This window comes from Triturus cristatus, chromosome 8 (assembly GCF_964204655.1).
Source record: "Triturus cristatus chromosome 8, aTriCri1.1, whole genome shotgun sequence".
Classification (NCBI taxonomy): Eukaryota; Metazoa; Chordata; class Amphibia; order Caudata; family Salamandridae; genus Triturus; species Triturus cristatus.
In genome coordinates this window covers 1,536,741,672-1,537,895,104 of record NC_140591.1, presented here as the reverse complement: position 1 = coordinate 1,537,895,104, position 1,153,433 = coordinate 1,536,741,672, and the positions used below count along the sequence as shown (strand labels likewise).

The window sequence follows — 1,153,433 nt, the reverse complement described above, 5'->3', positions numbered from 1 at the left end:
CACTTACTTGTGCCTGGTTTCTTTCAGCTTTAGTATTTCGCACAAAGCCAGTTTACGTGTGAAACAAGGCAGTCTTTACATCGCACTACCTTTACAATGCAGTCATTACAACGCAACATCCTTTACATCGCATGTCTTTCCAACGCAGCCAACGCAGGGTGTGAGACGCTGACGCTTCGCGCTAGAGCTGGGAGGCAAAGCAAGGCTGCGAGAGACACTTTCAGGCATTTGGCACTTTAAAAACTTTTCCTTGTTCCTTGTTTTTAAATATATTTATCTGTACCTCTCTCCTTGTGGGTACCAGTGCTGTTCCGACCTGTAGCGGGGACCGTCCTTGCGAGCGGGCCCGTCTTCCGGTGGTCAGCACTCTAGTCTTTTGCCACCAATATAAACAGCGCGCTGGCGCGAGCGCAGCGTGTGAGACGCTGACGCTTCGCGCTAGCGCTGGGAGGCAAAGCAAGGCTGCGAGAGACACTTTCAGGCATTTGGCATTTTTACAACTTTTCCTTGTTCCTTGTTTTTAAATATATTTATCTGTACCTCTCTCCTTGCGGGTATCAGTGCTGTTCCGACCGGTAGCGGGGCCCGTCCGTGCAAGCGGGCCCGTCTTCCGGTGGTCAGCACTCTAGTCTTTTGCCACCAATATAAACAGTGCGCTGGCGCGAGCGCCAAATGTGCGCTAAAGGCAATCCTGTCTGCGCCCGTCAGCGCCCGGATTGTGTCCGTGGCCAGGACCCCTGCTCCAGTGGTATCAGTCCATTATACTCTTCAGGCGCTTTACAAGCTCCGGCCACCACCCTGTGGGGCCGGTGTCATGTTCAACCGCCGGGATGATCCTGGTCTGCGCTGTTGCATTCACTGTACTTATGTACCATTTACCAAGCTTACTACCACTATGCCGAGTTATGCTGACGTCGCATGGCATACCGCGTTCGGCGGTAAGGATGCTCTTCCTTCACCAGTTGCCCCACGCACTGGCACATTACCTGTCTCGAGTGGGACAGCGGAGCAGACCTCATTGAAGACGTTTAAGGGCATTCTTTTAAATGTGCGTTCGGTGGCCAGGCACAAACTTGAGCTTGAAATTTTCTTAAGTGCACACGATCCCGATATGGTTTTTCTAACCGAGACCTGGGCGGAGGCTGCCTCCGCCCCTGATTGGAATGTCGCTCTGCCCCCAGGTTATGCTGTCATGTCATTGGATCACTTGGGCAGTAGAGGTGGAGGTATCGCCATTGTTTATAAGCAAACTCTCACTGTCCAGACCATGAATGCTACAGAGCTTCATGCTGAAGCACTTCATTTTGCCGTCAAGTGGAAGGAGGTTACGATTTTTCAGGGCCTGCTGATTTATCGACCCACTGGCCCCAGGGCTCCCTTCTCTTTGGCTCTTATGACCCACATGGAATCCTGCACGGATTCAGACTCATATTCCATTTTGGGTGATTTTAATTTCCATTTGGAATCTACTACTAGTTCTGATACGAACAGACTCTGTAATGTTATGGCAGCCTTTGGTCTTCATCAGTTAGTGACTGCACCAACACACGAAGGTGGCCATACTCTCGATGGACTGTTCTCTAATCACCCAGATATTAGTTACTGCAGGGCCGATCCGCTTCCTTGGACTAATCATAGAGCAGTCTTTTTTTAGGTCATTGCCAGGTCTGCCAGTATGAGCGCACCTCATAAACCAGTTAAGGTCGTGTTCCGGCTGTGGTCTAAAATCACTAGCACTGATCTAGTGGCTGCCCTTGATCATCTCCCCCCTATTTTAGATGTAGATAATGAGGTGGCCGTGGCACAGTTTAACGACTGGGTCAGGGCAGCAATTAACCTTGTTGCCCCTATACAGACAGCCACTCTCAATAGGCGTCCGGCGGGGGCCCCATGGTATAGCCCTGATCTCAAACTTTTAAAAGTCCAATGCAGACGGTTTGACCGCCGGTGGAGACAGGATTATACCAGGGCCAGTAAAGATCTTTATAACGTCGCCCTCTATAAATATAAAGCGGCCATTTATGCAGCAAAGACATCTTATTTTACGGGGAAAATCTTGGCCGCTGGTAACTCTACTAAAGAACTCTTCAAATCGGCATCTTATTTGGCCAATCCTCAGCAGGGCTCTCTATTTAGCCCTGATCAGGGTTTCTGCGACCAGCTGGCTTCCTTTTTCTATATCAAAGTTCAAACTATATATGAGGAGTTGTCGAATTTTGCAATCCCAGCTCTTGGTCAAGCTCTCTCCCACCAACCTTGCCTGTTACCTGCGACCAGGCATGGTGGTCTTTCTAGCTTCGGCTCCCTGATGGTTGAGGCTGTAATAGATCTGTTGAAGTCTACTAAGTCAGGATCTGTCTCTGACCCCTGTCCCCTGTCAATCTTGCATCCGGTTGCAGATAAGATCAGTCCCATTCTTACGCCTCTAATTAATCAAGTTCTGTTGTCAGGGAACTATCCCATTGCGTGTAAGACGGCGAGTGTCAGACCAATTTTGAAAAAGGCTTCGCTTGATCCTGCTGAGCTCACAAATTATCGACCAATCTCGGGTCTGCCTTTTGTTGCCAAGATCATGGAAAAGCAGATGAATACCACGCTTGCGAAATTTTTAGACCGTAATTCTTTACTTGATCCGGCTCAGCATGGCTTTCATTCCAATCATTCTACCGAGTCTGCTCTGATTGCTGCAGCGGAGGGAATCCGTATGGCAGTCGACGGAGGTGGGAGAGCTATTTTAGTTCTCCTCGATCTGTCGGCTGCCTTTGATACCGTTAACCATACGGTCTTAGTGCAGCGACTAAAGGAGGCAGGCATCAGTCACCGAGCCCTGGTCCTTCTTTCCTCTTTTTTGCAGGACAGACAGCAATCTCTCAGTTGGGAGGGCTTGAAATCAGATGATTTTAATCTGGCCTGTGGCGTTCCGCAAGGTTCTGCTTTATCCCCTACTCTGTTTAATCTCTATGTGAGACCCCTGGCTGCTGTTGTGAGGAAGCATGACTTTTCCTTTGTCTCCTATGTGGGCGACTCGCAACTGGTCATTTCGCTATAACATACTCCAGAGTTAACTGCAGGGCGGTTCCATCTGTGTCTTAAGGACATTATGGCTTGGATGTCGCTGAGCTTTTTAAAAACTAATACAGAGAAAACCGAAGTTATGGAATTCGGGAAGGGACCTCCAATTTGGAAAAACCTCTGGTGGCCACCGGAGGCAGGACTCTGTCCTCTCCCTGTGGGAAAGGTTAGAAACCTTGGCATCATATTTGACACAAAGATGAATATGTCAGCGCAGGTTAATAGCATAACTTCTGCTTGTTTTCTCCTGCTCAAGGCTCTCCATAAGATCTTCCCTTCTATTCCCGCTGCTCTTCAGAAGACGGTGATGGCCGCTCTTTTTATGTCAAGACTTGACTATTGCAACGCTATGTTTTTGGGCATGGACAAGTTTCAGATCAGCAAACTTCAATCTCTTCAGAACGCTGCTGTCCGTGTCCTGTTGCAAACCCCTAAGGGCCACTCCATCTGCTAGGAGATCGTTGCACTGGCTCCCGGTCCAACAGGGAGTTGAGTTTAAGGCATTATGCCTTGTCCATAAGGCACAATATGGGGGTGGTTCTACCTACTGCCATAATCTTTTTAGACCTTATGTTCCCCGTCGTGATCTACGTTCGGCCAATCTTGGCCTTATGTGTATTGCTAGATATAGACGTGCTAGATGGGGTGGCCACGCATTTTCCGTCTGTGCCTCTCAATTATGGAACAGACTTCCAGCCTCTCTTCGCCTGGAGCCAGACCTTCTTTCTTTCAGGAAAGCTTTGAAGTCCATGCTGTTCAATGCCCTCTAGTTCCCCAGTACCTTTGTCTTCATTGCTCCTCTCACACCTCAGCGCCAAGACGCCGTTCAGCATTATACATACATTACATCGCATGTCAGTACAACGCATGTCGATACAACGCATGTCACTACAACGCAGGCATTACATTGCATGTCATTACAACACATACCATCACAACGCATAGTACCCCTACACTATCCAACACTTACCCTACTGTTGCACTCACTGGAGTTAGAATAGTAATTTTTACCCTTACACTATCCAACACTTACCCTACTGTTGCACTCACTGGAGTTAGAATAGTAATTTTTACCCCTACACTATCCAACACTTACCCTACTGTTGCATTCACTGGAGTTAGAATAGTAATTTTTACCCCTACACTATCCAACACTTACCCTACTGTTGCATTCACTGGAGTTAGAATAGTAATTTTTACCCCTACACTATCCAACACTTACCCTACTGTTGCACTCACTGGAGTTAGAATAGTAATTTTTACCCCTACACTATCCAACACTTACCCTACTGTTGCATTCACTGGAGTTAGGATAGTCATTTTTAAACCTACACTATCCAACACTTACCCTACTGTTGCGCTCACTGGAGTTAGAATAGTCATTTTTACCCCTACACTATCCAACACTTACCCTACTGTTGCACTCACTGGAGTTAGAATAGTAATTTTTACCCCTACACTATCCAACACTTACCCTACTGTTGCACTCACTGGAGTTAGAATAGTCATTTTTACCCCTACACTATCCAACACTTACCCTACTGTTGCACTCACTGGAGTTAGAATAGTAATTTTTACCCCTACACTATCCAACACTTACCCTACTGTTGCACTCACTGGAGTTAGAATAGTAATTTTTACCCCTACACTAGCCAACACTTACCCTACTGTTGCATTCACTGGAGTTAGAATAGTAATTTTTACCCTTACACTATCCAACACTTACCCTACTGTTGCATTCACTGGAATTAGAATAGTAATTTTTACCCCTACACTATCCAACACTTACCCTACTGTTGCACTCACTGGAGTTAGAATAGTAATTTTTACCCCTACACTATCCAACACTTACCCTACTGTTGCATTCACTGGAGTTAGGATAGTCATTTTTAAACCTACACTATCCAACACTTACCCTACTGTTTCACTCACTGGAGTTAGAATAGTAATTTTTACCCCTACACTATCCAACACTTACCCTACTGTTGCACTCACTGGAGTTAGAATAGTCATTTTTACCCCTACACTATCCAACACTTACCCTACTGTTGCACTCACTGGAGTTAGAATAGTAATTTTTACCCCTACACTATCCAACACTTACCCTACTGTTGCATTCACTGGAGTTAGGATAGTCATTTTTACCCCTACACTATCCAACACTTACCCTACTGTTGCACTCACTGGAGTTAGAATAGTAATTTTTACCCCCACACTATCCAACACTTACCCTACTGTTGCACTCACTGGAGTTAGAATAGTAATTTTTACCCCTACACTATCCAACACTTACCCTACTGTTGCACTCACTGGAGTTAGAATAGTCATTTTTAACCCTACACTATCCAACACTTACCCTACTGTTGCACTCACTGGAGTTAGAATAGTAATTTTTACCCCTACACTATCCAACACTTACCCTACTGTTGCACTCACTGGAGTTAGAATAGTAATTTTTACCCCTACACTATCCAACACTTACCCTACTGTTGCACTCACTGGAGTTAGAATAGTAATTTTTACCCCTACACTATCCAACACTTACCCTACTGTTGCACTCACTGGAGTTAGAATAGTAATTTTTACCCCTACACTATCCAACACTTACCCTACTGTTGCATTCACTGGAGTTAGAATAGTAATTTTTACCCCTACACTATCCAACACTTACCCTACTGTTGCACTCACTGGAGTTAGAATAGTCATTTTTACCCCTACACTATCCAACACTTACCCTACTGTTGCACTCACTGGAGTTAGAATAGTCATTTTTACCCCTACACTATCCAACACTTACCCTACTGTTGCACTCACTGGAGTTAGAATAGTCATTTTTACCCCTACACTATCCAACACTTACCCTACTGTTGCACTCACTGGAGTTAGAATAGTCATTTTTACCCCTACACTATCCAACACTTACCCTACTGTTGCACTCACTGGAGTTAGAATAGTAATTTTTACCCCTACACTATCCAACACTTACCCTACTGTTGCACTCACTGGAGTTAGAATAGTCATTTTTACCCCTACACTATCCAACACTTACCCTACTGTTGCACTCACTGGAGTTAGAATAGTAATTTTTACCCCCACACTATCCAACACTTACCCTACTGTTGCATTCACTGGAGTTAGAATAGTAATTTTTACCCCTACACTATCCAACACTTACCCTACTGTTGCACTCACTGGAGTTAGAATAGTCATTTTTACCCCTACAATATCCAACACTTACCCTACTGTTGCATTCACTGGAGTTAGGATAGTAATTTTTACCCCTACACTATCCAACACTTACCCTACTGTTGCACTCACTGGAGTTAGAATAGTCATTTTTACCCCTACACTATCCAACACTTACCCTACTGTTGCACTCACTGGAGTTAGAATAGTCATTTTTACCCCTACACTATCCAACACTTACCCTACTGTTGCACTCACTGGAGTTAGAATAGTAATTTTTACCCCTACACTATCCAACACTTACCCTACTGTTGCATTCACTGGAGTTAGAATAGTAATTTTTACCCCTACACTATCCAACACTTACCCTACTGTTGCACTCACTGGAGTTAGAATAGTCATTTTTACCCCTACACTATCCAACACTTACCCTACTGTTGCACTCACTGGAGTTAGAATAGTAATTTTTACCCCTACACTAGCCAACACTTACCCTACTGTTGCATTCACTGGAGTTAGAATAGTAATTTTTACCCTTACACTATCCAACACTTACCCTACTGTTGCATTCACTGGAATTAGAATAGTAATTTTTACCCCTACACTATCCAACACTTACCCTACTGTTGCACTCACTGGAGTTAGAATAGTAATTTTTACCCCTACACTATCCAACACTTACCCTACTGTTGCATTCACTGGAGTTAGGATAGTCATTTTTAAACCTACACTATCCAACACTTACCCTACTGTTGCACTCACTGGAGTTAGAATAGTAATTTTTACCCCTACACTATCCAACACTTACCCTACTGTTGCACTCACTGGAGTTAGAATAGTCATTTTTACCCCTACACTATCCAACACTTACCCTACTGTTGCACTCACTGGAGTTAGAATAGTAATTTTTACCCCTACACTATCCAACACTTACCCTACTGTTGCATTCACTGGAGTTAGGATAGTCATTTTTACCCCTACACTATCCAACACTTACCCTACTGTTGCACTCACTGGAGTTAGAATAGTAATTTTTACCCCCACACTATCCAACACTTACCCTACTGTTGCACTCACTGGAGTTAGAATAGTAATTTTTACCCCTACACTATCCAACACTTACCCTACTGTTGCACTCACTGGAGTTAGAATAGTCATTTTTACCCCTACACTATCCAACACTTACCCTACTGTTGCACTCACTGGAGTTAGAATAGTAATTTTTACCCCTACACTATCCAACACTTACCCTACTGTTGCACTCACTGGAGTTAGAATAGTAATTTTTACCCCTACACTATCCAACACTTACCCTACTGTTGCATTCACTGGAGTTAGAATAGTAATTTTTACCCCTACACTATCCAACACTTACCCTACTGTTGCACTCACTGGAGTTAGAATAGTAATTTTTACCCCTACACTATCCAACACTTACCCTACTGTTGCATTCACTGGAGTTAGAATAGTAATTTTTACCCCTACACTATCCAACACTTACCCTACTGTTGCACTCACTGGAGTTAGAATAGCAATTTTTACCCCTACACTATCCAACACTTACCCTACTGTTGCATTCACTGGAGTTAGGATAGTCATTTTTAAACCTACACTATCCAACACTTACCCTACTGTTGCACTCACTGGAGTTAGAATAGTCATTTTTACCCCTACACTATCCAACACTTACCCTACTGTTGCACTCACTGGAGTTAGAATAGTAATTTTTACCCCTACACTAGCCAACACTTACCCTACTGTTGCATTCACTGGAGTTAGAATAGTAATTTTTACCCTTACACTATCCAACACTTACCCTACTGTTGCATTCACTGGAATTAGAATAGTAATTTTTACCCCTACACTATCCAACACTTACCCTACTGTTGCACTCACTGGAGTTAGAATAGTAATTTTTACCCCTACACTATCCAACACTTACCCTACTGTTGCATTCACTGGAGTTAGGATAGTCATTTTTAAACCTACACTATCCAACACTTACCCTACTGTTGCACTCACTGGAGTTAGAATAGTAATTTTTACCCCTACACTATCCAACACTTACCCTACTGTTGCACTCACTGGAGTTAGAATAGTCATTTTTACCCCTACACTATCCAACACTTACCCTACTGTTGCACTCACTGGAGTTAGAATAGTAATTTTTACCCCTACACTATCCAACACTTACCCTACTGTTGCATTCACTGGAGTTAGGATAGTCATTTTTACCCCTACACTATCCAACACTTACCCTACTGTTGCACTCACTGGAGTTAGAATAGTAATTTTTACCCCCACACTATCCAACACTTACCCTACTGTTGCACTCACTGGAGTTAGAATAGTAATTTTTACCCCTACACTATCCAACACTTACCCTACTGTTGCACTCACTGGAGTTAGAATAGTCATTTTTACCCCTACACTATCCAACACTTACCCTACTGTTGCACTCACTGGAGTTAGAATAGTAATTTTTACCCCTACACTATCCAACACTTACCCTACTGTTGCACTCACTGGAGTTAGAATAGTAATTTTTACCCCTACACTATCCAACACTTACCCTACTGTTGCATTCACTGGAGTTAGAATAGTAATTTTTACCCCTACACTATCCAACACTTACCCTACTGTTGCACTCACTGGAGTTAGAATAGTAATTTTTACCCCTACACTATCCAACACTTACCCTACTGTTGCATTCACTGGAGTTAGAATAGTAATTTTTACCCCTACACTATCCAACACTTACCCTACTGTTGCACTCACTGGAGTTAGAATAGCAATTTTTACCCCTACACTATCCAACACTTACCCTACTGTTGCATTCACTGGAGTTAGGATAGTCATTTTTAAACCTACACAATCCAACACTTACCCTACTGTTGCACTCACTGGAGTTAGAATAGTCATTTTTACCCCTACACTATCCAACACTTACCCTACTGTTGCACTCACTGGAGTTAGAATAGTAATTTTTACCCCTACACTATCCAATACTTACCCTACTGTTGCACTCACTGGAGTTAGAATAGTCATTTTTACCCCTACACTATCCAACACTTACCCTACTGTTGCACTCACTGGAGTTAGAATAGTAATTTTTACCCCTACACTATCCAACACTTACCCTACTGTTGCACTCACTGGAGTTAGAATAGTCATTTTTACCCCTACACTATCCAACACTTACCCTACTGTTGCACTCACTGGAGTTAGAATAGTAATTTTTACCCCCACACTATCCAACACTTACCCTACTGTTGCATTCACTGGAGTTAGAATAGTAATTTTTACCCCTACACTATCCAACACTTACCCTACTGTTGCACTCACTGGAGTTAAAATAGTCATTTTTACCCCTACACTATCCAACACTTACCCTACTGTTGCATTCACTGGAGTTAGGATAGTAATTTTTACCCCTACACTATCCAACACTTACCCTACTGTTGCACTCACTGGAGTTAGAATAGTCATTTTTACCCCTACACTATCCAACACTTACCCTACTGTTGCACTCACTGGAGTTAGAATAGTCATTTTTACCCCTACACTATCCAACACTTACCCTACTGTTGCACTCACTGGAGTTAGAATAGTAATTTTTACCCCTACACTATCCAACACTTACCCTACTGTTGCATTCAATGGAGTTAGAATAGTAATTTTTACCCCTACACTATCCAACACTTACCCTACTGTTGCATTCACTGGAGTTAGAATAGTAATTTTTACCCCTACACTATCCAACACTTACCCTACTGTTGCACTCACTGGAGTTAGAATAGTAATTTTTACCCCTACACTATCCAACACTTACCCTACTGTTGCACTCACTGGAGTTAGAATGGTAATTTTTACCCCTACACTATCCAACACTTACCCTACTGTTGCACTCACTGGAGTTAGAATAGTAATTTTACCCCTACACTATCCAACACTTACCCTACTGTTGCATTCACTGGAGTTAGAATAGTAATTTTTACCCCTACACTATCCAACACTTACCCTACTGTTGCACTCACTGGAGTTAGAATAGCAATTTTTACCCCTACACTATCCAACACTTACCCTTCTGTTGCATTCACTGGAGTTAGGATAGTCATTTTTAAACCTACACTATCCAACTCTTACCCTACTGTTGCACTCACTGGAGTTAGAATAGTCATTTTTACCCCTACACTATCCAACACTTACCCTACTGTTGCACTCACTGGAGTTAGAATAGTCATTTTTACCCCTACACTATCCAACACTTACCCTACTGTTGCACTCACTGGAGTTAGAATAGTCATTTTTACCCCTACACTATCCAACACTTACCCTACTGTTGCACTCACTGGAGTTAGAATAGTAATTTTTACCCCTACACTATCCAACACTTACCCTACTGTTGCACTCACTGGAGTTAGAATAGTCATTTTTACCCCTACACTATCCAACACTTACCCTACTGTTGCACTCACTGGAGTTAGAATAGTAATTTTTACCCCCACACTATCCAACACTTACCCTACTGTTGCACTCACTGGATTTAGAATAGTCATTTTTACCCCTACACTATCCAACACTTACCCTACTGTTGCACTCACTGGAGTTAGAATAGTAATTTTTACCCCCACACTATCCAACACTTACCCTACTGTTGCATTCACTGGAGTTAGAATAGTAATTTTTACCCCTACGCTATCCAACACTTACCCTACTGTTGCATTCACTGGAGTTAGAATAGTAATTTTTACCCTTACACTATCCAACACTTACCCTACTGTTGCACTCACTGGAGTTAGAATAGTCATTTTTACACCTACACTATCCAACACTTACCCTACTGTTGCACTCACTGGAGTTAGAATAGTAATTTTTACCCCTACACTATCCAACACTTACCCTACTGTTGCACTCACTGGAGTTAGAATAGTCATTTTTACCCCTACCCCATCCAACACTTACCTTAAATGCAATGTAATGGTATGTGTTGTAATGGTATAATGCGATGTAATGGAATGCGTTGTAAATATAGTTTCTAAAAATGCGTTGTAATGGCATGCAATGTAAAATAATGCGTTGTAATGGATGCTGCGATGTAAAAACTGCGTTGTAAAGGCATGCGTTGTAAATGTTTGCGTTGTAACGTCATACATTTGTTTACTAACTGAGATCTGGCTTTGTGTGAACACCTATGGTTGCTGCTCTCTTTCCACTGTGTTATGCTCCCTTTGCATAGAAAATGAGGGGGCTTCCGCTCTGCAACGAGAAACTATGTAGGCACAGCGCTTGTGTCCACTTTCAGTGAAAATCAGTTTTTGCACACAGAGGTTGATCACCCAGCCATTTTCATAGCGCAAGTTTATAATACACGTGGGCCTCAGTGTTTCTGTGTCAATAAGTGACCAGATGTAAACAAGCCAAGATGGGGATTGTGTTCTTGAGTGGAATTGAACCCACCCCGGCCAGTTCGGCAAAGCTTGAATCATCACTTCTCCCTGCAGAGGACAGGCATAATCCAGGAGCAATCTTTGACACAGACCGGTCATTTGTGTCACAAGAGAACACAATGGAGCAGAGCATGTTCTGTCACGCGTGGCTGATCCATGAGACCTACTACTAATGCTCCTAGTACAAAAGATTGCACTTGTAATAGTAAAATGCAACACATTTTAGAAAAAATACAGCTTTCATGAAGTTGTAAAATTAGTGAATTTCACAAAACTTTGCATATCCATGATTTTAATGTATCACCCTCCTAATACACCTTTGTATATTTACTCTCATATTATGGAGCTATCATGTAATAACAACGAAGCCGCAACTGTATATTGGCAGGCAGATGAATCTCTGGCTGGTAAAACCTTCAAATAGTTTGGTGAACAGCCTGACTCCTTTCACCAATCCTCCCTTCTCTGTTTCATTCAGTCCTACCTTCCCTTTGCTTTTTAGGTCTGGGGTTTGACCTTGAAAGCGTCAAACAGACCTATTGCTTCCAATATATATAGAGATTGTCATTTAGGCACTCCCGTTCCAAACACTGTTTTTTCTCCACCATCCTCTTTCAGCCATTAGCTGCAGACTTTGTCAATCACATCTTGGCTCCGCCCAGTGGAGTATTCAAATCTCACCATGCAGCATGTCGCAGAAGCTTCAAGAACTCTTATGAATGTTGAAGGGAGAGAACATCTGAAAAGGATGAGGGAAGGAGATTAGCTAGTGGAGAGATGAGGTATAAAAACAGAGGAGCACTTGATGGATGAAAGTCCCTGTTGGTGCAGTCAGCTGTTCCATCCTGGTCCGGGAGCCTCTGAGAGTAAATGTCTTTGTGGGGGCCGGTTTTTGGGCTATGGGTGATGTTACTTGTGCTTTTTTATGTGCCCTTGCTCCTGACAATGAGTAGTCACCTGCTGCCGGCCGTTATGGTTGTAGGCGAATAAGCTGTGTATGGACTTTTGCACGACCGTTAAAATCAATAAAAGTTGGTTAAAAAAAAAATGGGAAGAATCGATTCTAGCTCTTCCGAAGGACGTTGATCATACTTCCCTCGCTCCTAGGCTAAGCCACGTTTCCAAACTTTGAGACGAATCTGCAGGAGCTGGATACGGCTACAAAAAACGTAAGCATTTTTATATGGGAGGGGAACTGCTCAGGAGGCAGAGCATAGAGGAAAACTGTTATGAGGAGAATGAGCATAATGGTAAACTGTTAGCCTAGTCTGTTAACTCTAATACTAATGCCAATTTTGTGAAATCCTTGAATGACCCACCCGCTAAACAGCTTGGATCCGATCCTCCCCTTAGAGGTGTTTGTAAGTTCATTATAGGGGGCTCAATCCCTCAGGCGACGCCAGGGAGACTAGTCAGATTTCTGATTTTCTACTCAAGATTACAATTCCTAAGATGTTAACAACTCAAGGGTTAGATCTTCTGGCCCTGATTCGAGCGCAGGAGATCAAAGATTTGATTGGAGGGCTTTGAGAATGGGGACAGCTGTAGAGAGAGATGGGCTCCCATTAGAGATTCATAAGATCTTCTTCCCTGTGATGCAGGACATGTTGGCTGAACAATTTAATGCAATCTTGGAGTGGGGGGGGGGGGAGTCAGTGTCCCCTCATTAACTGGGGTGATCATTATTAGTATCCTGAAAAAAGATGAGTCAGCTGTCCACCGTGGCTCATATCGCCCGATCAGCCTTCTAAATTCAGACTACAAGCTTTTACTGAAACTTTTAGCTAACAGGGTCATGCTGTTTGCCGCTACGCTGATCCATCCAGATCAGAATGGGTTTCCCATAGGGTTGTAAGCTGTTTCGGACATCTACAGCCACTGTGGTCTTTCAATGGCTGATGCACAAATTGTTCAAAAAACCTATACCATGCATCAACTGAGTAACTATCAGGTGTTGAGGTTAATTCAAGCATTTAATTGATCATATTTTTGTAGACATCAGTGTGATGCCCTATGTGGGCCGGGTATGCCCAGATGTGGGTCCCGTGCACACCGTGCCACTGTCACCAAGGCAAACCCGAGCCCTAACAGGGTGAATCTGTCCGGGGCTGCTTGTGTTTCCATTCAGGGAGGACCTCGCCTTACAGTTTGGGATGGGATGTTCCATTGGAGCAGGAGCAAGACTGCTTTGCCATAGTTGGTCTAAACCGAGGTCGCATAGTGTGCAAACTAACAATGGATTGGGATGCAGCCCTAAGTAATTAGCAGTGGCTGAGATTAATTTAATCATTCCACCCGCCACTTTTTTGCATGCTTCAGTGTGATGCCCTAAGTGGGATAGGTATGCAAAGATGCGATTCCCGTGCACAGTGTGCTACTGGAACCAAGCTATACCCGACTGACAAGCCCTAATAAGGGTGAAGCCAGTCCTTGGTTGCTCGTGTTCCGGTTCAGATAAACCCTGGCTTGGCGGTTCGGGTGGGCTGTTCCATTGGAGCAGCGTCAAGACTGATTTGCAAATAGCTGGATCCAAACTGAGGTGGCATGGTGTGCAAAATAACGATGCATTGGAATGCGGTCATGGGTAAGATTAATTTAAGCATTCAGCCATCAATTATTTTGTATTTCAGTATTTGTATTATAATAATGACAAACCAGATCCATGTTTTCTACAGAAGGGGAGGGAGATCACAATAAATCACCACAAATCGATTGTATATGTGTACTGATTTGGGAGTGCTCTCGGAATTAGGTAAACCGCTCATAATCCTGAATACCGAAAAAACAGAGGTAGTGGAGTTTGGCAAGGGTCAATCCCTCTGGAGTCCAACTTGGTGGCCCAGTGAGGCTGGTGTATGTCCCCATCCAACAGCTAAGGCCAGGAATTTGGGAATGATCTTTGATGATCAGCTTAACTTTGCCGCTCAGATCAACCGTTTAACCTCTTCCTGCTTCTTTGGATTGAAGATCGTACAGAAGATTTTCCCTTTTATTCCTCAGGAACTTAGGAAAACGGCGGTAGTAGCTCTCATTCTCTCGAAATTGGACTACTGCAATGCCCTCTTCATCGGCATTGACAAAGCGCAGAGGACTAAATTACAATCATTGCAAAATGCTGCTGCACGATTGTTATTAAACATTCCCAAAGGCCATTCTACCTCTGTGGGCATAAGGCCATTACATTGGCTCTCTATCCAGCAACGAGTAGAATTCAAGGCCCTATGTTTGGTTCATAAGGCACGATATGGAGGTGGCTCGGACAACATTCAGAAACTGTTTCCATGGTACACTCCTATGAGAAATCTGAGATCCACAAATGCAGGTCTCATTCAGATCTCCAAAATTCGCAGAGTAAGATGGGGAGGTAGGAGTCTATCACACTGCGCAGCCAAACTGTGGAATCAGATGAGACCACAATCCATCAGGCAGCTTTTTAGGAAACTCCTAAAATCCTGGCTGTTTCCCCCTAACTGAGTTTGCAGGATGCAATCGGTACAGACCCTCTTCATACTCTCAGCGCCAAGATGCCGCAGCATTCGAGCGCTTTACAAACTTACCTTTATCTTTATAATCCCCAAGCAAGGTCTGCAATTGGTCTGTTGTCCACCAAATGACTCTTTTACAAATATGTATAGACCACAGGATTGGGGGGTGAGGTACCTGGCTGGTTTCTTTTTCTCTGCAGAGGGATAGCGATAGGCAAAAACATTGGGGTACAGGGAACTCTAACTAACCAAGAGGGCACACAAAAGTAGAAATTAATTGCAGTAAAAGAAATCCTGTTCGCAAGTAAAAGGTCAAACCCCAGGTGGCATGAAGGTTCATCCCAATTTTCCCCAAGGGCAAGGAAAACCAGAAAGGGACATCTTCTAATTCCTGCAGACAGGACAAGTGAAGTCTAGCTACATCTAAATGGTCCTCACAGTTGACTGTAAAGAAGTTGTCTACATTCCATGACCATTTCTCCTCCTTTTAGAGTTAATCTCTGTCCTTATCTTTTCCATTGATTGCATTGTCATATTTGTTCACAAAGGCAATAGTCTGGCCAAATGGCAATGCAAATTGTCAAAAATTAATAAATACAACAGCTATGCGAGGAAGAGCTGGTTTAGAAAGATAAATGGCTACACAGATCGGGGTAAATAGAGGATTAAAAAAGGGGTCTGTGGGCTCAGCACTCCATTTCATGTGCTGCGTTGCGTGTGCGGGAGAGAGCAGAGCTAACTGTGCCATATCTATTTCTGCTGTTCTGCTCTCTCCCTGCGCTGGAGCACATACGGCTGCCACAAACCAAACCAGGCATCCTTGTGCCATGGTGCAAGGGTGTCTACGTTGCAAGCAGCATAGTTTTTGTTCAGCAAGGGGCACCTTCATGCAGTGGCATAATAAAGCTTGAGGGGGCCCCCCTGCAAAGTACATGGAGGAGGCCCACTCCCCAACACCTACCACTTTTGCTGAGGGGGCCCCCTGGAGCTCTGCACCCCCACACTGCGGGGGCTTATGTTACATCACTGCTGAAGAAAGATAATCACTGAAGTATTGCCTAATATACATACAAACATTGCAGAAAAAGAAATAGGGGCACGCACAAATTACTCTGAATGTGTGGATGTGAAGCACGATTGGGTATTTTCAGCACAATGAAAAATGAACATTGCCATATTAACAGAACACCGCTCCTCCAGAGGAAGCATGGGATTGAAGACATTTGGGTCTTGCCTTTTGTCCACTTTCTTAGTTGCCAGCAGACTGTAATGGAGAATGGCTGTTGAAAAACCCATTTGTCAAGTTTTTCATGTGCCGCACCCCATCCGGAGTCACCGGACCCTCCAATAAAGAAGTATCAATAAATCAAATACCCTTGCAGGGCCGCAGGCTGACATCTGCAAAATTTCGTGAAAATAAGGCTTATTTTTAGGATTGGGTGGTAAACTCCGTTCCACTTTCGGAATTTGCGGAATTTGGGTAATTTCGCGTTCCGCGGAGAATGCAGAATTGCCCAAAATCCTGCGTTCTGCGTTTTCGCAGAATTTTTTGCTTGTTCGCGTTTTCAAAATGCGTGTTTGCGAGATATTTCCCCCGAGCACGCAAACAGCGATCGCGAACCGGAAAAAAGCATCGCGAACAAGCAATTCCGCGTGTTCGCGGAATTTCTGCGTGTTCGCGGAGATTTTTTACCATTTTGTGGAGCTTTGCGTAGCGCGACAACGCAAATTCCGCCCACCCCTACTTATTTTATGATGGGTGTAAGGCTCGTGGTGGCTAGCGTCTCCCCAATGGCATGCAAGCAAATCTGGGGCCCAGGTCCCTGAATAAAAGCAGCCCCCAATGCAGAGAATTGAAGAGAGAACATAACTGAACTCAACCAGTGGTCGAAGTGGGGGAAAAAGAGTAGGAAAACTGTGGGCGGAGAATCAGAGGGTGGGGATAACCTGAGGATTGGATCATTGGGCGGAGTCAGAGGTGTGGCCAGAAAGAGAAGGACATCCCAATTTCTAGTATATGTTTAGCATTTCACTCACCAGTTACAGCTTATTACATTATTTCATTCAACCAATGAATGCACATGTTTATTAAAGGTTTAATATGAGTTATTGACATTAAAATACATTCACAAAGTGGGATATATTTCCAATAACAGAATGTCCCGCATATGCTCAAACGTGGAATCACAAGCAATCTGTCTCAAGCCAGGCAGTTTCTGTCATCAGAACTTCTCTTGCCATTTTCCACAAGAGCAGTTCAAACTGTAGCGGCTCCTCGAGGGAGTGTGCGGGGCGGTGGGGTGGGGCAGGGTGGGGGGTAGTAAACTCCGGCATACGGCCGAACGGAGGTAAGTAAATAAATAAATAAATAAAACGAATTACATTGTGCACGCTGCACAAATTACATGGCGATGCAGCGCGTGCAATCTCATTCGTTTTATTCATTTATTTATTTACTTACCTCATCGGCCCTATGCCGGAATTTACTACCCCCTACCCTGACCCTCCCCCGCCTCACCACCCCGCAGCACTCCCTCGAGGAGCCGCTACTGAGTTCAAACATGAATGGCGATATATCCTAGTTTGCCAACGTATTCCACATAATTATGGCTCTGCCATATTTGTGAATATATACAGTAGTAAGTCGTGCGTGCACCGCTAGATTTTTTCCCCATGGGCAAGGAAAACCAGAAAGGGACATCTTCTAATTCCTGCAGACAGGACAAGTGAAGTCTAGCTACATCTAAATGGTCCTCACAGTTGACTGTAAAGAAGTTGCCCACATTCCATGACCATTTCTCCTCCTTTTAGAGTTAATCTCTGTCCTTATCTTTTCCATTGATTGCATTGTCATATTTGTCCACAAAGGCAATAGTCTGGCCAAATGGCAATGCAAATTGTCAAAAATTAATAAATACAACAGCAATGCGAGGAAGAGCTGGTTTAGAAAGATAAATGGCTACACAGATCGGGGTAAATAGAGGATTAAAAAAGGGGTCTGTGGGCTCAGCACTCCATTTCATGTGCTGCGTTGCGTGTGCGGGAGAGAGCAGAGCTAACTGTGCCATATCTATTTCTGCTGTTCTGCTCTCTCCCTGCGCTGGAGCACATACGGCTGCCACAAACCAAACCAGGCATCCTTGTGCCATGGTGCAAGGGTGTCTACGTTGCAAGCAGCATAGTTTTTGTTCAGCAAGGGGCACCTTCATGCAGTGGCATAACAAAACTTGAGGGGGCCCCCCTGCAAAGTACATGGAGGAGGCCCACTCCCCAACACCTACCACTTTTGCTGAGGGGGCCCCCTGGAGCTCTGCACCCCCACACTGCGGGGGCTTATGTTACATCACTGCTGAAGAAAGATAATCACTGAAGTATTGCCTAATATACATACAAACATTGCAGAAAAAAGAAATAGGGGCACGCACAAATTACTCTGAATGTGTGGATGTGAAGCACGATTGGGTATTTTCAGCACAATGAAAAATTAACATTGCCATATTAACAGAACACCGCTCCTCCAGAGGAAGCATGGGATTGAAGACATTTGGGTCTTGCCGTTTGTCCACTTTCTTAGTTGCCAGCAGACTGTAATGGAGAATGGCTGTTGAAAAACCCATTTGTCAAGTTTTTCATGTGCCGCACCCCATCCGGAGTCACCGGACCCTCCAATAAAGAAGTATCAATAAATCAAATACCCTTGCAGGGCCGCAGGCTGACATCTGCAAAATTTCGTGAAAATAAGGCTTATTTTTAGGATTGGGTGGTAAACTCCGTTCCGCTTTTGGAATTTGCGGAATTTGGGTAATTTCGCGTTCCGCGGAGAATGCAGAATTGCCCAAAATCCTGCGTTCTGCGTTTTCGCAGAATTTTTTGCTTGTTCGCGTTTTCAAAATGCGTGTTCGCGAGATATTTCCCCCGAGCACGCAAACAGTGATCGCGAACCGGAAAAAAGCATCGCGAACAAGCAATTCCGCGTGTTCGCGGAATTTCTGCGTGTTCGCGGAGATTTTTTACCGTTTTGTGGAGCTTTGCGTAGCGCGACAACGCAAATCCCGCCCACCCCTACTTATTTTATGATGGGTGTAAGGCTCGTGGTGGCTAGAGTCTCCCCAATGGCATGCAAGCAAATCCGGGGCCCAGGTCCCTGAATAAAATCAGCCCCCAATGCAGAGAATTGAAGAGAGAACATAACTGAACTCAACCAGTGGTCGAAGTGGGGGAAATAGAGTAGGAAAACTGTGGGCGGAGAATCAGAGGGTGGGGATAACCTGAGGATTGGATCATTGGGCGGAGTCAGAGGTGTGGCCAGAAAGAGAAGGACATCCCAATTTCTAGTATATGTTTAGCATTTCACTCACCAGTTACAGCTTATTACATTATTTCATTCAACCAATGAATGCACATGTTTATTAAAGGTTTAATATGAGTTATTGACATTAAAATACATTCACAAAGTGGGATATATTTCCAATAACAGAATGTCCCGCATATGCTCAAACGTGGAATCACAAGCTATCTGTCTCAAGCCAGGCAGTTTCTGTCATCAGAACTTCTCTTGCCCTTTTCCACAAGAGCAGTTCAAACTGTAGCGGCTCCTCGAGGGAGTGTGCGGGGCGGTGGGGTGGGGCAGGGTGGGGGTAGTAAACTCCGGCATACGGCCGAACGGAGGTAAGTAAATAAATAAATAAATAAAACGAATTACATTGTGCACGCTGCACAAATTACATGGCGATGCAGCGCGTGCAATCTCATTCGTTTTATTCATTTATTTATTTACTTACCTCATCGGCCCTATGCCGGAATTTACTACCCCCTACCCTGAACCTCCCCCGCCTCACCACCCCGCAGCACTCCCTCGAGGAGCCGCTACTGAGTTCAAACATGAATGGCGATATATCCTAGTTTGCCAACGTATTCCACATAATTATGGCTCTGCCATATTTGTGAATATATACAGTAGTAAAAAAAAAAAGTGCAAACAACAGGGGTATACCCAATTGACCCTTTATAAACCTGGGTAAGTTACGTAATATCATACAAAGCAAAATGGTCTAAAGGAATTAATACTCAGAGAAAATGTTTGAGTAGAGCACGTTTAATTACTCTCTCTTAGGTAATTACTCTAAAAAGATTCTATCAAAATATTTTTCAAACTACATAGAAAATGACATCTGCTCATGAAGAAGAACATGTATACACAAAGAAAATGTACATACACAATAACATGACATAAATCAAAACATACAGTAAGACATCAATACTAACCCTAAAACCAACTGTTTTCTACTAGTGTCCTCCTTACAATTTCTGAAAGGGCCACTAGGAGGTAGTCTAGATAATACACTGAGGTCTCTTAACTAGTATAGACCATCCTAGTGTACCATTAAACAAAATCAACACAATATTATATTTCCGCGACTCCTCCTTTTGAAGTGTCTACGCAATCGCGTTTCGGCCTTACTCCTTCTTCGGCCTCCTCAGGACAGGGTTAACACATAACTGCTGACATATTCAAATAAAGAAATCCCACCGCCACAATTTGCAAATAAGGCGGTAATTCGAATTACCAGGGTCCTAGGTAGTCTGTAGTACCTCCCTAACTCAAATGACGGCTCACTGCCAGCCCACAGCGCAAAGGGTCGCTATCAGTATTCCTTTCCTTCGCTGGAAGTGAACGCCACAATCACTTGGTAAAGCACGGGTTTGTTCACAATTCCAAAATCCGATGTCCGCCCACAACGCGATTGCGTAGACACTTCAAAAGGAGGAGTCGCGGAAATATAATATTGTGTTAATTAAACGTGCTCTACTCAAAATTTTTCTCTGAGTATTAATTCCTTTAGACCATTTTGCTTTGTATGATATATACAGTAGTAAGTCGTGCGTGCACTGCTAGATTTTTTCCAAAAGTTGCTTAGTATATACGGTAGTCTTTTGTTGCTATCAGTAACTGTTTGTTAGTCCTATTTTTACTTCCAACATCCTCACACCCTGTTTTTAAATGCCTGGCGTTCACTTTCTCTCTAATAAGCCAGAAGCAACTTGCACGTCTCCACAGAGAACGCGCTCAAGGATTCAACTAACACACATCTTGATATCGGAAGTAAGTAATGAAGCAAGCGCGATATTGACATTCGCGAGCAATGTTTCTTAAAAAGAGGCACCCATAAACCACCGTAACGCTAACAACACCCATTATTTTAAAAACACCACGCTAATCACCGCATTAATAATTTCACAAATAAAGCACTGATTTGAACAACCGCACACACCCGGAATAATATTAACAAACACGCTCTCTTCATAAGGCGCCGCACCACTTCTAAGCATGAATAATAACATCGGAACACCGCTTCGAAAGCAACTAATATCGAAGCCACACAAACTAATATTTTGATTTGATTTTAAGTCGGGGGCACAACTAACTCACTAAATACAGCATGGTCAACAAAGCTTACATAAACCAACAGTCACTATTTGACAATCACAACGACAATCTTGTATATTGAGCATAGTTCGTTTATTATTTGTTCTAGATATTCCCCAGATGAAGGCTCAAAAGCCGAAATGCATTGGGATATTTAAAAAGATAACGGTGTAAAACAAATGCATCATGGAAATGCAGATTAATTTCTTGATGAAAAATAAAACAGAAAACAGCCAGTAATGTTTTTGAAACTTTATTGAATTTGATGAGATCTCAGAGCTTGAGATCCATACCAGTGCCCAGGGGACATATCCCATGACATATGGGTATGCAGTTCAAATTATTCTGCCATATTTGTCACATAATACATCATCTGCTGCATAATTTGACGATTATAACTAATTAATTGTAGCTCAAACAGATCAAAGGTTACTAAAAAATGTGACTTGTGTTGCTGCAAAGTGGAGAGCCCTTTGCAAAGGTTGTCTGGTCACCATTCTCACTGCTTCATTTGTATGTTACACTGGTACTAATGAGGCAAAATCTTTGCAAAGACAGTTAGTATGTGTAAAAAGTCAAAATAATAAAGTATCAGAAAATATACTGCATTAGGCTGAGCCGTTTTTTTGCTGCATAATTTAGTAAACACTGCAGCATAATTTTGTCCCCCATAGCTGTATAATTCCAGTGGCCCCAAAACAGGCAGCACATGTTAAAAGTGCTCGTGCATGAAGCAGAGAGACAGTGAAGTTTGCAAACTTAGTTTGGTGTGTGTGCAAATCCTGCATTGGCAATCCCTGGTGAGTTGCACTACTACTGCTGTAACAAGGTCAATGGAGGTACCAATGGGGGAGGCGTATTGGTTTCTAGGGTCCTGTGACCTCAGTGACAGAGTCACTGTTGCTCTAGGGTGTGCTGATTCCTAGGCCTGCCCGCAAGACTGAAGGTGAACTTCAGTATGGATTGTGGTGGACAGGCCTTCAAAGTTAACGCACAGTTGTCAGCACTAGGGTCGACCTGCTCGTGCTATGACACCAGGGCTTCTAAGGTCTTGCGGGCCTTCTAAGGTCTAGCATGGAAATGTGCTCCTTCAGGAGAGTGATCTGGTAGACTGGTCATGAAGTCTGAACCTGGTACCCCAGTGCCAAAATCGGCAGGTGTGGCGATAGTGCCACATCCTCTCCCCCACTGAACACCAGACTGCTCCACTGAGAGAAACTCCACTGCCTTCAGCTAGAACCAAATCATGCCGTGCTATAAACACCTGGATGCGACTCAATTCAAATAATGCACTAGACAAGAGCAATAGGCTGCTTAAAAAAAAGTAACAACATCCTGGAAAAAGCAAACACTCATAGGGAATGCAAGATTAAGAAAAGCATGTGAAATGTAAGCAGGAACAACGTGGTTACCTTTATGCTTTTACCCTCATTATTCAGAAATCAATGAGTTAAGGACATGACTATAGGGCCTAGAAGGGAACCGTGTCAATGTCCATTGCGTATATCCTTACAAAACTTAAGCAGTTTAGTTTATAAAGACCACATCCCTGGATGCAGATAAACTAAAATAAGGAAAACAACTGATAATGAACACATTAAAGGTTTTCCACTCTACACATTAACTAGGTATTGCAGTACCTTCAGGAATGCTGCGCTTCCCCAACTAAGGAAAACAAATCTGTTCACCGAAAGACGAGAAAACAAAAGTAGCGCTTCACTGGTAAACTTTGTAAAGTGGCACTAAAGTGTGTGAGTATGAATAAAACCAATCTGGCCACTTTGCGACCACTATATCTTGCTTTATTTAGCTATTTATTTGTTGTATTTTTAACCTTTTTTTTTCTTTCCATCCCGAGGCTGCACTTTGGAATAGAAAAATGTCAGAAACAGACGTCATTTCCCGCAAGTGTTTTTCTTTTTTGGATCCATTCCACAGGGGAACAAATAAAGGAAAGGAGAGAAAAGAGAGGCTAAAAGCTGTTTGTTGAATTCGTGCTTTTCCGCAAGTAAGGAGGAGCGAGACAGAGACAGAAAAAGAGGGAATAGGAAGAGGGAGAAAGAGAGGAGGGTTAGCTGACAGCGGCAGAGAGAGCAAGAGAAGTGAACACTGCACTTGTCTTCTGTGGGCAAGAAGGAAAGAAAAAAGAGCCTGTTGTCCTTTCCTGCCCGTCCCCAACGGCCATGAATGCCTAGCCTTATATATAGGCCTTGGCTATTTATGGCGTCCTGGGATGCATTGTTTAAATAAAAAAAGTAGGGGAATCATGGCTCGCATTAAATTAAAGAAGTAGGGGCACGCCGTGCCCTGCGGATTCCGCCCACTTCGACCACTGAACTCAACACAATATAGTGAGTGACTGGACTAGTAGTACTGCTACCAGTTGTCTCGTCATCTCACTCTCTCATCGACTCACCTGAGACTTGCAGCTTTGGTGGCAGGCACAGGCTGGCAATTTAAATTTCTACCACTGTGTCTGACTCAGGCCCATCGCCTCCCACGTACAGTTTATACTGACTGCGCATGACAATTCAGTCAGGCCAGCCCTGCCAACCTGATGCCCCACCCTGAGGCTGAAGACCACACAGCTGCGCCGTGCGCAGCATGCACCTTGTAATATATGCGCATTGAGCGACAAGTTAACTTTAAAACTAGGTCGCAGAGTTCAGGCGCCTGTCTGTACAGTGCGCTTAGGGGGCCCCTGGAGATCGGGACCCCTCCCACCCCCCGCTCCGCAGGGGCTGCGGGGGCCTTTGTTACGCCCCTGCCTTCATGCACAAAAAACAAGTTTTAAGGTATTTTCCACTTTGCACGTGTGTTGTAGAATGCAGCATGCATGCAAAGAGGAAACAAGCATTTGCAATGCAATAGGTCTCGCATTTACACAAGTTTGAGCTATTGACATTGCTAATAATAGTGCCTTTTATTTTTGTTTTCAAAACATAAACAAAAGGCATTGGCATTACAATGCCAATAGCTTAAACTCGCGAAAATGAGAGACCTATTGCATTGCAAATGCTTGTTTTAAAAGCTGACGTTCACGTGGGTGGCATTAAAAAGTCATGTAATCAAATCTAATAGAGTTTTCCATGAAATTACCCTCACCAGAAATGTTTCTTGTAAACGTTTTGTAATGAAATCTGCATTTTTTTGTTTTTGCATGACTTTTCGCCTCACTGCTGACACTGTGGAAAGGTAACAAAATGAAGTCGACAATTGTGGTTCCTTTGACAAGTTCACTCATCAGAATTTTTATTGTTTACATCCCTCCTCAGGGCAAGACACTGGCACATTGGTGTGAGAACCGTGAGACTATAACATGCGCTTCAGAATGTATCCAAAGGTCAGCTGACGTCAAAGGTTGAATCTAGTCCTGCAGAGGAGGGGGCTAGGACACCAGGGAGGGCCCCGTTTTGTGGACAGCCAAGCAGTGTCCATTAGAACATGGTATATATAACCGGAAAATGACTCACACCAGCTCAGGGGGACGCTCCTGGGAAGGGCCTGGCCTGCAGCCAGTTTAAGAATATGTCGGAAAGCTGAAAAAGATATTTTGAGCACTTCAGTCTTTCACTTCCTGACTTCTAACTTTGGAAGTTTGTCTACATTTCTGGCATCGGTAACGTTGGAGATGAGGCCAAATGAAACATTGCATTCATTTTATTTTTATTTTTACAAAACTGCTGCTGCAAATATTAACAACGTGAAGCGCTTCATACCGCACTTCTGCCATTTCTAAGCGCTATTTATAACAGGTGGTATTGTCACCCCTTTGAATCCTACTCAATTTTCAGCTCTAAAAAGGGTAGAAAGCTGAGCTGGTTTTGCTCTTATTCAAACTCGCAACCTGTAAACCCCAAAAAGATGTCAGCAGCGAGAGTTTAACTATCTGAGTCATCTTGCCGAACCCGAGGACCGGGGCGAGGTGGCTAATTGAGAAAGCTGTGTAGCCCTTCGAAATGTATAATAAATCATGTGTGGACAGTAAGGGCAAATATTGCCTAAAGAGTTTACAAAATATGAATACAGATGTTTTAGTTAAAATTAACTTTAACTGCTCCAGATGTTCCACATAAGGCTGTGCGGCTCATTTCGGGGACACACAGATTTGACGTTGCACTGCCTGTCCTTTGATTTATTTAGAAATTGCGCCACTGCCCCTTGGGCAGCCCAGGGGATGGCTCCGAATTTTAACTAGATTTTGAAAGTCGCAGAGTAGGGAATCACGGAGTTCTCGCGAGAAGCGTGTTGGTGCCATTAGCAGGCGATCACCTCACGTATGTGCTGGATTCGACCGACTGTACATTACCATGAGGCATCTAAAGTATTAAGCATGTGCGAGGGGATCAAGTGGACAAAGATGCAAGTGCCAATGTCCGTCGCCCGACAACTCTAAGACATCTGTGGGCACCGCAGTGACGTTAGGATGTCTCACAAGGACTCTCACCTCATCTCCTGAGCCCTCGTGAAAACCGAAACGCGTGAAGGTTCAATATCGTGACAGTGAAAGCGGCATCGGATCAGCTCTCCGAGCTATACATCGCAATGCGGGGACGCAACAGAATAGAAACTTATTGATCTCCCGAATTGGCTTATGACTCCACAGTTTGCGGAGTTGAAGAACCCAGAAAATGAATCGTAGCCTTTAGCCACGACCAAGGGACACCTTGGACATAAGTAGACTGACCATTCCCTTTTTACGATTAATGACCGAGTTATATTAAAGTATACCGCTGGTCGTTTAATGTTGCTTCACTGCAGGTTCTTATATTGTGTCCTAGTAGCTCCTGGAAAGGTAAAATGCGCGTCTATAAAGCTGTGTGTGTTTGGGAGGCGGGCGGGTGGTCATCTCTGCTGTAACTGTTCCTTCCCAGGCACCGTGTGTTTATACAATCATTGCTTGAAATGGAAATAAAAAGCGCAGGTACTTACTAACTGCAGGTATCACGGACTACTCAGTATGAAGACGTGTCCATACGGTCCCATTTTAAACATTGCAACTGGTACCTAGGTGCAGTGCTAGCCCTTTCAGACAAAATAAGTGTGTTTGATGAAGCTCACACCCAGTTCCCAGCACACAAAGAGCGGATTATCTGTTCTCTTACAGTCCTGCGCATATTGACTGACTCAATCACTATCTCTGAGAAGGACACAGTAAACTGTAAAGTCAACGGAGACCCAGCACGGCGACAGCCCCCTTCCTGCACAGACACATGCGTGCTAGGGAAAAGGAGCTCGCCGTGGTTTTGATTCAGGCGCCTCTGGGCCTAGTGGCGGAGGCATTGTTTATGTTTCAGTGACCGTGTTATAGTAACACAAAAAACAAGGAGGGAGGGGGAGAAGGGAGTGAGAGCAGGGGGGGGGGTGGAGGAGCATGGAAAGAGTCAACAATCAAACCATTAAAAGCGCGGCGCTGTGAGAGTCGCCATGAGGAAACAATCTCTCGGCATGCTGTGGCGGGGGGGAGCGCATTCCAGGCGGGGGAGCGGACCCTTTGAAGTAGTATGATGCCGAGGCTGTGGCTACACGTGCACGCGCCAGTGGGCTGAAGCGCTTCCCCAAACGGATTGCATGGCGGCACGATTCACGTGATTGTGCGCGTGCTCGCCATGCAATCCACTTTTGGGAGCACTTTGTATTGCCCCTCTTACTAGAGTCTCGCCTAGCGATTGCGTAAACGCAATAGCTAGGCGAGACCTAAAAATGAGGAGGACTCAAACCATTTCTCCTTGTTATGCCTGCCTCGGGGAGGAGCAGGATTTTGGTTCACATCCCTATCTACAATTTTTACACTAGGAATTTGCTTTAAACCCAATGGCTCATTGTATGGAAACACTGATGAATCACCCATGAAAAATGCCCCCTTGATGGAAAGTGAGGAAAGGCAGTGCACTGCGCGGCGTTACTTCGGGTTACAATCCAATGCAAATTGTGACTTGCTTTGCCTTATAAATGCCAGCAGAAGACTTTCCATCAGGTTCCTTAGAAAGGTAATGCAAATCCAATGCAAACTCTTAGTAAATGTGGGCGAACATCTGTAAGACTGTATGAGAGGTCACTGAGGAAACAGGAGATCCATCAAAGGCACAAGGAGGCCAACTCTACTCGGTGCAGGGACTCAGCACTTCTGGTAAGAATGCCTTGAAGCAGCTACTGTAGAGACAAAAGTGCTTGCATTCAACAAGCAGCAATAAAAGGCAAGGATCATTGAACCCAAGAGCAAGAAAGGAAAGCAGCCAGGTGTCTGTGGAAACAGCAAGGTATGTGGCACACTCAGTACATGACCATCATGTGAGCTCGGCGGCAAATACAGTGGTAATGCTATGCAATGATCATAGCATTACCGCAGGGTACTACTGCAGATTTTAGCAGTTTGCTACCAAAAATCAGAAATAACCAACTTGAGCATTTTACTGACCTGGTGGTAATTATTCTGCAAATTATAGAGAGGGGTCATGGTAATTACTGGCAAAGATAAAATGAAGCTAAGCGGGAAAAATGTGTGGTAACCAGACTACCACACTCTTTTACAACTTGCCTTCATTACTGGCATGAGCTAAATGAGGGGCCAGGTTGTTCAGTCTGGCTTAAGGGTATTAGCTGTCTGCCAGACCCAAGTAAATGATAAGGTCTCACTTAGTAAACATACAGCATTCTGAGGCATGTGCTCTAGTATGCAAGTAAGGCCCAAAAGTCCCTCTCACAGGAACATTTTTTACAACAATGGAGTTATGGTGCCTTACATAGTACTTAAACACACACACACCCACACCCACACCATACATATTGGGATACTTGCCATTAAGGGGTTTTGGTGAAATTTACAAGCCACAATGTCGAAGGCTGAGAGTTTCTTTAAATGTCACCTGAGATGGCTCTATAGGAACAAATAACACGTCTCTCATGATGTATTTTTAAAATTACATAATTTAATATTGGTTTTAGTACTCTTAAAGATTTACAGCATTAAAGCATCATCCATTCAGTATTCATTGTTTGCCTGAGACTGCATTTTTTTTTTTCAATATTTTGAAAAATGTATGTTTTTGTTGGGGATAATGATCTATTATTTAAAATGTGTTTTATTCAGCAATGTGTATTATTACAAATCACATCTGAAATGCAGAGGTCATTGTAAGGAAATTAAAACATGCATTCTAAAATGTGCTTTTTTGTAGTACATTGATACTATAGAGTAAGTTTAACAATACATATATCTAAAAAAGAACTTTTTGCTGACTGGTTTTTGTGTTTGCAATGTATATTTTCACACTCATGTAGGATTCATTGGTAGATGCTTGCATCAAGGATGGGCCTGCAAGGGTGGGCTTGTCAGGGTTGACTAATAATATTCTAAAAGCAGCACTGTTATTGTGAAAGCATTTTTTCTAAGCACTAAAAGACGAAATGCTAAGTTTAACTTTTTTATTTGCTTAGGGAAGCTAATAAATCCAGCTATGTGATATAGGGGAAATAATTCAATTTGTCCTCTTCTCTGTGAAATGTAAGCTTTGAAACCACTGGCAAACATTCACTAAGAAGGCTTAACCAAGTAATTAACTAACTAACTAACTCTCTCTCTCTGTTTTTTTTTCTTCATGTATGAGCTCTTTTTTTATCTCATGGACTACTCAATATGTCCATATTGGAAAAAGGAAACGATTGGATCAAATATTTATACCTTATCTGGGTCAGTTCTACAATGGACTGTTTTATAAGAAAGAAACCCTGCTGCCTAATTACTTCTGGGCACATGTAATCGTTTCATTAAAGAAAATATAGTGAGCCATTTGGCTACTTTGCCACCTGTTTAATGTCAGCCTGCAAAACTTATGGAGTGAGATACGTGTTTGTTTTGTGGGAGACATACCCTGTGTCTGAAAGGAGAAACACAGTGGCAACCCCACACTTTGCCAGTGGGAACGTATGACTAGCAATTCACAAAATTAGAACAAAATAATGTGCCTCATATTCTGAAATACATTCACATGGTACTACCTATTTGTAATGAAAACCCAAAATGGGAAACAACAGCCAGGCAACCGAAAGCAGGTAAATCGCCCCTTTGGAGAAATACCAAAATGGCAGAATACCAATTCCATTAAAATCTGATGATTTCCATCGAAAAACAATCCATGGGAATTCTGATTACCATGGTTAAAAAAACCTAAAGTATCAATCAATCATTCAATCAGGGGTTGGTGAAGCGCGCCACTCACCCGCGAAGGTCTCAAGGGGCTGGGGGAGGGGTAGGTCTAGCAGCTCCGATCAGTTGAAAAGCCAGGTCTTGAGTTCCCGTCTGAAGGTGAGTACGGTAGTCGAGTATCTTATTTCAACTGGGAGAGTGTTCCATGCTGTGGCGGCGGTGTAGGAGAAGGTTCTCCCTCCAGCTCTGCTTCGGTGGATGCGGGGGACCTATGCCAAGGCGAGGTCGGAAGAGCGAAGGTTCCTCTTGGGTTTGTGGAAACTCAGTCGGTCGTTGAGGTATTTGGGTCCGATGTTGTTCAGGGATTTGTACGCGTGCTTGAGTAGTTTGTAGGTGACCCTCTTCTCAATGGGGAGCCAGTGGAGCTCTCGTAGGTGCGGCGTCATGTGTTCCCGGCGTGGTAGTCCTAGAACGAGCCTGGCGGTGGCGTTTTGGATGGTTTGACGTTTGCGAAGTAGTGATTTGTTGATTCCGGCATAGAGGGAGTTGCCATAGTCGAGCCTGCTGGTGATGAGTGCGTGTGTGACGGTCTTTTGGCAGTCTGGGGGGATCCATTTGAAAGTCTTTCGTAGGGTGCGGAGGCAGTTGAAACTGGCGGAGGCAATAGCGTTGATTTGGCGGTTCATGGAGAGTGAGGAGTCGAGGATTATGCCGAGGTTCCGAGCGTGGTCTGTTGGGGTCGGAGGGGGGCCGAGGGCGGGAGGCCACCAGGAGTCATCCCAGGCTGAGGGGCTGGGTCCGAAGATGAGAACCTCAGTCTTTTCGGAGTTGAGTTTGAAGCAACTGTCCTTCATCCAGGTGGCTACTCCACTCATTCCCTCCTGGAAGCTCATTCTGGTGTCTTCGGGGTTGCTGGTGAGTGAGAGGATGAGCTGGGTGTCGTCGGCGTAGGATATGATGCTGAGTCCGGGCTGTCTGACGATGGCGGCGATGGGGGCCATGTAGATATTGAAAAGGGTTGGGCTCAGAGAGGATCCCTGGGGGACCCCGCAGATGATGTTGGTGGGTTTGGAGAGGAAAGGGGGGAGCATGACCCTCTGTGTTCTGCTGGGGAGGAAGGATCGGATCCAGTTGAGGGCGTCTCTGCGAATTCCCGTGTTGTGGAGTCTGGTGGTCAGTGTGCGATGTGAGACGGTGTCGAAGGCTGCAGAGAGGTCGAGAAGGATGAGGGCTGCGGTGTGTCCCTGATCGAGCAGCATGCGGATGTCATCGGTGGCCGCGATTAGGGCTGTCTCGGTGCTGTGTTTGCTGCGGAAAACAGATTGGGAGGGGTCCAGTATGTTGTAAAGTACCATTAAAATCCTACGGTTGGTGCATATAAAGAACTTGATAAAAATGTATTACAATTTCTAAATGTTATGAATTGGAATAATTACTTGAAGGACAAAGAAAAGCTGGAGTGACTGTAGTTTGTTTTCCATGTCTACCATAACTCAAAAGGGAAGGAGAAGAAGACAACGAATGCGAGTGCAAGGGAAGGTACGTTTAAAAGAAACAGGTGGGGGAAAGGGATGGGGTTTCCCAGGTAAGGGGACATTAAACAGTTTGAAGAGAGAAAATGTGAATGTACGTTCTTATGACGCATTCTTTTCCCCCGCAGGGAATCACAACGCGGTCGTTACAACGACCGCGTTGTGATTCCGCATACCATTGCTCCGCAAGTCGGAACAACGACTTGTGGAGGGGGGGCGCTGGATGTTGGTATAGTATAATTTACTATTCCAACTCCACTCTGTGCGGACAATAGGGAAGGTGTTGGATTTTAAATCCAACACCTACCCCCCCCCTCCGCAAGTCATTGTTCAGACTTGCGGGGTAATGGTATGCGGAATCACAACGCGGTCGTTGTAACGACCGTGTTGTGATTCCCTGCTGGGAAAAAGATTTGTGGTAAACGTTGTTTACAGAGAAAATGCACCTCACCATCACCTGTAATAGAAAATAGAGGAAATGGGGAACTACCCCTCCCCCACCCCCCGCCCCTGCTGAAATGAAGTAGAAAGGGTGAGTTCGCTGCCATTGTGCATGTTTGTGTTTGTATGAGGCAATATTATAAAACCAGGTCTAATGGCTTGGCCAATGCTTGTTAAAAAATAGGGTGTTAAGACAGTTAATGAAACACTTGTGAAGCATAGCTGCATAATGGATAGAATATGTAGGATTTGTGAAAAGTATATGGCAAGTATAATTCCGGATTGTACATGGTTGAGGTCTAATATATCTTTTGACGTATTAAACTTTAGTTTTAGGCTCAATGGGGCCAATTCACAACAAGTGACTTTGGTCATAAACGTACGTTTACGACTCATTTTACCTAATGTATGCCTGCCAGGAAAACCACACCTGGCAGGCGTAAGGCCACCTCTGCATGCGGATAACTCTGCTACTAACGAGGAGTTCTCCACACCCATAAATCACATGTGTACATAAGGGTTGGGAAGATGGGTATTCCAAGGTGTAGTGTGGGCTTTCACAATCATCTGATTCCTTTTTCCACCTGGAAATTGTAGGATTGTATAACCAGCCAGGGATTGGGAAAAATCCCTCTTTCACAGAGGGATGGGGAATGGATCACTCCAAGATTTAGTGGCAGTGTAGGGAAAGGGGTTTCTCTACATGGAAGAATATTTTACCCACAGAGAAAAATTGTTTACACAGGGGATCTTTTTGCTATGTGCAGAGGTCTATGCTATGAAGACCTCGAGACAGCGGAAATGGGATCCTGATAGGCGGACGAGGAGCAACACCTTAGGCTGAATACGGGACACTCTGCCTCAGACAACTGAACAGAACTGTCTCCTCCCTTCCCCCCATGTGGCAAGTAGTTTGTCTAACTAGGACTGAACAGAAGTGTCTCCTCCCTTCCCCCCATGTGGCAAGTAGTTTGTCTAACTAGGGCTTGACAGTTGGAAGCCATCTAGGTAGTGGAGTGTGGCCCACGCCACACCCGCACAGTGGTATTCTCTTGCTACCAGTTGGTAAGAACAGAGCCCTCTTTTTGTAACTCTAGGTCCTGATGAATGCCCTGGACCCGCTCGGGCCAACAAGGCAGAAACATGTCGACCTTATACTAGACGGCTAGGGGACACCTAAATACCCCACCTGCCGCCACTTTGTTTTTAGTATCATATAGTTACCGATCACATTAAAAATATCTTGGTAACTATAATGATTTTTAACTTCACGTTCTACCCCATGGGCCCCCACTCTTTAGCTTAGAAGTGCATCCCTGTCTCCAGGTGTATGCCCGCCCTCCATCAAACGAAGGTTTTGGAGGGCGAGGACTGGCCGATGATGAAGCATGACACCAGGTGGTGTGTGAGGCCAGTCCGTCACTTTTTGTGAGATGTCCATACTCACAACAACTTTACAACTGTAGTAAGGTCACATCACCCTAGGAGCAGCTTCTTGTGGTCAATAGTATTAACGGAGGCCGCTAGCTCCTAGCACCCCGTGCCTCCCGTTCCCCCCTCCACACTCTGTGGAGTTCTTCTAGTGATTGCTATCCTGATAGGAATATCACATGACATTTCCAGGAATCCAAACGGAAACCTGCACCTGACACAGGTTTGTGTGTACTTTCCAGGGAATTTTTGTGAATCCCAGAAAGTAGTAAGGTCATGTTTAGATCTTGGTGGACGGGTTATTCCTCACAACGGTGACGGATATCCCATCCGCCAAAATATAAATCCCATAGGATATAATGGTATTTAGATGTTACCCATCCGCCGAGATCTACATCAGGCCCCAAATCTTGATTCGGACAGAGGTATAAATACATCTAGAAGTGTCGATTTACTACTTTCTTTTTGGGTTGGCCCACTAGACTGAAGTTTTGTTAGTTCTGTGAAGACTCATCATCACGTTGAACTGAACACCTAAAATTTTTTATTTTATCGGTTTTACTTTTAATGCAAGTGTTTTCACAGATTGTTTCATTGTGAATTGCGTATGAAATAAACTTTGATTTAGCTTGAATCATATGCTACACTTTATCTAATTTACGCGTTAACAAAAATTACGCATAAAGCTTCCATTTGTGCGTTCTGGGCAATGAAACTTCCAGCCTGGAGCATTGTTCTAAAAATAATGTATTTGTTCGTATTTCTATCCATGCGCTGAGCCGAAAGGGCTTAAATAAAGACTGGTAATGTGGCGTCTGTGATACACTTTTGTTTGCTTTTAAATGTTATATATTTTTGGAACCAGGCAGCTGCAATTAACCAAATGTCTTTTTCTTTTGATACATTTCTGTTTATTTATTTAGGTTTTGGCTAGCGACGATGCAGGGGGCCGGAAAGGCAGGTGGAGCGGTGGTCCCGGTGCGTGGGTGGGAGGCAGGAAGGGCAGGCCGATAAAACAGCGCACAGACGATGACTTGTCAAAAAGTGAACCGCACTGGGGAAGAAAGCGCCTTTGTGCAGCGCCTCGCAGCCCTCGGATCTACCCACAGGCATTTCTGCTTCCCAGTCACAGCAACCCTTGTCCACCTGACAAAGAAACACAGAGTCCCCCAGAAACCCGAACAAGCGCTCCTCTCTGCTGGGCGTTCAGGCCTTGATCAAATAACAGGCAGTTCAGCTGGACTCGACAAAACGAAAGATGAGGACGTTAAAACAAGCACCGATAGAACCAATTGGTCTATTTCGAGTAGTTTGTAGTTTATTAACACAGAAGCAACAACATGCAGGAACTCGAGCACGCACCTCCCCACAGAGCAACACAGATAGAGGCATCCAGGCACACAAAAACCAACTAACATACTGATGCACATGCGCACAGAAAAAAACACTTACACGCCCCTAGGCACACAGACAACACATGTATACGCACCCACAGAGAGAACAAGCATTGGCATAGCCAATAGGTCTCGCTTTTGGGACCTTATAAGTATTTGGTTATGCAGCACAATATTCTTGGTGCAACAACATCAACTGTTGCATGACTAAACACTTATAAGGTTCCAAATGGCCATGCATACCGCAAGCAGGTCAGATATGTGTCCTGTCATAGCGCCGCGGTACCGCAAGCAGGTCAGACCTGTGTGCGGTCATAGCGTTGGGGTACCGCAAGCAGGTCAGATCTGTGTCCTGTCGTAGCGCCAAGGTACCGCAAGCAGGTCAGATCTATGTGCTGTCATAGCGCTGCAGTACCAGGCTGGGAGAGGTGTTGACTTCATCCAAGATCACGGGCTGCTAGATGCAGATCTGAGCCCAAGATCACACTGAGTGTCAGTTGCATAGAAATGAGTATAAAAATGGGATTCACAGACACCAAGATCACACACAGCCAGACGAAGATCTCAGCCCAAGATCAGACAGACTGGCAGCTGAATAGAAGTGAGTATATTCAGTGGGAGTCACAGACACTCAAGGTCACACACTGCAAGACCAAGATCAAATGTAGTGTGTTAGCTGCACATACACTAAGGTCACACGCTGTGTCAGCTTCACTTATGAATACTGAAGCTGTACAGATTCCAAGAAACAGAGATGCAAACACCAAGATCACAGTGTTAGAGCAAAACTGACGAATATCACACATAGCGTCAGCTACATAGAAAACACAAGGACATTCAAAGTGAGGTTCACACACGCCAAGATCACCCACTGCTAGATGAAGACCACGTACAGAAACCAAGATCTCAGATACTGTCAACAGGATAGGATCATAGCGTCAGCTGCACAGAACTTAAGATCAGGCACGATATAATGCGCATAGATACCACAAACAGACAGCAACAAACACCAAGATCACACAGTGACAGAGCACACTGTTAGAGATTAGACAGGCGGATTCACAGACACCAGGATCACACACGGTGGCAGAGCCTCATATAGTATCTGCTACACCACTGAGTAAAATTAGGTTCGCTGTGGGGGCTTGCTGGAGGAGACCCTGAATGTTCTCTGAGCGCTGTGCTGGGCTGGGGAGAGGGGCCGTGTTCATCTAAGATCACACACTGTTAGACGAATATCACAGAGTGTCAGCGCCACAGACACCAAGATCACGCATAGGGTCAGCTGCAGTCAACGGTACTGCAACAACTTCCAGAATGATGGTGCTGCCATTAATGTTAGCGATTGTGAAAAATCAGTGTTTTTTCTTAAAGGGGGCATTGAAGCGGGTACTCTGTAAATTATTATTTGCTTGGCGTTTGTGCCAGTATGTCAGCGTTGTTTTTTTCCATTATATTTAAAAAGAATTTATCAAACGTGGTTACATATGCCTCTGGTTTAACAATGTACACCAGGGACAGGGCAGTGACCTCATGAGAAACGCACTCCAGGGAGTGAAGCTGTCCGCAGTACCGGCAGAAGTAGGGCTGCAAAAGCGGCACAAGCAGAGGCTTCTTGCCTTCTACTCTATCGAGTACCCAATCTGAGTTGTAGGTGGAAGGGGAAAGAAAAAACACTGTAGCTGCGACTGAAAACACACAAGTGAGTGGGCGAGGAGAGAGGCTTGTTTAAGTGAAAGTGATAGCGATTGCGCGGGGTGCCCCCGAGCGATGCGCTTAATGAGCCATGACGAGGAAAGCCAGATGGCGGCTGCGCTCGTAACCGTGCGCGTAACCGCAAGCTCTAGGCCACAAGCAAAAGCGTGTGGTGAGTTTTTTGAAGCCCCAATTACTAAAAGTCTCACCAGGGCGGCACATTCAAGACCTAAAAACACAACAGGAAAAGAAAGACCGAAAAACAGTGAGAAAGGGAGAAAGCAGGAATGAAAAGGAACCAGCAGGACTGAGATGAAGGGATGGAGTGTATGGTGGTGGATTAAAGAGGCCTGAGGTGGATTCCACACTACGCAGTGCGGTATGCATCACTCCAACCTTCGATAGAAAACTCCATGGGCTTCTGAGCAAAACATTCGGACCGGCACTTATTCCTTTACAAATTAAGCACTCTCTAAATAACTCGGATCCGTCCTATCTCTTCAAGAGACTTTTTCATCAACAGCCTTCAAGACTCCAGAGATCTACTTTAGTTAACCCCGTTGTTATTCCTCGAGTGCACCGCACCCGTTCCTGCAGACACACTTTCTCTTACTTAGCAACCAATGCCTGGAATGCTCTTCCTTTGGACATTATAAACACTTCCATCCTAATTTCTGTAAAAGAAAATAAAAACCTAGTTTTTCACTACATCTTAATTCCTATTTCTTCTCCTGCATGCTTTAGATCTTCTGCTAGAGCCAGGGCGCCCCCCTCTGTGAAAAAGCTGCACTAACAAAAATAAATTATAAAAATAATAATGATAATAGTATTAATTGTGAGAAATTGGGTTATTGGCTGAGGAGGGTGAAACCCTACTCAAGCATTAACCACAATTCTTATAAGGGTGACACATAAAAAGTCACCAAATTATCCTGTGCTTAACCCTCTGGTAGCTTGGCACAAAGCAGTCAGGCTTAACTTAGAGGCAATATTTATTTATGCAGCACACAAACAGCAATAAAGTGAAAACACAACATAATAAAAATCTCACACCAATTTAGACAAATAGAGTATAATGTAATACATTATTTGACACCAAAACAACACAAATCCAATTAGTAGAACCAGAGTTATACATTCAACAGGGCAAGGCAACCAGTGATGTGCGAGGAGGAGGTGTCAACGTAGGGGAGCACCTGGATGAAATTGTGGTGAAGATTTCCACATTCAGACTCTTAGTCTCTTTTGTGGAAGTCGAAAATCTCCAGTCAGACGAAGCAGCAGAGCTCTACGAGTCTGGATTTTGGTTGCAACCTTTTCTGTCACTGAGCCTCTAATAAGGAGGCCAGCCAACTAGCCCTTGAAGTTACTCTGGAAGTCTTGGGTTCAAGCGGGGAAGTAGGTCTCAAGCAGCAGAGCTGTCTTCTGAGGGAATAGGGCAGGCGTCAGGCAGTAGGGTAGTCCTATTGGTGCAGCATTCTGAGAGTCCTCCACAGGTCCAGAAGTGAACTGTAGAGTGGGTCTGAGGTTCCTAGTTCTATAGCTGGTGCCAGCTCTGAAGTGGAAGACATTTCTGGAGTTTTTCCCCCACAGAAGTGCTTTGAATTTCCCGCCTCCCTGCCCTGGTTCCAAGATCTCTGGAGTGACAAAAGGCTAGTGTGAAGTTCTTTATGTGTGATCTTAGGCAGGGTCTTTGAAGTGCAAGTGGTGTTGTGCAGAGTTCTGTCCCCTCATCCTGTCAGGGCTGCCCATCCTGTCAACACCCTGTACCCCTATTGTGTGGCTGTATGGGAGGAATACACAAAGACCAACTGACAGCTACACCGAGGCACGTGAAGCCAGTAGTAGGCTGCAGACACCAAGTGATTAGGATAAGAAAATGCCAACTTTCTTAAAATAGCCTTTCAGAATTCTGACTTAAAATCCGACTTTGCCATAAAAGGGATTTTAAATTTTAATTCCTTAGACACTAAACATGGCATTTCTACCTGCTCACAAACACAACTTATCATATATTAGAAAATTGGGATATTGGGAGCTCCATTGTAGACAATGGAGTGCTCCATGCTTCTACGGGCCGGTAAAGGCCCGCAGAGCAACATTCCAATGTTTTACAAAGGCCTCTCGGAGCTCGAGGGGATTTAAATCCCCTCGAGCTTCGAGAGGGCTTTGTTTTATTTGTTAGAACATTCTGCCCTCTAGTGGCAGAATGTTCTAATTGCCTTATAGCCCTTCGTAGCAGGGCTATGCCAGCTATTAAAGTCCCGGTCCCTTGTTAAAGACCCTTGCCTTCAGCTCGGGCCTTTAACGCTGGAGCGGGCCTTTAATAGCCAATATAGCCCGGGCTATATTAAATGTATTGAGGTAACCCAGTGTTATCCTATGGGAGAGGCTGGCCTCACAGTAGTGAAAAACGAATTTGTTCGTTTTTCACTACTAGGACTTGTAAAACTTCAAAGTACATGTCCCGCTTTTTAAAATACACTGCACCATACCATTTGGTCTTTGTAGGGCCCACCTTAGGTGTGACATATATGTATTAAAAGGGGTGTTTTAGGCCTGGCAAAGGGTAAATTTACTAGGTCAAAATGGCAGTTTAAAACTGCACACAGGCTGCACTAACAGGCCTGAGATGTTTTAAGCAGTGCTTAATTTGAGCTGGTGCTTTCCGGTGCTCAGCACCGGCACTTAGTTGGTTTCCGGTGCTCGGCACCGGCACCTAATTGTCAACACCAAACTTAGAACAGTCTATCACATGGTGGCGCTGCTCATCTAATTTACAGATAAGCAGAACAAGGGTTGTTTAGGAATACAATATCCTTTAAAAATGCTAATACCTACCTCCCCAGCCATTCCTTTAGCTTCGGGGACCTGGTATAATCTGAACTGTCGCATTTACATGCGAGAGAGATGGTTAATAGTTGCGTTGGCCGTGATGACAGGGCAATGGGTGGTGCAAGTTGCAGTGGGCTCCCGGTCACAGCCCTGGCACTTAATATTTTACAAATTAAGCACTGGTTTTAAGGGCCTACTTAAGTGGGTGATAAAATAAGTGCTGCAGGCCACTAGAATCAGTTAATTTACAGACCCCTGGTACATGTAGTACCATATACATGGGACTTATAATTAATTTTCACTTAGTTTAAAGGCAAGAGCATACACACTTTAGCACTGGTTGGCTTGTCAGTGATAAAGTGCTCAGAGCCCTTACGCCAACAAAAACAGGTTCTGCTACAGAAGGCAAAAATCTGGGGATATTCTGGAGAAAGGGCACATTTTGAACAAGCATGCATTGGGTATCCATCAATGTGGAAAGTCTTTGTTCCAATAGGTTGTGTTCAACTATGAAACAAAGTTGGGGTTAAAAACACTCCTTAGACCCAGTAGATCTGCTGCGCTTCTGGCTTCTGGGCACTCAGATCTTCCTGGGAGACTTCAACTACCACTGGAATTATATGAACGATGTGATTGTCAACAGCCTCAAATCCTTCCTACTTGACCTGAACCTTACCGAATTATGTGACAGCCCTACTCATAACAAAGGAGCCACGCTAGATCTGGTCATTGGTAAGCCCAATTATCTCCTCCTGGAGTCGATCCTTCCATGTGACTGGACGGACAACTACTGCATCATCTTCCTTCATTAAGAGCAAGCAGATCCCAACCTAAGAACCCAAAACAGTTGAAAAGATGGTTAAGGAACATCAACTCGCAAGACTTGACGGTACTCTGTGATAGCATCTTGCCACCCCCTCTGAACATGTCGGATGTCCATGACCTGACGGCCCACTACAACCACGCAATGCTTAATGTTCTTGACTCAGTAGCACCACTTTAGCTTAAACGAGTGTCCTCTAAATGCTCCAAACCGTGGTTCAATGATAATCTTAATGCTGAAAAAAGAAATCTTCGAACTGCGATGACATTGGGTGGTTGGGTTGGAGTTGGAGAGGGCCTTGCTTACTCACACAGAAATATGTGGGGTTTGTACCGTGTCTACTTTATTGCCTAAAACTCAATAAAACAAAGTTAACACAAAAAAAAAAGAAATCTTTGACTTGCAGTATGGAAATGGCGATCGCATCCCTCCCTTGAACATCTTTGTCACTTGAGATCCTTGCAAAGCTCTTATAATAAACGCATCAGATGCTCGAAGGCCACCTTCTTCAGAACTCAACTAGATCAAGCAAAAAAACATCCAAAAAAACTGTTCGAACTCATCAAGTCCCAAGCTAACAATCATCCTAACCTCTCCTCTCCGGGTCAAGGGACACTCCCGAACTGTGAAGCATTCGCTGTTTTCTTCATTGATAAGTCTACTAAGATTGAGATGGAATTAAGCTTGGCCAGTGATCTCCTCCCGAGTGGTCCTCTGAACACCCTACGCCCTTCAGAGTCGACTAGCATTGACCCTTCACAGCCCTTCCTCCCCAAATATAATGCATCTTGGAGTCTGTTCCAAACCTTGGATGAACCCACTATACGCAAAATGCTGTTGACGTTGAAACCTTCCAATCATTACAATGACCCTTTGCCATCGAACTTGTTCCCAGAAGTGAGATCCTCCTTACTAACACTCTGGACAACGATCGTCAATGCTTCTCTTATGCAAGGTGCTATTCCAGATTGCCTTAAATCAGGTCAAGTTACCCCGATCATAAAGAAACCAAATGCTGATCCCTCGGACCTTCTTAACTTTCGCCCAATCACCAACATCCCCACCTTAGCAAAACTCCTGGAGAAATGTGTGCTCGCCCAACTCTGTCATCACATCGACCAATTCCAGCTCCTGGACCAATGCCAATCTGGTTTTCGCCCAGGTCATAGTACGGAGTCTGCGCTAACACACATCGTGGATGATGCACTTAGAATGTTGGATCATAATGAAGCATGCCTATTGATCTTTCTTGACCTCTCGTCAGCATTTGATGCTGTCAAACACGATCACCTAATTGACCTCCTGGAACACAGGATGGGGCTGTCTGGGGCATTCCTTCACGACAGATCCCAAAGCTTCAAGGTGAACCACTCCTTGTCACATTCTGCACCGGTCACCTTGGGGGTTCCCCAAGGTTCAGCACTGTCCCCCACGCTCTTTAACCTGTCCATGGAGCCACTGACAGAAATTCTAAAATTATCCAGCATTCATTATCATATGTACGCGGATGATACCCAACTATACCTGACGATCGCCTCCCCCGAAGACATTCAGTCCTTCAACTCAGTCCTTCTGGAAACACAAAGTTGGCTGACAAGTAATCACCTGAAGTTGAATGCTCTCAAAACGGAATTCTTACTGATCTCATCCCACAACCAATCCCCTGTTATGGAGCAATGGCTGAATCAGCTGACTGCTCTTAACTGCAGACCGCACCTCGTGGACTCGGCATCTTCTCTGGGTGTCATTCTGGACAAAAGCCTGAACATGCAGAAGTACATCAGTTCCCTCACCAAAGGAGCGAACTTCCAACTCAGCCTACTCAGGAAACTCAAACCCTTTCTCCCTGCTCATGACCTAAAGGTTGCAGTACAAGCTTTAGTGATTTCAAAGCTGGGCTATGGTAGCGCAACACTTTGCGGCTTGCCTAGGGTGAGGACGGCTCCTCTTAGGGCTTCCCTAAACTCTACTGCTAGGCTCTTAACTGGCACAAACAATTCCACCACATTTCTCCGGACTTGATGGACCTGATTTGGCTTCCATATGAAGGTCGGATACAGTTAAAAATTGCATGTATGGCTCACAAGGCCATCCACTTCAAGACCCCACTGTACCTTGCTCGGAAACTGGAGCTGTCCTGCGGTTCTAGAGCCTCCAGACGTGCAAGCACCCTTTTGCTAAAACCACAAAAATTCAAGAAAAAAAAAACTATAACCGAACCTTTTCAGGGATGGCTCCAAGGATCTGGAACTCCCTTCCTCCCGAAGTCAGGTGGAACCCCTCCACGGTCTTCTTCAAAAAAGAAGTGAAAGGACTCTTGATGAAATTTCTCCCTTAGCATGGCTCCTTCATTTGGTTCTGGGCCCATACCCGTTGATTCTGGCCCAGCCACCTGGCTCACGAGTTTCTTGGACAATTCTAGATTGTGACCCTGTTACGCTGTCGATTCCTTTGTGTCTGTTTTTCCCTCAGGATAATGTTTGTCAATCAGACTTTGATTTGTTGCCTTGTTTATTCTGTTTTGTTTTGCTTATAACCTTCGTAATGCATAGTCTGTAAAGCGTTCTGATACACTCGGTGGTCATGTTCGCGCTATATAAAACTTTAAAAATAAATAAATAAATGATGCCTCCTATTTCGACAAAAATTTTGGAGAAAGTGATTAGCAAACAATTTACAAAACACCTGAAATCACTTGAAGATGGTGCTGAAAGAAATAAATGGGCATCTACGTTATTGCTGTGAGATCAATTAAAAGGTGTAGCGAGGGTGTGAAAAGCCTCCTATGAGGGTAGAGTGGGGGAGGGGAGTAGTTCATTTTGAGCTCAGCAACAACTCAGCTTATCAACACTGAGTTCGCACCACCACTGGTGAGACTTATGTCTGGATTTGACCAGAGCTCCTCATATCATCAGCATTCTATCACGGTCGAATGTCAGGATATCACTGACATAAATATTTTGTCCTTTTGGGTAAAAATTTTCTTTCACGACCCACTATAAGGAAAGGACATTATGTTACATTATTCTATTTGTAAATGTCCCTGCAGCTACAAAACTAACTGTGGTATATTATTCTATTTGTCCATGTAATTACAAAACGAACTGTATCTATTATAAGTGTGTCAATTTATCTTTTGATGTATTCTGTTGTGTGAATATAGTTTTAGAGAGAAAACATTTTACTAATTTGCATGTTTTAATTGCAAGTACTAGTAGACAAAAAAATGATTTTCTTTCGCAACCCACCATAAAAAAGGACTTTATGGTACATTATTCTATATGCAAATGATGAAGGGAATGAGTTAGGGTTTGGCAGAGAGGGCACTTCATTGCCAAGGCGATGGAGAAGCCTCTCCGCCACTCTGAAGGTTCACCCGCATAATTTAGGGACTGATTTAGAGTTTGGGGACGGTTTATGTACCGTCGCCATGATGAAGTACTTAGTTCTCACCATGGTGAGGGTACTCAGCCTGCCAAATTTAGAGATGCCAGGTGGTCCAGCGGACATGTCTTGCATTTCCAGAAACTGCCATCACAGTGGTTTCTGTATGCATAGAAAGTTTGACAGACAGCTGTATCAACATAATGGAGCTGTACGTCATTTTTGAAAATAAAAAAAAAAACAATGACCTTCTCACCATTGGAGTGTTTTCCCTATTGCGAGGGGGTCATTTTGAAAACTTGCCGTATGTCCACCCCTTCTAAATAGGGTGAGTGGACAAATGGCAAAACCTCCAATGGCCATTACTCTGTTAGGCCGTCAGAGTTGGATGTTGGTGGCGGAGACGGAGTAGTCTCTGCTGTTGCCAAACTGAAGGTCTACATGACTCTAATGGAGGTGGATACACCTTCATTTTGCTGGGAGGATAGCTAGTTGCCACTGCAATAGAGTGCCCACTCCGCCAAACTCTAAATCGGGTCCATAGAGCCAGGTTACCTTTCTGAATGTCGATGGCGGAGATTACTTGGTAAGGGCAGAATCTTAAGAGAATCTCTTGGCAAATTTCCCAGATCCACTGATAGAACTTAGACGAGTATGGAAATTGGATTGAGGAAGTCTAGGTGATGATGAATGGAGGTAAGCTAAAATGGCACCCAGGATATAGCAGCACGTCTTCGCCTCACTCAGTGTAAATGCTTAGATAGATTTTACTCTAGCCCAATCCAACTCTGGCAGATGGCTAAAGCAAGAAACCCGAATTGCCTGAGGTGCAAGTCTGTGCCGGGAGCCAGCTTCCATTCAATATGGGACTGCCCTATAGCTTAGAATTATTGGCGAAACATCAATAGATCCTTGGGTGAGGAAGTGGAGAGATCAGTAGATTTAGACTCTTAGGTGATTCTGCTGGGGATCATGGATGAATTTGGTGGTTCACGTCATAACCCGAATCCTGGTGCTATGCGGTATCCGATTGGAAAGAGAGATCTGGCAAATCACCGGCATGGTCATTGAATGGACAAGGGGTATGGACCACTGTGCAAGACTTGAAGAGCTTGTGTATAAAGCCAGAGGGGTACAGAGGAAGCATGTTAAGATATGGGGCCCATGGTTGAATGATTCTGATGCCTCGTTTCAATAAATGTCACTCAAAGAAACTGTGCTATATAGAAGTAAAATGTTGGGCTAATATTTTGTTTAATCATTTTGTGCTTATCTGGTCCTGTGCATTAGTACTGTGCCTGTAACTGATGTGATGAAGGTAAAAACTATTAAAACATTTTTTTTTAAACGGAAGCATTTTCAGGCAGTTGATATGTAGCCTCAGAAGAGACCGAGAAGAGGAGATGGACCGTGGCAGGGGAGACACGCAGGCCTTTGGGCACATACATGCCAGTGCGGTGGAGAGATGTGGGGCTTTGGAAAAGGGCAAGGAGGATAAAAGACTAAGGTCTTCACAGCGCTATATAGTGTATAGGGCTGAAGAATGGAAACTAATAGCAGTGGGTTACATTCAGAGGTCACAAAAAAGAAACAAAACTCTTCTATATGGGGCACCAGACCTTAAGGTAAGTTATGACTGGTGAAGGGTTTGTCCAGCTGTTGCCATAGGGGACCACGGTGCCTCTTCTATGTGCTTTCTCTGTTTTCTTCTGTGAGCAGTGCAGCGTTAAAGAGTGCAGGGTGGTGCTGGCCTGATGGAGACAACTTGCAGTTGCCAGGCCCTGCTGCCCCTCTTCTGTTTTTTTATATATCTTTATTAACATTTAAAGTAGTTATGATAAGAAATGTTTACATTCTCTGAGTTATACACTAAATGTTGTCATATAATCGTAGACATAACAAACAGTTTAGCCCCAAGGAAGTGAGCCCCATGATAGCAATCCCTTTTTCTATAAAGTTTAATTGCCTGGTCCAATTCTTCATTCCATCCAAAAACATTCCTATATCGGATAACCGCAACTCCTCCCCCACCTACAACTATACCCCCGTCTAGTATGCTTCGCTATGATATAAAATCTGGGTGTCTGCCAGTTATGCCTCTCACCACGTCCCCCAACACATCAAGTATGGATGTTCTCCTCTAGCCCTCAGTTGTCTCTTGGCTCACTACCCGACCGTACGATTCCAGTAGCCTCCACCCGTGGTTCCTCATCCTCTCCCTCACTGTTAAGATCTTTTATCATCGCCCTCCATGCCCTCAGATCATCTTCCAGCTCTTCATCATGTCTGACCTGTTTCATCCGAATCACCTCAGCCGTCGCCCACTCCTTCATATCCCGTTCCCATTGCGTCTTTTGAGGTGGTTTGCAACTTAGCCAAGAAATAGCTATTCCGCGTTTTACCAACACTAGTCCCAGCAGGACAAACTTCCGACTAAGGTTTTTATTTTTGGGTCGGGGTAGTAAACCCAGTAGGACCACCCGTATCTCCCGTGGCAATACCCACTCCGTCGCCTCTTGCAACGCAACCAAGGCACCATCCCAATATATTTGGAGCTCTGGGCAGGACCAAATCATATGAATGAATACAGCCTCTGCTTCCCCACATCTGGGGCATTGCCCTGAGCATTCTGGGTAAAACCTGAGTTGCATCTTTCGGGTATATAATTAAATTGGATCAGCTTGAACCGTGCATTCGAGCTCACCTGCTTAACCCCTTCATGTATCTTAGTCCAGTCCGTCTCCGTTATAGATTCCCCTGTACGTGTCTCCCATCTGTCCTGAATCGGCAGTGCCTGGACCGCCTTGTCGTCACGGATAGCTCGATATAGGTGGGATATCAATCTGCGTCCTTTAGTCATCGTTATCAAGGTCTGTAACACCCTGGACATGGGGGGCTCTTCGGGAAACATAGGCCAGACCTCTCTAGCTACCTGGGCTATCTTCGCATACTGTAGGAACTGCCCTGGGCCCAACGTAAAGGCTTCAACTGCTTGTTCTCGTGAGATGTATTGCCTATTGCCTATAGATATGCTGCTCCTCTTCTTCTCTGTCTCCAGCAAGCCCCAACAATGTCATCAACAGTGCTATCACCAGTAAGATACAAGACTACTACTACAATACCACAACCAGTAAAGAACGAAACATCTATAGCACTAAAGTACAACTACATCAATGCCACTATAAGACCAAAACCATAACAGAACACTAAATCTATATCACTGCATCTTAGGAGGATAAATTGCAACAAAAAACAAAAACACTTCCACCACAACATAGCATTGGCAATTAAAACACTGCAACAACAACTCTTCCCACTGCAACACTACAGCTACAACACTGACTGGGGCTATAACACTGCGACTAGAACACCGTAAGGACCACGTTACTAAATTACAAATAGAACTACTACAATTATAACACTACAGCAAAACAGTACTACATCTAAAAAGTGCAACTGCAAGTCTATAGCTCCAGCACTACAACAACATTTGCATCCTGGTTTCCTTAGTGACTGAATGAAATTCTTCTTGGCCATTGGTTCTCTGTAGCTAGAAACAGGTTGTACAGATGCGAATAGCAGGAGTTATGGCTGTGAGACATTCAAAAAAGGTAACCTAGCACACATAAATTCACAAATGCTCCTGTGTAATCATAAGCCATGAGCCCCTAGAGAGTTCCACAGTCCAACCACACAACAGGCTGCGTGTGGATTTACAGACATTCAGAAACCACTCACTGAGCCTTCCCCCACACTGGAAATGGTCATCAAAGGGATGCAGTGAATCCCATTCCAGGATGGCAGGGTAAATGGAACACCAGAAAGCTTGTTGAGGGTGCAGGGGAAGAGTTTCTCCACGGGGAAAAATGTTTCCTTGTTGAGATAAAAGAAATTTTAAAAAGTGCAATTTCAAATTGAGGTTACATGGTGTTGCATCATGCACGCACTTCCACATTGGGAAACAGTAATGCAAGAAATGTCACATCAGTGTGTCTGGAAACCTGGCATAGCTTTCCAAGGGCACTACTGTTCATCCTTGTGAATAGGAACCAAATGCTAATCTGCACCCTTGCACAGTGGTACACTTATGGGAGAAGATCTATGATTCCCTTTGGAATTTGGGTTTTAGGATTATATCAAAGCCAAATAAAGGCCTTGCTTACCATGTCGCTGCAGCAGCATTTCCCAAAGGGCTTTGCATAGTCAGAGCTCGAGATGGGCACCGACCTTTGACCTGCTCGAGCGATGTCGTACATCTCACCCTCCAATACTGCTCAGATACCACTTTGTGCACAGCAAGAAAATGCAAAATACTGACAAACCAAACACACTGGCAGAAAGACTTTATTTTTTTTAAATTATCTGCACGCGATCTGTGCCTTCTGGGAACCCGTGCAAAGCGCTACGATGAATGACAATGATAAAGATAGCAAAGCAGACGCTCTATCAGATATACTCGCTACGTGCAGACCACTTGTGCTGAGGCTGAGGGCAGGAAGTGGGAAGGAGAAGGGATGGAACTGACTGCAGAACAGTGTTACAAACAGGCCCTGGTTCAGCCAGCAAGAGGCCTGCATGATTGTGCTGTGTGCTGGTGAGTGCATCTTGGACGCCAGCGAGCTGGGGGTGGATGAATCATTTTCTGGCACGCTGTCTGAAAAGAGGGAGGACACTCATGATAGGATACCACTGCAGGGAACTTCCCGAGTTACACAGTACATTTTTAACTAAAAGAAAATTGTATATTGCAACACTGCTGGATACAATTTTCTATTTTATCAAGGGAGAGTGACAGCCACAGAGATACATGCATGTGTGTATTCTGCCAATTTGGAAAAACACAGCAATTAGTACCCTCATCTATCGTACTCTACCATTTGTCTCATCTCTAGGTGCTGCTGAGAGGCATGTAGCGCCAGTGAGCTAGGCAATCATAATTTTATTGACTTCAGAAGGATGAAAGGCTGATGGGGCCTCACAAGATTTGGTCACAAACAATTATCTACAATGGAAGCATCAGTCTGCTTTCTTACCAGCTTTAGGGAAATGCTGGTCATAATTGAAAACAGCAGTTCACATGTTCATGATTTCATTGTTTGTTATTTTCAGTGAAGCTTTGTACAACTGGTACACATTCCATTCAATTATTCCTGTCTTTTCTATGCTTCGATCAGAGTGGGGGCTATCCTGGTGTGACTTTTAATTAGCACATCTGTCACATTGTTTATTAGACATGCTTTTCTATTTTCAATGCAGAAGCCTGATGATGGAATGCAATTAAATTGTTTGAAAATTGAGAGTTGTTTTAAATTAATTTGCATGGATTGAATATTATTTCTTTTCTTTCACAATCACTAATGTTTCTCTTTCCAGCCAAATATTACGGCCTTTTTGTGAGTTTACCTGTACTTTATATTTTGTATTGTTAAAAACATCTGCATTAACTTTTAGATGAATTTGGAAGTCATATTTTATATAAATTCCTAGTTTGAAAAAAAAAACGAGATTTATATATTGATTATATGTTTTAGAGCAAAATACTAAAATGTTCTAGGATTGCATGTACTTGGGTTGGTTTAATAGTAAATACAAACATAAACAGTGTTAGTGAGGTATCAAGCTCAGTCCCACAGCACATGATTGGACCATTAAGTTTTATATAGCGCGAACTTGACCCGAATCATATAGCGCGAACCTGACCCGAATCCGAATCGGGTATCAGAGCGCTTTACATAGCACCAGTTACGTTACATGAGGACACACATTCATTTTTTGTTAGGCACAGGGAGATTAAGTGATTTGCCCAGAATCACAGGATGTTCAGCGTCATTACCGAGACTCAAACCCAGTTCCCCAGGTCCGAGGTCGAGCGCCCTAGCCGTTAGGCCAACTCCTTCTAGGCTTCATGTGAGAAACACGGTCAGTGACAAGCTATGCCTCAGGGTTTCTCCTGCAGGGGCCAGGTTAGTGGCCACTACACCTGTGTGAGTCACGGCATCTATTACAGAAGCAGAGCAAACCACCTACCGCGATGTGTGGGTTTTTGTGCATTTTTTGTTTACATACTGAATAGGAAGCGCAAGCACTATGAGAGCAGAACCGACCACCCAAGGCAAATAGAGACCGACTCATTGGCTGACCAACCCTCTTTACAAACGATCGCACATTTATGGAATCTCTTTCTCTGTACAGGCAGCACATGCGATCATGCTCTCTCTGGTTCTCGTGACCTCCATCACATGAGCAGCACTGTAGGAAATTACCATCGTTTGCATAGTGTACCTCCAGATTTTTGACTATCTGTTTTGCTGGTGGTACAGCTTTATGCACTTTACCCCTGCTACCCAGTAGTAAAGTGCCTGTGCCCCCCTTTTAACATGGGTGAAATGGTACACTCCTAATTGACATATTTAACTTGCCTACAAGTCCCTAATTTATGGCACAAAGTGCACCCAGAGCCTGGAATTTAAATGCCACTACTGGATTGCAGCACCTATTGTGCCAACCGCTGCAGTGGCAGTGCAAATGTGGCTTCAGGCTTGCCATTGTAGCCTGACGGGAGCATTGTACACGCTGCAATTTGACCTGTTAAAAGAAACCTTTTTGACAGGTTTAAACCTTCCTTTTAAAAATTAATATGGCACCTCTAAATAGGCCTAGTAGCCCTGAAGGCAGGGACATGGTATTTAAAAGTAGGACATGTAGAAATGTAATTTTAACGTTCTTAAATGACTAGCACCCAAGCGCAGTTTTCAGAGTACGAAGGCTGGCTGGCCTATGGAGAAACACTGGAATTAATAATATGTCACATGCAGATGCCATATGACACCTGGACAGGCCTCTACTTTTGTTCCCCCAGTCAGGCAAGCACCAATCCTAGTGGCAGAGGAGCTGCCCCCAGAACTGGTTTTGGGTGAGCTTAGAGGATGGACTTGTCATTACCTGGACCACACCTCTGGATGGGCACACACACTGGCGTAGCGAAAGCTGAGGGGGCCCCCTGCAAGGTACACGGAGTGGCCCCCATTCCGGATTTAATCCGGAGCTCTAAGACCCGAGTACTGGGTGGCGGGGGCCCCCTGCAGCTCGGGCCCCCCCCACACTGCGGGGGATGCGGGGGCCTGTGTTACGCCCCTGGGCACACAGGCTCTTCACAAGAGGAAAATAATTTCACTATTTTGGGTTTTAGGAGTGAGGGGCACTGTGTGATTGTTTGCAGTAGGACTGGCACAAGCTGCTGCAAACTTGGGAGGATTATACTTGGTAGCATTTACCCCAGTGACTAGGGAGAGGCCAGGAGTCACTCCACTCACAAGCTAGTGTCAGACACAAATGTGGTGTACCCTGGCACCTTCTTCTGAACACAACTGGACCTGAGGAAGATCAGAAGAGGACTGAACCTACTGCCTGAAACCTGAGAGGAGCCATGAAGGACCAGACCTGCTCCCTCTTGTACCCAAGACCAAGAAGTTGTCACCAAGGGTCATATGACTGACCTCCTGTTCAAGCTAAAGGGATATTACATGCTACAAGAGGCTTTTTCTGCAGTTGCTCAGTTGACCATTTCCAAATGGACCTGCCCTTAGCCCTGCTGTTGGCCTCTTATCTAGTGAGTCCTGACCCCTAAATGCTGCTCCTGAGGTCCTGGCATCCTCGGCTGTGTCAGGCCGGACCTCTCCTACCATCTCTCAAAACCTGGGAGCTAGAAACTTTGTCAACTTCAAGACCTCCGAGCACTGGAACAAATGCACCAAGCTGATCCACCCAAGGTGCGTTGCTGCTGGGCTGAAGATTCAGATTTCTCTGGCCCGGAGCTTCTCCTCCTCAGCAATTACAATTGAGTGGAACATTGCACAGAGGTATCCAGGGTAATGGAGCCCTCTCCGGCTACAACCTGTTGCTTTTCTCTGCTGAAGGATTCCGACTTTCAAAAAAGTGACTCGGAGTGAATGTAGAAATCTTAACTGAATGAACGTGCCAATAGTATCTGGCACGGGAGAGGACTTCCCTGGGCGCAAACTTCAATTTTCTCCACCTCTGAGCGTTTTCTGTCAAAACCAACATTTCCCCACAAACACGTTCTCCCGGACCAAGTCCAATGGCTATCTGACCTCCTGGCACCCTCTTAGGCTAAAGCCTGATGCCTTGCCCCACTGAAGATTCTCCACTTCCATTTTTTAATCTAAATCCCAAGGTAAAACCTCCTACTGGGTCATCCTGGTTTCTATGTCTGACTCGCGCTCCATCTCAGCCGTACTCCTATTGTGCCGCGGTCCTGATCTACAGCGACCAGTTGACAGCAGTTGGTTCCTTTTGCTCTTTGGCTCTATTTTCATTTAAAACTTTAAAAATTCATATCTCCTTTTCCTCTTATTGGATTTGTTGTTTTGGTATCATTTTATTTGTAATTTTCTTTATTAAAATGTACTCTATTTTTCTATTTCAGTTCATGATTTTTATTGTGCTGTATTTTGTTTTTATTAGTCAGTGAGGAGCCGAGATACTAGCCAGGTGGGACGCTGTGTGAAGCACAGAATTTTAGTTTGAATGTTTTGAGCCACACCCATTATTATGTAGGCCACGCCTCTTGGAAATTATTCTTGGTTATGCTTCTTTGACTACACCCTTTTTAAAGACCCCTCACCTTTTTCATCCCATATAAAGCACAAGTTAAACCCCTGTATCGGACAAAAACAAGACCATAGGTGGTTATGGATATGTTGAGCAAGCCTTGATGACACCTGAATCGAAGCAACCGGATTTATTGTAGTCAGTCTGCTTTTATGCCTGTTACACTGTTGTGTAGTTCCTGTATAACCTATACAGGATCTTTACGTTTGGATAACATAAACTGTGGGATTGGTGGCAGACTGATTCCGTGCACCCCCACCGGGTATGTTAGCCTGTCTGTATCAGCTAGCTCACAGTGCTACTAGAATCTCCTCTTATCAGGGAGAGAATAGTTCTTGGAAACCTCAGAACATGACAACCTTGATCCCTCAGAATCGTGGAAACAATGTACTACCTTTCGCTCAGTCACTCATGCTCACTTAGTTTGTCTCAGAGATACACAGAATAAACAGGCTGGGTGTTTGCAATAAGAGTTTATTGAACAGTTGTTATTCTAGTTTAGAATAGATGAGCTGCAACAAGCATTAGACAGTAGCAGAGATATATGATTAGAAGTGCTACGAAAGTAAAGGGATGGTAAAGTTTTACCATCTTGCAATATTCATGATTACATACAAGCATATAAAATACATTTTAAAAAGTGCGTACTCCAACGATGCCTCCCTAACTAGGTGTACCTAAATGTACCTTAATGTACCTAGCATCTGTGTAGGTGTTATGCCAAGAATCCCTCTAGGATCTAGTCAACCCCATTACCTGAGAATGAGGAAATATGGGACCCGTGCTTGTCTCGGGTTGGACACCCCACGAGGGATGTTAGACCACTGCGAGCTGGAGCGCCTGCATGCAGGAAGCACAGTGTCTCTGGTCAGTGTGTCAGCCGGGAAGTCTCGTCTCCTCTGTCCTTTTAAGCAAGATGTGATGTATATATACCCCTACCTATGTCTCCCCAGGGGTCCTACCTCGCTGTGTTACTGTGTCGGCCTACAGGATGACTTTGGGCCTGAACTTTATACATAGATATTATACAGCAGATGGTAGTCCTGTTGTGCTTCCAAGAAACCTCATGCATAATGTATGAGATTCGAACTAAGGAAAAACACGCGTTCTGAATGCAGTGTCGTATCTAGGTAAAAGGTAAGTCCCTAAGAACCGTTATGTATGTAATGTAGGGAAGAATATAGGTGAAAGGTTGAAATGTTACCTGCGCCTGTTACCTATATAGGGTACCTATATGGAATATAACAACACACATTCACTAATACTACACACAGTCTTGTTTACATACAGTCAGGCCTGTTTTATATGTATCATACATTATTATCATAGCAAAGCCCTACCATCTATAATAACATGTTACTTTGTCTTGTTAGTTAGCAATCAGAATTTCCATTTTAGATATAGTTTTTTTGAGTAATACTTTTAGTTTTGTTATTTTACAAATCAGCTCCTGCTTAAAGTATACACTGAGCATGACCAACACCCTACACCTTGTCGTTCAGCGACAGAGTGGCACAGGGCAACACCTAAAGTATATCTGGCCATTGAAGCGTAGTTAGTCGGGTGAGAAATCCGGTCGCCAAATGTCCCTCTAACTCCCTTGCGCACCCAAAGCCTGTACCTTGTAGATGCTGAAAATGGAAAAAAGTGCACGCTGGTATCCCATGCTGCTGCAATGGGCCGGAGACATCATGGTGTCATGAGGTTAGGAGACAGGTGTGTAACAAAGGTCACCCCAGCCCACCCTGAATAAAAACAGCAGTTTAAGAGCTTAAGTTGATGTTGCATCACAAAGCCGAGACAACGTGGATTTGTAGCAGAAACTTACATTTCTAGGCGTCAGGTAGAGGGTGAGCCTCCCTCAAAGTGATTTGTGAAACCCCTAGTGAAAGAGTGAATTAGCCTGGACTCGGCAATGTTCATTCTGCAGTCCTGGAGGGTAGGCCTGGTACGGCTGGGAGAGCAGAGACCTGTTGCAGGGGTGAGGCCAGCTGCCCCACCACCGAAGGTAAAGGGGTGGTGCATACAGTTAGCCTCCCACACTGCTTCCCAGACTAACGACACAGGGACTAAACGGCCAGCAAGACAATAACTGACGATTATGAGTGGTGGGAGGATACACAACCTAGAAATAAGAGGTGATACACAGGGATGGATAGAAAGAAGTGGGACACATACCCAGACATGGAAGAGGGGGTGGTATAGTTAAGGGGGGGGGGGCAGTTCAGTTTAAATAAAACAGGATTTTTGTCGTTTAAAAAGGCATTAGTCAAGGGAAATGTCATGCGGGTGGAGGAGGCAGATGGAGACAATAATACGTGTAATAGTGCTTTATGATGAATAGGACAGTGTATGGAAACATCCTATGTTTGCTTTATTTTTCTCTTTCTCTTGGATAATTGATTTTTCTTGCAGCAAGTGTCAGAAAATGTCTAAATTGTTGTACCCTCTATTCCTGTCTTAAATGCCAATAAAGATATTAAAAAAAAAAGCCTCCCAGCTTTCTCTTTCACTTTACACTCTCCCTGATAGAGATGAGCTCAGTGGGGCACTAGGGTGTGGGGTGGGAGGTGTGCCCCATACCCGAAATGCATTACTTCTCTTCCCATCTCTTGCACCCCTTCAAAATAGCTAACATAATAGGGGCCTCACTGCTCACACGGGCCTCCATCTAATGAGAAAATGGCGTTTTAACATGATGCACAATTCTGCTGAACTGAGAATTCTACATCACATATAGAAAGAGCAAAATCCCTTAGGGGATTGTTCTTGTGCAGGAAGATGCCTGTTCCTGCACAAAACCAATCTCGTACATTGTGTGCCAGCGCTGGGAAAAGACAGGAATGCGACGTATAATGCGCTCCGTGACTATTTGATAAATATGCCCCTCAGTTTCCATGTGAAGAGCTTCAGGAGAGACTATTAGAAGGGGTGGGTTTTTGTGTACAACCTGTCTTTGGACGGACACAGGGAGTGCGACCGGCAGTGAACAATGACCATAGTTCCAGCAACATTGCATCACTAAGGGACCATTTGGCTTTCCATCTTTCTCCAGCTGCCTGCTAAATGGAAGCTATTTTATTTAAATTATAAGGTATGCATGAGGGAGAGTGATAGGCACAACTTTACAAGTTTCACAGCTCTGGTTACTATTATGATATGCATTTGAAAGATTACAAAAAGTAACGCAAAGTATTTCTTAACATGCTAGTAGTGAGCCCTGCGCATTGCTGAGCAATGTTTATGTTAAAGAACATGGAGATTGGATATTCAAGCGTTGTTGTTTGGCTACAAAATAGGCATTATGTAGATTATAAGCCAACTGCATGGCACTTGATGTCACTCTAAGAGCATCTGTGGTCGGTTTTGCAGCTTACCACTTCGGAGGATGATAGTTTTGTATATTTAAGAAATGAAGACGTATATGATGTCTTTAGCCTGGCTTAGCATTTTTGACAGCATTACTTTGAATTCTGGGATTCGTAGTTTTAAATATAAACATTAGCTTATGTTTGGATGGAAAAGTCCTCTGCATGGTAAAAGACGTGCACCCCTGCCCCGAGTTGCCCAACTGTACTGATGTCTGGATCCCTACTGCTGATTTTGTGTCATAGGTGAACACAGATCATGCGTGTGCAATGGCAGAGGGCTGTGTCAAGGATTGCGTACTTGTGGGACCGGAAGGGGTGCCCAAAGTGCTGCCCTCAGAGTGGCGGAAGGCTACCACCTTCACCAGGAGTTAAGCAGCACAAGAGCGGTGGTGGCAGCATACCATGTAGTGATCAGTAGTAGTGAACAGGACGTTTTTACCCTGTGTCACTGGAGTGAGGACTACATGCTCACTCGCCTTTTTAAAAGTTCTGCTGCTCTGTGGTTAACTCACCCTTGGTCTACGTCAGGCAGACGTAGAATGCTGCATGACTAGCAACTCTGCGCTGGTTGTATATGTGCCTGGGAAGGTTACAGTACATGGATAGAGCAGTATTGTGCAGCACATGTGTGGTTAGTGCATGTACTGGGTGTATGTATTCCTGTGAGGATTCCATGACATAAAAGATGTAGTGCTGTGAAGTGTGTGCACTATGAGAGGATGTGCTGGGTGTATGTGTAGTTGTTTGAAGTACAATACATGAAAGGTGAAATATTGTGCAGTGCGGACATGGTGAGTGTGTGCACTGGCAGTGTGTGTGTTTGTAAATTGCACACCCTGGTTAAAGAAAAGTTTCAGTGCTGAACAGTGAAAGCAGACTGAGTGTGTGCACTGAATGTATGTTTACATGTAAGGGTACAATGCGTAGAGGTAACAGTGCTGGACTGAAAGTGTGCTGTGAATGTGCACTAAGTAAGTGTGCCTGCAGTAGTACATTAGATGTAGGACCCTGCATTAGGTGTAGGACCCTGGGGTTTCATTTCAGGAAGCCCAAGCCTGCCTCGTAAAGACATGAGTAGGAGAGGAATCCCCCCAAACCACCCAGACAGATTCTTGTATTGCTGCATTCCTGTGGGCTGGGTGGGACACACACTGGAGGGAATAGGAAGAGACTCCCTTTACAGTGAACCAATTGTTGAGCACCATGCAGGTCTTGTTTAGCCCATACAGCCACGCTCAGGTGGCCCCGTTTGCCAGAGGAGGCCACTGGTAAAGTTGATACCTCAAGGAGTACCAACACTTGTGATCGTCTGGGCCGGGGTATTTGAGCTGGAAGACTTTGCACACGTATAATCAAGTGCTGCAACAACCCCGTATGCCAGGAGGGGCTAGCAGTACCAATGTTCGCAAAGGATTTGGGCTGTCGCCCAAAGGATAGACTGAGGCTATGATCAACCCGTTGGACCCCAACTGTGAGGGGACTGCCCCCAACTCATCATTGAAGACTGCGGAGACGCCATGGACATTGCACCCGCGCTGGCGCCAGTCAGGAGCTGGATAAAGGATTCCACTTCCACTGGGTAAAGCCAACTTACCACGTCTTTGTGAGCTGGGAGCTGCTTTGGCATTTGAGAGACCTCCAGCAGACCCACTCAGGAGAGGGAGCCTGTGCCACCGGGTGCTGCCGTGTGATACACGAGCAGCCTTGCTTCTCTTAGCTGAGCAGTACTCACGGGTGCGTGTTGAGGGCACAAGCCGCACTGCTGAACTCTTCCATGCTGCAAGAGTGGGTAAGACATGAACTGGGTCAATGGAGCCTAGGGGTACTCACTGCTAACGATGCTGCAGCACCATAGACACTTTTGACTAAATCCTGAAGCATCAAAGTGGAACTCTTGAGTACGGCCTAATAGTGAGCATTCCCTGCACACAGGACAGAGATTTGCCGGACAACTACGAGAGCCCTGACATCAAGGGGATTGTGTTGTTGCTAGGGGTGGGTGGAACACGTGGAACTTGACTTTGCAGGGTTCTGCCAAGAGGCAGAAACTGGCACATCGTGCTACTTGCGTTTTGATTTAGTGCTGGGCGCTCGTTCCGCGCTGAAAAATCAGCACGAACAGCGCCACGGGTGCACCAGAGGGCGCAGCTACTTGAGTTGATTTTGCTGCCACTTCAGTAGATTTTCTACTTGAGCTTCAGCCTTCTGACCGTGAACGGTCACGGCTGCCCGTGACCGCTTGCAGTGGAAAAATCTTGCCGGATGTCCACCTACTGACTGAAAATCATGCTAGGAGTAGCCAAATCTTGCTTGCGCTTGCCAATTTACCGCTTTGGCAAATGCATGAAAAAATTCCGCAGTGCATCGATTGGCATAATTTGGCCGAAACTCCGTGTCACAAGAGTACTGTGGAATCGCCAAAATTCCACCAATTACGCCAGCAGAATGGAATATTTCGCCCACCCCTAGCTGTTGCTTTTAAATTTTGTATTCCTTTGCATGTGTAAAGTTAGAAGTGAAATACAACTTATCTTACAAAAGCAAGTATTTGGCTGGGCATTTATTTATTATTCATACTGTTTGCAATTTGAGTTATGAGTCATGTTCAATGATCTGTATCTACATACCCCCGAGGGAGCCCTGACTAGTCGACCACGACTACCAATGAAAGTCAAGTGCAGAAGGGGTTCTTGGCCCAGTTGAGAGGGATCCGCGGTAGGTCGGTAGGTCTGAAAGGGCTGCTGATAGCTTATCATTCTGAGTTTGAAAAGTGCAGTTGGATAAAACAGCCAGGACCTTTTGAAAATGTCAGATAAGGCATGTGGATGCTCAGCATGTTGACACAACCAAGCAATCACTATGTTTCTGATTTGAAGCTGACCATCATGAATCTGTTGTGTGAGGCATGCTCTGTTGCATCTGGTACTGTACCTGTTATGTGTGAGGGAGGCTTGCATTGCTGCGACTCATTCTTCTGTCTTGTGCCTTCCAAGCTTATACAACTCCTGCTCTATCTGCCATGTGAGGGTAGCTAGGACTGATTCCTCACATGCTGTACCTGTGTTTGTAAGCGAGGCTTGCACTCCGACTTCTGCACATTTCATACAGTCTCAGATAAACATGCATTGGAGCTCCATGTGTTGTGTATCATCTCTGTGAAGGAATCTTGTGTTGTTACTAGTGCAGGCCCTGTGAAGTGTGAGGGACTATTTCACTCCTGTGCTGCACCTATGCTGTGTGTTCTTTGCATGTGGGGATCCTGGACTCCTACTTGTGCTGTACCTGGTTTTGAGCGTGAATGATGCTTTCAGTGCTGTGCTGCACCTATGCTGTGTGTTCTTTGCATGTGGGGATCCTGGACTCCTGCTTGTGCTGTACCTGGTTTTGAGCGTGCATGATGCTTTCAGTGCTGTGCTGCACCTATGCTATATGTTCTTTGCATGTGGGGATCCTGGACTCCTGCTTGTGCTGCACCTGGTTTTGAGCGTGCATGATGTTTTCAGTGCTGTGCTGCACCTATGCTATGTGTTCTTTGCATGTGGGGATCCTGGACTCCTGCTTGTGCTGCACCTGGTTTTGAGCGTGCATGATGTTTTCAGTGCTGTGCTGCACCTATGCTATGTGTTCTCTGCATGTGGGGATCCTGGACTCCTGCTTGTGCTGCACCTGGTTTTGAGCGTGCATGATGTTTTCAGTGCTGTGCTGCACCTATGCTATGTGTTCTTTGCATGTGGGGATCCTGGACTCCTGCTTGTGCTGTACCTGGTGTGAGCGTTAGGGGTGGGCGGAATTTGCGGAATTAACCTTCGCAAATTATCGCGAGAATGTTTAAAATTATCGCAAACAAGCAGAAATATCGCAAAGATGCGGAAGTTTTTTTCCGGCATGTTCGCGAGATTTTCTGCATGGTTGCGGGTCGCCAACTTACCCATGTGGTTGCTTGCGGGCGCGGCCATCTTGTTTTGAGTTGTTCTCGCGGTGCATGATCGCGAGAAGAAAGACGTGATCGCGCGACGCATGACGTCACGAACTGTCGCGAGACAGCGCAAATGGCTAAAAACAATACAACATCTCATGGAGAACGCGACCGGATCAAGAAAACTTGTCGGCGAACGCAGGGATTCAGGTAAGGCGATCGCGCGCGCGCGAGAATGTATCATTTTACAGCGCGAGCAAGAAACAAATTATCGCCAAGCTGCGGAAACCGGAATTTTTGACATTTTCGCGCTCTCCGCGGAACGCAAAAATGTCAAATTATCGCAATTTCCGCGAACGGAACGAAATTTTTGCCCAGGCCTAGTGAGCGTGCATGATGTTTTCAGTGCTGTGCTGCACCTATGCTATGTGTTCTTTGCATGTTGGGATCCTGGACTCCTGCTTGTGCTGCACCTGGTTTTGAGCGTGCATGATGCTTTCAGTGCTGTGCTGCACCTATGCTATGTGTTCTTTGCATGTGGGGATCCTGGACTCCTGCTTGTGCTGTACCTGGTGTGAGCGTGCATGATGTTTTCAGTGCTGTGCTGCACCTATGCTATATGTTCTTTGCATGTGGGGATCCTGGACTCCTGCTTGTGCTGCACCTGGTTTTGAGCGTGCATGATGCTTTCAGTGCTGTCCTGCACCTATGCTATGTGTTCTTTGCATGTGGCGATCCTGGACTCCTGCTTGTGCTGCACCTGGTTTTGAGCGTGTATGATGCTTTCAGTGCTGTACCTATGCTATGTGTTCTTTGCATGTGGGCATCCTAGACTCCTGCTTGTGCTGTACATGGTGTGAGCGTGCATGATGTTTTCAGTGCTGTGCTGCACCTATGCTATATGTTCTTTGCATGTGGGGATCCTGGACTCCTGCTTGTGCTGCACCTGGTTTTGAGCGTGCATGATGTTTTCAGTGCTGTGCTGCACCTATGCTATGTGTTCTTTGCATGTGGGGATACTGGACTCCTGCTTGTGCTGTACCTGGTTTTGAGCGTGCATGATGCTTTCAGTGCTGTGCTGCACCTATGCTGTGTGTTCTTTGCATGTGGGGATCCTGGACTCCTGCTTGTGCTGTACCTGGTGTGAGCGTGCATGATGTTTTCAGTGCTGTGCTGCACCTATACTATATGTTCTTTGCATGTGGGATCCTGGACTCCTGCTTGTGCTGCACCTGGTTTTGAGCGTGCATGATGTTTTAATAATAAAGGGGTTTGTAGAGCGCATGGTGACGCCTACCGGCGTATCCCCGCGCTGAGGAATAGAGTCAGAGATCAGAGGAGGGGAAGAGCCTAAAGGGCAAATAGGTGTGTTTTTAGAAGTTTCCTGAAGGTGGCTTCATTTTTTGCTAACCTAATATTGATGGGAAGGGTGTTCCATTTGGTTGCTGCCAGGGAACGAAAAGATCGACCTCCCATTCTGGATTTTTTTATACGGGGGATCATGAGGAGGCCCTTTCCCATCGAGCGAAGTGCTCTGTTAGGCTCGTATGGGACAGCTAGGTCAGACAAGTAGGACGGTGCACTGTGAGAGATAATTCTAAAGCATAAAAGAAGGGCTTTAAAAAGAATTCTCTTCCTGATGGGCAGCCAATGAAGGGTTGCCAAGGTGGATTTAGAAGCAACTCTTCTGGGTAATCTCAATACTAGCCGTGCTGCCGAGTTTTGTAGTACCTGCAGTCTCCTGATGTTCTTTTCCGAAGTACCAAGAAGAAGTACATTGCCATAGTCCATGCGAGAGGTTACTAGGGCCTGAGTCAAGGTACGCCTGGCCTCCAAAGGGAGAAGGTCCAGGGTACGGTTGAGAGTTTTCATGACCCCAAAGCACTTCCCTACAATTTTATTTACATGGCTGTCAAAGGAGAGTTTGGTATCCACCCAGACACCTAAATTCTTTGCTTCTCTGCCGGGAGTAGGCAGAGGCCCCAGACAGGATGGCCACCACTCCTTGGTCCAGCTAGTGTCCTTGTCAGTGCTGTGCTGCACCTATGCTATGTGTTCTTTGCATGTGGGGATACTGGATTCCTGCTTGTGTTGTACCTGGTTTTGAGCGTGCATGATGCTTTCAGTGCTGTGCTGCACCTATGCTATGTGTTCTTTGCATGTGGGGATCCTGGACTCCTGCTTGTGCTGTACATGGTGTGAGCGTGCATGATGTTTTCAGTGCTGTGCTGCACCTATGCTATGTGTTCTTTGCATGTGGGGATCCTGGACTCCTGCTTGTGCTGCACCTGGTTTTGAGCGTGCATGATGCTTTCAGTGCTGTGCTGCACCTATGCTATGTGTTCTTTGCATGTGGGGATCCTGGACTCCTGCTTGTGCTGTACATGGTGTGAGCGTGCATGATGTTTTCAGTGCTGTGCTGCACCTATGCTATATGTTCTTTGCATGTGGGGATCCTGGACTCCTGCTTGTGCTGCACCTGGTTTTGAGCGTGCATGATGTTTTCAGTGCTGTGCTGCACCTATGCTATGTGCTCTTTGCATGTGGGGATACTGGACTCCTGCTTGTGCTGTACCTGGTTTTGAGCGTGCATGATGCTTTCAGTGCTGTGCTGCACCTATGCTATGTGTTCTTTGCATGTGGGGATCCTGGACTCCTGCTTGTGCTGTACATGGTGTGAGCGTGCATGATGTTTTCAGTGCTGTGCTGTACCTATGCTATGTGTTCTTTGCATGTGGGGATCCTGGACTCCTACTTGTGCTGTACCTGGTTTTGAGCGTGCATGATGCTTTCAGTGCTGTGCTGCACCTATGCTATGTGTTCTTTGCATGTGGGGATCCTGGACTCCTGCTTGTGCTGTACCTGGTTTTGAGCGTGCATGATGCTTTCAGTGCTGTGCTGCACCTATGCTATGTGTTCTTTGCATGTGGGGATCCTGGACTCCTGCTTGTGCTGTACATGGTGTGAGCGTGCATGATGTTTTCAGTGCTGTGCTGTACCTATGCTATGTGTTCTTTGCATGTGGGGATCCTGGACTCCTGCTTGTGCTGCACCTGGTTTTGAGCGTGCATGATGCTTTCAGTGCTGTGCTGCACCTATGCTATGTGTTCTTTGCATGTGGGGATCCTGGACTCCTGCTTGTGCTGTACATGGTGTGAGCGTGCATGATGTTTTCAGTGCTGTGCTGCACCTATGCTATGTGTTCTTTGCATGTGGGGATCCTGGACTCCTGCTTGTGCTGTACCTGGTTTTGAGCGTGAATGATGCTTTCAGTGCTGTGCTGCACCTATGCTATGTGTTCTTTGCATGTGGGGATCCTGGACTCCTGCTTGTGCTGCACCTGGTTTTGAGCGTGCATGATGCTTTCAGTGCTGTGCTGCACCTATGCTATGTGTTCTTTGCATGTGGGGATCCTGGACTCCTGCTTGTGCTGTACATGGTGTGAGCGTGCATGATGTTTTCAGTGCTGTGCTGCACCTATGCTATGTGTTCTTTGCATGTGGGGATCCTGGACTCCTGCTTGTGCTGTACCTGGTTTTGAGCGTGAATGATGCTTTCAGTGCTGTGCTGCACCTATGCTATGTGTTCTTTGCATGTGGGGATCCTGGACTCCTGCTTGTGCTGCACCTGGTTTTGAGCGTGCATGATGCTTTCAGTGCTGTGCTGCACCTATGCTATGTGTTCTTTGCATGTGGGGATCCTGGACTCCTGCTTGTGCTGTACATGGTGTGAGCGTGCATGATGTTTTCAGTGCTGTGCTGCACCTATGCTATGTGTTCTTTGCATGTGGGGATCCTGGACTCCTGCTTGTGCTGCACCTGGTTTTGAGCGTGCATGATGCTTTCAGTGCTGTGCTGCACCTATGCTATGTGTTCTTTGCATGTGGGGATCCTGGACTCCTGCTTGTGCTGTACATGGTGTGAGCGTGCATGATGTTTTCAGTGCTGTGCTGCACCTATGCTATATGTTCTTTGCATGTGGGGATCCTGGACTCCTGCTTGTGCTGCACCTGGTTTTGAGCGTGCATGATGTTTTCAGTGCTGTGCTGCACCTATGCTATGTGCTCTTTGCATGTGGGGATACTGGACTCCTGCTTGTGCTGTACCTGGTTTTGAGCGTGCATGATGCTTTCAGTGCTGTGCTGCACCTATGCTATGTGTTCTTTGCATGTGGGGATCCTGGACTCCTGCTTGTGCTGTACATGGTGTGAGCGTGCATGATGTTTTCAGTGCTGTGCTGTACCTATGCTATGTGTTCTTTGCATGTGGGGATCCTGGACTCCTACTTGTGCTGTACCTGGTTTTGAGCGTGCATGATGCTTTCAGTGCTGTGCTGCACCTATGCTATGTGTTCTTTGCATGTGGGGATCCTGGACTCCTGCTTGTGCTGTACCTGGTTTTGAGCGTGCATGATGCTTTCAGTGCTGTGCTGCACCTATGCTATGTGTTCTTTGCATGTGGGGATCCTGGACTCCTGCTTGTGCTGTACATGGTGTGAGCGTGCATGATGTTTTCAGTGCTGTGCTGTACCTATGCTATGTGTTCTTTGCATGTGGGGATCCTGGACTCCTGCTTGTGCTGCACCTGGTTTTGAGCGTGCATGATGCTTTCAGTGCTGTGCTGCACCTATGCTATGTGTTCTTTGCATGTGGGGATCCTGGACTCCTGCTTGTGCTGTACATGGTGTGAGCGTGCATGATGTTTTCAGTGCTGTGCTGCACCTATGCTATGTGTTCTTTGCATGTGGGGATCCTGGACTCCTGCTTGTGCTGTACCTGGTTTTGAGCGTGAATGATGCTTTCAGTGCTGTGCTGCACCTATGCTATGTGTTCTTTGCATGTGGGGATCCTGGACTCCTGCTTGTGCTGCACCTGGTTTTGAGCGTGCATGATGCTTTCAGTGCTGTGCTGCACCTATGCTATGTGTTCTTTGCATGTGGGGATCCTGGACTCCTGCTTGTGCTGTACATGGTGTGAGCGTGCATGATGTTTTCAGTGCTGTGCTGCACCTATGCTATGTGTTCTTTGCATGTGGGGATCCTGGACTCCTGCTTGTGCTGCACCTGGTTTTGAGCGTGCATGATGCTTTCAGTGCTGTGCTGCACCTATGCTATGTGTTCTTTGCATGTGGGGATCCTGGACTCCTGCTTGTGCTGTACATGGTGTGAGCGTGCATGATGTTTTCAGTGCTGTGCTGCACCTATGCTATGTGTTCTTTGCATGTGGGGATCCTGGACTCCTGCTTGTGCTGCACCTGGTTTTGCACGTGCATGATGCTTTCAGTGCTGTGCTGCACCTATGCTATGTGTTCTTTGCATGTGGGGATCCTGAACTCCTGCTTGTGCTGCACCTGGTTTTGCACGTGCATGATGCTTTCAGTGCTGTGCTGCACCTATTCCCTCAGAGGGAGGCTGCTCAGTTATTACTCTTGCCTTTGCTTCCTGTTGCATGCGTTGAAGTGTCCCTTGTGACCCCTGCTCCCCCATGCACACAGCTCGGACCTCAGCACTCTGTTAGAAGGACATAAGTAACCTCGAGGAGAGACTACCTGAAGAGGATTGAGTGGACAAGGGATCAGGGGACTCAACATGTTGAGTGAGTAAAACAACAATGAAAAGGAGTGAGAATGCATAAGCACTAGTGGGAAAAGGAAACAATAAGGGAGGGAATGAAATGAAACGAGCTTCTAAAAGCACTTGAATATCCATAGGCGCCTTGAAGCTGAAAGAAAAACATCCAGTCTATTGTGCTCAGGACAGGAAACTATATCCATCAAAGGACGAATAGTCAAAGTGCTCATGGCTCTTCTGAAATGAGAGATATTCTGAAGATTTAACTTCCAGGGGCATAGAGTTCCAGAGTTGTGGTGTCATGCAATAACCACACTCCATGTTACCGTATTAGCAGAAAAGGCTGTTTATTAGGATAGGGTTGCTAACATTCTATTAAACTTTTATTAACATTAACAATATCTCAACATTATGAATTTTGACATAGAACCGGACAGTTCCTGTCTCCCCACATCATTCAGCCTCACCTGCTTTCAATTCCTCAGATAGTCCATATCCTTTGCTTCATTCTTCCCCCTTTCACACTGTTCTCGTTCCATATACCCCGTTACTCCTTCACTTGTCCTTCAAGCATCCTCCCTTGAAGATCCTTCCCTTGTTCGTCACATCCTTGCACCGCCATCAGTCACCTGTGCTCCCTTCTTCGCCTCTGAGGGGTGAACATGCCCGCAAGTGACTCACCACCCCCCAAAATATCGGCTAAACCCTGCAACCTGCCCTAAACTGGCAACACGCTGTGAGCCAACCACCAACAGTAGCCTCCTACAACATGTAGGGTGGGCTGGAAGACCTAAAAACGGCCTCCCTATCTTGGTGGTGCATGACGTCAGAAAGAAGCAGATACGCCCCTCCTGATGCCTATATAGCACCCTCAACAACCCGCCCTTTCCCTCTTTTCTAACCTACCCCCACCCTGCGCTGAGGCAGGCACTTAGCACCCCGGGAGAAGACTAGTCGGCGACCTTCACTCCCCCCAGGGTCCGACAATCTTAGGGACTACCAGATCTTCCTTGTCAGCTGACCTGAGATGTTGCTTCGGTGGAAAGCAACATGCGTTAAACATGGTCGTTTTCCGCTGTCAAGCCACCACGAAAAAGGTCACATTGAAGAAGCTCTTCCAAATGGCAGAACTTCATTATTTCAACATTCAACTTTTGGAAGAGATTTCATCCAGACACTGACTTCCTGCATACACTTATGAAAGTTGACTGCTGGCGAGTGCACATCTTCCATTATGGTGACTATTATCTGCGTGCCATCTGCGTATGAAATAAGAGTCCAAAAGATTTTATCAAACTTTCCAAAGGGGACATATACAAATTAAAAAAGGGTGGGGCCTTGTGATAAAGGGATGAGGTGAAAAGAGGTTAAACAAGGGAAGAGAAAGAATGAACAGAACAATAAATGGAGTGAGAGAAAAGATAAGTGGGAATGGAAATAATAAGAAGAGGAGAATAAAGAAAGAGAAGAAAATTTAGCAAAACAACAACAATATAATATAATAGTAAATTTTAAATATAATGGTAGGAACATAACTTGTGGGGAGAAAAAGAAATGAAAAAGACTATGGTGAAAAGCCAACAAAATGAAAGGGGAAGAAAGATAGAAGAGGGAATACATATAAATATGTAAAGAAGAAATTACAAAGGAGGAGAACAAAGGAAATTGAAAGAAAATGGAAAAGGAGCCGGAAGGAATGATGGACGGGGTAAGAGAAAGGTGAACAAATAGGACAAAAAGGCACGAGAGGTGGCTCTTGAGAGAGAAACCAACAGAGCAGGAGTCAGACAGAGAAACAGGGTGATGAATAAGGATATTCAGTGCAAAACTGATAAGATAAGATAGTGTGGGCAGAGGCTTAACCGGATGAGTGGAAAAATCGAAGAAGAAAGGGAGATGGCAGAGATAGCGAACATGAAAAGGAGAGGTGTGAGGGAGCTTTTGTGGGCTATATGTACCAGTAGAAGAGAGAAAGGTAAGTGAAAAGGGGCCATATTAGAGTGGAAGAAAGGAAGGCATGAGAGAAACTAGAAGAGCTTGGGTAAAAGAAGGAAAGAGGTGGTGGTAGATGGAGCGAAGAGATAAATGCAAGAAGAATAATGAGGCCAAAATGAAGATGTGAGTGACACTGAGTGACCTTTGAAAGGGTTAAGATTGAGAGATTTTGTTGGTCACAACTACAGATAGGATAAACTAAGATGATAAAATATAGAGAGAAGAGAAATATGGGCGAGATTGGGAGAGGTGGAGAATGACATAGGAGGAAAACACAAAAGTCCCACGTCGCACCCCATAGGACAGAACCAGTCAACCAAAAGAAAGCACTGTGAAAAGAAAGAACAGAGGAGGAGGTAAGTGTGCCTGGTATTTCTAATCCTACAATATATCTTTACTATGTGTTCTTGTATCTACCTGGATAATTCCTTTTTTCCGTGTATTTCTGGTAGCTGGGGTAAGTGAAACAATGTATATATCTAGAAATTTAGGTATGAGTAATTAAGATGTTCTCAGTTAACCCCTTCGCTGCTGCGGACATTCCGCTGCAGCGCTGGGGGGGGCAGGGGGGCAGCGCGGCGGGCCTGTGCTCATGACGGAGCCGCTCCGTCATGAGCCACAGTTGAGCTGTGCTCATGACGGAACGGTTCCGTCATGACTCCGCCCATTTGCGTTGTCGCCCCGCACAGGCGGGGAAACAGCGCCGCGCAGGCGTAGCGGCCGCCGACAGGATTGTCATGACGGAACCGTTCCGTCATGAGCACACGGCAACCGTGGCTCATGACGGAACGGTTCCGTCATGAGCAGGGAAGGGGTTAAAGAGCAAAAGTAAGAAAGAGGGAAGGGAAGCTCTGTGCCAGAACCCACCTAAAGACATGTAACAATCTGACCAGAGTTGTTTCAAATCACTATGATACCCCTTAAAGTGCAGAAAAATATCCACCTTCGCTTCAGGCAAACATAACAGTTTTCCTTATTTTTCAGGAATTTAATATGAAGCGAAATAAATAATAAGCAAGAGCAGATCTCCATAAACTCGGATATCAAATCAGATAAGTGTTAAAGATCACTATATAAACTTAGAAGAGTCAGTGTAAAAGCTCTGTTACTGTGATAGAAGTAATGCAGCTTTTTCAATATTTGTCTTTTTGTATAGACAACAATCCTTCCAAGGGACAGGACCTTACTGCGGTAGTCGCGAGGTGCCAGGGAGGACACACGTAGTTAAGAACAGAAACGCCGGTGCAGGAGATGTCGCCTCGACGATGGACGTTGAAGAGGAGGGGCCAGGAACAGGAACGCCGGTGCAGGAGACGTCGCCTCGACGAAGGACGCCGAAGAGAAGGCCGACGACTCAGAAGAGTATGTGAGTGAACCGGCGATCAGCTAACCAGTACCCGTTAGCGCTGTCCTCGCGCGCTACGTAGCCACGTAGCGTGCGAGGACTAGAGTGTGACACTACATATCTCCCTTCTTTTATATTGCCCAATGAATGTACGGTCCTTACAGTCTTACAGGGTGCTTAGCTCCCCTCTAGATCAAAGTCTCGGAAGCGGCTGGGTCTTACCACCACTCTGCCTGCTCTGGTACACCTTACCGGAGTGGAGGAAGCATCTGGGGTACCATCCTCAGCTGGGCTCCCCACCCTGTCTCGGGGAGTACCTCGTTCTCCTCTCCTCGGGGTACCGCTCTCCTCTTCCTGCAGTTCCTCCGTCTCCGACGTCCCTTGATCTTCCTGCTCCTCGCGGCTCTCTTCCGCCTTCGTGTCTCTTTCTTCGGCTGATTTACTTCCTTCGGTGTCGCTTGGTTTAGGTTCTTGTTGTGTCTTTTCATTCTCTTCCAGGGGCCATCTTAGAATCTTATTGCATTTGGACATGCAATCTTGGGACCACACATTCCCATCGCTGAGCAATGCTGCCCTCTCGTACACTTCCTTCACCTGTAGGGGTGGACTGTACTTGCTGTCTCCCTTCTTTTTCCGTATAGCTAATCTGACTCTCACCCATTCTCCTCTCTCCAGAGGTGTTTCCTTCACTTTTCTCCTCTGATTGTAGTACTCCGTGTATATCCTCTGGGCCTTCTCTAGATTGTGCTGTACCACTGCGGGAGACCATTTACTGGTGATCGTCTTCTCTCTCCATGTCATGTTGTCCTTGGTGAAGGGATGTCTTCCTCTTAAGATTTGGAATGGGCTATACCCCGTGCCCGTGGGGGTGATGCGGTATGCCCAAATCATGTTCTGTACCTCCTTCTCCCAATCCTTTCCCATCATAATGGCTGCTTGAATGGACCCCATAAGCACTCTGTTGAATCGTTCCACCTGTCCATTACTCGACGGGTGATACACTGCGGTGTGTAGTAGTTTGAGTCCGTTCCTCTCGGCGTACTTGTACCACTTTTCCGACGTGAATTGAGGTCCATTGTCACTCAGGATGGTTCTCGGAATACCTTCCCTTAGGAAAACGGCAGTTAGAAACTTAATCACTGTCTCTGCATCCATTACTTCTTGTATGTGTATCTCCGGTCACTTCGAATATTTGTCGACCAGAACACATAGTTATTGGGGCGTTCCATGGTTGTCCAGCACAGGTCCCAGAATGTCCACGGCCACTTCTTCCCACGGGCCACTCAGTAGTGTGAACTTCCCCAAAGCTGGTCGTAGGGGATTCAGTGTTTTGTCCGCTCTTTGGCACCGATCGCATTCTCTCACATGCCTTTCCACTTGAGCGTCCATTCCTGGCCACCAGTACATGTGCTTCGCTATCGCTTTGGTTCTTACTATTCCTAGGTGTCCTTCGTGTAGTAGCGCGACCAGTCGAGAAACTAACGCTGCCGGGGGAATTACTTTATCACCTCTGTACAGGAATATGCCTTTGTCCCCCACTGATAGTTCCTCCCTGACTTCGTAGTATTTCCTGAGTGCCTCACCTAGCCGTTTTTTCTCAGTCCATCCATGTATTATGTTCTCTTTGACTTTGCTAATCTCCCTGTCTTCTTCGTACGCTAGGGTCCAGTCCTGCTTACTTATCACTCTTTCTGGATCTTCCATCACCGCTACCATTTCTTCTTCTTCTATTGTTGTGTTCGGGGCTTCTTCCATGGCTGCCGCTCTACTAAGGTAATCTGCTACTTTGTTTCGTGTCCCCGGTATGTACTCCACATTATACCTGTACTCTAGTAACTTGAGTGTCATTTTTGCGATGCGGAGTGTGGCACTGGCATGCCCACTCGAGGTGAGCACTTTGACTAGTGGCTTATGATCCATTTTGAGTTTGAACCTTGTGCCCCATAGAAATTGGCGGAACTTCCCCATGGCCCACACCACCGCTAGCATCTCCTTCTCGATTACGCTATATTTCTGTTCAGTGGGTGATAGCGTTCTTGATGCGAAACTGAGGGTCTCCGTCGTTCCATCTCTCCTCTCCTGCATGACGACTGCCAGCAGGCCTTTCTCGCTGGCATCCGTCGAGCGGGTCATATCCTTGCAGTGGCACTGCTTGGCTGATGTCTTTCTTCAGGGTTTCAAATTCCTCTTGTGTTTCCTCTGTCCACTTGTATACCGTTTTGTCCCTTGTTAATTGTCGTAGGTGGTGTGTCTTGGTAGCAAAATGTTGCACAAACTTGCTGTAATATTCTGCCATCCCCAGAAAGGATTGCACCTCTTCTTTGTTGGATGGGGCCTTAGCATTGCATATCGCATCCACATTTGCGCGTTTAGGCGTGATGCCTTGTCCTCCTATTTCATGACCCAGGTAGGTGACAGACGTCATTCCCAGTCGGCACTTCTCCCATTCCGCGGTCAGGACGTTGTTTTCTAGCGCACGGAGTACCTTATCCAGCTTCTCATCATGTTTTTTTCTATCTGTCCCCATCACCAGTATGTCATTTTGGAAGTACTGAATGCCCTCGATGTCCTGGAATAGGCGATGCATTAATTTCTGGAACACCGCCGCTGCTGAGGCGAGGTCGAACGACATTCTGCAAAATTGGTAGCATCCAAAGGGTGTTATAAAAGATGTCAGTTTCCGGCTTGTCGGATGTAGGTCTGTCTGGTGATAGGCCGAAGTAAGGTCAATGGTGGAGAACCACTTTACCCCCTTGGTCTTGGACAACATTTCTTCGATTCGAGGTAATGGGAATTTTTCCACGATTAGGCATTTGTTCAGTTCTCGAAGGTCCACACACAGGCGGACTTTCCAATTGGGTTTCATTGCCACTACCAAGGGGGCGAGCCATTCTGAGCTGTCTATAGGCTCTATTATTCCATTTTGCTCCAGTCTACGGAGTTCTATTTGCACTGCTTCTTTTATGGCTAGGGGCACGTTGCGGACTTTGTGGGATACTGGTCTGGAGTTCTCTTTGAGTACAATCTTGTGTGTGAATTTCTCCAGTTTCCCGACCTTCCCTCCAAATACCTTGGGGAATTTGCTCTTCATCTCTTCCAGTCCTGGCCAGCTCCCGGGCGCTGTCATAAGCACTTGTGTGTCTCCTCCTGGGTCCAACTTGATCCCTAGATCACCTTGATCCATCCATCCTAGGACGGATGGGCCCTTCTCCGCTACATATAGTTTGCACTCCGCACTTCTTCCTCTGAATTCGAAGATCAACTTCCTGTATCCCACCATGGGAATCGGTTCACCTGTGTACGATACTGGTCGTATATCTGGTGGTTCTAGCCTTGATCCCAACCTGGGCTCGAATTCTTCCTTCCACACTGCTCTTTGGAAGATGGTGTATGGGGATCCCGAGTCTATTACTATCTTGATTCTCACTCCTCCTATGACCATGTCACATTGCGGTTTGCGGGAGCGCTTTCCGTCAATTCCCAGTACTTGGTCCTCCACGCATAGTACCCCGTCGTCTTCCTCTTGTTCTTCTTCTTCCTCCTGTTGATCTTGCATAACGTACTTCACCATCGGTCTCTTCGTTTTTCATCGACAAACCTTTTCATAGTGTCCCATTATGCCACAGAACATACACTTCGCTCGAAACGCAGGGCAACGTTTGTCTTGGGCTGCATGTGCTTGACTTCCGCACCTGTTGCATGACACGTTGTTGTCTCTATTCTGCTTCCATGTTTGCCCCTGTTTCCCTTTCCATTTAGTTGGTCCTTTACCTTCCGGAGACATGGTTTTGCTCCTTCCCTGTGGTTCGCCGTCGTCAACTTTGTTCACCATGGTCTTCTGGAGCGTCTCCCTTTTTGCTGAATCAGCGCACCTTTTTGTCAATGCCGCCTTTTTTACTATGAAGCACAAAACAATATTCACAAGGAACTCATTTGTAAGCAATAATTCATAGTATGCGACTTCAATCGTCGCTCTGAATTAATCACAACCCTCTACTTCAAATATGACTTTTTGAAGAACAAAATATCAATCATGAATTAGTATTCATAGTAAGCCCACACAAAACCTTTTTCCTTTTGAATATGCCTAACCTCAGCCGAGGTAGGTATTATTTAATCCACGATTTATTATCAAAAGTACATATATATAACATCTAAATTATTTAGTCCTGAAGAGACCCGGTATCTAGAGTGGGTCGAAACGCCGTCGACAACACATAAATGAGACAGCTTTTGACTAAATCATCGTAAAATGTAATAAGTCTGTCCTTGTATAATTTTCCAATGACCTTTTTAATTCTTTTTTCATTTTGTCACATTATTGTAATAGGTTATGGTTTTTTCACTTGGGGTCACAAATCACTATAAATGTTAAGAATAAATTAGATGTTATATATATGTACTTTTGATAATAAATCGTGGATTAAATAATACCTACCTCGGCTGAGGTTAGGCATATTCAAAAGGAAAAAGGTTTTGTGTGGGCTTACTAGGAATACTAATTCATGATTGATATTTTGTTCTTCAAAAAGTCATATTTGAAGTAGAGGGTTGTGATTAATTCAGAGCGACGATTGAAGTCGCATACTATGAATTATTGCTTACAAATGAGTTCCTTGTAAATATTGTTTTGTGCTTTGTACTTACCCGGTTCACAGGGACATAAGGGTTTCTCTTGTTATTTAGAATATAGCCTTTTTTACCATGGCAATTACTTCTTTTAGTGACGCCTCACTGTTTGCCCACAGCTTGTCTTGCACGCTTTTGTTGGTGGTGTGCATGACTATCTGATCTTTTATGAACTCGTCATGCAGCACTCCATACTTGCATGTCACTGCTAACTTTCTCAACGCTGCCACATAATCGTCTATGGATTCACCGGTCTCTTGTTTCCGTTGTTGGAAATTGTATCGGTCAATGGAAACACTCACAGCCGGGCAGTAGTGGGTGTCGAGATCCTCAATGGCGTGCTTAAATACGTCGTCGTCGGCAGCTTGTCTGGGTGTGGGGACCAGGTTCTGAAAAACTCTTATGCCTTCCGGGCCTAAGTTGTGCAGGAGAATCCGTTTCTTCCTCGCGCTGGGGAAAGGTTCTCCGTTTTCGTCTTCTAGAGCTGCGATATAGTTCTTGAAATACTCTCGCCAATCCTCCCACTTCATTTGGGGTTCTCCCGGTCTCGGCAGGAACGGGATTGGCGTCGTCAGCGAAGATTCTTGCGCGCTCATCTCGGCGTGTCTTTCTGGTGCCGCCCCTGGGCCTTTTGGACTGCCTGGCGCATCCGCGCTTCCTTCCTGCGCCTGCTCCTGTTGTGTTTCTTCTGCTCCCCCGTCTCTGCGTGCTGCTGTCTCCGCCAGGTTCCCGATGGGTTGGAGTCTTCTCTGTCCTTATCTTGCCTTCTACCCCCTTGCTGGTTTCTCACCCTGTAGTTGGCTCCTGTCTGTTCTTATTGCCTCTGCCGCGCTCTCCCTCGGTTATGTGCACCTCAAAGATGGTCTTCCTGCTTGCAGTCCCCAGTGGTGGCTTCCAGGCTGGCCTGTGCTTGCAGGAGTGGTGCGTATGGTCTCTCAATTCTGTTCACCACGTTCTTTAAGATCCCTTAACTCGTCGCCACTGTAATGTAGTAGGTCTGCCTGAAAGATGACACTTGGAGACGGTAGTTTTGTAGGGTCAATAACTACTTTATTCCATCTCTGTGAGAGAGCGCCGAGCGCCGGGCAAGACACGACCGCGCGGTCGATTCCCCGACTCGCGCATTCGTGTACCCGTTAGAACTGTCCCCGCGCGCTACCTAGCCACGTAGCATATGAGGACTAGAGCGCGACACTACATATTCTCTGCTATAATAAAGAACTTTCAGGCTTTGCTATAGTAAGAATCAGAATTTCACAGCCAAGTTGCACGAAAGGTACCTTTCCAAGGACAAGTTAACGGTCCCAGACCGAATAACATACGATGAAACATTTCATGTTCTATGTGTAGAAGCTATGAAACACCTGAACCAATGTAGTGGAATGATGAGAGAATTACCAAATGTATTCTGTATTAAATGCTTCTCTCTGCTTGTCCCTCATTGGTCAAAAGCCTGTGAACTGTGTAATAATGTATGAAATCTTTTATCTAAAGTCCTATACATGAGACATATTTCTCCATGTGAGGAGTAGACACTTCCCTCATTCTGTGAAGGCAAAACTATTCCAGATGTGTCATTGCTAGACCCCTACTGACTTCTTTGACTTTTCATTCTTTATTGAAAGTATATGCTTTGATATTACTAATTAAGGGTCCAGATTATGCATTGTTGTAACTATTACAAATTGAGTAAACCTTTTAAAAGTCTGCCCTTTTTTTGTGTCCTTTGAGCAGAATGCTTTACTCTCTCTGTTCGATGTCTTGAGCTCAGAATTACAGAAGTGAGACGGGTCCAGCAGGGAGCACCATAGTCCGAAAGGGACCGCACTGCTCCCAGTGCAAATTCCCAGCACTCTTGGAAGAAAAAAAACAGAGGCGGCTCTCTCTGTTAGACAGTTACCATCTTATTCCCCCCACATTTTTCTGACATCCTCCATCTGGATATCTCACATGCTATCTTGTTCCTTGTTCCCTTTCATCACTGTCTTTTCTTTCTCTTTCTGCCTGTACGTCCTTTCTTCTCCTTGCTTCACCATCTTCTCACACACGCAAACCACTCCTCCACCAATAGGCACTGCTTTTGATTTTTCTTTGATGTCATCAATCTTTTTACAGTAATGTACCCCCAGCACCCCCATTTTGCTTTTCAGTTGGCACCTCTGTGGCCAATGCTCCATGTGCTCTGCAGAGATGCCAACAACTGGATGGGATTGTAGTCTGAACACATTTATAAGCGCCTGGCAGGCACTTTGAGAAACGTGCACAGTCATCAGACTCAGCTCCAGAGCTCTCACTCCTGCCCATTATGAACACCCGTCCACACCCTAAACTCTCTCAGACATCCTGAGGCAGGCCAGGTCACAGCATTCACTGGACAATGGTCAAATATTTCATGAAAAAAGTACAGAAACCCAACATATGGAAACAGCATACACTCTTAAGTACCGCAAGATGAACTAACGTGTGAAATGTAAACAGGGACTGCGTTGCAATTACTTTAAGGGGTTTACAGGTGTTGTTGAGAATGTGATCAGTGTTTTTATCTGTAACGATGAGGACATGACCATAGGGCCCAGTAGGGAGTCGATTCAAAGTAAGTTTTTAATGATTGCCGTGTCTGAGACCCAACAGAACCGGCTCTACTTAAAGCCCTGGACACACAGGTTACCACAGCCCCTGCGGAGCAGGGAGGTCCCAGACTTCGGGTCCTCCATGGATCCTCAGCCGCTTGTCATCTTTGTCCTGAAATGTTGCCTGGGCTTGAGGGAGGTCCATTCACAAACTTTGCAGCAGGCACTTTGGGGGTCATAACACCACTGGTCAAATGCACAGTTTATTCCTCTGAAACTATGAGGTAAGATTGGTTTATTTCCTTCCATGGTTCCGGTGGGTCGCCATTAGGACATTTCAGGACCACGGTTTGGTTTGGGCTCTGATTAGCACTTGGGGTGGAGATGCCTTTTGATGTATTTTTTCACTGCAGAGACTTTCAGTTAAGCCTGTGGTTCCAGCCTGGTGCCTTCATTAGTTTGTCAGACCTACAGATTACCACCTTTAAGTCTTTGGCAGAGATATCACCCACGTTTCTTACATAGACGGATTACTTTTTGATGGTGAATACTTCCACCTGGCACTTGGGTGAGCTGGACCATCATGTGCACGGTCTTTGAGAAAGATAGAAAGAAGAACAAACATTGCCAAAGGTCTGGCTTATAAATGTTGGTGCCTCTTCAATTACTGGTGAGTTTAGGCTCTCAATAGGTCATCATTAATGCACTGTGTCATTCCAACTTGCCCCTGTTGGCACTTTTACCATTTAAGGGCTGAGTACTGGATTGGGAGTATATGTGAGCCCCTTAGGATGAGAGCCCTAGACATCAATCATATAAACCCAGAGAAATCATATAGGAGAATCCAGGCAGGAAAATCCACATGAGACAAGGTTCAAAGGATGAACCATAAAGGTTTATTTAAAATTAAGAATCAGTACAGTAGGCAAAATGTAGTAAATCAATTCAAACTATTCAAGAATGCAAATAAATATAAAAGAATCATTGTCCGTGGGAACTGAACTCTAATTAAATTAAAAGCCAGTACCGGTTGCAGTCTAGCACAAGAGAAATGAGAATTGGGGAGCATTCATCCTAAGAGCTGCTCAGAAGAGGCTGGGGTGAGAAACTGGGAAACAATTCTAAGAGCAGACTGATAAACAGACAAACAAGGAGCCAGCTGCTAGGAGGGTTGGGAAATACCTTGGTTTGTTTCCCAAATGGTGAATTTTTATATATTTTTAGACAGAGGAACTGTACAGTCACTGTGATGTGATGAAAAAAGTTACATTGAGCCATCCAATAGTAAGACAGAAAACACACCACATGGTATAATAACTTGCACTCTACGCCTATTGAATAATCCTGTCTCATGCCCTACAGCAGAAAACAAAAGTACATTCACAAAAATAAACAGCACCTCTGTCCCGCCTAAGGAAGTGGCTTTCTAGTGTATATAGTTGTAAATCTGTCCTCTTCAGGAACATCCTGAACCGAAAGTGGTACATTTTAGAATGTTAAAGTACAAGCAAGAGCATGGAGCAAACTGTATTGTGAACATTAAATAAAAAGCTGAAGGTCAATTTTCTGACTCAGTGCTGGGCTGCACCTCACACGCATTTTAAAATGAAATTCAAAAACATAATAAGGCCCACTGTAGTAAACAGTGCATTTGCAACTTTTTAGTACTAATTTACAGTGCAGAATTATTTACTGTAAAATCTGAGTCCGCACACTTATGCATTTATTCAACCACACACTGTGTCATGCATTCACCCACTTAACCATTCACAATCAAACACACAAACAAACTAAAGAAGCAACTGCAAAATAAATTGAAAGAATAAAAGTACATATAGCAAAACACACCTCTGCCGTATGGCAGCAGGCATTAACTTGAAAAGAAAAAAGAAAATTAAACATAGCAGTGAGTGGTTGTCTTTGTACATAGTGTAGCACTGTTTTAAGGTTCCAAAATGGCTGCCATGTTAAACAGTAAAGTGTTGCCCATCTTGGAACACTAAAATAATGACTCACTGTGCACAACATGATTCCAAGATGGCAGCCCAATACACATCTCACTTGGTGGCCATCTTGGAATGGTTCTGTTCATAGTGTTTAGTTGTGTCGATCCAGGATAGCCGATGTACTGCTTAACAACACAGAGGCAATCTTGGAATTGTAATACAATGATACACGTCAAGATGGCCACCCAGTTTGGACACAGTGGCCACGCAGGATGTGGTACACTGCAAAGAAAAGGAGCGGAAATCATGGAGTTCAGTAGTACTGTTAGAGCAGCTGCTGAACGATCTAAGAAAAAACAAACAAAATAAACAAATGAAAAGGAAAGTAATGAAAGGTAACCTATAAAAGATGAAAATTGTGAACTTTCCCACCAGCTCTGGAGTTGGAGCACATTCAATTTCATACCGATGTTCACATGTGCTCAGGCAAAATGCCATCACCCACATGGCAATAGAGGTATTAGCTGAAATGGCCTGACCCACTAATGCATGCTGCATGCTGTCATAGGCAGAAGCCGAATGTGAGTGACACTCGATCAGATCAATGGCAAAAGAGGACTGACTAAAAATTATTTCTATGTATGTATGTGCATGTGTGTGTAAAGGTATGTATGTACCAATGGCTTTTATTACAAACACCCGGCAGACTACTAAACCTGTCAGGCTATCCTATGAGGTTGCGAGGATGATCACAGTGCAGATCTTCAACCCCAGGGTTTGCCCAAATTGATAACTAACACCAAGCCCCTGTCTACTAAGGTGATCTCTGGAACTACATGTAACAAATTACATGTCTACAGTCTAGCAACAATCCATCATTAAGGGCCTACTGGCTGTAACAGATGTGTTCTACAATAAATAAGTCAGCCCGACTGCCTTTGTTGTAACTTGTCATAATAAACAAATCAGACCTCTAGCATCTGACATATCATTCCCCAATGAGCCATGTAAGCCTACAGCCTTTATCACTGACTTGTCACCATAACAAAGTGGGGCCTGCAGTATTGAGCATAAGATTTCCCACAAGGCAACCATCAGGCATACAGTCATAAAATGTCATAGATTTGGATAGCTACAATTGGCAAAATAATAATAGCCTCTCCTAACAGATTAACAAGGACTATCACAGTGAAAATCATCTGGTCCCAGGGTTTGCTGAGGGGAAGGCGGGATAGTTACTAATAATATGTGAGATTGCATGTGACAAAACACTTGTTTACAACCTTTAACACAATGTAATAACAAGCCACCCTTAAAGGCCTATTGGTTTTAACAGAGGCTTTTCACAATAAATAAGTCAGACCTTTTGCCTTTGTCACACATTTTTATAATACACAGATAATCTCTTGGGCATTCAACATAACATTTCCTAGTGAACCAGTCATGTGTTTAGTTCTTATCATTTTTTTCTCATAACCAACTCAGGCCTAAGGAAAATTAACCTTCCCACAAGGTAACCATCAGACACACCGTAATATAATTATGAATTTACTCAAAATTATAGTTGGCAACAAAATGTAGAAATCACCCTAACAGCGTCTCTTAAACATTTTCATAGTGCAAATCTTCCAACCCCAGGGATTGACAAATGGGGCAATCAACCCCAAAACCCTTGTCTACTACACCTGTCTGTGTCATTCCATCTAACAAAAAACACCTGTCTCCTGCTTTTAACACTATCTAATAACAAGTCACCCTTAAAGGCCTATTGGCTTTAACAAATGTTTTTCACAATAAATAAGTCTGGCATACTGCCCTCATTATACATTTTCATAATAAGCAGATCAGACCTCTGCATCAGACATACGTTTTCCCAATAAATCAATCAAGCCTACGGCTTTTATTACTCATGTATAGCCGTAATTAACTCAGGCCGACTGACAATTGAGCATAAGCTTTCTCCCAAGAAGCAATCAGACATACAAGCATAAATTGCAATTATACACAAAATTACGATAATCTGACAATCCATGTAAGGAAATGCATCTGTAAATGCTTTAAAACTGTGTAACAACAATTGACCCTAAATATCTTTTGGCTTTGACATATAGGGGCATATGTACAAGGACTGGCGATAACTACCACTAACGCTAGTTAGCAGCAGTTTTCTTGCCACTGTGTACCGCTGAAAACTATCGCCTTGTTAGCGACGTATTTACAAGACATCGCTACATGGCGATAGCTTCAGGGATCAACAGTGAAAACTGCCGGTAACATTAGCATGAATGCGACAGTTTTCGCCCGCTAACGCCGGAATTCCTAACGAAAGGCCCATTAGCGGCAAAAAAATGCACGTTAGTCAGCCCAACGTGAGTTTTTTTGCCTCTAGTGGAAAAAACAGCCTATCAGTCAACCTCCAATAGAAAATAGGCCCAAAAAAAATGAAATGCAGAATGGAGCAGTCAGGGTCAAGTGCAGCACACATCAACAACCTCCTCAAGCCACCCAACACCCAGTATGACCAGGATGAGAGCCTGGATGCCTCGCTGGACCTGCGTCTGGAGGCTGGATGCCTCGCTAGATCTGTGTCTGGAGCCTGGATGCCTCGCTGGACCTGCGTCTGGAGCCTGGATGCCTCGCTGGACCTGCGTCTGGAGCTTGGATGCCTCGCTGGACCTGCGTCTGGAGCCTGGAGTGGGATGCGAAGGAGCTCTGGAGTCGATGAGCCGTGGCGGGAGACATTGAGGCACGGCGATCACCCGAACCTGGTGGTGAAGTCTGGCCGGTCGCATAGAGACACGCTGCTGACCTGTGTGAGAAGACCGTCTTGCGCCCCTTGGAGCTGTGAATGGTAGAGGCGCTCCTGTGCGCACCACCGGAAGGGAGGTCTGCTTCACATACTACGATCCACCACTACACAGAGGTGCACGGAGGGGATTACCAACGGTGGGCGGCACCTCTCTGCATCACAGGCCGGATGAGGTTGCACCGGCCGGACGCTGTGGAGGGTGAGGCCCTTGAGCTGCTCCAAATTTGTGTTGCGGGAGCGCTGCAAGTTCATGCCTAAGGGGGCCCTGCTGCATCAACTGCATTGGGAGGTTCACCAGTGGACTTGGCGGCGACTGCTGTACCCAGGCTTGTGCAATCCCACCTGGCTGAGGCTCCTGCTGGCTGAGTCACAGATTTGGAGTGAGTTTAGCGAAAAGTGCCACGGTGTCAATGTCCAGGTAAGGCGAAGGTGGGACACGTAGCGCAGGAGGCCCAGGGATCGAGCTGCCCATGCCTAGCACCTATAGATGACACACACCCAGTGTCAGCTCATCCGCTACGGCTACTATATCACCAGCAGGGACCACCCCGACCGTCCAGGAGGAAGCATTGCCATCACCTACAGAAGCACACTCCAACTGACCACGCACTCTAATGACCCAACAGTGACCATGGAACACCTTAACTTCCAGATCTGGACCAACCCCATCCGCTGCGGCACCCTCATCTGCAGGCCCCCGAGACATGGACACCCATTCTCTGATACCATTGTAGACCTCATTGCAAACCAGGCTCTCCCATCCACCGACGACATCCTATTCGGCGAACTCAAGTTCCACCTGGACAACCCCAGTGACCAGAACCCCACCCCCTACTGGGGCAGCACCCCAACATCAGACTCAAGCAGCTATTCACCGCAGCAAGCCACATAGCAGGACACACATTTCAGCACGTCTCCACCTCCAGCGGGACCTTTAACTACAGCCACACGACCGGACTCTCCTGGACCGACCATCATTGTATATATCACGTCTTCACCATGCCCACCGTACACAACAGCCATCATCGCCCCCCTCGCAGCTGGATCAAGACCACTGAAGTACGTCTCGTCAACTCCCTCAGCACCACCACTCCACCAACGCTTGCAGACGATGACACCGCAGCGCGCAACCGCCACTGATGGATCTCCAACTGCGCCGACACCCGGGCACCCCTTAAGAACGGCATTGCGTCAGTACCTTATGCCTGCATGATGGCAGGCGTAAGGGTGATGCAGTGCCACAGGGATAGGCTGGCCCCATGCATTGCTGGAGTTGCATCATGGTTGTGACACGACTGCAGCAATGCGTGACTTTAACGCAGACTGATAAGTCAGGATTCCAGACGTATCTGTCATTACTTGCGTCATGGAGCGCTGTCCAGTGAATACAGTGCATCCGTGCTGTCGCAAGTATGGGGTAGTGAAAAGTGTTGCAACGCTGTCTTGTCGCAGCGCTGCAACACTTTTCATGAGTGAGGACGAGGAATGCGCACTATCTTTTTGATGGTGCAGTCCTGCCCTGTAGTTTTGTAGGAGGGCAGCGCAGCAACATTGCTTGCAGCGCGGTCCAGCAACAAAGCCGCAAGGGTTATCTCCAATTTTAAGACCAGCTATTTTCTAGTCTTAAAAAACTGCCTCTAACTGCAGTTAGAGGAAGTTTTTTTGGTCCTCCAGACTTAAAGAATACCCTTGTAAATATCGCGAAGTGGGGTTAGCGGCCGTTTTTGCACGGGGACGCCTCCCTTGCATGTCATTATAACTAACAGAAGTGGTGATCTTTATAATGGCGGTTTCACCTGAAATCTGTTGCTAACGGCTGTTAGCGACAGCTTGTGAATACAGCGATAAAAATATCGCCCCATTAGCGGCGGGAAAGTGCCGCTAACGCGTCGTTAACTCCTTGTACATATGCCCCATAATGTTACAATAAATATGTCAGGCCTATTGCATTTGCCATAACGTTTCACAATAAATGTATCAGCCCTCTAACTTTGATTATTGTCACCATAATCAACTTAGTCCTGCTGTACACAAATACTTTCACACAAGGCAAAAAAATGCAATACGCACCATTTTCAACTAAATCACACAAGGTCTGTCCAAACCAATGCTGTGCTAAAGGTAAAAAGAAGCATGTGGGTGAAGCCAAAGCCCCCTCTCTGTAGCACTTCTTAAAGCTCTTTTTCTGTTGATTACATCAGGTGAAGTGACAGCTGTCAAGCCAGACCTTAAAAGGAAAAAGAAATAGCATTTTTCTTCTCTGTGCTAGGCCAGGTCATCCAGCAGTACAAAATAGGTCATGTGTTACAACTTCATCCAGACACAGGAAAGAGTTAGGAAAGCAGGAAATGTTTTTTGTTTCATTCTGTTTAAAAGTGAGCCATCTCCCTGTGGCTGGGAGGACGTAGGAGTGTGCTAATAAGGGACCTGGCAGCTCAGTCTATTCTGAGGCAAGTTATTCAGTCATTGCATTTTACAGGATGTTGCACAATTATAGAAAGCCTGCCATATGTATTATGCAGTCACACATGCCCATACACAACACTGCATGAACTTATGCACACAGACAGCAGACAGAGAGTCACAAATAGGGACCATCCGCATGAATACTACAGCCACGTGTACGTGTAGAGGCAACATTGATATGGGCTGACATATGTTATGTTATTTCATGTTACCTATATTTTTATAGTGCGATGTTATGTTTTTTTTTGTTACCTGTATTTTTATAGCGCACTATCACCCGTAAGGGTATCCTGGCACTTTGGCAGGAGTGGGAGGGTTAACTCAAAGAGTCAAGTCTTCAGCTTCTTGCAGAATTCAAGAAGGGAGGAGATGGCTCTGATGTGTTGTGGGAGGTCATTCAGGCTTTAGGGGCAGTGTGTAAGAATGTACGACCTCCTGAGCTGCTTTTGTGAATGCATGAGGTATGTGCTAGTGAGAGTCCGGCAGGCTGGAGATGCCTGAAGGCGTAGTGGAATTATACGTGGCTGTTCAGGTAGATGGACCTGTGGTGTGAAGTGCTTTGTAATCGTGAGTGAGGAGTTTGAAGTGTGCACGCTTACGTATCGGGAGCCAGTGAAGTTTCCTTAGGTGGGGTGTGATGTGGGCTCGGTGTGGGAGATTGAAGACTAGTCTGGCTAGTGCATTCTGGATGATCTGCATAGAGGGTGTTCCCATAGTGCCTTCTACTGGTGATTAGTGCATGGGTGACCGTTTTCCTGGTTTTGTTCTGTGGCCACTTGACGATCTTCTTGTGCATCTTCAGGGTGTGAAAACAGGGCAATGCAATGGCATTAACTTGAGCGGACATGTCTAGTTTGCAGACTATAATGGTTCTGAGTTTTCTAGCTCGTGTGCTGGTATGGGAGTGGGTCGTACAACAATGTATCTTTCCCGAAGATTTCACTTTGTCTTGTCTGTGTGCAGCTTGAGGCAGTTAGTCTTCAGCCAGGTGGCTACTTCGGTCACGCTAGTGGTGAACTTGTATGACATCTACCAGCAGGGTCATGTATACGTTGAAGTGGGTTGTACTGAGCAAGGAGCCCTGGGGTACGGCACAAATGAGTTCCTGTGCTTCTGAGGGGTATGGCGGCATGCTGATGGTTTGGATTCTTCCAGTGAGAAACATGCAGATCTATTGGAGGGTGCATCCTTGGATGCCCGTGTCATGGAGTCTTCTTATTAGGATTGTCTTGAAATAAATCTTGTCCCATGACAAATCTAGGGACCCCCCTCAGGGAAGCCCTTAAGTACCCTAAGGGTACACGTACCACCATTTTAGTATATGGTTTGGTCTCCCCCTGGTGACCAGTGTGTATTCGTGCTACTTACCTGTTTCTATTGCAAAGTATTGTGTGCATTGTGTATATCTCCGGCTAGGAGATATGTGTTTGTGTTAGTGAGTGTTTTTTAATAAATATATATTTTTTTATAAATACACTGTGTGGTTCTTTTTTACTTAATCCATACCTATAAGATTACGTTCTGGTAAAACAAGCTGCTTTACACTCCTTCTGGACTAAGCCTGAAAGCTGCTCTCCACAGCTACCACTTGGAGAGCTTTCTATGGTTGTCTAAGACCACTAAAATCACCATAAGGGTTGTCTGGAGTGGTGCAGGGTGCCCACTTACATAAGTGTGCATCATATACCAAGCCAGCTTCTCACAATCCGGATGTCATCTGTAGCTGCGATGAGGGTGGTCTTTGTGCTGTGGTTTGGTCTGAAACCTAATTGTGTGGCGTTGAGAAGCTGTTTTTTGGAGAGGTGGTCAGAGAAGTATCTGTTAATGGCTTTCTCCATGACCTTGGCTAGATATGGAAGGAGGAAGATTGGTTGGTTATTGGCGAGTTGGGTTAGGTCGGCTGTGGGCATCTTCAGGAGGACGTTGACAGATGCCTGCTTGCAGGGTTTCGGAAAGGTGACTGTGCTGATGAAGGTGTTTAGGATAGGCATGGGGGAGGGGTCTGACGGGTCCAGGAGTGTACAGACTTCACGAGTGCTGTGGTTTCCTCAGTGCTGATAGTGTCCTATGAGGTTAGTTTGCTGTCTTTGTCCATTTCCGGGATGCCTCTGGCAAGGCTCAAGGGGTCTGGTTGTGGGGCAAAGTTGCTGTATATGGTTGTGATCTTGTTGCAGAAGAAGTATGAGGGGTTGTTGCATAGTTCTTGAGTTGTGTTGATGTTGCTAGGGGCTCCCGTGCATGTGGTGAAATCCTTAATAACAGCAAAGATTTATTTTCTGCTGTTGGAGCTCTCGTCAATGTGTTCAGCTAGAACCTTACTTTGGGTTACCCAGATTTATTGGTGGTACCATCTCAGTGCGGCAGTTAAGTAACAAAACTTGAGGGGGGCCCTCCTGCAAAGTACACAGACTGTGAGAAGTTGGCCTGGTATATGCTGTCCACTAATTGAAGTGGGCACCTTGCACCAGTCCAAACGACCCTCATTGATGATTAGGTTAAAGACAACCTTTATTGAAAGCTATCCTAGTGGTGGCTATGGAGAGCAGCCTTCAGGCTAAGTCTCGAAGGAATGTAAAACAGCTTGGTTTACCAGATTATAACCTCCTGAATGACCAAATGAAAGGAGAACCACACAAGGAATAGATAAAATATATGTATTTATTACTAAACACTCTCTACTAACCTCTTTATTAGATTAGAGAACAAAGCACACAATATTAAAGCACTAGAACGACAGTAAATAGCACAATACACAACGGGCCTCAGGGGGAGACCGAACCATATACTAAGAAAGTGGTATAATAACGATGACTTGACTAGACACAGTGCCTAGAGCACGTAGAATCACTGAGACCCCAAGGAACCACCCAAGGTAGGTACACAGGGGACCCACGGAGGACGGGTGCAGTGTGAGAACACAGACGTGAGCTCCGTACAACTCTATGGGAAAGTCACGGTAGGAATTTTAAAGATTAAGGACACTTAGGAGAGGACTTCAAACAAACCCTTTGGAACATAGAAGGTTCTAAGGCCAACACCCATGAGAGTACCGAGGTACCCGTGTTACCTATCCCAGAGGAGCCAGTTGCATAGGGGTCAAGTGGTGTCGGAAACGCTCGTTGATTTCAATGGCGTGATGCGAAGAAGTGCTGCTACCGGGAAGATGAAAAGTGTCCGGTGTGATCCAAGCCTGGATCGGAGCTGAGAACAAGCTGAAAGCAGAGGGGACAGAGTCTGCGTTACTTCACAGTGACCAGGGGCAGGATAGACGAAGGCCCACCAATGTCAGGTTTTGCAGGTGAGAAGAGGTGAAGCTTGACTCTGCAGCCACGGGGACCAGGAGATGTCGACGATGACCAAAGTCCGGAGGTGAGCTGTCCCACAAACGATGTCGAGTGCTGGGGGGTCAGTGTCTGGATTGAACACCAACAAGCCTTGGCAACAGCAACCCACGTGGTCAGAGGAAAGATGCTTCGGTGAGGACCAGCAAGGTCCTGGGGACTCTCCAAGCTATGGAGAGTCAGGGCACGTCTGTAGCAACCAGGAAAGCTCACGGAAAGTCAAAGTTACCTTCACAGGGACCCACAGGTCAACGGACCAGGGATCGCAAAGGGACCTCGAGCTGAATCACAAAATACCATGCCACGGAACACTTGGAGTGTAGGCCGGACATCTTCTGTGGAAATTCTGCTCGGGGTCCGGACTACAAGTAGCTGAAAGCACAGCATCGGGGGTCACCAAAAAGCATATGCTGCTGCAAATGTACGCGGTTCACAGGGTTTCGGGATGCACGGTCCCCATGAGGAATACGGGCCTCAGAATTGCTGAGAGCACAGATCAACCTCAGAGACTTCGGGAACCCACCTCCTGTGTTCCAGAAATCTTCAAAGTCCTCAGGAGCTTCGGAGATGCAAACCGGTCAGATGCGTTTCAGGTGGCTGCCTTGCAAGGGAGTAACTCCTTTACTCCAAGGGAGATTCTTCAGTCATCCAGCGTCGTGCAGATCGTCAAAGTACTTGGTTTCCGTAGCAGAGTTTAGTCCAGGTAAAATCTAAAGTTCTTTAGTCAGGGGTTCATACTTTATACCCAAGGATGGGGTGGGACAAACTCTGGGGACCCACCTATGGGAGGGTCAGGACAGAGGGGTGGCTACACCCATGTCCTTTGTACAGTTTCGCGCCAGAGCAGGAGCACATTGCTCCTGCAACCGGTTTGAGCTGGACTATGCACAGGGACACCAAATGTGCCGCCAGTGGAGACATCAAAGCACTCTCAGAGTGCACCCACCCAGCCCCAATACACTAAAGCCTGTCTGGGAGGTGGTCACACCTCCCTGTGACAGGAAACATATTGTCAAGCCTTCCCTTGTTGGAGTTTCGTCCAGCAGCAGGAGGGCAGACTCGTGTCTGTGGCTGGCAGCATCCATTTTGTGATGCCAGGGTCGAAAAAGCTGGTACCGGGTGTACCAGTGTGTCGCATATGTCCCTTTAGGAGGGTGGAATCATACCTCCCACACCAGTTACTGGTGTGAAGGTATGATTCCAAGGTGTTTGACACCAAACACGACATGTTTCCATGCAGCCATTTTAAAGTTAGCATTTACCGTGAGGTTATAATGCACTTAAGTATATATGGATGGTTGGCTGCATCACAAACAACCCTGGAATATAGGTTCCGAAGGCTGCAGAGGGGCTCTGCTCATGCAGGAGCACCCTCTCACATAAAACCCAGCACCCTGCCTTCAGGATTGATAAGGCCTGCTATAGGGGTGACTGATAGGTTTATGTGTGCAGTGATATAGGATAGATATAGTGAACCTATATCTAAGTAAGGGGTGCATGCACCACCTTACACAGGCTGCTTTAGCAAACCTGTGGTATCATTTTGAATGGTCTCCCAGGGGTGGCATAATACATGCTGCAGCCCCTGAGACGCCTCTGGGGTACCTATGCCCTGGGTACATAGTATACCATATACTAGGGACTGATAAGGGTACCCCAGAATCCAATCTGGAGTGTACCTAAAGTATATGTAATCAATTTAGAGGAGAAAGCAGCTAGACTGGGGTCCTGGATAGCAGGATCCCAGTCAATCTAAGTCGAAAACTGTGAAATATCAGCAAAACGTGGGGGTAACTATAAGAAGCAGATCCTACTCTCCTACATGGAGGGGCGCTCCTCGGGACTCACTCAGGAGCTCTTAGGCTAGGTTATGGTGCTGACGGGGCCCCCTGGAGCTAGGGCGCCCACCCGCACTGCGGGACCTTTGTTATGCCACTGCAGTGCAGATTTAAAGTGTTTTTTTCCACTTTCACCAGGTTTGCTCTCTTCCTCCTTTCTAGTTGTTTGCAGTGCATTTTAGTCATTCTGAGATCTTCCATGTACCAGCTGGCCTGTGTTCTTGTGCTTGCTATGTGGCTTAATTTGTGGGGTTGCAGGGTGTTGGCATAGGCAGTGATCCATTTTTCGATGTTGTCAATATCACGTGTTAGGTGCTGTGGCAGGTTCTCATGGAAGGTGGAAGCTATGTTGGTACAGTGTTCGTTGCACTTGGCCCGTCATGGAGGTTCTTCTATGGAGGTGGATGTTAATTGTGAAACTGACAAAGGTGTGGTCGATCCAGGTGACAGGCTTGGATTTGTTGTCCGTAATGTTGATGAAGGATGTGAATATGGGGTCCAGGATGGGTGGGCCATGGGTGGGATCTGAGATATATTGGGTTAACCCAAGGGTTCTGAGGCTGCTTAGGAGTGGGGCTGATTTGGGGTCGGTCCGGTCCACTCTATGGGGTGGGTATTTTAGGTCTCCTAGAAGGATGTATGCCCTGGAGTTGTTGACTAAAGTGGTGACAAAGTCAATGAGGTTGGTGGTGAAGTTGGCTCGGGTCCTGGGGGTCCGGTAGTCCAGAGTTCCATCCATGGTTAAGACGGCTGTGATTTGTAGTTTGAAGTCGAAGTGTTCCATGTAGTCAGTTCCGTATTCTGAGGAGGAGGTGCAGCAGAAGGTGTTTTTGAAGATGAGGGCGACTTCTCCCAAGGTCTGTGTTGGCAGCTTTGCCTGATGATCTTGTATCCAGCGTGGATGGCTGCAGTGATGTCAGGTGTCGATGCTGGAGTCAGCCATGTTTTGTGTGAGGAACAGTATGTCTGGTGCAGTGTTGTCCAGCAGGACTCAGATCTCCGTGGTGTTAAGTAGCAAGCATGCTATTGGCGTGAAGGGGAGTGGGTGAGTGGTTGTTCAAGTGAGTGAGTGAGTTGTTTGGCGTTGCTTGTGTGTTTTTTGTCTGTGTTGGAGCTGTGGATGGGGTGGCATGGTGCAGGTGAAGTCTCTGTGTTGTGCGGTGTGGCAGCAGAGCGTTGAGCATCGCCCAGTGGTTGAGGGCATGTAAAAGTAGAGCAGGATAGTGGTGAGTCGGGACGGACCTGGGTTTCTGGTGCTGGCATGACACCGGCAGAGATGTGCTTGACTTTGGCATGCCTTTGGCTCGCCAGGAGTGCATCTGCACTACAGCCAAAATGAAGCAGACCTGGCAGGGAGAAAGAGCACAGGGGGCGGTGGGCAGGGCTAAGGAGGAACGCGGTTGGCAGGAAAAAGGTGAGAGGCGCAGGTAAGGACCGAGGGGAGGGGAAGCGGAAAGGGCAGGAAGTAAGCACAGAAGGTGGCACAGAGGTACAGCGCTACAGGGCAGACACAGTGGCACAAGGGGCAGAATCTGGCAAAACCGAGGCACACAAGTGAAACATGGAAGTAAGACGGGCAATGCTTTAAATGGGCTGGTACTCACCGGTACTGAGTACCGGCACTTCTTAAATTTATCACTGTGAGTACCGGCACTTCTCTGCTGCCTTGGAGAGTACCGGTACTCATGATAAGGTAGGTTTAGTGGCTGTGAGTGCTGGTGAGCAGGAGTGGAACTTGCCTCTGGCAGCAAAGGCGCCGCTTCTGTCTCCCGTCCCCGATCTGAGCCCCAGCTGAGCTATTCAGCAGGGCGCAGTTGAATAATGTTCGGTGCTCACCATCACGCTGTGCTTGACAGAGCAGGTTCGAGATTCATTTTACCTGCTAGTGTGCACGTGTGATCTTCAAAGCACAGCACTTCAGGTAGGGTAAAGTCCGTGCAGGGTAATACTTTAAACATAAACATTTTATCAGGGGCAAGGGCGGATTCTCACACTTCCCGTACTTTCTCTGGATCAGAGGGTTCATGCCCAGGCCCCTGGAGCGCTAATCTAACTGCTTTCTGCAGTGAGGCACCTACCTTCCTAACGCCACATGCCTCAATTACCGGGTCTGTGCATAGAAAGCTTTCTTATGCCAAAGAAGCCGAAGATGCACCTGGCTCCCTTCTTGCTCTGTCACACTGTTGTGGAGGAGCCATGTCCGGTCGGCGCCCAGTCTGTGGCAGGATGTTGCATTTCCTGCCTGCCAGCCGGGGCCCAGGGCACCCAGGAATTCCCCTGCTACATGAAGTTAAAGGAGGAAGCCGCTGTTCCAGAATCGATCACCTGCTCACCTCGTCCTGACCTGGACTGTGCTATTGCTGTGCCCAGCAGAGCCCAACTTCTGCCCCAGACTCACCACGCCAGCACTACCTTTTGTCTAAACTAGCAGTTTTGCTGATTTATTAGTAGTGCCAAGTGTTTAACATCCCTGCTTGACAGTGACACTAGGAAGCAGCAGCCTTTATTTTCTCAGCATAGTTAGACTTGCTAAGTCAGAGATGTCATGTGATTATTGTTCCCACTGGAGAGGGGTCAGGGTTTTCTCTACTGACAGTTTTCACTCTGACCATTAAGTAGCGTAGAGGGTTAATATGCCTCCTTCAAAAAAGCATATTGTATTGTACTGTATTGTATGTGGATAGCTCAGTGGGTTGCTGCTTTTGTCACAGAGAGCCCTTCGTTACATGTGGTTCAGCCGCACCTGAAGCTGAGGTTGGGGTGGAGGGCGCTGATTTTTTTAGAAATTGAATAATAGCTTCAAAAGCACCTGCTGCAGAGTTTGACTTCCTTGTTGCTTAAATGAGTGTGATTTCTGATATTTGTCTATTTCCATTGACTTCGTACCATGATTATGCTCGTCAGAAAGAGCCACTCTAAGTGTTACACATCTAGTTGTTGCCGGACTCTCGTAAATCCACTGAATCTATGAAAATGTCACACATAAGCAATCTGAAACATTAGCAGCTAAACTCAAATGGGTGTCTTCTCTGATATTTATATGATTCCCTCGTCTTCATTGCTTAATTTTGCTAGTGAGAAAGTGTCACTCATAGTCGTTGAAATGTCACTCATAATTACAATGAAAATATGAAAATGTCACAAAGCAGACAAACCTTGGCAGCTATTGGGTCCATTCAGGTCCTGTGCTGTCAAACACATTCACACTATCCTCTGCATTTGCGCAAACACAGCAATCAAGGCAGTCCCCTGGCAGTGGAATTAAAAAAAGCCATGGTGAAGAGTATAACATGGCTTTTAACATACCGGAGTCTTTTGTGTGTCTGCTTATGTTTGTGTGTTTGCCTGCATTTGTATGCCTGTTTTTTGTAAGAAAAATGGATAGCACTTTGTGTGTACATGTCTGCTCGTTGACAAAGGTTAATAAATAACGTAGTAGAGAGGGTTAGTGGGTGTTATGTTATGTTATATTAATTTAATCTTGTATAGCGCATATATACCGACAGGTCTCATAGCGCTCAGACAGAGGAAGAAACATAAACAACGGAACAGGCCAGGTCCTCAGGTACTGGAGGGCTTTGCAACCATGTCGAAAGCTTCTCTGAAAAGGAAGGTTTTTAGTTTTTTTCGGAAAGGTAAAAGTCTGGATTCTTTCCGTAGCTCTCCGGGCAACTGATTCCAGAGTTGTGGCAAAAGGACAGAGAAAGCTCTCCCTCCTTTGGTTGTAGAGTTGAAACGAGGGCATATTAGTCTGCTGGCTTCCGCTGAGCGCAGCACGCGTCCTGGCACGTATTTGAGTACCCGTTCTTTTATGTACTCGGGGGCGTGTCCGTGGAGGGCTTTGTGGGTGATACACAAACCCTTAAACTTAGCTCTTTGTCTAATGGGTAGCCAGTGTAATTCACTCAGCAGGGGGGTGACATGAGTTCTTCTGGGCAATCTAAAAATAAGCCTGGCTGCATCATTCAAAACTATCTGCAATTTATTTGTGAGTTTCTGGGGTAACCCAACATATAGCGCATTACCATAGTCGAGTCTAGAGACTATAGTAGCTGCTACGATTGTCTTCATGGTCGAGACCGAAAGAAGGGGAACCAATTTCCTCAGCTATCGCTTAAGACCGACACAAGTTCCGACCACCGAGTTAACCTGGTTGGTCATAGAGAGCTCTGAGTCGATCTTTATGCCCAGGCTTTTCACCACAGGTACTGGAATGGGGGGGACTCCTAACTCCTGGGGCCAGAATTGATCGCTCCAGGGGTTGTTTTTAATTGAAATAGCAAGAACCTCCGTCTTGTCAGGAGGAAAGGAGTTGGCCGTCATCCAGTTAACTGTGAACCTAAGTATGCTCTGAGCAGACTGTTGGGCGTAGGCCGAATTATCGATCCTTAGGATGAGCTGAGTATCATCCGCGTAGTTGAATACTCTGCAGTCCATTTTGGCTAGCGCAGACACCAAGGGCTGTAGGTATATATTAAAGAGAAGGGGGGGATAGTGCGGATCCTTGAGGGACCCCGCAGGAGATGTTACCCTTGTCCGATACCTGCTCAGCCAATTGGATCCTCTGCGTTCGTCCTGATAAAAAGGATTCTAGCCATTTGTGGACCTGTCCTTGAATGCCCAGGTCAGCCAATCCGGAGAGTAGCTTTGGGTGGCAGACCGTATCGAACGCCGCTGACAGATCTAATAAAATCAGGGCGCTCGATTCTTTATTATCGGCCTTTCGCCTGAGTTCGTCCAGGACTGACAGCATAACCAGCTCCGTAATATGATGGGCTCTGAAGCCTGCCTGATGGGCCTGGAGAATCTCATGTTTCTCCAGAAATACTGAGAGAGTCGTCAGAACATGTTTCTCCAAGACCTTCGCCAGAAAAGGAAGCTGAGAGATGGGCCTAACGTTCTTTAATATAGTCCTATCCGCACCCGTTTTTTTTAGAAGAGGAATAACTCTAGCCTCCTTCATGTTAGCGGGGACCTGACCGGTTGCCATGGAATTATTCAGGAGAGTAAGAATCTGATTCTCCAAGGCAGGTAGTGCCATTCTAAAGATCCGTGGGGGGCAAGGGTCAATAGGAGAGCCTGACTTGGTCCCGTAGGCCAAAGATGTGAGAGTCCTTGAGTCTAGGTGCGGAAAGCTAGTGATGGGACTGCCCTTAAAAGATGGAGGGGTGGGCAGTTCCGAGGGACATGTGGTGATACGTATGTTTTTAATCTCTAAAAGAATGTCAGTAGGGGCGTGGCTAGCGCCCGCGGACGATGGCGGCTTCCTTGTAGCTCTCCCGGGCGGCGCGGAGGATGTGGACCCCGGCGGGACTCCCTGTGGTCTCTCACCCCTTAACAGTCGTGGTCTTTGACTTCGGAACGGGTGGAGAACCGATGGGGTGATTTTGGCTGCCCGACCTAACTTGTGGGTATGTTTTTTCCTTCAGTGACTGAGTGAGGCGCCGACGCTCAATGCAGCGACCGCCATCTTGTATTCATGTTGCTGGAGATACGCTCCTAGCGTCTTCCGACGAACTTAGTTGCTGGCGGTTTTACATGCTAATTCTCCCTGCTGACAGCCTGCTGATTAACTCGCAATGCCATATTAACATCTTTAGATCGATTCAGCTTCTGTTGGAGTGCTTTTTGGGTGATTTATGTTTCCTGTCACCTCTGGCTCTTTTTAACGAGTTATAGTGCTGCTACAGTCTGTCGTCTCCACGCCTCGATGACACGTTTCCATTTATTTTGTGATTATGTGAGGTGTTTACTTCTGTACTCCGGCCGCCATCTTGTTGAAGCTGGTCTTTGAGGTCTTATCCCACTGTGCTCTACGGTGTCAGAAAGATTTCTTACTACACTTTATGCTGACTAGTCCTTCATGTACAGCATAATTGACCTGGCTCTTTGAATTGTAATGTTACAGTGTTGCTTTATCTACGCTTTTGGATGCCACTAACATTTTTCTTCGCAGCCCATTTTCTTCCAACTGCTGCAACCGCATATTTGATTTATGTCAGGTTCAACTTGTTTATGTATCATTTTTTCGTTTCATGTTCTCTATAATGTGTTATCTATTTCTCAATGCACTTACCTGTATGCAATTCAGTTTTCTAGCGCTATTATGATGAATCATTCAATACTTCATAACTGCTAGTGTATGTTGACATATATGTCTCTTCAGATTTCACCCATATTGTAAACCTTTATATTGCTCGTTTACCAATTGTGGTAATTTTTTTTTTTTGTCGCACTTGTCATCTCCTCTATGGGCAGAGTATATAAGGAACTACGCAAGCCTTCTTCAAATCCTCGCAAATTTCTCCTTCACACGAGCTCTAGATATCAGTGCCTAGAGATGGATGTCTACTCTGATCCTGCTAAAAGCTCTTCATCTGCTTCAGCTCCACAAACCAGTGGACTCACCAAAGGTTCAACCAAACGACTAAAAAAAGATCCACCTTCTCCTCTCAAACAAACCTCCTCAGTGACAATGGATGTCCTTTTGGAAGAAATTAGGGCATTACGCCCTTTTATTGAGGAAACTAAATCTACTCTTGAGGAAACCAAGACTACTCTTCAGTTGCTCTCTGACAAATGGTCTACTATTGATGGTCGTGTGACCCTTTTGGAACAATCTGTGGATACTCTTACTTCCTCTGTTGCCAAGGTTGACCCACTATCTCTCCAAGTTTCTGCACTCCACAAGCAGATTGAGAATTTGGAGAACAGAAGTAGGAGGAACAATCTTCGCATTTATCGCCTGGCGGAAAATTCAGAGGGGTCTGATGCCCTTGCTTTTTTCAAGTCTTTTTTGCCGAAGATTCTCCAGTTGCCGGAGTCTACTAGTTTCAACATACAAAGAGCTCACCGTTTAGGTCCTCCTCCTGCTGGTATCTCCACTACTCATGTCAAAAGACCGAGAGGTGTTATCCTCTTTTTTTCTGGAGTATACAGATTTACTTACCGTTTTGTCTGCAGCCAAGGCTCTTCCTCGCCTTACATGGTCTGGCAATCAGCTTTTCTTTGCACAAGATTATGCTAAATCCACTGCTGACCGGCGCAAGGAATTCCTTTCACTTAGACCACAGCTTCGATCTTTGGGAGCGAGATATGGGCTTTTTCATCCCTGCCTTTTCAAGGTGACTTTCAACAACAAGACTACTACTTATGATGATCCGCTGAAACTAAAGAGTTTTCTATATTCTCAAACTGCTATCAAAATGGACATTGCGGCTTCCTCTAGTTCTTCTTAATTGGTGACCACTCACCTATTTCATATTAATGCTTTTATGCCTGGTTCCTTGTTGGTTTTCATGATTGCTCTGATTATACTATTTTCTTGACTGTTTGTTTTCACGTTAAATTTATGTGTTCTTAACATTTAACTTCCATCCTCTCTCCCCTTTTTCACAGATTTCTTCCTTCACATCACCATCCTCCTTCATGTCCTTGGAGTCCGTCGCGGTTGTCCTTCTTCCCTGCCTTCCCCTTGGAGCTCATGACCCGTCATTGTCTCATGTGGCCTTCACCCTCCTCTCCTTTTGTCTGTTCTCAACAATTTGTAAGTTTTTTATTCTCCTTCCTTTGTTCTGTTGCTCTTACATTTCTTTCTCTCTCTTCTTTATGTTCCTTAGCACATTCCTTCTCTTTTAGCTATGCTTTTCCTCAGCTCACTTGTTGTTCTTTTTTCTTGATTCAGTCCTTTCGTCTTCCCTCCCTATTCCTCTTCTTTTTTATTCTCCCTTTTTTTCTTCATCATGTAACTGGCTCTCATTTTGTTGTCTTCTATGAATTTCTCTTTCTTTATTTCTGCTGTCTCTTCTTAATATGCATATATGCTTTTAGTAATTTTATTTCTCATGCTTTTTCCTCAATTGGTACCTTGATATGCTTTTTTAACAATGTTTTATGCCATTGAAAAAAGTTTCTTGGAATGTTAGAGGTTTACATTCGCCAATTAAAAGACAGAGAGTATTATCACATTTGACCAAACTCAATGCAGAAATAGCCTGTTTACAGGAATCCCATCTATCGGCAGATGAGTCTGCCAAATTGAAAAGAGGTTGGGTGGGTGAAGTGTACTTTTCCCCAGGGGATGGTAAACGCAATGGCGTTTTGATTTTATTTAAAAAATCTCTTCCAGTTAAGTCAGTGACGCATTTTGCTGATATTTCAGGTAGATGGGTGTTAGTTAATTTTATTTTAGACAATGTTCCCATTTCCATTTTAAATGTGTATGCTCCAACATGTGGGGACGCCTCTTTTTGGGCCTCTTTAGCTCCATTGATCACTCAACATTATGTTGATAACTTCATTTTAGTGGAGGATTGTAATGAAGTTTTTGACCCCTTTTTGGATAGATGTTCAGCTAGCGCTTACATTCCACACAAATCACAGAAGTCTTTCACTCACCTCATTGCACAATACAAACTTACTGATGCCTGGAGACTATGCAATCCCACCTCGCGAGAATACTCGTTTTTCTCACCCCCTCACCAAACGCAATCTCGGCTAGATTATTTTTTTATCTCACACCACCTTACCCCTCCCTTATTTCTTCTGACATAGGTTCCATTTTAATTTCGGACCATGCTCCAGTTTCTATTACTTTGGATGTATTACAGAAGCCTCTTTCCATTAAAAAATGGCGTTTTAATAACGCTCTCCTTCTTGATACACAATTTGTTTCTTCTTTTACATTTTTTTTCATGATTATTTTTTGCTCAATCATACAGGTGAAGTTCCATTTCCTGTAGTTTGGGATGCTTTCAAAGCCTCAGTCAGGGTCTTTATCATTACCTATGTTTCACGTAAGCGAAAGAAAGCCCAACAAGATACTAATGTTCTACTCTCCAAAATTAAACAATTAGAGCACTTATATTATACTTCTAAATCAAAGGATTGCTTAAACGATCTCATCTCTGCCAAACTTCAGTTTAATAAAGACTCCACATTTAATGCCTCTAATTTTCTCTTAAAGACTAGCGCTAAATTTTATGGTGGGCAGAATAAGGCTGGTAAATTGTTGGCCAATTATTTAAAGGTGAGACAAAACAAAGTCACCATTGAATCTGTTTATGGTCATGATGGGTTATTGAAACATAAAAGCGATGATATCTTACAAGAATTTTTACATTTTTATGAAACATTGTATTCTTCAAAAACACCCTCGTCTGAGCAGTCCATTTCCCAATTTTTGTCAACCATTGCTTCTCCTTTCGATACTCCTCCAGACCTTTCTTCTTTAGAATCCGATCTTACTCACAGCGATCTCCTTCATGCTCTCCATACTCTCAAACATGGGAAAGCTCTGGGGCCGGACGGCTTTACTGTTGAGTTTTTTTCCTGCTTTGCAAATTTGCTAATCCCCAAATTACATCTGCTTCTCTCTACCTTTCTTCAAAATGGTTCCGCTTCTGTATCCTTCTCTGATGCCCTTATTTGTATTATCCCGAAACCGGGTAAGGATCCACAGCACTGTAAAAATTATCGCCCTATTTCTCTAGTAAACATTGATTATAAAAAATTTTCCAAAGCATTAGCTTTGCGTTTGGAGTCTTTCCTACCTGAGCTTTTAGGGAAAGAACAGCCTGGCTTTGTTAAGGGCAGACTGTTGTCGGACAATACTAGATTATTTTTTTATATTATTTCTAAGACTTCACACTATCCCCATTCCCTCGCAGCAATAGCTTTGGATGCGGAAAAAGCTTTTGATCGGGTTGAATGGCCTTATCTGTTTAACACTCTGAAGTGGTTTGGTTTTGGATCAAAAATCTCTACCCTGATTTCCTTCCTTTATTCTTGTCCTAGAGCAGCAATTTCGGCGAATGGAGGCTTATCCTCTTATTTTTTATTAAGGAGAGGGGTTAGACAGGGTTGCCCACTTTCACCCTTTTTGTTTAATCTTGCTTTAGAACCCTTTCTTTTACTAATCCGTCAGAATGATAGTATCCATGGTTTTACCTTTCATAATTCCAACATTAAAATGGCAGCTTATGCCGACGATGTCTTACTATTCGTATCCCAACCAGACACCTCCCTTCCAATATTTTTAGATGAAGTTCATTCTTTTGCCCAGGTATCTGGTTATAAACTAAATAAAGATAAATGCAAAATCCTACCACTTACTAAAATGACTTTTAAAGATGACTTCTCTGCTTCAGGATTTACTTGGAGTCCTAATTCTATTAAATATTTGGGCCTTAATTTTCATTCCTCTCTTTCGGGTACTGTCACTAAGTGTATGGAAGAATGCATACAAAAATTATCTACTCTTACTAATAAATGGCATCCTCTCTACCTATCGTAGTGGGGAAGATTAGACACAATTAAGATGATGCTCTCTCCCATTGTTTTGTTCACTATATCCAACATACCTCTTGCTATTCCCTTGAAATATTTCAAGAAAATCAACTCTATTCTATCTTCCTTTCTGTGGGGACATAAAAAAGCTCGTATGTCTTTATATAAGCTAATGCGCTCTAAAAGAGAAGGTGGGGTGAACTTCCCAAACTTTTCCTTGTATCATAAATCATTCCTACTACATCAAGTCTCTCATTGGATTAAAGACTTCTCACTTTCCTCCCCTCTCTGGTTGACCTTAGAACAGTCTTTCATTTCTCCTTTTTCCTTCAAAAAATACCTTATGTTTTCACGTAGACCTCAGTCTATTTCAACTCCCATTCTTAAACGCACTTTTAAACTTCTTTCCTGTTCACCAGATTCATCTTTTTTTAATCAGCCTATTTGGCATAACACAGCTATTTTGATCAATAATAAGCCAATTTTTTGGAAAACCTGGAGAACTCGTGGCCTTATTTGGGTCCGGCAATTGTTTCAGTCTACTCAGATTATTTCCTTTGATTTAGCTGCCACTTCTTTCAATTTACCCCTCTCTTTTCAAGCCAAATATTTGTTACTGACTCGCGCTGTACAGCAAGCTTACGAGGTTCATCTTGCTGTACCTTCTTTATCAATCCACGCACCTTCTGATGTGTCCTCGTTGAATTCTTTACTACTTAAACATTCTAAAGCTTCAAATATATACGCCCTTCTCCACACTCAGTCCTTCCCTCGCGTTAAAACCATGACAGAGGAAGAGTGGGAAAAAGATTTTACATCCTCTTGGTCCATTCAGTTATGGGACAAACTGTGGTTAAAGATTCGTAGATCTTCTAGAGCCGCCAACACTACCCAAACATTATTTTTTATTTATAATCGTTTATTGCGTTCACCACTCACCCTTAGCAAACACTTCCCAGATGCCTCTGACAAATGTTGGTCCTGCTCCTCACCATGTGCAGGCCTTTTCCATATGCTTTTTGGTTGTCAACATGTTCTTGGTTTCTGGAAGCAGGTTTGGTCTCAAATTAATAGGATTTTTTCCTCCACTCACTCCTTTTCCTTATCTCACATTTTTTAGGAAGTCTTTCTCCTATATGGGATCATTGCACTTGTAGTGTTAAGATTATTGACTTGCTATTAGCTGTAGCATTTCAACAAATAACTAAAAATTGGAAAGATTATACCAAATTATCTTATAAGGCTTGGTGGTATGCTGTTTGCTACAATCACAGATTGGACAGGACTTTTGTTTATCCCTTAACCTTAGCTGGCAAGCGAAGAGATTTGTGGAGCCCAGTTATAGAATTTTTTGACTTAAGTGCTTGTACCTCTCTGTCCTTATCTCCGTTACAACAAGAAGTTTCTAAACCTCCATAACTTCCTGTTATTGTTAAACAAGGTCTTCTTTTTTCGTTCTTTCTTTTTTTTTTTAACTTTCCTTTGCTTATATTGTATATCTCATATCCCTTTTTAGTACTTCATTTCATATCAAGTACCAGTTTTTGCTTCTAATTATTTTGAATCTTTGATGTTTCATATTACAGCCTATGTTATTGCCATTACTTATCCTGATAATTGCTTTTGTTGTTATACTTTTCTTATTTCTATGTCTTATTTTGTAGCATTTGAACATTTTCTTTTAATAAAAATGTTTTGAACTTAAAAAAAAAAAAAAAGAATGTCAGTTACTTTCCGAAGAAAAAAGGCCTGAAGAGCATTGCAGGCAGAAGGTGCTGCTGCAAGGTTGATGTCAGACTTTTTGCTGAGTTCTTTCAAGATCTTAAAGGTCTCCTTTTGTATGTTAGGCGCGCTGGCGATTCGCTCAGCGTAGTACTCAGCTTTTCTAGATATAATGGCCTTTTTGTAAAGTATAAGTAGAGATTTGTAAATTATTAGCTCAGCAGGGTCGTAGACTTTCCGCCATCGTCTTTCGGCTTGGCAAAGGCTTTGTTTCCTTTCCCTCAGTGGTTCATTAAACCAAGGGGCCCCCTTGCCTGTGTGTCGAATTCTTTCATTGCGTTCTGGAGCTACCTGATCAATAGCGGCTTGTATAGTGTTGGTGAGAGTTTCACTTTCTAGATCGATATTGCCCACCTTAGAGTTGGGTGGGGATAACCTCAGTAGTGTAGCCACCTAAGTTCGCAGTCTGAATTTTATTACAGCTCCACACCTTCCTCCATTTGAGAGGAGCTAGTGGAGATGGGCTATCTACAGGCGCCCAGCACGAGATCAGAGAGTGATCTGACCAGGCGCAGGGTCAAATGTACATGAGCCTGTCCCGCCTATCGGAGGACCAGATCAGATCCAAGGTATGCCCTTTAATGTGGGTTGGGCGATCAACCATTTGGAAAAGCCCCATGGAGGACATTGCCATTTCAAGATGTTTGGCGTACGGCTCTCTCGGGGTTATTTCCCAATGGTGATTGAAGTCTCCAACCACCATGAGACGTTGGTATCGTGTATTGAGGTCAGACACGGTCTCAGTGAGATAGTCATAGAGCCTCGGGGTTGCCACCGGAGGGCGGTAGACCACCAGGAGCAGGAGACAAGAAGATTTAAGGGAGATTTTAATTCCTAACAGATCTGTGTTGTCAATGCTCTCTGCTATGATCTTTGTGGCCATGAGCCTGGTGTTAAAGAAAATCGCCCCCCCCCCCCTCTCCTATTGTCCTGCCTGTTGTGCCAAAAGGCATCAAATTCCCCAGGAAGGGCAGCGATAATATCTGGGGCAGAAGTGTCACCCAACCAAGTCTCTGTGAGTGCCTGAATGTCAATGTCCCCCCCCCCCAGGAGAAGCATAAAAATTTCCAGGTAGTGTTTCTGTAGTGATCTTGTGTTTAAGACCACTATTTTTAGGCCGGGAAGGTAATCCGGGCTAATGTAATTCTGAGGTGCTTGCCTCAATAAAGTGTGGCTTCTAGTCCCCTGTTACCTCAGAATGTTTTCACTTCCAAATTTGGCAATGGTGAAGTTATTGAGCCGCTGATGACCTAAGGCCAGATGAAGTAGCTCAGAGGCAGAGTATCTCAGCCTGGGACCAGGGGTTGTGGCCCCTAGCCCCGATCGACCGCGGACGGGCGCAGACGGGCTTGCCTTAGGCGCGCCCGCTGCACGCGTCCGCTGCGTGTTCGCTCCAGCGTCGTAGTTAAGGCTAGCCCCTTCCGTGGAACAGCCAATCAGCTCTGCTGTGCGCAGCTGTGGACCCCCCAACCACTAGACCGCGTTAATACAGCGGAAGTGTACCAACGAAGGGCTGACAGGAAACTCCCCGCGCTGACCCCCAACTAAACAATTTAAGAATGTTTTAAAAACAAAATGTGTTGTCTGAAGAGCGCAATAATCATAGATTGCAGAAATTCTAGGGTCCGATTCAGGTATCAGCAGAACATCACAATTTCCCCCGTTCCCACCAGTGCTTTTCAATTCAATTTCAGACAATTTCAAACAATGATTACAGTTTTAAAAACCGCTAGTATCACTATCCTGAGGGCAGCCCGATTACCGTGGCCTGTCTCACTGTATGAGTGAGTGGATAGATGAGTAAGCAAGGGTGGATGTATGAATGGATGGATGAGTGCATGGATGAGTGAGTGAATGGATGGATGGGTGAAAGAGGGTGGATGATTGGATAAAAGGGCGGATATGGGTGGATAAGTGAAAGATTGGATGGATGAATGAAAGGGAGGGGGGATGAATGAAAAGGTGGATGATGGATGAGTGAAAGGAGGGATTGAGTGAAAGGGTGGATGGAATGAAAGGGTGGATGGTATAAAGGAGTGAAAGGGTTGATGGATAGATGAGAGAAAGGATTGATGGATGAGCGAAAGGGTGGCTAAAGAGATGTATGAGTGAAATTATGAATGGATAGGTCTAAATATGGATGGATAGATTTGGATATGAAGGTTGGACAGACGGAATGGTGAAAAACTGAATGATGGATGAAAAACTGAATAGACAACAGAATGTAAAGAGTAAATGGTGGACATCAGCAGGTAAATGGTAGGATGAAAGGATGAATGGATAGATCGATGGAAGAGACAAGAGATATCTTCTGGGGAGGGTCATGATGATTTGCTTCATTTGCTTGGTGCCATAAGAGCTTTGGTTCGAAGTGGGGTTATTTTCAGTTTCTTCCTACTCACATGCCCAAAAATATATAGTATTGTGCCAAACAACAGCATTTAACAGTATGGCATTAAGAAGGTGCAACTATTGCAAAAAAGGGAAATGTTAACATATTATCGCATTTCTCTTTCATTTTGTGAAATGAGTTAACCTGCTTTGTTTATATTCACACAATTATGTGTTTTGTTGTGTGCTGCAACTATTATAGAAGTCGTTAAGTATCATTTTGTCTTGCCCTTAGCCCCGCCCCTGGCCCCGCCCACTCACTACAACTCTAGCTCATTTTAATGAGTACCTGCACTTATTTTTTCCCATTTAAAGCACTGAAGACGGGCAACACAAAAAGCAAGCAAAAAGCAGGCAAAGCAGGAAAAATAAAAGCATAAAGGTGCAATATGAAAGTAAGATGGGCAGATGCAGGCAAAAAGCGGGCAGAAGCAGACAAAACAGAGGCACGAGAAAGGACAAAAGCAGGCATAAGGATGGGCAAAGAGGCCATATGGAGACAAATGTAGGGGCAAAAATAGAAGCACGGAGTGAAAGGTACAGCAAAGGAAGGAGCGGCAAAGGTCACACGGAGAGAGAGAAGGTGAGAGGGTAAAGTATCGCAAGAGCGAGAGAGAGGGAGAGAGGGAGAAGAGAAAGAGAGAAAAAGAGAGGGAAAGATATATACATATACATATATTACCTACTGGCGGTCGCCAGTAGGTAGTTATAGTTAGGACCCTGCTTCCATAGGAAATCCGCAACATTCTATTTGGAATAACTTTGGCGCCGGTCGACGAATCCTCGCGAAATTTTCAAAACTAATGGGGCGCTACGCTCCGCTCCTACCCTGAAAGTCTCGGGGGGATTCGTCAAGCGGGGGCTGAGAAAAAAGGGGGGTCCCAAAACGCGTTTTCCCCATGCATTTTTCCATAGGACCTTTAGACACAGCTACAGCCCAAACGGCTGAACAGAATTACTTGAAATTTGGCAGAGAGGTAGTCCTCAGGTCAAGGAAGTGCCTTTTGCAGGTCTGGTGTAAATCTGTTCAGTAGGTCCTGAGAAAATAGCATTTAAATCAATATATATATCTGTAAGCGCGCTCCGTGCGCTTACCGTAAGCTTACCGTACGCGTACGGTGCCGTGCGCGAGCTCAATTCTGATTGGTGGTTACATGACTGTAAACATTCGAATCGGTCGAAATCAGGAAGTGTCGGCTGCCATTTTCTGTCTCTCGCACTGAGAAACTAAGGTGGATAACGTGAAAAGGGGGCAACGAAGAGAGTTGCAGACCCCCTAGCGTTTGTCAGGGGGTTCACGAAGGACCAAAAAGTATGAAAAATACATTTAATAATTTTAAAAAAAAATCGCGGGGTGCGCGTACGGTAAGCTTACCGTACGCGTACGGTAAAAAAAAATAAAAACAAAAAAAAAAGAAGTCACAATCACATTTATTAAATAAATTAAAGGACCCACAAGGGAGAAAAAAACAAATGTTACTGTGTAAAAAAAGGCGAGGCGCGCACGGCATGGACTGCGCAACGTGGGCGCTCGGTGCGCGAAGCGCACCGTGCGCGTAGGGTGTGCGCACAGTGAAAAACCAGAAAAAAACCATACAAAATAAATGCATAACTTAGCATTTAAAAAACCGTACAAATTCACTGAAAAAACCATAGGTTTCACACACGTTATAGTTAGGAATTAGCATTTAAAAAACCTTGCAAATTCACTTAAAAAACCATAGGTTTCACACATGTTATAGTTAGCTGTACATTTCACTCGTAAAAAAACCAATGAAATTCCACGTTATAGTTAGATCAGGTAACTATAACTTGCCCGACCGCAATCCACAATGTGTAATTTCAGATGTCATCATTGATGTCATGAGTGATGTCACTGACCATGTCATGAGTGATGTAATATGTGACGTCATCAGCAGTTTATTGTGGGCGCGCGAGTTATAGTTACCTGATCTAACTATAACGTGGAATTTCATTGGTTTTTTACGAGTGAAATGTACAGCTAACTATAACATGTGTGAAACCTATGGTTTTTTAAGTGAATTTGCAAGGTTTTTTAAATGCTAATTCCTAACTATAATGTGTGTGAAACCTATGGTTTTTTCAGTGAATATATATATAGATAGATATAGATATATATAGATATATACAGAGAGAGAGAGAGAGAGAGGAGAAGAAAGGCAGGTGTCTTGAGACGTTCGAGCCCGTCCGCAAGGGTCTTGTCCAGTTGGAGGACTGGTCGGCCTGTGAACCTGCTAAATGCACCCATTCAGGGCAGAACTGCAGCGTGCAGTCTGCTACTTTAAAAACGTGTAAGTACATATGGGTAAATGCCCAAATGTAGATATGCATGGTTTGTATTGATATTTAAATAGGGCACACCCCAGCTAGAGCAACAGAGTGCTGCACATTCATTGGGAACTGCAACAATGCAAGATTATGTACATGAAGTAGAGTTTTAAGGGCCCAATTTAAATCTTGGCGTTCAGGTTGTCCTCCGCCAGGGCGATAGAGAATTTTACTCCGTCACCCTAGCATAGGTCCAGACTGCCAAATTTAGAAAAGTCTTTTTGGCCGACGGACATTTCTAGTATTCACAGAAACCGCCGTCACGGAGGCTTCTCTGAATATATTGTAACTTTGACGTATGGCTCCATTAAACAAGACAGAGTGAGTCGTACAGCAAAGTTACAAAGATTTTGTATTTTCAAAAACAAAACCCCAAAGTTTGTTTATGAAAATAAAAAAAACAATGCCCCCTTCGCCATGAGAGTCATGTCCCATGGCTAGGGGCGCATTTTTAGGTTTTTACAGCCCATTACCACTAGGGTTTTCCCTTGCGGTTACAAGAAGTAAACAAGCATTGGCATAGCCAATAGGTCTCGCTTTTGGTACCTTATAAGTATTTAGTTATGCAGCACAATATCCTTGGTGCAACAACAACTGTTGCATAGCAAAACACTTATAAGGTCCCAAAGGCGAGACCTATTGGCTATGCCAATGCTTGCTGCTGTTTTTGAGGTAATGCAATATATAGGGATGTTATTTGTCACAGTTTACAGTTTGGATTAGATCATTGATGACACTATTGTTCATAGGATCACGATGTCTCCAGTGACAACTTCTTGCTGCCCAGGTCGTGCCGAGGGGTTCCTTTTCCGGTGGTTCTGCTGTCCTGATCGAGCTGAAGGTCCTGCTGCAGTTGTCTCCTCCCTTTGTGTGTGTGGTTGTGTGTGTGGTTGTGTGTGTGTGTGTGTGTGTGTGTGTGGTTGTGTGTGGGTGTGGTTGTGGGTGTGGTTGTGTGTGGTTGTGTGTGTGGTTGTGTGTGTGGTTGTGGTTGGGGTTGTGGTTGTGTGTGTGGTTGTGTGTGTGTGGTTGTATGTGTGGTTGTGTGTGTGTGTTGTGTTTGTGGTTGTGTGTGTGGTTGTGTAAATAATTGTGTCTCGCGCAGCAGTTGCACAGGCGTACACTTGTATGGCCCACTTGTAATGTCCTATTTATGTCTAAGTTAATGGAATCATATAATAAACCAGAGGCACTGAGTAACGTGCCTGGCCTTTCCACCTGCCGGTTTCTGCTGCTCATTTCTTTGCTCACTGCCTGCCTGCTGTCCGAGGACACTGGTGAGTACCCGCTGTCTTCGGCCTATTCGTGCACACAGTAATGCTTGGAAAGATACGTGTCTTGTATGGCGCACAATGCGAACTTTGCGCACGAGAAGTAAATCGCCGCAAAGCGACCCCCAAGGAGCACTCTTTGGAGAAAGCTTTGTGCTGATAAAGTTTCTTAAGCTTTTTTTCCCTTATGCCTCCCGTTATGAACTTACATGTGCATACAACCTAGAAATCATTAAGTGAAATATGCCCTAACCGCGTTGCGCATTACCTATAGTTTAAAAGCAGCTGGTATGGAAAATAGCTGTGTTAAAGCGGACTGCAACCTATTTTTTTTCAGGTTTCTACGGTTTTGCTGAACATTATAAGCTTGACCTGGAGACATTACGAAGCTGATTTCGATATTGTAATTGTATTTACATAGCTCTTACTACCCCTGACGAGGCGTTGAATATTTAATATGTAGGAGCGGTGCACACGCAGAGCTGCGCATGGAAAAACGTAGTCATCCCTCACTCCGGCTGCGCGTATTGGGATAGCAGAAACTGGCTGTAAACAAGGCAGCTGCGAACGGGGTAGCATCGGGTTGCTAGGAGATGAGCGCCGGCGCAGTGTGGTGCCGTCGGCACGGTCGGCAGCCCGAACACAATTCGCCGTCTGAGGCACGAGGGAGCGGGCACTAAAACCATCTGCTCTCTCGGACCTCGCAAAGCCCTCGGAGGGTGTGCCGTCGGCACGGCCGGCAGCCCGAACACAATTCGCCGTCTGAGGTGCGAGGGAGCGGGCACTAAAACCATCTGCTCTCTCGGACCTCGCAAAGCCCTCGGAGGGTGTGCTAGTCGCAGAGACGCGCTCATCTCTTATAATAAGATGCATATTTAGGGCATTAGGCTGGAAATTGGCGGCGCGGGGCATGTCTGTGTTAGTATGTTATGAAAGTACGGTGACCAGGCATCCCGAACGCTTGTAAGCGCAAAGGCGGAATATAGGGGTGGAGGTAGAGAGCAAGCAAGAGGAAAGACAGATGGCACTGAAAGCTGGAGGTTCGCGCGTGCACGCTCGCGTGAACGCAAGCTTGTCGCCATCCAGCAGCACTTTGAAAACTCACCTACTAAAGTCTCTCCGAGCAGCGCATGCACCCTGACTCAGTGAGACCTAAAATACGGCTATATGTCCGCCCATCTAAATTGGGCGGCTAGCCATATAGCCAATTCTGCGACGGCCCTTGCGCCGTCAGGGCATCAGAGAAGTCTGGCCATAGTGCACACAGGTGTGGCCCACTCACTTTACATTAGGCGGGCGGACCATTATGTTTGGCAGGCAGGGCACTCCGTTGCTACAGTGTGCCCACTGTGCCAACATATAAATCAGGCCCTAAGATTTTTTTAAACTTGACCCTCTTCTCACTTCCACATTCAGTTGAGTCCTTCAACACCCACTAGTCGTCCGGTCCACCATCGGTTTCTGATTTTGCATGCTCTCGTAGCACACGGCTCCCTTCCGCTTCCACCTCGTATTGTTCCACCTCGTTATTATACCACCCATATAGACCTTTCGTTTAAAGCCACTTGCGCTTATTTGGCATGTATACAAGCGGACTGTTCACTACTCTTTACCGCTGTTTGCCTACACATTCGCGCACATTCCATATGCATGGCCTTGATACCCCGAACCATTCTCTATTCACCTTCGCGTTGTACCACCGCGCATACCACGTTCAACCCGTGTTCCGTATTAATTCACGCATGCCCACAGAGTCGCATGCACTCGTGGAAACATACTTCCTTTTCTGATTCCACCACTAGCGGTTAGCCAAAAATCTTCCTTGTTATATATTTCCCTTTCTATTTTCTCTACATCTACTGCTTTTTGTTTCCCCACAGGCAATTTCGTTCACAATCAGGCATGTACACATCTAAGTCCTGATGATGATCCTGTTATTCTTCTAAAAAGGATCGAAACGTCATCGACCCCTTTAAATAGCATGCACGTTATCCCATTGTGTTAAGAAAGTGCATCCGCTGTTTTGTAAAAGCTTTTCACACTGAATAATCTAAAAAAGCTCCATTTTTTGTCTTGCCTGAAATGCCTTGTTTGTTTTGTTAATGTCAATGTTTATTCTGGACACAGGACTGTGTCCCACACGTATTGTAAATTGTATATGTATTTTCAATTTGAATAATTAAATCGGTCGTCCGGCTGGACTTCCAGAATATAGTATCGATTCTGAACTATATTTATCTGTACATCATTCTATCCATTTGAGGATCATTGTTGCTTGTATTCTAAGATTTTTTTAAGTCATACAATAAACTTTCACAGGGAGATAAATGAAGTGCTTTGAATGACAGCATTTCCAGACAAGTGCCAAAGCTGGGAATGGAAGACAGGTCACCACTGGCTTTGTTAATGTTGTTCTATTTAGATTGTATGGAGATGTGACTTCCGTGGATATCCTGATATTCTGCCCTTGATCCACCACCCTAGAAATTACAATGGACACCATTCACAAGACCCTACTGCCAGACGTAAATAAGTCTGTGTATTTTTGCTCAAATTAACCTTTCACTAAAGTTTTAGCGACATCCTAGAGACCTTTGGCGTCTTACCAGATTCAAATAGGGTGCTACTTTTCCATTTTGCAGTGAACAAGAATCTGCTCAGTTTGTTTAGTGTAGTAGAGAATAAAAATTATAAAATGTTTGAAAGCATCAAGACAATGCATTTTTCTGTTGAATAATGTTTGTTATTTGACTTCCCCTGTTTAATGGATGGGGCAATGCGTTCCTCACCTCCCTATGTGTCTGCGCATGTCTGTAACAGACAGGATGCTTTCAGTTTCCTGGGTGTTGTAAAATGCGTACTTTGGTGATTGTTGGTGCCTGGTGATGCCTTTGGCCAAGTAGGGAAAAAGAGGAAGTAACTTAACCTTCACCTCAAGGGAGGAGCTTTGGTACAGACCAAAAGGGATGTCCCGGCCATTGAAGCCAATGTCTCATGCCAATGTCTCATGGTAGGTGGGGAGGCATGTGTATGATGCCAGAGCCATGATCATGCATGACCCCGCAAGTCTACTGGGGAACATGGACTTCGTTTTGGAGCATCTGAGAAATTATCTGTACATTTCTGTAGAAAGCGTCGCTGGGATTCGTTCAAACTACATAGCTCAAGCCTTTGTCTATATAATTCATCTTATAGAAATGTATTGTGTACTACGGCGAAACATGAGCTTCTGTGCAAAGAGAACGTTTTATGTCATTGTTAAAAAATGCTGAAATGGCCAACTCAACATGTGACATAGGCAGGCAAAACAAAATACTTATGGTAGAGTAAAATAGCAAACAGTACGTAGGCACTTCTTAAAGTGTCCAATAACTCTAAAGGCAGTGGGATATCCACTAAGAGCATCAAGACAGAGCTAGAGAATGCCTAGGTGGGCCCGGGGAGCACATGCACGAATACTTGTTCTAGGCCAGGTGAGGAGGGGGTTGGCTTGAAGAGTGCCTCGCTGAGCTTGATAGAGTTCATAGCTCCGGGTGGAGGTCTCATCTAGGGAGGGCCTCCCTGCGCTTTAGGGTAAGCACTGCTTACCTGCACTCCTGGAAGCTAGCCCCTCCCCCAGGGGTCCGGCATCAACTAACCTCTTCAAACAGACTGGGGGTTGCCTGGACTCTTCTGGCTCCACAGATACGGAGGGTTATAGTTATCAAAGGGTTGCGTCACTTTTGCAGCACGCATTGTGGAGCAAAAGCGACCCGACCCCCTAAAATACGACTTATCAAGCCTCGCAAGGTCCCTTTCAGGGCTGGACTGGCCGTAGCGGGCACCGGGCAATCCCCCGGTGCGCCGCATAGGTGGGGGCCGGATTTGGGCCCCTGGGGGCCGTTTTTGTTACAGGGCCGTTTTTGCAGCATAGGTGCAAAATCGGCTGTTTCTAAATCGGCCGAAACCAGCCCATGCAAAGAGGTTGGGGCACCCCCACGGCCTGGGGGGGGGGGGGGGCGGCCGAGCACTTTTCCAGGGCCAGTTTTGCTTCCTAGTCTGGCCCTGGTCCCTTTGCGTGGTCCTGAGTGGCTTTATAAATCCAGAGCGCATTGCAAAAACGCTGTGTTGAGTCACTTTGCCCAGATTTACAATTTTCATTCCCAGATTGGCCATTACTGGTAGACCGGGGAATGCACCAACATGCTACGCCTTCCCAAGGCAGGCATAACAAGGAGAAATATGCGTATTTCTCCTGTTGTTTTCCTCTTTCTCATTCTGCAGCACACATAGAATGAGAAATATACTTTAGGGGATTGTTTTTGTGCAGGAAGGTACCCCTTCCTGCACAAATAAATCCTTCTTGCAAGGGTGCCTGCGATGGCGCTAGGCAGCACGTTTCGCGCCAGCACTGGGAAAAGGCAGTAATGTGCCGTATTGTGATAAACAGGGTACATTCCTGCCTTTTCCCTGTAATGCAGCGCAGCGAGTTAACTTGCTGCGCTGCGTTATGTTTTGATAAATATGGCCTGAGAGTTGCAGAAGAGAGCAGTCTATGGGAGGCAGAGGACTAGGGACCATGTGTAACACATCATAGCCCAATGCGTCCTGTTCTAACTGATACTAGCCTATCAGGGTCTAGTCGCAAGGTAATGTGGGTTCGAAACCTCTTATCTGAAGAGCATCCCAGTCAGGAGTTCCACCAGGATAACATTGAGGGATGGAACTTTCAAGTAATCCACAGGTCCACGCTCTGAAGTCCACAAGTTCTCACTCCTTCCTTCGGATGCTCTAGCTTAAGAAGGACTTACATTCCTGCTGAAAGTGGGTGTAAGGCTCTTGCCTGCACCTCCATTAGGGCCCTAATTCTGTCCCCTAATGAACTGTCATTAGAGCAATAATTAATTTTGGAGTGACCCGCTTTGCTCTATCTGTTCATTAGAGTGAGGCACTTTGATGTGCTGTGCTGAAAGTCGAATCCATGTACATGGGCAAAAACAAAATGATCTGCTATCGCGCTGTGGCAGAGGCTTATCCCTGGTGAGTACTTTAAGTAAACAAAGTGCCTTGGATTGTATTTTAGATGGCAAATCTAGCCATTACTGTGTTAAATATAGCCTTAGAGCCCGATGTAGCAGGCTCTACTGGTCATTAAAGGCCCGCTCCAGTTCGGTTCAGGCCTTTAACAAGGGAGTGGGTCTTTAATGTTTGGTAGAGCCTGCTACAGAGGGCTCTAAGGCTATTAGAACATTCCCCCCCTAGAATGCAGAATGTTCTAATTTGTAAAACAAAGGTCTCACGGGTCCCAAGGGGGTTGAAATCCCCTCTGGCTCTGTGAGGCTTTTGTTCACAGCTGTTACAAACATTGGAATGTAGGAGCCCCGCGCCTCTGCTGGCCCCAGAGCACTCCATTGTTTTCAATGGAGCTCCCAACATTCCAATATTCTAATAAAATATATCTTCTTTGTGTTGGTATTTCATTCTGCACTTCTGCCTTTGCTAAACACTAGAAACAACAGGTGTTACTATTGAACAATTTAATGGTACTCAATTTACCGACCTCAGAAGGATAGAACTGTGAATTGGCCTTTCCAGGGTTCCAAAGGTGACCTGTACAGCACCGCATTTCTCAGCAGCGAGCTTTTAAATCATTGGTCTACCCTGCCACCTCAAGGTTATCTGGAAACACTTAATTGACTTGAGAATGAGTGTACGTTCACACACACACAACAGACACTGCAAGACAGACAACTTGATATTTTATTGGGAACCCCTTCTAATCACTGATACAGATGCACTGGCCTCATTTTCTTCCCCGGAATGGATGGGGCTTTGCCCTTCCTTGAGCCCGAATTCACTAAGAGTAGCATCACCCACACCATGGGCATTATAATACAGCCCTTAACATACATATAGTCAAACTGAATTGTGGAGGAATTTACAGGTGTTTGCCTGTTTTTGAGTAAATGTAAGATGCCACAGACATTATTCCTGTTCATGATAACGTAATCTGCCAGATGTGTCCACCTCTGGGTCTCTGAGCCTCAAATGCACTGTGCCCTGGCACTCAAGACGTAAACGTTTGAACCGCAGCCTGCTCAGTCACACCTGTATTCATTCTTGTCACTCCTGAAGGCCATTAGCTCTCTTGAGCACAGCTAGGAACCTGCTTGTTGTGATGGTGAGAACTGAGTCCTGTGATCCATTCTGAAACCGACTGTGTAGCAGTATATATGTTTCAGCTCTGCCTTGTAGCAGGGAGCCCCTCTCCATTTCTGACGTATGCTCCATCGCTGGTGTAAAGGGGGGGTCCCCTTGTCGGTCAGCTCTGACTCACAGACCGTGTTTTCCAAGAAGAACTTACAGGCTCAACGGAACATGTGAGCTTGGGGTTTCCTCAGCAGTTTTGTCGGTGCCCACAAGTTGTACAGCCACATCTGAGCTGGCGGGTGCAGGTGGAGGCACACTCACTCGTTTTTGGGGACCTGGACTTATTTTTGATCATCACACTTTGACCCAGAAAGAGAAACCAGAACAAATACAAAGTAGGAGGAAGAGAAGGTAGAAAAACCGTGACAAAGGAAGCAAACAGAGATGAAACATAACCTGGAAGTGTGAGCTAAAAGAAAGGAAGTGGTGAGAGAGGGAGAAGAAAGAGACGCGAGGCGCAGCTAAAACTTAGAATTAAGTGAACTTGACATTCGACAACATTGACAGCGGGCTCCTAAGAAAACATCAGTGATCTTGCGCTTATTTTTTTGTTTTACAAAATAAGCGGCCAAAAAATTCCAAAGAGCTTGCTGATTGATCCTAGGTCAGTTAAAGTTTTCCACAAATATGCAACAGACTTCGTATCTCTTAGCCCCTGGATCACTCATTCTAAAATGGCAAGCTGTTGGGTGCACACTTAGGAAGGTGATCATTTAGACCATGGATGGATGGATGGATGGATGGATAGATAGATAGATATTATTTAGCACAATTATTGAAAAATCATTGCATTAGAACTTTATCATACACATACATTCATACAGCTTATAAAATATAAAAAAAAGTTCAACCCTAATCGATGGGAAGCAGCAACCATCAGAAGCCCCAAGCAGGAGCTTCAGAGCCTCAAGCGATGTGCATAAAGCCTGCTTCCTTACTGAGGTCTGCCTCTTCTGCATTAAATCATAGCCAATAACTCAGATGTGGTTGGCAAGTCAGAATGAAGCACTCAGCAGGAGAAGAAAAGGGGCGGAATTAATTTGAAAAGTCTGAAAGCAGTATAAAACATTAAAAACGAATTACAAAATAAGATTTGAAACACTGTAAGGTTAAACATGTGCACTTCTGCAAGCCCATTAAATACATAGTTTGTTATAATAGAATTGAGGCCCAATCCACTACTTAATTGACTGAAGGATGTCACTCAGGTAGTAAAGATCAAGGGTTTGAATGCAATACCACAGTAATTTAGATCCTAACTGAATCATTCATAAAGTTGATTACTACCACAAACGCCCAGGATACTTACAGTCATCAGAAATGTCTAGAATCTTGACGTCAGTCGCATGGATTCTTCCTGACGGCACCAACGCCTCGTTACAAGAACGCATGTTGAGGATTCTAAACATCTGCTATAACCAACATTTTCTGTGTGGAGAAGGCTTTTCACAGGTACACACGATGTGGATTACTGATTCTGTAGAATAATTACATAAGCGATAAGCGGGATCCGTAGATCCCTTTGGTCTACCACATCTATAACATTTTAACCAAATTAGGCCAAATCGTGGTCACATCAGCTGGTGTTTCTGCGGCTTCAAAAGAGGCGAAGTTAGGTATGTGGGCAGTCACAGGGGGTCGTAAATGTGAGCACCCAGATACCATGTGCGCATTTTGCCAGCTCCTCCAAATCAGCCAAGGAGGAGATGATTTTTGCCAGCTTGGTGAGGGCCCTCACAGGTAATCTGAGGGGAAGAGAGGCTTTAGAAAGATCTGATGCATCCCGATTGTGTAATGCCTGCTGTAGGCGAGGGTTCCAAGCTGAACCTTCATGTGTTATTTCTCGCCATATAAACCTCTTGAGAGATCTTGTCTCAGGAGATTGAGTTCTAATCCAATCTGAGCTAACCCGATGCATTAAATTAGACGGAAAATGTGTTGATCGCAGTTGCACTGTTCTCTATCCGGCCACGCGGCGAGTTTGTTTGGCGGTGCAATGGCGCCATCTGATAATGGGGGTATTAGTTTGCTGGTCATCGCTCTTCTTACTGCACTCGCATCAGGGCGGCCAGATTCTTATATAAGTCTAGGAAAACTCCAGGTAGTGAACGAGAGATGTTTTTACGGAATTCAGATGGATGAGCTCACACCTTCCCACATCCACCCGTATCCCAAGTATTTGTATGATGGCGATCTCTCTAACTACACATTGTTAAAGGCCATTGAACCCTTTTCAATTCGTTTTCGGCTACAGAGCATCAGCTTGGATTTGTCCAAAAGACCGGTGTCAACGGTGTCTTGTAGCGCCTGAATTTTCTGACCAGGAAATTTAGGTAGAAAGACTGAGACAGAAGCCAGGGCAGCCGCAGGTTTGCTAGGTAGAGATTGAACAATACTGGCACCAGGGCTGGACTTGGAACCCAAAGCAGCTCTGGCAATTTTGTAGGACAGAGCCCCACCCCCAGGGGTGGGGGGGCAGCGTGAATCACTACTACTAAACAAAACCGGCCCCCCTCACTGCTGCTTTTAATATTAAGTGCCTACAATGAATGCAGCTTCACTGCAAAACTGGACTCCCAGTAACAAAACCGGGCCCCACTGCTCCAAAACCGGGCCCCACTGCTCCAAAACCGGCCCCGCCCTTCCAGCCTCTTGGGCAAATGTCCGATGCCCGCTACGGCCAGTCCGGCTCGGACTGGCACGAGGATACAGCCTTGTTTCAAGCCTATGTTGGTTACAATGTTTTTTGAGGTTCCCATGTTGGTGAAACTCTAATGTGCACCCACGTGTCCGTGTAGAGTGATCACCCTGAGAGGTCTGGTGCCAGGCCCCATTTCTATCATTTCTTACATAGGACATCCCACAACACTGTCGAAGGCAGTGGCAAAGCTGGTGAATGCCGCGTACAGTCGCTTCCCTTTTTTCCATTGAGTCTCCAGTCAGTGTTGTGAAGCAAAACAGAGTGTCCTCAATGCTGCAACCTTTTTGAATTGTGGGTGGAAAAAAATCACCCCCATGGAAATATTATTTGCATTGGTTATTGGGTGGGTTTTGGGTAACCAGTCTTTGTATCATGTTTACATGTTTCATTTTTACACCCCGTTTTGTTAAGTGTTTTACTTACTGTGCCCAAATAAGTCTGAATGATTGTTCCAGTGCAATGTACTTATCAGCTTAGACAAAGTCCTCTTTTATCAGATTTGGGGAAGTACTGAAACAAATGAAACAATACCAGTGATTATCCATCACATTTTCACTTCCACACCTCCTGGTAAAGTGTAAAAGAAGCTTGCTGCCTGGCCACCTCCAATTATTAGACTGGTACAAGGAAACACTTCCCTATTTACTAAGACTATAAAAACTTTATGCAAGGTATTTGGCATAGAATTGGTTGCATTGATGGGCTTGGATCCAAATAATTGATTTGAGCCGATGCAAATTACAAATGTATTAGAAAAATGCTTCAAACAATAAACCAAGTGACTCAAGGCTTATTTATGAGAGCAGATATCAGTTCCAAGTGATAACATAGGTGCCATGAAGGCCAGTGGCAGTAAACATCAACAACTAAGATTGCACAGGCTTGGCATACATTCAGGACTTTTAGCAGATTCTCCCCAGCATCCCTCTCTTCTCTTCCATTCATCCTCACTTCTCCTCCGATACCTCACTTGGTTGCCTGTAGGCTACAGGAGCTGAAGCTGTGCAGACAAGCAGTTGTGTGTATTTCTAAATTGCTGGTGTGTGCAAGGAATACTGACAGCCTTGCTGCCTGCGGAGGAGCCAGCTGTGTGTGAGGGAAGCTTGTACTGCAACTACCAGTACTATACTTTTTCTGTGTCTCCAAGGATGCCTGCAGTACTGCTGAGCATGCTGTAGCTGTCTTTGAGCTGTTGCCAGGGCTGTGCCTGTCCTGTGTGTGATGGATGCTTGCACTGTTGCTATCCAGTGCTGTGCCTGTTCTCTGTGAGTTACATCATGTGTGAGGGAAGCTTGCACTATCCAAAACGAACCTATGAAAAGGTGAAATAATAACGTTGGTTGTTATCTTTTATGATGCACTGCATTAAGATGTTTTACAATTATTATTTCTCGCTTCTGCTTCTGAGATCCATGCAAGAAGGTGGTGTCTGGAACCTGAAAGACATCTGTAACATGATGGGCAGCTCTTCTGTCTGTATATTGAGCCCATACCTGCTCTGTAAGTAGAGGGATAGCTTTGCTAGCAGATGTCTGAAACTAACTGCAAACATTAGACACTGTACAGGTCAGTGCAGATGAAGCCAGGGTACTCTTGAATCAGGCATTACACAACACATACAGCACCTCAGCTGAAGATATAGGGACATATTTGCAAGCCCCAATTGCCACCACAAGGTCAATTTTTCAAATGTTGAGGTGGCGATAGGGGCTTCGCCTTATTTACAAGGCAGCGTTAAGCCACTTCAAGTGGCTTAACGCTGCCTTGTAAATAAGGCCCCCCTTCACTCTACACTTAGCGTGAGAGAGGAGGGCAATGGGTGCTGAAGTGGGCGTTCCACCGCAACACTCATTGATTTTGATGCTGACCCCTATTTACAAGGGTGGCGTAAATAGGAGGAAGTGCAGAAATTAAGATCAGGGAAAACCTGGTCTTAAACAGGCGAAACGAGGAGAAATGCTTTATTTCTCTTTGTTTTTGCCGTTTCCATGTGTGCTGCATTGTGCAGCACACATGGAAACAGCAAAATGCCATTGATTGTTTATGCGCAGGAAGGCCCTTCCTGCACATAAACAATGATTGAAAAAAAAATGACGTTTTGCAGCTTTTATATGTGCTGCATTGAGCAGCACACTCAGAGGTTACAGAGCACCATTACTGCTTGTTTATGTGCAGGAAGGGATACCTTCCTGCACATAAACAATCATTCCCCTGCAACGCTGACACCCTTGCACTATGGTGCAAGGGTGCCTGCGTTGGCGCTAGGCAGCCAAATTACTGCCAGCGCAGGGGGAAACGCAAGGCTGCACTGTATTGTTGTAAACACAGTGAAGCCCTGCGTTTCAGAAGTGGCAGAGCGTGGCGTTGAGCTAAGAAGGCTAACACCACGTTCCGCCACTTCTCTCATAAATATGCTCCATAGTGTTTCACTTTCCACCCATTTAATGACAGTATTGTACACTTCACACACACTTGCGGTCAGCTTGGCCCACACGTTGACGGTAAAAATCAAATTTTCCCCAACACAAACAACACCTCACTCAGACATATAGTATTTCATTTTGCACAATTCGGATGCTTGCCTAATCAAAAAGCAACACACACCAGATGTTGGCATAGGCAAAGCCTATGATTTGGCTATCTTCGGTCACTCAACCCTTAACGCATACAGCATCTCACTGGAACCCACACTGTGTCAGCCCTGCCAAGTACCACGCATCAGGGGCTCGACGAACGCATTTTAGTGCCAGTGTCCGCATCACTGCACTAAAATGCATCAGTCCCACTTCCAGGGCTTCTTGCCTCATTGGGTATCAATGAGGCGCACTGGTTCCATTAAAGCAGCCATTGCACAGTGCTTTATTGCACTGCTAAGGTGCTCTGCCTGCAGAGACAAATAACATCCACATGGCATGCTGGCTGGGCCTGGGGGAACTCACTCGTTGCTATGGTGACCCGAGGCCGGCTGGCTGGATTGTATAAGCCTCTGCACAGCAAAGAAAGTTGTCAGGCTCGGGCCCGGACAGTCATATGATGGGGCACTTGATCATCGGCCGCTTTGGAGACAGGGCCGGACTGGGGACCCAAAGTAGCCCCGGTAATTTTCTCAGACCAGCCCCTGGGGAAGCACTGCCTGGCCCTGGGAGGCTGGAATCGTTTGCTTGCTGCTTTTGTTACTGGAGGTCGATATTGCAGCACCACTGCAAAACCAGCCCCCAGTAACAAAACCGAATCCCACCACTGCAAACCCTGCCCCCACCCTTCCAGCCTCCCAGGAAACACACAATGATTTCAGGAAAGGCTGGAGTAGGGAGACTGCAATCCTGAACATCACTGATGACTTACACTGATCTCTTGACAGCGGTAAGGCCTGCCTCCCAATCCTCTTGGACCTCTCAGCGGCCTTTGATACCCTTAACCACAACATTCTCCTCATCACCCTCTCACAATCTGCTGCCATCAACAGGACTGGCCTGCAGTGGTTCACCTCATACCTGAACCAGACATCCCAAGTAATCAAATTAAACAATGCCACCTCATCAGCAGGATTAGTCCTAGAAGGAGTATCCTAAGGCTCAATCTTGTCCCATGCCCTGTTCAGCCTTTACATGGAACCCCTTGCAATGATCCTGAAACAGGCCAGAATTGCTTATCATTTCTATGCTGATGACACCCAACTCTACATAAAAATCTCATCACAACAAAGACATCCAACACCTAAACAACAGTCTCACCTTGGTACAAACCCGATTGGCCAACAACCACTTAAAGCTCAACCCTACCAACACTGGACTCTTCATACAGCCTAAAGGAAAGTCATATATTATCCGTAATTTGCTTGACAATCTAAATGCACTAAACTGTAAACTATCTATCTCTGACTCTGTTAAGTCTCTAGGGATTATTCTTGACAACAACTTGAACATGAAAGACCACAATAATACCTCGGCTAAAAGTCCCTTTTACACGCTGAAATTCCTAAAGAAAATCAAACCCTACATCCCCTTGAAGATCTCAAAACTGTAGTGCAATACCTAGTACTCTCCAAGCTGGACTAGGTCAACGCAACTATCACAGAAACTAAAAAATAACACCTTCTGTATATGAAATCCACACTCAATGCAGCGGCCAGACTTCTCTCTGGGGAGAGGCAATATATCCACATCAATCCCACACTTAAGAAACTCAAATGGCTAACAATCGAAGAGAGAAGCATATTTAAAACTGATTGCATACCACAAAAAGCTCTCTACACAGGATAACCAAGTTACCTAGCTACTATTTCCCCACATATATGTTGCTGTATGTAGGCATTCCATCCTTCTTGTCTATTCCTTGTAAATTCTATCTATACATCTTCCTTGTGTATTTGTTGTAAATGCTGTCTGTGCAAACCTTGTAAAGCACTCTGATGCCTTTAGTTCAAGTCTGCGCTATATATGTTAATGTTAGTAACAGATATATAGCGCATAATTACCATCGGTCTTTTAGAGCTAATCTAAGGGTTAGAAAGCATCTTGCACCAGCTATAATTAGAAAGAGACAGCCATTCAGATTCTACCAAAGGACTGTTCAAAAAGAAAGGTTTTCAATCTCTTACGAAACAAAAGGATATCGCTTTCCCTTCGCAACCCTTCCGGTGATCCATTCCAGATCTGAGGTATCAGAACTGAGAAGGCCCGATCGCCCGAACTCAAATAAATAATTAAATCAAGCTGCATACTTTTTCTAATTAACCATTGCTATTGTATAACTAATTATTTAGTTCACTTGCAGTTTGCATCAGATTACATGTATCTGACAACTTTGGCTAACCCTGCGTTTTACTAGAGTTATTTGAATTTTGCCAGTGCTCTTACCATCTAACCCCCTCCTCGGACATTCCCACGATAATATATGTAAAGGGCTCAAAAGTACCAGCATCTAAAAGGAGCAAGGCTCATGTTATGTAGCCTTGCATAAGATCTCCAGGAGAACTGTCACTGGTTCAATGTCTTTTCTAGACCGCAATATTGTACAAGAGATGGTAATATCTTTAATGTATCACATTACGTGAACGTGACCACTTTGGTCAGCCTGCGATAAAGTGTCACACAAAGTGTCAAACTAGAAGCATTGAAATGTCACACATAACCACCCGGAAAGAGGCAGAAATGTCTCACATAAGCAAACTGAAAACTTGGTAGCTATGCACACTTTGCGGTCCGTAATCACACGTCCCAGATACACTTAACACTTTATTTGGGCATATGATATTTCACTTTGCACCATTTTGATGATCACTTACAAAAAGACGCCCTACGGAAGCAGATGAGACCGCACACACCCTGGTCATCTTCAATCGCACCCAAACATATAAAATTTCACTTGAATATATAATTTTTGAGTCTGCACTAAAAAACTGCGGTGTCCATAAGCAGCAGAATACATATAAACACTCACCCCCAAAAATTGTATATTTCACCAGCCGGGGTTCTACATTTGAACATAGTCTTGCCATGGTCCTTCTGAGAGAGTGCTGACGCAGCCATGACCAGGCCATGGGCCGTCACGCAGCTCGCAGTCTAGTCTTCTCAACCGCGTCCTTTGGTCCAGAGACCACGCTCAAACTGGAAGATCGCGGAGCTCGCGGGTTTGGCGTTCAGGCAAAGTAGGAATAAAAGCTTTGTCTCAAGGCCACCCTTTTGAGTGCTTTTTTTTTTTTTTATTGTCAAAAAGAAGAGACATTGCAATCATACATTCAGATAGAATACAAAAAGAAAGGAAAATAAAAAGAATTAAAATCATATGGCATATCCAAATATAACATCAAATTTACACTCTGGCATTCTTTTCTAAGCTTCTTTGTCAAAGATTAATTATATTTGATTTTGAATAATGTCTTTTTTAATTTTAGTTTCTTTACGTAAGAGCAAGATATCTTAAAACTATTCTATTCCAACATTCCCCAGACAGATCTATGCTTCAGGAGAGCCAATTTCTCACACCCATCTGCCCTATTTTGACACAGCATTTGATATGCCTTACTAATAATTGCTTGTTGACTCTGTCCATAGATAAGTTCCCACATACTAGCCCGGCTAACCGTCCGTATTTCTAACTTCCTAACCAGATGGTCCCTGATCTGTAAATATTTAGAAAAGAAACATTGTGGAATACTAAATGTTACTCCAAGATTCTCAAATGACTTCATACCGATACAATCAAACAATTGTCCCAGAGAATGTACCCCATATTTGGCCCAGAGATGGGCTATACTATCCTGATAAGTGCCGGGAAGCATTGGATTGCCCCACATAGGAAGTTTATCATGCATTAGGGGGAGAGAAAGTCTGGTTTCAATATTTTGCCAAATATCTATAGAGTCGCGTATAGTCTTAAAACGTACACGTTTAAAATAGTTGGGATCATTAATACGATAAAGGAACATCTTGCTCTCAGCACCCAAAACCAACCAATGCCAAGCCTCCGATGATTCAGGATTCAGAAGGCTCCGCAAACGGGTAACAAAAGCTGAAAGAAAATAAAGTTTAAAATCAGGAAGGTCTAACCCCCCCTGATTATATGGAAGTTTCATTAATCCTATCGCCCTTCTTGCCTTCCGATACCCCCAAATAAAACTACTAAGAATGCCATCTAACTTCCTAAAAAAACATTCGGGATACGCAACGGAATAGACCTAAAAAGATAAAGAAATTTAGGGAGAACCTTCATTTTTTTTTTTTTTTTTTTTTTTTTTTTTTTAAAAACCTTTATTCGGATATTTCAGATACACAGCTATTCAGCCGACAACCCGGAGGTTCGGCAGCTCGTCAATCAACATATGTAGTCTTCTACAGCTGTCATGCAGGAGAGAAAAAGGTTTCAATTTTTAAGAAAAACATAACAAGCAAGGCAATATACGTCATGTGTTCGCGCCAGATCCCACCGAAGATGCGGCCCCATATCCACCATCAGATCAGCCCTCAAGTGTGGAGGGGAGGGAGAGGCAGAGGCACTAACTTTCTATCAGATTTCATCCGCAAAACTCAAGTCGGATGTGGGGCTAGGGGGAAAGGTGCTCCTCTGGTGGGTCAGCGGCAGGAGGCAGGCAGATGTACCCCCTATACTGGTTCCACCCCCCCCACACCTTGTGCCATTTCTTGGGCCTCCCCCGTGCACAATACACTGTTTTCTCCCGAAACATGCACCAGTCCATGTTATCCTTCCATGCATCCAGGGTGGGCGGGCTAGGGGATCCCCACAATCGCGCAATATCCCGCTTGGCCACCATATTACCAAGGGTCACCCATTGAGTCTGCGCAGCATCGTAGTCTGTAGGGCCCCACACGTTCAAGAGACAGCGCCTCGCCTCTGAGTGCAACACAATACCCGTGACCTCCTGCATCACAACATGAATCTGCTTCCACAATTCCGCAATCACACCACACTCCCATATAATGTGCAGAAAGGTGCCCACCATCCCGCAGCCCCTCTTACACAGCCCGTCCTCGGAGAAACCCATGTGGACCAACCGGGGACCAGTGACATAGACTCTGTGGAGTATCTTAAGCTGGACCAGCCGCAGCCTGGCGGGGATGGCAACCTCTTTCGGGGAGGAGACAGCGCACTGCCAGTCCTCATCGTCCAGCTCAAGACCGTCTCTAGTCCACTGGTCCCGCACCCCCAGGAGGAGATCGGTACGGACGTTCACCAGCTTCTTGTAAATGAGAGAGATTGTGCTCTCCGGCACATGGCCATCCAAGATCCGGTCCTCCAACGGAGAGGATTCAGGCACCTTCTCCCCCTCAACGAGGACCGACCGCAGCGCATGACGTACCTGCGCGTACCGGAAGTATTCCGTGCCCTCTAGCGCATATTCCGTCTGCAGCTCTGTAAACGACTTAATCCGCCCCTTGGCCAGCATGTCCCCCACCCTGGAGATACCAATCAGGTCCCATTTGTCGAAACCCTTAGAGTTCCAGAGTTTCCCCAGCATGTCCGAGTCAAACAGCGGAGTGGCCAGTGTGAGTCTATCCTTCCACCCCAGGGAGTTCGTGACTGCCTTCCACACGTGCACCGCCACCCCGGTCGGCCCCGTGAGGGATCCAGCCGGGGCCCTTGAATAAAGTGCTCTATAGTAGCCACCACCCCGCAACAACCACCGGTCCATAGCGAAGCCGGGGCTAAGCGCAGGACCGTAGACTCCGTGGTTGACTGCGCTCAGTTGGGAGGCCCAATAGTATCTCCGGATGTCGGGAAGCGCGATACCACCGTCATACCAAGGGAGAGTTAGTTTTGCTATCGCTATACGCGGGCGGCCGTCCCACAGCAGCGAACGCTGTAGACTCTCAACCTCCCGAAAGTAACTGGCCGGGACCAGCTCCTGGGTGTTCTGCAGGGCGTAGAGAAAGCGGGGAAGCGACATCATTTTAAAGAGCGCCGCACGACCGAGGAGGGAAAGCGGCAGCCGCCTCCAGCCTGCCACGTCCCGCCGCAGGCGCGCCAACGGAGGGAGCAGGTTTCGCTCATACCGTACCGTGGGGTCGGCTGAAATATAGATCCCAAGATACTGAAAGCCCTCCCGGGCGATCTGGATCGGGCAATTCCGCGGGGGAACCGGAGCGTCTCCACACAGGGCGTACAGATATGACTTACCCCAGTTGATGGTGAGCCCCGAGTTCCTCCCGAAGGAAGTCAAGATGTCGCAGACAACTATAAGGGACTTCCGGGGTGAGGTAAGATAGAGCAGAATGTCGTCGGCATAGAGGGAAATGCGGTCCTCGTGGTCGGGGGACCAGCGAATCCCCCTCACGTCTGGGTGCCACCGTATCCATGCCGCTAGCGGCTCAAGGGCGAGAGCGAACAACAGCGGCGAGAGGGGACAACCCTGCCTGGTACCCCTTCCCAAGTCGAAGGGATTGGAGGCCCTCCCGTTAACCGCAACTTTGGCGAGAGGTCCTGCGTATAAAAGCCTCACCCAACCCACAAATCCGGGCCCGAAGCCGAACTTCGCGAGCGCGGCCCACAAATATGCCCACTCAACCGTGTCGAATGCCATCGTTGCGTCGAGCGCCGCCACCACGGCCGGTTCCCGCATCGTCCCGACCCTTGCGATCACACCATGAATGCGCCTAAGATTCAACGCAGTATTCCGATGTGGGATGAATCCAGATTGGTCGGGGTGGATCAGGTCACCGATCACCCTGACTAGCCGGTTTGCGAGGATTTTAGCAAGGATCTTAGGCTCAGCGTTAAGGAGCGAGATCGGCCGGTATGAACTGCACCTGTCTCTAGGCTTGCCATCTTTATGGATGACCACGATCGTTGCCAGGCGCTGGTCGAGCGGGAGGGAACCCGTCGCCCGCGCCTCCACAAACATGGCTCGTAGATGCGGAGCGATCTTGTCCGGCTGGAGTTTGTAGAGCTCAATGGGCAGGCCATTCGGACCCGAGGCCTTGCCCGGACGCAAAGAACGGATCGCCCCCGCGATCTCATCGACCGTGATGTCGCCATCAAGGTCGTCCCTGTCCACGTCGGAGAGGCATGGCAGGGCGAGATCGCGCAGGAGTGCACATGAGTCCTCCACAGGCCTGTCCGACACGGATGTATAGACTGTGCGGAAGTAATCCGTAAAGCACTGGACTATGTCCTCCGGCTCCGTGACCAGGACGCCAGCCTCCGTCACTAGGTCCGGCACCACTCGATTGACCCTCTCCTTCTTGTCCAGCCACGCGATCAATTTACCGGCCTTGTCCCCGACGTCGTACAGACGGCCCCGCTGTTCCCTACTCAGAGCCTTGGCTGCGTCAGTCACGAGGGCCCTGTACTCCGATTGCTTAAGGCTCAATTCGTGCAGCGCCTCCTCCGTGACCTCACCCTCCAGGGCCAGCCCTAGGTCTGCGATCTCCGCCTCAAGCTGGGCGACCTCCGCGTCCCTCCGACGCTTGGCCGCTGTAATCAAGGAGAGGGCCTCACCCCGAATCACGGTTTTGAATGCTTCCCACAAGGACACCGCCGACGTGACCGAACCGAGGTTTTCTTGAAAATAACGGTCGATCGCCTTAAGTACCGCACTACGAGTCACAGGGTCTCTGAGATGCCACGGGTTAATTGGGGCCACCCTACCACCCACTCCTCTGGCAACATCCATACAGATCCACACCGGAGAATGGTCAGAAATGCCTCGTGCCATGTGCCTGGCCTCAGAGACACTAGAAGCGTGCGCGGCCAAAGTAAGGACATAATCAATTCTGGAGAGACTGCCATGCGCACCTGAGTGGAAAGTGTACTGCCGTTGTGTGGGATGCAACATTCTCCAACAATCAACCAGCCCTAGGGTGTCTATGAAATCAGGAAGCCACTTCTGAGCCCCCCCCGAAATCCTCTGCGGGTGCCTGTCAAGCAGGCCTGAGCCGACCGCATTAAAGTCACCACCCACCACCAACACGCCCTCTGGGAGACCCAGTAATGTTCTCTCTAAGTCCGCTAGGGTAGTGGGCTGCAATGCAGGGGGGACATAAACCGACACCAGAACCAGCGTCCTGCCCTCCCACCGTCCCGCTACTGCCGCGAAGCGCCCCCTATCGTCTACAGTAGTAGAGTCAACCTCAAATGGGAGAGAGGACCTGACTAGTATTCCCGCCCCTCTGGAACCCGAGGTGAATCCGGAATGCGCAACAAACTTATAGCCTTTACGATTGAGTGCATGGCACGTGTTGCCAATCAAGTGCGTTTCTTGCAAGAGGACAATATCAGGGGCACATCTCTTCAGAAATTGCAGTACAATCCCACGCTTAATACGATCCCCCAGGCCATTCACATTCCAACTGAGTATTTTGAGGCCCCTACCCCCCATCCCAGCATGTAAGGAGACCACCACCACCCACGTGGAACCCGACCCGAACCACAGGAGCTTGCATCATGACGCCTTGCAGAACCAAAAACAACAACAACCCCAACAACAAACCCCACCCACCCCCCACCCTGCACCCCTGCGTAAGCTCTAAAGTGCCCCCCAACTTGCAGTGTGCCTGTCGCCCCTTATAAAACTAGTCTACGGAAAGAACCCCAGAGGAGGAAAAGCTCCCCTACCGCCCCCGCCACCCCCCGGACTGTCAACCTCCCGGAGGGATCGGAGTCGTGGTACTTAAGTCCCGGGTCAATGTTCGTCACCAGCACCATCAGCGCCACCAGAGCGTTCCACGCCATGCCGCCCTTGGGGCAGAGTGTCCAACCAGTCTCCGACCATGTCGGGTGCCTCAAAAAAGAAAGTTCGCTCTTCGAACACCACCCGCAACCTTGCAGGAAAGAGCATGGCATATTTTAGTCCCATCTCACGCAGTCTTCTCTTGACCGCCATGAAGCCTTGCCGCTGCTTTTGCACCATCTGAGTGAAGTCCGGATAAAAGCTTACAGTAGTGTTCTGGAATGGCAGCGGGCCGGCCATCCGCGATGCTTGTAATATGGCATCTCGATCCCTGAAATTAAAGATCCGGGCAACAATCGGCCTTGGTGGGGCCCCCACCTTGGGCCTCCCGCCAGGAACTCTATGGGCCCGTTCGACGGTGAAGAACTTGCTAAGGCCTTTGGGTGCCAGATGGTTCACCACCAGGTCCTCCACGAACAGGTCCACCGACTGCTCCTCCGAATTTTCCGGGACCCCAATGATGCGGACGTTGTTGCGCCTAGCACGGCCTTCGAAGTCCTCCAACCGGCGGGCGAAGTGATCATTTGCTGCCCGGAGAGTACGGACTTCCTGCTGGAGGCCGGAGACATCGCCCAGGAGGCCGGCAGTCTTGAGGTCCAAGGACTGAACCCGCTCATTAGTTTTGCCGAGGTCGGCCGAACCAGGTTGACATCTATCGATATGGCATCTACTTTTTGTGCCAGGGTCTCAAATTGCTGCCCAATCGAGGACTTCATCCCTTCGATGGCCCCCATGATATCCTGCAGGGTTAATTCTGTGGAGGGGGACGCCGCGTCCTTCGAGGCCTCCGACGTCGGGCCCGATTCGCCCGGGGACCCCCTCTGATGGGCATAGCGGTCCATGGTATTAGTCTGGGTGGAGGTGCCCCGCCTGGTGTTCTTGGGCTTCAGCTTTTCGGCGTCCGACCTGGTCGACATCTCAATCTGCCGTGTAGACAATCTCCTGGCCCGTACAGGGTAAATGGGCATGCAACCAGTGGCTGGCGCCGCGCACGCCCCGTCCCGGGCGCCCTGGAGACTGGAAGGCGAAATCGAAAGTGAAAGTGAAGTCCCCTCCACCTCCGACGACTCCTCCCCGACCAGGCCGCTGTTGTTCAATTAGGGCACGGGCACTGTGCCAACGCAAGTCCCGGGCACCGCGCGGGGATTAGGCCCCAAACTTCCAGGCAGTATAACTTCGGTCTCCGGTGGGCGATTTCGACCCGGACAACGGTTCCCGCCTCAGCAGCAGATCCTCTCCAATAGTCCGGGCATCAAGTACAGGATAATAGACAGGATAGATGCCGGAGGGAGCGAGGGTCTCGGGAGCTCTAGGCTCACGCGGCCATCTTGATCACGCGCTAAGCTCCTCCCGAGAACCTTCATTTTAATGACATTACATCTACCCAAAATACTCAGCGGAAGTTTATGCCACAACTTCAATTGTTTTTTAACTTTATTCAATAAAAAAACATAGTTTAGAGAATATATTAGCTCAATTTTGGAAGACATTTGTACCCCCAAGTAAATAGCCTTCTCACACGTCCCTTCAACTACATCCTCTGGTTGGAAATTTAACAAAACTTGAGTTTTATTCCGATTTAGCTTGTATCCGGAGAAGCGCCCAAACTGTTTTGCCTCCTTATCTATATGTTCTATAGCATCCTTTGGTTTTTCCGTAAACATAGCTATATCATCGGCATATGCCGTTAGCTTAAGAGAGCGATGTTCAATATTCAGTGGTAGGATCGCGTTGTTAGCCAAACATGTTCGAATAAATGGCTCGATATATAGAGCAAATAAGAGCGGAGAGAGGGGACAGCCCTGCCTCGTACTGCGCCTAATAGGAAAAGGAATGGTTTGGATATTAGAATATAGTAGCTTGGCCTTCGGATCCCTGTACATAGCTGCTACTAGCTTTCAAAATTTTTCTTTAATTCCAAATGCTGTAAGTGTTGCCCAAAGATAGTCCCAGGCCACCCGGTCAAATGCTTTTTCTGCATCCAATAATACCATGGCCAGTTGTATTTTCAATTTCCCCGCAGCATCAAAGGCGGCTATTGCCGTATTAATATGGGCAGTTGTATCTCTCCCAGAAATGAACCCATGCTGCTGGGGGGAAACCAGCTTGGCCATCATCGGTGCTAACCGGGTGGCCAAAATCTTGGCAAACACTTTTGCATCTGCATTGATTAAAGAAATTGGGTGGTACGAAGCACGTTCTTCCGGATCTTTATCCTTCTTTAAAAAGAAAATTATATTAGTGATATTCCATGAATCAGGTACCTGTCCTGTCCTCCCAATTTGAGAGATAACATCTCGCAATACCGGAGCCAGAAGATTTTTAAAATGCTTATAGAACTCTGCCAGAAGTGCATCATCACCTGCAGCTTTCCCCAGTGAAAACCCCCCTATTGCCTCTAAAACCTCCTCTACTGTAACCTCCTGCTCTAAAAAAAGGGAGTCCTCCTCCGTCAAAGTCGGTAAATTACTCTGATGCAGATAATTCATCATAGCAGCCGTATCCTGCCCTGCCTCCGGAGAGTATAATTCTTGATAAAAAATAGAAAATTGATTGGCTATCTCGCTAGGTTCCCTAAAAAGGGTGCCACCCTCGCCCTTTATGGCCTTGATTTTAGTTTTAAGCTGGCTATCTCTAAGTTGATGAGCCAAGACTTTCCCAATTCTATCGCCAAATTCATATTGTAGTGTCTTATGTTTAACAAAACAGGCTGCTACTTTTTCCGTTAAGACACTATTTATAACAGCCCTCTGCTCCAGAAGCATTCGATACAAATGGTCTAGTTCTATCCGCTGATATTGGACTGCATCAGCGTGTTGTAATTCGCATATTATAAGTTTTTGATAAGCATCTTTAACTTGGCCATTCATTCCCTATTCTGTTGGTAAATAAATTGCTGAATGGCTCCCCTTATATATGCTTTCATAGCATCCCATACAGTCAAAAGCAAAGTTGAGCCTGTATTGTCTATAAGATAATCAGAGATTTGTTTGCCAATAAAGATCCCAAATTCCACACTTGTTATCAAGTGCCTAGGAAACGTAAATAGTCGAGCACTTTTAGTGGACGCTTTTGTTTGAAACGAAAAAATAATGGGGTTATGGTCAGACGTGATCTTGGGGCAAATCTCCATGTCTGCTTGTGGCAATAAAGTATCTGAAACCCAGGCCATATCGATTCTTGAATACTGACGATGTGGTGTTGAGTAATACGTATAGCCTGGTTTGTTTAGATATAGGGTCCGCCATGCATCCTGCAGAGAGTATAATCTCACCAGTTCCAGAATGGAAGCTCTCACCTTCAACATTCTTGGAACCAGCGGTTTACTAGTGGAGTCTACCCCATAAGAGATAACACAATTAAAATCCCCCCTCAATACCATTTCCCCCTGCCATCCCGCTAGCTCTAAACAAATATTATCAAATATAGTTGGATCATATATATTTGGCCCGTATAAAACACAGAAAACATACCTAGCACAGTTGATTTCTATTTGAGCAATAGCCCATCTACTCCTCTGATCTGCTAAAGTTTTATGAACTTGACACCCAAACGTTTTTGATACTAAAATAGCGGCCCCCCTAATCGATGTATTTTGAGAAGGACATACCACTACTTCAAGCCCAAGCTGATCCAGAAGACGCCGATCCTTATAGGCCAAATGTGTTTCTGACAAAAAGACTAACTGGGGTTTATATACCTTAAGCTCTTCTCTAACTAATTGTCTTTTAGATCTTCCATTTAATCCGGCTACATTCCAAGCTAAACACCTAATTAATGCCATATTTATTTAATAATATCCACCAAAACATAATAACAGCGTAGCAATCACTATTGTTCTCCCCAGCCTTAAATTTAACAGCCCCTCTTCTTTTTGTCTTTTTCCCCCACCTTTTTAATACCCCAACCCCTCTTACAACACCCTCACCTGCCTTCTCCAAGGCCATCCTCCAGTTTCCAACAGGAGGAATCACCCCCCCACCAAACAGCTGCCGCTGGCGAAGGCAGCTAATATCTCGACGTCCCCAGGCCCACCCCCCCCCCCCCAAACCCTCCTCCAACAAGCATCAAGGTATTTTATAGGCTTACCCCTAAAAAAAAAAAAGGGGGGGGGAAGAAGGGAAGAAACCAAACAAAAATCACCCATAATTCAATACTCATAGTATCCTATGCAGCACCCAGCCACCCATTGACCCATTATGTAGAAACATAACAGCAGATACAACCTATAGATATTCATTATCCAATTATACAGTCTGCCACTTTGTAAGCATCAGTTTAGCCTCTACGTCCGAAAAAAAAAAAGTGGTTTCCCATCTTTCAATTTAGCCGGTTCTTGGAGAAACGCCTGGGCCCCAGCAGCTTTAAATGGATCAATTAATTGCCTCAGCTTCCATCTACGTTCCATAGTTGACCGGCTTAGATCTGACCGAAAAAATATTGATAATGAATCCACATCCACCGGGGCATTAGGGCGCGCCTTAAAGGACAGTGCCTGTCTCAACAGAAAATTCCCTAAAAAAACAAAATAGGACAAGGATATCGGGCATTGTCTCTTTGTATGGTAAGAGGGAGTCCATGTGCTCTTTGGACTTGACAATCCCAATCCCAGTCTGACAAATCAGGAAAAGCTTTCTGTAGAAGACGAACAACATAACCTCGGGGGTCCGAATCTTCTTTTCCCTCTGGTACCCCAAACAGCCTTAGGTTGTTACGCCTCTGCCTGTTTTCCAAATTCTCGATCTTAGCTAGGCAGGTATGAATTTGTTGTTGATGTGACTGAGCAGTCTGCGCCACTGTTGTTACTGTCTCCTCTACTTCAGCGACTTTACCCTGCAGCTCCATAACATCCTTAGAAATATTAGCGACTATATTTGTAACCTCGTCAAGTGACTCCTTTATACTTAGATAGTCCACTCTAACCTGTGCATGATGTAGTTGTGCCTCTCCGCGTTGCTCCTGTAATACTGGCAGTATTACAGCTAACGAGGGCTCCCTCCCCGTACCCAGATCACCACTTGACTCTATTCACTCTGTGCCTGAAGTTATCTGTGCATTGCTAGTCTCCTCCACACATAACTCTGCTGAATGGGGTAAGATGTCTTGACCCCCGCTGGGCGCTCTAACTGCCCTGTTTTTGGCAGTTATCGTGCTTGCCACGTCTTGGGGCTTTATTAAACCAGTAGCAGACAGCCGTGAGATCATAGCTCTAACATCCCCCTTGGCTTGTACCCATTTCCTTAATTGCCTATTTTCCATTCCCCGCCGGGAGCCCCCACTAACATGTGCAGCCCCCCCTGACAACCAGAGGAGTATCTCCTACGACTGTCAGTGTTTTTAGTAGCCCTGCCTTTTCTCTTTTGGCTAGAAGTCGATATATTTAGCGTATTATGTGACTCCGGTTGCTTCTCCGTTATTGATGTTGGCTCCCTTTCTGAACAAAAAGTTTTAGCGCTTATCTGGTGTTTATCGGCTGTCCTCTGGAGTCGCTCAGAAACACTAGCCAGATTTCCCTGGTCTGCTAGATCGATTTGATTAATATTACTGGGCTGATCTGACTGGTTATTTTCAGGGGTAAAAACCACACAGAATTGAATTATATCCTGAGGGGTAGCACAGTTGTTCTCACTATTGCTCACATTGTTACTGCCCCGGTTATCACCAGAAACTAATTGCTCTCCATCATTAATATGCGCTTCACCATTTTGTAATTCCAGACCCGCCTTCTGCGCTGAGTTAGAATAAAGCTCTTATTCTACCAGGGAGCCTTTAGATAGTATTCTGCCTTCGCCATTAATTTCACTTTCAGTCCTTGCTTCGGGGCTACTAAGTAGCGCTGCAAGAGCTATAGTGTCCGCCGTCGCAGCACGAAGCTCGCCCTCCTCTAATAGCTCCGCCGCCTTACCTCCTTCCAAAAGTCATATTGCCGTACTTTAGATTCTTAGACAGTGAAGTTTTTACCCTGCATTCCGTATTAACCTCAGACTGCAAAGAAGATTGTGTCCCAGCCAGGCGGGCAGCCCGAATGCCTTTCGTTGCACCTTTCGGTGGCGACATATCCAGACGTGACCAATAGATTCCAGACACCCAGGAGCAAGAATCCGAGCCGTCACTGCAGGAGCACAGGACCAAGCCTCTCCAGCAGGCTCTCCTCGCAGCCCGCCAAAGCCTGCCGCTCCAGATGAGCATCTACAGCCCCAATCCAGCAACCAACAAAGCAAGCAGGCGAGAGCAGAAATGATGCGAGGCTGCCAAAATCCGCTTCGTAGATGTAGATGCCCCCCCCCCCCCTGGGTAAGCATCTATTCCGTTATTTCGGCATCGGCATAGGCAAGCTCCATTGCGAGTCGGTAAAGAGCTGAAAGGGGCGAGCGGGGACGCGAGATGCTATGAGTGCCATATGGAAAACTAACTTGTTCTTACTGGCCATGCTGATATATGTCTGTTAAAATTCTGTCTTCTCGTCTGTTGTCTCACTGTCAGCCTAACTCGGGCCCTGGTGCTTGCTAGTTTTCAATACCTCATAGTCTCCTGCCTCTTAGGGAGCCCTGGTTCTTGCACATTTGTTCATCGGCATCATCGCTCTGCAGATGGACCTTGGGGACCTGCAATAGAAAGTAAAACACTTACCAACAGTGGACTGTTGCTACTAATTGGTAAGGTGCAATGTACAAATGTGATATGAAGAAGGACTTAGAGTAATGGATATCTGTTCTTGAGCATCATCACTTCTGATGTTTTGTTAAAGTTCCTGAAACTAGAAGGGCGCACTTTATGAGAAAGAGAAAAGTGCCTTTTTGCAAGACTGTTGTTCTAAAGATTCTTTTTTGGGACATTTGGAGCTCTAATGAAATTTCCAATACTATTTCACTATTGGGAGTACATAGGGAATTATGGTATAATTCCCTGGATCCTTCGCACGGTTTAAGGCCATTCCTCTGTGGTTAAAGAGTTAATAGAAGGATTCCAATAAGGGAAGTCACTAATGTTACTGCATTTTCACAGAGTTACCCAGTGACGGTATTGTTTGTTTTTTCAAGGGATCATCATAAGTATATACTGTTTTCCTAAACACCTAAGTCTTAAGTGGGAAAGAGTCTATGGTGAGCTGAATTCAGGGGAGGTAAACAGGATTGTTTTTTAGACTTGTCTCAGAAGCACCTTCTACTTATCCATTTCTTTTCGATTTGTTAGACACACACAGACATATTGAATGTCCGTAGCGACCAGAGAAGGAACTATTGTGAAGTACGTATGCTCGGAAGAATTCGAGTAGGAGAGGACATTGTCTCTTCTTTTATCCACTTCCCCTTTCCCCTGAGTACTGGCACAGGTTGAGTCTTCTGTCAGGATTCAGATGGAGTCAGGTAGGGTATCACTGGGACAAGCTTCTAGGATCACATGCCGAATTATAGGGTTGGTATATAATCGTATGGTGAATCTTTAGAACTATGACATGAACCTGTGTTCTTTGTTGAATTGTAAGATTTCTATATGATGGTGTATGGCTAGAGCTATGACATGAATGTGTATTCATTACTGAATTATAAGAATTGTATATACACTGGTGTATGCATAGAACTATAATATTAATATGAATTATTTTCTAAATTATAAGGTTTGTGGGTTATTATGGTGTCATGTTGGTGTCTACTTAAAGTTTTTTTGCTATTTGTTTTAAGTAATATTGTTTTATGAGGTATGAGGATTTTTTTTATTTGTGTTTGATATTTTTGGGAGTGTATACGGGAGTGAAATCTAAGGTTGAGTTAGTAGGCCGGGCTAGGTAGTTTAGAAGGTGGTAGAACCTTAACTTGTAATTTCTCAGTTTTCTTTAGTTTGGAAAGCTCTGCTCTAAATAATTGTTGTGGGGCAGTGATGAGTTTTGGAGTGACTTATTTTCCTCTACTTGTACGTTAGTGTGAGGCACTTGGATGTACTCAGCTAAGTCCCTGTACATGGGACTAACAAAACGATCTGCTATCATGTTGTGACAGAGGTTTATACCTGGTGATTACTTTCATACTACACATGTGCCTTTTCTAAGCACGGTAAACAACAGATGTTACTATTGACAAATGTAATGGCTCTTAACTTAACCAACCTCATAAGGTTGGAAAGGTGAATTGGACTTAGGATTCCAGAGGTGACGTTTAGAGCACCGCATTTCTCAGCAGCGAGCTTTTATATATAAGTCCACACAAACACTCCCACACACCAACAGTGAGACACACAATCAGATATTGTATTGGGAGCCCCTTTCTATTTACTGAGCCAGATGCAATGTCTTAATTGTCTTCCTTGGAACTGAAAGGGACAGTGCCTTTACTTGTGGCTTGTCACTGGGGGCATGTAGGAGGGTGGGCTACATCATTGACATTATAGACCAGCCCTAAACATTTCGCACTGAATTGTGGAGGAATTTAAGGGCATTCGCCTGTTTTAGTGTAAGTGTTAGATGCACTGTGTCCTGCCACCTAAGACGTAAAAGTTTGAAAACTAGCCTGCTCAGCCAATACTGTATGTTTTTGTGTTACTCGTGAAGGATTTCCACTCTCTTGAGCACAGGTAGCCACCTGCTTGTTTTCTTGATGAACATTTTGTCCTGTGATCAATACTGAAACTGACTGTGTAGTAGGATATATATCAAAGCTCTGAATTTTATCAGAAGCCCTGCTGCATTTCTGACGTACTATGCTCTATTGCTGATGGATGGGGGATCCCATTGTCGGTGAGCTCTGTTTTTTCCAAAAAGACGTTTCAGACTGAACTGAAAGTGTGAAACACGGTTGTGTCAGTGGACATGTGTTGTATAGCCACAGCTTTGCCGGCGGGTGCAGGTTGTGGGCACAGGAACTCGTTTTTGGGGTCTGGGACTTATTTTTCATAATCACACTTTTGACCCAGGGCAGAAAGGCGGGGGAAGGAGAAGGAAGACGGAAGAGAAACGTAGGAAAACCATGGCAAAGGGAAATTACTTGGATGAAAAAGAACCTGCATGTGAAAGCTAAAAGAAAGGAGGGAGTGGGGGAGGAACAGGCACAAGGTGCAACTAAAATTTGGAATTTAGTGACCCTGACATTTGGCAACATTGGCAGCGAGCTCCTAAGAAAAGCTTTGGCTCTTACACTTACTTATTTTTATTTTGCCAAATAATCATGCAGTGCTAAATTTGAGCTAGGGGTTTCCGGTGCTCGCCACCAGCACTTAATTCCCAACACCAACTCTTATGATGGGCTGCCACTTGGTAGCAGTGTTTATTCAATTTAGAGACGAGCACAACAACAGTTATTTGTATGGCGAGGTACTCCCTACACCCCCTCCTCCCCACAATGAAAACCCGTGACAGGGAAGAAGTCTTTGGAGGCAGGGGGCGTGACACCCCCCAGCCGTATTTATTATACAAAATTAATAAACATTAAAAATTAATTTTAAAAACACATAGCAGGGGGGCGTGGCCAAGCCGTTCATGGAGTAAGACGTGGGCTGTTGGAGCTCCGGGCTGCCGCTGGGTAAACGAGCTTCCCACAGCGATTTGGCGGCCGGTACACGGTCTCCTTTGGGGGCGAGAGGCCAGGGGAACGGATAGGTCTGCCGCTGGAGGTCGTGGTGAGCCCGGAGAGTGCAGCTGGAAGCACCGGAGGCCGGACAGGGGAGAGACCCCGGGCGCAGAGGAGGCGGCCGCCATCTTGGGCATCCCGCATCGGAGGGCGGCGGAGGGTTCCCGCGGGCTGCCTGGGTGCCCGAACCCGCCGGAGGCGCTGCCTGGTCATTTTGGGGGAGATCGGAGGCGTCTGGGAGCGGGGGCCGAGGCTCCCTGGAACTGGCTGGAGGAGGAGGCGCTGGAGGGGCTGCTCCGGTGGCGAGTCCGCCATTTTGTGCCCCTGGGCCTCCGACGCTGCGGCCCCTGCAGTCGAGAGCTGGAGACGAGGACGACTTAACCTGAGGTGAGGAGGTCGGCGGGCGGCATCGGCCCGAGTAGCAGCTCGCTCGGACGCCTGCGGGGGAGGATTGACTGCGGTGGCGTGCGGCGCCCTGGCGGAGGTGGGCCCGACCTCTGGAGAACCCCTGAGAGTGCTGTCTGCGAGGGGGCGGCGACTACTGTGGAGGCGCCCGGAGACCCAGTGCGGGGGCTCTCCCTGCGGCCCTGAACTGGAGCCCCGGACCAGGGGCGGCCTGGCTGGCTGATTCTCTTGGGTAGTGGCCGTGTGCCCGAACGTCAGACTGGTGGCTGCTGACCCCTGACCGCGTTCCGGGCCTGTCTGACGGGGCGTGCCTTCGCCCGGAGTTGGGGGAGACCCGGGGGTTCCGCTGGGCACTGGTGGTGTCCCCGGCTGCTGGATCACCTCCCCTGCTGGACGCTAGTGAGGAGTGGGGCTGAACTGTGTGGCGTTAGCGGGGCCTGGGACAGCGGGACTTCTTGGCCGTTGGGCCCCCCCTGCGTGGACATACTGCTTGCCCCTGCCTATTGAACGGTCTGTGTTGGCGCATTGTGGGGGTACATTGGAACTCCCTGGAGGCGCGGAAGGGCCGCTGCGGAGACGGCGCGCCCCCATGTCCTGCTGAAACTGTGCCGTTCGCTGCCTGCGAGGGCGGGGGAGGCCCCGGGTCGGACCCTGGTGGGCCTGGGGACTGGAAGCGTCCGGGCCCCGAGGGCGGGCTGTGTCGGTGTGGACCTCGGTGCCCTGGTCCACCGCTGCCCCCGGAACGCCTACACTGCGGCGCTGTGACCAGGGCGTGCAGCCTGGAGTGTGGGGCAGCCTTACGTTGGACACTACGCAGACTGGCTTGTGCGCCCTTGGACGCTGGCTGACCCCCCGGGTGGTGGCCCTGAGTTGACTGCCCGATCTGCGGCTGGGGTCCTCCTGTGGAGGCGACGTGGGACTGCACAATGACGCGCACCAAGCCGGAAAAAGAATCATCGGCGCCCACGAAAGACGCCACGGTGAAGGACCTTTGGAATAAGCCTGGAGGGGCGCCGACGGGCTCGCAGGCGCTGGGGGCTGGAGCGTCGGCGGAGCCGGTGACGCAGTCCTTTATGGCGCTCTTCATGCAGGACCTCAAGTCTGAAATAGGCTCGCTGCGCACAGAGGTCCAGGCCTGCGTCAAGGAGCTCCGGAGAGACGTGGGAGAGCTCGGGGACAGGGTAGACGATATGGAGAAGACCCTGGACGCTCGCACGGAGGACCAGGAGCGCCTTTGGCAGCGAATAGCGGCCCTGGAGGAGCAGAATGTCGAGCTGCAGATCAGGCAGGAGGACCTGGAAAATAGGGGGCGCCGCAACAACATCCGCATTCGAGGCGTCCCGATTGGAGCGGAGAGGGCGGATATTATGACATTTGTGGCGGACCTTCTTCATGAACTCCGGGGGGATGATGATGCCTCTCCGCCGGCATTGGATAGGGCCCACCGAGTCTCTGGTCCGCCTGGGAGACCAGGCCTAGTTCCCGACATCCTGACGCGGGTCCACTTCTTTGTCGAGAAGGAGGCTATTATCAAGGCGACCAGGGATAGGACAGATATCAAGTACAAGGGAGCTACGATCCAACTGTTCCAGGACCTGGCCCCCACGACCCTCCAGCGTCGGAGGGCCTTCCGGCCGGTAACGGACAAGCTGCGAGACCTCAACATTCGCTATCAATGGGGACATCCCTTCGCCCTCATCTTCCACTGGGAGTCCAGACGGCGGGTACTGCGGTCCTACAGGGAGGCCGCGCAGCTGCTTCAGATCCCAGACTCCCCTCCGGCCAGTCCGGTGCGCGGTGCCGCGGGGCCTCGCGCCTCGCTCAAGCCTAGTTGGTCCAGGGTGCGCCGGGCGGGGCGATCTCCCTCTCCTGCGGCTAGTCGATCATCGAGGGACAAGCAGGACATCATACGCCACATTCGGTCCCTGGAGGACGGCTCGTCGCAGGTGGGATCACAGGAGCCCGCTCCCAAGTGAACTTCCATGCTTGCAACCCTGGCTCCCCTTTTGAGAATGCGAGGTGGCTCTCTATGGGACTACCAGCCGCCTTTTGGGGAGAGAGAGTGCGGCCTACTCACTGAGGTCGCTGCTGCAGCTCCAGATGTAGGGCGGCGGCCCGGGGCTCCTCCTGACTTGGTGAATGGCGGCAGTGCCGACGGACCCCCACCTCTATTCCTGGGAGAGTGACATCTCCGGGATAGCCTGTGCCACAGTGCCTGGCCACTCCCTAGACTGGAATAGGCCTTGTTGGCCATGTTGGCCGTTTTGTGGTTTTGGTTCTTTTGTTTGCTCCTACTTTATTTCCTTTCTCCCTCTCTACTTCCTAACCCTCTGGCGGGGGGGCTTTGTGGATGGGTTGGGGGCAGCGGGGGGGACAACTGCGCTCGTTGATCCATGTCTATGACTACAGTACCCTCCTGGAAGGTCGTCTCTTTGAATGTGAAGGGGCTCAACTCACCTAGCAAACGACATCAGATCTGGAGATATTTGCTCCAACAGGGCGCCGACATAGTATTCCTGCAGGAGACGCACCTCCTACGGGCCGATGTAGGTCGAATGGCTCATCCGCGCTTTCCCCATAGGTTCTGGGCATCGGCGGCCACTAAGACAGCGGGGGTCGCAATTTTTTGTCGGGCGGGATTCTTCCATGGGGACACACAGGTGCGTAGAGACACTGCGGGCCGGGTCCTGAGGGTTGAGCTAACGCGGGGACACCGTAGGCTCACGCTTTGTAATCTTTACGCTCCCAACCAGGGTCAGGACGTCTTCCTGCGCGGGGCCATCCGGGAGTATCTTGATCCGGTGAGCTCGGACCTCATAGTGGGGGGTGACTTCAATCTGGTTTGGGACGCGGAGCTGGATCGTTGTGGGGGAGGCTTTCATGGAGTGGGGGCCCTGTCGGCCACAGTGAAAAAATCCCTTACTGCTTTGAACTTGGTGGATGTTTGGCGTTACCACTCCCCGGGGCTGAAAGACTACACCTTTTACTCACATGCACACCGCTCTTACTCTCGCATCGACATGCTCTTTGTCTCCCACTCCCTGCTCACGGACACTATGTCGGCATCGCACTCGAGCATTTCGGTCTCCGACCATGCCCACGTGGAGGTGATACTCCATGAGCGCCTCACTCGCGCATTAGGTCCCCGCCGTTGGCGGTTCCCGGATCACGCCCTACGGGACCCGGTAGACAGGGAGGAAATAAAGACGGCCATACTGGAATACTTTGAGCACAACGAGTTGCCGGAGACCCCTCTTATGGGATGCCTTCAAGGCCACGATACGGGGCACCCTCACGGCTATAGCTGCCGCCCGGACGCGGGAAGCCAAACTGTACGAAACCAGACTTGCCCGCGAACTCAAGACGCTGGAAAAGATGGATCAGGCCCGCCCGTTGGCGGCTCATAAGAGGCGTCTGGCGGTCCTTAGGGGACAGCTACGGGCACATAGGACGAATAAGGCGGAACGGGCGCTCCTTGCGCTCCGACAGCGCTTTTACATCGGAGGAGACAAGGTGGGCACAGTACTAGCGCGGCGGTTGCGTACGAGGGCGGCCAAGGCCCATATCGCGAAGCTACAGGGGGCAGGGGGAACCTGGGCGACCACGGAAGCTGCGAAGCGCCAGGCGTTTCATGACTACTATTCCTCCCTGTACATAAGAGACCCGCCGGACCCTGCATTGATCGCGGAGACCCTGGGAGAATGCGAATTGGAGCCGCTGAGTAAACACCACTCCGAGCTCTTAGAGGAGCCCATTACACTGGAAGAAATAGCGGGCGCCCTGGGAGATCTCCCGCTAGGCAAGACACCTGGGCCAGATGGGCTCCCGGTGGCATTCTTCCGTACCTTTCTGCCGCAGCTGCAACCTTACCTCCTTCGGCTCTTTAATTCATTCGCGGATTCGGGAGGGCCCTCTCCGGACATGGCGATGGCTGAGATCGCCCTCATCCCAAAGCCGGGGAAGGACCACGCCCTCTGCTCGTCCTATCGACCCATAGCCCTGTTGAATACAGATCTTAAACTGTATACCAAAATTCTCGCCAAACGACTCAGTGCACACCTCCCTCGCCTCGTAGACCCGGATCAGGTGGGGTTCATACACCAACGCCAAGGTGCGGACAATGTACGTCGCATCGCCCACATTGTGGGTAAGGCCAGGCATTGGGAAATCCCGGCTTGCCTGTTGTCCCTAGACGCTGAAAAAGCATTCGACCGGGTAGATTGGGCGTTCCTTCGAGCGGTTTTACGGAAAATAGGCCTTGGGCCTAAAATGGAAGCGCGCATCATGGCCCCATACGCTGCCCCTGCAGCCCGGGTGCGAGTAAATGGCCAGCTTACACAGCCATTCCCCATCTGCAGGGGCACGCGGCAGGGTTGCCCCCTGTCGCCCCTGCTCTTCGCCCTGGTAGTGGAGCCCCTGGCTATTCTCATTCGCCAGTCGCCGGATGTCAAGGGCATTTCCCTTCGGGGACGCGACCACAAGATTGCGCTCTTTGCCGACGATCTCCTTCTTACGCTGTCTGCGCCCTCAACCTCGCTCCCGGCCGCGCAATCGTTGCTCCACGCCTATGAGCGTGCCTCCGGGCTAAAAATTAATCACACTAAGTCCTGGGTGCTTAATCTCACGATTCCGGAGGCGGAGGTGGCGGCGCTGCAGACATGCACCCCATATCAATGGGCGAGTGGCTCAGTGAGATACCTTGGCCTTAACTTGACACCGGACCTAGCTACCTGGACGCAGGCCAATTGGCCGGAGTGCAGGCGCTCGGTCCTAGCTGACCTGCGCACCTGGAAGGCACTGCCGCTTTCCTGGCTTGGTCGCCTCAATGCAATTAAGATGTCCGTGCTGCCAAAGATCCTCTACCTGTTTCAGACTCTGCCGACTCCCATACCGGAACATTATATCCAAGGGTTACAGCGGGACTTGATCTCCTTTATTTGGGGAGGTAAGAAACCGCGATTCTCTAACAAAATATTAAAGCTCCCTCGGGATAGAGGTGGTCTTGCCTGTCCCAATTTAATGGACTACTACTGGGCGTCGCACCTCCGATATGTTCTGGAGTGGGGGGCGTGGGAAAGCGAAAAAATTTGGTTCCACACGGACAGGGCAGTTACCTGTCGCCCGATCTGGGATCACGCTTGGCTGCCCCGGGCGGCGCGCCACCGTAGTGCGTACATGGCGGTCCCCACTAGGACGGTCTTGGAGATCTGGGACAGGGTGGCGGTCCGCAGGGGCCTCACCACTTTCCCCTCGCCACACACCCCCATAGCTCGCAACCCACAGTTTCCGCCGGCCTGCCGCTTGCCATACTTTGAGAACTGGACGGAAAGCGGCTGTCGGACGATCCGAGATCTCTTTGTGGGGGGGGACTTCAAATCCTTCCAGCAATGCCAACGGGAATTTGGGCTGACGGACAGGGACAAGTTCCAATACGTACAGCTTCGGCACTGGGTGCAGGGCTCCTCGCTGGTGCAGGCGGCCACGCGGCCTCTCACCCCGTTTGAGCACTTAGCGCGCACGTTTGGCACATATAGGGGCCTCGTCTCCCGCGTCTATAAAGTGCTCCAGCATTCCCAGCGTCCAGGCCTACATCCGTACCAAGTACGATGGCAGAACCTCTCGGGCTCCGGGATCACCTTCGCGCAGTGGGCAAGGCTCTGGAGCGATATCCCCAAAACCTTCCGTAGCATCCCCCAGCAGGAATCGGCCTACAAGGTGATGACCCAGTGGTACTACACCCCTGTCCGACTCCAGAAGATGTTCCCTAAGGTGTCCCCGCTGTGCTGGCGCTGCGCCCAGGCGCCGGGGGACTTTATCCATGTTTGGTGGACGTGTCCGAGTTTGACTACCTATTGGAAGGAAGTCCTCAGCCACATCAAAAGGGTACTAGGCTACCCCCTGCCGGAGGACCCGCTCACGATTATTTTGGGCCTCCGACCAACATCGCGGCGGGCAATGACAGGCCGAGACTGGCACCTGAGCCTTCACATGCTAGGCGCAGCAAAACAAACAGTGGCGGTATACTGGAAGAAGGCGGAGCCGCCCTCCATCAACGTGTGGTTTGCCCGCCTCTGGCAGGTCTTGGCGATGGAGCTGCTTACAGCCCGTCTCCAGTTCCGGGAAACTAGGTTCAAGACCCTCTGGACTCCCTTGGTGGAACACTTGGGCAGGATAGAGCATGCACGATTGCAACCGCCGAGACTGCGGGCCCTAAAGCTGTTCGGCGACGAGATTAATCTGATGCGCTCCGAGATTCTCGCGCGGCCTGTGGAGCTGACACCCTCATCATTGGAGGGTCCCTAGAGTCGGATCTTCCCACCACACAGGCATACATTACCACAGGGGTACCAGGGACGTCAGGGGACCGCCGGCCCAGCTTAAGCGAGACTAGTTGAATCCACCGGATTTTCCCCCTTTCCCCCACTATGGCACTTGGCGTTCTGCTTCCCCTCCCCCGCCGCCCTCCCCCGCCACTTTCCCCCGTTCCTTGTTTGTTTGGTTTGTCCTGTCTTCAGGACTTATAGAGGTTAAGCGATGTGATAGTGCCTTGGCGACAAAGCACGGTGGCGCTACGCCACTCCGTCCAATCCCTTCAAAGACTGCGAGTTTGCCGGGGAACACTGTACTGCACTACATGAGCTGTCCGGGGCATGGCATATGAACTTAGCATAGACCTGGCGTAGAGAATAACAAATACTTGTCCTGGGCAGGGTTAAGACACTCACTAGCTTTGGGCCTGGGCCCTGTTGGCCTCCTACCGCGGGACCCACGTTAGAAACTAGACTACACCACCAGTTGCATCTGCCCTGTCTGACCCCTCCACTGGTGCGAACATGGCTTTAGACAGGATGTGGGGCGACGGGCACGTTGGGTGGGATGCGTTGGGTAGGGGAGCGGCAGAGGGGATAAGGCTACAGGGCTTTTCAAGGAGAGTGACTGCTGGGACAATAGAGAGGCGTGGGGTCCGGGGGGGGAGGGGAGGACCCAGGGCATGGAGGATACAGCAGGGAACTGGAGGGGAGGTACATGAGTTATGCTATGCTTTACTGCTTCTGTATGATGGAATTAGATTTTGTTCGCTGCCGGCCAGGATGGTTGTAGGCGCACAGCTGTGTACTTTGGCTAACCTCATCTTTCAATAAATACAAAGTTGGTAATTAAAAACACATAGCAGAAAATATACTTTACACAGATTACAAATGATAAGTTTACAGATATCAAGTGGCTAACCATAACATAACTCTAATACAAAGGTTTCCTATCCATATCTAAACATATCATGATCAATCTTTACAAATTTTATTTTCTGCATTACTAAAAAATGGGCCTACGGCAAGGTCACTAACTGGTGTCAGAGCCTTATCAAATTGTAACCACGCCCTCCAGCCAGAGTGCGCATGCGCAGAGGGCCCATTCACCGTGAGGGTACTTCCCCCCCCCCGGTTACCCCCGTATGCTCTATACCTGATCTCCATACAGGGGCCCTTGCAGCCGCTGTGCACGTGCGGGATGGCCCATCAGCCTAGAGAAAGCGTGACTCCCTCCTCCCCCGCACCCAACTGCCCCTGGAGTTCTAGGAGAGACCACTTGTCCCTCCCACTTGGGCGACACCATTCGGGAATGGAGCCGCCCTCTAAGGACCTTAAATTTACTGCTCACCAATCATGACCTTACCGCCTGACCAAAATACATCATAAATACGACGATAGCTGACCTGTGGAAAAACCAAATTAGCATTACAGACACTGTTTTTTCACAATTATCCAGATAATTCCAAGCACCAACCTAACCTTTCCAACCTATTAGCTTCTAGGGGATGGTGGGTGGGAAAACAAATATTACCGCCTCCTAGCGAGGCGTGGGGGGCAAGCTGGGGAGCCAGGAACCAAGAGGAGGCTTCCTGGGCTCCCCAGCCCTTTATTCCACTGTGATGCTGTTCGCCCGTCTCGCGACCCGGAAGCGATTCGCATCACTTCCGGGTCACGCCCAATGTCCGAGACCAATGGGGGGAGGGGGGCGGCCACCGCGTCGCAAACACACGCGACAGGCACGCCCCCCCCCTCACCATCGTCACGGAGGGGGCCGGCTCGACCGCCATACCTTGTGGCGTGGCCGATGCCGGCCCCGCCGTTCTATATGGCCAGGTACTCCCTACACCCCCTCCTCCCCACAATGAACACCCGTGACAGGGAAGAAGTCTTTGGAGGCAGGGGGCGTGACACCCCCCGGCCGTATTTATTGTACAAAATTAATAAACATTAAAAATTAATTTTAAAAACACATAGCAGAAAATATACTTTACACAGATTACAAATGATAAGTTTACAGATATCAAGTGGCTAACCTTAACATAACTCTAATACAAAGGTTTCCTATCCATATCTAAACATATCATGATCAATCTTTACAAATTTTATTTTCTGCATTACTAAAAAATGGGCCTACGGCAAGGTCACTAACTGGTGTCAGATCCTTATCAAATTGTAAGGACCCCCTTTCCTTAACATGCCCAGAACGATATCCCGGAACCGATCAAAACACAGCCCCCCTTTTCCATGGCACGCTATCTCAAACCCTGCCTGCCGCGCTCTTTCCCTGTAATCTCCTGTGGAAAAAAGGTGAGACAGACGCCTTACATATGAATGGCCTATGATCCACACTGTCTGAACAGTTCGCCTTTGTGGTGATGGTCTCCGCTCCGCCGATTGTTGTTGGTGTGGTGTCATGAGTTTCTCCCCTGAGTGACAGGCTTGAGAAACTGTAAAGAAAGCAGAAAAACCATGTATCAGCGTTGTGTGCCTCCCTTAGTCACAACATGTGTAGGCGCACATAACGTTTGTAACAATTGGACACCCATCTCCCTATCTTCTATACGTCGCCGGTCGATAGGCCCCTGGCCCTTGCCTCAGTGGCAGCCCCTATCCTAAAGGAGTGGGTGCCGAAACACTGTGGATTCTGACCTACCTTCAGAATTGCCATGTCCAATACCCTTTTAAATTGGAAGCGTGTCAATGGGACCCCATCATCATGGATCAAGAAAGGCCCCCCTACGTTAAATGGTCTAACCTGCAAGTAGCTCTCAACGTGAGCTACCGGACAGCATGGGTTTCCCTGAGCCCGGTGGAGAACCACCCCATCACCCCGGGCCTCCTGATCAGTCTTGGACTTCCTGATTGATATTAATAGGGCATCGGCCCTGAATTTAAGGCATTCAAACTGCAGGCCGCCTTGCATGTCCAGTTTGTTTGAGGCCACCAGCTCCCCAATCCGGAAAGTGCCATAAAAAGCTAGTGCAAAGGCAGCAGTGAACAACCTGACCTCGCTTGTGGTGTTGCAAAGTGCTGGGAGGGCTGTTAGTATTGACGTGAGAAGCTGCACCCCAATTGGCAGCCTCGTGTCAGGGGCCGAACCCTGGAGGCGTTGCAACCCTTTCAGAGCTTTCCTTACTGTGAAACTGTTAGTGGGGTCACCCCTGTCCCTGGTCTGAGCGAAGAATGAAATCGCCGCCACTTGTTTCCTAGCTGCGGCCGCCGAGCGTCCATTGACCCTCAGCCAACCCAAATATGAAATGAGTGCCCCCGTGTCTTGCCAACGCTCCACCCACCCCTCACCCAGGAAAGAACAATACTGCCAGAACGCCCCTTCGTATGCTTTCCTGGTCCTGGGTGCTAGACTCGCTGCCACGAGATCTGGTAAGCGGGGGCACCAATCTGCCAAAGTCGTTCTGGGAAGAGGGTTGCCTGCTCTGCCGCTGTTGGGAGATGAGCCCTGAAAACCTGCATCTTAAAGCGAGAAAGCGCATCAGCCGCATGATCAAGTACACCAGACACGTGTTTTGCTCTAAATTGTACATTCAATTTCATACATGTGAGAACCATCTCCTTCAAGAGGCGGAGAATCATCTTACATCGGGCTGCCTGCTGATTGATGCACTCAACAACTGTCATATTATCAGACCAGAAAATCACTGACTGATTACACAATTGTTCCGGCCATACAATCAATGCCACCCAAATGGGGAATAGCTCAAGGAAGCCAATGTTCCCTGTTAAACCACTCTCCACCCACCACGCTGGCCAACGTTGAGCCACCCACTCGGTGCCGAGTATGGCGCCAAATCCCTCACTGCCCGCGGCGTCAGTCATTAAACCCAACTTCGCGGATGCAATGGGTGGACCCGGCCACACTACCCTGCCATTAAAATCCTGCAGGAATGTCATCCAAATCCGCATGTCCTGCCGGACCTCAGCTGACAGCCTTGTGTGGTGGTGTTTTTCTTTGAGGCCAGTCATGGCTTGGGAGATGGATCTGGAGAAAGGTCTGGCCATTGGAATGACCCACAGGGCGAAATTGAGTTGCCCTACCGTCTGCTGCAACTGATGTAATGTGACCTTCTGCTTGCTCAAGCATAGCTGCAAACATGCCCTGAATTTGTTGACCTTGTCTAAGGGTAACCTAAAACACTCCTGGACAGAATCCAACTCAATGCCCAGGAACTCAATAGTAGATGCAGGGCCAACCGTCTTCCCCAGGGCCAAAGGAACCCCCAGAGCCTGCATAAGCCCGCAAAATTCCTGCAGCGCCCACCCACATTCCGGGGAGCCCCGTGACCCAAGGATAAGAAAGTCATCAAGGTAATGCATGACCGACTGGTGCCCTGACTTCTGCCTGAAAACCCATTCCAAGAATGAGCTGAACTTCTCAAAGTATGCACATGACACAGAGCATCCCATAGGCATGCACATATCCATGTAAAAATTACCCTGAAATTTAAAACCAAGAAGATGATAATCGTCTGGCTGCACCGGGAGTAACTGAAAGGCCGATTCAATGTCAGATTTCGCCATCAGCGCTCCAGGGCCCAACCCTCTGAGAATCTCCACTGCTTGATCAAATGAAGCATATTTTACACTGCAGAACTCATTGTTAATAGCATCATTCAGAGATTTACCCCTGGGAGCGGATAAGTTGTGTATGAGTCTGAATTCCCCCTCTACCTTTTTGGGGACTACACCCAAAGGGGAGCACACAAAGTTCTTAACTGGCACAGACTTGAAAGGGCCGGCCACCCTACCCAGGCGCAGCTCCTTGGCAATCTTTGCGGAGACTATGTCTGGATTGGTCCGGGCAGAGAGTTGGTTCGGACAATCAGATGCCCCCACATAATTTGGAGCTGGTATCCTAAACCCATCCCTGAAACCCTCCAACAAAACTCTGGCTGTCAGATGACATGGATACTTGTTGAGCCATTGAGTCAGTGCCGTGACGTCGATGGGTGAGCGCGCTTTAAGCGCGAAACCCACCTCACTCCTGCTTCTTCCTGCCCTTATCTTTTGATCTTTTAAGACATTTGGACTCCGGGTGGGATGGATTGGCACAAATGGAGCACGCGTGCTTGAACCTGCACTGGCCCTGTGGTCTGGTGCAGGTCCGCCTGTTGAAATCCCAGCACGTCCCTTTCCTGCCACTGTTATTGCTCGAATTCGTGGTGTAGTTTGCGTTACCCTGTACCCGAAAGGGCTGTAAAGGCTGGGCTGGCTGAAAGGACTGGCTCTTTAGACCACCATGGCCCTCATCCCCGAATAGATCTAACCATGATACCGTGTAAATTCGATCCCATGACAGGGTTGGGTCAGACGCCTTAGCCACCCTGAAATTCCTGTCGTAAACCAACCACCCTCCACCCGCGAATTTATCGTGGGCCAACACTATTCTGTTCTGGTAACAAGCCATCTGCGCCTGTAAGTTTGGGAAACGCTCCGCAGTGACTGCCATGAATATGGAAAAGGCCCTGATCCAATTGAGTAAATTCTCTTCTACCCTAAATTTTTGCATCTCACTAGCCCATTCCCTTGGGAGCATGTAATCCTTGTTCTTTCTTGACTCCTCCCTTGCACTCTCGCAGATCAGCAGCGAAAACATGTTAATATATTCTCCAGCCCAAATTCGATTTTTCAACTCCTGTGACACATGCCTGCCCAAGAACTCGCGCTCAGAGCTGATCTCGCCCACACCCAACATTGGCAATGGAGGCAGTTTACCTGTTACCGATGTCCCCGGCGCCTCCGGTGGAATCCCCATTGTTGTACCGGCGACCGACACCCCTTTGTTCTCCAGAGCGGCAGTACCCCCCCCTGAAATGATAGGTAACGAAGGAACAGGACCAGCAACCCCCTGGTCCTTGCGCCCTGCATTGAACTCACCCACAATTCTCATTGCTTCCGCTAGCGCATCGGTACCCACCTCCTTCACTCCCACTGCAGGGGCAAAAATGCCTGCCTTCCCCAACCAAGGCAGAATTGTCGCCAGGTGCAACACAACATCCTGAGGGACCTCCCCCCCCACCAGTGGCGCACCGCCCAAAGGTGTTGTTACCGGGACGGGACCCGGTATCGGCGGAACTGGCACCCCCAGGGGACCGGGTTGTGGCACTGGGCCTACCGGAATCGCTGGTGGCCCGGTATGCAGAGGTGTGGGAAGTGGCTCAACCGGTGCTGCAGGTACCGGTGGTGATGTTGCTGGCACTGGGCCCGCCGGACCCACTGGGCATGGAGCTGGTACAGGGGCGGGTGGTACCAGGTCAGCGCCCCCAGGGGTCTGGGGGATGGACGGGGATATCCCAGATGGCGCGCGCTTCTTGGTTCTCACTCTTTTAGGAATTGCTGGAAAAGCCGCCTTGGGGGCACATTCGCGCGTCTAGGCCTCACCCCCTCCTGTCCTTCAACCTTCTCCTTAAGGTTAGCAAGATCCTGCCCCATCTCTGTCACTTTATGCATCATCTCCTCCATCAGCCTCTCCATACGGGAGCCCTGTTCCCCTCGCTTTGCCTTCCCTGCCATAACGCCAAATCAACCACAAAGCCACCCAACACCTATACTTAGTTTAAGTTGAGCTTACTGTAATTGCTCCAGTGCTTACGCAGGCCCTGGCAGATTGCTTAGGAACCCGGGTCAAATTACTTATGCTAATGTCCAATGAGATAGCAGTTGCATAAACAGTTAGACAGAGCCAATAATTATAAACCCCAAAACACAATTAATATAGTCCTTTGTAGCCCCCACAAAAGAAACCCCACATCCAGCTCTGTATTATTGTGCACACGGAGCCAATCAAATACAATCCCCCGAGGTAAACGAGATCTACTGAACAGAAACAATGGGAATTGAACCTGTAACCTGGAAAGTAGGAGTCTCAAGCTTAACCATTAGGCTTCAAAAGCAATGCCCGATACGCTTATACTTTTCTTCAAACAACTAGGAGATGTCCGGATTGCAAAGTAAACACGCGGAAGAGCGAGATGCAAGATTATGCCAAAAAACGCGTAACCGCTAAGGCAGACCCTCCCGGTGCACCCGAAATGCGCGCGCGAAGCCGTGCGCTCCAAACGGGACCACAACAAAGGAATACAGCGTCCTAAACAAAACCGGAGGGGTGAGTGCCTTGCGCAAACCCCCACCGGGTACCTGCAACAGGATGTTCCCGCCTCGACCCCCGCACGACGATGCGCTCCGGCCGGTCTCACGACGCTCTTTCCTCGGATCCAGGCACAAGACGCTTCGCTGCGCAGCCGATCGACTGGATACTCCTTCCTTGGCCTCAGGTTGATGATAGCACTCGACGGCGATTTCTCCCGGCTTCCGCAGCGCCACACCTCTCCTGACGATGCCCGGAACTGCTGCTTCCCCCATTCTTCGATGTACGGTGATCCGAAGCCGACCTGAAAAACAAATGAAAACAAATATTACCGCCTCCTAGCGAGGCGTGGGGGGCAAGCTGGGGAGCCAGGAACCAAGAGGAGGCTTCCTGGGCTCCCCAGCCCTTTATACCCCTGTGATTCTGTTCGCCCGTATCGCGACCCGGAAGCGATTCGCATCGCTTCCGGGTCACGCCCAATGTCCGAGACCAATGGGGGGGAGGGGGGCGGACGCCACGTCGCAAACGCACGTGACAGGCACGCCCCCCCCCACCATCGTCGCGGAGGGGGCCGGCTCGACCGCCATACCTTGTGGCGTGGCCGATGTCGGCCCCGTCGTTCTATCAATTCAGTATACCTTAAAAATGACTAATACCTGCCCCCAAACCATTCTTGTAACTTTGGGGGGCTGGAATAATCTGATTTGCCGCTCTTGGAGCAGTGTAATAGTAGTTGTGTCGGCAGCGCTGACAGGGGCAATGGGCGGTGCAAACTGCAGTCGAGTCCTGACAAGGTCCGATACTTATGTTTTTCTTTTACAAATTAAGCACTGTAAGCACCCAATATATCCCAAAGGGCTTCATGATTAATCCTAGGTCAGGTTACATTTTCAACAAACATGCAGCAGCCTTGATGTCTCCTAGCCCCTGGATCACTCTTTTTAAAGTGGCACACCTGCTGGGTGGGCACTGCCCCTTCGAACACCTGGGGGAGGAGGTCATTCAGACCGCAGTGGAACTTGTGGGTGAAAAACTCACCCCTTGGAAACGTGTGCTGGTTAGAGGGGGTTATTGAGGGTTTTGTGGAAGCAGCATTTGTGCCATTTTTGTCACGTTTTAGTTTTATGTTTCATTTTTCCTCTGCATTCTGTTCTTTTTGCAGTGGGTGTTGCCACCAGGGGGAATCTAGTGATAACAGGGCAAAGAAACCCGTTTTGGGGGGATTCTTCCACTGTATAATTTTCATATCAACAGTGTGTGCAGAATGCAGGCACACTCAGTTTGCACTTACTTAACAATTAACAGGCAGCAGCACAAAAATGGGTCAAATACATTTGTGCCGACACGAGTCTAAATGACCCTGTTAATTACAACCACAACAAAACCACAAAGTTTGACTCGTGAACTCGAACCCTTTTGTTTGCGCTTCTTAAATGTCACGAGGTTACTCTTGGGTCACTCGCCGGAGATGACACTTTCTTCTTTTAGGAGTTCCCGTCGTGCTCGGTTCTTTCTGACTTCAGTGGCTGCTTTCGTTGCCTTATTGGACCATTAATGAACCATAGAACTATTAAAAAAAAAATAAGATGTCCTAACCGGCTGCTGCGTCCAACAAACTGCTGTTTTCGGATGTATTAAAAGAGATCAAAATTCTGTGAAAGAAAACAAATGGTGAACTTTCATTCTTTATGGAATGAAATATCAGTATTTGTAAAGCGCACAGCTACCTCGGAACTGGTGTCCTGGCGCTGGGGGCCGTCGGGAAGATTAAGCGCGCTATTGCCCAGAGTCACAAGGTGCTGGGCTAACCCGCCACCGGTGCTGGGGATCGAACCGTGAACCCCATAGTCCGAGGTCAGGTGCTGGGGGCCGTCGGGAAGATTAAGCGCGCTATTGCCCAGAGTCACATGGTGCTGGGCTGACCTGCCGCCGGCGCCGGGGATCGAACCATGAACCCCATAGTCCGAGGTCAGGTGCTGGGGGCCGTCGGGAAGATTAAGCGAGCTATTGCCCAGAGTCACATGGTGCTGGGCTAACCCGCCACCGGAGCCGGGAATCGAACCGTGAACCCATAGTCCGGAGTCAGGCACCCTGGCTGCTGCGCCACACCTCTTTTATGTCCCATTGTTTCCTTTATTGATTATTTTCTATCAACTATTCCAACATTCTACATTCAGCTTGTTGAAAGCATTTTCATAGAGAGTTTTGTGAAGATTTGTCAAGAGCGGCAAAAAAGCCGGAGGGGATTGATGCCAAAAGTGTTTTCTCGGAGTAAATTCCCATAGGAAACCCCCCACTGCAACTAGAGTAAAAACACCTGTTTGGAGTTTCACAAGCCGAGGATGAGGCGAAGCGGCCTGGTCCAACATTCAGTCCATTTGTGCTTTGTGGAAACCCGTGCATCAGTTTTTGCACAAGAAAAGACATAGTGGTCAATTAAGATTAAACAATGTGGAGATATCTTGGCAATTTTAATTGTGGTTCTGAAATTTCGATTTCTGTCAATCACAGTGGAATTTCTGAGTATCTTTCAATGTGCTTCACCCTCTTCTCACAATTCACCAATCCTTCCCTGCTCCCTCTCTGCGTCACAGATCCTATAGACCTGTGGTCACCGCGCGACAAATTCGCACAAGTGTTGCTCATCGGAAGCGTCATCGACTGAAGTCACAGCCAGAGTGAATGGTGATTCACAGCAAATAAATGTGCACTGCTCAATCGATTCTTGCACAGGGAGCCTAGTGCAATGCACGATGCACCTTAGACAAATTCCTCTTTCATTAGATTTGGGGAAGCACTCGAACAATGTCCGTCATTATCCATCACATCTACACTTCCACATATCCTGATAAAGGAGCAGCGAAGCTTGACCTCCGATTGTCTCCAATTATCTGTTTAGTACAAGGAAATAGTTCCCTGTTTACTAAGACTAAACAAAACTGGACACATCTTATTTGGTACAGAATGAGTTGCACTGATGGGCTTGGAACTGCTTGATGATTCAAGCCTGTGGAAATGACACATGTATCCAGAGGCGTAGCTAGAGCTTGTGGCGCCCGGGGTTATCCCTCAGAGTGCCGCCCCTGGGGGGAGGGGTGCTAGGGAAAAAGGACGGCAAGCACTTAAAAGCGGACCGAGAGACACGTAGTATCGCCGCTAATAGTTACCTCGATCATGCAAGTTACATGCACATACATGACACGGTCCAAGGCTGCACAGTTGAATACAGCGTGACTGGCAGTACAAAAGAGAACACACAGACTGCATGATCTATCTGGGGACTCAGAAAAACCGCATGTGACATCCATCAGAGAGCTGCATGAACAATTACCTGGTAATCCCCTCAGCACACTGCAAATATGCACATACATGACACTGTTCAGGGATCCATCATCTACAGCTGACCTTAAATGACCATTCATCATGGTCCCCCCATTAAATCAGTGCACTTTGTGATCTGCAAGGTACATGTTCTATGCAGCAGGCACATTAACCCTCTGTGCTACCTTTCCAGGAGTCAACCCTTCCACTAGACAAAACTCGGATGTCTCTCTAGGAAGAACATAAATCACCAAAGTTATCATGAAATTTTTATTGTTTCTGAAAATTGCTGGAGGCCAGGAAGGAGGCAGCAAGTTTTTTTTAAACCATAATATACTTGCAAACAATACGCATCCACCCGAAATAGGTACCCAGTGCGGTCACACCGTTCGCACCGCCCTAACCTGCTCAAGGTTCATGTGACCTCAGTGACAGAGTCACAGTGACCAGATCACTGTTGCTCTAGGGTGTGCTGCTTCGTAGGCCTGCCCGCAAGACTGGAGATGAACTTCAGTATGGATTGTGGTGGACAGGCCTTCATGGTTAACCCACAATTGACACCACTAGGGTACACCTGCTTGTGCGAAGACATCAAGCCTTCTAAGGTCTAGCTGGGCCTTCTAAGGTCTAGCATGGGAATATGCTCCCTCAGTAGAGTGGTCTGGTGGACTGGTCATGAAGGCTGAACCCAGTTCTCCAGTTCCAAATTCGACAGCTCTGGCCATAGTGCCACATCCTCTCCCCCACTAAATACCATACTGCCCCACTGAGAGAAACTCGCACTGCCTTCAGCTACAACCTAATTGTGCCCGCTATAAACACTTGGATGTGGCTCAATTCAAATTATGCACTTGATAAGAGTAATATGCTGCCCAAAAAAAAAAGTTAAAGCAAACACTCATAGGGAATGCAAGATTAAGTAAAGCATGGGAAATGTAAGCAGAAACAACATGGTTACCTTAACGATCTCTCACTCACTATACAGAAATCAGCGAGTGGTTTTACCTGAAAAGTTAAGGACATGACTACAGGGCCCTGAAGGGAACCGTTTCAATGTCCATTGCTTCTGTTGCCGGGCAGACGGGCCCCCCAGTCGCTGGGAGTGATCCGCTGGGAAGGTAGCTGCCTGCGATATTTGGGGGTTAGTATCTACCACACCCAGCCTGATTTGCTGGAGGGGAATGTTGGCAGAGCCATTCGCGGCTTGCGTGGCAGCATGAGTTTCTGGAGTACGCTCCCACTTTCGTGTGCCGGGAGGGTAGGGCTGTTGAAGATGGTGGCGTTGCCACGCCTCCTCTACTTCTTTCACACCCTGCCTATATGGATACCTGCATCGTATTTCGCATGGCTCCGAGTACTGTCTACGGGCTTCATTTGGGGCTCGGGGAGGAGGCGGGTGGCTTTGACCACACTGCGGCGGCCGAGAGCGGAGGGGGGCCTGGCAGTCCCGGATTTTGAATGGTACTATCTGGCAGCCCAACTCCAATGGCTTACGCAGGCGGTGGCCAGGGAGTATAGAGGCCCAGAGGGCCCACAGGGCAGGTTGATTCCACGGCATGTGCTCGCCTTCATAGTCTTGCAGCAGCGGTTGGATCTTGCCCAGCTTACTCTGGAGGAGCGTACCCTCCGGCTGTGCTGGAACATGTGCCAGAGGAGGGCCGCGATAACTCGCCCCTATGCCCCGGAGATCCCTTTGGGAATGTGTACGGCGTTCCCGCATGGGGGTGATTGGTCTGGGTTGGCCGTTTGGGAGGAGCTGGGCGTGCAGATGGTGGGCGATTTATACAGAGAGGGGGTGCTGCTGCCCTTCCAGGACTTGCAGGACTCTTACGGGCTTCCACGGGGGGATTTTTTACTCCACGCGGCCCTTGTAGCGAGCCTCCAGAGACATTGGAATATGGGGCTCTCGGAGCCGCCGATCGCTGCAGGTTGCCAATATGTAGTGATGGCGGCGGGGACGACCAAGGCCATTACTTGTCTCTACCGCAGACTATCGACGGAAGGCCTGCAGCCCCTTGCCACCTTGAGGGGTAAGTGGGAATTGGACCTTGAGAAATCGATCCCCGAGACTACATGGACCACGCTGGTGCGGCGGGCCTGGAAGGGAACGCGCAATGCCCGGTTTCAGCTGGTTCAGTTTTTTACGTTGCACAGGGCGTATCTGACGCCGGTTAAGATATTGCAATATTTTGGGGGTGTGCACTCTCAATGCCCGCGGTGCGGGGGAGAGGGGGCTGATTTTCGTCACATGTTTTGGTCCTGCGCCCAGTTGGGTGACTATTGGGCAGAGGTTATGGATTGCCTGAATCAGGTGACGGACCGCACTATTGCCCCAGAACTGGGGGCCTGCTTGTTACTTTGGTTTCCCCACACCCGCCGGACGAAGGTTACTAGCAAGTTTTACGATTTAGGGTTGATTATGGCCAAGAGGGAACTGACTATGCACTGGAAGTCCCGAGCGGGGCCTAGCTTCTTGCGGTGGAGGGCGGCGTTTGCGCGATGGTCGGGGGCAGAGGGTACGCTCCGGTTGCAATTAGCCCTTCGGAGGGATGATGAGAAGGCGCTGGCGACGGCCCGAGCGTGGGAGGCGCTGGTGGTGGAACTTCAGGGGCTGATGTCTGACACCGGGGGAGCGGGGGACACATCTGACAGGCAGGAGGAGGCATTGAACGGGGAGTAGGAGGGGAGCAGTGGCAAGCACTGGAAGCATGAACGTTGCTAGGCATGAGGGAAAGCCTTGGTTCCCTAGAAGAGGTTGGGCACCCGTGCATGATTTATTGTAGGGGAGGGGCACATCAGGAGAGGGGAAGGCAGAGGGGGGCACACTGACATGGGGTGAGGAGGGAGGGGGGGGGACCCGCATGTGATGGATGACTATTCTCCTGGATACTGGATGGCAACGACGTATGTAAAGTATCCCTTTTGAAGGGGGAAGGTAGCGGGGATTGTATTGAGTTGATGCTATGAAAACAATAAAAAAATGTTTAAAAAAAAAAAAAAAATTCAATGTCCATTGCTTATATCCTTACAAAACGTAAGCAGTATGGTTTAGAAAGACCACGTCCATAAACACAGAGCCATGGTACACATTTTGTTTTCCAATCCACCCATCAACCAGGTATTACAGTACCTCCAGGAATGGTGCACTTCCCCACCTGGGGACAACAATGCTGTTCAAAGAAAGACTAGAAAACAAAAGTAGCGCTTCACTGGCAAATTCTGTAAAGTGAGGCTGATGTATTTGGATGTGGATAAAACCAACCTGGCCACTTTGCAACCACTCTGTCTTGCTTTATTTAGTTATGTATTTATTTTTCATATTTAAAACCTTCTATTTCTCTCCATCCCGCTGCACTTTGGAATAGAAAAATGTCAGAAAAAGGGCATTTCCCGCAAGAGTGTTTTTCTTATTTGGATCCATTTCACAGGTAGGCAACTAAATGAAAGAAGGAAAGAGAAGTTGTGAACCGTTTCTTCAAGTTACGGTTTTCAGTAAGTGATGAGCAAGACAGAAAGAGAGGGAATAATAGGAGGAGAGGGGGGGACAGCTGCCAGCACAAAAAAGAAGAGGACATTGCCCGAGTCCTATTCCTTCTCGGCCCGTCCCCGAACGTCCACGAAAGCAAGCCGAGCGGCCGAGCTTTATCTGAATGCCTTTGTCCACCACCAAAATAGTGCCGTCTGGGGTGGACCGCCCCCACCGACCCCCCTAGCTAAGCCACTGCATGTATCAGTAAATGCTTCAAACAATAAACCAAGGTACTCCAGCCTTATGAGAGCAGATAGCAGCTCCAAGTGAGAACACGGGTGACCTGAAGGCCAGTGCCAGTACACATAAAAAACTAACATCACACAGGCTTTGCATAGATGAGGGACTTTTATTAGATTGATTCTCCCAATGTCCCCTCTTTTCTCTCCAATTCATCCTCTGTTCCCCTCCACTATCACCCTTGGTTGCCTGTAGGCTGCAGGCTCATTGCAGGGATTGGCGCTGTGCAGACAAGCAGCTATTTAGACTTCAAAGCTGTCGGTGTGTGCAGAGAATGCTTGCACCTTGCTGCCTGTGGGCCAGATTTACAAAGGTAAATTTACACTTTTGTGTAACTTTACGTTTATTTTGGAATTCACAAAACTGCATTTTAATAGTAAGTTTACGAGTGTGTAGACTCCACAGTCGGGGCGAGAAGTCTGCACATAAAAATATACAACATGCCTATCTTTTTGCGCGCAGAGTTCTTCACCGTGGCTGCGGAGACTCTGCATTCGTAAACTTATCACTAAAATGCAGTTTTGTGAATTCCAAAACAAACGTAGACTTCCACAGAGGTGTACGTTTACCTTTGTGAATCAGGCCCTGCGTGAGGAACCTTCTGTGTGTGAGGGAAGCTTGTACTCCAACTACCAGCACTGCACTTTTTCTGTGTCTCTAGGGATGCTGGCAGTGTTGCTAAATATGTTGCTGTATATGAGTTAGACTAGCACCTGTAGGGTTGTCTGCTTCGTGTGTAATGGAAGTTACTTTTTGCTGCATGTTTGATGTTTGAGTTGCACTGCTGCCGCCATTTACGGTCCTTGTTCTATGACAGAAGCTTGCACAAGTGCTGCCTGTATTGTCTGTTTTGTTTGTGCTGCTCCTCTCTATGCTGTATCTGTAGTATGTGAGCAAAGCTAGAACTGATGATCCTTCTTCAGTGTGCATGGAAAACGAGCACAGCTGTTGCCTGGGCTGTGCCTGTCCTTTATCTGAGGGATGCTTGCACTGTTGCTATCCAGTGCTGTGACTGTTCTCTATGAGTTAAACTTGCATGCCTATTTTCTGTACTCTGCCTGTTTCATATGTGAGGGAAACTTGCACTATTGAAAACTAATCTATGAAAAGTTGAAATAACATCTTTAGGATTTATCTTTTTCTTTTAACAACTTTATTTAACATTTTCAGTCCCCAGATACAGATTTCTTTGAAAAGAAAGAAAAGAAAAACAGTACATCATTAACGCCATGCAAACAGCATTTTCAGGATAACCATTCCTGTCTCTGCTATCGCCTGGCAGGATGTCAGGATGTCCTAGAACATGTTTGCACCACATCTCTACACTGTGAACAGATTCTAAACACATCCCCTCACCTTGTAATCTTCAGGGTCCATGCTTATGGTACGCTTCCCCATCACATTTACCAGCTCAGGAGTATGAGGAATCCCTCAAGCGCGTTTGATGTAAGAGTGGAAAGGGCTCATATTGCGTCATGGTGTCCCGCACTTGGACTGTCAACCTTTCCATTGCATGGACATTGCAAACCTTTGACCACCACATGTCTAGGGTCAGCAGAGACAATGAGTGCCAGTGGTGAGCTACCACATGGCTTGCAGCCAAGAGGAGTGAGCTAGGCAGTCGGGCTCCAGAAGAGGCCAGTGGGGAGAACCCCTCATCATCCACTATCCCCATCAAGGCAAAACCAGGTTGCATGGGGAGTTTTTCTTTTGGGATGTCCCTAGTCAATTAATAAATCCGGATTTATAGAGCACAGCTAATCACACATGAGGGTATCCAGGGGCTGAGTGAACCATACTGCTGCCGTGTGTTCATTTGAACATCCCGGTCTTGAATCCTTTCCTGAATTCCAGAAGGGAGGGTGAGGTTCGGAGATGGAGGTTGATCCAAGACTTTGTGGTGAGGTAGGAGAAAGAGCATCCTCCAGTGTTGCTACGACAGATGTGGGGGTGGGTGCTGAGGAGGCGGAGCACAGGTGTCTGGAGGGCTGGTGGCATTTCAGGCAGTGGTTGATGTATGCTGGACCTTGATTGTGAAGGGCATTGTAGGTGTGGATCAGATTCTTGAATTGACACCTCATCTGAATGGGTAGCCAGTGGAGCTTCTTGAGGTAGTCCAGGTGGCTAGTTACGAGGGCTTGTGTGACAGTACGTCTGGTGTTAAAGGGTAGCCATTTGAAGATCTTGCAGAGCATGCGAAGAGTGAGGAAGCGGACAGAGGAGACTGCGTTGATCTGACTTTTCATGGTGAGCTTGCTGTCCAGGATGATGTCAAGGTTTCAGGCGTGGTCTGTCGGAGTGGGTGAGGGTCCTCGCCCGAGAGGCCACCAGGAGTCATTGCATGGGGAAGTGTTGTTCCGGAATATCAGTACTTCTGTTTTGTCTGTGTTGAGCTGTAGGCAGTTGTCTTGTATCCAGTCGACGATGATCGACATGCACATGCGGAAGTTGACCATCATGGTGGAGGGGTCTTCTGATAGCGAGAGGATGAGCTGGGTGTCGTCAGCCTAGGATATGATGAGCCTTGATGGACGCCACAGATTCCCATGTGATGAAGCTTCTTGATGAGGGTGTGGTGGGATACCATGTTGAACGCTGCTGTGACATCGAGGAGGATCAGGGTTGCTGTCTCTCCCCGGTTTAGGAGGGTTGTGATGTCTATGGTGGCAGCGATTAGGGTGGTTTTGTTGCTATGGTTGGTGCAGAATCCGGATAGGGAGGTGTCCAGAAGATTGTTTTTCTTTAGGTGTTCCATAAGTTGGCGGTTGATGACCTTTTCAAGGACTTTGGCGGGAAAAGTGAGCAGAGAGTAGTTCTTGGGTTTGTTGGGGTCAGCAGGTGGTGTTGAAGGTGGTGAGTTTGTTGCTGATCATCTTGCTCCTGAGGTTGACAATGTGGTGTTGACCGGGGTCTGTGGGTTCTCCTGAGTGGAATGAGTTCATGACGGCTGAGGTGTCTTGAGTGGTGAGCTGGTCTCAGGTGGTGAGCAGGGGGTCCTGGGTTTGGGTCTGTGGGAGCGGGAGCAGGAAGGCTGAGTATGTCAGCGGCGGTAGGTTGAGGTTTGAAGGTTTTGTAGTGGATGGAGATCTTGTTGTGGAAGAAGTCCACCAAGGTGTAGCAGAGTTCCTCTGAAGGGTGATGATGTTTTTGGTGGCAGATGGGTTGGAGAATTCAGAGGCGTAGCTAGAGCTTGTGGCACCCGGGGCTATCCCACAGAGTGACGCCACACCTGGGGGGGGGGGGGGGGGTTTGCTGGGGAAAAAGGATGGCAAGCACTTGAAAGAGAACCGAAAGACACGTAGTATCGCCGCTAATAGTTACCTCGATCATGCAAGTTACATGCACATACATGACACGGTCCAAGGCTACACAGTTGAATACACCGGTGACTGGCAGTGACTGGCAGTACAAAAGAGAACACACAGACTGCATGATCTATCTTGGGACTCAGAAAAACCGCATGTGACATCCATCAGAGAGCTGCGTGAACAATTACCTGGTAATCCCCTCAGCACAATGCAAACATGCACATATATGACACTGTTCAGGGATCCATCATCTACAGCTGACATTAAATGACCATTCATCATGGTCCCCCCCATTAAAGCAGTGCACTTTGTGATCTGCATGGTACATGTTCTTTGCAGCAGGCATATTAACCCTCTGTGCTACCTTTCCAGGAGTCAACCCTTCCACTAGACAAAACTTGGAGCTCTCTCTAGGAAGAACATTAATCATCGAAGTTATCATGACATTTTTATTGTTTCTGAAAATTGCTGGAGGCCAGGAAGGTGGCCGCATGTTTTTTTAAAACAATAATATACTTCAAACACTACGCACCCACCCGAAATAGGTACCCAGTGCGGTCACACCGTTTGCACCGCCCTATCCTGCTCAAGGTTCATGTGACCTCAGTGACAGAGTCACAGTGACTGGATCACTGTCGCTATAGGGTGTGCTGCTTCGTAGGCCTGCCCGCAAGACTGGAGATGAACTTCAGTATGGATTGTGGTGGACAGGCCTTCAAGGTTAACTCACAATTGACACCACTAGGGTACACCTGCTTGTGCTAAGACATCAAGCCTTTTAAGGTCTAGTGGGGCCTTGTAAGGTCTAGCATGGGAATATGCTCCCTCTGTAGAGTGGTCTGGTGGACTGGTCATGAAGGCTGAACCAAGTTCCCCAGTTCCAAATTCGAAAGCTCTGGCCATAGTGCCACATCCTCTCCCCCACTGAACACCATACTTCCCCACTGAGAGAAACTCGCACTGCCTTCAGCTACAACCTAATTGTGCCCGCTATAAACACTTGGATGTGGCGCAATTCAAATTATGCACTTGATAAGAGTAATATGCTGCCTAAAAAAAAAAGTAAAAGCAAACACTCATAGGGAATGCAAGATTAAGTAAAGCATGTGAAATGTAAGCAGAAACAACATGGTTACCTTAACGATCTCTCACTCACTATTCAGAAATCAGCGAGTAGTTTTTCCTGAAAAGTTAAGGACATGACTACAGGGCCCTGAAGGGAACCGATTCAATGTCCATTGCTTATATCCTTACAAAACGTAAGCAGTATGGTTTAAAAAGACCACATCCATAAACAGAGCCATGGTACACATTTTGTTTTCCAATCCATCCATCAACCAGGTATTGCAGTCCCTCCAGGAATGGTGCACTTCCCCACCTGGGGACAACAATGCTGTTCAAAGAAAGACGAGAAAACAAAAGTAGCGCTTCACTGCAAAGTCTGTAAAGTGAGGCTGATGTGTTTGAATGTGAATAAAACCAATCTGGCCACTTTGCAACCACTCTGTCTTGCTTTATTTAGTTATGTATTTATTTTTCATATTTAAAACCTTCTATTTCTCTCCATCCCGCTGCACTTTGGAATAGAAAAATGTCAGAAAAAGGGCATTTCCTGCAAGAGTGTTTTTCTTATTTGGATTCATTTCACAGGGAAGCAACTAAATGAAAGAAGGAAAGAGGTTGTGAACCGTTTCTTCAAGTTACGGTTTTCAGTAAGTGAGGAGCAAGAGAGAAAGAGAGGGAATAATAGGAAGAGAGGGGTGGACAGCTGCCAGCACAAAAAAACAGAAGAGGACATTGCCCGAGTCCTATTCCTTCTCTGCCAGTCCCCGAACGTCCACGAAAGCAAGCCGAGCCTTATCTGAATGCCTCCCCCAAAATAGTGCCGCCTGGGGTGGACCGCCCCCACCGTCCCCCCCTAGCTACGCCACTGGGAGAACTCTAATGATGTTGAAGAGCTCCTTTCTGTGGTTGGAACTGGCTTCAATGAGGTCTGCAAGAGCACTCCTTTTCGCATCTTTCAGGAGTTGGTGGTATTGGTTGAGGGATGTCTTGAAGGTGGCACATTCTGTAGGCTCCTTGTTGATGCACCATGTCCTCTCTAGCTGTTTGCAGTTGCGTTTTGTCATTCTTAGTTGAGTGGTGTATCAGCTGGTCTGTATGGAGGATCTCTTGAGTCTGGGGGGCTTGATGGAGGCAATTCTGTTGGTGCACTCAGTGATCCAGGCAAAGAAGCTCTTGGCAGCCTATTCTAGGTTGGTTTGGGTGTCCTTTGGGAGATTATGAGTGCGTCTGTCCACTGCCTCTTAAAAACTTTGTCTCAGCTGCAGAACAACTCTGGAAAAGTCCTCCAAAATGGCCTCAGCATGCGATTGATGAATTTGACGAGCAAAGAAAACTAGCTCCAAATCCTCAGCCGCATAGCACCCTACGAGAGTCCCAGTGTCTCCTTTGGTCACATGAAACTTGGTAAGTCCTAACTTTTCTTCACTTTCAACTAACACCTCAATCACTCCTCTCAGGGGAATGGAATTGTGCCCTCATATGTGTAAATCTTCACCTTGGTCGGTACCAGGTGGGGGCTTGCTGTTAGCTTCCAAAACTGCGTGTTGTCCATCACATTCACGACACCCCAGTGTTGATCTGCATGGGAATCCGGACACCTTCAATAGTGGTATGGCACAGAGGGGGGCGGTCTTTTCCACTGCTTTTCCTGCCCACTAGGGTGACTGTGAATATGTCTTCATCCTCGTCATCTACCACACAGCCCTTCTCAAGGGACTTGTGCTCCGACTGAGTGTTAGCATGCTCATCGTTCTCCTCCACAGCCAGGCGTCTGAGAGTGGACCAACCGAGAGCACGAAGGCCTGACCCAGTTGTGCAACTACCACTGCGACATACTCATGCAATATGGTTGAGCCAGCCACACTTGAGACATGATTTCCCCTGCGCTGGGCAACCACTTGCAGACTTGTGCATGGCTCCACAGGACCCACAGGCCTTGGCCGGTCTGCATTGAATGATCCCAACCTTCTCTTCCTTGACTTTTGTCATTCTTGGAGTTGACAACCCTGTCGCTCCTCTTGACAGAGCCGCTCCCGGGTTGGCACATTATCATCTTTCTCAAATTCGAAGATCTGCACCCTTGTATAATTTGCGCCCTGATTTCATCCAGCCGATCTATAGTTGTACAAGTGCTGGTGAGCATTGTAAAGGCCTGCGTGGAAAACATCAACTGATTCCTCCTCCTGCTGCCGTGCCTGCCTTAACTTAAACCTTTCATAATCAGAGTTTAATTGTGGGTCAAAGTACCCATTGAGTGCAGCCGCCGCTGCATCAAAATCAGTGTTACTCCCAGTATACGGAGGGTTTTCAAACAAATGATAGAGTTCATGTGAAGCATCATATAGCGCTTTACGGCATTGGCAGTCTCTTGTGTTGCTCGAAAATAATTGTCCAACCTTCCCAACCACTGCAGCCAATGGGAAGCAGCCATCACAGGGTCTGCCAATTGACTGAAAGGTAGTATTACTGCTACTGGCGTGTGTGCACTGTTTGCATGCATGGGAGGGGAATTCGCCTTGTGCAAAGAGCCAGCACTCTCATTGGATCATGTCGACATGGCACCCTCTCTAAACCACGCAGTGTTCCAATGCTGAATCCACTGGTAATGCTGGGGGCGCCTTCCTCTATTCTAGGCATTCAACTCCAGCCCAATGATTTGGCCTCTTGCTCCTCGGCGTCCTGCACTGTCCTTTCACCACTTGCACTGGAACACAGGCTTATCGAACACTTCTCACCTCTGATACTCGTTTGGCAACTTGCATGCAGAATCCCCACTGTCTGCTTTCACTGGGAGTACTGCAGCGGCCACACCCATGTAGGCCACCCCGGGGACCGCTAATGCTGCTGGCCCAGGAACCGCCAAAACACACGTAGCATCAAGGCCTAGCCTGCCATGCTGCGCTCCGCACCAAGAGGTGGGCACTCTCGCATGCAGAGGGAACTTCGACCTCGTTACCAGTGTAAAGAGCCCAAGTCAACCCTTGGTGTGTGCCATCTGGGCCTAGCACAACCAATCTTCACAGAACTGCACACAGACACTTGGTACCAGTCTCGCCAAAGAACCACAAGCGATCCTCTGCCCTTTATTTATACCATTCAGCTTAGCCCGGCCTCCTGGGTGAATGTGCGATACATTGTATAGTAGAGGCAGATGGCACTCTACATTATCAGTGTCATATGGCAGAACAACATAAGAAATAATGCAAGAATACAAGTGCAAATATCACCTTCATGCCTTACTTCACATTATTTTTGCGCATACATTAAAACACACCCAATATCCAATGCAAATGTTACTTGCACTAGAATATTTGTACACCCTTTATTGCTGTTTAAGTCTAAACGGCCATACAGGTTTTCACATAGGGGGCCCACATTATGCCTTTGCGCCAGACCCACAAATAACCTTAAAATTAAAATGGCATAACCGTCTGGTGCTCTTACTCCAATAGTCCGTGGGAGTTAGATGTCTGATGGTGTGAGTCTGCAGGCAGCGGTCACAGTGGACCTGTTGTAGGAAGCTGGCTCTGTATGTACTATACCAAAGTGAGGTATAGTGTGCACAGAGTCCAGTGGAACCCCAAAGGTAGGCAGAGGTGAAGTTAGATAGCACCTCACTCTCTATTTGTGGTAGTGTGGTCAAGCAACCAGAGAACCGTGTTAATCATTTGTTGTGCACACTCGGTCAGCAAATGAATTCACACACTCAAAGACTGAACTTCAGACAAATTTGTTTTTGTATAAAAATATTCTTTTAGTTATTTTATTTTCTAGAACCAAGCAAGCCTGGCACAGGTAAGCAATAAATACTTTACAATAGTAATTCCGTTTGTAAACAGTTTGAATTGTATTTGTATATGCACTTTGTTTTGACTTGTATGGTTGCAGAGAAATGCAAGACTTTGTAAATACAGTACCTTGGGCCCTATTCACAGAACTAACTTAAGACAAAATCCTAAACTTACTACCATTTTCGTATTCACAGAAGGCACTTACTCATTTTGTTATTCACAGAAGACACTTACTCACTTCGGTATTCACAGAAGTTAGGAGTCCTAACTTTAGGACTCCAAAATGCCTTCTGTGAATACCGAAAGTCTTAAAATTAGGATTTTTCTCAGTTTAGGAGTCCTAAAGTTAGGACTCCTAACTTTACTACTACTAAACTGAGAAAAATCCTAATTTTAAGGCTTTCGGTATTCACAGAAGGCATTTAGGAGTCCTAAAGTTAGGAGTCCTAACTTTACTACTACTAAATTGAGAAAAATCCTAATTTTAAGACTTTTGGGGCCTCATGTAGGTAAATAAATTTTACCGGTTCTTAAATACCGAGCCGTACCGAATCGGTAAATTAGAATCGGTAAGTTATATGTAGGTAAAAATTCGGTAACAGTTACCGATTCGGTAACATTCGGTAAATACGAATCGGAATTCACCGATTCGGTAAATACCGAGGTGATAATTACCGATTCGGAAAATACCGAGGTGGTATCTACCGAATCGGAAAATACCGAGGTGGTATCTACCGAATCGGAAAATACCGAATCGGTATGTACGGATTCGGTAAATAACATCACATGACTTGACGAAACAGCTAATCCTGTGCAACGACAGCCCACCCAACCAGGAACTGCCCACACCCAGGCAGGTGTACACAATTAGCCGAAGTGGCCACACCCAGGCAGGTGTACATAATTAGCCGACCCTGGAGAGGCTTGGAGTGCAGAGGAGAGGCAGGGAGCAGTTGCATGTGCGAGCGGGAAACGAACAGCATGTCCAGCCAGAGAACACAGAAAGACGGAGGGGAAAGGAGGAGGAAGCTCAAATTCAGCCCCAAGGAACTCCAGGTGCTGGTGGAGGAGGTGGTGAAGCAGCACCAGAAGCTGTTTGGGAGGCAATCCCTGCAAGTGCCTGAGGCCGAAAAGCGCAACATATGGCTGGCCATCCAGGCGCAGGTCAATGCTGTGGGAGTGACCCACAGGGACATTGAGGTCCTCAAAAAGCGCTGGTATGACCTGAGGATTGTGACCAAGAGGAAGATGGGCGACATCCAGAAGGAGGCCAGCCAGACCGGAGGTGGAACCAACAGGGCACCTGCCCTCACCGAACTGGAGGAGCTGGTGGCGGCCACACTCGAGCAAGAGAGCGTCGTGGGTCTTGGGGACGCCGACAGCTCTGCCAGAGCCGCAACACACCAAGGTAAGACGAAAGCACAGCAATGTAGCCTCCCCTACCCCTATCCCACATCCCCCATTGTGAAACGAGAATCACACTGCAGTCCACACGTGTCAGTGCAGACAGGCAATGCATTCCGGGAGATGTAGTCAGGGCAACACTAACCATGACGTAAATGTTACAGGGCAACAAGGCATGTCACGCACTCGAGGCACAAGGAGACAGAGGACAGATTGGAATGTGAAATGATTTATTGTGACGCTTGCAATGCAGCCCTTCGGGGACACTGAGCCAATGTTGTTTTTCTGTCCACAGATGTGACATCATGCAGTACAGGGCATGCTGCAGGGGAGACGGCACACCGGCCACAAAAATCACCTCTAGCCAGCACGAGTTCAGACCAGGGAGCAGGCCCACTTGCAGCCGCACCACCAACACAGCCAGCCTCGCCGCACACAGAGCCAGCATCACCTCACCGAGAGCCAGCATCACCTCACCGAGAGCCAGCATCACCACAACCACAGCCAGCATCGCCACTCATGTTCGAATCACCGGCCACATCTCCGCTTGCAGGTGTGAGAATGAGGAGGCGTCCAGCAGCCAGGCTACGAGCCTTCGACACCTCGTCAGACGACAGCATGGGCCCAGAAGACCGCACCGGGCCCCAGGAAGGGAGCCATCCCACTGTGCCCCACACCTCACAGGCAGCACAGACGGGAGCAAGAGGGCGCCGCAGGTCGCGTGTCCAGAGTCCACCAGCACCCACTGACGGCCATGGTGTCTTCTTGGGGCTCGAGGGCCAAATGTTGAAGCAACAGCGCCTGCAATCAAAGGCAGTTATGTCAGTCCAGAGGCACATGCGGGTGATGAAGACAAGCTTAGTCAACATGGACACAAACATTGGCGGCATGGCTGCGGGCATTCGGGACATGTCCCAGTCAATCCAGCAGTTGTGCAGCAAATTAGATGCTGACATCGAAGCACGGCGCCGGGAACGCCAGAGAAGGGACACTACCAGCAGGGCACTCAACCGTCTGGCAACTGCGACTTCCCTACTTTGCCGGCGCTCTGTGACGATGCAGGAGGGCCTAACACAGTGCTGCAGCGACCTGTCTCGGGGGATGGTGCAGGTGACAAGTGCACTAGGGGTGCTATTGACTAGTCAGGCGTCGACAACTGCTGCAGGGGATGCTGCGGAGAGCATCGACACCAGCAGCAGCATCACACCCCCCGTCCCCGAAGCACGCAGGAGCAGCAGGCGGCTTGGGGTTGGCTCTAGTGAGGATGCACAGGCCGTGCAATCCACCACTGCAGCGCGTATGCGCAAACATTGATGTGGCCCTGCTTAGCCACTTCCCATTGGGTGACGTAACCCTGGACATACTCCTTGTATAGATGGTATATTGCCAGATTGGCCTGTTCATGTGTTCATGGCGTGGTGCCACATTAAACTACGTCATGACTTCTCACAACTCGCTGTGTCCCCTCACTTACTCAGAAATAGTTGCATGTGATCTCTGCCCGTCTCTCTCTCCCATCGATTGCAGTTGGCACTCTAGCTGCGCTGCCCTCTGGCTGGCCTGACTCATCCTCGTTGTCCTCAAAATATGTTAGTTCCACATCTGTACCTTTTTTCGTGGCAAGGTTGTGCAGCATTGCACAAGTGGCAATAATCTTGCAGCAGGTGATGGGTTTGTACTGGCGTGCGCCTCCGCTCTTGTGGAGGCAGCGGAACCTGCTCTTCAGTAGTCCAAACGTGCGCTCCACCACATTGCGTGTTGTTTTGTGGGCCACGTTGTATCGTCTCTCACTCTGGGTTGCTGGGTGTAGGTAGGGAGTGAGGATGAATGAACGGCATGCATATGCACTGTCGCCTGGATGAGTAAAAGGGAACCATCAGTTACATGCCTCTATACACTCTGATTTGCAGGTTTCAAGGGGCGTCACTGTTACTTACCCAGCAGGTATCCCTCTCCGAATTCGCCGGCACTCAGTCGTGTGTAGATCCCACTATTCTGGAAGATGTAAGAGTCGTGGGTGCTCCCAGGAAACTTTGCAACAATATCTGTGATGATGTTCCCTGCATCACAGATCACCTGCACATTGATGGAGTGGGTGGACTTCCTGTTCCTGTAGATGTGCTCTGTATCAGCTGGTGGACAGATTGGGATGTGTGTACCATCAATACAGCCGATGACATGGGGGAACTGTGCCATGTGATAAAAGTCTGTTTTTGTTTTCTGCAGTGCAGCCTGTGTGTTTGGGAAGCTTATGTAGTGGTGCATTCTCTGCATCATGGCATCCAGGAACTTCCTGAAGAAACGGGACAGGCAACTCTGGGATACACCACCCACCGCAGCTGTCACCACCTGATAACTGCCGGATGCCAGGAGATGTAGGCTGCAGAGCACCTGCACATGTGGTGGTATGGTGTGCGCCCTTCTTGTTGGCTGGTCCAGGAGTGGGTGCAGGTCCCTTATCAGGTCCATGATGGTTTCGGGGTGTAGCCTGTACCTCTCATGTATCTCTGCATCAGTCAGCTGGAATAGTGTGATGCGCTGTCTGTAGATTTGTTCCTCCCGTCGCCACACCCTCAGTCCTGCTGCCTGTAGACGTAGGCGCCTTGCAATGACGTACATGGCGGCCATGTTGTCCACGCTGTTGCATTTTGGGATTGCTTATGTGCATTGTTGATGGTTACCACCTGCTTTCAATCCGTGTTAATTACCGACTCTTATTTACCGATTTTCCTGGATTTCTTAATTACCGACTGCTCCTACATGTCATTTTAAATTTTTACCACTTCATATTTACCACTTCATATTTACCGATTCGTTAATTATGTATTCGGTAAATATGAATCGGTATTTTAGAATTCGGTAACTATGAATCGGTATTTACCGCCTCATATTTACCGAAAAGTGGTTTTTGGACTCCTACATCTCACTTGTCTGAATACCGGTCGGTAACGGCATATTTACCGAAAATCGTCCGTTACCGACCGGTATTTCGCTACCTACATGAGGCCCTAGGTATTCACAGAAGGCATTTAGGGGTCCTAAAGTTAGGAGTCCTAACCATACTACTACTAAACTGAGAAAAATCCTAATTTTAAGATTTTCGGTATTCACAGAAGGCATTTAGGAGTCCTAAAGTTAGGACTCCTAACTTCTGTGAATTCCGAAATGAGTAAGTGCCTTCTGTGAATACCAAAATGGTAGTAAGTTTAGGATTTTGTCTTAAGTTAGTTCTGTGAATCGGGCCCATAGACTTGAATGGGCTTTTCAGTCAAATACCAGGTAAGTTACTTTTTAGATTACTTTTCTTACACAGAGTAGTATTCTTGGATACTATTCTGGAACATTTACTGTAAACAGGTAAGTAAAACCGTTTTTGTTAAATAGTACAATTTTAAAGAATTTCTTTAGGTTTTAAAACTCCACACTTTGAAACTTTTCCAAGAAAAACTGTCAATGTTATCCTATGGAGGAAAATAGTGTTATCGATTTTACAGTAAGTATTTGGAAGTGGGAGTTGAGGTTCTGGGTGTAGACTTAGGGGTCCCCCAGGGTCATGGATGCACTCTTGTTACACCCTCAGCGGCACTAGAGCGGCCGGGTGCAGAGTGCTCAGGCCCAATGTTATCCAATGAGGGATAAGGGGCATCCTGTTCGTGGTTGCAGACGAGCAGGCCACTTGGTTGTGGAAGCAAAGCTCCTGATGTTAGCTCAGGGCAAATGGGGAAACAAAGTAGCACCAAAGGGGCACCCTCAGCAGCACTAGGGCGGCCGGTTGCAGGATGCTGTTTCGACGTAGGGAGCCCAGTTGTTTGTAATGAGGAACCTCCGGTTTGCAAAGGCACTGCAGGCATGGGGACGAAGGTCTTCTGGGTGCGGACACCACTTCGAGGGGTAAATTGGGAAATTGAGGGTTGGTTAGGCACCGTCGGTTTGGCCACTCAAGGCGTGGAGCGTTGGGTGCAGGGGTGCCTTTTAGGGTCGGATCTTCTTACCAGCTCCTGGTTGTGGTTGGAGGGACCTTCTGTATTTCGGCTGCAGGCATCGGCTGGAGGTTTGAGGCCGGTCAGGGGTCGCCGGTTCTAGGGTTAGGATCGCCAGCGCGACCTCCACATGGTGTTTGCCCACTTGAGCTCGGGCCGTGGATGGCGGGTGCAGAGTGGTGCGGATTCGCGGTGTCTGGCCCGAGCCAGAGGTTGCAGATGAACAAATCCAGAGTTCACGGGAGACACAGTCTTTGTGGTTGAAGGCAGGCAGGTCCTCTGGGGTTTTCGAGGTTGCTGGCTGCAGGACACACCGGGATTTCGCAGGAGCAGGTTCGAGGTGGAGAAAGGGCGGTAGGGCTGGGGCCAAGTCAGTGGGTGTCTTTCTCTTGTTAGCATCGGCATGGCTGTTCGGTCCTTCTTCTTCTTTTCTTGTTGCAGATTCAGGTCTGCCTTCCTGGTTGAAGACTGCCCCCTAAATACTGTATTTTAAGGGTCTTGAGGTCGATAGCCAATGGGCTACTGACCTTAGGGTGACTACATCCTTGGTGTGCCCACCCCTCGTGGGGGAGTGAGCACAATCCCTAATTCGGATTGGGGAGTGCCTGCCATTTGCAAGATGGCGGGCACTGAAGAGTGGGCTTCACCTCGCCTCCCCCACCTGAGGGGTGGAGTTGGCAGAGGTGGGCACACTTTCTGGCTGACTATTTTTTCCCGCCTGTCTACCCGCCAAAAAGGAGAAGAGACAGGAAGGGAGCTGGCTCCTGATAGCAGGAGAGGCTGGGGGTCGCATTACAAAGGCTGCCAGGCCTTTGAAGCGCCCCTGCCACAGATGGCTCTTCCTGGCCTGGGGAGGTGTGAACACCTCCGTCCAGGAAAGGTTTTGTTTCTGGGCTCAGGGAGCAAAGGCTCCCACCCTAGGGGTCCAGAAACATGTCTCGTGGTGGCAGACTGGTGTGTACCAGTCAGGGAACCCACCAGAGGCTGGTCATTTTTCAGGAGGCATCTCTAAGATGCCCTCTGAGTGCATGTTTCATTAAATCCCACTCTGGCATCAGTGGGGGTTTAATGTGCTGAGAAGTTTGATACCAAACTTCCCAGTTTTCAGTGTAGCCGTTATGGTGCTGTGGAGTTCGCAATGACAAACTCCCAGCACCATATACTTTTAATGGCAGCACTGCACTTACAATGTCTAAGAATGGACTTAGACACTGTAGGGGTACAGGTCACATGCACCTGTACCCTCACCACTGGCATAGTGCATCCAGATAGAGGGATGACTGATCTATGCCAGGGCAGTGGGTTGTAGGCATGGCACACAGTGATGTGTGTCTTGTCGACTCTTCACTTAGTTCTGCAGCAAGACATACAGCCTGCAAAGGCAGTGCGTGTGTGTGTAAAGGTACAGGGCCTCTAAGGGTGGCACAATAAGTGCTGCAGCCCTTAGAGGTCTTCCCTGGTCACAGTGCCCTAGGTACCTGTGGTACCATTTACCAGGGGCTGGCCTGTGGCCAGAGATGCCAATTGGGTTTGGGTTTGTTTTGGGGAGAGAACACAGGCGCTGGGAACCTGATTGGCAGGGACCCAGGGCACATCAAGTCAGAAGTGCATCAGTAGTCTGGCAAAAAGTGGGGTGGGGGGGGGTTACTGCAACAGAATCCCAGCTTTTCACGCCTGTGTCAGACCAGTCTGGAATATTTGGGGTTGGTTTCTGGTCCAGTGTCACTGGCTGAAGAGGGGGAGATTTTGGTCTTGTTGCTTGGAGCCGGGATGGGATCCTATGATGCTGAGAGCCTGGATGTTGCAGGTGGTAGTCACCTGGGGCGTTTTGGTGGAATGCTCGGCTATCTCAGAGGGGCTAGAGGCTGGAGCCGTTTCATTAGAAGAAGGCTGGGCTAATGTGAGAGATAGTGCGGTTGTCTGTAGTACCACACATGCGACCACACCTGTGACCTCTGTTACTTTGAGAGATGACTCTAGTGGGTAAAAATAAAGCCCCTCACAGTCACGTGACAGATTGCTCTGCTTAGCGAGACCTACATCTTTGGACCTTCATGAAACCTGGCATAAGTGTCTGCTGTCTGTCTGTGAGACCTGTATAACAGAGATCTATGTTTTGTACGGCCAGTGTCTGCAAAATTCATGTAACCCGATAGTTTTTCTGAGTGTGGCCTGTGGTTATAGGTGTTATGCTCCCAGAAACAGGGCTAGAGCTTGTGGCGGACAGCCCTGTTGCATTATCTCCCGAGGGATGCCTTTGAGGCACAGGGCCAGAAACCATTGGACTGTGTCATTTTAGGGACAGCTCTGTGCAGATCACTGCGGCTTCAGTCATGGCCCTCCTGAATGAGTCCTGAAGGGCTCGATCGGGTGGCTAAGGACCAGAGAGCAGCAAAATCCATATGGACAACATGCTGGTATGACCTCTAACACCACACTAAAGAAAAAGTTGAAGCCAACATACATGCAGTTAGTGGTTCAGGTGGAGGGAGACCCTTTCCAGCAAGTCCCCCTAGCACCTACCCAGATCTTGGGGGAGGAAATCCTGGTACCAGAGGATATACAAGGAGCACCTGACATGGACACCCCCCCAGTGAACCTGTGGAGGGCACATATGGCTCAAACGGTAAATGTGCAACTAATGGGTTCAATATCGACAGCACTGACTGGCACCCACAAACATAATCAGTAAAGTGTTCTCCTGAATGCATGTCATATGTAAAGTAGGGCCCGTGCCTGGTTGATATACCATCAAAGCAATGCATGCTGGTACATGCAGTCCAACTCAACACAACACTGCGTGCATTCACATGACATTGATGCCTTAATCACTATGACCCAGTATCTGCATTGTACACATAGAAGCAGAGCACGACGTGTTGAGTCATGTAGAGTGTCAAGCAAAAATGACACTTCAATTCCTGTTTCCTCTGAGCCCTTGTTGCATAAGAGTCAGCAGGAGGATGAGGCCGAAGGCGACCCAGCTACGAGAGAACATCACAGCACCTATTTCTCACCCACGCAGAGTCAGCCGGCAGTGTCATCCTAAAGTTGTGCAGCCCACACAGCCACTCACCGTGACTCAGGCAAAGCGTCACAGTCCATACCCACCACCCAAGCCATGAGGCCACAGGCGCAGCACATGATCCTCAACCAATCTGTGCTTTTGAAAGGAAGGCGGATGCTGCATGTTCATTGGCTGCAGCAACAACAAGGTGATGGATGAAATGCTTGAATTAATCTCAGTCATTGGCAACGGCTCGGGCCGCATCCCAGTCCATCGCTAATTTAACACATCATGACACCTCAGTTTGGACCTAGCCATATGCAAATCAGTCTTGACCCTTCCCCAGTGGGATCAGTCCAGCCCTAACTGCCAGGCCAGGTCCTCCCGGAACCGGAACACATGCAACCTAGGGCCAGTTTCACCCTGATTAGTGCTCAACAGCCAGGTATAGCTTGGTTCCAGTGACACACTGAGCATGGGACCCACATCTGGACATACCCGTCGCACTTAGGGTGTCAACGACAACAATAACAAGGGTATGGATTTGCATATGACTGAGACCATCAATGGATTGGGATGCAATTGCCAGTGGCTGAGATTAATTCAAGCATTCCACCCATCACCTTGTTGTTGGTGCAGCATGTGCAGTCGCACCAGATATGTGCACTACACAACATTGTCGGTGTACAAGTGGCTCGACAACTGCCTTCAATGAAGCATGTAGCTATCTAGAGGCCAAAATGCATGGCGTATTTCTTTCATCACAGAATTTTAATAAATGCGTTTAGAGACTCAACTGGAAATAGAATCCTTACATATTAGTTGACAGGGGCAAGCCAAGAGAGTGACGTGTGGCCAACTGAACATCGACATAGAAGGCAGGAATGACAGTCAACATACACTAACATTCCATTACTGTCAATCTTTATTTTTTCATTTGGAACATACTTTCATTTGTTGATGTGCATTCCTTTCATGATTTATGCTGCCAAGTGCAGTGGGATTGCTTTTCAGTTTTCCTGACACTGCATTTTAAAGAAGTAATTACACGGTGTTTGGGCCTATCTTGCATACATCACCAGATTTATTTGCATATGTACCAAAGTGAAAACGCGGATCTGTGTTATTTGTTAAGTCCAAATTGCTTCATGGCCTGCCTTTAAAAAGGAGATATACATCAGCTTTAAAATGAATTAACATTCCGAAGCCGCCATCAATTTTATCTCAACCTGTTTGTTGCACATATCTACCCTGTACTTTGTTTCCAATACTTTTCTAAAACTTTTCCTACTTATGAATATAATCTGTACACCAGTAAAACTGCAGCTGTAGTGTTCTGGGCAATATAAGACAGTAATAATGCTTCACATAGGGGATGCCATAGAAAGAAAGTCTTCGTTTTTTGGTATGGGAAGAAATAAAGTGACAGAGTTAAAAAAGAAATCTGCCTGTTTGGTCTGTTGAATGGACACTACTTGAAAATTACTTGAATTTACTTTCTAAGTGCATATGTTGAAAACACTGAAACAAAATACACAAGGGCAAGCCAGCCTTTCAGTTCTCTGTTTATATGTAATTTCCAGAACCTAAAGCAAGTCTATTTTGTGGACAGGTATTAATACCAGCACTCGTCACTGGAGTAGAAATGAGGAAGTGTGAGGGCTGAGGAGTGAGCAGTGAATATTGCAGGATGAAAATATCCTAAAATGGACATGGCAGCAGACTAACGTCGCCGATAGTCCACGTCACTCATCCTCATGACGCGAGGAGGAGATGTGAGCCTCGAAGGGGGAGTAATGAGGATAGAGAAGTGATGGGCAATGCATCGAGTGTGAGTATGAGGCATGAGAAGTGAGTACCGATGAGTGAGAGATGAGGAATGATGGGTGAGGGATGAGGAGGGAGTGAAAGGTAAAGAGTGAGGTGAGAGGGATGAGGAGTGAAGTGTGAGGAGTGAGGCATGAGGACAGGAATGAGGGTGAGGATTGAGGGCTAAGGGATGAAGAGTCAGGATCAGAGATGAGGAGTGAGAAATCATGGCTGAGGTGAAAGTGATAAGTGTGGTCTGAAGAACAGAGGATGAGGAATGAAGGATGAGGAGTATGAGACTTGGGAGGGAGGGATGAAGACTCAGAAACAATAGAGACTGAGGGTTGATGAGTGAGGACTGAGAAGTGAGTGAAGGATGAAGTGTGAGCGAGGAGGAATTAGGACGGGGACTGAGGTTTGATGAGCAAGGATTGACAAGTGAGAGGTGAAGACCGAGGATTGATGAGTGGGGACTGGAGCAGCGTCATTTAGGCTCCACCTTTACACATCACAAATACACAATATATACACGCACTCAGCACACGCACTCTGTGTGTCCTAATGTTATTAATGTAAAGTATTGTACTTTGACGTATTACTGAAGTTCATTCATTGTAGAATTAGGCATTTATATACACTGTGTGTCTTAATCTTGTTCAAAATGAATTGTAGTCTAAGGTCTCCGATAAAACCATCATCACACAATTAATATGTGTTTACTTCAGAAACTAAAAAGATTTATGTAATGCATGCACAAATGTTTTCATATTTACATTTAGAATGTATTTCTTAGTCACATTTATACACATGTACTTAAAGTTATTTCACATTTATGAAATTGTAACATGAATCAAATGTATTGACATTCTTTGTTTATTTGTGGTTGACCGTGCACACGCATGTTAATTGTGCACCGTTGAGCTAATATATTAAGTTACCATGACTAGGCCCATGTTTCTTTTCTTCATGAGATGCTATTTTCCATTTTCTGCTTCTGTGTCTTTTCCTTGCAGGTGCATTCACATGGTTTGTTAGTTTGAGAATAGATGTAAGACTGTATTAGTGGTAGAAAGAGAGCCTGAGAAAGGGACCTTGGCAAAGAACATGGATGGCCAGAGCGTCGACTGACAGTCTCTATTCACTAATGTTGCGAGGTGTTGCAGGTATCCAAAGACAATGTCTCTCCCAGCTTAGGCCTGGAGAGTCTGCTGTTCCCAACATGATAATGGAGGGAACAATGAAGCCCCTGATGATGTGGACATGGGGTGCCACTTTGAAGATTTGGAAGGTATTAACTAATGTTCCCACAGTTAAGTGTAGGGCTGCTACCCTTTGGACTTTGAGCGGTTCAGACCTCTATGCTTTCCCCTTGGCTTACTCTGCTGAAGTGTGGTTAAAGCTAACACTTGTTCCCATGTCCCTAGGAGACTCTTGTCTGAGCATCTGCAAAGCTGACACCTCCCCGCATTTCCTCATTTTCTGCATTTATTCCCACTTCTGAGATCCTGTAGATTCCCAAGCCTTTATTGGTTCAGATCCTAAATTAGATGACTTTAGATTTTACTCATGTTAAGACAAAAGCATCATAGACTCTTCTCTGAGCACCAACTCCCTTTATTATATCTTCTGGATTGCTGTGACTGAACTACTTTTTTTTAAATTTATTTTGTTAAACAAAATTTTAATTGTTTTGTAATATATAATTGTACAGGCATTTCCGAAGTATACATGCAACAATATGCGTCTATAATGCAAAATTAGAAGAGTAGCGAATACAATGCAGGTGACATAATTGATATATATATATACGCATTTGTTTCACTATTTGCAGCAAAGGAATCATATAAAAGAGGAATAATCATAGAGCGTGTAAGTTATTGGCATCCAATGTTCTAATAAAACCCTATTCTCCTGAAATATCTAATCAAATCTCCCTTCCCTCCCATCTCTCCCACCCCCCTCGGCGAGCCACCTAGAGTATTAAGCGTGCCATTAGCTAACATTACTACAGGTGAGGTCTCCAAGACTAGACAGTGCTTAGTATAGGGAAATCTCTCCATGTCAAGCGTAGGGTGAACTCGCAGGTTCAGCGGTCTTGTTCATCATATTTCATAGTAGAAAGGGGGTTAAGTATCAGTTCAGTTCAGCAGGAGCATCCACCATGGGGTCCTCAACTACCTCGGTGTCTGTGATTTTCAAAAGCACCACCAATGTTTCCCAAGCCCTTGCTGCCTCCATTGCTTTCTTGTTATTCGCGTGTGTGGATAGTTGCAGCCTAACATGCCTTCGCATTCCGCCCATTTTTGACTGAACTGCTTGTTACCCTTATAGAAGATTGGATTATCCTGTACTAAATCTGTATCTTTACAGTATGGTTCTAAATTTCATCTACCCTAACTTGACTGCTAAATTGTAATAAAACCTTTTAACTTTATTCATTGATTCCTGGTCCTTATTGTGTAGCCAAATGGGTTATACTGTAAATTGAATTTGTTTAATGAATGCTAACTCCTTTCACCTCTCAGTCGACAAAAAAGGTTAATCGGATACCCACTGGTAGGAGGCCTGGCCCAGCGCTGGATCAGGACTGATGATGAGAAATGAATGAAAATAAAAGGAGAATGTTGAAGTGTGAGGGATGAAGAATGAGGGATGGGAACGAAAGGCTAAGGGGTTAGTGTAGTATGATGATGAGGTCATCTGTGCTTAAAGGTCTGAACTGTTCTCTGAGTCCTGTAACCCCTGCTTGTGACGAGGTCTGCCTTGCCCTCCGAGGCTTGTATTTCCATCAGCTGATAATGAAATAAAGTTTCAAACCATACAACAAATTAGTTTATATTTGTTTAACCAGTCCTACTTCTCTTCTTTCAGAGACCTCAGGTTTTCCTTCCTTTATCCTGGTTTTTCTTGATCAGATGACCACCCTGATCGCTGATATGAAATCAGAGTTTCCTCTTGAGACACGCCCTGTTGACGTATGAAGCTTCTCTCTCTCCCTCTCTCTCATCGCTGGTGACCTCCCATGTATGTCGCATGGTAAACCTGCACTTCGTTCAAGCTGCATCAGCCCTAAGTTGAATGCTGCCACAGTGAACCCACTGGGTAAGAAACCCTGAGTAGGCCCCACCTTACGTCTCCTGGCTAAGCAAGTCCAAGGTTTCTATCAAGTTTCAGGATTTTTACTAACTTTCAAATTGTTTAGATGGTTTCCAGTCAGGATTCCATACCCACATAGATAAAGCAAGCCTCAATGTTGGTCTCTGTGAGGGACCTAGGCTGACAATGACATGGTCACGGCCCGGGTGCTTTTCAACATCTCCTTGGCTTTTGACACTGTAGACCAGTTGGTCCCCTCCAGATGTAAGAGTGATGGGTTTGGCACTTCCCGATCTTACAGTGTTGCTCTCCTGTTTAAACTTAATTTGTCCGGGCATTGTATATGATTTGCTCCAGGTATCTCACTTGTCAGCCAGCCAACTCAGTTACTATCCAGACCTTCTACTTCACCTTATGCAACACAATGCTTTCCACTTTTATATACATTCTCATGACAACTGTTCACTCCTGAAACCATAAGGGCATCTGTGGCACAAGTCTCTGTAGCACTCTACACCGCAGTGCATGGCCTGAGCATTCCAACAGTGAATATTGGAAATCAGGGTTTGAATGACTGAACTGCAACACTAAAAAGCTAAAATTGAACCGTACTGACGAGGCTATCATTGACCTTGTTGTTTGCTGTAAACCGCAACACTGGAAAATTGCGATCATGCCGGTGGGAGGCACAGATTACAGATTTGCTGTTTTGTCTTCTGACAGCTCCCACAGCCCAAGAGTTGGGGTTTCTGGCTAACACTGATCTCTCTCTATATTGTAGATGAAGGTGGTATCTTCACAAAACAACTTCTAACTCCAGGTTCTGAGAAGGACCATTCCCTGCTTGAAGCAGTTGTTACATGTATGTGTAAAACCCCACAGAATTAAGAATTCAGTGCGGGATTATGACTGGAGGAAACTTCACATGAAGTATTTGCCCATTATCGTACAGTACTGGGGTGGATTTAAAACACGCTAATGGTAAATTTGCATGCCAAGGTATTGTGTCTCCAGTGTCGTGCAACTTGAATGAGGGCCTGTGTGCCGTACGGACAGTATCCTTGACACGCCTTTTTGCAGCCCACAATAGTACTACCCTGTAAGAGGGTGTGTACGTTTCCTGATTCTCTCATTCTCAGAGACAGTGAAAGTTTCACCAGTTTCAGGTATCTGGCTGGCAGTATACATCCAGCCCAGGATCTGCAGAGCAAGTACAACCGAGAAACCTGTTTTTTCATGCCACGTGCAGAACAGGCTTTGGTAGCCTTCAGGTGGCTTTGGCGTTGCAATTAACATCCCAATGATCATTCACCAAGAAAAACACTCGCCAAGATGCTCCCTGCTGTGGTTGGCTTGGGAGTTTGATAATAAAGGTGGCTCGTCTTCTGGTTGGGCCCGAGCTTCCCAGCTGTGCCCTTAGTTTCAGATATTGTTTACTAGTTTTAGACTCAGCTGAGAGACAACATATAAGGAACAAAGGTCTTTTGCTGTTCCCCTTAAGGGTGGTTTTAAACCTATGATCATAATACCACATAAGGCTGATGCCCTCAGCTTGGAAGATGCAGGGCTGGACTCTGCTCAGAGGAAAAATAGGAAATGAATTTCCCTGGCAGACAGCAGACTGACCCAAGACCCATCTCACTGAGACCTCCACGGAGAAGGTCCAACTTCAGAAGACAGCTTACCCAGCAGACATGAATAAAGCATCCCAGGTTGCCTTCACTGAAGTATCCAAACATCAGGGCATCAAGAAAGAGCTGAGGATGTGGGCAGGAGACACCAGGGAACTGGACCTTTGCATAGGTCTTGCCCTAGAGCCGAATATTGTGCCATGTAAGCCTTGGGACATAAGACATCTCCCTTCATCTTATTTATGCATCACCTAATATCTTACCATTTATTCTTTCAGTAAATGCGGTAAGATGTTGCTAAAGGTCTGCAGCTCGCAAATTTCCATATACTAATTTAACCAGTGTACTATAGTATACGTATGTAAAATCCCTAACAAACCACAGTAAACTGATGCTAGTTACAGTGCAATTTCTACAAAACACTGACATTCTCCATTTATGGTAAGCCGTACAAACCATAACTCGTGGACCACTATGCACTGTTCATGACATCACACATGGCATCACTGATGCAGTTGGGTAAGGATCTCAAAACTTTGGAGCAGGTGCAGAAGGCTTTTGGCAGGTCAGGTCCTCTACCAAGCACTGTCACATCCAAATCAGATGAGCATGTCTTCATTTTTGGTCTGCAGACACAGGAAGCAGGGCCTTTCATCCTGCTCCTGTCCCACCCAAACCAGATATGTACATCGATAAGGTGTGTACGGCAGGGGCTGCACACCTGGATCAGTCTGCGGCAAGGCATTATACTTAGCACCATCCCGCCCATCCATGGCCTGTGGTGGTGTGCACGTGGCCTCTTAGGCCACGTGCAGTGGTCTCACCATCCCAGCCACAGAAGCTGCGTGCAGCATCCTCTAGGTATGGCAGCAACCTCTGGGCAAAGGCGGCCATGCACCCATCCCTGTCTGTCTAAAGCCAGCTGTGCACGGATTTCGAACATATGCAGCACACTCCACCATCCCACCCAAACCACCTGAAGACAGCCTTCGGCCGCCCATAGCTTCATTTGGGCATAGTGCCTGCCCTATAGGCAGGCCAAGTGCCCAACTCCCAACTCCATCAAACCAGCTGTAGATGGTGTTCACCAAGGTGCCATAGACTTGGTCCTCAGGCCCTTCTCCCACTGCCATCAAAGCCAGCTACATGGGCTGTCAGCCCCTCACAGCTGCCCCAGGGAGCAGGGCCTGGCCCGTCACAAAGGTAAAGAGGAGACACAAAAGAGAGGCCATGTGCTAATAAAGGCCATAGTTTGTTGAATATGCATGTAATTAGAAAGAAATGTGAAGTTTGCACTCATTTGTGGCATCTCGGGTTTCATGCTTTGATGGCTGTGCATGAAACTCAGATGCCAGCACTGGGCTTTAACTGCCAAGTTTCACAGCTTTGTCAAAAAGCCCCAGAAGTATTAGCAAGCAAACACATGTTAACCCACCCCCATTAACACTTCCCTCACTGGACAGATCTGCACGAAACTTTACATGGGCAGATTCTTCAAATTGTGCTAATGTTATAATCACATTAAAGAACACGCTCTTTTTTTTCACTGTAAAGTGCAATTTTTCCACAGTTTTTGCATATTTGATAAATTTGTGAATTTATTCTCCGAAGATCACAGTTTTCCATGGTAAAAGACAACTTTGTTCACCCTTCTTGGATCTATCCTCTTTCCATTTGCACTCTAATAATACTTATCATGCCACAATTGAGCTACAATATTTTTTTCAACAATGCTGAATTTGCAAATTATGCCCGAATGAGCAAATTTAATATTGCAAATAAAAAAAAATAAGTTAAAGATTTTCCCCAAATAAACCTTTCAAAACTATTCTAATTTGATTCAATTTGAAAATTCGTTCTTGCAAATGTAACTATCCAGATATCCATAGATGTAACCCCGCGAACTCTGCCTGACACCTTTTTGATACCCAAAGATCTCAAAAACTAATGAATGGTAGCAACAAATCACAAAAATCCATTTATTCTGAGTGAAGCTCTACTTTTCTGCCAAGTTTGTCCTGATTCCGTTCTTCAGTTTTTGCGGTAACAGGGAGCAAAAACTCCTATGGGACCTAAAATAGAAAACTGTCTTTTTCAATCCGTCCATCAGGATGGATCAGCACAAAAACTCAGATAGTAAAACTTTTCAGACTATATTACTTGTAGGTCATATTCCATACAGATTTGTCAAACGTCGCTATAAGCAGCCAAAATACGGGGGTGAATTGGGTGAATCTCCGAGAATGCATGAGGAATTGACAGAGTATTTGGGGGAGGAATCACTGATTCCCTAGTACTTTCTAACTTTTGAGGGTACTTTCAAGGAACACATCATAACCATAAATAATTCCACCAGAAAATTGTGAGCAGCTTTCAAAGGGATGCTGGGTACGGAGAAGCAGAACAGCTAGGCTGCAAACAGAGCAGTGGGGCAGCAATTGCCTACTCGCCTGTGGCCGGCTAAATGCTGCTATTGATGTGACCTCCACTTCAAGAGCCGTCGTTGCAGGTGCTGTTGACGTGGAGGACACGTCCAAAGGACTCAAAGGGATTCTCTTTTTTCATTTCAGGTCGGGCCGCTGGGCAAGAGTGTCCTCAGCAGCCTGATGCTGTTTGTCTTTTCAATGACGATCAGCGTGCATGCCGTTATCTTGAAAGTGAACTGATCAAACCAGGGACCATGCCAAGTCAATATGGTCTTCCCATGGGCCCCGGTTTTATGTGTTCCTGTTGCGGGTGCTAGGACCAGCCACACAAGTGGAATACTGTTTTGTATCAGGAGAAGTGAAGGAACGCTGTGGGGTAGGAATTTTGTGGATCCACACAAATTCCAGAACTTCTCTCTCAGAAATGCGAGGAAAATGTGTGTTTTGGCCAAAGTTTGAGGTTTGAAGGGCATTGGGAGTAAGCAACGGTAAGGGAATCCATGCAAGCCAGACAACCCTGGACTCCCCTGAGTATCTGCTTTTCAGAAATGGCTTGGTAGGTTTTCCTTGGTGGCTGCTGAGCCCAGGCGCAGGCCCAAAATCCGCAGCTCCGCTCATTACAAAGTAGATTTGTTTTGAGTGGTAAAATTTGATCTGTCCATGTTATGTTTTGGGGCCTCTCCTGTCACAGTGGCGGGCCCACTGGGCTCTTACCTGTTTCCACCACAAATTGCAAGTAGTTGGAAACTGCAAAAAGTAGAAATATATAGTTCCAGTTGGAAAAATACAAAAACAGTGCTAACAAATTGGTTTGCTTTTGCAAATCTGCTTGTTCTTAACACAACTGGTCACATCTTAGCACAGCAAACCTTTTTTTGTTTTCATTTTTGGGTAAAAACATATGCTTTTCTGCCATAGTTTGGCCATTTTATCGATTCCCTCCAAAAATTTACATATCCTGGGAACCTTTAGAATCCCCCAGATGTGGGGGAAAAAAGGACACAAATTTGGCCTGGATATCAGTTGTGGGGAAAAAATTTACGAAAGATTAGGCATCAATGATTACTGAATAAACTTCAGGTCTTTCAAAATGCAGCGGCACGTCTTCTGCTGAAGATTCCTAAATTTAACTCTGTTTCTAAAGCCATTGTCGAATTACACTGGTTAACAGTCAGGAAGCGAGTTGCCTTCAAAGCCCTTTGTGCAGCTCACAAAGCTCTTCATGTTTCCGGCAGGGAATATCTAGGGAGGAAATTTCAATGGTATGCACCTAAGAGAATGCTTCAGTCCACATCCGCCCGAAACGTGGTGCTCCCTAAATCCATGGGGTGGCCGAAGTTTCATTTCATCCATTTGTAAAATTTGAAATAGTTTACCTCTACACCTCAAATATCAATCCAATCCTATGCAATTTAGGAAGTTGCATAAAATCTAGCTGTTCACAAGTACATAGTTCCAGTAAGTCCACTTGGTTCAATTGCAGGTGCTGGTGCCGAGGCGCCCTCTAAAAACCATTCATCCATTCATTCAACTGCCCCAAGCACTGAAGAAGGGCTCAGTACTGTTTGATGGAAGCCGCAGCAGACAAGTGGTTAAACAGAATGGATGATTTATTCTTTGCTTCTTTCTATGAAAATGCTGATTACAAAAAGGTTTTAATGTGAGAACTTCTTCAAGAACACACCATGAGTTAATAAAAGTCCTAAATATTTTGTATATCTTTATAAAGATTTTCGTTTAGGGCCTCCTAATGAGTGGCTTACATAATAAGGGCCTCATTTATTGGATTTTGGCGTAGGGCAGCGCAGCAAGACATCTTGCTGCGCTGCCCTACTTGCTGCGCTGCCCTACTTGCTGCGCTGCCCTACTTGCTGCGCTGCCCCACGCCAACGTGATAGGGAAGGAATGAACCATATTTAAGCAATTCGCTGCAATCTTGTCCTTTCTCCCAGCGCTGGCACCAATTCAGCAGCCTAGTGCCAAAGTAGGCACCCTTGTACCATGGTGCAAGGGTGCCTCCGTTGCATGCTTCATTGTCTTTGTGCAGGAAGGGGCACCTTACTGCACAAAAACAGTCCTATGGGGTTTTCTCCTCTTTCTATGCATGATGCAGAATGGAGCACACATGGAAAGAGGAATAAAAGAGGAGAAATAAATATATTTCTCCTTGTTACGCCCCACCTCGGGAGGCGTACGTATTTGGCGCTTCCCCAGGTTTACATCACTTTGTAAATCTGGGGCAGTGTCAAATTCCATGGGTGCAGCGTGGTAAAAACCAACCGCAACTCCCATTGAACGCCTCCTGTGCCCAGAGTAAGGCGGTGCAGCGATTTGCGCTGCGTCGCCTCACTCATGATTTTATGAGGCCACTCAAAGCCACGCAGGATGGCTTTGAGTGTCTGCATAAATCGAAATGAGAGCCCTGCGTGCCGCATATACTCCTTTACGTGGTGCAAACGTGACACTGGGCTCTCGTAAATAAGACCCTAAGTGTGCAATGCCAAATGCATTCCTGCAGGGTTGCTTCATGTTGGAAAGAAACATTTCCAGTTACCAAAAATGTAAACCTAGTATAAACTGCAAACTAGGCCCCATAATAAACAAGATCCCCTTTTTATCACAAGAAGTGGACACGTCTGGGATTATTTGTGGCGGCGTCCAATTGTGCACATATTTTACACAACTATTCTCTTCTGGCAGGTATAAATGATAGTCTTAATGAACCTGTGTGCCTATGGTTCTACTAAAAAGCATTAATATCTGTGAAATAATGTAGGGAATAGGTTCTCATGAACGTGTAAAGTATCTTAAGGAAGCTCTGAATTTTCTGATCCAGTTTACACCATTTCCTATATGCGTTAACATTTTAAAATAAGTCAATGTTATTATCACAGAATAGAATCTGCTGTAAAATGTGCCTTTAATTATGTGAACTGCTCTACAGTTTGCCCTTCCGTCATGCATAAAAAGTCAATCCTGGCTTCTCCCTAATTTGCCCTCCATTGTTATATAATGCCTCATGGGGCAGTCACTAGTTTGTTAGTATATCGATGTGTAACACAGAAGCACACTAGGGTGGCAATTGAAACACATAACTCTAGTGTCACTGCTGAGGCCTGCCTCAAAGACCCTCACAGGTAAGCTTGAGGAAGTGTTAGAGAGTGGAGCACATTTAGGGAAAAGTATTAATAGAATTGTGAATGCAACGTTTAACTTAACTTCCACTTAAACAAATTGTTTTCTGAACCTAATATACTAGCTGAATAAGTGAAGGAGAGAACGTGCATTCATGGGCAAAGGTTGGATTTAAAAAATAAAAAAAAAAAGGAGTTCACCCTTTTTTCTGTGCCACAATAGCACAGCTGTTTGTAAGAGAAGTGTTGCGATCTAACTTTACTGAGTTATTATATATTTTTCTTCATGTTATTCCTCTGATTGGCAAAAGGAGCCGACTTCCGTTTTCAGCCATAGACATAGACAAAAGACTATCCCCAGGCTTCCCTGAAAATATTCAGGAATAGGGATTGTGGAGCTGGTGTGTGATGTCAATCTCAAAAGTCCTCCTTTATAAATATAGAAAATGTTAAAATGAACCTGTTCCAAGATAAGCGAGGGGGTAGGGAGCAAAGCAGAAGATTGGGTCTGTATTCAGCAGGAGCTTTTGCTCACAAGGATGGATGGGGTAACTTATGCAGGCCGTAATACTGTAAAGATACTGTAACATCAGAATAATCCTCTAGTGAACCACTAACCCCCCCCCCCCTCTGTATTTTAATCAAACAGTTCTTTGAATCTTAAATGCTTCTCCAAAGGTACTGATGCCAACGTGTTCAGCGGTGCCCAGGATACAACTCTCAAGCAGGGGAGACGAACAACAGAACATTGTAGCACACAGACGCAAGCGAGATAACAGTGTAAAGGGCAGTAGCGGCTGGTATGCCATCGAGTGGAGGGGTGGGGTGTGGGGGAGGTGGGCAGAGGAGAGGGGGCAAAGAAATCATTAAAATAAATTTAAAAAAAAAAGAACTTACCTGCCGCATCGCACCTGCAGAAATGCCGCTCTTCTGTTTCTTCTTCGCTTCAGACAGAGGCTCCCAGCCTCCCCTGCAGCCAATCCTAATGCTGCTCTCATGCATGAGAAAAAACCAAAGGAAATGATGGACGGAGTGTTGAACATTGCAAGCACTCACCCCCAGTCAAACGATCTGGGTTTAATCCATCACCGTTCTTTAGCCCACTCTGCCACCCCAGTTCAGACATGGCCATATGCAAATCAGTCTGACCCTGTGCCTCATGGGAACAGTCCAGCCCGAACTGCCAAGCCATGTCTTCCCTGGACCGGAAACAAGCATCCTAGGACCGGTTTCTGGCATTTCAGCTCTCATGCATGAGATCAGCAACTGGATTGGCCTGAGCGCTGAGAATTTGCGCTCCCAGGGAGACTGGGAGCCTCTACCTGCTCTCTCCAACCCAGCAATGCAGCTGGGTTGGAAACAGCTTCACTGCGCATGTGGGTCTGGCCGTCCTGAGACGGCCGGCCAAACCCACATATACACTGAAGGCAGTGTTCACCACTCCCCCTCCTGACTTACCCCGCAATGGACCCGCCCCCAAGCCTCATTAAATGAAAGAAAAACAAAACAATAATAAACATGTTTTATTATCGTTTAATTTTTCAAAATTTGGGGCTGGCCGGGGGAGCGACACTCCTCCGCCGTAGCGGAAGGAGCCGCCACGGGTAAAGGGAAACAACTAATGAATCTGGATTCCAGCGGAACTGGGGTAATGAACAAACCAAATATGAATGACGAATTAAGCGGAGTGTGAAATGGTACGTACAAATGGGACTCGTACAACTAGGGAGGAACTACTATGCAAGTTGTCTTGTGCGGACTCTGGCTATATTCCCATGGAACTTTCACATGCTCTCTGCTCCTTGATGTGGTTCTCCTGTTTCCTGCCCTATTCAATGCCCCTGACGCGACAGGCCCGCTCTCCTCCTTAGACCTATCGCAGTTCTATTTTTCAACCTGATGCATGTCACTGGTGACTCTTTTCTTTGTCTCTCGGAAGAAGGTAACTAAATCTGAAAGAAAGCATGGCGCCATGATTTGACAGGAGAGCTAGTGGCTGTACTGTATTGTGTTTTATAGAGCACGTGACCACTATGGTCCCTAACGGACTACGTAGTCTAGTGACATAAGTGATTGGGTGTTGTTAATAAAATACACAATGAAGTACATTTCAGTTAGTAGTTACAATATGAGAAACAAAGATGTGTAATACCGTGCTCCATGTGTGGCATAATTCATTTACATGCTGCAGGGTTGGGAAGACCGCTACAGTGGCCTTCAAAAACCTTGCACCATAAGTTTTTGCTCCTCTTCCATAGCCTTTGCTCAGAAGGGATTTTTATAAATAAATGGCAAGTTTTTAAAACACTTGCATTTTATAAGTGGGTGTGTCTTTCGGTGGATATTGATTTAAAGACTCATCCGAGGGAGCACAGGAGTACAAAGCATACAATCCTGATTATCCCTGCCAAGTACCTCGGTCTTCATTTCTAGTAGTTTGTGGTTCAGATAATTCTGTTCCCTGCACAAACCTATGTTTGCACAACGATAAGAATTCCATGAGAGGTGACATTTATCGCATCTAGCAATCACTGGTTCAGATATCCTGTTGAAATTAGGCAGGTGAAACCTGGCAGAACTTAACACTGCAGAAATGCCCGATAATTAAAGGGACATGTGGACTTTCGGGCGCAAAGCAGCAAAATTGGCATGTGATGGACTAGCCTCTCCTTTAAGACTTCTCTCTCAGATGATGGGTGTGCATAGTAGGGTGTACAGAGAGACTTGCCTCTCCTTCCACACCTCACTCTCAGATGATGGGTGACCATAGTAGGGTGTACAGAGAGACTTGCCTCTCCTTCCACACCTCACTCTCAGATGATGGGTGGCCATAGTAGGGTGTACAGAGAGACTTGCCTCTCCTTCCACACCTCCCTCTCAGATGATGAGTGGCCATAGTAGGGTGTACAGAGAGACTTGCCTCTCCTTCCACACCTCACTCTCAGATGATGGGTGACCATAGTAGGGTGTATGGATAGACTCTGCTTTCAGATTTCAGTCTCACATAACGGGTTACGTAGTAGTGTGTGTGGAGGGACTGTCCTCTCCTTCCAGACCTCTTTCTCAGATGACAGGTATACTTAGTAGGGTGGGAGAAGAGAGACTGTCCTCTCCACTGAAACCTCTTTCTCAGATGATGGGTGTGCATAGTAGGGAGTGGAGCCCTTTCCTGTCAGACCTCTCTCTGTCAGATTACGGGTGTGCGTAGAAGGGTGTATACATGAACTGTCCTCGCCTGTCAGACCTCTCTCTCAGATGACGTTTCTGTTAATATAACATTTCTAACTTATTTTGGAGAGTTAATTATATAGTGTGTTACATTTAGTGTTCGAAAATTATTTTAGATTGGGCTAGGTAATGTGATCACTTTAGTGCCCCATATGCTAGTACATGTAAATCACCCTATTAAGGCACTGATCACTAAAGAAATTGGTACGCTGCCAGACCACTCACTGTGCATGTCCAAGGACACAGACAATAGATTTGTGCCAAGCCAAGGGTACCCTTCTGGCACCCCTCAATGACCTCAAAGCCAGGCTCCGGCCACAATGTCATTTTCAGTCCTAGGCCCGAAGAGTGCACACAGGGTTTTGTGTGAGCTGAGGCTAAAATAAAGTCAGGATACCTGATGCACTTGCAGTTGGGCCACTCTGCCGTGGCGTAGCTAGGCCTTTTGCCGCCTGTGGCAGTGCCGCCGCCCCCAAAACACGTGCTGCCCAGTGCGGACCATACCACCCACCCACCCACCTTGCTACGTTACTGCCACTCCGGGCAGGGGTACACATATTTTACTATGCCAGGGGACACTTCCCTCTCTATATCTGAGGTCTGTGGATCTGCTCTTCAGGCGTTCCTGAATTGAAGACTTTTCCCCCTGTTTCTCCCATAGTGATATCTCCTGGTGGCCCCATTTACCAGCAGAGATGCCCTCCCCCGTGGCTCATTAGCACAAGTGCCAGTAACTTACTGTTACTGAGGCCTGGCCAGAGATTGATGTCCTTTTAAGCAGAGAGTGGACAAGCTCCAGCAACTCCTTGGGTACCTCATTAACTGGTGCCTTTGACCAGATCTACCAGCTTTTGCAGATTTGCAAATTTACGGCGATGTTATGTGCAATGTTTACAATCCCACTGCAAAAAAAGAGAACACGCTTCTCCCAGTGGGGTTTGTATTCTAACCTGCCATCCCTGGGACAGAGCAGCATTTCTAAAGGACAAGTTCAGAAAACAAGTACCAGGCCGGGAGATCATTCTTTCTAGGTGCCAGGGATCTTCCCTTATCTGATCAGTAGAGCACATATTGTGTCCATCCTCCCACATCTTCACTTTCAAGCTGTGAGACCACTTTGCTGGCATGGGGGAAGAGCAGAACACCGTGCATGTGCACCTTTTTAAAACTGTGCAGCATCTCTGACTTGGGATAAACCCAGGGCCGGACTGGTAACAGAAACAGTACTGGCAGATTGCTGCTCAACCGACCCTGGGGGCTTGGCTAGCAAGAAGCACCGCCTTCGCTTTTGTTACGGGGGTGGACCCAAGTGACAAAACCGCCCCCCCCCCCCCTTCTCTGACCCACCGGGAAATGCCCAGTGCCTGCTACTGCCAGTCCGGCCCTGGATAAACCTTGTTCACAGATAATAAGCATGGATCCGTTTTTCTTATTCACAGAAGAAATGCCTTCAAATGCCTTTAAATCATCTGTGTGTCTTGCAAACAGGTAAATGTTATGGAAATTTGTTATAATTTGCTAAGTCACAGCTCTAGGTGCTGCAATACGCCAAGACAATGCTTTACAGCTGAACCTTAGCTGCTTTGTAGAGCTCAACATTTACTGCACCCTTCACATGCTAACATTAGCCTTCCATGGAAAAAATGAAACTTCTAAGGTAGAGATTTTGTTTCCTCAGACTCTATATGAAGGAAGTGTTTGAATCCCACCTGGAGCGCTACTTGTGTCACAGCAGCATTGTAGAATATGGCTGCCTGTCTGAGGCACCAGGAACAGTAGCGGCTAGAGGAAGACGAGCCACTTGAAGCTAGGTGTGTGCTAAATTTGCTTTTGCGTAATTACATGTAATTTCCATTAAATTATATTGACAGCACATCCATCATTTAGTGATATACTTTAGTGTGAAATGCACCCTGGTGTCAATTACTGATGCAAAAACGCATTTTGCACTAAAAAGTGCAAAAACAAAAGCATTATGAACCTTCTGTTGTTCTCATGCCTTTGCAGTATTTTTTTTAAGTGAATGGCGCATTTGCTGTACATTTTTACTATGAACGGCACGCAAAGTTGCATAATGTCATCATTTCAGGAAATTTGTGAAACAAAAAATTCCCCAAATTACTTGAATTCTGCTGGTGTCATTTACATTTCGCCAAGGCCTTCTAACAGCTTGAGCCAGGCTCAAGGCTGATGTCTGGCTCTCGCTCAGCTTGAGGTTCTCTTGGACCCTCACGCACAAAATGAGCTCAATTTGTGATGTGGATTCTACCTTCACCTTGTGCGATAAGAATTAAAACCACAGCAGTGACATTTTTGATGAAAAATGGGCAAGAGATAGAGTTCCCCAATTTGTGGCTAAATTGCACAATGTGAAACCAGAAAATCTAGGTCCATCCTGACTTCCCCGCTTGACCAAACTTTATGATCCTGGGCGAATATTTTATTTCACAAAACCTCCTTTTTAGGTCTCGCCTGACCCAGCGCATGCGCTGGTCTGGCGAGACTTATTGAGAGGGCTCCAAAAAGTGCTAACAGGCCAGCCTAGAGCTACAGTGCATGTGCGCGGGCGCGCGCGCCTCGCTTTACCCCAATTACTTTCACTTTCGCGGCCGCTTTTCATAGCCAATAGGTATCGCTTTTGGGACCTTATAAGTATTTAGTTATGCAACTGTTGCATGGCTAAACACTTATAAGGTCCCAAAGGCGAGACCTATTGGCTATGCCAATGCTTGTTCTTTATTATCACATATGAAAGCACCTCCAAATATGTGAGTTCAGGATACGGGCTGTCCAAAAACTTCTTGTGCCTGATTTAACAGATTGTAATGTTGCTTCATCTGTAATTGTAAACTACGCCACACATAGGGTACACATGACAACTCATTTGCCTCTTAGTTCTCTAGCGGTGATGTCAACAGGGTGGTGGCATGAACGTTTACAAGTTCATGTTTAAAAACTATTAAATTTCATAAAATTCTCTCAGTGCATTGATATAATGTGAGGTACTAAGGTGAATCGCTTACACATATAAAAGAAATACATTTTTTCTTTTTATAATTTTAGAGGGACTTTATGATAGTTTTACTTGGTGTTTATTGCATGATGCTCTTTGAGTCAAGCCAGACCATTGGCTCTGCTCTGGCTCAGCTCTCCCTGTTACTTTGTCGGCAATCCCACCTCTAATGGCATCCAGCAACATTTTGAACAAGTGCATCACCTAGGCTGGGATTGTACTTTTCCTGGTGAGGACATATCCAAACCTTTTTCTTAACAACAGTCTCTGAGTGACAGCAGCAGGAATTTCAGAATCAGTGGCGGCTCCTCCTCGCAGTGGGAGAAGCAAAAACATAAAATGGTAATAAATTTTAGTTATTACCATTTTATGTCTCACATGGGGGCAGGCAGGTGGGCGGGATGGCGGGCTGCTCTGCTAACGGAGCAGGGCAGGGGAGAAATGGTTTTCCCACTCCTAATTGCGCAATGACTGTTTGGTCAGCCCTCTTGGGCCGCCCAAACCAGTCATGCGCACTTTCGTCTTCTGCATGTAGGCTGCATTACAGCCTGCATGGAGAATATGCCCACCCCTCCAGCCCCTGGCTGAGTGCCGTGTCACAGCGCTCAGACCAATCACAATGCTGCATTGCAGCGTTGTGATTGGCCTAGGGGAGGGAGCTTGGCTCTCAGTTTCCTATTCTTGAAGTTGGAAACCGGAGAGCAGGAGCAGAGATGCGGGACCCAGCCAAACGGTACGTTTTTAAATATTTTTTATTATGCTCTCTCCTGCGCAACCCTCCCCCTCCCGCATGACTCTCCCCCTCCTGCGACCCTCCCCTCCAGCGACCCTCCCTCTCCCGCGACCCTCCCCCTCCCGCATGACTCTCCCCCTCCTGCGACCCTCCCCTTCCTGTGACCCTCCCTCTCCCGCGACCCTCCCCCTCCCGCGACCCTCCTCACCCTCCCACGAGCCATGCCGGCCGCAACTGTTCAAAATTCGGATGATGAATATCAGCTAAGAGAGAATGGTGTCACAACTAACATATTCACTCAATCGTACACCAATGTGTTCCTTTCAGTGAGTTAAGCCCTAACTCCATACAGTTGTCTGTAACCCACATGTCACTCATTCCTTCACTGCATGTTCTGTAAGTGATGAAAGTTTGTACCAGCACACCCTGCGGAACTTTTTCTGTGGGAATCAAAGATTGCACTTGCTGCCTCATATGAGAGAGGAGCTTGCTTTTCTACTTCTGTACTGCATCTGTTTCGTGAGGAAGCCAAGCTTTGACTGCTGCTGCCTAATTAGCATATGTCTTGAACAAAGAGTTCACTGTACCTGTCCTCTGAAGGAGGGAGGCTTACACTGCTTCTGCCTACGCTGTACCTCTTTTACGAAGAAGAGGTGTTTCCACTACTGTTGCCCCATCTTATATGGGACACATTTGCATAAAACAACCTATGAACCACTGACTGTTTCACAATATTTGAAGTGAGACACCAAGACCCATCGTCCCCCGTCCTGTGGGGACAACAAACGAGCGCCGAAACATGTCGACAGAAAAAAAAAGCAGGGTCTGTTGTTCAGTGCTTCTGTTATAAAACTTGTGGCTTGTAGGCACCAGTATAAATGTTGACATAAGGGACACAACCTCATCGCAAACTAGGGAATCCTTACCTAGTACAGCCAGTAAACAGATGCTCTCTGATGCTACCCAGTGCTAATTCTGAAACCCACTGATGGAAAATTGGAAAATACTGTACTAGGTAGGTGAAAGTGCATTACACTACGCAAGTACATGAACGTATGGCAATTCCATAGGAGGGTTGGCTGTGTCTTTAAACAGTGTTGTACTTCTTGTATGTTTCTTTGCTAACAGAGAGGGAATAACAGTTCTTCTCACTCTCTCTTTAGTGTATTACCTGTGTTGTACCTGTTCTGTATGTGTGAGAGATTCAGATTATGTTGCTCCTGCTACTGCCACCTATCCTCCTTTATGTATTCTTTGTGTTAGAGAGGGTTGCACTGAGGCTATACATTTTGCACTGTACTACTTCTTAACTTAAATCACAAGACAAAACATGGGAAACAGAATGATTGTCAAGAAAATAATGCCGCACAAATGCTGCAACATTTTCAATAATTTGCCACACAATTTCCCTTTTTGTACCACAATATTCTTAAATCCATGCCACAATATGTTTAAGGGGTAAAGGGGATGGGTGAGGTCTGAATTGACAAAAACCTGCCATCTCATGGCAGCATTTAGAAATCTATAAAGTAAGTTGGGTATTTTATATTGGTTATTCAGTGTAGCCCAAGACAATTTCCTCATGTAAAGCTATAGTGGGTACTGACTGAGGAAGCTCTAAACTCATTTAAATTAAATTATTTTTCTACCTGCAGGGGCAAAATAAAAATATTACATTATACCTTTTTAAAGCACTCTACATCACGGTGCAGTAAGTGTCCAATTCTGCTCCCAGAACCCAGCTACCTCTTGTATCACTCGTGGACTGTATGCTTGCTGTTGACCCTATAGAGAGCTCCACTGCCATTCGGCTAGGTTCATGCTTTACAAATACCACATGTATACATACATATCATTCCAAGTGCCAGAGCAACACAAAGCAATTGCACTGCTCTTAGCCTTGTGTATTTGCAACATAGAATCAATGCATTTACTTTCATTTATTGAGGGTTTTTATATGGCGCGAACAAGACCCTTTCAGATAACAACGCATTTTACAAGAATAGCATCATAAGGTAAGTTACAAAACATTAGGCAATTTATAAAAGTGCAGTATAAGTTACATAAGCAAGTGGTGAGAAAACAAAACAAACATCAGCACATAGTGATATGGAAAGAGTCCTTCTGATGATAGAACGTGTGTAGATTTGCGGAAAAGCACAGGAGAAACAACTTGGAACAGAGTTGTATGTGCAAGGGTGTGGCAGAAGCAGCAATGCACAATGAGGAAAGGGGTTTACTTGTAAACTGGATCCCTATTTGCGAGAATGGGTTTCAACTTCAGATCAAATTCAAACTCCACTCACAAATAGGTGGAAGTTTTAACAGAATCCAGCTCAGTTCAAACCATATACATTAAATCAGAGAAATCATCTCACGTGATCAGCGAGCACAAGATGCTTAGTTGTTACTCAGAGTCAAATGGTGATCTACAAAGACACACAGGAGATCCCTTGCCATCATCTACGTGCAAAATTAAACACACTTGAAGTCACCCCCCCTAGCTTTCCTGCATATCTTTCTGATACCACTGTTCCCTTTGCCACTCATCTTCTTAAACACATCAGGGAAAATGGAAAATGGTCAATCATCACCTTCTTAAGGCTAAAGGCAGGCTATAAGGGACAGGCCGCTCATCATGGCAGACCGGCTCCTGAGTACAAAGGAGGGGTGGGGTGGCTGTCAACTAAGTCTCTCTGTCTTCCAGGAGCTCTTCCTGCGTTTCCCCCTAGATTTGTGGGTCCCACTTCCTTTTTGAGGTTTGTAGGTCAATCCACTGTGCATCTTGATCTACGAGATGGAAGATACATCCAGTATTCCATGTGTTCCGTATTAAACTGGCCGCAGATAAGCGAGGAATATGACCACCTTCTGTACTGTTTGATGGCACGCAAGAGGATGAGGTAGAAGCCATCCGCACCCTATTATTTAACATAATTGAAAGGACAAGATGCCTCAAGACATCCTGAGAGCCAACTCAAGAAGCAGGAAAGACAGAAAGTCTGTCCGACCAGGAGGGTGCCTACCAGCCAACTGTCCCCAAGGTTCTGTTCTGTCCTCGAACCCCCCCACCCCGCATGCAGGAACCCTGCATGCAAGCAAGAAATCCTGCGCGCAGACATACAACACCAGCTTCTTTAGCGTTTGTCCCTAGAATAGTGTTGCAATCCCATCAAGATTACCCAGAGAACCCAGGCCCCAGCATCCAGGGGGCAGGCTACTCTGGGGACAGGAGGAGACAGATTACTGCCAGGAACATTAGGCAAGATCAGGCAATACTAGTACCTTTTCCATGGCATGGTGGGTTTAGACTTTCTTTTAAGGTTGGAAGTGGTCACACATTAAAAGTATGGAGATTGGGAATGTGGAAGCTAGGTAAGCAATGCCGGGTTGAGTGTGGGACTTCTGGGTCCATCTGGGAAGACAATATTTAAGACTCCCACAGGCACTAAGAGCCTGCCAACATCTCTCAGTTGTTTAGTCTCTCTTCACTTTTGAACAGTCTGTCACTTGGTTTCCATGTCCCCGCTCTTGGTTGGTATTTTGTTCCCTTTTTGGATCCTTACCCCTTTTGACTTTTATTGCCAAGTCACCCTCTCTTCTTCCTCTAGTTTCCTGGGTTCCTCATACATACACTCTGACAGACTCTGTGCTACCTAACCTGCTTGTTGCTCCATTCCTATGTGCTGTCAGTGTACTGCCTCTCCATCTTGGCAGTACTACCGTGCAGTCAGTGTGTACCAGCATGCTACCACCGCAACAACACTGCCACATCGGTGTGCCACCTACACCCCCACTTGGTAGCTCTGAATCCTCCCCTCTGCAGCTCCGGCTCCAGACCTGATTCCTGGTGGACTGGAGCTAGTCACTGCACCTGCCTGCTGAGTGAGAGATAAGCGATTACGCCACAGGTGTGAGACACTGTGGACCTGATTACGAGTGTGGTGGTGCGGCACCGGGTCCGACCCGCGGCCACACCGCCAAACCCGTGGTCAGGCTGCCTGCCACATTACGAGTTATTCTTGTGTCTGGCATGCTTTTATTTTGATGTCCCCATGGCGATAGCATGAAAATGAGCACCGCAATGGGAATGCCAAAAACAGTTCCTGCACATAATGGACCCTAAAGTCCATGCCGTGCAGGAACTATGGTGCGTGCACACAGGGGGGAACATGTCGTGCCCCCCTGCAAGCACCCCAGGGCACAGAGGCACAATAGGGCCCTGTAGGGCCCCCTTTGTTTCCTCTCTGCCACGTTTTTCATGGCAGTGGAACCGCCATAAAAACCGTGGCTCTGGGGGTCCCACCAAATACATTACTGCCTTTACACCGCCGCAACATCACCAGGGAACGGCGGTTCCCTGGTGGCTGCTGTGGGGCTGGGGCGGTCCGACCACCCAAATCGGAATAAGGCGCTCAGAAGACTGCCACCGCCGCGAGTCTGGTGATCCGTGGTCCACCAGACTAGTAAGCAAGCCCAGTGCTTTTATTTCAGATATACCACTATCATATTGTTCTTTTAGCTTTCTCTGTTTTAAGATTACCAAGCAGTGGTTCTGAAACAATCCTAGGCTGTGAGTGGCACCATTCCAAACAAGTGGCTCAGGTGTTTTTTACTCTTCTCCCATTTCTTACGGAGATCCTAACTGACATATCACTATTTAGCTCCTTGGTTGTTATAGGTGGACCATTGTGATTGTCGGCTGCTTCCTTCGGGGACCTTTTCCCTTAATCTCAGATACTAGCACTGACCTGCCGGGACAGGTGGCTTAGTGCGTCCACTGTAGGGGCCTGTGTTCAACCTCATGGTCACAGGTTCAAATCCTGGCAGGCCCACTCAGTCTTTCTTCCTTCTGAGGTCGATAAAATGCATACCATTGAGTTGGGTAACAATATGTTATTCAGCACCAAGATACCCTTGGAGGAATGTGCATCCAGCACCATCTGTGGTTGCGCTCGCCTCCACCTCCCGCTTCCCAAAAGGGCTCTGGGTGATCTTCCCCTACACCTGGTGGTAGCAAATCATCCCATCCAACCTTCCTCAACATCCATAGGGCATCTCTCAACCTCTTCTCCCCAGCCGCAGATCCTGCCACGCTACCTTACTTAAACTCCTTATACTTATCCCCCACAACTCTCAACTCCCGGGCTCCTCCAACAGCCACCTGAAACCTCAAAACTTAGTCCAGTCCTGTTTTTTTTGTCTTAGAATTCTGGGACTTGTAGTCCTGTATTTATATTGGGTAAAATAAGACTACAAGTCCCAGAATTCTAAGAAAAAAACAAGACTGGCCTAAAGTAGTCAAGGGTGGACCTAGTAAACTTGACAGCTACGCGATTACAAACCCATCACTATATACATACATGAGGCACTGAACCTAATCAGCTATCATAAGCACGCTGTCTAAAACAAAATAAATCAGTAAAACAAATACACCGGCTTACAAACTGTTAAAACAAGCATTTACAATACAACGGTCTCGGCATTGTTAAAGTTAGAGCTATTGGCATTGCTCATGACATTATTTTTGTTTATGTTTTTGTTTTTAAAACATTTAAAGAAACAGCATTGTTATTTACAATGTCAATAGCTTAATCACTCTCAAATGCGAGACCTATTGCATTTTCACCCACACACACATAGCCACCCACACACACAGAGCCACCCACAGAGCCACTCACACAGAGCAACCCACACACAAATAGAGCCACCTACACACACACACGCAGTAGCCCACTGACCTATTTACATTATGTGCACTTTGTGATCTGCATGGTACATGTTCTTTGCTGCAGGCACATTAACCCTATGTGCTACCTTTCCAGGAGTCAAAACTTCCACTAGACAAAACTCCGATCTCTCTCTAGGAAGAACATTAAACACCAGAGTCATCATGACATTTTTATTGTTGCTGAAAATTGCTGGAGGCCAGGAAGGAGGCAGCAAGCGCTTTTAAAACCTTAATTTACTTGCAAACATAATGTCTCCACCCAAAGTCAGCGCCCGGTCTCAACGGTTGCACTGCCCTAGAGCTGGCCCTTCTCAAGGGTCCTGTGACCTAAGTGACAGAGTCACTGTTGTTCTTGGCTGTGCTGCTTCATAGGCCTGCTAGCAAGACTGGAGGTGAACGTCAGTAAGAGAAGAACTGCTAGACAGAAAGAAAGGGAGGAATGAAAGAGGGGGGGGGGCAGCTGAAGCGGCAGAGCAGAAGCAGACACTGTATTTTTCTTCTCTAAGTAAGAAGGAAAAGACAGAGTCCTGTTACTTCTCTGCCACCCGTGAAACATGTGAAATGCAAGCAGGAACAACATTGTTACCTTAACGCTTTTACACTCACTATTCAGAAATCAGTGAGTGCTTTTGCCTGAAAGGGGCCTTGAATGGTCCCATTTCAATGTCCATTGCTGATATCCTTACAAAACTTTAGCAGCTGGACGCAGAGCCGCAGTACACATTTTGTTTTCCAATCCACACCTTGCAGTACCTCCAGGATTGGTGCACTAGTTGCAAGCCCCGGGAAAACAAAGACACATTGCAGTTGAAAAATGGTACAACTCAGGAAGGGCTGATGTCTGTTTTTGTGCAGTGATAACAAACGGAGAGGACACACTACAGACAGCACTAAATGACTGTTTCATTGGGACAAAACGCAACAACAATAATGTGATTTAATCCTCCGTTAAACTGAAAGGTCAGTGCTGTGAGGAAAACAAACAACTAAGCCGGAGAGAGGCGAGCATGGCGCGCAGAGAGTGAAAAGCAATGAAGGCGACAGCCGTGGCTCAATCATAACGATCGACAGAAACACGTTGAGTTACGGCCATTTTACTGTCAGGCAGAAAGTCACAGCTCTGTGCAATTCTGGTTCTGGCCTGACTTAAGGATGGCCGCCGCCAAGACACAGCCACGCCTCGCGTTTACTGTTTGGGAAGAAGCTTTGCTTACTGCAAATATGGCCGGAAATGTACCCTCTGAGAAAACGCACGCGTACAGACCTCAAAATCTCCGCTACCGCGCAAGTACCAATGTTGTAGGCGCTCCAAAGTTAGATCTAAAGGGGGGGAGGCCGCTACGTTCTGTGGTCGCCGCATGGCCCCGAATTCCATAAGGAGGCCTTCCAAGATCTCAGCACGCGATGCGCTACCAGGTTAAAAGTCTGTACGCACCACGTATTTCGGACACGGACGCCGCGTACATAAGAAGGGTTCTTGCCCATCCCCCATGCCGCTGAAATGCGCTCTAGCAATATTCTGTGGGGTGTGAGAGGGAGAGGGCGGGGGATTGATGTCTACGGAAAGTCACATGAGCAGCAAAGGCAGCAGGGAGTAGGACAAAATGTAGAGAGGGCGCAAGAGACGGCAGGCGGAGGGCGATTAAAAGTGATTAATGCTCACCGACATCTGTGCTTAGCAAAAACACGTCAACAAATTAGTGCCCAAAATCATCAGCCTGGCCAGGATGTGGCACCTGGGATTCGGTCTTGCCTTTCTAAAGCTCTTCAGACTGCAATGTCCCAACTCGGTGTCTGTTGCCTTACCTGGCGAGAGCCATGAACACCGCCGCCTTTCTCCGAGGTCAAGCAGAAATGCCTCGGAGAAACGCAGCAGTATTTTCAGATTCGGGACATGTTTTTCTTTCTCTCCTCTTGCCATTGGCTGGAATGTTTACATTCCAGAGGAGAGAAAGAAAGTAAAAAACACGCCCCGAATCCGAAAAAGACGGGGCTTGTTTGGAGAGACAAAGCTCTTCTCCAATGGCTGACCACAGTGCTTTAAGTGGGAAAAAAAAACTGGGGGTGCTCTAAAAGGGGCGTGGTTAATGTCTTGAAGGGGCGTGGCCTATCCGGGTAGGGGCGTGGTCTAAATCAAAATAACTAGCACTGTGTGCTTAAGAAAATCATGAGTACCGGCACTTCTCCGTGTTCTCCCATTGAGTACTGGGACTTCTCCTTGTGTTAAGAGAGTACCGGTACTCCTAGTGGCATGCTGTGGTCAGTCTCTAGGTTATGGGTGCTTGACAGTTAATGTCGAGTGGATTCCGGCGCTAGGTTGCGGCTGCAGCCCTACACTCCGAGCCGGCATTTGATAAGATAGCGCATTAGGCGGAGAGAAATTTGGCGCCCTTGCTAATAGAGACTGAAATGCGTCAGCAGGGGGTCCTTTTTGAGTTGAGCTAAGCAGTGACTGCCCCCTGAACCCAAACGCCTCGGGACCTCCCCAGCTCACCTAAATCACCGATAGTTTTGCTGCCTCACGGTGATGGGTCTGTTGGTGTGTGTATCAGCAGGGGTGAGACGGTGAAAGGAGCGCGAAGAAAGGGACAATGAGGTGTTAAAACAGGCCGGCCCTGCTCACACCCTGACAGCGCAACAGGACAGGAAGACACCTGTGTTTTTCTAAGCTAGAGGTCTCGACATTGGAACTGTCGCGCTGTGAGTTATAGGGAAAGTTTGCAGATCCGTTGTCTGTCAGAGTGCCTTGAAAAAAAAAAAAAGTCTGCTTTCGCGTAAAACTTCTGCTTCTCATGTTAATGCCCTCGGGCTAAGTTCACGCTATATATAGTTACAACAAACGCTAATTACACCCTGCAGCTATGGGCAGAACTTGGCCAAAGGCACTTTGAACATTGAAGAAGAAAATGCTGATAGTGTACAAGGCTGCCTTGAAGCCACGCCCCCAGTCACGCACCTCCCAGGCTCACCCCTATCAATTTGGTGAGTACCGGCACTTCTCTTTTTCCATTTAAAGCACTGCCTAACAGTGCAGCAACAGTGGGCGGAGTCTGAGCACCGGCAGTTTTTTTTTGGGCCCTCAAAACGGGTCCAAAAAAAAAAAAAATAAAGAACGGACTACCTTTAGTAGCCACGAGAATAGAGCCCGATAGAGACCCGTTTCGAGGGCCCCAAAAAAAAACTGCTGGTGCTCAGACCTGGACAGACCCGGCCCACTTAAAGCCCTGGCTGACCAGCATTTAAGAGGTCAGCCAATGGAGAAGAGGGGAGAAGAGGGGCGGGTTCAAGCCCCTCTTCTGAAAAACGTTAAATCTCGCGAGCGAGACTGCACAAGCGCAGCCTTCGCTAGCCGAGACCTAAAAATGACCCTTTAGGAGAATTAAAATGTGGTTTAGAACTAAGTAGCACACTGATAAACAGGTTCATTTAAGGATGTTAATAATTAAGGAACACTTGGTTCTGAAACTAACTTGATAACTTTGTCCTCTCTCCCCAGGCCCCACATGATGCTGTCAGCTACTTTACTAAAATGCACACCACACCCTAGAACACAATGTTTATAAACTGTACAACTTTTGACAGGCTCCTCCTATTAAAGCGCAACAAACAAACATGGTAAACTGTGACAAGTGCGCCCCCCCCCCCCCCCCCCCTTGTTGCTCATACGGGTCCCTTTAAAAATTAGCCTATCGGGTTGGTTTGCTGCAGAGCTGTCAGACAAAGTGCCAGGGACCGGGCAGAGCTCATTAGCTTTCAAGTAGGAAGCTGCAAAAAAAAATGATTGTTATTTTCGCTCAAAGCCATAAAACGGAAAACGTCTGACACTAAATACCACAAGCTACCTTCTACATGCACCACACACGCCCCTGATTAGCAGCACTATGAAATACTGAAATCCCAAACTTTAAATCTTCTCAACTTCCTTCTCCTCCCACCCCTCTACCCTGCGTGCTTTTGGTTTAGTCCGTTACTATGGTCACAAGGGAAAAGGTCAGTCTGCTGATCCGCTGCTTAGGTCAGTAATGCACATTTTCAGTGTTAAAATAAATACAAGTTTAGTTGTGAATGTTTTTTGGGGGGTGTAAGGCAGATTGTCAGAGAAGGGTGGGGGAGGTACAATATCGTAAACTTGTGGGTGGGTGATTGTGGGAGGTGGGGGGTTTGTTATCATGGTACGTGCTGCTCTACTTTAGTGGTCTGGGAAAGGAAGTTTCGCCCACGCTGACAACTGATGTTTGTTGGCACTGGCAGACAAGTTCAAATATTGTCTTTTAAAACAAGAAACGTGAGTTTTTTCCCCTTGTAGTCCGTCGGCAGCGATACACCGTTTGTCCTCGACTGTTTGCTTTTTGTTTTGAATTGTTGCAGATTTTGTGTCGCGCATAATATTTTAGAAATGCCTTGCCCCATTACATGTATAGTGTTTTGTGCCTCATTGGTTTTGGAGTGTTTTTTTCTTCTTCTTCTCAGAACTGCCTTATTGTGCTAGGTTCCCGTTATTACATGCTGAGCTTTGTCGAGCAGGCACAGATTTTGGTGACAGGTGTTTCACAGGCATCTCTGAAGCTTTCCTACCTCAGACGCATATTGAGCATACATTTTATTTATTCATATTATTTTTGCCATTTAAAGTGAATGACTGTAAAGCACAGGTCCTTTTTAAAAAAAATCTTATTCGTAACAGAGAATGTAGTCTACATGTCTCCCTGCACTTAGAGTCTCTGCCACACCGTGCGCTTTTTCCTCTGGTCCTGTTGACACAAGGGATATTTGCGAGTGAGCTGCCACCACGGGTCTGCTTCAGAAGCTTTTTTTAACCGGATACATTACAGAAAGAAGAGTCCCCAAAAGAGATTACGAAGTGCCCTAAGCATGACACTTTCTCCCAGCTTTTACCATCAATGTCCCCAGTAATAGAAATGGATAAGCTTATGCATAACTTACAGTGTAGTTAATAAAAAACAACGCAGTTTAAATAACGTAACAGTTATTAGGACATACAGATAATTATTAACGATAAACAGTGTTAAAAACAGAACAAACGCAAGTATTCGTAATTAAAAATGTAACAAAAATGAAACCTCTCACTCAATCGGTCCTATTAACAGAAGCCCAAACAGGGTAAATTGCGGTGTTGCGAGTTCCATCATACACACCGACAGGTCATGTCTCAAAATATTTTGTGTTTCAACAAACTCCACAGTCCAAAGGCTCCCACTGGCATGGTAGTAGGGCAAGCACACATGTATTCTGTGCATACTTCATAAATGGGACAATCTCGGGTTGTAATTGTTCGTCACTCCAATTACAGTGGATCCCGATTGCTTCTTTGCAGTGTCTAATTTTAAGTCTCCGAAAAGACATTTTAACAGGCATTGGAAAAGCCAATCTATTGTGCCTTTAAAAAACGAATGCTAATGCCTGTCTCCTTTGGCAGAGGCCAGTGTCTTTTGTAAATCTTGCTCAACAGTCTTGGAGCAGTAAACTAAAAAAAGAAAAAAAGTACATGAAAGCACCTTTGCAAAAAGAAGCGACCGGTAGCAAATTGCAGCTGCGGCACCCTCCGACAAAGTGAAAATAAATAAAAAATAGAACAGAGACGACAAGAGAAGCAACGGATGAGTGGCGATTGGTGGGATAAATTACACTTTGGTGATGAACCTTTTACTTAACAATAATCTTCATTACCCCGATTAAGCGTCCTCCTAGTCCCAGTCCTCAAGTATGAGGCGTCCCTTCCTCCAAGACAGCCCATCAAACATAAAAACCGATAGAAAAGTCCATGTCTATCAACATCTTATAAATAGCTCCTCTCCCATCCTTCTCCAGTCACCCTTACAAGTAAGGAAACAATGGAGGTGCAACATAGGGAGGGAGGGAGTGAAGCTGACTGGAACACGGAGAACTCCTATTCGGGGTACTGAAGATTACTGTAAGCAAAAGGTTCATTACCTCTCACAGAGTCCTCCTCGTCTCAGTCCTAAAGTATGAGGCTCTCACAAGAAAACCACTTGCACCGACCACTGAATGACAAAAACACTTTTATCCCCTCCACAATTACATCATTGATGAGGACAGAACTGCAGAACCAAGGTTATCAAGAAAAGAGTTTGACCAATCCAAACCATAAGGTTTAGACGTGGCATCTTTTGGCGTGTTTCCCCTGAGTTTTTGCTTTCTAACCTCCCGGTTTTGACTCTGTTTGTGCTGGCTTAGTGTTTCTGCACACTTTTCTCACTGTTGATCAGTGGTAAAGTGCAAGTGCTCCTGTGGTAAAATGTGTTGTGGATTGGTGTTTCCATGATTGACCTGTTTGATTTATTGTCAGTCCCTAGTAAAGTGCACTGCGTGTGCCAGGGCATGTAAATCAAATGCTGTTGGCGGGCTGCAGCACTGCATTGTGCCACCCACCCAAACAGCCCGTAAATGTGATAGGTGACAGCGCGCCACCCGACAAGGTCACCAGTGTTTACTTAGCCTGTATTTACTTATGTGCTGCCATGTGTTTTTAGCTCTGTTTTTTACGGACAGTATTTTACAGTTTCACTTTTAAAAAACGAACCTTACTTGCGCATTTGCACTCATTTTCCCGCCACTCCCCGTTCCACAGCAGCGTGTGCTGTTTGTGTTGAGGGACGTAGCTCTGCCCTTTCTGCCTTAATTTCTGCTACCGAGGGCACTACATAAATAGCAGGGGTGCCCAGCCGCGCAGCGGTAGGTGACAGCGTGCTACCCGGCAAGGTCACCAGTGTTTACTTAGCCTGTATTTACTTATGTGCTGCTATGTGTTTTTAGCTGTATTTTTTACAGAGAGTATTTTACAGTTTCACTTTTAAAAAAACGAAGCTTACTTGCGCATTTGCACTCCTTTTCCCGCCGGTCCCCGTTCCACCGCAGCGTGTGCTGTTTGTGTGGAGGGACGTGGCTTTGCCCTTTCTGCCTTCATTTCCCTAATGGGGGCACTACATAAACAGCATGGGTGCTGGGCCGCACAGCGGACCGAAGGCGCACCAAAGGCAAGCCCGTCTGCACCCGTCCACGTCAGTTCATCACCATGACGTGCTGCCAACTTTGATAAAATGGGGTACACCTACGCCCGGAATGAGTTGCTAACAATCAGGATGCGGGTGGGCAGGTGCAAATAATCTGGCCTGGGTGGCTTAGAGGGTCCTTTCGGCTGTAAATGCTGTGGCTTCATGTCTGTCATCCCGGCAGTTACGCGCAGCTGCCACCCCCCTGCCCCCCTAGTAAAAACACAACCATTTTCCACCTAAATTGCCGCTCCCTAGCCAAACACGTTTTCTCACAGAGACCTGGCTCTCGGGGGACACAGTCACTGAGCCAGGGCTCGCACTCCCGGAGGGCTATAACATACACACCCTCAATAGGGAAACGGGAGGCGGGGTTATTGTGGTTATTTTTAAAACCGGCTACCTTTGCACCTTCATAAAGCAACCCGCAGCTGGTTGCGAATGTGCGCGTTTTAAAATCACCCTTAATCCTAATTACATTATGACAGGCTTATTAGTTTATCGACCTCCGGGTCCATCAAAAGTCTTCAGGGAAGCTCTTATTGAGACAGTCAGTGCCCTGGCGGTTAATGCCTCGAATTTTACAGTCACAGGAGATCTTAACCTGTATCTGGATAATCACTCAGACTCCGATGTGGCTAATTTTGTGGCTGATCTTGCAGCTTGTCAGCTCGATCATTGGATCTCAGGACCAACACATTCGGCTGGCCACCTGTTGGACCCAGTTTTCACAAATATACCTTCCCTTACTGTCCGACCCCCTGTCCCGATGGGCTGGTCTGATCATTATCTGGTCCCCATGTCCATTCAGGGCATCGTGCCAGCGCGTAATTTAGACAAAACGCTCTCCCTCAAACGCCCGTGGCATAAACTGAATTGGGCCCAATTCCTAGCCCACCTCTCCGCCACCACCCCAGTTTTACCGGCTGACCCTAATTAGGCTAACTCAGTCTTTACCGACTGGATTAGCCAGCCGGTGGATAGCCTGATTCCAGCTAAGTTGTCTATGAACTGCAAATCAAAATCCAACCCATGGTAAAACACTAAATTAGCGGAACTGCGCAAAATCTGTAAAAGGCTGGAGAGAATCTGGATAAGGGATTTTGACCCGACCTCTAAGGATTTCTACCTAGTAGCTGTAAGGAGTTATCATAGGGCCATTCAAGTAGAACGCGCAGCATTCTATGCTCAGCAAATCAGCAAGAGTACCAACCCGGCTACGAGTATCTTTTCGATAGTCTCATGCCTTAAAGCTCAGAAAGGCGCCGCAGGTCCACTGATCACCTATGATCAGCAGTGTGAAGAACTCGCCTCCTTCTCTGTTAGGAAGGTAGAAGACATTTATAAATGCTTCCCCACGGACCAATCGGGCCCTCCTGAGGTATCTTGCAACCATACTAATGTCACACTAGAGGCTTTTCCTCCTATCCCTCCGGAACAATTGCTTGCCCTATGCTCCAAAATCAAGTCAGGCTCTCTGGCCGATCCACTGAAGCCTGACCAATTTCGGAAAATTCTATCCACCATCTCCCTTCCCTTAGGACAAGTGATCAATGGGTCTCTCAGTACAGTGGTCGTGCCTACAGCTTGGAAGCAGGCCAGGGTGATACCGCTGCTTAAAAAACCCTCTTTAGACCCAAAAATGCCTGAAAACCTTCGGCCAATTTCCCTGCTACCTTGAGCCGCAAAGATCACGGAGGCTTATATCAACTCTCTCTTCACGGTCCACCTGAACTCCAACAACAGATTAGGCTCTTCCCAAAATGGCTTTCGTCCTGGCCACAGAGTCGGCGCTCCTGGCTGTGACGGAACATCTTTGGACAGCTTTGGATGCAGGGCAGACGTCGGCACTGATCCTTCTGGATCTCAGTGCCGCGTTTGACACAGTGTCCCACGCCATTCTATTGCGCCGCCTGGAGGAGGCTGGAATTGTAGGCTCAGCCCTGAAGTGGCTGGCCTCATTCCTTGCCAATAGGATGTTTCCGGTGATAGCCCCCCCTTCACCTCTGGCATCTTTCCCATCAAGCAAGGGGTGCCACAGGGCTCTCCCCTGAGCCCTCTGCTTTCCAACCTATATGTACAACCTCTGGCTGTAGTAGCCAAGAGCAGAGGGCTGACCATGGTCTCCTACGCCGACGACACACAACTGGTTGTGTCTCTCTCGAGCGACTCTAACCAGGACGCTCTTAAATTTCAAAGTGATCTTACGGTATTCTCCGAGTGGATGACCGCCAGCTGTCTCCAACTTAATGCTAACAAGTCGGAGGTGTTGTTGGTGGGAAAGGACCATGGTCTATGGAATGAGCTCTGGTGGCCCAAGAGCCTAGGCATTGCCCCCTCCCCCAAGCAGGCAGTGAAAAACTTTGGGAATTGGATGGATGCTTCCCTCAACTTCCAGACTCAAACAAAAAAGGTGGCGGGAACCTGCTTTGGGTTGTTGCAAGGACTCAAACCCATCTTGGCCTTTTTTGATGCCCTACTAGGCAGATTATAATTCAGACCTTGATTTTGGCTAGACTCGATTACGCCAGCTCACTGTATCTGGGAGCAAACAAGACAGAAATACACAAGCTACAGAGAGTTCAGAATGTGGCCGTAAGATCTCTCCTCGGTCTGCACAGAGGCTGCTCGGTTACTAACGCTATTCGCTGTCTCCACTGGCTGCCTGTGGCCAGTCCTGACATTTTCCTCTCCTGGTATTCTGACTGACCTGTTTCTGCCCTATGTTCCCTCCCGCCAGCTCCGTTCCATGGGACAACACCTGGTGGTTGTTCCCCGGGTTAGGAGGGTTCGTGCCAGAGGTCATTCTTTCCGGAACAGAGCGGCCATCCTCTGGAACACGTTGTGGGCTCAACAATTACCTAGAATTCAGGAAAGCCGTGTAAACCTTTCTCTTTCCCACTCTGTAGGCCTCTCCGGGGCCCTCCCTGATCCTGTCCCCCCTCATTGCTGTCAGCGCCAGGATGCCTCTTTGCTGGGGCAGCTGTTGCGCTTTATAAAACCCACTAACATAACATAACATAACATGTAACTCCAGCCTGCCATTGCAGAGCCTGTGTGCAGTCTGGTACTGCCATGTCGACTTGGCAAGTGCATCTACTTGCCAGGCCCTAACCTTCCCTTTTCTTATATGTCAGTCACCCCTAAGATAGACCCAAGGTACCCCTGGGGGCAGGGTGCAGTGTATGTGAAAGGTAGGACATGCCCTGGTGTGTGTGGTATGTCCTGAAAGTGAATTACTGCCAATTTCATTTTTCATTATTGCAAGGCTACCTGTCCCCCATAGGACAAAATGGGGAGTTTGTTTATATCATCTTATAAACATAACTGGCCCTGGGAACTAGGTAGGAAAATGAAGTTTAGTATGTTTTAACTCAGAGTCTAAAGATGCATCTTTTAGTGAAGGGGATTTTTACATTCTGTTTTTGAAAATACCATTTTTAGAAAGTAGGTATTTTCTTGCCTATCCATCCAGTGTGCCTCTGCTGGGTTTGTGGATTGACAGTCTGGGTTTTGGATGACAGGGGCTCGGGAGCAGGAGTGGCTCCGGATAGTCTAGGTGGATCAGGAAAGGTCTGAATAGACCTGGGCTGCATTTAGAGTAGGGGGAAGAGATTTCCTTGCACCTGAATGGGCCTGGTCTGCCTCTGACAATGCCGTCTCCACCTCCTGCCAGGAAGCCACACCAGAGAAGGCAGAACTGGTTCTGGCTGGGCACAGACACTCTCTGCCTAAGAGATCAAAGGATTTCGGGATATAAATATTGGGGCCCAGACCCCTGAACTTTAGAACTCTTTTGGACTAAGAAGACTGCCAAGCAGAAGAGCTGGAAAAGCTGTGAGGAGGAACTACCACATTGCTGTGTGCTTTGGTGTGTTGAACAAAGCGGTACAAAAGGGGGTGGTGATGGACGGAGCATCAGAACCAATCAAACACTCACACCCAGTCAACAGATCTGGGTTTGATCCATCACCATTCTTTAGCCCACTCTGCCACCCCAGTTCAGACATGGCCATATGCAAATCAGTCTGGCCCTGTGCCTCATGGGAACAGTCCAGCCCGAACTGCCAAGCCATGCCTTCCCTGGACCGGAAACAAGCTTCCTAGGACCGGTTTCTGGCATTTCAGCCATCTTCAGCAAGGCTTGCTTGCATCCAGTGGCAAAGTGAGCAAGGGACTCACGTCTGAGCATACCCTGCCAACTAATGGCGAACAAAGCGGTACAAAAGGGGGTGGTGATGGACGGAGCATCACAACCAATCAAACACTCACACCCAGTCAACAGATCTGGGTTTGATCCATCACCATTCTTTAGCCCACTCTGCCACCCCAGTTCAGACATGGCCATATGCAAATCAGTCTGACCCTGTGCCTCATGGGAACAGTCCAGCCCGATCTGCCAAGCCATGCCTTCCCTGGACCGGAAACAAGCTTCCTAGGACCGGTTTCTGGCATTATCAGCCGTCTTCAGCCAGGCTTGCTTGAATCCAGTAGCAAAGTGAGCAAGGGGCTCACGTCTGAGCATACCCTGCCAACTAATGGCGAACAAAGCCGTACAAAAGGGGGTGGTGATGGACGGAGCATCAGAACCAATCAAACACTCACACCCAGTCAACAGATCTGGGTTTGATCCATCACCATTCTTTAGCCCACTCTGCCACCCCAGTTCAGACATGGCCATATGCAAATCAGTCTGACCCTGTGCCTCATGGGAACAGTCCAGCCCGAACTGCCAAGCCATGCCTTCCCTGGACCGGAAACAATCTTCCTAGGACCGGTTTCTGGCATTTCAGCCGTCTTCAGCCAGGCTTGCTTGAATCCAGTGGCAAAGTGAGCAAGGGACTCACGTCTGAGCATACCCTGCCAACTAATGGCGAACAAAGCGGTACAAATGGGGGTGGTGATGGACGGAGCATCAGAACCAATCAAACACTCACACCCAGTCAACAGATCTGGGTTTGATCCATCACCATTCTTTAGCCCACTCTGCCACCCCAGTTCAGACATTGCAATATGCAAATCAGTCTGACCCTGTGCCTCATGGGAACAGTCCAGCCCGAACTGCCAAGCCATGCCTTCCCTGGACCGGAAACAAGCTTCCTAGGACCGGTTTCTGGCATTATCAGCCGTCTTCAGCCAGGCTTGCTTGAATCCAGTGGCAAAGTGAGCAAGGGACTCACGTCTGAGCATACCCTGCCAACTAATGGCGAAAAAAGCGGTACAAAAGGGGGTGGTGATGGACGGAGCATCAGAACCAATCAAACACTCACACCCAGTCAACAGATCTGAGTTTGATCCATCACTATTCTTTAGCCCACTCTGCCACCCCAGTTCAGACTAAGCCCGGGCAAAGCACTACGCTACGCTCGCGTAGTTTGCAAAGTTCGCGCTACTTCGCACTACGCGAATTGCACGTAGCACAGTGCGAACACGCGTAGCGTAGTGTTGCGTAGTGCTGCGGTCATTTTTTGCTTGATCGCGGTCCTCAACATCAAGTTGGCGACCGCGAGCAAGCAAAATGACATCCCGGCGAGACTTTTTCCTTGTTCGCGATCAGCAACATCAAGTTGGCGATCGCGAGCATGGAAAATAAACCTCCCGGCGAGATTCCCAACGCGAGGAGGTCAGGTTTCTCATTGCGAGTGGTCGCGTATGCTCATGACCGCTCGCGATGAGAAACTACCAGTTCGCGTTGAGAAAGCTGCCGCTCGAGTAAAAATCTACTCGAGCAGCAGAAAACTACAGCTCGCACTGTGCAAGATGCCATTTTCAATGATTGCACAGTGCCGGTTGCTTGTCCGCACTTTGCAATCATTGAAAACGACATCTGGCACAGTGCGAACAAGGTACTACGCAGTTCGCGAAGTGCTACGCGTAGCTCGCGTAGTGCGAACTGCACTTTGCGTAGCTTCGCGAATTGCTACTTCGCGAACTATGTCCAGGGTTAGTTCAGACATGGCCATGTGCAAATCAGTCTGACCCTGTGCCTCATGGGAACAGTCCAGCCCGAACTGCCAAGCCATGCCTTCCCTGGACCGGAAACAATCTTCCTACTACCGGTTTCTGGCATTTCAGCCGTCTTCAGCCAGGCTTGCTTGAATCCAGTGGCAAAGTGAGCAAGGGACTCACGTCTGAGCATACCCTGCCAACTAATGGCGAACAAAGCGGTACAAAAGAGAGTGGTGATGGACGGAGCATCAGAACCAATCAAACACTCACACCCAGTCAACAGATCTGGGTTTGATCCATCACCATTCTTTAGCCCACTCTGCCACCCCAGTTCAGACATGGCCATATGCAAATCAGTCTGACCCTGTGCCTCATGGGAACAGTCCAGCCCGAACTGCCAAGCCATGCCTTCCCTGGACCGGAAACAAGCTTCCTTGGACCGGTTTCTGGCATTTCAGCCGTCTTCAGCCAGGCTTGCTTGGATCCAGTGGCAAAGTGAGCAAGGGACTTACGTCTGAGCATACCCTGCCAACTAATGGCGAACAAAGCGGTACAAACGTGGGTGGTGATGGACGGAGCATCAGAACCAATCAAACACTCACACCCAGTCAACAGATCTGAGTTTGATCCATCACTATTCTTTAGCCCACTCCGCCACCCCAGTTCAGACTAAGCCTGGGCAAAGCAATACGCTACGCTCGCGTAGTTTGCGAAGTTCGCGCTACTTTGCACTACGCGAATTGCACGTAGCACAGTGCGAACACGCGTAGCGTAGTGTTGCATAGTGCTGCGGTCATTTTTTGCTTGCTCGCGGTCCGCAACATCAAGTTGGCGACCGCGAGCAAGCAAAATGACATCCCGGCGAGACTTTTTCCTTGTTCGCGATCAGCAACATCAAGTTGGCGATCGCGAGCATGGAAAATAAACCTCCCGGCGAGATTCCCAACGCGAGGAGGTCAGGTTTCCCATTGCGAGTGGTCGCGTATGCTCATGACCGCTCGCGATGAGAAACTACCAGTTCGCGTTGAGAAAGCTGCCGCTCGAGTAAAAATCTACTCGAGCAGCAGAAAACTACAGCTCGCACTGTGCAAGATGCCATTTTCAATGATTGCACAGTGCCGGTTGCTTGTCCGCACTGTGCAATCATTGAAAACGACATCTGGCACATTGCGAACAAGGTACTACGCAGTTCGCGAAGTGCTACGCGTAGCTCGCGTAGTGCGAACTGCACTTTGGGTAGCTTCGCGAAGTGCTACTTCGCGAACTACGTCCAGGGTTAGTTCAGACATGGCCATGTGCAAATCAGTCTGACCCTGTGCCTCATGGGAACAGTCCAGCCCGAACTGCCAAGCCATGCCTTCCCTGGACCGGAAACAAGCTTCCTAGGACCGGTTTCTGGCATTATCAGCCGTCTTCAGCCAGGCTTGCTTGCATCCAGTGGCAAAGTGAGCAAGGGACTCACGTCTGAGCATACCCTGCCAACTAATGGCGAACAAAGCGGTACAAAAGGGTGTGGAGATGGACGGAGCATCAGAACCAATCAAACACTCACACCCAGTCAACAGATCTGGGTTTGATCCATCACCATTCTTTAGCCCACTCTGCCACCCCAGTTCAGACATGGCCATGTGCAAATCAGTCTGACCCTGTGCCTCATGGGAACAGTCCAGCCCGAACTGCCAAGCCATGCCTTCCCTGGACCGGAAACAAGCTTCCTAGGACCGTTTTCTAGCATTTCAGCCGTCTTCAGCCAGGCTTGCTTGAATCCAGTGGCAAAGTGAGCAAGGGACTCACGTCTGAGCATACCCTGCCAACTAATGGCGAACAAAGCCGTACAAAGGAGGTGGTGATGGACGGAGCATCAGAACCAATCAAACACTCACCCCCAGTCAACAGATCTGGGTTTGATCCATCACCATTCTTTAGCCCACTCTGCCACCCCAGTTCAGACATGGCCATATGCAAATCAGTCTGACCCTGTGCCTCATGGGAACAGTCCAGCCCGAACTGCCAAGCCATGCCTTCCCTGGACCGGAAACAATCTTCCTAGGACCGGCTTCTGGCATTTCAGCCGTTTTCAGCCAGGCTTGCTTGAATCCAGTGGCAAAGTGAGCAAGGGACTCACGTCTGAGCATACCCTGCCAACTAATGGCGAAAAAAGCGGTACAAAAGGGGGTGGTGATGGACGGAGCATCAGAACCAATCAAAAACTCACACCCAGTCAACAGATCTGAGTTTGATCCATCACTATTCTTTAGCCCACTCTGCCACCCCAGTTCAGACATGGCCATATGCAAATCAGTCTGGCCCTGTGCCTCATGGGAACAGTCCAGCCCGAACTGCCAAGCCATGCCTTCCCTGGACCGGAAACAAGCTTCCTAGGACCGGTTTCTGGCATTTCAGCCATCTTCAGCAAGGCTTGCTTGCATCCAGTGGCAAAGTGAGCAAGGGACTCACGTCTGAGCATACCCTGCCAACTAATGGCGAACAAAGTGGTACAAAAGGGGGTGGTGATGGACGGAGCATCACAACCAATCAAACACTCACACCCAGTCAACAGATCTGGGTTTGATCCATCACCATTCTTTAGCCCACTCTGCCACCCCAGTTCAGACATGGCCATATGCAAATCAGTCTGACCCTGTGCCTCATGGGAACAGTCCAGCCCGATCTGCCAAGCCATGCCTTCCCTGGACCGGAAACAAGCTTCCTAGGACCGGTTTCTGGCATTATCAGCCGTCTTCAGCCAGGCTTGCTTGAATCCAGTAGCAAAGTGAGCAAGGGGCTCACGTCTGAGCATACCCTGCCAACTAATGGCGAACAAAGCCGTACAAAAGGGGGTGGTGATGGACGGAGCATCAGAACCAATCAAACACTCACACCCAGTCAACAGATCTGGGTTTGATCCATCACCATTCTTTAGCCCACTCTGCCACCCCAGTTCAGACATGGCCATATGCAAATCAGTCTGACCCTGTGCCTCATGGGAACAGTCCAGCCCGAACTGCCAAGCCATGCCTTCCCTGGACCGGAAACAATCTTCCTAGGACCGGTTTCTGGCATTTCAGCTGTCTTCAGCCAGGCTTGCTTGAATCCAGTGGCAAAGTGAGCAAGGGACTCACGTCTGAGCATACCCTGCCAACTAATGGCGAACAAAGCGGTACAAATGGGGGTGGTGATGGACGGAGCATCAGAACCAATCAAACACTCACACCCAGTCAACAGATCTGGGTTTGATCCATCACCATTCTTTAGCCCACTCTGCCACCCCAGTTCAGACATTGCAATATGCAAATCAGTCTGACCCTGTGCCTCATGGGAACAGTCCAGCCCGAACTGCCAAGCCATGCCTTCCCTGGACCGGAAACAAGCTTCCTAGGACCGGTTTCTGGCATTATCAGCCGTCTTCAGCCAGGCTTGCTTGAATCCAGTGGCAAAGTGAGCAAGGGACTCACGTCTGAGCATACCCTGCCAACTAATGGCGAAAAAAGCGGTACAAAAGGGGGTGGTGATGGACGGAGCATCAGAACCAATCAAACACTCACACCCAGTCAACAGATCTGAGTTTGATCCATCACTATTCTTTAGCCCACTCTGCCACCCCAGTTCAGACTAAGCCTGGGCAAAGCACTACGCTACGCTCGCGTAGTTTGCAAAGTTCGCGCTACTTCGCACTACGCGAATTGCACGTAGCACAGTGCGAACACGCGTAGCGTAGTGTTGCGTAGTGCTGCGGTCATTTTTTGCTTGATCGCGGTCCTCAACATCAAGTTGGCGACCGCGAGCAAGCAAAATGACATCCCGGCGAGACTTTTTCCTTGTTCGCGATCAGCAACATCAAGTTGGCGATCGCGAGCATGGAAAATAAACCTCCCGGCGAGATTCCCAACGCGAGGAGGTCAGGTTTCTCATTGCGAGTGGTCGCGTATGCTCATGACCGCTCGCGATGAGAAACTACCAGTTCGCGTTGAGAAAGCTGCCGCTCGAGTAAAAATCTACTCGAGCAGCAGAAAACTACAGCTCGCACTGTGCAAGATGCCATTTTCAATGATTGCACAGTGCCGGTTGCTTGTCCGCACTGTGCAATCATTGAAAACGACATCTGGCACAGTGCGAACAAGGTACTACGCAGTTCGCGAAGTGCTACGCGTAGCTCGCGTAGTGCGAACTGCACTTTGCGTAGCTTCGCGAATTGCTACTTCGCGAACTATGTCCAGGGTTAGTTCAGACATGGCCATGTGCAAATCAGTCTGACCCTGTGCCTCATGGGAACAGTCCAGCCCGAACTGCCAAGCCATGCCTTCCCTGGACCGGAAACAATCTTCCTACTACCGGTTTCTGGCATTTCAGCCGTCTTCAGCCAGGCTTGCTTGAATCCAGTGGCAAAGTGAGCAAGGGACTCACGTCTGAGCATACCCTGCCAACTAATGGCGAACAAAGCGGTACAAAAGAGAGTGGTGATGGACGGAGCATCAGAACCAATCAAACACTCACACCCAGTCAACAGATCTGGGTTTGATCCATCACCATTCTTTAGCCCACTCTGCCACCCCAGTTCAGACATGGCCATATGCAAATCAGTCTGACCCTGTGCCTCATGGGAACAGTCCAGCCCGAACTGCCAAGCCATGCCTTCCCTGGACCGGAAACAAGCTTCCTTGGACCGGTTTCTGGCATTTCAGCCGTCTTCAGCCAGGCTTGCTTGGATCCAGTGGCAAAGTGAGCAAGGGACTTACGTCTGAGCATACCCTGCCAACTAATGGCGAACAAAGCGGTACAAACGTGGGTGGTGATGGACGGAGCATCAGAACCAATCAAACACTCACACCCAGTCAACAGATCTGAGTTTGATCCATCACTATTCTTTAGCCCACTCCGCCACCCCAGTTCAGACTAAGCCTGGGCAAAGCACTACGCTACGCTCGCGTAGTTTGCGAAGTTCGCGCTACTTTGCACTACGCGAATTGCACGTAGCACAGTGCGAACACGCGTAGCGTAGTGTTGCATAGTGCTGCGGTCATTTTTTGCTTGCTCGCGGTCCGCAACATCAAGTTGGCGACCGCGAGCAAGCAAAATGACATCCCGGCGAGACTTTTTCCTTGTTCGCGATCAGCAACATCAAGTTGGCGATCGCGAGCATGGAAAATAAACCTCCCGGCGAGATTCCCAACGCGAGGAGGTCAGGTTTCCCATTGCGAGTGGTCGCGTATGCTCATGACCGCTCGCGATGAGAAACTACCAGTTCGCGTTGAGAAAGCTGCCGCTCGAGTAAAAATCTACTCGAGCAGCAGAAAACTACAGCTCGCACTGTGCAAGATGCCATTTTCAATGATGGCACAGTGCCGGTTGCTTGTCCGCACTGTGCAATCATTGAAAACGACATCTGGCACAGTGCGAACAAGGTACTACGCAGTTCGCGAAGTGCTACGCGTAGCTCGCGTAGTGCGAACTGCACTTTGCGTAGCTTCGCGAAGTGCTACTTCGCGAACTACGTCCAGGGTTAGTTCAGACATGGCCATGTGCAAATCAGTCTGACCCTGTGCCTCATGGGAACAGTCCAGCCCGAACTGCCAAGCCATGCCTTCCCTGGACCGGAAACAAGCTTCCTAGGACCGGTTTCTGGCATTATCAGCCGTCTTCAGCCAGGCTTGCTTGCATCCAGTGGCAAAGTGAGCAAGGGACTCACGTCTGAGCATACCCTGCCAACTAATGGCGAACAAAGCGGTACAAAAGGGTGTGGAGATGGACGGAGCATCAGAACCAATCAAACACTCACACCCAGTCAACAGATCTGGGTTTGATCCATCACCATTCTTTAGCCCACTCTGCCACCCCAGTTCAGACATGGCCATATGCAAATCAGTCTGACCCTGTGCCTCATGGGAACAGTCCAGCCCGAACTGCCAAGCCATGCCTTCCCTGGACCGGAAACAAGCTTCCTTGGACCGGTTTCTGGCATTTCAGCCGTCTTCAGCCAGGCTTGCTTGGATCCAGTGGCAAAGTGAGCAAGGGACTTACGTCTGAGCATACCCTGCCAACTAATGGCGAACAAAGCGGTACAAACGTGGGTGGTGATGGACGGAGCATCAGAACCAATCAAACACTCACACCCAGTCAACAGATCTGAGTTTGATCCATCACTATTCTTTAGCCCACTCCGCCACCCCAGTTCAGACTAAGCCTGGGCAAAGCACTACGCTACGCTCGCGTAGTTTGCGAAGTTCGCGCTACTTTGCACTACGCGAATTGCACGTAGCACAGTGCGAACACGCGTAGCGTAGTGTTGCATAGTGCTGCGGTCATTTTTTGCTTGCTCGCGGTCCGCAACATCAAGTTGGCGACCGCGAGCAAGCAAAATGACATCCCGGCGAGACTTTTTCCTTGTTCGCGATCAGCAACATCAAGTTGGCGATCGCGAGCATGGAAAATAAACCTCCCGGCGAGATTCCCAACGCGAGGAGGTCAGGTTTCCCATTGCGAGTGGTCGCGTATGCTCATGACCGCTCGCGATGAGAAACTACCAGTTCGCGTTGAGAAAGCTGCCGCTCGAGTAAAAATCTACTCGAGCAGCAGAAAACTACAGCTCGCACTGTGCAAGATGCCATTTTCAATGATTGCACAGTGCCGGTTGCTTGTCCGCACTGTGCAATCATTGAAAACGACATCTGGCACATTGCGAACAAGGTACTACGCAGTTCGCGAAGTGCTACGCGTAGCTCGCGTAGTGCGAACTGCACTTTGGGTAGCTTCGCGAAGTGCTACTTCGCGAACTACGTCCAGGCTTAGTTCAGACATGGCCATGTGCAAATCAGTCTGACCCTGTGCCTCATGGGAACAGTCCAGCCCGAACTGCCAAGCCATGCCTTCCCTGGACCGGAAACAAGCTTCCTAGGACCGGTTTCTGGCATTATCAGCCGTCTTCAGCCAGGCTTGCTTGCATCCAGTGGCAAAGTGAGCAAGGGACTCACGTCTGAGCATACCCTGCCAACTAATGGCGAACAAAGCGGTACAAAAGGGTGTGGAGATGGACGGAGCATCAGAACCAATCAAACACTCACACCCAGTCAACAGATCTGGGTTTGATCCATCACCATTCTTTAGCCCACTCTGCCACCCCAGTTCAGACATGGCCATGTGCAAATCAGTCTGACCCTGTGCCTCATGGGAACAGTCCAGCCCGAACTGCCAAGCCATGCCTTCCCTGGACCGGAAACAAGCTTCCTAGGACCGTTTTCTAGCATTTCAGCCGTCTTCAGCCAGGCTTGCTTGAATCCAGTGGCAAAGTGAGCAAGGGACTCACGTCTGAGCATACCCTGCCAACTAATGGCGAACAAAGCCGTACAAAGGAGGTGGTGATGGACGGAGCATCAGAACCAATCAAACACTCACCCCCAGTCAACAGATCTGGGTTTGATCCATCACCATTCTTTAGCCCACTCTGCCACCCCAGTTCAGACATGGCCATATGCAAATCAGTCTGACCCTGTGCCTCATGGGAACAGTCCAGCCCGAACTGCCAAGCCATGCCTTCCCTGGACCGGAAACAATCTTCCTAGGACCGGTTTCTGGCATTTCAGCCGTTTTCAGCCAGGCTTGCTTGAATCCAGTGGCAAAGTGAGCAAGGGACTCACGTCTGAGCATACCCTGCCAACTAATGGCGAAAAAAGCGGTACAAAAGGGGGTGGTGATGGACGGAGCATCAGAACCAATCAAACACTCACACCCAGTCAACAGATCTGGGTTTGATCCATCACCATTCTTTAGCCCACTCTGCCACCCCAGTTCAGACATTGCAATATGCAAATCAGTCTGACCCTGTGCCTCATGGGAACAGTCCAGCCCGAACTGCCAAGCCATGCCTTCCCTGGACCGGAAACAAGCTTCCTAGGACCGGTTTCTGGCATTATCAGCCGTCTTCAGCCAGGCTTGCTTGAATCCAGTGGCAAAGTGAGCAAGGGACTCACGTCTGAGCATACCCTGCCAACTAATGGCGAAAAAAGCGGTACAAAAGGGGGTGGTGATGGACGGAGCATCAGAACCAATCAAACACTCACACCCAGTCAACAGATCTGAGTTTGATCCATCACTATTCTTTAGCCCACTCTGCCACCCCAGTTCAGACTAAGCCTGGGCAAAGCACTACGCTACGCTCGCGTAGTTTGCAAAGTTCGCGCTACTTCGCACTACGCGAATTGCACGTAGCACAGTGCGAACACGCGTAGCGTAGTGTTGCGTAGTGCTGCGGTCATTTTTTGCTTGATCGCGGTCCTCAACATCAAGTTGGCGACCGCGAGCAAGCAAAATGACATCCCGGCGAGACTTTTTCCTTGTTCGCGATCAGCAACATCAAGTTGGCGATCGCGAGCATGGAAAATAAACCTCCCGGCGAGATTCCCAACGCGAGGAGGTCAGGTTTCTCATTGCGAGTGGTCGCGTATGCTCATGACCGCTCGCGATGAGAAACTACCAGTTCGCGTTGAGAAAGCTGCCGCTCGAGTAAAAATCTACTCGAGCAGCAGAAAACTACAGCTCGCACTGTGCAAGATGCCATTTTCAATGATTGCACAGTGCCGGTTGCTTGTCCGCACTGTGCAATCATTGAAAACGACATCTGGCACAGTGCGAACAAGGTACTACGCAGTTCGCGAAGTGCTACGCGTAGCTCGCGTAGTGCGAACTGCACTTTGCGTAGCTTCGCGAATTGCTACTTCGCGAACTATGTCCAGGGTTAGTTCAGACATGGCCATGTGCAAATCAGTCTGACCCTGTGCCTCATGGGAACAGTCCAGCCCGAACTGCCAAGCCATGCCTTCCCTGGACCGGAAACAATCTTCCTACTACCGGTTTCTGGCATTTCAGCCGTCTTCAGCCAGGCTTGCTTGAATCCAGTGGCAAAGTGAGCAAGGGACTCACGTCTGAGCATACCCTGCCAACTAATGGCGAACAAAGCGGTACAAAAGAGAGTGGTGATGGACGGAGCATCAGAACCAATCAAACACTCACACCCAGTCAACAGATCTGGGTTTGATCCATCACCATTCTTTAGCCCACTCTGCCACCCCAGTTCAGACATGGCCATATGCAAATCAGTCTGACCCTGTGCCTCATGGGAACAGTCCAGCCCGAACTGCCAAGCCATGCCTTCCCTGGACCGGAAACAAGCTTCCTTGGACCGGTTTCTGGCATTTCAGCCGTCTTCAGCCAGGCTTGCTTGGATCCAGTGGCAAAGTGAGCAAGGGACTTACGTCTGAGCATACCCTGCCAACTAATGGCGAACAAAGCGGTACAAACGTGGGTGGTGATGGACGGAGCATCAGAACCAATCAAACACTCACACCCAGTCAACAGATCTGAGTTTGATCCATCACTATTCTTTAGCCCACTCCGCCACCCCAGTTCAGACTAAGCCTGGGCAAAGCACTACGCTACGCTCGCGTAGTTTGCGAAGTTCGCGCTACTTTGCACTACGCGAATTGCACGTAGCACAGTGCGAACACGCGTAGCGTAGTGTTGCATAGTGCTGCGGTCATTTTTTGCTTGCTCGCGGTCCGCAACATCAAGTTGGCGACCGCGAGCAAGCAAAATGACATCCCGGCGAGACTTTTTCCTTGTTCGCGATCAGCAACATCAAGTTGGCGATCGCGAGCATGGAAAATAAACCTCCCGGCGAGATTCCCAACGCGAGGAGGTCAGGTTTCCCATTGCGAGTGGTCGCGTATGCTCATGACCGCTCGCGATGAGAAACTACCAGTTCGCGTTGAGAAAGCTGCCGCTCGAGTAAAAATCTACTCGAGCAGCAGAAAACTACAGCTCGCACTGTGCAAGATGCCATTTTCAATGATGGCACAGTGCCGGTTGCTTGTCCGCACTGTGCAATCATTGAAAACGACATCTGGCACAGTGCGAACAAGGTACTACGCAGTTCGCGAAGTGCTACGCGTAGCTCGCGTAGTGCGAACTGCACTTTGCGTAGCTTCGCGAAGTGCTACTTCGCGAACTACGTCCAGGGTTAGTTCAGACATGGCCATGTGCAAATCAGTCTGACCCTGTGCCTCATGGGAACAGTCCAGCCCGAACTGCCAAGCCATGCCTTCCCTGGACCGGAAACAAGCTTCCTAGGACCGGTTTCTGGCATTATCAGCCGTCTTCAGCCAGGCTTGCTTGCATCCAGTGGCAAAGTGAGCAAGGGACTCACGTCTGAGCATACCCTGCCAACTAATGGCGAACAAAGCGGTACAAAAGGGTGTGGAGATGGACGGAGCATCAGAACCAATCAAACACTCACACCCAGTCAACAGATCTGGGTTTGATCCATCACCATTCTTTAGCCCACTCTGCCACCCCAGTTCAGACATGGCCATATGCAAATCAGTCTGACCCTGTGCCTCATGGGAACAGTCCAGCCCGAACTGCCAAGCCATGCCTTCCCTGGACCGGAAACAAGCTTCCTTGGACCGGTTTCTGGCATTTCAGCCGTCTTCAGCCAGGCTTGCTTGGATCCAGTGGCAAAGTGAGCAAGGGACTTACGTCTGAGCATACCCTGCCAACTAATGGCGAACAAAGCGGTACAAACGTGGGTGGTGATGGACGGAGCATCAGAACCAATCAAACACTCACACCCAGTCAACAGATCTGAGTTTGATCCATCACTATTCTTTAGCCCACTCCGCCACCCCAGTTCAGACTAAGCCTGGGCAAAGCACTACGCTACGCTCGCGTAGTTTGCGAAGTTCGCGCTACTTTGCACTACGCGAATTGCACGTAGCACAGTGCGAACACGCGTAGCGTAGTGTTGCATAGTGCTGCGGTCATTTTTTGCTTGCTCGCGGTCCGCAACATCAAGTTGGCGACCGCGAGCAAGCAAAATGACATCCCGGCGAGACTTTTTCCTTGTTCGCGATCAGCAACATCAAGTTGGCGATCGCGAGCATGGAAAATAAACCTCCCGGCGAGATTCCCAACGCGAGGAGGTCAGGTTTCCCATTGCGAGTGGTCGCGTATGCTCATGACCGCTCGCGATGAGAAACTACCAGTTCGCGTTGAGAAAGCTGCCGCTCGAGTAAAAATCTACTCGAGCAGCAGAAAACTACAGCTCGCACTGTGCAAGATGCCATTTTCAATGATTGCACAGTGCCGGTTGCTTGTCCGCACTGTGCAATCATTGAAAACGACATCTGGCACATTGCGAACAAGGTACTACGCAGTTCGCGAAGTGCTACGCGTAGCTCGCGTAGTGCGAACTGCACTTTGGGTAGCTTCGCGAAGTGCTACTTCGCGAACTACGTCCAGGCTTAGTTCAGACATGGCCATGTGCAAATCAGTCTGACCCTGTGCCTCATGGGAACAGTCCAGCCCGAACTGCCAAGCCATGCCTTCCCTGGACCGGAAACAAGCTTCCTAGGACCGGTTTCTGGCATTATCAGCCGTCTTCAGCCAGGCTTGCTTGCATCCAGTGGCAAAGTGAGCAAGGGACTCACGTCTGAGCATACCCTGCCAACTAATGGCGAACAAAGCGGTACAAAAGGGTGTGGAGATGGACGGAGCATCAGAACCAATCAAACACTCACACCCAGTCAACAGATCTGGGTTTGATCCATCACCATTCTTTAGCCCACTCTGCCACCCCAGTTCAGACATGGCCATGTGCAAATCAGTCTGACCCTGTGCCTCATGGGAACAGTCCAGCCCGAACTGCCAAGCCATGCCTTCCCTGGACCGGAAACAAGCTTCCTAGGACCGTTTTCTAGCATTTCAGCCGTCTTCAGCCAGGCTTGCTTGAATCCAGTGGCAAAGTGAGCAAGGGACTCACGTCTGAGCATACCCTGCCAACTAATGGCGAACAAAGCCGTACAAAGGAGGTGGTGATGGACGGAGCATCAGAACCAATCAAACACTCACCCCCAGTCAACAGATCTGGGTTTGATCCATCACCATTCTTTAGCCCACTCTGCCACCCCAGTTCAGACATGGCCATATGCAAATCAGTCTGACCCTGTGCCTCATGGGAACAGTCCAGCCCGAACTGCCAAGCCATGCCTTCCCTGGACCGGAAACAATCTTCCTAGGACCGGTTTCTGGCATTTCAGCCGTTTTCAGCCAGGCTTGCTTGAATCCAGTGGCAAAGTGAGCAAGGGACTCACGTCTGAGCATACCCTGCCAACTAATGGCGAAAAAAGCGGTACAAAAGGGGGTGGTGATGGACGGAGCATCAGAACCAATCAAACACTCACACCCAGTCAACAGATCTGAGTTTGATCCATCACTATTCTTTAGCCCACTCTGCCACCCCAGTTCAGACATGGCCATATGCAAATCAGTCTGGCCCTGTGCCTCATGGGAACAGTCCAGCCCGAACTGCCAAGCCATGCCTTCCCTGGACCGGAAACAAGCTTCCTAGGACCGGTTTCTGTCATTTCAGCCATCTTCAGCAAGGCTTGCTTGCATCCAGTGGCAAAGTGAGCAAGGGACTCACGTCTGAGCATACCCTGCCAACTAATGGCGAACAAAGCGGTACAAAAGGGGGTGGTGATGGACGGAGCATCACAACCAATCAAACACTCACACCCAGTCAACAGATCTGGGTTTGATCCATCACCATTCTTTAGCCCACTCTGCCACCCCAGTTCAGACATGGCCATATGCAAATCAGTCTGACCCTGTGCCTCATGGGAACAGTCCAGCCCGATCTGCCAAGCCATGCCTTCCCTGGACCGGAAACAAGCTTCCTAGGACCGGTTTCTGGCATTATCAGCCGTCTTCAGCCAGGCTTGCTTGAATCCAGTAGCAAAGTGAGCAAGGGGCTCACGTCTGAGCATACCCTGCCAACTAATGGCGAACAAAGCCGTACAAAAGGGGGTGGTGATGGACGGAGCATCAGAACCAATCAAACACTCACACCCAGTCAACAGATCTGGGTTTGATCCATCACCATTCTTTAGCCCACTCTGCCACCCCAGTTCAGACATGGCCATATGCAAATCAGTCTGACCCTGTGCCTCATGGGAACAGTCCAGCCCGAACTGCCAAGCCATGCCTTCCCTGGACCGGAAACAATCTTCCTAGGACCGGTTTCTGGCATTTCAGCCGTCTTCAGCCAGGCTTGCTTGAATCCAGTGGCAAAGTGAGCAAGGGACTCACGTCTGAGCATACCCTGCCAACTAATGGCGAACAAAGCGGTACAAATGGGGGTGGTGATGGACGGAGCATCAGAACCAATCAAACACTCACACCCAGTCAACAGATCTGGGTTTGATCCATCACCATTCTTTAGCCCACTCTGCCACCCCAGTTCAGACATTGCAATATGCAAATCAGTCTGACCCTGTGCCTCATGGGAACAGTCCAGCCCGAACTGCCAAGCCATGCCTTCCCTGGACCGGAAACAAGCTTCCTAGGACCGGTTTCTGGCATTATCAGCCGTCTTCAGCCAGGCTTGCTTGAATCCAGTGGCAAAGTGAGCAAGGGACTCACGTCTGAGCATACCCTGCCAACTAATGGCGAAAAAAGCGGTACAAAAGGGGGTGGTGATGGACGGAGCATCAGAACCAATCAAACACTCACACCCAGTCAACAGATCTGAGTTTGATCCATCACTATTCTTTAGCCCACTCTGCCACCCCAGTTCAGACTAAGCCTGGGCAAAGCACTACGCTACGCTCGCGTAGTTTGCAAAGTTCGCGCTACTTCGCACTACGCGAATTGCACGTAGCACAGTGCGAACACGCGTAGCGTAGTGTTGCGTAGTGCTGCGGTCATTTTTTGCTTGATCGCGGTCCTCAACATCAAGTTGGCGACCGCGAGCAAGCAAAATGACATCCCGGCGAGACTTTTTCCTTGTTCGCGATCAGCAACATCAAGTTGGCGATCGCGAGCATGGAAAATAAACCTCCCGGCGAGATTTCCAACGCGAGGAGGTCAGGTTTCTCATTGCGAGTGGTCGCGTATGCTCATGACCGCTCGCGATGAGAAACTACCAGTTCGCGTTGAGAAAGCTGCCGCTCGAGTAAAAATCTACTCGAGCAGCAGAAAACTACAGCTCGCACTGTGCAAGATGCCATTTTCAATGATTGCACAGTGCCGGTTGCTTGTCCGCACTGTGCAATCATTGAAAACGACATCTGGCACAGTGCGAACAAGGTACTACGCAGTTCGCGAAGTGCTACGCGTAGCTCGCGTAGTGCGAACTGCACTTTGCGTAGCTTCGCGAATTGCTACTTCGCGAACTATGTCCAGGGTTAGTTCAGACATGGCCATGTGCAAATCAGTCTGACCCTGTGCCTCATGGGAACAGTCCAGCCCGAACTGCCAAGCCATGCCTTCCCTGGACCGGAAACAATCTTCCTACTACCGGTTTCTGGCATTTCAGCCGTCTTCAGCCAGGCTTGGTTGAATCCAGTGGCAAAGTGAGCAAGGGACTCACGTCTGAGCATACCCTGCCAACTAATGGCGAACAAAGCGGTACAAAAGAGAGTGGTGATGGACGGAGCATCAGAACCAATCAAACACTCACACCCAGTCAACAGATCTGGGTTTGATCCATCACCATTCTTTAGCCCACTCTGCCACCCCAGTTCAGACATGGCCATATGCAAATCAGTCTGACCCTGTGCCTCATGGGAACAGTCCAGCCCGAACTGCCAAGCCATGCCTTCCCTGGACCGGAAACAAGCTTCCTTGGACCGGTTTCTGGCATTTCAGCCGTCTTCAGCCAGGCTTGCTTGGATCCAGTGGCAAAGTGAGCAAGGGACTTACGTCTGAGCATACCCTGCCAACTAATGGCGAACAAAGCGGTACAAACGTGGGTGGTGATGGACGGAGCATCAGAACCAATCAAACACTCACACCCAGTCAACAGATCTGAGTTTGATCCATCACTATTCTTTAGCCCACTCCGCCACCCCAGTTCAGACTAAGCCTGGGCAAAGCACTACGCTACGCTCGCGTAGTTTGCGAAGTTCGCGCTACTTTGCACTACGCGAATTGCACGTAGCACAGTGCGAACACGCGTAGCGTAGTGTTGCATAGTGCTGCGGTCATTTTTTGCTTGCTCGCGGTCCGCAACATCAAGTTGGCGACCGCGAGCAAGCAAAATGACATCCCGGCGAGACTTTTTCCTTGTTCGCGATCAGCAACATCAAGTTGGCGATCGCGAGCATGGAAAATAAACCTCCCGGCGAGATTCCCAACGCGAGGAGGTCAGGTTTCCCATTGCGAGTGGTCGCGTATGCTCATGACCGCTCGCGATGAGAAACTACCAGTTCGCGTTGAGAAAGCTGCCGCTCGAGTAAAAATCTACTCGAGCAGCAGAAAACTACAGCTCGCACTGTGCAAGATGCCATTTTCAATGATGGCACAGTGCCGGTTGCTTGTCCGCACTGTGCAATCATTGAAAACGACATCTGGCACAGTGCGAACAAGGTACTACGCAGTTCGCGAAGTGCTACGCGTAGCTCGCGTAGTGCGAACTGCACTTTGCGTAGCTTCGCGAAGTGCTACTTCGCGAACTACGTCCAGGGTTAGTTCAGACATGGCCATGTGCAAATCAGTCTGACCCTGTGCCTCATGGGAACAGTCCAGCCCGAACTGCCAAGCCATGCCTTCCCTGGACCGGAAACAAGCTTCCTAGGACCGGTTTCTGGCATTATCAGCCGTCTTCAGCCAGGCTTGCTTGCATCCAGTGGCAAAGTGAGCAAGGGACTCACGTCTGAGCATACCCTGCCAACTAATGGCGAACAAAGCGGTACAAAAGGGTGTGGAGATGGACGGAGCATCAGAACCAATCAAACACTCACACCCAGTCAACAGATCTGGGTTTGATCCATCACCATTCTTTAGCCCACTCTGCCACCCCAGTTCAGACATGGCCATGTGCAAATCAGTCTGACCCTGTGCCTCATGGGAACAGTCCAGCCCGAACTGCCAAGCCATGCCTTCCCTGGACCGGAAACAAGCTTCCTAGGACCGTTTTCTAGCATTTCAGCCGTCTTCAGCCAGGCTTGCTTGAATCCAGTGGCAAAGTGAGCAAGGGACTCACGTCTGAGCATACCCTGCCAACTAATGGCGAACAAAGCCGTACAAAGGAGGTGGTGATGGACGGAGCATCAGAACCAATCAAACACTCACCCCCAGTCAACAGATCTGGGTTTGATCCATCACCATTCTTTAGCCCACTCTGCCACCCCAGTTCAGACATGGCCATATGCAAATCAGTCTGACCCTGTGCCTCATGGGAACAGTCCAGCCCGAACTGCCAAGCCATGCCTTCCCTGGACCGGAAACAATCTTCCTAGGACCGGTTTCTGGCATTTCAGCCGTTTTCAGCCAGGCTTGCTTGAATCCAGTGGCAAAGTGAGCAAGGGACTCACGTCTGAGCATACCCTGCCAACTAATGGCGAAAAAAGCGGTACAAAAGGGGGTGGTGATGGACGGAGCATCAGAACCAATCAAACACTCACACCCAGTCAACAGATCTGAGTTTGATCCATCACTATTCTTTAGCCCACTCTGCCACCCCAGTTCAGACTAAGCCTGGGCAAAGCACTACGCTACGCTCGCGTAGTTTGCGAAGTTCGCGCTACTTCGCACTACGCGAATTGCACGTAGCACAGTGCGAACACGCGTTGCGTAGTGCTGCGGTCATTTTTTGCTTGCTCGTGGTCCTCAACATCAAGTTGGCGGCTGCGAGCAAGCAAAATGACATCCCGGCGAGACTTTTTCCTTGTTCGCGATCAGCAACATCAAGTTGGCGATCGCGAGCATGGAAAATAAACCTCCCGGCGAGATTCCCAACGCGAGGAGGTCAGGTTTCTCATTGCGAGTGGTCGCGTATGCTCATGACCGCTCGCGATGAGAAACTACCAGTTCGCGTTGAGAAAGCTGCCGCTCGAGTAAAAATCTACTCGAGCAGCAGAAAACTACAGCTCGCACTGTGCAAGATGCCATTTTCAATGATTGCACAGTGCCGGTTGCTTGTCCGCACTGTGCAATCATTGAAAACGACATCTGGCACAGTGCGAACAAGGTACTACGCAGTTTGCGAAGTGCTACGCGTAGCTCGCGTAGTGCGAACTGCACTTTGCGTAGCTTCGCGAAGTGCTACTTCGCGAACTATGTCCAGGCTTAGTTCAGACATGGCCATGTGCAAATCAGTCTGACCCTGTGCCTCATGGGAACAGTCCAGCCCGAACTGCCAAGCCATGCCTTCCCTAGACCGGAAACAAGCTTCCTAGGACCGGTTTCTGGCATTATCAGCCGTCTTCAGCCAGGCTTGCTTGAATCCAGTGGCAAAGTGAGCAAGGGACTCACGTCTGAGCATACCCTGCCAACTAATGGCGAACAAAGCGGTACAAAAGGGGGTGGTAATGGACGGAGCATCAGAACCAATCAAACACTCACACCCAGTCGACAGATTTGGGTTTGATCCATCACCATTCTTTAGCCCACTCTGCCACCCCAGTTCAGACATGGCCATATGCAAATCAGTCTGACCATGTGCCTCATGGGAACAGTCCAGCCCGAACTGCCAAGCCATGCCTTCCCTGGACCGGAAACAAGCTTCCTAGGACCGGTTTCTTTCATTTCAGCCATCTTCAGCCAGGCTTGCTTGCATCCAGTGGCAAAGTGAGCAAGGGACTCACGTCTGAGCATACACTGCCAACTAATGGCGAACAAAGCGGTACAAAAGGGTGTGGTGATGGACGGAGCATCAGAACCAATCAAACACTCACACCCAGTCAACAGATCTGGGTTTGATCCATCACCATTCTTTAGCCCACTCTGCCACCCCAGTTCAGACATGGCCATGTGCAAATCAGTCTGACCCTGTGCCTCATGGGAACAGTCCAGCCCGAACTGCCAAGCCATGCCTTCCCTGGACCGGAAACAAGCTTCCTAGGACCGGTTTCTGGCATTATCAGCCGTCTTCAGCCAGGCTTGCTTGAATCCAGTGGCAAAGTGAGCAAGGGACTCACGTCTGAGCATACCCTGCCAACTAATGGCGAACAAAGCGGTACAAAAGGGGGTGGTGATGGACGGAGCATCAGAACCAATCAAACACTCACACCCAGTCAACAGATCTGGGTTTGATCCATCACCATTCTTTAGCCCACTCTGCCACCCCAGTTCAGACATGGCCATGTGCAAATCAGTCTGACCCTGGGCCTCATGTGAACAGTCCAGCCCGAACTGCCAAGCCATGCCTTCCCTGGACCGGGAACAAGCTTCCTAGGACCGGTTTCTGGCATTTCAGCCGTCTTCAGCCAGGCTTGCTTGAATCCAGTGGCAAAGTGAGCAAGGGACTCACGTCTGAGCATACCCTGCCATCTAATGGCGAACAAAGCCGTACAAAGGGGGTGGTGATGGACGGAGCATCAGAACCAATCAAACACTCACACCCAGTCAACAGATCTGGGTTTGATCCATCACCATTCTTTAGGTGATGGATTAAACCCAGATCAGTTGACTGGGGGTGAGTGCTTGCAATGTTCAACACTCCTTCCATCATTTCCTTTGGTTTTTGCTTTGTTTGCCATAAGTTGGCAGAGTATGCTCAGACGTGAGTCCCTTGCTCACTTTGCCACTGGATTCAAGCAAGCCTGGCTGAAGACGGCTGAAATGCTAGAAACCGGTTCTAGGAAGCTTGTTTCCGGTCCAGGGAAGACATGGCTTGGCAGTTCGGGCTGGACTGTTCCCATGAGGCACAGGGTCAGACTGATTTGCATATGGCCATGTCTGAACTGGGGTGGCAGAGTGGGCTAAAGAACGGTGATGGATTGAACCCAGATCAGTTGACTGGGGGTGAGTGCTTGCAATGTTCAACACTCCGTCCATAATTACCTTTGGTTTTTGCTTTGTTCGCCATAAGTTGGCAGAGTATGCTCAGACGTGAGTCCCTTGCTCACTTTGCCACTGGATTCAAGCAAGCCTGGCTGAAGACGGCTGAAATGCCAGAAACCGGTCCTAGGAAGCTTGTTTCCGGTCCAGGGAAGACATGGCTTGGCAGTTCGGGCTGGACTGTTCCCATGAGGCACAGGGTCAGACTGATTTGCATATGGCCATGTCTGAACTGGGGTGGCAGAGTGGGCTAAAGAACAGTGATGGATTAAACCCAGATCTGCAATATGTAAAGTATTTTTGCAGCTTACTAACAGCAATAAAGTGAAAACACAACACAGGAAAAATCCCAAACCAATTTAGAACGGTAGAGTAAATTTTAATAAATTATTTGTTACCAACACGACAAAAATTCAATCAATAGAAACGGAGTTATGAATTTTTAACGTTTTAAGTGAAATCTAGCACCTAAAAGATCAAATCGTCAACCGTGGACATTCTGTCACCAAAGACTGGGACAAAGTCGAAAGTTAAGGCCCACCGCCATGGAGCACGGTTCAGATACAATAAGTGGATTGCGTTCGGTCAGCGCTAACCTTCGGGCTTAGAAAAATTCTTGAAGAAAAACCTCTGAGAAGGTGAAGTTCAGCGGGACAGAGCTGCGGGCAGTGTCCGAGGATGGAACGTCATCGTCAGATGGCCTCGGGTCGAAGCTGCGGTGAAGATTTCTACATTCAGACTTAGTCCCTGAAATGGAAGTTGAAAAACTCCAGCAGGCCAAAGCAGAAGGCTGTAGCTGAAGACAGATTCACAAGGTCTCATACCCCTTTGGCAAAAGACCACTGCAATGGATTTTCTGCTGCGGAGAAGAACTTAGCGGGAGAGGCTGCAAAGTCAATCCGACCGGTGATGCACCTCCAGCAGATAGGAGAGCAAGTTGGTCCTGGTCTCCTGGTTCTCAAGAGCACTTTTTGGCCAAATTTTGTCTAAGTCCTCAGTTTTGGATATTGGCCATCTGGGCACCTTTAGCACCATACTCAAGCATCCAGAACTGGTGGCACACCTCTTAGGGATTCAGGACTCACTCAGACTGGGCCCAGGTACGGGTACAAGATGGTGGGAGCCTCTTACGTCCCAGGGGCTCTGAATAGGAGGCCAGCAAACTAGCCCTTTGAGCCACTACTGGTAGTCCTGCCTGCAGATAAAGAATCCGCGATCAACAACAGGGCTGGCCTCTGTGGGTTCAAGGCAGGATCCAGGCAGCAAAGCAGTCCTAGGTACAGCAGCAGTCTGGCAGAGTGCACAGCAGCAGGCAGCCTCTGGGAGTCCTTCTGCAGGTCCAGTAGTGAACTAAAGAGTGGGTCTGAAGGTCCTATTTTTATACCCTGGTGCCCTTCTTCTGGAAGGTCGGAGAAGCTTCTAGAAAGGTTCTTTGAAGTGCATGGAATTTCCTAACTCCCTTGCCCTGGCTCCAAGCTGCCTGCAGTGACAATACATGGTTATTAGGCCCTTAGGGTGAAGGCAGAGCACAGGCTATTCAGGTGTAAGTGGGACTGTGCTAAGCTCCTCCCCATCCTGCCAGCAGAGGGCCCATTGAGGCACACCTAATCCCTCTAATATGTTACTGTCTGGGAGGAATTCACAAAGTCTAAATGTCAGCTACATCCAGTCTTGTACCAAAGACCGGCTGCATACACAAAGGGCTAAGGGTAGGAAAGTGTCAACTTTCTAAAAGTTGAATTTTCAAAATTATAATGAAAAATCCGACTTTACCAAGAGGGTTCATCATTACAATTCCATGGGTACCAAACATGACATATCTACTGGCTCCCAATTAGGAATTACAGCTGGCACATTTAATTTACAGGCCCTGGGTATAAAGTATACTACTCTACAAGGAACTTATAAGTAAATGAAATATGCCAATCAGGTATATGCCAATCAAACCATGTTTAGGGGAGTGAGCACAAGCACTTTAGCACTGGTTAGAAGTGGTAAATTGCAGAGTCCTAAGGCCAACTAAAACGAAATCTAGCAAAAATTGGACGTAAGTAGGTTTGGTGGAAGACCACCCTAAGGCTGACAGTTCTATCACCCTTCCACAGAATCCACCTACTCAGAGTATTTTATTTATTTATTTATTTATTTATTTATTTATTTTAAGGGTTTTATATAGCGCTGGCTGGACCCTGAGGTATCAGAACGCTTTACAAACTCAAGGGAAAGGTAATCATTAAAGGTACAAGAATTGCATAAAATAAAAACATGGAAACAATTTTACAGAGGAGCATGCAATAAAGTAGAAATCGAAACAAATGTAAAGTCATTAAGGATGAGAATAACTGAAATGTGGTCCAGTAAAAAACAAATGGGGGCAAAGGGGGGGGGTACATCATATGCAACAAAAAAAAGGGTGAACATAGAGAATGAATAACAAAGCAACAGAGGTATGAACTGAACATGTGAACCTAGTTGAACCAGATTCAGTTTGATTCAAGAGCTCCAGTATTTGTTGAGGAGATTTCAGGTCTTTTTTGAAGCCAGGGAAGGAGGGGTTGCAGCAAAGCTCCCTAGGGAGGGAGTTCCAAATGCTGAAAAAGAGCGAGTCTGGGTAATTTTAGTTTTTAGTTTTGGGGGCACGAGAAGAAGAGCGGTGGAGCATCTCAAAGGTCTGGACATTCCAGCTTTAGTGAGTTTATTGTCTAAATAGTCGGGGAATGAGAATGAAGTGCTTTGTGGGTGATGCAGGCGGCCTTGTAGATGCATCTTCCTTCGATGGGAAGCCAGTTTAAGGACTTGAGGGCCGGTGTGATGTGGACATATCGCTTGAGGTCTGAGATAAGCCGAGCCGCCATGTTAGGAACTGATCTGAGGGGGGTGAGGTGAGTTTTCGGGGTCCCGGTGAGGACAGCATTCCCGTAATCAAGTTTAGAGAGGACTAGAGATTGCACGACCCCATTGAAATCGTTCGATGGAATGAAAGGTTAAAAAGCGCTCCTTTGGCTGAGTTACTGATATGATCCTTCGGTGACAAATTTTTGTCCAGGTGAAGCCTAAGGACTTTGCCGAGTTAGATAGAGTGAGTGGACAGTCTAGGGCCTTCAGGTCACTGATCCAGTTTTGGATTGGAAGGTGGTTACTTTTGGGGGAGAATGGAATTACTTCTGTTTTGTTGGGGTTTAATTTTAAATGGTTGGAGTAAAGCCAGGATTGAATCTTGCTCAAAGTAGTGTTGAGATGTAGGATGTCTCTGTGTGATTTAATGTTATAGAAGAGTTGCGTGTCATCTGCATTGAGGTGATATTTGATTCTTGCTTGTTTTGGGATGATGGTAAGGGGTTCCATAAAGAGGATAAAAAGAGAGGGGGAAAGTATTGAGCCCAGGGGGACACCAAAAGAGACAGGTGAGGGTTTTGAGAGGCAAGAATTGATTTTGATGTGTTGTGTTTCATGTTGGAGGTAATAAGAGAACCATTTTAAAACTGTGCCATTGAAACCGGAGCATAACTTCAGCGATTCCAATAAAGATGCGTGGTTGACTGTATTGAAAGAGTAGACTTCAGCACTGCCTTACCCTTGGCTATAGAGCAATGAGCCACAAAGTCAGATTTTAAATCTTGAAATGAACTGGTACGCTCCAGATATATACTCAAACCATGTTTAACATCTGGAGAGGATGGAATGGAACTGGCAGAAGTATCCTAAAAAACAGCAAGGATGACTTCTTGAGAAAAATAAAATGGAGTTGCCACCTTAGGAATGAATTTAAGGTCTAAACGCAAAACCCCCCCTGTTAGGAAAAAAAACATAGGTAAGGGTGAGAAATAGTTTGTGCCCTAAACTCGCCCAAACAGCGACCCGAAATATTTGCAACCAGAAAATGACTTTTAGCATAGTCATGTAAAAGAGGCTGACTGGCTAGCTCAAGAGGTCCAAAAGGATCTTTTTGCAAACCTCTGAGAACAACTGATAAATCCCAAGATGGGAAGTGGTTATAAAAAGTTGGCTTCTGAAACTGAAAACACTCTTTATTAGCTTCGAGACCCAAGGAGCTACTTGATAAAGATCTGCTGAAAATTGATGGAAAGCTATAATTGCAGCCCACTGGGTATTCAATGTGGAAGAAGCTAAGCCTTTAAGAAAGCCATCCCTAAGAAGATTGAAGATTTTACAGGGGTCAATATTCATAGGAGTGGCAGACTTTTCTGCTCACTGCTTAGAAAACACATTCCAATGATTCTCATATGAACCAAGAGTAGAAGCTCTTCTGGAAGTCTAAAAGTCCCTATCCACTTGTTCAGAACATCCTAAACTCTGTAACACTTGTTGTTCCACAACCAAGAAAGCTCAATGGATGAACCGTTAGGAGAGAAAACTGCAACAGAGGTGGAGCCAATGGGAGATGAAAAAAACGCACCCTTAACTGGTTGAATAGAATCAAAAACCAAGGGCACAGTGGCCAGAATGGGGCCACTAGCATCACTCTGATGCCCTCCCCCCTGATCTTCTGTAACACCCTTGGAAGGAAAGGAATCAGAGGGAATGCACAGAGAAACCCCTGAGGCCAGGTGTTGGACATGGCATCCACTGCCAATGCCTGAGGAGAGAGGTCTCCGTACAAACTGTAGACACATTGTATTGGTCTGAAAGGCACACAGGTCCAACCTCGGGGTGCCGAACCTGAGAGGTATCTGAGGGAACTGGTGAGTGGACAGGTGAAAGTTGATTTAAGATGGTAAATTACGACTCTGTTCCCCCAATAGTTCAAATCCCTCTTGATGTACACTGCTTTCAATGCTATGACCCACTGTTCCACCCAAGCAACAATCGGTGCTGATAGTTGGTTGAGAGGCCCTACCTTCGTCCCCCCTTGATGGTTCAGGTAGCACCTCAGTACTTAATTGTTTATTCTGACTAAGACATTCTTGGTCATCAGTGGAATTAGAAAGAATAAAAGAGCTTGCAGAATTGCACACAACTCCTGCCAATTGAACAACTGTGTCTTCTCCCAGGGAGACCACGGGGCATTTTGTACTTGACCCTCCAGAACTGCTCCCCAACTCCAAAGACTGGCAACTGTGGTCAATATCACTGAAGATGGACATTGAAAGAGCATCCTTTTCTTAAGATGAGCTTCCTTCAACGACCATGAGCAATCTCAGACTCCAACGGGCGGTAACTGGAATCCACTGCTCGTAATTGGCTGAGCCCAGAGACCAATGATCCAAGATACGATTGAATACAGGTGTTAAGTGGAAATGAACCCATGGAACTACTGCTGTAGATGTTGCTATGAGACCCTGAACCTGAAAGCCAAGTCATCGCAGTTCCTTGTAACTGCTCAGGAGAGGTTGCGGACATTGGATACAATGGATGTCCTTCTGTCGTCCGGTAGAAACACCGCACCCACAGTAGTGTCGAACTGCGCTCCGATAAGTTGCCTGATCTGTGATAGCACCTTGTTGAGATTTCCGAAGGTTCAACAAGAATCTCAGCTCCTGGACTGACGTGGTCCCCTTTGTCCCAGCTTCCTCCACCTTGGAAAAAGAGGAAAACAGAAAATAACCTATCATCAAGATATGGAAAAATAGTAACACCTTTAAGTTATGAAGAAGCCTCCATCAGTGCCAATACCTTTGTGAAGACACGCACAAAAATCGCTAAATCATACAAGAGAGCTTGAAAATGGATGGAAATGAGACCCTCCCAGTGCAAACGTGAGGAACTGTTGTCTCTCCAAATGCATTAGACCATGAAAATATGCATCCTGAAGATGTAATGTCATGAGAAAGCCCTCCTTTGAAATGAGAGGTATGAGAGATTAAAGAGTCACTATCCTGAAGGGTTACATGGACACAAAGTCATTCAGAGCTTTGAGGTCTAACACTTGACAAAAGCTGCCGTCCGACTTTGGGACTAAAATTAGAATGGAGTAGAATTCTGTAAGTCTCTGACTCGCAGGTAATGGAATATTTTTTCTCAGCTGCTTTTTGCGCCAAGTCATCCAAGTCAGGGCCAAAAAGTGTGTGTACGAGAAAAGGCAATTTATAGAGCAATGGATGGACTCCAATTTCCAAAATTGAAGCCACAGAGACCTTCGACCTGTAACCGCTGAACCAGCCACCGATGAATAAGCCCACAAACAATCAAAGGTAGTATCTGAAAGAAATGGAGTCAACAATTTCATCGTGGCCAATAAACCTGTCGGATCCTCATTGGCTTGCAAGCACTCAGAAACTGCATAAAAATTCTTCAGTAAAACCTGAGCTACATAAGCCGCATAAGTATTGACTCTGGAAGCAAACTTAGCTGCTTCATAACACGGTTTAAGTGAGGCTTCCACCTTTTTATCCACTGGACCAGGCAATGTAGAATCCTCCAAAGCCAAAGGAGAAGCCGATTCCATAGATGCCAGGTTGGTGTTTGCCTTTGTGATTTGTAGGGGTGGGCAGAATTTGCATAGTTGCGCTACGCAGAGCTCCGTGAAACGGTAAAAAATCTCCGCGAGCATGCAGAAATTCCACGAACATGTGGAATTGCTTGTTCGCTATGCTTTTTTCCTGTTCGCGAATGCTGTTTGCGTGCTCGGGGGGAGATATCTTGCGAACACGCATTTTGAGAACGCGAACAAGCAAAAATCTCCGCGAAGCCGCTGAACGCAGAATTTTGGGCAATTCCGCATTCTCCGTGGAACACGAAATTACCCAAATTCCGCAAATTCCGTGAGCGGAACGGAATTTACTGGCCAGGCCTAGTGATTTGTGGAAAAGTGTCTTCAAAGTTCTCCAACAAATATTTCCTGCTAAGAAATCTAGCAATGGAAGCCTTGTCCCCCTCTTTCCATTCCTTCAGTAACATAGACTCTATCAGATGTCCCAAGCCTTTTCTTCTAGACGAAGTCTATATCTGATACGCTTCAGAATTCCTCCCATGGCAGTGTGCTTGGATAGAATGACCTCTAGGATCCTCGGCCAATTCGTCCCCATTATCAGAGTAAGTCCTTGTAGAATGTGTCATTGTGACAAAGAAGAATCCACTGCTTCTTTGATCAAAGCCTGTAAATCCGACCGGTTCATGACGAGAGACGGCGAAGGAGCTTTTTATAAGATGTTAATAGACATGAAGTAGGATTTCTCTATCTGCTTCTGTTTTTAAAAATGTTTTTACATTTGACAGGCAGTCGTGGAGGCAGGGAGGCCTCATACTTCAGGACTGGGTCGAGGAGGACTCCATGAGGGGGTAATGGTGAGCGGGGAATGACAGGGGAGCAAATGGAGAGTGAGTGGAACGTGTTAAGCGTAGAGACCATATTCAGTGTAAGAGTTTCACACTATGCTGGACTCTATCCTGCTATAGAAGCTGCTGTAACCAGAAGCAAACTATATCTGTTCAACCACTTCCTTAATGACCTGCTTCAATAGACTACAAGATAGGCCCAAGTCACAGTGCTGCATCATTTCCATTTATCTCCAAAAGCAACCTCCAAGGGCAACTTGGACTGCCACCCACTCACCATGAACTGCCACAAAACCCAATGTTTAACCTGTTGCCAGGCTACCTGAAACTGACCATTATTGCATGTGGTTTGCTCTTCCAGGCAGCAATGTGGTCTGCCATTTCCAATAACAGAGTATTTCCTGATCTTAATAATGCCACCAGTTGCAACAAATATTAGCATATCATGCAGTAGTTAAATTATTGTCACACAGGTTTGCCCTGCACCATAATATTTAGATCTCACCTGAAATAGTGCATGTGCTCTTTGCTTGCAAGATCTTTTAGCATAAAAAATTAAAAAGAGTTAAGAGCCTGCCCATTACTGAGCATTGGTTGGCTTCACTGTCACTGTCATTCCCTTGCTTCTCATTGGTGAGGGTGCACCGATTTCAATTTCTCATGTTTTTGTCCCTCTGATGGTGCATGGACCAAGTACTGAATATTTGCATTATTAATGTCCTTCCGCTGCTCATGGTTGGATTCAGGTACTTTTTTTTCTTCTTGCTTCTATTGCTCCTTCTTCTGCTGCACTCTGCGTCTCTCTCACCATCACCGTCCACCACCAACTGACCGCATAGTGCAATCAATCTCTGTTTGCATGACTGAAACAAATAATGTCAATGTTTTATTGTGTATTTCTTTTGTATATTATTCAGGTTCCGTTTGTGCATTCCAGCAGGAATGAAAGTATAAAAAAAGCGTTAAAGTCACGACCTGCGTTGACTGCTTCATACCGCTTTTTTTCCAGCCATGTTGCACAGCAGTCTCGTTTGCATACATCATAGCTAAAAATTAATGAACGCCTGTAGATCTCACATAGGCGATACCTATTGGTTTTATCAGTGCTTGTTTAGTTAGTGGCACAGAGTAGCACTTAAGTACGACACAATATTTCCATCTGTACAAAGAATATGCACATGCCACAAAGTATTGTCATCTGTGTTAAAGGCACCTAACATGCCACACAGGATTGTCTCAATTTCTGCTTAATTAGCACTTTACACACAATTACCATGTGATGTTGCCAGGGAAGTCACTCAGTAATATGGATTCTCATTAGCTCACAGGAGGGACCCAGGCCAATCAACGTCGTTGTCTTAGTCGTTGGATATGTCCATGCCACACAAACCTGCTGTCATTGCCACCAGCAGTGAATGCCAGATGGTAGCGCCATGCCACACAGGAATGCTTTCATGCCTCTGGATATGACGTTGCCAGACAGGCACACTGGAAAAACACACTTCAGCGGTCTCAGCCTTTTCCATGTAAAGTTGCTGCACTTAGCACTTATTTCACCATCTGCTGCTTAATTTGCAGATTTGAACAAAAACAGGTCAAACAGAGCAACTCTGACACGGTACAGTTCCCGGGTTACCTTTAAGCTGCTCCTTGCTTTGTTTGGGTATTTAAAGAGGGGACAGTTTTGTTCAGACTGTGTAAACATACCCAAAAATCAGGCTGGTGGTTAGGCACAGCTCTGTGACAGGAAATAGAAACATAAGGCACTTTAATGTAGCTCAAACATGGGGAAAGGCCGATTCATTCTTTTTCTCGAAAATGAGCTGCTCTACCTTTCATAGAAATTCATTTTTTTGTCACACTTTTCTCAAAAAAGCAGTTAGAAGTATCCCTTATATGTTTCATCTCTTTTTAAGGTCCGTCATCCATGAAGTGCCTGCTAGTAGGGCAGATAAATATATATATGTATATATATATATATATATATATATATATATATATATATATATATATATATATATATATATATATATATATATATATATATATTCACTTAAAAAACCATAGGTTTCACACAGGTTATAGTTAGGTGGACATTTCACTCATAAAAAAACCAATGAAATTCCCCCGTTGTAGTTAGTTCAGATAACTATAACTTGCGCGCCCGCAATCCACTGCTCATAACGTCACATAATACATCACTCATGACATGGTCAGTGGCATCACTCATGACATCACGGATGATATCATCCTTGTGATAGAGTGGCGGTCGCGCGAGTTATAGTTATCTGAACCAACTACAACGGGGGAATTTCATTGGTTTTTTACGAGTGAAATGTCCACCTAACTATAACCTGTGTGAAACCTATGGTTTTTTAAGTGAATTTGCAAGGTTTTTTAAATGCTAATTCCTAACTATAACGTGTGTGAAACCTATGGTTTTTTAAGTGAATTTTTGTACGGTTTTTTAAATGCTAAGTTATGTATTTATTAATATATTGGTTTTTTTTTAAGGTTTTTCACCGTGCGCACACCCCGCGATTTTTATAAAAAAAAAAATGTTTATTTCACCCGTGGGGGTCCTTCTGTGACCCCCTGACAAAGGCTAGGGGGTCAGGAACTCTCTTCCCTGCCCCCTTTTCACGTTTTCCACCTTTTTTCCCCCTTTCCTTTTCAGTGCGAGAGACAAAATGGCGGCCGACACTTCCTGATTTCGACCGATTCGAATGTTGACTGACATCTAACAACCAATCAGAATTTCGCTTGCGCACGGCACAGTGCGCTCACGTGTGCGCACCGTGCTGGCACGGTGCGCGCGTATAGATATTTATATGCTTTTAAATGCTATTTTCTCAGGAAATACTGAACAGATTGACACCAGACCTGCAAAAGGCACTTCCCTGACCTGAGGACTACCTCTCTGCCAAATTTCAAGTAATTCTGTTCAGCCGTTCGGGCTGTAGCTTGGACTAAAGGTCCTATGGAAAAATGCATGGGGAAAACGTGTTTTGGGACCCCCCTTTTTTCTCGGCCCCCGCTTGACGAATCACCCCGAGACTTTCAGGGTAGGAGCTGAGCGGAGCGCCCCATTAGTTTTGAAAATTTCGCGAAGATTCGTCAACCGGCGCCAAAGTTATTCAAAATAGAATTTTGAGATTTCCTATGGAAACACGGTCCTAACTATAACTATCTACTGGCGACCGCCAGTAGATATTATATATACATATATATATATATATATATATATATATATATATATATATATATATATATATATATTACCTACTGGCGGTCGCCAGTAGGTAGTTATAGTTAGGACCCCTTTTCCATAGGAAATCCGCAACATTCTATTTTGAATAACTTTGGCGCAGGTTGACGAATCCTCGCGAATTTTTCAAAATAGGTGGGGCGCTACGCTCCGCTCCTACCCTGAAAGTCTCGGGGGGATTCGTCAAGCGGGGGCTGAGATAAAAGGGGGGTCCCAAAACGCGTTTTCCCCATGCATTTTTCCATAGGACCTTTAGAACGAGCTACAGCCCGAACGGCTGAACAGAATTACTCAAAATTTGGCAGAGATGTAGTCCCTAGGTCAAGGAAGTGCCTTTTGTAGGTTTGGTGTAAATCTGTTCAGTAGATTCTGAGAAAATAGCCTTTAAATCAATTTATATATCTGAGCCCGCTTACGGTACGCTTACCGTACGCTTACGGTAAGCTTACGGTACGCGTACGGTGGCGTGCGCGAGCGCGATTCTGATTGGCTCTTAGATCTTAGTAAACATTCGAATCGGTCGAAACCAGGAAGCGGCGGCCGCCATTTTGTGTATTTCACTCTGAAAAAAAAGAGTGAAAACAAGGAAAGGGGGCAATGAGGAGAGTTACAGACCCCCTAACATTTGTAAGGGGGTCAAAGAAGGACAGAAAAGTACAAAGAAAACATTTATTGATTTTAAAAAAAATCACGGGGTACGCGTACGGTAAGCTTACGGTAAGCGTACGGTAAAAAAAAATAAAAATAAATAAAAGAAAAGCAGATTTAAGAGTTTAGATATTAGGGAGCTCTAAAAAGAGCTGTTGTGTTTATGAAGTCATTTTTTTAGTGGTACCTACAAGTAAGTACCGATGCAGAGTCTAAGGTTCAAGAGGAAGACTCTGTTCCCTTCATCATTGAAGTGCACACCATCTCCTCTATAAATGTCTTGCATGTCATAACGCAAGTTGTTGTGGTAAATGGCACCCATACCATAGTCACGGAGGAAAGCAGAAACAGATTTGTTGACGTGCTTTCTTGCTTTGTCAATCTGTGGACAGAAATGATTGGACCAGTTCCATTTTTGCCTTTGGCATATGTTGGAAAACACAAAGGCAGTTTTAGGGAAAAGTGTAAACAGTTGTGCAAAGGTGTCCTTCATAAGCATTTCCAGACCTACCCCAGTCAAAGTGCCTAGGTCATTGCCACCACAGTGCACTATTATGAGGTCAGGGTGTTGGATTTGAATGAAGGATTTCACCAATGGCATCAATTGGTGCCACTTTAACCCTCTCTGACCAATCCATTTAATGTCTACATTTGGCAAAGCAAGGTCTCTCACCATACCTGTTTTCTCTGCAAACTTTTCACTCCAGAAGACATAGCTGTGCCCTACAATCCACACTGTGAACATCTTCAAAGGAGAACTGGATGCACTCAGGAGGTGTCTTTCAGTAGAATGGCAATATGAAAAGAAAGACAGTTTGGAAATGGAGGCATACATATTTTTTTCAAAACAAAAAGAACTGATTGGCTGTTTCATACCATTCTAGAATAAAAACTAGGCTGTATGTGTAAATTAATAGAAGCATGTTTTTTATTGGTAAAAAAAAATGTGTAACCAAAGAACAGTACTATGGATTTGCTGTTAGGCTTGAAAAGTCAAGCACTCTTGCTCTGTGGAATTGAAACATTGTTTGGCGAACTTCTGACCTAACTCAACACAGCAGTGTTCCATGAGCTGTTGCTATGGTAGCAGGCAGAAGTCAAGTTGGGGGAAGGGTACTAGGCAGAAGTCAAGTTGGGGGAAGGGTACTTTTGGAAAAGGGTTGGTTTTAAACCAATAGAAATGTGTGATTACATTTGAAAAAAAGGGGGAAGCACTGAGATTTGAAACTTACAAGTATATGTGTGGAAAAATAGAGGGAAAGTTTGCCATTATCTGGTTCTGCTGAGAGGAGAGAGGTGAACACAACAGAGATCCTGGCTCTGATAATCTGCTGTTTGAGTGTCACATTTCTTTCACAACTAACTAATTTTAAAGGTGAGTTTACAGTTTGAGAGGGGATGTATGTGGTAACTTAAAAATGAATAATAGAAATGGAAATTGTTTTTGTTGTAGTTACACATGGTGGTTTCATAATGTGTCAGCCTGTAAAAGTGATTTTCACTTGCCCCGAAAAAAAAAAGAGCAGTAAGTGTGCTTTCAAATTGGCAAAGAAATTTCGTTTTGGGACTAATGTGAAAACATGACTCTGTGTGCAGAGAGGAATTATAGGCAGAGATTTATTGCGTCTTGCTCTGGTGATTTCAAAGTTGCATTAGATGGAAAGGGGGAGCGAATTTTTGGGGGAAGAAGCAGAGTCTTAGCACACACCCATGTGCTTGCCATGTATAGTCATGCACAGTATTTACAAGCGAGTGGGGTTTTCAGGTTTCAGTCTGTAATGCAAATACATTCAGCATCAATAAGGCTGGTTGCCCTTGCTGGACTGTAGGCAGTCACCGAGAATACACATGGTGGTGGTCTGAAAAAACAGTTTGGACATGTGCATTTAAATAAATCAAAAAAAGTGGTTTCATAATGTGTCAGTCTGTAAAAGTGATTTTCACTTGTAAAAAGTGATTTTCACTTGCCCCGAAAAAAAAAAGAGCAGTAAGTGTGCTTTCAAATTGGCAAAGAAATTTAGTTTTGGGACTAATGTGAAAACATGACTCTGTGTGCAGAGAGGAATTATAGGCAGAGATTTATTGCGTATTGCTCTGGTGATTTCACAGTTACATTAGATGGAAAGGGGGAGCGAATTTTTTGGGGAAGAAGCAGAGTCTTAGCACACACCCATGTGCTTGCCATGTATAGTCATGCACAGTATTTACAAGCGAGTGGGGTTTTCAGGTTTCAGTCTGTAATGCAAATACATTCAGCATCACTAAGGCTGGTTGCCCTTGCTGGAGTGTAGGCAGTCACCGAGAATACACATGGTGGTGGTCTGAAAAAACAGTTTGGACATGTGCATTTAAATAAATCAAAAAAAGTGGTTTCATAATGTGTTAGTCTGTAAAAGTGATTTTCACTTGCCCCGAAAAAAAAAAGAGCAGTAAGTGTGCTTTCAAATTGGCAAAGAAATTTCGTTTTGGGACTAATGTGAAAACATGACTCTGTGTGCAGAGAGGAATTATAGGCAGAGATTTAAAGCGTATTGCTCTGGTGATTTCACAGTTGCATTAGATGGAAAGGGGGAGCGAATTTTTGGGGGAAGAAGTAGAGTCTTAGCACACACCCATGTGCTTGCCATGTATAGTCATGCACAGTATTTACAAGCGAGTGGGGTTTTCAGGTTTCAGTCTGTAATGCAAATACATTCAGCATCACTAAGGCTGGTTGCCCTTGCTGGAGTGTAGGCAGTCACCGAGAATACACATGGTGGTGGTCTGAAAAAACAGTTTGGACATGTGCATTTAAATAAATCAAAAAAAGTGGTTTCATAATGTGTTAGTCTGTAAAAGTGATTTTCACTTGCCCCGAAAAAAAAAAGAGCAGTAAGTGTGCTTTCAAATTGGCAAAGAAATTTCGTTTTGGGACTAATGTGAAAACATGACTGTGTGCAGAGAGGAATTATAGGCAGAGATTTAAAGCGTATTGCTCTGGTGATTTCACAGTTGCATTAGATGGAAAGGGGGAGCGAATTTTTGGGGGAAGAAGTAGAGTCTTAGCACACACCCATGTGCTTGCCATGTATAGTCATGCACAGTATTTACAAGCGAGTGGGGTTTTCAGGTTTCAGTCTGTAATGCAAATACATTCAGCATCACTAAGGCTGGTTGCCCTTGCTGGAGTGTAGGCAGTCACCGAGAATACACATGGTGGTGGTCTGAAAAAACAGTTTGGACATGTGCATTTAAATAAATCAAAAAAAGTGGTTTCATAATGTGTCAGTCTGTAAAAGTGATTTTCACTTGCCCCGAAAAAAAAAAGAGCAGTAAGTGTGCTTTCAAATTGGCAAAGAAATTTCGTTTTGGGACTAATGTGAAAACATGACTCTGTGTGCAGAGAGGAATTATAGGCAGAGATTTATTGCGTCTTGCTCTGGTGATTTCACAGTTGCATTAGATGGAAAGGGGGAGCGAATTTTTGGGGGAAGAAGCAGAGTCTTAGCACACACCCATGTGCTTGCCATGTATAGTCATGCACAGTATTTACAAGCGAGTGGGGTTTTCAGGTTTCAGTCTGTAATGCAAATACATTCAGCATCACTAAGGCTGGTTGCCCTTGCTGGAGTGTAGGCAGTCACCGAGAATACACATGGTGGTGGTCTGAAAAAACAGTTTGGACATGTGCATTTAAATAAATCAAAAAAAGTGGTTTCATAATGTGTCAGCCTGTAAAAGTGATTTTCACTTGCCCCGAAAAAAAAAGAGCAGTAAGTGTGCTTTCAAATTGGCAAAGAAATTTCGTTTTGGGACTAATGTGAAAACATGACTCTGTGTGCAGAGAGGAATTATAGGCAGAGATTTAAAGCGTCTTGCTCTGGTGATTTCACAGTTGCATTAGATGGAAAGGGGGAGCGAATTTTTGGGGGAAGAAGCAGAGTCTTAGCACACACCCATGTGCTTGCCATGTATAGTCATGCACAGTATTTACAAGCGAGTGGGGTTTTCAGGTTTCAGTCTGTAATGCAAATACATTCAGCATCACTAAGGCTGGTTGCCCTTGCTGGAGTGTAGGCAGTCACCGAGAATACACATGGTGGTGGTCTGAAAAAACAGTTTGGACATGTGCATTTAAATAAATCAAAAAAAGTGGTTTCATAATGTGTCAGTCTGTAAAAGTGATTTTCACTTGTAAAAAGTGATTTTCACTTGCCCCGAAAAAAAAAAGAGCAGTAAGTGTGCTTTCAAATTGGCAAAGAAATTTAGTTTTGGGACTAATGTGAAAACATGACTCTGTGTGCAGAGAGGAATTATAGGCAGAGATTTATTGCGTATTGCTCTGGTGATTTCACAGTTACATTAGATGGAAAGGGGGAGCGAATTTTTGGGGGAAGAAGCAGAGTCTTAGCACACACCCATGTGCTTGCCATGTATAGTCATGCACAGTATTTACAAGCGAGTGGGGTTTTCAGGTTTCAGTCTGTAATGCAAATACATTCAGCATCACTAAGGCTGGTTGCCCTTGCTGGAGTGTAGCACTCTGGACATGGGCTTTTTAAAAAATCTGAAAAGTGGTTTCATAATGTGACAGTTTGTAAAAGTGATTTTCACTTGCCCAAAAAAAAGAGCAGTTTGTGTGCATTCAAAATTGGCAAAGAAATTTCGTTTTGTGACTATTGTGAAAAGAAATGTAGTAATATATTTAAATACAATAAAGGATTTTTTTTTTAGTTTTTTTCAGGTATTGCTGAAGAGCAGTGAACAAAATTTAAGATGCCTACAAAATCCAGAGTTCAAAAAACGCTAAAAAAAAAACTATATTTGAAGACAACTGGAGGACCAAAGTTAGTAGAAGATGCTCATGTTGGGAAAAAGAAAAAATCTTCTGGTAAGCAGAAAAAACAATTTCTTAAAAATATATTCAAAACAAAGAAAAATGTACAAAATGTCTGTACTGGAAAGAATGTTACAAAAGGAAGAGAACAGGAAAAAATTGAGAATTTAGTTAATGCAAATATACCTTCTGCAACTGAAAAGATTTACATAAACAGAAAAACAGCGTTTAAAGAGATACGTAGAAAAATGTTTCAGAGAAGAGTTATGTCCAATTTGATAAAGGATGTGAAGAAATATAAGCAAAAGGCAAAATATTACAAGAGAAAAAAAGAAATTGAAGCCATTGCAGCAAAGGCATTAGAATTAAAAAGGAAACTATTCATATTAATTTTGAATAGGATGCGTACATTAGACAAAATGGTTAATGTACTGAAATCACATAGCAAAAGGAAAAGAGTAGTGAACAGAACAACCTTTTGTAAAGTGTTTTTAGGAAAGTGGATGCATAGTTCAAGTAGTGAACCTTTTTTTAATGAAGAGAGCTATTTTCAAAGTAATAGTTTGCTGCATGCAGTTGACACCAGAGGTCGTTCATACGAAGTAATAAATGGTTGCATAATGGAGAAGGAGATAATGGTTCCAAGAGATGAGGTACAAGTGATGGCAGATGAGGCAATGGGGAGACGTCCTAAAGCCCCAGTGTACACTTGGAATTGTAGTAGTATTTGCACTGTGCGTCAGGAATCTATTGACAAATTTCGAGAGTTTCTAAGAGAATATAGTAAAAAAAGTGTAAAACAGAAGATTAAGGTGCTTCAAAGTCTGGATCCATGCAGAGTGAGAGAGAATACTGGTTTGCAGGGTCATTCTCTGGCTTGTCTATCTAGAAAAGTGTGCAATAGTGTTTTCCATCATTTTAGGATGCTGGCTGTTCATCATACTGGAATGAGAAAGTTTGTGAGACGGTTGTATTTTGCCAAAAGTCCAGCAATAAAGTTAAATGAATTGAATAGGGCTCTGTTCCGAGGAACGGTATCAGATGTAGAGAAGGTTGTTGATGAAATTCAGTTTTGTTACTTTGGTCCTGAACAAAACAGTGCAGAGAAGGACACAGTAAATGAGGAAGAAGTGGAAGAGAATGTAGAACCTTCTGTAAGTAAGACATTTAATGATCACATAACAAAATTTGCAATAGTCTCTAATGAAAGACCAAATGTTACTTGTATTTGTTGCCGCAGAACTCATTATAGAAAACAAACTAGGAATGTTGATCTCTACAGAAAGAGTGAAAATGAAGATAATTATAAGTGGAAGGATTTTGCCACATATATATTTCTAGAAAATTGTTTTGAATTGGGTGAAGATCAGCGTATTTGTAAATACTGTTACAACAAGTTAGAGGAAAATAGAATGCCGACCAGAGCTGTACATAATAATTTAGAATTGGATGCTATTCCTGCTGAACTTTCTGAATTAAATACATATGAGTCTATACTCATTCAATGTGTTCATCCGTTCCAGACCATTGTACGTATGGAGCCCAAAACTGGTAAATTACCTCCTTCAGATTTACTGAGAGGTTTAAAAGGTAGAGTGGTGTATTTGCCCTTGGATTTGAAAAAAAATATGGAAACTATTGATGCGGATACTTTGGAAACTGAACCATTAATTATTCTGGTTAATGGTGTACCTACAAAGAATAAGAAGATTTGGCAGGAGCTGGTAGATGTGCGGAAAGTACAAAGAGCAAATTTGTATTTGAAAAAAAATAACAAATGGTATGAATCAATTTATATAGAAGAAGAAGAAGAAGAAGAAGATTTTCAAGAAGACACAGAAACACCAACTGGACAAATTGAAAAAGTGGACAAGTCAAAGGAAGAAGAAATTTATGAACATTTTAGCATACATCCTCTTCTTTCGAAAGAAGTTATGAGAGACAATATTGATCTCTTTCAGATGAAGAAAGCAAAAGGAACTCCTGTGAGTGTATGGGAGGAGAGCTTGGAAGCTCGATGTTTTCCTCAGCTGTTTCCTAAAGGAAAAGGAGGACGATACGATGAACGTCCAGAACAGATTCCAGCTTCAGAGTATCGGACTACAAGACTATATGCTGAAGATCCCAGATTTCGACAAAGTATTCCTTATTTGTTCCATCTTTTATTTGAAAGCGACTTGTCTGCACTGTCTTATGCAGTAAATCACATTTTAAAAAGTGGAGTACATTTACAAAATGTGTCTGCTAAGGATTTTATGGAGAAAGTGCAGCACCGAGATGATCATTTGGAAACACAACTGATCAATCTGATGGCTTGTCAGCGTGGGACAAATGAATATTGGTACCGACGCCATGGTGAACTAAAATGCATGTTACGGAATTTAGGAACACCAACATGGTTCCTTACCCTAAGCTGTGCCGAGTACGCTTGGGATGATTTACTGGATTTTCTACGAGAGGCCAATACAAACATTAAAAACATTGAATACAAGACAGCAGGAGAACTGTGCTCATTGGATCCGGTTAATGTTTGCAGATATTTCAATCATAGATTTGAGGCTATGATGTCCTTCATCTGCAATAAAAAAAATCCACCCCTTGGAGAAGTAGTGGATTTCTTTTGGAGAAAAGAGTACCAGGCAAGAGGTGCTCCTCATATTCATATGCTGTTGTGGATCAAGGATGCCCCAAAGTTTGGAACAGATGCTGATGAAGCAGTGTTATCTTACATTCAAGAATATGCAACATGTGCTATACCAAAAAGCACAGAAGAGAACAAGTTAAAGGAGCAAGTTTTACGTTTCCAAAGTCATCGGTGTGGAAAATACTGTCGACGGAAATACAAGAGCAAAGAAAAATACTACACTAAATGTCGATTTGGATTTCCTAGACCTGTTCTTTCAAATGGAAGAGTCAACAGTTTTATGTCAGCTGTGAGACATACTATCACAAGAAAATCACCTAAGAATACCTACAACCTTAAAAGAAAAGAAGAATCAAAAAATATAAATGACTACAACCCAGTCATTTTATCCATGTGGAATGCTAACATGGATATACAGTATGTAGCTGACAATTCCATTGCTGTGGCACGATATGTAACGTCTTACATTACGAAATCAGAAAAAACAGAATTGAAGGAAATGTGGGAAGAGATTTCTCACGAGAAGACTGTCAGTAAGAAGCTGTACAGTTTCAGTTTGAAGATGTTATCGCATCGAGAAATTGGATCCTACGAATGTTCAGATAGGTTATCTTCTGCAAGTCTCTACTCGAAGTCAAGAAGAATAATTTGGGCAAGTTTAGGCCTTGCAGCAATGAGAAATCGGGTACTGAAATCTGTAGGAGAAATTGAATATTTGGTCGAGAATGACCCAGAAAGTACAGATATATTGAAAACAAACATGTTGGACACATATTATCCCAAGAGAAGTCATCATCTGGAGAACATGTGTCTCTATGAAGTGCTGCAGAACTACATTTATTCAAGGAAAGCCGCAGAAGACATCAATAATGGAAAATATAAAGTCGTTGGTGAAGAAGGATGTTTGGTGAAGCAAACAAAAGGAAGTTTGATAAATCACCGGAAGCTGAGTTGCGACACTACTGACAAGAAAGAATTTTACTACTTGGCTCTTTTACAGTTGTTTAAACCATGGCGTACAGAGGATGAACTACTGGGAGAATTTCAAAGCTATGAAGATTCATTTAATGGTTGCAAAGACAGCATACAATGCAATACATTCACAACTTATCTGCAAATGTTAAATGAAGAAATTGAACAGGAAACTACAATTGCAGCAGAAATAGCTAGAGACAGTTCTCAGGACAGCCAAAGTTCAGGAACACACAGTCAAGATCCCCTAGGACAACCAATCATTGAAAATGAAGCATCAATAGCCATGAATGAAGTGGAAACGGCTATGAATCAAGCTCAAGAAGAATTTATAGACTTAGAAAATTTGGAAAGACAACTGAATCAAGAGCAGCAACAAATTTATGAAGAGATCAAAAACAAAATTGATCACGGATTTCTACATGTAAAAAAAGAGTGCTCATGCACATCATTTCATCCAATCAGGATGTATGTAAGCGGACAAGCTGGAACTGGAAAAAGTTTCCTAATAAAAGTCATCAGAAGCTACCTACAGCAAAAAACGGATTCTACTTTGTCTTGTGTGGTTACTGCTCCAACTGGGTTAGCAGCATATAACATAAAAGGAATCACCTTACATCGTTTGCTAATGTTACCAGTGGAGCATGAGAACAAAATACAATTCAACAAGCTAACTGGAGAAGCATCCTTGGAAGTTTCAAGAGTATTGAAGAAGATGCAAGTTCTCATTATTGATGAGGTGAGCATGGTATCAAACCTAATGCTTGCCTTTGTGCATTTAAGAATGCAGCAAATTTTGAAGACAGACTATGACATGTTATTTGGTGGAAAACACGTCATAGTTTTTGGAGATCTTTTGCAACTTACTCCAGTTAAAGGACAACCAGTGTTTAATACTGTGACACATGAAGACACGAAGAAGTCATTGGGAAGCATCGGAAATACAAATATTTGGTCCTTCTTTGAGTACAAGGAACTTACTACTAATATGAGGCAAGCAAACGATGAAGAATATGGAAGTATTCTGAAAGATATCAGGATTGGACTACTGACAGAAGTTGGCAAAAAAGCATTACAGAGTCGGCTGCTACATAATTTATTTCCAAAGGAAGAAATAGTTGCAGAGAAGATATACAAGAACATTGCAGAAAACAAAAGTGTCATCTGCTTAATGCCAACTCTACGTGAATGCTCAATATTCAATGAGGAGCTTTTGAAATTGGAAAAGGAAGAGATCAGGAAATTGGAAGCAGTGGACAAAATTGAGGATGGAAGAATTACTGTCACAGTAACAGGCAAACTGAAAAATAAATTGGACTCACTAGAGAAGAACATCTCCAAAACAGCTGGATTAGAAAAAAATCTATATGTTTGCATGAACTGTAGAGTGTTTTTAAGGAGAAATTTGGATGTTGAGAAAGGTTTAGTTAATGGAGCGATGGGAAGAGTTGTGGGTTTTATTAATTACCAGAAAAAAGAAGGAGTTGAATGTTTAAAAATAAAATTTGATCAGATAGATGAAGTTAAAGATATTTGTCGTTGTACAGTTCGTTTTATGCTTGTGAAAGACTTATATGTACGTAGGAAGCAGTTTCCGTTTTCTCTAGCATATGCTGTAACTATTCACAAGTCTCAAGGATTGACTGTAGATTGTGCATTTGTGAACATTGGTTCAACTGTGTTCAAAGAAGGTATGGCATATGTTGCTTTGTCACGAGTCAAAACATTATCAGGTTTATTCATGATAGACTTTGATGAGTCAAAAGTTAGTGCTGATACAAACTGTGTAAAAGAGTATAATAGATTAAGAAGAAGCTATGCTCCTCATTTAGGTCAGTATCCTGTGTTGGATAAACGTGTAGTTTCTCGTAAAAGAAAAAATGAGAATATCTGTAGTGAAGATGTAGAGAAGAGGAAAAAAAAGAGGAGTGATGTAATTGCAAGCAAAAAGAAAAAGGAAAATGAAGAACAGGTTGTAGGATGTCATTTTGAAAATAGCTCTGGTGTCAACTGCTACGCAAATGTAGTGCTGAATGTTGCATTTTATCTGGAAAGTTTGCAAGAGCAGATAATAGTAAATCAGGGAAAAAGATTCTGTTCAGAGCTGAGTCTCCTTTTTCAAAAGCTGAGTAAAGATAAAACTCAAATAGAAAGTGCTACTGACATTAGAAAACTTTTAGATGTATGTTCAGGACGAACACAGTTTTCTCAAAATGAACAGCAAGATGCACATGAATTTTTGATGTATTTTCTTCAGGTAGTGGAAGAAGAAGGAGTTCCCATTGACATTTTTTTTGGTCTCTCTTATAAATGGGAACATAGTTGTGATAATTGTTATAATATATGTGGCTCTATTGTTGATAATGAAAGGTTTATTTATTTGACATTGCCAGAGAGTAAAACAGTCACTTTTGCAAAATTAGTTAAAGATGCTAATCATAGCATGAAATGTGGTGAGTGTAATTCTGACATGTTTTCAACATTAATTTTAAAGGAATACGGACAGTATGTAATTTTAATGATGCAACGATGTAGAGCTGATGGTTCAAAATTGGATACTTTAATAAAGAAGTTTACAGGACAGCAATTATCAATTTCAGGAAAAACTTTTTTAACTGTTGCAATAATTTTCCATGATGGACCTACTGTTACTTCTGGACATTACACAGTTTATCTTAAATGTGAAAAAGGCTGGACACTGTGTAATGATTCCCAATTGATTTTCAAACAACGTTTGCCTTTTGATTTAGCAAATTCCTATCTAATCTTCCTGAAACCTAAATTTTAGAGAGACTTGGCAAGATCTGGACAAAACAATTTTACCATTTTACTGGATTACCATTGCAATTTTGTAAAAAAAACATTTTTTAAATTATCATTTGGCCTAATGGAAAGATAACCAATTGTAATGTGGACTTTTTTAATTTTTAATGAAACTTTGAAAAACCAATAATTTAGAGATTATCGGTAACTTCTGCACATTTTAAATTTTGGAATATTATTGGACTGCCATTGGAAATTTTTTCAAAAATGTTTTAAAAAATTACTATTTGGCCATGTGGAAAAGTAACCAATTCTATTGTGGACTTAATAAAATATTCAAAAAATTTTCGTGAACCAAAATGTTACAGAGAATCGGTGAGATCTGGACAAATTAAACTTTAGGATTTTATTGGATTACCGTTGGAAATTTATTCCAAAAAAAAATTTAAAATTACTATTTGGTCTAAAGGAAATGAAATCAGATGTATTTTGGAGTTATTTGAGATATAATATTGTGATTATACTTCTGAAACAAACATATCAGACGGTATTTTAAAGAAATAACTATTGGTATTAGATGATATTTTTTTAGAATATTATGCTTTTCTATAATGTTAAGTTTAAGTAAAAAGAGATTCTGGGCTTTTTTATTACAATCTTTGTGATTGTTATTTTTTTTTGCCCGCTGTAAAATGATGAATGCAATTGCTTTCACAATTTAAAGTGAAATGCAATATATTCTGAAAACAGCAAAAATAAGGCGAAAATATTTTTTGGAAAAAAATGTAAATGTGTGTACTGTATTATAAAATGTTTTTAAAATATTAATACTTTTTTCTTTTTTTCCAGATAGATATAGAAAATTTTCGAAAACTACAAACATTTTTAAAACTATTTTTTAAAAAAACAAATGAATAAATATTTTTTCAGTGAGTATGGTAAGTCAATAATAATAATTGTAGTCTCTCAAGGACAATGTAATGTGATAAATGATTTTTAGTGTTTTTAAAAAAAAAAAAAAAAAGTACGCGCACCGTACGCGTACGGTAAAACAAAAAAAAAAAAAAGTTTTTAAAAACATATGTAAAAAAAAGATGAAAGATAAGGTTGGGTCTTAAAAGAACCGTTGTGTTCATGCAGGGACAGAGGAAAGGAAGCATGGGAAAATTATTCAAAGCGACAAATGTGCTGATCTATTTTGTTGTTCACTAGGGAAACACTGGTCTCCCTATGGCAAATTAGATCTTTACAAAATGTGCAATGAATATCAACCTTCCGAAATCGAGGGTTCATTTCCAGAGGGCCAGCAAAAGGAGATTCTCCCCCCACAGATGAAGGGCTCACCTGACCTGCAGAAGAAGGAGTCAGCCCTGCAGATGATGGTTCAGGCTGAGCTACTGTGGATGTACTGGCTCGTCTTTCTGAAGAGTTACCTCCAAAAAGATGACCATGTGTCCTTCTGTGTACATCCTGGAGGTGTCTCTTCATGGTGTGATTCCCAAAGGAATACTTCCTGTTAGGATTACCTCTAGAAAGTACACGCTGACACAGCTTACAAGTCACTAAGGGTGCATTTACCTTTTGCTGGCCTTCAGGAAAAGTAAAATAATCCCATACATAAGAGGGCTTTTGTTTCCTCGATCTCTGCCTCAAGACAGTGCTGCTAGTGCTAGCCTCACTCTCAGAAGAGCTCTGCTGTTCTGCCATCGTATCCCAAAGACAAACCAGCTCCTTCTCCCAAGGGATCACAAGCAGAAATGAGGGGAATGGGTGTGGTGTAGGAGAGTTCTAGAACTGAAAGTAGTTTCAACCAATCAAAAGTTGTGTTTCATGATCACATGACCTACCGTACGCTTACGGTACGCTTACGGTACGCTTACGGCAAAAGTGCGCATGCGCGTAAAAAAGACACGCGCTTGCGCGCATGCGCATAACAGTCACTACCCGACACTTCCGCGTAACGTGCGCGTGTGGCGTAAGCGCGCACGCGTCCCACGCGCAGTACGCGCGGCAACGCAAAGTGCGTAACTATACGCAAGCAGCGTAGATAGATTACGGACGTTGCGTAAACCGTACGCTTACCGTGAGCTTACGGTACGCGTACTAAAAAAAATATTTTTTTTTTTAAAAAAAGTACTGCAAATAAATTTTACATGTTTATTTTTAAAAATATATTTAAAAAAACATATTAAAGAATTTTAAAAATTTAATCATAGTCTTTATAAAAGGTAAGATAATTAAATTAAAAATATGTTAGAAAAAAAAAAAAAAAAATTAGCATTTAAAAAACCTTGCAAATTCACTGAAAAAACCATGGGTTTCACACACGTTATAGTTAGGAATTAGCATTTAAAAAACCTTAGAAATTCAGTGAAAAAACCATAGGTTTCACACACGTTATAGTTAGGAATTAGCATTTAAAAAACCTTAGAAATTCAGTGAAAAAACCATAGGTTTCACACATGTTATAGTTAGCTGGACATTTTACTCGTAAAAAACCAATGAAATTGCCCCGTTATAGTTAGTTCAGCTAACTATAACTCGCGCTCCCGCAATGCACTGCTGATGACGTCACATATTACATCACTCATGACATGGTCAGTGACATCACTCATGACATCACTGATGACATCTCAAATGACATCACTGATGACATCACTGATGACATCATCCAGTGAATGTATGTTTAACATATGTAGTTACTCATAAAGACACTATTGAGACAGTCATTCACTCACTAACACACCCATACACACACTCCTCCACCCATACAGTCCTGCAAACATTCTGTCTTCAACACATACAAACAGTGAGTCACTCATTCATGCACTTATGCACTACGTAATACCCCCCACCGAACCATGCAGACACTCAGACTGATACTCAAAAAACCAACTAATAACCTATATAGACACCCATGTAGCTACTCACCAACCCATGCAGCCACTTATACACAAAGTGAGAGACTGATACAGATATTTACATATTTAAACATTACTCACTAAGCCATGTATTCACTATGATACACTTAATCAGTCAGTTACACAATCAATTTTTCAAAAACAAATCATCCATTTAGACACTTATATACCCATTTATTCTTCCATCGACCTTGAGATATACATATATAAAAAATATTTAATTTTCAGAAAAACATACATTCACTGGATGATGTCATCAGTGATGTCATCAGTGATGTCATTTGAGATGTCATCAGTGATGTCATGAGTGATGTCACTGACCATGTCATGAGTGATGTAATATGTGACGTCATCAGCAGTGCATTGCGGGCGCGCGAGTTATAGTTAGCTGAACTAACTATAACGGGGCAATTTCATTGGTTTTTTACGAGTAAAATGTCCAGCTAACTATAACATGTGTGAAACCTATGGTTTTTTCACTGAATTTCTAAGGTTTTTTAAATGCTAATTCCTAACTATAACGTGTGTGAAACCTATGGTTTTTTCACTGAATATATATATATATATATATATATATATATATATATATATATATATATATATATATATATATATATATATATATATATATATATACTATACAGTTCTACAGGGCTTTCTTAATGGAATAATGCCCTTCTGTAGAGTCCCCGGAGGTGGGGGGCGGAGGTGAAAGGAAGGTGAACCCGAAATTGAAAACTAGTAATAGAATATAGCTGGGTAAACAAGGCACAACCCTTATAACAAAAAGTGAGTTCACGTAGGACGGTTTTCTGCTGAGCGCAATATTCAGGGCCGGCTTTAGGGCAGTGCGACCGGTGCCACCGCACCGGGTGCTGGCTTCCTGGGGGCGCCGTGTTTGAAAGTTTATTATGCTTTTAAAGCACCTGCTGCAGCGTTTCGTTCCCCCGGCAATCACCAGGCCTCACATAAATGTCAAGATAACTTGTGTGATTAATTATCTTCCTGGAGAGAGATCAGCATTTTGTATAGTTGAGGTTTTGACTTAGGTGAAGTTAGTGCAGAGGGTTGATATGCCTGCTGCAAAGAACGTGTACCAAGTAGATTACAGAGTGCATATGATGTAAACAGATCAGCAGATTACTGCTTTCAAAAGAGGCATCCTTTTGTTACTTGCAATTTATAACTTAAAGTCCTATTATAGAATAGTGAGCTATTAACTTTCATCCTAGAACTGCATACACACTGCAAAGTATACATTATTAGAACATTGATTAATGTTGCAAAAAGGGTTAATTTGGCTAGAAATCGATTCTTATTATTAAAGAAAACTCCCAACTATGGGCCAGATGCATCAAAGGGTTTTGCCCATTCTGTGTCTATGGGAAAATGTGTTCATGCATATGGCCCTATGCTGTTTTTTTTTCGACTCTGAGTTTGTGCTTCTCATGACCAAGCACTCTTAAACTATACTGCCTACCAGTATGGATGACGTGACTCCTACACTTTTAGTCCTTTGGCTTATGTAACATTTCCTATACACTGATTTACACATATGATTGATGTCTCTGTGTAATGTGCGTGTGATGCAAAGTGCTCGGACACCCTACACTGGTATGAGTGGCGCTATATAACTAATTCAATGCATCTGAGAGAGTGTGGTTATGGGGACTTGGTCACTGCTAAAGGGTGCTAGTGAGAGAATCCGTGGTGGAGGTGGTCATTGGGGGGGCGCCAACAAACATTGTTGCACAGGGCGCCACCACCACTAAAGCCGGCCCTGGCAATATTTAATACTTTTTAAACAATGTATTTCACTACGGGAAGCAAAAACGACAATGCTAATAAAAGTATTTCTATGTCTCGATGCAAACCAAAATCATGAATTGTGGGCGAATATCTTTTTGGATAGGGTATGCAGAAAGTGCATAGCTTAATTACTTAAGTAATGTTTATTTTAATGCATTGGAATGCCTCTGGTATGTATCTATGTGTGTGACAATAGCAACATAACAATGCCACAGACGGTGTCCAAACAAATTACCTTTGTTCACATGCGACTCATAACTTGCGCCTTTTCTCACAGCATACATTTTCTTTTTTCCCTGCATAATGTAGCCAGTTCTTTCTGTTAATGCGGTCCTCCATTGTGTAATTCCAGTGCCCTCATCTTCAATATTAGCAGCGCTGTTATATTGTAATTCGCACTATGACTCGGAGGGTATCTGGGCGCTGGGGAGGTGTGGCAGTGGTCTTGTCTAAGGTGGGGCTAGCTCATTAAAGAGCCAAGGATTCCCCCATACAGGGACGATGACCCTGGTAAGAGAACTACTTAAGAGCAACGGAAGGTCACACTTCAACACCTAAAAAAACACAAGTCATGGCAAAGCCAAAAGCTCTGGCGTCGCAAGCTGATACAATGGTTATTTATGTTTTATTGCAAGCATTTGCTGCAAAAAGAAAAATATCTGCACCTAAACATGGTGTCCACTTGCTTCCAATAAATTTTTTTTTTTAGATTAGCCATCAAATCTTATTGTAATAAAACTGTGCATTGCACAGTACAAACTGTACAATGGGCAGGTGCACTTCGAGCATGTATAGAAAACCATTTTAGTTTTAATGTAAATCATAAGACAGTATGATTGTTATTGGTGCAAAGGGAAGGTACTATCAGCCCTGAATTACTGTAGCGTCAACGGGCTTGATTTAGAGTTTGGTGGATGGGATACTCTGTCACAAACACGACGGTTAGCCCTTCGGCCGTACTGCAAGTGCACGGTAGCCTATGGCAGTTGTAATACGGCGGACGGGACTTCCGTCATGTTTGTGACCGAGTATCCCATCTGTCAAACTCGTAATCAGGCCCATAGTTTAAACACAAAAAGTGTGACTGGAAAATAAAAAATGATGCAGAATAAAAACAATAGAGCATTGACAAATGTACAATTTGGCTCATTACTCCTGTGCAGCAGGAAACCCCAATTACAATGCGGTCATTACCAAACACTACCTTTGCCACGCATCCATTACCACGCATATGCCTTTACCATGTATGTCTTTACAACACAATTTTTTACCACGCATATATCTTAATATATATAGTTAGGGTAAGGGCATTATTTAGGGTTTAGGGGTGAGTGATGGTATTGGATGGCTAAGATATTTTTAAAGTTTAGGGTGGTTGAGGATATTTGGGTGGGAAGGGAATTTTTAAGGTTTCGGGTGGATTAGGGTTTTTGGTTGGCAAGGGTATGTTTAGGGTAGGTAAGGATATTTGGGTAGCAAGAGTGTTTTTAGGGTTTAGGGTGGATAAGAGCATTTGGATGGCAAAGGTATTTCTAGGTTTTAGGGTGGGTAAAGGCATTTGGCTGACAACGGTATTTGTAAGGTTTAGGGTGGGTAAGGGTATTTGGGTGGCAAGGGTATTTTTAGGGTTTACGGCAGGTAAGGGCATTTGGGTGGCAAAGGTATTTTTAGGGTTTAGGGTGGTTAAGGGTATTTGTGTAATACTTAATTTTTTGTTGCAATGGCATGCGTTGTAAAGGAAATGTGTGGGTAAAGGCATTTGCGTTGTAATAGTTGTGTTGTAAAGGCATGCGTGGTTCCGACATATAACCCTGCCACAGATGTGCACTTCTTTTTAGGTGGATGTGCATAGGTGTTCAGGGAGATTGCCGTCAATCACAGTTCAGTGTAGCCAATCGCTGAAGTGGGACGATCCATTCCACCAAGCGATATGCTGTGCTGGGAGGAAGCAAATTGTAAATGACACCTGAACAGACCAATGGATGAAGAGAGCTGACACAAAACCCTTCTATGAATGTATATAAGTATGTCTTTTTAAATTAGGATTTTATTTTTTATTACATGTGGATCGCTGCCACCAATGTTAGAAATGGGGGGTCTTTAGTTGGCAATGGTTTGTACCTTTGTCCAAGAAGGGACCCTAGCTTCTAGTCAGGGTAAGGGAGTTATGCCCTAAGATAACCCCTGCTCATCCCCTTGGAAGCTAGACACGAGCAGTCAGGCTTATCTCAGAGGCAATGTGTAAAGCATTTGTGCACAGATACAGTAGCACAGTGAAAACACTACAAATGGACACCACACCAGGTTAGAAAATAGGAAATCTTTATCTAAACCAAAACAAAACCAAACAACAAAAATTCGCCATACATATGTAAAGACATTTTCAAAAATAGGTTATTGACAAAAATAAATCTTGTAACAACTAATAGTTCCACCTGGGGCTATTACAACGTCGTGACAGATAAAAATCCTAGAATACAGCGCCGACCGGGTGGTGCACAGGACAGGCAGGGAGTAACAGGACCTTGGCAAACGATGAAAACAAAGACGGTGCACGGTGTCTGGGAGGTGATGCATCGTTGGCACCTGGCGGCGTTGGACCTTACGACCACAGGGGAGGTGAAGCGTCGGTTCCTTATGACCACAGGGAAGTGAGACATTGGTTCCTTACTGTGAGGCAGCGGAGGTGAGGCATTGGTTCCTTACTGTTGCTGGGGCGGTGAGGCGTTGGTTCCTTACTGTTGCCGGGGAGGTAACGTCGTGCTGGCGGCGAGGTGTCTGTTTCTTATGACGGTGCATGCTCGATGTATTCGGGAGGTCACCCATGTCAGTTATTGGCTCCGCAATGATGATGATGAGGCACCAGCAATGGTCAAGTCGGGGCTCTGATGTGAGTCGGCACGGTGCGTCTTGAGTGTCACGAGCGGTGCCCTTGGCTCCGGTGCAGGCAGCGTCCTTGGTGACGGCATCATAGCTGATACAATGCGGTTGTCGACCGGCGCCGGGCTGCGGTGTAAGTCAGGGCGGTGTGTGTGTGCAGGTTGCAGCGTCGCTCATGGCGTCAGTGTTGCTTTTTCCTTCTGTGGCAGCTGAAACAGCAGTTCCAGGTGCAGGAGGACAGAGGAAACAAAGTATTTGTGTCCCTGAGACTTCAGAACAGGAGGCAAGCTCTACACCAATCCCTTGGAGATCTTCAAGCAGGATACACAGCACTGTTCACTCTTGGTCCTCTTCTTGGCAGAAGTAGCCACTGTAGGTCAAACCAGCAAAGTATTCACATAGCAATGGGGCAGTACTCCTCCTTCCAGCTTCTCCAGCTCTTCTCCCTGGCACAGGTTCCTCTTGAGTGCAGAAGTATTCTAATGTTCTGGACCCCATTATTTATACAACAACATGGACGGACCCATAGGTTTATCCTTACAAACTAGTAATGATTTATTTATAGGGCCTTAGGACACATTAAAACCAAGGTGAGATATTATGAAGATAAAAATGATCTCCTATATCTCCTAAAAATAGGTCGACATGTTTCAGCCTCTGTGTTTATTCAATGAGGCTTTCTTCAGGACCGTAATAGTGTGAACAGTGCTGTGGCTAAAAAAAATGTTTATCTTCATAATATGTCACCTTGGTTTTAATGTGTCCTAAGTCCCTATAAATAAATATTTAATAGTTTGGGCACCTTAGAGGCATTTGTAATTACACTGTTGTTCTGAATATAATTTTCACATTCACAACCTGCACAAAATCCCGCTCCGCGTTAATCAAGCATTGTAGCACAGCTGGGTTGCATTCGGCAGCCCAGCTGGGATCCCTATGATGAAGCATGCCACCAACCAGGTTGGTGGGAGAGGGTTCTTTTAACAACCTTAATGGTCTTCTGCGCTCTAATATTTCATACTAAATCGGAAGTTTGTAAGGATAAACCTACGGGTCTGTCCATGTTGTTGTATTCACTCTTACTGAGGGGAAGAGGACGTACTCTCTTATCTTCCTTGCTTTCTCTTTTGTTCATAGCCCATTATTTATACCACATTTTCCTTTGTTCTCTTGTGGCAGAAAGTCTCTCAGCTCAGTCCAAACCAGTTCTGACCTCTCTGGTCCAGCGTCTTGGCAGGAGGTGGAGACAGAATTGTGCAAAGGAGACAGGGTCTATTCAGGTGCAAGTTAAACTCCTCCCACTACTCTAAATGCACCCCAGCTCAGCTCAGCTCTGAGTCACCCAGGAAAGGAAGGACACACCTCAACCCCCCAACCCAATGGCTGTCTACAGCGAATGCACATCCCCAGCCCCTGTTACTTCAAACATGACAGTCAATATGCAAGCCAGCAGAGGCACATAGGATGGTTAAGCAAGAAAATGTCCACTTTCTAAAAGTGGCATTCTCAAACACGCAATTTAAAAACCATCTTTACTAAAAGATGTGTTATTAAATTCTGAGTTCATAGAGCCTAAACTCCATTCTTTTATCTTGTCCGAATGGAAAGTTTTACTTGTAAGATGTTACAACTAAGCTCTCATGCTAGCCTATGGGACAGATAACCTTTCAATGGTGAAAAACAAAATACACAGTATTTCACTATCAGGACATGTCACACACACCAGTACATGTCCTACCATTCACATACACTGCACTCTGCCTTTGGGGGTACCTTGGCCCTACCTTAGGGGTGCCTTACATGTAAGAAAAGGGATGGTTAGGGCCTGACAATTGACTTGCCAGGTCGACATGGCAGTTTAAAACTGCACACGCAGACACTGCATTGGTAGGTCTGAGACATCTTTACAGGGCTAAACATGTGGGTGGCACAAAGAGTGCTGCAAGCCCACTAGAAGCATTTAATTTACAGGCCCTGGTAACTTTAGTGAGCTTTATTAGGGACTTACCAGTAAACCAAATACGCCAATCATGGATAATCAATTATAATAATAATTTACTCAGACAGCATATACACATTAGCACTGATCAGAAGTGGGAACGTGCCCAGAGTCCTATAGTCAACAAAAACAGGTCAGGGAAAATAGGAGGAAGAAGCAAAATGTTGCCATTTTCAACAGCATATGTGTTTTGGGAGATTGCTGTCAATCACCGTGCAGTGTAGCCAATCGCTGAAGTGGTCCAATCCATTGTGCCAAGCAATATGCTGTACTAGGAGGAAGCAAAGTGTAAATGACAGCTGAACAGACCAATGGATGAAGAGGGCTCTTAATTAGGATTTTATTTTTTATTACATGTGGCTGACAAGAAAGCTAAAGTTGTCTGTAGTACAGACCTAAAAAAGTCTATAAAGTTGTTAATGTGTTGCTTTGAATATATCATAGCACTACTCATGGACCTCAAATAAACTTGAATAATGGTTAGTGTCATATCTTGTGTTGTGATGTACGGAGACTTTTCGTGATAATTATTTAAGTGTTCAAATAGTACTATTATATGTTATTATTTTTAAAAGCATCTTCACTGAATTATTTCAGTACTTTAAATTGATCCTTTTCATGTCACTTACTCTACCCCTATCTTCTGTTAAAAATATTGGAGTGAGTGAATGACAGTGTCTGAATAAATAGTTATGTTCTATGCAGTACAGAGCTGTATTCTTGTTTAGGTTTGTATGTAATATTATATTGTTCCTGAAGAATAAGCTAATAAAGGTGCTTTTATGATATGCCCACTTTGTCCTTGTTCAGTTGACTCCTGTGCATATGATGCTCTGGGTATAGTGTCCCTTTCTGTAAATGTACATTCATTGATCCCTGTCAGCTTGGATCATTTAATTGCAGCCAGATAGTAACTGAGTGTAATAGTCATAACAGTAATAGTATTACTGAGTGTAATAGGCATCGGCAACTACTTTGTGGAGTACTAACTCTTAATATTTTTTTGATACTCAATGTGCACAGTATAAATAAGTCTTCAGCATGTATGGTATTTTCTGAAGGCCATGTGGCAATTGTCAATTTTTTTTAAATGTACTCGTGGCCGGAGTGCATGTTCCATTTGGTGAATATTGGTGCATACAGTTTTGTGAGATTATTTGTAATAAATGTGTCTTTGTGTGTTTTCAATGACGAATAAATAGAATAATGCATTATGGTCCCATAACCGCATATATATGATCTAGTGACATTATCATAACCTATGAAGCTGAGTGATTTGTACATTTCACTAGCACCCTGTAATATTTTACCTGCTATGTATTTCTTTATATTACATGTTTTTAAAAGCGGGAAATTGTAGTAAAAGTAGTACTAGAGGAAGCTGCTGTACTGTACAGCATGCTATATTCATTGTTAGCCTTGGCATTAGTTGACAGTCGAAATTGAAAGCTAATAATGTTATTTCCCTGAATTATGGAAAATAAATAATTTATGGGTATGACATCATTACCATGAAATACTTTTTTTGTGATCATTGGTATTTGTATGGTTCTGCCCTGTTGGCCTGTGCCCTGTACCCCTGTCTATATTATACAGTGAGCAAGGGTGTGACAAGCAGGGACTGGGCCTGAGCTGGAGCCTAGTATGCCTTGGTGCTTTGATAAGGTTTTAAAAAAGTGTTAGTCGGGTTCGAATTTCCTAGAACAACAAAAGACTAGAGCTGTTTGGCAAAACAGGAACAATTTGTTTAATTAAACAGTGCAGCCGGGAGAACAGTTACAGGCACATGTTCTGAGGACTGTCTCAATTTACTTTGGGTTTGCGTGCATCTTATATACAATATTGCAACAAGCAATAAATGTTTCCGACACACCATATATGGTGAGGAATGTTGGTTACTGCCCTAGAGTCCTAAATTAATGGTGAAATGGTCACTACAGGTGGGTCTTGACCTTGCGTGGACACAGTGTAGCCAGTGGTGAATGTGTCCAGATGTCTCGCATGGGTAGCACGTGAACACTATATGTGCTAGGTCCTGATTAACTATGTGTTTCTAACGCGCGTGGCATCTGATTTTCTGGAGTTTTTCGAAGCATGCGTACCCTCCTCGGGCCATGTGTGCTTTACTGGGGGCAATCTCCCCTCACTACTGTGATCTCGCTGCGCCTGTCTGTGGGATTGATCAAGAGTGTTCTGTCCATGTGTTTGTCTGCCAGCTATGCACCCTTTCACCTGTGTCCCATTAATCAGTAATCCCGGGCCTAGGTCGAAGGGCCTGCCTGATTACATACTTGTGTGTCGAGATAGATGTGGAGTTCAGAACGGGTGCTTCTGGTAATAAGGATGATAGTTCATTTTTATTGATAAACGCATCGATATCCATGTTAACATTCCCCCCTCTGGTTGATTCTTCAACTACACTATCTAACTCATGCATTTGTACCATTACATTATTAGGCTCCTGCTGTTCCCTTTGCTTGTATTTGACTACGACAGCCTTTCTAGTTACCTGCATTCTCCCTAATTTGAGGACTGCATTTTTACAGCAGGGGATCCCCAAATGTACAACCCTGCAAACCAAAAGGAACACAATAATAACTGGCAAAAGTGATTTACACAGACTGGATATCCATCGTGGGAGCCAGGAGAACCATTTTAAAAACCACTTTAAAAGCCCCTCCTTCACTCATACTTATTTGTAGATTATGCAGGGCTTGGCTGACAAGTGTCAAAGTCTCCCCTTGTCCTTGTCATTGACGGGGATTAAAGTGCAGCAGGCAGTGCCGATCTTGGCGCAGATCCATCCCTCCATTGCAGACATTTAGTCAAACACATATTGATGCTTCAGTACCATGAGGCAGATGGCTCGCATTTCTTCCGAATTGAGGCTGGGCTCAGTGCTGTTCATCATCTTGAGCATTTCCCACCGAGTAATTTGAAGCCTGCGGGCGTTAGCTTTTGTCTGCTGGTTGAAGAAAGGTATCGACCCTCCCACCCTGTGCCTTTGTGAGCAGTCTGAATTCTTCTGGGATGTCCTTGAACTGAGCCTAGTCAAAATAGTTCGCCACTCTCTTTTCGCTAGCTTAGTGCAGGAAGGTGGTCTTTTTCTTTAACGGGTGCTGGCACAACTCTGTTAGTTCTTCTCTGGGAATGACCACAGTCGGGGTGTGCACGGTCACCAGGGAGCACAGCCCCTTCCAACCGGGAACCAGTTGGATGTAGGCATCTTCGCTGCACTGCCAGTAGAAATCCAAAAGGGTGGACGTGCCCCATTGCATATCTGGAATGTGCAATATTGCTCGGCAGTTATCCTTGGTGCCCATTGGAAGCGTTCCTTTTCCTCTAAAACATAAGGAATACAGTGAAAGTTTCCATACAATCAGGGGCTGGCCTTTCCCTTCTAGCCAAGTGTATCCACCCACCTCATTATCCCAGATTACGTGACATGGGTTAGCCATACTTTCATTGAACCCTCCCCCGTGCCTCTCATTTCCTTTTTTATCCCTGAGCTGGACAACCCTACACAGGAATTCCATGTCCGGAGACCACTTGTTAAAGAAGACTGCCCCAGATATGCTTAGGGCCACCGTCGGTCCACAGATGGATGCAGAAGTAGACGTGTTTGTGCACTGAGTTGGGGGCTTTTGCTACCTCCAAGAATCTCTTCTCTGGGAAGTCGTGGGACCAAACAGTATCTTCTATGGTGCCCTTTCTACACTTGCTGTCCAGCTCGGTTTGGATATCATTGGGTTCAGTGAAGAGATATAATGCTGTTGGGTTGATGTCGTATCGGGTTAGGTTTACTACTACCCTGTGAGGCTCTATCCTGTTGGGATGGATCTTGGCTCTTATCCTACATATGTAAAGGTGGATAAGGCACTTTGCATTTTCGGGAGCTACCTTTTTTTTTTTTTTTTTTGAAAATTTTATTGAACAATAAATCAATTACAAGCGTGGGCCTACAACCACCAGGGCCGGCCGCTAGATTCAGACAGGATCATACAGATGTTAAGGCAGTAGTCGACTCCCGGGGCCCAGCCCCGTACATGGCTCCGGATAGTCCTAGGGAAGCAGGATACATAGGTTTAACATAAATAACAAATAAAAACAAAAGGCGAGGCGTAAGGGCAAAAGATGTGGGTCAGGCTACATCCGGGGGACTCTACTTCAGACCTTCAAATAGCTATCAGGAGAAAGGAGTACTGATAGGTCGGGGGGGGGGGTCACGGGAGAGGAACGTCTATATTCGGTTATTCCAAAAGTCGCAAGGAACCATCAAGGGTCAGGGGGACAAAGCAATATCGGTGTCCACTAGGGGGGGAATACAGATACCCCCACGATACGCGTTCCATTGCCCCCAGATTCTACCCCATGCCCCCGGTTTACCACGAGCCACATACACAGTCTTCTCCCTGAACATGCACCAGTCCATGTTCTCCTTCCATACGGACACGGTGGGAGGCCGCTGGGAACCCCAAAGCTGCGCTATATCTCTCTTGGCAATCATGTTCCCCAGGGCCGCCCACCGAGTCTGAGCCGCGTTATAATCATTGGGCTCCCACACATTCAGGACACAGCGACGCACCTCCGGCAGCAGCACAACCCCGGTGACTTGTCCCATGACCACGTGAACCCGGCGCCAGTATTCCGCCACCTCGCGACACTCCCAAAGGATATGGAGAAAGGTGGCTCTGAGTCCACATCCCCGCTTACAGAGCCCGTCTTCAGAAAATCCCATCGAGACCAAACGGGGACCCGTCACATACACCCGGTGGAGAATCTTGAGTTGGACCAGGCGGAGACGGGCTGGAATGGCCACTTCCTTGGGGGACGACAGTGCGGACTGCCAGTCCTCGTCGTCCAGTTCCACCCCATCCCCCGTCCACGCCTCCCGGAGGCGCACCAAGAGGTCAGCCCGATTATTGATACGGGAGCTACCTCTTGAGACAGTTAAAGCTCATCTGTGTCTACCACATGTGGGATCAGCATACAGACATATCATGACCTGGTGGATGCTTGGGAGCAAACTGAGGTCATGTGTCGGTACCAAGTGTTATGTAAGAGGGCGATATGTAGTGGGTGCAGGTGGTATTGTTTGCTTTAGTGTGATTGTAGGTGACATACGAGAGGTCCCTAGCTGGTGCTGTAGTTCCCCATGTGTGAATCCCTTTTGACCCGGCAGTTCCTCAATGGTAAGTAAGTGTGGTATTACCCATAGTAGACAGAGGGTACATCTGCACAGAGTTATACATAACGTTTGTCATGATATTGTAGCTCGAGGTGTGAGTCCCTTTGGGGCTGTCTGTGCACCTCCAGCGGCTGTGTTTCTTCTGACCAGTTTGAAAATGTCCACGGTATTTAGTTTATGGGTGTCATCGCCATGGAAGGGCTTGACTACACGAAGGAATGGTGCACCCACTCAGGTGTTAATCATGTCATGGGTTTTTCCTCCTTCCATTGGCATAAATTCAGAAATTGACCTTTTACTCTTTCTTTTTTGGTGTTGACAAAATGTTGCATTGGTGCACTTTTGTTGTCTCTTCTGTTACCTGGTTTTGAAAGAACGTGTCCTAGGTCCTGATTTTCTATATTTTCTCGTGTGGCATCTGACTGTATGGTGTGTTTTGAAGCGCTCGTAGCCCCCTCAGGTCATATCTGCTTTATTGGGGGCAATCTCCCTTGACCATTGTGATGTCGCTGCACCTATCTGTGGGATTGATCAAGAATTTCCTACACTTGTGTTTACCTGCCAGCTATCCACCCTCCGACTTGTGTCCCATTAATCAGTAATCCCGGTCCTAGGATGCAGGGCCTGCCTGACTACATTCTTGCATGTCGAGGTAGATGTGGAGTCCGGAACGGGTTCTTCTGTTAATAAGGACAATAGTTCATTTTTAATAATAAACGCATTGATATCCATATTAACAAAAGTACATGGTCGCCACTCTTTTAACAGGTAAGGAGCCTGAGGAGTAAAGACAGTATTCATCTGAAAAACATTACCAAAGCCCTTACTTCCTCTCCCGGTGTGACACTCTCGGAGTCCGAAAAGTGCTCTCTAAAACATATTTGTTATTGCATCCATTGCTCAAAGGCTATCCTCCCTCCTTCCTCTGAATATGTTCAGCGTACTATGTGGTAAATGGTTTAGTGAAAAACATGAGAGGTTCCGAATAAATTAAGGGTTGTTCTGAACTTCTTGGAGTTCCTAGAAGTCCAGTAGGAGTTAAGAGGTTCACTGAGTGCATTCTCCTGGTCTGGGACACCTCACATGTCCCTGTGCTCCTTTCTTCCTCAGTAAGTCCATCCTCAGTGTTGGCTACCCTCTCTTCGCCCCATGACTGGTCGAAATGGCTACCACCACTGACTTACAGAGGTTTTGGCGGCACAGCATGGCTGTTATGTGTTGGCCTTCTATTTGCAACTGGGTGGGTTCTGGGTACTGGAATAGACAGCGAATGAAGAGTGTGGCCAATCCCAGCATCACTGTCGGAATCATTAGGCTTTTAATTAATTAAGGAAACGTGTGTGGCGTTTAATGTGTCTGATATTACAGGAGCAGGTGCCAGAAGCAGGCACCTTGGACAGAGAAGGGCTCTCCAGCCTGCAACCCTTCTGAAGTGAAGGAGGGCTAGAGTTGTCCTGTAGTGGCAATGTCCCAAAGTCCTAGATGGATACTTACTTGAAGAGGATTCCCTACTGTCCTGTAGGCCAAGGAAGGGATTGAGAAACCTGTTGTCTGCTCCCCACAAGAGTTGGCATCTGCGACATGGTGGTCAGAGAGTACCCGTCAGACAAGATGAAGGGTCCAGGTAAATGGAGCGACAGACTCTGCCATAAAGGCCAAGACGCCACCTGCATTCACAACTGAAGGCCAATGCGAGCAAGTCAGAAATAGAAATATATCCTTCGGGGGTTCTAACTAGAATAACCGGTTTGAGCCAGTCTAGGACCAGAGGCAGCTTGTAATCAGCCTGTTTTTCTGGCTACTTCCTTCACCGCCAGTAAAGAATATTTAATAAAAGGTCATATATCAGAAACACAGAAAAACAGTAGGTGACAATGGAAACTACCTTTTGGTTGAAACGTACCCTGTAAGAGATGCAGCTGAGATGAATATTAAGACCCATTATTGTACTGCTCACAACCTTATAATATGTATCATAAAAAAATACCAGACTTAACAATACAACATCATTAAATAGCAACACATATCTGAACAAAAATGAGATTGTACCCATAGACATGTAAATGATGGTGTCAGTGGTATGGTGATCTGTAATATCACCTGCTGTGTCATCCATGGGCCATCATGTATGAGGTCATAGGCAGTCCATTTAGGAGCGACTTATAGTTTGTGTCGCTATCCGTAACTGGCTAGTTTTTATTTTTGTGGGGTTTTATTTCATAAGCGTAATTTCTCTTTTCTTCGTATTTTGAAGGGTGTTTCTGAGTTTTTTTTAAACATATGTTAAAGTGTTAATGATTTAAAGAAGACTTCGCTAACGCTAGTAATGTATTTCAGTGACCCTTTGGGCTTGATGATATACTACATCGACATTATATGCAACCGATCCCTATGGGCACAGTGGGGGGTGGCGGCAGTGTCTGGCCCTTGACCAGGCCGTGTTCCCCACCTCTTGCCCATCCAGCCCCAACTGCCCATGGTCTCTGCCATACGCAGGCAGAGTTGGCTGCAGCCTACATCCAACCGCCTGTGCATCTATCCTCCAAGCCCTGTAGTAAGTCCTTCGGCGATGTGCATCTGGAGTAAGATGAATGGCCCAGCCCCAAATCTCTGCACGCCCAACCCCATGTGCAGTGGTGCTTGGACACGGGGCTTTCCCTGTGGCAAGCCCCAGCACCCAACCTCTCGTACATCCAACGCCTGGTGTGCCTAGCCTTTGGGCCATGCTTAGCTGGGGTTGAGCGCACTCCCAACCGTGAGATGCACCCAGTCTCCCGCAGACCCAAAATTCCTGTACATTCAGCCACCTCTGTGTGTGGTCTTTTGCCATGTGCGTCTGGGCTTGGACACAGAGCCTGGCCACCACCTCCCATGTGTCTAACCATACATCCTTTGGAGATGCATATCATGTGCTGGATGCAAACCATGCTGCAGCCGCGTGCCATTGAACTAGCAGCAAACTGCCTTCAGCAGTGTACAATGGCCTCTAGGCACAAGGCTGGGTCTGCAACCAGGTCTAAAGCCAGCCCCTTTGCACGCCCCTGTGCAACGGAAACCGCTGCATGGGGCCTTTGGCCGTCCTCAGCGGTCTCTGGGTAGAGGTTGACGGCCCCCAGGACCGCAATGCGCTTTAATCATGGCCTTTGCCATGCATAGTTACATGCTTCGAGTCCCCCATCCCACTTACTTTCTGCACAGGGTCAGGGATGTTCCTCCTTAAATGCTCTCCGTCACACCTGTGAAGATGCCTGCTTTGATTCTTTTCATTCCTGCTGCACCACATCTAAGATCCAAGATTTCTCCTAACATCCAACGTCCAGTGTTATCTCTACCAATGGGATTGGTTTCATTTTTCAAAATGTTTTTTTTTCCTGAGGAGCTGAATCCACGCACAACCCATGAATTAAAAGGCAAGTGATAGAGAAGTTCTTGACTGATTATCCATTCGATGCCCATCCACCACCACCTTCCCATTTTGCAAATTATCCAGAACCTACTGAACTGATCTACATCAAGCACTCAAAGGCAGGATTTGGAGGAAAGTTCTAGTTTCATGCCCAGAGTGATGTAATTCCTTTGCACAGTTTTTGCTGTAGCTGTGAGCAAGTGTTCATTTGGGAACTAATATGGAAAACACAACTATTGTTCTGCCCCCATACATTTCCACCCCCTCTCCTGCACTGATTAAAACAAAAGGTGACCTGCCAGACTTTAGTTGGGCAGGATGGACAAAACAAGTGTCAAATTTCATACAGAATTAACTTCCACTTTTACTGACTTTGTAATACATATATAGATTATCAATCTCATGTTTCTGTTCTATTATTGTACAAAATGCAGTGGTATAAGAACACATATTTCATGGAGAACCCTGAAGTATTTGCAGTCAGGCCTCGTTGCCACCTCTGGCCTGCTAGAAGTAGATTCAGAAGTCTCTCACTTTTAGACCAACACTAACTCAAATAGATATGACGTCACTTCAAGAAACATCTACACCTGTACTGTGAACAGTTGTATAAAAAATACAAAGAGTAAATTACGTTATATATTCCTTGACACTCATGGTTCTTGACTTTCGCCTTATGGTTTATTATGTCACCAGTTAGTCAGTCAAAAATTAGTTTATTAATCAATTAAAGCCACAAACATAGTTTTAATATATAATGAGCATTACAGTCAATAAAAACCAATGTACAGACACACAATAATAATAGTAACGTAATATACATGGCCTACTCCGCTTGCCCAGAGTGCCTCCACTGTTGTGAGCCCAAAGTGCCTACCGTGCATAAGTGCTCAGTCAGCTGCCTCCCTTCGCAGGGCTCCCTGGTGGTTACCCCAATGTGTCAAAAGGCGCATAAAGTGCCAAATGCTTAAATGTAAGTAGTATCTTGACCAGGTTCACCAGTCAAGTAAACCAATAAAAATGCTTGATAGATCTTTTAATATAACTGAAACCTGCTCAAAGCAGTGGGGTTTGTAGCACCCTGGTAACACATAAACAGTGGCGGTTCCTCTGCTAAGGCGGAGAAACGTTGCCTCGCTGCTTTTTAGCAGTGAAATAAAGAGAAAATAAAATGATAATAACTTGCGTACTATCATTTTATATTGTCCTACTTCTGGCAGCTTTGCGTGACGGGGCGGGGTTGCTCTGCTCACAGAGCAGGGCAGGGAAGGAGTGGTATCACCCTCCCAAGTGCGCAGTGAATGTTTGGCCGGCCGTCTCGGGCCGTACAAACATTCATGCGCACTTCGCATGTTCTCCATGCTGTCTGCATTACAGCCTGCGCCCAGGCTCCCAGTCGGCGACTGAGCATCGAACCATGGCGCTCAGACCAATCATAGCCACGCAGCATTGTGATTGGCCGACTGGGAGCCTGGGTGTGCCTCCTGTTCAGGCCGAGCGAGGGACTACGGAGGAGAGACGCGGCGAGGAAGCAGCATGAAGATAAGTTTTTTTCTTTTTCGTTTATTTTTGTATACCCGCTTCCTCCACCCCTCCTGCACTCACCCCCCTACCTCCGATCCGTGCCGGCCGCCACTGCACATAAAGGGCCGGGTGCAAACTGTAAACTTTCTATTGAGTAGGCTAACTGATGAAGTGAACGTGTAAAGTGCCAACATGCTTTTATGGTGTCTAAGATGTAATTGGTGCTCACATAATGTGCCTCCCACTGATTCCTGTTCATTGGTGCAGTTATCTCTTCCCCTAGAAAAACCTAACTGGTTACAATCCCCAGGATATAAACCCACTGGAGCCAAATGCCTGTAAAAGTTAAGCTTTGACATGTGCCTTTGAAGCAGAAAGGCGGGATAGGGACTCGGTGAAGCCTCTGTCTCCCTGGCAGCCCGCCCTTTATGTGAGCCCTTTGGAGCGCCTATCTGAACATGTCTATGACGTCAGCAGAACTTCTTGAAGCCTGTATAGGATATTACAAATGTTCTCATTGTGTATCTTCTGCATACCCAGGCTTTAAGTGGGTCGGGTATCGCCGGTGCTGAGCACCGGCAGTTTTTTAAAGGGGGCCTCGAAACAGGTCTCTATCGGGCTCTGTTTTGTGCCCTGGCACAGGCGGTCTGTTTTTTTCTGGACTGCAGTGACAGCAGGCACATCGATGTGCGCATGCTCACTTCTCACTAGTGGAGAAGTTACGTCATGCCAGGTGAGCGTTGTAGGGGAAGGGAAGTCCTTTAAAGAGAGTCCTTTTGTCTCTGGATTTCCCTTCTATTTTTTAAACTCCGGAGCAGCAACATCGTTGTGCAGGGCTCGAGTCGGGGTACCACGCGGGTGGATGGCGTCCCTCCACTTATTTTACCAGATGGATGCCGTCCCCCCCCTGCCGGTCGCGTTAAGAAGTGCAGCCTTGTGAGCGGGTTGTAGTAATCAAGAAGTAACCGATGCGGTTAATGTTAAAGGTCGCACAGCTGTAGTTATATGGTTTACAGAGCCTCTTTTATGCGACTGCCATTCCGAGACTCAACAGTTTCATGTGGAGAAATCTAGAATGCCATTGAAAACAAAATTGTCCTAAATGCATTGCAGTGGAAGCGTCCATAGGAGATTAAATGAGGAACCAAACAGCCAATAAATAACACGTGACGAGAGAGGTATGCTCCTCTGAGCAGAGCCAAAGCCTACTCTGTGTAAATTGTAATGAAATTGATAAAAACAGGGTTGCCTTGTCAAGCCAGAGCTACCCCCCCCCCCAAAAAAACGCAGGGTATTCAAATCTTGTAATGGATACCAAAGTGCCCGGCAGTGAAAGCCCTTACTTTCGGTGCCGTACAGATGGTAACCATGCTGCTTAAAGAGTGTGGAGAACAAAAATACAATATGGGTAGGTACACATGCACTCAATTTTCGTATCTTTCAATGTTTTAACAGCTTGAAGACTTGACTAGGAATGCCTATCAGGACATAGTTCAACCCCTCTGTAAATTGCAAAATTCTGATAGAATGATGCATGCTGCTCTTGTGTATGTGTTGCCTGTATTGCAGTGGCCTCCCAAGTGAAGCGGTCTGCCTGTAATAAGAGGAGACTACCTTTCGTGACATTACTTCATGTCGTGACTTCACTTCCTGTGACACCACCTAACTTGGAGCGTCCCCCCCACTTCTTTTTTTTTAGGTCTCGCCTGGCGTGGGCTGCGCGCATGCGCAGTCTCGCTGGCGAGATTTAATGATTAGGGGTATTTTCTGTAAAGGGCATTAAGCCCCGCCCCTCTTTTCCATTGGCCGGCGTCACCGTTTATGCTAAACGGTGGCCAGCCATTGAAAAAGAGGTGTTGGTGACGTTTTAGTTCGGCTTTCTGATCCGTCCCATTTGGACGGGCTCGTCTGCCTTCCTTCTGCCGTGAAAGATTTCTTATCTTTACGGGGCCATGTGTTTCAAAACACATGGCCCCATAAAGACAAGAAAGCTTTCACGACGGACGAAAGTGAAAGCGGACCGTGCTTGTTTAGGACTTGTGCCCTGTCGTTGTGGTATCAACAGGGCTTTAAGTGGAAGCTTTTTCAATATTATGTACAAGCAGTGGTCGAAATGGGCGGGATCGGCATGGCACTGCGTACCCCTGCTTCTTTAATTTCATAGAGTCCGTTCCCCTACTGTCTTATTATAAACATTTCTCCTGGACGGCAGAAATCGCCATGGCCGATAGGTAAAGCTCGGCTTTTGAGGACGGGCGGAACGAGCAGAGAAGGAAAAGGACTCTGTCTTTTCCTTCGTGCCCAGAGAAGACAAGGACAGTGCTCAGTTCTCCTGCTGCTGGCAGCTGCCCCCCCCTCTTTGTTCCCCCTCTTCCCTCTCTTTCTGTCTTGCTCCTCCTCAATTAGTGAAAACCGAGACTTCAAGAAACAGGTATTACCTTCTCTTTCCTCATTTCGTTTATTTGCTTCCCTGTGAAATGGATCCGAAAAAGAAAAACACTTTTGCTGGAAACGTCGTCTTTTTGTGCAGCCTTGGAGTGGAGAGAAATAAAACATTCAAAATATGAAAAATAACTAACTGAACAACATTGTTTTCCCTGAGTGGGAAAGTGCACTATTCCTGAAGGTACTGAAATACCTGCTTGATGGGTGAATTGGAAAACAAAATGTGTACCGCGCCTGTGTATTCACGAATGCGGTATTTTTAAACCATACTGTTTACGTTTTGTAAGGATATAGCAATAGGCATAGAAACAGGTCCCTTCTGGGCCCTGTAGCCATGGCCTCAACTTTTCAGGCAAAAGCACTCACTAATTTCTGAATAATGAGTGTAAAAGGAAAAAGGTAACCAGGTTGTTCCTGCTTACATTTCACATGCTTTACTTAATCTTGCATTCCCTCTGAATGTTTGCTTTTTCTAGGATGTTGTTAATTTGCGTAATTTGAATTGAGTCACATCCAGGTGTTTTTAGCGGGTCAGTGCAGTGCAAGTTTCTCTCAGTGGGGCAGTATGGTGTTCATTGGGGGAGAGGATGTGGCACTATGGTCAGAGCTGCTGAATTTGGAACTGGGGTTGAGCCTTCATGACCAGTCCACCAGACCACTCCCACTGAGGAGCACATTCCCATGCTAGACCTTAGAAGGCCCCGCAAGATCTTAAAAGCCCTGGTGTCTTAGCACCAGCAGGTGGACCCTAGCAGTGGCAAGTGCGGGTTAACCTTGAAGGCCTGTCCGCCACAATTCATTCTGAAGTTCACCTCCAACCTTGCAGGCAGTCCTATGAAGCAGCACACCATAGAGTGACAGTGACTCTGTCACTGAGGTCACAGGACCCTTGAGCAGAGTGGCTCTAGGGCAGTGCGACCACACCAGGCGCTGACCAGCCGCAGTCCGTGCAGGTAATAGCGGTGGGGCAGAGGGTCTGGGTAAGGGGGGATTTCGAGGGACAATGTTGAGGGAAAATTAAATAAATAATTAATTTTCCCTCTGCATCATCCCTCGAAATCCCACCTTACCCAGCCCCTCTGCCCCACCGCAGTTACCTGCACGGACCGTGGCTGGCGCTGACTTAAGGTGGGGGCGTCGTGTTTGCAAGTATAATATGGTTTTGAAAGCACTTGCTGCCTCCTTCCTTGCCTCCAACAATTTTCGGCAACAATAAAAATGACATGATAACGCCAGTGATTAATGTTCTTACTAGTATAGAGAGGTTTTGTCTAGTGGACGTTTTGACTCGTGGAAAGGAAGTGCAGAGGGTTAAATGTGCCTGCAGCAAAGAACATGTACCATGCAGATCACAAAGTGCACATAATATAAATAGGTCAGTGGGTTACTGGTTTTGTCAGAGAGACCCTATTGTTACTTGCAGTTAATAAGTTAAAATCCTAACATAGAACAATGAGCTATTCACTGTCGTGTAAGAGCTGCATGCAAACTGCAAGATATAAATTTCAGCGTTATGGTTTTTCCCAAGTCTTTGATGTTGCAAAAAAGAGTTCATTTGGGTAGAAATCAATTCTGATTATTAAAGAGAATCCCTAACCATGGTATTACGTTTTTAATTCTGAGTTTGTGTTTCTGCAGACCAATCACTATTAAACTATGCTGCCTACAAGTTTGGTTGTCATGTGACTTCCTACACCTTGTAGTCCTTTATCTTATGTAACATTTCCTACACAGTGATTTGCACACATATGAATGATTGTTTCCGTGTAATATGTGTGATGTAAAGTGCTCTGATACCCTACACTGGTATTAGTAGTGCTGTAAATTTTCTGATACTTTATTATTTTTACATTTTTACACATGCTAACAGTCTCTGCAAATATTTTTCCTTATTAGTACTAGTGGAACATGCAACTGCAGCAGTGAGAAAAGTGACCAGTCAACCTTTGCAAAGGGCCCTCCACTTCACAGCAGCACAAGTCACATTTTTAATAACTTGTTATCCGTTTGAGCTATAAACAATTTATTTGTTAAAATCGTCAGATTATGCAGTAGATGATGTTTTATGTGGCAAATATGGCAGAGCCATAATTATGTGAAAAACATTTGCAAACTAGGATATTTTGCCATTCATGTTTGAACTGCTCTTGTGGAAAAAAGGGAGGAGAAGTGCTGATGACAGAATCTCCATGGCTGGGAGACAAATGGCTTGCGATTACACTTTCAAGGATATTTGGGACATTCTGTGATTGGAAATGTATCCCACTCTGTGAATGTACTTTAATGTCAATAACTCATATTAAACCACAAATAAACATGTGTATCTATTGGTTAAATTAAACAACGTAATAAGCTGTAACCGGTTAGTGAAATGGGAAACAAATACTAAAAATTGGGATATTTTGCTCTTTCTGCCACATCTCTGACTCCACCCACTGACCCATCCACGGGTTATTCCCGCCCTCTGATTCTCTGCCCACAGTTCCCCTACTTTATTCTCCCACTGTGTACAAGCCATAGTTGCTGCTTATTTATCTTATGCAACTAACAACCAGTGATAGAAGTGAGCGGGATCGGATGGGCACGGCGTTCCCCTACTTTTTAAATGTAACACAGTCCGTTCCCCTACTTCGTTACTTTAAAGATGCGTCCCAGGAACGCAATAATAGTCCGAATTTAAACAATATTGCGTGATCGCCCAGCCCTGTGAGTTGCACATTAAGGCGTCGTGCACCGCAGTTGCCACGACCTCCTCCCCCTTCCCCTCTGTGTCTGGGGGCAGGGGCCTGCAAAGCAACACTGTAGGAGCAATCAATCAGCAGCGAGAGTGCGATTCACACCTCATTTAGTGAGGAGGCCCCCTGCCTGCCCCCACTGTGACCAATACAATAGTCACAACAGGATGAATTTTAGGCACCACCCTTGACCTCATCTGCCCTTTATTTTCGGCTCACACAGACTGACTCCACCAAAAGGAAAGGAAAAGCACTCCGTTGTAGAACTCCTGGCAGACTTTGCCCAAACCATGGCACTTTAAAAAACAAGAATTTACAATGCAATAGGTATTTTTAAAACTTTGACCTATTGCTATTGTAAATGACAAAATCTTTTATTATTGCAGGTTTTTTAAACATATATAAAAGGCATTGTCATTTACAATACCAATAGCTCAAAATCTCGCAAATGCGAGACCTATTGCATTGTAAATGCTAGTTGAAGGTGGTCATGGTGCAGAATAGAAATGAAGTGCCAGTGCTGACATTTCTACCAGCCAAAACTGATGCACTCTGGGATGGAAACCTCAGACCATTTGGAAAGCCATCTGTGGCCACCAAAGCTCTACATTGCCATATCAGTGACAGATAGCATAGGCAGCCACAGTGTTACCGGTTCCATCTATATTTGCTCTGTACCCCCACATGCCACACTGGGACTATATGCCCAAATGATGCCCTCGTTGGAAGGTATGTTAAGGTCTCTCTCATAAGGTGTGTTCCCAGGAATTTCATGTAGATGCTTGTAACATTGCCCAAATAAGGTGTGCCAGTGTGTGCGTCTCCCATCGCATATTATGCTTTGTCTTTTGTTTCCCCCAAACCACTTATTTTGGTCTTTCAGCCTGCTTGAGCCCCTTTTGTGGAGCTCTCGCCTTGCCAACCTGTGGGTATTCATCCCTCTAACTTCATTCTTCAGGCCTGAAAACTCACCTACTGACAACCGATAACTTGGGAATCCCTCTCTTCCCTCTTACCAAACTGTGCGTCAGCAGGAGCAACCTGTAAATATGTCATTTACCCTAACGGCATGTTTCCCATGTTCGCCTCTCACTCACCACTTATATAATGTCTTCGCATGCGTGCAACTGATAAATTTAGTAAAAACCCAATTCGGCACTCTGGCATGCATTGCCCCAGGGAACCAACAAATATGAATCCAAATACAGAGCAAAGTTATAGGAGCTGGCATTATATGCACAAGTACATCCATGAAGATAATCACGTATAACATATGAGGTATGTCTACCACTTCAAAAACAATAGTTTTGTAAGTTTAAAATAACATGAAAAAACTGCCGGTCAACTCGAGAGGGCCATCATAATAGACATAGTTTATGAAAGGTTTAAGGAGGCGTGGGGAGACTGATATTAAGTGAGGGCGTGCAAATGGGCCACACATTGAAATTATTTGCGGACATTTTGGGTTGATTGCTCTTTATTCAAAGGTTCATATGCATAGTATTCCACGGATCCCATTAAGGTTGTAATCTGTGATTTTCCTGCTTGACCCACAACCGTCATGTGATCTGTCTGCCCATTTGCAGCTGTTAGGATCTGGGCATAGATCACAGCTACTTTGTGTCCATAGATTGTTGGGCCCCGACTTGGGTTGTGTGGAGTAAAATTCCCTTTAACGTGGGTGTTTATCTGCTAATTACAAACCAGGTAAAAATTTACAGATCTGTATATGGGACTGTGTTCATTCACCGTGGGATATAGACAGGACCACTGGAATTATGTGACAATGATGAACCAAATTATGCAACTGGGTTGACTAATTTATGCAACAAGAAAAGGCACGTTACGTTATGTGGTGTAAAACGGCACATATACATTATTATGTCTTTTTGTGCATGTTAATACTTGGAAAAGGTTCCAACTCCTTCCTAACAGTGTAGCACTCAAACACTGAAATAGACAATTAAAAGGTGACCAGTCAACTTTTGCGAAGCCCCCCCACGTACGCCAACACGTCGCGTGTTTTTTTAGTAAATTGTGATGCGTTCCCGATAGAAACAGAATTTTGTTTTGATAAAATCTGCAAGTTATGGATGATGTGGCTAATCCATAATTATGCGGAAAAAACACCCCCACAGAATTGCATAGTTCAACCTGCCCGGGATATAAAGTTGAGGTCAACTACATTACTACTCAATCCAGTTCATTTTTGCTGGCTACTGGAAGTATGTGATTGTGCTGCTGAGGAGATTTCCCTCATAAATATGAATATGCTGCACTTGCATAATAATTGACCTTCTCAGGCATAATATACAGCTGTGACCCAAACAATTTTGTTTCTAGCTCGAGCCGATGTGAGATTCGTAAGAGAAAGCGCCCAATGTGGTGTCGTTAAGTGTAAGACATCTTGGAAAGCTTAACCAATCAACTATAGTTACTGATTGCAGCATTCGGATTATATTACACTGGTACTAACTTGGTGAAATTTACACCCTGGCAGAATTCATTAGTGTTAAAATAACAGCATGGGAAACTAATAATGTCACAGGATGCACTGTGTTATACCGCATAATTTCTAATTTTAATTTAGACAAGCATGCTTTATAACCCGTAACTCCTTCGCCCTTTTAGGCTGCTGTATCACCATAAATCAGATGAGTGACATCTTCTGCTGTCCTTCTGGGACACGCACTGCTTTCCTAATGCATCTTGGCCGCGGTTTGCGACACTTATTGTCACCCTCACTTGCTTAGGGAGACCAGCAGTTGCCTGTAATCAAATATATTTAAAGGTAGGCCCACCGGCAAATAATGGTAACTAGTCCAGCTGCATTAGTATAAACAATAAGTGGATTCTAGGATCTGTAGTGCTAGCATTAGCACTGCAAATTGGGTCTGCTTGTAAGTTCGTAGCGCATTGTGTCTAAGCTTAAATATGGTCGGTGGAATTTCGGTGCCGTTTTACCTGAAACTCACTATTATTTATCATCATAAAATTATATTGGTCAAATCAATGTTATCTTCCTCGGCCCAGCTGTGAAACAGGAATACATCGAAGCCAAAAAACCTTGCACGGAGTGCAATTTGCAAAATGCGCAGATCGAGTAATGCGTAACATTGTAGCATTTATATAGCGCTTTTACCACTGTGTGTGGGGGGGGGTGCTGCAGCACTTGCCTGCAGGCACGCCTGGCAGGCTGTGTAGCTGATAGAGTGTGATCTCTGTTTTGATCCCACGTGGGAAGTGCTTCCTTGTCATGCGTGATGACCTTGGAGGAGCGGTTACCCAGTTATGGGACGCAGGATTTAGCAGTGTGTCTAATGGATGGACAGTGAGAGAAAAGTAGCTTAGCCAGTGCCTGTTTTTATTCTGATGTTAAGAGTTTTGTTGTCATGAGTCAAATTCCTGCAAGTACACCAAACTAAGGGGCATATTTACGAGGACCTTGCATCCTGTTTGCACCACGGAACGCGGTAAATGCACAACGCAAATCTCCAAGTCATATTTATGAAGCTACTCATAGCCACTTTGCATGGCTTTGAATGGTTTCAAAAGTATGATTAATGCGACACAGTGCACATCGCCGCTTTTCCTTCCTCTGCACAAGGGACGTGTTGTGGTGGGTGATCCCATGCAACTCCTGTGGATTTTGAGGCTTTCCTAGATTTACAATGACTTGTAAACCTGGGAATATATCAAAATCTAACGCCTCCCCAATGGAGGCACAACAAGGAGAAATATCTTTATTTCTCCCAGTTGTTCTCTCTTTCTGTATGTGCAGCACACATAGAAAGAGGAAAAAGCCTCTCAGGATTGTTTTTGTGCAGGAAGGTGACCCTTCCTGCACATAAAAAATCATGCATGCAACCGGGTGCCTGCATTGGCGCTAGGCTGATGAAACGGCGCCAGCACAGGGGGAAAAGACAGAAATGGACAGTATTGGATAAATACGGGGCATTCCTGCCCTTTCCCTGTGACACAGGGCAGCATAGCAAAATAACTGCTGTGCTGCCCTGTGCCACCATTCCTGTATATATACCTCTAAGTTTGCAAACTTCACAGTCTCTCTGCTTCATGCACAAGCAATTTTAACATGTGCTGCCTGCTTTGGGGCCACTGCAATTATGCAGCAATGGAGGACAAAATTAGGTTGCAGTGTTGGCTAAATTATGAAGCAAAGAAAGGCTGCTGCGTGATCTGTGGTACATTTTCTGATACTTTATAATTTTGACTTTTTTTACACATACTAACAGTCTCTGTAAATCTTTTGCCTCATTAACACCAGGTTAACATACAAGTGCAGCAGTGAGAACGGTGACCAGTCAACCTTTGTAAAGGGCCTTCTACTTCACAGCAACACAAGTCGTGTGTGTTTTTATCTGTTTGTTGTTGGGGAGAGGAGTTGGCCTAACGGCTAGGGTGGTCGACCTTGAATCTGGGGAACCGGGTTCGAGTCTCGGCAATGACGATTCACTTAATCTCCCCATGCCTAACAAAAATGAATGTGTACTCATGTAATGCAACTGTGGTGCTGTTTAAAGTGCTCTGATACCCGATTTGGGTCAAGTTTGTGCTATATAAAGCTCTGTACAAAAAAAAATGTTTTAGTTAAAACCATCAGATTATGCGGCCGATGATGATTTATGTGGAAAATATGACTGAGATATTATTATGTGGAAAACATTTGCAAACTAGGATATTTCGCAATTCATGTTTGAACTTCCTCATGCAGTCTATGTTGGGTGGTATTTCTAGACATCTACAGTGCTCGCGGTTAGACAAAGGATCAAGATGTCTAATAGTGATTGCAGAGGATGGTAGTCAGAAGGGGAGAAAATAACTGACTGAGATAATCCGAGGACCACTGGCTATTTCTGACTCTTGCAATGTTTGAGTCTAATAATTTCAGAATTGATGCACTTGCATTTCTCATTGCTAACTAACTTGAATAATAATTACACAAACTACTAATATAATAATTGTATCTCATTCATCTGATATTGCTAAAAGCATCTGCAAAATCAACAGGCCTAGGTTGCTTTAAGTGTATATTTTCATTTTTGAGTGCTATTTCTAGATACAATAACAGGAAACCAGGAGGCATCTAATGCAGGCTTCATGACATGTTGCATGAAGCACAAAAAACGTACGACTACAATTTTGCATGGACCGAGGGGCTCAGAATGATGTACTCAACAGTGCTTCCCAACACGTGGGGCCTCCTGTCATAACATTTAAACCCACATTTTATGTTCAGAAATGGTTAGAAAAAGGGAGAAGTGCTGATGAAAGAACCCTCATGAGTTGGAGACAAATGGCACCTGGTTCCACTTATAAGCGTATTTGGGACATTCTGTGATTGAAAACGAATCCCACATTGTAAATGTATTTTAATGTCATAAGCTAATATATTAAACCTCAAATAAACGTGTATCCAATGGTTGTATTAACTAACGTTATAAGCTGTAACTGGTCAGTGAAGAGCCAAACATACTAAAAATTGGTATGTTTTGCTATTTTTAGCCACACCTCTGACTCCGCCCACTTACCCAATCCTCTGGTTATTCCCGCCTCCTGATGCTCCACCCACAGTTCCCCTACTTTTTTTCCCCCACTTCGACCACTGCTAACAACCCTTGACAAACCCAATAGTCTTGACTTGTTGTAGGTATGATGTTAGTTGTATCATATATCTGGATGCAATGACAGAAACAGCAAAATACAAGTCGGGTGGCACACTGTGCTAAGCACAGATTCTTAGCTTGGGTGTTTTTAAGCCATACACTTAATTACATTGGCCACGCCCCTTTGCGAGACCCCCAGTTTTTTTCATCCCACTCAAAGCCCTGTGCATACAGATATGTAGATATATGAATGCCCTGAATCCCCCGATAGTGAATCGAAACGTGGCCCAGTAACACGCTATTTAAAGCGTACAAACACCCATTCACATATTTATTATTACAGCGTAAAGGTCAAGTGTGAGTTTATTAGCACCGCACAGCAAAACTGCGAGGTGAAAAACCCGTTTTACTGCCTCACAGATTGCATGTCACACTTACCGTACGTGTAACTTCTAATCCTGAGGCCTACTCAGTGTGGCTTTAACTCGCCGCACAAATGTAACCACTGGCAACCAAGTTTTGGTTAATTGCTGTTTGTTATAAGAAGCGAGAAAAATTGGCATTGCAGGAACTATATCTGCAGAGTGTAATATGCTGTTTATTACCAGTGCTGGGAGTAGGGGGAGGGGCGTCATGACTCACTCGAGGCCTCCCCTCTCGTGAGTCATGCCCCTCCCCCTCCCCCTCACTCAGTACTGGTTATAAATAGCATATTCCAGTTTTGTTCCTCTGCACATATTATGTACATGAGTAATAATGCACAAAAATAAAGAATGTATTTCTTGAAAAGGGACTGTCCGCATAAAATAGAAGACACAACTCGATTCCAAGAACTTGTGCCAGGATTAAACTGGCAGGAACAGAGAGTCAGCCACCCTTGCAGTTCATTATAAGTCCAAAACCCTTATCCTGCCAACTGGATCCCGTGGAAACTAGACGTCACTGGTCATCAGGTATGTAATTCATTGCCAGTTGTATACCACAGCAAAGGAACAGAAAGGCGACGGATTGCCAAGGAAAACTGAATTTGGTCGAGTACCTGGACCAAGGGTCAGCTTTTCAACTTCGAAAAAAAGGCATTTAGTGCCAGAATGCCAGTGCTCCATGAAAACCTCTGTAGGCAACTGCCTTAGGGTGCCACCTCAAATGGCAACTAGGGTGCGCCAGACTGCAATAACGAAGTTTTAAAATGGCCCTGCGTCTTTGGAAGAGTGAGCGCCCAAGTGGTAAACTAAAAACATTTGGCCGGCAGCTCTGGAAATGCTTGCACCGTGTGGACTAGATAGCACGTGCCAGGGCCCATTTTACGACGCCTGCAGGCACGGTTGTGCACTGAGATTGTATCTGAAGGCGTTCGTGTGTAATGCACTTTTAGCAGCGCTGTCTGTGAACTCCCCGCCACCCTGGCTTCTTTATTCACATTTTCTGCTTGCAGACTGGAGCAGGTGCCTGTGCGCCTCGCAGTGCAGGCGCGCAGCACGCGCGCCAAGAGGCCGGCGCTTCGGGCTTTGAGGCGCGCTCGCCTGCCGGCACAGACACCATGGGAGCTGCAGGCAGCTCTGCTGTGTGTGCGAGTTCCTCTTCGGGTGCTTTGCCAATCAGGAAGTTGTGAGCAGAGCTGACAGGCCAGAGTGAAATGAAGTTCAGCAGCTGAGCGGGAGAGGAGGAGGCGCCCGGGCTGGACGGAGTCGGGCGCGGAGCTGGCCCCCGGCTACAGGCACTGAACCCCGCTTCCACACCGCAGGTACTTGCTGACCACGGACCCCTCCGTGGCCTCGGGTAAGGCGGCGCATTTTTGGTGTGTTTTGTCCAGTTCGGGGCGCGTCCCGTTACCTCTGACAAATCGTGAGCCACTGTATTGATTCCAGCGCTTTATATAGCGCAGCACCCTGAATTAAAGTGCCTCCAGGCGGCTAGCGCCTCGAAACCCGGAGCGGTGGCCTGTTCTTCGTGCCAGTTTTAAATGCTATTGTGTTTTTTTCTCTTTTAAAATGGCCAGTCCGCTTCTGACCTCTCTGCCATTTCCGCAGCTTCCTCTTCTTTTAAAAAATGAAAACATGCAGCTGCTTTGGTGTTATTCTGGTTTGTTGTTTGCTAAGATAGCTCAGTGGGTTGATGGCCATCCCTGCGTGTTTTTTTGCGGGTGATAGGTTGAAATTGTTGTAATGTTGCTTGGTACACCTTTGATGGTTTCTCTAGTGTCTTAAGCCAGATTATTTCAATAAACTGCTGTGCACACACCTGCCCTTTCAGAGGACTGCAAGTAAGATGTCGTGTTGTTATCCATCTCATTGATATTCATTTAATCGACCTTGGAAGGATGTCTGCAAACTGAGAGGGTTCAAACATGCGACCCATGCCTATTGTGTAAACTTCTAGCCACCTGCTTCCAAGGGTTTCTCCCAGGTGCCCGCCGCTGGCACTGCCAAGTGCTCGTCCTGCCAAAACCCATGGCCGCAGAGTTCCCCTCTCCCCCCCCCCCCCCTTACACTTCCTGCCTCTTTATCTCGCTCCTGCCGGTTCTTTTTATCCGTTTTATCACAGCTTTACGTTTTTTTCTAATTCTCCTTCCTCTTTTGTGCTTTTGCCGCTTTTGTCTTTCTTGTTTTAGGTCAAAGGGCAATGAAAGATACAGTTCAGTCCTCAACAGTTATTGCCGGTGCCCAGTGCCTGTAGCAACGGGCATATAGTAAACGCTGCACGTCGCCTGCAGGCAGCAGATGTTTTCAGTGACTGACGCTTAGTTCACCAGGCTTCCCCAGTCACTCACTCCGTCCCTCACTCTGCGGTGTTCATGTTTAAGTCAGAGTCCATCATGCCCGGGAAGCTTCACTTGAGCTCTGCCGGGTGAAACTTCACAGAGAGCCCTTCCCCACCATCCACAGATCGGAGGCTGCTTCGCAAATTGTGACTTGTATGCAAGGTCACTGGAATTATGTGGCAAAGGAGGACCACATTATGCAACAGATTTGACAAAATTATGCAGCAACAAATAACACAATACGCAGCATTACGTGGCAAGTGCTTTGTCAGTATTGTTGCACCAAATATAGAAAAAAATCTCCCAAGCGCAACAACTCATAATACTTACCGTCACAAAATGCAAACATACACCCACCTTTCAAACTACACAAACGAACAAACTCCAATGCCAAGCCTTCTCTCTTCCACCACACCTAACACACATACAGCAACACAGCAACTCTATTCCAACCGCCTCTCATCCATTGGACAATTTAGAACCTTTCTACATGACCCACATGCTGCACGACCACCCCTCACTCATACACCTTCCGCCCTAAACACACACAAACAATATAAGCAACATGCCACACCTCACAAGTTCGCTTCTCCATGCCTACTGCACATCAATGTTACACCACAAAAACAACACAGCGTACCAACTCACTCTCAAATACCGTCTCCACCACTTACACATGCAGACCCATCAAAATGCCCTCTTAGCCTGCTGGACGACGACCACATTACAGAACAGCTACACGATTGCTATCCTAATACAGCTAATGCCAGCACTAAAAACACACCTGCTACAAACCCAAACAATATTGATCACTCTTCTACAAAACAAAGTCTCACTCACCAAAGCACATTCTCTAAACTGTCTACTTATAAATGCTTGATCGCTCTCTAAAAACAAACATCACATCTACGACCTTCTCAGTGACGCAAAACCGGACATACTATTCATAACTGAATCATGGTTGGGAGATGATATGGCTCCAGTCCTGCATGAAGCCGTTCCTTTAGGCTATCAATCGATCGCCCAAAATCGTATAGGCAAAAAAGGAGGTGGCCTAGCTGTTGTGTTCAGGCAAACATTACATATCACTAACGTTGACGACATCTCCACAAAGAATTGGGAGGATATTCTCACCAGATGCAATCCTACACCATCTTACTCCTGTAACTTCCTGCTCCTTTACAGACCTACACCTAGCAAGGCGACATTCCCTGACGCACTTCTAGACAGTTCCAAACCTGATAACAATGCACTCCAATCTATGCGTTCTGGGTGACCTCAGCATTTGGTTTGACAAACCCAATATGCCCCATTCGAAAACAATAATCACTGGCCAAGGCGCACTGAACCTGCATCAGATCATTCACAAACCCACACACATCACTGGACACATCCTAGATGTCATTTTTGCTAATACCGAACTAGTTAACTTGCAAACTATAACTCCAGTCACATGGTCAGACCACCATTTGCTTGCTTTCCAACATAAAACAACACTAAGCGACTCACCTAAAACTACCTTGCATGCATCCACTTATCGACCGTGGAACAAACTCAATTTGGAACACTTAGAAACACCACTAACATCCAGTACAGATCTGGAAACAATACATTCTGTTAAACAAGCATTGAAAATGCAATAGGTCTCGCCTTTGATTAAGTTAAAGCCATTTGCTTTGCTTATGGTATTGTATCACAAAGCAAATAGCTTTAACTTAATCAAAGGCGAGACCTATTGCTGAGAGAGCTTTGAGAAGTCTCCATACTGGTATAGTTGTGCACAGTGAAGAAAGTGGACTGCTTGAGTACTACAAATATCTAAGTATATCTGCGAGTGCCTCAGGACTGGGAAATCAGTGAATACTGCAGGTTAGGACAGAGGTGCATTATGAGAACTCGATGGGTGCTTCGCACAAGAAAGGCGGGTATAGAGGGGCATAGCATGAACTCTGCTGATGTTTCAGTAGACTCTTGTAACCACTCTAGAAACGCCCAGCCTATGACCCTTATCTAGTTCTCTGCAACAATTAAACACCGCCCTCATTAAAGGCATGCTCAAGACATTGGTGCCCTTCAATTTAAAAAGCGTTACAGCCTTGCTTCAGAAGATTCTAGGCACTACATGCGCAACCAACTGAAGGGCGCGACCAAAGTACAGCTAATGGACTGTTTCAGTTGCGGCCAGAAAACACCTGTATGGCTGTGTATCGCTCTGAGTCTCCCCGCCCCTCAACATGATGTTCGAGAACATTATTTATTAATTCACAAACAGACATTTCCTATTATCGACCAACCCCTGTCCCCTTTTCAACCAACATAAAATGAATAATATTCAAAACACGAGTAAAGCGGCATACGAAATTGCACTCATTGCACGGCTCACTCAAAGGACATGCCCCAAACTCTTTCAAACCCACCATTATTATTTTATTTTTAAAATAAACAATTTGAGAGAATCTTTTAGCCGTAAGCTGTAATGTAGCCTTTAAGCGCTATACTACCACCTAACTCAGTAAATCTGGACACTACCCGAACGAGGGACTAGAGGCAAGTATTCGGGTAAGATTGGTGGGTGAGAACAGGAAGCCCTGGAATTGCCACGTCTGTGGCTTGAACACCACATAATTGCACAACAGAGCAGTCGTCTCTACCAATAAGGGCATCATATAACTTTATGGACATCTTACATGTGACCTTGGTTAGGATCTTCTGGTGGACTGGTGCCCTGGGCATAAATATCTGCTGGTTTGCGAAGAGTCTACAGCTCAAACGGAAGAGATTCAATTCACCCACACACTTCACCGGTTGACTTTTAAACCACGGGTTCGCACCTGTCAACTCCTTGACTCCAGCCCACCCCAAATAAAGCAGTCACTGAATATGCTTTTTAACGTGGTGATATTTGAGGGTGGACGAAAAGTGATATAATCTATACATTAATAAAGAAAATATAGCTACGGTGTGATTAGCGTCCCTTTAGAAAGCGCTTCATTGTCCCCATGCACCTCCAAGCGTTTGAGGGGAAGGGTTTGCTCAGAGCCACGCGCACGTGTACTCCTTCCTGTGCCTCACACCCCATTGTTGTTGTGGAATCGGCATGGAGGGGGCTGTGAGGCAAGCTTTGGCTGCCCTTGAGGAGAGTGAGGTCCTAGTGTGTGTTTTAAGGACTCCTCCTCCAGCTGTGGTGAGGGACCAGTCGCACCCCCTTGCTTACGCAAATAAAAGTAAGGTGCGCGGACGCTATTCTAAAAGCATGCTGCGCCGCAAACATAAATAAATAAAAAAATATATCTTTTTTTGGGGGGTAATTTAAGTTTAATGATGGTGCAAGTCGGGCGAGCTGCGCATTTTTAAAAAGACGCTTGGGCACCATTGCTAACCTCGCATTTTAAAAAGAAGAAACGCAGGCACCATTACCGTCGTGCCATTAAAAAAACCATACAATGTTTCAAAAATAGAGTTGGGCGAGACGCGCACAACATAGAAAAGTCACACGCCCACCATTGTTAAAGTGCAAGCATGCATGCGACATTGCAAAAAAATAAATCATTACACACAGCGAGAAGGTGAGGAGGCTGCGAGTCGCTCTGTGCGTCTGCGGAGGCAGAAAAGGGGGCGCGGCCTGAGGGAGGTGCCGCATGTGAGGAGCAGTGTCTCAGGAGTGCGTGTGAGGCAAGCACAAGTTCTACGCCGCACGTTTGTAGGTAACTCCGGCAAGCTGCATACCCGAAGCGGCCGCTTAGTTGCCGTTACAATAGAAAGCTATTGGCACAAGATGGCGTCGGACTGTCCACTGTCCGTACGTGCGTGTGCATGTTTAGCTGTGGATGAATGGCGAGAGCAGCCATCTTTGTCCATCCGTACGCGTGCATGTAAAGCTTTGGAAGAATCGATCGCAAAAGGTATTCGCATGGCGAGGGCAGCGCATGCGCGCTGCTAACCCCAGGCGAGACCTAAAAAACGATATGAGTGGCTACAGGAAGCTTTTGACAACCTAATACCACTCAAAACCACACAACAGAACAAAAGAAAAAAAGCACCTTGGAGAATATAGAGATAAAAGACATAAAACAACAAATTAGAAAGCTGCAACGTACCTGGCTCAAAACAAACGCCAAACAAGACAAACTTCACCTACAGAAAATTAACAGATTATACAAGTCAGCTATCAAAAAAGCTAAGAAAAGGTACTATTCAGACAGAATTCAAAATGCTAAATGTGAAAATAAAGAATTCTATAAAATACTCAATGAATTTCGACCATCAAATTGCCTAGAAGGAACTCATCCTGTTACTCAAGATTTCACAGACAAACTGGCAAATCATTACAGAGACAAAGCAGACACGTCGGAATCATACTTAAAACAGACATAAAGCACCAGCACTAACCCTTTTACACAGTGCTTAATATGTAAAATATTAAGTACAGGTGCTCAAATGTTTTTAGAATGCCACACCCACTTCCCCCGGTTCCACCCACTTCCTCCACTGCCACTCCAGGCAAAATTCACGTTCAGGTAGTCTTATTTTTCTGCCATCAGCTGTGTACCAGTGTTCGGTGCTGTATTTGTCTACAAAGCATTGAAATGGCTCTTTATGCTAGATAACGTTTTATAGTGTGGGGCCCACGGCTGCAGTTCTTCGTCCACTCCTGCTGGCTTTTAACTTTAAAGAAAGATTTATTTTTCCACAAAAGTTAAAAGCCAGCAGCAGTGGTGGAAGAACTGTAGCCGTGGGCCCCACACTATAAAACGTTATTTAGCATGAAGAGCCATTTCAATACTTTGTAGACAAATACAGCGCTGAACACTGGTACAAACCACTGGTTAGCATAATTTTTCAAAGTCATTACTTACCGGGACTGCGGGACATTATTTTTAGTTTCAAATAATCTGCAAGGGATGACTGCTGCAAGATTACTGGTTGCTTCCATCGTCTGATGATTAATTAATGTTGTAGCTGTAGTATGCTTGGCGGGCCGCGGACGAAAACACTGCTGATTGGTCTGACTCTTGCCACACACTTGACGATTCACCGAGGGACCAGACTAGACTAATGTTATATTTTGCAATTGTTCATTGGTAGTGCTCTAGGCTTGTGCACCACCAATGAACGATTGCAAAATGAGATGCAACGTGACCTATGCTACGCTGAGGCAGGGACCACCCATGCAGTTTCACTTTCTGGTGGCAATGAGTGGCACACAATAAGGCGGGCAGCCAGGCTGCCAACATACCATTTGAAATATTTTATGCGCAGGCAGTCAAGTGGAACAGTACAATATTAGCTCTTCACAGGGGAGACTGGGACCTCACTCTCAACGTAGTGAGCAGCACAAAGCCAGTTATTACATTACCAATATTGTGTGAAGAGTCTAGTGTACTCTACACGCAATATTGGTAATGTAATAACTGGCTGTGTGCTGCTCAGCGTGAGAGTGTAAACCCGACCCTGAGAAATAAGTGCCGGTGCTTAGCACCGGCACAAATTATGCACTGCTTTTACAAAACAACAATCCAAGAATACTCTAATCTAGCCTCTCGTTCCTTCCAACACATCTCACACAATGAATTTATGGACCGGGTCAAAGCAAGCAGGCCTGCCGGCAGCCCTTTCTGACCCGTGTCCACCGTAAACTTTCAAGACAATTCTTTTAACAACCTCTGTTGCCACTTCAGTAAGAAGAATCATAAACGATTCCTTAACTACTGGAATATTCCCAGAAGAACTCAAAAAGTCATACATACGCCCTTTACTGAAGAAAACAAACTTGGGCCAGCTGAACCCTGGCAACTACAGACCTGTTACAAATGGACCTTTCCTGGGAAAACTGATAGAAAGAGCAGTGTCATTGAAGAGAATACCATACTTTCAGACTTCCAAACAGGATTCCATCTGGGAAGAGGCACATAATCTGCCCTCCTTGTCATCTGGGATGACCTGAAGAACATAGGTGACCACAACGGGGTTGCTGCTCTCCTCTCTTGGACCTCTCGGCTGCCTTTGACACGGTTTACCATGACACTCTGATACAAAGACTCTACGAAGCCGGCATAGAGGGGACTGCTCTAGACTGGATCGCGTCCTACCTTCAAAACAGAACTAATGTCATCCATACCCCACCTTTCTTGTCCAAACCATACTCCACAAAAGCAGGGGTCCCTCAAGGCTCTATCATCTCACCCATGCTTTTCAACATCTACATGAAGTCATTACTGGTACTGATCAATCAATTTCACCTCACATGCTATAACTGCGCAGATGACACACAAATACTCCTTCAACTGGAATGCCCCAAAGACATTGGAAACTCGCCAATTTTCAGTTCTCTCAGAGCCGTGGATCAGTGCATGAGTTGGAGCCATCTCAAATTGAATGCTTCCAAAACGGAAATACTAATTTGTGACGATTGGAAACATTATGACCCACTTGCTGCCTGGCCTGATGAACTGGGCTCACCTAAAGTATCGAAAGAAGTAAGAAACCTCAGAATGACCATGGACTCCAAGCTATCGATGAATGCCCAAGTGGACAAACTAGAAAGATCAAGATTTGTCACAATAAAAACTCTGCAACAAATCTTCCCCATTTGGGATTTCCACACAAGGTCCAAGCTACCATCTCCCTTGTTCTCTCCAAACTCGATTACGGCAATAGCCTCGACCATGGATCACCTTTAATGACCATGAAAAGACTACAACGGATTCAGAACTCGGCTGCCAGACTACTCTTGCATATCAAACTGCGAGATTACATCTCACCTGCCTTGAAAGCCCTGCATTGGTTAACGGTTGCCAGAAGATCCACGTTCAGGCTGCTTTGTATCACTCACAAAGTGATACATGGAATCGGATCGCTTGTCATCAGGAATAAAATCACCAAACACATTTGAAAAAGGAACCTCCGCTCTAGAGTGGCACCTCGCCTCAAAATCCCAAGATACAAGAAAAAAACATGGGCGGCACATCCTTCTGTGTTCAAGCAGACAAACTATTGAACTCTTTACCCCACAACATAAGATCCACCGACAACCACCTTATCTTCAGAAAACGACTCAAGAATTGGCTCTTCCCCACATAAGCACCAAACGCAAACAGAAATATACAGCATATCCCTTTGTATATAAGCATTTATTTGTACTATAGCTATGTACCTATCTTTGTGTATTGCATTTTATAAACATTTAGAATAATTATGTTGTTAAAAAATAAATACCTTTTTAAGTACAACAACACTTGAAAACCAGAGTTTATATAATGCATCTTTGATCTGCATCTATATACCTTCCATGTACTTGGATCTATATATTTATTACTTTTCTCCTAAAAAGCATATTCATTGCACTACATTATTTCTCATCCTGTACCTCTATCAATATCTTTAATCTGCATATACCTACCTCCTTTATGCATCTATATACTTTCTATGTACTTATGGATCTATATATTTATCACTTTCTTCTAATTCAGCATATCCAATACACTACCCTATTTCTCAGCGTATACTTCTCTCAGTATATCTTCTACCCCAACTTTCTGACTCATCTCAAACTTCTTTGTACTTCTCTTTCCAATGCACTACCCTATCTCTCACCCTATACATCTATCAATATATCCTCTACATCCACTCTCTCATTTATTCCAAACCCCATACCACTACTATGATCCCCAAAATAACCCTTAATAGACTCTCACCTACTCTAGCCCTCCTTGCAGCATCTGAAACCTCTTTTACAATACCGATCCCCCAAAACAAACCTTTCTAAACTCTTCCCTCTGACTCTTTTCCTTCTCATCCCTTTTTAATCATCCCAAGCCTCCTACTGCTATGACCTCCAAACCAAAAAAAAGTCTAAATCCTTCACTCTTCTATCCCTCCACTGCCCTTTTCAATCAAAATAACAGAATAACATGTGCACTTATCAAATTTCATATTTCACTGTATTAATTCACCACTAAACCTTTATGGGTTCCAGAGTAGCTTGATACTCGCCAAAAAGCACTTCAACACCTCATCAGGGGTAGCAAGCACTATATAAATGCAAACCTTTTTCCCTCTTCTATCCCTCCACTACCCTTCTCTATCCAAATAACTGAATAACATATACACCACTCAAATTACTTTCATATTTCACTATACTAATTTTCGACACTAATCCTTTAAGGGTTCCGGAGGAGCGTGCTATAGTATCCTGGTTCTAATGTGGTTTATGCTATGCTAGTGGAATTCTCCCTGAATGATGTAATATGGAATGTTGGGAGAGAGAGGCTACAGTTGAGGAGGGCTGAGCAGCATGCTGGCTGCCCCTGGTGGGGCTGAACTACTGGAATTGTAACTACTACAATAAATACTCCTGAAATACTACAACCAGCCTGGGGTCAGTTACTACATTTTTATGGCGACGATTTTACCTCTACCCAAGGCGCGTTCTCTGGGTTGCTTTTCCCCATTGTTACGGTGCACATTATTTTCACCTACACATTAGGTGCATTGCATGGGGTCCTAGTCCCATTGTTACTGTGCACAATGTCTTTACATGAGGTGTGTTGCACGGGTTCCAGTCCCATTGCAACAGCGCATGATATTGTTACCTCCACAGAGGTGTGACGCAAGGGTTTTAGTCCCTTTGCTACGGTGCACGACTTGTTACCTCCACTCGAGGTGCTTCCACACAGCCTTATGTCCTCATACTTAGTTCACGTTTACGTTTTACAGTGTGGGTGTTATCTGATTGTAACAGTGCACTATGTCTTACCTCCACTCGAGGTCACTCCTGCACAAGCGATTTGTTACCCTTAATGGGTGTATGGTTTGGGTAGCAGTCCCATTACCATAGTACATGGTTTATGTTACACTGGGCGTTTGTTTTTACTCTTAATGTTACACTTTGTTTCGTTAACACTATAGCCCAGTGCTGCTCTCTATTTATTATTCAGTCTTCATTACATGATGGAGAAGTGTAAGTAATCTATTGTATTTCTCTTCTTCTCTGTCTCCTTGTTTCCTCCTGCTCTGACTTGCCTCCTCGCACACCTGTCTGGCCAGTAGGTGTGCAGGTGGTAGTCATTGGTGGATTCTCCTTCCCATTCTTCATTTGTCTCTTTTTCTGTTTCATTCTTCTCTTTGTTTATATATCGAAAGGAGGATGGGTAATGGTTTATGTTTTTCTGTTTTATCACATTTTTATTTTCTCTCTCACTGCCCTTCTTGTCTCTTTTTGGTTCTCTTTCGTTCATCTAGCTTCTGCATTTTGTTTCTGCTCTTTTGGGTTCTCTCTTTCGTTCATCTAGCTTCTCCATCTTGTTTCTGCTTTTCTCCTTTTCTCTTCACCTGTTACAGTGTTCTTTTCTGTTTTTCTTTGGTAGGAAGGAGGATATGTAGTATCCTGGTTCTAATGTAGTTCATGCTATGCTAGTGCAATTCTCCCTTAATGATGTAATATGGAATGTTGGGAGTGAGAGGCTACAGTTGAGGAGGGCTGAGCAGCATGCTGGCTGCTCCTGGTGGGGCTGAACTACTGGAATTGTAACTACTACAATAAATACTCCTGAAATACTACAACCAGCCTGGAGTCCGTTACTACACGTGCTACTCGCCAAAAAAGCGCTTCAAAACCCCATCAGAGGTAACAAGCACTCTATAAATACAAAACCCTTTCCCCTCTTTTATCCCTCCCCTACACTTCTCAATCCAAATAACTGACTAATATATCCACCACTCAAATTACTTTCATATTTCACTATACTAATTCAACACTAATTCTTTATGGGTTCCAGAGTAGCGTGCTACTCACCAAAAAAGAACTTCCATACCCATCAGGGGTAACAAGCGCTATGTAAATACAAACCTTTTTTTCCCTCTTCTATCCTTCCGCATCCAAATATCTGACTAACCTATCCACCAAGCAAATTACTTTTATATGTCACTATACTAATTAAACACTAATCCTTTATGGGTTCCGGAGTGGCGTGCTACTTGCCGAAAAAGCGCTTCGACACCTCGTCAGGGGTAGTAAGCGCTATATAAATACAATTACAAATTACAATTAAAATATAGATCTTATCTTTTAAGCAACCTTTGACCCCTTTAAGCTAGAAACAAATCATTGCTGTTGAAATCTGCAAATTATGCAGCAGGTGATGACTTGTGTGGCAAGTGTGGTGAATCCACATTTATGCGGAAAACTGCATAACCCCAGTAGCCCTGCCCTCTTGTCAGTCACTGCAGTGGTGTAACGTAAGGCCCCGCAGCCCCCGCGGTGCTGGAGGGGGCCCTGAGCTCCCAGTCATGTGGGGGCCCCTCAGAGTGAGTGCTGCTATAGTTTAGAACAATAATTTGTCCATGGTTCCTAAGGGGTCCCCTCCTCTTACTGTCTTTGTCCGTCTGCCGCTGCGCCAGTAAATAAGAATAAAACATTTATTATAGGCACTTGGAGCAGAATCTTATCGAACTGAAAGCAAGGTTCCTCCTGCCTCAGTACCCGGGTGTCTCCTTTTGTTCACGGCAGGGCATGGAGGGTCGTGTTATCGTCATGCGCAGTGTAAACTGCACATGAGGCCATTCACAAGGCGCGAGTCAAAGCAAGCCATTACAGAGAGGACCATACTATATTCATCATTATGGAATATTATCCTTGTGCTTTGCTGTATTTGCTTTATTGTGGTGCGGGCACGGCCCCATCGTATTGGCTCTTCTCCTGACCCCGCCCCCTTTGCATAGGCTCTTCTCCTTTCCTTCTCTTCTGGGCCCCACAAGTGTGAGCGGGTGCCGGGGTGGAAGTCAAAATCCACAAGAGGCCCAGGTGTTTCTTTCTTAGAACATGACACACAGAATCGCTTCACCTTAGTGCATAAGGTGAAGTTATATTACACGTGTCATGTTTAAAGAAAGAAATAATAGCCTTTGCATCTTGACAACTCCTGGATGGGTTCCTATGGGAAGCCGGCGTGAACTAGCCAGCACTAGCATCCACGTAGGGGCTGGTCGTGGGTCAAAATGCAAAAAGGGTATTTCTTTCTTTTAACATGCCATGTAGTATAGTTTCGAGTGATGCCCTAAATTGAAGTGATTCCGCGTACCATGTTTAAAGAAATAAATACCTTTTTTGCATTTCGACGACTGCTCGTTGACAGCTGTCAGGTTTGATAATATCTGTGTAGCATCCATAGAGGGTCCTCAAAATGCAAAAAGAGCATTCCTTCTGTAGTGCTGTAATCGCCATGAAGCTACATTCCGAGGAAGGGTCTTGCGGAGGCCATGTAGGTGAGAAGAGAATGTATCAGAATTAAATTACTTCCTTGGTCTTCTTGAAGCCATTTGAATTCACTTCAAGAAATGCTGCCCGTTTACTTGCATTTCTAATTTCTGTGTCTCGGAGTATCCCCGCTGAGGCTTTGGCAGTGACTATAGTTCTTTTAAATGAAGTGTGCCTTAGTTGTCAATACTTCAACATCATTTCAGAGTGAAGCACATGGGCAGGGGTCAGGTAGGCAACGTCCAAATGCTGGTCAATGTTCTTTGCTGAAAGTTGAGGTCAATGGATTTTCCTGTTTGTTTAGACCCCATGAGGCTAAAAATGTTTTCTCAATGTCATGTGGTGAAGACCAATTGACAGCAGACTGTTGGGTTTATATTTTCAAGTTTTCGGATAGTAAAAATGTATAGCCCTCCAAGATCCATGCAATGTGCAGTCGGGGCTGTGACTCAATCCAGGCTTACGTTTCTTTCACTATCCTTTAAGTAAAAAGCCACGTGAACCTGCATCAAGGGAGTGGTGGCAGACCAGAGTGACTTGTATGAATGAGACCATGTCCAGAGATGTGTTAAATAGCCAGACAGATGGCTCAGTGGGTTACACTGCTTCTGTGACTCATGACTTTCAGCCCTACCAAAATCAGCAACTTCTCATACTACCGAGGGCCATGAATTGGATGGAATTGGTTTGGATACCACCAACACCTGTGCTGTGCTTGGAAACATCAGATATGAACTGTTAAATAAAAAAACAAATCACTATGAACGTGATCTCCTTAAAGCTAGTCGATGTGGAGCACTTCAGAATGTATGTCTGGCATGTTAGTGTTTATTTGTATGCAAGAGGGATAAGGTACAGGAAGATTTACTTTCCGCGGCCTTCTAAAGACACCTACGAGGTTGTTAATATCAACCTGCAATAATGTTGCATCCATTATAGAAACCTACCACTGCATTGTAAAGTAATTATACATTTGCTGTTCCAATCTACACCCATACTTACATAAACATAAGAGGAATTATGAATAGTTAGTATATATATCCTCACAGTGTAGTGGTTGTAAAACTATTCACATGCAATATACCACATCTGTTATAGTGACCCACCACTGGCCTATCTCTTAACCATGTGCCATAAACTAAAAACAGCAAGTTCCTTGGGTGTGCATGAGTGTCAGAGGGGTGCAAGCAATCCAGTGTACGTGAATCACCTGTCTTTGCTTTGCCTAGCTATAAAAAGTGTTATGAGCCAATTTGATGCGCAATATTGAAATTGCTTCATTCAGTTTGTCTGTTTTAAATGTGTAAAACATATTGCCAGGTGACTATGTTGCACTACCATTTATGCTCAGTAAGGGTGTGAGGTGTATCCTTCTGTCCTCAGCTGGGGGTTAAGGTGTTTGTCCTCAGGGGGGGGCAGGTGTCTCTCAGTACCTCACCAAATTACAGAATTCCTGCCAAAATTCTGAAAGAATGCAGCGATTCCATAAGTTATATTGGTATCTAAGCTCAGGCAGAATGTCGCAGACAATGAACTGGAACGTTCGTTTGGGCCTCCCTCAATCCCTGGGGGTGGGCCATTCATAGTCACGCACAGTGTAACTGCACAGGAAATCATTCACAAGGCACAAGCCACAGCCCAACCCACTGCAAGTCTGAGTACTGTAGACACAATTGTCTCCTTCTTTTACTTTAGTATCTATCTATCTATCTATCTATCTATCTATCTATCTATCTATCTATCTATCTATCTATCTATCTATCTATCTATCTATCTATCTATCTATCTATCTATCTATCTATCTTGGACACGGATGTCATTTAAGGGTTACCAGGGGTTGCAGCAGTGACCCCTGGCTTGCTCTTTGTGATCCGTGGCCTCAGAGATGTCAAAATCAGTGCCAGGAACTCAGGAGCTTCTTGTCCTTACGGCATCCGTTGGGGCTTCACTCTCCTGTTTTTCTACCAATTTATTTGTTACACTAATAGTGAATAACATTACATTATTCACTATTAGTGTAATAAAAAATGGAGTACAATTAGCTGGAATGGGACCTTCTCCGCAGGTAAGGTAGGTAAAAATGTTTTTACATGTATGTTGTGTGACTGCTTGTGGGTGAGAGTGTATTTGTGTGAGAGAGAGGGTGTGTGTGTACCTGTGTGTGTAATCATTAATGTGAGAGTGAATGAGAGTGGGAGTCAATGACAGGTAGTGTGTGACAATATGTGAGTTTGAGTGTCAGTGAGTATGAGTGAGTCAGACTGAGCGAGACTGAGTTAGAGTGACTGCAAGGGAGAGAATGATTCAGTGAGGGAGAGCTAGAGAGTGTGAGAATCAATGTGAGTGAGAATGAGGGAGAGAGATAATGAGTGAGTGGGTGTGAAAAAAACGATTTAGAATGCCTGAGTGAAAGTATGACTCAATCATACAGAGAAAGTGAAATTTGAGTGGCTGTGAATGTGTGAGTCATAGTGAGTGAAAGTGAATGAGATTTAGGAAGTAAGAGTAAGAGTGTGTGTAAGATAGTGAGTGACAATGAATGAGTGAGTAAAATTTGGTAAAACTTAGTGAGTGTGAGTAAGCAAAAAGTGAGTAAGTAAAGATAAATGAGCATGAGTGAGATTGTGATAATATGCTTGTAAGTCCGCTGTTTGCCATGGCATACCGAAGGTAATTGCTGACGGAGGCACCCATGGCAAAATGCTGGCGCTAGCATACTTCTTAGCATGACAGGCATCTGTGACAAAGTAGTGGCATACCGGAGGTAGTTGTTGGCATAACAGTGTAATGCTGGCATTGACACGCTAGAGGTAATTGGTTCTGAAGGTAGTTCTTGACATAATGATAAAATACTGGCACTGGCATTTGAGAGGTCGTTGGTGGCATATAGGGCACTTGTGGAAAAATGCTGTAGCTGACATAATTCAGGAGATTCTTGGCATGGGAGAATCTGTGCCAAAATGCTGTCACTGTCACTTTGGAGGTAATTATTGTCATGAGTGAGTGCATGAAAGGAGGAACCATCACCAAATGCTGGCACTGACATGCTGACGGAATTGTTGATGGAAGAGTCACTCATTGTATATGAATGGCATTAATAGCAAAAATTCTGGCTCTGATATATTGTTTGTAATTGTTGGCCTACGAGGGCATCCATGACAAAATGCTGGCCCCGGCACAATGGAGGTATTCTTTGATATGTGGGGCCACCCATCACACATTTTGAAAAAATGGTGTCAACTCCTGGGGGGTGTCTGGCTTTATTGGCTTGACACAACATTTGAGGACTTGAATGTTTAAAGTGTCCTTTCAGAGACTATGGCTTTGTAGCAAAGTTATGTGAAAGTTATCCTTTAAAATGCACTATTTGACCCCTATTGTTTAAAAAGATTTTCAGGAGCAGGTCCCCCGAACCCTCCTAGGAGAGGTCTGTCTCACTTGCTTCACTCGGTCACTACAATTCAGTGCTAATACTATGCCCCATAACTTTCAAAGATCATACCCCCACCCTAATATATGTGGTATCTAAAATAGATGTGTATGTGTTGCATTGTTTTATAATCATGCAGCAATAATGGAACCTCAGTAATGTCACTTATTGTGATGTCACCAGGGCTAAGGTCATGTGACATAATCTCGTGCGAGTCACAGGTCAAATGATGTCACTACCGGTGATTTCATTAAGGCCAACGGGCGCTTCTAATCATGTAGGGTGACAGAGCGCTTACATCACACACATATTTTACAAAGACAATAAAACATCCAGGTTTGCACAATCAACATGAAGGAAATGCTACTTAAGACAACCAGGGCTAAAAGATGTAAGAGTCAGTCACTTGTTTGTCATCGATACTAATAGATATCATATGTTGAGAGTCCTTGGTCTAGAGAAACACAAAATCCGGCATTAAAACTCAGGATTAAAAACATAACACGGTGGCTGGTGAAGTCTATACTAATGAGAATTTCTAGACTACTTTTAGAGAGTAAGGAAAGATTGACGAAAAAAACAGAACATTTCTGAGCCCGTGCATTCAGTTTTCAAATGCCTACTTCTTGCCACTTCATAGCTCCGCCAGCCCTGAGTGGGGGGGGGGGGGGCCTCCATGTTCTTTGCAGGGGGGCCTCATCAGGTTTTGTTACGCCCCTGAGCCACCGTGCTGAGAGGACAGGCCGTGGGCAGGGCCAGTGGTCGCTGTCACACTATACTGAGGCCTAGATTAGTAAATGTGTGAGAGGAAAGCAGAAAAGGGAAGTGAGCCCTAGGGTGACAGGGCGGTTTTGTGAAACTGAGTCTTTGTCTTTAACACTCGCTTCACCAGAAGTCGTTCCATATCGTTCACTAGAAAGTTGAAGTTGTTCCATATCGTATGTTAGCACGAGAATTTATTTTGCCTGTTTTATGGTGGTGATGTTTCTCAGTATTTACACATAAGTTCAGTGGTGTAACTCTTCATGTTTATAAAAGCAGAACTACAAGTGTCAGAATGCAATGTTATAAGATGTAAAATACCAGTGCAGGTAGATGATTGACATTCATGACAATTGGCTAGGTGCTAGCTAGCTAAACTTTTGTAATTTTATTTTTCTCATCGTATATTAATGATACAAAAAAAGACATGTTGACTATAAATGAATGGATGGACAATAATTTCCCCTCCCTCAACCCCAACAAAACAGAAAAGCTGAGGTTGTATGAACAGCCTATTAACAATCCATTCAGAAGGCCAGCAACCTACACCGCCTCCTGCACTGGTCACAGCAGCTTGAAATCTAGGAGCAGTCTTTGCTTCAGACCTAGCCTTCCTCAAGGAGCCTCAAAGAAGCCCCACAAATACTCACTACCACCTCTGTAATACACTGAAAGCCTGGCCCTCGTCTGGCGTCCTCCGAGCAAACCTCCTCATCCAGGCAGCTGTTCTACATCCAGTTTCTAATGCCCCAGAACCTTTGTCCACACTCCATCCAAGAAATGTTTTCAGCTGAAACTGGTGCATAGCAGTCCTCTAAAAGCACACAACCACATCTCTGCTTATCGATGCTTCTCCAATGAGCTGCTCGCGAGCTACTGGTGGCTCACCAGATACCTCTAAGTAATTGTAATTTCATTTATATAGCGCTCACTACACCTGACAATGTGTCAAAGCTATTTTTAGGCAAGTAGCATGCTACTCCGGAACACAAAGAGGATTAGTGGTTAATTAGTATAGGGACATATGACATTAATTTAAGCGGTGGATATGTGAGTTTGTTATTTGGATTGAAAAAGGATAGAAGAGGGAAAGGTTTGCTATGTGGACATTATAAAAATGTCTAGCAACTGGATAGTTAAAATCATGATTGGTTATAGCTCTTAAGTGCTCTAAAACACGTTTTTTCACAGGCAGCTTCGTGCTGCCTATGTACCGAAGGCCACATGGGCATTCCAGGGGGTTGATGACAAAATCCGTCGTGCAGGTGATGAATTTGGATATAGATCTCTCTTTACGATTAGATGTCATGAAGGTTTTACAACTCTGGTTACTGGTGCACGCCTTACAGGCATTGCACTTAAAAACTCCTTTACTGCTTTTAAGCCAGGTTGGTGGGACCTCCGTTTGATAATAACTGTTGACCAATTTGTCCCTAAGGGAGGGTGCTCTTTTATATGTTATCGTAGGAGAATGACCAACTGCATGACCAATTATGGGTTCTGATTGTATTAAGCCCCACTGATTTCTCATGATAGATTTCAATTTATTTGAGCTAGCATTATACATAGTGATCATTCTCGGGATGGTGGAAGATTTTCCCTTATCCATGATTGCTTTAGATTTAAATAGGACATCTTCCTGTTTGGTATCTTTCAATTTTAAAGCTGGCTGTGTCAAAACCTTTTCTGGGTAACCTCTGGCCTTAAATCTACGTAGCATTAGATTTTGTTTATTATTGAAACTAGTGTCTGTGCTGCAGTTTCTGCGTACTCGCAGTAACTCCCCATATGGTATGCTATTAAGCAAGGACTTGGGGTGATGACTGCAGGCATGTACCGTACTGTTACCGGCTGTTTCTTTTCTAAAAAGATTAGTCACCAACCTATTATTCTGGTCAGCTACGTGAACATCAAGAAAATCACATGCAGTTTCACTGATCACATGAGTGAAAGTAAGGTTAAAATCATTACATGATAAAATTTGTATAAATCTTAAGGCTAGCTCCTTGCTACTGATCCAGATGATAAAAAGGTCGTCAATATAGCGTAGCCATAATGGCACATGGCTGGTGAATGATTCATTGATGTCAGTCCATACCACCTGCGCCTCCCACCAGCCCAGGAACAAATTCGCTAGGCTGGGGGCGAAGCAGGTTCCCATTGCTGTACCAGACTTCTGGCGCTACAATCTCTTATCAAAGAGAAACATATTCTCATTGAGGCAGTACAGCATCATAAGTTTTAGTATTACAGTATGTCCGTATAAATCAATAGATCTGAGTTGTAAATAATATACAGACATGCTTCTACCCCTTTGTCCTGATTGATGCAGGTGTAAAGTGAGCATACATCTAAAGAGATAAGTAGGAAACCCTTGTCCAATTTGATATCATGTATTCTCTTCAGAAAGTTAGTGCTATCCCTACAATACGACCTCAAATCCTTGACAAAGGGGGCCAAAAAGTGATCCAGATAGATTGATGTATTTTCCAAGAGTCCACCATTAGAGGAGACAATGGGCCTCCCTAGAGGTCTAGTGACATGCTTGTGTACCTTAGGTAATAGGTACAAACTAGGGATGCGGGGATTGTCGTTTCTGAGAAATTTCAGTTTGTCATCATCAATGAGGCGAGCTTGCCACCAATTCTGTAGCATTTCATAATACCTTTTGATAGTGTTCTCATATATACCCCAGGAGATTTCCTCATAGCAAATAGAGTCATTGAGTTGCCTCATAGCCTCCGCTTTATAGGAAATGGTGTCCATCGCTACGACATTACACCCTTTGTCAGAGGGTTTGATCAATAGCGTCGGGTCAGTTAGTAGATCCTCCAGTGATTTTCTTTGATCTTGAGTTAGATTATCCTTAATACAATATTTTTCATCATTCCTCATTATCCTCAGTTCATGCGTCATTACTGAGTGGAAGTCTTCGACATTTTCATACGGGACATTGGGGTTGTATTTAGATTTAATTTTTAAACCACTTTTGCCACAAGAGTCACTTATAAAGCCCAGAGTACTGAGTGTATCTCCCACAAATTTTCTCTGTGGAGCTTTCTCAGTTAGTATCCAAATCATTTATATCCTTCAAGTACATTACCATGATTGAGTGATGTGTGTATATAGTTGTATATATATTACATATATTCCGTGCATTTATTTCTATTGATTGTGTTTATCAAACTCGGATGAAGTTACGAGTATGATTTTGGTCATGTGATATGATGACCGAAAAATGCTGGATTTACGCATTCTCCCGTAATCGTTGCCAATTTGTCATCTATGATTATAATCATGTATTCTTTTGTATTTTACTAATGATTGATTGAATTATTTATATAAGATGTGAGAATCGAACCAGTATGTTTTCAGTGTCTATTGTTGACGTAGAGCGCATTTAACAGTGATGCTGATTCATGACCTTTGAACTTGACGAAGGCCGACATGCAGACACGCGTCGTTCTTTTTCTGCACATTAAAACCTTCCGGTTATGATATTGGTGTGCCGCCTTCTTTTCTCATCGAAAGGATTGTTTTGAATTTTGTGGTTTTTGCTGCCACGGCAGGCACCGGCAGTTACAGGCAGGCGTATGGCGTTGGGCAAAATCCTTTGAACGCATATATAGATATATATACAATAAATATATACACACATACATATACTTGTTATTTTAGTATATTTAAAAAGATTTGACAATAATAATATCAATATAAATTAATATTTTTATTAGTTTTACTATATATATATATAAACATACACACATACGTGTGTGTGTTTGTTTATATAAGTATATATTTATATATTGTTTTAAATGTTATTTTAAAATATTTAATTTAAATTATATTAATTTTAAAATATTATATGTATATATATGACATTTTTGTGTATATTTATTAGATATTAGTGGAAAACCATATATTTTTTTCAGATATTATTGTACTTAACTTTGTAATTGTAGGGAGACTATATTTTTAGCATCAACATTTAGGACTCAATATTTCTATAGGTTGAAATTTGTGGTTTCGCTATTATGTCATACATGCGATGTGTTAGGGAAAGCCTTGGAAGAAGAGTTGTGTTTGTGAGATTTTATTAAGTTACCAGTGATCCGCCATCAGACACAATTACCAGAGACGAAAACGTAGTCTTAGACAATTCACAAGCTTAGAGATAGTGAAGAAACTATATGTGTAATCAAAAAGCAAACTCAAACTAGGAGAACCCTGAAGAAGATGTGCAGGTTGGCATCACTGTCATGCCAAAGACTTTAAAATTCACACCACTGAACAACCACCCTTTCAGTAAACACAAAATCTATGCCGCTCTGGAGCATACCATCACCAGATAGTTCCATAATAAAGCATTGGAGGCAAATATTCTTTTTCAGCTGTATCAAAAACTATATATATGTTTATTTACATCTTCAAAAAAGTCAGGCATTACTGAAAGTTCCCTGCCAACATGTTTCAAGCCTTCCAAGCAGCTCTTCCTCAGGAACTCGCGGGACTGCCATTTCACATGAAATAGGATCTAACATTCTTGTGGACTGATTCAGTATAAAGAATTGGTGGTACTGAAAACTGCTCTAAGATTTGTAAGGAGGTATCCGAGAATAAAGGCAGGCAGCGGAGCTGATGGGCCTTCAAGGCACTTGAGGAACAGTTTCCAGATGAAATAAGACCATCTAAGCCAAATATGTAAGCAGAAGGTGCCAGATCTGGTCATTGCAGGGATTGTGTCAGAGATGGAAGCAGTGTGCATGCAAACTCTTGATAGTGAAGCTTATAGCTAAACACCCTCCCACATCTTGCATATTCTGACCGCGTTGAAGCAGGTGAATGTTGACACCTTCTTAAAGAGTCTTGACTCAGTCTATTATAGGTGTTATAAGCAAGCCCAAATCTTCCTATAAATAATTCTGCCCAATTTTTGGTCTCATGTGTTGGCAATGTGTCTGAACCACAGCACTGATCAGGGAGGACCTTTGTGTCATGAGCCCAGGACTCCCAGGTTCTTAGCTTTGGATTCAGACCTGGTGTCTTAACCTGAAGACGCTGGGAGTGAAGGTCTCTTACATTTGTATCCAGCTGAAGTAACAGAACAAACAGCGATTGCTTTCGGTATTAAATGCATCTGTGAGCTCAAGGATTTAAATGTGTGATGATTTGTTGTACTTTTGAAATTAAAATAGTCCCTCTTGATTTGCAATTCAAGCACTGCATCCGAGGACGAATAATACACCAAACAACCAGTGGCGTGTGGCGCAAGAGTATTAGTCCTCTAGGTCAGCGGTTCTTTTTTTTAATTTTTTTTTTATTAGAAACCGTTATTACACGATAAAATACAGACAAGGGCCTACAACCACCAACGCCGGCCGCTATAGAGCCCGAGGGCCCGCAATGTGACGCCACACATTCAAATGAATCAGAGGCAAAGCTCCCGGCAGTTCGGAAGCACATATAACAGGCCGTGGCCATAGGCCAGGAGCAATCGGAAAAAACAGTTTCATTTTCTATTAAATACAAAACACACTCAAGGCAATGAGAGTCCGAAATAGCAGCGTGCTCTTCCCAGGACGGGGAACAACGTACAGTGTCCAAAGCAGTTCTTGTCTGGAAGCGGTAGTAGGGGGCAACGGGAAGACAAAACATGGAACACACCTCACACAATCCCGCAGAATGTGTGGCTAGGGGGACAAAGCAATATCGACCTCTAATGGCAGAGGCGGGGTGCAGATACGTCCACGATATAAATTCCATGGACCCCATACCTTAGTCCATTTCCCTGGCTTGCCTCTCGCCACATACACCATCTTTTCCCTAAACATACACCAGTCCATATTCTCCTTCCATACCTCGATCGTGGGCGGCCTCGGGGAGCTCCATAGCTGTGCAATGTTACGCTTGGCCACCATGTACCCCAGAGTCACCCACTGCGTCTGTGCCGCATTATAATCATTCGGTTCCCAGACATTCAACAAACACCTCCTAGCCTCTGGCAACAGAGCGACGTGCGTGACCTCCTCCATTACGGTGTGGATACCATTCCAGAATCGCACAACCTCCGAACACTCCCATAAGATATGAAGAAAGGTACCCGGCAGGCCACATCCACGCTTACACAGTCCATCCATCGAGTAACCCATACGCAGCAAACCGGGCCCCGTGACATACACTCTATGAAGGATCTTCAGCTGTACGAATCGTAAGAGGGCCGGGATCGCCACCTCTTTCGGGGAGGCCACCGCCGATACCCAGTCCTCATCGTCAAGTTCCAAGCCATCGCCCGTCCATGCCTCCCTCAGACGGAGCAGCAAGTCCGCGCGATCATTAATGAGTTTCTTATAAATCAGAGAAATAGTGCTGTCGGGCACGTAGCCATCCAACACTCTATCCTCCAGTGGGCAATACTCGGGGATAGCAGCAACGTCCGGAAAAACCGAACACAGCGCATGGTAGACTTGCGCATACCGGAAGTACTCTCTATCGTTTAATTTATATTCAGTTTTAAGCATTTCAAATGTTTTGAAAGACCCCTTCGCCCAAAGATCACCCACCTTACATATACCAATCATATCCCATTTCTCAAAGCCTTTCGATCTCCACAAACAACCCAGCCGCCCGGAGGCATACAACGGCGTCGCCCGAGTCAAGCGATCCCTCCACCCCACTGCAGCATTCGCCGCGTGCCACACACGTACCGCAACCTGCATGGGTCCTGTCAACCGCGTGCCCGGGGTCACCGAGTACAGCGCCCTATTATAATCCCCACCCGGGAGCAGAAATTTATCCATCTCGAAGGCCGGATTCAAGGCAGGACCGTATATCCCGTGGTTCACCGCCGCCAACTGAGACGCCCAATAGTATCGTTTAATATCGGGGAGGGCGACCCCCCCATTGTACCAAGGAAGCGTCAACTTGGCGAGAGCAATCCGCGGCCGCCCGTCCCAAAACAGTTGGCGCTGAAGACCCTCCACCTCCCGGAAATAACGGGCCGGCACGACATCTAGAGTATTTTGCAAAGCATACAAGAAGCGAGGTAGCGACATCATTTTAAACAATGCCGCCCGTCCGAGCGGCGAGAGCGGAAGTCGTCGCCACCTCGCGACGTCGGCCTTTAATCGCTGGAGGGGAGGGAGAAAGTTTCGCTCATAGCGGACCGCGGGATCCAGAGAGATAAAGATTCCCAAATATTTGAACCCCAGTGTAGCAATCTGGATGGGGCAATCCCGTGGCAGGGGGGGGGCCTCGCCCGAGAGGACGTAAACACAGGACTTGGCCCAGTTGATGACCAGGCCAGAGTTGCGACCAAAGGAATTCAGTACGTCCACCAATACAATTAGCGACTGTCGGGGAGAGGTGAGATACAGAAGGATGTCATCCGCGTAAAGGGAGACACGGTCTTCAAACTCCGGCGTCCATCTAATGCCTCGCAGCGACGGCTCCCAACGCAACCAGGCGGCGAGAGGCTCCAAAGAAAGTGCAAAGAGAAGGGGTGACAACGGACATCCCTGCCGCGTACCTCTCCCCAGTGCGAAGGGAGCCGACACCCTACCATTCACCACCACCTGAGCCAGTGGGTCAGCATATAGTAATTTTACCCAACCAATAAACTCAGGGCCGAACCCAAATTTCGCCAACACGGCCCAAATATACGGCCACTCCAAGGTGTCAAACGCCATAGTAGCATCTAAAGATGCCAAGATGGCCGGCTCACGTATAAACTCCGCTCTAGAAAGCACGCCGTGCAACTGCCTCAAATTCAGAGCGGTATTCCGATGGGGTATGAAACCAGACTGATCCTGATGAATCAAGTCACCCACGACCCGAACCAGTCGATCAGCCAGTACCTTAGCCAGAATTTTGGGTTCTGCGTTCAACAGCGAAATGGGCCTATAGGAGGCGCAGCGATCTCGCGGCTTCCCCTCTTTGTGTATCACAACTATGTTGGCGAGGCGTTGGTCAGGGGGGAGGAAGCCCGCCGCACGTGCCGCGAAAAACATGTCCCGAAGATACGGTGCTATCGTATCGGGACGCAACTTATATAGTTCGATGGAAAGACCATTAGGACCCACAGCCTTACCCGATGCGATCGAGCGAATGGCCAGGGCGATCTCATCTGACGACAACTTCGCCTCCATCAACACTGCATCAGCCTCCGATAGGGTTGGCAATGCAATGTCTCTAAGCAACAGATGAGAGTCCTCCTCCGAACGCACAGAAACCGGAGAGTATACCCCGCGGAAATAATCCGCGAAGCAGTCGACGATCTCCACCGGGTCAGTCACACGCACTCCATCCATTCTCTCCACAACGGGCACCACCCTGCTCGCTCTCTCCTTCTTATCCAACCAAGCAATCAACTTTCCACCCTTATCCCCCACATCATACAGTCGTCCTTGCTGCTCTCTACTCATCCCTTTAGCGGCTTCCGTGACTAGCGCTCTATAATCTGATTGTTTGAGGCTGAAAACGTGCAATTTCTCATCAGTAACTCCCCGCCCCAAGTCCTCCTCCATTTCAGCTATTTCAGTTTCCAGGCGAACCACCTCTGCTCTCTCGCACCTCTTAGCATGGGAGATAAGGGACAAGGCCTGCCCCCTGATCACCACTTTATAAGCCTCCCATAGGGAGATGGCCGACGACACCGACCCCACGTTATCATTGAAGTAGTGATCAGTGGACTTGACCAGTTCCGCGCGGATCTTAGGGTTAGGTATATACCAGGGGCTAATGGGTGCCACTCTCCCCTCTGCCCAGGGACAACCTTCAATTGCAACCATATAGGGGAATGGTCAGAAATACCTCGGGCCAAATGACGCACCTCCCCAATCATACCAGCTTGGATCGCCGGCATAAGCATGTAATCAAGTCTCGAGAGACTCCCATGGGCCCCCGAGTGAAAGGTATATTGCGCCTGTCCCGGGTGCATCAATCTCCAGCAATCTACAAGTCCCAAAGGGTCCAAAAAGCCACCCAACGAGGCCTGAGCCCTAGGGAGATCCCTGGGGGGGTGGTGGTCCTCCAACCCGGAGACAACAGCGTTAAAGTCACCCCCCAACACCAGAACCCCCCCACGGAGTCCCAGGACCAAACGCCCCAAATCAGCAAATGTAGCCGTCTGTAACCCCGGAGGCACATACGCAGCAACAAGCGAAACAGTCCTACCCTCCCATCTCCCCACCAGTGCCACATAGCGCCCCCTATCATCGTGGAGCACCTCGTCCACCTCCAAGGGGAGAGAGGCCCTAACCAAAATGCCCACTCCCCTAGAGCCAGAAGTGAAACCAGAGTGAGCGGCAAGGCGATAGCCCCTCCTATTTAGGGCATGGAAGGAGTTCCCAATCAAATGTGTCTCCTGCAGGAAAACAATGTCGGGCGAGATCCGTTTCAAAAACTGCAACACCACCCCGCGCTTGATCCTGTCCCCCAGTCCATTCACATTCCACGAAAGGATTCTCAATCCCCTACCCCCCATCCCACTCCCATGCATGATACCCACATCCCAGAAAGCACAAACCGGATAAGTCAGCAGAGAACTTCACATTGCCTTGCGAAACAAACAAACAATCCCCAACAACCCCCCTCCCCCACAATCCCCAAACCACAACTCCCCCCTCCCTGCACCCCTGCATGAGCCCAAACAGCCCCCCCAACTCGCAGTGTGCCTGTCGCCCTAACATATACCACAAAAAGAACCCCAGAAGGAGGAAAGGGCCCCAATAAGCTCCCCACATCCCCCGGGCATTTGGAGGGCATATTGTGCCAAACTAGGGTCCAGTTGAGCCAAGGTACAAAACGTCACCAGTCCAGTCCATCACCAGGAACCAAGTTCTAGTCCTGCTCCACCAAATCCCGTCCGCTCTCCGTCGTCCGACTGTCTCGATCTTGTCCCCGAGGCAGGGCATCCAACCAGTCTCCAACCGCCTCCGGCCGGTCGAAAAAGTGTGAGCGACCCCGGAACTCAACCCGCAGCCTAGCCGGGAATAACATCGCATATTTCAGCTCCATGTCCCTCAAGCGCCGTTTGACGCCCAGAAATCCCAGCCGTTGTTTTTGGACCGCTTGCGTGAAGTCCGGGTAAAAGCTGACATTAGAGTTCTCAAACTTCAGCGGCCCAGCCACCCTCGACGCCTGAAGGATAGCATCCCTATCCCGAAAGTTAAAGAGCCGGGCGATTATAGGCCGCGGGGGAGCACCCACTTTGGGCGCACCACCCGGAATCCTGTGGGCCCGCTCCACCGCAAAGAACTTGCTCAGTCCCTTGGGCGCGAGACGATTGGTCACCAGGTCCTCCACAAAAAGATCCGCAGCAGATTCCTCCGATCTTTCCGACACTCCAATGATACGAACGTTGTTCCGTCTAGCCCTGCTTTCGGAGTCCTCAAGTCACCGGTCCGTCAGGTCACTGGCTAGCCGCAACCTACGGACCTCCGTCTGCAGGGCGGCCACGTCCACAGTTAAGCTCGACGCCGCTTGACTCAAGGAGTCGACCCGCTCGTTAGTCTTGGACAGGTCTGCCCTGACCAAATTCACATCGATCAGGACCGCATCCAATTTATGAGCCAGGGTATCAAACTGCTGACCCACAGCGGTCTTCATCTCCTCAATGGCGCCCATGACGTCCAGCAAAGTCAATTCTGATGATGGGTCTGAGACCTCTTTAGACCTCTCAGGCGATTTATGCGAGCCACTAGGTGATCCCTTTGCCTGCGCATATCGATCCATATTATTGACCTGGGTATAGGCACCCCTCCGGGTTGACTTGGGTTTCGACTTGTCTCCGTCTAGTCTCGCCGCCATCGTCCGGAGGCCACCTAGGTTGGCACCCGCCCGCACCAGGAAAAAGGGAACCAGGTGGCTAATTCAATTAAACACAGCCGTCGCCGACAGTAAGCCCATGTAGAGTCCGAGAGTCAGGCCAGACACTCCGCCGTCCGCACCCCTCTGAAACACCAAAGTCTCTCAGCCGATATCAGAAAACAAGCTTGAAAACGAAAGTGAAAGTGCGGGGTCCGTGACAGGTCAAGCCCAGCCAGCCGCTGTTGTTCACTTCGTACCCGGGCACTTCACCAGCTCGAGATCGGGACCAAGGCAAGAGCAGGCCGCAAACTTCGGAGTGCAACCATTCCGGCTCCCGGCATCCGATCTGAATTTGGAAAACGGGTGGCACCTCAGCGCAAGTTCATCTGCAAAAGCCCGTCAAATAAACCAGGATTAAGTCTGGATAGACGTGGGAGGTTGCGGAGGCCCTCGAGAGCCGTAAGCCTACGCGGCCATCTTGGTTGCGCGCTAGGCTCCTGCATAGGTCAGCGGTTCTTAACCTATTGACTTCTGTGGACCCCCATTGAGTCATTATCGGAAACCGGGGAACCTGTTCTAAACAAATTCTATGATTTGAACCTCAAAACAATGCACAAAAATACAAAAACTAGTATACAACAAAGAAATGCTCAAGTATCACAATTAAATACAGAAAAAGTTTTCACATTTTTAATTTTGCTTCTTTATTTGTATAAGCTATATTAATTTAAATGTATTAATTTCAATATTATTTAAATTTGTAAACCAGTCGCAGCCCCCCTGAGTAGGTCTCGCGGACCCCCAGAGGTCCTAGGACCACATGTTGAGAACCACTGCTCCAGGTGGAATGAAAGCTCCCTCTGTGTATATTTCAAAGAACTGGTACCAATATGTCTGGCAGACAGCTGTTTTTGTCAAACAAAACCTAAAAACTGATTCTAGTGCTGTCACATGGTGATTCCGGGTCACTTAATAGTTAACAGAGGGAATATTTGGATTTTGTGTTCCTCACTGGGCTGGTGTGAGCTGCCTGGTCAAGGATTGCTGAACTCAGTGGCAGCAATCTCAATTTTTCAATATTTTGAATTTGAAGCAATGCCTGAAATTGAACATATGTTTTACTGGGTCATTTTGTGTCTGGGAGTTTATTGGCAATAATAAAGATCCAAGAATGACTTAAGCCAGAATGAGGGACTGACAACCCTACATAGTAGGTTCTACCATGAGGGCTATTATTCTCATGGTGCCTGCTATTGACAATTTGGTGTGTTATTCTGCTGTCCAGGAAATTCTTCCATTGGAATTATTGAGGGACTATTTTATATTTAAAAAAACACATTCATATTCACAATCACATTCAATCATCTCTCTGTTTGTCACGTTCAAGTTTTTATCTTCCATATGCAGAAATCCGTCATTTTTAGTTTTACTACTTTTTCCCAGCATTGGAAAAAAACTAATAAAGCAGACTTTAATGTAATAAATAGTCTTTGTGCATGCAACACATGTAATAAAAATCACTTGTGAAAGCCTTTATTTACATGCGTTGCCACATTATTTATTTATTCATTTAAGGGATTTGTAAGGCGCATGGCTGCCCAAGGGCTTCCCAGCGCTAAAGGAGAATTCTACCAGTGAAGTGCCGAGCCACCGCATAATTAGCGGGTAAATAGCCAGGTTTTCAGCTCTTTTCTGAAAGAGGTTTCGTTAGATGCAGCTCAGATTTCAAGCGGGAGGGCACACCACAACTTGGGTGCCAGATGGACGAAAGATCTGCCGCCCCCATCTAGCTCGTTTCATTCTGGTTGTCTTAAGGAACTGTTGTTGGGAGGATCTGAGGTGTCTAGTCGGGGTGTACCTAGATATCAGTTTCCTCAGTTTTTCTGCCCCAGTGTTATTAATGGCTCTGGGAGCTATGCAGAGGGTTTTAAACTTAACTCCGGCTTCGATAGGCAGCCAGTGCAGCTGTTTAAGTGGTTCCTTTGCAGAAACGCGATGGGGGATTTTTAGCAGGAGTCTAGCTGCCGTGTTCTGTACCACTTGGAGTCTCTTTATAACATACTTTGGTGATCCCAGCTACAGCGAGTTGCCATAGTCCAGTTGTGAGATAAGGAGGAATTGAATCACTGTTTTCTTCAGGTGCTCAGGAATCACATCAATGATTTCCCTTAGCATCTTAAGAAGGGCGAAACAGGTCCCTGAAAGCTTCTTGGATTGGCAATCCAGTGTGAGGGTATCCTCCAGTCAGATTCCGAGGTTTTTTATGGCTGGTTTGGGGATATGTGGATCTCCCATACAGTTGGGCCAGTGTGTCAGGGGTGAGTTGATGTCTAGGTTTCCCAGCAGCGTAAGCTCTGTTTTCCCACCATTCAGCTTCAGACAGCTGTTGGACATCCAGTTGACCACTTTCTCCAGACAAGTGGGCAGCTGATAATTGCTTGGGTTGGAGCTGTTGGTAAAAGACACCACTAGCTGGAGGTCGTCAGCATATGACACCACTGATATTCCAAATTCCTGCACCAACTCGGCCAGCTGTCGTATATAGATATTAAATAAGGTCGGGCTAAGGGACGAACCCTGCGGGACACCACATGTGATAGGGAGGTGTTCTGAGACACAGTCCCTTTCCCTCACCTGGAAAGTTCTGTTCTCCAGGAAGGAGGCAAGCCAATCCAAGGTTTTGCCCTGAATGCCAACTTCCCCTAATCTCCATTTTAGGATGGTGATCTACGGTGTCGAAGGCGGCAGGAGGATGGCGGCTGATCCACCCTCATCGAGTATCGACTTTAGCTCCTCAGTGACCGTCAGTAGTGCCGACTCAGTGCTGTGTGTGGCTCGAAAACCCATCTGGATGGAATGGAGGATGCCATTGGTCTCCAAGAAATTGGTCAGTGAATGATTCACGTGTTTCTCCAAAAGTTTACCAAGGTACGGTAAGAGGGAGATGGGACGGAGGTTATTATAAATGGTAGTTCGAGATTGGATTTCTTTTGTAGAGGCTTATTGATTGCGTGCTTCCACGATTTGGGGACTATGGCTGAATCTAGGGAGAGATTGAGTAGTTCAGTCACCGATTGTAAAAGGATCTCCAGTTCGTCTGCTAGGTGACGAGGGGGTGCTGGGTCCATCGAAGAGCCGGATTTGGTAGTCGTGATTAAATGTCGGACATTTTGTTCCTCCAAACTGGGGAAATGAACTAATGAAGAAATTAAGGGTATCTTACTTGTTTTAGCTGTGGCATGTTCCCTGTTTCTCTGGAACTGATTGTATATTGCTGTCACCCTTTTAGAGAAAAAGGCTGTTATGTCGTTGCATCTCTTAACAGATGTAGGGGGTGATGGTATTTTCATGAGGGTTGCTCAGAGTTTTGACTACTTTAAATAGCTCTTTGGGGGAGTTTGCTGCCCAAGCAATTTTGCCTTCATAATATTTAGCTTGAGCTGTCTTCATTTCATTGTGATAAGTTCTGATTGACAACTTGTAATCAGACTGGAGGGAAGGATCATCATTTTTCCTCCAGCGTCTCTCTAATTTCTTGCATTGTTTTTTCAGTGCGGAGAGTAGTTCATTGTACTGGTAATTTTGAGGTGAGCATTATTGTGAAGAGTTCTCTTGGGAGCACAGATGCCGGCTGATTGGGTGATCCAGTTTTCCCACTGCTGGTATTTCTCATCTATATTTCCGGAAAAGATAGGGGAATTGTCCTTCAGGACTGCCTGCCATGTTTAAGGGTCCAGTTTGGAACAGCTCCTAGTGGTGATGGTTTATACTGAGGTTTTTTCTGGTTGCAGAGTTTTTGGTAAACTGAACATGATTAAAGCCAGACGTTTTTGCTATGCCAATGGTTGCTTATTTTGGTTTATTTTAAGCACGCTCTGTAGCTTCCCAGACATTTCTCCCCTTGCCACTCATTTAATCTGCAGTGAGCTGTAGACCATGCAGCCACTGCTCCTAAACAAATTGGCCAACATGAAACTGTATTGTCCATCGCGTGTCATGATTTTACCTTTTCAAGATATCCGCCACATTTAGACACAACATGCAGCAATCGAGGATTGCTGTAACATTTTAGATGGCTGCTCTCCATAGCGTTTAATTGTTTTACCATTCCAAGGTGGCAGCATGATGCTATTTCTATTTTTGTTACTTTAAAAAAAAAAAAATCTATTGCAAGCATAGTCCAGAAATGTTTTGGTAGCATTATTTTTTCTTTGTTTCTACTTTTATTTCAACTTATCTTTTATGTACTTGTTGAGTTTGTGTGTGTTTTTGTTTGTGACTGGGGAGAATGCAAGAATGAGTCAAAAGGGTGAATACATGAGTGCACGGATGAATGATAGAGTGCATGTATGTTGAGGTATTGAGTGCCTAAACTCACCAGTTACTGAAGAGGCACTAATAGTTATAAACTATACCTGTTGTCATTGCCAGTGCTTGTTTTCCCTGAGTTTGTCCTATTTATGCACTATGGTCACTGTAGTTTGAAGCAGGGCATTGCATATTCAGAACAAAACCTATCAAGTAAAATCATTCCCAGCTTGCTCTTTTCTGTGCATAGTTTGTGTGCTGCTGGTTTGCTTTATTGGAGGGCTGGGAGGAGGGTAGAGAGTTGCTGGCTGTTGCTGTATCCAAGGAACCTTTTCTGCTAGCCTTAGCTTTGGAGGATTTGCATGTTGACCTGCTGATCACATGGCGTGCAGTAGATGTACTGCTGTATTAGGTGCTTGTACACTTCCTTGTTGATAAGGGTTACTGTCCCCTTTAATGAGGCCAGTATGTCTCTGCCCATACATGGACCTTGATTTGTTTTTTATAACTATGGAAACATGAGTCACTGCATGGACCTTCACCCCAATCTCCAGCATTTCAGGGAATCTCACAGGGTCCATACGAATAAGCCAGAGGTGTCAAACATTGGTCCAGGTGGGCCAGTTTTCAGCATATTCTCTGAAAATATATAATATATTTACATGCTATTAATCTAATGGGAACTTCTTTACATAATCAGTGGCTTTCCACAAATATGGCTTGGATCTGACCCTCATGGACCTACATTGGACATCGTTGTCTAACCTTTTTGTATGAGGCGGACTGTGGGCAATACTTCGTTCTCACCCTTGAGTAAATGCTTGTGGGTCCTAGTATCAATTTCTGTTGGGTATGAGGAGGATTTGCGTAACTGTGTTTCAAAGTGTACCCAGTTGACAGTTTTTTAGGCCTCGCCTAACACGTCTGTTGCAAGAGACATTTTTTAAAAATATATATTTTTATCATCATTTTAAATGGTTCACAACATAGAGCAATCTCATCTTACACCCATAAAGCTCTCCGTCCAGCACATCTCAATGTACCCCACAGATATTACTTCTGTAACTATTCCAAGCTCCCTCTGATTTTTCCCCATTTTCTGTAACATTCTCGGTCCTCATAAACGACCCTTTCTGGAATCATGCACCAGTCCATGTCCTTTTTCCATTGGTCCTTGTTCCCCACCCCATAACTTAGCAATGATGCGTTTTGCTATGGACAGGCCTAGTGTTACCCTCAGTTGACTCATACAGTTAGGAGACACCATTTCGCCATTGGGGCGAGGGATGACCCCCACACCTCATTCAAGGACTCAATCATTGCTTCTCAGAAGACCTCCAGCTTCGAACAATCCCAAAGTACATGGTAGAAGGTGTCATGACTCTGTCCATTTTGAACAGTGTGGTTGGGGAGTAGTAGGAGCGGTGTAATATTTTCAATTGCACAAAATGGAAGCCAGACCTAATGTTGGCCTCTTGACCGGAGGCCATGAACTCTGTCCAGCAAGGGACATTGTTAGCTTGCAGTAAGCTTTGGCCTGCCTATTGCTTACAGTCGGATGGCTGCATTGTCACCCTCGTTTGTTGCTTCTTATTTGTCAGTTTCTGTAGGTTTTTCTCACTCTTTTTGTTTTGTCCTTCTCTTGGAGCATGGACCCATTACTTGTGCACTTCCACTGCTCCCTTTTCAGGCACAACTTTTTTCTTTTTGGTTAAGCACGTTCTGAGAGTGCTTGTGTTTTCCAGCTGTCTCCCTAAATACCGTTCCTCTTTTTCGTCATCCTTGAGTTGCCATTCTTGCTTCCTCTCCGCCCCCCTTGCTGTTCGTTCCTTCCCTCCACTCCTTGTCAGTTTGCTCCTCCTGCCTACTCTCTGTTGTCCATTTGCCTCCCCAACTTATTATGCCCTCATCTATTGTCCGTGTGCTTCCCCATCTCCGCCCGCCCTCCATTGTTCCTGTGTTCTCCAGCGCCTGCCACTTACCATCCGTTGGCAATGTGCTTCTCGAGCCGAATCTGCCCATTACTGTCCATGTGTTTTCTAGCCCCTGATTGTCAGCTTACTACCCTAGCTCCTGCCATTCACCCTTCATCGTCCGCATGCTGCCCCAGCCCCTCCCACCTATAGAGAGCCACCTGGGCTCTCTCCCACAATGTAGCAAGTTTCACACATGCATACACCCCTCGGGGCGGGCTCGACCCGAGGAGATAAACGGCAGGAGACCGCTCGGGGTCTTCCAGCCAAGAGAGTGAAAGTGCTGTGTCGCGTCTCTTAATTCCAGCGCTGCTGCGGCCTAGCTTGCATGTGGCCCCGCCGCGCTACATTGGCGACGAGGCCGGGCGCACCCCACGCGTTTTTTGCCGCCTGCACGGGTACCTGCGGTGAGCTCGCAGAGCCCACCTGCATCGCTCTGCTCCATCTGATGCCCTAAGCCGCTCTACGATCTGCACCGAGCTCGCGAAGCCCAACCGCACTGCTCTGACCTGTCAGCCGTCTGGAGCTCCCCAGTGTCTCTGTGGGCCCTTGCGACGTCTGCGCCCCGCATCGCCTGCCTGCTGGAGGAGCCACTGTGCCTGCGCCCGCCCACGCGTCTCCCTGTCAAATGGGAGTGCGTTCAGCTGGCGGCGCTCGCTGTGGCTGTGTTTGCCTGTGGTGAGTGCCCACCGCGTGAGAGCTGTCCCGCTGTGTGCCTTGCTGTGACAGGGGCGCCCCCTCCTACTCTCGGCGATGAGCACGCCTGCCCGAAGTCTGGTGCTCTTACCTCCTGCATCTCTGATGCCGCATTCCAGCGTTTGGACCCGTCTGCCATGCCCCAGCTCCCTCACTGACCCAACTTGCTGCGAGGCCTCTGACAGTCCTGCCCCGCCGACTGCCTGCTCACACCTGCAGAAAAGGGGGAAGTAAGAGGAGCGATCCCCCCCCTGGCATCTGAAGGACAGAGGAAAGAGTGGAGGGCACACTGGGATAAGAAGCAAAGTTGTGTAAGACATACAGAGGCCTGGTGCACACGTTTGACCCACCCTGCCAGTCTGCGCTAAGGAGCAAGATACCTCCCGCACACCATCAAAGCCACAGAACAGTACGGTGCACATGGCCACGCATTAGCACGCACGCCCACCCACGAGCTTCCAGCACCTAAGTCACACCCTTGCATCTGCGCACGGACGCACGGTCACGATGAGCAACACATCGACGGCTGGCGCTGTCAAACAGCAAGCCAGAGGAAGAAATCCAGATAGGGGTGCCAATGCACCACCCCCAGGGCACAACCACACGATTGTCGCACCTCTACCTCCTTTCAGTGAATCCTCAGACCCTGCCACAGCTGCACCAAGATGGAAAGCGTGGGTTGGACGGCTCAATCACTACTTCAAAGGGACAAGAGAAACTGATGGCACCGTGAAACGGTCGCTTCTCATCTAATACGGAGGCTCGTAAATCTATGACCTCTTCGGAACGCTCCCCAACACAGGCAACGAAGACTACGAGGCAGCGGTCGCTGCGCTCAACAGGCACGTTGTCCCCCAACTCAACCCCGACTTCGAGAAGTTCAAGCTCCGGAGAGCGTCGCAGATAGACTCAGAGTCTGTCGACATGTTTTACGCACGGCTGCGCCCGCTGGCCAGCACGTGCACCTTCACGGACCTCCGGGAGGAGATACGCGACCAAATCATCTTGGGATGCCGCTCAAAGCTCCTGCGGAAGCTGATCTTTCATCAGCCTGGAATCTCGCTGGACGAGATCCTTGTCCTGGCCCGCTCCCACGAGCAATCGGACGTCCGAGCTGAGGAAATGGAGGCTGCCTTACACACGTGGGTTGCCGCCTCACATGCGAACAGGCACCCGCCGATCAAAGAAGAGAGGGTTGAGGCAATCCAAAGACGCCCCGACACAGCTCGTCAAGCACCAAGGCCACCACCGGGAGGGCCGTGCGGATACTGTGGAGAAGACCACTCAGCGACAGCTGTCTGTGGGGCGAAGGGGAAGACATGCTCCCGCTGCAGTAGGCTCAATCACTACGCCAAAGTGTGCCGCGGCGGACGGTTCAGACAAACTCCATCGAAGCCAAGAGGCATATCACGAATCGTTCGTCAGATCTCTCTCGACGATTCACCGTCGACAACAGAGGCTCAGCAGCAGAAACGATGTCTTGCATTTGAAGATGATGACGATGAGGTGTTTGTGGTGTCGTATGTCAGCAGGACGGACCGTCACTGAAGGCCACATCCAATGTGCTCCATCTCAGTGGAAGGCACGTCTGTGCAAGCCCTCATCGACACTGGCGCCTCTGTCAACGTGATGAACTCTGAGCAATACGACCGCCTGTCACCTCGACCCCCGCTTGCGCCCTCCAGGGACCGGATCTACCTGTACAGAGGGACCGATCCACTTCCTCTCCGAGGAGTCATCCAGGCCAAGGTCGCCAGCTGAAAGTACACCAGGGAAACCAGGTTCCACATCACAGAGGGAAGAAACGGGACACTGCTCAGTTGCCACACACCTGAAGACCTGGGACTCGTCTTTTTTGCCAACCAGATCCATGACTCACACGCCGAAGTCATCTTGAAGGAGTTCCCGGCTCTATTCAGAGGACTAGGGAAACTCAAGGGCAAGAGATTCAAGCTCCACATGACCCCTCTATGAGACCAGTCGCCCTAAGGCATCGGAGGGTGCCGTTCAATCTTCACCCGCAGGTGGAAGAAGAGCTGAGAAAACTCGAAGACCTTGACGGGATTGAGAGTCACAGGCCCAACCCCATGGGTGTCCCCACTGGTCGTGGCTCCCAAACTCAAGGAGCCAGGAGCCATACGGCTGTGTGTGGACATGAGGCTACCAAACACGGCCGTCAAAAGAGAAGGTCACATTACTCCAACCATGGACGACATAGTGACTGACCTGAACGGAGCCAAATGATACTGTAAGCTGGACTTGAATGCCGGCTATCATCAGCTGGTACTCGAATCTAAGAGCAGGTATATCACCACCTTCTCGACGCACGTTGGCCTCCGAAGATACAAGAGGCTCAGCTTTGGGGTGTCGTCGGCAGCCGAAGTCTTCCAAACTGCCATCAGAGAAGCACTGTCCGGGCTGCAGGGCATGATTAACCTCAGTGATGACATACTGGTATTCTCGGATCATCACAATCATCTCCGAGCCACCCTGAAAAGACTAGAAGACTGTGGGTTAACCCTCCACAAGTCCAAGTGCTCGTTTTACCAAGAAACTGTTGATTTCTTTGGCTATACCTTCACCCGGGAGGGACTCCGAGTGGACCCCAAGAAGGCCGCGGCCATCCGAGCAGCCAGCACGCCGAAGAACCCCACAGAAGTAAGAAGCTTCCTCGGCTTGGCCACTTATTGTGGGCGCTTCACTCCAAACCTTGCTGCCATGTCGGAGCTGCTCCGGGCTCTCACCCGCAATGATCAAAAGTGGGAGTGGACTGGGGTCGCCAACAAAGCATTCAATTACATCAAGGCAGGACTGCTGAACAAGACGGTGATGGCCTACTTCCATCCAGGGCGACACACTGAACTAATCATTGACGCCAGCCCAGTGGGTCTGGGAGCGGTCCTTCTTCAGGAACACAGCCCCGAGGTCTGGAGGCCAGTAGCCTATGCAAGCAAGGCCCTCACCGACACAGAGACAAGATATGCCCAAATTGAGAGGGAAGCGTTGGCCATTAAGTGGGCGTGCCAACATTTTCACCTCTACCTGTGCAGCCAAGAATTCGGTGTCGTGACCGACCACAAGTCTCTACTCCCGCTCTTCGTGGGCTCATCCAGGCTGGCGCCTCTGAGAATTGAACGGTGGGTGATACAGCTGCAGTCATACAACTTCAAGGTCGTGTACCGTCCCGGGGCCCACAACCCGGCCGACTACCTATCATGCCACCCGGAGTCTACTTCGTCCCCAGATCCTTCAACGGATGCGTGCAATGCTGACGCATTCGTGAACATGGTGTCGCAAGGGACGTGCCCCACGGCAATGACGCTCAAGGAAATTGTCTGTGCCACCAAAGAAGACGAGACATTGTCCCGAGTGAAAGCTGCACTAGAGAACAATGGATGGGCACACTTCTTGGATGGAACCCGCCCTCTCTGGACAGAGATCAGCCATGCACGACAAAAGCTCTGGCAAGTATGCCACAAACTCAGTGTAGGGGAGCAAAGGGTCATTCTGAGAGGACACCTGATTGTGGTTCCAGAAAGATTGCAAAAGAGGATTCTCACACTGGCACATGTTGGCCACCAAGGGATGGCGAAGACGAAGGCCAGGCTGCGAAATAAGGTCTGGTTCCCCGCAATGGACTCCATGGTGGAAGAGATGGTGAGACTGCCATGCCTGCACGATCACGGGGGAGATCCAGTGCCAGTAATTACCGAAGAACCTAGCGAGACCCCCTGGGCAAACGTCAGCCTAGACTTCGGAAGCTTCCCAGATGGCTGTCACATGCTGGTCATGGTTGACTCCTTTTCGAAATTCCCCCTTGTGGAGGTGGTGGCGTCGACTGCGTTCCCTCAGGTGAAGAGAGTTCTAGACAAGACCTTTGCAATGATGGGGCTGCCCGAAGAAGTAAAGTCCGACAATGGACCTCCGTTCCAGGGCTGATAATTCAAGGAGTACCTTGAGAGCAAGGCGATTCGCCACCGGAAGATCACCCCGCTATGGCCTCAAGCCAACGGGGAGATGGAACGTCTGATGTGGACACTCATACAAGCACTGCGCATCGCCATGGACCAAGGGGAAGACACCGAGACAGCTCTGGACCAATTCTTTGGTGTCTATCGACAGACGCCTCACAGCACCACCAAGTGTGCGCCGTCTCACCTGCTGTTCAAGCGGCCCCTGTGAGACAGTATCCCGTCAGACCTGACGTGGGTGCCCTCGGAGCGAGACAATGAAGTGGTTCAGGCAAGGAGAGAGACGACGAACCGCAAGGCCAGCGAAACCCGTCGGGCATAGGAGCCCCAGCTAAGAGTGGGAGACCGGGTAGTGATCAAAGACCGACACCCCGCTGGAAGTTCCGGACGCCCTACGAGCCGGAGGTGTGGACCGTCGTGGGGATTCAAGGGACCATGGTCACTGCTCAGAAGGGACAGCACTCTGTCACGAGAAATGTGTCCAGTTTCAAGAAGACGGGCGAGAATGAGCCTGGCCACGAAGTGTCCGACTATCCAGATACAAGCCCGAGTTTCTTCCCACCTGCCTCGCCCGGAATGGGGAGCACGTCAATGGAGGCATCCGTACGGGTGAGCCAAGGTACTGCCCCCGTGGCTGGGTCAGCCCATCCTGATGAAGCACCTGATTCGTCCGGGGATTTTCCTCCTGCGCCAAGTCAAAGACTGAAAGACTTTGTATATACGTCTCCATGAACTGGGAGGACCCGATGGTCTGGTGCCGAAAGAAAGGAGGGATGTAGAGAGCCACTCGGGCTCTCTCCAACAATGTAGCAAGTTTCACACACGCATACTCCCCTCGGGCGGGCTCGACCCAAGGGGATAAATAAACGGCGGGAGACCGCTCGGGGTCTACCGGCTAAGAGAGTGAAAGTGCAGTGTCGCGTCTCTTAATTCCAGCGCTGCTGCGGCCTAGCTTGCACGTGGTCCCGCTGCGCTACACCACCCACCTTTCCTTGTCAGGTTGCTCCACTACCCTCTCCCGCCCTCCCACCCTCCACTGTTGGTGTGATCAATGAATGAAAATAAATTTGTAAAGAGCAAACAGCTGCTTCCCAAGGAAGCGTCCCGGTGCTGAGGCATGTGGATAATCTAAAACTATGGTAATTTCACTGTCCTGAAAACAATGTCTACCCTTCCCTGAATAAATAGGTTTCTAGATTTGATTTAAAACAGTTTCAGAAGCTATACCTCGAAGCTGCTCGGGCAAGGAGTTCCAAAGAGTAGCTGCCAAAAAGGCAAAAGACTTCCCACCTGCTCTCGCCTTATGTGTCCTGGGGAAACACAGCATATTTTGGTTTGAGTGCAGTGTTCTTAACGGTGCATATTTGATTATTTTCTTCTGAATATACAATGGCCTTTTTTGTATAAGCCTCTGTAGGTAATCATTAGAACCTTACATTTATTTCTTTGCCTGACCGGTAACCAATGCAAATCCGTCTGGGAGAACTTTTAATGTCTTTCTTAATGATTTTAATAGGGCAAAGCAGACTGCTGCGGTTGCCTGTACCTGTTGTTGAAATGTTGGATTTGTGTCCAGTTTCCCCGCTAGATTCTTTGCCACCGGAGTTGGAGTCGATGACTCCCTTAGCTCTACTGGCCATAATCTCTGCATGTCTCGTGGGGATACTTTGCCAAAGACTGGGATCTCTGATTTGTCTGAGTTCAACTGTGGGCAACTACTGCACATCCAATGAGCTTTTGCTGAAAGACAACCCTGGAAGTTAGCAATTGTAGTATTGTCTAGCTGCTGGAAAGCTAGCATCGACTGGCTGTCCTCTGCATAGGAGGCAAAATTAAAGCCCTGCGGCTCCACTTCGAAGGCCAGTGGAGTCATCTACATATTAAACAAGGTTGGGCTAAGGGCCGATCCCTGTGGGACTCCACATCCTATTTCTCTAAAGCAGGAGGTGTATGATGGTAAAGACACTACTTGTTGCCTGTTAAAAAAAACATTTTATCCGCTGCCGGGCTTTTTCCAGGATGCCCACTTTTTCCAATCTTTGTAATAGGATGTTTTGGGACACCGTCTCAAAAGATGCTGATAGATGGCGGAGAACAACCCCCATTTTAGTCTAAATCACTGTATCTTTGAGTAGTGCTTATTCGGTACTGAAACAAGCCCGAAAACCAGGTTGGGACGTGTGGAGAACATCATTTTTTAGGTCTCGCCTAAGACAGCGCTTTAGCGCTGCTCTCGCGAGAGCTTTTGTAAATGGGGGATCTAGAAGTGCAAACAAGTGCTTTCAGGCCTCCAAATACAGTGCATGTGCGCCGGCCGGGCGCGCGCACCATTTGGAGGCCTGAAAGCACTCGTTTGCTTTCACTTTCGCGGGCCGCACGGCAGTAAAGATCGGCAGTAAAGATTGCAATCTCTTTGTTCCCAGCATCAGTGAGATGCAAATGAACAAACAGCGTGAGGCCAAAGGCCTTATTTTTTTAAAAACAAACCAGGTCACTGCTACAGTGAAAGGAACAACAAGCATTTACAATGCAATAGGTCTCGCATTTACGCGAGTTTGAGCTATTCACATTGCAAATAACAATGCCTTTTATTTGTGTTTTCGTTTTTCAAACATAAATAAAAGGCATCGTCATTTACAATGCCAATAGCTTAAACTCGCGTAAATGCGAGACCTATTGCATTGCAAATGCTTGTTCTATGTACCTGGCAATATGAGTATTCACTGGAGTTTCTAGCATTTTTTTCTGTTTTTTGCTGTGCAGCATGGCTAAAAGCATAGCCCAAGGTTATACCTCTCATAGGTGAGGCCTGTTGTCTTTACCAATGCTTGCTTGATGTAAGGTGCTCCTGGCTCTATCGCACTACAGTCTATACCAGAGATGCCGAGATAGTTTATTGGGTCAAAGTACCTATGACAGACCTGTGTATGTTTTTGGATTTGTATAGTTGTTAAAGTCAAAGTGTGTCCAAGAGCTTGGGCCTGATTCACAAAGGTAAACTTAGACCAAAAGTCTACGTTTACCACTTTCAGTATTCACAAAGGTAAACTTAGACCAAAAGTCTAGGTTTACCACTTTCAGTATTCACAAAGGTAAACTTAGACCAAAAGTCTAGGTTTACCACTTTCAGTATTCACAAAGGTGGGTTACGAGTAATATCTTTACGTCCGCAGTCGGGGCGGGGTGCGGAGATTCCTCTATCCACCCGCCATGTACTCTTCAAATGCAGAGATTACGCGCCGGGTGCGGAGTGGAATCTGCACTCGAGACGGAGATTCCGCCCCGACTGCGGACGTAAAGATACTACTACTCATTACTTATCTTTGTAAATACCGCAAGTCGTCAAGTTACATTTTTGGTCTAAATTTACCTTTGTGAATGCCGAAAGTCGTACACTTAGACTTTTGGCCTAAGTTTACCTTTGTGAATCGGGCCCCTTGTGCTCTGTAGGTCTGTGTTTTGATGGCAGGAGCTTCAAACGTTTTCTCTGTCGCCGTTTTTCCTCACTAATTCGTTTAGGAGCAGGTTTTAGTAGGTAAATACACTGGATATAGTTTTTTCTTGTCCTCAAAACTCGGTGTAATTATATTCAAAAGCTTCAACTGAGAAGAGGGAGCAGGGTTTAAGAAGTTAAAGGAGACTGTGACATCAAAGAACGAGCCCAACAAATGAAGGATAGGTAACAATGAAACAACAGCCGAGTGGGCGTATGTCTGGGCAGAACACAATGGAGTACAGAGTTGCATGTGGTCAGTTCAGTGCCAGAGAGGAAGCATCTGGGGTAATAATCATATCCGCAGCAAAAATGAAATCCTTGCTGGTGGGGAGATGGTGGCGGATGAGCAAAGAAGAGATCTTTATGGGATTATATTTACCATATGTAGAAATGGCATGCTTGTTATTGAAAGATGTGTTTATGGGGTAGGGAGTTCACAGAGACCTTTCATGGGGCACCTCACTGCTGATGTCACTTTTGTGTGCCTGTAACCCTGAGTCCTATCTGTCGCTCCTTATCATTTTTCTGCTGGGTTTATATGGAACATAATAGTCCAGTGTGTCGTTTATCTGGTGAGTTGGATGGGTTAGGACACAGTAATGCTTTAAATACACAGATCTAGGGCTGATGCGTCTTCTGAAAACATGAAAACATAATCCACCCTCTCTGTTTTATAATTTTCATATTAGAACAACTGGTTTTAGTTCAAACAGATCGAAAGGTACCCGAAAAGGCACCACATCTAGTGACGTTTTAGTTGTCGATTACTCTATTTAGGTGTTAAGGTAATACCAACAAGATAGGAATGTTTAACTATGCTGATGACCTCCAACTGGTGTTCGACATCAATTCATCAGTATCCTCAGTAGCCTCCTTTCAGGCCACCATGATCTTTATAAGTGACTGGCTGAACAATAACCAACTTAAACTGAATCCTGATAAGACTGAGCTGATGCTCACGGGTGGCTCAACCAACCCGTGGCGCTCCAACTTCTGGCCTTCTTCATTGGGCAATTCCCCATCGCCAGTAAGTTCTGCCCAAAGTTTAGGCATAGTGATCTCTAACGACTTGTCTTTGAATGCTCAGGTCAGCTCTGTGGTTTCTGCCAGTTTTTTCCAATTGCGGAGAATTAGGAAAATCAGCAGATTTGTGTCCAGGGAAGCTCTGACCTTGGTCATCTTAGCCTTGGTTATCTCCCGACTGGACTATGCTAATTCATTGTATGTTGGCATCCCCGCCTATCAACTGAAACGTCTTCAGCTGGTCCAGAACCAGGCTGCAAGACTTATTTTCCATCTACCTAAGTGGCAGCACGTTAGTCCTCTTATGAAAAAGCTACTCTGGCTACCGGTGGCCAAGAGGTTTGCTTTTAAGCTGGGATGTACTATCTTTAAAGCCCTTCACGGCAACAGCCCAGCATTCATTTCTTCCCGGATTCACCGTTACATCCCCTCGCGTGACTTGCGTTCCTCCCACTTAGACCTGTTAGTCATCCCTTCTTTTAAACGCAAGAAGCATGGTGGCACAAGATTCGCTGTCCTGGCCCCACAATTTTGGAACTCTCTCCCAGTGGAGATGAGGTCGACAATCTTCTATGTACAGTTCAGAAAACTGCTTGAGACCTGGCTGTTTGTTCAAGCAAATGGCGATTAAATCTAGTTTCCTGCTGCCTCCTCTTCGCCCCCTCAGCTCCATGAGACCGCTTGGTGTACGTGCGCTATATAAGTGATTTTTAAGAAGATGAAACTTTTGCTTAGTGTGATTTAAAAATGCCGAAATAGCAAAGTAATGCAGACAGAGAAAGCGATGCAGTGTGCCACATAATTTGCATGTGGTTGCCACATGATTTAGTAAACCCGGGCACATCAGTTCATCCTCTACTGACGAACAAATAGTACAGTACATGTATTGACACCATGTTTTTTACATGTAATATATCACGGTATGTGCAACTTCTTGTACAGGGAGATAAAGTGGTTTTCACAGAAGCTCACAGTATCTGGTCAAGTGCTAAAGCTGGAATACGTACACAGTTCTGAGGGCAGCAAGTTCGCCACTAGTCTACATCTCCGTTAAAAGGGTGCCTTCCACTTACGCCACCCCCTATTACTTCAAATGATGACGTCACGGGCAAGCAGTATTGGAGGTAATGTCTTCTGCACTGTGGTGCAGCGAAGGCGGCAAGGTCCAAGCGACAGGACGTGTAATGGTGGCGTCAGCACACTGATGAAACGGTAGTGCATGGTTGGCAAAGGCGCAAAAGCTATGTTAATATTGCCACACCCTGCTTCTCTTCTGCTTCCTGTTCAGACCTGAGCAAGAGGAAATACTGCAGTTGATTCATCACTGAGCCACTATAGGCTGTCCAGTGAAGATTAGCTGCCAGTGTACGACTGCAGCACGCCTAGAGTGAGAACTGGTTCCTGACAGTGGACATGCATGGAAATGTCTCATTTCCTGTTTTGAAGCATCTAAATGCGTACGCCCCCATCACCATACATTTGGCGACCCGGCCACACCGCCTGGGCAGATACAAAGCCCTGCTCCTGAGGCTTTTTACAGAAGGCACTTTCTCCCTGTCAGTGTAGCCCTCAGGGGCCACAGCAGTGCTTAATTTGTAAAAAGGTAAGCGCCAAGGCCTTTCTCTGGAGGCCACTGCAGCCTGCACCACCCACTGCCCCTTTTAGTTCTTCCAATCACAGTATCAACACAACTACTAACCATCACACTCCTGCAAGTGTGACAATCCAGCCAATTCTAGACCGTCCAAAGCTATAATAACGGCACGAATGGCAGGTGTGTTGTGCTCATCTAGAAAATAAACAGACAGCGCCACCATGTGGTGGAAGCATTAGAGCCAGGGTTGACAATTAAGAACCGATTCCGACTCCCGGAACCACGGCTCAAATTAAGAACTGGGCCACCGCCTACTCTGCTAATGCTATGTTCTGAACAAGGCCACTAACAAGCCGGTCACTCTCTGGTAGAGCTTTTTCAGCATTGGGCTTAAGATGTTAGAACTCCTTTCTCTTTGGTCTGCACCTAAATCTAGGTCATCTCACTGTTAGCAAAGGTCTGGAAACGGTGACCCAGACCTGGTCTCAAAGTTTGCGAACCGCAATAATTTTTCTGCCTTTTCCTGTCTACAGACAGCCTAGCGTTTGGTGTCTAGAAGGCCTCATGCCATGAATTAATTACACAATTACAATTAGAAGTACAGAGAGCGTGAGTCTTTTGATTAGCTCCTTGCAGTCATTAGTTTCATGCGTCTTTCGTGGTTTTCCAGTGCTTGGATGGGCTGTCCATTAAGGCAACCGCATTTCATGGATGTTTACAATATGTCATTTGAGTTCTCTTTAGGTTTTGCTGATATTACATCAAGTAGTAATGTTTAGGTCGAGCCTAGGCAGTGTGCATGCGCTGTCAGCAAGACCTGTTGTTATCTCCTCTGTCGGCTTTTGGCATGCCCATGAATTGCCATTTGTTCGTTGTTGTGCCATTTAGAAATACTGGGTTTTTATTGGTGCATTGGGTCTGATTCACCCCCCTTTGTGTGCTTGGGTCACGCCCAGGCGATTTCACTCATTGTTTGCTTGAGTTGGCCATCCCAATATGTCCGTCCGTGTTTCCTCCGGGTCATCCTGATCTGCCTTTTTATTTTGTAGCCTATCAAAATCGTTTTCGGCTTTCAGGCCATTTCACGGAGCAATGCTCTGTTCGGCACCTGCAAAGTGGCAATTTCTGTCCGGTAGCTGTTGAGCTATGCCAATAGCTCTAACTCAAAAAAATGCGAGACCTACTACTTTCTAATGCTTGGTCTAAGACTGCAGATGGAGCATGTGCCAGTGTGTGCTCTTTGATTTATTTTTTTACTGGGACTACAAAATGTTATTTGCTGATTTATAACCGTTTTGTTTATGAAATGACTGCTGTTTGAATGCCCTAACATGTCATTGAGACAGTAATCACCCTTTCATGTTTATTTATTAGGTGTGGCTTGACAACACAGTTGTCTGCACACAGGCCTGGACTGCCCATTTTTTCGACGGGGCATTTCCCTTATGGTCTGGAGCCTTTGGAGGACATTTTTAAGGCGGGGGGGAGGGGACTGTTGTCGCCGTCACTTTCTCTGGCTTCCCCAGGCACAACCGGCACGGGTGGTGCTTCAGAATAAAGCTAGAGGGAGATGAGAGAGCAAGGAGGAAGGAAGCAGGGCTGGTATGAACATTTTTGCCAGAGCTACTTTTTGTCAGTCTGGCCCTATTTATATGATGTATATTTTTCAGTTTTTAAAGTATAAATGTAGAGTGAGTGGGCTTTGGCTGCACCCTGAGCTGTATTACTCTCCCACCTCATGCTGGTAGCTATTTGTGTACCATTCCACCTTGCATAAACTGCCTGCCTTGTAACGCATGAGAGACTATTTTACATCTGAAAAGTACACTCTGTTCATAACATGAAGTTCTTTATTCCCAATCTACAGTCTATACAGAAATCAATCATTTTTGCAACTTTTCCCCCATCATTTGTAAAACATGCAGGCAAGGTTTTACTGTGAGAAAGAAAATGTGTGCATGAAACATGGGTGAGCAGCATATGTGAATTTCTGTTTACATGTATCTGAACGTTAAAGCCAGACCAGTTGGCATGGCCAATGCATGTTTTACTGTTGTTGGAGTTACCGTATTTTTGTTCACAAAGTAAGGCAATGCACAAATATGCTTGTTAAAGAAGCCACAAAAACAGTGCCCATTTTTGTATGTTCCATTGTTATTAAATAAGCCCTACCAATCTCTTGCTACCAAACACTTCTAAATGCTAATGACTGAAAGCCTCTCTGGCTTACCCAATTTGCTTTGCCTACACCATGTACTTTCCACTAACATTAACCTTTTTTAAACAACCCAAGCACCCATTTTACCTCAATTCTTTCATACAAAAATATTCTACTAACATGAACACACTTGAAGTACTACTTTTTACATACTTAATACAAACCAATTGGAGACTGTACAAAATTCCTCTTGTACTGATTTACGTACACATCTGCATTTTTGCCTTATTGAATAATAGTGCTATATCTAAGCACCCTATTTCATTCTCTGTTCGGGCTGCCAAATATTCTTCATCCAATGTTTAATTAACATTAAAAGTCCCTGCCATTCCTTGTACAAATGATCTCAGATGAGTTCTCATTGGATGGCAGTTCGAACAAAAGTCTCTACTGTGCTGTATTTTGTGTATATGTGTTTTACGTTCACCACTTAGAACCCAAACTTCAGCTTCCGAGTCCTTTTCAGAGCACTCTTCTGTGAGGGCACAGCTTATGAAAATGCCGTCCGTTCAACAAAAGGGCGTTACTCTCAGCTTGCATATTGTTGTAGTCCAAGCTGTTACTTTATTGTGGAATTTTCTTTCTCAGACAGCTTGGGCACGACACTTACTATTTCCAACTACTCCCCTAGCAAAAAGCCAGTCCTATATGCTTTGGCAATACTTGCTGTGCATCGAAATCCCTTGCGTAGATAGTAATATATCACAAAATATAAAAAATCAAATCCCTCTGATATTTCCCTACCCTTTGCATTCTCTTCCGTATGCAGTGTTAGTGTGCAGCCGGATTGCTTTATACAAGAGTTGGACTGTTGCTGAATCCAGGAGGTATCTTTCACCAGTTTGGCTATTGTTGGACCCAAGAGGTATCTTCCACTATTTGGACTGTTGCTGGATCCAGGCGGTATCTTCCACCAGTTGGACTGTTGCTGGATCCAGGAGGTATATTCCACCAGTTTTTCTGTTGCTGGATCTAGGAGAGATCTCTCACAAATTGCGCTGTTGCTGAACCAAGCGGTATCTTCCACTAGTTGGACTGTTGATGGATCCAGGTGGTATCTTCCCCCAGTTGGCCTTTTGCTGGATCTAGGAGAGATCTCTCACAAATTGCGCTGTTGCTGAACCAAGCGGTATCTTCCACTAGTTGGACTGTTGGTTGAGCCAGGAGGTATCTTCCACTAGTTGAACTGTTGCTGGACCCAAGAGGTATCTTCCACTGGTTGTATTGTTGCTGGACCCAAGAGGTATCTTTCACTAATTATACTGTTGCTGGATCCAAGAGGTATCTTCCACCGGATGGACTGTTGCTGGATCCAATAGGTATCTTCCACTAGTTGGACTGTTGCTGGACTCAAGAGGTATCTTCCACTAGTTGGACTGTTGCTGGACCCAAGAGGCATCTTCCACTAGTTGGACTGTTGAACCCAAGAGATATCTTCACCTGGTGGGCTGTTGCTGAACCAAAGAGATATCTTCCACCGGTTGGACTGTTGCTGGATGCAAGAGGGATCGTTCACTAGTTAGATTCTTGCTAGACCTAAGAGGTATCTTTCACTAGTTGGGCTGTTGCTGGTTCCAGGAGATATCTTTCAACAGTTGGGCTGTTGCTGGTTCCAGGAGGTATCTTTCACCAGTTTGGCTATTGCTGGACCCAAGATGTATCTTCAACTAGTTGGACTGTTGCTGGATCCAGGAGGTATCTTCCACCAGTTGGACTGTTGCTGGATCCAGGAGATATCCTTCACCAGTTGGACTGTTGATGGATCCAGAAGGCATCTTCCACCAGTTGGACTGTTGTTGGACCCAAGAGGTATCTTCCACCAGTTGGACTGTTGCTGGATCTAGGAGGTATCTTTCACAAAATGGGCTGTTGCTGAACCCAAGAGGTATCTTCCACTAGTTGGGCTGTTGATGGATCCAAGAGGTATTGTTCACTGGTTAGACTCTTGCTGGACCCAAGAGGTATCTTTCATTTACTATGCTGTTGCTGTATCCAAGAGGTATCTTCCACCAGTTGGACTGTTGTTGGATCCAGGAGGTCTCTTCTACCAGTTGGACTGTTGATGGATCCAAGAGGTATCTTTTACCGGTTGAACTGTTGCTGGATCCAGGAGGTATCTTCCACCAGTTGCACTGTTGCTGGAACCACTATGTATCTTCACCAGTTGAGCTGTTGCTGATCCAGGAGGTATCTTTCACCACTGGTACTGTTGCTGGATCCAAGAGATATCTTCCACTAGCCTTGACAAATTTCAGACACCAAGAGGATTTGCTTCTTGACCTGTGGATTCCATGGAGTGCAGAGCACTTCCTTGTAGATACGACTTTGCTTGTTTTTTTATTTATTACCACTTTATGTGATCTGTACACCTAGGTTGGCATTGATTTGTTTCTTGCAACAAAGGAAACTCCAGTTATTAAAAGGACCTTTACCACAAATTGCGGCATTCCAGATACGTGAGGATGATCTCAGCTTCGTACACCCTCTGTTCTGTGCACCACATATGATGAGATGGTGTTTTCATAACTGAATGGATGCTCTCAGACTATGTATAGAATGTGTGTCTGAAGGCTATGAAAGTTACATGCCCTGATATTTGCAAAAAACTGTTATCACAGTTTGAATAGCTTTGCACCACCCTTTCTCTTTGACATTGTGCCTCTGATCTCATTCCCCAGACATGACTCCGTGGTAGGTGGAAGTACAAAATGCCTAGAAGGACCTGGGGCTACATTCTCAAAGGTCCCCCGGAGGCCCTTTATCATTACAGAAGGGGATTTTTGCACCACCGTGGCACTTTGGTATCACAGAAGGGACCGCAGACACTTGTGCAGACTCTTCTGTAATGCAGATCTCGTGACATGATCACATGGGGATGTCCCCTCATTTGCCTGGCAACATGGACCGTGTAAAAGAAGGAATCCTTTTTCTCTGGGCTCATGCCATATTACAGTCTCCAGCATACAGGGGCGTAACACACGCCCCGCATCTCCCGCAGTGCGGGGGCCCCCATGCTCCAGGGGGCCCCCTCAGCACTGCACTTCGGCCGGAGAGCTCCTGCTAGAGTCCGGAGGGGCCCCTCTACGTACCTTGCAGGGAGGCCCCCTCAATTATCGTTACGCCACTGCCAGCATAGAGACAAAGAGTCCATCCAGGGGCGCACTGACTGTATGCGACATTAAGGTGGCACACAGTCAGTGCTCTCCCCAAGTAATCCTCTTGAAAGAGGGAAAGTTGGTTAAAGGGACCCACCAGCAGTAGCAGCTGATGTAAGATAAATGTGGTGGGGCGGGTAGGCAGCACGGAGGGGGGGAGCGCAGGGGTAGGAGGCAGCCCGAGGGAGCTAAAATTATTATTTATTTTAATGAAAACTTACGTACCCGTCTTCCGCTCCCCGTGCTGCTCCCTGGGCTTCTCCTCATGGAACAGGCTGAAGCTCACAGATTCTCCAGCGACCAATCCCGATGCTGCTCTCACCATGAGTACCGCGTAGGGATTGGGCGGAGTGTACTGGTTTTGCGCTCTATCGAGAGCTTGGAGCCTGTGCGTGTTGATCTCTCCACCCCGCAATGCAGCTGGGTTGGAGAGATGTCAGTGCGCATGACAGCAGGGCCCACCATTTCTCCTCCCCTGGCTGAGGTGCTGTGTACCCACCCCCCCAAGACTCAGCCGCAGGACGAAAAATAAAATGATCTGCATTTAGATAATTTTATTTTTTGTTTGCCTCTGCGGGTGGTGGGGCGACACTCCTCTGCCCACCAGCCTTCGCTCTGCAGGGGCATCTCTGCCCCTCTTGCAAATGCAGGCTATGGTACAGCCTGCTCAATGAAAGGATGACTGACTGCTTCAAACAACCTGTTTGTCTTCACTAATGCACTGGAATATCACATCTGATGTCATACGGTGCACTCTCCTGCCTGGCTCCCGGTGCGGTGGTCAGGGTCGGACTGGCTGGGGGGCCGAGGGGTGTGGGCCGGTTTTGTGCCTGTGGGGGCCAGTTTAGTCACTGGGGGGCGGTTTTGCAGCACTGCTGTAGTATCGGACCCTGTAACAAAAGTGGGAGTGGTCCTCATTACTAGCCCTGCGCCCCCTCCTTCCCCGGCCGGTTGGCCGCAATCTGCCAGGACTGGCTGCTATTCCCAGTCCGGCCCTGGCGGTGGCGCAGAGTCGGACAGTGTACAGTATGTGTAATATGGCTTCAAGGCAAGGATTGTCTCAGTGCCTGGCAGAAGCAGGGAGGGGGAGGCAGGAGTTGGAGCAGTGGGGCCTGTGTAACCCACGTTTAATCAGTAACATTGATGAACACTTTGTAGGATTTAAAACTACTGTACGGGGGAAGGAAGGACGGAGTTTTCCACCAAGGATTTTGCAGGAAATTGTAAATTTTGTGGCACATGTTCACTTCTAAGCACTTTTAACCCGTGATGATGTTCTCAGCTTTGAAATATTACATAAGGAGTTAGGGTTTTTTCCAAACTTCCCTTGCACGTGATGTATTTATTTTCTTTTTCTACAGAGGCAAATTACGTTGTTTCTGGATGGAATACAACAAGTTTAAAATACAACAACTCTTACCCTTAACAAAAATATGTGCAGCACAACAAATAAAATGATTTTCCTGGTGATACATGCGAGTTAAAAGAACATGGGAAAATATACGAACACACATGATGTGTAGGACAGATGAGACCAGACCTAATAAACATCATTCGCCACAAAGGGCAAGTAGCCACCATTTCATCATGTGTACACATTATTGAACTGTACCTAGCATGAGCAGATGTGTCTAACCTTTTAGGGCAGCAGACGTGAAATGTGTTTTTTCACTTGCTGGGCTGACCAGCAAACTATAGAAAGCCAAGCCATTAAAATTTAATTTACTATAACACAGAATATAAATGGGAAAATTCTTCATAAGAATAAACTTTGGCAGTAGACCGTGGTGCCAGTCAGTGCCATGAATCGAAGGCCATGCTTTCATAGATTTCACTTAGACTATGGCTGGACATGTTGACTCGAAAATGACACAGGGCCATGCCCTGCACATACTCTTATTAAGTTATTTCTATTTTGGATGGCAGGTTGTTGCATGTTTAGCCCACCCTAAACTCTCCTTGCAGAATGCACAACATTATTCATAATTAGCTCTCTGCCCACTTTTAAATGAATGGAGAGATTTACACTCACACACACCAAGCCGCCACCGCCCTCCACCACGTGTACAAAAATATATGCATTCTTTGTAATTTAGGTATTAAGTCCACAAAATGCTTTGGCCCTTGATGAGATGTTTGGAGCCACAGGGGGCCACACTATCTCCTGTAGGTAAGGTTCCATCACCTAACTTCTTTCTGATCATGATCAGCACCAGGTTCTTCTCAAGTGATATGGAATGTCTGCCCCACCAGCGGTCCCTCATGGCACCCACCACTTCCAATTCAGCTGGCAGGTCTAGCTGTCCAATTGAGACATTGCCTCCCAGTGAAAGAGTGTGGCAGGTGGGTGAAAGGGGGCTCAGAGCTAGCAGTACCGCCTCTTGTCCCCGTCTTTGGGCCACAAGTAGTCCTGGGAGTGGAATGCCTCGCAGTCTGCCAATTCGGACAGAACTTTAGGACTTATAGAGCCCCAGATGGAGAGGCAGAACAGTGTTAGCTAGGCAGCCAGAGGACCTGGGTATCCTTTGAAGGACCCTTCCATGGATGGACACACAACCCGCCTGGGCATGAGGTTTACCACATGACGGCGGTGTGGCATGTACCCATGGTTGGGTAAAGTCCCTCATATTTGTCCGCAATCCATGCAATAATGGGGCGGCCTTCCCAATGTGGAGGCTGCTTGCCCGATGCTCTGCTGAGCATCCCTCACACACTACCATCGGGTAAATGTCATCCGTTGCCCCATCACACTTTCAGTGCGGCCCAACCACGCCATCATTTGGGGGGGGAAAACTGCCGGTGACGGTGGTGTTATGCCCAAATGAGGTCTTTGTGACTTCCAGCTGCGGACATTCAGTCGCTCGTATCTGTCGCCTTACGTGAGTTCTTGTCATCCTGCAGGAAGCCTCAAGTCATTCTCTTGCTCTCTCAGGTCTTCCTTCCCCAGTCACTGCTGTAGTTACCGCACTAATTCTCGTTCTTTCCCTTGACATCTTTCTCTTGTACACATTTCTGCCTTTCGGTCAACTGTGCTTTGTTTTTTCTCGTCTTAGGTGAGTTCCTGTGGCTTCCCGTGACAGGGCAACATGTGCCCCCGGTCATTCCATAAGATCTTTCTTGTCCTGCACACTCAGCCAGAGCCTGGCTGGACGTACACTGGGCATCAGCTCAGCGGCTCCGAGGTTCTTGCAAAGCACCACTTGCCTCTTATTTTCTGCCACTGGTCGTATCTCTTCTCTCTTTGGCTACATCTCCACTTTGCCTCTCACCCCTCATTTTGACATTCACTTTTCCCGACTATTCCTTCCTCTCTACCATGACCCTCGCTCCACCCCTCTCTCTCTTTCTCTTTCTTGCTCGCTCTCTCTTTCTCTCTCTTCTTGAGGATCTCATTCAAGCCTTGTCTCCCTCAATTTCTTTCTCTCTCAGGCTCGCTCTTCAGTTTCCCATGTCTTGCATTCTCCCTGTGCCAGGTCGCCCTCTCTCTCATCCTTCTTTCAATCTCTCTTTTCTCACCTACTCTGTCTCAAACTCTATCTCTGCCTCGGTCATTTTCTTGGTCCCTCAGGTCTCTCTTGCTCTCTCACTGCCGTAGTTACCCCCTCTAATTCTCTTTCTCTCGCTTGAGATCTTTCTCTCACTTACGATCTCTGTCTCTTTAAGACTCTCTCCAATGAATTTTCAATAGTTTCCTTAACTTTCTCTCTCTAAGACTGGTTCTCTCCCCTCAGTCACTTCATTGTCTTCCCAAGTGTCTCTCTTTCCAGCCCTTTACCTCTTTATCTTAGTCTTTCTCTCTCCCGAAATCACTCTCTTAGCAGTGGCAGCTGGTACAGAACAGGACTGGTGGGTGGAAGGGGAATATATAACACTTACCTTTGCATGGCCGCCGTCTCTCCTCCATCGCCTCTCTTCCTCTTCACTTCTAACTCCCAAAAGCAGGAAGCACACAGGCTCCCCTAAGCCAATCATGACGCTGCTGTCACCAGCATGACAGCAGCATCGGGATTGGTCTGAGCGGCCTGGTTCGGCACTCAGACAGGGAGTGGGAGCGTGTGCATGTTCTCCACCCAGACTGTGCAATACAGCCGGGTGGAGAACATGCTAAGTGCGCATGACTTTTTGGCCGGCCAAAGACATCCGGTCAAACCGTCATGCGTACTTAAGTGCACATATTTCCTCCGCACCCTTCTCTGACAGCCCAGTCCCGCCGTAACCTGGCTTGCACGGAAAAATATAATGATAATAACATTGCCGTGCTGAAAAGCAGTGGGGCGACACTTGTCCACCTTAGCAGAGTAGCCGCTGCTGTCTCTTAAGTGGCTCTCTCTTTTATCTCCTGGCTTGCTGCATGCCTCTCTATTTCCCTATATTTAAGCATAATAACCTGCTGCCATGTGCCCGAATTATAGACCTGAGCTGCAGTCAAGGACCTACAACAAGGTGAGGGCCTTTAACAACTGTATAGCCTTAGGCAAAACGACTATAATACTATTTGAACATTCCGTACACAGGGGATTAAATGCTTTACATTAAAAAAAAGGGAGAAGCCGAAGACAAACATTGGAATGTTGGATCAGGTCTGTGCCAGTCATTATAGGCCTTGAGTCTCTTCCCGGTCTTCCAAGTAGGAAACTGCACTAACAACGCAGTCGGAACTATACGTGTGCCGTAAGAATGTAGGCGTTAGCACGCTTACCTTTACCACGCATATACCTTTACCACGCATGCCTTTACAACAATTTTCGTTGTAAAGGCATATGCGTGGTTAAGAGAGTCAGCGCTCTAGATGTGGAGCAAATGGGTGGGGGGAGGGAGGTGTTGTAAATTTCCAGCCCTGACTTCCTGTTTCCTTCCTTCCTGCGGCTTGTTGAGTAGTGTTTGGGCAGAGCTGGGGTCGGGTAGTTTTCAGGGATGGAGGCTAAGTTTTGGGGCTCAGGGCGGGATGGCGGGGGGCTGGGTAGTTTTTAGGGCAGAGGGGCAGTTTTAGGGCTCAGGGCGGGTGATCGGATGTTTTAAGGGCTGGGGTCAGGGATGTTTTGATGGCTGGGGGCAAGTTTTTGGGCTCTGAGTGGGGGAAGTGGAGTCAGGGTAGCTTTAAGGGCTAGGGCTGGGTTTTAGGACTCGGGGCAGGGGGCGGTTATGTAACCTTTACCACTTATTTACCTTTACCAATCATGCCTTTACTATAAAAATTAGTTGTAATTTGGCATGTGTAGTAAAGATGAGGTTGTGGTAAAGATCACGTTGTTAAGGCATGTGAGATAATCACGTGCATTGCTCCATCATACAACCCTTCAAAGAAACTCGGAACATTCCAATGTTCTAATAGTTCTTAATGTTGTATGCTCCTTCTCTCACTGTTCCATTTCCTGCTTGCCCTCTCTTTTGTTCTATCCTTCCTTCTTCAGCTCCTTCTATTTAGCTGACCTTTTCTCGCTCAGGGAGAGTCTTTCAATGAAGGAATCTCACATTTAAACCTATTCCTTTTCTTACTTAACCTGCGTGTGAGCGTTCTCGGTTGCATTGTTCCTGATAAATGAACACAAGGTCCCTCCATTGTTTGAAGTGGGTATTCCACATCTATATGGCCCCTGTTGCAGCCATCGTCAGGAAACACGGACTCATCATAGTCTCCTATGCCAACGACACCCAGCTGATTCTCTCCCTCACCAACGAACCAACATTCACCAATAACAACTTCCCCGACAGGATGAAGGCTGTTGCCGCCTGGATGAAGAACAGCTGCCTCAAGCTCAACTCAGAGTAGACCGAAGTCTTCATCATGGACTCCACCCCCTCTGCCTGGGACGGCTCCTGGTGGCCCGCATCACTTGGAATCTCCCCCGCACCCACAGACCACGCGCGGAACCTCCGCATCATCTTTGACTCCTCGCTCACCGTGAGCTGCCTGATCAACGCCGTCTCATCATCCTGCTTCCACACGCTATGCCTGCTCCGAAAGATCTTAAAATGAATTCCCACTGAATCCAGAAAGATGGTCACCCACACACTCGTCAGCAGCTGAATCGACTATGGCAATGCACTCTACACCGGCATCACCCAGAAACTCCTCAAGAAACTACAGAATATCCAGTACCCCACTGCCAGACTCATCCTCAACATCCCGCGCCGCACCCACATCACCAGCCACTTAAGAGACCTCCACTGGCTCCCAGTCAACAAAAGAATCACCTTCAAGCTCCTCACACACGCCTACAAAGCCCTACATGACGTGGGACCTGCCTACCTCAACCACCGCCTCACATTCCACGTACCCACCAGAGATCTCCGCTCTGCCCAACTAGCACTGGCTACCATCCCACGCATCCGCAAGACCACAGCGAGACGAAGATCCTTCTTCTACCTCGCAGCAAAGATCTGAAACATCCTGCCTCTCCACCTCCGGCGCTCACTGCTTCAATTCAGGAAGTACCTCAAGACCTGGCTCTTCAGCTGAACCACAGCGCCTCGACGGACTTGCCGCTCCCCCCCCCCCCCGCCCATGCCTTCAGACCCTTACGGGTGAGTAGTCATGCTCTACAAGACACTGATTGATTGATTGATTAATTCACAGTAGTGCCCTCCATCTTGGAGGATGTTACGATTTGTTGTACACCTAAGTGAGTAACAGTAGCATACGTGTACACCAAACGTGTTCAATTTTTCAATGTGTTTGTTGTCTTGGGTGTTTTCCAATCAGCATGTTATTTTCTTTTGTTCTCCACTCAAAACCCTACTCATAGGCGCTAACTTCAATAAACAAAGCCTTTACTGTGTCAGACTTCTGTCCAACTGCTCTGCATACTTGTTTTTTCCAAGATCTCTCCCTCACTGCCAGGTCTTCCCTTTATTACCTGTTCTCTCTCTCTTTCTTGTACATTTCCTAGTTTCATGGTGGTGCTCTTTTGTGTTGTTTGGGGTTTGGCTATTTAATTTGCATTCCTTTTAGTTTCAATACATTTTTATTGTTTTCACATACAACAACAAGGTGGGCATTCTCACCATGGGAACCAGACCAGTACTAAAACTCATGCTTGTATTCCTTTTAATGGCAAGTCCCCTTCTGGATATGTCGCTCGAAGAGTTGTTCACCAGGGTGACAGCTTAGCTATTATATTTGTTCTTTATTTGGCATTCTTGTTAGTGCAGTAGAAAGTGACCCCAATTCTCGCCTCATTCTTAGGCCTGGCGTTAGCCAAGACTATTTGTATGTACTAAAATTATGTGTATGATATACTTTCTTATAGGGGCTTTCAGCCAACCCTCTTCATCCACTAGTCTGTAGTTGTGTCATTCACATTTTCTTCCCCCACTCCTGCACACAGCATGAGGTAATTGTCCCACCCATTTCAGCCATTGGCTGACTTCACTATGAATGGCATTCTGCTCATTCACAAGCAGCACATCTGCACAGTGCCAGGGACTACTATAGCAATATGGGCTTTTTAAGACCCACATTTTGTTTTGCTTTTAGGCCGTGTTTTTTGTCATTGGTGATTGCCCCCCCCCCCCCCTTTGTTGTGATTGGTGATTGCCTGGCAGCTCCCCCAACAAATAGAGTTTTACAAAAACCGTGACAAAACAAACATTGGCAAAGCCAAAAGACTGGCAACCTAAACCAGCCTATCTGCTTTGTTAATTCTGTTTCCTTTGTTATTGATTCGCTCGGCACTCTTTAATGAGGAATTCCTTCGGTCTGTCAAAATTCAGTTCCTACCTGATTTCAAACAGGGCTGGACGTTGTTCACTGGCGTGAATTCGGGATGCATTTTAGAACTGGTTTCTAATGCCATTAATGGCTGTTTACTGATGCCTCGTGACATGTGCCTAGTTAATGTAATTGCATTTATATAGCGCTTACTACACCTGATGAGGCGTCTAAGCACGCTACTCCGGAACCCATAAATGATTAGTAGTGAATTAGTATAGCGAAAATATGAAAGTAATTTGAGCGGTGGAAATGTTAGTCAGTTATTTGAATTGAGAAGGATAGAATTATGCAAAATGTTGTCATATTTTTTTTTTTGCTCTGGCAGTCGTCGTTCAACCACCTCATAAGCAGCTTTAAAAAAAATCCATACAATCCAACAGGGTACAGAAGAAACCCTTTGATGACAGGACCACTGAATATTCAGTACACAACTACATGTGATACTAAAGAAGGGAAAACAATCGTAAAAATACCAATTAAGGTATTTCTTCTAAAAACACATTTCTTGACAGTAAATGAGGTGAAGTGGTGAACAGAATCCATTGAACCAGATCAACGTATTTCATGATGTATAAGCTCCTGAGGAAGGCTGTGGTGAAGAAACATGTCTTTGCTGGCAGTGCATAGCATCTCTCATTAATAGCTTAGAGCTCATTAAAAAAATATATTGATTCAACTTTAAATCAACTAATTCATAATACTTTTTTCCAGGCTGAGGTGAGGCTCCTGCTATTAATGTATGCATGTTCAAATTACGCGTGAGTCCCCATAAAGACTAGACAAGTAACCCAATTTACACCCGCTCCTTAGGCATGGAACGCCCCGACACCACATTAGAGCTCCTGATCGCTTCTCGAGTTCCGCAAGTAGGGAAGACCTGGCTCTTTGCGTAAGGCCCACGGGGACTGCCAGGGTAGGCGCTATAAAAATCCACATAACACACCATCCAACTTAAGCAGGCATGCGTTGTGCACAAAATGCAGTTGGGTATACCAACCATTGCAATATCAAGAAATATTTGTAGGGAGGTGTCTTGTCTGCGATTCTTTGCGAAGAAAATTACTATAATTTTACACTTGGTGCATTTTCCTGAGCACAAATTTTCGTGGTTGCCATAAATTGATATGAGTAATTTATACATACATGTACATGAAGCAGCAAAAATTGAAAATGTATGCGTAGTTTAGCCATGCAGATAATCAGAGAGTTTTCACTTTCGTGAATCGACTCTAAAATGTTTACTGTTTTAAACATAAAGGTTCATCATTGAAAATACTTTATTCGATGAACAAATGTAATCATAAAAGCACATATTACATAAAATCGTCAAACATTAAAAATATTTCACAAATGCACAGATTTTCGACAACGAACAATACTTTTTGTAAAGCAAGTGACGGCGAAACAGGTCTCTGGATCCTCGAGAGTCTGCAGAAAATAAGAGCAGGTTCACATAGTCTGAGATCATGGCTTCCACAATTGGCAAGGAAAATATCCTGGAGTACACAACATAACACTTACAGGAAAAGGTAAAGTGCATTAGTTTGTTTGGAAACAAGATCCCAGGGGCAAGCATAGTGGCTGGCCTTCCCAAAACATCCCAGGGGACAAGTAAAGGCTGCTAAGAACATGTGCCTGCCTTTGGGTTGGTGCCTGTACTTGTAGTGTTTGCAGGTGTTTACCGTGTCCGCGGCATGCATAGGTTAAGACGTGCAGCTGAACTGGTTTTTCCACAGGTCTTTGAGTGCAGTCATTCAATCCTGCTCTCCCTTGTCACTCACTCCTCTGGCCTCTCAGTCTGTTATTTAAAGCCCCACTGTGGGAAAGAATGTGGCCCGGCGGCTTCAGGGAGGGAAGGGACAGCGTAGTGTGTCTCTGCTCCAGGAGAGCTGCATTATGTGTGTCTCAATGGGGTGTGTTTATTAAATGAGCTTCTGGCCAACCCCTAGGATTGTGTGTCGCTCCCTTGTAATGGCAGGTGTGCATTGTGTCTGCAGAAGTGTATTATATCCGCTGGGAAGCTGATCCGACCCTATTAGCAGCTGTAGTGTGTTCATTTACAAAGACCTGGGCGGTGTTTTACAAGAGTCTGTGCCTCCACGTATTTAAATATAGAAAATCACTTGACTGTGTTCAGGAGAGGTCAGATCCTATGGCCCATCACTTAACATTCACATTAAGAACTATGTATAGGTGGCTAGCAGAAATCACATATCCATTCACACTAAGTGCTATGTTAAGGTGGCAATCAGAAGTTATGATCCATCACTTATTAATTCTAAGCGCTATGTTAAGGCGGCAATCAGAAGTTATGGCCCATCACTTATCATTCACGCTAAGCACTGTGTAAGGGTGTCTGGCACACTTTATGGTCCAGCATGTGCCATTCACGCTAAGCACTATCTTAAGGTGGCAATAAGAAGTTGGGGGAATAAGAAACCAAATGAACCTGGGTTTACATATTTTTCCCATCCATTTAATAAATATACTAAATTAGATTATTTTTTGATTTCTAGCTCTGAAATTAAGAATGTTATAAATGAGAAGCTTCCAAAAATTGTCGGACCATAGCCCGTTAATTCTGGAGATTCCGGTAGATAGCCCGAATAGGAAACAAACAAAATGGACATTTGAGAGGAAGCTTCTAGCTAATCCCAGTTTTGTTGAACATATAAGGAAGTGGACCCAGGAGTATTTTAATATGAATCGCTATAGTGCATCCCGAAACACTGTTTGGGATGCATTTAAGGCAGCTCTTAGAGGGGAAACAATAAGCTTTTCAGCTAAAGGGAAGAAAGAAGACCGTGAGAATAATAACAGATTAATGGGTCAGTTAGCTGAAGCAGAGGAGCAACATAGTAAATATATTAGCCAGGGGGGTGAGATCTCGGGGATTAAGCAGAAGATTATATGTATTAAAGCAGAAATACTTAAAGGGATAGCACAAAAATCTGCTGATGAATACCAGACCCAGAGGGGTAAGCTCTATGAGACGGGAGAACAGGCAGGAAAATTGTTAGCCCTACGGATCAGACAGGAAAATATAAAGAATAAAATAACTAATATAGCAGAGGGGGAAAGGTCTTATACTGAACCAGAAGATATAATAAATGTGTTTAAATGCTTCTATCAGCATTTATATAAGGAAGTGAACCTGTCAGATGATGACAGTCATGAATTTTTAGACTTAGGTCCACGTCTAGGTAGTCAAGATTTAGCAGTACTGGAGAAAGATTTTGAAAAAGGGGAGGTTGCAGATGCAATACAAGATTTACGTACTGGGAAGGCTGCTGGGCCCGATAGCATTCCGCTAGAGGTATACAAATGTATACAGAATGAGATCGTTATTATACTACTGGATTTATTTAACGGTATAATGAGCTCCGGGGTAATCCCGGATTCATGGAAAGAAACCAACATAATAGTCTTTCATAAAAAAGGGAAGCCCCAGAGAACCCGGCTTCATATCGCCCAATATCCCTCATTAATAGTGACACTAAGAGCTACGCAAAGGTTGTGGCCAAAAGGCTCGGAAGGATCATAGGCGGATCCGTCTCCCCGTGGCAGCATGGGTTTATTCCGGGTCGTGGGACCACAGAACATATCAGGCGGGTTATTTCACTCTTTGATATGCAGGCTGCCACGGGTGGACAGATGGCCTTGATCCTTCTCGATGCAGAAAAGGCCTTTGATTGTGTCACATGGAAATATCTTTGGGGGATATTGGAATATAGAGGCTTTGGGCCTAAAATAATAAGCTCTATTAAGGCCATGTACTCTGAACCGACGGCCAGAATCCAATTAATGGGCATAAGTTCGGAAAGAATATTTATATCCAGGGGGACACGTCAGGGATGCCCCTGTTCACCTATTCTTTTCACTCTATATATAGACCCATTAATTCAAAGATTGATAGGATGTGATAATATTAGACCAATAGTTAGTAATGGATTTGAGACCAAACTATTGGCCTATGCTGATGATCTTGCAATATTAACCCCCGAACCAGGCCGGGCTATGAATAGTATAAAAGAGATCGCTAATGAATTTGGACGAGGCTCCGGATATTTGTTAAATGATAGTAAGACACAGATAGTGTGTACGAGTAATATTATAATGAACGACGAAAGACGAATTGATTCTGCAGTATATTTGGGGGTCAGAGTGAGCCCGGTACCGGAAGCAATTATTAAAGATAATTTTGACCCGTTATTAGCAAATATGACGGTGGATTTAAAAAGAATAGACGCTTTACATTTGACAATAATAGGTAGAGTCAATGTATTGAAGATGACTATGCTCCCAAAATTACTCTATCTCTTTCGATCTATTCCCTATATGATTGATGAAGGATTAATGAAATTAATAGAGGCAACATTTATGAACTTTATCTGGCAGTACGGCAAAATAAGACGATCTATGAAATATCTCTCGCAGCCGCAGGAAAAGGGGGGACTCGCTATGCCTAACATCAGATTCTACCATTATTCTTGTCTAATTAGCCAAATTGCAACACTATTTGAACCGGCCAAACATCATACAGATAACCTATATGGTAGCTCAGAATTGCCATCTATATATGAACTAATGTTGGGCAGGGAAGCCATAGGATTCCTGTTACGGAGAACGGATAAAAGATATTATAAAAAATCACGATATAAATTGATGGATAGTGCCTGGAAGGTCTGGAATCGGTTTTATAGTTTAATAGGAATGCCTAAAATAAACTATTATACCCCCCCTTTGGAATTCAAGGCCTTTTCCTCAACTTAGCTATGATAGAATGGGGAAAGTCTGGGAACAACAAGGAGTTACAAGAATAGGGGATATCTGGGAAGGGGGGCAAATGTTAGACTTCGGTACTATTCAACAGAAATTTGGTATACAAGATAATCAAGGCTTTAAATATTTACAAATACGTAATACTTAATGGGTATCAGACCAAGGATATGTCCAGGTGGTAGAATCAAGGAGTTTGACTATATTTTAGGTGGGGGGACTAAAATTAAAGTGGTATATAACACCTTGTTATTAAGCCTACAAGATGACATTGAAAAGGTTGAGGCTTCCTGGATGCAGAAACTAGGTGATCCGGATGTCGATGTGGACAAAGCATTGCAAATGGCAGGGAAAATCTTTCGCTCCACAAATTTAAAGTCACAACATTACAAAACCATATTTAACTTATATTATACACCCTCCAAACTATATGAGTGGAATAAAAGGGAAGATGATAAATGCCCAAGGTGTGTGGAGGGGCCCGCCAATCTGATCCATATGTTTTATCAATGTAATAAATTGAGTATAATTTGTGAAGAGATTGAAAAGTTTTTGGAGGGGCTGCTAGGTAGAAAGATCAACCTATCCCCAACCCTAATGATAACGGGTATCGACAGCAACCTGGGGCTGAAGACGGAGGAGGAAGCCTTTGTGTTTTTATGTCTAGCTGTCTTGCGTCTAATGTTAGCAGGAAGTTGGAAAGACGCTTTGGCCCCTACGTTTCAACTGTGGCAATCTAGATTACTTGGGATACATAATATTGAATCTGCTTTATACAGTTGTAGGGGAAGGAAGATGAGGGAGTTGGGGTTAGAAATATGGGCTCCTCTGAAGAGGTGGAGGAACTCCCAATGGTAGGGCAGAGCTACATACAGATTGTATTTAGATTTCTCTAAATGTTAGTTTAATATTTATGAACTAACTGCCTTCTTAATATATATATTCTTGTATTTTATATTTAATGGAATCATGAAACACCTTATGTATTATGTATTATTTATGACCATCAATGTAAAAATCAAGCTATGTCAGATTGTCTATTATATAAATGTATATATTGTTATCAAACCAGGTATGTAATAATAAAAATAAAAAAATAAAAATAAAAAAAGAAGTTATGATCTATCACTTATTAATTCTCAGCGCTATGTTAAGGCGGCAATCAGAAGTTATAGCCCATAACTTATCATTCACGCTAAGCACTGTGTAAGGGTGTCTGGCACACTTTATGGTCCAGCACGTGCCATTCACGCTAAGCACAATGTTAAGGTGGCAATAAGAAGTTATGATCCACCACTTATTAATTGTAAGCACTATGTTAAGGTGGCAATAAGAAGTTATGATCCACCACTTATTAATTCTAAGCGCTATGTTAAGGTGGCAATCAGAAGTTAAGGTACATCACTTATCATTCACGCTAAGCACTGTGTAAGGGTGGCAATAAGAAGTTCTGATCCATCCCTTATTAATTCTAAGCGCTATGTTAAGGTGGCAATCAGAAGTTCTGGTCCATCATGTGTCATGGCCAGTAAGCACAGCATCAAGGTGGTATTGAGAAGTCATGGTTCATCACGTATCATTCACGGTAACCTGGATGACCTACATCTGAGGAGTAAGGACTTGATTTACACTTAGGTGCAGGCACAGCCTCCACCCTCGTGTCTCGTCTTCATTGTGCTGTCCCAGAACCCGGTGGACAATCCTCTATCTTGCGGAACCTCTCAGTGGGAGTTGACCCCATGGGGCTTCCTTAGCAGGCAATGGCAGCCATCTGTCTAAAGTAGGGGAATATCGGGGAGTCTCCCTTTTAATATGAACGTGCATAGAGTTAGTGTCTGAGTATCACCGACGCTGGAAGCTCGGGTAATGCTGGGGCTCTCTGAACAGCTACGACAATGCCCCTCACTATCGGTCTCCCGAAGACAGCTGAAAACATGGCGGTTCTGAGTTGCTGGTTCTGTCGGTCCCTTGCCTGGCGTTTAGGGCTCTGAAACCCCTAGGGGTAGCTGTGCGCTTTATAAACTTTTAAATAAATATAATAAATAAGGCGCTTTGTGTAGGAGAACTGAGCTGCAGTCTGCATTTGAGAGGCTGTGCACAGTTGAGGTTGGCCATCACCAGAAGAATACCATGGTCCCCAAACCTACTTAAGGCGAAGACGTGTGCTGGCCCCCGACCTGTTTAATGTGGCTGAGGTACTGACTCTTTTAAGAATTAATGATATGGTGCTTTTGACATGCACTAATATTTGCTGATAATGTGATCATTAGGGAAAAAACTGGCTAAGAAGAATACTAGAGCTCTATTATTGGGGCAATGACGTAGGACAGAAAACTAGAACTGACTTCACTTGAGTACAGAAATCGTAATTTTTATGGTATAAATTCCACTCCTGTGTTGCAGTTTGCGACCCATGTGCCTGCTACGCGACCAGTCTGCTCCTTACCCTGTGTAAAAGTGAGTTTGCCTTTACACTTTGCAAGTTTTCGTGGCTGCCCATAAACAACCATGATTTATGAACATGAGGCAGTCTCAAATATACAGTGTTGGTTTAAGGGATTGTTTGAAAACTAGACAGTGACCTTCCTTAACAGTGAAACGTTGTCATGTTCTGTTCTTTTATGTCATCAAGATCAAATGTCAAGGGGCGGCACTTTTAAGTACTTGTGTCATTTTATTGACTAAAGGAATTTATCTGTCAGGCCATATTCAGAAACTACATAGTCCTAGCATGTGAAGTCACAGGAAGTCACCTCTTTTGCTCAAACATAAATAGGAAAAAACACTTCCCTGTACCCCCTATCTTGCATTTGTTTGTTTAGGTAAAACTTTAGGATTTGTGAAGACCTCTTCTGTGGGTTTACTTTATGATACTTCACGTTGAGATTAGGAGAAAGATCAAAGTGGCAGCAGGACACCACATCAGAAGGGTTTCATTTTTTTTAATGATTTGTATTTAGACATCCACGTTTGCTTTATTTAAAAACTGTTTGAATAACGTAATAATAGACAAAAATATATTATTAATAGTAGGCCTCAGAAAAAGGAGACTCATGAATATAAAAAGGCAATCACTTAACCTAGAGATACATATTTAAAGGACAACAATAATAAATTATTTAGATAAAAATAATGAACTGGATTAATGATTGCCTCAGTATACCTATATATGTCATAAAATATTACAAATATGTCGGGTTTACGAGTACATACATTGACTGGTATTCAAATGGGGGAAAACATGATTGGGTGTACAGTTAAAAATATTCTATGGTGGGTTCCCAAAAATGAGAGTTACATGGTAGTACGTCATTGTAAAAAAAAAAGAAAACGAATTAACAAAATAAAAAGATATATATTATTTCTAGTTGCTAATACAGAAGGCCTTTAATACGTGCAAGACAAATACATGTGTACGAGTTGCTTTCTCTGTAAAGTAGAAAAATATTGTGAATTAGTTTTAAACTGCTAGCTGGCTGGCCTGTTGTGTCTGTCTTTAGCTAACAAGATGTATTATTACAGGGTCGAAAGTCTGCATCACATTTTGGCAAATGTTCTTAAGATCTCAGATCAACACAATCGTTCCAGCATGATGTACGTGTAGAATTTCCATATTAACTGCAATTTGAATCAAATAAAAAGGAAGGTAAAAAAAAAAAAACTAGATATTGGTTTATGTAGGCGAATGATTAAGGGTGCAAGGATTGTAAAGGAAAGCATCAAAAGGTAGGCCAAAGTATTGGTACTGTGCTTCTCAAAAATCTGTAATGAGGAGAAAGAATGAATTTGGCGAGAATACCTCAAAAAATGGTTTTTGAAAAAGGGTTGGATGATCGAAAAGCAAAGAAAACAAGCATTTGCAATGCAATAGGTCTCACATAACTGAAAGTTTGAGGTATTGGCGTTGAAATTATTATTAGCAACGCCAATAACTCAAACCTTCAGTAATGCAAGATCTATTGCATTGTAAATGCTTGCGTTGCAGTATTATTTACAACGCTGATTGTTACAAGGTGTGCCTGTGGAGGCACCGAATAGCCTGCCCTTTGTTCAACATTCATATAAATGAACAAAAAACAAAACTTAGAAAACATTCTGGGACACAGGTCTGTTGCTGAATAATTTTTACTGTATGCATACAACCTGGTTATCTTAGAATCCACCAAAGAAGGGCACCAAATGCAACACCTAAAAATACAAAAATTGTAGCACTTCCTAAAAATACAAGCAATGTAAACAATCTTCTTTTATGGCACATAATGCATATCGTGAGGGTCAGAAGGAGCTCATATGTCACCGAATGTTACCAGAAGAAACAAAGCATAGAAGAAAACACTAGTTTCAAAAATGGCATTTCACAGGGGAAAACCCTGTAACGGCACGGTTCAAATTTGTCATTTTTGGAATTCTTTTACTAAAGGTATTCACTTTAGCAAATATTGTAATTATAATTCTTGCGTGTTAAGCAAACAATTATTTACATAGAATGTTAGCATTGTCTAACAAAGTGCAGTGCCACACGTTGTTACTAGAGGTCCCTGTGAAGTTAAAGAATGACGTGGGGCGTGCCAGAAACTATCTCAACATGTCATATCAGGCAACTCGCTTTCTGGGCACTACTAACATACAGGTATTGTCACAGATTGTACAGCACAATTTAATTTTTACTTTGTGCTGTACATGGTTATTCAGTTCCTCTATGGAAGTATTTGCACCAAGACCCGAAGACCGAAGCACCTGCACTGCATATAGCTCGGTGCAGTACAGCAAGATGCTACTAGAGGTCCCTAGTGAGACAGGCACCAGCACTGCTTGTTTCAGTACAGTACTGAAAACTGCTCCCTAGTGAGTCAGCCACCAGCACTGCATGTCTCTGTGCAGTACCGCAAGCTGCTCCTAAAGGTCGCTAGTAAGCTAGGAACCAGCACTACATGTTTTGGTGCAGTGCCGCTAGCTGCTCCTAGAGGTCCCTAGCGAGCCAGGAACCAGCACTACATCTCTCTGTGCAGTACCACAAGCTGCTCCTAGAGGTCCCTAGTGAGCCAGGACCCAGCACTAAATGTCTCTGTGCAGTACAGCAAGCTGCTCTTAGGGGTCCCTAGTGAGCCAGGAACCAGCACTACATGTCTCTGTGCAGTACCGCAAGCTGCTCCTAGAGGTCCCTAGTGAGCCAGGAACCAGCACTGCATGTTTCGGTGCAGTACAGCAAGCTGCTCTTAGGGGTCCCTAGTGAGCCAGGAACCAGCACTACATGTCTCCGTGCAGTACCGCAAGCTGCTCCTAGAGGTCCCTAGTGAGCCAGGCACCAGCACTACATGTCTCTGTGCAGTACCGCAAGCTGCTCCTAGAGGTCCCTAGTGAGCCAAGAACCAGCACTGCATGTTTCGGTGCAGTACAGCAAGCTGCTCTTAGGGGTCCCTAGTGAGCCAGGAACCAGCACTACATGTCTCCGTGCAGTACCGCAAGCTGCTCCTAGAGGTCCCTAGTGAGCCAGGCACCAGCACTGCATGTTTCGGTGCAGTACCGCAAGCTGCTCCTAGAGGTCCCTACTGAGACAGGAATCAGCACTTCGCGGTGCAGTACAGCAAGCAGGGATATTATAAGTTGTTTGTAAGCAGCGCAGCATGCCGCCTGTGCCCCGCTATGATAAAAAGAAGTAGCATAGTTAAAAGTTATAGCGCGACTTCCATAAAGCAGGCGCTGTGCTGAGTTAGTAAAAGATGATGGGAGGGAGCGGCAAAGAGTTTGGCAAGCTGCGCATATCGGCGTGATCGCGCTGGTTAAAATTAGTGCAGTACAGCAAGCTGCTATGTTATACGTTATTTGTAAGCAGTGCAGCACGCCTCCTATGCTGCACTTTCATAAAAAGAACCAGAATATTTTAATCCACCATTTAAATGGAATCCTAGATTCTGCGACTCCAAATTAATCGGATTGAAAGTTGAGGATCACCATCGAACACTGAGTACAAATGCTGCCAACTTTGAAATGGGCGACATGGGGGAGGGAGGGGGAACAATGGCACATGGAGGAAGCTTCTGCAGATTTCAACGCGGCAGCCGATTTACAAACCATGAAGCGTGGCGTCTGTGCATGGGGAGGGTGGGAAGCATATTTAAAAGTTATATCACGACATCCATAAAGTGGGCGCCGCACTGAGTTAGTAAAAGACGACGGAAGGGAGCGGCAAAGAGTTTGCCAAACTGCGCATACCTGTGCTGGTTACAAAAACAAAAAAGCAATGGTCCAGCAGGCAGGACAAAGTGATTTAACAAAATAGTGCTCACAGGCTATAATTAACAATTATAGCGTGATAACACATGTAACAGGGGTAGTCCTCATGGGAGGTTACAATAAGAGAAAAGGTGATACTAAGGAGGGACTACTAAGCCTATTAACCAATGAAAAGCCAGCATTTACAAAGGATAGTAACAGGAGCCAATAAAAATGATGGGCGGAAAGTGGACGGAGCTTAATGCCCATATCCTGAATACAGCATGCCTCGAAGAGACAGCGCGGCAGCGCTGCCTAGGCGAGACCTAAAATGGTGGATACAGGTATGGGGGAACAGGTGTAAGGGAAAATGTATGCAAAGGGACAAGGGATGTAAGGGGGAGAATAAGGAAGAAGGGTAAAAGGAAAAATGAGCCACACCAAGCTGCTAAAAAAATGAAAACAAATAGTGGGTAAGCCCCTGTCTTCCTCCAGTTAAAACAAGCATTCTCAAAGCCTGTAGATTTGGCTTTGGCTTCGAACAGTTTGGCTTTGTGAACACCTGTGTTGCTTTGTCATGTTTTTGCAAAGTTATTGTTGGGGAAGGTGCTTTTCCCTTGTCAATCTGAAAAAAAATATTGGCTGAAAACAAAAATATTTTTGGGTCTTAGAAAACACTCATTGTCATTGTCGTCCCTGGCACTTAAGGGAACTACTTTGTGTTTGGTTGTGCTCCTTGACAAAGAGCAGACTGCTGTCACTCACAGTGAAGTAAGCCAATGGCAGAAGTGTGCTTACCCACTGCCTAACTTTGTATCCTGTAGTGGGAGGAAGCAAAATGTGAATGACACAACAACAGACCAATGGATGAAGAGGACTAGCTAAAAACCCCTGTAGATACATTATACACATATCTTGGCTAATGCCATATCTAAAAAAAAAGAGCTTTCACTGGGTTATTCTTGTTAGCCAAGTTGAAAAAGTTAGATAAAACAGTTTACATGGAAAATGTTAGATGCGCGGGGTTAGAAGCAGTACACATATTCAAGGCCACCAAGAATTAACATAAATTAGATTCACATTCTTCAAGTGGCAGTAGTCCCTTTGATTGAAATAGAAATCATACAATCATAAAATTTTATTTCCAATTATTTAAAAGGTGATTGCAACACTAAAGACATGCTGGTGAGTCGTTTGTATCATAAAAAGTAAAAGCTCACTATCTAGAGAACCTTTTTATTTACAGTACCAACACAAGAGTGAGTCCAGCAAGTTATCTTTAACAATGTGAAGGACTCTAAAAGCAATTACGAAGAACACATTTATTTGTTTGCTATAAATACTTGTGATTACGTGTGATAGAAAGGCAGGCAGCCAACCAGAGCTATTAAATTACCAGTTTATTCTTCAAGCCACTATAATAAAAATTCATTTAAAGGTTCATTTAAAAGTTAATATTCCAGGAATCTCGCGATGGATTAGGGGATTTGTTATGGTGGCTACTCAGATTGAACCTTAAGTTCAGGAGAGATCTACTTCTGACCAACATAGGTGACAGTGGAAATGGGGAGAACCATGTTACTGATTCTATTAATATAAAGCCATAACATCCGTATTTGTAAAGCGCAAACTACTCACCCTTACGGGCCTCAAGGCGCTGGGGGCCGTTGTGGAAATTAAGTAAGCTATTGCCCAGAGTCACAAGGTGCTGAGCTGAGCTGCCGCCGGGGGGATCGAACCGTGAGACCTGTGCTCTGAAGTCAGCTGCTCTGGCCGCTGCACCACACCTCTTCACTGTGGATCTTTGTCTCAATAGGAAGGCTGGTGCTCCCAAATCCTGAGACGTTTGTAGCTCTTGCACATATATTCTTGGCATTTTATCATTCCAATTAAATTGTGACATTATAGCATCTGTGTTTTAAAATTGATGTGTGGAAAGCTGAGACGATAACATGCCAACAGGTACAAGAAGAATGTTAGCAATAATGGGAGATAAACAAGCATTTTCGTAATGTTATTAATAAGTCAGCATAACCCAAAATTCCCAAAAGACACCAAATTAAACTTAGAAATAGAGCATCCAAAATTTTCCTTTTCTAATAAAAAAGGAGAATATGTGGAATGGGTCAACCCTCTCAGTGCCCTCTGAAGATGCCTAATTAAATGAAAAGATGTGGATATTGTTGGTGAATAACCTCGCTAGTGGTTGTACCATCTTTAAAAAGCGATCACACAAAATAGGCTTTAACCGCCTGAAAGAAAAGAAAATGACTTTGTGAAATACTTTTTTACCTTCATATGCCAATCTTAGCCTGTGATGCCTAGAATTATCCACCAAGAATTTATCCTCTTAAATCAAATCCTAACTATCTAATGGTACCAATAACCTTGGAAAGGTTAAAGGTAGTACCGCTGCTCAAATCTTTTGAAATTGGGTTATAATTACCGCCTTTGGTGGAAAATACACTCCAGGAACGGAATTCCATAAAAATAATTTACTACTGAGTTGCAGTTGTGTAAAAAAAATTTTAGAATATTTTATAGATAGTTCTTGAGGGTCAAGGCCTCTTCCAGATTCCTAGCAATTATTGGAATTCTGATAATCATTGATACTAAATTGTATTCAGTTCATTGTGGGGAATTTGGGAAACTTTTGAAAGACTGCAAAATTTCACAATTTCAGCCCCAACCCCTCCTTTATGACCGCGAGCAAACAGAGACCTTACCTGTAGTGCGAGCCCGGGAGCCGTGAGGGGAATGGCCGGGTGCTCCTTGACGAACTACATTACCCAGCAGCCCCGGGTAACCAACGCGCACCCGTGACGCATAAGCCTGCGCCAGGAGGCGCTAGAAATTGCCTGACAGTTTGCGGCTGTGCGGGACCGCGAGCAAACAGAGACCTTACCTGTAGTGCGAGCCCGGGAGCCGTGAGGGGAACGGCCGGGTGCTCCTTGACGAACTACATTACCCAGCAGCCCCGGGGAACCAACGCGCACCCGTGACGCATAAGCCTGCGCCAGGAGGCGCTAGAAATTGCCTGATAGTTTACCGCCGCGCGGGACGCACGCGGGCGGCGCCCAGGCGAAGCCAGGGCCAAGGGCGGGCCGGCTGTCTGTGGCCTTTGGAGGCAGGGCTGGGCCCCCCCTCTAACAATTGGCACCCCATCTGGAACCGAAATACGCCTATATCAAGGGAAGGTACAGTACATAAATAGACCTGTGTACACCTCGAACTACGAGGGAACAGAGACATAGCTTACCACCCATGGTTCTCTTCCATTATTTGGAACTTGTTATTTTTACTCAGACATTTTCTTTGCCGCTCCCATTGCTGCTACTTTTTGGACTATTTTTGTATGTTTGATATAGTGGGATTTTAAACATTTTAAACATTTGTGTGATATCATTGTATCATAGTACTGTGTCTCTTTCTAGCATGTGTCACTTTATTTTAGGTCTATTTACTCTGCATTTGCACTTTACAATCAATAGGTTGCCTAATGTTTAATACCCCAAGTTCACGCCCAATGAGTACAAAGTGGTAGACTATTCTATTTGTATTGTGTAATATGTGTCGTTTTAGGCATTTGCACAGTTTTCCCCGTAGTAAGATTATGGCAAGGAGGAAAACTGTGAAGCCCCCTATTGAGCGATCATGTACCACGATCGACTCGTTTTTGGTTAAAGCGGTTAAAGTCCTTTCAGAAGAAATTAATCGAACCGAGAGACGTCTTTCTATGGGTCCAAGCTTTATGGGGGCTGACCAGGGAAATGAGGCCAGTGCTTTGCCCGGCCCCCCTGGTGAGATTGAGATCAATATATCGACTAATAACTCATTGGTTATTGGGGAGTTGGTCCCGGACACCATTGGTACGGGAGGAAATAGTGGGGATTGTACTCGAATATCACTGACCCCTAACTTGATTCCCCCTGAGAGCCCCCTGCCATTGGGAAAAACTAGGGGATGTAGAAAGAACATTTTAGAACGGGGGAACTCCAATCCTAACCCCAAGCCAAAAAAGGCATTTAAGAGCACTCGTGTTGCGAAACCAGGTTTGCCAGTCGATCAGCCGAATAGAACAGATCTTATATCCCAACATTTAACATTGGCTACTATATCTGATACAATGATAGAGCTACTAAGGCCATTATATGATAAATTAGATACTCTGGCCAGAGAAATCCATAAAATTATTGGAGCGCTGGATAAAGTTAACGATAAACTTATAAAGGAGTCAAGTAGAACCCAACAGAAAGATGTTACTATAGGCCCAACTAATTTGATTACTGTTCAGGATAGGGAACCTATTGATAATTCGAAGGAGCGGACTATTGCCTCAGAAGTGAAGAATAGGGGAAATGAAAGAATTTTAGTATCAGGTAATTCAGTTAATAACTATGGATTTAAACCACCTCAGAAGGAAAGAACAGTGACTAAGCCGGATAAACTTATTACACCCAATTCTGCTAAACCAGATGGTTTAAGAGTGTCAGCCCATGAGGACAGGAAGATGACCTCGGTTACAAACCTGCCTCCTGAATGCAGTGCATATGTCGCAATTCTGGCCAACGTACCTAAACTCGAATTTGGTCTGGTAGAAGATCACGAGTCTCTCATAAATAAAGTAGTGTTTTGGTTAGCTAATAATTGTAATTACCCAATGGAAGGGATAAACCAGATCCTGACAACACATAGAGTAGGTTGGATCGGACCTTTAAAAAAATGTTTTGTCGGTGATTGCATAATTATTAATTTTAGGTCCCCGAGGTGGGCGTTTAATACACTCAAAAACGCGCCATTACCCTAATCTCAGGAATTTAACACTACTCTTCGCCCCTAGGGTACTTTTATAGACATTTAATGGGAACACTCGAAAACGGAAATGAAGGTCGACCTAGAAATGGACCTCCTTCAATCCCTTTTTTGTACTCCCCCGTATCCAATTTTACTGTCCCAGTAACTAATAAATATCAGGTGTAAGGTAATTTGGACAGCAATGATTGACGTGAGGGACCGTTATGGATTAGCCAGGTAATAAGGGAAAGACATGTATCCAAAAGTCCCAAAACAGGGAATTTAAATGTTAAGAATACAACTAGAAAGGCCGATCTATGGATGTTGGAGCAGGGTGGGATTTTAACTAAAAATGCAATATGTCAATCCATTGCCTCTAGTGAACTATAATGTATCTTACCAGAAGTAATTATCACTAGAAAAGGGGTGGGACACGGAGAACCTCTTCAGCAACTTGATGTAACGAATACGGTCATAGGGTATCAGGATACTACTTGGAATATTGCTGGTTTTAATAGCAAAAAAGGTACTCCATCATGGTTAGATTTCATATCGGCTCAACACGATATTATTTGTCTACAGGAGACGTGGTGTACTGATCCAATTTATGTAGAGGGCTTCACCTCCCATTGGCTTCCAGATCAGGCTTCGCCCTTCGGTAGAGCCAAGGGAGGTCTTTTGATTCTGATCTCCATCAGTTAAAACAAATGTAAAATTAAAAGTTGTACTAATGTGGGTATTTATGCTCAGATTATGTGGCTGGTTTCCCCTGTAGGTAAAGATGTCATTTTGATAAATTTTTACAACAATGTGTTTAGCTCCTCACGTGGCCTAATTATTATCGATTTGGAAAGAGTACTTGAGAAGCTGACCAGTACTATTAGGAAGTCAATTGTTATCCTTTGGGTGGGTGATTTTAATGTTCAAATATGTCCATTATATTTAACCAAAGTTTGTGGCCCTAGGAGGGGGGAATATGATGATGATTGCCATATGCATTTTCCCCACTGCGAATATGGTGCGGCCCTAAATGGTGCTATGGCTAAATGGGACTTAGAACTGTTACATTGCGCTACTGACAAACACAATATGAAATGCCCCACATAAACAGGTAGAAATGCAATGTCTATTATTGATCACATCATCATTTCCTGTAACAGTGCACGTTTATTTTCCCCACCCTGGATAATGGATCAACCTACTAGTGATCATAACAGCATTTCTGTGTATTTACTATGTTGGGGACCAAAACATATTTTCAGCGCACCCCAAAGCTCATGCATTGTCCCCACTAGACCAAATGGTGTCCGGATAAAATGGGCTGGTGTGGACCCATCTAAGATCTTGCACGATGTTGTTACCCAATGTCAGAATGAAATTGAAGTTTGTCTAGGGGATGAGGTCGATTCTGCATTGATGCTAGAGAATTTCACCAAGATAAATAACACTGTGGAGAATCCTTTGATGAAACCAGTCTGCAAAAATACAAAACCTAAGGCGGGCTGGTTCGATACCAGATGCACGACGGCCCTGAGTAATCTCAAACAAGCTTTGAGATGTAACCCCAGAAATTCGGATATAATCAAGGCCTTGCGTGCAGAATATGCTAGAGCTCTAAAAATTAGGAAAACGGAACTCCAAGAAATAGCCTGGAATGATTTAAGCCTGGCAGCCGACACAATAAATAGCAAATTGTTCTGGGATACTGTAAATAGCACCTTCTTGAAGGATGACCATATTCCCGAAATTAACTCCTATATCAACTGTAACGCTTAGGTAACCCATTTTTCTAATATTTTTAACCCTATTAATACAGTTGTATTGCCCATCCAATCCAACCAGTACTCCAATGAATGGCCAATTATTCCCTTATCAATTAGCATAGAAGAAGTTACTGATGGTATAATTAGCAGTAAGGGGGGTAAGGCACCAGGACCCGATGGGGTTCCCATAGAATTTTATAAGAATGAAATTACTCTATGGTCCCCTTTTTTAACAAGAGTTTTTAATGCCGCCGTTGAGACCCAATTCCCTTTGTCGTGGGGTCAATCCATCATAGTACCCATACATAAGAAAGGAGTTAAAACCGATGTTTGTAATTACCGCCCAATATCTCTACTTGACTCGTCTATTTAGATCATGAGTAGGGTCATGTTATCGAGATTAGAAGCTTGGGTCCAAGAGAAGGTAGTTCTTACTCCAGTACAATATGGATTTAGAAAGGGAGTTGGCACACTAGAGCAGTGTGCCAATTTGGACCTCTTGATTGGAAAGTATACCCTAGCTAGGGAAGGAAATTTATATTTATGTTTTGCTGACCTTAGCAGCGCCTTTGATTTGGTAGACCATTCAATTTTATGGCCAATATTGCTAGATATGGGTGCCCCTGAGGAGATAATCTATTTCCTAGCAAGATTATATGGAAATCTGTCAAGCAAGGTGCGGTATAGTCTTTTAGGCGAATATACTCCATCTTTTAAAGTTAAAAGAGGCATCCGACCGGGCTGCGTTCTGGCTCCATTGCTTTTTTCTTTGTTTATTAACGAAGCAGACGCAGCACTGAAATTGTTCGAGTCGGGTGCCCCAAGGGTTGATTGTATGCCCGTCCCAATTCTTTTATATGCGGACGACGCGGTTTTACTCTCCCGTACTCCCATTGGTTTACAGCGTCTTATGGATAATTTTACTGCTTTTATTGCTAAAAGGAAACTTTTAATTAACAAATCGAAAACTTTTGTAATGGCTTGTGGCAGGAACCCTATAACATCCAGCACTTATCACATTGAAGGCTCCAAGGTTCAGACAGTTAAAACATTCAGTTATTTAGGCATCACGTTTGCAGGAAATAGGTCATGGGTCCAGGAACAGGATAACGCCTGTTCTAAGATGTTGAGAAACATTAATGGTATTTTTAGATTTGCTGCCAAACTAGGCAATCGATGCATCAGAGACATGTTGACAATTTACGAGATACGATGTGTCACTGCAGCGCTTTACGGGGCAGGAGTTTGGGGCCGCTGCCAAGGTAATAAATTACAACAAATTGAAAATTTTTAAAATGCCTACTGTGTGCCCCTTTATCTGCCTCTACTGAATTGATCCATAGGGAGGTGGGCATTAAATATATTTCAGACTTGGCTCCAATACGCCCTCTCCTATTATGGAAATCTATATGGTCAAAAAGAGGAGACATTGTTTACTCAATCTATAATACGGGACTGCCTTAATTTGGAAAACTGTTTAAAAATACCCTGGCTTAATTATAATATCCATTGGTTTAAGTTTTTATTCAACTGTGATATCCGATTAGATCCAGAGTGTTCAGTTTCTGTTGCTAGAACTGAGATAAAAACAGTTATGCTGGCTAACAAAATAGAGGCTAGATCCCATGCTATCAAGACTCAACCAACTCTCGTTTTTTATCTGTAAATGGATCTCAAACAGGGTTTTCAAAGTTACTTGTCAGTCGTGACCAGAGCATCACATCGTTTCGCGTTGACACGTTTAAGACTGGCTACTATACATCATCTTGTCAATATATATCTGCAATATGCTCCCTCTGATGCATTTGCAGAAAAAGAAATCTCTAGACAGTGACAGGATTTAACAATTTCCAGAGGGACACTGCCAAAATGCCAACTGTATGTCTCAGTTGGCTGACAGCCCCTGGTGTGAAACTTCATAATCTTACTTTTGTTTATGTTGACTTTCAAATAATGAGTCTCGTCATACGTTTATAATAAGTTCATTTGTTTCTGCAATCCTTTTGGTGTCAACTCTTGTAAGACAATATCATCCATGTAGAATAATGTTCCCATAAGGTAGAACCTCACCCCTGGGCATCACCACCAACACAAGTGATCAACTCTGACAGATCGGCAATGCATAGGAAAAAAAAACAGGGGCACCAGTAAGCACCCTTGTTTTAGACCATTCTTGGTTTTAGTTGTGGCGTGAGGCTGTGATTACCATCGGGCATCACATGGCACCATGTTGAAGTAGGCAAAGCTATGATCAACTTTAGTAAACTTCTTGGATACCCAGGACACTAAATTTCCTCCACAAGGTATGCCTGTCCATGTCAAAGGCGGTAGAAACGTCAATATAGACCGCAAATACAGACATACGCTTCTGGACATACTTTTCCACAATTAGATTCAACACCGACATATTATTCAAAGTGGAGCACTTGGGTTTAAAACCCGCCTGCTCAAGGAGTAAGATTTTCTTTTCTTGTGCCCAGTCCTGTAGCTGTAGTAGGGTACACTTTGCGAAGATTTTCCCAGAGGCATCAAGCAGAGTGATTTGCCCATAGTTACTTGGGACCTTGATGGGTCCTTTTTTATTTAGTGTAAGTAAATAAGTAAATTTATTTATTGCATAAGTTAATTAAAACCATTGCATAACAGTAAAATCATTAAAAGAACACAACAAAGATCATAAACATTTAAACCTCGAGATAAGTGCATTGACTATGTCCTAACGTTTATCTCTGGGCTCCCTCACGTATGTGGCTGGTCCCGTATGAGAGTAACAGCCACCTCACTCCTCGCATCCGCTGGGATTCTTTTGTTACCGTGCCCATGCGTCTTTTAAAAATAGTCCAGTATCAACATTTGAATCTTGCGAGGATTAGAATGAGGGGCAGCTCGTGGGTGAATACCGTCTCTGATCAATTGGACAAATCTTCCACAACGGGCCAGGATATAAGGTTCTTTTTGGGCGAAGCATACTGCCGAGTCCTCATGACAGGTCGCTTTTTCTCTCAGGCATATTTCTTTCAGAAGAAGCCACCTTACCGTGGCTAAAGACGGACAGCAGCACAAAAGATGAAGCCAAGATTTGTGATTAAAATCACACAGTTGGCACGCTCCTTCTGTGTTTTGGCTTGCCCCGGCCCTCTCAAAGTACATAATTGGTAGTGCCAGCAGTCGCATACACATGATCTCTCTCCTGGCTTTGGAGTTGAGCGGGACAGTAAGGTAGGACTGAGGTTTGTTTATTATATATGAATCATTTAACGGAATAAGAAAAGATAATTTAGTGTGGCCTGATCTTGCTGGAAGGAGACTAGCTGGATTTGTTTATTAATGCGCGATTTCTAGATGGCCTTTGAAATACAGGGAAGGTCAAGTGCTAGTTTGTTAATTTCCAATGAGGTCATGGCTCATTATTCCATGGCGATCCAGTTTTTTCAAATATGTCTCTAAGGCGGCTCTTTAAGGAATCCCTCGGCAATTTTAAGATTCGGATGTAATATTTTAGAAAATCGGCCTCAAGAGTTACAGATTGTTTGACTAATCCGAGCTCCAACCCGAGTCTCGCCCTAGATAGATGTTTTGGAAGTTGAAAAATCTTTTTGTAGGCCACACTTTGCACCCGCTATAGAGTTTCCGAGCAGGCTCCAGGAAATGCTTGATGCCCGTACGAAAGTACTGGGAGAAGAGAAGCTTGTGTGACCTTTCTGATGCCCACGGCTGAGGGGCTTTTTAGCGTGTTATTCAATTTTATCAGCCCATATATTATGGCAGTTGATTTATTAGTCAATTCCTTTTTATGGGCGGAGGGTCTTGCTGTTTCTGTAAACCAGACCCCCAGGCACTTATATGTCTGCACTGAATTATTACACCTGAGGCCTAAATTACATGTGATCTGTTTTTTTATGCTTTTGCCTCCCTATTGTTGTGATCTTGGTCTTTTCTAGATTGATGGTAAAAAAGTTCGCTGTGCTGTATTCATATAAGCTGGTCAAGGCTCGTTGAAGGCCCACTTTGGTATGGTCCATGATGACAATGTCATCTGCATACTGCAGAATGTGTATGGGACGGTTGCCTAGTCGAGGGGGGGGGGGGCCAGGCTGCTGTGGGCGAGAGCTATTCCCATATCTCCAGTGTAAAAGTTAAAAAGGAGGGGAGCCAATACACAACCTAGTTTCAGACCTCCGGTCGTACTGATTTTAGCAGAGAGAGATGTGGGGCCTGTTTTCACCTGAACCCAAGTTTCCGAATATAGGGAGATTATGGCTGTTAGTAGTGAGGATGAAATACCCCAATCTGCTAATTTTTTCCATAACCATTGTTGATCGACCCTGTCAAAAGCTGCTGTTAGGTCGACAAACCAGCAGAAGAGCGGAGGTTGATCTGGCTGAGTAGCTTGGTGACTAACGGCCGAAAAAGCAATTATGTTGTCAGTTGTGGCAGCTCTGCCTCGGAAGCCAGTTTGAAAAAAGGGGAGCAGCTCGTTTTCTTCTACCCAATTTTCCAGTTTTTCCAGAAGAATGCGTGTGTATGCTTTAGCTTCCAGGTCTAACAAGGCTATTAGACGATAGTTGGCTGGATTTAAACGGTCACCTTTTTTATAGATTGGACAAAGTATCGAACCCCTCCAATTTTCAGGTGTTTTACCATTTGTATATGCACTATTGAATAATGGGGTTAATAGCATAGACCAGCCCTCTATTGCAGATTGGAAAGTTCCCGCAGGGAGCCCATTTTGGCCTGGCGCCCCACTCGTCTTCATTGATTTTATTAGTTTGGCAATTTCCTTCGGTTGGATCTGGATTTGATGTTCTTCTCCATTCTGAGCAGCTATGGTCGTGGTAGCTGGGTGGTTTTGTGCCAGAAACTGGGTCTGGGACCGCATTTGATCTTGAGGGGCCGAGAGATTTTAAGGTATTCACATGCTGCCAGAATCGAGCTTGTTTCGAGGCCCAAATGATTTTTTGTGGTCATTCCATGCTTCCTTGACTGCCAGAAGATTATCGTGTGTTGGATTGAATTTAAACAAGCGGGATTTCTTCCTTAAGTTCTTACGCGTGGAGTTGATTCTCCGTGCAGGCAAGAGTTTGTTTGTATTTCTTGAGAGTTGTTGGAGTCGATTTGGGGAGCCCCTGTGGCCCTGAAGTAATGCGCCCAGTTCTATGGCCAGCAGATCCCAGTTTAATAGGAGAGTATTCCCTGGGAGGTCCTATAGTCGAGATTTGACGTTGTCAAGCCACACCTCCACCAAGGGAGAGTGTAGCGGTTTCCACTTGATTCTCCTTACCATGTTCAAAGGTTCATCTTCTATAGGATAGCCTAGCTCCTGGCCTGGGTCGGCTATCTGATGTTTTAAGTTCAGAGTAATTACCAGTGGGTTATGATCGCTTTCTGTGCGATATTTGACATCGAAGTTCTGAAGATGGTTAATTAAGCCGCTGGACAAGAAGTTGTAATCGATTGTGGAACTTTTCTTGAAAGTAGGGCGGGCGTTCGTAGGGGACCGATCTGCCGATTTTAATTCAAATGTGTAAAGTAGGTTATTCAATTGATCATGTTCATTGTTCCTCTGTCCAACATTATGGCAGTGTCCCAGGAATTCGATGTTAAAGTCTTCTACTAATACTATTTCGTGTGTAGGATGGGAATCAATATTTGACTCAATGGTTGAGCATAAGGTCCCCATAGTTTGTACTTTTGATATTTTGCGGGTATTCAAGTAACAGTTTATAACAATCAATGTGAAAGTCTCCATGTTACTTTTCAAACCTTTGATGGATAAGGCTTGGACGTTCTTATCTGTCTGTCTAGGTAGGGATATCGCAACTGTGAGAGATTGTTTTAAAAAGATTGAAAGGCCGCCTGAAGGCCGCCCAAATATACTTGTTCGAGTAGCCGGTTGAAAGATTTCATAAAATCTGTGGATTGTAGTGGGACTCAGTGACCATGTTTCCTGGAGACATATGACGTCTAGGCTGTTTAAAAATGTGCGCCCTGATTTGGAATGGAGTGTTGAAATCAGCCCCGCCACGTTCCATGAGGCAATGGTGAGTTGGTAATTTACTGCCAATTTCCTGGCCTTAGTGGACACTATTACCGGCCTGGGCAGGGGTTCCCTTATGTTAGGTGGCGTAAGAGGGGATAATACCCCCAATAGCTGGGTATCTTGGTGTCCCCTCGTAGTTCAGGGTTGCAGCTTGCCGGCTAATAATCCGTTTATTTTCACCACAGTGGATCGTTAATGGATTGGTTGCCAGTGACGTACTCACTAGCCAATCATGGGTGGCATCCCAAGCTTTCTTCAATATGCACCCTCTAGGAGGAGAGCTGTTGTCCTCTAGTAGAACGTGAGGATATTTCCTTGGTCGAATAAGCTTGAGTTCTATGCCCCATTCGTCAAAAGTAACGGCCTCTTCAAGTATTGCATCTCTGGTGGCTATTGAATCCCAATATGTGATTGTTGATTCAGAAGCCCTTGTCCCAGGTATATGAATGAATTCTACTGACTGCAGCTCCGCTGAAGTTAGGTGCACGAGGGATGGAATGTGTTGAAATAGTTTTATCAAATTCCCTCGGTTCAGAATGCCCGCCAACCCACTGGATACATAGTGAGGACTACATGAAAGACCAGCTGAGAGGTTATCTACCTTTGTTTGCCTGGCCCCTTTAATACAGGGGGATGGAGGTTCTCCTGGATGGCCTGTTTCCCTGTGTTCCCTTAGTGCTAGGGTACTGTACTCATGAGATTTGCCATTCCCACCATGAGCGTAATGTGGGGTGTTCCGACTTTGCCACAAAGTGGCCTTTTTTTCCATAGTTGATTTCGTATGTTGGAGTAAACTTAAATTTCTTTTGGGGGCCTGATAGTTTAAGATCCCCCTACACAGATTATTCTGTGCCTGTTCCTTGTCCCTCATCAATTCGACCGTCGTGTGCATGGAAATTCCTTTAGGTGGGTCGGTTTGACTTAACGTTGACTTTGAGCTAGTTGAAAGGGGAGGCAGAATGGAAGTAGGCTGGTCATCATTATATGCGGTTGATGTTTCTGCACTGGGCAGAGGGCCAAGGGTCGTGGTTTGAGCTACAGATCGGCTCAGGTTGTTGTGGTCTCTGTTGTGTTTTGTTTGTTTATCTTGGCTGGTCTGGTGCATCGATGGTATATCTGCCGGGGATCCCAGGGTGGCCATTGTTTGTGATGGAATCAATATCGGGTCACATTGATCTCCGTCTTTGCTAAGAATTCTTTGAGTGCAAGGAGATGTTTGTAGTATAGGAGGCTGTTCCTTTACCTGTGTGCTGGCCACTATATCCTTGACTCCAGTATTATTGGGGTTCGAGCTGATGCATTCTTGGGATCTCTTATTAATGATGGTAAAAAAATTGGCCGGCTTTCCTTGTTGGAAGGTTGCTCCTGTTCTTGTACCTGTGCCTGAGGTCATCTGGAGCCTATTCTGTAAGCGATGTTTTTTTGACCGTTTTTTCAGCTTCTTTTTTGCTCTTCTAGATAGAATAGGCTTCCCTGAGACGTGAACTTTGGGAGCCTGCTGAGGGCTAAGAAAGGGTTCTTCTATCGAGAGAACATTGGGAACCGGGTGGCTAATGCTCGCTGTTAGATGGAAATCTATGTCGGGGCTCGAGGTCCCATGAGAAATGTCATTTACTTCCATGCGTTCCTTGCCGCAGGGGGATACCGGCTGATGTACTAAGTCCCCTATGAACAATGGGGTGCAGACTGCTGCCATTCCGTTGTCCCTTTGAATGTCCACCGATTGACAGTTCTTCTTGACATTATCTAATATAGCTCTCAGAATTTCCGGTAGCAAGGTCAATTTGTCCATTAGTTGGCTGCAGGAGCAGGGTTGGCCCACTTCCGCCTGCTCAAGTTTAAGTTTGATCACAGTTAACCTGTTAACTGCGCCCATTATGCTTGTTGCTATTGACTGGATAAGGTCGATCTGGCGCTCCATTTTCTGTGCCTGCCAGAGCAAGGCCTTAGCTATTGTGTCTTGTTTATAAAAGGAGAAATCATCCCGATCCTGATTATGACCTGCTGGGCTTCCCAGATTCACTTGCTCGTAGCTCTCTTGGTCCAGATGTAGTGGCGAGAAGCTGCTAGTAGTTGAAACCCGAATTGTGGCCGGCCTTGGAGTTTGAGATAAAGATGCTTCCATTTGTGCATCTATTTGAGCTTCTAATGTTGACAGGAATTCCTGTGTTAGGATCCCCTGAGCAAGTTCAGGTGTTTACTGGTGATTCTGCTCCCCTTGTAGAGCTTGTTTCACTTGAAAGCTGGGGAGACTGACAAACTTATTTAAGAGACCGGTCCCTGTACTGAAGGTCCGACGTGGACTTGCGCTATTGTAGTTTGTAAATTTCCCTCAGACAGTCTTTTGGGCTCACAGAATTGGTGGAGCGTGAGGAGGGAGTTCGATCTCCTTGGGCCACCCCCTTTAAGTCTGGCCGCCTCCGGGCTGATTGAAGCAGCCCTATTTGAAGGTTGGGATCTCCTAGTTAATTCCTTCGGGCCCCCGTCAAAATGATGATCACATTTAGAATTATGTTCAAGATTACCCGTGGGGGATGCAAGGTGGATAGTTTTTTTTAAAAATAGTTTTGAATTTTCCCCTTTAGCGGAGGACACGGGGACGTAGCGGGGAGACCTATCTTGGGTAGGCACGTCTTCAGGGCTTGGTCGTTATCAGATTCCATTTTGGGTTCCGTAGTAATTGGTATTGTTTTTTTTTTTTTTTTTTTAAAGAACCCTTTATTATACAATAAAATACAGACAAGGGCCTACAACCACCAAGGCCGGCCGCTACAGAGCCCGAGGGCCCGCAATGCAACGCCACACATTCAAATGAACCAGAGGCAAAGCTCCCGGCAGTTCGTGAGCACATGCAACAGGCCGTGGCCATAGGCCGAGAGCAATCGGAAAGAACAGTTTCATTTTCTATTAAATACAAAACACACTCAAGGAAATGAGAGTCCGAAATAGCAGCGTGCGCTTCCCAGGACGGGGGACAAGTTACAGTGTCCGAAGCAGTTCTTGGCAGGAAGTGGTAGCGGGGGGCAACGGGAAGACAAAGCATGGAACACACCTCACACAATCCCGCAGAATGTGTGGCTAGGGGGATAAAGCAATATCGGCCTCTAACGGCAGAGGCGGGGTGCAGATATGTCCACGATATAAATTCCATGGACCCCATACCTTAGTCCATTTCCCAGGCTTGCCTCTCGCCACATACACCGTCTTTTCCCTAAACATACACCAGTCCATATTCTCCTTCCATACCGCGATCGTGGGCGGCCTCGGGGAGCCCCACAGCTGTGCAATGTTACGCTTAGCCACCATGTACTCCAAAGTCACCCACTGCGTCTGTGCCACATTATAGTCATTCGGTTCCCAGGCATTCAACAAACACCTCCTAGCCTCTGGCAACAGAGCAACATGCGTGACCTCCTCCATTACGGCGTGGATATCGTTCCAAAATCGCACAACCTCCAAACATTCCCATAGGATATAAAGAAAGGTACTCGACAGGCCACATCCACGCTTACACAATCCGTCCCTCGAGTAACCCATACGTAGCAAACCGGGCCCCGTGACATACACTCTGTGGAGGATCTTCAGCTGTACGAATCGTAAGCGGGCCGGGATCGCCACCTCTTTCGGGGAGGCCACCGCCGTTACCCAGTCCTCATCGTCCAGTTCCAAGCCGTCGCCCGTCCATGCCTCCCGCAGACGGATCAGCAAGTCCAACCCTCTATCCTCCAGCGGGGAATATTCGGGGATAGCAGCAACGTCCGGAAAGACCGAACAGAGCGCATGGTGGACTTGCGCTACCGGAAGTACTCTCTATCATTCAATTTGTATTCGGTTTTAAGCATTTCAAACGTTTTAAAAGACCCCTTCGCCCAAAGATCACCCACCTTACATATACCAATCATATCCCATTTCTCAAAGCCTTTCGTTTTCCACAAACAACCCAGCCGCTCGGAGGCATACAACGGCGTCGCCCGAGTCAAGCGACCCCTCCACCCCATTGCAGCACTCGCCGCATGCCACACACGTACCGCAACCTGCGTGGGTCCTGTCAACCGTGCATCCGGGGTCACCGAATACAGCGCCCTATTATAATCCCCACCCGGGAGCAGTAATTTATCCATCTCGAAGGCTGGATTCAAGGCAGGACCGTATATCCCGTGGTTCACCGCCGCCAATTGAGACGCCCAATAGTATCATTTAATATCGGGGAGGGCGACCCCCCCATCGTACCAGGGGAGCGTCAACTTGGCGAGAGCGATCCGCGGCCGCCCGTCCCAAAACAGTTGGCGCTGAAGACCCTCCACCTCACGAAAATAACGGGCTGGCACGACATCTAGAGTATTTTGCAAAGCGTACAAGAAGCGAGGTAGCGACATCATTTTAAACAATGCCGCCCGTCCGAGCGGCGAGAGCGGAAGTCGTCGCCACCTCGCGACGTCGGCCTTCAATCGCTGGAGGGGAGGGAGAAGGTTTCGCTCATAGCGGGCCGCGGGATCCAGAGAGATAAAGATTCCCAAATATTTGAACCCCAGTGTGGCAATCTGGAAAGGGCAATCTCGCGGCAAAAGGGGGCCTCGCCTGAGAGGACGTAAACACATGACTTGGCCCAGTTGATGACCAGGCCAGAGTTGCGACCAAAGGAATTCAATACGTCCACCAATACAATTAGCGATTGTCGGGGAGAGGTGAGATACAGAAGGATGTCATCCGCGTAAAGGGAGACACGGTCCTCAAACTCCGGCGTCCATCTAATGCCCCGCAGCGACGGCTCCCAACGCAACCAGGCGGCGAGAGGCTCCAAAGAAAGTGCAAAGAGAAGGGGTGATAACGGACAACCCTGCCGCGTACCTTTCCCCAGTACGAGGGGAGCCGACACCCTACCATTCACCACAACCTGAGCCAGTGGGTCAGCATATAGTAATTTTACCCAACCAATAAACTCAGGGCCGAACCCGAATTTCGCCAACACTGCCCAAATATACGGCCACTCCAAAGTGTCGAATGCCATAGTAGCATCTAAAGATGCCAAGATGGCCGGCTCACGTATAAACTCCGCTCTAGCAAGCATGCCATGCAACCGCCTCAAATTCAGGGCGGTATTCCGATGGGGTATAAAACCGGACTGATCCTGATGAATCAAGTCGCCCACAACCCGGACCAGCCGATTAGCCAATACCTTAGCCAGAATTTTGGGTTCTGCGTTCAACAGCGAGATGGGCCTATAGGAGGCGCAGCGATCTCGCGACTTCCCCTCTTTGTGTATCACAACTATGGTGGCGAGACGTTGGTCAGGGGGGAGGGAGCCCACCGCACGTGCCGCGAAAAACATGTCCCGGAGATACGGCGCTATCTTATCGGGACGCAACTTATATAGTTCAATGGGAAGTCCATTAGGACCCACAGCCTTACCAGACGCGATCGAGCGAGTGGCCAAAGCGATCTCATCTGACGACAACTTCGCCTCCATCAATATTGCATCAGCCTCCGATAGGGTTGGCAATGCAATGTCTCTAAGCAACAGATGAGAATCCTCCTCCGAACGCACAGAAACCGGAGAGTATACCCCGCGGAAATAATCCGCGAAGCAGTCAACAATCTCCACAGGGTCAGTCACACGTACTCCATCCATTCTCTCCACAACGGGCACCACCCTGCTCGCTCTCTCCTTCTTATCCAACCACGCAATCAACTTCCGGCCTTATCCCCCACATCATACAGTCGTCCTTGCTGCTCTCTACTCATCTCTTTAGCGGCATCCGTGACTAGCGCTCTATAATCTGATTGTTTGAGGTTGAGAACGTGCAATTCCTCATCAGTAACACCCCGCTCCAAGTCCTCCTCCATTTCAGCTATTTCAGTTTCCAGGCGAACCACCTCTGCTCTCCCGCACCTCTTAGCATGGGAGATAAGTGACAAGGCCTGCCCCCTGATCACCACTTTATACCCCTCCCATAGGGAGACAGCTGACGACACCGACCCCACATTATCATTGAAGTAGTGATCGGTGGACTTGACCAGTTCCGCGCGGATCTTAGGGTTACGTAAATACCAGGGGTTGATGGGCGCTACTCTCCCCTCCGCCCCAGGGACAACCCTCAGTTGCAACCATACAGGGGAATGGTCAGAAATACCTCGGGCCAAATGACGCACCTCCCCAATCATCCCAGCTTGGATCGCCGGCATAAGCATGTAATCAAGTCTCGAGAGACTCCCATGGGCCCCGGAGTGAAAGGTGTATTGCGCCTGTCCCGGGTGCATCAATCTCCAGCAATCTACAAGTCCCAAAGTGTCCATAAAGCCACCCAACCAGGCCTGAGCCCTAGGGAGATCCCTGGGGGGGCGGCGATCCTCCAACCCGGATACAACAGCGTTAAAGTCACCCCCCAACACCAGAACCCCCCCAGGGAGTCCCAGGACCAGACGCCCCAAATCAGCAAATGTATCCGTCTGTAACCCCGGAGGCACATAAACAGCAACAAGCGAAACAGTCCTACCCTCCCATCTCCCCACCAGTGCCACATAGCGCCCCCTATCATCGTGAAGCACCTCGTCCACCTCCAATGGGAGAGAGGCCCTAACCAAAATGCCCACTCCCCTTGAGCCAGAAGTGAAACCAGAGTGAGCGGCAAGGCGATAGCCCCTCCTATTTAGGGCATGGAAGGAGTTCCCAATCAAATGTGTCTCCTGCAGGAAAACAATGTCGGGCGAAATCCGTTTCAGAAACTGCAACACCACCCCGTGCTTGATCCTGTCCCCCAATCCATTCACATTCCACGAAAGGATTCTCAATCCCCTACCCCCACCCCACTCCCGTGCATGATACCCACATCCCGGAAAGCACAACCCGGACAAGTCAGCAGAGAACTTCACATTGCCTTGCGAAACAAACAAACAGTCCCCAACACCCCCCCTCCCCCATAATCCCCCAACCACAACTCCCCCCTCCCTGCACCCCTGCTTGAGCCCAAACAGCCCCCCCCAACTCGCAGTGTGCCTGTCGCCCTAACATATACCACAAAAAGAACCCCAGAAGGAGGAAAGGGCCCCGATAAGCTCCCCACCACCTCCAAGCATTTGAAGGGCATAGTGTCCCAAACTAGAGTCCAGTTGAGCCAAGGTACAAGACGTCACCAGTCTAGTCCATCCCCAGGAACCAAGTTCTAGTCCTGCTGCACCAAACCCTCTCCGCTCTCCGCCATCCGACCGTCCCGATCCTGTCCCCGAGGCAGGGCATCCAACCAGTCTCCAACCGCCTCCGGCCGGTCGAAGAAGTGTGAGCGACCCCGGAACTCAACCCGCAGCCTAGCCGGGAATAACATCGCATATTTCAGCTCCATGTCCCTCAAGCGCCGTTTGACGCCCAAAAATCCCAGCCGTTGTTTTTGAACCGCTTGCGTGAAGTCCGGGTAAAAACTGACATTAGAGTTCTCAAACTTCAGCGGCCCGGCCACCCTCGACGCCTGAAGGATAGCATCCCTATCCCGAAAGTTAAAGAGTCGGGCGATTATAGGCCGCGGGGGAGCACCCACTTTGGGCGCACCACCCGGTATCCTGTGGGCCCGCTCCACTGCGAAGAACTTGCTCAGTCCCTTGGGCGCGAGACGATTGATCACCAGATCCTCCACTAAAAGGTCAGCAGCAGAGTCCTCCGATCTTTCCGGCACTCCAATGATACGAACATTATTCCGTCTAGCCCTGCTTTCGGAGTCCTCAAGTCGACGGTCCGCCAGGTCACTGGATAGCCGCAACCTACGGACCTCCGTCTGCAGGGCAGCCACGTCCACAGTTAGCCTCGACGCAGCTTGAGCCAAGGAATCGACCCGCTCGTTAGTTTTGGACAGGACTGCCCTGACCAAATTCACATCGATCAGGACCGCGTCCAATTTACGAGCCAGGGTATCAAACTGCTGACCCACAGCAGCCTTCATCTCCTCGATGGCGCCCATAACATCCAGCAAGGTCAATTCTGACGATGGGCCCGAGACCTCCTTGGACCTCTCAGGCGATTTATGCGAGCCACTAGGGGATCCCTTTGTCTGCGCATAACGATCCATATTATTGACCTGAGTATAGGCTCCCCTCCGGGTTGACTTGGGTTTCGACTTGTCTCCGTCTAGTCTCGCCGCCATCGTCCGGAGGCCACCAAGGTTGGCATCCGCCAGCACCAGGAACAAGGACCAGGTAGCTACTGCAATTGAACACAGCCGTCGCAGACAGGAAGCCCGAGTATGGTCCGAGAGTCAGGCCAGACACTCCGCCATCCGCGCCCCTCTGAAACACCAAAGTCCCTCAGCCGATATCTTGAAAACGAAAGTGAAAGTGCGGGGTACGTGGCAGGTCGAGCCCAGCATGCCGCTTTTGTTCACTTCGTACCCGGGCACCTCACCAACTCGAGATCGGGACCAAGGCAAGAGCAGGCCGCAAACTTCGGAGCGCAACCATTCCGGTTCCCGGCGTCCGATCTGAATTTGGAAAACGGGTGGCACCTCAGCGCAAGTTCATCAGCAAAAGCCCGTCAAATAAATCAGGATTAAGTCAGGATAGACGTGGGAGGTTGCGGAGGCCCTCGAGAGCCGTAAGCCTACGCGGCCATCTTGGTTGCGCGCTAGGCTCCTCCTAGTAATTGGTATTGTTGATTCGGTTTATAGGTGTGTGTAGGACCTGGGGTCTCCAGGCCCTATGGGGCGGTAACGTGACACGAGCGGTCGGGCCACCAGAGGACTGTGTGTAAAGCAACCATACAACACGCACCTCACATGGGACAAGGAACACACACAATAAGGGACGCCACACGGTAGGAGTTAAGAAAATACTCAAGTTTATCCAAGTAGATCACGTTAGATGCAGTTCATGAGGTAGCAGTACATTTCATAAGCTGATAACACAATAGCTAGCGATGTACATATCAGTCAGGAGATATAAAGGCTGTTCATACCACATATGCAATTCATGGAATAACAGTACTGCCTGGGGCACAACTACCACTCACGTAGCTGTACACGCGCGTTGGGTGCGCTAACTGGTGACGACCTCAGAACGGGGCACCTAGCATGGAGAACTACTCGTAATCTCTGGCACATAGCACTGTAATAGGGAATATAAATAACAGAGCGCTACTCGTAATCAATAGCGTTCAACACTTCAATATGGCACATGAATAATAGCGCGCTACTCGGAATCAATAGCACGTAACACTTCAACATGGCATATGAATCACAGAGCGCTATTCGGAATCAATCGCACGTAAGACTTTAAAGCAGGGCATGTAAAAACAAAGCGCCACTCGTAATCAATGACTCTCAGTACTTTGGAGCGGAGCGTATAACACAAGGCGCCACTCGTACTCAATGACTCTCAGTACTTTGAGACTGAGCATATAACCTAAAGCGCCACTCGTAATCAATGCCTCTCAGTACTTTGGAGCGGAGCATATAACACAAAGCGCCACTCGTAATCAATGACTCTCAGTACTTTGGAGCGGAGCTTCCAGCGGGGAGCGCCACGGGACTTGAGGAGCAAGTCTCTGGGCTCAGGTGCAGTTCGTCGGGCACCGCGCTTCAGTACCGCTCGAGGGGGCACACGGAAAGGATCCCTCGGCGGGGTCTCTTCCGTCGCGAAGTCAGGGGGGGGGAAATCCCACGGAGAGGAAACCCGGCTAAGGGTGCGGTGTGGCTCCCAACCCGCAGGGGGCGCACCGGGGGCGATCTCAGCCTCCGGGCTTACCTCGATCTCGGCGTCAGCAGGCGTCCGCTCCCACGATGATGGGGGAACTCGGCCCCGGCCTCGCACACCTCCTCCCGCAGCTGCGACAGCAGCGACGGGGCCCCGGGCTTCTACGCGGGCCTCGTGACACGGCAGGGCACTTCTCCAGGCCTCCAGGCCATGGCGGTGAGCGCGCTGGCTTCGTCGTCACCGGGGGGGGGGCTCAAATTAAGGATGGGGTTCTGTGCTCTGCGGAGCACGCTGCCGGGGGTCCCAGACCAGGGCAGGGAGCGCAGGGGTCACAGCGCTAATACCTGGTCGATCCCCGGTGGTTCTCCAGTCAGCTTTGCATCAGGGTTCAGGGGTCAGTCTGGACACGCAGTCTCAGTGCTTGGTGGATAGGTTTTAGAGTTCAGTCTGGACACGCAGTCTCAGTGCTTGGTGAATAAGTCTCTGTTCTCAGATGTTAGATGAAGTCTTGTTGGCGCAGATGTATCTGGCGCCCTTATAGGGGTTCTGTTACAGGGGGGTAGGGATGGAGAAGGCGACTAGGTCCTTCCTAGTCAGGCTGGGCAGAGGTTCTCTGGGTCCTCCTACTGCTGGGCAAGATCAGTGGGTTTCACAGGGTCCCTCACTCACTTAAGAGGCAGCACCTAAATCCTGTCACTCTCAGAGGCATAAGTCCCTGGCTAGGCCCTACCGCCTACACTCCTGGTGGATTCTTCCAGCTCTGCTTCACCCCACTGGCCAACTCACCACAAAAAGTTCCCTCCCTCACTTAAGTAGCCCTAGGTCAGGTGACCTCTGGCCAAGGCGGCAAAAGAAAAACCACACCTCCCTTCTAGAAGGTTCCAGCACATTCCAGGAGCTTCCCCACTCTACCTATGGGACAAAAAGGCGGGCTGGAGTCGCAACATTGTTGTGGGGTTCCAGCCAGCTCCTGGCAGCTAGGGTGCTACTATGAAAGACCACTCTGCAGTAGCAGGGGCCTGTGGCAGCCATCTTGGGAGAAGGGAGCACCTGCACCTTAACACTGATTGGCAATGAAAAGGCGCCCGGAGACCTAGTCCAACATAAAAATGAGGGTGGAAAAAATGAGGCACGATACAAAAATAGAAGGGGAGACCACCCTAGGGCTGACAGGTCCAACAGTGTGTGATTCTAGTGCCCGCGGGAGCTGGTGAAGGGCTCCCTTGCCCCCCGTCTGCTGTAACTGAGCACTCACATGCGTGAACTGTTAGCCCCTTTCTGGCCATGCTTCTGCTCGGACACCTCTTTTTGACCATCTTTATCTACGATCCTTTTCTTTGATTTTTACTGCAGTTTCTCGATGCCTTGTGCCGCTTTTTTGCTTTATTCTCCGGATAACTTTTCCCAGGATAACTGTATTACAAAGGGCGGTGCTATACCGGCACTGTGCCTTTCAGGTTGCCGACTAAGTCCAACTGCTATACCGGATCCTCCCCTGACAGCTGGCAATAGGGGGGGCCAAACGATAACAAGCTGCCACCGCCAGGCAGCCAGGTTTTTCCAGACTTTTTCCCAGACTGCCAAGCTTGCCCACGATTAACAGCGGATGAAGAGGCCGGACAAGTAGGAGAGAAACAGACAACTCAGAAGCCTCAAAACTCTCCTCCCCCGCTCCGCTACCCGGCCTGCGGGCTGACCTGCTCACCCGCTCACCTGGGCTTCAGAGTTTCAACGCCACCAGGTGAAGTGAGGTGGATTGAGGTGGGGGGCTGCTGCGATCCATCTCCTGGTTTGGCCGTCAAGCTGCTGACAAGCTAGGCGGGCGGCTATAATGGGGCAGTTTTAAAGTGGGACAGCTTTGAAATGAAGTGAAATGAAGACGACGTCGTCTGGCGTCGGTTGGCATGACCCAAAGGCAAGCGGGTCCCTCCAGGCAGGATCGCAGGCTGCACCCGATCTAATCGGGCTGCCGGGGACTCTCACTCACTGCGGCCGACCATCTAAGTGGTCGCCAAGCTTGCCAGTGATACGGTCACCAAAGCTGCAGCCGTTAAGAGGCTGTTGTAAGCCTTTGCAGCGGTAATGCAATTTGTCAGCGTACAGCGTGGCAATGGAGTAGCCCTGCTCCTCGGGTCCTCAGCTCCGCTGCGCTGTGCTGTGCTGTGCTGCGCTGTGCTGCTGTCAACGTCAACCGGATTTAATGGAAGTATGATACTGCTTCTCCAATCCCCTGTAAGGAAGCAGTATCTAAACAACGCTGCCAGATAGACAGCCCATAAATCAGCCTCTAACTTTATATAATAGTAATAGGCAGCTGAACAGGGCCTCTAGCCCCCTTATTCCTGGCACTAAGAAGATCATCTTTCACTTGTGTCCTAGACGGACAAGAGAGATAGTACTTTCCATATCTGCAGGCTTAGAATTAGGCAAACAGCCACTAATAAAATTGGTCTCCAAATGATGTGGGGCATACAGAGAGGAAATGTAGCTATGCCATTCGATACTAGTGATGTTATTAATTTTAGGCTTACAAGTGCTGCAGCTACATTCCCCTATAATCTTCCAAAAGGGTCTAAGATGTTTTTGTTTTACGGCTTCCGTAATTTCCAACCACATTCTATTTGATTTTCTTCTTTTTTTGTGCCAGTAGGACCTAGCTGTCCTTTTTTCAAGAGCTGTATAAACTTTCTATGTTCTTTCGAGTAGTAAATAAATTGTCACCTTTGTAATTTATTAATCATCGTATTAAGAGTAAAAAAATAACTATTTGGATGTCTCACAAGCTACCTGATTTTATTACTAGAGACCTCTCAGGAATTCGAATTTCTCCTAGCAAATGTTCCTTGAAACCCACTAGGAATCACAACCATCTCAGAGATGAGGGTCTGCTGAGTTCAGCAGACCACCACGTCTGGGATTGCTTTTAAATAAAGCATTGTTTAATGCAACTTGTTTTTCTTTAAAGAAAATGGGATGCATTTGAAAAAGGCAGAAAATAGTAAGTTTCGTTTTTCAAGAGTAAGCAGTGGTCCAAGAGACCTACTCTTAAAAAATATTTTTGTCAACGTTCACAAATGGGAAGGGGGGCCCCTTCCTGCTTGAGAATGGCTTACCACCTCCTTTAAGGAAATGGTAAAAGTATAATGCTTAATGACTGGATTCTATAGTTCGGGCAGTTTGTGAGCACAAAAAGGCTACATTTATCTGGCCATAGTTCCTTAACCCCCAGCTCTAGTCCTCCTGGTGCTTAAAAGTCTCCTTGACTGACCTTGCTGATCGACCTAGTGAAAGTTCATCTCCTTGTCCTCTATTACCATCCACAGTCTGCCAGGAAGGAGGAAAGATGTTGCTACATTCATATTTCAAAGCCTTTTTCCTCAGTTCCTGCGTCTTCAGCTTCCTAGCAACATCCAGTTCATCGAGCTCAGGAAGACCCGAGTGGACTTTCTCTGGCTGTGGACGACCTTGTTATTGCTGTGGTTTGCCTCACACTTTGGTAGGGATTCTCCTGACCTTTACTACTTTCAAGGGGTGGTCATCTGCATCGTAGAACGTTCCTGACTAAAACACCTCTAGCGCTGCTTTCAAATTAGATTCATTATTAGTAACAGTAGCAAATATCATTGGCGCTTCCCCGTGGTTGCGTGTGCCAATGCATCCTAACACGTTCATGCACCCGTGCTATTGGTAAGGTGTAGCGCATTAAAGCTTTGCTGGCTTTTGTTTGTGGAAATTGCAATATACAAGGGCAGATTCTCACCACTCTTGATCCTGTGATTGAGGAATGAAAATTGACGTTTGTAGGCCATCTGCAACAAGCCAACTCTAGGGCATGCAGGGCCTCTGTGGCAGGTTGGACGCAGGATAATTACTTGAAACGTAACTGGCAAGCCGGAGGTCCTGGTGCATGAGGTATCTTCGGCAAGCAAGGTCCGCTGCTACAATGAGTGGTGGCCATCAGAGTTGGGCACATGCCCCACTTCTATGGAGAGTGTACGCAGGGCTGGCTTTAGGGCAGTGCGACTGGTGCGGCCGCACTGGGCGCTGACCTGTGGAGAGGGCCCTGACCTGGGGGGTGGGCGGGCGCTGTGTTTGCAATAGCTTATGATAGGAGAGATGAGGGGCACTTCTACTCGGTGGTAGTGAGAGAATCCGAAGAGGCGGTCATGGAGTGCTGGGGCGCCAAAGATGGTTTCGCACCGGGCGCCACTAGCACTAGAGCCGGCCCTGGGTGGACGCAAGCTTGGATTCATTATTGACAAGTTAGATTGGCGCTGCACAAATAGCCGAACTGTCCTCGAGCTGGTGTTTCCAGCTGGAGGGCTCGCGTGCCTCCCGGATTCTGCTTCACGGTGGTACGTGCCAGAGTGGGCTCTCCTTGGGGTCACTTCAGTGCGCTGTATTTAGGTACAGACGACAGAAAGTCCACTTAGTACAAACCAGGCTGCTAGAACCCTCTTAGGACTGCATAGGTGGACACCCATCTCTGCCCCCCTGAGAAGGCCACCCCGGCTGCCTGTTGAGAAAGGAGACGCATGTAAACGTCTCTGCATGTGTCCAGTTCATGCACAGGACAGTTGCTCCGTGTAATCCTCGACGCACCTTAGCTTCAGAATCGAGGGGACTTCTTTCCGGTTCCTAAAATTGCTAACTCCAGAAGCGCTTCTCTTTCTCTCGTGTGTGCGGTCGCTCTGCTCGGAAGTGCGCTTCCCCAACCCCACTGCCGCTGTGAGAACCCCTGCGGCTCAGGAAGGCGCCGAGGCTCGGCTCTTCCGCAACTAGTTATCTTCGTAGTAACCTCTGTGTAGTTTCTGCTCAGCGCCTGGAGGACGTTCTGGGTAGCAGAGCGCTTTCAATACTATTAAATAAAGTCATGTAAACAAAAGCATTTGCACAAGTGAGTGAAAGTTGTAGTGATACCTTGACTCTCTTCTTATTGTCCCTTCTGACTGTCCGTTTACGCAGCCCAGGTTGGAGGACTGGCCTTCAGGCGCAGGGAGTAGATTGTTGGCGCTGTGCCTTTAGAGCGGTGCAAACTCACAAGGAGCTGTGCGGTTTATTGGCACTATATTTACCCAGTCGTGTAAAACCGGTTTTATAATCTGGTTTTGTTTACACTTTAATAAGTATTGTTTGGAAAGGTGTTTAACGGATTGTAACGATATCTCGGTTTTCACATAGAAACTACACATCACTACTACACCCCCCGTTATAATCTATCTAACGCCCCCCCCCCCCCTTCCGCACGCCTGTCTGCACACACATCAACACTTGCTCTCTGCAGTAAACTCTAATTCCATTGTAGATGAATTTAGCGTCTTGAGAAGCAATAGAAGGGGTGTCAAGGTCCACTCTTCCTCGTTGAACTTTGACACCATCACGAGCCTGACGTCATTGCCCAACTGTGGTTTGTCACTAGTCACGCTAGGATGGCAGGGACGGAGTCACGCAGTCCCAGGACAGGTTAGGTTTACTTCCTTCAGAGACGGTGCAGAAATAAATGCCTCTGTCTTCTGCGCTGGATATGTTGATATCTGAGATATTTGATATAGCATGGGCATAGCTCCGAGAAGCAGGCGAGCGCTTTACCGGGACGGTTCTTTTACTGTGGTGGTAATCTCCCGAACATGAACCATCTCTTGACCCACATGCCTCGTCCGTGTACAAATTAAATGAAAATAATTTATAAAGCGCGCTAATCCCCAAGGGCTTCTTGGCGCTAAGGAGTTACAGGTCACGATAGAAGTCAGAACAAAGCGGGACACTTGGAACCTGAAGCAAGCTCACAGTTATAGGACAGTTAGGGACTGAGGTAGAAGTGCGGGGCGTGCTGCAGCGCCCCCAAAGTGAACATGCCGAAGATCAGAAGGTGAATGAGCAATAAAGATACCTTTCATTTCTGTCTTTATCTTGTCACATTTGCTGTGCCTCCAAAGACCAAGGTCAAAAGTCAGGCCATGTCTTGTGAGACATTGCTGCTTATGCTCTTAATTTGGGATTGGTGTTTACTTTTCTTTAACTGCAAAATTGGAGCATTTTGTGAAGTGAACTATCTGACAATCTCGCTGGGATACAGGGAGTGTGAACGTAAAGGCTGCAGGATCAGGAGCGGAGCACAGGCCCCTGCCTCCCTGGCAGGGTGGCCCCAAACCTTCGGGGGCCCGCAAATTCTTCGCCACCCCAATATGCCCAAGGCAATTAATATTTGTGAGGTATGGGAGACTCTTTGGATTCCACGGGGAGACCCATCATTTTACCTTACGCCACTGAGTAGGATGTCCGTTTTTTGGTAACACAGCATTTAAATACCTGGAAATGAACTGTACAGATATTTTTGTTAAAATGTTAGCAGTTAGGAAAGCACAAATAAAACACTTTTTTGCAATCCTGAAATGTGGTGGAAACAAAGATTTTAACAGAAACAAAGCAAATCAAGACATGTTACTTGGTGAGGTGCCACTGATAAAGATTTGCTGAAACTGCATAGCCACACATTATCCTTTGTGCGCCATATAGTTTTATCCGTAAAATTGCATGTCAGTGCGAATTTGTTGCAGTTTTAATGGGAAAAGTACCCTCTGTAAGTGGCAGTGCGCTGCCTCACCATGCTTCAGTGATATACTTGTGACAGTGTGTTCCAAAATTCACCACTGGCTACATACCGCACCCTTACCACTCTCCTGCAGAACAGGCGCGGCTCGTTTGCAACACTTGTTCTTTGTGTGAGGCTCGGATTTTACACAATCCTTATGAGCTCAGTGATGTAACATTGTTGGCCGCACGCCACACCCTGTGGCCTCCATCGCTTCACAGAAGAGGCGGAGCTCCGTGAATGGAACACGTATGACATCACAGGCCCTGCGCCGGCTGTCACAAGGCCCACGTTCTATTGAGCCTGCAAAGGGGAGTTCCCCGACAACAACATGAGCAAGACCGATAGAGATGGGGAGCACAGGGCCGTCTTCAGGTGCACAACTGGATACATTTTAATTACGTCATAAGTAACCTCATCAAGAGATTGGCTGGCTCCCTCTCTGGTCTGGACGCACATTGTTGATGTATTAATGGCTTGCGAACGAGTCCCCATTGTGACATAGCCTGTGTATAAAAGGCTGGTAGCCAGGGAGCGGCCGCAGTGGACACCAGGGCACTCGTCGGTAGGACCCTTGCATGTAGCTGGACATAGAGAGCCCAGAAGCCTCATTGCCTGAACAGACCCCGCAAAGGAGGACAGAAGGGGTGGGTGCAGGGGTCAAAGGTGAGTGATTAAACAAAATGAAAATAAACCCGAAAATCAAATTGAAAACTGATATGAAAACCAAACTGACTTGAAAATCCACGTCTGCCCCGCGTGTTAAAATATATTCCCTACCTACCACTCTGAACAGTGGGGCGGGGTGCTGCAGCCCCCACAGAAATAGCTATGCCGGAGTTCGGTCTGTGAATGAGCTATAACTGTGCATTCTAAGACAGAGGCAAATGTCAGGCGCAGTCTTCCCAAAAAATGCTGCCTATTTGTTTAACATGGAGATTGGTGTTTATTTTTCTGAATACAAAGTGAGAGACGTTTATAAAGTAATGTATGTGACAATCTTGCTGTGTTACAGGGAGAACACATTCAGAACACGGCGGCCAGAACTCTGGTCGGTCTCCCACGTAGATGCTCAGCCAGAGCCACCATCCGCAAACTGCACTGGCTGCCCGTAGAACAGAGAGTGAAATTCAAAGCTCTTATCACGATCTTCAAGATCGTCAAAAAGGGAAATCCCCCTCTGCTGCGAAAGCTGGCACGACCATATGTCCCTGGCCGTGACCTTCGCTCCTCTAATCAACTTCTTCTGACAGTTCCCAGAGTCAGACTCAGTCGCATTGGCGGCCGTTCCTTTAGCGTCCTAGGGCCCAAACTATGGAACGATCTCCCACCCAGCATCCGCTCCATAGACTGTCTCCCAGTCTTTCGCAAAGCTATAAAGACCCACCTCTTCCCCGCTTTCTAGGGTTCTTGGCCTTTCCCTCCACCGCTTTTTAGGAGTTTGCTTGTTGCTAGCGCCGGGACACCCCATTGCTGGGGTAGCTGTTGCGCTCTACCAAATCTAGAAAATAGAAAATAGAAAATAGAGGGAAAGGACATTCTGTAGGATGTCATTTTTATTTCTCTAAAAGAACAATATTTAAATACCTGCAAACAAACTGTACACATATTTCAAAATATATCAGCAGTTAAGCACAAATGAAGCCCTTTTTTGTAATTCTGAAGTTCGAAACAAACATTTTGATGGGATTAAAGCAAAACAAGACACTTTACCTAGTGATGTGCAAATTAAAATTAGCTGAAACCGGATTTCCACACATTGTCATTTCTGCAATATTTATATTTAGCATCAAATTTAGGGCCCATTTCAATGAAAAATGTGCTTTCTGTAAATGACAGTGCGCTGCCACACAGTGCTTTAGTTTATATTTGTGACACTGTGCTCCAAAATGCACACCAGGGGCCTTATACAGTGCAGCACATTTTCTTTGTTAGCGCTGGGCGCACCTTTCAAAAGGCGCGCTCCGTGCTCGCAAGGAGAGGGCCTCCTCTTAGACACCTCTTAGGTGCTTCACTGTCAGCGCACCTCCCGACAGCTTCTCCACCTTTGCCCCTACGCGCGAACGCAGAGGCAAAGCGATTCCCTCATTTGCATGGGGCCACGCCCCCATGCTAATGAGGGAAGGCTGTCTGATGATAGCGCTGTCGCTATTTGTGCGCCCAAACTATCTGTATTACAGAAGGGGCTGCACACGCATCTTTGACCCCTTCTGTAATACCAAAGTGCCCCAAGGGCGAGCAAAGCGGCGCCAATGCCCGTTGTGCCCCTGGGGCACTTTGTATAATACAGCCCAGCTGGCTACATACCACACCCATACCACTCTCCTGCTTGGGTGGTGACAGCAGCCCTACTCTGAAAATAGTTCCAGCACTGTTTCTAAAGATAACTGCCCTCCCCTTTTTAACCCCCTCATCGGCTGGACCCCCGTACCCCACTCCTGTACTTCGATATGGCATTGATTCCTTATGCTCCCCAGTACTGTACAGCGCCTTGTTGCACTGGCGCTGTGCTGTGGTATGCAAGCTCCCTACATCCATGCATGAGGTGGGGCGTGGAGACGCCATCAGTGAAACCAGCATGTGGTGGAGAGGGGCAGGGGAAGCATGTTTTGTGGACATGCACTGCACAGCTGTTTCGGCTTTTACGTATTTACATGACAATTACAAACTTATACACATGTTGAGGCGCAGGGAGATGCACTGAGGTGCTCAGACTGACATTCAGACAGCGGTTTAAGCTGGGCTGAGATCTAAGGTGTCTGGGTCCGGGGTGTGCAAGGTGCCTGCTGGCTCTTAGTGCCCCCCCCCCCCCCCCCTAATGATGGTTGTGCTCGACTTTAGTTCCCAGCTCTTAATCGACGAAGAGGCCAGAAGAGGTGACTGGGACCCCAATGGTAGCAGGAACAGTACCTCGAGCGTGGGTCCGCATTTTGGCATCCGCGAGACATTTCAAAGCCCCTCAAGCAACAGGTGGCCGGAGCCTGCAGGCGGCGCCGTGTTACTGACAGCCGCCCCCTGCTGCCTGTTGTGGAAGGGGGTAACTGGCCAGTCCATGCAGTGCTTCCATGCACAGGGACATCGGGACGATTTCCGGGGCCCTGCGCTGAGGGGCCCCTGTCCAGAACACCTTTGGATTTCGGATCCAGTTTCAGCTCTTGCCTGCCCTCTTTGGTAGGTCACCGACAGTGCACAGGCACACTGGTAAACATTTCTAAATGTGTTTACAGCTAATATTAGGGGATAGTGACGTGTGTTTTCAATATCATACTACAGTAGCAGCTCACTAATATTATTGTAAATAATCTCTGTGACCCCCACTCCTATTTCTCGTAGGTGAGATCCTGTTTTGATCCAAAATAAGCTTTTTAAGGATGATGCTGGGGGTTGTGAAACAAACATTTATCTGCAAAATGTCAGTAGTAGACTCCCTTACACCACCCACCCAAAAGATGAATGAAAGGAAAGCTGTATTTCAAACAACCTGTTTCGGAATTAGTCAACATCTTTGCAGAGCAGAGCTGGCTCTTCCAGGGAGCCCCCTGACAGTCAAGGGCCCTCGGCCCATGCCCTAAAACGTCTCGGTTGATGCATAATTTGCACTTCACAGTGGTTTCTTTCACATAACTTCACGGTCTTACATGTGTGCTTTTCCTGCAGCTGTCACACGGCAGCATGCTTCAGGTCAAGTCAAGAACTACAATATTCCGAAGATGCTTGGTTTACATACCAGGGGCTGTATTATCTTCCGGTTCACTGTCGGTGCACTTCCGTTGCACGGTCTGCTCCAAGGGGCACCTTGAACTGGTGCTCCGGAAGCAGGCTGGGACAGGGCATCTCTCCGCAGGGCAGGCACACACTCTGACAGGTCACTGCTGTAGGGGATAATGCCTGGGCAGCAAAGCCTACGTCAGAGAAGAATCAAAAAAGTAAAGACAATATCAGGGGTACACCAGGAGCAGTGGAATTCTGCAAAGGATGTGCATGCTTTTGAACCCCAAAATATGCAATATTTGTGAAGACTGCCCAGTGTTGTGCCTGTTAATGTGTCAAAGCAGCCGGTATTATGTGCAATCTGCCAAGAACATTTGCCGTAGTGTCACAAAATATTCTCACCGCTGTGCCAAAGATTGTGTGTCCTCGAACCAGGGAATGCAGTAACAAACTACAGGTTACCCGTAAACCCGGTAGAGCCAGGGTAAATAGCATGTGACAGTATCTCAAAGGGTTTTGTTTGGTAGACCATTTACAAGGGAGAACAACCAATTGCCGTCAGCAAAGGGGAGCAGGGAGACCAGGAACCAGCAGACACATGGTTGAGGAGAATAACTTGACATATATCTATTTATATGGTCAAAAGGAACAATCATAAATGCACTGTGTTACATTAAATGTCATGTAACCTGTATTATGCTGTGCACAAGTGCTCGTGAGAAGGTGAACTGCGCTGGTGACACGTGAAGCGGTAAGAAGGGCGCAAACAAAACAAATCCTGTATACAGTGCTCTTATTCCAGGCTCTTCCTCTCAATATTTCTATCCCTGAGGAAGTACATTTGGTTTTGTTGCAGGAAGCCAGACTTGCTACTAGTAATGGCACTGCTAGAGTCACTGTTGGTACTGTTGTACCCTTTCGATAAGATACTCGGCACATTTCTTGTATTGATTTATTTTAAATGCTGTTCAGCAGATGGCTGGGGAGCTCGCCTCATCGGAGTGCTGTCAGTCCATGCCAAGAGGAAGTACTTTGGTATCCTCAGGCCTATGTTTATTCTTATCAGGAAGCCTTATCTGCCTCGAGATTTGAGTTGTTTTTGCTAAACTAACAACTCCTCCTCTTGAACATTTACTGCTCTGCTAGTTAACTTTCCTTCCTTCGGAGACGCTCTTCTTGAAGACCAATACTTGTGCATGAAAGTTAGAAAACTCCACAGACTGCCTCCGAATCATACACCCCTTTCTTTTCGGTATGTTTATCATTCAGGCCAATTATTGCTAAGACTATTTCCAATTGTTCAGATGTGTGCATCATACAGAAAGAGTTCCCCTCTTATTTCTTCTAAGCAGTGGCGGCCGGCATGACTCGCGGTTGGTGCAGCGGGGGGAGGTTGGGGAGTGAGGGGTGGTGCAGGGAAGGCACAGGGACGCGAGATTGAACAATGTAAAAAAAAAGTATTATACACTTACCTTGCCGCTGGCGTCGGGCCCGCGTCTCTGCTCCTTGCTTCTGCTCTCCTCGTGGGACAGGAGGCACCCAGGCTCCCCTGATCAATCACAACGTTGCTTTGCAGCGTTGTGATTGGTTTTGAGCATCCTAGTTTGATGCTCAACCAGCAAAAGGGGGCCTGGGCTTGTTCTCCACACAGGCTGTAATGTAGCCTGCATGGAGAACGGGGAAAGTGCGCATGACTGGTTTGGGCGGCCCGAGAGGGCCGACCAAACAGTCGTTGCGCACTTAGGAGTGGGCAAACCACTCCTCCCCTGCCCTGCTCCGAGAGCAGAGCAGCCCCGCCCACCTGCCTGCCCGCAAAGAAAACATAAAATGATAATAACTCAGTTATTATCATTTTATATTTCCTTTCCTTTACACTGCTCAAAAGCAGTGGGGCAACGCTCCTCTGCCATAGCAGAGCAGCCGCCACTGCTTCTAAGACCTCCAGTGGTGAGACGATGCTTCACACAGAGTACACAAGGGACGGAGTTACTGGCCACATCGAGGTTACCGGTTCACAACAATATGTGGATTGTGAGTGCTCCACCCAGGCCCTGCTGAACGTTGGTGGGATGTCTGTGAAATGTAGGGTGAATTGGGAAGTAATTGCAGGGATAAAGATTGTTATTCCTGATCCCCTGATAACCCCCCATTTGTAAGGGGACCCTCAGGGTCGAACCCTTAATCCCCGAGCCCCAGAATGATGTATGCCCCTTGTGGGAAGTAGAGAGTAGCAGTTTCCTGCCAAATTGTAATGGGTCCCCTAGTCCATTGCAAAAGAAAGAGAGCTCCGTTATGAGCTTACAGTGGTTTTACAGCCCCGCCCATTGCTTACCATCAGTTGGCCTTCTTGTCACTCTCATTTACTTGCGTCTTATTCTATAGCTTTCAATCCTCTTCTCATATCTACCCGTCCTGCCGAATATGTGACGTTACAACGTTCAACACTCCGTCCATCATTTCCTTTGGTTTTTGCTTTGTTCGCCATAAGTTGGCAGGGAATGCTCAGACGTGAGTCCCTTGCTCACTTTGCCACTGGGTTCAAGCAAGCCTGGCTGAAGACGGTCAAATGCCAGAAACCGGTCCTAGGAAACTTGTTTCCGGTCCAGGGAAGGCATGGCTTGGCAGCTCGGGCTGGACTGTTCCCATGAGGCACAGGGTCAGACTGATTTGCATATGGCCATGTCTGAACTGGGGTGGCAGAGTGGGCTAAAGAACGGTGATGGATCAAACCCAGATCAGTTGACTGGGGGCGAGTGCTTGCAATGTTCAACACTCCGTCCATCATTTCCTTTGGTTTTTGCGTTTCAACGCATGCCATTACATCGCTTGCCGTCGCAACGCCAACCTTTACCCTGACTTTCTGTCAGGGTAGCGCTGGAAGTTGGAATAGATACATTTTTTTATTCCAACTCCAGTGTGTCCAGTAGGGAAGATGTTGGAGTTAAATCCAACACCATCTACCCACTGCGGCACACCTTTTTCGTTGCAACGGCATGCGATGTAACGGTTCATAGTAAAGACTGTTTCTGATCCCCACCCCCTCCCAGAGCATAGCCTCTTTATGATCTTTTTGATTGGCTGACTTGTATCCTTCCACTGCTTACATTTAAGCAATTTGTCATATTCATTCAGCACTCTATTATAACGCAGGTGTTTGCATCCCCTCTCCCTCATGAGCTGCTTCACCCCTCAAAAACCCTTTCCCTTCGCAATGTGTTGCTCCCCATCCCTCCCAGCTGGTCTGTAAATGCACAGCAACAAGAACATTTTAATGCGGTGGAGTTGAAAAGAAGACTTAAAGGTTTGTTTTTGTTTCATTGCCAGCATTCCACGTATTGTGTGAAAGTACAAGCTTTGGCACACGGAGGCTTTCCCGGTGATGGGGCTGGGGTCATCTGCTGCTCTTACCCAGGTAGCTCCTGAGGCATAAAGTGTACTTAGCATAATACTTCTCTTGAAGACTCATAAATCTGCTCCCTGGGCTATTGCACAGGAGCAAATGGCTGAATCCTGTTAAAAGGAAATTAGGCCTTGGGGAGGGCTTTCCTTTAGCTCTAACACTTAATTATGCTTTTTAAATCCTGTTCAGGGTTGAGAGTGAAAGGTATTTGAAAAATAAACCATGTCATTTATAAAGATTGAATTCAATGAACATTTTTGAGATACCATAAGTAGGCCCACTGGAATTATGCAATTTTGCGGCAGCAGCGTTTTTTTGCATAGTTATGGATCCGCCGCATTTTCCACATAGTCCATCATCTGCTGTATAGTGTGCAGATTTGAACCACAAAACAATGTTGTTTGTCACTCAAACGGTTCATAAGTTACTAAAATCACAGCGACACGTATTGTAGCTCAGTCGAAGGTCCTTTGCAAAGGTTGACTTCTCACCTTTCTATTGCTTAGTGCTATATTTGAGTGTTGAACTGAGGTGCAACCTTTTACCAGACCGTGCTAACAAGTGCAACAAGCATTTGCAAGGCAATAGGTCTCGCATTTGCGCGAGTTTAAGCTATTGGCATTGTAAATGGCAATGCCTTTGTTTTAGGTTTTAAAAACCCAATCATGAAAAAGGCATTGTCATTTACAATGCCAATAGCTCAAACGTGCGTAAATGCGAGACCTATTGCATTGCAAATGCTTGTTTATTTCAAAGATGCTGGCCAGTGTCTCCCGATCCCGAACAGTCCAGCAGAATGAACTGCCAAAGCTAATAGGCCCCAAAGGCGAGACCCATTGGGATTGTCAATGCTTGTTTATGAGGAAGCAAAGTCAGACCTTATCTGCCAACTCAATCCCTGAACTCCGGTCAGGTGGGTCTGTTGCTGTTGCCTAAAGTGAACAAGCATTGACAAAGCCAATAAGTGAAAGCTTTGTGGCCGCCGATTAGTGCCTTTGCTTGTGCCAGATGCTTTTAAAATGTTCCGTCATTGGCAAATTCAACAAAGGAGACCAGCTGTGCTAAAAGTATAAAACACATTGTTTCTAGTCTTACAAGTTGTCCAACAGATCTCCTATTGCACAGCGGCAACACACCATGGCGGCTGTCTGGAACGCATCAAAAACACTGTTTTCTGGACTTTCTTCTGTATTCTCAAGAAGGGCGCTACATTGGGGGATGTAGTGTGATGACGCTTGTTATAATGTTGCCTGATGCAACGTGGCAGACATATTTGGAGCATAGAAATGACAGAAAACCGCATTTCTGACACTTTTCTGATGGCCACTGTGTTACTTTATAACGTTGCATCAAGGAACGTGGTGGAGGTCTTAAAAGAATACTTTTAGCTTGGCCGGTCGCCGCTATAGACCAGGGCATTGTAAAAGCATCCAGCATTGTAATGCAGCAGAGGAAGGAGTGATGACGAAAACAGGATGCCACGTGGGGAGGGGTTTGAAGCAACAGAGGAACAGGGGAGTAGATATTAAATAGATAAAAAGCGGAGTAGGATGTAGATAAGTGGAAAAACAACAGATGATGTGGGGGGGTTGGAGAACAAAAGACGTGCAGGCTGCAGCAGTAGGCGCGCGCGTGCTTGGGACAGCAGGCTTCACTTTTTCAAGCACTGCACTCGTGCTTGTGGCGCGCCGCTGCGCGCTCTCGCTAGGTGGATGCCGCCACAAACACGAGTGCAGTGCTTGAAAAAGTGAAGATCAACGGCTAAAGGCCCTCCTAAGCAGCGCATGGGTGCTGCGTAGGCGAGACCTAAAAATGACTAATAATATCAGACAATGTGCTCATGGAAGCCGCATAATTTGGCTCTTCTTGCTGTATAGTTTAGACAGCCTTGCCGCTTAATTGGGCCTCTCTTGCAGCATAATTCCAGTGGCCATGATTATAAGATACGCGTTTGTGCTTCTTTCAGTATTTTGAAATAAACGTTTTGTTCTTTTATTAAACAAGGCTTTATAGACAAACTTTGCACTCGCATTATTAAAGCAAGGCCTGTTGACTTTGTCAGTGTTTGTTTTTCTAAGTACTCGTGCTAGAAGTGTGATTAAGATGAGGGAGATGTATGTGAAAAGGGTGAAAATAGGATGCAGCGTTATAAATATTATATTCCTTTATTGTAGGGTTTTCTTCTTTTAAATTTGTGTTTTATTTTTGCAAACAACGTAACATAAAAACATTATCAATGCTGTTATCAATTAAGGAGCAGATGAAGTGTAAAAAAAAATGACATGAATAAATACAAGAGAATAATAGAGCAAAAGAGAGAAAATGGGCTCTGCATCTGTTCCTGATACAAGCATGTCACTGCAGCTTTATGAATGCATGGTCCGCCTCCATTGTTAGCTCAACCTACTCCACTGTCCTACTGTAGTAGGCCTGGGCGTCCCATCCTTTCAGATGTTTGCGAGGACAGCTACTTGCGTCATAAATCGCTTTTTCCAGTATTATGGATTCATTAAGGTTGTTCTTCCATTTTGCAGTAGTCAAGATTTGTAGCATCTAAGCATTACCAAAAGCTTTTTGTGGGTTTTCTGATGCACCGCCATGTGGTTTACTCTGGTTCAGAGTACACTTGCCGGAGTCTGAGATACATCCTCGTTTTGACCTATTTTTTTGACCTACTTTGCTCAGTGATGTAAATTAGCTTCAGGATCCATGATGTCTTCTTGGAAAACATGTACCTAAAACTTTGTTCTGGATTAAGAGGGGGCTTCAACGGCATAGATTTTGTCCCCAGATTCTGGAGCCTATTGCCTGGTGTAATCGGGCAGAAGTCTTACGCCGATATAGGCGATGGGCAGTTGCACTCTGCTTCTTAAGTAGCATGGACCTCTGTTCCACAGTGCTATGTTAATCAGATGTGGAACCTTGAATTGAGCGTGGTTGTCCAGTAGGGGTGCGTGAATTCGCAAGACTGTGCTTCCACATACTTCATGAACTCGATTAATAATCCAATAAAAGTTCTGAAGAACTTTTTAAAAACATTTGCAAAAGAAATATTCTGCAAAAGTAGGTTTTTCAGGTGAACAGACCCACAAATTTATATATGGCAGATTTTCTTTCAAGACGTAAAATTAGATGAAACAAAATAATTTAGCAATTTTGTGAAATGTCGTAATATGAATGTTGCCAGTGAGGCTGGAAAGATTTTGCACACCTTTACTCCTCCTTGGTATCTGATAAAGTGCTCTCCAAGCAGGCAAAATGTGGTCCAACATCTTATATGAAAGTCCACCCCGGCAGCGTTTTGTTGAATGGTCCGAAGTTCTTCATTACACGTGACAGAATCTATAGTTGCTTATATATATGTGCCCTCTATACAGCTCTTGAATTATCGCAAACTAGATCCATCAGAGAGGCAGAGGTCATTGAAAGGAAAGGAAGCGGCCAAGAATGGGATAACCTGAACTTATAGGCAGAAACTAAATTCCGAAAGTAAAGACGTTGGTGTAATTTGTATCCAGCTTATCTTCCAAGTTTGGGAACTCAAGGGACATTTTTTTTTAAAGAGTGGCAAGTATCAAAATGTGCTTCATACATTCAATGTTGTTCTTTGTGTCTCGAGCTCTGACCATGGACCCTCTGATGCTTGTGATTGGTTTTTCTCTATCTAGAGTTCATGGAAGGGGTTGTATCTTGAATTAACATTTTAAGTGAGGTGACTACCAATCCGTGGCTTTCTTGTACAGAATCCATACAAAGATGTGGGCGGTGTTGCTCCTCTGTGCTTAACTCCTAGCTTGGAACACTTGCAGTCTTCTTCCACAGCTTTGGGGTGGGGGTCTACTGGTATGTTGGCCACACCCAGCTAGTCAGCAGCCTGAAAGAAAAGACTAGGCCAAAACTAAGATATCCATGTTGCTGTTGGTGCCTCTTGTTTAGTTGATGTCAGTCTTTCTTGATACTCAACTCACCCAAATGTGGACACCGGGATCTTCATAGTGAAGTCCTTCTCCGAGACCTTCCTGTATGTGTCCAGTGCTCACACATATAGTCTGGGGGAGATTGGTCGACTTTGAGCTAACATCGCCACTGTGTATTTACCCATCTCTGAATTATTTCTTTCCAGGTCGTGCACCTTGACACAGGTTCTTTCTTTTCTATAGTTCACTAATCAAGTGGCAGCCGTACATGTCTTCATATCCTCTTGCTTGGATTATGATACTGTGGTCTATCTGGATTCCCCTGTTGTCGGACTGCAGCAAAGATATTGCTCAAACTAAAGAAGTTTGACCATATCTCAGCTGGTCATCACCCCGTCTGCTGGCCGCCTCTTCGGAAGTGCGTCAAGTACAAACCCCGATGCCTTGCACCACAGGCTTGCCACAACCCGGCCAGGCTTATGCTACAATCCAGGGGCATATCTTCACAGGCCCGTGCTGTGCTCTTCATCCAACAGTCTCTCTGTTGTTCTTGCATCTCTTTCTCCACAATTGAAGGAGGAAGTTTTTGTTTTCAAGTTGAACTTTCTGGAATTTCTTTTCTGGTTCCCTGTGCTGTGATCCGGGCACAAGAACATGAAGACTAGGCTTTTACAGAACAGAAGCTATGTTACTTGGGACATTCAGTATTTCAGTACCTCATTACTGCCAATACTTGGGGAGAAGATGTGGTCTTACGGCTAGACTGCCGACTTTGGAGCTGGGAAACCAAGGTTCGAGCCTCGGGGTCGACTCCACATCCTGTGGTTCTGGGCAAATCTCTTAATCTCTCCCTGCCTACCAAAAAACATAAATATTTCCTTGTGTAACGTAACTGGTGCTCATGTAAAGCGCTCCAGTACCTTCAGGTCGAGTCCGTGCCAAATAAATCTACAAAAAAAAATACAAAAATATATTAGCATAAACATAATTCTCAATTTTTGAAGCAGGAAGCGTTCTATTGTTGACAAGATGAAACACTTTAATAAGTAATGCAAAAGGTTAGATGGTTTCTAAGGACGAAGCCTTGAGCAGATGTAGTTTTCCAAAGGCTACCCTGACAATGAAACACTTGCATGGAATTTATAAACAATTAATAAACAATTTACAGTATAATTGTATGCGTATTAGCCTTGTTTATTGTGAGGATCGCCTTTAATTTCTTTGCAGAAATACTGCCCATGCATCTTCAAAATAGCCACCATCAGCAGCTAACAGGAGCTTTGAGTAAGTGGCTTGCAGGTAAGGCGGCAATCCTGCAATAGGAGATTGGACTTGGAGGGCCTCAATGAGGTTGGTTACCATGGTCACACATGGTACCAATAGCAACGACAACTCAAAGCTCTCCTGAGAATCAAGGATGCTGCCAGAAAGACAGTAAGGTGAACCAAGTGACAGGGTTTAGGGATCTAGTCCAAGGTAGAGGCCATCTCATGCGATACCAGCCACTCCAATGGTGCTTAGTGGGCTCTGGCTGGCGCTGCAGGAGGAAGCCATGCTCAGCAGTGGCATGCCTTCCCTGGTCAGTGATGCTGCATGAGTGAGATTGGGGCTCTCATAGACACACCAGGGCCTCTACAGTACAAATAATAGGGCCCTCAGATGAGATCTGTTCTAGAGAGTGCCAATGATAACGTATTTCTGGGATCGCATGTGAAGTCCCCCCCCAAAGCTACACCATTAGTGAATGGGGGCACAGAGACCAGGATCACAGTTTGTGCTCCAACACGAGAATGTTGCAGGACCTTAAAATAAGGATTAATGCTACTACTTCTGTGACATAGCCTGGCGCTGTCTCCCCATCCACTGACATTGATCATATGACTATCGATAATTATGTTTTTGCAAATTTGTAGAGTGCAGTTTTACCCAAGAGGGTAGACCATAAGCCTAAAGGGACTACTCGAAAAGCCAAGTCTTCAGATTCTTGTGGAATTCAAGAATTGAGGAGGAGGCTCTTGTGTATAGTGCAGGTCCTTCCATGCTTTAGTAGCGATATATGAGAAAGCTCGAATGCCAGATCTGGTTTTCCATATTCGTAGAATACGTGCGAGTAGGACTCCTTACGAAGTGGATGTGTCTGGAAGGTTTGCAAAAGCAGATGTGATTGTTGAGGTATGCTGGGCCAGTGTTATGTAGTGCCTTGAAAGTGTGGGTGAGGAGTTTGAATGTTGCTCGTTTGGGTGAGCAGTCTAAATATCGAGTTTTAAATTTCGAACTACAAGTATATCGAGTTGTAAATATCGTAGGTAAAGAATATCGAAGTCAAGAATATCGATGGACAGAATATCGACCCCAAGGTAAGTATTATCTAAGTTAATAATATCGAAGTCATTAATATAGATGTAAGTAATATCGTAATCAAAAATTTCGATGTCAAGAATATCGATATTTTATTAGTGTAATGTATTTTAATATGTATTTTATTTGTATGTTAAAGACTATTGTAATGGATTTTAATACATTTAAAAATAAATGTTTAGAGATTAATAATTATGTAAAATATAATTTAGCGTTTTAGTATCAGAGCGGGTTGTGGGTTTATAGGGGAATAGGGTGGGAAGTAATTTAATTATAATTAATAATTAATATGTATTGTTTAATTGGTATTTATGATTAATTAATTGTTAATTACTAATTGTTAATGAAATATATTAATTGATTAATTAATTGTTAATTAATTATTAATTGTAAATTAATTTTATTAATTGGTTAATTATATAAGTTATAATTAGTTTAATATTAATATTTCTTTATTGGTATTGTTAATTAATTAATTGTTAATTACTAATTAATTGGTGATTTAATTTTATTAAGTGATTAATTGATGATTAAATTAATTATGTGAATTTGTATGTGTAGTGGGTTGTGGGTTTATAGGGGAATAGGGTGGGATGCAATTAAATTCAAATAATTAATGATAATTTTTATTTATTTGTTATTAATAATAATTAATTGTTAATTAATTATTAATTGGTATTTAATTGTTATTAGTACGTTAAATATAGTAAATATAAATAATTTATTATTCCATGTTATTTGTTGTTATTGCTAATTAATGTATTGTTAATTAATAATTAATTTGTGAATAATTGTAATTTGGTAGTTAATATGTATACATTTGTAAATAATAAGCATATTAATTATAAAGAATGTATTATTAATTCTAAATAATAGATAAACTGATATTTAAATGTATTGTGTATTTTGTATGTGTAGTGTGTTGTGTGTTAAAGGGGGAATAGTGTGGGATGTAATTTAAAGTTATTTATATAAATATTTATTTTAAATAATTGGTATTTAATAATACATAGTTTGTAAATTAATTATTAATATGCTATTTTTTTATAACTAATTATTTAATTGGTTATTATGTTTGTAGAATCCCTATGCTATCCAGTGATTTCCCAACTGTTTTACTATCTGGAGTTGGAATAGTAATTTTTAACCCTACGCTATCCAGCGCTTTCCCTACTGTTTCACTTACTGGAGTGGGAATAGTAATTTGTACCCCGACGCTATCCAGCGTTTTCACTACTGTTGCACTCTCTGGAGTGGGAATAGTAATTTTTACTCCTACGCTATCCAACGCTTTCCCTTCTGTTGGACTCACTGGAGTGGGAATAGTAATTTTTACCCTTACGCTATCCAACGCTTTCCCTACTATTGCACTCTCTGGAGTTGGAATAGTAATTTTTACCCCTACGCTATCCAACGCTTTCCCTACTGTTGCACTTACTGGAGTGGGAATAGTAATTTGTACCCCTACGCTATCCAACGCTTTCCCTACTGTTGCACTCTCTGGAGTTGGAATAGTAATTTTTACCCCTACGCTATCCAGCGCTTTTCCTACTGTTGCACTCTCTGGAGTTGGAATAGTAATTTTTACCCCTACGCTATCCAGCGCTTTCCCTACTGTTTCACTTACTGGAGTGGGAATAGTAATTTTTACCCCTACGCTATCCAGCGCTTTTCCTACTGTTTCACTTACTGGAGTGGGAATAGTAATTTGTACCCCTACGCTATCCAGCGTTTTCACTACTGTTGCACTCTCTGGAGTGGGAATAGTAATTTTTACCCCTACGCTATCCAACGCTTTCCCTACTGTTGGACTCACTGGAGTGGGAATAGTAATATTTACTCCTACGCTATCCAACGTTTTCCCTACTATTGCACTCTCTGGAGTTGGAATAGTAATTCTTTTCCCTACGCTATCCAACACTTTCCCTACTGTTGCACTCTCTGGAGTGGGAATAGTAAGTTTTACCCTTACGCTATTCAACGCTTTCCCTACTATTGCACTCTCTGGAGTTGGAATAGTAATTTTTACCCCTACGCTATCCAACGCTTTCCCTACTGTTGCACTCTTTGGAGTTGGAATAGTAATTTTTACCCCTACGCTATCCAGCGCTTTCCCTACTGTTTCACTTACTGGAGTGGGAATAGTAATTTGTACCCCTACGCTATCCAACGCTTTCCCTACTGTTGCACTCTCTGGAGTTGGAATAGTAATTTTTACCCCTACGCTATCCAACACTTTCCCTACTGTTGCACTCTTTGGAGTTGGAATAGTAATTTTTACCCCTACGCTATCCAACGCTTTCCCTACTGTTGCACTCTTTGGAGTTGGAATAGTAATTTTTACCCCTACGCTATCCAGCGCTTTACCTACTGTTTCACTTACTGGAGTGGGAATAGTAATTTGTACCCCTACGCTATCCAACGCTTTCCCTACTGTTGCACTCTCTGGAGTTGGAATAGTAATTTTTACCCCTACGCTATCCAGCGCTTTTCCTACTGTTGCACTCTCTGGAGTTGGAATAGTAATTCTTTTCCCTACGCTATCCAACACTTTCCCTACTGTTGCACTCTCTGGAGTGGGAATAGTAATTTTTACCCTTACGCTATCCAACGCTTTCCCTACTATTGCACTCTCTGGAGTTGGAATAGTAATTTTTACCCCTACGCTATCCAACGCTTTCCCTACTGTTGCACTCTTTGGAGTTGGAATAGTAATTTTTACCCCTACGCTATCCAGCGCTTTCCCTACTGTTTCACTTACTGGAGTGGGAATAGTAATTTGTACCCCTACGCTATCCAACGCTTTCCCTACTGTTGCACTCTCTGGAGTTGGAATAGTAATTTTTACCCCTACGCTATCCAACGCTTTCCCTACTGTTGCACTCTTTGTAGTTTGAATAGTAATTTTTACCCCTACGCTATCCAACGCTTTCCCTACTGTTGCACTCTTTGGAGTTGGAATAGTAATTTTTACCCCTACGCTATCCAGCGCTTTACCTACTGTTTCACTTACTGGAGTGGGAATAGTAATTTGTACCCCTACGCTATCCAACGCTTTCCCTACTGTTTCACTTACTGGAGTTGGAATAGTAATTTGTACCCCTACGCTATCCAACGCTTTCCCTACTGTTGCACTCTCTGGAGTGGGAATAGTAATTTTTACCCCTACGCTATCCTGCGCTTTTCCTACTGTTGCACTCTCTGGAGTTGGAATAGTAATTTTTACCTTTACGCTATCCAACGCTTTCCCTACTATTGCACTCTCTGGAGTTAGAATAGTAATTTTAACCCTACGCTATCCAACGCTTTCCCTACTGTTGCACTCTTTGGAGTTGGAATAGTAATTTTTACCCCTACGCTATCCAGCGCTTTTCCTACTGTTGCACTCTCTGGAGTTGGAATAGTAATTTTTACCTTTACGCTATCCAACGCTTTCCTTACTATTGCACTCTCTGGAGTTGGAATAGTAATTTTAACCCTACGCTATCCAACGCTTTCCCTACTGTTGCACTCTTTGGAGTTGGAATAGTAATTTTTACCCCTACGGTATCCAACATTTTACTTTCTGTTGTTTTTGTTGGAGTTGGACTAGTAGTTTTATTGTGTCTGATATTTCATATGTTTTGTATTATTTTGGCTATTGTAATATATCATTAATAATAAAAATTATTCACATTAAAAATATTGATTATTATTTGCTATATGTAATTATTAAATATTTATTAATGTTATTATTTTATGTGTATAGATGTATTGGTAATTTTTAAAAACATGTAATAATTTATACGTTACAGAAATTATTAGTAAAATTAATTATTAAGTAAGTATATATATTATATATTATATGTATATGTTTAATTCGTTTTATTAAATTATATATATTAATTATACATTTTAAATATTATACAATATATTTAATTATGTTTATTTAATTTCTAAGTATAATTTGGTTTATTTTACATATATTTTTAAAGTAAAAAAAAAACGATATTTTTAATAACGATATTTTTGACATCGATATTTAATTTTCGATATTTTTGTACTTACCATGTTGTAGATAGGATGTCGATATTCTTGCCATCGATATTTTTGTTGCGATATATTTGTAGGTCGATTTTCTGTCTGTCGAAATTATGTCATACAACCGCTCGTTTGTGTATGGCGATCAAGTGGAGCTCCTTTAGGCGTAGTGTGGTGTGAGTACGGCGTGGGAAATTGAGAGTGATTCTGGCTGTCGAGTTCTGAATGGTTTGCAGCCTACTGGTGAGTTTTTTGTTTATTTTGGCATAGAAGGTGTTCCTGTAGTCAGCTTGCTTGTGACAAGGGCATGCGTTACTGTTTTCCAGGTGCTGCTTGGGAGCCCTTTGAAAATCTTCCTTACCATCTTCAGCGTATGGAAGCATTCAGCGGTGACGGCGTCGACTTAAATGATCATTTTGAGTTTGCTGTCGATGAGGATCACAAGTTTCTTAACGGTGGGAGTGGCCGTCGGTCCTAGCTCTGTTGGCCATCAGGTGGAGCCCCATGGTGAAGTACTCATTCAAAAGATCACAATTGTGGTCTTGTTGAGGTTCATCTTTAGACATTTTGTCTTCATCCAGTCATGTAGACATTGAACTTGATCTAGGGTACTGGGCGTCTTGTCCTTGAGGGAGAGAATGAGTGGTGTGTCGTCGGAGTAAGAGAGCATGTTGATGTCGTGAGAGCAGATAATACTGGTTAGAGGAATCCCGTATGCATTGAAGAGAGTTAAACTTACAGAGGATCCTTGTGGAATTCCTCACATGAGGTAGCAGGCGTCTTAGGTGTGTGGATCCAGGCTGATTGTGTCCTTCGAGTCAGGAAGGAGCAGATCCATCGCAGTGCATGTCTTTGGATTCCGATGCTGTGTAGGCGTTGGATGAGGAGGGGGTGAGAGACCACGTCAAATGCTGTAGGGACGTCCGTGAGGGCCACTGTGTCTCCTCTGTCCATAGTCAAGTAGATATCATCTGTGGCGGCGACGAGGGCAGTTTTGATGCTGTGGTTGAGTCTGAAGCTAGGCTGAGAGTTGTCGAGGAGTTGGTGGCTGTTGAGGTATTCGTTGACGCGTCTGGTGATGCTTTTCTCTAAGACCTTGGCCAGGAATGGTAGCAGGGAGAGCGGTCTGTAGTTAGTGAGCATTGAAAGGTCTGCGGAGGGTTTCAAACCATAAACCTGCCTGGTAATGAACATACACCACTGTCCTACTCCTCCTCCTCATCATGTTTGGAAGCAGCTTGACGTTGTGCTGGGCCATAACACATGTTGCCTGAAAGACTACCACGGTCATAGAAAAGTATTGCTCTCCATCTCCAGAAGCAACCTACATCATTCTTCAGCACTATCTAGAATGCGCTGATGTCTGTGGGAGCTTCGGAGATCACTCATCAGGTCACACCGCAAAGGCAAATGGCAAGCCGGAGATGATACTCGAGGACTTGCCATTCGACACATCTGGCAGAACTGGAGAAATGTGTTCCAAATGTAATCTCTTTAAAATCAAAGGAAGAGCACTTGTCATGTTATTCAGATTAGTGCAGAGAGAATATAAAATATTCTTAAATAATCTGGGATGCGGGTTGATAGTGCATGCAGAATTCCTCTTACTATCGAAGTTGCTTCTGTAATGAAAGGCCCATATGTGCCACTCAGACTCTGCCACAAGGTTGTTGATCGTACACACATTTTTTGATACCCTAGGAACTTTCTATGCTTGTGCCTATTCTTTTCTTCTAATGTAAAGAGATGGCACTCTTCAACTGAAAGATTGAAAGTGTGACAATGTTCAGGAAACCCCCTGGCTGATGTCATCTGTTTACAGGAAACGCATACTGACCACTGACATCAGACGGTTTAGGACCAGACTGTACCCACTAGTTTTTACAGAACGTTAGTGCCCAAATCTCTGTGGGGCTTACTGTGTTTATAAGAAAAAACCCTTGGCAGTCAGTGACGGACAGAAGACGTGAAAGGGCAGGCATCTCATAATGACAGAGACTATAGGGGCTGGGGTTAAAGATCCTGATGTATGGAGTCTATGGCCCTAACTCTCCACAAGAACACTTCCTGAGCTCAAACCTTACAGGCACTGGCTGAATTGATGGATAGATCTGAAGGCAAAGTGGCCATCATAGGTGCAGTGTCTAAAACTCTGAAATGCATGGAGGGAGGTCAACTCAAGGTTTGGAGAGTTTTTATTTTTTCCCACTACTGCGCATACATAGAGTATTTGTTCCTGATTGTTTCACTCTAAAGGCCTGATTCTGATGCGGTTAGGAAATCTTACCGATCGAATCGGTTTGTAAATAGTTTCCGACCAGCTCGGATCGGGAGAGTCCGACCCACTGAGAATGATGCATCCGGATGCTTCCAGATACGATTTGGTTGGACTCTCATTGACTTCAATGAGAGCCTGTGTTCCTAACCGCATAATAATCTGGCCTTCGGTCGGGAAGACACGTCCTCGGTGAGATTCGGAAGGAGCAAATGCCATTAGGAGGCCTTCCTAACCGCATCCGAATCAGGCCCTAGGGGGGAATGCTTTCCTAACCGCATCGGAATCGGACCCTAAGTGTAGCACCACTGAGACAACTGACATCCTTACCCATTGTCAGAATTAAACTTCTCCAGTCTGGCGCCCGATCCCGCCGTGCCACTGTGACTAGTCTGTGTATGTGTGAATGTGTTGGTGTGAAGGCATATGTAGCAGAAACCTAGCTGTGTTGAAAGGGAGTGCGGCACATCAGAGAGGGGATGGGGGAATTTGTATACATAAAGTAGGGTTTTTGCAAATTTGCATCGCCCAACTTTAAATTAAACAAGTAGATTACTTAATTTTTTCATCACCTCAACTCATCGCAAGAGTTGAACCGGGATTCTTATTTAGCAGCTAAGTTCAGAGGTATTTGGTACTGTTTCTCACCATGTCTTATTCTCAGTACACACCCGCTCTTGACGTATCTGTTTTGTAACTCAACTCATTCTCCGTATTTGTATGTATTTGTGTTCACAGAGCTCAAATCATACTGTGAGTTAACAGAGAACTGTGCGGCAGGAGGAATCGAAGAGTGGGCGCGAGTAGGGCTATAGGTGGCAGGGTCGATCTTTGTATGCCAGTCGTGCTGCAGGAGGGGCGGCTGCAAATACTTGGGGAGTTCGTTGTTTCTCAATGATCTTCCACATTAAATCCCTGTGTAACTGGACGAGAGATGGATCTTGAAGGATATTTGTCGGGAAGGTATTCCAGACCCTCATTCTGGATCACTTGCACTTCTCTTCCAGATATTTCCCTATCTTCTGGTGCTCCTGTTACTCTGCACTATCTGCCCTGACTTTTTGGGACATCATTTCCTTACTCATCTTTTCCTACCACATGTTCACTGACATTTTTCATTTGTTTTCTTCCTTTGCTTTACTCCACCTTTAGATCAACATGTTGAATGACCTAATGGCATTGTGCCTGCATTTTCATTCATTCCCTAATTCTGAACTCTTCTATGACTGAACTACACTGCTTTTGTGTTCAAGGATCACTCCCTCAACCCTTGCCATCCAGCCAGTAGCTCCTCAGGCCCAACAACACAACCTGCTGGGCTCCATCTTCTGCTCTCCATCATGTGCGTGTTACTTTTGCCTTGCTGTGGACAGAGTTCTGTTTCTTCCCAGGATGATTTGTGCGTATAATTGCATACGTACATTACACACATACACCGTCTCCGAAACCATAGTCGTTCCATCTGACACTTTCCTGCCATTGCCTTCAATTGGAAATGTTGCCACCGGCAAATCTTAATCTTACCCGACAGCCACAGTTTCATGGTACTTTATGTTGAAGATATGAAAGATCCACTTGCAAATGGCCCAGATCATCCTGTAATACTGAACAAAACGATATCTTACATCAGTCTTCAAAGGATCCTTTGCTATGGTCATTTGCACCCATTGGTGTCTCTTTAAACACCTTCCTTTATCGCTGTAGTTTGACCTGCACTATGCAATACAGGAACTAGGTTGGGTGACTGTGCTGAAAATGGGCGTAATACAAACTACTGACCCATACCTTCGAGGCAGTTCTTGAAAACTCCAAATAATTTAATACAACTCGATTAACATGATTGTGCCATCCTCTTAGAATTTGGATTTGAATCACTAGATAGAAGTCAAGTTCACTAACTTTAAACTGGCAAAACTGGCATTTATTAATGTTCCAATTAATGGAAGATATTTCACTAAAGAAGTGTCTTAGTGGGGCCACCACGCCATAGTAACATTACATTTGTCTCCTAAACAGATAATAGCAGTATCTTGAGTTGACTTTGGCAGGGTTCCATCTGGCACAAACTCTTTCACACGCTTCTTTATCTAAGCATCTTGTTTTGCCTGCTCTCCTTTCTACTAGATCGTCTCTGGTACTTGAATTTTTTCTTTGTTGAGTTGCATTTCTGTTTTGTGTACACAGTTCATACCTCGTTTTGAGAGGTATTTGGCATGCGCCGAATTGGCTAATATTTGCCATATAATTAGCACATTCCACGATCCTTAAAGTACACTCACTAACATAGTTTTTTGAAATACCATATTTATGACTGCTGCCTTTGATTAAAACAGGTTTTTACAGAGAAATGACATTCCAAAGCGTTGAGTGACTTATTTTTTCTTTAACACCGCTCTTTACATTATCTTAGTTTTGACGTTTTCTTGTTGGAAAAGCAATACTTCTGTTATTGATGAATGCAACAGATTTTCAAAAAAACACTAGGCACTTTTGTCAGAGGTTTATTCCCTTATCAAATCTTTACTTTTTAAAATTATTTTTAGAATTGTTTTTTAAAATATTTTTATCTCAAATAATTACATAGGAACTATCAAAGTGTTTTCTCCCTCCTTATTGAGCAAGAACAATTATATTTAGAAAATCATACATTAAGTTTTAACTCTGTTAAAGGAACACATTTTTAACCAATTCTCCTGTTTTCTTTTCTCAGCTAAAAATGATAGCAAGTAACCATGACAAAAGAGCAAATGAATGGGATGTGGAGACTTGTGCAACCTGACTAACAGCTGACAGCCCCAAGTCCTCCTGAATAGATTGTTCCAGAGGGTCGGTGCCTGAGAAGCAAACGCCTGATCACCTCACTGTATGTATTTTGAGCCTGGCTATTGTAACCTCTCTGCGACACTGGGCTGGAAGGATCTAGAGGGGCGAGACAGCTCTATTGTACATGCATGATAGCTCTGGGGCAGTCGATGAATATGTTTAGAAGCCAGAGATCATGTCTTGAAAACCAACCTCAGCTGATTAGGCAAGCAGTGTGGTGAGATACAAGACAGCTATTTTGTTCCATGTTCTAGGACTTCTTGTAAAAGAAGGAGGAAAGGAGCCTGTGATAAAAAAGACTTACATGAACAATATTGTGGTCCTGTGCATAGTATGCAACAGAAAGAAAAACAGTGGTAATGAAGAGATCAGTTTTATAAACACACAAATCCATCTTAAAATAAGGCTTTATTGTGAGATCTCTCTGTTTCCTGGCTCAGTGGTTACTGGGCAGCATCCATGGTGGGCTCTTTTGTTCACCTTTGGTGTCCTTGGGTTCTACTGTACACCCTACAGGGTAACCAAGTCACTCCCTTTGCAATTGTGACTCTCAAGGTTTGTGAGAGCAACAGCCTAGGCTTGCTTCAGGATGTGGCGGAGGCTTTCAGTCTCAGATGTCCTAAGGCAGGAAGTGATAGAGGTTCAACCTAAGAAGACCTACTCCGACATGTTGTAGGGGCTTTCCGTGTCAGACGGTTTACTCCAGCGGATGGCAGATGATTTCAGTCTCAGGTGGCTTACTCCAGGGGGTGGTAGAGGCTTTCATTCTCAGATGATTTACTTATGGAGCAGGGGAAGGCATCCAATCTCAGATGTACTCCAGGGGGCGTTTGAGGCTTTCTGCCTCCGATGGCTTACTCTACGAGGGGGTAGAGGCTTTCAGCCTCATACAGCGTACCGTATGGTGCGATAGAGGCTTTCAGCCTCGGATGCTGTTACAGAAATAATTATACTCGATAATGTCCAGTCAGAGCTACATCTTAGTGAGTATGGCTTTATTTACATGTGGTAAAATAGGCTGTTAAAATAAGGAAAAAAGAGGCAATCGTAGCAACTTTTGGGGCCAAGATACCCCTGAGCACTCTGCTCTTGCTTCTTAGTTGAAAAACACGAGTAACGAAAACCCACCTCCCAACTAGAAACAAGGGTCCCACCCGAGGTGACAAGTAGCGTACCAATGGGCCATCTCACAGCGCCTCAGCACTCGAGGTTTGATGCAGGCCTTAACCACGTGGACACGGGTAGATTGAAGTGAGTGCATGATCTTCTAACAGAGCTAGTGTTGGGTGTTTGAGAGTTATTAAGAAAGTGTGTAGTTATTTCAGAAGCTTATGTTCAAGGCGGCAGAAATGGTGTGAGTGCCTCCTGGTATGTCTCAGTGACCATATTTTGTCCAAAGTTATTTTTGGGGAAAAAGGATAATTTCTGAATTGGGTTGGTAAGAGGTCACATGTGAACATTGTTGGAGAATGGCATAGGAATGGTGTACTTTTAAATTTGTTGGATTTTTTTAGATTTCCGGCCTGATTTAGATCCCGGCAGATGGGTTACTCCGTCACAACGGGGACAGATATCCCGCCCACCGAAATATAAATCCCACTTATATCCTATGGCATTTATATTTCGCTGGACGGGATATCCATCACCGTTGGGAGGAGGAACCTGTTCACCAAGATTAGAATCCGGCCCTTAGAGTTTCGGTGTGAGGAATTTTATGGTTTTAAGTTTCAACGTTTTTTTAGTGAGACATGCTGTCGAAAGGTGTGGTGATGTCCGGCCAGAGTGGCCCAGTTCACAAAAGTGAGAGTATATTCGGAAGTATAAATATCAGCCTGAATTTCTACAAAAGGTACAATCTTACTGTGAAATTAAGGAAATCCCTAAGTGCTACAGGTGTAAATCTGCAAATCTAACAGACACGTGCCTTTTGCATTTTTTATCCCGTTCGTACTTCACAAGGGAAATATGAATTAGCCGATTTATCAAATCTGTGGTACCCCCAGATTGCCATGAAATTAGGGATTGCTTCTTTTCCCACGGTGAGCTTGAAAACAGGGTGAGATGCCCTGATAAAATTTTGAGTGTGTTCACATGATATATCACGTCACCTTCCTTGTCCCCAGAACACTCCTGACCGCCCTTTCTCCCGCCCCTAAACCTGGCTGATGCAGAAGTACACTAAAAAGTCAAACTCTTCTACAAGAGTGAGCAGATTTCCACTTGCAAATCCGCATTCTCTGAATCAAAACTTCCTGCTTAGATGCGATAACTCTTTTTTTTAGCCCATAAGTGACCTACATCTGCGCGTGCTGTATACTCTGTGAAGCGGGTTCTTGGCATTCAGTATTGCAAAAGCCAGTGGTGAATAACTGGTATTCACTATTAGTGAGTCATATAATGAAAGTGTACTTTCCTACTGCGATCACCATAAACTACATTGTGTGTTGGCTTTTCAGTAACAGTTCAGAATTTTACCCAGTGCTGTTGTCCTCAGTAAACCCTCTTGGAATGATGAAATATTGCATCTTTAGGCCTCGAGTTTGTAAATGCTGGTATCTGCATAGCTGCTCGGGTGCGGCCAAGGTAGAGGTTTTCTTATAGAGTTGACGCCTGTGAACTGGACCTGAGCGGAGTTCGCGGAACTCTGCGAAGTGACCGAAAAACTCGGCAGCGCTACACGGAATTCCACAAGCAGCAGAGGGCATTAGTTCGTACCCTTTGTGCTGATTTTTTACGCCGGTGTTTGTCCCGCGCTGGAAAATCAGAGCAAACGGCACCATGCACAGGGCAAGAGAACACTGCTTCTTTCTGCCACTTGAGTATATTTTCTACTCCAGCGGCAGCTTCCTCAACGCGAACGGAAGGTTTCTCAAGGCAAGCGGTTGCGGCCGCCCTCATTGAGTACTCTCGCTGGGAGGTGGTCTAGTGGTGGATTTTCCTCTCTCGAGCTCGCCATCTTAACGTTGGCAAGTGTGAGCGAGCAAAAAACTCCGCTCTCGTTCGCAAGCAAAAATACTCTGGTCGTGTTTGCGAGAAAAAAATTCCGCTCTGCTTCGCAAGCAAAAAACTGTGCTGTGCGGAGTGGAGTTTTTGGCACTCCGTGTGCTCCATGGAGTGCAGAGTGCAGACAACTCCGCGAACTGAGCGGAGTTCACTGCTCAGGCCTACTGTGAACAAGCGTTGACATCCAGGTGAAGGGTGGACAAGGGGTTGATGCATCATAGAGTCCTTAAGAGCAGTATCGCAAAAGTACAACAGTACATTAAAGTGGAGCTGGAGATTGTATTCTCCCAGTGGTAAAGCATCCTGCCCGGTGCAGCATTCTTCATTAAAGGGCTGCATATTGATTTTATGTGGGTATTTAAATAGATATTATTGAATAATGATTAGAAAAACTAATAACTTTTTACATAGCACTTAATACCACTGCTGTTCCGTTTCTGAATGCTGTAAATAACACGTTACGAAAGTCCTTTTTAATGGGACTTAGTTTATCAACACTGGAAGGATGAAAAGCTGAGTGAACTCTAGCCCTGCGTAACACACACGCCCACACACCAGTTGCGAGCACTACACTCGCTGCAGCATCTTGCCCAGCGTGCCGGAACCGGCAGAACGAGCCCTGTTGAATGTTGTGCCAAGATGTGTATGCCAGCCGGCCGCATTGTCTTACGAAAACAGGGCAGGCGCACAGAAGCAGACTGAGTTTACAAACGTGAAAACCAGATTGGTCGCACACTGCTACACCTACCAGGCGTGTTCCCCCAATGAAAATGGTCCCTGAAGGTCAGCGTCGGCGGATACACCTATGCTCGAGTGTGAATGCAAGTATGCGTGGCGTGTGCCATCCCTGGACACGTGTTTCGAGGTAGTTGCCTCTCGTCAGCAGGGAGTAGGAAAATGTGTGGGGTTGCTGTGTAAGCTGCTAAAATCGTTATCAGGTCTAGTACCTCTCGTAGCGCGCAGGTGCGTAACCATGAGTCCGTCGACTCCACCGGCTCAAGGGAGCCTGAATATAAAGTTAAACCAGATTGGTCGCACACTGCTACACCTACCAGGCGTGTTCCCCCAATGAAAATGGTCCCTGAAGGTCAGCGTCGGCGGATACACCTATGCTCGAGTGTGAATGCAAGTATGCGTGGCGTGTGCCATCCCTGGACACGTGTTTCGAGGTAGTTGCCTCTCGTCAGCAGGGAGTAGGAAAATGTGTGGGGTTGCTGTGTAAGCTGCTAAAATCGTTATCAGGTCTAGTACCTCTCGTAGCGCGCAGGTGCGTAACCATGAGTCCGTCGACTCCACCGGCTTAAGGGAGCCTGAATATAAAGTTAAACCAGATTGGTCGCACACTGCTACACCTACCAGGCGTGTTCCCCCAATGAAAATGGTCCCTGAAGGTCAGCGTCGGCGGATACACCTATGCTCGAGTGTGAATGCAAGTATGCGTGGCGTGTGCCATCCCTGGTATCTGGATAGCTGCTCGGGTGCGGCCAAGGTAGAGGTTTTCTTATAGAGTTGACACCTGTGAACTGGACCTGAGCGGAGTTCGCGGAACTCTGCGAAGTGACCGAAAAACTCGGCAGCGCTACACGGAATTCCACAAGCAGCAGAGGGCATTAGTTCGTACCCTTTGTGCTGATTTTTTACGCCGGTGTTTGTCCCGCGCTGGAAAATCAGAGCAAACGGCACCATGCACAGGGCAAGAGAACACTGCTTCTTTCTGCCACTTGAGTATATTTTCTACTCCAGCGGCAGCTTCCTCAACGCGAACGGAAGGTTTCTCAAGGCAAGCGGTTGCGGCCGCCCTCATTGAGTACTCTCGCTGGGAGGTGGTCTAGTGGTGGATTTTCCTCTCTCGAGCTCGCCATCTTAACGTTGGCAAGTGTGAGCGAGCAAAAAACTCCGCTCTCGTTCGCAAGCAAAAAAACTCTGGTCGTGTTTGCGAGAAAAAAATTCCGCTCTGCTTCGCAAGCAAAAAACTGTGCTGTGCGGAGTGGAGTTTTTGGCACTCCGTGTGCTCCATGGAGTGCAGAGTGCAGACAACTCCGCGAACTGAGCGGAGTTCACTGCTCAGGCCTACTGTGAACAAGCGTTGACATCCAGGTGAAGGGTGGACAAGGGGTTGATGCATCATAGAGTCCTTAAGAGCAGTATCGCAAAAGTACAACAGTACATTAAAGTGGAGCTGGAGATTGTATTCTCCCAGTGGTAAAGCATCCTGCCCGGTGCAGCATTCTTCATTAAAGGGCTGCATATTGATTTTATGTGGGTATTTAAATAGATATTATTGAATAATGATTAGAAAAACTAATAACTTTTTACATAGCACTTAATACCACTGCTGTTCCGTTTCTGAATGCTGTAAATAACACGTTACGAAAGTCCTTTTTAATGGGACTTAGTTTATCAACACTGGAAGGATGAAAAGCTGAGTGAACTCTAGCCCTGCGTAACACACACGCCCACACACCAGTTGCGAGCACTACACTCGCTGCAGCATCTTGCCCAGCGTGCCGGAACCGGCAGAACGAGCCCTGTTGAATGTTGTGCCAAGATGTGTATGCCAGCCGGCCGCATTGTCTTACGAAAACAGGGCAGGCGCTCAGAAGCAGACTGAGTTTACAAACTTGGATTGCAACGTGGCAGTGCCAGGGTGGAAGACGGAGCGGAGCCCGTGATGAAACTACCTGTCTCGTGTCTTCATGACCTTGCGAAATGTCCTTGAAGGCTGCACTGTGCCAACAGGTCAAATAGCGAAGGCGGATCATGCTGTGACGTCAGGGAGGACGAATGCACGGGTTGTGGAGGCATTCTGCCCGTGTACACTGGTTTGTTTTGTCCACAAGCCCACAATTTCGCAAACTCTTTCCCTTTATTTAAATATCCATTAATGTCCATGCCATTTCAGAGCCCTTTAATAGCGCTTGAATGTACGCGCAGCCATTCAGGCCTCATTCAACGCAACATGGTGAGCGCGGCATAAAGTCTCCACCTAAGCTTGCCACATTTTTAGATAAAAAATACCGGCCATTTATTTCAGCTTTGCTCGTCTGCAAAAGACAAGATCTGGCAGGTGAACAAGGAGGTGCGTAAAATTATCCGGATTCTTCTGTAACTGGCAGATATCCCTCGGTTTGCTGTAATAGTCATTCTGAAACAAGTGAGATAGCATTACAGGTTTTTAACCGATTTCTTATGCGTTCGCCGCTTTAGTTTTATATTTCAGAAACGGGCATAATGACTGATTTCACTGCTTTTCTTATCATTTGTACCCAGCTAGACTTACATTTCAGACCAGACTAGCAAAAAAAGTGTCCAGGTGACAACCCTTTCTGCACCGTGTGGGGGTGCCGTGCAATCTCCGGCAGGTAAAAGGGCCGATTTGATAGGTTTCCCGTTGCATGAGTTGGATCGCTGCTTCCAGCAGAGTGCACAGCCTTACATCAGAACACACACAAAACCAGACAACTCATTTTCAGACTGAATACTGTAATAAACTGACAATTCTGAATGTTACCTTGTAATGTACTCGAGTCCTTCTGCGTTCAAGCTGTTGTCACATAACAACCATCTCCTTGAAGTCACAGGGTGAGGCCTAAAATATGCAACATTGAGATGAGCTTCACAATAAAACATATCCGTAATTGACCGGTGACATCCTAAATTGCTTGTTTAAATGTTTTGGGACTACTACACAATATCCGCCTAACCCCAGATAGTGACTTAAGCAAACTCTGTGCCAAAACCCCCTTTTTAGGTCTCGTGAGCCAAAGGCTCGAAGAGACATTTTATATGTGGGATTTTCAAAGTGCTACCCACACTTTTGGCTGGCCTAAACCTTGAGTGCACGAGATCACATGCATGTGCACAGCTGCTCCTCTGCTAATTGCATTCCCCCCTCCCTTCTCACCCAGTCCTTTGATGCTCTGCTCGATTACTTTCACTTTCGCCGCTTTGACCCTTGCATTCCCCCCTCCCTTCTCACCCAGCCCTTTGATGCTCTGCTCACATCTCCCTCCTCCCTGGGCGTGAAGGGAGACAGAGACATCCTCCTTAATTGCTGTTTCCCCTCTGAGCCGAGAACACATCGGGTCCTGTGGACACATTATTGATCAGCTCCAAACTCCGATACATTGCTCTCAAGTGACCATCTGTCAGAGGAAACAAGCAGCAGGCACTTAAATGACCTCTATACATAATTATGCTTTATTATATGCCACATAATTTTACACCACTCAATGCAACACAATTCCACGCCATGCTACACAATTCTATGTCACATAATTCTACTCCACATCACATAATGCCACTCCACATCATGCCACATAATTTGACAGAACACCACATAATTCAACAAAGTGTAACATAATTCCACTCCTCCCTACATGACTCCACTCCACACAATGGCATTCCACATCACACAATTGCACTCCAAGTTACACATCTGCCCTTCATGCCACACAATTGCTCTCCATGCTGCACAATTCCATGTCTCACAATTCGACTCCACACCACAGAATCCCACGCAACCAAGTTCCACGCAACGTAATTCAACTCCACACCACATAATTTCATGCCATATATTACCCCTCCAAGTCACATAATTCCACTCCACCTATTTTCAATCCACTCCATACCACATCATTTCACCCCATGCCACATAATTCCACACCACTCAAGGCCTCGCAGTTCCATGCAACACAATTCCACATCTCATAATTCCACTCATGCCACAAATTTCCACTCACACAATTCCATGCCACATAATTCTACTCCATACCACATAATTCCACTTCAGTGCACAACATATAATTCCACATCATGCCACATACTATGCCACATAATTTCACTCCCTACAACATAATTCCACTCTGTGTCACATAATGCCTCTTCCCTTTCGTGCCACATAATTCAGATCAACATATTTCCACTCAACTCAATTCCTTGCCATGCGACACAATTGCACATCACATAAATCCATGCCACATAATTCTACTATATGCCACACACTTTCACTCCACACCACATAATTCCACACCACGTCACATAATTCCACTCCACATCACTTAATCCCACTCCACACAATTGCACTCCATGTCACACAGTGGCACTCCTCACAATTCCATGTCTCAAAATTTCACTCCATGGCACACAATTGCACGCCATACAATTTCACACCACACAATTCCATGCCAAAAAATTCTGCGCCACTTAAAGCCAATCCATGGCATGTAATGCCATGCCACACAATTCAAATCAACATAATTCGGCTCCATGCCACATAATTCCACGGCACGTAATTCCACTCAACACCACACAATTCATTACCATGTCACATAATTCCACTCCATGCTATATGATTTCCACTCCACTCAGTGACACTCCATGTCACCCAATTGCACTCCACATCACACAATTGCATTTCACGCCACACAATTCCACGTTGCACAATTCCACTCCAGTCAACACAATTACACTCCATGCAACACAATTATGAACCACACAATTCAACTCCATGCCACCTAAGTGCACTCCACCCTCATATTTCCAATCCAAGCCACATAATTCCACTCCATGTCTCATAATTCCAATCCTCTCAATGCCGCACAATACCATGCCAAACAATTCCATGCAACACAATTCTTCTCCACATAATTTCACGCCACCTAATTCTACTCTACACCACATAATTCCACTAGTCAACACCCCACAATTCCATGCCACACAATTCAACTCCATCCCACATAATTTCACTCCATGCAACATCACGACTCCACATCATGCTACATAATTCCACTCCATGAGACATAATTCCACTCCATACCACATAATTCCACATTGTACCACACTGTACCACCTAAATTTAATCTCCCCAAACCAACATAATTTCACACCACACAATTCCACACCAGACAATTCCATGCCAGACCATTCCATGTCACATCTCATAATTCTACTCCACGGAGCATAATTCCACTCCTTGCCACCTAATTCTATGCCACACCACTTGATTTCACACCATGTCACATAATTCCACTTCACGGCACTGAATTCCTCTCCACACAATTGCACACCACGTCACATAATTGTAGTTCACGCCACACAGTAACATGTCCATCTCAGTGAATGCAAAATAATTCCACTCCACATAATTCCATGCCTCATAAAGTGCTCTCCACTTCTCATAAATCCACACCACATAATTCCATTCCATGGCACACAATTGCATGCCACATAATTCCATACCACACCCCATAATTCCACACCACATCACATAATTCCACTCCACCCCCATACTTCCTCTCCGCAGAATTGCACTCCATGTCACACAATTGCATACCACGCCACACAATTCCATGTCTCACAATTTCCCTCAACACCCCACAATTCTAGGCCACACCACACAAATCCACACCAATTAATTCCATGCCATACCACATAATTACACTCCATGGAACGTAATTCCATGCCACATAATTCCACTCCACTATTAATGAATCCACTCAATAACATAATTCCACTTAGCGGCACATAATTCAAGTCCACCACATAATTTCATTCCATGACACATATTTCCACTCCATGACATATACTTCCATTCCTCTCAACACAATTCCATGCCACACAATTCCATGCCACACAATTCCACTCCACACAATTCCACACCACACCATATAATCCTACTCCACGCCATGCCAACTAATTCCACACCACATCCCTTAATTCCACACCATGCCACATAATTTAACTCCAGGTAACATAATTCATTTCCATACAATTGCAGTCTATGCCACACCACGCCAAAGAATTCCACATCTCACAATTCAGCTCCATGCCACACAGTTCCAAGCCACTCAACATACTTTCATGCCACATAATTTCACCCCACACATCATAATTTCACTCTGCATATTTCCACTCTACTTGACAACACGTAATTCTACTCCCCTCTACATTTGCAGAACAAGCATTTGCAATGCAATAGGTCTCGCATTTACGCAAGTTTGAGCTACTCACATTACAAATAACAATGCCTTTTATTTTTGTTTTCTTTTTTAAAACTTAAATAAAAGGCAGTGTCATTTACAATGCCAATAGCTTAAACTCGCGTGAATGCGAGACCTATTGCATTGCAAATGCTTGTTCAGAATCCCAGCTGGTCAAATGCCACCCGTGCCCACCTGGAATACAGCAACGCCTGGCATGTAGCTGTGCTGTTGGAGCCTGTCGGAAGGGTGGGTGTAGCTAGTCCAGCCACAAGCCTAGCACCCAACACAGCCAAAGTAACTCACCAGGCGCTGCATAAATTATGCAAATCAAAGAAAACAAGCATGGATTGTTACCGATTTATGTGGCAAATGTTCAATGGTAATCTCACTTTAAATTCTCTGTTCAAATTATTTAGGCGTATGGATAAGTGAAATACTATCCGAGCTAAGCCCGAGTTATCAATACCAAGATATTATTACAACGCAGTCCATGCCTGCCTGGAATTGAGTGACTTATGACCTGCCAAATGGGAATCACTGGCAGAAAATAGAGTGCAAACAATATCGGAATACAAAAATATTGTGATCTTATAATTATAATGCAAATTGCAAAAATATTGTGTCAAAAATGTAGTTTATAAGACTATTGACCAAAAACAGTCAGAAATATAATTTGTTAAAATAAATATCGACCTTAAGGGTAGTGCATTCAAGACATCTCACTCTTTAAAGGTAAAATGGTTTTTATTAAATAATTTAGAATATATATTTTTTACTTTATATATATTTTTTACATGTGTATGCAAATATATATATGTATGTATACATATATATTTCAAATAATTCAACAGACATACAATTTCTACGATATTCAAACTTTTTGGTATTAACAGTTACATTAATTTAAAATTAACAAACATATGTTCCCCAACAAAAATATTTAGCCTAAATAACATATTAAAATAAACATAATAAAAAACAATGTATTTATTTGTACTGTATACTAAATTTAAAACCAAAAACAATGTATATACCATATATTAGTAATATTTTAATGATTTACATTTTTTATAAATAATATACATAAAATAAATTTAAATACTATATATATATATATATATTTATTAACTAAAGACATACAGTATAAAACATTTCTGTACAAATAACAAACATTTCTAAACAAAAAAGCAAAAACAAATATTAAAAATCCACTGTAATCAACAGTAGGGAAAAGTTGAGACTTTAGCGGGCTTAGATTTATTATTCCTACTCCAGTTTAAGCAAAAGTAGGGAAAGCGTTGGACTTCAGAGAGGTTAGATTCAATAGTCCCACTCCAGTCTAAGCAACAGTAGAGAAAGCTTGGCTTGCCGAGAAAAGTATATGTTTACGAGTAACGGTTTACTGAGATCTTTACCGATCCGCATTTTAATTCTCCTTTTTTCTATATCTTAATTATTACGGTGTATGTTTATGTATCAGATGTACATCCTGTAAGATACCTGTTAAAATCGACAAACCCAGTATAAATGAGTGTAAAGAAAAACAGCAGTAGGGAATGCGTTGGACATTGAAGGGTTAGATTTACTATTCTCCCTCCAGGCTAAGCGACACTAGAGAAAATTTTGGACTTTTGAGGGGTTAGATTTACAGTTCCCACTCCAGTCTGAACAACAGTAGGGAACAGGTTGTACTTTGGAGGAGTTAAATCTACTATTTCCTCTCCAGTTTAAGCAACAGTAGGGAAAGTGTTGGACTTTGAAAGAGTTGCCTAAGACAATGGAAGTTGAAATCTTTATAATTAGAATAAATGCTAAACTATACATTTAATGTAACAAAATACATACACAATTATAATGCCACTATCAATCAAGCAAAATAATTAAAATAATAATTAATTTACACTGAATCAATACCATTAAAATTATATTACTTATAACCTGATTAATTTCTTACCATACACCCCTACAAACCCAACAACCAGCTACTAAGAAAATAATATACTAATGTTAGTAATAACATTTAAGTATACATTCAAATTAACATGATAAAATAAAAAATATAAACAACTAATTAATATAATTAATAATTAAATAAATAATTTGCAATAAAAATAATTACCATTCATTTTAAATTTATTGTAAATGAATTATCTTTCCACCCTATTCCCAGTCAAACCCAACAACCTGCTTCTAAGATGTAACATACTATTATTTATAATAAAGATAAAATACACATTAAAGTTAACGAAATACATTGAAAAATATAAACAATTAAACAATTACCATAATTAATAATCAATGAAATAATTAATTCAATATAAGTAATGACTTTTACATTTTTTTTTTAAACAATTTTTATTTTTCCAACAGCATAGTATCGGTATACATCGAGCATCTTTACACTGATTACATTCCCCCCGTGTAGCTGGAATTTTGCCTCCACCCACTGTTCAGCCTTAAATTGAACACTTTCACGTTCCTGACCAGTAAGCAATGATCTTCAGGATACATTATTGCGCATAAACATTTTAGCTAGCACCATTACTAACTGAGGTCTATAGGCTAAGGACTTCCTAAGTGAGAAGGGGAGAGGATACAACCTCAGATGTTACCTGGGCCAACCGGGCTTGTCTTTTGCGCCGTAGTTCTATTGTGGGCGATATGCAGATGTCCCCACTGTATCTGTTCCACCTCCCCCATTTGTGGTCCCATTTCTTGGGGCATCCCCGTCCCTTGAATACTGTTTTCTCTGCAATCATAGCTGAGTCCATGTCCTTAGCCCAGTCTCTTAACAACGGGACGCAGTCCACACCCCACTTCTGTGCAATGTTGCGTTTTGTGATAGTAAAGCCCATCGAGAGGTCAGGCGCACGCCAAATATTAAGTGGGCTTATCACACGTCCTCTCCATTTGACGGGTAACTGCGCTCCAGTAATGCTGTATGTGTGGGCATTCCCATAAAATGTGGAAAAAAGTTCCCGTTTGGTTACAGTGTCGGAGACATAGCGGGTGTGGGCGCCTTCCCAGTCTGTACAGGAGTTTGGCATCAAAGTAGACTCTATGGAGGATTTTCAGCTGGATGAACCGTAGCCGCATGGGAATGGCAACCTCCCTGGGGGAGGCCAGTGCAACACGCCAGTCCTCGTCCTCTATAGTGCCCAAGTCAGTCTCCCAGCACCCTTTTAGTTTCTGCAGTGGATCTGCACGATTATTGAGAAGTTTTGAGTGAGTGATATTGCCTTGCACTCTATGGGATCTAGTAGAAACCTGTCCTCCAGGGGAGAAGAGTCAGGGAGAGGGATGTCCTTCGGTAAGGCTGCCGAAATAGCATGGCTAATCTGTAGATATCGAAATGCCTCCGATGGTGGTAGTTGATATTTTGTCTGTAGGTCACTAAATGAGGCTATCTTCCCCTTCACCCACATGTCACCCACTGTGGAAATGCCGATTGTGTCCCATTTATCGAACCCCGGGCATTGACTGAGTCGACCCAGGATCTCAGGCTCCCATAGCGGAGTCGCCTTGGTACGGCGCTTATACCAACCCAACAATTACTATTACATTTAAAGTATATATTGTAATTAACTTCCTACTCTATTCCCGTACAAATCTAACGGCCCAGTACTAAATTTGAGATTACTAGTTAAATTTTACTAAAACACTTTGGGGTCTATTAGGATGGCAGGCTGAAAACCTCCCCGACCGCCATGGTAGCGGTAAAAGACCGCCTGCAATGACCGCGGCATAACCGCCGGTCCAATTATGATGCTCTGCAGTCGAAATCCGACTGCGGCGGTCGGATTCTGACCACTAACATTGCGGCGGTCGCTGCTGCCAGCAGCACCGCTGCGATGTGAAAAGGAGCATGTTCTGCATCTCCCTGCACTGCGTGGCAGGCACTGCACAGTGCCTGTCACCTGGCACAGGGAAATGTACCCAGTGCACCCACACCCCCCACACACATTGGGGGTCCGCAATGGACCCCCGGAACATGTCTCTGCATGCCTTTCCATGGCGGTTTCACCGCCACGGAAAGGCTGGCTACCGGCGGCATCATAATCGTGCCGGCAGTGCTTGGCCCTGATCTGCCACAATGGTAGCAGTCCATCTTCCGCCCGCCACTTTTCTGCCGGTTACAGTCCGCCCGCTTTCCTGGCGGGCGGAAAATCACACCGCCGCGGTCACGACCGCAACGCTAATCGGACCGGCGGTTATCCGGGTTTCGACCGCGGGCGGATGGCCTCCGCCGGTATGGCGGTCGCCACCGCCAAACCAGCGGTGGCTATCCACCTGCAATCCTAATAGACCCCTTAGACTTACAAACTAGTTTTTAAAAAACAAAGTACAATCAAACTAACAATTTTACCACATAAAACTAATATATTAACTAGAATATGTTAGATTAATTAAAAAGCTATATTTTTTGCAAATATATTAATGAAAACTATATTAGAAACAACAATAGTTTGTAAAACAATACTTCTTGTCAAAGTAAGATATTCTTGACAATAATGGGGCTGATTAGGATGGTGGCGGACTTTCATCTGCCTGCCACCCTATCGTAAACGGGACCGCCCAACAGGCTGTAGGCGGTCCTGGCACAGGCATTACGAGGCACGTGGTGCAGGGATATGTAGGGGGTACCAGAGGTGCTCCCACAGCTTCGGGCCAGGGGGAAGGGGTGCCCATTGCGGGCCCCCAAAGTCCCTTTCCGCCTGACTTTTTATGGCGGGTGAACCGCCATGAAAAGGCAGGTGGAAAGGGACATCATAATCCCCACGATTGTAAGGACTGGATCTCCCGCTGACACACGGCAGGCTCAAGGAGCCCATCGGATGCATGGTGGTCGATCTTTCCGACCGCCAACCATCTGCCCGCCATGGTGATATGGCGGGCAGATTACATGGTTCCTATGGTGATGGGACCGCCACCGATGAGCTGTCGGTGGCGGTCCCACCGTCATTGTATTCTGCCCCTAAGTTCTGTATCACAATATTTTTGTAGTGGGTATATTGTTGGACGATAATTGTGTCTCAGATATTTAAAATTTGATATTTTGTCTAAATACCATCAAATGTATATCCATAATTTATTAACTTTGACACTACAGTGTTGACCCTTGTCATCGTTGTGGTCTGCAAGTGAATCTGAGCCCATAGAAGAGGTAGCCCCTCCTCTTGTTGTTGGACCCCCCCTCCCCTCCTTGCCATCAGCCATGGGACCTGGGGGGCACCTACGGTGCCCCTAATCATCCCAGCACCATGTGACAGGCACCGCATGGTACCTGCCACATAGTGCAGGGATGTTTGAAATGGGTTTTTTTGTATTGCGGCTTGTGCTGCAGCCCGTAGCAATTGGGGTAATACAAAAGTTACATATTGCGACCACCTGGAAGGCGGTCGCATCCTAATACCAACGACTAGACCGGCAACAGCTAGTCGGGCGATCCCGTTCCCGACAGGATGGCGTTCGGAGGAAATTCCGACCGCCATCAAAATGAGGCCCATAGTGTTAAAAAAATTATTGGAATACAAAAATATTGTGTCAAAAATATCTTTATCCCATACTTATAATAAAAATTACAAATATATTGTGTTAAAAATATCGTTTATAAAAAAAGCAGTCACAAATATAATTTTTTTAAATAAACTTCGACTTTAAGGTAGTGTATTCAAGACATTTCACCCTTTAAAGGAAAATTATTTTTTATTAAACAATTCAAGGTATGTTTATTACTTTATAAATATATTTTTGTGTGTGTGTATATATATATATATATATATATATGTATACACACACATGCATATATATATACACACATACACACACACACACACACACACATGCACACATACCTATATATATTATAATAATTTAACAACAAACATACAATATCTCAAATATTCTAATTTCCGGTTTCCGGTATTACCAGTAAAATACGTTTATAACAAACATATATATCAGCAGTGTACATGCATCCAAGGGCTTGAATAACTCCCATTCCATCATTTATAGTGAGCAGACCCCTACCAACGCTGTGGTGTACGGAATGAACAGGCTCAGTGGAAAAAAAATATATTTCTCTATTGAGGGGGAAAAAATAAAAAAATGTGTGTTTACACAGCGGGATCCATTCACCCTTAGCATATCTGCATTATGCAAAATGATGCCCAGTGGGACTAGGAGCCCGGGACACATGTCACATAGCATTGCCAGGAAACCTGAAAGTGGGAATGTATACAAATTGAAAGCAGTACTAAATCTTTACCCATGTGTAAGCATGCTTATTCAGGTAAAGATCAACTACTTGTTGGGATGGAAAAGTCCTCTACATGGTAATAGACGTGTACCCCTGCCCCAGTGCCCAACTGTACTGATATCTCAGTCCCTAATGCAAGATTTTGTTGTTATAGGCAAACATGGATCATGCGTGTGCACCATGACATATGCCTGTCTTACGGATTACTGTCTTGTTGGACTGAGAAGGCCCCCTAAAGCACTACCCTTTAGTGGTGGAAGGCTGCTGCTCCTGCCTTCACAAGGAGCTTAGCAGCATAAGCACAGTGGTGGCAGCCTACCATATAGTAATCAGTGGGAGTGAACAGGCCCATTCACTTTTTAAGGTTCTGCTGATGTGTACTTAACTTGCCCTTTGGCCTACATCGGTTGAATGTTCGGTGCTGCGCAGCGCAGGAGTGGTGACTCTGTGCTGCATGTATGTGTGCCTGGGAAAGGTACAATAGAGGGATAGAGCAGTGCTGTGCAGTATGTGCATGGCCAGTGCATGTACTGGGTGTATGTGTACCTGTGAGGAGTACAGTACATGAAGGGTGTAGTGATGTGCACCGTGCACATGGACAATGTGTTGCACAGTGTATGTGTACCTGCACCTGGCGCAATACAGAAAGGCTACAGAACTGTGTGGTGCATGCAGAGGGAATGCATGTGTTGAGTGTATGTGTCTCTATGGTGGCACAATACATGGAGGTAACATTGCTGGACAGTGTGTGTGCTGTATACATGAGTGCAAAGGTGCCTGTAGTGGTACATTACATAGAGGAGTATGGGTTCCATTTTGGGTTACCCAGAACTGCAACTGAAGACATGAGGAGGAGTGGAATTCACCCATACAGGAGCTATGTATTGATGCATTCCTCTGAGGTTAGTGCGACACACCGAGGAAGGGAGAGCGAGGCTCTCTATGTACACTTCAAAGCTTGCTCTTTGATTCAGTGAAAGATTTAACGGAAGGGACCTGGACACATCTCAGGAAGGAGATGGTGCTACTAAGGGAATCATAAAGATGGGGGCTGGGAGCCAGAGGTTAACCTTTTGATGGTCATATCACCGTGGCTGACATCCAGGTGTGAACTCTAGTCACTTCCATGGCCTGTGTTGTGGGACTATCAGCGTCCGAGTCTCTCCTGCTGTGACAGACAGCTTTTGAAGAACGAGAGGAGAAGTAGGTACTTCAAAAGAAGCTGATCCCCATCACAAGACTTCAAAGACCCAGGCCCAAAATCACAATTGATGTCTGGAAATGAAGTATAAGAAGGGGAGTTTGAGACCCCAAAAATTGTCATCTGCCAAGCAGCCAGATGGGCTGTGTGAGGAGGGAAGGTTCTGCAAGACTTCTGCCTGTGACCAGGACTGGGGCCCAGGCCTGCTGGTCTCCCAGGCTGGGTGAGGGGATATCACCCAAAGAAACCAAGATCACCTTCCATGGATCCTGGAGTATTAGCCCCTGCCTGCTTGCTAAGACCAGTGTGCCCTGTGAGGAAGAGGAGAGTGTTGGAAATATCAAAGGTCCTGTGGGGAGCCCTGTCAAGTAGACTCGAGGTGTGAGGAGAACAGCTGCAGCACCGATTGGGTCCTTGCCGATGTGCAGAACTGAGGTGAAGACCCCTGTTTGCCAGGAAAGGGCGCCCATGAGGATAGCTGTGAAATAGATTGATGTATGTTAAAGGTGGAAGCCTGTGCAGCCCTGTTGTGATGACCCCGTATGCCAGGAAGGGTTGCAGTGGAAGACTGCTTTGTGGAGAAGGGGCGAAGCCTGTGCAACATCATTGCAGTGAACCTCTTGCCACGAGGGGCCGCCGTGGTAAAGACTACCGTGCTGTAAAGGCCAAAGCCTTGCATGGCAGTGGTGTGGTAACCACGAGTGGATTGGGCAAGAGCACATAAGCTGTGAGCAGTGGTTACCCGCAGGTTGCCAGGAGCAATGAGGGCTGACTGACCTGGCCCTGTAGAACGAGTGAGAACGTCAAGAGATTGAGCATAGAAACTTACTCTGCAGGAACTCCTCTGATTGCTGCCAGAGCAGGAGAGCCTGTGTCTGCGGAGTACAGCCGCTGAGTCAGCGTGCAGCCGACTCACTGATCGGCACCAGAGCTTCTGGGAGTGCCTGCGGATTGGGACACTCCAAGATGCTGCACTCCTGCTGGAGTGGGTAAGATTTGTTTTGGGCCTACCAGGCACCGAGCGCCTCGCTGCTGAAAGTGCTGCGGCGTTAAGACACTGTTTACTTGACTTTAAGATTTAGAGTGGACTCTTGAGGTATGGCCCGCTAGTTGAACATTCCCTGGATGCAGCCACCAGTGACTGGGGAATAACCCCTATCCCATTGCAAGGAGGGTGGGACAGGGACTTGTCATTGAAATGCTATAGCCCGGACCCCAAGGAGGAAATGTGTTATTGTCTGTGAATTACGTAATCTTCCTTTGAATGAGTAGAGTTTACAATAAAATGCTTGTCTTTTCTATAAAAGTGAGTATTTGACTGGACATTGATTTATTGCTGCTCCCTCTTTGAGTTAGTTGTGAGCCCGTGCCCACTGATCTGTAGTCTCACATCCCCCCACACCAGAGGGAGCCTTGGACTGCTCAACTAAGTCTACTACCGAGAGTCAAGTGCAGAAAGGATACTTGGCCCAGTTGCTGAGGATCCATAGTAGGTCAGACCCCGGGACCTCTGGAGTAAAATACCTCAACCCCTACTGTTGGGCCCAGAAACCCCCGGCACTACTGATACTACTTTTTCGTGAATTGGCTCCTAAGCTTTTTTACCTCATGCAATCATTTCAATCATCTTCTTGTTGCTCTTCACCTGTCCGTAAAGAAGTCTATGCTCCGAACTGTTTGGGTCGGAAGAACAAGCATTGGCAAATCCAATAGATCTCGCCTTTTGAAACTTGTTGGCTTTGTTAGTGTTTTTGGCTATGCTGTTCAGCATGGCTAATTAAAAAAAAAAAAGCCTATAGCATAATTTTATAAGCACATGCGTCACTTGTACACCTGCGCCTACAAAATAACGTGTCCGCTTTTTTTACCGATCCAACTTAGATCGGCAAATTGTTTTAAGAGGGAGAAGCAATACCAGCCAGGGGTTTGTGGAAGCAACACGGGGCCAAAACTGGTGGGGGGAACAATATAGGTAGGGGGTGCGAAAGCAACATGGAAGGTTGAAGCAAAGCTGGAGTTCAGAAGCAACACAGACAGAGTGGGTGGAGGGAGCAGCACATGGTGCGGTGAACAAACAGGCAAGTGGGAGCAACACCGACAGAGGAGGAGAAGCACAGTAGGGTGATGGCTGGAAAACACATGCAGTCTCTTAGAGTGCATAAAGAAAACGTAGCGCCTGAGAAAGCGGCAGTGAAAGGACACAGTAAGGTGTCCGTGCTCCATGGGAGGGGTAAGCACAAGAAGACAAAGGATAGCCCTCACAAGCTAGCAAATAAAAAGCAAGCAAATGAGAGTGACAGTGAAGCCTACCAAACAAAAGCAATGGGTTGACTCCAAGTCCACTGTAAGCTAACAATATGTCTCGTAACAGACAGCACATGCGCTGCAGAGTAGGTAAGACATAAAAATGAGGAGTATGAAAATAAAAGGAAGATTCTCAAGACAAAATATAGAAAGGAACGAAGAACAATGGTAGGAGGTAAGACCAAAGAAAACAGAAATATTTGGGGTTTTGCCCACATAAAAGAAGGAAAGTGAAAAAGAAGTACTAAGGCAGAGGCAGCACCAAATCGCATGGACACCTACAGTGGAGCCAACCAATAGCCAGGAAACCAGGCGAGGGAGAACCAAGTGGCAGGATGGTAGGACGTTGCAACCAGGACTTGTCAAATGTGAAGAACAGCATGGGCCAGAGAAGTAATGGATCTGAAAGAGGGCCTCATAAGTCCATTAGAGGATTTCTGAGATGAAGAACTGACTAAGGACTGGTGGTTTCCCAGTTCACCCACCAGGGAAGGTGATCTCTCTCCTCCACGGCTTGTGGATGGGCCGTTGCATGGGATGGTACCCGAACAAACAAAAAGGTAGTGCAGGATGGAGGACACGCTAGGACCATAAAACAAATTGTGACAATCAAACTAAGCAGGGGGTTTAAAGGGAAGGCCCTACTAGTAACTGAACAGTTGTGGCTGTTTTTATTTTATTTTATGGGGGTACAAAATATATATTTTTTGCTTAAGTAATTTAGTGAGACAAATCGATAGTCAAATTAAAATTAGAACACAAAATACTTGCCGGCTACACAGTCTGGGAACACAAAATGTGATGTTCAATTTTTCTGCCATTGTTTGAACATTTGAAAATATTTCCTTAAATTGCTCCTATGCTTTCTGTCTGTGATCACGGAACCCAGTCAGCAGGTCTTGCAAGTGATAATACACCTTGAGAATGTCAAGCTGAACAGCATGGAGAGCCTGCATTACAGATTCCATTCTTGACGAGTAATTTGAAATTATGGTCAAGCAAAAGAGAAAGCTCACCGTGCTTGAGGAACATTGCAATTGATATGCATCCTGACGTGTTTTCATGTATTTTTATTTCTTGTATTTTGATGTCCATCGTGTTGCAAATCCAAGATATTCCGCTCTGATGACAGCTACGGTGCTACTTGTGTCTACAAAAGTACTTCAAGTGACATCTGTTCGTTTCCGGACATGTCAGCACTTTCATCAGCAATGATTGAAAATCCATTTGACATATTGACTAAGGATACTAGATCTTCTCTTAATGATTCTTCACATGATGTAATCAATTCATGTTCAACTCAAACTGATGTATAACGTGCATTAACTGGTTCTTTTTCCAGGTGTGTTTTTTAGGATTACATCTCCTGCTTCAGTGCAAAATTGATACAGACTTTGCACGTTTCTGGTTGTACTTTTTCCCCACGTAACGCAATGTCATGTCTACCACAAAATAAGATAGTGGACAAAATTGGAAATAACTTTTTTTGATTTTCTTCAACTTGCCTTTTCACAGTGCTGTCTGTTTGGCAAACAATACTTGTGTCCGGTTTCTTTCTGATCGCCAAAAAGTGAGTTGCATTCACTTGTACGATTTTATGCCAAGACGATGAAACGTGGTTGCGTGCACTTTCATGGAAGTCGATATTTAGTGAAAGGTGTAGTTACGAATGCTCCTTGTGTCCCACGATGAACTGGCTAGGGAAAACTGTGCAATACTTGCAAATGGAGATTTGTGAGCTTCAAATACCTCACCTATAATGCACTGTTTATTGAATACAGCCCTGTGTGTATGCAGTAATAGAAACTTGAAAAAGGAAAAGTGTATGTGTGCACACACAATATATATATAAATATACACTAAATAGTACCCACAACAGCAATATATCCACATTTGTTTATGACCTTCCTTGTAGAGACAAGCATGCATATGGAAAGAATGAACATGAACGAAAACGATATACATATGTAACACTGTAAACACCAGGATACTTTATTCACCCAAGCCTGTATTGAAGCCCTATCGTCATAATGCAGTGGCAACAAAAGGCATCCAGCTGTATCTTGATTTTATTATCAGCTCCACACTGAGCACAGTGATTACCCACACAGCACCTTGCACCAGTTCAACTCACTTACCATAGCACCAGACTGCATGCGCAGCAGTTGCCACAGCACTAGATTGCATGCACAGCACCAGCTACAGCTCCAGATTGCGCTCTCAGCATCAGAATGCACTCCCAGCGCCTGTCACAGCAACAGATTGTGCCCACAGCAACAGATTTCACTTGCTACAGCATTTGACTACACGCATCGCAGTTGCCCCAAAACGACATTGTACGTACAGCACCAGCTTTCCCTTGCCACAGCACCAGACTGCATATGCAGCAGTTGCCACACCACTCAATTGCACCCACAGTACCAGCTGCAACCCCAGATTGCACCTTCAGCACCACATTGCACCACAGCACTTGTCATAGCACCAGATTGCACTTGCCACAGCACTAAATTGTACGCACAGCAGTTGCCACATCACTAGATCGCACACACAGCAGTTGCCACAGCTCTAGGTGGCATGCACAGCACTAGCTGAAGCACCAGATTGCACCCACAGCACCACATTGCACCAACAGCACTTGCCACAACACCAGTTACACACAAGGCAATTGCCAAAGCACTAAGTAGCATGCACACCAATTGCCACAGCAGTAGGTGTCATGCACAGCACCAGCAACAGCACCAGATTGCGGCCTCAGCGCCAGATTGCGCCCACGTCACTTGCCACAGCACCGATTGCACGCACAGCGGTTGCCACAGCACTGAATTGCACCAAGAGCACGAGATTGCACCCAAAACACTTGCCACAGCACCCGCTCGCTATAAACCCAGAGCACTTGCCTTGGCACTGGATGGCATCCACATCCCTAGATATAATCCCACATCACCAGGTATAACACCAGACATAACCCCATGGCACCAGATATAAAGCCACTCCACCTGATAAAGATGCACAGCACTTGATATAACGCCAAAGCACAAGAATTAGATCCGCTGCACCAGATATAGGTCTACTGCACCCGATATAAACCCACGGCACAAGACCTAAAACCACAGCCTTCGAAAAAGATCCAGAGCACCAGACAAAACCCACAGCAACAGATACAACACCATAGCACAAGATATAAACTCACAGCAGCAGATACAACATCATAGCACAATATATAAACTCACAGCAACTGATACAACACCATAGCACAATATATAAACCCACAGCAACAGATACAACACCATAGCACAATATATAAACCCACAGCAACAGATACAACACCATAGCACATGATATAAACCCACAGCAGCAGATACAACACCATAGCACAAGATATAAACCCACAGCAACAGATACAACACCATAGCACATGATATAAACCCACAGCAACAGATACAACACCATAGCACAATATATAAACCCACAGCAACAGATACAACACCATAGCACAATATATAAACCCACAGCAACAGATACAACACCATAGCACAATATATAAACCCACAGCAACAGATACAACACCATAGCACAATATATAAACCCACAGCAACGGATACAACACCATCCCACAAGATATAATCTCACAGCAGCAGATTGCATCCACATGTCCTACATCTATGCCATCTATTTTCCATCTTTATGTTTTTTCTTCCTCCACCCCTGCCATCTCGTTCCCCCTTTTATGTGTTACATTCCTCCTCCCCTGCCATCTCTTTTCCATTCCATTATATGCATTTTTTCCCCTCCCCGTCGTCTCTTTCCCATTGTATGTATTCTCTTCCCCATGTCAGTCAGTCATCTCTTTTCCCCGTTATGTCATTTCCTCCTCCATTTGTTATGTTACATGATCCAGATCCACCATTTTCCTACCTTTTGGGTGGTAAGGAAGGGTAGAGTGTGTCTTACACTCTGGAGCATAGATGGGAGGCTGGGGAGGCACATGAGGCGTCATGCTGCATTGAAGCTGGCATGGCGCTGAAGTCGCAGCGCATGTTGACGTCATTTCAATACTGGCAGTGCCACCTTGAAATTTGAAAGTGCAAATGAAAAATCCATGTGTTGCCGGCACCCCTTTGACGCCCCTGCAGATACAGATGAGGCAACCTCCCAACACATAAGGAACAGTTCCTTAAAGAAGGGCCCACTCAGTAATTGAGTTCTTGATCAGAGGAATACATATAAGAGTTTTATTACAAAAACTCAAAAGGTACGGTGCAGAATTATCACACCGAAGGCTCTCATCAAATTGAGCCTTCCAGGGTAGTGCAAAATCAGAAATATTCTAAGTCTCAAGTGGGCAGCAAATTCAAAAGAAAAACGGACAGCGCCACTACCTGCATCAGAAAAGTCTCAAGGAAAGTTCTGCCTCATTCCCAAAATCAAGGGTTTATATGAACTATTTTCACATATTAAATCACTAAAACTGCAGAATCATTGTGGTATGCTCAAAAGTGTTACACTAAGCAAATCAGAGCCCAGTTTTATTACATGTCCTATTGCTTTAGCACCTAAGCCCTGTCCCTCTGCTTACGACGTGAGTACTTGCGGGAGTTGAGTACTTGCGGGAGTATGCGTCCGAAGGGACATAAGTTATTCGTGACAGTCCGAACCTTGGGGGTTTTCCCGTACACATGTGACTAGCAAACAGAATATATCCTGCAGAAAGCACTGGGCATTAGTAAAGTCAATGCATGGCAGTCAGGTGCACACATATTTCATCTCTATTCATTGCTTGAGGGGTCAGAATTTGCAACAGTGCAGTAAAGCCACCCTAGATATTGACTGTCCCCCTGGGTTTCAGTAACCCAGACGGTGGTGTTATTACTGCATGGGTTTTGTTGCAGAACTCGTGATGAGGTCTTTATAGTATTACTGACCGCCACCCAGCACCCAGCCCTCCCCCCAGGACCCTACTTAATGGAGGCTGCAGTGCGACCCCATTGAGCAGACCCTCGGGTCAGCACCCCCAGCGACGGTGTTCCTGTCCAGCTTGCCCGCAGTCTGCTACCCTCTGCTGCCTGTGTGCCTCCTGTCCTCTGTTTGTACCGCCTCTGCTAGTTTCTTGTTCTGTTTTGCCTTTTCTGCTCGTTTTTCTGCCCTCTGTTTTGTCTTTCTAGTCATTTTCTGCTTGTTTCTTCCCTTTTCTTGCTGTTTCCTCAAGACATGGCTTTTCAACTGAGACCTCGCACCCCGACGCCCAGATACCCCGAGGGGTAACAGTGCCGCGCTCTACAAATGCCGATTGATTTGATTGTAATGCCTATCCACTCTGATTGCGTCAGCACCGCATGACCGAAGGGTGACCTCAGGTGGCTGATGACTTCATTTTTTTTTGTTTAAATATCTTTATTGGTCTTTTCAAAGAATTTCCCATTTGCTCATGGTACATAACATAACAAAGCGTCAGGAAACGAAAATTAAATAATAGCAGTACTTCCAAATATACATTGCATTTTTGCGTCGGTACCGTTGCAGGTAAACTACTCAGACTATTGCAGATCATATTACAATGCGTTACAATGTACACATTTTTCATCGAGTGACTATCTCTCCTAACGTCTTCTCGATCAGCAGACCTACATATCTCTCCACATTGCTTAGTCGCCCGCGGGGAGAGAGGAGTGCAACCAAGTGAAAAGTGAGGGAGAGAAAAAGATGCCAGTGCTACATAATAACATTTCCTATAGCATTAAGGCCACCCTTATCTGATCGTCTTGAGAGTGACAAATATTGAAGACAGTCTTCCGTGGCCTGTACAACAGGCCGACGAGGGACTTGTGCCAGAGGGAAAGAGAAAGGATAAAAGCAGATACCCCAACAAATTAAACCTTTTCAATATAAAAACTATAAACAACATAATTAAAAGGCTGCCTTCTAAAAACCGTTATGGAAGTCATTGCATTATAGAGTATGGGACTATTAAATGCAGGAGGTATGGCAGGATAGCGCACTGGGGCGGAGGTCGAACTCGTGCCAATGTCATGGGCCCGCTCTAGGAGCGCAGGCGCCGGGACAAAAAGGGGGGGGGCAGAGGACTACGCTAAGCCAGGTGCACGCTACAAAGCGGCATCCGGTGAGATGTGAGTGAATGAAGGTCTCCATGTTCCTGTCTCCCGTCCCCAGGGCCTTCGGTGTGTGTCTTATGGAACGACTGACTAGGTGTGATGGCCCTCCCCAATATTCGCAGTGTTAAAAGCTGTCAGTAGGGCGTCCCATTGTAGCGCTATGGGATATTTACGGAGCCCCGCCGTCTCTTCCCTGTGAAGTGCTGTACTTTCTGCCTGCGCCCATATCTGAATTGGCTGATGACTTCATGTCCACAATTGATAACGCAAAGTAAATATTGCAAAATCAAAAGGAGAACCAGCTTAAAATCACCTAAATAAACTTGAGCCTTGAAAACGAGCTGTTCACTGGAATGGGCACCTGCTCTGAAGAGCGGCTGACCGCCCGGTGAACGGGTATTGCACAATGGTGTCAACTCACCAGGCACAAGGAAGTAAGGCCTGAAAAATAATATCACAATACTGAGTGCTAATGACAAGCAAAACAGCTTAGTCAGTCAAGCAAAGAAAACAAACAGTATTCTCAATCATAGGTGGGTATTGAGTGTGAGGCGTCCACGGTGACAGGTCAGGCACGACTCTGGGTCAGTGACTTGATTCTACGGGCCAGTCACGTGATTCTGTGGGTCAGTTTAGTTAAACATTTTTAGGGGATGATGCAGACTTGCAAAGAGCATGACCCCATTGAAGCCTCTTATGAGAGTAGCTCGAAGGAGGGTGAGTGTGAAGAGAGAGCGACACCTGTGGAGAGCGTACGTGAGTGTAACAAACCAGGGCCATTACGGAGGGGGTGTCGGGACACTGGCATAACGAAACTCGAGGGGGCCTCCCTGCAAGGCACGTGGAGGTGACCCCTCTGGGCTCGATCAGGAGCTCCGCAGCCTGAGTGCTGTGCTGAGGGGGCCCCCTTGCACTGCGGGGGCCTGTGTTACGCCCCTGGTCGTGGAGGATTGTGGGGGGTGGGCAGCTGGGGTTATTTGCCACAGGTCCCGCTCTTTTCAGGGGCCGCTCTACTAGTGATACATTTGTTTGTATAGTAGGCTTAGCGGGAGTTAGTGGTATAGTCACCTAAGCCAGATACCTTTATCCAACACTTGGTGTTGCCCCATAACCATAGAAGGGTCCCACAAAGGCCTCTGACAAGCCTGGAACTACACCCTGAGCAGGGATGTACCTTGGTCAGTAATATTTAGGGAGGGGGGGCAAGGAGGACAGGGGTGGACCTTCTGATTTCCCGACAATTGCGCATGCACATAATGTTAAAATACATTATACGACAAGCAGGGAGCATGAGAGGGGCTTAAAGGGCAGTGGAAAGGGAGAGGAATGCGGATTGGTAGGGGCACTAAAGTGAGAGAAAGCAAATTATTTTGAGGAATGACCAACATTTTTGAAGGTTCCACAACAGAGAGAACAAGTGTCTGCGTTTTTGTCTGTGTGTGTAAAGATTCCTGGTGAAATCCAACAAACACCTCACCATACCCGACTGAAAGCACCTGCACCCAGCTATGTATCCCAAAATGCATTTGTTAGGGGGTGTAACACCCCAAACACTCCCCCTGGGTATAAGAAGGTGTGCACAAGCATGACACAGACATCATGTGCAACGCTGCCCTCACCCGAGGGGGGCACTATGGGCAATGAATCCAAGTCTGTTTGTTTCACTGCACCGAGCAGCCCTAGTGCGTGTTCCCTGGGGTCACAGACACCCCCACAACTAGTATGGCGACGCGTGCAGTGACTGTGAGGCCAATGTCTCAGGCTAGGGCAGCGGTATTCAAACCTTTTCATACCGTGCCCCCCTAGTGGGGAAAAAATCATTGACCCCACCCCGCAAAAATGTTCACAATTATTCTATTAAACTAGCAATGTTTAAATATGTCTAGGCTTATTTAAAAAGTGCTGTTAAGTTCCGTTAGCGATTTAAAATTCCAATCAAATATGTGAATGCCAAACATGCTTTTCTGGTCAGACAGGCTTTACTAACGTGTAAAATTATTAAAAGTGGGATTATTAGAAAGGGGGGGGGGGTAGGTGAGGAATATCTGGAGCCCCTTCCCTTTTTGACACCTACCCCCAGCCAGGGTATAAATGATAAAGGGTGTCAGTGATGCCCATTACAGAGCGGCTTACAGCCTTTGTTTCAGCTGAAAACAAAGCACTGTTATCAGCATAATGCCTCTTTTGGCCAGAGCCTAGCAGCACCCCTGGGATCACTTGAGGCCCCCCTTAGGGGGCCCGCCCCTCAGTTTGAAGACCCCTGTTCCAGAGGCACATGCACTGAGCATCCTATCAGAGCAGCGGATGTGAGGAGATGCGTCACACACATGCGCTGCTTTGACCTCTAGAAGTATTGTATCTGCGTCTGACAAATAATGTGGGCACCCCAGTTCTTATTTTAGAAATTAAGCACTGGGCCCGGCCCTTATAGTAACAGTAGGACAATCCTGTGGTAATATTTGTCTGGCAGCTTGACTGTTGCAGGAGTCACGGTCACTAAGCTTCAGTTAACAATCTGGAGCAGAAGACCTCCTTTGTGCAGAGCTAGTGGGAAAGGGAAGCTAGTGGTGAGGATGTGGTGTAAGGGCCAGAGCTGCCGACTTTGGACCTGGGGGACCTTGTTCGAGCCTCGGCATCGGGTCAACATCCTGTGATTCTGGGCAAATCACGTAATCTCCCTGTGCCTACCAAAAATGAATGTGTCCTCGTGTAATGTAACTGGTGCTCATGTAAAGTGCTTCGGGTCAAGTTTGTGCTATATAAAACTGCAAAAAAGCAAAGCAACAAAGCAAGTACAGTTTATCAGCCAGTGCAGTGCAAAATAATTCAGGCACCATAGAAGGGACGTTCACCTTTACAGAGAATACTATAGTCTTTACCCGCCACAGTTACCGACCTTTAGAATGCTGTAGATCACATGCAAAGCAGGGTTTCCTCGTTGGCCAGGTTCCGTCTGCCATCACTGAAGTCCAATAACCCACAAACAAGGAGGTAGGGGGAAGGCCAAATATTATTCAGCAAGTGCTAGGCTGATCACCGGGAGCACACACACTCTGTGAAAACTGCCCTCACCCACAACAAGTTGTGGCATGCTTCATCATCGGGCTGCTACAAACGCCTCTGCGCAAACCAACGCTAGAGGCGGAGCAATAGGGAGGGGTAAACAATACAACAGTGATACAAACAAACAAAAAAGGCAGGATCCTTTAGTGCAGAAATAATAAATGTTAAAACTGGCCCAGGGATATCTCAATATCAATTTTATTCCTGGATTCCCTAGTCAGATTAAAAAAGGCGTATATAAAGAGACAAATATACACCCAATGGATAGTGGTGGAGTGAGTTAATTTAGGTGCTCACCACCCCTCCATTCTGCATAGCGGTCAACATGTTTCTGCCGTTACAATATCAATTTTCCGGCATTCTTCAGGACAAGTCAGATCCCTATGCCTTTTTACAACCCCTCATACTACCCACAATCGTGGGTTTATACTCCACCTGTAAGTTTGGAGTCTAAGATGTCACTTACTCTTCCCAATAGGAACTGAAAAAGTAAAAAACATACCAATGACTTTCATTAACACAGAAAACACAGAGACAATCTTAAAAAATGTGTGCCCCCATACCAACTCTAGAAAATGCCAACCTCCCAATCGGTGTGACCAAAATTTAATGACATATATGGTGCAAAATCCACCTAAATCGATCAAATGGGCAAACATTGGCCCTCATAATGGTATCATGTTAAGCTCATATTTTGTGCTTAATATCCATTAATAATTATACTTCACACAAAAGAAAGGAAGAAACGTGCTGCAACAAGTGAGAAAAAACCATTCCAAAATGCCAATGTGCAGTTAAAAGGGATCCAGGTACTACTGGCCCTCTCATAATCAAGGATGTCCATATTGAATCACAGGAGGGCATATGATGTTCTACCTGTCCCGCCTCTTACCAGAGTTTATCAAGTAAATTGCTCGAACAGGCACTGGAGTAGAGAGCGACCCTCTGTAGTCACACACTGTAGGAGGAAGATCAAGCAAATGTACATAATCCTTCCATTCATATTAAACTATGCACAATACATGTGGTCATTTTTTTCGTAGTGTCCTGACAAGAAGTTGGTATCAAAAACTTTACCAATACATCGTATCAAGCTGGTATCAACGAAATGCTTAAACACACCCTAAGAATTTACAGGGCTCTGGGAACCATAGTTACTAGTGTTACCCAGCGTGTATATCTGCTCCGCTCCGCACCCTTATAGGCGAGCCGGGATTCCCCTTCTGCCAAATCCCTTGTAATGTAAGGTAACACTCCCGAGTGTTGCAATAGTATACTCGAGTGATAGTAGTCTAAAATGATACTGCCATTAGCCCCCGGTTGCGTCCCCCTTACTTCGTCAAGAGTGGTGCGCCTCTCACGTATTCCGTCTCTCCTGGTGCCGTGTAGTTCACCATCTTTTCCATGCCCTTCCCCTTTTCTCTTCCGTTCTCAAGTCACGTGATGCGAACGTGCGTGTGTCGTTGCTCGCATCACGTGACCCCAGTCGGAGGGCGTCTGCGAAACTAGACCGCTGAACGATCTATATTACCAAGGTTTCAGCGTCTTTTAACTCCGTGTTAAAATATCCCGTCCTGGATATTTATTTTCCGCAAGATGCGTACATCAGACCAAACTAAATATTTTAACGGGGAATTACACTTTAATCATTATTTGTTTACTCCCATTTACAACACATACCCCCTAGGGGTATTCTCTTCCCTATTATAAAAAACGGAGTGTTTTGCATTGGTAATTAGCTCTTATTCACGTAGATGGTCTAGGAAGGAGGCACAAAGACTAAAGTCTCCAAGTCGTTGTCATTGGAGTCTAATTACTTCAGGACTTATTCGCCCCACAGGTACCCTGGTCTAAAGGGTATAGTATCCAATTCAGAGTTATCTTCTACCCAGGGCTGACCATGTTCTGAGGGGTATTCTCTTCCCTATAATTAAAGAAAGGGAGTGTTTAGCATTGGTAATTTTGCTCATATTAACGTAGCTCGTCTGGAAAAGGAGGAACAAAGATTAAAGTCTCTAAGCAAATGTCATTAGAGTCTTGTTACCTCAAGATTTCTAGGACCCTCAGCTCCCCTAATCTAAAGGGTATAGTATCCAATCTAGAGTCATCTTCTACCCAGGGCTGACCACGGTATATCATCATTGAGTCCAAATACATGACTCTTTGTACGATATACCCATTTCTGCTCACGAAAGAAAAGAAACTGTGAGGGGTCCCTCATTGATGCTTTCACATTTGGTTTATCTAGCACAGTCCAATATATGTCCTGTATTGTGTGCCCTTTTTCTGCAAAATGTAGCGTAAGGCGTGTGTTGGTTCTGGAGCACCTGATGTTACTTCTATGCTCCATAATCCTCACCTTGACCTTTCTACAGGTCATTCCTATGTAAATCAAATTACAAGGACACTTGATCATGTAGATCACGTTCGACGAGTTACAGTTGGTATGTACTCGTTGTTGCCAAGGGTATTCCAAGCCCACGTCAACCTCTTTAGTATTCATAGTCAGGGAGCAGACGTCACATGACCCACATCTTGTGTGCCCAGTGACTGGTGTCAGAAATCCCTCACCCCGGGGAGCCCCCCGGGTGCTATTCAGTGGACGAGAATGGACCAACTGATCCTTAATATTTTGCCCCCTCCTGAAAGCAAAGAGGGGTTTCTCAAGTCGAAGGCCACTGGAATTTAAAATGCGCCAGTGTTTTAGAACAATACGTTTGATGGCTGTAGAAGCAGTGTTAAAGGTGGTAACACACACTACCTTGTCACTTGTTGGTCTGTCCACTTTATTTAGCAATGTCTCTCTGGGGCAATTCCGTGCGCGCTTCCGGGCTCGCCTGATAATGTGCTTAGGATAACCTCTTACATCCAATTTCTCTGCCAAGCGTACTGCCTCTGCCTTAAATTCATCTGGTTCAGAACAATTCCTGCGAAGTCGCAGGAACTGACCCACTGGCAGATTTTCCCGCAGGGCTCTGGGATGAAAACTTTCAAAATGTAAAAGTCCATTCTTGTCCGTGATTTTGTGATGGACTTTTGTTGATAATCTCCCCTCCCTCGGAAAGATGACCAAATCCAAGAAGGGGAGGCTGTCCTTAGTAACAGTGATGGTAAAGTGTAAGAATTGGTTCTGTGCATTAAGCCATTGTAAGAACTCCTTTATTGATGTCTCATTCCCCCTCCAAATGAGGAGGACATCGTCTATAAATCGTTTCCAGATACGAATGTTCGCAGTCCATGGGTTCCCCGAGTTGAAGATGTATTTTTGCTCAAAACTCGCTATAGGTTATCCTAAGCACATTATCAGGCGAGCCCGGAAGCGCGCATGGAATTGCCCCAGAGAGACATTGCTAAATAAAGTGGACAGACCAACAAGTGACAAGGTAGTGTGTGTTACCACCTTTAACACTGCTTCTACAGCCATCAAACGTATTGTTCTAAAACACTGGCGCATTTTAAATTCCAGTGGCCTTCGACTTGAGAAACCCCTCTTTGCTTTCAGGAGGGGGCAAAATATTAAGGATCAGTTGGTCCATTCTCGTCCACTGAATAGCACCCGGGGGGCTCCCCGGGGTGAGGGATTTCTGACACCAGTCACTGGGCACACAAGATGTGGGTCATGTGACGTCTGCTCCCTGACTATGAATACTAAAGAGGTTGACGTGGGCTTGGAATACCCTTGGCAACAACGAGTACATACCAACTGTAACTCGTCGAACGTGATCTACATGATCAAGTGTCCTTGTAATTTGATTTACATAGGAATGACCTGTAGAAAGGTCAAGGTGAGGATTATGGAGCATAGAAGTAACATCAGGTGCTCCAGAACCAACACACGCCTTACGCTACATTTTGCAGAAAAAGGGCACACAATACAGGACATATATTGGACTGTGCTAGATAAACCAAATGTGAAAGCATCAATGAGGGACCCCTCACAGTTTCTTTTCTTTCGTGAGCAGAAATGGGTATATCGTACAAAGAGTCATGTATTTGGACTCAATGATGATATACCGTGGTCAGCCCTGGGTAGAAGATGACTCTAGATTGGATACTATACCCTTTAGATTAGGGGAGCTGAGGGTCCTAGAAATCTTGAGGTAACAAGACTCTAATGACATTTGCTTAGAGACTTTAATCTTTGTTCCTCCTTTTCCAGACGAGCTACGTTAATATGAGCAAAATTACCAATGCTAAACACTCCCTTTCTTTAATTATAGGGAAGAGAATACCCCTCAGAACATGGTCAGCCCTGGGTAGAAGATAACTCTGAATTGGATACTATACCCTTTAGACCAGGGTACCTGTGGGGCGAATAAGTCCTGAAGTAATTAGACTCCAATGACAACGACTTGGAGACTTTAGTCTTTGTGCCTCCTTCCTAGACCATCTACGTGAATAAGAGCTAATTACCAATGCAAAACACTCCGTTTTTTATAATAGGGAAGAGAATACCCCTAGGGGGTATGTGTTGTAAATGGGAGTAAACAAATAATGATTAAAGTGTAATTCCCCGTTAAAATATTTAGTTTGGTCTGATGTACGCATCTTGCGGAAAATAAATATCCAGGACGGGATATTTTAACACGGAGTTAAAAGACGCTGAAACCTTGGTAATATAGATCGTTCAGCGGTCTAGTTTCGCAGACGCCCTCCGACTGGGGTCACGTGATGCGAGCAACGACACACGCACGTTCGCATCACGTGACTTGAGAACGGAAGAGAAAAGGGGAAGGGCATGGAAAAGATGGTGAACTACACGGCACCAGGAGAGACGGAATACGTGAGAGGCGCACCACTCTTGACGAAGTAAGGGGGACGCAACCGGGGGCTAATGGCAGTATCATTTTAGACTACTATCACTCGAGTATACTATTGCAACACTCGGGAGTGTTACCTTACATTACAAGGGATTTGGCAGAAGGGGAATCCCGGCTCGCCTATAAGGGTGCGGAGCGGAGCAGATATACACGCTGGGTAACACTAGTAACTATGGTTCCCAGAGCCCTGTAAATTCTTAGGGTGTGTTTAAGCATTTCGTTGATACCAGCTTGATACGATGTATTGGTAAAGTTTTTGATACCAACGTCTTGTCAGGACACTACGAAAAAAATGACCACATGTATTGTGCATAGTTTAATATGAATGGAAGGATTATGTACATTTGCTTGATCTTCCTCCTACAGTGTGTGACTACAGAGGGTCGCTCTCTACTCCAGTGCCTGTTCGAGCAATTTACTTGATAAACTCTGGTAAGAGGCGGGACAGGTAGAACATCATATGCCCTCCTGTGATTCAATATGGACATCCTTGATTATGAGAGGGCCAGTAGTACCTGGATCCCTTTTAACTGCACATTGGCATTTTGGAATGGTTTTTTCTCACTTGTTGCAGCACGTTTCTTCCTTTCTTTTGTGTGAAGTATAATTATTAATGGATATTAAGCACAAAATATGAGCTTAACATGATACCATTATGAGGGCCAATGTTTGCCCATTTGATCGATTTAGGTGGATTTTGCACCATATATGTCATTAAATTTTGGTCACACCGATTGGGAGGTTGGCATTTTCTAGAGTTGGTATGGGGGCACACATTTTTTAAGATTGTCTCTGTGTTTTCTGTGTTAATGAAAGTCATTGGTATGTTTTTTACTTTTTCAGTTCCTATTGGGAAGAGTAAGTGACATCTTAGACTCCAAACTTACAGGTGGAGTATAAACCCACGATTGTGGGTAGTATGAGGGGTTGTAAAAAGGCATAGGGATCTGACTTGTCCTGAAGAATGCCGGAAAATTGATATTGTAACGGCAGAAACATGTTGACCGCTATGCAGAATGGAGGGGTGGTGAGCACCTAAATTAACTCACTCCACCACTATCCATTGGGTGTATATTTGTCTCTTTATATACGCCTTTTTTAATCTGACTAGGGAATCCAGGAATAAAATTGATATTGAGATATCCCTGGGCCAGTTTTAACATTTATTATTTCTGCACTAAAGGATCCTGCCTTTTTTGTTTGTTTGTATCACTGTTGTATTGTTTACCCCTCCCTATTGCTCCGCCTCTAGCGTTGGTTTGCGCAGAGGCGTTTGTAGCAGCCCGATGATGAAGCATGCCACAACTTGTTGTGGGTGAGGGCAGTTTTCACAGAGTGTGTGTGCTCCCGGTGATCAGCCTAGCACTTGCTGAATAATATTTGGCCTTCCCCCTACCTCCTTGTTTGTGGGTTATTGAATTTTTGAGGAGGATGAGGTAGGGGTTTAACCTTCTCCCCCTTCTTTTTATTGTGAGTATTATCACTGAAGTCCACACATGTCGGCGACGACAGGGTATCACCCGGAAGACAAGAGAAGAAATCCAGCTGGAGTGGGATTTTGGAGGAAAATCTGAGCAAGAATTGACCACTCTTTTTTTGCGAATGGTCTCTCTGCCGTATTGAATCTTGGGGTTCCCCACATAGGGTTTGGCTGGTGTTGAGAATGTGACAGCTACCATCCTAAAAGTGAAAGACGAGAGAGCCACTGCTCAGAGTTGTGGTTAAATAAAATAGAGATTTGTTGTTGGGAGATCAGATAATGTTCTTCTTGGATGAGCCATGACTCCATGGAGAGAGGAAAGACACTGTTGGAAGGCATGCCGATGCTGTTGGATTTGGTGATCCCCACTGTGGCACAGCAGCCAGGCATGGTAAAGATGTGCTATGAAGAAGAACCCTGAAGCCAGGAGACCCCAGACGTGCATGCACAATATGAAAACCGGGCAACCTGATGTGGATCTGAATTTAGGAGTATCGATGACTATGTGAATCAGTTGGTGCTTTTCACAGGAGGCCTGTCAGAAGTGGGGGGAGAGCTGACATTCTTACCCAAACCCTGTGCTTTTTGAATGTTCTCACAAGTGGAGGGAGGTGGTGGCCTCAGAAAAAAGATAACACACGCGCCCATAAAAAAGGGCAACTGAAGACCTGCAGCCTCCACGCTGGGCTACTTCCCGAGAGCCTGTTTTCATGTGAACTTTTATTCATTTGGGCCCAGGTTTATCAAAGGATTGGGCTGCCCTTGCGTCACGCAGGGTGTCGCAAGGGCAACGCAATCCTTAAGTCATGTTTACCAAACCACGAAGGCCACCTTGCATGGCCCAGCGTTGCTTGGTAAATCTGGAGTAACGCACAAAAGTACAAGTCACTGCCTTGCGTTATTCTGCACCAGGAAGATGTTACATGGGTGGAGTGTACATTCCCCCATGTATTTTGGTGCTGTTGGAAACCGGGCAACCGGGTTAGCAGTCACCAGGTTCCCAGCACAGTGGTAGCTTGGCTCGAGCGGTTGGGGGTCAGGCACCGTGTTAAGCGTACGTCACACCCTCACAATAACCATGCGTTCATCTGTTCCAAAAACGACACTACACCGTAAAAATTATGAAAGAAAGTAGTTTGTCTTTATCTTATTTTCTCTTAGTTGCAGGGTTCATAAAATAAATACAGTACCATAAGATTCTCCTTTAAAAGGGCAGGTCAAATAAATAATACCACAGTGGGGTTTCAATAAATAGGATCAGGTCATAAATAAGCAAGGAATAAATAGGGGTGCAATAAATACAAATGGCTAATAAATACTGTCAGACAATAAATACAATGCAGGAATAAATACAGGCAGACAATAAATACAGTCAATAAATAAAGCACCTTCAATAACTTAAATAACACAATTAATGACAATTACAGTTCACATCACTTTCCTGAGGTAGTTTGGTTTTACTATGCCCAAGTACAGCTTGTGGTCATTTGGATGACATGGGGGGTGTCCCACCTAGATTGGTCAAGGCTGGGCCTGAACTGAGGTAGAATAAGGGTAACCTAAGGATCTGGCTCTCCCAAAATACACAACCCCTCACAGAGGTCACTGCACCAGTCTCAGTTCACCCCTGGCACTCCCAGGCTGGTTCTAACACCCCTCTAGCCCCTAGAATGGTCTTTTAGGGCTCCACAGGGCCTCAGATGCCCTTTCTACCACTTACTGCCCTTTTCACGATGATCGGCTCCGCTCGGCGCCGTGTCGACGTCGTGAGGCGGCTCCGGCTCGATGTCGCTGGGCGGCTCCGGTTCGGTGTCGCTGGGCGGCTTCGGATCGGTGTCGCTGGCGGTTCCGGATCGATGTCGCTGGGCGGCCTCGGCTCGGTGTCGCTGGGCGGCTTCGGCTCGATGTCGCTGGGCTGCTCCGGCTCGATGTTGCCTTCCGGCGTCGCAGGGTCACGTTCTCCCCGCTTCCGGGTGTCTCCGGAGTGCGACCTCCACTCCCGACCTCCGGCGCGCTTCACCTCAGATTCCGGCGTCTCCGGAGTGCGATCTCCACTCCCGACCTCCGGCACGCTTCACCTCGATCTCCAGCGACTCCGGAGTGCGATCTCCACTCCCGACCTCCGGCGCGCTTCACCTCGACCTCAGGTGACTCCTTACTCGACCTCCGGTGCCTCTCCACGACCTCCGTCGGCGCCCTCTCTCGACCTCTGACGGCTCCGGGTACGACGTCTGCTTTCTGTCAGCGCCGCTTCTCCACCTCAGGCCTCAGGTCTCCAGGCTTCTCGACGTCAGGACTCCAGGAGGACACCGCTAAACAGGTCAGGAGCTTGCTGGTCTTCTTCTTTAAGGCCTCTTCACAATATTTAGGTCCTTAAGATGGTTTTTCTGGTCTTGGTCCCACACAGGGCTCTAAGCTGGGCTTGGTCAGTAGGGACTAGCATCAAGGGTGGGTTTCTGGACCCCACTCCAAGCACTGGTTTCCACCCCTGCTGCCTTACTCCGACCTCCTTCTGAACTGGTCCTCTCTCCTCTCTAGTCAGATGCCAACTGCCACCCTGAGATGGCCTCCCAACATTCTAAACTGCCTCTCACTGTCACAGGGTTCCAGAATGTTACGGAAGGTTCTAGAAATCTCCAGTGGGTTCTGATGATGTCACAGGTGACAATGGGTGGCCACCATTTTGTGTCTCAGGCCCTCAGACAGAAGTTCCAGGGGTAGGGAAAATGGCTCCCTGACCCTGCATCAACACTAAAAAGTCTGGTGGTTCCCAAAAAGGAAAAATTATAATAGGGTTTGAGGCAGAAGTGGGACAAAATAAATAATGATGAGGAGGGACCACCCAAAGGGCTGACAGGTCTAACACGCGTCCCCCCCAGCTGAAAGTGGGGGGAGCTACCCAACCCCTTGGGAGTTCTCATCACTAAGGCGGAAATACCTTGAGAGACCGTCTGCATTGGCGTGGTCCACTCCAGGCCGATGTTCCACCTGAAAGTCCATTCCCTGTAGGGAGATAGACCACCTTAGCAACTTGGGATTCTCCCCCTTCATCTGCATCAGCCAACGAAGGGGTCTGTGGTCGGTCTGAACTAGGAAGTGCGAGCCAAACAGGTATGGCCGCAACTTCTTCAGAGCCCATACCACTGCAAAGGCTTCACGCTCTATTGCACTCCACTTCTGTTCCCTGGGAAGTAGTCTCCGGGATAGGAAGACCACGGGTTGATCCAGACCCTCTTCATTGAGTTGCGATAACACTGCCCCAATGCCATGTTCCGATGCATCCGTCTGGACAATGAACTCCTTGGAAAAATCTGGGGCCCTTAAGACTGGGGCCTCGCACATGGTTTGCTTCAGTTTCACAAAGGCCTGCTGGCAAGCCTCCGTCCAGACTACCCGTCGAGGTTGTTTCTTGGACGTAAGCTCCGTGAGAGGGGCCACAATGGTCCCATACCCCTTCACGAAGCGGCGGTAATATCCGGTAAGGCCCAGAAAAGCTTGGACCTCAGTCTGAGTCTTGGGGGGTTCCCAGGCCATGATTGCCTCGATTTTTGCCTGGAGGGGTTGCACCGCTCCCCTACCCACCAAGTGTCCAAGGTACACTACCGACCCCTGCCCGATCTGGCATTTACTGGCCTTGATCGTTAATCCAGCTTGTTTCAGGGCCTGGAGAACAGCTTGCAGGTGACGCAAGTGATCCTCCCAGCTGTTACTGAAGACGGCAATGTCGTCCAGATAAGCAGCAGAGAAACTCTCCATTCCGGCGAGGATCTGGTTCACCAGACGCTGAAACGTGGCAGGGGCGTTCTTGAGCCCAAAGGGCATCACACAGAACTGGTAGTGGCCCTTGGGCGTGGAGAAGGCTGACCTTTCCTTAGCTCCATCAGTCAGAGAGATCTGCCAGTACCCGGATGTAAGGTCAAAGGTACTCAAATATTGGGCAGCTCCCAGCCGGTCAATCAGTTCATCCGCCCTAGGGATCGGATGAGCATCAGTCTTGGTTACTGAGTTCAGTCCCCGGTAGTCCACACAGAACCTCAGTTCCGGTTGGGCACCCGGTGGTACAGCTTTTGGTACTAGTACCACCGGACTGGACCAGGGGCTGCTAGAAGGTTCAATCACTCCTAGCTCCAGCATCTTAGTGACTTCACTGTGAATGCTGGCCTTCACCTTGTCTGTCATCCGGTAGATCTTTGACTTCACAGGTGGGCTGTCTCCTGTGTCCACATCATGGACGCACAGGTGAGTCCTACCCGGAACAAGGGAGAACAACGAAGAGTACTGCCCCAGGACCTGGCGGCAGTCCTCCTGCTGTTCAGGAGTTAGGGACGGGGAGAGAATCACTCCCTCCACCAACCCATCCTTCTCTTGAGACGCAAATAAGTCGGGGAGAGGCTCGCTTTCCACGTCCTCTGCTCCGTCAGTCACCATTAACAATATGACTTCGGGCCTCTCATGGTGGGGTTTGAGGCGGTTGGCATGCAGCACCCGTAGGGGCTGACGAGGGGTCTTCAGGTCCACCAAGTAGGTAGCCTTACCCTTCTTCTCCAACACCTCAAAGGGTCCTGACCAGCGATCCTGGAGGGCGCTAAGCTCTCCTGGTTCGATCACCCACACCTTCTGGCCAGGCTCCAACTCCACCGGGTGAGCATTGTGGTCATACCACGCCTTCATCACTGCTTGGCTGGCTTCCAAGTTGTCAGAAGCTTGCTTCCACAACTTAGCCATTTGGCTCCGGAAGGCCAGCATGTAGCTCACCACGTCCTGGGGAAGCTTTCTGGGAGTTCTTTCCCATCCGTCTCTCACCAGGCTGAGAGGTCCACGCACAGGGTGCCCATACAAAAGCTCGAAGGGGCTGAAGCCCACTCCCTTCTGTGGCACTTCCCTGTAGGAAAACAATAGACAGGGTAGGAGGACGTCCCATTTCCCCCGCAGGCTTTCAGGCAGACTTCTGATCATGCCTTTCAAGGTCTTAATGAACCTCTCCACCAGACCATTGGTCTGGGGGTGGTAAGGAGTGGTGAACCGGTAGGTCACTCCACACTCCTTCCACGTGGCCCGCATGTATGCTGACATGAAGTTGGTCCCCCTGTCGGACACAACTTCCTTGGGAAAACCCACTCGGGTAAAGATTCCCATCAGGGCCCTAGCCACAACAGGTGCAGTAATGGTCCTCAGAGGTATGGCCTCTGGGTACCGTGTGGCATGATCCACCAGAACCAGGATAAACCTGTGACTAGCTGTAGTAGGCGGATCTAACGGACCCACAATGTCGATGCCCACCCTTTCAAAGGGGGTGCTAACGACAGGAAGTGGTTCCAGGGGAGCGTTCAGCTTCACCCCTGTTTTCCCACTGGCTTGACAAGACACGCACGTCCGGCAGTAGGTGTTGGACGACACTTTCATTTGAGGCCAATAAAAGTGTGGGACAAGCCGGGCAAAGGTCTTATCTTGCCCCAGGTGTCCTGCCAAGGGGATCTCATGAGCCAATTCCAGAAGGAAGGCTCGGTAACGTTGAGGGACAACCAAGGCCCGTGACGATCCGTGCATGGGTGCCTTGGGTTCACTGTAGAGGAGGCCATCCTCCCAGTAAATATTGTAGTTCCCCTCAACGTTCCCTGCTGCCTGGGCTTCGGCCTGTCGCCTCAGTCCCTCAAGGGTAGGACACTCCCTCTGGCCCTAGCAGAATTCCTCCCTGGTCGGCCCTCCCTCCACGTGCCACTCGGCCGGGATGGGTAGGTTCTCCAGTTTGGTAACATCCCCCTCCGCGGACTCCTGGTCCACCACCTCCGGTGGCCTATCCGTCACACGGGGCGCGGATGCCGAGGCAGGCTCCTCCTGTCCTCGGTTCTTCCCTTGATTGGCAGCCGGCGGTGCCTTTGTTCCAGGCTCCCGCCTAAACGAACTCCCCCTCCGGGTAGTCGCAGACCTTGTGCTGACACAGGCCCAGTCAGGTGTACCCAGCATCTCAGCATGAGTCCGGTATTCCACCTCTTTCCAAGCATTATGCTCCATGTCATTCCCCAGCAGACAATCAACTGGCACGGCAGGGCTTACGGCAACTCGAAGTGACCCTGCAACCCCTTCCCATTCAAATGGAACCTCGGCCACCGGATAGTGGCCCATTCTGCTGTCAGCCATCGCGGCAGGGTGGAGTACATGGGGAATCACCTGCTCTGGAGACACCAGTTGGCTACGTACCATAGTCATACTGGCTCCTGTGTCTCTCAGAGCCTCCCCTCTTTGGCCGTTGATGGTGACCCACTGCCCATACTTTGTGGTATTTGCGGGCACCTGGATCTTAGGAACCATCTCCCGTTCTCCCAGGGACACTAAAGTGACACCCGCCCACTCCCTTCCCTTATCTAAGGGCATCTCCTCCCCGAGCACTACACTAGCTACTCCGGGGGCCTTTCCTCCGATGGGAGGGGGTGGTCTTTTCGGGCACTTCACATCTCCCTTATAGTGTCTGTTAGACCTGTCAGCCCTTTGGGTGGTCCCTCCTCATCATTATTTATTTTGTCCCACTTCTGCCTCATACCCTATTATAATTTTTCCTTTTTGGGAACCACCAGACTTTTTAGTGTTGATGCAGGGTCAGGGAGCCATTTTCCCTACCCCTGGAACTTCTGTCTGAGGGCCTGAGACACAAAATGGTGGCCACCCATTGTCACCTGTGACATCATCAGAACCCACTAGAGGTTTCTAGAACCTTCTGCAACATTCTAGAACCCTGGGACAGAGGGAGGCAGTTTAGAATGTTGGGAAGCCATCTCAGGGAGGCAGTTGGCAGTTGGCACCTGACTGGAGAGGAGAGAGGACAGAGATTCAGAAGGAGGAAGGAGTGAGGCAGCAGGGGTGGAAACCAGTGCTTGGAGTGGGGTCCAGAAACCCACCCTTGATGCTAGTCCCTACTGACCAAGCCCAGCCTAGAGCCCTGTGTGGGATCAAGACCAGAAAAACCATCTTAAGGACCTGAACATTTGGAACAGGCCTTACAAAGGAAGAACAGCAAGTTCCTGACCTGTACAGCAGTGTCCTCCTGGAGTCCTGACGCCGAGAAGCCTGGAGACCTGGAGCCCGAGGTGGAGAAACGGCGCTGACAGAAAGCAGACGTCGTACCCGGAGCCGCCAGAGGTCGAGAGAGGGCGCCGACGGAGGTCGTGGAGAGTCACCGGAGGTCGAGTAGGAAGTCACCTGAGGTCGAGGTGAGGCGTCGACAGGGGAGTGAAGTCCGCCCTCCGGAGTCGCCGGAAACCAAGGTGAAGCGCGCAGGAGGTCGGGAGTGGAGGTCGCACTCCGGAGTCGCCTGAGGTCGAGGTGAAGCGCGCAGGAGGTCGGGAGTGGAGATCGCACTCCGGAGTCGCCCGAGGTCGAGGTGAAGCGCGCAGGAGGTCGGGAGTGGAGATCGCACTCCGGAGTCGCCGGAACCCGAGGTGGAGCCGACGGAGGTCGGGAGTGGAGGTCGCACTCCGGAGACACCCGGAAGCGGGGAGACCGTGACCCTGTGACGCCGGAACACGACATCGAGCCAAGGCCGCCCAGCGACATCGAACCGGAACCGCCAGACGGCATCGACACGGCGTCAAGTGGAACAGATCGACGCGACATCGAACTGGAACCGTCTCACGGCGTCGACTCGGCGCCAGCGGAGCCGATATTCGCAGAAGGGACAGTAAGTGGTAGAAAGGGCATCTGAGGCCCTGTGGAGCCCTAAAAGACCATTCTAGGGGCTAGAGGGGTGTTAGGACCAGCCTGGGAGTGCTAGGGGGTGAACTGAGACTGGTGCAGGGACCTGTGTGAGGGACTGTGTAGTTGGGAGAGCCAGAACCTTAGGTTACCCTCACTCTACCTCAGCTTAGGCCCCAGCCTTGACCACTCTAGGTGGGACATCCCCAGGCCACCCCAGTGACCACAAGCTGTACTTGGGCCTAGTAAAACCAAACTAGCTCATAAATGTGATCTGATTTGCAATTGTTATTGATTGCTTATATTATTTATTGAAGGCGTTTTATTTATTGTCTGACTGTATTTATTCCTGCATTGTATTTATTGTCTGACAGTATTTATTTGCCCTCTGTATTTATTGCACCCCTATTTATTCCTTGCTTATTTATGACCTGATCCTATTTATTGAAACCCCACTATGGTATTATTTATTTGACCTGCTATTTTCAGGAAAAGTCTTATGGTATTGTATGTATGTTTTGAAACCTGCAACTAAGAGAAAATAAGATAAAGACAAACTACTTTCTTTCATAATTTTTACGGTGTAGTGTCGTTTTTGGAACGGATGAACGCATGGTTATTGTGAGGGTGTGACGTACGCTTAACACGGTGCCTGTCTTCCTTACCGCTCGAGCCAAGCTACCATTGTGCTGGGAACCTGGTGACTGCTAACCCGGTTGCCCGGTTTCCAACAGTGTCCGACACCACCGCACTCGTAGCAATGGACAACCCTTGGCTGCTGACCCTGGCCAGGATTAGGGTTTCTGGGTGGGTTAGCCCTAGGGGTGAATCCTGTTCCCTTCCCTTGGAAATTATTTTGGGGGCCTTTAGAGAACTCCGTTTTCTTTTCCCCTCCCTCTTTCTTCTGGGGGGCGCCCTGTCCGGTCTTTTGAGAGTCCCCTCCAGTCCCCCTTGTGGACACCCGGGTACTAGCCCAAATTTCCGCCTCCTCAGCAAGCTTCCGGGGATTGGTCAGCTTGCTATCCACCAGGTGTTGACGCAGTTCAGGGAAACATTTTTCGAGCAGGTGTTCCTTCAACATCAAATCAAACAACCCCTCGTAGTCCCTCACCTCGCTGCCCTGTATCCAACCCTCTAATGCCTTCCTTGCATAGTCCAGGAAATCCACCCAATTCTGTGTGCCCAGTTTGTGGCTACCCCGGAACTTCTGTCGGTACTTCTCGGGTGTTAGTCCAAACTTCCTCACGAGCGCCACTTTCATGGTGGGGTAGTGGGTCTGCTCATCCTGCTCCAGGGCCAATAATGTATCCCTACCAGCTGGAGGCATGTATCTATACAATCCCCCTCCCCAATATTTCTCTGGAACCCCATGGATTCTTAAAGAGACCTCATAGGCTGCTAGCCACCTGGCGATATCATCACCCGCACTATAGCTAGCTACTATGTCTTTCGGCAAATAGGGTTTGGATTCCCTGGTGATTTCTCTTTCTTCGCTGCCACCACTAGGAACAGGGAGTGCCCCGACCCGTAGGATCTAGAGATCTATCTCCCTGAGCCTCAACTCGTGAGCCATCCTCCGTTCCTCTTTTTCTTTCTCCAGCTTCGCCAAATCCCATGTGAGCTGTCTTTTCTCCCTCCGGTCAGTGAATTCTGCTTCTAATAAGCCGTTGCTAGAGACACTGCTGCCCTTCCTTGAAAGTGTTCTGGGCCCCACTACTAGGTCCCCCACCTCAGGTTGGTACAAACCAGCCCCCTCGCTGTCAGGCTCTCCATCCCTGTCCTCCTTCTCAACCTTACTTTCTCGTCGTGCCTCCCCCCAAGCCCTTAAGCTGGTCTGGAGCTCACCCTTCTTTGCACCTTGTGGACAAAACACCCCCTCTCGCTCACAAAACTCTCTGAGTTGGGCCACAGTATAAGTTTCCACATCCTCCAACACAAACTCCATTTTGCCCACTCAGGATAGAAGACAGTTGCTTACAGAAGCTATGCAGGGGGGTACCTTTTGTAATACCTCCTCCCACCACCAGAAGTAAATTTGGAAAAAACAAAACTCAAAATTAGGAAGTCCGCTTGGAGAAAACTCCCGGTGTAGGCCTATGGACTACCCACAGTTATTGTCGAGTAGACGCAAGCACAGCTCTATCCCACCGCTGAACACCAATTTTATGTTGGAAACCGGGCAACCGGGTTAGCAGTCACCAGGTTCCCAGCACAGTGGTAGCTTGGCTCGAGCGGTTGGGGGTCAGGCACCGTGTTAAGCGTACGTCACACCCTCACAATAACCATGCGTTCATCCGTTCCAAAAACGACACTACACCGTAAAAATTATGAAAGAAAGTAGTTTGTCTTTATCTTATTTTCTCTTAGTTGCAGGGTTCATAAAATAAATACAGTACCATAAGATTCTCCTTTAAAAGGGCAGGTCAAATAAATAATACCACAGTGGGGTTTCAATAAATAGGATCAGGTCATAAATAAGCAAGGAATAAATAGGGGTGCAATAAATACAAATGGCTAATAAATACTGTCAGACAATAAATACAATGCAGGAATAAATACAGTCAGACAATAAATACAGTCAATAAATAAAGCACCTTCAATAACTTAAATAACACAATTAATGACAATTACAGTTCACATCACTTTCCTGAGGTAGTTTGGTTTTACTATGCCCAAGTACAGCTTGTGGTCATTTGGATGACATGGGCGGTGTCCCACCTAGATTGGTCAAGGCTGGGCCTGAACTGAGGTAGAATAAGGGTAACCTAAGGATCTGGCTCTCCCAAAATACACAACCCCTCACAGAGGTCACTGCACCAGTCTCAGTTCACCCCTGGCACTCCCAGGCTGGTTCTAACACCCCTCTAGCCCCTAGAATGGTCTTTTAGGGCTCCACAGGGCCTCAGATGCCCTTTCTACCACTTACTGCCCTTTTCACGATGATCGGCTCCGCTCGGCGCCGTGTCGATGTCGTGAGGCGGCTCCGGCTCGATGTCGCTGGGCGGCTCCGGTTCGGTGTCGCTGGGCGGCTCGGATCGGTGTCGCTGGCGGTTCCGGATCGATGTCGCTGTGCGGCCTCGGCTCGGTGTCGCTGGGCGGCTTCGGCTCGATGTCGCTGGGCTGCTCCGGCTCGATGTCGCCTTCCGGTGTCGCAGGGTCACGGTCTCCCCGCTTCCGGGTGTCTCCGGAGTGCGACCTCCACTCCCGACCTCCGGCGCGCTTCACCTCAGATTCCGGCGTCTCCGGAGTGCGATCTCCACACCCGACCTCCGGCGCGCTTCACCTCGATCTCCGGCGACTCAGGAGTGCGATCTCCACTCCCGACCTCCGGCGCGCTTCACCTCGACCTCAGGTCACTCCTTACTCGACCTCCGGTGCCTCTCCACGACCTCCGTCGGCACCCTCTCTCGACCTCTGACGGCTCCGGGTACGACGTCTGCTTTCTGTCAGCGCCGCTTCTCCACCTCAGGCCTCAGGTCTCCAGGCTTCTCGACGTCAGGACTCCAGGAGGACACCGCTAAACAGGTCAGGAGCTTGCTGGTCTTCTTCTTTAAGGCCTCTTCACAATATTTAGGTCCTTAAGATGGTTTTTCTGGTCTTGGTCCCACACAGGGCTCTAGGCTGGGCTTGGTCAGTAGGGACTAGCATCAAGGGTGGGTTTCTGGACCCCACTCCAAGCACTGGTTTCCACCCCTGCTGCCTTACTCCGACCTCCTTCTGAACTGGTCCTCTCTCCTCTCTAGTCAGATGCCAACTGCCACCCTGAGATGGCCTCCCAACATTCTAAACTGCCTCTCACTGTCACAGGGTTCCAGAATGTTACGGAAGGTTCTAGAAATCTCCAGTGGGTTCTGATGATGTCACAGGTGACAATGGGTGGCCACCATTTTGTGTCTCAGGCCCTCAGACAGAAGTTCCAGGGGTAGGGAAAATGGCTCCCTGACCCTGCATCAACACTAAAAAGTCTGGTGGTTCCCAAAAAGGAAAAATTATAATAGGGTTTGAGGCAGAAGTGGGACAGAATAAATAATGATGAGGAGGGACCACCCAAAGGGCTGACAGGTCTATTTACCAAGACTGATAACCCTGGGATGCGTCAAAATTGTACTCCCTCCTGATAGAGGAGCAACGAGTTGAAATATCTTTATTTATCCCTGTTTGTTCCCTTTATTAGAGTGCTGCATTTTTTAGCACACTTTGAAAGAGGAAAACGTCTATAAGATTTGTTTTTTTTGTGGAGGAAGGAGTCCCTTACTGCACTAAAACAATGCTGTCTACAACGCATGATGGAGCAAGGATTCGTAAAAGAAACTTGCTTGTATGCAATCCTCTCAAATGAACAATGTAACCCCGTAACCAACACGTTTGTAAATACTAACATTGCATTATAGACAACATATAGTATTCAGGGGAAGCTTTCATATGTGCATTACTAACAAGTAACCCGAGTGTCTTAAAATGGCCGACAAAAACGCGGGATTTCTATTGCGCATGCGTCTACTGTAGTATGACAATGTCGCTTTTGGTGGGAAACTTTTGCAGCTGCGCAGTGGCATTAAAAATGGCCGTTTCAAACTCACACACTAAAGCACCTGCTGCTGATAAACTAAAACTCGGAAGCTTATTAAACACTAACGCAAAAGAATTAAAATAAGTAAATGGGGATAGAGTAGAGATAAGTGGTATACAGTGAAATCATTTATTTCTGTCTTCTAATGTGTCTTTTTCTGGCTCTGTTATTAGTTCTGATTTGGGCCTCGGAGGGTGACTGGAGTCTCTACCTGCATGAAATGTGCGCATGCGCATAAAGACTGGCTGGAAACAAAGATGACTCCCGTGTCACTCGGCCAAGGACATCTTGAGTAAAGAAGCCTGGGAACGTCCCCTGATGACCCTTACAAAGAAACAATTTTGAATAAATGTTTTACTTACTGAGTAATGTGAATTTTGGGTGGAATAAAGCTATGGGAAAGAAAACAAAGGGGCGGGCACATAGAACAATCGTTCATAGATGAAATCCGTACTTTAGGTGGTGCGATGAATTCACCTCCTCATTCTAACCATTTAGAATAGGGGGAAAACTTAAAATGCAACATTTGGGGGTGGTACACGAACCCTGAGAATAGTATAATTGAGGTGAGCCAGCTAGTTTTTTTTGTCCGACTTGTCAGTACTGTCATTTCGACTCGTCACTGACCCAACGCTTATGCTGCTCCAGATTCTGTCCGAGACGCTGTCTCAGACTTTGCCGCTACTTGAAACTCTATCCGAGAGTTTGAGAGATTTATGAACAATCTGATCACCTAGAGGGGTCGCGGAACTGGGATACTCGAGGAGAGTAGTGCGACGCCGGCGTTGCACAATAGAGGAGATTACCCTTCCAGATCTGAATCTGCCTGATCTTCTACCTGTAGCCTGTCCTGGAGATTCTATCTGGCCCCTATCTACGGAGTTGGGTTCATCTCAGACCAATAGGTAAATATAATTAGAAAACCTGTCTTTTATTCCTAATTCTATCCTTTTCTCCTTTTTTTCTCCTTTCCAGGTACTGTCATCATTGATCATAATTTTTTCTTTTTTTGCTATGAATTATTTAGTGTATTTCTACCTCTTGATATGAAGGTGGTTACTGTAATTGAAATTTGACTCACAAATTAATTTAGATAAAGGTTTTTCAAAACTTCCTGAGTCCGTGGTTATTCAAAGTGAAGAGGTAAATGTCATTCCACCTTAAACTAACTTAGCAACCTGATTCATTGAGGAAGGAAACTATATTTTCAAACTGGTAAAGGTGAATAGCGGAATTACAGGTATTACACAAAATTGATGTCAGCGGGGTTTCACTAGCTCACTGTGTGAATGTGGTTTGGGGCCCAGGTGAGTATTAGGTGTATGTGTGACCAGAACTAATGACCCGCGCTGCATCACGCAGACACCCTTGCACCATGGCACAAGAATGCATTGGCGCTAGGCAGCCACTAGAGCGCCAGTGCAAGAAAAGAGCAGGAATGGGCCATATCTTGGTAAATATGGTGCTTTCTTTTTGACGCAGTGCAGCAATTTGTCTTGCTGCATTGTGCTGTATCAAATTTTCATAAATCTGTCCATTTGTCCAGTTTGCACTCTCAAGTATGGGATATGACCGATTTTTAAAGTGGTCTTTTTAGGTTTTGCTTGTGCTGTGCTTGCAAAATAGCTAGTATTAAAACAAAATCTTAATAGTGGCTTAGAACAAACCCAAAACTTACCTGAACATACCATTTGTTGATTCCAACCTTGCTCTAATTTACATGCTTCTGATTGGCCAGCACATCGCCTGCTTTCACTTTGTGCTCTGCTTGGCGACCATGCTGTGGCGTGCTTGCAGTCGCTGGCCACTCACTCCAAAGGTAATATTTATTTTAATTTCCGAACGAACACTCCATGTGAGTGCATATGAGCGCATCTGCAGGCCACTTTTTGTCATCCCAGCTTCCGGATATTCTTACATTTTTGCTTTGGTTTATGATGGGTAACGTTGTGTTATGGTAACGGCGCCATGATTCTGTAATGTATTACTAGCAGAAGTGGGAATTTTGATGTGCTGAACGCTGGTAAAGGCGCTGTACAAAAATATTCACGCCACTGTATTTACAGAGTCTGTAACAGGAGCGTAACACCAGCCCCCGCAGCCCCCGCGATGCGGGGGGCCCCCCTCATTACTGTACTCATTCCTGAGAGCTCTGGATTAAATCTAGATTGGGGGCTCCTCTGTGTACCTTGCAGGGGGCTCCCTCAACTTTCGTTATGCCACTGGTCTGTGATGCTGACTTTGTTGGGCCAAACCCAAGCGACTAGAGGCGATTAGACCCAGTGTGCTGCATACGAAAGGTAAACTGCAGCTTCATTCATTTACTGTCTGTCTTCTTGTACAGCACCAATGGTGCAGTATAAATTCTTTGTAACATGTCTTAAAAAACATTGACAAAACCACTCGATTTTGCAGAGGCGAAACCTATTGCCTTTGCCAATGCTTGTTGCACAACGGCATTGCTTTTCCTGTCACCTCCTGCCTTCCCTGCCCCCGGCGATGGCGTGCAGCCCCTCCCCAGCGTCCCCCGGTCACAGCGAGGAGGAGGGGACTCCTCAGGGGTGCAAGGGATTTTGCTTCCTTGAAGAAGACTTTTGCCTTGATTTTTTCATAATAGTTTGTCACAGTTCTCTTTGAGGGCAGCCCTGGCTCTCAACTGTTGTTGCAGTGTGCCCCACAGCAATACTTGTTTTTGGTAGACTAGTGCTTCAAAACAATACAGACTATAATGAGTAAAATAAAATAACATGGAATTGAATTTGTGTAGCAGTCCATCCCTCTATGGGAAGGAGAGGATTAATGGCTCTCAAAGCTTTCTTGAATGGCAGGAGTTTGTCAACAAGACATAGTAATGGGTCATAGAGTTGCAGTGTCTTGAGCCTGTCAAGGAGAAGACCTGCCCTTCCTTGTGGATGGAGGTGGTCAGTGTGCTCTGCTTAGGCATCCTTTATGAGACTTGTCGTAATGGCGCTTCAGGAGTTGAGATTTTACAGTGATTCCCCTCTCACCTTGCAGGATTTCGGTTATATGAATTTTTTTTAATAGATGAGATTCAATCCAAGAGAGGGATCCGTAAAAAACACTCCAACAAGGTGACATGGATGGTTGCATTCCTTAATATTTTTCAAATGGTTTTCTTCAAGTTAGAGCTTCAAGAAAAACACAAATGATCCTCAATCACTGATAATTCCTTGGGGCCGCATCCCAGTCCATTGTTTTCTTTCCACCATTCCACCTCAGACAGAGAGCAGCCATATGCAAATCAGTCCATGTCCTGCTTCAACAGGCATAGTCCAGCCCGAGCTGCCAGGACAGGTTCCCTTTTGACTGGAACGCAAGCAACCACCGACTGGTTTCAGCCTAGTTAGGCCTCGTGATTGAGGTCAGGGAGTTATTGCTGCAGCGCTGTAGCGCAATGAGTGGAGGGCCTACGTTTGGGCATAGCAATTACACATACGGTGTTGCACTGAGGAAAACTAAAAGTGGTGGATGGGATACTTCTCAGTGACACCATGTCTTCAACAAAATATGTACTTTGTAGCAATTACTCTCTGTTTGTGTACCCAAGATCTAGAACTGAATGCGCTCCCACTTCCTTCCTGGTTTGTGTGGTGTATTTATTCAGCAGAAGGCGGTACTCTGCCTTTGATATAAATAAAGACATAAAATGGTACACGTCAACTGCTTCTTTCACCATTTCTCATTCTTGCTCTTTTGGTATCCTTTTATTCATTCAACAGTATCTCTGCCGGCCACGTCGCCATGTGGAATACTGGGCCTTCTCTGATGACCCCACTGTTTGGTGGACAGGCACACAGCATCCTGTACCCCTGTGGCTAAGCTAGGTGGTCCTTATTATTATAATTTGCACATCTATCCCTCACATACCCTCACCCTACACACCACTAGGTGCTATGTCCCACGTCACTGTAACTTCACCACAGTGGTACTTCCCACACAGACACCCTCCTAACCACACTCCCTACGCGGAGTAGCTTGCTTTCTGTGTGGGTAAGCGCTGCTATCTAAATTCTACAGTATAATAAAATACAATAAATCCCATCCCCTTTCTATTTGCACCATTCTGTTTTCATATTGTCCTACAAAACAAATAGGTGAAAGAGCTGCCTCTCTTTGGTCCCTTTCTTCCCTCCACTCTCTTTCTTCTCCCTTCCGCCATTAAATTATGTACCTACACCATGCATTCTCGATTGCACTCAAAGACACCGCCCTCTAAGAATAGATTTTAATACTCCTGGACAAACTGTCTTACAATTGGGCAAACTGTATCGTCATACTTGCCGCTTTTCAACAATTTTTTATGATGTTTATGTCCAGAATATTTTGTTTTTGCATTCTGTTATGTCTTTGCTTCTTAACTCTACATAGTCTTTTCTCTGAATCAATAGAGTTGCTTTGTTGGACGTTGTGGAAAGCTCCTGCACTGTGTAGCGTGCTATGATGCTCTTGGACCTTATGAGCACTACACAAAACAGCGAAAGAAATAAAAACAATAATTTTCTGCTGGTAGTCTCTGGGACCTTAAGGGACACTTAATTTACTTGTACGTTCCCAGTAAAGTGGCACTACATGTACCCTGGGCCTGTCAATCAAATGCAACTAGTGGGCCTGCAGCACTCATTGTGCTACCCACTAAACTGCCATTTCACCCTGGCAACATAAACCATTTGCCAGACCCAACTCTTCCTTTTTAATACATATAAGTCACCCCTTGGATAGGCCCTAAACAGCCCATAGAGCAGGGTGTGGTGTATTAAAAAAGTTGGACATGTACTTTTAACTCTTACATTTATTTTTCACTACTGCAAGGCTTCTCCTACAGGATAACATTGGGTTAACATATTACATTTAATAAATGATAACTTTCGATTGTGAGCAGGTAGGAATGCCATGTTAAGTGTCTAAAGAATTGTACTTTAAAGCCCTCTTTAATGGTAAGGTCGGATTTTAAATCACAATTCTGAAAATGCCACTTTAGTAAGTTGCCATTTTCTTGTCCCATTTAGTGTCTGTAGCCTGTATCCTTGGTCACTTGAATAGGTGTAGCTAGTAGTTGGTCCTCGTGTATTGCTCCTAGTCAGTAAGAAAAAGAGAAGACAGGTGTTGGCAGGATTGGCCATCTCGGCCTTGATGAGGGGAAGGAGCGGTCACCTACCACACTTGCACATCTCCTACTGCAAAGCTGGCAGCAGGTTTAAATATTGGACCCTCAGACCCAACTCTTCAGTACCCCACTAGATGTGTAGAAAACTCTTAAGTACTTCTATGCTGCTCTGCAAGAAGGCCTGCTACTCTGTTGCCCTGCTGTCTGCTGCCTGAGTGAAAGGACTGGACCTACATCTTGAACCCAGGACCACCAGAATGACTCCAAGGGCTAGTTGGGTGGCCCCCTGTTCAGAGCCTCAGGGATGGAAAGATTCCAGCCATCTTGAACCCAGCACCTGGACTATGTCTTCTGTGAGTCCTATCCCATCCCCCACCCCACCCCCAAGTGGTGTCACCCTAGTCCTATACCCTTGGAAGTGGGCCTGATGGTGCTTTGCCAGCCCAGCTGTGGTCCTGTGAACCAGAGTCGATGCAACATGATCCATCTCCTCGCATCTTTATTGGAAGCGTGACAGCGCGACGCTGGATCTTGCATCGCAGTTTCCTCAGAACTGCATCGCAGCTCTGTGGTTCTTCTCTACGGAACCACCGGTGCATGACACATCTTCAATGCAGTAGTTTGCAGTGCAAGGCCCTTGTCACTCGGATGCTCAATAACTCCACACCGCAGCCCCACAGCTCCTCGGACCCATTGCTATGTAACACATCCTTGACGTGGGACCTTGCAATGCCCCGCAAGTCAGGATTTAAGGTACTTTTGTTCAGTGGGCCTAATGTGGTCCCTGTATCTGGCCTAATGTGGTCCCTGTATCTGGCCCGTGCTCCATCACGGTCGGCTTGAACTTGTGACTCTGTTCCAGTTCAGCATGACCACATAATCACAGTGGGAGCTTTGTGCTTCTAGGCGCTATTCTTACCTAAAACTTTGAAATTGCTTATCTCCGGTTCTACTGTTTGAATCTTTGTAGTTTTGGTGTCACATAAGTTATTACTTTTTACTCTGTTTTTTTAGATTGGTGTGGGATTTTTTCTTGTGCTGTGTTTTAACGTTATTATTTGTTTTAGTGCTACATAAATACTGTGCACATTTCCTCTAAGTTAAGCCTGACTGCTTTGTACCAAGCTACTAGAGGGTTAAGCACAGGTCAAGTTGGTGTTTGCTGTGACTTCACCTTAACAGAAATTGTGGTTGCTACTTGAGTACGGTTTCAGCCCCCCTCAACCAGTAACCCAGTTGCCAACAGTTATCAATAAATGTGATGCTGTGGGCACGGTACCTGATGCCTGCACAAATATGTGCTTAACCATGAAAGAAAATCTTAACCCATGTTTTCTTGGAAACAGCTCAGCCAGTCAGTCTGCGCTTCCTGTGAAATTGCCTGGGAAGGCGTGCTGTGAGTTTTTGACACAGCAAATTGAAAGAACATTCCAAACCATGAAGATGTCATTAAAAAATCATTATCTCCTCTCCCCATCCTCAACAGTAAAATGGTCTCACCCAAAATGGCGCCTGATTTACGGTGGCTCCTCCACTTTGGATGGCTTCTCATGTCCTAACTGGAGTAGAAGAGGTCCTTTGTGCAGAGCTAGTGGGGAAGGGAAGCACATGCAGTTTATCAACCAATGCAAGACAAAATAATTCAGACACCATAGAGGGCGGGCTTACCTTCGCAGAGAATAACATAGTCTGTACCCACCACAAATACCAACTTGTAAAATGCTGTAGACCACCTACAAAGTAGGGTTCCCTCGTTGGTCAGGTGCAGGTCCGGCTCTAGGGCGGTGCGATCGGTGCCATCGCACCGGGTGCTGACTTGGGGTGGGGGCGCCATGTTTATTGTTTTAGAAGCAGCTGATGCCACGTTCCTAGTTCCAGCAATAAAAATGTGAAGATAACTCATCTGATTAATGTTCTTCCTGGAGAGAGACCGGAGCTTTGTCTAAGAAATGTTGACTCGTAAGGCAGAAGGTTAGTATGTCTGCTGCAAATACGTGTCCCATTCATATCACAAAGAGCATAAAATATAAATTGGTCAATGGGTTACCGCTTTTGTCAGAGAGATCCTGTTGTTACTTGTATAAGTTAAAATCCTAATGTACTGGCATGCAAACTGCAAGGAATGTGTTAGAGCTATGTTTGTTTTTTGCCAGTCTTTTTTATCCTAATATTGCAAAAAGGGTTCATTTATGTAGAAATCAATTCTTATTATTAAAGAAAACCCCTACATTGGTGTAACGTTTTACATTCTGAACGTGTGTTCTTCCAGACCAAGGACTCTTAAACTATGCTGCCTACCAGAATGGATGACATTTTACTCCTACACCTTGTAGGCCTTTGCCTTATGTAGCATTTCCTATACACTCATTTACACATGTATGATTGTCTCTGTGCAATGAGTGTGTGATGTACAGTGTTCCGACACCTTAAAGCAGTATGTGTGGTGCTACATAACTAAATGAATCTGAGAAACAGTGGTTATAGAGACTTGAGGGGCACTGTTAAAGGGTGCTAGTGAGAGAATCTGTGGTGGAGGTGGTCATTGGGGGGGCGCCAACAAACATTGTCGTACAGGGCGCCACCAGTGCTAAAGCCGGCCCTGGTCAGGTGGTTCAGTCTGCTATCACTGAAGTTCACGCTTTTCTCTTCCACAGTTGTTTACATGCATGTATATGGCAACAAATTCTACATATCATCTGCAATCCATGTGAGAGGCAGTCCATGACGGTTTTACTTGTGCCTCTCTGGAGCTCTCCAGATGCAGGCTTGCCTTTTCCTACTGCCTTAACATTTCTTTTTCTAGTCCGATTTGATTTTGAATGAATCTTCCTTATCCCAAACCTGGGTGCTGGGCCTAAAAGTTAAAGCTCTCAGCCTTGAAAAATTCACATAAGGATGAAACACGCGTCGGCTGCCCTGGATGGTATGTACTCCCCCATGTACATCACGAACTGTACATTTGAAAACATTCTTGGAAAACAGTAACTTAGTTCAGTGAACTTTTATGTCAAACCTAGAACTATTTACTTGATTATTGATATACGATTGGGTGTGGTCCAATCTTTACACTAGTTGTCTTAGAGCCCCAAGGTTTTTCGGAGCATTTTACCATGAAACATGTTTGCGTTAACATAGATGTGAGTGTGCACCCCACTGTATTTGCGAAGAGCTCAAATGCAAACTGTTTGGGGTATTTGTTGTTATCAACGTGTTTCGGCACCAGAGTGCGCCTGTCTTAAGCAAAAGATGCGACTTGTGGCCTTACGGTGCTCAGATGGCATAGTGGCTTGGACTCAGCATGAAGGAGTTTGGTGCACGGGAGCCTAGACACTGTTTTGCAAAATAAACTGTCACTTTATAGAGACTTGGGCTGGGTTCCAACTTTGCACATCTCCAAATACACGGAATGCAGGGTTTAATAAGCATCTTGCAGGAATGAACTGCGCATGACCATTTTAGCAACACGAGGTATCTCTTTGAAGGACAAAGGGTATAGACACTGGTTTGTTCCTTCCTCTACCATTAACCGTGAAAGGAATGATGTTTTTTCTGGATGGGCCAACGCTGCGGATTCCTACAGGCTGCCTAAACATAGCGTGAAATCTTCTCCACCACCTGACTTTTTTGTCTGTAGCAGTTTGCATTCTGGAACATCTAGTTTGGAATTTAACATTAAAAATACCAGGATGCAAAGCTCTTGGCTAGAAAGGAAGGAATGGCAGAAGGTGTCACACTTTACATGGTTCCACATGTCATCGAAGTAAGGTGCAAGAGGCCTACATATTATATGGGATAACATACCCCCTTCCTTTACACTACAAGGGGTACTGCTAGTCTCTTCGGAGGTCCATGAACAATAAAGGCTCTCAGTCTGTGGCCTTGTGCCTCTCTATAGTCATAAAACTTGTTAATGACTTGGAATATCCTTATAATGTACAGAAGGTGCTTAGGTGCTACAAAAGGACGGATCCATGGCCTAACGGTACAGGATGAGGTTTGTGACGGTTACTGGTGAGGACCGTGGTACACTTTAAGGTTGCTTTTTTGACCTTTCGTTGCCACACAAAGAACTAGTCCTAGCTATCATCAGGTCAGAATCTTGCTTTATGTACTGTAGTGAGTTTTAGATTAATTTTAGGGTTGAGCCTCTGGGATCTTGACTGTGATGCATTGATAGTGTGAGAGCAGTGCTGGTCTGGGCTGTAGGTCTAGTAAGGTGCATGTGCCATATGAAGGGCCAGTGGTATCAAAGGGATCCTCCGGCTGCTGCTCTTTCTATAGAGGTTTGACTTTACCACACTTCCCTTATTATTCAAATAGATAGTTTGAAGAGTTTAACAAAAACATTTTGTGTATAGCTCAAACGGATCAAAATCTTTCGAGAACTGTGCACAAGCGGTGCAACGCTGCGACAAACACCTCGCAAAAGCTACCTGGTCACATTCCAACTGTTGATTGCTGTCTTCGGGCATTTAAAGAGGTGACGGCTTCAACCAAATAGGAGAAACAGCATTTAGAACGTGGATGGAACAACACGTTCCGTTACCATGCACGCGTTACCACGTGACATATTCCTTTACCATGGATGCCTTTAAAAGGATTTTCATTGTAAAGGCGTATGCGAGGTAAAGGCAGTCAGCGCTCTAGATTCAGAACGGATAGGCGGGGGGTCTTGGAGACTTGGAGGGACTTCCTCCAATGAATTCCTGAGAATGGAAGGAACAGAAACGATTGGGATGTGGCTTGGTGAGTATGGCTGGGTTCCGGGTTTTAGAGCTCAAGGGAGGGGGGGCAGGGTAGTTTTTAGGGCTGGAGGCCGGTTTTAGGGCTCAGGGCAGGGGCCTGGGGTGTTTTTAGGTCTTGCCTGACCCAGCGCATGCGCTGGTCTGGCGAGACTTATTGAGAGGGCTCCAAAAAGTGCTACCAGGCCAGCCTGGAGCTACAGTGCACGTGCGCGGGCGCGCGCGCCGCACTTTACCGTGATTACTTTCACTTTCACGGCCGCTTTGATGTTTGATCGTGATCACTTTCGCGGCTGCACGGCCGCTTGGCATAGCCAATAGGTCTCGCTTTTGGGACCTTATAAGTATTTAGTTATGCAACTGTTGCATGGCTAAACACTTATAAGAACCCAAAGGCGAGACCTATTGGCTATGCCAATGCTTGTTAGGGCTGGGGTCGAGTAGTTTTTACGGCTTGGGATGGTTTTTAGGGCTCAATGTGGCTATTCGGGTAGTTTTTAGGGCTGAGGGTGTTCGTAGTGCTGGGGTCGGGTCGTTTTCAGGGCTGGGTGCGGGTTCTAGGGATCTGGAGGGGGGGGGCTGGGGTGTAATCTATGCCACATATATGCCTTTACCAATCATGCCTTTGCAACGAAATTCGTTGAAAGGCAAGCATCGTAAAGACGCGGTCATGGTAAAGACCTCGCTTTTAGGGCATGCGAGATAATCGATTGCGCGGTTCTGTCATACAACCCCAGACAGTACTACCGTTCTCAATCGATGACTGAAGGGAAGGGCTTTTATTTACAGTCGGAAACGAAAACATTAGTTAAGAAAATGCCATTTACAGAAGGGGGTTTACAGAAGGGGAAAAACAGTATTACCGCTTCGTCAATAAAGTGTTTATTTCGCTGTTCGCTCTAATTCATGTCCACCTTACGGCCATTGCTCCCAGAGTAGCAGGTATTTGAAAGACACTTTTATCAAAGCACCAATTATTTCAATAAGTTGCTCGGTGCTGATGAGACTCTGAAACCTGCCTCGTGATAAGGGTTTCTTGCACCGCAGAGCTTTGTGCAGTGTGAGCAGCGTCACCCTTTGTGCTGCAAAGTTGTGTCCTAATCCTTCACAGCACAAACTGACTCAGTGAGGCGCAAACTGTCCTCCCAACTAACAATAATGGAGCAGGGGCTGGCTGCAGTGAATGCTGGGACAGAGGCCTGCATGGGACAGCAGACCTCATCCAGCAGCCCCATCACCAGTGTGCGGCATTGCCACCCCTGCGCCTGCGCGCGCCTGGGCCCACAGTGCCACACGAAGAGGCGGAGGATGAATGAGCCCTCAGGGCAGCTGCCATGGCCCACAGTGCCACAGAAAGAGGACGCGGATGAATGAGCCCTCAGGGCAGCCACCAGGGCCCACAGTGCCACAGGAAGAGGCGGAGGATGAATGAGCCCTCAGGGGCTGCCCGCCGCAGCCTGTGTGACTTCACTCAATGCCCAGAAGGGTTCTGGTGAGTGAAGGGCAGACAGCTTCTGACCAGGATGCTCAGATCCCTCCTGCCCCCCCTTCCTCATCTCCAGCGCCTTGAGACCCTAACGGGTGAGTAGCGGTGCTTTACAGGAAACCCGATTGATTGATTGAAGTAGTCTGGGATCTTGGCCACAAGGTGTGTGATGGAACAATGCACAGGTTTCTAAGACTGTCTTCCTCCTCTTTGGGAGTGTTTAACGAGATAAGTTGGTTTGTGTTTCATACTTCATTGATGACTAAGGTTTCGTTCCTCTGACTTTTGATTCTTACTGATAACCTCCACGAACCCTATAGCCACTATAATGTCTATATGTATGGTCCTGCTCACCTGTGACATCATTAATTTATTCTATAGTATCATTCATAAGAAGATCAAAACCCAAAAGAACATTGTGACCTTTTAAGTGCATCCCTGTCATCAGTAGGAAATGTAACCAGCCCACCTATGGTTCTTTCCCCGCCCCCACTGAGATGCTAGCTTGTCTGCACCAATCACTGCAAGCAACAAGTTACTGTTCACTCAACTAGGCAGTCCAATGACAAAGCTCCATTTACCGCCTGCCCCTCTCACTCCTTCACCTCTCCCAGGTGGCTCCTTCCCCTCCCCGCCTAATCTTTACCTCCAAGTCTGCGTTCTACCTCTGTATAGTGCCCTGTTGTTTTGTAGCTAAGTTTGCACATAACAAATTAAGGTGCGAATCGAATAGGAAAACACTGTCATTAAAATCTGTTCAGTGTTTACAAATTTTCTCCTTTTCCTGCAGTACAGGACATTGGATCTGATGTTTTTTCCATCTTTCAAAGTTGGAATTGTTAGGCAGGACTCGTTCACGTCTTCACCAGAATCGGCACTTTAATTTCACATCTCTTTATCACAGTTGAACGTTGTGTTTGATGTAAGCAAGTATATTGAAAACACAGCGCTCCCACATTTTAGAAATTCTTATGAGTAAATACTAATGAGCATAAATGATGATGTCACAGGAAGTGACACCGGATGACATGTAACCCTATGACATGCCAGGTAATGACATCACCAGAAGTAATCACGCAAACAGCGCTTTCCACTTTCCCCACTTTTTTACTCATTACAGATTCTCTTCTCAAATACTAACTTCTACACCATGTACATTATTCCATTTTACAAAGTGTGAGGAAAGGAAACTAGTCCGTTACAGGATCATCACTTTGATATGAACCGGTGTAAAAGTGAAATGAAAGAGCATAATGCAGTTGTAGACTGGTGACATATCAAAGGATCGCATATCAGAGGACCGCATCTTCATGGTAGGACTGAAAACAGCAGCAATGAATGAGAAGTGCCAGAAACAACCCTAGTCTGTTGGCAAACAATTTGGGAGGAAGTTTAATTTCATTGGGCTTCATTTGGGAAGACGTAGAATCTCAATTTAGGAGTCGATTACGATTTTGTTCAGAAAGGCTCCGAACGACATTCGATTCGTTCGAATCCGATTCAGAAGCCTGGTTTCCGACCGACTCAAACATTTCTAAACGACGATTATGATATTCGGAAACTGTTCGAACTGTCCGACTTGGTTCCGAATAGCATTTCGAGTAACCGAGTCATTCGGAGCCGACTCGTACAGGTCTACAGACCGCGTTTCTGACCGAGCGATAAGGATGTTGGATTCGAACAGCCTTTCCGAATCGGTTGTTCCGACACGGATAACCTGTCGGAATCTAACTTTGTAGGCCCATAGGAGGCCCCCTTCATCTGGGGGCCTCCAAATCGTGCCCGTGGGGGTACCCCTGGGTCTCTTCTTTCCAACCATGCACAGTGTGGAAGGCACCTTGGGGTGCCCGCCACAGGGTGTACGATTTTCCCCAACCACCCCTTTCTTCAATGGGAGCCTGTGTATTCGGTCGCAACACAGGCTCCCATTTAAGCTATTCGGAGGCCGGTTGAACGGTGTTGGGAACCATCGTAATAGTTCGGACGGACTCCCAGAATCTGATTCGGTCGGAAACCATTCCCAAACTGAGTCGGTCGTAATGGTTTCTGAACGACATCGTAATCAACCCCTTTGTGTTGGTCAAGTGCTCTATGACCCTGATTAAGAGTTTAGGTGTGATAAATATAGATACCATGGAGTATGTTATTGATTGTCTGCATTAAATAAAACCTATCACAAGTTTTTGGGGAATACCATGTGGATCCTTATGTTTAACGTACCAAAACCTGCATGGTGCGGTAAATACCATACAATTTCGGCTGTTACATTTCGGCATGTTTAGCCTGCTGAAATTTAACGACAGCTGAGGTATGTATTGCATCTGAAATTTATCCAGATGCGTTAAATACTGCAATACTCGTAATTCGGACCTGTGAGTAAACAGGGGTTTCGGTATGGGTTGGAATTTACCGGCCCACTCGTAATCTCGACCTATATCATTTTACTTCTACCCTGAACTTGGAAATACTACACAATTACAGTTTAGTTGAATTTGTGCCTTTTTGTGCTGTGCCATAGGGAACTATAGCTGATAAAAGTCAATTGCTTTGTCGGTAAATTGCTGTAAACAGAAAGTCATGAAGAGTCAATACACAATTCTGTTATGGCAGAACAAGAGGCATGTCATAAACATGACAACCTACACATTATACCAGAATTGACGTGCCATGCATCCTAGGCAGTGGTATAAGTGGGCAGGATCGGGAGGGCACGGCGTGCCCTACTTTTTAAATTTATTACAGTCCGTTCACCTACTTCTTTTTATTAAAAAAGTGTCCCAGGTCAACCGAAATGGTCCATACTTAAAAATGATAGCTTGATCATTCAGCCGTATCCCCTCTGTGGTGCATACTGAGGAAGGCCTCTGCAGTGCCCATGACCTCCTCTCCCTTCCCCTCTGTATCTGGGGACAGGGGCCTACAAAGGAATACTGAAAGAGCCGTCAATCTTAGATTAGTGCAAAATCTGCTACCTCTGATGGCCCTGCTGCTGCATTGATTTACAGCTCATTTACTGCCGAAGCTACCTGCCTGCCCTCACTGTGACCAAAACAATGGTCAAATCACGATGCTTTGGTGGCCCCGCCCTTTCTAGCCACACCTCTGACTCCGCCCACTGACCCAATTATCTGGTTATTCCTGCCCACTGATTCTCCGCTCAGAGTTTCCCTACTTTTTTCCCCCACTTCGACCACTGATCCTAGGCATTATATTCCCCCCTCAGCCCTCTCACAATTCTAGTTTTAAAAGACAAAACCCACTAGGCGCATGGTAGTTGAGCGTACACCATCTTAAAATGTGCTTTTCTGCTGTGTTTGTATGTTGCCAAGCTAAGCTGAAAAAGTGCATGTGTCTCGCTGAAGAGCTGCGGGAAGACGAGTCCTCATTGTTAAATGATTAAAATTGTCTTCGGACTTCCCTTCCAATTAACTTTCTTCAATTTTAGAAATCGATATTTTGACTTTGTAAGCATTTTTTATGTTAAATTGATTTAGGTCACAAAATAATTGAACACAAAACATATTGCCCTGTTGTGGTAGAAGGGAGAGAGAAGGAAATATTCTTCCTGTGGGTAACCTTGATCTTAGAGCAATTCCGGCTTCCTTACAAGACCTACGCAATCACTTACTTCACTAAAGCCTGTTTTAATTGACCGTCGGATCTGAGACCACCTCGAAGAAATTCACTACAGGATGTGTGCAGGGGTGCAGGTTTAGGATGTGTTTGGGGTGTGACACCTCCCAGATAAAGGGATTCTTGGCCTGGTAATTTGGGTCTTGGGGCCTTGAGTTGGGTCTGCTATGTCTGTGACAGTTTTTCTCCTAGTGCACCAAGAATAAAAGGCAAAACAGTGACCTTTTATGTAAAGCAGGTGAGAGAGACAGAGCGACAGAGATATACATCTAGTGGGTGAATTTCAAAATCTTTAACCAGATAACCTGAAATCAATACCAGCTTTCCTGCTTGTCCAAGTGGTGTGATCCTAGGCAACCATTTTATTTCAGAGCCTTTGCTTTCTTTATTATTGCACATAAGAGCACTTTTAATTACTTGAGTTCTGGATGTGTGCTGTACAAGCGCCTCTTATGTTTGATTTCATCGACTCTAATGTTGGTCCATCTATAATAAGAATGACAAATTTCCTAGCTTTCAGAACAGAAGGTTTCAATTCTATTAAGTATGCGAAGGCGAGGATTATGATCATCCTTCTCCATTTTTTTTCTCCAGCAGCCATAGACTTAAAACAATAAGCTATATTTCCCAAAAACCTTTAGGAAAAAAGAACAAGAGTTTAACCAATCAAACAGAGCATTGTCCATAAAGTTCTCCTTCAATGTTCATGCTCCCTCTTTCTTCGCTACTCCAGCAGCCGTTAAGTTAAGTACTTCTGTTTCTTTCCGGAGGACAGGAAATTATTTTATTTTTTGTAGGATTTAATATAATAAGGTTTTATATTACTTTATTGTGTTTTTGCAAGCTTTGGTGACCTTGGGATTGCTTCAGCATTTCTTTCGCAGTTGGATAATGTGTATTTTGGTTTAGTTATGTGCCGAGCAGTGGTGGTCTTCCGACCGAGTGAGGGCGGTTGTGCTCTATTTAGGTTTGCGAGCGCCATGCAGCTTATGTTAATTGCACAATGATCAGCACGTCCACGGCTTTATTTATTTAAGAGTTTTGTATAGCGTGAACGTGACCTGAAGGTATCAGAGCGCTTTACATTGTGACCACGTGAAATAATAACATGAGGGTACCTACAGAGTAGATAAAAAAAAATAATAGTAATGGTAAAAACAAGAGTAAACAAAATACTGTGGGATATGTAAACAGAATATTAGCAAGTACCTGAGTTACATAAAGTGTAAATAACAATACATAGCGACAATAAATCAAAGAAGAATCCAATAGACAGTGTACACAAAGGTTCTGAGGTAGTTGTGGTGGAGCGCGGAGAGTAGATGCACAGGTTTACGTGAGGGGTGTAGCGTCACATAGGCCGAAGACACAGGCATGTTACGAAGTGCCAAGAGGCAGCGGACAAAAAGCCGAATAGGCTGGGGGGCAGCATATCCACCCACATTATAAGCCTGGGAAAGAAACCTCGATTGGTGCATGTTTAGAGAAAAGACAGTGTATTTGGCAAGGGGATGCTCTAAAAAGTGGCCCCGTCTCTGGAGCCCATGGAATATCTATAGAGGAGAGATCTGTACACCACCTAAAAACGTAGATCATGATGACCCTATTTCTCCGTGATGTTCCTCTCTTATGTACAGTCTATATACCCATCCATTCATGCGTATTGTGAAGTGTCAATTACTTGGTCTTCTGTAATGTACCATTCACCGATGTATGTTTAATAAAAAGATTTATAAAAATTTTAAAAAAGCCGAATAGGCCTTCTGTGGGCATGACCCTTTGATGAAGTTAGTCTTGGCTATACCTTTTTCCTCCATCTTAAATTGCATAAAAATACCACTCTTTCTCAAACAAACTAATATTTTGATTCCCAGAGTATGACTACAAGGTCTGCCTGCCTCTATTGCCCTATGGGGCCTTCTAAAACTAATGAATCTGTATATACCAGTTGAACGCTAAGTGTACAGATAAAAAGTCATATAAAAATCAGATATCTTTCGTTTGTCTAAGTGTATGCGTGGTTTGTAAACATGGATAAAGGTAAGTTGCTACAACACAAATATTTTACTATAGCAGTTATATTTTTGTTTAAAAGAGTCGGGAAGGACATTTGCATGCACATGTATGTGCTCACATAAGATATGATATTCTTGTGTGCAGTGCTCACAGAATGTGATTGCAAGTCTAGACTACTTATGTCTCTTTTTCTGACTTACAGCTATATAAGTGAGAAAGTCCTCAGATTGGTTTGTATGAACAGCAGGCAGCTTTGATGAATGTGAGCAATTGAGCCTAAATGAGCACAGAGTATACTTAAATAAGTGAATTTATAGGCATCTTTCGATTACTGCAATCCTGAAGAAAGCCTCCTGACCATAAAGGCAGGATTGTAGGGCTGAAACATGTTGACTGGGTGGAGTCCGCATACATTGCATACTCCACAACATCACCTCCTTTCTTTTAACTTTGCCAAAGGATCCTTAGAATACATTTATATAGGAGTTTAGGTTCCCAAAGAAAGGCAATCTTAACTCCTTCAGTGCCCATGACGAGATGGTCTCGTCATGGAGCGCGGTTGCGCTGTGCCCATGACGAGACTATCTCGTCATGAACCCCGCCCGCTAATGAAAGGGCCGGCACAGGGCGGGGAAAGGGCGGGGCACTGAAGGGGTTAAGTATCCAGATCCCCACCAAAAAAATCACAAAGGGACTTCCTTGAAAAACACGGTTGAGCCCACCCAGATAGATGAAGATATCTGGGTGAGGACCCAGTGATGAAGTATGCCACTAAATAAACCTAGTGGGTGAGAGTTCTTTTAAGTAACAAAAAATATTTTTTACAGTAGTAGGTAGCGATAGACAATAAAGGGCTACAGTGACTTTTCTCTCATTTTGGATAAATAATCAGAACTTCCACCAGCCAGCATGAGGCATCCGCTGAGTCATTCATTGCAGCTACATTCCAAAGTAGTCCAGGACTTTATTTTTATGGTTTCAATGTGTGTGACAGTCGGTGGCCTCAGTGTGACATCTGAGTCTTAGATTCATTTTCCTTATTCTCACACAGGATGCGTGAGACTTGAGGGCTCTCAAAAGTGCATGCAATCAATTACTGTGCAATATACAAGCATTTTTGTGCACTCGAGCGGGAAAGGATTAAAACACACCCATGTTTCATGGGGGTGCAGGAAAATAGGTTCTCCACAAGAATGTCTGTGTTCCCTGTAAAGTTAGATTTAAAAAATAGTAAATTTTACAAATGCAGAATCCTGCATATTCTACTTAAGCAGAATTTCTTGTTTCCTTACTTCCAGGTAGTTTTCAGGCACAAGCGAGGCACTACAACAGCAGCGCTTGACGCCAGAGAGCACTATATACCGCAAGCTGCCTCTTACCCATCTAGATCATAAAACTGAAGTGTCCTGTAGGGAACTGGAAGGGATCCTTTAATTTTTTGGGAATGCACTTCCATGAGCCAGCAGGATCAGTCTGTGTGAGGATAGATCTCTGAGGTTGTTGGGTAGCAATGTTACTGTCCCTTTGGCTGCACTCTAAAGTGTGCATGATGGTTTGGCCGGCCGTCTTGGCCTGGCCAAACCGTCATGCGCACTTTGCATATTCTCCACCCAGGCTGCATTACAGCCTTTGGGGAGAACATGCCTAGGCTCCCTTACCCCACCTGGGTGCCAAACCAAGGTGCTCGGACCAATCACAGTGCTGCATTGCAGCATTGTGATTGGCTCAGGTGAGCCTGGGTACTTCCTTCTTCCGTCTGGAGCGGAGGGATGATGTGAGAGAGACGGAGGAGAGTTGGGCGATCAGGTAAGTGAAATTGTTTTTTATAAACCTCCCCCCACGCCCCTTCCCCGTCCTACCACCCCCGTACCGTACCGGCCTCCACTGGTGTAGAGTCAACTAAGAAAGCTTTTCTCACATGCACCTTACAGCCGGATGTTTTCTGTAGTATGGATTTATCACCCAACTCTTATAATGCTCTGTATTATTCACCATGTAAAACTTTTAGTTGTCTATTGTTCTATGCACTGTTTGTAGGTGCTAAGAAGCCTGGTATATTTCCGGCGTTTGTGGCGCAATATAAATATAGTAGGAAATACAAATGTAGATGGAAATTCTGCATGATAAATTTAGACATTTGTAATCCTGTGAGGACTCCTGGGATCCTTTTTGATTCCTATAAAGGAAACTCGCTATAAACCTAGCAGTGAGGCCAGGGGGCCTTGAAGCGACAGGTTTTGAGGACCTGCGCCCGCGTATGAGTCAGAAAGCAGGAAAGTGACTATTAATGAAGTAGTGTGGAAAACAATGCATTGACTGATTCACATCAAATACACCTTGTCCCAGGAGTATTTCCTCATTCAAGTTGTGCACAGGACATTGTTTGAGCACAAAGGCATAAAGCTGGCTACTGTTGCTTGTAAATTACAAAGGATACATTAGCATCGGCAAAGCCAAAAGGTCTCATCTTTACATTGTGAAAGCCAATGTACTGGTTTTAAGGTGCACACACAAAGAAATGATAGTGATGTGAACCTATTGGTTGTGTTCAGGCTCAACAAGCCGTATGGGGACAATAACATTATTATTGGACGGAAAGCCGTGGCATGCGTCATCATAGGCTATCCATCCAACCCTGATAGGATAGTACCACCGGGCGGCCTCAATCTCAAAATGAGGAAGTTCTGAAAATATAGTGCTGGATAGGAGTGGGGTCCAGCCCAGTACTGTGTAAACCTCAGGGAGTTCCCTTTATTGGGATTGTACACAGGGCAAGGGAGGAACTGGGTGAACAGTGAGAGATTAGGTTTCTGTCATCCATTAAAAATGTGTCACTCTAGCAAATCTCCTCCGGTAGTCGTGTCTTCTTGCTTGGGTCTAGGAGTGCGTTCTACTTGGTGATCTTTGAATCATTCTTTACGGAGATATTTCTTAAACACCTGCATTGTCTGTTTTTCCCAAAAATGCAAAAGAGAAGCAGCCAGTCTCTTGTCAGGTAGAGAAGGGTGGATGAGGGTTGCAGGTTCTGCTGCAACAGAAAAATCAATTCATGCTTTGATGTTTTGTGAATTTATAGATTTCCAGGTTCACAAGGTCTTTGGTGCCCACAGACATGGCGATTTTTTGGGCAGGCTGCTTTTCTGTTGTGTTCTCCATTGGAGCCAACCTGGCATGAGCAGTGGTAGCTGGGCAGGAGCACTGGAGAACATGAAGTTACACGCACACACATGAGGACTCCGTGTGGACGCCTTTCATTGAGGTTGGGTTCGTGAACCCAACGGTGGGTGACTGATGACTAAAGCACTCTCACCCAGGGCCATCGGAGGCACCTGGTGTGGTGTATAGCATCCCTCCCTGCCTTATCCGGCATCATCGGTGAGCACCCGCAGTGGTACTCAACAGTAGCTTGGGCTAATGTAGTGGACAGCTTTGCAGGTTTTGAAACCGTTTGGTTTTTAGAGAAAGCTCAACGTAGTGACCAGATATTAGGACAGGTGTTATGTAATTATAGCATCAAATGGCCTTTTTTACGCAAACTGCTGCATTTTGAGTGACTTTGATTGGTGGAAGTCTCCTTTTTGCGAGGTCAGATAGTTTCAACTCTCTATAGTGGCGTTTGGGGAGGACCAGCGCCTGCGCTATAGCCCGGAATACGCCTATTTATTTGACGTAGTTCGAGTTGTTCTAACTTCACTCCTTTCCCTGTGTTTTCTAGGTGCCAATCAAGGTGGTGGTTAGAGGGCAGACCCTGCGACTTTGCATTGAAGGCATTTTTGGTTGTGATTCATTTGGTATGGAGGTGGCTTCTGCTTGTAATGATCTTTCATCCTGGTCTTTCTTTCAGCATGCTTCTAGAGTGATGATGCTTGTTGCAAGGTCAGCTGTGCTCTCTGACTGCATGTGTAATTTTAGCAACAGATATGTCACTCTTGATAAAATGGTGGGATTTAAATGTAGACTCAGGTTGAAACATACTCGAATTAGAAAAGTCTTTTTTAGCCTTTGTTGATAACATCCACATGACCAGAATGTGCTGCATTGCATAAACTGCATGTTTGTAGCTCTGTAACCCCTTCCAAGCCATTGTGCATCAAACAGGAAGTAGGCAATCACAATCATTGGTAGAGTTTGACTACAATGAGTGATTTCAATATTCTGGTGGCTCAGTGGACTAATGCGTCTACTGCAGGGGCCTGTGTTTGACCTCATGGTCACAGGTTCAGATCCCGGCGGGTCCACTCAGCCTTTCATCCATCTGAGGTCGATAAAATGAGTACCATTGAGTTGGGTAACAACAAACTTCTGTTATTCAGCGCCAAGATACCCGTAGTGGTGACCGTGCGTTTTACAAATACACATGTTGTGTTATGTGCTGTGCTGGAGTGACATTGCACAAATAGACCTCACAAGCTTCCAATCTGAGCTCACTGGAGACTGGCATTTGAGCCATTTGGAGCCCAGTGACTGATGGAACACAAGGACGCGTTGATGCCTGATTTGAGAAGACCCTGTATCTCCTCTGTGCAGAGCATCAGTGCCGCTGGACCCTCTGCTCTGTACCCACCAATCTTGGAAGACTTCTAGTCGTGTGTGGACTGGCACTGCCAAAGCCTACAAATATCCTCTCCTGCCAGGGTAGAGACAGCAAATGTGGTTTCTTCCACACAGTTATCTTCAGAAACTCTTCTTATGAAAACAGACAATTGGACTGTATCTTATATATCAGCTGATTCTGCAAACTGGCAGGCTGAATGCCACATATACTAAGATCATATTTTTAAACATATTTTTGGGCATTTCCAAACTTTCACAAACATAATTCAAAGTACATTTTTAATATAAATGACAGCTTCTGCTTCTGGTGACTGTTGAGTCACTAAAAGCTATGTATTGTGTACTAAAATGGCTAAAATCCAAACTATGTATTGGGTAATTCAGGAAAACCCCATGAAGTGTACAAACACTTGATGGTCTGGCACAGTATCAATAAATATTATTTCTATTCTGGAGCGGATGATCTATAGGGCTGATTGTTTGCTGTACTCTAAGGGCTGGTTTCAGGCCTGGGTGAGCTAAGCTGTCTACAGGACTCCAAATCTATCAAACCTTGAAAGCAGGCCTCTCTTTTGCAGCTTTTTAGTTGTTTATCCTGTGTTCCTTCTGCCCAGTTCAGCTTTGCTTCACTGAGCATTCGGGTTTCCTCCATGTTTCGATGCCGCCCCAGTATAATTGGGGGAACAGTAGGAATACTCTTGCTTTCTTCGGCCCTATCAGTGCACTTCTCAACCCATTCTTTATCTAGAACCCTCCTTTCTACAAACCTTCTGTCTCCTGCATTAGCACCCAGCCACTCCCACCTACCCCTGTCTGTCTCCCTGTGCTTTTCCTTCCAACCACTGAAAATACCCCTGATTGGAGACCATGGTGTGTTCTTCTCTGATCCAGGACCGATTTGAATTTGGTACACACGTCACTTACTCAGATTTACATTAAAAATCTCAGCTGGTGAGGATTCTCTTTCCATTCCACGCGTGTCCATCACCCACAAGGAGTAGGTTAGTACAGATTAGATTAAACGTTGGCTGATCTGACCCAAGCAGATCAATATTCTGATCAATCCAGATGGGGCAACACTTGAAGGAAGAGTTTCCAGCTTCAGCATACTTCCTGAAAGACCCAAAGAATTACTGGAAAACAGAGTTAGATAAATACATTCTGCCTGCTGCTTTCCATATAAGAAGGGTGTGCTTTCTAGTTCTCCCAGGCCTTGGTCAACAAGGCTTTTAGTTGTCCCTGGATCACACTTACAACATGAGAAAAGGCAGCTCATGATCTATCAGAACTTGGCTTGATGGATGTTCTTGGGAACCTTCCCACAGCGTTGGTGAACGCCTGTGAGACCAAACAATGCTGAGCAGATGGGGTGTTGTGAGTAAAAGGTAGACGAAGGAGAGGCTTAAAAAGAAGAGGAGAGACTTAATATAAAGTTGGCAACAAGAGATATGGATTGTTGGGAAGAATGTAGAAAGCTTTGTGTTGTATTGTAGCATTTGTATAGCGCCCACTATCCGTGTGTGGGGTGCTGCTCCTCTTACATCCTCGCAGATAGCAAGCTACGGTGTGTGGTGGAAGGGTGCCGTATTTATTTTGAGCCTATGTGCGCAGTGTTTTAATTTTGTGTGGGATGACCACCGAGGTGCAGGTATCGTGTTATGGGATGCTCTGTCTGGTGGTGTGATGGGTGAGGGGGTTTGTGAGAGATAAACACGCAACTTTTCACGTCAATAAAGACTATAATATATAGGTAGCTACACCGCAGCGGGAGGCTCTCTGTGTGTACACCCAAAAAGAGGGGGTAATCAGAAAAGTCCCAGTAATACACATGCAACATGCGCCAGGCGGAGATGGTGTGGAATGAGTAAAATGATAAGGAAGGGCAAGCATTGGAATTGGTGATTTGAGTCGCCGCCATGCACTTTTTTTTTGGACAAGAATACTCTCTAGTGCTGAACAAATACACCCAATGAACAAGGAGGAAAGTGGAGGAGCAATGAAGGTTGACAACCGGAGCAGAAACTACAACCTTCAAAGGCCCAGGTTCAACATACTCCTGCGAGGCCACATGAAGCCAGAATTGTGAAGGCTCGCGCGGGATCTCTTGTGACGCCCAGCAGAGTCCTGGCCGGTTACCGCGAAGGCTCGCGCGGGATCTCTTGTGACGCCCAGCAGAGTCCCGGCCGGTTACCGCGAAGGCTTGCGCGGGATCTCTTGTGCTGCCTAGCAGAGTCCTGGCCGGTTACCGCGGAGTATTCTTCTACCCAACTCTTAGAGGGACCATCAGATGAAGGATGCCACAAAAGGTCTCCATCCTCCGGCGGACATACACAGAGCAGCATTCTACAGTGCTCACCACTAGTGATCATTAAGAGACTCAGGACTGAGTTCAGAGAACTCTTTTACTCTTCACTGGACGGCCCGTTAGAGCTCAGTGTGAGTAGTGCCTAACCCCGTGCAGACAGCTTGCACCGCACAGGCAGAGGCATTCTTTGCGCCAGCACGTGCGTTCGCGTCAGTGTGAGCCGTGCCTAACCCCATGCAGACAGCTTGCACCGCACAGGCAGAGGCATTCTTTGCACCAGCATGTGTGTTCGCGATCAAAGGTTATCTGTCTCGCAGAAAAAGTTAGGCTTTCCTTTTCTGATCCGGACCTAGGCCATGAGTTAGAGTTCGGTGGTAGCTGAAAGACCTCCGATTGTTGAAGGGAATGCTAAATCCAGAGTAGAATCCACCAGCGGAATCCTCAATCATAAGGAGGGTATAGGGAAGGAAATGCAACTAGTGAATGCAAGTCTGTGTTTGCTGTTTCCTCTTGACATTAGACTGTTTTCAGTTACCATCAAACTCTAAACCAGGTCCCAGGTCATTCTTCCAGCCGGAGACCAACACTGCGCCTGCTGGAGACGGACAGCTGTAAGTCTCTGAATAAGAGAACAGGGCCCTCTGTGGACCAGTGGTCCCTTGGTGAGCTAGCCGAGCCCAGAAAATTGGCATCATGCGCCAAGTGTCAAGGCCAAAAACAAACGGCAAGGTGAGCGGAGTGCTGCTGGCAATGAGTGCATGCTGGGGGGCTACAAAATGTCCGGAGGCTGACTACAACAGTGTGCCTCATCTCAGCAGTGGCAGCTGCTAAGAAACGGGGTGGAGTGGTTGAAAAAAAAAATCACTTACCTGGTTACTGCCGCCGCCTCTCCTCTGTCCTCTCCTCTTCCTCCTGACTCCCGGAAGCAGGAAGCTCCCAGGTTTCCCTAAGCCAATCACGACGCTGCTGTCACCAGCATGACAGCAGTGTCATGATTGGTCTGAGCAGTCTGTTTAGCCGCTCAGGCAGTGCCTGTGAGCCTTGGGGCAGTTCACCTTTCTGACACAGCTGGGTGGCAAAATGCTAAGCGCGCATACCACTCCTCCTCCTGTGAACGAGCCCAGCCCCACCCCAACCTGGCTCTGTGCAGATAAATTAAATGATAATTGCAATGTGTTATCATTTTATTTTTCCTTATTTCTGAGAGCAGTGGGGCGACGCTCCTCCGGAGCCGCCCCTGAAGTTCAGGATCAGACCTTGTAATTCACAAAGTCTATTCACTGTCCCACGAAAGCATGTGGCAGAGAACTGTCTGTGCCAGATCCAATCTCAGAGCCAAACCCTGCAGTTATCAAAGCCAGCAGACACTTCTTGGCAAATATCAGAGAATGCAGACCTCATATTTTTCCTTCATTGTAACAAACCTATTTCTCTATGTGTCCCAGGTTGGTTAGACACATTAAGTTGTTCACTATTACATGTGTCTCGGTGGTGGGGTTCGCGTGGAGCAGCCGTGCACCTAGTAAAGCACCTGTGGCCGTTGCAGCCGTGAGGATGGGCTTGCCCCTGGAGTCACCCACAGCCCATCTGCTGATGGCCAGGTGACAGTGAGATGTCCTTCCTCCAGGTGGATCAGGGGCAGCCAGCTGTATCCAGTGGCCCCTGTCTGCAACAGGGCATATGAAGAAGCCCACATTCCAAGGGATGACTGTCATTTTGAAATCCCTGGATCACCACATGGACTCTAATACAAACATCGCAGATTTATGCACGTGCTTCACAGAAATATAGGAAGGTTTATTGTAATGAAACAACTTTTAATGCACACTACAATCATCAATTTTCTATAAAATGCATCAGCAGTATAGTTAATGTTGTCATTACCAATCTTTCGATGGTAGGAAGAACATTACTGTGGGTAGTTCCTGACAAAAAGGTGTTTTTTAAAAACCAAAAACGCAGTCCTTCCCGCATGTAGACAGGCCTGTAAGTAGTCACCCGTGGTAGGTAAGTCGCGGTCTAGCACATGATCCTCCCACGGTCCGTCATGTGAGGCCTGTCCTGCATCCGATGGTTTGATCCATGATCTAAAGTGAATGTACTCAACACTTAGCAGACATCTTACATGGAGGTGCAGCCTACTCTGACAGGTTTCTGTGATTGATGTGCAGCTGTGAAAGAATTACTGACCCTTATTTAGGATAATTCATGCACGTCACAGGAACGTTGGACATAAAACTAAACAAAGAAACTGAGAGCTCAAAACTAATGTAAATATTGATATAATTAAACAAAAACAGTAGCCTTTCGCTGGCCAGTTGCCATTTGTACCAGAAGATGGCCTGCCCTATTTGCAAAAATGCCATGGTTCACTGCCTGCCATGTCTTGGGGTTTGGTTTTTAAAAGACAAAAAAGTCCGTATCCCTGTTGCGCCGGGAGTTTTCTCGCGGCACGTAGGGCACATTGTACTTTTTTCCTGCCTGTGAAAGGTTTTCCAACAGAGGAGCCCGCTAAGGCTCCACTGACAGCAACAAAGCCTTCGTTCACCTCGTAAAGGAGGCTGTGTGATGGAGCAGTTACACACCACTTCTAAATGGGACCCGAACTGTTTTCATCCTAAAATCATCGCTGGTGCTAAATATATTTTTGTTGTTATAAATTCCTCTTTGTCTTTTTTTTAGGTCTTGCCTAGCAAACAGCACATGCTATTTGTTTGCGAAGACCTATTGTTAACTTTCAGTGAGCTTAGAACCTGGCTTACCATTGGTTGGCTTTATTGTCACTCTAATTTTCTTGCTTCTTATTTAATGACTTGCCTTTCTCTTCTTGTGTTTATCCCTCTCTTGTAGTATAGACTCTTTACAATCCGTTTAATTGTCTGACTTGTATGATTCCTCTGCTCACATGTTGGGACCTACTTTTTTATTTTCCATTCAGCCCTTCGTGAAAGTGCATGTGTTTTCTAGCTCTCTCCCTTGTGTGCTGCTTCTCCTCTCAAATACCTGTCCCGCATGTTGTGTTGCTCCCCATCTGTCCTGGTTTGTCTGTAAGAGCAGAGCAGGGTGGAAATGCGGCCCAGTGAGTAGCACTTCTGACCTTGGACCCTGGGGACCCAGGTTCATATCCGGGATTCTGAGCTATCCGTAGCATAGTGTGAATCTCCCCGTACCTAAAACTTTTATGTACGAAATGTATTCGTGAAATACCTACTTGACATACATCATCAATCATAGGCTCCCAGCCCCTCCATTTAATGTACAGTGCTCTGTGCTTCCTAGCGAGGTTTGTGCTAAATAAAATACCAATACATACATACAGCAACAGGGATGTTTGTGCTGGGTATGGCTGAAGAGTAGACTTTAAGGGTTGTTCTTGTTTTATGTTCTGCTTTCCACATATTGCATGAAAGCACATGCTTAAGGGCCATATGTTGCCCTCACAGCTGGCATCTGAGACAGAAGGCTACACAGTGTGACACTTCTGGAGGCCCAAAAATCTGTTCCTTCAGCCACTACAGAGGACCCAACTGGCTGAATCCTTTGGAAAATAAATGAGTTCTTGGCAAACCTTTTCCTTTACATTCCAACACTTCCTTATTCTGTACAAAAGTTTCATGAGTGAAGAATTAACCATGCCATTTATTAACACATTAAATTTCAGACACTATAAGGTAAGTGTTTGCTTTTTCTCCAGTATTTTGAAATATTTCTTCTTTTACTTTTTTAAACAGTACTTTGCCGATAAACTTTGGGGAAGCCAACAGCGCGACTCTCGCATTATAAAGACGAGACTTGCTGGCTTTGCTTAGGCTTATTTAGAGGTGGGGCTGGAGAGACAGAGTTGACACACCTCTCTTAAGTTCTTCCTCCTCCCTTTCTCCTTACAAGCCCATCCCTCGCACACAAACTACACTCTGACCCCTCTTTTCTTAAATTTCTGATTTTTTTAACTGTGGTTGTTCATCACTTCTGTTGGTAGGCCTATAAACTATTGTGCTTCTCATGCCAAAATAGAGATATACTTTGCCTTTGGTCTACGGTGAGCATGTCTTACAACCTAAAAAATTGAACATTTCACAAAAAATAAAGGTGGAACTCAATTTTCACATTGACCAAAAGGTGCAGAATGCTTTTAAAGACTGTGTCACCAAGGTAGAAAACACAGACACCGAAGCACTAAGGCGAATAAATACTTTTACAATTAATGTAATAAGTGATAATCAGTGATCAAAAACCGGCACGCTTGGTCACCATACTTTGGTCACAAACATTGATCGACGTTTCCAGGGTGATGTTTGTTAGGTTTAAGTTTACAAATGTTGTTTTCACATTATTTTAAAATCTGATAGCAGTTTCAGTTTGGCGACTTCTCATTTGTGTGGCGGAAGTCTTCACTTCCCTAAGATAGCGCGCCTGGCACGTGAGCGTGCTCGGGCGGGGAAAGGTTTCACCATTTGTTAACGACTCGGCACCAGGGGCGCTGGCGCTCCGCGTTTCACCCATTGCTAATTGTGTGTCTTTTAAATGCGAACCCGGCTTTCGGAAGCACTAAATGCACATTTTGTCTTTAGGTCTGTTGCCTTGACAACACAATCCATTCGAAGCATCCATGGAAATGAAAGAAACGAGGATACTTGGACGATGAGAGTGGCGCGTGGATGACGGTAAATATGAAAGAACTTGTGTGTCCATTCATGGTTTACGTGTTGTTGGAGTCTTTTGCAGCCTTTCCACGCGCCAGGGCAACTTTTAAAGGCTTCAGTGGAGTTCAGCCACAAAGGAGATGTTTTTGTTTTACACATAGACTGGTGCTGCGCCCGATTCACACAGTTATTTGCACACATACGCGGAGTTGTTGCGCCTAGAAGCAAGGTGCCAGCAGGGCAGTTGCTCAGACAGCCCTTGTGCCAGGGGCAGGTTGGGTGCCACAGTGTGTTCCCCCCTGCACCTCTCCTTAGTGCACAGAGAAGCATTTACGAGTGGAAATTCCACTTCCTGCTACAAAGTTAATGAAGTCGTAAATGGATTCATTCATAAGTGTAATTACTAGTGTGGTATAATTGTACCTGGCAGTGAATGCCACAGGGGCGGCTAGTGGGCGTTTTAGCGTGGGAGCACCTGTAGAAATTGGTGCACGACAACAGACTCTCACGCATGTGCAGTGCTTAATTTGTGAAAGAATTAGTGCCGGCGGCCAAAGTTTTGCTCAGAAGCGCACAACTGACGTAATCAAAAATTGGGGCTCCAGATGCAAAGGCTGCGATGTCTTGATTCCTATCTGCAGGATGCGTGTTTTCAAATACCCGTCCTGCAGTGCCTCGTCCGTTATCTGCTGTTCAAGGTGGGCCATGAGCACTTTCAGTTTGTTGTGATTCCTTTCGGCGGTACCAGCGCCCCTCAGGTGTGCATGAAAATGAGGGCGGTAGCATACGTGCCAACACACACGGTGCCACCGTGTGACGCACAATATCGGCTCCCATCACACGGTCTCCCAGTGAGGAGTTTATATCACAGAGTGGCAGGAAAAACCAGCTGATAACCACTATAAAGAGTGGTTTTCCAGGTTGTTTTCCGAGACTTTGAACTGCAGACGTCCATTAAATGGTGTGAAAAAACCCCAGGACATCGGCACCAGCCTCATCAAGCTACTTTTTTTGGGGGGGAGGAGGGAGGCTTGGGGGTGGGGTTCAAAAGTGCCTTGTAGATACTTCTCGGCACGAGGCCCTGCCACCCTTCAAGGCTCCGCCCCTTCCTCACACAGTGAGATTGTTCTTCAAGTTGGTAGGTATGCGGTAGTCACGACCCACCTACAGAGGTCAGAGTTTCCAGTGTTCCCATAGCTCGATGACTGGCTGCTGAAGGCAGGCTCGGCACAGGCTCTGACCTCCAGACGGCCAATGAACCTCTTGACATCGCTGGGGTTCACTATCAGTGAGCCAAAGTTCCACCTGACTCCTTTGCGGAGGCTTCAATTCATTGGAGCAATCCTGGACACAGTGAAGCTCAGGACTCCCTCCCTCGCTACGAGTCCAGGACATTTGGGCTACATACTTGATGTTTCAGGCTTCATCCTGGATCACGGTACGAGCAGCTCTGAGGCTTCGTGGCCTCTTAGGCTCCTGCACCCCCTCGTCAGCAATGCCGGTGGCAGATGTGGGCTCTACAATGGGACTTGAAGTTCCAAAGGACCCAGCTTCAGTGCAGTCTGACCGAAGTTATCCATGTCTCGGAGGAGACAGCTCAAATAATGCTGTGGTGTCTGTTTGAGTGCAATTGGTCCAGTGGCAGACCCTTCTATGTTCCCCCTCAAGGTAGACAGTGATGACAGACACGTCTCGGCTGGGGGGGTCACTTGGGAAAGGTGGATAACAGGGGACCCTGGTCTTCGGTGGAGGGCCGGCTTCACATCAGCATGATGGAGTTGTAGCCCATCTGTCTAACTCTGAAGGCCTTCCTGCCATCCATCAAGGACAAGCTTGTGCCTTATGGACACTATTGTGTAGTATTGTAACAAGCAGGCCGGGTGAGGTCCTGAGTCTTGAGTCAGGAGGCTCTGCCTTTTTGGAGGCGGCTGGAATGTCAGGGCTTTTTCATGATCACAAACCAACTGGCCGGGTCCCTGAATACCAAAGCAGATGAACTAAGCAGGCGGTGTCTGGCAGATTATGATTGGCGTCTACATCCCGAGGTGGCACAGGGCATCTTCCGAGAGTTGTGAGAACCCAGGCTAGATTTCTTTGCTACTGTTGAGAATGCGCAATGCCAAATATTTTGTGCCTTAGAGATTTTGTAAAAACAAGATGCGTTCCAGCTAAACTGGAACAAAGGACTCGTGCACGCCTTCCTGCCCCGTCCCTCCTTTCCATAGTTCTAGGGTAGATCAGGAATGACCGGGACCAATTTATCAAAGAGGCTCCAGACTGGGCCAAGAGAGTTTAGTACCTGGACATTCTGGGCATGAGCATTTGCCATCTGATCAGAGGACCCCCTGTCTGAGCAACACGCCAGGGTCCTCTGTCCAAATCTGCTCAGTCGACACCTGTTTTCCTGGACATTGAGCTGCATTTGAACTGTAGCTTGGAGTGGTGGACGTCAACCCTGCCCCCCGGCGCCCTTTCATGAAGTTAATTTATGCTGGGCACTGGGGTAATGTTGAGGCCCAATGTGGCATTCGCAAACTGACCCTTTACAAGCAAATCTGTTGGATGTTCTTTTGTTTTATCTTTGCCTCCGCCGGGCCCAGCAGAGGGCACTATGGTAGGGTTTTGGTCAGCCCTTTCAGCCTTTCTGTGTCTGCCGGACTAGTCCTATTGTTTAAATCACCTATGGTGATGAGATTTAAAAAAGACTTAACACACACACATATTCCATCCCAAGTTTGTGATGCCACAGTGGGACCTTAACTTGGGTTTGATGTTTCTTATGTGTTTACCTTATGACCCAATACATAGGTGCTAGCTGCATCTCCTGACTTTGAAGACCATCTTTCTACATTGCGATTACGTCAGCTCTTCGCCTGAGTGAACTTCAGACACGTATAGTGCCGCTGTCATACACCACCTTTTTCCTAGACAAGTAGGTGCAGATTAGTCGGGCGGTATTCTTGCCAAAAGTCATGTCTCCCTTCCACGTTGGGCTCTCCGCCTGTGTTCTTTCCTCCCCCTCAATCCTCAAAACTGGAGGAGAGGGGGAGCTTTTACATTTATTGTACCAAGGACCATTGAGAGGAGGATCAACGTTTTGTGGGGTTCACCAGAGCAAAGAAAGGCTGTGCAGAAGAGAACCCTATGGAGTTTGGGTAGTCCTCAGTGTTACGATGTGTTATGCACTCGCCAATCAGCAACCTCCAGAAGGTCCATTCCACCAGGGCTAAGGCTGCTACCCCTGTGTACTGGCATGCAAAGTGCTTGTTCTTGACATCTGCCAGGCGTTGAGGCAGGCATTACAGCACTATGTTATACTATGGTATATGTATTTGTATAGTGCTCTATCAACTGTGAGGGTATACTGATACTCTGAGGGTGAGTGAGGCTAGCCCTGTAGGGACTTACTCAAGGAGCCAAGTCTTCAGCTTCTTGCAAAACTCAAGAAGAGAGGAGGAGGCTGTGATGTGGTGTGGGAGGTTATTCCTAACAGCGATGTATGCAAAAGCCTGACCCCCTGATCATTTTTTTGTGTGTGCGGGGGACGTGCGTCCGTCAGAGTCCGGCTGAGCTGTATTGCTGGAGGATTGGTGTTAGTGTATGTGGCTTTTCAGGTAGGCTGGGCCTGTGTTGTACAGTGTTTTGTATGTGTGAGTGAGGAGCATGGGCTGTGTGCGCTTATGTATGAGGAGACAGTGGAGCTCCCTCAGGTGAGATGTGATACGGGACTGACGTGTGTGGTTGATGTCAAGTCTGGCCACTGGACGGCCTGTAGCCTTTTCATGAGTTGCTTGGTAAATCCTGCATAAAGGGAGTTCCCATAGTCTAGTCTGCAGGTGATGAGAGCTTGGGTGACTGGCTCTCTAGTGTTGTTTGGCAGCACTTGTACGACAAGGCATCTTTTCCGAAAATCACAACTTCGGGCTCGTCAGTGTTCAGCTTGAGGCAGTGGGTCTTCATACAGGTGGCCACTTCAGTCATGCAGGTGTTGAAGTTGTTCTTTGTGCTGGGTGCTTTGTTTTGAGAGGTGCAGTATATTGCATGTTGTTGGCGTAGATGAGCTTGTTGTGTGCTCAGATGTCATGTCGATGTTAAAGAAGGTTGGGCTGATTGAGGAGCCCTGAGGAACTTTGCAAGTGAAGTCCCAGGGTTTTGAAGAGTAAGGCGGCATGTTGCCTGTCTCGGGTCTTCAGTAAGGAATGTGAAGATACTTTGGAGGGCGGGTCTTTGGATCTCAGTCTCATTTAGTCATTTTATCAGGATGGGGTGGGAGATTGTGTCGAAGGCTGCTGAGAGGTCAAGTAGAATGAGAGCCACGGTTTCTACTTTTTCCAGGATCATCCATATGCTGTCTGTTGCTGAGAAGAGAGCTGTCTCGGTGCTGTGGCTGGGTCTGAATTCTACCTGCGTGGCATAGAGGAACTGGTGATTGTCAATGTGGTGAGCGAGACGTCTGTTGATGGCTTTTTCCAGGGCCTTGCTGGGTATGATAATAGGGAGATCGATGTGTGGTTTGTGAGCTTAGCAGGGTCTGTTAAGGGCTTCTTCAGGGGAGCATTGATAGCTGCATACTTCCAGGCCTCCCGGAAGGGGACTGTGTTGATGGAGGTATTGAGGATGGAGGTGAGGGCTTCGCTGATAGAGGCTTAGCCTTTCTTGAAGGCCTGGTGGGGGCAGGGGCTGCCGGGACCCCAGAGTGAATGGTCTTCAGGATTGTTGTGGTTTCTTCTATGATGATGGTGTTCCATGTGTTAAGGGTCTTTCCTTTGTCTGTTATTAGCAGGCTAGTTACCAGGTCGCTGTGGTCCAGTTGCAGGTCGAAGTTGTCGTGTATGGCTTGATTGAGAGGTTGGTACACAGTTCATTAAGGGGGATAATGTTGCTGGTGGTTGGTGTGATGAAGTGCTTGATGATTATGAAAATGCATTTGCTGCTATTGGAGCTGATGTCCATGCGTTAAACTAGGGCCTGCCTCTTAGTTTTCCCTATTGGCTGGTGGTAGCGCAACAGGGCGGATTTGATGTTTTCTTGACCGGCTTAACCACTTCGCCGCGGGGGTAATACCCCACGGCGCGGGGGGAGCGCGCACAGGCGGGGAATCAATCGCACGTGGACGGGCCGCGGCCGTTATGACGAGCCCTGCTCGTCATGAGCACAGCTCCACTGTGCCTCATGACGAGCTGGGCTCGTCATGAGCACGCAAGCGATTAACCCCTCTATTCTAGTTGCTTACAGTGCTGCTTGGTCATTCTGAGTTTTTCTGTGTACCAGCCAGCCTACGTTTGTGTTGTTGCTGATTGGCTTCGTTGGCGAGGGGCCATCATATTGGCACAGGCAGTGATCCAGTTGTTAAAGTAGTTGATGTCCTTTGCTAGGTTGTCTGTGTGTTCTGGTTGGTTCTTGTGGAGGGCGGAAGCCTAATCCATCTCTGATGTGCTATTCCAACTATGGCTGGCTGCAAGCTGGGCCTGCCATAGTTGGTCATCTTTGGTGAGGGATGTTGATTTTGAAGCTGACAATGGTGTGGTCGGAACAGGGGGTTAGTGTGGGTGTGTTTACCGTGATGTCATTGAATGAGGTGAAGACTGGGTTCCAGGATGTGTCTTGCAGCGTGAGTGGGGCTGGAGATATAATGGGTGAGTCAGAGGCTTCCGAGGAGTGTGGCATAGGTGGGGTCGTTCAGGTCTTCTAGGTGAAACTTAAGGTCTGCTACGAAGACGTAAGAGCTGCATTCAATGACTAGGGGAGCGAAGAAGTCCACAATGTTATTGATGAAGTTGTGTGGGTCCTGAGGATTGGTAGACCAACGTTCCGCCAAATTAAAGTTGGCTGTGATTCGCAGTTAAAAGTTGAGGTATTCCTTGATGCTCAACTTCCATGAAGTTGGCTCTGGTCTCAGTGGAAGTGGTACAGCTGATGGAGTCCTAGAGGATGATGGCTATCCCTCCCCTCATACCTATACCTAGACCTCAAACGTAAAGCCAGTGGAAGCAAGAGGAGGAATTAAAACCACTTGACTGCAATTTTGTAGACAAACGTTCAGACAATCCAACGCTAAAGTCACTCCATTCTGTGCAGTCCCTAAGGAGGCGTCCCCACATTTTCTCTTCAGTATGTACTTGGACCCATGTTTGAGCTCTACGATATGCTGACAACACACAGCTTTTTGTCAACATTTTCAAGGATTGCTTTTAGTTAAAAGACTGGAGACCGGGACTTTTAATTGCTGGATAGTTTTCTGAAATGTAATAGTTCCAAAACAGAACTCAAAATGTTTTGGACTTAAAGGTACCAAATTATTAACTTTTTACTCTACGTCTCATTTTCAAAGCATTTTTGCAGTCTTAAGTAATGTAAAAAATCTTGGCTTTACTTTTCACTGTGAACTTTCTTTCCAAATCCAGATTGGCGCAGTTTTGGGAGATATTTCCATGGGTTGAAGGTTCTAAAACCCATTTTCTATTCCAAACACGTGGATCTCTAGTGACAGGAGCTGCCATGAACACCAACATTGATGATTGCAACTCTGTTTGCACCGCACTTCTCTTTTCGCAAATACAGCATCTTCAGAGAATGCAAAATGCTGCCATTCATATCATTTCTGGGATAAGCAAAAGACATCATATTTCACATTTTCCCCCTATCAAATATTGTACCGTTTTCATGTTAGGCTGGCTAGTTTGACATGCCTACGTAACACCGCCCCTAACTGTTTGTCTCAAAGAATCTCAATGTACCATCCAAGCAGGGTTGTTTATCACAATGTTGTAGTTAGATATATTTTCTGATATAAATATTGTCTCCTTAATTTTATTTGCAAAAATGTTTTCCTTCTTGATTACATTTTTTTATTATTACCTCCAATGGAGCAAAATTTTTGTTAACAACATTTTATTCGTATTATAAAGGTATATTGCAGACTATCATATGTAAACCCTATTCATATAACTTTTGTATCTTGAGGGATAGTTTGTGTAAAGGACCCAACCTCAGGATTGACACTATCAATTAATTTATCGGGCTCAACGCAACCGTTACTTTGGTGAGCCAGGGCTGCCACTCCCGGGTGTTCTTTCCATGGGGTGATCAGTAGAGCGTCCCCAGTTATACCTCCTGTTCCTGAACCTCCTTCCCCGGACCCCATATTTTGTTGAATTTCTTTGGACATCCTTGTGCTTGACAAACAGTTCCTTCCGTCAGCATACACTATTCCATATTTCGTGTCCATTGGGTTGTCCGGGGTGCCGTCTTGCTTCCCTAGAGCTGTATAATGTCCCTCCTGACCATCATTAAAAGTGTATTACTAAGCAAGAGGGAAAGCGGAGGTAACGTCTGCTCTCCCCACATCCTACAGTATACAAAATGGAGTCCAAACTGAGGTGACATGGTCTGCAAAATAACAATGGATTGGGATGCGCCCCAGTGAGTACTAGTGACTGAGATTAATTCAAACATTCCATCCATCACTTTTTTGTATATTTTGGTATGTCTCCCTAAGTGGTACCGGTATGCCCAGACTTGGGTCCCATGCATACTGTCACTGGAACCAAGCTGTACCCGGCTCATGAACCCATAACTAGGGTGAAACAGATCCTGGGCCGATTGTGTCCCGGTTCAGAGACGACCTGGCTTGGCAGTTTGGGCTGGACTGTTCCGATTGGAGCAGGTTCAAGTCTGATTTGCATATAGCTGGGTCCAAACTGAGGTGAAATGGTGTGCAAAAAACCAATGGATTGGGATGCGGCCCGAGCAATTACCAGCGACTGAGATTAATACAAGCTTTCGTTCAGTCACTTTTTTGTATATTTTAGTGAGTCTCCCCACAGACCTAGACATATCACCTGCCCCGATAGCCCAACTGGCTGCCTCTCTGCCTTCTCTAAGTATCCACATATGGTGTGCCAAAAGGCCCCCAATCTTGGGCACTCTGAAAAGGTATGTATCAAGGTCCCTTTCTTCTTACATCCGCCCATAAGCAGCTATAGTTGAGGAGTCTTCTCATTTTATAGACTCTGATTCTCATGTAATATGCCCCATGAAGTATCCTGAGTTGAATTAGGCGGACACCTGCCCTAATTGCGACCTTCCTCTGGTTTGTGCATGCTTCCCTCCCAGTCCACCTCCTCACTTACACCTAAGTCCTGTTTCCACTTTCCTTATAACCTGTCCATGGACTTTAAGCAGTTCCAGGTCAGTGTTGTGTACATTTGTGAGACTGCATGTCGGTGTAGTGGGGCCGCTAATATTCAGTATTCAAGTGGGGTTTCTGAAGCTAACTCTTCAAGGTGTGCAGTGTGGCCATATAGGGTAGACCCAATTTATAAAGCGCGTGCACAGCTAGGTGTTTATTGAAGTTGTTGAATTGTGCGCAAATTGTTCCGTGCTCCTGGGTGTCGCTTCTCTGAGTAGAAGTGCATGCGAAATGAATCTAAGGTAGCTGACCCTGAGTAGGGTGAGTCCCCAGGGCACTGGGGTAAAGTGTATCTTTGAAGTTTTAATAAAGTTGCTTAGACTTTCAATTGGATAAACGTTCGTTTATTTCATCACGACGTTTGTATTCGTTTATATCTTCTTTAGAAAATCGAAGATGCAGTGTTAAACAAGTGCCACGATATTACAAATCCCAATGCATTTCGGCTATATTTTAGCCTTCATCAGGGGTTTTTTCTGAAAAAAACGAGATATGTGTGCCGTTTTAGTATATGGCTGTATCGGTATATAAGACATGTGGGTGAATGGTGTATCCAGATAATGAAGAAATCGGGTGCTGTGCCGTTTACATGCGTGCTCTATTTCGTGCTTATTGGATGTGGTAACGGGGGTGAAAGTAATTGTGCCCTGCGGCAGGGCACAATTACTTTCACCCCAGTTACCACATCCAATAAGCACGAAATAGAGCACGCATGTAAACGGCAGAGCACCCGATTTCTTCACTATCTGGATACACCATTCACCCACATGTCTTATATACCGATACAGCCATATACTAAAACGGCACACATATCTCGTTTTTTTCAGAAAAAACCCCTGATGAAGGCTAAAATATAGCCGAAATGCATTGGGATTTGTAATATCGTGGCGCTTGTTTAACACTGCATCTTCGATTTTCTAAAGAAGATATAAACGAATACAAACGTCGTGATGAAATAAACGAACGTTTATCCAATTGAAAGTCTAAGCAACTTTATTAAAACTTCAAAGATACACTTTACCCCAGTGCCCTGGGGACTCACCCTACTCAGGGTCAGCTACCTCATATAGGGTAGACCTCACCTGCAGGTATCGAAATCTCTGGGACCCTGCTAGCTCATATCGCATCTGGAGTTCCTCCTTGAAGATTCTAATCGGATCCCTCCAGATTTTTATGCCAGAACACTGTATAGTTGTCAGATAATATTTTGACTAATATATTTTTACCTTACCCCACAAACAGGGCACTTCGGTTCAGATTACGAGTTGCGCAACGCAAATTTCCACGTGGTTTCATGCATTGATTTCAGTCGGTACAATTAGACTCTTTCCACGTGCGATCTTTCTGCACTCAGAATTATCAGTAAATACCCATGTGGACATGTCAGATGTGGAAAAGCTGGTTGAATTCCTGTGTAGCAAATCCACATGTGGAAAACGGTGAAATTATTGTGTTGTAAATCCACATGCAGGACATTTGCATGCGGAAAATGGGTAAAAATACCCAGTGGTAATTGTGCATTGCGAAAAAATTTAAATTGCAAGTTGCTGGATAATAATCCACTTACCATGAGGAAATGGCACCAAACAGCTCCTACTGCTCGTATCAGGTGGTATTTGTTTGAATTTTTAAACAAAAAAGAGAGGGGCTCAATATAAACCAAAAGGAAATAGAGCACCAAATAACTGCAAAGTAAACACATTTTTTTTCCTTTTGGAGAAGACACTATTCAGGTAATTCACTCACTCTATTCAATCAGAATCCTCAATATGAGGTCTAAACTAATCACTCCAACTGATGAAACACTTACACACAAAAAAACAATTATGTCAAAGCAAGCTATTTATTTGCATCATAAAATATTTTCATAGAAATATGATTAGTATAAAATATACATTTCATTTTTATAAAAAGCAAAAACAATTAAAAACATTTTAGCATATAATTATGCAGGAGAAAAAGGATAAAAGACAATACACTTTGTCATATCATAGTTAATTCAGACCCCTTATGGGCAACATCGAATAGGGATTCGCTTCCCTATTTCAAGTAGTTTGTATGCCCCTGCCGTATTTAACACATGCACAATGCGTCGACGCGTTTCGGAGGCTTTCGCTGTTTGTAGCCTCCTTCTTCAGGACAATAACTATTTGTTTCTCCTTATCCAAAAATAGTCACCTAATACAGAAATAAAGCATTTTTTTTACATATAAAATAAAACATATTCTCTACATACAGCATTACTCTAATTCCTATTACATCTCTTTTACATACACTATGGACATCATTAACTTTGGGGAAACAACAATTTTGTCCTTAATGTACATATGTAACTACAAGACTCTTCAAATAAACACAAAAGAGGTATGCTTTTCAACCTGCCCAGTCTTTTATTTAAAAAAACGTGTTTTACATTGTAAGTGTTTCCATCTCATCCATCCATAATGCGCCTTCTTAGCACTCTCACATCTCATCCATTATTGTGAAGTACTTTTGTACCATTCAATCGATCATTGATAATTACTGAATAACTCACCTGTGCAAACGCACTAGAGTGACTTGTTTATTGGGTTAAAATCTTGAGTGAGATTATCTCAGTATTTCACAGTTCCCCAAGCTGTCAAGAAATATAATAATATTTTAGAACAGTCAGTTGATTATCAGGGGAATAAACTCCCTGATTAGGAATCAGTTATCTGATTTCCAGTTTAAACTTATTACTTTTATTATTATTATTAATTTTATTGTAAGTCTATCCAGTACCTATAGGATCACTCATGGGTGTAGACACATAGGGTTCTTTATTGCGTGACTTTATGTCATTAGATCATAGAGCAACTCTCTGTGCCGTTAGATTTATTCCTGTTGGGAGAGAGGTTCATTTAACTTCACCTTACTGGCTTAAAAGGTACATCATTTTTATTATACCCAAGAATATTAAAAGGTTTTTTCTTTACCTCTAGATGTTATGTTTGTTGATTAACACCGTTTTTTATACATCCTATGGTTCAATGATCGTCCTGCAACAGTGAATGCCGCACCTTTAAATCAACATTAGGAGTTACTTTCTTTTAAGGATAAAATCTCAGAAAAGAATGTGCTAATCAAAGACCATAGGCCTTTTTGCATCAATGCTCACCTCTTTACTGGGGGGCTGATAGCATTCAAGGATTCTTTTACTGCTCCGGGTAAGTATTGCTCGTGGCTGTATCATAATGGGGACAAGAAAAGATATATAGTCCCTATCATTCTCATGTCATTTCATTACTATCCCTGTTTTGTATCTAGTTGTACCTTTAATCCCTGAATTTCTATTTCACACTCATAACCGCTTTTCATATAATTACTACATTAAAAATAAGGCAAGAGGCTCCAAGGAGGATTCGAAATTCCGTCTCTGAGCCCGCGCATCACAGGTAACGGCTCATAGTGTATTGACACTCATAGATAGCTATTAGCGCTATCTCGATTCAAATTTTATTCCGTGTATTACAGATAAAGGCTTCAAGGTATATTGACGCTCATGAATAATTGTTGGCACTATTTCTATGACCATACTCTCAGTAGTAGAGATTTAAGTCAAACAACAAATAAACTATTAAATTAAAATGGGCTACGCGTTTAACCTCGCTACGAAATCAAACATACTGCCTCCCGGTTTTAACATACCTCAATAAGTCCAACGGCCAGCGTTCCCGGGCAGCTACTTCCGCATCTGTAGGATCGCGGGGAAAATCAATGAGGGACTCTCTTTCTGGGCTAAGTTTTTTTATATAGTATATCAGTAAATACGTCATCTACCCGCGACGGAAACCATTGCGAGGTTTACTTACTTCAAACACAACCTTTATTCATAGAAACCTATTTAAACATAAACACTAATTGTGTAGTGTATTCGAATAATCATATTATTATATTTTAACGCAACTTAAGCTACTTTAATAAAAAAAAAAAATTACCTGCACCTATTTTGGAAGAATTGAGCTTAAATATTACAAAAAAATTTTTTTTCTTTATATATATATATAAAAAAAAAAAACAATAGATACATTTAGTAAATTTTTATTTATTTAAGAGCGAACATTCACTAAATCATACTTGCAAATAGTCCGCTAGCCGCTATTCTGAAAAAGCCATCCACACTAATCTTCAAGATGGAAATGGGTCCTGCATTAAACCAAGATAGAACTATTGGCGAATGTAACCTTTGTCAAAAGCACTCTAAGTGTCGGTGTTATCGATCGACTAAATGCGTTCTTACGTATGTCATACATATGAATTTGAAATTTTTTAGTAATAATCTAATTATTACTATTGGTCACTCCATTCAAAGAGTAACAATTGTTTTTTATATATATTTATCATGATATAGTTACAGTTGTCAGTATTTTTTATTTTTTTGAAAACTCACTACAGGGTATCCTGACCGAAGAATCAATTCATTATGTGACTATTCTCATCCAGTCTTCTTTAGTGTCAAGACCCTTATTAACCGTATCGAGAGTGGATATATACCTCTGTTCTCTATTTTTACGTTTGATTTCGACATTGCCCCCTCTTCTCGAGCAGATAATCCTTTCTACGATGAACCATGAGAACTCAGTATGTTTGTGTTTAAGTTTCATAAAATGGTCAACCATAGGGGCATTGATTTTGCCAGTCTTCAATGCCGATTTATGTTCCAACAAACGCATTCTTAATTCTCTTCCTGTTTCCCCCAAGTATGCTAAACCGCAGGGGCATAAGAGTAGGTATATTAGGTTACAACTCCTACAGTTATTGAGGGTTTTAGCAGTCATAGTGTAATTATTATAAGTAAGAGCCTTCGTAACAATACAATGTTCGCATATTGAGCAGTTACTGCATTTATAGTTGCCTACCGCTCTATTACCTGTAATCGTTGTCTGATTACTTTGGTTTCCTTCTCTATATGTATGAACCAGGTTATGACGAATGTTTTCATTGCGTCTGAAGGCAAAGATTGGTTTGGAGATTTTGTCGAATTTGCCATCATTCAAGATGTGCCAATTAGAATAGATCACATTTTTCAGTTTATTGCTAATGTTAGAAAATTGACTCACAAATACCAGTTTGGAATCTGTTGGCGATTGGTTTTTTATGGACTTCGGGTCTGGGTACATCATACTTTCACGGTTATAAAATCGTGCTCTTTTATATGAGTTTTTAATTAATTTTTTAGGATATCCTCTATCTTTTAATTTATCTGCCAGGTTCTCTGCATGTTTAAGGTAATCAGCCATGTTAGAACCATTTCTACTCAATCGTAGGAATTGTCCAAATGGGACATTATCACGTTGAGACCGAGAATGATAACTCTTGTAATGTAAGAGTGTGTTTTTATCTGTGGATTTGGTGTGCAATTCCACTTCTAGTGCTCCTTCCATATTTTTGATGGTAATATCAAGGAAATTGACTCTATTTTTATCATAAACTGCTGTAAACTTAAGGTTCCCTTCTCCCAAGTTTAACCAATCCAAAAATTCGTCCAAGGTTTCAACATTACCCTCCCAAATAAAGAAGATGTCGTCAATGAAGCGGCGCCACAACTTTACATTCTCAAAGAAGGGAGCCGCCTCATTGAAGACATGTCTCTCCTCGAAACTGGCAACATATAAACATGCCAGGCTCGGCGCACAGGTAGCACCCATGCTTGTACCTTTACATTGAAGGAACAGCTCATCTTTGAATAGGAACATGTTATTTTTCAACACCAGTGTGATACATTGCTTCATAAAATCTTTATTGGCTCCTTTTAGATCTGCATTTTCAAGGATGTCACCAATAACCTCAATGGTATTATCTTGTGGTATATTGGTGTACAAAGCCTCTATATCGAGGGTCACTAAAATCAGATTATACGGGTTATATGTCATACCTTCTATCATAGAAATGATATGGGCAGAATCTCGAACATGCGATTTCTGTTGACTCACAAGGGGTTTTAGAAAGGTATCAGCATATTGGCTGAGAGGTCCAAGTAATGAACCAATACAGCTGACTATAGGTCTCATAGCTGGATTATTCAAATTTTTATGTATTTTAGGAAGACCATATATGGCAGGCGTCCTCGCATTTTGATTAATCAAAAACTTATGTTCAGCCTGACAGATCCATCCATTCTCTAGGGCAGTATTAACAGTTTCGGTCACCTCTCTATTGAGAGAGTCGAGTTTTGAGAATGATACTTTCTGGTAATGTTCTTTAATTTCCAACATTTGTAGCATCCTTTTGTCGTAGTCATCTGTATTGAACACGACCACCCCTCTGCCCTTATCTGCAGGCTTAATAGTAAGTTGTAGATTGTTTTTTAGATATATCATTGCTTTCCTCAGTTCTTTAGACATGTTATTAGTGTCTGGATGGGCATCATTTATAATTTGCCTTACTTTAGATTCCACAGTTTTTTAAAAAGCTTCCACATTTTTTCCGACTTGAGTAATGGCCGGTAAATGTAGATTGCTCCCGAAGACCGGAGATATTAGTTGGTGGATTATACTCCTTATTTTCAAAAAATTCTCTCAATCTAATCTTACGAAAGAAAGCCTTCAGATCTTTCCCTAGATTAAATTTATTAACATTTCCAGTTGGTGCAAATGTGAACCCTCTTTCTAAAACTTCTAACTCTGTTTTATTGAGAACATAACTAGAGAGATTAATTATGGGAAATTTAGAGCTTTTTGACCTGTCTAGTGACGATATCGCTGGCTCCTCGTATTGGGATAGTCTTGAGGGGCCTGGTTGTGTTGGTAAGTTGTTCTCTGATCTCCCTGATATTGTTGATGTTGATTTCTTTGGTATTGCCCCCTGTATTGATATGGGGTTCGAGCTATTCTTCCACCCCTCTTTTGGCGATTTTCTAAAAAAGAGTGACCTCCATTGGGTCCATCTATTTGTCCCCCATTGTTCTTATTCATTGGGCCTTCCTCTTCACTGCTTGATCCTGATGTATCGGAAAAAGTGACCCCTTTATTGGGGCCCCTTTTATAAATGGGTCTTTGTTCAAAATTCCTTTCCTCCCTGGGTTGTTGGAAATAATCTTTATGGGTATAAGGATAAACCATTTCCAAACTGAATTTATTGATGTCTTTTTTCAATTTAATAGTTTTTTTATTTATAAGATAATCCCTATATCTATCTATTTCTAGGTTCAAATCATCCAGACGTTTTTTTGCGTCTTCTAGTCCTGACATCTCTCTAAGCTCATTTTCTAATTTTTCTATTTCTTCTTTCTCTATAACTACCCTTTCTTGTGCTGTTTCGATAATTAGCAGGATCCAATCTCTACTGCACCTTTTGGCAATGTGGGTCCAGATTTCTGAAAATGTCTTGTTGTCCGTGAACAAACCTGGTTCATTCCGAACCTGGAGGCCAATAGGTATGACCCCTGACTTAGCATATTGGACCAGAAATTCAGCGTGAAGTTCCGTCCGTATAGATTTTTTCTTTAAATTCATAACACTGCCCCATTTATCATTATTGCCTGAAATTACTACAATTTTGTTAGAACTGTTAGATGAGGAACCGATAATTTTGTTAAACTGGTCCTCAGTAAAACCAAAAGTTTTAAATTGGTCCATAGTTACAGGAATTATTAAAATGTATCACTAAAAAGTAATCACGTGTATCCAAATAACTCTCCAGCCGCTTGGCTGTACTGTGTAGTTTTAAACAAAAAAGAGAGGGGCTCAATATCAACCAAAAGGAAATAGAGCACCAAATAACTGCAAAGTAAACAATTTTTTTTCCTTTTGGAAAAGACACTATTCAGGTAATTCACTCACTCTATTCAATCAGAATCCTCAATCTGAGGTCTAAACTAATCACTCCAACTGATGAAACACTTACACGCAAAAAAACAATTATGTCAAAGCAAGCTATTTATTTGCATCATAAAATATTTTCATAGAAATATGATTAGTATAAAATATACATTTCATTTTTATAAAAAGCAAAAACAATTAAAAACATTTTAGCATATAATTATGCAGGAGAAAAAGGAGAAAAGACAATACACTTTGTCATATCATAGTTAATTCAGACCCCTTATGGGCAACATCGAATAGGGATTCGCTTCCCTATTTCAAGTAGTTTGTATGCCCCTGCCGTATTTAACACATGCACAATGCGTCGACGCGTTTCGGAGGCTTTCGCTGTTCGTAGCCTCCTTCTTCAGGACAATAACTATTTGTTTCTCCTTATCCAAAAATAGTCACCTAATACAGAAATAAAGCATTTTTTTTTACTTATAACATAAAACATGTTCTCTACATACAGCATTACTCTAATTCCTATTACATCTCTTTTACATACACTATGGACATCATTAACTTTGGGGAAACAACAATTTTGTCCTTGATGTACATATGTAACTACAAGACTCTTCAAATAAACACAAAAGAGGTTTGCTTTTCAACCTGCCCAGTCTTTTATTAAAAAAACGTTTTTTACATTGTAAGTGTTTCCATCTCATCCATCCATAATGCACCTTCTTAGCACTCTCACATCTCATCCATTATTGTGAAGTACTTTTGTACCATTCAATCGATCATTGATAATTACTGAATAACTCACCTGTGCAAACGCACTAGAGTGACTTGTTTATTGGGTTAAAATCTTGAGTGAGATTATCTCAGTATTTCACAGTTCCCCAAGCTGTCAAGAAATATAATAATATTTTAAAACAGTCAGTTGATTATCAGGGGAATAAACTCCCTGATTAGGAATCAGTTATCTGATTTCCAGTTTAAACTTATTACTTTTATTATTATTATTAATTTTATTGTAAGTCTATACAGTGCCTATAGGATCACTCATGGGTGTAGACACATAGGGTTCTTTATTGCGTGACTTTCTGTCATTAGATCATAGAGCAACTCTCTGTGCCGTTAGATTTATTCCTGTTGGGAGAGAGGTTCATTTAACTTCACCTCACTGGCTTAAAAGGTACATCATTTTTATTATACCCAAGAATATTAAAAGGTTTTTCTTTACCTCTAGATGTTATGTTTGTTGATTAACACCGTTTTTTATACATCCTATGGTTCAATGATCGTCCTGCAACAGTGAATGCCGCACCTTTAAATCAACATTAGGAGTTACTTTCTTTTAAGGATAAAATCTCAGAAAAGAATGTGCTAATCAAAGACCATAGGCCTTTTTGCATCAATGCTCACCTCTTTACTGGGGGCTGATAGCATTCAAGGATTCTTTTACTGCTCCCGGTAAGTATTGCTCGTGGCTGTATCATAATGGGGACAAGAAAAGAAATATAGTCCCTATCATTCTCATGTCATTTCATTACTATCCCTGTTTTGTATCTAGTTGTACCTTTAATCCCTGAATTTCTATTTCACACTCATAACCGCTTTTCATATAATTACTACATTAAAAATAAGGCAAGAGGCTCCAAGGAGGATTCGAAATTCCGTCTCTGAGCCCGCGCATCACAGGTAACGGCTATCTCGATTCAAATTTTATTCCGTGTATTACAGATAAAGGCTTCAAGGTATATTGACGCTCATGAATAATTGTTGGCACTATTTCTATGACCATACTCTCAGTAGGAGAGATTTAAGTCAAACAACAAATAAACTATTAAATTAAAATGGGCTACGCATTTAACCTCGCTACGAAATCAAACATACTGCCTCCCGGTTTTAACATACCTCAATAAGTCCAACGGCCAGCGTTCCCGGGCAGCTACTTCCGTGTCTGTAGGATCGCGGGCAACATCAATGAGGGACTCTCTTTCTGGGCTAAGTTTTTTTTATATAGTATGTCAGTAAATACGTCATCTACCCGCGACGGAAACCATTGCGAGGTTTACTTACTTCAAACACAAACTTTATGCATAGAAACCTATTTAAACATAAACACTAATTGTGTAGTGTATTCGAATAATCATATTATTATATTTTAACCCAACTTAAGCTACTTTAATAAAAAAAAAATAATAATTACCTGCACCTATTTTGAAAGAATTGAGCTTAAATATTACAAAACAATTTTTTTTCTTTATATATATATTTAAAAAAAAAAAAACAATAGATAAATTTAGTAAATAATTTTTTTATTTAAGAGCGAACATTCACTAAATCATACTTGCAAATAGTCCGCTAGCCGCTATTCTGAAAAAGCCATCCACACTAATCTTCAAGATGGAAATGGGTCCTGCATTAAACCAAGATAGAACTATTGGCGAATGTAACCTTTGTCAAAAGCACTCTAAGTGTCGGTGTTATCGATCGACTAAATGCGTTCTTACGTATGTCATACATATGAATTTTTAATTTTTTAGTAATAATCTAATTATTACTATTGGTCACTCCATTCAAAGAGTAACAATTGTTTTTTATATATATTTATCATGATATAGTTACAGTTGTCAGTATTTAAATTGCAAGTTGCTGCATAATAATCCACTTACCATGAGGAAATGGCACCAAACAGCTCCTACTGCTCGTATCAGGTTGTATTTGTTTGAAAACATCAAAAAATTATTTGAAAAGGAGGCACCACAAGAAAAATACTCAAGTATCGCATAAAAAGCAGTGCCAGTGAAAAGTGGAGTGTGTTTATCTCTGTTATTCACCACCAAACAAAATCGAACCACGCGTTTTTCCCAGATATCAAAAACCCTCACAATACAACAAAGAAAAAAAACAACACCCAGTGTTCATCTCATCTCCCACCATCTTGCCCCATGCCCTTGACATACAACTATGAACCCCAACTCCTTTATAACCGCAACACCCGCCTTCACAAAATCTATAATTGAACCTAATTCTTGACATCGATTTGTGCTTTACCTAGAACCCCACTAAACTACTGAACAAAACCTAAACCCCATATAGGAATATGCTTCCTACCCAAACAACTTGAACAATCTATAAATATTTTCAGATGGACTAAGGTGCTAGGTTAGGTGCTTGGACATGAATCTGCTCGGTTAGGGCAGACCTTTGAGGGCTGATGGGGGACACTGGTTATAAAGAATTAGACGGTGAAGAGGAGGGAAGGGATGAAAATGGCTGCTGCTACTTGTTGGTGGGTTATACATCGGAATGCCGAGCAGTTGGTATAATTGCCGTGTTGGAGGCTATGGGTATATTACTCCGGTATGCTGAACAGTGGTACGAGGCCATCCGCTACGACTCTAGTAAATTCTCTTAACATCATATTACAGTGCACCTGGATGCAGAATACATATCTTAGGACCCCTACATACAATGACACATGGTAGATCTATATTCCCTTTGCTGAACTGAGATCAGAGTTTGTAGATGAGTGTCAGCCTCACAATGGCCTCCATTGGCCTTTCTGAGTTGTTCAGCAGCTGCTCATGACCAGCCTCTAGTGCAGAGATTCTGTGGGACATGAGTTCCAAAGTTTGCGTATCAGTGTTGCCGCTGCTTTCTTCTTTTGTACGTGGAGCTGTACTTGCGGGGTTAAAGTCCTCTTCTGCAAGAGGACTCCAAGAAGGGACATCAGGCCAAGTGACAGGAGTCAGTGTGTCCTCTTTTTCCTCAACGATGTGTTGCTGTGGAAGTGGAGTTGGAACAGTTGGCAGTGTAGGGCGTGTTGACATTGGTAAGTGTTGTGTTCTCAGGATGGCCTTGTTTGGAGATCGGCAGTGGTTATTACGGTGGCAGTCGATACTGTGGTTATGGTGCATGTAGGCAGGCAGCCTTGGTTTTGTAGTTAACCTCAGTACATGGTTGACAATCGTCACAATCGTGGAAGTTCTTCCAGCAGGAGCAGTTGTTGCCCCTGTGGTGTCTGTGGATCAAGCAGCGGTGGTGTGTGTGGCTGCCCTGCCCTCAGTTCTTCTCAGGTGGTGGTGCATGGCTGTAGAGGGCTCTTCCATGTTCTCTTGAACTGTATCCCTTACAGGTACAGGAGCTGTGTGTGGTTTGTTATGGTTTTGCTTTTAATACATGCTATTCATCGCAAGTTATTCAAAAGAGAACGTTGGATTTAGATGTTACATCCAGAAAACTGTGTCAGTGCAAACAAAGGTGTTTGGGAAGAACAGAAGAAGGGCTGAAGTTGGCACATGTGAGCAGGGGCACAGGCAACGAGCTCAGCTGGAGAATGAAAGGCAGAGACAACTTTTGGAGGTGATCGCTATCCGCAGCATGGCTACCGATGACCCAGGGGTTTCCATCACGTGTTTCTGAAACTGAACCCTTTCCTTCTCTAAGTCGGCCCACTCTACTGTGTGTACAATATGAGCAGTTGTGACCCCGAGAGCTCTCTCTGTGGCAACTGCCAGGGGATCCCTTGTGAGTGGGACTCCTCATTCATGATCACCAAACACATGTATACATTTATATTCTTCCTAAATTGCAGATTACAGAGTTATTTTTCCTCCATTGAAGACCTATTTATATATATGTCTTGCCAAATATCTCATATTTGGGGACTTACGTTAAGCGTGACATTAGATTCTTATTTCCAAGGATGGACCTTCTGAAATATCTACCCCCCCCCCCCCCTTTGATGTGGGGCACAGCCAGTGCTGACTAAGAAACTTGAAGAGTTTTTACACATTTAGAATGTATACCTGCTAAGTCCATAGATGATGCTCCAACATTTCTATATATGAAGACATCCATTGTTCTGAATCTAATTGTCATGTGTTGGTACACACACATCACTTTATGTGTTGCTTTACTTTATGTACGTCTTGGACAGCAGTGAGTATTGTGGTCATGTGTTAGGCACTTCCTTTGTTCATAAACCTTGCCCTGCTGCTTCCAGTTCTTCTCTGGTGCTGCCCCGCCTCCAGGGGCCAGACGTTCACATCTGTGTTTAGAAAGCAAGTCCTGCACACCACCTTTAAGGCCCTGAACCCTTTTCACAGTTCTCCACTGTTTTGTGCTATCTGCTGCCACATCCCACCTCTCCCACGGGCCCTGATTCCTCACTAAATGCTCCACGAGTCAGTGCTTTTCCTTCACAATGTTTTTTGCAAGTTCTTGCAGCTTTGGGTCACTAAATGTGCCCTTTCTGGCTCTGTGGCTCCAGGAGGCCATGGTGGTCATTAGGTAGATGTTCCTGCCTGGATGGCTGCTGCTGTTCAGGGATTGACTTGGAGTCTAAATCCAAATCTAGCAGCCAAAGATGTTCAGCCAGAGGCTGACTTTAGGAAATGACTTGTCTCTCCAGTAATACAAACATTCTGCACTTGCTCAATAACATGAGATAGACACTGGCTCTTAGAGGGGCATTCATTTCTTGTTTTTATCACATTTCCTGATGATTGTCATTTTTTGTGCATGTGTGTTTTTTGTGTGGGAATACTGCACGGCATTTGCACCCATAAAATCATTCTGATAACATTCATATGAGGATTTTCCTGACTCATAAATCTTATTGTGGGATTAAAACTGGAAAGAACTTTTCTGCTCCGAAGTGGTATCTCCAGTCGTGGATTTATTGCACCTGGAAATCATGCCATACGTAATCGGGGCCTTCAAATCAAGCACCAATTCCTGGTAAATGTCCCTTGGCTAAAACAAAACTCGAAAGATGGAGAGGTATGCCCTTATCTAGGTCGAGCTGCTGGAATTCTCTACCCATCAACTTCAGAGCAGCCTCTCTCCTCTACACTTTTAGGAAAGCCCCCAAAATGCTTCTGTTTTAAAGATAACATAAGACCCACACCAAGAGATCCTTGGGTTGTGAATGCCTAAGATGTAATTTTTCAATTACTTAAGATATACTGTTACATTTTGCTTATATGTACCATGTCTCCTGTAATCTAGTCATTGTGGGGGAAGCTGTAGAAAGCAGCATAAATGGAGGAGTTTAGTGTCATGCATTCAGTATAGAGTGATGCTCCACATGTGTTGCGGTGAGCTAGTTGCTGCTCGAAGGTAGAGGTGGGTGATAAATTCCCTCTCCCCTGGCGGAGTTGGCGGAGTTTCAGCCAACGCGGAGTTCTGGCCTAACTCCTCCAACCGCCGTGTGGTGGAATTTTTTCTCACATGTGGCTCGCTAACAGGAAGTTAGCAAGCGAGAACTGGCGTCCCCTAGCATTATTTTTGGGTGCTAGGAGGACACCCACCAAGATTTTCTCAACGCGGGCGGTCGCCGGCAGTCGTGGGCAGTCATGATCGTTCGCGGTGAGAAAATCTACTTAAGCGGCAGCAAAAGTGACTCGAGGTGCAACACCCTCTGGCGTGCCACGTGGTGCCACATGGTGGCATTTGTGCTGATTTTTCAGCACTGAACAAGCTTCCTTGCTAAAAATTAGTGCAAGCAGAGCGATGTGACAATTTTGACACATGCGCGGAACTCTGTGGAATTTCTCAAAGATTTCATGTAACTCCATGGTAACCCGCGAGGTGAAACTCCATGAGTTTCGCCCACCCACTACCCGAAGGAATTATCTACCACAGGTCTGCAGTGACACATTCGAGTGCTTCTGGCTTATAGCCGCATCTTTCTCTTCGGTTTGTTGGAAGGAAGGGCTGGATAGTCAGTTGAGAGTATTGGCCTCCTGTCAGATTAAAAGGATCATATGACAAACTGTGCCCGGAGAGCACCAGCGGACTGAGGGCCGGGCTCTGGCTGGACAGGGCTGTGCCAGATGTGTGCAGTGAGACTGGTGAGGTGGATTGTGGTGACGCTCTGCTGGCCTGAGTGCCTGAGGCCCACCATGACACCATACTAAGAACTTGGATTTGGCTTCTTGTATATTCATGTGTGGAAACTGGGCATGCATTGCAAAAAACAGAAAAAGTTGTGTTTCACAACCTTGGCTTTTCTTAGATTTCTTCATCCTCTCCAAGAGGAGGAAATGCAGATGACTGTGCGCGCGATTGTCAGGAGACCTGCAGAGTGCGCAGAACTGTGAGCCGCTGCAATGGGTAGTTTCAGGGTTGGCCCTTTTGATGGGTTCCACAGCATTCTCTGAATCTGTGCTTCTCTTGGGCTGGTGGCAATGGTAGACAACTAGTCCACGTGACGAAATGTGATCATAGAAGTATTCAGGGCTCAGGTCTTTATTTTTAAGTTTATTGTTTTTGATTTGGTTTCTAAGTGACGTTTCTTGTTATTAATAACAGTATGTTATCTCCATAAACAATACAGAGAGTGCATCCAGCCACCTCCAAATCAGCTTAATGTAATATTGTGTTTTTCCTACATCACTAACAAACTAACATAACCAATAACAGATGAGAGAATAATAGTAATTGAGGCAACTGGAATTATGTGTTAAACTTAGGTAAAAGAGATCAAAAGAGGGATCAAAAACTGCCAATTAGATCACAAAAATGCTACAAAGATATTTAAAAATGCTTCAAGGAAATGTCAACATTGTTGAAATTATTCACTGTAGTTTCTGACCATCACATTCTCTACATAGTCTGTACTAAACTCTGATACATATTCTTGCAAGGCATACCAATACAGTTCCAAATGTCAGCAATTAGCAGCATTTCTCGTCACTGCATAGAATTTACCACCATGGGTCCGATTACAGAGAGGGCACACTTTTCCTGTTTGTGCCTTTGCGTACCTTTATATAGTTGCGTCATGCACAGACAGGAAATGTTGCCCCTATTATGAAGAAAGTGCTGCCTCCGGGGCAGCCGCATACTCGTGCTGCCCTGGTGGCAGCGCATTTAAGTGAAATACGGAGCGGTGCTTAAAGCCGCTCCATGTTTCACTGTGCAGGCGACAGTCCGTCTGCACTTTCAAGAGGGGAGAGAGATCCCTTTGCAGAAGGGTGCAGTGAGTGACTCCACCTGCCTGCAAGGAGATGTCTGGCCGGGTCCAAGGGACCACCTTACCCCATCCAGATGACTGCCGTCAGGGGGCACACTGACAGTGCCACCTTTTTGTAGTGCACTCTCAGTGCGCTTCTTGACAGCTTCTTTGCCTATGTGCCCGTGTCTATTGTACAGCATGTACGCAGAGATAAAGAGATTCTCTCATTGTATGCATGCTTGAAATGTCTGCTGGGCCAGCGGGCATTTCATAATTTCATAATTTAGCAGGCGGTGCTAATCTCATCAGCATGAGTCAACAATGCCCAATGTGGAAAAAGAACAGACCAGCTTTTTAACAACTCACTACTCCAAGGGTACAGCATCTCATCTCAAAACCTAAATTCCTCGCCTCGGCTGCTTCGGAATGTATGGGATAGTGAGGGCAGTGACGTTATAGTTAAGCAAACACCCATGTCTCCTTCGCAGATCCCGTTTTTGAGCATGATAAATTCACGCTACATATCTTGCAGGATCATCGAAAATGTAGTCCCTTTCTGTTAGCACTTTCTAATTTTAGAATTTGATTAAATAGTGAGGATCATCGAATGAGGATTTCTTGTTCCCATATCAATTGTTGCTACATGGAATATCCGTTTCACAATTTATGGTAATTGGGATAATTCAAGTCATCATCATAACTTAGTGTATCAGTTGTCCTTGTTGGTTATTTCATTGAAAGCTCATAGCTTCTTCTCGGTATTCCTTATTATGCCTTTGCTTAAAATGCACTCATTTTTATTTTCATAGACAACTCTATTTAGATTTTTCTTAGCTAAGAATTGTACAACTCATAGACATGCCAACTGTTAATCTAAAAAAAAGAAAATCAGATTTCACAAGTAAACATCCACTACAAGGGCTGCCGTAAGGGGTGGTGCTTAATTTGTGTCGGTTGTTGAGTTTAACTCTCCTCATTTTTCCAGACGGGAACTTGTTTTTTATCATTATACTTTGAGTCAGAGGATCACAGAGGAAGATAGTAAAGGGAGAAAGAAGAAGAAAGCGAAAGATTGAAAATCAGTGGCAAAAGGAGAAAGCAATATTGAAAAAAGCACTTGCAATAGTGATAGAAAGTAATAGGAAGTGTAGGGTGGTGGAAGAATGAGGCATGAAGTGGAATAAAGACTAAGAATGCGTGGAATTGAGCAACCCTGGCGTTCAGCAGTGCCGGCACAGAAAAACTTTAGGCCCCTGAACTTTTACAAAATAAACACTGCATAAGAAAGCTTACCTATGCTTATGCAGACTCTGATAAAGAAGTGCATAAAGTTGTCAACAGATGAAGTCTCTTTTAAGTGGCTAGCAGAAAAATATGCTCAAAAACAAAAAAACCTTGACTGGTATCCCGACTAATGCTAATACCCCTGCACAGGTATAGAATACAACGTTCACGCCTGAGCCGAGGGCTGCTTATGGCTTGGGGAGGTCACAGCACTTAGCACAAACACTGATGAGGCAAATGCAAAAGTTGAAATAGAAGAAATGAAATAGCATGGCACCCCTCCAAACCAACATCCTATTAGATGGCTGAGGTAGATTGTAGCCTAGTTTTAAGGCCCTCCAGTTAAGGCTGATTCAACCTATGTGAAGAGTAAGACTTTAATCCTTGCCACCATTTTGAGTAGCTGGGAATTGGACTCTAGCTTGGGCTTACAGACCGAGAAAGTCTCTCCTTGGTTCCAAAAGTCCCTTCTGTTGTGTCAGGTACTGTGCTAAAATCTGGAAAGGAAACGATTTTTTGCCCGGGATGCGTCACCCCCTTCATTTGAGTTGCCCAACTCAACACAACTTCACGATGTTCATCAGCCCATAGTGTCACGAGATCTGTGCCGCGGTTCCGTTTATCTTCTGGACTCCCTTTTATAGGTAACCTCCTTGTTCTTTATCATTGGTCTAGTCAGTGTTCCTCCAGGGAGGCCATTTGTTTACTCAGAAAAGCCTCAATTAATTCTTTAGATCATCTTCCATTTCCGACACCAGACAGCCAGTGAGTCTCAGACTAGCATCTCTTCTCATTCGTTAGTCTTTCTACTGTCTCCAGTGAGGATCTGGATGTCACTGCAGATTGGTTGGACATTAGCCACTTCTCAGCTACTTTATTGTGATGTGCCTTGAAGATTTCATCTACAGCAGCCCTCTTCTTCAAGCCCTGGACAGCACCACGACCACCATGATACATGTCAAAATGCCATCTAGTGCCACAAACTAAGATTCTAAGTTATCTGCTTTTTTTGTCTTAGCTGGCCAAGGTCACCATAAGAAACGTCTCGTCCCTGGACAGGTCACATACGCACCATCTTTTTTCTCGTCTCAGTCATTCGTCTCTTCTCAAGTCTGGAGGCACAGATAAAATAATTATTCCAGCAATGCAGGGTTTATGGTCTTTCTCACAGGTTTCTGAAGAGCCATCCCTCTGCAGTTTGCCCATATTTGGTACTACCACCGTTGTTGGTTATGAAAGTCGTTGTCACTATGTCTGCCCCGGAGTCGCTAGGGCATTCAAGTCTGAACCCCAGGCATCCTTATCTGAGCAGTCGGCGACGGGGGGCAGATCTTTGCTCTGCCCATAGCGTGGCGGCCTGTTGCAAGCCCCTGTCCTATTTCCACTTAGGAACTCGATCTATGGTTTTTATGTCTCACTTATTTCTTTTCTCTTTTTTTGGCACTTGAATAACACGTGCTTGAAGAAGGAGATTAAACACCAATAACAATAGTAAAATTGGACTGATAGAAATGGTAAAATACAAAAGGTATGTTGATGATGTTGGATCTGTAGAAAAATTTGAAATAATCTTTAATTGGAAACCCACGGAAAAAGCGGAAGGCACTGAAATGATATGTAACAGGCTAAATATTCAGGTTTTTACGTACAACAAGAATGATACTTTTAAGAGCAACTATCTAAGAAATCAATCCAAGTACTATCCATGAGTGTACCCAACCACCAAAAGTAAAGATTTTTTCAATATGTGAAAAAATGTATAGTTTGGTAAAAAGAAGCCTCGGGATATGTGGAAGGTGATGAAGCCCTCTCAGGAGCCAGCAAGCCAATCCCTTTGCTTTTGAATGCCCCTTGGAAAAAAAAAAACAATTAGGGAGAAACAAAACAAAACAAGCATTTACAATGCAATAGGTCTCGCAACTGCGAGTTTTGGAGAAATTGGTTTTGTAAATGGCAATGGCTTTTTTCAAATTAAAAGGTATTGTAATTAATAATGGTAATTTCCCATTAGTTATTATTATTATACTATTAGTGGTGGTGGAAGTGGTGGTACTGGTGGTGTTAGTGGTGGGGGTGGTGGTGGAGTTAGTGGTGGGGATGGTGGTGGTGGTGGTACTGCTGGTGGTAGTGTTACTGGTGTTACTGGTTAGTGGTGGTGGTGGGACTGGTGGTTGTATTGGTCGTGTTACTGTTGGTGATGGTTTTGGTGGTGGTACTGGTAGGGGTGGTGGTGGTGGTAGTAGTGGGGATAGTTGTATTGGTGGTGTTGATACTGGTACTGTTGGTGGTGGTAGTGGTGGTGGTATGGGGGTGGTGGTAGTACTGGTGGTATTGGTGGTAGTGGTTGGTACTGTTAGTTGTAGTGGTGGTGGTACTGGTGGGTATGGTTGTATTGGTGATGGTGGTACTGGTGGTGTTGGTACTGTTGGTGTTGGTACTGGTGGTGCTGGTACTGGTGGTGGTGGTATTGGTGGTGGTGGTGCTTGCGGTGATGGTGGCTGTGGTTACTGAAAGTATGAGGTATTGGTGTTGCTAATAATAATGCAACACCAATAGATTAAACTTTCAGTAATGCGAGACCTATTGTATTGCACGTTTTTTTTCCTATTTCTTTTTCTTTTTAAGCAATCGCGGCACCCATGCTTGATCTTAAGATGTTTAAAACTAAAGCACGGGTGCCGCAAAGTAAAAAAATCGAAAAAAAGGCATGCAGCCACATTTTTTTTCCTATTTATTGACTTTTGGAGCACCCCTGCTTTAGCTGTAAACATCTTAAGCTAAAGCGCGGGTGCCGCAATTGCTTAAAAAGTAAATAAATATTTTACAAAACATTTGCAATGCAATAGGCCTCGCATTATTGAATGTTTAAGCTATTGGCGATGCATTATTATTAGCAACACCGATAGCTCAAACTTTCAGTAGAGAGAGACCAATTGCATTGGAAATGCTTGTTATTAAAGAGCCAGAGGGGAAACTTATTTACTCATTTACTTGCCAACCTATTTCAAAACTCCCGAATGAAGCACTGGAAACCAGGCGTTGTAGAGAGGTCCGTTCTTTTGGTGGGTTGGTGGGGCTTATCAGAAAGCGTTCGACAGAACACTGAGATTGCATCCACATGAATGGGCATCACTGCAGCGGTATCAGCACTGCCCTCCTATCAACGGCAAACATTCATCACATCATGATAGACAGTATTCTTTATCCCCAGCCAGGTGCAGCATAAATATTCCATATAGTTAGGTATCAATGAACTCACAACAGCACACGATACTTCCTCCTATAAACAAAATACGAGTCGCTTTTGTAGAGAAGGTTGGTTCTAGAAGAGAGTTTGAATGAGTCACCCAACAAGGCGCCTTTGCGTTTTCAGACAATTGCATTGACCGCCAGGTTTATACAGAGGCTAACGTGGGGTTCGAAGATAGGTGTTGTTTCACTATCCTCCGCTAGGGGCGTCTGACCTTTGTCCTTTCTGGGCGCTACAGCTGTGAATAGCAATGTCTTGAACCCGGAAACACGATCTCGGACACAGACAACAGGGAGCGTGAGGTGACGTTAGACAGGCTGGAGAGTAACTTACGTTACGTGCAACGTACGTTTATTATTAGTGCTGCTTTACCACTAATTAAACATGTCAGGTATATTTTATTTGAAGAACAATTTGAAGAACTTTAAGAAACGGCTCAACATTTAAATGGCAAACGTGCGCCATAATCAAATATAAACTACGTTCATTAATCGCACCATAAACTTCGAAACGTTCTTCGGTGATAAAACTGTTTCCACGCACACAGTTTGATTGTCAAAGGAACAATATTAGAAACTGTTCAATTTTAAAAAGCCAAGCACTATTTTTTTTTGCATGTTTAAAATCAGTGAAAGCATAAAAACTGAACCGGCCCAGGCGCCCTTTTCGTCATTAACCCCGTCGCTGCTGCGGACATTCCGCTGCAGCGCTGGGGGTAGCAGCGCGGTGGGCCTGTGCTCATGACGGAGCCGCTCCGTCATGAGCCACAGTTGAGCTGTGCTCATGACGGAACGGTTCCGTCATGACTCCGCCCATTTGCGTTGTCGCCCCGCACAGGCGGGGAAACAGCGCCGCGCAGGCGGAGCGGCCGCCAACAGGATTGTCATGACGGAACCGTTCCGTCATGAGCACACGGCAACCGTGGCTCATGACGGAACGGTTCCGTCATGAGCGGGGAAGGGGTTAACCGTGCTCAGGACAGATTAAAGAAAAGCAGAGATTTGAATGGAGCTATTCTCAGTCATGACAAAAACATCCTTAAAAGGAAATATATGTGCGATTATAATACACTATCGAGATGTCTCTGTTTGCAGAATACACGATGCTTTGTAATAGTATTCAGGGCATTAAGTGGGATGAAAAGACGGGCGGGGTCTCTCAAAGGGGCGTGGCCAATGTAATTAAGGGCTGGTATTTTAAAGGATTTCCCTTCCCCAAGAACCCTCGAAAACAAGCTCTCAGCTTTGGCAAAGGCACCCGCTTGTTTATAACTGCATCGCGCTTTCACTTTAAGTGAAAACGCGATGCAGTTTGAATGCAAAAATAAACAAGCGGCTGCCTTTGGCAAAGCCGAGTGATAACAAAAAAAGTGTGTAGCGGCTATTTAGGAACCACAGTGTCCCACCTCTAGTAAAAGATGCAATCCTGTGGGGGGGGGGGGGGCAAGAGGACTAAAAACCCTCCTGGACAATCAGAACACCTGGTTTTGCATAATTGGTGACACAAAACGACGCGCACCAATGCAGAACACGGGCGGAGCTGGGACACGGCTTCTTGGAATCGTATCGATTCCAAGAAGCCCTCATAGGACAAGCAGCGCATGTGCTGCTTACGTCACGAGACCTAAAAACTGACATCGAAAAGAGGCCACTACCAAAAAGAAAAGAAGGGAAGAGGAAGACAGGGTTTCCTCCCTGACTTGAAACGACAATAAACAAGCAGAATGAGTCCTTGTTATAGATATCTATCACTATCAAAGGAGAGAGAGAGGACTAGGTATCTAGTCCGTATCCCCGGGGTTTATATGTGAGATCATAAAGGACTAGCCTATTTGTGAATTTACATAGACTCAAGACTGTAAGGCAAGGTACAAACCATTTTGTTTGTTCATGAAGCCCTCACCCACCAACCTAGTTGGTGGCCCCCTTCATCATCGGGCCCACCCAGTGACACCGAGTGTGTCCCGGGTGTGCTTCGACACCTGGATACAGCGGAGCAGGTATGTATCTGAGTGTGCAGTGTAGTGACTTGAAAGTGACGATTTAAAAGCTATGCAGGGATCCCAGTACCCGAGGGTAAATTATATTTTAATAACTGGGTCACTGCTAGCATTAAAAAAGGCTGTTGGAGGTTATAGGAATGTTAATTAGGGTTTCCTACATCCAGGTGTGGTCTACATGTTTCAGCCAGGCCTTTATGATTAAAACTGGCTTTCCTCAGGACCAAAGTGTGTAGGTGCAAATTACTTAGATTTAAGTGATTGTGTAATTTTGAGAAATGTGTAGCACTCGCTAAGGTGCTTTACATATGAGAGGGGGATTCCCTCTTAGAGCATTAGTTGGCTTGTTGCCAAACATGCCCCATGGAGTAGTCCGGCAGAGGAATGGACCGATACTTTCGGTCAGTGTCTGCGTTGAGCCTCCAGTCGTCTCTGCGGCCTCCGCCGCAGACACGACTGGAGGCTCAACGCAGACACTGACCGAAAGTATCGGTCCATTCCTCTCACTGGAGGCTCAACGCAGACACTGACCGAAAGTATCGGTCCATTCCTCTGCCGGACTACTCCATGGGGTATGTTTGGCAACAAGCCAACTGATGCTCTGAGAGGGAATCCCCCTCCCACATGTAAAGCACCTTAGCGAGTGCTACACATTTCTCAAAATTACACAATCACTTAAATCTAAGTAATTTGCACCTACACACTTTGGTCCTGAGGAAAGCCAGTTTTAATCATAAAGGCCTGGCTGAAACATGTAGAGCACACCTGGATGCAGGAAACAATAAGTAACATTCCTATAACATCCAACAGCCTTTTTTAATGCTAGTAGTGACCCAGTTATTAAAATATAATTTACCCTCGGGTACTGGGATCCCTGCATAGCTTTTAAATCGTCACTTTCACGTCACTACACTGCACACTCAGATACATACCCGCTCCGCTGTATCCAGGCGTCGAAGCACACCCGGGACACACTCGGTGTAACTGAGTGGGCCCGATGATGAAGCATGCCACCAACTAGGTTGGTGGGTGAGGGCTTCATGAACAAACAAAATGGTTTGTACCCTGCCTTACAGTCTTGAGTCTATGTAAATTCACAAATAGGCTAGTCCTTGTTATAGATACCTTCCCAAAAGGAGCCAAGTTGCGTCTATTAAAGACACAACCATTGTAATCGCTAGTTCAGAGATGGAGGTAGCGATATATTGGCATGGTCTCTTGAAATAATATGCAGGTTTGAGATGTGTTAGGAAGGTACCATTCCTGTGGAACTACTATGCTTTTTTTTTAGCCTAGGCTTTGGGGTTAACTTCATTCAAGCCACTTACCTACTTCAAAATCAGAACTCAATTTATGCGGCTTCAAACAGCCACAAAAAAGCATGCAAAGTGTGCAAAATAGCAAAGAATACATACAAATTATTTAAAAACCAGTAATAAAATACATAAAATCTTCAGATTGAGGATATTAACGACCGATGGTCTAAATAAATACAGTCAGGAGTAAACAAAGTCAGGATTAAAACAGAATCAGGCTTTGATTCATCAATCTCCTAGAGCTTCAAGAAACAGATTCATGTCCACACGTTTCATCCTCTGGTAAGGCCATTAGAACGTGACAACCTTGCACACAGAGCCGGAGATTCCTAAACCTCAAAAATGGTATGAGGAATTTTTTGGCATACATTTTATAATATTCACAAAAGAAGAGAAAGTGAAACGTAGATTGTTTGTGCAAATTATAAGATGTGCATTGACTGGAGTCGAGCTGTCTTTGGTGACCAGCCGGAAAGCAAAGTAAATATTTCACTGTACCAGCCTAAAAGCTGAACAATAGGAGCCTTTCCCGGCTCGTATTGGTACTCTACAGATGGTTAGTAGAAATGGCCCCGGGGGTTGAAATACAAATAATGCTTTACACTTAATTTTTTACTTTCAGCCCTCATCCTCTCTCTTCTTTGGCTTGCTCTAGCAACAAAGCTTGCACTTGCTTTTTGACGGGGCTGCCCACGATTTTTTGACGTACGCTATTCAGGGGATCAAGAGACCCTAATCACATGCCAAACAGTCTAAAACTATCTCTCGTTAATATTGCTTCTTCTGAGCTCCAGATAGATAGCCACAAGAGAATAGGATGGCTATGAATAAAAACGATCAGAAAGTCTAATCCAAGTTCATTGTTGCAAATAAAAGTAGAAGTGACACAGGGGCTGCCAGTACCCTCCGACAGAATCAATTTTCCTCCCTTTGGAGGGCAATCAAGTCACCCAGGCCCATAGACCTGCCCCATATGTTGCTATAAGAACACATTGTTCAGAATTTATTTGCAAGAGGGATGTAAGAACCCTCTCTCCCTTGGGTGATGGAAGACTTGGCAAAGAGCCAACAGTCCTGGAGCACTTGGTCCTACTTTGTGCGATGTGTGCAGACCATGTTCCAGACGAGCTGAAAGTGACCTCTGGGTAAGAGAAGGAACTCATGCTTAGTAACACATCCTTACCCACCGTAATAGTTAAGGGGCGGGTGCACTTTGGGCCGCAGGTCATTATAAAACTTAGGGCCTGATTACGAGGCTGGTGGACCGAGGACCACCAGACTCACGGGGGTGCGGCAGTGGAGGTCCAGCCACATCAGCACAGGCAGTGCAACCGCCGCATTACACGGTTGGTAGTCGGCCTGCCATTGCACAGCAGCAACCGCCAGGGAATTCTGTTCCCTGGCGGTCCCGTGGGGGTCAGGGACTTACAATATTCTGGCAGTGCCGCTGCAGCACCGCCATGCATATTACGAGTTTCAGGACCGCCAGAGGTGTCATGGAGGTTCTTCCTCCATGAAACTGTTTGCTGTCATGAAACAAAGTGGGGCCTATATGGCCACTCATGCGCAATGCATGCGTGTGCATGCAGGGGGGCACATGTTATGCCCCCCTGTGTGCATACACCCCAGTTCCAGCACAGCATGGACTTAATAGTCCATGCTGTGCTGGAACGCACTGTGGCAGTGCCTTTCTAAGGCATACATAAGTGCCTTTGAACAACAATGCCGCAGGACCGGCATGCCGCCCACATGACCACGAAAAACTTGTGATATGATGGGTGGGCGGTGGCCCTGTTTGGCAGTCCTGGAGCAAACGGTGGCGTGGCGGCCCGCTCCAGGACCGTCAAAATTGTAATCGGGCCCTTGGTAAAATTAGTTAATAAATCCAGCCTGGCCATAAAATGAACAAAGGAATGTACTAGATGACGCAAGGCTTTGGGGGTTTGAGCAATTAACACTGCATCGTCTGCGTACAATAATGCCTACCTATTTATTTCTAAAATGCAAAGTACTCCAGGGGTCTTCATGGTGTGAGCAGTATGAATATCTTTATTGTTCAATTAAGTAAAATTGTTACAATCTGCTGCATTTTCATATATAAAAAAGAGAGAAGAGGATAATAAAACGATAAAAGGATTTAAAAAAAATACAATTCTAAAATACATAACCATCATGCAGATTCCACCAAAAATGTCTGGATTCACTAAGGTTTATAAAATTATTAAAACAGTGGCCCAGGCTGAGTCTGAAGTACTAGTGCATTGTAATAGCAGCTGCGTCTATAGTTCCTTTATAACTTAGACAGGTCCTTTAACATGGTGGTTTAGTGTTTGTTTTATTGCACACCTTTAACTTTTCCAACCCTCGGTTAGAAGTGTATAGAAAAAAAATATATATATTAGCCTCAGTTCTATGCGTTTGGTTGGTTGGTTGGTCTGGCGTGCACGGTTGATCTGCTAAACTTCGCTATATAAGCCGTGGATTCACTGTAATTCTGGCTGGATAGCCATCTAATTGCTACTGGTGGCTTTGGTTGTATTTGTAAGGACGACCCGGATTGCTTCTGTGAATTTCCCTAATCTGGCTGCAATTTGTGCTGTTTTGGCAGAAAAACACAGGTCTAAGACTTCTCTGCAGTGTCTAAGACCATGGGTCCTGCAAGTGGGAACAACCAGACGCTGTCGCTCACTGGTGAACTTTGGACAGCAACACAAGAGGTGAAACCAGGATTCCCGTTGGTAGCTGCATAGTCGACAAGTGATTAGATTGTCCCGCCGGGCCCAGGATGGATTGAAGTCCGCGACTGGTACTGCAAGAAGCCTCATGTACGAGATTTTCTTCCGGGTTTGAACTGTCAAGCTTTGCTCGAAGTAAGGCTGGGGTTTGCCCAGGATATGGGAGGCGTCCAGTCTAGGGAAGTTGGGTTGGCAGCATAGGCTTTCCAGATCTCTTTCAAATTAAATTTTCTTCACCTGTGCGTTCACCGACTTTTTCCAGAAGGTGAGCGGGATGTCATGGTTTTGCAGGCTTTGTACTTCTATTTCAAGTAGATTTAGGGCCTCCGCCAGCTGGGCCTGTCGTGGGGAACCAGCCACTTCAAAAATTGTTTTGATTTGGGCTTCCAATGAGAATGCTGGAGCACACAAGGTGCTGATGTAGTAATTAATTATGTCCCCTGGACATATTACGTCCGGGATGGCAAGTCCCAGCTCCAATCTGACTCTGGATCTCCTAGCCCGTCGAGGGAGTGTTAGGACCTTTTTGTTGGATGAAAAATGGAAATGCATTAGGAACCTGTTGAAGGCCCCGGGAAATGCAAAGTGACAATAATTGATGGAAGGAACAAGTTTGGCACTCAGGACTTTCAGAATGGGATCTGCGGTAGGAGTGTTTAACAGCTGATTTAGGCACTTTAAACCGTAAATGTTGCCGGCCCCCTTACACCTTAGATGTTTTAAGTGGACCGTTGGTGTTGCTCCATCTGATAGCCTGACGCAGAGGAAGTTGTAGCTTGTACATGTTTTTATTTGCTGATTGCCAAGGCGCCATTGGGTAGTTTTCTTTTGAGGATACTTCCCAAAAATAACTATCTTGGTCTTTCCCTGGTTCACTGTGAGGTTATTCTTTTGATTGTAGCTGTGGAGCGCGTTAGAGCTTTCTGTAGGCCGGTCCGCGTGTGATCCATTATTGCAATGTCATCGGCATACTGAAAGATTTGAAGCCGCATTTTCTTGAACTTTGGTGTTAGTAGGCATACACCATCCAGGGCTTTGCCCAGGTCTGCTGTGTAAAAGATTAAATAGTAGTGGGGCAAGGACGCAGCCTTGTTTCAGGTCATTGTTAGTAAACACCTTTTCTGTTGCGGAGGATTAACTGGTCTTTATGCGGACTCTGGTTCCCTGGTGTAGGGCTATTATTGCTTTTAGTAGCTGCCAGGGGACTCCCTAGGAGTATAGTATTTCCCACAGTTTCCCTCGGTCTACACGGTCAAATGCTGCACTGTAATCCACAAAGCAGCAGATGAGGGGCAATTGCGTCAGATGTGGAGCTGGATGTGACAGGTAACCCAATGCTAGGATATTATCCATGGTGGAACTTTTGGGCCTGAAGCCTGATTGAAAGAGAGGAGGGATATTGTTTTCATTTACCAACGCTTTTAAATCTGTCAGTAGTATCCGTGCATATGCTTTGGCTTCTAGGTCCAAAAAGGTGATAGTTACCTGCTTTCGTGCAGTCCCCTTTTAGGATGGGGCCTTTCCAAGACGTTGAAATTATTGAGGTGTGAGCAGTAAAACACCCATAGAAAGAGAATTAAAAAACAGGACCCCAAGACCAGCACCCAGAAAGGTTAACTGAAGAGCCAGGTTTTCAGCTTTTTTACGAAGGGAGATGGCGTCTTGGGGTCGTACTAAACTTTAAAGCCGGGAACCCGAAACGGTCTATCTGACTGCGTTGTTTCTTAACAGCAGCGAGAGAGAACCAGATCTAAGGCGAAAAGGGCAAGCACTGCCAGGTGCTGGGAAGCATCTAGTCCCTTCTGACAGAAGGCTCAGTGAACCACGTGCAGCGCCTTTAAATGAAAACACCATTTGATGGGGAGCCAGTGTTAGCCAAAGGTGCCATGGCTTGTTGGCTCTTCTCCTTCTTGAATTGGGCATTTGGGAGCCCAGTAAAGTAGCTTTAGCATAATTCACCATTAGAGGATGAGCGAGCCACCCACAGCGGCATGAGACTCTGATTGAGCAGAAGGTAAGAGAGCCTAAAGGAGCTGGAAACAGGAAGTCTGAAGCTTGGGTTCCTCATCAGACCAGACACCTAGATTATTGAAAATGTATCAGGTATGGGTACACTGCCCGTAGGGGTAGGTCATTGACTATTGGACCAAACTGAAAAATCTTTGCTGATGCTCAAACCTTCTCTCTTGTTATTGATGAGCTTCAGAAACTCAGTAGCCACCCACCCATGTACTGCGAGGGGAAACAGCCTTTACAATGCGGGCTGAACCAGGCATGCCGTTTCCCTGCAAGCGGAAATACGCTTGCATTAACCACGCATATGCCTTACCACACATAAGCATGGTTAAAGCAGTGCCCGGTCTAGATGAGCGGATGGCGGGCACAAGAACAGGAAGGATCAGGAGAGGTCGTGGTCTAGTAAGGGGGACTGGGGCCAGGTTTTGGGGGTGGAGGGGGTAGTTTTTAGAGCTCAGGTGGGTCGGGTTGTTTATAGGGCATGGGCCAGGTTTGAGGGCTCAAGGCAGGGAGGTTCGGGTAGTTTTCAGGGGTGGGGGTGTCAGTTTTTAGGGCTAAGGGCGGGGGGCTGGGGCTGAGGTAGTTTCTAGGACGTTGTGGTCAGTTTTTAGGGCTAAGGGGGGCGGGGGAAGGGACAATTTTCATGGCTGGGAGCAGCTTTAGTGCTCAGGGCGGAGAACGGGTGGAGGGGGGGCTAGGGTGTGATCTTTACCACGCATATCCCTTTACCAATTCTGCCTTTACCCTGAAATCGCGTGGTAAAGGCATGCGTGGTAAAGGAATGCCTTGTTGAGATGCATTCATTGTTGGGGCAGCGTGGTAGAGGCGGGCGTGGTTTAACCATGTGTGCTTCTGTCATACAACCTACTGCGAGGAGCGGTGTGGTCTGTAGCCTCCCTCCTAGGTCCTGTGAGTAGTGTGGTATTGATGCCTAGTAGGCTTTCGAGATTCAACAACAGTTTGGTATTGTCTGCGTAAGAGATTGCCAGGAACTCAAACTTCCTGGCCAACCCTCCTAGAACATGAATGTATATGTTAAAAAGAATGGGGAAGGGTCGAATTCTGAGGAACCCCATGTCATACAGTTTCTTTTTATTGAAAGGGGAAGTAGAAAGACTACTAACAGCCAAACGGAAAGATCTAAGCAAGATTAACGTCTGGCAAGTCAGACTCAGGTTTGCCAGACATTCAAAGAGAATGTTATGTTCCACAGTGTTAAAAGCAGCATGCGGCTAGTCAGGTGAGCGAATGTTCTTTTGCTCCAAATCCCCCTTATACACCATCTGGAGAAATAATATGTCCTGAATCTATGACGCAAGAATGAATTACTACTTTCACATTAGTGTTACACAAGGTGGATAGGCTTGTGAGGGTGTGACAGTTCAACCATGAGTGTTTTTCACTATCAGGATGTAATTTAAGTACCAGCTAAATTGGTGATTGGCAAATTCTGTGACCTCTGATTGCTGAAGGCGTATTCATGCATGTAGATTCCATTCCACTTCCCCATCTTGCAGAGGTGATCCACCATCCACCTTTCTGAAGAGTTGTAACTTATTTCAAATCTTTAACAAGACAACTTGTGCATATTCCTCTTTCACAACTTTGTTGTATTTTTCTTCCTTTTAGGTGCAAGTACCCGGCAAAGAGATGAACTGAAGCACACTGTCCTCTTGCGGCCCTATCCTCTTTGCGGTCCCTTTCAAGATTTCAAGATGATGGAAGGGCCATCCGTCTCTGTCCATGACTGGCTGCAGAGCCTTCACTTGGAGCAGTACAAGGATACATTTGAGCAGAATGACTACCACTTCTTAACGGATTGCAAGCTTCTCAGTGATAAAGGTCTGGCACAGATTGGAGTCTTTTTACCGGGCCACCGCAAACGCATCCTAACTGGGATTGAAAAATACTTTTCTGAGGGCTTCACTGGTGACTGCCTTGAAGACAGTTTGATAACAAGGAGGCAAGACTTACCCAAGTGTGAACAAAGACCAGTCCCCAAGCCAAGAACCCGGAAACCAGCAGGGAAACCTTTGCTGGGGAGTCAAGCTGTAGGGGCAGTCACAGATGTGCCATGTGTGGCAACAGCGGGTCATATTCCGTTGCCAGTGACATCAGGAAACCTTTCAGAACCTAGTAAACAATGTCCTCCCATCCCCCCCAGAGCAGGGTGTCGTCCTCCAATGAAATTTTCCTCAGGGATCTCCCTAACCACTCCAGAGTTTACACCTTCTGCATTGCAGCCTCCCATAGAACCACGGACCCCTGCCCTGGTTAACCCCGCGGGTAACAATTCTGCCACCGCAGTGGTTAGAAATGGTAATTCTGGTAGAGATGACAACACTGAGGAGACGCTCAAGTTGGCTGCTCCCCCCTTACCGGCAAAGCGCTCTGGGGATAAGAAAAAGCCGGCAGCTGGACCGCCAATACCCAGCCGCCAGCCTATTTTACCTCCAAAAGTGGCGCTTCCCCCCCGGATACCAATGAGGTAAGTTCCAACTCAGAACATATTTTGATGAGTTAATAATTGCTGATTTAGGTAAAAGAAATGTACATATGCTGATATAGAATTTGCAGTTTTGTTTCATATTTGCGAAATGCTCGTTGATGCTTTGGCGATATAAAAATATAAAGGGATGGTTCGGTTTATTTTACTTCAGATTAGGGAACAAGAAAGTACCCTATCTAAAACCCTTTGAATTGGATTTGAAATGTCACCTGATTTTTTGGGGGACTTTCAAGATAACACACCGCTATAAAAGTGAGTTTTCTTTAGTTCTAATGGTGACGCCGTAGAGCATGAATAAAGTTAATTTCATAAATACTGCTTCCATGTGGAAGAAATGTCTGATAACACAACGTAATATATTATTCATATCAGTAGTATAGATTTTGCATTTGTTACGCATTTCACTATGAATACATAAATTGCTATAAAAGTGCCAGTAGGGTCTGATTGTATGGAATTTCTCAACTATACTGGACTTTTCTCTTGAGAGTGATATGTTTCAGCCCCCTGGGCTAAAAAGAACTCATGCCTACATTTCACACCCCCACCAGCCCCAACCCCCCCAGCCGCTGTCGAAGGGTGTGAAACACCTTCGAAAAATCAGTGGGAACCAAGAGTGCTTTGAAAGACATAAGCCCTTGTTAAGAGTGGCCTCATAGTGCTTTTATCTTAATTCCAGTTTTATTTATTTACCTCGGTGGTCGTTCATGGACTGATGGTCCCTGCTCATCCTCCACTGTTGGGTTGTGGGCCCGGTCCTGCTGGTCGGTGGTTCAGGGGATAGGGATTGCTTAATGGGACTTCAGGTCTCGCTCTACACTGAAATCACAACCCTGCGCTTACAGATATAGCGTGACTGACAGTGCAGGGCACATCCTATGGCCAATTTCCATACAAATTATTGTAAGACTTGATAAGTGTTACAGTAATAAACATGATGTGTGCTGCAATTCTATACTGTCAGGCGCAGTGTCAAAGTGACCTCGTGGTCAACCAGCGCAGCTGGCCTTAGGTGCAGAAGACATGGCTTGCAAGACTTGAGTGCTGTTGTCTAGTGAGGTCCCCTGTTTCTGCAGTGGCCTAAGTGCTTTTCTCCCTTAAAAGCAAAGTCATTGCAAACTTGACTGGGTCTACCTTTTAGGCACCCTGGGTTAGGTTTATTATAGCCTTATAGCCCGCCGTAGCGGGCTATACCGGCTATTAAAGGCCCGCTCCAGCGTTAAAGGCCCGAGCCAAAGGCGGGGGCCTTTAACAAGGGAGCGGGACTTTAATAGCCGGTATAGCCCTGCTACGAAGGGCTATAAGGCTATTAGAACATTCTGGCACTAGAGGGCAGAATGTTCTAACAAATAAAACAAAAGCCTCTCGAAGCTCAAGGGGATTTAAATTCCCTCGAGCTCTGAGAGGCCTTTGTAAAACATTGGAATGTTGCTCCGCGGGCCTTTACCGGCCCGTAGAAACAGGGAGCACTCCATTATCTTCAAAGGAGCTCCCAACGTTCCAATGTTTTAATAGTGATTATGGACAGCCTGGTCTGCGGACAGATCCGGAGAGGATAGGTTAGGCAAGATAAGAATTCCTTCAAGTAGCTTTTCTCTAGCAAGAGGAAGTGAAGGCGCTCGGTTTGCTCTGTCAGCTAATCTTAGGGTTAGGGTATTTAACACATAAGAAGTGCCCAGAGACGGAGAAGTATTTGGACAGAACTAACCCACATTTTACATTAAGTTCTGCTTAGGGACTTTGCAGTTGAATGCTTTTGTTTACAAATAGGGCATTGTGCATATGAAAGAGACCATTATATGTTCAGATGGGATTATATGGCAAAATATCGAACACACATGTATTGAAATACACAAATATCGAAAAGGGAAAGGGTTGGACTCCGAAGAGGATACATGTACTATTTCCACTCTAATCTACACAAAAGAAGGGAAAGTGTAGGACTCCAGAGGGGTTACATTTACTGTTTTCACTCTAGTCTAAGCAATAGTAGGGAAAGTGTTGGACTGTGTACAGGTTAGATTAAGTATTCCCACTCCAGTCCAAACAAGAGCAACAGGGAAAGTGAAGACCTTTGAAGGAACTACAGATAACATTCTTCATCCTAATAATTTTCCACTAAGTATGTAATTTCCAAATATCTATAAAAATTACTTCATATATGTCTATTTGTAAAAAAAAGTGAGATCCAAATAATAAAATTAAAACTTTATTAAAATAAAACAACTAAAATATAACTTACTTTTCTGCCTAAAAGAACAGTAAGCACCTAAATATATGAATTTACATATTAAAGAAGACAATTATTTAAAAAATAAATAAATAACACAATACTAACTATTGAATACAGTAAATAAAATATACTTTTAAAGTAAATTATTAAAACCATTTAAGACTTAATTAATACATTTAAAACAAATTAATGTACATATGTCCGACATTATAGAAAATACATAAGTAATGATCAATTCATCGATTAAATGATATCCAATAAATGTTTTAATACCCTATTCCCTTATAAAAACAAACAAGCCACTACTAAAATATCAATCATTAACAAAAATGCCAACATGCAAATATACCATAACTTTTAAAATAAAAAACTTTAAGTACAACCAACAATAAAAAAAATACATAATTAAGTAATTACATACTTCACTGCCAATTAAAATTAAAACATTACTATAAAACGTTTTCCATTTTAATGAACTTTCCACCATATTCCCCTCCAAACTCAATAACCTGCTACTAATAAAAGAATTTTCAAAAATTATGAAAATTAAATATTTGTGTTCAAAATCAAATTTCAATACAAAAAATAGTTATTGGTCAATAAAACAATTTACATAATTAATTAATAAAATAATTATTTTATAGTACAAAATTAATTTACATTTATTTATTTTATTTTATTTTATTTTAGTGTTTTATAGAGCGCGAACATGACCCATGAGGGTATCAGAGCGCTTTACATGGTTAACGGGAAAAAACATCATAGAGAAACAGTGCAAACAGTAAAGTATCAAAAGCAAAGAAATATAACATATAGGTGGGGGGGGATGAGGGAGCATGGGGGCAAAGGGAGCACACATGAGAGCTAAAATTCAAGCTAGGGTTGGCAGAGACCGTGGCCCCCTTGGGTCTCGATGGAGTCCGGTTATAGGGTTGCGGAAGACGCAATAGTCATGGAATCAAGCAGCAAGTCATATCTGCTGAGAGGAGGACTTAGTACAGGAATTTACCCATGAGGAAGGTTTTGGCTTCCTTCTTGAAGCGAGCAAGAGTGGGGATTCTTCTGATAACGGGCGGGAAGGAGTTCCAAATTCTTGGTGCTGCCCCGGTGAATGCCCTATTGTAGGTTCTTTTTTTACGAAAGTGGGCGGGTCGGAGCAGGAGACTGTTAGTGGAGCGAGATTTCCTGTTTCCTCCCGATAGCACAAGCTTCTGTGAGAGGTATGCCGGGGAGTTTGCGTATAAGGCCTTGTGTGTAATGCACGCCAGTTTCAACTGTATTCTGGCCTCTAGAGGGAGCCAGTTTAGGGCTTTCAGATGTGGAGAGATGTGGTCGAATTTCCTGGTGCCGGTGAGTAGTCTGGCAGCCGCGTTGAGACAGGCTTTTAGCGGTGCCAAGGAGCGCTTGGGTAGGCCTGTGAGGGTGGAGCATCCAAATTCCAGTCTGGATATGACTAGAGCTTGGACTGCCATTTTCAAATCAGGAGCATCGATGAAGGGTTTTAGTTTCCAGAGGTAGCTCAGGTGGAATCTGGCTGCCTTGGCCATTGAATTAATGTGGTCACGCATGTTCAGGTTGCAGTCAAGAAATATGCCCAGTGATTTGGCGGAGTCCACGATGGTCGGGGGACAATTTAGGGCTGTGATGGCCTTGAACCACACCTGTAGCTCCGGGTTGGCTTTGGATGGGGAGATCAGGAGAAATTCAGTTTTCTTGGCGTTGAGTTTTAGTTGGTTAGTGGCAAGCCACTGAACGGTTAGTTTCAGGGTTTCGTTCAGGGCGAGGACCTCCTTGAGTGAGGAGATATTGATGTAGATTTGGGTGTCATCCGCGTACATGTGGTAGGAGATATTGGCGGAGCGTAGAATTTCAGTGAGAGGCTCCAAGTAAAGATTAAAGAGGGTAGGAGACAGGGTTGAGCCTTGAGGGACTCCAACCGTGACCGGGGTGGGAGCGGATAGTTTGCCGTCAATGAGGAATCTTTGAGATCGGTTATGGAGGAAGGACCTGAACCATTCAAGGACAGCGCCATCCAGACCCATCCTATGTTTAAGGCGTTCAAGTAGTTTATCATGATTGACCGTGTCGAAGGCGGAAGATAGATCTAAAAGGATTAGGAGGCATGTTTTGCCTTGGTCCAGGGCTTGGAGGGCGTCGTCCACAATGTAGAGCATGGTTGTTTCAGTGCTGTGCCCTGGTCTGAATCCCGATTGGAAGTCGTCCAGCAGGTGGAAGTTGTCGATGTGTTGACTAAGCTGGTATTGAACGCATTTCTCTAACACTTTGGCTAGTAGGGGTATATTAGAGATGGGTCTGAAATTGTCTGGTGCGGCGGGATCAAGCGTTGGTTTTTTTAGAATAGGAAGGACTTGGCCGGTTTTCAGGGGGTCCGGAATCGATCCCTGCTGGAGAGAGGCGTTGATCATCGCGGTCCAGCAAGGAACAATGGCACGGGAGGCCGCAGCGAGGCAGTTGGATGGTAGCGGGTCATTGAAGTGGTTGTTTGGTTTTAATGTAGAGAGGATTTTAGCAATGGAGTCTTCGTCGTAGATTTTGAAGTCAGTCCAGCAAGCTTCGTTTTTGGGTAAGGTCGAAGATGAGGGTGCATGGGGAGGCAGTTGGTCATGAGGGGGTTGAGCGCAAGAGGCGGTACTAAGTTCGATTCCTAGGGAGGCAGTTTTTTCGGCGAAGAAGGAGGAGAATTCATCCGAAGATATAAGAGATTTCGGGGATTCTTTAGGGGTTTTGGCCAGCTTGTTTGATTGAAGTTTAACCAGTTCAAAAAGCTTGCGGGGCCTATTCGTGGCATTCCCCAGTTCGGATCTGAAGTAATCTTTTTTTGAGTTGAGGATGTGTCTGTTGTAGGAGTTTCTTGCCTGCCGGAGAAGTTTGAGGTGCTCGGTAGATGGGTACTGCCTCCATGTTCTTTCGGCTTGACGTAGGGATCTCCTCTCTGAGTTGAGGGAGGCGGAGAACCAGGGGTTTCTGTCTTTGATTTGTGTTCTCTTTAGTTTCAGGGGGGCAAGGTCGTCTAGAATGTTCGACATAGAAGCCGAATAATGGTCATAGATGTCATTGATTGAGGTAGTGTTCGAGGTCGGGTAGAGCTCAAGTTTGCAGCGAGCCTCCAGCTTCGTAAGGTCCAGATTTTTGGTGTCCCTGATCCAGCGTTTGGGAATCATCGGTTGTGGGGGCTTAGTCTTGATTGATCCGGGTAGGATGAAGGAGATGGTGTGGTGGTCGGACCAGTCACAAGGGTCGATAGAGATGAGTTTGACTACGGAGTCCTTGGATATGATCCAGTCCAGGGTGGCTCCTTTTGAGTGAGTTGGTAGGGAGCAGGATTGAATCAGGGCTTGGTCATTTAGGAGGTCTTTGATGGTATTGACGTGAGGGTCATTGGGGTCATTCCAGTGGAGATTGAAATCACCAAGGAAGATCTCTTTGGAATTAGAGGACATTTTTGAGGTGATGACTTCCAGTAGGTGATCGGTGAAAGAGTCATTAGAGCCAGGGGGGTGGTAAAAAATGTGCAAGTTACAAAGGTGAAGGGCGTTGTTGGTGAGGGAGAGTGAGAGATACTCGCAGGAGTCGGTAGTGAGCGTTCCGAGTTCCTTGACCAGGAGGGAGGATCTGTAGATGCAGACGAGGCCTCCGCCCTTTCTGTTCGACTGCCTGTCTAGCCTAGCAATGTTGTAATTAGGAGGGACTAATAAGTCCAGACAAGGGGAGGAGTATTCATTTAGCCAGGTTTCAGTAAGAATAGCTAAGTCCAGGTTTTTGTGCAGGATGAGGTCAGCGATATCGGCTGCATGTTTAACTGCTGAACGACAGTTGATTAGGAGACCTGATAGTGGGGGGTCTGGGGAAGTGTCAAGTGTCTGGGAGGATGGAAGAATTGGCGCAAGATTGCTTTTAACCACATTTCTGTTACGTCGTGTGGTTGGCCTGTTGGGGTTGATGGTGACCGTGCTGATGGGGTGTGCATGACCTGTGACAGGAGGGCAAGGGTTGGCAAGGGCAGTATTGTAATCTTGGAGGATAGCAAGGATTTCGTCTTCAGTGAGGTCAGCTGGGGTAAGGGAGGTGGGTGGGGAATTGTAGGAGAGTGCCAGAGCTCGGGATTCCGCTTCAGAGAAGCGGCAGGGGTGCTTGCGCGGGCGAAGGTGTCTTAAGGGAAGCGGGAGAGGGAGCATGGGGGGCGCATTTGACTGTGGGGGGGGGGGGTGGATGAGGTTTTAGGTTCGCGAGGGCGAGTTCAGCGAGGTGCAAGAGGTTCATAAGGTCCAGAATGGAGCAGTGGATGCTCTGAGTTAGGGTGGATGCTCTAGAGTGCAAAGCTTCTAGGTCGATGAGGGCTGGGGGTGTTGGCAGGGAGGGGGGCGAGGGTTCAGGAGCCGATGTTAGGGTAGGGGGGGGTCCATGGTAAGGATCACAGAGTATGCTGGGAGGGGAAGGAGGAACTATGGTGGGGGCTGTAGTGGGGGTATGCAGGTTGCTAGGCATAGTGGGCGGGTAGGACGGAGGGCTGCTGGTGATGGAGTCAGTTCTCCTGTCCGTATCGTGAACGTGGTTTCTGAGGAGGGTGAACCGGTCAGCGAATTTGTTAAGGTTATTAGTTGTGGCTTGGACCAGGACTATGCCGCTTTTGTAGAGGGTGATAGTGAGGTCTGCTCTGAGGGTAGGAGAGGGAATAATAGTAAGTTTGGTGCCATAGGGAATGTTTTTAGATGAGTGAACATTCAGAAGGTGTGTTAGGGTTTTTCGCCAGGCGGCGGTTTTTTTCGAATAGAAGATAAGGTCATTTATGCAGGTGCCACTGCCCGAGTTGACGCGGAGGTCTGATATCAATGTCTCGGGGTGGTTTTTTAGGGTGGTGTGTTTGAAAGATTTAGCAGCGGTTTTGGAAAGGTTGGGGGGGTAGACCAGAGTGAAGGCATTGTCACCCGCCTTTGCAATGGCCGGGCGGGACATGTTGGCTGAGAAGGGGCCCTGAGGAGGGAGGAGACTAGTGGGGTAGCGGTAGGGCTGGATCTCTAGGTGGGCTGGTGTGGGAGCAGCCGGGCTCGCAGGAGGGATTCTCGTGTCGCAAGCGTGCATGAGGAAGGACACTAGAGTGTGAGACAGTAGTGAAGGGCTGGCGCAGGTGTGGTTGGCAGCGATATGAGACTGTTGCGCGCAGGTTCATAGGGAGCAGAGTCTGCGGGTATAGCACTGGAGCAGGGTGTAGGGATAGCGGACGTTAGAGGCAGCATTAGGCTCGGGTCGGGGGCATCTACCCGGTAGAGGGTTGGAATGTTCAGACCCGGAATAGGAACTGCGTAAATGTTGGCTGCAGCGGTATGTCCTAGGTAGCAGTGAAGTACTATAGAGGTAGAACTGCAATTTAATTTACTTCCAACCTATTCGCCTACAAATCCAACATCCAGCAGCTGCATTATAAATTACTAATTTACATTTTCTTTAAAGGAAACTTTTTTAAATTTCAAACTTTACTTAAAAAAATTATAGCTGTACTAACGATTTAAAATTAAGATTTTAGCAAACATATATTAAATTAATCTAACAACGATATTTTTGGCAACCATATTTAAGTAAACCATATTAAATAAAACAATATTACTTAAAACTCTATTACCTGCCAAAAAAAGATATCCTTCTCAACGATATTTTTTGACATATTTTTGTTTTAACAGTATTTTTGACACGATATTCAGGTATAATAATATTTACAACTTAATATTTTGTGCCATCACCTTCAGATGGTAGATGCTAATAATCTAGATGGAATTTCAATTTATAAGGATAGCATGAATTACTTGCAGTTTGCCTCTGGAAGATATATTTGGTATGCTTGACATAAAAAGATCAGTACAAAAGGGGGTGGTGATGGACGGAGCATCAGAACCAATCAAACACTCACACCCAGTCAACAGATCTGGGTTTGCTCCATCACCGTTCTTTAGCCCACTCTGCCACCCCAGTTCAGACATGGCCATATGCAAATCAGTCTGACCCTGTGCCTCATGGGCACAGTCCAGCCCGAACTGCCAAGCCATGCCTTCCCTGGACCGGAAACAAGCTTCCTAGGACCGGTTTCTGGCATTTCAGCCGTCTTCAGCCAGGCTTGCTTGAATCCAGTGGCAAAGTGAGCAAGGGACTCACGTCTGAGCATACCCTGCCAAGTTATGGCGAACAAAGCAGTACAAAAGGGGGTGGTGATGGACGGAGCATCAGAACCAATCAAACACTCACACCCAGTCAACAGATCTGGGTTTGATCCATCACCGTTCTTTAGCCCACTCTGCCATCCCAGTTCAGACATGGCCATATGCAAATCAGTCTGACCCTGTGCCTCATGGGAACAGTCCAGCCCGAACTGCCAAGCCAGCTCCTCTCTGGACCGTAAACAAGCTTCCTAGGACCGGTTTCTGGCATTTCAGCCGTCTTCAGCCAGGCTTGCTTGAATCCAGTGGCAAAGTGAGCAAGGGACTCACGTCTGAGCATACCCTACCAAAGAACGGTGATGGATTCAGTAGAGTTGATTGTCGCCTGGATTATGGAGGGTCTTCTTGTCCTCGGTAGCTAACAGAGCCTCCAGGGGTTTTAACATTTAACAATCAAACAGACACTAATGAAGGCGCCAATCAGGCAAATTTCACATTGGCTTAAAAGTGAAACACTAAAAATTAAGCCAGTTTACCATTTCAGTTCTCATGAGGCATAAAGACTAGAAAATCCCTACACTCTAGGTATGCAAGCATGCAAGTGTGCTCAATAAGGGACTGTGGCGCACTTTCTGGTCCCCCTCATTTCATAGACCAGTTTCTACACAGATGTTTCTCCGCCACCTTTTTTTGTATGACTTCGAAGTCTTGCATTTTGTACATTTCCAGAGTTGGGGTGCAAGTATTTGGACATACAATTACAAGGAATCTTGGCATCAAAGTAAAATATTACTGCTTCATCACCGACCCAACACTGTGAAAGTATGACGAGGAAGCAGCCGAGGGCTTGGAAGATTGTGCGTGAGGACAGTATATCTGCTTCTTTTGGGTCCAATAAAGCCATTTTCCCCTGATGTACACACAATTGTATCAGTATAGGGATGCATCCCCATTGAGTGACATCCATACAGTAATGCTGGCCTCATGCCCATTGCACATGTCTCAGTAATGCAGCTGAGTTGGAAGGATAATAGGCTTTTCTGCCTGTCACTCACTGCTCTTGGATAAGCATCTGGTAGAAACTAAATTCCAGTTTTTCATGTTAGTTGACAGTTTCTTTACACTCTTCTGTGAAGCATTCCACAGCTGTTGCTTTACTTTTAAAGAACAAGCAAAGGTCACTGTTTTAAATGTACCACACTTGCCCATCAGGTCTCTTGAAGGTTAGATGTCCCCTTGAGGCTTCTTGCTGCCTAATGTTGTATAAAATCAAATGGTGGCATCTTGGAAAGATGGCCTCGCACAGGTGAGACAAGTGTTGTTTCTTCTGGATCCCCCTTCACACCTTTGGTGGATTTCTGGACATGAGTATTTTGGTGCATTCCATTTTTAAATATGTTTTTTTTTTGTAAGATAACAGGAGAGAGGCGCTCATAGACCAACATTCACATAGGTTCATTGGCACTATGGCTCATAGTCAAGATTAAAAGTGAATTATTGACCTATTGCAGGCATCTATTCTGCGCTAGTACACACTGCCCAGCTTTGGCAAAATGCTGGCTCTTCACATAATTGTAGTAGTTGTTAGCATATTGCTGGCATTCATGATATATATATGGTGCCCAACCTTGATACTGTTGGCCCGGGTGTAAAAGTGGCAATTCTTGACATATTGTGGGCATCTATAGCATGATTGGGCCACTCTTGGTACTGTGTAATGTGGTAATACTTGACACATTGTGGGCATCTACTGCACGATGGCGCCCACTACCCACTGTATATGGGTGGTATTTCTTAGAATATTGTGAGGGTCTATGGCAAACCCTGCTTTATGCTAACCCTGAAATAATATAGGCTTTTCCTGGCATATAGTGGACATCCATGACAGGATGTGTCTTATATAACACAGGGCCTAGGATAATGACGGCAATTCCTACCTTATTGTGGCATCCACAGAAAGATGATGTAAATTACTTACTCTAGCTTAATGGTGGGAGTCTTGAGCTATTGCGTTCATCGCTCCAATCGCGTAGTGATATATGACATGTGTGGCGAAGTACATAGGAGCAGTTGATGAAAATGGCACGTTGACTTTTGGGCACCCATCATGTGTTTAATAAAATTAAAATGCTACCATGTTTTGACCAAATTTGTGTTTTTAGATAATGATGTGTTTTCATTTTGGGGAATTGTGATTACTTTTCCATTATGAAAAGTGTCAAATCGATAGCGAGATATGTGTATTTTCAACTAAGAAGTGGATGTTTTGAGACAGATTATTGCATTACTGAGTATATACACAAAGCTGATATTTGAGTGACAATCATTGTTGCTGTCCGATTGTACAGTATGATCAGTGATTTGAGTGACCGCTCTGAAGTATGTGACTTCTTTTAGCCTTTTTGTACCCTACCTGAGTTTGCAAGAGTTCTGTATTTTCATTTTTCCACTCTATGCCTTCCAAGGAGATTCCCAGCCATAACAGGATTGAACATCTACTTACGGCCTTGTGAGTCAGGCGGAGCGAAATTTGTGTTTGGAATTCCTCTTCTCCTGATCACAACTAGCCTGGTGTTCCCGTGCCTGGTTTTTCTCAGTGTGGATCAATGGACCCCGATTTTACAGGCCAGTAATTGCGGATGGTAAAATGTGGCTGCAATAGCAACCGAGCTTTGTCCCTCTCTCTACCCCAACATTTTTTTCTGCCAAGGGGTGTAAGCAGGGCTGGACTGGCCGTAGCGGGCACCGGACGTTTCCCCGGTCCTCCGCCAGGATGGGGGCCCTCAGCAATAAAAGCGGCACAAAGCATTCCGCTAGCACCCTGCCAGCTCCCCACCCCGACCCCCCCCCCCCCCCCGAGATCTTTACCAGGGCCGGTTTAGGTTCCCAGTGCGGTCCTGGGTGCAAGTGTTTGGTAGACCCCCAGAGAGAATGAACCTCCCCCTTACTTTCCATACCTTCTACTTCCACCCGCCCAGCACAAAAGCCTCGGTACGTGCTCAGAGCAGGTGGTAAATGGGCGCATTAAATTCCGTGGAATAGTGAAAAGTGTGCAGAATACTGCACCGTAATTCTATATTCAAACAGTTATTCCATGTTTTGAAGGGGTTTGACTCATACTAGGTGGAATTCCATGCAGAGATACTGGCTGGTAGCAATAATTCCAGCTTCTGGGAATCTCCAAATGGAATTTAACCTAATTCGAAATCTGGGTCTTGGAAAGGACAGGATGGAAAAACGAAACTGTGCAAAATGTAAAAACTGTAGAGCTGCTCCATGAACAAAGGTAGGCCATGTTGAATTGCATGTACCAAATGGTATCATCTGGGTTTGTGCATACTTTTAGGTGAGCTGCACTGAAAAGTGCGCCATTTTGATGCAATTTTCTCAAAAATCTCTTGGGTGAGCCAACCTTCAACACTGCACAGAAAGGGCAGGCTTGCTTGGCACCCCATGTAAATACTGGAATATATTACTAGTGCCCTTTCACATTCTACTACGTTTTAGCAAATTTGTGTGAAAATTGTTCTTTAAAATGCTGTGTTTGACTCCATTGTTTTAAACATTCTATGCTAAGTGCCTTGAGTAACCGGGTTCGGTTAGCTCAATGGAACTTGGAGTAGGTATTTATGCCCCACCCCTGTCATAGGTAATCCCCCCCCCCCGTTCCACCACTAGCTGTCCATATTGGGAGTTCTTTAAGGTCTCATCAATAAATGTTTTTGTCCTCATTTCGGTGTGCTCCATAGGCCTATGGTCCAGGGTAATGGCCTTTGCTTAGACCTGGATTATAACGCCGTGACAAAATATAATAAGAAGTCAACATATAAAAATAAAAGGCTTTAAGTGTGGTTTGTGTAAAAGCGTCCAGCATCATGCACTCTGGGTTTCGTAGCCTTGTTTTGCTTCCATTGAACTCATTGGACTAACACACCTGAAAACCATGATTTGTAGGTGAAAAGTTCAGGACTGGAGACATATGATTGATACTTTGGCGGATTGCGGAACTTCCATTGGCCTTGCCGGGCTGAAACTACTCTGCCCGCCAAATTTAGAAATGATTGCCGAGCTGACGGCCATTTCTAAAGCATTGCCAGGTACCACCATGATCACTGCGGTACATGTCAATGCAGTTTGGTGCGGGAGTCCTGCACCAACTATTGTTAATTTTATTATCAAAAGAAAATCCCAAAGCAGGATTTTTTGTTTAAATAAAAAAGAAAAAGCTCCAACAGTTTTCACTGCCCCTTGCCACCAGGCAGTGACGGGCACTGAAAACTGACCTCTAGTTACACACATATAAATTAGGTGAGCTGAATTAGATGTCTGCCTGCGACAGCCCTTACTCCACTGGCCCGCTGGATGGGTTTCACAGCGGAGACGGAGTAGTCTTCGCGTGTTTAAACCTAAGGTTCACCCACTTTAAATTTTTATGGACAGAATGCTGTTACTCGCAGTGAAGTCAGCTTATAGCTGACGTTGATCAACCCATTGCTCCATGCTCTATGCTGTGAGGGGCGGAAGAAAAATCGGAATGACACAACAACAGACCAATGGATGAAGAGATATAGCTGAAAGCCCCTACTAATTAGTATAATATATATATATAATTTTAGAAAAATCAAAAGGTCTTGGCGAACGCCACATCTAATAATTTTAGTAAAATGAAAGATTCTTGGCTAACCCCAGACTTAAAAAACGAATCATGCAATAACCATGTCCTGTGGACATCAATCTATCATGAGATAACATGCCTGAGCCTCCCTATATATCTATCTTAATGATAGCCTGCTTTGATTGTACAGCATAGGTGGCGCTGCCCCGGGTTACGATGATATGACTTGCAGGGCAAAGTCTGAGATGAGTGATGGCGGGAAGGTGAGATGTGCGGCGAGCTGAACGGTGACGACTGCTGCACCGGCGGAGCGGAAGGGTCTTCCTACGAGGGCCTGTTCCATGTGAACCCCACTTTCCTCCCTCCATTGAAGCCCTGGGATGCAGCTGACAGATTTCTTGCTGACTGCTAGACATTTTGTGTTTGGTGTGCTGGAGGGACAAATATCCTCAAATTCTGGTTTGTGTCTTTTCAGGTTGATTCTGTGTGTACTGATGTTTTTTGGATTTCAAACCATTTAAAGCAGAGACTGGCTGGAAAGGTGGTTGGGGCTTTTATAGGTCATGTGGCTGTGAGTGGCTTTACACCACTCTTACCAATGGTTTAAAAGTGCTAGCCAATGAGAAAGTCCTCTGTTTCCTCTGCAGACGATTAGGCCCCTTCCCTGGTACAAAATGTGCTCTAGTGAATTACAATGGTGACTTTATTATAACCTGGGCGATATCCTTGCTCCCCAACCGAATCGATTTATGTCATCTGGAGTCATGGTATGTTATGTTGTGTTATGTGTATTTGTACAGCATGCTTTCACCTATGCGGGTAACCTGGCTCTAGGCCCAGAAACATGCAGAAAGAGTCTAACTGTTCTATAATTATCTAATGAATGATAAAAAATAATCATGTTCTTTCTGCTAGTCACTGTAAACCACAAAAATAGAGCAGTAGAAAGAAAAGTAACATTTCATTTTGGTTGCATTAAGCAGCTACTCTGTGCCCCGACTTACCTTTCACCTGGCTTCTGGTTCTAAATGCAGGCATTGTGACATCAGAACTTGAAAGCAATATCTTATTACTTCTGACGTCTTTTCTTTATAATCAGTGACTGAGGTCATCACTAGTCGCCGATTATAAAGACATTAGAGACGTGGATTTGTACAGGGATTGCAGAACACCATGTATTAATATTCTATATCTATAGAAGTGCGTCTACATACTACTTATGGGGGTTGTACCCTTAGGGCGGCGTAGTTGGGGGTGATAGTGGGGTTCAATCCGACTTCATTATTATCTGATGACTGACCCTTCTCATCCCTCCTTTCTGCAGTTATCTCCGACACACGCCATGTATATCCCTGGGTTGTGTTGTGGAGAACCTCCCCCTCCTTCCTTACATTCTGCTTTAAAAGACATCAGCACCTCGTCCCAGGACGTTTACACAATCCTCAGGATTGCTACCTGCAATGTTATGTTAGGTGGATTTGTAAAGTGCACTTATCCCCTGAGGGGTATCCAGGCGCTGGAGTGGATGAGTAGGCCGATATGGCTCCTAGTTGAACAGCCAGGTCTTTTGTTTCTTGCAGAACTCGAGTAGGCCTAGGGAGGTCCTGATGTGATGTGGAAGGTCGTTACAGGATTTGGCGGCGATGTAGGAGAAAGACCGTCCTCCTGATTTGCTTCTGCGGATGCGGAGTATCTGTGCGTGGTAGTGTGTGGCTGAGAGTAGTTGCCTGGTGGGTTGGTGGAAGTTGAGGCGGTGGTTGGGGTAGGCCGGTCCAGCATTGTGGAAGGCTTTGTATGCATGAAGGAGCAGTTTGAATTGGCAGCGCTTCAGAATGGGTAGCCAGGGTAGCTCTCTGAGGTCAGGCGTGATGTGTGCGATGCAGGGGATGCCGAGGAGGAGTCAGGCAGCGTTCTGGGTGATCCGGAGTGTTTGTATGAGTTGATTGGTAATGCCAGTGTAGAGTTTGTTGGCATAGTCTAGTTTGCTGGTGATGAGGGCCTGGGTCCCGTGCATCTAGTGTCCTTAGGTATCCATTTGAATATCTTACGGAGCATACGTAGGATGAAAAAACAGGTTGTGGTGATACCATTTAGCTGTTTGACCACTGTGAGTCTGTTATCCATGATGATGCCAAGGTTTTTTGCGTGGTCAGTGGGGGTGGACGTGGGTCCCAGGTCGGTTGGCCACCAGGAGGATTGCCATGGAGAGGTCTTGTTCCCGAAGATCAGGACTTCTGTTTTATCAGTGTTGAGTTTTAGGCAGTTCTGTTTAATCCAGTTTGCTTTGTTTGACATGCAGGTGGTGAAGTTGGTCCTGGCTGTGTGGTTGCTGTCTGTGAGGGAGAGGGTGAGCCGAGTGTCGTCTGCATAGGAGTCAGTGTTGATTTCGTGGGATCTTATGACATGAGCAAGAGGTGCCATATAGACGCCTTTGGCTGTATTCTGGCATGCACTCAGATTTCGCCCATTTCATTACCCATAGCTGCCACGTTTTTTACATGCTTATGTTTGATATTTTCATCGCTCATATGTGTGACATGTCAATGCCTTATGTGTGGCACCGTGAATGACACTTTATTGAAAGAAGAACAAAGCATTTACATCTCTGTAATGAGTAAAGGAGCTGTCTTACAAAGTGCAATAACAGAGACAAATGCCACCGCTAGCGATGGCGAGCTGCACCCTTGCATACTTAAAATAGCTCCTGCCACTTGGCAGAAATAAAATCATAAAGCAGGCACCTAAGATAAACATGACATTCAGAGTTCAATGAGACCCATTTGCCTACAGCATCATGTGTTTGCATTGCTGTCGGTCTAGGTATCACCTTCACTGACTGCTTTCCCTCCTCCTGTTCTCTCACCTCTGTTCCCTTCTGTTGCTTCTCTCTGCACTCTCCTTTCTTGCTGTCATTTTTAATTTCCTTTCCTTTTTCCTTTTCCTTCCTTTTCCTTTCTTTCCTTTTTCCTTTCCCTTCCCTTTACTGCCTTTCTTAAACTCCACTCGCCTGCCTCCTTCCCATTTCTTCTCTCCCCTACATTCTCTTTTCACCTTTCCTTTCCCCATTGTATGCACTTTCCTACTTACTAACTTCCCCTTCTCTCTGTTGGTCGTTTTTCTCTCTCCTCCTTCCTCGCCCTCCTTTCCCTATCTGCATTTCTTTCCGTCCCGCTATACTTCCGGGCCTGTCCTTTGAGCTGCCTTTCTTCTCCCTTCATCATCACTCTTCCACTTTCTTTCTTCACCACAGAAAGGATTTGCACAATATATACAGGGGTGGTACTGGTAGATTGGTTCATGCACCACTTCAAAGCAAATGGTGAAGCACAGGTGAATAAAGAAAAACACAGCAGAACGTGGACCTTTGATTCCAGGTATGCAAAAGGAAACTCACCCCGTACTGCGGTCATCTTGGTCTCTATCCAGACTACAAGCGAAAAGGAAATGTCTTTCTATACCAAAAGCCACTTGGCAAACTTAGGGCTTGATTTAGATTTCGGTGGACGAGTTACTGCGTCACAACAGTGATGGATAGCCCGAAATATAAATCTCATAATATCCTATGGGATTTATATTTCAGCGGACGGGAGCTGTGACGGAGTAACCCTTCCACCGAAATCTAAATCAGGCCTTAAGTAGTGACATGATCTAATAGCAATGTATTGAAAAGACAATTATCTCACACAGTGACTGTTCCAGAGCCTGTTTACGTTCAATATGACTGGAGACACCCTAGATCCACCTTGCCCAGAGCAGTTTAATTTGTTTGTTGGAAGAGGTTTACTTAATGTTACCAAGTAACAATGTGTAAGATGGCCGGGCCCAGGCCATCACCGTTAGCAACGGGTCCCGCCTCTCCCCGCCCAGGGCCAGGCAGCGTGTTCTTGCCTGAGGCAGCAGTGCACAGCGAGCGTGCTGGCTGATTTGGTCTCATACGACCATAGAGCTTCCTGCATTGCTCTGAGCTAGTAATGTGTGACTAACACATTCTAGTGCAGTGATGTGGACACTGGCACTACAATGCGTTAACATAACCCCTGGCAGGGCTGACTACCACGGCTTCCATTTATGCTTCATAAGAGGCGAAGAGGACTTCGAAGACGTTGCTGCCGCTCTTTTCACTAAAGTTAATGCTTAATCTAGGAATTTAGTTTTTTGCTTTTGTGCAAAAGACGCCCCCAAACTGGTAGCCCTCTGGGCAACTGCACTGGAGCACCTGGGTCACGCTGAGGAAACAGTTTCATACAAGTTGCTCAATCCTCTAGGAGTTAAGGCACGTCCTGCGCTCAGCGTTAAATTGGGTGTATTTGAGACAAGCAGTTTTGACAGTTTGTGTCCAGGGGCAGCCCGTTAATCGGGGAATTGGAGGTGGTACCCCAACAGCAGTGCTTAATTTGTAAAAGAACAAATATGTGCCAGGGTACTGGACAGAAGGCCACTGCCAGCACCTTCAATGAAAGAACCAACAAAATTATTAAACATCACACCCTACAAGTGTGACAATTCACACTTTTCCAGGCTCCCAAAGCTATAGGAATGGCTTTAGCGGCAGGTTTGTCATTTTTAATATATATTGAATTAATAAACAACTGTTGTTGTATTCATCTGTGATTTAGAGAAGCAGCTTCACCATGTGCCGGTGTTGACAATTAAGTGCTGGTGCAGAAACCACCAGCTCAAATTAAGCACTGCAGTGTTCCCCACCGGAAGGGCCCCTCCTGGCAGTTTGGTATAGACTGTTCCCATGAGGAGCAGGGTCAGTACTGATTTGCGTGAGATTCTCCTCTGTCTATAGTAGCACAGTGGGCAAAAAAACAATTGGTTGGAATGCTGGCCTGAGCAATTGCCATTGTTTTAGACTATTTGCAAACCTTCTTCCTATCACAGTTGTGTGTTTGATGTAAGGATATGCCCAAACGCAGGTCCCTTGCTTGCTGTGCCTCTGAATCCTGGTTAAACCTCACTGACCTGATGAGTCCTAATAAGGCCAAAACCGGTCTGGGTTAGGGTTGCTTGTGCTCTCTTTCGGAGAAGCCTCGCATGGCTGATCGGCATAGACTGTTCTCACAAGGAGCAGGGTCAGCAAGTCTCTTTCTATGGATGATTCTACTGGATGATGTCACCAGTGATTTCATTTGAGATGTCATCTGTGATGTCATGAGTGATGTCACTGACCATGTCATTAGTGATGTAATATGTGAGGTCAGAAGCAGTGCATTGCGGGGGCGCGAGTTATAGTTCGCTCAGCTAACTATGACTGCTGAAGTTCTCTGGTTTTGTACGAGTGAAACTTGAGCCTAACTATAACATCTCTGTAACATTTGTTTTTTTCACTGAATTTCTAACATTTTTCAAATGCTATTTCTTAATTATAATGTAATTGTTACCTTTGGTTTTTTCAGTGAATTTCAAATGTATTTTTTAATTTTATTTCCTAACTGTAAACTTTGAGAGTAGCTGTGTGAGTGGCTGTACAGGTCGGTGCCTGGATGTGTGAGCAGCTATATGGGTCTGTAAGTAAGTGTGTAATGTCTGGGTAATTACGTAGGTACATGAGTCGTGGCTGGGTGATTGTAGGATTGCATAGGTAGTACTTGTGTGATTCTATGAGTGCAATTGCCAAGGACACACTGCGAATACAGGGTGTTTTTGACAAAGTTTGAAATACATATATAGACATATGTTACATAAAGTTTCAGTGTAGCTATTTAGTAAGATACTAATTCAACTTTCCCCTTTGTATTCATTTGTCGAAATAACTACATCAACAATGCATTTTCCTTCTTCACAGCAAAACCGGAATGTCGCAAGGATGTCACTTGTCACGAATACAAATGGCAAACCGTAAAACAGATATATAGACATATTTTACAGAAAGTTTGAGTCTAGCTGTTTAGTAACATAATGGTTTAACTTTATTTTACCAACAGATTTGTAAAAAACAACAGTTTCAAAAAATAACTTTCAACATCAGAACTCACGAATAGAACAGAACTACCAAACAAATACATTTAGTTGGTTTACACAGTTTTACAGCTGAAATTGCGCAATGCACAATATGTCACAAGACATTGTCATTGGGTACAAATAAAAAATATTCTTGCAGGACTACGTCCATGCTTTACCATGTAAAAATATACTATGGCAATCGTCTAAAAGCAGCAAGAAGGCAATGCAAGACTGAAGGACCCTCAACTTCAATAGCATCTGCAACAACACTGGGGTAGAAAGTCGCTTCAGAGGTCTAATCTCCACTTCAAGATTTGGCTCCAAAGTTTTCCCAGATGCCATCATATTGCATGGATTGTGAAGTTGTAGTGCAGTAGAGAAGTCCATTAGAGCCCTTCGCAGTGCTGCAAAGAATCATAAATGTTGATTTTTTTTTTGGGCCCTTCGTAGCTTTTCTACATTAGCAGGCATTTTATTATCTTCCTAAATGGGTATCTAATATCGATGTGTTGTTCGTTTTATTATATTCTAATTTATTGTACCACTACTTACATATAGCCAGCCGTATGGACAAGTCAAAGCGTTCCTCTACAAATAAATAAACAGCTAACTTTTGCCAGTTATCATTATTTACTTTTTCACTTTTTAAACACAAGTCAACAGTCTGTGTTTAAATCTTCTAGTGAGTGTGTCGACAACATATACAAACATACTCTTGTTTTTTTAGACCGCACTGTGTTAAATTTTGTAATCTCTTCTTCAAACCTATCAACTGTAATATCTGTGTCTTGTTCTACAACTCGTCTTCTTAGCAACTCTTCATTTTCCAAAGAAACGAAACTGCACATCATCACAAACTTTTTCTACCTCTGCCACAGTACCATACAAAAGTGCTCTATTCATTTCTCCTAAACATAAAGCAGGAGTTTTCACATAGTGCAGCCTCATACCTAAAGTTTGCATTGTTGAGTTGGTGTACAACTAACATCCTGAAATGATGAAAGGTGCTTTGGCACACATTCTTTGATAAACAAGCTAGTGAGTGACCCTGCAAATTTGTATGCATTCTAATCTTGCTTGTTTTGTGTTTTAAACTTCACCTTGGAAAGATATGTAGAATTTTCATTAATATATCAATGGATTGCTGTTGAATACTACAAACACGACTTCAATTCCATTTCTGTACAGGCGCCTGACTCTGCCTTCCTTGTATCTGTTCTCCAATAACTTGTTCTACATTTGTAGATACCATCAACTCTTTCGCTAGAAGAGTGCCATTCTTCATTTCATAATATCGTCCTTCGTAATTAATAGCATGAACTACTCTATTCTCCTGGAGATACCGTTCTTCATTAAATAAAGACGGTACTAGAACCATGTATGCATTCTTCACTAAAAACTGTACAAAAGTTACCTCTATTCTCTAATCTTTTTTCTGGTTTTGTTTCGTCATGCACAACACCACTTTGTCAAGAGTCTTCATTCTATTTATAATCAAAATGAAAAGCTTCCTCTTCAAAGCAAAGGCCTTATTAACTACTCTCTCAGATCGTTTTTTCTGTTTCCAGGCCTCTCTCCTTCTTCTATACTTATTCATAGTTCTTTGTAGATGTATAAGTACCCCACTACGAATTATCCTGGCTCTGATTTCCTTGAACTTCTTCTGTCTCTTGGTTAAAGTTTCTCCATCTTTGTTACATTATTTCCTGTTCTTGTTATATAGATTTTTGCCACTGTTATTCTTTCTCATAGTTTGAATTTTATTTTCATTATTTTGTAATCTTTGGAAATGCCAACATATATTTTTAAGAAATGACAATTCTCTTACCAGCAGCTCTTTTTTCTTTCATCACTTTTTCTTCATGTTGCCGCTTTTGTGTCTCAGTTCTGCATAGGTAATGTACTTGCTTCTGTTCCTTTTTCCTCTGAGCTTTTGAAGGCATTCTGTCTGAATAATAGAAAAACTGTTTTTATGTTATGTTCCAGTTTTAAGTCTACAAATCAACCTATCTACATAATTAAGCACCTACGTCAATGTACCAATCCCAAACCAAAACACAAACCTTAATTTATTACTTACCTTTTAATATTATAGTACCCTCTCCTACAACACAGCTACACCATATCTCAGTTCTCACCATTACACGCTAAAAGACCACTTTATTCCTTTTGTGCTAATCTTAAAAATAAACATCAACCAAAGTGTACAAGTACATACAGTGTCTCAATACTGTAAATCCGTAAACACAACATAAGACAATTTATTTGCCTCTCAACCACTGTGTCACTGGTAGATTTAGTGTTTCAATACTCTTCTACTTACATGTGTCAGATTTAAAATTTGAAAAACACTGCATATACGAATCTGCACATTAATCTTTATCACAGCATATAGCTCACTAATTCTTTGGAGTATATGCAAACAGTGTGTGACAGGTTACATATATAATTCACCACATGGTTCTAAAAGAGTACATATTACTCACTAAAACTATACATGTGTTTCTGGTTGAGTACAACATTACTCCCTGGATGATTGGATGACTGCATAGATAGTGCCTGGGTGATTCCCTCAGAATATAGGTAGTGCCTGCATGATTTCCTGAGTATGTAGGAACTACATCAATGGTTCCATATCTTCATAGTTAGTGCTTGTGTATTCGCATAACTATATTGCTGCTATCTGGGTGATTGGATTAACCTATAGGTGTTGCCTGCATAGTTCAATGAGTACATAATGAGTGCCTGCGTGATGAGAAGAGTGCATGTGTAGTACTGTGGTGTTTGAATAAGTCTAGATATCACACTTGATATATAATTGCATACATGTCTCTCTAAGAGTATACATTGCTCTACTACTCAGCGTCCACATGCATCAGTAAGTTTCTAAAACTGAAAACAAGAATTCTCACCTTTTGAAAGCACAAAACCTTTTCTTTCTGGCATACCTGAATAATTTTGCAGATATTTCTTGTGTCTTTAAAATATATATTCAGCATTTCTCAAAGAAACATTACATGCCAAGTGAAGCTAGCACAATAACTGTCAAAAGACATTCTGTACTATTAACCCTCCGCAATTTTAAACAGAGCATGTTGAAAGAAATGCATCACCTTCACTATATACATGACATTTTCAACAGACTTGAAGAACACAGATCACCATGTAAACATAAATGTGATTTCATAATAGATATACACCTTCAGGCCATCTTTCCAAAAAATATATGGTTCTCTGTATCTTTAAGTAAACTCAACAGTCTCATCGTACATTTAACTAACTATCTGCAATCAGAAAAGCCATATCTCACCATCTAAACATATGCAAACCAATCATATAAGTTAAAAACCTCATTGACAAACACTTCCTAATACATACCTAACAAATATTACTAGTTTTTAATTTATATACAGGCACAGCACATGTTCTTATGTTTTATTCATGACTAAACTACTCCTATTTAATAATGTGAATAAAAGTACTACAGTTCCCAGAATGCAATTAACATAGATCTGTCTGTTCTGCACATGATGCTTAGACATTTAAAACATTGTAATTTTTAAAGGAATTACTCATGGTAACTTTCAACAGTACTAACATCTTAAACACATACCTCTGCCAGATACAGTCCATCTGATATATGTTTTTCATATCACTCTGTTACTGTTTTTTGTCAAACTCTCAAATGAATCTTCATTTCTAATCTACATTTCTTAAATAATTAAAAAGTTATATACATACAAGTAAATTAAGTTTGTAGATTATATCATTGTTTTAGCTCTTTCTGGATAGTTTTGAGACATAAGATTTGTAAAAACTAAGCACAAGAATTGTACACCACTCTCATTCAAATCAACTATAAAATGGCAACCTCTTCTTTCCACTCTATGATCATGAGGAAGGTATCAAATGAAATCATGTCTTTCATTTTAGACTATTCTAGCTCCATTTGTGAATGGTTAGCATCTGTTAACCCTTTCCCTCTCTTTCAAAATTAGGTATCTGTCTTTGGGTGTTTTTCGATGTTTTCGCGATGATCGCAGAGAAATCTCAAAAAACAATGGGAGTCCAAATCTATATCTAGCTTCAGTTTTTTTATTTAAATACTGCACAACAGTTTATTACATAGTCCTGAGTTGGAAATTAAAGTTTGCCATTACTTAAATTGTGTCATAACTCCTCAACTTAAAAAAAAAGTTCTCTCTCTTTAAGAACCCCCCCACCATACACTCTTAGCTCAGTATACCTAGCAACCCAGTGGAACGAGTAGGTCACAAGTTCATAGCACATTGTAGAAGGAACATTAAACTTCAAAATAAGACACAGCAGTTGTAATTTACTCCATAGATTCAAAAGCATATCCAGGTCTGTATTACATTTCTTTTTTAAAACAACAGCTAATAATAGGACAAGTTGCTAAGGCATCCAACACACTACCTAATTTTATTCACTTTCATGCTCACAGCATCCAATGAAACATATATATTTTTTAGAACACACCTCCAGTGTAACTGCTTTTTATTTGGAAAACTACCTCATTCAGCTCCAGACTTCTCCTGACTGCTATTGCACCTACTCTTCAAACTGCTTAGAGTATGGATTGGGGGCCACGGCTATGTCCATTGGGCTAAAGAGGCTGCAAAAAAGAGAGGTATTGACAGAGACTTGGGTTTGCCAAATGTGCAGATTACTTGGTTTGGCCAGAGAGGGTTAAAGTTTCATCAGTTGCTGGCTTTGGTTAAATCCATTGTGGATTCCCAAGCTCCTAACCTCATGATTGTGCACTGTGGTAGCAATGACCTAGGTACATTGACTGAGGTAGGGCTGGAAATCCTAATGAAAGTAACCTTTGCAGAACTGATGTCGTTTTTCCCTCACACTGTCTTGGTGTACTCTAATATATGCCAGCGACAGAAATGGAAGTGGTCAAATCAGTTCTGTCCACAGATTGACAAAGCCAGGAAACATGTTAATAAAATTGTTTCTAATGAAGCAAGATGCACTTCTGTCCTTATGTGTGATTTCCAATATTATTAGTCTCAAAGGATGCGTGCGTAGCGGGTGCCGTGAACTATCCCAGTCACGGATACTTGATTAGTGTTCCAAAAGGCTCGTGCATTACGCGCCACCCCGTCGCACTGCGAAGTAAGGGTTTTTCCCTGTCATATAGCCAATATATCATTCAGCAAGTTTAAACAATTAGTACTCCAATGGTTTGTCGATATTTCCACCAAATTTTGTCCACTCACAAGAAGTCACTCAAAATCACTGTGAGGACAGCGAATTTCTCATTGATGTTTTATTATTTAATTTTCAAATGCCTTAAACGTGCCCATCCGGGCTTCAACTTAAGCATGTAGAGGTAAATAGTTCATACTCCAGAACCGCACAACATTCCACCCAATGCATTTCGGCCTCTCTTTAGACCATCATCAGGGGTAACTGAAAAAGACAGAAAACGACATCTAAACCTGATATTCAAAACATAATGCAATTAATCCCTTCTGTGCTTATACCTTTATCCCATCACATTTTCAATCATTACACCCCACCCTATGTCCCTATGTATCAAAAACATGGCCATCACCACTTACTCCAGTCTCCCTTTACTTTAAAAGTATCTGAAACTAGTGTTTACGAAACAAACAACATTGCCATTACACTAATTAATAAATGCAGAAAACGTCTCCTTGTTCGTACACAAAGTGCCTCTACCAGACTGTAAACCCTTCCCTCCTCCCTGTTACCAGCCTGAGTCCTAATTAAAAAGCTACCTTTCCCAAACCCATGATGATAAGCACTCTGCCTTAAATGCTGCAGTCGGTGACCTTATCAACTCTTCTACCTTCTCTCCCCATGCGAGAACCACATATTCTCCTTCTCCTGTCTTCACATCAACTGCTAAGCTCACCCACCTGACCTCTCTCTTTTTATAGCCAACTAAACTGATCTTGTCCTGACCTCGTGACTTTGTCCCGATTTCTGCTAAGAACCTGAAAAAACAAAGAAACAGTTGCTCCGCTCTCAATGTAATCGTGCCCTCCCTGAACTACTGTTAAACAAAACCTGGAAATTAGTTACCACCCATGAATGTGTGTGTGCAACCCATCATATTAAACAAACCATATCATGTAATCAGTACATTCCTGTAAACAAACACATCCATAAACATATCTGAATACATCCACAAAAAGAAAAAATGAAGAAGGCATTTTGAGTGACTTCTTGTAAGTGGACACAATTTGGAGGAATTATCAACAAAACATTGGAGTACTAATTGTTTAAACTTGGTGAATGATATATTGGCTATATGACAGGGAAAAACCCTTACTTCGCAGTGCGACGGGGTGGCGCGTAATGCATGAGACTTTTGGAACACTAATAAAATTGTTTCTGTATTCCTCAGAGACCATTGCACAGGCTCTATCTATAACAACAATCTACGTTTTGACATGCATGGAATTTATTGAAAAGATGCAGTGCACTTTACAGATGAAGGCAACAAATTGTTTCTAAGTAACCTGAAACTCTGCATCCGGTTTTATGTGTAGCTGTCATATACACACAATCAACACAAAGGCTCTTGTCAGAGCCACCCTAGTATCCTAGTTTCAGCTCTTTGCAGAATGAGCACTATGTGGACTCACACCTGGAAGAGAATAGCTTTATCTAGACCTCAACAGTGACTAAACCAGTGCACCAACCTTTCGGGTCCTGGTGGAATTAAACCGTATGCCTCATCCCACTGGTGAAGTTTTAGCTTTAGAAAAGTGACTAAGTCCAAGGGCAACTTTCTGTTCTGGGCATAATCTACCATCCTTATCTGACTGTGCACATGCTCATCAGATACATTTTTAACCAAGGCTCTGGAGAAAATACAACTCGTCATGGATTTACTTTCTCGTGCGCTGTACATCTGTTAAAAATAAAAAGTCCAACTAGCATTTAATGTCAAATAGCAAGCATCTCAGCAAAACATCCAAGACAATTGTCATTTCAACTGAACAGAGCTCTCACGAGAAAATATTCATTTGGAGTACAGAGCTATAATTCATAGAAAATCAACAGTGGAGAGGTGGCCTAGTGGCTTGAGCTGCCACCTTTGGAACCTTGAGACCCAAGTTCAAATTCTAGACTCAGCAATGCACGCCACATCATGTAATTCTGGGGAAATCAATTAATCATGCTGTGCTTAAATGTGTGTTCTATGCATTTGTGTTATCCCCACGTAATATACAACGCTCTGCTTCACAGCTACGTTTGCGCTATATAAATACCAATTCATACATACATCAACCTAGTATACAAGTCAGTGAAGCTAAATCGTGTAACAGAAACTTGTTACTCTCTAATCTAATGTGCAGGTGGCCAGATCTTCCTCCTAGGGAAGCACTGAATGGCCTAGAGGTGAAGATATGATTCCTATGTAACAATACCAGCCTCTTTATTTTCACAACATCTCACTTCCATGTGCCAGGTTTAGATGTGACATTACATTGTTAGCAAAAGTGCATGGTGCAATCATGAGCCCTGGGGCTTCTGGGCCAACTAGAGTCACCAAACTTAGCAAGCATGTTGAGTGTTAAAGTGCCGGATTAGTGCTCCTGAGGCGGAAGCCGGGAGTTTGGTTTTTAAAAATCGTTTTTAACATTGCTTTAAATATTACTGTTGATAATTGTGTCACTTCTCCTACCTGGATACTTTTTCACCGCACAGCCGACTGAAGCGCTGTCACGGTGATTGCCGCCATTGACAGAGAAGCCCTCGAGCCTGGCCACGCCCCCTGACGCTCGGCCACGCCCCCGTCACACTATATAAAGCGCGCTAACCCCTTAACGCGTCTTAGTGCCGGATTAGTGCTCCTGAGGCGGAAGCCGGGAGTTTGGTTTTTAAAAATCGTTTTTAACATTGCTTTAAACATTACTGTTGATAATTGTGTCACTTCTCCTACCTGGATACTTTTTCACCGCACAGCCGACTGAAGCGCTGTTACGGTGATTGCCGCCATTGACAGAGAAGCCCTCGAGCCTGGCCACGCCCCCTGACGCTCGACCACACCCCCCTCCCTCTTCCTCAAATGGGATGGTATCCTCGGCCGCGCAGCGGGCGCGCGCCAAAGGCAAGCCCGTCTGCGCCCGTCTGCGCCCGTCTGCGCCCGTCTGCGCCCGTCCGCGAACGACCGGGGACAGGGGCCACCTCCCCCGGTCCCTCCCAAATGCGCAGGAAATACCTGAGCGCAGGTACCTTACTCTCTCTACGACCACCTCTCAAACCCAGCTGTTGTCAATCCCACCATCCTCTGGACCTTCCCAACTGTTGTTTATACTGTAAGACCAGGTTTAACACCCCTCAACAGAATAATGAGGTACAGAGTTACACTATGCTTCTTTTAAACTGCAGATCACTTATAGAGCATAGAACGGAAATCTCGCTAATGATAGATGATCTAATGCCAGATGCTGTCTTTTTAACTGAAACCTGGCTTACTCCTGATTCCGAACCAGACCTGATACAAGCACTTCCCCCCGGCTATCAAATTTCTCGCAGGGACCGTTTACAAGCGAAAGGTGGAGGACTTGCAATCATCCATAAATCTCTCTATCAGTGTAACTGCACTTCGGACCCCTTCCCAGACTGTGAAAGCATGTCTTTTTCTCTTAAATTTTCCCCCAACAACAGCTTCACAGGAACACTTATCTACCGCCCCCCAGGTCCTCTGAAACAATTTCACACTACACTACCCTCCTTAGCAGCGGAATCAGTTTTGTCCCCCTCCAATTTTACCTTGCTGGGCGACTTTAATATTCATTTTGATAACAATGCAGACAGCACCACAAATGACCTTATTGCAAATCTAGCTGCTGTACAACTGAAGCAATTAGTTCAAACTCCTACTCATAACAAAGGACATTTGCTGGACCCGGTATTTAGCAACTGTGACAATCTCAGGGTAGGTCCAATCACCCCCCTCCCATGGACGGACCACTTTCTTATCCCTCTCATCTGGTCCATACAGAAATCTACTCCCTGTATCCCTCGTCCACGCAAAATGAGAAACTGGTCCAGGCTTCCACGAGAACAGTGGGCCAGGTCCCTGTCAGCCTCAAGACCCTCCTTCTCTCAGAATCCCTCGAAAGATAACAAGGAATTCGATAACTGGATTCGGAAATCCATCGACTCCATACTCCCTATTCGCAAAGTCACCTTAAAGAGACCTCGGGAAACAGCCCCTTGGTACACAGACGAACTTAGAAGTAAAAAACGACTTTGCAGGAAACTTGAAAGAAAGTGGCGTCTGGGGTTTGATACCTTAGATAAAGTCAAGTACAGGGAAGCCATTAAAGCCTATCAAACTGAAATAAAAACGGCACAGTCCTCCTATTTTTGTGTCAAAATTATGAAAGCCAGGTCCAAACCGAGAGAGATCTTTCAAATAGTCAAGAGCCTTACTAAGCTCCCCCTCCCTGCAGTCCCAAATGATGACCCCATCTTGGGCTGTAATGAACTTGCAGAGTTTTTCTACCAGAAAATAAACAACATTTACGGAACATTTACAGCTTCATCCCTGGAATCTCCCAGGGCTGAACATCAGTGCCCCGCTAAGGCGGAAAGTCAGCAACAAATCATGCTGGATCATTTCCCCCTATTGGACCTGGAATCCCTAGAATATACTACACTTCTGGTAAAGTCAGGGTCCCCAAATGACCCAGCTCCACCCCACATCATGACTACCGCCAGTGAGGTGATTCTTCCTACTCTCTTGGAGCTGCTTAATGACTCCCTGATAAAGGGTAGTGTGCCTCCAGCCTGGAAGCAAGCCATGGTGCGAGGACTCCTGAAAAAACCTAACCTAGACCCCACCAATTACAATAACTACCGACCCATCTCTCTTCTGCCCTGGGTAAGCAAGATTCTTGAGAGACACATTAATTTCCATCTCACAATGTTCCTCGAATCTAGCAACCTACTTGACGCCTCACAGACAGGATTCCGCCCCAAACATGGGACGGAGACTGCCTTGTTAACTGTGGTGGAAGAAACGAGACAGATCTTGGATCGAGGGGGATCAGTGGCAGTGATCCTCCTCGATCTGAGCGCCGCGTTCGACACAGTAAGTCACAAAACCCTGCTGGGCCGTCTGTGCGACCTAGGAATAACGGGAGATGCCTTGGCCTGGTTAGAATCCTTTCTTAGTGATAGGACCTTCCAAGTTTTTGACGGAGATTTTATCTCCGCAAGTAAGCCTTTGGATTGTGGGGTACCACAGGGCTCATCATTAAGCCCTACGCTGTTTAATGTATACATGAGACCCCTGGCTGAGATCGTCCGTCCTTTCGGCATTAAGATCGTCACTTATGCGGACGATACTCAGCTAGTGGTCTCTCTTGCACAGAAAAACAGAGGGTCAGCACAAGCCAACCTAACGTCCTGTATGGAAGAGGTTAGGAGATGGATGATGGCATCCTCTCTCAAACTTAACGGCGACAAGACCGAGCTTATGGTGCTTGGCCCCCCAGTCTTGCCCACTATTGATCACCTATGGCCCACTACCTTAGGCCCAACCCCCAGTCCGAAAGATAACATCAAGTGCCTGGGGGTGTGGCTTGACAAGTCCCTAACCCTTAATACCCAAGCCACAAACATTTCTGCTACCTGCTTCGGGATTATCAGGATGCTGAGAAAAATCTTGCCATGTCTGCCGTTCAAAGCCAAACAAATAGTTATTCAAGGCCTCATTCAATCCAGGCTGGACTTTAACAACGCCCTCTATTTAGGGGCTCCGGAATACGTGCTGCAAAAACTCCAGCGCACCCAGAACTGCGCTGCACGCACGTTGCTACAAATTCCACGTAGAACATCAACAGCGCCCGGTTTGAGGACCTTACACTGGCTCCCTGTTAGGGAGAGAGTAAAATTTAAAGCCATGTGTATCTCCCACCAATCCTACTGGAGAACCGGGCCAAAAATCAATCACTCCCTGCTCTCTCCCTACTCCCCCGGTAGACATCTCTGATCTACTCATGCATTTCTGGCAGTAATACCCCGGATCAAGAGGTCAAGAGCAGGAGGAAGATCCTTCACGTTCAATGCTGCTAAGATGTGGAATTCCCTCCCTCCACACCTTAGGTCAAACCCCAACTTGTCATCCTTCCGTAATGAGCTTAAAACGTTCCTTTTTAATAACTGCTAGCCCCCATGTGTTTCTCCTCAAAGCACTATCCTCTCTATCAGCGCCTGGACGCCTCAGGGCAGCAGTCGCGCTTAATAAAACCCCCTTTCATTTCATTTCAAAGAAAGCCTTGCACTAACAAAACGCCTTCCAGATTTGATTCCAATAGTTGGAACGTTCAGGGCTATGTGTAAGATACATTTAAAGAGTATATTAGCATAACAAATTAAAGGTTTTACGTTTGTAATTGGTTAAGCTGTGGAGCCAGGCGCAAGCACCAGCCATACTACAACATCGGGAGAGTATAATTATGTATTGGGAAGCAGAAAGGGTAGTCTTTGAAAGCAGGGGATGTCCAAAGACATTTGAAAAAGTGTGGGGAAAGTGGAGAACCTGCCATGGGCTTGAGGTACTACAAAGCGATGCAGAGAACGATGATACTATGGACTGATTCCGCTCCCACAACCATGGGTGGGAGAAGACTGGGGAGAAATGTATGTAGTGTACCTGGGTCATGTAACACGGACATCAAGGGGGGGGGGGGGTATCTTGTACGATCTTGTAGGATCTCGCCAGCTCAGTATCCATATGTGCTGTATGCTTGAGTTTAGTGCCTTTAAAATCTATCAAAATTGATTTTTTTTTTTTAAATAGCCGCTATTAATGGTTACTCCTGTTGTCATTCATTGGAAATCCTTTTTTATCCGTTTTCCTTTTGTTTTTACTTCTTGATTTTTTTGTTGGTATTCGTTTACAAAATCTCCATACATTTTACCACATTGGTTTGGTCCTAAAAATTCATTAGTCTTTAATTGTATTTATTCCTTAGTACTTCCCTGTAATCCCCATATCTTCCACCCTCCTTTACTCATTCTTGGTTTCCTTTTCCCACTACACATTTATTCAGGATAAGATAGTAAAGTAGGCTCCATCGCGTGCCTTTTCCCTACTTATCTCCAACTCAGTTATTATTTAACAGGGCAGGGCATCTCTTGGTGCTGAACAGATAGATCTGCTAAGACAGAAAATGGAGACAAACAAGCACTGAGAAGATAATTAACAGAACATGTCTACATTTATTTCCTAAAGAACAAGTGCTGATTCTGCAAAGAGGAATAGGCAGGCCAACCCATAGGTTAGGCTCTAGATCTCTAGTACATCTACCCACGGCCTGATATGGGTGGCCTGGATTATTGAGGCAGACCCTGAACAAAGAAACTAATATGCGGTGTAGTTGCCAATCACAGGACATACAACACCTACCACCAAGATTAGCCACACACAAATATCCAGCAGAGCACATTAGACAGAACACATTTCTTACATCCAACATAGCTCACATATGCTATAGGCTTGGCTGTCCAGCAAACCCCTACAGTTCTTACCACCAGGATATGCCACAAAAGAACACACAAAAAAGAATATATGCATACATCCACTACTGTAAAGATATGCAGCATATTCGACTGTCATGATGCTCTTAACTGCATTTCTCAACAAGATCTACTACACCTAAACATCCAGCAGAACACATTAAACAGAACCAATGTCATACATCCCTTCACCATACAGCTCAGACACCACAAGCAGCATTAACTACTATAAAAACATAGGCATGATAAACAAGAGAACTCATAATCACCACTCACATTATAATAATTAAGAATATCACAGAACAAAACACACACACACATCTAATGAAGCTTAAACATGCTACATAATAGGTACTACCAAACGTAGGCTATTTCGATAAGTCTAGTAATGGGTGGGCTACTACCCGAAGGTATTTTTAAGCAACTGGTAAAGGCTCCTGGCCAAACCTCTATAGCACCAAAGCACATACCCACATGCCACCAAATTCAGAGATTGCCACCCGAGATGGATTATGACACAACACTCAAACGGATCATCAGAGGACAACCTCAGAGAGGTTTGGAAAACATCCCAGAGTGCTACAAGGTCATACCAATGGCAAATGATGTGCTATAATCAAAGCCACTTTTTAGGTGTATAAAGGATTTACCTACTGCAGCGTTCATTCTCCTGGTTACTTCAACGCGTTCTCCCCACTAAGTTCCAGGTGGGTCAGTCGGGAAATTCCCTCCATACCTTCTGCTTTGAAGTTGTGGACTTCAGAGCAGCTTGTGGTAATGATGCCCTTCACTTACTTCAAGAAGGTGGGTGGGGGAGGAGCCTAGCGCTTGACCAAGATGGCCGCGTGAGCTCTGAGCTCCCGAGACCCTCGCGCCCTCCGTCGACTATCCTGTCTCTAATCCTGTCTGTATGCATGGCATCGTGTAGATGACCTGTCAGGGAGGCGATTGATGCTACCCGCGGTCGAATCGCCCACCGGGAACTGGAGTTAAGCATGGCGGAAGATTGCGGCCTATCTCCGAGGGATGCCAGGGGTTAGAGTTGGCAGGATGCCCGACTTCTAGTTGAACAACAACGGCCAGGCGAGGTGTGAACTGTCGGATGGAGGTCCCCGTCCTTTCACTTTCGTTTTCTCTCCCTTTGTCTGCCCTGCCCCTGGAGAGCTCTTGGTGGCTTTATTATCCTTTGGACGCTCTACATGCTACTCTGGCGGCCCATTGCAGAACTGATTACTCCTGATTCCTCTCGTTGAGAGAGGGCCGTCTTATCTGAACCGACCCGCTTGGCACCAACCATGTCGGGCAAAGCAGAGGTGGATCGGCTGAAGCCTAATTCTACCAGGCGGGAAGCCTATACTCAAGACAATAATATGGACCGCTATGCTCTGCAGAAGGGATCACCGAGTGGGTTGAGCCAGTCGCCGGATACCCAGAAGGAGGCCTCGCCCTTGGCCCCGGAGCTCTCGCTGCAGGATGTCATGGGCGCGCTCGAAGGGATGCAGACTTCGATTGGGAGACAGTTTGATGCCCTGGCGCATAAGGTGGATGCCATTTTGGTGGATGTTAACCTGATCCGTGCGGACTTGGGCAAAACGAATGAACGGGTTAAAACCCTGGACCTCAAGACCACGGGCCTCGCCGATGATGTCACGGAATTGCAGACCGAGGTTCGTAAGCTGAGGACCGAGAGTGATCTCGCCGCCCGCCGGCTGGAGGACTTTGAGAGCCGGGCCAGGCGCAACAACGTGCGCGTTATCGGGGTCCCGGAGTCCTCGGATGAGGCTTCGGTTGACCTGCTCGTCGAGGACTTGGTGCTTAACCATCTGCAGCCTAAGGGTCTTGGGAAGTTCTTTGCGGTTGAAAGGGCCCATAGAGTGCCGGGTGGGAGGACCAGGGTGGGAGCCCCACCGAGGCCGATTGTCGCCCGGCTCTTTCATTTTCGAGATCGGGACGCTATCCTGCAAGCATCGAGGGTGACGGGCCCGGTCCCCTTCCAGAACGCGTCGGTGAATTTCTATCCGGACTTCACCCAGCAGGTGCAGATGCAGAGACAGGGCTTTCTGGGGGTGAAGAGGCGACTTCGGGAGAGGGATCTGAAGTATGCCATGCTCTTCCCTGCCAGACTACGTGTGGTGTACGAAGATCGGACATTCTTCTTTGAGTCTCCTGTCATGGCCGATGAATGGCTGGACGCTTTGCCCCGGCGGCGGCCGGGAGAGGACACTGCCGCGGATGGGGAAAATGGCCGGGATGGGCAGGGCTGATTTTTCGGAGCCGGTCTGACTCGATTTGACTTTATTTGATGACTTGATCAGAGTGCAGTAAATGCGGAGGGTTGCGGGAGGACGAGGGGAGCTCTTTCCTCCCTTAGGGTGCTTTTTGTAGATTTTGGGTTTTGTAGGGCGACAGGCACACTGCAAGTTGGGGGGGCTTTGTAAGCTGCAGCAGGGGTGCAGGGTGGGGGGGATGGTTGGGATTTTGGGGTTGTTGTTGGGGGGTCTGTTTCTGCAAGGCGTAGTGATCATCTTCGGTATTGTCCCATGGTGGCTCTTCGGGGGGGGGGGGTGGGCCTCCTTGTGGTTGGGGATGGGGGGTAGAGGTTTAAGTGTTATTAGCTGGAATGTTAATGGTTTGGGGGATCGCATTAAGCGCGGGATAGTCTTGCAACACTTGAAACGGTCAATGCCAGATGTTGCCCTACTGCAGGAGACACACCTTATAGGTAACACGTGCTTTGCTCTTAATAGGAAGGGTTATAAATTCATAGCTCATTCGGGTTTCTCCTCCGGGTCTAGGGGTGTGGGCATCCTTGTCAGGGCCTCGTTACCATTTGAGGTGGACTCCACCGTTGTTGACGATAGGGGGAGGTTTGTGGCGGTGGCGGGGAGGTGGGAAGGTAGAACTTTGGTTTTAGTTTCGGTTTATGTTCCTCCAGCCCTGCAGGCCTCCACGTTTGTAGATCTGGGTAGGGCCTTGCTGGATCTCCCGGGGGGTATGTTAGTGGTAGGGGGGGACTTCAATGCTGTTGGCTCTGGACTGCTGGATAGGTACCCACCCAGAGACACAGGGGGGGCTCAGAAGTGGCTTCCAGACTTCCTAGACACACTCGGCCTGATAGACTGCTGGAGGCTCCGACACCCCACACAGCGTCAATACACCTTCCACTCCGGGGCGCATGGTAGCCTTTCTAGGATTGACTATCTGCTCACTTTGGCTGTGCACGCCCCCTTGGTGTCTGAGGCCAGGCACATGGCGCGTGGCATATCGGACCATTCGCCAGTGTGGGTCAGGCTGGATGTCGGCCGAGAGGGAGGGGGAAGGGTGGCTCCTATTAACCCCTGGTACTTTCGAGATTCCAAGATGCGCAGCGCACTGGTAAAGACAGTAGATAATTTTTTCAAGGATAATCAGGGGTCCGTGGACTCGGCAGTGTCGCTCTGGGAAGCATTTAAGACCGTGCTGAGAGGGGAGGCCCTCTCACTTGTAGTGGCGGCCAAGCGGCGGAGAGATGGCGAGGTTATGCAGGTGGAGGAGGAGATCGTGGCTTTGGAGGGAGCGCTAGAGGAGGAGGTAACAGCGGCCTCACTGCATGAGCTGAGCTTGAAGCAAGCCGAGTATAAGGACCTTGTGACAAATGCCGCTAAGACCCTCAGTAGGGAACAGCAGGGCCGCGTGTATGATGTTGGTGATAAGGCCGGGAAGCTCTTAGCTTGGCTGGATAAAAAAGAACGGGTTAATAGAGTAGTGCGGGAGCTGATGGGAGAGGGGGGAGAGGTGATTGTGGAACCTGAGGGGATTGTCCAATGTTTCTCGGACTATTTCCGTAAGGTTTATGCCTCAGTGTCGGATAGGCCGCCCGAGGACTCGTGTGACCTCCTGCGGGATATCGTTCTGCCCTGTCTTTCTGCTGTAGATAGAGATGATCTTGATGGAGACTTAACGGTCGATGAGGTGGCGGGAGCTATTCGCGCGTTGAACTCGGGCAAGGCCTCGGGCCCGAATGGCTTGCCGATTGACCTGTATAAACTGTTCCCGGATAAGGTGGCCCCTCACCTGCGCGCCATGTTCGTGGAGGCGCGGGGGAGTGGGACCCTCCCGTTGGACCAGAGGCTGGCGACAATTGTTGTGATACATAAAGATGGTAAACCCCGAGATAAGTGTGCCTCATATAGGCCCATATCACTCCTCAACGCTGAGCCGAAGATCCTGGCTAAAATCCTGGCGGGCAGATTGGTCAGGGTACTTGGAGACTTGATTCACCCTGATCAATCCGGTTTCATTCCGCATCGCAACACCGCGTTGAACCTTCGGTGCCTTCATGGGGTGATCGCCAGGGCTGGCACGCTGCGAGAGCCGGCTATTGTGGCGTCTCTTGATGCCACGATGGCCTTCGATACGGTGGAATGGGAGTATTTGTGGGCTGTGCTAGCCAAGTTCGGCTTTGGCCCTGGTTTTGTGAGCTGGGTGAGGTTGCTGTATGAGGGACCCCTTGCGAGTGTGGTGGTAAATGGCCGGGCATCGACTCCGTTCCGGCTTGGGAGGGGGACTCGGCAGGGCTGCCCCCTGTCGCCTCTGTTGTTCGCCCTTGCTCTTGAACCTCTGGCGGCGTGGATACGCTGGCACCCGGATATACGTGGCCTTCGGTGGTTGCCCGAACACGAGGACCGCATTTCGCTATATGCTGATGACATCTTGTTGTACCTTGCCTCACCCAAGAACTCACTCATAGTGGTCTGTGACGTTCTTACGTCCTTCGGTAGGAATTCGGGTCTCGTCATCAACTGGAGTAAATCGTATTTATACGTCCTGAGTGGTGAGGTTCCGCCGGTCCCGCGAACTTGTTCGATCCAGATTGCTCAGCAGGGCTTCGTGTACCTGGGGATCTTTATCTCCATGGACCCCGCCTTGCGGTATGAGAGAAACCTGCTCCCCCCCCTGGCGCGCCTGCGGCGGGATGTTGAGGGCTGGCGGAGGCTGCCGCTCTCCCTCGTCAGGCGCGCTGCCTTGTTCAAAATGATGTCCCTTCCTCAGTTCCTCTACGCATTGCAAAACACTCTAGATTGGGTGCCGGCCAAGTACTTTCGGGAGGTCGAAAGCCTCCAACGGACGTTGTTGTGGGATGGGCGGCCACGGATAGCGATTGCTAAATTGACGCTTCCATGGTATGACGGGGGTATTGCGCTTCCAGACATCCGACGCTATTACTGGGCCACCCAGTTGTCCGCGATTAACCACAGTTTCTATGGCCCGGCCCTCAGCCCTGGTTATGCCATGGACAGATGGTTGTTGCGCGGTGGGAACTATCTTAGGGCGTTGTATTCGCGGTCCCTCGACTCATCCCTCACGGGGCCCACTGGGGTGGCGGTGCGTGTATGGAAGATGGCGACTGACTCTCTGGGCTGGAAGGATAGGCTCACCCTAGCAGCCCCGTTGTTTGAATCTGAAAGTTTGGGTAGGCTTTGGCGTACGAAAGGGTTTGACAAATGGGACTTGATCGGCATCTCCAGGGTTGGAGATATGCTGATTAAGGGTAGGGTGAAGTCCTTTGAAGAGTTGCAGAAGGAGTACGAGTTGGGGGCATCTGAGTTTTTCCGATATGTTCAGGTGCGTCATGCCCTGCGGTCAGTCCTCGTGGAGGGTGAGAAGGTGCCTGAGTCCTCTCCTTTGGAGGACCGGATCCTTGATGGCCATATGCCGGAGAGCACGATCTCGCTCATCTACAAGAAACTGATAAATGTTCGGGCTGATTTGCTACTGGGGCTGCGGGACCAGTGGACTAGGGACGGACTCGAGTTGGATGATGAGGACTGGCAGTCTGCTGTTTCCTCTCCTAAGGAGGTTGCGATCCCGTCGCGTCTGAGGCTGGTGCAGCTCAAGATCCTGCATCGAGTGTATGTGACGGGGCCGCGACTGGTTCATATGGGATACTCTGAGGAAGGCCTATGTAGGAGGGGATGCGGTTTGGTGGGTACTTTTCTACATATCATCTGGGAATGTGGTGTCATCACGGAATTTTGGAGGCGAGTTCATGCGGTGATGGGGGAGGTGACGGGCATTGCTATGCAGCCGGAAGCGCGGTGTTGTCTCCTGAATGTCTGGGGGCCCACTGACCATGATGAGGCACAGACCCAGTGGGTGACCCTGGGTAACATGGTTGCTAAGAGGGACATCGCGCGCTTGTGGGGTTCCGGGGGGCCCCCCACGTTAACTGCGTGGAAAGAAAATATGGACTGGAGTATGCTCAGGGAGAAGACAGTATATTGCGCCAGAGGCCGCCCTCGGAAGTGGCATGCCATCTGGGGGCGGTGGAATCAATACAGGGGGGGAATATGTCTTGCCCCTGATCTGGATCCTCCCGAGGAACAGCTTTCTTCTTGACCTTTCCAGCTCAGTATGCAGATGTGATGGTTAATTGACTTCTTGGGCCTCTGCTTTTCCCCCTTTTTCCTCTTATTATAGTACTGTGACTGTTAGACGATTGGGGTCCGGCTCCCCCTGAGGGGCTACCACCGTGGGCATTCAGTGTTGTTGCCTTGCTGGGGTTTGTTGTGTGTTTGTAATTATTAAAAATGGAACCTTCTCACTGCTCCTTCAATGTACTGTGGACGATTCTTTGTACTCTCCTATCGAAGCTGCCGAACCTCCGGGTTGTCGGCTGAATAGCTGTGTCCAGACTCTTGAAGAAATAAAGGTTTAAAAAAAAAAAAAAAAAAGAAGGTGGGTAAGGACTATGCCAGACAAGGGCCTGGCCCCACAGTGTATGGATGGATGGCCTTCAAGTGATAGCACCAGCTGTTCAATGTCTATTTTAATTGATAATTGTTTAGCTGTAAATCATGAATGTTTGGTCCGCCTTTGACAAAGTAGAGCGTTATACCTAATTAAGTCAGTCTCTAACACTCCGAATAAGGCAATCACATGGATCAAATCCTTCATGGAACAACCCTCTCAAAATGTCAGAAAGGGCTACTTTATTTCTGCAGCACACATGATAGCATACGTAGTACCGTAGGGATCCCCATGATCCACAACCCTCTTCAACATGGACAGTAAACGACTAATGGACCAGCCCGCGCCCACCACTTCCTTATTCTGTGCAGTTGGGACGACAAACAGATCTCTCTTAAAGTGACAGGTCTTACAATCCAATTAGAATCAATAAGCAGCTGCCCGTCAGAAAAATGACTGGAACAGAAACTGAGATCATAGTGCTAGGTCCAGCCCACAACATTGATTATTTGTACCCACAGCCAGTCTTCTCTGAGGTACATTTTCCCACTAAATTTAAAATATGTGACCTAGAGGTCATATAGTATGCTAATATCAGCGTACATTTGCAGATGGGAGCAGCTGTCAAACCTCATCCTATAAAATCAAACTCCTAATAACACTTTCATTTTCACTCTTAAACAATATTACCTGATGGCCGCTGGGGACTTGGTCAGTTCAAGACTTGACTACTGGAACACCCTGTACCTTGGACTAATATAGTCGCAAATCAGAAGGCTGCAGCACAGAAAGATTGGCCTTTAACTTAAAAAACACAAACCAATATTAATAGACCTTAAAGCCTGCTTTGACTCCTAGTCAAGGACAGAACCAGTTCCAAGATTCTTTTTTCTTCTTACAAATGCATGGAAGGTGTTTCCCCACATGCATACTGCATTTAACACACCAGCTTGCAGCCTATACTGCTCTGTGGAAACATTCTAATCACACCTAAAACCAAATGCAAAATGGCTGACAGGTGGTTCTCTAGCGGCTCCCGCCTTCGGAACAAAGTGTCTGCCATACACGACGTGCCTGTGACTGATTCAATTCGGGTCGAGACTCAAGACCAACCTGTTCAAACACGCTGCCATCTTCTTCCCCTTTCCCAAGTATCTTTAAGTCTCTCTTTCCGACGTTGTTAGAAATGGGGTCTCTAACTGGCAGTGGTTTGCACCCTGTCCAAGTAGGACCCTCACTCTAGTCAGGGTAAGGGAATCACACAGCTACGATAACCCCTGCTCACACCCTTGGTAGCTTGGCACAAGCAGTCAGGCTTATTTTAGAGGCAATGTGTAAATATTTTGTACATAAACACAGTAAAACAGTGAAATCACTACAAAAGAATTCCATACCAATTTAGAAAAATAGCCAATATATATCTGACTAAAACAAGACCAAAACGACAAAAATCCAACATACACAAGTCAAAATATCACTTTTAAAAGATTAAGCAGGTTTAGTCCATAGAAATCAAGGGATGCGTTTCTTTTAGCACAAAGGACCTGAGATGCGTCAAAAATCAAAGACAAGGCAGGTGCAGGGGAAATGAGGCACCGGAAAAGCGAAGCGATGTGTTGGTTCCTTACTACACACGGGAGGTGATGCATCTGTTCCTTACTGGCAGGGGAGGTGATGCGTCAGTTTCTGGACCCGCGGCCTCTGTTCCTTACTGCGGTGTGGTGTTGATGAAACATTGACGCCCAGGGACGATGCCTCGAAAATCCAGACACGCTGTGCCGATGCGACAGCGGTGAAGCAGGCGCTGCATCGATTTCTCAGCTGCGGAGCACCGCTGCGTCGGTTTCACAGCCGTGAGCAGGTGCTGCGTTGGAGTCGGAGCAGCTGTCATGGATGTCAGTGACACAGTGCTCGAGACTCATACTGTGGCAATATTTTTGACGTGCTGCAAGCTGAGGCCTGCAGTGGAAGCTGTGGTTGTTGTACCATTCGGGAACCATGCTTCGGGGCAGGCAGCGGCGATGCGTCAATCTTCTGCAGCAGTGTGTCTAGAAAACAGGCGCTGGGAATCGATGCATGGATTTTCTCCTTCAGTTCACCAGATTCTACTTCCAAAGGCCCATGAACTGGATTTGGCACGACTTGGCAAGTCAGGACTCTCAGCAGAAGAGCCAAGTCACTGACAGGTGACGTCTTTGATGGCCCTGAGACTTCTTAACTATAGGCAAGCACACGCAAGCCCTTGGAGAACTTTAGAAGCAGGATGTAGAAAGCAAAGTCCAGTCCTTTCCCTCCCGGGACAGAAGCAACAAGCAGCAGGCCAGCAAACCAAAGCAACAAGCAGAGTGGCAGTTCCTCCTCCCTCCTCCAGCTCTTCTTCCTGGCAGAATGTCCTCTGTCCAGAAGCCTTCTAATTTTTGTAGTGTCAGAGGTCCAATTCTTATACGCCTTTCTGCCTTTAAAGTAGGCAAACTTCAAAGGAAAATATTTATAGTGCACAATACCCTGACTTTCCCTGACCTAGCTCCAGACACGCTACAGGGAGGTGGAGACAGCTTTGTGTGAGGACCGGCACAGCCCTATTCAGGTGTCAGTGACAACTCTTCCCACCATTCTAGCTCAGTAAGGCTCATCAGCCTGGTTATGGCTCATCAGTATATGCAAGGCACACCTCAGCTGTCTCTGTGTGACTGTCTAGAGTTAATGCACAAGAACCCAACTGTCATCCTAACCCAGAATTGTATTAAAAAAGACAGGCAGAGGCACAGAATGATTAAGCAAGAAAATGCCCACTTTCTAAAAGTGGCTTTTTCAAACATGCAATTTGAAAACCAATGTCACCAAAATATGTTTTCTTAAATTGTGAGTTCAGAGACCCCAAACTCCGAATCTCTATCTGTTCCCAGTGGGAAATTACACTTAAAGGATATTTCAAGGCAATCCCCATGTTACCCTTTGGGAGAGATAGGCCTTGCAATAGTGAACAAGCATTGGCATAGCCAATAGGTCTCGCTTTTGGGACCTTCTAAGTATTTAGTTATGCAGCACAATATCCTTGGTGCAACCACATCAACTGTTGCGTGGCTAAAGACTTATAAGGTCCCAAAGGCGAGACCTATTGGCTATGCCAATGCTTGGTGTGGTTGTGTGTGTGGTTGTGTGTGTGTGTGGTTGCAGTTCTGGGTGCGGTTGTGGGTGGGTGTGTGTGTGGATGTGTGGTTGTGTGTGTGTGGATGTGTGGTTGTGTGTGTTTGGTTGTGTGTGGTTGTGTGTGTGATTGTGTGTGTGGTTGTGTGTGGGTGGTTGTGTGTGTGGTTGTGTGTGGTTGTGTGTGGTTGTGTGTGATTGTGGTGGTGGTTGTGTGTGTGTGTGTGTGTGGTTGTGTGTGTTTGTGTGTGTGGTTGTGTGTGGGTGCGGTCGTGGGTGTGTGGATGTATGGTTGGGTGTGGTTGTGTGTGTGTGTGGTTGTGTGCATGCGTGTGGTTGTGTATGTTTGTGTGTGTGGTTGTGTGTGTGTGGTGGTTTGTGTGGTTGTGTGTGTGTGTGTGTGTGTGTGGTTGTGCATGTGGTTGTGGTTGTGTGTGTGGTTGTGTGTGTGGTTGTGGTTGAGTGTGTGACAGTAATACTAAAAGCATCTCAATAAAGGAAAACAAACATCGAGTTTGTGGAAAGAGAAAGCATGTTGTAAGTCAAACGGGCGCTGCAAAGCATTAACACAACAACAAAACAAACAAGATCACTTAGCGAAGTCTGAGTGCTGATAATGGATACACACAGCCCATCATCTTAAGAGTTCGATTGAAGCCAATGTGCACTCAAACCTGCCCCCTCCTTGTGAGTTGCACCCCATATTTCATGAGTTGTAACTGCTGCACCCACCGTAGCGCTTTGAGATCTAAAGCGCTACATAGGTCTAATCGATTAACTGGTCGCCAACATGCTGTGCTTTTAAAGAGAATGTGCCAACAGTTTCCAGCTTCCTCATAATGTCTTCATGAAAGCGCCAACGAAAGGACTCCCTGAATGGTGCAACGGACATGAAACAGCCGCTGTGATCAGAAATAAACACTGTGAACGTTGTCCAGTTTCACAATAACATTTCCTTAATGTTCTTTAAGTCACAAAACAGTAATACTAAAAGCATCTCAAAATAAAGGAACACAAACCTCGAGTTTGTGGAAAGAGAAAGCACATTGTAAGTCAAACGGGCGCAGCAAAGCATTAACACAACAACATGTTCTTTGATGTTTGATGTTCTTTGAACGAGAACATCAAAGGGGCACCGCGAAAGTGATCGCTGGCGCTTAATGAGCATGACGAGGTTTGCCAGCCTCTGCTCCTAAGCGCGCGCCGCGCACATGCACTGTAGCTCTAGGCTGGCCATGGTAGCATTTTTTGAGCCCTCACAAAAAGTCTCACCAGACCAGCGCATGCGCTGGGTCAGGCGAGACCTAAAAGGGAAATTAGCAGTATTTCACTATTAGGACATGTAAAACACACCAGTACATGTCGTACCTTCTAAATACACTGCACCCTGCCCATGGGACTGCCTTGGGCCTATCTTAGGGGTGACTTGCAGGTAGTAAAATGAAAGGTTTGGGCCTGGCAAGTGGGTGCACTTGCCAAGTCGAAATAGCAGTTTAAAACTGCACACAATTACCCTGCAGTGGCAGGTCTGGCCATGTTTAAAGGGCTACTCATGTGGGTGAGACAATCGGTGCTGCAGGCCAACTAGTGCAAAAGGAACAAATGATGGACATAATGCTTGACAATGCAAACGTTCACCCCCAGTCACGAAGATCTGGGTTTAATCCATTGTTCTTTTGCTCACCACGCCACCCCAGTTTGGACCCAGCCATATGCAAATCAGTCTTGACCCTGTTCCTTATGGGAAGTCCAACCCGAACTGCCAAGGTCCTCCCTGGACTGGAAACAAGCAGCCTGGGACCGGTTTCGGGGCATCACACCACATCAGTCAGGCTAGCTTGAATCCAGTAGTGCAGTGAGCACGGGACTTACGTCTGGGCATACCCTCAAACTTAGGGTGACAAATGCAAAAGGAACAAATGATGGGCGGAATGCTGAACAAAGCAAACATTCACTCCCAGTCACAAAGATCTGGGTTTAATCCATCTTTCTTTTGCTCACTACGCCACCCCAGTTTGGACCTAGCCCAAGTAGTAGCATTTGATTTACAGGCCCTGGGCACCTCTGGCATACTGTACTAGGAACTTACTAGTAAATCAAATATGCCAATCATGGAGTAACCAATCGGCAATACAATTTAGACAGAGAGCATATGCACTTTGGCATTGGTTAGCAGTGGTAACATGCCCAGAGTCGTAAAGCCAACAAAAACAGGTCAGAAAAGATAGGAGGCAGAAGGCAAAAAGTTTGGGGATTGCTCTGTAAAAAGGGCCAGGTCCAACAGATGTTCATTTCTCGTAAGTGTAATGTGGCGCCAGGAGCACTTTGGAATCTCTTTTCTTGCTTCAAACAACCTTTGAGCAAAACCAGTAGCTCTATTCCTTGTTACAAAAGGTGAGACCTTCTGGGTTTGCCAGTGCATGTTACTATATATACATTCAGTGATGCTGGCTTTTGAATGTTATAGGAATAAACCATTCAATACCTCTAGAAGGACAGTCTTGGCAGGGTGCAGACACCCATTACAACGTTTTGGGAAAATGATGTGCACTATGCAGACCAACCAGAATGGAAGAGAGGTTTGTGGATAGGGTAGTAGGATGGGGTGCTTCCACCTCAGCAAGAGGCCTGGCAATATGGTAAAGCAGCCATGTCCAAGAACATAGATCTGAAGCCTTAGAGGGCATCAAGCAATGAATCTAGCTCCCTATGAGTTCACTTTTTGTTTACTAGGTTCGTGGAAGTGAAGGCTTCTCCTCATTTTGGCCCTTATTTACAGGGGGGCATTAACAGGACGCGCACCAGGAATTATCAGGTTTCATGAACGCCGTTCTCCAGGTTCCCCGCTGGATTTACAGGACGGGGAAGCGCTTAGTTTGCATTGATAGAAATATAGAGATATGGCCATATCTGCAGTCGGAAACATGTCACTGGTATACCAGCTGGTGGGGAGCCATCATCTCTTCGGTTTTGGAAGCCCCGCCCTACTTAAGGCAGGTGATCCGCCACTTATCTTTGTTGCCTGATCTCAGCATTGGCTAAGTTGCCATTACGTCTGCAGTCCGGCCAACATTGCACCTAAGCCAAAAGTGTGGTAGGAAATTCTAAATCTGGTGGAGGGCTGCATGCGAGATTCGCGGATGTGGGGCCTGCAATGCCGCAACAGCGTGGCAGCCTTCCCGCCAAGGCCACCTTGAGCTCCACAGTGGCATTGTTTGTGAATATGCACAAACGCCTGGGTGGAAATGGGGAAAGGATGAAAAATGAAGTCATTGCAGGGAGGGGCAAGTACAGAAAGTGTTAAATACTCCTCTCTGTTGTACGTATGTATGTATGTGTGTGTGTGTGTGTGTGTGTGTGTGTGTGTGTGTGTGTGTGTGTGTATATATATATATGTGTGTGTGTGTTATTGCTGTTGTGCGAACCAACCACAAGGGAGTGGAACGTGCTGATCGTGGTCAAAGACCAGCACAGAGTGAATGGGTAGACAGGGGAGGGGATCCTGCTTGGGGTTGACCCTGCATTGTGATGAGGTGTTCTTCCAAGAGGTGAGGCTTCAACTCCTTGCTAAATGTGGGCAGCGCTGGGACGGTGCGGGTGGATGCGGGATGTTGTTCCGGGTCCCGGGTCCATCGATGGGAAAGGCCTGCCCTTTTGTTTTTTCTTTTTTTCACTTCTTAGTCTGCAGTCTGATGGTGGTGTCCTGGCAGCAGCTGATCTTTCTGCTGGACAAAGACATTTTTTTACATTATTTATATAATTGGCGTCTTCCGGCTCTGACCCTGTGACTGCCACGGGGCACGTCACAGCCACAGACCTCTGTGGGGTCCCGCTCGAGCACAGGAGTAGCGCCAGCCCGGCCAGGCACTTGTTCCTGAGAGCATCTCAGGGTTGTTTTCCGTCTTTTCCAATTCTTTTGACTTTGGTTATTGCACACACGCTTGTCTCTGATGCCTGCTGTCCCTTCCTTTGCTTTCGGGATTTTATCAAGGTGCGGTTTTGTTTCTTCTGGGCAGCACTGCTTCTATCGGCTGCCCACCTGTGCGGCTTCCTCGGTGGCTCTTCCTATAAGAGGGTCATTGTACTGGGCTCTGCTGGCGGTCCTCCAGGCGCCAGGCGGTGCTGATTTACTGATAGTTCCGGTGTATTTACATTTATGCTTCTCAGAAGACTGGATCATTAAGTTCCAAGGGACCGGTTTTGCAGGATTTTTATGGACACCGAGCACGTTTGAAAGTCAGCGTTCTAGAACCCAATTAAACATTGCATTGAATGTTATACTTTGCATATTTAGCGTCATTAACTCTTGCCTCCCCAATCAGTATTGCAGCATTCACAAAGCGCTTATTACCCTTATGTGGGCGCCGAGGCGCTTGCCTCCTGGGAAGCCCGCCACGCCGTGTAGGGTGTATGGTTGTAGTCTTTGTTTTGACTATATGTGGGAAGTGTTTCCACCTTGTGTAGGATGTCCATCGAGGTGTGGTGATTGTGTTATGGGACACAGTGTGTAGCAGTGCAGTGGCTGAAGAGGTGTGGGGTACAGGCATGCAGTTTATGGTCTTCAGTGAGCTGGCAGCTTTCAGCAGCTCTGCACGTCCTTTCATGTTATTTCTTCTGTTCATAGCTAGTTACTGCACGGTGTTGTCCTTTCTGAGATATTTAGTTAAAATGTATGGTCCTGAGCTGGCATGGGTTACAATACTTGTAGATCACTGCAGATGGCAGCAGCGAGAGATTAACTCTCTAAGGCATGCAGTCTCACAATTGGGGACTTTTGTGTTAGAGGTCTTCAGATTTCTCATGTGAAGCCTCACTTTAGTGAGATAGTTTAGGCAGGCCCTCAAAATGGCATAACAACTTCTTGCACAATAATAACCTAAAATACTAATTATTATCCGCAGGCGAGAATATTGTGGTGCGTTTGATGCCATGTCCTATAAGAAATGTAAACAAAGCCTGATAGTGCTTTTGAGTTCATCTCAGGAAATGTCCGATATATAAACCACAGGAACTAAGAACAGGGTAGCAGGGGAGTCCAAGCACTATTTCTGTGTCGTTTTCTTCTTTTAAAGAAATCCATCGTATAAAATAAAAATATATTGAAAGGAATTGACCCGAAATTGCAAAGGGAGTTGGGTTTTACATGTCGTCCAAGAAATGTGTACAAATCTTGCTGTTCTTTGCTGCCATTTATTCTCATATGTTGACATATTTAACATATCAAATGCTGTAGTGGAGTTAAGTTTAACAATATAAAAACATTCTTTAGATACTGTTTTTCATATGGACACTGTGCAAAGCTCTCAATTTTCCCAGTTCCACGACCGAGTAGCTGATCCAATCCAGGATTTTTCTACGCAGTCTGGGATTTGTAGTCCCAGTGACCCCATTTTAAAATCAGGACTACATATGCCAGAATGTAAAGAAGAACCTTGGACAAGGCGAACTCCTCGTGCCGAACCATACGACACCTGAGAGCGCTGAATATGAAGAGGACTCAAAGTACCATAATGCAAAGCAGCTATCAAGCCTTCAGATGGCAGGCTCATCATGTGAAATTGCACTGCCTTTTGCCACCCCTTCACATGTCCCCAAGAACACCTGCAAAATTATCTTGGTTTTCAGAAACACTTTAGAAGCAGCTGGAAATAATCCGTCCCCCCTCTTGCCGCAGTCTTGTGCTACAGAATTCTCACGTTTCCCGGTTCCATGCACGAGTAGCTCATCCAATTCGGGACTTTTCACTGAATTCTGGGATTTGTAGTCCTAGATAAATAATGGATTAAACAGGACGACCAATACAAGCATGCAATAAAATAATACATCTAGACCGGCTACTTACACATCGATCCGGGTAACTTGAGAGTTCTGTCACTACGGTTTGTAGTCCGGTGGTGGGGGCACCCTGCAGCTTAAAGAATCCTGTTTAGAGAACCCCCTCCGATGAGCAGCTTCCAGGACCCTCTCTCCCCCCATTCATTATCGTGCCACGGTCACCTATGTCCCGAGCCAGTATCCACAAGAGCCCAGGGGAGATGACGTGTTGATGTGTGGGTACCCATGCGCTGCAGCAAGTACTTACATAGAAGACAGTAAAGTGTCATTACAAAAATATATATAATTAAATATGCAAAGCATCACTGTGAAAAGGTAAGTGACATATACCAGCAGGTGCTTTCCAAGAGATAAAGCGCCTGTATTTTACACCCATCGATTGTGCATAGTGCGGTCATTGTGTAGTTGTCAATGTTGCACCCTGGGCTGAGGGGCGTTTATGCTGTCACGGGTTTCTACTCATGAGCAGGAAGCATGTTGGCAGCTCTGGTAATCCCAGACTTGTCATGGGAAGGTGAAACCACAAGCCTCAGAATGCACGGTGAGCAGAGGTCTACCAAACAAGCACTGGCAAAGGCAACAGGTCTCGCCTTTTGGATCTGCTGGCCTTGACGACGCTGTTTGCTGATGCTGTGGAGCATCGTCAACACCAAGAAAAGTAAAACACGTCATTCTGTAGGCGCATACATGTCACCATGCATGCATCTGTCTGAAGAATGATGCAGGTTCCATTGTCTCTTTTTTAGTGTCCAATCTATGATAGTGGACGTCACTTAAACTGGTAAATATAAAAAAGAAAGGATAAGTGGTCGAAAGTGGTTTTTGCACTGGAACTCCTTGCAACAAAAATGGAAAAAATAAATAAATGCCCATGAGGGGTGGGGAAGAAACGGAGCTGGGGTTGGTGGGGGTGAGGGTAAAATAAAAATAAAGTCGGCGGGGGAGAGAGAACAACCCACAAGACTCACAAGGAGCATTGGGGAGAAGGGGAGAAGCGCGAGAGAGCAGAACATGAGGGAGAGGAGAGAGCAACACAAAGTACGGGTGAGAAGTACACGAGAGAGAGCAACATAGGAGAGAGAAAACAACATAAAGTGTGCGTCCGGTGTTTGGGGAAGGGAGTCAGCAATGGAGGAAGAGAGCTGGAAAACACATGCACACTCATGGAGTGAGAGAGCTGGAAAACACATGCACGCTCATGGAGTGCTGTTAGAAAAAGAAAATGGTAGGTCCCTAAAATAGTCAATAGAAAGAATACAAGTCAGACAAGCAAAAAGATGGTACAGAGACTAAACCCCAGGGAGGGGACACACCCATGATGGACAAGGTGAGCCCTTGAATAAGCAGCCAGCAGTTAAGAGTGACAATAAAGCCAGCCAATGGGAAGCCGTTGACAGGCTTTAAGCCTACAATGGGTCTTTTGCAACCAGTTAGGTGAGACATAAAGACAGGCCTTCTTCATCCACAAGCTCAGCATCTGGAACCACGCGCCCACACCAGAAATCTTAACTCTCTGCTGGTCATAAAGAAGCTGATGTTCCTGCTCCAAGAAGGAACAACCAGCCCCACACAGTTCTCACCTGTTCATTTATCACTGCAAGCAGCCTAAAACATAGTCTGAGGTTCTCGTCCGTCTGGCTTCCGCGCTCGTTTCCTTGACAGGTTTTTGCTATACAAGTACCATTACATGCATACATACCAGCGCTTAATTTGAGCCTGTGGTTTCCGGTGCCTGGTACTAGCACTTAATTGCGAACACTGGCGCTTGTGACAGTCTGCCACAAGGTGGTGCTGTCCGGCTAATTTAGAGATGACCACAACAACAGTTAATTATTAATTCAATATACATTAAAAATGACTATTACCTGCTGCACAAGCCATTCTTACAGCTAATGGGGCGCAGTCGCAGCTGCTCCAGCAAAGCAGTAGTGAGGAGGGGAGGAAGGTCGGGAGAAAATAAAAATAAAAAAAGAACACCGAGCCGGCTGGCTGGTCAGCCTCGGCCTCCTCTCTTTTGTCCTCTCCGTCCTCTTCCTGGCTGCTGTTTGAACAGAAAGCAGTGAAGGCTCCACTAAGCCAATAGCGTTGTGATTGGTCTGAGTGCCGATGGGGAATGGGGGCCTGGGCATCTTCTCCACCCAGGCTGTAACGCGGCCTGGGTGGAGAGCATGCAAAGTGCGCATGAATGTTTGGTCAGCCCCAGATGGCTGGTCAAAGATTCATGCGCACTTAGGAGGGTGCCACCACTCCTCCCACTGCATAGCCTAGCCCTCCCCCCCACAAAACTGCCCCAGCACAGAAAAATAAGATGATAATAACATTGTGTTATCATTATTGTATTTTTCCTTTTTTTGCCGCGCTGAAAGGCTGTGGGGCGACGCTCCGCCGCCTTAGCGGAGGAGCCGCCCCTGGGGGCCTGCAATAGTCCGAACTGTCAATTCTAGTAGGGGTGTGAGGGTCAGTAGCTGTGTTGTTACTATCACTGCCAGCGCTGGCAGGGGCAACGAGTGGTGCAAGCCGCAGTGGGCTCCTGACCAGAGCCCTGGCACTTGTTTAATTTTTTACAAATTAAGAACTGATGCATACCCACACAGTGCTGATGGGTGAATAGCTAGCACTGCATGGGTGATCAGCTGACAGCACTTTGCCCTTACATATCCGTGCATTCTGGGGGTTGTAGTCTTGGTTCATGTTTATGGAGCTAATAAGACCTTCACACTTTAGCCCAATGATATGTATATGCAAAGGCCACGAGTGGAAAAGTGGTGTCCGGGTGACATGGAGCCATCTGGTCACCCCGGGACTGCGTGAAAGTCCCCCTCCTGTCACGGGTCCAGGGAGTCTCACGAAACCGGCAACCTTTGGGAACATACCTGTGTGAGGGAAGAGGGGGGAGGGGGGCTCAGTGGAATCAGGGCCCATAGTGAGGTGGGGTTGTGAGACCCTCACAGCCATTGAGGGACAGTGGAAGAGGCGGGACCTGCCCTGGTGTCAGGACTTGTGCCCAGCGGTTACCACTCATTACTCCCCCGTCCTCCACAAACACCAGATTAAAGGGCAGGTTTCAGGGTGTGACCGGTGTTTTAAAGTGCAGAGTCCCACATAGGCTAGTTGCAAACTTACTCTATGTAGTGGTTTCTGGGTTGCTTTGTGCTCACGTGTGATATCTGCTCTTAATTGTGCGAATATTGTGTGACACATGGGGACACCTAGTGAGTTAGCAGGGCTGCGTTAAAACACCATGGAATGAATACTAGCAGTTTGAATTTTCTGAAATTCTTGGACGGATGTAAATAGTGAAGCACCAGTACTGGGCCCGAATTTTACAAATCATCGTTTCCCGATGTGCTCCAGTTGCGAAAAGCGCTGTTTTGTGACATGAAAGTGCAGGACTGCAAAAGTGGTAGCAGTGCCTAACGCAAACAAGGAACTTGGACCCCCAGCATACCCCCATGCCCTCTGGGAAGGTAGTAAAAGGCAGCTCGAATTGGGGTGCTTTGGGACTCTTTACACCTTGGGCCCCGGCGCCGCTGCACCTGCTGCACTATTGATAACTGCGCGCAGAAGATGGAGGAGAAGGTTGCTAAACCCCTCCTATTAGAGCTCATTGTGTTAGTAAATTGTACTTAATTGTCTTCCTTCCGAGTCTTTCAGGAAGTAGTGACACGGGCAGGAAGTCGCGTTTTGTTGTTGCTAGAGTTTGAAAAAAAAGCCCTGGGGCAGAGAGATCCAGGCAGACAGAAAGCCATTGTCTGCAGGGCTCCATGTTCAGCCGCCCGGACTGGGCGTGAGAGCCGCAGCCCGGGGTGGAGGGAAGGGCACACCGCTCCCCGCGGGAGGGCAGGTTCACAGCCCGGGGGCGGGCGGAGGGACGTGTGCACCGCTGGCTGCGAGAGGAGAGGTTCGCCGCGCGGCGCTGGCGAGGGGTCCCCGGATATAACGCCCCCCGGTAGGTTGGGATGATTCTGAATGTCGTTTTTCTCATTTTACTTATATTGACGTCTGATCTGCTATTGTAACTAAACGTCTTTGGGGGTTGCGATAGCTCGTGTGCACACCTGCGAAAGTAGCTCAGAGAATCAGGCGCGTGCTGCTGTGCGAAACCAGCACAGAATCAAATCGCGAGACGATGAAGTCAGTCTTTTGATCTGATGTCGATAAGGTGCACACAGTTAACTTGGGTAATATTAACGTATCGTGTGCAGTGCACGTGCGTACGCCTATTATCACATACACTGATCTGATGATAATGTGATATTCACCTCTGGTATTTATTTTGCAGTCACGTTAAGAGTTTTTGGTTGTGACCTTTTCTTATCTGAGAAAGGCTTTTGTTAGTACGGATTATGCACAGCTGGTAGGATATGCTGCAAAATGTACTTACAGATGTTCAAGCACGTCTGCCCTATGCATTAATGACGAGGCAGCTAACATGGCCATAGCTTAGGTACTGCCCGATGCTGGCGCTGCCATACCTCTTTCCCTGGGGGATACATGTACTGTTTTTAATTTACAGACCGGTGCTCGAGCCTTGGGAGGCCCGTGCATGACAGTTTTGACCCAAGCGCCTGCAAAATGTCCGATATGCCTGCAGAGCCCTAAAGTGGTTGCCCTGGATCACACAGTTTGATCAAGTGATAGACGCTGGGATTAGAGCTCGTGGGCTCCTTTGCCACATTTGACATTTATAACAACTAGAACGAGACCACCCCGTCTGCACATGTGAGAGTTAAAGCCTCTCTTTAGTGACACAGCTGGTGGCCCCGACAGAGGGACTGTGGAAACTCTGTGCAGACAGCTGCGCTTGCTGCCTTCTCCAGGAAAGAGCTTCAGGTTTATACCACAACGGAGCAGCTTTGTTTCCACGAGGGGAGTGCTTTAAATGGGCAGGTACTGTCTGGTACTGAGTACCTGCGCTTCTATAATTTGAAAGGGAGAGTACATGCACTTCTTAGCACTGCTGCACTACATTTAATGGGAGAGTGCCGCCACTTCTCAGCACCGCTGCAGTACATTTAATGGTAGAATACCTGCACTTCTCAGCACCTTTGCAGTACACTTAGTGGGAGAGTACCAGCACTTCTCAGCACTGATGCAGTACATTTAATGGAAGAGTACCTGCCCTTCTCAGCACCATTGCAGTACATTTAAAGGGAGAGTACCTGCACTTCTCAGCACTGTTGCAGTACACTTAAGGGGAGAGTACCAGTACTTCTCAGCACTGATGCAGTACATTTAATGGAAGAGTACCAGCACTTCTCAGCACCATTGCAGTACATTTAAAGAGAGAGTACCTGCACTTCTCAGCACCGCTGCAGTACATTTAATGGTAGAATACCTGCACTTCTCAGCACTGTTGCAGTACACTTAAGGGGAGAGTACCAGTACTTCTCAGCACTGATGCAGTACATTTAATGGAAGAGTACCTGCACTTCTCAGCACCATTGCAGTACATTTAAAGGGAGAGTACCTGCACTTCTCAGCACTGTTGCAGTACACTTAAGGGGAGAGTACCAGCATTTCTCAGCACCGCTGCAGTACATTTAATGGGAGAGTACCTGCACTTCTCAGCACCGCTGTAGTACATTTAATGGGAGAGTGCCAGCACTTCTCAGCAATGATGCAGTACATTTAATGGAAGAGTACCTGCACTTCTCAGCACCATTGCAGTACATTTAAAGGGAGAGTACCTGCACTTCTCAGCACTGTTGCAGTACACTTAAGGGGAGAGTACCAGTACTTCTCAGCACTGATGCAGTACATTTAATGGAAGAGTACCAGCACTTCTCAGCACCATTGCAGTACATTTAAAGGGAGAGTACCTGCACTTCTCAGCACTGTTGCAGTACACTTAAGGGGAGAGTACCTGCACTTCTCAGCACCGCTGTAGTACATTTAATGGGAGAGTACCTGCACTTCTCAGCACCGCTGTAGTACATTTAATGGGAGAGTACCTGCACTTCTCAGCACCGCTGTAGTACATTTAATGGGAGGGTACCTGCACTTCTCAGCACCGCTGTAGTACATTTGATGGGAGAGTGCCAGCACTTCTCAGCACTGTTGCAGTACACTTAAGGGAGAGTACCAGTACTTCTCAGCACTGATGCAGTACATTTAATGGGAGAGTGCCAGCACTGATGCAGTACATTTAATGGAAGAGTACCTGCACTTCTCAGCACCATTGCAGTACATTAATGGGAGAGTACCTGCACTTCTCAGCACCATTGCAGTACATTAATGGGAGAGTACCTGCACTTCTCAGCACCATTGCAGTACATTAATGGGAGAGTACCAGCACTTCTCATCACTGATGCAGTACATTTAAAGGGAGAGTACCTGCACTTCTCAGCACCATTGCAGTACATTAATGGGAGAGTGCCAGCACTTCTCAAGAGCAGAGAGGTACTCTGAATAGTGAGTCCCTGCACTTCTATACTTCCATTGCATCACTGCTCACGGGCGAGGTTTCTCTTCGCACTGGACTTGCAGTTGATGCCTCTTCCCGCCCCCGCTGAGAGCGATGACTCTCTCCCCTCAAGTTATACAGTAACGAAGAGCAGCCGAGCTGAGCTGTGCCTCTGTCGTGCAACGGAAAGTGCAACGCGTGCTTTACGTGAACACCTTCTTTTTCGTGGGCTCCAACACAGCCTCGGCGCTCTCTCCGCATTTCACCTGTCTTCTGTCTCATGCACCCTTCCTTACGTCCCTTACCACATTACTTGCTTGTTCGTTGTCCCTCTTTCTCGCCTTTTCCTATTTTCTCTTCTTTCTTTTCACCTATGCTTACTTTTCCTTCCTGTAATTTTGCGTTCCTTCATTTTGCTTTTTCTGTCACATTTTGTTTTTCATCCCATATCTTTCTCTCTTCATTAATGATTATCTCACGTTCTGCCATATTGTCTTTTCATTCATTTGTTGATCTTTTTCTCTGTTAACTCTTCCTTCCATCTCGCCTTCCTGTCCTTTTATCTCATTTTATTTTGTGCTAATTTCAGGACTTTAAGTGGGCCGGGTCTCCCCGGGTCTGAGCTCCGGCAGTATTTTAAAGGGGGCCTCGAAACGGGTCTCTCTCGGGCTCTGTTTTGTGCCCTGGCACAGGCGGTCCTTTTCCCCGGGCTGCAGTGACTGCAGGCACATCGATGTGCGCTGCTCACACTGCTCACTTCTCACTAGCGGAGAAGTTAAGGCATGACGTCATGCCAGGTGAGCTTTGTTGGGGAAGGGAAATCCTTTAAAGAGATTCATTCTCTCTGTGGATTTCCCTTCTCTTTTTGAAACTCAGGAGCAGGAACTTTGTCGTGGTGTCACCAGGGCTGTAAGTGGGAGCTTTTTCAATATTAGAGACAAGCCATAGTTGCTGCTTATTTATCTTGTGCAACTAACAACCATTGGCAAAGCCAATAGTCCTGACTTGTACTATGATGTTACTTGTTGTATCATATATCTGGATACAATGACAGAAACCGCAAAATACAAGTCGGGCGGCACAATATGCTAAGTGCAGATTTTTCGCTCACATGTTTTGAAGCCACGCCCTTAAATTGCATTGGGCACGCTCCTAAGAGAGACCCCCGCCCAGTTTTTTCATTCCACTTAAAGCCCTGGCTAATTTCATTCCGTTTCCTATTCATACAATTCTTTTTTTATTCTTTACTGATTTTTGTATCAATCAATCAATCAATCAATCCACTTATAAAGTGCGCTACTTACCTGTGAGGGTCTCAAGGCGCTGTGGGGAGGGGGTGCTGCTAATGCTCGAAGAGCCAGGTCTTGAGGAGTCTTCTGAAGGTGAGCAGGTCCTGGGTTTGCTGCAGGTGGGTCGGGAGAGTGTTCCAGGTCTTGGCGGCGAGGAAGGAGAAGGATCTGCCGCCGGAGGTCGTTCGTTGGATGCGGGGGACAGCGGCGAGCGCGAGGCTGGCAGAGCGGAGCTGGCGGATGGGGGTGTAGAAGCTGATTCGGCTGTTGAGGTAGGTTGGTCCGGCGTTGTGGAGTGCTTTGTGTGCGTGGGTGAGGAGCTTGAAGGTGACCCTCTTTTCGACGGGGAGCCAGTGTAAGTCTCTCAGGTGGGGGGTGATGTGGCTGCGGCGAGGGGCGTTGAGGATCAGTCGGGTGGAGGCGTTTTGAATGCGTTGAAGACGTCGCAGGTGTTTGGCCGGGATACCTGCGTAGAGTGCGTTGCCGTAGTCTAACCTGCTGCTGACGAGGGCCTGGGTGACCGTTCTTCTTGTTTCGGTGGGGATCCACTTGTAGATCCTGCGGAGCATGCGGAGGGTGTTGAAGCAGGAGGAGGGGACGGTGTTGACCTGCTTCGACATGGAGAGGGAGGAGTCGAGGATGATTCCCAGGTTGCGTGCGTGGTCGGTGGGTGTCGGTGCTGTTCCCAGCGTGGTCGGCCACCAGGAGTCGTCCCAGGCGGAGGGGGTGGAGCCAAGGATGAGGACCTCCGTCTTGTCCGAGTTCAGCTTCAGTCGGCTGTTCCTCATCCATTCGGCGACGGCCTTCATTCCCTCGTGGAGGTTGATTTTGGCGGTGTGCGGGTCCTTGGTGAGGAAGAGGATCAGCTGCGTGTCGTCGGCGTAGGAGATGATGTTGCGATTGTGCTGGCGGGTGTATGGTTCTTTCTGTTTTAAAAAAAAACCATCATCCTCTTTTCTTTCTTTGATTATTTTAAATGTTCTTGCTTGTTTTCATGTTTGTTTTCTTAGTTTTCTGTTGTCTCGCTTGTGTCTTGCTTCTATTTCTGCAGTTGTGGAGCTTTGCAGAACGCTCTCTCACTGCTTTGCTAGATTGTCCAGTGAAGTGAACGCGAACAGACAGGTTTCAGGTGTAGCGAGACAGGAAGCCGCAGACCTGGTGCGCGCCTGTAGCATTCCTCTCTGGCTCCTTTTGTGGTCGCAGTTCCTTGATGGAGGCTATCCTGAGAGCTTCTGTGTTTAGGAGTTTGCTGACGTCGATCTGGCCACCTTTTCCCTCAAGTTGTAGTTCTCTGGCCTCCACTCTTTCTTTACCCTTCCCTTCCTTAATGCCTCCATTTACCCCATGGGCATTGATTTCTTAAAAAGTGGTTTACAAAACTGTTTTGACGCCTGGCAGCGTACACTGGTTCTACTGTACATTATTAAAACAGGCGTATATCATTATGCAAAAAAACAAAACGGGTGTAGCGGAAGTGACATCACGCACCCGTTGACCTTCCACCATATTTTTTACAGAATTTTAGGCTCCTTGACTTCAGTTCCTCAACGGCCTCCTATGGCGAGGAACAGGAACTGCGGCAACAAGGCTCTTAGAATCTCGCGTGTGCCCCGCTGTGCATTAGTGGCCCCGAGAAGGGCGCCCAAGGGCATCGCCAGAGTAACTGCGCATCGACTTCACATTAGTGAGATCGTTGTTTGCGCAAAAGGTCAGGCAGGACGGCGCTTCATGGCGTTGATTGCAGTTAAATACCATTATACGTTCATTGGGCCCGTGCCAACCCAAACACACATGAAATAAAAGTCTCCAGTTACTGGGACAAACCGTTATTCTGTGCCCTCACCAGCCTTACGTAACCTGGGCTCGTCCGCGCCTCCTCACTCGTGTTTATTCACGCAGAGCCAAAGTGGCATTTAGCAAACCAGACCCAGGGCCAGGAATGCAGAGCCCGCCCCCTGCACAGCCCACCGCATTCCACGGCCCCTGCCGGCCCACGGCTGATGAACTGATGTATGCACATAGCTTTGATAGTGTTTCATGTAGCGCCTCCAGCTGTAGAGCGCTTTCTTACCGCTATGTTTAACCACGAACTTCATCGTACATGCCCCCTTATACAGTTGTGTGCGTGCATGTATTATATATTCGTACATATGTATTCCTTGAAAGAATGTACAAAATAGGGTGTGGTTATAGCACCGTATGCTTTTAAATCGTCTGAAATTAAACAGTTGAAGAATATACAGCTAGGATCAACAAATAAACCCCCAAATCCTGCGAAAATGGACAGTCATGTTTAGCTTCATAAACTATAATTCAAACCAGGAATAACTTAACCCGCCAAACAAATGCACTGTCACGTTTGGAGTAATTCTGTTCAGCAGTTTTTCTTGTGGCAGAGAGCAAAGTCTGCAATGAGAATTGATACTGAAATGCAACCACCCCCCCCCCCCCGCTCCTTATTGCCTGCTGGGCCTTGCATGAACCCATGCATGCCGAAAACGGGTGTATTGTGCATGTATCTTTTTTTAAAGTTTCATTCAGATGTGTCAGAGAGCACCAAACATTTTAAGGAAAGCAAAAAGTGCGTTTTCAGTGGGATAAAATCCGAACCATAAGTAGACACTGGCTTATGTCACTGTGTATACTCCATACAGAACCGGTTACATGGCAGTATGGGCCAGTATTGCAATCAAGGGTTTCTGGTGACATCATTCAATCAAGGCCGACGGCAGAGAAATTTGTTCATGTCACTAGAACCCCAAGTTGTCAATATACGCAAATAATGCACATATTACTGGTATGGATTGTTAAGTTACATGTTTTTAGGGTACTCAGCTTGAAAAAGGCTTTTTTTCAAAGTGTCAAAAGTTTGTGAAACCAGTACGTGAAGTTCTGGGCTATGCTGTTTGGTCGTCTGTAGAAAAAACAAAGAGGCACACTTGGGTAGAAAAAATGTAGAATGGTAGAAAACACTCTGGCTTTGTTAAAACAGGTTATTTCTGTTCATTGAAACTTGAATGTTTAGTTATGTTTTTACTTTAATGAATGCAATGTTATTTGAACCATCAACAACTGAAGACCTGTGGTTTGGGGCTATCTCTATATGAGGAAACCCATCATTCACAGGCACTTGTGAAACATTATTCATATTTCATAGGTACCCATAAAATAATTTCCATGTTTCAAGGGTGCCTGTTAAATATGGGGTTTATGTCAGTGCACCTTGTGCAATAATGATACTTAAAAATGTTACTAACACCCCCCCACACACATTCTCTCTCTCTCTCTCTCTCTCTCTCTCTCTCTCTCTCTCTCTCTCTCTCTATATATATATATATATATATATATATATGGTCACTCTGGACCAAAACGCGTCAGGACTGCCACGCTGTTGCCAAAATTAATAAACAAGTTACTGACAGACAACTTTGCGAGTGTGACTCCCTCTCTCTTCTTAATTGGGAGAATGGTTTGATATATATATATCTGCAATAAGCGAAAGAAAGAACACTGAAGCCCTACTATTTGTAGAATGTGCATGCAACTGTAACATAACTACTTGAGTGAATATATTTTTGTTGAGTACTTGAATATAGTCCAATATAGTCCAAGTAGAGTTCCCCCATCAGTGCCTCCCATGTCGCGTCTCACTGGCAGTACGATGAAAAAATAGGATGTCGACTGTAGGTCTAGTTCTGGTATAGGTCATTTGGGATGTAAGGTTGGTCCTCCAACTGGCTTTCAATGATCACTTTGTTCTTAGTTTTTCAGCTGTGTGGAGCAGTTTGAGTGCCATGCATCCCACCTAGGACGCGGGGCTGACACTTTCCCAGCTTTCCTTTACCACACCTTTTATCCATGTTAGACTGGTTACAGTAGGTTGAGTGCTGTAACAGGCGGCATAGAATGTCATGTAGTTTGATCCACGCTCTCCACTGATTGGTCCGGCATCAGTCCCTATACCTCCAATCACAGCTGCTCTTCCTTAGTAGCCCCAATGTCGGCTCCTATGCCTTAATTACATCATCAAATCATTTTGTTGGTGCACCTCTTCTTGATGACGCGCTGAATCCCATGTTCCAACCTCTCCTGTCTCCCCCAGCGGCGGCTCGATGGTACAGGTGGACCACCTCGAAGCACGCATTGAAGGAACGGTAAAGCTCGTATGGTCCACCAGACCAACAAGCTTGAATACTTTGAGACTCCCATGATGGCCGCTGCTTGATGCTATCGGTCCGAGGTGATTGCATCCCCCAATGAGATGATCCTTATTCCACGTAACACTCTCCTCGGTGTTGGAATAGCCTGGAGTGATGTCTGGTATTTTGCAGGTAGATATGTCTAAACGAACAGTGCTGTAAGTCTTGAGTTCACCGTCATGCTTACTTTGCTTTCCATCCCCATCCTTATGAGGTTGGGAGACTGAGTACCAGTCCAGTAGGCAAGCTTCAATGAGGGCAGCCTGCGCTCACCTTTCGTAGCTTTGCAACAAACAAAGCCTCGGAGAAGGTGCTTGTAGGGGCTGTACTTAAGCTTGTATCACAACAGGACAGTAAGAATAAAGACATTCGTGTTCACAGGCATTCTAAATGAGAAAAACTAATGAAATGGGACATTTCAGGAGAAGGTCATTGGAAAGGCAGCTTTCACTCAAATCTGAAATGCAATCTGGGATGACTTAAAGAACACTGGAGATTCTGACAAAGGAACCCGGTTTCACCTGCTTTGACCCATCATCAGCCTTCGACATTGTTGATCTTCACCTTCTACTTCAAAGACTAGGAAAGATTGGAATTGAACATACCTGGAAGAAGAGTCTAGATCTTCACACTTACTCCCTTGTGCTCCCCACCATTCACCCCTCGATGAGGTGTCCCTCAAGTCACAATGACTATCGTCTGCTTTTCCATGTGTGCCTGTACCAAATTCCTGAGATCATCAATTTCCTCAAGTGTACCAAGTACAGCTACAGTGACAATTTTAAAGAAAAGCCTTCAGACATACACACTTTAAGGACTCAGCCAGTGCTTACAATTAATAGAAAATTGGATGTTACAGAACCATTTCAAGCTCCGTCCCTACGCTGATTTGCCCAAAGAATTCGGACATCCACCAACCACCTCTACAGATGTTAAGAACGCGATGACGGCCAATTCTTTGTGTATATCGTGTCATCTGGAAATCACATGGGTCTCCTTGTTCCCACTCCATCCTGAAGATCTCAAAGGTATAATGGAACCTGTTTGAGCCAAAGGAAGTTACATGTGGCTTCTGCGACAGAACATAGGACACTGACTCGCCTCGTGTACTGGTGCACGAGCATTCACAACACATACATTTTGATCTTATCTAGAACGTCAACCTGATCTTCAGAATTCCGTAGATACCTAAAAACATATCCTCAGGTCCATTCTAGAAAATATCGTCCCTACCGATTGCAGCATCGATATGCAGAAAACACCATCACTAGTCGCATAGATCATGATTTTGGGAATTTCCTCATTTCTGTGTTGACCTGAAGGATGTATTTTATACCATTGAACCGTATACTTCAACGCACCAATAGCTTTATAACGGTTATCAATTAATTGCATGTAGCTGAGGTACCACATGAGAATGCCCATTACTCCCTTCGGTTAATAACAGATCTAAAATACCATTTCACCTAACTGGATTTTCGGGAGTCTTGTACACACCCTGGCAGGCAAAACATGGAGGACCTTATTCAGGACAAAACACCTGCAGTTTGAATCCTTAGTTAGGAAGTGTGGTCCCTCAAATGCCCCTGCTGCACTCCAGGTCTTGCTCAACAATATTTTCCAATATATCATTAGTATTTTTCGAGCAGTATACTTGGCTGTCCTATCTATCTGTTCCTTAGTATTTTGGAACACATCCAATATGGCCGACCCCTTGCAGTATTAATGCAACAATAAAGGGTTCCCCGATTCTTAACATTTTCGCAGTATTTTAACCTCAGTAGTCAAGTCTGTCTAGCCGAATAATCAATCTCACCAGGAAGAACCTACTATTTTATTGGTCCTCTGTAATCATGAACACTTTTACATCCATTGAGAGTATGATGTGTTCCAAACCCATCCTTTCTCAACCCACAGAATAAACCATCAATGTTGGAAATGTTTGCTTCCACTAAAGCATTGTGTGCTGTTGTGCCTCGCATGATGTAATTCAGCTAGGCACCACATTGCTTATACATCAGCTGAAGTAAACTACAAAGAATATGCAAAAGAATTGCTGGCCATGAAGGAGGGTTTTGTACTTTGATCAAATAATCCTGAAGGCACCAGAAACCCTGTAGAAGTGGTCACTGACCACACGAATCTCACCTTTGTTGTTTAATTTGGCTTGTTGGCTTAAAGGAGTGAAATGATGCATGCTGTTTTGTTCATAAACTCAGGTAGGAAGTCACACTGTTGTACTTCCATACTCAGTTGCAAAGAATCCGACAACTGTGGAGTTGTATAACACACTACAGATCGTCCAGGCGCTTGGGCAGGTGTGTGTGCTCCCCAAGGTGCTTACAAAGAGCCGGGTCTTCAGCTTCTTGTGGAGCTCAAGGAGTGAGGAGGAGACTGTGGCGTATTGAGGGAGGTCATTCCATGTCTTGGGTGCGATGTAGGGGAACAAACGACCTCCAATTGTGTTTTTGCAGTTGCTGGGAGTGTGTGACAGTGAGGCAGAGTGTAGGTGTCTGGTGAGATGGTGAAAGTGTATGAGGCTGATCAGGTATTCTGGTCCTGTGTTGTGCAGGGCTTTGTATGTGGGCGTTTGAAGTTTGAATTGGCTACGCTTGTGAATGGGAAGCCAGCGAAGCTTCCTAAGGTGTGGTGTGATGTGGGTGTGAGAGGTCGAGTGTGAGTCTTGCGACAGTGTTCTGTATGGTCTGAAGTCTGTGTAGAAGTTGTTTGGAGATTCCGGTGTAGAGTGTTGCCGTAGTCCAGCCTGCTGGCAGTGAGTGTTTGTGTGACGGTCCATCTGGTGTTCAGTGGCAACCATTTGGAGATCTATCGCAGCATGCGTAGGGTCTGGAAGCAGGAGGTGCACACTGCATTGACTTGAGCTGCCATGTTGTCTAGGCTGAGCTCTAGATTTCTTGTGTGGCATGTAGGTGTTGTTCTGACAGCCACCACATGCAGTCCCATGTGGAGGTCTAGTTGCCAAAGATCTGTACTTCCGTCTTGTCAGAGTTGAGCTTCAGGGAGTTGGTCCACATCCAGTCTGCAACCATGGTCATGCAGTTGGTTCTGGTGCAGTGGCGGCTGGTATTAAGGGGCGTAGGGGGCGTTGCCCCACCTACCAGCATTGGGGGAAACTAAAGGGAGAGAATGAACACCAATGGAGCAGTTTAAAGAAGTGCTCACTGCTTGGTGCTCCCCCGTGAAACTTGTAAGTTAAACTATATAAAATATATAGCTTTTGTTACTTACTTATACTTTGTCTCGAAGAGTCTTCCTGCGCAATGTGCGCATGTGCAAAATCTGGGCGAGAACTATTCCTCACCCTCGAGGCACAAGCGAGGAGCGAGGAGGCGGGTGACATCAGCCTTGTGGGAGTGGCTGAAGAAAGCGGCAGTAAATGGGTTTCAAATGGGGCGATAATGAATTGGCCCAGGGCGCGGTCAGTGGAGCGCCATTCAGGGTAATGGGAAGGGGCAGGGTTGGCTCACAGTGCACTGAGTGCAGGGGGTGGTAACAATTACAGCACTCCTTTCGCCTCCATAAATTAGGCTCTCTAATTGGGTAAGGCCGAGGCGACCGGGAGTGGCTATCCATTTGGGTAAGCCCCTCCCTGTGCTATAACGCACTCTCTCACTGCACGGAGTGCACGCACTGGCTGCTCCTCAACTTCTACCAATGCACTGCCTACTTCTAAGCCGCTCACTGTTTACTCCTGCGGCCCTCACTGCATACATCGTTTAATCCCGAGAATACTCACTCCACACACAGTCTACTGCGGATTCTCTAACTGGACACATACTCCGGAGCCTCTTGCAGAACACGTCTTCTACCCCAGCGCACTGGCTGATCTGTAGCCTTTCACTGCACACACCGTCTACTGAGTCCCGAGTCTCCCACTGTATCTACCTGCTACTACTCCTCCAGGTCTCACTGCACACATGTTTTACTCCCCAAGTCCCTCACTGCACACAGCGCCTACTCCCGGTCCGCTCACTGCACATACCTACCATCTACTTCTGTACTTCTACCTGCACAGCTAACTGCCAAAGCGCACCTCTGCCTCTCTCCCTGCCCATACAAACTGTGGCACCACCCTGCCAGTGCCACAGCCACCTCAGCATGAACTGGCATCCCTCCCTGAACACCCCGTCATAACTCCCTGCGCACATCACTGGCTGATGCTGGCGTGTAAAGGAAGGGAGAGGCACCAACCTCTACGGAGGGGTCAGGCCCACAGGGCCCGCACTGGTGATGGGGTCACTGGGGGGTGACCCTGTTGGCAAAGGTCCGGGACCGTTCCTGCAGCTCCTTAGACTGGTTGGGCCCGTGCACTTCCTGCAGCTCTCCAACTGCAGCCCCTGGTGTCTCAGCCGGCCCTGCTGGGAAGGCTCACTATCTCTAATTGATACGTTTTTGGCCGTTGGCAGCTTTCGGCGAGAGCAGTCTTTGTAATTCAACAACTTCCCACAGATTATTCAGCAAATTCTCTTCTGTTTGCTGCTTATTAATAACCGTGAGGCGTGAGTAAACAGAAACTAACTAAAAGGAAAACAAATATACAGTTCTGAAATCATTCGCCAGATGGGAGCCTTTGACCCGCACTCCCAACTCTGTTATAGTTTCGAGTCTCTTCCTCCCATCGTTAAACGGTCTTAAAATCTACTCAGCGTGGTTTTCTCAGTCATATTCTGTAAGAAAATAATGGTAATTTTTCTGTCTTGCTCTGTATCACCGAGCCCGGAACATCGTTTGTTTAGTACTGCTTATCAGACGCTCAGAACTGCGCCAGCCTCCATTAGACTCTAACTGAAACCTATTAAACAGTCCTAATCAGTCACAGAAGGTTGAAAACGTCACTAGTGAATAGACCTGTTAGTGCAAAAGGGAATAATTAGGTTTGATGGGCACTCAGCCAACTCACACGGGTAATGAAGGCTTAGAAAAGAGAAAGTCCTAAGCAAACCGTTCCTCCTGACACCTACGCCACCCCCCTCCCCCCAAAAAAATTAAGATGCACTGTGTAAAATGTCAAATTCAGATTCTACAGGAAAAGGAAGGCATGGCACTTTAAAAAATAGCCAGACATCTTGGTTCCGTGAAAGGTTCTATAAGTGTAATTGTAGGGTACAAGAGTGACTGTTGCTGTGGTGTGTTAGTTCTCTGATAGGCATGCAGTTGTAGGGTAGTTGGCTGGTGATGTTGAGGGTTGAACTGTTCTGGGCTATAGGGTGGTGATGTGGCATTAGTAGTTGGGCAGTATGAGTGTTAGCACACTGATGACGTAGGTAGGGTGGTGCTGGATGTGAGTTTGCCATACTGGTGAAGCTAATCTAGGGTTGAGGCCATAGTGCGGTACTGTGGTATAGTGTGAGTGTGAGAATGATGGATGGGGATGCTATAAAGGTGATTGTGCACTGGTGGTTGCAGTGCAGTAGTGTTGTGCACTGGTGGTTGCAGTGCAGTAGTGTGGTTCTAAGATGGTTTTGCATTGTTGTTGGGTGGTAGTGCGGCTCAGAGATGGAACATGGTCCCAGGGGTGATGTTTGCTTCCAGTGAGTGGTGATGCAGTGGTGTGGAAGTTTTGGTGGGGTGGACCGTAGTGATGCAGTGAAAAATGAATGTCCTTTAAGGTGCTTTTGTGGGATTAGGGGCGGTAGTGTGTAGGGATGAGGTTGGATTTGTGGTGCCGTGTGTTGACATTCCAGTGGTTTGGGTTAATAATGCAGTACCCTGGGTAGGGTGTGGCCTGGGATCGCCACCAAAGTGAGAATATAACACATTCTGACAAATGTCAGTTTTACAAACACAACCCTAGACTACAATTTATGCTGTAAACTTAATAAAATGAACAGCTGACAGAAAGAGGAATTCATGCAAAATGCATGTTTGCAGTGGCGGCTCCTTCATAGGGGCGTCAAAAATTTCTCGGGAAGACAACTGACCCCCCCCCCCTCCCTCCACCCCCCGAACCTCTCGTAGGTGGTTCAGGCTCGCTTGCTACGCAGTGAAGTACAACAATTGTCTTACGCCCCACCACTTTCAGATGTCACCAGCAGCCCCTGTTCTGGTGGTGGTTGTCTTGCCCATCAGAGAGAGGATAAGTTGGGTGTCATCAGTGTAGGAGATGACAGTGATGTCTTGTGATCGGATGACATTGGTGAACGGTGTCATGTATATGTTGAAAAGGATGGGGCTGAGAGACGATCCCTGTGGGACTCTGCATATCAGTTTCGTGGTCGCTGATGTGAAGGGTGGCAGCCTGACACTTTGGGTTCTTCCTGTGGGGAAGGAAAAGATCCATTTGAGAGCAGATCCTTGTATGCCAATCTCGTGGAGTCTTCTTTTGAAGGCTTTATAGGAGACAGTGTTGAAAGCCACGGAGAGATCGAGCAGGATGAGGGCCGCTGTTTCCTCCCAGTCTAGGTTGATTTGAATGCCATTTGTGACCGCGATGAGTGCTGTTTCGTTCTGTGGTTCTTTCTGAATTCTGATTGAATGTTATCTAGAAGATGGTGCAGTTCGAGGTGGGTTGTGAGTTGCTTGTTGATGGCCTTCTCAATCACTTTGGCTGGATAGGAGAGCAGTGAGATGGCTCGGAAGTTAATCAGTGGATTTGGGTCAGCTGTAGGCTTTTTGAGGAGGGCATTGATTTCTTCAAGTTTCCATTTGGGAAAGTAGGAGACATGATGGAGGTGTTGAGAATATGAGTCAGGGTGGTGCTGATTGGTGATGTTCCAGGTTGTAGAAGTTGTGGGAGCATGGGTCATTTGGGGGCCCTGAGTGGATGGTCTGCATGATTGCCACTGTGTTGTTTCTAATGGGGGTTGTCCATTTGGCCGTCTTGGTTGGTGGTGGGTAGGTTAGCAATGAGTTCTCTGGGGTTGGGTTGATGTGCAAAATTGCTTTATATGTTTGCACATTTTCTGTGGAAGAAGTTGGATCGGTTGTCACAGGGTTGTTGGCTGGCAGCAATGTTGTTGACAGTGGCTGAGGGGAAATCCTTGACAATCGAGATCTCCTTGCAGCTGTTTGTGCTTCATTCAATGCTTTCCACTAGTGCTGTAGTACAGCATGTTATGTTCTACTATCATGACATGTATACATCACGAGCATACAACAAGAGAGGGGGGACTCTGGACTTTTTAGAGGTCCAGTATATATGCCCAAATGAAGTAAAACAGAATAGGTATGCAGTTCCTGAAAGGCAAGGAAATGTGGTTGGCTAAGTGTGAAAAAGTCCTCACTTAATGGCCGGAGGAAAAGGGGATTCCTCCTTTCGGAATTAGGGCCCTCACACACCCAGCCAGCTGGGTGTCATGCTTCATCATAGGGCATGCTCCTCGTCAGGTCGGCGCTGCAATACCCAATGGGGCTCTTTGGCGGAGATCTTTTATTCCATGCCGTTTGGTGCCGTGGGTGTGGGGGACCTAGAGGTGTAGATGGGTGAAGTGTAGGTCACTAGACCGTACAAGGATTAAAGGTATTGCAGCACCCACCTGACGAGGAGCATGCCCTATGATGAAGCATGACACCCAGCTGGCTATAGTGGCATATAGTGGGAATGAAGGGTGGCGCAAGAGACGAGCATATAGTGGGAATGAAGGGAGGCACAAGTAAGATACAGGGGTATATAAAGGGAATAAAGTCTGGAACAAGCACTATGGGGTGGAGTTACTGCGAGGAGGGTGGTAAAGAGAATACAAATGGCACAGACTGGAAGGAGGGTGGTGGTACTGGAGTGCGGGTGGCAGTGCGAGCAGAGTGAAATGGGCACGGAGGTGGTATCGACCATCAGGAGGGTGCTACAGGAAGCTGGCCATGTACAGGGAGTGAAGCCGGAGGCGTGGTGGTGTAGCCAGGAAGGTGAACAGCACAGAGAGATGATAGATGCAGAGGGACACAGAAGCAGGGTGATATGGAGAGGGAGGGCCGTATAGACGGAGTGAGGGTGGTACAAGGACAGCACCGTAGAGGTGATGGATAGGAGGACACGAAGCAATGCGGTTTGTGGGGATCAGACAGGCAGGAGGGGGCAGTGATCCGGGAAGAAAAGCGAAGGGAAAGGTGGTGCATATCAGAAAGTCAGGAAGGAAAAAAGTTGAAGAGGCCAAATGGAGGGTAAGGGACAATGCAGGGTGGTGTGAGGTGGTGGGTAATTTGTAGTACAGAATTGCTAACTGTAGTGCGGTTAGTAGTGAGTAGTGCAGAAGCGCTGGCACTGGGAGGGTTAGTAGTGAGTAGTGCCGGAGCGCTGGCTGTGAAGTCCCTATGGGATTGGGAAGGATCGCAGACAGAGTAGAAGCTTGCTTCGCAGTGAGCCTCACCTTCCATAGCAGTGATATCAGGGTCCCGAGGAAGGTTGGTTTTTTGGTTGGTGGGTCCAGCACTTGAGCATGACATTGTACATAGCTGTGGGGCTGTCCTCCGTGCGCTGAAGTACACAGCATGGAGATTCCATGTTTAGCAGCTGCTGGTGATGCTCTGAGAGGAAGGGAGGGGGTAGGGAGTATGTCGGTGCTGCAGACACAGCCACCGGTGTTGCAAATGCGCACATTGACAGCAGCGTATGTTCCGAGCATTACATTGGAACGTTCTGTTGTCCACCCGTGCCATGGGAAGGGTACGGGAGCCAGTGACCACTCTTTAGTTACATACCAAGCCTTATATAATTTTCCAGATGGCAGTTTCTGGCCACTATAATCTGAACCGGTGTTGCCACATCCAGGACATCAGATAATGAGTGTGGAACAACCAGGCTGGTTATAATCAGGTGCATCGGTTTCCCACGCGTGGCACCCAGTTCGGCTTAACTTGTAATCGGGCCTAAGCTATAAACCAACTCAAAAACATCAACAGAGGCTACAGGTAGCACCTCGGGCGTAAGCTTGTTCCACCCAGTAACTGGTCACATTAACAACAATGCTTTATTATGACATGAATTGTTCCACGGCTCTGAGTTCCCTCATTGTCCTGAAGTCAACATTTTAAGCAGATTCGCCCTCCAAACAAACCCTTTACCCTCCTCCCGTCAGTACCCTCGCTCACCTGACAGGAAGCTCGAGTTGCCTGGCTCGGGTTTCAGCTTCCGGAGGCAGAAGGGGCTGTCAGGGCTTCCCGACTGTGGGCGAATCAGGTTGTCGTTCAGAAGCTCGGTCCGCCTCCGGCGCAAGTTGATCCGAAACAGAGCAGATTACTGTCGAAGAAGTGGTGCCTGTTGGAGACTGTGGAATAAACACGGTCACTCGTGGGGGGAGGCCTGGAGGTCTCTGATCAGAACGGGCCAGAATCCTCTGTCACACACGGCTGCCGCTGCCCGGGCCGCCGCTCTGGGCCTGTCGTTTAGGAACAAAAGCACCTACATGCTCAGCAGTTTGTGGGGTCAAAGCTCCTGCAGCAGGAGTGACTGTTGTGCGTGACGTCAGGGCTTTCACTGTGTGTCTGTGCACAATTGTGTAAAGAATGTTTGCAGAAAGTGCAGAGAAAGCACAAAAGCACGATAACAACCAGGCATTCAAAAGCATCTGGCCACAAATACAAAACAAGGGAGGTCGGCCGGGCTGGTGCGCAGTGCGTGCGTGCATGGCGGCGTGCTTTCACTTTAAACTGCGTTTAAAGTGAAAGCACGCCGTGTTTAACAAGATGGCGGCGGGCTGTCCACTGTCCTTACATGCATGCACATGCTGTTAGGTATGGACAAATGGCGAGAGCAGCCATCTTTGTCCATCCCTGCGCGTGCATGTAAGGCTTTCGGAGAATTGATTCCAAAAGGTACATGCCATAGCGAGAGCAGCGCATGCGCTGCTTTTGCTAGGCGAGACCTAAAAAACGTCTTATTTGAGATTCTTCGTGACTGTAGCGCTTGCTGCGATAGTCTCCGGTCTGCTATATCGCGTATAGTAGTCTTTGTACTCTGCTTAGTGGGCTGTAGGTACAGTACAAGGACTACTGTCTGCTGCAGGTCACACCGTATATCAGCTGGCAGTCCTTTTACAATGCATGCAGCCCTGGAGCAATAGTAAAAATGCAGCCAGTTCAGACTTGCTGCCAATGGCAGTCCTCAAAATAAAAATAAACTTTTCCTTCTTTTCTTTTAATAATAAAAGGACTCCTTCCTCATGAGAACCTACCCTCTCCCGAGGTGCTTACCTAAAATAAATGCTGCATTTCCCTGTGAAGGTCTTACCCTCCTTTGCAGGGTTTTTAAACATGCAGGACAGTGAATTCAATGCCCGAGTAGATGAAATCCTTACGTAAATATGATATAATTGGAGTTTATTAGTTATGTGGATGGCGCTTTTTTCTACAGAATGTGTACTTGCTCTCGGGTTAGTATTCTATTTGATCTTTTATTTTTGCAGCTCTATATAGCGCGAACTTGACCCAAAGGCATTGGAACGCTGTACATGAGCACCAGTTACGGTACAGACGGACACATTCATGTTTGATAGGTAGGGCGAGTTTAAGTGATTTGCCCAGAACCCAACGCCAAGACTCGAGCCTGGTTCCCCAGTTCAACGTCGGCAGCTCTGGCCTTTAAGCCACATCCTCTCCTAGTATATCATGTTGTGTTTCAGTTGCTTTGAAGGTGTCATTTGTTTTCCTGCTAGCTTGCAGGTATTGGGACTTCTTTGCCTTGCTTATAAGGCACACATCTAATCGAAAGGACCTCGGTATCCCCACATCCTGCACCCTGTGCTTTGTGCTGGACCTCAGCTCAGAGGAGCACTTCTTCTACAAAACTGTTGTCATGGAGCTGTGGCAACCTGAAACAAACTGTCCTCAGCAATCATTTGTGTCCCCAAAACATTGGGGCAACTTTACGTTTGATTGGAAAAGGTGGAAATGGCAACTGTCCCCAGGACTGGATGTAAGTGGCCCCATTTCCATATCCGGTGTTAGCCTTTGGACTTGATAAAACTCTAAATCTGTGTAGGCTGTCTATCTTTAAAGGCTCAGAACTAAAACCTTAGAACAGCAGAGTCACGCTAGGCCGCTGGGGCCTGAGAACCTGCCTGGCCCTGCTGGAGCTTCAGGGTCAGCTGTGGGAGTGACTCTGTGGCCCGGTCTGGACTGAAGCCTAGCAGGCCACTGGACAGTGCACTGCTGGTGCTATGTGACGTATGACCCTGTGCAAGGCATCCTGTGTGTCACTCCTGTGAGCACCTGTACCCCGCAGGCCTGAGGCCACCAAGGGGCCCAGTGTGAGGAGTTGCCACCATTGTGCAGACGGGTGGCTTGTGTGTAATGCTGGGAGCGGCACTGTGAGTGTAGTGGCCTACAAGCACTGCAAACCCCCTGCACCCGACCAGGCTGTACCTGAGAGTCAGAAGTCCTTGACGCGATCGATGGCTGCAAAGAAATTGATGTCATCCCTGCAGGCCTTCACCAGTCATCAAGTCCAAGATGACCTCCAGCCGGGATCTGTTGACCCTGCTGCCCCACACCGCCCGAGCACCCAACCACTGCCACCACCGAAGGCTGATGCGATTATACCTGTCCTGCACATGCCACGGTGGGATGATGCACCACCAAGGTCAGTTTACCTTCCTCTTCACCAGAGTTCTCCAAAGTCGGTCCCGGAGGGCCGTATTCGTGCCGGATTTTTAGCCCATCCCCATCTAGATAAATGTAGTTATCTTAAAAATCTGGCATGGATCCGACCCTCCAGGACTGACTTTGGAGAACCATGATCTACACCAACACTGCAGGCCTGATCTAGTGGAGACTGAATTCCTCCCTCAGTTTCTGAATGCTCGAGAGGCTTCTGAACAGTAAGTACATGAACTCCAGTGCTGCAGGGTGCAGGCACTGCTCTTCGCTTAGGTTAAATTCACACACTGACTCAGGCTTGTTCAACTCTGCGTTCTCCACAGATTGTATGCTTCTTGAAAGGTTCAGTTCGGTTTTTGTAGTTGCGTGTCCGAACAGTGTGCGAGAGGGTGTGGTGAGGGGGGTCCTTTTTAGGTCTCACGCCTAGCGATGCAGTGCGCAGCACTGCTCGCGCAGCGAGAGTCCTTTTGACTGGGTTTTCAAAACGGAGCCTGGAATCGCACACGCTCGTGCATGTGCTTTTCCTTTTGGCTTCCGCTATTGGGCTTTGATTGCGTGTTTTTTTTAAACAGAGCACGCAATAGGCCAAAGGCGGGCGCATTGCTCCGCCCATGGCCTATTGGTGTCTGTTACGCGCACCAAAGCCCATGTGGTTCCAATTATCGTGCCCAGACACGGGCGCGATAATTGAAAACATATGGCTCGCTATGGCGCACACGCGTGCACCACTCGTGGGTGTGTTTTTTTTTTTTTACATTTTTCTTTTTTCCCCCAGGCACTGAGTTCTAATCTGAGATGGGACTCTTCTGTTCTTTAGGTAGCACTCTGTTGATCTCCAATTAACTCCTGCAGTAGTTGGAGTAGTGACTCAGTCATAGCGCAAGCGTTAACGGTTTTCTTTTTTAATCGGGGGCAGACAGCGCGCGCCCGCCTGGCTGGCCAGTTAGTATGCAGTCTCCTTCTTCTGAGGCTTTGAAAGAGTTCGAGGAGTTAGTCGCTGCACCTCTCACTCATCCCAGCACCCTATTTCTTCATGAGGATGGTAGCCCTATGGATTTCTACTTGCCTCCGGGGCCCTGAAAGCGGCTTCTGTCCCCACTCATCTAGCACGGGGGAGGGTTTTTGTGCCGGCTACGGCAGTCAAAGGCACTGCTTCTGGCACCGCAAGGGGAAGGCTTCAAGGCCGGGCCTGATGTGTACATCTCCGCTCGCTTCGTGGTGGAGTGCGTGCGGCCCGGAGAACTTTTAGACCCTGATGCTTACTGCTTGGTCCCCGAGGTGCTCCCTACACAACCTTGCTGCTCTCATGAGATAGTTTAACTAATCATAAGGTCCCGCCCTATAGTCCCATTCTATTTTAATTGAGGAATTAATTTTCACCTAAACCTGAATGTTCAGTTTGGCTCCAGGCCGAATCCTTGTAACTTTTTAACTTTTACCCTTGGTAGTTATTGTTCAGTGTAATAGAGAGGAAGGTCTTGTGACAGCTGATGAAACTGATGCTGTCAAGCTACTGTAAGCCTTTGGGGGATCCCTAGCTTTTGTAAAGACGCAAAGCACACGCTGTCTTATACTGGTCAGGGCATTCGATTGAACGTGCCCTCTTTGTCATGCTTTGATTGAAAAGAAAGACGTCTTCTTCCCCTCTTGGCCAGGACTTCGTAAATGATGTTACTAGTCTGGGCTTCCTTAATCATTTTTGGATTCTTACTTCCTTTGGGGTTCTGAGCCAGTTAGGATAGAAGGTATATTGTTTCCTGGGGCTGTATCCTTCCGAAAGATACCCTCCCTATGCATAGGGTTCTGACGGAAGGTATCCTCTTTCCACCTTCGGAGCCTGACCCCGTGCATGCTATATTGAGTGAATTCATATCAGGAGGCTCACTATTTCACTATCTTTGTCAGTGAACTCCCCCACACACCTAACCTCATTCGTGCTACAATGAAGAAGTAGCCCCCCACTCCTCTCCCTTATCTCTTGCCAGTGCTGTCCGTCGTCTTTGTCTATATTCTCCCAGTTTTGTTTTCATGCCTTTCTTTCTGTGGTGCAACCTTCTGTTTTCGTTTTGCGGTTGTAAGTCACTGCTCACATGTTTTCCTTTGACTGAGTCCACTTTCTGTGTTGCGCACTGACTACCATTCTCTTTATAGTTACATTGCTTTCAGCAGCTCCCCCATATAGCGCTTCTTATAAGCTACTGCTCCTCTAGACGCAGAGTAACCTCTTTGCAGCGGTGTGTAGAAAAAAACCAAACAAAAATCTTTCATTCATATTTACCTCTTACTCCTTATGGAAGATTCATCTTGCAGGTGCCAAACTTTTCATTATCACTAATTCGTAATAGTAATATTGGATTAGTGGCCTGCATGGCATGGATTTGGGATTCTATCCTCATAAGCCATTTGTAGTCCCTAGTTATATATTCGTACTACTTTTAATTGTTATGTCTAAATATAGTTTTTTTTTCTCATTGCCAGAGAGACTTGGCTTCTGTCATTAAGGTTGTTTCTGTAACACTACAGATTAACTTGAAATCACATTTCAGAAAATTTTGAGGAAGATAAAGTGGTTCGACTCCATGTAATTCTTTTTTGGTGTTGGGATGGGGGGGGGTGCAATTCCCTTGCCAGTGTTACCCAAACTTAGGGGTTCGAAATACCAAGCAATAAATAAAGCTGCATTTGAATTTTACATGTATCTGGTCACATTTGCTTCGCTTCAAGGACGGACAGAGATTCATGTGCTGGGCACGAGGTTCTGACAGATTGCTGCTGTTTGTAAACTCCTCCCATTTGCAGCCAGAGGAAGAAAAGCAACCCCAAGGATGTGACCATCTTGCTGCGGTGGACAAGTGTGAAAGGAAAGGTTGTAGGGTGGCATTTTATTTCAGAACACTCAATAAACTGTACATATCTGTAAATGAACCATACACATTCAGCAGCTGGGAAAGGGTTAAATAGGATCAGAACAAATCAAGGCACGTCACTTGGTAACACAAAAATAATAAATGCTCACTGAAAACCAATGTCCTCGCATTAGGATTTGTGCGTAATATGGCTTTATCAGTAAAACGGTATGTCTGTGCAAATTTAGTCTCCATTTCAGTGGAAAATATGCTTACAGCGGGGTGCCACTCAATGCTTTAGTTGCATTAAAAAATTGCCCACCTCCTGCCTATTAAAGATATGTGGGTCTCAAATGTTTGTCCTTCTAAAAAGTTGTAAAAAGTTTGAGAAACACCGTTTTTGCTTCTAGATGAGCCTCACAATGCTAAGGAGAAGTGTCAAATAATGGGGGTTATGACCACCTCCAGATTCTAGACATGAAGTACCTGCTTTGGTTACCGGATCAACTACCATAGCAGTGTTTGTTTCTGCTTATTTGAAAGTCAGTTTGTCCTACACGCTCCCTGTTGCTGATACTGCCGCAGCGTGTCTCATGCTCAGCCTGGCACAGCTTATCAGAAATATGCAGAATGTGACTGTGCCCTTCATGGACGAGCTGGTGCTCTTTGTTGAAGGAACATAAACTTGACAGTTTTTTCCTGCAAATTATTTGGATCCAGTATACTTACTAAGTCTCAAGCTTAGGGAGTTCCCTCACATACTCCTGCCCAGTGAATGTTTCTCTGGCTCTGATCTTACTGCTGGGCTTGGTTTAGTTCAACCCACAGTAATTGAGGTATTTCTCGTAGACATGGGCGGTCAATCCTTAAGTTTTCTTGCAGACATTCACTTTATGTTATTTGGTATTGTGTGTCGGTGTGTTACAGTGTCAGAGTCTGGTGCGCGTTGGGGTGAACTTTGTAGCAAAATTCCCCCCCAGGCCGAGATTTACTGGAGGCTTATTCTCCTACCCGGTTTGTAAAATATGAATTTGTAACTCCTACTGGCGATCTTCCTCATTACTGGGAACAATGAAATTGTGAAAGCATAATTTGTACCGAAACATTGATGTGAATTATTCTTCATGTCAAATATTGTTGTCACTGTATTCAATGTAAGATATTTAGGGTCGGATTTGGTGTTTGGTGGATAGGTTACTCGTTCACAAATATGATGGATATCCTGTCCCGGTCTCCCTTTTGCAACTGCAAGTGCATTATATTTAAATCCTGTAGCGCTTGAAATAAGGCAGACAGGATATCCGTTACTTTTGTGTCAGAGTAACCCGTCTGCCAAACTCTAAATCGGGCCCTTAGTTATTTGACATTTATGCAAGACCCCTTTTCCGGCAGACAACTTTGGTTAAAAAGGCACCTATGGCATCATATGAAGCCCTCTCATATTAAATGATGAAAAACAGGCAAGAATAAGGTCATGTGCAATTGTAATTTCAATTCAGATTTTTTTGTTTATACACATTCTTTTGCCGGTCTCACATGATATAGGCTGGAAGGGTTTACTTCTGGTGTTTGTTTTTTTTTTTTAAATACATTTCTAAAGATGTATCATATTGCTTATGTTTTGCTTTATGAAATTTTACCCAAATTATTTTAATGTTGGTATTGTTGATATGCATCTGTTTCTTACTGACTGAAAAGTCAAACTAAAAACCCAAAGTCATATCTGTTTTCTCTGAGAGCTCTATCTGTCCTAAAGTCTTGATCATGGTTCCCTTTCTTGATCTCCCAGACCTTAGTGTATCTCATTTCATCTTCCCTCATCAGCTTGTGCTCCTAAAATGATGGAACCTGGAAAAGGGATTGCAAGGGTTTTCAGTTGTGTCAGATCGGATTTGTTAAGATGTAGCAAGGGAATGTTTTGTTGTGGTACCACGAGCCATTTCCCTGCAGATACTGTTTTATTGTAATATAAAGTGAAGGCTGGTATCTTCACGGAAAGCACAGATACATATAATATGTTTAGATTGCATATTTGGAACTTGTGTGTAATAAACAATCCCCAAAAATGCATGGCACTGCTCCGGTGCTGCCCTCTTCGCTTGACTCTCTGTGCGATATTGATCTTGCTTTGATCTGTAGGGACTCTCCGGTCTAGTCTCTGCTTCGGATAGATTCCCGAGGATCCTTTCATACCATCCTGCCTTTAGTATTGACGCGGACTGTGTTACAGTTGAGAGTTGGGCACAAAATCTCCTCTGCTCCAAGATATTCAGCGATCTTGACATATTTCTGAGATCTAGATGGTAGTTACATTTTCTGTTACTGTGGAAGGTAGGTTTAGTCAAAGATCTTGGAGTAGTTATTAGGGATGCAAAGAAATAGTAATTGCACATTATGCGGTTGCCAATAGTAAACTGGAGGACCATTGAAAACATGGATTCCTCTTCAGTTCTCAGTAAGTGTATTGAACTCTTGGAAATGGTGGGCTGGCTTCATTTTCTTTGCATTTGTCTTAATATCCTTCAACTCCTGAAAATGGCTTCAATTGACGAGCAGGGGTGTATTGCAAATACTTTGATCTGGGCGGCATACAACCGGAAGTGACATAGGACACTCGTGTTCTTCCATATGCGAAGGAGGAATATTTTTTTTATAAATCTTTTTATTAAACAAACTCAACATCAGGTACAGTGCCACAATGGTCAATAAAGAGGATAGAGTGGATTCAAAAATGCATATGAATACAGTAGGATAGTTCATTGGAAATCACGGGTAAGGGGGTCGTCGCTGTCCAGGTCATGGGGAGGAGCACATATGTCACCACAATATGCATTCCAGGGGCCCCATATCTTAGACCATTTCTGGGGGCAACTCCGGGCTATATATACAGTCTTTTCTCTTAGCATACACCAATCAGGGTCTTTTTTCCAATCAGTAATCGTGGGTGCATGTGAGGCCCCCCAAAGCTGCGCTATGTTCCTCTTGGCGATCATGCAGCCGAGTGTGACCCACTGTGTGGCGTGCGTATTAAGGTCGGTCGGTTCGCGGAGGAGGAATATTGTTCCATGATTTTTAGTTGTTCTCTTCATTTTCTTTTGTTGGTTTTCTAGTTCTGCACAGTACTTGTGTGTGTGCGTTCAGCTTGCTCTTCGCTCGCCTTGAATTGCTGCAATCCTATTCTCTTCCGTACCTGCCAGACTAGTCTCCCAAATAAATGCTTTGAGTAATACGCTGTTGTATGAATTCTCCAAGCTACCGTTGAAATCTGCTTACTCAAAGTGTTCTGCTGCGGGATGGCCAGCATCAGGTCTGAAGACCTCATAGTATGGAGGATGGCCCAGCAACATCATGTGAAGGTTGGTTCTAAGATATAACGCGAGTGTTAATCAGTCCTGTCAGGAAATTGGTGATGTTTCTGATCAGTAAACGCACACATTTCAGATTTTGCTCTATTTTATCCTCCCTTGAAGTTGAGAAACTTCTTCACTTTGGCTGGTCTATGCTGTACCAAACCACAAGCGGATGCTGACTTTACTCCACGTGGAATTCCCTCGTGAACGGGGTTTGGAATGCTGTCTCTTTCACACGGTCTCAAATAGTGGGTGGAGATGATGTAAATAAAGATTCCTTACACAGAGTTGTGCACTGTGTCAATGGGGTCCCTTAAACAGATAGTACTGGGCGTTCTCTTTACCACTTGCTTAAGCGGGGAGTGACAGTGGCATGATTGTGTCCAAAATGTTCTCCATTCTTACCCTGATATACTGAAATATTAGAGGCCTGCCGCAAACCTACTGTTTAAGTTGCTAGAGAGCTGTAGATTCCCATGTGTAAGTGCTGAGAGCTGAGATGCCATATTTAGATCATGTGCCTTTCATTATGTAGCTTTGTTATGACATGGGGTAGTAATGTCTGGAAACACTATTACATTAAACGCGTAATGTGGCAGTCATGCTCAAAAGGCTAAACTGCGTCCGATAAAAGATTGGAACAGGGGAGCGGACACGCTCCATTGAAGTGAACGATGCGGCCTAGGACTGATAATGACTGGTACAGACCGCCCGCGCCGGCATTCCCACATTAGTCTTTCTATTTCTCCCTTTTTACTTTATAACGTTCTATCACCTGTAGGTGGAATGTCCTTAAAGTCTTTTACTCCTCCTGCCTTGAGCTGTGAGGGTTTGCTAAAGGCCTTTACCTTCATTTTCCCCTCCCAGGTTAGATATTTGCGGACCAAATGTTACATTTGTGACTTTTCTCATTTGCGGTCCACCCTTGCCGGGTGGTTCACTGTCACACCTGCAGCCAGAACACCATCAGCCTGTGGACTGCATTTAAAAATGAATAAAACAGGGCAGCGGGCATTTTCCAGCTTTGTACCCAGAATCTGGAACAATATCTCTGTATCCATGTGGACCACCCCAACACCGCTCTAATTTAGGAGAGAGTCCACAATTAGCTACCTCTCCTATCCCTCATTGACTTTATCATAGTCTTTGACCCTGTACAGCAATTTCATTTTAAACAAGCATTTGCAATGCAATAGGTCTCGCATTATTAAAGTTTGAGCTATTGGCATTGCTAAATAATGCAACACCAATAGCTCAAACTTTAATAATGCGAGACCTATTGCATTGCAAATGCTTGTTTCATATACTGTGGTCTTGCCCCTAGATTCAAAGGTACTGGATGGGTCTGACCCGCGTTATGGAGACAGTGGTGGGAGAGAGGGTCCCGCTGGAGGCAAGATGGCACATTTTGGGAGTCACGGGAGAGATCACTTGGCCACAGTGGGCGAAGACCTGGCTGGCCTTGCCAGGGGGGGTCGCCAGGAGGAATATTGCCTGGGCATGGGGGGCAGCAGAAGCCCCAACACTGGAAGCATGGAAGATTGATATGGACTGGTGCCATAGGGCTGAACAAGTGGTCTACCAAAGCCGTGGCTGCCCCCAATAATGGGGAAATAAATGGGGGGCTTGGGCACAGTATAGAGGTCAGTGGACAGGGCCCTGAGGTGCGTCTTGAGGTTTTCCAATGAGAGAATGGCAGATAACTCTGTCTGGTACTGTGTTGGTGTTGGCAGCTTGTAACTGAGATTGTAACCTGGTGCGCTATGGGATACATGTGTTATTTGGCTACCCACAACATACATGTCTGTGTATGCTATGCCTCTGAATCTCGTTTTTCTTTTTGGTTCAATAAAACGAATTTCCCCAAAAAGATTTACACACCGACTTCCCACTGATGTTGACCATAGACAGTAGGGGAATCATAACTACTGAAGATGACACAAAGAGGGAGAAATGGCATAAAACCATCTCGAGGTCACTGGGAATGTTTGGTTAATACTAGTGAGAGTATTTTTAATGAAAGACACAACACTGCCTGGATGATGGATTTATTGTGAGTGATACACGTGCTGCGTGGTCTAATCCTCTCTTCCTCACACCAGACTTCCAGAGTCCTGCTACACTGCTGAAAGCTGGTATCGGAGGCCTTCGCGTGCCAGGGAGCCCGTAGCAGGATCTGAGCTGGCATTTCTGGGTACTGGAATAATACTTGTTAAAAAGGATGGCTTCCTGCCCTTGCGTTATGTAGACCCCGGAGAACTGACCTGGCCTGGCAGGCATCAGGCTACTTTGCTCACAGTCCTCCTCTGTTCTAAAGGCAACGAAACCGGAAGTGGCTTGAGTTGTCTACTCAGCATATCTAGAAATCCGGTCCCCAGCAGCATCTGTGCAGGAATGCACAGAAGGCGGGGTTCTGACATTCGAAAATAGAGTGTACCCCACTACCTCTTGACTCATCTTTCCAGTTTTTTCTTTGTTTAACCTCATGTGGTATTTGAGTTTCACACATTCTGTTTGAAGTAAGAATGGGAAGAATTTAAGGGGATCGCAATAGATCTGGGGATCCAGAATTGGGTATTTCCTGCTGGTTCCCTCACCCCCACCTGGCCCCCTATCCTGGTTCCATCACTGCCTGAAGACCCCTCTTCCTTCTCCGAAATTAACTCCACACCAGCACAAATCCCTCAAGCTCTCAGGATGAAATCCCTTGACTGTCTCCCATGACACACTCGCAGTGGTAGTAAAGTCCAGAGATGAAGCGTCTCCAATCACCTTGGCTGCTTCGCGAAACTTTGAGTGCAGATGGGCACTTGGTGTGGGCGAATCACATTGTAGTATAGGAATGTTATTTTCGCGATTGCCTTTATATTGCATGATGTATGGATTGCGATTTACCCGAAATAACCAATAATTGGCAGATGTGGCCTGTGCATCCTCCGGCTAGTGACAGGTGAGGGAATACCTCCTGTCGACTTTCTAACCCGTTCTCAAAGAGCTGCTTGTTGGACATAGAAACATGTGACGATGAGTCCGTATTCCTTTATGCACATCCTGCCCTCGGAAATGTCTGGTATCAATGATTTTTAGGTCTCGCCTGACCCAGCACATGCGCTGGTCTGGCGAGACTTATTGAGAGGGCTCCAAAAAGTGCTACCAGGCCACCCTGGAGCTACAGTGCATGCCGTGCTTGACCGCGATTACTTTCACTTTCTCGGCCGCACAGCCGCTTTGCATAGCCAATAGGTCTCGCTTTTGGGACTTTATAAGTGTTTAGTTATGCAACTGTTGCATGGCTAAACACGTATAAGGTCCCAAAGGCGAGACCTATTGGCTATGCCAATGCTTGTTTTTTTTACCTTTTATTCAAAAACTTTGCATTTGTATATGCTTCTGTAATATTTTACTTAAACTTTAACCTTGTAAATCTTTTAATGGTATTAAGCTTTTTTTAAAACCTTTGTACATTTTTCTGAATTTTTCTGTGATCTCCTTCTGGCACTCGGAAAGAGGAAAAAAATTCGATCTAGAGAAGTGTAGTTTCTTTCACCCGACACAAGTTACTCCTTTCTTGGACACAGAGCTGTGAAATTAGTATTTTTTTGTTGTTTTTTTAAGTCAGCTTCTCATTTTCTACAGAGTTAATGAGTCACAAACACTGTTGAATGTTGCCATGGAGACAGCTTCTCTCAATGTATTGCATTTATTTTTGTTTTAATATTAAGCTTCTTCACTTGATATTTGGGGGCAGCCAGTGACAATTGAGTTTTTAATACCATACGCTTCACACTAACTAGAGAATTTGAAGCAGTTGTGTGTGTCATTGTAAACTCTTTGATTGACCAAAGTATGCCATGGCTTCCCGTGATTCATGTATACTCTAAAAACATTAGATTACAATAAAGCATTACTGTTTTTAACTCTTAGCAGGTGCGCTTCAACTGACATGTTTTCCTGGTCTGTTATCTCAGACATAGAGCAAATATTGTGGTTATGCTGTTGAATTATTTGAAGGTAATTTGTAAACAAGCCAGATGTTTAATAAATATATCAGTTAGTGGATCTAATTAGGGAACTGAATTAGGAAACAATCGTTAATTGCTTAGTATGGTATTAGCAATGAATCACCTACATCTGAACTGACCAGCAAAGGGATGGGCAGGGTGTATAATTATGTGACAAAGTGAGCGGTGCTGATCTGTAAGGCAACAGGTCGCGCGCTGTGTTGGAAATAACATCACATCAGGGAACAACACATGGATTAGATGTTGATGGGGCATACTGTAGAGTTGACGTACGCCCTCTACGGAGCGAGGCATGAAATATTTTGTATTTAATACACCGCTGTTACTTGCAGGCCGTTAATATGCATCTAAGTTCTTTGTGTTTTTGAACTAAAGTTCCATTTTTTGTAGATAATGTATTTCTGTTCCTTTATTTGAAAAGCATTCTGGCCATGTTACTGAGAGGAGGTACATGTTCTTCTATAGCACGCTCTGTCCCTGCAGGAGAGGGATGCCTGCAGCGTTGTGCAGCTATGGTTTCAGATATAAAACAAACATTGATGATCCATCTGGGTTCTCCAGACCTGGCCTCATGGTGTGTGAATGTGGCCAAGTGTGCAGCAGGGGCTCTCCTCTGGTCCTAGAGAGGCCCTGCCGGGTCCACTCTCTGGGTCTGTTCTGTTGACTGTACTTAAAAGGTAAACAGACTTGACGGTAATCTCGTGGTGTGGCCCATATGAATTAACACTTCACTTGCACTGCATTCATGCAACCTCTCTGTTATGGCATTCTCAGGACCACAATGAATAAATTACAAGCATTGGCAAAGCATGTGTGTCTGACTTTCTGAAGTGTAGGTGTGGTGTAGTTCACCCCTGGAGGCAGGTATCTGTGGAGAGTAGATAGGCATGTGGTGGGTGATGCATTGCACCTGGTGAGGGTTGGGGTGCGTGCTCAGATGTGCAGTGAGTTTGTAGTTGTTGCAATGTATGTATGTAAAGCTGAAGTGTAACTGTGCTGCAGTGTTGGCATGGTGCCAGATGCCCATGGTTGTCCTATCCTATGGGCAGGCCCTCCTCTCCTATAGCGGGTGTTGGCATAGGATGCCTACGTACTTCATATGCTCCGCTGTGCCATCCTGTAGGCAGACCAGCTCAGGGGCGGGCTTGTCATGTGCTCTTCCTTCGGTTGGGGAGCGCACCCCTACATCCTACCCTTTGGGTAGTGGACAGCTCGCTACTGGGCAGTGCCATGCAGACTATTTTACTTAAAGGCCTACAGGGGAGCGGGAACAGAGTGCGGCAGAATTTTTGTTTTTTTATGCACTGAAGGCGAGGACATTCTCCTGCTGTGCAGTGTCTTTTTTAAACCCTCGGGTCCACTCTTCTAAAGACATCGAAAACACGTATGTCTGTCTGTAGGAGCGGGACCGGCTCGTTCAAGCTAGCATCATAGACACACACTAAGGCCTGTGCCTGACCCTAACACTGCTGACAAAGTAAACGTGGACTTGCGGGTGGTGGAGGCACGCAGAGTGTGGCATCCTGTTCCAACACCGAGGATGCCACAGTGCAGTGGGCGACTGAAATCAGGATAGGAGCTGTAGAGCCCCTGCTAGCCGGGTCAGGTGGCGCAGTGGACTAAATTGTCCACTGCAGGGGCCTTTGTTCAACCTTATGGTCACAGGTTCAAATCCCGGTGGGTCCACTCAGCCTTTCATCCATTTGAGGTCGATAAAATGAGTATCATTGGAGTTGGGTAACAATAAACATCTGTTATACAGCGCCAAGATGCCTCCGGGTGAACGTGCGCTTTACAAATGCACATGTTATGTTAGGGCCTTTGGATGGGTTAGCTGTGCAACCTAAGAACCCTGAGTGGGTGGGAGGCGTGGGTACTTTTATTATTTAACAATAAATAAAGCAATAGAACTTACATTTGCCAATGCTGCACCCTCAGTGCCCTGAGTGGTGCGTGCGCAGAAAGTATGAACTTGGCACTTGTGTGTGAGTAGCCTGAGGCGCCACTGCCTGCTTTTAGTAAACTCTCAAAATAGAAGCTAAAGTTTTCTTTGACAGCAGATTCCAAAACTATGGCTTGAGGGGCCTGTGCCATTTATCTGCCTATTTTTCTTCTGGTTGTCAACTGAGCTATGAGCAGTTGCGCTTTTGTAATTGTCTTTTTCCGCCAAGGTAAAGTTTTCTCCCCTTGAAGAATCTGCTTCCCTCATGCACCCTCTTTCCCAAATTCTAGAGGGGTTCCCTTTCTGTCCCGTACGCAAACTCAACGACGTTTTGTTTTTTTCCCAAACTTTCATGGCATTCCCACTCTGGACCGCTCTAAAAGGATTTACTCGTACATATTGCACCCCACTGGCAAACATGGGAGCGTTTTGGAACCGGGCAGGGGGCGATTTAGAAAAGAAATCTAGAGGAATACATTTCCCCAGGTGCTTCTGGATTACGATACTGGGTGCCTCCCACCCAACAGGGAGTGTTGGCATGTATGTACCTATGTACTATTACGCATCAGTACATTGTTTTGAGTGGCAACTTACCTTTCAAGAACTGTAAAAGTGACCTTCCCTTCATAAAACAACCTGCTTTCAGAAGCAAGTTAAACTTACCTGTGCAAATTACGCTCCGCATCAGGCCTGTGGTGGTTTTTTAGGTCGAGCCTGGGCAGAGCAGCAGCCCATGCGCGGCATGCAGTATTGGAGTATGGACTTGAACCCCCGCCCACATTTTTAATTGGCTTGCATCATTGTCCTTGGTAAAGGCTGGCTTCCCATTCCTTATTAGGCTTGGTAGTCCCTCCTGGGTACCACCCTGTCTTCTGTTGTTACCTCCCATGAGGACTGGCCCTTTTACTAGTGTCCTAACTCGGGAGCTTTCTTTAGCAATCCTGAGAACTATTTGTTGTACACGCACTTACAGGACCAGCTCTGAGAAGCAACTTTGGCACTGATGGTATGTTTCCGAGATGCTGATTACTTATTTGTAATAAAGAGATCCGGGTAGGGGAAAATAGTAATTACTGCCCACACCGAGGCTCGAACCCTGTTCTCCAGCTCTAAAGTCAGCAGCCTTGGATGGTAAGCCACTTCCTGGGTTCGAGACAATGTTTTTTTGGGGGGTTTATTTTGGTTTCCCTCACCAAGTCACCCTCCCATCATGCACCCACCCTTAACTCCTTCCTCTGTTGTGCTTCCCTGAGCTCCCCCAGGAGCGCATGGGAAGTGTGCTCCCTTCATTACACAGACGTGTACAACACGCACTTTCACTTTAAATTGAAACAGCCTCAGATCCTGAGTCTCTCTTCCACAACCCCACCCTGCCAGCCCTCACAACATCCAAGCACCACGTACTAGATATGGGGTGGGGGGTGGGGCATTTTAGTTGCTTTCTGCCCAGCCCGTGATTTGGGAATGAATGCTTTGGTTCTTTTTAACTAGGACTCGTATGCACACTTTCTTTGTTCTTGTTTATCATTGCCTGCATTTCTTTGTACCTGTAATTCATTGGCTCCGCTTCTGGTACTTTTACAATACTGCCTTTTAAATACGGCACGTTTGAGCAGTGTCTCTGGTTGTGGAAACGTGTTTTCCTGTTTGAACATCCTCATATAAGATGCCTGCACAGTTGTGTTCCTTATACCCCCCGAAAATATTACCTATCTGAAAGCACCAGGCGCTTTTTTGTTTAGGTCTCGCCTAGCTATTGCGTAGCAATCGCTATGCGAGACTATAGTAAGGGGCTCCCAAAAGTGCTCCCAAAAGTGGATTGCATGGCGAGCACGCACTCAATCACGTGCATCGTGCCGCCATGCAATCCGTTTGGCATCGTACTTCAAATGGTACGCTCCCCCGCCTGGAATGCGCTCCCCGCCCCCGCCAAGCGCGCGCGCCACGCTCCGCCGGGCTTGTCTTGTTTAATGTGTTTCCTTCTCCCTGGCCCTCTCACATAAGCACGGAAACGGGGATAGAAGAGCGCCGCTTTTGATAACTCACAGCCAATTTATAACGCTTTTTTCCTATGTATACTTGTGTTTGCCATCATTTTTAGATATGAATATACAGGCTGGCATACTAAGTAGTTTCTCTGAGTATATATGCTGCAATAGATGCTTAGATGTGGCTTAATTGAGTATTATGAAACATGTTTTCTCAGAAAAAAACGTTCTGAATCACAAAACCTATTTTGAGGTCTGGCCTAGAGACCTCTTTAGCTTTCATCATAGCATCGCATTTAAAAAACATCATAATACAATTAAAAGTATACATTTGCAAACTTAGTGGGCCTTTTGGTCAACTCTCCTAATCCATTGGCCTGCTCCCCTTCCACAGCCTACGGCATATGGCAATGTGTCATACCACTTAAGCCATTGGGTCTTTCTTCTGCACATGTAAATATCTACTTTACAAGTCGTCCACTTCAGTGCCTGGGCCGGTATCCCAAGTTCTGCAATCATTTAATATTTTTTTGATTTATTCTTAACAGTAGTTCATTTTTTACTGCTTTTTAATTTTTTTTTTTTTTTTTTTACAAATGTTATTCTTACAATAGTTCACTTTTTACTTGCTTTTTCGTTTTACAAAAGTATTCCTATAATGGTTCATTTTTTACTTGCATTTTTCTTTTTTTACAAACATTCATGCCATCTTTAGACATTGGTAGTTTTACATTTTCTTTCGTTTACATTTTTACTGTCTATTGCATAAGTAAACAAAAAAAGAAAAAATGCAATCTCTCCAGGGTTAGACCTATTGACTTTGCCAATGCTTGTTCTGTGGATAAGCATGTCTTTGTCATAGAATTCATAAGTAAGTCACATGTCAGTATTGCACAGGAACTTATGGGAAAATTGAAAATTAGGCCTTCCTTGGAAGCCTTGCTTTGGTTTATTACAGCTACCAGATATTCTCCAGCACTCAGCTGCTACCAAGGCATTGTGTCCCTGCTTGAATCTGGAGGTGGGATCGTGTAGGAGGGGATATTTTTTTTATCTTTAAGTTAGAGGTTCTCTTCAATTATAGCTTGCCATAGGAGCTTCAAGGAATACATCTGTCCTCAAAATTCTTTCAGCTATTAGTTCACTTCAGGATTGCGCTATTCTTGCTGCCCTGCAGTCAGATATATTTCAAGTGGTAACTGAGTTGGTTTCTAGGTCATTCCTTAGAGGCGAACAATCAGCGCTTAAGAATTTCCCTCCCTAACCAAAACTTGACACCCACCTCGTGCATTTCTGGATGCATCGGAGGAATGACACTTGATTAATGCACATTGAATCTGACTGTCACAATATAGGTCAGAATGTGAAGCACAAACATATTGTGCTTCAAAAATATCGTAGCTAGAATACTGTCTAGGAAAATATTGTGAAGTTAAGTATACACACACAAATATGTTTACTATTAACAACTCCACCTCTGCATACCCTAAAGGTATATATATTGTCAAGGTATATTTGTGCAGGAGCGGCTCCTCTGTTACAGCGAAGGAGTGTCACCCCACTGCTTCAACCAGCAGACGCATGTAAAATAAAATGTTAATAAAGCAGTTAAACTGCTTTATTATCATTTTATTTTACTCCAGAGCCGCCGCTGAATATTTAAGGTGGGGCAATCCGGAACAGGAGGAGAGGTGGGCTCAGGGCACTAGGTCTCGCATTTATGCAAGTTTGAGCTATTGGTATTGCAAATAACAATGCCTTTTATTTTGTTTTTTGTTTTTAAAACATAAATAAAAGGCATTGTCATTGACAATGTCAATAGCTTAAACTCACGTTAATGCGAGACCTATTGCATTGCAAATGCTTGTTGTTTTTGCACCCAATTTTATTTCCCCTTCTATAAAATACCACCCATGAGGAAACAAGGAAGAGTTTACTCTTTTCCACTCCAGCGGGCTGTAGAAAGTCAGAGTGGTGCGTGCATGCCCGAGTACATTTGCTCCCTGCAAACATCTGTGTGCTGCTGCACTTCCCTGTGCCCTGGAGAGTTTTCACAAACACCGCATCCTTTATGCCAAGATGGATCCCGCCGGAGGGCTCTTGGGGGTGGGAGGGGATGCACAGAGCTTCACTGAACAAAAGGCTGGCCTTTAGAGCCAGCCAGGGTCTGTTGTGTCTGCTAAACGCGTGGATCAGAAATCACTGCTGTGCTCAGGCAAATTGTGTTCTTTGTTTGTCAGAATTTGGCACCTTTGAAGAGGGGGAGGAGTTGGTATGTTTAAGGAAGGGATAGCCCCACTCCCTGCCCCCTTCTCGTGCTTGTTCATGCAGGAATGTCTGCTGGGCACCAACCAGGTCTGTAGAAGAGTTTTGACAACAGTGTTGTCGATGGTTCTCTGCTGCGGCAAGGGAATACTTACTTTTTTGGCTACGTCGGTATTAACATACTATGTCACTCAGCTTGTGTGATGCTGATGAGAAGTGATTCACAACTTTTTAGGTCTCGCCTGGCGTTAGCAGCGTGCACGTGCTGCTCTCGCCATGCGAGTGCTTCTTGGAATCGATACGATTCCAGAAGCCGTGTCGCTGCTCTGCCTGCAATTTTGATTGGTGCGCATCGTTTTGCGTCATGAATGATGCAAAACGGAGGCAATCATTACAATGAGGGTTACCACCCTGTCTGCTTTTGGCCCAGCCCACTGGGATTGGATCGTTTACTTGTGGAGGGACACGTCCTCCTTCAATTACTCTTTTATTTTCATTTTCAGCGCGGTACTAATGACATTGCAGTCACTTTCAGTTTCGCGGCCGCGTTTATTTTCGTTTCTAAGTTTCAAGCGGCATTGCTATTTAAAGCATTTGCTTGTGTGGTTTCACCGCGGTACTAATGACAGTGTGGTCGCTTTCAGTTTCACTCTTTTATGTTCTTTTTCAGCGCGGTACTAATGAGAGTGCGGTCGCTTTCAATTTCGCGGCTGCGTTTTTCTTCGTTTCTGTTTGTGGCATTTTTACTTACCCAGTGCCTTTACTTTCAGGTAGTATAAACTCTTTATTTTACAGGCCCAGTCAAGGCCAACCTTTTACTTTTCGCCATTTATTGTCAACTACTCAAATCCCGCATTTAGATCAACGAATGCCTCTGCAGGGTGATGTCCGCACAAGCGCTTTGCCTGTAAATCCGTCAACCCGGGAGGGCTTTTTAAATGGTCGAAATCTTGATTAAATGTACCTTTAACTTTTGTTTTGTTTTTCACGTTGGCTCGTGCCAACCATGTGACCTGCTTGCATTCCACCAGCCGCCCGTGAGGTAAGTAACGCTCGCGCGCCGGGTGAAGCACTGCGACGTGACATTTCTTGTCTTCGTATGACATGCTGCAAACGGAGCTCGCACAGGCCAGCTGTCAGCATCGTGAGGACACGTGAAATGGAAATTAATTTAAACAAGAAATGTGGTTATTAAAGTCAGTGTCTGTTCAGGGAGGTTCTTACACTGCTTTTGTTACTGAATATCTTTGCATGGCCCGAATTACTTATTTATCTTACTTATATTAGCAGGGCTTTAAGTGGGATGAAAAAACTGGGGGGGGGGGTCGCTCAAATGGGCGTGACCTATGTGATTAATGGTGTTGCTTGAAAGCACCTAACCTAAAAACCTGTGCTTAGCATAGTGCGCCGCCTGACTATATTTTGCTGTTTTTGTCATTGCATCCAGATATATAATACAGCAAGTAACATTACATCTCCAACCAGCCAGGACTATTGGCTTTTCCAATGGTTGTTAATTGCATAAGATAAATAAGCAACAACTATGGCTTCTTCACCGAGGTATCTTGGCACTAAACCCAGTAACCGGGAAATAAAAACAAGGGGATAGCAAGATGCGGTTCGCAAAACAGATATACAGGGCTGGAAATATTTAGTCTAGATACAAATACCATCTAAGGTACAGGGAATAGATATGAATACAGCCTAAGGTACAGGGAAATAAAGGTTTTACCCGTAATTATACGATTGTTTTTCCACGTGTCAACACTGGGCGCAGCCCACAGGGACCATAGTTCGGGAGCTGGCCACTAACACACATCTCTCTCTCTCTCTATTCCTGGCACTCTCTCCATTGCTTTTTGCTGAACTCCCCAGCGCCTGGCACTCTGTCCAGCTTTCCCGTCTCCTCTACATCCGTCCTCCCTGCCCTGTCCCCTTGAACCCAGTGTCTTTGTTCCCTTTGGAGTCCTATCGCCTCTGTTCTGTGCTATTCCCCCCCTCTCTTTCTTCCTCTCTGTCCCCCATTCCCTCCCTCCCACTTGCTCTCTCTTCTTCCTTCATCTCTCCCTACTTCTTGGTCTCTTTCCCCACTGGTTCTCTCTCTCTCTTACTTCTCTCTCTCTCCCCCTTCTTTCTTCATTCTCACTTCCCACCGTATCCGTCTCCCCGCCCCCACCAAGTCTTCCTCTGTCTCCTCTCTCTCTTCTTCCTCCTCCTCATCTCGGGGCGGTGATAAGGAGCCCCGAAGCCCTCTCTGAAAATGCGAGCTGGAGGTGACGTTAAGTGTGAAAGCACCAAGGTGTGAACCGAGAGACGAGGCGGGGTGGGCGGCAAGTAGAGGGTCAAAGGGGGCACTGGCTCTCAGAGAGGTGAGAAGGGGCGGGGAGCAGTCTGAGCACAAAAACAACACCAGAGCAAGAGGCAGACGCTCCGCGGGGAGCCTGGTGTAAACTGAAGAAACGTACACTTCTTAGCACTACAAAGCAGGCGAAGTACGCCTTTCACTAGAGCCAACAAGCGACTACCATTGCCGGCTTAACAGACAGGGATTAAAGAAATAAAAAAAAGCCATGCGCACTTTAACTTTAAAAATAACGACCACCCCATCTACTTCTTAGCACTACAAAGCAGCCGAAGTGCGCCTTGCCATTTCCGGCTTAACAGACGGGGAGCAAAGAAATTTTTAAAAAGCCATGCGCACTTTCACTTTAAAAATACCGGCCGCCCCATACACTTCTTAGCACTACGAAGCAGCCGAAGGGCGCCTTTCCCTAGAGCCAACAAGCGGCTGCCATTGCCAGCTTAACAGACAGGGAGCAAAGAAATAAAAACAAGCATTGAAAAGGCTATAGGTCTCGCCTTTGATTAAGTTAAAGCCATTTGCTTTGCTAATGGTATTGTATAGCAAAGCAAATGGCTTTAACTTAATCAAATGGCAAGACCTATTGCATTTTTAATGCTTGTTTTTTTACTTTCCACAACAGTAAACCATTGTAGCCATGATTGACGAGTGTAGCTTGAAAATGCACCTCCTTTAAAAGTGTGTCCATTTTATTCTCGTGATCCGAGGCAGCAAACGCGGATCTAGTTATTGAAAGACGGCGGTATAATTATTTTGGTTTTTTTGCTAAACTACACATTAAGACCGAAATCGGAACACAAACCCACGCAGTATGAAAATGCAATAACAGGTTGTTAAGGCAACCAGCAGTGTAGTTACTACATCGTAAATTTACCAGGGAACAGAGCACAAGTACTAACCGATGTAATGCGTAAGCACTTTGGCACAGCTCTGTCATCAGCCAGAAAAACCTAAATACCTACAATAAGCATTTGCAATGCAATAGGTCTCACATTTACGCGATTTTGAGCTATTGGCATTGCAAATGACAATGCCTTTTATTTATGTTTTGGTTTATAAAACAAATGCAAATGCTTGTTTTTAAGTGCTTTCTTTCCGACAAATGGCAGTGGGGATCTGTGTCCACAAAGTCATCGCACATATTACTGGCTACTGCTGAATGGTGGGCGTCCAGGTGTTATTTTCATGTCCCCAATTCAGATTCAGTATATTTGAGGTATTGTGTCTGCCTCGTTAAAATACTATATGTCTGTTTTTATGATATGTTCAATAGGAATAGAATAAGGGCAAACATTCATTTTTCTTTGTTCCACCATCCCTTTGTAAAAATATTTAGGAAATCTTTTATAGTTTAGGATAGCCTATACCATGGGTGCTCACAAAAAAGTTCCAGAGGGCTAAAAAGTTTGGTCTGTGGTGTGACCGAGGGCCACACTGATTCCAGCAGTGTGGCAAGTAGGGGGAGGGGTGATGGTGGTGGTGTTGGGAACTGTAACATGGGTGTAAGGGAAGTGAAGAATGCACTTCTCTTGGCTGAATTGGATAATGTGAAACCAATCCCGGCTTCCCCACTTTGTGTTATTCTAGGCAATTGTTTTATTTCACTTTCCATCCTTTTTCTTCATTATCAATCAGTGTTTGTATAGCATGACTTATCACCCTGGGGCGCATCCAGGCGCTGAGGTAAGAGCAGCCTTAGTCGAAGAGCCAGGTCTTGAGTTCCTTCCTGAAGTAGGCAAGTGAAGGGTGGGGGGGGGGGGGTTTGGAGGTGAGGTGGGAGGTCATTCCAGACCATGGCGGCTAGGTAGGAGAAGGATCGACCTCCGCTGTGGCTCCGTCGGATGTGGGGGACATGTGCAAGGGCAAGGGAGGTGGATCGAAGTTGCATGGTCGGCTGGTGGAAGGTCAGGCAGTGGTTGAGGCAGGAGAGTCCGGCATTGTGAAGGGCTTCGTAGGCAAGCGTCAGCAGCTTGAATAGGCATCCCTTCTGGACGGGAAGCCACTGGAGGTTTCTGAGGTGGGGGGTGATGTTGGTCCATTTGGGCAGGTGGAGGATGAGTTTGGCTGCGGCATTCTTTAAGGTCTGTAGTCGGTTGAGGAGATGGGTGGTGGTTCCATCATAGAGTGCATTTCCGTAGTCCAGTCGGCTGGTGACGAGAGCTTGGGTCCCTGTTGCTGATGGGGATGTACCTGAAAATCTTCCGAAGCATACGAAGGGTGTGGAAGCAGGAGGAGGCTACTGCTTTGACCTGGCGCTTCATGGAGAGATCGCTGGCCAGGATGATGTCGAGGTTGCTTGTGTGGTTGGCGGGGGTGGGAGAGGGCCGGAGTGCATTGGGCACCATGTGTCATTCCAAGGGGAGGTGTTTCTTCCGAAGATGAGAACTTCTGTCTTGTCTGTGTTCAGCTTCAGGAAGTTGGATCTCATCCAGTCGGGGACGTTGGTCATGGCATTCTGGAAGATGACTGATGGTGTCTTCCGTGACGTGGTTTTGCCTGAGTATGAGATGATGTTGATTCCATGGGTGCAGACGATGTCACCCAATGGTGACATGTAGATATTGAGGAGGATGGGGTTGAGATATGATCCTTGGGGGACTCCACAGATGATACTCTTGGGTTCAGAGGTGAAGGGTGGTAGGGAGATTTTCTGCGTGTGTCCTGTGAGGAAGGAGGTGATCCATTTGAGGGTGTATCCTTTGATGTCTGTGTGGTAGAGTCTGGTAATGAGGATGTGGCGGGAGACTGTGTTGATGGCCGCTGAAAGCTCGAGGAGGATCAGGGCTGCTGTCTCGCCACAGTCCAGGATGGATCTAATGTCGTTGGTCACGGCTATCAAGGCAGTCTTGGTGCTGTCTTAGGGGCAGAAGCCTGACTGAGAGGCTTCATGAAGGTTGTCTCCTTCCAGGTGATCTGTGAGATGTTGATTGATGGCTTTCTCTGGGACCTTGGCCGGGAAGGGGAGCAGTGAGATGGAGCAGTAGTTCTTTAGTTTGCTTGGGTCGGCTGCGGCTTTTGTCAGGAGGGGGTTTAACCTCTGTGTTTTCCAGGCCTCAGGGAAAGTGATGGTGGCGATGGATGTGTTGAGGATACTGGTGAGTGCGCTACCAATTTCCTTCTGTCCCAAGTTGAAGGCGTGGTGGGGATAGGGGTCTGTTGGTGCTCTGGAGTGAATGGAGGTCATGATTGCTGTGGTGAGTGGCGTCCAGTCGGAGAGGTGGATGTGGGAGTTGTTGGTATGTGTCAGGAGGAGGCTGAGTTCGACTGGCTGTTGGGCGAAGTTGCTGTAGATGTCTGCTACCTTGCTGTGGAAGTGTTTCACCAAGGAGTCGCAGAGGGCTTGGGAAGGATGGGTCGTGGTCTTGATGGCAGATGGGCAGGCGAATTTGCTGATGATTCTGAAGAGTTTGTTTTTGTGATTGGTGCTTGCTTCTATGCGGATGGTTAGGGTGTCTTTGGGTTCTTTGAGGCTGTGGTGGTATTTTGTGGTGGCAGATTTGAGGGTGGTTCGGTCTGAGTGGTTCCTGCTTGATATCACATATAAGAGGACCTATATAACAGATAAGAGGACATACATGACTTCATGACTTCAGGATGTGCGCCGAAGGAAACCTTCTCCTGTGTATGATTCAATAAACTATAATGTTGTCCATGTATAATAGCAATCTAGGCAAGCCAAAGAGTGCACATAACAAGTAACTGTCCTCTTAGGTCACTATTGCAATTGTTGTCAGTGTGGGTGGCAGGAAACATGAATGTTCCTTAAATTCATGTTTGAAAAAGATCACTATAGAAAAAAGCACTTCTCAATGCACTGGTATAGTCTGATGTACTAAGGTGAGCTGCATGTTAATGAAATAAACTTTTTCAATTTTGAAGAAGCTTTATCATATTTTCATAGGTTTGTTGCAAGATGTCTTTAATGAAAGTGTTCCTAAAGTTAATTGGTCCAGGAAACCTTAGTTACTTCCTTTCTTTAACTTCAGCTAACCTGAAAACAAATGCTTGCCTGCTTATTTAACATCTTTTAAATGTTAGGGCTGTTTCGAGTAAACAGCAGCCCAGTGCTGCTGGTGACCAGGGGGCAGCATCTAAAGGTCTGGAGGAAGGATGAGACCCCGGGCCTTACTTTGAGTATCAGTGGCCTATACTATTACTGAGTTGTAAAATTGGCAAATTATGCTTTGAAAAAAAACACACACACACACACACTCCCGCTCACACCTCTGGTGCACTTGAACAGCATAGATGGAAAAGACTGACTGAACTGGAGCAATTGTGGACTACCATCAGAAGTCCGGCTTCTGAGAATTGACCCGCTTGCTCTGGCTTATCAAATAATTTTAGACTTTTTAGTGATGTGGATCATCTGTCCCTAGAGGAAATGACTGTGGTCCTGCAACATATGTAGGACAACAAGTGCTTTACTACATGACATACTGTTTGTTATAGGTTCATCTTCTCAAGTAAAAATGGTATAGTCTGTTCGAAGCAGTACTTTGTCTGATAAAATGGACAATACAATTTCAGCACAGATGGAGGATTTGCTGCTGAGGACACACAGGGCTTGTGATGTGGATAGTTGGGCAACTCAAAAGCTTTTTACGTTGCGGTGCCCAGCGTAGAACGAGGAGGGTCTGAGCAATGTCAGATTTTAACATAAAGTAACATTGCACACAATTTATCTCAGTTAAATCTAGATACACAGCAAATGGGGTCTTGAAAATATGGCATGCACTTGGCTCTCTTGGACCTACTTTGGTCCCCTAAAAACTGCCTACAAAGAGGCACTCTGAGTGGTTGTGAAATGAAGCGTACTTATCAGGCCAGTTATCCAGGTTTGGGGACCTGGAGGGCAACCAGGAAATTCTTGTAACAAGTATTGCTGTTGTCGCTGGTCATCATAGGAAGCCAGGTTCCGCGGTGAGCTCACCCAGTTCCAATGTACCTTAGTTTTAAGCTTGGACTTACTGCTCACTCAGTGGTGTGTCTCCTCGTTGATAACATATTTACAACATTTCTGTTGAGTATAAAATACTTATTGAGTTCTTGCAATGCAGTTCTCAATGCTCACTCTTTTTTGGTGGGGTCTCCGGTGCTCTTGAGTACCTCCCACACAATAATTATCCATATGTGTTTTTTGTTTTTGGTCTTTGCTTTGTAGCTCTGCTTCCTCTGCAGGAATACAGCGTTAGCACAGTTTAGTTTTCCTAAGTTTGTCGACGATTGCCCGAAGGCGAGAGTGGTATTAACACTCTGGTCACACCGGGTAGCAGTATGGCCTTCGCCACTCGAGGAGTCCTGCAGTCGCACTTTCCTTGGGAGTTTGGACTTCCAATGCCCTTTAGATGGAGGCCGTAGTTTGGAAGGTGCCAGTGTGGGAGCCCATTATAATTACGGGGCCACAGTGGGTTGGCGGGTGTTGAAGGTACTCCCAGCTGCCAGAGATCTGGGCTCCTTGTTGAATTCAGGAAGGTTATCCACATGCCAGTCTCCCTTCTTCAGGTTGCAGGAGCAACAGCAAGTCTTTTCCTCAGTCCTGAAGGTTAATCCCTACTTTTTTTTTGGGAGGCACCTAAAAAAACCTTCCTATGTTAACAGACTTTCTCTGCACAATGTACGGAGCTCTATTAAGACAAATGTGAACTCTAAATTTCACTCTGGGGTTTTTAAATAATGGCAGCTCGTCAAACATTGGCCACTCAAATGTAAAGTTGTCCTACCAAAGTTGCAGTGTCTCTTTGGTTTCCTTTGGGGAAGCCGGCCTCCTATAATGTCCACTTGGTTTTGTAGATTGCAACCAGATGGCCTCTGGCCAATAAGGGGATGTTGCCAGGCTTTTGCTTCTCCAGCAGTGAGGACACAAGCTGCTGGTGGTGTCCGCCAACGAGGATGCCGATAGTGAGCACACAACTGAGATGCTGGTGGTAGTCATGCAACTAAGATGCCAGTGGTTATAAGGCAACCAAAGGGCCAGTGGTGACAAGGCAACCTAAATGCCGGCAATGAGCAGGCAACCGAGATGCAGTTGGTGGTCAGGCAGCCGAGATGCAGTTGGTGGTCAGGCAACCAAGATTCGGACGGGGGGCAGGCAACCAAGATGCAGATGGTGGCAGGAAACCAAGATGCAGGTGGTGGCAGGCAACCAAGATGTGGATGTTGGAGAGGCAACCAAGATGTGGATGGTGGAGAAGCAACCAAGATGCAGGTGGTGAGCAGGCAACCCATCTCTTTTGTGCAGTTCTGTCCGTGGCCACAGTCCTTAGTTCAGGCTTCGCACCTTTCATTCCACAGGGTGACTTGCAGGACTGGGCTTTATTTAGAGATAGTGAGAAAAAAGAAGCTGCACCATTGGAAGTTATGTGAATTCAGCCCAAATACATACACCTGGCTTTACAGTGGTTACAGCAGAGAGAGGAAGAAGAAGAGCAGTGCCGGGGACACACATGGAATAGGAGTCCAGGGGTCAGGCTAACACTAAACCTTCTGGAGCACCCTAGAGCCGTAGGACTACTTACCACCATAAACCCCGATCTGGGCATATATAGTGTTATGTGCCCGGGTTAGGCCCATGTAGCGAAGCTGCTAATTTCTTACATTGTTCTCTTTTTCACAATAATATTTCTGATGTGACCTTTTGCACATACTCGCGTGCATGACAATGTTGGATTAGTTTCCCTGAAATTACCTTTGTTTACGCATCTAGATTCGCATAACATTATCACGATGCCTCGAACATCATGTACAAGGCCTTTTTACGCACTATGTACAAATGTCGTTCCATCTTCATCCACGGCGCAACAGGGCTATCGACATATCCATAACATTGCTAATCGATACCTACATCACAAGGATGCTTTCTATTATAAATAACGAACATCCCAAAAGATTAGCAGAGGAGACACTTCAGCTGACCAGAGGGTCCCTGCAAGCTGAGACTTCTCCCGGCAGCAGTCTGACATCTCCATGAGGGGTTGTCCAGTTTGTGACCAAGATGGGCGGCTATATTCTCTCCCGCTGGGTAATGGGGTTGGATCGTCCCTCGGGGGAATTCTTGACTTCACATTCTTGTTACATGCAGCGTAGGGTTTGCATAGTAGAAGTACGCCTGATTACTGCCTTGTTTTATATGCCTGCATATATACACTGTTTAAGCACCATGGTCAAACTATCTACTATTTACTCTTTCGATGCTTGTAATCACTTTCATCTGCTTCTGTCTACTGATTATTGCAGCACATGTATTTTATACAAGAATAACGTTGGTTCAATAAATACATTGAAAACTTTGCAATGTGTATTCTCTGTGTATTTCTCTGAGCACAAGCAAGCACAACTGACTGAGCGAAAGGTTCTGATCTGTTTCCACGACCCCTGAGGGGTCAGGGCTGCCATGTTCAGTGGTTACCAGAGTCCATTCGCTCCCTGGTAGGGTTAGGGGGGCTTATGGTGGCACTGTGAGCTAGCTGATCTCTAGGCCAACATATCCTGCAGGGGGGCTCGGAATCAGTCTAGGTACCTCACCCAAGGTTTATGTTGTCCAACAAATGCGCAGATCCTACAGATTAGTGGGAACTACATGACAATAGCTCTTGGGCTTTGAAGCACTATTCACACACACCTCTGAAACGTTGTTAGAATAATGGATTAAACACACAAAAGGTGATGGGAGAAAGTCTTGCAATTTGTCTAACCACTGGCAATCAGCAAGGGTAACAATCCAATCCCCTGTTTTTCACCCACCATGCCTCCTCTGTTTGGACCCAGCCATATGTAAACCAGTCTTATCCCTGCTCCAAAAGGGCAGTCCAGCTCGAACTGCCAGGCTACGTCCTCCCTGAACCGGAACACAAGCAACCAGGGCTGGTTTTGCCCTGATTGGGCTCTTCAGTCTGGTCTGGTGTACCTTGGTTCCAGTGGCACAGTGAGCAAGCAAACCACGTTTGGGCATACCCTTGCCACTTAAGGTGTTTCATCAAACACACAAAAGGTGTATTTGACCATATACATCGTTCCGCTGCCTTTTGGCTAGGTTTACACTATAGAACTACCATGTACATACATACGTAGAATAGAACTATGTTGAGCAGCAGCCAATTAAATGTGGTGCACCTATCAGGGACTTGTGACTCAGATCTCATGTACAGGAAACAAACCGGGTCAGTCAGACTGATAAAATGAGGAGTATGACACATGGGTACTAAGCCAGAGATTTTCAACACCTCAGTCCTATATCATCTGTGTAACTGAAAACAGGTGCAACACATAATAAAAAGTATGTATCGTTCAATTTAGGCGCTGTACCTCTTGAAGCAATGCAGTGTTAGAGTGCTCAGTGCTTAATTTGAGCCACTGTGTGATAGAGCGTAAACTCTACATTTCATGATATAGATTATTCCTTTCCAAAACAATCCATCATTTGAATTCTACAAACTGTGGGTGACACAGACCTTTTTCTATATCTCTACTACTTACTGGACCTGTCCTTTCATCAAGGCTGTAATCCGACTATGGGGGGCCATCGTCGATTTTTTAGAATCAAGGACGGGGGGGGGGGGGGGAGGGTGATTTGTATATGTTGTTATAACGTAAATTGTACTGTTCATGTTTTAATGGATTGCCCATTGTTCTTAAATGTTTGCATTACGTTTTTGAAACCACTTTTCTTAAATACTGTCCATGTTCGATACATAATGCGGTAAAACGTTTGACTAGTATGCAGTTCTTTTACATTGCTATTGATATTTTAGAGTTTTGATACATTTAGATGGTCATCTATGTGAATGGAATATATTGAGATCAAATGAGTTTCATTGCTGTGTTTTCACTGTTTTGTGGATGAATGTCTGAGTGAACCTTTTCTCCTCCTGCTTCTTTTGGGGCTTGGTTTATAACCCCACAGCATACTTCTGGTGCTTCGTATTTCCATTTCTCATTGCGATCAGCTGTGTCCAGACTGCACTTTGCATGCAACAGAGTCATCCAAAGGACAGTGGGAAGGAGTCATAAGGCAGGTTTCTGGGGCAAGGAGCATCTGGTCTGTGTGGGATACCCAAGGTTCAAGGGACCAGCCACACTGTGGCAGTCCTGGGCCTCCCGAACAAGACCATCAACACCCGAGCGAGGCCGGGGAATGCAGGAAGCTGCTCTCACCCAAGGCCGGAGTCACCTGCCCACTCCATGGGGCTTAAAGCCGATCACTTGGACCAGCATGGACGGCGATCCCTATGACTTGTATCGCACACTTGACCACAGTCTTCCTCAAGCCTGAATCTTTCATCAATGGTAGCAGAGGTCACACAGATGGGCACCGTCCTGAATCAATCAGTCAATCAGGGGAATTGTAGGCGCACTACTCACCCGTGAGGGTCTCAAGGCGCTGAGGGGTGTCTGATGTCTACCGGTAGCTCGTTCCAGGTCTTGGCTGCCATGTGAGAGATGGATCTTCCGCCTGCTTTGGCTCTGTGGATGCGCGGGGTTTCGGCCCTTTAATCTGATGGGGTCTTCCCCCTTGAAGCAGCCCAACTTTTGACTGCCCCACACGATCATGGATTTTATTCATCTTTACTCAACTTTATCAACGTGATCTTTTCCTTAAATTTGATGCAAGGTGATTTTTTCTGCAAGAGTCATGAATAGATTGAATACAAGTCTTGGGCTCATATTGGGCCCCAGGTGCCATCGACCCCTCAATAACTACTCACTTGATGCAGCTTGGCTTGTTCACCCCCCCTCCTTACCCCCCCCCCCCCGGGATTGCATCACATCTAGCTTCGCTACCTACTACGCCTCTCTTCACTCCCCCACCAACATCTGTCCCTCTGGTTCCGGTATTTAACACTTCGGCCACACTCCTAAACACTAGGTCTGCGGTCAACCATCAGTACGAGCTATTCGACTACATCGATACCCATGAACCAGATCTCTTATTCCTAACAAAGACCTGGTTCAAGGCTGACTCCCTGCCCAATGTGTTAGCCGCATTGCCCCCTTCATATTCCGCCATTCGAGCGGACCGCTTAGAGGGCAAGCGGGGCGGTGGAGTGGTGTTAGACGGACCGGGAGGGTCGGCCGAGGACAAGGGGAGAGGTCTCCGGGGAGAGCCGTCTCCAGCGATCGTACAGATAAATAACTTCCCCCCCACAGACAGACACCACACAAGGAGAAGATTTAGCGTTCTTTATATGCACTTCTTAAGGTACGATGAAATAGTACAAGGAGGTCTGGACTCAGGGGTCCCCTCGACTTAGGTCTCTCAGGATAGGGAAAGGGTAGCGGGACAGTCTGTTTACCAGTCTGGTAGTTCGGATGAAATGATGATTAGCTCACAATCCTCGAGCTTGGTGGTTTAGCTGGTATGGGCCGCGGCAGCGCCAGCAGGTCCCGGTAGAGATGGTCGGTACACGGTCCGCGGCAGCGCCAGCAGGTCCCGGTGAGGATGGTCGTTACAACGGGCCGCGGCAGCGCCAGCAGGTCCCGGTGAGGATGGTCGATACAACGGGCCGCGGCAGCGCCAGCAGGTCCCGACGAGGATGGATGTTGCAGAAGGCCGCGGCAGCGCCAGCAGGCAGGACGATAGTTCGCAAGGTAGGGCTACGGCAGCGCCAGTAGTCCGTCAAGGCTGAGTTCTCTCGGTGTCTCTCGACTCCAGGATACAACTGCCTTCCTGCTCCGGAGCTGCCCCAGTTATAGGGCAGGCGCCCTTTGATGTCCGGACCCTCGCGCTTGGAGGTCGGAGGGCCCGGGATGAAGGTGTCCAGACACCCAGCAGGGGGTGGAGCCAGCGCCTGGGGGAGCTGGAGGCGATCGGCACCTGGCGGGGGGGAAGAGCCCTTGACGCTTCGTTCTCCCATTGACCTGCCAAGTGGTCCGCTCACCTCCTGGGTGGATGGTGGTGCCGGAATGTCGGGGCCGGCCAGGCCCAGGGTTAGGGTCGGGTGGAGGCCACGCGGCCTCGTGGTGCAGGGCCCAAGATGGCGGCTTGACCCGGCCGGGGGAGCCGGTGGGGGCTGGGGCCCTGTCATGCGGGGAGGGAGCGAGCCCTTCGTGTGGCCTGTCCAACATGCGTCCCCCCCAGCTGAAGGCGGGGAGAGTCACCCATCTTCTTGGGGACTCTCCTCGTCGAGGCGGAAAAAGCGTGACAGGCCATCTGCGTTGGCGTGGTCTTGGCCCGGTCGGTGCTCCACGGTGAAGTCCATTCCCTGCAGGGAAATGGACCAGCGCAATAGTTTTGGGTTCTCCCCCCGCATCTGCATCAGCCACTGCAGGGGTCGATGGTCGGTTTGTACCCGGAAGTGGGTACCGAAGAGATAGGGCCGGAGTTTTTTGAGGGCCCACACCACTGCGAAGGCCTCCCTCTCGATGGTGCTCCAGCGCTGTTCTCGGGCCAGGAGACGTCGACTGATGAAGGCCACCGGCTGGTCATGACCTTCGGGGTTCAATTGGGAAAGAACCGCTCCGATGCCGTGGTCGGAGGCGTCTGTCTGCACCACGAATTCCCGACCGTAATCGGGGGCCTGGAGCACAGGGGCGGTGCACAGGGCGGCCTTCAGCTTCTCGAAGGCCGCTTGACAATCAGGGGTCCAGTTAATCCGCTTTGGTTGGTTTTTGGACGTGAGACCCGTGAGGGGCCCCACGATGCTGCCGTAGTCCTTCACGAACCGCCGGTAGTAGCCGGTGAGCCCTAAGAAGGCTCGGACCTCGGTCTGGGTGACGGGGGGCTGCCAGGACTGGATGGCAGCAATCTTAAGTTGCAGCGGGGCCACCAGCCCGCTTCCCACTTGGTGCCCAAGGTAGGTCACGGACCCTTGGCCAATTTGGCATTTGCCGGCCTTAATTGTGAGTCCGGCCCGCTGGAGGGCCTGTAGGACTTCTTGGAGGTGGAGGAGGTGGTCGGACCAGTGGCGGCTGTATACAGCGATATCGTCCAGGTAGGCAGCGCTGAACTCTTCGAGCCCCGCCAGGACCTGGTTCACAAGGCGTTGAAACGTGGCGGGGGCGTTCTTCATGCCGAAGGGCATGACCCTGAATTGGTAGTGGCCATCGGGGGTAGAGAAGGCTGACCGTTCCTGAGCCCGGGGTGTGAGACCGATCTGCCAGTAGCCCGCTGTTAGGTCGAAGATACTGAGGTAGCGGGCGGCCCCCAGCCGGTCGATCAATTCGTCCGCTCCGGGGATAGGATGAGCGTCGGTCCGGGTGACAGCGTTCAAGCCCCGGTAGTCGACGCAGAATCTCAGTTCAGGTGTGGTGCCGGGGGCAGCGGCCTTGGGGACTAATACAACCGGACTGGCCCAGGGACTGTCCGAGGGCTCGATGACCCCGATCGTGAGCATTTTGGCCACTTCCTCTTGTATGCAGGCCCGTACCCGATCTGGTACGCGGTAGGCCCGGTGTCAGATAGGGGGACTGTCCCCGGTGTCCACGTCGTGCAAACACCAAGGGGTGACCCCGGGGGTGAGGGAGAACAGGGTAGCGAACCGCAGCAGGAGGTTCCGGCAGCCCTGGCGTTGCTCCGGGGTGAGGGCATCGGAGAGCCGGACCCCGTCCACGGAACCGTCATTCTCCTGAGTCTTCAGGAGATCCGGGAGGGGTTCGGAGTCTTCCTCTGCCCCACTGTCCGTAGCCATCAGGAGGCTGAGTTCTGAGCGCACAAAGTGTGGTTTGAGTCTGTTGGTGTGGAGGACCCGAAGGGGGTTCCGGGAGGTCCCCATGTCGATGAGGTAAGTGACGGGGCTTTTGCGCTCGACCACCTTGAAGGGCCCCGTCCACTTATCTTGCAAGGCACATGGTTCGGTGGGGGACATCACCCACACTTGTTGACCAGGCTCGAACTCGACGGAGGAGGCATTGTGATCATACCATCTCTTCATGTCTTCCTGGCTGGCCTCGAGGTTCGCCTTGGCCATCTCCCTGAAGCGCCGGGTCTGATTGCGTAGGGCCAGGAGGTATTTGAAGACGTCTGGAGGGGTCTTTAGGGGGGCCAACTCCCAACCTTCCCTGACTAGGCTGAGGGGCCCTCGCACAGGGTGCCCGTACAGGAGTTCGAAAGGGCTAAAGCCGAGGGACTTCTGAGGAACTTCTCGGTAGGCGAAGAGGAGGCACGGGAGTAGTACATCCCACTGGCGACGGAGGGGCTCTTCCAATCCCCCAATCATCCCCTTGAGAGTGCGGTTGAAACGCTCCACTAGTCCGTTCCCTTGGGGGTGATAGGGGGTCGTGAATCTGTAGGTGACCCCGCATTGTTGCCAGAGGGACTTCATGTATTTGGAGATGAAGTTCGTGCCTCGGTCGCTGACGACTTCCCGGGGGAAGCCCACCCGGGAGAAGATCCCCATTAGGGCCCGGCCAACCACCGGAGCCGTCACGGTTCGTAGGGGCACCGCCTCGGGGTAGCGGGTGGCGTGGTCCACCAGTACCAGGATGAACCTGTGTCCTTGTGCCGTGCGGGGGTCCAGGGGCCCCACAATGTCTATTCCTACCCTCTCGAACGGGGTGGTGACCACAGGGAAGGGTTGCAGAGGGGCTTTCAGCTTACGGCCACTCTTCCCGCTGGCTTGGCACGTGGGGCAGGACCGGCAGTGGTTCAGGACGTCGTTCCTCATTTTCGGCCAGAAAAAGTGGGTCACTAGGCGACTGTAAGTCTTGTCCTGGCCCAGGTGTCCAGCCAGGGGGACATCGTGGGCCAGGTTGAGTAGGAAGTCTCTGAAGCGGAGAGGTACCACCAGCACCCGACCGGCCCCTAGCTCCGCGATTCTCTGTTCGCTGTATAGCAGGTCGTTATCCCAATAGACCCAATGAGTTCCGGTGGCGTCCCCTGCGCTCTGGGCGCTGGCTTGCTGTCGGAGTCCCTCGAGGGCGGGGCAGGTCTTTTGCTCCTGGCGGAACTGTTCTTGGGTGGGCCCCCCTTCTTGACGCCACTGAGCCAGGCCGGGAAGGTCCTGGGGTTGCGAGACTCCTTCGGCCGTTGGTTCTGGGGGGTTGGCTTCGTCGTTGTCCTCTACTGGGGCGACCGGGGGTGGAGGTGCTGGCCATTCCGGTTCTTCTGATCGGGGGACAGCACGGGCGGCCATGGACCGGGTGGTTATGCAGGCCCAGTCCGGGAGGCCCAGCATCCCCAGGTGCTCTCTTCTCTCGACGGTGGCCCACGGGGAACTCTCGAGGTCATTCCCCAGGAGGCAGTCCACGGGGGCATCATCCCGGACCGCCACCTTAAACAGGCCGGAGACCCCTCCCCATTCGAATGGGACGCAGGCCATTTGACACAGACTTTCGGAATTGTCGGCTGAGCGGACGGGGCAGAGAATGTTCGGCAGGATCTGCTCGGGCTTCACCAGGTGACAGCGGACGGCCGTCACACTGGCGCCCGTGTCACGTAAGGCCTCGGCCCGACGCCCATTAATGGTCACCCACTGACCGTATTTCCGGGTGTTGGCGGGTAGGGGAGCCCGCGGGACCATGTCTTTTCCCCCGAGGCACGCTAGAACCATGGCGGCCGGTTCCCATTCTGGCCGGGCCGGCTCATATTCTTCCTGTTCCTCTGATAGTCGTTCTTCCCCCAGGGCGGCGGCAGCTACCTGGCGGGGCCTTGGTGTTTGGTTCTGCGGGCAGCTCGGGTCATTGGCGTAGTGGCCGACTCGCTGGCATCGGTGGCACGTGACGTTGGCTCGGAACCCAGGACGCATCGGGGGGTTGCCCCGGCCGGCCGGGGGCGGGGTGCTGGCCACGGGCGTTGCCGGGATGGTGTCTCTCCCTCGGCCCTGGCCTCCTCCTCCTCGAGGACGGTGCTGGCCTTGGTTGCTTCGGTTCTGCTCGTGTGGCCCTCTCCGGCCCACTCGGGTGCTTTCCCATCGGTCAGCTTCGGCGGCGAGCTGCCGGGGGTCAGTCAATTTACTGTCGAGGAGGTGCTGCCTGAGCTCGACGAAACAGTTGTTCGACAGGTGCTCCCATACCATAAGGTTAAAGAGTTGTTCGTAGGTCGTGACCTGGCTCCCCTTGATCCAACCCTCGAAGGCTCGGCTGAAATAGTTAACGTACTCCACCCAAGTTGTACCCGGGATCCGGGTGCAATCTCTGAACCTCTGGCGGTACATCTCGGGTGTGAGGCCGTAGCGGGTGAGGAGGGCAGCCTTCATGTGGTCGTAGGACGACATTTGGTGATCTGGGAGCTGCAGCAGGACATCGCGACCTTCGTTGACGAACCTCCCCCATAGTCCGGCTCCCCAATCACTCCGGTCGATCCGGTGGGAGGTCATGGCGATCTCGTAGGCTTTGAACCACTGTTGTATGTCGTCTTCTCGGACATACTCTCGGACAACATCCTTGGGGATGTGGACTTTTTTCTCGGTTGGCCCCGGGGTGTGCGGTCGCTCAGGCACCCCCGGTTCTTTATTCTGTTTCCGAAGTTCTATTTCCGCCAGTTTGCGCTCGTGTTCGAGTGTTATTCTCTTTTCCTCAAGCTCTCTCTGTCTCTGCTTTTCTTCTCGTTCTTCTCGGAGCCGCATATGCTCTAGATTTAGTTTCTGCTCGGCTAACTTGAGTTCACCGTCCATCTTGAGTCGTGCCATTTCCAACTCGTGTAATCTGGTTCTTTCTCTTTCCTGGATCTCCTCCTGCGAGAGGCCCGTTCCCCGCTCCTCGGGAGCCGTGGCGTTCCCCTCCGGTGTGACACTGTTTCGGTCGGAGGGCCCGGCGATCCCAGTTTCTGTCCACGACTCAAGGGCGCGCTTCAAATCATCTTTTGTACTCAGGCCGGTGGTAGCAATGCCTAGTTCCATGCAGAATTCTTTTAGTTCGCGGTGGCTGTATTTTTCCAACTTATCCATTTGGAATCTTTCAGTGGAACCGCTATCTTTGGCTGACATCGTGGTTTTGTCGTGGGGTGAGCTACTCTCTGTACGATTACGCGTTGATTCGGATCGCGGCGCTGGCCACCAATGTTAGACGGACCGGGAGGGTCGGCCGAGGACAAGGGGAGAGGTCTCCGGGGAGAGCCGTCTCCAGCGATCGTACAGATAAATAACTTCCCCCCCACAGACAGACACCACACAAGGAGAAGATTTAGCGTTCTTTATATGCACTTCTTAAGGTACGATGAAGTAGTACAAGGAGGTCTGGACTCAGGGGTCCCCTCGACTTAGGTCTCTCAGGATAGGGAAAGGGTAGCGGGACAGTCTGTTTACCAGTCTGGTAGTTCGGATGAAATGATGATTAGCTCACAATCCTCGAGCTTGGTGGTTTAGCTGGTACGGGCCGCGGCAGCGCCAGCAGGTCCCGGTAGAGATGGTCGGTACACGGTCCGCGGCAGCACCAGCAGGTCCCGGTGAGGATGGTCGTTACAACGGGCCGCGGCAGCGCCAGCAGGTCCCGGTGAGGATGGTCGATACAACGGGCCGCGGCAGCGCCAGCAGGTCCCGACGAGGATGGATGTTGCAGAAGGCCGCGGCAGCGCCAGCAGGCAGGACGATAGTTCGCAAGGTAGGGCTACGGCAGCGCCAGTAGTCCGTCAAGGCTGAGTTCTCTCGGTGTCTCTCGACTCCAGGATACAACTGCCTTCCTGCTCCGGAGCTGCCCCAGTTATAGGGCAGGCGCCCTTTGATGTCCGGACCCTCGCGCTTGGAGGTCGGAGGGCCCGGGATGAAGGTGTCCAGACACCCAGCAGGGGGTGGAGCCAGCGCCTGGGGGAGCTGGAGGCGATCGGCACCTGGCGGGGGGAAGAGCCCTTGACGCTTCGTTCTCCCATTGACCTGCCAAGTGGTCCGCTCACCTCCTGGGTGGATGGTGGTGCCGGGATGTCGGGGCCGGCCAGGCCCAGGGTTAGGGTCGGGTGGAGGCCACGCGGCCTCGTGGTGCAGGGCCCAAGATGGCGGCTTGACCCGGCCGGGGGAGCCGGTGGGGGCTGGGGCCCTGTCATGCGGGGAGGGAGCGAGCCCTTCGTGTGGCCTGTCCAACAAGTGGCCTTAATAGCTCGGACTGATTTCAGTTTTCAGATTCTCCCCTCCCCTTCTATTCCTGACGTAGACTACCTTGTAGCCCGTTCGACCTTTCATCAGGTACCCCTCACTTTTGTTCTAATTTACCGCCCTCCCCAACCAACTCCCCCTTTTCTCTCAAGCATTCAGGCCCTCTTGGCTACTCTGGTGATCAACAATTCATCAGTACTAGTCCTAGGGGACCTTAATTTTTGGCCTAATGACCCTGCTGAGAGTCCTCAATCTAAAGAGTTCACCGACCTCATGATCAGTTTGAATTTTTCATCGCTTATCCACAGTTCCACTCACATACACGGCCACACGCTAGATCAAATCTGGGCATTGAATGTCCCGTCCACATCCCCTACAATATCCCCGTGCTCCTGGTCAGATCATTCCATTATCACCTTTTCCCTTGCTTTGGCCCCGATGGCCAAACCCCAGCTCCCCAAGAACACCTGGGTCAGGAAATGGGGCAAAACTGACATGCCTTCTCTCTGCTCGACCTTGGCCAAAACTAGTCCTGACCTTTCAGGCCTTGCAGCTACTTCCCAGCTGGCCGCTATTAACAACTGGCTGACCGTGGCGGGTGATGAATTCGCCCCCCTGAGGCGGCTCACAGTCAAGCGGGCCCATGCAGCCAATCGGTGGTTTACCCCAGATCTAAAAGAAAAGAAATTAGCCGCAAGGAGAGCCGAGCGAGCTTGGAGAAGAACCTACAGCCCCGCGCAAAAGACAATTTATTTGTCTGTTTTACAAATTTATAAAAAGGGCATTCTTGAGGCCAAAACAGAGTTCTATACGAGCAGGATAATGGCAGCAGAGTCCTGCTCGAAGGAAATCTTCTCTACTGTCCATGAATTGGCATCATCCAGTAGAGCCACGGCCACTATCCCCCCTTCCCAGTCCCTCTGCAACTCGCTCAACGAGTTCTTTATTGACAAAGTTGCCAAAATTAAACTCAACATCCCCCCGCCCTCCCCTACATTTGTCAATCCCTCCCCACCCCCTACGGCCCTTAAATTGAACATTATCCCGCTGTTAACCAATGACACACTTCCCCCGCTGCTTCATCGGGTTAAATCGGGTTCCCCCCTGGATTTTGCCCCAGCCCAAATCCTCAGGGAAATCTATCTAGCTTGCCCCACCCCACCCCTGACTCTTCTTAATGACTCGCTTAGAAATGGCATTGTCCCCAGTCCACACAAATCAGCGGTTGTCATTCCTATCATAAAAAAACCTGACGCCGACTCATCCTCCCCCTCCAACTACCGCCCTATCTCCCTTCTGCCCTACCTAGCAAAAGTTCTTGAAACCCATGTCACGACCACCCTGAGTACATATGTAGAGGCTAACCATTGCCTCTCCCCTTGTCAAGCTGGCTTTTGCCCCCTGCACTCTACGGAGAAGGTGGTGATCTCAGTAATGGACGAGCTGCGTGAAGGTATTGACATCAACCTTCCGCAAGCCCTGATCCTCCTGGACCTGTCCGCCGCTTTTGACACGGTGGACCACTCCATCCTCCTCAACCGTGTCAGGGCGGCGGGCATAGAGGGCTTGGCCTTCTCATGGCTTGAGTCCTTCCTAGCCGGGAGAGCTCAAGCGGTCCATCTGGCTGGCTTCACCGCGGCCTCCCGTAAGGTGGAGTGCGGGGTCCCTCAGGGCTCATCACTCTCCCCTCTCCTATTTAATTTATACATTTACCCCCTTATTTTTATGTTACAACAGCTGGAGGTCACGGTGTTTAATTACGCCGATGACCTCCAGCTAATCTTCAACCTCTCCCACTCATCTTCATCCGCCCAAAATGTCCAGACAGTCATGACGTTCATTCAGGATTGGATGAACTGCAACCACCTCAAACTCAACCCGGACAAGACCGAGTTGGTCTTGACCGGAGGTGGTTGCAGTCCGTGGTCCCCTTCCTTCTGGCCCCCGTCACTTGGTGTCCCTCCACTCCCCGTACCCAAAGTTAAAACTCTTGGGATCTTCCTGAACTCACAACTCTCTGTTCATTCACAGGTTGGTTCAGTGGTCTCTTCCTGTTTTTTTCCCTCAGAATAATTAGGAAAGTCTCCCGCTTCTTTTCTCCCTCTGCTTTAAAAATTATCGTGCTGGCCATGGTATTATCGCGCATCGATTATGGCAACATAATCTATAATGGGGCCCCTGCCTATGCGATCCACCGCCTGCAGTTGGTACAGAACCAGGCTGCTCGCCTGATTCATGGCCTACCTAAATACCATCGGGCGACTCCACTGCTCAAAGGACTACATTGGCTTCCGGTGAGAGAGGGCGCCCTTTTCAAACTTGGCTGCCTCACTTTCCAGGCTAGGTCGGGTACTGCCCCCGAGTTCATATGCTCAGCTATTAAGCCCTACCTTCCGGGCAGAGAACTTCGCTCCACTCATATGGCGCTTTTAGCTATCCCCCGTTTTAAAAAACAGAAGTCTGGTGGAGCGAAGTTCGCTGTTCTTGCTCCAGTCTTCTAGAATTCCCTTCCTGTTGCCCTCCGCACATCGCCTTCTTATTTACAGTTCCGGAAGGATCTCAAAACCTTCCTATTTGTGCGAGCTTACACTGCCTAGCCCTTCCAGCTGCTGCCGTCCACTGCATCACACATAGCGCCATGAAACCGCCTGGTAAAAGAGCGCTGAATAAAAGTTTTTAAATTCAAATTGAGCGATGTTTCAGGCCTGGGGTGCAATCTCTCTGCAGCTTCAGTGACTCCACAATTGTAAATACAATAGGATTCAGCGATATTTTTTCCTGTGATTCGCCATTTTCCTACATGTGACTCTGGTGATCATTCGCTTCACCTATTTTCACAATAGTGTCATGTCGCTTAAGTGTGAATGTCATTTATACACCAAAAGCAGGGACGTTTATGAACAGTGAACTTCGAGGCAAGATGGAAGAGACAGAATGAGAGACGTCGGCAAAGAGGACTTTATGGGAAGAAATATTTTTGACATCAATGGAACTGTTCTTTCTACTTTACCTCAATCAGATCTCCCCCACCATGCTAGCCCCCTTTAAAACGCACAACGCATGACAATGAAAGGTGGAGGACGGCCTTGATATTTTAAAATGTGCCCCAGATTTTTAGATTGGGCCAGGACCGCTCTAGTTGTATGCCAGAAGTCATATAATCACCAAAATGAGCTTGGAGAAGCAGTAATCCGGGCAGGGCGGGGCTTTGGTTGACCCTGGCGTTGTCTTGCATTTGATTGGTCGTCATTTATCTTCGTGTTCTTCTTGAATAGTTGCATTGAAGTTCATGAATGATGAAGTGTCCGTGTATTTCAATGGAGTTATTCTGATTTAGTATATATTTTCCTCGGACTTCCTTAAAAGTGTTTATTATTACTAATTACGCCTGGTGTATCAGTGAAAGCTGTGTTTCATACCACATATGCCAGCCCGGTAATGGCAAGCCTGACGCACATGATTTGCTAGAGATCCCATTCCTTTAAAGATGGCGGTCATGTGACCACATTAGAATACGGCTGTGATATTGAGTTTATTACATCACGTGTCCTCACTAAAGACCAAAACGGCGGGCGTACCGTACCCCATTAGATTGAGAGAGGAATCCTGTCATGTAAAATGGCCGTAATGTCACCATGATGTACCGATTACCTTGAGTGAGAAGAGCCGCTCCCTGTTTAGGATTGCCGGACGGAATGTCTGCACCTCCTTCCCCACCCCTCCGGTCCCCTATCTTTTAAACCTGTAAACAAATGTCAAAAGTTACCTGTTCTTTGGAACAGGGCTGTACAATCATGCCAAATTTAGGTCCAGTGGTCAAAATGGGGAAAAAAGTAGGTGAACTGTGGGTGGAGAATCAGAGGGCGGGAATAAACCGAGGATTGGGTCAGTGGGCGGAGTCAGAGGCGTGGCAAGAAAGAGCAAAACATCCCAATTTTTAGTATTTGTTTTCCATTTCACTGACCAGTTACAGCTTATTACATTATTCAACCAATGTATACACATTTTTATTTAAGATTTAATATGAGTTATTGACATGAAAATACATTCACAAAGTGGGATACGTTTCCAATCACAGAATGTCCCAAATACGCTTAAAAGTGGAATCACAAGCCATTTGTCTCCGAGCCATGGAGTTTCTATAACTAGCACTTCGCCTCTCTTTTTCTGCAAGAGCAATTGAAACATGAATGGCAAAATATCCTAGTTTGCAAATGTTTTCCTCATAATTATAGCCCTGCCACACATAAAATCGTCAGATTATGCAGCAGATGATGTATTAACTAAAATATTGTTTGTAGATCAAATGGTTCAAATGTTACTAAAAAGATGAGACTTGTGTTGCTGCGAAATAGAGGTCCCTTTTGCAAAGGTTGACTGGTCACCTCTTTAGGTCTCGGCTCGAAGGCTGCGCTTGCGCAGTCTCGATCCGAGATTTAATGACTTGGAGAAGAGGGGCTTGAACCCGCCCCTCTTCTCCCCTGTTCTCCATTGGCTGGCCTCTTGAATGCTGGCCAGCCATTGGAGAAGAGGTCCGTGACTCTGAACAGGCCCCATCCTTTTCGGATTCGGGGGCGTGTTTTTTTCAAGAAGTCTAATTATCTCCTCCAGCCAATGGCAAGAGGAGAGTAAAGGAAAACATGCCCCCGAATTCGAAACCGCCACTGCGTTTCTCCGAGGCATTTCTGCTTCGCCTCGGAGAAAGGCAGTGGTGTGCTCGTCCTCTCTGCCACACGTCGGACCCTGCGTGCAACCCTGCTCACCTCTGGTGTGGTTCTAATTTATCTGCTGCACAAGTATGCGGTGGGATTGCCCCGTCCCTGCCTCCCCCTCCTCTGCCCACCCGGAAGAGAATTCTGGTAGCAGCACGTTGCCCCCTTTGCAGCTCCTGCGCCGCGCTCGCCCATGGCTGTTCTGCCGCCGTATTGCCGAAACTGATCACTGCGTCCCCAAGAAGCAGCAGCTGCCAGTGACCACACTTGCCCCCCTGGCTTGTGGTACTCTTGTATAGTATGCTCTCTTTCTCCCCTGAGTCTGCAGTACTCTGGTATGCTGGGATCACTCTCCCCGTGCCTCACTCCCACAAGCCTCTGGGCCCGGCGCTTGCTGCCCTCCCCGTGCCCTCGCCGCCCCTCCCCGGGGAGCCCTCTTGCTGCAGCGCGTCTAATCTCGGTGTGAAATTGCCCTTATTGCGGGCACTGGTTTCCCCGTCATCCTCGCTGTTCCCTTAACTGCCGCGTCCAAGGGGAGGGGCCCGAGGGCAATGATGGCTCTGCGAGGTGGGTGGGATTCGTGGAGGAGCCCCGGGTTGGGGCCCGGCTCACTCGCTCTCACTCATTCTCTGCCTTCACTCGCCCTTCGTTCTCACCCATTTTCCCTTCTCTCCCCCACATTCTTTTGCTTTCGTTCTCAGTCATAGTCACCCCTTACAATCTCGTTCAGCATTTAATCCCGTTCGCTCTCCCTTCGCTCTCGCTTACTGCTCTTTCCTGTCTCTCACTCAGTTCCTTCACTCTGGCTCTCTTCATTCGCTTCGGTCCTCGCTCTCACATACTCTAACTCCCCCCATCCTTACGCAATCACTCACTCTCCTTCTCCCTCCCTTGAAGCATGTCATTATTATCTCTCCCCGTAGCACTCTTTCCTCTCTCTCTCTCACACACACACAGTCTCTGTATTCAATATCCTTTTTTCGACACACGCGGACTTTCAACTCCATCACACACGTCGCCACTCCGTCTTCTTCTGTCCCTTCAGCCAGACTGTTGTACCCTCAGGCTCCCCGCCCTCTTTGCTCACCTCCATCTACGTAGCCATTTCTCGTGGTTGGGGGTTTTCTCATGGTTTGAGGGTTCTGGACTGATCGAGTCAGTTACCATGTGACACCCCTGCATTACTGAGGCTGCCGGGAGACCCCACCCGCAGCCACCGTGGACAGCAGAAGCCCTCTTCCATTCAGGGATCAGTTTTAAGCACACACACCTGCAGCCGATGCATGTGAATGGACCGGTGCCATTGTTAGAGCCCTGGAAGCCATAAAGTGCAAGGAGGCGCTATACCCCACCCCACCATGGATCAGCTGTGAAGCTGCAAATGACTATGGCAAACACAAACAGGGGCTCATTCCAAACCACTTCAAGCACTTCCGCCCCCGCCTGTGTCTACCTACACCCATGTCAGACGTGTGTTACAGGGCATCAAAGATATTTATGCCCAGCTCTTATCCCTGTTGCTTGAGCCAATCTCTGCCTGCTCACAGCTGCAGGCTCCCCTGTAGTGGATTGCCCCGTCCCTGCCTCCCCCTCCTCTGCCCCGGAAGAGAATACTGGTAGCAGCACGTTGCCCCCTGTGCAGCTCCTGCGCCGCGCTCGCCCACGGCTGTTCTGCCGCCGTATTGCCGAAACTGATCACTGCGTCCCCAAGAAGTAGCAGCTGCCGGTGACCACACTTAGCTCCTGGATTTCCCCATATCTCGGCGTGTACTGGTGAGTTTCCTCCTTTATTTTATATTAAAATTACGAGGGAGCCTACCCCTTTTACTGCCGAAGCAACAGAATCACCGCCGCGGCCCACAGGAAGCCAGGCATCCTTGCCCGGGACATGTGCGGAGCCTGCGGTGTAGCAGGAAGTGTCTGCTCAAATGGGGCTCCCGTGCGTCACTCCTTACTTCTCTCGTTCTGTCCGTTACCCCTTTCTTCTCTCATTTCTTTCTTCACCCCTTCCATCACTCCTTTCTTCTCTCGTTCTTTCCTTCTATCCTTCAATTTCTCATTCCTTCCTTTATCCCTTCCATATATCATTCCTTCGTTTACCCCTTCCTTTACTCCTTCCTTCTCTCATTCATTCTCTTATCTTCTTTCATTCCTTGTTTAACATCCTAATGAATACGATTGACAGTTATTTCTCACCCAAAGAGTCCTTCGTGTATGTCTAATATTAATGGGGACATCCTGAGCAGAAGAAACAAGCATTTACAATGCAACGGTCTCGGCATTGTTAAAGTTAGAGCTATTGGCATTGCTCATGACAATGCCTTTTCTTTAACCCCTTCAGTGCCACGCCCTTTCCCCCTCCTGTGCCGGGCGTTGCACTAGTGGGTGGGGTTCATGACGAGATAGTCTCGTCATGGGCACAGCGCAACCGTGCTCCATGACGAGACTATCTCGTCATGGGCACTGAAGAGGTTAAATGTTTTAAAAACAAAAACATAAACAAAAGTAATGTCATGAGCAATGCCAATAGCTCTAACTTTACCAATGCCGAGACCATTGCATTGTAAATGCTTGTTCACTGCTGCATTTGTCTGTTACACTGGTACTAATGAAACAAAATCTTCAGTGAGACTGTTAGTATGTGTAAAAATGTCAAAATAATACGGTATCAAAAAATGTACCGCATTACGCTGAAGCCTTTTTTTTGCTGCATAATTTAGTCAACTCTTCAACATAATTTTGTCTTCCATTGCTGCATAATTCCAATGCCCCCAAAGCAGGCACCACGTGTTAAAAGTACTTGTGCATGAAGCAGAGAGACCGTGAAGTTTGCAAACTTAGTTTGGTGTGCGTGCAAATCCTGCTTTGCTGATCCATGGTGAGTTGCACTACCACTGCTGAAACTAGGCAAATGGAGGTACCAATGGGTGAGGCGGACTGGCCTCAAGGGTTCTGTGACCTTAGTGACGGGGTCACTGTCGCTCTAGGGTGTGCTGTTCATAAGCCTGCCCGCAAGATTGGAGGTGAACTTCGGTATGGATTGTGGTGGACAGGCCTTCTAGGTTAATCCACACTTGCCACCGCTAGGGACCACCTGCAGATGTTAAGACACCAGGGCTTCTAAGGTCTAGCGGGGTCTTCGAAGGTCTAGCATGGGAATGTGCTCCCTCAGGCGAGTGGTGTGATGGACTGGTCATGAAGGCTAAAACTGGTTCCCCACTTCCAAATTCGGCAGCTCTGACCATGGTGCCACATCCTCTACCCCCTGAATACCATACTGCCCCACTGAGAGAAACTCGCACTGCCTTCAGCTATAACCAAATTGTGCCCCGCTCTAAACATCTGGATGCGACTCAGTTCAAATTATGTACAAGACCAGAGCAATATGCTGCCTGAAAAAAAAAGTAAGAACATCCTGGAAAAAGCAAACCCCCATAGGGAATGCAAGACTAAGTAAAGCATGTGAAATGTAAGCAGGAACAACATGGATACCTTAACGCCTTTACACTCATTATTCAAAAACCAATGAGTGTTTTTACCTGAAAAGTTAAGGACATGACTACAGGGCCCTAGAGGTACCTGTTTCAACGTCCCTTGCGTTTGCACTTACAAAATGCAGTATAATTTAAGAAGACCACAGCCGTGAACACAGAGCCGCAGTGCACATTTTGTTTTCCAATCCACGCATTGCAGCACCTCCAGGAATGGTGGAAAACAATGCTGTTCAAAGAAAGACCAGAAAACAAAAGTGCCGCTAATTTGTTTCGGTATGAAGAAAACCAATCAGGCCACTTTGCGACCACTATGTCTTGCTTTGAATAGTTATTCATTTATTTTTCATATTTTGAAACTTTTTTTCTCTCTGTCCCGTGGCTGCACTTTAAAATAGAAAAATGTCAGAAATAAACTCAATTTCGGCAAAAGCGTTTCATTTTTTTTGGATCAATTTCACAGGGTAACAGATGAAGGAAAGGAGAGGGTAAGAGCTGTTTCTTGAAATCACACAAGTGAGGAGGAGCGAGACAGAAAGCGAGGGAATAAGAGGAAGAAAGAGAGGGGGGCAGATACCAGCAGCGGAGCAGAAGTGGACACTGTCCTTGTCTCTGCGGGCAGGAAGAAAGAGAGAGTCCTTTTCCTTCTCTGCCCACCCTCCTGTCCCTGAATGGCTACGAACGCTGAGCCTCATCTGTAGGCCGTGGCCATTTCTGTCGTCCTGGGATGCATTTTTGTATTTAAAAAGTAGGGGAACGGAATCTATTGAATTAAAGAAGTAGGGGCAGTGGCGTAGCTAAGGGGGGGGGGGCAGTCCGCCCCAGGCGGCACTATTGTGGGGGCGGACAAAGGCATTCAGATAAGGCTCGGCTTGCTTTGGTGGACGTTCGGGGACGGGCAGAGAAGGAATAGGACTCAGGCAATGTCCTCTTCTGTTTTTTGTGCTGGCAGCTGTCCCCCTCTCTTCCTATTATTCCCTCTCTTTCTCTCTTGCGCCTCACTTACTGAAATCCGTGACTTGAAGAAACGGTTCACAACCTCTCTTTCCTTCTTTCATTTATTTGCTTCCCTGTGAAATGGATCCAAAAAAGAAAAACACTCTTGCGGGAAATGCCCTTTTTCTGACATTTTTCTATTCCAAAGTGCATCGGGATGGAGAGAAATAGAAGGTTTGAAATATGGAAAATAAATACATAACTAAATAAAGCAAGACAGAGTGGTTGCAAAGTGGCCAGATTGGTTTTATTCACATCCAAACACATCAGCCTCACTCTACAGAGTTTGCCAGTGAAGCGCTACTTTTGTTTTCTCGTCTTTCTTTGAACAGCATTGTTGTCCCCAGGTGGGGAAGTGCACCATTCCTGGAGGGACTGCAATACCTGGTTGATGGTTGGATTGGAAAACAAAATGTGTACCATGGCTCTGTTTATGGACGTGGTCTTTTTAAACCATACTGCTTCGTTTTGTAAGGATATAAGCAATGGACATTGAATCGGTTCCCTTCAGGGCCCTCTAGTCATGTCCTTAACTTTTCAGGAAAAAATACTCGCTGATTTCTGAATAGTGAGTGAGAGATCGTTAAGGTAACCATGTTGTTTCTGCTTACATTTCACATGCTTTACTTAATCTTGCATTCCCTAGGAGTGTTTGCTTTTACTTTTTTTTTTTAGGCAGCATATTACTCTTATCAAGTGCATAATTTGAATTGCGCCACATCCAAGTGTTTATAGCGGGCACAATTAGGTTGTAGCTGAAGACCGTGCGAGTTTCTCTCAGTAGGGCAGTATGGTGTTCAGTGGGGGAGAGGATGTGGCACTATGGCCAGAGCTGTCGAATTTGGAACTGGGGAACTGCGTTCAGCCTTCATGACCAGTCCACCAGACCACTCTACTGAGGGAGCATATTCCCATGCTAGACCTTAGAAGGCTTGATGTCTTAGCACAAGCAGGTGTACCCGAGTGGTGTCAATTGTGAGTCAACCTTGAAGGCCTGCCCACCACAATCCATACTGACGTTCATCTCCAGTATTACAGGCAGGCCTACGAAGCAGCACACCCTAGAGCAACAGTGATCCAGTCACTGTGACTGTCACTGAGGTCACATGAACCTTGAGCAGGTTAGGGCGGTGCAAACGGTGTGACCGCACTGGGCACCTAATTTGGGTGGGTGCGTAGTGTTTGCAAGTATATTATGGTTTAAAAAAAAAACTTGTTGCCACCTTCCTGGCCTCCAGCAATTTTCAGAAACAATAAAAATGTCATGATAACTTCGGTGATTAATGTTCTTCCTAGAGAGAGATCAGAGTTTTGTCTAGTGGAAGGGTTGACTCCTGGAAAGGTAGCACAGAGGGTTAATATGCCTGCTGCAAAGAACATGTACCATGCAGATCACAAAGTGCACTGCTTTAATGGGGGGACCATGATGAATGGTCATTTAATGCCAGCTGTAGATGATGGATCCCTGAACAGTGTCATGTATGTGCATGTTTGCATTGTGCCGAGGGGATTACCAGGCAATTGTTCATGCAGCTCTCTGATGGATGTCACATGCGGTTTGTCTGAGTCCCCAGATAGATCATGCAGTCTGTGTGTTCTCTTTTGTACTGCCAGTCACTGGTGTATTCAACTGTGTAGCCTTGGACCGTGTCATGTATGGGCATGTAACTTGCATGATCGAGGTAACTATTAGCGGGCGATACTACGTGTCTCTCGGTCCTCTTTCAAGTGCTTGCCGTCCTTTTTCCCCCGCAACCCCCCCCCCCCCGGGCGGCAATCTGAGGGATAGCCCCGGGCGCCACAAGCTCTAGCTACACCTCTGAGTAGGGGCCGTGCCCTACCGATCCTGCCCACTTCGTCCACTGGTCCAGACCAACAAAAATATTTCTGTGGTGAATGCGTTTCCAAGACTGGCTTCAACAGAATGTTCACCTGGAATGCTTCTCCTGGCACCTACAGGACAGGCAAGGAATGGCACATACAGCCAGGTTTTCGACTTTACTCTGCCTCGGCTGAGGCAAAATAGACAATTTAATAAACAAAAGGCCCTGCCTCCGGTTCCTGTTTTCCCACATTAGAGATGGCAGCAAAGAACAGTGCGGCTGTGCTGTTTCTTATCAGAATCTCCCGGCCATATCTGCCTGATGTTTAAAAAGAGGTGATTGCAGTGTCGGTGTGTGAAAGCAGGCTGAAACCTGAGCTACGAAGTAAAGGAACTGTTGTGCAAATGAAAAAGGTACAAGCTTTGTATTCCAAAACAACCCTTGGGTTAAACTTAGACATAAAGGCCTTGATTCACAAAGGGACTTACGACTCGTAAAGTTACGAGTGCGGGGTCGGGGAGGAATCTCCGCTCTGAGCACTGCGTGCACTTCAGAGATTCCGCCAAAAGCACACGGATTCCGCTCCGAGTGTGGAGATTCCGTCAAAAGTTCATAGATACTGCCCCGAGTGCAGAGATTCCGTCAAAAGTGCCAAGATTCTGCCCCGAGTGCAGAGATTCCGCCAGAAGTGCCAAGATTCTGCCCCGAGTGCAGAGATTCCGCCAGAAGTGCAAAGATTCTGCCCCAGTTTGGAGATTCTGCCAAAAGTGCAAAGATTCCGCCCGAAGGCGGAGACTCAACACTCGTAACTTTGCGAGTCTTAAATCCCTTTGTGAATCGGGCCCAAAGCGTTGAGGCCCGTGCAGTTATTTACAAACTACTCTTTACACAACAAACACAGCAAAGGGCATTGCCTCACACAATACATTATCAACAGATGTGGTATCATCACATTTTGATAATCTTTTTATGCACTGCATACTATCACTGTTGTTTTTGCACTAATAGGAGTGACTGTTTGCCAGGGCACTGGCCCTGCAGGATTTCAAGTGCTTCGCCTGCAGGTCACACAGAAAATGTCCTGCACCAGCACTTGAATCACCCAGCAGCCTGGAGCCTGCCATTCTGAGTGAATGAATGAGACTCATTTTACCTGCATCGGGAGGATGAAAGGCTGACTTCCACCGATTCCCTTTTTGTTTATATTTTTAACTTGCAGGTTATACCGTAGTCTCTGCAGCATGGATTGGGCTTTCTTGCTGACGCTATAAATATACTTGACATCTTGCCCCTTTAATATAAATAATTTGAACTCATTTGAAGTGTGATATTTGCTCCTTCCTGTTGTCACACTCTCTATCGCCCCCTCTCTCCTTGAAATTAAATTCAAATTATAATGAAAGTAAATATTGATCAATGAACCATAAAGCCACAGGTTTAGCAGTGTATCGCAAACACACAGCATTGTGTGTGTGTTTCAAAAGCAGAGTTGTTGCTAATCACACAGAGAAGGTTAAAAGCAGTGACCTCCTGACGTGCAGGTCCCAACAGATGCCAGCAGTGAGCTTGTGGCAAGAGGCCTTTCCAGTGCATTACAGCCCAGAACCAGGGGTCCGGGTGTGCAGAACGCAGAAATATCCATCTGTTCTCATTAATTATTCTGTACTCGCCACGGACCCCCTGGTGTCGTGGGCCCCCTGGGCTGTGCTGTACACATTCCTCTAGCACCTGTGTCTGTAATCAAGACTTGCTAAAAACGTGGTTTGGGGCGAATAAAAGATAGTGTGGACGTGCAGTTTAATGTGGAATGGGACAAAACCTCTCTTTCTTCGACTAGACTGCTGAGAAGAAGTGTCATGAAGCCCTGGGGCCATGTGTGCATGGTAATGTGTTCATGAAACTGGTCCACAGAAGCCATTGATCACCCATGTTTGCTGCACAGGCGGACTCATACAAAAGCAGCTTTCAGTTTGGGCGCTAAGTGTGGCCCCTCGTGTGAAAACCAGGTCCAGGGAGAGCAGCGCGAGCTGCCCACAAACCGGGCCATCCAGAGGGTTCCCACCGGAGAGAACTCCAAATGCGTGGATCATTCAGAGAGTCCTCAGTGCCTCGGCCTTATTCTGTCTTGGAGGTTGGGGGCGGATTCCACGGAATATTGCCAGAATTTGCCAACACATACTGGGGAATAAATAAAAGAGGTCTCTCATCCCTACTCCTGAACACTGTGCTAGGCTCTGAAATTCAAATATTCCAGAAGTGTCTCTTTAGAGTGCACACAAAACGCACAGTATTATTGTCAACACATTTTAGAAGTGCACCGCACGATCAAGTACGCGTCATCATTTTTTTTTTTAAATGAGAGCGGTGGAATGCCCCTCAGACCCTCCCTTGAGAGGGCCGAAACTGCGCTCTCGCGATGCCGACTGCTTCTGCAATGCGTGTCTGCTATTTATACTTGCAAAGACTGCATTTAGCTCCAAGTTCCTCTTTTTCTTACGGGACATGCTGCTGAGTTCGCGTTACCCCTCGCGGGACATGTACACCCCGATGTAAACGTCTCTTAAAAGCGCAGAATGTGAACATGCTAAAAGCCTAGCGCCGAGAGAACTTTCAAAGCGGCTAGTGTAAACTGTCCTTGTCGACCCACCACGGCCTCGCACGTGCACTGCAGTCACACAGCAGCACTCACCTGGCCGTGATTCCAGCATCTTTCCCAGAGATGAATGTGTGGGTGAATCGGATGGAGACGTCTTTCACAACAGTGCACGCGCTGGTGCTCGGCCTATGCCAGCAGTGCACATTCCGCTGACGGGGCAGGTTTCTGCTGGTTGCTTTATTTGTCAGATGGCACGCTGTGGGCAGCAGGCAGCTGACTGCCGGTACTTTGTGTGTGTGTGGGGCCCTGGGGTATCGGGAAGTTCTGTGTATCTAACCAGGAAGCGCAGCTGCACAGGGGACGGGGAGCGCAGGAGCTTTTCGGTGTATGTCCAGAGGAATGAAACGCATGTCTTGGATGAAAGGAGGTATTCTTCGCAGCGTCTGGGACAAAAATCAAATTTAAAGGCGAACAGGACAGGCCTGGCACAGTTTATCCTGGGCTAGGCTTATTAACTGCAGATGTGCTTGAATGTTTATCGCCGATTCAAGCAGTGCAGAGCTGCCAAGTTTTCAGTTTTCTTGTGTGTGTCATTTCCATGTTTTCAGTTTGCTTATGTGTGACGTTTCCATGTTTCCTGTTTGCTTATGTGTGATGTTTCCATGTTTCCAGTTTGCTTATGTGTGTCATTTGCATGTTTTCAGTTTGCTTATGTGTGACGTTTCCATGTTTCCAGTTTGCTTCCATGTTTCCAGTTTGCTTATGTGTGACATTTCCATGTTTCCAGTTTGCTTATGTGTGACGTTTCCCGTTTGCTTATGTGTGATGTTTCCATGTTTCCAGTTTGCTTATGTGTGTCATTTGCATGTTTTCAGTTTGCTTATGTGTGACGTTTCCATGTTTCCAGTTTGCTTCCATGTTTCCAGTTTGCTTATGTGTGACATTTCCATGTTTCCAGTTTGCTTATGTGTGACGTTTCCCGTTTGCTTATGTGTGATGTTTCCATGTTTCCAGTTTGCTTATGTGTGTCATTTGCATGTTTTCAGTTTGCTTATGTGTGACGTTTCCCGTTTGCTTATGTGTGATGTTTCCATGTTTCCAGTTTGCTTATGTGTGTCATTTGCATGTTTTCAGTTTGCTTATGTCTGACGTTTCCATGTTTCCAGTTTGCTTCCATGTTTCCAGTTTGCTTATGTGTGACATTTCCATGTTTCCAGTGTGCTTATGTGTGACATTTGCAAGTTTTCCGTTAGCTTATGAGTGACGTTTCCATGTTTTCAGTTTGCTTATGTGTGATGTTTCCAGTTTCCTTAATTGTGACGTTAACATGTTTCCAGTTTCCTTATGTATGATGTTTCCATGTTTCCAGTTTCCTTATGTGTGATGTTTTCATGTTTTCCGTTTGCTTATGTGTGATGTTTCCAGTTTCCTTAATTGTGACGTATACATGTTTCCAGTTTCCTTATGTGTGATGTTTCCATGTTTCCAGTTTTCTTATGTGTGACGTTTCCAGTTTGCTTATGTGGGATGTTTCCATGTTTTCCGTTTGCTTATGTGTGACGTTTCCAGATGTGTGACGTTTCCATGTTCTCCGTTTGCTTGTGTGACGTTTCCAGTTTGCTTATGCGTGATGTTTCCATGTTCTCCGTTTGCTTGTGTGACGTTTCCAGTTTCCTTATGTGTGATGTTTCCATGTTTCTAGTTTGCTTATGTGTGATGTTTCCATGTTTCTAGTTTGCTTATGTGTGACATTTCCATGTTTCCAGTTTGCTTAATTGTTACATTTCCATGTTTCCAGTCTGCTTATGAGTGACATTTCCATGTTTCCAGTTTGCTTCCATGTTTCCAGTTTGCTTATGTGTGACATTTCCATGTTTCCAGTGTGCTTATGTGTGACATTTGCAAGTTTTCCGTTAGCTTATGAGTGACGTTTCCATGTTTTCAGTTTGCTTATGTGTGATGTTTCCAGTTTCCTTAATTGTGACGTTAACATGTTTCCAGTTTCCTTATGTATGATGTTTCCATGTTTCCAGTTTCCTTATGTGTGATGTTTTCATGTTTTCCGTTTGCTTATGTGTGATGTTTCCAGTTTCCTTAATTGTGACGTATACATGTTTCCAGTTTCCTTATGTGTGATGTTTCCATGTTTCCAGTTTTCTTATGTGTGACGTTTCCAGTTTGCTTATGTGGGATGTTTCCATGTTTTCCGTTTGCTTATGTGTGACGTTTCCAGATGTGTGACGTTTCCATGTTCTCCGTTTGCTTGTGTGACGTTTCCAGTTTGCTTATGCGTGATGTTTCCATGTTCTCCGTTTGCTTGTGTGACGTTTCCAGTTTCCTTATGTGTGATGTTTCCATGTTTCTAGTTTGCTTATGTGTGATGTTTCCATGTTTCTAGTTTGCTTATGTGTGACATTTCCATGTTTCCAGTTTGCTTAATTGTTACATTTCCATGTTTCCAGTCTGCTTATGAGTGACATTTCCATGTTTCCAGTTTGTTTAATTGTGACATTTCTATGTTTCCAGTTTTCTTATATGTGACATTTCCAAGGTTTCGGTTTGCTTATTTGTTACATGGCCATGTTTTCAATTTGCTTATGTGTGACATTTCCATGTTTCCAGTTTGCTGTGTGCCATTTCCTATATTTCAGTTTGCTTATGGGTGACATTTCCACGTTTTCCGTTTGCTTATGTGTGACGTTTCCATGTTTCCAGTTTGCGTATGTGTGACATTTCCTATACTTCAGTTTGCTTATGTGTGACGTTTCCAAGTTTTCCGTTTGCTTATGTGTGACGTTTCCATGATTCCAGTTTGCTTGCGTGTGACATTTCCATGTTTTCAGTTTGCTTGCGTGTGACATTTCTATCTTTCAGGGTACTTATGTGTGACATTTCCATGTTTTAAGTTTGCTTATGTGTGACGCTTCCATTTTTTCAGTGTGACGTTTTCAGTTTGCGTATGTGTGACATTTCCTATATTTCAGTTTGCTTATGTGTGGCATTTCCAAGTTTTCCGTTTGCTTATGTGTGACGTTTCCATGTTTCCAGTTTGTGCATGTGTGACATTTCCATGTTTTCAGTTTGCTTACGTGTGACATTTCCATCTTTCAGGTTACTTAGGTGTGACATTTCAATGCGTTAGGAACAGCGGTCGAATTCCATGAAGAAAAATGTGTGAACTGTGACCCTGAGTGCATTAAGGGCGTGTTTAGCAGGTGTGCGTGGCTAGGTCAGAGACTGGCGAAAAATACAATATATTCTGTAAATATTGTGGCACACACGTTATAAGATACGTTGCTCACAGACTGTCGTAAAACGTTCGAAAAGATTTTGTGTAAATGTTTACTATGCTTTCAAAAGTTATGTTTTTAGTAATACACTGACTCCATCTAGTGCACACATTTATTTTATAGGTTTCCTTAAAAAGGACAAATTCCAGATTCCGTTAATTGAATCCTGTACTGACTCCCAAGCTGGAACAGTTGTTTTTTAAATAAAAAGTACGGGGACTGTTTTGATGAAGTCAAAGCTTGAGAACGTTGTTCCCCAGCCCTCTTCAACTTCTGCTTGTGAATGACACACTGACTAACAATTAATTGTGAGTAGACCAAAGTGTTTATCTCAATGTAAGACAAAGCCTATAGAAATGACCCCTTTCTGCAATAAATTAGTTTAAAAACTACCACGTCTTTCTCTCGCTCTCTCTCGGAGAAGGAATTAAAAATTGTTCAGAGATTCCGGCATAGAGGGTTGCCGTAGCGCAACCTGCTGGTGACGAGGGCCTGCGTGACGGTCCATCTGGTGCTCTGAGGCAGCCATTTGAAGATCTTTCACGACATGCGCAGAATATGGTAGTAGCAGGTGCACACTGCGTTGACTTGAGCCGTCATGTTGAGCTTGTCATCTACGATGATTCCGTGATTTCGTGTGTGGACTGAGGGTGTGTCCGACGGCCACCAAGTGAGTTCCCGTGGGGCGGGCTTGTACCCGAAGACCAGTGCTTCCGTCTTGTCTGAGTTGAGCTTCAGGCAGTCGGTTCGCATGGAGTCTGCTACCATGGTCCTGCAGTTGGCTCTGGTGGTGTTTGTATTGTCTGTAGGGTGTCATCGGCGTAGAAGGGGCGATCCCTGTGGAACACCGCACATCAGTTTCTCGATCTCTGATGTGAAGGCTGGCAGCCTGACCCTGTGGGTTTTTCTGTGAGGACGGAACAGATCCATTTGAGGCCGGAACCTTGTGTGCCAATCTTGTGGAGTCTTCTGATGAGGGTGTTGCGGGAGACCGTGTCGAAGGCCGTGGAGAGGGCAAGCTGGATGAAGGTTGCTGCTTCTCCTCGGTCCAGGATGTTTTTAATGTCGTCGGTGGTCGCGTTGAGTGCTGTTTAGGGGCTGTAGTTCTTTCTGAATCGTATTTGTGTGTTATCTAAAAGATGGTGAAGTTTGAGCCGGGTTGTGAGTTGGTTGTTAATAGAGGAAAGGAAGGAAAGGAAGACTAGGTTCTCCCAGGATTTGCTCCCTAGACCTCAAATGTTTGGACAACTCTTTACACCAGGGTACAAACTATGGAGGTGTCTTCGTTAATAGATATTATGATATCACACCACTCCTCTAGAATATAGTTTGCTCAACTCTCGCCCAAGCGGCTAGCATTATACAACAAATCTCCCTGAAACGGACATACATATATTGGGAAGAAAGAACACATACAGGGGCTAAATGCAACGTACATTTCTTAACAACGTTTTGTGCCTTTGTAACCTGCTTGAAAACATGTTCTGTCAGTAGTCAGTGATGTAACATCAATTTGCTTTGCTGGAGCTGTTGCGCTCATGCCATTGTTACACCAAAGAGTCCCGATTTGATTTTGGCTTCTGGGACATGCCGTTCTTCTTTTCACATTAATGGTGTGTTGTATCCTGCCCAAGTGTGCAAATTGTTATTGGTTTAAAAGTCATCCTTAACTTTAGGTGTTAGATACCTTATTCATAGATTTAATCTGGGGCACGGGTAGACGTAGAGCGTCGCTGATGAAGCTGCAACATCGGACAACTGACAGAGGACCAGCTGCTCCGGAGTTTGAGGTGTATTACTTGGCAGCGTAGCTGTAACGGCTCACCCACTGGGTGGACACCTATGAGGATGGCTGCGGGGACAGTAGTGGATGTCAGTGCCCCGGCACTTCGATTATTGACTCAGGTATTGTTAGACCCTAAACGGACTAGGGTGGGGGACTATCATAGACTGTTAAAGTTAATTAAACACTGCTGGGTTAGAGGCCTTCGGAGGTCAGGAACAGAGCCCCCCCCCCATCCCTAATATCCCATGGAAGAGCTTGGTTGTGCTACCACACAAGGGCAGCAGGAGGGGGCAACATGTTTGGACAGAGCTGGGAATTGAGAGATTAGGGGGTTCATTCAGGCCAGCGAACGCCTGTCCCTGAGGACCTAAGATCGGACTTGGACCTACTGGCAAGTTTTTATTACTACATGGGGCTATAGTAGCAGCGATTAAGAAGACATGGAAGGGGGTGCTGGAGAGCCCTGGATGCATCAGGGGTGCCATGGCATATGCTCCACCTTGGTCAAGTGCAAAGCCATCCCAGGATTGTCTCAAGGTTTGAGGGCGGATATAATTACTCCCTTAAGCACACTTGAAGGCAGATGATGTGGAGGTGCCAGTTGTGGAGGCAGATTGGGTGAAAGTGCCCCATGAAGGTCCCAGTGTCTCTAGAAATGCATGGGTTAAATTACTCAATTTCTTTCAAATCCATAGGGCCCATCTCACACCTGGTGGGATAAATACATTCTTTTTCCAAGCCCCGGCTGTATGCCCCAGATGTGGCACAGCAGGGGCGTAGATGTTCCACATGGTTGAGGCATGCACACATCTTTCTGAATACAGGGCTGAAGTTGTCACTTTTATGAATGATTCCACAGATTTAAATATATACAACTCTCCTCAATGATGTATCTTTTGGGACTGTATCCGTGCCGAGCTAAAAAACAACTCACATCCAGATGACCTGGCCTGAATCCTGGCTGAAAGACAGGTAACACTCAAGTGGAAATCACTGGTGGACCCATAGGTGGAGAGGTGGCGGGAAGTGGACAGAGTAAGAAAGCGTCCTTCTCCTCCTCCTCCTCCTCCGGGAAGCTAAAAGCGGTAGAAGCAAACTTGAATTTGATTGGGCGTGGGAAGCATTGCTGGAAGCAGTGAGGGTAGAGGATGAGATATCGACGACTAACTCACTCCCAGGGAGTCGGCTGCACACACAAACGGGTGATCCCTGATATGGGGATATTGGGGTACAGGATGATATCCTCACCCGGGATACGTAGAAGCGACAATGTTTCGCTGGAAGGTTGCTCCACAGACTCTTGGGATTCTTGCAGGGGAAGCCCCTGATGCATGTTCGTACTGAATGAGTGTGCTCTACAATCCACGCGAGAACAGGGGGATGGCTGTGGGGTTTTACGGTTTGACATTGTTCCCCAATACATTTGGGAATAATAGAAGTGCCCTCGAGATGGCTTTGCTAATGATTGGGCCTGGAGCAGGTATCTGTCATTCTGTTGAGTCATTGCTTATGGAACCAGTGGCCTCGTGTTTCATCCCAACCCACACTAGATGTATTGCTTGCAGTCATCATATTACTGGATACAAATATAAAAACTAAAAACAATACCTTTAGGTGTCACACGTCCAGCCCCAAAAACTGATCTTATTAATAATGAACACGCTACTTATTGGGAAACTACTCTGCAGACGTGAAATATATTTGTCTGGACGATGTAAGTGGAACCATGGAGTTTCTGCAATTGATGTTGAACGGTGCTTCAAGTCTAATATTTTGTCGTTTCGGGTTGAGAATTCAGCAATTTCTCATATGTACTTACTAGCGCACGTGTGAATTTAGTACATGCAGCATATTTCTGTGCTTTAATAATACCAGATGTGTCTGGCTCTTGGCGGGGCTGTCAACAAATCCATTGGCGTCAATTCACCTAACAGCGAGGGGTAGCGGAAGTGACATCACATACCCTTTGAACCTTAATGACATCACAGGAAGTGATATCATATGACCCCTGATTGTTTTGTAGGAAGGCATGTCATATGACCCTTTCATCACACTCAAACTCTCTTACAACCCCTTAACATTCGAATTCCTTCTCACTCACTCACCTGCATTCATACTTAATCTCACCGATACTCACTCATACTTACTGATACTCTGGCCCAGGTTTACTAAGACTTTGCACTGGGATGGCATCACTTTTGTGATGCAAACCCGGTGCAAAGTGTAAGCGTGGGATTTACTATCCAACGTAAATCCATATTTGCATTGGGTAGTATCCCAAAGTAACGCAGACTGTAGTTCTGCCTCAAGCGGGGGGGGGGGGGCAATCTATGGATGGTGCATGGGCACTCTCATGCACCCACCCATGGGTTTTGACGCAAGTCCCTATCTACAAACATTGGTAGACCGGAGTTTGTGCCAACATTTTACGACTCCACAAAGCAGGTGACACTCCGTGTTTTTCCAACTTCGCACGTATGCCGCATTGTATAGAAGCGACCCTTTGCAATACAAACCTATTCTTGAGAGATTGTGCACGCCCTTGCTCTATGTTGCAAGGGTGTCTGTGTTGGTGCATGGCTGCTAAAAGTGCACCATCGCAGAGTGAGAGAAGAACGCATCGTATCTTAGTAGATCTGGTGCATTTACTCTTCCCGGCAAGGCAACGCAGAAACTTGGGTGCAGCGTAGCCTTGTGTCGAAGGACAGTAAATCTGGGCCTCGATCTCACAGCCTCACTCACTACCCGTCACTGGCTCACTCACTTCCACTCACACACACACATCCTTACACATACATGCTCACACATGCGCTCTCTCACATAAACACACTCTTACCCCCAAGCAAGCACCCAACGTACATTTAACACCATTTTTACTTCCCACAGCTGCCACCAAAGGTCCCATCCCAGCTAAGACATGTTTGTATCACAGTCATAGGGAACATTGCAATATCACTCCCTATAAGAATAATGGCAAATGAGCAGAAAATATGCAAAGTGGAGCTGCCCCTGTGTTCTTGACACCTCTGATACCGGGGTCACAAAGTCAGTGCCAGGGGTCTCAGGGGACGAAAAGCCAGGAGTCGCAGCTGCGACCCCTAAATGATGTCCATGAACAAATCTTTACTTTTTTTCGCAGTGGCAATCTGCCCAGTTCAATTCTAAAACGCCCCAGAATAGAAAATAAAACATCTGAGTCAATCTTCGAGCCAGGTATCATGGCAGCCCGCTTGTTGATCACAATGCACGGAGATATCAGGTGGGAAGAACCGAGGCAAAGCGCCCGGAGTGTCCATTTAAACAGAGTATTACATGGGCGAGCTGCGGTAGTGACGCACTGGAAGAGTCAGGCAGTCCAGTATAATCGGAGGAAGAGACAGACATGCACACTTTTCTTGCTTGTCTAGTTGAACTGTCAGCCATCGATGTCACTGTGCTGTGAGTGAGAGTCAGTGACAGGTAGTGAGTGAGACTGTGTGAGATTGAGGCCTGGATTTACTATGCGCTGTGTCTCCTTCAGATGATCAGGCTTTTTTTTTTAATGTAGTACGTTTTATAAGGCTTAGGATAACTTATGAAAATGAATAAAAACATTCGGTGTATTTTATGTTTCAAATCTAGAGTTCCCTGTACGGAATGGAAACTCCAGGCTTCTACATTTTTTTGGGCCCTCACAAAGACATTATGGGGCCCATTTTTGTGACAACTTTAAATTACCCATATTAATCTATTTCGAACCCGCTTGATACTGAACACCATTAAATTATACGTTGAAGGTTTGGAAAGGGAATAAGATAAAAAGAACTAAAAACTCAAGCTACCCAGCGTACATCAGACAAACGGTATTAAAAGAAAACATGAACGAGCAATGGGAGGCGGCTTCTTTTTTGTGTATGGAACTAGAGGTTTCATCTGGCAGTAATATTTTACATGAAATTCAGGGTCTAACAAACTTGTTCCTTTTGCCGCTACCTGGCTAACTAGTGTTTCCTATCAACTTGAGCCCCTTATCGGTCCACTTTGTAAACACATATTCGGTTCAAATTGGACCTAGCGTTCGGCCACCTCACATGTGAGTCCTAGGGCTCCCATTGGATCCAGGTCACCAGACTGTTTAGGGTTTGGGCTCCCATTGGATCCCGGGCGCCTGATTGCTAGGGTTAGGGCTTCCATTGGTCTTTGGTTACTGACTGATAAGGTTAGGGCTTCTATTGGCCGTTGGTTACTGATTGTGAAGGGTTAGGGTTTCCATTGGATCCAGGCCATCTGACTGTTAGGGTTTCCATTGGCCTTTGATTACTGAGTGTTAAGGTTAGGGTTCCCATTGGATCCAGTTAACCTGATTGTGAAGGGTTTGGGTTTCCATTGGATCCACGCCATCTGACTGTTAGGGTTTCCATTGGCCTTTGATTACTGAGTGTTAAGGTTAGGGTTCCCATTGGATCCAGTTAACCTAATTGTGAAGGGTTAGGGTTTCCATTGGATCTAGGTCACTTGATGGTTAAGATTACTGAATGTTAAATGTAGGGATCTCATTGGATGTAGGTCACCTAGCCCTTCTATTTAACCTGGATCCGTAGGGCATCGGTGTTAAGGGCATCAGGATATGGGTTCTGCCCGTTAGTGCCCGGAAAGGGTAGACAGACAGAAATATTACCTCTTAACCACCGAACCACATGGCAAACAGCTCACCATGACATGGGTAACATCTATTGGCCTCTGGTGGGTTATCACTCCTGGGTACAAACCCTCGCATACAGCCATAGGGCAAGGGTCGCAATTGCTGGGCTCCAAGGGATAGGTAAAAATCCATGCCCTATCTCCTTCCTCTAACCACGAGATGGAGGACAATAACTTTAGTCTGTCTGATGGTCCTCCTGGTCTCAATGTGATGTCATCTGTATCAAGATATGACCAATCCCCTACCTGATCACTCATCTTCAACAAGGCCAGGTCTATAACGTATGAAAGGTCCCGTGGAACCTTGATGGCGGCTGGAGGGCACAGATCCAGGCCAAACCATGCCACTTAACTAACCACTCATTACCAACCAGACAGCTCTGCGAAGACTGGAGAGATGAGCCACACATTGCTGGTCCCCGGAGGACTCGAACATAGTCCATCCGGCAAGACAGCAAGAGCCGCATGCCCCTAGTACCAACATTCTCTTATGAGAAAAGGGAGTTTATGACACAATGCATCTTGGCAAATCTCCTATATTCACATATCATAATGGCAACCATGTAAACAAGGACTGTACTACGGCGCACCCATTCAAATCTCTGATTCCCTTTCCACACCCATTTCCTCCCCCAGATCCATAAGATCACAGAGAGGACAACCCCCTGCCACTACCAGCTTAGGAACTGGAACAAAGAACATAAAAGAACAATTTTCAACCCAACAAAGTGACCTGATCAGTGCTTTCAACATCCCATGGACGCTAAAGAAATGTGCATCTGTCTTTCACACTTCCTCTTCACAACGCCAAGCCACGTACATGACACAATATCTTCACCCTGGTGGTCTTCAGACATGACATGGAAACGCATTGGCTCAAACCAAAAGCAACACACTTCCAGCCACCAACCAACACAGTGTACTGTGCTATTCGTGTGAACAATTGCTTCGGCGCCCTGTGTAGGCCATAATAAGTGCTATACAAAAACTACATTACAATACACTATCTCACATGCAAATAATGTTGATTCATTCTACAGTTTTGTGTCCTCTGTTTGCATGCTGTCTCAGAGCCTCCTCCCACAATATTAGCCCAAAACCCTGCATTAAATTGACTTAGGGTTAAAACTATTGTTTCCCTCTCCTTTCTCTCTGTGCCTTCCATTCTCTGCATTCCGACTCTCTCTCTGTGTAGCTTACTCTGAGCCTTGTATTCCTGCAAATTACCCTCTCCATTTCATAGATCACAGCCTCACTTTCTTTGAAACCATATCCATGCAACCTGATCATACTCAGTCTCGAACCAACACTTTGCATAAACTCAAACACCCACCACTAATGAACACATAACTTCTGTTAATGTAATCTATCACAAAGAAGCTGGAGTAAAAGCAAGGATTGTTTTCATTGAGACCACAAGACTAATGCCAACAAGCATTGGCAGAGCCAATGGGCCTCGCCTATGAGCGCTATTGGCTTTGGCAATGATTTGTAGCCATCCTCTACAGGAGCGAGGCTGCTGTGCATGCAGCATGGCTACAACTAATAAAAAAAACACTAAAATGTAGCAAGTGCTAATGCACTTTTAAAAACATGTGCAATAGTGGTGTCAGTGTCATAGTGCTTTTTAGGTCTCGCCTGAGCCAGCGCTTTAGCGCTGCTCTCGCGAGAGCTTTTGTAAACGGGGGATTTGAAAGTGCAAACTAGTGCTTTCAGGCCACCAACTACAGTGCATGTGCGCCGGGCGCGCGCACCATTTGGCAGCCTGCGTGATCATTTCGCGGCCGCTTTGATGTTCTCAGTGAGCCGCGCGGCCACTGAGAACATCAAAGCGTCCGCGAAAGTGCACACCATTTGTCACCCCCTCCCTTATCCCACTTCCTGCTTGTTGAAAGAGGCAACCAATGCAGTGTCTTAAGGTCTCCGATGCAGAGGACTGACTTGGACATTGTAATGCTAATCTGGCAGCAGCAGTTTGAATTCTATAATGCTGCTTCAAAATATAATCTGGAGAACCTAAAAAAAGTGCGAAACAATAGTCTAGCTTACTTAAGATGGTGAACTGTACTACCAGAGGTCGCGTCTGAGCCGGAAGAAGTGGTAGAATTTTTTGTATCACTCAATATGGAGAAGCAAGAGGATGACACCTTATTTACATTACTTATTAGTGGCATCCTCATTCACCCAAAAGCCAAAGTTCCCAATATTGGCTAAACACCAGAAGGAAGCTCTCTCAAGGATTGCACAAAATTTTAGTTTTATCACCATTGAATTGCTGAGCATTCATGAATCACTAAGCTGAAATTTCCCTCATACAACTATAAAAAAACAAGCATTGGCATAGCCAATAGGTCTCGCTTTTGGGACCTTATAAGTGTGCATACCTAAATACTTATAAAGTCCCAAAAGCGAGACCTATTGGCTATGCCAATGCTTGTTTAATTATTATTTTTAGATGTGTGCTCCTCCATCTCTTCTCACCTGTCCTCTCCCGCCACCAATGCCCTGCACTCTTGTCTTCCCTCCCTCTGTGCTGCTCAACCCATTCTCCTAAACAAAGGGTGGGCAAAAGTGCGGGGTCAAGCATACGGACAACAGAAGGTGGGCAGGAGGGGCTGTGCATGTTTAATGGAAGATGGGCGGGAGGGGCTAGGGCAAGCACACAGACAAGGACGGGTAGGCGGTAGGGGCTGCTGGAAGCACACAGACAACAAAGGGTGGTTGGGAGGGGCTGGGGAAGCAAACGGACAAGCACAGGGACAACAGAGTGTGGCAGGAGGCGCTGTGGGAAGCACACAGACTGTGGAGAGTGGGCGGGATTCTGTGGAAGCACGCAACATTGGAGGATAGGTGGCGAATGGGGGAGGAACACAAACCTGAAAAAGCCAGCAGTGGATGAACACAGTAATGGGTCCATGCTCCGGGGGGGTAGGGGAGGCACACACAAGAAGAGGAAGGAAAACCTATGGAAGCTGACAAATACGAAGGAAGCAAATGAGATTGACAATTAAGCTAAGTACTCATGTAGAATGCCCAGCATGGCTATAAAATATTCAAAAGTGCATTTTCCAAAGTATCTACCTCTTGTGATTAGAAGCCAGAGTGTAACCTTCACAAGGACGGGACTGGTTGGTATAATAATTATTTGTCCGTTTAAGGATCCTCAGTGTGTGGCTGCTGGAGCAGGGTAAGTCAGTGTTACTATGCTTCAGTCATTTCACAGCCGCTCATGATGTGAACGAACACAGCAGGAGGACTCAGCAGAGCGCGTAGCTAGTTCCGTTCATAACTCACTAACCGTGGCTGGGCTGGTTAGAACATTTTTGTTCACCTAGGTGAAATTTGTCATGTAAGGTTTGTTTACAGAGCAACAGAGGTGAAGAACATATTGTTATAAAGCATTGTCTATTACCGTCTGATCTCTTGGAAGAGACATTTGTTTTGCGGTTACTGTTTTTTGCATAGTGCACGTTGAATACTGGTGTGGCCTTTTGGTGGTTGAGAGGGAACCTGGTCCTGGCTCCCTTGGAATGCCTGGAGTGTATGTTACTGCAGGTTTGGCCTTTCTGTTCTATTCTATAGTTTTTGTATAGCGCATGGCTACCCGAAGGCTTCCCAGCGCTGTTCGCAGCTCCCGAATAATGAACCCGCTGGGACACGAGTCCTCGAATAGCCAGGTCTTCAAGGCTTTGCGGAATTAAAGTGCTTGCTCCAGCTGGAATGGAAGTGCCTGCTCCAGCTGACGTAACTGCTGAGGGAGTGAGTTCCATCGCTTGGGTGCCAGATAGGACGTTGAGCATCCATCCCAGCGTGATCTCAGGATCCTGGGGACCTTTGGCAGGGGGGCAGAGGCTGATCTGAGATGCCTGCTGCGTACATAGGGGGAGACCAGTGAGCGTAGTGGTGGGGGACCTCTTCTATAGATTGCCCTGTGGGAGATGCATAGGGACTTGAACTGCACTCTACACTCCACCTGAAGCCAGTGGAGATTCCGGAGAGCTGCAGTGGCTGGCTGGTACCTAGCTGTAGTGGCTGGCTGGTACCTAGCTGCAGTGGCTGGCTGGTACCTAGCTGCAGTGGCTGGCTGGTACCTAGCTGCAGTGGCTGGCTGGTACCTAGCCGTAGTGGCTGGCTGGTACCTAGCCGTAGTGGCTGGCTGCTACCTAGCTGCAGTGGCTGGCTGGTACCTAGCTGCAGTGGCTGGCTGGTACCTAGCTGCAGTGGCTGGCTGGTACCTAGCCGCAGTGGCTGGCTGGTACCTAGCCGCAGTGGCTGGCTGGTACCTAGCCGCAGTGGCTGGCTGGTACCTAGCCGTAGTGGCTGGCTGGTACCTAGCCGTAGTGGCTGGCTGGTACCTAGCCGTAGTGGCTGGCTGGTACCTAACCGTAGTGGCTGGCTGGTACCTAGCCGTAGTGGCTGGCACCTAGCTGTAGTGGCTGGCTGGTACCTAGCTGTAGTGGCTGGCTGGTACCTAGCTGTAGTGGCTGGCTGGCACCTAACTGTAGTGGCTGGGCGAGTCTTGCAGCATTCTGTGGGAAGGCACCAGGTATTTCACTGGTGCGGATACACACGGATCGGCATTTGAATCACTACCGTTCGGTTACAACTTATTATGTTTGTGCCGTTGAAGTCAGAAAATATGAAACCCTGAGATGCCATGTTCAAGTATCTTTAATTGTGATAGTCTTTGTGAGGTGTACCATCACCTATCATTGAGGTTTCTTATTATATGCTAAGGTGTGCCGTAGGAACCCTATTTCTGTCATGATGAGGTTTTGAAGTGGTTCAGTTGACTTTGCCAGTGTGAAAGAGCTAGAGGTCATGCATGCCATTAGAAAGGTCAACGTGCAGTGCACACTGTCAGGTGGAGGTAGAGTTGTGGGAGAAGGGCACGCCAGGCAGACACTTCTGTAAAGCAGCTTAGGTGGTCACCTGCAGGTGGCACCAAATATCAGGAAAGGGTCCCAACATTTATTTTTTCTGAGGCAAAATTGTAATTTCCCTGGGGTGCTGAAAATCCTCATGTGTTCCTCAGGTGCGTACGTAGTGTTGAAAGTAGCAAGATCCTACTTGGATGCCTAAGGCTCAGTGGTGATTGTACATGTGACGTTGGTCAAAAGTCGTAAAGGGGTTTTGGCACAAGGGTTGATGTGGTGAGCGACATCGGTGCCTGCCACCAGACACAGTCTGCTTTTAACTATCACCCAATGAGGCCACAGACCGTATTACATTCCTTTCTACAATCAAACCAAGGACTTGTTCTGGCAATGTAAGACCATGGCTTTAGCTGAGGGCCTACCAGTGCTTAATTTGAGCCGGTGGTTTCCGGTGCTCGGCACCAGCATTTAATTTGACAAATTAAGCACTGGGGCCTACTGTGACAAATGAAATATTGTGGGATAGTGTGGTGGAGCTGCAGTAAAGGGTTCTGTGTGCACCAAGACAAGTAAGGTAAAAAAAAAAAAACACTTTTTGTAGTAAAAGACAGCGATAGTTGGTATTAAGTGGGCCCCTCATAGCTTTGGGACTGGTGCCACTGTAACAATATTTAGACCCCGGATTGTAAAGCTGTCAATGTCACAGCATCGTTACCCACCAGTGCATGTGCACTTGTACCCTGGAAGATATTTCTCCAGGATGATATGCATTTGGGGCCCATAACTGCCCTCAGTTGCGTCACAGTTTTATTGTACAGACTTTAAACTTTATCTGCCTTTCAACCCCCCATTTGTTGTAAATTCTGGGCCAGTCTCAACCTTTCTATTTCCAGAAAATTAAATAACTTGGTGTACTTTCATTTGTTTTTATTTCTTATTTAATTAATTCATAGAGCTCATGTTCGCTCCCGAGGGCCCCTGGGCCTTGGAAAAAGAAGCCTGAAAACTAACTACTAGGCGGAAGGGCATTAGCAGGCAGAGGTGGCATAGGCAGTTTCTGGGAGTATAGGTGATTATGCTGTTTATCTAGAGTAAATGTGAGGGCATTCCATAGTGTGGGGTCGTGATGGTGTAGAGCTCGCCCCCCATCCTGGAGCAATTGACTCTGGGTATATGGAGCAGGAAAAGGGTTTCAAAGGAAAGAATAACTGATTTATTCATTAAGAGATCAAAGTATGCCCGAAGAGAAAAGAAACACATTCATCATTCCTCCATTCTTCATGATGTGGTACCACCAAGATCGCGGGAAGGTTTTCAGTATTTATCACACACATAAATAATGCGCAACACAGATTTATCCTTTTGCGTTTCCGCATGAACATGATCCCGCTACTCCTGGGATACCCCCAAAATAAATATAAATTAGCAGACCTCTTACCCTGTCCCTGTAACAACTACGCAGTACAGTCAGATCTACACATTGTATTATTTTGCAAGACCTATACAGAGGAAAGGAAAACATTCATACTCCCAATCCTGAGGTACCACAATTTTAGGAAGTGCCGGGTGGCCACGTACTTTTTAAAAACTCTACCGGATCCATTTGTATGCTGTTCTGTTGCCTCATTTTTGTGGGCTTGTCTTAGGAAGAGGAAAAAGGTGGGACGACATTTTAGTAGCAACAACTAATTAATTAATTTAGAATTCTGAACTGCTTTTTTCATAAACGTTTTTATATGAATTTACCCGGATCACTGCAACTGTTTAATTCTTATTTTATATGTGTATATATTGTGTTGGAATTTTTAGATAACTTGTGCTTTTATGATCCGTTTTAAAAAGATTGAATAAAGCTGTGTGACTGACTGACTGAGCAGGAACACAGAAGAGGAACCAATCGTTCAAATACATTCATATTTCAGAAAAATTTCCCTGAGGCCAAATTTATCGATGTTAATAGAAGGCTTAGTGCATAATGGGTAGGATTTTTAAAAAAATGTTGTTTAAAGAAAGTTTTTTGAGTTTAAGAACAAAATAACAGTTCAGTAACTTGTTACCACCCCCCCCAAAAAAAAAACACAAGGAGAGAGATTTGAGTCACACCGTGTGCAAATAGATATAAACCCATACATGACATTGGATCAGTTAGACAGCATAATTGGTCCTACTGTATCAAATTACAGCAGATCAGCATCACAAACACACTTTAAAAGTATTAATGAACTGTCCCCTCCACTTCTTGTCCCGGCCAGGGTCTCCAGTTTCCTGTTGTAATGGGCAGGATTTCAGAAGGAATCCTTTGTTTCTCTGGAAGCCAATGCAGTTTATTTCTAGCTTTGAAGATCGGAATTAGTTCTCTGAGGCCCTTGGCTGCTCTGGTAGTCAGGTGGTGAATCTGTTGTAATCTATCAAGTGCCTTTTCCAGGAGCCCAGTGGTCTCTTCATGTCGGGACACATGCAGATTCCATCATGGCATGCAGAACTTTAGGGAAAACAGAAGAGCTTGCCTTCGCATGGGAAGGGTCAAAAAACAGCTGGAACAAACATCTGTTCATCTAGAGAAAGATTCCCATCAATCCAGATCTCCAGGGTCTTTGGAGCTAGTATGGGTGGTGAGCCAAAAAAGGGGGCGGATACTCGCTTGCCATGGGTGTTTGTGATTTCCAAGGAGGAGGGGTGCAGGCTTGTTACCACTCAGCTTCCGAAAGGTCGTGCCCACCCATGCTTAGATGTCAGTCAAGCATATGTTTAATCTGGTACATGATTTCATGTTTCATGCTTGAGGTGTGCTCTAGCAAAGGATAAGCAGCGCTCTTCCAGCGAAGCCTTACAGATGTCTCCCTTACAGATGTGACCACGGTCTGAGTCAAGCCGTCACACTGGAGTGGTGGGATACAAGCCTGAGAGAGGGTCTTCTCTCAAGAGCATCACCAGGGAGTGATGCTCCTGTCTTTAAATTTGGTAAATATATGCCAAATAAGACAAGCGACGGTGGTGCGCTCCCCCGTTCATTGTATACATCCTAAAGGGATGCATACAGAAAATCCTCTGGCTGGCTGAAAGTTCACAGAGTTATCACCTTGTACTTGGATATACATTATTTAAGGTATATTTGAGGTCGAACCGTCGAAGGTTTAAATGAACGTTTATTAATAAAGCATACTGTGACAGAGTACTCCATTGCAATCAATGTGGTGCATGCCATGGGTGCTTGCACAGTCTGCTTTTAACTCTCTTCCAAGGGGACCACAGACCCTATCAATTCATTTCACCTGTAAAACCAGCGACTCGGTCTGGAAATGTTAGGCCGTGGTTCAGCCGAGAGCCTACGAATTACTCTGGGATATTACAGTGGAACTGCAGCAATGGTTTATTACATTTATATACCACCTCCAACAGCATCCAAAGTGGGTGCATCTGTTGATGCATCAGTGTTTGTTCTTGGGACATGCCCTCTAAATCAAGCATCAATTTGCATCCTGAATCTGCAGGTTCCAGCCTGCTGTCATCCTTCTTGGGATGAGACCCTCAGGAGTGGACACAGTGGTCCAGGCGACGGCCAACAAGCGAGTGTTCTGCAGCAGCACATTACCTTGTGTGCTGCTGACTATGTCTTCTACTCTTCTCTCTCCCTGACCTTCTTACATGTAATAGTTTGAGGTCCTCAGATGGAAGTACCGAATGAGCACCGTCCTGCATTGTCTCGCTTGAGACCTCCCTTCCTCTAGCGTGCTGCTCCTAGGACTGCCTATGGTGTAACCTAGCGCATGGCGGCATTGAATCTGAGTGTCCACTTTCAACACCAATATTGAAGCTTTTTTTAGACCTTGTTGAATGTTCTTTGGGTTGCGCATCCTCCAGCCAGCCCTCTTTATCCGGCATGCCAGCACTCCTCTGAGTGCAAGGCTACTTAAGTTCCTGTGGTGTTACCAAGGCTTTAGTAAAGATCACATCCAGCTTGTCAGGAAGTTCCCCACAGTCACGTTATTGGTAAAGGCCACAATCCAGGGCTATCCTGTGTACATTTATTACATATAGACTCTGGTCTCACGGGATACATTATCCGACTTATCACTTATGTTCATGCCCGAATTACATGAATGTCCATCAGTGTGACGCTGATCAGGTGCACACCACCAGACACGCCCATGGATTTACGCACATTACATTGGTGGGAAAGGTGCCAAGGCCATGGCAGCCAAGCAAGATCTGATGCACAAGGAACTGAAGATCAGTCCCTGTAGAGTGAGCAGGGGTGCCAGCCAGCAACCCCCCACTTTAGCAGCTTGAGCTGGGCGGGTGTCACTTGGCAGCTCTGTGAAACATTTGTTTATGGCTTCAAGGACTTTAATCGACACTCTGGTCTCCAAGAAACTCATAAAAAATCAGATCCGTTGCAGTGGAAGGAATGGATGGAGGTGGTGAGAAGTCGGGATAGAGAGGAAGATGCAGAGAGAATGGATGGATTAAGAGATGGATGGATGCAGCGGTAGATGGTTGGCGAGGGGGTGAAAGTTGAAGTATGGTTGATGAATTAGAGGAAGGATCAATGGAGAGAAGGATGACTAGAAATATGAATGGATCAAGAGAATATATGGATGGAAAAAAAAGGATGGATGGAGCGGTGGATCAATTGATGGGTGGAAGGCTAGCAAGCGAAGGAAGTATGATGGCTGAAAAAGGAATGAATGAGAGATGGATGGAGAGAATGACAGATGGATAAAAAGAAAGATGAATGGATGGAACAGACAAATTTGGATGGATAAACGAGCAGATAGGACGGAAAGAAGATGTGAAAGCAAGATGGGAAAAGACCGAAATAAAAAGCATTGGCAAAGTCAGTAGGTCATGCCTTGGTGACCTGTTTCTGTGCTAATTATTTTTCAGTATCTTTGATGCTGTGCAATGTGGGAAGTTACAAAAAAAAAAATATAGCATTTAACGCGGTGCACCACATCCTTTTGTAGGCGCATGCACTCCCTAAAGAGGGAAGCCTGTGCATTTTCTGAGCTCAGAGCCTCTCGTGGACCACCAGTACCTGAATCCCGGATCAGCACATTGCCTCGTGGACCACCGGTGCTTAACCCGCAGATCAACACATTGCCTTGTGACCACCAGTACCTAACCCACAGATCAACACATCGCCTCGTGGACCACCAGTACCTAACCCACAGATCAACACATCGCCTTGTGGACCACCAGTACCTAACCCACAGATCAACACATCGCCTCGTGGACCACCAGTATCTGACTCACGGATCAGAACATCGCCTCGTGGACCACCAGTATCTGACTCACGGATCAGCACATCGCCTCGTGGACCACCAGTATCTGACTCACGGATCAGCACATCGCCTCGTAGACCACCAGTACCTAACCCACAGATCGACACATCGCCTCGTGGATCACCAATACCTAACCCACAGATCGACACATCTACTCGTGGACCACCAGTACTTAATCCACAGATCGACACATCTCGTCGTGGATCACCAGTACCTAACCCACAGATCAACACATCGCTTCATCGACCACCAGTACCTAACCCACAGATCGACACATCGCCTCGTGGACCACCAGTACCTAACCCACAGATCGACACATAGCGCTCCATCTAACTTCTCCATGCCCTCACTAGGCCTTGCGCCTCCTCCATGTCTAACAGCTGCGGCCACCAAGCCTCGCATCTTGGTCGCCTGCGCTGTCAGTTTCTCCCACGCACTCGGGTCATGCTTTCCGACGGGGTTTGTTCCTTTGAAACACAGCAGAACAAATTTCGGTTTCACCTTTCTATGTTTTTGGTAAACCCGGATATGTCTGCGAAGAGATCTGGCAGCTTTTGTTGTATGGCGAGAACTTTACAGCTGTGTGCCTGAATTTAAAAGGCATTTACTATTCCAAATTGCTTGTCTTGATTCACATCGAGAATTAGTCACGTGAATGTATGGTGGTGGGAAATCGGCCAGGGTAGTAGACTGTTGGACGGCATGAGACAGAATCGCTTCTTGCAAAGTTTCTCCTAAAAAGTACAATTGGCCGATTCTCAATTAGACATGACCAAACTGCAGCCACGGGTTTACTGGTTTGCATGGCTGCAGAATTACATTTTTTTTCACTTGAAAAGGTTTCCTATGGAAACCCATTACAGTTGCAGGTTTCCAGGAATACTTCGGGGTTTTTTTCCGGTTGCCTTTTGCATGCCAAGTGCTCATTTTTCTGTGGTACAAACGGATCACCTGTCTTCAGATCGGTCAGGTGCATGCACAGTCAGAGGGTCTGGTTTGATTCTATGCAGCCGGCGAGAATGCCACTCTGTGTAACTTTCCTGCAGCCAGACAGGACTGCTGCAAATGCCCAGGACACTTCTAAATTACGACGTCGGCACGTGCAAGCAAAATGACCTGTATATTTCAGCAGTGACACTTTTATTATTTTTTCTTTTTAATTCCCCATAGATGAGGCGGGGATATTTTTCCCTGTGGAGAAATCTCTTTACCTACATCTCGCCACTTTTCGGGGTGTTCTCTTCTCATTCTTTGCCTTGGAAATTGATTTGCTCCTGCCCCTGATAGGGGTAAATATCTGCCTTATTTCATGCTGTGTATTGAATGTGTCAAATTTGTGAATTTTTCAAAGTCACATCTTTGTGGGTATCCCCCAGATTTTCCATTTGGAACCCCACCCATCGTCGCCCACTATCCGCTACTGGGAGAAGATTTGCTCATATGTGATCTAACAAAATATCGAAGTAATATTTTGCAGGAATACATTTCTTTAGGAGTGCAAACTCTGTGAATTGCAAAAGTGAATTTGCTCTCGTAATTCAAACTATGTAAACTTGCAATTGGCGAATGACATTTTGAAGGGGGTCTATGTGTGGAACACCGCAAGATTTCACGGAGATGTAGGGAAAGGGGTTTGTTGCAGAGGAAACATTATTGTGTGGCGAAGAATAAAGTTCCATGTGCGCATGCGCATTTCAACTCGACTCACTCCTTGGAGACTTCCACCCAGAAAATCCGTGATGTTTGTGTGAATCCCGAAAACGTCGGAAATCTACAAACGTAGAACCTGCGGGCTGGATCTCCAACTTTTTAAAGCAGACCTGCCCAACTGCCGAAATTTGGAAGTGAACTTGTTAGAAAGAAAGCTCTACTTGATCTCAGCCAGAAGAGCTGCGCTCTTTGTGAAACATTGACAATAACAGTTGACAGGTGTGGGTCGAGGGTGACGCGCTGACCTCTGTTTGGAAGTTACGAGTTGGTCTTGTCGCTGGTTTATCCTGCGAACAGAAGCTTGCCATGGGCTGTTCCGGGGAAATTCCCAGGGCCTCCGATCACCTGCAACGTGCTCCAAGGTCACACCGCCTGTCACTTTGACGTCTGCGGTAGTGGTTCGCAGAGTCGTGCATGTTCTTACTTCACGTAACCACAGAGTGTTCTGCAAGTCGTCTGTGTGACCTGCGTTCAAGTGTCGTTCAAAGATGAGACAGCACTTGAACTGTTGTACACTAAACTCTCACCTGACGTCAGGAACGTCACCAGGGGAGGTCAGGCGGGCATGTTTTGGCCCAGGCCTCACGTTTACCGGGGCCTTGCGCTCATTACATTATGTATCTCTACATAATTAAAAGCAGGCCTAATCTGTCCCCACTGACACAGCTAACGCTACAACACTAGGTGGCGCCAAATACAATAATTTCCCTTTCTCCAGCGGACCTGGCTCCTAAAATCACGACTGCAAATTGGATGGGAAACCAGGTAGGGTCCCCGCCAAATGTTTGGCCCTTAGTCTCACCATAGCTTCTGGCATGCATTGCTGACGTCATACATGCCACATGTTGGACTTATCTAGGAGGGTGAGATGTACCCGAACCCATCTGTAGAGTTGGGGTGTACAAGCCGGAAGGGGAAATAGCCTCTCCAAAGGAGATATTTTTTCAAATATTGGGATGAAAGACCTATTCCAGCTAAGGCATATTTTGCTAGGACAGGCTCCACCCTGCAGCAGGGCGGATGAATGTATGTGGCAAGGCCGGATCTAATCATGCATAAGAGGATGTTGAAATATGTGGCTTGGAAACGGCCGTTTTTGTATTTTTTTAATTAACAGTTTATTACTGTAATATTAAACTTCCAAAAAACAAATACATCTTGCGAAACTTTGCGTTTTCTCAGCTTTCTTGCGTCAGCTTTACACTTCTTCCAAAACTTACAGGTTGTCGTTACTACAATGTCATTAGTTCAACCAGATTTACTATTTCATAATGTACTGTATCTACACTCGCACCAACATCAATACATGTACATCTTTCCTCATGAACATATAAAAAGTGACATGAATCATGGGAATTCATTTTTATGTCTGATGAGTGACGGAAACGGCAGAATGGTTCTGCTGCAGGAATGCCATAGGATAAACCAGTTGGCGACCCAGCCGAAAACGCAGAGCGGTACCGAATACATTGTCCTGCACCAAAACCAGATATGTTGATGTATTCATCCACGACCTGCTTTGTCTCAACATTGGACGAGACATTGTTTGATGCTCTCCCTGGGGATCACAACTATCAAGATATAGTTGCCCATGATACAGAGATTGGGTATTGGGTCGGTGAGTGTCAGATTGAGTTTGACCTCAGCCGGGGCATGGTTGAGCCTTCACGGTGTCCCTCACAAAACCTTTGGATTGGAGCTTGCCATCTGTTGTGAAGAGGGTCCTGCTGACGAGAGACAAAATGTATGCTAACTTTTGAGGGGCGGCTGTCTCTCCAAGGCGCTGATTCACAAAGGGATGTAAAAGTACGTAAAGGTGTACTCCTGTGATACTCCTTCCCAAACTCACAAATGCTTTGGTGAATCCCTGACAAATACCTTGGAATCCCAGAGCTTTGAGTATTCCTCTGAAACTATTATCAAATACAGCTCTTGGAAAGGCCTCTGTGCCTACTGGCCGCTGCCAATCTTCATTCATCACAAGAATGACGTTCTTTGGTTTTCCTGGCCCAGACTTCCTTTGGTTTTATTTATGTAGGCATTTCTAAGGTGCGCAATGTAACAGAAGCTTTACGGGCACAGTGAAGAATGACAACAAACACCGTGGAAAGATGGAAGAGATTAGTGAAATGTTTGAATTTCCTTTAACAATAGTAGAGATTTGTGATTGGTCAGGAGTGTTTTGATGTAAAATTTCGTATATGAAGTTTCCCAAACCACAAATTCTCTGCCCCTGTTGGTGTAGGATCCGAACATGGCAGTCTATGTATGTCAAGGTTTATCAAGTTCTGAAATGTGCATGTGTGATTCTTTCCTGATGCCGCATGGGTCCGCACCAGAGCTATGAAATGCCCCCTTTCCTTGGCCAGTAGCCAGTGGAGAGACTTCACAACTGGTCACAATTGGTCAGATGTGATCATGGGAGATCAAGTGAGCAGCAGATCCCTGGATTTCTGTAGATCTTTTTGTTTGAAAGAGTTTGTGATCTCAAGTTGTCAATTACGCTTGTCCAGTGTGGGAGTGAAAAAGAGCTGGATGCATGCACTCACGCCCAACTCAAAGAGAAGGCGATTCATGTGTCCAATGCATTTTAGTATCGGGCTTGTCGATTGGCTGAGATGAGTTTCAGGGTGACTCAAACACTTTTACATTTTTTAGAAACAGTATCATCTTGCAGTCTAAGGTCACTGGATTAGGACAAAAAGATCAGAGAGTGATGAGAACTCTGGGGAGTAAAAAGGTCAGAGATCCCACAGTAGATGTATTCTTCAAAGCTCTCATCGTCTGAGCCTTAAAGCAAAGCTTGCAGCGCTTAATTTATGCCGGTGTTTGCACGTTGTTGGCTCCTGCACTCATGTTTTTTGGGGACCAGAACTTCTTACTTTTTATCATCAGACTTTGACCAGAGCAAGACAGAGAAGTTGCGGCCGGTTATTATGCCGCTCGTCGCGTCCGGATCACTTTGATCACTATACAGTAAAGCTTTTTGCCGTTGTGTCAGGAATTACATTTTCAACTTCGGCATCAATACTCTAGAGGCTTTATTCATACCTCCACTATTTAAGATCTTTGAACTATTTGTACTTCGCATCATGATCTAAAACATATGCAATATGCTTCGTTTTCATTATATTGAAGATTTTATGCATACCGCTATATAAAGATTCAGATGTCTGTGTGCCATGTGTGGACGTAATCTGTAGTATAGATATCAGCCATCTTTGGGATTTTTTGAACTGCGTATTCCTGTAGATCCATTATTCCACAATTTTGATTGATTCCTAGCCCTGAAGAAGTTCCTGTGGCAAAAGGAACGAAACGCGTTGGCTGTTTGCCGTTTCATAAATGATCTCATGAATTAAAGAAGAATTTTGGAATACATTCGCTCACTTGGACTTATTATTATTGAGTGCACCTTCCTTTGTGTGGAAGACAGAGAAAGTCAGAAGAGGAAGAAGGGAAAGAGGAAGAGAAAAGAAAACCGTGACAGCGAGAAAGAAGGGATGAAGACGAACCTGCAGGAGGGAGATATAGAGATAAGAAGTGTATAGCAATGAAAGAAGAAGGCGTGGCATTTAATAAAAACTAGGTAGCCGCGGTATTCAACAAACCTGGCATTTGCCAGCACTGGCAGTAGATTCCTCGGGAAGACTGTGGGCCACTGCACCTATATATATTCATGTTTTACAAATTAAGCATTGGGTCCAGAGCAATTCTTTCTGACCCTAAAGGTGCAACCAGTCGCGTGAAAGATGCAGCGTCTCATGTGTCCTCTGCATGTACAAATAGATGCGAGCTTTGCTCTAGGGTTGGGCTGGTGGTCCCCAACTCAAATTCAACTGTGGTCGGAAACTGTGTTGCTGTGGTCTTCCTCAGAATGGGCGGAGCTTGAAAGTTTGAGTATGAGGGGTCATGAGGTCATGGTTCAGAAGTACTCCGGGTGGGAAGCAGGAAGCAGTGGATGTACAACTTTCTCATCACTCTAGTTTCACAAATACATGGAGCAGTGCGAGAGGTACTTAGGGGAATAAGCCACCATGTACAGATCCCACCACCACAAGACCCTCAAGTCTGTGTTTTTCATTGTGAGAAGAAAAATGAACAGGTTTTTGGCTGGCGCGGTCTTCTGGAAGCGAGCTTGTGCATCTACCTTCACGTACTCAGAAGCCATCAAATGAATTATTTAGCGGGCGGTTCTATCATCCATAATGTACTTAGAAGCCCTCAGCACATCTGTTTCGTAGGCATGCACGAGGCTGACCAACTAAGTGAGCCGTAGAGCCAGTGTGGAGGTTGCATTACTGGATGAAACGCAGACCAGCGATAGTGCATGGGCCCGCGTCCGCTCTACACAGCGAAAACCTAATCTGACCCTTAAAACGGAGTCTCTGTAAGTGAACAGTGAATTAATAGTTTAGAATCAGCCATCCCTATTTTTAGTGCCACTGAATGTAGATTTGCTTCCATATTATTTAAAACCGTTTTTGAAAAAGCTATGGGTCATTTTTAGGTCTTACTTGTTGTCGATTACCTATAGTGGACAGTGCTAATACTTGCTGTAGGCTTTGGGTCGGCCAGTTGCTTGTCATTAGTTGGTTTCTTGTCAGTCTCTTTTGCTTGCTTTTTATTCAGTAGCTTTCTTTCCTTTTCAAGTGTTTGTCCCTCCTGTAGAGCATGGCTTCTTTACCATCCCTGTGATTGGGTGAATTGCACCCTTCCACTGCTCACATTCCGCACTCCATCGAAGTGCATGTGTTTTCTTGCACTCTCTGTGTGTGCTGCTTCCCCCTTGATTACCTGCTTATATGTTGCTTTCTCCTTTGCCTCCTCAGCTCACCCATTGCTTCCCCTACTCCTCCCTGCCAGACTTTTTTTTTAATGTTTATTTTTTATCTTTCCTCCCACCTCACTCTCCTCTTTTGCTCCCTCATCTCCCTATTGCCCCACCACGTGGACTTCCCGCACCTGTTCCTCTGTCGCTCCACCACCCCTCCTGTTGCTGTCTTTGCAATGTTTCAAAAAGATAGGAGGGATTGCAACTTCAATTGAGTGCCAGGGCGATCCTTCTTCAAATCTTTCGCTCTCATTTAAATTGTCTTCTTTATTTACCACTCCAGAGTTATCTTCCACCATCTTGGAGTAGTAAATGATACAAAAAATGGTGGCTGCGTCTTGACGCATCCGTGCCTTTTTTACTGCTGACCATCGAGAAAACAAACACGTTTTTCTATTTTTGCCGATGCTGAATAGCATTGGCAAAAAACATTGGCAAAGCCAATAGGCCTGCAGTGGCAGCCAAAATGCGAGACCTGTTGACTTTGCCAGTCCTTGTGGACAACATCCCTGAAATTTGTAAGTACCTCTTACTAAATCAAAGAAAACTGCTAAGACTTGCATATTAATATTGTTAAAACATTTACAAAAGTAGTTTAGCTGTTTTCCATTCCCACTCCTCATTGATCATTTGTTTATATTAGTTTTTGTCGCATCATCGTTTAGGAAATGTCAGAGCTTTAAATGTGAGCACCAACTTTTATCTGATCCACACAAATTGAGGAGATACAAGGAATTACAGAGTAATATGTTTGTAGTAATTTTCAATGTTTCCAAGTTAGGGGCCTCTGATGGTTATTTTGCGTTACGCGTCTTCAGCAAGGAAAGGCAGCCTAACCCGAAGGAGGTCGGTAGTAAGTAGAGCAGCAGCGACAACACAGGCTTTTATCCGTCACCCTCTCCCGTAAGACCCAGCTGATCCTGGGGCCCTCTGTAGCACCCCAAGCCTTGGGGAGGACACCATTTATGGGCCAGTAGTTGGTAACAACAGTGAGCCTGAGGCTCATCTGCTTCGAGCCCTTGGTGGGCATGCGGGGCTCTAGTTCCGGGTCAGTATGTGGGTCTCGTGGCTCAGCGGTGCACTCTAAGAGCCTTTTGTAACAAAGAAACTCATCTCTGATCCATGAGACTTGACACAGGTTTACGCAAGACCTGTGGTTTATTGGTTCCAGGTTAAGTGCAAAGGAGAAGGTCCAACCAGAAGCAGGCACCTGCCCGGCTCAGCCAGCCTCTCTGCCACTGATCGCACTCCCTCAGCCTCAGCGACATCCCCTGCACTCTAAATGACAGCACTCACCCTGGCAGAGCCCAGCAGCATGACTTGGGTTCTTTGCCATAGAATCCACAGGCTTTATCCAACTATTCCTGTTACTCCTCTTAAGTTGGTGCCTTGGCTTCCTAGCTCTCGCGCGCAATTCAAGGTACGTCTCAACCGACACTGACAACTGTAATCGGTCTGAGGCCCAATTGGGAGATCTGAAACTCCTCTTATTGGTTCACTCACCCAGCCCTGCGTACCAGTGCCAGGTGCGTGTGGGCAGGGCCCCATGTGCATACTGGCCGGTCTTAAAGGGACCACAGCTGCATTTATTGACCAAGAAACTATAAATTTCCACACATTGTCGCACATCTAGCTCCACAAACAACTTGCTGACAGCGCTTGGCCACGTGAAAAACACACCACATGGAATCTACTGAAGGAAATTCTATCTCCTGTGATTTTTGGATAGTGTGTTTTTCACCTCCCATGATAGGCAGGATTAAATAAAAACATAATGAGTTAAAACCCATCTAAGCCCTCCATAAAAAGGGTCCGCAGGCTTTCCTGCGCTTGCTCCCTCTGTGACTCAGTGGTGTTTGCAATCCTTACGATACTTGCACAATAACCCGTGTGGTCCATGTGAGAAGTGAGTCCAAAGCAATAGCAGAATAATGAGAAGAAAATATTTTAGAAAGTTAAATAAATCTAAAATGACGGAAGAAAAATGAGCTCACATTGCACAGAATAAAAAAAAAAAAAAAAAAAAAAAAAAAAAATCGGAAATAGTTCAGTGGTGCTGTCGAATGTGTAAAAAGCATGCAAGTCACATAAGCAATTTTTTAATCAAAGTCTTTTGTTTGTTTTTCTTGTTTGCTAGCCCTCCTCCTGACGCGGAGCATCGGATTCCAGATAAGCCGTTCAGTGTCCCTCCACCCATCATACCTCGGAATAAACCGCAGAGCCCTCCGGCAACCGTGCCAAACCCGCTGATGACCACTGTCCATCTTAAACCAGAGTTTGGTGAGTAGACCCCGCCCTCTTATCTGTTTTTAAGGTCAGCATGAAATATCTTTAGTTGTATTTCCAGACTCATACAATCAACAGTTCATAAATCGAAAACGCATACATATATCAATAGAATAGGGGTCTTTGGGTCAGCTCTTTCACCCATAGGTCTGTTAGGACGTCAATCTCATTTTCCTTCTGCTCACTACAGCTTACAGAATGGGGCGCTGGGTCAGCCCACATAGCTACTACTGCTCTCTTGCGTGATAGTATTTTGAGCAATCATTTCAGTAGATTGGCTGGTGGGCAAGAGCTTGGATCACTGACACAATATAGTGGTGAACAATATTGATGAGAAAAGTATCATGCGAAAATATCTATTTCCACAATATCGTGCTCTTATACTTATAAGTACAAAAAAATAGAAAAAATAAATATCGTTGACACTTATAGCATCCATTAGTGGACAAAGAATAGATTTTTTTAACTATAAACAGGGTTTAAAGTAGTAAATGTTAAATATTTTAATAAATAGCGTAATGTAAATTAAATATATTCCACTAATATTTAATACCTACTATATATTAATATATACTTATATAAACACACAAATACATGTATATGCATTTGTATTTATATAAATATAAATAAATATGTATGTAGTGTAACAATTAAGAAAACAATATATTTAAAATGTCTTACTATAGATATTTATATATAATTAATAAAAATGTGTATTTTACATTATATTGCTTTAATATTTTAAATGTATTCATATGAAAACATATGTATTCATAGTAATATATTATAAAAAATACTATAATGTAAAATAATTTTAATTATAAGTACAATGTGTGTGTGTGTGTGTGTATATATATATATATATACACACACACACACACACACACACACACAACATACTCAATAAAGCCTTAAAAAATATAAGCAATTGAATAAGAATACATATATTTATTAATGTAGACAAAAATGAAATATTAAAAATTGAATAATCCAAAAAACACATTTAACAAAATTACTATAAACATAAGAAGACATGTAAAAATAAAAACAAATAATCTCAAAAATAAAACAATCTATAACATATTTCTAACCAATATCATGAAAACTATTGGAATCTAAGAATGTTAAATATACTAATTTCACTTTATTTTATGCAACGGTGGGGAAAGTGTTGGAGTTCGAAGGGGTTAGATGTACTATCCTTACTCCAGTCAGTGTAATATTAGGAAAAGTGTTGGATTTCGGAGAGGTTAGATCTATTACTAATACTCCAGTAGGGAAATTTACTATTCTCACTCCGGTCTAAGTAACAGTAGGAAAAGCATTGGACTTCGAAGGGGTGAAATTAATTATACCCTCTCCAGTTTGCACAACAGTAGGGAAATTGTTGGACTTTCAATGGATTAGAGTTACTATTACAACTCCCAAAAATGAAAGTGTTGGATTTCAGAGGGTAAAATTAAGTATTCCCACTCCAAACAGCACAACAGTAGAGAAAGTATTGAACTGCGAAGAGGTTAATTTTACTACTCCTACTGCAGTCTAAGCAAGAGTAGGGAAAATACCCAATTTCAAACATTATATATATATATATATATATATATATATATATATATATATATATATATATATAAATAAAGTAACCCAATGAATGTGGAAACAGTATTAAACTGTTATGAAAAAGGTAATATCATAAAAATATATATCTATTAAAAAAAACTAAAACCAATTAGTCAATTTACATGATTACTATTCAATAAAACAAATAAATAATTGTTAATATATTAATAATTAATTAACTTCCCAACATGTACCCTTACAAAACATGGGAGCCCACACCTAAAATATAACTCAAAAAACTACCATTCAATTACTTGCATATTTAAAATATATTAAATAATTGACAATGAATAAATATGTTAATTATTACTTTACGACCCACCCTAGACCCTACAAACCTAGCACCCAGAAGCTAAAATAAAATTCAGTATTACATAATTTGCATATTTAAAATTGCAAAATTAATTTATTTTCATTAATAAATAATAATTGTTAGTTAATTAATAATTATTTACTTCCCACCCTGTACCCTAAAACCAAGCATCCGGCAACTAAAATATAAGTATAAAATTATTACTCCATATTTTACATAATTAAAAATCAAGTAAATAATTGCTTAACAATTAACAATAAAGTATCAATTAGTTATTACTTAATTAACTTCCCTACACCTCTACAAACCTAGCATTCTACAACTGAAATATAAGTAAAATGAAACATGCCTCTTAACATCGAGTCTTGTGCTGCAGCCCGGGAAAGGGCTGCAGTATGCCCCAATGCCAAAAGGCATGTTTGTAAACATCCCTGCCCCCTGTGGCATAGAGACGTTTAGGGGGCCACCACAGGTGCCCCCCAGGGCCTACAGTGGAAGGCCACGGGGGACAGGGGCCCTGCTACGGCCCCCAAAAAAGGCTTTCCGCCAGCCTTTTCACATCAGAAGATCCAGCGTGAAATGGCTGGTGGAAAGGTGGATCGTAAGCCCCATGGTGGTTCCTGAGAAGGCACCGCATCCCTTGTAGGGAATGCGATCTGACCGACCTCCTGATGGGCTCCATGAGCCAGTCAGAAGCTGTCGGTCGGTCCCTGGGGCAATGCGGTCTGTCTGACCAACCGCATCCTAAAGTGGTGGTTCAACCGTGGTTGTAGATGTTGGTGGGACCGACAGCATGTGCGGTCCCGGTCCCTCCGACACTGTAATCCGCCCCTAGGTCTTCTGGTTAGAGTGATTCCAAAGAAATAGTATATTTTCTTTGCACCATTTTGAATTATATTTTTTGGTTATTCGCTTTAAAACTAAAAAGGGTTTGTATGCCAGTATTCTGTCAACCAGGATGCTTTTATGCTGTTCTAATAAAATGATATGTGATGGTAATTTATTTAATTTGAAAATTTTAGTGCAAGCATATGGCCGCCATGCTTGGATGTGGCATGTTTTCTTTATTTATCTTTTAGTGGCATACGCATCCAGAACTGTCTTTCCAATGTCCATAAAGCGATGTCCCTACATTCTCATATCAGGACTTGATTCACAGGCTGGACAGTCTGTGTTTTGACCTTCCACTTTCAGCACTGGCCCAGCTCTGTCAAAATCCGTCAAACGTTTGGCATCAATATCGACACAAGATGCTGAGGTGTCAGCAGACATTCTTCCAGCAGTCTCCATCTCTGTCACCTTCAGTTTTGTTTCCGAATCTTTCGCTTGATAGTAAACGAATGGCCATCTCAATTGTTATTGGTAAGAGTCTCTGCGTTAACATCAAATCTTCACGCCCCTTGCGAGCAGTTCAAAACCAGGCTAGGCTTGTTGGGGCCCTATGTTTCGGCTCTGCGTCTCCTATTCAGTGATCCTTACATTTACGATGATCTTTAAATTGGCTCAAATCTTTGTCTTGGGTTGCCAGTTGAGCTGCAGGTTGAGCTCAAGAATTAGGGCCTGATTACGAGTTTGGTGGTCCCACTCCCGTCCTTTTCTCCATCCTTTTCTCGCCAGTGAGACTCATGGCTTTATTTTCTTTTTTTCAAAGTGAGCAAGGGACTCACGTCTGAGCATAATGCCACTGGATTCAAGCAAGCCTGGCTGAAGACGGCTGAAATGCCAGAAACCGGTCCTAGGAAGATTGTTTCCGGTCCAGGGAAGACATGGCTTGGCAGTTCGGGCTGGACTGTTCCCATGAGGCACAGGGTCAGACTGATTTGCATATGGCCATGTCTGAACTGGGGTGGCAGAGTGGGCTAAAGAACGGTGGTGGATTAAACCCAGATCAGTTGACTGGGGGTGAGTGTTTGCAATGTTCAACACTCCGTCACTCATTTCCTTTGGTTTTGCTTTGTTCGCCATAAGTTGGCAGGGTATGCTCAGACGTGAGTCCCTTGCTCACTTTGCCACTGGATTCAAGCAAGCCTGGCTGAAGACGGCTGAAATGCCAGAAACCGGACCTAGGAAGCTTGTTTCTGGTCCAGGGAAGACATGGCTTGGCAGTTCGGGCTGGACTGTTCCCATGAGGCACAGGGTCAGACTGATTTGCATATGGCCATGTCTGAACTGGGGTAGCACAGTGGGCTAAAGAACGGTGATAGATTATACCCAGATCAGTTGACTGGGGGCGAGTGTTTGCAATGTTCAACACTCCGTCACTCATTTCCTTTGGTTTTGCTTTGATTGCATATATATTACAGCACCCTGGGTATCAGGGTCATCAATGAAATCACATTGCATTATGTCACTAAAGCAATCTATTTGTATGCCTGCTATCCAGCTATGCCACAAAATTATATCCCGAACTATAACAAACCCCCCCAACACCCACCACCCTGTCCCCTGCGTCGCACCATGTCCATATATTCCCCACCACAGCCTTAAAGTCCTGCTGCCACGTCATATCTCGATAAGATGGATCCCCCCCGTCTTCCCCCCCCCAGCCTGGCATTCCCCCCCAGCTTGACCAGTCTCAAAAATTATCCCCATAAATGATCCTCTTCCTCCACTGGTTGCTCCAGCCACAGCCCCCGGTAATCCGCCCATCTTTTCCATATTTTATAGTGTTTGCGTGGACATCCCCGGGCCACAAATATGGGCTGTTCCAGACCCATACAGAAGTCTAGGCCGTTTTTCCATGCGGTCACCGATTGAGCTCGAGGTGTCTTCCATGCTCTAGCGATGTCCCGCTTTGCTACTGTAAGGCCAAGTCGCAGTAGATGCCGCTTATATATATTACCCCCAATGCCCTCCATGACATGCAGCAGTGCAATTCGTGGCGTTCGTGGGATTGCCCACCCCAGTACCGCCCTCCAGAACCGGTCTAAAGCAGGGCAGTGCCAAGTAGTATGGAGAAATGTTCCTTCCTCCTGGTCGCACCGGAGACAATCCGGAGCGGCAATCATACCCGCTCGGAACAGTCTGGCCCGGGTGAAGTAAACCCTATACAGATATTTGAATTGTATGAGGCGCAGGCGCATCGCTATAGCCGCTTCCCTAGGAGCCGCCAGGGCCTCCCTCCAGTCTTCCTCATCTAGGGCACCTACGTCAGACTCCCAATCTCCCCGCAACTTCCGGAGCTTTGTAGAGCAATGGATAACTAGGGCCTGATAGATCCTGGAGATCTTTTTGGTCTCCAGGTCCCCCATGAAGAGTCTCGCTTCCAACGGACTAAACTCGGGGAGGGATGTCAGACCCTCCAGGCTAGGGGACAGTGCATGGCGCAGCTGGAGATATCTATAGAACTGTGATTGGGGCATAGAGAATTATCTTTGTAAGTCCTGGAATGATTTTAGCGTTGTGCCACTCATAACGTCCCCCAATGTCGAGATGCCAATGTCATCCTATCCGTGGAAGCCCCTTAGCGTTACCAGGTCTGGGAAGCACCCATTGTTCCAGAGGGGGGTCTCTTTGGTCAAGGCATTCCACCAACCCATCCGACGCAGTGCTTGCCGCCAGATCAGGAAAACCACTCGCGTGGCCGACGGCATGCTGCTGCGCACTTGCGCAGAGTACAGGATGGTGTGTAGTGTATTAGATCCCATAAGCAGGCGCTCCAATGCGTACGCCGGGTCCCTCCTATCCCCATACCAGCACTCGTTGAGATGCGAGGCTTGGTAGTAAGACAGGACATCCGAAGACGCAATTCCCACGCAATACGAGTATAGAAAACATGTTCTAAGGGCCACTCGCACTTTACCCCCCTCCCACAGAAACTGCCCCAACACTGAATTCACCTGCCGGAACCATCGAGGTGGGATCGGATATGGATAGTTTTGCAGTTGGTATAGTAGCCTAGGCAGAGCCACCATCTTAAATATTGCTGACCTGCCATACAGCGTCAGTGGCATTCGAGACCAGGTCTTGAAATCCGAGCGGATCCTCTCCCACACTGGCGTTATGTTGCGGTCCCAAGAAAACGCCAGAGCCTCCGAAAGGAACACCCCCAAGTATTTCAGCCCTCCTGCAGCCAGCTGAATATCACTCGCCCACGCACCGGGCCTCGAGCGGTCCCCCAGAATCCACAGTGTAGATTTGCGAGGATTCATATAAAGTCCCGACGTCTCCCCAAAGATCTGCATAATCCGTAGGAGTCGCGGCCCCACCACATCTAGCTCCGTAAGGAAAAACAGGACGTCATCCGCATATAATGCGATTCTGTCCGACACCTCCTGAGACCACTCAAAACCGTGGACCTGTGCATCCATATGCACCCACGCCGCCAGCGGTTCCATCGCCAGTGCGAACAGGTATGGGGACAGGGGGCATCCCTGCCACGTACCCCGCTGTATGGGAAAGACAGTAGATGCCGCCCCCGCCACCCGCACTGTCGCCGTCAAGTCTGTATAGAGGAGCTGGAGATAAGAAAGAAAGCGCGGGCCCAGATTGAGTCGGCGCAGTAAGGCAAACAGGTATACCCAACTCAAAGAATCAAAGGCCCTATCCATGTCTGCCAACAGGAGCGCCGCCTGCTCCCCGGTTTGTCAAACCGCGGCCACCGCCACGTGTGCCCGCCTTATATTCTGTCTAGTGGCCCTCTTGGGCATGAAACCTGCCTGATCAGGGTGTATAAGAGCCGATATGTGGGGCAGAAGGCGATTGGCCAATGCTTTGGCCAGGATCTTTGCCTCCACATTAAGGAGGGAGATGGGGGCGATACGAGGCCCGTTGATCCGGGGGCCGGCCGGGTTTGAGAAATACCACCACTTCTGCGTGTCTCCAGTCTGGGGGGGGGAGCATGCCCTTCTCCCTGGACTCCTCCACCACGGCCCGATAATATGGGGCCAATTGTGTGTTATAGCGTTTGAAAAATTCGCTCGGGAACCCATTGGGCCCAGGCACCTTCCCTGAATTAAGTTCCCCCAAGGCTGTGCCGTGCTCCTCCTCCGTTAACGGAAGCTCCAAGCGATCCCGCACTTCATCAGATACCGGTTTAGGGGGTAGATCAGCTAAGAATTGATCAACGATGGCCGCTGGCAGGCCTTCCCGGGGGGCATAAAGATCTGCGTAATAGGCAGCAAAACTTTCGGCTGTAAGGAGTTGGTCAGTGATCGGTGCCCCTTTATCATCCAATAAGCCCGGGAGGGCCTGGGCATGGAAGGCGCCAAGTCTGGCGAGCTTCATCCATAAGAAGGGCTGCGCAAGACTGTTGGTCCTGGAGCAGTTGCCTCACCAGCAGTCCTCCTCCCTCTTCCCTGGCCTGCCGTTCGAGTGCCTCAACGGAGGCCTCCGCTCACGTCAGCTCTGCCCTGCGCTTGCTGCGGGCCGCCGAACACCAGGAGATATCCACTCCTCGTAGAGTGGGCTTCAAGGCCTCCCACAAGGACCCAACACTAGATACTGATCCCTCGTTTGAAGTGAAGTAATGGGCAATGGCTTCCCTCATATGTGTACTGTAGGTGGTATTCTGCAGGTGCCACGGCGATAGGTGCCACCGAAATGGCTGCCGCCCTCTGCCCATAGCCAACTCAAGGGACACTGGAGAATGATCAGATAGGCCGCGGGGCAGGATCTCTACCAGCACCACTCCACTAGCCCTCGCCCGGGGAATAAATAGGTAGTCCAGCCTCAAGAAGGTGGCGTGAACCGCCGAAAGGTACGTGTATTCTCGCCTATCGCCGTGGGTCCACCGCCAGACATCAATCCAGTCAAGACTAGCCACCAGGGAGCTTAGTTTCGTGTGGCCACCCCTCCTCAAACCACCCCGCCCCCCCCCCACTCCGGTCCCTGGCCAGGTCCATAACATCGTTCCAGTCTCCTCCCACTACAGAGAGCATATCCGGCATATCCGCCAAAAGGGCCAGTACCCTCTCCACAAAAGACCACTGCAAGGGGGGGCATACACACTACCCAAAATCAAGGGGACCTCCCCAACCGTACCCCGAATAAATAGATAGCGGCCCTGCGGGTCAATCCACTGCTGCGCGTGTACATATGGGACCCTACGATTGACCAGTATCACCACCCCTCTGGATCCCCTCGCAAATCCTGCATGAAAGATCTGTTGGTACCGATATCGCTGCAGACATGGGGTCTTTGTACCCAAGAGATGCGATTCCTGCAGCATGAGGATATCCGCCCGAGCCCTTTTGGCCTGATGCAATATTGCTCCCCGCTTAATTTTGTCAAGGGCCCCTCTCACGTTCCAGCTTATAATTCGGAGGGTACCTGGGACTCCAGTGTCCCTTAACGTTGCGCTAGCCATAGGGAAGGGACCCCATCCCCCCCACCAGTAGAGGACTGTGGCTGGATGTAAGAATAGTGTCATGAACCCACAATGGAAGTGTGATGCGGAACCTATAACAACTCCCCCAACAAACCCCCCACCCCATACCTCAATAACTCTGATGCATCTGTTGCGGTGGGGCGAATAGCCAGATCCCAACGGGGGAAGTGGCACTGCCCAAGCCAATGGATCCCCAACTCACAGCCCATGGTCCTTGGGCCAAATCTCGACCAGGACAAGCCCGGCAGAGAACCAGCCCACTCCTTAACTCCCCCGACCATTGCATCACAGGGACTATGATAAGCACGTTGGGGGCCAGGGAGACCAACCCCGCCCCTTACCAACCCCAAGCGTCAGTGAACCAAAAATCAGTGTCCATGCTCCGGGCCTTCCCCCGCGGAAACCCCACCAGATACAGAGCGCCTCCTGGATTGTGACCGCCTGCCACCCAACCGGTGCCGTTCCTTTGGATCTTTCCGGGCCACCTCTCCGGAGGAGGAGTCCGACTCCCTGCCAGGCGGCGTAGGCACTCGCATCCGCACAGTCTCGTCGGTCCACTTGAATACCTCCTCCGGGGTGTCGAAGAAGTGAGTACGGGATTGGTACACCACCCGCAGGCGAGCCGGAAACAACAGGGCACAGGGTAGCTTAAGGTCTCTCAGCCGGGCCTTCGCTGCCATGAAGGATTGGCGCTGTTGCTGTACTAGTCGAGTGTAGTCGGGGAATATTGATATGTGCACATTTTCATAGAGCAGCGGTTCTTTAGCACGGGCTTGTTTCAAAACAGCATCACGATCGAAATAGTTCAGGAATCTTGCTATCACAGGCCGTGAACGTGCCCCCGGCGGCGGCTTCTGTATCAGTGCCCAGTGGGCCCGCTCCACCACGAAGCAGCGTGACAACGCATCCGGCGGGAGCCAACTTTCCAGTCACTGCGTGAGGAAGCGTTCTATATTGCCTGCCTCGCAGCCCTCCGGAAATCCCACGAATCTCAAGTTGGTCCGCTGGGCCCGTCCTTCTGCATCGTCCACCCGAAGCGCCAATCCCCGCTGAATCTTTTCCATGGTCGCCATTTTGTGCTTCAGTGTGGTAACATCGTCCTCCACCCCAGAGATCCGGGTCTCCGCTTCTGCGATGCGAGACACAGCGTTGCGCAGATCTTGGCGCAGCAACGTGACATCCGACCCAACCGCCCCAATCTTGGCATCGAGCATGTCCCTGGATTGGGTTATGGCTACCATGAGGGCCGCATTGTCCGGGATAGTCTCCTGTGGTCCCCTGGTTGCGCCAGCTGCCACGCCCGGGCCAGTGAATTTATCAATAGGGCCATGGCGAGTGGAGCCACCGCCTTCGTCTCTCGTCATGGCCTCCTCTGGGGACCCCCCACAAGGCCAATCGCGGCAGGACCAATCGCTGGAGCGGCGGCACCGGGCCCAATGAATCCCCTCAAGGGGTCTGACCCCAAGCAGAACAAGCTCCACAGAAACGATCCAATCCTGCCGACTGCTGGGTGGCCTCACTGTTCACCGTAAGCGCCGACTGTCCGGAAGCCTCGGGTCTGGCAGCCCTCAATGCAGCGGTCCACCGGGTTCAGAGCCAAGAATCCCCACCTCACCTCACGTGGCCCGACCGTGCCGCCGATTTCACACCGCTAGGGTGTTCCGCTGAGTTTTAGATGCTGCCTCGCGTGTGTCCCACTCCGCTCCTCTGTCAAGGGGCTGCCCTCCGGTCCGCCGTAAGCCTCACACCTCCTCTCACCTCACCTCCGCGGCCCGGCGCCGTGTCGTCGAGCACCGCCCCGCCTAGGCCGCCACTCGAGTCCAGAAGGGGGCCCCCGCCCCCTGCATGTATCAGCATGCATGTGGACGGCCTCCTCCACACAGATGGGGTCAGGACGCCGCCAGTCACCGCCGCCCACAACTCCAGGGGGGCCGTTGTCGTCTTCACCCAGGGCCGTCACTCTGCCTCTCCCCGCAGCTGGCTGATGAGGAGGGGGCGGGGGGGGTTCCGAAGAAGAAGACCCGAATCCTTTCTACAGCTGTGGCCCCCAGCGCTCCCCCACCGCCAGCATCGCAGATTTCGAGGGCAAGTCCCCTCTGTTGGGCCCTCCGCCACTCTTTCCGGACGCCGGGCGGGCACCACATAGTTCCCAGTCAGGCTCCCGGTGACGTGGTCGGCTCTACTATGCCCCTTCGGTGTCCCGCCGACTTCCTTTCCTCCGCGCCGCTCCCATTACCTGCCATCCGGCCCAGCACTGATGATTTTGCCCGGGGCCGGGCTCACTGCTACTCGCTACCCCCAGGGGTCTCCTGGATGTAGTACGTGACTCCCCGGCTTCAGCAACGCCCGACTCACGCACGGCGCGATTCCGCCGCCGATCGCACGCTCGGGTGCCCCGGAGCTCCTTCGGGTGTCCGCTCGGGGGGGCAGCGTCTCCACACCCTCTTCCGGATATATATATGGTCGGGGGAACCAGGATATTGTAGGATTTTTTGGCGGGTTGGACGGAGCTTGCCTAACTCGCGTCCGCCATTACGGCTCGCTTGGCCACGCCCCTCATGGCTTTATTTTCAAAGGTCTCCAGATACTTTCCTTCTAGAAACCCGAATTCTTCAAAGAAACTTCTCCTTCACGTTCCAAAATATTGGAAAAGCCTCTCGGGCTGATCTTTTTCCCTCAGTGCCCCCAAGATGTGGAACAATCTTCCCCTGGTTCTCCAGGTGTGTCCCAACTACCTCACTTTTGGAAAGACTCTTGATGCACTGCTTTTCTGGATCTTTCTGTAATCTAAGGTTAACTAGTGACTGGCTTTATTACTGAGCGCCAGGACACCTCTGCCTGAAAGTGCACTTGATAAGGGCTATAAACATTAACATTCCCTATGCTTGCAGCAACAACAAAAATCAAAAAAATATTCAACCATCGCACCAGCTTGCCGCGGTCAGACCTGTTGGGTTTTCCTCACCCCATCTTGAGTTGACTTCAACTTTGAGTGGACAACATTTGAGAGAAGCAGCTTCCGTCTGGACAGCTCTGGTGAATTTTGCAGGTAATTGTTTGGTGAAAGTGCCCCTTGGGTTGAGGGCCAGAAGAGAGACCACTTAACAAAACAAAAAGTGTGCAGTGTGTAGAACAGAAATCCTGTGGTGTCGAAACCAATGACACATTAGCCTTATTGTTGTTTTCCAAGTGAACTCCTGCTGCAAGAACTGCGGGAAGGGCTCAAGCAAGAAGGGTCGAAAAATGGATTTCCCATAAAATTGTTTCTACTTCACTGTGGGTATCAGCAGCGCCTCAGGTTGGAATTTGCAGTCACCATCAAATGCATTGAGAAATCAAGGCTGAATATGCACCACACAGCGACTGTCTTGAGTTTGTTGCAAAGTGTGTGTGATGGACTATCTCTGAAAAAAAAACTGCACATTGTCTGGAAATGTGCCTACTTTCAACAGATTCCAGTGTTTGTATCCATTAATGTCAACATTTACAACGTGCACAAGACAGAAAGCCAGGAGATTTTATAACGCAAAGGTTGTGTGGGTTTTCAGCATAAAAACATAGATTCTAAGTTGTTCTTTTTTTGTTTTTTAAGAAGCACAACCTTCTGTATTTTTCTATGCCAGAATCTAAGGATCGGCTGGACTAGCATTGTAACAGTGAACTGCATTTTGGTTAAAGGGAGTGGTCAGTAGCATGGACTCCAGGCTTTCCTCTGTGCCCTACAGAACTAATGAATAGGCCCTTGGAGGGCAGATGTGGGAAAGGGGCTTCAGTAGAGTATTGAAAGAAGTGTCCTTGTGCTGTGGCTGACCCAACTGAAAACCTTTGACAAGAGCTTTCCCAAACAGCAGAGTTAGAAGTTTACCTAAAGTAGTTATAGGTCACATTTCGGGCCGCAAGTCTTGCTCAAGACTTAGGGCTTGATTACGAGTTTGGCGGTCCCGCAGTCGTATTATGATGATTCCAATGGGCCGGCGGCGGTGTTGTTGTTGTTACTGACGGCGGTATGTATTTTTTCCACATATGTCGATGCAGCAGATTTTTTTTATTCTTGTATGTTTTTGTGAGAGCCTCACTCTTGTTCCATGCCAGGAGCATTTCCGTGTTACCGTTCCCATTTTTAATGAAGTCGTTACTTTCAGATCTGCAGTGGCATCATTTATTATTATAGCATTATAGCTCGCTGCTGAGAACTATATATGTTGTCAATGCCCGTGAAGCCAAATTATAGGCCCCAGCCACTGGTGAGGCCTATAGCGATGGAAAGGGCCAATATCAACTGGTTAACTTAAAGCAGAAGGGCCATAATGCTATTAGAACATTCCACCCACTTTGGGTACAAAGTTCTAATTTAAAAAGGGAGAAACAGGAAGACAGCATTGGAATGCTGGAAAGTGTGGTCTATATCACCCAGTACCACCCGTGAACCACCTCATTGACTTCAGTGAAGTTTCCAAAATTCCAGATACTTATAAATAATACCGTTTATTGTGGATGTACGGTGGATGCTATTCAAATAACATGGAGTGGAGAATTGGTGCATTGAATCTAAAAAGGAACGCAAAGTATCTACAGTGGTGAATATTTCACAGAAAGCGTAGAACTGTGCACCACTTTTGCATCTTGGATGCCTAAGGCATCCCTCCTCTATTCTGTGTTCCGGTGCTGCACAAGGAATGTTGATGCTATTAAACTGAATGCCAGAATGTCATGGGGGGGGGGTTGCTGTTGTATTGTGCATTACGTATGTAGTGTGTGTGTTGTCTTGCTTTGTATAGCCATCTTCCTGATACAGAATGCGAAAGCACTGCCCTATTTTGATGTTTTAACAAGAAATGTGCTAGACCTGAAAGTCCTTCAGGGCATTGTGCTTAAGTATGCAGAATTATCATAAGGACCGAGAGGAAAGCTTCACTGTTAGTGCATTGCCCGGATGTGGAGGAAAAGAGGGCTAAGGGGTGATGTTCCGAGAAGTCTCCATCTGTGAGAGATACGAGAGTCGAAGATGGATTGGCATGGCAACCAAAGAGTTAGTTCTTTTCTTCAAAGGTACCAATTTGGAATGAAGTCGTGGAGAGATCATGAGGAACGTTTAGAAGAATATGTTGCAGAGTTGAGAGGTCTACCAGCATCATGCTCATATTGGTCGAGGATAGGGAAGGCATAAGAGATCAGTTCATGTTCTGATGGAAGTCTGAAAAGATGAGACAAACATTTTGTTGAGTGACGATACTGGTCATAGATAAGAGCTGAGCACTTGCAAGTTTGTGTGCTGGAGAGATGGAGAGGACAAAGATAAGATGGGGGATATGCAAATGAGGTGACTTGAAAACAAAATATCAGATATACAGGCTTACAAGGAAGAGCGGGAAATGTTCACTGATCAAGGTTTTAGATATGTTAATCAAGGGCACATGGCAAACAGGAAAGTGTGTTCAGATGCAAAAGAATGGTATAAAAGCAATAGCAAGGAAGGACATTCTGCCAGGGGTTGTAGCCACAGGAAACACTCAATCAACAAGAGTGGAAAGGTGCAGTGAGGTTTTAATAAACTAATAATGGGGACAATAAACAGATAATAGAATCGGTAGAGGCTCAGTAGGTAAACTGGAGAGAGTGTGAGAGTATGCATCAGCATAAGAGAGCCTATTAATTGTACAGTTGGAAAGTTTCCTGTAACTAAGATAGGTTCGATCGTCTTGATGCCACTTGGTTGCAATAATTAACCATAGCTGATTTAGCATCAGCATTCCACAGGACAGACTGCAAGAGGAGTCAAGGGAACCTACTGCTTGGATTATTCCTCAAGAAGTTTTTTGTTTCCTATGAAAGCCATTTGACCTGGTGTCTGCTGCGAGGACGGAGCCTTTTAAATGCCGACATTTATCGGTAGCGGTGCCATAACTTCGTGTGGTCACCCTGTGAATACGTGACCATTTGGCGCGTACCACATATCGAGGTGGTTGCAGGTACGAGAGACAATAGCAACTACCCGACCAAGTGGTAACTTTAAGTGAAGTAAAGACTGGTCATCCCCGTAGCCCTGATGAAGTTGCGCAAAGAGGTAACAACGAAACCTGTTGGCGATTTGGATATAATAATGTTCTAAGTTGAACCATTTTGTAATTGAGGACGCTCACGGCACTGAATAAAGCTATAACCGGCCAGTGAGTTGGATCTCATTTTTATAGTTGGGAACTGGAACTTTGCTTCTCTTCCTTTGGGGACCAGCTCGGCACGTTTGTGATATTCACACCTACAGTGCATTTTCTATTTCCTTTCACTGTTTCTTTTCTTCACTTTTGAGAAAAATTACTTTGGAACACATTTCTGTTTTCTGGTGAGAAAGCAACCGATGATAAGTGGGCGAGCTAGCGAGTACCAATTAGCCAGTCCCCCGTTGGTGTTGCTACCGTGAGGTGCTTTCTCTCCTTTCTCTCATAATTTTTTCCATTTTTTCCCACAATTTCTTCTAACCTTTTTTTAATTCTGGTGGGAATTTTGGTACTGCAGTATAGTGACATCGCTATATAAACTGGACATATAGACACTTGAATTAGCGGGATTAGTCCGCATCAAAGGGGGAGTTGGTGGGAAAGACCCTCTGTGTGTCTGAAATTCGAGGTGATCTGTCCATTGAGTCAGGCCTTGGTTGTTGATAATATGTTGAGTGGGGGGCGGCCTGACTTGTTTTCCCTCTAGGCTCTATTCTATGTTGAGATGTCTGCTTCATCTGCCCTTCAGAGAGCCATATGGAAGGTCTTCAGAGGGACTCCAGTGTGTGTAAGTCTTTCAGGACTTGAAAGATGTTCAGACCTAGCATGCACAAGCAAATGAAAGGGTTAGGACATTACTTTTGCAATGTAACCTGTTGGCTTCTAAGGCTGTGAAATTCTGGCTTGCGAAGAGGGAAATTGACTTTAGATAATCTAATAAGCAGTGAAGGGGTCACATCCAAAGAATTCATGAGGATGATTTCCCTTGTACCGTCGCCGAAGAATAAGGTGAAAGTTCTGTACGTGTTGAGCTTGGCTAGAATACCTTTGTAGAATATTTTGTTAGCAATGTTGCAAAAAGGATTTGATCCTTGCACCAAACTTAAAGGTTAGAACGGACGCCAATAAAAAAAAAAAGAGCTAAGAGCCCTGTAATTGCAGAAAATGAGTGCTGTGGAGAACACCATAGCTTCTTTCCTCTACAACAGGACAAGCTTAGTATAGATACTCAGTTATTAAGAGGGAGACTCCTACAGTGGTACGGGCAATAAGGAAGTTAAAATGTTTTGTGTGAGGAAAAAACAATTACACGGCAGAACCACATACGTAATGGGGTTACGAGTGGACAAGAGCCCACTTTCAGAGAGAAATGTTTACCAGGGTTGGATAATAAATCACTGGCGGTCAAGATTCATTAAGTTGGAAATTTAGGTTGGGGGAGAAGAAGTAGAGGAAGTGTAAGTGTGAAAGATGGAAAATGCGTGTCTGGTCACAGGGGGTAGAGGTTGGAAGATGATTGGAGAACGACACTGAAAGAAGATGGGATGTTATTATAGGTTTCGATGTGGTTTGTAAACAAGTATGTGAACAAGAGATTATTAGCAGGAGTGAAGTTGCTTTTGACGGTAGAGAAGACTTCGAGTGTGCTGATGGAACTGCATTTAGGGGAACTAGAATGGTGCCACCAGAGAGGTTTCGAAGGAGGTTGTTGAACGTAGCCCAGTCTGGATATTTTGCCATTACCAAAATGAAGGAGAAGTTGACAGAAGGTTTCTGGTAGTCTGGGCTGGTGACCAATGTTTGAAGAATAAGAACACCTCATATGGTGTGCAGAAAATTACCGTCTTCACCTTCAGAAGAAGTAGGATTAGAGATTGTAGGTCCTGTGTATGGTGACCAGACTGGCTCACAATATACATTTCAGTGGTGGTCGATTTGTATTCAAGGATATGAACACCGAGAGTATACTAACATTTCTCAAGAAGATCGTTGGTAGGAAGGGAGTTCTTCCTCATTATTAACATAGAATCAGGTTCAATTTATATCCAGAGAAATTAGCATTTGCTTTTTTACTCAACGTATTGTGCTTAAGAGGTGGCCATAGTATGCAGTGGTTGAAAGGTTTAGTTGAACTATTACAAATGTATACAGAATGGTCTCAGTGGTGGGAAAAACAAAACAGAGAGAAAGATTTTGGGAAAGATTAGTGGTCCATAGAACATCTCTGCATGCCACCACTGGAGGCTTTTACCTGATGTTTTCAGGAGGAGGAAGCCAAATTCTAAGGTAGGCGTGTGTGTGCCTGCCCCCCTTCACGCCTCCCTGGATATGGAGAGACTGAAAAGAGGTAATGCAGAAACGTATTGAGAGTATTGACTATTGAAAGAGAGTGGGGGTGACACCAGGACACAACTGCTATGCCCCACACAGTTTCGGTCAACCCATGCTACTCTGAGCTTTCATTATCATAGTTCATGCTAGATAGGTATACCATGAAGACAGAGCCAGGACTCATTTTATAAGTAAGAACATCAGACTGCTCTGTAGTCAAATCCTCATCAGTGGATAGTAATTCCCCAGTCGAGTTATTCTCTAAAATAAACACGCAAATAGCAAAAAATAAAATAAGCATACTTTAAAAAATGTTTTTGGGTTGCTCTTGTCTGATCAGAAATTGCCAGCTTTATCTGTGCTGCCTGTTCTTTTTAAACATCAACCTACATTTTTAGCAGGTTTTCACTATTAACACAGGTTCTTGAGAATCAGTCTCGTCACGTCTTGTCCACTCCTGTCTGCTACCTCTGTAAACTCAATGCTAGAAGATATTGTTCTTTGTTGGTCTGGCATCTCCATTACTATAGCCAGGAGGAATCACTAATCCACACAAACCTTGACTCACAAAAGTCTTTAGGAAACCAAAACGAGTTCTTGATAAGATTATGCTCTTCTTTCAAGCTTTAGTTAGGCGTCTTCCTTACTAGAGTCTTAGCTGCCTAAATCCCATTTTGTTTTCTCTAAAATCAAGCTTCAGCCTTATGACTTGGCAGCTGCAATGTATCTCCCCTCTTACATTTTTTTTTATCAGGTGAAATACTATATATATATTAGTTTTGGAGCTGGGATTCCCTTTCTTGTTCTTATTTTTTAATGACTGTCTGGTTCGCAAGTATTAAAACCGGCGGGATTTGGACCGGATATTCTCCTTGACTGTTACTAACGTAGATATTATTTGAATCTCTCTCTATACCTTGTGGTTCGCAGGTCTGTGCACTCTTATTTCTTCTGACTGTTTTGGAGCCACAATCTTGAGTCAAATGCTTCATCGGGTGGACTGAGTGTTCATAGAAGGACAATCTATTTATTCCTTTATCGAAATTTACATCAAGATCAGTAATCTTGGATGTACTTGTGCCGTTTCGCGTTAGAAGATATCTTACATGCACACTTAGCAAATTCACTCACATTCTCCAAGTTTCGCTCTTGGCCATGCCCTGCTGTGAGATGCCTTCCTCGGTAAAGGCCTCCACGGTTGGCTAAAGAACGATGGCATCGGTTTCCCTGGTCCCCTCACAAATGTGGACAGTAATCATTCTTGATTTGATCAAATCCTCCAAGCGTGTTTGAACACAGATAGTCTCTACTTTGTTCAGTGGGTTATAGATTCTGGGAGACCATTCAGAGCTATTTCTATCTTTCAATGTCCCGCCATAAAGGAGCATATGCTGTATTGCTATTTGTTGAGGAAACAGTATTCTTGACCCGCCGACATGTACCTGAAATTGTCTAGATGACTTAGCCTTTGATACAGCAAACAAGTCTCATGGTTTTACCCTTAATGGATCTGGAGAGGCCACCATTGGAGACAACGGGGGAGATTTATTTTACTTTTTCATCATTTGTTTATTCCTTGCACCCCTATTAATGGTTTGTCCTTTGAACAGAGGTCCCCATATTTTGGAGCGAAGTCATAGACGGCCGTGTGTGTAATAGTCTAACCTTATCGAGACCTGTACCAGTAGTAAGTGAGGTCTTTGGATTATGGGTATCACATGTTCACTTTGTGGGGTGGGGCGGTGACTATTTCTCCTGTTGTAGAGCCATGGCAACTCAAGAGAAAGTGGTGTATCCTCTCAGTGGTTGAAAGTTGGCCCGGTAACTTTCACCTGGTTATCCATTCACATGTTGGAGACCAAGACCATGTTTTTTCCATTGTATTGTACTGTATTTTACCGTAAGATTTATATAGCCCGTTATATCCTTGATGAAGCAGGACGGAAAAGGGATGACTGAGTTCCGATTTGCCAATCAGCATTTTATGATCCAGATCTTATTTTCTTGAGAAGTGCCTTTTAATCGTGTTTAGGCTAAGCCAATTTTGAGTCATTCATAACTGGATCTTCAGATATGGGTTCTGAATGTCCTGTGAATCTTGTTGCTTGCGTTGCATATTTAGCACCAGTTACGTTACACAAGGACACATTCATTTTTTGTTAGGCACGGGGAAATTAAGTGATTTGCCTAGAATCACAGGATGTTGAGCGTCATTGCCAAGACTCGAACCCGGTTCCCCAGTTTTGAAAAGTGACTGCCCTAGCCCGTCCGGCCACATCATCTCCCCATATTTGTGGAATCAAACCACCAAGGCATGTAACAATTTTTAAGACCCTGAATGGAAGGTTAGGAGCGGGTGGACTACTGCTGCCGGTGCAGGGCCTCAAAGGTAGTTCTGTGGCTGTCCTACTCCCCGCTCTTCCAGTGTGCGGGTGTTGACTATGCTACTGAAGAGCACCAGCCACCCATTGCTAACATGAGGAAAGCAAGCAAGAATGCCACGAAAGTTGTGAAAGATGTGATTCCTCATGTTCTCTGTGGCATTTGGGCTTGCTTTCCTCATGTTAGCAAAGGGTGGAGCTGGCGTTTCTTCAGTATTTTAGGTAGCAGCAGCTTTCTATATATCACTGTCAGCGAGAGTAAAAGCTGGCAATTTGGTGGCATCTGTGGTTAGTATTGTGGTTCTTCACCGGTGGACACGAGGCCACAGTTATACGGGTTAGCGCACCATTGCCACCTCTGTAGAGCGCTGTGCACAACTCCAGTTTCCCATTACAGTGTCTGTGTTTAATGGCCTATTGTACCTATAGCTAGGCATTGAGGGGAATCGCCATCAGTCTGTATTCAGGAATGCATAAAAGCAAGAGACTTCCAGGCAAATGAGAAACACAGTCGCGGTGGTGGCTAGGACATTGGGATGAGGGCAGAGCAGCTCTTTTTATGGTGGGCATGGACTTGCGAGGGCTAGGACCAATCCAGAGCGAGAAGGATGGCGGGGTGTAGGAAACAGTGTTGTCAGACAATCAGGAAACATATGGAGGAAGAAGGTAGGAGGGAGGTGGTTTTCCTCACCTATAGACTACTCTTACTCGCAATGGTTGAACCAGAATGGACACTGGGATCCTTCTAACCCGATCCCAATTTATTATAGGCAATTGGGCTGAACCGTCGGCAGTGGGGCGTGGGGTGGATAGAATGGACACTGGCAGCCTCCTCCTAATCCAATACTTCTTTATTGTTGTTTATTACTGGACGATAAACCCAGATCAGTCATGGCTCATCGGGGCCATGTGTACTGGTAAAGAAAATTGAGGGAGCTACTTAAAAACAACTTAAAGAAAAAAAGTGTACAAAAAAAGCTTGGGAAACTCACGTTTAACTTACTAAGTGGATCGAGGCTGTAAAGTTAAGTCTTTGAAAAGTTTTGAGAGAGGCTATTACTCTATTGTGATATATGAAGAATAAACCCAAATACCTTCCGCTGTCATCATACATTACAGCGCCCCTGGTCCAGTATAACAGCCCAAAACTACATAATCGAGGAAGCCTCGCAGTGCAAATTGATTCATAATAAATTATAAAATAACAAGACCTGGCAAAACGGTCAGTGTCAACAGCATTGAAAAAACGCAGTTCCGGATCTCTTTGTTCATCATCTCTTAACATCCAGTTGAGGGAACCGGGATGGGACTCCTCTGTGTGGTTCCTTCCCTTTGTCTTCTGTTTCTTCCTCTAGTCCTCCAGGGAGGACTCCAACTCCCGAACCTGCACTCAATGGACGGCAGATGGTAGGGAGAGCTTCCTGCTTTGGTTAGACGTGAGTGTGTATCTTAACCGTTGGCCTCACTACACCGATTTACTACTCTACAGTAGATGTGTTAAAATCATAACATCTTGTGGCAAATCAATCACCAATCAGATAGATGGCACCATCGAAAATGTTCAGATGTCACTGCCCTTCCTGTTCCCTTTGATCATCCTGGTAATCTTTGCCTGTATCCCTAAAACAAACTATTCACGGTTGGGGGGTGAACCTACTCTTCTGCGTAGGTTCAGTGGGACCACCTGCATCTGGGCTTATCCAGAAAACAAATCTGCTAAATTTCAGGAAACCTCTAAAAATGAAAGTATTTTTGGACTTTTAAGAGTTCAAAGTAGTACTCTGTTTACAAACACTGTATGCCACCGAGATTCCTCTGTGTGAATGTTACCGCTCTACAAAACAGCAGATTAAAATACAACCTATAACGTCCAACAATCCGAATGTCTGTTTGAGAATCTTCTTCACTATGGAAGTCAAGACCCAAAGGTTAGTGGTCTGTTCCATGAAATGGTTTGTTGTTGTTTGGGATATAATTCTCTGGTGAGTAGTAGGTCGTTTAGGTAGTTAAAAGTATTAATCAGACTGCTGGACTGGATGAGGGACTGATCTCCAATTGGCTTGGTGGTAAGCTTGCTCCAACTTTCCTCGACGTCTGTGCATTCATCAATCCAGAGAGCAATAGATTAATATTTAGTTGATTGGCAATGCAGGTGATGATTATCTTTGATAACTCAAATAGTAGTGTTTTATTTTGAATTCTGTAAAACACTTTTTTTTTCTTTTCTCCACAGATGTCCCCGACTATGAAGATATTGAGCAGACTCTGCAGGCACTCGCCGTGGTGATCCCAGAAAAGGTGGGCTCCATTTGAATTACAGGTTCCAGAATAATCTAAATGACGCTCCAGAGGGCTAAATGGCACCTCCTTGGTTTAAAATAAAAGACTTCTGCTACAGGAATCATGAACTCTGTGGTTGGGGCTGTGGTTCCCAGTAAAGCTCCTGAGGTTCCATGGACCTTGGCTGCAGGACAAGCTTCGCAACCTTGTTCTGCGAACCTTGAGCAAGCTTTACAGGCCTCTGTTGGTATGTTGTTGGATTTACACAATGAAGAACCGATTACCTAGATAGTTAAAAAGTAATAACAGTTAACATTAATAACAAATAATTAAAATAACTAAATGTAGAGCGAGAGTGACAGAGTTTAGTATATTCTAGGGGGTTTAATATGTTCAGATGTTATGCAAGCAGTAGATAAAACACAATGGTCAACCTGATTCAAAACATAGCCAAAGCTAACCATAACAATTGAACATTGTGAGGAGGTAAATATTGAGCAGTATAGCTATTATCTAATTTGTGATGTGAGCAAACACAATACCACTAACTTTTATTTGGTAGCTTAAATTAGGGTTTTCAATTAAATGTAATTTGTTAAAAAGTTAATGCTAGTTGTATATCTAGTAATTTAGTCTTCGGAAAAGATGGGATAAAATGTGAAGTTAAAGTGTCCAGAAAAAGATGTTGGGTAGTGAAAGGAAATTGCAAGTTTAAAATCTTTTTAATTTGAGACCAAAACTCATGCCGAAAAAGAAGTATATTGGGGCATATAAACAACATGTGGAAAAGGTCACCTGTAAGAAAATCACAAGACCAGCAGTTGGAGGGAGTTTTTAGCATAAATTTAGTACACTGTATAGGGATGAAATATAATCTATGATAAAGCAAAAACATGGAGTGAGTAATACTGGTAGATCTAGAAATGTTATAAAGGTGTGATTAAATCTTTTTCCAAAAAGAGACTTCCCAGTTGACACCAATATCTGTTTCCCATAAAAGTTCTGTTTTGGACTTGGTTCAAGAGGAAACAGGAAAGAAAATAGCTTTATATATAGAAGAAGCTTTAGGGCCAGGTTTAATAAAAGTAGTTAAATCAGGGGTCAGAAATAGGAACATGCTGTATGGAAAAATAAGTGTCTAAGACCACATTCCAGCAGAAAACATATATGAAAATATTGAGAACAGTGGAAAACATGTCCTCTTCGAATAGTTGGCCAATCCAAATAATACACTTATCACTCCATGAACTCCAAAATAATGGTCTATTTTTTATCGTAATAAGTGTGTTCTATCATAATGACATTGTAAGAAACAAAGAAGGAGTTACAGGAGTGGGAAAGAACGTAGATTTAATCAAAGAAAGTGTATGATGAAAAACAGGAGCCTTAAAAGAAGGGGATTTAGAAGTGAGAAAAGAGACATCTTTAAGTGAAAAGGGATGTAAAAGAGATGTTTCCACTGCTAACCCTAAAGGAGAAAAGAGAGAAAGCAAATTAGAAATCCAAAAGGAGGCTTTACATAAACCAAATGCAGTATAACAATAAAAGTGTGGAAAATTCACCCCTCCCTCTAGTTTAGATTTCTGTAAATGTTGTAATCCATGTTTACCAATTAAATGGGCCTATACGTTTTCCAATAAACGGGGCCCTTGCCATCCTTATGAATAAAGCAAATGGTAGCCTCTTTAAAGGTGCCTGAGGAAGAATTATAAATAATAAAGTGTTGATATAAATGATATAAATAAGGAAGAAGGATATTACAGAAATGCAGATAGAATTCTACCGTAAAACCATCTGGCCCAGGTGTTTTACCTAATTCTAATGATTGGAGTGCCATAGAAATTTCATTAAGATCAAGTTAACTTCTAGAGAATCCAAATCCAAATGAAGAGAATGAGGGATAGAAAGTAAATTATCCTCAATGTCAGAGTGAGAAATTGGGGATTCAGCGGGTGTATAAAGTCTCATAAAACTTAACGAACTCTAGTAAGATATCTTGATGATGTGTAACTGAAGTACCTTGTGATGTCATGAGGAAGTCAATTATACGCCTTTCTTTCTTTAATTTCAAGTAATTAGCTAGTAGTTTACCAGCCTTGTTTTTTCCACCATAATATCGGGCTCTATTTCAGAGTAAAACAGCATTAGCTTCATTTGTGGATAACGTATTAAAATGTAATTTGCTTTAATGAGATTTTGGAGATCAGATAATGATTTAGAGGAGAAATACTGTTGTTCTAAGGATTTATTGAGGAACCAACGAGGCATGTTCTTTAAGTCGACCTTTCTTTTTCTTAGAAACATAATCAATTATGAAACCTTATGCCGCTGCTTTGAAGGTGTCCCACAATAGAACAGGAGTAATATGAGAAGAGTCATCAAAAATAAATAAGTTGGAAGCAAAAGATAAAAAGGGATCAGAGAATTAAGCGTCCTGTAGCAGAGAATTATTAAATCTCCATCTATATGATTGAGGGGGAAACAAGCCCAAATCTGTTATGATCATGGCATGAGCAAAGATTATTATAGGGCTTGTATGAGAATGCCTAATAAATTGTGCAAGGGAAAACTGAGGTGGATAGACTAGGACCCAACCTGTGAGCACGTTGGATATTAAGCAAGGTAGTAGATCTAACAACTTTGGCAGAAAGGAAGTGAAAAAGGCAATAGGGTCAGGACCTTCAATTCCTTCAGGAAAGCATAAAGATGAAGATTATTTTGCCTGTTTCTATTCTCCAAATCTTCTGCATGTTTTTTTAGTTGGAGAATTTCCTTCTCAAGATGGGCAATTTTATTGGTTTCCTCATGCAAATCCACTATCTGTTGATCCGCTAAGGACATTCAATTCTCCATGAGTGACTGTTGGTCGTTGAGATTTTGGATACGTTTGTTGGTTTCCTCAACAAAAGGTTGTAGTGCTCGAATTTCCTCTAACAATAATTGTAGAGAAATAGGAGATGGAGATTTTTCAGCTGAAGAAGGATCCTGTTTCAAGCGTTTGTTAGCGGAAGAGGACAGTTGAATTTTGCCTGAGGAATTAGACACAGTGGGAGCACGACGAGTTGAAGAAGTCATTATTTTCCCAACAGCAATTGCTTTCTTCACCAGAAAAGTATTAGAGGCGGAGTGTATGGTTGAGATAAAAGCAGACTCTTAGATATGATGATACGCTGAAGTTTCTTTAGTCTGCTCATGTACCTGCAAAAGTTCAGGAAAGCAAGCAAGCCTGCATACAATTAGAGGGGTAAGCACCAGCAGACAAATAAGGGACACAGAAAGGTAAGGTGATATGAACAAGTGTCACAGACTTATGATATCCAGCAGAAAAGATAGTGATGATACGTCAAAATATCAATTTAGGATTCAAAAGTCAGGTTTATTTAGACAGTACTGTTTGGCAGTATAGCGAAGAAAAAACTGTATAGGTCACCTTAGTCCAAAATTCAGCCCAAACGCATATGGCGAAAGGAATGAGAAATATTTCTCAAAAAGTCATAATGCTCCCACCTACTGGGCACAAAGGTATTATGCCTACAGCGCTACGGCTATTGGCAAGTCTTCCATGGGGGCTTTACTAGGGGCTCAAGGGGAGTGGCAGTGTTGGTACACCGCAGGGTCCCTTACATTCATTCAAAACAATGGATAGACAAGCAGGGCCGCTATGTGTTCATTAGTGGGACGTTGGGGGGGGAGCACTGATTCTGGGGAGTGTATATGCACCGCCTCCCTTACAGGGGTCCTTCGTGGAGAAATTGTTTGGAGTATGGGCAGAGGTGCCTGAGGGGCTGGCGATTGTTGGGGGGGGACTGGAATGACGTGATGAATTGCGGGCACATCGGAGGGGACATCCTCTACTAAACTACATGACATGGTACGGGGTATGGGCTGGGTGGATACGTGGCGCTACCTCCATGGGAATATGCGAGAATACACATACCTCTCGGCTGTCCACCATTCATTCTCTCGCCTGGATTATATCTTTGTCCCAAGTGGGATGTCGCATAGAGTGCAGGCGGCGGACATCCTACAGAGGGGCCTGTCGGATCACTCCCCCGTCACAGTTACTGTCAGCCTAGATGGGAGGCGGCAGCCGCTGCGATGGCGTATGTCCACGTGGCACCTACAACAGCCAGATTATCAAAAACACATGGGGGAGGCCGTCGTGAATTTTCTGACAGACAATGTGGGGTCGGTAACCGATGCCGCGACGCTGTGGGAAGCTATGAAACCTACACTGCGGGGCGTGGATATAGCTTGGTGCGCGACTGCCCGAAGAAAGCGTAGGGAGACCATGGTAAGGGCGGCGGCAGAGATTGAGGAATTAGAGCGCAGGGGTGGGGAGGACGAGGGGACCCCGGAGGTGGAACGACTACTACTAGCGCAGCAGGCCTATGCCTCCCTTCAGATGGAGGAGGCGAAACAGATCTGGCTCGCAACGCGGAGCAGGATTTATCAGTAGGGGGATAAGTCGAGCACAATGCTGCATCGGCTATGCCAAGGTATATTACATCCCCAGGTGCTGCCGGGGATATTAGACGCGATGGGGACCCCGGTTACGGAACCGGCGATACTAGCAAAGGGCTTCGCTACATACTACGCGGAACTGTATGCCCCCCATGACTGCCTGTCAGCGGATGTGGTAGATAGATTCCTGGCGGACTTCCCACCCCGGGCAGTGTCAGACGAGACGCGGGAACGGCTAGAGCTCCCCCTGACAGCGGAGGAGCTGGGCACGGCGCTGGGTGAGTTGAATACGGGGCGCGCCCCTGGTCCAAATGGCTTCCCTAGCGAATTCTACAAGAGGTACCACTTGCAGCTTGGAGACCACTACAAGGCGGTTGTAGAGGAGGCTAGAGAGACAGGAATTCTCCCTCCAGACTGGCGACATGCGGAGGTGGTGGTCTTTCATAAGCCTGGGCGGCCGCCAGAACAGCACACCTCATATCGCCCGATATCGTTGCTCAATGTGGAGGCCAAAGTCCTGGCGAAGACTTTAGCCAACCGGCTGCTGCCCCATGTAACAGATCTCATTCACCCAGATCAGGCCGGATTCATGCCCGGCAGGGCCACCCGACATAACATTCGCCGGGCACATATGGCGATGGCGGCGGCCGAGAAAGTGGGAAAGTCAGCGGCTCTCCTCTTGGCCGATATGGATAGGGCGTTCGACTCCCTGAGCTGGGTCTACTTATTTGCGTTGCTGTCCCGCCTTAATTTGGGTCCTCACTTTCTGGCCTATGTTCGCCTCTTATATACAGACCTGACAGCCTCAGTGCGGGTGGCCGGGGCTGTCTCTTACCGGTTTGCGATCGAGCGGGGCACTAGACAGGGCTGCCTCCTATCACCGTATCTGTTCGCGCTGGCCATGGAGCCCCTTGCCGCATGGGTGCGTGTGGACGCACAGCTACGGGGATTCGAATGGCCTGGGGGACCGTCGGATAGAATTGCACTGTACGCAGACGACGTGCTGTTTTTTATCACAGATCTTAATCGGTCTGGACCGCGCCTCATGCGGATCTTGCAAATTTTCGGGGAAACCTCTGGGCTGTATCTAAACCCACGCAAGTCTACGCTGTGGGTGTTGGGGGGGCGCGGGGTGCCTGGAGCCTGGGCGTCTGCTCTGCAGATAGCGGTAGACGGTATTAAATATCTGGGAGTATTCCTGTCGATTGCGCCAGAGCTGTCATGGGAACGGAATGTGATGCCGGTCTGGAGACGAGTCAAGGCGGAGGTCCAGACGTGGACTCGTATGCCGCTGACAATATTTGGCAGGCCCGCCATCTTTAAGATGGTGGCTCTACCCAGACTGCTGTACCAACTGCAGAATCACCCCTATCCAATTCCACCCGTATGGTTTCGGCAGGTTGACTCAGTATTGGGTCGGTTCCTTTGGGCCGACGGTACAATCCGGGTGGCGCTCCGTACATGTTTCTTATCCACCTACTGCAGCGGTTTGGCGACCTCGGATATACTATCCTATTATCAGGCCTCTCACCTTCTGGTCCTTAACGAGTGGTGGTATGGGGACAGAAGGGACCCGGCCTATGCCCGGGAGCGCTGTCTCATGGAACCCCACTCGCTACATACGATACTCTACGCGGCGCCGATACGAGGGGAGCTTCCCCCCGGGACACAGACGGTCTTCCGGATTTGGAGGCAGGCCCTGTGTCGTATGGGATGGTGGAATACCCTAACTGGGGAGACTCCCCTCTGAGGCAATGGACGCTTGCCGGAGCTGGCGGCTCTGCGGGGATTCACGGGTTGGGATAAAATTGGAATATCAACGCTGGGCGACGTACTGTCGGGAGTTACACTAAAATCGTTCCAGGAATTAAGCCGGGAGTATGACATGCCACGAACCCAGTTTTTCCGATACCTGCAATTTCGTCACGCCATCGCCCCGTATTTGGAGGGTCTGGAGTCCGTGCCGGAGTTCAGCCCCTTGGAGGCAAAAGTGTTCATGGGCGACCTGGAAACCAAAAAAATATCACGCATTTACCAGTCGCTGGTTATTCATTGCTCCTCCTCGCTACAGAAATTACGGGATGCGTGGGTAAGGGATGTGGGAGACCTAGATGAGGATGACTGGAGGGAAGCGTTAGCGGCCCCTAGGGAGGCGGCCATAGCGATGCGGCTGCGTCTCATTCAATTTAAGTACCTGCACCGCACATACTATACTAGACAGCGGCTGTGGCGGGCGGGTTTGATCGCCTCCCCAGATTGTCTTCGATGTGGATCGGAAGTGGGGACACTTATACACACGGTGTGGAGCTGTGGGTCCTTATCTCGCTTCTGGAAGGGGGTGTGGGATAGCCTGTCGGAAGTCCTGAGGTGGGAGCTCCCTCGCACGCCGAGGTTGGGACTCCTGCACGTCATGGAGGGAATTGGGGGTAATGTCTATAAGCGACATTTGATGCTACTGGGTCTTACCCTGGCCAAGAGGGACATTGCTCAGGCCTGGAAGGACCCGCGGCCCCCTTCGGTGCTAGCCTGGAAAAGGTGACTTGATTTTTGCATGGACATGGAGCAACCGATCTTCGTGGCTCGGGGATGCCCGCGTAAACATTTTAAAATCTGGAAGCGGTGGGCAGACTTTAGAGGCATTTGGTTGGAGCCGCCAGTGGACCAGGACCCAGTGCTGGAATTATGAGGAGACAGGGCAGGCCAGGAACACACCACGTTACGGATGGGGGCCGAGCGATAGGAAGGGGGACCGAAACAGTGACCATGCGATGGGGGGGGGGGCGGGAACCGGGAGGAGGGGGCAGGGGGTTAGGAGGGGGAGAGGAGGGTGGGGGGGATAGTATAGGTTTGAAAGTAGGAGTAGCATGTTCTTAGTTTAACAGTAAAACAAAACGGATTGTGATGTTGTTATTGTGATACACCCGCCTGGCTGACGTACCTGGAGGTCAGGGCTCAGCAACTGTAATGCAATCGCTTAATAAAATCTGTTCTTAAAAAAAAAAAGTCATAATGCATAGCATGGAAACAGAAACGTGCAGAAAAACGATATATAGAATGTTGGTTATGAAGAAGATCCAAGACAGTCAAATAGTTAATGATATAGAAAAAAGGTATTCATGTATTCATCACAGTCAGCAGTTTCAATCAAGTGCAAAGTTCAGAGAAAATAATAACAGCATTTTTGTCCCATGGCCGGACAGGCACCGACGTGCGGGTAGTCCAGTCTGCAGCGATAACATGCTCTCTCGTTTTTTTGGTGAAAGCGTAGGCTTTTCATGTTTGCTACTGCGGCCCTTGGCCATGCGATGGGCTTGTTCTATGGTTTGAGTTCTCCCATTTTCCATATGGATGGCGTGTGATGTGGCCCTGGCTTCTGATCGTGCCGTGGTCAGTATTTTGTCGAGCGTGTAGGTTTCTTTCAGTATTATTGTGCGAAAGGCGACTGAGTAGCAACCTTCAATGATGCGCAGCCTAATGGTTGCCTCCTTGTCAAAACTGTCAAACTCACAGTAAGTCACTAATTTGTGTAGCCTGGTCGCAAAGTCATCGAGGGACTCATCCGCTCATTGGCACGCAGTGTTGAATGTGTATCGTTCAAAATCAATATTTCTCTGGGGGTCGAAGCTGTCAGTAAGACATTTTGTTAGGCCCTTGTATGTCGTGATTGAGTCAGGTGGTAACGTGATGAGCAGATCTTCACCAACAAGGTTTAGGAACAGGTCTCTGACTTGTTCATCCGTGTGCTTCTTGCAGGTGGCGCGCAGGTAGTGCTCGAAACACTGAATCCAGTTCTCCCATTGAACACCCTTTGTTTTTGAGTTAGACAGGTCAAAGGGCGACGGAAGGTTGAGCTCCGCATGCTTTCTACACTCTCTCTTTGTTCTTGTTCTTGTTCTGTGTGCCTGTCATGGCTGTAGTAAGCAGTGCATATTATGGGGCTTTTTGCTGGTGTGCGGTAGAATTGCAGCCTCAGTAGCTTTCAGATCGGTCACTCAACAGTTTTTTTGATTTTCCTTTTATGCAGAGACAAGCTGTAGTGATAACTCAGCAATACGCCTGACTGTAAGATGGCCACCGGGCCTTAGTCAATGCTTCTGTATTGATAATTCAGGGAGAATGCCTGAATTAAGATGGCCCCTGGTAATTCTGCAATGCTCGTTGGCCAATTTGCCTGACTTCAAAATGGCAACCGAGAGAGTCACACTTGTGAGACCTCGTGGGGTAGAGATCATCGTCGAAAACCTAAACTGATCATCACTTTAGCAATATTAAGTGCTTACTGCTTGTAGGTGGCGTGCAGGCACTTCTTCAGTCCAGCGTGGGCTCCTGTGACCAATGCTTGTTAGTAGTTCATTGCGCGCGACCGGGGTAGGCTCCTGACGTCGCTGTAGGTGCCGAATATGGCCCGCAGCAGCTGTTCGTGGCACGGGGTAGACACACTGTTGTCCCTGCCAGTGCTGAGTTGCAGCGCACTCTGGTTGGGCTCCCGACTGCGCACTGGAGTCGCGGGCTGCAAATGGTCTGTGCCGAAGTATGCAATGCAGGCAGAGGTGTCATGCCTGGGTCCGACTCACCAATGTCATTGTCAGATGTCACTTACTCTTGTCCAGGCCCCGAAAGGAAGACACAGGGAGGCACCTAGGTGTATACAAAGGCTTCTTTATTCTTCCCTATGTCGCAGCCTGCGCATGCATATCCCCCTTGCCCTGTGTCCCCACTGCAGTGTGTTGTGACCAGTTATTGCCCCTGCTGAGCTAACCGGAAGCTGTGTCCGGTGTCTAGTCCCCTGTGCAGGGTCCTACTGTCCACTGTACACCCTGTTATTGCAACACACGGATTTCATGGCCACTGTGACAGGGAGTAGCTAAGGCAAGGTCAAGAGCGCCAAAGGGCAAACCTAAGGGTAGCAGCTCCTACCCTAAACGAACTCCAGGTTCTGCTTCGTCAACTCCGGACTGAGCCATATCAACAACATTGGGATGCCACCTGCTGGCTGCCTAGGGTCATTGCATTTTCCCAAATGATCTGCAATGTAAATAAAATAAAGGATATATTTGTGTGTGCTCCAACTAGTGACCAAAATTTTATTAGTTGGGTACAAATGAAAAGTGGCGGCGGTACTGAGACACACACTGATTTAGCAACTCTATTTATCATAATATCTCCAGTAAACATTACTTAAAGCTTCCTTCAAAATGGTGGCGTCCAGGACTTTTACCAGTGAACTGGAATGATTAGAGTGCCCAGGGTCACTGACTGCAGCACCCCAGGTGAGAAGGGACACGCGATCTGCTGCTTTTGCTAGCAGAGGACTGCTGTTGGGGAAAAGCACTATTCGAGCACAGAACCTCCCCTTTCAGCACCCTAGATTCATAGATTGTCTGAGTGGAACCCGAGAAGCTGTACTTGAAGCATACTCGGATGTGGTGAATCTCAGAATGAGCAAATAATCCAAGATGGACAAAAGATGATCTGAGACTTGCTCAAATGCCTGTCTTCCAAATAGCTATGTACTGACCTTCAAGTAACATGCATGGCTGCCAGATCTATTCCAACTTGAAAATTCAGAACACGAATCTTGGTGATAGTGAACAATCTGTCAGTCAAGATGATCAAGAGAGCCAGATGTATGTGTCACCAAGCAGAGAAGGCATGTTTTATGTACACTGCATGACCAAAGCTGGCATTTGTGAAGTGTCAAGACACTTGATGTAGTAAGAAGATTCAACTTGTCAAACCTAGGATAAGTGGTGTAAATCTATAATGCATCACTCGCAAAACTACTCCCAGGCCAGCTGCACCAATAGGAGCTCTAGAAATAACAGACCTCGTGTGCACTAACTTTCGGTCTGTAGAAAGGGACCTGAAAGAATCTAGAAATTCCTGGTCACCCCTGATTCCTTCACCAAATATGCATTTTATATGCACATGCACGTCCCACCGAGGACCCGAAAGCTGCCACAACAGCAAAAGTGTTGTGGAGAAGTTCTTTGTCATTTATGTCGATGACGTACCTGAATTTATTCAGATCGACCCGATGGAACTTGGAAATGTAGGGTTATTGTATACCTTCTTTTTGAATCATACACCATTACTTTCAATAGGGATTGGATGTCTTTTAGTAGGTGTTGCCACGAGATGTACATTTTTAATGGGACTCACACATCCAAGTACCTCTTCTGAGAGTTCTGCGGGTAAAGCACCACACAGAGGGCCCCAATACCACTGGACGGCTCAAAGGTTAAATCAGATTTTTTTACATTGGAAGTAATATAAAAACACCCCAGAGTGGAAATCACAATATTGAATTGAGACAAAGTGGATTAACAAATAAAATAGTGTGAAACCTAAGGGTCTAAAAGAAAAGCTGGATTTGATGTGTTATTTACCATGCAGTATGGGAGGTGTAAGAGTTACAGTGTGAGGTGAGGTGAAAGTGCTGTAGAAATAGAATTAAAAGGCAGGAAATAAGAGAGCAAGTTGTAGTAATCTGTATAGGTTCAACAAGAAATATGGCAGGATGTTAAAGACTGCGATTGTTGTGAGGTTAACACTTTGGTCTGTTTATTTTGGTTACCATTGTTTAAACTATACGCTTTCAGAAAGATGCCAGCCTTAAACATTTGCCTTGGCGATTACTTAACTGCAGTGATGTGTGTGTCTTTTGTGCTAAATTAAATGCAATAAGTCATCAAGGAAAATATTGGAACAATATTAAGATCTTTTATGCAACTGGAAGGCTTACTAAAGTACATACTAAAGGATTAGAGAGCACGTTTGCATGGGTGATTTGCCCTCAGTGTAACGAAGGCGAGCGGTTGGTCATCAGCCATCTCCTCGCGAGTAGTGCGTACGATTCACTTGCCACAGGGTAGGCCCTCTCAGCACTACATTACCCTGTATGTCTGAAATAAGAGTTCAGGGATCATAGAGGCTTGCCATCTGTGGCTAATTGCTATTTCCTAGTAAATGGTCAATGCAAAAGCATTGAACACTTGGCCAACATTGAGCTAGTTTTGCAGTTTGGATTTCCTTGTCTTTCTGTACAGATTTAATGTCTAAAGTAGATCCTGTGTTTGCTTCTTTGCAGCAGGATCCAGTCGTCATGAGAGGAAGGCAGCTCGAAAAGCCTCTCATCTACCTGAGTGACGATGATGTGATCGAGGAGGTGTCCAGTGACTACGATGACATCCATCAAAGGTAGGAAAGATCCTGTCCATTGAGAGATGTGCAACACGTTTCGGCTACACAGCGAAGAGACCAACTGGTGAAGTCACCAGAAGATGCTCACGCACAGACTGCGTTCAGCAGATTTTGGATAGACATTTCTCTCACCTTTCACAGGCCCTATTACCAAATGCTTTATGAACAAATGCTCACCCGATAAGCACACATTTATCCAAAAGTAAGAAAATAAAATCTAGGACATAACTAGCCTGGATCTAAATTTCAGCACTCGCTCCAGACAGAAATTCTTGGTAGATTGTATTCACTGCAGCATGCTGGGTTGTTTTATGGTGAGGAGACACAATATTGATGTTCTAATTTTTGTAGTTGATGTCGTGACATGCAACCTTTTTTCAGTGAAAGATCTCTATATGAAAGATAAGTGAAATATTTCGAATGTCATATATTTGAATCCTCAGCGTTTGTACCTTACAGTCATCATTGATCTCACAAATTGTGGTGCTTTGCAAGATATTGTTTCTGGTTCTTCTCCACCGTGCCACTGTTTGAGTTTATGCATTTTGTGAATGATTTCCCTTTAAATGTATTGTACAGAATGTATTTAATGCGGTGAGCTTGAGAATCTGGAAAGGCTACTATACTACAGCGCCAAGAAACCTTGCACCCTCTCATCTCTCCTCACTTTACCCTGTCGAAGGCTTTGGCATTGCAGTCCATGAAGAAAACAGTCTAAAAAAGTAATGTTAGCAGTTTTAACCATGAAAAACTGTTTGCTTGTGGTAATATCTGTTGTAGTTCCTGATGGGCGCCATGTTGATTCAAACTCCGCTTTCCTCCCGTGTGTTGGTCGTGGCATGTGCGGCTCTTTGCTGACGGCTCCTAGGTGCTTCCTCATTGGTTGATGGCCCCTCTGGGGTGAACAGTGGATTCAGCTGGAAAGGCCAAACCATGCTTCACTCCACCGGGCTCCAGAAGGAGGCACTTTACTGTCCACTCAAGAACCCCGGCGTGGAATAGTGCCTTGTGGCCACCAGAGTGTCATGGTGAGCTGAAAGTTATGGATCTGATGAGGGTCGAGTCCTCCCACCTGTGCTGCAAAAAGATATTAAACTAGGAAAATCGCCTGGCGATGACGTGAGGGAGGAAGTAGCAGAAGGTAAAGAAAAACAGGAACAGACCGTGAGCATGGGCAGGTTCAGTCATGTGTTCGTCATATATGTGACCCTTGCGGTCTTTGTTAGCGCTGTAAGAGAAAGTAGGACAAGTGTATGAACGGGAGGGTATAGCAAGATGTGTACTGTAAGGGGACATGGTTTTGTAACGTACCAATCTCCAGGGAGACGGTGAGCCCTGGCGGAGAACCTCATGATGCCAGAAAATGATAATGGAGCCGCAAAGGCAATCCGAAATGGAAGGAAAACAACAAAGTGGAGGAATGGCTAGCTGGACGGTACCATTCCTTAACGAGACGAGGGGTTTAAATACTTGTGCTGCCTAGGTCAACCCAGAAGTGAATTTTAGTCCCGGAAGTGAATATCTGCAAGCTGGTTTGCGGTCTAGACGATCATCCCAATGTCCACAGCTTTGTCTTCGAGAGTTTTTTCTTGGGCGGATGCTGGTACAGGGATCTAGGCGGGATCTTACCACTGCAAGAACAAGAGGAGTCTTTAGCTTTGGGCGTGTCACTAGATGGGCTCTGTTGATCTGAATGAGGTGATAAGGTACTCTTCAGCATGGTGCGGCAAGGGATTGAGCATGTACTCCTCCTTAAAATAATACGTATATTTAAAGAGTGCTTTGACAACCCCTTTGTGGTTCTGAGGTATAATCTCGTTGAAGAAGACAGTTGTCTTAGGTTGTCTTGAGAAAGAATTTTATGAATTACATCCAGGTTGTTCCAGAGTGTTGTAATACTGTAGTTGGAACGACAGCCAACACGTGTTTCGCCCTAAGCAGTCAATCAGACCAGGGCTTTCTCAAGGATTCACAAATATTCAGATGTTCAAAATTCAATTTTATACAATGCATAGGCCTTCAAAATAGGTATCTGGTAATTAGATGATGACATTTCGACAGTGCGGTTTATAGCAAGAGTCCCGGGATAATCCCTCTTCATCTGTTCGATCGTCCTGGCGGTCAGTATGGTGTTCACGGGTTGTTGGACTTGGTCCTTTCTGGTCATCGCAGACTTTTTGCCTTCACTCCTCAATTTTTGCAGAATGTGTTTTTTGTTGGCTCTAGGACTCTGCACACTTTGCCACTGCTAGCCAGTGCTAAAGGGCTTCTTCCTTAAGACCTGGTAGAATCGGCTTATACCCAACTGGCATATTCAAATTACTTGTAAGCCCCTTGCTAGTGAAGTGAAACCACGCCCCCTTCATGGTAAATATTTTCTGCGAGTGCGCCATTTGATGGTTAACATTTACCAAACACCGGAAATTGGCCGCTATAGTTTGTGGTGCTCATGTGTTTTTACACATTTTGTTTGCCCGAGTTGCACTGTTACAGCAAAAATTGACATGAAGAGGCATTTCAGGATAAAATAGCGCCCTCTATGACAGGTTTGCGTTTCGCGAAATTCACGTCTTTTGGCGAAATTACTTGCAAGCAAATTACGCAGCATTCACTCACACACACACACACACACACACACACCGATAAACGCCAACACCCGAGAGTGCCACTTTTATTGCGTATGTATGGTATGACTCCCCGACCCTGACTTCTAATGCACCTCAGGAATTGGTGATACGCGGTAATACAGTTTGCCCCGTTTGAAGCGGTCTTACTCAGTGTGCTGTGGTGTTTCCATCTTTGCCCAGACTTGGCAGGCTGTCCCTGGAGGATTTTGTGCATGCCATTGGGGTACAAACTTCCTCGCGCCCTAACGGGATACCCTAAAAATAAGTCCCTAATCTCAATGATCCGAGTCTGTCTAGTCTGACTATTCGGGAATCCTTCCTTTTATTGGATTGGATTAAAGTTTGCCACTAGAGAGCGCTGCAGGATTACTTTGCAAGGTCTCCATGTGGAAAGCTACATAGTTTTGCAATTAATGTTGAATGTATTGTTAATTTATAAAACTTTTGAATTTCATTACTCGTAATTTCTGGATGATTTCATGTATCCTAACCCAGTGTGCTTACTCTATGCACGGCACACTGCAGCGGTCTGTGTTTTCCTTGTGCCTGGCTTTTTAAAAATATGTTGCCCAGGATGCCTTCCTTTCATACAACCGCCTTCTGATATGTTCAACATGTGGTGCACTGTCTCACCCTTACTGCTTGCTTATGCCTCAACCATCAGGTGTAACTTGGCTCTGAAAATAAAGTCTGGGAATTGTGTTGCGAATTGTAAATAACCCCATAGCTAGGGGCGGGCTGTGCAGGAGTTCGCCTCATTTGCATTTTGTTTCCAGTGCTGCACCTGAGGGACTGCCCGCTGCTGTGACCTGCGTGCAAGTGACACGTGTTCCATTGTAATCAAGACATTCATTAAAAGTGTAAACAGGGATTCCTCGCTATAAAATAGCTCTGGCGTGTGTTTTTATCCTATATTAAACAGGAACAGTACATTACAGTAGCAAAACTGTACATGCACATTTTAATGTTGAAGCCGCACCCGCCAGCTTTTTGGAAGACATTTGTAGCGGTTTCTTTTGACTCGGGGAACAGCTCATAACAACTTGAGGTGCTGCATCTTGGTGAAAGACCTTTCAAGAAGTGAGATGCAAATTGACAGGGGTTCTGCAGCTATGTTAAAAGCCAGACCTTTGCCTTTGCCAGTGCTTGTGTGATATTGTCATTCTTTGCAGAGCAGCAGTCCTGCTTTGGGGTTCAATGTTATCTAAGCAGACATTGAGCTGCCTCGCTGCTGGGTACATTTAGGGCTCAGGTCACACTGTGCCTTGCTGCTAGTGGTGAGGCGGGGTTCTTCCGGTGCAAGCACCCAGGCTTGGATGCCTCTAGGGACCCTGCGCTCGTGTCTTTTCTGCCCTTCAATGCCGAATGTGTTGTCTGCTTGACACAAGCATTAAAAGTGTAACTTTGACCAGTACAGGAAATCCCTGGTGGGGTCTGTAGCTGGGCTTGGTCTGATGGCGTCTGAGCATTGTCCGAGAATGCAGGACATGAAGGGACAGACTAGCTAAAATCTGTAGTTTCAGAGGGCTAGAATTATTGAATAAAAACCTCGATCCCATCGGCGTGTTTACTAAAAATATTATTTGGGGACAGTCTGGATAAGTAGGGCACAAGTAGGTTCACCAGGTGCGTGGTCACTTGCAAGGCTTTAGAGCCCGCCCACTGTTTAACCATTGGGTGTATTCATCGTCACTCATTCTCATTTCATAAGGCTTTATTTGAACATTAAGTAAGTTCATAAAAGCACACAATACAACAAAAATTTGTTATAAATACAGAGGCAGAAAAATTCATCAAGATAAAGAAACATTTAAAAAAGCATACTTTTCCTAGCATTAATGGATTTAAGAAGAAAAGTAGCCGTATAAAAACATACTACCGCACATTAATAACCGATAGAAGCAAGGCGTGTCATGTAACTCTAGTCTGCACCGGAATGCATGCTTTACATGCACGCAGACCTTTCACCTAGTGGCACAGGTGCTGAAGTTATTATGAGAACGGCTAGAGGAGGTGGGCGTGGTTGTCTTTTTAGGTCTTGCCTGAGACAACATATGCGTGGTCACTTGCAAGGCATTTTGCTACCGTGCAGTTGGCTTTAGAGCCCGCCCACTGTTTAACCATTGGGTGTATTCATCGTCACTCTAATTTACCTGCTTCTGATTTGTTAATGCATGCAGGCTAGACTTTGTTAATACATGCAGGCTTCACGCCCTCTTCCTCTAGTTGACCCTGACCCTCCCTGGAACATGTCCCAAGTAATTGTGTTGTTCCACTGCTCGCGTCTTGGGGGCTATTTTTTTCTTTTTGGTGAAGCACTCTGTGAGAGCGCATATGTTTGTAAGCGGTTTCACTTATGTGCCACCCCGCGCTCTGCGTCGCTCTTGCTCACTTGTATGCTTCTGTCCCTCTCAAGCGCTCATGTGGTCTTCTTCTGGTGACGCGTTATTGCTTACCACTTTCCAATGTCAGTGTGGTTGATTGCCACCCTGCGCTGTTGCTGACCCCCACCTGCTCTCCTCTAGCTGTCCGTTGTTGCTGACCCCACCCTGCTACCCGCGCTGCTTGCCCTCACGCACGGTCTGTGTTTTTGTTTAGTTTGCCCCCTCCTGCTGTCCGTGTTGTTGTGTGCCCTCTCCTGCTGTCCATGTTGTTGCTTGTCCCCCTCCCTGTGTTTACCCCCTTTGTGTTGTTGTCTGCCCCCTCCCACTGTCTGTATTATTTCTTGACTCCTCAACCCGCTGGCTGTCTTGATGCTTGCCCACTCCCGCCCTCTGTGTTGTTGATTGCCCCATCCTGCTCTTCTTGCCTGGTCCGTGTTGTCTCACCCCCACCCACCATAACAAAGAAACAAGCATTAAAAATGCAACAGGTCTCGCCTTTCATTAAGTTAAAGCCCTTTGCTTTGCTATAGAATACCATTAGCAAAGCAAATGGCTTGAATTTAATGAAAGGCGAGACCTATTGCATTTTCAATGCTGGTTTGTTTAGGGAAGAGGCACGCCTGGATTTTGAGCAGAGCTGAAATATTACAAAGACACAGTACCACTTATCAGAAGTACACGGTGTCCTAGATTGCATGTATACGAAAAAAATCAAAAAGGTTAAGAGCACTGCTCTAAAATATTACTTTCACAAGAATATTCCTAATCTGAATAGAGGGCAACCCCATAACTCATGCAGCAAGGTGTCTCCTTGTTACAAATCCGCACTAAAAACCCTAAACCAATTAAGTAAACTTTTTGTTGCAGGTCTATTGGAAGTAATCGCAATGGTGGATGGTACGAAGAGGCGATGTTGACTTGAGTGCAAAGGCAAGACACATCTTGCAGCATGCTATGCAAATAATGCAATGTATGTAAAGTGTAGTAGTATTTTCTGGGTATTTTGACACAGTGATACACAAAAGATATCACGTCTCTAAATGATGGACATTTGTATTAAATAACACTCTGCACATTCAGCAGACTTCATTCAACATGTAATTTCATAAAAAGTAATAAGGTTGATGTAGTGCTATATTATTAAAATGTGCTTACAACCCATGTTGCTGCTATGAAAGGTTGAGCAAAACAGACCAAAAGCAAGCGTTGGTGAGTATCCCTGAGAACTGTGCAAAAGTAAAGTTTCAACAAAAACAGACAAGTTAAGATGCAAGTTACACGTTGAACACATTTTGTCGAGAAGCGATATCTCGGCGCCTACCCTGTTGCCATGTGCATTGACTAAAAAACAGAGAGAACAAATCTGATCATGAATACGACCTCGGGGGGCCGGGGGCACATGAAACCACGGCAAGAATAGTATTCCTTTCAATAGCCAGAACAACGGGTCCAACTTTTGGCTGTGAATGAACCCGGGCAGTGAATCCACTGGCCGAGGGCCATGCAAAACACCTAACTGGGGTCAAATCACCCCTCACAGCCCACAGAAAGCCATGCGCTTGAATCCCATGCGGTCGCCAGCTGTACCCAACCTACCTTGTTGTGTTTGGCAGTAGTCGTCTGCTCGGGGTCTCGCCTACTCTTCGGGGGCATCATATGCAGCAGCACATGGTAAAGCGGTTTACTGTCCCCTGGGGGGCTGAGGTCTCCTGACTTTTAGCTGGCCCTCGCGTTCAGTCAACGGCAGTAAACATGCCGGGATTTGTAGTTCTATATTCCTCATCACATGCGTGAGACTACAGTATCCAGCATGCTTTGTGGTGGTGGATAATAGACATGGCACGTGACAACAGCCTCCTGTGTGTGTTTGGGCTGAGGTTACAGGGACGTTAATGGTGAATCGAACGAGGGGGCAGGCGTGTTTCTGTTGTTTGTGATGCGATGCTCTGGTGCAGCACTTGGAGGGGAGGGGGTTGACACATTCCTGACGGCACCCCGCTTTTCACTTGTTGCTGGGCGACAACCCAGTTCCAGGCCGGGCTGTGATGTCGCCTCTGCCGAGTGCCTCTGTTTACTTCCCTCGGCGAGCCCTGGTGCCCCCTCCCTTGAAGAGAGCCCCTCTTTCACTCTTCCACACTCACCCGCAGAGGTCTCACCTTCCCGCAGCCGCCTCCTGAGAACAGTAAGGGTGAAAGGGGTCCTTGGGGTTCGGGTGAGAGGTGCTGGTGTTGTGTGCCTGAGACGGTGGTGGTCTCTTTCCCGTGCATCCGGTGCTGCGGGGTGGGTTGGAACGGTGTCCTTTGTACGGTGAAGTCTTTGTTAGGCTGAGAACTCGTTGGATGACTTACCAAGTGACCCGTGCTCCTTGTCTGAGAGGTGCTGCCTTGAGGGAGTGACAGCCATGCGCATCTCGGGTGCTGCGGTGAAGAACTGACATAGCTGCCAAGTCTCTAGGAGCCGTGCCTGACTTCCTGCTCCAGTCCAGGATTTTCTTTGCATCCTGTTACTTGTAGTCCAGGTTTTATACGCGGCTGAATAAGACTACAAGTCCCAGAATGCAAAGTTAAAAAACTAGATTGGAACAGCTGAGCATGCATAGACGTGGAAGACTTGGCGATGCTGGAAGTGTGTCACTAAGTGTATATTCTGTTTCTTCATTCTCTTTCGGAGGCGGAGGGGGTGGTAGAACCTCAGAAAACGTCAGCGGGGCGAGGGGGATTAATTAGCACAGGATGTGAGATCAAGGCCCATCATACACGTGACTTTGAGATAAATGTTCTAATATTTCTTTTATGGCCGTTTAATACTGCGTATGACCAGCGACATGCTTTGTAGAAATATAGATGCAACGTTAGCAGCGGACTCCATGTCAGAAAGACGCAGCGCTCCACTCCTGGACTTTAGTTTCACAGTGTAGTGTATTCTGGGAGTATTAACCCTGGTCCGTAGCCAAATTGCATTATACAAATTAAAACCGTGATTTGTAAAAGAAAACGCAGGCTTGGACTATTACAGCATTACCTTCTTAGTGAGATAGAGTCGGCTAATAAACCTAAGTCACTGCTGACTTCTGTGTGTGACCTGCAGATCCCAGGAGGGCCCACTCAGCCTTTCATCCTTCACGGTCCACGGAATGGCAATCCAGTTAATTAGGTGTTAATAAATACGAACTAAATCTTCATTAACTTTAAACTTCTGACGTGAGGCCATATTGGCTGCCGTTTGTGTAGACCCAAGGTAAGTTGTCTGGCATCATTCTGGTATCTCTTTGAGTTGGGAAGCTGTCAGGTCAGCTGAGAGTGGTCATGAGGTGAGGTCACTGGGGCCGAGACAAAGAGGACTGACCATCATTCAGAAATGACCTCCCTACCCTGGGTTCCAACTGAGGAGCGCGTCGCACAACACTTCCACGTTCTTTGATTTCCAGGGTCACCGTGGAGGGAGGGAATAGATTGAATGTCCAGCTGACGGGCCAGGGTTAGTGTCTCCATGTTGAACGCTTGTAGTTGACACTGTTGCTTCCTCCCAGACTGGATTGCCTCCAAGTCCTTGGAAGGAGGTGACCGTCTTGCTGACCTCTGACCAGTAGGTACTTTGACAGCTGTCATGTCTGCAGAGAGTTGAAGCGCAGAGGATGGGCGTGGAGGGGGGGCCAATGCTATTTAAGTCTAGATGTTGAAAGGAGGTGCCGAGGGTTGAGAGCCAAGTGTGAATATCCATGTGACAGACTTCCACCACGGGGAGGCACGCTTCCATGTCCTACACTGCGCGTGCACTTGGACAGGGCCTGTTGAAACCAGTGAAGTGGAAACAATTTGGAAACCATGGGAGGACCAGTCACCGTCACTAGACACACAGACGCGGCCCTTCACTCACCGCAAACTGCACGGAACGGGCTCATGGGCCTGTCGGACCCTCAATCCGACTCACACTGAGGTGAAAGGGCGACAGACCAGACCCCGTGGGGTCCTGCTCCAGCCTGATGGGGCCCTGCTACACTACAAGGACCTCCCCACCAAGGAGACCCATATGATTCGCTCGTTGTAAATGTAATCCTGGTGGCACAGAGGACGATGGCAGAAGCTGGAGTGAGTAGGCCTTCTACCTGGTTTTCAAAAGATGAGAGAAGGGTTGGAAGTCAAATGGATGTGTTGATCAACGCGGTGTCATTTTGTTTGAAACATTAATAACAATTCATATAAAAAAAGAAGCCACTTGAGTGAGTGGTCTCAGACTTGGCCCACAGGCTGCAGGCGGGTGGACCGTGTTGTGGTCCAGTGTGCGGAAGGCAGCCGAGATATCTTGTAGCCTGATGGTGCTGTGGGAGCTGTGGTCTTCTGTCTCTAGCAGCTCACCTGCACTGTTTGTTTTATTTACTGTGTCCTCTGCATAAGCTTTACTGGCTCATCTCCACTATGGCCTGGGCTCAGTTTGGGTCAGGAAACAGACTTTCACTTTATTTATAAAGATCTTTGGAGTTTATATAAATTGTGAAATGGGGCGAGAGTAGCTGGCTTCTGCTGAGCCAAGTGATTATTTTTGGAGGAGGGGAAAAACCAGTGAGTGTCTCAGGGAGGTGGGGACTTCAAACGATCATAGAGAGACATTGTTCATGAACATTGTCACACTACTAGGAGGGATGCCTGCAAGAGTGAGCGCTGGAGACCAGCGCCCCACTACACTGGAAGATGCCTACGATGGTCAGCCCTGGAGAACAGTGCCCCACTTCTAGGAAGGATGCCTGCAAGGGCTGGCGTCGGAGAACAGCGCCCCGCTGCTCGGAAGGATGCCTGCGATGGTCAGCCCTGGAGAACAGTGCCCCACTTCTAGGAAGGATGCCTGCAAGGGTTGGAAGGATGTCTGCAAGGGTCGGTGCTGGAGACCAGCGCCCCACTGCTCGGAAGGATGCCTGCAAGGGCTAGCGTCGGAGAACAGCGCCCCGCTGCACGGAAGGATGCCTGCGATGGTCGGCCCTGGAGACCAGCGCCCCACTGCTCGGAAGGATGCCTGCGATGGTCAGCCCTGGAGAACAGTGCCCCACTTCTAGGAAGGATGCCTGCAAGGGTTGGAAGGATGTCTGCAAGGGTCGGTGCTGGAGACCAGCGCCCCACTGCTCGGAAGCATGCCTGCAAGGGCTAGCGTCGGAGAACAGCGCCCCGCTGCACGGAAGGATGCCTGCGATGGTCTGCCCTGGAGACCAGCGCCCCACTGCTCGGAAGGATACCTGCAAGGGCTGGCGTCGGAGAACAGCGCCCCGCTGCACGGAAGGATGCCTGCGATGGTCTGCCCTGGAGACCAGCGCCCCACTGCTCGGAAGGATACCTGCAAGGGTTGGAAGGATGCCTGCAAGGGTCGGCGCTGGAGACCTGCGCCCCACTGCTCGGAAGGATGCCTGCAAGGGCTGGCGTGGGAGAACAGCGCCCCGCTGCGCGGAAGGATGCATGCGATGGTCAGCCTTGGAGAACAGTGCCCCACTTATAGGAAGGATGCCTAAAAGGGTCGGCACTGGAGCACGGTGCCCCACTGCGCGGAAGGATGTCTGCAAGGGCTGGCGTGGGAGAACAGCGCCCCGCTGCGCGGCAGGATGCCTGCGATGGTCAGCCCTGGAGAACAGTGCCCCACTTATAGGAAGGATGCCTGCAAGGGTCGGCACTGGAGCACGGTGCCCCACTGCGCGGAAGGATGTCTGCAAGGGCTGGCGTCGGAGAACAGCGCCCCGCTGCACGGAAGGATGCCTGCAATGGTCAGCCCTGGAGAACAGTGCCCCACTTCTAGGAAGGATGCCTGCAAGGGTTGGAAGGATGCCTGCAAGGGTCGGCACTGGAGCACGGTGCCCCACTGCACGGAAGGATGCCTGCAAGGGTCGGCACTGGAGCACGGTGCCCCACTGCGCGGAAGGATGCCTGCAAGGGCTGGCGTCGGAGAACAGCGCCCCGCTGCACGGAAGGATGCCTGCAAGGTTCGGCACTGGAGCACGGTGCCCCACTGCGCGGAATGATGCCTGCAAGGGCTGGCGTTGGAGAACAGCGCCCCGCTGCACGGAAGGATGCCTGCAAGGTTCGGCACTGGAGCACGGTGCCCCACTGCGCAGAAGGATGCCTGCAAGGGTCGGCACTGGAGCATGGTACCCCACTGCGCGGAAGGATACCTGCGATGGTCAGCCCTGGAGAACAGTGCCCCACTTCTAGGAAGGCTGCCTGCAAGGGTCGGCACTGGAGCACGGTGCCCCACTGCGCGTAAGGATGTCTGCAAGGGTCGGCACTGGAGCACGGTGCCCCACTGCGCGGAAGTATGTCTGCAAGGGTCGGCACTGGAGCACGGTGCCCCACTGCGCGGAAGGATGTCTGCAAGGTTCAGCACTGGAGCACGGTGCCCCACTGTGCGGATGGATGCATGGAAGGGTCGGCACTGGAGCACGGTGCCCCACTGCGCGGAAGGATGCCTGCGATGGTCTGCCCTGGAGAACGGTGCCCCACTGCGCGGAAGGATGTCTGCAAGGTTCGGCACTGGAGCATGGTGCCCCACTGTGCGGATGGATGCATGGAAGGGTCGGCACTGGAGCACGGTGCCCCACTGCGCGGAAGGATGCCTGCGATGGTCTGCCCTGGAGAACGGTGCCCCACTTCTAGGAAGGATGCCTGCAAGGGTCGGCACTGGAGCACGGTGCCCCACTGCGCGTAAGGATGTCTGCAAGGGTCGGCACTGTAGCACGGTGCCCCACTGCGCGGAAGTATGTCTGCAAGGGTCGGCACTGGAGCACGGTGCCCCACTGCGCGGAAGGATGTCTGCAAGGTTTGGCACTGGAGCACGGTGCCCCACTGTGCGGATGGATGCATGGAAGGGTCGGCACTGGAGCACGGTGCCCCACTGCGCGGAAGGATGCCTGCGATGGTCTGCCCTGGAGAACGGTGCCCCACTGCGCGGAAGGATGTCTGCAAGGTTCGGCACTGGAGCATGGTGCCCCACTGTGCGGATGGATGCATGGAAGGGTCGGCACTGGAGCACGGTGCCCCACTGCGCGGAAGGATGCCTGCGATGGTCTGCCCTGGAGAACGGTGCCCCACTTCTAGGAAGGATGCCTGCAAGGGTCGGCACTGGAGCACGGTGCCCCACTGCGCGTAAGGATGTCTGCAAGGGTCGGCACTGTAGCACGGTGCCCCACTGCGCGGAAGTATGTCTGCAAGGGTCGGCACTGGAGCACGGTGCCCCACTGCGCGGAAGGATGTCTGCAAGGTTTGGCACTGGAGCACGGTGCCCCACTGTGCGGATGGATGCATGGAAGGGTCGGCACTGGAGCACGGTGCCCCACTGCGCGGAAGGATGCCTGCGATGGTCTGCCCTGGAGAACGGTGCCCCACTGCGCGGAAGGATGTCTGCAAGGTTCGGCACTGGAGCATGGTGCCCCAATGTGCGGATGGATGCATGGAAGGGTCGGCACTGGAGCACGGTGCCCCACTGCGCGGAAGGATGCCTGCGATGGTCTGCCCTGGAGAACGGTGCCCCACTTCTAGGAAGGATGCCTGCAAGGGTCGGCCCTGGAGAACGGTGCCCCACTTCTAGGAAGGATACCTGCAAGGGTCGGCACTGAAGCACGGTGCCCCACTGTGCGGATGGATGCATGGAAGGGTCGGCACTGGAGCAGGGTGCCCCACTGCGCGGAAGGATACCTGTGATGGTCAGCCCTGGAGAACAGTGCCCCACTTCTAGGAAGGATACCTGCAAGGGTCGGCACTGAAGCACGGTGCCCCACTGCGCGGAAGGATGCCTGCAAGGGTCGGCACTGGAGCATGGTGCCCCACTGCGCGGAAGGATGCCTGCAAGGGTCGGCACTGGAGCATGGTGCCCCACTGCGCGGAAGGATGCCTGCAAGGGTCGGCACTGGAGCATGGTGCCCCACTGCGCGGAAGGATGCCTGCAAGGGTCGGCACTGGAGCACGGTGCCCCACTGCGCGGAAGGATGCCTGCAAGGGTCGGCACTGGAGCATGGTGCCCCACTGCGCGGAAGGATACCTGTGATGGTCAGCCCTGGAGAACAGTGCCCCACTTCTAGGAAGGATGTCTGCAAGGGTCGGCACTGGAGCACGGTGCCCCACTGCGCGGAAGGATGCCTGCTAGGGTCGGCATCGGAGAGCTGTGCCCCATTACTTTTAAGGATGCCGGCAAGGGTCGGCGCCCAAGAACAGTACCCGCCTACTCGGAAGGATGTTTGCAAGGGTCAGAGCTGGAGAAGAGGGTACCTGGGGTCCTTGCACAAGCTGAACCTTTTGAACATTTCATTTATGGCCAGGCTCCTGGGGTTGGTCGGTTGGAGGGGCAGGTTTACTTTACTGTAGAATAGTTTGTGATTTTTCTTTTGGGGGACTTTTCTGTAAAGTTAATGGCTAGGGTTACAGGTGTGTAAGCATGATTTTGTTTTTATATTTTGCAGGTGTAAGTTTAGGCTGCAATGCATTAATCGTTACGCTTTCGCTGTTAGACAGACAGCTGGGTGTTTTTTTATCTGTGGTGTCGAGTTGTGAAGTAGTTTGAGGGACTGACTGAGTTTAGCAGTTGTTCTGCATATATAGTTTAGTTTACTTTTCTAGGAAGGTTTCTCAGCTGGAATGCTTGCTGTTTTTTGGTTTCACACTGCATACTGGGTACGGGTTTTTGGAGACACTGATATGCTTTTTGTTTCACTCTCCTGCCATGTATATTTGTTTCATTCTCCAGGTGTGTTCCAGTTTCATTCTGCTAAAGTAGGGTTTTCTTTGGGTTACTGTACTCTACAATAGTTAATGTATTTTGTATGGCTCAATAATGGTTCTAGATTACAGGTCCCAGCTGTCGATACCCATCATTAAAAATGAGCAATTCCATGACTGCTAAGGGCTCTGAGATCACGTGATTCCCATCGATTCTTGGCTTATCTCAGGGCAGGCCTGCGGTGTTGGTAGGCATCGTGTCTCTGGTTTGATGAAACCTGGGTCTGGCCTTAACTAGGGCTCATGGACGCTGGGTCACGGGCTCTAGGATTTTAGGCAGTCACTTCTGAGTCACTAGTACCAGGCAGAGAGGGAGAACTGGAACCTGCAGACGTAGGGTGCAGGGTAGGAAGATTGAAAAGGCAGACAGGGGTCCACACTAGGGGTCTTACCTTAAAGATGCTCCTGGGGCAATGGGCAGGATGAGTTGTGAAGTCTTGATGGAGCAGGCATGAGGCTGAATCTCTGGAAACCAAAGAGTACACTTGTGCAGGCATCTGTCCCATATAATGGCCTGTTAGGCACATGTTGAGGATGCATGCAGTGCATTATTGAACAAATTACATTTAACATAAATGTGACATGGTTTAAAGTGTGTGAAATTGTTTACGGCAGACATTTTGTAAAAATATTGAAAACAAATGTATTGACTTTAAGCAGTATGTATACCATGGTGATATTGCCACTGTGGTCATGAAGCTGAGTGTAACTCCTGCTAGGCCTGGTCCAGCTCTAAATAGAACCAGGCAGAAACAGAATGTGTTTTGAATGCGCCTTTGTTAGGTGAGTGTCCCAGCCTTATAAGTTGTGTGGTGAGCCCAGAAGGGTGTGCCAGGTCACTCACATATCTCTTCAGTGGGTATCTATGCACATTGCTGTGTAGATGTGGACGTGTTATGGAGCTGGTGGAAGCATTGCGTACTGTGTGGCAAAATAGCAAATCAGTGAATACTTGGGCTATGTGTGATGCATATTCATATTTACGTGTTCATGCCTTGTGATGTTGGATAGTGTGTGGTGTGTCTTGTGAAAAGTGTTGTTATTTTTAACTGCAATATTTCTGTGTTGCGTTGGGTGTATTGATAATGCTCTGTGCAGGTGTGTACTGTAGGATATTATGTGATTGTCAGCAGTTTTTAGGTTTCGCCTGCTCAGCGCTTGCACAGTGCTTGAGAAAGTTATTGTTTTTAATAAAAACTTAAAAGGGACTTACATCCCGCCTCTTCTTTCCTGGCTTCTCATTGGTACCTCTGTGTGCCACTTACCTTTCCTCCATTTCTAGTGGCTGTAGCATATTTTACTGCATTTACCAATGGTTGTTCCTCGTTTGCTTCTCTTGTCAGTTTCTCGCCGCCGAAATACTGTTGACATCTGCTTTGGTGGAACTATATTTTCATAAAGTTTGGCCTTTTACTATTGCAGCAAATTTATATAACAATTTATCACCCTGGCAGATTAAGGGATTTGCATAGAATCACAAGATGTAGCACGGCACCGCCGAGACTCTGGGGTCCCCAGCTCTCGAGTAAGCAGCTCTGGCAACTGCACCACACCCTCTCTGCTCCCGTGCTATCTGTCAGGGAACTCTTTCCTTCTCCCGGACAATGATTGATGAAAACAGCGTTATTCATTACATAGGCGACACCGATGCATTACCAATGCTTGTTCAGTTTGAGAAGGGACTCTCTGCTGGGATGTCGGCATTGAATTTGGGAGCAGCTCCCCCCTCCCCACATTCCACCCCCCACCACCACCAACATGGCTGAAGTAGTTGAGAGGCAGTGAAAGATTGTTTTAAGCCAAAGTCAGCAGTTCATTCCTGCTCTGAACCCTGCAAAGTAAGCGTTGAAAGGCACACATGGTAAGTGTTAGGATAGAATTGGCAAGCGGTTGGACAGTGTCTGCCCAATGCTGCAAAACACACTAACTGTGGATGACAGATGACTTCATAGACGACTAATTCATCAAGACCTCACTAGGGCTGGAAGAGCTCAGAGAAACTGAGTGAACCTCAAAGTGACCTGTCTGGTGACGTGCACCAGTCCCTGCAGCTCTGTTCTCTGTCTTCTTATCTGAGACAGGACTCTGACCCTCTGCAGATCTCTGCTGGCCCTGGGCCAATACCTGCATCACCTGGTCGGGCACACCGAAGCCATCTGGCTAAGCGCCCTCCTTTGTGCGCTACGTAGCTTCACCCAGGGTCTTGTATTAATTATGCCCCTTGGTGGCAGCGTTGCATCATTGCCATCAGTAGCCGGATTCTTCAATAATTCAGGATAGGATTATGAAGGCCCACCACCTCACTGGGCAGTGTAACCTGGAAATCCCATGTGGTCCAGTCCCAGAGTCCTCTTTCTATGACTATGCGTTTCTGACAGAATGGCGGTCTCCTTATCCAGGACACCTGGCTCTCACAGCCTAGCACACAATTCAATGCAGACTTGGTGGTGGCTTCATGGGAGACTCCCATCACACATGCCTACCATAATCAACCCTTCCCTGCATATATTTAAAGGACCCCTAGTCTGGACAGTGTCTGACCATGGGAAAGGATAGGTAAATACACACTGTGTAGTGTGCCCTCTTCCACTTCAGCATTCTGCCCATCATTTGTTTGCGTAGCACTTTTCACCCTAAGTGGGATGGGTATGCCCAGACGTGGGTCCCTTGCTCACTGTGCCACTGGATTCAAACTAGCCTGGCTGATAAAGGATAATACCCAGAAACCGGTCCCAGAATGCTTTTTTCTGGTCCAGGGAGGACCTGGCTTGGCAGTTCGGTCTGGCCTGTTCCCATGAGGCACAGGGTCAAGACTGATTTGCATATGGCTTGAGTCTAAACTGGGGTGGCATGGTGAGCAAAAGAACAATGAATTTAACCCAGATCTCTTGACTGGGGATGAATGTATGATTTATTCAGCATTCTGTCCATCATTTGTTTGCGTAGCACTTTTCACCCTAAGTGGGATGGGTATGCCCAGATGTGGGTCCCTTGCTCACTGTGCCACTGGATTCAAGCTAGCCTGGCTGATAAAGGATAATACCCAGAAACCGGTCCCAGAATGCTTTTTTCTGGTCCAGGGAGGACCTGGCTTGGCAGTTCGGTCTGGCCTGTTCCCATGAGGCACAGGGTCAAGACTGATTTGCATATGGCTTGAGTCTAAACTGGGGTGGCATGGTGAGCAAAAGAACAATGAATTTAACCCAGATCTCTTGACTGGGGATGAATGTATGATTTATTCAGCATTCTGTCCATCATTTGTTTGCGTAGCACTTTTCACCCTAAGTGGGATGGGTATGCCCAGATGTGGGTCCCTTGCTCACTGTGCCACTGGATTCAAGCTAGCCTGGCTGATTAAGGGTGACATACCCAGAAACCGGTCCCAGGATGCTTGTTTACGGTCCAGAGAGGAGCTGGCTTGGAAGTTCGGTCTGGACTGTTCCCATGAGGCACAGGGTCAAGACTGATTTGCACATGGCTGGGTCGGCATGGTGAGCAAAAGAACGATGGATTTAACCCAAGTCTCTTGACTGGGGGTGAATATATGATTTATTCAGCATTCTGTCCATCATTTGTTTGCTTAGCACTCTTCCACTGGCAGACACTATTCAACTGAGCTAATAGGGGACCTAGTACTAGACAAATGTTTCTGAACTTTGCTCTCTTTCCTTGGACTGAAATATTCTTTTTGATGGATGTGAAATCCAGAGCCCGTCTTAGACAAACGCACATTGTGCTCCCAACCCAATAAATCAGTTATATTTGGGTTTATCCTGTTTATTCTCACTTTCAACCCTGATACTTAGGTGGTACCTTGTAATTAGAAACACTTTCAGTCTTAGAGACAGAAATGGAAATGACGTTGTAGGGTCACCCAGTACAGTCTCTCCATTGACTTCCCGCCGGCGTGCTTTGTCTGGTACCCTTATGTAAACTGTGGCAGTCTGAGAAAGATAACGTTTTGAAATGTCCCCTACACACTGAGAAACGGCTCTGAGTTTGAGGGCATTGATTCTGTGGTTCCTGCAATGGACTTATGCTTTAGAGATCTAGTTTCAAGAATTCCAAAATGGCGGCAGGTCCACCATGCCGGTGCGGTGCAGCAGATCTGATCCTGAAATGTGTCCTACCATGCATCTGAGAGTGGGTTCAGGGGCACGTGACTAATCATGTGGTGGACACCCTGAAATAAGCAGTGCATGTGCAGCGGATGTTGTGGAGGGTCTGCCTCCGCCATGCCAGTCGTTGCTACCTACGCCATGCCGGTCGTTGCTACCTCCGCCATGCCGGTCGTTGCTGCCTCCGCCATGCCGGTCGTTGCTGCCTCCGCCATGCCGGTCGTTGCTGCCTCCGCCATGCCGGTCGTTGCTGCCTCCGCCATGCCGGTCGTTGCTGCCTCCGCCATGCCGGTCGTTGCTGCCTATGCCATGCCGGTCATTGCACCCTCCGCCAGGCAGGTCTTTGCTGCCTCCACCAGGCCAGTTGTTACTGCCTCCGCCATGCCGGTCGTTCGGTTGTTGCTGCCTCCGCCATGGAGGTCGTTGCTGCCTCCTCCATGCAGGTCGTTGCTGCCTCCGCCATGCCGGTCGTTCGGTCGTTGCTGCCTCCACCATGCCAGCCATTGCTGCCTCCGCCATGCAGGTCGTTGCTGCCTCCACCATGCCTGTCGTTCGGTCGTTGCTGCCTCCGCCATGCCGGTCGCTGCTGCCTCCGCCATGCCAGTCGCTGCTGCCTCCGCCATGCCAGTCGCTGCTGCCTCCGCCATGCCGGTGGCTGCTGCCTCCGCCATGCCGGTGGCTGCTGCCTCCGCCATGCCGGTGGCTGCTGCCTCCGCCATGCCGGTGGCTGCTGCCTCCGCCATGCCGGTCGTTGCTGTTTCACCCCCCTAACTGTAAAAGAGCTTCTGCATCTTTACCTGAGCCACCACACCAAAAGAAGAGATAATGGCAACTTTAGAAGGGTTTTGGCTACCGCCTTTAACAAGCAAACCCTACTTTATGCACTACTGGGTTTGTGTGCCGTGAAAGGTCATTGAGAGGTCGTTGAGCCTCCACTTCTCCCACTGTGACCGTGTTGTCTCCCATCGACTGGGCCAGAACGTGTTGTGCTTGGAGTGAGCGAGGTTCATTTTGTAGACGCGCAGAAACACATGTGTGCTCTGTACCCGAAATAGAGAGGTGTTGGCCGCAATTACGCGTCATCACCTTGTTTCAGTCAATGAGTCCTGAACGCCTCTGCTGCTTATAGTTCTTATGTATGCACTTTAGCATATGGTCCAACTCGCCATATATAGAATAGGGACTAGAGGCTTTTTTATGACTTGAAAATATGGATGCTTGATTGCTTTTCTTGTTTGTCTCTCCTGGCTCCCACCCCATGCCAGTTCAGGTCACCTGGCAGGCTCCCAGAAATTCACACGTGGGCGTTCCGGGCTCTCCTCGCTTTCAGTAATAGGTTTACATTTTCCAATAACAAACATGACCAGTACATTTACGAAATCTAAGTAAACAAATAAGAACAAATGCACGGAAAATTGTAATTTTAAGACAGTGAAAAGCCTAACTTGTGGTACAAACATTATAAGAAATAAAAAACAGTGAGAGGAAACACGCAGTGCAGATAACACGGGGTTATTAACGATATTCTAACTTAACGCTATTACACAATAGAATCTTATTATAAAACTCAAAGGACACTGGAATCCTACAATTCCTTTCGAAGAAACCCACCAATCATCGTACAGGTTTAGGGCGCCCTTCAAAGGAGACAGGCAAGTTTAGGTAGCCCTTCTAAGGAGACAGGCGCGCTCTCAAAGTGAGACCTGGATGTCTCAATCCTGGGATAACGCGAGGATTCCAGAGTTGCAACACAGGATTTCTCGGTTGCAATTATCACTAATCCAGTCTGGCACAAGGTGCGACTTGCACAGTTAAAAAAATTAAAAAAGGGATAGTGGGAAAAGTGCCAGACAAGTCTGTGGCTGTAGAACCGGAGCGATGAGTTTGTCAGGGTTTGCTTCATGGAGGTGTTTACGCCTTACAGGGTGGTTTGTGGTTGCTCACCGCGGCTTGGAAGAGTACAGACCGGTGAATGTACCGTGGAAGACCTGGACGATGAGCCTGCCCGGGAATGTGGCCTGATCTCGTGTCCATGAGGGTCTGTTGAGCTTCGAGGCGTGGTCCAGACCTTTGGAAGGTCAGCTGCCGTCTTCTTCTCGGTGGGAACTTGGATCCAGGTCGAGAGCCGCCGGGAGGCTGTGGAGCACCATGAAGATCCAGAAGAGGACGCGGTGGCTCGTCTTGAGGTGATCCCTGTTCATGCCGCTTAGGTCCTCCTGCCTCAGCCTTTTCTTGCTTTATCCCGGCACCTCTTGCAGTTTTAGCCGCATCCATTGTACTTGGCCAGGAACCCACCGATTGTCCAGTGTTGTAAACATGGCTCACTCACCAGGCAGACTAGGGGTGACAGACCCATCAGGTGGGTAGGTCACATGAACATGGGGGTGGAAAGGAGTAGAGGTGACTTCAGTAGAGTTTGTGCAGAGACCCCCAACCTGGTTTTATCTGTTTGTGGAGTGGGCGTCTCTCGCCTCCGCAGAGGTTAGGGGGGATGGTTTGCTCTGGTTTTGTTTGTGTCCGTGACTTGTCCCGCCTTGGTACCCATACATTCTGCGATAGGTGATGGGGTGTTTAATCCTGGCTTTGGTTGTGTGGGCATGAGTTTATCTCTCCTTTGGTGCCGGAAGCTTCTTTTGAGGTAATGGGATGGTTTATCCTGGCTTTGGTTGTGTGTACATGAGTTTATCTCTCCTTTGGTGCCGGAAGCTTCTTTTGAGGTAATGGGATGGTTTATCCTGGCTTTGGTTGTGTGGGCATGAGTTTATCTCTCCTTTGGTGCCGGAAGCTTCTTTTGAGGTAATGGGATGGTTTATCCTGGCTTTGGTTTTGTGCACATGAGTTTATCTCTCCTTTGGTGCCGGAAGCTTCTTTTGAGGTAATGGGATGGTTTATCGTGTCTTTGGTTGTGTGCACATGAGTTTCTCTCGTTTGGTGCCGGAATCTTCTTTTGAGGTAATGGGATGGTTTATCCTGGCTTTGGTTGTGTGTACATGAGTTTATCTCTCCTTTGGTGCTGGAAGCTTCTTTTGAGGTAATGGGATGGTTTATCCTGGCTTTGGTTGTGTGCACATGAGTTTCTCTGTTTTGGTGCCGGAAGCTTCTTTTGAGGTAATGGGATGGTTTATCCTGGCTTTGGTTGTGTGTACATGAGTTTATCTCTCCTTTGGTGCTGGAAGCTTCTTTTGAGGTAATGGGATGGTTTATCCTGGCTTTGGTTGTGTGCACATGAGTTTCTCTCGTTTGGTGCCGGAATCTTCTTTTGAGGTAAAGGGATGGTTTATCCTGGCTTTGGTTGTGTGCACATGAGTTTCTCTCGTTTGGTGCCGGAATCTTCTTTTGAGGTAATGGGATGGTTTATCCTGGCTTTGGTTGTGTGCACATGAGTTTCTCTCGTTTGGTGCCGGAAGCTTCTTTTGAGGTAATGGGGTGTTTTATCCTGGCTTTGGTTGTGTGTACATGAGTTTATCTCTCCTTTGGTGCCGGAAGCTTCTTTTGAGGTAATGGGATGGTTTATCCTGGCTTTGGTTGTGTGTACATGAGTTTATCTCTCCTTTGGTGCCGGAAGCTTCTTTTGAGGTAATGGGATGGTTTATCCTGGCTTTGGTTGTGTGTACATGAGTTTATCTCTCCTTTGGTGCCAGAAGCTTCTTTTGAGGTAATGGGATGGTTTATCCTGGTTTTAGTGTCTTACCTCAGGGCCCGGAGCTTCAGTGATGGTGATAGGGTGGATTCTCATGCTGTGCTTGCGCGTGGCAGGAGCATGTGTCACCTTGTATCCAGCACTTCTGTGGAGCTCATAGGGTGCTGTATTGTGGTTTTGGTTGCCTGTGGCCTAAGTGTGTGCTACCCAGTACTTTTTTTTGCATAAATAGCATCTCTTTTGGTTGTGTGTTGCCTTGAGATATCTGCCTAGGATTAATAAACTGTCCCTTAAACTAAACTTTCTGAATAGATTTTCTCCACACACCGCGTACTTTGAGCAAAGACGCAGCAGCCACTTGCACCGTCACTATTGGGCACAATGCGCTCAGTCGTGAGCTGGGCAGCGCTTCTACGTAGATGGGCCGGCCTCGAGGAGCTTTTTGAAAGTGATCGTCTCATGGGAGCAGAATATTTCTATCGGGCATAAAGAAGGCGGTCCGAGTGTTCATATCCCCTGGAAGTAGCAGTACACGGGGTGCTGCTGCAGCACCCCCAAAACAAACATGATGGCGTTCAGAAGGCGAATAAGCAATAAAGATTCCTTTACATTTGTTTTTTATCCTCTCTCTTTAGCCACAGGGGTCTCTGTTCCGCACCTAACTATTCCCCAAGGCTCCAGCCGGATTGCATTCCGGGGCTCTCCGCTGCAGACAAAGACCTCTGCAGCGCTTTAACTAATGGAGGTTTCATGAAGCACGAGAGCGCATTTCCCACTGATTAACTTACCTTGCATGTATTTTACATTTAATGTGTGCATTATTTTATATACAGTTACCTGAAGGTGAAAGACTGAATACAATACTGAATATTTTTTTTTTTAGCCACACCTTTGACCCCGCCCCCACGCTCACTCCCACTGTGCGCAGCATCACTGTTCCCATGCTTCTTTCAATGCACTTTGACTGCTGCAGGGCTCTCGTCCGGAGTCTACTGCAACTTGCACCACAGATTTCCCCTGCCAGCACTGCCAGAGATGGTGGTAACTCAACTATTATCCATCACACTTCTACAAGTGTGCCAATTCAGACTATTTCAGGCCCCCCAAACCCCCCAAAGCTATAAGAATTGCTTGGGTGGTAGTAATAGTCATTTTTGAAATATATTTAATTAATACTTAACTGCTGTTGTGGCCATCTCTGATATGGCCAGAGAGCGCCACCTTGTGGCAGTCTGTCACAAGCACGGTGCTGACAATTAAGTGTCGGTGCCGAGCACCGGAAAGCACCGGCTCAAATTAAGCACTGCTGCAGCATAACAGCTCTGCGGGATAGTGGCCCTCCCAATAATGCTCATCGGGATCACAACAGCTCAGTGGTCACAGGGATCTGACGGCGCCGCGCAGGAGGGATCATCGATCCACTGCCGGTGAGATGGCTAGAGGGTTCCCTTAGGGCAGTTTCTGATGATCTGCCCTCGATGCAGCAGCGTATGCCGGACAGGAGGAAGCTGTCAGGCGCCAGTTTTCCTAGTTGAAGGGGCGGCGTGATATTCATTCACTGCAACATCAGGAATGTTCATTCCACCCCAGGCACACCAAAGGACTGACCGCATGAGGTGGACGTCCAGACCTGTAGGACAGCAGCTCAAATAGCACATCTTCGCCTCTTCCTCGATGGACAGGAACAGAGAGCAAGAGATCGCCCTTGGCTTCTGGGCTCTATACAGCCGCCCATTCCCAGGATACCTATCAGAGTGGCCGGTCAGTCCCCATAGAAGGCAGACAACTACTTCTCCCCGCCTTTCGTAAAGTGTCCCAGATGTTTCTTCTACTTTCACAGGGCCGCAGCAGAGAGCCTCTTCTTGCTCACATCTGCATTGTTTCTCTGTGGTGAGACCTTCCCTGGATTGGCCTGTTCATGTCAAGGGATTCTATATGCTGTGCTGAGGTGACCGCTCTTTATTTGACCTGGTTTCAGATAGAGCGCCTATTCTGTTTGATGTACCAGGAGGCACTGTGTGCTACGTCTCCCGCCCTAGACACCGGAGAATAAGGGGTTAAAGCTAAGATTGGGGTGCCACTGTCCCTCCCCTTCATCCAAGAGTCTGCCTGATGTGAGTGGGGCAGGTGAGTCTCACCGGTCAGGCTGTGGGGAAGGATGGAAGTATGCAGGTAGTGGCTTTGACCTGCATGAGAAGCTGTGTCTTGAGTTCACCCTTCAGTTGTGTCGGGGATTGGAGCTTTGTGAAGAGATTACTGAGGGTATCTCACATTAACCTCAGGAATGGGCTGGAGCAGCGTGCTCTTGAGGGTCGGAGGTAGGCCCGGCTTCAGAGTTCTGGATCTGGGAGAGCCATGAAGATGCATGAATGGCAGCTAGATGCCAGGGGAGCAGGCAAAAGAGCAGAGAGGGTGTCATGAAATCTGCTGTTTAAGGCCCTGACATCTGTCCAATTTTAATATGTTTAGACCATTACCTATCTTAGGGATTTTATGTACAAACCATTAGCCACGTTCCGTGCCCAGTGCCTGATCTGTACTGCGAGGTGAGATATTTGCCACTGGGCCTGGGTGCAGATCATGCCCAGTGCCAGTGGGATACTGCTGCAGGCCATGCTCAGTGGGTTCTGGCAGGGTACTGGCCACACTGTCCGGGCTCAGGTCATTACCTGTGGCAGTGCACACTAGGCATATACATGCCCCACCAATGCGTTGCCTGTGCGTCCTGCACGGTGACGCAAAGGCAGCGCAAGCCCTTAAGTGAGATTTACTATACCATGCAATGCCACCGTGCGTGGTTCTGCATGGCAAAGTAAATCTAGAGTAGCGCAAGGCAGCGGAAGACGCCGCTGCCATAAGTTACTCTGCCCTGGGATGGTGTTCCATGGGTGCGGCGTGTGCATCATGGCTTTTGATGCATTCCTAGATATACTAACACTAGTAAACCTGGGAATGTGCTAAAACTGTACTCCTTCCCATGGGGGCGTAACGAGGAGAAATATGGTCATTTCTCCTTGTTTTTTACTTTTGGTACGTCTGCTGTATTCTGTGGCACACATAGAAAGAGGGAAACGCCTCAGAGGATTCTTTTTGTGCAGAAAGGTGTCCCTTCATGCACAAAACAATCCTGCCTGCAACGCAGGCACCCTAGCACCATGGTGCAAGGGTGCCTGCGTGGGCACTTGGCAGCCACTAGTGCACCAACGCCCAGAGAGAGCAGGAACGCACCACATCTTAGTAGATCTAGTACATTCCTACCCTCTCCAGTTGATGCAGCCCGCAAGTTGTCTTGCGCCAAATGGTAGTAAACCTGCCCCACGATACCGAATTGCCCATTTTTTATCTGAAATACTTACAGACTTAGATATCGTAGTGGCACATTAGTGCAGTAATGCCACTATAGTTAATATTAAGTCACCCTTTCCAAGGGAAATTCAAAATCCATTTTTTGCTAAACTTGTACAATCTTTGAATAAAGTGAAGACATTTCGAGTAGCCGTCTTGGATGCATGTGTGGCAGCACGTACTACATTTGGGGGACGCTGAGCAAGGATTTCATAGATTGAAAGGCGATTTTCTGTTGACCGTTTTTTAGCCCTATTCTTTCACGAGTGTCTCCATAGATGCCATATCAGTTGGACTGAAGTATGAAGCCCCACAAGGGCCTTCTTTGTGCCCCATTTCATTTAGTGCTCCCCGGAGACACCGATGGGGTGGGTTGGCCAGTCTACTATGCATGTGCAGACATCACGCACATCTTGGTGCTAATAGATAATTCTTTGGCCAGGGCCTCCTCTTTCTTCTGAACATGTCTAACAGCTCTGGCAAACTTAATGTCAACAAACACATCACAAAGAAGACAGAGATGCTCGTCACAAGGTGGACTCCATCCCCTGAACCAGTGCATGACGGCCCTGAACCTCTGGCTGATACAGAGGTTTAACCTTAACTCCCCACATGGGTACATTGCCTCTACCTGTTTTCTCATCCTGTGAATTTTGAGGAAAATGTACCCATTTCTCCATATTGATGGCAAAGGCCATGTTGTTCCAATGACTGTATCGGCTGGATTAAACAATGGAAATGTCATTTTAACTGGCTTGCCCAAATCTTTGATCAGTAAGCTTTAGCAAGTCCAAGTAACTGAAATACAGAATCGGCATTATCCTATTTTGCAATTTGCTCCCTGTATCCAAATCTCTTCCACAGTCTTTTGATTAATTCACAAAGCCATCCATGCAGGTGGACCAAAGTATGTTTAGAAATATTTTTTTCTTATACCCAGGTGGACTCTTAGGTCTGCTGTGGAGGCATACCTTCTGGTGGCTTCTCCTCCTCGTATAAAGGGCGGCCCCTTTACACACGCAAGCTCTGCAGGTCCAGTTACTATCCTAGGGCCGGACTGGAAACTGAAATCAGCCCTGGCAGACATGGTCAAAGCGGCCCCCGCACTGCAGGAGATGAGCCATGGGACTCTGATAGTTGGGTCATGGCAGCCGTACCTGCCTAAACGCAGCCCTCCTAGCCTGCAGTCCACTGGCAACATGCCAGAGTGGGTGAGTGGCCAATCGTACCTGGACAACCCTGAAAAAATGAAATGGCCCTTCTTGAAGGAGCTGGTAGAGAGTCCACTTTATTAACTGAACCTTAATAAATGTACAATTGATCTAACGAATTATCATCTGGATACACATGTTTACATTAATTCTAGCCAATGTACATTTGAACCAACTTTGTACATCTGAACCAATGGACAATCTCAGCAAAGAATGGATGTTTAGACCAACGAACGTACATCCACAAAAGCAAATGTACATTCAAATGGTAGCCACACAATATCACATTAATAGGATTCAACTTAGCATGTACCAAGTGAACTGACCAAAAATATCAGATGCCCTCAACCAAACATGGAAAGATAACCCCTTACCGTGTGGCATGTACCCCCGCTTCAATACTGTTCTTTCAACTACCTCATCAGGAGTTAAGGGTGCAGACTACAGCGCTTAAAAAAGACATCTCAAAAGTACTGACAAAACAGTGCTATACAAAATACTTAACTACATTTAAATGTACACAACGTGTCGCCGTAGGTTATTCAGAAATAGTTAAGAGATTGGTATGATGCTATAATGTATTTTCCTTAAAAAAAATGCCTTTCCTGATGTGTCACAGTTACTTTAGACTCAAAAAGGTTTGGGAGGTACCCTAGTACTTGGAAAAGGGATGGGTATAGATACTGAAACACAAAACTTCCCTTCTCCTTCTACTCTGAAAACATGAGGATTCAATCCTCTAATTGGATTGGTTAACTTAGTTATAGCAAGGCCATCCACTGAGATATAAGACGACAAATTTTACCAGGTTGCTAAATTTACAAAGAAAAATATATAAAATATTTTTGTCTGTAAATTAAGCAAACTTTATTGTTTTTCATTATACAAATATATTGCAAATATATACGTTGTGCTCATCTGGCGCTTGGTTTCGTCTGTGTTACTATTTTGTGCTACTATAAATGACAAGTGTTCCTAATTGTTGACAGAGTGATACCGCTGCTGTTGATCACAGAGGGATAGAATGCTGGAATACCATTGCTGGGGATTCAGCCAGTGTCCTGCAAGTTGCATACATTTCGCAGCAGGAGGCCCAGTGCTGGCAGGTACAACCAGTACATCCACCCATCCACAAACACAGAAAGATCATGCGATTTAAACAGAATAATCTCTAGAATGTTCTGACTTTCACTTGGTGTCAGAATGCAGCATTTATTTTGTTCACTTTTTGTTGTGACAGACTCAGCCTTTCATCCTTCCAAAGTGGGTAAATGGAGAAGCACAAATTTGGTTATAGTAACATCTGTTTTTTTTGTATGGCACTTAGAATTGGCAGAAGTTATTTTTATTTAACTTATTTTCAGTACTGTCCGGCACGGTAGGAATTGCCTCAGAGTAGGTAGAAAGCAAGTCGAACCACCACTAGGTTACACGCGTTCTAAGGATGTATTTATTTGACTTTACTTTTGTTGGGAAAGCTAACTCGTTTCCTGGTTGTTTGTCATGTTTTCTCATTGAAGTAGCTCGTGAAAGGGGCTTTCTGGCTATTCAGCTGCAGGGGCATGTGACACCATGGTGGTCCATTTATTCATGAAACTTGCAGCCCCATGCCTTCAGCGAGGCCCAGTCATTGCCTGCTAACCTGAAAGATAAATAATTATGCGGCGAGAGCCTAGACCCTGCAATCCCTAGTGACCCCCAGTTCGTGTCTCTGAGTGGATTGCTTTATTTTGTCGATTTTAACTTGCATGGCCAAGACATGACGCATTGAACACCATGTGAATAAGCTAACACAGCGCATAAAATAACGCAGCGCTTTACATTGCTAGGGCTGTGGAGACTGTGCAGTCGCACACGATTGGCGAAATGCCAAGACTGTCAAACCAAGGGCTTTATGGTTTCACCATAACCCTGTCCCTTATCGCGTTTTGTGCCAAGGTAGTGTTCTAGTCAACTGGGGACAGCGCCTAGAAACCAAAGCGCTAGTGGGAGCTAATACAAATATTACACATTGATCTGGTCTTAAAGTTTTCTGTTCAGAACTTGCCAGTCTCTTCTCCGCACCAGGCGGGCTGGCTTGTGGGCTTCCTCCTGGCACCCATTCCATTTTAATAGCGAGAGGGGCCAGGTAACCCCGACCATATCCCATTATCGACTCGGGTACTGATTTCATACCGGGAATAATGTGCTCTAAGGTACATTTTGGTCGTATTTGCCAACCATGCATTTTTAGACTTGGGCATGCAATTCAAATGTAGTTGATACATGCGGTTTTGTGAAATGGTCATAGTAAATGTGCATGTTTATAGTGCCGGGGAAGAACAGCAAGAAACCCTGATGCAGCGTTCTCGGAGACCATCAGACACACCTGACAAGGGGCAATGAAATCATAATGTTGTGAAGGAGGCAAAGAAACAGAAACTTCAAGAAGGATTAGCGGAGCTCGGCATATTTTGGCTGTTTTTGTATCTGACATTGCTCTACAGGAGTGGACGATTTTGCACCTTTGCTTGTTAAGAAGCAGCTTCCGTAGACTCTGAAATGTCACGCTGTAACGAGCCGTTACGCCACATACTAGGGACCTGGATTAGTCTAGTGCATGGGTACTCACAAACTTTCTCTCGGGGGCCACATTTACAGTGTGGTTTATGGCCGAGGGCCGCACCGATGGGGGCGGGGGCAGTAGGGTGAGGGGGCGGGGCTAGAGCAAAAAAAGAAACTATGCCCATGAGGTTGAACACAGGCCCCTGCAGCGGACGTCTTCGTCCACTGAGCCACCGGACCCGGCATACACACCTCTCTCTCTCTCTCTCTCTCTCTCTCTCTCTATCTATCTATCTCTCTCCCTCTCTCTCTCTGTCTCCCTCCCTCCCTCTCTCTCTCTGTCTCCCTCCCTCCCTCTCTCTGTCTCCCTCCCTCCCTCTCTCTCTCTGTCTCCCTCCCTCCCTCTCTCTGTCTCCCTCCCTTCCTCTCCCTTTGTCTCCCTCCCTCTGTCTCTGTCTCCCTCCCTCTGTCTCACTCACTCTGCTTGTCTCCCTCTCTCTCTCTCTCTCTCTCTCTCTCTCTCTCTCCCTCCCTCTGTCTCCCTCCCTCCCTCTGTCTCCCTCCCTCCCTCTGTCTGTCTCCCTCCATCTGTCTCCCTCCTTCTGTCTGTCGCCCTCCTCCCTATCTCTATCTCTCCCTCCCTCTCTCTCTCTGTCTCCCTCCCTCTCTCTATCACTCTCTCTCTCCCTCCGTCTCTCTCTCTGTCTCCCTCTGTCTCACTCACTCTGCTTGTCTCCCTCCCTCTCTCTGTCTCCCTCCCTCTCTCTGTCTCCCTCCCTCTCTCTGTCTCCCCCCTCTCTCTCCCTCCCTCTATCTCTCTCCCTCTGTCTCCCTCCCTCCCTCCGTCTGTCTCTGTCTCCCTCCCTCTGTCTCCCTCCCTCCGTCTGTCTCTGTCTCCCTCTGTGTCTCCCTCCGTCTCCCTCTATCTGTCTCCCTCCCTCTGTCAGTCTCCCTCTGTCCTTCCCCCTCTGTCTCCCTCTCGTCCTGTCTCCCTCCCTCTGTCTCCCTCCCTCTCTCCCTGTCCCCCTCCCTCTGTCTCCCTCCCTTTGTCTCCCTCCCTCTGTCTCCCTCCCTCCATCTCCCTCTCTCTGTCCCCATCTGTCTCCCTCTGTCTGTCTCCATCTGTCTCCCTCTGTCTGTCTCCCTCTGTCACCTCACCCGCTGCTCTCACTCCCTGCTGCCCTCCGTCACCTCACCCGCTGCTCTCACACTCTGCTGTCCTCGTCACCCTCTGTCACCTCACCCCGCGTGTGTCACCCCGGGCTGAGACTGCTTCCCGGGCACACACACAGCCGCACCCGAGTACTTCACAGGTCTTTAAAAGACCATTCACTTGTTAATGAGGCTTTGTTGTTTTTCACCTCTTCTTAGCACCCCTGCATCTCCGCTCAATCAGAGGGGAGATGCAGGGGCGCTAAGAAGAGGTGAAATACAACAAAGCCTCATTAACCCCTTCAGCGCGGCGCGGATTACCGCGCCGTGCTGAAGGTTCGTTGTGCGGGCGCGGCCGTGACGGAGCCGTTCTGTCATCCGCACAGCGCGACCGATGCGCATGACGGAACCGCTCCGTCATGCGCATCGAAAGGGTTAACAAGTGAATGGTCTTTAAAAGAATCGCCCGGCCCCCATAGCTCCGCGCTGCTGCAACCGGCGGTGTTTGCTGACACTCTTTAAAAAAAATAAAAAGGCCCAGGTACGATATCTGCAAGGTCCGTGGGCTGCCAAGGAAGGCTTGCCGGGCCGCTGGCTGCCCGCGGACCGTACTAGGAGTACCCGTGGTCTAGTGGATTACTTATTGAACCACAGCTACGGGCAAACAGCTTATCCAGTCCAAGATCTTCCACTTTGAGGGCCAGTCCTTTACAATCCTGGGGCCTATAATGCGGAAGGTCATCCCTTTGACCTTCATCAGACCACCTCTTACCAGACCCATCTCAGAAAATGACAAAATCTCTTATTTTGTTGGCTCATGTTTGTGCTGTTCTTTGTCTCTTCATCTGTGTCAGAGGTTTTCTTTTTTTTCCTTAAAGGAAAATGGAATGCGTTTACAAAAAAAAAAGAGAAAAGTTTGTTTAACTATTTTTTAAGAGTGGGCAGTGGTCCCACAGACAAAAATGTTTTTGGACCATTCAACAAGGACCCCTTCCTGTTTGCGAGCGGGTTACCACCTCATTTGAGGCGTCAGTAAAGCAATGTTTTGCAAGCACATTTTGGTTGCAAAATATTTATACATACTAAAAGGAATCGCTATTTGGAAGGGAAGCCCTAAACACTCCCCTTCCTTATGATTTGCTAAACCCTATTAAGTGATTCTGTAACTAAATGGGTTTAGCACATATAAAGCCCACATTTTCCTGTCACAAACCTTACGATGCACAGAATCTCAGGATTTGTGACCGGAAAATGCAGTAGTACAAGTGACTAAATCTTACTTGCTCGGTATGAGTGGAAACCTTAAGCACGACGAGAGATTAAACTGTATTTATTTCTCTATTTATTTTTGGTATGAATATGTTGTGGCCTTTGTGTAGGAACTGTAGGTTCCAAAAACGTACACATCAGGTGTTGTACATAGCAACGGGCGTTGTAACATTTGAAGGGAATGGAATGCTTGGGGGAGGTGTGATGGGTGTGGAGGTAAACCATTGGCATTGAACCTGACTGTTCTAGCCACATGCAAGGGTCAGACCTGTTTAGAACACCTTACATTCCAGGCCTCCAAGAGTCTTGGAAGGATGAGGGGTTTGGGAGGACGGTTTCATGTTCTCAGCTAGGGTTTCCAGACCTGAAAGCGCTTCTTTCCTCGTTTGTGGCTTCGAAGCTCTGGATGTTTGCAGGGATGAGCAGTTTTTGCTTCTTGTTGTGCGTGAACCTGCCACTGTAGTCCATTTTTCTCTCAGATAGTCAGGTTCAGGTGCGGCAGGTGCAGTGATACCGGGGCACGTGGTGCTGTGGGTCTCTCTCTCTCTCTCTGTTCCCGCATTCTGGGACAGCCCAGCACCACCCAATCAGCAGCAGAGCGGCCTATAATCTTTGTTTGGATTGAGGCTCGTGGTACTCTTGCTACGTCACTGGACTGCTTGCACGGGATTCGTTCTTTTGATGTGTTGCATGGTATTTCGAAGGTTATTTTTCTGACCTCTGGTGGTAGCCAGTGTAGTTTTTTTCATTATATTTTCTGGCCCCTCCTACCTGTGTTGCTGCTGAGTGTATTCTGGCTGTGGACGGTTTGGCGAAAGATGTTTTCAGAAAAGCACATAGTGCTGCGAGGCCTCCACCCAGCTGCAAAACACGTAGTGTTCCAGCTTCTTGGCGGAGGTCGTCTTGTGGTTTGATTTATCCCGGTTGATATATATAAGTAACGCATTGTACACTAAGTTCACCATATGGAAGTGCATATTGAAACTGCAAAAGCCTGGTGATTTTTTTAATGTTCTTTGTGCATTCTTAAAGCGGAATGCTGCGCCCAGGGGTACATAAAGCTGTAAATGTTGGTGCTGATTTTGGTGCCATTCTTAGCAGTTTGTGTTTCTGTAGCCACCTTCTGTAACACAGCTATGCATTGACATGAATGTTTAGCTCCAAGCAGTGTCTGTATTGTCATTAGGACGGGTACAAGGGCTCCTTTTTTAGGTCTTGCCTGGCGTAGGCTGCGCAGACATGCGCAGTCTCGCTGGCGATATTTAATGAGTTAGGGTAGATTTCACTAGCGGGGTTTAAGCCCCGCCCCTCTTTTCCATTGGCTGGCGTCATCGTTTATGCTAAACGGTGGCCAGCCATTGGAAAAGAGCTTTCAGTGACGTACAGTTTTCTCTTTTAGAGCCGTCCCAGTTGGACTGGCTCGCTTGGTTTACGTTTGTGGTAAAAGCTTTCTTATCTTTATGGGGCCATGTGTTTCAAACACATGGCCCAATTAAGACAAGATAGCTTTCGCGAAGGACGAAAGTGAAAGCAGACTGTGCCTTAAAGCGGACCGTGCCTTAGCAGCTCAGCCAGGCAACACAAGTCAGAGCGGAGTGTTTGGACAATTGCCGATCTCACCGTTTAATTTTTGTTTTGATGTTTTGTTTTCAAAGGATCGCTTTTAACCCCTTCAGCGCGGCGCGGATTACCGCGCTGTGCTGAAGGGTTCGTGCGCGGGCGGGGCCATGACGGAGCGGTTCCGTCATCCGCACAGCGCAACCGATGCGCATGACGGAACCGCTCCGTCATGCGCATCGAAGGGGTTAAAAGCCTGCGTTAACATAGCTTGTATTGTCTTTGACCTTCAGTATCCGTTACTCCCTCCTTCTACTCCATATTGCTGTCCCACTTCCGCTCATCTGTTGCTTATCGTCATCTTTTCCCGTGCACTCGGCGTTTTTTGGTGTACATAAAATGATGCCAGTCATCTGCCTGTTCTCGTTCGTCGCTGCTCATTGGCAGCTATTTCATCCCCCCGCCCACATTCTTTGCTTTCAGACACACTTACTCTTTCTTTGCTTGCTACTGGCCTGCTTGATAATCTGCTTTCCCATACTTTTTTTTACCATCTTAGATGGGTGAAATAAAATGCACAAACATTGTCGTGATGTTGGGGTCATGTGTGTATTACATCGGAGGCTATCGGTGCTTGTAGTTGGCAAAGAGACAAACCAGACTGTTCATTGCTGTAACGGTGCTTGCCTGGGTGTCCCGAGCAGGACTGCAGTGGGCTCATGATCCGCAGCAGCTGTCTGTCCGTGCCGAGGGATACCTCTCCTTGGGTGGGCGGAGCCAAGGAAGAGCCGTCGTAGCTGTCTGACTTGTCTGTCCCTTCCTATGTGTTGCATAGCCTCTGCCCCCTTCTCTCTCTCTCTCCACACACACTCTCACACTCTCTCTATTTCTCGTTCGTAATTGCTTTCTCTCTGTCACACACTTTCTCACTCGCACACAAACGCGCAACCTTCTTTCTCCTTCCTTCTTTGTCTCTCCATTCTCTCAGTTTTCACTTACACACACACATTCACAGAGCTTATTTCTCTCCATATGCTCCCATACCAGGCGTGTCACGCAGTTTCGTGCTTACTTTCCCTCCATATTAAAGAATAGTAAATGTTCCAGCACCCAGGCTAATATGCTGCATTGCTAAATACATATAAGGTCCCAAAGGCGAGACCGATGCATTGCAAATGCTTGTTACGTTTCGCCTAGCAACGCAGCGCATGCGCTGCTCGCCTTGGCGCCATATATTGTAGTCGGTTTTTTGGCGTAAGGGGGACAGGAGATGTGCACGCGCCCGGACAGGTGATGTGCACGTGCACATGACCTGTCCGGGCGCGTGCGCGTGCACATCTCCTGTCCGGGCGCGTGCGCCTGCATATCTCCTGTCCCCCTTCCCCCGAAAAACAGTTAAACTCTCGCACTGTGCGCAGGGCTTGGTAAGGCAGAATAGAGTCTGTGGTAATAACTATCCCGCTCGGCAGGCTGTAACTTCTAAAACTAGACCATCTGAGCAGACGCCAAAGGACTCCAGTGGAGCAGGCCAAAGGGAAGGGAGCGGAGGGGTCAGACAGAGTCCGCCTCGTCACAGTGATGTTTGACCCCCAGGTTATCACTCAAAGGTAAAGAGAGGCATGCTTTGGCTTTGTTTAGTTCCTGTAGATAAAAGATATGCATGCACTGTAAGAATGGCAGATGTGTTGTTCTATCCCAGTATATACACAAGTAACAATTTAAATACCACTATTGTGTTTTATTTATGTCAGAGCGCTATAGATTGACAATAAGTCATTTGTGTGTAAATCAATATGTAGGATGTATTACATAAGACAGCGAGGGTTACAGGGTCCAGGAACCACACATCTTTCAAAGCTCACAGTGCTATACTAAAAAGGATTACAATTTGTGAACGGTCAGTAACAAAAGGATCTCCGTGTTAAAAGCGGTAACTTACCCACCTACATAAATATACATCTGTCACCTGCGTTAGGACATATTAACACTCTATACTACTTTGATTCAAAACTGAGACTAGACAAAACACAGATCTCTCCAGCAAATACGTTATACTCCAGAGTTATCTTACCATTATTATTCCTTGATATGTAGATGGCACACTAAGATCTCTGCAGCAGGTGCCCTAATCCCATAAGATATTTTGCAACCAATTAAGCAGAACAGATGTATTGCCATGTTTCTACTTCTTGCCATTTTCTTGGTGGAAGAATTAAAAAAAAAAAAATAAGTTGAGGGCCGGATTTTGCGTAGGTGTTGCGTCACTTTTTGGGCACAACCCTTGTGCAAAATCCCTTTCGTTAAATATTATAAATGCACTCAAAGTAGACCTGCAAAGCATATGTGTAAGGTCTTAAGACCTGATGTCACTTCTTGCGATGCCACTTCCTGGGAGGTCACTTCCTGGGAGGTCACGGATAGTGATAACACTTCCTGTAATGCCACCTGCGGTGATGTCAGCACTGTGATGTCACACGCCATGATGTCACGCACCATGATATCACTTGCGTACTGCCAAACTTGGTTAGTGCCCCCACTTTTTAATTTTTTTTAGGACTTGTGCCCTGGGTATGACTGCGCGCAATGACTCACAGCTGCATAACATTTGGTGCAATGCACACTCAGCAACCGCTCTAACTCAGCTACTCTAGTGAGCATGGGCACAGCTGCTCTGTAAATTCATGTGTGTGCTGTTGATACTTTCGAGGTACCTATAAAAGCGCAGAAAAGCTGTTAAACTGCGCCCTTTAATAATAGAAAGTGAAAGATGAAGGTACAATGCTTCAACCAACTTGTTTTTCTCGGCAGAGTGGTAAAACAACACAAAATCATGTTTTTTTAAAATCCATGGAAGGAAACACTGTGTTTTCACTGCGAATATGAAAAAACGTGGCCTATCTTTCAATGCAGATATTTCTCACCTTTTTGTTCAGACTCGGCTGGCTCAGAGCTTAGCGTAGAACCATTAAAATCCAATAATAAAGGTGATGCTGCCAGTGTGAAGGGAGCATAGGTGGCACGCACACTGTGTAAATGCAAGCAGCTGCAGTGTTCTCAATTCGGACTAACATAAAAAGAACAAACGGCAGACCAAGGTCAAGCACATCCTGACCACATGTACAATAAATATTGAGAAATGGTGCAATCACTCCCCACACCCGCCGTCCGGAGGTGTCAGAAATCGCCAAAGAAAAAAGCGGAAGGTGCACTCGTTGTGAAGTCAATACACACGGATAGTAATCTGTTCAAACGGTACTTCTTTTTATTCAAATTGATCTTTAAAAACTGGCACTCAGCCAACAGGTTTCGTTCCCGATATTTTGCCAGAGGGATCTTCGTCAGGGCTCTTCTGTGTGTGGCTGGACTGTAGCAGTACTGCTATTTCGAGGCCTGGAATCACCCAGGTCCGTGAGATGCACTGCTGTTGTCCCTATGGTTTCAATTTGTTATTCTATTTTTTGTGGTTCTTTACAAAATTAAGACAAAATTTTCATGAAGAAATTTCAACATGTTGTATTACAACAAATAGTTCCATTGTTCGAACAAAAATAAACACATTCCAATCTGTGAGTTTCTAAAATAAACATTTACAAATCTTTCGTTCTCGCTAATCTCCTTCTTAACAAGCATCAAATCAAGTCCATATTTCATCTACAATTCACAGTAAAAGAATTCCCAATGCATTTCGGGTTTAAAAAAAAAAAGGAAGCAAGTAATTAAAGTAGATTTGAACCTCAAACGGCAAAATTGGCCTCAATAACAATATGTATTGTAGAGTCTAATACCTAAGGTAAATAGTGAAATCAAGAGAATATAGAAGATCCAGTAAACGCTATACCGTCCCAGGACTTTATTAAAGTGGCGGCATACTGTATGTACTGTTAGAGCAACGTAAACTCCAAAGGCAGCATGATAACCGGCAATTCGGACACATGTAAAAAAAAACAAATTCCACTTTCTAACAATCATTTGCAGTTCAATAGATCTCGCATTTTAGAAACTTTGACCTATTGGTATTGTAAGTGATAACGCCTTTTATTATTGCAGGTTTTTTTAAACACATAAATAAAAGGCATTGTCATTTACAATGCCAGTAGCTAAAAATCTCGCAATTGCGAGACCTATTGCGTTGCAAATGCTTGTTCTGTGGGCAATCCGAGGCTGGGAGTGGTGGCTCTTAAAGGACACTTCTAGTTGTGGAAGCCTACCATAGCCTGGTTGCCCATAAGTAGGAGAAATGAGTGTCCGAGACGGCCAGTCTACACACACAAAAGGTTTGGGAGACTACTTCCTGTTGCGCAGCAAACAAAATGTGACCATTAACTATCCTACTTGTGGTGACTCCGGGGGAGAAGAAACTGGTGTTAAGTGCGTAGCAAAGGCCCCAAGACGCTATTGCCCCGGTGCTGCGGGATGTAAGCCCCATCTTTCCCTCCTGCACACCGCGACGTGTGTCACTTCGATGAACCTGTTGTTGCTGTGAGCTCACCTTTTCACTGCCCTGTGGCCGTCTTCATCCACCATAATAACGCATATTTTCCCTTAAAGGACCCCTTTAATTTTTTTTATTTTTAATTTTTTTATGGGTTTTAGCGATGCTGTGCAGCATGGCTAAAGCGGAAACTAAAAAAGAAGGTGCTAGGACGCAGCGGCCATGTCATTTTTGAGGTGTAGGCATCACACATGCACGAGCCTATAGACTGCACGGGGTTGGACTGGTGAATTGAAAAATAATAAAAAGGTAGTGCCAATGTTTGTTTTTTTAAATGGGAAGAGGTAAGCAACAAGGAGAGCATGGGTAGAAGCAACGCAGAGGTTGCGGAAGAAGTACACAACATGGGTAAGAGAAAACAATGTAGAGCGAAGGGGACAGAAGCACATGGGCGAGACAGAGTGCTATGTGGAACTGGCATAAGCTACCAGGCGAGAAAGCAATGCGTGGGAGAAGCACAGAATGGCAAGCACAACATAGAGGGCTAGTGTGGAGAAGCACATGGGCGAGAGCAATAAGGAGCGTGGTGGAGGTGGGAAGAGAAGTACATGAGGGAGAGAGTTGGAAAACATATGCACTCTCATGGGGTGCTTAACCAAAACGGAAAAAGGAGTGTCTAAAAATTAAGCACTGGAAGGACGCAAGTAATGAGGCCATGCTCCAGGGAAGGTACGAACACAAGAGGAGGAAAGAAATCCCAAACAACCAGTCTTTGAAGCAGGATCGACTGCATTAGTAGGTTGCTTTATTAAAAGCTAGCCACATAATGAGATGAACATGATGTTTTCTTATTCCCACTGCACAGCAATTAAAATTTACAAGGCAATCAAATATGAAGTTTATGCAAATGTGGATCTGCCCAGCGAGCCCTCGCCCCAGGGTTTACAGCAGCATCCTGCCATAAAGTTTCTTTTTAACATTCACATATTGATTTCCATAAGTAAGGCAGGGAGGCCGAGAGACAGCTATAGAGCAAATGTAAATGTTTCTTAATCTTTGATATGACTTAGCTTTACTAGATGCATAGTTTCAGGCGACAACAAGTTACTCAAAAGTAAAAAAACGCAAACATAGCTCACAAAGTTCCACGAAAACAACAATTAAATAAATAATTGAAAATGATTGCTAAAAATAAAGAGCTTCCACAGTATTTGAGAGCTATATTTAGTAAAAGGGTGGAGGTGGTTAGGGTAGGGAGGTTAGGGATTGATGGTGGTGGTGTTGAGGGTGGTGATGAAGGTAGTGGTAGTAAGGGTGGTGGTGGTGAGGGTGGTGCGTGGGTGGTTGAAGTGAAGGCAGTGTTGATTAGGGTTGTGGTAGCTAGGGTAGTAGCTAGGATAGGATGATGGTAGTTACTTACAGTGGTGGTAGTTAGGGTGTGGTGGTGGTAAGGGTAGGGTTGTGGTAGTTACGGGTTGTGTAGGGTGTTGGTGGTTGTAGTGGCAGGGTGGTGTTGATAAGGTGGTGGTAGGCTGCTTAGAGTGATGATGGTTAGAGTGGTGTTGATGGTTAGGGTGGTGTGGTTGGTTAGGGTGGTGGTGGTTAGGTTGGTGGTTAGGGTGTTTGTAGTTATGGTTGTGTGTTGATGTTTTGGGTGGTGGGTAGGCTGATGATGGTGGTTTGGGTGGTGGTGAAGGTGGGGGGCGAGTTTAGAGAGGTTGTGGTTAGGGTCAGATGGTGGTGGTGGTTATTAGGGCTGTGATGTTTGGGTAGTGTGGTGGTGGTTTCTCATTATGAAAGGGCTGTAAGCCCCAGAATCCAAGGATCAGACCAAGAGTGTGCGAGCTGCTCACTCCCGGCGTGAGCTGACCTAGAGTTGGTGCCACATTATATTAGTACAGTGTTTGCCAAACTATGGGTTCGCAAGTCGATCTTTTGGGGGTGGGAAAGTCCGAGCAATAAAGAAATCTTTACATTCTGTGTTTATCTTGTCACATTTGCAGTGCTTCAACAGCAGAGGTTAAATGTCAGGCTATGTCTTCTGACAAGTTGCTGCTTATTCTTTTAAGATGAGATTGGTGTTTACTTTCCTTTCTCTGACTGCAAAGTGAGAGGATTTTTTTAAAGTGAATTATGTAGCAATCTTAGAATGTGTTTTTTGCAAAACACAAAATGTAAATACCAGTAAATGAACTGTATGCATTCAACAGTTAGGAAAGCAAAAAAGAAGTACCTTTTTGTGTAATTCTTAAGTGTGCTAGAAACAGAGATTTTAACAGAACCAAAACAAATAAAGCTATTTAATTGGTGAAGCAGAAATTATAAATATTCACAGAAACCCCATTTCCACACATTATCATTTAAGTACTCTATGTTTTATAGTTTAATCAGTAAAACTGTTTGCTGGGCAAAGTTAGTGGCCAGTTCATTGAAAAATGTGCTTTCTGTAAATGGCAGTGCATTTTTACACAACGCTTTAGTTTACATTAAAAATAACCCCTACTCCTGTGCATTAAAGGTAGTTGGGTTGCAAACTTTTTTTGTTCTAAAAAGTGAGTTGTGGTTCTGAAAAGTTTGGAAACCATTGTACTAGCAGAGTTATAAATCCTTAGTTCCAGCAGAACGATTGCATGGGGAGCACAGTATGGCAAGAGTGGAAGCATGACGTGTTGGTTCTCCCTACAGATTAGCTTGAGAATAGCACATATTTTGCCAAGTTAGCCATCTAGTCAAATAATTTTTAGATTGAATCCTACTTGATAGCACAGCTGTCTGGTTGCGAGTAATACTGGTGACATTCTGACATTTCACCTAGGAATGCATTCCGCCCATTATTTGCCATTGGCTTGTGTTTTGTCACTTCCGCTTGCCTGCTTTCTATAAGCTGTTTTAAGGAAATGCCGCTTTTTGTGTGGTCACTCTAAGGGTTTTTGATGGATGCTGCTGGTTTTCGACTCTGAGAGTGCACAGAGGCTTGCTAATCAGACCTCAGTGCCAATGCCCTGACCCCAAAACGTGTGTGTTAAATTGGCTCTACCCAATTGGCATAGACTAATTTAACTGTAAGTCCCTAGAACATGGAACCTAGGGCTTGTAAGTTAGGAAGTCACCCCAGGGATTGCAGCTCTGGTTGTGCCACCCTGGGTGTGACACAGGTAAAATGAGTCTCCCAGTCAGCCCTTCCAGACTGGAAGGGCAGTTTTAAATTGCTAGCCCTACTTTGCCATTTACAGCAATGGCACAGTCAAACCTCCCTCTACAATATGTGTAAGTCACTCTATAGCAGTCCTTCTGAGCCTTATGGCAGGGTGCAATATATTTCACAAGCAGAGCGTGCATTGTTTATGATCTAGCAGTAAAAATGCGAAACTGTTGTTGTTACTGTGGAAGGACTTGGTCAACCCCATTGGTGAGTACAGTGTTACACTCTGACCCCTCAGCTATGCTAATGCCTGACTGGTGCGACCAAAGTTGATACTCTAAGGTAATAAACTGCTCCTTGTATTAAGCCCGACTTGATTCTTAAGTCGAAATTAATGTAACAAGTAACAATATGCAACTTTTACAAAGTTCTCATTTTATTGCATTCAATTTCCTGTGCCATTAACAGTTACACAAGGAGCTTGAACCCAAGACAACTTTGTGCCCTCCTAAGGAGACGCGCTAATGACTTCCAGGAAAGGAGACCGCATTGCAGAGAGGGGTTACTTCCCTCTTGCAGGAAGCCACACGGGTGTTGGCCCAAAAAGTGAGCTTCAAAGCTAAAGCTGCCTTTGAAGAAGAAATGGGGAAGCCTTGGGAGAAGGGTTTTGGCAGACTAGCTGGCACCAAGGAAGGTGAAAGGAACCTGTTGCCTCCTTGATAGCCACATTTCTGGGTTGGGCTAAGAAGCTCTGGATGCCAAGAGAGGTGTTCTGCCATTTTGGGAGAGGGCAGGGTAGGACTTCTTGGGATAGTCAAATGCTACACTTCCTAGGAAGCGGTCATTTGGAGGGAGGGAACCTGGTAGCCCTCTGGCTACCAACCGCGTCTACCATGAGGGCACTTTCTGATCATAACTAGGGCACCCAGATCTTGACTGGACTGGAAAAAGGACCAAAGAAGGACTGCCCTGCTGCACTGTAGAATCGACATAGAGCGGATGCACATGCTGATCCTGATTCTTAGCAAAGAAGAAAGTCTGTGTGTGCTGTGTCCTGCTCAAGGAGAAGTCATCTCCAGAGCTGAACCAAAGCAAAAAGACTCCAAGAGTCAGTTGGCTGACCTCCTGTTCACAGCACAGGGCCACAACAGCAGAGAAGCCTGCAGGCCCAAGTTGGTACTCCAGAAACTTCAGACTGCTGCCATCCCCCACCAGGCAGCACCAGTAACCATGACCCGACTCAAAGTTACACCGAGTTTGCTGAGCACGAGAGAGTGGCCGGAGTGCAGCTTGGTCGCCCAGAAGACAAGTTATCAGCTAGGGAAGGATTTGGCTGTGAGCGCGATACCGGTGCGACTGGACTTTTACCAGCACTGAGAGGTCTTCGAGGGATGTCTACCCTGTGACTGCTGCAGGAAGACCCCAATAGACTGCATCACATCCACAGCATCTTCAGCATCCTTCATCACTTGCATCAGGTCAACTTCTATAGGAAGCCACTGCAATGGACAAGGTGCCTGTAACTGACTGAGGACAGCTTCACGGTTGAGGTAACTGGTTCTGAGGACCTTGTTGGTCCCCCTGACTGACTTCTACTGGAGTTAGCCACCTAAAGCAACTCGAAGTGACCGCAATACAACTAGCCCAACTTTTTGGTGAAAATGTCTCTGAGGGTCAAATTTGTTGAATTTGCAAATGCTTGTTCGCAGGTGAGTGAAATGCATTGATTTACTAGAGCTTGTAAATTCTATATCTCCGGAACGTTCTAGTGGATCTTTTTTGCTGCGGTGTCTAAAAATACATAAAAAAACAGTCTATTTTTATAAATTGGTGTCAGGTTTATAAAGCTTATAAATTTCTTCTTCATTTGTTTTGGTGCTGCTTAAATGCTTTACACTTGTTCCTCTGTGAGGGGCTTGCGGCTCAGAGCCACAGCTACCCAGGGTTAAGCTGAAACAAAACCTACTTGTCCTCAAGGGGTTGATAAGTGTATTACATGCTGAGGTTGCACCACCACACCATATAATACACCCCATTTCCACATAACTCTTTTTTTAAACTTTATTTTTTATCCCTCGAGTACATCTTTGTCTTTCCAATGGAACGTAGCCTTTTTACCTCCTCCCTGAATGGCTCCTTCTATTGCTTTACAAGTGCTGAATTTTCATGAACCTTTAAAAAAAAAAATAGTAATTGTGAATCGCTCCATGAAAGTGCATGTGTTTTGCAGTTGTCGCTGTTGTACGTTTCTCTGGTCCCTACGCTTCTTGTCTTCTCCAGCCCTGTGTGTTTACGTGCCCCAGGTCTCCACATTACTTTTTCGCCCATGGAATTTGGTCTTCCCCACCCGCACCCGTATTGCTCTCTCGTTTCCCACATGTGTTATTGCTGCCTCCCTGTTGTTAATTGTAGCCAGGATAACCTTACCCACATGTTCTTTTGGGCTAAGTATCTGTTTCTTATGCACCACAACTCAAAGCAAAAGCAATCAATAGTACAGCCAACAGGTCTGGTCGTGGCAAGCCAGTGGTTCAAAAAAAAAATTGTTTTGCAAATCTATACAATAGATTAAAAGTGTAAAATGTCTAAAAAGTACAAATATTGCCTTCTAAATGTGTCGTGCAAAAATTGAACTACAGCAAGACTAAATTAAAACAAAAAGTGAAATTAAAGTAGAAATCGAGCTACCTACCCTAGCATGAAATAAACTACTTTTTAAGTGGATTGCACATGTGCAAGAGCAAATTGCTGCTATTGACAGTGAAGAGAGCCAGTGGAGCTGAAGTGGGATGACCCATTGCTGTGCTGGGTGGCAGAGAAATGTGACTGACACTTGAACAGACCAAGGGGTGAAGAGGGCTAAGCCCCCCTATGTGTATGCATATTATATATATATATATATATATATATATATATATATATATATATATATATATATATTTTCACTGAAAAAAACATAGGTTTCAGGCCTGATATAGTTAGGAATTAGCATTTAAAAAACCTTTGAAATTCACTGAAAAAACCATAGGTTTCAGGCCTGATATAGTTAGGAATTAGCATTTAAAAAAACCTTAGAAATTCACTGAAAAAACAATAGGTTTTAGGGGTGTTATAGTTAGCTGGACATTTCACTCGAACAAAACCATTGAAATTCCTCCGATATAGTTAGTTGTACTAACTACATCTCGCGTGCCCGCAATCCACTACTGATGATGTCACATATTACATCATTCATGACATGGTCAGTGACATCACTGATGACATCTCAAATGACATCACTGATGACATCATCCAGTGAATGTGGTTTGGTTCGTTATTTAAATATGTATTATATATATATATAGCAATTTGCATTGAAGAATGAGTGGATATATAAATATAACTATCTGGATGGAGGATTTAGTAGCAGTGTGATTGACTGTTTACTTGACTAATTTATAGTGTCTCACTAAATATATTGGATAGTGACTAAACTGTGTGAATATCTGTATCACTTTGTAAGTTGTTGTGTAAACTGCTGCACCAGTGGTTACTAGCTACGTGAAAGTCTATATTATTGATTGATTAGTTAACTGAGTATTTGTATGGGAGAGTGAATGTGTGTGTGGTTCGGTGGGGGGGGGTGTGACTGCCCAAAGATGTGTGAATAGTTGATTCAGTAGGTATATGAAGTTAAAACTACATGTTATAACAGTTGTTTGGGTGAGTGAATATCTTTATGGGTGTGCTGATGAGCCAATACATGTCTCAATGGTACATGTCCAACAAACTAGGAAAATAAAAGCCAGTGTATGTGTCAGTTGTTGTATATAAATAAGTATATATATGACTCAGTGATTGTATGAGTGACTGTATGGATAACTGTATACTTGTAATAGTGTTTTTATAACACACTAAGTATGATTTATTATCTATATGAATAGATGAAGTGGTGTTTTTATAAGTGTATAGGTAAGTAAAAGTAAGTATGATCCATTGTTTGCATAAGTGAGTAGGATGACTTTATAAGTGATTAGGATGTGTGCTGGTGTGTAATGTCGATATAGGTGTATAAGTGATAGTGTTCTATTGATCATTGACAGCATGTATGAGTGAATCTATAGGTAAGTGATTAGATGTGTGTATAGATCTAGGAATCACTGAGTGGGTGTTTAGAAACTTGTTATTGGTGTGTCAATGGTTTTAAATCTGGCACTCTGTATTTTACAGTGAGTGATGAAAGGTTATACTAGTGTATGATGAGGTGTATCTGATTGTCACGTGGATGATGCCATCAGTGACATCCTGAGGTCCCCTGGGGGCCAACTAGCCCATCAGGTACCTCCAGTATGCGCCAGGGAGCTGCGTTGCAGAGAGGTGTTTAGAGGCCACACCCCTTTTTACAACACTCTGCAACGCAGCTCCGTGGCGCTTAGTGGAGGTACCTGGTGGGCTACTTGTCCCCTAGGGGACCTCTGGATTGAAGAGGAATGAATTCCCCAACTTAAAACGCGCCACAGGGTGTGTTTGCACAGTATCACCTCAGGCCCCGCCCCCTACCTTCACCACTGTGCAAACACGCCCCCTGGCACGTTTTAAGTTGGGAGATTAAGCAGTGCTTAATTTGTAAAATTTTAAGTCCAGGTGCTCACATTTTTGTAGGAGGCCACACCCACTTTCCCTGGTTCCACCCACTTCCTTCAGTGGCTTCACCCACTTATTCAATTGGCTCCACCCACATCCTCGACTGGCACTGAAAGCGAGATGTAATACTCAGAATTTCTACCTTGGCAACATGATGGTTGAATTGAAACACGTGTTGGTTTTCCAGCACCTTGGAAATCTATCTTAATAAAATCAAGGCAACACCGCAAAAGAGACTGCATGTAATGACTTTTTGAACCAAACATAATGAACCTTTCTGACCATGATTGCCTGACTCTATGGTTATGCTGAAATGACTATCTACTTCTGTTGTATTTTGTGTCTCCCCAGGCTTGATTTTCAGATACCACTCTAAACTGCCCCGGACCAGTCTAGTAGTAAAAGATAGTACCACACCTTACACGCTTCTCAATTCTTTTGCTCTGAGAATTTGGCGCATTCACCATTGATGTGTGTACATTTTGTTGCCAACAGATATATGACATGATAGAGTTCAGAGGATCAAGCCCAATATGAAGGCATCTGGCACATGAAGAATATATTGGACACTGCTAGATGCACAATATGCACCTCTCTGGCACATACATGCAAGACCTGTAACTGATTTATGCACATCATTCAATACTGTAATATGCCCACTATGGCCATCTAAAACCTCTGATTATATGCATATATCAGGTCTCCAAAATGTGCATATAAAATAGGCTCATGTACAATGCAATGTCAAAAATATGTCTAGAGTACACAATGCAGAACCTTAATATGCACAGTATGTAATGCTGTGGTATCTGAAAATGGCACTTATCAGATGTGCAAATGACTTCGGCATTACAGCGCAAATAATGGAGTTCTGTAAACTGCACATACTGCACGAGTCAGAAATGCCCATCTATGCAGGCTTCAGTTTGGACCACTCACACTGTATTCACACAGGCCCTGTGCTCACCCTGCACTCATACAGGCTGAGTGCTCACCCTGCAGTCTTGAAGGCGCACCGCTCTGCCTGCAGTCATACAGGCACATCGCTCAGCCTGCAGTCATACAGTCACAATGCTCACCCTTCACTCACAAAGGGACAGTCCCCACCCTGCATTCATGAATGCACATTCCTCACCCTGCACTCATACAGGCTCACCGCTCAGCCTGCAGTCAAAAGCTGCACCGCACCCCCTGCACTCTTACAGGCACAGTGCTCCCCTTGCACTCTTACAGGCACAGTGCACCCCCTGCACTCAAACAGGTACACCGCTCAGCCCGCACTTATACAGGCACAGTGCTCACCCATCACTCATACAGGTACACCTCTCATCCTGCATACACACACCTCTCACCCTGCACACATACACGCACACCACTCACCCTGCACTCATACACGCACAGTGATCACCCTGCACTCACACAGGCACAGTGATCACCCTGCACTCATACAGCTCACCATGCACTCATACAGGCACATTGCTTACCCTGCACTCATACAGGCACAGTGCTCACCCTGCACTCATAAAGACACACCAATCAGCCTGCATAGAGGCACATCACTCACCCTGCACTCATATAGGCACAAGAGTCACTCTTACAGGCACAGTGCTCACCCTGCAATCATACAGCACGAAAGTCCCCCTGCAATTATACAGGCATGCCACTCACCCTGCACTCATACAGACACACCACTCACCCTGCACTCATACAAGCAAACCACTTACCCTGCACTTATACAGGCACACCGCTCACCCTGAAATCATACAGGCCCAGTGCTCACCTGGCATTCAAAGAGGCACACCGCTCACCCGACACTCATACAGGCACCCCACTCAGCCTGCAGTCATACAAGCACATCACTACCCTGAACTCACACAGGCACACAAGTCAACCTGCACTCATACAGGCACACCACTCACCATGCACTAATACAGGTACACGAGTCAACCTGCAGTCATACAGGCACATCACTCACCCTGCACTCATACAGGCACACAAGTCAACCAGCAGTTATACAGGCGCATCACTCGCCCTGCACTCATACAGGCACGAGTCAACTTGCATTCATACAGGCACACTGCTCACATACTATACTATAGAATGACAGGCCATACCATACAACACTATAGAATGACAGGCCATTGCATACCACACCACAATGCAACACACAACTAAAAAAAAAAAAATTAACAAAGCCAATATATCCCGCATACGCAAGACCTATTGGCATCAATTCCTCTCAGCGGAGCTTTGACTAATCGAAAGCTAAAAGACTTGTGACCATCTATGCAAGGGGGCTGCTGTGAGAGAACTAATGGTGCTCACATTCTCTGGCACATTTTATGTTCTTTCCAATTCCTTTGTGGAAGAAGATTTTAAAATAAAATAAATGTATGAACTGACCGGTCCGGATGCTTTTTGAAGCTACCTCGTTTTCGTTGCCACACCTTGACCATCTCAATTAATGGCTTCAAGGAGTAATGTTTTTTCTATTCCAACACTGGTTAAACTTTTGTTACATTGCCCAGAGCGCGCATCTTTTCGAGCTCTGCCTTTATTTATGACAATTTTGACAATGTGACCGCTGCCGGAAATCGGACAACTTTTGCACTTTGCAAAATTGTTCTCTTCGGTAGACAACGTTTTTAGTGGGAATAGTTTACATCTGTAATGTTGTTTGCCTGAAACATTTCTGGAACAAAATAACCTTATGTTACAGATATTTTATCCTACAGTTTTTAATGTAAGCAGTGTATTTCTCCACAACTTGGTTCCGTTCTCTGGCACTTTTGTGGCTCTGGCGTGAGCACACATTAGCAGCTAGGTGACCCCCACTGCCTCCCGCCCCTAAATGACAACCCTGCCCACTCCCACATAACTAATGCTCGTAAATAAATCTCTTGGTTGTCTCGGGTTCCCCTCCCTCTCCTCAGGCCCCCAGTCAGTGCAGTTCTGTTCACCTCCTCATCTCACGATCAGCTTCCACCGCCTCCAGTTCCTTCCGCCTCCGTAGCACCTCACTCAGCACTAGGGTCATCATGTAGTGCCCCCTGCGGGCCTCGGACATCGGCCACAGCACCTGTGCCTTCAGTTCCGGTGGAGTTTCAGCTTCTTTGGGAAGAAATGGCTGGTCCTGGGGATCGGGGCCAGGGCCCCTCAGCATGGCTTTGCAGCTTGCAGTCCGTGCCTCAAAGTGGAGGCCACGCCCAGAACTGAAAGTGAAAGTAGCCCGGGAGTGTCAGGTGGGAGCCGCCCCCCCCCCCCACCCCAGCTGCCATGGCGGCCCCAGAAAATGGAGCAGAGCTCGGGCAGCCAAGGCCTGATGTGGGCCTTAGAGTCCTGGAGAACATAGCACAGCAGCGGCCTCGGAAGGGCCCAGAACCGGGGGTCCAAGAGCGATCCAGTCGTGCCACCTTCCTGATGGCACAATACTTCCTTGGGCTTCGAGGGTGAGTACACTCTAGGCCAAGCTCACATATACGCAGCTTCATACACTTTCACAGTGCTAAACAACAAGTTTCAGGTTACGCGCTGCCTGAAACTAAGCACCACGGAGCCTTTCATAAAAGCAACTGGCTTTTTCTTTTATTTACTATTAGTGAGGTAGCCACCCCGTGTAGTAGACCCGGCCCTGAGAAATAAGTGCCGGTGCTTAGCACCGGAAAGCACCGGCACAAATTAAGCACTGAGATTAAGTCCCCATGAATCCTGAGGTCCCCTGGCGGCCAACTAGCCCACCAGGTACCTCCAGTAAGCGCCACGGAGCTGCGTTGCAGAGAGGTATAAAAAGGGACGTGGCCTCATTACACCTCGCTGCAATGCAGCCCCCTGGTGCATACTGGAGGTTCCTGGTGGGCTAGTTGCCCCCTAGGGACCCCAGTATTCAAGGGGAATTAGATCCCCCTCTGCAAACGCGCCAGGGGGCGCGTTTGCAGAGTGGTGTAAGGAGGGGGTGTGGCCTCTGGCCCGATACGGTCTTTATTTTTCTTCTTTTTTTTAGAAGGGGGGCTATGTAGCCCCCCTTCTTTTTCTAATTTATTGGCCCTGGGGACCCCATCCCCCAGGGCCTGCCCCCAATTTTGTTTTTTAAATAAAAAAAACAAAAATCGGGGGACCCCCTGAGCAGGCCTAGGGGGTCAGGGTGTTTCTACCCTGCCCCCGTGTCGCGTTTTGTGCCTTTTTTTTCGGTTTTCTTGTGCCTCGGTTCTACCGAGGCACAAGATGGCTGCCAACACTTCCTGATTCAGAGTGTTGGCAGCCAATTAGCATTCAGCTCGTGCACGGCAGGGTGCACGCTGGGTGCGGGGAGGGTACGCGGATCCTCCGAGGCCATGGATATCACTAACTTTTTTACCCTAATTTTCTCAGGAAATACTGAACGGATTTACACCATTTAAGCAAAAGGCACGAGTCTGAACTGAGGACTACCTCTTTGCCAAATTTGGTGTAATTCCGTTCAGCAGTTCGGGCTGTAGCTGCGTCAACAGGTCCTATGGGAAAATGCATGGGAAAAACGCGTTTTGGGACCCCCCTTTTCTCTCGGCCCCCGCTTGACGAATCACCGTGAAATTTTCAGGATAGGAGCGGACCGGAGCCGGCCAAATGCTTGGAAAATGTCGCGAAGATTCGTCAATCGGCGCCAACGTTATTCCAAATAGAATGTTGCGGATTTCCTATGGAGAATAGGTCCTAACTATATCTACCTACTGGCGACCGCCAGTAGGTAAAATATATATATATATATATATATATATTCATATTCGAGGCATATGAGCTGCAGATCACTCACTATGCATAGATGGCCATCTGGTGTTGGGCCCGGATGTTTGCACTTGTTTTTGTCTTGGAAAAGTCTTTGGAAGTCACGAGATAGGTGACTCCTCCTTTGGACGATAGTGCATATGGGCATCGGCTCCATCTTCAGATTGTTTTTTTTACGCCATCGGGCTCGGATGTGTTTCTCGCGCTCCAGTTCGGTACCGTTGCCGATCCTACTTTCGACGCGCAATCCTTCACCCTTCTCCGGTATTGTTTTCGATTGCGATCCCTAGTCGTCGCGCATCTCTTCAACATCGAAGTCCTAGATTCCGGTCATTGACAAAGGCCTTCGGGCCTACCTGGGCCTTGACTTTTGGCTCATGGAAAGGACTCCATTCAAGAAGTGTCCTCAATGTGGGTCGAAGTTCCCTCACACAGATCTGCATGAGATGTGTAACCTCTGCCTCTCCCCGGAGCACGAGTACAGAGACTGTCCAGCTTGTGCCTCTTTCCGCTCCAAAAAGACTATTCGAGATTGTCGAGCTCGACTAACAATGGCTCGCTCGTCGAGATCAATCCCCGTCGACATCTTCCAAGAGGGTGTCGATGTTCCACAGCAAGTGCAGGCCGAAGAAGGACTCGTCAGCGCCTCCAAAACCGATGAATCCGATATCGAGGACATCACTCCTGGGCAGCGGGTCATAAGTAGAGACGTCGACCCCGACCCCCTACCCTCACCACTGAAAAAGGCTTTGGTCACACCTTCACCTTCGGGCTCAGGTGCACACCGAGAAAGCGCTTCTCAGCCCCACCATCGGGCCCGGCAAAGAAGCCAACAACTAAGCCTTCCAGCCAATCAAGCTCGAGTCAGCCTACCATCGGTGCCGAAACCCAAATGACACCGAAAAAGAAACCGTTGTCTTCCGCCTCGGTGCCGACTACTGCCTCCACATCCACGCACATGGCAACGGAATCGACTACAACCAACCCCTCGACTCTGAAGAAAACATCGGAACCGAGCAAAAAGCTGCTCCCAAAAGGTTCACACACTCAACCTTCGGAACCGAAAAAGCCGCTGGAACCGAAAAAACAACCAGGCACGCACGCTCCTACAGAGACTTTAAAACCTCACAGTTCCAAGCCTAAGGAGCACAAACCCGCCTCGGAGTCGGTGCCGCGCAAGTCTTCGGAACCGGAAATATCGGCACCGAAAGAACAGCCTCCAACAGAAGAGCTTTTAAACCGGACCCCACCCAAAAAACTCTTCTAAGAGATCCAAAGACTGGTCAACTCATTCTTAGCTCCAAGAAACGACCACTGGACACGCCTACACCGGCTCCACCACCTAAAAAGAGAGATATTGCAACATCTCCTCTCAAGATCCCTTCTCCACCTCCTCCTCCACCTTCCCCACCACACCACTCTCCTACACCATCTCCTCCACTAGTGGACGATGATGATACCTCCGATCAAACTGGGGACGATGCAGACGATGAGCCACTAGGGGAATCCTAGCCCACCTTCTACCCCACACCCCTGGGATGATTATAACACACCAGATGTCCCTAACGTGTCACAGGACGACATCTATCCCTCTAAACCTTCCCCTCCAGAGGATACCATGGGTTTCAACCTGCTAGTCCATAGAGCTGCACAATACCACGGGGTCGACTTACACACAGACCCTGTGGAAGAAGATTTCTTAATGGATACTGTTGATATCTCACAAAAGTCCACCACCATTTTACCCATGTTAAACACGCACCAGAGGTGTTTAAAGATCCTGTTAGGGCTAGAGTTATTAACCCCAGGATTGAAAAGAAATATAAATCTGCCCCAACAGACCCAGCATGCATCAAGGGCCACATACTGTTAGACTCCTTGGTAGTATCCAATGCCAGAAAGAGTGCTAATTCTCAAACCTCAGGAGATGCTCCACCTCCCGACAAAGAGTCTAAACTCTTAGACGCCTCTGGTAAGCGCACAGCGTCACAAGCAGCTAACATATGGCGTATCGCCAACACTCAAGCTTTGTTAGCGAGGTATGATAGGGCTCATTATGACGAGCTAGAGACCATACGACAGCATCTTCCAGAAAAATATAAAACTAAGGCTAACGACCTAATACAGGAGGGTAAGCTTATTACCAACACCTCGGTCCGCTGCGCTCTAGACGTAGCAGACACCGCCTCACGAGCTATCAACCAAAGTGTCCTGCTGCGTAGACATGCTTGGCTACGCATTTCAGGTTTTAAACCTGAAGTCCAGACTGCCATTCTTAATCAGCCATTTGACCAGCAACACTTGTTCGGACCTACCGTGGATTCATCTCTTAGAAAATAAGAAAAAAGACACTGACACGGCTAAATCAATGGGAGCCTTGCAATCGCAAGCTCCCAGACGTTCCTTTCGTCTCTCCTCTTACAGTGGCACCTCCAGAGGCTATTCCTCAGACAACCCATCTACATCTTACAAAACTCCCACCCAAACTACATTCACCAGAGGTTACCAAAGAGTAGGCTACCGAGGCAACAATAACAAGGGCAGAGGCAAGACCAACAATACCCGCTCTGCCTCCACCACTACCCAATGAATTCCCTCCGCTCCCCCCAGACCATTCCACTCCAGTCGGGGGAAGATTGCTACAGTTCCTTCCTGTCTGGAACAACATCACCACAGGCAGGTGGGTGAGACAAATAGTTCAGTCAGGTTACTGTCTAGAACTCACATCTACCCCCCAAACATGCCACCCAGACAGCGCCCAATGTCACCAGAACACTTATCGCTGATAAAGCAGGAGGTAATCTCCCTCATACAAAAACATGCAATAGAACTAGTTCCCCTGCATCAGCAAAACACAGGAGTTTACTCCCTGTACTTTCTTATTCCAAAGAAGGACGGTTCTCTGAGACCTATACTAGACCTCAGACCCCTAAACCTGTACATACACTCATGGTCCTTCCTCTTCTCTCACAAGGCGACTTCCTTGCCACTTCAGATCTCAAGGACGCCTACTTTCATATTCCCATTCACACCTCTCACAGGAAATATCTCAGGTTTGTAGTGGAAGGCCAGCACTACCAATTCAAGGTACTCCCTTTCGGAGTCACCACAGCACCACAGCACCCAGAGTATTCACCAAGTGTCTGGCAGTAGTCGCAGCTCATCTAAGAAAACAACACATTCACGTCTTACTGTACTTGGACTATTGGCTCATAAACCCCAACTCATACAATCAGTGTGTACATCACACTCACACCACAATCCAGCTACTCCGCGACTTGGGGTTCACAGTAAACCAGGCAAAGTCTCACCTACAACCATCCCACATACAACAGTACCTAGGTGCCCCAATAGACACCTCAAAAGCACTTGCACATCCCAGTCCAGCCAGGATAGCAAGCATACAAGCCCTCATAACCAAATTTCAGCCGCAACACTCTCTTCCAGCTCAAGTGTTCGTGCAACTCATAGGGATGATGGCCTCTTGCATAATTATAGTACCTCACGCAAGACTCCAGATGTGCCCTTTGCAGGAATGCTTAGCACCTCAGTGAACCAGGCTCATGGTCAGCTGACAGATTTGGTGTTGGTGGACGGTCGCACTCATCGCTCTCTGCAATGGTGGAACACCAAGAACCTTTCCCAAGGGCGACCGTTCATCGAGCCAGTTCCACAGATTGTGCTAACATCAGACTCATCGCTCTCCAGCTGAAGAGCTCATCAATTACATCACACCATACAGGGCAGGTGGACTCCTCACCAAAAGATAATCCACATCAATCACCTGTAATTACTAGCCATATTCCTGGCCTTAAAGTCATTCCAAAAACACAAATCAGGCAAGGCTGTCCTAGTCCACACCGACAACATGACAGCCATGTACTACATACAGAAACAAGGCGGGACACACTCCCTACAGCTTTCGCTTCTAGCGCAAAGCATATGGAGATGGGCTATTCCTCAGGACATTTTTCTCCTAGCCCAACATGTCCCAGGAGTCCAGAACAATATAGACGATCTGTTAAGTCGTCAAACGCAACAGATTCACGAGTGGGAACTTCATCCACAAGTTCTTCAACCGTTTTTCCACATGTGGAGGCAACCAGAGATAGATCTCTTCGCCACACACGAAAACGCCAAATGCCCAAGCTTCGCCGCCAGATACCCACACCCATTGTCCAAAGGGAATGCGATATGGATGAATTGGTCAGGCAGATTTGCATATGCTTTTCCGCCTCTGCCACTCAGACTTCGACTCAGACCTTGACCTCCCCCCTGACTGTATGAATGTTATCAAAGAGGCTAGACGCACCACCACTAGAGCCTGCTATGCAACCAAGTGGAAAATATTTGTGATATATTGTCACAACAACAACATCAAACCTTTAGATGTTTCTATTCAACACATCATAGGTTATCTACTGCATCTCCACAGGTTTAACTTAGCATACACATCTATTAGATTACACCTCGTTGCCATAGCAGCCTATTTACAAAATAGACAACACCTGTCACTATTCAGAGTACCGGCCATCAAAGCGTTTATGGAAGGCCTCAAAAGAATAATTCCTCCCAGGGTTCCACCATCACCTGTGTGGAATTTGAACATTGTTCTCACAAGACTAATGGGCCCTCCATTCGAACCTCTGCACAAATGCGAGCTACAATTTCTAACATGGAAAGTCGCTTTCCTAGTGCCCATTACTTCCCTTAGAAGAGTCAGTGAGCTACAGGCACTCACTATCCAAGAACCATTTTTACAACTACATCATAACAAAGTGGTTTTCAGAACGAATCCAAAATTCCTTCCTAAAGTTATTTCTCCCTTCCATCTCAACCAGTCTGTAGAACTGCCAGTGTTTTTCTCACAATCACAGTCGCCGAAAGAGCTCTTCACACCCTCAATGTTAAAAGAGCACTGCTTTATTATATTGAAAGAACAAAACATTTTCGCAAGACCAAACAACTTTTCGTGTCATTCTCACCCCCACATAAAGGCAACCCCATATCAAAGTCTGGGATAGCAAGGTGGATTGTCAAATGCATACAAATTTGCGATCACAAAGCAAAACGTACATTATCTGTTACTCCTAAAGCCCACTCTACACGAAAGATAGGGGCTTCAATGGCATTTTTAGGAAACATTCCCCTAAATGACATCTGCAAAGCAGGTACATGGTCTACACCGCACACATTCACAAAGCACTATTGTGTAGATGTGCAATCTAAACAACAAGCTAGTGTGGGCCAGGCTTTACTCAAAACACTATTTCATACTACTGCAACAGATACTGGTGGTCGCCGCTAGGGATGGGTACTGCTATACAATCTATGCATAGTGTGTGATCTACAGCTCATATGCCACGAACGGAAAATGCTACTTACCAGTATGCATCTGTTCTTGGCATGTAGAGCTGCAGATCCACACATGCCCACCCACCTCCCCGGCTACCTTTATCTGTTCCAGTACTATCTTATTTAGATACAGCATACATGGGCATCTCACAAAACTCCATAATTTCCCTGCTGGCGAAAAACACTCTGAAGATGGAGTTGGTGCCCATGCGCACTATCATCCAAAGGAGGAGTCACCTATCTCGTGACTTCCAAAGACTTTTCCAAGACAAAAACAAGTGCAAACATCTGGGCCCAACACCAGATGGCGATCTATGCATAGTGTGTGGATCTGCAGGTCTACTTGCCAAGAACAGATGCATACTGGTAAGCAGCATTTTCCTTTTTAATTAAAAAAGTGGCAGCTAGGAAGGCTTAATCACAGCACCACCTGATATAGTCACAAATACGTTTCTTAGCACCAGTATTGCCCTCCTCAAATGGCCAGCTGCCAAATGGTCATGAGTCAAACATAATGGAACACAGGAGATGTGAGACAACATGGTTTTATTGCAGCTGACAAACGTGTTGTGAATTGATTTGTATGAACCGAATGCACCAAGGAGAAGTAGATGGATTGAGTCATTGACCTTGGCACATCCTTGTGACACACTCCAAAGATGGTTGTGTGCTTTTAATTGTTTACACGCGCAGTGGTCAGAAACTCTAGATCAGAAACTATATGCTTGTGCAGTGCTGTAAGGCCATTTGCATCACCTGTCTCTGTGTTTGGAAGTTGGTTGCATTGTGCTCCAATATATCGAGCTTTATCATTTCTAGGATTGGACCAGGTTGTGTATTTGCTATTTGGCTGAATAATGAGACGGTGGAGTCTAATAGTTTTATTTTCTAATAAATAAGAGTTCAATACCAGATAAACAACCCTTTTGTAAAGAAATTAATAAATCATCTTACAAACTAAATTTGAGGTCTATGATGATTGGCAAATTGCACACAAACTGGTGCTTTTACCCGATTTGACAAGCCAGTACTTTGCAAATAATGCTTGGATCTTCACCCCTCTGCAAATTTCGCCAGGTGACAGTTTTATACATTATCAAGGGAACAGATATTATTTCCAACATGTCCTGTTTGGGATTGGGGAGACATGATCTTACACTGCTCTGAAAGCAGAACAACCTGTTAGTCCAGATTGCGACCTGTGGAGCTGTGTATCGGGTGGTAAAATTGACTGAAGATAAAATGCGGCGGGCAGTAATGGGTGTTCTCCTGGGCAATTTTACACCCTATAATTCTGAACTACTCTGAAAGAGGTTCATTGCGTTCCCATGCTTCTCTTTTTCGTCATATTTCACATGTGCGTGAATGGTACGGCAAATTATAAGATATAAATATTTCTGAACTAACGTGTTTTCATATTTTTTTTCCTCCCAGTTGAATTGAATTAGGGAATAATAATCTCAGAAAAAGTAAAACCCAGATGCACATTCACAAGGCTGGTTTTCTTGTCCCGCTTGTACCAAGAGAGCTCGCCCCTTGTACCAAGAGAGCTCGCTCCTTGTACCGAGAGAGCTCGCTCCTTGTACCTCACAATCCTGCTGCTCCTCAAAATCCCATATGCAATTGGTTCGCTCCTCCAGTCCATCAACAACACAATTCCATCAGTATGAAAAGTTCAGGCAGTCTGGATACTATCAGGTTGTAACCAGTTCTATACATTAAATCCCTGAGATGGCCATACAATGAAACATATTGATACATATCATGCGAATAGGGTACACACTTTTTATTTATCAAGCTATTCATGGAAAATGTACCTCTGACGGTGCAATGTTTTGCTGCTAAGTACTACGGGGCAATTTAAGAATTATAGATAATTCATCTATCATCATATTATAAATTTGAAGATTTATATATTGATGTCCATTTCAACACATAAGCTCTGAGGAAGAGGGTAGTTCCCTCGAAAAACAGGTTGGCTGTGCTCTTGGATATAATTTGAATAAAGAGATATTTGAAAAAGATACATAATTGGTCTATTTTGGATTTATGACAAAAAGAACAAGTGAAGGAATTAAATAAGAAAACATTTGAAGGTGTACCTTCTTTTGATGAATTTGAGATATTACTAAACCAGTGAGGCTGGTTTGGAGGAGAAGGCTACAGATGTCTAACCCCAACTTTTTGTTATTACCATAGATATTTTTTATGTTACTTTCATTATGTAACTAGATGATACGATGCAACATATGCAATATTTATATCTCATTATTTAGTTTCGTTTAAGATAAACGTGGTTTTAATAAAGCACCACAGAGCATGAGTTGCTTCAGAGCACTAAAAAATCAAAAAACAGTCACCGCCAAGATACTTACATTTACCAATGCTGTACACATTTTATTCATTTTTTTGTTTGGGGGGTGGGGTCATTTTCAGAGTAAAAACCAACTCTGTGCTGATGGTGGAGGGTGGGGTTTCTTGTTTTCCCTAACTACTCTGGGCTCCTGTGAGCAAGTTGTAGTGGGTTGAGGGGTTTTCATTGTTTTTATTTATATAGGTTCATAAACCAGCCCTTGAACAACTTCTAGACTTTGTCTTACAGACCTTCTGCTGCCTTATTTGCTTTCGGACAGTTTGTTTCAGCTCAGTGTGGCCTTGTGGATGTGGTCTTACTCTGCTTTTGATGTGAATTGTTAGAATCTGAATCCTTATCTTTTTTGTTTTCTCTGTCTCTCCAGTGAACTTTGGAATGATGGGGGCCTGAATGTGCTCCAGCCCAGTAGCTCACTGTCCTCAGGCAGCCCTGGTATGTACAGCAGCATTATGGACGATGGTCCTACACAACCCTCATCGGTAATCAAAGCGGGCTGGCTGGACAAAAATCCACCACAAGGGTAAGTATGCGCATTACAAAATGGTTGACTGCCAAGTATGTTTTGTGTGTGTCAAGTATGCTTGCCGTCAGACTTTGCAATGATGAACCAGCGGTGACACAGAGGGGTTGTTGTATATCTATTTTCATGTTTAACTGATATTTTGGTAAACTAATTGGGATCTTACAATTCTTTTTTAACTGACTTAAATGATCCCTTGTGTCCAGTGTTTGTGCTCTGTTGTCCAACTCTGTCTTAACTTTCCCTTTTCTCTTCCCGTGGTTTTGTCACGTAGACTTGTTGACGTCATCTGGTATGACAAACCCTAAATCCTGCTCCAGTTGACAATCCCTGACTCCTGCTCCAGTTGATCTTAAACCCTCAACCCTACCCAGTACCACCCTTTGGAATTCTGAGCCTGACTTTTCTCATGATTGCACTGACTGTACATTTCTCACTCCTGAAACTATTCCAGCTATTCTCTGTTAGTCCTCATTCATTCCAATCCCTCTGGAGTACCAGCCACAGAACATAATTTTTAATTCCAGCTGTGGTTTCTGAAACCATAGCTTGCCCTGATGTCTTCTGCCACCCTGGTGAGGGTGGAAATGCATCTTCCTCAGTCACTGTCTTCAGGAGCAGGAGGCCCAGACCATGGACGTGATAGTGAAAGCTATTATGTTAATTCCAGGGGCATCCGCTCTGATGTACAGCAATGTTCTGCTCTTGTAGGACATTATTCCATAAGATTGCAGTTATACATCACTGGCACCATGAACACCTCAACAGCAGCGCAATAGACTTCTAGCTCAGTGAGAAGAGTTATGCAGTTCTGTATTGTATGAACTACAGAGCTCAGGTTTATGTCTGCATAGTCGTCCTCACTCCCTCTCTGGAAGTACAGAATCCAAGAGTGATGCCCCTAATTTTCATCAGTAGCATACAATGACATATGAGCATGTCTGTGGTGCATCCTTTGTGGACTAATTCAGTGTCTAACTAAACGATGAGCTTTGCCTAGAGTCCATTGTTGGGGTTCTGTTATGGCAGTGAGTGAATAGGATGAGCAGACTGTATCTCTGGCCTAGGGCAGTGACACCACACACTCTACACTCACCCACATAGGTTGAAACCCGAAACCATGGTTGCTGCATGACATCGTCCACTTACTACCCACACACTATTCAGAAGATGTGTGAGCTAGTGACTCATCTCTGACTCCACCTAGACTCAAACCAGTCCACCATTGGGTCACCAAGAGTGTGCTCCATCCTCCAGAAGTGGGCAGAATCCTTTCAGGGGTCCTCTTGAAGGGTGGTCTTCTCTTCCCCTGGTCACCCGGGCTGGGTATGGCGAGGTCAAAGCTCTGTTGACATCTTTATCCTCCAGAGTCGTTTGGACTAACTGGAAACTTCCAAACCTTACAGATATTCTCCTATGAGCCTCTCCTTGCAGCAGTGCCCCAATCACATCAGTGCAGCCAATGCCACTCACTCCAGATTGGACTACAGGATTACCCAATTACTTAATATTACATTCATGACATGAGACACAGTGTTGTGCTTCCTTTCTAATCCTCCATGGATGAGTAAACGAGAGGCCTTCAAAGTAGTGACCCTACTGCTGTCACTCTTTGCAATAGCCCCCACACCGTCGGATAGCTAACCCTACTCTGCTTGGAATGATACAGCATGGAAGGCAACTATAGTTACTTGCAGTGATGTGATTTACCAAATATTTTCCTCCTGGAAATAATTTGAGAGGACTGGCATATTTGCTCTAAACAAGTTGTCCAGGGTAATTTTAGACCAGAAGCAGATTGATTGTTCAGCATTTTGGAGGAATCCCTACTAGGATGCTATTATGATAATTGAAATGGGACCTAGTGACTTTGCAGATTAATATAAGTGAGCCTGGATCAGGAAGCCCCAGGAATAGGCCACTGTTCTCCAGTCCACCAAAAAAAAGATCGCTGTAAGATGCATCGGCGGTAGCTTACCAGTGTCTCTGTCTTCTGGAAGCCTGGGATGTGTGAGCGGGGAGAACTCAGCAAGTTGGAAACGAGAGGCAGCGTAAGAGAGATCTACTGAGCCATGGCAGCACCATAGGCTGGAGGAGGCACGTCCGGGGGCAGTGGGTGGTGCAACACAGTTTTGGGTTTTACGTAGTGCACCCCGCATATGCCTAAGAGCCTATGTTGTGATATGTGCCTTATGTCTGTTGCTAGAGAACTAACTTATGGAATACAGAAAAAATAGAACCAGAACCAACAGAATTTCTAATATCCCAGGTGTATTGTCATACAGATTCACCTTCTAAAACGGCAAAGCCACATTTCACCAGACCAGGTGTAAAAGGGGCGCTGAAGTAATGTGCTGTGCCAATGGTAAGGAGGCATTTCCATAAAAAGCAGAGTATTCCCAACAATCCCAACAGTTGGTACCTTTCTTAAATGTCAGTGATAGACCTTTAAAACTTGTCCTGCAAGAGTAGGTTGTTTAATTTTGAAAATCAATAATAGAAACTGGAACTGACTAGTTATGTTTTTTTCTAATACTCCCTCTGTAAAAATACAAGAGTGATTAAATGTTGTGGGAAGGCAAAAGCAAAGCAGGAGAATCGATTGTCCTGTGTTGCGCCAGAAGGGGCGAATGGCAGAGCCTGGCACTCCTTACTTGGCATCAGTGTCTTTGTGTCTGTGTAGATATGTTTTACTAATGGCCTTTGATTTCTGTCTGTTTTAAGTCTCCTGGTGATGACATGTCTGGTTAAAGGTGCATGTGTTTCCGCCTGACCCTGATCTCTCTCCTTTCTTTGTTCCCTTAGTTCCCAGAATTGTTCTCTGCTCGAGGAGGCGAATGGAGCTCCGGCTAGCCGATACACATCCCTAATGAGGTGCTGGCGCTCGCTTTCTAGACCTGTTCAGACATGTGTAGAGCAAAGTACTGACCTTACTATGGCCTTGCAGCACTAACCAGTTACTATGAAATGCCTTTTTGTTTCCAGCTATGGTTTCTTCTGCTAAAGTTATCCTTTCCTATTCAGTCAGATCAAGGGTCATTCGCGACCACACGAGGCATTTGTTGCCCCTCTCTCAAGCCCTGTCACTATGCGGTTTAAGTGGATTTTCCTGATTTGTATAGAGCTGTAACTCACAGAACAATTGTCCCTCTCTGTGGCTTCTCTTTCAGATACATTTTTGAACTGTCCTATAAGTTCATTTAAACTTTGATTGCACCAATCCTGTATATCCACACACACCCGTCTATCATTCCTGAGCTCCAAACTTTCTACACATATCATTTGGTCGAACATTTGAGCCTTCTCCCTGGTAGCCCTCCTCCCCGCAAAAAGCCTCTGCAGGCGCTCTTTCAAGTATCCTTGCCTTCTCCTCAAGTTTCCTACATTCTGGGGCCTGTCCGGTCAAGGGTCCTTCACTTCAAGCCTTGTGTCACCTCAACTCAGAAGCAGTGCAGTTCCCAGAGTCCGGTACCAGCGCATCGCCCATCGTCCATTCCTCGCATAGATTTTGAAGTAGGCAGACATTTAAAAGGCCTGGGAAGAATCAATGCTGAACCTAGTCATCTACTTCTGTCCTGCTACGAGCATGAGCCGGAGCCTGGATTCCTGTCATATGATCTTCGTAAAGTTCTTGTTGGTATGATCTTCGTAAAGTAACGCCTGTCGGCCTCCGGATGGTTTGTGATTTGACTGCATTGCTTATTAACACCTTTGGTCTTCTCCTGCTTCTCACACGCGTCAACCAAGTAGGCTTCCCACACTCTACGCTAGACTAGTTCATATAGTTTTCAACAAATATACAAAGCATATCCCTCACATTAACGATTCGTCAAATGGACAACCAGGTGTCTTTCTTAAATGAGCGAAAAACGTGGCTATTTACAGATTGGTCGTAATAAGACCACCAGTTTCTTTAATCTTCTTCATGAAACTTTAAGGTAACATTGATTCAAATTGTTATTCTTTGATTGAAATGCATTCTAAATTTTTTAAAGGCACGGGATACTTTCATTTTTGCAAGAATGTATATCCATTGAAAATGGCCAGAGAATTCCCCGGAAAGCTGAAATATTTTGGTAGTTGGTATGAGTTGTGGGCGCAAAGGCATTATTACTAAAGGGTACACCAGAAGACCATCCAGACCTTTGGAAAGCCCTCACTGTGTTTGAAGAAGAGAAGAAACAGCTTGTGAAAAAGAAACAAATCTTGGTGATTTGATTTGTAAATCTGGAAGTGGCCACCACCACAGGGAGCCAATTTGCAAATCTTGGTGATTTGCTTTGTAAATCTGGAAGTGGCCACCACCACAGGGAGCCAATTTGCAAATCTTGGTGATTTGCTTTGTAAATCTGGAAGTGGCCACCACCACAGGGAGCCAATTTGAAAATCTTGGTGATTTGCTTTGTAAATCTGGAAGTGGCCACCACCACAGGGAGCCAATTTGAAAATCTTGGTGATTTGCTTTGTTAATCTGGAAGTGGCCACCACCACAGGGAGCCAATTTTCTCTTAATATAAAAATGTAATCTCCCTGGATCTTCTGCCTACCACGTGTATGCCTCCCGCATCAGGAAAGTGGAACTGGCAGGATGCCCGCTGCAGCTATCTGTGTGAGGCTACTTGAACCCTAGTAGTCTGTATTAGCCTTAAAAGAAGTGGGATCCCTTGAAAGTGAGGGGCATGTCCTGATAAGCAAAGCAGCAAACGTTTTGGTAACGTTAGGAGATAGTAATACAGTTTTTTGGGCGTCATTGAAAGGTCGAAAGCTCTTTCTGTCAGAGGTTTCAGACACCAGGGCTTCCTACTGCAGGTTTTTTTGTTCCCATTCCCTGTGATATCTCCGATGGTGACCCGAAGTAACTGCAGTGACGTGTCGGGTGCTTCTTCTCTCAATGACATGAACTGAACATTAATGCATTATGTTGTAAGCCCAGTTCTCAAAAGTTTACCTGCAAAGCTATGCACGGCCCACTGTGTGGTGGTGTTTGCATCACTGCACCTCTGCAAATGTATGTGACATCTCACAGGTAATGCCAGGCAGGTTGGTCATGCAAGGTGATTGAGAGAGTCCAAGGCCTCAACCTTCATCCAGAATGCACAGCAACAGGGCCTTGGCACCTTCTGCTGTGTGGCTTCTTTGAAATAAGCAGAAGCGGTAGAACTTTTGGGGGCCCCCTATTCTATCAAGATCACTAAGATCAAACCACCTTCAGCGTATGCAAATCCCCAGGTTTGCCAAGGTCCGTCAGGGTGGCAGATCTTTCTCAGTTCTGACGTCAAAACTCTGGAACACCCTTCCAATCAAACTCCGCATGGCCAAGTCCAAACATTGTTTCAGGAAAGAATTACAAGCATTGGCATAGCGAATAGGTCTCGCCTTTGGGACCTTATAAGTCTATAGCTTTGACACTAGTGTGAGCATCACCACAGTACAGGCCAGCTCAGTCACGACGACTCCAGTCATACTATGCCCTTTACATGCAGCTGATGTCTTTGATAATAGTTTGTAGGCCAGTGTGGATTGAAATTTATAATTGCAAGTAAAAAAAGCATCTCTGTGACAAAAGCAGTATTCTCCTGAGCTAGCCACATAAAATACTGACACCCATGCGAGGAATGAGTAGTTGTTTTCAAGCAGCGCCGACCAGCACCGTAGTGGTTCACCCCAGGACACAGAAAGGGGTGGTGGGTCTGAACAACGCCGAAAACGAAGTAGTACAGTGAGCAGACACTGAAGTGTGGCAGTCCACAATAAATGTCATAATGAACGTGCGGCACGCTAAGTAGTGTAAAAGTATATTTTTATTAGGCAGCATTATGAACTTTCGGATTATACCTCACTAGGCAGCGAGAGCAGCACTTCCGTGGCCTGCCTCCGCGTACGGTCGACTAGGACTTCCGGCCTGACTTTTTGATTGCTGATGTTTCAGGTGCGAGTGGGAAAAAAAAACGTGATTCACTCAGCTGTGGGGGGGGAGGGGAGGGGAGTTGGGAGGGGGCAAAGGGCGCATCGTCATTACTACGGTGCAAGAAGCAGCGACCTACACAAGATTGCACCTTTCAGCGAGCAGACGTAGTTAGTATATGCATAGAAGGAAACTGACTAAATTTAGTCAGGCCGTGCTCCAAAACTCCCGATCCACACATGCAGGAATTGACAAAAGAAATGTGTGCGGCCGCAATACTTAGATGAGGCTGGGGCGGCCGCCGCACTGATTACAATTAAAATGTTACCTGCAGCCATGGAGCCTCCTGAAGCAGCCTGGCGGCCACCATGATTAAACTTGAAATTAGGTGCCGCGCTGATAGAGGGAATCACTCGAACGTGCATGAACAGCTGTTCACAGCAAGGAAATAGAATGAGGAATGCAGCTGCCACCCTGCACGCTGCTGCTCGCTCCCAAGAGCAAAAGCAGTGGGAGTGACCATTACAAAAGAGGTGGGACATGCACCCGCCTTTAGCCATTTGTGTGCTTTCATTATTGAAAGACACACGCAAAAGCCAACCCAATGTGTGGGAGGAGTCAGGACCACACGGAGTAAACACAAGAAGCCTCGCAGAGCAGCGCATGCACGCTGGCTCAGGATCGAACTAAAAAACATGGCTTTTGATCAAAACTAGGTTAACTGTCTGGTCATGTTCTCAGTCTCTGCTTTGAGCGCCGGGATGCTTCTTCTGAAGCAGCCTGGCGCTCTACAAGTGAAATTGATTGATATTGGTAAGCAGCAGATTCTTGAAATTCTTATTTATTACAGTTGACAGGAGATAGTTCAGAATCTGACTCTGGTCAGAACTCCATAGGCTGTATGCTGGTTACCAATTCTTGCGATGCTGCTTCAATCTTTCCTGAGCGTGTGAGGATATGTGTTTGATGTCAGTCACTCTTTAGCCTTGGAACATCAAATTAGAAGTCGCGGGTAACTATTTTGTGTCTTCCTTAAATAGATTTCCTGAGACACATTTCCCTCCCTCTGTGGATCTCTGCGCTTCTTCTGCCACCCTTGAGTGGGATTTGGAGAAGATTGCGATGTGTGTGTGTGTCTCTATATGTGTGTGTAAGTATATTTGTGCGTGTATGAACACTTTCGTTGCACTCTCACCCACAGGTGCAGAAATAGTCACTCTTTCTATACCCTTGACCTGCAGCTGTACTTATCTTTACCACAGGCTACATAGGATGGCTGACGGCTTGTAGATTTGTGTCAGGATAAGCATAATGGAGTTGAGGTTGTGAACAGTGTTGTTGAGGTCATGATTAGGGAGAGTACCTTTGCAGGGCATGGGAGAGCATGGCATAGGATGTGCAGGAAGTAGTTGAGGGTATTTGTGAGAATTGACCAACTAGCAACTGATCTTTCACTTTTGTGAAGACTGTGATCATAATTTTGACACTACATTGAGCTAATAATTACTGTTGCAATCCTCAAAGTCATTTGTTTTCCAAAGTTCAACTTAGGTGCACAAAAATTGTGATTTTTATTGGTGTAAATCCATCCACATTTGTGATCTTTTACATATGTGAAAATATTTAATCACACAGTGGTCTCCTGTGAGCAAATTTGCTACCAGGGGTAGGGACCAGGCATTCCTGGATGTGAATGTTTACATTTACTTACATTTGTGGGTTTACATTTGTTCTCCTGGCTTGTTTGCACCCTGGATATGGTCTCATATTTACTTCTGTCAAGAGTAGTAACGGAAAGGAACAACCCAAAATGTACTTTTGTCAAGAGTGGTAATGGGAAAAGAACATCCCCAAATTTGGTAGGGGTGTTGGATTAGGTGCCTCCTCGCCAGGAAACCTGTCATGCGGTCTAGAAGAAAGTTTTCAAGTATATTTGCCTGTCAGTGAAACATTTGCATGTGTAATTATACACCATGTACATTAACACATAAAATGCTTCGGTACACGACTAACCTGCAATTCACTTTAAAAAATCCAGAGCTACTCTTTCGAAACTGCAGCTGTTGCAACTTCTCAGGAGTAGCACTGGAAAGGGCAGTAAATCCCAGAAAAGTTTGAGGTTTGTTCCAAATGTAGGTCTTAACCTGGGGGAGTAAATGTTCAACTTTTGTAAGAAATGCACCCCATGAGTTGCACAAGGCTGGTCCGATAGTGGAGTCAGGCGCTGAAGGAGAGAGCTCGGTCGAGGACGGTGCCACATGTTGGATGTTGCATTTTCTATCATTTTTAGGTCGAGCCTGGGCAGCGCATCAGAGGCGCAACTAGAGCCAAATTTCGGGGGGGGCTAAGAAAAAATTTCGGGGGGGCTGAATCTTTTAAGCCATAGGCAGAGTGGAGCTGCAGGGGCTCTTAGAAGGGGTGAAACAACAGCGAGGCCTCATTAACATGCAAATGGTCTTTTAAAGACCCGTGAAGTGCTCGGGTGCGGCTGTGTGTGCGCCGGGAGGCTGTCTCATCCCGGGCTGCCACACGCGACGGGGGGGGGGGAGGGGGCTGAAGCCCTGTGAGTCCAATGGGTGTTGCGCGCCTGCAGCGCATGCGCTGCTTTGCGAAGCATGCTGTATTCAGGTATGGACTTGAAGCTCCGCCCATTTTCCACTCATCTTTTCAATTGGCTCCTGTTACGGTCCTTTCTAAATAGTTGCTTTTGATTCATGAGTAGGCTTAGTAGTCCCTCCTTAGTACCGCCTTGTCTACATTTGTAACCTTCGATGAGGACTGGACCTTTTACTTGTGTTGTTACACAGTCTGTTTTATCTACAGTCTGAGCAATGTTTTCTCTAATGATTTTCCCATATTGCAGGCACGAAATGCTTTCCTGCAAGGGTGTCTGCTTTGCCTCCAGACGCCACACTAAGGTTTCAGCACGGTGCCGTGTTTACATTTTTATTACCAATAGCGGCCAACTTGCACCTCTTCATCTACATTATTTTTTTTATTTGACTATAGCTGCCGCGCCCCTTCAGTGGTTTTTTTTGCCAGCGCGACACGATTGCTCCGCATTGCCATCCCGCCCTCGGGCGCGACGCAAAACTTTCATCATTAACAACAACATGAGTGCCATGCTTAATATTTTAGCAGGCACTCGCTTATATACTTGTATTGTTATCAATTACTATTTGTTAGACTTTTTTTTTTTTTTACCGTTCGCAATGCCGCATGTAGTGACAGCTGACCAGGAGACTAAGTAAAAAATGGCGGCTGCACGGCCGTCCAACTCTTATTTAAACATAACCGCTTATATATTAACAACACAGGCGGCGTGCTTTAGATTGCTCACTACGCCACTGGAGTCAAGCTATTCTGGCTGATGACGGCTGATAGCCAGAAACCGGTCCTAGGATGCTTGATTCCGGTCCAGGGAAGACATGGCTTGGCAGTTCGGGCTGGACTGTTCCCATGAGGCACAGGGTCAAGACTGATTTGCATATGGCCATGTCTAAACTGGGGTGGTGTAGTGGAAAAAAGAACGATGGATTTAACCCAGATCTCTTGACTGGGGGAGAATGTCTGCATTGTCAGCATTCCGTCCATCAATTGTTTGTTGTAACGTTAGATTGCAGCATGGCGCCCGCTTTTCCACTCTGCTGACTGCTCCTCGTCGCTGTCCCGCAACCCCCCCCCCCCCTTCCCCCACCGCCCGGGCAGCGCACTAATCTTTATGCATTAACAACAAACAAGACAGTTGCCACGCTTAAAATTTTAGCAGGCGCCCACCTGACCTGCTGACTTTGCCAATGCTTGCTCCTCCGTTTCTACAGGTAATATCCCCCCACCCGCCTCTTTGCTCCATTTACCCCTCCCAATGCTGTCTGTGCTCGGATGTCAATCTCCAAGAAAACACATTGTGTTCTCCTCCTCTCCTCACATGTCCTGAAAGCAGAGCCCAGTATTCAGCAGCAGCGTGAACTCCCTGCTCCCCACCCCCTCCCCACCCCCTCCCTCCACTCCTGCTTCCCGTCTTGCTGCACAAGACACCGTGTCGACACAGGGGCGGCCTTAGGCATGTGCAAGCTGTGCACCTGCACAGGGCCGCCAAACCCCAGGGGCCGCCACGAGGAATCGGAATCCGACTCTTTCTTCCTGTCGTTCATTTGTTCCCCTGTGAAATGGATGCAAAAAAAAAAAAACACTTTTGCTGCAAATGGCGTTTTGACATTTTTCTATTCCAAAGTGCAGCCACAGAAATAAAAGGTTCAAAATATGAAAAATCAATAAATAAAGCAAGACGGAATGTTCTTAAAGTGCCCAGATCGGTTTTATTCAAACCCCAAAAACATTAGCGTCACTTTTGGGGAAGTGCGCCAAACCTGGAGGTACAGCGATACCTGGTTGATGGGTGGATTGGAAAACAAAATGTGTACGGTGGCTTTGTGTTCACGAATGTGGTCTTTTTAAACCATACTGCTTACGTTTTGTAAGCATATAAGCAGTGGACATTGAAATGGGTCCTTTCTGGGCCCTGTAGTTTTCAGGCAGAAGCACTCACTGATTTCTGAATAGTGAGTGTAAAAGCGTTAAGTTCACCATGTTGTTCCTGCTTACATTTCACAAGCTTTATTTAATCTTTCATTCCCAATGAGTGTTTGCTTTTTCCAGGATGTTGTTACTTTTTCCTTTAGGGAGCATATTGCTCTTGCCAGTGCTTAATTTGAATTGAGTCGCATCCAGTTGTTTATAGCAGGTCAAATTGGATTGTAGTTGAAGGCAATGTGAATTTCTCTCAGTGGGGCAGTATGGTGTTCAGTGAGGGAGCGGATGTAGCACTGGGGGCAGAGCTGCCGAATTTAGAACTGAGGAACCAGTTTCAGCCTTCATGAGCAGTCCCCCAGACCACTCTCCTGAGGGAGCACATTCCCACGCTAGACCTTAGAAGACCCTGCAAATCCGGAAAAGCCCTGGTGTCTTAACACCAGCAGGTGGACCCTAGCAGTGGCGTGTGGGTTCACCTTGAAGGCTTGCCCACCACAATCCATACTGAAGTTCACCTCCAGTCTTGCTGGTAGGCCTAAGAAGTAGCAGACCCTAGAGCAACAGTGAGGTCACAGGACCCCTGAGAAGAGCTGGCACTAGGGTGATGCGACCGGTGTGACCGCAACGGGTGCTGACTTTGAGTGGGGGCATTGTATATTATGGTTTTAAAAGCACTTGCTGCCTCCTTCCTGGCCTACAGCAATTTTCGGCAATAATAAAAATGTCATGATAACTCCGGTGCATAAACGTCTTACTAGAGCGAGATCGGAGTTTTATCTAGTGGAAGTTTTGACTCATGGAAAGATAGCGCAGGGGGTTAATGTGCCTGCTGCTAAGAACATGTACCATGCCCATCACAAAGTGCACATATTGTAAATAGGTTAGTGGGTTACTGCTTTTGACAGTAAGATCCTTTTGCTACTTGCAGTTTATAAGTTAAAATCCTAACAAAGAACAGTGAGCTATTACCTTTCATCTTAGAGCTGCATACAAACTGCAAGGTATAAACTAGAGCTTTATGTTTTTTTTCCCTAAGCCTTTGATTATCCTAATGTTGCAAAAAGTGTTCATTTGGATAGAAATCAATAATGATTATTAAAGGGAACCTCCAATCATGGTATTAAGTTTTAAATTCTGAGTTTGTGTTTCTCCAGATCAATCACTATTAAACTATACTGCCTACTAATATGGTTGTCATGTGACTCCTACACCTTGTAGTCCTTTGTCTGATGTAATATTTCCCATACAGTGATTTACACACGTAAAATTGATTGTCTCTGTGTATATTGCTGACAACAGAAAATCCATGGCTGAGAAACAAATGGCTTGTTCTTCCACTTTTAAGCTTATTTGGGACATTCTGTGATTAGAAACATATCCCACTTTGTGAATTTATTTTAATGTCAATAACTCATATTAATCGTTAAATAATCATGTGTATCCATTGGTTGAATTACATAACATAATAAGCTGTAAATGGTCAGTGAAATGCCAAACAAATACTAAAGATTGGGATGTTTTGCCAATCCTGGCCACACCTCTAACTCCGCCCACTGATCCAATCCTCAGGTTATTCCCGCCCTCTGATTCTCCGCCCACAGTTCCCCTACTTTTTTTTCCCCACTTTGACCACTGAATACAATACATAGTCGTGGCAGCCCCTGGCAGGGATTTGGCGGCCTCCGGCTTCCACTAACTTGCAAACACCCTAACCGTCACCCCCCCCCCCCCCTTCCCGCACCTGTGTTCCTCGTTCCTGAGTCGCGCCTCCCCCGCAACGGTCGCACGGCGCGCTCGCGGATGCCGCCATCTTGCTCTGTCTGTCTGTCTGGTCTTCTATTGTCCGTCCGCGGCTCGGGACGAAGCCTTTTACTGCTGAGCTGGTGGCGTCGGCGAGATCTGAGAGCCTCCACGTCCGGCCGAGCCCTGTCACAAGCTCTTATCGACCTGAGGGCCGCATACCGGACCACGTCGTCTGTCTGTCCACTCGGGACAGCGGTGACTGGATGCAGGTGAGACATCTGCCTTCCAGGCGGATGAAGCGGGCAACAGACATGTGTGTCTCTGAATGCAGGGTTCCTTTACTCCCTGTATTTTTCTGGATGTGTCAGTGCTGTCTGTCATTTTGTCTTTCTTTTTGGGTCAGTAACGCTGCCTATTAGTGTTTCTGTCTCTGTGGGGATAGAGTGATCTGCGCAGACTCAACCTACTCAAACTGCTTCCCGCGTGCGGCGTGGCGTGTGTCATCAGTCTGCGTTCTTTCTGGTGGTCGGACTCGGAACGTTACGACGCGTGCGGTGCCATCTAGCTGTCACACATTGCCAAACTGTGGTAGGAAGGTGTGTTTCAGTGAGTCTTACAATTTTTTAAATACAAAGAAAAAAACCATTTTAGGTGAAAAAGGGAAGAAAGGGAAGCATGATAGGTTTTTGGTAAACAGTAGGTAAACATGAGTAGTGCATCACGTGCTGAGGTTGCGGAAATTCGTTTCTTTTGCAGTTTTCCTGGTGTGCCTGGGTGAAAACGAACCCTTATTTACTACATCGCTGCCCGCGTATCCAGAGGACACGGGTCCTGTCATGGCCCTGCAGCCGTCTGTGCCAGTCCCTCACGTTGTGTGTCACAATGCCCTCCTCCTCCTCCTCCTCCTCCTAAATGTTATCGTTCTGAGACGAATTTGGAAGGATAGGAGCAGCCGCAGGTACTGGTCATCTAACGCCTTTTCTGGATGTTTTATTGAAACACCTTCCTGAGCTCTGCCCTGCCCGGACCCCCTCTTCCAGGGCCCCCTACCTACGCTCCCTGCACAGGGCCACCATGAGCCTAGAGCCGCCCCTGCCAAGCATTTGCAATGCAATGTCTCTCATTTGCGAGATTTGGAACTATTGGCATTGTAAATGACAGTCCCTTTTTTTAATGGGTTTTGAAATCCTGTCAGCAACGACTAGAAGTACAAAGTGCACATAAATAAAAGGCATTGTCATTTACATAGCTAATATGTCAAAGTTTCGAAAATGCGAGACCTATTGCATTGCAGATTCTTGTTCTCTTAGTGAGCAGTCATCATGGACATCTTTCGTCTTTGGTGTGTTTGGTTCCTGGTCTGGCAGTGCACAGCCTTCATGGAAGGTAAGCGGGAACATCAGGAGTGCCCCTGTCAACAGATGGTGTCTCTCATTGACACTAGGATGGGTGGAAACCGGTTAGGTGTGACTTTTCAGGAGTCGGAACTCTAGAAATGACCCTGAATTCACAGATAACCAAGTTTCTATGGATATATAACTTTCTCTCCATTGTCTCTGCTCAAAACCATTGAGCTGCTTTCTAGATCCGGTTATGTCACGCGAGAGTCAGACAGATGAAGTGTTAAAAGCTACTTGTACGCACGACTGTCCCCAAAGTGGGATAATTCATGCATGGCATACGAATATTATGTGTAGTAAGTGAAATTTATGTTGTTGAGTGAAAATTGGGATTGTGTGTTGGTTTTATCCGTGTTTGACCAATATTTTGCATCAGTGTGATCCTGGGCATCTTCTCAGCACTTCTTTTTACGGTCCTCTCAGTCGTATGGAAAATGTCTTATAAATGCCATTTCTGGCGTGGCAGTCATATTGATTAAATTACAAGACTTTGCAAAAACGTGTTGAGAGCACCACATGATTGTCTCATCACTTCCTCATGACAAAAATGTGTGAGAAACAATCAAATCTGACAATTACCATGAGATAAAATTATGCAGATGTGTATGTGTAGCAAGTGATGGTAACCCTGTGAACTACGGGAAACTCATGTGGCGGGTTCTACGCAAGATTACGCTTGCGTAATAGATACTAAGCGCAGCCCTACAGTGAAGCTGCGCCGTCTCCTCCCACTTCCTGACACTGTCAATGGCTCCCGGTGGTGAGCAGGACCCTTCCGGAGCTGATTGTGGAAAAGTGTGGCTCAATGGTTAGAGCGGCAGACCCTGATGCAGAGGTCTGGCCCGGGACCAGGGTTCAATTCCCGCCGCGGCGGGTCTTGGCGGGGCTTGGGCTCATAATTCCTCGGACCTGATTTCTCGCCTCTGTGCCTATTCTAATCATGGGTCCCACGCTGCAACTCTGGGCAATAGCTTGCTTAATCTCCACAACGGCCCCAACAGCGCTAGGATGCCTGGCTTCACCCTGGGGATGCCCAGGAGTGGACATTTCACAGGGAAAAGACAGGAAGGGTTCCCTAGCGGTATGAGTACAGCGCCGGGAAACCCCGAAATGGGGTAGCTGTGCACTATATAAGTACAAACACATTTACATTTACATTTCATGGCTCCATCATCCTCTCTGTCCTAATGTACCTGTAATGTACCTGTAAAGGTGGCGCGACTGTTGTGCACGCACACATTCCAGAGTCGGGCTAGAGGTTTGTGCATTAAGGACTCAGTGTTTGGAAAAACATATTTATAGGACTGGAGCAAAACTGTGCCTTCCATTTCAAAGTGCTCGTGGTCTGATCTGTAGTCCTGTAAGGTTTCCTACAGGAAGACCTGGAAATCTCTTTGTGAACGGTACGAACAGCGTCGCCTTGAGTTTTCTAGGGTTCCTTGAAACAGTTTCCATAGGGAAGTAGCTTCACCTAACAGTGAAAAAACCAGTTGGAGGGGATAGCAGCCTCTGGGAACTCCAGTCGACCTGTTTGATAAGAAATCAACGCATTCATCTTCTCAGAGTTTTCCAAGAGATTTTACAGTCCCATAGGAAACCACCTGTACGATGAATTTATGGGAACGTCTACTATTGTATAGAGACCTAAAAGTTTCGCTCCGTTTAAACACTTTGAACAAAATATAACATAACGGGTGTGATGCATTTTTGAGAACATCACGTGGCACCAGCCAGCAGACTGGTGAAAAGGACGAGTGTGCCTTAGTTGAGACCTCCTTTCGTCCTGCATAAAAAACACAACATGGCACAACATACTCCCTCACTACCAAATTCCAGCTAAGCATTAATTACAATTAAATCACTTGCCCAATTAAATGCCTTGCATTCCTTATCATTGCATTTCTTTTACATTCATTAAATAATCCCTTCCATTACCTCATCGATGAACGCCTTGGCCTTGCTCACTTTCTTGGCTGCACGCTTTGGGTCCCTTCGGCCTCGACCCCTCCTTGCGCCAGTGCCATGCCGCCTTCTCCGCTTCTCAGCATGTGTTCCACTGGTATGAACCACCGCCCTGCCCCCGCTTTGCCTAATGCACATGCCTTGCTCACAGATGGCTTTGCCCTCTCCCTGGGTGGGATTCTCCTGATAAAGCTAACATTTCAGTCACATTTTATTGACGATGTTGATGCGTGTTTGTCTAGTTGACCTAAATTTAGCTGATGGCTTCCTGGTATTAGGAACACCATACTTCAGACCAGAATTTCATTTTGCAAACCACTGCACTATCACACTTTATTTCAGTTGTTGGGAAACATGGACTACAACGTCCAGAATGCATTGTGTTGTGAAAATACATTTCTGGACTAAAGACTGGTTTCTCTGGTGACCTCGACTTACCCAGTAATCGCAGGTAGGCTGTGGTAACCCTTGACTTGCCCTCTTGAATAGCCTAATTTTCTTCAAATATTTACCTGTAACCCATTTTACTTTACAACCAGGCATCCTGGGGAAAAAAGCATGAACTGCACTCCTCCTTATAGACGGGCTGCAGCACTCCTCTGATACCATAGTCTTGGCATCCGTGTGGCATATGTCTGAGTGCACACTGAAATATTCAGCCCAAACGTAGTGGTACGAGTGGGACTACAAGTCCCAGAATGCAGCATACTGTTGGCTATAAAGCTTGGACTGGCTGAAGGTGTCACGCGTGGCCTGTAGATCCACTTGGCAGCTCTCCACTCAAATCGAAACCTTTCCCAGACAGGAAGGCGCGTCTTGTGTTGTCTTCACCCTGGGGTTGCGCTTTAGAAAAAATATTGTTTGGACTAGACGTGAACGGAATGATTTCTTTTCCCCTCAAGATTAAAAAAAATAATAAATATGTAGCTGCAGCTGGGGAGCCCTCCCAGGCTTCACTTCTCGCCTTCCTGCATTGCGCGCTGCGCTCACAACAGCTGGGCCCCTTCACCTCCTCCCGGAGTGTATCCCTCCGCCTCCTACAGGGACTCGCCCAAGACCATCAGCAGCGACATCTGAGGCTGGGGCCGCTGGCGGGGCGCGTCTTCTGCTGTTTCAGCAGTATCTGGAAGGCTGTGTTATCCTTCCCTCATGAAACCTTGGCTGGGACGCGGGTTTCACATCTGCTTCTGGTTCTCGGGGCTGTGAGTGGTGGTCCCACGGGGGGCTCCATCGTGAGCGGACCGCACCTTCCACTTTAGAGGCTCAAAAACTTGGAAAGCTTAACTGATTCCCGCCCCCGCTGAATAACAACCTCATCTTTTTGTCAAGTGAAAACATTCTCCTTTTGTGCGATCTCTGATCCTGCGAATGAGAAACACGGGTTCTGACGCTGATAAGTGTATTTATATAGCGCGTTCCTACCCCCTGACGAGTAGGGTTGGATTGGGATCCAAAAATAGGCCCGGGCACCCTAAAAAAAAGTGGCCCACATTTGCGGATGGCGTTTTGTTTCGCAAAACACTGCTTCAGTGTTTTAAGTATTATAAAAAGGAGGCGGGAGTTTCTCTAAAGGAGGCACGCTTTCTTAACTACACTGAGATAAGAAAAGCAACTGTTACCAGGACTCTCTGTGCACGGATTAGTTCACATTGGTGAATGACAGTGAGGCCACTTCTGGTCAGGCCCCTGCCCTGCGCAATCTGCATACATGAATGGGCCGGCCCAGCGAGATACTGGGAATGGCATCTCCTGACCAGCCACTCGGGCTCCCACTGGGTCGCGGCCGGCATCCGAACAGCACAGACACAGCCCAAATGGGCCACCACACTGGCCAAAAAGCGGCCCACAGCTGCAAATCAAATACCGGCCCATTGCCCAAGTGCCTGCCTTACCAACCCGACCCTGCGGACGAGCCTGGTGCACAGTACTGCGTGTAACGTTATCAGACTCTGACGTCCTTGGCGTTGAAGCGCCAGTGGTGTAGTAGCTGCAAGAGCGGATGGCACGGCATCTGAGAGCCGCACGCTGGTAGCATCCAAACCCACTCGCTCCTCTGGGCGGAATTTATGAGTTAAGTGACTTGATGTACAACTTACAAGTCACGTTTTGCAACAGCTAACACAAGATATCTACAGTACTATAACACACAGACCCCCGCCACGCACACACACACGCACACTCACTCTCTTTCTCTCCCCTCCTGTTATCTGCAGTACTGTAACTACCACACACTGCTACCATTCCTGTCAACTCACCCACATTTGGCCGGTGTCACCTTTTTCCCCCCACTTCTAGTCAACACCCCGCCTTACTAAATGCCTGCATTGACTTGAATGTGGTCACCTGCTTTTCAAACCTATATCACACTGCAAAAAAGTGTTAATTCTTCCAAATTTTTAGATCTCACCTTAGACAGCGCATGAGCTGTTGCTTAGAGACGTTTTGTTAACTTACAGGAGGCTTAGAGGCCGCCCCTTGCTTACCACTGGTTGGCTCCAACATCACACTCATTTCCTTGCTTCTCTTTAGTCAGCATGTGCCAAACGTCACTTCCTCTTAGTGTTTTTGTACGCCCCTTGGAGGATGGCCCATGTACTACTTCCTTTCGGGGCTCAGTGCCCTTCCACTGCTTTAATATCTTTAAAAACATTGACTGAGACAAATAGTAGGGCTACTTGACTTTGTCACGTTTTTTTTTTGCCATGTTGTACAGCAGTGCGGCTGCTGTGCAGTATGGCTGAAATAAAAAAAAAAGGCTTAAAGCATTGACCAAGCCGATAGATCTCACATAGATGAGACCTATTGGCTTTGCCAATGTTTGTTCCTTCAAGAGGCTGACGGGATGCTTCCCCACACACATCTGTTATCTGTGGTACTTTCTCAACCAGGCCTCCCATTCCCTCAACACCCTTCTTTTTTTATCTGTAACACTGCCCAACAGACTGACTGCCCCCTACACACCTATACTTCACATTACTGTGTTAACCAGACCCTCCCCTCACACACACCTCTTATCTATAATATGGCTCAACCAGGTCTCCATCACACTCCTGTTATCTAACATGCTGTTTCAACTGTACGACTCCCCCACATACACACACCTCTTATCTGCAATACTGTCTCAACCAGACACCCTCGTGCCTATCTTCACTATTGTCTCATCAAGGCCACCATTCCTCGCTGTCACACCTGTTATGTGTAATGCTGTCTCAACCAGTTCCCAAGCCCGACCTACAGACACACCTGCTACTGTCTAAACCAGATCCCACTCCAAATTTACTCGCATTTTCAATATCCTCACAACCAGACCCTCGCACAACTCAAATAGACATTTAATCTGCGTTACTGTCTCTGTCTCCACACACATATGGAATACTGTCTGAACAAGGCCTCCCACCCGACACACACCTTTTCTTTATAATTCTGTTTGAACAAGACCCGGGGCTGGCTTTAAGGCGGTGCAACTGGTGCTTCTGCACCTGCCGCTGAGCTTGGAGTGCGCTGAGTTTAAATAGAACTTATGGGTTTAAAGCACCTGCTGCAGAGTTCCTTGTGTGTTCTGCAGTTTTCCGGCAACAATAAAAATGCCAAGATATCTCTGGTGAATAATGTTCCTGCTGGAGAGAGATCGGAGTTTTGTCTAATGCCAGTTTTGCCTCATTTATTTATTAATTCATTTATGCACATTTATATAGTGCGAACATTACATAAAGGTGCTAGAGTGCTTTAAGGGAGAGATATTTAATTGCATGGTGGTTACAGAGGGTTTAAGATAAACAATACTGCTTTAAGTAATTACAGGGTTAAGAATACAACAAGATAGATCATTACATACAACAGAATGCACAAAAGCCATAAGAGGTTTGAGGTAGTATACAGAGTGCACAAAAGGTAAATATGTCCATATAGGGTTGAGATAATCTACAGTATGCGCAGAAGGTAAATGTTTGTTAAAAGGTTGAGATAATATACAGCCCTAAAACGGTTTCACTAGTATAGAGGTTTGTGACAAGAGTTGATTAGTGTTTTATCCAAAGTATCGCTGGATGAAAAGGGCTTTCAGGTCCCTCTTTTAAAGTAACCAGCGGGGTAGTTTTACCCAGTTTTGGGGGTAGTGAGCTCCAGACTCTGGTGGCTCTTTCTGAGAAGGATTGTGCATCAGTCGTTCTCTTTCAAAGGACGAGGGTTCAAGGAGCATTGCTTCAGTGTTTCGCGATAGTCTTGAGTCGCCTGATAATTTGAGTTTGTCGTCCAGATTTCTGGGGAGTCGATGTGTGCAAGGCTTTATGGGTGATGTAGGCAGTCTTGTAGATAGCCCTTGCTTCAATTGGCAACCATCGGAGAGTGTTCAGCATAGGGGTAATGTGGTCATTTCTTTTGGCCCCATAGATGAATCACCCTGACCAGTGTAGAATCAATTTCAATGGTTTTAGATGGGTTTTGGGGAGACCAGCCAGCAGATGATTACAATATTCTATTCTGGATAACACAAGCATATCAGAAAGTGATTTAAGGTCTTGTTCTGAGATGTAACTGCGGATTCCCCACAGAAGATGTAGTTTATAGCGAGCGTTTTTGGCCATGGTGCTGATTTGGAAATGTAGGTTTAGTCTTTTGTCTAGGATGACTCCCAGAGACTAGGCCCTGTCAACAATTATGGGTTTACTGTTGAGGATGTTGTGAGTGTCCATCCAGGATTGCAGCAGGAGTTTTGATTTTGTAGTGTAGATGAGCCGAAATTCAGCTTTAGAAGGATTCAGCTGTAGGTTATGTGAGGTCATACAGTCGTGAACAGAGTTTAGGGTGGTGGCTTCAGCAACATATTATCTTGTAAGGAGACCTTTAGATACATCTTACTGTTATATGCGTACTGGGGTTTGGAGATCCCGGGTTTGTTAAGAAAGACTCCGAGTGGCTCAATGTAAAGAATGAATAGGGTTGGGGCAGGAATAGACCCCTGGGGGACCCCATGGCCCACTGTAATCGGTGAGAAGACGTGGTCATCAATTTTTTCTCGCTGTGACCTGCACATGAGGAATGAGACAAACCATTTCAGGACCATGCCATTTGATGTTGTGGGTGTCTAGGAGCTTGTGGTGGTTGACCATGTGGAAGGCTGATGATAGGTTGAGAAGAATCAGGAGGCATTGAAGGCTGATGATAGGTTGAGAAGAATCAGGAGGCATGGAAGGCTGATGATAGGTTGAGAAGAATCAGGAGGCATGGAAGGCTGATGATAGGTTGAGAAGAATCAGGAGGCATGGAAGGCTAATGATAGGTTGAGAAAAATCAGGAGGCATGGAAGGCTGATGATAGGTTGAGAAGAATCAGGAGGCAAGGTTTGTCTGTATCTAGAACTCGAAGAGCTTCATCTCCCACCTGTAGTAGAGCTGTTGTGTTGGGTGAGTTGCTCTGCTATGCATCTTTCAATGCTCTGTAAGATGCCTGCTGCAAAGATTGTGTACTATGCAGGTCACAGAACTGTATTTTATGCAGATAGCTCAGTGGGCTACTGCCTTTGTAACTTGCAGTTTATAAGTTACAATCCTGATATAGCACATTGACCTATGAACTGTTATCAAAGAGCTGCATGCAAACTGCTTCGTATAGGTTAGAATATTATGTTTTTCCCCAGTCTTTCATCATCTTAATGCTGCTAAAAAAGGGTTTGTTTAGGTAGAAATACATTCTTATTAGTAAAGCCAACCATAATCACTGTGGTACTTTTTAAATCCTGTGTCTGTGGTTCTCCAGGCCAAACTCTCTTGAAATATACTGCCTACCAGTATGGATGACGTGACTCCTACACCTTATAGTCCACTTTGTCTTACGTACTATTTCATGTACACTGATTTATGTGTGTTTGGTGTAAAGTGCCCTGACACCCTACATTGTTATGAGTGGCACTATAAAACAAATTAAATGCATGTAAGAGAGGGGCTATGGAGAGAGGAAGGGCATTGTTGGAGCAGCTGTGACCCCTGACTTGCTTACTGCAACCCCTGGCACTGCCTTGGCAACCCTTGGCCTCAGAGGTAGCAAAATCAGTGCCAAGAAGACAGGTACGGCTTCCCCCTCCTTGCTTATAGCTCATTTTTAGGTCTCGCCTGGCTATCGCGTAAGCGATCTCAGCGACACTTATGTAGGGGCTTCCGAAAATGCTCCCAAAGGCTTCCCAGGCGGATCGGGTGGCGGTTACGCGCACAACCACGCGCATTTCATTTGCCACCAGCTACTTCCTGCGCGCATTCAGAGAGATCCTCACGCATTCAGAGAGATTTAGTAAGGGGCACAAGACCTTAGGAATGCGGTTTATGGCCAGTGCATGTGAGGCATTCAAGCGCGAAGCTGGCATCTGGCATCGGACTTGAAAGCAGCAGACTTTCACACCATAACTCACACCCCATATGCTCGTTCCCTCCCACCCTTCCTTTGATGTCCGCTTTACTTGTTGTTTACAAACCACGCCACACACTGCTGCACGCCACACACTGCTGCACGCCGCACACTGCTGCACACCGCACACTGCTGCACGCCGCACACTACCGCACGCCACACACTGCTGCGTACACTGCTGCATTACACACTGCTGCATTACACACTGCTGCACGCCGCACACTGCTGCACGCCTCACATTGCTACACGAAACACTGCTGCACGCCTCACACTGCTGCACGCCACACACTGCTGCACGCCACACACTGCTGCACGCCGCACACTGCTGCACGCCGCACACTGCTGCACGCCACACACTGCTGCACGCCGCACACTGCTGCACGCCGCACACTACCGCACGCCACACACTGCTGCGCACACTGCTGCATTACACACTGCTGCATTACACACTGCTACACGCCGCACACTGCTGCACACCTCACACTGCTACACGAAACACTGCTGCACGCCTCACACTGCTGCACGCCTCACACTGCTGCACGCCACACACTGCTGCATGCCACACACTGCTGCACACCTCACACTGCTGCACGCCTCACTGCTGCACGCCTCACACTGCTGCACACCTCACACTGCTGCACGTCGCACACTGCTGAATGCCGCGCACTGCTGCACGCCGCACACTGCTGCACGCCACACACTGCTGCACGCCACACACTGCTGCATGCCGCTGCATGCCGCACACTGCTGCACGCCGCACATTGCTGCATGCCGTACACTGCTGCACGCCACACACTGCTGCACGCCACACACTGCTGCATGCTGCACACTGCTACACGCCGCACAATGCTACCCGAAACACTGCTGCATGCCACACACTGCTGCACGGCACACACTGTTGCACGCCACACACTGCTGCATGCCACACACTGCTGCACACTGCTGCATTACTCACTGCTGCATGCTGCATGACACTGCTGCACGTTGCACACTGCTGCACGCCACACACTTCTGCACGCCGCACACTGCTGCACGCCGCTGCACGCCACACAATGCTGCATGCCTCACACTGCTAAACAAAACACTGCTGCACGCCGCACACTGCTGCACGCCGCACACTGCTGCACGCCACACACTGCTGCACGCCTCACACTGCTGCACGCCGCACACTGCCGCACGCCACACACTGCTGCATTACACACTGCTGCATTACACACTGCTGCATGCCGCACACTGCTGCACGCCTCACACTGCTGCACACCTCACACTGCTGCACGCCGCACACTGCTGCACGCCGCACACTGCTGCACACCACACACTGCTGCACGCCACATACTGCTGCATGCTGCTGCATGCCACATACTGCTGCATGCCACATACTGCTGCATGCCGCACACTGCTGCACGCCGCACACTGCTACACGAAACACTGCTGCACGCCACACACTGCTGCACGCCACATACTGCTGCATGCCGCACACTGCTACACGAAACACTGCTGCACGCCACACACTGCTGCACACCACACACTGCTGCACACCGCACACTTCTGCATGCTGCACACTGCTGCACGCCACACACTGCTGCACACTGCTGCATTACTCACTGCTGCATGCTGCACGACACTGCTGCACGCAGCACACTGCTGCACGCCGCACACTACCGCAAGGCACACACTGCTGCGCACACTGCTGCATTACACACTGCTACACGCCGCACACTGCTGCACGCCTCACAATGCTACACGAAATACTGCTGCATGCCTCACACTGCTGCACGCCTCACACTGCAGCACGCCACACACTGCAGCACGCCACACACTGCTGCACGCCACACACTGCTGCACGCCACACACTGCTGCATACCACACACTGCTGCACGCCTCACACTGCTGCACGCCTCACACTGCTGCACGCCTCACACTGCTGCATGCCTCACTCTGCTGCATGCCTCACTGCTGCACGCCTCACACTTCTGCATGCCGCACACTGCTGCATGCCACACACTGCTGCACGCCGCACACTACTGCACGCCACACACTGCTGCACGCCGCACAATGCTACACGAAACACTGCTGCACGCCACACACTGCTGCATGCCGCACACAGCTGCACGCCACACACTTCTGCACACTGCTGCATTACTCACTGCTGCATGCTGCACGACACTGCTGCACGCAGCACACGGCTGCACGCCGCACACTGCTGCACGCCGCACACTGCTGCACGCCGCTGCACGCCACACAGTGCTGCATGCCTCACACTGCTACACGAAACACTGCTGCACGCCGCACACTGCTGCACGCCGCACATTGCTGCACGCCTCACACTGCTGCACACCTCACACTGCTGCACACCTCACACTGCTGCACGCCGCACACTGCTGCGCACACTGCTGCATTACACACTGCTGCATGCCGCACACTGCTGCACGCCTCACACTGCTACACGAAACACTGCTGCACACCTCACACTGCTGCATGCCACACACTGCTGCACGCCTCACACTGCTGCACGCCTCACACTGCTGCACGCCTCACACTGCTGCACACCTCACACTGCTGCACGCCTCACACTGCTGCACGCCGCACACTGCTGCACGCCTCACACTGCTGCACGCCTCACACTGCTGCACGCCACACAGTGCTACACGCCACACACTGCTGCACACCACACACTGCTGCACGCCACACAGTGCTGCATGCCGCTGCACGCCACACACTGCTGCACGCCACACACTGCTGCACGCCGCACACTGCTGCACGCCACACACTGCTGCACGCCCCACACTGCTGCACGCCGCACACTGCTGCACGCCACACACTGCTGCACGGCACACACTGCTGCACGCCGCACACTACTGCATGCCACACACTGCTGCACACTGCTGCTTTACTCACTGCTGCATGACACTGCTGCACGCCACACACTGCTGCACGCCACACACTGCTGCATGCCTCACACTGCTACACGAAACACTGCTGCACGCCACACACTGGTGCACGCCGCAGACTGCTGCACGCCACACACTGCTGCATGCCACACACTGCCGCACGCCACACACTGCTGCGCGCACTGCTGCATTACACACTGCTGCATTACACACTGCTGCATTACACACTGCTGCATGCCGCACACTGCTGCACACCTCACACTGCTACATGAAACACTGCTGCACGCCTCACACTGCTGCATGCCTCACAGTACTGCACGTCTCACACTGCTGCACGGCACACACTGCTGCACGCCACACACTGCTGCACGCCTCACACTGCTGCACGCCTTACACTGCTGCACACCTCACACTGCTGCACGCCGCACACTGCTGCACACCACACACTGCTACACGCCACACACTGCTGCACACCACACACTGCTGCACGCCACACACTGCTGCATGCCGCTGCACGCCACACACTGCTGCACGCCACACACTGCTGCACGCAGCACACTGCTGCATGCCGCACACTGCTGCACGCTGCACACCACACACTGCTACACAAAACACTGCTGCATGCCACACACTGCTGCACGGCACACACTGCTGCACGCCGCACACTGCTGCACGCCACACACTGCTGCACACTGCTGCATTACTCACTACTGCATGCTGCATGACACTGCAGCACGCAGCACACTGCTGCACGCAGCACACTGCTGCACGCCACACACTGCTGCACGCCACTGCACGCCACACAGTGCTGCATGCCTCACACTGCTACACGAAACACTGCTGCACGCCGCACACTGCTACACGCCGCACACTGCTGCACGCCTCACACTGCTGCATGCCGCACGCCGCACACTGCTGCACGCCGCACACTGCTGCACTCCGCACACTGCTGCACTCCACACACTGCTTTTATGCGAGTTTATGCTTCTGACATTGTAAATGACAATGCCTTTTATTTGTTTTAAAACCAAAACATAAATAAAAGGCATTGTAATTTTACAATGCCAATAGATCAAACTCTTATAAATGCGAGACCTATTGCATTGCAAATGCTTGTTAAATATGCTAACAGTGAGTAATTGTATATTATTCACTATTAGTGCAATAAATCCCGTAGCATCAGGTAAGTAAAAAATGTTTTTAATTGTATGTTGTGTGCGTGCTTGTGGGTAACTGCGTGTTATTGTGAGAGAGCGAGTGTGTGAGATATGCAAGCGAGTATGTATGTTAGCATTTGTATTTGAGTGAAAGTGGCAGTCAGTGATAAGATTAGCAATAAATGACATTAAATAGTCACTGAGTATGAGTGAGTCCGGGTGAGTGAGAATGATGGAGTGAGGGAAGGAGTGAGTACAAGTCAGTGTGAGTGAATAGCTGTGAGTTAATCAGTGTAAGAATGAGTGACAATGAGGGAGTGTAAGATTGAGTGCAAGAGAGTGAGAATGAATGAATGAGTGCGAGTGACAGTGATTGAGTAAGAATGAGTAGGTAGGAATGAATGTGAGTTAGTGAACGTAAATTAGTATCAGTGAGAATGTGGTATGCTTGCGAGTCTGCTTTTTGCCCGTGTAAAATACTGGTGTTGGCAGACTGGGGGCAACTATTAACAGACAGGGACTTGGCATGCTAGAGATAATACTTGAGGTATGGAACATCTATGGCGCAAGGCTAGCGCAGGCATACTGGAGGTCATTTTTGGTTTTGGACTCCCATGGCACAATGCCTGTGCTAGCATGCTGAAGGCGATTCTTGACATACAGGATGCGGACACACAGAACAAAATGGTGGCCCTATCATATTCGAGGTAAATATTGACTTAGGGGTCACATCGATACACAAATAGCAACATTTCAGGAACGTCATATTATATGTAATTGTTGGCATAAGGGGAAGCCCGTGGCAAAATGTTGGCCCTGGCACAATGGAGGTTATTTTTGGCATATGGGGGAACATATAGCATATTGTTTTTATAAAAAAGTGGGGGGTCAGTTTCTGTGGTACATCATATTTCATTGGCTTGGCTTATATATTTAACAAGTGCCCTTTCATAGCCCATGACGTTTGAGCAGATTTATGGGAAAATGTGCTTTGAAATGCACTATTTTACCAATATTTTCCTATGGGGGGACCTTGTTACCTCGAACTCATTCAAAAGAGCTCTGATCAAAGGGTGTGTGATGTCACTTCCGCTACCCCAGGCATTTTGGTGAATCGACGTTCATGCACACACCTCTTAGTTACAGGCCCCCCTGTTTAGCTTTTTCTCTAACCCATCTGTTTTTAGATGAATTAAAGAATTTGGTGAATTGAATGATAGCGCTTTCTACCTGTTCTCAGCATGATGGACATTATGTGACAGGCACTGGTTGCAAAATGGCGGCAGATGAAACTCGCAGTCCCTAGAGACGTGTTGTTTAGAGGAGAGTACCACAGATGAAACTCGCTGTCCCTAGAGACGTGTTGTTCAGAGGAGAGACATGGTACGTGGTCTACAGTTCATCGTCTGGTGTTTGCATCTTTCCTTGGTGCAGAGAAGGCAAAGAGATACAGTGGACTTGTAGGGCAAGGGTGAGGTCTGGGCCATTCTTTGCATAATTTGTCAACACATAAAACACTTGTAAAACACTCAGGAGGAAGGTGGTCTTCAATGTTGACACAAGCACATGTTGGCAAGATCCTGGAATCGGTTAATGGTGGAAGGTGCAAGATTGGAAGCCAGGCTTTCTAGGGTTGTCCAGGGATTGCCATGGGATACCCTCCCTCGCACTACCCGGCTGGGCACTGGCTTCGCCTCTGTGAGACCGGCCTCACGGCGTATGCCCTCCCGATCATTCAGCCAACCTGCAACCACCCCCAAGACACGGCATCTCCGACTCCGGCCGCCCCAGCCACACAGACCCAAGGGCCGGCCAGAGCCCCCGACAGACTCGACACCCTATCACGCATGTCCGACCGAGGGAGCGGGAACCCCCGAGCCAGACCCAGAGGCGCCAGCCCAGTCACACCTCGGGTCGCCTTCCCCCGGGAGGACTCGATCGGCCACCAGGCCCCTGGGGAGCAGGCGCCTCGCCTGCCGAGCGTCTGGGGTCCCTCCCAGACCCACCTGAAAAGACCAAAGAAACGAGCGGCAGGAAATCCCGCCGAACCCCCGCAGTCTCCCAAGGCCCCTCTCTGCGAGGACTCCGGACTTCAAAGGGCAGGGGGAGTATAATAAGGGGTGCCGGAGGAACGAATGGCAGAGAAGACCTGGAACCATCGAAGCCTGTTGACGCTGTCGCGGCTCCCGAACACCGAACCACCTGGGCCTGCTGAGTGACTCGCGGCCCCCAGCCATTGAACCATCTGAGCCCTGCTGACGAGGTCGCGGCTCCCGAACTCTGAACCACCTGGGCCTGCTGAGTGACTCGCGGCCCCCAGCCATTGAACCCTCTGAGCCCTGCTGATAAGATCGCGGCTCCCGAACTCCGACTACCTGTGCCTGCTGAGTGACTCGCGGCTCTCCCCTCGAGGACAAATTGGCAAGAGATCGCCCAGAGAAACAACACCCTCCAGCTCGAGGATTGTGAGCTATCCGCAGGGTACTTCGCAGAGACACTACCACCAAAGACTGTCCCGCTACCCCCATTCCCCTACCACCGATTTGTAGACTCTTGTGCCGCTGATGTACTCCTCACGCTTTGGATCATAAAGATCCCTTGAAACCTTCGATAAAAGAACCTATCGTCCTACAAAGAATACGTGTGGTGTCACTCTGTTCGTAGTGTAAGCTCAGGGTGTGCGCGCCTGGTTCGGACTACTTGGGAGAGGTGGGTCAAAGGGGTGGGCAAGACGTGCATCGAACCCCCCTCCGGCGAACCCCTTTCCAATATTTGGTGGCAGACGACGGGATCCGAGCCGACACCAGAAGAGAGCGTGCAGTGAACGACTGACGCACTACCAAACAGAGATGGAAGGAGAAACCTCCCTGGGTGCCGCAGGTACCGAAATGAGCTCGACGTTCCGAAAGGATCAATTGGACTATTATACGCATAGAGAATTAAAACAATTTTGCAAAGACCTTGGAATCGCTACCACCGGATTAAGCACAAAGGAAGACTTCCAAAAAATATTGAAGACCTGGGTCGAGACGGGGGCGCCCCCGGCCCAAACGGAAGGAGACTCCGCCCATGAACCACAAAGCATCCCGGTGAGAAACAGCGGGCCAGAGGGGAACCTGTCCCCCGAGGAACTAGCAGACCGAGAGAGAGGCCGCAACCACGAACTTGAACTGGCCAAGCTGAAAATCGAGGGAGAACTAAAACTGGCCGAGAAAAAGCTAGCCGTCGAGCAGTTACGGCTACAAGGGGAACTCGAGGAAAAGAGACGCCAAAGAGAGCACGACGAAAAGAAACTCCAGCTGGAACATGAACGCAGCCTGAAAGAGATCGAGTTGAGGGCTAAAAGCGAAGAGTCACGACCTTCCGGGAATCTACCATCCGCTTCCACCGTGGAAGCCAAAGTCCACATCCCCAAGGATGTAGTAAAGGAGTATTACAAAAACGACGATATCCAGCAGTGGTTTAAGGCCTACGAAGTCGCCATGACCTCTCACCGAGTCCCGCAGAAGGATTGGGGGGCTGGGCTATGGGGCCGGTTCTTAAGCGAAGGAAGAGATACCCTGCTGGATCTGCCCTCCACGGTCATGAACTCCCACAGCCACATGAAAGAAGCCCTCGTGGGCCGGTATGGACTCACTCCCGAGATGTACCGGCAACGGTTCCGAGATTGCAAAAAGATACCGGGCACCACATGGGTAGAATACGTGAACTTTTACAGCCGGGCCTTGGACGGGTGGATCAAGGGCAGCAAGGTCTCCACCTTCGAAGAGCTGTTTGATCTGATCGCCTGGGAACATTTAGCGGCCAATTGCTTTGTAGAACTGCGCCAACATCTCCTGGACAGTAAACTCACCGACCCTCGGAAGCTGGCCGCCGAGGCTGACCGTTGGGTGAACACCCGGGCCACCCGAGGCCCCGTGGGAGACTACGGTCGCCACAGTCAAGGACCCCCCCGCCAGAGGGGCGGAGGAAACCACGGCCGACCGAGAGACTTCCCAGGGGGGGCCCCCGCACAGCCCTCCCAGCAGCCCACCAGCGGCAGGTCCAGCTCCGCCCCCAGCCAGCACCGGAGCCCCGGGGCGGCTAGGGCCACGAACCAGGATCACCTGCTTCCGCTGCCAACAGCCCGGACACTACGCCAATGACCCCCAGTGTCCCCAGTATCAACGAACCGCAACGACCAACCCCCCGGCCCGGCAGATGGCCTCCGTGGCCCTAGGGGAAGAGATCGAGGACTCCGAAGAGTGGGAACCAGCTGCCATGGCCCTGGTCTCCCTTGGTGATCGAGAGATGGTCCCCGGGACACCCTTGCCCGCCAACACGAAGAAGTACCGACAGCAGGTGACCATCAACGGCCACCGAGTCGAGGGCCTCCGCGATACCGGGGCAAGTGTCACCGCGGTCCACCGCAACCTAATCTCGGAAGACCAGATCCTACCCGATGCCCTCTGTCCGGTCATATCCTCCGACAATTCCGAGAGCCTCTGCCAGATGGCTCTGGTGCCCTTCGAGTGGGGAGGAGTCTCCGGAGTATTGAAGGTAGCCGTCCGAACGTCACAGCCCGTAGACTGCCTCCTGGGCAACGACCTTGAGAGTTCCCCGTGGGGGCAAGTGGAACGAAGAGCCCATCTCGAGATGATGGGCCTACCCGAATGGGTCTGCGCCACCACGCGCTCCATGACCGCGCGATTGCCCCTCTCCGAGGGCGGTGAGGCCCTCCCACCGAACACTGACCCCGAGAACCGGGGCACCCTGCCAGAAACGGACAACCCTCCTTCGGAAGGAGAAGAAGACACTAACCCGGGAGAAGGGCCGGAACCTTCCGCCCCTGAGGCGCTGACGGAGCTCGGAGAACTGCCCGAGATGGCCCAGTGGTGCTGTGAGGGAGGTCCCTCCCGTGAAGAGTTCTGCCAGGAACAGGCCACCTGCCCTTCCCTCGTGGGACTCCGACAACAAGCAGAAGCACAGACCGCCGGTGACCGGACCGGAACCCACTGGGTCTATTGGGACAATGGCCTCCTATACAGTGAACAAAAGTCAGCCGAGCTAGGCGCAGCCTGAGTACTGGTAGTACCCCTGCGCGTCCGAAGCCTCCTCCTGGGCCTGGCCCACGATGTACCCTTGGCAGGACACTTAGGCCAAGACAAGACATATCAGCGATTAGTTACCCACTTCTATTGGCCCAAGATGCGAGCAAATGTGGAAGTCCACTGTAAATCCTGCCTCACGTGCCAGGGCAGTGGGAAAAGTGGCGGAAAGCGCAAGGCTCCATTACAACCCTTTCCCGTTGTGAGTACCCCGTTTGAGCGGGTCGGCATCGACATCGTGGGACCCCTGGATCCGAAGACCGCCCAGGGCCACAGATTCATCCTCGTCCTGGTGGACCATGCCACCCGCTACCCCGAGGCCATTCCCCTCCGCACCGTGACGGCTCCCGTGGTGGGCCGGGCTCTCATGGGGATCTTCTCCCGTGTCGGATTCCCTCGCGAGGTTGTGAGTGATCGCGGCACTAACTTCATATCCCGCTACATGAAGTCCCTGTGGCAGCAGTGCGGAGTAACATACAAGTTCACGACCCCCTACCACCCCCAGGGCAACGGCCTGGTGGAACGCTTCAACCGAACAGTGAAGGGGATGATCCTGGGCCTCGAGGAGCCCCTACGCCGAAGATGGGACGTCCTCCTCCCTTGCCTCCTGTTCGCGTACCGGGAAGTTCCCCAAAAGTCCCTGGGGTTCAGCCCATTCGAACTACTATACGGACACCCCGTCCGGGGGCCCCTGAGCCTGGTCAAGGAGGGCTGGGAGACAAGCCCCCGGGGGACCCCTCCTGATGTGTTCCGCTACACCCTGGCGCTCCGCAACCAGACCCGGAAGTTCCGAGAACTGGCAGAGGCTAACCTCGAGGCCAGCCAAGAAGAAATGAAGCGCTGGTATGACCAGAACGCAACTCTGGTCGAGTTCCAGCCGGGCCAGCAGGTTTGGGTCATGGCCCCGGTGAAACCCTGCGCCCTACAGGACAAATGGACTGGCCCCTTCAAGGTGATCGAGCGAAAGAGTCAGGTCACGTACCTGATCGATGTACAGTCCCCACGGAACCCCCTCCGGGTTCTCCACGTGAACCGTCTGAAGCCCCACTTTGTGAGAACAGAGTTGAGTTTGCTACTGGCCACCGATGATGGGGCGGAAGAAGACACGGAACCCCTGCCCGACCCCCTGTGCGCTAAAGAACTGGAAGGTTCCGTGGAGGGAGTGAAACTGTCGACCACCCTCACTCCCCAACAGTCGGACGACTGTCGCCAGCTGCTCAGACAATTCGCAGACCTCTTCTCCCTCATCCCAAGAGTCACCGACTGGTGTGTCCAGGACGTGGACACCGGCGACAGCCCACCTGTGAGACACCGAGCCTACCGGGTGCCTGACCGGGTCCGCACCTGCATCAAGACCGAAGTACAGAAGATGTTAACCCTTGGAGTGATCGAACCCTCCGATAGCCCCTGGGCCAGCCCGGTAGTCCTGGTCCCGAAAGCGGCCGCCCCTGGGGTCGCCCCCGAACTAAGATTCTGTGTGGACTACCGGGGGCTCAATGCGGTCACCCGAGCGGACGCTCATCCTATCCCCCGCGCCGACGAGCTCATCGACCGCCTTGGGGCCGCTCGTTTCCTCAGCACCTTCGACCTGACCTGCGGTTACTGGCAGATTGCGCTCACGGAGGGAGCAAAAGAACGCTCCGCCTGACACTACCGCTTCAGGGTCATGCCGTTCGGGATGAAAAATGCCCCGGCCACTTTCCAGCGGTTGGTAAACAAGGTCCTGGCCGGACTCGAGGAGTTCAGCGCAGCGTACCTTGACGACATAGCCGTATTCAGCTCTCAATGGCACGAGCATCTCCAGCACCTCCGGCAAGTACTGCTGGCCCTGCGCCAAGCCGGCCTAACAGTGAAGGCCAGCAAATGCCAGCTCGGGCAAGGCTCCGTGGTCTACCTGGGGCATCAGGTGGGCAGCGGGCAGGTCGCCCCCCTCCAACCAAAGATCGACGCCATCAAGTCCTGGGAGCCCCCCACCACTCAGACGGAAGTCCGGGCCTTCCTGGGCCTCACAGGATACTACCGGAGGTTCATTAAAAACTATGGCAGCCTCGCAGGGCCTCTCACGGAGTTGACCTCCAAAAAACTCCCGAAGAAGGTGCAGTGGACCCCCCCGTGCCAACAGGCGTTCGACGCCTTGAAAACCGCCATGTGCACCGCACCAGTACTCAAGGGCCCCGACTACTCCCAAGAGTTTGTGGTCCAGACCGACGCATCCGAACACGGCATCGGAGCCGTCCTCTCGCAGTTCAACGACAAAGGCATAGATCAGCCCATAGCCTTCATCAGCCGAAGGCTGCTGCCTCGCGAACAGCGTTGGAGTACCATAGAACGAGAGACCTTCGCCGTAGTCTGGGCCCTCAAGAAACTACGGCCCTACTTGTTCGGAACCCACTTCCGAGTGCAGACGGACCACCGGCCCTTGCGGTGGCTGATGCAGATGAGGGGAGAGAACCCCAAGCTATTACGATGGTCCATCTCCCTCCAAGGGATGGACTTCACTGTCGAGCATCGCCCCGGAACGGATCATGCCAACGCCGACGGCCTGTCCCGGTTCTTCCGCTTCGGCGAGGAGAACCCCCCAGTGGATGGGTAGTTCTCCACGCCTTTCAGCTGGGGGGGACGCGTGTGAGACCGGCCTCACGGCGTATGCCCTCCCGATCATTCAGCCAACCTGCAACCACCCCCAAGACACGGCATCTCCGACTCCGGCCGCCCCAGCCACACAGACCCAAGGGCCGGCCAGAGCCCCCGACAGACTCGACACCCTATCACGCATGTCCGACCGAGGGAGCGGGAACCCCCGAGCCAGACCCAGAGGCGCCAGCCCAGTCACACCTCGGGTCGCCTTCCCCCGGGAGGACTCGATCGGCCACCAGGCCCCTGGGGAGCAGGCGCCTCGCCTGCCGAGCGTCTGGGGTCCCTCCCAGACCCACCTGAAAAGACCAAAGAAACGAGCGGCAGGAAATCCCGCCGAACCCCCGCAGTCTCCCAAGGCCCCTCTCTGCGAGGACTCCGGACTTCAAAGGGCAGGGGGAGTATAATAACGGGTGCCGGAGGAACGAATGGCAGAGAAGACCTGGAACCATCGAAGCCTGCTGACGCTGTCGCGGCTCCCGAACACCGAACCACCTGGGCCTGCTGAGTGACTCGCGGCCCCCAGCCATTGAACCATCTGAGCCCTGCTGACGAGGTCGCGGCTTCCGAACTCTGAACCACCTGGGCCTGCTGAGTGACTCGCGGCCCCCAGCCATTGAACCCTCTGAGCCCTGCTGATAAGATCGCGGCTCCCGAACTCCGACTACCTGTGCCTGCTGAGTGACTCGCGGCTCTCCCCTCGAGGACAAATTGGCAAGAGATCGCCCAGAGAAACAACACCCTCCAGCTCGAGGATTGTGAGCTATCTGCAGGGTACTTCGCAGAGACACTACCACCAAAGACTGTCCCGCTACCCCCATTCCCCTACCACCGATTTGTAGACTCTTGTGCCGCTGATGTACTCCTCACGCTTTGGATCATAAAGATCCCTTGAAACCTTCGATAAAAGAACCTATCGTCCTACAAAGAATACGTGTGGTGTCACTCTGTTCGTAGTGTAAGCTCAGGGTGTGCGCGCCTGGTTCGGCCTACTTGGGAGAGGTGGGTCAAAGGGGTGGGCAAGACGTGCATCGAACCCCCCTCCGGCGAACGCCTTTCCAACAGCCTCCTTCTAAAGGAGCCTCTTAAGGAGTCACTTGGACACTTCATCATCCCTGCTTGCTGTGCCCCTGTGTAAGAGCAGACGTCCCTAAGACCTATAGACGGGATGTTGTCGAGGTCCCTAGGACCTACAGGCATGATGTTGTCCTAGTAAGCCAGCCCTTTGTTGTGGCAGCTCTCCAGATGTTCTTGCTCACTGTGTGCTGCCTGGACTTTAGTATCTTCCTGTATGGAGCACTGTTCTCAATACTGTGACATCTGATATTCCCATGTAAAGCGCTCTGACGCCCAGCAGGGTGATTTTGACCTATATAGAAACCACATTAGTAAATGGTCTGCAAAGCCTTGCACCACGCCAGGATTTCTGGTTATCCACCTCAGGTAAATGTACGTGAACTGAATGTAAATGGGAACTATTTAAGTAGTCACTATCATCGCACTGCCCCTTTGTGGGCCATAGTTTGACCCCCCTGTAGGCTGGACAAATATTGCAGGAAAGCCAGGCCAGAAAGAGTTAACTGCACAAAGAGAAACTGAGATCAATGAGAAAAAAATGCATCTTGGAACCGAGAGAGATGATGAACATCTGGAAACGTCTGAATATGAACCCTGTGGCCATGAGCTCTGCTGACAGTTGATAAATCAGAGTTAAACACAATACAAAAGGCTGCAGATAGAGGAACCGGTGCCAAAAGTGATGCTGTCTTTAGGACAGAAGAGAATGATGCATCATGGGAGTGTGGGCAAGTGCGCTCTGAGATTGGGGTACCATTTACCTTCACAAGTCAATGTCTCAGGGTGCCGTATTACCACACTTTGACGAGTTTTGGAGCATGGAATGGGGAATAACCCCCGGAGCCAGCCTATGCGCTCCAATTGCCGCATAAGTTTCCATCATTCCAGCCACTTTTCCTACCTTCTTTCACCAGCAGAAAATTGTATATGAAAAACCTGAAGGTGTGACTTTTCCCACATATCTCATAATCCCAGTTCATGCAGTTACTCGTGTTACCAGCTCAAGTGAGATTCCTTCCACAGTCGTAAATAGAGCCCCAATGTCTTTGCAAAATTAATCTGAAGTGTATTTCCCTCTTATAGTTCCAAAATGTAACTTGATAGTGGTCACATGTGCATTTCTCTAATGGGTTTCTGCTACACACAGCTGTCTGTCTGAGACCGGTTATTTCCATTACATTTCATGTACTAAGAGTGGGCTTTGCGCCCGCCCTTGCTCATGATTGGATGGTTTTGTTGTCTATCTCACTTCCCTGCTCTTGATTCCATGGCTTTCCTCCCTATGCTTGTGTTTGTCCCACCCATGAGCATTTTGATCTCACAATGTTTGGATTCCCTGATGTGTCCTTCTACCGCTGTCGTCAGACCTTGCATTGCAGTGCACAAGAGGGACTATTTTCTCTCCTGTCTCTCTTCCGGTTTCCACGCCGCTAACACCAACTTTAGTTTATTAAGCTATCTGCCCAACCATCAACCAAGGGGCACTTGTGCCCCCAGCCACTCATGCCTCGAACACTTTGAGCGCCACCACCGTGCCATTCATGAGCTCCACCATTTCATGATGGCCGCCCGTAGGGGCGCCTGTGTGATGGGCATATTCTAATGTATTTTGGTATGCTTAAACAAAATACATGTAAAATGCATTGCAAGAGGGTCGCCACGGATGTGTGTACATGTACGGCAGCCATCTTTGAGTGTATTTTGTTACTACAAGATAAAGAGAACTTCCTGAACATCGCCAGGCTAAGTGTGACGAATGAACTGCTTTGTGCACAAGGCACAGAAAATGCTACAAAAGTACTTGAGGTTATGTATTGCTTCAGAAGAGTACTCAATTAAAATGATATATTCTTATATTTCTCTGGCACATTTAACAACGCAGTCTCTGCTTACCTGCTGAAGAACTACTTAGAGATTAGATGGAGCCCTATCTCCACCCACGAGTGGTTTACATTTTAGTGCCCTGCCAATCCCAGCTATTTCAAACTACACTATACAATGGATCTATTAATAGATTTAAATAGGACCTGCCACAGGTATCAGGTTGAGGGAAGGGCTAAACCTGACTTACTGTGGAAGCAGGCACGGTCCAGACACACACAGGTCATTCTCAGGAGCCAGGAAGGGGTTCCGACCGAGTATCAAGCAGAGACTTCTTGGCAATCCACCAGAATGGCCTGCATTAGAAAAGTCCCTCCCTAAGGTTGTCTGGTGACCTTTCTGCTAGGGCAGGCAGCCCCCACGGATGTCAAGTAGCTGTCAATCATGCCCACCTCCTCCTCCCGGTCATGGGAGGTGTGCACCCTCGGTGTTCCCTTTGACTCTCTACAAATCCTTGTACCCAAGTCGATGATGTCACAAAAACATCTAGAGTTCTGCATTAGCAGTGGTGCAGGTGGGTAGAGTCGTTATCCCAAGCCCGGCCTGTCTTTGGTACAAACACGTTCAAAAGTGTAACAGAAGATCGCCTGTACACTTCTTTTTCGGTCTTTTATATCACTTTTTAGGATTCCGAAGGGGGACAAAACCCACCTTACCAGCCCATGCCCTGCCCCACTTATGGACAATGGAATAAGGGGTAACCTCACCTGAACAAACCCTTCCAGCCCCCCTTTCATCCCCTCTTCATACTCTGAGCTCCCTGGAATGGCAGGAAAGAGGTGCACGTGATAGATAAAAAACATGCCAAAAAGAACATCGTAGTGGACCTTTAATCTCCAGTTAACTGGTGAACTATCATCCAGTAATGCCCCCTGGCACTGGTGAACTATCATCCAGTAATGCCCCCTGGCATCAAGTGATCCTCTTGAAGAGGCTGGTCCCTTCTACATGTTTGTCTTGTGTTGCTGGCATCAGCATTTTGCTAAATATCTTGAGTTGAGAGAGCTGTCCACGATGGGTGGTGCTGGAATTGTCAGCAACACATTGGCATCCATGTATATATGTGGTCTTTATATAGTGCAAACCTAGATACAGGAAGTGGAGTGCTGCACAGTGTGTGTCCAAGCCAAAGACACTGTGCACATGTGAGTGGGAAGGGTAGCTGGTTCCTAAAAGTAAAAGTGCTTTGTTGCTGCATCAGGATGGAGTGTTCTTTGCAGAGCTGTATCTTCAGCTCTGTTGGAGAAGGGTTGGGTCACTTCTGATGGATGCAGGGACATTGCTCTAGATTCTGGGAGCATCGATGGAGAAGGGCTGTTGTCTTGCTGTTTTCTTGCATTACTTTCGCTCCACCACGCTGAAGGTATCCGACGGTGAGGGTCATTGAAGATGTTGAGCTTGTCAGCCATTTAGGCACGGTTATGGGTCGTGATGGCTTTGCAGATGATAAATCAATAAATGGCTGTCCTGTCTGGCTGAGGCGATGGCTGCTGCTTGTCATTGGTTCTGAGCTCTTCTTCAGCAGTCAGATTCTTTAAAGCTCTAACAGCTCTGAGCGCTTGCCCGGATAATGTTCTTCTATAGCGTTAATCTCTTGTCTCCGATTTCAGGATAAGCTCTGCCATCTCTGTGATCTTCTAATGGCCTTAACTCTGATCCACCGCCTGAATACAGCCGATACTGAGACAACTCTTGTTTTCTAGATGGATAACAGGACATATATTAACAAACTGTACTGGGGACAGAGTGGACAAAAAGAAAACCTACTAAGAATTGCTTCCTAATTATTATGACTGGGTAGCCTTTTAACCAAATCTTTTATATATTCTGAAAAGTGCTGTGTGCTGTCCACCTGTGAGCTGGGTATATAGGGTCAACAAAATAAATGTCCAAGAATGTACAGTTTAGGGCAGGCATAAAGGTATGAATAAATAATTATAATACATTTTACAGTATGTTTTTCTTTAAAAACAATCGGAAAGCTCAGTAGGTATCATTTGACCAGAAAATTCTTGCAGCAGAAATAGACATGTTCCAATGACTCTCTCCACCATCTTGGCATAGGATTTAAGATCATCAAATGAAATCAAATCAAATTCAATTTCAATTTATTAAGTCTTTATTTCGACCAATCTGATCATAAAAGACAATAAATAAGTAAAATCACCACAATATATCAATCATAAGCTCCAATAATTGACAAGCTGTACATGACATGAGTGTAAACCATGTTAAAAAGTAAACAAGTCTATGTTTGTCTAAAATGAATTATACAAACTCTTTGTGACTATGTGGGCCTGCCGCCTCTTGTCTTGAGTTACAGCTGACATTTCTCTAGCACTCATATAAACTTTTCCACACTCCCACTTCTTTTAATATGTTCTCCAAGATGCAGTTCTTCAAGCCTATCTTCAAATAAATCAACCAGTCACCCCCCTTCTCTGCAGAATCTGCGCTATTTACTAGCACTGTTTATCACCTGTTGCTAACCCACTTACTAACGGTGATCGCTTCACCAGGCTCATGAAGTTATTTACAAACTTGTAAGTTGCACTATGTGAAGGATTTGCTACTGCTAAAGAAGGTTTTTTTTTACCTTATGCTTGCCCAGTTCATTCCAACACCTGTGAAGTTCTCTGGTTAGACATCAAACAGGCTTGTTCTTAATGTTGCTTGCCTTTGCATAAGCTCTCTTAGTATATTATCTCGTACATCCCAGTTACTTTATTTGCCGTTATGGCTCCAGTTTCAGCTACACTTTTTTTACCAACATGGATTTTTACCCACCACCTTTTATGTTAAGCTTCCGAATCTCTTTCGTCCCACCTGGTGGAACTCTTATTGTTCAAACTAACAAAAGTACTCTTACTTCCATTTCATGTTTCTGATCTTGCATGTCATACATACCTGTGTTCTCTCATTCCTGCCATTTTTAGGTCTCAGCTGCGACACCACATGCGCTGCATGCTCGCTCGCTTTCTAGAGATATTGTATACAACAAGGGACTTGCAGCCCGCCCATTGCATAACATTTGTTGGCTTCATTGTCACTCTGATTTACTGACTTCTAATTGGACAGCTTGTGCTGGCTTCACTTCCTCTTCTTTTGGCTGGAGCATGGACCAAGCACTGATAGCTTCAGATTGATTTCTGTCCTTCTGCTGACCATGCTGTGATTGAGGCACTACTTTTATTTTATCAACCTCCCCATCGTTCTTGTTTGAACCTCTTGACATTTGTAGCTCTGTTTTACGGTGCCACATGCACTTTAAAGAAGCCCTTTCTCCTTTGAAATAAATGTTTAATGTGACAACAGATTTTATTTGGTTTTATTGTGGCTACAGATGTTATCTGGTTTCTTTATTTGATAGGATTTTTTGCCAGATGTCTTATTATTATTTCTTTTTACATGCATGCTGAGTAACAGATTTGCTCACTCACAGGAGTGTGGTGCAGAGACCTACTAAGCATTGGTAAAGCATATAGGTCTCGCCTTTGCGACTGTTGTTTCTGCCATTGCCTTTTGTTCATCCTGTACAGTATGGGCATGGCTGACTTTGGCAATGATTTATAGCCATGCTGCATAGAAGTGTGGGTGCCGTGCAGCATGGCAAAAAATAATAATTGAAAAAGGACTATGATGCATCCAGTGCTAATGAGATTCAAAACACAGAGTGCACTAGCCCTGGCTCCATCATAGTTTTTTCTAATTACTTTTAGCCACACTACAAAGCACCACGCTCCTTTATAGCATGGCTACAAAACATTACCAAAGCCAATAGCTCTAATAGGCAAGATCTGTTAACTTTGCCAATGCTTGTTATTTATCCTGTCATAAAAATATCTCAAATGTTTTCGGCTCTTTATTTGGTTATATCTCTCTTTTCTTTATCTTACTGAGTTTTTTGCTCTGCCTACTGCATTCCCTTCTTATTTAATGATGTCACTCCCACCATCTGTAATGATGCATTAAAATTATTACACACAGACTGTCTTGCTGCATTTGAGTACCATTGTGTTTTATGGGCATGGTTTACTTTTTGATGAGTCCAATGTTTTGTTTCTCTGACAAATTCCTCCTTTAGCCCTGAAAATAACATTTGAGCCCTTCTCTCCTTAAGGCAAAAGTCCATATTTGCCAGTCTAGTTGTTCCTAACTCTGAGGCTTCTTTCCTTTGCATGTTTTATCTCCTGTATGTAGCTTTAGCTGCCCCTTGCAGTGATCACTCGATCTCCAGCGCGCCCTTTCCTGATTTTACCAATTTGTGTGATAACAGATTGAATACTGCCCCAGTACATCTTTTTTTGTGTAATCAAGACTACATGCACGGAAGCCATGCATGCACCTGTTTTTTGTTGGGATGCTCCAGACATCAAACCATTAAAACCTCACACAACCATTTACTTTGCTTCGCTTTTTTCTATTTTATTTACTCTAAATATTTCATTGATTCTTTCCTTGTGTCTTATTCTGCACATAGCAGTCAATATTTATTGCAACTCCAGTTGTACTTACAAATAGCATGATGAAGTATCTACAGCCCGAGACTAACCCTGCGTCTTCCAATCTCTGCAGGTCCTACATCTACCAGAAACGGTGGGTGAAGCTGGACTCCGAATATCTCCGCTACTACGACAGCGACAAAGTACGTTTTGCTCTGTGGGCCACTCTCACCTGTCTAATCCTCTAGAGCAGGGGTCTCCAATCTCCTCTGTAGTAACAGCTAATTATGTTCAATGAAAATCCTCCCGAGCTACTAATATTATTACAGTTTTATTACTGACCACACACATCAGACGAGATTACATTAGTGGCCACTATATGCAAGATTACCTGTAGTGATCACCTCAGTGCATCAGACATGGCTCCCAGCAGTAATGTAAAACATGTTTTATCAACGTGGCATGCCTCTACATGGGTAATACAGAACAGCCATCGCTGCAATGCCCCGGAACAAAGTTAATGTCAGTACTAAACGGTGACAGATACCCTGCCTACCGAAAAATAAATCTCATTATATCCTATGGGATTTATATTTCGGCGTCGGGATATCCGTCACCGTTGTGATGGAGTAACCCGCTCCCCAAGATCTAAATAAGGCCCTTAGGCTCCACAAACATCAGCGAATGACTTAGGTTTGTTATACATATAATAATTCAACCAAGCAACAACTACTAAAGTATGAGGCACGGCTGCACACAGGAGAGCTGCGTATGAGTAGCTGGAGAGCTACCAGCAGCTCCCGAGCTACTCGTTGGAGACCCCTGCTCTAGAGCATTCAGCGCTTCTTCTGTATCCCTCTTACACCATCAGGGTTTGTGCGTGTCGTTCTCTCCGTAGATCACCAATTAATTTTTTTAACCTCTTATGATTAAGATGTGATGCCTGCAATTCTTTCAGAACACAGATGCACCAACAATATTCAGAAATGAGTCAGTGACCAAAAACCTGTGCGATGTAGTAGTTGGTTATTTGTATACTGTGACAATTTTGCAAGAAAATTGACCAGAAAGAGAGGGAAAAAAAGAAAAAACAGAGTAATTGTGGATGTGATACCACACTCTGTCTCCATATCTGTCTCTGCCATAGTGCCAGTAGTTTATATGTTGTAGTTGTGCTCTTTCGTAAAGGAAGACCCTTTTGCCTTTCTGCATACGAATCTCTGATTGTCAGTACAGATTGTTTGCAATTTTCATGACAGTTTTAAATGGTATGACCTACTTTGAGAAACGCATTTGCTTATTTTATTTTACAATAATATCTTTATTTTCGCAAAGCTTGTGAACATTGGCGAGTTCTACATTTAGAAGTTTGAAGCTGAGGTAGAATTGGTGCTATTTATTGTACTGGTGCCTGTCACTCTGTCAAAAGCGGCTCATTGGTCTGTCGTGACCTCCGTGGCGTACCGCACGCATGAAAGTGACCTTCTCTAGAATCCTGCTGCTACTACGTTTCAATGCACATCTGCATGGCTAACACCACTGCCTTGAAAGATGGCCATCTTTAAACCAGGAAGTTGTCGACTTTTCTGAATTTGCCGTTGTTTTTTGGGACAAAAGTATAAGCGAGTAATGGAAAGCGAGCGAACATATCACTTCTGGCTAGTGCTCTGAAAGGTTCACCTTCTTTATTAAATATTTTACTGCAGATCATAACAACGTGGGTAATAAAGGAATTTACAGTTTCATTCATACAAACTGATGCAATAATTATAAGTCTGTGTTGTTCCTCACCCCTGGTTCTAAATTCGTCAGTCCTTGTGTGTATCTGCAGGAATCTAATTCCAAGGCCAGATGTCGCCTCCCTGACCCTGCACTTATTTAGTGAATAATGGCGCCATTTGTCAGTGTGGTCTTCTGAATGCCACACTCTTCTCTCTACTGCCTCCAGATCACAAGCCAAAGCCCGTTCAAGTCTCCTTTGAAGGCCGCCCCTTCATTCTTTTGAATGTGACTTTCTCGTGCATTCGACACTCCCTTCAGTCACCAGTATCCCACATGCCATTAGTGTGTGATTATTTGCAAAATCTGGACCGCTAAATCCCTTCTGTGGACATGCTAAGTTTTCAGATTCTAGATCCTATCCTTTCAGGGACTGACACTTTACCAGGTAAAGGATGAGGGCTTCACTTCCTGTTTGCCTTCTACTTCCGGGTGCCTCTGTCCCCACACGCAAGTTTATTTCCAGAAAGTTACGCATCTGTGATAACTAATGATGTTGTTGTGTTGTATTTGGGACACAACTGTTTTGACATCAGAACATTCCTATATTTACCTTCAACACTGTTGTTTCATTTTCACTGTGATACATCGATACCCAGATTTGCATTGTTTGATGTCTAAATCCTTTTATATCATCTGATTATTATAAAGAACTAGAAGGACATGGCAATAGTTTCTTGTCACTGATCTAGAACACTAGAAGGGCATGGCAATGGCTTCTTGTCACTGATCTAGAACACTAGAAGGACATGGCAATGGCCTCTTGTCACTGATCTAGAACACTAGAGGGGCATGGCAATGGCTTCTTGTCACTGATCTAGAACACTAGAGGGGCATGGCAATGGCTTCTTGTCACTGATCTAGAACACTAGAAGGACATGGCAATGGCCTCTTGTCACTGATCTAGAACACTAGAGGGGCATGGCAATGGCTTCTTGTCACTGATCTAGAACACTAGAAGGACATGGCAATGGCCTCTTGTCACTGATCTAGAACACTAGAAGGGCATGGCAATGGCTTCTTGTCACTGAACTAGAACACTAGAAGGCCATGGCACTGGCTTCTTGTCACTGAACCAGAATACTAGAAGGCCATGTAGAGCAGCTCTGGAGCATTACATGTAAATATTCCAATAACTTATAGGAGTTATCCTAAATAGATGGCGTTATAACCCTGCCAGCCGAAAAGGTTCTCAGTTGAAGAAGACATACTTGTGACTTCGGAGTGGGGTGGGTGGCCTCAGGGAGTTTCACTCAATTCTGCGGAGTTACAGGACAACTCTGCAAGATTACACCAATGGGCGGAAAATATGCCGCTTGCGCTTCAATTTAACACCGGTAGCACAAGCAGTGGTGGAAATCAGTGCGAGCGGTACCATGCATTGCACAAGCGCACGTGGCCGTTTGAGTTGATTTTGCTGCCGCTCGAGTAAAAAATGTACTTGAACGAATAAACAGGACATCCTGGGCACTTTGCAGTCTTCAACACAAATACAGGAGACCTGAGTTCAGACGATCACTTTAGTCTTGACTGGATGAATTACGGGTGCACTCATGGCAGAATTGTGTTTAGAGTGTTAACACATGAAAAAATACATCTAATCACCACATTGATCTTGGGAGTGAGGATATCTATCAACATCAGTACTTGAAGTTCTTTATTGGCCGACCCAACATTTTCTATGGACCATCACAAAGCCTCCAACCAGATGCTTTCTGAAAACGCTGCATATTTGTCTCTCCCATGAGCATGTCATTTATTTTTTGTGCCCTCTTTTATTTTACCTCATCTGTCAATTTTCCGCAGGATATGTACTCGAAAAGGTTCATCCCAGTGAAGTCAATATGTCGGGTTGCTGCCATTGGTGACCAGAAATTTGAAGTGATCACGAACAACCGCAACTTTGTCTTCCGTGCAGAGAGTGACGGTGAGTACTACAGCTCTTGGAGAAGTTCACTTTAAAGGATTTAGGGCCTCATGTAGGTGGCATACACTTTACCGATTCTAAAATACCGAATCATACCGATTCGGTATTTAAGAATCGGTAAAGTGTATGTAGGTAAAAATTCGGTAAATGTTACCGAATCGGAGTGAGTCGGTAATTACCGAATCGGTATTTACCGATTCGGTAATGAGGCATACCTTCCCATTGATGGGAAGGTATGCCTCATTACCTAATCGGTAAATACCGATTCGGTAATGGGGGGGAACACATGCAAGGGTGGCAGGGTGTCACATTGACACCCTGTTGCACCCCTGAAACGGCCATGTGTGCACATGTGGCACACATACATGCCCTAAGGGCATGTATATCTGCCACATTGCACACTTCTAGGCGCTTTGAAATGCATTTCCACATCCATTCTTCATTTACCACCAACTATTAGTTGGTGGTAAATACCGACTCTAAACATCACCCACACACTCCCCCTACATCTCATTTCTGTATTCGGAATTTACCGAATCGGTAAAATTACCGATTCGGTAATTTTACCGATTCGGTAAATTCCGAATACAGAAATTGTCCCCCTACATACCAAAAGCCTAAATACCGGTCGGTAACGGTATAATTACCGAAAATCGGCTGTTACCGACCGGTATTTGGCTACCTACATGAGGCCCTAAATCACTGTGGTAAGAAGACAGGAGCAGAACTACTGTAGTGGAAATTGAATAACACAACTACATATCCAACTTCATGCTGTCAGACAAGGAAGCAGAGAGTGTGTGTTGGTGTCAAAAACTGCTTTGCAGTCACAGAGGTGAGGAAATGCAGAGCAGTGAGGTATTTAGTAATGGTGAGAGACGGTTGTATCCAACGTAAGATTTTGACTGGTAGAAGCAGATATACCTTTACTGCATATTTTGTGGTGGTTGTGGTTTAGAGTTTTCTTTAACGGACATAGTCTGGAACCCTTTTTATGTTCCTGTAGTGTCACATCTGTGCACACAGGTTGATGGGATAAGAGTTTAAAGTCTTGAAAGCTCCAAGATGAAGGTGGTATTTGCATCCGGAAGAACTCGCACAAAGGCACCCGTCTCCTGATTTGTAGTCGGCCAGTCTGGGAGGATAAAGCAGATGCACACAATCACTTCATTTTTCTTTATTGTCATAATTCGAGGAGGTGATGGATAGAAGCTGCAGTTGTTTTCCATTAATCACATGATCGGGTGGTAGTCCGCGTCTTCATCCCACGCAGTCACTAACGTCTCAGCGCGAGAGGAAGCTGAGGCTGGGACGTATACACTGAATATGTTAACAATCACAGTAGCAGGTGAGCCGCAGAATGGACCATTTCTTAAATAAAACATTTTTATTAATTTTGCAACAGTTACAGCCAGCTTTACAGTCCAAGTCTGACTCATAAGCTGGTATCAGTCATCATAAGCATTAGTACATTCAAAGTTAGAACGACTACTGCAGCATCCTGTAATAAGTCCACCATTTACACCAGATCCTGGTGTGCTTTGGGGGAATCCCTGGGCCTCATAAACAGACTCTTCCATTTTTGCACACCAATCCATGGCTGTGCTCCATGCCACCAGCAAGGGTGGGTTCGGAGAGCTCCGCTGTCGTGCTATGTTCCTCTTAGCACTCATTGTGCCCAGGCTTCACCAGTGTGAGGGTTTCCCGCTGGCCTCCTATATCTTCCAGGAGACACAGCAATGCAACGCGAGACGTGGGTTCGATAGCCCTCCTCAACATTTGGGATCAGAATGGACCACTTTAAAAGCTGTTCGTCTGCTGCATTGGTGAGAGATGCATCTGCTAAATCCATTGCAGTGCGACATGTTAGGTTTGGGAACAATAACCAACCTTTGGCATCTTGTGAGGAAACCATTCGCTGGTCTTTCATGACTCCACAGCATTCCCGGTATTCATCCTTGATACTCGCAGAGCAATCTTGGACTGTTATGAACAGAAATAATGGTCTGGAAGCACAGCCGGGATCAGAACCCGGTGTTGACCGAGAAGCCCATGGAGTTTTCTGTTTCCTTAATGCGCACTATCTGGTAAAGCGAAAGATCAGCACTGTTAAGCGGGAATACGATGAACCCGGGGGATCCTTGCTTGTGCAGGCACAGCAGGACCTCAGTGGCGGCAACCTGATAAAGGAGTGGCTGCGGAGATTGGAGGAAGGACTAGGTGATTCGGGGTGTCATACTTAGAATGTCATACTTAGAATGATATCTGAACAAGGTACACACCTGGCTGCTAAGAAAGGGAAACTTGATGCCACAAGAACTGAGGAGGACAGGAGCTAGTTGGAACAGAGAGCCAGGAAACAAGTAAGATTACTGAGTAACAGGATTTAATCAGAGTAAGGGATGAGCTGGTGTCTGATGAGGGTCCCCTGGCAGTCCCCTTACTCCTGGTGCAAGCACATTACTGTTAACAAGTCATAGCTGGGACATGTTTTATAGTTAGGTCAGCATTTCCATAGGAAAGGCGTTTTTTTTGTGTTGCTAATAACTTTAGCACCGTTTGACAAATCTCCACGAAACTTCCTAAAAAGGTGATACTTTTTGACTAGTTTGTACATGGAGATTTTTGGGGTGATCCGTCAGGCGGGTGCCGAGAATAAAGGGGGTCCCAAAAAGCAAAATCCCCATGCATTTTACATAGACTTCTTTAGTCGGCGCTACAGCAAAAAGCGGCTGAATGGAATTCAGCAAACTTGGCAGGAAGCTGGATCTTGATAACGCAGATTGTGCTTTTTGTGATTTGTATTAAATCCCTTCAGTAGTTTTTGAGAAATTAAGGTTAAAAATAATTGTGTATCTGGACGATTGGGTTTGAGGGACTCTTGTGAGAGTCCCTTGGACCCAGTTTTAAAAAATTGAGCATTCTGATTGGTACAGGGAACCTTTTTCCCCTTGGGCTATCTCGCTCCCACAGGAGTCAGGCCCCAGCCGGAGTGAGCGCTCTTATTGGGTGCCAGTAACTTGAGAAAAATGTTTCTGGCAGCCATTACAGGACTCGGGAGCTTAGTCCCGTGTACTGGACTTGCATAAAAAAAAATATAAAGGGGTAGGTTAGGGATACCCTGCTCCCTAGGCCCAATGGGGGGACCCAGAGGAAGTCCCACAGGGCAAAATTCTAACTGCAAGTTTGGCCATGATCCTGCGGGACTCCCACAGTATCGCAGAAAAAAAATGGAAGCCTGGGGCTGCATTGTTTAATTAAGGGGAGGGGGCACGTGGCCCTGAGCAGCTTTCGACCTTGGGGACCCAATCCCCTGGTTCCTAATGCATTTTTCAAGGGGAGGAGGCCACACAGCTCTCTGAGCCATTAATGGCCCCAGGAGGCCTATCCCCTGGGGCCACAGTGACTGTGCCCAAGGAGCCTGACCTCCAGGACACAGCAGTTTCCCTGCCCGCACTGGCACCGGCAGGGAAACTTGTGTTTGCTTCTGTCTGGGGGGAGCATTTTTAAAACTCCTGCCAAACTGGAGCAAACAAAGTCTTCTCCCAGCAGGCAGGAGCTTTAAAAATGCTCCCGTTGGCTGGGAGCAAACTTGTGATCTGTTTCAGTCCGGGCAGGGAACACATCAACGCATTACTCCTGCCCACAGCGAGTAGCACAAATAGCTGCTTCCTCCGGTCTGGAGCAATGCCGGTTCCCAAAGTATGCGGGGAGCCGGTGACCCCCCCCCTCGAAATCCCCAACATTGACCAAGGTGGTTGCCCTGGATGGGCACTGTAGTGCCCACCTTTAATTCATGCGGGCCCCGGGAGATAGGGTCCCCAAAGCCAAAATAGGCTTGGGGAGGGGGGCTACATGCCACTCCCACCCCTGTAAGAAAAACAAAAATGGCCTGGGAGATGGGGTCCCCATGGCCTAATAGCTGCTCCCTCCCGTTGGAAGCAGTGTGGGCTCCCACACCATGCGACAGCTGGCTCGGGCCGCAGGGGCCCTGGAGCTCCCCCAAGAGCCCACAACATGTCCCTGTTAAAAATGGATGCCCCTCGGGTATGGCGTCATCAGTGATGTCCTCAATTATGTCATTTGAGTCATCATGAGTAATGTAATATGTGAGGTCATAAGCAGTGCATGGAGGGAGCGCAAGGTATAGCTGGCTCTGCTAACTATAACTGGTAAATTTTTGTGGTTTTCTGAGTTCAAAACATAATGTTATTGACATATTCACCTAACTATAGCATTACTTTAACCTTTGTTTTTTTCAGTGAACATATTAGCCCAAGGGCATTAGAGTGCTTTACGTGAGCACCAGATTATATTACACATTTCTTTAGGCACCGCAAGATTCAGTACTCTGCCCAGAGTTGCTGGATGTTGAGCCGCGGCCAGGACTCCAGCCTGGTTTCCCAATTCCAAAGTCAGCGGCTCTGGCAACTTATATGAGGCAGCACTGGACACCTGACAGAGATTGAAATGGAACACAAAACAGATGGAAGGAATATTCAGAATAGAGGACAGACAAAGATCCAGAACTGAATGCAGACTCTTTGAAAGAGTAATAAGAGAGCTCAAGGCCGAACCACAGTATCTCGAGCTAAGAGAGCTCCAAAGATGGAAGGAGTCATGGAGAAAACCAAACATGAGAAGGGCTACTGACAGGAATGACATTTCCTTTTTGTTTTACAATTTAATGAACCGTTTGTTAGGTTCATATAAACCATACAAATCTGAAACACATCTTTTGTAGTAAGTAAGGAAACTCATAGAATCAAGCCGATGTATTGTTCTGTTAATGACTATTTCCAAACGTTAAATGCATTGCAAATAACCTTTCTCATATAGGCCGTTCCAAAAAACCAAATGATGTTGACTGGAACAGAATCCTAAAAATTCACCATATGGGATTACAAAGTTTTTTCTTTATCTTTCCAGCATAACACAATTCAATAGGGTATGCTTAACCATCTCTTGATATTTGTTACCTATTCAACACCAATAATCTCCCTTAGTTTTTACTTACATTTTCCCATCTGCAGCAGAAGCTGATCCATGTAAAATGGAATAAACCTTCTTCTCATTTCTGGATTTAACGCAAATTTACAGTATTCAGGCAAAAAACATGAAAATAAACTCCTTAAAACCAAGAGTATGAAGCATATAAATGCACTTTTTAACAAGTGTCTTAAAAGAGATTTAGTATGTACCCAGTCATCTAATCTTGGATAGAAATGTGGCCCAATATTCAGCATTCTGCATTCGTGAGATTTTAGTTAAGCCACTTCCAGAAAGCGCTAACAAGGACTCGGGCGGGGCAGACTGCGAGTCAAACAGCGGCGGCATCGCCGGCTGACGAGCTCTTGCTCAAACCAAGCAAATGACCACCAAAAGGTGTATTGCCTGGATGTTAGTGGCATCAATCATCTAATACTGGAGAGCACAGAAATGATAATAAGGAGCAAAATCAGGTGTCTCGGCACAAGGTAGATCTCGCTCTTGCTGTGCAGGGTCTGTAACCTTGGTCTCCTCCTCTGAAGCTACTGGATTCTGATACAAGACTTCCTGTAGCATGGAACTAGGACTTTTACACACTAATCTTTGCTTGGTAAGAGCTCCACAACTTGACAATGACATGGAAATGATTTCAAGAGACTACTGCAAAAGCATCCCCACAGTCTCCAGGATTACCTTTAACACAAGAGGTTACGGTAAAAGAAAAAGCATTCTGGATGGATCAGGAGATCAGGTGACCAGTTGGGTAAAGGCATTTATGTCTTTATGAGCTGTTGTATGTTTCTTTGATTGGTTTTTAGTTTATCTGAGCAGATGATTAATCATCTCGCTGAAATGTATAGAACTGTCTCAAACATGAATTTCAATTACTATTTTTACTCGAGGGAAATTAGTACAACTCTTGGTAAAATGTCTGCAGTGGCCCCTGAAATTCTACGCAATACATCATTCTAGTGAGCAAGCAGTTCTTGTTTGAATACATTTTTTTGTATAGTTTTAAAACTTTGAGGGTGTTTTGGAATAACTGGAAGAGTATGTGGTTTTATTTTCAAGTGATCTGGTATGAGGGTGGGGGATCGGGTTGGTGAGAGGAACATCTCTGGTATCTAATGGAAGAGCATGTGGTGCCTGTTGATCCTCTGGATAAGGGCAGGCGTGCGGTGGTGGCCCATGATGATGAAGCTTTATCTTCTTGTTTCAGCTGAGCGCAGTGAGTGGGTCAGGGTCTTTGAACAGGTCATCAAGGACAAAAGGAACTCCTATATCCAGCCCGGGCTTGCTGTGGACACTCCAGACAAAGTCGGCCTTCTGGACCTCAAGGGCTACAAATTCAAACCTTATGTGGTGGTGTCTGGAGACAAGGTGTTCCTCTATAAGAATGCTGAGGTTTGTATGTCTAGGGCAGCATGATGCTCCATCAGAAACCATATGTGTTTGAAAAAAAACAGGGGAACACACGTTATTGTGCTTTTACAGCCATTAAAGACTGCATTGTTGAGTAATGCGATGCACCTCCACAACTTTGTTGATTTGGTGTCATAGTAGGTAGGGGATATGGATATGCTGCCCCCCACCCTCAACATCCAGCCTTTGAAGTCTCTAGCACATTCAAGAAGGCAGATTCAGTGCATGATTCTGCATGTGCGGTTTCCCTATTTCCAAATCCTTAATGTCATGCACACACCACTAGCCCGCCAGTATCCGCTCTTCCCACACCTGCATATAGAGCTCGAGGACACACACTCTGGTACAACAGGACATCAGGAGAGCAGAGAAATAAGAGACACAGCCACAGGCAGATGCTGGCAGAAAAACAAATAGAAAGTTTCAGAAAAATTAAATCAAGATATAGAGAAGCACCTGGAGAGACTCACCAAGATGACTTACACTGGAACATTCAAAGACGCAAAACTTTGAATAACACAGGCAAGAGAAGAAAACCCTAAGAGACATTAGACGTAATGAAACACATAGTCCCGCACAAAGAAACAGTTGGTGATGGTTTTGTGTTGAATTGCATCCGCGCCAGGCCACAGGACTCTATGTAACAATGGCACATTACAGCACCAGTTCTGACAACTCATCATGATGTACCAGATCATATCAGACATCACAATGCCATACCTTAGCTGAACCACAATGTATCATTGTATCACAACACACCACATCACATTGCTTCACACTATTGCACAATATATTACTATACCATACCAAACCACATCAGAGTGCACTATGCAACATAACACCACCCAACTGAGCTTCACAACCTCTCTCTAGACACAATATAGCAAGACACCTCCCCACACAACACCACCTCACACTGTCCCACACTTGCTCACAAAACACTGCACACTTCACATCACACTAGAGAACACATTAAGGCTCTGCTTTCACCACATCTCATCAGATCTTGCCAGTCAACACCGCATCATGATTGTGATACCTTACTAAACCGCACTGTACCATTCTGAACATGTACCTTAACAGATCACGACTTTCCATACGACACCCTCCATCACTATACAATAACAGGTCCCCGAACACCCCGTCACTCTATATGCCACCACATGATCTAGCATCAAACGTCCCCATACTTTCATCATCACACCAGAGCAGCTTGTGCTCTTTGACTCTGTACAAGACAGATCACAACAATTTTCAACACAAAAAGCACAGCACAACGCCACTTCGCGACTTATTCTACAGCACCATTCCAGACTATATTACAGAATACAGCACCACAACATCCACCTCCACATCATACCATACAATAATACTGCAGATCACATCACCACGCAGTACTGTTCCATGCAACACCACTGCATGCCACACAGCCTCGCAGTACCGTACAACCAGTATTGCACCACATGGTATAGCAAGACATTGCACTATGCCATACCACTCAAATCCAAAGAAAACAACATTGTACTGCTTCTTCGGCAGAACTTTGGAAAACACTGTGAGGCACACAAACAATGAAAACCTCTAGCACAGGAAGAAACTTATGATGCATGTGAACACAAGGAGAAAGACATGGGCGGACTTAAAGGGAGTATTGAACGATGTTGGAAGGCTCTGTCAGCACAACCTTGTGCTGTCAGGCAGCAAAGCACCAGCACTTGAGGACAGCTAGATCCATGGGATTGCAACAACTCCTTAAGCACATGACTAGTAAGAACTCTGTCGACTAGTTTAACCTTCAACCAAATCATCAAAAACTTGCTCAAGCCATTCTTACCTGCAGCAACCTGACTGTCAGTTGTCTTGCCAACAAGAGGGTGTCCCAGGAGACCAGTAAGAGTAAGCCTCGCCATCGTGGATGCTTGTTCACGATGCCCTCAATTACTTACCTTTCGGCCTAGCTATACCTTACTCCTTCACATTAACAACAAGTAAACATGGCACATCGCCACAGAAGAAATACGCGAAGGGCTCTGGGGAGTGAATGCTTGGACAGAGTCCTAGCACCCCTTTCCACAACCTGATATACCCTGAACAAGAAGGTCAAGCTAGGTACATGCAAAGCTTGACATTGAACATTCCCAACAGGAAGCCCAAGGGCATGCACACACTGGTTTGGTGTAAGGTTGAAAGACCAGACCCCTTATAGGACTACCCTTTGCTAGGCACAACAGTGTGACGCCAGCAGTGCTCAGCCCATGCAAATATCTTTTACTGCTCTATATAAACACTTCATAGCTTAACGTTCTGCCTCCGTGCATGTGCATCAGCTTGCAGTGCCTGGGATAGTAGGCTAATCATGACATAATAATGTCTTATTTCCACCAGAGTTGTCATATTATGTTGCAAATACTGTACGCAGATAGTGGTAAGGCTTATTGGGAAGTGCACGGCAGCTTCGGGTACCAGTGGGTGTTATGCAATGTGTGCCTGGATTGTATCAGTTATTTATAATGGGCTATGTAGGGTGTGTGGTATATCATATTCTCTTCCATATATCAGTCTTATGAGTGTGTGGTATATCATATTCTAAGCAATATGAGTCTTTAATTTAACTATCTACTAAATCTTATCAAATGCCAATTCTGTATAGAATCAACTACTGAAAACATCACTTCAGCTCATACAGATAGGGCCAACTATAATAAAACAGTAAATACACAACCAAGGAATCTAAAAGGGGGGGAAGAGAAAATCCATAATAATGCATCGACGTAGGATAAAATGGAAATAGGGATGATGAAGTACTCTCGCCTAAGGATGGTAAAGTATCTTCAAGGAGTTGTTTGCCCTTTATCATGTCAAGCATTTTAAGATTAATATAAAGAGGGTATTAGTATTTTTCGAATATCTGAAATTTATTGAGAAAGTCTCTATAATTGCTTTCTAAATGACGCATCTTATATATTTCTAATTATATGTTATGGTTATTGCTCCTGTATCAACCATAGTGTCAAAAGGTTTGGCTGTATCCTCAGCAGTGGTTGAATGTGTGGCTTTAAGTACCAAACAATTATTAGCCAATTGAGTGTGATTTTTGTCTTGAATATACCACCAGGTTCAGGAGGTAGCATGCTAGTATAACAAATTGGATTATAAATGTGCATGAAGAAGTTGTCTTTTCTTCTCGAGGAGGCACAGTGGCCCATAATGGACTGTCATTCTGTATCTGCGCTCATTGGGAGAGTATATTTGTTACAGGTCTTTGCCATGAAATCTACTGTTATTTTGTCCTCATGCCTGAATTTCTTTCCTCATCTCTCTCAGGATTTCAGGATGAGAATTGGAATAATGATGATTGAGATGAATGTGGGGAACGTGAAAGACACCGATCGGAGAGGGTTTGACTTGACGACTCCGTACAGGATCTTCAGGTGAGTCCCGTGACACTTGCAGCATGACAGTCTGAAATGCCATCGCCGAGAGAGCGTGGGTAGAGAAGCCGCTCACAGGAGCCCATGTACAGGGTCAGCACTCACACTCATCACTCAAGTGATCTGACGCCTTTTCAGTTTATATATTCTGGGGGAAAGTTGCACTGAGTTTTATTCATGAGGCCCGATTGACAAATTGCATTTTATAGAATATAAAGTCGCACTACAGTAATACTTTCTTCCTTAGAAAATGCAATTAACAAACCAACAGATGGAGAACTCCAGCTCTCCTATCTTTTCTATGGCGCGATCTCTACGCATGTAAGTTTAAGGTGGAGGGGTGCACAAATAGGAAATATTCACTACAAAATGGGTGGGGTTTAAGGACAAGAAAGGAGGAGTTTACGGAGGGTTGGGCTACTACTAACACCCACCCACAAAAGAGTAAGCCCATTGCTATTCATAAACGACACTTCTAAAGTTACTAAAGCACAAGGTGGCAAAACAGCCGCAATTCTACCCCAGACCAGTTTTTTGAGTATGTCAAGCACCACACATGGCCACTCACAGGTGCAGCAACATACTTCCATAGGACATAATAGACACAAGGACTTAAAATAGCACCCCACAGGAAATAATGTTAAATAAAATTATTTAATTATTTTGACTTAAAACAGCTGCAGGCACCGCCCACTGGGGAAAGTACTCACGTTAGAGTGCCTGCAGTAAACAAACTCGGAGTGCCGAGTTCAGGACATCCCTCTTGGCCTGCTAGAGTTTCCCCACCAATCAGAGAGGCACTCTATATTTAAAAGTGGACACTAGCAATACGAGTGGTATAGGCATTTGATAAAGGCAATCCATGCCGAAACGTGTCATGCCGGAATAAAGTGAGAGTTCGTGCTAACCCGTGTGGGCTTAATGTTTTCAGATGGGGAAGGATTTTAATCTTTGAGATATATATATAACCTTTTTGGTATAAAATGTATATTATTAAATGTTTATTTTATTATTTAAAAATTGGTTACATAATTAATAAATATAAATATTTTATTGTGTGTTTTTTTTCTCTTTAAGATAAATATTTCTAAATTATATATATTTCAACTAATACACAATTACTTGAATGTGTTAATATTATGTAAAATATTTATTAATTAGTTATATATTAAGTTAATAATAAATATGAAATGTTTTACATCAATATTTCATTTTAGGTCATTTTTAATTCTTTTCTTTTTTTTAAGTAATAAACTTTAATATTTTCCAATATACTTTCCCATAGGGTCTAAGAGCTCCACCAATATGTTAAAAGTAACTAGTTGTAACTTTACACTTTAAAATTCAATCTTACATGTCTCTACAACATGAACTGAGAGGGGTAAAGACATGTAAGTTTAAACCTAGATGTGAATATACACTTCGAAATGGCGGATTACACTCTGGTGCAGCAGTAGATTTATATGTGGCTAAATTTACATGTGTGAATTTATCTTTGTGAAAAGAACCCATGATGTGTGATTTTAAATTCCTAATTGTTATAGGTTCATTCATAGCTTGGTAATAAAGCAGAGAAGAGCTTTCGGTCACACCCTTCTTTAGAGCTAGTGCTGACCATCTGATAACCACATTAACAATTGGACAGATGGACCTGTTGGTGGCTCGCACCCTTTTAATACATTTCACATATTTCTCAAATGTAATATTCCGAGCAGCAGAATTTAGGAAACAGTCCAGCAAGAAATCCTTTCTGAAATCTGTCTCTGTGTATTTAGCTCTGGGCTCGAGGTTCATTTTCCAAGAAACAGCATGGAATGAGCAGTCCCTGAAACCTTGGATATTCAAGTATAACAGCCTTTATTTTTCTTATCATGGAGCAGTGGGAGGTTCTGGCAAACCCTCAAGGCGAGTGTCCACCTTCCTAACTTCCCACCCACCCACATATGTTTGTGTTTCTAGACTTGTCAGACAGAACATGTGGCCCTCTCGAACATTCCTTCTGATGCTTGGTTAAGCAGTGGATTTTTTTAAAACCTCATTTTGGACAAACAAGACTTTGTTACCTGGAGCGGGGCAGGCACTAGGTTTTTTACAACCGCAAGTAAAAAAAAAGGTGAGCTTGTAACAAGTCTCAAACCTGGAATAAGGGTAATTAGGTGCACATGGGGGTCCAGAAGGCTTAAATGTAGGTTACATAGGGATGTTATTGAATTTAAAATTTAAATCAACTAATGCGAATTGATATTCTGCATGAAAAGGAAAATAGACTTTATCACAGTAAGGCAATTTTCGTTCTCCGACGAGCACTGTTCATGCATATTATCCGAGTGGCTATTCGGTATTTGGGACAGGGATGTTAACAGCACTCTCATTTTTCCTGGACTATCTCTGTCTACGCTCCATCAATGCTATAGGAGCTGAAATAATTTCCTCGTGTTTCTTGTCCCAACTGTTCTTGGTGATGCGTTGGGAGTAGTCATCCTCATTTGGTTGAAATTCCAGGTGATATTGGAGCAAAACAAAAAATTAAATGTACAGTAGTTGACACATTTCATTCTATGCACAATTCTCACTCATCGAACACTTGGAGATATCTGAGTATGCAACGCGCATAAAGGTGGTACCGAGAATCACACAAAGAACAGTTGACATACTTGCCTTCCCTGACAACCAGGGCTCGTGTACCTGCCAACCACATTATGTGGTGCAAGTGCAGGACTGCTTTTTCCATCATAAAAAATCTGGAACACTCATTGATTTGCTTAGGGACACAGTACAAGTTAATGTCACATGAATGAATGCAAAGCTGCCCCCCCCCCGCCACTGACATCTGTATTCTATTCGGGTCAATTCAACACATTTTGTAAATATCTTGGAGTAACTGAGAAGGTTTATGAAGGGCCCTTGAAATAAATATCAAAACCTCCTACCAGTGATACTTGTTTTTTTCCAAAGCAAGTGAGTTTCAGGTTAGGGAATGGATGATGCGTACAGTACGTCTCTGATTCGCACATACAGTGTGACCATTTAATATGAAAGAAATTGTGAAGGGCACACTGGTAGATAGGAGTCTTTTATCAAACATTGAGAGCGCAACAACCCTTGTCTGGGATTCTTAAGGCACAGGACAAATGGGGCAAGGGGAGGAGCAAAAAGCATACGTAGAAACTTATTTTGACCTGCAAATTGCCCTCCGATAACAATTCATTCATTCAGTATGAACATAGATCCAACTGAGATTGGCAATTAAATTGAGTGGTGACTGTGCACCTGGGAGCTAGCCAGAGTATAATGGCTTGATGTTGTACCTCCTGGAAAAGCGCTTGTGCTCATCTGCAGTGACGCTCAACCCACATCCACGACACTAGCAGTCAAAATGGTCACTTCTTTCCTTCCCTATGCTGTCTTCCAGAGTAACAGTTACATACATTGTATCCCCCTTGATCATTCCCATCACTGCATACAGGTGATATTGCATCAGGTTGTACAGGGTGTGCAATACTTCACAAAAATGGCAGCAGTCTTGCAGGGTAACCACAGGTTGCCTGACTGCAGGTTTTGTTTGCTCCACGTGTAAGACCGTGGCTATCTATCTTCGTTGACTGTGTCTCAGTGGATGCAGCTGCTTATTCTTGTTGTTCTTCACCATGTTTCCTAGTTTTTCAGCAGAGTCGGACACCGAGAAGGACGAGTGGGTGGAAGCGATGCAGCAGTCAATTACAGAAGCGCTGTCCAACTTCGAAGTTGCCGAGAAGATCTGGACTGTGGAGGCAAACCAGCATTGTGCAGACTGCGGGGCACCAAACCCAGACTGGGCTTCTGTCAATCTCTGTGTGGTCTTCTGCAAGAAATGTGCAGGTACTTGCTTGAATGTAATACACGGAGAGACAATTTTTCCCTCTCCCTTAAGAACGTTAGTCTTGCCAAGATGGTTAGGAAATCTTGTGGCTACAGAAACGGGCAACCATGAATGGTAAAACAGAAACAATATTTGCTTAAGTCATTCCGACAGGCTGTTCGTGTTATTGGTTGTTCCTTAAAATGGAACACACAGTCCCTGTATGCAAGCTTTGCATCAGTTTATTACTGTACCTTAACAAACACAATCCTACCAGGATGTACACATGTCTGTCACATTACTGTTGTGGTTTACTAAGGCTTGTTGGTTTTGTAGGATTCCACTGCCAGGCTTTTTTCTGATCCTTTCTGTTGTGGTGTTGCACTGCATAGGAAGTCTATGGCTTTTAACCTTGCATAAAGTAACTGGTAGGTGATCTGTACCATTTGTCCATTTGTCTGCATCACTCCTTGCTTGCTGATAGCATGAACAGAATAGAAACACAAATGAAGCAGCTCACACGTTTAATCTAATCGCATCTGCTTGTGAGGATAACCGATATTCAAACCCAGAATAAGTCTCACAGAGATCACACCAGCTGAAACATGTCAGCCTATGATCTTGATGGCAATTTACTTTTTTGAGCTTGCATTTTACCTTCCCATTGCATATTTTATTCACATAGGAATTTTCATTAGTGTGTGTGGCGTCTCACAGTAGATGAGTTCACTTTCATGAAAACTACATTTGTTTGAATGCTTAGGACCTAAAAATGTTAAGACGGATAAATGTTCTGTTTAGATTGGCGGTTTAGGGAACCAAGAATGACTTCTCTCTGTTAATGAGCGGTATTAAAACACCAATGAAACACTGGCCGAATATTTTCAACAGGCTCTACCTTACTGTGGAAATGGAAAGGGTTTTAGGGTTTAGTGATCATTCTGTCATACCAGTGGCTGTACCTGGACACAAGAGACAGTTTGCAGTGGACCACTCTTGGTAGAATTGTGATTAGACTGTTTTTCATGTCTGACTTTCTCCAGGGGAGCACCGAAGCCTCGGACCAGGAGTGAGCAAAGTGCGGAGCCTGAAGATGGATCGGAAAGTGTGGACTGAGGAGCTGATACAGGTATCGCTATCCATATAATGCATACGCCAATGCTTTACTATCATGAACAAACCCATGATGGTCTGAAATAGGGTTTCTGATATGGGATGTTACAGGAAAGGACATTATGGTGCAAGTGTGACAAAATCTTCTCTTGGAGGTAATGTTGTAGCCCTTGCAAAGCATAGACAACTGCAAAAAGTAGTGAACTCAAACAGACTCACAAATTTGTGGGTACTTACCGACATATTTTTAGTTTCCCACCCTGAAAACATTTGCATAATAACAGCACAAACTGTTGCATTGTTGGTTGCCATTGCCTCTCTCTCTCTCTCTCTCTCTCTCTCTCTCTCTCTCTCGCTCTCTCTCTCCATCTCACTCTTTCTCTTTCTTTTCCTTCTGTGAGGCGAAATAGAAAAACAACACAAAAATCCAAAAAACTAAACATCAATGTGACAACTGTGCAGTGAATGGAAGGCCAGTGTTCGACCAGAAAGTGACGGTGCTCTGCCTCTGTGATGGGTGTAGGCTAGGGATAGATGTCAGTGGCCTCGATGAGGATGAGAAAGTGTAAAGCATGTCTACCAGTGGCCTAACAGAACATCGGTCAATATTGTGCCACATGCATGCTACAGTGTAATGTTGAATTACCACCTTTCTGCCGTTACGCAAGGCTATTTTAGTTCTTGTCATGGATCTGTTGGGCAGAACTCTTTTCCAGTACAGCAGTCCACATGATACAGATAGCCAAACGCTACAAGTCGACTCTGGGTGGCCCGCACTCCTTGTTCTCACCTGTCCCCTGAAATCTGGTAGGCCAAGCTTCTTCTTGGAAGCAGAATCTGAACACTTTCCTCATTGTTCCTCCTGATAGAGATTTGACGAAACTTGGCTTTGGGGGCTGAAAATGTTTTCACTTTTGTTATTTTCTCTCCAAACACTTCTAATATAAGCTGTCTTCTTGGCCTTATGGGAGGGACTTGGCTAAACCTACCGTGATTAGCTTGCCAGGCAACATGAAAAAACAATTTACAGATCTGGCCATTGACGGTCTGCATGCAGCCAAACAAATCTTGAAGTACGGCCTTAATTCTGCGGACAGTGCTGCTTAGGCAATGGGCACGGCTGTCACGTGTACCTCGTCTGAAGCCTGGAAGGACAATTCATAAGGTGAAGAATCCGTGAAGCTGCCAGAAGAATACATAACCACCAGCAATTTTATTTCTGACTTTTTCTTTCAATTTCCACAGCTGACGTCCCACAGAGCCACTTGTTAACAGTAGTGACAGCTGTATTATTTTTTATCCTGCATACTGATTCGCAAACGCCACCCAGCACAGGGTAGTTGTAGGAAGTGTAGGAGTTGAATAACCACAGTCCTGAGGAATAGCCAGGACCCCATAGCCTGACATTTGTTGGCTAGATAGACATTATGGGTTTTAAGATGCCCTCTTGGTTTTAATTTGTTACACGGAGCTACCAATAACAAGAAATACAAGTAGTTAACTTACTATGAGACATTTTTATGCATCATTTTTTACCTGTTAATTCAGAATGAGTGCATCTTTGTGGCACACATCTCAAGGAGAGTGGTAAATCTTGCACCGGGCCTGAGTAAGACGTTCCAACTTCACTGCCCATGACCTCAAAGAGAGCTCCTCTGAAGTCCACCATAGACAACAGTATCAGACCGTGGTTCAGGAGGAGACCAACTCGAGTGGTTGAGAAATTGTGGCCCTTTTAATTCCATTTTTTGACTCCCTTTAGTTGGGACAATATGGGTATGAGCAGTGTTGCTCACTCTAACATGGGTCCTTCTGCCATTTGTTTCAGGCTCTTCAGTATTGCACATGTTTTTATTTTGCAAACTAAATCCCCTTTCTAAAACTGTGTTGATACAGAACTATTCATTCTAGTGCACAAAAGAAAGAAGCGCTGTGTCACGTGGTGGAAGAAACGTAACAAACTGAGGCCAATCTCTCGGCTAAAGGAGCATTAACAAAGAAGTATTGCTCATATCCCTCCATTCACAACTTCTCAAGCCAAAGAAGCACGAATGTAGCACAAATGTAAAGTAAATAAAGAATATTTGGATGTGCCAGCCTTCATTGATAATGGCGCCAACGTCCGTGTGATGGCTGCTGTGTAATGCTGCCAGCTCCAGCCCAGTCTGAGGCTAGTACCAACGCACGACAATATTGGTCATTGAAAGTAATCAACCCTTTTTCCTAAGTGTCATGTTTGAAAGTTGTTTGCAGCTAAGCAGCAAGATCCTTAAGTCAGAGGCAGCGTTCTTAACCCTTTGACTTCTGTGGACCCCTCTGACTCATTTAGGAATTTTGGGAACCCCCAGTCAATCATTAATGGAATCCGGGAACCCCCACTGAGGCATTACTGGAAGGCGGGGACCCAAGCTTAGCAGGTTCTAACATTTGAACCTCAATACAACACACAACAAGAATAAATTAAACAGATGATGAAACATTTAATTCACAAATAAATGCAGAAAAATCGAAATTTTAATGGAAGAGATGGAGCTTCCAAAAATTGGGTTTTTAATTCTCAAAAGTGAAGTGATATGCTAGACTTTAGTATATAATTTTGTCTTTTTAACTCTTAGAGTATGCTCTCTTTTGTCAGCACTTGATTGAGGCGACCAGTCTTCAATATTATCTTCTGTTTGCTGTACTTGGGCTGTTTCCACAAATCAAGCCAAAAATAGAAACTTAATTTTAAGCCTCCAAGTTCAGATTCCTTCACATTTACAGAACGGATTTAAATTTAAAATGTTAAATTTTGTGTCTTTATTCATATACATATTATTCTGCTAATGTTATTTAATTTTGTCTAAACAATCGTGGATCCATGAGTAGGCATTGCGGTCTACAGATCATAGATTAAGAACTGTTGGTCTAAGATATTGATTACTGAAAATTGAAAGCAATGCTATTGGGTGTTTCACAGCGGAGGAGCTAGACTTCATCAGCTTCTCTCTGAATGCGATTGCCAGCGAAGTAGGATATATTATCAAAGACATTCAGACTTTTTAAGCAGCCATGGGTGCTAAATTGTGAAAACAATCAAGACCGAGGTAAGGAGAGGACTTCACTGGCTTCCAGTGGACTCTTGACTACTCTAAGATCTTGACTACTGTATCCCACAAAGACCATAGGGCCATATGTACTAAACCAATCCCCCATAGAGACGGAATTGATACATCTGTTCCTATATTCTTAATTATTTGTTTTCATGGCCAAAAACTTCCATCTGTACTTTCTATTGAGGAATTTGAAGTCTTCTGTAGATTCCTGTCAGGTTCAGAGTGGTTAACAGCACACCAGCCTCTAACCTTCAGGAACAGATTTGGCAGGGTCGATGCACAGTTCCCAGTTCCCCCTTGCACTACTCCCCAGGGAGTATATAACACCCTACCCCGCACAGAAGTACGCAGGAGAAAAGGGAAATGGATAAAGCAACAAAGGGCCGCGGTCCACCACCACACGGCCTCTTCGGTCCTTTCCTTAATAGGAGAAATCCTTCTTTCTCGAAATACCAGGAAACAATGGTGGCACTCTGTAAACGAGAGAAAGCAGAGCTATTAATAACCTCGGACACCCCGCTATAACCAACGGTGTGAATGGTAGCTGTGTTAAACCCCCTTCCTCTAGGCCAACTTAAATGCAGTACATACGGGGAAGGGTTGCATTACAGATAAATGTCACCAAAGAATAAGTGCCCACTAGGGCTAAATGTATCTGCCGTAATTCATAAGGGTTGTCTGCAAGCAGCTGCAATCCTAAAACGGCATCCGATAGTTTTAACAAAGTAGCAAGGCTGTATTTCCTGGAACAGATCCAAACAATAATAAAAAAGCCAAAGGAAGTATAAACGCGCTCTCCACTCTCGTCCTGAGAGCGTGAGCTGGCCCCTCTGGTTAAAGTGACTAGTCTTGTATAATAAAACGAAGTCAAGCACGTGAATCCTCACGCGCTTAGAAAAAAGAACAGAAAATATCCAGCGAAGGAGAAAGATGGCTTTTCATTCTCTGCGAGGTGCTCCAGCAGCCCTGAGCGAAGGCATGTCCCCCAGGCATGGCTGAGGTAGGAAGAAGGGGCTTTCCCTTTGAAACCAGCGTTCGGGGAAGGAACGTGCTGGAAAAGCTCTGACGCTGCTGAGCGGCCGGGCGATTCCTTTTGTTTTCTGCAGATGAGCGCTCCGACTCTGCGGCACGTCTGCAGCTGAGGGCACAAGAAAAAGCAGGAACCAAGGAGCGGTTGCCGATTTCAGCGTACACAAAGTAAAGAAAAGCTCCGACACTGCGGAGCTAACGAACACTGGAACAATGAATCCAAATGGCATTGGGGAGAAACTCGAACAAAGAGCCTGGGTCCATCGGCTCTCAAATGATTGAAAAGCACCTGCCCTCTCCAGGGGAGGTGCTTATATACGCAATACCAAACCCTGGAGAAGACACAGTGGCTGCCCTCATGCCTTCTAGAACTTGTAGTTCTTCCAAGCAACATTCAAAACGCATTCACACAACGCTATGTCTCTCTGCTTTCTAGGGTGCTGCTGTTTCCTCTTCCGTTACAGAGGATCATGACAATTTGCAAATCACGCAACACCAGCTGTGGTGATAAAGCCTTCTTCATCGCTGTAGCAAAAGCTTGGAATGCGCTGCCTGCAGCCCTTCCCATGCAGTCCTTCCTCACTTGTTTTTGAAAAGCTATAAACACTTTTTTTTTCAATCAATAAGTCATCCTTTCCATAACCTTTCTGGTACAGCGCTAAGAAACCTTACTGGTGATGGCTGCGGTTCATAAATATCCTCGGTTAGTCTTATGATGTTGACTTCAAGTAGCACTTTTGTCTCCAGTCTAGCCATCCTACAGAACCACCAAGGGTCCTGCTCGAAAAGAAGCTAGCGTTGGAGTGGAGAATGCGGACGCTGAAGTGTTTGAATTGTATCATTTGACCGGTTGATGGAATTCTTTGACCCCAGATAGCCAGAAAAGTTAGTGTTGGATAACAGCCCCTGCAGCCTGCATGCAGTGCTAGTCATGCAAGTTGACACCAGCCTTTACAATTGGGTATTGACCCTCCCAAATGTAGACACTAATGAAATGGGAAGCCATCATCATCCTCTCGGATTGGCGACGTTTCTACCTGTATCTGTTTGGCCACACTTTCATAGTAGTCAGTGACTACAAACCTCTAGTGCCTGTCTTCTGGGACATGCCACCAAGGATGGAGAAGTGGACTTTTCAGGACCTGAGGAGAATCACTGCCAAAGAGAAAACAGAGGCAGAGAACACAGGAGAACTTCTGAGCAATAATTAACATGGCCTTTTCAAAAGCAAACTCACTGCAAGAAATACTCTGAGAAATACAGGCGGGGTTCCTTGACACAAAAAATTGAAGAATCTTTTGAACAATAACAAACGCCGGGCACACAAGGTCAAAGGAGAGGTAGGGTCATTCATAAAGTTAAGCTAAAAAATCGTAATTCCCATGCTTGGATGTCATCCTGTGAGCTACAAGACTCATATTTTGTTTACCACTGTCTCCTCTTGGATTATGCAACTTGTGCAGAGAGATAACCAAGACATAGCAAGGACCAAAGCAAGAATTAAAGAGTGAGCATTGTTCCCAGGAACCTACGCTCTTGAGGATTTGTATTTTATATGCCAGGCTACATGCGCAGGTGATCACCACCACACGCACCGTCAGACAGTACTTTCAGCGCATGCCCTGGAAGACAGTCCTAGCCTCTTAGTTTATTATGGGTAGCTGTGATACTGTGCCACTGAGGGTCTCATTATGATGTTAGTAGGAAAGCAAACCGACCGACCCCTTGTCGGATTCAGTTCAGACTAACTCATGTTCAGCGAGCCTGTGTTCCGACCAACAAAACAGGCTCCCATTGAAAAAAGATGTGGTTGCGGAAAACCTTTCACCCTTTGGCGGGCACCCCATTGTGCCTGCCACACTGTGTATGGGTTTACAGGGGGGTCCCATGGGTACCCCCACGGCCCCCAACCGGAGGCCTCAGGATGGAGGGGGGCCTTTGACGGGCCCCCAAAGGTAGTTCCGACGGCCTTTTCATGTCAGACAAACTGAGTCGGAAAGGCTGTCTGAATCTGACATCATAATACGTCGGTCGGAAACGCAGTCCATAGAGCTGTACGATTCGGCTTCGACCAACTCGGAGTCTCCGAATGCTAGTCGGAACCTATTCGGAATGACTGAATGGTTTCCTTTCTGACCGAGAACATCGTAATCGGTCGGATAGGTTCCGACATGGTTTAGGGGAATCAGACTGCCGTTCGGAGGCTTTCTGACCGACATCGTAATGAGCCCCTAAGTCTGTGCCCACCAATTCTGCCACAGGAGCAGTAGGGCCATAAATAGAAAAGCTGCAGAATACTACAACGAAAGACTAACCATGAACCTCTATTACAAGAGTACATTTTTGACAGCGCATCAGCAAAAGAGTACTCGTCACACCACAATGACCCAGTCAACTGGAAAACTGAAGTGACTAACAAGAACTTTGAAAAAGTCACTGCTCATTGATGAAGGACAAGCGCAAGAGCCCAAGCCTTGCATTCCGAAAGTTTTCGTTTAGATCATTTTACTCCACGCCACACTCTTCAACTGTAGCGTTGCCAGTGGTGGCTCTGACTGGCTACCTGATGTCATCCTTTATTCCTGTGCTTCCCTTATGGAGCATGGTGATCGTAGACCTAGCCTGTGCCCAATGTCTGTGCCAGTGACAAAATGAGTATGAAGTGCTGAGCCAGACCCTCCAGTATCTGAGGGAGAAACCAGGCGCTCATTTGAGGCCGCTGCCTCGGCCACTAGTTTCATGTGCCACACCTGGGACCATGGGCTCAACTCAACGAGCAGATGCCCAAGGGATCCATAATTTTCATTTTCTGGATCAGTTTTCTGCATGGAGAAGTATTCAAAGATACAACTCTATTAGCCACTGGTACCAGCGTTTTGCACTCGTGGAAGCTCATCTCGATTAGGTGCGAGCATCATTGAATGAATGAATGACCATAACTTAAGGAGCACAGCAGTCACTTCACCGGGACTCCTAAAGCAAAGATGTAGCAAGCCGACTCTTAGTCATCCAGGTTTTAGAAGCCTTACGAAAGGCTGTGTGCTCAGGGGTGGCCCTCAAGTAAATGGCGAGGGAGCTGCATTTCCTGGCTGTGATGTAGGAATAAGGATATCTTCCAAGTCTGCATGCAGGGAAGAGTCAAAAGAGTGGCCAGTTTAGATCCCTGTCCTCCAGCTCTTTTGCAGTCCTATGCTCAAGAAGAGCAGTTGAACTAGCGGGGTCCCATGATGACCAATCTGAGCTCACCCCGGTTGAGACCTTCGACCAGTACCACCTCAGAGACCAGCCCTCTCTTTCTGTTAGACTGAAGGGATTTGTGTGAGAACTTGACGCCGCCCAAGGATTCAGTTCATGAACTTAACATGATATGAAATCTGGAACGGATGTTATGCTGTTGCAGCGACCTCTTTGTACCCTATCCGTTTACGGTCAGACGACTAGCTCAGACGCATGCACCTAGGCGCTGATGGCTCCAGTTGTGGCACTTCGGCATGCTCGAGGGTGGTAGCGCAAGCCTGAACGCCACCCGTTCACTAACACCGGTGAGCCCTGTGCTGAGCTCCCACACCACAGTCCAACATAAACCTACCTTCCAAGGCAAGCACTAGCTCCTTCCTGGGCAGTCACCCTACAGATTTTGCTGCACTCCTGGCAGTAGTAAGCACAGAAAAGCACAGACAATGGAAGCTTTACAGTGACAGCATATCTAGAAAACATCTGGTTTGCACAAAGGCATCAAAAACTTTCATTTCCTCTAACCTGCACCTGAACAAAACTTCTTGGAAAGAATCAGCTATCCGTGATACCAGCCACACGGAACAAGTGTGTCCTGTTGGGGAAAATTGTGTGCATTCTTGGGTTTGCCAGATTTAAATAAAGGGATTGTTTTTCTGCCAAATCCTCCCCTCCATATTCTTTGTCTGACCGCCCTTGGCTCGGTGCTGCTTGTTTTTACACTGGCCCATTGTTTGATCTGGCCAGGCAGGGTGACGTCAGTGTGTCTGAGCATGCGTTTGCTTAGCAGTGTTGCTGCCTGGCTAGATCATTAAGTTATAAAAAAGAAATAGACTGGGAGAAGGTATTAATGTGGCACTGCGAGAATCCATCTGCCGGCTGCACGTCCTAGAGTTACTTCCACGTCTTTTCATTCACTGCTTCTAACTTGGGAAGGGCACCTTTGCCCCAGGGTTGCCAGCCATCCTCCCCTTTCTCTTTAAGGCTTAAGACTTTGCTGATCCTTCGGTCGGTAGTTTATTGTTGGGCATTCTATTAACATATTCTCCGCTCCTTAGTTGTATGCAGGCCTCATTTTGATGGTGTGTTTAGCTTCAACTATCTCACCAGCTTCGTGTAATAAAGAATCATACATAAAAGCTACATTGAGACATGGGGTTGCTTTGGCGCTTCCCTTTTCATCCACAGGTGTGTGTAGCTGGGATTCATGGTTTGTGTCTTCCACCCCTATCCCACCCCACGGGGCGGCCCATCTCAGCCCTTGGGTCCCTTGCAGTGTGACTGGCGCCATTTTCCTTGATCACGTACCTAAGAAGAAGGGCGCTGGCGCGCCAGGGCTGCTTGGCCAATACTTGACATCGCTAATGGTTTTTTCATATCATTCTTTATCTTTTATACATTTTCTTCGTTTTTAGTTTAGTTTAAACTGCGCGTTCGTGTTACTGCGATTAAAAGGCATTAGTGCGTTATTCTGTGATGTGCATTAAAATTAAAGAGGGTTTCTATACCTGTTCCAAGTACACATGCCTGCTAGGGGGGACCCCTACCGTTTTATAAAATTTGCATGCAATTTTTTTTTTTTAATTTACAGTATTTTGCAAGCATATGGCAGCACGTTTAGGTGCCCTCATGTTTTTTGTGATACATGTTAGCCTTAAAAAATTACTATTGAAAAAACTTTCCTATCGGCTTTAACAGTTCCTGTTTTTTTCTGTGCATATGTTTTGATTCCCTTAAGCAACTAGTTGAACAACTTATGATGAACAGAAATAAATAAGCTGTTGTGTACTCCTGGCGTGGTTGCAGAAACATTCCAAATGAAACCCCTTAATCCACTAGTGCAACTTTATTTTCTACACTCGTTCCCTTCATTAGCGACATACTTTCAAGCTCTCTCTATCTCATTTTCATATCTCTGCATTCACGCCAGTTCACTAAAATGATAGAGGTAGCGAAAGTGACATCACACTCCCTTTGACCTTCACATTCACTCGCGCACACATACTTAGACGCAAACACACCTTTACCCTTGCACTATCTCTCACATAAACACACTCTAACCTGCAAGCATGCACACAGCACACATTTAAAAGCATGTTTCACTCACCTCAGCTGTCTGGGAAGGCCGTATTGTAGCTAATTGAACTCCATTTTATTACACTAATAGTGAAAAATATCATATATATAGGTTATTAGTGTAATAACGAAATTGACAGACCATCAGTCGGTGGTAGTAGGCATTGGGGTAGACTGGATCTCTTCGAAGGCCAGTGTCTCCAGTAGGTTGTACTCATCTGTGTTGTCTTCTGCTCTGCAGCTCTTCCAGCGGATCAGCAATGTTACGGCCAACCAGTTCTGGGCAGCGAATGTCCCGCCCAGCGAGGCCATCCACCCAATGAGCAGGAGCGCGGAGAGGAAGCGCTTCATCACCGCGAAATACAAGGAGGGCAAGTACCGGCGCTACCATCAGCTCTTCGGCAACCAAGAGGAGCTCAACAAGGTGATCCTCAGGGCTTGTGTAATATTTGTTGGCATCTAGGGGAAGTGACATTTTGCTGCCCTTACCTCCAACAATGGGCAATGTTCAATGGTTTTGGATCAACCTGTGAGCACCTTGTTGCTGGCCCCATAGGCCTTTGTGTGAAATTGCCTTGCTGTCGCACCGGCCACAGTGATTTTGACGCATCTGTACTAGGCGACTGTTGGGTGTTTCGAGTGCCCACTGTACTGGGCCGCTGCACCCATTGTTCTATGGCACTAGCCCAAGGAACAGTGGAGAAGTTGGGTGTTTTTGGGACCATCGCTCATGCTCCACACATTCGAGAATCGAGTGCAATCATATATACCAGTAGATTCTAAGACGGTGTTTGCAGCTGTTCTTGGCAGTTGAGCCGAGCATGTTCTAGGGGGGCGAGGGTTTTTTTCTGCTAAGTGTGCCTCACTACCAGTGCTGGTGCTCCCCCAAGTGCATTGTGGGTAGAGGAACTTCGACAGCCTAACAGCTGTCAATAGTTCTTCCTCCGGAAGTTCTCTTCTAAAGTGTTCGTGGTGCCCTTAGGCTTTCCCTGTGTGCAGGGCTGTGCCACAGGAGAAGCTGCAAGCCAGTGAGATGTTGCACCAATATTATTATTGTTTCCATTAATCTGGGGAGGTTTAATGATGACTCCAACTATGACCTGAAGACCAGTCGTCTTGAGCTCTGCGGTTATCGGTGAAGGCTCAACTTGGGATTCCAGCCTGTAGAGTGGGAGTTGCTGGCTGAGTTTACAGAGGGTCACTTGATGACTAGTTGCTTTATGTCTAGAGATGGTTGTGATCTGCATTCTGCATTGTTTGAGCGGGTATTCCGCTATCATCGTAGGTCTGGCTTTAATGCAGTTAGTAGTCCTTGTGTCAAACCCTTTTTGCGACATAAAGAGACGTTCGCGAATTCACGGTTGAGTGGTTGAGAGGGATAAATGCCTGTAAATGTACTGGCTTGTGTGCGCGGGAGCATCTGTATATGTCCTGCTGTGCCTGCATCTGTGCACTTTTGTGTGATTTTCATCAGTGTGTGCATGAGGGTTGTGTGTCTTTTGGATTGCACCATACAAAAGCTAAACAGAATGGCTCTATCAATACTTATTATTTAAGCTATATTTATTTTCCTGGGGCTGGAGTGTCCCTCATTCAGTCCCACATAAAATAAACTCTTGTGGAGCTGGCAGGCTGCCGGACTCTTGGTTCTGCTGATAGTTTTTGGGGTCTGGAGATTTGCAAGATGGCGCCTTGTCTGCAGAGAACTGTCTATAGGCCTGGGGCCTTATTTAAGCATCCTCTTGCATTCTGGGAGTTGCAATATTGGTTCTCTTCAAATAAAGCCATTAGAGTGATCAACCCGAGAACACAAGCAGATATTAAAGGGAAACAATAGATGGAAACATGGTGATTAAGAACATAGATTTCTTTAGCAAGTTTTTGCTCTATAGTGCATTAATCCAGTGAGTTCAATTTAAGTAGACTAAGACTACACCTCCCAGAATCCATTCTGTCCAGTTTGTCATACCTTACCATTGTAAAGCAGGGGTTCGCTACTTTTCAGTACTTCCATTTCCATTCCGTCTACAAAATCCCTGCAGCAGATATGCTCCCAAAGCTTCAGTAATAATTTTCAACAATGTTGTTGGTGAGGCGGACTTGATGCAAAGAAGAGCTCTGAAGGTTTTATGGTCTGTATGTGAGTGGCGTAGCCAGAGTATGTTCTCTCTTTGAATTCTGGGAACCCGGAGTTTGTACTGGGTGAAACAACACTACAAGTCTCTGAATGCAGAGAATGCATGACCAGTGGTCGATGGACACGCGGGAGCTCTGGCAGAGACAGTGTTGCACCATTCCAGGGGAGAGTGGGTGAACTACCACAGCCAGGGCAGGTGCATCGACTGTTGCCACTCTGGGCGGAGTTACATTCCAGAGCCTCACTCTGACATCAGGGGAGAGTTATTAACACTTGCTGTCTACAGGAATGGACCGGGACCACTACCGTCTGCCTGGAACACTAATCATCGCTGCACCACCTCGCAGGTGGGCTAGGCAAATCAGTGGTTAACGAGCTAAAAAATAAGTTCCGGCACCAAAGTTTTCTCAAAAGCCCAGGGTTGTGCTATTGAATATCCGTGTGCCAAATACCAAGGCTTATACCACCCCATGCCTCTATAATCCACCGCCAGACACTCCCTGCCCCTTCATCTCACTCTTACAGACTCCGGCTTTCTCTTTGTGACAGGCTTTCCTTCTCTGTTTTCCTCCTTCTTCCCCCTTTTGTGTTTTCCCCCTCTTACTCAGAGTCACAGTTTGATGAGGGGAAATACCTGCCAGTCCCCTAATAGGAGTGCCTGTGGGCCCCCTGAAAGCCAGTTAAACTAAGCACTGGGCAAAGTAGATATTTTTAATCCGCACTATGTAGAAGCAAATACAGTACAAGACTGCTATTGCCAAGGAATCCTTTCTTTCTGTATCGGGCTAAAAAAAAAGGGCAGCCTGCTGGTGATCCTTTCTCAGCACTCCTTTGGCTACTTTGAATTTACCACCAACATGAGAATTCCAGGGAATTTACAAAGTTTCATTAACTTCTGCGATGCGTGTCAAGCAGTCATTCAGAATGGGCCAAAGAGCCATGGCTCACAGGGTGGACAATTTCTGAAAAGTTGGCAATCTGATTGGCCATGCTTTGAACCAATCGGAATAAATCCTTGTGTTAGGATCATTCTCATTGCAATCGGAATCGTTGTAGGCAACTCACTCCTCAAGGCCATGCCTCGCGGTTCAAGACCGCATGGGCTGCTTGCAGTTTCCTCTGTTGGTGCACAGAATCTTTCCATTTCTCTCTTTCACATGTGAAACAGGCTTTGGAATTTTTAATGCCAATTTCACTCACCTGATAGGCTAAAAATAGCAAATTCCCCAGGTTCGCTTTTCAGAAAACTCTGTTCACCCCCCTCTACCCCAAACCCTCTCATAGCATCACTTACCCAATATCTTCCTCAGTAACACCTTCCCCAATACCTCCTTAGAGCACCTCATAATATCTCCCTCTAATACCACCCAACAGTTTATGTAGTTAAACATGCAGTGCTACGCCACGCCCGCTCATCTTACCGCCCCTTGTCATCATAGACCGCTCTGACTTCAGTCTGGGCTTGAGGCAATTCAGGCTCTGGGTTCTTACCGGGATGCTTCATTATCCTTAGTCCGTAACTTTCTTGTCAATCATCACTCATGAGGTGTACCCATCTCATCACAGGACCAAAAACCAAGAATTACGAGTGGATATGACCTTGGCTCGCCCTTTTTGGGGGTGGTGTAAGTCATAGCCAATCCAAAATCGTTCTAGAACTATCAAGCCCTCTGAGGCCAGCCGCTCTAGGGAGGGAGGGCGGGACGAATGACTGTGACGAGAATTTTATGGGCTACCGATAATGAAGATTCTTGGTAAGTAACCGGAGCATTATCCCTTCGTTCTAGTCTAAGTCATTACTCATGAGGAATACCCTAGCTAGACTGCCCGAAGAGTATGAATTCTACAGAAATCACTGTTACTGCAGATAAATACCTTTTAATAGTGAAATTCAAGAAAAAATATCAAAGTAATAGTGCAGATCATACATCCTTGATATTCCTACACCCTGAATTCCGTAGTATTTCAAAAAGGTGTGATGCGTTCGTCGGATCCCTGCAGATTTCCGATAGGAAAACAACTTTATATTCAGCCTAAGAGGCTTCTACGCCTCTCATTCATCTATCTTGGATTTTAACAGAGAAGGGAACTTTAGAAATACCATAAACCAAAGTCATTGTTGCTGTAATCCACCTACTTCTAGAAATCGCCTCGTTCTCTCCACCACGCGTAACAAACAAGGATCTGTTTTCTTGTAATTCTTGGCTCGATCCGAATACACCAAGCTCGCTCTTCTCACATCTAAGCAATGAAGCAAGGCTTCCTCTTGTGGTGACGGATTAGGTAAAAAAGAGGGAAGGAACATTTCCTGCTGTTTATGAGGTGAAGAAGGAATTTTATTACAAAAAAAGCCCTGGGGCAGTTTTTCACATAATTCCATCCTCCTGAATCCTTAAACCCTGGGGTTTGCTCAGTGCTCCTAATTCATCTGTTCTCCTGGCTGAAGTAATTGCCACAAGAAGGGTCACCTTCATAGCAAGCCACTTGAGATCTACCATGGCTAAAGATTCAAAACGAAAACCTTCTAATATCTTAAGGACCAAAGGCAGAATGCTAAGAGGATAAATGGAGCGTACATCAACTCTAGAAATAGAGAAATTCCTCGGAAGTCTAGATCCCAGGTTACAATTTCCTGGAAAACCTCCCCAAGGTTCTCTGAAGGCCTTATTGGTGCCCTTGAGTTCCTAATGTTGGCTCTGATAAGCCTGTGTTGTAACCATCCAACTAAAATGTCAGAACCACCCCAATTCCACAATACGTGTTCGAATTCTGTTTTTCTGAGCACCATTTCTGAAAATGCTTCCAATGGAGTAGACCGTGCTGTCAGCATAGACAGATGTCTAAGATACTGAATTTACGCTGGTAGATGCTCCGGAACACTTTAGCTTCTTATCCCAACCCTTTCAACTTCCAAACCGAAAGAGTCAAACGATCAAGGGGGGAGACCCCTGGTTTGCTGGCGGAGAGGGAAACAAGGGACTCTTCCACGGTAGTAAAAGACACATTGACGAAAGGAGAGGAAACCACGATTTCCTTGTCAAATAAGGGACCGCTACTACTACTTCTGTCTTTTTTCCTCCGGATCTTCAATAACAATTTGGGAATTGGAGGGAAGGGGGGACAGGCATAAAGAGGTTTGCAAGGCCACTGTGTCACCAGAACATCTCCCTACCAACTGTGAATAAAAGTTCTCCTGTTGTGAGTGGTTGGGAAAAGCACACAGGTCCATGAGCAGATCTCCGATTTTGTGACATGCCTCCCCGAACACCCTTAATGGGAGACCTAGATCTTGGGATTTTAGAAACTTCTGACTCCACGCATCCCCCTGTATATTGTCCTTCCCCTGATGTATGTGGCTGTGAGAAGCAGAAGGTAACTCTCTGCCCAGTTTCCTATATTTACCGCCTCCAGATTCGGAGGTGATGTCGATCCCCTGCCTCTTTATGTATGCCATTGCTACTCAATTATCTGTCTCAATCAGTACATGGTGGTGTTTCAGAATGTCCTGTTTGTTGTAAATGTTTACTGCGAATGGCATGCAATTACGCGAAGACGCTTCGTGGCGTGATCGAGGGGCGTTTGCCTAACAGGCCTGGGGCGGAATTACGCGGATCACGCCGCCGTCCTTTGCGTTTTACCCAGGCCTACGAAGTTCTTGCAGTTTTCTCCTATGCTCTCAACTCGCCTCCTGCAGTTTATTTTACTCCCCAACCCCCCATTACCGTGCAGCTTTTCCTTAGCCCCTTGTCACTCTCCCCCCGAGCTCCCTTCCGCCGCGTCCTCTCTCCCTGCTGTTTTCATTCTCCCTCTGCTGCTTTCGCTCTCAGCTCTGCACCTGCGCCCCAGCCTCTCACTCCAGTCAAGGGCACTTGTCACAGGTGATGGGCAGGGCGCGGCATCGGACGCCTGGACCGAGGGGGCCGCACTCCGGACATTACTGAGCTCTGCTGATGCTCCCAGGGCCAGGTTCCTTCATCCTAATCTGGACTAAATGACCCCTCTCAGATAGTGGCCAGATTGGAAGCTGGTTTAAGACAAACTTCAAGAAATACATTTTAAAAATCTGTTACAGGTGCCTAAATTGGTTAATGTCCCGCCTCTCCGGTGCTACGGTGTGCGATCCTTTACACGAGTGTGCTAGGCTTCTTGTCCTATACATTTGGGGTCCTCTTGATTGTGCCTTTTCTTGTGACCCGCTCCATACACATGCAGCTCTCCTGGCTGGCGACAGGCTGTGCTTGTTGACAAATTGTGCTGCCATGCTGGCCCCGCCCCTTCCGCTCACCCCAGCACGCTTCCTGCGGCGCTGTGAGTCATGCCCTGGTCTGTGCAGTGATGGGGCCGGCAGACAGCACCGGGGACCGGGAGCTGCTGAGCCTCTGATTCATGGTGGACTGGAAGGAAAGGGGCGTGAGCAGCGGAGCTCGCACGGGAACAGTCATGGAGTGAAAATGAGCTCACTCCCCCCTGGAGGGAGGGAGTGGGTGTGGATACGGAAAGAACATTGGCATAAAGCCAGTGCACAAGTGCCAGCTAGGAAACTGGCATCTATCTATCTATCTATCTATCTGTCTGTCTGTCTGTCTGTCTGTCTGTCTATCCATATCTGTCTGTCTTTCTATCTATCTATCTATCTATCTATACATGTCTGTTTTAGGGTGACCAACTGGCATTGGTGCAAATTCAGGACGGTGAGTGTAAACATTCAGGACAAAGGGTCAAAATTCAGGACACAGATTCAGGATAGGAGGTCAAAATTCAAGAAAAAACTTCAGGACAATAGGCAAGTTTTACAGACACATCGGAGGAGGTCGCGCAATAGTATATAAGTAAGCCCTGCCATATCCAAACATATTCAACCATTTGCAAACATATCCATCATGTATCCTTCCATCTATCATTTCACTCATCCATCCTTTCACTCATCCATCCATTATCCATCCACCCTTTCACCCTATCCATCTGTACACTCATCCATCCACTCTTCTACCCATCCATCCATCCATTCACTCACCCATCCAGCCATCCTTTCACTTACTCATCCATCCACCCAGTCACTCATCCTTCACACCATCCACCCTTTCAGTCATCCATCCATCCTCGCTTTCTCTCTCCATTGACCCTTTCACTTAGCCATCCATCCTTCCTTCCTTCCATCCACCCACCCACCCATCCATCTACTCATCCACTCATGAGTCCATCCATTGACCCTATCACTCATCCATCCTTTCTCTCATCCATTTATCCTTTCACTCCTTCACTCATCTATTCACCCTTTTGTCCACCTACCATCCCTTTCACTCACTCATCCATCCTTACATCCACCCTTTCACTCATTCGTCCCTCCATTCACCCTTGCACTTATCAATTCATCAATCCATCCATCATTTCACTCATCCGTCCACCCACTCACTCATCATCCACCTTTTCACTCATCCATCCTTTCACTCATCCATCCACCCTTTTACCCATCCAGCTACCCTTCCACCCATACATCCAGCTATTTACCTTTTCTCTCATCCATCCTTCCACTCACTCATCAATACATCCTCTCTCATTATCCATCTATTCAATCTTTCATTCGTCCATTCACCCTTTCACTAATTCATCCAGCCATCCCTTCACTTACTCACTTGCCCACCTTTTCATATTAATATTGAGCTGAGCCTTTTTTAGAAGAGGCCCATCAAGAACTTCACCCTCGCTGCAGGAGCCATTCCAGGACTGGGACAGAAGCCACCCGGGGCGAAGACAGGATCCACCACGGGGGTGGGGGGGGACAGGAGCCACCACATGGGAGGACAGGAGCCATCGCTGGAGGTGGGCAGGTGGGCAGGAGCCATCACAGGAGGAGGAACAGGATCCACCAGGGTGGGCACAGGGGTGGGCATGCAGTATTCTAGTATCATCTTGGTCTCTTCCAGGGTGGGGTAGGGCTCCTCACCCCCTCCTGGACAGACAACGAGACAACAGGCTCTCTTTCCAAAATGTTAGTTTTGCCACCCCCCACTGTGATGTACAGTACTTAAAGGAGATGCTCCAAGAGAACTGATGTAACTGATTGTCCTCCATACTTTGTTAATCAGTGTGGGTGCGATTGTGCCATTTCTTTATTGTATTACATTATAGACTGCATGTTTGAAGAACCGAGGTTTGCTTACAATTTAGTGGCAGTAATTAAGCTCTGTGAAGAGAACCACGTGCTGCCTCGGTGTAATCAGGGCCGGTTCTACCATTTTTGGGACCCTGGGCAGAAAGGGAATGTGTGAGGCCCCTCTAAATTACAGAGACATGACGCAATCAGGGCGGTTTGCATCTGAATAGATGCCCCTGCCGCTGCAGCCCCTCCCTCTCAGTCACCTTCAAGCACCTCTTAACAGCTCATCAAGCGCTGAAGGTGTGAGGGTTGCCATCCCGCTGAGCCTCTCCAATGCTGCTGGGTATCTGAGCTTTGGTGCTGCATCGGTGTCTGTTACACCCGACCTCAACAGCATGGGAGTCAAGAAGGGAGGTGGGTGGAAGCTGTGCCGGCTTTAGGGTGGTGCGAAAATGGCGTCTGTTAAAGAATCCTTCACGGACAACGGACAGACGGCCGAAATTACGGACTGTCCGTGAAATTTACGGACGGTTGGTCACCCTAGTCTGTCTGTCTTTCTATCTATCTATCTTTATATGTCTGTCTGTCTTTCTATCTATCTGCCTATATCAAGGTAGCGAGCTATCTGTATCTATATATGTCTGTTTCCGTGTCTGCCCATCTGTCTTTTTATCTGCCGTTCTGTCTCTCTACCTTTATAGCTGGGTCTTCATTTCTATAGGTGTATCTATCCACTGAACAGTGTTTGTTCAGTAGTTGTTTTGGTTTTCTGCCAAGGTCACCTACTTATTAATACACATTATAAACCCATACAAAATCCTGTTATATTATGCAGATTTATAAAAAATATCCGGCCACGCCTCCACAGAAGGTCCATAAGTAGAGTATCACAGAATTATAAGTATGTAAATTAAAGAAAAATATTTAATGCATATTTTAAACATAAAAGTACAATCAATTTATGTCCACGGGTTAACAAAATATGGTCTAAAAATAGAAGTAGGCCTGGGCGGAGTTCCGCTGGGCGGAACTCTGCGAATTGATCAAAAAACTCCACCGTGCGAAGTGGAGTTCCGCAAGCGGCAGAGTGCGTTTGGTCATGCCGCTCGCATTGATTTTCAACGCCGGGGGTCTATCAGGCACTATGAAATAAGCGCTAGCTGCACCATGTGCAGCGCAAGAGGGCGCTGCTTCTTTTCTTGCCTCTTGAGTAGATTTTCTACCCGAGCAGCAGCTTTCTCAACGTGTCCGGAAGATTTCTCAACGCGGGCGGTCGCGACCATCCTCGACTGCCCACGTTTAGAAATCTGACCGCCCACGTTGAGAAATTTCACCAGGAGGTGGATTTTTCTCGCTCGCACTAGCCAACTTGACGCTGGCGATCACGAGCGAAGAAAAAGCGGAGTTTTTCTAAACCCCGTGTGCTCTGCGGAGTGCGGAAAACTCAGCAAGTGGAGCGGAGTTCACCGCCCAGGCCTTGTAAAGACTTGAGACAAACTCATTGTTGATTTAATCAGAAGCTGTTGTTTATGAAGATGTACAGAAGAGCACAACTTGTGCGTTTTTTTGCCTGCTACTTAATTTTGATAAGTTCATTTGCAATTAAAATCAAATTTCTGAGAGTTAGATATTTATTTAAAACAACCTTTCACGCCATGAATGCTTCATCATTTCTTTTAAGAGAATTGAATTAAGCCTCGAAAAGTCGTTTTTGACTAAATACATTGGCTGCTGCTACAACCCCACAAGTTTCACTCTACTGTTCATCTTCATAAACTCCACTTTCTGATTAATTCAGCTATAAGTTTCCGCCCGCCTTTGTCTCAAGTCTTAAATTTTTTTTTTTTTACTGCATTTTGTTAACCCATCGACATGAATTGATTGTACTTTTGTGTTTAAAACATTTATCAAATATTTTTCTTTAATTTACTTACATCTAATACTGTGATACTTTACTTATGGACCTTCTGTGGAGGTGTGTGCCGACTTCTTTCCAAGTCTTTATTCTGTATGTTTTTTTGCACACTCTGTGTGCATCTAGTGGGTAGCAATAGTGCAATCTGTGTAGCACCCTTGCTTTTACAGGTTGTGCCATTAGGATAATTTGGTGGATAGTCACACTGAGCCAATCCAATGTCTGGGATGTGTGGTTGACGTATCCACTGCTACAATATGTAAAGTTAATGTTATGCAGATTTGTAGAGTGCACTAACCCTCAGGAGGGTATCCCGATGATGAGCAAGTGTGAGCCTAGCCAATCCGAAGGCCTAGTTTGACTACTCAAAAAGCCAGGTCTTCAAATTCCTGTGGAATTCAAGAAGTGAGGAGGAGCCTCTCAGTGTCGGGTCGTTCCACGGTTCAGGAGTGATATAGGAAAAAGCTTGATTGCCAGATCTAGTTTTCTGTATGCACTCAATGTGTGCGAGCTGGAGTCCAGATGCTTGGTGGTGTCTGGAAAGTTTGTGAAAGTAGATGTGATTGCTGAGGTAGGCTGGGCCATTGCTATGTAGTGCCTTGAAAGTGTGGGTGAGGCATTTGAATTGTGCACCTTTGTGTACAGGGAGCCAGCGGGGCTTCTTCAGGTGTGGTGTGAGGGAGTGCGGCGTTAGAGGTTGACAATGTTTCTGGCCGCTGAGTTCTGAATGATCTGCAGCCTTCTGGTGACTTTTTTTTCTTGATCCAAGCACACACAGTGTTCCTATAGCACCAGTTTCCTGGTGACAAGGGCATGAGTGATGGTTTTCCATGTGCTGATCAGGGGCGGCTCCTCCACATGGGCATAGGAGCGTTGCCCCACTGCTTTCTCGGAGCGCGAGAAGCAGAAACATAAAATCGTATAAATACCATTTTATGTTCCTGCTTCTCGCACTGCGAGAAAGCAGAAGAAGGGTTTGGTTGGGGGCGGGCAGGTGGCCAGGTCGGGGAAGAGTGGCTAGCCCAATGTTGTGGGCGCTGACTGTTTGGTAGGCCCCGGGTCTGACCAAACCAGTCATGCACACTCTCCTGTTTTCTCCAGGTAGGCTGCATGCAGCTTGCATGGAGAAAACGGCCTCCCCATAGACGCCTGTGTGGTTGGCGTCCCAGCCAATCACAATGCTGCCATTGCAGCGTCGTGATTGACTTAGGGGAGGAGAGGGAGGCTGCCTGCTTCTGCTTACTGTGAGCAGAGAAAGAGGTGCGATGCGGGACCGGAGGCAAAGGCAAGTTTTCTTTATTTTTAATTAACCTCCCCTCCCCTATGGGAATTTTTGTGAGAAATTGAGCTTGGTGGACTCGCATCTAAGGGATAGATTTAATTTTTGGCGGACTTAATATTCTCCGTTGGCCTGGCGGAGGGCTTAATGTCTGCCAGGCTGAGGGGAACTCCGCCCGCAAAATTTAGAAATTACGTCCAAGCTAGGGGTCATTTCAAAAGCATTGGCAGCAACTGCCTTCACAGCTGTTCCTGTCAATGCTGTTTAGGTCAAGCCTGGGCAGAGCATGTGCTGCTTTGCGAGGCATGCTGTAATGAAGTATGGAATAGAAGCCCTACCTACTCTCCGCCCATATTTGTCATTGGCTTGTGTCATTGCCCTTCTTAAATGCTGGCTTCTGATTTGTTAAAAGGCTTGTTAGTCTCTCCTCAGTGCTACCTTGTCTTCATTTGTAACCATGAGGACTGGCCCTTTTACTTTGGTTGTTACACAGTATTTCTTTTTTGGTTTGTAAGCACTATTTTCTTTAATGAGTTTCTCCTGCTGCAGGCTCGACATGCTTTCTTGCAACATTCAGCACGCCATGTGTGCTTTCACTTTCCGAGTAGCCCGGGACAGTGGCCGCCTCTTCTTTGAATTGGTCTTGCATTTTCAAGAGTTTGAGCTATTGGCATTGTAACTGACAGTGCCTTTTATTTATGTGTTAATTAGCAAAACAGATAAATAAAAGGCATTGTCATTTACAATGCCAATAGCTTAAACTCTCGCAAATGTGAGACCTATCGCATTGCAAATTCTTGTTTAAGTTTGACACAAGGCTTCGTCAACAGGACTGAGCCGTCCATCAAACCAATTTTATTTTAATTTTATAAAGAAAATCCCGAAATGGAATTTTCTTTTTGGGAAAAAAAAAAAGTTTTCTCCCATGGTTAGGGGAGCGTTGAGTAGTTTTCCCTGCCAGTTCCGCCAGGGTTTTCCTGGCAGTGAAAGCTGACATGTATGTCTGTCCATCTAAATTTGTTGGGCGGACATAGAGGTCAGCCTCCAACGGCCTTTTTTACTCCATCGGGCCATCGGAGGGGTGCAGCCATGGCAGAGACGGAGTATCCGCCGTGGTTACACCAATGGTCTGTCCACTTCTAAATCTGGCGGGCAGACCATCATCTTGGCGGTAGGGATAACCCATCTCCGTTGCGACAAACTATCCTTACCGCCAGGACATTAATCTGGCCCTAAGTCTTCCGTCTCCTCTCGGCAGATCTACGTGAAACATTCCAGTATCGACCACTGATACCGGGACAGTTTTGTTCTGGTTCATCAAATAGTGCTCGTGTCATAAGTGATCCAAAATCAATACATCTTACTGTGTCCTGTGTGCCAATACAGAAGGCTGCTAGTAAAAGCTGCTATTGGCGCAGGACCTGGTCACCAAATAGGTTCAGTGAGTAGTGCACATTGGTACAAGTACTTCCTGTCACAGCATGCATGAATGGTTACAGATATAGGCTATCAATATCTAGCAGTATGATTTGTATCGAATGAAATGCTTAATTATCATTTATGGACATAAAGTTAGGTTTTACAAAACATAAAAACAAATATAACTATTTTGTGGGAAAAGTTTGCCTTTTCCTTCTTTCCGGGGATCACCTGGTCCATCCATGGACATATGATGGCCTTCCAGTACCCGTTTCCCTTATGGTCACAGCAAACATGTTTTCAGAACAGGACCTGCAGACCCGTGGTTAATCGGCGAACATCTTTTTAGAGCAAAAATGTTCAGATTATAAGATCATATTCAAATGTTGGGTTTAAACACACACAGCTGGCCCATGTGCCATATAGCTCTACATTTTTGCCCATGTTATTAGGGAGAGGGCAGTTCTCAAACTCAATGTGCTGGTTCACACTAACTAAAACAAGCATTTGCAATGCAATAGGTCTCACATTATTAAAGTTTGAGCTGCTGGCATTGCTAATAATAATGCAACACCAATAGCAGCTCAAAGATTCAGTAATGTGAGACCTATTGCATTGCAATTGTTTTTTTTTTATATAGCACGAACTTGAGTGAAAGGTGTGTATTTATGTTGCATTGAGTACAGTGTAATTATGTGTTGTGTTATTATGTGGCACAGAGTGGTCTTGTGTGGAGTGTATTTATCTTGCATTAAGTAGAGAGTAATTATGTGACGTGCAATTATGTAGTACTGAGTGGTATGTGGAGTGTATTTATGTTGTATTGAATACAGTGTAATTATGTGATGTGTAATCACACAACCATACCCAACCACACACACACTCAACCACACACACAACCACACACACAACCACAAACACAACACACACACACCCACAACCACACACACAACCTCAACCACACACACACACACACACAACCACACACACAACCACCACAACCACACACACAACCACCACAACCACACACACAACCACAACCACGCAGACAACCACAACCACACACACAACCACACATACAACCACACACACACTCAGCCACACACACAACCACACACACAACCACACACACACAACCACACACACAACCACATACACAACAACACAACCACGCACACACAACCACACACACAACCACACACACAACCACACACACAACCACACATATAACCACACACACACAACCACACAACCACACAAACACACACACACAACCACACACCCACACACAACCACACACCACAACCACCCAACCACACTCACACACAACCACACACACAACCACACACACACAGCCACCCACACATCCACACACACACACAACCACACACAACTTAAGGGAATCGGGTAACAGAAAGAGAAAGAACTCTATCCAAAATCACACGTTTTCAGTCCAGTCAGAAAGTATGACTTAGCCCCAACGAGTCCTTGTTTTGTAGCTAAGCAGATACAGTCAATTATTTCAGTAAGCCTGATGCGACTTTAGAAAAAGAGACGTATAGTGTAATTATTAGGCACGCACAACCACAACCACACACACAACCACACAACCACACACACAACCACAACCACACACACAACCACACACACAACCACCACAATCACACACATAACCACCACAACCACACCCACAACCACACGCACAAACACACAGACAACCACACACACTCAACCACACACACAACCACACACACACACAACCACACACACAAACACACACAACCACACATACAACCACACACACAACCACACACACAACCACACATACAACCACACAAACACACACAACCACACACACACAACCACACAAACACACACCCACACACACAACCACACACACAACCACACACACAACCACACACACAACCACACACACACAACCACAAGCACACACACACAACCACACATACACAGCCACACACACACAACACACACACAACACACACAACCACACACAACTTAAGGGAATCGGGTAACGGAAAGAGAAAGAACTCTATCCAAAATCACACGTTTTCAGTCCAGTCAGAAAGTATGACTTAGCCCCAACAAGTCCTTGTTTTGTAGCTAAGCAGATACAGTCAATTATTTCAGTAAGCCTGACGCGACTTTAGAAAAAGAGAAGTATAGTGCAATTATTAGGCACGCATTGTTTACCTTGTAACCGCGTAAATATTTGCAGCGCATGTTTATTTTTTTTACCTTGTAACCGCCTTCATTCATTTTACCTTGTAACGAAGTAAATATTTACCACGCATTTTCATTTACTTTGCCTTGTAACTGCTATTTTACCTTGTAACCGTGTAAAGATTAGCCATGCATTCCTCCCAATTAAGCAACAAACTGTATTGCAGCCGCAAAGCCACAAGTAAAGTGATCGCAAAACTGAAAGCAAAGCCACAAGTAAAGCGATCGCGAAACTGAAAGCAATCGCTTTTGGAAGCAGAGACAGCCGCCAATGGTGCGCGCGTGTCACAGACAGCCATATGCTTTCAATTATCGCGCCTGTGCCTGGGCACGATAATTGAAACCAGATAGGCTTTAGTGCGCGTAACAGACACCAATAGGCCGTGGGCGGAGCGATGCGCCCGCCTTTGGCCTATTGCGTGCTCTGTCTAAAAAATACAGCCACTAAAAGCCCAATAATAGAAGACAAAACAAAAAACTCACGCACGAGCGTGTACGATTCCAGGGTCCATTTCTGAACCCCGGACAAAAGGACTCTTGCTGCGCGAGCACTGCTGCGCAGTGCAATGCTAGGCGCGAGACCTAAAAACAAACACTATGCCAAAATGTAGTCCGTTGGGTTCTGTCCAACAAGTTTTTGTTCCGAATTGACAAAAACTTCCCATTTGGAGATTAAATAGAAAATGCAACGTTTGCAGCTCTTTTTATAACATTTTGCCCCAAACTTTCGAAAAACTTTCATGCGGTCAGGTTTTTTGTAAAATGTACTGCCAAACCATCAAAGGGGGCCTGCGCTGTAAGTGATTCTATAGCCACCTAGACTTGTACATTGAAGAGCATCTACTGAGCTGCTTGAGAAATCTACATGTCTGTTATCCAATGAAAACTTTATTCATCGAACCTTATTGTTTACTCACATCACAAAGTAACATGTTTTTTGTTGTTGTTTTTTTTGCAGAGTTTTATATAGCGCGAACTTGACCCGAATACAATCGGGTATCAGAGCGCTTTACATAGCACCAGTTACGTTACATGAGGACACACATTCATTTTTTTTTAGGCACGGGGAGATTAAGTGATTAAGTGATTTGCCCAGAATCACAGGATGTTCAGCATCATTACCGAGACTCGAACCCAGTTCCCCAGGTCCGATAGGTCTCGCCTTTGGGATGTTATAAGTTTTTAGTTATGTTTTATATTATTGTATGTGCCTTGTGAGACCGGCAACTGCAGCGTATTTTCTTAAACACGCCCCTTACCGGCGGCTCAGGGGAGGCCCATTCCACTGGTAGGCTGAGAGAGTCGAATAAGGTGTGAACCAGCAAGTCTATCAGCAGCTCCAGCAAAGCATGCGGCCATCTTTGAATGGAAATCATCCAAAGAAGCATCCACCAGGCAATATAAACATATATTTTTATAATTTCAGATTTCATTAGGTTCTTTGCAAAATGACTTGAAGAGTCACAATATCTACAGAAACACTCTGTATTAAGGCACCCGATATGTCTAGCAAATATTTTAAAACATGTATTTTACAATAACTTCTAAAAAAAGAAAGGCGTGTATGATCGCAAAATGTGATCAGGCTTCTATTCAAATATTTAGAAAAATAATTCTAACCATGGCGTACACGTGCACAACAGTCGGAAATTCTACAAAATGATGTCCGACATGGCCGCCTAGCTCACTCTTGGGAAGCTTTCCCCTTGCATACTATTGGTTAATCAATTGACCTTTCCACCCCGCTGGGCAGCTTACACGCACGATCAAAGTGCAGGCTGCAGTTCCGGAGCGCTGCAGTGAGGCAGGTCGTCATGACTACAACTCCCTTCTGCCCGTCTTAATTTACAGCACAAATGGCTTCATACGCCACTGGAATAGCGCAAGCTACACTAACTGTGTAGAAAAGAACCGCAAGTTTTACTCAGGCAGGCTGAGAGCATGGGTGATTTCCAATCCCAACATCATTAATACACTTAACGCATGAATTCAACCTGATTGTTTTCGACGTTACTCTGACGTGACAACTCATGAATAATGCATGCCACAAATACACACGGTTCAGTACATCGGCCAGTTAACCCCTTCGGTGCCCGCCCCTTTCCCCGCCCTGTGCCGGCCGTTACATTAACGAGCTGGACTCGTCATGGGCACAGCGCCACCGCGGCCCATGACGAGTCCAGCTCGTCACGGGCACCGAAGAGGTTAAAATAAATAAATGAGTAAATACAAATTCCCCCACCCCACCGTTATCTGGGCTGCAAATTCCCAATCCTACCCCATTTTGTTTGTTTTGCTCCGCCCCATCCTCATAAGGATAAAATAAGTGCCATGGCATGGCCAGTGCTGGCCGTGTCATTGCGCTTGTTTTATAACTTTACTTTTAGCCATGCTGTACTGGCACACTGATGTACGATATGGCTAAAATATATTGGCAAACTCAACATCTTTTGCATAGGCTTGTTTTTTAAACCCCCCAGTGTGGTAGTCCTCAGCTGCCCCAGATTGCCTCCAGTCAATTCAAAAGGAGGGTGATGGCGGATCGGTCACCTGACAGGGGCCCAGTCCCCCCAGCTGCTGAAAGCTCAGGTGCAGCACTGTGCATATTGCCCATGCGCGGTGGGCGCAGGTGCTCGAGCCCGACAGCCTGGGGAAGCATTTGAGAAGTCCCCGCTTGTTCTGGGCATCCGAGGCCGCGGAAGGAGACACGGCGCATACTCCCTCAACCTCTCTTCTGCGACCATTTTAAGGCCAGTGAGTGGCTGTGTGGAAAGGGACTCGTGAGTCGCCCGACTTGTGAGTAAGACTTTTTTGTCTCACACGAAGTAAAAAAGACCTTGAGCACGTTTTTCCACTTGTATGTTTGAAAAACGATTAAATGACCTGTGACAGAAGAAACTGTCACTTGGTCATTTTGTCGTTTGACTGACAGACGTTTTTCAAAAAAGGCTGTCAGTCAAGTTCAGTGCTGCACTCGGATTTCGGTACATGAAGCTAAGGGCCCAGTAAGCGACACTCCTTGCCGAAGTCGTTGCATTGTGAAGAGCTGAGAAACAATGGTGTAGATTAACTCCAACCATCAAAGGGCTTCAGGTTGAAGCCAGTTCCCGCCGCCTTGTCTGCCCGGTCCGGTTTTACTCGGACTTTGGCTCAAGTGACAAGTAAAATGACCGGACAAAGTTCCTATGGGACTTTGAATGAGAGAGACGTATTTTGTGAACTTCAGCTTGCCCTCTAACTTTTACCAGCCGGTTCCCGAAGAGCGTGTGGGGGGGGGGGGGGGGGGGCGTCCGCACGAATGCAGCACAAAAGGCAGTGCAACAAACACATGCAATTCTATCAAGTGCTTAAAAAATAAAAAGTTAGTTCCCTGATGTAAACTGTGCAAGGAAAGAAGCGATCCAATGGATGGCCAAGATGCTGTGCTCCGGGGGAGGGCCAAACACCAGAAGAGGAATGTAAGCCATTGAATAAGCAGCAAGCAGATAAGATGAACAAGAAATCCGACAAATGTAAAAAAATGGTTCTGACCCCAAGGCCATTTAAGGCCTCATTCCGAGTTCCATGTTATCTCAGAGGGGGGATGCTAGGTGGGATTTAACTATACCAGCTGGTATCTTCTCGTGAGGTAACGGGGATTACAGGTTTCTTCCCCCTGGAGTAGGGGATGGCATGCGTACATGGTAATACCAGACCCCACTCCGCATGTTTTCATCTCTTCTTGGGGAAATACCAGGCTCAAATCTGCAAACATTGACTACCAGCTTGGTGCAGGTGGAACATTTTGGAGTTTTTTTCCTCAGCCACGGAGGGTGTTCTGGTGGCGAGAGTTCCTTTCACTAAAACGTTTCTGCTCTCCGCAGCTGAAGTGCGGGAGGTGGCTGGACATCGCAGCCACCCGCAGCTCTTCAGAGGTCTCCGGGTCTGGTGTCCCTAGGGCTGGCATTATCAGATCTGGAGTTTGAGAGCGCAATAATTCTGGGTCTAGAGACATTGAAAAACTCAGGCTTTAGGTGTTAGTATTGTATACAATAGGCAAGGCCAATGGAATGATGCAATTGTGCGGCTGCAGCGATTTTCGCATGATTATGGATTTGCTGCATTTGCCACATAATCCATCAACTGCCGCATAATCCACAGATTGTAACAACAACAAAAATTGTTCCTAACTCAAACGGTTCAAAAGTTACTAAAAATGCGATGACACGTGTTGCCGCGTAGTGGAAGGCCATTTGCAGAGCTGGACTGGTCACCTTTCTGTTGCTTATTGCTATGTTTGGGTGTTAAACTGGTACAATTGAGGTGAACCCAATGCCCAGAGAGTGTTACCAAGTTTATAAATGACAAAATAATGAAGTAATACTATTACAAAATGTGCTGCATTAGGCCGCATAATTTGCCTTTTTTGCCGCATAATTTAGCAATGCCGCATAATTTGGCCCTCTCCTGCAGCATAATTCCATTGGCAATGACAATAGGCCTTCGACAACAAGAACTAAATATATCAGTGGCGTAGCGCCTGCTGCAGCACCCGTGAAGCATTGTAACACTGTAAAAAGAGATCTGACCTTTGCCCTTACTGCAGTGAAAGACTAAGCCAGTCCTGCTGAGGTCCAGACCTATGACCTTCAGGTCCTGCACAGAGCTCTGCTTGAGGTGCTATGTCTTAGCAGGGGCGTGGCTTGGCCAATAAGACTGGTGGGGGGGGGTGATTTAAGCTTTAGATTTTCCAACAATCACCCTGGCACTGTGGCGCATAATGTTAAAATACATTAAACGACAAGCAGGGAGCATGTGAGGGGCTAAAGGGGCAGGGGAAAGGGAAATTAATAGGGATAGGTTGTGGCATTAAGTGAGAGAAAACAATAGTTTGTAAAATACCCAACACTTTTGAAGACATTCAAAGCAGAGAGGGAGAGAGTGTGTGTTTTTGCGTGTTTATGTAAAAATCCCTTGTGAAATCTGACAGACACCTCGCCAAACCCGACTGAAAGCACCTGTAACCAACTGTTTACCAGAAAATACATTTAAAAAGGGGGTGTAACAACAGCCCTCCCCCGCTATGCTCCAACCTGAGTCCACTACCCGTACAAAAATACGAAGCGGAGCAAAAAGAAATACTTTTTTCTAATTATTGTTCTAAAATTGAGGAAAACTCTGCTTTTCTACTGGGATCTGACTCGCTCCTGGGCGCTGCCAGTTGTTTGCAGACAATGTAAGCACATCAAAGTGATTTGCTCAGGATCACATTGGTATATTGGAGCGGAGAGGCCGGGATTTGAACTCGGATAACATGACTAACACACCACTTGACCACATCTACTCCTTATAAATTGCCCACAGTTGTTTGTTTGTGGTTTAAATACGTGAGGAATTACATTTCACCGCTTCTTGCAATACACATTTTAAATGAGTCGTGTTAATGTTTCCAGTGTGTGCGCAGTGCCAGGCTGGGGGCGGCGGTTGTGTGCGCTCCACGCTGTGTTTATTTTCGCTGAGAGGCTGCTAGGCCCACCCCTGGTGCTCAGAGACTGGCTGCTGAGAGAGAGAGGGGCCCCTCCCCTGCCCAGATGTGGATCCGGAGCCTTGCTCGGGGCCCGCCCACCCTGACTCAGGGAGCACACAGACCCGCAAGTCTGCATTCTTAGTCACACAGGAGGTCCGGCGCGCGCTCACTGCCGAACCAGCTCTTTTTGGGGAAACTTATCTGCCTTTCACGCCTGGCCGTGTCGCAGAGGCCTCTGGGCTGCAGCGTCTGTCGGTCTGAATACAAGGGTAAGTGATGGCTTTTAAATGTGAATGCCCTGATGTTATAGTGTTTAATTCTGGCGTTCGCCCTGCTTCTAGGCACTGTTACATTTTGGTAGGTAAATGAATGGTCTGTAGGGAGATTAGCGTCTAGATACCAACTTTTCAACGTGTTGAACGTTTCTTCTAATTAACAGGTAGGATGGGTAAAATGTAAGTAGGGGGACGGAATAAAAGTTCTTCATATGCATTGAAACATGTAATGAAAATGGGTGTTATACCGTTTGCTAGAGTGTGCCATGGCACGTGAATGTGATTTGCCGGTGATCGCACAACTGGTAACATAGGGAAGCCAGGATTGGAAGTAATTAAGCATGAGACAAAACCGTTTTGAATCACAGAATGGATGTGCAACAAACTACCACGGTGAGGTAAACATGCTAAATGTCCGTCAGATAAAGTTATAAGCAAATTAAAAAAGGCTTTTAAAATGGGGGTTGCATTCTAACAACAGCATTTGTGTATTTAACCTGGAGTGACTCCTTTAACATTCCTAGGCTAGAAGCCCTGGTTCCATCTTCTGACACTTTACCTATTGTCCTAACCGCCCTCCTCTTCTCTCCTCCCCCCTCAGGCCCTGTGCGCCACGGTGACGACCAGCGACCTGGCGGAGACCCTCTCGCTGGTCTTCTGCGGGGCGGAGGTGGGCTGCTTCTCTGGAGACCCTGCCTACCCCAGCCCCGCCGCCCTCGCCGAGCAGGCCGGCCAGCGGCTGCAGATGGAGTTCCTGCTGCACAACAAGAACTCGGGTAAGGGCTAGCCCAGCTTCTTTGTGCTCAGCGCCGCGTGCCGCCGTACATGAGCTTCAAGGTGTTATGTTCTGGGCCCTAGGCCCACATAATTGTTGAACGGACACATGGATAGGTGGTACCGATGACTAGCCACGAGCCCGTGCACTCGGGCCCTTTTATTCGCGGGGTCACCTGACTGGTGACACCCGTGTTGGATGGGTGAGGGGGTGTGTGTGGGCCAGCCCTCGGGGGAGTGGCTGGCAGAAACACTAGACTGTGTCCAGCAGGACACAACATTCCTCCCAAATTTTAATAAAACGAAAAGACAACAAACAAAAGCGTCCAACCTATGGAAAGAAAATGAGAAAAACAAACTAAAAGAAATGGGAGCCTCACAGTTCAGAGATGTAGTTCGCAGGACAGCGGTGGACAGGTGCAGCTGTGAGCATCAAGACATCTTGGCACATGTCCATACTTTAACCAGATATATCTGGGGACGAACACAGTGCTGATGATATCCGGACCTTTCGGCTTCGCTTCGGTTGAGGAATGGTCCACCTACGAGATGTTCATCAGTCCAGCATACTCTTGCTGTGAGGCGATTAGTGTTTTATTGTTCAACATGGGTGCATCAGGAGCGTATAGATGAGTCCACTGCCACACCGGACGATTGCGTCGCTTGATCCTTTGACGACAGACTTGGCATTCCGTGACCTGTTGAAATTCTCGGTTAGATGGCCTGGCTACTTCCTGGAATCCATTGGTGGGGCACAGCAAAGTCCATCTCTCACGCTCTGGGAGGCCCCTTGGATGAGTTGCCCTGGGACTGCATATGGGCTCTGACTCTGGAGCCACTGCCTCGTCACTCGTGCAAACTTCAGGGGTGGATGTGTCTTGGTCAGAAACATGCTCTCGCTACCAGGATCAGAACATGCGCCGGTTAAACAGATGGTCACTGCATTTTCGGATCGTCGATTGTTCTGGCAAGTGGTGTGGGACTCCAGTTGTTGTACTTGAAGCTCCAAGGATGGTAGTGATGCACATGACGGATATGGAGTGGATGCCATGAGACGACTCGCACCACATCTGGTGATAACTAGCAGTGAGTAGGGATGACTGGCGAATCTTGGCAGTCATGATACTCGTCGGACACTTGGTGCAGTTCTTCGGATTTGGCATTTGTGTAAGTAGAACAGGGATGCCCTTTCCTTTAAGCAGCCGGCGACAGGTGGATGACGGTCACTATGAAGAATGATGTCACCCCACCCCAGTGGCTGTCGTATCTTAGAAGGTGCACTCAGGTGATCGTGCGAGTACTTGTTCTAGTCCCCTTTCGTTGATTCCCACTGCTCACTTGTTGTCGTCCGTTTTCCTGGAATAGGACTTTCACTGTCCTATATCTCGCCACTCCTTATCTTCTCTAAAATGTGTCGACAGACTTGTAATGCAGGTCGCTTCTTGCTGCAGTGGCATTTTGCTGCAGTGGCATCTTGCTGCAATGACATCGTGTTGCAGTGGCATCGTGCTGCAGTGGCATCATGCTGCAATGGCATCGTGTTGCAGTGACATCGTGCTGCAATGGCATCATGTTGCAGTGGCATCGTGCTGCAATGGCATAGTGTTGCAGTGGCATCGTGTTGCAGTAGCCGCGCAATGCAAGTCGCTTCTACACCTGCTCTGAAATGTGGTGATAGGGCCACGAAATCTCACAGGGACCTCCTGCTCACTCCGTTGTGTTCTCTGGGCTATACATTTGCTCCCGCCACCGATCTCTCACCGGTCCGGTCAGGTAGGATAAGGCGTCTTCTCAGGTGCGCCCGCCAATTTCAGGGATGGTAGTGGAAGTAGGCGTGCTTTGAGGGATCCGTATAGTCCGGCTGTGATTTAGGGTTGCTGTGGGAGGTAATTATCTCCCTTTTCTTGCGTCAGTAGTGGTGACGCGCCACTCGGAATGCTGGATTCTCCTCCTGCCTGCAAATGGACCGTTGCACACCATGGTCTTTAAGGCAATAGCGGGGGCACTCCCTGAATAATCACTAGCTCCCTGCTGGGCGATTTTGATGCAGGTTGGGTGATTACAATCTCTCTTCCTCCTGCTTTCGGACCACGCAGGGCCCCTCTCCCTTCTGGGAATTTCCTTGGTGCTTTGCAGATGGCGGGTAATCGCCCTTCCGTCTCCTCTTTTCCTTGCCTCCGCTCTGGCAGCAGTGGTGCTGTCCACTTGCTTTTTCTTTCCGTGGTGGTCACTTGCCACAACTAGTGTATATGCTTGTCTCTTACTTTTCTGAGAAATATCAGCCAGGTTCTCTTTACTGCGACGGGATGCATTGTTAGTGGCATCAGGGTGTCTCTCTCTCTCCTGGTCGGGGGTCTCTCTCTCTCCACCGGCCTGGGGATTCTCTTCTTCTCTCCACCAGCCTGGGGGGCTCTCACTCACTCCACTGGCCTGGGGGGTCTCTCACTCTCTCCACCGGCCTGGGGGTCTCTTTTTCTCTCCACCAGCCTGGGGGTCTCTTCTTCTCTCTCCACTGGTCTGTGGGGTCTCTTCTCTCACCAACAGCCTGGGGGTCTCTTCTTCTCTCTCCACCCGCCTGGGGGGTCTCTTCTCCTGTGCGCCGTGTCTGCTTGGGCTTTATTGTTTCACCGTGCTGTCACCTGTACTGGACCTTGTTTGGCCCTTCGATACTTCCCTTGTCTATATGCACTTTTGCTCAGTTTGGTCTTTGTTGCAGTAATGACGTCCTGCTATCAGGAGCATGAAAATGGTCTTTCCCTCGTGTAGGAGGGAGAGTTTTTTAAGTTTCCTTTTCACTGCTAGGACAGCTTTCTTGGCTGTCAACGTAGGGCCTAGCAGTCAGGCGTGAGAGTTAGTAGTCTCTATTGAGACTCCACCTGAGCTCATCTGCACCGCCTCTCTGTTAGAAAAATAGTCTGAGTTGTCTCACTCTGGTGCAGTCGTGCATTGGTTCTCCTTAGGATTTACGAGATGGCTGCTCTTGAGAATGGGACACTTGGTAACTTTATCATGGGTGGGTGGCAGACCAATGACAGGTGGCGTGCACGACGCTCTCCTCACCCTCTCTGTTTCTTTGCGCTCTCTGCGCTACTGTGAAAGTATATTTCAGGGTACCTGGGTCTAGTGAGGGAGAAAGGTGCAGAATGCTCTCCGGATTAGTCTTGTTTTCTTTTCAGAGCTGCCTTTCCTTATGCTTAGTTGTTTTGGCTCCCCTTGGCTGCACTGCCTTGAATGCGCTTATTCAACTTCTCTCATCAATTCTGGAGTAAGGGTGTAGCACTCTGTTATCTCTTGGTGTGCTTTTACTGTTTGCCAGAGGTGTCCAGCTATATATTTTTTTGTGCTGGGCAGCTCGTCTCCTTTCAACAAAAAGGAGAGCTCTTTTGGAGTCGCTACATGATAGATAATTGTATGGCTGTAGAAATGATTGTGCCAGTGTCCGTTTCCTTGGGTCCATTGGTTTTGAAAAACTAGTTCGTCCTTTAAGTGCGATACCACTCCTGACCACTAGGTGGCGCTGCAGCCACTCTTTGCATGCCGCAGGTCGTTTCTCTGCAGTCTCGCGGCCTGGGACCCTTTTACTTGACAAAAACGGACGGCGCAGGGACTGGGGAATGGAGGGCAGGCAATTTGTGGTGGGTGCCTTCACGCTGCAGACACTTTCGTTATTTGGCGAATGCTGCCTGAGATGCTTTTCCGAGCATGGATCGGCCTCAGCAGCTTTGCAAATGCTGCGGGCCTCGCTTAACCGGTCATGGGCTGCCACGCTTCTCCCTATCCGCTGCTGAAAATCGGAGCCATTCTGCGGGACACCTGGAGCTGGGCCCAGACTTCTGCCGGCAACCACAGCCACGCGCCTATCTCTGGACTTCACCATCGAGGTAATGGGGCACAGTAGGGCAGCGCACAGGGGCTCACTTTTTCTCTTCTGCTTGCTTGGCGTTACTGGGGGTGTCTTCGGTGCAGCTTGCTGGCAGTGAAGGAGGCATCTTTAACACGGAGTTCACTGCCAGCATTTCTCCGCGCCACACAGATCACACAGGCTTCATGCCGCTCGTTCACCGCTTCGGATGTCTCTCTCGCTGGCCGGGTGGCGGCCTTCTCGCTCCCACGTATGCCGCAGGCGCCACCTCATGCCCGAGCAGTCGGGTTCTTTCCTTTCTCGTATGGGCGTATTTCGCCCCTTGCTGCTAGTGGGGTGCCCCCTTCATTGTCCGCCCACACCCGGCGCGGTATAGACGTGCCTCCCCGCTGAGCGGCGCTCCTACTGCTGGGGCTACCTGGTGTAGGGCGAGGATCACTTACGGACATCTGATCCGCGGGGCATAGCGTGATCGCCGCCTGCAGTGGAGCTCATTCTCTCCGCGATTGCGCAGCTCCTCACCACTTTCTCGTGACTGCACCACCGTCCGGGACCAGGGAAAACAGTGGGGCAAGAGCAGGGATCTCCTTTCATGCGGGGTGGTGTGGCCACTTCCTCAGGGCCAAAACTGCGGCAGCATGGGAGCCTCCGATCCCCCTTCAGGAAAAAAACGACCACAGCGGTGCTCCGGCCGAGCTGTCTACCCCGTCTCAGGCACGCGGGATCAGACCCGCCTCGTCGCCAGTGTTATGTTCTGGGCCCTAGGCCCACATAATTGTTGAACGGACACATGGATAGGTGGTACCGATGACTAGCCACGAGCCCGTGCACTCGGGCCCTTTTATTCGCGGGGTCACCTGACTGGTGACACCCGTGTTGGATGGGTGAGGGGGTGTGTGTGGGCCAGCCCTCGGGGGAGTGGCTGGCAGAAACACTAGACTGTGTCCAGCAGGACACAACACAAGGCACTGTGCTGTACGCCTGGCGAAAGCCTGGTCAAGCGCTGTGGCTCGCAAGTCACTGAAGTCAGCCGATTTACCCTCTCGTTCTAATAACACTTCTAAGGACACTGGGCACTCCTTTTCTCCATTTTAGGAGGATGAAAGGCTGCCAGCCCCTGCTTGATTCGAACTGGCGATTTCCAGGCATTTCAAATATGTATTTTAACTTCCATCTGCCTTGTGATGGGTGCTCGAAGTCTGTGCATGGATGTCATTTAGAGGTCGCCGGGGGGTCTCAGCTACGACCCACAGCTTGCCTCTTGCGACCCCTGGCACGGCCTTTGCGACCCCTGACCTCAGAGAGGGCAAATTCAGCGGCAGGAGCACAGGGGCAGCCCGTAATTATAGACGTCGGATGGGGCACAACTTACTTTGTTTTTTCTCCGTTTTTTATTACACTTTATTTAGTGAATGATGTTCCATTATTCACTATTAGTGTAATGAAAATATAGCACAAGTAGCTGGAGTATGGCATTCGAGGTTAGCTAGAAAAAATACAGTAAAATGTATGTTGTGTGCGAGCTTGCGGGCGAGTTTACTTTTAAGAGAGTATGTAAGTGTGAATATGTGTGTATGTGTAAGCATGTGTGTGTGTGCGAATGCAATTGAAGGTCAAAGGGCGTGTGATGTCACCTCCGCTACCCAGGCGTTTTGGTGAATTGACGTTCAGTGAGCGCGTGTCTTGTTTTAGTGGCTGCTCTGGTGTGCCCTTCCGTGTCTTGGTGATGTGACGACACAACGCGAGATGTTACGGGCTATATAAAGTCCGTTATTATGTTGTAGCGAACACATTAATAACAATACCTTTTATTCAATTGGAAAGCAAACCTAAACGTAAGGTGGTATATATTAGATGGTCAGACCGCACGAGACCCACCGCCCATTGGATGAAACGTCTTGTAAGAGACACACAGCCTGTCTGCGACATGTATGTAGAATGTGTTCCGTTGAAATCCCGCCGAGAAAGGTTTGCGGGTACACCTCCCTCTGAAAAGTAAAGCAAACCCTATAGTTTTCACGGATACACGGAGGGACGTTTAGATAAATTTGTACTGCTGTTATTTTGATGATACTGTGCTGATGCGTTACAGTACGCACAGCGCTGTGAGGTAGCGGTAGGGCGATCCGCAGCGCTTTATAAAACCTCTAAATAAATCCGTGAGATTTGTGCCGAGAGAGCGCGCGCAACGGGTGTATTTCACCTACTTCCAAAGTGAACTTGTTTCTTTTGTTTGCGATTCTTGCGCGCAAATAAATACCACGTTTAATGTTTGTGCTATATATTTTTTTTATTCTCATGCTTGAATCACTGTACCTTGCCTTCTAAACATTAAGCTCTTTCACACTGATTCAAAACCGCGGCGGCAGATGTTTCTCCAGTGGTTTCAAGAATGCTGGCACTCCTCGGCGCCCATCACATCTGCCTGATGTGCGTTAAAGGTCAGCACAGGACGTGTGTCCAGTCACTGGGCGAGTCCTCCAGATGCTGAGGCGGGAACATCTGGGCGCGCTGGGCCAGGGCTGTGGTGTTCTACTTCTGGACTCGCCTTGTCAGGCAGACAGGCCTCAGTGCAGGCCCCATGTTCACATGTGTTGCGCCCCTTTCTCAGTGCTTAATTTGTAAAATATGAAGTGCAGGTGCTCAAATGTTTGTCGGAGGCCACACCCACTTTTCTCTGGGTCCACCCACTTCCCTTACTGGCCCCACCCACTTACTGTATCACCTCCACCTAATTTCTCAACTGGCACTGCTAAAAGTCAGATGTAAGCATGATGAAAGCATGGAAATGTCACACATAAGCGCCAGGTGCGCAACGCCCATTGGGCCCAACGGGCTTCAGTTCCCCCCCCCCCCCCCCCACCATCGTGTGTGTCCGCCAGGGCTGAGACAGCTTTCCGGGCACACACACAGACAGTTGTTGAGTTGCCAGCCACACCAGAGTACTTCACAGGTCTTTAAAAGACCATTCACTTTTGCTAGCGAGGCTTTGTTGTTTTTTCACCCCTTCTTAGAACCCATGCATCTCCACTGAGGGCACCCCCCCTCCCCGAAATTTTCATCAGCCCCATCCCCCGAAATTTGGCTCTAGATGCGCATCTGATAAGTACCCAGGCCAGAAAGCATGGAAATCTCACACAAAGGCCCCCGGGCCAGAAATCATGGAAATGTCACACAAAGGCACCCAGGCCAGAAAGCATGGAAATCTCACACAAAGGCCCCCGGGCCAGAAATCATGGAAATGTCACACAAATGCACCCAGGCCAGAAAGCATGGAAACGTCACACAAAGGCACCCAGGCCAGGAAGCATGGAAACGTCACACAAAGGCACCCAGGCCAGGAAGCATGGAAACGTCACACAAAGGCACCCAGGCCAGAAAGCATGGAAACGTCACACAGAGGCACCCAGGCCAGGAAGCATGGAAACGTCACACAAAGGCACCCAGGCCAGGAAGCATGGAAACGTCACACAAAGGCACCCAGGCCAGAAAGCATGGAAACGTCACACAAAGGCACCCAGGCCAGGAAGCATGGAAACGTCACACAAAGGCACCCAGGCCAGGAAGCATGGAAACGTCACACAAAGGCACCCAGGCCAGGAAGCATGGAAACGTCACACAAAGGCACCCAGGCCAGAAAGCATGGAAATGTCACACAGAGGCACCCAGGCCAGAAAGCATGAAAACGTCACACAAAGGGACCCAGGCCAGAAAGCATGGAAACGTCACACAGAGGCACCCAGGCCAGAAAGCATGGAAACGTCACACAAAGGCACCCAGGCCAGGAAGCATGGAAACGTCACACAGAGGCACCCAGGTCAGAAAGCATGGAAACGTCACACAAAGGCACCCAGGCCAGAAAGCATGGAAACGTCACACAAAGGCACCCAGGCCAGAAAGCATGGAAACGTCACACAAAGGCACCCAGGCCAGGAAGCATGGAAACGTCACACAAAGGCACCCAGGCCAGGAAGCATGGAAACGTCACACAAAGGCACCCAGGCCAGGAAACATGGAAACGTCACACAAAGGCACCCAGGCCAGAAAGCATGGAAACGTCACACAAAGGCACCCAGGCCAGAAAGCATGGAAACGTCACACAAAGGCCCCCAGGCCAGAAAGCATGGAAACGTCACACAAAGGCCCCCAGGCCAGAAAGCATGGAAACGTCACACAAAGGCACCCAGGCCAGGAAGCATGGAAACGTCACACAAAGGCACCCAGGCCAGGAAGCATGGAAACGTCACACAGAGGCACCCAGGCCAGAAAGCATGGAAACGTCACACAGAGGCACCCTGGTCAGAAAGCATGGAAACGTCACACAAAGGCACCCAGGCCAGAAAGCATGAAAACGTCACACAAAGGCACCCAGGCCAGAAAGCATGGAAACGTCACACAGAGGCACCCAGGCCAGAAAGCATGAAAATGTTACACAAAGGCACCCAGGCCAGAAAGCATGGAAACGTCACACAGAGGCACCCAGGCCAGAAAGCATGAAAACGTCACACAAAGGCACCCAGGCCAGGAAGCATGGAAACGTCACACAAAGGCACCCAGGCCAGAAAGCATGGAAACGTCACACAAAGGCACCCAGGCCAGGAAGCATGGAAACGTCACACAAAGGCACCCAGGCCAGGAAGCATGGAAACGTCACACAGAGGCACCCAGGCCAGGAAGCATGGAAACGCCACACAAAGGCACCCAGGCCAGAAAGCATGGAAACGTCACACAAAGGCACCCAGGCCAGAAAGCATGGAAACGTCACACAGAGGCACCCTGGTCAGAAAGCATGGAAACGTCACACAAAGGCACCCTGGTCAGAAAGCATGGAAACGTCACACAAAGGCACCCAGGCCAGAAAGCATGAAAACGTCACACAAAGGCACCCAGGCCAGAAAGCATGGAAACGTCACACAGAGGCACCCAGGCCAGAAAGCATGAAAATGTTACACAAAGGCACCCAGGCCAGAAAGCATGGAAACGTCACACAAAGGCACCCAGGCCAGGAAGCATGGAAACGTCACACAAAGGCACCCAGGCCAGGAAGCATGGAAACGTCACACAAAGGTACCCAGGCCAGAAAGCATGGAAACGTCACACAAAGGCACCCAGGCCAGGAAGCATGAAAACGTCACACAAAGGCACCCAGGCCAGAAAGCATGGAAACGTCACACAAAGGCACCCAGGCCAGGAAGCATGGAAACGTCACACAAAGGCACCCAGGCCAGGAAGCATGGAAACGTCACACAAAGGCACCCAGGCCAGGAAGCATGGAAACGTCACACAAAGGCACCCAGGCCAGAAAGCATGGAAACGTCACACAAAGGCACCCAGGCCAGAAAGCATGGAAACGTCACACAGAGGCACCCTGGTCAGAAAGCATGGAAACGTCACACAAAGGCACCCTGGTCAGAAAGCATGGAAACGTCACACAAAGGCACCCAGGCCAGAAAGCATGAAAACGTCACACAAAGGCACCCAGGCCAGAAAGCATGGAAACGTCACACAGAGGCACCCAGGCCAGAAAGCATGGAAACGTCACACAAAGGCACCCAGGCCAGGAAGCATGGAAACGTCACACAAAGGCACCCAGGCCAGAAAGCATGGAAACGTCACACAGAGGCACCCAGGCCAGGAAGCATGGAAACGTCACACAAAGGCACCCAGGCCAGGAAGCATGGAAACGTCACACAAAGGCACCCAGGCCAGGAAGCATGGAAACGTCACACAAAGGCACCCAGGCCAGGAAGCATGGAAACGTCACACAAAGGCACCCAGGCCAGGAAGCATGGAAACGTCACACAAAGGCACCCAGGCCAGAAAGCATGGAAATGTCACACAGAGGCACCCAGGCCAGAAAGCATGGAAACGTCACACAGAGGCACCCAGGCCAGAAAGCATGGAAACGTCACACAAAGGCACCCAGGCCAGGAAGCATGGAAACGTCACACAAAGGCACCCAGGCCAGAAAGCATGGAAACGTCACACAAAGGCACCCAGGCCAGAAAGCATGAAAACGTCACACAAAGGCACCCAGGCCAGGAAGCATGGAAACGTCACACAGAGGCACCCAGGCCAGAAAGCATGGAAACGTCACACAAAGGCACCCAGGCCAGAAAGCATGAAAATGTTACACAAAGGCACCCAGGCCAGAAAGCATGGAAACGTCACACAAAGGCACCCAGGCCAGGAAGCATGGAAACGTCACACAGAGGCACCCAGGCCAGGAAGCATGGAAACGTCACACAAAGGCACCCAGGCCAGAAAGCATGGAAACGTCACACAGAGGCACCCAGGCCAGAAAGCATGGAAACGTCACACAAAGGCACCCAGGCCAGGAAGCATGGAAACGTCACACAAAGGCACCCAGGCCAGAAAGCATGGAAACGTCACACAAAGGCACCCAGGCCAGAAAGCATGGAAACGTCACACAGAGGCACCCAGGCCAGAAAGCATGGAAACGTCACACAAAGGCACCCAGGCCAGAAAGCATGGAAACGTCACACAAAGGCCCCCAGGCCAGAAAGCATGGAAACGTCACACAAAGGCCCCCAGGCCAGAAAGCATGGAAACGTCACACAAAGGCACCCAGGCCAGGAAGCATGGAAACGTCACACAAAGGCACCCAGGCCAGGAAGCATGGAAACGTCACACAAAGGCCCCCGGGCCAGAAAGCATGAAAACGTCACACAAAGGCCCCCGGGCCAGAAAGCATGAAAACGTCACACAAAGGCACCCAGGCCAGGAAGCATGGAAACGTCACACAAAGGGACCCATAGAGAAATCTTGGAAATCTCACACTGTGCTCAGTCCAGGAAGCATGGAAGTGTCACACAAAGGCACCGAAGCCAGTGGCGCTGGCCCAAGTTTCAGAGTGTTGGTGCTGCCCTCAATGTTACATCACTGAAGAAGTTATAAGATTGTGAAAAATCCAAACATCACACTAAGGACAAACATAGTAAACACGTGATCGATCAGCAATATAAACACGGTGTGTGAAAGGTCATGTATAATACGTGTGCTCTTTAAAAACGGAATTCTGCTCCTATTCAATTTATGAATTTGAAACTGAAAGTAATTCGAAAAACTATTAACTGGAATATTACAGCAATACATCATGGTTTAGGTTGGCTCGAGTCAGGATAACTTGTTGGTAATGTAAGCCTCTCGACCGTTCCTTAATATACTTTGAGAGCCACCGAAATGTGCTCTGCACTGAGCAAACCCTGCTTGAGTGACAAGATATTTTTTGTGATTCGCCAGGGATCCCAGGCAGCAGTCCTGAATCCTTCCCCATGACAGCTAATCCTAAATCACCGTGTGTCAAAACTATATGAGAGGCAAACTGCGCAGCACCTTTTGCGCCCCATCTGCTAGTCTGCCATGAAATGCGATTCACATACTTGAGGTCATGGTCGGTGGGGCCCCATGCACCGCCGAGGCTGCAGCGCCCGGGGTTTCCATCGCGCCCCTGTAACGCAGATCACACTGCAATAAAGCAGCGTACTGTAGCACAATAAAGCAGTAGCCATCATCAGCACAACAAACATGCAACACATTATACACACTGCGTCCAGAATCTTGTTTCCATAAGAAGGTGGTAAAAGATGTGCGCATGCACTAAACGCAGTGCATCCCAAACCTGCCCTACAGCACAGCGAGCGCTGCCAGTCCTGGGGCAATGAAAAGCGCTGCCAGTGCACCGCAGTTCTGAAAGGCAAACTGCGCAGCACCTAAAAGATGTGCGCACCACGCACTAAACACAGCCTCCGTGATCATGAAGTACATGAAATAGCACCAGCAAATAATCTTGGTGCACCGGGCCGCAGTCAAGAAAATCGTAATTTAATTTAAACACAGACACTGGTGCAGTGTCACACCAAAAAGCCTCGTTTGGCGGCCCAAGCAAGCTACGCCACAGGCTGGGGAGGGAGGGCGGGCAGTGATGATCAGTTTATGGCTACCGCCATTTAGTACGTACTTGCGGTCAGTAACGTGCGGTGCTGGGCACACTCTGCCTTTATTAACGTCTACCGCCGATATGAATAAACTCCTGGTGCTGCTGCCTTCCCTCAACGTCGTCGTCTGGCTGCCTTGCGGGACTGCGGGTCACGGTGTTCCGGGGCGTGGCAATGTGAATTAAATCTGCGCACGCTCCCGCTCAGCCCCTTCCCCGCAGAAGCAAATCCAGCCGAATGATCAGTATCCCGCCCACCGCACCGGCAACACTGGACTTAGGACCGCCAAAGGCACCAATGCCACAATATCTAAATCTTCAGTCTCTCTTGGCTCAGGCTCTCACAGCCAGCCACAACAGTCTGCAAGAGACGTTGAGAACACACTCTGCGCCGTCAGTGTGACTAATATTATGACAATTAAATAAATCATAATGTGACGCGGAGCAGCAGACAAGTAGACCCGGCCCTGATAAATAAGTGCTGGTGCTAAGCACCGGAAAGCACCGGCACAAATTAAGCACTGCCCTTTCTGTCCATGACAGGCCACCCCCCTTCACGTAAAGGCCCAGTACGGCGTGGGGCAGGATCTTCTATAAAGCTTCACACCCTCAGAGTGCAGCACTTGCAGTTGTGCTGCAACACATCTTGTGACCCTGGTGCAGTGATCCTGGTTTGTCAAAAATCCCCCCACACGACACCCAGTAACACTTATGCGTGAGACTGATATCACGTGTGAGCTTTGCAACAATGCAATGGGCGGTGCTTTGTTCCATGATCCACTCACTCCTCCCCAGCCCCCCCACCCCCTCAGGCAGACCTTGCCCACCAAGCCCCCTGTGCTGTTTCTAGAGGTCGTGCAGTGTAGGTAAATCACCTGGAGTCTCTAGCAGATGCGTGCAGATGTGTGAGGGTGTTCTGCAGCAATACAGGGTCTGCGAGAGTTTGTGAGGAAGCTCTGCACAGGTGCAGTGGTGCCTGTTGGTGTCTGAAGCTGGCACTGACTTACAGCAAACGTGCATAAGGCTGGCACGATGGGGGGCCTCGACTCTCTAAAACTGTCTTCCAGTGGTCTGTCTTACAAGTGGTGAAACCCTAGTGGCTGCTGCACCGGTTGAGCACTCTCGGTCCAGTGACACACAGCATGCGAAAGCCACACTATCCCATGCACCAGCCTATGCTCCTGCTCATCCACCTGACGACCCATCTGCAAGCAAGCCTCTATGTTCCTGAGGCCACTTTGTACCCATGCACCCGCCTATCCATTCACATGCCAGCCTCTATGTTCCTGAGTCAACTCTTAACCCGTGCACCCGACAACCCATCTGCTTGCAAGCTTCTTTGTTCCAGAGTCCACTCTGTACCCATGCACTTGCCCATGCACCCGCCTACCCACCCACATGCAAGCCTCTATGTTCCTGAGGGCACTCTGTACCCATGCACCCGACGAAACATCTGCATGCATAGCTCTGTATTCCTGAGGGAACTCTGTACCCATGCACCTACCCATGCACCTGCCTACCCATTCGCCTGTCAGCCTCTACGTTCCTTTGTCCACTCTGTACCCATGTACCTGCCTACCCATCTGCATGCAAGCCTCTATGTTTCGGAGGGCACTCTGTACCCATGCACCCACCTACCCATCTGCATGCAAGCCTCTATGTCCCTAAGGGCACTCTGTACCCATGCACCTGCCCATGCACCCACCTACCCATCCACATGCAAGTCTCTACATTCCTGAGGCCACTCTGTACCCATGCACCTGCCCGTGCACCTGCCCATGCATCCACCTACCCATCTGCATGCAAGTCTCTATGTTCCTGAGTCCACTCTGTACCCATGCACCTGCACATGCACCCGACGACTCATCCGCATGCAAGCTTCTATGTTCCTAAGGCCACTCTGTACCCATACACTCACATACCCGTTCGCATCCCAGCCTCTATGTTCCTGAAACCACTCTGTACCCATGCACCTACCCATGCACCCAACTACTCATCTGCATGCAAGCCTCTATGTTCCTCAGGGCGCTCTGCACCCATGCACCTGCCCATGCTCCTGCCTACTCATCTGCACGTCAGCCTCCATGTTCATGAGGCCACTCTGTACCAGTGCACCTACCCATGCACCCGCCTACCCATTCGTATGCCAGCCTCTATGTTCCTGAGTCCACTTTGTACCCATGCAGCTGCACATGTACCCACCTACCCATCTGCATGCAAGCCTCTATGTTCCTGGGGGCACTCTGTACCCATGCACCTACCCATGCACCCGCCTACCAATCTGCATGCAAGCCTGTATGTTCCTTAGAGCACTCTGTACCCATGCACCTGCCTACCCCTCCGCATGCAAGCCTCTATGTTCCTAAGGCCCCTCTACCCATGCACCTGCCTACCAATGCACCTGCCCATGCACCTGCCTACCCATCCGCATGCCTACCCATCCGCATGCAAGCCTCTATGTTCCTTAGGCCACTCTGTACCCATGCACCTGCCCATGCACCCGCCTACTCATCTGCATGCAAGCCGCTATGTTCATGAGGCCACTCTGTACCCATGCACCTGACGACCCATCCGCATGCAAGTCTCTGTGTTCCTGAGGCCACTCTGTACCCATGCACCAGCCAATACATCAGCCCATGCTCCTGCCTACCCATGCGCATGCCAGCTCTATGTTCCTGAGTCCACTCTGCACTTGTGCACCTGCCCATGCACCCACCTACCCAACCACATGCAAGCCTCTATGTTCCTTTGTCCACTTTGTACCCATGCACCTGCCTACCCGTCTTCATGCAAGCCTCTATGTTCCTGAGGGCACTCTCTACCCATGCACCTGCCCATGGACCCACCTACCCAACCACATGCAAGCCTCTATGTTCCTTTGTCCACTTTGTACCCATGCACCTGCCTACCCGTCTTCATGCAAGCCTCTATGTTCCTGAGGGAACTCTCTACCCATGCACCTGCCCATGGACCCACCTACCCATCCGCATGCAAGCCTCTATGTTCCTTAGGCCACTCTGTACCCATGCACCTGCCTACCCATCTGCATGCAAGCCTCTGTTTCTGAGGGCACTCTGTACCCATGCACCTGCCCATGCACCCACCTACCCATCCGCATGCAAGCCTCTATGTTCCTGAGTCCACTCTGTACCCATGCACCTGACGACCCATCTGCATTCAAGCCTCTATGTTCCTGAGGCCACTCTGTACCCATGCTCCTGACGACCCATCTGCATGCAAGTCTCTATGTTCCTGAGGCCACTCTGTACCCATGCACCTACCCATGCACCCGCCTACCCATCCGCATGCAAGCGTCTATGTTCCTGAGGCCACTCTGTACCCATGCACCCGCCCACCCATCCGCATGCAAGTCTCTATGTTCCTGAGGCCACTCTGTACCCAAGCACCAGCCTACCCGTTCACATGCAAGTCTCTATGTTCCTGAGGCCACTCTGTACCCATTCACCTGATGACCCATTCGCATGCCAGTCTCTATGTTCCTGAGTCCACTCTGTACCCAACATCAGCCTACCCGTTCACATGCAAGCCTCTATGTTCCTTAGGCCACTCTGTACCCATGCACCTGCCCATGCACCCGCCCACCCATCCGCATGCAAGTCTCTATGTTCCTTAGGCCACTCTGTACCCATGCACCGGCCCATGCACCCGCCCACCCATCCGCATGCAAGTCTCTATGTTCCTGAGGCCACTCTGTACCCATGCACCTGCTATTGCACCCCACCATTCACTCGCCTACCCAACGGCATGCAAACCTCTATGTTCCTGAGGCCGCTCTGTGCCCATGTACCCACCTACCCATCTGCATGCAAGCCTCTATGTTACTGAAGGCACTCTGCACCCATGCACCTACCCATCTGCATGTAAGCCTATATGTTACTGAGGCCACTCTGTATCCATGCACCTGCCTGCCATTCATATGCCAGCCACTATGTTCCTAAGTCCACTCTGTACCCATGCACCTGCCCATGTACCAGCCTACCCATCTGCATGCAAGCCTTTATGTTCCAGATGCCACTCTGTACCCATGCACATTCCCATGCACCTGCCCATGCATCTGCCTACCCATCTGCATGCAAACCTCTATGTTCCCGATGCCACTCTGTATCCATGGACCTGCCCATGCACCTGCATACCCATTCACATACAAGCCTCTATGTTCCTGAGGCCACTCTGTACCGATGCACCTGCCCATGTACCAACCTACCCATCTGCATGCAAGCCTTTATGTTCCAGAGGCCACTCTGTACCGATGCACCTGCCCATGCACCCTCCTACCCATGCACCCTCCTACCCATCTACATGCAAGCCTCCATGTTCCTTAGGCCACTCTGTACCCATGCACCCGACGACCCATCTGCATGCAAGCCTCTATGTTCCTGAGTCCACTCAGTACCCATGCACCTACCCATGCACCCGCCTACCCATTCGTATGCCAGCCTCTATGTTCCTGAGTCCACTTTGTACCCATGCACCTGCACATATACCCACCTACCCATCTGCATACAAGCCTCTATGTTCCTGAGTCCACTCTGTACCGATGCACCTGCCCATGCACCCGCCTACCCATCCGCATGCAAGCTTCTATGTTCCTGAGGCCACTCTGTACCCATGCACCTGCATATGCACCCGCCTACCCATCTGCATGCAAGCCTCTTTGTTCCTGCATCTTAAGCCCGTCCTGAACTGGGCCTCGTCCCTGGGTCCTTTCTTCTCAGTATTTCTGTTTCTCTAGTTTTAACTCCTGGGCTCCTCTCCTCTGCCTCATTCTTCTCCTCCACCTCTAATCTTGTTTCTTCTCATGTCTTGCTCACCCCTGCTTGCTGCTGTGGAATGTTTGCTTTACTTCTAATATGTGCCTTTTTGAGGTAGTGTTCGCACCTTCCCACCTACGAACTTCTCTTGAGTGTACAATTTAACATTATAATCTATCATTGACGTGTGCTGGCACCAGTATCGGCTTCATATCTGTATACCATGTTCTGAATGTACATGTGGTATGGATGAGCAAGTATTTTAAGAGAGCCTTATTTTCTGCCCTTTTTCATTCTCTGTCAAAATAAATAGTTACGGTCATTCTGTGTTTTATGATGAAGTCGGGGGTCACAGTCAGGGCCATCACAAGGGGGGCGGGGGCAAGTAGGGGTGTTTACCCCAGGCCTTGCTCTTTTCTGGGCCCACGCTGTCACTCTAAATGTATTTATTTACGAGAACATCAGGCCTTGTATGCCTTGGTGATATCTACATCCCCTGGCAGGTACATCTTTCCCATTAGGTTGTGCCCTATGCTGTAGCTGTTAACCTGTTCTGGACATTGTTTTTATTTTAAACAAAGTGCTTTTGCTGCCAAAAAACCAGAGACGGGCCTCGCACGAGATTTGTGCCCAAGGGCCACTGCAGCTTGTGATCCTCCTAGTCACGGTGGTGTCTAAAGGAGAGTTGTTGTTACCGGAACTCCAGCAGCAACTTGCGCTTTCACACGGAGGGCTGTGAGCCCATGCGTGAATAATCACCAGTTGTTTGGTGAGGCAGAGATAAACTAGATGTATGCGTGGGTCTAACGCAAGATGTGTGGCGCTCTCTAGACCTGTGCATTGTTGAAGATTTTTTATAAGTTTACTGTTGGAGAGCAGCGGGTGTTTCCAAGTGCACTGGGGCATGTCTCCACGCATGGATGAACGGAGGGGAGAGGAGCTTTACGGGTGGCAAGTAGCGTGTGCGCCACTTCTGATGGTAATCCGGCCCTTGTTCAAGTTCGCTTTGTGCATGATGCGCAGAACTTTAAAACTTCTCGCGGCTTCTATTGGGTGGCAGGGAGTGCTTTTGTGGCTGGGTGGATGTGGTCCTTGTTATCCCACTTAAGGGATGACCATGGTCCCTGATTGTGTATACGTTATAGTCAGTAATGCCTTTTCTGGCCTGGTCCTTGTAGGTCACATGACAAAAGCCTGGCTGTGCTAAAGCTAGTGTTCCAGACGGGTCAACTCAGCGGTGCGCTGTACGTGGCAGTGGAGCCTCGCGCAGCAGCGGCAGCAGCTGGCAGTCCGGTCCCTTTTCAATAGCTTTTATCCAAGATGGCTCCCAGGCTTCTTGTATCCTATAATTGTTATTGTAATTGGATTTATATAGCACTTACAACCTCTGATAAGGCATTGAAGCGCTTTACGGCGAGTAGCTCGCTACTCCGGAACTCAAGGCTAGTGTTTAGTCCAGTGGGTATTGTCATGTGGCTAATTCACAAAGGCATCTAAAGTATGTGAAGTGGTACTTTAGGAGTGGTACTTTAGGAGTGGTACTTTAGGAGTGGTACTTTAGGAGTGGTACTTCATGAGTGGTACTTTAGGAGTGGCACTTTAGGAGTGGCACTTTAGGAGTGGTACTTTAGGAGTGGCACTTTAGGAGTGGCACTTTAGGAGTGGCACTTTAGGAGTGGCACTTTAGGAGTGGCACTTTAGGAGTGGCACTTCAGGAGTGGTACTTTAGGAGTGGTACTTTAGGAGTGGTACTTTAGGAGTGGTACTTTAGGAGTGGTACTTTAGGAGTGGTACTTCATGAGTGGTACTTCAGGAGTACTCCTCAGGTACTCGTGCATCTCTTTGTGAATCGGGCCGGAAATGTCCAGCTCCCGACTATCGAAGTGCAAACAGGGCGCACTTCTTGCTATTTGTACTAATTGCATATAGATAATATAATCCCACTTTCGATGTTGTGGGGCTCATCCATAGAGGCATTTTTGAGCACGAATTCGTGCTGGTGGAGTCGTGCTTGCCGTACTCCTAGCTGCCGTTGTGAGTCGGCCCCCCTGGGATGCTCGAGTCCTCTCCTGGTTTGTTCCCAGGCTGAGTCGGATCTGTGAGCTGTTTCCCACACTGGGAACAGAGGATAGATCTGTTCTGCCCTTCAAGCCGCTGGGTATCTGTGTCGTTGGGAGCGCGCTGGTAATGAGTCCGCTCGGTGGAGCACACTGCACGAGGCCCTCCTGCTGGAGTGGGCTCCCGACTGCCAGGACCCACCTCTAGGCCGAGCCGGTTCCTCATCCCCGCCGGTCTGTGTGTTGAGTCGAGGAGCCGGCGCTGTGCTCCGCAAGTCCGTGCTCTCTGTGGCCAGGGGCGTAGCTTGGTCAGTGAGATTCGGGGGGTGAATTGCAAACTTCCCTCCTAAAAACATCCTGCCGAAGGAGGGAGGGATGAGCAAGGTTTGGGCTACACCATTGCCACGAGGAACAGGTTCAATACTTCTTTGCATTAGGTGGGCCTCTGTTTATGATCCTTTAAAAACAAGCATTTGCAGTGTAATAGGTCTTGCATTACTGAAAGCTTGAGCTTTTGGCATTGCTTATAATAATGCAGCGCCAATAGCTCCAACTTTCAGTAAAGCGAGAGCTATTGCATTGCAAATCAATTGCTGCACCCGCGCTTTAGCTTTAAACATTTTAAGGTAAAGCATGGGTGGGTGCCGCAATTGCTTAAAAAGTAAAGAAAAAGACAATTTTTTTTTCTATTTCTTAAATTTTTAAACAATTGCTACAAAAGTAAACAAAGTGAAAACAAATGGTGGTTGTATGCTTTTTTTTCTATTTTATTTACTTTTGTTACAATGGCGGCACCCGCGCTTTAGCCTTAAGCATTTTAAGCTAAAGCGCGGCGGGTGCTGCGATTGCTCCAAAAGTAAAGAAATAGAAAAGAAGGCGGAGGGGTGGCATTTTTTTCCTTCTTTTTCTTTGCTTTTGAAGCAATCGCGGCACCCGCGCTTTAGCTTAAGATGTTTAAAGCTAAAGCAGGGCTAGTCAAAGGAAGATGACGAGAAAAACAACCAAGGGCATAGGAGCCCCGACTCCGGCCCCAGACCCAACTCTCAAGCCAAGAATGCATTTATTTGGGGGGTGTCCCACCCCAAACACCCCCCGGAGCTACACCCCTGCCTGTACCCTCCACCACACTGATCAGCAGGCCTTCGTTGATGCCTGATGCTGCCTCCAGCTCTCTTCTGGGTCCAAACACTGATTGACTCCAATCGCGCTTGCACTTTTCCTGTGGCCTGGTTTCAAATAATGGGAGATTCATGGCCAGCCTGTGGGTGGCGGGACCTCTCGATCAGCCTGTGGCTTCTTCTGCGACCGCATGTGCTTGAATGGTGTCGAAGGATGGGCCGGGGATGCGTCAGCGAAGCCTTCGAGTTCCGGCACGGGTTTGGAAAGAGCCCTTCTTGTGCATGCTTTGTTGGTTTTTGCATCTTTATGTTTTCACCACTTATCAATGAGATAAACAGGCTACTACATGGACCCGTGCTTCTTCGCCCAGACATGCTTCTGCTAGATGATGCTGAATTAGGCTTATTTTCATACTATTTTGTTACAGTTCACAAACCTGCATTTATTTATGTATTTAGTGGTATTTTAATGTGGTAACCTGTTGCCTTCTGACCACTTTGCCGTGTTGAGGACTCGGCTTGTTGCAGATGTGGTGGGGTGGAAGGGATGCATGTGGTTGTTTTGGAGGTTGTTTGGAGACTAGTCTTGGCCAACGATGGGATTGTGGGTAAAACTGGGCTGGTTTCACCGCTAAGCGATGGGTCCGGCTGCCAAAGGGCTCCTTGGGTAGCCTACTCTCCAAGCCTCTGTTGAGCTCCTGCTGGCTGGGTGCTTGCTCCAGGGGGTTCCAGAGTTGCAGACCCAGCATGTGGATGGTTTTACCCCCATTCTTCCTTGGATTGGGTGTATGAATCCAACAACTGAAGTTGCAACTAATTGTGCTACTCTGCACACACTTGTCACTGTACACAAGGGGCGTTCTGTACACACAAAGGTGTTTCTCTTTGGTTCAAGGAATGTTTCTAATCCCTCTCAGCCTCCAACAGTGGTTCGTATTGAAAGTTGCTTTTTTTAAACAGCAGCATAACAGATCTTCCGTCGTGAGTGCACTGTTGCAGATCCTTACAGAGTGTGTGAGTCTACATAGGAAACCCATCCTCCTTCCTCTCATCTTGAAATGAAGGTGCAAGCCTCGCACTAGCAAAGCTCACACCTGTTTGGCCCGGATGGAGATATGTACACTGGCCTCTTGTCTGTGGTAGCATTAATTTAACTTCCGCCTTGTTTACCATGGTGCGCCTTCACAACATTCGAGTAGACAGTATGGCGAAAGGATCGTTTATTGAGTAGTTAGAACAGGCCCTAATGGCGACCCACCAGTATTTCCTTGTTTTCCAAGTGCTAACATTTCTGTAGCGCACGTTTCAACTAGCTGACGACCTCGAGGCGCTGTGCGCTTTCTAGAAGGATGCAGTAATGAGTTTTATCAGAAAAGTCAATGGCTTGAAGTCTGGTCTAGAGTCACAGATGGGGCCAGGGAGACGATTGGGGAGTCCCCGCAGGTGCTGCACTTACATGTCCCACTTGGCCCACTATGGCTAACAGAGAAGCATTCGCGCACCCACAGTTGTGCTTTCGGTGAGTCTTTTGGGCATGGTGATTGGGCCCTGCTCCTGTCATTGGGCTCCGCCCCCATACTTGCCTCACATAGGACGGCTGAATTTGAACGTCGCAGAACTTAAAGGGCCAGTCCCTGTCATTGCATTGATTTACATCAGCCTATATGTTAGTAATCAGTATTAAAAGCAGTAGTCCACCCCACAGGCTGCACATGAGTGGTGAAGGTCAGGTGTGGAGTACAGGCCTGTAGTGCAGACAGGGGGCATTTCCATACCGGGCTTCCATAGCGCCTTCTCCTACAGCAGCCTTGTGCCAGGCCATGGCTACCCGAAGGGAACTAAAAGTGCACCAGGGGCACGTTCCGCATCTCTGAGATACGCCGGAACCTGCACCTGCCCCACACATGGTAGGTTTTACAGCAAAAAATGTATGTGGGGGGCAAGCTGTGTGCATACAGGTGTAAAATGTGCCATTTTACAGCGTAGATTGGGAAAAAGGATTGGTGAAACTGTGCCTGCTGTCGTGGCGGCGGGGAGTCTGTTTGGGAATCCTAGCGGGGCCACAGTTCTAGTTGTTTTCAGTTTGCAACCGTTCAAGCACCTTAAAAGTATTTTAGTCAACACCAGGCACTGCACAGTTCGCCCACTCATCCAATAAAGCATTAAGCTCGTTTCTCCTGTTTTTGGCTGGCCCAGTCTTTGGCGCTGTACCAAGATGCTTGGGCATCGTTTGTTTCACGGAGGGAGCACAGGGCAGGGGGGTGGGGAGGCCTCTTACAACAGCCCGGCACATGGGCCGAGTTTTCTTCAGGGGCCAGCAAGGTCAGGGCTGGAAAGTCTGTTGAGAGGGAGCGTGTTTATCGTTTTCAGAACCCATTCATGCGCTCCAATGGTGTGTAAGGACACTCCAAGGGTTTGTTTTCTTTTCAGGTTTTGTCTGAGTGCAGCCAGCCTGCCCGCCCCCCTCCCGTGGCGAGGCCGCTCCTGGTCACATGAGTGGGCCCCGTGGCCTGGGTATGAGTCATAGTACCCCCAGGGGCACCCCGCTTTCCCCCCCTCCCCCAAATTAGGTTACCCAAAGAAGACACAAGAAACAGTTGTAAATGGGTAACAAATGCTGCAGGATTTATTACATAATTCCAGGATATGTAATAGGTGGGTTATCTTATGGGCGATCCAAGGGCAGGCGGCCATCTACTTCACCTGCCCCGCCTGATGAGCCGGGCAGCACGGGAACGACCCGCAAGTGCTGCCCCCCAAGTGATTCTTTTTTCGATCACGCGCCGTTGAAATTCTACTCACACCCCCCCTCTCGGGGCGGAGCGTCGCATAGCAAGCCCCCGGTTGTTCAGGCCCACAACCGCCCGCAGGCCTAGCGGGGCGCCGACCGGCTTCCGGGACCTCTCTGGAGGCTCCTCGTTTTGGCTCAGGCACCACGTGGTGCCGCGCAGAGGTACCCTTTGTACCGGCCTGCTTCCAGATCGCCCTGTAACTCCGCCTGCAACGAAAAGAAAACATTAAAACGTTCAGCCAAAAACCCCACCCCACCACACCACGCCGGGTAAGCGGTAGGGAGGGAAAAAAAGGCGAGGTGGGCAACAAAGAGGTCGCCAGTGAGGGTGGGGGAAGGCTAAATAGCCTTCCCCTCACACCTGGGCCCGGAAGTGACGCGCCTTGCGCGTCACTTCCGGCCCCCGACACGGAGGGGGGGGCAACAATCAGGATCCCTGCCCCCGCCCCCCCCCGAAGGAGGGAGTGGGGAGGGGTGACTGGGGCCCCGGGGCTACTAAGGCGCCGACCGCCGAGTGGCCCCCTGCGGGGGCCGCGGTCAGCGGCATAGTACCCCCAGGGGCACCCCGCTTTCCCCCCCTCCCCCAAATTAGGTTACCCAAAGAAGACACAAGAAACAGTTGTAAATGGGTAACAAATGCTGCAGGATTTATTACATAATTCCAGGATATGTAATAGGTGGGTTATCTTATGGGCGATCCAAGGGCAGGCGGCCATCTACTTCACCTGCCCCGCCTGATGAGCCGGGCAGCACGGGAACGACCCGCAAGTGCTGCCCCCCAAGTGATTCTTTTTTCGATCACGCGCCGTTGAAATTCTACTCACACCCCCCCTCTCGGGGCGGAGCGTCGCATAGCAAGCCCCCGGTTGTTCAGGCCCACAACCGCCCGCAGGCCTAGCGGGGCGCCGACCGGCTTCCGGGACCTCTCTGGAGGCTCCTCGTTTTGGCTCAGGCACCACGTGGTGCCGCGCAGAGGTACCCTTTGTACCGGCCTGCTTCCAGATCGCCCTGTAACTCCGCCACAGCCCTGGAGGCGGCTAACCGTCGCAGCCAGGGCCCCCCACCAACCTAGCTCTTTACCTGCACCCTCTATTCACCAATGCTTCGCTTAAATCCAATAAAAACAGGTCCATGCCTATTTGGGAGAGGTGTACTCCATCCAAGTCGAAGTACCCCTTCACATTCCCCCGAATCATCTCATGGCGAATAAAGCCCAAACCCCTTTGGGCTGTGAACTTACGCATTGCTCCATTAATGCGCCTCCTAGAGTGCTCCACCGCTTCCAAGGATTTAGCTCCCCGCCAAGACCTGCGGGGGATGATCTCAGACCACACGATCTCACACTCGCCCAGACGTTTGCAGATTTCCCCTAAGTCTCTTTTCATGGCTAATAACAGCAATCGTCTCCCTAGGGTAACAAGGTCGTTACCGCCCAGGTGTATCACCAACAGGTGGGGCAAGGTGGACCCGTGTGCTCTTAGTCTCTGCTCGATCTTATTCCTGAGTTCGAACCATCTCATCCCCGGCACCCCCATCCATTCCACTTCGGTCTGCGGGAAGTGTCGCATCCAATTACGGTGCAATGCCCATTGGGCCGCCCGGGCGACAAATGAATGCCCGATCACCCACACCACTCGTCCTAATAAAGAGGAGACATGGTGTACACACAAGTTATTTAATCAGAAAGGGTGATTTCAACGATACACACCATAAATCACAAACACATTACTGACCGCTGCCTCACGGGCGAACGTATATCTTATAGCAATCAGATTCCCAACGCCCCAGTTTCTTCACCTGAGCGGCCTCTAATCCCGCCAGGTGAGCGGCGGTGGCAGCGCCAATGCGGAAGGAGTGGCTGGAATACCTTCTGTCCGGCCGGGCGAGCCCCGCCCTGGCTAAACTGGCCCTGATTACCTGCTCGAACTGGTATCTAGTTACAGGGGTGCCATTTGAATGCAACAGGAGATAACCAGGGCCAGGCGGTCTGTGTTCCAAAAACGCCTTTACCCATTGTACTGGGCAGAACCTGGGGTCACCTAGGGGCTGGAGAACCACCCTGATCCCCCGCCCCGCCTGATCAGTCTTGGACTTGCGTAAAAGAATGGTCAGTGACCCGGAAATGGACACGTCTGAAATTGCCAGCGCATCCCCTGAACAGTCGACCTTGGACCTAGCCACTAACTCACTGACTCTGAAAGCCCCGAAGAATGCTAAGCAGAATGTGGCTGAAAACAGCGTGGCCTCGTAATGAGAGTAGGTGACTAACTCGAGAGCCCCTAGCATGCCTTTCAGGATTTCGAAATCAATGGGCGCTCGATTATCAGGGGCCCTGGGCTCCTCCCTAGCCCAACCCTTCAAGGCGGCCCGGATGGGATAGGAGTTAGTGGGATCCGCCCCGCCAGACAACCTAGTGTCGTGGCTTACGGCTGCCAAGTGACTGCCCACCCATGAGCGGCTCTTCCCTTGTCCCCTAGCCCACACCAGGAATGCTCGGACCTGGGACACCAACGCAGCACCTGAAGTACCCAGTGCCACAGAAGTTGCTCTGAATGTTGCCATGTGGGCGCTGTAACGCTTTCTGGTACCTGGGGCCAGAGCTCTTTCTCCCATCGCTTTCAGGCTCAGTCCCACTGCAGGATCCTCCATAGATGGTCCGGGAATGGGGTCATCTGCGCTCTCGCCCGCGGCCAGGCCTCCCTGAATCGGAGCCACTGAAAACGAGAAAGAGCGTCAGCTGCCACATTTTGAATCCCCTCAATGTGCCTGGCTTTAAACTCCACATTGATGCGCAGGCAAGCCCGGACCAACTCCCTTAGTAAGCACAGCACCAGCCGGCACCTGGCGGACTGGTTGTTAATTGCCTGAACGACCGCCATGTTGTCAGACCAGAACACCACCTTTCTGTCTGACAATGCCGCCGGCCATAAGTGTAATGCAACAACAATCGGGAAGAGCTCCAACACAGTAACATTTTTGGTGATCCTACGCCTGCGCCAAACATTGGGCCATCCCTGCGCGCACCATTCTTCGCCCAAGATAGCCCCGAAACCTTCCCTGCCTGAGGCATCTGTGAAAAGACAGAGTTCCTGACTATCAATCCAGGGCTGCTTCCAAATAACCGTCCCGTTAAAGCAGGCGAGGAATTCGCTCCATACCACCAGATCCTGCTTCAGCCCTGTCCCCAGCTTGACCCAGTGATGTTTCTTTTTATACCAGCGGTCGCCCTAGCTAACCTGCATGCAAAGACCCTCCCCATGGGTATGACCTTTAGCGCAAAATTCAGGGTCCCTAGCAGGCATTGGATTTCACCTAGAGTAGCCTTGTCCCTACCCAGTAGAACGCAGATCTCCTGACGCAGGGCCTGTACCTTATCCGCAGGGAGTCGGGACACGCCCTTTACCGTGTCCAACTCGATGCCCAAGAATACCAAAACCTGCGCCGGACCCTCGGTCTTACCAGGAGCTAAAGGTACGCCCAAGTGTCCTGCCAATTCCTTGAAACATTGCAGCGCCCGTGCACAATCTTGCGAGTCAGCTCCCCCGATGAAAAGGAAATCATCCAGGTAGTGGGTCACTCCCTCAATGCCATACCTGTTTGTTAAGGCCCACTGTAGGAAGGAGCTGAACGCCTCAAAGTACGCACAAGACACCGAACATCCCATGGGCATACACCTATCATAAAAGACCTGGTCCCCCCACTTGAAGCCCAGAAGGTGTTGGCTGTCCGGATGTACTGGCAGGAGCCTGAAGGCCGATTCGATATCAGACTTGGCCAACCAGGCTCCCTTCCCTGCCCTCCTGATCATGTCGACTGCCAGGTCTAGGGAGCAGTAAGACACTGAGCATTTGCCTTCGTCCAGCCAGGAATTCACGGAGTCCCCTTCTGGGTGAGATAGGTTGTGGATAAGTCGGAAAGCCCCTGGCTCCTTTTTTGGTACCACACCCAGGGGAGAAATCACAAAGTGGGGCATAGGGGGTGAGGAAAATGGGCCCGCCACCCTGCCCAAAGACACCTCCTTCGCTATTTTATCCCGCACTACCTCCGGGTGTTCCCTAGCTGACTTCTGATTCTCCGCATCCCTGCTCACTAAGGGGCCTTGATAAGGAATGCGGAAACCGTCTAAGAAACCCTCAGAAATGAGGGACCCTTCCTTGCCAGTGTAACCGCGGAGTGCGCTGAGGAGGTTCTTTACGCAGATGGGAGAGGGCCCTTTCACATGGTCGTGCGGGGCTAGGTCATGCGCGCTGGCAGCTGTGTACGCAGGGGGCCAAAGCGCAGGAGGGGGAAACCCCCCCCGGGCTACTTGCTCGAGGAAGGCTTGTCGGGAGTGTCGCGCTTGGAGCATGCGGTGGCGGCATGGGGTGCCCCGCACACGCTGCAATTGTGGGAGAAACGGCATGATTTGTCCCAGGAGCAAAACCCTGCATTGAAGAGCCTGCAAGTTCCAGAAGACCGTGGCCGAAAGCCAGGCCTGCGACCCCCCCCACGACCGCCCCGAAAGGACTTCCTGTTCTGCCATTTCCTCTCCTGTTTATCCTCTTTCTCTTTGCTCTTTACACCGCTCTCTGTACCTGACTTCGTCGTAGACCCCTCAGTATGCTTGCCCATGTGTTTTACCCATAAACGGACCTCCAACTGGTCCCACTCAAGATCTGGGCAGATTGCTCTCTGTCTGCGGAAGTCACAGTCGTAGTGGTACCATCCCATGCCCCCACCCTTAGCAGCCTCTTCAGTAATCACGCTTGCATAGTGGAGGAGATAACTGTCCTCCACTGCATTGTATGAGGCCAGAAAACAGACTATATTGTACAGTAGGCAGGACGTAGTTTATTAATATTGCCTGGCCACAGCATACCAAGTACAGCTCTTTGTACCCTTCTCTGACACTCCACGCAGCAATGTCCTGGCCAGGAGCGGTTGGTCAGTGGCCCTTGTTAGGTCTGGCTTACCGCTTCACCAGTCTGTTGTCGAAGATCTATTCTGTTCGATATAACACAGAGTGGGCTTTGGGTCTGTCCCTTCTTCATGATTGGATGCTTTATTGTTTTTCTCAGTTCCCTGCTGTTGATTCGATTGTTTTCCTCCCTATTCTTGTTTTTGTCCCGCCCCGGAGCATATCTTCTTCGTCATCCTTTTGATTGGATGACTTCTAACTGCTTTTAATGTTTTTCTGTTCGCACTCCGCGGTAGTGCATGGCTTTTTTTCCCCACAATCCCTCTATCTTTTCTTCCCTCTTGCTGGTTGGTTGCTCCCCAGTTCTTGCCACCCCCTTCTTAAATATTTTGTTTTATATCTATATATATATCTATATCTGCGCTCCTCTTTAAATCACTTAATTAAACGTGGATAGGAAATAGATGGTGGGGAGGCTGGGTCCAGCCGGGTGCTGAGACCTCACACAACCTATAAACACAAATATATTAAAATAATATATATATATATATGTATGTGTGTGTGTATATGTGTATAATATGAAAACACACCAGGACCTTCGTCTGCTCGCAGCTTCGTATCAGCTGGCCCAGCCACCAAGGAACTACGAACCACCGAATTCAGGCAGATAGTTTCTTTATTTAAGCTGTTTAATCTTCTAAAGACGCGTTTCGGGCGCCACTCGCCTTGTTCACATCAATATATATATATATATACACACACACACATATATATTTATGTATATATATTAGTTTAGTATATTTGTGTCTGGGGGAGGGGTAGGATTGGTCTTAGCGAGAAGGGGGCAGGAAAGGGGAAAATAAAGACTGCCTTAAAATGACACAAGTTCCACCTGTCTTTCATTAAGCAATATTTAATGATTAATTCATAGACCTTACCGCTCACCGACTAATGTCGTTCCGTTCTCCTCCACTTGACACTCTCACGCACCTAGCCCCGTCACTCCAGCTCAGTTCCACTTCTGCCCAAATCAGGAAATCCCAGAACTGCTTCCCCTTGCTCACCTTCCAGTCTTGTTTCTACCCTGGGTGGCTACCCCCGTTGCTCCTAATTATGTACCCCTCGCTTGCCAGGCGCTTTGTCTGTAGCCGTGTTCGCACTCTACAAACCCCCGTCCATACTAACAACCTCCAGCAGTCAGCTGTCTGCCCACCTTCATTTCAAAAGGAATCTGCAGCATCTCTTCTTTGTCCACCCTTCTTCCCGCCCCTCTTTCTGCCCCAATTACCAGCTCTCTGTCCAAATCCCCACTTCTCCTGTACCCTGAATATCTGCCTTATGGTCTTGTTGCATTGCCGGTCTCCTCTCACACCACCATTCTGACGGCCACATCTCCCTCGTATGCGCCCTATGCACATGTGTGATGTAGAAAGCACAAAAGCTTTTCACTTTGCAAAAGCCAACTTCATTGGTTTTGTCAGTGCTTGTTATGAATAGCTCACTTCCTTAAACACATTGCCTGTCTTTTCCTTTTCTTGAGTCCAGGTTTCTATCTATGATGTATAATTCCAAAGATGAGCATGTGCTTTTATCCAGCCATAGCTACCCGTATGAGTCTAAGTAATATTCAATTACGAAAAGTCCAAGTTCCTCCTTACTTGATTTTGTGTTATTGTATTTATTCTTTGTTTTTCATAGCGCAAACTCTCCCATCTTGGTTTGAGATGAATCTTGATACAATGACTGTAGCAATTTTCAGAGTTGCATTAGTAAGTAAATATACAGAGATTAGTTACTGCTAGAGTCAGGTATACAGTCCTTAATGCAAAGGTGAATAGGAAGACCTAGGGAACTGTTTATCAATGGTTGTGAAGGTTAGAGTTTATTGATAAAGGTGGTTTGCAGGCAGATACAAGGATACAAAGAGTTACTGTCAGGAATAAGAAACCGCTTAGAACACAGCTTTAGCGGTAATATTTACCAGTGATTGAGTTGGATAAAATAGGACATTTACACATGGAGTAAATTGTTGTTCAGTCTGGAGTTTTCCTGAAAAGTTTTGTAAAGTTGTCACAAACTTGGGCATGTAAGGAGAGGCTGAGTGGAGAAAGACAGGTTAATGAGAATAAATGAAATCGAATGCGAACAGTCTCCAATGTGCCACATTTCGCACAAATCTACCGTGGTCTAGAACACGCGGTGTCGCGCCTGGCTGGATATGGGGCAGTGAGTGTCGAGACACTGGCTTATTTCATCCTATAAAGGACATTGCGGATTCTATCTCTGAACCCACAGCCTCTTCATGGGCAGATCCCCTCCCGCCTGGGCCTTGCAGGGAGTCTGAATCGCTTGTGGTGGTAGACACGCAGAAGGTGAGTCACTGCCATGAGGTTTTTGCTTGGCTGAAAATTGAACAAGCCTAGTAATCTGTTTTTAGTGAATAATCTGCTTCTGCTTTGTCTTTTGAGGGTAGGATCAGCGGTCTGTTTCCTAAGCCGCGAAGCATGTCTCTGTTGGTCTACTATTCCTGCTTGAGTTGCTGATGATTGACTGTTTCCCATCTCTGTGGTTTAGCCAGACTTAATCTCCATAGACTGCAAGTTCCCTATTCACAGAACAATGCAGAAACCTATGCATCATAGGTTTACCCCTACAATATGCCGACATTTCAGCATTTTTCGAGATTCACAGATTCTCAAGGAGTACACTTCATAAATCTACGCGAGTCAGGATTTTCCAGATGTATTTGGATTGTCTCACACTAAATCCTGCACATTTTACTTTCCTGAGTTTTATTCTCCACACAGACAATATTTCTTTTTATGGAGAGTACCTTTTCACTCAGTCCCCTGAAAATAAAAGGGGTATTAGGGAAACTTTCAGATCCTTTTTGCATTCTTTCTCAAATATTTTTTGTCACCGGAGTTAAGTGTGCAAAACGTGTGTACGTACAACATGGAAACATCGACTGGTGCTAGCCGTAACATAATCGCTGACACCGGGATTACTTTTCTATTTTTATTTCTGTTTTTTGATTATTCTTTATTCATTCGAGTGATTATTTTCACATTAGTTTACTGTAAACCGACACGTGTTTTGTTCTATTGTGAGTTTGTACGTTTGGGTAACGACAGGGCCTCATTACGATGTTGGCCAGTCAGAAGGCGCTCATAATCCCTTAAGGACAGCGTTTCATACTGGGATTATGATGTCAGTTTCTGACTGCCAATCCATGTCAGCCCTTCTGAAATGGATTGGCTGTCAGACACTGACTTTGGGGGCCCTTTGCAGGGCCCCCTTTAAACCCGGGCCCACCGCATTTTGGCCTTGGGGGCACCTATTGCGCCCCCCTAAACATTCCTGCACCGTGTGGTACATGCCACAATGTGCAGGGATGTTTACAAACTTTGATTTTTCAATAAAAGCTGGTGCTTCGGGCGGTTTCGGCCCGCTGCACAAAATCCCATTGAAAAATTGAAGTTTGCAAGCGCACCATGTGCAGTTGCATCCAAATGGAGTTGTCGAACTGCCGACCTATGGTCGGCCGGTTTCTTCTCTGAAACGGTGTCGGTCGGAGGCAACTCCGACCGACATCATAATTTGGCCCATAGTTTCTATCATTTTATCAGAGAACACCCCATATTCAAAAAAGTTATATACCGCGTATATTTTCTGGAGGAAAGTGTTTGTGGTCTGGTAGTGTTTTTTTGCTTTATTCAAACCTTATTTGGACTCGTTCTACTTCTAATATTGGATAAAAGTCTTCATATGGAACAACTTGTGGACAGGAGTGGTGCCTCTTACATACAAGAGTCGGGCGATGGTAGCACAAGGAAGAATGATGAGAATATCATGGGGATCTATGTGGCATTTAAGTAAGGAGTAGGGATCTTATCGTCAATAAAATGCAATCTGATAGAGACTTCTAGCCACAGATTCATTTCCTTCGAATATTCCCCATGACATCAGACTAGATCCGTAAATGTTTGAGCAATACCTCGGCACGCCGGCAGGTGGCATCGTTCAGCTCTGCGTCAGCAGCGCCAGAAGTGACATACGCTGTACCTATACAGGTGCCACATCAAGCGCTGACATCAGTTCTTTTCTTTCCGCACAATCAGGGGAGGTACGAAAAGAGCTAGCTACCGCTGTCCACTTTTTGGATAACGATTTTTGATGATTTGTTGAGTATTTTTGAGACTTTGCCTCCCAGGGTGTTAGCGATGGCCCCCAAAGCATAGATTGGGTTTAAACCCTCACAGACAGATGCCTGTAACAGACCTTCCCCTCACACTATCTTCAAAACAAGCTGCATCATCTACAAAGCCATCACGACTGGCCCGCCTGCTGTCTTGGATGACAAACTCACTGTCGCAAGAGGCTCACTCGCAACCAGGACACCTTCGGATTTTAGACAGAGAAGTGTAAACAAATTAAAATTAAGGCACCAGGCCTTCTCCTTGTGTGCACCCAGGATCTGGAACACCATCCTTGTATCCTCCAGGACCACCCCAAACCTGCTCCAGTTTAGCAAAGAGCTGAACATGCACCTTTGTGCAGAACACTACAGCGCGATGCAGTAACACTCCACACACCATTACCCCACCTTTGACCTGGTAGAGCGTGCCGCTACCTTTCGACTAGGGTTGCTCTCTCTCGATACCACATACTTACTTACATACATACAATGACAGTGCTATAGAACTGTAGTTACAAAATATAAACTAAGGAGGTAGAACTATATAAGAATGTTTTCTTAGTGACGGTGACTGCGCATCACCACTCTCACCTGGGAGAGATGGCTGCTGCAGTCAGGCATTGCTGAGTGATTTCTCCTGCCCTAGAGTTTTGCCTCCCTCTGTTTTCAATGCAAACCAAAGTCATGGATCTCAAAGACTCACCTATAGGGTTGCAGATCAGATTATCGGCACACCCTGCTCCTTTGGTGATACTGAATGAAATGACAGCAGCAGAGCTAAGTAGCATCTTAAACTCCTCTTGTCTCACGTTACCTTGACCTCGGCCTCTGCTAAGTGCATATTGGCCGAGATTTCCCATCCAATAAAGAAAAGCATACCTTGGGAGGTCAGTGTTCAAAACAGGTCCTATGTGCTAGTAAAATGTGGTAGCCATCTTGGAACTGTCAAAAACGTAAGTTTATTGGAGGCTGACATTTATGTGTCGCCATCTTGGAAACGACATGCTGTCGAAATCGAATGGTTTCCTAAGAGGGTCCCCTAAGCTTGCAGGTGATAAGGGTGTAATGGTAGGTGACATGCCAAATGTGGTTGATTTGAGAGGTGTGCTATTATGTTTGAAGATTCCATTTAAATGAAGCATGGAGGGTTCACAGATCGAGCCTCATGGGCCTCAGCTGTATTGTGTAATGCTGACGGAATTATGCGACAGGAGAGGACCAAATTATGTGGCAGAGTTGAGTATATTATGCAGCAGGAAAAGGAAAATTATGCCACATAATGCAGCAGGTTTTGTAGTAATATTAATTATTTTGTCTTTTTTTTTTACACATGTTAACACTGTCTGTGCAAAAGTTTCTTCTCATCAGTACCAGTTTAACATATAAACACAGCAATAAGCAAATCAAATCAAATTAAATAAGGTGTTAGTTAAGTGCGACTACTCACCCGTAATGTCCATTTTGAGCTCTGAGTCCAGGATGATTCCCAGGTTGCATGCGTGGTCCGTGGGGGTGGGCGGCCTTCCAAGGGCGGGGGGCCACCAGGTGTCATTCCAGGCTTCTGGGTTTGGGCCCATGATGAGTACTTCCGTTTTTCATCCATTTGGCGACGGCTTCCATGCCTTCTCGAAAGTTGTGTCTGGCGGTGTTGGGTTCGTTGGATAGGGAGAAGATGAGTTGGGTGTCGTCTGCGTATGACACAATGTTGAGTCCGTAGGTTCTGTCGATGGGGGCGAGCGGAGCCATGAAGCCGTTGAAGAGCGTAGGGCTGAGGGAGGACCCCTGGGGGACTCCGCAGGTGGTAGGTGTAGTATCCGAGAGGAAAGTGGGTAGTCTGACCCGCTGCGTTCTGCCGGAAAGCAAGGAGCGGATCCAGTCGAGGGCCTTGTCTGGATCCCTGCATCGTGGAGTCTGCGTATTAAGGTGGGTGAGAGACTGTGTCGAACGCCGCTGAGAGGTCGAGGAGGATGAGGGCTGCTGTTTCTCCTTTGTCCAGTAAGGTACGGATGTCGTCTGTTGCAGCGAGGAGGGCGGTTTCCGTACTGGGGTTTTTTCTGAAGCCGTATTGAGAGAAGTCGAGGATGTTGTGCTCTTCGATGAATGTGGCGAGTTGGCTGTTGATGGCTTTCTCAATGACTTTCGCTGGGAACAGGAGCAGGGAGATGGGTCTGTAGTTTTTGAGGTCGATGGGGTCCACCGAGGGTTTCTTCAGGAGGGGGTTGATCTCAGTGTGTTTCCAGGCAGGGAACGAGGCGGTTGCCAGGGAGCGGTTGATGGTGTGGCAGAGCATGGGTGCGATGGTGTCGGCGGCTCTGTTTAAAATGTGGTGGGGGCAGGGGTCCGTGGGGGCCCCGGAGTGGATTGACTTAATCGTCTTCAGTGTGTTTTCAGTGGTGAAGACTGCCCAGTTGTCTATCGCTTCAGGGTGTCGGGGGTGGTTGGTGAGGGTTCAGTGTGTTGGTTGTCTTCGTCAAAGTTATAGTAGATGCTCTTGATTTTGTGGTGTAAAAAGGTGCTGAGTTTGTTGCAGAGGTCTTGTGAGGGAGGGATGTTGGTGGACTCGCTGGTGGGTTGGGCGAACTCCTTGATGATGTCAAAGAGTTCTTTGCTGTGGTGTGCATGAGTGGAGATTCTGTCTTCAATCGCTTTTTTCCTTGTTTTCTGATGAGTTGGTGGTGGGCGTTGGTGGCGGCTCTGAAGTTGTTGTGGGCTACTGTGGATTTGGTGTTCCTCCAGGCCTTTTCGAGGCGGCGCAAGTGCGTCTGGACTCTCGAAGTTCGGTGGTGAACCATCTAGCTTTCTTGGCGTGGGTGTTGTTGTTTTTCTTGAGGGGGGCTATGGTGTTGGCGCTGTCGGAGATCCATCTGTGCATGGTTCGGGCTGCGGTGTTGGCGTTGTCGTTTTCCGCGATGGTTGGGGTGGAGTTGCTGAGTGATGAGGTTAGCTGGTCGTCAGTGATTCTGGTCCAGTTTCTTCGTGGGAGCAGGTGCTGATGTCTGTGGATGGTGGGTGTTCTGAAGGTGAAGTGGACGCATCGATGGTCAGTCCATGGGAATTTGGTGGTGTGGCTGAAGGTGATGGAGTTTCCTGTTGTGAAGAGGGGGTCAAGGACGTGTCCTGCTGAGTGCGTGGGTTCGGTCACAATCTGGCAGAGTCCAATGTTGTGGAGGTTGTCCAGGAGGGATGTCGTGCTGGGGTCCAGTTGGTTGTCGAGGTGGAAGTTGAGGTCTGCCAGTAGGGTGTAGTTGGTGGCATGCGGCGAGATGATGTCCGTGATGGAGTTGGCAAAGTCTGCGGGGTCCAGGGGGTCGGTAGATAAGGGTTCCTCGGACGGTGGAGGTAGGGCTGGCCAGTATCTTGAAGTGAAGGTGTTCCATCAGGTCTGTGGGCTCGTCGGGGAGTGTGCTCAGGCGGAGGGTGGATTTGTGGACGATGGCGATTCCTCCTCCCGGGCGGGTGGGGTGGTCCTTCCTGGAGATCTTGTATCCTTGTATCCTTGGAGAATGGCAATGGCGATGTCCGGTCCCGAGGTGGTGTTGGTCCAGGTTTCGGTAAAGAATGCTACGTCCGGGCTAGTGCTGTCGAGGAGCTCTCAGATTTCAGTGGCGTGTTTGTGGAGGGATCGGACGTTGAGGAGGATGCATTGCAGGGTCTTCGGTTCGGTTGTGTTCTTGCGGGCGGATTGTGCTGATTCAGTGGTCTTGGCGGTGCTGCAGGTGTGCCGGCAGCGGTGACAGCTGAAGGGTCCGTGGGTGTCAGCCGGTGATGCTAGCTTGCAGTTGTTGTTGCGGCCTGGGTTGAGAGTGTGGAGTGCCGCTGGGTCGTAGCATTGGTGGTGTAGAGAGACAGGGTTCCTGGCGCTGGTCGCACTCGGGTCGCGGACGGGCGCAGATTAGCTTGCCTTTGGCGCCCCGGCATCGCGGCCGCCATTAAGTAGGGGTCGGGGAGGGCTGGACAGCTGGCTGGACAGCTGGGAGGGGAGCTGGATTGGGCTGGTCGCACTGGTCGTGCTGGGGGGGAGGGGCCGCGGGGGCAGCAGTGGCGGGGAAAAACAGGCTGAAAAAGGCAAAAGCAAAAAGGCAAAAAGAGAGAGAAAGGTGCAAGTAAGGCAGCAAAAGTGTAAGAAAGAGTGGAGGAAAGACACAGAGGACACAGGAGAGTGAAAGGGGGAGATTGAGATGAGGGTAAAAAACGGAGGAAAGACAGAAGGAGAGTGAAGGGGGAGCTTGAAATGAGGGGGAAAACGACAGAAAAAGTGCAAGAAAGAGTGGAGGAAAGACCCAGAGGACACAGGAGAGTGAAAGGGGGAGATTGAGATGAGGGTAAAAAACAAGTGAGAAACGGAGGAAAGACACAGAAGGAGAGTGAAGGGGGGAGCTTGAATTGAGGGGAAAACGACAGAAAATGGAGGAAAGACCCAGAAGGAGAGTTAAGGGGGGAGATAGAAGTGAGGGAAAAAACGAGTTAAAAGGAGAGAAAAAGTGGAGCAAGAGAATGGAGACAGAGGTCCACTGGACCACCAGGGATGAGGCACAAGTGAAACCTGCGGGAGGAGGAGGGCCTCGAACACCAACACTCGAGAGTGCAGGGGCTTGGGGGAAGGCCTCACTTAATGGTGGAGCTGCGAGGGAGGGAGACCAATTTCACTGACAATGAGTCAACAGAAAGGTGCCCGGTCAACCTTTGCGAGGGGCCTTCCACAACGCAACAACTCTGAGATTTTAGTAACTTCTGATACGTTTGAGCTATAAACAGCATTCATTTCATTTAAAATCTTATCAGTATGTGAATGATACAGACACTGACTAGGTGCAGCTGCGCATTTGCACCTTCTTTGTTTGCAAATCATGTCAGCTGCAAAAAAGATAAACCTGTCTCTAGCTAGACCTCAACTTACCTTACAAATATTGGATGCACCTGTCTCAGTGGGTTTACCATAGCAGTGGATTATAGAGCCAGTGCTGCTGAACTAGTTCAAAGAGGTGGTTGGTTCTGCACTGAGATTTCTATATGTGACCTTATTCACCTAGTTCACTCACTCAGTAACAGCTTCCCACTAGCACTCATCTAGTCCCTCACTTGCTTACTTCTGCCAATGTCTCACTCATTATCTGCCACAAATATTCACTGACTCCCACTAATCTTTAACTGGCCTCACAATTAGGGTCCACCATGACCGCATATGCAAAGGGCAGTTCCAGCATTTCTTCTTCTTCCCACATCTGTAAAACCAAAAGGGATGTCACACTAGCACAAAAAAGCCTGGCCATTCAGGCCTTAATGTCACGGTTGCAGATTATATGATTGTGGCTGGTAAAATAATGCCTTTTATTTACTTCCTTGGTTATGCAGAACTCCCTCGTGTGGATTTGGAGAACAACATGGAAAAGCAGTATTACGTGGCCAGGCCGTCCATCGCCCACAACGGGTACCTGTACAAGACCCCTTCCATGGGCAAGGCCATCAATGAGCGGAAATCCCGTGAAGGTAGGTACCGCAAGGCTATGACGAATCTCAGAAGTGGTCCTGACATTGTTTCTTAGACCGCCTTTAATGCAGAACGAAAGCTCAGAAGTACCTGTGGGGTCCGTACGCCTCTCGTGTAATGATGCAAACTATATAGGTCTCCAAAATGTGCCACTGTTATCACTTACCAACGAATATCTTTAAACTGACATCAGATCGTATGACTTACCAATATTATCATAACATGTAAACTGTTGAAGGACTCAAGTATGTAATGCTAATGCCAGTTCATTACTTTATATAAAAGTATTGTTATTTGCATAGCATGGGTCTGGCATCTGAAAAGACCTCTTGGTGCTGAGGGTTTCCTGCAATGTCTCTCGGCTGTCTTAGTGGCCCGTTGACACTTGGCTCTTGCCTTTCTTGATGGTCTATTGCTGAGCAGCTCTAGACTATCTCCCTCATGCGTTGTGATATGTTTCTGTGCTTCCTGGATTGTATGTCGCTACTTGAGTCTGTGATTCATGCCTAATGGAGTCTAAGGTGGTGTGCAATTACTGTGGTATTAGGTGTGGTATATATGCAGTTTGTGTGTGTTTGGAAGTAGCAGAACTTCAGACTGGCTGGTGCTGGGTTCCTTCACCCCCACGCAATGGATACTTCTGACGTGTGTCGATGTTTGGGTGAATGGTGTGCTGGTTGGGGTACGTGTGGTGTTAAATGGTTTGCAAGGCTGGCAAGACTTTGGGGGCCTGCTGCATGGGTTCAGAGTGGCAAAAGGTGGGATGATTCAAGGCATGGGGGGGCACAATATTTATTGCTGTGATTTTGAGGTCTCGCCTAGCAGCGCTTGCGCTGTCTCTTCGAGACATTTTGTATTCTGAATATGGGCTTTTAAGCTCCACCCATTTTCAAGGACTACCCCTGTTACATTTGTTGTTACTCAGTTTGTGAGCACTATGGCCCGATTCACAAAAATTAATCTGAGACAAAATCCTAACTTTATGACTTTCGGTATTCACAAAGGGCATTTAGGAGTAGTAAAGTTAGGAATCCTAACTTTAGTACTCCTCAATGCATTTTGTGCTTGTGGTTTACAGAGCTCTGTTGTGAACAGGGCTGTAAATCTTGCTCTTATCTAGCCACATTTGCTGTGAACTCAAAGACCGAGGTCTGTCCCCCCCCCCCCCCCCCCCCTTTTTTTGGCAGCAATGCAATGGACTACACCACCGCATACAGCAACAGACTTTACCAAACGCATTTTCACGAGCAAGTAAAATTGAATTTTTATTTTCTTTAGACAACGTGTCCCTGTCTTGCACGTTTTACTTATTTTTTTTAATTGCAAAGAAAAACAAAATATTAGGCAAAAAGTGCCCACATTACTTGCCATGAGCCATACATACGCAACTGCGTTTAAGTGCATCCCCCAAATGTAAAACACATACTCTATTAACCCCTTCGACGCGCATAACGGAGCGGTTCCGTCATGCACGTCGGTTGCGCTGTGCGCATGATGGAACCGCTCCGTCATGGCCCCGCCCGCGCACGGAACCTTCAGCGTGGCACGGAAATCCACGCCGCGCTGAAGGGGTTAAAAGCAGCACACGCTCTCCGTTGCAGCCCTTTCCCCTAGTTTATTTACTTTGTGTGCTGTGTTAATAAGTGTTGGTGGTTTGTTTACTTTGCTTCCCATTACAGCTACGCAGTCACACAGCCTTCCCTACAATTAATATAAATTATAATATTGTTGGCAGAGATGCCCAGCAGTATAGTCAGATTGTTGGGAGCGATTCGAAGCAGTACCAAACATATCTAATGGTACTGCATGGGTCTCAGGACGGCACAGGAAAACTACCATAAATGGTGCCATCCCTCAATACAACATCACACTCCAAGTAACAGTGTCTGCGTGGAACAAACACTGCATTGTGCGTTTTTAATTATAATTTAATTGTAAAATCTGAACTGGTTTTAAGTCTCTGCTTGTTTTGCTTAGTTTTGGCCAATCACTCACCAAGAGAGCATTTCGGCAGCCCGTTCCCCGCTGCTCGCTCTCTCTCCTTGGCCCACACTGTCTGTTGTTGCTGCAACCCCCCCTCCCTCGTCTTATATACCCTTAAACCTTCAAGTGATCAAATGCCGAGGAGGGCCTTTTTAATTCCAGGGCAAAGTCATGCAGGTTTTCTTTGCTTCCACAATGTCATAGATGATCAGGTCATCAGTGCTGTTTTATTACCAAGAGCTTACACATAAGTAAAAGACCATTTACAATGCCAATATCTCTAACTCAAACCAATACGAGACCTGTTAGATTTCCAATGCTTGTTTTTCTCCTGGTCCCAATTTGTTACTAAAACCTAACTCAAAACTGATTTGTAAGGCCTGTGCTATAGCGAATAACTCATTATATTTGTGCATAAAATAAGATGTGAGCACAATACCGCTATCCCTCTGTACGTTCGTGCTCTTGCAGGGCCACAGTGTACGTAGAGCTTCTTGCAACCGCTGAAATATTGTACAAATTCTCATCAGCCAGCCTGTAGCAGGACATTTGTGGTTTGGCACACACAAGATGGCTTGCTTCTACTAGCTATTGCATTATTATGTTGCGGTGTGGGAGGCAGGACTGATAGTGGTGCGGATAAGTGTGTCCCGTGGTAAAAGGGTTATTTCTAGACAACAGAAGAGGGTTCTAGTGTGTCCCCATCTCTCCTGCTGCGGAACATGAGATCCATTAGTTAACGAAGAAGTGCTTATAGGAAACCTCTCATGAGCAAAAAATATGCTAATAAATCTGTATGTTGACTTTAACCCTACACTACTGAGCCCACTAAAGTACCTTTCCAGTGAATGGACACCTCAAACCATTTTCTTTACAATTACGTCATCAAGGACAACCCGTGAGCCAGTAGCACGACAAGGTGCTGAATGAACTAATCACTCTTCTCTGTTTGAAAATTTGTTGAAGTTTCATTGAAATATATTATCGTGAAAGTCCATCTGCAAGGGAGCTGCTTGAGGCCATGTCAGACAATCTTTGAAACCGAATTTTATGATCAAAAAATATGTTATTCAGGGTGATCATGGACTGCACTGTAAAACCACTAAGATAACTGGTTGTAATTGAGATGAGAGTATTTCTAGGCAAGGTGTAGTTGTATATTTGTACAATACCCGTGCTTTCTCTCAGCTGGTAATTCATGTGATGGGAAGCTGTGCTGTTAACTGGAAGCCCCTCTTGAGATTCGGTATCAACAGCAGTACAGTGTCTCTTTAAGCAACGTCATCGATGATGGACCTGATCTGGACATCAGTTCTGAAGTGCATGGTGAATCTTGGGCAAGACTCTGTGTATCTGTGACTACCTGTTGTTTTTATGTGTAAAGTATTTGACAGATTATATACAGGGACACTGGAATTTAGCGTCAAGGGAAGTGCAAATTGTGTCGCAGGGTTGACTAAATTATGCAGCAAGAAAAGGCAAATTATGTGGCATAATGGGTCACATCTAGTGATAGTATTACTGCATTATTTTGTCATTTTTACACATGTTCACACTGCCTGGAAAAAAAGTTTCACAAATTTGTAACAGATTAATATCCAAATACAGCAAGAAGCAACTGAAAGATGACCAGTCAACCTTTATGAAGGGCCAGCCGCTGCGTGTTAAAACGTGTTGTTGCATTTTTAGTAACTTTTCACTTGTTTAAGCTAGAAACATTTTTTGTTGAAATCTGCAATTTATGTAGCACATAATGGATTGTGTGGCAAATTCGTCAAATCTATAATTATGCATGAAAGCCACAGCCGCTGATTCGCATAATTCCAGTGGCCCTAACTTGAGGGAGATACATTGACCATTTCGCCACTAATCAGGTTAACAGTAAGTATCGTTTTTATTGTGGGGTAAGTCTTTTTAACCCCTTCAGCGCTGCGCGGATTCCCCCGTGGTGCTGAAGGGTTCGAGCGCGGGCGGGGCCATGACGGAACGGTTCCGTCATGAGCACAGCTCAACCGATGCTCATGACGGAACCGTTCCGTCATGAGCATGGAAGGGGTTAAAGAGTTTCTTGTGGAGGTGTTCCAGTAGGTGGGCTCTTGTCCGTTCTATTATGTGGTCAGTCTGAAGGAGTGGGAGATTTTTCCTGGGAAGGTGCTGCATGATTACGCCTTTTGCTGCTGCATTGACTTTGGAAGCAAAGGTGAAGTTGCTGTCATAAAAATTATCGGGTGCTGTACTTCTTGTGAGACAGCTGTAGTAGGCCTTCTGTGGTTTTTGGGATCATACCATTGAAAATTGATCTGCTAAAATATGATCAAAATTGAGAAGGGACTAGAGTGGCAATGGACAAGAAAAGAGTATATTAAAAAAATCCAGATATAGGTAGATATTTTGGGGGCATAGACTCCATATAATATTCTTTGATTGTTTTTATCCCTGTGTTCTTTGTTCTCCTGCCAGGTTATCTTGCTTTTTTTTCTGTCCTTTGGAGTCACTGACATCTCAGCTGCCTGTTGGAACAGATGTGTGTAGGTTGTATTTTCTAGATGAACTAGATTCACGGTCATATGACAAAGACCTTGAAATATCACCAGATCCACAAACACAGTGGTTAGAAATCTGGAGCTTCTTGTGGATTTCTTTTGCGATGACCATAAAAAGTGTTTGGAAATAATCGTAGAGAGCAGCAAAGCATAACCATTGCACCAACCATGCAGGAGAAACTACCGACAAAAGTGTACGATGTGGCTCTTTCCATCTTCCCCTGGAATACCCTGTAGGGAAGGAGATGTGGCCAATGGCCATAGCTGCTGCGTTTGGAAGTGGGGAACTAGGGTTGTGTCTCTGCATCGGCTCAACAACCTGTGATTCTGGACAGATCTCTTAATCTCCTCCTTGCCTAGAAAAATAAGAATCTGACCTAGTGTTGTGTAATGTTGTGCTCATGTAAAGCGCACTAATGCCCTTGGGTCAAATTCACACTATATAAATCTGTAAAAAAAATAATAATACCCACGGTAGTGTTAAAAGAATTCACTAACTTTGGCTGGTACAGAATACATGTTCTATGAAAGCAGAACCATAGAGATATCAGTGGTTGGGACTCGCACCCCCACCTGTTGTCCGCAATGTCCTGTTGGTCAATTTCCACCTGTCAATGTCATTCAATTGTGAATTTTCAATTCACCTGCTAAGTAAATTCTCTTTGCACCGTCCCAGGCCACAGCATATGGATATGGCACTTGCAGCAAAGCTGGAGGTAAGACACAAGTGAAACAATTTTTTAGATGCATTCGTTAAAGAGTGGCTCTAGCTCCAAGTGGCAATGAAGAACTTCAGGTGAAAATTTTTGTCACATTGAAAATATGAACTATTGTAAATACAAAAGCCGGGAATGCGGGGGTAAGGTTCTGACTGAATTACAAATCGGGATGGGTGAGACCAGGTGTATGCAACATTACAAGGCAGAACATTGTACTTTAAAAAAAAAAAATATTTGGACATATGGACATTTGCAGCAAGAGATAAAGCGATCTTGCCAGAATCACATGATTATTTGATCACGTGCCAAAGTCAAGATTAAAATCTATGTCTCCTGATTCCAAGTTTAGCAATTTGTCCACTAAACCACACCTCCCACTTTATTGTCCGTGTGGTCCATCAAACTCTCAGAAACCCAGATTTAAAGAGAAATATGAGTTTCCATCCATATCAGCATTTCAAGATGTGTTGTTTTTTGCTGTCACATTTCCACAAGCAAAACCTTGTGGAATATGCCTATACAAAACAGCTTAACATATGTGAAAGGCCTTCGTAAATGGGGACTGAAATTGAAAGAGTACAGAAAAGAAGTGAACATTAGAAAGACTAGGACAGCGGTTCTTAACCTTTTGTCTTCTGTTGACCCCCACTGACTGATTACTGGACCCAGGGATGCCAATGAGTCAATATTGGAAGCCAGACACCCCAGACGTAAGCAATTGCTGTGTTTGAACCTCAAAGCAATACAAAAAAATTACAAAAACAAGTACCCAGCAAACAAATGCTCAAATATTGAAATATTTTGCTTAATTCACAATCAAATATAGAAAGGTGTTCAAATTTTCATTTTTTCTTCTTTATTTATATTCTTTAATAATTTAAACTTATTCATTGTAATATTATTTAATTTTGTAAGACAGTCGCGGACTCCCTGAGTAGTCCTTGCAAACCGCTAGGGGTGCCCGGTCCACAGGTTAAGAACCACTGGGCTAGGGGATATGTGTGTGTGATGAAGGAGAGTTTATAAAAGACAAGATTGTATGTTCTCAAGTGAAGCAGTGGTATAGTTAAGAAAACCACCATAGAGAGAAGAACAGTAATTGAGATGAGAGAACTAAAGTTTGGTGAAGTTGTTTTAGAGAAAAGAAAGGAGGACAAGATGATCCTATTTTTATACTGGTGTATAGGTGAAAATGACGGGTTTTAGAAACAAGAGATTTGATGCTGAAAATTAGATGAAAGTTCAAAAAGATCGCCTTGGTTACACGAGTGGTAGAAAAAGCCAGTGGTTTTGGAGATACGATAACAGTAGAGGCAGTATTGAGTAATAAGGCAGGAAAAAAATGTTCCGTCTCTTTAGGTTTAAGTTTTAGGAAATGGGACATTGTACACGTCTGAAAAGTTGAAAGCCAGACAGCGATTCGGTCTTGGAGGGAAGTAAAGAAAGAGGTGATTTGGTAGCGGGACACTAACTCAAATGAAGATGTAATAGTATCTAAAAGAATACCACGGGGCTCAGGACAGATCTACCAAAAGGGGCACAAGTTGCAGACAAAAAGCTGTTCCGTGCTACCAGAAATTTGCAATAAGACAAGTTGGAGTTCGACCAGTCCTGTCCAATGCCTGTGACACCTAGTGAAGAAAGAGGACTCTAGGATGATGATCCACAATGAACAGGCTGGGCAAAAGCCAAACCGGATAAGGGCAGAGGAGAAATGTTAGTAATGCGCCTGTTGGAGGAAGATAGAAGCAACTTAAGTTGACAACCTGAATATTCAAAAGAGAATAAATTATTATATGGAAAAAAGAAGAAAGTTGAGAAAATTACATGTGCAAGGATTTTATATAGGTTGGAAGAAGAGAAATGGGATGAAAAATTGAATGATCTGCAGTCATATAAGGGTTTTCTTAGCAGAAGACAAACAGCAGCAGGTTTTAAGAAGTCAGATGTAAGAGAGGTGTTGAACAAAGCTCTTGGTTGGAAGTGAAAGCAGGAAAACCGAGTTCTCCAAGGGCGGACAGAACTAGATCAGTTGGGACAGCCCTTGGTTTAGCGTGAGCCCCCGAAGTTAGTATACCATCCTCAGAAAGAAGTTGGAAAGTGTCACAGCAGGGTGAGGGGAAAGAGCGTGGAATAGGGAGCAAGAGAATAGGGATGGCATTGTAAAAGGAAAGGAAGAAATAAAGTAAGAAGCAAAGTTGCCTGGGAAAAAGATCAGGAGAAAGTGTGTGGTTCATGGAAAAACCAAGCAGCACTGATTGTCAACATGATTAGAGATACGGGATTGAAAGTGGAATTCTGTAGGTGACTTAAGTTTGGAGGCATAGACATCATGCTGGAGAAGGAAACAAGAAAAACTGTGTAAGCTTTGAGCTTGCACCAAAGGCTCTCAGTATCACACAGTGAAGAACACAGCAGAGATAATTCTGGAGTATGCCAGGAGGTGGTTTTGCTTTGGGTTTAAAAACTCAAAAGAAGGAAAAGTGAGTGTTGGATACAAGCATCATTTGAGGAAAGTTGAGAAATAGCCTTGAGGAGGCAGAGTAATAAAATACTGCGTAGATCATGTTGAAATGATACAGCTTTAAAGAAAACCAAAACAGAAGAAGGAATCGGGAAAGTAACTGTTTGAAAAGAAGAAAGTGATGAGACGATGGATGGTAGAGTATGTGGCTCGAAGACAAGATGATGTGGAAAGAGAAGCAAAGATAAGTTGACGGATATCACAAAGGGTATGCTTGGTGGAGAAAAAATATGATCTACGTCAGAAGAACTTGAAATGATTTTAACAATTTAAGTGGAAGACCATATGAGTCATTAGAAAGATGTCCGGTGAAGACACCCAAAAAAAATAGAGGGGCAGGAGAACGGAAGCCACAGAAAGATTGGCCTTTAGGTCATCGCAGAGCGATAAAAGTGGACCGGGAGAGTCATAAATAATCAAGAAGGCAAGAATAGTAGTATAACAAATGTGACAGGGTGAAACTCGTAGCGATGGAAGGAAATGTTGCATTGGAAGGCATGGGACTAGATGATGCTGTTAGGCATGCCGCGTATGAGTGGAGCGTGGAGAGTAAGAGACCTCTGTAGCAGTGGCCTCTGTGCCATTCTGAGACAGCCAAGTTTCAGAAATTGAAATCAGTACCATTTTACGAGCTGGAGTAGCTCCAAGAAGAATGGTGTGCTCTTCACACATCACATCGTGCAGTAATTCTGAATCCTGGAATTATAGAGTCCTGCATTATTGGTAATTCCAAGCTGAGAATTAGGTTTCCGCACACACGTTATAATGAGGCCAAATTATTTGCCATGTGAAATACGGTAAATTTGCCTGGGATTGCGGCCCGCACTGCAAACCTTTTCAAAGGGCCGTGTCCTACTTGTCTGTGATATCGTGCATTTTTTGTCAGAGCTAAGAATCTTCCTGTTCTGATGTGGCCCATAAATATTTTGTTAAAAACATTCAAGGGCTTCAATAAAACCTGAAATTCCTCCTGCTTTTTAAGAAACTGTTCACGTAAAACTCTTGTGATGAGGGATCACTTGAAAGTTGTGCAAGAGCCTTGTGTACATTAATTACCAGTTCTCTTATGATAACAAAGGAGGGCGGTTTGGATATCTGGGGGTGCATCAGAAGATGATGGAAGTCGTGCACGGAGTGAGGGGGTCACTTTGCTGAATCTGTTAATGCTAGTAAATGGTTGGTGCTCAAGTACTATACATAGGTTGACGTGACATATTTTTTGTTTGTGTCTACTTTGGTTTTCTCAATTTTTTCCTGATTAAAACAAAGAGCTCTTAGTGCATGGATTTAGATACCCGGGGAGACGATGCAGTGGCTCGTAGTCTCAGAGGATCAGGGAGTACTTTAGCAAGGAACCTTTGCAGATTCTTCACCACTTCTGATCTCTGAAATAGGATCTTTAAGAAGGTTCAGTGAGAGATCTTTGGTGTGCACTAGGGAGGCCTAGTGGGGAAGTCCAGTAATTATTACATCCACGCGTTGGCCTCAATTTTTCCTTCCTAGTAGCTGCAATGTCAAGTAACTGTATCCTCCAACAAGCACTCGCTTACAAGGGTGACGCAGGAAAGCACAACGCCTACATCAGACTTTCCAAGCCTCTCCTTAGAGGCACAATGCACTTCATTTCCTGGCTGATTTGCCTTGTAGTGTTTGAGCATAAATTGGGTGGCAGATGCATTGAGGCGTGGCACATCAATCAATCAATCAATCAATCAATCATAGTATTTGTAAAGCGCACTACTTACCTGTGAGGGTCTCATGAAACTTGCTGGGTGTGTAGTAAAGAAGCAGTCACGAGCCGAGGCCAGAAGCAGACCGTAAAGGGAAAAGGCTCATATAATGTTGTCAATCTGCATTGAACCACGGTGGATCCAGTCTCTGCGTGTGATCAAGTGTGCATTAGAATTCACAGATCGTGAAATCTTTTTTGTTGTTTTTTTTTATAACCTATCCCTATCAGTAACACCCTATGTGTGTATAGAGATTCTACTTACTAATAGCTTCCATGCAACTAAATAATCAAATAATAAATTTGAAGTCCACTTGTTTCTGCCTTACACATTTGCCAGGGTTGCCAAAATGTAAGGAGCTTGCCTTTTTTTTCTTCAAAAACTGTTACAGTTAAAACGGAGAGAGATTTTCAGATTCCCTTTGGTGTAATCTGATGGCACTCAGAGCTGATCCTGAAACTTCCAAATGTCGTAACGCAAAGTAAATATGGCAGTGTGTGGACGGGCATATGTATGAAAATAGCATGACCCCCCCAGAGCTGTTGCATTCTGTATATTGGGCTCAGGGAGGGATTCCATTCATACTCTCTTAGACATGCAAAGCTAATGATTTGTAAATGCTGGCAGAACTGTGCAACACATTTAGGTACTGTAATTTATCCAGTGTGGATATGGAATTTAAAGGGGACGCGTTCCTCCCAAACTCTCAGATCCTCGCACAAGGCACAATTCCTGTCATGTACTAGTTAGAAAGCGCTACCATGAAAAACAGGAGGGAATCTCGTACCAGTATTTTGTGAGATACAAACTTCTTTGGAATTTGATAATTTTTGGTGAGGACTGTTACTTGCATTGCTTGGCTTTGGTAAATCCGTATTTAAATGTACAAAATGCTATTTAGAAATGGTATTTATTGCAATTATTTGACAACTCTCTTTGCTTTTGTGAATGGGTGTATTTTACTTACGTGAAAATGTTTGTATCTTTATTTTGGCATGAGTACTTTTGTGATCAATTTTTCCAAAGTGAATCAGCCTACATGTCTTAACTGCAATTTGTTAGAGATTATCTGCTTCAGTATTTTTTACTTTTGTTTCTTGCCCTCTAGAATTCAGTCGCCGTTGGTGTGTCCTTGAAGAAGGCATCCTTAGCTACTATGAAGGCGTCCAGAACCCGACCCCCAATGGAGAGATCAAAATGTCCGAGATTGTATGCCTAGTTGTCAACCCGACAGACACTCATGGGTGAGTCTATCGATGCTGTAGTCTTGATGTACACACTCAACATTCTGGGCATGACCACAGATTGCATGGACCCCCTTTCTCACCTTCTTGGTGAGTTTAAGTAGAGTTGGAAAAAACTTTGATCAAACATCAAGGACTATTTTATTGTTAGTTGAACAGCAGTTGTGAATGCTGTTTCTAATTAAAAAAGCAATTAGATTGCCCTGAAATTTTCTGAATACTCAAAAAGTTATCCAGGAAATCATGAAGTACCATGTGAATGCAGGAAAATATAAATGTCATATATTGAAAATGTTGAAGGTCAGTAGCTGACGAATAGATGTAATACAAATCCTTTGCAAACTTGTGAAGTTTTTACTCTGCAGACTTCTTGGTACATTTTCTAAATTTTGTAATCCTAAAATTTGTGACCTTTGTTTAAGAAAACTTGAGAAATAAAATGCAACTAAGTTATGTTTAGCAGAAAATAATTTCAGCGTAGTCCCACTTCTAGACATCTTTGAGAATTCTGTTGCAATTTTGTCTGAAAATCTATTTTAGAAATGTACCTCTCTGCATTCTTCACAAAGTGAAAAAGTTTACAAACCTTGCAAAACCTCCTGCGGGAAATTGAATTTCTTCCATCGTTAGTGTCAGACTCTCTCGTTTGTACCTGGTTAATAATCAGGAAATATAAGCTTTGATTTTTTTTACAAAGCAGACTCATCCTCACTCACATTGTTCTGCCTGGACTAATACTTTGCTTCTCTAATTGGTTTTCCTACATTTTGCCTTTCACCTGTTCATTCCTTCTTTAACCCAGTTATTTGGCCTTCTTTCTAAGTTTCCCCACTCCCCGGAGCACTGATTTCCTCTTGTATCTCTCCTCTTGTTTTCTGCTTGTCTCCGTTTCACTCTGTCTACTGCTTCGAAGTGCAATAGACACCATCCTTTATTTAACCCTTTCTCCCGCCCCATAGAGGCTGCTTTGCTTTCCAGAACCAGTTGGTCATCCCTCTCTGATCCCTTCTGACACATTTTGCTTTTGTGCCTTCTCTTTCCTTGTTCCTAAACTCTGGCGTGCACTGCCGGTTGCAGTTCACACCACACCCATCCTCTTCTCCTTATGCCACAGTTGTTCTCCATCATTTTGACTTGACTTTCCTCATGATGAAATCCTTTCTTTTCACACTTTACTCTTGTGCTATATTTCTGTAACTCTGCAGAGTACTTATACAAAAGTACTTTTTTGCATGAAGTGAAAGAAACTCACACAATGCATGCTGTTCTTCAGCTAGAGGAGTTGTGGAAAATGGAGGTCCTGCTTTTACGGTGAAATGTACCATCAGAAACTCAGTAGATCGATGGTCATTACTGCAAGACCAAGAAACAACCATGGAGAACTATGGTCCTCTCAGAAAGAAACTCAGTCAATCGACAATCGTCACTGCGTGACCAAGTAACAACCATGGAGAACTTTGGTCCTCACAGAAAGAAACTCAGTCAATCGATGATCGTCACTGCGTGACCAAGAAACAACCATGAAGAACTGTGGTCCTCACAGAAAGAACCTCAGTCAATCGACGGTTATCACCCTGTGACCAAGTAACAACTATGGTCCTCACAGAAAGAAACTCACTCAATCGATGGTCATCACTGGAGAACCAAGAAACAACCATGGAGAACTCTGGTCCTCACAGAAAGAAACTCAGTCAATCGATGGTCATCACTGCATGACCAAGTAACAACCATGGACAACTTTGGTCCTCACAGAAAGAAACTCAGTCAATCGATGATCATCACTGCGTGACCAAGTAACAACCAAGCAGAACTGTGGTCCTCACAGAAATAATGTGAGGATGTAAGCATGACATAGGAGTTATGCACTGCTGACTCCAGGCTCCAAGTCAAGAGTCCTTTCGCTAACTCAACTGTATAATTGCCTCTTTTTGCTCAGAGTTACTGATATGCGGCATTACATTTTTGAAAGTATTGTAAAAAAATTACAACTAGAAATTGCATCACCAGGTTAGATGATCAACCACTTGCTATCAGAGATCACACACCACATTGCAGGAGCAACGTCTTAACTCCGTATTCCACATTCAAGGACACCATCAATCAGACGCTTTCTTGTCCCTTCAGCAAGAAGATACAGCAAACCTCCCTTTTAACTTAGTAGAGCCAAGAGGATGGCTGGGCAGACTCCATGCGCCTCACCTTACATTACGGAGGCGCTCAAACCACATTGGCTCACCGTCCCTTCAGAAGGTAGAAACTGTGTCAGTGTATTGGTGTCAATGTGAATTGTCTTGACGGGTGTACAATCTCTTGCCATCTGCAATATATGTTGGCTAAATGGTGTAGGTTCTCTGAAAAGAGTGTAAGGCTCGACTCACAAAAGAGCGCCTTGGATGACACTTTGTGTCAAAAGAATGAGTATCATCTCGTTTGATAAGTGATTACTGGTTTTATATTACAGATGCCATGTATAATTCACAGAAGCCTTTAACGATTGCATAAAATCCTGTTTGTAATTTCCCAATTCCAGTATATTTTTAACCTCATTACTCACCTGTAATAAGATAATTACATTGCTACAGTATGCAACAATTATTGCAGTTTAGTTGTGATGTCACAATGCCTATTGCCAGAGCCACAAGTGTGTGAAAGGGAAGACACTGAGAGGAGCAGCGTTACAAGCAATGAAAGACGTAGGGAGCTGTTTAACTCTTTCTTCTGAACTACGTTTCCCCTGAAAATTCAGTTATTAACGTATAAAGTGACAGTATTAGCAGTATATTTACTGGAGCGCATTGCATTGAAGTGGGGAAACATCTTGGTGTTACCATGCACCTCCTCCTGTTTTGAAAGTGACTGCTTAAAATATATTTTTTGTGGTAAATGTCAAACTGCAAAATGTTTTTTGCTAGTACCAATTATGCCTTTATGCTACACATCCGCTGCTACATTGTGTAGATGGGCAAAGGGCAATATAGAGACCATGTAGTATAAGAGGTACCTCATAAGGATATTCCAAGTCCTCTCAGAGCTCTAGGACTTTATAAAAGAGCTCGACTTTCAGCCGTGTTCCTCTTTACGGTAACGTGGTTGCTCATTGATTTACAACATGGAGTAGATTGCACTGAAATGTGTGTACAAAAACCTGTCTGGTTTTCAAATTACAGTCGATTTTTGATGTCACTAGTATTCTGTATTATGAAAAAAGCGCGCTATGCTTTTGTACACTTTTGACAACTCTAATACGACTTTGTCAAGTCTCTGTTTTTTTAGTTCCCATAAGTCAGCAAAATAGCATTACTGTGATCCCAATGCTAGGGATGAGTCTGACTGACTCTATCCCTGCCCCTTTGGCATCAGTGGCTACAGTTCCTAACAAAACTATCACAGTTCAGTTAGAAAGCGACAGTGTCCGCAGAGAATTGAGAGTCCACGTCATCACCTGCTGGTGTAACATTCCCAGAACTGAACCTTGTCTGTCCAGACATTGGCATCCATGTGCAGTCCTGGAGGACATACACTTATTTCATTGTTTTTTACGTTCAGTTTCTTGTAAGTTTGCCTCAGTGCCTCGCTTTGTTCCTTTCTTCCCATCACAGATTCGAGAGCACGTTTGAAATCTACACCGAATCCGAGAGACTGTACCTGTTTGGTTTGGATAATGCAGCTGCGGCACGGGAGTGGGTAAAGTCTATTGCCAAGGTAGGACTCCCTCAGCTTTTATTTTCAATGTAATTTATTTAAGTGTCTTTTTGTTCTGCATTCGCCAAGACTTTTTGATTTTACTAAAATGATATATGTTTGAGGCATATGAGCTGTAGATCACACACTATGCATAGATCGCCATCTGGTGTTGGGCCCGGATGTTTGCACTTTGTTGTTGTCCTGGAAAGTCTTTGGAAGTCACGGGATAGGTGGCTCCTCCTTTGGACAATAGTGCGCATGGGCATCGACTCCATCGTCAGATTGTTTTTTTCCGCCATCGGGCTCGGATGTGTTCATCGCGCTCCCGTTCGGTGTCGTTACCGATCATCTTTTCGACGTGAAATCCTCACCCATTCTTCGGTATCGTTTCGATTGCGTTTCCCTTCGATGCGCATCTCTACCAGACCTTCAAATCTTTGATTCCGGTCGTCGACGCAGTCCTTTGGGTCTACCTGCGCCATTGGGCCTTCGGCTCATGGAAAGGCCTCCCTTTAAAAAGTGTACTAAATGTGGATCCAAGTTTCCACACGCAGATCTTCATGAGGTGTGTAACCTCTGCCTTTCACCCGAGCACGAGGCCAAAGATTGTCCAGCTTGTGCCTCTTTCCGCTCCAAGAAGACGATCCGGGACCGTCGAGCTCGAAGAACAATGGCTCGATCATCGACATCCATTCCCGATGACATCTTCCAGGAAGGCATCAATGTACCGGAGCAGGAGCAGATCCAACACAGCGCCGACGACTCCGGCGTCGAAGACATCACTCCAGGGCAGCGGGTCGTAAGTACTGATGTCGACCCCTCCCCACCCCCCCTTCCCAAAAAGGCTTCGGTCACACCTTCGCCCTCGGGCCTAGGTGCACACCGGGACAAAACGTCTCATGCCTTGCCTTCGGGCTCGGCACAGAAGCCAATACAAAAGCCTTCAGGCCACTCGGGATCGAGCCAGCCTGCCGTCGGTGCCGAAACTCCATCCCTGGCACCGAAAAAGAAATTCAGGGATTCTGTAAGGGCCAAAGTCATTAACCCCAGGGTAGAAAAGAAATACAAAGCTACCCCATCTGACCCCGTTTATATTAAAGGGCAAATACCCTTAGATTCTGTAGTGGTCTCCAACGCCAGGACAAGGGCCAATTCGCAAACCACAGGAGACGCCTCTCCTCCTGATAAGGAATCAAAACTGCTGGACGCGTCTGGGAAAAGAACAGTGTCCCAAGCAGCTAACGTGGAGGATTGCCAACACACAGGCTTTGCTCGCAAGAAAGGATAGGGCACACTACAATGAGCTAGAGACCCTACTGCAACACCTTCCAGACCAATACAAGACACGAGCTAATGATCTCATCCAGGAAGGCAAGGTCATTACAAATACCTCCATTCGTTGTGCTCTCGATGCTGCAGACACAGCATCCCGGGCTATTAACACCAGCGTCCTTTTACGCAGGCATGCATGGCTACGCATTTCCGGCTTCAAGCCGGAAGTCCAAACCACTATATTAAATCAACCATTTGACCAAGAACACCTTTTTGGACCTAACATAGATTCATCTTTAGAAAAGATGAAAAAGGACACAGACACTGCCAAATCAATGGGAGCCTGGCAATCGCAAGCTCCCAGAAGTTATTTTCGTCGCTCTTCTCATAGAGGCGCCTCTAGAGGTTTTTCCACAGAAAACCCCTCCACCTCATACAAGAGTCCAACACAGACCTCATCTACAAGAGGCTATTACAGAGGAGGCTACAGGGGCAATTACAATAAGGGGAGAGGCAATACTACCAACACTCGTACCGCCTCCACCCCCAAACAATTACTTCCCTCCACTGCCCTCGAACCACTCTACTCTGGTCGGGGGAAGATTGCTACAGTTCCTACCTGTCTGGAACACCATTACCACAGACAGGTGGGTGAGACAAATCATCCAATCCGGTTATTGCCTAGAGCTCACTTCCACTCCCCCGCATATTCCACCGAGACAGCGTCCAATGTCCGCAGAACACTTAACAATTCTAAAACAAGAGGTACTTTCCCTCCTACAAAAACATGCCATAGAACCAGTTCCCCTTCATCACCAGAACACATGGGTTTACTCCCTGTATTTCCTCATTCCAAAGAAGGACGGAACCCTGAGACCCATCTTGGACCTCAGACCATTAAACCTCTGCATACAATCAAACCATTTCCATATGGTCACTCTTCAGCAAGTCCTCCTGTTACTCAAACAAGGCGACTTCCTTGCCACATTAGATCTCAAGGACGCCTACTTCCACATTCCCATTCACCCTGCTCACAGGAACTACCTTTGGTTTGTGGTAGACGGCCAGCATTACCAGTTCAAAGTCCTCCCATTTAGAGTCACTACGGCACCCAGGGTCTTCACAAAATGTCTGACAGCGGTAGCAGTCCACTTAAGACGACAACAGATTCACGTCTTCCCATATTTAGACGACTGGCTCATAAAAGCCAAGTTACATATCCAGTGTGTAAATCACACACACGCCACAATACAACTACTTCACGACTTGGGGTTTACCATAAACTTCCCAAAGTCTCACCTCCAACCATCCCACATCCAACAATATCTGGGTGCAACAATAGACACCTCAAAAAGCCTTGCATATCCCAGTCCACCCAGGATAGCAGGCATGCAAGCTCTTATAGCAAGATTCCAACCGCAACACTCACCTCCAGCTCGAGTGTTCATGCAACTAATAGGGATGATGGCCTCCTGCATATTCATAGTACCTCATGCAAGACTCCAGATGCGCCCCTTACAGGGATGCTTAGCATGTCAGTGGAACCAAGCTCAAGGTCAGCTGATAAATCTGGTGTTGGTGGATAGCTGCACACATCGCTCTCTGCAGTGGTGGAACACCCAAAACCTTTCCAAAGGGCGACCGTTCATAGAGCCGGTTCCACAGATTGTGCTAACAGCAGACACATCGCTCACCGGATGGGGAGCTCATCTACTTCATCACACCATACAGGGCACATGGACACCTCAGCAAAGGCTACTCCACATCAATCATTTGGAGTTACTAGCAATCTTTCTGGCATTAAAATCATTCCAGAAACAGATATCAGGCAAAGCTGTTTAGTCTGCACTGACAATATGACAGCAATGTACTACTCACAAAAACGGGGGGACGCACTCTCTCCACCTCTCTCAACTAGCACAGGGCATATGGAGATGGGCCATTCCTCAGAACATTTTCCTTTTAGCACAACATCTCCCAGGAACTCAAAATCACATGGCAGATCTGTTAAGTCGACAGACACAACAGATTCACGAGTGGGAACTTCACCCACAAGTTCTCCAACTGTTCTTCCAAATGTGGGGGCAGCCACAGATAGATCTCTTCACCACACATTACAACACAAAATGCCCAAACTTCGCCGCCAGATATCCACACTAATTTTCCAAAGGCAATGCGATATGGATGAATTGGTCAGGCAAATTTGCATACGCTTTTCCGCCTCTTCCACTCATTCCATTAGTGGTACGCAAGCTGCAACAACAGTCGCTCACACTGATCCTAGTTGCTCCAACGTGGGCCAGACAACCCTGGTACACAAGATTGCTGGAACTATCAGTAGTCCCGCACCAAAAACTACGCCTCTTCCCACAGCTCTTCACACAGAACCATGGAGAGATCAGACACACAGATCAACCTAGTGACCTGGCTCCAGAGGTCCTAGAGTTTGGTTATCTCAATCTTCCCCCTGATTGCATGAACGTTATCAAGGAGGCTAGGCGCCCCATCACTAGAACCTGCTACATAGCCAAGTGGAAAAACTTTGTCATATACTGTAACAATAACAACATCAACCCTCTAGATGCGTCCACTCAGCATATCATATGTTATCTACTGCATCTTCAGAGATGTAATATAGCATACCCATCAATTAGGTTACATCTCGCTGCCATTGCAGCTTACCTACAAAATAGACAGCACCTGTCACTGTTCAGGGTGCCCGCCATTGAGGCATTCATGGAAGGCCTCATAAGAATAATTCCTCCTAGGGTACGTCCTTCCCCAGTGTGGAATCTAAACATCGTCCTTACAAGATTAATGGGTCCTCCATTCGAACCTCTGCATAAATACGAACTACAATTCCTCACATGGAAAGTCGCCTTCCTTGTGGCCATTACATCTCTTAGAAGAGTCAGTGAGCTACAGGCACTAACCATTCAAGAACCATTTTTACAACTCCATCATAACAAAGTGGTTCTCAGAACAAATCCCAAATTCCTTCCTAAAATTATCTCTCACTTCCATCTGAACCAGTCTGTTGAGTTGCCAGTGTTCTTCTCGCAACCACAAAAAGTAGCAGAAAGGGCTCTTCATACACTGGACGCAAAGAGAGCACTCCTTTACTATATAGACAGAACAAAACCTTTTCGTAAAACAAAACAACTTTTTGAATCCTTCTCACGGCCACATAAAGGCAATCCCATATCAAAATCTGGCATTGCAAGGTGGATCGTCAAATGTATACCAATTTGCTACCACAAGGCAAAACGAACATTATCTATTCCTCCTAAATCCCACTCTACCCGAAGGATAGGGGCTTCAATGGCATTTTTAGGGAACATTCCCCTAGATGACATCTGCAAAGCAGCTACATGGTCTACACCGCACACATTCACAAAACACTATTGTGTAGATATGCAGGCAAAACAACAAGCTAGTGTGGGCCAAGCTGTACTTAAAACACTATTTCAAACTACTGCAACAGACACTGGTGGTCGCCGCTAAGGAGGAGTACTGCTATGCAATCTATGCATTGTGTGTGATCTACAGCTCTTATGCCTCGAACGGAAAATGCTAAACCAGTATGCATCTGTTCTTGGCATGTAGAGTTGTAGATCCACACACGCCCACCCGCCTCCCAGGCTACTTTTATCTGTTCCAGTATTATCTTAATTAGATACAACATACATGGGCATCTCTTTCTGTTTCTTACAAAACTCCATTATTTCCCTTCTTGGCGGAAAAACAATCTGACAATGGAGTCGATGCCCATGCGCACTATTGTCCAAAGGAGAAGCCACCTATCCCGTGACTTCCAAAGACTTTACAGGACAACAACAAAGTGCAAACATCCGGGCCCAACACCAGATGGCGATCTATGCATAGTGTATGGATCTGCAGCTCTACATGCCAAGAACAGATGCATACTGATAAGCAGCATTTTCCATATATAATATACTTTCTCATAGGGTCTTTCAGGTAGCCCTCTTCACCCGTTGTCGTGTTGTTTTGCCAGTCTATTTTTTTATATTTGTGATAACCCAACAGCACTCTCGGCAATATTTACAAAAAACTATGATAAAACAAGCATTGACAAAGTCATAAGGCTGTCAGCAAAAATCAGACCTGCTGGATTTGCTAATGCTTACTCATGAAGTGAACCAGGTGCCGATGTCGTCAGAGAGCAGCAGTGCAGCTAGAATAGCGCCAAATTAGTGAGGAAACAAACAGCCATTTCCACCTTTAGGACATGACGAGCAGGATATGGACATGCAGCAGCATTCTGAGGCCTTGTACCAGTTAAAGGTTTCGAAGTGGGCTGGAAGCAGGAACATCGGCGGGAGCGCAAACATCAGGGAAAACAGATAAGTAAAAGGGGGTAGGGACACACAGAGAAGTGAGTAAGTCATGGCAGTGAAAATAAATGTGGCCCAATAACATGTCATTTAGAGCTACTGTACCAATAAACACATTCACACACTTACTATAGTGCAAAGGTCAAATTCCAGTTTATTACCACAGTACAGCAAAGTGACATGAGAAAAACACTGTTTAGTGCCTTAGGGTGCATGTAGCCATTACCTTACACAGGGAAGCGGCACTCATAATAGTCTTATGGTCTCATTAGTGTGAGTTTACCTTACTACACACATTTAACCTCTTGCATCCTGGTTTTAGTTAAACAGCTTTCATTAAAAGCAAGTACAAATAATAAAATAGTCCTGCAGAAGGGCAGTCTCGTGTGCTCTTTCTTCCTAATGTTGGGGCGTTGTAACTCACTCAAGGCTCGCCTCTTGTAGGTCATGGCTCCTCCCCACAGATACATCTATAGAAGAAGGAGAATAAATAATGAACTAAAAGGGGGCGGAGGGAGATATATCAGCTGTGCTCCAAAGTAGAAGTGCAAGAGAAAATAACATGAAGTACAGGGGGATACATTAAGCAACACTGCCATCTCCTGGTTAAGAACAATATAATAATATTAATGAGTTATTTTTTCCAAATAAAGTACAAACATAGGATCCTAAATAAATTAATCCTTTATTAATTTTCCGTGGAGTTTCAATTGACCTCTAACCATCTTCTGAGGTGTGAGCCCTTTACCGCATTCGAGTGTTCCAGGCCCCGTTTCAGTCAGGGTTGTTTCAGTTTGGGTAGGACATGTTTCGCGGTGGAGTTAATGATCTTTTTCCGGTGTCTTCGTGGGTTTGTTTGGAGTTAAAGAGCAGTGACTCTCAAGGCCGCACAATAGTCGTGGAATGTCGCACAGTGGGAAGAAGTGAAAAGGCTGTACAGGTTGGACCAAGGGTCTCCCAGCGCGTGCTTTCTGTGCCTTTGGGGCCGCAGGTCCACCTAACTTTGCGCACTTTGCTCGCACAGCATCTTTACTGTGCAAAAGACTGTCATATTTCTTCTGCAAGACTCTGCTCTTTGTCAGGGTGTTTCTTTTCATTAAACTTCAGTTCTGGCTGCTTTGATTGGTCCTTGGTTTCAGCTGTAGCACCAATGCCTTTCCTTCTTGCTCCAAAGTGTGGCATGCCCGGCTTGCAGTCTTTCTTATAGCCATTTTGTAAGGTTTATTACACGGTGTCTGTAACAAAATCGGCCGAAAACCGATTGGTGCCGCCGAGCTCTTTGCCAGGGCCGGTTTTGGTTCCCAGTGCGGCCCTGGACAGGAACGTTTCAGGCGTGGTTAGCTGAGATCCGGCCGAGGACACATCCCCTTCAACTGAGCTGCCAGTCAGTTTAAAGAATATATGTTCCAAAATCAATAGGTTCATGCAGCGTCTTCCAGTAGTCGAGATCGTAACTTTGGCGCGATCAGGTGTGGAATGCAAAGTAAGTTTCCTTGCCTTCTCCTTGATGTACTTGTTTCCAAAGCTTCCAGACTGCTTCATACAGGAAGGGTTTTCAGCAGAGCAGGTGTTGGAACAGAATTGGGAAGGTTCCACTTGGAAAAAATTTGCTCAGTTAATGAAAACTCTCTTCGTGTCTCAGGTATGCCTCATGACAATGTATTGACAGGAGCCAGATAGAGTCACAAGGAAAGGGCAAAACATATGTTTTGTTAGGAATCAAACCCAGTGTTGCACTTAGAAACCTTAAATTTGACTATCAATTTGGTCTTCTGTCTAAGACCGATCGCCTTTTCTTGAACTGTAGCTAAGGGGTTTCCATCTATGTAACCTTTGTGAGAAATGTGCATGAAGTGATCTCATGTCTGCTTGAATCTTGAAGTGTTCTGTCTTTGATTCACCGTGGACATTGCTTTGCATGGGCCTGCTGAAAGGGGTCATGAAGTGAAGGGCAGACGAGCAGTTCTCTTGACCCAGTCCTGCATCTCTAGCCATCACCAAGGACAGGCGTTCTAGAACGTTTGTTTGTTTGATCACGACTACTTGCGTTTCAGATGTGTTGTGGCATCATTCGTTGGATGACCACTGAAAAAAGAATAAAGTGTTGTCTTGCTGCCTCTGCTATGTGTTTCTGATGTGGCGGTGTGAAGCTACTTACGAAATATATATATATATATATATATATATATTACTTCACTCCGCGTTTCTTTTGAATTTCCACCTGCAACACGTACCATCGATTTGGTGCTCAATTAATTACTTTATTGCAACGTCGCCATAACGTTTCGGCTCGACTGAGCCTTGATCACATGACATTGTACTAACATTTTGGAACCGGTTTTAAAGTGACAAGTGCATGCTAATAGATTTCACGTGAGTAGTGCATCAATAGACATAGAGAAAATAGTCAAGTATATCGCAAAATTCTTTCTTAAAGCTTATTTCACTGATTAATGCATGGCAATTTTCTACACTCATTCCTGCTGATAGGCACATTAAATTTATATAAAAAATTTCATATAAAAATGTTAAAAACTTTTACAAGTTAATCAGCATGATATACTTCCTGCCTATACGTGCCAGATACTTAACTCAGTTTTTTGCCGCACAGTCTCAAACCCACTCAATATTGAACTATGCTGCATGTTGATTTATGTGTCTAATAGACTTTTTATATCGTAGTTAAATCCACATTATCTATATGGTGAATGGATGTGCGTCTTGTAAGTCTATTGTCAAAACTATCAATGTCTATTGTTGTTTTATGTGCATAAAATATTGGTGATGTGTGTAATGAATTTGTCTGTATGTGTTGATCTGTTAAAATTCCCTATTCAGTTCAGTGAATTTTAAACTACGTGTATACCGGTGGGTCATTCTGGTTCTGTCATTTTTCTTACGGTTATTTACCCACTCTTCGAGATTCTATATCATTGGATCCCATCAAAGAATACACATTGGTTTCACATCAACATATGCTTCTATCGATATGAATTTAGTGTAGGCATCAAGTATTGCTTCTAGTGCAAAATCCTGCTTCACTTAAAGTTAACATGTTTAAAGTAAATAGATACTCCTATCAAAATAGATCTTAAAATTGGTACATAAGACTTATTTTTATATAAATATATATAAATAAATATGAAAATATATTCATTTTTCTGTAAAATTGCACATAAATATTTTGTTGTAACTGATCTAAAATGAATTACAATATTATCTAAAATAGGGTATATTTGCTTAAAACATGTTATTTCATAGATTCTCATTCACTAAAATCATAGAAGGCACTGTGTATTATATATGGGTTTTTCAAGGTTGCCAAATAGCTCATCCTAAGCAAGTGTGTAAATTTTCTGTGGCATTTAGTCCACCGGGGTTTTTGGAATCAAGTTGTATAATGTATCTAGTTTCTAACTTTCTTAGTTTGGATTCCCGATCACCCCCTCGTCTACTTGTTTTTATTGCATCCACAACAAAATATTTCAATCCTCCGTTATCAGAATCATGTTCCTCCCTAAAATGACGTTTTACTGGATAAGTATCATCCTGGTTAGTGATATCACGTAGATGTTGTAGTATGCGCCTGTGTACTTGCAACTTTGTACTCCCCACGTACTGGAGGCCACACGGGCACTCCAGTACGTATATCGCAAATCCGTCTTACAAGCAAGGAGTTTCTGGATCTTATATTCTTTGTTGCTAAATGGGGTTCTATATGTTTTAGTATTCACCCCGTGCTGACAAGCCTTGCATATTTTTCATTTAAATAACCCTTTGTTGGTTAATAGCCAGCTCGTGTTTTCTAATGTTTCGGGGCTAGTGTTTACAAGTGAGTCCCTCATGGATGGTGCTCTACTGTAGGTGATGGACACCCTCCGTGGTAACGTGGGTCCTATCACCGAGTCATTCAAGACCAAGGGCCAATTTTTGTTGATAATTTTATGAAGACTGTTTTGTTGCCGACTGTATCTCATAATGACTCTAAATTGGTCGGATTTTTCTGTCCTCTCATTCCCCAATTCTTTTTGTGGTTCCAGTTGTTTTTCTTTGATATGTTCTTCCCTACTATGCACCATAGATTTAGTAATAGCTTTACTTATTACTTTTTCAGAGTATCCCCTCTCACGGAATCTCAATTTGCTGCTTTCCCGTGCCTTCCTCAGATCTTGCTCATTACTACAGATACGTCTGAGGCGCAGCATCTCGCCGTAAGGAAAACTGTTTATGAGATGTTTTGGGTGTGCGCTGCTTACGTGTAGGGTAGAGTTGTCTGAGGTTTCCTTCCTATAGAGTCTAGTTTCTATTTTATTCTCCTTTACATAGACCTGTGTATCTAAAAAATTGACAGACGATTGACTCATTATGACAGTGAAGTGTAGGTTAATACCATTCTCATTGATTTGCTTCACAAAGTCCTCAGCATGTTCTTTTGTTCCCTTCCATAATACAAATAAATCGTCAATATAGCGTAGCCATACTATTACATTCTCTCTGAATATCTGTTCATGTTTTTGCTTGAGGACCAACTCCTCCCAGCAGCCCATGTGCAGACCGGCATAGCTGGGAGAAAAGCTGGACCCCATTGCCACACCTCTGTTTTGCTGATATATTAAGTTGTTAAACATGAAATTGTTATTCCTCAGACAAAAATCCAACATTTCAATCAGCATTTCACTATGTTCTCTATATTGTAATGGTATTTTGGACAGATAATGTTGCACCGCATTTACTCCATCACAATGTCTGATGCTGGTGTAAATTGATGTTACATCCAGCACCATGATCCAGTAACCCTCGTGCAAATCACATCTTTAATCTTCCATAAAAAAATCACTGGTGTCACGTACATATGACGGGAGTGATTTTGCATAGTCTTGAAGAAAAAAATCAATGTATTTTGATGTGTGCTCCAATAGACCCTCCCTGGCCGATATTATTGGCCTGCCTGGTGGTTTATTGGGGTCTTTATGTATTTTCGGTATGAAATAAATTGATGGTGTTACTGGGTTATCTTTTTTCAAATACTTGTGTTCATCCATTGTGAATAGTCCCTTACTTTTCCAGGTTAACAATTTTTTTGTGGTATTCCTTGTATACTTCTTTCAAATTCGATGCAGTGTTTCATATGTAACATTCTCTATCATTTAGTTGCGTAAATGCCACAAGGACAATATTTCCACCTTTATCGCTGCTGCGTATGACTATACTCTTGTTGTCTTTCAGTCTTTTGATTAAGGCATCGAATTGACGATTTTGTTCGTTATACTTCCAACGTTGCATTTGAGTTTCTTTATTAAGTTTTTTTTATTTGTGCCGTAAGTGTCTCGTGAAAGATATCAATTGAATCACGGGGTGTGATTGGATTGAAGGTGGACAGTGGTTTAAATGGTTAGTGGTTATTGGATCAATTCAATGGTTTGGACTACACTGTAGTCACAAAGCAAATTATAATACTGGTGATGGATAAGTATTGAGCACTGTATCAGCACCCATTACTAGTTTGTTTGTTATAAGCCAACTTCTACGATACATGTACATTTGATGATGTGCAGATCAATATAGCATGTCCATCTTTTGTTTTATGGACTCAGTGGTTTAAATGGTGTTGGTTGAATTGTCACTTTTTTGCATAAGTCCACCACATTGAGATTGTCTTCATTTCTGTTGTTGGCCATTTGGTCCACATATCCAGTGCCGTCAGTTTCACACAGCTCCTCCATTTCCATGAGCAAAGGTACATCCGATTGTGTTAAATTGGTACCCACAACTGATTCTATAAGCTTCATTTGACTTTTGTTTAGCACGTGACATTTTTTCTGTTTCAGTTTTCTGACTGATTTGTATATATCAAGCCTAGTTGCTGCATAATCAAAATTTGTACCAAGTGGGAATGATAGGCCTAGACAGAGAATATTTTCCTTCTTTTTAGTTAATTCGATATTTGATAAATTAACGATAGTTTTCTCCGCAGTGTTCGTCATTCCTGTTTGTTCTGCCATTGTCCCCTTCCTCTCTTTTTGTTGTAGTTTGGAGCGCCGCCTACTTGCTTAGTGCCTCTGCCTCCGCTTGTAGTTGGCGTAACCTCGCTGTTTCCTCTCTGTGGTCTGGGGCGGAGGGTTTGCCTCCTTTCGTGGCATAATAAATTAATTTCTGCGCCTGCCGATGGTTTGAGTTGTTGCCTGTTTGCCCCTGGAGTCCTCATTTCTGATTCTGATTTACTACCTCCAGCCGAACTGATATCTGACTGAGAGGTGTCTATTGTTGCAGCTTTGGATTTATTGGCTATTTTCACATTCTCAGTCGTTTTATATTTTGAAACTCGCAATGCGTCGTATTTTTGGGCAAAAGTAAATATCTGCCCTAACTCATAATCATTACGATCTCTTTAGAATTTATATGTTTTTCTCTCTTTGATTTTTTCTTCTTCTTTTTTCAGTCAGAGTATCATATCACTTCTCAATTTTGCTTTTCTTCTGTTTCGTCATATATATCTAATTCTTCATTAATTTCATCAAACTCTTTCAAAAGTGGAGCCCGATCAATGTCTGCATATTTAATTAGTATTAGCACTAACCTCCGGGATGATTCAAGATTACTTTCTGCCCATTCTCGTATTAACTCTGGGTTAGGGTTCTCACTTGGGGGCGTGAGAATTCTTAACCCCCTTGGGATTCTATTGATGTCGATATATCTCTGTAATGACCGCGACTCCCACCACTTGCTTTGTTCACTGCGCATCTTTTTCTCAAGTATTTAAAATTTTTCTTTCGCCGAACTGACATTTTTACTTCCGTCCGTATTACCCTTGTCATGAATATTTGCTGGTAATGGGAGTGAGTGATTGAATGTAGTTATATATATATATTCCTACAAAGAATTCCAGGCGAACCCACAAGCTGATTCCGCAGGTATGATTTACTCCTGGCAGAAAAGATGACGCGTTTCGACCACGTCCGTGGTCTTGGATATATATATATATATATATATATATCAAAATCCCAAAAAAGGAGAGTCGACGCCGTGTCGTTCAGTTAATCCGCTTTAATGTCAGCTGTTTACATCAATAGCTGACATTAAAGCGGATTAACTGAACGACACGGCGTCGACTCTCCTTTTTTGGGATTTTGTGGCATACTTGGACCGAGTCTCGGAGGTCCGTAACGCCGACGCGCCCTTCGTTCTGGAGGTGGTGGGTTCACCGAGGCATGAGTGGAGTTTATATATATATATGTGTGTGTATATATATATATATGTACATATATAAATATATGTATATAAATGTATGTGTATATATATATATACATATACACACACACACACACACATACATACACACATACATTCATTCACTGGGAATATACAGAATTCACTTGGTATTCATTAGTGATATGTAATAATACATAATACCAAAATACCTCTTTAGGACCGCATGGATGGATGACACTGCTGAGAGCAACAGAATAGGCGGAGCAGTCACGATACGGGTTTGCAGGCAGTAACTGGGATGGAAGAGGCGTGGACAGGGATGGAAGAGGCGTGAGAACTGACTGAGATACAGGAGTCTGTAAATCGCTTTGCAGTTCTAAGTGTGTGCATTGAGAGCCTCTGTCAGTTACAGTGGTAAGCAAGTGCCTAGAGTCCTGCAGTGCTGAGGGTTAATATAACAGGTGCCATGCAGCTTGGATGAGTATGTAAGGTAAGTCCTGTGCTTTAGAACTAGTGGCACTTTACATTAGCACAAGACAAGTGGCACAGCATATACCAGGAGGCACACTTTACCAAAGGAAAGTGGATCTCAGCTTATTGGGAGAAAGCAAGCCACTCTGGCCCACGTGTAATTTTACCAACTCAAATGCCTTTGGAGTATAAAACGGGCATTGGCATAATGGCCAAATAGTTTAATCGACAGATCCAGTAGAAAAACACACAAAGTAATTTCAGGCACCAACTGAATGAGGTCTGGACCGCATTGGAAGATATCACGGAAAGAAAGTGCTGTAAGGCAGAACCTGCGGGGAGACGGAAATCGTAAGGCCAAGTAACCATAGGCACTCAAAATTCAGCACCAAATGTGGATCCAGGAAAAGCAGAACGAAATACGACCCAGCCGACATAAGAAAATAATCTGTTATCAGAGAAAATAGTTCATTGGATAAAAAGGCAGCACATAAAAACATTGCTTGCTTGCTTGCTACTTGGGAAATTCTCAGGGACCTCTGGTTTGCATTCTGTGAAAGCTTTAGGAACATGTGATCAGGATAACAGAAGTGAGGCTCAGAATAGTTAGGTCTGACTGCATTGCCTCTGTTAAAACAAAGAATAGTGGTTGTTTGAGTTTGAGATCTAAGAAACAGTTGACAAAGGCTGTTCAGAGCAATTCTGGTCTGTGAGCAGTGGTTAGAATGTCAGTTCGAACATACTGGCATTTGTCAACATCTTAGAGACAGCAGTCTTGAATGTCATTCGCTGTAGAGTACGGTGACGTATGGCTAGGATCATGATTGGAGCAGTCATTACTCATGCACATAAGTAGGACACGATACAGATATGTTCAGCTACTCAAGGGGTCAGAAGACCGAAAGGATGGAGAAACATTCCAAAAAACTATTTCAACCACCAACCTAAGCTGTGGCAACAGTTCCAAGAGATGGCTGCAAGATGCAGCCATTAGGAGGCTGATGACGTGTTGTTCTCTTTGGCTTCAACACTCACCCTGCCCTTTTTTTTATCTCTCAGTTCACTTTCCTTTGTGTTTCAGTTTTACATGCGAGTATTTATGTTTGTTTAATAAGTGTAATTCAGTGATTTACACAACATATCCAACATGTTTATTAAATATAACCTGCAGAGGGAGCCAAAGTCCATGTTTTGGGAAAGGTCAGTCCTGCACTGGTTCCTAAGCTACTTTCCCAGCAGTGCTGGGTTTTTATCTTAGGAGAGCCTGAGTCATTGTGTACTTTGGATACAACTTTTCCAAGTGGCCTTTAAGAACGAGGGGCTGCACACAGAACTGAGGATCAGAGCGTCTCATGCATGATCCACTTCAGCAGACAGGTACTGTCACATTAACTTGTCAATGTGTTTATCAGTAGCTATCTCTTTAGCAGTATTTCTCAGCAGCACGGTTGGCTTCCCTAGCAGGGTTTCCGCTGCACAAGGCAATAGAAGGCATCTGACTTAGGACATCAGAATGCAAAAATTTGCCTAAATATGACCTTGTTTCTAAGAGATGAGGAGCACTCGAACAACGAAATGTAAATTTTCTAGGAGTCCTGAAAAGCTTTACCCCAGAGAAGATCACTAGTGAGTGACGTGATGAGAACTCTTCGGGTCTTTGGGGGATGTTCTTAATGATGGCACCTGTGGCTTTGTGACTGACATGTTCCCATCCTCTCCCCTTTAGTCGTTCATATCCTCCCGGGCGGAGCGTCTGGTAAACCACGACTTTGAGCGCATTGGGCGACTGCAGTACACCGGCGGCCTGGGCCTGGCGAGCACCAGCGTGGGTTGGTTTGCCTTGGTCCAGTCAACCCTCTATGCCTGCATGGAAGAGAGTGACATGGAAGAGGCTGTTCACCTGAAGAAGCTCCATGAACTATGTATGTGGCCACAGTTGTTGTTTGTATGCTTTCTAATCAGTTTCGCAAGCCTGTCGATGCAGCGCTCTTAAAGGGCTGTGAGAAGCAAGATGATAATATTATCTATTTTGTTTGACTGACACTTCAGAGATATTGCTAAATGTATCATCACATTAAGGTTAGCAGCACAGAATGATTTAAGTAATTAATTTGCAGGTAGCCATGCAGTTTGAGGTTAGTTGGGCTTAGGTATGTAGGTTGTGCACTTCTTCTGCGTCTGGTGCTTAATTGCAACTTTCCTTTGTCACACGAGCCATGTCACGAATGGTGTCCCATGGTTTATAACACCTGGATTAGGAGTACCTTTGTTGTGTGTGTGTCAATGTGTAAAAGAGGTCTGTTATACACATCTGTAGGTGGCTGCATCTTTGCCATTGCCCATTTGGATCAGTTGTACACTTTGTGAAGGGCATCATTTCTTACTGTTACCCTGTAGCAGAGATATGGCCATCTCTGTTCTGGTTGTCACCGAGTGGTATCCCGGATGGGCCTATGGGAGCACAGTACTAATGCACCCAAAAAATAAATCGAAGACATTAGGAGACTGGCTCAGCTCTTCACTTTGAAGGGGATGACTTTGAGGAGACCGGTTTGGCCTTTGCCAGCTGGATCAGATCAGTCCTAGTTCTAATTTCCCCTACAAGATGACCCAAATTACAACGAAGCAAAAAAGTTTTAACCCTGTTTTCAGAGAAACGTTTACATTTAAAGTAATGTTGGAAAAGGCTTGAAAGGCTATGATGAAAGAATTATACAGATAAAGACAGAGGGATTTATGAGACGGCCCATAAAGAATATAGAAAACAGACTAGATCAGCTAAAGAAGTGTTACTTTTTCCCATTTGGTCTTAAATGCAAACATCATACCTAAAGAAATATTCAGAATTTGTACATTCTTTCGCTAATCTTAGTGGTATTCCTTGGATGTTACTGATTCGCATGAAATCAGCAGTAAACTTGCTGTCCTTTTTCTGATAAAATCAACATAATCTGCGCAGAATTTGGTGATGAACTGACAGACGTGATTACTCTGGAGTTTTTTCAAGAGGTTTTGTGAGAACTTTCGATAAAGAAAGCAAGGGTGCCTTTGCTGATGGTTGAATCGGGTTCTCCTTTGGAACCACGTGCTGACAAGTTTTTACATCTGGCTACTGATAAAGCGGGACCAGCTTTGGGTAGTTTGTGCAGCGTAGCCCTGCTGACAGCTGTAGCTTAGTGCAGCTGGAAATTGGCCATAGTCACTCCTATTTTGAAGAAAATTAAGGTGGATCCTGCGATTATAGCTAGTTTCTGCCCTGTCCCACTGTTACTGATGCCTGTAAAAATGCTGGGAAAATTTGTCAATATCAGCCTTACAGAAATCTAAGACTCTCAAGCGATACCTGACCATGCACAATCGGTACTCAGACCGAATCACAGTACAGAATCAGTTTTGGTTGAGGTAGTGGATGACTTATGGTGGACTTTAGATGCGGGTGGATGAGATGCTCTTATCCTCTTGAATCTATCAGCCATCTTTGAGACAACCTCCCAGTTTGTCCTCCTAACAAGATGGAGATAGCCCCGTGTTGTAGTGGACACCATCAGAAAGTAAAAATGAGCTTGTCACTGTGTTGAGAATTTCCTGTGAGTTCTGGAGTACCGTAGGGTTTGTCTCTGAGCCCCACGTTCTTTAATACTTATGCATTGTCTTTAGCTAAACTGCTTAGATGTCACAGGTACCATTTAATGATGTATGTGGATGGCACCCATTTGATTATTCCACTGAATGATGACCTGAATAAGAACTGCACAACATTTAAAACTTGTATGCTCGAAACAGACACATGGGTGAAAGAGAATGCATTGAAGCTCAACTCGGAAAACTGATGTAATGATCTTTGGCCCGGATAAAGAAGTTTGGTCAGACAAGTGGTAGCCTTAGATCCACCCCAACCCCCAAAACAGTAGTTGAGGATCTGGAGGTTACCTGGATGATAAACTTGCCTCTCATAAACAAATAACCCATGTAATATCAATGTGTGTTTTATCTCAGACTGTTGAAGAAAAGTTTCCCTTTTCTGTCTTTTAGAAAGTCAGAACCTAGATTTTAGGCCCATATTTTACCTAGGCTGGACTATTTTAATATTATAAAGAAACAATGGTCCTGTAATAGTTATTCAAGGAAGAGTTAGATTAGCAGAATTATCAATTTAGCTTACATTAATCAGCTCACAAACGTCTGTAAATAGTGAAAATAATTAAAACAAACGAATGTGCAGAAAAACCACTAGGTATTATTACAATATATTTATTTAGTCATTTAAAGGAACAATCACTAGAGGGTCAAGAAGGTAGGAGAATGTTCTAGGGAACGTGTAAGAAAGAGTTCTCAAATGTATATAAAGGAGTCAAGAGAGCTTAAAGTGTGTAGAAAAGTAAAGGGCATATATTTACAAGACTGTACAGAACTGATATCCAATAAACAGTTAGATGCAACATGGCCACATGCAAATTATTCATTTGAATGATATTTTCTAAAGTTGTAAGGAGAGTTTCCATAAGGCTGTAAACAGGGGTAATGGGGAAGGGGAAATTGGTCCCGGTGCGGTGGGGGATAGCGTTGACGTTTCGACCTGGCTTATCGGCAACCGAGGGACTTTAATACCGCTGCCATGCGGATCTTCCTCAGGACAAGGGGACAGGTGAAGTGACCCTCATCAATCTTGCAATGTTCTATTGGAGTCCAAAACCTGGTTACACCAATGCCCGTAAAGTGGCAAGGGCCAACTAAGGACAAATCCCGTTATTCAGTAGATGTAAACCATGATGGTGGTGCTCAGACCATCCATGGAACGTAATATTTAAGCCTTAAGGAAAGTCTCCTTACAACTTCAGAGAATATAATTCAAATTAATAATTTGCATGTGGCCAGGTTGCATCTAACTGTTTATTGGATATCAGTATTTGTTGTGCTATATAGTTTATAAATAAATTTCCAAACTAAAATTTCACCTGTTAGTTCCACAGTGGCCCCGTTTGAGATTTTCGAGGTTCACGCATTTCTCGAGTGCCACCTCAGTCCCTTAAGGTGAACCAGGTATGGCCTGCATTCCTTTTACCCATCAACCACAGACAGCTCTGTGCTGCTACATACTGTTGTTTTGTTACTGCCAACGCTTCACTTGGTGTTCATGGAGTACTTGAGCACAGATCACATTTCCATGCATCGTAAGGCCAGTGCAACTGCTCTTTGACCTATGGAACACCTTATGCATTCTGTGTGTATGTACCAGCTCTGCACAGAGGTCATGAACATTCCTTCCATACTTCTATTCCTAAAAGGTCATTGGCTCCATCTCATTTATCAGAGAACACCATGGTTCATCCCAGATTCTGTGCTGCAGTAAACAGGATGAGAGCCACACTCTGCCACTTATAGAGAGAAGAATGCTTTTGGAGTCCACCAAGGCTTTTGTTTGATTGAAACAATGGGCTGAAAAAACAAGACAGTTTACAAAGGAATGGAGATAAGTGAATTCAGTTCCACTCCAAAAAGGGAGGAGCAGGGAATGACTGCCAGCAAAAAAAGTCATGATGACTTCAGGGATGGTGAGAACATGATCTCACTGATCAAGGAAAGTTCAAAATGCTAAAAATGTGAGCTTGTGCAATTCCGGGATTGTACTGTTCCCCCATCACTTTTGGACAGAGTGGTGCATATGATATTTTCAGATATCATAAAAGTTTATACATCATTAGTGATTTGTTTGAATGGAAAAGCCTTGGAACGAGGGGCAAGTTGCCGAACTGTGATGCAATCTGGCCGAGAGATCATGGAAAAACATAATTTTTGAAAACGCTTTGGGAAATAAATGATGCAGTTGGGAGTTTAGACAATTTGCATGAGTGGGGGGGGGGGTGGTGTTTGCATAGGGTCAAGGACAAAGGCATGATGTAGATGTAGAAGACACTAGTCTTGTGACGAAGTACAATAAAGGTGACGAGTTACCAAGAATGGAAGGATTGTTGACTTTCTATTTCAGATGGACACAAAGTGGCTTTACAGTGTGACAAGACCTTGTATTCATTAAACTCTAACAGAATTACAAAAGCCATCTCTTGGAATACATGGGAGAAAATGTGAGAACTGAATTTCACCATTCTCCCACATCATCTAGCCTTTTAGAGCAGATGCATTTAGGGTTCTGCCCTTTAATAAGACCCCAAATAATTAGCAGTCGGTAGAATACCGAGATTTGAGACACACATGGCTTTGAGAAGTGCCCTGTCATATATTTTTATGTCTCGCCTACCGACAGTGCGAGCTACCTGTTGGTGAAGAGCCCTGTTGTCAGCTTAGAGTCCTCCTACTGCTTACCGTTGGTTGGCTTTATTGTCACTCTCTTGCTTGCTTTTTATTTGTCCGCTTGTGTGGGCTTTCCTTCCTCTTGTGTTTATCCCTTCCCTGGAACATGGACTCATTACTTGTGTCCTTGCACTGCTCTCTTTTGAAGCACTATTTTTTTCTTTTTGTTTAAGCACTCCACAAGAGTGCATGTGGTTTCCAGCTTTCGCCCTCATTTCCTACGCTTCCCTCCTCTGCACCATTTCGTGTGGCTAGTCATATGCGTCTCCCGCTACTTCGCTTTCTCATGAATGTGCTTCTTTCATCAGCTTCGCATTCTTCTCTCTAGCACATGTGCTTCTCTTTTCCCTCTCGAGCTCCAATCTCCTCTTTTGCATCCGTGTTGCTTCCTCCCTGCGTCCCTCACCCGTGCTCTCCGTGTTGTTTCCGTCTTCCCTCTGTGTTGCTTCTGTTCTGTATTACTGTGCCCCCTGTATTGCTTCCTTACCCACCGGCCCTCTGTGTTGCTCTCTCAACCACGCATAAAAAAAAGAAGAAAAAAACGCTTTTGCGCTTATTTATTTTTAATTTTGTTTTTTTATTTACTGAATCAACTCAGATCGGTAAACAAAAACAAAAAAAAAGTGTCCTCTCCCTTCAGTAGGTGGGTACAGAATGAGGCTGGCAGATGGGTTGCATCAACTTTTTTTGTTTGTTTATTCTTTAGATATGCTGCACAGCATCAGGGATGCTGTACAGATCGCTAAAAAGCATTGGTAAAGCCAACAAGACTCAAAGGCGACACTTGTTGGCTTTGCCAATGTCTGTTTAATGGATGGGAGAAGCTAGAGTACTTTATTATGTGCTAACACTGATGTATGCATCTAATAAAACTATGGAATCAAACCATGGTCAGTAGACTCAGCTTTGTTGATGAGCATATGTTTAAACTTAATCTGTTTTCCTTCCACAGCCATCAAGGGAGACAACGATGTTCTGGTTCTGGTGGAGAAAAACAGGTGGGTTCCATAGTCTTTCCTGAAACAACGCTGCGTCAACATGTGCGAGCGCATTTTGATTTCCTGTTTTAGTGCTTTTTATTCATGACCGAAAGTGGGAGACTTGCATCTCCCAGCGATGAAAAATCTTGCAGAATGACAGCTCCTAACCCCGAATTGTAAGTGCTCTATAGAACAACAAGAGGATAGCTGTCCTGGTCGGATGAGTCTGGGAGGGTAAAGGGGTGTATATGCAGTCATTTGTCCTTGATTGTCATACAACAGTAAGCTATCAAGGTGAAATGATACTGTGAGCCTAGAGAGTAAGTGTCAGTGCATGTTTGCAGTGGCGGCTGCCGCAAAACTCAAGTGGGGAGGGTGTGGGGACGGGGGATTAGGGAAATACTAATTTATAAAAAAACATGTCCTGATGCCGACACTGCCGGACGCATTGGTACTTCTCTTCTCTCCTGATGGTGTCCCAGCAGTCCCTGGCACACGAGCACAGGCTCTCCACCCAATCCTGGCGCTGCTCTCATGCTATAACTAGCATGAGAGCAGCGCCAGGATTGGTCTGAGCAGCCTGGTTTGCTACTCAGACAGTGCCTGGCAGTCTGTGCTGTTTCACCTACCCTGCTGTGCAACACAGCTGGGTTTGAGAAACCTAAGTACGCATGAAGGTTTGGCCGGCCTAAGATGGCACGCCAAACCAACAAGCACACTTTACGGTGCACCTACCACTCCTCCCTCCCATGGCCCTGCTCTGCCTGACCCAAGACTCCCTGGCTCAGTCAGTTAGTGGAAAAAAATGATAAAATTGTTTTATTATCATTTTATTTTTTCTCTGACTGACTCAGTGGGTCGACGCTCCTCCGCCATTACTGAGGAGCCGCCCCTGCATGGTTGGGTCACCCCTCGGCGAGCCATTCCAGACCTGAAGTGAGCACTCATTATGATCAGGTAAAATAAGTAAGTATAGATATGTATAGGTTTACAGTTTTACTTCCCTTGATGTGATCAATATACCTACTATTTAAACCATAGTACATCTATACTTACCTATAAATACTTTACCATGCAGTGATAGTTGATCTTCTGCACTCAGTATTGTTGTAGAACACCTTGTTAAGGGAAATACCTTAAGATGAGCTTTGATGGAAGGGTTGGCCTCAGCGGCATAGCTAGAGCTTGTGGCGCCCGGGGCTATCCCTCAGATTGCCGCCCCTATATATGTCCTGTCCATTCTAGATAGTTCAGTGGTGAAAACATTGTTAGCATTGCTCACTTGTGGAGAGGTGAGAGGGTGCATGTGAATCTGTATCACTACACACTATACATATTTACAAGGAAAGTCACGTATTCCGTTCGTAGTATGTGTGGCTGTAGTTACACATGCTTTGCAAAGACTATAAAGTAGTATTCTTCCTGCATTGGATGAGGATGGTGTTTGGACTAATGTTCTTAAAACTGGTTTGTCCGGCACAGCTTGGTATGCGAATATGTCCACACAGTAATGTTTTGTGAGCTTCTGCGGTGTTGACCACGTTGCTGCCTAACATACGTTAGCAGAAGGGTGTTACTCAAGAATGCCATGGTAGATCCCTTCTTATGTGTAATGTGTGCTCTGGAAAGTATTGAGAGCACTCACTTCACCTTAACATAACATGTTTGAATGCATCTTACAATCCATCTTGCAAGAACCAGCTTGGAAATTGCTTGATCTCTTTATGGTTTTGCATAAGCATATAAATCTGCAGCACCCACACTACGAATAAATGCTTACTGCATAGATATCATATTGTTCGAGGCATATGAGCTGCAGATTACACACTTTTGCATAGATCGCCATCTGGTGTTGGGCCCGGATGTTTGCAGTTTGTTTTTCCTCTTGGAAAGTCTTTGGAAGTCACGAGGTCGGTGACTCCTCCTTTGGATCGTATTGCGCATGGGCTTCGGCTCCATCCTCAGATTGTTTTTTTCCGCCATCGGGCTCGGATGTAATCTTTGCGCTCCGGTTCCGAACAGCTTCCAGTTCGACGATCGACGCGCAATCCTCACCCCAATTCGCGGTATTGTTTCGATCACGATCTCTTCAATCAACGCGCCTTCTCATCGGCACAAACCTTCGGTTCCAGTCGTCGACGGCGGCCTTCGGGCCTACCCAAGCTCCGGTCCCGGCTCATGGAAAGAACTCCATTTAAAAAGTGCCCTCGATGTGGGTCCAAATTTCCCCACACCGATCTTCATGAGGTATGCAACCTCTGCCTCTCCCCTGAACACGAGGCTCGAGACTGTCCGGCCTGTAAGTCTTTCCGATCCAAAAAGACTATTCGTGACCGAAGAGCCAGAAGGAACATGGCACACTCCTCGACGTCCATTCCAGTCGACACCTTCGGAGACGACATAGACGATCTGAAACATCATTGCACCGAAGAGGACCTCGTCAGCGCTTCCGAGGCCGACGAGTCCGATGTGGAAGACATCACTCCGGCGCAGACCCGTGCCGACACCCAAAAAGGCTTCGGTCACGCCTTCGCCTCTGGGCCTAAGCAAGACCAGAGACACTGCTTCACACACCCCACTTTCGGGCCCGGTGAAGAAGCCAAGTAAGCCTTCCGGCGGCTCGGGCTCGAGCCAGCCTATCAGCGGTGCCGAGAAATACACTTTGGCACCGAAAAAGAAACCGGCCTCCACCTCGACACCGAGCTCCGCACCAAAGCCCTCGGGGTCGAAACCCAGCTCTTCGGTACCGACGCCATCTTCGGTACCGACCAAACCACACAAGGCCACTGGCACCGACACTTCCAAGCCGAAGCCCATCTCGGCGCCGACCAAGAGACCGGAGGGTCCCAAGCCGGGTTCTAAGCAACAAACCGGCACAGAAAAACCTAAAAAGACATCGGCCCTGACGTCTTCAGCACCGACGGACCAAATAACCTTACCAGAGCTATTTACACCGGATCCATTGCAAAAAACTCTCACCAAGGATCCAAAAACTGGACATTTGACACTCTCTACCAAAAAGAGACATTTGGAGAAGCCTGCTCCGCCTCCGCCTCCACCGAGGAAGGACTCTGCTACCTCTCCGTTCAGAATACCTTCCCCTCCCCCTCCACCTCCTCCTCCTTCCCCACCGCCACCCCCTCCGCCCTCTCCACCCCCACCTCATCGTTCTCCGACCCCGTCTCCAGACGATGATGATCAGGGGGACCCATATCATGATACAGGGGATGTGCCACAGGACCCCACCCCTACAGGATCCCCAGACCCATGGGACGATTACAATATTCCAGATATCCCCAACGTTCCACAAGACGATCTTTACCCTTCTAGACCATCTCCACCAGAAGATTCATTAGGGTTCAACCATCTTCTGCAAAGGGCGGCACATTGTCACGGGGTGGACTTGCATACCGACCCCGTGGAGGAAGATTTCCTCCTAGACACATTTGATACCTCACATAGGTCAACCTCCATACTGCCCATGCTCAAAGGGGTGGTAAAGCATGTGGCAGACGTTTTTAAGGACCCAGTTAGAGCCAGGGTCATTAACCCACGTATTGAAAAAAAATACAAACCTGCTCCCTCAGATCCCTGCTACATCAGGGGACCAGCGCCACTAGACTCCTTAGTAGTATCTACGGCACGTAAAAGGGCAAATTTACAAGCGGCAGGTGATGCACCGCCACCTGACAAAGAATCAAAACTACTAGATGCGTCAGGCAAACGCAGAGCATCCCAGGCGGCCAACATATGGCGTATAGCAAACACTCAGACACTACTGGCCAGATATGACAGGGCTCATTATGACGAATTAGAAAGCATAATGCACCATCTCCCTGAAAAATATAAAGCTAGGGCCAACAAATTAATTCAAGAGGGTAAAACAATAACGAATACCTCCATACGTTGCGCCCTAGATGCAGCAGACACAGCCTCCAGGGCCATCAACACCAGCGTCCTTCTCCGTCGCCATGCTTGGCTAAGGGTATCTGGTTTTAAACCAGAGGTACAAGCCTCCATCCTTAACCATCCCTTTGACCAGGAACATCTATTTGGGCCAAAGGTGGATGAGGCCTTAGAAAAGATGAAAAAGGACACGGATACCGCAAAATCCATGGGGACCTTACAGTCTCACCCGCCCAGATGCTCCTTTCGCCGCTCCTCCTTTCGGAGTACATCCAGAGGCTACTCCTCAGACACAGTGTCCACATCATACAAATCCCCTACTCAGACCACCTTTACAAAAGGTTACCAAAGAGGCGGCTACAGGGGTAACAACAACAAGGGCAGAGGCAAAACAAACAACGCCCGTTCTGCCACACCTCCTACCCAATGACTTCCCCCTGCTCCCCCCAGACCATTCCACTCCATTCGGGGGCAGACTCCAAAATGTCCTTCATGTCTGGGCGATCCAAATAATTCGGTCAGGCTACTGCCTAGAACTAACATCTACTCCCTCAAACATTCCACCCAGGCAACGCCCAATGTCACAAGAACATTCATAATTACTAAAGCAGGAGGTAATCTCCCTCCTACAAAAACAGGCAATAGAACACGTTCCTGTCAATCAACAAAATATGGGGGTCTACTCCCTATATTTTCTCATACCAAAAAGGGACGAGACTCTACGACCTATCCTAGATCTCCGGCCCCTAAACACATACATACACTCAGACCATTTTCACATGGTAATGCTTCAGCAGGTACTTCCGCTCCTCTCCCAAAACGACTTCCTCACCACACTGGACTTCAAAGACGCATACTTCCACATTCCAGTGCACCATGCTCACAGAAAGTACCTCAGATTTGTAGTGGACGGACAACACTACCAATTCAAAGTGCTCCCGTTCGGAGTCACACAGCACCACGGGTATTCACCAAGTGCCTGGCGGTGGTGGCGGCACACTTGAGAAGACAGCACATTCACGTCTTCCCATACCTAGAAGATTGGCTGATAAAAGCCACTTTATACAATCAGTGTGTACGACACACCGCCACAACAATCGAACTACTTCACCAACTAGGCTTCACGGTGAACCACCAAAAGTCCCAGCTACAACCATCCCACATAAAACAATACCTCGGTGCCACCATAGACACCTCAAAAGCGATAGCCTACCCCAATCCGGCCAGGATTGCAAGCATTCAGGCTTTGCGACAAAAATTCATACCTCAACACTCCCTTCCAGCACGAGTGTTCATGCAACTAATAGGTATGATGGCCTCTTGCATTTTCATAGTGCCCAACGCAAGACTCCAGATGCATCCTCTCCAAGAGTGCTTAGCGCTAATGGAACCAGGTCCAAGGTCAACTGACAGATCTGGTGTTGGTAGATGGTCGCACCCATCGCTCTCTGCAGTGGTGGAACACCACAAACCTTTCCCAAGGTCGACCGTTCCTGGACCCGGTTCCCCAGATAATACTAACAACGGACGCATCGCTCTCCGGCTGGGGAGCTCACCTATTATACCTCACCGTGCAGGGCACATGGACGCCTCAACTAAAGTAACTCCATATCAACCATCTGGAGTTACTAGCAATCTTTTTAGCCCTAAAATCCTTTCAAACACAGATTTCAGGCAAGGCAGCCCTCATTCGCACAGACAACATGACGGCCATGTATTATATACAAAAACAAGGCGGCACACACTCCACAGCTCTCTCAATTAGCACAGAGCATATGGAGATGGGCAATTCCCCACAAAATCTTTCTCCTAGCTCAACATGTCCCAGGAGTCCAAAACACCGTGGCAGATCTGCTCAGCAGACAGACACAACAAATCCATGAGTGGGAACTTCACCCACAGGTTCTTCATCCGTTCTTTCAAATGTGGGGGTATCCACAGATAGACCTCTTTGCCACCCATGAAAACACAAAATGACCAAGCTTCGCCGCCAGATACCCACACCCATTGTACAAAGGAAATGCGATATGGATGAACTGGTCAGGCAAATTTGCGTATGCTTTTCTGCCTCTCCCACTCATTCCATTAGTGGTGCGCAAACTACAACAATACTCCCTCACACTAATCCTAGTAGCTCCAACGTGGGCCAGACAACCGTGGTACACCACGCTGCTGGAACTCTCTGTAGTACCACACCAAAAACTACACCTCTCACTATGCCTCCTAACCCAGAACCATGGAGAGATCAGACACCCGGACCCAGCTCAGCTCAACCTTGCGATCTGGCTCCTGAAATCCTAGAATTTGGGTACCTAAATCTTCCCCCTGACTGTACGAACGTCATCAGAGAAGCTAGACGACTTACCACTAGAGCGTGCTACGCTGCCAAGTGGAAACGATTTGTTGTTTATTGCCATAACAACACCATCAATCCCCTGGACGTGTCCATTCAACACATCGTAGGCTACTTACTCCACCTACAAAGGTGTAATCTAGCCTATACGTTCATTCGACTAAACCTCGCAGCAATTGCAGCTTACTTACAAAACAGGCAACATCTTTCACTCTTTAGAGTACCTGCCATTAAAGCCTTAATGGAAGGCCTAAAAAGAATAATTCCCCCCAGAGTACCACCCTCACCTGTGTGGAACTTAAATATCTGTTCTCACAAGGCTAATGGGGCCTCCCTTCGAACCTTTACACAAATGCGAACTACAATTCCTAACATGGAAAACAGCTTTCCTTGTAGCCATCACTTCCCTTAGAAGGGTCAGTGAGCTACAAGCACTTACCATACAAGAACCTTTTCTTCAAATGCACCATAACTAATTTGTTATCTCCGAACCAACCTAAAATTCCTACCTAAAGTCATTTCCCCTTTTCACCTAAACCAATCTGTAGAACTACCAGTAGTTTTCTCGCAACCACAGACCGTTGCAGAAAGGGCTCTGCACACGCTAGATGTCAAACGAGCCTTACTCTACTACATCGAGAGAACACAACCTTTCCGCAAGACCAAACAACTGTTTGTCTCTTTCTCTCCACCACACAAGGGCAACCCCATCTCAAAATCAGGGATAGCTAGGTGGATTGTAAAATGCATTCAGATTTGCTACCACAAGGCAAAACGAACGCTATCCGTTCCCCCTAAAGCCCATTCTACACGAAAGATAGGGGCTTCCATGGCATTTTTAGGGAACATCCCATTAGATGATATCTGCAAAGCAGCTACATGGTCAACACCGCACACTTTCACTAAACACTATTGTGTAGATGTGCAAACTAAGCAACAAGCTAGTGTGGGCCAGGCTGTACTCAAAACATTATTTCAAACCACTGCAACAGATACCGGTGGTCGCCGCTAAGGTTGGGATCTGCTATATAGTCTATGCAAAAGTGTGTAATCTGCAGCTCATATGCCTCGAACGGAATATGCTACTTACCAGTATGCATCTGTTCTTGGCATGTAGAGCTGCAGATCTACAGACGCCCACCCGCTTCCCCGGCTACCTGTATCTGTTCCAGTTTATCTTATTTACATACACACATGGGTTTCTTTACTGTTATTACTACGCTCCATCTTTCCCTGCTGGCGAAAAACAATCTGAGGATGGAGCCGAAACCCATGCGCAATACGATCCAAAGGAGGAGTCACCGACCTTGTGACTTCCAAAGACTTTCCAAGAGGAACAACAAACTGCAAACATCCGGGCCCAACACCAGATGGTGATCTATGCAAAAGTGTGTAGATCTGTAGCTCTACATGCCAAGAACAGATGCATACTGGTAAGTAGCATATTCCTTATTTTGGATGATTGGTTAAAGATGCTTCCTGCCTTTGGGCAGTCGCAGTTTATGGAGCAGTAACCTCTATCTCCTCTTAATCTCTTTCTGTGGGGAATCCTTGATTATACTCTGTTAGAGAATCTCACGTTCCAGTCTCCTATTTCTACCCTCATTTTATAGACCCCTTTCTGTTTGTTGGAAGATGTTTAATTGCTGTACTTCATTTCCAGTCCCTACTTCATTACATATATTTTTACCATTTACCACTTCATCATTAAATCAATGCTGCACTCTTTTCACCATTCTGGTCGCCTCTCTGATCAGTCCCCTCCCATATTTCTTATCAATGGTGCTGTTGGCGCCAGATCTTAATTCAGTACGAAGTAGTCATCACCATTTACTGTGCGGTGGATGCACTAATCACTGACTCTCTATTTTTCCCCAAGGTTAACAAATCCCCCTTCTTCTCGAATGCTCTATATCCATGGGGAGAAGAAGCTGCACTTTTTGGGTTGGGTCAGAGACATTCAGAAGGCAGCAGGCACCTCCGGCGACACTTTATCTGACCAGCAGCTGACAGACGCTGACATTCCAGTCATCGTGTACAAATGCATCGATTATATAACACAGTACGGTAAGTAACATTAATACATCACAAGATAGAATGCTCTATATCAGGATCCGACTACATAGAAGTGACTTTTTTTTTCTTAATCAATCAAGGGAGTCAGAAGCTGAGAGCCATTCGGCTTCCAAGCGATAGTCAAGTTATCATAGGAGAATGGATCACTTGTCCTGTATTGTAACCAGGGTCTGGGGTATTAGCCGTCTTAAAAAACCCTCATTCACGTAGGTGATACCGTGGCGGTATATCTTCCACGGAGACCACCTCATTTACTCGAGGTGTCGAGGTCACGACTTGTGCTTGCTCCGTCTGCTTTGCCCCCAGACGGAACAAATTCTCTTTAATCACACTTTCACCATCTCTGATAACTACTGTAATCACCAGTAGGTCTCCCTCCAGGAGGAGGAAATCATACTGAAAGACCCAATGATGATGCTTTTCACGTTAGTAAACAAGCTTAAAATCAAGATATACCGCCATGGTACCACCTACGTGAATTAGGGTTTTTCAAGACCGCTAATACCCCAGACTCTGGTAACAATACAGGACAAGTGATCCATTCTCCTATGATAACTTTACATGGAAGTGACTGCATCGAAATGAACACTACTGAGAAAAGCATTTCTCAGAATTCCATTACTGAGAGTACATGAAATAATATTAATACATAGGAGATTGTACTAACCTTAATCTCGATGCTAAATCCTAAAACCTAACTTTACATTTACCCCAAAGCCTGATACGTAAACTAACAGTAAGCGTAACCCTAATGGGTAAGCATAGCCCTACTCTACGCCTAACCTTTAACCTGGCCGAACACCTAACTATAACAATGACCCCTCCCCAAACCCTGCCCTTACGTTGTTACTCACTGGACCCCATACACTAACCCTAGCATATACTTTTCGTACTTATTTCATGCAGAGTTATTCCTAGTAGTGGTGATTTTGTAATCGTACATCAGTGAAGTAAACGCTCAGGTGTTGGGTTACACCTAAGTACTTGACTACAGTACATGGCTGTTCTTCTTTGCTTAGAGAAGCATCCTTACGTCTGGTGCAAAAACAAGGTATCCCCTGAAATCTAAATGTCTGTGTGAGTTTGAATGCCCCAATAAAATAACAACTGCAGATATCTGGATCTGAAACTTGTTTTTTCCACAAGGTAGGGCCTACAACTCAGTGGTAACAATTTGCACTTCCATAAATGAAACATGAATGTGCTGCTATACTCTAACATGACAAGCAACAGTGGTGATAATAGGGTGGTGCCACAAGGGTCTTGAGCGACACCTCGTAAACACAAGTCCTCAATGGACCAAATATCCCGGGACACAGATGTGCTGCCACCCACAGTTTTCACATAAGAATGGTGTCAGTACTGCCTTCCTGGGCACCCAGGGGTAACTGTGCTCCAATCACATACACTGGAGTGTTCCGCCCTGGTGTCCTGGGGCTTCAGTACTAGTGGACCCAAAACTGGGCAATCAAGTACTCCTCTCCAGGATGGCGAGACAGAGCAGTCCAAGGCTTACTCAAAGAGGTGAGGTGGGGTTAGACATTCCGAATGCAGTGCACACCGTACTACCAGCTGATGAAATCAATGTCCAGTCAGTGCTTTACTTTTTAAAAAGAAAAGTACTTGAACACACTCAAGAGAAATATACCACACATAAAACTAGCAGAAACAGTGAAAAACAGATGACTCTACAACCTTCTGGGCGAGAGTTCTGACCCCAAACAGTATAATAGCGCCTAAATGCTAAGCACTACAAAAACACAGTGAACATGTAGACACACAATTAGCATTGCATATTACAGGACATGTTGCACAGGGTTGCTCTAATTCGCTAGAGCCATGGTACCAATCCTTGTATTGAAATGATATAGTTTCAGCATTTGATGTGAAGTCAAACGTTCTTGATCAGCCATTATCCGCCCCGTCCAAAGAACAGAAGCGCCCTCCCATCCTGAGCGTGGACACAGCTCGAGTGGCGTCAGGGATCTGATCACAGAAGCCTGATGTCTGGTCACCATCTAACTGCAGTCCCACTAGTCCTGTAGCCACTGGCTAGCTGTAGGAGGGCAGAGGCTGGCTAGAGTGGCAGTACACCCTGCAACCCTTACATGTCACAAAAAGTAAGATAGGGACCTGTACCACCGGACATCCTTCATCAGCTAAAGATTATGCCACACAGGGTCCCACAGCACAGTGGAGGGGGCCTGGGCAAGTGAACTCACCTTCAAAGACTGGGATCAAGCTTCCCATCTCCCTCTGTCCCCGTTGATGTGCTGCAAGCTTCCTTATCTTGAGTAGCTCACTGCAAATTCCTTGTGTTCCCAAGCAGCCGCTCCACAAGGCTCAAACGAACGGCTGGTCCTGCAGTCGATGCTCTTGCTCCTCGTCAAACTGGCAAATTCCTTTGCAGCATAGTCCATCAGTCATAGAACAACCTTCCTCAAGTTTCAGACGTGGTGAGCAAGCTTCTTATCTTGCCTTCACACCACAGGCCATGGCTGGCTTCCTTGGACAGACCCGGTGTGGGCACTCTTGATGGAACTGTAGACCTGTCATGAACAATAACTGACCACCAAGGCCAGACTTTTATCGCCTCTGATTGATAGGCTGATCCAATCAGAGGGTCTGCTAATTTTGAGTCCTGGGTGCTCCACCAATCGTGAGACACATTTGTGGCATGTTCACTGCATATCCAAAGCATGCAGTGGATGACTCACTATCTTCCCTTGAACAGGCTCTTAGCGCCAGCCCTGACTATCCCCAGAGAGGAATTTTAATTAACTCCAGACCAGGAGGCCGCAACCATCAACCAACAGAAAGGGCACCCAACAGAAAGAGTGGAGGGTCCCTCCTAGCAGAGTTAATGCAGCTAAACACAGATAAGAGTGAGTGTCTACCTCCAGCCCACCAGGCTTCTCCAAGGAATGGGGAAGGGTACGGGCAAGCTGGAATGTTCAGCAAAACATCTCAGTTCACATTACACACAATGGCTCAACTCACCGTCCTCCCCCCGGGAGCCCACAGGTTCTGAAACACACGTCTCAGGAAGACAAAAGCAACAGGACCACAGGCAAGGGAGACTGCACAGACTTGATCAGAAGGGCAGCTAATAGCTCAACCCAACTTGGGTACAGGGAGACAGGTACCCTTGACTATAGATTTATTGCTGCCACCACTGTCAGTCTACCATAGCCTGGGTAGAAAGGGCAGTAACCACTCTCTGTGAAGTAGGGGTGCACTATGCATGCCCCCCCCCACGACCTCCGAGCCAAGCCCTCGGGTCTCATTCCATGTAAACAGGCAGACCATCAGTGGACATGCTTGACTCTCATGTTCACTGACGTAGGGATCTAGAAACCGTACAGTAGCCTTTAGCTGACTTGCCTGGAGATCAGCATAAGGCAGGGAAGCACGCTGCCCAGAGACATGCAGGAGACTTCCCACCTCAGGAAATGGTAAACGTATTTCAAGTCAGTGGTAAAGTAGATCGGAACTGCCTTTAGTGAAGGGAGAAAAGCTTGTGATGCTTATTTCGGGGTGTAATGTGGTTGGGACGCAAGCAGGGTCAGCACAAGACAGTGTACAGGCTGCACAGAGGACCAGCATTCATCATCTTTAATCACAGGTGCTCCTCTGCTTGGTGTCTGCATTCCACAAGTATGATCTGCAAATGAGCTCTGTCTGTTTGTGACCGCTCCAGAATGCCTCCAAAGGGAGGACATGAACCTATTTGTTGAGTGAACCAACTGGTTGAGTATCTAAATTAAAACTTTAATGTGACTGGTATGTATTGCAGTCCACGAGGAAGGTTCACCTGTTTAAAACCTTAAATGTAATTCTTTTAATAAAAAATCATGCCTGTCAGTCTAGATAATGAGTGTTAGTACTGCTCTCCGCTGCTGGGGAGAGGGGGAGGTGGGTGGGGTTTAATATTGTTGCTCTTTTATTGCGTCTTTAATAGGTTTGATATATATGAATATGTTAAAGCACATTGCAATGTACAGAATATCACGGAGAGTGTGGATCTGATAACGGTTATCATGGACATTATTAACATAAAAATAGGACCGTTTTCCATGTAAAATGTATATGCTACATGTCAAAAATGTAATGCGATGCAATGTTGCGAATAAAAACAAGTAAAAAATCATGGTGTCCTCAATGAGTATGTTTTGTCCAATTTGTTGAGTATGGTAAGCATATGTTTATCGCGGTAGGGGAGAGGCGGGAATGATGCTATAGCATCACATTTGAAAAAGCCCAAGTCAAGGACACCTGCAGGTGAAATTCAAAGAACTGTGCTCCGGTTTGAAAGAACCAACCCTGATCCAAGGGGGCATGTTTGTAGCAGAGGAACTCCAGACAGATCCATGACCAGCAATGATGATAATAACAACACTGGTTTTTATGCAGATCTTTAAAAATCCCACTATCTCTAAGCAATGGTGTTACTATTAACCCCTTCAGTGCCCATGACGAGATAGTCTCATCATGGAGCGCGGTTGCGCTGTGCCCATGACGAGACTATCTCGTCATAAACCCCGCCCGCTAATGAAACGCCCGGCACAGGGCGTGGAAAGGGCGGGGCACTGAAGAGGTTAACTAATTTAATGTTAGTAAATTTATTGAACCAATCTACAATAAGGAGCTAAAGGGGCAGAGAACAGGTCATCCCCCACTCAATGAACTGTGTACAAAAAGACCTGTTCACAATGTGAGCGAGTGGTTCATATATCCATAGCGGTTGTCATACATTTTAGACAATCTTTAAAGCAAGTGAGTGTATCATCTATGCTACTTGTTGGTGTGGCTCACTAGGAAAAGAAAAGAAAAGACAAATATTTTACATACGAGGTAAGACAGGATAACTGTCAATCAGTCTAAAAACTTGTGTCTCCAACACCCAAACGTGGTGAAAAAAGAGTGAGAGGGAGTGTTGGTGCCTTACGGTAGCAACACCAAGGAGGCTTAAGCAGGATGGTACTCGCCTGCTACCTCAAAATCTCATCATCAGCTACCAACACTCCAAAAGCAAGAAATATGTGTAGGAGAAAATAATTGACTGTACAAGTGCTAGGATGTGTACTAAAAGAGGAAAGAACTGTGCTGTGATATGTGCACCATATTAAACCCCACAATGATATACAATGATATACAGGTTTGAGCTAGATCACACTGGCTTGCGTATTTTATTCTATGCTGTGTGATTGCTCATATTTAAAATGCCGACATGTTTCATTGCCTTCTGGGTAAACTCACGGCAACTTCTTCAGGGCGTGGGGTCTTTTCATTCCACCCTGCACCTCTGTTTGTCAATTAAAAACAATTCGGGATATTGCCCACCATGGGCATACCTTTACCCTTGAGTCCTTGTGGCTGTGTGTACGCATTCAAGGCTCCGCTATTCAACTCCAATCGTGAGTCGTAGAAGCGTCTGTAACTGGCGTTTACTCAGCCCATTACAGACGCTTCTACGACTCACGATTGGAGTTGAATAGCGGAGCCTTGAATGCGTACACACAGCCACAAGGACTCAAGGGTAAAGGTATGCCCATCGTGGGCAATATCCCGAATTGTTTTTAATTGACAAACAGAGGTGCAGGGTGGAATGAAAAGACCCCACGCCCTGAAGAAGTTGCCGTGAGTTTACCCAGAAGGCAATGAAACATGTCGGCATTTTAAATATGAGCAATCACACAGCATAGAATAAAATACGCAAGCCAGTGTGATCTAGCTCAAACCTGTATATCATTGTATATCATTGTGGGGTTTAATATGGTGCACATATCACAGCACAGTTCTTTCCTCTTTTAGTACACATCCTAGCACTTGTACAGTCAATTATTTTCTCCTACACATATTTCTTGCTTTTGGAGTGTTGGTAGCTGATGATGAGATTTTGAGGTAGCAGGCGAGTACCATCCTGCTTAATCCTCCTTGGTGTTGCTACCGTGAGGCACCAACACTCCCTCTCACTCTTTTTTCACCACGTTTGGGTGTTGGAGACACAAGTTTTTAGACTGATTGACAGTTATCCTGTCTTACCTCGTATGTAAAATATTTGTCTTTTCTTTTCTTTTCCTAGTGAGCCACACCAACAAGTAGCATAGATACACTCACTTGCTTTAAAGATTGTCTAAAATGTATGACAACCGCTATGGATATATGAACCACTCGCTCACATTGTGAACAGGTCTTTTTGTACATAGTAAATTTATTGACCTTGGAAGGATGAAAGGCTGAGATGGATTTTTCCAGATTTGAACTTGTGACTCTGAGATCACAGCAGATGCCACCGGCTGGTGTGTAACTTTGTGAACCATCTTGCATCCCAGAAGGCTCACCGATTTTGCCATCCATTCATTTAGAGTCATCCTACCACCTCAGGGCACTAGCTGTTGAGTTAAGCCGCCCGACACAAGTCATAGTAGAAAACCTGCTCTTCATCGAGGAGAGCCTCACTGAGAATACCAAAATATATCAGTCTCATCATTGATAACAATGGGGCCCGTTGATGAGTTCCCATTCGGGCAAATTACGTCCTGGTTTTGGTACTGGGGGAAGTTCTATACTTTGCCTTGAAGATTGTGTTGACCAGCCTCCTCTTTCTGCCTCTGTAGGTCTCACCTCAGAAGGGATCTATCGGAAGAGCGGCCAGAACTCAAAGACCACCAACCTCCTGGAGCTTTTTAAGAAGGATGCTCGAAAGGTGTGGCTACTGAAAGACGGAGATCACCAGGTGGATGATGTGGCCAACACGTTGAAGAGGTTCTTCCGATACATTGGGGAGGGTATTTTCACCGAGGACTACCAGGACTGGCTGAACACACCAGGTAGGGGGCTGAACAATGCTGCTCTCTCTACATACCTCAAAAGGGGTTGTGCCGGGGAATGTGCCTCTCCAGTGCTTTCATGATTTAATGCTGTTGTCCGCTTAGCTAGGACCTTTCGGCTTGCCAGTCAGGTGCTACGGTATATTAGCGTGCAGCATTTCTTTGCATTTCATTGTGATCTGATTTCTTTAATACATGGAGACACATGAGGAAAGGCCACAAAAGTAGAGTTGCCCGCTTTGGACTAGATCATGTTAAGTGAGCTTGGGGAGAGATAACCACAACAGAATATGACACAATACCCATCACTGACACAGTGCAAAGAAACAACAGTGCAACACATGATGTGAGGAAAGGAAGTTGCCTTGTCGGTAGATTTTTCTCAGTTGTTTGACATGCAGAGATAGCCTTTAGACCAATGGAGTGGAGACGTTTTGAAACTGCTTATATGTGCCACATATAATGGATGGAGTCCATTATTTAGTTCTGAGACGTCAAGGAACATAGCAATCATATATTTACGAATCTTTATTTAATTCTGCATTGTATAAAAAATGCCAAGTAATTATTGCAACTGAGATCTTTTTTTATGATCAAATACAGTGTGTGTGTGCGCTTTGGTCAGCGTCCTTCAGCTATTGGTGTTTTTTTGTGAGCTCTCTTCCGCTATTCCTTGTTTGAAGCGTCCTTCACATTTTGGATCACCTATTGGCATTTTGCACACATTCACATTTTCTGTTAGTGATTTTTCAAAGCAAAAAATCCCTCTTTAGCATCATACCCAATTAGGGGCAACCGATGACAGCCTGAAAGCCACCTGTGATGGCAGTTGCACTGCCACTGGCAGAAGGAGTGTTTCACTACACTCAAGATGGCCACTGCAATGTGGAATGCAGCTGTCTTTGCAATCATCACAGCTCTCGTTGAGGATGCCTGTCCGTTGGCCACCTGCTTGCCCCAATTGTCCAAAAAACACACTTGAAATGTTGCAGCTAGTATCTGCCACAACCCTTGCAAACGTTCTCTGCCTGTTTGACGCCACAGGCATGTGTACATGAGGGTCCCATAAAGACACCATTTTCTCGCCTTACACTTCCACAGTGTGTGCTTAATACCACCCTTTGTAGACCATTGAAAACCGCTTCAAACCATTCCCATGGTCACTGCAGCCGGCAGAAGAGGGCTCTGCTGTCACCGATTGCCAAAGGACTGTCACCACAGGACCATGATGGATGGAAGTGGGTGGAAAGATGGCAGCATGCCAAGGCGTCCATGCCATTGATGCTGTTACGCCAGCTGTATCAATACCACCCGAAAGCTGGCGTGGCATGAACCACAGCATTCCTTCAGTGAGCGTCCATGAGTGACCTTTAATGGTGCTGATGAAAGGTTAGTGACAAGACTTGCTGCTGTTTGGCTGATTCCATCACCCCCACACCTGTGTAGCTTCACCTAACATAGGCACCAAAGCATGGGTTAGACATGCAGAAATTTCATTTTAACTCAAGAAGCACTGGCTTTGCTTCATCTGGAATACTCCTGAGGGTTGCGCTACTGGATATCCCTCTTTGAATTGTTCCTCCTCTCAGGGTTTTTATCCTCATTTCCTGTGTGGCAGAAGATCCAACACCCTTCTGTACTGATGTGAGGTGTCCTTGCCCAGCTCCTCCAAGTACCGCTTTGTGGTTGTAGCGGTGGTTCCTACCAGTTCCTTTCAATGGGACCATCTGTCTGGCTGAAAGTCAACTGTGATCCACCAAAATTAGTGGGGACGTCCTCCCCAAAACCTTCTCCGATAGGCTAAAGTGGTGAATAAACGTTTTCCCTTTCTCACATATGCAAACCCCCAGAGCTCCTGAGTTCCTGAAGACTAAGGCAGAATTTGGTTTATAATTTGAGTTCTGTAAAGCTGAGGTGGGCGAACCACTGAAGGCACGCAGTGCCCGTCTGTGGTTCAGCTCAAGGTCATCTTGGAATCATGAGCCAAAAACCAGCCAAGCCTCCATGTGGCTTTCACTTCCCACTGTCCTACCAGAAACATCCCCCACTGGCTCACAGCGACCCTCTTCCCCATCATTTTCAACTTCACTATTCCATTAGGCACATTGACCGACCACTTTTAACTCAGTTTTGGCTCCACTCCCAAAAGCGGCAGTCAGCTTCATTCCAAGTAGGACAGTCTACCCCAGGATGCTAAGCCACATCCCCCACGAGCAGGAGCACAGGCAGTCCCAGGGGTGTTCCTGATGGGTGGGCTTCTTCCCTGATGCTTCGCTTGTGTCACTCTGGCACAAAGTGCTTGGGTCCCCGTTCACGTCCTTCTTCTCATCAAATGAGAGAATTAGTAGCTTTTCTGAGGGATGTATCTCTATCAAGGGTATTTGTGTAATGTATAAAAATAATAATAAAAATATACTAAATAAAATATAATCTTCGAAGACCTGGCTATTTACCACTTAAATGTTATTTGCACTCCAGGACAGCGTATGATCAGTGGTGCTAGAGCATCATCTCTCCGGTAGGGGTGCGCTGCATACATATATTAAATCAAATCACTGACCAGGCAAAGCTGTCCTTGGTTCCCAACTGGAGGATCTGATTTAATGGAGCCTTGAAAGTTCAACACAGGAAAAGCTTTTTCAACTGTTCTTCAAATCATTGTCCTCCACCAGGAGTCATTTACTTCTGGTTTCCCTTCTCCATCTTGATGATTGTAGAGGCTTTTGGTCCCATGGTATGTTGCTTTGACCTAGTTTCCTGTTCTTTTATACTTTCTGGATCAGGAAGCCCTCATATCTGCTGGGGGATGTGCTGAGTTGGAGTGGGTATGGCAGTTCCTCTGTTACCTAGTAGAATGTCTTCCCTCGTAGGAGCTTCCCATATCTAGTTATTTGGTGTCTCCTCACTGACCCAACAGGTTCTGATCTTCTTCATCTAGGAGAGACTCCACCATCTTCCTTGCCCCTCTCAGAGGAAATAATTTCTAAGCGGGATGAGGACTTGGGCAAGTATTGCATCACAGCTCCTCTGGATAGGAAGAGATCTGATCTTGTTTGGTTAAAAATGAGTGGCAAGGACTAGGCGCCTGTGGGTGTCTTGCAGGGGAATTCTTGTGCTTTATGAACTTAAAAGAATGGAGGAGCATTTTATGGGTGGAGGGATAGAATCTGCTGCAGAAGTACAGGGGTTGCGTAGGATAGGCATTATTAGGTCAGGTAAAAATTGATCTTCTTACCTGAGGCTTGTTTACATGTGCAACCATAGGGGTCCTTTTTAGGTTGAGCCTAGACAGCACTTGCGCTGTCTGGAAGATCTGTTGTATGTACTTTGTGGGCTCTGGAGATCAGCCCCAGGACTTGTCCGCTTCCGCTTTTGCTTAGGGACTTTTTTTTCTGTTCAACTGCCTCTATTTAACTGTCTTGATAGAAACGACCAGTAGAGGTCAGTAAAATACCAGAATTGCTTTCTGCTTAGGGACTTTTTTCTTTCTGGCAACTGCCTCTATTTACCTTTCTTGATAGAAAACGACCAGCAGAGGTCAGTAAAATTCCAGAATCACTTTAGCATTCCCTTGATTCCAGGCCATAGAAACTGGTCTTCCTCGAGCACCTGTAGACAATAATATTTTTTTCAAGTCTTGTATTTTCAGTGATATGACCATTGAAGGCCCTGATTTTATATTAAAAACAGGGCTTTGGCCAGTACCATTTCCCGCTGATGGGCAGCATTTCTCTTCATGTATTCCCATACCTAGCGTGTTCCGCAGCTTGGTGCTTACTTTCCCTCCATGTTAAAGAACAGTAGATGTTTCAGCACCCAAGCTAATGTGCTGCATAGTTAAATACATATAAGGTCCCAAAGGCGAACGCATCTTGAGGCCTCATTTTGTACTGCTTCAATCCTGTCAAGGTGAATTTCCAGAAGGTCAAAATGCAGTCCATTTCTCAAGTCTAGGTTTCAATTGAAAAGAAAGTAAACAGAGGTTGCGTTGATGTCCAGAGCTAGGTAGTGAATGCTGCTGAAGTCATTGCATACATTGAACTCTGCATTTATGAGAAAGATCGTGGATTAATTGATGCCAGTGGAGGAGACAAAGGATCTGTTGCTGCACCATGTTTCACGAAATTACAGCCAAAGTGCAGTGTTGGACCTGCTGAGTTTGAGACAATATTTTCTTATCTACTCTTCCAGGATGTGCAGGCATTTGGGAATGTCAGCAAATTAATCCTTAAACCTTTTTTAAATCTCTCATTAGCACTTTACATGCATTTATTTAAGCTGGGACTCTGCCCTTTATAAGACCTTGCAGAGAGCCGGTCCTCAGACCCATCTATGCAGCCAGATTCCTTAACAGGCAGGAGCTGCTCCAACCCATCTTCAAGAACCCTTTGTTTTCCTGAAATAGATGGCAATTTAAATCACTTGTTTTCTCCTTCCAGCTATCGACTATGAAGATGAGAAGATCAGACAGTACCAGCAGCTGTTGAAGAGCCTCCCTCCAGTGAACAAAGCCACGCTGAAGGCACTGATCAATCACTTGTATCGGTGAGAAAGCTAAATTTGGGTGTGCATAACCTTTGATGCGGTTCAGGGAGAAGGTGGTGTTTTTGTTCAAAGGTCGCTCTGGAAAATCGTATCTTTAGCACCACGTTCTATCTCATCAATTGGGTAAAGCACCATAGTCATCATTGATTCGGAAAAGAGGTTTCAGTCTTTAAAAAGGTGGATGGGTGGTGGTCTTTGATTGACCAATTGAATCATCTGCCTGTCTTCAGTCATCCTTATACCTCCATGGAAGGCACAGCCCATGAAGCAATGCATAAAGCATTGCCTGTGCACCCTTCTCCTGTAGACGTGTTCCTCTGGAGCAAGATTGCTTCGCGCTTCAGCTGTGGACATTGTGTCCTCTGTGAACACTCAGTGCCCGCAATCAGATCCCAAAAGCAGAAAGAGTGGGCAGAGATTTCAATAGCCCCACAGCACCCTTCACATAGGAAAGAGGCACTCACCCCTTTCCTGGGAGGCCTCTCTCAAGTCCAAGACCGTAAGGGAAGGTCACAGAGTTGTATACAGCAACAACCACCCTTCACCTCTGGCTGGTTCTGCCGGTGCCACTGTAGACCATCAGTCAAGGCAGGCACTAAGTGTTACAGGTCAGACCTAGCCAAGCAGAATAATTAGTAATTACCTTAACCTGAAACTCTGATGAGATAAAAGCAGGAAAGGGGCCAGCGAAAGATGATGTAAAGCCCATATAAAAGTTGTGCTTAATTTGAGCCGGTGGTTTCTGGCAGGGGCCACTGGCACTTAAGTTTGGGGGCTGGCACTTTCTTCTCTGCATCAGACATATATCGAGTAAAAGAGAGGGAAATATGCACAAAGCGGGGCAGAGAGAGTCTGGTATTCGATTAAAGATGCATGAGGTAGATTTCAGGGTACGCAGCCTCGGTATTCGGCGCATCAGTGCTAGCCGCGGGCTTCTGAGCAGAGCTTTGGCCACCGGGACTCAATTGTTTTGCACATTAAATACTGCATCTGAGCAACACAAACTTTCCAAGTGGTAAAAACAAAACCATAAAAAATGTCACATTGTGCAGGGACTAACCCAGAGATGAGCTTCAACACTCTACATGCTTCACCTCTACTTAGTAATATTCCCTGACACATTAAAACTCACCCCTCACCCCCTCTCACCTGAATATTGTAATCAACCTGCAGCCTCCCCCCCCCGCAGCACTCCTATAGCTAGCTAGGGTCATGCTATTTGAATAAATATGCTTACAGAGAGGCAAGAACCACAGGAAACTGTATGGAGCTTTCATGAAAACCCCTCTTAGGTACAGGGGTGCTACCTGGGTCCCAGGCATGACCATCCTCCTTCACAGGAGTGAGTCTCGTTCAGGTCTTCTAGTCAACAGAAAAGATGAGTTTTCAACAAAACACCTGAACCATAATCTTGTTGTTTGTAAACCTGTAACCTGCATATGTATAATGTGAGCTCGTGAACTGCCTGGAGCAATGGGCCACAATAGCCCCCAGTCGGCTGTTATTTTGCATTCTTGCATTTACATTGTATATGTAACTGTCTCGACCCTTTGCGTCTATTTCTTCAGCTAAAATACACTCTCTACAACTCCTGGCTTTAAAAACTCCCAACACTGTGTCTTGATTTGTCTGCCACATCCTTCAGACAACACCTCTGGTTAAGACAAGTGTTGTGATTTGTGATGGGCGCAGGTGTTTATCAACCAAGATTTACTCACTATATGTAGTTCATGAGCTTTGAAGCTTCAGCCGCTCGACTCACCAACCAGGGTCCCATGTGCAGCATATTCTCATTATTTTGTCATTATCAGAGTTCAAACTCCTGAAAAGCTTGGGAGCTGCCCCTGCCCCTGAAGACTGATTTTGTGCCAGTAATTAATGAGCTCTCCTTCCCTCCCGCAGGGTCCAGTGCTTCTCCAGCTCTAACCAAATGAATACTCACAATCTGGCCATCGTCTTTGGCCCAACGCTCTTCCAGACGGACGGCCAAGACAACAAGGCCGGCCAGGTCGTGGAGGATCTCATCAACTACTACGTAGAAATCTTCAGCGTAAGTTGTTTTCCATTCTGAGGGCAAAAGCTTAAATGCGAGCAGAGGAAGGATACAAGGAGGTGAATGATGGGAGAATGGTGTATGAAAAGTAGTCGTGAATGAGGGAAGAAGCCTTTCACAATATCTCCTTTCTTCCTGTCTTGCACTAGTGTTTTTGTTTTTTTCCATTTCCCTATGAGGGGTTCTACTTGCAGCGCGCTTGGCAATAGTTGTGTTTCTACAATAGAGGATTGCAGGTCTCTATGGCCTGTCACTTTCTGGCACTGAGGTGCTTTAAGGCCACTGGGGCAAACTTACTTCAGTGGCCTTTACTAGCATTGGCCCACAGAGCAGGAATCAGCTGAACGCAGCATGTGTCCTTGCTTCCGAAAACATCTGGTTGTTGCTGTGTTTGCACAGCACCATTTCTGTTCGATTTGAACATGTGGCTGGATTCTTTGCCATCTTTTAATGTCAACCACTTCATGAACTAAACCAACAAGTGCAGCAGTTGTTCCAGTTGTAGTCCTCATTGTAGAATCATCTCAAGTGTGCAAGTAGAAGTACATTTACTCCTGCTATTAATATAGGCAACTCTAGTGGACCCTGTGTCACTACCAGTACCAATGTCTAGATGATGAACAAGGAGGTGGGGTGGAGATGGAAGTCTACAGGGTAAGAGAAACCACAATAAGGACACAAAAGCAGCTAAATGCCAGGGAGCATCTACAATGGGCTGTCACTTAACTGCCTATTAATCTGCGGGGCACAGCTCTCCTAAAGAACAATGGATTAACAAAGGGAAAACTCCCTATCTTCACAGGGACCCCTTGTCCCCCCACCCGTAAAAGTCTGACTGACTACAAAACAGTCTTTGGAATGCCCTGAGTGAGCCCTACTGTTTACATCTACCGTCTTGGCTCTCCCCAACACTCCATCTTATGCAGAACTTGGAGGTAGCAAATACAAAATGGATCCCAGTGTGGCTATGGCCACCTCTGCCACACACAGATGGCCATGCATCCTCTACACCAAAATGGTTCACACAAGCAAGATCCAAGTCCCACATAAATGTGGGAAGAATCCATTTTCAAGGGACTGGCAGACCAATGAAAAAGGGTGGGAGAGGCCTGCAGGTGACTGTCCCTTCGGACAAGTAAAAAGACATGCTTTCCCTTCCCTCTCTGAACAGTATTGCTACACATGGTCAGTCCTCTATAGTCTGGTGAACTAACAGTAGTCACGCGCAGTAGTAAGGGTGGAAATGCTGTGCCTAATCCAAACCACAAAAGGTAACTCCAGTGTTCTTGGAGGTTTGATGTGTGTGTTGTCAGTGGTCAAGAAAGTTACAGCTTGCTTCGAAGAAGTTGAAGACGGCGTACTCGCACCTAGAGCCAGGCAGGGAACCTTTCTTCATCCCAACGAATGTAGTCAGTGCCATGCCTTAAATACTCTATGCAAAATTATATAAGCATTGAAAACAAGGAAGCTCCACCACTTTCTAGGGTGCAGTTGCAACCCAAGAGGTCTTTATGGCCCTCTTACGTTTGGTGCTATTTTGTTTATTTAATATTGACCCTTTTATCCCTTGCCAGCCTCTTGGGGATGCTTTGTGTTGACTTCCATCTCTTTCTAGGCATCCGGTCTCTCCCTCTTAAGAAATGAAGGTAAATGATCGGATACAACTTAGGACACTGTTATCCAGGCTTTACTTGGGTGCGCCGCCCTGGTGCCAAAACGATGTTGCAAGCAAAAGTTATCATCCTGAAAAGGAGTTCCAGTTCTGGCATGAAAAAGGGGGACTGTTAAAAAGAGTTAATTTTAATCACAACAACAGGTTCCCAAACAGCAACTTCCTTACCTACAGTAAAAGTATTCCCTTGATGACCCAATGTCCAGTAACATGTCCATATAGGGACACAGTCAAGTTCACAGGTTTCTAGAAATTAGTTAAGGTGAAATTATCTCTTGTTTTGGATTGGAGACACTTGAAAGATTGTGGGCCAGCTCCGACTAGGTGGGTCCTGTCTTGTACGAGGCTGGATCCTTGATCTGTTACAGTGGAGATTTCCTGGAGTTGGATTGACCACAGGGACCAGGAGCTCCCACAGCAAACCAAAGTGACGTAAGTAACCATTGGCCACTGGTATGAACAATGGTTCATCACGTTTAACCAGCTATATTTCCCTTACAATAAGATCTAGGACAGTGGTGTAAATAGTTCCTTTATAAGGGTGACGTCTAACCTCTGAAGCCAGACCCTGGGTTTGAAGACTGACTATTTCCTTATCTGTCGTGAGCTTGAGGAAGGTAAGCACAAGTGCCCAAGGGACATGGAAAGGGTTCAAGACTATGCATGTTCTCCCTTCTCGATGATGAAAATGAAGAAGGCAAGCCAAAGTATGATCCATCGTCCTGCTGGGCAGCTGGCCTGGGATGGCCACATGGCTCCAGGACAGGCTCATCTTCTTGAGACAGAATGTTGCCTGGAATTCCACTTACACTCCTTGTTTTTGCTCCTTAGATGGGTCACTCTGCACCCATGCACCCTTTGCCTTGGGAGATGGTCAAAACACAAGAGAGCAGTGAGTTTTACTCATGCAGGGGACATATACACTATGACAAAAGCTGGAAACCTTCTGTCACCAAAAGCTGGTGACCTTCTCCATTCCATATCCTATCTTGTTTTGGGGATGATGGCAGGGAGGGTGAAAGTGAGGGCTGTGATATCTGAGATAGTCATAACCAGCTCAAAATGCAGCAGCACCAATGGGCTCATATGAACCTCAGACATCATAGTCGTGAAATACAAGAGGCTTCCTTGATACATGTACAGTTATAAAGTCTTTGCCTCAAATAGAGTCTCATTGCCACCGCTGTAACTTCCCACCTGCCCCTGTTCGAGTTGGCGGTAGCCATATTCGCTCAGAATGCGTTCTACCTTGCATTTTCCCTGGCATTAAAACACAGCTGTGTTACCTCTGATTTCAACAAAAATGTAAGCACAGGGGCCACCACCACTGAGCTGATAATGTTGAACTATTTGGAGACAAAACACGGTGCTGTACAGAAATCTTGGAAGGGCTGAGTGGCACAGATTCCCAAAGTCACACAGAGGACTTTCATTTCAACGCTATCCACTAAAATATCTCCCAATGATAAGCATCAACTAACTCAATCAGTGTTTGTCAATGTATTAATTCACACAAACCCGCTCATCAGCTATGGGTGAGGTTATCGGTCCTCCTTAGACTTGAAGTCACTGACCATTATATCAACCCTGATTGTGACCTCACCTTGCCATTGCTGTGATTGGGCAGATCTACGCTTCTTAGTAAAATCCTGTCCAGTTTGGATACTATAGACAATCTGGGGCAATGGTAAGAAAACATTCAAAGCATGAATGTATTGGTGCACAAACATTACAAGGCAGCCACTAAACTGATGACTGATACTGGTATTGCTACTTTTCTCTACTTTTCCTGCCATTCTAAAGTGTTGCTCAAGTGTTCTGAGGCTCCTGCCAAGTGGAATGTGGTCATACTTTACAAAATCCCCCAAAAATCCCTAAAACAATGAATATGACAAATGCTTTTTGTAACCAAAGGGGGTTGAAGCTAAATCTTCCATTGATGGAATGCTTGCTCATGCTTTTCTGTTTATTCTTTATTATGAGAGTTATATGTGTGGCCTAAAACAGTCAGTATTCACTAAGGAAAGTAAGGCGTGGGCTGGGAGTAACAATGGTGACACCACTCTGAAGCTGTATACAACTGAATGGCTGAGTGGTTCCGGGGACCCATGGTTTGACCACACAACCTTTGTTTCATCATTGCATGTTTCTGTCTTTGGCAGGTTTGTGAACAAGAACTCAAGAAACAAAAGGATGAAATTGATGCCATCACCAAGATAAAGGAAGCTTGCCAACCTATGAAAACCGGGGTAGAGTATGAGCTCTGTGATTGGCATCAGAGATGAATGCATCATAAAGGGCATGTCATAAACCGCATTGTAATGCATCAGTGAATGGACCTATCTGACACATTTATTTTGCATACAAAAAAAAGTGTGTTCCTGTCCCCCTTCCCCCTGCGTACAAGATAAGAATATTGCAAGTCACCAAGGAGATCCCTAACCATATAAAGGAATGAGGTCAAAGGCGGAGTTCCATTATACAGTTATGGAACTCTGAGGTTACTTGCATTATCCTTATCTTGTACGCCAGGGGGTATTTTATCCCATATAATACATGGTAACACCATCACCTTTTCCACAAACCACTTAAAACCTTCATGCGTAACTCTTTCATATAAAAGAACAAGCATGTTGTAAACATGAAGAATACAGATAAAACCTTTAATGCAACATTTAACACTTCAAAAGCCAGTTAGATATTTGTTGCGAGAAGATATTAGAAACAGTTCAATACAAGTCAGTTTAAAAATGTGTAGAAACATGCAGAGAGATTCTAGCTTTTCTCTATCTAAGGAGTGCAGAAAATAAACATACTTTCTGCTTGTAAGCTATTAAAATAGAGCAATGTATCATTTTTGTTGCTTTGAACAGCTGCTTCAATTATGCTCTGTGACCTGACCTGCCTTTTACCTCTGCTGCTGGCTGTGGCAGCAGGCATTGTGACGTTAGAATTCGACTGTAATAACTTGTAATAGTTGAGTTCTGACATCTTTTCAAATTAGAGACGTGCATTTATACAGGGATTACAGAATCCCGCTCTGACCCACCGCAACCTCATCCAGAATCAGCCGCTGCAGAGTGCAGTCCGTGACTCCACGGAGGAACCAGGGTCACTGCATCCATGTTTCCAGGTCTGGCTGAATTGGGATCCTTGCGGTTGAGGCGTCTTGGGGGCCCAGGAGATGAGGTTCTTCCAGCAGCAGCGTGCACCAGCAAACCTGTACCATGTTCGTGATACTCACCCAGGACCCAGGAAGGGATAGATGGAGCCGTGAAGGAGACTGTAGGAAGGTGGATATCTGACTATGGTTACCCCCAAATTTTTGCCTAGTGTCTAGCTGGTTTTTCGACTTAGTTGGCCTGAGATCCTGCTATTCAGGATCTCAGCCTGGCTGTTCTCTCTTTAAAATGGACTCCATGTACCCTAGGTACATACCCAATTGGTTGGATCACCCTGTCAGCCCCTGTACCAGTGTACACTAGGTACCCAGGGCATTGGTGTACCCAAGGCCTGCCAGGGGCTGAAGCATGTATTATGCCACCCCAGGCTTGGCCTAACAATTTGACACAACTGGCTGATCACTCAGCTGGGGTAAGTTGGTGTAATCACCTCTTACTTAGGTGTAGTATACCTATACCTAACCTTAAATGGGACACCTGGTAACCTATAAGTCACTCCTATGGCAGGCCTTAACAATCCTGAAGGCAGAGTGCTTGGTTCCATGTGAGATGGTGCTCTGGCATGAGCTGAGCCTGTCTGCAGTGGTCGGAACAACTTCCTTCTACTGTTTCCAGATATCGTCATACCATATACTCTTAAGTGCATTATGAACCTCGCGGTTAAATGCTATCTTTGGTTTGGCTTTATCAAAACATGTCGAGTAAGGTGTCATACGAATTGGAATACTAACCCCTCGCCAATTCTGGCGACGGGGTTAGCATTCCACCCTTCTAGAGGGACACGACATGTACAGTACCTGAAACCCGGGTAAAATCAGACATAGCCTCAGCTCCACAAAATGGATGCTGCCACCACAGACACAAGTCTGCCCTCCTGCTGCTGGGAGTCCTTCCAGCTTGGGAGGTGTGGACAAAGGGTTTCCTGCCAGGGGAGGTGCGTGCACCACCCCAGACAGAATTTTGTGTATTGGTCAGGTAGGGCTTGAAAGAAACCAGACATGCCTGTGGCTCACAAGGAGCCTCGGTGCATATGCCAGTTCAAACCGGTCCTGGGGCACACCAGTCCCGGGCCTGGGGCGAGCTGGACAAAGGATTGGGGGTGTAACCACCCCCCTTCCTGGTCCCACCCATAGGGAGGGACCTAGCAGGTAGTCCGGCCCCTAGAATCCGCTTAAAGGTAGGAGCTGTGTCCTAAGACTTCAGACATCCTGGAATCAACTTAACACTAAGAAGAAGACGGGAACTTCGACGCTCTGCCGCACAGAGGACTGAAGCCAATCTCCCCTGTGGTCAGGGAGTGACCACCTTGCTAACGCAAGCACCATCCAGCGAATCAACGTCTGCTTTGCCGCCGCCTCCCGCCGGAGCCGGAGCCCAGAGACTGACAAGACCTGGACCTCCAGACCTCTCACCGCCCGATCCACAGTCCCTGAAAAGAGGAGACCCGTGGAGGCACCGAGACACGTGGAGCCAGCCATCTTGAAACGACCACGACAAGCTGACAAGTGCAACAACCGAGGCTCCCTCCAAGTTGTGCATTGGGATCTGAAAAGCCCAACCCTCGAGCAGCATCTGCACCAAAGGTGAGCCCTCCAGCATCTCCACGATCTGCGTGGGGCCCTTCTGCATTTTGCCACTCGACGCGCCTAACCGGTTGCTGGCCCGCTGGCTAGTAGCCCTCTTGGCGACGAACTCTACGAAATACACCGCTGGTCTGGTTGCTCCAGACTGGCCCTTGCTCCCCTCCAAAGGAGCAGTCCCTCTGACCTTGCTGGTCAGAACCATCAGCTTATTTCATCTCCTACAACAATTGCTTTTGCCAAGGCTTGTTTGCTTCGATCAAGTCGCCGACACCGCCGACAGCGAGAGCCTGCGTGGGACAGCTCGTGAACCGACTCCTGGACGTCGTCGACCTCCAGGGACCACGTGGCTGCAGAGACAAGCTACACCTTTCTTCCTGTTTGCACCCGACATTGCCTGGTACCCACCTGGTGCCACGCTGGTCACTGGCTAGTGACTGTGAACACTGTCCCCTCTGCTTACAGGTCTTCAACATCTCCGATCCACTCTTGGATCCACTGCATCTCTCCCGGACCGACCGCCTGCAGCATCTTTGTCTTCAGGCTCCACGGAACAGATAGAAGAAACCCGACGCACTTCGAGGCCTATGCACCTGCTTCCTGTGGGTGAGGTAAAGCTGGCACACCTGTGCCCAAGTGTAGTATTACATCTCTAGTGCCTGTGTTCCAAATCTTGAGTTCCTAGTCCATCCGGAAGATCTTCTTTGCAGTAACTTTGTACTTTTTACGCACCCATTGAAACCTATGGAAGCACTCGTGTGACTATTTGCTCTGCACACGCCACCCGTGGACCTCCTGGTCACTAACTGACGTTAGCTCCTTGTAGGCCCAGCGATTCTAGAGGCCCTAGGCCTTTTCCCTTTTCTGTTCGTGGTACTTATACCACTATTTTAGTATATGGTTTGAGCGGCCACCAAGGCCTATCCATATAAAGTGCAACTTCTGTGTATTCTACTGTAATCTTGTTTGACGATTTGTGCTCCTGTGCTCATAAAGAGACTAGGGGTTACTTTGAGAAATAAATACATATATATTTTGAATATATATCTGTGTGGTGTCCTTTCATTGGTATAAAAGGGGGTTGCATTTGGTAAAACAGCTGGCTTAACACGCTTCACGAGTTTAGCCTCAAAGACTGCTTAGCCTACGCTACCACTAGGGCAGCTAGTCCGAAAAGGTTGACTTACAACCACACCATAAGGGTTGCTTGGCATGGTACAAGGTGATCACTTTAACTAGTGAGCATCATATACCAGGCCAACTTCTCACATTGGTGAGCAGCGGTTGGATTTGAGCTTGCTGTGTTTTACCATTGTAATCTCTTGGTTACCAATTGAAAGATCACATAGGTACCTGTAGGTACATATAAAACAAGATTAGATATACATAAGTTCTACTGAACTTAGTTGTTGTAGAGCAAAGGGAGTAGCACACCCTGACTACAACTACTAGATAGGTTTAGTAGGTAAACCCAAGTGTAGGTAGATTGCAACACATCCACCCACACTTAAGAGCAATGGCCGGGGCAGAGGGGTCCACTGTACCCATCTCTGTTGAGAGTGACCCCCAGAGGGCACCATCCAGCTTTGCTACCCTTAACCAGAATGAGCTCAGGCATTTGGCAACTCTTAGAGGCCTTAAACAGCCCAAGAACCCTACCTCTGCTAAGCTCAGAGAACTCTTACAGAATGATGAGAATCAGAGAGAACTCAGGAAAGCTTCCCAGTTAGCCCCCTTAGGGTCAGGAACAGGAGGCCCCCCTTCTGAAGATGCTACAGAGGTACCCAGTTCCAATAGCCATCCCTTAGATGAGAATCATACTACAGGGGAGGAAAGTGGTGAGGATACAGAACGTAGTGAGGATGAAGGGAGAACTAGCCCAGTGCCAAGTGTTATACTTGGCCCAGCTAAACTAAGGCTATTGGGGATTGACAGTGGGTTTACCCCATTGGATCTCCCCAGTGGACTTAACACAGGGCTTGGGAGGCAAAGGAATCGCTCAGGTGACTCCAATGCTTCCCATGGCTCTAGAGGCTCTCAAGGTCACTCCAGGAAAAGGATGACCACCCCTCAGAGGAGGGAACATGAGGCCAGAATGCAGGAAGCCCAGCTGAGGATCAGGAAGCAGGAGCTAGAAGTAGCCCTGATGGAAGAAAAACTGAGGAAGGCTAGGCAACCTAGAGAGAGTGGGTCTATACCCACTGGTGGCAGCATTGTCCCTAAGGACAAAGATAGGGTCTTTGATAATAGGAACCTGTCTAAGGTTGTGCCCCCCTACAAAAGTGGGGATGATATCCACAAATGGATAACTGCTCTTGAGAGAGCCTGCAAAGTACAGCAGGTTCCTGAAGACCAGTGGGCAGCAATCCTCTGGCTCTCCTTTGAAGGAAGAGGCAGAGACAGACTCCTCACTGTTAGGGAGGAGGATGTCAGAAACTACAGAGTCCTGAAGAGTGTCCTAGTTGATGGGTTAGGCTTAACCACTGAACAGTACAGGTTAATGTTCAGAGACACCCAGAAGACACAGACTCAGGACTGGTCTGAATATGTTGAATGTGCCACTAAGGCTTTGGAGGGTTGGTTGCTGGGAAGTAAGGTATCTGATTATACAGGATTGTACAATTTGATGAGGAGAGAACAGATTTTAAGTAACTGTCAAAACCAGCTCCTCCATCAACACCTGGTAGACTCAGATTTGACCTCTCCCCAAGAATTGGGAAAGAGGGCAGATAAATGGGTCAGGACCAGGATCAGGCCTAAGAATCAGGGTGGTGACCAAAAGAAAGATACCACCAAACCTCAAGAGAAGGGTGGGGATAAAGCAAAAGAGAAATCTTCCTCAGGGCCCCAAAACTCCACACAGGGTGGTGGGTCCCAAGCTCCCTCCTCTACCACAGGTAAAAAGCCTTACTGCCATGAGTGTAAAACTCCTGGGCATTGGAAAACTGACAGCAGTTGCCCAAGGGCTACAAACAAAACTGTTCCTCCAATTACTCCTGTCACACCACCTATTACTGTCAGCAGTAATCCCCCAGGTGGTGGGAGTGCCCCCCAAAATTTGGGTGGGTTTACTTGGGGAACACAGGGGGACCCTGGCTTAGCCAATTCCCCTGCAGCAGATACTCTTGTCTGTGATGGTGGCATGGGGTTTGCCAACTTCACTGCCTGTCCCAACACTTTGGGTAGGTACAGACAGGAGCCCTACATCAATGGTACAAAAGCTGAGGCCTACAGAGACACTGGAGCTAGCATCACAATGGTGGCCCATTGGCTAGTTCCCTCTGAGCAGCTTTTGCCTGGTTTCTCCTACCAGGTGACCAACATTGATGGCAAACAGAACAGTCATCCCATGGCAGAGGTATGTCTCAGCTGGGGAGGTGTCACTGGCCCTAAAAGGGTGGCAGGGTCCCCAACCTTGCCTGTAGACTGCTTACTGGGGAATGACTTAGAACTCTCAGCTTGGGCTGGAGTTGAACAAGACACCCATTCTAAAATGGTAGGCCTTTCACAAAAGGGTAGTGGGGTTGTGCCATTCACAACCCCTGTCCAAATAGATTCCCTCCCTGGAAAGGTTGGAAGGGCAGTGGTAGCCACAGCCCAGGCACAGACAGACTTCCCTGTAGAGACTGGCAGAGCTGTGACAGTCACAGCTCAAACACAAACTGAGTGCCCCCCTGAAAAGGTTGGCAAGGCTGTAATGGTCTCAGCCTATACTCAGACTGACATAGGTGTAGTGAAGCCTGAAACTATGGATCACTCCACACAAACGGAGAGTAGTGGGGAGGAAGAAAAGTCTCCCTCTCCCCAGACATTAGGAAAAAGTCAGCCTCCTCAGGGAGCTGACCTCACCCCTTGTGAAGGAACTGCCCCAGAGGTAGCCAGGCCTGGCCTGGCAGAGCCTCTGATGTCAGTGGCCCCTTCCAAGGTGGGACCCAGTCTGGTGCAGGTAGCCTGCCTCTCTCTACCCTGCCTCAGTCAGCCCAGGGCTGCAGAGGTCAGGGAGGCCAGTGGACCCCAAGAGGGCCCCTGTCCACAAGAACCCCCCCATCACAAGAATGAGGATTGCCTGGCTAGTAGCCCTAGTCAGGTGATGGGTAAAAACATTCCTGAGGGATCCCCTTTACAGGTAGTTAGGGACCTCCCCCAGAGGGATTCTGTTGGGCACAGGCAAACATGGGACCTTAGGGCCCCAAACCTGACCTGTCCCTCCAGTAAGCCCACAAGAGGGACCCAGCCTCCAGCTTTAGGTAGCCAGAGGCTGACCCTGAGAGCACAGTGCAACTCAGTTAAGGAAAGAAAGGCATCCATGGTGGAGGATGATTGGAGGAAGCTGAGGCCTCACTTTGAGGACACTCACTTCAGTACTCCATCTCAACACCAGCCTTTTACTTTGCCAAGACACACCAAAGGTAGAGATTCCCTATGGTGGAGACCCTCTGATACCCTTAGGGTGAGGGATTGCTTAGTGGACCATGAGACAGGGGGTAACCATGCCAGTGCTGGTTCCTCCTTATATGGCCACTTGGGCAATATAGGCTTACCTGGTCAAGGTCAGCCTTATCTCCCTTAGTTTGGGGGGGGGGTTGTGTAGGAAGGTGGATATCTGACTATGGTTACCCCCACATTTTTGCCTAGTGTCTAGCTGGTTTTTCGACTTAGTTGGCCTGAGATCCTGCTATTCAGGATCTCAGCCTGGCTGTTCTCTCTTTAAAATGGACTCCATGTACCCTAGGTACATACCCAATTGGTTGGATCACCCTGTCAGCCCCTGTACCAGTGTACACTAGGTACCCAGGGCATTGGTGTACCCAAGGCCTGCCAGGGGCTGAAGCATGTATTATGCCACCCCAGGCTTGGCCTAACAATTTGACACAACTGGCTGATCACTCAGCTGGGGTAAGTTGGTGTAATCACCTCTTACTTAGGTGTAGTATACCTATACCTAACCTTAAATGGGACACCTGGTAACCTATAAGTCACTCCTATGGCAGGCCTTAACAATCCTGAAGGCAGAGTGCTTGGTTCCATGTGAGATGGTGCTCTGGCATGAGCTGAGCCTGTCTGCAGTGGTCGGAACAACTTCCTTCTACTGTTTCCAGATATCGTCATACCATATACTCTTAAGTGCATTATGAACCTCGCGGTTAAATGCTATCTTTGGTTTGGCTTTATCAAAACATGTCGAGTAAGGTGTCATACGAATTGGAATACTAACCCCTCGCCAATTCTGGCGACGGGGTTAGCATTCCACCCTTCTAGAGGGACACGACATGTACAGTACCTGAAACCCGGGTAAAATCAGACCTAGCCTCAGCTCCACAAAATGGATGCTGCCACCACAGACACAAGTCTGCCCTCCTGCTGCTGGGAGTCCTTCCAGCTTGGGAGGTGTGGACAAAGGGTTTCCTGCCAGGGGAGGTGCGTGCACCACCCCAGACAGGATTTTGTGTATTGGTCAGGTAGGGCTTGAAAGAAACCAGACATGCCTGTGGCTCACAAGGAGCCTCGGTGCATATGCCAGTTCAAACCGGTCCTGGGGCACACCAGTCCCGGGCCTGGGGCGAGCTGGACAAAGGATTGGGGGTGTAACCACCCCCCTTCCTGGTCCCACCCATAGGGAGGGACCTAGCAGGTAGTCCGGCCCTAGAATCCGCTTAAAGGTAGGAGCTGTGTCCTAAGACTTCAGACATCCTGGAATCAACTTAACACTAAGAAGAAGACGGGAACTTCGACGCTCTGCCGCACAGAGGACTGAAGCCAATCTCCCCTGTGGTCAGGGAGTGACCACCTTGCTAACGCAAGCACCATCCAGCGAATCAACGTCTGCTTTGCCGCCGCCTCCCGCCGGAGCCCGAGCCCAGAGACTGACAAGACCTGGACCTCCAGACCTCTCACCGCCCGATCCACAGTCCCTGAAAAGAGGAGACCCGTGGAGGCACCGAGACACGTGGAGCCAGCCATCTTGAAACGACCACGACAAGCTGACAAGTGCAACAACCGAGGCTCCCTCCAAGTTGTGCTTTGGGATCTGAGAAGCCCAACCCTCGAGCAGCATCTGCACCAAAGGTGAGCCCTCCAGCATCTCCACGATCTGCGTGGGGCCCTTCTGCATTTTGCCACTCGACGCGCCTAACCGGTTGCTGGCCCGCTGGCTAGTAGCCATCTTGGCGACGAACTCTACGAAATACACCGCTGGTCTGGTTGCTCCAGACTGGCCCTTGCTCCCCTCCAAAGGAGCAGTCCCTCTGACCTTGCTGGTCAGAACCATCAGCTTATTTCATCTCCTACAACAATTGCTTTTGCCAAGGCTTGTTTGCTTCGATCAAGTCGCCGACACCGCCGACAGCGAGAGCCTGCGTGGGACAGCTCGTGAACCGACTCCTGGACGACGTCGACCTCCAGGGACCACGTGGCTGCAGAGACAAGCTACACCTTTCTTCCTGTTTGCACCCGACATTGCCTGGTACCCACCTGGTGCCACGCTGGTCACTGGCTAGTGACTGTGAACACTGTCCCCTCTGCTTACAGGTCTTCAACATCTCCGATCCACTCTTGGATCCACTGCATCTCTCCCGGACCGACCGCCTGCAGCATCTTTGTCTTCAGGCTCCACGGAACAGATAGAAGAAACCCGACGCACTTCGAGGCCTATGCACCCGCTTCCTGTGGGTGAGGTAAAGCTGGCACACCTGTGCCCAAGTGTAGTATTACATCTCTAGTGCCTGTGTTCCAAATCTTGAGTTCCTAGTCCATCCGGAAGATCTTCTTTGCAGTAACTTTGTACTTTTTACGCACCCATTGAAACCTATGGGAGCACGCGTGTGACTATTTGCTCTGCACACGCCACCCGTGGACCTCCTGGTCACTAACTGACGTTAGCTCCTTGTAGGCCCAGCGATTCTAGAGGCCCTAGGCCTTTTCCCTTTTCTGTTCGTGGTACTTATACCACTATTTTAGTATATGGTTTGAGCGGCCACCAGGGCCTATCCATATAAAGTGCAACTTCTGTGTATTCTACTGTAATCTTGTTTGACGATTTGTGCTCCTGTGCTCATAAAGAGACTAGGGGTTACTTTGAGAAATAAATACATATATATTTTGAATATATATCTGTGTGGTGTCCTTTCATTGGTATAAAAGGGGGTTGCATTTGGTAAAACAGCTGGCTTAACACGCTTCACGAGTTTAGCCTCAAAGACTGCTTAGCCTACGCTACCACTAGGGCAGCTAGTCCGAAAAGGTTGACTTACAACCACACCATAAGGGTTGCTTGGCATGGTACAAGGTGATCACTTTAACTAGTGAGCATCATATACCAGGCCAACTTCTCACAGAGACATTTACCCAACATGCCGTGAGAGGTGCATGTTGGGATTTGCTGTTTGCCGACGCAGCTGCAAAACTGTTAATGACTCTGATCCGGCCCACCTGGTTGGCCACCAATGGCAGAAATATCGGAAGCATTTATCCAGGTGAACTGGTGGGAAACGCTGTGGCAGCAGGCCTTTGAAGAAGACATTAAGTCGAAACGCGTCATGCCAGTGCTTTTATGGAATAAACGACTCACCTGGAATCCCCGCTGTGTCCCTCCGGTTCTTCCTGTTGTGAAAAAAAAATCAAAAAAAAAATCTATCTATCTATCTATCTATCTATCTATCTATCTATCTATCTATCTATCTATCTATCTATCTATCTATCTATCTATCTATCTATCTATCTATCTATCTATCTATCTATCTATCTATCTATCTATCTATCTATCTATCTATCTATCTATCTATCTATCTATCTATCTATCTATCTATCTATCTATCTATCTATCTATCTATCTATCTATCTATCTATCTACCTACCTACCTACCTACCTACCTACCTACCTACCTACCTACCTACCTACCCACCTACCCACCTACCTACCTACCTACTTACCTACCTACCTACCTACCTGATCATGGAGCAACCAGGTAGTGTTGCTTTTTCTCGTGTAACTGATGACAAAATCTGGGACCTCTCCTCCTGCCTGTCTAGATGGGCCATTGTGTTAGACATCTTTCCTTGATCTGGTGAATAGAGTGGATTTGCCCTTTATTGCATTCTCATTGCATGAAATATGTCTGTGAAAATGGGATTTGCTTCCTGCAAGAGGTCGGGAAGGAGTCTGTGGTTTTACATATTTGGATCACGAGTAGTTGCACCACTGGGCAAGTTACAAGCTTTGTTACTGCTGGTAATCTAGTTTTTCTTTATGAAACCATGTACATCAAAGTGCCCCTTGCACTATGAAAACGCTGACACAGTTCAAGCAAATACATGTATGCCCTTGAAAAGTGTTTCATTGATAAATTTGGGAGATCAGAGCAGATTACCAGTTTGTAAAGCTAATGCTTTTCCTGTGGCGTAGCGATCCCATCTATCGTTTTTAGCAGATATAACCGCAAGCTGAATATGACTCTGAGGTACCCTTTTTTATCACCATCTGCATCGCTATATATACGTTTTCAGGCATTTTATATCTAGGCGCTGAATGGGCTAATTTGCAAATTGGAATACTCAGTGTATTCATTTCCACAGAGCTCCTATGGTGGAGTGGCACATCAAGTAGACCCTTGCAGGGGGGACAGCCTAGAAAATCAAAGTTCAGCCTGCAATGGCAGCAGAGAACAAACTCAATAGTGTCTTAATAGGTGTGGAAGTAAGAGAAATGTAATATATGTGCAGAACAAGACTGTCCGCCCACAGTCTTCTCACCTTGGGCTTGCGCCGGATACAACCGAATTATCGTTGAAGGACTTGAAACGGTGGGTCTCCTAAGTAGACCTGGGTGCTGTTCACAGAGTTATACTCCTCGGAACTCCGTGAAGTGCCAGAAAAACTCTGCCGCACTCTGCAGTGTTCCGCCAGTGGCGAAGTCTGTTAAGTTGCACTGCTCGCACTTATTTTTAGTGGCGGGAGTTGCCTGCGCATTAAAATCAGCGCAAACGGCACCAAGCATCGCGCCAGAGGGTGCTGCTGCTTTCTGCCGCTCGACTAGACCGTCTACTCGAGCAGCAGGTTCCTCAAAGCGAGCAGCAGATTTCTCAGTGTGAGCAGTCACAACCTGCTTTGACCGCCTGCTTTGATAAATCTTGCCGGGAGGAGGCCTAACATGCGTTTTTTTCTCACGCGCGCTCACCATCTTAACATTGGCGAGCCGCTCGAGAGAAAAAACTCAGCTTCTCTTCACGGAGTTTTTCAGAACTCCGTGCAGACCGCGGAGTGGGCAAAACTCCCCGTAATCCGCCGGCAGAGCGGAATTCTTCGCCCACCCCTACTCCTAAGAGATCCTTCCCAAGCAGGTATAGCCTGTTGTCGAGTGCTAGTGCACTTGGGGTTGGTGGGAGGAACTGACTAGCCCAAGGGCATTCAGCATGCAGACTTTGCACATGGAATAAGGCTTGTCTGATGATCTTCTCTTTGCTTTCTCTTACAGTATGGTGGAGATTTCATTTGCGCTGTGTCCTTCGAGGAAAAGTCAGAGGATAAGGATCAGAACATTAAGGTACAGCACAAGGGTTAAGTACCGAGGGGGTTCATGTCGAAGCTCCTCAGACAGCGCCTTTGTTTTCAGGCCACAAAAGTTCTCAAGGGGAGACCTGACCACTTTAACACTCTGACACCGGTGAGCAAGGGATGGTTGCCTTTCGGGCGCCCAGGTCTGTGAGGCACCCTTTCAGAAGTGCCCTGTGGTGCTCAAAGATCAGTTGCGCTCCCACTGCTTCTGCATCCATTCCAACCAGAAAGGAAGGCAGAATCAAATGTATCAGTACATGAACAGGTGAAAATGTAATTTACTAAAAATATTATCATTGTTCTGCAACATTATAAAACATAAACATCGTGACACCTTTTGAGTTCTTTTTGCAACTCAATATATGCCAGTAAAAATAAAGACTCTATTTCAGTTTACCACATTATATTTATTAACTATTTCTGTTTGCATAAATGTAAAATATTAGACTTGTCCACTCATAACCGCATTCAGGGTTGCAGGCAGATATATTATGGGAGTCACGTCAGTTATCACTCCTTGTCACAGTGAGGTGTGAGACAAGCTGCATTATCATTCACTCACACTGGACTGACCCCTTCCTTATTAGCATTTGATATATGTTTAGGGTGGCACTTTAATGTTCATGTTTACTGATATTTCCAAACTACTGCACGCACACTGGTTGTATACCCTGGGCATGCAGCTCTGATGTGGACCATTTGTGCCACTGCGGTAATTGTAGTCCACGTTTTTTGTAATGTGGTGCTTTGTAAGTTTATTCCACACGGTGAAGTATGGTTGCAGACTACATTCTAAAGGTCTTTTTAACTGTTGTTAAACCAGCATGCGACCAATCAAGCCACTTACATATTCCCACATTTTGGCACACACCAAATTGCATGTACTGTTGCACCGCTCATGCACGACACAGCCAACATTTGCAAAACCCACACGCGGTTGAGTAACCCACTCCAAGATCTACAAGTTACAAGTGACTGCAATGTATGCTATTACCCCAGAAAAATGCTAAATGTTTATTCAGAAATATTAATACCTCGAACTTCGCAAATGTAAATCAGGTTTTGGAAATGTGTTTTGATATTTGGAGAATAATTTAGAAGATATGAAGCAGGAAAATGAGTTTTAGTCTGTTCAAAGCTAGAGATTTTAAATCTTCAATCGCGTTCTTATGTATTTATTCACATTTCTGTGAAATATTGCAGTCTTTCAAAGTTATGCAAATATTTATAATATGGACATCAATTCCTGGCATCATTAAGGGAAACATTATGTAGAATTTAAACTCGTATTTAGGTATATAAATGAGTTGCGTGTGCCAGAACTGCAGATTTCATTTAGAGGGTCATTAATGCTAAACTTGATGCATCAGTTTGGATGTGCAAAATATTGGATCATGCAGCTGCCTGCAAACACACACCCTAGTGCTTTGTCTCAAACATTCAAGCGGCTGGTCATTTCAAGAGCAGGCAAAGCGCTGAAAGGCATGTCAGAAGGGTGCCAGCTGTAAAGCAGATTGCATGAAAGAAACATGTAGATACCACAGACATTTTCCAGTGGATTGGAAAAATAAACAGGTGACAATGGCCTAAGTAGATACTGGCACATGCACTGTCTTCAGGAGATGAATTAGAACATGCAAATAGTAAAGTGTGCTCAATGGAACAGATAACACTATGTCACCCCAATAGTGTAAAGTATATAGGAGAGAACCCCCAACATACAAATGATATATATTGAATGTTCAGAGCACCACAAATTGAAAGAATAAACAGTCTGTCAATTCGACGGGTCCATATTCGTAAAATGGACTCCAAGCATTGAGAAGTTACTACACGAAGCTGATGGTTCCAGTCGCTTTAATGAATTGTTCCGTTTCTTGTACTGTATGATTTGAACAGCCGACACGTGTTCCATTGTGCTCTACAACTTTTTCAAGGCTGGAAATTTAAGCAAAGGATGAAACTATATCAAGCTTACAATATGCCAAGCAAAAGTATAAAATACTAGTACTGAAAAGTAAAAAGTCAAAACAGTTCTCAAAGGAGAAGTTCTTATAGAAAATAATTATCTTCAAATGAATGCATAAGGTATTTGCTGTAAGTGAGAAAAAGCAAGTATCCCATGTTGAAAAAAGCACCTAATAACCTGTGAAGACAAGATACACCTAAAAAGCGAGTAGCGATTGTGAATACACCCAGAGAAAATCAAAAGCAAAAAGAGACATGTAGTCCCATACAGAAAGCAGTCGAAAATTCCCCATGAACACACATCCCTTAATCCAAAAGGAAAAGAAGTAGAATTAAAACGACAAATACTCATAATTAGACTACCTCTGATACCTTATCAATGTACAAGTAGTACATCCAAAGTAAATAGAAAATTCGGATCTCGATCCTCGGAGCCCCGAGGGCCCACAGTCAGGGTAATCTGCAAAAATGTCACTTCATACGTGAACTATTACACTTGGTGTTCGCGAACCAGTATGCAGCAAAAGTCGTATCCAAAGGTTAGGCTAGAAACTAAAGTAAAAGCAGAAAAAGAACAGGGGGGTAAGGTACCATAAATATCATAACGTGACGGCACTGTAGCCAATAAGTATAAACCTTGAAAAATATAGCCCACGTTTTTAAAAAAAGGAGTACCAAAGGCAGCTCCATAACATATAAAGAGTGAGTATATTTGAACAACATAACCCATATGAAGTGAAGAAACACCACACAAAAAGTCTGAAAACACATTGTCTTCAACCTAGCAATAATCATACCTGAACAGACAAAAGGAGAACAGGGGGGGTGTATTGTTTTGTCCCCCTGTTCTCCTGTATATTGACAACACTGCACAATTGGATTGTTCTACGACGTGAAGACCTGGGCTTATCAGGGCTCTTGGTGAAATAGGAGGACTTCTCTTTGACTGATGCTCTTTTGTCTGTTCAGGTATGATTATTGCTAGGTTGAAGACAATGTGTTTTTTCCGGGGTTCGGGTTGTTTGGATACAACTATGTTTATGGTTGTTGCTTACAGTTGGATTTTCTTTCAGACTCTTTGTCTGGTGTTTCTTCACCCCATATGGGTTACTTTGTTCAAATATACTCACTCTTTATATGTTATGGAGCTGCCTTTGGTACTCCTTTTTAGGTCTTGCCTGGCGTTAGCAGCGCGCATGCGCTGCTCTCGCCATGCGTGGGCTTCTTGGAATCAATACGGTTTCAGAAGTTCAGTGTAGGCTCGACCCCCTGTTTCTATTGGCTTGCGTAATCCTCCATGCTAAACGCTGGCTTCACATTGTAAGTGAGGCTTTTTAGTCCCTCCTGGTTACCACCCTGTCCACTTTTAGCCCCGCCCACCGGGACTGGATGCTTTACTTGCGGCGTGTTACTATCTCCTTTAATTAGAGGGTGAGGACTTTTTTTTTGTCATTCTGGCTGGAGCACGGCGCATGCTGTTTATTTAGTGTCATTCCGGCTTGTTATTTATTATTTTTTACTTTACATAGGAGCGCGGCGCCCACTTTAGGGACACCGCACTCCCTTTATTTATTTATTTTATACCGGATGCCCACGCTCCGTTAAATATTAGCACTTAAGTTTCTGTTCTCCGTAGCACTTAAATACCGCTACTTAATCAAGTCTTGCTTGTGCCGGATTACGCAGAGTAGAGCTGCTTTTCTGCAGCAAGTAAAGGCATTGCCAGAACAAGACTTTTCAAGTGCTCCTCTCTAATCACTGCTGTTTATAGGGTGTGTTGCTGCAATAGGATTCTAGCCATCTTGAAGTTTACAGTCTCTGTGATATTACTACTGTAAAATCCTCAGGTGGGTATAAATTGCTGTCAGCGACGAAGGTCCAGAGCTCCACGACAAAATATCTGGCCTTCCATTCCAACTTTGAAAACAGGCCTTGGTTTGCCGTGACGTGTGTGTGAGAGAGAGCTTTTGTGGTTCGGCGTGTCTGAGCGTGTCTGAGGACCGTACCTCAGTCTGTGTGTGTCACAGTGGTGATTAGCTGTTCATGTGTTTGCCCGTGTGAGACAAAGAGAGATTGATTCTATCTGTTGGTGCCTGTCGTACGTGTTGGTAGAGTTCAGTGTCCTCCAGCCTGTGTGTGCAGGAGCAGTGATGACATGTGAGATGTTTAGTACGTGTGTTTGTAGTGTTAAATGTGCCCTAGTATGCTTCTACTTGTGTTTTTGTGTACAGACTACACTGCTCAGGAATGTGATCACAAACAGGGGCTCATTGCCTGCTTTCACAATCTCCCTGCTAACTGCACACCCCCTCCCGATGAAATGTCACCCGTCCCTCCCCCACCTCTCGCCTGCCTTCACAGCCAGGAGCGCAGCCTCGTAACAGGGCGCTCGGCAGCTGCCTGCCCTGCGTGGGTCAGGAGAGGCGTCTGCGCACTTAACCCCCTCCCTGTCTCCAATTCTTTCGCTCTCTGTTACTTTCATCACTTGCTATTGTTCTCCTTTTCTCTCTCCGTTCCTCTCACTTTCTGTCCCTCTCCTCTTCTCATCTTTGTTACTCTCACCTCTTTCTTTCCCCCACCATCATGCTGTCTCCCTCCACTCTCCTTCCTTGTTTCTTTCTCTCTTCTCACGTGTTCTCTTCATTTCTCGTTAGTCCTCTTCTTTCTAACTCCTGTCAGTCTCTCCTTCTTCTTTTGGGTGTCCTTTCAACCCTCTCTGCCCCACACTTTTATGACACACTCTCTGTCATCTTTCCTCTCCATCCTCTTCCCTCTTTTTTTCTTTCCATTGCATATTGTGCTATTTCGTTTGCAGTCTCTCGGTACTTTCCAAAGCTCATTGCCTTCCCTTGCACTTTCTTTCTCCTTTATTTGTTTCGTTGTGTGCCTATGTGTCCCTTCGTCTGTGTTGCTCCTCCGCTTCCCTCTTTCTTTTGCTCTCCGTTCTATTTCCTCTCTCCTCCCCCTCTCTTTCTTTGCTGTTCCGCTGCCCATCTTCCCTTTTCTCTCGATCCCCACTTATCTCTCCATTCTCCTCGGCCCATCCTGCTGCTGTCTCTTTCTTTCCCATATCTCCCCCCCTCTCTCTCTCCCCTTCTCTCTTTCTCCACATTCTTTGATTTCTCTTTGCTCTTCCTTCCGTGCTCACTTCCAGCGCCCCTGTTTCCTCATTCTTTGCGGTCTCTCCCCCCCGCTCTTGCTTCTGTCTTTCTCTCTCTCTCCTCTGGCTTTGTGTCAGTGGGAATGCTGTGATTTGGGAGCCAAGCTCGCCTGCTCAGTTTTTCCAGACTCTCGTTTGGAAGGAAGAAAGTAGTGTCAGAATAAGAGTCCTTCCCGCCACATACACCTTCCTTCTCCTCCCTCGGTGTCACCCTGTTCGCGCGTGTGTGCATGTCTGCGCACGCATATCGCAATCACTGTGTGGCAACGTATAGTGCCTCTCACTTTATCTCTAAATCTGCATGTGCCTGTCACCGTCTATCTAAAAAACAAGCATATCTCCTTGGAACGTGCGCTACTCTCGCCCACAGTGGGTCGAACACTCCTTTATTCTCCCTGTGTGTTACGAGGTGGCTTAAAATCTGCGTGTCTGCATGTTTGTGCCCCACACGTAGATTCCGTGTACGTGTTTCTAATCATTTCTGTGTGGCCAGTAGTCTGTCCATGAGTGTCTGAAGTTGTGCAAGTGTGAGTGCACCAATAGCTGCCAAGGTTTCAGATTGCTATGAGTGACATTTTCAAAATTTAAATGCAATTATGAGTGACATTTCGACGAGTAAGAGTGACACTTTCTTGCGAGCAAAAAAATCAAGCAATGAAGAAAGGGAAACATAAAAATGTCAGAAATGAATCAGACCGAGAAACTAAGATTTTAAAATTGGTGCAAACAACTGCGGTGGCTGACCCATAATTACAATGACATTATGAAAATGTCTCATATAGCCATCTGAAACCTTGGCAGTTATTGGCAGGCTGGCATGTACCCTCACCTTGGAGAATGCCTGACCAAGAGTTAATGAACGCCTTTGCCTCACTTATGCTTCATTCCTTCTGAAACAGACAGATGGAATCAGGAACAGAAATCGAAGCTCTCAGCTGGCGGGGCCCATTCAGCAGCATCCTTACTCAACAAGCATTGAAAATGCAATGGGTCTCGCCTTCGATTAAGTTAAAGGCATTTGATTTGCTAATGGTATTGTATTCTAGCTTTGCATTATTTAGTGTATATTTGTGATATGTTGTAGTTGTATGTAGTTAGAATTGTTTTGTTAGCTGTGTAGTAGTTTAAAGCATAGCGTTAGTAGGTAAAGAGCAGTGTTTCAGATTTGGAAGGTGAATGAATAGAAGAATAGTATGTGTGTTAATTTCATATAGTGAGGATTACAATAGCATGAGGCAGACGAAAGGGGCGAGGGGAGAGCAAATTTATGCACATATCACAAATATACACTAAATATTGCAAAGCTAGAATACAATACCAATAGCAAAGCAAATGGCTTTAACTTAATCAAAGGCGAGACCTATTGCATTTTCAATGCTTGTTTTAAAATGTGGGCTATATTTTTCAAGTTTTATACTTATTGGCTACAGTGACGTCACGTTATGTTATTTATGGTACCTTACCCCCCTGTTCTTTTTCTGCTGTTACTTTAGTTTCTAGCCTAACCTTTGGATACAACTTTCACTGCATACTGGTTCGTCAACACCAATAATAATAGTTCACGTCTAACGTGCCATTTTTGCAGATTACCCCGACTGTGGATCCTCGGCGCTCCGAGGATCAAGATCTGAATTTTCTATTTACTTGGGATGTACTACTTGTACATTGATAAGCTATCAGAGGTAGTCTAATTATGAGTATTTGTCCTTTTAATTCTCCTTCTTTTCCTTTTGGATTAAGGGATGTGTGCTCACGGTGAATTTTCGACTGCTTTCTGTATGGGACTACATGTCTCTTTTTGCTTTTGATTTTCTCTGGGTGTATTCACAATCACTACTCTGCCCCGGATCTTATGGTTTTTTGGCATCACTTTTTAGGTGTATTTTGTCTTCACAAGTTATTAGGCGCTTTTTTCAGCATGGGATACTGGCTTTGCTCTTTCTCACTTACAGCAAATACCATATGCATTGATTTGAAGATAATTATTTGCTATAAGAATTTCTCCTTTGAGAAATGTTTTGACTTTTTACTTTTCTGTGCTAGTATTTTATACTTTTGCTTGGCATATTGTAAGCTTAAGAGAGTTCCAACCTTTGCTTAAATATACAGCCTTGAAAAAGTCTTCGAGCAGGATGAAACACGTGTCGGCTGTTGTTTAAATCATACAGTACAAGAAACGGAACCATTCATTAAAGCGATTGGAACCATCAGCTTCGTGTAGTAACTTCTCAATGCTTGGAGTCTATTTTACGAATATGGACCTGTCGAATTGACGGATTGTTTACTCTTTCAATTTGTGGGGCTCTGGACATTCAATATAATATATATCATTTTCCCATGGATGCCCAATCCAATCCAATTCTCTCCTGCCAAACATGATATTGGCAAAAATAAATTCTCAAACGTCAAAAGGACGTATTTATACACAGTCCCTTTTTTTGCAGTTGGTCAGTGTTTTTTTGCGTATTTTTTTTGTGTTGTAGGTGTTTTTGGAGATAACATAATATTTGTTTTCCTGCTTTGCTTTGGGAAAAATGTACAATTCACAATTGTATTTTTAATGAGAGTACTCTCTTGACCACAAACCATTGCCTGGTCAAGAGCATGTACCTCCATGTAGGGCTGTAGAGATGGTTGGGTCTTTCTAAGGTTGTAAACAACTGTGTTTCTGTCATCACATGTTTCCAAAATGTTTAACAGATCAATGTTCTTAAAACTTCTGCTTTGTAAAATGCACGTTATGAGATCTCATCACAGTCGCTTGCAGTGTGGGAGGGAGCAGCAAAGAGGGCGGTCTGGGGGGGAAGCTGCTGGGATGCCTGCGGAGTTAGGCAGATTGTCATGAAGACATTTTATTGCCCATCCCACTGTCTCTCTTCAGATTCCGGCCAACATGACCGCTGACCAGCTCATCTTCGAGGTGTTGGAACGGAGGCAGGTCCAGCGGAAGGAGAAGGACTGCTGGAGCTGCTTTGAAGTGAACGTGAAAGAAGAGACGGGTGAGTCGTGGAAGGTGTACCTGTGAAGCATCACTGTGTTCTTATGGTTTGCTCTGTGGTGACATCGTCCCTGTCAGTTTCAGATATCGCTGCTACCAGTTGACTAAGTAGGAGCTTAGGCACAGTACACATCCACCCACTCGTACTTCCTCAGGAGTGACACCATGCTCTAAAAAAAAGTGATGCATGCAGGGCCATCGTCCCACCAGCGACCACACACCCATGCCGTCAATGCATGAAGTTAAAAACTCCTGCGCTGCTTCCAGGCCAGCCTCAGTTCAGTCTAGGCTACCCTGAGGACACGGGCAAAATCACGTCTTCACTCAAAAAGTCAGCCACGTCTACTGCAGTGCAGCAGGAGTGAACCTTGACTGCCAGTGTTCATAACCATTATTAAATGCCTCTTCGAGGCCTTGCTTTCCATAGCACTCGCGAACAACAGTTTCGAGTATGCAAAAGCCATTCCACCCTAAGGAAGCCAAATTACAATCCTGACGTGTGAGCCCGGGCTCCTGCATCTCTGGCTTCTCTTGAGTTGTCAAGTATTTAGAAACCATAATATCATTACAGCCATCCACACATCTGGCGACCCTTGATATCGTAAGTGGCCTCCAGTCTGTTTTCCTGATGTGACGCAGGACACTATGAAACCTTTAGAAGAGCAAATCGACCCCTGTGGCAGAGTGTAAGCACCCACTGCTCTAAATGTATCTTCCAGCACCTTCGACAGCCCTGCGCTGCTCAACTGTGGCTCAGCTGCGGCTGTGAGGGGAGCGCCCCTGCTTGGTTCACTGCCTCCCTGGGTTGATCTGACCCAGCAGGTTAAGCCGGAACCCTTCCTCACCAAAGTCATCTTCAACAAATGTGGTGTCCTTCAAGGCAAATGGTTCTTGGTAAACCTTTTCATTATCTATTCTCCTGCTCCAGCAGACAGCTCACAACATCGAACACCACATGAGAGCAGATGATACTCCGCCCCGCCGCAAGAACGCAGAGAAGGCTGAACTCTGCCACCAGTTGGTGAACTGTCTGAAAAATGTAAAGGGCCTGAGGCGAGGGAGTTGACAGTTCCTCGTTATCCAGAAAGCTGAAATCCTATTTATCTGACCTCTGGACATTGCACATCTTCTAGTCTCATGGCCAGATGTCTTATGAAGTCCATTAAAACTTGTGAAAAAGGCATTTGCGTTTGATATTCTCTTTGATAGGCCAGATCCCATGGAGGTATCCTCGGAAAATTGAGCCACTCACTTTCAGAGAACCCCTTGGTGCATTCTGACCATGGCCGATAGCTATAGTTGAGGCTGGCTTGCAAGTGCTTCTAGACACCCTATTCAGGAAGGAGGTGAGATAAATTGATGGGCGGTGCGGTGAAGTGACTTGGATGCTTTAACTCTCATCATCTTACCTGATTGTAGCATCCTCCTGCTGTCTCGGACAGGTTCCTCTCCCTCATCGCTGTTTGTGGTGCTGTCATCGTCTCCAGGTGTATCCCAGGGAAGAAGGATTCTCATGCACTTCCTGTTTTCATTCTCCCACAGAGCGGCCACTGCACTACTGTGAGAAAGTCCTCCCCATCTACCAGTCGCTGGGTACAGATGGCTACCTCGTGGTGAAGAAGCATTTATCCATGGAGGCCATGCTTATCTATCTCGGTAAGTGATGACAAGCGTGTACTTTTACTCTAGTGTTCATGCACTGAGAGACTCTCGAGGGTGATTTGTTTGCACTATATAAATGTAAATAACATAACATAACAAAGCAGTCAGTCCCAATGTGAAGATATGTGCGTAGTGCTGCTGTTTTAGATTGTCCATTTTCATCTTCAAGGAGCACTTTAGAAAGCAAGCAATATGTTTTTATGCACGATTTTTTCTTACTGTGTGGTTTACATACCCAGAGATGGATTAGTGTGGTTATATTTCCTTTTTTACCAAACGTGTTCTCGTCTTTGTGTCTGAGCTAATATCCATCTAATATTGGGAGTCCAGAATAGCATGTGATAGGGCCTCGGCAGCCCACTGTGTTTTCACAGCTGTTAAAGGAATGCAGTGTGGTCATCAATGGAAATCGACAATTGTGTTAAAAGATGAGCCAATGTGTTGTACTCTTGTTAAATGGAATGTGGGGCACTGGGCTGTACAGCTTGTGGAAGATATTCATAGGACGATTTTAGATGAACGTGTAGCAAATTCATAGAGGGCACGTTGGCGACTGAGAATGAATCGGAGAGTAGGAAACCCTGCTCCTTTCTAGCATTGAATTGGTTCTGAGCACAGCAGGAAAGGAGGCAATAGGCAGGATAAAGAGGTGGAATTCAAGCATTAGAATGTTGGAAGTTCTTCTGAATCCAGTGGAGCAGTAGATGACCTATTGTGACCGCTACTGACCTGCTCCGTCACCAGCATTCCAACGTTTGTCTTTCCATTTCTCACTGTTTAATTAAAAAATAATATGCTCAGTAGGTGGAATGTTCTAATAGCCTTATAGCCCTTCTGGCTCAGACTATGCTGGTCATTAAAGGCCCTCCTTTCCCTTGTAATAGGCCCTCACTGTGGCTCAAGCTTCGAACTGATGTAGAGGGCCTTAACATCCAGTGCAACCCACAGCAGTGGGCAGTAATTTTAAATTATATCGGTTTCTTGCGCCTTTCAAGTCTCTATGCAGCCGTGATGTATATTTGAGACTGAAAGTCATTATATTATCTATTGGTTGCCTGGGACGTTGATGGGAATCTCTGCTCACAGGTGGGACAGACAGAGCTGTGTACTCATTCTAGGATTGTCGCCTTCCATTGTGAGTCGTGTTGCTGCCTTAGGACTGAGAGGCGCTGGCTGTCCCAGTGGCCTTCAGGTTATCATCAAAAGGACCGTCCAGTGTAGAGAGAGAAAACTGTGCTTGTTCCCCAGTTCTGCATCTCTGACAATCGTCAGCAACCGGAATTATTGAAGGTTGATTCGCTATAAGATGCCAGCCTCAGGATTCTGATCTTCTGTGACATCATTAACCAGATAGCCCCATTAAAGAGAAGCAGCCTGGCATGGACTGGCATGGACTACATATGAGGAAAGTGTAGTGTTTAGTTTTTGATAAACGTGCGCAGAAAGGTTCAATGGAATGTGTCGTGTTTAGCTTTCATCATGCAATCGTTACATTTAGACTTCTACGTCAGAATTTCCTTTTACAATTTTGTGCAACAAATTACTGAATTTGACAATAAAGAGATGTGTCGCACTAAAGTTCTAAGAGATGAAAAGGTGGTCTGGGAGTAGGACAGAGGACTGCTCACCGCATAAAATTCATGGCTGGCTTTACCACCCCACATCAGGGCAGTGCCTCTCCCTTCTTATACCATGTCCAAGCCATGGCGCTTCTTTAGCGCCGCTGCTTCCTTGGGACCAATGCGTTAAATGTAAATATGAAAGTGCAGGAACTTGCTTTCCAGAGCACCTACTTGCCACTGAGGAATGCTGGCACTCTTCCGATTACAAGTGTTGCACCCATGCAGAGTACCCTCCCTTTCAAAATTAAAGAGGTGCAGGCCAGTAATTAATTTGTAAAAGAATAGGTTCCAGGCCCCTAAGTTTTGTTCAGAAGCCCGTGGCTAGCGCCGTCAGTCGTCGTGTGCTGATTACCAAAGCTGCGTAGTCTTCATTCGAACTGATGCCTCTTTATTCCATCACCAGACACCCTGCTTCTTTATCTGACTCTTAAGGGTTCTGTTTTTTACTCCTTCGTTCACCCTTTGTCACAGTTTTTCGACTTTCTCCTCCTCCTGCTTTCCCACCTTTTGTGTTTTTTTCCTCCCTTGCCTCTGGATCAAAGTTTGCTGAGGAAAAAAGAGTGGCACCTGCAACTACCGGCTAAAATTAAGCACGGGCTCAAATTAAGCACTGGTGCTGGCGCGTTTAAAGCACTGCTTGGGCATTGTAGGGGTGCACAATGGATCTGCAGAGGTCTTTGTTATTGCTGCTGGTGGACATAGTGAAGCCAGACACACAGCCTATAATCCCTGACCCGCCTTCACACTAGGCGTCCTCCAGAATTTAGGATTTGAACCAACGTGACTTTAGTTAAAACCGAGGTGCGTTAGACCCGGTGCGCGCTATCTATTTCTTTCATTACCTGCGTTGGTGTTGTGATATTCGGTAAAATCAGTCGTTGTTGCCTAATGTGCAACCTGCTGTTCCCATCCGGTGCTGCTAGATGTCGCTATTGCATTACCAATACCGTTTAATTTTTACATAAGGACACCCGCAGTCTGTGGCGACTTTTGAACCCTTCGTAGGCTGCCGGCACAATAAGTAATTCTGAATATGAACATTTCTGCAGTTCTGTATATCAGGGGATGGCTACCAAAGTAGAGCACCTGCCTCCTCCAGAGTCTGACGCTGCCGGATTGTTTGCTTCTGTCAGGTAGGAGAAAGTTGGGGAATCACAGCGTCCGCAGCAGGCCCGGCTCCAAGATTTTTTTTTTGGGTGGTCCAAGGGTGCATTTGGGTGGGCCACTGGTGGCCCAATTTGTCGCTTCTTGTGGTAGCCTACAAGCCCTACAGCACATCATATCTACTTGCAAACAGTCCCGATGACACAACGGATCGATTCTGTGTGTATACAGACCATGTGGGGAGTTATTTGAAAGTGAGAGCAATGTCTGGACCTAAGTGCAAACCCCCAAATTCCAACAGGCATGGCTTCAAAAACAATTATTTCTAGGCCCGATTATCGACTTTTCTACCATCCCTCACCTGTGCACCTTATCTCATAGCTGACCTTGGGCCCCAGCCCCATATCAGCAACCATCCATTCAAACTTAAAACATTGACTATAGCAGTAAATATGATTAGCACCCGCTTTAATATATGTTCCACAGTTGACCTAATGACCTGACTACTAATTAAATAAAAACAGAAAGGCCATGACAGGGCCGACTTTAGCGCTAGTGCAAAAGTCTTTTTTGGCGCCCCACAAATGACCTCTTTCTCTGCAGATACCATTACTAACACCCTCCAACAGTGTCCTTCATCTCAATAGCCCTTCTCTCATATGCATTTCATTTGTTGTATATAGAGCTACTCAGTGTAGGGTGTCACAGTACTTTACACAATTCACACATTATGCAGAGACAATGAATCATACAAGTATATAAAGAGGGTTTGGGCTGGGGAAGCACAAACTCGGGATTTAAAGCATACCCCAGTGGTCGGGGGTTCGCTTTACTAATACAAATGTATATCGGACCAAACTCTTTTAGAAACATTAAAATAATTAAAGACTGGGGAAGTTCTAACTATATAGTAACACAAAAAAAGTGAAGTTCTAACTGTACCATTCATGTTTGTAGGCAGCTCTTTGATGACAGTTCATAGGTCACTGTCCTCTGTTAGAATTGTAACTTCTGAACTGCAAGTAACACAAGGATCTCTGTGACAAATGCTGTAACCCACTGAGCTATCCACATAAAATACAGCTTATCTGCATTTCAAAACTACCAATAGGCAAAGGATTGCTCTCCAGCAGGATCATTAATCACCGGTTATCTAAACATTTTTATTGTTGCCTTGCATCGATGGCCATGATAATGATAAAAACTATTTAAATGAAACATACACAAAGTATGTGCCTTGCTGGGCCTGTGCAGATTTAAAAAATAAAAACAAACAGTAACACATTCCCTTACCTACTCTGTTAGTCAAACATTGTGTCACAGCCTGATCTGATTTTTTTTTAAACTTATTTTTATTGCCATTTTCATATTTCACACAGTGTACATTATACAAAGTTTCGCAGAGTTAAGTCAATTGTACATCCAATGGTGGTACCGTTCATCTGTGTATACTGGTGGTACGTCAACGGGGAGCATGCGTAACGTATAGATATATCGTATTGCGTATACCCTGTTGTCTCAGGTTCCAGATATGGCACATGAACTGGGGTGGAACAGGGGTATAACCTGGGGGACGGGAGTGGAAGGACATCCCCAGTTACTCTTGCCAAGGTATGTAACGCCGTATGGGGGAGGCTCCTCTGTGACTCACGGTTGCCTATCATATGTGGTTCGACCTAGAGCTGCAACAGTATACCTGATACTGGGGCTGGCCATGCGGTCATGTGGTTGGTATTTCGGGAGATTGGTTAGGGAGGGTCTGTGACTGCGTGTGCCGGGCTGACGGTGTGGGTAAACCATCTGTTGAGTCTGTTCCCGGGGTTAGCTGCTTGAACTGATATAATAGCATGGCCCATTCCATAGATATAGGGTGTTTGCGGATCCCTCTCACCTCCTCCTCCCGCAATGTCTCCTCCTCCGCCGTCGCCCATTTGTGTGTAGCCCCCACCCAAGCCTCCAACGGTGGACCGGTGGGGGAGCGCCAGTGCATGGCGATGCTGCGTTTGGCTAAAAGCACCGCAAGGGAGAGAAACCGGGTCTGCACCCTGTGCTGTTTACTTGCGGGAAAGACGCCTATGGCGCTGGCCTCCCATGTGTTCATGCAGGTCAGCCCCGTGAGGATACCCAAAGTAGTGTGAATGTGGTGCCAGAAAATTTTTATAATGGAACAGTTCCAAAACATATGTCGGAAATCTGCAGTCTGTTCGTGGCATCTGGGGCATAAGAATTGAGTGTCGGGGTAGAATCGTTGGAGGCGCGCGGGTGTTAAGTAGGCCCTGTGCAAAATGTAATATTGGATATTCTTAAAGCGTGCGTTCCTCGAAACCTTCTTAGGGTACTTCAAAGCCCTCTCCCACTCACTCTCATGGAGCACACGCCCGATTTCTGCCTCCCAGGTGGCTCTCAGGGTCTCCAGTGGTTTATTAGTCAGTTCCCGTATGGCTTTATAAAGCCATGTAGTTAGATGGCATCCTGCTCCCATGTGTAGGATCGTGTGGAGAACTGGGTGTGTGCTTGGTTCCCCCTTGATTAGGTCCTGATATGGTCGGTAGCTAGCTAGGAGTTGACGGTGAAGCAGGAATTGCCCCGGGGGAAGATCGTATTCTTCCGTAAGGCTGCGGAACGGTCTTAGTTGCCCATCCTCGAACAAAGACCCCACTTCTGTTATGCCACACAATGTCCACGTGCGAAGCGTGTTATTTGTGTAGTAGTGTTCCTGTCTGGGCCATCCCACCAAGGTGAGTAAAGGGGAGTACAAAGGAGCCCCCGGGGACATGCGGTGTATCCGCAGCATGCACCTGCGTGCTACTGACACCTGTAGAGGGTATGTGCGTTTTGGTTTAGTGTCAGGGAGGAGCAGGTGACGGATCTCCGGAACCGATATCCGTCCTGCGATGGTGTGAGTTTCCACAGTGTACCTGTCTGCCGTCCAGTGAGACAGCCATTGCAGCTGTGCTGCCAAGAAGTAGGCCTCGAATGAGGGGGCTCCCAAGCCGCCCTGTGTGGTGGGCAACTGCAGTTTTTTCAGGGCTATCCTGTGTCTGGCGGAACCCCAAATGAGTGCGCTGAGGAGGGAGTCTAGATCCCGAAAGAAGGCTCTGGGCGGGATTACCGGCAGATTGGTAAAGAAATACAACAACCGTGGAACCATAATCATTTTGGCCAATGCCACTCTCCCAATTGGGGCCAGCGGGAGGCTCCTCCAAAATCCGATCGCTGCCCTGATACCCGCCAATGCCCTGTTATGATTACCCTCGAACATATCTGTGGAGGAGTGGTAGAGACGGACCCCGAGGTATCGAGGGGCCTCCGCGCTCCAGGGCACCCGCTGATCACCCAGCCGAACCTCCTGTGGGGGCAAATCCGGATGCAGCGGGTATATCGTGGACTTATCCCAATTCACCCGCAATCCCGAGGCCACAGAAAAGTCCGTCAAAGTCTCCCAGAGGGGGGTCAGGTCTTCCGTGATGTCCCGTACATAGATCAATAGGTCATCAGCGTATAAGGAAACGCTATGTACCGTGCCTGCTACCGGGATGCCCCAACTCTCCCCCTCCCTCCGCAGTCGGATGGCGAGAGGCTCAACCGCTAGAGCAAACAGTAGCGGGGACAACGGGCAGCCTTGTCGCGTGCCCCGCTGGACCGCGAACTCCGTCGATATGCATCGGCCCAGGCGTATCCGCGAGGTCAGCCCGGTGTACAATAGGCGCGTGTAGGCTAGCAGGATGGGCCCAATGCCCGCTCGTTGTAGCACCGAAAATAGGAACTGCCAGGTGAGGGAATCAAAGGCCTTCTCGAGATCTAGGATGAGACAGGCCGCCCTAGGGTATGTCCCCCTCACCTGATCTTGTATGTGGAAAACCCGACGTATGTTCTGGGACGTGCGTCTGCCGGGTATAAATCCGCACTGATCCGGGTGGACCAGAGAGCGTATGATTTGCACGTATCTATCTGCAAGAGTTTTCCCAAGGAGTTTGCAATCGGCGGACAACAGCGATATGGGGCGATAGGAGGCCATTTGTTGCGGGTCCCTATGGGGTTTCAAGAACGTCACGATTACAGATTCTCGCATGGAATGTGGCAGTTCTCCCTCTTTCAGTGCCGCCGCAAACATCTCCACCAATCGAGGGACTAGGTGTGCCGAGAATGTCGCGTAATATTCTAAGGGAAACCCATCTAGTCCAGGCGCCTTATTTCGGGCTAGGGCCTGCAGGGCCCGTGTCACATCGGCCGCGGATATTACGGCGTCTAGGGTCTCCCTCTCTGTCCTCGTAATTGTTGGGATAGGCAGGGGATCGAGAAATCGATCCACTACAATTTGTGGGGTGGAGGCGGGGTCACTATATATTTCCGCGTAGTAGTCGCGGAAAGCCCCAAGAATCTCTCCCTGAGAACGCACCAGTTCCCCCCTAGGATCCAATATCTCGGTAATGGGTTTGATGTCCGTGTCCTGTCTGGCCAGCCACGCCAAGAGAGTGCCCGTTTTGTCCCTTTCTTTATGCATCCGTGTAGCGTACGAACGGAAGTTGTACCTTCGTAAATCCGCAGTTGCAGCTTGATAGGCAGTTTTTGCTTCCGCTATACGCCGCGTCTCCCCCTCGGACGTAGAGTCCTGTTTGGTGAGAGCAGCCAAGCGTTGCTCCGCCGTGGTGAGAGCCTGTTCTAGTACGCGCTTAACTCCCGTTATTTGCTTCAAGCACTCTCCTCGGGCCACCACCTTAAATGCATCCCATTCCACTAACGTGGATGATGCTGTGCCCGAGTTGCATAAGAAGTAGTCTTGGATGCTGCTCTCCTGTTCGTGTCGGAAGATCTGATCCGACAGACAGTCCCGCGGCAAGCGCCAAGTAGGGACAGGCGGGTGTGGGGGCCGCCAGTGTAACTGGAGAATGTGAGCATCGTGATCAGAGATGACCCTGCCCAAGTAGTCCGTGTGGGCAATCTTAGGCAGTATAGTCGCCGAGCATAGAAAGCGGTCCAGACGAACGCGCAGGTTGTGTGGGATGGAGTGAAAGGAGTACAATCGGAGCAGGGGGTGACGCAGCCGCCAAGCATCGGTGAGCGACCAGTGTGTAATCCAAGCCCTGAATCTGTCCGTTTGCCTATGTGCCGGGGAGTGCGAAGGTGGGGGGTGTGAGCGGTCAAGGTTCAGGTCGAGTGTGCAGTTATAGTCTCCTCCCAGGACCCAGGGTATGGAAGCAAAAGGGGCAAGGACCCCCGTGAGATGGTCCCAAAACTTGTCTTGTTCTACATTAGGGGCGTAAATGCTACCGAGAAGCACAACCTGCCCGTCGAACAGACCCTCCAGTAGTGTATATCTGCCGTCTTTGTCTACCACCCTCCGGAGCTCTTGAAAGGGAGTTCCCGGTCGTATCCAGATCAGCGCCCCTCGTGCATACGCAGAATAAGTAGTGGCGCATAGGAGACCCCTCCATTTTGATTGTAGTTTCCCGACCTCTTTCGCATTGAGATGTGTCTCTTGTAGAAAAACTATCGGGGTGTTGTGACGCTTTGCATAGGAGTAGTGTCACAGCCTGATCTGATATGCAGCTGCAGGGGTCCGGAAAGGTGAATAGGGATAAGCAAACTTATTTCCTCCAGCGCTGAACAGAAAGGGAAATATTCAAGCAGCAGGACGGTAGGCAAAAGTAACTCGGTGCAAAACCAAGAATTTCTCCCCTTCACCATGCCGCTAATGTTCCTGCCCGACACAGCCCACCTTTCTAAAAGGAGTTGCGTGATTGGGGATGGCTGTGAGAAAGAGCCAGGCCAAATAATTCAACTCTCAGAATAGGAAGGATAACAACGTTAGGAGTAACTTTTTAAATTAAAGATGCCATTTTGTATTGGTCTTGGCGCCGTCACTGCGAGGGCCAAGGCTCATGTTTGGGTGGGCCAGGCTCATGTTTGGGTGGGCCTGGCCCTCCCGGCCCCCCGCTAGAACAGGGCCTGGTCCGCAGGCTGTCCCGAGGACCTTCTGGCAGTTTAAAAATCTCCCACTTTAATCGCATCAGTCACATGACGAAACACACTGGCTTCATTTATGCCCAATTAATATTAGTAAATAAGCAGCAGAGTCTGGCCTTGAGAACAAGATGTGACCTCTCGCTGCCCCACCATGTAAGATAGAACTACGATACTTTCGCTTTAGAGCCCAGAATGGATCTATTGATGCCACTGCCTGAGAACACTACGTATGGCCCCTTAAAATACTGCCACCTGCGCAGAGATGTGCAGAACTGCCCATAGAATTGAGGCCATTGACCAAAACACTTTACACAAATCCTTTAGTCCTGACTCGCGCGCAGGGTACATTCAGAACGCCTTGATTTCCTAAGCACTTTCAGCTCTTACAGATACTTCCTTAGGTCTGGCATTAAAGGTTTGTTGGGTCTTAGCATTTTTTATTTCATGAATGCGAAAGCAAAACACTGCAAATTTCCCCCCATTTCGCATCTACGAAATAATTGGTGAAATGATTAACAAAGTGCTAAATTTTGCTACTATTTAAGCAGCTCGCAGATCAAACTCTGGTTCACCCTTAAATCTGTAACAATTATGGCATTTAATGGAACTGAACAGATTCATAAAATGGATGCAGAATTGGTTGCATGTGCAGAATCCAATCACTGAGTTGTCGATGCCAAGATTCGAACGTATCCCCATCAAATGTATCCGTGTTTTCTGCCTGTATGTTAACCAACTGCCCCATCTTTCCATGATCTCCATCCAAAACACTTGTACTTTGGTTGTTGCAACAGTCAGTGGACTTTGGAAGGTGTACTCAGGCGCCTGTTGGAGGATAGGGTACTGGGCGCAGATATAGAACAATTCCGAAGCAACACTTGAGGACGTTCCTTCTCCTACCTCGCCCCCAAGTCCTGGAACGACCTTCCCCTGCACCTCCAAACATCACCCTCCCTCCCGGAATTCAGAAAGGGACTCAAAACCTGGCTTTTCGATTGACCCCTGCAAGAACACAGCACCTGGATACCCTCATGGGTGATTAGCCAAGCTCTTCAAATCAGAGTTGATTGATTGATTAATTGAATTCAATATGTTCCTTTATTGTCAGCCAGTGCAGGACTTTTAGTACTGAGAAGATGTCTGACCATTTTACACCCAAGGTGAGGCGCACAGCAGGGTTTTATGCTTTTGGGCAGTCTGGTTCCTATGAGGTACAAAAGTAGGGACACTCTGATGAGCACACTGCTGTGAGATAGCAGTAAGAGGAGGCCCCTCCTGAGTAGCCATATGTAGTAGAAAGCTAACTTCGTAAAGCCTTCTTGGAGGTATGAAATGTGGATTTTCTGCTTCTCAGGCAGGAAGGGCCTGCCTCCGAGATCAAGAGGTATCGAAAAGCAAAATCAAAGCAAATGTGTTATGTGTGACTTGTTTGTCTGCCTGGTGTTGTCTTATGTGCCTATTGTCTTGCTTCTTCACTCCCTGTGCGTCATCAGGGACTCTCTGGGACTTCTACTGCTGTCACTTGCGATCCGGGAGAAGCTTCCTGAGGATTGAGCACGTAACACCCAGTGCCTGGTGGGACATTTAAATGTACTATAGCTATGTGTGTCTGCTTACTTGAATAAAAGTGTCTATACATGAACCTACCAGCCTGCAGTCATGCAGCAGCCACAGCACTACAAAATTAAAAGATGCTTGGGGAATGGGGTGCTGCTGGCATGACTAGAACTCTGCATTCTTTCTCTCTTTTGGTAGAGCCTAAATCTTTAATCAAAAGTTTTTTGTCATTTAAGCAACATTTACTGAATCATTCTCTGCAGACTGTATTTATTTTGGTTTCTGGAGATAAATATGAATGTGGAATAAAACAAACTTGAGACTGATTGAATATGTCCCCTGGAATACAGCAGCGCCAACTGTCAAAGGCGCTGAAAGTAGGGGTGCTGCAAGCACCCCCACAATATCTTTGCTGGAGTTCAGAAGGTGTATGAGCAATAAAGAGACTTTTTAATAAAATTGTTATCTTGTCACATTTGCTGAGCACGCAAAGACAGGGGTCAAATGTCAGACTATGTCTTCTGAGAAATTGGTGCCTATACTTTTAATTTGGGATTGGTGTTTACTTTTCTTTCTCTGACTGCAAAGTTAGAGGATTTTGTGAAGTGAACTATCTGACAATCTTGTTGCGGTACAGGGCGTGTGAAAGGAAAGGCTGTAGGATGTACGTTTTTTCTAACACACAACAAAATGTTATTCCTGTAAGTGAACTTTACAAATAGTTCAAAATATATCAGTAGTTAAGAAAGCACATTTTTTGTAATTTTGAAGTGTGATGGAGACACACATTTTAAAAGGATCAAAACAAATCAAGATACATTACTTGGTGATGAGGAAATTATAAATATTTGTAGAAACCAGATTTCCACATATTATAGTTAGTAAAACCTCAGGGCAATGCGAATTTAGTGTCCATTTCACTGGAAAAAGTACTATCTGTAAATGACAGTGTTCTACCACACCATATTTTTGTGATATATTTTCAACAGTATATTCCAAAATGCACCACCAGCTACATACTACACCCTCACCGCTCTCCTGCTGAATGCGCGTGGGTCATTTGCTACATTTGTTCTTTGTGTGATGCTTCGATTTTTCACAATCCCTGTGACTTAGTGATGTAACATTGATGGCCGCACCCTGCCCCCCCCCCCTGTAAATTGCCCCAGCACCCCTGCCCACTGTTGGTAAATGGACATGGTATTTTGGTGAGGAATGAGGCCGCTGACGAAGGCACAAGATCATAGGGATGCTTACACGTCAGATCCATTTTCACTCTACTGGATGACGGTGGTGCAATGGGCAGAGTATTGTTTGATAAAACCTTTGTGATGTGTCCCCTCTCCCGAATGAAAAGAACCTCTCCTTGCCTCATTTTGTCTTGTTGATGTAGTCGTGTCTTTCTCTTCCCTGATACTCTCCCCCCCTTAACTCCTGTATCCTCTCAGAAGGTCCCTCTTTTCTTTTTTCTCACTTCTTCCTTCTCTCCTTCCCCACTGCTTTCTCAGTTTCTCTCTTTGCCTATGTCCCTTGCCCCACTCTCCCTCCATATTTCTCTTTTGGCTGCTTCCAAAGCTTCACCCTTAGATCTTTCTTTTTCTTTGATGCCTCTTCCCGGCACTTCTGATTCCTTCAGCCAACATTTCTCATTTTGTGTCTCTGGTTCCTCTTCTCTCCATTTGTCTTGCATGTTTTTGATTTCTCGTTTCTGATCTCAGCAGTCTGCCCACACCTTCCACTGAATGATTTTGTCTTGTTTCCCTCTTTGCACCTGTTGTGAATACATGATTGTCTTTCATGCCTCCTTCCCTTCTCCCCATCACCCCGTATCCTCTTTCCTTTCGTCCGCAGCCAGCACTGTGGGAGAGACGAAGACGAAGCATGGGATGATGAAGTTCCACGAGGAGAAGAGCCTGATGAGGATGCCGCTCAATATGGGCAGCTTTCCCGACCGCTACTTCATCCTGAACAGCAGCTCCCTGCGGCTCTACAAGGAAGTGCGGGTGAGTCTTCGTTTCAGCCAGCTCCTCATTGGTAATCAGCACCCACTTCAATTGGTACCCTCAAACCAGCAACACAAAGGATAAGACAACCATGCCTGAGTTGGCTTGTTGTCCAACCTTATGTATTCAACCAAGACAGAGGTGGACTTAGCCAAGATGCTTCCAGGCGTTCCACCTAGCTAAACTTCACCTTGAGTACTCATAAGTTGTGAAATGGCGCTTTGTTCACACTATCTGTCTGTCTAATCTATCTATCTATCTATCTATCTATCTATCTATCTATCTATCTATCTATCTATCTATCTATCTATCTATCTATCTATCTATCTATCTATCTATCTATCTATCTATCTATCTATCTATCTATCTATCTATCTATCTATCTATCTATCTATCTATCTATCTATCTATCTATCTATCTATCTATCTACCTACCTACCTACCTACCTACCTACCTACCTACCTACCTACTGAGAGAGACACATAAATATGCACATGAAGCATTTCTTTGAGGACAAAAAACTAGTTAACAGAAAAATAGCATAGTAGTTATATATATATATATATATATATATATACACAGACAGATATATATATATAGATGTATATATAGATATATAGATATATATAATATTTCTCACTCACCACAACACGGCCTAGCTAACTTGCCATTTTCTTGTCCGTGCTTCTGTGTGCATATTTCAAAGGAGCAGACTTGTGGAGCATGTGAGCTTCACCATTGCTTAACCAAAAGACCACCAAGATTGAAACTGTTTTTCCTTTGACTCCCCTGAGCTACATTAAAAAAAAAAGAAATTTGAACGTAATTGGGCAAGGGATATCAACTTTTGTTACAGTTATTACAGTCTAACTGTAGAAGACAACGGGGACAGGCTTTTAAGGCAATTCAGTGGAAGTAGTAGAAATCTTGAAAACACTTCAGAGCCTCCTGGTAGTAGCCCAGCAGGTTGCTAGGGATCAAGCTTGGTAGCCTCTGAGTGAACATGGTCGGGTAGATGCAGGCCCAGGTGATCTTTCTACTGCAAGAGTGTAACAGCTCTTAATTTCTGTAATTTTGCGTCATGGTTGCTACGCAAGACTCCAGATATTACACTGTTATGCCACATCATGTCATATAAGAGCCTTTCATGGCAAAAAGTTAGTGCAAGTGCACAGGAACAACATGAAGATCCAGAAAGAGAACAGCTGCTGTTTGAGGGCGCTTGTGTTTTTTGTGCTATTTTTTTTTAAGCACAAAACGTGTCCTCACCTATTAAATGTACATGAGGACGCATTTTATGCTAAAATATAGCGACAAATCCAGATTTAAGTTTTGCTCAATTCCGCATAATGTTTCTGGAATTTCGCATACCTATGCAAGAGTAAATTATGTGAATTTCGCACTCCACTAGTTAGATGTTGGAGGTTTGGGCTCACACCGGTCTTGGCAGGACCGCCATCTGCTTGGCCACTGGCCAACAAATACATTTCTCACACAGAGTGTGAAGAAAAAGATTCCATGTTAAGACCAGGCGCGAATATAGGAAAATGTGAATTGTTAAACAGTTCCAGGCAAGACCCAAGAAATCTCTTCCCTCTCATCTCCCGATGGTTTCTAGGAATCCTTTAAAGCTAAGAAGAACATGGACCACCGGCGTAACTTAATTAGTTTCCGGCACGATGTGTCTTTATCTTTAAACATGAGTGGCTGAATAAAAGTATATTATATTAAACCTGTCATAACTTTTCATTGGATTGAGATACTTGAAATGTGATTTCGATCTAACTACAACCACAAATACCATCTCAATGGTAATCACCTGACCTGAGAAATACAATTTGGCCAAATTTTAAATTTTAGGAAAGATCACGCTTTATGCCCGACCTGTCTGGCTTCTGCTTGGCACACTGACAGCATGAGACATACGGCTCAGTTGGGGAAACCTGTCATCCACGTGGAAATCATTCAAACTTGTGAGAAGCAGAAAGACATAAAATAATAATTGCAATTCAAAATTATATGGTAAGCTTCGAGTGTGACATCTGCAGATAAATATACAAGTCAGCATTAAAATTATGTTGCTTGCATGAAGAAAGCTTTTCAGCATAATTTCTTCAAAATTCACAAAGCCAGAAACATTTGATAAATGTTTTGAAGTCTCTAAAGTGCATTGGGCGTTCACCTATAAAAACAATGAATAAAACCCCAATTGTAAGCTTCACATCCCATCTGACTACATGTTTGGCACAGGGCCAGATGTTAATTGAGGATTGAGACTATCATTTCCTCAAAAGGAGTGTTTTTCATGTAGAGATATTAATATGTGGAGACGGCCATATTGTAATAGTTCACATTGCCAGTGCCCATGCTGTAATATCTCTTTTCGTCGAATAAATAAGGACATCCCCTTCCAGTGATCTCAATTATAAGCCCACCACTTGCATTGAAGTTGGCAAAACTATTTAAAAGTATTATGAAATATTCTGCTCTTTTTTTATTCATATACTCATTACCAATTGCAAAGTGTTTTACAACAATGTTGTTGCCCAACTGGAATATATATTCATGGTATCCACAGTGTAAAGATAAAATAGTGATTTGAGCTGGCCAGAATTAGAAACTGCATCGTTCAGCTTTCAGTAGATAGAGAATATAATAACTTTAATCTTAAGCATGATTTTATTTAGTTAAAATATTTATATTTTGATTGTAAGAAAAGCAAGAATTTCATTGTATCAAATCATTACATTAATAATATAAAATTAGTTACAACTCACTAGTTGAAAGTCATTTTTAAATCTGTGAAATATAAAAAAAATACAATATATTTTAAATATGATTGCTGCAAGACAAAAATGTAGATTTAGGGAAATATACAATAACAATAATTAGATCTACTAATGCGAATATAATAAATATAGCTGAAGCTTGTAAGGTACAGCTATCAAATAAAATTGGATCTAAAATATAATATAAGACAAAAAAGGGAAAAGAAGGAGAAAGAAAAATTGTGTGTCAGAAAAATACACATAGTGTTAGCATGATCACATAAATATTACATTAAACTATAGTAACAATTTAATCTGTATTCATTTATGAAGTCTTAGTAACATTTTCTAATATTAATTGGAAAAATTCCTCTATGGAGATTAGAATGGACATTTGTTAAATGACCCTAAACACGTCGTTTATAATCTTATTGTTAATATAAATGCCATAGACTGCATCTACCCTATCATTGAAACATGCACCATACCACAATGCAGAAAAAGATAGTGTTTGAGTATCTTTCCAACAGGAAGTAACATCTTGGAGAGCAATTGAAATCAATAAATTGAGAAATGTATATTCTTTGCTACTCAAATCTGGAGGGAATCTCAATGTGTCTAAAAAGATACTTCTAAGAAAGCATCATTACACATAACATACATACTTTGTATTGCCTATTTCAGAGAGATAAGTTCAATACTTTTTCTTTATATGTAGTATTCATTTTATGTAGCCTATCGTATACAAAGGATAAAGTCTGTGAAATAAGTCTTGGAGATTTTATACAGTATAAGGCAGATTTTGTCCTATAACAATGTAGACCACCATGTTTTCAAATCCCATTCCTAATGTAATTCAAAAAGTGTTTTTTCTCTAGTGCTTGAAGCTTAAGCCTAATATTGAACAGAGGATGACCCTAATCTATTCTCAGTTGTCCTATGACATCTTATATTTAACCCTCATCCTTTATTAAACAGAATCCGAGACGCCAGAGTGTAACAACGGAGAATGTAAGTAGAGAGTTGGGCCCATCCTCTGCCTTAAAAGGGCTGATCCCTTTTTTGATGTAGTGGGGAATGGCCCTTTTAAGGCTGTTTTCTGTCTTTCTCTTCTGGTGATGGGACCCTCTGCCAAGAAGAGGCTTAGCTTTTTACTACCTTGCAAAGCTCTCCTGGGTCAACCTCAACTGTTTCTATACCTCAGCAGGACTCGAGGCTGCCAATAAAATACTGCATGTTGCCATGGTAATTAGTGATGATGCATGCATTCACTGAAAGGGTAGCAGAGACTGGACTGTGTCTGGTTGGTGGCAAGAGAATTACACAAAGAGACGTAAGGCCAAGGCCTTTCTAAAACAAACTGCAGGCTTGGATGTTTGTCTCTGTCCAGGGAGAGGGTTAGAGTTGTCTAGGTAAGTCTAATGGGACATGACAGATACATTGCCTACATTTTGAAATTTGATTCACTTGGTTAATGAATCCTGTTGCATGGGGCAGTGGTAATGATGAGGGGTGGTGACCACTGTGGTGGGCTTGGAGAGCATTTCACGGCACTCTCCATGAATAGTCACTCGAAGATCATTTGGACTAAGCAGACATCCCTCTACACATGTTATATCATCTTTACGGTGCAGCCCACTGGGCATTGCTGTTTCCATGTGGAGTTATGTCTAGGGAAGCCTGCAGTAGCTGCACAGAAGAGCAACACTGTGTTGTCCACACCTCCCGCGTTTATCATTTGCCTTTCCTGTTGGGCGGTCCTTCTTTTCCTTTGCATTTCAACAAGAGGGCACACGGTATTGACTATGCACTCTCACATTTGGGCCTGCTTAGATTGCCCAGGTACATCCCAGAGTGCCAATCCATGCCCACCATGAACTGCCCTCACTATTGCTGATCTCCTCCCGTTGACCCAGGATACCTTTGCAAGATGATGCGTGTGACCGATCAGGGGCGCAGCTCAAACACTCTCAAGGCATCTGTTTGGTAGACTTTCCTCTTTGATTGATTGTTGCTTTTGTTGATTATTTGTGCCTAACATTGTTTTTCAAAATGACTTAACATCCTTTGTATGACTAGGAGTGAAAAGGCTGATTACGGTACATCCTTTGAGCCCGGCCTTTCTGAGGAGAATCAGTGGTGCTTTACTATTCTCTACACTGGTACTCCGCCGTGTGCCTTGTTGCTCGCTCCACCTTGGTTTGAAGACGTATATTCAATACTGTTCTCTCTCACGTGTTCCAACAGCCAACCACAAGGGTTCTTAATGTTTTTATTTCCTTGTGCCTCAGTCGCTACCCTCTAGATTCTGTATGTGAGGATAAAGGTGCATGATGTAAAGCAAGAGCCCCTTTCTCCCAGTTGTTTAGGCTCGAGAGATACATTTGGACATTCTGAATATGTGCTGCCATGTCCAAGTTGCTCTGTTTGTGATCAGAGTGTTGTCCATACCCCTTGCTAACTCAGACCAATTTGTTTTTACTGTAGTCCATGTGTACTACTGTGTAAAGTGCTTATATCTCCTAGCCAAACACCGGCTTCCCTTTCACTGAAAAGATGAAGTTCTTGCCTCCAATGTAAGGGTCTCTTCCTCTAAACTCAACAAATACACTTCTGAAATGTAGCTTTTATATTGCACTTGATAATCTTTTTTCTGACCTGGCCCTAAATTGGCTATGTTATCATGCTTCAAAACATGTTTAATGCAGCAGATGGGCTAATGGATGAACGGAAGATAAAGAAAGTATAAGAAAGTGCGCAATAATACCTGCTGGAGCAGCATTCATTTAAATGAGCATATGACCCAGCTAGCAGCAAGCTGTGACCATGTATATGTTGGCAAATCAGACCAGCCCAAGTCTAGCTAGTCTAATAGAAACAGAAAAAAGACTTATAAAATATGGAGGATAGAAAGAAAGCTGTAGATTAAGGATATGAAATGGGGCAAAGTGTAGTTTAATAAAAACTTAAAGTAAAGGGTCAGTTTCCTAAACACACCTACTCACTTCTAGTGACCAATCAACAGGCTAATACACCTGACAAGGGCTGTAGCCTAATAAAGTCTGTGTTCACACAAATAAGCTCTTATTGAATGTGGTATTGAGGGCCTCCCCCGTGATTCGCTGTTGGACCGCTGACGTCGTGCGTGGAATGCAGAATAGATGTCTGGACCTCAGCTGGACCCCTCTAGAGATGCTGCGAAGAGGATAAACAAGGAGAACATTAAAACCATAAGGAGGAAAGTCACATTTTCGGTGTGCTACTTCTTTTCGTCATGTTCTGCTTCATTCTCCCATCTCCTTTTACTGCGTGAAAACGCCAGTCTGTCCTACCTGAGTCCTGGGTCCCTGGGGGTCAGCGGTCATCAACAACCAGTAGAATCACACTTCAGAGGTAGGACTTTGTTGTTTGTGTTCTGTTAACTTTGTGTTTTTGTCTCATTCTTCAGAGTCACAAGCCAGAGAAGGAGTGGCCGGTTAAAAACATCACCATTTACCTCGGGATTAAGAAGAAGCTTCGTCCTCCGACCTGGTGAGTACTGCGGCGCCGTGCTGCTCGGGGCGCGAGCCCCTGTACATCACTGAGGGCTCGATGCAAGGGTTGGTTGCGTCACTGCATATACCTGTTTAGACTCACAGAATTGCAATATATGTATAGCAGGTCTCTCGGACTAGGCTGCTCCCCAAGGATCAGCCAAAGCTTTAATGAAATGTGGAAAGTTGCCTCCTTTCCTCTTGCTTCAAGGTTTTTATGCATTATTTGTAATTAAGGCCTCTTGGCATGATGTAATCATCAGTTTTATTGGGATTAGAAACTATTCGATAATGAGACATCCCACATGTCATGTAAATAGTACATGATTTATCGCAGCCTAAATGCAAGCCTGCTTCGACGTATGCGTAAAGATCAGAGTTGGACTTTCCCTTTGTGCTAAACGCCAGACCTTACCTTCCCTGAATGGCAGATGACTTCACCAACAATCTCCTAACGGCTCTTCATGTGTCCGAAGATGTAGTCTATATGCCACCAGCCATCGGGCGAAGAGGAAGAAGGTCGATTCTGATCCCCTCGCATTCTCTTACCCCAAGTTGAAATAATAGACCCAATTCACAAAGCTGCTTGCACTTGTAAGTGGCGTGCAGACAACAGAATTTACCACGGTACCTTTACCTTTGCAACTCCCCCAAAAAATCTGAATTCACACCTGTAAATCGATGTACTCACACACATTACAGCAGTATGGCGTAATATCACATGGGAGTAAATCTTCTCCCATAGGTTAGAAGTGGTTATTCCAGGGTGGCAACGCCTTTCAAAGTAAGTGAACATAGAATCAAATGTATATGTAAGATCCATAAATGCATAAGCGGAAGCCTTTATTCACCACTGATTTCTTGACAATTAACGTCTCCAACACAAACCTGTGAACCGGAGTAGCCACATAACGCCTTTACCACCCTGGCCTTCATTGCTGGACTCCTCGTCTTCTTTCCAGTGCCTCAGGTTTTGTAATATGACCTTTTCCAACCACTTGGAAGGATAGTGCAGGAAGCTGCAGGCCTGTGACATGATGAGTCTGACTGTGAATACTTGTTGGTCAGAGGGGCACTTTTCACCGTTCTACAAGGCAGTGGGATCCAGTCAAGAACAGGATTGTTCTACAGATCCTAGATGAACAGCGCCCCGGCATGCACCATTGTTATCACATTTCTAACCTTTGGTCTTGTCATTGTTCTCCAAAGACTGGGTCTTATCAAACTTTCTTAGGTCCAGACCTCTCTCCTAATGTGGGTTGTTCTTACTGGTATTCTGGAGTCAATTCAATAAAGGGGGTTATGTTTCCCATAGTTTCAGAGCGGGGGATCAAATTCGTCAACTCGCTCCAGTGCAGTGGGCCTTGGGATTTTTCAGATTGTACGGGCAGGAGAGCAGGGGGTGGACAGAAGGGAAGGAGAGAACATTTTTATTTTAGCTTCTCGTGGAGATGTCCAAGCATTTTCATATCTGGCGGGAGGCTAGTGAGAGACTGTTTAAAACACAGAGGTGATTTTTTCCTCTTGTTCTACCTGTTCTTGCAATTGGCTTCCAAACCCAGTAATTGAAATGCGCAGCTGTGTATAACTGAAGTTTTGTATTAAAAAAAAGGAAAATAAGAGACTTCTTACAAAGAAAAATTGCGCAAAATGATCAAGCAACTGACAAAGAAAATAAAAGTGATGCTTTATTTTGGTCAACTCGCGAATGGAAGAAGTCTTGTGTGACTCTGAAAGCTAATATACTGCCACATCATTATAATTATACGGCAAGACTTCTAAAATATACCCATCCTCTATAGATTGTTATGTTTCCAGGGCCAAGTTGACTTTTGAAATTCTAGGTTCCCTACAAGATGGATGTGTTATAGAATGTCTGGAAACAGACAGATGCAGGAGACGAAATATCAATTTTCTGTTACTTAATTACCTACAGACAAGGTGTTTGGAATGGATGCCAAAACTGTACTGTGGAACATGCCTCTTTGCCCTCTAATGTTCTGAGCCCTTTTCTCTCTGCTAAAATGTCAGGTCCTTGCATTTAGCGTAAAGGGCAAAAACAAATTTGAGTCTCTGTTATCAAAACTCACAATAGTTTGCCATGGCAACTCTGCAAAGCTTCTAGTTGCTACGATACCAGTGCCAAATTGCTTTCATCGTACTGGTAAAATTATTGGGCTTAAAATGTAATGTTGTATTTGCATATTAGCAGAACTAAATCTTTCCATCTCTTTCTTTCAGCTGGGGGTTCACCATGGTGTATGAAAACGAGAGGCGTGAAAAAAGTTCATGGTAAGGAGAAATTGTGAATGCAGAACTTAAAACGTCAGGTGGCTGTATGCATGGAGTGGCCACTGAGACTCTAGGTCAGTGGGCTTCAAGGAGGGGAAGAGGGTGGGTGGCTTGCGCTTATCTGATCACTCAGCTGCACAACGAACAAGCCCCACATGCTGAACACCAGGACATGCATTATAAATTAGGATCTCTGTCTGCGCCCTGGGTCACCCTAAGCTAGGTGCATCTGGTACAGACCAGGACAGTGTGCCCGATTATACTAAAACATGTATTGCAGAGAGCATATTAGTGAAAGACTGTGCCCCTTGGTATTGTGCTGAGGCACATGTAGCAACAGCATTATCTGTATTACAGACAGGGCTGCAGAAGCATCTGCAATCACTTCTGTAAACCCAAGGTGCCCCGGGGCCTTAAATATCATGCGCACACACCAGTTTCACTCCAAGGGCTGTTTCTATTATGCGACCCCTGAAAGTAATAAACACTGTCAGCGGCATAAGAAAGGGGTCTCTAAAAAGGTGCCACGTTCTGCCACTTACTGTGCCTTTTTTTGCCTCTTAATTTAGTGAATTCTGATGCATAATTTGGTGCTCCCCTGCTGCATAATTCCAGTGGATCTGCCCATAGAATGTTTTTTGGTCTTGGAGTCAGATGTACGACTCACCAATTTGCGAGTTGCAAATTGGGATTCACAACAGTGTCTGAAACACTGTTTGAGATTCCCAATGGGTTTGCAAACTGCATGCCTCATGCATATTAATAAGACTGTCACAGTTTGCGTCCTCATTGGGAATGGCTGGCACTCCCAGGGATACTTTTCCCCGGGACAATTGCCTGCCCTTAAAATATTTTGAGAGCCACTCACAACGGGGAAGTGGTCCCCTGGGGACCCCTTCCCGTTTGCGAGTGGTTTACCAAGTTTCTGTGAAGGGTGGTAAACAGTGACTGTTTTGCAACCGCAACTGCGGTCGCCAAACAGTCATACATAGCTTCAGGAGTTGCTATTAGGAAGGGACACCCTTGATACCCCCTCTTCTAATAGCGAGTCGCTAATCCTATTTTGCGACTCGCAAAATAGGATTAGTACATGGGCCACACTTTTTTTGCAGTCGCAAACGGGTCTAAAACCCATTTGCACCCGCAAAAAACATTAGTACACCTGGCCCCTGATAACATGGCACACCCGCAACAAGTTCATCTTAAGCTCTAGTACTTGTGGGCAACCCACAATCTCTTGTGGTATCGTCCGTGCTTCGTGTGGCCACTCTCGGGTTGTAAGCGGCTCCTTGCTTTCCTCACTGCCACGCCGTAGGTGACAGATGTTGCAGTGCACCCCATTTTGAAATCATTTTCTTGTGATTTATCTGAACCACCCTTGCGATCGCAGTGATTCCCACTTCCCTCGGAACCTCAATGCTTCCATCATTCCGTCTGTTCCATGACGTGGGCCCTCCCACCGCCCATAAAGTTCGTAAGAGTATCCTACTTGCTGCTTTCAGGGTGTTGTACCTCTTTGATGTTTGTTAGTAACGAGTTTGGTTTTCCTAGTAATTGGCCGGAGCACAGTCCAGGTCCCTGATATAACCAATGAGGGAATGGGCAAGTTAGAGATATTTATACAAGGATGTACTCGCAGAATGAAAGGGTTTCCGGTGAGTCTCTGATGGGAAGGTGCTTTTACTAATAGCGTACAGCGTGCCACCCTGTGGATACGGCATATGGTCTTTGACTGCAAGCAATATCGACCTTGCATTATGAATGACATCTCCACCGCTGGTTTTCATTGCAATTCCTAGTGAAACCGCTCTGAAAAACATAATGTAAACATATTTTTCAGAAGGGGCATGTGTTCCACTGACAGCATAATCATTTCAGACGAATATATAAAATGTGTTTTGTGGTATTGAAGAACATAGAGCCATCTTCTCCCTTCGCCCCATCAGACTCCCTCTCTCACCACGCCACAGGTCAATCACACATGCATCCTACTCTACCAACACACCCTTCATCATTCATGATCTATGGATATCCCGCTCCCCGCATCAGCAGCCATCCCAATGTGTTACCCAAAAACTGCAGGTCCTGTGCTCTAAAAGCAGCAAGAGAATCCAAGCAGAAGACTTTGGTGGCCAAAGTATGGCTGAATCTTGGGTTCATGCATTAGAGCGAGTGATGAGTGGTGCATGTATTGGTATGCGATGCATGTGATGCGATGCATGTGACGTCCTGCATTACAAAGATCAGGGAGTACGCGCACTTCAAGATGAGTCTGCTTTCTTGTACTTTCGATTAGTTGTTCCTTCATACATGCTGACAAAGCACACTAGTGGTAAAATTCTAAACAATAAGAATTTTCCAAACTGCGTGGGACTTTGTGACGCCTCCATGTGTTGGCTATGAACTTTGTTGATATCTCCAGATTTCTCCCCTTAAGAGTTCCTTGTCATTTGTGTCCTGAAAGACATGACTGCAGGATATGCATGACTGTGGCAAAAATATTCCATACTGTGGTGCAATAAGTAATTATTGCACCCCTAGGATACTCTATAGCTTTCCTGGAATTGTTTCATATAATTAATATACTTTCAAAAATTCTATAGAGTGGGGAGGTGGAGATTTGCCCCTTGCCAAGAGGCAGGGGCCACAGTGACAGGCTTTGCACCGCCAGCTCCTGGCCTCTGAGGACTGACGTCGCCTATCCTTGTCGGGATACTTGCTCCCACAACCCTCCAGAAGGACATGGTCTTCAGGCTGACCTTCTGAAAGCGTTGAGTGAGGTCACGCCTTTCCTGTACACTGCGTGCACTAGGCCCACTGGGCACATGCGTCACAGGCGGAGGCCCGCCGTAAGTTACTTTTTGTTCTCTGAAGTGCATTTGTTGTGCACATTCTCACTAGATGTATAGCCTAGAAGTGCTTTCAGAATCCAGGTGCCCCTTACAGTTCTGGGATTCTTAATGACTGGAACCACATAGGTCTGTTGGTATTGTTTTTAATTGAGTTTCCTGCTGTCTAAATGCAGGAGATACTGGAAAGTGTCTCGCAAGCATGGAGTAAAGCAACGTGTTGTTTAGTGATGGAAATTACTGGATAGTGGCAGGCTAGTTCCTTGTGTGGGTCTACGTGGCGCCTTACGTATGTTGATGCATTTTACAAAGGACAGTGTTGGTTTCATTTTGCCGGGTTGTCCAGTTGTCTCTTTTTCGGGCTGGTTATATTTCGATGGTATTTCTGTGCAGTATTGTGCACCAGGCACAGCAGAACCCTGCCTGGATCATAGTACATCAAAGAACACAATAAGTAATACCTTTTCAGTTAGTCACCTGTTGCCGCAGAGGCTGGTCTACAAATTGATGCTTCTATAAGCTCCATTTATGCTTTTTCTCCTTTTCCTATGGTCTGGTGGCAATACGGCCTTGCACCACCTCCGCACACAGACCCTGTTTAATGAAAACATTTTAATTGAATTTCTGTTGCATGTACTTTGATCGCAGGAGGCCACAGCTGCACGCTAGATAGAAATAAGAATCAGCTTAGAGTCATTTGGGTGTTTTTCGTTGTGATTTTAGTTGGACTAATACTGTGCCTAAATGAGATAAAGGGTTCCCCTGCTGCGAAATCATTAAACTTTGAAGACTACAGCAGTATAAAATGGTGGGGACATTGCAATCACTGTTTAATGACTCCTGTGCCTTCCTCTTGGTCATTAAATGTTGACTACAGCTAGATTGTTCCCTTGTGATGTAGGGCAACAGCCCCTAATCAGCCAAGGACCCCATTATAAGTTACAGCATAGTATTCCTGCACCCGGAAGAACAGATGCCACGGGTATTGCCACTCCTGGGAGTCGGGAATACCAGGCATTTAGTGAGATTGTTAATATTCTAATTGCAGCAACGGCGGGCCCTTCTTGCCGCACCTCACATCAGTTCCAAGCAAAATAATAGTCGTGCAATCAACCCCAAACGCCAGCCGTTGAGCAGCGTTACTGTGTTCCAGATCAACAAAGCTTAAGAAATAAACAGGGGTGCACGAGTCAGAGTCCAAAAAACCAAAACGTTATAACCAAGTATTTTCTTTATTTCAATTGTAAACGAGTTCCATTTGATAAAAATGATCAGCCAACGTGTTTCATTCCCTCAAGGGGAACTTCATCAGGGCTTTGATTAGTGTTTCCTGTTTCCATAGTATTTCAGAAAAATTCACGGGGTGCAGTCTATTTCACATGCACCTCAGATTACAGTAGTTGCTTTAAAAGTATCCTTAGTTCATCGGTGTGTTCCTCGATGGGGAAATTAGTGAGATTGTTGCTGAGATAACCTGTGCTTCTACACTGAATACCACAAGCTTTTCACCATTTTTCAGCAGAGCATTTTCCCTGCTGTGAGAAGGTGAAGTGTCTGGTGAAATACTCGAGCCACAGTTATCCTGGAGTATTTGGAATTTCCAGATGCAACGGTTTACCTCTATTACCAGCTGCACTGGGAATAATGACGCTCTTCTAATGTGAGCCAAAGGCCCTTATTACGAGTCGCACAGTATTGGCGGTTGCAAACCCTGCATGAAAAATGTACATTACCCTGCAGTAACACCACACCAGTACTGTGCATTTAAGAGTTAAAGCCCATTGAATGGGGAATAACTGAACAGACCGGGATTTACTAGTCATAAAAAAGCCCGGTATTCGGAGTTATGTAGGGTTTAATGCATAGATTTGCCATCTGCTCAAGCAGATTGTAACTAAAAAATTACAGAAAGTGATGGAGTGCTGGAACACAAGAAGCATCACAGTGAGCAGACCCTTCAGAAACCCAATTTCCTCAGTGACCTTCACAACAGATGCATCCCACACAGGGTGAGGAGCTCACCTGGGGAAAGGAAACATCGAAGGCCTTTTTAACACAACTGAGGCGGTGAAGCACATACCTTTTCTGGAACTAAACCGTTTTCCTGGCTCTAAAGGACTTCCAAAACACAAAGAATCAAGTGGTCCAAATTCAAACGCACAACACTAGCACAATGTTCTTCCTCAACAAACAGGGGGTTATGAGATCACACCCACTTTCCCAGCGAGCAGGAGACATCTGGAGATGGGCCATCCAGAAGAGCATAATGCTAATAGGCATACACCCACCAGGGGTGCATCACGCAGAAGCAGACAAACTAAGCAGACAGGAAAATTCCTCCCACCAATGGGAACTCAAACAAGCTGTGGGCGACATCTTCCACTGGTGTGGAAAACCACACATAGACCTCCCTGCAACATGGAGGAACACAAAATGCCAAAGCTTCGCCTCCATGTACCCGCAACAGGAGTCAGAGAGGAATGCCCTTTGATAGATTTGTCGGGGAGATTTGCATACGCTTTTCCACCAGTTCCATGGAAACCAATGGTGCTGAACAGATGCAGACAAGCAGCTATGACACTAATACTGATCGCCCTACAATTGGCCAGACAGACCTGGTTCTTGAAACTAATGGAAGTAGCAGAAGCCAGAATAATAGAGCTACCTTTGCCTCGAGACTTACTGAAATGGAGGGGGCAGGTATATCACCAAGAACTAGCAGTGCAGAGTTTGGCCATGTGAACCTGCCACACAGAACCATAGAAGTACTCAAAGAGGCCGGAAGGTGCAGCACAAAAAAATGCTACAATGTAAAGCGAAGTAGATGCACACACTGGTGTGAAACAGTAGCAGCCATGGAAGGATGGCCAGTAGCAGTCACATTAGTCAAGTAGCTCATCAGTCTCCTAGATGATGGATTTACATATGCCTCACTAAAGGTGCACCTCTCAGCCATAGTTGCCTACACTAGAGGGATCAAAGGGACAAGTTTCTTCAAGGTACCAGTCACCAAGGGTTTCCTGGATGGGGCAGAAGGGATATCTCCACCCAGGACAGTGCCTGCACCATTATGAAATCTAAATCTCGTACTAACAAAACTTATGGCTATCCTCTTTGAGCCAATGCACGGAACAGACCTTTATGACGGTCTTTCTAATAGCCGTTACCTCCATAAGAAGGGTCAGTGAACAATAGGCACTAACAACACATAAACCCTACTTGCAAATACATATGGGCAGAGTGGTAAAGAGGACTAATCCACAGTTCCTACTAAAGGTAATTTGTCACTTCTGTGTCAACCATGCCAACCAAATACTACAGCTTTTTTTTCAAAAACTAAAAACACCCAGAAAGAGCTCTGCACACTGGATGTAAGAAGGGCTGTCATATACTATCTGCCGGAAATGAAGGACATCAGGAATATAAGCCTGTTCTTTGTTTATTTCACCCCAAATAACATAGGAGATCCTGTAACCAAGGGAACTATCGCAAGATGGGTAGTACAAACTAGCCTCCGTTGCAGCAAATCTGCACGCACGCCGCTAGCACACAGACCAGGAGCCCAAGGAAAAAAGGAGCCACACCGGCCTCCATAGCCAATGTCGCAATCAAGGATATCTGCATGATCTTCCGTGAAAAGATTCCCGATGCAGAACCTGTCGGAGTAGTTTTGCATCTTGAACAATTTCCTGGATTCATATGCGACTTACTCACCTTCCTGGGACATGAGGAGTGTGGAAAACAAAGAATTACATTTGAATTACGTTGTTCAATAAAGCCGCAACAAGACTCAGTCAGCAACAAAAAAAGTAAAAAGGAGGGAAAAAAACGTTAGAAATCAACCAAACAAATGGGTTTCCAGGTCAGGCGTCTGACATCATGGGGAAGGACCAAGGACAACAATTGGTTGACACCGCCCTGCAGTAAATAAATAAATAAAGAGGACAGACAAAAGAATACCAGACCCAGCCACTAAATGGTGGAATAATGCACAACATATGAATCCAGAAACTTCTTCGAGTTGCAAAACTACTCATAGAAGTAAGTAAGCTTTTTGTTCTATTAAAAGATCAATCCTGTGCTCAGAGCTGAAAAACATGGGTGAACCTTTAACCCTATGTCCTCCTTTGGTATTCATTCATTTAATTCAATTTGCACCCATAAGATCGACAAGAAGAGCACACAGAATCTAGGATTGATTTTTTTTTCATCCAGAACCAACCCGTCCCTCGGTTTTCCTAAAGACTAAGGGCCGTAATTAAAGTTTGATGGACAGGATATTCCGTCAAAGAGTGTCAGATATCCTATCCACTATATTACAGGTGCTATAGGCTAGAAGGCAATAGTAATGAAGCGAATAGGATGTCGGCCGCGTTAATGAAGGAGTATCCCATCCGCCAAAATCTAAATAAGCCCCTAAGTCATACTCTGAACACAGCGACTTTGACCAACGATGACATGGCACAAAGTTTGGTGCTGAAGTCTTCACAGGAAATATTGTTGTTGACCTTTGGATGTTAACATTGCATAACTAAAAACATTGTAGAATTGAAGCACCATTTAAACAGATAATGATAATGGAATTGATGAGGACTCTACCGGCTTGAAACAAGGCTGCTGATTGTTCTCTTTACCTGTTTTTTTCTGTCTTGAAATCCGAGCATTTCCTCCCAGGTTGGCTGTTTGTGTTCACATGTATGCAATTAAAGCATAATGTGACCTTTAGCGATTACACATCATTATGGCATACTGCAGAATTAGGCAAAAAATAATGAATAATTGAAAGATTACATTGGCTTTCGATGTATTTAACCCCTTCGCCGCGGGGGTAATTCCCCCACGGGGTGGGAGGGGGCCGCTGTGCTCGTGACGAGCCCAGCTCGTCATGAGTCACAGTGGAGCTGGGCTCATGATGAGCTGGGCTCGTCACGACTCCGCCCACTGATTAATTCGCCCGCACAGGCGGGGAATCAATCGCGCGTGGGCGAACCGCGGCCGTTATAACGAGCCCAACTCGTCATGAGCACAGCTCCACTGTGACTCATGACGAGCTGGGCTCGTCATAACCATGGAAGGGGTTAAAAAATAATGTGATTGAATATAGGCTTGTTTACATTAGTGTCAGTCAATTCTTTCAGCTATTAACCCCTTCGATGCTCATGACGGAACGGTTCCGTCATGAGCATCGGTTGAGCTGTGCTCATGACGGAACCGTTCCGTCATGGCCCCGCCCGCGCTAGAACCCTTCAGCACCGCGGGGGAATCCGCGCAGCGCTGAAGGGGTTAAATTGGGTTAAATGTTATTTTGAGCTCTTTAAATGAAAAATGAACTGAAAAAAACTGGACTATAAAGCACTTTAAAAAAGCATGAATGTAAAAACTAATTATACTATATCTTGAAGTATATAGTCAAGATCATCTTGTACAAAACAAATGAATAACGCATGGGCCTAGCTAGGGTGGTGGTGGGGTGAATGTACTAATGTTATTAAGTGTGAACCTCGGGAAATGTTAAAGCAATGCTTGAGACATATATTCAAAAAAAGTTTAACATCTGTAAGCCAGGGTGCAATTCATGGCATCTAGAGGCTGTAGATTCTCAGACAAAGAGAAGTTTGATTGTTAAAGAGGAGCTGTGACTGTTAAAGTCTTGATGCTGAGTGTAGCAGCATAACCAGAGAATGGGCAGCAGCCCTTGAAGTCTGTAATATGAGCGACATTGTGTTATGTTACGCAAGATAAGACAAATGTGCACATTTTCAAAAACGTGAGCACGTGACATAGTACTGCTTCACATACTCATAAATGCCTTTGTGAATTTGTCCCAAAACCTCTAAAAAGAGAATAAAATGAGTATTCGTGAATACAAATAGAAAGGACTGCACCTTCTTCAAACCTTTACTAACAGGAAGTTGGACATTATGGTGACAGTCTTATAGAGTGAATGAAAGAATATCTCCGTTACACCGGGCATCCAGGTGCTAGCAGCTGATTTTAAGAACCCAGAGGAAGGAAAAAAAAAGCTTAATGAGAGAAAAGCCAGGATTTAACTTTCTTTAGGAGCTGAGTTTCTGCAGTGCTGAGACGAGCATCAAGTGGTAAGTTGTTCCAGATTTGGGGAGCCAAGTAACAGAAAGAACGTCCACCTTGCCCGACTTTGTTGATACGGGGTAGGGTGGATGGTGGGTGTTCGTGAGCAGGAACGCAGTGGCTTAATAGATGTTGCACTTACCCGCTACCCTGGTTTGAGGAGGATCTAAACATAGTCCACAGTGCCTCAAAACAATGCTTTACAACAGGCAGCCAGTGCAACTTCCTGAGATGAATAGAAATCAAGTGATGGCGAGGTGTGTTGAGAATTGATCTAGCAGCTGTGTTTGGACTGTCTGGAGGTACTGTGGGAGATACTGCACTTGAAAGAATGTGAAGACGTACTCCTGTAGTACTACTTAACTTACTCAAAATTGTAGAGGTGAATTGACCCCAAAGCATTAACAAAAGGAATAAAGTAGGAATGTTCAGTGAATATTCATGTAAAATTAGAAGAAATAGAAAGGACTGTGCCCTCTTTGCACTTTTACTAATTGGAAGTCGAACATTACAGAAAAACTTTAAAAAATGCATTCATCAGTGTCTAAATTAGTACTCTTATAGAAGTGCTACACATATCCATAAATGCCTATATGCATTGGCCCCATTCTGTGGCTACTTTGTGATTGGTGAAACTAAATGAATTCAAAATCTTTTTAACTGTAAAGCTTTTATGATATGTTTTTATCGAAATAAAGCCATTGATTGATTGATTGATTGATTGGTGAAACCATTGCACCAGCAGAGTCTGGCCTCGCGCCGTGTGGAAAAACAATCTTTAGAAGCATGCCTGAGAGCTTATTTATGGACATTGTTGCATCCATTTTACTTGTTTAAAGTTTGAAGAATTACTATACTCGAATTGGAGTGAGTGCAGGATTAGCAAACAAATCAGAAGCGTTTTCCACAGGTTTTCTTCTACACTTGTAGTACATTTATGATTTCCATGGGTTTAATAAAACTTTCCAGGAGTTCACTTTGGAAATTGTGACTATCAAAGATTCCCAGAAATACTCCTGGAAAATGTTTGTTTGTTTCATTTTAAGAGAGAGCAAATTTATTTCAGCGTGTGAAAATGTACTCATTAGAAAATATCTTGGGTGGTGCAATTGAACTTTTTAACTTTTTATTCCTTTCTCAAGGGACAAAATAATTTTTCTTGTGGAGAAACCCCTTCCATTACACTGCACCGCGAATATGCTCCTTACCTTTTCTGGAATACATTTATTTCTGATGGATACGTCTAGCGGTGGATTCCTCATATTGTGAATATCCCCAGGCACCAGACTGGACCCAAAAATTCAGAAAGCAGTGCTCATATCTTCCAGTAGGTGGTGTTGTGCCTCTGCACTTGATGCCGACTGCTGTTCCACTACAGAAGTGACAAGCAGCGCTGCAGATATACGCCACCCATGTGCACAGATTTCAACACCTTTCTTTATATGCCTTCAAATGGGGATCCTTAGGCCTTTCCACACCATTTTGGCCAGCTCCTCACCAGTTTCGTACATTTCAGGGATATGAGAAAGGCTTCGCGTATCCGCAGCAGAAAGCTCCACTGCGGGCACAACAGGCCTCCTAGTCGTTTCAAGGTCGGGCCGTGGCTCCAACAGACGTCAGGCCATTAGGGACTGAGACCATCTTGGTCCCCCACCTGTCCGGCAACAACCCCAAAACGTCTTTAGTGTGCAATTAGTGGCACACAACCATCATGTAGGAGGTAGGATCTGTCACTTCCTCCAGAGGTGGCACAACATCAAGTCTGATAAATTGGTCCTCCACATCGTCCTACTGGGTTAATCCTTACCTCTCCTTTTCATCCCACCGCACCTTCCGCCTACATCAGAGTGGCTTTTGGAGAACCACCTGTCCATTTTGCGTTGGGAGGTGCAGGCTCTTTTAGCCAAAGGAGCCATAGAGAGGGTACCAACCTTGGAAATAGGGACAGGATGTTATTCCTCCTACTTCCTTGTGCCGAAGAAGGATTGAAGCCTCCATCCTATTTTGGATCTTCGTCCTCTCAACGTATTCTCATGAAAGGACAAATTCAAGATGCTCACACCGGCCTAGGTGTGGTCTGACGTGGATCCATGTGAATGAATGGTGACGTTGAATCTGCAGGACTCTTACTTTCATGTACCTGTTCTGCAGGTTCACTGGAATTACCTGGGGTTCACAGTGGGCTAGGAGCATTTTCAGTTTGCTGTGCTCCTCTTTGGCCTCACCAGTCCCCCTATGGGTGTTCACAAAAGTGATGGCGGTGGTCGCAGCACATCTTTGGAGTTTGGGCATTCCAGTCCTCCCCTACCTCAATGACTGTCTGTTGAAAGCGGGCTCGCTACACTCAGTTGTACACCACCTCCATATGCTGGCGAACCTCCTTAGATTCTTGGGGTTTGCTTTCATCTGAGCCATCCTGGCTAAGTTGCCTTTTCGGTCCTTTTCTGGGGCTCTATGAGTGTAGCACATTTGAGCTATGATCCAGATGTTTTAGCCTCGGTTTTGGGTCTCCTTGTGTTTGGTTGTGAGGCTTCTTGGTCTTGTCACCTCCTGCATGTTGATCATGCCAGATGGCACATGGGGACTCTGCAATGTGGTCTGAAGTCTCAGTAGGCCCATCACCAAGGGAATCTGTCAGATTATATTCAGCTTACAGAGGAGACTACACAAGATCTTCAGTGGTGGTTCCTCAACCACAATTGGACCCTCTCCCTACCCCACCCAGAGCTGCCAGTTATGACGGACGGATCACTGCTGAGTTGGGGAGGCCGCCTGGTAGAGGTTGAGCTCAGAGGACTTTGGTCTGCAGCAGATGCCTAGCTCCACATCCACCTGCTGGAGTTGCAGGAGATTCACTTGGTGTTTAAGGCCTTTGTGCTGTCCATCAACAGTGAACGGTCTCACAAACAACTCCCACCACCGTGTACTACTACAACAAGTAGAGGAGTTGGGGTCCTGGCTCCTGTGCCAGGAACTTCTGCATCTCTGGAACTGGCTGGGTCATCAGGCCGGGTGGGATCTTTGAATGCCAAGATGGAGGAACTCAGCCAGCGATGCCTAGTGGATCACAAATGGCAGCTAAACCCAGAGGTGGTGCAGGGTGTCTTCCAGCAATGGGAAGAACCCTGGCTCCACCACCAAGAATATGCAGTGTAAACATATTTGCACGTTGGAGTTCCCAAGAAGGCTTTCTATCTGAGATGCATTCTGCCTAGAGTGGATCACAGCACTCTGTATGCCTTCCTGCCATTACCTCTCCTGCCCTAAGTTCTGAAGAAAATCAGGAATGACTTGGACCATATCATCAAAGTGGATCTGGATTGGGCCAGGAGAGTGTTGTACCCAGAACTATTGGGTATGACCATCAGGCTGCCGTTTCAAGAGGACCTTCTGTTGCAGCAGCAGTAGAGGGTCTTGCACCCTGGTCTGCGCATTCTGAACCTCTATGCGGGAATATTACGCAGGGTCAGTTGACTTCCTTTGATCTTCCTTCCCAAGTTGTTAATGTGATCTTGGCAGACAGGTGACTCGCCACAAAATCAGTGGATGCTAGTTTGTGGCATGGTGCGCACCCACCAGACAGACCTGTTGCAGACTGAGCTGTTGATGTTTGTTTTATCTTAGGCCCAGTGAGGGCTTGCAGTGACAGAGTTAAAGATTACTTATTGGCCCTCTCTGCCTTTTCACATTTGCCAGACCAACTTTCCTTGTTCAGATCACCTTAAAGGTTTGCAACATATGTTTCTGCCAAACCTCTTACTGTGACAGCACACTGGGGCTTACATTTGGGTCTCAATTTTTTTTCATTGGGTACCCCTTTCAAGACAATTCAAAGTTGTCCATTATGCCTCTTGGCATTTAAAATGATCTTTTTGGTCCCAATGACATCAGCTTATTGTGTGAGTGAGCTTCAGGCCCTCTCGGTCCAACCGCCTTATTACCACCTTTTTCTGGACAAATTGTTCTTGAGTACCCAAGCTACGCTTCTGCAAACGCCTTTCCATGTCCGACCCGCCAACAAACTTCTGACATTCTTTGCTCCACCTCACCCTTTGAAAGAGATTGAGAGACTTAATCGAATCTACATTGATCGTACCAGTGACCATCGAGTGGAAGAACAGCTCGAAGGCAAGGCTGTGCAGACGTGGACCATCTCAAGGTGCACAGTTCTCTTTATTAAGATCTGCTATGCTTTGGCTGAGAAACCGCCCATAGAAGGTCTGAGGACTCATTCCACGTGAGCTAAGGCTGCTGCCACTCCGCTGGCACGTGGAGTGCCTTTTCCTGGATATCTGTCAGGCTTCTACTTAGGCATCAGTGTACACATTTACGAAGCACTGTTGCCTTGACTGTCCGGTTCACCTGCATGGGCATTTTGAGAGTTCAGTCATCCTGGACTGTTTTTTTTATCGGAGCCATTCCACAAACCAGGCTCCTTGGGAGACACTGCCCTGGTATCTGTCCACAATGGGAGGAGTCTGTGGTAGACGTATCCACCCGAAGAAGAAGTTACTGACCTTCAGTGACGCTCTTTCTAGCGGGTACTCTGTCTAACCACAGGTTCCTCACTGCCTCCCCTCCTGCCTGTTCTATGGAATCGTTTCCTTTTCCATCTTCAAAAAGGTCCCAATTCAGGAACCAGCACACTGGTCCCTCCGCTTTGTTGACGGGCTCGGTGTATGAGGGCATGGACAGGACTACGAAAGAAACTGGCGTCAGCGTGCTTGGGTAGCGCTTATATGTGGCTCCGATTCTCACTTCTGGAGTGGAACAAAGTCGACACAGAGCCACATGACACCACCTAACGCCACGCAGGAGCTCAGGATTTTGAGTTACCGGTTCCAGTCTGACGCCCGGGGAATTGCACAGGGTGATAAATCTGCGGTTCGATAGGGTATCCACCAGAAAAAGCATTAACTTGTTCAACTGTTTCAAGGGTGGAAAATGGCCTCGGAAAGATCTGTGTATACGCACAAGTTCAAATGCTTCTGGGTATTTCAAAACGTTATAAGTCATTCTTACACTAGTATACCCACTTCTAAGCCCATAGGAAGTTTTTAGTGAGACAGAAAAGTAAATGTGAGTAAAAATGCTTAAAAGTATAATTCCATGTGTTGTGAATCACGAAAGAGCCTTGACATACATAAGAAGATCTTTTGCACCCAAAAATGGAACCTGTCTGCTTAAATAGCCTTTGCAGTATCCGTAATGTGGAAAAATGCCCAGCAGCACTTCCGTCCCCAAAAGGAGACCAGAATTTAGAAGGCTTGGAGGGCTAGAAGCCTGCGGTTGAAGTAAAGAAACATGCATTAGAATCCTCAGGATGAATAGAAATACTTTTTTATGCAGCAGCGCAGTTACACATGCCACACTTTTCATGCTCTTAACACAAACTCTTTTTCTAAAAGCTGATGTTGGGAAAACTCTTTGCCACTGCTTTGGCAAATGGCAAGTTAGACATGCAATAAATGATAGCACCTGAGAGAAAGATTGAGCTACACAGAGATATTTTAATTTAGACGCTATTGGTGAGCTGGCCTGTCTGCTTTTTTTTATTTTTTGTAAACAAAATCATGTATTGGAAATGACAATCATTCTTCCCCAGCTTTTTGAATCCACACTCCTCACATCACACATGACCAGGGTTTCCTTTCTCCTTCCTCTTCGCTGCCCCAGGTCGCCTTTGCTTTTCAGCTGTACCGGATCAGCTACTTCTTCGCCCACCTTGTCGACGCCAGGAGTGTCACGGGCAAAGGAGGCGCTGATAGTGAGGGGGGGGGGGGGGGTCGACATAGGGGATCTTATGCACCAGGCCCCACATTCAGGGCTCCGCTGTCCTTCAATAACCATGATCGATGCATTTGTAATTGTACCCAAGCAAGTTGTGTCCATTAGTAATGAGCCAGTTTGTGTGACCAGACCCCTTGATGGCACCCGACGATATTTGCTTTATGTGATGTATATATGTATTTATACTTAGAAAGAGGTACTGCTTGTTGCACCAGGTAAAAATTAACAAAGTACTCAGAGTGCCCCGTGTTAGGTTTTGATCCCTGCCCCAGTCAACGCCTCCCTCTTGCCAAGCTTGAAGAAACAATGTGTCTCTCTTCAAACTCTGCCACGGCCTCCTCTGCCGAAAAGAATCATCCACTGGCTCTCCCAGCTTCTCCTCAGAGATAGGCTTAAAACCGCTCAGGAGGGGGTGAGGTATGCGAGATGCACTTGTAACACAAATCAAAGAGGCTCAAGAGATGCCAAATGCAATGTACAGGCATAAATAAAGAAAAATGAAAACTAGACACTATGACAGGCAGAGTATCCCCAGTGCGACCAGTTATATATTACCCAGTGAGGGGGCATTTGGGCGTGGTGGTGCAGTCCACTGGAGTAAGTTTAGCTGAAAAGAACTCACCGAATCTGACTTGTAAAGTGTTCCATAGTTGTTTGTTGAGACTTTGAGACTCTCTTAAAAGTTTGAAAAGTATGCAGATCGGAGGCCCATGCCTAGATTTTTAAAATTGTTAGTGAGTCGGACCCAGTGTGTTTGTGCCTCTTGTGCCATCAATTGTTAATGGCCAGCTCTGAAGTTTTCCCGAACTTAGACTCAATTGCTTCTGTTATTGTAATTTGTATAGCGCTTACTGCCACTACTATGCCATCCTAGCACACTCACAATGCGAGCGCCGCTGTTTTGTGTGGATTTGGCAGAGCCCCAATCCGCTGTGTCTGTTTGTTGTTGCTCCGTTGTAGAGGCCGAACAAAATGTTCAGTGGTGTGTGTATTTTAGTATGAAACTAATGTGAGTTTGATTTTGAAAGATCTTTTTTGGGTGTTATCTGCTTGGACGGGCGTGCCCTTTGCCCTTTCATTCATTTCTACCACAGTCGGATAGAGTCAATTGGGTAGTCCAGTGCCTCAGCCGGTGATTGTAGCAGGGAATATCGAATCCAAAATACCAACGGGTCACAATATTGTGATCTCAATATCAAGAGGCAACATATTGAACTGGGGGGTGCACGCAGGGAGGTATGGTTTTACTATTAACTCCACATCTATTTACCTTGAATTTATATTTTCAGCCTTTCATCCCTCTGAGGTTGATAAAATGAGTACCATCTAGTTGGGTTACAAAAACATCTGTTCTTCAGCTCCAAGATGTCCTTCTGGGTGAACGTGCGCTTTACAAATACTCGTTATGTTATACTAGAGTAGTTCTATGTGGAATTAGGTATTGAAAATGTATAGACACTTAGGTTTTGATATTTTGTCCTCAAGTGAGCCATTGATATTTCGGATGCGATAGTCCTAGACTACACCTCTGGCTGTCCCCGCCCCCAGCATCATGTGCCGCTCACGCGGAGCGGTGTTCAGCCTGTTCCTCGCTGCTTGCTTCAGACACTGCGGTTCGCCTGCTCCGCAGTCCCCCGAGGCCCGGGGCTCGCCCCGCTCCTTTCAGATGCATGAGCAGCGTCCATGTACGACAAGATAAGGCCGGGAGCAGCCGCCGCAGCCTCAGGATGTTTCCTGACCGGTCCGTGTTTCACACACGTGTCTGGGGACTTCTGCCTCTTTAGCTGCATTTCCCGCCCGCTCGCGCCTCGTGTCTCGCGCTCGCGATGCCTCTGGCGCGCGCCTGCCTCCCTGTCTGACGCCAACTCTCTGCTCTTCACAGGTACCTGTGCTGTGACACCCAGCAGGAGATGAGGGAATGGTTCGCCACCTTCCTACATGTGCAGGTATGTATGCATCTCAAAGAAACACAAGCTTTGCATACTGTCGGACATGTACATATGTAGACTGTGCAACAGAAAGCATACATGTAATCGATTGTTCAAGTAATCAGAAACAAACACGAGGTAGTGCAAGAATCGCAGAATATACAAGTGCACCATTGTGAGCGGACATCAAGTGAAACAATGTTGTAGATTTTCACGACCTCATCGTGAAAACTCTACAAATACTTCATCTGTTTGTTAAATGATCCCTATACACAGTAGGAAGCATGGCCCAAGTATCTCGTATTTAGTTCTAGTTTGAATCTGTTGCTAAATGAAATACCATTTAATTCGGCTGGGTGTGTTCTTTCTTCTACTTAGGGTCATTGCGAAGCGTGGTACATTATTTTTTATACTAAAACGTTAAAGAACAGAATGCCTGCTCCATTTGGTCACTGGGAAGTTCTTTGTTGTGTTTGCTGGTAGTTACAAATAAGTGTGTTTAGGGTTTCAGGGCAGAAAAGTGATGTGCTAAAGGCGAAGAGTCTTATTTTGTTTCTGAGTCAAACGAGAATCAATACTTTTTCCGAAAAAGAAACTAGCTGATCAGTAGCTGCCGCTCGGGTTGGGGTCATTTATGCCCCCCACCACAGAGGACGTATGTAAACGCAGTGCTTAGTTTGAAAAAAACAACAAAAAAACATAGTGCCTTGGCCGAAGGCTTTTCTTAGGAGCCTGACGCAGGCCCTGCCTAATGTAGTTTACTTAACAGTCGTCAGAAGTTAAGAAAACCTCAGCATCAAACTGTGTTTTAAACGAAGTGTCCACCAGAGGGCCTCAGCATGCCAAGAGTGCGCGCAGAGGCTGGTTGAAATCAATCACTTCGGTAGACCAATATCTGTGGTGTTACTCAACAGGGCGCCTCCTGCTACTTCAACCAAGGGATGGAGGAACTGTTTAAAACTAGGCCTGACAAGCCGAATCACCCCAGGCACAGCACCCTTAATGAAGCTCCCGCTTCCACAGGTCCGGACCGCCGGGATTCTCCACTGCAGGCGGCAGTCTCCTCTGTCACCCGGAGCACACAGCCGCCCGTCGGGCACTTTCTTGTCTTCTTATTCGGGGACTTTCCTTCCTCTTCTCAAATGTGTCCCTCTCTTGGATAAATGCTGTTTTACAGTGTGCGTGATTGGATGAGTTCCTTCCTTCCACTGTTTACATTCAGGGACCTGCTATTTTCATTTTCTTTCAGCCAAGGGCGTAGGAGACACTAAAATTCTGGGGGGGACAGGGACAACCTTGTGCACTTTCCAGTGACCCTATACAATTCACCGCCCGTTAAACAAATACAATCGCATACTTTGGAAGTGAAATATTGAGAAAAGCAGGCATGTAGTCACAGTTTGCATGTATGCTTTATTGTTATTTACATTCATATAGTAATGAGACCAAATGTTTAAAAAAAACATATATATGAATCTTGCATCTTAATGCACAAAGCAAACAAAGGCCGCTGACTTAGGGTGGGGGGCGTCGTGTTTGCAAGTGCATTAGGGTTTGAAAAGTACCTGCTGCTGCATTCCTGGTCTCCAGCAATTTTCAGGCAACAATAAAAATGTGAAGATAACTTTGGTGATTAATGTTCTTTTTTTGAGAGAGATCGAAGGCTTGTCTAGTGAAAGTTTTAATTCAATAGGTCAGTGAGTTACTGCATTTGTCTGAGATATTCTTTTGGTATTTGAAGTTTATAATTTAAAATCCTAACATTGAACAGTGAGCTATTAACCGTCATCAAAGAGCTGCATAAAAACTTCAATGTATAGATTAGAACGTTATGATTTTTCCCCAGTCTTTCCCTATACTAATGTTGGAAAATGGGTTCATTAGGATAGAAATCAATTCTGATTATTGAAGAGAACCCCCCAACCATGGTGTTATGTTTTACATTCTGAGTTTGTGTTTCTCTAGTGTTGCAAAGCCGCCCTGGGCACTCCCCAACTTTTTGCTGACTGGTACTGGTGGTACCTGACTGACTGACCCTGGCCTCTGCCTAAACAGCCAGTGCTATTCTGAAAGAGGCACTTAAAAATACAGTGAAAACACCTACATACACTAGGGTGCACTATGGGTTAGGGTACCCCTATGATTGGCATGACCTCTCCTATAAGGCCCTAGTACATAATAGGGCAGGGGGATTAGAACTACTTTTAAGTCCCTAGAATATAATAAGGCATGGCAGTTTAGAGGCCAGCAGCCCTTTCTGCGCTTGCATGTGTGCACTGCTGAAGCCTGAGGTCAGTTTAAAAGTAGCCCTGTGTTATAGGGCTGCTTTTAAAATGCAAATTGTGCCCAAACTCGACTTTTGGGTTTGGGAACTTACAAATTGATCAACTACAATGTTGGGGCAAAATTAAGTGGAAAAATGTTTTCCACTTAACTATGGCTGTATCATATTTGCCACATAATACATCAACTGCTGCATAATCTAACGATTTCCTCCAAAACAATTTTGTAGCTCAAACGGATCCCAAATTACTAAAAGAAATGTGACTTGTGTTGCTGTGAAGTTTAGGGTCCTTTGCAAAGGTTAGTAAAGAAAACAATTCCTAAGAAAACAATTGGTCCCAGACACTCCTAATGACACTCAAATTAATACCTGTAGGAGAGTGTAGTATGCAATCAATTCATACAACCAAAAATGTATAATGTAAAGGCACATCCAACAGGGAAATCTCATAGATAAGAGGCCAACCAAAGTCAATTAAATTGCAAACATCAATTTATTTCCCGCTGAATCATATTCATAAAATGCAAACTTAGAGGCTGACTACGATGGCAGGCGGACTTCAGTATCACCGCCATCAAATCGGGGAATGGGACCGCTGGCCTTCAAGGTGGAGGCTCCACGATAGGCATTACAATGCGACTGCATCATCCGCCGGAAAGTAAAAAAAAAAGGAACATGTTAAATATATCGGTGCCTGCCACATGGTGCAGTGATATGTTGTGGGGCATAGATGCCCCCCAGGACCCATGTCTGAGGGCCAGGGATAAAGGGGCCTGCTACGGGCCCCCAATGTCCCTTTCGCCAGCATTTCCATGGCAGGTGAACCGCCATTGATAAGCTGGCGGGTAAGGGACATCGTAATCCCTGCTGCGGTGCATGGTAGGAACCACGAGCCCCTCCACCACACCGGCGGGCTCAAGAAGCCCGTCGGGTGCGTGGTGGTTGGTCTTTCCGACCGCCAGGTAACCACCCGCCATTGTAATATGGCGGGCTGTGATGCAGTCACCAATGGCGGTGGGACCGCCACCGACGGGGTGACGTGGCGGTCCCACTGCCATTATAATCACCCCCTAAGTTTGGTGTGCATGCAAATCCTACATTGCCAACCCCTGGCAAGTTGCACTGCTAGTGCTGGAAAAAGGCCAATGGAGGTACCAATGGGTGAGGTGGACTGGCCTCAAGGGTCTTGTGACCTCAGTGACAGATTCACTGTCGATCTAGGATGTGCTTCTTCATATGCCTGCCCGTAAGACTGGAAGTGAACTGCAGTATGGATTGTGGTGGACAGGTCCACCTGCGAGTGCTAAGACACCTGGGCTTCTAAGGTCTATCGGGCCTTCTAATGTGTAGCATCGGAATAAGCTCTGTCAGGAGTGTGGTATGGCGAACTGGTCATGAAGGTCTGAACATGGTTCTCCAGTTCCAAATTCAGCAGCTCTGGCCAGAGTGCCACATTCTCTCCCACACTGAACACCATACTGCCCCACTGAGAGAAACTCGCACTGCCTTCAGCACAACTCAATTGTGCTGCGACTAAATTCAAATTATGCACTAGACAACAGTAAAATGTTGCCTGAAAAAAAATGAATAACACCCTGGAAAAAGCAAACACTCATAGGGAATGCAAGAATAAGCATGGCATGTGAACTGTAATCAGAAAAAAACATGGTTACCTTAACGGTTTTAAACTCAATATTCAGAAATCAGTGATTTTGCCTGAAAAGTTCAAGACAGGGCTGCAGGACCAGGAAGGGACCCCTTTCAATGTCCATTGCTTATATCCTTTCAAAATGTATGCAGTTTGGTTTAAAAAAGTCCACATCCCCAAACACAGAGCCGCATTTTATAAGCTAAAATAATTAAAAAGTTTAAAACGATCATATTAAACGTTTCCACTCAACCCATCAACCAGGTATTGCAGTCCCTTTAGGAATGGCACACTTACCCACCCTGGGAAAACAATGTTGTTCAAAGAAAAAAGATAAAAAGAAAGTAGCGCTTTCACTGGCAAACTCTGTAAAGTGGCGCTAATGTGTGTGGGTGTAAATAACAGTCTGGCCTGTCTGCTGTCCACTCTGTATTGCTTTATTTAGGTATTTAACTATTTTTTCTCTCCATTCCGAGGTTTTTCTTTTCAATAGAAAACGGTCAGAAAATGAGGACATTTACAGCCAAAGTGTTCAGCCTTTTTTGGATCAATTTCACAGGGGAACAAATAAAGAAAAGGAGAGGCAAGAGAGAGTACCTTAAGAGCTGCCTCTTGAAATCAGCACGTAAGCAGGGAGACAGAGACAGAAAGAGGTGGAGGAATAAAGAGAGAGGGCAGCCGCCAGAGGCAGATCAGGAGTAGTGGACACGGTCCTTGCCATGAAGGAAAAGAGACAGCGTTTATTTTTTCTCCGTTCTCTGCCCTTCCCAGAACGGCTGAGCCTTCCTGCAGCATAACAAAAGGCAGAGGGCGGGTGGCCTCTGACTCCAGGCAGGTCAAGTGCAGGGCCATTAGGTAGCGCTTTCGCGTGCTAATGGCCCTGCGATAACAGATGGGAGAGGGGAAATTCCTTTGTCCCCTCGCCCCCCCCCCACCCTTGTCCCCCGTGTCCCCCCCACTCCAAAATCTGGGGGGGATATATCCCCCGCGTCCCCCACACTTCCTACGCCCATGCTTTCAGCACATGAAAGTGCACGTCTTTTCCTGTTCACTCTCCGCTGTGCATGTATTTTCCTCCCCATGTGCTTGTCTTTTCCTCTCCACGTGCTTGTCTTTTCCTCTCCACGTGCATGTCTTTTCCTCTCCACGTGCATGTCTTTTCCTCTCCACGTGCATGTCTTTTCCTCTCCATGTCTTTTCTTGCTCACTCTCCTCTGTGCATGCAGTGGCGGACGGTGACATTTGAAAGCGGTGGGGTGTAAAATGTTTGTCATACTGCACCGTAGCGAGCGTGCCTGAACAACCTAAGAGGGATTTTGGGGGGTTATCTCCCCGAGAAAATTTTGAAAAATGTGGAAAATTGTGCATTTTCAAGCAAATTTGAGAAAGCAGGAAGGTTAATAAAGCAATTGTGAAAGTGCATTTATTACAATAATAAAGAGATGTCATAACATAGGTAGCTGCTTATTCAGTATAACCACAGAGCTTCATAACAGACTTCGAGATATAATGCATTTCTGAGTACCTCACAGATGCTTTTTATTTATCTGCATCAGGTACATGTTCTTCGCAGCAGGCACATTAACCTTCTGCGCTACCTTTCCATGAGTCAAAACTTCCACTAGACAAAACTCTGATCTCTCTCTAAGAAAAACATTAACCATCAGCGTTATCGTGACATTTTTATTGTCTCTCGTCAGGCCACAACTGAAACCCAACGCACCTTCCAACCAAGTGTGATTGCTGAAACCAACTCTCAACATGTAACATTTCAGACACCACCCCTCCATATATGAAACCTGACACCAACAGTCCACATGTGATTCTTGTGATTCTTAACTCTACATATGTGAGATCCTTTTTTTTTTTTTTTAATAAAACTTTTTATTGGCATTTGTAGTAAACACATAGCAAATATATGCACTTATGGACTTACAGTAAACATATACCCTTGGATCATCGTATACAGATGTGACTAGTATAGTCCGCGGATCGCACAGGCTTAGAGGATCCAGGGCCCTGCCCTATCCTGTATCCGGGCCCACCCCCGCTGACGCGCACTGTGGATGCCGCATCATATGAGGGCTGCTATGTGGATCCATCTTCCCTGAGTGAGTTGCCCCTCAGGTCGTTGAAGCGCGGCCAACTGATTACTCTTAATGAACTGGGGACATGTAAACTGGGGAGTGCACCATATCTGGGATTATAGACCTTGTGAGACTAACGTCGGAGAGCAATGTCCCAACTTATCGTCGTGCTAAGTTTTCGCTGACGCAGGGAAGAGTCGGGGGAAGAGGAGAGGTGTAGGGGTTGATGGCGGGAGTATAGATCCCTGTTTGTGTAGGGGCCGACCAGGGTACCAATTACAGTTTCAGGTTAGGGCCCACCGGGTATCCGAGCCTCCTGGTCACCGCCCTCCGGAGTCGCGGAGGCTTCCTGAGAGCCAGCTATTCGCGGGCCCGCCGCCGGTGGTGCTTCTTGTGTGAAGGAGTGCATCAGCATCGCCCAGGATAGGGAAATCGGGTGCTTACGGTGTCCCCGGGCTTCCTCCGTCCGAAGCAGCGTTTCCTCCGCCTTCCCCCATTTCTTAACTTCCCCCACCCAGGTCGCCAAGGGAGGTCCCTCCGGTGCTTTCCAGTGCATAGTGATGCATCTTTTAGCCAGGATAAGTCCCAAGAAAGCAAAACGCCGCTCCACCTTCTTATTTTTGTGTCGCCCATGTATGCCTAAGGCGCTGGCCTCCCGTGTGTATAGGTCCTGCAACCCCGTAACTGCACGAATTGTAGTATGCACTGTTTCCCAATAATTATAAAGTGTCGGACAATCCCATAGCATGTGCATGAAAGAGGCAGCCGGCTCGAGACACCTAGGGCAGGCGAACGGTGTATCAGGAAAGTATTTCTGCAGTTTTTCAGGAGTGAGGTACGCTCTGTGTAGAATATGTAACTGTATGTTCTTGAAGCGGTAATTACGGGACACCTTTTTTGTGTATTCCAGGGCCCTGACCCATTCCCTGTCGTGTAATGGCCTGCGAAAGTCCTGTTCCCATTGTTCCCTGAGGGGTGCAAGTGTGGGCTGCCTTAGGGTTCGTACGGCCTTGTATATCCAAGTAACTAAGTGTCGTCCGGGCCCCATCTGCAATATCGCGTGGATGACCGGGTGCGTGGGGGGTTCCGTATCAATCACTCGCCACTGTGTGCGACAGTCTGTAAGAAGCTGTCTATGTCTTAGGAACTGACCCCTAGGGAGCTCAAAATCCTCCACCATCTCTTCAAATGTCCGTGGGCGCCCCTCAAAATATAACATCCCCACCTCCGTCACGGCGTGGTCCGTCCAAATTTGCAACATGCTCTCTGTATACTGTGCTCTGCCCCTGGGGAGCCCCACCAACGGCAGAAGCGGAGAGTACGGAAGCACCGCTCGGTCCAGACGGTGGACGCGAGCCAGGCAAGTCCGCGCCGTGCTGACATGGAGAGGTCCACCCGGAATTGGCGCTGCTCTTGGCAGCAACATACGGTGTATCGTGGAGGTTGGGATACGCCTTGTAGCGGTGGTCAGCTTTCCCCGTGCCCGGTCCGCTGTCCAGCGTGCCACCCATTGCAGCTGTGCGGCCAGGAAATACGCCTCGAACGACGGGGCCGCTAGCCCACCCTGATCCAGGGGCAGTTGTAATTTCGCCAGGGCAATACGTCTGCGGCCAGAATCCCAGTTGAGGGACCCCAACAGGGTATCGAGCTCGCGAAAAAATGAACGTGGGGGAACCACTGGGAGGTTTGAAAAAAGATATAACAGTCGCGGCACCAGGATCATTTTCGCGACCGCTAACGTCCCCGGGAGCGCCAGTGGTAGATCTTGCCAAAAGTGAATAGAAGAACGGATGCCTCCCATCACTTTTCGGTAATTTCCCTCATATATATCCTTCGGTGTTTTACATATGTGAGATCCTTGACACCATCCTTCACATATGAAATAAACCTTCTGATTTCCACAGGTGCTTCTGGACACCCACACAAAATATGGCACAGGCCCTTTCTACAGACAGCAATCCTGTCTGCAGACCCCGTGCCCCTGTACACCTCCCAACCTGCATACACTTTATTACCCCAGCCCCTTATGCTGACACACTCTTGTTGCCCAGTCTTCAATGCGATTTAACAAGTATGGCCTTTCAATACCAGCCAGCATACAATGTGGCACAAAAGCAAGTGTTTTTATATAGGAACATGTGCAATGAAAAAATGAGGCCTAAAATGTGCACAGTTAGGCTAACACAGGAAACACACAACATTGCGATGCGTTCCATCAAGGATGAACTTTCATTCAGGAAAGCCCTCAAGACCCGTTTATTTGCATCCTGCTAGTTCCAGCATTTGGGCACCTTAGTATGGACTCCTAGCGCCGGGACACTCCTTGGAGGAGCTGTGGGCTTTACAAATTCATTAATTCATTCCTTCACTAGGGACGAACTGTAGCGGGACAGCACTCTGTTCAGTAGTTCTACGGAGCATTAAAATCCAATGCAATATCTGCCAGAGAAAACCTGCATTTGGTAAACACTGTCTGAAACCTCTCCGAGTCAATTGCTGGGTCGCCATTTTTGTGTCAATATACGCATGGAACACAAGAGAATGCTATCCCTCCACTCTCTGCCTAATTGACCACCCAGAGCGCCTGGCTTATCTCCCTCCACAGCCTGTGTGCTCCTGGCTGTGGGAATGGGAAACCTGACCTGAAGAGGTGTGGCTGCTTCATGCCCCCTGGTTACCTGGGGGCACTGCAGATTCTTGCTTTCTTATTTTCCTCGTTTGAGGCGAATCCACACAATTTTCTGCCCAGACCACCCCCTCTGAAAAATGCTAGACGCCTAAGGAAGGAATTTGCTATGAGTGTTTCTTCTCATGTCTGGAGCAAGGGCTCAAATATAATCAAACCCCAGTGCAAATCAGGTTGTGCATCACCCAGGAGAGGAGGCCTGAAGCCCGCTCTCTCGCCGGATAGGAACAGAGCTAGACTGGAGGTGGATTCCAGAACTACCCTGAGAATTCACCTCATACAGCCACCACTGAGCCGTGACTCAGTCTCTCACGCCTCGTCGGGGGTAGTAACTACACGCTATATAAACACAATTACTCAAACGATTTGTAAATTTTCACAGACACTGAGTCACATCTCTCAGCGAGATTCGGATCAAGTGGGGCCTGGTACTGGACAGCGCACGAGGCTGTGAGGCGCGCGTCTATGGGGCCGAGGTGACATCCTTAGGGGTTTTAGTCTTTCTAGGTCTGCTGTCACTCATCACTGGCCCTTTACTTTGACATCAATATCCTATTATTCAGCTTCTACATTATGAGTACATTGTCTCCCAGAGTGTAGTTCTTACCTTGCTTTGCAAACCCCTTTAGAATCTAATTGTCACTTTCTTGACTCTATCTGTGTTTCCCTTGGTTTCTGTTTTTGTGTTCTCTCATTTACTTTCGATCTCTCACACTTTTTCTACATTCTCTCTCTCTGGTCTTTCTCCTCTGTTAGCCGTTTCTTCTCTTTCGCTTTCGTTGTTTTCTTTCCTTCTTTGTCTCTCACGTTTTATCGTTGTACTCTCACTAGTTTCAAAAATGTGTCATAATTGAAGAATCGTACACGCGAAAAATACATGCAAGTGTGGCTCTGAGAGTCTAAGGTTGCGGTTCACTACCATTCAATGCCAAACGCTTTGTTGCCATAAAATTAAGGCGATCAATAAGGTTAACATTACCCCAAACGCAGGCCATAAACTAAAGTGCAGCGTTCGTGACACACAAAGCCCATTGAACATGCCAGCCACAGCCGCGCCCTCCTAGCATCCGGCGATCGCCGACCTTCCTCCAACAATGCTGTGTGCCACTACACATAGGGTATTTAATTTATTATTCACTCTCAAAGCTGCGATGACATCTTTTCGGCCTTGGTATAGTGGTATCCGTTTAGTGTTATTATTTGCAGCAACAAAAGTAGGCACCCACGGAGCAAAAGGGTGATTGGGGAGCAAGACGTGTGGGTTGATGGAACTGCAGAAAAGGACAGGAGGGGTAAGGGTTCGCTAAGGGAAGGAGAAAATCGTGAGCGGAGGTGAGAGAGTACCTGGATACATATAACCTGTTGTTGTACTGGGGAAGGAAGGACGTTAAGGGCTGAAATATAAGAAGGAAAGGAGGTGTGCGTGCCGTGTGGGTGTAATGAAGTGTCACAGTCTCAGGCTTAGGGACAACATAACATTTCAGGAGGGCCTTATCGGTACCTACATGTCTCGGACTCGTTGTCACGTCGCACGACACGAGCCACCCAACATGAGCAGTAGTAGTCAAGACACTGCACAACGAGGTCTGTATGTGGTGCAGTGTTGTGTGGCGGCGCAGTGACGTGACTGCTGCGCTAAGACGTAGGTAGGAACGAACTATGGCCATACAATCATACTGCATCGCTTCACAATGATAGCCACAGTGATTGGCCAGACCAGTGCGGCTGCGGCAGTGCCACCACCCACCCGGGCACCCAAGGCAATATTCAATTATTCCTGGACCTGCCCTCAGGCTCAGGCCAGCGGTGTCTCAGCCAATACTGGCGCTGCTTGCAGCGCCAGCATTGGCTAAGAGCAGGGTGAGTCACCACTCATTATGAGACCCGGGGGCTGCTGTATGAAGCACCCTTGGGTCCCTCCCCCGCCAGTTGCTCTGCGGGAAGGAGGTGTGCTGCGCATGTTCGGTATGGTCATAAAAATGACCAGCCCAAATACAGACATGCGCACCAGTGGTGCCGCGCGGTGCTGAGTGAGTATGTCACTCAAGCTGCCGGAGCCCCACCCCCTTAGCCATCCGCACCTGACTGCTTGCCTCGCATCAGGCGTCAATCACAAGACTTTGTTTTGTTTATTTATTTACTTAAGGTCAAGGAAGTTGGTGGTGGTGATGGTCGGTGGCCCCCAATGGACGCACCGCCACTGTGTGCATGTCATTTCCTCTCCAATCCTTTTCTTGCTCACTCTCCCCAGTGCTGGTTCCCCCTTACACCCTGCTCCCTTGCACTCCCAGCTTGTTTGTACCTCCTTTGCCAATCCCTGTCCTGCTTGGTTTTTTTTCCTCATTGAAATGGTTTGGGGGCATGGCTCGAGTGATTGGTCATTTTTAGGTCTCGCCTGACCCAGCACTTGCGCTGGTCCGGCGAGACTTAAAGTAAGGGCTTCAAAAAATGCTACCGCCGGCCACAGCTTGCAGTGCATGTGCGCGGGCGCGCGCTTGTGCATAGGCGCCATATGGCGTGATTACTGCTGAGCACGCACCACTCGCGCACATGCACAGCAAGCTGTGGCCGGCTATAGTATTTTTCACCCGCCACGGCAGTCATTTCTCGAAGCGGCGCTTGCTTTTTATTTCTGTTTATTACTGCTATGTAGAAATGGCGGCACCCGTGCTTTAGCTTAAACATCTTAGGCTAAAGTCTGGTGCTGAGATTGCTTCAAAAGTAAAGAAATAGACAATTCTTTACTTTTGAAGCAATCTCGGCACCCGACTTTAGCTTAAGATGTTTAAGCTAAAGCACGGGTGCCACCATTACTACAGAGCAGTAATAAACAGAAACAAGCATTGGCATAGCCAATAGGTCTCGCTTTTGGGACCTTATAAGTATTTAGTTATGCAACTGTTGCATGGCTAAACACTTATAAGGTCCCAAAGGCGAGACCTGTTGGCTATGCCAATGCTTGTTGAGTATTAGCTCCCACCAAATATACTACATTCAGCAGCATCTAGATTTGAAAATGTAGACAGATACTTGTCTTGTCCCCAACTAAAGGGGTACGGATGCTGAGGTACAACCTACAGGCGACGATGAGTCTAGCTGGGGGGTGGGAGGTGGGCTCTGGACATTGCCAGTGGAATGTCCCAGAAAGGGTGGGAGATTTATTGACTATATTAGTATCTGACTCATCCCTAGTGCCCCCAGTTTTAAAAAATAAATAACATTCTTGGTTTCAAAGCACGAGAAAACTTAGATGTTTGAACTTTGGAACAAGAGAGTGCCAGGAAGTGAAGTCACCAGCAGACATGGGGGCCCGCATTCCTAATAACAGGTTGCACATGGTGCCCTTTCACCTGACACTCTCCTCAGGTTTGCTTAGGTAGGGCCCAGGACTTTACCCCACAGCCACCGTTGTAATCCTATAACTTTTGTGTTCCTCTTTCCTTGTCTCTCCAGCACGGCGGGAACGTGTGGCCCTTGGAGTCGGCACAGGTACGGCTGTCGCGGACACACCAGGATTCGAGGTTGGGTAACATCTCTCTCATCCCATTGCGGGGCAGCGAGAAGGAGATGAGGAACAGCGTGGCTGCTTTCACTTCTGACCCGTTCGCTGTGAGTGCTCCCCATTCACTGTTGAGATGGGAAGGGTGGGGTAGGAGCATTCACCAGGCACGCGTCCTGTACTTACTTGTATGCGCATCCCATGGAGTCAAGATCAATATTGACAGTTTCTAGGGAACACCACTAAAACACGGTTACCAGTTGCCCCCAGAAGCATGAGAGACACACTCGGATCCTCAGTGCCTGGAGTGGTGATGGAATGTAAGAGAATTTAGGGATCCACAAGCAGGATCCTGCAGATGGCTCAAGATTACTGCCCCACATTTTGGTACTGCTTTTCCTGCACAAAACCGCTCCACACTCATTCTTTCTGCAGATCAGCGCTGTCAGTTATTCTGACATCACACCTCACCAGTGATGTGTGTTAGGACAGTAAGCTTGTGGAATAAACCAACGAATGAGAGCCTTTACCTGTTGTATGCTCGGGTGTAGATGTATTGAAGCCTTCTGTGCATTCCTACTCACCGAGGGACGCATTTTTTAGAGTTGCGTCGCCCTTGCGCCACGCAGGGGTCACGAGCAATGCAACTCTTTAGTTAGATTAATCAAGCCACGCAAGGACACCTTGCGTGGCCCTGAGTGTCTTGATAAAGCAGTGCAAATGGCTGCGTTGCGTTACTGTGCCCTTAGAAGGCGTTCCATAAGGGAAGTGTGTGTGTTCCCACACATCCATCCATCGATTTTGGTGCATTCCCAGATTTGCCATGATTGCTCTACCATGTATCATAATGCAACACCTTCCCTGATGACTCGTAACGTGGCATGATTTTTTGATAAATATGCCCTTGTGTTCTTTTGGATCACCATTTATAGTGTGTTGCAGTTATGAAATATTACAATAAAATGAGTGCACTGCAGGAGAGACAAAGAGATGATGGAGTGTGAAGGAATAGATGAGGGCTGACAAGTCTACCTGCATATTCATAATTGGAAATCACATCAAATACATGATTGCGGGTCAAACCAACTTCATTCTCACCCATCTAGACAAAATATTGTACGCGTTTATGCAACATTAACAGGAAGATGATACGTTATTATGATGGAGGGGGAGCTGGTATTGGCAGTGTTGAATCAGAAGTGAGGCTAGGACAAGGGTGTCCAGTAAAGGTTCATCTAGACTATGATCAATGCAAGATTTTCAACATTGTCACTGACTACTGAAGGGAGTTCCACATTGATTTGTTGATTGCAAACTTATTGTATGTAAATATCTTGAAACAGTGACATGGAACAGCCTTCCTGGACATAGGTTGGACACTCCTTGGCTAGCTAGACACAGAAAGAAAAAGTAGGAGGTAAACTGAGAAATGGAAAAAATAGCAAAAGGATGGTAGAGGAGTGGAGAACAAAACAGTTGGAAGGTGAAGACATCGCATACCACTTACAAATGCATTCTACCACAAATACAATTTCCAGAAACGTGTACATAGTTTATATTATTCCTAGTTCGGGCTTTAGGAACCTATGATTTTTGTAAATGTGCATATGAGTGAAGAACCAGGCTATTTAAGCCTGGCGGCGCAGGGTACGCCTGAAATCTTCTGAGTTCGCCTTCCAAATTACAGAGACACGGAACACTCTGCTTGGCATAGGAACTTCAATTTATTAGCTGCAGCTAGGTACAGTTGTCCTAGAAGTACATCAGTGGTAGGTTCTCAGGAGACTGCCACTTCAATCCGTGGCTCACAGTCTTTTGTAGCACTTGAATCCCCTAAAGCAACAACCCCCTCCATGTGCAATAAAAATACAAATCATCCACAAGAAAACATTCTTTGTACAAGATACAGGATAATGGGTAATAGAAATTTCTTCCCTAAGGTCGTGTTCTCTACCCGACCCTATAGGTCAGGTGGCATGGCCATTCATTAATTTACGACAGGACGTGTTTGCGTGTTGAAGATGGTGATTCGTAAAACAACTGGAGAGGCCGAGAACGGTCACCAAAGGTCAATAGATGGTTATCTGGGGAATTAGTTGCTTCGAGCCGGGTCTCAGAATGGATTTAGTTCAGGGAAACAGGAAAGGTCGTGTAATATGTGCAACAGTACAGAACGTGAAAGAAACGCTATGGAGGTTGAAGGGGCCTGAGTGAGGGCAACAGCGTAATAGTGTTACAAGCAAAGATGGGGCCGTATTTAAATTTCCTCATGAGGTGTATGATAGATGCAGATTCCTCATGGGTACCTTAAATGATGCTGCTGAGTTCACTAGTAGCACAGAGCTCTACAGCGGAAGGTACAGTGTGGATTGATGTGACATTAGACGTATGCACTTTTGCTTGTAAGAACCTGGGCCATTCAGGTCAGCTACATAAATACAAACCCACCAGCCTCTCCAATATTTGTGGATGTTTCTTATCTATATTTTAGCATGTTGGTATTTTTTCACTTTCTTCATGATGTACCACTTTTTCCAATCCTTTTCATTTTCATATTAAAAAAACATCTTTTTGTTTTTAAATGTTAGCTTGTACTACTTTGCATACACATGAAGGTTGCATGACCGGAAGGCAATGCTGTGTGTAAATAGCGGCACCATTCTGTCCTTCTGCACTATCTTGGTAGGTAGTGTGTGAGTGCCGATAGTGAAGTAGGTGGTTTTTGCCCACATACTGGTCAATTGGTGATCATTTAATTAAATGAAACAATTACATTTGTGCTCGGGTCGAAGTAGCCATTCTGACTCCTCTTCTGTCTGTGCCCCTCCCTCTAGCCTCTGTGGGCTCTTTCTGGGATACAACATCTTGTGAGCACTGCTTTGTACTCAGCTTTAGCACTAGGTGATTGCTTAATCTGGCCTAATCATGGGACCTCAGAACTTCAATTGAATTGATTGCATTTTGAGATCCAAATGAATCATTGTGCAGTGGTGGCAGGAGGATAAATGTCACAACGTATGGCAAAGCTGTGGTAAGTCTTTCACTGAGAGCCAACTCCGGGTGACCAACCACGTCATGTAAAAATCAAGAGAGGGAAATGGAGGTCATGACCCCCCCCCCTCCTCATATACAGTGTCACAATCAAGAGAGAGTCCACCTTGAGTTATCCAGTGTAGGCCCACTGCATATAGGGGAAAGACCATTTTCTTAAAGGAACTCTCACCTCACTGAATGTTATCCAGAGGGTCAGTGCATGTTGCGACCTCTTTCCTTACAAGGGAGCACTTTTAAGGGAAAAAGGTCAGAGACCTATATGAGGTAATCCTTAAAATTGCCTAGGTGGTGCCCAAGCCAGTATTTATTCACGGGTCCATCTGATAAGGTTAAAAGCTGGGGAACATAAGCTAGTTGGAGTTACTATCACTCCTTGGCCCTTAAGTGTGATCAACTAGTTTCTGCCATGTACTCCAATTCAGTGGCCTTCATCAGGATCAGTATGCACAGACTACATCACACCGATCTGTGGGCCATCCTGTACTCAGAAAGGGAAATTCAGCAACTAGCATCATTGTGGCAACCTAACATCACAAACTCAATATCCCTGCCACCACTGTTCACTTTTATTTGATGGAACACGATGATCTTACTGCCTCGTAAATGAACAAATCATGACAAACATCTCTTGGTTCTCTTTTCCTTTTCTTTGGTGAACGTCTTTCCCTGGGATCCTGGTGTTTTCAATCTAAGTGTGTTTTTTGTCTTTGAAGACGCGCTGCCAGAATAGATGCAACAGGCAAGCTTCCAAAGTCCCAGAGGCATCTTAAGATGGCATCGGGTTGTACCTGATGGAGTCTTCGAGACTTTGAAGTGTCGTACCTTACAACACTGTATATCCAAATATACGTGTTTCGGCTGCACTCCAGTGAATCCGCATCAGTGGTAATCAGGCGTGGCTTCCAACGCACTTTTGGCATCAGTGCACGGAAGAAGTTCCCTTGTAGAAAATGCTGCCACTCAACAGGTTCAGAGGCTTTATGGTATGAAAATGTACTACGCCCCTCTGACGAGCTGGAGGTATCGCAATCTGTGTCTCGGTAGTGAGATGGACGCACAATCTGAGGATGTGCATTACCATGCAAATAGTTGCATTGACCATAGTGGAATGTGGCTTGAGAATTTGGTCCATCAAATCAAGGACCAGATCCAATTGTATGTCACATGTTAGGTGCAAGATATAGACTACAAGGCCCACAGTGCCACAGGAGACACAAAGGAGTGGATTGGTTATGAAAGGCGAGACACACTTGAAAGTCACTGACGCTGGTTTGATGGAGTGCACCCACAATATAAATTCTTTACCGTCTTAGGATACAATTTTTCCCTAGTCTGGGTAAATAACAGTTAGGAAGGCTGTGGGCTTTGGGTTTCTGTTTAGGACAACACAGCACCACAATTTCTCACACTCTCAGTACGGTTCCCAGAGTACGGGAAGTGCCATGAGCACCCACCTTGTGTGGAGTAACAAAGTCCACATTGCCACACCTGTGCGTTCTAAGTCCTGGCTTCCCAAGGACCGCTCAGAGGGTACAACCATAGGGCGTGGAGAGAATGCAATGCCATTTTCCACGCCCATCCTTTGGCATTAAAGTCTGCTGGCAGGGCGGCTTCTTCACAAAAAATCGAAAAAAACAAGTAACTTGTGTATCCTGAAGTGAAAATAAACAAACTAATATACATTGTACCTGTGTCTTTATTTCCACAGTTCCTCAGAGACGTCTGAAAGCGAGGCCTAGGTGGCAGGTAATGTAACTCTTTTACAGAATGCGTGGGCACGTTTGTGGGGAACTGGGTCATTATCAACTGTTATTTATGTGCAGGATTGGGCGTTACCTTTCAGTTACTTCAGAGCGCTAGAGGAAGTTCATATGCATTCGAAGGAGCGGGTGGGGGGTGGAATCCAATCCGCTAGAGTAACTGTCCATATTGTATAATTAGAACTTCCTGCACGCCTAGTAATAGACAAAGGCTTTCAGTGTTTTTAGAAGGAGATCCAACCACAATGTAACAGATTTCCAGCCAGTCACAGCTTTAACCAGGAATTCAGAGACATTCAGCTACAAACAGTGTCAAATGTTAAGCTGTGTTATAATAATTAACATATATTGCACTTGCTTTCTACTTACGCGTCCACATGGTAACGTGGCCTTTGACGTGATGTGGGATGCAAGTTTTGAAGGTACGGATTATTGCATGAGCCTGGTTTAAAGATGTTTACGGAATGACCAGTGATTGGTGAAACAAATAATTGACTGGGCAGAGTATGACGATGTGCCCCAGGTGAAGAAAGAAAGGCCCCTTCCTCCAGGTTCAACTCCATTAATTCAACGAATTCCAATTTGTGGATCCCAGGTTTCGAACTCGGATATTGTGCCTGAAGGCACCAACCTGCAGAGGTTTCTGTCCAGAGAGGTTGCAGTAAGGGTGCTTTGGCTAGAGCTGCAATCCGGGACAGAAGACTGTTAAAGGTCACTGGTGAAACTTTCACTCAACTCCCGAAAATTGAACAAGGTAGACTTGCTTTCTAATTGAATTGCGCAGATACTAGGGGTCAAAATCAGGATTTGCAGGCAAAGTTTTGCTAAGGAGAGAAACTTTACATCTTCATAAATTTGCATCGTTTTTCAGCTTTCCAAATTTTTCCTTGCTGGTGAAATATGTTTACGGATCATTGTAGACAATTCTCATGCAAAAAAGTTGTTGGTAGGTTTTTTTCCCCAAAAAACCTCACTTTCTTTGGATTTCTAATTGCTGTATTTTGTTTAAAACTTCTATTTTATGAAGCACGCAAAGTTAAAAAAAAATCTCGAAGCTGGCAAAATTAAACTTTCCAACCCATTTTGGAGGGCCAGTGTGAGCACCACTGTCCATGTGCCTTGGACTCCTCCTGCTCTTTGTAGGACATCCGGTGTGAAGAAGAATAAACGCACTTCTCTTTATCCAGACCTGCATCTCTAACAATCATCTACTGTCCACCGTGGAATCTTACTTTGTTTAATGATGTCTGCCTGGGGCTTGGGACCTGTTGTTACATCATAACACAGAGTAGCCTCTTTAAAGCTGATGGCTCACTGAGACAGGCCAAGAACTGTCTCCTCATTTGGTACTTTGCGTATTTACAGTGTCAGTCTTTATCGTATTACAAAAAGGGATGCTAGGGATCTAATATAGACCATGTAGTTCTTGCTCCTGAGGGTGGCTACAAGGGTACAGAGTTCCTTTTAGTAGTGTGAGGGAGTCCAGCAGTAGAAAGTCATCAAGAGCAGGCGAGTTGCTGAGGTGAGGCCTTTCCATATTTGTGCGAAATATTTGGCGGCCAGGTGCTCATATAGGTTTAATGAAATTACACACATTGGAATGCAAACGATGAATGTGCCTCCACTTGCTAGGCTGATTTAGTTGACCGTACCTCTGTAGCAGTACTCTACTAATTACATATGAGTAGATTGGTACTTCTGGAATTCTGAAGGGACCTCAAGACATGGCTGTTCGAATGAGCCGTCCTGGACCGGCAAGCTCCTAGATACTCTATCGGATAATTAGCAGTGCTTTATAAATCCTGATTGATTAATCGGCTTCAATACTGTGCCTTTGTGTGGAGGGCAGAGGTAGGATTATGGTGAGAGTGAAGGGTACGGTGGCTGCAGCTGTTGCGATGATGAAGTTATGTTGATGTTAGGTACCATGTTGGTACTCGAGGTAGTTGTCATGCTGAAGTAATGGTACGGTACCCAAGGTGGTAACATACAGCCATCTGATGATCCCCCATCCAGCATGTCCTGAGACTTGAATTTGCAGCAATACTTTTTTATTGATTTTTAATGTAGGTTGGTGTCCAGGGGCTCCTCCTCCGCTTTGGCGGAGGAGAGTTGCCCCACAGCCTTTCAGCACGACAAAAAAGGAAAAATAAAATGATAATAACGTGATGCTATTATCATATCATTTTTCTGTGATGGGGCAGTTTTGTGGGGCGGGGCTAGGTGGAGAACATGCCCAGGCAACCATTCCCCATCTGAGCGCCAAACCACGGCGCTCAGACCAATCACAATGCTGCATTGAAGCGTTGTGATTGGCTTAGGTGAGCCTGGGTGCTTACCAATCACAACGTTGCATTTCGACGTTCTGATTGGCTCAGGGTAGCCTATACTGCTTCCTGTTACAGCAGAAGCCAGGAAGAGGACTGAAGAGAGGCGCCGGCCAACAGGTAAGTAATTTTTGTGGGGATTTTGTTTTCTTTCCCATCCTCACCTCACCGCCCCCGCTTCGACTGTTGGTATCCATTGGCCAAAGGTTACATCACTGGATTAAAAAAAATTGTGAATGTTAGCAAAGTATCAGTTGAGCTGTGGTTTTGTTTTCCATCCTTCCGAAGCAACAGGGCTGCTATGGGGGGCATCAGTTTGCAGCAGTCTGTGTATTGCGCCACCCCTGGTTTCACTCATTGTTCTCCTAAGGGGCTGCTGTTATTCACCAAATGTTTACTGTTTGCACAAAGGGACCAGAAATGAACAACAATTGTCAGCCAGGTTGTCTTTTGGAACTTTTTTTACAGACAGCATTACCAAACTCAACATTTCTACTTTTATTGATCTCAGAAGTATAAAGGCCCTAGTCAACCCTGCCACACTTCGAATCTCAAACATGCTGGTTACAGAGTTATTCAAACAACTCTAAACTAGTTAACTTAATTTACTGTCTAACTGAATTGGCCTCCACGTTTATTGTTTATGGCCAGTGTATGATGCACCCAAAAGACTTTTCGAGGTTCTTCAATGCCTCTTTGATTATGTGCAGTCTGAACCTCTGCATCAAACAGACCAGCTGGAAGTACATGATGTATAGCCAGGACTACTTTACCAGCACTGAAGCGCCTGTAGTTCTGCGCCAGCCTGGAGACTGGACCCAGGGATGTTCCTCAGATCCTGATGTGGGACGGTCTTCTGTAAATCAGACATCTGCCCTTGTCCGCGACTGCCTCTCTTCTGGGTAGCTAGAGGTAGAAGTGCACAGTTTGTGAAGCCACCTCGTGCTAGCGCTGCAGTACTTGTACATGGCGGCCTCACAGAGGTTGTGGTGGGGCTGTGGGGTTTGTGTTTAAAGTAACACTTTTGCCCCACCAAGTTCACAGGAAGCCGACACGTCTCCAAAAAGCTGTTCTTTGTGGCATTTTCTTATGGAGTTTCACTAATACATTATTTTTATTTGTCTTTCATTTTATTTTATTTTTCTGTGTTCAGATATTTTTATTATAGTCCATGTGATTTTTTTGTAGAGAACTGCAATGATTAAAATGATGTGTGGTCTTCACCCAGTGTCGGGCACATGCTGAAAATATTAGGGTCCTCACTGAGAGATGGTCGGTAAGGAGTCATCTGCCAAAAAATGCTGAATTCCCCCATCTGTGCACTTCTTGAGCTCACCCAGCTCCTTTCAAGTGTGGGGCATGGCAGTGGTCCTGATGGTGGAGCTGGCACGCGGTTCTGCAATGGTCACGATTCCACCAGAAAGGGTGGTATCACTATCTTGCAGTTTGAATTTTCTTTCGAAATAAGATGAAGCCTTTTAAATGCCAATAAGCCATCATTCTGATATAGCCGTAAAGGGATACTTTCTAAGACTAGAGACAGAATATGAAAGCCTATACCTTCACTAGTAGCCCTCCTTGGAAATCTTGGTTAGTGGATGTTGTGTTTGGTAGGTAAAACATGGTGGATATTCTTTGGGAGAACACAGCTCAAAGTTGTGGTACAATCTGAGCCCCCAGGGCAGAGTTGCACCAAATGACCTCCTGTTCATCCATACTTGCAGAACATGGTAGAGCAGCAGTCAAATAGGAGGAATTTACAAGTCTGGTTATGTGCCTTGTTACTAATATTTTTCATAGATGAATCAGTTCTTTTAAGGTTTTACATTATTGTCTGTCGATATTGTTAGGGTGAAAGTATGGCTTATGTACCCATGCATATAAAGTGGTAATTATTGCCTGTTCTTGTTCATAGATTGGTTTTGAGACGAAGAGGCTGGCCTGGGGAAGACCTGCATTGGGAAAGGGAGGCCTTCTCTTCCAGCGGTAAGCCAGGCCCTCAGACTATGGACCACTACCTAATGTACAGAAACAACGAAAAGAAGAAATGATCCTGCCCATTGCCGGAGTATCCCGTGGTCTGGCTTTGCAAGCCTTGAAGTATTGGACTACATCAGGGTGGCGAGTAGCACATCCGACACGTGCTCCCGTGAGGCCATCTCTCGGCGGTAATCAACCGCTACTCACATCTCGGAGTTAAAACTGGAATAAAACCATGTTGTACCAGACACGAAACGCATGTGGCACCAGAACCTCATGGATCTTTCAATGATGAAGGTATCGCAGGGTTTTTCAAACTCTAAAACAACTCGAGCAGAGTGTTGTATAATGAATGAAGCAATCTTTGTGTACATAAGCGTGCTACCAGTCTCAGATCTTGAAGAGTCAAGGAATAGAAACTATAGACAATTTGTTTCTGACTGGATCTCTCATCTCGGACAATTTTCTTAGCAGTGTGAAAAGACTTGAGCAGCAAACAAGATGCAGCCTGGATTCATGATATCTTATTGGTGTGTTTACATTGGAATTGTACATTTTTTAAAAGTGCCTCAGGTCTGGCATACAATCACTTTTATAACTGTTCTGTTTCCAATTTCATCGCGCTCCCCTTCCTGCTGCTAATTTCTCCCGAAATCTCAAAACTCTTTCAGCAATTTTTTCAATCGGTACCCAAAAGCCAGTCAAGACATTAGAGGCAAGCTGCACATTCTGCCTTTCTGGAAAATTGAAGGTTGATTTTTGAGGACTTTCCTTCCTTCATTCCTGATGCACACTGCTATTCAGCAAGAATTCTAAAGACTTGGGAACAAGGATTTGCACAGGGACACAAAATGTGACAAATTGTCTTGGACTCCTTTGTGTCCCAGAGCCTGTGATTTGTGTCTAATGCTGTACTATACATTTGCAAAGCGTCCTTATTAAATTGTTTATTACTGTAAAGTACTTAAATGATTCTGTTGATTTCTAATTATGTGTTGGTTCGAAGAGAGGCCCAGTTCTGCCTTTTTAATGTTTTTTTGCAGATTGCTTGATGGTTGGGTGGTATGAAGGTCAGAGAAGTTCTATCTAGTCCAACTGCGGTCTGGGCTGGGAAGATACCTTCATTCCATGGCCTGCTGAAAACCACCATAGGCAATTAGACTGTGGCTCCCTTGCAGTGGCTTCCAGGACCTGTGGGGATGTGTTGCCTGGCAGGGGACAGTATGGCGTTGACTCTCCCAGTGACGTGGGCTCATCAGGTGTTATGAATGGGTCCCTATCCGTCTTGCCCTCTTGACTGAGGGGCAAAGCAGTGGCCACAAGAATTGATGGGCTGCCTCAGCACTTCTGCACTTGCCTGACTCGAGAGGCCACTTCGCTCACCAAAGATGATGGTCACCTTTCAGGAACAAATAGGTACTTTGGGGTACTGAGTGCCTGCACATCTATATTTCTATTTAAAGCACTGATATCTGATGTGATTTATCACACATATCCTTTCTGAGATATTAGTCTTTACAGCCCTTAATTGTTTCAACTGAACTAGAATAGAAGACTACATTTGTTTATAAAGGAAAAGACACGGGCTGAGAACATACTATTGTCATCACATGGAGTCACTCTCTAACTGCTTAAGCTGGACGTGACAAGCTTTAAATTACACAGATAAGTCTTGCTATCTTTTTGACTAATTGGGATTTAGGGGACATATTTAACAAAAAATCACGCAGCGCGGCAGGTCACCTTGATGCTCTGCGTGATAAGAAAAGGGCAGGAATGCGAAGTGCTTATTGGAACATTGGAATGTTGGTAGCTCCATTGAAAACAATGGAGTGCTCCGGGCTTTTAATGCCTGGTGGAAGCCCGGAGCATCAACATTCTAATGTTTGTTCACAGCTGTTGCTGTGAACAAAGGCCTCACGGAGACCAAGGGGATTTCAACCTGTGAGGCCTTTGTTTTACAAATAAGAACATTCTGCCCTCTAGGGGCAGAATGTTCTAATAGCCTTAGAGACCTCAGTAGCGGGCTCTACTGGCAATTAAAGGCCTCTCCCTTGTTAAAGGCCCTCGCCTTTGGCTCTGGCTTTTAACGCTGGAGCGGGCCTTTAATGGCCGGTAGTGCTCACTACAGTGGGCTCTAAGGCTATGATAATATACAGCGCATTCCTGTCATTTCCCAGTGCTGGCGCACAATGTGCTGCCTAGCACCAAAGCAGGTACCCTTGCACTATGGTGCAAGGGTGCCTCCATTGTAAGCAGGATAGTTTTTGTGCAGGAAAGGACATGTTCGAGGCATGGGGTTCTGTAGATACACATGCTTTGCATACTCCTGCCATCTAGTGTTGGGTCCGGATGTTTGCAAGTTGTTTTTCTTCATAGAAGTCTTTTCCAATCACGAGGTAAGGTGACTCCTTCTTTCAGTGATAGTGCGCAGGGGCATCAACTACATTGTTAGATTGTTTTCTTTCTGCCATCGGGTTCAGATGTGGTTTGCGGCGCTCCAGTTCGAAACCGTTCTTCGTAATCCCCTCGGTGCGCAACCCACAGACCCCTCATCGGTAGTGTTTCATATGCGTTTCACCATTCTCCGCATGTTGAAAAAATAGGAAAACTCTCTGTCTTCAGTATAGCAGACATCGTTGGCGTCCTTCGGGCCTAGCTGCGTCTGTTGACTTACATTCCGTTCTGTATTATCCAGTCTTCTGCCGATTGAACGGACTCCTTTTCAATTCTGCCCTCAGTGCCACTCCAAGTATCCGTGCACCAACCTACATAAAGTCTGCAACTTGTGTCTCTCATCGGACCACAGGGAGGAAGATTGCGACGCTTGTCGATCGTTACGATCGAAAAAAGACTTTGAGAGACCGTCGGGCTCGACGAAGGTACATGCAGCGGCAGAACATTGAACACACCTCGGATATCTTCGGGGAAGATACCGAGCAGAAGGAAATGGAGGCTTCAGCAGCGGAAGAGGAGGAGGCCTTCTCTATTCAAGAATCGGACTCGGAACTGGAGAGTGAGTTGGAGTCTGAAGAAGTTCCAGTGGGACAGGGTGCTGTGAGTATTAAAGCTCCTTTGCCCCCCAAGCTTTCTTCCGCTAAACAGAAGGCTTCTGGGCCACCACTGCCTTTTGGCCATGGTAGGCACTGAGAGACTGTTTCTAACACCCGCCCTCGGCTACGAAACAGACATTCAATACTTGCAGCTCAGGTCAGAGCCGAGACTATACCCCTTCGGTTCTGAAACATTCTGGATCGAAAGAGAAAAAAGACAAATCCAGCTCAGTGCTGAAAGTTTCGGCACCAAAAGAAAAAGACACTCCCTTAAAACCACTGGAGCCGATTTGGGAAAAAATGAAAGAAAAGCTGAATCCCAAACAAAAGAAGATCCATATAAATCCTGATACTGGACACATAACCGCTAAACCAGTAATACCTTCAAAAAGGAAGGCAGACACTGAATACAGAATCCCTTTGAAGAAGAAAAGGTACATAGCTACCAGCCCTATAAACATTCCTCAAACCCCTCCACCTTCTTCACCAATTCCCATTATACCAGATATAGATCCTCTATACATTACACCAGTGGTTCCCAAACTTTTGACTCCTGAGGAGCCCCATTGAGTCACCACTGGAAGCCGGGGACCCCCAAGCAATTTGTATGATTTTAAATATCAAACATTAAAATAGTATTTCGAAAACAATAAACACACGTGTGCTCACAGAACAAATACTCGAATTACTAAGGATTTTAGAATTTTATATTGAAAGAATTTGGAAAAAACAGGAAGGTTGGTGCTGCATCTCCGTGACTAACTTTTAAATAGTTGGTTTTATTTCGCAGTACGAGGCTTCTGCCAGGGCCAGACTGGAAACTCAAAGCAGCCCTGGCAAATGTTTTCAGACCAGTCCCCATACAGTGCACACCAAGTGCAGTGAGTGAACCTGACCACTACAAAGGGGACTTTGGGAGGCTTTCCCCCCTAAAAATGTTTAGTAAAAAATGGTGCATTTTTCAACACATTTATCATTATATATTGAATTGTATCAGCTTTTAAAGAATAGTAAAGGATGACCTTACTATGCACCAGGATATGACAATCTTTGTTGGGGTTCTTCAATGATTCCCTTATTATCACCCTCCAACAGTGCCTCTCATCTCTCCATAGCCCCTCTGTCACATGTATTTAATTGGTTTTATAGAATCTCTCATACCATTGAAGGATGTTAAGCACTTTACATCACACACATATAGGGGCAGATTTACATGCCCCTTGCGCCACGGGTGCGTCACAAAAAGTGACGCACCAGTGGCGCATTTTAGTGGCCCATATTTCCAAGGCAGGAAAAGCCACTCTGCGTGACTTTTCCTGGTCTTGTAAATATGGCCTATTTGCACACAGCACTTTGCTTGAAAGAGACGTTCCATGGGTCTTGCTGTGGGTGTTCCCACGCAACACCCATGAAACCAGACACATTTCCAGATTTACTAGAAATCGTAAATCTGGAAATGTGTCTGAATGCTACGCCTCCCCAGGGGAGGCGTAGGGAGGTGCAACGAGGAAAAATGTATTTATTTCTCCTCATTTTTTTCCTCTTTCTATGCGTGTTGCATTCTGCAGCACGCATAGAAAGAGGATATCACCTCTGGTGATTGTTTATGTACAGGAAGGTGTCCCTTCCTGCACATAAACAATCAGTAAAACAACGACGTTTTGCAAGTTCTATGTGTGCTAATGCAACACACTCAGAAGTTGAAAAACACCATTTCTGATTGTTTATGTGCAGGAAGGGAACCCTTTCTGCATATAAACAATCTCCCCACGACGCAGGCATCCTTGCACCATGGTGCAAATGTGCCTGTGCAGGCGCATGGCATCAGTTTGTGCGCCAGTGCAGGGGGAAGCACAGAGCTGCGACATATTGTTGTAAATATGTCGCATCCCTGTGCTTTGAAAGTGACTCAGTGCGGCGCAGCCAAATGGCTTGCGGCACACACTGAGAGACTGTCCTTGTAAATCTGCCACATAGAGACAATGATTCATACGTGTTAATCAGTGTATAGAAAACGTTACATAAGGCAAATGCGACTACAAGCTGTAGGATTCACATGTCATTCATACTGGTAGGCATTTGTAAAGAGTTCTTGGTCTGGAGAAGCACAAACTCAGGATTCAGAACATAACACTGTGGTTAGCATTGACTTTAACAAAAAAAATGTATTTCCACCCAAATAAACCTTTTTAGCAGCATCAGGATAATGAAAGACTTGGAAAAAACATATGTTTCTAACTTGTACCATGCAGTTTGCAAGCAGCTCTTTGATGACAGTTTCATGCACATAAAAAATTGTTTTTTAAAATGCATGGTACACGTTCTTTGCAGTAGGCATGTTAACCCTCTGTGCTCCATTAGATAAGTCAAAACTGCCACTTTACAAAACTCTCATCTCTCTCCAGCAGGTACATTAATCACTGACGTTATCTTGACACTTTTATTGTTGCTGGAAAACTGCTAATTCTACAAGGAACTTTGTTGTGCTTTTACAATGACTGCCTGAGGACCCCCTGGGAATATGTCAGGGCCCCCTGGGGGTCCGCGGACCACAGTTTGGGAAACACTGCATTACACCATCAGGTTCTCCTAACACAAATCCTGATTTACGAGAGGATGACGATACTTATAAACAGCCACTACCTGATCCATGGAATGTCTATAATATAGCTCCACCTCAAGATACAGATACTGATCTATACCTAGCAAAGCCTTCCCCTCCTGATGATAATACCGCATATCAGGAATTAATTGCTAGGGCAGCCAATTATCACAGAGTGCCTTTACACAAAGAGGCCCTAGAGGAACATTTCCTATTCAAAACCTTAGGAAACACACACAAAACAACACAAATGTTGCCTATGTTGAAAGGTATGATGAGGCACACTCATCTTCAGCTTGGCCTGAGGAATGTCTCCTCGTGGCTGACCAGTAATGCCCTGAAGCTAAACCGCACTAAAACTGAGGTGCTTGTTCTGGGTAATAACAATGAACTTTGGGGAAGGAATCAAACATTGGCATGACACTCTGGGCCCTGTGCCTGCCTCTGTCCCCAAAGTCAAAAACCTGGGTTTCATTATTGATAAAACCTTTCCCTTAAACCTCAGGTGTCCAGGGTTACGGCATCCTGCTTTGCTGTTCTTAGATGGATCAAAAAAATCCTCTGGCTACTTCCACCGGCAGCTCAGAGAACGGTTCTGCAGGCTCTGGTGATATCCAGGCTGGACTATGGCAATGTGCTGTATGTGGGTGCAGATAAAGCCTCAGTACATCGGTTGCAGGTCATTCAAAATTCATCTGCTCGTCTTCTTTTCCATCTGCCTAGATGCGCCTCTGCGTCTCCTCTGCTCCACCAACTCCATTGGCTTAAAGTCAATAAGCGCATTGAGTTCAAAACCCTATGTTGCATGTTTCGTGTCAAATGTGGCCTTGCTCCCTCCTATATTCAAAGATTGGTAACACCTTATGTGCCGGCTCGACAGCTGAGATCCTCTAGCCTCTCACTGTTTTCAGTCCCCAGGTTTCGACTTGTCCATATGAGGGGTCGCTCTTTTTCTTACCTGGGTCTCAAGCTCTGGAATGCTCTCCCAATTGACTTTAGGAATTGTCACGCTTTGTTAGCTTTCCATAAGTGCTTACAGACACTGCTTTTCAGCGACCTGGCTTGATTCCTATTCTTTCCTATTCATGCCTGTTGCCTAAGTTACCCTGCCTCCACTTGTTCATTGCCAGGAGACCCTGTTGCGTAGCTGCGTGCTTTATAAATGCATAAATAAATAAATAAAATACTAATGATATTTTTAAAGACCCAGTTAGAGCACGTATAGTGTGGATAAAAAATATAAACCCCCATCATCTGACCCAGTTTTTATTAGGGGTCAGTTGTCTTTGGATTCCTTGGTGGGCTCTAAAGCCTGTAAGAGGGCACCATCTTCCAGATAAAGAATCCAAACTGATCGAAAACTGATAGAAACAAGCTGCTCAATCAGCCAACCATTGTCGTATAGCTAACACGCAAGGTCTATTATCCAGATACGATAGAGCTCACTGGGATGGAATGGAAGCATTATCACAATATCTCCCAGAAGAACATAAAAAAGGGGACAGGAAATTGTGCAGGAAGGAAAATGTATTTCTAATTCCTCGATCAGCTGTGCATTAGATGCTGCGGATACTAGAGGAATCGATACTAGCATTTTGTTAAGGAGACCTGCATGGCTCAGAATTTCTGGTTTCAAACTAGAAGTTAAGTTCAGCAAACCATTCGTAATGCACCCTTTGATAAGGGTCACCTCTTTGGGCCTCAAATAGATCAATCCCTTGAAAAGATGAAAAAGGATACCGAGGTCGCAAAATCTATGGGAGCACTTTACTCTCCATCTACCAGAGGTTCCTTTCGTTGCTCCTTTACAGAGGAGGTTCTAAAACTAATACCACAGATGTGGCTGCATCTTCATACAAGGCACAAACACAATCATCCCCCTAGAGGATTCTACAAGGGTGGTTATAGACGGAACAATTTTAAGGGAAGAGGTAGAGGTACACCAACACGTACCTCCCAGTCCACTAACAGACAAATGGGTTTTGGATTTTATCAAACATGGTTATTGCCTGGAGCTTACCAGTAATCCTCCCAATATTCCACCTCGCATTCACAAACTCTCGCCACAACACCAACAGCTCCTCAAACAAGAGGTACAAGCTCTTCTAACCAAAGGAGCTATAGAACCGGTTCCATAACAACATCAAGGATCAGGAGTTTACTCACTTTACTTCCTAAGCCCGAAAAATGACTGGTCTCTAAGACCGATCTCAGAACGTTAAACCTATACATATTGTCAGAACACTTCCACATGGTTACCCTGTAACAAGTGCTTCCACTTCTACAGCAAGGCGACTTTATGTCCACACTAGATTTAAAGGATTCCATATTCCTGTAAACCCAGCACATTGCAAATATCTCAAATTTGTGATAGCAGGAAATCACTATGAGTTCAAAGTACTAATACGCAGTGACTACTTCACCCAGAGTATTTACAAAATGTCTGGCAGTAGTAGCAGCTCATTTGAGAAGAGAACAGATTCATGTCTTTAAATATCTGGACGATTGGCTCATCAAAGCCAACACATAGCAAAGGTGTCTACAACACACTCAAGCCACCATAAACCTCCTTCATCAATTGGGATTTACAGTCAATGCACAAAACTCCCATGTTCAACCTTCACAACTGCAACCATATCTGGGAGCAATGATAAACACTTACACAGCGCTAGCCTCTCCCAGTAGAGCCCGGATTCAAAACTTTCAAACTTTATTACTATAGTTTCAAAACAATCAATACCTAGGAGTGAAACCTTTAATGCAACTGTTAGGGATGATTGCATCATTTATTTATTTATTTTAGCAGCTTTATATAGCGTGAACAAGACCCTTGCAGGTATGGGAGCGCTTTACAGTACAGAGATATCAACATAAAAAACGTATAGGTATTGTGAAATAGGTGAATACAGTAAAGGTGAGCATACACGAATAGCAAGTATTTACAGGGGAATATCAATGAGTCAAGTGAATTTGGCCAGAAGAATAGATTTCACTTCCTTTTTGAAAAAAGCTGCGGATGGATTAAGTCTCGTTTCTTGGGGCAAGCCATTCCAAATCCTGGGAGCCATTCCTGAGAAGGAGCGGTAGTATGTTTTCTTCTTGGCGAACCGTTGTGGTTTAAGTAGAAGATTGTTGGAGCTCCTGGTGGATCTGTTGCCACCCGATAGTACCAATTTCTCCGCTAGGTATCTCGGAGTTTTGTGATGTAAGGCCTAATGTGTCATACAGGCGATTTTCAAATGAATTCTGGCCTCAAAAGGAAGCCAGTTGAGGGCACGAAGGTCAGGGGAGTTGTGGCAGTTTCTTTTGGAGCCTGTGATGAGCCTAGCGGCTGTATTGATTGTGGCTCTTAAAGGAGCGGTTGTCGATCTGGGTAGGCCGCAAAGAGCAATACTTCCATAATCCACTTTGGGAATTACTAGAGATTGAACTGCCTGTTTAAAGTCTCTGGCCGGTATGAAGGGTTTCAGCTTTCTCAAGGTGTTAATCTGGAAATTAGCTCCTTTGGTTGCAGCGCTGATGTGCTTCTGCATATTTAACTTATTGTCCAAGGTTATTCCCAGTGATTTAGCTGATTCAATGATGATAGGTTGACCATCAAGTGCTGCAATGTGCTTCATCCATTCAAGGATGGTGGTTGTTTGGTTGGGAGGGGCGATTAGGAGAAATTCAGTTTTTAGACTGTTTAGTTTTAGATGATTTTCTGCCAGCCAGATCTGTGTTTTATGGAGTGTTGAATTAAGTGACTTGATGTTATCAAGTGAGTGGACCTTAATGTAGAGTTGAGTATCGTCGGCATACATGTGATATTGGATGTTTGATGAATTAAGAAGCTCGGTGAGAGGTTCCATAAACGTATTGAAAAGAGTCGGGGAGAGGGATGAACCCTGGGGTACTCCCAGAGTGACCGGGAGGGGTTGGATAACAATTGGTTAATCTTGAATCTTTGTGTTCTGTTTTGGAGGAAAGACGTGAACCAGTTTAACACAGTACCAGATAGTCCCATCCTGTGTTTCAGGAGATCTATAACATTGTCATGTTTGACTGTGTCAAAGGCTGAGGATAAGTCAAGCAGGATTAGCAGGCATCCCTTGTTTTGATCCAATATTTGTAGCGCATTTTTCTAGCAGTTTGGCGAGGGTCGAGATGTTGGAAATTGGGCGATAGTTATTCAGGTCAGATGGGTCCGCCGATGTTTTTTTTAGGATGGGGGATATTTGACCAACTTTGAGGATGTCTGGGATGATTCCTTTTGAAAGAGAAGTGTTTATAATCCTGGTCCATAAGGCCGATAGCAGTGGAGTGAAGGTTTTTAAATGGGATGCTGGGAGAGGGTCTGTGAAGTGATTGGAAGGATTCAGTGCTGTGATAATTTTTAAAATAGTTTCTTCATTGTAGAAGCTGAAGTCGGTCCAGGAGGCATTGTTCTTGAGTTCGAGCTTTGTAGGGCATATTATCGAGATACTAGGTGTGTTTGGTGCGCCACACCTTAGTGGGCCAGTATGTGATAAAAGATCGTTAAGTAGGACTGTCTTTAAGTTTTCAGTCTTAGTTGAGAAAAAGGATGCAAGATCCTCATAATTGGGAAGTGTTTCGGGATCAGCTTGGGAAGAGTGGGAGACACCCTTGGATTGAGCTTTGATTATTTCGAATAGTCTTTTGGGACGATTCTTGGCTTGGTCTAATTGTTGACGAATGAAGTCAGCTTTTGATCGTCTAATCTTTCTATAATAGGAATTTCTTTTACTTCTTAGCAATTTGAGGTGGGCAGCCGATTGAGCAGCTCTCCATTGTCTTTCAACTGTTCTTAGTGATCTTCTGTTTTCATTTAGCCTACCATCATACCAGGGGTTTGAACCTTTTGCGGTGACTCTTTTCAGTTGTAGTGGGGCTAAGTTGTCTAGTACCTGGTTCATAGAGTGAAAGTAGTGGTTGGTTAGAACATGTACATCCTTTAGACCATCCAGTGGGGGTGTGATGGTGTGACTAGCGGTTGTGAGAGAGGCAGGGGTAATGTTTTCTAGGTTCCTCTTCCAAATTTTCGTTCTCATCGGTTGGATAGAGAGTGACTTGATTTCCTTCTTGATGTGGAAAGTAATTATGTGATGGTCAGACCAGTCGCAAGGGAGCATCGATTCCAACTGGGTAGAGTCTGTTTTGGCAATTACTAGGTCGAGGATGGAACCCTTTTCGTGGGTGGGGCAATCACAAATTTGGGCCAAATTAATGTCGGACAGAAAAGCTTTGAGGCTATTGACCTCAGGGTCATCCAGATCGTTCCAGTGGAGGTTGAAGTCCCCCAGAAAGATTTGCGTATTTTGTTGTCCGACATTTGCGGCTATGATATCCATTACATGTTCGATGAAGATGGGATTGTTTCCAGGAGGGTGGTAAAAAGAGTGTAGAGAGCATAGAGGCTTGTATTATCATGCATTACAATAGTGCCTCATGCAAGATTATACATGCGCCCTCTACAGGAATGCTTAGCACGTCAGTGGAATAAATCACAGGGTCAATTAACAGATCTAGTGTTGGTAGACAGCCGCACTTATCGCTCTCTGCAGCGGTGGAACACACAAAAGGGCGGCCCTTCATCGACCCAATTCCACAAGTCGTACTAACAGCAGATACATCTCTCACAGGTTGGGGTGCCCATTTTCAGCACTTAACAATTTAGGGTTTATGGAACGACAAGCACAAAAGTATCCACATCTAGCTGCTTATCTAGCACTAAAGCTTTTCAGTCTCACTTTGTAGGGAAAGTTGTCTTAGTCCGGACGTAAAATATGACCGCTTTGTACTATGAACAAAAACAGAGGGGGACACACTCTTTACAGTTGTCACGCCTCTCAGACCATTTGGCATTGGGCAATGCATCACAAAATTCATCTTCTGGCAGAATGTTATGTTATGTTAGAGAGATTTGTAAAGCGTGCGATTACCCTGGGGTGTCTTGGCGCTGCCTGAAAGCTGAGCATGCTGAAAATAATGCTTTTAGTTGTTAAAAAGCCAGTTCTTAATCTCCTTCCTAAATGCCAACAAAGAAGGAATGGCTCTCATATATACTGGAAAGCTACTCCATAGCTTTGCTATGTTGAATATGATACTCCTGCTTTTTTGATTTAGGTAATTACTAGATTTTTGGAGTTTGTGGATTGTAAAGATCTATTAGAGAAGTACCACGTGAAAACATTCCTAAGAAATTCCAGACTTGTATTGTAAAGTCCTTTATGTTCAAGGCATAGGGCTTTAAATTTTGCCCGGCTGCGAATCGGAAGCCAATTTAGCTTTCGGAGTCCCTGGGAGATAGGATGAAATTTAGGCGGCTTCGGTATCATTCTGGCTGCGGCATTTTGCACCAATTGCAGCTGGCTTACGTGCTTTTCTTGCACGTTTAGGTAAAGACTATTACAATAGTGTAATTTTGAAAGGACTAATGCAGTAATCACATTTTTGCTAAAGTTGTCATGAATGTATCGCCTTATTTTTCTGATCATTCTTAGGATGTAGTAGGTTGAAGTTGGGCTCCCAAATTGAGTTTGTCATCAATGATGACTTCCACATTTTTCGCTTTGGGGACAGAAATTGGGGGCTGACTCAGCTGTTCTGGCCACCAACTAGGGGACCAAGATGGGGAGAGATTCCCAAATATAATGGCCTCTGTTTTTCCTGAGTTGAGTTTCAAGCAGTGCCTACTTATCCAAGTAAGTAAGTAAATGGTTTGAAAAGCGCTCGAATGCCGAGGCGTCTTGGCGCTGGCGTAGCAAAGATATGCAACACAACCAGGGAGGTTCAGGTCCTTACTGTAGAGGGAAATGCCAGGTTTTCAACTTGCCCCTGAATTGTGACCGATCAGATTGAAACCTAATGTTCGGAGATAGCTTGTTCCAAAGCTTGGAAGCTAGATGGTAGCAAAATCTGCCTCCCCATCTTGCCTTTTTGATTTTAGGGATGTTGACCTGTGCTTGCTTAGATGATCTCAGAGTGTGTACCATTGAAACAGTTTGTTGGAATCCGTTGGCCCGGCTCTATACAGGGCTTTGTGAACCAGACATAGTGCCTTAAACTCAATCTGCTCCTTGATTGATTGATTGATTGATTGATTGATGTACTTATAGAGCGCAGCTATCACCCTACGGGCATCTTGGCGCTTGCATTGGGAACCCGTCCTGGTTTTTCCCTGTAAGATAACCCGTACTGGGCATCCCCAAGGTGAAAGCCAGGCATCCCGCCGCGGGGGGCCGTTGTGGAGATTAAGCAGGCTTGTTGCCCAGAGCTGCATAGTGTGAACTCGTGCTTAGAGTGGGCACCGAAGCGAGAATTATCGAGTCCGTGGACGATTGGGCTCTGGACCCTGCCGCGTCGGGAATAGAACCCAGGTCCCGGGTTTGATCTCTGCTTCAGGGTATGCCTCCTCTAACCAGTGAGCTACACTTCTCCACTTAAATGGAAGCCAGTAGAGGTTCCTAATAGCCCCGGAAATATGATTACATTTTGGGATATTCAATAAGGTTCGGGCTGCAGCGTTCTGTAGAGATTGCAGTTTGGATAGTTGTCGCTTGTCAACCCCTAGGTAGAGGGCGTTGCAGTAGTCTATGCGAGCGAGAATAAGTGCTACCACAACCGTTTCCCTCAGCTCCAGCGGGAGAAAAGGTAAAATCTTCTGCAATATCTTTAAAAGGAAGTAGTAGGTCGATGTTACCTGGTTGATCTGCCCAGAGAAACTGAGCTGTTCATCACATACAAAGCCTAGGTTTCTCATTTTGGCCACTAGGACAGGACAGGCTTCTGCCACTGCCAGCCACCACGCTAAATTCCAAATGGGAGGACCATTGCCCAATTCCATAACCTCTGTCTTATCAGTATTTAATTTTAGATAATTATGGTGCATCCATTTCATGATGTGTTCGGGACTGCTGTGGAATCTAGTCGACGGTGTGTCTTCCGTGGATGAAATAGAAATTATATTTTCGGTATCGTCGGCATACAATACAAGCGAGAAGCCATGATCTTCGACTAACTTAGCCAACAGAGTCACATAGACGTTGAACAATGTGGGCGAGAGTGCTGACCTCTGTGGAACTCCACATGGAAGATAACATTTATCAGATATGAGATTGTCCCAGCAGTCACAGCTGACTGCTTCGATACAGTCTCGACATCTTTGTGGTCCTTACAGATCGTTATGAGAGGCAGTGACTACCAATTGATTGCCATCAGCATTAGACGTTAGCCCCAGCTTAAAACGTTTAATAAGTGGGACCAGCTTTGCCATATAAACATTGAACAGGGTGGGGCTCAACGATGGTCCCTGTGGCGCCCCACAAGAAAAGGAATCAAGTGTTGATTCATACTTACCCTGTGCTAAAGTTTGTTTTCTATCTGTAAGAAAGGAGGTGAGGAGAGCCAGGGCCTTATCCTTAATCCCTATTTCTCTGCTAAATGGTGAATCAGGTTTTTATGGTCCACCCTATCAAACACAGCCGATAAATCCAGAAGGATAAGGGCTGCGGATCCCCCTTTGTCCAGAGTCATCCTTACCTCATCTGTTGCTTTGACCAGGGCCGTTTCAGTACTATGTCCAGGTCTAAATCCGAACTGTGTTGAGTCTCAGATTTGATTGTCACGAATGGATTTGGATAATTCTATATTCATGATTTTTTCAATATTTTTTTAAGGAAGTGGAAGGAGTCAATGCAGCTCTGATTTGTGTTTTTTTATGAGAGAAAGGATGGAGACTTGTTTCCAAGCCAACGGAAATACACCTGTTGAAAACATGATGTTCAAGATATCAGATAGGTTTGTAGAGCTATTTTCTGGTGTTAGTTTAAGTATGTTAGGAGGACATGGCTCATATGGGAAACATGATCTGCTTTGCATGAGAAGAGTTGCCACTTGTTCTGTAGTGGTAGGCGTGAATTCATGGAAAGGCAAGTAGTTTTGTAATAGCTGCTCACTGTTGGGATGATTGTTATTCTTATCAATATTTTTTTTAATTTCGTTAACCTTCTGTTTATAAGTGTAGGCTAAGGTATTACAGAACTGTTGACTGTGATTGGAGTCGTTAATATTAGAGGTCGATGTAAGTTTAGTGACCGCCTGGAATAATTCCTTGGTCGAATTATAGGCCTTCTCAATCAGTGAGGTATAGTAAGTACTTTTTTCCTTGATGATAAGTTCTTTATACCGAGTTAGTGCAAGCTTATCGGCCAGGTTTTCTTGTGTATTATAATGTTTTCCTCCAGCTCCTTTCAGTCCTTCTACAGGATTCCTTTTCTATCCTCTGGGCTTCTGTAAACCGGGGGGGGGGGGGGGGCTGACGGTTCCTTTCTTTTAGAATGTATGGATTTGGTGGGGACAAGATCTCGAAAGGTATCAGATAGCCAGTCAGTTAAATGCTAATTCTGCATCAAAAGGAATGATGGGTTGGTTATACCTTCACGCTTGAGCTAGTGATTCTGTTTTCAGTTTGTTCCAGGCCCTACCTATAATGGTTTGAGAGGATTTGATTGGTTGGTAGTGTCTGCTAGGGCTTTCAATGTTAAAAATAATTATATAGTGATCAGACCATACCAAAGGAGATACATTTAGAATTTTTATGGAAGGGTTATTAGTGAAGAGACTGTCTAAAATATGACTTGCTGAATGCGTATTCTCAGTTATAATCTGATTGAGTCCTAAGGACTTCGCAATATCAACCAGAGCAGCCATTTCTTTATCATCTATTGCTTCTAAATTAAAATCTCCCAAAATTGAGAAATTGTCGGATAGCGGGCTATTTTCGGCTAATACTTGAAAGGTTTGTAGAAATGTATTTGCCCCAGGTGGGCGGTATTAAAGCATACTGGGAAATAGTGTCTACTTTGTCCTGCTTAATTTAAATAGAAATGCCTCACAGTTATTGTTAGCAACAACATCGCGGGTAGCTGTTAATTCACTGCGAAAGATTAAAGCTATCCCACCTGAAGATAGAATATTCCTTTGGTACCGCTACCGCAAAGTCAGGGCTGCAAGATTCATCGCCCCCGGTTTCCGTGATAAATAGTCCATCAAGATGTTCTGTCTCTATTAATTTCGCAATTTCGACTTTGTGCGTGGGACGGGATCGGGCATTAATCAGTGCGAGCTTGAACTTATTTGCCTTATCTTTAATATGGTTTGGACAGCGAATTTTAGCATGAGGCCGAAGGGTGGGGTTTAAAGTGTTGCAGTTGCAGTTTGTGCATGTAAATGACGCAGAATCTACCTGCGACCTCACGTCAAGGTGCATGCAAAGAGAGTTGTGCGGCGGGCAGAGCGCACATAGCGCCTTACCTGAATATTTGAGCGGCTCTTCATGACTAATGGCAAAAGTTCCAGGTGTTCTGGCCCTGGGCCCGGTCCAGGCGTGAACGGGCACAGACTGGCTTACCTTAGGTGGCCAAATGAAATGGGGCTTTTAACTGGGACCCAACAACCCTTGCAACACCTCCAGGCTCCCCTGTGGGTGTTACTACTGGTAAATCAAAGGTAAGGAAAGGAAGCGTGGGAAAGCAAATTATAAAAGCATTTAAAACAAGCTTTATCAGCTGACGGGCACCCGTGTCATTGGGAGCCAGGCACCTCCCAAAGAGGACAAGGAACTGACAATCAGTGCATGCTCTAGCAGAGCTGCGCGAACGCGAAGTGTCCATATTTAAATACCCTCTTAGAGGAGGGGGGCGTGTCCCAACAGAGCATTGGCACCGGAAAGTAAAATTATGATGAACAAAAAGAAATGGGGCTTTTAACTGGGCCCCAGTAACCCCTGCGACACCTCCAGGCTCCCCTATGGGTGTTACTACTGGTAACTGGTAAATAAAATGTAAGCAAAGCAAACGTGGGAAAGCAAATCATAAAATCATTAAAAACGGGCTGTATCAGCTGACAGGCGCCTGGGTCATCGGGAGCTAGACTCCTCCCAAAGAGTCAAAGGAACTTGAAACCAGTGTATGTTCTAGCATGCTCTAGCAGAGCTGAGTGGACGCGAAGTGTTTATATTTAAATACCCTCTTAGAGGGGGGGGGGGGATATGTCCCAATAGAGCGTAGGTGCCGGAAAGTGAAACGATGGTGGCCAAATGAAATGGGGCTTTTAACTGGGTGCAGCAACCCCTGCAACACTTACAGTCTCCCCTGTGGGTATTACTATTGGTAAATCAAAGATAGGGAAAGCAAGCACGGGAAAGCAAATTATAAAATTATTAAAAACGGTTTGTATCAGGTGACAGGCGCCTGTGTCATCGGGAGCCAGGCACCTCTCAAAGAGTACTTGAAACTGAGAAGCAGTGTGTGTTTTAGCATGCTCAAGCAGAGCTGAACACCTTATAGGCATGAAAAACCAATTTGCCGACCTCCTCAGTAGGATGCGACAACAAGTACACGAATGGGAACTCCATCCCCAGGTTCTCCTTCCATACTTCCAAAAATGAGAGTTTCCACAGATATGTCTCTTTGCCACAACAGAGAACTCAAAATGCCCAAACTTCGACTCCAGATTCCCACACCATCTATCCCAAGGTAATGCCCTATGGATGAACTGGTCAGAGATATTTGCTTACGCTTTTCCGCATCTCCCTCTCCTTCCATTTCACCACACTACTAGAATTGTCAGTGGTTCCACACCAAAAGCTGCACCTCACTTCCAACATTCTCACCATGGAGAAATCAGACATCCAAACCCCAAGGAACTCAACATAGCGATCTGGCTCCTGAAGTCATAGAGTTTGGATACCAAAACCTACCACCAGATTGTATGACAATTCTTAAAGAAGCAAGAAAACCTACCACCAGAGCATGTTATGCAGCAAAGTGGAAAAGGTTTATATTGTAATAATAACACAGTTGATCCATTAAATGCATCTATACAAAATATTATTTGTTACCTTTTGTATCTACTGCGAGTTGGCTTAGCCTACACATCTGTCCGACTATACCTTGCTGCAGTAGCTGCATATCTGCAAAACAGACAACATTTATCCTTATTTAAATTTCCAGTAATGTCTCAAAGCATTTATGCAGGGGCAGCTGGCACGGCTTGCGGGAGGAGGGGAATGCGGGGGGGGGGGGCGCGGGCTGCATTGAAACAAATAAAAAAATAACACTTACCTTGCTGCCGCCGTGTCCCGCGACTTCTCTCCTGCGTCCGACTCCAGGTCGGAACAGGAAGCAGGCAGCCAGGCTCCCACCCCTAAGCCAATCACAACGCTGCAATGCAGCATTGTGATTTGTCTGAGCACCGTGACACAATGCTCAGCCAGGGGCTTTAGGGGTGGGTATGTTCTCCTTGCAGGCTCTAATGCAGGCTGCATGGAGAAGGAGGAAAGTGTGCATGACTGTTTTCGGCGGCCCAGGAGGGCCTGTCCAAACAGTCATTGCGCACAGGAGTGTTATACCACTACTTCCCTGCAGCTCCGCTCCACCCCACCCCCTCTGCACTGTCACAGCAGGAGGACAAAATAAAATATTAACATTCCGTTATTTTATTTTTTCCTTTCTTTTGCTGCTTTCTGGCAGTGGGGCGACGCTCGTCCGCCTTAACGGAGGAGCCGCCACTGCCTTTATGGAAGGCCTTAAAAGAATAATACCACCTAAGATACCACCTGCACGTGTATGGAACCTTAACATTGTTCTCAGAAGACTTATGGGTCCACCTTTTGAGGCTTTACACAATGGTGAATTACAATTTCTTTCATGAAAGGTTGCCTTTTTCATTGCTATCACTTCATTAAGGCTTGTTGGTGAGCTACATGCATTAACCTTAGAAGAACCTTTCTTTCAACTTCATAAAGATAGTGGTTCTTCATACAAATCAAAAGTTCCTTCCAAAAGTAGTTTCTGCTTTTCATATTAACCAATCAGTTGAGTTACCTGTATTCTTCCATCAAACTGATTTGGTAGCAGAAAGAGCTCTACACACACTTGATGTCAAAAGAGCACTATTATACTATATCGATAGAAGAAAAGATTTTCGCAAAACAAAACAACTTTTTGTTGCATTTGCTCCACCTCATAAAGGAAATCCTATCTCTAACTCCGGCATTTCTAGATTGATTGTTAAATTTGTTCAAACTTGCTATGTGAAAGATAAAAGAACTTCAACTATACCTTCTAGAGCACATTCTACTCGCAAAAATAGGTGCATCTATGGCCTTTTTAAGTAACATTCCCATAGGTGACATATGTAAAGCAGCTATATGGTCTACATTACACACATTTACCAAACATTATTGTGTGGATATATTATCACATCAACAAGCTAATGTAGGACAAGCGGTGCTTAAAAAAAACTTTTTCAAACAACTGCAACACCCACTGGTTAGCCGCCGCTTTGGGAGAATACTGCTATACAGTCTATGCAAAACATGTATGCCTCGAACAGTTTATGTTACCCTGTAAGCATCTGTTCTTGGCATGTAGAGCTGTAGATTCAAATGCGCCCCCCTCCTTCCCAGACACCTATGGTTGTTGCAGTTCTTATTATTTACATTACATATGAATGGACAACTCTGTACTGCACTTATTTACTCCATTCTCACCCTCTTGCGGGAAAACAACCTTACAATGGATTCGATGCCCATGTGCGCTATCACCGAAAGGAGGAGTCACCTTACCTTGTGACTGTAAAAGATTTCTTCGTAGAAAAACAACTTGCAAACATCCGGACCCAACACGAGATAGCAGGAGTATGCAAAGCTTGTATTCACAATCTATAGCTCTACATGCCAAGAGCAGATGCTTACAAGATAAGTAACATAATTTTTTCCTGCACAAAAACTATTTGCTGAGGCATATTCCTCTTTCTAAGTGTGTTGCAGAATGCAGCACATATAGACACACACAGAAAGAGGAAGTAACGAGGAGACATAAAGACATTTCTCTCGTTACCCCTCACCTGGGGAGGCATAGCATTTTGACGCTGTCCCAGCTCTACCAGTAATGGTAAATTGGGGAATGCGCAAAAATCCATGGATGGCTATGTGGGAACACCCATGCACCAGTCTTCGAACGCCTCCCTGGGTCAGAGTAACGCAACTCGGCGTTTTGCACGTCATTAGCAAGCCACGCAAGGCCGTGCAAAGTTGTCTTGCGTGGCCTGATAAATCAAACTAAAGGGTTGCATCCCTCTTGCGCTCTGTTGCATAGCAATTTATATTTCACAGTATCTATTTTCCATTGTGCGGTGTCCTCCATAAAACATACCCCAAGGGGGGTTAGTGCCAGCGGTTAATTTGTTAAACAAAAAAAATAAGTGCAGATTTAAACTTTTTTTCAGGAGCCGCCACAATCCTATACTTCCTGGATTTTATCTCATTCTTGCACGTTCTTTTCCTCCATGCTTCCCCACTTCTTTTGTATCTTCCTCCTCCTTTCTCCTATTTCTGCCTCTCTCTTGCTCCGGGTTTAAGTTTGATGATAAAGGGTACGTCCAAGTCCCCAAAAATGAGTGCCACAGCCCAGCAATTAACCACTGGCAAAAATGAGTCGCTGGTTAATGTCCACTCCACCGGGGGCATGGAGGCTTCCTTGATGCTCTGAGCGCATATCCCACCTGCTGCTGCGCAGATCATATGTAGGCCTGGGGGGAATCTTGATTATGCCGAAGTAATAGGAGTCATTTCGATAATTCTGCATTAGTCTTTGGCACAGAATTAACGATAATAGAGCGATTACACCCGCTTGCATGATTAAGATTAATTTGTGGGAACAACCTTACAGCGAGAGCACATTTAGCGAGCGGCTGCTCGCACTCCTGTTTATGTTCTGTTGCAGTTAGCGCTATTTTCTTAGCGCAAAATGCATCTTTGCATCCATTTTGGATTCTAGGGTGTATTTTGTACTAAGAAACTAGCACTAAATGCTGGGAGTGAGTTGGGAATATACTCACCCAAGTGCACTTTTAGCAAGTTCGAGCGGCTGCTCATGCTCCCTATTCCGGTTCTGATGCAGTTCGCACTGTCACCGCTAAAAATGCATCCCCGCGTCCATTTTGGACACGAAGGGGCATTTTTGTTCTAAGAAAATAGCGTTAAATGCAGAATTACTCTTCTTGTGTAATACTGCGTAATCTCGCTGAATTTTTGGGTAAATCCGCGTGATTACGCCGCACGGAATTACAGGTGTTACGCCCACCCCTATGGTGGCCTCATTTTCATGCATTCTCAAATCACGAATTCTTATTTTTAGGTTCAATAGTCAGGGTGGGCGGAACCAACCATTTGCTGTCGGCATTTTGCCGAAAGGCTCTGCCATATACCGGATCTGCCGACGGGAAAATTGTTGGGAAGATGTCAGAGGTGACTGCCCGCCCTTTTGAGGAGCAGGAATTGTTGGAACTATTTTAGTCGACCGGGCTCCCTGCAAAGGCTCCGTTTGAGGCTTGCTGGTGTCTGTGTTTTCTCTGTTTCAACTGGGCAACGTCACTTTAGTTCCTGCAAGAGTTCAGTGCCATATAGTGTGCAATGAGTAGCGAGGATGCCATGGACTCTAATGTAAGCAAGTAAGCGCTATATAAATGGAATGTGAACTTTTAAACGTTCCAAACGCGTTGACTCCCTGCGACCGCCTGGGGGCGGCGACCTTGATGGGTTATTGACACTGCAGGAGATACTCATCTGGTAAACTGTGAAAAACGCCGATTCGATCATTAGTTTAATCTTTAGTCCTGCTTTTAATGATTGCCTGGCCCCGGGCAGGGCTGCCCGTCAGCCAATCAGGGCTTAAGTGGCCCGCGCGCCGCGGAAAAGCGCAGTGAAAAAAGCAATTAAAGCGTCTGTTCCTATTGATTCGCGCAAAGCGACCACTGAAAGCACAGGATGACGCGGAAGGCATGGATGACTTAACTCCTCTCTCACCCCCCCTGGTTGGTAAAGGTCTGCCAGAAAAGGTCTAAAAGTCTGCTTTAGAGTTCGACAGACCATCAGGAACCAGCTGGCCTGCCACATCTGAAGTCAGCCGCCATACAGCTGCTTAAGGGTGCTACCTACCTCAGGACGCTTCACAAGAGAAAATGACTTAAAAATGGCTCTCAGCAAAGGGAACAGAGTGCCCAAATAAATGTCTGTACCGAAAATGTCTGGCACACAAGTGAGTCTCCACTCTCTCACTTACAATTCCTTATTGAAATAGTGAATTTGACAAAACGCTGCTGTGAAGTGCAGTGTAGACCCAGTGTGTCAATGCTGCCCAGAAGGCTCTGTATACAAGAACAGTGCACAGCCCCCATGAAATTCACACAGCTGTTGCTAGAGTGTGTTATGAAGAGTGTGTAAAGGTAACTTGAGGGCACCACTTTACAGCTAAGTAAATATAAGCCAAATGCTACTCTCTTTCTCAGGTAATGGGTGTTAATGGTGCTCACTGCCAGCGTCCTGTATTGGTTGAAACACTGCAAGGTATCCAGTTAGTGACCAGTGCCCAAATCTCAGTTCTACGCTATCTTTCTATTTTTTAAAACCCCCGACACACCTGGATGTGTGGTCATGTACCACCCAATCTGTATGTCTGTTGATTTATTTCTCTACTAAATCTTTTTTTAGATCATTAGTATACTCATAAATGGATTTATTTTGTTTTGTTTTTCTAAGAATTTACATAATTTACCCACAGGCTCCATCTTTGCCTCTTTTCTTGTTTTAAGCAGCTTTTTATTTTATTCTTGCATATAGTTCTTCTCCAAACATTCCTTTCCAACACGTTTCAGCCAGGCTCTTCACCAGGACTTCATCAGGGATTGGAATTCACTGAAATCCCAATCTTATATTCTAATATAAGGTATAATAAAAATGCTCTTAATTAATCTGTCACACAAGTTCAGTTTTTCCTACTTAAATATCAAGTATGAACAATTGTGTGTAGAGTCTCGACCAGGAGTCAAAATAATAACAGCAACCTTCTGGTGTTGTACTGGACGCCAACATGTTCGCTTGTTTACGAGTGGACCTGTCTGGAAGAAGTATATGCAAAAATAAAAGAAGACTCTGGTTAAAGATACTTTGTGCCCTTCACTGTGCATTCAGGGATAACAAACTGTAGGTTCAGGGTTTGGGATGGCATTGGTGTGGCTGCTCCGCCCTGGTGCTTGCATCTTTTAGGGCTTTTAAGAACACTAGCACACTTCGGGTGCAGTTTGCACTGACATTATCCCTGCCGACCACTTCCTGATCCCAAAGCCAATGTAATTGGTGATTAAAACTCTTATTTTCTTTGGGACTCGGGTGATTGGAACTGGGAGTGTTTTCCGGACTCACTGGCGTGTGGTACTCTTGCAGCAGCCCGTTCTTTGTCGAGGTGGAACACTAATACCGGATTCTTTCCTGCATGACTGTAGCTGGGATTTCTGATATGATTTTCCTCCCTCAATCATGATCAGGTCAGATATCAATGGGTGAAGCAGATCCTGATAACATCAGTTTGGAAACTGCAAGTATGGCTTCCATGGCTTGGAGAATTGTCCCGGGATTTCTCAACTCCTCTTCTACAGTTATCAATGATTCTTCCTGAATTTGAACTGTGAAGTTCCTCTGCTGGTCTGAACGAACGTCCTTCACTTCAAGGTATGGGCTATTTTTAGGGTATTTAGGCAAGCTCCTGGACTTTATCAGCAGGCATAGTTCTTAATGGAGCAGGGCTTACTAACTGGTACCAACAAGCATAACAGGCCCACGTGGTGGTGGGGTTTGTGTTGGCCACCTGAGGTCAGATGTGATTCCAATTTTGTTTTTTAAATTGCATTTGGCAGAGAAGCGTAGCTTATGAGACTGTCCTTTCTGATGGATATATCTTCCTGAAGACTCCTCACTTTAAGAATATTCTTCAAGGCATTAGAACGATCCTGAAAACTTTCTTTCCCAGCAGTAACTCTCCAGCACCACCAGGTTGCACCATGCGGCTTCAGCCGCATCACCACCCAATGGCCCTGACGCCGCCGTTGTATAACAGACACCAAGCTGCGTGCTGGTATCAGTTTTGTGTCTGTGCCTCATAAATATGGTCCAGAACTCTTGGTGCTTCACCAACAAAATGTCCTCCTCATCCGCATCAACCAGGTACATTTTCTCCTCCACTGACTCAAGCGTGTTGTAAGTGCCGGAAGAAGATGGCTCTATCAGATCCACCATACATCAATCTATGAGGCTTCAATCACATCTCCACGGCATGGGGCTCGCATCCCCCAATGCCTTCAAAGCCCTTCAGGGAGTTTTTTTAAGTCAAGGCCCTCAGGGACACACACCAAAGCGTACCCCCCAGCCTTCAGGTGAGTCCCCTGATAGGCAGGAATCTGCCAAGAAACACAGTGGGTGCAATAGGAAGGAGAAATGCTAGTCTTACTCAAGAAAACAATCCGTTCAGAATAACAACACTGCTCTTTGAGGCTTGGCTTTTCCTCGTCATCAGAGCTGATTCCAAAGTCTGACATTCCCTGCTCTGTCTGCCAACCTGAGACAGCTCAAGGCTTACCATCTTACCATGTTCGACATTGTTAGGACAGCTCTTGTACCCTTTGGGTCACTCCCCCAGGTAGGACTAGCTCCTTGGCTTGCCGGCACAGACCCCCAATGCACCTTTCGACTCCATGCCTTACTGTTTCTGACCTCAGTGCATGATAAAAGGACACAGACCATGGTGTTATTCTCTGTCTACTGGTACTGTCTTTTCTGTCACCATGGATCTGATGAAGATTCCATGTCAGGTGTTGCTATAAAGTGCCTTCGGAGTCTGCTGAAATAATTCAGGTGGCAAAAGAGAAGGCCAGAACTAACCTTGAGCAGAAGTCTCCTCCTAGGCCCAGAAAGTTGCCTGTATGGCGGCTCCAATGCCATAAACATGCCTAATATGGATAGAGCACATCCATTAAGGGTCCACAGCTCTAGGACCCAGGGCCCCTGTGGGCATGCAGCCTCTGTTTCTCTCGTTATTCTTGACGAGGGCGCTGGCAGGGGGGTCATGGATCAACAGGTCAGGTTTCCTGTCCCGTGTTTGGCGAGTGCGGAGAGGGGACAGGAAACAGGAAGGGTGCATCACTTTTGGTCCCGGTGTTGCCATGGCAATTGGCTATTTATGCCAGCATGGTCTTGGCCTCGGCCTTTTTAGACTTGGACATAGCAACAGCAGGACAGGGGTTGCAGTGATGCTCTGCAACCTGGTGCAATTGAATTTCCCATGGCGACTCTCATCCCTCTGGCCCGACTGCACTTCCTGGCTCCATAGGAGTAAACGGACGTCCTGCAGTCGTGAGGCCATATTCTCAGCCTCGTTGGTATTTTCTGGTCACACCTAGTTTCAGCAGCGGCGAGGCCGTGTTTCAGCCTTCTTTCATTTTGCCCCTGGGCCTGATGGAGTAAGTCTGCCTATGAGATTTTGAGGCAGCCGGTGACGGCTGACCTACTTCCTGGTGCTGCACGCTGCTTTTTTTTTTAGCTTGGCCTGATAATCCCCATCATTTTGGCAGTGGCGGCAACTCGTAATAAGAAGTACTCGTAATAAGAAGTGGTGAGGCACCGCGGGGGAAGGGAGTAGAAGAAGAAATAACCAAAAAGGAAAAAATAATATGAGCGGCTACCTACCGCTGCGGCTATCACCCCGACTCGCTGTTCCCTCCACAGTCTCATTGACTCCAATTCAGATGCAGCTTTCATTCTAGTAATACTGTTTACCAGCATGAGAGCAGCACCGTGATTGGCCTGAGTGGTGTAATTCGACGCTCGCTAAGGCACAGGGAGTCTGTGCCATTTCTCCACCTGGTTGTGCAACACAGATGGGATGGAGAAATGGAAGTGTGCATGTCGGTTTGGCTCTCCTAAAATGGCTGACCAAACTGACATGCACACTCACAGTGCCCTCACCACTCCTTTCTCTTGCTGACGAAGTGATCGTCCCAGGATGTCCCCACTCTGAGATTCGTCTGGCTCTGGCTCCCTAAAAAAATTAATTCGTTTTATTATCATTTTATTTTTCACGTTTGCCTCTGCTGCCTCTCAGCAGTGGGGCGACACTCCTCCGCCATGATGGAGGAGCCGCCCCTTCGTTTTGGTTTGAAGTGTCACATGGGTGGCCTCCAGTTTATCCTGTATTCTGTTCCAGAGCACCACATCAGCGCGGTTCCACTAACCTGTGGCATTTCTCTGCACACCCCTCAGCGGGCCCACATCTGACCTATCTTCATCCCTTCCTAACTCGGGGTGGCTACTTACTACCTGGGCCAATTAGTTATTCACCTTGCATACTTCTCGGGATGGTGTCTCGGGGCCAGGAACATGGATCAACGCTTTCTCACATGGTGAGTGTAAGGTGTGGGGAGTGTGTTTTGGGGACTACACTGTTGTTTCACCAAGTCTCTTTTAAACATCCCTTGCTCTATTCATTTTGACATTTTAAGTGGTTGTTTCCCTTTAGAGCTGCGGGGACGCAGGGATTGTGTGGGGAAAAGGAAGGGCAAAGACCCTGATTTGGCTCTCTTGTTTAAATTAGTCCTGCAAAGATTGGGAGATGAGGGTGGTCCAGGGGAATCAGCCTCTGGTTTGGATCCCAAGGAAGGTACCCAAACGACTGAGTGCCCTAGGTGCTCTTTTGCCCTTCCTTGCGTAGCTTTTCCTCCGTTGAAGAAGAGATCCAAAAAACAGAGAGTGCAGGAGGGTCTCAGCCTCGGTCGGTAGGGGCAAGAGTCTTCTGGCCAGGAGGCACCAACAGCGATCCAAGCTATTGTGGCTTCTTCCAACAGCCTGCCACCCTCCACCTTACACACGCAAACCCTGTTGCCTTTGCATGCACCCATCACCATCTTGGACACACATCCAGTGCCTCTTGCTGACAAGCTGAATACAGCCGCAATTCCTGTGCCAGCTCCTGAGATCTCTGGGTCCAGTGAGGTCCTTAGAACTTTGAGGGACATTCACCAGTCCTTGCTAAGGATGGATCAGTCCAAGATACTCTGCTGCCGCAGGCATCACTCACTGGGGCTCACAGCGTGGAAATGGCCCATCCTACCACTGCCGTGTAGGCATCAGTCGCTCAGTTGCTGTCTCAGTTTGCAAGAATGCCGAAGCCCCTTCCATGTGCTCCACTTTAACCTCCCCCTGGTCCCCCTCAATTTCCATACTCTCTGCTATTGGGGTTTTGAAGAAGTAGGTGGATCCATTGTAGCTGATGGGGAGGAAAGGGCCAGTTGCCAAGTAGGGCAGAGAGTCAGGATGGAGGTCTTTCTCGAACCTGAGAACCACCCGAGGCAGCTGAGACAGGTAAAAAAAAGCAGTGTTGGCCGCTGATTTGTGTAGTAGACCTGAGGGTGCTAAACACAGGAGCTGCTCTCATGCTGGTAAACAGTATGACTAGAATGAGAGCTGCATCTGGATTGGAGTCTAGGAGACTGTGGAGGGAACTGTTAGCCAATCACGGTGCTGCTCTCATGCTGTTAAACAGTATTACTAGGATGAGAGCTGCATCTGGATTGGAGTCTAGGAGACTGTGGAGGGAACTGTTAGCCAATCACGGTGCTGCTCTCATGCTGTTAAACAGTATTACTAGGATGAGAGCTGCATCTGGATTGGAGTCTAGGAGACTGTGGAGGGAACTGTTAGCCAATCACGGTGCTGCTCTCATGCTGGTAAACAGTATTACTATTATGAGAGCTGCATCTGGATTGGAGTCTAGTAGACCGGAGGGAACGGCGAGTTGGGATCGGAGCACCGAGGTGATGGCACGACTCCAAGTTCATTAAGGACATTGGAGGGCAAGAAACTATACTTTCCAAACCAGGCAAGCTGCTATCACACCTGCTGGTGGATGTGAAGGAAAAGATTCGGAAGGGTGATATATTTTTTAACATATTTTATTACATTTTAGAAACATAAACACAATGTTTCCTTTAGGCATCAATAAGTATGTTTACATGGACGGTCGAATTATGGCCCCTACATATACAACCAATGTACATCCAGGTTATAGATAGAGTAGGAAGTCAAGTACCGTACAGGTAGACTTGGTATTATGATGGTATAATGATCAATGAAGAAAGCAAACATAAAAAGCAACACAACTACCCCCGCCCTCCCAACTTACGATGTTTCCCCTGATTTTGGCAAAAAGAAGAGAGTTGGAGACAAAGAAGAAGGAGGGTGAGAAGGTTGTGAGGGAGAAAAAGCAAAAGGTTGAAGAGAACGTCACGAATTGGGTCTTTGGCTTCAATATTTCTATGACTGCTAAGTTAGCAAAAGAAGCCTGAGTCAGCCACCTCGATGGTATTCTACGGAAATCAGATTCTTTAACTGCACCATGCGTATGGCGTTCCCGCTTGGCTTGAGTATGACCAGGACTTCCGATCGGCCAAGGCTGAGGATCACGATATTGGGTGGGACCAGACTGAAGTACATGTTTGGTTGAAAACAATTAGACCGTATTGTAAGACAGCATATGTGTTCAATAGCTGTTTGCAGCAATTTTTAGAACAAGGATTAATAGGGATAACCAGAATAAAAAGTTTTCCTCCCTTTAACTCCTTTTTTAACCACACCGTTATGCACTGCACACTTACATATATTTTTTGTATTTACAAAAAATTATTTTCTTGAAAAAATTAGGTCTAATATCAGATGAGCGAGTGTCTCGTTTTTCCTCTATATGTTTGAGGTGAGTTTGTCGATACCCGAACCACAAAATACTGCCTCGTGTAATAGAGGTTCAGTGGCGGATGAGAAGGATATTCAGATGATGACACTGACCAATTTCTGGTATTTGATGGAAATCCTTCTGAGTCGCATAGGTCTTGTGTCTATATGCGTTTGAGCTGTCAGTGTATTTTTCTTGAAGCTTCTCTTTTGTAGTCAGACCACCAGACTCAATTGTATTTGTAAAGTGAAAACAATTAATAACAAAACCTCAGTGAGTCGTCCTTTTCGTACTCAACACCCTACTGGTGACCGGAAAGGGCGCACACCGGGCGTTCAACGGGAAGGCATGCACGCGCCATTCCGGATGCTGTAAATACAAAAATGTCTTTTCCTTTTGTGTTCTCCTCTCTCATTCCGAAATCGGATGTGCCAAAAAGTCCAAGGAGAAGGGTAGGGAGCTTGCTCAATCCAGTAACTGATAACAGCCTGCCCTCACCAGTTGGGGTGGATAGGTTACTGCCTGGCACACATCTACCCCAAAAGACAAGCGGCACAGTCAATGTATCTTGGTTTCTCATTAGGTTCTAGGATCCCAGATGTTGATGTAGCTCCAGTTGCACATTACAATAACCAGTTGTCAGCATGCAACTACCTGGGGTAGTGGTGAGGAAACTGCAGAAGGAATTATCTCTGGGTAAGATTGCCTGCCCTTTCTCTGAGGTGCCAAGCAAGATGTTTGAAGGCTTCTCGTTGGGAGTGGTGCCCAATAAAGAGCCAAGACAGTTCAGACTGATTCACAATTTGTCAGCTCTAAAAGGGATATCTGCCAACAATGCAATTGATCCACAGGCTTGCTCGGTAATACATTATCAGGCCCTGGTGATGCTTACGAGGCTGGGGGTGCCTCATGGCCAAAACAGACATTGAATTGGCTTTCTGCTCCTTCCATTCCACCTGGACGATTACCACCTGCTTGGCCTCCAGTTCAGGGTCATGTACTATTATGATAGGTGCATGCCAAAGGCCGTTTCGGTCTCTTGCTTTTATTTTGAGCAGTTCAGCTCTGTATTGGAGTGGATATTTGTATACCAAACCAGGCACCGGGAGGTTGCTCATTATCTCGATGAGTTTCTCCTCCTGGGTCCACCCGAGTCTGATGAGTGTCAGTACGGACTTGGAGGTTTTTGTCAGTATGTTGCATGGGTTGGGGTTCCCCTTGCACCTGAAAAAACTGTTGGGCCATCTACTTGCATTAACTTCTTGGGCATCAAAATGGACTCAGTTGCAGGTGAGTGTCGCCCTTCCCCCAGAACAGGTGCTCGCGTTTAGGCGGTCTATTGAGGTGGGTTTGTCTCATAGGAAAGCGACCTTGCATCAGCTACAGGGTTTAGTTGGACAACGGAATTTTGCCCCTAAGAATTAGCCCCGTGGCCTGTCTATTTCCAGATCCATTGCCAGGTCTACATCAGGTCTCACACTGATGCATCACCGCACCAGGTGGCCTGCCAAAATCAGGGAAGATTTAAAGATTTAATGCACCTTCTTAGTGCAGTTCAACGGCTCAGTAGTCTGCCCCCCCTCCTGTATCCAATCAGTCACTGGGCTTGTTCACACACTCGGCTAGCAGTATAGGTTTCGGGGAAACACTCAGTGGTGTTGGGGGGGATTAGCCACTGTTTTGGCACGGCGCTGCTTAACCAAGAATGTGGCATTTCTAGAAATGTTTCCCATTGCTGTCGGAGCCACTATCTGGAAAGAATCTTTTAGGAATGAGTGTGTACTTTTTGGACATGAAGGCTGATAATAGGCAGGGGGCTTCCAGTATATTGTTCTTGAGGCTGTTGAAACATTTGGTCCTGCTATGCTTAGGATATAATGTATTGTGTAAAGCCATACATGTCCCTGGTGTGCAAAATAATGCATCCGATGCCTTGTCTCACTCCAAGTTGCAGGAATTCAGGACCTTCTGCCCACAAGCAGCTGAAAAGATTATATACTTCCTGGGAGAGCTCTGGGCGTTTAGTGCCCTGCTGAATTAGTAGAGGCTTCCTTGGCTAAGCGCACGCAGCGTACTTACGAGAAATACTTCCTAAATTATAGGTCCTTTTTGCATGTTAGGAATATTGATAACCCACTTTCGGTGGAAGGCCATTGCTGGATGAACAAGGTTGGGCTCTGGTGCGATACTGAGAAGCTTGCGAGACGTTTAGCCAATCTACATGCCATATGCAGTCACCTTACAAGGTTAATCTGTTCTCAGAGGCGTACGTAGTAGCATTTTATGGCACGTTTAGCGTGGGCAAATTCGTTGGGAAGAACAGGCAAGACGCTGGTGGTGTCCTGCAGTGAAGCACCACTCAGATAGCACAGGGTAAGTTGGTCATTAGGTTGAGGAGGTCAAAGACAGATCAGTTAGGGTGCTACTATTACCGTACCTGAAGTGAGGTGCTCGCCGCAACCATTTGCCCAGTAGCTCGTATGTGTGCTTATTTGGCTGTGCAACCAGACGGGTTCGTTTCTGCACTTTTTATTCATTGAATGGCCCCTCTCGTGCCATCAGTTCTCAACGATTTTCACTGCGGCGCTCAAGTCAATAGGGGTGGATCCTACCAGTTAATTGCCTCACTCTTATGGAATAGGTGCTGGAACATTCGCATCAGAGGCGGGTCTCTCACAACAGGAAGTGAAACGCATTGGCCTGTGGTCCTCTTCATGACTCAAACATTACATTCGGCCTGAGCGGTTATAATTACTATTCAGTGTTTTGTAACGTTGTCTCTTGCTTCTCTCTCTTTGGTTTATTCTAGATGTCATGCCACCAAAGGTTGTTTGAGTCATCGGGCACGCCTTCAAGCTGCTGGTGGCAAACCAGTTGTAATGGCTCAGTAGGCCAAAGCCGGTCACGTTGAGGAACATACTTTTCTGATGGTTCGGAAAAGAGGGTCTCAAGATCTCACAAATACGTGGACTGAAGGAGGAGACAAAGTTTCAAGAGGCACTGCAGTTCCCTGACTTCACCATCTTTTATCTGGGCGGTAATGACTTGGTAAGGCTGGTTCTGAAGGCTTTGAGGGAATATATACTGCAGGAATTTTCATTGAAGGCCGGGCATTCCCAAGCTCTCTCATTGCATGGTCACATATGATTTCTTGCCAAAATTCAGGCCCTGGCATTAGTTCAAGGGTCATTAATGCTTCAGTTAGGTGGCTTAACTCAGAAATGGCCAAGTTGTGTCCGGCTCAGGACGATTGAGATATGTCCCACACAAGCTGATCAGGGTGATCACAAGTTCCACCGTGATACTAAACTCAAATTTCTACCTAGTTCCCTGAGTCAGTTAGGATTATAAGATGTAATAATCAAACTGCCCATTCTGGCCTACGGGGAACAGATAGCCTTGCAATAGTGAAACACGAAAATGGCTGTAATTCACTATTAGGACATGCCACACACACCAGAGCATGTCCTACCTTATACTTACAATGCACCCTGCCCTTGGGCCTACCATAGGGGTGTCTGATATGAAGAAAAGGGAAGGTTTAGGGACTGGCAAGTGGGTGCACTTGGCCAGTCAACATGGCAGTCAGAGACTGCACACAGGTTCTGCAATGGCAGGCCTGAGACACACTTTACAAGCTGCTTCTGTGGGTGGCACAACCAGTGCTGCAAGCCCACCAGCAGTATTTTATTCACAAGCCCTGGGCACACATGGTGCACTGTAATAGGGTCTGACAAGTAAATCAAATAATCCAATCATGGAGTCACTAATCAATACGTCAATTTAACATAGGGAGCACTTGCACTGTGGCACTGAACAGCAGTGGCACAGTGCCCAAAGCATCTAAACCAGCAAAACATATCAAAAACAGAGGAGGCAATCAGAAAATATGGAAGGGAGACTCATGCCAATGGTACCAGTTCTAAGAGCTTCCATCTGTCTGACGCAGGCACTGATCTAGTCGTGGAGGGTATTTGGGCCTTCACACAATTCCTTTTCTATGGTGGGAAGGGCGAAGGACCTCATTGCCCCGGTCACCTTCATGGCGGTGGAATAACAGGCAGCATGAAAAAACCCCAAGAAAGAACAGACTCTCCTTACAAATATTTCCTGGGGCAGCACTGAGGGAGTGAGCAGCGATCCCCATTCTGCAGACGACGGGCACACCGGCCCAGGGGGCACAGGTCACAGTTTGGCAGCAGAGACCACATGGCCAAGCGAATGGAGGGCTGTAGCCGCACCTCAGCGATGCATAGGGTTGCATCTGTGTGGCCCGAGTAGAACACCGGAAGTAAGTTCTCAGTGCTTCAGCATTTATTCTTCTGTATATACTTACATGCAACCTTTTGTATATATGGATCTTGTTAAATTTTGTAACCCTGTACTCATGATTGATTTACATGCGAATATAATGTAGTTTGTGTAATGATCAGAAACCATCCTTCTATGAATGTGTAACATGGAACTGGTTTATGTAGAGCTATAAAATTATGTTTTCTTGAGAATAAACATGACCCGTTACCCTAAGCAAATAGCTGTCTGTCATTGACTCTGTTGAGTTGAGTCGCATTTCTCATATTATGTGATGCACCCCTTCTGAATTTTTGTGATTGGTGAGGCTAGTCCCGTATTGGCCCTAAATATGAATTTTATATGTTAAGGGTTTTTTATTTATGAATGGACTGAGCATGTATTATTCTCACTTGTTATGTGGCCTGATTTTATTATGATCTATTTTATTTGCACTTTTATGGTATTTTTATATACCGAATAAAGTATTTTGAATTGAATTGAATTGACTCTGTTGAGTCTGGGAGGGGGCCTTGCTGGCTTTTGAACCTGCGATGCACCTTTTACTCCTATGCTCAACCTGCCTCGATAACTCGGCTCAACTTAACGTCCTGTAAAAGTGTGATTCTATGTGAAAACTTAGCAATAGAACAGAAGTTTTGTTTATCTCTCTTTCCATAAATGTTTGAACTTTTTACAGTTTTTGGCTGTATTTTTGTTCTTTGGCTTTGCCAGTTCCACACACTGATTTCTGAAGGTGAGAAGACTCCATAAGCATTCTCAAGCCACTCCTATTTCCAGCTACATTTTTCCTTTTATATTTCGAGCTCCTGGTTTTATTGTGTTTATTTATATGGCATTTCCGTCTGTATCTATCCATATATATTTTTTAATAGTTTTATTTGTATTTATCCATATTTATTTGGGGTTTTGTGAAAAAATGAAGCTAAAAGTAGTACATTTTCGGATTTTTTTTATCTGATAAATGTGCGCAGATGCTTGGCTGCCTGACAGGTTTTCATGATATGAACACTCACAGATAATAAATCAATGAACATTTATGAAAACAAGCACATTTTGTATCAACCTTCTGCACATCTATTGCTATTTAACCCTTTTTACGAAATACAATTATTAATTTCTTTAAACCCCCTTACCTGCCAATCCACACAGCTATTGACTTGGTAGTCTTGACTGACAGCATTTAGAATCTACCACAACCAAAAAAATACAATTTACATTTTTATCCGCACTTAAAAATAAATACAGACAGAAAAATACATGGTTTCCTGTCTGTATGTATCTGTAAAAATCAGTAAAAACGTAAAACAGGGAGTCTTATAATACGTTTTCTCTTTAAAGCCATTCCATTGACATTTTGTTTGTGCTTGTTTGCATCTAACATACCTTTCTATTCTTAGAAATCACTTGTGCTGTAGTTGGAAAGAGGAAAGTTATTTTACATTTTTGTTAGCCCAAAATCGTCAGTTTTTGCCTAGAGAACAAAAACTGAAAAAAATCTAAAACATAATTTCCAGTGTTTTCATCTACAAGTACGATTTTAATGTGTTGATTGGGCATTGTAAATACTATGTGATGTTGAGTAGGGACATAGGAATCTTGAACTCATTCACTTACCTACACTTTCCAATCTCATGCTCTCGGATCTCCACCCCTAATGTCTGAATAGGTTTACAAGTGATTTTAAGCAGTGTCCGGATGCAGATCACAGTTCTGTTCAGTAAGCAGTTGCAGCAAACTCTGAGTTGTCCAGAAGTTACATTGTTCTGGTTGATGTAATGGTCCAATGCGTAAGACAATGAAGCAGCTGCTTGAGTGTACAGACAGCCTAGCTCCACATAAACAGAGAAAGACATTTGCAAAATGGCTGCCAGGGGATCCCAGACCGCACAGGGGATTTTGTTAATTGTCCCAGCTTGTAAACATCACTCTCAGCAGGACACCTAGCAGTGCTGACATGCAGCGTTAGTTTGTATAAGTTTGGTACTCTCTTTAAGAACTTGAAAAAGGTGCATGAGAGATCAGAGTGTATGTATCTTTGTAAATATGTGTATCTGTCAGGGAGGAATGCAGAGTAGGCTGTGACACCTTTTAAATGGCCATGGGTTTGCTTTCCAAAATCGCCTGTTTTTTGGGGCATTTCAAAATGAGGAGCAGTACAACAATTATAGAAAAGTACCTCATAATTGGCAAACGCACCAAGAGAGAGGCCAGCATTCTAGGTAAGAGCAGTGTTTGATGGGAGCCCACCAGCACTTTTGTGGGACTGGCACCTACTTTTCCTCATCAGACTTTCACCCTGAACAAGAGAGAGAAAAACTCAAAAGGGGGAAAGAAAGAGGGTGAGAAAGAAGGAAAAACAGTGACAACTAAAGAAAGTTGGGATGCAAAAGCACCTGCAATAGTCAGACCAAGGGGCAAGGCGTGCCTGGTGGTGGATTAAAGAGGCACCAGGTGGAATCAAGACTATGCAACCTTGGTGTTCGTGTCGCCAACTTTGGGCCCCAGCACTTATTGTTTTACACATTAAGCATTGAGTAAGAGATTTGTCCAAGCAGTGGGGGAGCCAAATAAGTGTCTGAGCCAATACGATGCACGTATTCTTTGTCTGTTTTTTCACCACAGCGACTTAAGGCTGCATGTCAGCCCCCACACATGAAAGGAACACTCTTCTCTGATGAGTGTCAAGGTCCATGACATATATTTTAGGAGATTTCCAGCACTGGCTGCTCAAGTGCGGGGCAGTTAGAAAGAATAAAGTGTGAGCGCATTAAAGAGACTGAACTGCATCTATCATAATGCATCGGTAGGGTTGGTGCCCAACAATACTACCTTGGAAAAAGCTATCAAAATGCTGTGACAATAACTAAAGAACATAGTACAGCTGTTCTCACCTTGAAAAAAGCATAACTCAACCCCGTTGCTGCCTTGAGCAATCGGCGATACTTTCACATCTGGAAAGTGGATTGACTTCATAGGATAAAGGGATGACCGTCCCACCTGATCAGTACATTTGCTGGGAATCCATGTCTGTGCCAATCAATGTCTTGTGATCTCACAAAAATACAGCGACTTCTCATCTGTGGTTGACAGTGATCCAAGCAGTGGTGGCTGGTCCATAGGGGGCGCAAGGGCGGCAACCTCCCATCACCAGCAGGCAGGAGGACAGAAAAGCTTCTCTGTGCATCTCCAGCCTCCAGAAATGCAAACGGAGAACTGACAGATTTGTCAGTTCGTTTTGCTTTCACTTCTGTGCGGGTGTCAACGGAAGCGCACAGAGGAGCAACACAGGGCATGGGTGCTTCAGCTCCATGTTTGGCGCATGTGTGAAGAGCGCTTTTCATTTCAGCCCTCTTCACACATTCGCAACCCATAGACTTGCTGCGCATGCTTTTTGCAGCGCAGCTTGTCTAAGAGTGGATGCATGCACGGGCGGTGAGACAAAATCGCCCCAGGCCCTATTCAGGTGTCAGGATGGAGCAGGGGTGAAAAGAGGGTTAAAGCTCAGCTCTAACCTGATTCCTGATACGGCTGTGATCAGCACGTTCCTGGCGCTGCAATTGCAAGACCGAATTGGAGCCATTCAAGACGTGCAGAAACACGCAGGTAAGTAAACAATGGAAAGGAATCCTTCATTTAAAAACATTTCCAATAACTTTGAAGACTGCAGGCAATGGTTAAGCACTCTCTGTGGTGGCCCAGTACAGGCCACGCTTGTTGGGTGCTGGGACAGTGACCACAGGTAGGCTAGGTACGGCTTAACCGGAAAGACCCCGAGCGGTCTTCCATATCTTTATTTATACCCTCGAGGCGAGCCCGCCTCGAGGGTTGGGGGATGCATGTACAGCGTTATACAATGTAAGGTAGAGGCCGAGTGGCTCTCTACATCCCTCCAACATTTTAGATAATGTCAATCATTAAAGTTCTCCCTCAAGGCGAGGGGCACATAAAGTCTCTGAGTCTTTGGCTTGGAGCAGGATTACCTCGCAACCGGGAGCCTGCTCCTCTGCTGGAACCACCTCTGTCCTCCAGGTTACGGGAAACGGGCTCTTCTCCTTGAGCTCGGTTTTCCTGGCGGCTGCCTGCGGTTGGCTCTGGTTCGCCTGGCGGTCCGCCTTCGCTTCGCCTTGGGGATTCCCTCTCCGGGGCGGCCGACCAGTCTGGGGACACGTTGTACTCCATTCCTGCTTCTTCGCTGTCCTGTTCCTCTGCTAGTTCCCCGTCAACCTTCTTGAAGTACGATGCATTCCTCGTCACTCTCACATCGCCTCTTCTAGCCGTGATCATAGTTCCTTTTGTTGATAGCACTGTCCACACCTCTGGTTCGAAAGGTGTACGGAACTTCCAGCCAGGGTGCCGATCTTTTACTACCACCTTGTCTCCAGCCACTAGGTGATGTTCTCGGGCTCTCCGGTATTCACTGGCCTTGTTGTTCGTCTGTACCCTTCGATCTTGCACCGCTTCATCGTCATGTGCCGGTGGACTCCAGGACGGATCGGTCGGTATTCCGTCTCGCGGGGCTTCTTTGAAAAGGAGATGGGCTGGTGCACACTTCGTCGTGCAGTGAGGCGTGTGTCGATAGGCGTCGAGGAACTTGGTCAACGCTATCTCCACATCTTGTCCTTGTTCGACTGCAATGCACAGGGCTCTGTTCAGAGTGCGCATCAGCCGCTCGACGTCCCCATTTGCCTGCGGCCACAGAGGGGTTATCCGCCTGTGTTTTATCGCTCGCTTCGCCATGTACTCTCTGAATTCTTGGCCATGGAAAGGTGGACCATTGTCCGATCGGATTACCTTCAGGTTCCCCAGCATGGCGAAAGTCTTTTCCAGAGCCATCCGTATGTGTTGGAACGACGTGGATTCCACCACCTCCACCACCGGGAATTTTGTGTAGGCATCTACAAGTACTAGCATCTGTCTTCCATCCGGAAAACTGACGAAATCCACACTCACATTGGACCACGGGTGATGACATGGTTCCTCGGTGATGACCGGCGCTGATGGTGGGTCACCTCCTGTGATCGTGCATGCTCGGCACCGCCGTACTAGCTCTTCTACTTTTGCGTCCATGGTTGGAAACCAGACCTTGTTCCTGAGACGTGCCTTGGTTTTCGCCATGCCCTGATGGCCTACGTGTGCCAGGTGCAGACAACGCTCTTGCAGCACTCTTGGGACAACCAGGAGATGGCCTCTCAGGACTGCGCCGCACTCCCCTATGCTTAGCTCATGACGAACTTGCCACATCTGTTGCTGCGCGTGTTTTTCTTCTCCCGTGAGCGCCTGGTTACCTTCCAAGAACCTCTTCCAGTCGTGAGATGCCAGGGCCTTCTTGACTTTGGTCAGGGTTTCGTCCTGGTCCGTGGCTTGACCAACTTCTTTCAGGGTCATCGCATCCGGGCAGGCGTCCCGGCCTATCATCTGCACGTAGGCGTCGGAGTATCTGGCGTCTGTGGGGACGCATGCCGGGGGAAGGTCTTCTGGGTGCCGGGATAGGTAGTCTGCAGGGTTGTGTGCCCCTGGGCGAAACAGTACCGTGAACCGGTATTGCTGCAGCTGTACTGCCCACCGTTCAATGCGGGGTGGTGCTAGCCGTGTGGTGCCTCCAAACAGTGGGACCAAAGGCTTGTGGTCCGTGATCACGTTGAAGTCTTGTCCAAACAAGTATAAATGAAAATGTTGGCATGCCCACTTTATTGCTAATGCTTCTCTTTCAATTTGTGCGTACCTCGTCTCCGTATCAGATAGCGCACGACTGGCATATGCAACTGGTTTCCACGTGCCTCTTTCGTGTTCCTGTAGCAGCACTGCTCCAAGACCCACCGGACTTGCGTCCACGACGAGCTCAGTCGGCCTTCCGGGGCAGAAGTACGGCATGACAGTCTTATCTTGCAATGCCGCCTTGATCTTTACAAACGCTGCATTGGCTTCCACCGTCCATATCCAGGGCTGGTCACTTCGCGTGAGGACGCAAAGGGGTTCAGACAGGGCGGCTAGGTTTGGGATGAACCTCCCACAATACGTTGCCATCCCGAGGAAACTCCTCACTTCGGTAGGTGACTTGGGGATGCTTGCCGACCGCAGGGCAAGTGCCTTCTTCAGATCCACCTTAAGGCCTTCTCGCGTGAACGTGTAACCGAAGAAGTCAATCGATTCTTGATAGAACACGCACTTCTCCTTGTGTAGTGTTAGGCCATGGTCTCTGAGCCGTTGGAGTGTTGCTCTCAACTGGGCATGATGGTCTTCTAGCGTACACGAAAATACCAGGATATCGTCGCTTAGATTGATTACTCCTGTCAGGCCTGACAGGGTTTCCTTAATGGTGTTCTGAAATACCTCCACCGCCGAGGATACTCCAAAGCTGAGTCGCTTATACCTTCTGAGGCCCACATGTGTAGCGAAGGTCGTAATGTACCTGCTGTTTGGTTCCAGCTCCAGCTGGTGGTACCCCGCGTTAAGGTCTAATTTTGAAAACCATTTAGCGCCGTTTAGGTCTGCTACGATGTCATCCATGGTTGGTGTTACATGGCGCTCTCTCTTGACAGCAGCATTGGGTAGCCTCATATCGACGCACAGTCAAATTGCTCCCGGTTGTTTTGGCTTAGGAGCGACCACGAGCGGGGATACCCAGGGCGTGGGACCAGTGACTTTCTCGATGACGTCCAGCGCTTCGAGCTTCGCCAACTCCGCTTCGACCTGGGGCCTTAAGTTGTACGGTACCCTTCGGTGCCACAGGGCTACCGGTTTGACTGTAGGATCTATGTGGAGCCGAAATTGTTTTCCTTTCAGCTTTCCTAGCCCTACGAACAGTTCGGGGAACTCCTTCATCATGTCCTCGGTGTGTGCTTCATGTACTTCGTTTGTGAAGAACACAAGTCCCAAGTCCTCGGCTGTGTGGCAGCTCAGGAGGGTGCCCTTCCTTCCTTCTGTTACATGAAATCTGGCCGCGGCGGTGAGAGAACCGCTGGTGACCGTTGTCTCAAAGGTACCTCTTAAGGGAAGGGGGTCGACTCCTCCATAGGCGTATATTCTCACTTTGGTTGGTAGCAGAGGGGGTCGGTGTGCCAGTGCTTCGAACTGTTGGGAGTCCATGACGTTCACCGTTGCCCCGGTGTCTATGAGTGCCCGGAGATCAGTACCAAATATCCTGACTGAGCACATGGGCGGCGGCCTTTGCCGGCTCCCTGATTGGCCTACAAAAGAGACATAGTATACCTCGTCGTCTTCTTCTTCCAGGTCAAGGTTCGGGTGGTGCGTCGCCCCCTTCTCTGCGTCACCTGGGTCGGCGATCGACAGTTGCCGGACTCGTTGTGTGAACCCTCTCGGTCTTCTTGGGGCAAACCGTTGTTGACCACTGCGGCACACCTTGGCGTAGTGGTTCAATTTCCCGCAGCGGGAGCATTCTCGCCCTTTTGCTCCGCACGTGGCCGTGGGAGGGAGATCTTCTCCGCAATTCCCACAGGTCGGTCGCCTTCGGATCACGTCGACGTGTTCCTCTTTGATCTGAAGAGACCGTGTGGTACTCTGTGCCGGGGGCGGTTTGTGGAGGGCTGCGGCCATCTCTTCCGCCCTGACGTCCGAGAGTTCATGTGACCTGGCCAGCACCAGGATCTGATCCAGCGTGATGCCGGGCTGACGCAGTATCAGCTTCCTGAGCAGTATTGATTTGCATCCCAGTATGATCTGGCTTCTTATCTCCTCCCTCTGGTCGGCAAATCAGCACGTGGCCGCTAGCTTCCGCAGGCGCGCATGTAACATGTCATCGGACCTGTCCTCTAACTGAAGGGAGCGTCGAAATTTGAATTTCTCAAAGTCCGGGTTGAGTTGCGGATCGAAGTGTTGATTGAGAGCCGCCACTGCTGCGTTGTAGTCATCCGCATTACCTGTGTTCGGAAGAGTCTCAAATAGATCATATATCTCTGGTCCCCCATAGAAGATTAGCAGGGAGCGCTTCACCGTGCCGTCCGTTTCGCGGGTCCCCGTGAAATAGTTGTTGAGCTGGCCGACCCACGCTCTCCATCGGGGGGCTGCAGTGGCTGGATCCGCCATCTCGCTGAAAGGCGGAAGTGGGTTAACTGTTGCATGATTGTGGCGGGGGTCGGTCGCCCTTCCCCCTCCTCCTTGGGCCACCTGCTGGGGTGGTGGGGCAATGTTGCCTGCTACTGGTGGGACGCTCATGCTCTTAGGCGGGTCGCGCCGGCGCGCCTAGCGCCGCGCACGTGATGAGCGGCTGGGCTAGGAGAAGCGGGCGGCTTACGGGCGTGGCGCGTGCAGGTTGGTGTACTCACTCCGTCGTAGGAAGTTCCGAAGCCCCTCTACGCCGTCACCTCCTGGCAGCAGGTAGGGAGGGAAAAGCACCCCCACACCCGGCCGGTAAAGTCCAGCAAACCGGAGGGATCTCACAGCAGCAGATGGGGGACTTGCCGTTGCCAATGCTTGTTGGAAGCAGGGGTTCTTGCATTTGTCAATGCTTGTTGAAAGGGGAAGCTGCACACGCTCCCTCAGGCCATCTCGGCTGCCCGCCAGGTCGTTATCTCCCAGCGCACTGGGACACGCAGCCTCCGCTCCGCTGACATCGGGGGCGGGGCGCCCTGGCAGCCACGTGGAGAGGCAGACTCCTGCAGGCGAGGATCCCTGGGCTCAGCAAAGGCAGCCGGTGGCGCTGACGCAGCGCACCTGGGGCACACCGCGGAAAACTGGCAATAACGCGCCCTGCCCCTGGAGCGTGTCTCCGGCAGGGAGGGAGACACACGGGCAGGCACGGAGGAGCAGGGCGGCTGGGGCGCCGCTGCTGGGAAGCGCAGCCAGGCCGGTTGAACACCGGCAGCGATGGAACGTCTCGGGTGGGCTCCGCTGACTCAGCGGCAACAGCTGCAACTCGCTGGTGGCACGCAGTGGGACCTCCGGCCTCGTCGCCAGTGTGGTGGCCCAGTACAGGCCACGCGTGTTGGGTGCTGGGACAGTGACCACAGGTAGGCTAGGTACGGCTTAACCGGAAAGACCCCGAGCGGTCTTCCGTATCTTTATTTATACCCTCGAGGCGAGCCCGCCTCGAGGGGTGGGGGATGCATGTACAGCATTATACAATGTAGGGTAGAGGCCGAGTGGCTCTCTACACTCTCCTCGCATAACAGCTTCTCAAGGGTGGCCCACAGTCAGGGGGGACTTGTATGCTTCTTTATATCATAAAAAGGCAGGGAAGTGTGCATTCGCAGGGGTGGACTTTTGTTATGGTTTAAAACACGTGTTTGAATTAGTTCATTCAAGCTTTTCTTCAAGTGGACGCCAAAAACTATCATTGCACTCAGTAGTTTTGTTTAATCAACTGTTCAGTCTGAGGCAACCATTGCTCTCCAGATCATATCTCAGAATTCTCAAAATGCGCAGAACGAATTTCAGGTGCTGCTGCTCGTGACTTGTGTGCATTGCGCAGCTACTGCGGGTATCTGGTGACAAGACACTCGTTTAGTGTGTAGGGATTGATATCAATGTGGTTTAGCCTATTTCAAAGCATTCTTATAATTTTTTGGGTAGATAGGAAAAGTGCGAGTCATGGTGAGGAGTTGATTTGCCCAAGATCACACAGTTTAAGTAGTGTAACTATGACTGTTAACTAACTATACTGTATTGTATGTTTTTCTTTTGTCTTCGCATAACCTGTAAAGCGCTTTGATACCTGTAGGTCTAGCTAGTGCTATATAAAACTCAAATAATAATAATTATAATAATGAAACGTTTAGTTCTACCTTCAAAAAATTCCAGGCAGTGAATGGCATTTCATATCATGTGATGGCCCCTCCAGGGCATGTAATGTGACAAAATCACACTGTCAGATTTGACCATCTGAAATGTATATTTGTATGCATTTTGTCCTCGTTGCACTCCATTGGAAGGGTCTCATAACTGATAAAATGTCAGTTTATTTTCTGGCACACTTATTCCGTGTTCTTTTAAACGACTTTCCTTGTGTTGGTATACTATAGCCGTTGTTATTTACAACATTATAAATGCTAGCATTTTACCAACAACTGTAATGTGGCAGAAGAAGGAGTCAATAATATTGCAATAAATAAGCGCTCGCTTTTTTCCTCTGCAGAGCTTTTACAAATGAGATTCCCAGCTCCAACATTCCGCATTTTTATGATTAATTAAACAAACTTTTTTAATTGCCTTATTAACTTCTTGCTTTCTCAAATTTGCTTGAAAATGCACCATTTGGGACTCTTTTTTGAAAAAAATTTCTTGGGGCGAGAACCTCACAGAACCCCCTGACAACAGTCGAGCTCGCGTGCTACGTTCACTCACCACAGGTCACTCATCCCAAACTTTTACGCCACACCACTTTCAAATGTCACCAGCCACCACTGGTTCCAAGTAAGGGATACTCTGACTGCAGCCTCCAGGATTCCAGGATGACTCATGAGTGATGAAGTCTTTTTACCAGAAGAGTCCTTCCAGCACGAACATAACCCTTCTTGTGACTGTGCTGAAAATACCACCCCTTACTGTTAGTGTTTCGCTTCCTTCAAGGCGGGGATGTTGTGTTGCAAGAATTTGTAAAGTTGATACTCTCATTTCACTTTCTCCACTGCCTCCGGATTCTAGCACCCTAAAAACTGTGAAGTACAGATGAGGATAGAAGACTCCAATATAGAAAATGTGCTTGTGGGTGTTTAAGTATCGCATGCTTACACTATTATAGGTGTCACTATCAATGTTTACAATCAAGGAAATCAATTGCTCAATTAATCTTCAAACACATTGTTGACCTAGCTCATAGAATGGCTGGTTTGCATGTAGCCTGGACATTTTCATTGATTTTTTTGACTCTGTTGGTGATTGGCTGGTGCCCCTTTCATAGGCAGGTGTGTGATGCTTATGGGTCAGAAAGCTGACCAGGCTGGATTTGATGTTTGAAGGGAGATTCTAAAGTGATGTTTGTAGAGCTGAGACTATTGTTAACTGAAAGAGGCTAAGAGGTTGTACGTTTGTAACTTGGGTTTTAACTGCAATCCTGGCCACTAATAAAGTTTAACTTGACTCATTGGCCGAGTACCCTAGAGGACTACATGACAGGCTATCTTTCAGGTATTCCACCAAGATGTGGGTGCATGTTTGTGATATATTGCCTGAGTACATCAGAGAGTGGATGCATGAGGGTTTAGAATAATGAATCATATTTCTCAATTAATCAGATTTAGGGAAATCCGCCAAATGCAAGGTTTTTAGAGGTGTGAAATGGTGGGTGTTACTGTAATTGAATGCAGTAATATTCTTGGACATCACCTTCGCTAACGGTATCGGAGGACATTTACATTTTGGCAGGTGGCCTAGCAGCTCTTCTGGGAAATGGCTGTCCATCTAATTAGAGATCCCTGATTGCCTGGCAGTGAAATCTATGCTATCAGTTGTTTGCCTTTGCAGTGCAGGCATTGAAGACGGAGCAGTTTGCTGAGCAAGCATCGTGTGGTTTTGGCACCCTTCGGCAATGTTTTTGATTTTACTTGAAACAAACTTCCAAAGTGGGAGTTTGTTTCAGTAAAACAAAAAAAGAAAATCAAGGTTCCTCATGCAATAAGACTTCTCTTGTTTTTCAATGCCTCGAATGGTAAAGCCCTATCCTAAATAAGATAGAAAACTGTTGGTGTGCCCTGGGAAGCCTAGTGGGCTTCCAGGTCAAGGTTTTCCACTGACAGTGGAGACCTGGTGGTTGTCCCAGCTCAAAATGGGCCATGGTTATTGTTTGTTTGGCAGACTGGTGCCCCTGTCCTACCTAACTCTAAATGAGGGAAAGGTGTGTTATCTAAATTCCAGAGACCAAATTTGCACCTAGCAGTGTCTGCCATTATCACCTCTTCACTACTGTCTTAAAGCACTACAATGCAACTACTGTCAAACTAAGAGCTAATCACCCGATTTGCCCTTCCTATGTCTGTTTTGGTAATGTATGAAAGAGCAGCTATGGTCCCACTCTATCAGAAATATGTCTGAGGTCAAACCACTCTGAACTCTTTAACATTACTAGACAGACAGACAGACACACGCGCACACACACGCACACACACACACACACACACACACACCACACACCACACACCACACACCACACAGCACACACCACACACCACACACACACCACACACACACACTCTTATAGTTAGCAGGACATTTCCCTCGTACAAAACCATTGAAATTCCCCCGTTATAGTTAGTTCAGCTAACTATAACTTGCGCCCCCGCAGTGCACTGCTGATGACGTCACATATTACATCACTCATGACATGTCAGTGACATCATCCAGTGTCTGTGTGTTTCTGTAAAGTTTAAATATGTTTATTATATATAGGGAAAGGCATATTGAAGAATGATTGGGTATATAAGTGTGTGAATGGATGATTTTCTAGGTGCGTGACTGACTCTATAAGTGAGTGATTAAACGTATCTTACTGAATGCATGGGTTAGTGACTAAACTGTATGAATGTCTGTATCAGTCTGTCTGCTGGTGTGTAAGCGGCTGCATGGGTTTGCAAATAGCTACATGATTGTCTATATGGGTTATAGATCGGTTGTCTGTATGGGTGCCAGAGTGTTTGTGTGGGTGGGGTGTGTGTGACTCTGTGCATAGATATGTGAGTGGGTGATTCACTGGGTGCATGGTTTCAAGAGTGCATCTGTGATGGACTATATGGGTGGGTGAGTGTGTGTATGGGTGGGTGGGTGAGTGAATGTATATTTCAGTGGTGCATGTGTGATTTGCTACATACGTGAAAGGCAGTATATATGTGTGTTGGAGTACATAAATGGCTATAAGTGAGAGTGTCTGATTGTGAGAGTGGCTGTATGGATGAGTGTGTGCTTGTATCATTGATTGTATAAAAGTGTAAGAATGTGCTAGTATTTGTATGAGTAATTGAGCTAGTGTGTGTATAACTGTATAGGTGAGTAAATGACAGTGTGATTAATTATTTGCATGACTGAGTAGGTGTGTGAGTACCTCAATGGATGAGTGGCGGTGTGTGAGTGTCTATATAGGTGTATGAGTGCATATGAGAGTCCTGTAGTGAGTGACCATAAGTATGAGTGACTGTACGGGTGAGTGAGTGGATGGTTGTGTAGACCTAAGAATCAGTGAGTGGGTATGTGCTTATTGGTGTTGTAGTGTCTATGGTTTTGAGAATGGCAGTATGTAATTTAGAGTGGGTGTATCAAAGGTTATATTAGGGTGTGAGAAGATGCAACAAATTATCACATGGATGATGTCATCAGTGATGTCATCAGTGATGTCATTTGAGATGTCATCAGTGATGTCATCAGTGATGTCACTGACCATGTCATGAGTGATATAATATGTGACGTCATCAGCAGTGCATTGCGGGGGCGCGAGTTATAGTTAGCTGAACTAACTATAACAGGGGAATTTTAATGGTTTTGTACGAGGGAAATGTCCAGCTAACTATAACGCCCCTGAAACCTATGGTTTTGACGGTGAATTTCTATGGTTTTTTAAATGCTAATTCCTAACTATAACGTGTCTGACACCTATGGGTTTTCAGTGAATTGCAAAGGTTTTTTAAATGCTAATTCCTAACTATAACATACCTGAAACCTATGGTTTTTTAAGTGAATTTCAAAGGTTTTTTAAATGCTAATTCCTATCTATAACTTATCTCTAAACTATGGTTTTTTACTGAATTTCATAGGATTTCTAAATCTTTACTTTTCAGTGTATCAATTGCTTTATTTATGTTTTTATACTGTTTTTCATCATTTTTTAAAGTTTGTTTTACATATTTTTTCAAATTAATAAATATTACATGTTTTTAATGAAATTTTTGGTGAAAATATTTGTAATTTTTTTGTAACAATTTTTTTATTGATTTTTTACATATTTTTTAAACTATATTGTTATTTTTTTATTTTTTTTCCAATTATTTTTTGGAGTCGTGCACCCAATGCGTACCTTTCTCAATCCCTGCGTGGAACTTAGTCGGCATTTTACGATAGTTGTGTAGGATCCGCGTAGGGTGTTCGTTGGGTACGTATTTTCGTGCGCGATTGCTATGCGACCGGTACGCGACTCCGGGCGCATACACGACACATACGAAATACGTAACGCGACGCTCGCACGCTTCCGTGAAACGTCATATACGTGTTTGACGTGGTGGGTGCACGATTCCCCCGAAATATTTTAAATGTCAAAAAACATATATATATATGTATTTCATATAAATATTAAGGGAAGACATAATCTAAGCTACTCATAAAAGTAATATATTTTTACTTTTAATCAACCTATATTACTTTTAAATGCAGTTTCGCAAATTCGCGCTCGGTGCGTGCTGCCTATGCGCAAGGTGACGGATCCCTTTTGACCTGAAAAAAAGAGATTTGATTGGTTCATTAGACTTCCTATTCTAACTATTGAAAGACCCCACCCATTTCAATCATTCTTTTTAGACCTACTTTGGAGGAGCATCTCTGTGCTTAGAAGAACTTTTTTTGGCTAAGTTGACACTTAGTTCAAACTTTTTTTGAGAAACAATGGCTTCAGGGCAGCAGGCATCATCAGCATTTGAACATTCATTAGAAGATGAATTTTTGGCTGAACCACCACGCCCAGAAAGATATTCATCTGCTGTCTGGAAATTTTTTACTTTTCCAGAGGGACAAACCAAGACAAATGCCACCAAAGTGACATGCAAAATATGTCAGAGAGTGCTGTCCCGTGGAGATCCAGCAAAGAAGTACTCATGTGGTACAGCCAGCATGAAGAAACATTTTAAAACTATGCATCTAGTAAACCTGGCATGTGAAGAGTGCCAAAGAATGGAAGTTCTTCCTGCACCTTCACAAACATCACAGCCAAGTACTTCTCACACGAATCCATCTGAGTAATACCTGGACATCCGTCCTCAGTTTGCAACACTCAAAGTGCACTGCTTGAAGTGTAATGCAGGCCTATGCTACGGAGAGCAATCTATTGACTTAATTTGCAGGATGCAAGAGAACCATCATTGTTAGTTTTTTTTTTCCTGAAGTTCATTGTTTTGTTCCTCCAGTTCTGTTTTTTCCTTTTTTTCAAGAAAAACCGAAAACATTTAAAAATTGTTCAGAAAAAAAAAATAATAATATAAAAGAAAAAAGAAGAAAAAAAAGTTCTTGTAAGAACTAACTTTTCTGGTTTAAAAAAGAGCTATATTTGTATTTTAGTGTGTGAAAGTTTAGATGAATGTATGTGTAGTGCATAATTGACTGAACTAATGCATCAGTAGTGTATGGTGAATGTATAAGTGCAGAACTGTGAGGAAGTGCTGCAGCATCACACAGTAACCGCTTTAACTGCAGTGTGCTGTGGTACTTCCAAAGCACAGGGATGCAACATATGGGCATAACTATGTTGCAAGTTTATGCTTCTCTCTGCACGGCTGCTTAAACTGCAGCCATGTGGTGACACAGGCACCCTTGCACCATGGTGCCAATGATATCTGTGTCATGTGGAGTTTGTGTTTGTGCAGGAAGACACACCCCTGCATAAAAACAATCAGTAGAGGCATTTTTCTCCTTCAATGTATGCTGAGCATTTTAGCATGTATTGAAAGATAAAAAATGAGGAGAAATGAAAACAATTCTCCTTGTTGTGCCTTGCTACACCAATTGGAGAATGGTGCAGCATTCACACACATGTCCAGATTGATAATTTTTGATAAATCTGGAGATGTGTCTTGTTCTATGAGTATTCTGTGCAATCACGCACAGCAACACTTATAGAACGCCCTTTCAACGCAAAGTGGTGTATATAATGAGATCGTATTTACATGGAGAGGAAAAGGTACACAGAGTGCCTTTTCCTCTCTTTGTAAAAATGAAAGTGTCTTGCGCTATAACTATGTTACAAAAAGTGACATATTTCTGTTTGGAAAATTGCTTGTGAATGATAGGAGGTAAGCACAGAGTTTTGTCTGCAAAGATGCTCAAAGAAGAATGAGTGAAATCATTGCGGTCCTTCAATAGGTACAATGGGAAATATTATGAACCACTCAAATCAGTTTTTTTGCAGGTCACATGATATCCTATGACAGGGACATTCCAAAACTACATAGGTATAACCAGGTTGTTTTGAAAAACGTATTCAAACTTTGTAGCTTCTTGCAGATCTGCCCATTGTGCATATTAATACTTAGTTAAACTTACCTTCACAGTAATAGAAATAAAAAATGGTACACATTTTTTCAGATATTTTTTGTAATGTAAATTGGGGTAGATTGCTTATTTTAGAATTAGATCTGTGAAACAAAAGAAAAAATAGTTATAACATGTAATAATAAATTTTTAACAACACAGCATAATTTAAACAAAGTAATTTGTTTGCCTTTTTTGCTGTTCTCAGAATATATTGAATTTCACTAGAAATAGTGATTTCAATCGTACTCATCACATAACAGCGGGCAAAAAAAACAATCAAAAAGATTGTTTAAAAAAAAAACAACAATCTATTCTCAGTAAAATACCAGAAAATACAAATCACACATATATAAAATGCTTACTGCTAACAAAATTTTATAACTAAAATTCATAAAAACTGTAAATGTTGTCGCTTTAAAATATACACCGAGTCAATGTGTAAGAAAAAGTCCATAATTCAAACATATACCTTTCCATGAGGCCAAATGGTATTTTTGCACTGTTTTTTAAGTAAATTGTCCAATGGTAATCCTATTAAATTATAATAATAAATTCCTCGAAGGCTGAATTATCTTTCTAAAACTTTGGCTTTAAAAATATTAGGTAGGAATTTGGTAATTCACTAGGCAAACGTTGTTTGAAAACCAACTGGGCATCATTACAAAGTGTCCAGCCTTTGTCACATTTTAGATAGGCAGTGTAATGTCCAGATGTTGTGGAAGGACCATCATGGAAAATTATTGCAATTGCTACAAAAGTACTTCCTGATATTGATAGTTGTGTTGCTACAAAATGTTTTATTAAAGTGTCCAATTTTCTTCCATCAGCTGTACAACGTTGCATCATTAAAATTATATATTGTCCATATCTTTGTAAAAATAATGTTGATAACATTTATGATTTATATTGGCTACACTCCATGTTTTGATTTGCAGCTTTAACTAATTTATTGAAAGACATTGATTTACAGTCCGGTAATGTTAAATATAGAAATCTCTCAGTGTCTACATAGTGCTAGATGTATACATACAATTTTCACAATGATGTTCCCATTTGTAACAAAGACCAAAAATATTTTCTATTTCTACACCTTCATTTTCAAAAACGGTAAGCATATACATTAAAAATTCCTGAGCATCTTGTTGGATATTTTGCGTAAATTGTGTAGAACCAGAACATACATCCAAAAGATTAAGAACACCAGAAACAGTTTGTATTTTACTTGTATCAGTTCTCAATTTTTCATAAACAGAATGCAACAAAGAACAAAATCTTTTTTCCCGATTCTGCTTAATTTGTTGTTGCAAACCTTCAAGATAAAAAACAAAATTGACCACTACATTCGCATAGCAGTTGACACCTGAACTATTTTCAAACTGATAACCAACAATCTCTTCAACAGTGTCCTTTTTCTTTTTGCTTGCAATGACAACATTATCTTGTTTTTTTCCCTTCTCTACACCTTCAGTACAGATATTCTCATACCTTCTTTTTCGACCAACCACACACGTTTCAAATACAGGATATTGACTTAAATTGGGAGCATACGCTCTTCTTAACCTATTATACTCTTTTACATAGTTTGCATCTGCAGTAACCTTTGTGTCATCAAAATCAATCAAAAACAAACCAGATAATGTTCTGACTCGCGACAAAGCAACATATGCCATACCCTCTTTAAACACAGTAGATCCAATATTCACCAATGCACTGTCTACACTTAATCCTTGAGATTTATGAATAGTCATGCCAGAGAAAATGGAAGTTGTTTCCTACGGACATATAAATCTTTAACAAGCAAAAAATAAACTGAACAACGACCAATTTCTTCAACTTCTTCAATCTGATCAAATTTAATTTTTAAAAATTCAATTCCATCTTTTTTCTGATAATTAACAAAATCCACAACTTTACCCATTACTCCATTAACTAAACCTTTTTCTACATCCAAATTACGCCTTAAAATTACCCAACAGTTTATACATGCATGTAGATTCTTTTCTAAGCCAGCTGTTTTAGATCTCTTTTCTTCTAAAGAATCCAGTTTTGTTTTCAATTTTCCCGTCAAAATAATAGTGATTCCTTCATGCTCTATTTTCTCGATGGCTTCCATTTTTATAATTTCTTCATTTTCCAGTTTCAATAGTTCTTCATTGAATATTGAACACTCGCGCTGTGTTGGCATTAAGCAGATTACAGATTTATTTTCTGCAATTTTCATGTATGTTTTCTCAGGAACTACATTTTCATTTGGAAACAAATTAGAAAGTAATCGACTCTGCAAAGCTTGTTTGCCATGCTCTGTCAGGAGTCCAATTCCTATATACTGAAGAATACTTCCATATTCAGCATCATTTGCCTGTTGCATATTTTTCGTCAGTTCTTTGTATTCAAAATATGACCAAATGTTCACGTTTCCAACACTACCCAGAGACTTTCTGGTGTCTTCATCCGCAAGTGTTTTAAATACTGGTTGTCCTTTTACAGGAGTCAGTTGCAGTAGATCTCCAAAAACTATGATGTGTTTTCCTCCAAATAACACGTCATACTCTGTTTTAAGAATTTGCTGCATTCTTAAATGCACAAAGGCAAGCCTTAAGTTTGAAACCATGCTTACCTCATCAATAATGAGAAGTTTCATTTTCTTCAGGACTCTTGAAACTTCACAACAAGTTTCTCCAGATAGCTTGTGGTATTCCAAGTTGTTCTCAGGCTCTACTGGTAGCATTAGTAAACGATGTAAAGTAATTCCTTTAATGTTATGTGCTGCCAACCCAGTTGGAGCAGTGACAACACAAGACAAATACGACTCAGTTGTTTTCTGCAGATAACTTGTAATTACTTTAATTAAGAAACATTTTCCTGTTCCAGCTTGTCCACTCACATACATTCGGATAGGTTGAAATGATGTGCATGAGCACTCTTTCTTTTCATGAAGTAATCCATGGTCAATCTGTTGTCTCACTTGCTGATATATTTGTTTCTGTTCAACATTTAGTTGTTCTTCCAAGTTTCCTAACTCTATTACATCTTCTTGAGCTTGATGCATTGCTGTCTCCACCTCATTCATGGCAATTGCTGCTTCATTTTCAACAATTGGTTGTCCTAGTGGATCTTGATTCAGTGCAGCAGAACGTTGACTGTCTTGAGAACTGTCTCTAGCAATCTCAGCTGCAATTGGAGCTTCTTGATCAATTTCATCATTCAACATTTTCACATAATTTGCAAAAGCACTGCATTGTATGCTATCTTTACAAGCATTAAATTAATCTTCATAGCTCTGAAAATCTCCAAGTAATTCCAGTTCTGAACACTACGGTTTGAACATTTGCGAAAGGGTTAAATAGTAAAATTCCCTTTTATCAGCAGAGTCGCAAATCAGCTTCCTGTGATTAATCAAGTTTCCTTTCCTTTGTTTCACCAAACATCCTTCGGAACCAATGACTTCATATTTTCCATCATTGATGTTCTCTGTAGTATTCCGTTTAAAAGTGTAGTTTTGCAGCACTTCATAGAGACACATGTTCTCAAGATGATGACTTCTGTTTGGGTAATATGTGTCCAACATATTCGTTTTCAAAATATCTGTACTTTCTGGTTCTTTTTCTGCTAAATATTCAATTTCTTGAACAGATTTCAGTACCCGATTTCGCATTGCTGCAAGACCTAGACTCGCCCAAATGATTCTTCTACTTTTGTAGTATAGACTTGCAGATGATAACCGATCTGAGCATTCATATGCTCCAATTTCTCGATGCGATAACATCTTCAAACTGAAACTGTATAATTTCTTACTTGGAGTCTTCTCGTGAGAAACCTCTTCCCACATTTCTTTCAATTCTGTCTTTTCTGATTTAGTAATGTAGGACGTTAAATATCGAGCAACAGCAATGGAATTGTCCGCAACATACTGAATATCCATGTTAGCGTTCCACATGGATAAAATAACTGGATTGTAGTCATTTATGTATTTTAACTCTTCGCTTCTTCTTAAGTTGTAGGTATTTTTCGGAGACTTTCTTGTGATGGTATGTCGTATAGCTGACATAAAACTGTTCACTCTTCCTTTGGATAATACAGGACGTGGAAATGCAAAACGACATTTGGTATAGAACTTATCCTTAGACCTGTACTTTCATCGACAGTATTTTCACATCTATGGCTTTGGAATCGTAAGACTTGTTGTTTTAAGTTTTTATCTTCTCTGCTATTGGGTACAGCTCACGTGGCATATTCTTCAATGAAAGACAAAACAGTATCATCTGAATCTGTTCCAAATTTGGGGGCGTCCTTGATCCATAACAACATATGTATATGAGGAGCACCTCTTGCTTGATACTCCTTTCTCCAAAAGAAATCCACAACTTCTCCAAGAGGAGGATTCTTTTTATTGCAGATGAAAGACATCATAGCTTCAAATCTATGATTGAAATATCTGCATACATTAACAGGATCCAAAGAGCACAATTCTCCAGGTGTCTTGTATTCAATATTTTTTATATTGGAATTTGCCTCTCGAAGAAATTCAAGTAAATCATCCCAAGCGTACTCAGCACAGCTTAGTGTAAGGAACCATGTAGGAGTTCCTAAGTTCCGTAGCATACATTTCAGTTCTCCATGACGACGGTACCAATATTCATTAGTCCCACGCGGACATGCCATCAGATTAATCAACTGAGATTCTAAATGATCATCTCTCTGATGCACTTTATCCATAAAATCCTTTGCAGTTACATTTTGCAGATGCATTCCAGTTTTTTAAATGTGATTTACTGCATATGAAAGTCCAAACAAGTCACTTTCAAACAGAAGATGAAACATATAAGGGATACATTGTCGAAATCTTGGATCTTCTGCATATAATCTTCTTGTCCAATATTCAGATGCAGGAATCTGCACAGGACGTTCATCATATCGTCCACCTTTTCCTGTTGGAAACAACTGCAGGAAACAACGAGCTTCCAAGCTCTCTTCCCATACACTCATGGGACTTCCTTTTGCTTTTTTTCATTTGGAATAACTCAATCGTATTCCCCATCACTTCTTTGGAATGAAGTGGATGTACACTGTAATGTTCATAGATTTCTTCACATCTGGACATGTCCACTTTGTCAATTTGTCCACTTGACGTTTCAGTATCTTCTGCTAAATCTATTTCTTCTTCTCCTACAAACACATTTCTATAGTACTCATTATTTTTTATCAGATACAATGTTGCCTTTTGCACTTTTCTAACATCCACTAACTCTTGCCAGATTTTCTTATTCTTAGTAGGAACACCATTAACTAGAATAACTAGTGGTTCATTTTCTGCACGGTCTACACCAATAGCTTCAATGTTTTTTTTTAAATCTAACGGTAAATACACAACTCTTCCTTTTAATCCTCTTTGTAAGTCTGATGGAGGCAATTTACCTGTTTTAGGCTCCATACGAACAATAGCCTGAAACGGTTACACACATTGAATGAGAATAGACTCATAGGTATTTAAATCTATCAGCTCTGGAGGAATAGCAACCAACTCTAGATAATTATGAACAGCTCTAGCAGGCATTTTATTCTCATCTAATTTGTTATAACAATATTTGCAAATACGCTGGTCAGAACCCAAATCAAAACAATCCTCTACCAACAAATAAGTTGCAAATTCCTTCCACTTATCATTATTTTCGGTTTCACTTTTTAAATACAGATTGACACTCCTAGTCTGACTTTTATAGTGAGTTCGCCGACAACAAATACAAGAAACATTTGGTCTTTCACCTGAAATCACCTTAAACTTTGTGATTTGATCTTTTTTTTTGTAATCATGGGTTCTACATTGACTTCAACATTTTGTTCTATTAATGTGTCAGTTTCTGCACTCTCTTGCTGAGGACCAAAGTAACAAAACTCAATATCATCACAAACCTTCTTCACATCTGATACTGACCCACGTAAAAGAGCACTGTTCAACTCATTGAACTTTAGTGCTGGAATTTTTGCATAATACAATCTTCTCACTAATTTGAGCATTTGAGTATGACGTACTGTCAACATCCTGAAATGGTGAAAAACACTTTGACAAACTTTCCTAGAAAGACAAGCCAGAGAAAGACCTTGCAAACCAGTATTTTTTCTCACTCTGCAAGGGTCTAGTCCTTGCAACACCTTAATCTTTTGTTTAACACTTTTTTTTACTATATGCTCATAAGAAATTGCATAATTTATCAATAGATTCTTGTCGTACACTACAAATACTACTGCAATCCCAAGTGTACACAGGGTCTTTAGGACGTCTCCCTAGAACTTCATCAGCTAACACTTCTTCTGCATTTCTTTGAACCATTTTCTCTTTGTCAATTGGACAACCATTTCTAACCTCATAACCTCGACCACTGGTGTCAACTGAATGCAATAAATTATTCCTCTGTAAATAACTCTCTTCATTAAAGAAAGGCTCTGAACTTGAACTGTGTTTCCATTCACCCAAACAAAATCACAAAAATTAGTTCTGTTCATTATTCTTTTCCTCTTACTTTTGACCTTCATTAAATGGATTGGTTTATCTAGTGATCAAATTCTGTTTAATACTAAAATTAATAGTTTCCTTTTTACTTCAAAAGACTTTTCAACAATGGTTTCAATATGCTTCTTCTTTTTAGAAAATAGAGCTCTTTTTTTATATTTTTGTTCGTATCTTTCAGCAAATTATGTACTACTCTCTTGTAAAATATTTTTTTGCGTATTTCTTTATACAGATTTTGTCTTCTTTTACCATACTTCGTGTCCTTTGACTGTCCATTTGCTTTTTTGCTTTCCCTATTATTTTGAGTATTTTTTCTAGTTGAAGCATTCTCAGAGGTTTCAGCATTCTGTACATTCTGTCTGGTCCTACAAACATTTTTAATAAATTGCTTTGTGATCTTACCAGAAGATTTTTTCTTTTTAGCCACATTATTGTTCATTCAATACTTGTGGTTGATTTTTCTTCAAGTAACTGTCCTTTTTCTGTTCTTTTCTTTTTCTTACTTTGTCCGGCATGATTTCTCTATTTTAATGGTAATAAACAGTATCTGTAAAAATTAATCACAAATAAATGTATAATAATATCTTTATAAATTATACTTTTCTATTACTATACAAACACATTTTATATAAATACTGACTAAGAAATTATAGGTCTGAAGCACAAGTGTGAAGGTGGTTAGACCACTACATGCATAGTGTATCCTACTTTGAAGCAGTACATGCCCTAAAGCCTGCCTCACTGAAAGAGTACATGCTTACTGACTGAATGACTACAGTACTATAAGGAGAGACACTGGGTGAATTCATAGTTGTTTGAGGTTTACTTTACTGAATAGATTACTACATGGTACTGAAAGACTTACCATGGGTTTGCAACAGCAGTCACAGTGTGTTTGCTGGAGTGTATGCATAGTGACTGTGGAATTGTAGGCCTGAAGCACAAGTGTGAAATTGGGTAGACCACTACATGCATAGTGGATAGTTATTTCAAGCAGTCCTTGTGGAAAGGCATGGTTCACTGCATGAGTACCTGGGTACTGACTGAAACATTAGAGTACTTCAAGGAGAGTGCCTGGATGAATCTTTTAAGGGTTTGGGTTTTGGCACAGTGAATGGATTAGTACATGGTGCCGGATGAGTCACTGGAGGTGTTCAAGGGGAGTGACAGGGTGTTTATTGGAGTTTATAGATACTGACTGGGCAATTGAATGCGTGAAAGACAATTGTGTAGGTGGTTAGAGGCCTGCATGCATAGTGGATAGACGTTTGAATCAATCTATGTGCTAAGGCCTGCCTCACTCCATTAGTACTTGGGTACTGACTGAATGATTAGAGTATTGCAAGGAGAGTGCCTGGGTGAATTTATAAGAGTTTGTTTTTTTGGCGTAGTAAATGGATTACTACAGGGTGCTGAATAAATCACTGGAGGAGTGTAAGGGGAGTGACAGGGTGTTTGCGGGAACTGTATGAATACTGACTGGGGTATTGAAGGTGTGAAAGATAAGTGTGTAGGTGGTTAGAGGCCTGCATGCATAGTGCATAGACGTTTGAAGCAGTGCATGTACTAAAGCTGGGTTCACTACATAAGTACCTCAGTACTGACTCAATCATTAGAGTACTTCATGGAGAGTGCCTGGGTAAATGTATTACTGGATGGGTTTTGGCGCAGTGAATGGATTAGTACATGGTGCTGAATGGGTCAGTGGAGAAGTGTAAGGGGAGTGACAGGGTGTTTGCGGGAACTGTATGAATACTGACTGGGGTATTGAAAGTGTTAAAAACTAGTGCGTAGGAGGTTAGACGCCTGTATGCATACTGGACAGACGTTTGAAGCAGTCCATGAGCTAAGGACTGGGTCACTGCATGAGTACCTGGGTACTGACTGAATTATTAGAGTACTGCAAGGAGAGTGCCTGGGTGAATCTTTTAAGTTTGTGGGTTTTGGTACAGTAAACGGATTACTACATGGTGCTGAATAAATCACTGGATGAGTGTAAGGGGAGTGACAGGGTGTTTGCAGGAACTGTATGGATACTGACTGGGGTATTGATGGTGTGAAAGACAAGTGTGTAGGTGGTTAGAGGCCTGCATGCATAGTGGATAGGCGTTAGAATCAATCCATGTGCTAAGGCCTGCCTCACTCCATTAGTACTTGGATACTGACACTGAATGTTTAGAGTATTGCAAGTAGGGTGCCTGTGTGAATTTATAAGTGTTTGGGTTTTGGCGCAATAAATGGATTACTACATGGTGCTGAATGAGTCACTGGCGGAGTGTAAGGGGAGTGACAGGGTGTTTGCAGGAACTGTATGAATACTGTCTGGGGTATTGAAGGTGTGAAAGACAAGAATGTAGGTGGTTAGAGGCCTGCATGCATAGTGGATAGACGTTTGAAACAGTCCATGGGCTAAGGCCTGGGTCACTGCATGAGTACCTGAGTACTGACTGAATCATTAGAGTACTGCAAGGAGAGTGCCTGGGTGAATCTTTTAAGTTTTTGGGTTTTGGCGCAGTGAATAGATTAGTACATAGTGCCAGATGAGTCAGTGGAGGTGTGCAAGGGGAGTGACAGGGTGCTTATTGGAGTTTATAGATACTGACTGGGCAATTGAAGGTGTGAAAGACAATTGTGTAGGTGGTTAGAGGCCTGCATGCATAGTGGATAGGTGTTCAAATCAAACCATGTGCTAAGGCCTGCCTCACTCCATTAGTACTTGGATACTGACTGAATGTTTAGAGTATTGCAAGTAGAGTGCCTGGGTGAATTTATAAGTGTTTGGGGTTTGGCACAATAAATGGATTACTACATGGTGCTGAATGAGTCACTGGTGGAGTGTAAGGGGAGTGACAGGGTGTTTGCAGGAACTGTATGAATACTGTCTGGGGTATTGAAGGTGTGAAAGACAAGAATGTAGGTGGTTAGAGGCCTGCATGCATAGTGGATAGACTTTTGAAACAGTCCATGGGCTAAGGCCTGGGTCACTGCATGAGTACCTGAGTACTGACTGAATCATTAGAGTGCTGCAAGGAGAGTGCCTGGGTGAATCTTTTAAGTTTTTGGGTTTTGGCGCAGTGAATAGATTAGTACATAGTGCCGGATGAGTCACTGGAGGTGTGCAAGGGGAGTGACAGGGTGCTTATTGGAGTTTATAGATACTGACTGGGCAATTGAAGGTGTGAAAGACAATTGTGTAGGTGGTTAGAGGCCTGCATCCATAGTGGATAGGCGTTTGAATCAATCCATGTGCTAAGGCCTGCCTCTCTCCATTAGTACTTGGGCGCTGACTGAATGTTTTGAGTATTGCAAGGAGAGTGCCTGGATGAATTTATAAGTGTTTGTTTTTTGGCACAGTAAATGCATGAGTACATGGTGCTGAATGAGTCACTGGAGGAGTGTAAGGGGAGTGACAGGGCGTTTGCGGGAACTGTATGAATACTGACTGGGGTATTGAATGTGTGAAAGACAAGTGTGTAGGTGGTTAGAGGCCTGCATGCATAGTGAATAGGCGTTTGAATCAATCCATGTGCTAAGGCCTGGATCAGTGCATGAGTACTTGGGTACTGATTAAATGATTAGAGTTTTTTAAGCAGTTATTTGTATGCAAATACATAAAGTACCCAAAACCTTCTCTCTAAATGGTTCCTAAATGCATACAGACTCTCAGTGTGATTCTAGACAACAAACACTATCCCATGCATATTACCAAATCACATTTTCTTGTCCGGAATTGGTCAACAGAGTACACACAATCCACATATTGTACTACTGCACATAATTGTAGAACCCTGACACTTTTTACAAATACCTAACCAACGACTGGTTTCTAATTCTACCAAAGTATGAGAACAGGATAGGTTTTTAAGCAGTTATGTGTCTGCAAACACATGAAATACCCAAATCCTTCTCTTAGTACAGTTTCTAAATGCACACAGACTCACAGTGTGATTCTAGAAAACAAACAGTATCCCTTGGATTTTACAAAAACACATTTACTATTCTTGAAGAAGTAATGGGACTGCACACATTCCACATATTTTACTACTGCTCAGTGTATAAGCCTGACTCATTTTACAAACACATAAACAATAAATAGTTTCTATTTCTACCAAAATGTAAGAACAGGATAGGTTTTTCAGCACTTATGTGTCTGCAAAAACATGAAACACCCGAATGCTTCTCTCACATTGGTTCCCAAATGCACACAGACTCACAATGTGATTCTAGACAAGCAACACTATTCCTTGTACTTTACCCAAACAATAATGTGGAAGGGCTGAAGTGACTGCAGAGAGTCTACATATTTCAATACTGCACACTACTATGAAAGCCTGACTCATTTTGTGAATGCATAAGCAATGACTGGCTTCTAATACTACTAAAACTTGACAACATAACCGATTTTAAAACAGTTACCTCTCAGCAAATACCTGATGTAACCAAATGCTTCTCTCACAATGGTTGCGCAAATGCACACAGACTCACAGTGTGATTCTAGACAAGCAACACTATCCCTTGCATTTTACCAAAACACATTTAGTAGTGTACAACACGTAAGGTGACTGCACACAATCCACAAAAATTTCTACTACACATTTGTATAGAGTGCTTCTGTAAGAATGATTCCTAAATGCACACAGACTCACTGTGTGATTCTAAACAAACAACACTATCCCTTGCAATTTACAAAAATACATTTACTAGTCTACAAGATGTAAGATGACTGCACCCATTGCTCAAAATGTTCTACTACACATTAGTACCAAAATGTTTCTCTCAAAATGATTCCTAAATGCACACAGACTCACTGTGTGATTCTAGACAAACAACATTATCCCTTGCATTTTACCAAAACACATTTCATAATCTAGAAGGAGTACTGCATTTTAGTGTAGAAACTTGACTCATTTTACAAATACATAAACAATGACTGGTTTCTAATTCTACCAAAACATGAAAACAGCACAGTTATCCGTCTGCAAACACATGAAAAACACAAATGCTTATCACAGGATGGTTTCTAAATGCACACACACTGACAATAAGATTCTACACACAAAAAAGTACTCCCTGCACTTTAGCAGGAGAAATACATTAGTGTGATTACAATCAAAATGGACCACATACACCCCCTCACAATTAAAAAACTCACCTTTCAAGTTGTTTTGTAGATTAAGAAGTATATCAGTCACACACCAGATTTTCTTATACAGAATCTCTGCACTGTGCATCTGTCAGCAAAACCAAAGAATGGCAATGCTTCCCTCTCATTTTGCACACATATACATGTAAACACCAAATCACATTCCTTCCCACATTTATTCAAAATCCAACACACATTTCTATTGGTTACACATTTCAACCCTTTCCAAATGACATAAATTTGAACCCTACCCCCAATCTGCCTCTGCCTGTTACCATAGAAACAGTTCGTGGAACACTTAACTGAGCACACAGGTCACAAGTTCAGCACACAATGTTGCTAATCAAAACAGCAAGTGTGCTTGACTTTTCAACATATCAGCTTATCCTATATAATGTTCCTTTCAATCAGTTTTTGTTAACCAATATGAATCATGAGTTTAAAAAACAGACACATGCACCCTAGTTTTCAGTGTAGAATGTTGTCAAACAACCAATCATTTCTTTTCTTTTTTCAAAACTGCATCTTATCCACCATTTTAGAAAAATCTTACTTTTCAAACTGCCATTTCATTTACAGAGACCATCTGAGTGCATCCAGACCTCCCTTCAAGATGCTTAGAGTGTGGATTGTGGGACACAGCTATATTTTCTGGAGCCAAAGGTATGCAGAAAACAAAGGCATTCACAAAGACCTAGGTTTGCCAAATGTAGACATTAAATGGATTGGACAGAGAGGGTTAAAGTGGCACCAATTGATGCCATTGGTAAAATCCTTTTTGCATCTCCAACACCCAGACCTCATAATTGTGCACTGTGGTGGCAATGACCTAGGCACTTTGACTGGGGTAGGTCTGGAAATGCTTTTTTTTAAAAGAAATTCTTTAATAGGTGTTCCTCCAGAACAGCAAACAATGTACAACAATCAACAGCAATCGTTTCCGCCTCTGCCTTTTTTGTGATAATACAAATCAGGAATTAGACCACCAGTCTTATCAGTGGAGGAGTCCTCCCGGTCACTTTTCGTCATTGTTCTTATTCAGTGTTATAAACATCATCAAAACTTAACTGCAACTTATCTCCCCCCTCCCCAACTAATCCTCCCTGAACCCCTTCCCGTCGCTTCCCATCCCTTCCCTCCCCTCTCCCCCCCATCCTACTGGGTCTGGGTAACTCGAGGTCCATGCGTTGTATCGCCTATACTGGGTCCCCTTGCGTCTGTTCCCTAGAATCTGGGGCCGTCCCCCCCACAGAATGTGGCGGCTCGGAACCTGCCTGTGTGGATTGTGCGGTGTGTGTGGCTATCTCGTGAATCATAACTCCCCACGCCAGCAGCACTTCTGGTAGTTTGTTATCTCTCCTGGTGTTATGCATATGCACTTTTTCTGCTAGTGCCCACTCCCTTAAATCAGTCCTCCACTTCGCCACTAGTGGCCCCTGCTGGGTTAGCCAATGGATCGCGATACGCCTTTTGGCGATCACGAGGCCCAGAACCAGGAACCGCCTACACTTCTTGCGCTTAGGATCTCGTGGAATCAGGCCCAATAGGCAAGCGCGCGGGTCCAGATCAAGTACCCAACCCGTTATCCTGGTCAGGTCCTCTAGGACCATTCGCCAATATGTCTGGATCGTTGGGCATGACCACACCATGTGCGGGAAATCCGCCGGAGCACCACGACACCTGGGGCAATGTGGGTCTCTGGAATTATCAATGGCCTGGAGCCGTTTGGGTGAGAGATAAGTCATATGTATTATATTATATTGAATTTGTTTAAAGCGATTGCATACTGACACCTTCCGGACCCCTTCGTCTCGAGTCGTAATCTCTTGCGGACACACCCGCTGCCAAGAATCCTCTATTTTTAGGGGCCTATTTTTCTTATCCTCTCGTAATGCCCTATAGAGGTGAGTGACAAATTTTTGCCCCCCAGCCATGGCGAGCATAGTGACCAGGGTGTGAGTGTGCTCCGGAGCTTCTGGGAATGAGGGCCACAGGTGCCGCGCCGTTGCCGCTATCTTAGCATACTGCAGAAACTGCCCAGATCCCAGCTCAAAGTTACTCACCGCCTCCTGATAAGTAATGAATGTATTATCCGGGTAAAGGTCAGACAACATCAGGCAACCCCCGTCTTTCCATTTATCCGTGGACATCACCTGATCTATGTGAGCAAAGGGTGGCATGAGCCAGAAGTCCGCCTCCGGGGCAAACGGCCGACCCTGAATCAGGCGTCGTGTCACTCGATGCCACAGTGCCGCTACGAGTCTCACCAATGGAAGACTCTGATCCCGCTGTCTCCCCGGTCGCCAGAGGATCGCTCCTAGCTGTCGATTCACATAAGAACCCTCTAGTAGCGACCGCTCCCAGGAGTGGTCCGTGTCCGGCCAGGCTATAGCATGTTGTAATTGTGCTGCGAAGTAGTAAAGCTCTAAATCTGGGACCTCTAGACCCCCTTTTCCCCACCTGCGCTTCATGATCTCAAGACTGACCCGGCATCTCCTCCCATTCCACAATAAGAGGACCAGGAGGGCATCCAATTCCTTGAATAGTCTGTGCGGGAGCTCATAAAAGGACCCCTGCATCGTATAGAGGCAGTGAGGCAGGACCACCATCTTGATCAAGGCGATCTTCCCCATTAAGGGGAGGTTAAGCGTGTTCCAAAAGGCAATACTACCCCGCAGCCCATTAATAATCCTTCCCATATTGTGTCGATAAAATACTGCCTCATTCCTGCCGATCCATATCCCCAAATATCGGAGCATGTCCGTCGCCCAAGGGAGTTCCATCACCGGACGCTGGGTCACCTTCCAGTCACTCTCCGATCCAATCGCATAGAGTCGCGACTTCATCTTGTTGACGGAAAGCCCAGAGGCGGCAGCAAACCGCGCTAGTGCAGCGATCATGGTCGGTAAGGACTGGGTCGGCCGAGTCAGGTAGATGAGCGCATCATCGGCATACAGGGACACAACGTGCTCCAAACCCCCAATCCGTATGCCCTGTCCCTCAAGTACCCCACGGAGGTGGCAGGCCAATGGCTCCATAGCCAGGGCGAACAGCAAAGGGGAGAGCGGGCACCCTTGCTGCATCCCCTTGCTATGGGTATTTTGTCCGACACATACCGTCTCGTGCGAACCCTCGCCACCGGATGAGTATAAAGCAATTTTACCAAGCTGACAAAACCCTCGCCCAGGCCCATTTTTAGAAGTACCTGCCAGAGATAGTCCTATCTGATCGAGTCGAACGCTTGTTCGATATCTAGGAACACTAAGGTGCTCTGATGGGCCCGTCCCTCCAATGTTTGCATAACATGGGCGAGGCGACGAATGTTCCGTAGCGTGTTCCTGCCCGGTATGAAACCGGACTGGTCCTCATGAACCAGTCGCCGCAGATATGGAAGGAACCTATTGACCAATACCTGGCTTATAATTTTAAGGTCTACATTCAACATTGAAATTGGCCTAAAGGAACTGGGGAGCAGGGGATCCTTCCCTGGTTTGGGGATCATTACTATCAATGCCTCCCTCATGGAATTTGGGAGCTGTCCGCACTCACCGGCCTCTTCCGTGATTTCCAATCATTTAGGAATCAGGATCCCCCCGTATTCCTTATACAGTTCCGCCGCCATACCATCCATCCCAGGGGACTTAGCAGTTTTCAGATGGGCGATCGCCGCCCGTATCTCCTCCCCCCTAAAGGAGGCTCCTAGAGCCTCCTGACTCTCCGGGTCCACACAGGGCAGTTCCACCCCTGCCAGAAAAGTCTCCACCAACCCGGGGGCCACAGAGCCATCAGGGTCAGAGTATATTCTACATAAGTGGATCCAGAATGCATTGTTAATTTCGTGCTGCGTATTTACCACTCGGCCACGGTCAATTTTTAGTGCCAAAATCGGGAGAGGTTGCTTCTCCGCCTGAATCAGGCGTGCCAGCAACCGACCCGCCTTATCCCCCTCTGTATACCAATGACGCCTGTTCAGGTTTTTATTGTATTTGCCCAGTGAGTCCCAAATGTCCCCAATTTTCCGTCGCGTATCGTCCCATTGAGCCGACCTCTCCTTATTCGTGGGAAGCTCCTTCTCCAGAACCACCCAGTGCTCCTCATGCCGGCGTAGGTCTTGTTCAAGCACTTTCTTAACCCCCACCTCAGTAGACATGCATACCCCTGTACCACCACCTTCATTGCATCCCATTCAATCGCCCTGGTACCTGCTGAGCCCCAGTTAGTCTCAAAATAGGTTTCCAACCCGGTCAATATAGCGTCCTTATAGGTCGGGTCCCCGAAAGCTTCAGTGTTGAGCCTCCACAGCGGTATCTTGGACTGCAGTCGGCCTAGCGAATACGTTATTAGCAGTGGGGAGTGGTCAGACAAGTAGCGGGCCAGATCAAGTTCAAGATAATTGATATCGCGCACATATCACTCAACATGAGTCTCATGGCGCTTGGGCCAGATAGTGCGTTTCTGCTATCCGGTGCGCTGCTGTCCTCTGGACAAAGAAGTAATCTAGTCTACTATAGGTGTTGGCAGCAGGTGTGTGGCACGAGTACACCCGACTGTTGGGATTGTGGTGTCGCCATATATCCAATAAGCCATAGTTATGAAGCATGTGGCCCATCGCTTCTCTGGTTTTGGGTTCGGCACTTAAGTTTGGAGGGTGTCTGTCTAATTCCCCATCAAGGGCACAATTAAAATCTCCCGCCATAATCAATTCGGTGTCTGGATCCAGATCCAACTGCCCCAAGACTCGACTTAAAAACCCCCCATCATCACTATTCGGGGCATAGATATTCACTACACTTACTCTGCGCCCGTCCAGCGTCCCTTCCACTATCACAAACCTCCCCTCAGGGTCCTGTTTGGTATGCAAGGCCTTAAAGGGAACCCCCGGTGCCACCCATATAAGCGCGCCCCTGGCAAACCCCGAGTAGGAGGTAGCGAAAAACTGGCCCCTCCATCTATGTTGAACGTATTTAAGACAGTCTCCCCATAAGTGTGTCTCCTGAAGAAGCGCTATACTTATCCCATAGCGCCTCAGATAGGTGGCCACCCGGATCCGCTTGACCCTGTTATTGAGCCCCCGAACATTCCACGTCAGTAGTTTATATCCCTGTATGTCACTTGGCATGAGTCCGCGGATGTGCGTGGCGTTGTGCCCCATAATATTGTAGGGGACCCCCTATCGCTTTGTAGCATAACCGCCCATAGTATGATCGTCTCAGACCTCTACCCGTAAAACAATGCCCAGACCCGACAACATCCCCGACAACATACCCAACAGAACCAAAATGTAGACCCCCAGCCCCTCCCACCCACAGGCAGTAGTATTTCATTCTCATAACCCACTGCTGGTCTGAGGACTCAAAACCCCGCCCCAAAACACCACCCACTCCCTAATTCACCCCACCCAACTTGAAGTAACTATTCTCAAAGCACCTACTTTCATGAGAGAAGAAACCCCGTTCCCAACCACCAAAATGTAACCAGCTGCCTGGCACCGGGTGACCCCACCCGACCAATGGCCTAGCCAGGTCACCGCAGCACACTACAGCCGACCCTTCCAAACAAGTACAGTAGCGGGATAGCGCGACCCCCCTCAAAAACTCTTCTCCCGTCCCCCCCCATCCAGTCCCTGGGCCCTTGGCCCCCCCACTCAAGTACCTCAATTAAGTCCAGTGCCCTTTGGTGCAGAGCATGTACTCACAGTGTCCGTGACCCAGACCCCTTCGATCACAGCTCCCAGTCTGCCAATCAGCCAGCGTCAGAGTCCTTCCCCACCTGGCCGGTGGCGCCCCCCAGGTCCGATTGTGTTTCTTGTACCAGGCATAGTGGATAGAACTGGTTCTGCTTGGGACTCGCCTCCCGTTCTGTGAGGAGTGTGCCATCTGGTCCCACCATGATACATCCTCCATCCGTCCGCTCCTGGGTTCCCGACCGTTGTTCCACCTCGCGTCGGTGTCGGTTCCGCTGTCACCCACTTCGCCTCCTTCTTTCTTGCCAACCGTGGATTTGGTCTTGGCCGGCCAAGCCCAGTGAGTCCATCCAGTCCGTTACCTCTGCGGGGTTGTCAAAGAAATGCACCATGCCATCATACTGAACTGGAAGCCGAGCCGGTAACAGTAACCTATATTTCATGTTGAGGTTTCGCATCCGACGTTTGACACCCAGGAAGCCATTACGCATGTCCTGCACCTTTTTCGTGTAGTCCGGGAAGATATGGATATCCTGGTTTTCAAATCTGGGAACCCCAGTAGTGCAGATATGTTGCAGGATTGCGTCCCTGTCTCGAAAGTTGAACAATCGAGCAATCATGGCTCTGGGTGGGGCTCCAGGTTGTGGCGGCGGCCCAAGCGACCTATGGGCCCTCTCGACAGCGAACATTTTGGAGAGGCGGAGGTTTGGAAATGTTGTGCAGATCCAGTCTTCAAGGAATAGGTCCGCCGCCGGCCCTTCCACTTTTTCCGGAAATCCCAAAAAACTGAGGTTATTTCTCTGCGACCGGCCTTATGCATCGTCTGCCCTATCTTCCAGCCGAGCTGTGTGGTCCCGAAGGGCCGTCACCGTTTCCCGTAGCTGACAGACCTCCATCTGCAAAGCATTCAGGTCACCCTTGGTTGTGGTAACCCTATCCGCCACCTTCCTGAGATCTAGGCGCAGGTGGTTAATGTCCATGGTCATTCCGTCTATTTTGGATTCCAGCGCCGTTCTGGAGTCACGAATTGCTTCCAGTATGTCGGCCTTGTCTCGGGCCGCTGCATCCTGCGAAGTTTCGTGGTCTGGGACTGTTCTGCGACGATCCGCCACCGCCGGGCCCGGAACCGTGTATTGCATTATTTTATTTGTTTGGGCGCCTCGAAGGGGCCTGTCCTTTCCCATATCCGACGCAACCTCGGTATGCCGTTTCCTGGGGTCCCGTTAGGTCAGTTACTTTGTGTGGATTTCCACAGGATCCCCTCTCAGGCGCAGGTCACCGCCATCAAACCAGAGCCCTGGTCTTCAGTGGTGACGCTCCACATAGACCGCCACTCCGTGCAACTCCAGTGTCCGCCAATTCGCGAGGCAAGTGCGTTGGGCCTTTTCTTGTGCTCCCCAGCCCCTCTGGCACTGGGGGAGCCTGCGTATGACGTCTTCGAGGAGCTTCTATCCCAGACCGGCCGGGGGAGATAACCCAAGTTCTGTCTGTGCGCCTTGTGGTCCTTCAGGCACTAAGAGATCTCTTGCGCTATGGGGGTGGGTGTCTCCTCACCACCCCTGCTCAAGTCCTCAACGTGGGCCAGAGGAGCAAGCTTTTCAGGCCTTACCCCGGGAGGGGGAGGAAGGGGGGCACCGCACCTTCAGTGCTGGGGCCTCTGTCACAGGCCAGCGGCTCTATGCCTAGACCCGTCTTGCAGGCCCCGAGCCCCTTTCGGTTTGCTTCAGGCACTTCTGTCACATAGGCAGCAGTCACCTCGCACCAGGCAGCAGGGCGCCCTCAGGATCACGGGCCTCCTCCCAGCTCACCAGGAGGCCCGAGGCAGTTCACAGCGGTACCCCTCTTTCGCCCGGGGCCGCCGCACCAGTATTGCAGAATTACCAGCACCTTGCGGGCAGAGGCAAGCAGGCCTCACCGCTCCCGTCTCGTCCCACGTCTGGTCACGGCAGCCCGCTCTCGGTGCAATGCCCGTCCCTCAGCACCGGCTCCTCCTCTCGAGGCCGCCCCTCCGACAACTCACAGTTTATGGGCCTCGCCTGGGGTCATGGGCATCTCCAGCGCCCGCTAGCAGGTTCGGGGCCGTCCGCCGCCGCCCTCCGCCAAGATCACAACCTGGCGGCCGCTGCGCGCTGGGAGCCCGGATTGCAGCAAGTCTCCAGCCGCCTGTCACGTTGTTACAGGCCGCTATTTTCGCCCCCACCGGGATCTACAAACTCAGGGGGGGTTGCGATTTCATTTCAGGCTAGCGAGGGTCACCATCCCGCCAGGATAGTCCTAGGATTTCGTCCGTTGGGGCAGGAGCAACATGAAAGCATGTCTAACCGGCCATGTTGTTAAGCCACGCCCCGTTTACCAGGTCTGGAAATGCTTATCAAGGACACCTTTGCAGAATTGATTTCACTTTTCCCCCAAACTGACTTTGTCTATTCTAACATATGCCAAAGGCAGAAATGGAACTGGTCCAATCATTTTTGTCCACAGATTGAGAAAGCTAGGAAACATGTGAATATATCTGTTTCTGCTTTTCTCCGAGACTATAGAATGGGGTCCATTTACAACAACAATCTGCGTTTTCATATGCAAGACATCTATAGGAGAGATGGTGTACATTTTACTGATGAGGGTAACAGAGTCTTCCTCAACAACATTAGACTCTTTATAGGTACTTACTTATAAGTACCAAAAACTCTCAATGAACACAACGGCTCTTTTTAGAGCCACTCAAGAACGAAACACATAAGCTTGATGTTTATCTAAAAAAAAAAATCATTTTTTTTTTTGCTAGGAGTCACGCACCCAACGCGTTAGGAATCGCGCACCCTACGCGAGAGAAATTGTGCACCCCACACGATAGGAGTCTTGCACCCAACACGTGCACACCAGGGGGGCGCGCTGAGAGCCGCGCTGGATGCGCGACTCCTAATTTTACCGTAAAAAAAAGAATAGCCCCTATCACTAATTTATATTATCCCCGGGGACCCCATCCCTTGGGGCTTATAAAAACACGTTGGGGACCGTGGAGGGAGCCCCAACGCCCCCACTGTCCCACCGGCTCCCCGCCTCCTGCGGAAACCGGCATTGCTTTTCCACATGGGGAGCTGCTGACATGCAGCTCCCCGTGTGGAAAAGCAATATGGTTTGGATTTTGAAAGAGAGAGCAGGTTTCCCTGCTCTCTCTTTCAAAATCCAAACAAAGTTTGCTATGGGAGGGCGGGAGACTCCCGCCCTCTCATAGCAAACAACAGTGTCCTGGGGGTGGGCACCCCAGGACACTGCAGGAGCCGGCCCTGGGGGGGTGGCGGTCCCCAGGGCCCCCGAGGGCTTCAGGAGGGGGCCACGCAGCCACCCTCCCTCAATAAATAAAGCCTCGGGGTGGTGGTCCCCTGGACTTGGGGGGCTGTTGAGCCCCCCCACCCATTTATTTTGTAGCCCTGGGGGGTAGCGGTCCCCGGGGCTGGGGGGCCCCCCATTAAATTTTATGGTTTTTGCCCCCGGGATTTGGACCCCCGGGGGCTAATTATTAAAGAAGCGCGGGAGGCCGCGCTTCGTTTTTTTTTTTTACGGCCGGATCCGCGCACCCAGCGCGCATTTTGCCGTAAAGAAAAAAAAAGGGGTCCTTGGAGTCCTTCTGGGACCCCCTAAGCAGGGCTAGAGGGTCAGAGTATTGCTACCCTGCCCCCTTTATATGTTTTACACACTCATTCCACAGACTTCTTCAGCCTCACTTCTACCGAGGCACAAAATGGCTGCCAACAGTTCCTGGTTTCGAATGTTGACAACCACTTGACAGCCAATTAGCATTCAGCACGTGATCGGGTGCGCATAGGGTGCGAGGATCCTCCGAGGCCATAGATATATATGTACTTTTAACTGTAATTTTCTCAGAAACTACTCAACAGATTGACACCATTTAAGCAAAAGGCACGAGTCTGAACTGAGGACTACCTCTTTGCCAAATTTGTGGTAATTCCGTTCAGCAGTTTGAGCTGTAGCTGCGGCTAAAGGTCCAATGGGAAAATGCATGGGAAAAACGTGTTTTGGGACCCCCCTTTTTTCTCGGCCCCACTTGACGAATCACCCCGAGACTTTCAGGATAGGAGCGGACCGGAGCTGGCCAAAAGTTTGGAAAATTTCGCAAAGATTCGTCAACCGGCGCCAGACTTATTGGGAATAGAATGTTGCGGATTTCCTATGGAAAATAGGTCCTAAGTATAACTACCTACTGGCGACCGCCAGTAGGTAATATACATATATATATATATATATATATATATATATATATATATATATATATATATATATTGCGAGTCACATCCTTAGAAGTTACCGGGACACTTAAACAGCGGTGCATTACAGGGTCCAAGGCTCCCTGTCAACAATTCAGTTCGACAATGCCAAAGGCACTCCATGCACTCCTTACCAAAGAAAGCACGCTCCAGATCACGGGGCTTCAAAGTCGTTTATTTTCAATAACCAAGCCGCACATGCCCAACGCGTTTCGGCGTCACCGCCTTGATCACGGGTAAAACTGTTTTCCAAATATGTCACATTTTAAACAATCAACAATTTGCTACGCATGGCGTGAACGCCAAATAAAGTGAAACAAAAAGAGGACATATCGGAAACAGAACACAGGCACATTGATACAATCTCATTCCCAATGCGTCGGCCATTTTTGAATGGTAAAACACTCCAACTAAAGTACTCAATAATTCACAATTCAAATTTGACAAATTACTTAAGTCATTTGTTCCTTGATTTGAACAAATGTGCATTACTTTACACATAGCCTGTACAATATGGTCGCCAAATTGAATAAATACGTACAATTCAACAGCCGCAGATTTCCTCCTATATACACGCTGTACAAAAAATTTTTTCTAACAAAAGTACCTACTTAGGAAAAAGTGTGCCTAAAAAAACATAGTATGCTATTTTAATAACATACTAGCATCCGATAACTCATGTTGTATGTACATCAACATCTGATTTTTTTATATACAAAACTTTATTGACACTCCGTAAATGCGGAAATGCTGCTACCATTTCGATAGTGTCACTGCTACTGCGTATATGAAAGCAATATATAAGTAAGTACATATCTCTGCATACACATAAAAATGTATATATATATGTATATATGGGCAAAATGGTATATGCCTAATAGGCAGAAGAAAACTTCAAATGGCTTCACCAAGAGTAAGATAATAGTCCACCTCAAAAATAAAATAAAAGGTACATCTAACCAATACAGGTTATATGAAATTATCAATCAGATAAAGGTACCCACAATACACCGAATACTCTCCCATCAGTAAACAAAAATTGACGGTGGTGGAGCCAAATTGTAATTTTGTACATATCTTACTATTGGTAACTTATAAAGCCAAAATTAAATAATACAACCCTGGTGGGTAAAGATTTCTTCAATAAACCAATTAAAACCAACATTGTGAGATACAAAACAAATATTTTGCGAGTAAGCAGATAGACTCACAATAAAACCCCAGTGGGTAAATATTCAGGTAGCAGAATTAGCATAAATAGAATTAAACATGTGATCCTACTTATGACAGTAAAGGAAACAAAAACATTCTCAATTGAACCCCAGTGGGTGATGGAACTTTCGTAGACCAATACTGATAATCAATTATTACTAATAAATCATGCTCGGAGTGTGTCTTCACATCAAATAATTCTTACATGTCAACTCCATCTGAAAAGAATAATAGATGAGAAGAAACTCAATGGTTATCACATTTAGGACACACTATTTCACAATCAATTATTACTCTTACACTGGAATGAAAACTGATCAATGTGCATGAATAAGTTAAAAAAAGGATGTCTGTCAGAAGATATGTGGGTCAAAGTCCATTAGTACACCAAATGCAAGTCATCATTTCTTAAGAATCACAGAAAAACAAATTTAGATTATATTTCTACTCGCCCAAAAACCAAGACAATTCTTCCTCGGAATTCAGACCAACCGGGATCTTCGTGTCAAGTTCCAAAATATATTTGGATTCTAACTGTCGTAGTTTGCGTATTCTATCCCCTCCTCTGATTGTTGCGGGTATCCGATCAATCACAAAGAATTTTAGCAAACTACGATTACTTTTATGGAACTCTTCATAGTGTCGTGCTATGGAAGAAAGCTTGTCCCTGTTTTGTATGGCCCTCATATGCTCTAAGACACGTTTCTTGGCAGCAAACATCGTGCTGCCCATGTATCTTTTGGCACAAGGGCAAGTTAATACATAAACACAGTGATCCGATAGGCAACTAAGATGTTTGTCAATGTTTCTGTTTTCGTCTGTGATAGGGTAGTAAACTTTTTTCACATTAGAGCTGAATTTACAAGCCTTACAGGACATGCAAGTGTAAAAGCCCTGCACTTCTATGGTAGAGGGTCTCATACAGCTAATTTCGTTCTTACATAGTTTGTTACCTAAGGAATCTGCCTTCCTAAAAGTAACATTGGGCACGTCATTAACGATCTCTTCCAGAGTTGACTCAGTTTTAAGGATGCCCCAATGTCGTTTCAGACACTTTTTCACATCATATGAACCTGAATTGTACGTTGTTATGTATCTGACAATATTGCTGTTTTCCTCATCAGGGTTTCCTTTGGGGACCAGTAGTTCTTCATGCTTGAATTTGGAAGCTTTCACGCGTGCTTGTGTGATGATATTGGGATTATATCCCCTTTCCACAAACCTCTCATTCATGATTTCACATTCTAGTTCAAAATTGTAGTCAGAACTACAGTTCCTCCGCGCCCGGAGGAACTCCCCAAACGGGATGCTTTTAATGAGGGCTTTGGAATGTCCACTGTCAGCGTGTAACAACGTGTTACCAGATGTTTTCTTACGATACAGTTTCGTAGTTAATATATCTCCTACTGGCTGGATCTGTAGATCAAGAAATTCAATACATGAATTGCTGATTGTCCCCTCAAATTTCAAGTTGAACTCATTATCATTGAGTACTTTAATGAATTCCAGGGCAAGATCTTCACTTCCCTCCCAGATGATAAAGAGATCATCAATATATCGCAACCATGTTTTCACATGGTTGCGATACGGACCGTACACCTTGGGCACCTGCTGCTCCCAGTACCCCATGAACAGGTTGGCATAACTGGGAGCAAAGCAGGTGCCCATAGCAGTACCCTGTTTTTGTCTGTAAAAATTGTCATTAAAGACAAAAAAATTATTCTCCAAACAGAATCTAATCATTTGGAGTAGCATGTCAGTATGTTGCAGAAAGGAAATAGAACGTGACAACAAGAATTGTTTACAAGCCTGTAAACCGTCCTCATGTCTAATGGACGTGTAAAGACTACACACATCAAGTGTGATTAGCAAGTAGTCTTTTTGCCAAATGATGTTGTTAATTTTCCTAAGAAAATCCCTGCTATCTTTCAGGTAAGATGGAAGACTTTCTACGTAAGAACGCAGAAAATAATCAATGTACTTAGATGTTTTTTCCAAAAGCGATCCTATCGAAGACACAATAGGTCTACCTGGGGGTTTCTTTATGTCTTTATGTACTTTAGGCAAAAGGTATAGTAAAGCTACTTTGGGTGTACGGTTCAATAGATAGGAATATTCATTCCATTCCAGGATTCCCTGAGTATGCCAATCCTTTAACATTTTGTGATAAGTAGTATTGGACTCGTCTATCTTGCCTACATCCACTGTCTCATAACATTCAATAACTTCCAGCTGACGTAGCCCTTCCTGAAGGTAATCCTGTACATCCTGTATAACTACATTACCCCCTTTATCCGATTGCCGGATCACTATGTTTTTATCAGTTTGTAGGGACTTTACTGCTAGTCTTAGTCGTTTACTTAGATTGTCACACCGCCATTTCCTCTTTCTGGCTAAGGATTTAAGGTCAGCAATCACTAGAGTTTCAAATATGTCTATGCCGCTAGGGGGCATAGTAGGATTAAAATTTGATTTGGGTGAAAAGTCATTAGGACAACTGAGGTCAGTCTTAAAGCCTAACGATTGAGCAGTGATGGGAATAGGATCAGTAATGTCTTCAAATTCTAGTTCTTTTAAGGCAATCAAGGTATTAACCTCATTAATAGTGTCCTGCACTGGACTAACTTTAGTTAAGAGGTTCAGAGGGTGGGTGTTTTTAACTTTCAATTTGTGCCATTTATGCAACCGTAGTTTCCTAGTGAAGTGATATAAATCTACTCTTTCTTTAGGATACGAAAACAAAGCTGTGGGACAGAAAGATAAACCAAACTGTAGTACATCATACTCATCAGTACTTAAACAATGGCTAGAAAGATTTACCACATTCTGAAAATTCTTCATTTTCGATTTTTCTGACCCCTTGTTTCCATTCCCATGGGGGTTGATAAGGTTCTTTTTCCATCCGCCACGTCTGATTTGTTTGGCATTAAGGATTGTCCTCCTGCTCTTCTTCCTCTTCCTCTGCCTCGTCCTCTGTACCCCCTTCCCCTTCCCCGGCCACGATCTTTTTGCCAACCCTGTTGGTTCTGGGTTTGGTTCATTAAACGGAATTCCTCCCAAAAATTTACTGGTCTGGGTAGGGTTTGTACATTTGTCGTTGTTCCATCGTCTGATACATCACTTTCGCTAACATCACTTTTGTCGCTTTCTTCTCTTACACTGACTATAGTTGTATCCTCTGTTATTTCTGTGTCCTTTCTTTTAATATTATCAAATCTACGACCGAATGTAAAAATCCTTCCAGATTGATAATCAATTTTGTCCCGTAAAAATTTCCTTTCTTTTTTAGCTATTATTTCTTCTTCATCTTTTTCAACACGTTTGTTGATCTCATTCATTCTTGTTGTGAAATTCTCTGCGTTATCCTCTTTCTGTATTTCTTCCTTGAGATCCGTGATTGTTCTCAACAAAGTTGCCCGTTCCTTCCAGGCAAACTTTATTAAAATGGACAGCATTCTGTTCGAACATTCCATTAAGTTGCTTGCCCATTCGTTAGCAAGTTCCGGATCTGGATCCTCATATGATGGTGCGATCAAAATACGGAGCCCCCTTGGGACTCTTCCTTCTTCTTGGTATTTCTCCAAAGTTATAGCTTCCCACCATTTCGATATTTCTTTTTTAATCAATTTCTCCAATTTAGAATACTTCTGATTTAACGAGGTCGGCAGAGTTATTGAAAATAAACGACTTTGAAGCCCCGTGATCTGGAGCGTGCTTTCTTTGGTAAGGAGTGCATGGAGTGCCTTTGGCATTGTCGAACTGAATATATATATATATATATATATATATATATATATATATATATTACCTACTGGCGGTCGCCAGTAGGTAGTTATAGTTAGGACCCTGTTTCCATAGGAAATCCGCAACATTCTATTTGGAATAACTTTGGCGCCGGTCGACGAATCCTCGCGAAATTTTCAAAATAGGTGGGGCGCTACGCTCCGCTCCTACCCTGAAAGTCTCGGGGGGATTCGTCAAGCAGGGGCCGAGAAAAAAGGGGGGTCCCAAAACGCGTTTTCCCCATGCATTTTTCCATAGGACCTTTAGACACAGCTACAGCCCGAACGGCTGAACAGAATTACTTGAAATTTGGCAGAGAGGTAGCCATAAGGTCAAGGAAGTGCCTTTTGCCGGTCTGGTGTAAATCTGTTCAGTATTTCCTGAGAAAATAGCATTTAAAAGCATATATATATGTGGGCGGAGCCTAACCACACATCTCATCCTGAGATCTGATTGGCTGTCAGCACTTCATCCAAGAAGTGTTGGCAGCCATCTTGGGACCAATATACATGATAGCACCTCATTAAAAAGCATTGCAGTTAATAGAAGGTTTTAAGACTTTAGTTACATTATAAATCATTTGTTGATGGTACCATACACATTTTAGGAATTGTGGTATGTTCTAAGGTGATTTCACCATGTGAAAAAGCCTTCTGCTGGGATATCATGATTGAGAGAAAAATATTTTCTCATGCTTTTACCACAGAGGTTTGGAAGGTGATCTATAGGCTAAACTGAGAGCTTATTTTCTGTAAATTCACATTATCTTTCTCAGTCATGTGAGAATGAAGTCTGACATTCTCAGTAAAACATGTACATCCAACAAGGGCAGAGACTGTCAGTTGATTCCTTTGTGTTCTACTGCAGCTTCCCAGAGTGTTCCAAAGAACTACTAGAGCGCTAACAGTCCTACTTATGATAAACGTATGGCACACCTGAAGCCATCTTGCTTGGATTAAAGTGGTAACTCTTAAAACATTTAATTTAAAAAGGAACAAAATGAGGGGGTTCATTTTTCCATAAAAAGTATGATTAGTGCTGCAGAAAGAAAAATTAGGGCACATTTTGAGTGACTTCTCAAATCCTCTTCTATTTCATTAAAAAATTCTGACATGCAGACTGAAACATGCACTTTCAATACCAGCAGCAGTTTTCCCTGGTGAGCAGTAGCTTTACTACAGTGATCTAATGAGCAAAAAGAGTGCTAACATTCTGAATTTATGGCAAATGTGTGACACATCTGAATGCCTTCTTGATGGAATCAAAGTAAAAAACTGAAAGTATTTCCTACTGAGGAGACTGCAGTAAATAAGGAAATTAGGAAACTTCATAACAAATAAGTCTCCCAAGATGGCCACCAGAGACAAAAGAGCCCAAATGTAGCCCAAATATCACCCAGATGTAGCCCAAGTATAGCCCAATGACAGAATGTCCCAGAATGTTCTTAAAAACAACTAGAGCGCTTACTGTCTTCATTATGACAAAAGTATGGCACACCTGAAGCCATCTTGATTGGAATAAACTGGTAACACTTAAAACATTTAATTTAAAAAGGAACACAATGAGGAGGTTCATTTTGCCATAGAAATTATGATTAATGCTGAAGAAAGAAAATGAGGGCACATTTTGAGTGACTTCTCAAATCCTCTTCTATTTCATTAAAACATTCTGACATGCAGACTGAAACATGCACTTTTAATACCAGGAGCAGACTTCCATGGTGCAGTAGTTTTACTACAGTGATCTAATGAGCAACTAGAGTGCTAACATTCAGAATTTATGGCAAATGTGTGACATATCTGGATACCTTCATGATGGAATCAAAGTAAAAAACTGAAAGCATTTCCTACTGAGGAGACTGCAGTACATGAGGAAATTAGGAAACTTCATAACAAATAAATCTCCCAAGATGGCCACCGGAGACAAAAGAGCCCAAATGTAGCCCAAAATCACCCAGATGTAGCCCAAATATAGCCCAATGACAGAAGTGTGCAAAACACTTATTATTTTGTGTTTTTGCAGTGTTATATAGTGCAGACTTGTCAGGTATTGGAGTGCTTTACATGAGCATTGGTTACATCACACAAGAACAAATTCATTTTGGTTGTAGACATGGGGAGACTAAGTGATTTGACCAGAATCACAGAATGTCGAGCTGAAGCAGAAACTTCAACCTGGTTCCCCAGTTGCAAAGTCTGCAGTTCTGGAAGTAACACCACATCCTCTCCCCTAAGTGCAACATTTAATCAAGTGGTCAACTGGATAAAAAAACATAAAGATAACAAATAATTTAAAAGTGCTTTGTCGCTATTTGAAAACTCAGAAAATATGTCCTTATTTTAGTCTTTTAGAGCACTAACCATAATTTTGATGCCAATAAGACCCTCTCATATATGTAATTTCTAAAGGAAATGCTCTAGGTATTACAGTTTTGATTACATCAAGATGATGTCAGGCGTTCCACACTTTTGTAATAAATATAGAATGTTAGCAATCTAGTTGTTCATTAGGATACTGTTGAGAGGCAGAGGCCAGGGGCACGGACTCTGAAAATTGAAGGCAGGTAGGAGGGTGCAAAGGCAACAATTTAACCACACTGAGCAGGCAGGAAGGGCCGTGGAAGCACAACAGACTATGGAGGGCAGTGGAAAGGGGGGCAGGGGCAACAAACCAACAATACAGGACTTGCAAGAGAGGCTGTTGGAGGGAAGATCTATTACGGGTCAAGGAAGCTAGGGGCGGTCCCCAGATCCCCGGGAGCCACCACAGAACTGAGCAGGAGAGTGAGTCAGGGACAAAAGGGGCACCTTAATTTGAGCCGGGGTGCCTAGGAACGCTTGCTCCAAAAATGAAGAAAACAGACATATGAGACATGGAATTGGAGGCAGAATACAATGGCAGTTTAATGAGAAGATGCAACTTCAAAGAAACCGCAGAATAGAGACATAAAGTACAAAATACAGAATCCAGATAATCATACAGCTGTCATAATATTCTCTGTATCTCAATTAATGTACTGACAGAGAGAGAGAGAAAACACATCTATAAATGCATCATGAGAAACAAGTTACACCAAGGAAAATGTTACCTAGGAACACTCACGTTTACTCTTAGAGCAAGCATTCCTGCAATTACAATACAAAATCTTTTAGATGCAAAAGTAAAGAGAACAATGGTTAAACATAACATGACATTTCATATAGGTAAAATAGAATAAGATACTTCAAGCAAAGCAGAGCAAGACATTTTAAGCAAAGGAAGACAAGAGCTCCCAGCTCTTGGGGAAAACCTGCACTGCCTGTTAACCTACATACAGACGGCGAGGTAGTCCGTCGATATCTGTGGGTGCTCCCTTTTTATATCATTTTGTGGGCTCCTTTGCACGCTACATCTACCTACGTATGCTACCCAAAAGCTTCGTCTGCAGATTTTACCAGACATTTCGTCATTTACCCACTTAATGCTGACAATGGACTGGGTGAAAAGGTCAGTCTCTCAGGCCAATCGCTTATCGTAAGTTCCATAGAGCAAGCAGAAAATAATGGGTATTGTACGGGAATTCAATATATTCATGTATAAAATCTCCTCAGTTCTCCTAACTTGACGCTCTGCGGTTGCCACTTCCTTAAAAGCGGGAAACCTGCCCAGGAAGCAAGTACCAGTCCAGGATGCAGCCTACTGTATGTCGACAGCTTCAGGGGGATGTTGAACTTTGATACCGAGCACGGAGCACTCGGGTAGGGTGGGGGCTACTAGTTTGGATCAGAAGGCCTCGCAGACCTGCCTTCAGACTGCTATACACTAAAATTGCAGAGCTATGGTCAATTTAACAAAGAGGCCTACATATTGAACAGAAGGGCCTACACAGGGGTTTTATGCTGGCTGAGTGGTAAGGATGTCTCAGGATAATTATATAGCAACACAGGACCCGCTGGTCAATTTAATACGGCCTACAAATGCAGCTGGCAGGGCAAGGACAAGGGTCTCATACTTTAGGTGTGGACAGAACGGGCCAGGGGCCCCCTGTGATACAAAATCTACCCTCCTTCAAGGCTGTGGCAATGTAATAGACCATTGTGGGCAGAAGGAAGAGGCAATGGTAGTACAACCATACATGCCAACAGACCCGATTCAGCCAGGAAACGTCCAATGTTTTTAAGCTCAAATGGGCTTTATTTGATCTGTCTCCTGTCTACAATATCCTCTTTTTCAATGTAACTCAAAGGGGAAAATCAATACCCCAGTTTTTTTTCAAAATCTCCCTCTTACCAAGTTCAAAATGTTCGCAAGTATGGTACATTGGATCATGGAAGGAAATGGGATAGGGACATGGACTTGGATAACAGAGGACAGGAGGGACATGGAGAGGTGCACCAAGCTGACCCTGCAGGGCAGGCATCAGGGTTTGCAGCAGCACAATACACCACACAGGGCATGCAGGACGGGAGTGCAGCACAACAATCCATAGAAAGCAAGAGGGAGGGGACAGGACCATGCACATGGACAACAGAGAACAGAGGGGCAAGAGGCAATGGTAGCTAGCTGACCATAATGGACAGACAGGAGAGAAAGCTGCAGCATAACAGACCATAAAGGGCAGGAGGGACGGATCAGGGGCATTACAATGGAACAGACAAGCCAGGAGGGAGGGAGTAGGGCTGGGGGCAAGGGGGCAGGGCAGGAGCAGCAAGATAGCCATGGAGGTCAGGCAGGATGGGCACTAGAAGCAAGACACACCATGAAGAGCAACAGTGAGACTGTGATGGCATACACACAGACCATGGAGGGAAGGTGGGAGGGGGTCAGGGGCAGCTAACTGACCACACAGGGAAGGTGGGAGGGGCCATGGCAGCACAGAAGACCATGCATGGCAAGTGGGAGGGTTAGTGGCAGCACAATGGCTATGATGGGCAAGAAGGAGGGTGGAGGGGCATGCACAAAGGACGATGGAGGATAGAAGGGAGGGTCAGGACCTGTGCACAGACAAGAAAGTTCAGGGGAAGGGACCTCACAACAGACCACACGGGGCAGGCAGGAGGAGCAGTTGCAGCACAACAGACCAGGGAGGGCAGAAGGGTGTGGCAGTACAATGGACCATGTAGGACAGGAGGAAGAGGATAGGGGCATGGCATGTGGACAGGCAGGGTGGAGGTGGCAGGGACAGGTTACAGTCATCTGACAATGCTAGGCAGGTGGGAGGGGAGTGGCAGCTCAACAGAACACTCAGAGTAGATAGGAGTGGCAGGTCCATGGGACATGGTGGGCAAAAAGGATGGAGCAGGGGCATGCACAAAGACATCGGAGGGCAGGGGGAAGGAGAATAGGGGCAGCAAGCTAAGCACAGAGTTTAAGCAGGAGGTCAATGATGGGGCATAGAATTGGGCAATGGAGGGCAGGAGGAGTGGACTGGTACATCATACTAAATTGAGGGCAGTGGCAGCACATCAGACCATGCATGGCAGGAGGGAGGAGGCTAGTCCATGGATTCACACAACAGAGGATAGGGAGGAAGGGGATGGGGCAGCAAGCTAACTGTTCAGAGAAGGCGGGTATTAGGAACTTTATTGTTTTTAAAACATTGTGTCTGTGCGAACTACTTAAAATATGAACAAGTATGCAGCATAATCTCACTTTTATTCAGGAAGAAGAGGACGTTTGTGACTGTGACTCCGGGCTCACTTGGCAGAAACACCCCCTGACCCTCCACCCCCTATCGCAAAATGTAATGCCCGTGAAAAGAGTAGGTGAACACAGTGTTATATAGAACATAGTCCTGAGAGCACGATTGAAAATGAAAACTAGATATAGTGTATGGTATAAACTATGCACCAAAAAGTGTGATATAAGATGAACCGGGCGTGAAATATAATATGCAATACATTGTGCGCAATGACAGATTCATTGGAGAGCGCGAGATAGCACAGGCACTAGCGTGTGCTATGCGATAAGCGCCTTGGAGTGTAATATGCACAGGGCAGTGTTGTGTAACCTAACTAGTCTCTAAAGTTGTAATATAAAATATGTGCTGGGGAGTGTAACGTTGCATATGCACTGTGACAAAGATATGGATCCCAGATTGTAATATGTATGGCATAGCACTGTGCGTTATAACATAGGCATCGAGAAAGGCACGTTAGATGGGGCAATATAACCCGTGCAAAGACAAGTGTGGCATGACATATTCACGGGGTGGTGTTACAGTGCACATGGGCTAGAGAGTGTCATAGCATATGCACTAGCTAGTGGAATACAACACAGAGGTGTGTGGCACTCGGCAGGCAATGGTGGGTGTAACACAGCATTGGGCTCTGTCAGGAGCACGCTGTGACTCTCAAGTGATGTTCGTCCCCTTTCCAGAGAGTGAAATAAAAAGGATTACACATCCGGCAGTGGATGTGTGTTTTATTAACCGTGAGGGGGGTTTCTTGCATAGTTTTGGTCGAATTTTTGTCGAATCCCCTTTGAATGGCTTGGTGTGCATGTGTATTAAATGTGCCCGTCAATAGCTACCCATGTTTGTATAAATAAACGACAAGGGTGTCTACCAGGATTAGGCACGGTAGGGCATCAGACATGTCAGAGCTTCACTAGTGGTGTAAATACATTCCACGTGGATTCATTGCATGCATAGTCGCCTTTTAATGAATATCACGCAAATCGTCATGGTGATAGGTACGTACGGTTTGTCCAGCATGTCCTAGGTGTGTCTATAAATATATATTTTTTAAAAATAATAAAAAACAGTGGCCGGCCCTGGGGATTGGGGTCAAAAAAATATAATTAGGAGACTGGCCCTGGGGGATGGGGTCATCAGGGCCAATAAATTAGAATAAGAAGGGGAACCAAACAGCCCCCCTTCTTAAAAAACTAAAATAAATAAAAGACTGGCATCGTGCCGGAGGCCATGCCCCCTCCGTGCAGCACTCTGCAAACGCGCCCCCAACAGGCATCTCCAGTATGCGCCAGGGAGCTGCGCTGCAGCCAGGTGTTCTGAGGCCAAGCCCCTTTTTACACCTCTCTGCAACGCAGCTCTGTGGCGCTTACTGGAGGTACCTAGTGGTCTAGTTTGACCCTAGGGACCCTTAGGATTCAAGGGGACTTAATCTCTCAACTTAGAACAGCCACAGGGCGCGTTTACACAGTGGTGAAGGGAGGGGACGGGTCCTGAGGTGACGTGTGCAAACACGCACTATGGCACGTTTTAAATTGGGGATATAATTTCCCATCAATACTGAGGGCCCCTGGGGGCTAACTAGCCCACCAAGTGCTTCCAGTATGCGCCACTGAGCTGCATTGCAGAGAGGTGGTCCAGGCCGTGCCACTTTTTACACCTCTCTGCAACGCAGCTCTGTGGCACTTACTGGAGGTACCTAGTGGGCTAGTTGGACCCTAGGGACCCTCAGGATTCAAATGAACTTAATCTCCCAACTAAAAATGGACACAGGGCGTGTTTACACAGTGGTGAATGGAGGGGACGGGGCCTGAGTTAACGTGTGCAAAAACGCCCTGTGGCCTGTTTTAAGAGGTAGTTTTAATCCCCATGCCCTATTATATACTAGGGGCTTACAGAGGAGGTCATGCTAACCACAGGGGGACCCCAACGCATAATGTTCCCTAGTGTATGTAGGTGTTTTCACTGTATTCTAAGTGTCTTTTAACATAGCACTGGCTCTAGGACTGGTTAGTCAGACTCAGTTACCACCAGTATCCGTCTGAAAAAGTTGAGGGTACAGGATGATTTTGCAACAAGGCTTCTTTCTGCTCTTCTTTTTGTTCTTTCTGCACGTTATCCTTCTTCCTGCACTTATCTTCGTATTTGAGGACTTCTGTTGCTTCTTTCTGCACTTCTTTTGTTTCTTTCTGTGCATTTTTTCTTCTTTCTTCACATGTCCTATCTCTGTAGGCATAGTTAGAAATTAGCATTTAAAAAACCTTTGAAATTCACAGAAAAAACCATAGGTTTCAGGCACGTTATAGTTAGGAATTAGCATTTAAAAAACCTCAGAAATTCACTGAAAAAACCATAGGTTTCAGGGGTGTTATAGTTAGCTGGACTTTTCACTTGTACAAAACCATTGAAATTCCCCCGTTATAGTTAGTTCAGCTAACTATAACTCGCGCGCCCGCAATGCACTGCTGATGACGTCACATATTACATCACTCATGACATGGTCAGTGACATCACTCATGACATCACTGATGACATCTCAAATGACATCACTGATGACATCACTGATGACATCATCCTTGTGATAGAGTGGCAGACTTCCTCTCACCCTAATATAACCTTTGATACACACATTCAAAAATAGAGACTAAAATTTTCAAAACAATGGACATACCAATACCAGTTACAACAACCTATTCAGTAATTCTAAGATCCACATACACATCCACTCATTCACCAACAGTCCTATACAGTCACTCATACATGTACTCACTCATCATATGTACTCATACACCTATACATCCTGTTACACAATGCCACTCATCCATAGAGTTACTCACACACATAGTCACTCATGCTAATAAAGAATCAAACATACATTTACTTGCATATACAGTTATACACACACCACCATACTTACTTCTACGGAAACTTACACATACTTAGTCTTTTAAACAATCACTTAAAGAAACACATACTTATTCATACAGGAACTCTTTCAATCTCTCACTCTCACATATACTCACATATATACACCAATAGTCACATATACTAGTTTAAAACATATGTAGTTACTCATAAAGACACTATTGAGACAGTCATTCACTCACTAACACACCCATACACACACTCATCCACCCATACAGTCCTGCACACATGCTGTGTTCAACCCATACAAACAGTGAGTCACTCATTCATGCACCTATGCACTACGTAATACCCCCCACGAACCATGCAGACACTCAGACTGATACTCAAAAAACCAACTAATAACCTATATAGACACCCATGTAGCTACTCACCAACCCATGCAGCCACTTATACACAAAGTGAGAGACTGATACAGATATTTACATATTTAAACATTACTCACTAAGCCATGTATTCACTATGATACACTTAATCAGTCAGTTACACAATCAATTTTTCAAAAACAAATCATCCATTTAGACACTTATATTCCCATTTATTCTTCCATCGACCTTGAGATATACATATATAAAACATATTTAATTTTCAGAAAAACACACATTCACTGGATGATGTCATCAGTGATGTCATCAGTGATGTCATTTGAGATGTCATCAGTGATGTCATGAGTGATGTCACTGGCCATGTCATGAGTGATGTAATATGTGACGTCATCAGCAGTGCATTGCGGGCGCGCGAGTTATAGTTAGCTGAACTAACTATAACGGGGGAATTTCAATGGTTTTGTACAAGTGAAAAGTCCAGCTAACTATAACACCCCTGAAACCTATGGTTTTTTCAGTGAATATATATATACATACACACACACACATATGTATATATTACCCATTGGCGATCACCAGTAGATAGCCGTAGTAAGGACCTTGTTTCTATAGAAAAATTGTTTTTTGACTTGCCAATATCTTTGGGGTAATTTGACGATCATCACTATATTTTCGTACAAAGTTTCGTAGTGAGTTTTGTTGTACATAGAAAGTTTTGGTGTGATCCGTCAAGCGGGGGCTGAGAATAAGGAGTGGGGGGTTAAAAAAAAAAAAGATTTCCCATGTTAATTCCCATAGGAGCTTTGAACACAACTACAGCCCGAACCGCTGGATGGAATGACACCAAATTTGGCAGGAAGGTAGATTTTGATTCACAGATCACGCTTTCATTTATTTGGTGTAAATCCATTCAGTAGTTGTTGAGAAATTTAAAGGAAAGCAAATAAGGATATCTTAGTAGTGCGTAAGCACCGATCTCACGGAGAGGTCTGATTGTCTGTCAGCACTTCAACCAAAAAGTGCTAGCAGCCATCTTGGGACCAATATACATGACAGCACCCCATTGAAATGCATTATAGTGAATGGCAGGCTTTGAGAGTCACAAAAAGGAGAAATCATTTGTTGATGTTACCATACTAATTTTAGGAAGTGTGGTGTGTTCTAAGGTGATTTTACCCTATGAAAAAACCTGCTGGGAGTTCATCAATCATGTTTGAGAGAAAACAGTTTTCTCATGATTTTCCCATAGAGATTATAGAAAGTGCTCCAGAAGCTAAAATAAGAGCATATTTTCTGTAAATTCACACTGTTTCTCAGCCATATGAGAATGAAGTCTAACATTGTCAGTAAAACATGTACTTCCAACAGGTGCAGTTTGTCAGTTGATTCCTGTGTGTTCTACTGCAGCCTTCAAGATTGCTCTAAAGAACAACTAGAGCGCTAACAGCCTTACTTATGACAAACGTATGGCACACCTGAAGCCATCTTGATTGAATTAAACTGGTAAAACTTAAAACATTTAATTTACAAAGAAACAAAATGAGGGGGTTCATTTTGTCAAACAAATGATGGTTATTGCTATAGAAAGAAACATTAGGACATGTTTTATGTGAGATCTCAAAAAATCTTCAGGTTGTTCTTCAACAGGAGCAGCTTGTCATATGATTCCATTATGTTCTACTGCCGCATGGCAGAATGTTCTATAGAACAACTAGAGCTCTAACTGTTTTACTTATGACAAAAGTATGGCACACCTGAAGCCATCTTGATTGAATCAAATTGGTAAAATGTAAACATTTAAATTAGAAAGGAACAAAATGAGGAGTTTCACTTTGTCATAGAGGTTATGGCTACTGCTGTAGAAAGAAAAATGTGGACATGTTTTAAGTGAGTTCAAAAATATCTCCCTCTTCTATTTCATTAAAGCATTCTGACATGTAGACTGAAACATGCACTTTCAACACCCAGCAGCAGACTGCCCGTTAACTCACTGGTGATCAGCAGTTTACTACAGGGTTCTGATGAGCAACTAAAGTGCTAACATTCTGAATTTATGCCAAGACTGTGGCTTATCTGACCGCCATCTTGATGGAAAGAAAGTAGGAAACTGAAATCATTTTCTACAGAGGATACTGCAGTAAATGAGGAGAAGATGGAGCTTCATACCAAATAAGTCTCCCAAGATGGCCACAAGAGAGAAAAGAGCCCAAATGTAGCCCAAACGTCACCCAAATGTAGCCCAATATAGCCCAATGTCAGAAGTGTGCTAAACACCCACACATATTGGGCTTCTTTATAAAAGTGCATGAAAGTGTTAACACATGCTAACCATTCAGGAATGGAGTGACAAAATACAAAAATAAAAGATATGTTTTTATTTGCTGCCTTCCGCACTGTCAGAGGTTGCAAAGTTGAACGTGCTGCTAGTAATGTTTGCTTTATGTGAGAGTAGTGTGCCATTGTTATGCTTAGTTTTTACATTTCCTGACAGTATTATATCTATCTGATAAGACCACAAATTAACATTTGATCAACAAACTCAATTTTCAGGTATGTGAATGACATTTAATTTGGAGGAAAAATAATTGAAAAGGTATATGTGTATGTGAGAATGTTATAAGAGAGTATCAAATATTTTTGAGAAAATATTTGAACTTTATGATGTAATGTATGAGTGGCTTTGTATATTCAATAACAGGTGAGTAAGGTGTTTTATGAGTGTATGAGACTGTGACAGTTTGTCTTATTTGCAGACTAGGTGTGTTAGAAGTTGGTTTCTCAATCTGTTGCTTTGAACTAGTATATTGTACATTTGCTGCTTACTACATGGTGTAATTAGTTGTAAAAACCTGTAGATTAGGAGTTAAACTTTGAGTTAGCAAGGCATTACAAGATGTGGAAATATTTATATCTGTATTTATGATGTGCTGTTCTTAAAGTTAGTTTTTCTTTGAATTCTGGGTGTTGTAGTTCTGTTACACTGCGTTGTCAGGCAGTTATAGAAGCACATATACTTTCAGTCACTTACCCAAAAACGTGCATGCAGCAGATTCAAACATAGTTGTAGTCACATCTATATTGCTCTCTTTTCCGTAACACAGGCACTGAGGTGTTTGTTTATAGCCACTTACATAGATATTTAGAGAGTCATAGAGATACTAAAATAGACAGTCACATACCAGCACATTTTCTTAAACGTCTCATGGCACTGCTACAGGTGTACTTCTACAATTTCTCAAATATGTTGGCAATTACTGACACAACCTTCTCATTCTTGTAGAGAAATACTCTTTCAAACATGAATGATGCTTGCTAGTACAGGCCCTGTGTGCGTACTTTCACTTATAGCTTGATTTGCCATGTAAAAGCTGTTTCTCAAGTCTTGAATCCAAGTTTCAGTATGCACAAGTCATATGTGAGAGATGCTGTAGGGGTGCTATAAAGCATGCTGGTTTGTGCTTAAAAGAAGAGAGATGTTCTTTACAGTTCACTAAGTTACTTGTGCACTTGCATGCCCCTAAGTACTACATAGAGTATGCCATCCATACAAGGGCAGCCGGCACGGCTTGTGGGTGGGTGGGAGAGGACATGGATGGGGGTGGGACGTGGGCTGCTTTAAAAACAATAATACAAAAAATAAAACTTGCCTTGCCGCCGGGTCTTCTTCTTCTCTCCTGCTCGCCTGTGTCAGACTCCAGGTCAGAACAGGAAGCAGGCAGCCAGGCTCCCACCCCTAAGCCAATCACAATGCTCCAATGGAGCATTGTGATTGGTCTGAGTGCCGTGACACGGTGCTCAATCAGGGGCTGGAGGGGTTGGCATGTTCTCCATGCAGACTGTAATGCAGCCTGCATGGAGAACAGGGGAGTGTGCATGACTGGTTTGGGCGGCCCCTAGAGGGCCGACCAAACAGTCATTGTGCACAGTAGTGTTCTAACACTCCTCCCCTGCAGTTCTTCCCCACCCCCTCCCACTCTGTCTTGCCTAGCAAAGGCATTGAAGTATTTCTGCAGCCACTTACATACACATATAGACATCCATAGAGGTATAATAGCAGGCAGTTACATACCAGCATGTTTACTTAAACATCTCATGGCACTGATAGAGGTGTACTCCACTCTCTGAGATATCTACATAAGTAATGACACAACATTCTCAACCATGTACAGAAATAGTTCTTCAAACATTGGTGATGGCTCCTAGTGCAGACCCTGTCTGTGCTCTCTCACTTAGAGCTTCATTTGGTATGTTATATGTCTTTCTCAAGTGTCAAATCCACTCAATAACTCATGCACCCAGTCACTGACCCACTCAGATACTCATGCACTCACTTAGACATCTACTCAAACAGTCAGACACTCACTCAGACAGTGATGCACCCACTCACACACCCAGTGAAACACTTATGCAGGTAGTCTCAAACTCACTCAGACACACACACACCCCCAATCACACACCCTTTGAGACACTCATGCACTCAGTCACACACCCACTGAGGCACTCTTGCGCACACTAATTTTCAAAGGTTACAGGTAGAAAATAGAATTTCAAAAACCTTAGAAATTCACTGAAAATAAACAAAGGTTACAGGGACTTTACAGTTAGGAAATAGAATTTAAAGAAACCTTCGGAATTCACTGAAAAAAAAACAAAGGTTACAAGGACATTATAATTAGGCTCACATTTTACTCATACAAAACCAGTGAAATTTAGCAGTTATAGTTACCAGAGCTAACTATAACTTACACCCCCACAATGCACTGCTTATGACTTCACATATTACATCACTCATGACATGGTCAGTGACATCATTAATGATATCTCAAATGACATCACTGATGGCTTCATCCACAGAACCACTCACATACCCATTCACACCTCTATACAATCTCACATAAACCTACTGCCATTCAATCACTCACAAACCCATTCACAGACTCATACAAGTACTCACACACCCACTAACATACACCATATCACACCATAAGCCCTTTATAGGCGTATCAGTCATTTAAAGCATTGTGAATTAATCTTGTATGAGAACTCGGTTGAAGTGTAGCCCATATAAGAAGTGCCTCTTAACACTGTACCTCATTGGATCATAACCCAACATCTTCAATTATATATGTTCTCTATGACTATGGGGCATTCTTCATATGAATGAGTTACTTATGTTTCTGAAAAGAGATTTTCTGCCTCAGGCTCCTTACCTCTAATCCATAGCAGGATTGACACCTGTTGATAGTCATTCTAGACCCTTTCCCCATCAACACACTATTCGTAAACACTAAGCAGTATACTCAAAAAAGCTATAGTTGAACAATGTTATTTTTCATGCACTATAATCCTTAAGCGGGGCCAAATTCAGGTCCACACAAGGCCATCCAACAGGCACAGTCCCAGCAGCTAAGAGCAATCTCCTCCGGCACAACCCACCTTTCGATGGCCACAACACCTGTGGCTAAGGCTGTTGCTGGCCGACTACGGATCTGCACTTGGACCCGATTTGGGAATACAGTGTGTGATATAGTGCATTGTTGGACCATAGATTTTTCGATTATCACATCGCTTGTTGATCATGAATAGCATCCCTAACTAAGGTGAGATTTGACTGATCATTGCACTGGTGCAACTGTACTTGCAAACTTCGCTCCGTCTTGATCAGAATAAAATTCACAGTGTGACTAGAATGTTTCCAGGCTGACACTATGACTCATTGACATGGATTGGACTTCAGTAATAAAAAGGTCTGCTGAACACTGTTTTTCTACAAGGTGTGCTGAAAATCCCAACAATTATTTTTAAGATGCGCTTAAAAAATAAATAAATAAATATATATATATATATATATATATATATATATATATATATATATATATATATATATATATATATATATATATATATATATATATATATATATATATATAAATATATACAGTTTCACAAGTTGCCTTTAGTAGAATGCACTCCCAACAAGTCTTTCAAAAGCGCAGGAACAACTTCAGAGAAAGACAGATAAAACAATCATCGCATGCCTTGCCTGACGCGTTTCAGAGTAAATCTCCTTCCTCAGAGGCAGCATGCCAAGCCATGTTCATTCAGCAATCACTCCAACTGAAATAACCCCTCTAATTTGAAAACCTGCCCAGGTGGGCCTCTGGTTGTTAAGCATCATGGGAGTTGGAATCCCTGCTATGAATCTTGGGAGTTGGAGTCCATATTAAACCCTCGTGGGTCCGGAAACATAAAACATGCTTGAATTTTAAACTGCATACTTTTCTTTTTATTAGCATTAAATGTGCAGTCTCTAAAAATTGTTCCCAAAGTAAAGCGCAACTTGTTGCTCCCACATGGCGCTTTACATCTGCATGCCACAGGACTTGTACTGATTCCTACAATGGTGCAATCCCCGACCTGGCTGGCCGTTTTTTATACAGTTTCACAAGTTGCCTTTAGTAGAATGCACTTCCAACAAGTCTTTCAAAAGCGCAGGAACAACTTCAGAGAAAGACAGATAAAACAATCATCGCATGCCTTGCCTGACGCGTTTCAGAGTAAATCTCCTTCCTCAGAGGCAGCATGCCAAGCCATGTTCATTCAGCAATCACTCCAACTGAAATAACCCCTCTCATTTGAAAACCTGCCCAGGTGGGCCTCTGGTTGTTAAGCATCATGGGAGTTGGAATCCCTGCTATGAATCTTGGGAGTTGGAGTCCATATTAAAGCCTCGTGGGTCCGGAAACATAAAACATGCTTGAATTTTAAACTGCATACTTTTCTTTTTATTAGCATTAAATGTGCAGTCTCTAAAAATTGTTCCCAAAGTAAAGCGCAACTTGTTGCTCCCACATGGCGCTTTACATCTGCATGCCACAGGACTTGTACTGATTCCTACAATGGTGCAATCCCCGACCTGGCTGGCCGTTTTTTATACAGTTTCACAAGTTGCCTTTAGTAGAATGCACTCCCAACAAGTCTTTCAAAAGCGCAGGAACAACTTCAGAGAAAGACAGATAAAACAATCATCGCATGCCTTGCCTGACGCGTTTCAGAGTAAATCTCCTTCCTCAGAGGCAGCATGCCAAGCCATGTTCATTCAGCAATCACTCTAACTGAAATAACCCCTCTAATTTGAAAACCTGCCCAGGTGGGCCTCTGGTTGTTAAGCAACATGGGAGTTGGAATCCCTGCTATGAATCTTGGGAGTTGGAGTCCATATTAAACCCTCGTGGGTCCGGAAACATAAAACATGCTTGAATTTTAAACTGCATACTTTTCTTTTTATTAGCATTAAATGTGCAGTCTCTAAAAATTGTTCCCAAAGTATAGCGCAACTTGTTGCTCCCACATGGCGCTTTACATCTGCATGCCACAGGACTTGTACTGATTCCTACAATGGTGCAATCCCCGACCTGGCTGGCCGTTTTTTATACAGTTTCACAAGTTGCCTTTGGTAGAATGCACTCCCAACAAGTCTTTCAAAAGCGCAGGAACAACTTCAGAGAAAGACAGATAAAACAATCATCGCATGCCTTGCCTGACGCGTTTCAGAGTAAATCTCCTTCCTCAGAGGCAGCATGCCAAGCCATGTTCATTCAGCAATCACTCCAACTGAAATAACCCCTCTAATTTGAAAACCTGTCCAGCTGCGTCAGGCAAGGCATGCGATGATTGTTTTATCTGTCTTTCTCTGAAGTTGTTCCTGCACTTTTGAAAGACTTGTTGGGAGTGCATTCTACTAAAGGCAACTTGTGAAACTGTCTAAAAAATGGCCAGCCAGGTCGGGGATTGCACCATTGTAGGAATCAGTACAAGTCCTGTGGCATGCAGATGTAAAGCGCCATGTGGGAGCAACAAGTTGCGCTTTACTTTGGGAACAATTTTTTGAGACTGCACATTTACTGCTAATAAAAAGAAAAGTATGCAGTTTAAAATTCAAGCATGTTTTATGTTTCCGGACCCACAAGGGTTTAATATGGACTCCATCTCCCAAGATTCATAGCAGGGATTCCAACTCCCATGATGCTTAACAACCAGAGGCCCACCTGGGCAGGTTTTCAAATTAGAGGGGTTATTTCAGTTGGAGTGATTGCTGAATGAACATGGCTTGGCATGCTGCCTCTGAGGAAGGAGATTTATTCTGAAACGCGTCAGGCAAGGCATGCGATGATTGTTTTATCTGTCTTTCTCTGAAGTTGTTCCTGCGCTTTTGAAAGACTTGTAGGGAGTGCATTCTACTAAAGGCAACTTGTGAAACTGTATATAAATATATACATATATATTTGTGTAAATATATATATAAATATATATGTGTGTGTTTGTGTGTGTGTATATATATGTTTCTTTAAAGGAGGCGACTTTCGGTGGAGATATAGATATATTTTTTTTACAGCGCAAACTTGAAACCTAGTTCATTTTAGAATTAGACAGCAGGAAACCTGTGGGCCTGAATATGGATGAAGTATTGCACACCTGCCTCCTATGAGAGAACAGTCTGAGTACATGACACACAGTTACGTCAATGTGAGAATTAATTGTCTCTATATTGATATGCATGTGTACATCATGTGATATTCGAAATGTTGGTTGCCCTTTTCATTTTCATTTTCTTTATCTTTGTCTTATCTATTATGTAAGCTATGTTGAACTATGAATCTCTCAAGGATAGATTTAAACTGTGTTGTTCCATTCTTGCATCCATTCTTATTGTATTTAGCATTCTTTCCTCTTTTGTTCTGTCATCCTCTCTACTTCATTATAGTGTCCCATGACATTATGAGGAGATGTCGTGTATTCCCTATCCGCTCATGACTCTGAAATATTTTGATATGGCATATTCCTGCCCTTAGCAAGATTTGTAAATACCTTTGTTGTTTGGATTTATTTATGCACTTTATGATGTGTGATACATATGATACACTACATGACATAGGGACACTTGCCCACAAACATTTCTAATTTCTTTTTAAAAAATCCTCTGGACATTTATGTATATTTTAGGCTGGAGGTTTGTGCGTAGTCCTAGACCCCTGCTTTTGATATTGAGGTTTCGTACCAACAGTGGTTCAAACACTGTAGCAACTTAATTATGGATAGCATTGTGCTTAATGAATATGTATTATAGCACCGCCTCAGCAAGGGACGGCATATAGGGTATTCTCTTCCCTTTATTAGGAAAACATATCTTATGGTGTATCAATTAAGGGTACCTGAATGTATAATTTGAGACTTTCTCTATTATTTTGGTATGGGGGCATTTATAATTTCATGAATCAAACCTGAAAATACAGAAAGTCTACTAACTTTAATTATGCCTATGTATGTACCCATTTCTAATTGCATATGTTTTCTATGTCCATTGCATCTTTGTTTATGTCTATTACTCACCTACATCACTATTTATGTTTTGGAAATAATAGCGCCTACTGTCGTGATCAAGGATGCTGTGAGCAGTTGAAATGCATAGACAGTCACTCTGCACGCTCTCAAATTAACCTTTGCTGAAACATTTTGCTGTGGAGTTCGTCCGTATCCTGTGTTTAAGAGTTGGGATACATTGTTGCATATATATATATTTTTTCACCATGAAACATTGAAGGGAAAGAGAGTAGAGACAGCAGTGAGAGTCGGATGCTGTGACTCTCATGGCTGAAATGCGTCACCTACAACATTCCCTTTCCTGTGAATTCTATGGTATTTTGAAGCTGAGTACTTCCAGGGGCAGTTGCCAAATGTTGGACTGAGAGAAAAATTTAAATATGGATTTCAAGAAACTGCAGTTCAAAACAACAATTTTTCCATTGTAATGTATTGATTTTAAAACAGAGAACTGCAAGTAATTTAAAGGACTTCTGGTTTTAATAAGGAACATTGTATGCACAAGTGAGCTGTATTTTGTTGGTTCCCATTTGTTTACAAAGAATAATGACACAAGTCAATGAAAATAAATACAGAGATTGGGAATGAGAGCGTGAAAGTAATCTTACCACATGGTTTAGTTGATCTCACGTGCAGAGCATATATATTGTGTAAATCACAGTGCTCCTTTCAGTTGAGAAAGGCTTCCTGATATTTAGCGCTTTTTAAAAATGAAATACTTAATCAGCTGCTTTTACCCTAACTATGAACTATTGAAAAATAAAGAAAAATCGCAAAACACCAGCGTGAGTTTGTGATATATATATATATATATATATATATATATTTAATTAATTAAAAAAACAAAGGTTAAAGCTCAGTTATAATTAGGCAAACTTTATTCGTTCTATACAAACCCAACTTAAACTACACAAACATTGGAAATTCTGAAGCTATAGTTATACATTTCAATCTTAACTTGTGACCTGTCAGAAACATCATATAACTCTCGCACCTCTATACAGTGTAGTGAACTCGGTAGCCACTCTACATTAACTTTAACTTGGCACTCTACCATGCACAGTGTTGTCAGAAATGATTTCATTAGCCATGTCATTATTTCATTAGCCATGTCATCAGTCTTGTTAAAAATGCTATAATTTAGCATACTATAAGTGATTTAATATGAAAGGGTATAAGACGTGCATAGAGAAGGCAAAACAAGATCTAAACATCAGAACATTCAATATGAAAAACTTATACGTAAACTGAGAGACAATAAAGATATTGTGATAAACATGTCAGACAAAGGAGAAAATGTGGTCATTTGGCCACATTAACAATATATTCAGGAAGCCTACAAACAATTGTCCAATGCAGATTGCTATGCTAAAACCACCCTGGCCGAATATCACAAAGCCAAAGATACCATCAAAAAAGACCTTATGGGTTGGAAAAGGCAAGGATTCATCCCTAACCAGGAAGTCAATTTCATGTTAAATGACTTTCCCATCATACCGACTTTGTACTTAATACCTAAAATACACAAAGAGATAAATCCCCCGCCAGGTAAACCTATCATTTCGGCCATCGGCGGTATGAGCGAGCATGTCACAGAATATGTTGATTATTTTTTGCAACCATTTGTACAATCACTTCCTTCATATATCAAAGACACAGGGGATTTTCTGGAAGAAATTCAAAACATTACATGGGGTGACAACCTATTGCTTGTAGTGATGGATATTGAGTCACTTTACACCAGTATAGACCACCATGCTGGATTGACTTCTGTGGAACACTATCTGGATAAAAGACCTTTAGGCCTTTACAATCATAATATGATGATTTTAGAAATGGTTAAGTGGTGTCTATTTAACAATTTCTTTATGTTTGACAACACAGTGTATCGCCAAAAATGAGGAGTAGCTATGGGAGCCTGCTTCTCTCCCAGCTACGCGTGTTTACACGTGGGCTGGTGGGAGGAGCAGACTCTCCGGGGCACCCTGGCCAGAATATATGAGGAGCATGTATTACATTGGCATAGATACATAGATGATGTGTTCTTTGTTTGGAAAGGTGACCAAGATAGTGCTGAAATGTTTATAAATGAACTCAATAATAACAACATCAATCTTAGGTTCACCGCACACATAAGTCCAACTAAAGTTGCATTTTTAGACACTACTATCTACGTGGTAGACAATCAGTTGGAATCTACACTCTTTAGAAAACCCACAGCAGGGAATGCAACCCTCCACGCTACCAGCTTTCACCCGAACCATCTCATCCGGAGTATCCCCTATGGGGAACTCCTCAGATTAAAGCGCATATGCAGTACCACTGAGGAATACACCAGATGTTCGGAACAGACATTAACTAGATTCAAGGCAAGGGGGTATAGCCATATCATCCTCCAACAAGCTAGAGACAAGGCTGCTCTCAAGACTAGAGAAACCCTGTTAAAACTCCAACAAGAGAACTGAGACATCTGTACATATAACAGAATTAGAGAACACCAATGCACCCCGTCTAATCACTTCATTCAACCAACAACATAAACAACTCAAAACGATAGTCAATAACAACTGGCCAATACTTAAAACTGACGCAGTCTTGGCACCCAGACTACCGACCACACCGCTCATTACTTTTAGACGGGTGGTGTCAATGAGAAACCAATTGGTGACAAAAAATCCTGAAAGCATAACAAAAGTGACATGGCTGCATCCTATTAAAGGCTTTTTTAAGTGTGCGTCATGTAGGGCTTGTAAATTTAGAGTCAACAAAACTCACTATAATACTCCTTTTAGCCCCACACCAGTCTAAATAGGAGGCCATTACACATGTCGCACTGAATATGCGGTCTATATCCTCACTTGCACCTGTGGCCTCAATTACGTTGGCAGCACTAAACTCCAGGTATATGCCCGTATACTGCTGCACCTGAGAGCCATCGTCAATAATGATACCACCTACCCGGTGGCACGACATTTCAAGACTGTCCATCAAAATGACCTCAGCTGCCTCACGTATTTCGTGATTGATGCCATCCCCAAACTAAAACAGGGGGGGAATAGAGAACGCATGTTGAGACAACTTGAGACCCGTCTCATAATAGAACTTGACAGCAAGACCCAGTTTGGACTTAACACTACGGAGGACCTACACAATTTCCTATAATCTGTGCCCTTTTAATCGCATATTTAACATGCATTGGGACAGTCCATCTACTGTGTTCTGTGATCCATGACTGCACCCTTCGTTTAAAGCAATCTGTTAACATTTTAATCACATAATCTTTTTATCTCTCTTTCTCAAATTGACATTTACTCTGGCCTCGCCATCATCATTTTCTTAAATTTTCTACGATAGTACTTTTTAGCTATTTTGAATAAATTAACTTCATGGATAATGGACGTTTCCATGGTTTTTTTTAATTTAATTTATTTAAACGTGCGTACCATGTTTACACCACATAACATAGCACATTTTGCACATTACTTGCACTTTGCACTTTATAGCAACTTTTGCACTTTCACATGCACGCACTAAATATATATTGTTAAGAACCACTAGGGATATTATTTTCCAGATGGACTGACATGGAATTTTATTGACACATTTTTTACCTGCAGTTTTTATTCATCCTAGTACTACATACATGAATTGATAGCCCTTTTAATATTTCCTGAGCACTATTCGCGCATTTTGCACTTAGATCGGTGGCCTTTTTGTATAAGTAACATTGCATTCATGCAGTAAATATCAATTTGGCCCGCTCTTTCATTATGCGCTGCCTATTGAAACATACAGGGCTTCCCAAATTTATTAAACAGTTAGCATTCAGGCTTTAACTATATCATGTTTATATATTTTTATAGGATGTGTGTTAATCATTTGATTTACAACATTGTCATCAAGTGTATTACGATGCTTCATATTACTGTTACACATGGAATATGGTCTTTCTTCTTTTTTGCAGGAGAACAAAAAGTGTATATTATAGTATGTCTTCACTGTCTATCCATCATGTGATATGGGGGCTATCACTTTAAAAATCGCTTCTCGCAAAGTCAGCCTCATGTGATCAAGGCCGTTTTCCGGCCGAAACGCGTCATGGCAGACAGAAGGGAGTTAAAATACAATAAAATAACTTTATTTACCGACGAAGAGGAGTTTGTGCGTTCATTCTCGCTATACGCTGGAAGTTTGTGAATGCTTGAAACCAAGATATATATATATATGTATATATATATATATATATATATATATATATATATATATATATATATATATATATATATATATATATATATATATATATATATATATATATATATATATATATATATTTAATTAATTAAAAAAACAAAGGTTAAAGCTCAGTTATAATTAGGCAAACTTTATTCGTTCTATACAAACCCAACTTAAACTACACAAACATTGGAAGTTCTGAAGTTATAGTTATACATTTCAATCTTAACTTGTGACCTGTCAGAAACATCATATAACTCTCGCACCTCTATACAGTGTAGTGAACTCGGTAGCCACTCTACATTAACTTTAACTTGGCACTCTACCATGCACAGTGTTGTGAGAAATTATTTCATTAGCCACGTCATCAGTCTTGTTAAAAATGCTATCATTTAGCATACTATAAGTGATTTAATATGAAAGGGTATAAGACGTGCATAGAGAAGGCTAAGTTATAGTTAATGTTATAGTTATAGAGTGGAATACAGTGTTGTAGAGTGGACTGTAGAGGTATAGAGTGCAGTACAATTTCTTATAGTGGAATACAGTAATGTTGAGCAGAGTTGCATAGAATGTTGTAGAGTTGAGCAGCATAGAGAAGAGTCTCTTACAGAACCAGAGATATGCAATTCTAAAGATTTCAGTTAATATAGTGCCACGTAGCACAAAGTGGCAACTGTGGGTATCTGGTCGGGTCAAGCCAGGACAAAGTCACAACTTCAGGCTGACCCTGATGGAGCATGTGCCGGCTGCAGGGGCCCAGTTTGGCCCGCTGCAAGGAGTACCTTAAATCCTGGTTGCAGAGCAATGCGAAGTCCTTGCATTGAGTTGCTCTGGCCTGTCTGCATAGCAAAGTCAGTTGTTGTTTATGAAAGGTAACGGAGCAGTAGTATGGGCTATATGGACTGCAACAGTAAATAAGTCCTCAAAATCTAAAATAGCACAAAGGTGCTCACACTTGACTTGACCCCGCTATTGAGCTGTCAAATTTCAGAGAAAACTAATTTCTCTTTGTTGGACTTGGCCCTTTTTCAAGGGTCATCCTTGAACTTTTTGCCTTTCTCCTAGTCTTTTTTCTGACATGGTGTTGGTGGTTTTAGGACTCTAGGCCCTTTAGCACTGCTGTCCAGTGTAAAGTGCATGTGCTCTCTGTGGTAAACATGGTAGGATTGGTCTACACCGTTTTGGCGTATCTAATTTACCTGTCAGTACCTTGTAAAGTGATATCTCAGATACTCAGGGCCAGTAAATTAAATGCTATTGGTGGGCTTGCAGCCCTGATTGCGCCACCCACCAAAGTAGCCTTTAAAACTGGTCTCAGGCCTCTGCCATTGCAGGACCTGTGCGCGCAGTGTTACTGCCGCTGTGACGTGGCACCTAAAATAAGTGCCACGTCTGTGACCCCCCTTTTACTGCACGTCAGTCACCCTAAGGTAGGCCCTACCTAGCCCTATGGGCAGGGTGTATTGTAGGTAAAAGGTAGGACATGTACCTTAAGTGGGTGACATGTCCTGGTAGTGACAAACAGCCATTTTGGTTTCTCACTGCTGTGAGGCTGCCCTCCCATAGGAATGCATTGGGGATTCCCTGATAAGTGTTTCAGTGGTAATTCCTAATATGAGAGGAGCAGGGTGGTCAAGTTTGGTATGTTTGGAATAGTAATAATAAATGCTGCGCAATGGTGTGCGCAGATTTATTATTACTATTTTAGAAATGGCACTTTTTAGAAGTTGGCATTTCTGTGTGCTATGTGTCTGCATGCCTGATGTGTATTGCATGTCTGGCTCTGGAGTGACAGGGGCTGGTGAGGTGTGTGGCTCCAGGAAGGGCATGATGAGTCAGCGCTAGGCTGAATATGAGATCTGCATTTGGAGTAGTGGGAGAAGTAGTCCCCTGACACGGAATAGATCTGTGCTTGCCTAGGTGAATGCTGGCTCCGTCCCCTGTGGTATGTCTGAGGACTGAGCCCTATCTGACAGGAGGGTGGAAGCCTGATAAACAGAGTGCTTCAACACCCCCCAGAACCAGTTGAGACTGTTTCCCCAAGCCCTGTTCCAGGGCAGACAAAGAGAAATGCTGTATTAATATTGGGGCTGTGACCCCATGAAGGTTGTGCTTCCTTGTGCTGCTTGGGGATACTTGCTGCTGCTGGGCCCCAGGAGGAACCACCCCAAGGGACTCCCTCCCTGCTGGACGGCCCTGTGAGCTGGCTGCCTGGGACCAGCCTTTGCCCTGAAATGTTTGGGGGCTTAGCGCCTCGTGAGCGCTATGTCTTTATTCCAGGTGTAGTGCTTGTGGCCTGCAGTGCTGGGCTGCCAAGTGCCCTGAGGAAATCCCTATGTAGGGATTTCCCTGCAGTGCTTGGAGTCGTGGCGGGAGCCCACCCCGCATGTTGGTGCCTGCTTGGGTGAAGTGGGAGCCTACCACCCCATTTTGTGCTCCTATGGAAGCGGGAGCCTACCCCGCATCTTCGTACCAGAGCAAAGCCGCCGAGAGCGCCGCAAAAACAGAATTCAGGCGCCCGTGTCTGACTGTGGGCTGGGCCTGCACAACCAGCTGACAGGACCCTCGCGGGCTCCGTTTCCGCCCTCCCCCGCCTCGGGCCGGAGTGAGGAGAGGCGGAAGACAAGCGAGACGCGGCCATCAGGCAGACCGTGTCCGGAGGAAAGCGGGGCCCCCGTGTGCCAGTGGGAGCCCCGCGTGCTGCCAATAGGAGCCGGAGTCTTGCGAGCTTCATTCCCGCCTCCCCCAGTCTCTTGGACAGAGAGGCGAGCTCCCGGGGATCGACGGCCCCAGTAAGGAGACCAGAGGTTTCACAGAAGAGCCCCGGTGAGTGGGGGCCACAGGGTACTGTTGGTGCCTGCTGTTGCGGCAATTGTTCCTCCTGCAGGATGCCCCGATGAGTGGGGCTGAAACTGAAGTATTGGGCATTGTGGATGCCAGGGCTGATTTCTTTCTGGGCCCATAGAGCCCCGGAGAGGGGAGCTGAGAAGGGACTGTGGTGTCTAATGATTCCCAGCTGCACCACGAGAGTGCGAGCAGCTGCAACGTGTGGGGCAGTTCTTTTCAGGAGAAGGAAGGGGTGAAATGCACACCTCGCCCCCCAGTGCATGACGCACATTGCTTTTCCTTCCAAGGCAGCCAGAGGCCCACTTGGAAGGTCCAATCATTGCGAGCCCTGACATTTGGGATAGAGGGCATTAGAGCCCCATAGAAGGCCAGTTGACCTGGGGTCATTTGTATGGTGAAGCCTAATGCAATTGCATACTGTGTTTATGCTGAAGGTGATGTATTCACCTGGGGAGTGTTACTACGGTGCACTCCTAAATGTGAGTTATGCATAATGTGTTTATGCCTAATGTGATGCAGACATAATGCGTTTATGTTGCTAGTTATAATGCTGAGTTCATTATTTTGGCAGTAGTTCACTACTTGTGCATGGTGATGGTTCGGACAGTGGCCTGATTGGCCCTGTCATGTATATAATCCCCAGTAAATTATTACCTGGTGCCATTTGGCACAGTGTATATGTGTGATTATGATTCTAATGTGTTTTGGATAATACAAAGGCTATTTTCTTTTTAACCTTGTGTGGAGTTTCTTTTGTGGTGTGCCTAGTGTGTTGCTGCTGTGTGTGTGTTTTGCCCAAATGCTTTACACATTGCCTCTGGGATAAGACTGACTGCTTGTGCCAAACTACCAAGGGGGTGAGCAGGGGTTATCTTCAGCGTGTAACTCCCTTGCCCTGACTAGAGTGGTGGTTTTTGCCTGGCTTAGGTGCAAGCCCTAGCCAACCAGAAATCCCATTTCTAACTCTCTTCTAATAGCAAAGATAGTATCAAGGAGCACACTAATATGTATAGCAATTCAATTGTCAAGTACAATATAATCTTTTAAATCATGGCATTAATGAAACATATGTAGACAGGAGTCTTGATAGCTCTTGAATTCAGTTATGTTGCTTTTATTTTCACAATTAGAAGAATGAAATACATGCATCAGCCCAGCCAACGCATTTCGTCTGTAAAAGGACTTCATCGGGGTTAAAATATGACATGGTATCAATACCAATGGAGCAGGCCTTCCGATGGAGAATAGTTATATTTCGTCTTGTGAATACCCCGTAGCGTGCTATCACTCACCCAAGTTAAAGCCTCGGCTGAGATAAGAATTTCCAAGAATGGAGTGATTCGTTATTGATAAATAGATGCAGTTGGATCTAATCAGAAAAAATCCTTCTTGATTAATGTATAATCACTGGGATTCCCCGTAGTGTAAAGAAGGTAAGGTCTCCTGAGCAAATATCGTCAGTCTTCTTGCCAGTCGTCTATCTGTGAGGGGTTGTTTATGGGAGCATGTGATGCAAGGTCTCTCATGGAGGGAACTTCTGGGGCTTATGAAGACTTACATAGCAATGCGTCAGTGCTGAGGTTGAGGTGCCTCACTGTGGGCTGGTGACGCTGCTGGGGTTTACAAGGACTTGCGTCAAAATGCACTGTGCTGCATCGAGCTGGGCTGGTTGTTGGCATCAAGATGCGTCACGCTGGGTTGCACTGGTAGAGCTGCCGAGGCGATGTGCGATCCTGCATCGTAACTGCAGGGCGCTGGGCTTGTTGTCGGCATTGAGATGTGCCATGCTGAAACAACCTTGCACAGCTCTGAAGGTGATGTGCGGTCCTGCATCAAAGATGCGTTGTGAAGTGAAGCCTGTTGTGTCGCTGTGGCTTGAGAACAGGATGTCAGCTGACTGACCCTTGGAAATCTTGGAGTCCTGGGACACACAGGCAGGCTGGTTTCAACAGGGCAGCTCACAGCTGCAGATTCTTAGCGCAGCAAAAGCAGTCCTTGGGCAGCTAGTAGGTCAGCAGGGCAGACCTTACAGCTGGGCAGTCTGTTTCTGGCAGAGTCCACAGGTCAAGAAGTGATCTGAAGAGGTGGTGTCTGAGGTCCAATATTTATACCTGGGGCCTGCTTTAAAGTGGGAGAAGCTTCTAGAGAATTCCCTTTGTGCTCACGTTTTTCACCCCGGCTCCAGAATAACTGTATAGGGTATGCAATGCTTTGTGTGAAGGCAGGATACAGCATATTCAGGTGTAAGTGGGTCAATTGCTTCCCCCCATACGGGCAGTGATTGACCATCCAGACACACCTAAGCTCTCCATTGTGTGTGGCTGTCTGGGTGAAATACACAAAGACCAACTGCCAACTACACCCAATCATGTGACCCACAGACAGCCTGCAGGCACTTAATGGTTTAGGTAGAAAAATATGTCAATACAAACAAGCAACCCTGGGTCTGAATTGAAAAGGCGAAGTGTGGGGGAGTCCCTTTTTAAAGGACAGTTTCCCTCACCCACCCGTGGGTGGCATGCTTCATCATTGGGAATCTCCATGCACTGTGAACCTAGTTGCAGTGCAGGCTACAACCCCCTCACTGTGAGGGAGGAGCTCAGGGATGTTTTTTGAGGTAGTTGGGAGGTATTCTAAAACTTTCAGATGAGCTGGGCGTGGAGGGAGTGTGTAAAGATAGTAAGGGTGAAGTTAAAACTAACTACCTGGTCTGCTGAAGACCAACTTTAATGAGACATCCAGGGGTCAGGATGAAAAAAAAAGTGTGGGCTATGGCAGGAAGATTCAACCTGTCATGGTCTCTTGGTGGTCCACATGTTTCAGCCTAAATGCCCTCCACAGAGGTAACGTGGCCTTCTTCAGGACCAAGTGAAGTGTGAAAATGAATGTGAAATAGTGAATTTTGCCACAATATCAAATCTGGTAGGTGGGATAAAAGTATACAGCCGGCTAGTAGGTTGTTGAACCAGTTATGAGGATCTGCTGGTCAGCATCGTCCCTTTAGAGAGAAAAGTGTTTAAAACAGAACATTTTTACACATTTTCACACGCATTCCTTAATTCACGTGCCACATGTATATAATCTTAATTTTAAAAGTGGCTACTCAATTATTGCAAAATAGCAATATTGTGATGCTTACCCATGTTGTCGGGGGAGCTACTGTCAACTTATCCTCGGCACACGCACGCACGCAATGTGGCTTCCAAACCCTATATTAGGAGGGGGGCAAAAAGGGTTGACTGTAGTGTTAAGTCAGACATATACATAAACTACAGTTGACTATACATGCTTAAGGAAGGGAGCAAGTGACTGTTTAATGCTCTAATTGCAAACCGAATCAACACAGTTATACAAGGAGATAAGGTGGAGCAATGAGCAACAGTACAAAATACACTAAAAAAGGCCCAAAGGACAGTATGTTTATACCTTGATGTAGGAAAGTGATACTGTATGTTTGAAGTCAAAGGAAAAACATGTATTGAAGCAGTCCTGATTAGTAATGGACACAGAATGAGTACACTAGAAAAGATTCCACTAGAAAGAATAACACACACATAAACTTATGGAGATCCTAATAGAGAACGCAGAGAGGAAGGTAGCAAAACTACAAACTGAGATCACACAACTAGAGGGTGAAATTACAGCTCTTAACTTGCCCGACCCTACAGCCAAAAACTATGAAATCCTAAAAGGAGTTCTGGGCAACCACCAGAACGACATAAAACAAAGAAAAGCTCATAAACTGAAGCGCGATGAGATTGATTACAATAGTGGGAGGGTTTTTACTTTCTCCAAAAAGTATGATTATCTCATGCAACTAGACAAAGGCAAAGAACAACAAGAACCGTTAACTGAGAGTTCTAGCAGCACCTCCTTGAGTACCATCCCGACGAGTAGCAGTGATACGGAAGGGGCATCTGGCTCAGCAGTGAGGAAACTGCCCCCTTTAGGGAACCCCTCCTACTTACAGGAGGTAAACAGAATAAAGAGAGGAAATCGAGAGCAGGCCAAACGCTCTGGACCCATAAAAAACAAGAAGGAGAAAGAAGGGAGGTAGCGGGAGGAGATCGGACAGGAATGAAAACACGATCTTGGGACAAGAAGGAATAGATGATGAAACTGATAAAGAGATGAAAGTGGTGAATCTATCAACCATAGCACTTACAGAGGATATGAAAGATTTGCTTAAAAAAGGTTTGGGATTTTGTCCAAATGTAAGGGGCAATATATGTGACACAAAGATAGATCTATTTAAGTATATCAGACGACTTAAACTGAAGAAGTTTTTTGCGCTAAGCCCTAAGCAAAATAAAGCGACTACCATGCAAATATGCAGTACAATGTCTAATTTATCAACTATTAATGACATTCAAGACACGGTCACCCTTCTCTCAATTACAGAGCTAGAGGAGCATCCGGTAACGGTGGCTAGAGTTTTGGAAGATCTGGATATTAAACCAGACCTATCAATTTTGAGTGGGCTTAAGAGTAAGTCCAGGTGGTCTCCCAACCTGGTCAGTGGCAATAAAATAGAAATATTTCATAGACTGGTTACTTCAGATTTGGATGATAGCAGCAAGAAGACACATCCAGGGTTTTTTGTAAAAGATAATCTGACACAGCATGAAAGAAGCGCTTTAAAAACACTAATGGGAAATACTGAATTGATTATCCGGAAAGTGGATAAGGGAGGGAACATAGTGGTAATGAACAAAAGCGACTACGAACAGGAGATATACTCTCAATTAAGTGATACACGCTGTTATGAGAAAGTTGCTCAGAACCCTATGTTTACTCTGACAAATACTATTAATGACTGTCTAAAATTATGGCATGGAAGTGGTCTTTTGGATGACGATGAGTATATGTTTCTGAAGGTAAATCGTCCAAGGTACCCTTGTTTGTACACGTTGCCAAAAATTCATAAAAACCTTCCTTTTCCACCAGGGGGGCCGATTGTGTCGGGCATTGGGGGACCAACTGAACATATGTCACAATTTGTGGATGTATTTTTGCAGCCAATAATGATCAACCTGCCCTCATATATCAAGGACACTCGCCATATTCTGAACATTTTGGGAGACATTAGATGGGACTCAGGGATGATACTGGTGACTCTCGATGTGGTCTCGTTATATACGAGCATTAAGAATGAACTGGGATTAAAGGCACTTAATCATTTTTGTCTAAGAGACCAGCGAGCCACTGGGAACACACACGAATGCTATTAGCTATGACGGAGCTAATATTGTCTAACAATTTCTTCTTACTTAAGGGAGATTGGTATAAACAGACACAGGGTGTAGCCTTGGGCTCCAGGTTTGCACCGGCCTATGCCAATATATTTATGGGTTGGTTGGAGGAGGTGTTTTTCTGGGGCCCAGGGGGGAGTCGTTGGAATGACCATATCCTGTACTGGGGAAGGTTCATCGATGACTGCCTCATGATATGGACAGGAACAGAGACAGTATTACAGGAGTTTTATGAGTGTCTGAATGGTAATGATATGAATATCAGATTCACCACAAATCACAGTCCAACGAAGATAATATTTTTAGATGTGGAACTGTGTGTAAAGGATAACTGTATTCAAAGTAAAATGTATCGCAAACCAACTTCATGTAATACAATTTTGCATGCAAAAAGTGCTCACCCGCGCCACCAGGTGAAAGCTATCCCATTTGGGGAAATGATATGGGCAAGAAGGAACTGTAGTGAGGAGGTGCAGTTTAAAGAATGCATAAATGATATGGAGAAAAGATTCCTTTGAAGAGGTTACTGTGAACAGGATATACATAAGGCAAAGGACAGGGCACTGAGGACCAAACACATAACCACTTTGAGACCAATTAAGGTTAACACAGAGTTTGAACAACCGATTAGGATAATTACAGATTACACACCATTTGGGAATATTTTACTGAAAAGCATGAGCAGGCACTGGCATATAATACAAATGGATAAAACTTTGGAGAGACACATTGGGGAGCGGCCATAAATTACGTTCCGTAGGGGTAGAACCCTGGGAACATTGTTAAGCCCGAGTTACCCACAGCAGGCACAACCAGAAACCTAGTTGGACCAGTATTCAAAAGGTTACTTTAAGCGTGGACATTGTGGGATGTGCAGGTGTGCCAAGGACAAAACTAAACACTTTCAGATTAACAATGGTACAATGTATGATATTATGACGAACATAACTTGCAGTACCAAGTATGTTATTTATGTAATTGAATGTAAATGTACTAAAATCTATGTGGGAAGCACAATACGTATGTTGAAGGAACGTACGAGTGAACATCAAGCCATCAAAAACAACGACATAAGGTACCCGATTGTGGAGCACGTACATAAGATCAGAGTAAAAGGTTTAGATTCTATGGGATTGAGCATGTGAAAGTGGACCCACAAGGTGGAAATAGAGAACTGAAGCTAAGGAGGCACGAGGCAAGGTGGATTATGCGTTTGAGGGCCGTAGAGGACGGCCTGAATTTTGATCAGGAATTACAATATTTTCTGGGGGACCTGTGAAAATAAGAATACCTAATGAATACATTGGGTGTTGAATTGTATAATCTAGCAGAATAAGCAGTGATCCTGAGGACTCTATATTTCCATTTGCGTTTAAATTGGGTAATACCATAATGAGTTTGGAATGGAAAAGAGTACATGTACTTGCATAGCACAAGCGGGGCAGGGGCTATCTAAAAACTATAATAGATGCCTGGGTTCTATTATGTAAGGAGATACATCAAGTTGAGTTAGGACCTGAAGCTGAGTAGTGGAGTTCCTCGCTCAGCTCCCTTTATAAACAAGAGCTTGTATCTCTCTGACATTGAGACGTTACTAGAAATATGTCAGAATATATGAGGTGGATTGTCGTGGTAAGATAGAAGATAGATAAGAAACGGTCGTATCAAATTAAATTATGGGGCAATGTATATTGTAAGAGAATTGATGAAGAGTAGGTCTCATGCATATATTGTTTATACTCACACGAGATGATACCAAAATAGTAAGGGCAAAAGATTATAAGGGTAAAATAAACACATGAAGCTCGTCACAATGGAGCGATGTTTAACCATGCTAAGATGGCGGCCAAATAACCGGGAACTGGCGGAGTCCGTTTTCAATTTCAATGAACGAATCCCTTAACCGCCAAGCCGGAAGCAAGAGAATCGTCGCCTGTACTCGGGTGTCTATGCTTGCATGAACTAGGTAAGGGAGACTATAATCGCTGATTGTGGATCTATTTTGTAACTAAAGACTACGTTGGAACCGGGGGAGACTTGAACTCTGATATTTATCCTTGGTCAGGAAACGGGGGTGACGACTGGAAAACGAGACAGGCGGCAGTGTGATTGATCTCGGATGAGACGTGAATATAATGGGTAGGGATACCGGCAACCTAATGAATGTAATGTTAATTATGAATGATAATAGACTTGGTCATATATTAAGACTCGATCTTATATAAATTGTTTTTCAGATTTTGTGCAAATAAAGCGGAACATTTGGCAGACGATAGACTGATAGAGCTAATTTTGGGATTACACCACGCCAGAGCTTAATATCGGAAGGAAAGAGTAAGGTAGCACTATGGGCTATGATATCAACAAAGTCAGTACAAGATATAACAGAATGTACTGATATGAACATTATGTATTTGTTTAGATTGGGACAAATAGAGATTGCAACGCGCACTTGAAATATAAAGAGGAAGATGAGGAACTTATGGTGGTGATCTACCATTAATGAGGTAGGAATCTATATTGGAAATATTTTGGTTACTGAGCAAAACTTATGCATGGTTGGACCTTCGCCTTGCGTGTTCTATATAATAAGAGATTTCTTATTCTATTTGGCTCGATAGGAATTGAACACTAGAAGCCTTAAGGTACCTGCGTCTATTGAAGTGGTTTTATATTTATTTATTTTCTTCACATGAGTTGTATAAATATAAGTACACTGTGGTCTCAGTGAGGAGTTTTAGGAATATGGTCACAATTACACAACAAATCACAATAGGGAAATGTATCAATCACTGTATGTAAATGGTATACAATACTGTAGACTGATCATAAGATATGTTACATCAATGAATGAGAAAGAATTTTCTACTTGAATGTAAGCCTGTATGTTAATGTGGTGCACTTGTTGCAAGCTTGACTAGACTTTCGTGCACAAGGTTGTCGGAAATGTGGGCTCTATAACATTAAACAATTAGCGCTGAAGAATGTGATTGTAAATGCGCATTTTGTATTATTTCCAGCCCTGAGGAAGCCGGTGGTTTTCCTTACCACGGCGAAACGCATTGGCATAAGGGATTGAAGTCTGATGATATTAAAAGAAAAAGAACAAGAAGAGCCCAATTGATTATTCCTTGATTTTGTTTCACAACTGTAATTTGATCATATGTGTGCTCCAAAACATTTTTAAAACATATCCTGGGAGGAGCAGTCTGGCAATGAACAGATAGTGTGGTTGTTCCCAGAAAAGAGCGAGACGCCCGATTTATGGCGATCACTCGGGGTTGATTAAATGGTGAAAGGTGGAGCTATAACAGCAACCCATTACCTCTGAGCTGTAATGCAGGTCGATGTGCGGGCAGTAGAGTGGAGCCTAGCTCAGGAGGCAGAGAGCTCCTCACCAGTCTGTACGACCGGAATGAAGATATAATTAGTTTGGCTGGCTTTCACTATGAAACATCCCCGGTTACTCCCAGGTTGGAGAGAGACGCCAAAATACTGATGAACTCTAACAAATAGTGACGGGGCAGTAGATGGAGTCCACACCCTCTCCGCTATGATAGGTAGACTATGTTTGCCAGATGGTAATGAGAAAAAGTTTAAATGGTGCCTACCTTGGGGGCGAAATGCTCCTAACCGGTTTGTGCGACCGAGACGGGAATGGAGTTAAGTCCGGCACGTCCAATGTAACGCATCCAGCTGAACCTAAGCTCTGCCTTCGAGAGACTAAAAACTAAGAAAGTCCCTCAAGGCTCCCAAGGAGTTCCTAGAAACTAAGGAAGGGCTCCGAATTCGTCTTATTACGAGCGATAGGAAACAACTTGGTAGCCAATAGTCAAAAGTTCTATTTAAATAGCACAACAAAGTATAAAGGACTAAAAATTAACCCTGGGCGCAGTTGCGGATTTGCGCTATGCGAAAAAAAACTCTGCCGCGCTACGTGGAGCTCCGCAAGCGGCGGAGTGCGATAGAAAACTGCAGTTCACAGTGATTTTCAGTGCCGGATGCTTGTCCGCACTGTGTAATCATCGTGAACGGCACCATGCACAGCGCAAGCAGGCGCTGCTTTCCTTTCTGCTGCTCGAGTAGATTTTTACTTGAGCGGCAGCTTTTTCAGTTTTTCAGCCTAACAAGCCTCTTTCTGACTTCCAAAGACAAAGTTGGTCTGTCCTTGCCTTCTGTATTTACGAGCGCTGCATTTGTGTATGGCTTTGGAGGCGACTTGCGGAACATTTGGGGCCTAACCTTGCACGCCTGTGTGAATCGGATTTTATTTTTATCTGAATTGACTATATTTGCCATAGAGGAATGCGATTTGGCCTGCCTACCGTTGAGCGCTTGAGAGGAAGTTTCAAAAGATAATAACTCACCACGAGGCCACCTGCATCCTTCTAAGCGCGTGTCCTCTCGATCCAACACTGTGACGGAACAGTGGCTGATGAGCCTTACGCACAGACATGGGCGTGCTGACTCCAAAGAAAGACTGGAATGGCAACCTCAGAATGCGCACCTCCGCATTCAATTAGAGTGTGTGAACCACTGAGACATTAGAATGCACACTCTCCACTGTGGCATCGTACAATAGGTCATTTGTTTTTTCGCATTCTCTTCTAGCGTGCGACTTACAGAAACAGCCTTTGTTTTCCACATTTTCCTTCCAGCGTGAGGATTAAGGAAGCAGTGCCTGCACTGTGTGACACTTACACAGGTGCCACGAAGAAAGTAATGCTCCATGCGGTTAAACAAAAAGACTTTCAACTAAGATAAGTTATTATCTTCATTTTTTTTTTAATGTTATTTATGGTTATTTTACCTATTACCAGCAGCTACATTGTTTTTCTGGTTTTACCTGTTTCATCTTTGTGAAAAACTTGAAGGAAGAAGAGAAGCACTCAAAGTATTTATGTTAGCCTGTTGTTTTGCTTTATTATTTTAAACTCGTATTTTAAATTGTTATATTAGCTTATTTTGTTGGTTAGTTAAGTTACTTTTCTTTCAGGATGTCAACATCCAGCGGTATGAGTCATCCACCTCAGTTTTTATGTGAACTTGGCGAACCAATTCTACCATGGAAAAAATTGAAGCCTCTCTTCGACTCCTACCTCATAGCCATTGATAGAGAATGATTCTCTGCAGCTAGGAAGCAAGCTGTGTTACTCCACAACCTCGGCATTGAAGGAAGGAACATCTATGATAGCCTAGATCCCATACCGATAGGCAGAGAAGCAGGTGAACCCAGTGATGTGTATGAAATGAGTGTATTGCTTTTACAAACACACTTTGGGCCACGACTCAATGTCGTAATGGAGCGGCACAAATTCTTCATGCGCACGCAAGCTAAGGGAGAAAGGGTCAGCAACTATGTGGCTGCATTAAAATCTCTGGCACAGACTTGCGAATTCAAACAGTTATCTGATTCCCTCATCCGAGATCAACTGGTGCGATGCACCAATGACCCTAAGATCCAGGAGAAACTACTGTCTAAGAATCCTAACCTCAAAGAAGCAATCACCATTGTGGAAAGTACACTTCCCACTGGGTGAAGGAAATGCATACTAATAATGTAACCACAGATGTATGCACCAAAACGATACGAAGTGACCCAGACAATCCTTTTTCAGAGGTTGCAATTGCCACTGTGTCCAAGCCCATTGCAAAATTAGAAAAAAGGATCCAATAAGGCCGACAAACCAAAGTTCAATTCCACTTGGAACAGAGATGGCAAGACAAAATGCCCAAGATGTGGAAGTCTGAACCATGGGCCCAACTTTGCTTTGCCAGGTCTACCAATCGTAGAAAAGGGACATTATGCCCGCATGTGCAAGAATGCAAAAGTAAGCATGATTGACGACAATGAATTATCACAGCAAACTATGGACAAATCGGTACATGATGTTAAAGTTGTTGAAACTGGTAATCTCTCTATGCCAAAATGCGACATAACTGTTGGTGAAGTGATAGTTCCTGTTCTTGCCGATTCTGGTTCGCCATACACTTTACTCAGTGACAAATTTTGGGATGCCACTCCCGCTTTCAAGGAAGTTAAACTTTTACCTCCCGACATCAACCTGGTGGGTTATAGTGGACAGAGTATTGACCTGGTTGGATTTTCCATCCAAACCATCATGTTCAGAGACAGTGAGACTGTTGGCAAGGTCTATATTGCTAGGCGTGGAGACAATCTCTTAGGCTGGCGACATCAACGAGATCTTGGGATCATTTTGGATCCGAATGCTCCCAATCAAGTGATGTTGTTAATACCCCATGGCGATCATCAGGATATTACAGAGAAGTACCATGGAGTTTTCAGTGAAAATTTAGGACTCCTTAGAGGTTTCAAGCACAAGATAATTTTTAAGAACAGTGCAACTCCTGTTGTACATGAAGTGAGGAAGGTCCCAAATCTCATGTTAAAGCCACTCCAAGAGGAATTGAATAGATTGCTCCATTTGGGTGTCATTGAGGAGATTGAATCTTCAGAGTGGCTGGCCCCCATTGTTTTAGCCCCAAAAGACAAAGGCACAAAAATTCGGATGTGTGTAGACTTGAGAAGCCTAAATTCCTGTATTTGGGTCGACAGGCAACCATTACCCAACATCAATGAAGCCCTGGCGAAGTTAGGAGGTGCCTGCCTTTTCAGTGTTATGGACTTGTTGACAGCCTACCATCAGTTCATGTTGCATGAAGACTCTTAGGCTCTGATCTCATTTGTAACACCTGTGGGTGCTTATAGGTTTGTCAGGATGCCTTTTGGGCTAGCGAGTGCTGCTGCTTGTTTTAAAAAAATTATGAAAGATGTACTATCAGGGATTGACTCCATCCTATTCTTCCAAGATGACATACTGGTCTTTGGACAGAATAGAGACAAACATGACAAAGTGTTGTTCAAGGTGTTATCCAGGCTCCAAGAACGTGGGCTCTCAAGAGAGAGAAATGTAAATTCAGAGTCAGTTCTATATCTTATCTGGGACACTCTATTTCAAGCGAGGGTATCAGTCCCAAAATTGACCTTGCAGAAGCAATCTTACAAGCTCCAACTCCCACAAACAAGGACCAAGTAAGGTCTTTCCTTGGGTTATCCGAGTATTACTCGAAGTTCATTTGCAATTTTGCCTGTGTGGTGCAACCTTTAAGGGTACTACTAAAAAAGGGGGTTGATTTCAAGTGGTCTGAAGACTGTGAAATTGCTTTCAGGAAGTTCAAAGGTGAGATTGCACTCATGCCTACACTAGGCCATTTTGATGTACTTAAGAAGACTATCCTCACCACCGATGCCAGTTTACGGGGATTGGGTGCCGTCCTGTCCCAGATGATTGATGTTAAAGAAAAGGTTATTGGTTTTGCCTCGCGGTCGCTGAAGGGAGCTGAAGAGCGCTATTCAGTTATTGAGCGTGAGGTGTTAGCTTGGTCGTGAGTCATCAACCATTTCAGGTTTTATTTGTGGGGTTTGCCATTTATGGTCCAAACTGACCACAAGCCCCTGGTACACGTTTGCATGCAGGAATGGTGAGAGCACTACTCCCAGGATCAAAAGATGGATTAAGGGACTCTGGGAGTATAACTTTACAATTGAGTACCTCCCCGGTCTCAGAAATATCCCGGCAGATTTTCTTTCTAGGATGCCACTAAAGAAAATGTACCAAACTCCTCTGACTGTGCCATGTCTAGGGTGAGGGAATGTGCTCTCAACAGAGTAGAATGGGAAGTCGGTGCTGAATGTGATGACTCCAGGGAACCATTAATGGAGCTTGTTGTTAATGGGAGGCCTGCTCTTTCTGTGGTCCTAGTGTAGCCAAATCTTAGACAGATTAGTTCCCTCTCGCCCCCTGAGAGAGCAAATTATCAATCTGGCACACGTGGGCCATCTGGGACGCAGTTTGACCAAGGCAAGATTCAGGGATTCCTACAGGTAGCCAGAGGTTGACAAACATGTTGAGGAGGTTGTCAAGGATTGCACTATTTGTGCCACCAATGACATGTCCAGGAAAGTCAGCACGTAACCGCTATCTCCTGTGGATCTTCCTGAACAACCCTGGTCCAAACTTGCCATCGACATAGTTGGACCTTTTGAAGTTTTGGCCCCCACGGAAAGATTGGTTGTTGTCCTTGTTGACTACACTTCCAAATGGATATCCGCTTGCTGCATGAGTTCTGTTATTTCTAAAAACATTATTGAATTCTTGAAGGATGTATTCCCCTCTGAGGGAGTACCTGACGTTTTAGTCTCCGACAACGGGGTGCAGTTTATCTCTCAGGAGATGACTGATGTTTTAAAAGACCTGTCCATCACCCACCATCGTACAGCCCTTTACTCACAACAAGCTAATGACCTGGTAGAGAGCATGAAAAGGCTTGTGAGAGCGTGTGCTAAAACTGCTCTCAACACTCGTTCCCCCCTTAAAGGTGTCCTTAGAGAAAAAATATGGGCTCACAGGAACACTCCCAACAGTATTACTGGTTGCTCCCCATTTAAAAAACTAAGGGGCAGGACAGCTGGTTCCAAGCTCAACCCCGTGTGGCTGAGTGTTAAAGACAGGAACAACTCTGTGAATGATTGGAGAGTCAGGAAGTATCAGGAGGGTTTCAAACAAAGGTTTGATACCAAAATGGGTGTGCGCAAGTGTGACTGAAAGGTGGGTGATCTTGTTTTTGTGAAAAAGGCTGTGTGGTCTCCCAAAGGTGAGACCAAATTTTTGGGTCCCATCGCATCATCAAAATTATGAAAAATGTTGTCATGTTCACTGGTGGGGAAATTTGGAGCATGTCCCGCCTTTCTAAATGTGGGAGTGGGGATGGTCGTGTGGGTTTACAACCCCTGGCCAGACACTACCAGAGTAGTCCTGCGCATTCCCGGAGATGAGATGGTGAGGTTCAAGCTAATCCTCCTGGGTGCTCTGTTAGATCCAGAAGGCTACCTCCACGCCTCCAGGATTATGTTCTTAAGTAAAATTGTACCTCATGTTTTATTTGTTCATGTGTCCTTGCATTCGCTTCATCATTAGATTTTCTGTTCACTTTGCCGCCAATCTGCCCTCACGTTTTGTTTCCTTCTTTTCTTCTTCTTCTTTTCATTTGCATTATAAAGGGAAGATGTGTTGTAACTTGCCCTTTAATTAATTGTTCTCTTTAAAGAATGCTAACCATGTCAGAATCGGAACGCTTTGGCCTCAGTACATGAGTGTCAGCTGTACTGTCCGGCTGCTGGTGCAGACTGCCTGGTGGGTGTATAATAAGCTCATCTTGAAGTTGCAGGAAGTTTCCTCGGTTTATTGCAGTGTCTCCTCAAATTGAATTTTTTTTCCCTTCATTGCCACGGTGGCATATGTCATAATAAATGACACAGGTAGGAAAATGGCAACTTTCTAACAGTGGCATTTTCAAAATTGTAATTTGAAGTCATACTTTCACATAAAAGCAGACTTTTCATTACAATTCAAAGACACCATATATGAACTGCTTATCTGTTCCCATTTGGAAGTAATCCTTATTAAAAGTAATAAGGTGACCCCAATGTTATCCTATTGGAGAGGTAGGCCTTGCAGTAGTGAAAAACTAATAAGAGTTTTTAAGTATCAGGTCACGTATAGCTTTAAGGTACATGTCCTACTTTTTAAATACATTGCACCCTGCCTGTGGGCTATTAAGGGCCTACCCTTGGGGTGATTATTTGTATTAAAAAGGAAGGTTTAGGCCTGGCAAAAGTTTGATTTTACCTGGTCGAAATGGCAGTTTACAACTGTACACACAGGCTGCAATGAGACAAGTTTTAAAGGCTACTTAAGTGGGTGACACAACAAGCGCTGCAGGCCCACTAGTAGCATTTAATTTACAGGCCTTGGGTCCATATAGTACAATATCGTTAGGGACTTTTACGTAAATTAAATATGCCAATTGGGGCTAAACCAATATTACCATGTTTTAAGATGCGAGCACACACACTTTAGCACTGGTAATCAATTTGGTAACCCAAAAAATACAAGTCATAGTATAACGTGTCTATAATTGTCAATTGAATGAAAAACATAAAGAAAAGGAAAGTAGGAAAAAAGAACAGGGAGGAAAAGTAAGTAATATAAGTATACATTATAGTTATAAACAGCTAAATAATAAATAGTAGAATATGTTTTTATTGAACTGAGATGATAAAATTGTAGTGGATAGTAGACAAATGTAACAATAAAACAGTGTCAATAGAGTTATGAAAATATATGTAATGTATTATATATGTCAATGAGGTTTTGTGACTTCTTCGATTAGTGGTTGGTGATTGTTGACAGATAAGAGTCCAGAATAATACTCACTGATGACCAAACAATACCACGTTTGATAGCAAGGGCAAGTGGGATAACATATGCTCTATCAAGGCTGTGATTATTACAGATGCTTGTCTACCAGGCTTGAAATGAAATGTTTGTAGAATATTTCCAATTTTTAATTATCTATTGAAAGGCAACTGCTAGTAACAAGTCTAAAGAACTTTGTGTAGGAAAACTGTGCACTGTTGTTAAATATAGAATTAATCTGCTTCCATACTTTTAAGCTAAATTAATATGTGTATGGACATTCAAATCAAATAGGTATCAGATCAGAAAAAGCAACCTGACAAGGCCTACATTAAGGTGAAGGAAGGCATACATATCATAAACCAACTTTTATTCCATAAACGAATAGAGAAAGAGGTTTGGAAACCTTTTTCCCATTGTAGCTGAACTTCGGTCTATTACCAGATGTTAGGAGGACAGCTAATAATACTATAAATATGAGATGCTGTAGGAGTTAACAGTAGTAGATTTGAGATTTGAGAATGATTAGTTTTGGAGGAATTGTTGATGTTTAAATTGTGGTATGATTGCGAAATAGCAAAAATTAAAGATACACTTTGGGAATTAAATGTTTAGAGAAATGTAGATAAAACTCAATGGGGAACCCATTTGGTCCAGGAGCTTTCCCTTTTTATAATAGAATTCATGGTGGCACAGATATCTTGGGTAGAGATATCTTCTAGGGAAGAAATCACAAAATCTGTCTTAATTATGCCAACTGAGAATACACTGATATTAGCATGTGTTAAGGAGTGAGCACATGCACTTTAGCATTGATTAGCAGCGGAAAAGTGCTCAGGGTACTTAGTTCAGCAAAAAAGGAGGAGGAAGGCAAAGAGTTTGGGGGAACACCACCCTAAGGCTGACAGGTCTAATAACATGAATGGTAGGGATACTGAGGAGATGGAAGGATAGGAGAGTTGAAATGGGAAATGAGAGAGAGAAAGAAAAGTGAGACAAGGTGTTCTCCCTGGCTGTAAATCAAAGTCTATAAATACGTCCTGGTTGCCAATAATACAAAAAATGATTTTTGGTGCCCCACCTACAACCACGGGCACAAATCATGCACTGTCTACACTCTAACAGCATTAAGAGTGGTTCCCTCCAGCAGACCTAAGACTGCATAAACCTACCCTTGTCTCAACTTGTATTCACATGGGCCTAGCACAAGATGTGGTGTGGAGGAGTGTTGGCTTAAGGTGTGTGGAGGGGACTTTGGGTAGCAGGTATCAACATCTTACATGGGAACTACAGTTATATAAATAAAAAATGCTAGGCCAAAATAAAGTTCTTAAAAAAGAAAGAAAAAATGAAGTTAACCATGGGTAATCAAACCAATGAGCTCAATTTGAGCTAATGGTCAAACGGATCTCACTGAAAGTAAATCCTAAAAAACAAAATTGACTAAGAAATGCAACAAAACCTTGGGCAAAAGAGATCCCATCTGACTCACAAGTGCTCATGGTTGGTTTGGTGTCAGAGGTGTGACCTTGTGAACAAAGTTACCTTTGGACCCACAGCCTTATGAAACAATAAGGGAAGGATAGTCACAATATGAAGTATTCATTATTTGTTTACGTGCTGGTTTAACCATGATATTTAGAGTTATGTTGATGTCTGAAATACTGCCGCCTGATCCCCACCATTTATAGGGATTCTGCCTCCAATGAAAATATTCAGCACAGAGGGAAGCAGACTGTCACACAAAAAGTTGTGACTAATTATCCTAAAATACTGAAAACCACCACCCAGCACATTGTGTGAATTTCTGTATGTGGGCTCTGACAATGTACTCTTTCTTTGGTGGACATTCCTCCAGTGAGATGCTCATTTTTGGAATTTTCATCTCAGAAGCGTGACCATGTGGCTCCTTTAGTGGTTGATAGATCAACACTGGGGAGAAACCTCCAAACCCCTAGGGTAGAGATTGCGGAACAGTCGGGGAGTTTCCACAGTGACATTGACGGAGGGATAATATTTCTGTATCACACAAGAAAGAGAGATAGAGGTTACATTCTGCTGTACACCCTCCAAAGCCAAACAGGAACACAGAGAAAGGTACAGCAGCTTATCCCCTCTTGATCTTCATTGGAATAATTTGCCGACATGTTTCGACCACTTTATGAACCCAAAATAGGGTTGAGGGCCTTCATTACGGCAGCACAGATACCCCTAAAGTCTTTCTACATCCTCATGCATACATGCAGGCAAGAATAGGTCTTACCTCTAACAGTCTTGTAGTTTATGTTTTACCTGTGGATCAGGAAACAATATTGTAATATTAAAATGTGCAATCTGTATCAGGGTTTTTTTTTGTTATAAGAAGATGGTTGTTTAAAAAGTAATTGAAAATATTGAAAGGAAAGAAAGGAATCTTTGTGACTAAGTTGATGTACCCAGAGCAAACCTTTTTCTATCCATGAGTTCCCAAAACTTGTTTGTTTTGATGTTAATACATTTATTGTACCGTATTGTTGAATTAACAAATGATTCTCTTTTCGAGAGGTAGGATATATATATTTGGCTACAAAAGGCTACATGCATTCTTAAGAATAGGAAGAGACATAGAAACACATGTCTGTGTAAAGGATAAAAACTTCTCAAAAGGAATAAGGGTGAATATGAGAGTGATCCATTTCTACCCATAAGTGCCAAAACCTAAGGTCATTGTCTGATAGGCGAAGTTTGTTTCCAAAAGAAAGCAAAATTATATGATTGGAAATCAGGGAAATTTACCCCTCCGTGTTATATATTACGTTTTCATTTTTAAGTGATATACAGGATTTTTTGTTATACCATAAAAATAAAGATAAAATTGACAGTATATTTTTAAAATAAAATGATTGGATGTTAATAGGAATGAGGAAAATGAAAAAGAACAATAGGAATTAACATCATCTTGATTGAACCTAATCTTCCCCACTATGACAAAAATAAGGGGTGCCATCTGGAAATTAGTACTGTTCATGTCATAATGGTAGTGTTCATATTTAAAGAAACAGTGTCCCTAACTGAATCTGTAAACCAGAGACTGAGATATTTAATTTTATTTGAGTTCCAAGTAAATTTACAGAAAATATAATCTTGCCTAAAAAGAAAACACAATTGATTGAGCAGAAGAATCTCACATTTATCGGAATTAAATTAATAGCCCGATTGGGAAGCAAAAGTACTAACTTACATAAGAAACGTTGGCATGGAGGGTGTGACACAAATAAAATAGGCCGTCAGCAGATACAGAGAATTTAATCTGTTTGTTGCCAAAGTGGAATCCATAGTATTTTGTCGGATTTTGGTTAAAAAGGTTTCTAGAGCCAAAATATAAAGTAGAGGAGAGAGGGGACACTTCTGGGGAACTCCCATTTACAAAGAAAAGGATGAGGAAATTGATCTATTAGCAAATCTATGGGCTTTGGGGATGAGTATAAAAGTTAGACCAATTTGATGAAATTAAGTCCAAAGCTGAACCAGGTAAGTGCATGTAAAAGAAAATCAGAATTAACCAAAGAAATTGGCCTGTAATGTTTGCATAATTTATGATTTTTGCCATCTTTGAGAATAAGACAGCTGAATTAGTTTTGATACAATATGAAAATAATTGATACACTTTGGGAATTAAATGTTTAGAGAAATGTAGATAAAACTCAATGGGGAACCCATTTGGTCCAGGAGCTTTCCCTTTTTATAATAGAATTCATGGTGGCACAGATATCTTGGGTAGAGATATCTTCTAGGGAAGAAATCACAAAATCTGTCTTAATTATGCCAACTGAGAATACACTGATATTAGCATGTGTTAAGGAGTGAGCACATGCACTTTAGCATTGATTAGCAGCGGAAAAGTGCTCAGGGTACTTAGTTCAGCAAAAAAGGAGGAGGAAGGCAAAGAGTTTGGGGGAACACCACCCTAAGGCTGACAGGTCTAATAACATGAATGGTAGGGATACTGAGGAGATGGAAGGATAGGAGAGTTGAAATGGGAAATGAGAGAGAGAAAGAAAAGTGAGACAAGGTGTTCTCCCTGGCTGTAAATCAAAGTCTATAAATACGTCCTGGTTGCCAATAATACAAAAAATGATTTTTGGTGCCCCACCTACAACCACGGGCACAAATCATGCACTGTCTACACTCTAACAGCATTAAGAGTGGTTCCCTCCAGCAGACCTAAGACTGCATAAACCTACCCTTGTCTCAACTTGTATTCACATGGGCCTAGCACAAGATGTGGTGTGGAGGAGTGTTGGCTTAAGGTGTGTGGAGGGGACTTTGGGTAGCAGGTATCAACATCTTACATGGGAACTACAGTTATATAAATAAAAAATGCTAGGCCAAAATAAAGTTCTTAAAAAAGAAAGAAAAAATGAAGTTAACCATGGGTAATCAAACCAATGAGCTCAATTTGAGCTAATGGTCAAACGGATCTCACTGAAAGTAAATCCTAAAAAACAAAATTGACTAAGAAATGCAACAAAACCTTGGGCAAAAGAGATCCCATCTGACTCACAAGTGCTCATGGTTGGTTTGGTGTCAGAGGTGTGACCTTGTGAACAAAGTTACCTTTGGACCCACAGCCTTATGAAACAATAAGGGAAGGATAGTCACAATATGAAGTATTCATTATTTGTTTACGTGCTGGTTTAACCATGATATTTAGAGTTATGTTGATGTCTGAAATACTGCCGCCTGATCCCCACCATTTATAGGGATTCTGCCTCCAATGAAAATATTCAGCACAGAGGGAAGCAGACTGTCACACAAAAAGTTGTGACTAATTATCCTAAAATACTGAAAACCACCACCCAGCACATTGTGTGAATTTCTGTATGTGGGCTCTGACAATGTACTCTTTCTTTGGTGGACATTCCTCCAGTGAGATGCTCATTTTTGGAATTTTCATCTCAGAAGCGTGACCATGTGGCTCCTTTAGTGGTTGATAGATCAACACTGGGGAGAAACCTCCAAACCCCTAGGGTAGAGATTGCGGAACAGTCGGGGAGTTTCCACAGTGACATTGACGGAGGGATAATATTTCTGTATCACACAAGAAAGAGAGATAGAGGTTACATTCTGCTGTACACCCTCCAAAGCCAAACAGGAACACAGAGAAAGGTACAGCAGCTTATCCCCTCTTGATCTTCATTGGAATAATTTGCCGACATGTTTCGACCACTTTATGAACCCAAAATAGGGTTGAGGGCCTTCATTACGGCAGCACAGATACCCCTAAAGTCTTTCTACATCCTCATGCATACATGCAGGCAAGAATAGGTCTTACCTCTAACAGTCTTGTAGTTTATGTTTTACCTGTGGATCAGGAAACAATATTGTAATATTAAAATGTGCAATCTGTATCAGGGTTATCAATGTGTCATCGCTCATGCGAAAAAAAGCAGTCAGCATGCACGTCTAGTGCATCTACTTACCCTATTCTTCTTAGGGGTTTCGAGCTCGATATTCACACTGATGGGAACCACTCCTGTAGTTGATGTAGCTCAGATTTCACCTAGATTTAGGCATTTTTCTGTTTTAAGTTTCAGACAGACTGCATTTCAATAACGGCACGCAGAATTCTGTTGCAAGTGAAAACACATGACACATGATGACACATGAATGAGGCTTGGTAAAAAATGCTTTCAGTCTAAACTGCTTTCATGTATAACCATGCTCAATTAATTAATCATGGTTGTTTAATTGTGATTATTCTAGATATAACCTCACTATAGAATGTACATTTAATTTAGAAATGTGTTTCATCTTTCAAAGCAGCATATATATTTGTGCTGAATTAACACCCATTTCACAGTGCAGAAAGGCTGAATATGCTTGGGTCGGCTCTAGCCTTGGAGATAAGAAAGGAATGTTTGCTCTCTGTTTCCTCCCGTCTCCTCTCCATGAAAGACCTTTGTTATAATTTATGCCTCTGATTCCGTCTCTTCATGAAGGTATATTGCAAACTTTTATCAGTTACAGGTTTGTTTAAAAAAAAAAAAAGCTTACTTCATTTAATAATATGGAGTGAAAAGTGCAAAGCACACATTTTTCTTATGATATGTATTATCTGTTTCAGCATGATTAATAATTTTGTTGCAGAGTCATTTAGTACAAGACTCAAATGTGATACAATAATTCCCCTGATTGATGATGTGACCAGTCAGCCCATGGGATGTCGATGTGATCTGAAGATCCTATTGGAAAAGCTACGAAGACCACAACATGAATTTTTGCTTGAAATATGGGTTGCTAAGCTGGGAGGAGCAGCCTTGCTCATTATGTTTTTTGTTTAGCAGGACTCGAGGCAGATCACAGTTTTTTTTTAAAGTCTTGTGAAGGGAGGGTGAGGACAGAGAGGACTAGCTGATAGAGCTGGGCAGTTTTGGATGCTAAAACTTTAAGTTTTATGCTTTGACTAACTGGCTTTAAGGATTTATTTGTCTTATGCATTTATTTCTCTTTATGGGAGATTTTTGCTTATTATTAATTATTGATTAGCCTTGCAAAACTCACTCTTAAATTATATTTCCTAAAAACTCTTTAAGAGTTTTCTGACTGACATAGAAACAGGGTTTCCCTTCCTTTATGAAGTGCTTTATATGCAATCTATAATATGTTCTGTATTAATTCTATTGTTTCTATTTTTCAATTCTGTAACCTGATTGAAATTTGATTAAAGAATAAAGAATCAGAGAACCTTGATTTTTGACTGGAAAATAAAACCCTTTAAAACTACTCACAACTCTCATTATTGCCTCAAGTATTCAATTGCATTTGATTGTTCATGTTTATGTAAAGTCTCCCGATGATGATACATGGTGGCCAAGGTCCATCAACTTAAAGCGGTAAACAAGAGGTAAATGAGGTTTTGCATTGAGAAATTACCGCGCAATTACCGCTGGATCAGTTTCTGGGAGCAGAGGTAAGGTTAACACCATCACCAAAAGGAGCATAGTTTAGTCTAATGTCTAAATAGCGCTACAATATAATTGCCCAAGTTTGATAAATTTGCAGATTCTCAAAAAGAAAATGTCCTGATTCCGGATTCCAATGCTCAGAATTTGAAGACTGGCAAAGCAGTACTGGAAGGTAAAGCAAGACGGCGATTGCTGGAGTAGTGTGAGTATCAATAGGGTTGTGAAATGTTGTCAATGTGCTAGAAGGTATTTTTTTTCAAGTGTTGAAAAAATAGTAAGGGTTTTGACTGTTGGTGAAATTTTCTCATTTTGACTTGATGGTTTTATTGATTAAATTGGTATTTTCATTGGACAGAATTATTGATTTTTGTTTTATTTTAAATCTTTATTTTCAAAATGTTCTTATACATTAATAAACAAAAAATATTCAGAGTGGTACACTGTTAGGTATCATATCACAAAGCAATCGTCACATACATGCAGTATTATAAAATGAAGCTCAGGCACAACGGCAGTTATGACGTTTATAGTAACACATTTTTTTCGTGTCAGCCTCCCCGGTCCGCCCGTCCCATCCCTCAAAATTGCAGGGACCATCCATATCTAGACCTTGTCTAAAAACTATCAGTTATGTAGGGATCCCCAACAGGGTAAATGAAGAATAGATTTCAAGCGGATCAGATAATGAGGCATGAGCATGTTAGAAGTCATGTTTCATCATCCCACCCCCTCCGGGACTGTTCAACTTTCTACTCGAGAGGCAGATTTCTGGCGTTCCCATTCAATGTATGCCTTGTATGGGCCCCATATGTCCTTAGGGCGCGACGATTTTTGAATATATGTTCTTAATATGAAAAGTTAGTTTTCTGTTCTATGTTGTCTGGAAGTACAGGTACAGAGATACCTGGGAATCCCGGTAATGGAATTTAGAAGAGTTTGGTAAGGAAATCACACTGCAGAAGGTTACTCGTCTGTTGTCATAATACCTAAACGCTACACCGGGCTGTAGGTGTTATATTATGGACTATATTGTATAAGAGTAGAGTGTGAGTGACAGCAAAGGGCCCACCTCTGAAACTTTGGCCTTAACCAAAGGAGGAGTATCCCTAGAGGAGTAATAGGTCCTCCCCGAGCTTAAGTGAAGGGTAAACAGTGGTTTTCACTCGTAGTGAAAGGAAGTACTTTCTCTTTGAAGCAAGTGAAGAAACTATCTTTAGTTTAGCTGAGCAGACAGAGTAGTGATTTATTTATGTTTTTACTAACAGAATTTTGATTAAGAAAACTCAGAAAAATATTGCAGTAAGATTTTGTGAAGGGAGGGCTAGTAGAAGGAGTGATACTGATGTCACAAAAGGCTGGGCTGGCATTGGACAAGGCAGCAGGCGTGTACAGAGCTGATTGTGAAGGGAGGGTCAGTAGTAGGAGTTAAACTGCCTGAAATTGAAACTGACAGCATTGGAGAAATAAATTGCATTGCACTATTGCAGAAATTAAATCGTTTGAAGGTTTAAAGAAACTGTTGGGAGGTAAAGTGAAAAATTCGTTTTTAACTGGTGATGCTCCTAAAGAGACACCTGTGCATTTTATGTCTACCAATTTGGGACAAAATTCATGTATGTGGGTTCACCAATGGTGCAAGATTACTGAAAAAGAGGGTTATTGGAGATTTCCAAATAAAGGTATTTTTGAATTGAAAATGATTGAAAAATTAAGGGAAGTGTTATGTGAAATAAAGGCACCATCTAGAGCTGTACAATTTGAAGCTTTAGGCATGTGGGAAAAGGCAGCAAGAGACAAAGCAAGTGAGGATAAAAAGGTAAAGCAACATGTACAGGAGAAGGGAATTAAAGATGACATAAAGCTTCAAATAAATAATGATTCAGGGGATGAAGTAGTGGATGCATTATTAACTGAGTGTCCACCACCTTATGTGGTCTCCACTAAACATACTGATAATATTGTACCAGTAAGTACTACAGTGGCTACTGCTTCTTTTAAACAGAGAGAAACACATATTGAGAGAACTGTGCAGACATTTCAGATTGACCCACTGCCTGTTGATTCAGCACTGACAGTGATATCTCCAAGTGTTACTGCTTCAAATGTGACTGATTCAGTACAAATACTACAAGCTGCAGATGCACTGGCAGTGCCTGGACAAATTGTGACTGTCCCAATTAATATGGTCCCTACTCCAAACGTTCAAAGAGCTGCAGAAGGAGTAATTATGTCAGGTTTTATTTCAGAATCTCGAATTCACAGATTATTGAACAGAAACTACCCCTGACTGAACAAGCACTGAAAGGTAGGGGGTGGGGGGGAGTGGTCTTTACAACATTTGCAGCCCAGGATAAAATGAATATATTTGAAGATGGGATTTTTCAAACCTGCTTTGAGGAAGCAGCAGTGATTAAAACGATAGAACAAATTAACCCAGACCCTGAAAAAGAGAGACAGCTTAATGTTTTAAATTCAACATTTCAATATGAAGAAATTAACAGTCCCTGCTGTTTAAATCATGAAAATGTGAACCAGTTTCCAGAAAAAGTATTAATTTCC

General features: G+C 45.9%; 2 protein-coding genes across 21 annotated transcripts; both read left to right on the top strand.

Moving 5' to 3' along the window:
- Window positions 1–201,671: 201,671 nt before the first annotated feature.
- ARAP1 (ArfGAP with RhoGAP domain, ankyrin repeat and PH domain 1) lies at window positions 201,672–1,028,590 on the top strand. Of its 20 annotated transcripts, none has more exons than XM_085623389.1 (38): window positions 201,672–201,720; window positions 403,800–403,952; window positions 479,824–479,916; window positions 518,057–518,915; window positions 667,549–667,691; window positions 688,900–688,964; window positions 700,501–700,610; window positions 758,256–758,411; window positions 761,217–761,285; window positions 799,653–799,722; window positions 803,105–803,225; window positions 809,434–809,618; window positions 812,961–813,067; window positions 816,726–816,925; window positions 817,949–818,034; window positions 827,694–827,876; window positions 848,926–849,100; window positions 886,103–886,237; window positions 896,846–896,981; window positions 900,581–900,683; window positions 915,699–915,894; window positions 921,234–921,279; window positions 929,400–929,587; window positions 936,217–936,429; window positions 940,869–940,974; window positions 942,877–943,024; window positions 946,862–946,948; window positions 958,931–958,999; window positions 967,020–967,137; window positions 968,679–968,792; window positions 980,900–981,051; window positions 984,799–984,831; window positions 987,269–987,351; window positions 989,595–989,645; window positions 1,006,257–1,006,320; window positions 1,018,461–1,018,528; window positions 1,023,269–1,023,306; window positions 1,027,563–1,028,590. In XM_085623389.1, the coding sequence occupies exons 4-37, from the start codon at window positions 518,143–518,145 to the stop codon at window positions 1,023,297–1,023,299; spliced, it is 4,584 nt and encodes a 1,527-aa protein (XP_085479515.1). In that variant the 5' UTR covers window positions 201,672–201,720; window positions 403,800–403,952; window positions 479,824–479,916; window positions 518,057–518,142; the 3' UTR covers window positions 1,023,300–1,023,306; window positions 1,027,563–1,028,590. The 20 variants fall into 20 exon arrangements, with proteins under 20 accessions (XP_085479515.1, XP_085479510.1, XP_085479513.1 ...); XM_085623384.1 differs by having other exon boundaries at window positions 1,018,461–1,018,616; XM_085623387.1 differs by lacking the exon at window positions 201,672–201,720 and adding an exon at window positions 283,809–284,173.
- On the top strand, window positions 924,743–929,325 carry LOC146806081 (uncharacterized). Its single transcript, XM_085620670.1, has 2 exons — window positions 924,743–925,389; window positions 929,184–929,325. Exons 1-2 carry the CDS (start codon window positions 924,743–924,745, stop codon window positions 929,323–929,325), a joined length of 789 nt encoding a protein of 262 aa, XP_085476796.1.
- Window positions 1,028,591–1,153,433: the final 124,843 nt, after the last annotated feature.

Bases quoted from the DNA above. Each gene is read 5' to 3' on its own strand.
- ARAP1 (XM_085623384.1), top strand. From the start codon at position 518,143: ATGATGGAAGGGCCATCCGTCTCTGTCCATGACTGGCTGCAGAGCCTT. The intron at 700,611-758,255 runs GTAGGAAAGATC...CTGTCTCTCCAG, and splicing joins TACGATGACATCCATCAAAG to TGAACTTTGGAATGATGGGG. The intron at 799,723-803,104 runs GTACGTTTTGCT...AATTTTCCGCAG, and splicing joins GCTACTACGACAGCGACAAA to GATATGTACTCGAAAAGGTT.
- LOC146806081 (XM_085620670.1), top strand. From the start codon at position 924,743: ATGCTCAAAGGGGTGGTAAAGCATGTGGCAGACGTTTTTAAGGACCCA. The intron at 925,390-929,183 runs GTCTCACCCGCC...CTTCATTTCCAG, and splicing joins AAATCCATGGGGACCTTACA to TCCCTACTTCATTACATATA.